Source organism: Leuresthes tenuis, unplaced genomic scaffold (assembly GCF_036924035.1).
Source record: "Leuresthes tenuis unplaced genomic scaffold, fLeuTen1.0.hap1 SCAF_1, whole genome shotgun sequence".
Classification (NCBI taxonomy): domain Eukaryota; kingdom Metazoa; phylum Chordata; class Actinopteri; order Atheriniformes; family Atherinopsidae; genus Leuresthes; species Leuresthes tenuis.
Window position 1 is genome coordinate 26461945 of NW_027325355.1, and position 1146546 is coordinate 27608490.

At 48.4% G+C, this 1146546-nt stretch overlaps 1 protein-coding gene across 1 annotated transcript; it reads left to right on the forward strand.

Annotated features, from left to right (window-relative positions):
- Positions 1-257038: 257038 nt before the first annotated feature.
- Positions 257039-271451, forward strand: LOC140277071 (NLR family CARD domain-containing protein 3-like). Its single transcript, XM_072371999.1, has 10 exons — positions 257039-257105; positions 257211-257281; positions 258601-258885; positions 261531-263334; positions 263428-263592; positions 264482-264652; positions 267386-267559; positions 268010-268171; positions 269758-269804; positions 269929-271451. Exons 2-10 carry the CDS (start codon positions 257218-257220, stop codon positions 270513-270515), a joined length of 3459 nt encoding a protein of 1152 aa, XP_072228100.1. The 5' UTR covers positions 257039-257105; positions 257211-257217; the 3' UTR covers positions 270516-271451.
- Positions 271452-1146546: the final 875095 nt, after the last annotated feature.

Below are 1146546 nucleotides of genomic sequence, written 5' to 3' on the forward strand. Positions count from 1 at the left end.
CGCTCCCGCTCAATCCCGCCCGCTCCCGCTCGCTCCCGCCCGCTCCCTCCCGCTCCAGCCCGCTCCCGCTCACTCCCGCCCACTCCCTCCCGCTTCTGCCCACAGAAAAGTTCATATTGCTCGCTCCCGCCCGCTCCCTCCCGCTCCCGCCGGCTCCCGCCCTGTCCCGCCCGCTCCTTCCCACTTTCGCTTGCTCCCTCCTCTTCCCGCTCCCTCCCGCTTCTGCCGGCGGCAAAGTTCATATTGCTCAATCCCGCCCGCTCCCTCCCGCTCCCGCTCGCTCCCGCTCGCTCCCGCTCGCTCCCGCCTGCTCCCGCCCGCTCCCTCCCGCTCTCGCTCGCTCCCTCCTGCTCCCGCTCCCTCCCGCTTCTGCCCGCGGCAAAGTTCATATCGCTCACTCCCACCCACTCCCGCTCGCTTCCGTTCGCTCCCTCCCACTCCCGCTCACTCCCGCCCGCTCCCTCCCGCTTCTGCCCGCGGCAAAGTTCACATTGCTCAATCCCGCCCGCTTCCTCCCGCTCCCGCTCCCGCCCGCTCCCGCTCGCTTCCGCCCGCTCCATCCCGCTCCCGCTCACTCCCGCCCGCTCCCTCCCGCTTCTGCCCGCGGCAAAGTTCATATTGCTCGCTCCCTCCCACTCCCGCTCGCTCCCGCCCGCTCCCGCCCGCTCCCTCCCGCTCCCCCCCGCTCCCTCCCGCTCCCTACCGCTCCCGCCCGCTCCCTCCCGCTCCCGCTCACTCCCGCCAGCTCCCGCTCGCTCCCGCCCGCTCCCTCCCGCTCCCGCCCGCTCCCGCTCGCTCCCGCTCACTCCCGCTCCCTACCGCTCCCGCCCGCTCCCTCCCGCTCCCGCTCACTCCCGCTCCCTCCCGCTTCTGCCCGCGGCAAAGTTCATATCGCTCACTCCCACCCACTCCCGCTCGCTTCCGTTCGCTCCCTCCCACTCCCGCTCACTCCCGCCCGCTCCCTCCCGCTTCTGCCCGCGGCAAAGTTCATATTGCTCAATCCCGCCCGCTTCCTCCCGCTCCCGCTCGCTCCCTCCCGCTCCCGCCCGCTCCCGCTCGCTTCCGCCCGCTCCATCCCGCTCCCGCTCACTCCCGCCCGCTCCCTCCCGCTTCTGCCCGCGGCAAAGTTCATATTGCTCGCTCCCTCCCACTCCCGCCCGCTCCCTCCCGCTTCTGCCCGCGGCAAAGTTTATATTGCTCGCTCCCGCCCAATCCCTCCTGCTCCCGCTCGCTCCCGCCCACTCCCTCCCGCTCCCGCTCGCTCCCGCCTGCTCCCGCCTGCTCCCTCCCGCTTCCGCCTGCTCCCTCCCGCTTCTGCCGGCAGCAAAGTTCATATTGCTCAATCCCGCCCGCTCCCTCCCGCTCCCGCTCGCTCCCGCCCGTTCCCTCCCGCTCCCGCCGGCTCCCGCCCTGTCCCGCCCGCTCCTTCCCACTTTCGCTTGCTCCCTCCTCTTCCCGCTCCCTCCCGCTTCTGCCGGCGGCAAAGTTCATATTGCTCAATCCCGCCCGCTCCCTCCCGCTCCCGCTCGCTCCCGCTCGCTCCCGCTCGCTCCCGCCTGCTCCCGCCCGCTCCCTCCCGCTCTCGCTCGCTCCCTCCTGCTCCCGCTCCCTCCCGCTTCTGCCCGCGGCAAAGTTCATATCGCTCACTCCCACCCACTCCCGCTCGCTTCCGTTCGCTCCCTCCCACTCCCGCTCACTCCCGCCCGCTCCCTCCCGCTTCTGCCCGCGGCAAAGTTCACATTGCTCAATCCCGCCCGCTTCCTCCCGCTCCCGCTCCCGCCCGCTCCCGCTCGCTTCCGCCCGCTCCATCCCGCTCCCGCTCACTCCCGCCCGCTCCCTCCCGCTTCTGCCCGCGGCAAAGTTCATATTGCTCGCTCCCTCCCACTCCCGCTCGCTCCCGCCCGCTCCCGCCCGCTCCCTCCCGCTCCCCCCCGCTCCCTCCCGCTCCCTACCGCTCCCGCCCGCTCCCTCCCGCTCCCGCTCACTCCCGCCAGCTCCCGCTCGCTCCCGCCCGCTCCCTCCCGCTCCCGCCCGCTCCCGCTCGCTCCCGCTCACTCCCGCTCCCTACCGCTCCCGCCCGCTCCCTCCCGCTCCCGCTCACTCCCGCTCCCTCCCGCTTCTGCCCGCGGCAAAGTTCATATCGCTCACTCCCACCCACTCCCGCTCGCTTCCGTTCGCTCCCTCCCACTCCCGCTCACTCCCGCCCGCTCCCTCCCGCTTCTGCCCGCGGCAAAGTTCATATTGCTCAATCCCGCCCGCTTCCTCCCGCTCCCGCTCGCTCCCTCCCGCTCCCGCCCGCTCCCGCTCGCTTCCGCCCGCTCCATCCCGCTCCCGCTCACTCCCGCCCGCTCCCTCCCGCTTCTGCCCGCGGCAAAGTTCATATTGCTCGCTCCCTCCCACTCCCGCCCGCTCCCTCCCGCTTCTGCCCGCGGCAAAGTTTATATTGCTCGCTCCCGCCCAATCCCTCCTGCTCCCGCTCGCTCCCGCCCACTCCCTCCCGCTCCCGCTCGCTCCCGCCTGCTCCCGCCTGCTCCCTCCCGCTTCCGCCTGCTCCCTCCCGCTTCTGCCGGCAGCAAAGTTCATATTGCTCAATCCCGCCCGCTCCCTCCCGCTCCCGCTCGCTCCCGCCTGCTCCCTCCCGCTTCTGCCGGCGGCAAAGTTCATATTGCTCAATCCCGCCCGCTTCCTCCCGCTCCCGCTCGCTCCCTCCCGCTCCCGCCCGCTCCCGCTCGCTTCCGCCCGCTCCATCCCGCTCCCGCTCACTCCCGCCCGCTCCCTCCCGCTTCTGCCCGCAGCAAAGTTCATATTGCTCGCTCCCTCCCACTCCCGCCCGCTCCTTCCCGCTTCTGCCCGCGGCAAAGTTCATATTGCTCGCTCCCGCCCAATCCCTCCTGCTCCCTCTCGCTCCCGCCCACTCCCTCCCGCTCCCGCCCGCTCCCGCCCGCTCCCTACCGCTCCCGCCCGCTCCCTCCCGCTCCCGCTCGCTTCCGCCCGCTCCCTCCCACTCCCGCTCACTCCCGCCCGCTCCCTCCCGCTTCTGCCCGCGGCAAAGTTCATATTGCTTGCTCCCGCCCAATCCCTCCTGCTCCCGCTTGCTCCCGCCCGCTCCCTCCCGCTCCCGCCCGCTCCCTCCCGCTTCCGCCCGCGGCAAAGTTCATACTGCTCGCTCCCTCCCGTTCCCGCTCCCGCTCGCTCCCGCCCGCTCCCTCCCACTTCTTCCCGCGGCAAAGTTCATATTGCTCGCTCCCTCCCTTTCCCGCCCGCTCCCTCCCGCTTCTGCCTGCGGCAAAGTTCATATTGCTCACTCCCATCCGCTCCCGCCCGCTCCCGCTCGCTCCCGCCCGGTCCCTCCCGCTTCTGCCCGCGGCAAAGTTCATATTGCTTCATTTATTTTATGAATTTTACGCCTTTTATTTATTTAAAACTGTAAAAGATAGAAATGAAATAATAAAAATTAAATTAAAATTATTAAAACAAGCAACAGTCTTGATAAGTTAAAGATATCGTGCAGATTTCATGCACAAACACATGAGAAAAGAAATGTTTTTAACCTGGATTTAAAAATGTTTACATTTGTTGACAGTTTAACTACCGCCCACTCCCTCCTGCTCCCGCTCGCTCCCGCCCGCTCCCTCCCACTCCCTCCTGCTCCCGCTCGCTCCCGCCCGCTCCCTCCTGCTCCCGCTCGCTCCCTCCCGCTCGTTCCCGCCCGCTCCCTCCCGCTTCTGCCCGCGGCAAAGTTCATATCGCTCACTCCCACCCGCTCCCGATCGCTTCCGCCCGCTCCCTCCCGCTCCCGCTCAATCCCGCCCGCTCCCTCCCGCTCCCGCTCGCTCCCGCCCACTCCCTCCCGCTCCAGCCCGCTCCAACTCACTCCCGCCCACTCCCTCCCGCTTCTGCCCACAGAAAAGTTCATATTGCTCGCTCCCGCCCGCTCCCTCCCGCTCCCACCGGCTCCCGCCCTGTCCCGCCCGCTCCTTCCCGCTTTCGCTCGCTCCCTCCTCTTCCCGCTCCCTCCCGCTTCTGCCCGCGGCAAAGTCCATATCGCTCACTCCCACCCGCTCCTGCTCGCTTCCGCCCGCTCCCTCCCGCTCCCGCTCAATCCCGCCCGCTCCCTCCCGCTCCCGCTCGCTGCCGCCCGCTCCCTCCCACTCCAGCCCGCTCCCGCTCGATTCCGCCCGCTCCCTCCCGCTCCCGCTCAATCCCGCCCGCTCCCTCCCGCTCCCGCTCGCTCCCGCCCGCTCCCTCCCGCTCCAGCCCGCTCCCGCTCACTCCCGCCCACTCCCTCCCGCTTCTGCCCACAGCAAAGTTCATATTGCTCGCTCCCGCCCGCTCCCTCCCGCTCCCGCAGGCTCCCGCCCGCTCCCGCCCGCTCCCTCCCGCTTCCGCCCGCTCCCTCCCACTTCTGCCCGCGGCAAAGTTCACACCACCAGCTCCCTCCTGCTCCATGCCATCCCCGCCCGCTCCCTCCCGCTCCTGCCCGGTCCTGCCCGCTCCCTCCCGTTCCCGCTCCCACTCGCTCCCGCCCGCTCCTGCCCGATCCCTCCCGCTTCTGCCCAAGGCAAAGTTCATATTGCTCGCTCCCGCCCAATCCCTCCTGCTCCCGCTCACTGCCGCCCGCTCCCTCCCGCTCCCGCCCGCTCCCTCCCACTTCCGCCCACGGCAAAGTTCATACTGCTCGCTCCCGCTCGCTCCCGCCTTCTACCTCCCGCTTCTGCCGGCGGCAAAGTTCATATCGCTCACTCCCTCCCGCTCCCGCTCAATCCCGCCCGCTCCCTCCCGCTCCCGCTCGCTCCCGCCCGCTCCCTCCCACTCTTTCCCGCTCCCTACCGCTCCCGCCCGCTCCCTCCCACTCCCGCTCGCTCCCGCCAGCTCCCGCTCGCTCCCGCCCGCTCCCTCCCGCTCCCGCCCGCTCCCTACCGCTCCCGCCTGCTCCCGCTCGCTTCCGCCCGCTCCCTCCCACTCCCGCTCACTCCCGCCCGCTCCCTCCCGCTTCTGCCCGCGGCAAAGTTCATATTGCTCAATCCCGCCCACTCCCTCCCGCTCCCGCTCGCTCCCTCCCGCCCCCGCCGGCTCTCGCTCGCTTCCGCCCGCTCCACCCCGCTCCCGCTCACTCCCGCCCGCTCCCTCCCGCTTCTGCCCGCGGCAAAGTTCATATTGCTCGCTCCCGCCCAATCCCTCCTGCTCCCGCTCGCTCCCGCCCGCTCCCTCCCGCTCCCGCCCGCTCACTCCCGCTTCCGCCCGCGGCAAAGTTCATACTGCTCGTTCCCTCCCTTTCCCGTCCCGCTCGCTCCCGCCCGCTCCCTCCCACTTCTGCCCACCGCAAAGTTCATATTGCTCGCTCCCTCCCGCTCCCGCCCGCTCCCTCCCGCTTCTGCCTGCTTCATTTATTTTATGAATTTTACGCCTTTTATTCCCTCTCTCTCCCGCTCCCTACCGCTCCCGCCCGCTCCCTCCCACTCCCGCTCGCTCCCGCCAGCTCCCGCTCGCTCCCGCCCTCTCCCTCCCGCTCCCGCCCGCTCCCTACCGCTCCCGCCCGCTCCCTCCCGCTCCCGCTCGCTTCCGCCCGCTCCCTCCCACTCCCGCTCACTCCCGCCTGCTCCCTCCCGCTTCTGCCCGCGGCAAAGTTCATATTGCTCAATCCCGCCCACTCCCTCCCGCTCCCGCTCGCTCCCTCCCGCCCCCGCCCGCTCCCGCTCGCTTCCGCCCGCTCCACCCCGCTCCCGCTCACTCCCGCCCGCTCCCTCCCGCTTCTGCCCGCGGCAAAGTTCATATTGCTCGCTCCCGCCCAATCCCTCCTGCTCCCGCTCGCTCCCGCCCGCTCCCTCCCGCTCCCGCCCGCTCACTCCCGCTTCCGCCCGCGGCAAAGTTCATACTGCTCGCTCCCTTCCGTTCCCATCCCGCTCGCTCCCGCCCGCTCCCTCCCACTTCTGCCCACGGCAAAGCTCATATTGCTCGCTCCCTCCCGCTCCCGCCCGCTCCCTCCCGCTACTGCCTGCGGCAAAGTTCATATTGCTCACTCCCACCCGCTCCCGCCCGCTCCCGCTCGCTCCCGCTCGCTCCCGCCCGCTCCCTCCTGCTTCTGCCCGCGGCAAAAATCATATTGCTTCATTAATTTTATGAATTTTACGCCTTTTATTTATTTTAAACTGTAAAAGATAGAAATGAAATAATAAAAATTAAATTACAATTATTAAAACAAGCAACAGTCTGGATAAGTTAAAGATATCGTGCAGATTTCATGCACAAACACATGAGAAAAGAAATGTTTTTAACCTGGATTTAAAAATGTCTACATTTGTTGACAGTTTAACTACCGCCCACTCCCTCCTGCTCCCGCTCGCTCCCGCCCGCTCCCTCCTGCTCCCGCTCGCTCCCGCCTGCTCCCTCCTGCTCCCGCTCGCTCCCGCCCGCTCCCTCCCGCTTCTGCCCGCGGCAAAGTTCATATCGCTCACTCCCACCCGCTCCCGCTCGCTTCCGCCCGCTCCCTCCCGCTCCCGCTCAATCCCGCCCGCTCCCGCTCGCTCCCGCCCGCTCCCTCCCGCTCCAGCCCGCTCCCGCTCGATTCCGCCCGCTCCCTCCCGCTCCCGCTCAATCCCGCGCGCTCTTTCCAGCTCCCGCTCGCTCCCGCCCGCTCCAGCCCGCTCCCGCCCACTCCCGCCCACTCCCTCCCGCTTCTGCCCACAGCAAAGTTCATATTGCTCGCTCCCGCCCGCTCCCTCCCGCTCCCGCCGGCTCCCGCCCGCTCCCTCCTGCTTCCGCCCGCTCCCTCCCACTTCTGCCCGCGGCAAAGTTCACACCACCAGCTCCCTCCCGCTCCATGCCATCCCCGCCCGCTCCCTCCCGCTCCTGCCCGGTCCCGCTCACTCCCTCCCGCTCCCGCCCGCTCCATCACGCTCCCACCCGCTCCCGCTCGCTCCCGCCCGCTCCATCCCGCTCCCTCCCGTTCCCTCCCGCTCCTGCCCGGTCCCGCCCACTCCCGCTGTGAATGGTTTACCTGCCTGAACATCTTCTGATCTCTGTTAATGTTGGTTTCACCAACCGAAAGCTGTCACCTGTGAATGGTTTACCTTACTGAACATCTTCTGCTCTCTGTTAATGTTGGTTTCACCAACCTAAAGCTGAAACCTGTGAATGGTTTACCTGCCTGAACATCTTCTGCTCTCTGTTAATGTTGGTTTCACCAACCTAACACTTGTTGAGCCACATTGTCTAACATTCACACCTCTATTCTCTGACCTAACCCTATTAGACCCACGGATGCAAATTTACAACTTTTAACAATTCTCAGGACCACATTTACATACAATGAACAAAAATAGAATAAGTTTTCTTTTTGCTCCCATTTTCCATGAGCTAAACTTAAAGTCAAATGTATTTGTGTAGCACATTTCATGTACAATTGCTGGTTGTGGTATTATTACAAAACATGTCCTACGTCCTAACCCTAACCCCTAACCCGTCTTATGCAATTTAGAAGACAACCATCAGGGGTTATTCATTTATTTTATGAATTTTACGCCTTTTATTTATTTAAAACTGTAAAAGAAAGAAATTAAATAATAAAAATTAAATTAAAATTATTAAAACAAGCAACAGTCTGGATAAGTTAAAGATATCGTGCAGATTTCATGCACAAACACATGAGAAAAGAAATGTTTTTAACCTGGATTTAAAAATGTCTACATTTGTTGACAGTTTAACTCCCGCTCGCTCCCGCCCGCTCCCGCCCACTTCTGCCCGCGGCAAAGTTCATACTGCTCGCTCCCGCACGCTCCCGCTCGCTCCCTCCCGCTTCTGCCCGCGGCAAAGTTCATATTGCTCGCTCCCACCCGCTCCCGCCCGCTCCCTCCTGCTCCCGCCCACTCTCTCCCGCTTCTGCCCGCGGCAAAGGTCATATTGCTCGCTCCCGCTCTCTCCCGCCCGCTCTCGCTCGCTCCCTCCTGCTCCCGCTCGCTCCCTCCCGCTCCCTCCCGCTTCTGCCCGTGGCAAAGTTCATACTGCTCGCTCCCTCCCGTTCCCGCTCCCGCTCGCTCCCGCCCGCTCCCTCCCGCTCCCGCCCGCTCCCTCCCGCTTCTGCCTGCGGCAAAGTTCATATTGCTCACTCCCATCCGCTCCCGCCCGCTCCCGCTCGCTCCCGCCCGGTCCCTCCCGCTTCTGCCAGCGGCAAAGTTCATATTGCTTCATTTATTTTATGAATTTTACGCCTTTTATTTATTTAAAACTGTAAAAGATAGAAATGAAATAATAAAAATTAAATTAAAATTATTAAAACAAGCAACAGTCTTGATAAGTTAAAGATATCGTGCAGATTTCATGCACAAACACATGAGAAAAGAAATGTTTTTAACCTGGATTTAAAAATGTCTACATTTGTTGACAGTTTAACTACCGCCCGCTCCCTCCCGCTCCCTCCTGCTCCCGCTCGCTCCCTCCCGCTCGTTCCCGCCCGCTCCCTCCCGCTTCTGCCCGCGGCAAAGTTCATATCGCTCACTCCCACCCGCTCCCGCTCGCTTCCGCCCACTCCCTCCCGCTCCCGCTCAATCCCGCCCGCTCCCGCTCGCTCCCGCCCGCTCCCTCCCGCTCCAGCCCGCTCCCGCTCACTCCCGCCCACTCCCTCCCGCTTCTGCCCACAGAAAAGTTCATATTGCTCGCTCCCGCCCGCTCCCTCCCGCTCCCGCCGGCTCCCGCCCTGTCCCGCCCGCTCCTTCCCACTTTCGCTTGCTCCCTCCTCTTCCCGCTCCCTCCCGCTTCTGCCCGCGGCAAAGTTCATATCGCTCACTCCCACCCGCTCCCGCTCGCTTCCGCCCGCTCCTTCCCGCTCCCGCTCAATCCCGCCCGCTCCCTCCCGCTCCCGCTCGCTCCCGCCCGCTCCCTCCCGCTCCAGCCCGCTCCCGCTCGATTCCGCCCGCTCCCTCCCGCTCCCGCTCAATCCCGCCCGCTCCCTCCCGCTCCCGCTCCCTCCCGCTCCCGCTCAATCCCGCCCGCTCCCTCCCGCTTCCGCTCACTCCCGCCTGCTCCCTCCCGCTTCTGCCCGCGGCAAAGTTCATATTGCTCAATCCCGCCCACTCCCTCCCGCTCCCGTTCGCTCCCTCCCGCCCCCGCCCGCTCCCGCTCGCTTCCGCCCGCTCCACCCAGCTCCCGCTCACTCCCGCCCGCTCCCTCCCGCTTCCGCCCGCGGCAAAGTTCATACTGCTCGCTCACTCCCGTTCCCGTCCCGCTCGCTCCCGCCCGCTCCCTCCTGCTTCTGCCCGCGGCAAAAATCATATTGCTTCATTAATTTTATGAATTTTACGCCTTTTATTTATTTAAAACTGTAAAAGATAGAAATGAAATAATAAAAATTAAATTACAATTATTAAAACAAGCAACAGTCTGGATAAGTTAAAGATATCGTGCAGATTTCATGCACAAACACATGAGAAAAGAAATGTTTTTAACCTGGATTTAAAAATGTCTACATTTGTTGACAGTTTAACTACCGCCCACTCCCTCCTGCTCCCGCTCGCTCCCGCCCGCTCCCTACCGCTCCCGCCCGCTCCCTCCCGCTCCCGCTCGCTTCCGCCCGCTTCCTCCCACTCCCGCTCACTCCCGCCCGCTCCCTCCCGCTTCTGCCCGCGGCAAAGTTCATATTGCTCGCTCCCCGCCCAATCCCTCCTGCTCCCGCTTGCTCCCGCCCGCTCCCTCCCGCTCCCGCCCGCTCCCTCCCGCTTCCGCCCGCGGCAAAGTTCATACTGCTCGCTCCCTCCCGTTCCCGCTCCCGCTCGCTCCCCGCCCGCTCCCTCCCACTTCTTCCCGCGGCAAAGTTCATATTGCTCGCTCCCTCCCGCTCCCGCCCGCTCCCTCCCGCTTCTGCCTGCGGCAAAGTTCATATTGCTCACTCCCATCCGCTCCCGCCCGCTCCCGCTCGCTCCCGCCCGGTCCCTCCCGCTTCTGCCCGCGGCAAAGTTCATATTGCTTCATTTATTTTATGAATTTTACGCCTTTTATTTATTTAAAACTGTAAAAGATAGAAATGAAATAATAAAAATTAAATTAAAATTATTAAAACAAGCAACAGTCTTGATAAGTTAAAGATATCGTGCAGATTTCATGCACAAACACATGAGAAAAGAAATGTTTTTAACCTGGATTTAAAAATGTCTACATTTGTTGACAGTTTAACTACCGCCCACTCCCTCCTGCTCCCGCTCGCTCCCGCCCGCTCCCTCCCGCTCCCTCCTGCTCCCGCTCGCTCCCGCCCGCTCCCTCCTGCTCCCGCTCGCTCCCTCCCGCTCGTTCCCGCCCGCTCCCTCCCGCTCGTTCCCGCCCGCTCCCTCCCGCTTCTGCCCGCGGCAAAGTTCATATCGCTCACTCCCACCCGCTCCCGCTCGCTTCCGCCCGCTCCCTCCCGCTCCCGCTCAATCCCGCCCGCTCCCGCTCGCTCCCGCCCGCTCCCTCCCGCTCCAGCCCGCTCCCGCTCACTCCCGCCCACTCCCTCCCGCTTCTGCCCACAGAAAAGTTCATATTGCTCGCTCCCGCCCGCTCCCTCCCGCTCCCGCCGGCTCCCGCCCTGTCCCGCCCGCTCCTTCCCACTTTCGCTTGCTCCCTCCTCTTCCCGCTCCCTCCCGCTTCTGCCCGCGGCAAAGTTCATATCGCTCACTCCCACCCGCTCCCGCTCGCTTCCGCCCGCTCCCTCCCGCTCCCGCTCAATCCCGCCCGCTCCCTCCCGCTCCCGCTCGCTCCCGCCCGCTCCCTCCCGCTCCAGCCCGCTCCCGCTCGATTCCGCCCGCTCCCTCCCGCTCCCGCTCAATCCCGCCCGCTCCCTCCCGCTCCCGCTCCCTCCCGCTCCCGCTCAATCCCGCCCGCTCCCACCCGCTCCCGCCCGCTCCCTCCTGCTCCCGCCCACTCTCTCCCGCTTCTGCCCGCGGCAAAGGTCATATTGCTCGCTCCCGCTCTCTCCCGCCCGCTCTCGCTCGCTCCCTCCTGCTCCCGCTCGCTCCCTCCCGCTCCCTCCCGCTTCTGCCCGTGGCAAAGTTCATATTGCTCGCTCCCACCCGCTCCCGCCCGCTCCCGCTCGCTCCCGCCCGCTCCCTCCCGCTCCCGCTCGCTCCCGCCTGCTCCCTCCCGCTTCTGCCGGCGGCAAAGTTCATATTGCTCAATCCCGCCCGCTCCCTCCTGCTCCCGCTCGCTCCCTCCCGCTCCCTCCCGCTCCCGCTCGCTCCCGCCTGCTCCCTCCCGCTTCTGCCGGCGGCAAAGTTCATATTGCTCAATCCCGCCCGCTCCCTCCCGCTCTCGCTCGCTCCCTCCTGCTCCCGCTCGCTCCCTCCCGCTCCCTCCCGCTTCTGCCCGTGGCAAAGTTCATATTGCTCGCTCCCACCCGCTCCCGCCCACTCCCGCTCGCTCCCGCCCGCTCCCTCCCGCTCCCGCTCGCTCCCGCCTGCTCCCTCCCGCTTCTGCCGGCGGCAAAGTTCATATTGCTCAATCCCGCCCGCTCCCTCCTGCTCCCGCTCGCTCCCGCCCGCTCCCTCCCGCTCCCGCTCGCTCCCGCCTGCTCCCTCCCGCTTCTGCCGGCGGCAAAGTTCATATTGCTCAATCCCGCCCGCTCCCTCCCGCTCTCGCTCGCTCCCTCCTGCTCCCGCTCGCTCCCTCCCGCTCCCTCCCGCTTCTGCCCGTGGCAAAGTTCATATTGCTCGCTCCCACCCGCTCCCGCCCACTCCCGCTCGCTCCCGCCCGCTCCCTCCCGCTCCCGCTCGCTCCCGCCTGCTCCCTCCCGCTTCTGCCGGCGGCAAAGTTCATATTGCTCAATCCCGCCCGCTCCCTCCCGCTCCCGCTCGCTCCCGCCTGCTCCCTCCCGCTTCTGCCGGCGGCAAAGTTCATATTGCTCAATCCCGCCCGCTCCCTCCCGCTCCCGCTCGCTCCCGCTCGCTCCCGCTCGCTCCCGCTCGCTCCCGCCTGCTCCCGCCCGCTCCCTCCCGCTCTCGCTCGCTCCCTCCTGCTCCCGCTCCCTCCCGCTTCTGCCCGCGGCAAAGTTCATATCGCTCACTCCCACCCACTCCCGCTCGCTTCCGTTCGCTCCCTCCCACTCCCGCTCACTCCCGCCCGCTCCCTCCCGCTTCTGCCCGCGGCAAAGTTCACATTGCTCAATCCCGCCCGCTTCCTCCCGCTCCCGCTCCCGCCCGCTCCCGCTCGCTTCCGCCCGCTCCATCCCGCTCCCGCTCACTCCCGCCCGCTCCCTCCCGCTTCTGCCCGCGGCAAAGTTCATATTGCTCGCTCCCTCCCACTCCCGCTCGCTCCCGCCCGCTCCCGCCCGCTCCCTCCCGCTCCCCCCCGCTCCCTCCCGCTCCCTACCGCTCCCGCCCGCTCCCTCCCGCTCCCGCTCACTCCCGCCAGCTCCCGCTCGCTCCCGCCCGCTCCCTCCCGCTCCCGCCCGCTCCCGCTCGCTCCCGCTCACTCCCGCTCCCTACCGCTCCCGCCCGCTCCCTCCCGCTCCCGCTCACTCCCGCTCCCTCCCGCTTCTGCCCGCGGCAAAGTTCATATCGCTCACTCCCACCCACTCCCGCTCGCTTCCGTTCGCTCCCTCCCACTCCCGCTCACTCCCGCCCGCTCCCTCCCGCTTCTGCCCGCGGCAAAGTTCATATTGCTCAATCCCGCCCGCTTCCTCCCGCTCCCGCTCGCTCCCTCCCGCTCCCGCCCGCTCCCGCTCGCTTCCGCCCGCTCCATCCCGCTCCCGCTCACTCCCGCCCGCTCCCTCCCGCTTCTGCCCGCGGCAAAGTTCATATTGCTCGCTCCCTCCCACTCCCGCCCGCTCCCTCCCGCTTCTGCCCGCGGCAAAGTTTATATTGCTCGCTCCCGCCCAATCCCTCCTGCTCCCGCTCGCTCCCGCCCACTCCCTCCCGCTCCCGCTCGCTCCCGCCTGCTCCCGCCTGCTCCCTCCCGCTTCCGCCTGCTCCCTCCCGCTTCTGCCGGCAGCAAAGTTTATATTGCTCAATCCCGCCCGCTCCCTCCCGCTCCCGCTCGCTCCCGCCTGCTCCCTCCCGCTTCTGCCGGCGGCAAAGTTCATATTGCTCAATCCCGCCCGCTTCCTCCCGCTCCCGCTCGCTCCCTCCCGCTCCCGCCCGCTCCCGCTCGCTTCCGCCCGCTCCATCCCGCTCCCGCTCACTCCCGCCCGCTCCCTCCCGCTTCTGCCCGCAGCAAAGTTCATATTGCTCGCTCCCTCCCACTCCCGCCCGCTCCTTCCCGCTTCTGCCCGCGGCAAAGTTCATATTGCTCGCTCCCGCCCAATCCCTCCTGCTCCCTCTCGCTCCCGCCCACTCCCTCCCGCTCCCGCCCGCTCCCGCCCGCTCCCTACCGCTCCCGCCCGCTCCCTCCCGCTCCCGCTCGCTTCCGCCCGCTCCCTCCCACTCCCGCTCACTCCCGCCCGCTCCCTCCCGCTTCTGCCCGCGGCAAAGTTCATATTGCTTGCTCCCGCCCAATCCCTCCTGCTCCCGCTTGCTCCCGCCCGCTCCCTCCCGCTCCCGCCCGCTCCCTCCCGCTTCCGCCCGCGGCAAAGTTCATACTGCTCGCTCCCTCCCGTTCCCGCTCCCGCTCGCTCCCGCCCGCTCCCTCCCACTTCTTCCCGCGGCAAAGTTCATATTGCTCGCTCCCTCCCTTTCCCGCCCGCTCCCTCCCGCTTCTGCCTGCGGCAAAGTTCATATTGCTCACTCCCATCCGCTCCCGCCCGCTCCCGCTCGCTCCCGCCCGGTCCCTCCCGCTTCTGCCCGCGGCAAAGTTCATATTGCTTCATTTATTTTATGAATTTTACGCCTTTTATTTATTTAAAACTGCAAAAGATAGAAATGAAATAATAAAAATTAAATTAAAATTATTAAAACAAGCAACAGTCTTGATAAGTTAAAGATATCGTGCAGATTTCATGCACAAACACATGAGAAAAGAAATGTTTTTAACCTGGATTTAAAAATGTTTACATTTGTTGACAGTTTAACTACCGCCCACTCCCTCCTGCTCCCGCTCGCTCCCGCCCGCTCCCTCCCACTCCCTCCTGCTCCCGCTCGCTCCCGCCCGCTCCCTCCTGCTCCCGCTCGCTCCCTCCCGCTCGTTCCCGCCCGCTCCCTCCCGCTTCTGCCCGCGGCAAATTTCATATCGCTCACTCCCACCCGCTCCCGATCGCTTCCGCCCGCTCCCTCTCGCTCCCGCTCAATCCCGCCCGCTCCCTCCCGCTCCCGCTCGCTCCCGCCCACTCCCTCCCGCTCCAGCCCGCTCCCGCTCACTCCCGCCCACTCCCTCCCGCTTCTGCCCACAGAAAAGTTCATATTGCTCGCTCCCGCCCGCTCCCTCCCGCTCCCACCGGCTCCCGCCCTGTCCCGCCCGCTCCTTCCCGCTTTCGCTCGCTCCCTCCTCTTCCCGCTCCCTCCCGCTTCTGCCCGCGGCAAAGTCCATATCGCTCACTCCCACCCGCTCCTGCTCGCTTCCGCCCGCTCCCTCCCGCTCCCGCTCAATCCCGCCCGCTCCCTCCCGCTCCCGCTCGCTGCCGCCCGCTCCCTCCCACTCCAGCCCGCTCCCGCTCGATTCCGCCCGCTCCCTCCCGCTCCCGCTCAATCCCGCCCGCTCCCTCCCGCTCCCGCTCGCTCCCGCCCGCTCCCTCCCGCTCCAGCCCGCTCCCGCTCACTCCCGCCCACTCCCTCCCGCTTCTGCCCACAGCAAAGTTCATATTGCTCGCTCCCGCCCGCTCCCTCCCGCTCCCGCAGGCTCCCGCCCGCTCCCGCCCGCTCCCTCCCGCTTCCGCCCGCTCCCTCCCACTTCTGCCCGCGGCAAAGTTCACACCACCAGCTCCCTCCTGCTCCATGCCATCCCCGCCCGCTCCCTCCCGCTCCTGCCCGGTCCTGCCCGCTCCCTCCCGTTCCCGCTCCCACTCGCTCCCGCCCGCTCCTGCCCGATCCCTCCCGCTTCTGCCCAAGGCAAAGTTCATATTGCTCGCTCCCGCCCAATCCCTCCTGCTCCCGCTCACTGCCGCCCGCTCCCTCCCGCTCCCGCCCGCTCCCTCCCACTTCCGCCCACGGCAAAGTTCATACTGCTCGCTCCCGCTCGCTCCCGCCTTCTACCTCCCGCTTCTGCCGGCGGCAAAGTTCATATCGCTCACTCCCTCCCGCTCCCGCTCAATCCCGCCCGCTCCCGCCCACTCCCTCCCGCTCCCGCCCGCTCCCTCCCACTCTTTCCCGCTCCCTACCGCTCCCGCCCGCTCCCTCCCACTCCCGCTCGCTCCCGCCAGCTCCCGCTCGCTCCCGCCCGCTCCCTCCCGCTCCCGCCCGCTCCCTACCGCTCCCGCCCGCTCCCGCTCGCTTCCGCCCGCTCCCTCCCACTCCCGCTCACTCCCGCCCGCTCCCTCCCGCTTCTGCCCGCGGCAAAGTTCATATTGCTCAATCCCGCCCACTCCCTCCCGCTCCCGCTCGCTCCCTCCCGCCCCCGCCGGCTCTCGCTCGCTTCCGCCCGCTCCACCCCGCTCCCGCTCACTCCCGCCCGCTCCCTCCCGCTTCTGCCCGCGGCAAAGTTCATATTGCTCGCTCCCGCCCAATCCCTCCTGCTCCCGCTCGCTCCCGCCCGCTCCCTCCCGCTCCCGCCCGCTCACTCCCGCTTCCGCCCACGGCAAAGTTCATACTGCTCGTTCCCTCCCTTTCCCGTCCCGCTCGCTCCCGCCCGCTCCCTCCCACTTCTGCCCACCGCAAAGTTCATATTGCTCGCTCCCTCCCGCTCCCGCCCGCTCCCTCCCGCTTCTGCCTGCTTCATTTATTTTATGAATTTTACGCCTTTTATTCCCGCTCTCTCCCGCTCCCTACCGCTCCCGCCCGCTCCCTCCCACTCCCGCTCGCTCCCGCCAGCTCCCGCTCGCTCCCGCCCTCTCCCTCCCGCTCCCGCCCGCTCCCTACCGCTCCCGCCCGCTCCCTCCCGCTCCCGCTCGCTTCCGCCCGCTCCCTCCCACTCCCGCTCACTCCCGCCTGCTCCCTCCCGCTTCTGCCCGCGGCAAAGTTCATATTGCTCAATCCCGCCCACTCCCTCCCGCTCCCGCTCGCTCCCTCCCGCCCCCGCCCGCTCCCGCTCGCTTCCGCCCGCTCCACCCCGCTCCCGCTCACTCCCGCCCGCTCCCTCCCGCTTCTGCCCGCGGCAAAGTTCATATTGCTCGCTCCCGCCCAATCCCTCCTGCTCCCGCTCGCTCCCGCCCGCTCCCTCCCGCTCCCGCCCGCTCACTCCCGCTTCCGCCCGCGGCAAAGTTCATACTGCTCGCTCCCTTCCGTTCCCATCCCGCTCGCTCCCGCCCGCTCCCTCCCACTTCTGCCCACGGCAAAGCTCATATTGCTCGCTCCCTCCCGCTCCCGCCCGCTCCCTCCCGCTACTGCCTGCGGCAAAGTTCATATTGCTCACTCCCACCCGCTCCCGCCCGCTCCCGCTCGCTCCCGCTCGCTCCCGCCCGCTCCCTCCTGCTTCTGCCCGCGGCAAAAATCATATTGCTTCATTAATTTTATGAATTTTACGCCTTTTATTTATTTTAAACTGTAAAAGATAGAAATGAAATAATAAAAATTAAATTACAATTATTAAAACAAGCAACAGTCTGGATAAGTTAAAGATATCGTGCAGATTTCATGCACAAACACATGAGAAAAGAAATGTTTTTAACCTGGATTTAAAAATGTCTACATTTGTTGACAGTTTAACTACCGCCCACTCCCTCCTGCTCCCGCTCGCTCCCGCCCGCTCCCTCCTGCTCCCGCTCGCTCCCGCCTGCTCCCTCCTGCTCCCTCCTGCTCCCGCCCGCTCCCTCCTGCTCCCGCTCGCTCCCGCCCGCTCCCTCCCGCTTCTGCCCGCGGCAAAGTTCATATCGCTCACTCCCACCCGCTCCCGCTCGCTTCCGCCCGCTCCCTCCCGCTCCCGCTCAATCCCGCCCGCTCCCTCCCGCTCCCGCTCGCTCCCGCCCGCTCCCTCCCGCTCCAGCCCGCTCCCGCTCGATTCCGCCCGCTCCCTCCCGCTCCCGCTCAATCCCGCGCGCTCTTTCCAGCTCCCGCTCGCTCCCGCCCGCTCCAGCCCGCTCCCGCCCACTCCCGCCCACTCCCTCCCGCTTCTGCCCACAGCAAAGTTCATATTGCTCGCTCCCGCCCGCTCCCTCCCGCTCCCGCCGGCTCCCGCCCGCTCCCTCCTGCTTCCGCCCGCTCCCTCCCACTTCTGCCCGCGGCAAAGTTCACACCACCAGCTCCCTCCCGCTCCATGCCATCCCCGCCCGCTCCCTCCCGCTCCTGCCCGGTCCCGCTCACTCCCTCCCGCTCCCGCCCGCTCCATCACGCTCCCACCCGCTCCCGCTCGCTCCCGCCCGCTCCATCCCGCTCCCTCCCGTTCCCACCCGCTCCTGCCCGGTCCCGCCCACTCCCGCTGTGAATGGTTTACCTGCCTGAACATCTTCTGATCTCTGTTAATGTTGGCTTCACCAACCGAAAGCTGTCACCTGTGAATGGTTTACCTTACTGAACATCTTCTGCTCTCTGTTAATGTTGGTTTCACCAACCTAAAGCTGAAACCTGTGAATGGTTTACCTGCCTGAACATCTTCTGCTCTCTGTTAATGTTGGTTTCACCAACCTAACACTTGTTGAGCCACATTGTCTAACATTCACACCTCTATTATCTGACCTAACCCTATTAGACCCACGGATGCAAATTTACAACTTTTAACAATTCTCAGGACCACATTTACATACAATGAACAAAAATAGAATAAGTTTTCTTTTTGCTCCCATTTTCCATGAGCTAAACTTAAAGTCAAATGTATTTGTGTAGCACATTTCATGTACAATTGCTGGTTGTGGTATTATTACAAAACATGTCCTACGTCCTAACCCTAACCCCTAACCCGTCTTATGCAATTTAGAAGACAACCATCAGGGGTTATTCATTTATTTTATGAATTTTACGCCTTTTATTTATTTAAAACTGTAAAAGAAAGAAATTAAATAATAAAAATTAAATTAAAATTATTAAAACAAGCAACAGTCTGGATAAGTTAAAGATATCGTGCAGATTTCATGCACAAACACATGAGAAAAGAAATGTTTTTAACCTGGATTTAAAAATGTCTACATTTGTTGACAGTTTAACTCCCGCTCGCTCCCTCCCGCTCCCTACCGCTCCCGCCCGCTCCCTCCCACTCCCGCTTGCTCCCGCCAGCTCCCGCTCGCTCCCGCCCACTCCCTCCCGCTCCCGCCCGCTCCCTACCGCTCCCGCCCGCTCCCTCCCGCTCCCGCTCGCTTCCGCCCGCTCCCTCCCATTCCCGCTCACTCCCGCCCGCTCCCTCCCGCTTCTACCCGCGGCAAAGTTCATATTGCTCGCTCCCGCCCAATCCCTGCTGCTCCCGCTCGCTCCCGCCCGCTCCCTCCCGCTCCCGCTCAATCCCGCCCGCTCCCTCCCACTCCCGCTTGCTCCCGCCAGCTCCCGCTCGCTCCCGCCCACTCCCTCCCGCTCCCGCCCGCTCCCTACCGCTCCCGCCCGCTCCCTCCCGCTCCCGCTCGCTTCCGCCCGCTCCCTCCCATTCCCGCTCACTCCCGCCCGCTCCCTCCCGCTTCTACCCGCGGCAAAGTTCATATTGCTCGCTCCCGCCCAATCCCTGCTGCTCCCGCTCGCTCCCGCCCGCTCCCTCCCATTCCCGCTCAATCCCGCCCACTCCCTCCCGCTCCCGCTCGCTCCCTCCCGCCCCCGCCCGCTTCCGCCCACTCCACCCCGCTCCCGCTCACTCCCGACCGCTCCCTCCCGCTTCTGCCCGCGGCAAAGTTCATATTGCTCGCTCCCGCCCAATCCCTGCTGCTCCCGCTCGCTCCCGCCCGCTCCCTCCCGCTCCCGCCCGCTCCCGCCCGCTTCCGCCCGCGGCAATGTTCATACTGCTCGCTCCCTCCCGTTCCCGCTCCCGCTCGCTCCCGCCCGCTCCCTCCCGCTCCCGCCCGCTCCCTCCCGCTTCTGCCTGCGGCAAAGTTCATATTGCTCACTCCCACCCGCTCCCGCCCACTCCCGCTCGCTCCCGCCCGCTCCCTCCCGCTCCCTCCCGCTTCTGCCCGCGGCAAAGTTCATATTGCTTCATTTATTTTAAGAATTTTACTTCTTTTATTTATTTAAAACTGTAAAGATAGAAATCAAATAATAAAAATTAAATTAAAATTATTAAAACAAGCAACAGTCTGGATAAGTTAAAGATATCGTGCAGATTTCATGCACAAACACATGAGAAAAGAAATGTTTTTAACCTGGATTTAAAAATGTCTACATTTGTTGACAGTTTAACTACCGCCCACTCCCTCCTGCTCCCGCTCGCTCCCGCCCACTCCCTCCCGCTCCCTCCCGCTCCCTCCTGCTCCCGCTCGCTTCCGCCCGCTCCCTCCCGCTCCCGCTCAATCCCGCCCGCTCCCTCCCGCTCCCGCTCGCTCGCGCCCGCTCCCTCCTGCTCCAGCCCACTCCCGCTCGATTCCGCCCGCTCCCTCCCGCTGCCGCTCAATCCCGCCCGCTCCCTCCCGCTCCCGCTCAATCCCGCCCGCTCCCTCCCGCTCCCGCCCGCTCCCTCCCGCTCCAGCCCGCTCCCGCTCACTCCCGCCCACTCCCTCCCGCTTCTGCCCACAGCAAAGTTCATATTGCTCGCTCCCGCTCACTCCCTCCCGCTCCCGCCCGCTCCATCCCGCTCCATCCCGCTCCCACCCGCTCCCGCTCGCTCCCGCCCTCTCCATCCCGCTCCCTCCCGTTCCCTCCCGCTCCTGCCCGGTCCCGCCCGCTCCCGCTGTGAATGGTTTACCTGCCTGAACATCTTCTGATCTCTGTTAATGTTGGTTTCACCAACCTAAAGCTGTCACCTGTGAATGGTTTACCTGCCTGAACATCTTCTGCTCTCTGTTAATGTTGGTTTCACCAACCTAACACTTGTTGAGCCACATTGTCTAACATTCACACGTCTTTTCTCTGACCTAACCCTATTAGACCCACGGATGCAAATTTACAACTTTTAACAATTCTCAGGACCACATTTACATACAATGAACAAAAATAGAATAAGTTTTCTTTTTGCTCCCATTTTCCATGAGCTAAACTTAAAGTCAAATGTATTTGTGTAGCACATTTCATGTACAATTGCTGGTTGTGGTATTATTACAAAACATGTCCTACGTCCTAACCCTAACCCCTAACCCGTCTTATGCAATTTAGAAGACAACCATCAGGGGTTATTCATTTATTTTATGAATTTTACGCCTTTTATTTATTTAAAACTGTAAAAGAAAGAAATTAAATAATAAAAATTAAATTAAAATTATTAAAACAAGCAACAGTCTGGATAAGTTAAAGATATCGTGCAGATTTCATGCACAAACACATGAGAAAAGAAATGTTTTTAACCTGGATTTAAAAATGTCTACATTTGTTGACAGTTTAACTCCCGCTCGCTCCCGCCCGCTCCCGCCCACTTCTGCCCGCGGCAAAGTTCATACTGCTCGCTCCCGCACGCTCCCGCTCGCTCCCTCCCGCTTCTACCCGCAGCAAAGTTCATATTGCTCGCTCCCACCCGCTCCCTCCTGCTCCCGCCCACTCCTTCCCGCTTCTGCCCGCAGCAAAGGTCATATTGCTCGCTCCCGCTCTCTCCCGCCCGCTCTCGCTCGCTCCCTCCTGCTCCCGCTCGCTCCCTCCCGCTCCCTCCCGCTTCTGCCCGTGGCAAAGTTCATATTGCTCGCTCCCACCCGCTCCCGCCCGCTCCCGCTCGCTCCCGCCCGCTCCCTCCCGCTCCCGCTCGCTCCCGCCTGCTCCCTCCCGCTTCTGCCGGCGGCAAAGTTCATATTGCTCAATCCCGCCCGCTCCCTCCCGCTCCCGCCCGCTCCCTCCCGCTCCCGCTTGCTCCCGCCCGCTCCCTCCCGCTCCCTCCCGCTCCCTACCGCTCCCGCCCGCTCCCTCCCACTCCCGCTCGCTCCCGCCAGCTCCCGCTCGCTCCCGCCCGCTCCCTCCCGCTCCCGCCCGCTCCCTACCGCTCCCGCCCGCTCCCTCCCGCTCCGTCCCGCTCCCGCCCGCTCCCGCTCGCTCCCACCCGCTCCCTCCCGCTCCCCGCCCGCTCTCGCTCGCTCCCTCCTGCTCCCGCTCCCTCCCGCTTCTGACCGCGGCAAAGTTCATATTGCTCGCTCCCGCCCAATCCCTCCTGCTCCCGCTCGCTCCCGCCCGCTCCCTCCCGCTCCCGCCCGCTCCCTCCCGCTTCCGCCAGCGGCAAAGTTCATACTGCTCGCTCCCTCCCGTTCCCGCTCCCGCTCGCTCCCGCCCGCTCCCTCCCGCTCCCTCCCGCTCCCGCCCGCTCCCTCCCGCTTCTGCCTGCGGCAAAGTTCATATTGCTCACTCCCACCCGCTCCCGCCCGCTCCCTCCCGCTTCTGCCCGCGGCAAAGTTCATATTGCTTCATTTATTTTATGAATTTTACGCCTTTTATTTATTTAAAACTGTAAAGATAGAAATCAAATAATAAAAATTAAATTAAAATTATTAAAACAAGCAACAGTCTGGATAAGTTAAAGATATCGTGCAGATTTCATGCACAAACACATGAGAAAAGAAATGTTTTTAACCTGGATTTAAAAATGTCTACATTTGTTGACAGTTTAACTACCGCCCACTCCCTCCTGCTCCCGCCCGCTCCCTCCCGCTCCCTCCCGCTCCCTCCTGCTCCCGCTCGCTCCCGCCCGCTCCCTCCCGCTCCCGCTCGCTCCCGCCCGCTCCCTCCCGCTTCTGCCCGCGGCAAAGTTCATATCGCTCACTCCCACCCGCTCCCGCTCGCTTCCGCCCGCTCCCTCCCGCTCCAGCCCACTCCCGCTCGATTCCGCCCGCTCCCTCCCGCTCCCGCTCAATCCCGCCCGCTCCCTCCCATTCCCGCTCGCTTCCGCACGCTCCCTCCCGCTCCCGCTCAATCCCGCCCGCTCCCTCCCGCTCCCGCTCAATCCCGCCCGCTCCCTCCCGCTCCCGCTCGCTCCCGCCCGCTCCCTCCCGCTCCAGCCCGCTCCCGCTCACTCCCGCCCACTCCCTCCCGCTTCTGCCCACAGCAAAGTTCATATTGCTCGCTCCCGCTCACTCCCTCCCGCTCCCGCCCGCTCCATCCCGCTCCATCCCGCTCCCACCCGCTCCCGCTCGCTCCCGCCCGCTCCATCCCGCTCACTCCCGCCCACTCCCTCCCGCTTCTGCCCACAGCAAAGTTCATATTGCTCGCTCCCGCTCACTCCCTCCCGCTCCCGCCCGCTCCATCCCGCTCCATCCCGCTCCCACCCGGTCCCGCTCACTCCCTCCCGCTCCCGCCCGCTCCATCACGCTCCCACCCGCTCCCGCTCGCTCCAGCCCGCTCCATCCCGCTCCCTCCCGTTCCCTCCCGCTCCTGCCCGGTCCCGCCCGCTCCCGCTGTGAATGGTTTACCTGCCTGAACATCTTCTGATCTCTGTTAATGTTGGTTTCACCAACCTAAAGCTGTCACCTGTGAATGGTTTACCTTACTGAACATCTTCTGCTCTCTGTTAATGTTGGTTTCACCAACCTAAAGCTGTCACCTGTGAATGGTTTACCTGCCTGAACATCTTCTGCTCTCTGTTAATGTTGGTTTCACCAACCTAACACTTGTTGAGCCACATTGTCTAACATTCACACCTCTATTCTCTGACCTAACCCTATTAGACCCACGGATGCAAATTTACAACTTTTAACAATTCTCAGGACCACATTTACATACAATGAACAAAAATAGAATAAGTTTTCTTTTTGCTCCCATTTTCCATGAGCTAAACTTAATGTCAAATGTATTTGTGTAGCACATTTCATGTACAATTGCTGGTTGTGGTATTATTACAAAACATGTCCTACGTCCTAACCCTAACCCCTAACCCGTCTTATGCAATTTAGAAGACAACCATCAGGGGTTATTCATTTATTTTATGAATTTTACGCCTTTTATTTATTTAAAACTGTAAAAGAAAGAAATTAAATAATAAAAATTAAATTAAAATTATTAAAACAAGCAACAGTCTGGATAAGTTAAAGATATCGTGCAGATTTCATGCACAAACACATGAGAAAAGAAATGTTTTTAACCTGGATTTAAAAATGTCTACATTTGTTGACAGTTTAACTCCCGCTCGCTCCCGCCCGCTCCCGCCCGCTCCCGCCCACTTCTGCCCGCGGCAAAGTTCATACTGCTCGCTCCCGCACGCTCCCGCTCGCTCCCTCCCGCTTCTGCCCGCAGCAAAGTTCATATTGCTCGCTCCCACCCGCTCCCGCCCGCTCCCTCCTGCTCCCGCCCACTCTCTCCCGCTTCTGCCCGCGGCAAAGGTCATATTGCTCGCTCCCGCTCTCTCCCGCCCGCTCTCGCTCGCTCCCTCCTGCTCCCGCTCGCTCCCTCCCGCTCCCTCCCGCTTCTGCCCGTGGCAAAGTTCATATTGCTCGCTCCCACCCGCTCCCGCCCGCTCCCGCCCGCTCCCTCCCGCTCCCGCTCGCTCCCGCCTGCTCCCTCCCGCTTCTGCCGGCGGCAAAGTTCATAATGCTCAATCCCGCCCGCTCCCTCCCGCTCCCGCTCGCTCCCGCCTGCTCCCTCCCGCTTCTGCCGGCGGCAAAGTTCATATTGCTCAATCCCGCCCGCTCCCTCCCGCTCCCGCTCAATCCCGCCCGCTTCCTCCCGCTCCCGCTCCCGCCCGCTCCCGCTCGCTTCCGCCCGCTCCATCCCGCTCCCGCTCACTCCCGCCCGCTCCCTCCCGCTTCTGCCCGCGGCAAAGTTCACATTGCTCAATCCCGCCCGCTTCCTCCCGCTCCCGCTCCCGCCCGCTCCCGCTCGCTCTCGCTCGCTCCCTCCTGCTCCCGCTCCCTCCCGCTTCTGCCCGCGGCAAAGTTCATATCGCTCACTCCCACCTACTCCCGCTCGCTTCCGTTCGCTCCCTCCCACTCCTGCCCGCTCCCTCCCGCTTCTGCCCGCGGCAAAGTTCATATTGCTCAATCCCGCCCGCTCCCTCCCGCTCCCGCTCGCTCCCGCCCGCTCCCGCCCGCTCCCTCCCGCTCCCGCCCGCTCCCTCCCGCTCCCTCCCGCTCCCTACCGCTCCCGCCCGCTCCCTCCCGCTCCCGCTCACTCCCGCCAGCTCCCGCTCGCTCCCGCCCGCTCCCTCCCGCTCCCGCTCGCTCCCGCTCGCTCCCACCCGCTCCCTCCCGCTCCCGCCCGCTCTCGCTCGCTCCCTCCTGCTTCCGCTCCCTCCCGCTTCTGCCCGCGGCAAAGTTCATATCGCTCACTCCCACCCACTCCCGCTCGCTTCCGTTCGCTCCCTCCCACTCCCGCTCACTCCCGCCCGCTCCCTCCCGCTTCTGCCCGCGGCAAAGTTCATATTGCTTGCTCCCGCCCAATCCCTCCTGCTCCCGCTTGCTCCCGCCCGCTCCCTCCCGCTCCCGCCTGCTCCCTCCCGCTTCCGCCCGCTCCCTCCTGCTCCCGCTCGCTCCCGCCCGCTCCCTCCTGCTCCCGCTCGCTCCCTCCCGCTCGTTCCCGCCCGCTCCCTCCCGCTTCTGCCCGCGGCAAAGTTCATATCGCTCACTCCCACCCGCTCCCGCTCGCTTCCGCCCGCTCCCTCCCGCTCCCGCTCAATCCCGCCCGCTCCCTCCCGCTCCCGCTCGCTCCCGCCCGCTCCCTCCCGCTCCAGCCCGCTCCCGCTCACTCCCGCCCACTCCCTCCCGCTTCTGCCCACAGAAAAGTTCATATTGCTCAATCCCGCCCGCTTCCTCCCGCTCCCGCTCGCTCCCTCCCGCTCCCGCCCGCTCCCGCTCGCTCCGCCCGCTCCATCCCGCTTCCGCTCACTCCCGCCCGCTCCCTCCCGCTTCTGCCCGCGGCAAAGTTCATATTGCTCGCTCCCTCCCACTCCCGCCCGCTCCCTCCCGCTTCTGCCCGCGGCAAAGTTCATATTGCTCGCTCCCGCCCAATCCCTCCTGCTCCCGCTTGCTCCCGCCCACTCCCTCCCGCTCCCGCCCACTCCCGCCCGCTCCCTACCGCTCCCGCCCGCTCCCTCCCGCTCCCGCTCCCTTCCGCCCGCTCCCTCCCACTCCCGCTCACTCCCGCCCGCTCCCTCCCGCTTCTGCCCGCGGCAAAGTTCATATTGCTTGCTCCCGCCCAATCCCTCCTGCTCCCGCTTGCTCCCGCCCGCTCCCTCCCGCTCCCGCCCGCGGCAAAGTTCAAACTGCTCGCTCCCTCCCGTTCCCGCTCCCGCTCGCTCCCGCCCGCTCCCTCCCACTTCTTCCCGCGGCAAAGTTCATATTGCTCGCTCCCTCCCTTTCCCGCCCGCTCCCTCCCGCTTCTGCCTGCGGCAAAGTTCATATTGCTCACTCCCATCCGCTCCCGCCCGCTCCCGCTCGCTCCCGCCCGGTCCCTCCCGCTTCTGCCCGCGGCAAAGTTCATATTGCTTCATTTATTTTATGAATTTTACGCCTTTTATTTATTTAAAACTGTAAAAGATAGAAATGAAATAATAAAAATTAAATTAAAATTATTAAAACAAGCAACAGTCTTGATAAGTTAAAGATATCGTGCAGATTTCATGCACAAACACATGAGAAAAGAAATGTTTTTAACCTGGATTTAAAAATGTTTACATTTGTTGACAGTTTAACTACCGCCCACTCCCTCCTGCTCCCGCTCGCTCCCGCACGCTCCCTCCCACTCCCTCCTGCTCCCGCTCGCTCCCGCCCGCTCCCTCCTGCTCCCGCTCGCTCCCTCCCGCTTCTGCCCGCGGCAAAGTTCATATCGCTCACTCCCACCCGCTCCCGCTCGCTTCCGCCCGCTCCCTCCCGCTCCCGCTCAATCCCGCCCGCTCCCTCCCGCTCCCGCTCGCTCCCGCCCGCTCCCTCCCGCTCGATTCCGCCCGCTCCCTCCCATTCCCGCTCAATCCCGCGCGCTCTTTCCAGCTCCCGCTCGCTCCCGCCCGCTCCAGCCCGCTCCCGCTCACTCCCGCCCACTCCCTCCCGCTTCTGCCCACAGCAAAGTTCATATTACTCGCTCCCGCCCGCTCCCTCCCGCTCCCGCCGGCTCCCGCCCGCTCCCTCCTGCTTCCGCCCGCTCCCTCCCACTTCTGCCCGCGGCAAAGTTCACACCACCAGCTCCCTCCCGCTCCATGCCATCCCCGCCCGCTCCCTCCCGCTCCTGCCCGGTCCCGCTCACTCCCTCCCGCTCCCGCCCGCTCCATCACGCTCCCACCCGCTCCCGCTCGCTCCCGCCCGCTCCATCCCGCTCCCTCCCGTTCCCTCCCGCTCCTGCCCGGTCCCGCCCACTCCCGCTGTGAATGGTTTACCTGCCTGAACATCTTCTGATCTCTGTTAATGTTGGTTTCACCAACCTAAAGCTGTCACCTGTGAATGGTTTACCTTACTGAACATCTTCTGCTCTCTGTTAATGTTGGTTTCACCAACCTAAAGCTGTCACCTGTGAATGGTTTACCTGCCTGAACATCTTCTGCTCTCTGTTAATGTTGGTTTCACCAACCTAACACTTGTTGAGCCACATTGTCTAACATTCACACCTCTATTCTCTGACCTAACCCTATTAGACCCACGGATGCAAATTTACAACTTTTAACAATTCTCAGGACCACATTTACATACAATGAACAAAAATAGAATAAGTTTTCTTTTTGCTCCCATTTTCCATGAGCTAAACTTAAAGTCAAATGTATTTGTGTAGCACATTTCATGTACAATTGCTGGTTGTGGTATTATTACAAAACATGTCCTACGTCCTAACCCTAACCCCTAACCCGTCTTATGCAATTTAGAAGACAACCATCAGGGGTTATTCATTTATTTTATGAATTTTACGCCTTTTATTTATTTAAAACTGTAAAAGAAAGAAATTAAATAATAAAAATTAAATTAAAATTATTAAAACAAGCAACAGTCTGGATAAGTTAAAGATATCGTGCAGATTTCATGCACAAACACATGAGAAAAGAAATGTTTTTAACCTGGATTTAAAAATGTCTACATTTGTTGACAGTTTAACTCCCGCTCGCTCCCGCCCGCTCCCGCCCACTTCTGCCCGCGGCAAAGTTCATACTGCTCGCTCCCGCACGCTCCCGCTCGCTCCCTCCCGCTTCTACCCGCGGCAAAGTTCATATTGCTCGCTCCCACCCGCTCCCGCCCGCTCCCTCCTGCACCCGCCCACTCCTTCCCGCTTCTGCCCGCAGCAAAGGTCATATTGCTCGCTCCCGCTCTCTCCCGCCCGCTCTCGCTCGCTCCCTCCTGCTCCCGCTCGCTCCCTCCCGCTCCCTCCCGCTTCTGCCCGTGGCAAAGTTCATATTGCTCGCTCCCACCCGCTCCCGCCCGCTCCCGCTCGCTCCCGCCCGCTCCCTCCCGCTCCCGCCCGCTCCCTACCGCTCCCGCCCGCTCCCTCCCGCTCCCTCCCGCTCCCGCTCGCTCCCGCCCGCTCCCGCTCGCTCCCACCCGCTCCCTCCCGCTCCCACCCGCTCTCGCTCGCTCCCTCCTGCTCCCGCTCCCTCCCGCTTCTGCCCGCGGCAAAGTTCATATTGCTCGATCCCGCCCAATCCCTCCTGCTCCCGCTCGCTCCCGCCCGCTCCCTCCCGCTCCCGCCCGCTCCCTCCCGCTTCCGCCCGCGGCAAAGTTCATACTGCTCGCTCCCTCCCGTTCCCGCTCCCGCTCGCTCCCGCCCGCTCCCGCCCGCTCCCTCCCGCTCCCGCCCGCTCCCTACCGCTCCCGCCCGCTCCCTCCCGCTCCCTCCCGCTCCCGCTCGCTCCCGCCCGCTCCCGCTCGCTCCCACCCGCTCCCTCCCGCTCCCGCCCGCTCTCGCTCGCTCCCTCCTGCTCCCGCTCCCTCCCGCTTCTGCCTGCGGCAAAGTTCATATTGCTCACTCCCACCCGCTCCCGCCCACTCCCGCTCGCTCCCACCCGCTCCCTCCCGCTTCTGCCCGCGGCAAAGTTCATATTGCTTCATTTATTTTATGAATTTTAAGCCTTTTATTTATTTAAAACTGTAAAGATAGAAATCAAATAATAAAAATTAAATTAAAATGATTAAAACAAGCAACAGTCTGGATAAGTTAAAGATATCGTGCAGATTTCATGCACAAACACATGAGAAAAGAAATGTTTTTAACCTGGATTTAAAAATGTCTACATTTGTTGACAGTTTAACTACCGCCCACTCCCTCCTGCTCCCGCCCGCTCCCTCCCGCTCCCTCCCGCTCCCTCCTGCTCCCGCTCGCTCCCGCCCGCTCCCTCCCGCTCCCGCTCACTCCCGCCCGCTCCCTCCCGCTTCTACCCGCGGCAAAGTTCATATCGCTCACTCCCACCCGCTCCCGCTCGCTTCCGCCCGCTCCCTCCCGCTCCCGCTCAATCCCGCCCGCTCCCTCCCGCTCCCGCTCGCTACCGCCCGCTCCCTCCCGCTCCAGCCCACTCCCGCTCGATTCCGCCCGCTCCCTCCCGCTCCCGCTCAATCCCGCCCGCTCCCTCCCATTCCCGCTCGCTTCCGCACGCTCCCTCCCGCTCCCGCTCAATCCCGCCCGCTCCCTCCCGCTCCCGCTCCCTCCCGCTCCCGCTCAATCCCGCCCGCTCCCTCCCGCTCCCGCTCGCTCCCGCCCGCTCCCTCCCGCTCCAGCCCGCTCCCGCTCACTCCCGCCCACTCCCTCCCGCTTCTGCCCACAGCAAAGTTCATATTGCTCGCTCCCGCTCACTCCCTCCCGCTCCCGCCCGCTCCATCCCGCTCCATCCCGCTCCCACCCGCTCCCGCCCGCTCCATCCCGCTCACTCCCGCCCACTCCCTCCCGCTTCTGCCCACAGCAAAGTTCATATTGCTCACTCCCGCTCACTCCCTCCCGCTCCCGCCCGCTCCATCCCGCTCCATCCCGCTCCCACCCGCTCCCGCTCGCTCCAGCCCGCTCCCTCCCGTTCCCTCCCGCTCCTGCCCGGTCCCGCCCGCTCCCGCTGTGAATGGTTTACCTGCCTGAACATCTTCTGATCTCTGTTAATGTTGGTTTCACCAACCTAAAGCTGTCACCTGTGAATGGTTTACCTTACTGAACATCTTCTGCTCTCTGTTAATGTTGGTTTCACCAACCTAAAGCTGTCACCTGTGAATGGTTTACCTGCCTGAACATCTTCTGCTCTCTGTTAATGTTGGTTTCACCAACCTAACACTTGTTGAGCCACATTGTCTAACATTCACACCTCTATTCTCTGACCTAACCCTATTAGACCCACGGATGCAAATTTACAACTTTTAACAATTCTCAGGACCACATTTACATACAATGAACAAAAATAGAATAAGTTTTCTTTTTGCTCCCATTTTCCATGAGCTAAACTTAAAGTCAAATGTATTTGTGTAGCACATTTCATGTACAATTGCTGGTTGTGGTATTATTACAAAACATGTCCTACGTCCTAACCCTAACCCCTAACCCGTCTAACTCCCTCCTGCTCCCGCTCGCTCCCGCCCGCGCCCTCCCGCTCCCTCCTGCTCCCGCTCGCTCCCGCCCGCTCCCTCCTGCTCCCGCTCGCTCCCTCCCGCTCGTTCCCGCCCGCTCCCTCCCGCTTCTGCCCGCGGCAAAGTTCATATCGCTCACTCCCACCCGCTTCCGCCCGCTCCCTCCCGCTCCCGCTCAATCCCGCCCGCTCCCTCCCGCTCCCGCTCAATCCCGCCCGCTCCCTCCCGCTCCCGCCGGCTCCCGCCCTGTCCCGCCCGCTCCTTCCCACTTTCGCTTGCTCCCTCCTCTTCCCGCTCCCTCCCGCTTCTGCCCGCGGCAAAGTTCATATCGCTCACTCCCACCCGCTCCCGCTCGCTTCCGCCCGCTCCCTCCCGCTCCCGCTCAATCCCGCCCGCTCCCTCCCGCTCCCGCTCGCTCCCGCTCCCGCTCGCTCCCGCCCGCTCCCTCCCACTCCAGCCCGCTCCCGCTCGATTCCGCCCGCTCCCTCCCGCTCCCGCTCAATCCCGCCCGCTCCCTTCCGCTCCCGCTCCCTCCCGCTCCCGCTCAATCCCGCCCGCTCCCTCCCGCTTCCGCTCACTCCCGCCTGCTCCCTCCCGCTTCTGCCCGCGGCAAAGTTCATATTGCTCAATCCCGCCCACTCCCTCCCGCTCCCGCTCGCTCCCTCCCGCCCCCGCCCGCTCCCGCTCGCTTCCGCCCGCCCGCCCGCTCCCTCCCGCTTCTGCCCGCGGCAAAGTTCATATTGCTCGCTCCCGCCCAATCCCTCCTGCTCCCGCTCGCTCCCGCCCGCTCCCTCCCGCTCCCGCCCGCTCACTCCCGCTTCCGCCCGCGGCAAAGTTCATACTGCTCGCTCCCTCCTGTTCCCGTCCCGCTCGCTCCCGCCCGCTCCCTCCCACTTCTGCCCACGGCAAAGTTCATATTGCTCACTCCCATCCGCTCCCGCCCGCTCCCGCTCGCTCCCGCCCGGTCCCTCCCGCTTCTGCCCGCGGCAAAGTTCATATTGCTTCATTTATTTTATGAATTTTACGCCTTTTATTTATTTAAAACTGTAAAAGATAGAAATGAAATAATAAAAATTAAATTAAAATTATTAAAACAAGCAACAGTCTTGATAAGTTAAAGATATCGTGCAGATTTCATGCACAAACACATGAGAAAAGAAATGTTTTTAACCTGGATTTAAAAATGTTTACATTTGTTGACAGTTTAACTACCGCCCACTCCCTCCTGCTCCCGCTCGCTCCCTCCCGCTTCTGCCCGCGGCAAAGTTCATATCGCTCACTCCCACCCGCTCCCGCTCGCTTCCGCCCGCTCCCTCCCGCTCCCGCTCAATCCCGCCCGCTCCCTCCCGCTCCCGCTCGCTCCCGCCCGCTCCCTCCCGCTCGATTCCGCCCGCTCCCTCCCGCTCCCGCTCAATCCCGCGCGCTCTTTCCAGCTCCCGCTCGCTCCCGCCCGCTCCAGCCCGCTCCCGCTCACTCCCGCCCACTCCCTCCCGCTTCTGCCCACAGCAAAGTTCATATTGCTCGCTCCCGCCCGCTCCCTCCCGCTCCCGCCGGCTCCCGCCCGCTCCCTCCTGCTTCCGCCCGCTCCCTCCCACTTCTGCCCGCGGCAAAGTTCACACCACCAGCTCCCTCCCGCTCCATGCCATCCCCGCCCGCTCCCTCCCGCTCCTGCCCGGTCCCGCTCACTCCCTCCCGCTCCCGCCCGCTCCATCACGCTCCCACCCGCTCCCGCTCGCTCCCGCCCGCTCCATCCCGCTCCCTCCCGTTCCCTCCCGCTCCTGCCCGGTCCCGCCCACTCCCGCTGTGAATGGTTTACCTGCCTGAACATCTTCTGATCTCTGTTAATGTTGGTTTCACCAACCTAAAGCTGTCACCTGTGAATGGTTTACCTTACTGAACATCTTCTGCTCTCTGTTAATGTTGGTTTCACCAACCTAAAGCTGTCACCTGTGAATGGTTTACCTGCCTGAACATCTTCTGCTCTCTGTTAATGTTGGTTTCACCAACCTAACACTTGTTGAGCCACATTGTCTAACATTCACACCTCTATTCTCTGACCTAACCCTATTAGACCCACGGATGCAAATTTACAACTTTTAACAATTCTCAGGACCACATTTACATACAATGAACAAAATAGAATAAGTTTTCTTTTTGCTCCCATTTTCCATGAGCTAAACTTAAAGTCAAATGTATTTGTGTAGCACATTTCATGTACAACTGCTGGTTGTGGTATTATTACAAAACATGTCCTACGTCCTAACCCTAACCCCTAACCCGTCTTATGCAATTTAGAAGACAACCATCAGGGGTTATTCATTTATTTTATGAATTTTACGCCTTTTATTTATTTAAAACTGTAAAAGAAAGAAATTAAATAATAAAAATTAAATTAAAATTATTAAAACAAGCAACAGTCTGGATAAGTTAAAGATATCGTGCAGATTTCATGCACAAACACATGAGAAAAGAAATGTTTTTAACCTGGATTTAAAAATGTCTACATTTGTTGACAGTTTAACTCCCGCTCGCTCCCGCCCGCTCCCGCCCACTTCTGCCCGCGGCAAAGTTCATACTGCTCGCTCCCGCACGCTCCCGCTCGCTCCCTCCCGCTTCTACCCGCGGCAAAGTTCATATTGCTCGCTCCCACCCGCTCCCGCCCGCTCCCTCCTGCTCCCGCCCACTCCTTCCCGCTTCTGCCCGCAGCAAAGGTCATATTGCTCGCTCCCGCTCTCTCCCGCCCGCTCTCGCTCGCTCCCTCCTGCTCCCGCTCGCTCCCTCCCGCTCCCTCCCGCTTCTGCCCGTGGCAAAGTTCATATTGCTCGCTCCCACCCGCTCCCGCCCGCTCCCGCTCGCTCCCGCCCGCTCCCTCCCGCTCCCGCTCGCTCCCGCCTGCTCCCTCCCGCTTCTGCCGGCGGCAAAGTTCATATTGCTCAATCCCGCCCGCTCCCTCCCGCTCCAGCCCGCTCCCTCCCGCTCCCGCTCGCTCCCGCCTGCTCCCTCCCGCTTCTGCCGGCGGCAAAGTTCATATTGCTCGCTCCCGCCCGCTCCCTCCCGCTCCCGCCGGCTCCCGCCCTGTCCCGCCCGCTCCTTCCCACTTTCGCTTGCTCCCTCCTCTTCCCGCTCCCTCCCGCTTCTGCCCGCGGCAAAGTTCATATCGCTCACTCCCACCCGCTCCCGCTCGCTTCCGCCCGCTCCCTCCCGCTCCCGCTCAATCCCGCCCGCTCCCTCCCGCTCCCGCTCGCTCCCGCCCGCTCCCTCCCGCTCCAGCCCGCTCCCGCTCGATTCCGCCCGCTCCCTCCCGCTCCCGCTCAATCCCGCCCGCTCCCTCCCGCTTCCGCTCACTCCCGCCTGCTCCCTCCCGCTTCTGCCCGCGGCAAAGTTCATATTGCTCAATCCCGCCCACTCCCTCCCGCTCCCGCTCGCTCCCTCCCGCCCCCGCCCGCTCCCGCTCGCTTCCGCCCGCTCCACCCCGCTCCCGCTCACTCCCGCCCGCTCCCTCCCGCTTCTGCCCGCGGCAAAGTTCATATTGCTCGCTCCCGCCCAATCCCTCCTGCTCCCGCTCGCTCCCGCCCGCTCCCTCCCGCTCCCGCCCGCTCACTCCCACTTCCGCCCGCGGCAAAGTTCATACTGCTCGCTCCCTCCCGTTCCCGTCCCGCTCGCTCCCGCCCGCTCCCTCCCACTTCTGCCCACGGCAAAGTTCATATTGCTCGCTCCCTCCCGCTCCCGCCCGCTCCCTCCCACTACTGCCTGCGGCAAAGTTCATATTGCTCACTCCCACCCGCTCGCTCCCGCCCGCTCCCTCCTGCTTCTGCCCGCGGCAAAAATCATATTGCTTCATTAATTTTATGAATTTTACGCCTTTTATTTATTTAAAACTGTAAAAGATAGAAATGAAATAATAAAAATTAAATTACAATTATTAAAACAAGCAACAGTCTGGATAAGTTAAAGATATCGTGCAGATTTCATGCACAAACACATGAGAAAAGAAATGTTTTTAACCTGGATTTAAAAATGTCTACATTTGTTGACAGTTTAACTACCGCCCACTCCCTCCTGCTCCCGCTCGCTCCCGCCCGCTCCCTCCTGCTCCCGCTCGCTCCCGCCTGCTCCCTCCTGCTCCCGCTCGCTCCCGCCCGCTCCCTCCCGCTTCTGCCCGCGGCAAAGTTCATATCGCTCACTCCCACCCGCTCCCGCTCGCTTCCGCCCGCTCCCTCCCGCTCCCGCTCAATCCCGCCCGCTCCCGCTCGCTCCCGCCCGCTCCCTCCCGCTCCAGCCCGCTCCCGCTCGATTCCGCCCGCTCCCTCCCGCTCCCGCTCAATCCCGCGCTCTCTTTCCAGCTCCCGCTCGCTCCCGCCCGCTCCAGCCCGCTCCCGCTCACTCCCGCCCACTCCCTCCCGCTTCTGCCCACAGCAAAGTTCATATTGCTCGCTCCCGCCCGCTCCCTCCCGCTCCCGCCGGCTCCCGCCCGCTCCCTCCTGCTTCCGCCCGCTCCCTCCCACTTCTGCCCGCGGCAAAGTTCACACCACCAGCTCCCTCCCGCTCCATGCCATCCCCGCCCGCTCCCTCCCGCTCCTGCCCGGTCCCGCTCACTCCCTCCCGCTCCCGCCCGCTCCATCACGCTCCCACCCGCTCCCGCTCGCTCCCGCCCGCTCCATCCCGCTCCCTCCCGTTCCCTCCCGCTCCTGCCCGGTCCCGCCCACTCCCGCTGTGAATGGTTTACCTGCCTGAACATCTTCTGATCTCTGTTAATGTTGGTTTCACCAACCTAAAGCTGTCACCTGTGAATGGTTTACCTTACTGAACATCTTCTGCTCTCTGTTAATGTTGGTTTCACCAACCTAAAGCTGTCACCTGTGAATGGTTTACCTGCCTGAACATCTTCTGCTCTCTGTTAATGTTGGTTTCACCAACCTAACACTTGTTGAGCCACATTGTCTAACATTCACACCTCTATTCTCTGACCTAACCCTATTAGACCCACGGATGCAAATTTACAACTTTTAACAATTCTCAGGACCACATTTACATACAATGAACAAAAATAGAATAAGTTTTCTTTTTGCTCCCATTTTCCATGAGCTAAACTTAAAGTCAAATGTATTTGTGTAGCACATTTCATGTACAATTGCTGGTTGTGGTATTATTACAAAACATGTCCTACGTCCTAACCCTAACCCCTAACCCGTCTTATGCAATTTAGAAGACAACCATCAGGGGTTATTCATTTATTTTATGAATTTTACGCCTTTTATTTATTTAAAACTGTAAAAGAAAGAAATTAAATAATAAAAATTAAATTAAAATTATTAAAACAAGCAACAGTCTGGATAAGTTAAAGATATCGTGCAGATTTCATGCACAAACACATGAGAAAAGAAATGTTTTTAACCTGGATTTAAAAATGTCTACATTTGTTGACAGTTTAACTCCCGCTCGCTCCCGCCCGCTCCCGCCCACTTCTGCCCGCGGCAAAGTTCATACTGCTCGCTCCCGCTCGCTCCCTCCCGCTTCTGCCCGCGGCAAAGTTCATATTGCTCGCTCCCACCCGCTCCCGCCCGCTCCCTCCTGCTCCCGCCCACTCTCTCCCGCTTCTGCCCGCGGCAAAGGTCATATTGCTCGCTCCCGCTCTCTCCCGCCCGCTCTCGCTCGCTCCCTCCTGCTCCCGCTCGCTCCCTCCCGCTCCCTCCCGCTTCTGCCCGTGGCAAAGTTCATACTGCTCGCTCCCTCCCGTTCCCGCTCCCGCTCGCTCCCGCCCGCTCCCTCCCGCTCCCGCCCGCTCCCTCCCGCTTCTGCCTGCGGCAAAGTTCATATTGCTCACTCCCATCCGCTCCCGCCCGCTCCCGCTCGCTCCCGCCCGGTCCCTCCCGCTTCTGCCAGCGGCAAAGTTCATATTGCTTCATTTATTTTATGAATTTTACGCCTTTTATTTATTTAAAACTGTAAAAGATAGAAATGAAATAATAAAAATTAAATTAAAATTATTAAAACAAGCAACAGTCTTGATAAGTTAAAGATATCGTGCAGATTTCATGCACAAACACATGAGAAAAGAAATGTTTTTAACCTGGATTTAAAAATGTCTACATTTGTTGACAGTTTAACTACCGCCCGCTCCCTCCCGCTCCCTCCTGCTCCCGCTCGCTCCCTCCCGCTCGTTCCCGCCCGCTCCCTCCCGCTTCTGCCCGCGGCAAAGTTCATATCGCTCACTCCCACCCGCTCCCGCTCGCTTCCGCCCGCTCCCTCCCGCTCCCGCTCAATCCCGCCCGCTCCCGCTCGCTCCCGCCCGCTCCCTCCCGCTCCAGCCCGCTCCCGCTCACTCCCGCCCACTCCCTCCCGCTTCTGCCCACAGAAAAGTTCATATTGCTCGCTCCCGCCCGCTCCCTCCCGCTCCCGCCGGCTCCCGCCCTGTCCCGCCCGCTCCTTCCCACTTTCGCTTGCTCCCTCCTCTTCCCGCTCCCTCCCGCTTCTGCCCGCGGCAAAGTTCATATCGCTCACTCCCACCCGCTCCCGCTCGCTTCCGCCCGCTCCTTCCCGCTCCCGCTCAATCCCGCCCGCTCCCTCCCGCTCCCGCTCGCTCCCGCCCGCTCCCTCCCGCTCCAGCCCGCTCCCGCTCGATTCCGCCCGCTCCCTCCCGCTCCCGCTCAATCCCGCCCGCTCCCTCCCGCTCCCGCTCCCTCCCGCTCCCGCTCAATCCCGCCCGCTCCCTCCCGCTTCCGCTCACTCCCGCCTGCTCCCTCCCGCTTCTTCCCGCGGCAAAGTTCATATTGCTCAATCCCGCCCACTCCCTCCCGCTCCCGTTCGCTCCCTCCCGCCCCCGCCCGCTCCCGCTCGCTTCCGCCCGCTCCACCCAGCTCCCGCTCACTCCCGCCCGCTCCCTCCCGCTTCCGCCCGCGGCAAAGTTCATACTGCTCGCTCACTCCCGTTCCCGTCCCGCTCGCTCCCGCCCGCTCCCTCCTGCTTCTGCCCGCGGCAAAAATCATATTGCTTCATTAATTTTATGAATTTTACGCCTTTTATTTATTTAAAACTGTAAAAGATAGAAATGAAATAATAAAAATTAAATTACAATTATTAAAACAAGCAACAGTCTGGATAAGTTAAAGATATCGTGCAGATTTCATGCACAAACACATGAGAAAAGAAATGTTTTTAACCTGGATTTAAAAATGTCTACATTTGTTGACAGTTTAACTACCGCCCACTCCCTCCTGCTCCCGCTCGCTCCCGCCCGCTCCCTACCGCTCCCGCCCGCTCCCTCCCGCTCCCGCTCGCTTCCGCCCGCTTCCTCCCACTCCCGCTCACTCCCGCCCGCTCCCTCCCGCTTCTGCCCGCGGCAAAGTTCATATTGCTCGCTCCCGCCCAATCCCTCCTGCTCCCGCTTGCTCCCGCCCGCTCCCTCCCGCTCCCGCCCGCTCCCTCCCGCTTCCGCCCGCGGCAAAGTTCATACTGCTCGCTCCCTCCCGTTCCCGCTCCCGCTCGCTCCCGCCCGCTCCCTCCCACTTCTTCCCGCGGCAAAGTTCATATTGCTCGCTCCCTCCCGCTCCCGCCCGCTCCCTCCCGCTTCTGCCTGCGGCAAAGTTCATATTGCTCACTCCCATCCGCTCCCGCCCGCTCCCGCTCGCTCCCGCCCGGTCCCTCCCGCTTCTGCCCGCGGCAAAGTTCATATTGCTTCATTTATTTTATGAATTTTACGCCTTTTATTTATTTAAAACTGTAAAAGATAGAAATGAAATAATAAAAATTAAATTAAAATTATTAAAACAAGCAACAGTCTTGATAAGTTAAAGATATCGTGCAGATTTCATGCACAAACACATGAGAAAAGAAATGTTTTTAACCTGGATTTAAAAATGTCTACATTTGTTGACAGTTTAACTACCGCCCACTCCCTCCTGCTCCCGCTCGCTCCCGCCCGCTCCCTCCCGCTCCCTCCTGCTCCCGCTCGCTCCCGCCCGCTCCCTCCTGCTCCCGCTCGCTCCCTCCCGCTCGTTCCCGCCCGCTCCCTCCCGCTCGTTCCCGCCCGCTCCCTCCCGCTTCTGCCCGCGGCAAAGTTCATATCGCTCACTCCCACCCGCTCCCGCTCGCTTCCGCCCGCTCCCTCCCGCTCCCGCTCAATCCCGCCCGCTCCCGCTCGCTCCCGCCCGCTCCCTCCCGCTCCAGCCCGCTCCCGCTCACTCCCGCCCACTCCCTCCCGCTTCTGCCCACAGAAAAGTTCATATTGCTCGCTCCCGCCCGCTCCCTCCCGCTCCCGCCGGCTCCCGCCCTGTCCCGCCCGCTCCTTCCCACTTTCGCTTGCTCCCTCCTCTTCCCGCTCCCTCCCGCTTCTGCCCGCGGCAAAGTTCATATCGCTCACTCCCACCCGCTCCCGCTCGCTTCCGCCCGCTCCCTCCCGCTCCCGCTCAATCCCGCCCGCTCCCTCCCGCTCCCGCTCGCTCCCGCCCGCTCCCTCCCGCTCCAGCCCGCTCCCGCTCGATTCCGCCCGCTCCCTCCCGCTCCCGCTCAATCCCGCCCGCTCCCTCCCGCTCCCGCTCCCTCCCGCTCCCGCTCAATCCCGCCCGCTCCCACCCGCTCCCGCCCGCTCCCTCCTGCTCCCGCCCACTCTCTCCCGCTTCTGCCCGCGGCAAAGGTCATATTGCTCGCTCCCGCTCTCTCCCGCCCGCTCTCGCTCGCTCCCTCCTGCTCCCGCTCGCTCCCTCCCGCTCCCTCCCGCTTCTGCCCGTGGCAAAGTTCATATTGCTCGCTCCCACCCGCTCCCGCCCGCTCCCGCTCGCTCCCGCCCAATCCCTCCCGCTCCCGCTCGCTCCCGCCTGCTCCCTCCCGCTTCTGCCGGCGGCAAAGTTCATATTGCTCAATCCCGCCCGCTCCCTCCTGCTCCCGCTCGCTCCCTCCCGCTCCCTCCCGCTTCTGCCCGTGGCAAAGTTCATATTGCTCGCTCCCACCCGCTCCCGCCCGCTCCCGCTCGCTCCCGCCCGCTCCCTCCCGCTCCCGCTCGCTCCCGCCTGCTCCCTCCCGCTTCTGCCGGCGGCAAAGTTCATATTGCTCAATCCCGCCCGCTCCCTCCCGCTCTCGCTCGCTCCCTCCTGCTCCCGCTCGCTCCCTCCCGCTCCCTCCCGCTTCTGCCCGTGGCAAAGTTCATATTGCTCGCTCCCACCCGCTCCCGCCCACTCCCGCTCGCTCCCGCCCGCTCCCTCCCGCTCCCGCTCGCTCCCGCCTGCTCCCTCCCGCTTCTGCCGGCGGCAAAGTTCATATTGCTCAATCCCGCCCGCTCCCTCCCGCTCCCGCTCGCTCCCGCCTGCTCCCTCCCGCTTCTGCCGGCGGCAAAGTTCATATTGCTCAATCCCGCCCGCTCCCTCCCGCTCCCGCTCGCTCCCGCTCGCTCCCGCTCGCTCCCGCCTGCTCCCGCCCGCTCCCTCCCGCTCTCGCTCGCTCCCTCCTGCTCCCGCTCCCTCCCGCTTCTGCCCGCGGCAAAGTTCATATCGCTCACTCCCACCCACTCCCGCTCGCTTCCGTTCGCTCCCTCCCACTCCCGCTCACTCCCGCCCGCTCCCTCCCGCTTCTGCCCGCGGCAAAGTTCACATTGCTCAATCCCGCCCGCTTCCTCCCGCTCCCGCTCCCGCCCGCTCCCGCTCGCTTCCGCCCGCTCCATCCCGCTCCCGCTCACTCCCGCCCGCTCCCTCCCGCTTCTGCCCGCGGCAAAGTTCATATTGCTCGCTCCCTCCCACTCCCGCTCGCTCCCGCCCGCTCCCGCCCGCTCCCTCCCGCTCCCCCCCCGCTCCCTCCCGCTCCCTACCGCTCCCGCCCGCTCCCTCCCGCTCCCGCTCACTCCCGCCAGCTCCCGCTCGCTCCCGCCCGCTCCCTCCCGCTCCCGCCCGCTCCCGCTCGCTCCCGCTCACTCCCGCTCCCTACCGCTCCCGCCCGCTCCCTCCCGCTCCCGCTCACTCCCGCTCCCTCCCGCTTCTGCCCGCGGCAAAGTTCATATCGCTCACTCCCACCCACTCCCGCTCGCTTCCGTTCGCTCCCTCCCACTCCCGCTCACTCCCGCCCGCTCCCTCCCGCTTCTGCCCGCGGCAAAGTTCATATTGCTCAATCCCGCCCGCTTCCTCCCGCTCCCGCTCGCTCCCTCCCGCTCCCGCCCGCTCCCGCTCGCTTCCGCCCGCTCCATCCCGCTCCCGCTCACTCCCGCCCGCTCCCTCCCGCTTCTGCCCGCGGCAAAGTTCATATTGCTCGCTCCCTCCCACTCCCGCCCGCTCCCTCCCGCTTCTGCCCGCGGCAAAGTTTATATTGCTCGCTCCCGCCCAATCCCTCCTGCTCCCGCTCGCTCCCGCCCACTCCCTCCCGCTCCCGCTCGCTCCCGCCTGCTCCCGCCTGCTCCCTCCCGCTTCCGCCTGCTCCCTCCCGCTTCTGCCGGCAGCAAAGTTCATATTGCTCAATCCCGCCCGCTCCCTCCCGCTCCCGCTCGCTCCCGCCTGCTCCCTCCCGCTTCTGCCGGCGGCAAAGTTCATATTGCTCAATCCCGCCCGCTTCCTCCCGCTCCCGCTCGCTCCCTCCCGCTCCCGCCCGCTCCCGCTCGCTTCCGCCCGCTCCATCCCGCTCCCGCTCACTCCCGCCCGCTCCCTCCCGCTTCTGCCCGCAGCAAAGTTCATATTGCTCGCTCCCTCCCACTCCCGCCCGCTCCTTCCCGCTTCTGCCCGCGGCAAAGTTCATATTGCTCGCTCCCGCCCAATCCCTCCTGCTCCCTCTCGCTCCCGCCCACTCCCTCCCGCTCCCGCCCGCTCCCGCCCGCTCCCTACCGCTCCCGCCCGCTCCCTCCCGCTCCCGCTCGCTTCCGCCCGCTCCCTCCCACTCCCGCTCACTCCCGCCCGCTCCCTCCCGCTTCTGCCCGCGGCAAAGTTCATATTGCTTGCTCCCGCCCAATCCCTCCTGCTCCCGCTTGCTCCCGCCCGCTCCCTCCCGCTCCCGCCCGCTCCCTCCCGCTTCCGCCCGCGGCAAAGTTCATACTGCTCGCTCCCTCCCGTTCCCGCTCCCGCTCGCTCCCGCCCGCTCCCTCCCACTTCTTCCCGCGGCAAAGTTCATATTGCTCGCTCCCTCCCTTTCCCGCCCGCTCCCTCCCGCTTCTGCCTGCGGCAAAGTTCATATTGCTCACTCCCATCCGCTCCCGCCCGCTCCCGCTCGCTCCCGCCCGGTCCCTCCCGCTTCTGCCCGCGGCAAAGTTCATATTGCTTCATTTATTTTATGAATTTTACGCCTTTTATTTATTTAAAACTGTAAAAGATAGAAATGAAATAATAAAAATTAAATTAAAATTATTAAAACAAGCAATAAGTTAAAGATATCGTGCAGATTTCATGCACAAACACATGAGAAAAGAAATGTTTTTAACCTGGATTTAAAAATGTTTACATTTGTTGACAGTTTAACTACCGCCCACTCCCTCCTGCTCCCGCTCGCTCCCGCCCGCTCCCTCCCACTCCCTCCTGCTCCCGCTCGCTCCCGCCCGCTCCCTCCTGCTCCCGCTCGCTCCCTCCCGCTCGTTCCCGCCCGCTCCCTCCCGCTTCTGCCCGCGGCAAAGTTCATATCGCTCACTCCCACCCGCTCCCGATCGCTTCCGCCCGCTCCCTCCCGCTCCCGCTCAATCCCGCCCGCTCCCTCCCGCTCCCGCTCGCTCCCGCCCACTCCCTCCCGCTCCAGCCCGCTCCAACTCACTCCCGCCCACTCCCTCCCGCTTCTGCCCACAGAAAAGTTCATATTGCTCGCTCCCGCCCGCTCCCTCCCGCTCCCACCGGCTCCCGCCCTGTCCCGCCCGCTCCTTCCCGCTTTCGCTCGCTCCCTCCTCTTCCCGCTCCCTCCCGCTTCTGCCCGCGGCAAAGTCCATATCGCTCACTCCCACCCGCTCCTGCTCGCTTCCGCCCGCTCCCTCCCGCTCCCGCTCAATCCCGCCCGCTCCCTCCCGCTCCCGCTCGCTGCCGCCCGCTCCCTCCCACTCCAGCCCGCTCCCGCTCGATTCCGCCCGCTCCCTCCCGCTCCCGCTCAATCCCGCCCGCTCCCTCCCGCTCCCGCTCGCTCCCGCCCGCTCCCTCCCGCTCCAGCCCGCTCCCGCTCACTCCCGCCCACTCCCTCCCGCTTCTGCCCACAGCAAAGTTCATATTGCTCGCTCCCGCCCGCTCCCTCCCGCTCCCGCAGGCTCCCGCCCGCTCCCTCCCGCTTCCGCCCGCTCCCTCCCACTTCTGCCCGCGGCAAAGTTCACACCACCAGCTCCCTCCTGCTCCATGCCATCCCCGCCCGCTCCCTCCCGCTCCTGCCCGGTCCTGCCCGCTCCCTCCCGTTCCCGCTCCCACTCGCTCCCGCCCGCTCCTGCCCGATCCCTCCCGCTTCTGCCCAAGGCAAAGTTCATATTGCTCGCTCCCGCCCAATCCCTCCTGCTCCCGCTCACTGCCGCCCGCTCCCTCCCGCTCCCGCCCGCTCCCTCCCACTTCCGCCCACGGCAAAGTTCATACTGCTCGCTCCCGCTCGCTCCCGCCTTCTACCTCCCGCTTCTGCCGGCGGCAAAGTTCATATCGCTCACTCCCTCCCGCTCCCGCTCAATCCCGCCCGCTCCCTCCCGCTCCCGCTCGCTCCCGCCCGCTCCCTCCCACTCTTTCCCGCTCCCTACCGCTCCCGCCCGCTCCCTCCCACTCCCGCTCGCTCCCGCCAGCTCCCGCTCGCTCCCGCCCGCTCCCTCCCGCTCCCGCCCGCTCCCTACCGCTCCCGCCCGCTCCCGCTCGCTTCCGCCCGCTCCCTCCCACTCCCGCTCACTCCCGCCCGCTCCCTCCCGCTTCTGCCCGCGGCAAAGTTCATATTGCTCAATCCCGCCCACTCCCTCCCGCTCCCGCTCGCTCCCTCCCGCCCCCGCCGGCTGTCGCTCGCTTCCGCCCGCTCCACCCCGCTCCCGCTCACTCCCGCCCGCTCCCTCCCGCTTCTGCCCGCGGCAAAGTTCATATTGCTCGCTCCCGCCCAATCCCTCCTGCTCCCGCTCGCTCCCGCCCGCTCCCTCCCGCTCCCGCCCGCTCACTCCCGCTTCCGCCCGCGGCAAAGTTCATACTGCTCGTTCCCTCCCTTTCCCGTCCCGCTCGCTCCCGCCCGCTCCCTCCCACTTCTGCCCACCGCAAAGTTCATATTGCTCGCTCCCTCCCGCTCCCGCCCGCTCCCTCCCGCTTCTGCCTGCTTCATTTATTTTATGAATTTTACGCCTTTTATTCCCTCTCTCTCCCGCTCCCTACCGCTCCCGCCCGCTCCCTCCCACTCCCGCTCGCTCCCGCCAGCTCCCGCTCGCTCCCGCCCTCTCCCTCCCGCTCCCGCCCGCTCCCTACCGCTCCCGCCCGCTCCCTCCCGCTCCCGCTCGCTTCCGCCCGCTCCCTCCCACTCCCGCTCACTCCCGCCTGCTCCCTCCCGCTTCTGCCCGCGGCAAAGTTCATATTGCTCAATCCCGCCCACTCCCTCCCGCTCCCGCTCGCTCCCTCCCGCCCCCGCCCGCTCCCGCTCGCTTCCGCCCGCTCCACCCCGCTCCCGCTCACTCCCGCCCGCTCCCTCCCGCTTCTGCCCGCGGCAAAGTTCATATTGCTCGCTCCCGCCCAATCCCTCCTGCTCCCGCTCGCTCCCGCCCGCTCCCTCCCGCTCCCGCCCGCTCACTCCCGCTTCCGCCCGCGGCAAAGTTCATACTGCTCGCTCCCTTCCGTTCCCATCCCGCTCGCTCCCGCCCGCTCCCTCCCACTTCTGCCCACGGCAAAGCTCATATTGCTCGCTCCCTCCCGCTCCCGCCCGCTCCCTCCCGCTACTGCCTGCGGCAAAGTTCATATTGCTCACTCCCACCCGCTCCCGCCCGCTCCCGCTCGCTCCCGCTCGCTCCCGCCCGCTCCCTCCTGCTTCTGCCCGCGGCAAAAATCATATTGCTTCATTAATTTTATGAATTTTACGCCTTTTATTTATTTTAAACTGTAAAAGATAGAAATGAAATAATAAAAATTAAATTACAATTATTAAAACAAGCAACAGTCTGGATAAGTTAAAGATATCGTGCAGATTTCATGCACAAACACATGAGAAAAGAAATGTTTTTAACCTGGATTTAAAAATGTCTACATTTGTTGACAGTTTAACTACCGCCCACTCCCTCCTGCTCCCGCTCGCTCCCGCCCGCTCCCTCCTGCTCCCGCTCGCTCCCGCCTGCTCCCTCCTGCTCCCGCTCGCTCCCGCCCGCTCCCTCCCGCTTCTGCCCGCGGCAAAGTTCATATCGCTCACTCCCACCCGCTCCCGCTCGCTTCCGCCCGCTCCCTCCCGCTCCCGCTCAATCCCGCCCGCTCCCGCTCGCTCCCGCCCGCTCCCTCCCGCTCCAGCCCGCTCCCGCTCGATTCCGCCCGCTCCCTCCCGCTCCCGCTCAATCCCGCGCGCTCTTTCCAGCTCCCGCTCGCTCCCGCCCGCTCCAGCCCGCTCCCGCCCACTCCCGCCCACTCCCTCCCGCTTCTGCCCACAGCAAAGTTCATATTGCTCGCTCCCGCCCGCTCCCTCCCGCTCCCGCCGGCTCCCGCCCGCTCCCTCCTGCTTCCGCCCGCTCCCTCCCACTTCTGCCCGCGGCAAAGTTCACACCACCAGCTCCCTCCCGCTCCATGCCATCCCCGCCCGCTCCCTCCCGCTCCTGCCCGGTCCCGCTCACTCCCTCCCGCTCCCGCCCGCTCCATCACGCTCCCACCCGCTCCCGCTCGCTCCCGCCCGCTCCATCCCGCTCCCTCCCGTTCCCTCCCGCTCCTGCCCGGTCCCGCCCACTCCCGCTGTGAATGGTTTACCTGCCTGAACATCTTCTGATCTCTGTTAATGTTGGTTTCACCAACCGAAAGCTGTCACCTGTGAATGGTTTACCTTACTGAACATCTTCTGCTCTCTGTTAATGTTGGTTTCACCAACCTAAAGCTGAAACCTGTGAATGGTTTACCTGCCTGAACATCTTCTGCTCTCTGTTAATGTTGGTTTCACCAACCTAACACTTGTTGAGCCACATTGTCTAACATTCACACCTCTATTCTCTGACCTAACCCTATTAGACCCACGGATGCAAATTTACAACTTTTAACAATTCTCAGGACCACATTTACATACAATGAACAAAAATAGAATAAGTTTTCTTTTTGCTCCCATTTTCCATGAGCTAAACTTAAAGTCAAATGTATTTGTGTAGCACATTTCATGTACAATTGCTGGTTGTGGTATTATTACAAAACATGTCCTACGTCCTAACCCTAACCCCTAACCCGTCTTATGCAATTTAGAAGACAACCATCAGGGGTTATTCATTTATTTTATGAATTTTACGCCTTTTATTTATTTAAAACTGTAAAAGAAAGAAATTAAATAATAAAAATTAAATTAAAATTATTAAAACAAGCAACAGTCTGGATAAGTTAAAGATATCGTGCAGATTTCATGCACAAACACATGAGAAAAGAAATGTTTTTAACCTGGATTTAAAAATGTCTACATTTGTTGACAGTTTAACTCCCGCTCGCTCCCGCCCGCTCCCGCCCACTTCTGCCCGCGGCAAAGTTCATACTGCTCGCTCCCGCACGCTCCCGCTCGCTCCCTCCCGCTTCTGCCCGCGGCAAAGTTCATATTGCTCGCTCCCACCCGCTCCCGCCCGCTCCCTCCTGCTCCCGCCCACTCTCTCCCGCTTCTGCCCGCGGCAAAGGTCATATTGCTCGCTCCCGCTCTCTCCCGCCCGCTCTCGCTCGCTCCCTCCTGCTCCCGCTCGCTCCCTCCCGCTCCCTCCCGCTTCTGCCCGTGGCAAAGTTCATACTGCTCGCTCCCTCCCGTTCCCGCTCCCGCTCGCTCCCGCCCGCTCCCTCCCGCTCCCGCCCGCTCCCTCCCGCTTCTGCCTGCGGCAAAGTTCATATTGCTCACTCCCATCCGCTCCCGCCCGCTCCCGCTCGCTCCCCGCCCGGTCCCTCCCGCTTCTGCCAGCGGCAAAGTTCATATTGCTTCATTTATTTTATGAATTTTACGCCTTTTATTTATTTAAAACTGTAAAAGATAGAAATGAAATAATAAAAATTAAATTAAAATTATTAAAACAAGCAACAGTCTTGATAAGTTAAAGATATCGTGCAGATTTCATGCACAAACACATGAGAAAAGAAATGTTTTTAACCTGGATTTAAAAATGTCTACATTTGTTGACAGTTTAACTACCGCCCGCTCCCTCCCGCTCCCTCCTGCTCCCGCTCGCTCCCTCCCGCTCGTTCCCGCCCGCTCCCTCCCGCTTCTGCCCGCGGCAAAGTTCATATCGCTCACTCCCACCCGCTCCCGCTCGCTTCCGCCCGCTCCCTCCCGCTCCCGCTCAATCCCGCCCGCTCCCGCTCGCTCCCGCCCGCTCCCTCCCGCTCCAGCCCGCTCCCGCTCACTCCCGCCCACTCCCTCCCGCTTCTGCCCACAGAAAAGTTCATATTGCTCGCTCCCGCCCGCTCCCTCCCGCTCCCGCCGGCTCCCGCCCTGTCCCGCCCGCTCCTTCCCACTTTCGCTTGCTCCCTCCTCTTCCCGCTCCCTCCCGCTTCTGCCCGCGGCAAAGTTCATATCGCTCACTCCCACCCGCTCCCGCTCGCTTCCGCCCGCTCCTTCCCGCTCCCGCTCAATCCCGCCCGCTCCCTCCCGCTCCCGCTCGCTCCCGCCCGCTCCCTCCCGCTCCAGCCCGCTCCCGCTCGATTCCGCCCGCTCCCTCCCGCTCCCGCTCAATCCCGCCCGCTCCCTCCCGCTCCCGCTCCCTCCCGCTCCCGCTCAATCCCGCCCGCTCCCTCCCGCTTCCGCTCACTCCCGCCTGCTCCCTCCCGCTTCTGCCCGCGGCAAAGTTCATATTGCTCAATCCCGCCCACTCCCTCCCGCTCCCGTTCGCTCCCTCCCGCCCCCGCCCGCTCCCGCTCGCTTCCGCCCGCTCCACCCAGCTCCCGCTCACTCCCGCCCGCTCCCTCCCGCTTCCGCCCGCGGCAAAGTTCATACTGCTCGCTCACTCCCGTTCCCGTCCCGCTCGCTCCCGCCCGCTCCCTCCTGCTTCTGCCCGCGGCAAAAATCATATTGCTTCATTAATTTTATGAATTTTACGCCTTTTATTTATTTAAAACTGTAAAAGATAGAAATGAAATAATAAAAATTAAATTACAATTATTAAAACAAGCAACAGTCTGGATAAGTTAAAGATATCGTGCAGATTTCATGCACAAACACATGAGAAAAGAAATGTTTTTAACCTGGATTTAAAAATGTCTACATTTGTTGACAGTTTAACTACCGCCCACTCCCTCCTGCTCCCGCTCGCTCCCGCCCGCTCCCTACCGCTCCCGCCCGCTCCCTCCCGCTCCCGCTCGCTTCCGCCCGCTTCCTCCCACTCCCGCTCACTCCCGCCCGCTCCCTCCCGCTTCTGCCCGCGGCAAAGTTCATATTGCTCGCTCCCTCCCACTCCCGCTCGCTCCCGCCCGCTCCCGCCCGCTCCCTCCCGCTCCCCCCCGCTCCCTCCCGCTCCCTACCGCTCCCGCCCGCTCCCTCCCGCTCCCGCTCACTCCCGCCAGCTCCCGCTCGCTCCCGCCCGCTCCCTCCCGCTCCCGCCCGCTCCCGCTCGCTCCCGCTCACTCCCGCTCCCTACCGCTCCCGCCCGCTCCCTCCCGCTCCCGCTCACTCCCGCTCCCTCCCGCTTCTGCCCGCGGCAAAGTTCATATCGCTCACTCCCACCCACTCCCGCTCGCTTCCGTTCGCTCCCTCCCACTCCCGCTCACTCCCGCCCGCTCCCTCCCGCTTCTGCCCGCGGCAAAGTTCATATTGCTCAATCCCGCCCGCTTCCTCCCGCTCCCGCTCGCTCCCTCCCGCTCCCGCCCGCTCCCGCTCGCTTCCGCCCGCTCCATCCCGCTCCCGCTCACTCCCGCCCGCTCCCTCCCGCTTCTGCCCGCGGCAAAGTTCATATTGCTCGCTCCCTCCCACTCCCGCCCGCTCCCTCCCGCTTCTGCCCGCGGCAAAGTTTATATTGCTCGCTCCCGCCCAATCCCTCCTGCTCCCGCTCGCTCCCGCCCACTCCCTCCCGCTCCCGCTCGCTCCCGCCTGCTCCCGCCTGCTCCCTCCCGCTTCCGCCTGCTCCCTCCCGCTCCCGCCCGCTCCCGCTCGCTTCCGCCCGCTCCATCCCGCTCCCGCTCGCTCCCGCCTGCTCCCTCCCGCTTCTGCCGGCGGCAAAGTTCATATTGCTCAATCCCGCCCGCTTCCTCCCGCTCCCGCTCGCTCCCTCCCGCTCCCGCCCGCTCCCGCTCGCTTCCGCCCGCTCCATCCCGCTCCCGCTCACTCCCGCCCGCTCCCTCCCGCTTCTGCCCGCAGCAAAGTTCATATTGCTCGCTCCCTCCCACTCCCGCCCGCTCCTTCCCGCTTCTGCCCGCGGCAAAGTTCATATTGCTCGCTCCCGCCCAATCCCTCCTGCTCCCTCTCGCTCCCGCCCACTCCCTCCCGCTCCCGCCCGCTCCCGCCCGCTCCCTACCGCTCCCGCCCGCTCCCTCCCGCTCCCGCTCGCTTCCGCCCGCTCCCTCCCACTCCCGCTCACTCCCGCCCGCTCCCTCCCGCTTCTGCCCGCGGCAAAGTTCATATTGCTTGCTCCCGCCCAATCCCTCCTGCTCCCGCTTGCTCCCGCCCGCTCCCTCCCGCTCCCGCCCGCTCCCTCCCGCTTCCGCCCGCGGCAAAGTTCATACTGCTCGCTCCCTCCCGTTCCCGCTCCCGCTCGCTCCCGCCCGCTCCCTCCCACTTCTTCCCGCGGCAAAGTTCATATTGCTCGCTCCCTCCCTTTCCCGCCCGCTCCCTCCCGCTTCTGCCTGCGGCAAAGTTCATATTGCTCACTCCCATCCGCTCCCGCCCGCTCCCGCTCGCTCCCGCCCGGTCCCTCCCGCTTCTGCCCGCGGCAAAGTTCATATTGCTTCATTTATTTTATGAATTTTACGCCTTTTATTTATTTAAAACTGTAAAAGATAGAAATGAAATAATAAAAATTAAATTAAAATTATTAAAACAAGCAACAGTCTTGATAAGTTAAAGATATCGTGCAGATTTCATGCACAAACACATGAGAAAAGAAATGTTTTTAACCTGGATTTAAAAATGTTTACATTTGTTGACAGTTTAACTACCGCCCACTCCCTCCTGCTCCCGCTCGCTCCCGCCCGCTCCCTCCCACTCCCTCCTGCTCCCGCTCGCTCCCGCCCGCTCCCTCCTGCTCCCGCTCGCTCCCTCCCGCTCGTTCCCGCCCGCTCCCTCCCGCTTCTGCCCGCGGCAAAGTTCATATCGCTCACTCCCACCCGCTCCCGATCGCTTCCGCCCGCTCCCTCTCGCTCCCGCTCAATCCCGCCCGCTCCCTCCCGCTCCCGCTCGCTCCCGCCCACTCCCTCCCGCTCCAGCCCGCTCCCGCTCACTCCCGCCCACTCCCTCCCGCTTCTGCCCACAGAAAAGTTCATATTGCTCGCTCCCGCCCGCTCCCTCCCGCTCCCACCGGCTCCCGCCCTGTCCCGCCCGCTCCTTCCCGCTTTCGCTCGCTCCCTCCTCTTCCCGCTCCCTCCCGCTTCTGCCCGCGGCAAAGTCCATATCGCTCACTCCCACCCGCTCCTGCTCGCTTCCGCCCGCTCCCTCCCGCTCCCGCTCAATCCCGCCCGCTCCCTCCCGCTCCCGCTCGCTGCCGCCCGCTCCCTCCCACTCCAGCCCGCTCCCGCTCGATTCCGCCCGCTCCCTCCCGCTCCCGCTCAATCCCGCCCGCTCCCTCCCGCTCCCGCTCGCTCCCGCCCGCTCCCTCCCGCTCCAGCCCGCTCCCGCTCACTCCCGCCCACTCCCTCCCGCTTCTGCCCACAGCAAAGTTCATATTGCTCGCTCCCGCCCGCTCCCTCCCGCTCCCGCAGGCTCCCGCCCGCTCCCGCCCGCTCCCTCCCGCTTCCGCCCGCTCCCTCCCACTTCTGCCCGCGGCAAAGTTCACACCACCAGCTCCCTCCTGCTCCATGCCATCCCCGCCCGCTCCCTCCCGCTCCTGCCCGGTCCTGCCCGCTCCCTCCCGTTCCCGCTCCCACTCGCTCCCGCCCGCTCCTGCCCGATCCCTCCCGCTTCTGCCCAAGGCAAAGTTCATATTGCTCGCTCCCGCCCAATCCCTCCTGCTCCCGCTCACTGCCGCCCGCTCCCTCCCGCTCCCGCCCGCTCCCTCCCACTTCCGCCCACGGCAAAGTTCATACTGCTCGCTCCCGCTCGCTCCCGCCTTCTACCTCCCGCTTCTGCCGGCGGCAAAGTTCATATCGCTCACTCCCTCCCGCTCCCGCTCAATCCCGCCCGCTCCCTCCCGCTCCCGCTCGCTCCCGCCCGCTCCCTCCCACTCTTTCCCGCTCCCTACCGCTCCCGCCCGCTCCCTCCCACTCCCGCTCGCTCCCGCCAGCTCCCGCTCGCTCCCGCCCGCTCCCTCCCGCTCCCGCCCGCTCCCTACCGCTCCCGCCCGCTCCCGCTCGCTTCCGCCCGCTCCCTCCCACTCCCGCTCACTCCCGCCCGCTCCCTCCCGCTTCTGCCCGCGGCAAAGTTCATATTGCTCAATCCCGCCCACTCCCTCCCGCTCCCGCTCGCTCCCTCCCGCCCCCGCCGGCTCTCGCTCGCTTCCGCCCGCTCCACCCCGCTCCCGCTCACTCCCGCCCGCTCCCTCCCGCTTCTGCCCGCGGCAAAGTTCATATTGCTCGCTCCCGCCCAATCCCTCCTGCTCCCGCTCGCTCCCGCCCGCTCCCTCCCGCTCCCGCCCGCTCACTCCCGCTTCCGCGCGCGGCAAAGTTCATACTGCTCGTTCCCTCCCTTTCCCGTCCCGCTCGCTCCCGCCCGCTCCCTCCCACTTCTGCCCACCGCAAAGTTCATATTGCTCGCTCCCTCCCGCTCCCGCCCGCTCCCTCCCGCTTCTGCCTGCTTCATTTATTTTATGAATTTTACGCCTTTTATTCCCGCTCTCTCCCGCTCCCTACCGCTCCCGCCCGCTCCCTCCCACTCCCGCTCGCTCCCGCCAGCTCCCGCTCGCTCCCGCCCTCTCCCTCCCGCTCCCGCCCGCTCCCTACCGCTCCCGCCCGCTCCCTCCCGCTCCCGCTCGCTTCCGCCCGCTCCCTCCCACTCCCGCTCACTCCCGCCTGCTCCCTCCCGCTTCTGCCCGCGGCAAAGTTCATATTGCTCAATCCCGCCCACTCCCTCCCGCTCCCGCTCGCTCCCTCCCGCCCCCGCCCGCTCCCGCTCGCTTCCGCCCGCTCCACCCCGCTCCCGCTCACTCCCGCCCGCTCCCTCCCGCTTCTGCCCGCGGCAAAGTTCATATTGCTCGCTCCCGCCCAATCCCTCCTGCTCCCGCTCGCTCCCGCCCGCTCCCTCCCGCTCCCGCCCGCTCACTCCCGCTTCCGCCCGCGGCAAAGTTCATACTGCTCGCTCCCTTCCGTTCCCATCCCGCTCGCTCCCGCCCGCTCCCTCCCACTTCTGCCCACGGCAAAGCTCATATTGCTCGCTCCCTCCCGCTCCCGCCCGCTCCCTCCCGCTACTGCCTGCGGCAAAGTTCATATTGCTCACTCCCACCCGCTCCCGCCCGCTCCCGCTCGCTCCCGCTCGCTCCCGCCCGCTCCCTCCTGCTTCTGCCCGCGGCAAAAATCATATTGCTTCATTAATTTTATGAATTTTACGCCTTTTATTTATTTTAAACTGTAAAAGATAGAAATGAAATAATAAAAATTAAATTACAATTATTAAAACAAGCAACAGTCTGGATAAGTTAAAGATATCGTGCAGATTTCATGCACAAACACATGAGAAAAGAAATGTTTTTAACCTGGATTTAAAAATGTCTACATTTGTTGACAGTTTAACTACCGCCCACTCCCTCCTGCTCCCGCTCGCTCCCGCCCGCTCCCTCCTGCTCCCGCTCGCTCCCGCCTGCTCCCTCCTGCTCCCGCTCGCTCCCGCCCGCTCCCTCCTGCTCCCGCTCGCTCCCCGCCCGCTCCCTCCCGCTTCTGCCCGCGGCAAAGTTCATATCGCTCACTCCCACCCGCTCCCGCTCGCTTCCGCCCGCTCCCTCCCGCTCCCGCTCAATCCCGCCCGCTCCCTCCCGCTCCCGCTCGCTCCCGCCCGCTCCCTCCCGCTCCAGCCCGCTCCCGCTCGATTCCGCCCGCTCCCTCCCGCTCCCGCTCAATCCCGCGCGCTCTTTCCAGCTCCCGCTCGCTCCCGCCCGCTCCAGCCCGCTCCCGCCCACTCCCGCCCACTCCCTCCCGCTTCTGCCCACAGCAAAGTTCATATTGCTCGCTCCCGCCCGCTCCCTCCCGCTCCCGCCGGCTCCCGCCCGCTCCCTCCTGCTTCCGCCCGCTCCCTCCCACTTCTGCCCGCGGCAAAGTTCACACCACCAGCTCCCTCCCGCTCCATGCCATCCCCGCCCGCTCCCTCCCGCTCCTGCCCGGTCCCGCTCACTCCCTCCCGCTCCCGCCCGCTCCATCACGCTCCCACCCGCTCCCGCTCGCTCCCGCCCGCTCCATCCCGCTCCCTCCCGTTCCCACCCGCTCCTGCTCGCTTCCGCCCGCTCCCTCCCGCTCCCGCTCAATCCCGCCCGCTCCCTCCCGCTCCCGCTCGCTGCCGCCCGCTCCCTCCCACTCCAGCCCGCTCCCGCTCGATTCCGCCCGCTCCCTCCCGCTCCCGCTCAATCCCGCCCGCTCCCTCCCGCTCCCGCTCGCTCCCGCCCGCTCCCTCCCGCTCCAGCCCGCTCCCGCTCACTCCCGCCCACTCCCTCCCGCTTCTGCCCACAGCAAAGTTCATATTGCTCGCTCCCGCCCGCTCCCTCCCGCTCCCGCAGGCTCCCGCCCGCTCCCGCCCGCTCCCTCCCGCTTCCGCCCGCTCCCTCCCACTTCTGCCCGCGGCAAAGTTCACACCACCAGCTCCCTCCTGCTCCATGCCATCCCCGCCCGCTCCCTCCCGCTCCTGCCCGGTCCTGCCCGCTCCCTCCCGTTCCCGCTCCCACTCGCTCCCGCCCGCTCCTGCCCGATCCCTCCCGCTCCTGCCCGATCCCTCCCGCTTCTGCCCAAGGCAAAGTTCATATTGCTCGCTCCCGCCCAATCCCTCCTGCTCCCGCTCACTGCCGCCCGCTCCCTCCCGCTCCCGCCCGCTCCCTCCCACTTCCGCCCACGGCAAAGTTCATACTGCTCGCTCCCGCTCGCTCCCGCCTTCTACCTCCCGCTTCTGCCGGCGGCAAAGTTCATATCGCTCACTCCCTCCCGCTCCCGCTCAATCCCGCCCGCTCCCTCCCGCTCCCGCTCGCTCCCGCCCGCTCCCTCCCACTCTTTCCCGCTCCCTACCGCTCCCTCCCACTCCCGCTCGCTCCCGCCAGCTCCCGCTCGCTCCCGCCCGCTCCCTCCCGCTCCCGCCCGCTCCCTACCGCTCCCGCCCGCTCCCGCTCGCTTCCGCCCGCTCCCTCCCACTCCCGCTCACTCCCGCCCGCTCCCTCCCGCTTCTGCCCGCGGCAAAGTTCATATTGCTCAATCCCGCCCACTCCCTCCCGCTCCCGCTCGCTCCCTCCCGCCCCCGCCGGCTCTCGCTCGCTTCCGCCCGCTCCACCCCGCTCCCGCTCACTCCCGCCCGCTCCCTCCCGCTTCTGCCCGCGGCAAAGTTCATATTGCTCGCTCCCGCCCAATCCCTCCTGCTCCCGCTCGCTCCCGCCCGCTCCCTCCCGCTCCCGCCCGCTCACTCCCGCTTCCGCCCGCGGCAAAGTTCATACTGCTCGTTCCCTCCCTTTCCCGTCCCGCTCGCTCCCGCCCGCTCCCTCCCACTTCTGCCCACCGCAAAGTTCATATTGCTCGCTCCCTCCCGCTCCCGCCCGCTCCCTCCCGCTTCTGCCTGCTTCATTTATTTTATGAATTTTACGCCTTTTATTCCCGCTCTCTCCCGCTCCCTACCGCTCCCGCCCGCTCCCTCCCACTCCCGCTCGCTCCCGCCAGCTCCCGCTCGCTCCCGCCCTCTCCCTCCCGCTCCCGCCCGCTCCCTACCGCTCCCGCCCGCTCCCTCCCACTCCCGCTCGCTTCCGCCCGCTCCCTCCCACTCCCGCTCACTCCCGCCTGCTCCCTCCCGCTTCTGCCCGCGGCAAAGTTCATATTGCTCAATCCCGCCCACTCCCTCCCGCTCCCGCTCGCTCCCTCCCGCCCCCGCCCGCTCCCGCTCGCTTCCGCCCGCTCCACCCCGCTCCCGCTCACTCCCGCCCGCTCCCTCCCGCTTCTGCCCGCGGCAAAGTTCATATTGCTCGCTCCCGCCCAATCCCTCCTGCTCCCGCTCGCTCCCGCCCGCTCCCTCCCGCTCCCGCCCGCTCACTCCCGCTTCCGCACGCGGCAAAGTTCATACTGCTCGCTCCCTTCCGTTCCCATCCCGCTCGCTCCCGCCCGCTCCCTCCCACTTCTGCCCACGGCAAAGCTCATATTGCTCGCTCCCTCCCGCTCCCGCCCGCTCCCTCCCGCTACTGCCTGCGGCAAAGTTCATATTGCTCACTCCCACCCGCTCCCGCCCGCTCCCGCTCGCTCCCGCTCGCTCCCGCCCGCTCCCTCCTGCTTCTGCCCGCGGCAAAAATCATATTGCTTCATTAATTTTATGAATTTTACGCCTTTTATTTATTTTAAACTGTAAAAGATAGAAATGAAATAATAAAAATTAAATTACAATTATTAAAACAAGCAACAGTCTGGATAAGTTAAAGATATCGTGCAGATTTCATGCACAAACACATGAGAAAAGAAATGTTTTTAACCTGGATTTAAAAATGTCTACATTTGTTGACAGTTTAACTACCGCCCACTCCCTCCTGCTCCCGCTCGCTCCCGCCCGCTCCCTCCTGCTCCCGCTCGCTCCCGCCTGCTCCCTCCTGCTCCCGCTCGCTCCCGCCCGCTCCCTCCTGCTCCCGCTCGCTCCCGCCCGCTCCCTCCCGCTTCTGCCCGCGGCAAAGTTCATATCGCTCACTCCCACCCGCTCCCGCTCGCTTCCGCCCGCTCCCTCCCGCTCCCGCTCAATCCCGCCCGCTCCCTCCCGCTCCCGCTCGCTCCCGCCCGCTCCCTCCCGCTCCAGCCCGCTCCCGCTCGATTCCGCCCGCTCCCTCCCGCTCCCGCTCAATCCCGCGCGCTCTTTCCAGCTCCCGCTCGCTCCCGCCCGCTCCAGCCCGCTCCCGCCCACTCCCGCCCACTCCCTCCCGCTTCTGCCCACAGCAAAGTTCATATTGCTCGCTCCCGCCCGCTCCCTCCCGCTCCCGCCGGCTCCCGCCCGCTCCCTCCTGCTTCCGCCCGCTCCCTCCCACTTCTGCCCGCGGCAAAGTTCACACCACCAGCTCCCTCCCGCTCCATGCCATCCCCGCCCGCTCCCTCCCGCTCCTGCCCGGTCCCGCTCACTCCCTCCCGCTCCCCGCCCGCTCCATCACGCTCCCACCCGCTCCCGCTCGCTCCCGCCCGCTCCATCCCGCTCCCTCCCGTTCCCTCCCGCTCCTGCCCGGTCCCGCCCACTCCCGCTGTGAATGGTTTACCTGCCTGAACATCTTCTGATCTCTGTTAATGTTGGCTTCACCAACCGAAAGCTGTCACCTGTGAATGGTTTACCTTACTGAACATCTTCTGCTCTCTGTTAATGTTGGTTTCACCAACCTAAAGCTGAAACCTGTGAATGGTTTACCTGCCTGAACATCTTCTGCTCTCTGTTAATGTTGGTTTCACCAACCTAACACTTGTTGAGCCACATTGTCTAACATTCACACCTCTATTATCTGACCTAACCCTATTAGACCCACGGATGCAAATTTACAACTTTTAACAATTCTCAGGACCACATTTACATACAATGAACAAAAATAGAATAAGTTTTCTTTTTGCTCCCATTTTCCATGAGCTAAACTTAAAGTCAAATGTATTTGTGTAGCACATTTCATGTACAATTGCTGGTTGTGGTATTATTACAAAACATGTCCTACGTCCTAACCCTAACCCCTAACCCGTCTTATGCAATTTAGAAGACAACCATCAGGGGTTATTCATTTATTTTATGAATTTTACGCCTTTTATTTATTTAAAACTGTAAAAGAAAGAAATTAAATAATAAAAATTAAATTAAAATTATTAAAACAAGCAACAGTCTGGATAAGTTAAAGATATCGTGCAGATTTCATGCACAAACACATGAGAAAAGAAATGTTTTTAACCTGGATTTAAAAATGTCTACATTTGTTGACAGTTTAACTCCCGCTCGCTCCCTCCCGCTCCCTACCGCTCCCGCCCGCTCCCTCCCACTCCCGCTTGCTCCCGCCAGCTCCCGCTCGCTCCCGCCCACTCCCTCCCGCTCCCGCCCGCTCCCTACCGCTCCCGCCCGCTCCCTCCCGCTCCCGCTCGCTTCCGCCCGCTCCCTCCCATTCCCGCTCACTCCCGCCCGCTCCCTCCCGCTTCTACCCGCGGCAAAGTTCATATTGCTCAATCCCGCCCACTCCCTCCCGCTCCCGCTCGCTCCCTCCCGCCCCCGCCCGCTTCCGCCCACTCCACCCCGCTCCCGCTCACTCCCGACCGCTCCCTCCCGCTTCTGCCCGCGGCAAAGTTCATATTGCTCGCTCCCGCCCAATCCCTGCTGCTCCCGCTCGCTCCCGCCCGCTCCCTCCCGCTCCCGCCCGCTCCCGCCCGCTTCCGCCCGCGGCAATGTTCATACTGCTCGCTCCCTCCCGTTCCCGCTCCCGCTCGCTCCCGCCCGCTCCCTCCCGCTCCCGCCCGCTCCCTCCCGCTTCTGCCTGCGGCAAAGTTCATATTGCTCACTCCCACCCGCTCCCGCCCACTCCCGCTCGCTCCCGCCCGCTCCCTCCCGCTCCCTCCCGCTTCTGCCCGCGGCAAAGTTCATATTGCTTCATTTATTTTAAGAATTTTACTTCTTTTATTTATTTAAAACTGTAAAGATAGAAATCAAATAATAAAAATTAAATTAAAATTATTAAAACAAGCAACAGTCTGGATAAGTTAAAGATATCGTGCAGATTTCATGCACAAACACATGAGAAAAGAAATGTTTTTAACCTGGATTTAAAAATGTCTACATTTGTTGACAGTTTAACTACCGCCCACTCCCTCCTGCTCCCGCTCGCTCCCGCCCGCTCCCTCCTGCTCCCGCTCGCTTCCGCCCGCTCCCTCCCGCTCCCGCTCAATCCCGCCCGCTCCCTCCCGCTCCCGCTCGCTCGCGCCCGCTCCCTCCTGCTCCAGCCCACTCCCGCTCGATTCCGCCCGCTCCCTCCCGCTGCCGCTCAATCCCGCCCGCTCCCTCCCGCTCCCGCTCAATCCCGCCCGCTCCCTCCCGCTCCCGCCCGCTCCCTCCCGCTCCAGCCCGCTCCCGCTCACTCCCGCCCACTCCCTCCCGCTTCTGCCCACAGCAAAGTTCATATTGCTCGCTCCCGCTCACTCCCTCCCGCTCCCGCCCGCTCCATCCCGCTCCATCCCGCTCCCACCCGCTCCCGCTCGCTCCCGCCCGCTCCATCCCGCTCCCTCCCGTTCCCTCCCGCTCCTGCCCGGTCCCGCCCGCTCCCGCTGTGAATGGTTTACCTGCCTGAACATCTTCTGATCTCTGTTAATGTTGGTTTCACCAACCTAAAGCTGTCACCTGTGAATGGTTTACCTGCCTGAACATCTTCTGCTCTCTGTTAATGTTGGTTTCACCAACCTAACACTTGTTGAGCCACATTGTCTAACATTCACACGTCTTTTCTCTGACCTAACCCTATTAGACCCACGGATGCAAATTTACAACTTTTAACAATTCTCAGGACCACATTTACATACAATGAACAAAAATAGAATAAGTTTTCTTTTTGCTCCCATTTTCCATGAGCTAAACTTAAAGTCAAATGTATTTGTGTAGCACATTTCATGTACAATTGCTGGTTGTGGTATTATTACAAAACATGTCCTACGTCCTAACCCTAACCCCTAACCCGTCTTATGCAATTTAGAAGACAACCATCAGGGGTTATTCATTTATTTTATGAATTTTACGCCTTTTATTTATTTAAAACTGTAAAAGAAAGAAATTAAATAATAAAAATTAAATTAAAATTATTAAAACAAGCAACAGTCTGGATAAGTTAAAGATATCGTGCAGATTTCATGCACAAACACATGAGAAAAGAAATGTTTTTAACCTGGATTTAAAAATGTCTACATTTGTTGACAGTTTAACTCCCGCTCGCTCCCGCCCGCTCCCGCCCACTTCTGCCCGCGGCAAAGTTCATACTGCTCGCTCCCGCACGCTCCCGCTCGCTCCCTCCCGCTTCTACCCGCAGCAAAGTTCATATTGCTCGCTCCCACCCGCTCCCTCCTGCTCCCGCCCACTCCTTCCCGCTTCTGCCCGCAGCAAAGGTCATATTGCTCGCTCCCGCTCTCTCCCGCCCGCTCTCGCTCGCTCCCTCCTGCTCCCGCTCGCTCCCTCCCGCTCCCTCCCGCTTCTGCCCGTGGCAAAGTTCATATTGCTCGCTCCCACCCGCTCCCGCCCGCTCCCGCTCGCTCCCGCCCGCTCCCTCCCGCTCCCGCTCGCTCCCGCCTGCTCCCTCCCGCTTCTGCCGGCGGCAAAGTTCATATTGCTCAATCCCGCCCGCTCCCTCCCGCTCCCGCCCGCTCCCTCCCGCTCCCGCTTGCTCCCGCCCGCTCCCTCCCGCTCCCTCCCGCTCCCTACCGCTCCCGCCCGCTCCCTCCCACTCCCGCTCGCTCCCGCCAGCTCCCGCTCGCTCCCGCCCGCTCCCTCCCGCTCCCGCCCGCTCCCTACCGCTCCCGCCCGCTCCCTCCCGCTCCGTCCCGCTCCCGCCCGCTCCCGCTCGCTCCCACCCGCTCCCTCCCGCTCCCGCCCGCTCTCGCTCGCTCCCTCCTGCTCCCGCTCCCTCCCGCTTCTGACCGCGGCAAAGTTCATATTGCTCGCTCCCGCCCAATCCCTCCTGCTCCCGCTCGCTCCCGCCCGCTCCCTCCCGCTCCCGCCCGCTCCCTCCCGCTTCCGCCAGCGGCAAAGTTCATACTGCTCGCTCCCTCCCGTTCCCGCTCCCGCTCGCTCCCGCCCGCTCCCTCCCGCTCCCTCCCGCTCCCCGCCCGCTCCCTCCCGCTTCTGCCTGCGGCAAAGTTCATATTGCTCACTCCCACCCGCTCCCGCCCGCTCCCTCCCGCTTCTGCCCGCGGCAAAGTTCATATTGCTTCATTTATTTTATGAATTTTACGCCTTTTATTTATTTAAAACTGTAAAGATAGAAATCAAATAATAAAAATTAAATTAAAATTATTAAAACAAGCAACAGTCTGGATAAGTTAAAGATATCGTGCAGATTTCATGCACAAACACATGAGAAAAGAAATGTTTTTAACCTGGATTTAAAAATGTCTACATTTGTTGACAGTTTAACTACCGCCCACTCCCTCCTGCTCCCGCCCGCTCCCTCCCGCTCCCTCCCGCTCCCTCCTGCTCCCGCTCGCTCCCGCCCGCTCCCTCCCGCTCCCGCTCGCTCCCGCCCGCTCCCTCCCGCTTCTGCCCGCGGCAAAGTTCATATCGCTCACTCCCACCCGCTCCCGCTCGCTTCCGCCCGCTCCCTCCCGCTCCAGCCCACTCCCGCTCGATTCCGCCCGCTCCCTCCCGCTCCCGCTCAATCCCGCCCGCTCCCTCCCATTCCCGCTCGCTTCCGCACGCTCCCTCCCGCTCCCGCTCAATCCCGCCCGCTCCCTCCCGCTCCCGCTCAATCCCGCCCGCTCCCTCCCGCTCCCGCTCGCTCCCGCCCGCTCCCTCCCGCTCCAGCCCGCTCCCGCTCACTCCCGCCCACTCCCTCCCGCTTCTGCCCACAGCAAAGTTCATATTGCTCGCTCCCGCTCACTCCCTCCCGCTCCCGCCCGCTCCATCCCGCTCCATCCCGCTCCCACCCGCTCCCGCCCGCTCCATCCCGCTCACTCCCGCCCACTCCCTCCCGCTTCTGCCCACAGCAAAGTTCATATTGCTCGCTCCCGCTCACTCCCTCCCGCTCCCGCCCGCTCCATCCCGCTCCATCCCGCTCCCACCCGCTCCCGCTCGCTCCAGCCCGCTCCCTCCCGTTCCCTCCCGCTCCTGCCCGGTCCCGCCCGCTCCCGCTGTGAATGGTTTACCTGCCTGAACATCTTCTGATCTCTGTTAATGTTGGTTTCACCAACCTAAAGCTGTCACCTGTGAATGGTTTACCTTACTGAACATCTTCTGCTCTCTGTTAATGTTGGTTTCACCAACCTAAAGCTGTCACCTGTGAATGGTTTACCTGCCTGAACATCTTCTGCTCTCTGTTAATGTTGGTTTCACCAACCTAACACTTGTTGAGCCACATTGTCTAACATTCACACCTCTATTCTCTGACCTAACCCTATTAGACCCACGGATGCAAATTTACAACTTTTAACAATTCTCAGGACCACATTTACATACAATGAACAAAAATAGAATAAGTTTTCTTTTTGCTCCCATTTTCCATGAGCTAAACTTAAAGTCAAATGTATTTGTGTAGCACATTTCATGTACAATTGCTGGTTGTGGTATTATTACAAAACATGTCCTACGTCCTAACCCTAACCCCTAACCCGTCTAACTCCCTCCTGCTCCCGCTCGCTCCCGCCCGCGCCCTCCCGCTCCCTCCTGCTCCCGCTCGCTCCCGCCCGCTCCCTCCTGCTCCCGCTCGCTCCCTCCCGCTCGTTCCCGCCCGCTCCCTCCCGCTTCTGCCCGCGGCAAAGTTCATATCGCTCACTCCCACCCGCTTCCGCCCGCTCCCTCCCGCTCCCGCTCAATCCCGCCCGCTCCCTCCCGCTCCCGCTCAATCCCGCCCGCTCCCTCCCGCTCCCGCCGGCTCCCGCCCTGTCCCGCCCGCTCCTTCCCACTTTCGCTTGCTCCCTCCTCTTCCCGCTCCCTCCCGCTTCTGCCCGCGGCAAAGTTCATATCGCTCACTCCCACCCGCTCCCGCTCGCTTCCGCCCGCTCCCTCCCGCTCCCGCTCAATCCCGCCCGCTCCCTCCCGCTCCCGCTCGCTCCCGCTCCCGCTCGCTCCCGCCCGCTCCCTCCCACTCCAGCCCGCTCCCGCTCGATTCCGCCCGCTCCCTCCCGCTCCCGCTCAATCCCGCCCGCTCCCTTCCGCTCCCGCTCCCTCCCGCTCCCGCTCAATCCCGCCCGCTCCCTCCCGCTTCCGCTCACTCCCGCCTGCTCCCTCCCGCTTCTGCCCGCGGCAAAGTTCATATTGCTCAATCCCGCCCACTCCCTCCCGCTCCCGCTCGCTCCCTCCCGCCCCCGCCCGCTTCCGCCCGCCCGCCCGCTCCCTCCCGCTTCTGCCCGCGGCAAAGTTCATATTGCTCGCTCCCGCCCAATCCCTCCTGCTCCCGCTCGCTCCCGCCCGCTCCCTCCCGCTCCCGCCCGCTCACTCCCGCTTCCGCCCGCGGCAAAGTTCATACTGCTCGCTCCCTCCTGTTCCCGTCCCGCTCGCTCCCGCCCGCTCCCTCCCACTTCTGCCCACGGCAAAGTTCATATTGCTCACTCCCATCCGCTCCCGCCCGCTCCCGCTCGCTCCCGCCCGGTCCCTCCCGCTTCTGCCCGCGGCAAAGTTCATATTGCTTCATTTATTTTATGAATTTTACGCCTTTTATTTATTTAAAACTGTAAAAGATAGAAATGAAATAATAAAAATTAAATTAAAATTATTAAAACAAGCAACAGTCTTGATAAGTTAAAGATATCGTGCAGATTTCATGCACAAACACATGAGAAAAGAAATGTTTTTAACCTGGATTTAAAAATGTTTACATTTGTTGACAGTTTAACTACCGCCCACTCCCTCCTGCTCCCGCTCGCTCCCTCCCGCTTCTGCCCGCGGCAAAGTTCATATCGCTCACTCCCACCCGCTCCCGCTCGCTTCCGCCCGCTCCCTCCCGCTCCCGCTCAATCCCGCCCGCTCCCTCCCGCTCCCGCTCGCTCCCGCCCGCTCCCTCCCGCTCGATTCCGCCCGCTCCCTCCCGCTCCCGCTCAATCCCGCGCGCTCTTTCCAGCTCCCGCTCGCTCCCCGCCCGCTCCAGCCCGCTCCCGCTCACTCCCGCCCACTCCCTCCCGCTTCTGCCCACAGCAAAGTTCATATTGCTCGCTCCCGCCCGCTCCCTCCCGCTCCCGCCGGCTCCCGCCCGCTCCCTCCTGCTTCCGCCCGCTCCCTCCCACTTCTGCCCGCGGCAAAGTTCACACCACCAGCTCCCTCCCGCTCCATGCCATCCCCGCCCGCTCCCTCCCGCTCCTGCCCGGTCCCGCTCACTCCCTCCCGCTCCCGCCCGCTCCATCACGCTCCCACCCGCTCCCGCTCGCTCCCGCCCGCTCCATCCCGCTCCCTCCCGTTCCCTCCCGCTCCTGCCCGGTCCCGCCCACTCCCGCTGTGAATGGTTTACCTGCCTGAACATCTTCTGATCTCTGTTAATGTTGGTTTCACCAACCTAAAGCTGTCACCTGTGAATGGTTTACCTTACTGAACATCTTCTGCTCTCTGTTAATGTTGGTTTCACCAACCTAAAGCTGTCACCTGTGAATGGTTTACCTGCCTGAACATCTTCTGCTCTCTGTTAATGTTGGTTTCACCAACCTAACACTTGTTGAGCCACATTGTCTAACATTCACACCTCTATTCTCTGACCTAACCCTATTAGACCCACGGATGCAAATTTACAACTTTTAACAATTCTCAGGACCACATTTACATACAATGAACAAAATAGAATAAGTTTTCTTTTTGCTCCCATTTTCCATGAGCTAAACTTAAAGTCAAATGTATTTGTGTAGCACATTTCATGTACAACTGCTGGTTGTGGTATTATTACAAAACATGTCCTACGTCCTAACCCTAACCCCTAACCCGTCTTATGCAATTTAGAAGACAACCATCAGGGGTTATTCATTTATTTTATGAATTTTACGCCTTTTATTTATTTAAAACTGTAAAAGAAAGAAATTAAATAATAAAAATTAAATTAAAATTATTAAAACAAGCAACAGTCTGGATAAGTTAAAGATATCGTGCAGATTTCATGCACAAACACATGAGAAAAGAAATGTTTTTAACCTGGATTTAAAAATGTCTACATTTGTTGACAGTTTAACTCCCGCTCGCTCCCGCCCGCTCCCGCCCACTTCTGCCCGCGGCAAAGTTCATACTGCTCGCTCCCGCACGCTCCCGCTCGCTCCCTCCCGCTTCTACCCGCGGCAAAGTTCATATTGCTCGCTCCCACCCGCTCCCGCCCGCTCCCTCCTGCTCCCGCCCACTCCTTCCCGCTTCTGCCCGCAGCAAAGGTCATATTGCTCGCTCCCGCTCTCTCCCGCCCGCTCTCGCTCGCTCCCTCCTGCTCCCGCTCGCTCCCTCCCGCTCCCTCCCGCTTCTGCCCGTGGCAAAGTTCATATTGCTCGCTCCCACCCGCTCCCGCCCGCTCCCGCTCGCTCCCGCCCGCTCCCTCCCGCTCCCGCTCGCTCCCGCCTGCTCCCTCCCGCTTCTGCCGGCGGCAAAGTTCATATTGCTCAATCCCGCCCGCTCCCTCCCGCTCCAGCCCGCTCCCTCCCGCTCCCGCTCGCTCCCGCCTGCTCCCTCCCGCTTCTGCCGGCGGCAAAGTTCATATTGCTCAATCCCGCCCGCTCCCTCCCGCTCCCGCCCGCTCCCTCCCGCTCCCGCTCGCTCCCGCCCGCTCCCTCCCGCTCCCTCCCGCTCCCTACCGTTCCCGCCCGCTCCCTCCCACTCCCGCTCGCTCCCGCCAGCTCCCGCTCGCTCCCGCCCGCTCCCTCCCGCTCCCGCCCGCTCCCTACCGCTCCCTCCCGCTCCCTCCCGCTCCCGCTCGCTCCCGCCCGCTCCCGCTCGCTCCCATCCGCTCCCTCCCGCTCCCGCCCGCTCTCGCTCGCTCCCTCCTGCTCCCGCTCCCTCCCGCTTCTGCCCGCGGCAAAGTTCATATCGCTCACTCCCACCCACTCCCGCTCGCTTCCGCCCGCTCCCTCCCACTCCCGCCCGCTCCCTCCCGCTTCTGCCCACGGCAAATTTCATATTGCTCGCTCCCACCCGCTCCCGCCCGCTCCCGCTCGCTCCCGCCTGCTCCCTCCCGCTCCCGCTCGCTCCCGCCTTCTCCCTCCCGCTTCTGCCGGCGGCAAAGTTCATATTGCTCGCTCCCACCCGCTCCCTCCCACTCCCGCTAGCTCCCGCCCGCTCCCTCCCGCTCCCTCCCGCTCCCTACCGCTCCCGCCCGCTCCCTCCCACTCCCGCTTGCTCCCGCCAGCTCCCGCTCGCTCCCTCCCGCCCCCGCCCGCTTCCGCCCACTCCACCCCGCTCCCGCTCACTCCCGACCGCTCCCTCCCGCTTCTGCCCGCGGCAAAGTTCATATTGCTCGCTCCTGCCCAATCCCTCCTGCTCCCGCTCGCTCCCGCCCGCTCCCTCCCGCTCCCGCCCGCTCCCTCCCGCTTCCGCCCGCGGCAAAGTTCATACTGCTCGCTCCCTCCCGTTCCCGTTCCCGCTCCCACTCGCTCCCGCCCGCTCCCTCCCGCTCCCGCCCGCTCCCTCCCGCTTCTGCCTGCGGCAAAGTTCATATTGCTCACTCCCACCCGCTCCCGCCCACTCCCGCTCGCTCCCACCCGCTCCCTCCCCCTTCTGCCCGCGGCAAAGTTCATATTGCTTCATTTATTTTATGAATTTTACGCCTTTTATTTATTTAAAACTGTAAAGATAGAAATCAAATAATAAAAATTAAATTAAAATTATTAAAACAAGCAACAGTCTGGATAAGTTAAAGATATCGTGCAGATTTCATGCACAAACACATGAGAAAAGAAATGTTTTTAACCTGGATTTAAAAATGTCTACATTTGTTGACAGTTTAACTACCGCCCACTCCCTCCTGCTCCCGCTCGCTCCCGCCCGCTCCCTACCGCTCCCGCCCGCTCCCTCCCGCTCCCGCTCGCTTCCGCCCGCTCCCTCCCACTCCCGCTCACTCCCGCACGCTCCCTCCCGCTTCTGCCCGCGGCAAAGTTCATATTGCTCGCTCCCCGCCCAATCCCTCCTGCTCCCGCTTGCTCCCGCCCGCTCCCTCCCGCTCCCGCCCGCTCCCTCCCGCTTCCGCCCGCGGCAAAGTTCATACTGCTCGCTCCCTCCCGTTCCCGCTCCCGCTCGCTCCCGCCCGCTCCCTCCCACTTCTTCCCGCGGCAAAGTTCATATTGCTCGCTCCCTCCCGCTCCCGCCCGCTCCCTCCCGCTTCTGCCTGCGGCAAAGTTCATATTGCTCACTCCCATCCGCTCCCGCCCGCTCCCGCTCGCTTCCGCCCGCTCCCTCCCGCTCCCGCTCAATCCCGCCCGCTCCCTCCCGCTCCCGCCGGCTACCGCCCTGTCCCGCCCGCTCCTTCCCACTTTCGCTTGCTCCCTCCTCTTCCCGCTCCCTCCCGCTTCTGCCCGCGGCAAAGTTCATATCGCTCACTCCCACCCGCTCCCGCTCGCTTCCGCCCGCTCCCTCCCGCTTCTGCCCGTGGCAAAGTTCATATTGCTCGCTCCCACCCGCTCCCGCCCGCTCCCGCTCAATCCCGCCCGCTCCCACCCGCTCCCGCCCGCTCCCTCCTGCTCCCGCCCACTCTCTCCCGCTTCTGCCCGCGGCAAAGGTCATATTGCTCGCTCCCGCTCTCTCCCGCCCGCTCTCGCTCGCTCCCTCCTGCTCCCGCTCGCTCCCTCCCGCTCCCTCCCGCTTCTGCCCGTGGCAAAGTTCATATTGCTCGCTCCCACCCGCTCCCGCCCGCTCCCGCTCGCTCCCGCCCGCTCCCTCCCGCTCCCGCTCGCTCCCGCCTGCTCCCTCCCGCTTCTGCCGGCGGCAAAGTTCATATTGCTCAATCCCGCCCGCTCCCTCCTGCTCCCGCTCGCTCGCTCCCTCCCGCTCCCTCCCGCTCCCGCTCGCTCCCGCCTGCTCCCTCCCGCTTCTGCCGGCGGCAAAGTTCATATTGCTCAATCCCGCCCGCTCCCTCCCGCTCTCGCTCGCTCCCTCCTGCTCCCGCTCGCTCCCTCCCGCTCCCTCCCGCTTCTGCCCGTGGCAAAGTTCATATTGCTCGCTCCCACCCGCTCCCGCCCACTCCCGCTCGCTCCCGCCCGCTCCCTCCCGCTCCCGCTCGCTCCCGCCTGCTCCCTCCCGCTTCTGCCGGCGGCAAAGTTCATATTGCTCAATCCCGCCCGCTCCCTCCTGCTCCCGCTCGCTCCCGCCCGCTCCCTCCCGCTCCCGCTCGCTCCCGCCTGCTCCCTCCCGCTTCTGCCGGCGGCAAAGTTCATATTGCTCAATCCCGCCCGCTCCCTCCCGCTCTCGCTCGCTCCCTCCTGCTCCCGCTCGCTCCCTCCCGCTCCCTCCCGCTTCTGCCCGTGTTAAAGTTCATATTGCTCGCTCCCACCCGCTCCCGCCCACTCCCGCTCGCTCCCGCCCGCTCCCTCCCGCTCCCGCTCGCTCCCGCCTGCTCCCTCCCGCTTCTGCCGGCGGCAAAGTTCATATTGCTCAATCCCGCCCGCTCCCTCCCGCTCCCGCTCGCTCCCGCCTGCTCCCTCCCGCTTCTGCCGGCGGCAAAGTTCATATTGCTCAATCCCGCCCGCTCCCTCCCGCTCCCGCTCGCTCCCGCTCGCTCCCGCTCGCTCCCGCCTGCTCCCGCCCGCTCCCTCCCGCTCTCGCTCGCTCCCTCCTGCTCCCGCTCCCTCCCGCTTCTGCCCGCGGCAAAGTTCATATCGCTCACTCCCACCCACTCCCGCTCGCTTCCGTTCGCTCCCTCCCACTCCCGCTCACTCCCGCCCGCTCCCTCCCGCTTCTGCCCGCGGCAAAGTTCACATTGCTCAATCCCGCCCGCTTCCTCCCGCTCCCGCTCCCGCCCGCTCCCGCTCGCTTCCGCCCGCTCCATCCCGCTCCCGCTCACTCCCGCCCGCTCCCTCCCGCTTCTGCCCGCGGCAAAGTTCATATTGCTCGCTCCCTCCCACTCCCGCTCGCTCCCGCCCGCTCCCGCCCGCTCCCTCCCGCTCCCCCCCGCTCCCTCCCGCTCCCTACCGCTCCCGCCCGCTCCCTCCCGCTCCCGCTCACTCCCGCCAGCTCCCGCTCGCTCCCGCCCGCTCCCTCCCGCTCCCGCCCGCTCCCGCTCGCTCCCGCTCACTCCCGCTCCCTACCGCTCCCCGCCCGCTCCCTCCCGCTCCCGCTCACTCCCGCTCCCTCCCGCTTCTGCCCGCGGCAAAGTTCATATCGCTCACTCCCACCCACTCCCGCTCGCTTCCGTTCGCTCCCTCCCACTCCCGCTCACTCCCGCCCGCTCCCTCCCGCTTCTGCCCGCGGCAAAGTTCATATTGCTCAATCCCGCCCGCTTCCTCCCGCTCCCGCTCGCTCCCTCCCGCTCCCGCCCGCTCCCGCTCGCTTCCGCCCGCTCCATCCCGCTCCCGCTCACTCCCGCCCGCTCCCTCCCGCTTCTGCCCGCGGCAAAGTTCATATTGCTCGCTCCCTCCCACTCCCGCCCGCTCCCTCCCGCTTCTGCCCGCGGCAAAGTTTATATTGCTCGCTCCCGCCCAATCCCTCCTGCTCCCGCTCGCTCCCGCCCACTCCCTCCCGCTCCCGCTCGCTCCCGCCTGCTCCCGCCTGCTCCCTCCCGCTTCCGCCTGCTCCCTCCCGCTTCTGCCGGCAGCAAAGTTCATATTGCTCAATCCCGCCCGCTCCCTCCCGCTCCCGCTCGCTCCCGCCTGCTCCCTCCCGCTTCTGCCGGCGGCAAAGTTCATATTGCTCAATCCCGCCCGCTTCCTCCCGCTCCCGCTCGCTCCCTCCCGCTCCCGCCCGCTCCCGCTCGCTTCCGCCCGCTCCATCCCGCTCCCGCTCACTCCCGCCCGCTCCCTCCCGCTTCTGCCCGCAGCAAAGTTCATATTGCTCGCTCCCTCCCACTCCCGCCCGCTCCTTCCCGCTTCTGCCCGCGGCAAAGTTCATATTGCTCGCTCCCGCCCAATCCCTCCTGCTCCCTCTCGCTCCCGCCCACTCCCTCCCGCTCCCGCCCGCTCCCGCCCGCTCCCTACCGCTCCCGCCCGCTCCCTCCCGCTCCCGCTCGCTTCCGCCCGCTCCCTCCCACTCCCGCTCACTCCCGCCCGCTCCCTCCCGCTTCTGCCCGCGGCAAAGTTCATATTGCTTGCTCCCGCCCAATCCCTCCTGCTCCCGCTTGCTCCCGCCCGCTCCCTCCCGCTCCCGCCCGCTCCCTCCCGCTTCCGCCCGCGGCAAAGTTCATACTGCTCGCTCCCTCCCGTTCCCGCTCCCGCTCGCTCCCGCCCGCTCCCTCCCACTTCTTCCCGCGGCAAAGTTCATATTGCTCGCTCCCTCCCTTTCCCGCCCGCTCCCTCCCGCTTCTGCCTGCGGCAAAGTTCATATTGCTCACTCCCATCCGCTCCCGCCCGCTCCCGCTCGCTCCCGCCCGGTCCCTCCCGCTTCTGCCCGCGGCAAAGTTCATATTGCTTCATTTATTTTATGAATTTTACGCCTTTTATTTATTTAAAACTGTAAAAGATAGAAATGAAATAATAAAAATTAAATTAAAATTATTAAAACAAGCAACAGTCTTGATAAGTTAAAGATATCGTGCAGATTTCATGCACAAACACATGAGAAAAGAAATGTTTTTAACCTGGATTTAAAAATGTTTACATTTGTTGACAGTTTAACTACCGCCCACTCCCTCCTGCTCCCGCTCGCTCCCGCCCGCTCCCTCCCACTCCCTCCTGCTCCCGCTCGCTCCCGCCCGCTCCCTCCTGCTCCCGCTCGCTCCCTCCCGCTCGTTCCCGCCCGCTCCCTCCCGCTTCTGCCCGCGGCAAAGTTCATATCGCTCACTCCCACCCGCTCCCGATCGCTTCCGCCCGCTCCCTCTCGCTCCCGCTCAATCCCGCCCGCTCCCTCCCGCTCCCGCTCGCTCCCGCCCACTCCCTCCCGCTCCAGCCCGCTCCCGCTCACTCCCGCCCACTCCCTCCCGCTTCTGCCCACAGAAAAGTTCATATTGCTCGCTCCCGCCCGCTCCCTCCCGCTCCCACCGGCTCCCGCCCTGTCCCGCCCGCTCCTTCCCGCTTTCGCTCGCTCCCTCCTCTTCCCGCTCCCTCCCGCTTCTGCCCGCGGCAAAGTCCATATCGCTCACTCCCACCCGCTCCTGCTCGCTTCCGCCCGCTCCCTCCCGCTCCCGCTCAATCCCGCCCGCTCCCTCCCGCTCCCGCTCGCTGCCGCCCGCTCCCTCCCACTCCAGCCCGCTCCCGCTCGATTCCGCCCGCTCCCTCCCGCTCCCGCTCAATCCCGCCCGCTCCCTCCCGCTCCCGCTCGCTCCCGCCCGCTCCCTCCCGCTCCAGCCCGCTCCCGCTCACTCCCGCCCACTCCCTCCCGCTTCTGCCCACAGCAAAGTTCATATTGCTCGCTCCCGCCCGCTCCCTCCCGCTCCCGCAGGCTCCCGCCCGCTCCCGCCCGCTCCCTCCCGCTTCCGCCCGCTCCCTCCCACTTCTGCCCGCGGCAAAGTTCACACCACCAGCTCCCTCCTGCTCCATGCCATCCCCGCCCGCTCCCTCCCGCTCCTGCCCGGTCCTGCCCGCTCCCTCCCGTTCCCGCTCCCACTCGCTCCCGCCCGCTCCTGCCCGATCCCTCCCGCTTCTGCCCAAGGCAAAGTTCATATTGCTCGCTCCCGCCCAATCCCTCCTGCTCCCGCTCACTGCCGCCCGCTCCCTCCCGCTCCCGCCCGCTCCCTCCCACTTCCGCCCACGGCAAAGTTCATACTGCTCGCTCCCGCTCGCTCCCGCCTTCTACCTCCCGCTTCTGCCGGCGGCAAAGTTCATATCGCTCACTCCCTCCCGCTCCCGCTCAATCCCGCCCGCTCCCTCCCGCTCCCGCTCGCTCCCGCCCGCTCCCTCCCACTCTTTCCCGCTCCCTACCGCTCCCGCCCGCTCCCTCCCACTCCCGCTCGCTCCCGCCAGCTCCCGCTCGCTCCCGCCCGCTCCCTCCCGCTCCCGCCCGCTCCCTACCGCTCCCGCCCGCTCCCGCTCGCTTCCGCCCGCTCCCTCCCACTCCCGCTCACTCCCGCCCGCTCCCTCCCGCTTCTGCCCGCGGCAAAGTTCATATTGCTCAATCCCGCCCACTCCCTCCCGCTCCCGCTCGCTCCCTCCCGCCCCCGCCGGCTCTCGCTCGCTTCCGCCCGCTCCACCCCGCTCCCGCTCACTCCCGCCCGCTCCCTCCCGCTTCTGCCCGCGGCAAAGTTCATATTGCTCGCTCCCGCCCAATCCCTCCTGCTCCCGCTCGCTCCCGCCCGCTCCCTCCCGCTCCCGCCCGCTCACTCCCGCTTCCGCGCGCGGCAAAGTTCATACTGCTCGTTCCCTCCCTTTCCCGTCCCGCTCGCTCCCGCCCGCTCCCTCCCACTTCTGCCCACCGCAAAGTTCATATTGCTCGCTCCCTCCCGCTCCCGCCCGCTCCCTCCCGCTTCTGCCTGCTTCATTTATTTTATGAATTTTACGCCTTTTATTCCCGCTCTCTCCCGCTCCCTACCGCTCCCGCCCGCTCCCTCCCACTCCCGCTCGCTCCCGCCAGCTCCCGCTCGCTCCCGCCCTCTCCCTCCCGCTCCCGCCCGCTCCCTACCGCTCCCGCCCGCTCCCTCCCGCTCCCGCTCGCTTCCGCCCGCTCCCTCCCACTCCCGCTCACTCCCGCCTGCTCCCTCCCGCTTCTGCCCGCGGCAAAGTTCATATTGCTCAATCCCGCCCACTCCCTCCCGCTCCCGCTCGCTCCCTCCCGCCCCCGCCCGCTCCCGCTCGCTTCCGCCCGCTCCACCCCGCTCCCGCTCACTCCCGCCCGCTCCCTCCCGCTTCTGCCCGCGGCAAAGTTCATATTGCTCGCTCCCGCCCAATCCCTCCTGCTCCCGCTCGCTCCCGCCCGCTCCCTCCCGCTCCCGCCCGCTCACTCCCGCTTCCGCCCGCGGCAAAGTTCATACTGCTCGCTCCCTTCCGTTCCCATCCCGCTCGCTCCCGCCCGCTCCCTCCCACTTCTGCCCACGGCAAAGCTCATATTGCTCGCTCCCTCCCGCTCCCGCCCGCTCCCTCCCGCTACTGCCTGCGGCAAAGTTCATATTGCTCACTCCCACCCGCTCCCGCCCGCTCCCGCTCGCTCCCGCTCGCTCCCGCCCGCTCCCTCCTGCTTCTGCCCGCGGCAAAAATCATATTGCTTCATTAATTTTATGAATTTTACGCCTTTTATTTATTTTAAACTGTAAAAGATAGAAATGAAATAATAAAAATTAAATTACAATTATTAAAACAAGCAACAGTCTGGATAAGTTAAAGATATCGTGCAGATTTCATGCACAAACACATGAGAAAAGAAATGTTTTTAACCTGGATTTAAAAATGTCTACATTTGTTGACAGTTTAACTACCGCCCACTCCCTCCTGCTCCCGCTCGCTCCCGCCCGCTCCCTCCTGCTCCCGCTCGCTCCCGCCTGCTCCCTCCTGCTCCCGCTCGCTCCCGCCCGCTCCCTCCTGCTCCCGCTCGCTCCCGCCCGCTCCCTCCCGCTTCTGCCCGCGGCAAAGTTCATATCGCTCACTCCCACCCGCTCCCGCTCGCTTCCGCCCGCTCCCTCCCGCTCCCGCTCAATCCCGCCCGCTCCCTCCCGCTCCCGCTCGCTCCCGCCCGCTCCCTCCCGCTCCAGCCCGCTCCCGCTCGATTCCGCCCGCTCCCTCCCGCTCCCGCTCAATCCCGCGCGCTCTTTCCAGCTCCCGCTCGCTCCCGCCCGCTCCAGCCCGCTCCCGCCCACTCCCGCCCACTCCCTCCCGCTTCTGCCCACAGCAAAGTTCATATTGCTCGCTCCCGCCCGCTCCCTCCCGCTCCCGCCGGCTCCCGCCCGCTCCCTCCTGCTTCCGCCCGCTCCCTCCCACTTCTGCCCGCGGCAAAGTTCACACCACCAGCTCCCTCCCGCTCCATGCCATCCCCGCCCGCTCCCTCCCGCTCCTGCCCGGTCCCGCTCACTCCCTCCCGCTCCCGCCCGCTCCATCACGCTCCCACCCGCTCCCGCTCGCTCCCGCCCGCTCCATCCCGCTCCCTCCCGTTCCCACCCGCTCCTGCTCGCTTCCGCCCGCTCCCTCCCGCTCCCGCTCAATCCCGCCCGCTCCCTCCCGCTCCCGCTCGCTGCCGCCCGCTCCCTCCCACTCCAGCCCGCTCCCGCTCGATTCCGCCCGCTCCCTCCCGCTCCCGCTCAATCCCGCCCGCTCCCTCCCGCTCCCGCTCGCTCCCGCCCGCTCCCTCCCGCTCCAGCCCGCTCCCGCTCACTCCCGCCCACTCCCTCCCGCTTCTGCCCACAGCAAAGTTCATATTGCTCGCTCCCGCCCGCTCCCTCCCGCTCCCTCCCGCTCCCGCCGGCTCCCGCCCGCTCCCTCCTGCTTCCGCCCGCTCCCTCCCACTTCTGCCCGCGGCAAAGTTCACACCACCAGCTCCCTCCCGCTCCATGCCATCCCCGCCCGCTCCCTCCCGCTCCTGCCCGGTCCCGCTCACTCCCTCCCGCTCCCGCCCGCTCCATCACGCTCCCACCCGCTCCCGCTCGCTCCCGCCCGCTCCATCCCGCTCCCTCCCGTTCCCTCCCGCTCCTGCCCGGTCCCGCCCACTCCCGCTGTGAATGGTTTACCTGCCTGAACATCTTCTGATCTCTGTTAATGTTGGCTTCACCAACCGAAAGCTGTCACCTGTGAATGGTTTACCTTACTGAACATCTTCTGCTCTCTGTTAATGTTGGTTTCACCAACCTAAAGCTGAAACCTGTGAATGGTTTACCTGCCTGAACATCTTCTGCTCTCTGTTAATGTTGGTTTCACCAACCTAACACTTGTTGAGCCACATTGTCTAACATTCACACCTCTATTATCTGACCTAACCCTATTAGACCCACGGATGCAAATTTACAACTTTTAACAATTCTCAGGACCACATTTACATACAATGAACAAAAATAGAATAAGTTTTCTTTTTGCTCCCATTTTCCATGAGCTAAACTTAAAGTCAAATGTATTTGTGTAGCACATTTCATGTACAATTGCTGGTTGTGGTATTATTACAAAACATGTCCTACGTCCTAACCCTAACCCCTAACCCGTCTTATGCAATTTAGAAGACAACCATCAGGGGTTATTCATTTATTTTATGAATTTTACGCCTTTTATTTATTTAAAACTGTAAAAGAAAGAAATTAAATAATAAAAATTAAATTAAAATTATTAAAACAAGCAACAGTCTGGATAAGTTAAAGATATCGTGCAGATTTCATGCACAAACACATGAGAAAAGAAATGTTTTTAACCTGGATTTAAAAATGTCTACATTTGTTGACAGTTTAACTCCCGCTCGCTCCCTCCCGCTCCCTACCGCTCCCGCCCGCTCCCTCCCACTCCCGCTTGCTCCCGCCAGCTCCCGCTCGCTCCCGCCCACTCCCTCCCGCTCCCGCCCGCTCCCTACCGCTCCCGCCCGCTCCCTCCCGCTCCCGCTCGCTTCCGCCCGCTCCCTCCCATTCCCGCTCACTCCCGCCCGCTCCCTCCCGCTTCTACCCGCGGCAAAGTTCATATTGCTCAATCCCGCCCACTCCCTCCCGCTCCCGCTCGCTCCCTCCCGCCCCCGCCCGCTTCCGCCCACTCCACCCCGCTCCCGCTCACTCCCGACCGCTCCCTCCCGCTTCTGCCCGCGGCAAAGTTCATATTGCTCGCTCCCGCCCAATCCCTGCTGCTCCCGCTCGCTCCCGCCCGCTCCCTCCCGCTCCCGCCCGCTCCCGCCCGCTTCCGCCCGCGGCAATGTTCATACTGCTCGCTCCCTCCCGTTCCCGCTCCCGCTCGCTCCCGCCCGCTCCCTCCCGCTCCCGCCCGCTCCCTCCCGCTTCTGCCTGCGGCAAAGTTCATATTGCTCACTCCCACCCGCTCCCGCCCACTCCCGCTCGCTCCCGCCCGCTCCCTCCCGCTCCCTCCCGCTTCTGCCCGCGGCAAAGTTCATATTGCTTCATTTATTTTAAGAATTTTACTTCTTTTATTTATTTAAAACTGTAAAGATAGAAATCAAATAATAAAAATTAAATTAAAATTATTAAAACAAGCAACAGTCTGGATAAGTTAAAGATATCGTGCAGATTTCATGCACAAACACATGAGAAAAGAAATGTTTTTAACCTGGATTTAAAAATGTCTACATTTGTTGACAGTTTAACTACCGCCCACTCCCTCCTGCTCCCGCTCGCTCCCGCCCGCTCCCTCCCGCTCCCTCCCGCTCCCTCCTGCTCCCGCTCGCTTCCGCCCGCTCCCTCCCGCTCCCGCTCAATCCCGCCCGCTCCCTCCCGCTCCCGCTCGCTCGCGCCCGCTCCCTCCTGCTCCAGCCCACTCCCGCTCGATTCCGCCCGCTCCCTCCCGCTGCCGCTCAATCCCGCCCGCTCCCTCCCGCTCCCGCTCAATCCCGCCCGCTCCCTCCCGCTCCCGCCCGCTCCCTCCCGCTCCAGCCCGCTCCCGCTCACTCCCGCCCACTCCCTCCCGCTTCTGCCCACAGCAAAGTTCATATTGCTCGCTCCCGCTCACTCCCTCCCGCTCCCGCCCGCTCCATCCCGCTCCATCCCGCTCCCACCCGCTCCCGCTCGCTCCCGCCCGCTCCATCCCGCTCCCTCCCGTTCCCTCCCGCTCCTGCCCGGTCCCGCCCGCTCCCGCTGTGAATGGTTTACCTGCCTGAACATCTTCTGATCTCTGTTAATGTTGGTTTCACCAACCTAAAGCTGTCACCTGTGAATGGTTTACCTGCCTGAACATCTTCTGCTCTCTGTTAATGTTGGTTTCACCAACCTAACACTTGTTGAGCCACATTGTCTAACATTCACACGTCTTTTCTCTGACCTAACCCTATTAGACCCACGGATGCAAATTTACAACTTTTAACAATTCTCAGGACCACATTTACATACAATGAACAAAAATAGAATAAGTTTTCTTTTTGCTCCCATTTTCCATGAGCTAAACTTAAAGTCAAATGTATTTGTGTAGCACATTTCATGTACAATTGCTGGTTGTGGTATTATTACAAAACATGTCCTACGTCCTAACCCTAACCCCTAACCCGTCTTATGCAATTTAGAAGACAACCATCAGGGGTTATTCATTTATTTTATGAATTTTACGCCTTTTATTTATTTAAAACTGTAAAAGAAAGAAATTAAATAATAAAAATTAAATTAAAATTATTAAAACAAGCAACAGTCTGGATAAGTTAAAGATATCGTGCAGATTTCATGCACAAACACATGAGAAAAGAAATGTTTTTAACCTGGATTTAAAAATGTCTACATTTGTTGACAGTTTAACTCCCGCTCGCTCCCGCCCGCTCCCGCCCACTTCTGCCCGCGGCAAAGTTCATACTGCTCGCTCCCGCACGCTCCCGCTCGCTCCCTCCCGCTTCTACCCGCAGCAAAGTTCATATTGCTCGCTCCCACCCGCTCCCTCCTGCTCCCGCCCACTCCTTCCCGCTTCTGCCCGCAGCAAAGGTCATATTGCTCGCTCCCGCTCTCTCCCGCCCGCTCTCGCTCGCTCCCTCCTGCTCCCGCTCGCTCCCTCCCGCTCCCTCCCGCTTCTGCCCGTGGCAAAGTTCATATTGCTCGCTCCCACCCGCTCCCGCCCGCTCCCGCTCGCTCCCGCCCGCTCCCTCCCGCTCCCGCTCGCTCCCGCCTGCTCCCTCCCGCTTCTGCCGGCGGCAAAGTTCATATTGCTCAATCCCGCCCGCTCCCTCCCGCTCCCGCCCGCTCCCTCCCGCTCCCGCTTGCTCCCGCCCGCTCCCTCCCGCTCCCTCCCGCTCCCTACCGCTCCCGCCCGCTCCCTCCCACTCCCGCTCGCTCCCGCCAGCTCCCGCTCGCTCCCCGCCCGCTCCCTCCCGCTCCCGCCCGCTCCCTACCGCTCCCGCCCGCTCCCTCCCGCTCCGTCCCGCTCCCGCCCGCTCCCGCTCGCTCCCACCCGCTCCCTCCCGCTCCCGCCCGCTCTCGCTCGCTCCCTCCTGCTCCCGCTCCCTCCCGCTTCTGACCGCGGCAAAGTTCATATTGCTCGCTCCCGCCCAATCCCTCCTGCTCCCGCTCGCTCCCGCCCGCTCCCTCCCGCTCCCGCCCGCTCCCTCCCGCTTCCGCCAGCGGCAAAGTTCATACTGCTCGCTCCCTCCCGTTCCCGCTCCCGCTCGCTCCCGCCCGCTCCCTCCCGCTCCCTCCCGCTCCCGCCCGCTCCCTCCCGCTTCTGCCTGCGGCAAAGTTCATATTGCTCACTCCCACCCGCTCCCGCCCGCTCCCTCCCGCTTCTGCCCGCGGCAAAGTTCATATTGCTTCATTTATTTTATGAATTTTACGCCTTTTATTTATTTAAAACTGTAAAGATAGAAATCAAATAATAAAAATTAAATTAAAATTATTAAAACAAGCAACAGTCTGGATAAGTTAAAGATATCGTGCAGATTTCATGCACAAACACATGAGAAAAGAAATGTTTTTAACCTGGATTTAAAAATGTCTACATTTGTTGACAGTTTAACTACCGCCCACTCCCTCCTGCTCCCGCCCGCTCCCTCCCGCTCCCTCCCGCTCCCTCCTGCTCCCGCTCGCTCCCGCCCGCTCCCTCCCGCTCCCGCTCGCTCCCGCCCGCTCCCTCCCGCTTCTGCCCGCGGCAAAGTTCATATCGCTCACTCCCACCCGCTCCCGCTCGCTTCCGCCCGCTCCCTCCCGCTCCAGCCCACTCCCGCTCGATTCCGCCCGCTCCCTCCCGCTCCCGCTCAATCCCGCCCGCTCCCTCCCATTCCCGCTCGCTTCCGCACGCTCCCTCCCGCTCCCGCTCAATCCCGCCCGCTCCCTCCCGCTCCCGCTCAATCCCGCCCGCTCCCTCCCGCTCCCGCTCGCTCCCGCCCGCTCCCTCCCGCTCCAGCCCGCTCCCGCTCACTCCCACCCGCTCCCGCCCACTCCCGCTCGCTCCCGCCCGCTCCCTCCCGCTCCCTCCCGCTTCTGCCCGCGGCAAAGTTCATATTGCTTCATTTATTTTAAGAATTTTACTTCTTTTATTTATTTAAAACTGTAAAGATAGAAATCAAATAATAAAAATTAAATTAAAATTATTAAAACAAGCAACAGTCTGGATAAGTTAAAGATATCGTGCAGATTTCATGCACAAACACATGAGAAAAGAAATGTTTTTAACCTGGATTTAAAAATGTCTACATTTGTTGACAGTTTAACTACCGCCCACTCCCTCCTGCTCCCGCTCGCTCCCGCCCGCTCCCTCCCGCTCCCTCCCGCTCCCTCCTGCTCCCGCTCGCTTCCGCCCGCTCCCTCCCGCTCCCGCTCAATCCCGCCCGCTCCCTCCCGCTCCCGCTCGCTCGCGCCCGCTCCCTCCTGCTCCAGCCCACTCCCGCTCGATTCCGCCCGCTCCCTCCCGCTGCCGCTCAATCCCGCCCGCTCCCTCCCGCTCCCGCTCAATCCCGCCCGCTCCCTCCCGCTCCCGCCCGCTCCCTCCCGCTCCAGCCCGCTCCCGCTCACTCCCGCCCACTCCCTCCCGCTTCTGCCCACAGCAAAGTTCATATTGCTCGCTCCCGCTCACTCCCTCCCGCTCCCGCCCGCTCCATCCCGCTCCATCCCGCTCCCACCCGCTCCCGCTCGCTCCCGCCCGCTCCATCCCGCTCCCTCCCGTTCCCTCCCGCTCCTGCCCGGTCCCGCCCGCTCCCGCTGTGAATGGTTTACCTGCCTGAACATCTTCTGATCTCTGTTAATGTTGGTTTCACCAACCTAAAGCTGTCACCTGTGAATGGTTTACCTGCCTGAACATCTTCTGCTCTCTGTTAATGTTGGTTTCACCAACCTAACACTTGTTGAGCCACATTGTCTAACATTCACACGTCTTTTCTCTGACCTAACCCTATTAGACCCACGGATGCAAATTTACAACTTTTAACAATTCTCAGGACCACATTTACATACAATGAACAAAAATAGAATAAGTTTTCTTTTTGCTCCCATTTTCCATGAGCTAAACTTAAAGTCAAATGTATTTGTGTAGCACATTTCATGTACAATTGCTGGTTGTGGTATTATTACAAAACATGTCCTACGTCCTAACCCTAACCCCTAACCCGTCTTATGCAATTTAGAAGACAACCATCAGGGGTTATTCATTTATTTTATGAATTTTACGCCTTTTATTTATTTAAAACTGTAAAAGAAAGAAATTAAATAATAAAAATTAAATTAAAATTATTAAAACAAGCAACAGTCTGGATAAGTTAAAGATATCGTGCAGATTTCATGCACAAACACATGAGAAAAGAAATGTTTTTAACCTGGATTTAAAAATGTCTACATTTGTTGACAGTTTAACTCCCGCTCGCTCCCGCCCGCTCCCGCCCACTTCTGCCCGCGGCAAAGTTCATACTGCTCGCTCCCGCACGCTCCCGCTCGCTCCCTCCCGCTTCTACCCGCAGCAAAGTTCATATTGCTCGCTCCCACCCGCTCCCTCCTGCTCCCGCCCACTCCTTCCCGCTTCTGCCCGCAGCAAAGGTCATATTGCTCGCTCCCGCTCTCTCCCGCCCGCTCTCGCTCGCTCCCTCCTGCTCCCGCTCGCTCCCTCCCGCTCCCTCCCGCTTCTGCCCGTGGCAAAGTTCATATTGCTCGCTCCCACCCGCTCCCGCCCGCTCCCGCTCGCTCCCGCCCGCTCCCTCCCGCTCCCGCTCGCTCCCGCCTGCTCCCTCCCGCTTCTGCCGGCGGCAAAGTTCATATTGCTCAATCCCGCCCGCTCCCTCCCGCTCCCGCCCGCTCCCTCCCGCTCCCGCTTGCTCCCGCCCGCTCCCTCCCGCTCCCTCCCGCTCCCTACCGCTCCCGCCCGCTCCCTCCCACTCCCGCTCGCTCCCGCCAGCTCCCGCTCGCTCCCGCCCGCTCCCTCCCGCTCCCGCCCGCTCCCTACCGCTCCCGCCCGCTCCCTCCCGCTCCGTCCCGCTCCCGCCCGCTCCCGCTCGCTCCCACCCGCTCCCTCCCGCTCCCGCCCGCTCTCGCTCGCTCCCTCCTGCTCCCGCTCCCTCCCGCTTCTGACCGCGGCAAAGTTCATATTGCTCGCTCCCGCCCAATCCCTCCTGCTCCCGCTCGCTCCCGCCCGCTCCCTCCCGCTCCCGCCCGCTCCCTCCCGCTTCCGCCAGCGGCAAAGTTCATACTGCTCGCTCCCTCCCGTTCCCGCTCCCGCTCGCTCCCGCCCGCTCCCTCCCGCTCCCTCCCGCTCCCGCCCGCTCCCTCCCGCTTCTGCCTGCGGCAAAGTTCATATTGCTCACTCCCACCCGCTCCCGCCCGCTCCCTCCCGCTTCTGCCCGCGGCAAAGTTCATATTGCTTCATTTATTTTATGAATTTTACGCCTTTTATTTATTTAAAACTGTAAAGATAGAAATCAAATAATAAAAATTAAATTAAAATTATTAAAACAAGCAACAGTCTGGATAAGTTAAAGATATCGTGCAGATTTCATGCACAAACACATGAGAAAAGAAATGTTTTTAACCTGGATTTAAAAATGTCTACATTTGTTGACAGTTTAACTACCGCCCACTCCCTCCTGCTCCCGCCCGCTCCCTCCCGCTCCCTCCCGCTCCCTCCTGCTCCCGCTCGCTCCCGCCCGCTCCCTCCCGCTCCCGCTCGCTCCCGCCCGCTCCCTCCCGCTTCTGCCCGCGGCAAAGTTCATATCGCTCACTCCCACCCGCTCCCGCTCGCTTCCGCCCGCTCCCGCCCGCTCCAGCCCACTCCCGCTCGATTCCGCCCGCTCCCTCCCGCTCCCGCTCAATCCCGCCCGCTCCCTCCCATTCCCGCTCGCTTCCGCACGCTCCCTCCCGCTCCCGCTCAATCCCGCCCGCTCCCTCCCGCTCCCGCTCAATCCCGCCCGCTCCCTCCCGCTCCCGCTCGCTCCCGCCCGCTCCCTCCCGCTCCAGCCCGCTCCCGCTCACTCCCGCCCACTCCCTCCCGCTTCTGCCCACAGCAAAGTTCATATTGCTCGCTCCCGCTCACTCCCTCCCGCTCCCGCCCGCTCCATCCCGCTCCATCCCGCTCCCACCCGCTCCCGCCCGCTCCATCCCGCTCACTCCCGCCCACTCCCTCCCGCTTCTGCCCACAGCAAAGTTCATATTGCTCGCTCCCGCTCACTCCCTCCCGCTCCCGCCCGCTCCATCCCGCTCCATCCCGCTCCCACCCGCTCCCGCTCGCTCCAGCCCGCTCCCTCCCGTTCCCTCCCGCTCCTGCCCGGTCCCGCCCGCTCCCGCTGTGAATGGTTTACCTGCCTGAACATCTTCTGATCTCTGTTAATGTTGGTTTCACCAACCTAAAGCTGTCACCTGTGAATGGTTTACCTTACTGAACATCTTCTGCTCTCTGTTAATGTTGGTTTCACCAACCTAAAGCTGTCACCTGTGAATGGTTTACCTGCCTGAACATCTTCTGCTCTCTGTTAATGTTGGTTTCACCAACCTAACACTTGTTGAGCCACATTGTCTAACATTCACACCTCTATTCTCTGACCTAACCCTATTAGACCCACGGATGCAAATTTACAACTTTTAACAATTCTCAGGACCACATTTACATACAATGAACAAAAATAGAATAAGTTTTCTTTTTGCTCCCATTTTCCATGAGCTAAACTTAAAGTCAAATGTATTTGTGTAGCACATTTCATGTACAATTGCTGGTTGTGGTATTATTACAAAACATGTCCTACGTCCTAACCCTAACCCCTAACCCGTCTAACTCCCTCCTGCTCCCGCTCGCTCCCGCCCGCGCCCTCCCGCTCCCTCCTGCTCCCGCTCGCTCCCGCCCGCTCCCTCCTGCTCCCGCTCGCTCCCTCCCGCTCGTTCCCGCCCGCTCCCTCCCGCTTCTGCCCGCGGCAAAGTTCATATCGCTCACTCCCACCCGCTTCCGCCCGCTCCCTCCCGCTCCCGCTCAATCCCGCCCGCTCCCTCCCGCTCCCGCTCAATCCCGCCCGCTCCCTCCCGCTCCCGCCGGCTCCCGCCCTGTCCCGCCCGCTCCTTCCCACTTTCGCTTGCTCCCTCCTCTTCCCGCTCCCTCCCGCTTCTGCCCGCGGCAAAGTTCATATCGCTCACTCCCACCCGCTCCCGCTCGCTTCCGCCCGCTCCCTCCCGCTCCCGCTCAATCCCGCCCGCTCCCTCCCGCTCCCGCTCGCTCCCGCTCCCGCTCGCTCCCGCCCGCTCCCTCCCACTCCAGCCCGCTCCCGCTCGATTCCGCCCGCTCCCTCCCGCTCCCGCTCAATCCCGCCCGCTCCCTTCCGCTCCCGCTCCCTCCCGCTCCCGCTCAATCCCGCCCGCTCCCTCCCGCTTCCGCTCACTCCCGCCTGCTCCCTCCCGCTTCTGCCCGCGGCAAAGTTCATATTGCTCAATCCCGCCCACTCCCTCCCGCTCCCGCTCGCTCCCTCCCGCCCGCCCGCTCCCTCCCGCTTCTGCCCGCGGCAAAGTTCATATTGCTCGCTCCCGCCCAATCCCTCCTGCTCCCGCTCGCTCCCGCCCGCTCCCTCCCGCTCCCGCCCGCTCACTCCCGCTTCCGCCCGCGGCAAAGTTCATACTGCTCGCTCCCTCCTGTTCCCGTCCCGCTCGCTCCCGCCCGCTCCCTCCCACTTCTGCCCACGGCAAAGTTCATATTGCTCACTCCCATCCGCTCCCCGCCCGCTCCCGCTCGCTCCCGCCCGGTCCCTCCCGCTTCTGCCCGCGGCAAAGTTCATATTGCTTCATTTATTTTATGAATTTTACGCCTTTTATTTATTTAAAACTGTAAAAGATAGAAATGAAATAATAAAAATTAAATTAAAATTATTAAAACAAGCAACAGTCTTGATAAGTTAAAGATATCGTGCAGATTTCATGCACAAACACATGAGAAAAGAAATGTTTTTAACCTGGATTTAAAAATGTTTACATTTGTTGACAGTTTAACTACCGCCCACTCCCTCCTGCTCCCGCTCGCTCCCTCCCGCTTCTGCCCGCGGCAAAGTTCATATCGCTCACTCCCACCCGCTCCCGCTCGCTTCCGCCCGCTCCCTCCCGCTCCCGCTCAATCCCGCCCGCTCCCTCCCGCTCCCGCTCGCTCCCGCCCGCTCCCTCCCGCTCGATTCCGCCCGCTCCCTCCCGCTCCCGCTCAATCCCGCGCGCTCTTTCCAGCTCCCGCTCGCTCCCGCCCGCTCCAGCCCGCTCCCGCTCACTCCCGCCCACTCCCTCCCGCTTCTGCCCACAGCAAAGTTCATATTGCTCGCTCCCGCCCGCTCCCTCCCGCTCCCGCCGGCTCCCGCCCGCTCCCTCCTGCTTCCGCCCGCTCCCTCCCACTTCTGCCCGCGGCAAAGTTCACACCACCAGCTCCCTCCCGCTCCATGCCATCCCCGCCCGCTCCCTCCCGCTCCTGCCCGGTCCCGCTCACTCCCTCCCGCTCCCGCCCGCTCCATCACGCTCCCACCCGCTCCCGCTCGCTCCCGCCCGCTCCATCCCGCTCCCTCCCGTTCCCTCCCGCTCCTGCCCGGTCCCGCCCACTCCCGCTGTGAATGGTTTACCTGCCTGAACATCTTCTGATCTCTGTTAATGTTGGTTTCACCAACCTAAAGCTGTCACCTGTGAATGGTTTACCTTACTGAACATCTTCTGCTCTCTGTTAATGTTGGTTTCACCAACCTAAAGCTGTCACCTGTGAATGGTTTACCTGCCTGAACATCTTCTGCTCTCTGTTAATGTTGGTTTCACCAACCTAACACTTGTTGAGCCACATTGTCTAACATTCACACCTCTATTCTCTGACCTAACCCTATTAGACCCACGGATGCAAATTTACAACTTTTAACAATTCTCAGGACCACATTTACATACAATGAACAAAATAGAATAAGTTTTCTTTTTGCTCCCATTTTCCATGAGCTAAACTTAAAGTCAAATGTATTTGTGTAGCACATTTCATGTACAACTGCTGGTTGTGGTATTATTACAAAACATGTCCTACGTCCTAACCCTAACCCCTAACCCGTCTTATGCAATTTAGAAGACAACCATCAGGGGTTATTCATTTATTTTATGAATTTTACGCCTTTTATTTATTTAAAACTGTAAAAGAAAGAAATTAAATAATAAAAATTAAATTAAAATTATTAAAACAAGCAACAGTCTGGATAAGTTAAAGATATCGTGCAGATTTCATGCACAAACACATGAGAAAAGAAATGTTTTTAACCTGGATTTAAAAATGTCTACATTTGTTGACAGTTTAACTCCCGCTCGCTCCCGCCCGCTCCCGCCCACTTCTGCCCGCGGCAAAGTTCATACTGCTCGCTCCCGCACGCTCCCGCTCGCTCCCTCCCGCTTCTACCCGCGGCAAAGTTCATATTGCTCGCTCCCACCCGCTCCCGCCCGCTCCCTCCTGCTCCCGCCCACTCCTTCCCGCTTCTGCCCGCAGCAAAGGTCATATTGCTCGCTCCCGCTCTCTCCCGCCCGCTCTCGCTCGCTCCCTCCTGCTCCCGCTCGCTCCCTCCCGCTCCCTCCCGCTTCTGCCCGTGGCAAAGTTCATATTGCTCGCTCCCACCCGCTCCCGCCCGCTCCCGCTCGCTCCCGCCCGCTCCCTCCCGCTCCCGCTCGCTCCCGCCTGCTCCCTCCCGCTTCTGCCGGCGGCAAAGTTCATATTGCTCAATCCCGCCCGCTCCCTCCCGCTCCAGCCCGCTCCCTCCCGCTCCCGCTCGCTCCCGCCTGCTCCCTCCCGCTTCTGCCGGCGGCAAAGTTCATATTGCTCAATCCCGCCCGCTCCCTCCCGCTCCCGCCCGCTCCCTCCCGCTCCCGCTCGCTCCCGCCCGCTCCCTCCCGCTCCCTCCCGCTCCCTACCGTTCCCGCCCGCTCCCTCCCACTCCCGCTCGCTCCCGCCAGCTCCCGCTCGCTCCCGCCCGCTCCCTCCCGCTCCCGCCCGCTCCCTACCGCTCCCTCCCGCTCCCTCCCGCTCCCGCTCGCTCCCGCCCGCTCCCGCTCGCTCCCACCCGCTCCCTCCCGCTCCCGCCCGCTCTCGCTCGCTCCCTCCTGCTCCCGCTCCCTCCCGCTTCTGCCCGCGGCAAAGTTCATATCGCTCACTCCCACCCACTCCCGCTCGCTTCCGCCCGCTCCCTCCCACTCCCGCCCGCTCCCTCCCGCTTCTGCCCACGGCAAATTTCATATTGCTCGCTCCCACCCGCTCCCGCCCGCTCCCGCTCGCTCCCGCCTGCTCCCTCCCGCTCCCGCTCGCTCCCGCCTTCTCCCTCCCGCTTCTGCCGGCGGCAAAGTTCATATTGCTCGCTCCCACCCGCTCCCTCCCACTCCCGCTAGCTCCCGCCCGCTCCCTCCCGCTCCCTCCCGCTCCCTACCGCTCCCGCTCGCTCCCTCCCGCCCCCGCCCGCTTCCGCCCACTCCACCCCGCTCCCGCTCACTCCCGACCGCTCCCTCCCGCTTCTGCCCGCGGCAAAGTTCATATTGCTCGCTCCTGCCCAATCCCTCCTGCTCCCGCTCGCTCCCGCCCGCTCCCTCCCGCTCCCGCCCGCTCCCTCCCGCTTCCGCCCGCGGCAAAGTTCATACTGCTCGCTCCCTCCCGTTCCCGTTCCCGCTCCCACTCGCTCCCGCCCGCTCCCTCCCGCTCCCGCCCGCTCCCTCCCGCTTCTGCCTGCGGCAAAGTTCATATTGCTCACTCCCACCCGCTCCCGCCCACTCCCGCTCGCTCCCACCCGCTCCCTCCCCCTTCTGCCCGCGGCAAAGTTCATATTGCTTCATTTATTTTATGAATTTTACGCCTTTTATTTATTTAAAACTGTAAAGATAGAAATCAAATAATAAAAATTAAATTAAAATTATTAAAACAAGCAACAGTCTGGATAAGTTAAAGATATCGTGCAGATTTCATGCACAAACACATGAGAAAAGAAATGTTTTTAACCTGGATTTAAAAATGTCTACATTTGTTGACAGTTTAACTACCGCCCACTCCCTCCTGCTCCCGCTCGCTCCCGCCCGCTCCCTACCGCTCCCGCCCGCTCCCTCCCGCTCCCGCTCGCTTCCGCCCGCTCCCTCCCACTCCCGCTCACTCCCGCACGCTCCCTCCCGCTTCTGCCCGCGGCAAAGTTCATATTGCTCGCTCCCGCCCAATCCCTCCTGCTCCCGCTTGCTCCCGCCCGCTCCCTCCCGCTCCCGCCCGCTCCCTCCCGCTTCCGCCCGCGGCAAAGTTCATACTGCTCGCTCCCTCCCGTTCCCGCTCCCGCTCGCTCCCGCCCGCTCCCTCCCACTTCTTCCCGCGGCAAAGTTCATATTGCTCGCTCCCTCCCGCTCCCGCCCGCTCCCTCCCGCTTCTGCCTGCGGCAAAGTTCATATTGCTCACTCCCATCCGCTCCCGCCCGCTCCCGCTCGCTTCCGCCCGCTCCCTCCCGCTCCCGCTCAATCCCGCCCGCTCCCTCCCGCTCCCGCCGGCTACCGCCCTGTCCCGCCCGCTCCTTCCCACTTTCGCTTGCTCCCTCCTCTTCCCGCTCCCTCCCGCTTCTGCCCGCGGCAAAGTTCATATCGCTCACTCCCACCCGCTCCCGCTCGCTTCCGCCCGCTCCCTCCCGCTCCCGCTCAATCCCGCCCGCTCCCTCCCGCTCCCGCTCGCTCCCGCTCCCGCTCGCTCCCACCCGCTCCCTCCCACTCCAGCCCGCTCCCGCTCGATTCCGCCCGCTCCCTTCCGCTCCCGCTCCCTCCCGCTCCCGCTCAATCCCGCCCGCTCCCTCCCGCTTCCGCTCACTCCCGCCTGCTCCCTCCCGCTTCTGCCCGCGGCAAAGTTCATATTGCTCAATCCCGCCCACTCCCTCCCGCTCCCGCTCGCTCCCTCCCGCCCCCGCCCGCTCCCGCTCGCTTCCGCCCGCTCCACCCTGCTCCCGCTCACTCCCGCCCGCCCGCTCCCTCCCGCTTCTGCCCGCGGCAAAGTTCATATTGCTCGCTCCCGCCCAATCCCTCCTGCTCCCGCTCGCTCCCGCCCGCTCCCTCCCGCTCCCGCCCGCTCACTCCCGCTTCCGCCCGCGGCAAAGTTCATACTGCTCGCTCCCTCCTGTTCCCGTCCCGCTCGCTCCCGCCCGCTCCCTCCCACTTCTGCCCACGGCAAAGTTCATATTGCTCGCTCCCTCCCGCTCCCGCCCGCTCCCTCCCGCTACTGCCTGCGGCAAAGTATATATTGCTCACTCCCACCCGCTCCCGCTCGCTCCCGCCCGCTCCCTCCTGCTTCTGCCCGCGGCAAAAATCATATTGCTTCATTAATTTTATGAATTTTACGCCTTTTATTTATTTAAAACTGTAAAAGATAGAAATGAAATAATAAAAATTAAATTACAATTATTAAAACAAGCAACAGTCTGGATAAGTTAAAGATATCGTGCAGATTTCATGCACAAACACATGAGAAAAGAAATGTTTTTAACCTGGATTTAAAAATGTCTACATTTGTTGACAGTTTAACTACCGCCCACTCCCTCCTGCTCCCGCTCGCTCCCGCCCGCTCCGTCCCGCTCCCTCCTGCTCCCGCTCGCTCCCACCTGCTCCCTCCTGCTCCCGCTCGCTCCCGCCCGCTCCCTCCCGCTTCTGCCCGCGGCAAAGTTCATATCGCTCACTCCCACCCGCTCCCGCTCGCTTCCGCCCGCTCCCTCCCGCTCCCGCTCAATCCCGCCCGCTCCCTCCCGCTCCCGCTCGCTCCCGCCTGCTCCCTCCCGCTTCTGCCGGCGGCAAAGTTCATATTGCTCAATCCCGCCCACTCCCTCCCGCCCCCGCCCGCTTCCGCCCACTCCACCCCGCTCCCGCTCACTCCCGACCGCTCCCTCCCGCTTCTGCCCGCGGCAAAGTTCATATTGCTCGCTCCCGCCCAATCCCTCCTGCTCCCGCTCGCTCCCGCCCGCTCCCTCCCGCTCCCGCCCGCTCCCTCCCGCTTCCGCCCGCGGCAAAGTTCATACTGCTCGCTCCCTCCCGTTGCCGCTCCCGCTCGCTCCCGCCCGCTCCCTCCCGCTCCCTCCCGCTCCCGCCCGCTCCCTCCCGCTTCTGCCTGCGGCAAAGTTAATATTGCTCACTCCCACCCGCTCCCGCCCACTCCCGCTCGCTCCCACCCGCTCCCTCCCGCTTCTGCCCGCGGCAAAGTTCATATTGCTTCATTTATTTTATGAATTTTACGCCTTTTATTTATTTAAAACTGTAAAGATAGAAATCAAATAATAAAAATTAAATTAAAATTATTAAAACAAGCAACAGTCTGGATAAGTTAAAGATATCGTGCAGATTTCATGCACAAACACATGAGAAAAGAAATGTTTTTAACCTGGATTTAAAAATGTCTACATTTGTTGACAGTTTAACTACCGCCCACTCCCTCCTGCTCCCGCCCGCTCCCTCCCGCTCCCTCCCGCTCCCTCCTGCTCCCGCTCGCTCCCGCCCGCTCCCTCCCGCTCCCGCTCGCTCCCGCCCGCTCCCTCCCGCTTCTGCCCGCGGCAAAGTTCATATCGCTCACTCCCACCCGCTCCCGCTCGCTTCCGCCCGCTCCCTCCCGCTCCCGCTCAATCCCGCCCGCTCCCTCCCGCTCCCGCTCGCTCCCGCCCGCTCCCTCCCGCTCCAGCCCACTCCCGCTCGATTCCGCCCATTCCCTCCCGCTCCCGCTCAATCCCGCCCGCTCCCTCCCGCTCCCGCTTGCTTCCGCACGCTCCCTCCCGCTCCCGGTCAATCCCGCTCGCTCCCTCCCGCTCCCGCTCCCGCTCAATCCCGCCCGCTCCCTCCCGCTCCCGCTCGCTCCCGCCCGCTCCCTCCCGCTCCAGCCCGCTCCCGCTCACTCCTGCCCAATCCCTCCCGCTTCTGCCCACAGCAAAGTTCATATTGCTCGCTCCCGCTCACTCCCTCCCGCTCCCGCCCGCTCCATCCCGCTCCATCCCGCTCCCACCCGCTCCCGCTCGCTCCCGCCCGCTCCATCCCGCTCACTCCCGCCCACTCTCTCCCGCTTCTGCCCGCGGCAAAGGTCATATTGCTCGCTCCCGCTCTCTCCCGCCCGCTCTCGCTCGCTCCCTCCTGCTCCCGCTCGCTCCCTCCCGCTCCCTCCCGCTTCTGCCCGTGGCAAAGTTCATATTGCTCGCTCCCACCCGCTCCCGCCCGCTCCCGCCCGCTCCCTCCCGCTCCCGCTCGCTCCCGCCTGCTCCCTCCCGCTTCTGCCGGCGGCAAAGTTCATAATGCTCAATCCCGCCCGCTCCCTCCCGCTCCCGCTCGCTCCCGCCTGCTCCCTCCCGCTTCTGCCGGCGGCAAAGTTCATATTGCTCAATCCCGCCCGCTCCCTCCCGCTCCCGCTCGCTCCCGCCCGCTCCCGCCCGCTCCCGCCCGCTCCCTCCCGCTCCCCCCCGCTCCCTCCCGCTCCCTACCGCTCCCGCCCGCTCCCTCCCGCTCCCGCTCACTCCCGCCAGCTCCCGCTCGCTCCCGCCCGCTCCCTCTCGCTCCCGCCCGCTCCCGCTCGCTCCCACCCGCTCCCTCCAGCTCCCGCCCGCTCTCGCTCGCTCCCTCCTGCTCCCGCTCCCTCCCGCTTCTGCCCGCGGCAAAGTTCATATCGCTCACTCCCACCCACTCCCGCTCGCTTCCGTTCGCTCCCTCCCACTCCCGCTCACTCCCGCCCGCTCCCTCCCGCTTCTGCCCGCGGCAAAGTTCACATTGCTCAATCCCGCCCGCTTCCTCCCGCTCCCGCTCCCGCCCGCTCCCGCTCGCTTCCGCCCGCTCCATCCCGCTCCCGCTCACTCCCGCCCGCTCCCTCCCGCTTCTGCCCGCGGCAAAGTTCACATTGCTCAATCCCGCCCGCTTCCTCCCGCTCCCGCTCCCGCCCGCTCCCGCTCGCTCTCGCTCGCTCCCTCCTGCTCCCGCTCCCTCCCGCTTCTGCCCGCGGCAAAGTTCATATCGCTCACTCCCACCTACTCCCGCTCGCTTCCGTTCGCTCCCTCCCACTCCTGCCCGCTCCCTCCCGCTTCTGCCCGCGGCAAAGTTCATATTGCTCAATCCCGCCCGCTCCCTCCCGCTCCCGCTCGCTCCCGCCCGCTCCCGCCCGCTCCCTCCCGCTCCCGCCCGCTCCCTCCCGCTCCCTCCCGCTCCCTACCGCTCCCGCCCGCTCCCTCCCGCTCCCGCTCACTCCCGCCAGCTCCCGCTCGCTCCCGCCCGCTCCCTCCCGCTCCCGCTCGCTCCCGCTCGCTCCCACCCGCTCCCTCCCGCTCCCGCCCGCTCTCGCTCGCTCCCTCCTGCTTCCGCTCCCTCCCGCTTCTGCCCGCGGCAAAGTTCATATCGCTCACTCCCACCCACTCCCGCTCGCTTCCGTTCGCTCCCTCCCAATCCCGCTCACTCCCGCCCGCTCCCTCCCGCTTCTGCCCGCGGCAAAGTTCATATTGCTTGCTCCCGCCCAATCCCTCCTGCTCCCGCTTGCTCCCGCCCGCTCCCTCCCGCTCCCGCCTGCTCCCTCCCGCTTCCGCCCGCTCCCTCCTCCTCCCGCTCGCTCCCGCCCGCTCCCTCCTGCTCCCGCTCGCTCCCTCCCGCTCGTTCCCGCCCGCTCCCTCCCGCTTCTGCCCACAGAAAAGTTCATATTGCTCAATCCCGCCCGCTTCCTCCCGCTCCCGCTCGCTCCCTCCCGCTCCCGCCCGCTCCCGCTCGCTCCGCCCGCTCCATCCCGCTTCCGCTCACTCCCGCCCGCTCCCTCCCGCTTCTGCCCGCGGCAAAGTTCATATTGCTCGCTCCCTCCCACTCCCGCCCGCTCCCTCCCGCTTCTGCCCGCGGCAAAGTTCATATTGCTCGCTCCCGCCCAATCCCTCCTGCTCCCGCTTGCTCCCGCCCACTCCCTCCCGCTCCCGCCCACTCCCGCCCGCTCCCTACCGCTCCCGCCCGCTCCCTCCCGCTCCCGCTCGCTTCCGCCCGCTCCCTCCCACTCCCGCTCACTCCCGCCCGCTCCCTCCCGCTTCTGCCCGCGGCAAAGTTCATATTGCTTGCTCCCGCCCAATCCCTCCTGCTCCCGCTTGCTCCCGCCCGCTCCCTCCCGCTCCCGCCCGCGGCAAAGTTCAAACTGCTCGCTCCCTCCCGTTCCCGCTCCCGCTCGCTCCCGCCCGCTCCCTCCCACTTCTTCCCGCGGCAAAGTTCATATTGCTCGCTCCCTCCCTTTCCCGCCCGCTCCCTCCCGCTTCTGCCTGCGGCAAAGTTCATATTGCTCACTCCCATCCGCTCCCGCCCGCTCCCGCTCGCTCCCGCCCGGTCCCTCCCGCTTCTGCCCGCGGCAAAGTTCATATTGCTTCATTTATTTTATGAATTTTACGCCTTTTATTTATTTAAAACTGTAAAAGATAGAAATGAAATAATAAAAATTAAATTAAAATTATTAAAACAAGCAACAGTCTTGATAAGTTAAAGATATCGTGCAGATTTCATGCACAAACACATGAGAAAAGAAATGTTTTTAACCTGGATTTAAAAATGTTTACATTTGTTGACAGTTTAACTACCGCCCACTCCCTCCTGCTCCCGCTCGCTCCCGCACGCTCCCTCCCACTCCCTCCTGCTCCCGCTCGCTCCCGCCCGCTCCCTCCTGCTCCCGCTCGCTCCCTCCCGCTTCTGCCCGCGGCAAAGTTCATATCGCTCACTCCCACCCGCTCCCGCTCGCTTCCGCCCGCTCCCTCCCGCTCCCGCTCAATCCCGCCCGCTCCCTCCCGCTCCCGCTCGCTCCCGCCCGCTCCCTCCCGCTCGATTCCGCCCGCTCCCTCCCGCTCCCGCTCAATCCCGCGCGCTCTTTCCAGCTCCCGCTCGCTCCCGCCCGCTCCAGCCCGCTCCCGCTCACTCCCGCCCACTCCCTCCCGCTTCTGCCCACAGCAAAGTTCATATTGCTCGCTCCCGCCCGCTCCCTCCCGCTCCCGCCGGCTCCCGCCCGCTCCCTCCTGCTTCCGCCCGCTCCCTCCCACTTCTGCCCGCGGCAAAGTTCACACCACCAGCTCCCTCCCGCTCCATGCCATCCCCGCCCGCTCCCTCCCGCTCCTGCCCGGTCCCGCTCACTCCCTCCCGCTCCCGCCCGCTCCATCACGCTCCCACCCGCTCCCGCTCGCTCCCGCCCGCTCCATCCCGCTCCCTCCCGTTCCCTCCCGCTCCTGCCCGGTCCCGCCCACTCCCGCTGTGAATGGTTTACCTGCCTGAACATCTTCTGATCTCTGTTAATGTTGGTTTCACCAACCTAAAGCTGTCACCTGTGAATGGTTTACCTTACTGAACATCTTCTGCTCTCTGTTAATGTTGGTTTCACCAACCTAAAGCTGTCACCTGTGAATGGTTTACCTGCCTGAACATCTTCTGCTCTCTGTTAATGTTGGTTTCACCAACCTAACACTTGTTGAGCCACATTGTCTAACATTCACACCTCTATTCTCTGACCTAACCCTATTAGACCCACGGATGCAAATTTACAACTTTTAACAATTCTCAGGACCACATTTACATACAATGAACAAAAATAGAATAAGTTTTCTTTTTGCTCCCATTTTCCATGAGCTAAACTTAAAGTCAAATGTATTTGTGTAGCACATTTCATGTACAATTGCTGGTTGTGGTATTATTACAAAACATGTCCTACGTCCTAACCCTAACCCCTAACCCGTCTTATGCAATTTAGAAGACAACCATCAGGGGTTATTCATTTATTTTATGAATTTTACGCCTTTTATTTATTTAAAACTGTAAAAGAAAGAAATTAAATAATAAAAATTAAATTAAAATTATTAAAACAAGCAACAGTCTGGATAAGTTAAAGATATCGTGCAGATTTCATGCACAAACACATGAGAAAAGAAATGTTTTTAACCTGGATTTAAAAATGTCTACATTTGTTGACAGTTTAACTCCCGCTCGCTCCCGCCCGCTCCCGCCCACTTCTGCCCGCGGCAAAGTTCATACTGCTCGCTCCCGCACGCTCCCGCTCGCTCCCTCCCGCTTCTACCCGCGGCAAAGTTCATATTGCTCGCTCCCACCCGCTCCCGCCCGCTCCCTCCTGCTCCCGCCCACTCCTTCCCGCTTCTGCCCGCAGCAAAGGTCATATTGCTCGCTCCCGCTCTCTCCCGCCCGCTCTCGCTCGCTCCCTCCTGCTCCCGCTCGCTCCCTCCCGCTCCCTCCCGCTTCTGCCCGTGGCAAAGTTCATATTGCTCGCTCCCACCCGCTCCCGCCCGCTCCCGCTCGCTCCCGCCCGCTCCCTCCCGCTCCCGCCCGCTCCCTACCGCTCCCGCCCGCTCCCTCCCGCTCCCTCCCGCTCCCGCTCGCTCCCGCCCGCTCCCGCTCGCTCCCACCCGCTCCCTCCCGCTCCCACCCGCTCTCGCTCGCTCCCTCCTGCTCCCGCTCCCTCCCGCTTCTGCCCGCGGCAAAGTTCATATTGCTCGATCCCGCCCAATCCCTCCTGCTCCCGCTCGCTCCCGCCCGCTCCCTCCCGCTCCCGCCCGCTCCCTCCCGCTTCCGCCCGCGGCAAAGTTCATACTGCTCGCTCCCTCCCGTTCCCGCTCCCGCTCGCTCCCGCCCGCTCCCGCCCGCTCCCTCCCGCTCCCGCCCGCTCCCTACCGCTCCCGCCCGCTCCCTCCCGCTCCCTCCCGCTCCCGCTCGCTCCCGCCCGCTCCCGCTCGCTCCCACCCGCTCCCTCCCGCTCCCGCCCGCTCTCGCTCGCTCCCTCCTGCTCCCGCTCCCTCCCGCTTCTGCCTGCGGCAAAGTTCATATTGCTCACTCCCACCCGCTCCCGCCCACTCCCGCTCGCTCCCACCCGCTCCCTCCCGCTTCTGCCCGCGGCAAAGTTCATATTGCTTCATTTATTTTATGAATTTTACGCCTTTTATTTATTTAAAACTGTAAAGATAGAAATCAAATAATAAAAATTAAATTAAAATGATTAAAACAAGCAACAGTCTGGATAAGTTAAAGATATCGTGCAGATTTCATGCACAAACACATGAGAAAAGAAATGTTTTTAACCTGGATTTAAAAATGTCTACATTTGTTGACAGTTTAACTACCGCCCACTCCCTCCTGCTCCCGCCCGCTCCCTCCCGCTCCCTCCCGCTCCCTCCTGCTCCCGCTCGCTCCCGCCCGCTCCCTCCCGCTCCCGCTCACTCCCGCCCGCTCCCTCCCGCTTCTGCCCGCGGCAAAGTTCATATCGCTCACTCCCACCCGCTCCCGCTCGCTTCCGCCCGCTCCCTCCCGCTCCCGCTCAATCCCGCCCGCTCCCTCCCGCTCCCGCTCGCTCCCGCCCGCTCCCTCCCGCTCCAGCCCACTCCCGCTCGATTCCGCCCGCTCCCTCCCGCTCCCGCTCAATCCCGCCCGCTCCCTCCCATTCCCGCTCGCTTCCGCACGCTCCCTCCCGCTCCCGCTCAATCCCGCCCGCTCCCTCCCGCTCCCGCTCCCTCCCGCTCCCGCTCAATCCCGCCCGCTCCCTCCCGCTCCCGCTCGCTCCCGCCCGCTCCCTCCCGCTCCAGCCCGCTCCCGCTCACTCCCGCCCACTCCCTCCCGCTTCTGCCCACAGCAAAGTTCATATTGCTCGCTCCCGCTCACTCCCTCCCGCTCCCGCCCGCTCCATCCCGCTCCATCCCGCTCCCACCCGCTCCCGCCCGCTCCATCCCGCTCACTCCCGCCCACTCCCTCCCGCTTCTGCCCACAGCAAAGTTCATATTGCTCGCTCCCGCTCACTCCCTCCCGCTCCCGCCCGCTCCATCCCGCTCCATCCCGCTCCCACCCGCTCCCGCTCGCTCCAGCCCGCTCCCTCCCGTTCCCTCCCGCTCCTGCCCGGTCCCGCCCGCTCCCGCTGTGAATGGTTTACCTGCCTGAACATCTTCTGATCTCTGTTAATGTTGGTTTCACCAACCTAAAGCTGTCACCTGTGAATGGTTTACCTTACTGAACATCTTCTGCTCTCTGTTAATGTTGGTTTCACCAACCTAAAGCTGTCACCTGTGAATGGTTTACCTGCCTGAACATCTTCTGCTCTCTGTTAATGTTGGTTTCACCAACCTAACACTTGTTGAGCCACATTGTCTAACATTCACACCTCTATTCTCTGACCTAACCCTATTAGACCCACGGATGCAAATTTACAACTTTTAACAATTCTCAGGACCACATTTACATACAATGAACAAAAATAGAATAAGTTTTCTTTTTGCTCCCATTTTCCATGAGCTAAACTTAAAGTCAAATGTATTTGTGTAGCACATTTCATGTACAATTGCTGGTTGTGGTATTATTACAAAACATGTCCTACGTCCTAACCCTAACCCCTAACCCGTCTAACTCCCTCCTGCTCCCGCTCGCTCCCGCCCGCGCCCTCCCGCTCCCTCCTGCTCCCGCTCGCTCCCGCCCGCTCCCTCCTGCTCCCGCTCGCTCCCTCCCGCTCGTTCCCGCCCGCTCCCTCCCGCTTCTGCCCGCGGCAAAGTTCATATCGCTCACTCCCACCCGCTTCCGCCCGCTCCCTCCCGCTCCCGCTCAATCCCGCCCGCTCCCTCCCGCTCCCGCTCAATCCCGCCCGCTCCCTCCCGCTCCCGCCGGCTCCCGCCCTGTCCCGCCCGCTCCTTCCCACTTTCGCTTGCTCCCTCCTCTTCCCGCTCCCTCCCGCTTCTGCCCGCGGCAAAGTTCATATCGCTCACTCCCACCCGCTCCCGCTCGCTTCCGCCCGCTCCCTCCCGCTCCCGCTCAATCCCGCCCGCTCCCTCCCGCTCCCGCTCGCTCCCGCTCCCGCTCGCTCCCGCCCGCTCCCTCCCACTCCAGCCCGCTCCCGCTCGATTCCGCCCGCTCCCTCCCGCTCCCGCTCAATCCCGCCCGCTCCCTTCCGCTCCCGCTCCCTCCCGCTCCCGCTCAATCCCGCCCGCTCCCTCCCGCTTCCGCTCACTCCCGCCTGCTCCCTCCCGCTTCTGCCCGCGGCAAAGTTCATATTGCTCAATCCCGCCCACTCCCTCCCGCTCCCGCTCGCTCCCTCCCGCCCCCGCCCGCTCCCGCTCGCTTCCGCCCGCCCGCCCGCTCCCTCCCGCTTCTGCCCGCGGCAAAGTTCATATTGCTCGCTCCCGCCCAATCCCTCCTGCTCCCGCTCGCTCCCGCCCGCTCCCTCCCGCTCCCGCCCGCTCACTCCCGCTTCCGCCCGCGGCAAAGTTCATACTGCTCGCTCCCTCCTGTTCCCGTCCCGCTCGCTCCCGCCCGCTCCCTCCCACTTCTGCCCACGGCAAAGTTCATATTGCTCACTCCCATCCGCTCCCGCCCGCTCCCGCTCGCTCCCGCCCGGTCCCTCCCGCTTCTGCCCGCGGCAAAGTTCATATTGCTTCATTTATTTTATGAATTTTACGCCTTTTATTTATTTAAAACTGTAAAAGATAGAAATGAAATAATAAAAATTAAATTAAAATTATTAAAACAAGCAACAGTCTTGATAAGTTAAAGATATCGTGCAGATTTCATGCACAAACACATGAGAAAAGAAATGTTTTTAACCTGGATTTAAAAATGTTTACATTTGTTGACAGTTTAACTACCGCCCACTCCCTCCTGCTCCCGCTCGCTCCCTCCCGCTTCTGCCCGCGGCAAAGTTCATATCGCTCACTCCCACCCGCTCCCGCTCGCTTCCGCCCGCTCCCTCCCGCTCCCGCTCAATCCCGCCCGCTCCCTCCCGCTCCCGCTCGCTCCCGCCCGCTCCCTCCCGCTCGATTCCGCCCGCTCCCTCCCGCTCCCGCTCAATCCCGCGCGCTCTTTCCAGCTCCCGCTCGCTCCCGCCCGCTCCAGCCCGCTCCCGCTCACTCCCGCCCACTCCCTCCCGCTTCTGCCCACAGCAAAGTTCATATTGCTCGCTCCCGCCCGCTCCCTCCCGCTCCCGCCGGCTCCCGCCCGCTCCCTCCTGCTTCCGCCCGCTCCCTCCCACTTCTGCCCGCGGCAAAGTTCACACCACCAGCTCCCTCCCGCTCCATGCCATCCCCGCCCGCTCCCTCCCGCTCCTGCCCGGTCCCGCTCACTCCCTCCCGCTCCCGCCCGCTCCATCACGCTCCCACCCGCTCCCGCTCGCTCCCGCCCGCTCCATCCCGCTCCCTCCCGTTCCCTCCCGCTCCTGCCCGGTCCCGCCCACTCCCGCTGTGAATGGTTTACCTGCCTGAACATCTTCTGATCTCTGTTAATGTTGGTTTCACCAACCTAAAGCTGTCACCTGTGAATGGTTTACCTTACTGAACATCTTCTGCTCTCTGTTAATGTTGGTTTCACCAACCTAAAGCTGTCACCTGTGAATGGTTTACCTGCCTGAACATCTTCTGCTCTCTGTTAATGTTGGTTTCACCAACCTAACACTTGTTGAGCCACATTGTCTAACATTCACACCTCTATTCTCTGACCTAACCCTATTAGACCCACGGATGCAAATTTACAACTTTTAACAATTCTCAGGACCACATTTACATACAATGAACAAAATAGAATAAGTTTTCTTTTTGCTCCCATTTTCCATGAGCTAAACTTAAAGTCAAATGTATTTGTGTAGCACATTTCATGTACAACTGCTGGTTGTGGTATTATTACAAAACATGTCCTACGTCCTAACCCTAACCCCTAACCCGTCTTATGCAATTTAGAAGACAACCATCAGGGGTTATTCATTTATTTTATGAATTTTACGCCTTTTATTTATTTAAAACTGTAAAAGAAAGAAATTAAATAATAAAAATTAAATTAAAATTATTAAAACAAGCAACAGTCTGGATAAGTTAAAGATATCGTGCAGATTTCATGCACAAACACATGAGAAAAGAAATGTTTTTAACCTGGATTTAAAAATGTCTACATTTGTTGACAGTTTAACTCCCGCTCGCTCCCGCCCGCTCCCGCCCACTTCTGCCCGCGGCAAAGTTCATACTGCTCGCTCCCGCACGCTCCCGCTCGCTCCCTCCCGCTTCTACCCGCGGCAAAGTTCATATTGCTCGCTCCCACCCGCTCCCGCCCGCTCCCTCCTGCTCCCGCCCACTCCTTCCCGCTTCTGCCCGCAGCAAAGGTCATATTGCTCGCTCCCGCTCTCTCCCGCCCGCTCTCGCTCGCTCCCTCCTGCTCCCGCTCGCTCCCTCCCGCTCCCTCCCGCTTCTGCCCGTGGCAAAGTTCATATTGCTCGCTCCCACCCGCTCCCGCCCGCTCCCGCTCGCTCCCGCCCGCTCCCTCCCGCTCCCGCTCGCTCCCGCCTGCTCCCTCCCGCTTCTGCCGGCGGCAAAGTTCATATTGCTCAATCCCGCCCGCTCCCTCCCGCTCCAGCCCGCTCCCTCCCGCTCCCGCTCGCTCCCGCCTGCTCCCTCCCGCTTCTGCCGGCGGCAAAGTTCATATTGCTCAATCCCGCCCGCTCCCTCCCGCTCCCGCCCGCTCCCTCCCGCTCCCGCTCGCTCCCGCCCGCTCCCTCCCGCTCCCTCCCGCTCCCTACCGTTCCCGCCCGCTCCCTCCCACTCCCGCTCGCTCCCGCCAGCTCCCGCTCGCTCCCGCCCGCTCCCTCCCGCTCCCGCCCGCTCCCTACCGCTCCCTCCCGCTCCCTCCCGCTCCCGCTCGCTCCCGCCCGCTCCCGCTCGCTCCCACCCGCTCCCTCCCGCTCCCGCCCGCTCTCGCTCGCTCCCTCCTGCTCCCGCTCCCTCCCGCTTCTGCCCGCGGCAAAGTTCATATCGCTCACTCCCACCCACTCCCGCTCGCTTCCGCCCGCTCCCTCCCACTCCCGCCCGCTCCCTCCCGCTTCTGCCCACGGCAAATTTCATATTGCTCGCTCCCACCCGCTCCCCGCCCGCTCCCGCTCGCTCCCGCCTGCTCCCTCCCGCTCCCGCTCGCTCCCGCCTTCTCCCTCCCGCTTCTGCCGGCGGCAAAGTTCATATTGCTCGCTCCCACCCGCTCCCTCCCACTCCCGCTAGCTCCCGCCCGCTCCCTCCCGCTCCCTCCCGCTCCCTACCGCTCCCGCCCGCTCCCTCCCACTCCCGCTTGCTCCCGCCAGCTCCCGCTCGCTCCCTCCCGCCCCCGCCCGCTTCCGCCCACTCCACCCCGCTCCCGCTCACTCCCGACCGCTCCCTCCCGCTTCTGCCCGCGGCAAAGTTCATATTGCTCGCTCCTGCCCAATCCCTCCTGCTCCCGCTCGCTCCCGCCCGCTCCCTCCCGCTCCCGCCCGCTCCCTCCCGCTTCCGCCCGCGGCAAAGTTCATACTGCTAGCTCCCTCCCGTTCCCGTTCCCGCTCCCACTCGCTCCCGCCCGCTCCCTCCCGCTCCCGCCCGCTCCCTCCCGCTTCTGCCTGCGGCAAAGTTCATATTGCTCACTCCCACCCGCTCCCGCCCACTCCCGCTCGCTCCCACCCGCTCCCTCCCCCTTCTGCCCGCGGCAAAGTTCATATTGCTTCATTTATTTTATGAATTTTACGCCTTTTATTTATTTAAAACTGTAAAGATAGAAATCAAATAATAAAAATTAAATTAAAATTATTAAAACAAGCAACAGTCTGGATAAGTTAAAGATATCGTGCAGATTTCATGCACAAACACATGAGAAAAGAAATGTTTTTAACCTGGATTTAAAAATGTCTACATTTGTTGACAGTTTAACTACCGCCCACTCCCTCCTGCTCCCGCTCGCTCCCGCCCGCTCCCTACCGCTCCCGCCCGCTCCCTCCCGCTCCCGCTCGCTTCCGCCCGCTCCCTCCCACTCCCGCTCACTCCCGCACGCTCCCTCCCGCTTCTGCCCGCGGCAAAGTTCATATTGCTCGCTCCCGCCCAATCCCTCCTGCTCCCGCTTGCTCCCGCCCGCTCCCTCCCGCTCCCGCCCGCTCCCTCCCGCTTCCGCCCGCGGCAAAGTTCATACTGCTCGCTCCCTCCCGTTCCCGCTCCCGCTCGCTCCCGCCCGCTCCCTCCCACTTCTTCCCGCGGCAAAGTTCATATTGCTCGCTCCCTCCCGCTCCCGCCCGCTCCCTCCCGCTTCTGCCTGCGGCAAAGTTCATATTGCTCACTCCCATCCGCTCCCGCCCGCTCCCGCTCGCTTCCGCCCGCTCCCTCCCGCTCCCGCTCAATCCCGCCCGCTCCCTCCCGCTCCCGCCGGCTCCCGCCCTGTCCCGCCCGCTCCTTCCCACTTTCGCTTGCTCCCTCCTCTTCCCGCTCCCTCCCGCTTCTGCCCGCGGCAAAGTTCATATCGCTCACTCCCACCCGCTCCCGCTCGCTTCCGCCCGCTCCCTCCCGCTCCCGCTCAATCCCGCCCGCTCCCTCCCGCTCCCGCTCGCTCCCGCTCCCGCTCGCTCCCACCCGCTCCCTCCCACTCCAGCCCGCTCCCGCTCGATTCCGCCCGCTCCCTTCCGCTCCCGCTCCCTCCCGCTCCCGCTCAATCCCGCCCGCTCCCTCCCGCTTCCGCTCACTCCCGCCTGCTCCCTCCCGCTTCTGCCCGCGGCAAAGTTCATATTGCTCAATCCCGCCCACTCCCTCCCGCTCCCGCTCGCTCCCTCCCGCCCCCGCCCGCTCCCGCTCGCTTCCGCCCGCTCCACCCTGCTCCCGCTCACTCCCGCCCGCCCGCTCCCTCCCGCTTCTGCCCGCGGCAAAGTTCATATTGCTCGCTCCCGCCCAATCCCTCCTGCTCCCGCTCGCTCCCGCCCGCTCCCTCCCGCTCCCGCCCGCTCACTCCCGCTTCCGCCCGCGGCAAAGTTCATACTGCTCGCTCCCTCCTGTTCCCGTCCCGCTCGCTCCCGCCCGCTCCCTCCCACTTCTGCCCACGGCAAAGTTCATATTGCTCGCTCCCTCCCGCTCCCGCCCGCTCCCTCCCGCTACTGCCTGCGGCAAAGTATATATTGCTCACTCCCACCCGCTCCCGCTCGCTCCCGCCCGCTCCCTCCTGCTTCTGCCCGCGGCAAAAATCATATTGCTTCATTAATTTTATGAATTTTACGCCTTTTATTTATTTAAAACTGTAAAAGATAGAAATGAAATAATAAAAATTAAATTACAATTATTAAAACAAGCAACAGTCTGGATAAGTTAAAGATATCGTGCAGATTTCATGCACAAACACATGAGAAAAGAAATGTTTTTAACCTGGATTTAAAAATGTCTACATTTGTTGACAGTTTAACTACCGCCCACTCCCTCCTGCTCCCGCTCGCTCCCGCCCGCTCCGTCCCGCTCCCTCCTGCTCCCGCTCGCTCCCACCTGCTCCCTCCTGCTCCCGCTCGCTCCCGCCCGCTCCCTCCCGCTTCTGCCCGCGGCAAAGTTCATATCGCTCACTCCCACCCGCTCCCGCTCGCTTCCGCCCGCTCCCTCCCGCTCCCGCTCAATCCCGCCCGCTCCCTCCCGCTCCCGCTCGCTCCCGCCTGCTCCCTCCCGCTTCTGCCGGCGGCAAAGTTCATATTGCTCAATCCCGCCCACTCCCTCCCGCCCCCGCCCGCTTCCGCCCACTCCACCCCGCTCCCGCTCACTCCCGACCGCTCCCTCCCGCTTCTGCCCGCGGCAAAGTTCATATTGCTCGCTCCCGCCCAATCCCTCCTGCTCCCGCTCGCTCCCGCCCGCTCCCTCCCGCTCCCGCCCGCTCCCTCCCGCTTCCGCCCGCGGCAAAGTTCATACTGCTCGCTCCCTCCCGTTGCCGCTCCCGCTCGCTCCCGCCCGCTCCCTCCCGCTCCCTCCCGCTCCCGCCCCGCTCCCTCCCGCTTCTGCCTGCGGCAAAGTTCATATTGCTCACTCCCACCCGCTCCCGCCCACTCCCGCTCGCTCCCACCCGCTCCCTCCCGCTTCTGCCCGCGGCAAAGTTCATATTGCTTCATTTATTTTATGAATTTTACGCCTTTTATTTATTTAAAACTGTAAAGATAGAAATCAAATAATAAAAATTAAATTAAAATTATTAAAACAAGCAACAGTCTGGATAAGTTAAAGATATCGTGCAGATTTCATGCACAAACACATGAGAAAAGAAATGTTTTTAACCTGGATTTAAAAATGTCTACATTTGTTGACAGTTTAACTACCGCCCACTCCCTCCTGCTCCCGCCCGCTCCCTCCCGCTCCCTCCCGCTCCCTCCTGCTCCCGCTCGCTCCCGCCCGCTCCCTCCCGCTCCCGCTCGCTCCCGCCCGCTCCCTCCCGCTTCTGCCCGCGGCAAAGTTCATATCGCTCACTCCCACCCGCTCCCGCTCGCTTCCGCCCGCTCCCTCCCGCTCCCGCTCAATCCCGCCCGCTCCCTCCCGCTCCCGCTCGCTCCCGCCCGCTCCCTCCCGCTCCAGCCCACTCCCGCTCGATTCCGCCCGCTCCCTCCCGCTCCCGCTCAATCCCGCCCGCTCCCTCCCGCTCCCGCTTGCTTCCGCACGCTCCCTCCCGCTCCCGGTCAATCCCGCTCGCTCCCTCCCGCTCCCGCTCCCGCTCAATCCCGCCCGCTCCCTCCCGCTCCCGCTCGCTCCCGCCCGCTCCCTCCCGCTCCAGCCCGCTCCCGCTCACTCCTGCCCAATCCCTCCCGCTTCTGCCCACAGCAAAGTTCATATTGCTCGCTCCCCGCTCACTCCCTCCCGCTCCCGCCCGCTCCATCCCGCTCCATCCCGCTCCCACCCGCTCCCGCTCGCTCCCGCCCGCTCCATCCCGCTCACTCCCGCCCACTCCCTCCCGCTTCTGCCCACAGCAAAGTTCATATTGCTCGCTCCCGCTCACTCCCTCCCGCTCCCGCCCGCTCCATCCCGCTCCATCCCGCTCCCACCCGCTCCCGCTCGCTCCCGCCCGCTCCATCCCGCTCACTCCCGCCCACTCCCTCCCGCTTCTGCCCACAGCAAAGTTCATATTGCTCGCTCCCGCTCACTCCCTCCCGCTCCCGCCCGCTCCATCCCGCTCCATCCCGCTCCCACCCGCTCCCGCTCGCTCCCGCCCGCTCCATCCCGCTCCCTCCCGTTCCCTCCCGCTCCTGCCCGGTCCCGCCCGCTCCCGCTGTGAATGGTTTACCTGCCTGAACATCTTCTGATCTCTGTTAATGTTGGTTTCACCAACCTAAAGCTGTCACCTGTGAATGGTTTACCTGCCTGAACATCTTCTGCTCTCTGTTAATGTTGGTTTCACCAACCTAACACTTGTTGAGCCACATTGTCTAACATTCACACCTCTATTCTCTGACCTAACCCTATTAGACCCACGGATGCAAATTTACAACTTTTAACAATTCTCAGGACCACATTTACATACAATGAACAAAAATAGAATAAGTTTTCTTTTTGCTCCCATTTTCCATGAGCTAAACTTAAAGTCAAATGTATTTGTGTAGCACATTTCATGTACAATTGCTGGTTGTGGTATTATTACAAAACATGTCCTACGTCCTAACCCTAACCCCTAACCCGTCTTATGCAATTTAGAAGACAACCATCAGGGGTTATTCATTTATTTTATGAATTTTACGCCTTTTATTTATTTAAAACTGTAAAAGAAAGAAATTAAATAATAAAAATTAAATTAAAATTATTAAAACAAGCAACAGTCTGGATAAGTTAAAGATATCGTGCAGATTTCATGCACAAACACATGAGAAAAGAAATGTTTTTAACCTGGATTTAAAAATGTCTACATTTGTTGACAGTTTAACTCCCGCTCGCTCCCGCCCGCTCCCGCCCACTTCTGCCCGCGGCAAAGTTCATACTGCTCGCTCCCGCACGCTCCCGCTCGCTCCCTCCCGCTTCTGCCCGCGGCAAAGTTCATATTGCTCGCTCCCACCCGCTCCCGCCCGCTCCCTCCTGCTCCCGCCCACTCTCTCCCGCTTCTGCCCGCGGCAAAGGTCATATTGCTCGCTCCCGCTCTCTCCCGCCCGCTCTCGCTCGCTCCCTCCTGCTCCCGCTCGCTCCCTCCCGCTCCCTCCCGCTCCCTCCCGCTTCTGCCCGTGGCAAAGTTCATATTGCTCGCTCCCACCCGCTCCCGCCCGCTCCCTCCCGCTCCCGCTCGCTCCCGCCTGCTCCCTCCCGCTTCTGCCGGCGGCAAAGTTCATATTGCTCAATCCCGCCCGCTCCCTCCCGCTCCCGCTCGCTCCCGCCTGCTCCCTCCCGCTTCTGCCGGCGGCAAAGTTCAAATTGCTCAATCCCGCCCGCTCCCTCCCGCTCCCGCTCGCTCCCGCTCGCTCCCGCCCGCTCCCGCCCGCTCCCTCCCGCTCCCCCCCGCTCCCTCCCGCTCCCTACCGCTCCCGCCCGCTCCCTCCCGCTCCCGCTCACTCCCGCCAGCTCCCGCTCGCTCCCGCCCGCTCCCTCCCGCTCCCGCCCGCTCCCGCTCGCTCCCACCCGCTCCCTCCAGCTCCCGCCCGCTCTCGCTCGCTCCCTCCTGCTCCCGCTCCCTCCCGCTTCTGCCCGCGGCAAAGTTCATATCGCTCACTCCCACCCACTCCCGCTCGCTTCCGTTCGCTCCCTCCCACTCCCGCTCACTCCCGCCCGCTCCCTCCCGCTTCTGCCCGCGGCAAAGTTCACATTGCTCAATCCCGCCCGCTTCCTCCCGCTCCCGCTCCCGCCCGCTCCCGCTCGCTTCCGACCGCTCCATCCCGCTCCCGCTCACTCCCGCCCGCTCCCTCCCGCTTCTGCCCGCGGCAAAGTTCACATTGCTCAATCCCGCCCGCTTCCTCCCGCTCCCGCTCGCTCTCGCTCGCTCCCTCCTGCTCCCGCTCCCTCCCACTTCTGCCCGCGGCAAAGTTCATATCGCTCACTCCCACCTACTCCCGCTCGCTTCCGTTCGCTCCCTCCCACTCCCGCTCACTCCCGCCCGCTCCCTCCCGCTTCTGCCCGCGGCAAAGTTCATATTGCTCAATCCCGCCCGCTCCCTCCCGCTCCCGCTTGCTCCCGCCCGCTCCCGCCCGCTCCCGCCCGCTCCCTCCCGCTCCCCCCCGCTCCCTCCCGCTCCCTACCGCTCCCGCCCGCTCCCTCCCGCTCCCGCTCACTCCCGCCAGCTCCCGCTCGCTCCCGCCCGCTCCCTCCCGCTCCCGCCCGCTCCCGCTCGCTCCCACCCGCTCCCTCCCGCTCCCGCCCGCTCTCGCTCGCTCCCTCCTGCTCCCAATCCCTCCCGCTTCTGCCCGCGGCAAAGTTCATATCGCTCACTCCCACCCACTCCCGCTCGCTTCCGTTCGCTCCCTCCCACTCCCGCTCACTCCCGCCCGCTCCCTCCCGCTTCTGCCCGCGGCAAAGTTCATATTGCTCAATCCCGCCCGCTTCCTCCCGCTCCCGCTCGCTCCATCCCGCTCCCGCCCGCTCCCGCTCGCTTCCGCCCGCTCCATCCCGCTCCCGCTCACTCCCGCCCGCTCCCTCCCGCTTCTGCCCGCGGCAAAGTTCATATTGCTCGCTCCCGCCCAATCCCTCCTGCTCCCGCTCGCTCCCGCCCACTCCCTCCCGCTCCCGCCCGCTCCCGCCCGCTCCCTACCGCTCCCGCCCGCTCCCTCCCGCTCCCGCTCGCTTCCGCCCGCTCCCTCCCACTCCCGCTCACTCCCGCCCGCTCCCTCCCGCTTCTGCCCGCGGCAAAGTTCATATTGCTTGCTCCCGCCCAATCCCTCCTGCTCCCGCTTGCTCCCGCCCGCTCCCTCCCGCTCCCGCCCGCTCCCTCCCGCTTCCGCCCGCGGCAAAGTTCATACTGCTCGCTCCCTCCCGTTCCCGCTCCCGCTCGCTCCCGCCCGCTCCCTCCCACTTCTTCCCGCGGCAAAGTTCATATTGCTCGCTCCCTCCCTTTCCCGCCCGCTCCCTCCCGCTTCTGCCTGCGGCAAAGTTCATATTGCTCACTCCCATCCGCTCCCGCCCGCTCCCGCTCGCTCCCGCCCGGTCCCTCCCGCTTCTGCCCGCGGCAAAGTTCATATTGCTTCATTTATTTTATGAATTTTACGCCTTTTATTTATTTAAAACTGTAAAAGATAGAAATGAAATAATAAAAATTAAATTAAAATTATTAAAACAAGCAACAGTCTTGATAAGTTAAAGATATCGTGCAGATTTCATGCAAAAACACATGAGAAAAGAAATGTTTTTAACCTGGATTTAAAAATGTTTACATTTGTTGACAGTTTTACTACCGCCCACTCCCTCCTGCTCCCGCTCGCTCCCGCCCGCTCCCTCCCACTCCCTCCTGCTCCCGCTCGCTCCCGCCCGCTCCCTCCTGCTCCCGCCCGCTCCCTCCTGCTCCCGCTCGCTCCCTCCCGCTCGTTCCCGCCCGCTCCCTCCCGCTTCTGCCCACGGCAAAGTTCATATCGCTCACTCCCACCCGCTCCCGCTCGCTTCCGCCCGCTCCCTCCCGCTCCCGCTCAATCCCGCCCGCTCCCTCCCGCTCCCGCTCGCTCCCGCCCGCTCCCTCCTGCTCCAGCCCGCTCCCGCTCACTCCCGCCAACTCCCTCCCGCTTCTGCCCACAGAAAAGTTCATATTGCTCGCTCCCGCCCGCTCCCTCCCGCTCCCACCGGCTCCCGCCCTGTCCCGCCCGCTCCTTCCCGCTTTCGCTCGCTCCCTCCTCTTCCCGCTCCCTCCCGCTTCTGCCCGCGGCAAAGTTCATATTGCTCACTCCCACCCGCTCCTGCTCGCTTCCGCCCGCTCCCGCTCAATCCCGCCCGCTCCCTCCCGCTCCCGCTCGCTCCCGCCCGCTCCCTCCCGCTCCAGCCCACTCCCGCTCGATTCCGCCCGCTCCCTCCCGCTCCCGCTCAATCCCGCCCGCTCCCTCCCGCTCCCGCTCGCTCCCGCCCACTCCCTCCCGCTCCAGCCCGCTCCCGCTCACTCCCGACAACTCCCTCCCGCTTCTGCCCACAGCAAAGTTCATATTGCTCGCTCCCGCCCGCTCCCTCCCGCTCCCGCAGGCTCCCGCCCGCTCCCGCCCGCTCCCTCCCGCTTCCGCCCGCTCCCTCCCACTTCTGCCCGCGGCAAAGTTCACACCACCAGCTCCCTCCTGCTCCATGCCATCCCCGCCCGCTCCCTCCCGCTCCTGCCCGGTCCCGCCCGCTCCCTCCCGTTCCCGCTCCCGCTCGCTCCCGCCCGCTCCCGCCCACTCCCTCCCGCTTCTGCCTGCGGCAAAGTTCATATTGCTCGCTCCCGCCCGCTCCCTCCCGCTCCCGCCCGCTCCCTCCCACTTCCGCCCACGGCAAAGTTCATACTGCTCTCTCCCGCACGCTCCCGCCCGCTCCCGATCGCTCCCGCCCGCTCCCTCCCGCTCCCGCTTGCTCCCGCCTTCTACCTCCCGCTTCTGCCGGCGGCAAAGTTCATATCGCTCACTCCCTCCCGCTCCCGCTCAATCCCGCCCGCTCCCTCCCGCTCGCTCCCGCCCGCTCCCTCCCGCTCTCTCCCGCTCCCTACCGCTCCCGCCCGCTCCCTCCCACTCCCGCTCGCTCCCGCCAGCTCCCGCTCGCTCCCGCCCGCTCCCGCCCACTTCTGCCCGCGGCAAAGTTCATACTGCTCGCTCCCGCACGCTCCCGCTCGCTCCCTCCCGCTTCTGCCCGCGGCAAAGTTCATATTGCTCGCTCCCACCCGCTCCCGCCCGCTCCCTCCTGCTCCCGCCCACTCTCTCCCGCTTCTGCCCGCGGCAAAGGTCATATTGCTCGCTCCCGCTCTCTCCCGCCCGCTCTCGCTCGCTCCCTCCTGCTCCCGCTCGCTCCCTCCCGCTCCCTCCCGCTTCTGCCCGTGGCAAAGTTCATATTGCTCGCTCCCACCCGCTCCCGCCCGCTCCCTCCCGCTCCCGCTCGCTCCCGCCTGCTCCCTCCCGCTTCTGCCGGCGGCAAAGTTCATATTGCTCAATCCCGCCCGCTCCCTCCCGCTCCCGCTCGCTCCCGCCTGCTCCCTCCCGCTTCTGCCGGCGGCAAAGTTCAAATTGCTCAATCCCGCCCGCTCCCTCCCGCTCCCGCTCGCTCCCGCTCGCTCCCGCCCGCTCCCGCCCGCTCCCTCCCGCTCCCCCCCGCTCCCTCCCGCTCCCTACCGCTCCCGCCCGCTCCCTCCCGCTCCCGCTCACTCCCGCCAGCTCCCGCTCGCTCCCGCCCGCTCCCTCCCGCTCCCGCCCGCTCCCGCTCGCTCCCACCCGCTCCCTCCAGCTCCCGCCCGCTCTCGCTCGCTCCCTCCTGCTCCCGCTCCCTCCCGCTTCTGCCCGCGGCAAAGTTCATATCGCTCACTCCCACCCACTCCCGCTCGCTTCCGTTCGCTCCCTCCCACTCCCGCTCACTCCCGCCCGCTCCCTCCCGCTTCTGCCCGCGGCAAAGTTCACATTGCTCAATCCCGCCCGCTTCCTCCCGCTCCCGCTCCCGCCCGCTCCCGCTCGCTTCCGACCGCTCCATCCCGCTCCCGCTCACTCCCGCCCGCTCCCTCCCGCTTCTGCCCGCGGCAAAGTTCACATTGCTCAATCCCGCCCGCTTCCTCCCGCTCCCGCTCGCTCTCGCTCGCTCCCTCCTGCTCCCGCTCCCTCCCACTTCTGCCCGCGGCAAAGTTCATATCGCTCACTCCCACCTACTCCCGCTCGCTTCCGTTCGCTCCCTCCCACTCCCGCTCACTCCCGCCCGCTCCCTCCCGCTTCTGCCCGCGGCAAAGTTCATATTGCTCAATCCCGCCCGCTCCCTCCCGCTCCCGCTCGCTCCCGCCCGCTCCCGCCCGCTCCCGCCCGCTCCCTCCCGCTCCCCCCCGCTCCCTCCCGCTCCCTACCGCTCCCGCCCGCTCCCTCCCGCTCCCGCTCACTCCCGCCAGCTCCCGCTCGCTCCCGCCCGCTCCCTCCCGCTCCCGCCCGCTCCCGCTCGCTCCCACCCGCTCCCTCCCGCTCCCGCCCGCTCTCGCTCGCTCCCTCCTGCTCCCAATCCCTCCCGCTTCTGCCCGCGGCAAAGTTCATATCGCTCACTCCCACCCACTCCCGCTCGCTTCCGTTCGCTCCCTCCCACTCCCGCTCACTCCCGCCCGCTCCCTCCCGCTTCTGCCCGCGGCAAAGTTCATATTGCTCAATCCCGCCCGCTTCCTCCCGCTCCCGCTCGCTCCCTCCCGCTCCCGCCCGCTCCCGCTCGCTTCCGCCCGCTCCATCCCGCTCCCGCTCACTCCCGCCCGCTCCCTCCCGCTTCTGCCCGCGGCAAAGTTCATATTGCTCGCTCCCGCCCAATCCCTCCTGCTCCCGCTCGCTCCCGCCCACTCCCTCCCGCTCCCGCCCGCTCCCGCCCGCTCCCTACCGCTCCCGCTCGCTTCCGCCCGCTCCCTCCCACTCCCGCTCACTCCCGCCCGCTCCCTCCCGCTTCTGCCCGCGGCAAAGTTCATATTGCTTGCTCCCGCCCAATCCCTCCTGCTCCCGCTTGCTCCCGCCCGCTCCCTCCCGCTCCCGCCCGCTCCCTCCCGCTTCCGCCCGCGGCAAAGTTCATACTGCTCGCTCCCTCCCGTTCCCGCTCCCGCTCGCTCCCGCCCGCTCCCTCCCACTTCTTCCCGCGGCAAAGTTCATATTGCTCGCTCCCTCCCTTTCCCGCCCGCTCCCTCCCGCTTCTGCCTGCGGCAAAGTTCATATTGCTCACTCCCATCCGCTCCCGCCCGCTCCCGCTCGCTCCCGCCCGGTCCCTCCCGCTTCTGCCCGCGGCAAAGTTCATATTGCTTCATTTATTTTATGAATTTTACGCCTTTTATTTATTTAAAACTGTAAAAGATAGAAATGAAATAATAAAAATTAAATTAAAATTATTAAAACAAGCAACAGTCTTGATAAGTTAAAGATATCGTGCAGATTTCATGCAAAAACACATGAGAAAAGAAATGTTTTTAACCTGGATTTAAAAATGTTTACATTTGTTGACAGTTTTACTACCGCCCACTCCCTCCTGCTCCCGCTCGCTCCCGCCCGCTCCCTCCCACTCCCTCCTGCTCCCGCTCGCTCCCGCCCGCTCCCTCCTGCTCCCGCCCGCTCCCTCCTGCTCCCGCTCGCTCCCTCCCGCTCGTTCCCGCCCGCTCCCTCCCGCTTCTGCCCACGGCAAAGTTCATATCGCTCACTCCCACCCGCTCCCGCTCGCTTCCGCCCGCTCCCTCCCGCTCCCGCTCAATCCCGCCCGCTCCCTCCCGCTCCCGCTCGCTCCCGCCCGCTCCCTCCTGCTCCAGCCCGCTCCCGCTCACTCCCGCCCACTCCCTCCCGCTTCTGCCCACAGAAAAGTTCATATTGCTCGCTCCCGCCCGCTCCCTCCCGCTCCCACCGGCTCCCGCCCTGTCCCGCCCGCTCCTTCCCGCTTTCGCTCGCTCCCTCCTCTTCCCGCTCCCTCCCGCTTCTGCCCGCGGCAAAGTTCATATTGCTCACTCCCACCCGCTCCTGCTCGCTTCCGCCCGCTCCCGCTCAATCCCGCCCGCTCCCTCCCGCTCCCGCTCGCTCCCCGCCCGCTCCCTCCCGCTCCAGCCCACTCCCGCTCGATTCCGCCCGCTCCCTCCCGCTCCCGCTCAATCCCGCCCGCTCCCTCCCGCTCCCGCTCGCTCCCGCCCACTCCCTCCCGCTCCAGCCCGCTCCCGCTCACTCCCGACCACTCCCTCCCGCTTCTGCCCACAGCAAAGTTCATATTGCTCGCTCCCGCCCGCTCCCTCCCGCTCCCGCAGGCTCCCGCCCGCTCCCGCCCGCTCCCTCCCGCTTCCGCCCGCTCCCTCCCACTTCTGCCCGCGGCAAAGTTCACACCACCAGCTCCCTCCTGCTCCATGCCATCCCCGCCCGCTCCCTCCCGCTCCTGCCCGGTCCCGCCCGCTCCCTCCCGTTCCCGCTCCCGCTCGCTCCCGCCCGCTCCCGCCCACTCCCTCCCGCTTCTGCCCGCGGCAAAGTTCATATTGCTCGCTCCCGCCCGCTCCCTCCCGCTCCCGCCCGCTCCCTCCCACTTCCGCCCACGGCAAAGTTCATACTGCTCTCTCCCGCACGCTCCCGCCCGCTCCCGATCGCTCCCGCCCGCTCCCTCCCGCTCCCGCTTGCTCCCGCCTTCTACCTCCCGCTTCTGCCGGCGGCAAAGTTCATATCGCTCACTCCCTCCCGCTCCCGCTCAATCCCGCCCGCTCCCTCCCGCTCGCTCCCGCCCGCTCCCTCCCGCTCTCTCCCGCTCCCTACCGCTCCCGCCCGCTCCCTCCCACTCCCGCTCGCTCCCGCCAGCTCCCGCTCGCTCCCGCCCGCTCCCTCCCGCTCCCGCCCGCTCCCTACCACTCCCGCCCGCTCCCTCCCGCTCCCGCTCGCTTCCGCCCAATCCCTCCCACTCCCGCTCACTCCCGCCCGCTCCGTCCCGCTTCTGCCCGCGGCAAAGTTCATATTGCTCAATCCCGCCCACTCCCTCCCGCTCCCGCTCGCTCCCTCCCGCCCCCGCCGGCTCTCGCTCGCTTCCCCCCGCTCCACCCCGCTCCCGCTCACTCCCGCCCGCTCGCTCCCGCTTCTGCCCGCGGCAAAGTTCATATTGCTCGCTCCCGCCCAATCCCTCCTGCTCCCGCTCGCTCCCGCCCGCTCCCTCCCGCTCCCGCCCGCTCACTCCCGCTTCCGCCCGCGGCAAAGTTCATACTGCTCGTTCCCTCCCTTTCCCGTCCCGCTCGCTCCCGCCCGCTCCCTCCCACTTCTGCCCACCGCAAAGTTCATATTGCTCGCTCCCTCCCGCTCCCGCCCGCTCCCTCCCGCTTCTGCCTGCGGCAAAGTTCATATTGCTCACTCCCACCCGCTCCCTCCCGCTTCTGCCCGCGGCAAAGTTCATATTGCTCTTTCCCGCCCAATCCCTCCTGCTCCCTCCCGCTCCCGCTCGCTCCCTCCCGCCCCCGCCCGCTCCCGCTCGCTTCCGCTCACTCCCGCCCGCTCCCTCCCGCTTCTGCCCGCGGCAAAGTTCATATTGCTCGCTCCCCGCCCAATCCCTCCTGCTCCCGCTCGCTCCCGCCCGCTCCCTCCCGTACCCGCCCGCTCCCTCCCGCTTCCGCCCGCGGCAAAGTTCATACTGCTCGCTCCCTCCCATTCCCGCTCCCGCTCGCTCCCGCCCGCTCCCGCCCGCTCCCTCCCGCTTCTGCCCGCAGCAAAGTTCATATTGCTCGCTCCCGCCCAATCCCTCCTGCTCCCGCTCGCTCCCGCCGCTTCCTCCCGCTCCCGCCCGCTCCCTCCCACTTCCGCCCGCGGCAAAGTTCATACTGCTCACTCCCGCACGCTCCCGCTCGCTCCCTCCCGCTTCTGCCCGCAGCAAAGGTCATATTGCTCGCTCCCGCTCTCTTTCGCCCGCTCTCGCTTGCTCCCTCCTGCTCCCGCTCGCTCCCTCCCGCTCCCTCCCGCTCCTGCCCGTGGCAATGTTCATATTGCTCGCTCCCACCCGCTCCCGCCCGCTCCCTCCCGCTCCCGCCCGCTCCCTCCCGCTCCCGCTCGCTCCCGCCTTCTCCCTCCCGCTTCTGCCGGCGGCAAAGTTCATATCGCTCACTCCCTCCCGCTCCCGCTCAATCCCGCCCGCTCCCTCCCGCTCCCGCTCGCTCCCGCCCGCTCCCTCCCGCTCTCTCCCGCTCCCTACCGCTCCCACCCGCTCCCTCCCACTCCCGCTCGCTCCCGCCAGCTCCCGCTCGCTCCCGCCCACTCCCTCCCGCTCCCGCCCGCTCCCTACCGCTCCCGCCCGCTCCCTCCCGCTCCCGCTCGCTTCCGCCCGCTCCCTCCCACTCCCGCTCACTCCCGCCTGCTCCCTCCCGCTTCTGCCCGCGGCAAAGTTCATATTGCTCAATCCCGCCCACTCCCTCCCGCTCCCGCTCATTCCCTCCCGCCCCCCGCCCGCTCCCGCTCGCTTCCGCCCGCTCCACCCCGCTCCCGCTCACTCCCGCCCGCTCCCTCCCGCTTCTGCCCGCGGCAAAGTTCATATTGCTCGCTCCCGCCCAATCCCTCCTTCTCCCGCTCGCTCCCGCCCGCTCCCTCCCGCTCCCGCCCGCTCACTCCCGCTTCCGCCCGCGGCAAAGTTCATACTGCTCGCTCCCTTCCGTTCCCATCCCGCTCGCTCCCGTCCGCTCCCTCCCACTTCTGCCCACGGCAAAGCTCATATTGCTCGCTCCCTCCCGCTCCCGCCCGCTCCCTCCCGCTACTGCCTGCGGCAAAGTTCATATTGCTCACTCCCACCCGCTCCCGCCCGCTCCCGCTCGCTCCCGCCCGCTCCCTCCTGCTTCTGCCCGCGGCAAAAATCATATTGCTTCATTAATTTTATGAATTTTACGCCTTTTATTTATTTTAAACTGTAAAAGATAGAAATGAAATAATAAAAATTAAATTACAATTATTAAAACAAGCAACAGTCTGGATAAGTTAAAGATATCGTGCAGATTTCATGCACAAACACATGAGAAAAGAAATGTTTTTAACCTGGATTTAAAAATGTCTACATTTGTTGACAGTTTAACTCCCGCTCGCTCCCGCCCGCTCCCGCCCACTTCTGCCCGCGGCAAAGTTCATACTGCTCGCTCCCGCACGCTCCCGCTCGCTCCCTCCCGCTTCTACCCGCGGCAAAGTTCATATTGCTCGCTCCCACCCGCTCCCGCCCGCTCCCTCCTGCTCCCCGCCCACTCCTTCCCGCTTCTGCCCGCGGCAAAGGTCATATTGCTCGCTCCCGCTCTCTCCCACCCGCTCCCGCCCGCTCCCTCCCGCTCCCGCTCGCTTCCGCCCGCTCCCTCCCACTCCCGCTCACTCCCGCCTGCTCCCTCCCGCTTCTGCCCGCGGCAAAGTTCATATTGCTCAATCCCGCCCACTCCCTCCCGCTCCCGCTCATTCCCTCCCGCCCCCGCCCGCTCCCGCTCGCTTCCGCCCGCTCCACCCCGCTCCCGCTCACTCCCGCCCGCTCCCTCCCGCTTCTGCCCGCGGCAAAGTTCATATTGCTCGCTCCCGCCCAATCCCTCCTTCTCCCGCTCGCTCCCGCCCGCTCCCTCCCGCTCCCGCCCGCTCACTCCCGCTTCCGCCCGCGGCAAAGTTCATACTGCTCGCTCCCTTCCGTTCCCATCCCGCTCGCTCCCGTCCGCTCCCTCCCACTTCTGCCCACGGCAAAGCTCATATTGCTCGCTCCCTCACGCTCCCGCCCGCTCCCTCCCGCTACTGCCTGCGGCAAAGTTCATATTGCTCACTCCCACCCGCTCCCGCCCGCTCCCGCTCGCTCCCGCCCGCTCCCTCCTGCTTCTGCCCGCGGCAAAAATCATATTGCTTCATTAATTTTATGAATTTTACGCCTTTTATTTATTTTAAACTGTAAAAGATAGAAATGAAATAATAAAAATTAAATTACAATTATTAAAACAAGCAACAGTCTGGATAAGTTAAAGATATCGTGCAGATTTCATGCACAAACACATGAGAAAAGAAATGTTTTTTAACCCTGGATTTAAAAATGTCTACATTTGTTGACAGTTTAACTCCCGCTCGCTCCCGCCCGCTCCCCGCCCACTTCTGCCCGCGGCAAAGTTCATACTGCTCGCTCCCGCACGCTCCCGCTCGCTCCCTCCCGCTTCTACCCGCGGCAAAGTTCATATTGCACGCTCCCACCCGCTCCCCGCCCCGCTCCCTCCTGCTCCCGCCCACTCCTTCCCGCTTCTGCCCGCGGCAAAGGTCATATTGCTCGCTCCCGCTCTCTCCCACCCGCTCTCGCTCGCTCCCTCCTGCTCCCGCTCGCTCCCTCCCGCTCCCTCCCGCTTCTGCCCGTGGCAAAGTTCAAATTGCTCGCTCCCACCCGCTCCCCGCCCGCTCCCGCTCGCTCCCGCCCGCTCCCGCTCGCTCCCCGCCTGCTCCCTCCCGCTTCTTGCCGGCGGCAAAGTTCATATTGCTCAATCCCGCCCGCTCCTCCCGCTCCCGCTCGCTCCCGCCCGCTCCCTCCCGCTCCAGCCCACTCCCCGCTCGATTCCGCCCGCTCCCTCCCGCTCCCGCTCAATCCCGCCCGCTCCCTCCCCCGCTCCCGCTCCCTCCCGCTCCCGCTCCCTCCCGCTCCCGCTCAATCCCGCCCGCTCCCTCCCGCTCCCGCCCGCTCACTCCCGCTCCAGCCCGCTCCCGCTCACTCCCGCCCACTCCCTCCCGCTTCTGCCCACAGCAAAGTTCATATGCTCGCTCCCGCTCACTCCCTCCCGCTCCCGCCCGCTCCATCCCGCTCCATCCCGCTCCCACCCGCTCCCGCTCGCTCCCCGCCCGCTCCATCCCGCTCACTCCCGCCCACATCCCTCCCGCTTCTGCCCACAGCAAAGTTCATATTGCTCGCTCCCGCTCACACTCCCTCCCGCTTCCGCCCGCTCCATCCCGCTCCATCCCGCTCCCACACGCTCCCCGCTCGCTCCCGCCCGCTCCATCCCGCTCCCTCCCGTTCCCTCCCGCTCCTGCCCGGTCCCGCCCGCTCCCGCTGTGAATGGTTTACCTGCCTGAACATCTTCTGATCTCTGTTAATGTTGGTTTCACCAACCTAAAGCTGTCACCTGTGAATGGTTTACCTGCCTGAACATCTTCTGCTCTCTGTTAATGTTGGTTTCACCAACCTAACACTTGTTGAGCCACATTGTCTAACATTCACACGTCTTTTCTCTGACCTAACCCTATTAGACCCACGGATGCAAATTTACAACTTTTAACAATTCTCAGGACCACATTTACATACAATGAACAAAAATAGAATAAGTTTTCTTTTTGCTCCCATTTTCCATGAGCTAAACTTAAAGTCAAATGTATTTGTGTAGCACATTTCATGTACAATTGCTGGTTGTGGTATTATTACAAAACATGTCCTACGTCCTAACCCTAACCCCTAACCCGTCTTATGCAATTTAGAAGACAACCATCAGGGGTTATTAATTTATTTTATGAATTTTACGCCTTTTATTTATTTAAAACTGTAAACTCCCTCCCGCTTCTGCCGGCGGCAAAGGTCATATTGCTCGCTCCCGCTCTCTCCCGCCCGCTCTCGCTCGCTCCCTCCTGCTCCCGCTCGCTCCCTCCCAGTCCCTCCCGCTTCTGCCCGTGGCAAAGTTCATATTGCTCGCTCCCACCCGCTCCCGCCCGCTCCCGCTCGCTCCCGCCCGCTCCCTCCCGCTCCCGCTCGCTCCCGCCTGCTCCCTCCCGCTTCTGCCGGCGGCAAAGTTCATATTGCTCAATCCCGCCCGCTCCCTCCAGCTCCCGTTCGCTCCCGCCCGCTCCCTCCCGCTCCCTCCCGCTCCCTACCGCTCCCGCCCGCTCCCTCCCGCTCCCGCTCGCTCCCGCCAGCTACCGCTCACTCCCGCCCGCTCCCTCCCGCTCCCGCCCGCTCCCTACCGCTCCCGCCCGCTCCCTCCCCGCTCCCGCTCGCTTCCGCCCGCTTCTGCCCGCGGCAAAGTTCATATTGCTCGCTCACGCCCAATCCCTCCTGCTCCCGCTCGCTCCCGCCCACTCCCTCCCGCTCCCGCCCGCTCCCTCCCGCTTCTGCCCGCGGCAAAGTTCATATTGCTCAAACCCGCCCACTCCCTCCCGCTCCCGCTCCCGCTCGCTCCCTCCCGCCCCCGCCCGCTCCGGCTCGCTTCCGCCCGCTCCACCCCGCTCCCGCTCACTCCCACCCGCTCCCTCCCGCTTCTGCCCGCGGCAAAGTTCATATTGCTCGCTCCCGCCCAATCCCTCCTGCTCCCGCTCGCTCCCGCCCGCTCCCTCCCGCTCCCGCCCGCTCCCTCCCGCTTCCGCCCGCGGCAAAGTTCATACTGCTCGCTCCCTCCCGTTCCCGCTCCCGCTCGCTCCCGCCCGCTCCCGCCCGCTCCCTCCCGCTTCTGCCCGCGGCAAAGTTCATATTGCTCGCTCCCGCCCAATCCCTCCTGCTCCCGCTCGCTCCCGCCCGCTCCCTCCCGCTCACGCCCGCTGCCTCCCACTTCCGCCCGCGGCAAAGTTCATACTGCTCGCTCCCGCACGCTCCCGCTCGCTCCCTCCAGCTTCTGCCCGCGGCAAAGTTCATATTGCTCGCTCCCACCCGCTCCCCCCCCGCTCCCTCCCGCTCCCGCCCACTCCCTCCCGCTTCTGCCCGCGGCAAAGGTCATATTGCTCGCTCCCGTTCTCTCCCGCCCGCTCTCGCTCGCTCCCTCCTGCTCCCGCTCGCTCCCTCCCGCTCCCTCCCGCTTCTGCCCGTGGCAAAGTTCATATTGCTCGCTCCCACCAGCTCCCGCCCGCTCCCTCCCACTCCTGCTCACTCCCGCCCGCTCCCTCCCGCTTCTGCCCTTGGCAAAGTTCATATTGCTCGCTCCCGCCCAATCCCTCCTGCTCCCGCTCGCTCCCACCCGCTCCCTCCCGCTCCCGCCCGCTCCCTCCCGCTTCCGCCCGCGGCAAAGTTCATACTGCTCGCTCCCTCCCGTTCCCGCTCCCGCCCGCTCCCTCCCACTTCTGCCCGCGGCAAAGTTAATATTGCTCGCTCCCTCCCGCTCCCGCCCGCTCCCTACCGCTTCTGCCTGCGGCAAAGTTCATATTGCTCACTCCCACCCGCTCCCGCTCGCTCCCGCCCGCTCCCTCCCGCTTCTGCCCGCGGCAAAGTTCATATTGCTTCATTTATTTTATGAATTTTACGCCTTTTATTTATTTAAAACTGTAAAAGAAAGAAATTAAATAATAAAAATTTAATTAAAATTATTAAAACAAGCAACAGTCTGGATAAGTTAAAGATATCGTGCAGATTTCATGCACAAACACATGAGAAAAGAAATGTTTTTAACCTGGATTTAAAAATGTCTACATTTGTTGACAGTTTAACTCCCGCTCGCTCCCGCCCGCTCCCTCCCGCTCCCGCCCACTTCTGCCCCTGGCAAAGTTCATGCTAATCGCTCCCGCACGCTCCCGCTCGCTCCCTCCCGCTTCTGCCCGCGGCAAAGTTCATATTGCTCGCTCCCACCCGCTCCCCGCCCACTCCCTCCCGCTCCCGCCCGCTCCCTCCCGCTCCCGCTCGCTCCCGCCTGCTCCCTCCCGCTTCTGCCGGCGGCAAAGTTCATATTGCTCAATCCCGCCCGCTCCTCCCGCTCCCGCTCGCTCCCGCCCGCTCCCTCCCGCTCCCTCCCGCTCCCTACCCGCTCCCGCCCGTTCCCTCCCACTCCCGCTCGCTCCCGCCTGCTCCCGCTCGCTCCCGCCCGCTCCCTCCCACTCCCGCCCGCTCCCTCCCACTCCCGCCCGCTCCCGCCAGCTCCCGCCCGCTCCCTACCACTCCCCGCCCGCTCCCTCCCACTCCCGCTCGCTCCCGCCTGCTCCCGCTCGCTCCCGCCCACTCCCTCCCGCTCCCGCCCGCTCCCGCCCGCTCCCTACCGCTCCCCGCCCGCTCCCTCCCGCTCCCGCTCGCTTCCGCCCGCTCCCTCCCACTCCCACTCGCTCCCGCCTGCTCCCGCCCACTCCCTCCCCGCTCCCGCCCGCTCCCGCCCACTCCCCTACCGCTCCCGCCAACTCCCTCCCGCTCCCGCTCGCTTCCGCCCGCTCCCTCCCACTCCCGCTCACTCCCGCCCGCTCCCTCCCGCTTCTGCCCGAGGCAAAGTTCATATTGCTCGCTCCCGCCCAATCCCTCCTCCGCTCCCGCTTGCTCCCGCCCGCTCCCTCCCGCTCCCGCCCGATCCGACCCGCTTCCGCCCGCGGCAAAGTTCATACTGCTCGCTCCCTCCCCGTTCCCGCTCCCGCTCGCTCCCGCCCGCTCCCTCCCAGTTCTTCCCGCGGCAAAGTTCATATTGCTCGCTCCCTCCCGCTCCCCGCCCGCTCCCTCCCGCTTCTGCCTGCGGCAAAGTTCATATTGCTCACTCCCACCCGCTCCCACCCGCTCCCCGCTCGCTCCCGCTCGCTCCCGCCCCGTCCCTCCCGCTTCTGCCCGCGGCAAAGTTCATATTGCTTCATTTATTTTATGAATTTTACGCCTTTTATTTATTTAAAACTGTAAAAGATAGAAATGAAATAATAAAAATTAAATTAAAATTATTAAAACAAGCAACAGTCTTGATAAGTTAAAGATATCGTGCAGATTTCATGCACAAACACATGAGAAAAGAAATGTTTTTAACCTGGATTTAAAAATGTCTACATTTGTTGACAGTTTAATTACCACCCGCTCGCTCCCTCCCGCTCCCTCCCGCTCCCACCCGCTCCCTCCCACTCCCGCTCGCTCCCGCCCACTCCCTCCCGCTTTCGCCCGCTCCCTCCCGCTCCCACTCGCTTCCGCCCGCTACCTCCCACTCCCGCTCACGCCCGCCCGCTCCCTCCCGCTTCTGCCCGCGGAAAAGTTCATATTGCTCAATCCCGCCCGCTCCCTCCCGCTCCCGCTCGCTCCCGCCTGCTCCCTCCCGCTTCTGCCGGCGGCAAAGTTCATATTGCTCAATCCCGCCCGCTCCCTCCAGCTCCCGTTCGCTCCCGCCCGCTCCCTCCCGCTCCCTCCCGCTCCCTACCGCTCCCCGCCCGCTCCCTCCCGCTCCCGCTCGCTCCCGCCAGCTACCGCTCACTCCCGCCCGCTCCCTCCCGCTCCCGCCCGCTCCCTACCGCTCCCGCCCGCTCCCTCCCGCTCCCGCTCGCTTCCGCCCGCTTCTGCCCGCGGCAAAGTTCATATTGCTCGCTCACGCCCAATCCCTCCTGCTCCCGCTCGCTCCCGCCCACTCCCTCCCGCTCCCGCCCGCTCCCTCCCGCTTCTGCCCGCGGCAAAGTTCATATTGCTCAAACCCGCCCACTCCCTCCCGCTCCCGCTCCCGCTCGCTCCCTCCCGCCCCCGCCCGCTCCGGCTCGCTTCCGCCCGCTCCACCCCGCTCCCGCTCACTCCCACCCGCTCCCTCCCGCTTCTGCCCGCGGCAAAGTTCATATTGCTCGCTCCCGCCCAATCCCTCCTGCTCCCGCTCGCTCCCGCCCGCTCCCTCCCGCTCCCGCCCGCTCCCTCCCGCTTCCGCCCGCGGCAAAGTTCATACTGCTCGCTCCCTCCCGTTCCCGCTCCCGCTCGCTCCCGCCCGCTCCCGCCCGCTCCCTCCCGCTTCTGCCCGCGGCAAAGTTCATATTGCTCGCTCCCGCCCAATCCCTCCTGCTCCCGCTCGCTCCCGCCCGCTCCCTCCCGCTCACGCCCGCTGCCTCCCACTTCCGCCCGCGGCAAAGTTCATACTGCTCGCTCCCGCACGCTCCCGCTCGCTCCCTCCAGCTTCTGCCCGCGGCAAAGTTCATATTGCTCGCTCCCACCCGCTCCCCCCCGCTCCCTCCCGCTCCCGCCCACTCCCTCCCGCTTCTGCCCGCGGCAAAGGTCATATTGCTCGCTCCCGTTCTCTCCCGCCCGCTCTCGCTCGCTCCCTCCTGCTCCCGCTCGCTCCCTCCCGCTCCCTCCCGCTTCTGCCCGTGGCAAAGTTCATATTGCTCGCTCCCACCAGCTCCCGCCCGCTCCCTCCCACTCCTGCTCACTCCCGCCCGCTCCCTCCCGCTTCTGCCCTTGGCAAAGTTCATATTGCTCGCTCCCGCCCAATCCCTCCTGCTCCCGCTCGCTCCCACCCGCTCCCTCCCGCTCCCGCCCGCTCCCTCCCGCTTCCGCCCGCGGCAAAGTTCATACTGCTCGCTCCCTCCCGTTCCCGCTCCCGCCCGCTCCCTCCCACTTCTGCCCGCGGCAAAGTTAATATTGCTCGCTCCCTCCCGCTCCCGCCCGCTCCCTACCGCTTCTGCCTGCGGCAAAGTTCATATTGCTCACTCCCACCCGCTCCCGCTCGCTCCCCGCCCGCTCCCTCCCGCTTCTGCCCGCGGCAAAGTTCATATTGCTTCATTTATTTTATGAATTTTACGCCTTTTATTTATTTAAAACTGTAAAAGAAAGAAATTAAATAATAAAAATTTAATTAAAATTATTAAAACAAGCAACAGTCTGGATAAGTTAAAGATATCGTGCAGATTTCATGCACAAACACATGAGAAAAGAAATGTTTTTAACCTGGATTTAAAAATGTCTACATTTGTTGACAGTTTAACTCCCGCTCGCTCCCGCCCGCTCCCTCCCGCTCCCGCCCACTTCTGCCCCTGGCAAAGTTCATGCTAATCGCTCCCGCACGCTCCCGCTCGCTCCCTCCCGCTTCTGCCCGCGGCAAAGTTCATATTGCTCGCTCCCACCCGCTCCCGCCCACTCCCTCCCGCTCCCGCCCGCTCCCTCCCGCTCCCGCTCGCTCCCGCCTGCTCCCTCCCGCTTCTGCCGGCGGCAAAGTTCATATTGCTCAATCCCGCCCGCTCCCTCCCGCTCCCGCTCGCTCCCCGCCCGCTCCCTCCCGCTCCCTCCCGCTCCCTACCGCTCCCGCCCGTTCCCTCCCACTCCCGCTCGCTCCCGCCTGCTCCCGCTCGCTCCCGCCCGCTCCCTCCCACTCCCGCCCGCTCCCTCCCACTCCCGCCCGCTCCCGCCAGCTCCCGCCCGCTCCCTACCACTCCCGCCCGCTCCCTCCCACTCCCGCTCGCTCCCGCCTGCTCCCGCTCGCTCCCGCCCACTCCCTCCCGCTCCCGCCCGCTCCCGCCCGCTCCCTACCGCTCCCGCCCGCTCCCTCCCGCTCCCGCTCGCTTCCGCCCGCTCCCTCCCACTCCCACTCGCTCCCGCCTGCTCCCGCCCACTCCCTCCCGCTCCCGCCCGCTCCCGCCCACTCCCTACCGCTCCCGCCAACTCCCTCCCGCTCCCGCTCGCTTCCGCCCGCTCCCTCCCACTCCCGCTCACTCCCGCCCGCTCCCTCCCGCTTCTGCCCGAGGCAAAGTTCATATTGCTCGCTCCCGCCCAATCCCTCCTGCTCCCGCTTGCTCCCGCCCGCTCCCTCCCGCTCCCGCCCGATCCGACCCGCTTCCGCCCGCGGCAAAGTTCATACTGCTCGCTCCCTCCCGTTCCCGCTCCCGCTCGCTCCCGCCCCCCGCTCCCTCCCAGTTCTTCCCGCGGCAAAGTTCATATTGCTCGCTCCCTCCCGCTCCCGCCCGCTCCCTCCCGCTTCTGCCTGCGGCAAAGTTCATATTGCTCACTCCCACCCGCTCCCACCCGCTCCCGCTCGCTCCCGCTCGCTCCCGCCCCGTCCCTCCCGCTTCTGCCCGCGGCAAAGTTCATATTGCTTCATTTATTTTATGAATTTTACGCCTTTTATTTATTTAAAACTGTAAAAGATAGAAATGAAATAATAAAAATTAAATTAAAATTATTAAAACAAGCAACAGTCTTGATAAGTTAAAGATATCGTGCAGATTTCATGCACAAACACATGAGAAAAGAAATGTTTTTAACCTGGATTTAAAAATGTCTACATTTGTTGACAGTTTAATTACCACCCGCTCGCTCCCTCCCGCTCCCTCCCGCTCCCACCCGCTCCCTCCCACTCCCGCTCGCTCCCGCCCACTCCCTCCCGCTTTCGCCCGCTCCCTCCCGCTCCCACTCGCTTCCGCCCGCTACCTCCCACTCCCGCTCACGCCCGCCCGCTCCCTCCCGCTTCTGCCCGCGGAAAAGTTCATATTGCTCAATCCCGCCCACTCCCTCCCGCTCCCTCTCGCTCCCTCCCGCCACCGCCCGCTCCCGCTCAATTCCGCCCGCTCCACCCCGCTCACTCCCGCCCGCTCCCTCCCGCTTCTGCCCGCGGCAAAGTTCATATTGCTCGTTCCCGCCCAATCCCTCCTGCTCCCGCTCGCTCCCGCCCGCTCCCTCCCGCTTCCGCCCGCGGCAAAGTTCATACTGCTCGCTCCCTCCCGTTCCCGCTCCCGCTCGCTCCCGCCCGCTCCCGCCCGCTCCTTCCCGCTTCTGCCCGCGGCAAAGTTCATATTGCTCGCTCCCGCCCGCTCCCGCCCGCTCCCTCCCACTCCCGCCCGCTCCCTCCCGCTCCCGCCCGCTCCCTCCCGCTCCCGTCCGCTCCCTCCCGCTCCCGTCCACTCCCTCCCACTTCCGCCCACTCCCTCCCGCTTCTGCCCGCGGCAAAGGTCATATTGCTCGCTCCCACCCGCTCCCGCTCGCTCCCGCCCGCTCCCTCCCGCTCCCGCACGCTCCCTCCCACTCCCGCCCGCTCTCGCTCGCTCCCTCCTAATCCCGCTCGCTCCCTCCCGCTCCCTCCCACTTCTGCCCGTGGCAAAGTTCATATTGCTCGCTCCCACCCGCTCCCGCTCGCTCCCGCCCGCTCCCTCCCGCTCCCGCTCGCTCCCGCCTTCTCCCTCCCACTTCTGCCGGTGGCAAAGTTCATATTGCTCAATCCCGCCCGCTCCCTCCCACTCCCGCTCGCTCCCGCCCGCTCCCTCCCGCTCCCTCCCGCTCCCTACCGCTCCCGCCCGCTCCCTCCCACTCCCGCTCGCTCCCGCCCACTCCCTCCCGCTCCCGCCCGCTCCCTACCGCTCCCGCACGCTCCCTCCCACTCCCGCTCGCTCCCGCCCGCTCCCTCCCACTCCCGCTCGCTCCCCCGCCTTCTCCCTCCCACTTCTGCCGGTGGCAAAGTTCATATTGCTCAATCCCGCCCGCTCCCTCCCACTCCCGCTCGCTCCCGCCCGCTCCCTCCCGCTCCCTCCCGCTCCCTACCGCTCCCGCCCGCTCCCTCCCACTCCCGCTCGCTCCCGCTCCCGCCCGCTCCCTACCGCTCCCGCACGCTCCCTCCCACTCCCGCTCGCTTCCGCCCGCTCCCTCCCACTCCCGCTCACTCCCGCCCGCTCCCTCCCGCTTCTGCCCGCGGCAAAGTTCATATTGCTCAATCCCGCCCACTCCCTCCCGCTCCCGCTAGCTCCCTCCCGCCCCCGCCCGCTCCCGCTCGCTTCCGCCCGCTCCACCCCGCTCCCGCTCACTCCCTCCCGCTCCCTCCCACTTCTGCCCGCGGCAAAGTTCATATTGCTCGCTCCCTCCCGCTCCCGCTCACTCCCGCCCACTCCCTCCCGCTCCCGCTAGCTCCCTCCCGCCCCCGCCCGCTCCCGCTCGCTTCCGCCCGCTCCACCCCGCTCCCGCTCACTCCCTCCCGCTCCCTCCCACTTCTGCCCGCGGCAAAGTTCATATTGCTCGCTCCCTCCCGCTCCCGCTCGCTCCCGCCCGCTCCCTCCCACTTCTGCCCGCGGCAAAGTTAATATTGCTCGCTCCCTCCCGCTCCCGCCCGCTCCCTCCCGCTTCTGCCTGCGGCAAAGTTCATATTGCTCACTCCCATCCGCTCCCGCTCGCTCCCGCCCGCTCCCTCCCGCTTCTGCCCGCGGCAAAGTTCATATTGCTTCATTTATTTTATGAATTTTACGCCTTTTATTTATTTAAAACTGTAAAAGAAAGAAATTAAATAATAAAAATTAAATTAAAATTATTAAAACAAGCAACAGTCTGGATAAGTTAAAGATATCGTGCAGATTTCATGCACAAACACATGAGAAAAGAAATGTTTTTAACCTGGATTTAAAAATGTCTACATTTGTTGACAGTTTAATTACCGCCCACTCGCTCCCGCCCGCTCCCTCCTGCTCCCGCTCGCTCCCGCCCGCTCCCTACCGCTCCCTCCCGCTCCCGCTCGCTCCCCGCCCACTCCCTCCCGCTCCCGCCCGCTCCCTACCGCTCCCGCCCGCTCCCTCCCGCTCCCGCTCGCTTCCGCCCGCTCCCTCCCACTCCCGCTCACTCCCGCCCGCTCCCTCCCGCTTCTGCCCGCGGCAAAGTTCATATTGCTCAATCCCGCCCACTCCCTCCCACTCCCGCTCGCTCCCTCCCGCCCCCCGCCCGCTCCCGCTCGCTTCCGCTCGCTCCACCCCGCTTCCGCTCACTCCCGCCCGCTCCCTCCCGCTTCTGCCTGCGGCAAAGTTCATATTGCTCGCTCCCGCCCAATCCCTCCTGCTCCCGCTCGCTCCCGCCCGCTCCCTCCCGTACCCGCCCGCTCCCTCCCGCTTCCGCCTGCGGCAAAGTTCATACTGCTCGCTCCCTCCCATTCCCGCTCCCGCTCGCTCCCGCCCGTTCCCGCCCGCTCCCTCCTGCTCCCGCTCGCTCCCGCCCGCTCCCTCCCGCTTCTGCCCGCGGCAAAGTTCATATCGCTCACTCCCACCCGCTCCCGCTCGCTTCCGCCCGCTCCCTCCCGCTTCCGCTCAATCCCGCCTGCTCCCTCCCGCTCCCGCTCACTCCCGCCCGCTCCCTCCCGCTCCAGCCCACTCCCGCTCACTCCCGCCCACTCCCTCCCGCTTCTGCCCACAGCAAAGTTCATATTGCTCGCTCCCGCCCGCTCCCTCCCGCTCCCGCCGGCTCCCGCCCTGTCCCGCCCGCTCCTTCCCGCTTCCGCCCGCTTTCGCTCGCTCCCTCCTCTTCCCGCTCCCTCCCGCTTCTGCCCGCGGCAAAGTTCATATCGCTCACTCCCACCCGCTCCCGCTCGCTTCCGCCCGCTCCCTCCCGCTCCCGCTCAATCCCGCCCGCTCCCTCCCGCTCCCGCTCGCTCCCGCCCGCTCCCTCCCGCTCCAGCCCGCTCCCGCTCACTCCAGCCCACTCCCTCCTGCTTCTGCCCACAGCAAAGTTCATATTGCTCGCTCCCGCCCGCTCCCTCCCGCTCCCGCCGGCTCCCGCCCTGTCCCGCCCGCTCCTTCCCGCTTCCGCCCGCTTTCGCTCGCTCCCTCCTCTTCCCGCTCCCTACCGCTCCCTCCCGCTCCCGCTCAATCCCGCCCGCTCCCTCCCGCTCCCGCTCGCTCCCGCCCGCTCCCTCCCGCTCCAGCCCGCTCCCGCTCGATTCCGCCCGCTCCCTCCCGCTCCCGCTCAATCCCGCCCGCTCCCTCCCGCTCTCGCTCGCTTCCGCCCGCTCCACCCCGTTCCCGCTCACTCCCGCCCGCTCCTTCCCGCTTCTGCCCGCGGCAAAGTTCATATTGCTCGCTCCCGCCCAATCCCTCCTGCTCCCAATCGCTCCCGCCCGCTCCCTCCCGCTCCCGCCCGCTCCCTCCCACTTCCGCCCGCGGCAAAGTTCATACTGCTCGCTCCCGCACGCTCCCGCTCGCTCCCTCCCGCTTCTGCCCGCGGCAAAGTTCATATTGCTCGCTCCCACCCGCTCCCTCCCGCTCCCGCCCACTCCCTCCCGCTTCTGCCCGCGGCAATGGTCATATTGCTCGCTCCCGCTCTCTCCCGCCCGCTCTCGCTCGCTCCCTCCTGCTCCCGCTCGCTCCCTCCCGCTCCCTCCCGCTTCTGCCCGTGGCAAAGTTCATATTGCTCGCTCCAACCCGCTCCCGCCAGCTCCCTCCCACTCCTGCTCACTCCCGCCCACTCCCTCCCGCTTCTGCCCGCGGCAAAGTTCATATTGCTCAATCCCGCCCACTCCCTCCCGCTCCCGCTCGCTCCCTCCCGCCCCCGCCCGCTCCCGCTCGCTTCCGCCCGCTCCACCCCGCTCCGGCTCACTCCCGCCCGCTCCCTCCCGCTTCTGCCCGCGGCAAAGTTCATATTGCTCGCTCCCGCCCAATCCCCCCTGCTCCCGCTCGCTCCCGCCCGCTCCCTCCCGCTCCCGCCCGCGGCAAAGTTCATACTGCTCGCTCCTTCCCGTTCCCGCTCCCGCTCGCTCCCGCCCGCTCCCTCCCACTTCTGCCCGCGGCAAAGTTAATATTGCTCGCTCCCTCCCGCTCCCGCCCGCTCCCTCCCGCTTCTGCCTGCGGCAAAGTTCATATTGCTCACTCCCACCCGCTCCCGCCCGCTCCCGCTCGCTCCCGCCCGCTCCCTCGCGCTTCTGCCCGCGGCAAAGTTCATATTGCTTCATTTATTTTATGAATCTTACGCCTTTTATTTATTTAAAACTGTAAAAGAAAGAAATTAAATAATAAAAATTTAATTAAAATTATTAAAACAAGCAACAGTCTGGATAAGTTAAAGATATCGTGCAGATTTCATGCACAAACACATGAGAAAAGAAATGTTTTTAACCTGGATTTAAAAATGTCTACATTTGTTGACAGTTTAACTCCCGCTCGCTCCCGCCCGCTCCCTCCCGCTCCCGCCCACTTCTGCCCGCGGCAAAGTTCATGCTGCTCGCTCCCGCACGCTCCCGCTCGCTCCCTCCCGCTTCTGCCCGCGGCAAAGTTCATATTGCTCGCTCCCACCCGCTCCCGCCCACTCCCTCCCGCTCCCGCTCGCTCCCGCCTGCTCCCTCCCGCTTCTGCCGGCGGCAAAGTTCATATTGCTCGCTCCCTCCCGCTCCCGCCCGCTCCCTCCCGCTTCTGCCTGCGGCAAAGTTCATATTGCTCACTCCCACCCGCTCCCGCCCGGTCCCTCCCGCTTCTGCCCGCGGCAAAGTTCATATTGCTTCATTTATTTTATGAATTTTACGCCTTTTATTTATTTAAAACTGTAAAAGATAGAAATGAAATAATAAAAATTAAATTAAAATTATTAAAACAAGCAACAGTCTTGATAAGTTAAAGATATCGTGCAGATTTCATGCACAAACACATGAGAAAAGAAATGTTTTTAACCTGGATTTAAAAATGTCTACATTTGTTGACAGTTTAACTACCGCCCACTCCCTCCTGCTCCCGCTCGCTCCCGCCCGCTCCCGCCCGCTCCCTCCCGCTCCCTCCTGCTCCCGCTCGCTCCCGCCCGCTCCCTCCTGCTCCCGCTCGCTCCCGCCCACTCCCTCCCGCTTCTGCCCGCGGCAAAGTTCATATCGCTCGCTCCCTCCCGCTCGCTCCCGCCCGCTCCCTCCCGCTTCTGCCCGCGGCAAAGTTCATATCGTTCACTCCCACCCGCTCCCGCTCGCTTCCGCCCGCTCCCTCCCGCTCCCGCTCAATCCCGCCCGCTCCCTCCCGCTCCCGCTCGCTCCCGCCCGCTCCCTCCCGCTCCAGCCCGCTCCCGCTCACTCCCGCCCACTCCCTCCCGCTTCTGCCCACAGCAAAGTTCATATTGCTCGCTCCCGCCCGCTCCCTCCCGCTCCCGCAGGCTCCCGCAGGCTCCCGCCCGCTCCCGCCCGCTCCCTCCCGCTTCCGCCCGCTCCCTCCCACTTCTGCCCGCGGCAAAGTTCACACCACCAGCTCCCTCCCGCTCCATGCCATCCCCTCCCGCTCCCTCCCGCTCCTGCCCGGTCCCGCTCACTCCCTCCCGCTCCCGCCCGCTCCATCCCGCTCCCATCCGCTCCCGCTCGCTCCCGCCCGCTCCATCCCGCTCCCTCCCGTTCCCTCCCGCTCCTGCCCGGTCCCGCCCGCTCCCGCTGTGAATGGTTTACCTGCCTGAACATCTTCTGATCTCTGTTAATGTTGGTTTCACCAACCTAAAGCTGTCACCTGTGAATGGTTTACCTGCCTGAACATCTTCTGCTCTCTGTTAATGTTGGTTTCACCAACCTAACACTTGTTGAGCCACATTGTCTCACATTCACACCTCTAATCTCTGACCTAACCCTATAAGACCCACGGGTGCAAATTTACAACTTTTAACAATTCTCAGGACCACATTTACATACAATGAACAAAAATATAATAAGTTTTCTTTTTGCTCCCATTTTCCATGAGCTAAACTTAAAGTCAAATGTATTTGTGTAGCACATTTCATGTACAATTGCTGGTTGTGGTATAATTACAAAACATGTCCTACGTCCTAACCCTAACCCCTAACCCGTCTTATGCAATTTAGAAGACAACCATCAGGGGTTATTCATTTATTTTATGAATTTTACGCCTTTTATTTATTTAAAACTGTAAAGGAAAGAAATTAAATAATAAAAATTAAATTAAAATTATTAAAACAAGCAACAGTCTGGATAAGTTAAAGATATCGTGCAGATATCATGCACAAACATATGAGAAAATAAATGTTTTTAACCTGGATTTAAAAATGTCTACATTTGTTGACAGTTTAACTCCCGCTCGCTCCCGCCCGCTATCCGCTTCTGCCCGCGGCAAAGTTCATACTGCTCGGACCCTCCTGCTCCCGCTCGCTCCCGCCCGCTCTCGCTCGCTCCATCCCGCTCCCGCTCACTCCCGCCCGTTCCCTCCCGCTTCTGCCCGCGGCAAAGTTCATATCGCTCGCTCCCTCCCGCTCACTCCCGCCCGTTCCCTCCCGCTTCTGCCCGCGGCAAAGTTCATATTGCTCGCTCCCACCCGCTCCCATTCGCTCCCGCCCGCTCCCTCCCGCTTCTACCCGCGGCAAAGTTCACACCGCCCGCTCCCGCCCGCTCCTGCCCGCTCCCTCCAGCTTCTGGCCGCGGCAAAGTTCATATTGCTCGCTCCCACCCGCTTCTGCTCGCTCCCGCCCGTTCCCGCCCGTTCCCTCCCGCTTCTGGCCGCGGCAAAGTTCATATTGCTCGCTCCCACCCGCTCCCTCCCGCTCCCGCTCGCTCCCGCCGGTTCCCTCCCGCTTCTGGCTGCGGCAAAGTTCATATTACTCGCTCCAACCCTCTCCCTCCCGCTCCCGCTCGCTCCCGCCCACTCCCTCCCGCTTCTGCCCGAGGTAAAGTTCATATTGCTCGCTCCCACCCGCTCCCTCCCGATCCCGCTCGCTCCAGCCCGCTCCCTCCCGCTCCCGCCCGCTCCCACGCTTCTGCCCGCGGCAAAGTTAATATTGTTCGCTCCCACCCGCTCCCGCTCTTTTCCGCCCGCGGCAAAGTTCATATTGCTCGCTCCCGCCCGCTCCCTCCCACTCCCACCCGCTCCCGCCCGCTCCCTCCCGCTCCTGCCCGCTCCCTCCCACTACTGCCCGCGGCAAAATTCATATCGCTCGCTCCCTCCCGCTCCCGCTCACTCCCGCCCGTTCCCTCCCGCTTCTGCCCGCGGCAAAGTTCATATCGCACGCTCCCTCCCGCTCCAGCTCGCTCCCGCCCGCTCCCTCCCGCTTCTGCCCGCGGCAAAGTTCAGATTGCTCGCTCCCACCCGCTCCCTCCCGATCCCGCTCGCTCCCACCCGCTCCCTCCCGTTCCCGCTCGCTCCCGCCAACTCCCACCCGCTCCCGCTCACTCCCGCCCGTTCCCTCCCGCTTCTGCCCGCGGCAAAGTTCATATCGCTCGCTCCCTCCCGCTCACTCCCGCCCGTTCCCTCCCGCTTCTGCCCGCGGCAAAGTTCATATTGCTCGCTCCCACCCGCTCCCATTCGCTCCCGCCCGCTCCCTCCCGCTTCTGCCCGCGGCAAAGTTCACACCGCCCGCTCCCGCCCGCTCCTGCCCGCTCCCTCCAGCTTCTGGCCGCGGCAAAGTTCATATTGCTCGCTCCCACCCGCTTCTGCTCGCTCCCGCCCGTTCCCGCCCGTTCCCTCCCGCTTCTGGCCGCGGCAAAGTTCATATTGCTCGCTCCCACCCGCTCCCTCCCGCTCCCGCTCGCTCCCGCCGGTTCCCTCCCGCTTCTGGCTGCGGCAAAGTTCATATTACTCGCTCCAACCCGCTCCCTCCCACTCCCGCTCGCTCCCGCCCACTCCCTCCCGCTTCTGCCCGAGGTAAAGTTCATATTGCTCGCTCCCACCCGCTCCCTCCCGATCCCGCTCGCTCCAGCCCGCTCCCTCCCGCGCCCGCCCGCTCCCTCCCGCTCCCGCCCACTCCCTCCCGCTTCTGCCCGCGGCAAAGTTAATATTGTTCGCTCCCACCCGCTCCCTCCCACTCCCAACCGCTCCCGCCCGCTCCCTCCCGCTCCTGCCCGCTCCCTCCCACTACTGCCCGCGGCAAAATTCATATCGCTCGCTCCCTCCCGCTCCCGCTCACTCCCGCCCGTTCCCTCCCGCTTCTGCCCGCGGCAAAGTTCATATCGCACGCTCCCTCCCGCTCCAGCTCGCTCCCGCCCGCTCCCTCCCGCTTCTGCCCGCGGCAAAGTTCAGATTGCTCGCTCCCACCCGCTCCCTCCCGATCCCGCTCGCTCCCACCCGCTCCCTCCCGTTCCCGCTCGCTCCCGCCAACTCCCACCCGCTCCCGCTCGCTTCCGCCCGCTCCCTCCCGCTCCCGCTCGCTCCCGCCCGCTCCCTCCCGCTTCTGCCCGCGGCAAAGTTCATACTGCTCGCTCCCTCCCGCTCCCGCTCGCTCCCGCCCGCTCCCTCCCGCTTCTGCCCGCGGCAAAGTTCATATCACTCGCTCCCTCCCGCTCCCGCTCGCTCCCGCCCGCTCCCGCCCGCTCCCGCCCACTTTTGCCAGCGGCAAAGGTCATATTGCTCGCTCCCGCCCGCTTTCGCTCGCTCCCTCCTGCTCCCGCCCGCTCCCTCCCGCTCCCGCTCGCTCCCGCCTGCTCCCTCCCGCTTCTGCCGGCGGCAAAGTTCAAATTGCTCAATCCCGCCCGCTCCCTCCCGCTCCCGCTCGCTCCCGCTCGCTCCCGCCCGCTCCCGCCCGCTCCCTCCCGCTCCCCCCCGCTCCCTCCCGCTCCCTACCGCTCCCGCCCGCTCCCTCCCGCTCCCGCTCACTCCCGCCAGCTCCCGCTCGCTCCCGCCCGCTCCCTCCCGCTCCCGCCCGCTCCCGCTCGCTCCCACCCGCTCCCTCCAGCTCCCGCCCGCTCTCGCTCGCTCCCTCCTGCTCCCGCTCCCTCCCGCTTCTGCCCGCGGCAAAGTTCATATCGCTCACTCCCACCCACTCCCGCTCGCTTCCGTTCGCTCCCTCCCACTCCCGCTCACTCCCGCCCGCTCCCTCCCGCTTCTGCCCGCGGCAAAGTTCACATTGCTCAATCCCGCCCGCTTCCTCCCGCTCCCGCTCCCGCCCGCTCCCGCTCACTTCCGACCGCTCCATCCCGCTCCCGCTCACTCCCGCCCGCTCCCTCCCGCTTCTGCCCGCGGCAAAGTTCACATTGCTCAATCCCGCCCGCTTCCTCCCGCTCCCGCTCGCTCTCGCTCGCTCCCTCCTGCTCCCGCTCCCTCCCACTTCTGCCCGCGGCAAAGTTCATATCGCTCACTCCCACCTACTCCCGCTCGCTTCCGTTCGCTCCCTCCCACTCCCGCTCACTCCCGCCCGCTCCCTCCCGCTTCTGCCCGCGGCAAAGTTCATATTGCTAAATCCCGCCCGCTCCCTCCCGCTCCCGCTCGCTCCCGCCCGCTCCCGCCCGCTCCCGCCCGCTCCCTCCCGCTCCCCCCCGCTCCCTCCCGCTCCCTACCGCTCCCGCCCGCTCCCTCCCGCTCCCGCTCACTCCCGCCAGCTCCCGCTCGCTCCCGCCCGCTCCCTCCCGCTCCCGCCCGCTCCCGCTCGCTCCCACCCGCTCCCTCCCGCTCCCGCCCGCTCTCGCTCGCTCCCTCCTGCTCCCAATCCCTCCCGCTTCTGCCCGCGGCAAAGTTCATATCGCTCACTCCCACCCACTCCCGCTCGCTTCCGTTCGCTCCCTCCCACTCCCGCTCACTCCCGCCCGCTCCCTCCCGCTTCTGCCCGCGGCAAAGTTCATATTGCTCAATCCCGCCCGCTTCCTCCCGCTCCCGCTCGCTCCCTCCCGCTCCCGCCCGCTCCCGCTCGCTTCCGCCCGCTCCATCCCGCTCCCGCTCACTCCCGCCCGCTCCCTCCCGCTTCTGCCCGCGGCAAAGTTCATATTGCTCGCTCCCGCCCAATCCCTCCTGCTCCCGCTCGCTCCCGCCCACTCCCTCCCGCTCCCGCCCGCTCCCGCCCGCTCCCTACCGCTCCCGCCCGCTCCCTCCCGCTCCCGCTCGCTTCCGCCCGCTCCCTCCCACTCCCGCTCACTCCCGCCCGCTCCCTCCCGCTTCTGCCCGCGGCAAAGTTCATATTGCTTGCTCCCGCCCAATCCCTCCTGCTCCCGCTTGCTCCCGCCCGCTCCCTCCCGCTCCCGCCCGCTCCCTCCCGCTTCCGCCCGCGGCAAAGTTCATACTGCTCGCTCCCTCCCGTTCCCGCTCCCGCTCGCTCCCGCCCGCTCCCTCCCACTTCTTCCCGCGGCAAAGTTCATATTGCTCGCTCCCTCCCTTTCCCGCCCGCTCCCTCCCGCTTCTGCCTGCGGCAAAGTTCATATTGCTCACTCCCATCCGCTCCCGCCCGCTCCCGCTCGCTCCCGCCCGGTCCCTCCCGCTTCTGCCCGCGGCAAAGTTCATATTGCTTCATTTATTTTATGAATTTTACGCCTTTTATTTATTTAAAACTGTAAAAGATAGAAATGAAATAATAAAAATTAAATTAAAATTATTAAAACAAGCAACAGTCTTGATAAGTTAAAGATATCGTGCAGATTTCATGCAAAAACACATGAGAAAAGAAATGTTTTTAACCTGGATTTAAAAATGTTTACATTTGTTGACAGTTTTACTACCGCCCACTCCCTCCTGCTCCCGCTCGCTCCCGCCCGCTCCCTCCCACTCCCTCCTGCTCCCGCTCGCTCCCGCCCGCTCCCTCCTGCTCCCGCCCGCTCCCTCCTGCTCCCGCTCGCTCCCTCCCGCTCGTTCCCGCCCGCTCCCTCCCGCTTCTGCCCACGGCAAAGTTCATATCGCTCACTCCCACCCGCTCCCGCTCGCTTCCGCCCGCTCCCTCCCGCTCCCGCTCAATCCCGCCCGCTCCCTCCCGCTCCCGCTCGCTCCCGCCCGCTCCCTCCTGCTCCAGCCCGCTCCCGCTCACTCCCGCCCACTCCCTCCCGCTTCTGCCCACAGAAAAGTTCATATTGCTCGCTCCCGCCCGCTCCCTCCCGCTCCCACCGGCTCCCGCCCTGTCCCGCCCGCTCCTTCCCGCTTTCGCTCGCTCCCTCCTCTTCCCGCTCCCTCCCGCTTCTGCCCGCGGCAAAGTTCATATTGCTCACTCCCACCCGCTCCTGCTCGCTTCCGCCCGCTCCCGCTCAATCCCGCCCGCTCCCTCCCGCTCCCGCTCGCTCCCGCCCACTCCCTCCCGCTCCAGCCCACTCCCGCTCGATTCCGCCCGCTCCCTCCCGCTCCCGCTCAATCCCGCCCGCTCCCTCCCGCTCCCGCTCGCTCCCGCCCACTCCCTCCCGCTCCAGCCCGCTCCCGCTCACTCCCGCCCACTCCCTCCCGCTTCTGCCCACAGCAAAGTTCATATTGCTCGCTCCCGCCCGCTCCCTCCCGCTCCCGCAGGCTCCCGCCCGCTCCCGCCCGCTCCCTCCCGCTTCCGCCCGCTCCCTCCCACTTCTGCCCGCGGCAAAGTTCACACCACCAGCTCCCTCCTGCTCCATGCCATCCCCGCCCGCTCCCTCCCGCTCCTGCCCGGTCCCGCCCGCTCCCTCCCGTTCCCGCTCCCGCTCGCTCCCGCCCGCTCCCGCCCACTCCTTCCCGCTTCTGCCCGCGGCAAAGTTCATATTGCTCGCTCCCGCCCGCTCCCTCCCGCTCCCGCCCGCTCCCTCCCACTTCCGCCCACGGCAAAGTTCATACTGCTCTCTCCCGCACGCTCCCGCCCGCTCCCGATCGCTCCCGCCCGCTCCCTCCCGCTCCCGCTTGCTCCCGCCTTCTACCTCCCGCTTCTGCCGGCGGCAAAGTTCATATCGCTCACTCCCTCCCGCTCCCGCTCAATCCCGCCCGCTCCCTCCCGCTCGCTCCCGCCCGCTCCCTCCCGCTCTCTCCCGCTCCCTACCGCTCCCGCCCGCTCCCTCCCACTCCCGCTCGCTCCCGCCAGCTCCCGCTCGCTCCCGCCCGCTCCCTCCCGCTCCCGCCCGCTCCCTACCACTCCCGCCCGCTCCCTCCCGCTCCCGCTCGCTTCCGCCCAATCCCTCCCACTCCCGCTCACTCCCGCCCGCTCCGTCCCGCTTCTGCCCGCGGCAAAGTTCATATTGCTCAATCCCGCCCACTCCCTCCCGCTCCCGCTCGCTCCCTCCCGCCCCCGCCGGCTCTCGCTCGCTTCCCCCCGCTCCACCCCGCTCCCGCTCACTCCCGCCCGCTCGCTCCCGCTTCTGCCCGCGGCAAAGTTCATATTGCTCGCTCCCGCCCAATCCCTCCTGCTCCCGCTCGCTCCCGCCCGCTCCCTCCCGCTCCCGCCCGCTCACTCCCGCTTCTGCCCACCGCAAAGTTCATATTGCTCGCTCCCTCCCGCTCCCGCCCGCTCCCTCCCGCTTCTGCCTGCGGCAAAGTTCATATTGCTCACTCCCACCCGCTCCCTCCCGCTTCTGCCCGCGGCAAAGTTCATATTGCTCTTTCCCGCCCAATCCCTCCTGCTCCCTCCCGCTCCCGCTCGCTCCCTCCCGCCCCCGCCCGCTCCCGCTCGCTTCCGCTCACTCCCGCCCGCTCCCTCCCGCTTCTGCCCGCGGCAAAGTTCATATTGCTCGCTCCCGCCCAATCCCTCCTGCTCCCGCTCGCTCCCGCCCGCTCCCTCCCGTACCCGCCCGCTCCCTCCCGCTTCCGCCCGCGGCAAAGTTCATACTGCTCGCTCCCTCCCATTCCCGCTCCCGCTCGCTCCCGCCCGCTCCCGCCCGCTCCCTCCCGCTTCTGCCCGCAGCAAAGTTCATATTGCTCGCTCCCGCCCAATCCCTCCTGCTCCCGCTCGCTCCCGCCGCTTCCTCCCGCTCCCGCCCGCTCCCTCCCACTTCCGCCCGCGGCAAAGTTCATACTGCTCACTCCCGCACGCTCCCGCTCGCTCCCTCCCGCTTCTGCCCGCAGCAAAGGTCATATTGCTCGCTCCCGCTCTCTTTCGCCCGCTCTCGCTTGCTCCCTCCTGCTCCCGCTCGCTCCCTCCCGCTCCCTCCCGCTCCTGCCCGTGGCAATGTTCATATTGCTCGCTCCCACCCGCTCCCGCCCGCTCCCTCCCGCTCCCAGCCCGCTCCCTCCCGCTCCCGCTCGCTCCCGCCTTCTCCCTCCCGCTTCTGCCGGCGGCAAAGTTCATATCGCTCACTCCCTCCCGCTCCCGCTCAATCCCGCCCGCTCCCTCCCGCTCCCGCTCGCTCCCGCCCGCTCCCTCCCGCTCTCTCCCGCTCCCTACCGCTCCCACCCGCTCCCTCCCACTCCCGCTCGCTCCCGCCAGCTCCCGCTCGCTCCCGCCCGCTCCCTCCCGCTCCCGCCCGCTCCCTACCGCTCCCGCCCGCTCCCTCCCGCTCCCGCTCGCTTCCGCCCGCTCCCTCCCACTCCCGCTCACTCCCGCCTGCTCCCTCCCGCTTCTGCCCGCGGCAAAGTTCATATTGCTCAATCCCGCCCACTCCCTCCCGCTCCCGCTCATTCCCTCCCGCCCCCGCCCGCTCCCGCTCGCTTCCGCCCGCTCCACCCCGCTCCCGCTCACTCCCGCCCGCTCCCTCCCGCTTCTGCCCGCGGCAAAGTTCATATTGCTCGCTCCCGCCCAATCCCTCCTTCTCCCGCTCGCTCCCGCCCGCTCCCTCCCGCTCCCGCCCGCTCACTCCCGCTTCCGCCCGCGGCAAAGTTCATACTGCTCGCTCCCTTCCGTTCCCATCCCGCTCGCTCCCGTCCGCTCCCTCCCACTTCTGCCCACGGCAAAGCTCATATTGCTCGCTCCCTCCCGCTCCCGCCCGCTCCCTCCCGCTACTGCCTGCGGCAAAGTTCATATAACTCACTCCCACCCGCTCCCGCCCGCTCCCGCTCGCTCCCGCCCGCTCCCTCCTGCTTCTGCCCGCGGCAAAAATCATATTGCTTCATTAATTTTATGAATTTTACGCCTTTTATTTATTTTAAACTGTAAAAGATAGAAATGAAATAATAAAAATTAAATTACAATTATTAAAACAAGCAACAGTCTGGATAAGTTAAAGATATCGTGCAGATTTCATGCACAAACACATGAGAAAAGAAATGTTTTTAACCTGGATTTAAAAATGTCTACATTTGTTGACAGTTTAACTCCCGCTCGCTCCCGCCCGCTCCCGCCCACTTCTGCCCGCGGCAAAGTTCATACTGCTCGCTCCCGCACGCTCCCGCTCGCTCCCTCCCGCTTCTACCCGCGGCAAAGTTCATATTGCTCGCTCCCACCCGCTCCCGCCCGCTCCCTCCTGCTCCCGCCCACTCCTTCCCGCTTCTGCCCGCGGCAAAGGTCATATTGCTCGCTCCCGCTCTCTCCCACCCGCTCCCGCCCGCTCCCTCCCGCTCCCGCTCGCTTCCGCCCGCTCCCTCCCACTCCCGCTCACTCCCGCCTGCTCCCTCCCGCTTCTGCCCGCGGCAAAGTTCATATTGCTCAATCCCGCCCACTCCCTCCCGCTCCCGCTCATTCCCTCCCGCCCCCGCCCGCTCCCGCTCGCTTCCGCCCGCTCCACCCCGTTCCCGCTCACTCCCGCCCGCTCCCTCCCGCTTCTGCCCGCGGCAAAGTTCATATTGCTCGCTCCCGCCCAATCCCTCCTTCTCCCGCTCGCTCCCGCCCGCTCCCTCCCGCTCCCGCCCGCTCACTCCCGCTTCCGCCCGCGGCAAAGTTCATACTGCTCGCTCCCTTCCGTTCCCATCCCGCTCGCTCCCGTCCGCTCCCTCCCACTTCTGCCCACGGCAAAGCTCATATTGCTCGCTCCCTCACGCTCCCGCCCGCTCCCTCCCGCTACTGCCTGCGGCAAAGTTCATATTGCTCACTCCCACCCGCTCCCGCCCGCTCCCGCTCGCTCCCGCCCGCTCCCTCCTGCTTCTGCCCGCGGCAAAAATCATATTGCTTCATTAATTTTATGAATTTTACGCCTTTTATTTATTTTAAACTGTAAAAGATAGAAATGAAATAATAAAAATTAAATTACAATTATTAAAACAAGCAACAGTCTGGATAAGTTAAAGATATCGTGCAGATTTCATGCACAAACACATGAGAAAAGAAATGTTTTTAACCTGGATTTAAAAATGTCTACATTTGTTGACAGTTTAACTCCCGCTCGCTCCCGCCCGCTCCCGCCCACTTCTGCCCGCGGCAAAGTTCATACTGCTCGCTCCCGCACGCTCCCGCTCGCTCCCTCCCGCTTCTACCCGCGGCAAAGTTCATATTGCTCGCTCCCACCCGCTCCCGCCCGCTCCCTCCTGCTCCCGCCCACTCCTTCCCGCTTCTGCCCGCGGCAAAGGTCATATTGCTCGCTCCCGCTCTCTCCCACCCGCTCTCGCTCGCTCCCTCCTGCTCCCGCTCGCTCCCTCCCGCTCCCTCCCGCTTCTGCCCGTGGCAAAGTTCATATTGCTCGCTCCCACCCGCTCCCGCCCGCTCCCGCTCGCTCCCGCCCGCTCCCGCTCGCTCCCGCCTGCTCCCTCCCGATTCTGCCGGCGGCAAAGTTCATATTGCTCAATCCCGCCCGCTCCCTCCCGCTCCCGCTCGCTCCCGCCCGCTCCCTCCCGCTCCAGCCCACTCCCGCTCGATTCCGCCCGCTCCCTCCCGCTCCCGCTCAATCCCGCCCGCTCCCTCCCGCTCCCGCTCCCTCCCGCTCCCGCTCCCTCCCGCTCTCGCTCAATCCCGCCCGCTCCCTCCCGCTCCCGCCCGCTCCCTCCCGCTCCAGCCCGCTCCCGCTCACTCCCGCCCACTCCCTCCCGCTTCTGCCCACAGCAAAGTTCATATTGCTCGCTCCCGCTCACTCCCTCCCGCTCCCGCCCGCTCCATCCCGCTCCATCCCGCTCCCACCCGCTCCCGCTCGCTCCCGCCCGCTCCATCCCGCTCACTCCCGCCCACTCCCTCCCGCTTCTGCCCACAGCAAAGTTCATATTGCTCGCTCCCGCTCACTCCCTCCCGCTCCCGCCCGCTCCATCCCGCTCCATCCCGCTCCCACACGCTCCCGCTCGCTCCCGCCCGCTCCATCCCGCTCCCTCCCGTTCCCTCCCGCTCCTGCCCGGTCCCGCCCGCTCCCGCTGTGAATGGTTTACCTGCCTGAACATCTTCTGATCTCTGTTAATGTTGGTTTCACCAACCTAAAGCTGTCACCTGTGAATGGTTTACCTGCCTGAACATCTTCTGCTCTCTGTTAATGTTGGTTTCACCAACCTAACACTTGTTGAGCCACATTGTCTAACATTCACACGTCTTTTCTCTGACCTAATCTAACATTCACACGTCTTTTCTCTGACCTAACCCTATTAGACCCACGGATGCAAATTTACAACTTTTAACAATTCTCAGGACCACATTTACATACAATGAACAAAAATAGAATAAGTTTTCTTTTTGCTCCCATTTTCCATGAGCTAAACTTAAAGTCAAATGTATTTGTGTAGCACATTTCATGTACAATTGCTGGTTGTGGTATTATTACAAAACATGTCCTACGTCCTAACCCTAACCCCTAACCCGTCTTATGCAATTTAGAAGACAACCATCAGGGGTTATTAATTTATTTTATGAATTTTACGCCTTTTATTTATTTAAAACTGTAAACTCCCTCCCGCTTCTGCCGGCGGCAAAGGTCATATTGCTCGCTCCCGCTCTCTCCCGCCCGCTCTCGCTCGCTCCCTCCTGCTCCCGCTCGCTCCCTCCCAGTCCCTCCCGCTTCTGCCCGTGGCAAAGTTCATATTGCTCGCTCCCACCCGCTCCCGCCCGCTCCCGCTCGCTCCCGCCCGCTCCCTCCCGCTCCCGCTCGCTCCCGCCTGCTCCCTCCCGCTTCTGCCGGCGGCAAAGTTCATATTGCTCAATCCCGCCCGCTCCCTCCAGCTCCCGTTCGCTCCCGCCCGCTCCCTCCCGCTCCCTCCCGCTCCCTACCGCTCCCGCCCGCTCCCTCCCGCTCCCGCTCGCTCCCGCCAGCTACCGCTCACTCCCGCCCGCTCCCTCCCGCTCCCGCCCGCTCCCTACCGCTCCCGCCCGCTCCCTCCCGCTCCCGCTCGCTTCCGCCCGCTTCTGCCCGCGGCAAAGTTCATATTGCTCGCTCACGCCCAATCCCTCCTGCTCCCGCTCGCTCCCGCCCACTCCCTCCCGCTCCCGCCCGCTCCCTCCCGCTTCTGCCCGCGGCAAAGTTCATATTGCTCAAACCCGCCCACTCCCTCCCGCTCCCGCTCCCGCTCGCTCCCTCCCGCCCCCGCCCGCTCCGGCTCGCTTCCGCCCGCTCCACCCCGCTCCCGCTCACTCCCACCCGCTCCCTCCCGCTTCTGCCCGCGGCAAAGTTCATATTGCTCGCTCCCGCCCAATCCCTCCTGCTCCCGCTCGCTCCCGCCCGCTCCCTCCCGCTCCCGCCCGCTCCCTCCCGCTTCCGCCCGCGGCAAAGTTCATACTGCTCGCTCCCTCCCGTTCCCGCTCCCGCTCGCTCCCCGCCCGCTCCCGCCCGCTCCCTCCCGCTTCTGCCTGCGGCAAAGTTCATATTGCTCGCTCCCGCCCAATCCCTCCTGCTCCCGCTCGCTCCCGCCCGCTCCCTCCCGCTCACGCCCGCTGCCTCCCACTTCCGCCCGCGGCAAAGTTCATACTGCTCGCTCCCGCACGCTCCCGCTCGCTCCCTCCAGCTTCTGCCCGCGGCAAAGTTCATATTGCTCGCTCCCACCCGCTCCCCCCCGCTCCCTCCCGCTCCCGCCCACTCCCTCCCGCTTCTGCCCGCGGCAAAGGTCATATTGCTCGCTCCCGTTCTCTCCCGCCCGCTCTCGCTCGCTCCCTCCTGCTCCCGCTCGCTCCCTCCCGCTCCCTCCCGCTTCTGCCCGTGGCAAAGTTCATATTGCTCGCTCCCACCAGCTCCCGCCCGCTCCCTCCCACTCCTGCTCACTCCCGCCCGCTCCCTCCCGCTTCTGCCCTTGGCAAAGTTCATATTGCTCGCTCCCGCCCAATCCCTCCTGCTCCCGCTCGCTCCCACCCGCTCCCTCCCGCTCGCGCCCGCTCCCTCCCGCTTCCGCCCGCGGCAAAGTTCATACTGCTCGCTCCCTCCCGTTCCCGCTCCCGCCCGCTCCCTCCCACTTCTGCCCGCGGCAAAGTTAATATTGCTCGCTCCCTCCCGCTCCCGCCCGCTCCCTCCCGCTTCTGCCTGCGGCAAAGTTCATATTGCTCACTCCCACCCGCTCCCGCTCGCTCCCGCCCGCTCCCTCCCGCTTCTGCCCGCGGCAAAGTTCATATTGCTCAATCCCGCCCACTCCCTCCCGCTCCCGCTAGCTCCCTCCCGCCCCCGCCCGCTCCCGCTCGCTTCCGCCCGCTCCACCCCGCTCCCGCTCACTCCCTCCCGCTCCCTCCCACTTCTGCCCGCGGCAAAGTTCATATTGCTCGCTCCCTCCCGCTCCCGCTCACTCCCGCCCACTCCCTCCCGCTCCCGCTAGCTCCCTCCCGCCCCCGCCCGCTCCCGCTCGCTTCCGCCCGCTCCACCCCGCTCCCGCTCACTCCCTCCCGCTCCCTCCCACTTCTGCCCGCGGCAAAGTTCATATTGCTCGCTCCCTCCCGCTCCCGCTCGCTCCCCGCCCGCTCCCTCCCACTTCTGCCCGCGGCAAAGTTAATATTGCTCGCTCCCTCCCGCTCCCGCCCGCTCCCTCCCGCTTCTGCCTGCGGCAAAGTTCATATTGCTCACTCCCATCCGCTCCCGCTCGCTCCCCGCCCGCTCCCTCCCGCTTCTGCCCGCGGCAAAGTTCATATTGCTTCATTTATTTTATGAATTTTACGCCTTTTATTTATTTAAAACTGTAAAAGAAAGAAATTAAATAATAAAAATTAAATTAAAATTATTAAAACAAGCAACAGTCTGGATAAGTTAAAGATATCGTGCAGATTTCATGCACAAACACATGAGAAAAGAAATGTTTTTAACCTGGATTTAAAAATGTCTACATTTGTTGACAGTTTAATTACCGCCCACTCGCTCCCGCCCGCTCCCTCCTGCTCCCGCTCGCTCCCGCCCGCTCCCTACCGCTCCCTCCCGCTCCCGCTCGCTCCCGCCCACTCCCTCCCGCTCCCGCCCGCTCCCTACCGCTCCCGCCCGCTCCCTCCCGCTCCCGCTCGCTTCCGCCCGCTCCCTCCCACTCCCGCTCACTCCCGCCCGCTCCCTCCCGCTTCTGCCCGCGGCAAAGTTCATATTGCTCAATCCCGCCCACTCCCTCCCACTCCCGCTCGCTCCCTCCCGCCCCCGCCCGCTCCCGCTCGCTTCCGCTCGCTCCACCCCGCTTCCGCTCACTCCCGCCCGCTCCCTCCCGCTTCTGCCTGCGGCAAAGTTCATATTGCTCGCTCCCGCCCAATCCCTCCTGCTCCCGCTCGCTCCCGCCCGCTCCCTCCCGTACCCGCCCGCTCCCTCCCGCTTCCGCCTGCGGCAAAGTTCATACTGCTCGCTCCCTCCCATTCCCGCTCCCGCTCGCTCCCGCCCGTTCCCGCCCGCTCCCTCCTGCTCCCCGCTCGCTCCCGCCCGCTCCCTCCCGCTTCTGCCCGCGGCAAAGTTCATATCGCTCACTCCCACCCGCTCCCGCTCGCTTCCGCCCGCTCCCTCCCGCTTCCGCTCAATCCCGCCTGCTCCCTCCCGCTCCCGCTCACTCCCGCCCGCTCCCTCCCGCTCCAGCCCACTCCCGCTCACTCCCGCCCACTCCCTCCCGCTTCTGCCCACAGCAAAGTTCATATTGCTCGCTCCCGCCCGCTCCCTCCCGCTCCCGCCGGCTCCCGCCCTGTCCCGCCCGCTCCTTCCCGCTTCCGCCCGCTTTCGCTCGCTCCCTCCTCTTCCCGCTCCCTCCCGCTTCTGCCCGCGGCAAAGTTCATATCGCTCACTCCCACCCGCTCCCGCTCGCTTCCGCCCGCTCCCTCCCGCTCCCGCTCAATCCCGCCCGCTCCCTCCCGCTCCCGCTCGCTCCCGCCCGCTCCCTCCCGCTCCAGCCCGCTCCCGCTCACTCCAGCCCACTCCCTCCTGCTTCTGCCCACAGCAAAGTTCATATTGCTCGCTCCCGCCCGCTCCCTCCCGCTCCCGCCGGCTCCCGCCCTGTCCCGCCCGCTCCTTCCCGCTTCCGCCCGCTTTCGCTCGCTCCCTCCTCTTCCCGCTCCCTACCGCTCCCTCCCGCTCCCGCTCAATCCCGCCCGCTCCCTCCCGCTCCCGCTCGCTCCCGCCCGCTCCCTCCCGCTCCAGCCCGCTCCCGCTCGATTCCGCCCGCTCCCTCCCGCTCCCGCTCAATCCCGCCCGCTCCCTCCCGCTCCCGCTCGCTTCCGCCCGCTCCACCCCGTTCCCGCTCACTCCCGCCCGCTCCTTCCCGCTTCTGCCCGCGGCAAAGTTCATATTGCTCGCTCCCGCCCAATCCCTCCTGCTCCCAATCGCTCCCGCCCGCTCCCTCCCGCTCCCGCCCGCTCCCTCCCACTTCCGCCCGCGGCAAAGTTCATACTGCTCGCTCCCGCACGCTCCCGCTCGCTCCCTCCCGCTTCTGCCCGCGGCAAAGTTCATATTGCTCGCTCCCACCCGCTCCCTCCCGCTCCCGCCCACTCCCTCCCGCTTCTGCCCGCGGCAATGGTCATATTGCTCGCTCCCGCTCTCTCCCGCCCGCTCTCGCTCGCTCCCTCCTGCTCCCGCTCGCTCCCTCCCGCTCCCTCCCGCTTCTGCCCGTGGCAAAGTTCATATTGCTCGCTCCAACCCGCTCCCGCCAGCTCCCTCCCACTCCTGCTCACTCCCGCCCACTCCCTCCCGCTTCTGCCCGCGGCAAAGTTCATATTGCTCAATCCCGCCCACTCCCTCCCGCTCCCGCTCGCTCCCTCCCGCCCCCGCCCGCTCCCGCTCGCTTCCGCCCGCTCCACCCCGCTCCGGCTCACTCCCGCCCGCTCCCTCCCGCTTCTGCCCGCGGCAAAGTTCATATTGCTCGCTCCCGCCCAATCCCCCCTGCTCCCGCTCGCTCCCGCCCGCTCCCTCCCGCTCCCGCCCGCGGCAAAGTTCATACTGCTCGCTCCTTCCCGTTCCCGCTCCCGCTCGCTCCCGCCCGCTCCCTCCCACTTCTGCCCGCGGCAAAGTTAATATTGCTCGCTCCCTCCCGCTCCCGCCCGCTCCCTCCCGCTTCTGCCTGCGGCAAAGTTCATATTGCTCACTCCCACCCGCTCCCGCCCGCTCCCGCTCGCTCCCGCCCGCTCCCTCGCGCTTCTGCCCGCGGCAAAGTTCATATTGCTTCATTTATTTTATGAATCTTACGCCTTTTATTTATTTAAAACTGTAAAAGAAAGAAATTAAATAATAAAAATTTAATTAAAATTATTAAAACAAGCAACAGTCTGGATAAGTTAAAGATATCGTGCAGATTTCATGCACAAACACATGAGAAAAGAAATGTTTTTAACCTGGATTTAAAAATGTCTACATTTGTTGACAGTTTAACTCCCGCTCGCTCCCGCCCGCTCCCTCCCGCTCCCGCCCACTTCTGCCCGCGGCAAAGTTCATGCTGCTCGCTCCCGCACGCTCCCGCTCGCTCCCTCCCGCTTCTGCCCGCGGCAAAGTTCATATTGCTCGCTCCCACCCGCTCCCGCCCACTCCCTCCCGCTCCCGCTCGCTCCCGCCTGCTCCCTCCCGCTTCTGCCGGCGGCAAAGTTCATATTGCTCGCTCCCTCCCGCTCCCGCCCGCTCCCTCCCGCTTCTGCCTGCGGCAAAGTTCATATTGCTCACTCCCACCCGCTCCCGCCCGGTCCCTCCCGCTTCTGCCCGCGGCAAAGTTCATATTGCTTCATTTATTTTATGAATTTTACGCCTTTTATTTATTTAAAACTGTAAAAGATAGAAATGAAATAATAAAAATTAAATTAAAATTATTAAAACAAGCAACAGTCTTGATAAGTTAAAGATATCGTGCAGATTTCATGCACAAACACATGAGAAAAGAAATGTTTTTAACCTGGATTTAAAAATGTCTACATTTGTTGACAGTTTAACTACCGCCCACTCCCTCCTGCTCCCGCTCGCTCCCGCCCGCTCCCGCCCGCTCCCTCCCGCTCCCTCCTGCTCCCGCTCGCTCCCGCCCGCTCCCTCCTGCTCCCGCTCGCTCCCGCCCACTCCCTCCCGCTTCTGCCCGCGGCAAAGTTCATATCGCTCGCTCCCTCCCGCTCGCTCCCGCCCGCTCCCTCCCGCTTCTGCCCGCGGCAAAGTTCATATCGTTCACTCCCACCCGCTCCCGCTCGCTTCCGCCCGCTCCCTCCCGCTCCCGCTCAATCCCGCCCGCTCCCTCCCGCTCCCGCTCGCTCCCGCCCGCTCCCTCCCGCTCCAGCCCGCTCCCGCTCACTCCCGCCCACTCCCTCCCGCTTCTGCCCACAGCAAAGTTCATATTGCTCGCTCCCGCCCGCTCCCTCCCGCTCCCGCAGGCTCCCGCAGGCTCCCGCCCGCTCCCGCCCGCTCCCTCCCGCTTCCGCCCGCTCCCTCCCACTTCTGCCCGCGGCAAAGTTCACACCACCAGCTCCCTCCCGCTCCATGCCATCCCCTCCCGCTCCCTCCCGCTCCTGCCCGGTCCCGCTCACTCCCTCCCGCTCCCGCCCGCTCCATCCCGCTCCCATCCGCTCCCGCTCGCTCCCGCCCGCTCCATCCCGCTCCCTCCCGTTCCCTCCCGCTCCTGCCCGGTCCCGCCCGCTCCCGCTGTGAATGGTTTACCTGCCTGAACATCTTCTGATCTCTGTTAATGTTGGTTTCACCAACCTAAAGCTGTCACCTGTGAATGGTTTACCTGCCTGAACATCTTCTGCTCTCTGTTAATGTTGGTTTCACCAACCTAACACTTGTTGAGCCACATTGTCTCACATTCACACCTCTAATCTCTGACCTAACCCTATAAGACCCACGGGTGCAAATTTACAACTTTTAACAATTCTCAGGACCACATTTACATACAATGAACAAAAATATAATAAGTTTTCTTTTTGCTCCCATTTTCCATGAGCTAAACTTAAAGTCAAATGTATTTGTGTAGCACATTTCATGTACAATTGCTGGTTGTGGTATAATTACAAAACATGTCCTACGTCCTAACCCTAACCCCTAACCCGTCTTATGCAATTTAGAAGACAACCATCAGGGGTTATTCATTTATTTTATGAATTTTACGCCTTTTATTTATTTAAAACTGTAAAGGAAAGAAATTAAATAATAAAAATTAAATTAAAATTATTAAAACAAGCAACAGTCTGGATAAGTTAAAGATATCGTGCAGATATCATGCACAAACATATGAGAAAATAAATGTTTTTAACCTGGATTTAAAAATGTCTACATTTGTTGACAGTTTAACTCCCGCTCGCTCCCGCCCGCTATCCGCTTCTGCCCGCGGCAAAGTTCATACTGCTCGGACCCTCCTGCTCCCGCTCGCTCCCGCCCGCTCTCGCTCGCTCCATCCCGCTCCCGCTCACTCCCGCCCGTTCCCTCCCGCTTCTGCCCGCGGCAAAGTTCATATCGCTCGCTCCCTCCCGCTCACTCCCGCCCGTTCCCTCCCGCTTCTGCCCGCGGCAAAGTTCATATTGCTCGCTCCCACCCGCTCCCATTCGCTCCCGCCCGCTCCCTCCCGCTTCTACCCGCGGCAAAGTTCACACCGCCCGCTCCCGCCCGCTCCTGCCCGCTCCCTCCAGCTTCTGGCCGCGGCAAAGTTCATATTGCTCGCTCCCACCCGCTTCTGCTCGCTCCCGCCCGTTCCCGCCCGTTCCCTCCCGCTTCTGGCCGCGGCAAAGTTCATATTGCTCGCTCCCACCCGCTCCCTCCCGCTCCCGCTCGCTCCCGCCGGTTCCCTCCCGCTTCTGGCTGCGGCAAAGTTCATATTACTCGCTCCAACCCTCTCCCTCCCGCTCCCGCTCGCTCCCGCCCACTCCCTCCCGCTTCTGCCCGAGGTAAAGTTCATATTGCTCGCTCCCACCCGCTCCCTCCCGATCCCGCTCGCTCCAGCCCGCTCCCTCCCGCTCCCGCCCGCTCCCACGCTTCTGCCCGCGGCAAAGTTAATATTGTTCGCTCCCACCCGCTCCCGCTCTTTTCCGCCCGCGGCAAAGTTCATATTGCTCGCTCCCGCCCGCTCCCTCCCACTCCCACCCGCTCCCGCCCGCTCCCTCCCGCTCCTGCCCGCTCCCTCCCACTACTGCCCGCGGCAAAATTCATATCGCTCGCTCCCTCCCGCTCCCGCTCACTCCCGCCCGTTCCCTCCCGCTTCTGCCCGCGGCAAAGTTCATATCGCACGCTCCCTCCCGCTCCAGCTCGCTCCCGCCCGCTCCCTCCCGCTTCTGCCCGCGGCAAAGTTCAGATTGCTCGCTCCCACCCGCTCCCTCCCGATCCCGCTCGCTCCCACCCGCTCCCTCCCGTTCCCGCTCGCTCCCGCCAACTCCCACCCGCTCCCGCTCACTCCCGCCCGTTCCCTCCCGCTTCTGCCCGCGGCAAAGTTCATATCGCTCGCTCCCTCCCGCTCACTCCCGCCCGTTCCCTCCCGCTTCTGCCCGCGGCAAAGTTCATATTGCTCGCTCCCACCCGCTCCCATTCGCTCCCGCCCGCTCCCTCCCGCTTCTGCCCGCGGCAAAGTTCACACCGCCCGCTCCCGCCCGCTCCTGCCCGCTCCCTCCAGCTTCTGGCCGCGGCAAAGTTCATATTGCTCGCTCCCACCCGCTTCTGCTCGCTCCCGCCCGTTCCCGCCCGTTCCCTCCCGCTTCTGGCCGCGGCAAAGTTCATATTGCTCGCTCCCACCCGCTCCCTCCCGCTCCCGCTCGCTCCCGCCGGTTCCCTCCCGCTTCTGGCTGCGGCAAAGTTCATATTACTCGCTCCAACCCGCTCCCTCCCACTCCCGCTCGCTCCCGCCCACTCCCTCCCGCTTCTGCCCGAGGTAAAGTTCATATTGCTCGCTCCCACCCGCTCCCTCCCGATCCCGCTCGCTCCAGCCCGCTCCCTCCCGCGCCCCGCCCGCTCCCTCCCGCTCCCGCCCACTCCCTCCCGCTTCTGCCCGCGGCAAAGTTAATATTGTTCGCTCCCACCCGCTCCCTCCCACTCCCAACCGCTCCCGCCCGCTCCCTCCCGCTCCTGCCCGCTCCCTCCCACTACTGCCCGCGGCAAAATTCATATCGCTCGCTCCCTCCCGCTCCCGCTCACTCCCGCCCGTTCCCTCCCGCTTCTGCCCGCGGCAAAGTTCATATCGCACGCTCCCTCCCGCTCCAGCTCGCTCCCGCCCGCTCCCTCCCGCTTCTGCCCGCGGCAAAGTTCAGATTGCTCGCTCCCACCCGCTCCCTCCAGATCCCGCTCGCTCCCACCCGCTCCCTCCCGTTCCCGCTCGCTCCCGCCAACTCCCACCCGCTCCCGCTCGCTTCCGCCCGCTCCCTCCCGCTCCCGCTCGCTCCCGCCCGCTCCCTCCCGCTTCTGCCCGCGGCAAAGTTCATACTGCTCGCTCCCTCCCGCTCCCGCTCGCTCCCGCCCGCTCCCTCCCGCTTCTGCCCGCGGCAAAGTTCATATCACTCGCTCCCTCCCGCTCCCGCTCGCTCCCGCCCGCTCCCGCCCGCTCCCGCCCACTTTTGCCAGCGGCAAAGGTCATATTGCTCGCTCCCGCCCGCTTTCGCTCGCTCCCTCCTGCTCCCGCCCGCTCCCTCCCGCTCCCGCTCGCTCCCGCCTGCTCCCTCCCGCTTCTGCCGGCGGCAAAGTTCAAATTGCTCAATCCCGCCCGCTCCCTCCCGCTCCCGCTCGCTCCCGCTCGCTCCCGCCCGCTCCCGCCCGCTCCCTCCCGCTCCCCCCCGCTCCCTCCCGCTCCCTACCGCTCCCGCCCGCTCCCTCCCGCTCCCGCTCACTCCCGCCAGCTCCCGCTCGCTCCCGCCCGCTCCCTCCCGCTCCCGCCCGCTCCCGCTCGCTCCCACCCGCTCCCTCCAGCTCCCGCCCGCTCTCGCTCGCTCCCTCCTGCTCCCGCTCCCTCCCGCTTCTGCCCGCGGCAAAGTTCATATCGCTCACTCCCACCCACTCCCGCTCGCTTCCGTTCGCTCCCTCCCACTCCCGCTCACTCCCGCCCGCTCCCTCCCGCTTCTGCCCGCGGCAAAGTTCACATTGCTCAATCCCGCCCGCTTCCTCCCGCTCCCGCTCCCGCCCGCTCCCGCTCACTTCCGACCGCTCCATCCCGCTCCCGCTCACTCCCGCCCGCTCCCTCCCGCTTCTGCCCGCGGCAAAGTTCACATTGCTCAATCCCGCCCGCTTCCTCCCGCTCCCGCTCGCTCTCGCTCGCTCCCTCCTGCTCCCGCTCCCTCCCACTTCTGCCCGCGGCAAAGTTCATATCGCTCACTCCCACCTACTCCCGCTCGCTTCCGTTCGCTCCCTCCCACTCCCGCTCACTCCCGCCCGCTCCCTCCCGCTTCTGCCCGCGGCAAAGTTCATATTGCTAAATCCCGCCCGCTCCCTCCCGCTCCCGCTCGCTCCCGCCCGCTCCCGCCCGCTCCCGCCCGCTCCCTCCCGCTCCCCCCCGCTCCCTCCCGCTCCCTACCGCTCCCGCCCGCTCCCTCCCGCTCCCGCTCACTCCCGCCAGCTCCCGCTCGCTCCCGCCCGCTCCCTCCCGCTCCCGCCCGCTCCCGCTCGCTCCCACCCGCTCCCTCCCGCTCCCGCCCGCTCTCGCTCGCTCCCTCCTGCTCCCAATCCCTCCCGCTTCTGCCCGCGGCAAAGTTCATATCGCTCACTCCCACCCACTCCCGCTCGCTTCCGTTCGCTCCCTCCCACTCCCGCTCACTCCCGCCCGCTCCCTCCCGCTTCTGCCCGCGGCAAAGTTCATATTGCTCAATCCCGCCCGCTTCCTCCCGCTCCCGCTCGCTCCCTCCCGCTCCCGCCCGCTCCCGCTCGCTTCCGCCCGCTCCATCCCGCTCCCGCTCACTCCCGCCCGCTCCCTCCCGCTTCTGCCCGCGGCAAAGTTCATATTGCTCGCTCCCGCCCAATCCCTCCTGCTCCCGCTCGCTCCCGCCCACTCCCTCCCGCTCCCGCCCGCTCCCGCCCGCTCCCTACCGCTCCCGCCCGCTCCCTCCCGCTCCCGCTCGCTTCCGCCCGCTCCCTCCCACTCCCGCTCACTCCCGCCCGCTCCCTCCCGCTTCTGCCCGCGGCAAAGTTCATATTGCTTGCTCCCGCCCAATCCCTCCTGCTCCCGCTTGCTCCCGCCCGCTCCCTCCCGCTCCCGCCCGCTCCCTCCCGCTTCCGCCCGCGGCAAAGTTCATACTGCTCGCTCCCTCCCGTTCCCGCTCCCGCTCGCTCCCGCCCGCTCCCTCCCACTTCTTCCCGCGGCAAAGTTCATATTGCTCGCTCCCTCCCTTTCCCGCCCGCTCCCTCCCGCTTCTGCCTGCGGCAAAGTTCATATTGCTCACTCCCATCCGCTCCCGCCCGCTCCCGCTCGCTCCCGCCCGGTCCCTCCCGCTTCTGCCCGCGGCAAAGTTCATATTGCTTCATTTATTTTATGAATTTTACGCCTTTTATTTATTTAAAACTGTAAAAGATAGAAATGAAATAATAAAAATTAAATTAAAATTATTAAAACAAGCAACAGTCTTGATAAGTTAAAGATATCGTGCAGATTTCATGCAAAAACACATGAGAAAAGAAATGTTTTTAACCTGGATTTAAAAATGTTTACATTTGTTGACAGTTTTACTACCGCCCACTCCCTCCTGCTCCCGCTCGCTCCCGCCCGCTCCCTCCCACTCCCTCCTGCTCCCGCTCGCTCCCGCCCGCTCCCTCCTGCTCCCGCCCGCTCCCTCCTGCTCCCGCTCGCTCCCTCCCGCTCGTTCCCGCCCGCTCCCTCCCGCTTCTGCCCACGGCAAAGTTCATATCGCTCACTCCCACCCGCTCCCGCTCGCTTCCGCCCGCTCCCTCCCGCTCCCGCTCAATCCCGCCCGCTCCCTCCCGCTCCCGCTCGCTCCCGCCCGCTCCCTCCTGCTCCAGCCCGCTCCCGCTCACTCCCGCCCACTCCCTCCCGCTTCTGCCCACAGAAAAGTTCATATTGCTCGCTCCCGCCCGCTCCCTCCCGCTCCCACCGGCTCCCGCCCTGTCCCGCCCGCTCCTTCCCGCTTTCGCTCGCTCCCTCCTCTTCCCGCTCCCTCCCGCTTCTGCCCGCGGCAAAGTTCATATTGCTCACTCCCACCCGCTCCTGCTCGCTTCCGCCCGCTCCCGCTCAATCCCGCCCGCTCCCTCCCGCTCCCGCTCGCTCCCGCCCACTCCCTCCCGCTCCAGCCCACTCCCGCTCGATTCCGCCCGCTCCCTCCCGCTCCCGCTCAATCCCGCCCGCTCCCTCCCGCTCCCGCTCGCTCCCGCCCACTCCCTCCCGCTCCAGCCCGCTCCCGCTCACTCCCGCCCACTCCCTCCCGCTTCTGCCCACAGCAAAGTTCATATTGCTCGCTCCCGCCCGCTCCCTCCCGCTCCCGCAGGCTCCCGCCCGCTCCCGCCCGCTCCCTCCCGCTTCCGCCCGCTCCCTCCCACTTCTGCCCGCGGCAAAGTTCACACCACCAGCTCCCTCCTGCTCCATGCCATCCCCGCCCGCTCCCTCCCGCTCCTGCCCGGTCCCGCCCGCTCCCTCCCGTTCCCGCTCCCGCTCGCTCCCGCCCGCTCCCGCCCACTCCTTCCCGCTTCTGCCCGCGGCAAAGTTCATATTGCTCGCTCCCGCCCGCTCCCTCCCGCTCCCGCCCGCTCCCTCCCACTTCCGCCCACGGCAAAGTTCATACTGCTCTCTCCCGCACGCTCCCGCCCGCTCCCGATCGCTCCCGCCCGCTCCCTCCCGCTCCCGCTTGCTCCCGCCTTCTACCTCCCGCTTCTGCCGGCGGCAAAGTTCATATCGCTCACTCCCTCCCGCTCCCGCTCAATCCCGCCCGCTCCCTCCCGCTCGCTCCCGCCCGCTCCCTCCCGCTCTCTCCCGCTCCCTACCGCTCCCGCCCGCTCCCTCCCACTCCCGCTCGCTCCCGCCAGCTCCCGCTCGCTCCCGCCCGCTCCCTCCCGCTCCCGCCCGCTCCCTACCACTCCCGCCCGCTCCCTCCCGCTCCCGCTCGCTTCCGCCCAATCCCTCCCACTCCCGCTCACTCCCGCCCGCTCCGTCCCGCTTCTGCCCGCGGCAAAGTTCATATTGCTCAATCCCGCCCACTCCCTCCCGCTCCCGCTCGCTCCCTCCCGCCCCCGCCGGCTCTCGCTCGCTTCCCCCCGCTCCACCCCGCTCCCGCTCACTCCCGCCCGCTCGCTCCCGCTTCTGCCCGCGGCAAAGTTCATATTGCTCGCTCCCGCCCAATCCCTCCTGCTCCCGCTCGCTCCCGCCCGCTCCCTCCCGCTCCCGCCCGCTCACTCCCGCTTCTGCCCACCGCAAAGTTCATATTGCTCGCTCCCTCCCGCTCCCGCCCGCTCCCTCCCGCTTCTGCCTGCGGCAAAGTTCATATTGCTCACTCCCACCCGCTCCCTCCCGCTTCTGCCCGCGGCAAAGTTCATATTGCTCTTTCCCGCCCAATCCCTCCTGCTCCCTCCCGCTCCCGCTCGCTCCCTCCCGCCCCCGCCCGCTCCCGCTCGCTTCCGCTCACTCCCGCCCGCTCCCTCCCGCTTCTGCCCGCGGCAAAGTTCATATTGCTCGCTCCCGCCCAATCCCTCCTGCTCCCGCTCGCTCCCGCCCGCTCCCTCCCGTACCCGCCCGCTCCCTCCCGCTTCCGCCCGCGGCAAAGTTCATACTGCTCGCTCCCTCCCATTCCCGCTCCCGCTCGCTCCCGCCCGCTCCCGCCCGCTCCCTCCCGCTTCTGCCCGCAGCAAAGTTCATATTGCTCGCTCCCGCCCAATCCCTCCTGCTCCCGCTCGCTCCCGCCGCTTCCTCCCGCTCCCGCCCGCTCCCTCCCACTTCCGCCCGCGGCAAAGTTCATACTGCTCACTCCCGCACGCTCCCGCTCGCTCCCTCCCGCTTCTGCCCGCAGCAAAGGTCATATTGCTCGCTCCCGCTCTCTTTCGCCCGCTCTCGCTTGCTCCCTCCTGCTCCCGCTCGCTCCCTCCCGCTCCCTCCCGCTCCTGCCCGTGGCAATGTTCATATTGCTCGCTCCCACCCGCTCCCGCCCGCTCCCTCCCGCTCCCGCCCGCTCCCTCCCGCTCCCGCTCGCTCCCGCCTTCTCCCTCCCGCTTCTGCCGGCGGCAAAGTTCATATCGCTCACTCCCTCCCGCTCCCGCTCAATCCCGCCCGCTCCCTCCCGCTCCCGCTCGCTCCCGCCCGCTCCCTCCCGCTCTCTCCCGCTCCCTACCGCTCCCACCCGCTCCCTCCCACTCCCGCTCGCTCCCGCCAGCTCCCGCTCGCTCCCGCCCACTCCCTCCCGCTCCCGCCCGCTCCCTACCGCTCCCGCCCGCTCCCTCCCGCTCCCGCTCGCTTCCGCCCGCTCCCTCCCACTCCTGCTCACTCCCGCCTGCTCCCTCCCGCTTCTGCCCGCGGCAAAGTTCATATTGCTCAATCCCGCCCACTCCCTCCCGCTCCCGCTCATTCCCTCCCGCCCCCGCCCGCTCCCGCTCGCTTCCGCCCGCTCCACCCCGCTCCCGCTCACTCCCGCCCGCTCCCTCCCGCTTCTGCCCGCGGCAAAGTTCATATTGCTCGCTCCCGCCCAATCCCTCCTTCTCCCGCTCGCTCCCGCCCGCTCCCTCCCGCTCCCGCCCGCTCACTCCCGCTTCCGCCCGCGGCAAAGTTCATACTGCTCGCTCCCTTCCGTTCCCATCCCGCTCGCTCCCGTCCGCTCCCTCCCACTTCTGCCCACGGCAAAGCTCATATTGCTCGCTCCCTCCCGCTCCCGCCCGCTCCCTCCCGCTACTGCCTGCGGCAAAGTTCATATAACTCACTCCCACCCGCTCCCGCCCGCTCCCGCTCGCTCCCGCCCGCTCCCTCCTGCTTCTGCCCGCGGCAAAAATCATATTGCTTCATTAATTTTATGAATTTTACGCCTTTTATTTATTTTAAACTGTAAAAGATAGAAATGAAATAATAAAAATTAAATTACAATTATTAAAACAAGCAACAGTCTGGATAAGTTAAAGATATCGTGCAGATTTCATGCACAAACACATGAGAAAAGAAATGTTTTTAACCTGGATTTAAAAATGTCTACATTTGTTGACAGTTTAACTCCCGCTCGCTCCCGCCCGCTCCCGCCCACTTCTGCCCGCGGCAAAGTTCATACTGCTCGCTCCCGCACGCTCCCGCTCGCTCCCTCCCGCTTCTACCCGCGGCAAAGTTCATATTGCTCGCTCCCACCCGCTCCCGCCCGCTCCCTCCTGCTCCCGCCCACTCCTTCCCGCTTCTGCCCGCGGCAAAGGTCATATTGCTCGCTCCCGCTCTCTCCCACCCGCTCCCGCCCGCTCCCTCCCGCTCCCGCTCGCTTCCGCCCGCTCCCTCCCACTCCCGCTCACTCCCGCCTGCTCCCTCCCGCTTCTGCCCGCGGCAAAGTTCATATTGCTCAATCCCGCCCACTCCCTCCCGCTCCCGCTCATTCCCTCCCGCCCCCGCCCGCTCCCGCTCGCTTCCGCCCGCTCCACCCCGTTCCCGCTCACTCCCGCCCGCTCCCTCCCGCTTCTGCCCGCGGCAAAGTTCATATTGCTCGCTCCCGCCCAATCCCTCCTTCTCCCGCTCGCTCCCGCCCGCTCCCTCCCGCTCCCCGCCCGCTCACTCCCGCTTCCGCCCGCGGCAAAGTTCATACTGCTCGCTCCCTTCCGTTCCCATCCCGCTCGCTCCCGTCCGCTCCCTCCCACTTCTGCCCACGGCAAAGCTCATATTGCTCGCTCCCTCACGCTCCCGCCCGCTCCCTCCCGCTACTGCCTGCGGCAAAGTTCATATTGCTCACTCCCACCCGCTCCCGCCCGCTCCCGCTCGCTCCCGCCCGCTCCCTCCTGCTTCTGCCCGCGGCAAAAATCATATTGCTTCATTAATTTTATGAATTTTACGCCTTTTATTTATTTTAAACTGTAAAAGATAGAAATGAAATAATAAAAATTAAATTACAATTATTAAAACAAGCAACAGTCTGGATAAGTTAAAGATATCGTGCAGATTTCATGCACAAACACATGAGAAAAGAAATGTTTTTAACCTGGATTTAAAAATGTCTACATTTGTTGACAGTTTAACTCCCGCTCGCTCCCGCCCGCTCCCGCCCACTTCTGCCCGCGGCAAAGTTCATACTGCTCGCTCCCGCACGCTCCCGCTCGCTCCCTCCCGCTTCTACCCGCGGCAAAGTTCATATTGCTCGCTCCCACCCGCTCCCGCCCGCTCCCTCCTGCTCCCGCCCACTCCTTCCCGCTTCTGCCCGCGGCAAAGGTCATATTGCTCGCTCCCGCTCTCTCCCACCCGCTCTCGCTCGCTCCCTCCTGCTCCCGCTCGCTCCCTCCCGCTCCCTCCCGCTTCTGCCCGTGGCAAAGTTCATATTGCTCGCTCCCACCCGCTCCCGCCCGCTCCCGCTCGCTCCCGCCCGCTCCCGCTCGCTCCCGCCTGCTCCCTCCCGATTCTGCCGGCGGCAAAGTTCATATTGCTCAATCCCGCCCGCTCCCTCCCGCTCCCGCTCGCTCCCGCCCGCTCCCTCCCGCTCCAGCCCACTCCCGCTCGATTCCGCCCGCTCCCTCCCGCTCCCGCTCAATCCCGCCCGCTCCCTCCCGCTCCCGCTCCCTCCCGCTCCCGCTCCCTCCCGCTCTCGCTCAATCCCGCCCGCTCCCTCCCGCTCCCGCCCGCTCCCTCCCGCTCCAGCCCGCTCCCGCTCACTCCCGCCCACTCCCTCCCGCTTCTGCCCACAGCAAAGTTCATATTGCTCGCTCCCGCTCACTCCCTCCCGCTCCCGCCCGCTCCATCCCGCTCCATCCCGCTCCCACCCGCTCCCGCTCGCTCCCGCCCGCTCCATCCCGCTCACTCCCGCCCACTCCCTCCCGCTTCTGCCCACAGCAAAGTTCATATTGCTCGCTCCCGCTCACTCCCTCCCGCTCCCGCCCGCTCCATCCCGCTCCATCCCGCTCCCACACGCTCCCGCTCGCTCCCGCCCGCTCCATCCCGCTCCCTCCCGTTCCCTCCCGCTCCTGCCCGGTCCCGCCCGCTCCCGCTGTGAATGGTTTACCTGCCTGAACATCTTCTGATCTCTGTTAATGTTGGTTTCACCAACCTAAAGCTGTCACCTGTGAATGGTTTACCTGCCTGAACATCTTCTGCTCTCTGTTAATGTTGGTTTCACCAACCTAACACTTGTTGAGCCACATTGTCTAACATTCACACGTCTTTTCTCTGACCTAACCCTATTAGACCCACGGATGCAAATTTACAACTTTTAACAATTCTCAGGACCACATTTACATACAATGAACAAAAATAGAATAAGTTTTCTTTTTGCTCCCATTTTCCATGAGCTAAACTTAAAGTCAAATGTATTTGTGTAGCACATTTCATGTACAATTGCTGGTTGTGGTATTATTACAAAACATGTCCTACGTCCTAACCCTAACCCCTAACCCGTCTTATGCAATTTAGAAGACAACCATCAGGGGTTATTAATTTATTTTATGAATTTTACGCCTTTTATTTATTTAAAACTGTAAACTCCCTCCCGCTTCTGCCGGCGGCAAAGGTCATATTGCTCGCTCCCGCTCTCTCCCGCCCGCTCTCGCTCGCTCCCTCCTGCTCCCGCTCGCTCCCTCCCAGTCCCTCCCGCTTCTGCCCGTGGCAAAGTTCATATTGCTCGCTCCCACCCGCTCCCGCCCGCTCCCGCTCGCTCCCGCCCGCTCCCTCCCGCTCCCGCTCGCTCCCGCCTGCTCCCTCCCGCTTCTGCCGGCGGCAAAGTTCATATTGCTCAATCCCGCCCGCTCCCTCCAGCTCCCGTTCGCTCCCGCCCGCTCCCTCCCGCTCCCTCCCGCTCCCTACCGCTCCCGCCCGCTCCCTCCCGCTCCCGCTCGCTCCCGCCAGCTACCGCTCACTCCCGCCCGCTCCCTCCCGCTCCCGCCCGCTCCCTACCGCTCCCGCCCGCTCCCTCCCGCTCCCGCTCGCTTCCGCCCGCTTCTGCCCGCGGCAAAGTTCATATTGCTCGCTCACGCCCAATCCCTCCTGCTCCCGCTCGCTCCCGCCCACTCCCTCCCGCTCCCGCCCGCTCCCTCCCGCTTCTGCCCGCGGCAAAGTTCATATTGCTCAAACCCGCCCACTCCCTCCCGCTCCCGCTCCCGCTCGCTCCCTCCCGCCCCCGCCCGCTCCGGCTCGCTTCCGCCCGCTCCACCCCGCTCCCGCTCACTCCCACCCGCTCCCTCCCGCTTCTGCCCGCGGCAAAGTTCATATTGCTCGCTCCCGCCCAATCCCTCCTGCTCCCGCTCGCTCCCGCCCGCTCCCTCCCGCTCCCGCCCGCTCCCTCCCGCTTCCGCCCGCGGCAAAGTTCATACTGCTCGCTCCCTCCCGTTCCCGCTCCCGCTCGCTCCCGCCCGCTCCCGCCCGCTCCCTCCCGCTTCTGCCTGCGGCAAAGTTCATATTGCTCGCTCCCGCCCAATCCCTCCTGCTCCCGCTCGCTCCCGCCCGCTCCCTCCCGCTCACGCCCGCTGCCTCCCACTTCCGCCCGCGGCAAAGTTCATACTGCTCGCTCCCGCACGCTCCCGCTCGCTCCCTCCAGCTTCTGCCCGCGGCAAAGTTCATATTGCTCGCTCCCACCCGCTCCCCCCCGCTCCCTCCCGCTCCCGCCCACTCCCTCCCGCTTCTGCCCGCGGCAAAGGTCATATTGCTCGCTCCCGTTCTCTCCCGCCCGCTCTCGCTCGCTCCCTCCTGCTCCCGCTCGCTCCCTCCCGCTCCCTCCCGCTTCTGCCCGTGGCAAAGTTCATATTGCTCGCTCCCACCAGCTCCCGCCCGCTCCCTCCCACTCCTGCTCACTCCCGCCCGCTCCCTCCCGCTTCTGCCCTTGGCAAAGTTCATATTGCTCGCTCCCGCCCAATCCCTCCTGCTCCCGCTCGCTCCCACCCGCTCCCTCCCGCTCGCGCCCGCTCCCTCCCGCTTCCGCCCGCGGCAAAGTTCATACTGCTCGCTCCCTCCCGTTCCCGCTCCCGCCCGCTCCCTCCCACTTCTGCCCGCGGCAAAGTTAATATTGCTCGCTCCCTCCCGCTCCCGCCCGCTCCCTCCCGCTTCTGCCTGCGGCAAAGTTCATATTGCTCACTCCCACCCGCTCCCGCTCGCTCCCGCCCGCTCCCTCCCGCTTCTGCCCGCGGCAAAGTTCATATTGCTTCATTTATTTTATGAATTTTACGCCTTTTATTTATTTAAAACTGTAAAAGAAAGAAATTAAATAATAAAAATTTAATTAAAATTATTAAAACAAGCAACAGTCTGGATAAGTTAAAGATATCGTGCAGATTTCATGCACAAACACATGAGAAAAGAAATGTTTTTAACCTGGATTTAAAAATGTCTACATTTGTTGACAGTTTAACTCCCGCTCGCTCCCGCCCGCTCCCTCCCGCTCCCGCCCACTTCTGCCCCTGGCAAAGTTCATGCTAATCGCTCCCGCACGCTCCCGCTCGCTCCCTCCCGCTTCTGCCCGCGGCAAAGTTCATATTGCTCGCTCCCACCCGCTCCCGCCCACTCCCTCCCGCTCCCGCCCGCTCCCTCCCGCTCCCGCTCGCTCCCGCCTGCTCCCTCCCGCTTCTGCCGGCGGCAAAGTTCATATTGCTCAATCCCGCCCGCTCCCTCCCGCTCCCGCTCGCTCCCTCCCGCTCCCGCTCGCTCCCGCCTGCTCCCTCCCGCTTCTGCCGGCGGCAAAGTTCATATTGCTCAATCCCGCCCGCTCCCTCCCGCTCCCGCTCGCTCCCGCCCGCTCCCTCCCGCTCCCTCCCGCTCCCTACCGCTCCCGCCCGCTCCCTCCCACTCCCGCTCGCTCCCGCCTGCTCCCGCTCGCTCCCGCCCGCTCCCTCCCACTCCCGCCCGCTCCCTCCCACTCCCGACCGCTCCCGCCAGCTCCCGCCCGCTCCCTACCACTCCCACCCGCTCCCGCCCACTCCCTCCCGCTCCCGCCCGCTCCCTCCCGCTCCCGCTCGCTCCCGCCTGCTCCCTCCCGCTTCTGCCGGCGGCAAAGTTCATATTGCTCAATCCCGCCCGCTCCCTCCCGCTCCCGCTCGCTCCCGCCCGCTCCCTCCCGCTCCCTCCCGCTCCCTACCGCTCCCGCCCGCTCCCTCCCACTCCCGCTCGCTCCCGCCTGCTCCCGCTCACTCCCGCCCGCTCCCTCCCACTCCCGCCCGCTCCCTCCCACTCCCGCCCGCTCCCGCCAGCTCCCGCCCGCTCCCTACCACTCCCGCCCGCTCCCTCCCACTCCCGCTCGCTCCCGCCTGCTCCCGCTCGCTCCCGCCCACTCCCTCCCGCTCCCGCCCGCTCCCGCCCGCTCCCTACCGCTCCCGCCCGCTCCCTCCCGCTCCCGCTCGCTTCCGCCCGCTCCCTCCCACTCCCACTCGCTCCCGCCTGCTCCCGCCCACTCCCTCCCGCTCCCGCCCGCTCCCGCCCACTCCCTACCGCTCCCGCCAACTCCCTCCCGCTCCCGCTCGCTTCCGCCCGCTCCCTCCCACTCCCGCTCACTCCCGCCCGCTCCCTCCCGCTTCTGCCCGAGGCAAAGTTCATATTGCTCGCTCCCGCCCAATCCCTCCTGCTCCCGCTTGCTCCCGCCCGCTCCCTCCCGCTCCCGCCCGATCCGACCCGCTTCCGCCCGCGGCAAAGTTCATACTGCTCGCTCCCTCCCGTTCCCGCTCCCGCTCGCTCCCGCCCGCTCCCTCCCAGTTCTTCCCGCGGCAAAGTTCATATTGCTCGCTCCCTCCCGCTCCCGCCCGCTCCCTCCCGCTTCTGCCTGCGGCAAAGTTCATATTGCTCACTCCCACCCGCTCCCACCCGCTCCCGCTCGCTCCCGCTCGCTCCCGCCCCGTCCCTCCCGCTTCTGCCCGCGGCAAAGTTCATATTGCTTCATTTATTTTATGAATTTTACGCCTTTTATTTATTTAAAACTGTAAAAGATAGAAATGAAATAATAAAAATTAAATTAAAATTATTAAAACAAGCAACAGTCTTGATAAGTTAAAGATATCGTGCAGATTTCATGCACAAACACATGAGAAAAGAAATGTTTTTAACCTGGATTTAAAAATGTCTACATTTGTTGACAGTTTAATTACCACCCGCTCGCTCCCTCCCGCTCCCTCCCGCTCCCACCCGCTCCCTCCCACTCCCGCTCGCTCCCGCCCACTCCCTCCCGCTTTCGCCCGCTCCCTCCCGCTCCCACTCGCTTCCGCCCGCTACCTCCCACTCCCGCTCACGCCCGCCCGCTCCCTCCCGCTTCTGCCCGCGGAAAAGTTCATATTGCTCAATCCCGCCCACTCCCTCCCGCTCCCGCTCGCTCCCTCCCGCCACCGCCCGCTCCCGCTCAATTCCGCCCGCTCCACCCCGCTCACTCCCGCCCGCTCCCTCCCGCTTCTGCCCGCGGCAAAGTTCATATTGCTCGTTCCCGCCCAATCCCTCCTGCTCCCGCTCGCTCCCGCCCGCTCCCTCCCGCTTCCGCCCGCGGCAAAGTTCATACTGCTCGCTCCCTCCCGTTCCCGCTCCCGCTCGCTCCCGCCCGCTCCCGCCCGCTCCTTCCCGCTTCTGCCCGCGGCAAAGTTCATATTGCTCGCTCCCGCCCGCTCCCGCCCGCTCCCTCCCACTCCCGCCCGCTCCCTCCCGCTCCCGCCCGCTCCCTCCCGCTCCCGTCCGCTCCCTCCCGCTCCCGTCCGCTCCCTCCCACTTCCGCCCACTCCCTCCCGCTTCTGCCCGCGGCAAAGGTCATATTGCTCGCTCCCGCTCTCTCCCGCCCGCTCTCGCTCGCTCCCTCCTAATCCCGCTCGCTCCCTCCCGCTCCCTCCCGCTTCTGCCCGTGGCAAAGTTCATATTGCTCGCTCCCACCCGCTCCCGCTCGCTCCCGCCCGCTCCCTCCCGCTCCCGCACGCTCCCTCCCACTCCCGCCCGCTCTCGCTCGCTCCCTCCTAATCCCGCTCGCTCCCTCCCGCTCCCTCCCACTTCTGCCCGTGGCAAAGTTCATATTGCTCGCTCCCACCCGCTCCCGCTCGCTCCCGCCCGCTCCCTCCCGCTCCCGCTCGCTCCCGCCTTCTCCCTCCCACTTCTGCCGGTGGCAAAGTTCATATTGCTCAATCCCGCCCGCTCCCTCCCACTCCCGCTCGCTCCCGCCCGCTCCCTCCCGCTCCCTCCCGCTCCCTACCGCTCCCGCCCGCTCCCTCCCACTCCCGCTCGCTCCCGCCCACTCCCTCCCGCTCCCGCCCACTCCCTACCGCTCCCGCACGCTCCCTCCCACTCCCGCTCGCTCCCGCCCGCTCCCTCCCGCTCCCGCTCGCTCCCGCCTTCTCCCTCCCACTTCTGCCGGTGGCAAAGTTCATATTGCTCAATCCCGCCCGCTCCCTCCCACTCCCGCTCGCTCCCGCCCGCTCCCTCCCGCTCCCTCCCGCTCCCTACCGCTCCCGCCCGCTCCCTCCCACTCCCGCTCGCTCCCGCTCCCGCCCGCTCCCTACCGCTCCCGCACGCTCCCTCCCACTCCCGCTCGCTTCCGCCCGCTCCCTCCCACTCCCGCTCACTCCCGCCCGCTCCCTCCCGCTTCTGCCCGCGGCAAAGTTCATATTGCTCAATCCCGCCCACTCCCTCCCGCTCCCGCTAGCTCCCTCCCGCCCCCGCCCGCTCCCGCTCGCTTCCGCCCGCTCCACCCCGCTCCCGCTCACTCCCTCCCGCTCCCTCCCACTTCTGCCCGCGGCAAAGTTCATATTGCTCGCTCCCTCCCGCTCCCGCTCACTCCCGCCCACTCCCTCCCGCTCCCGCTAGCTCCCTCCCGCCCCCGCCCGCTCCCGCTCGCTTCCGCCCGCTCCACCCCGCTCCCGCTCACTCCCTCCCGCTCCCTCCCACTTCTGCCCGCGGCAAAGTTCATATTGCTCGCTCCCTCCCGCTCCCGCTCACTCCCGCCCGCTCCCTCCCGCTTCTGCCCGCGGCAAAGGTCATATTGCTCGCTCCCGCTCTCTCCCGCCCGCTCTCGCTCGCTCCCTCCTGCTCCCGCTCGCTCCCGCCAACTCCCGCTCGCTCCCGCCCGCTCCCGCCCGCTCCCTCCCACTCCCGCTCGCTCCCGCAAGCTCCCGCTCGCTCCCGCCCGCTCCATCCCGCTCCCGCCCGCTCCCTACCGCTCCCGCCCGCTCCCTCCCGCTCCCGCTCGCTTCCGCCCGCTCCCTCCCACTCCCGCTCACTCCCGCCCGCTTCTGCCCGCGGCAAAGTTCATATTGCTCGCTCACGCCCAATCCCTCCTGCTCCCGCTCGCTCCCGCCCGCTCCCTCCCACTCCCGCCCGCTCCCTCCCGCTTCTGCCCGCGGCAAAGTTCATATTGCTCAAACCCGCCCACTCCCTCCCGCTCCCGCTCGCTCCCTCCCGCCCCCGCCCGCTCCACCCCGCTCCTGCTCACTCCCACCCGCTCCCTCCCGCTTCTGCCTACGGCAAAGTTCATATTGCTCGCTCCCTCCCGCCCCCGCCCGCTCCACCCCGCTCCTGCTCACTCCCACCCGCTCCCTCCCGCTTCTGCCTACGGCAAAGTTCATATTGCTCGCTCCCGCCCAATCCCTCCTGCTCCCGCTCGCTCCCGCCCGCTCCCTCCCGCTCCCGCCCGCTCCCTCCCGCTTCCGCCCGCGGCAAAGTTCATACTGCTCGCTACCTCCCGTTCCCGCTCCCGCTCGCTCCCGCCCGCTCCCGCCCGCTCCCTCCCACTTCCGCCCGCGGCAAAGTTCATACTGCTCGCTCCCGCACGCTCCCGCTCGCTCCCTCCCGCTTCTGCCCGCAGCAAAGTTCATATTGCTCGCTCCCACCCGCTCCCGCCCGCTCCCTCCCGCTTCTGCCCGCGGCAAAGTTCATATTGCTCAATCCCGCCCACTCCCTCCTGCTCCCACTAGCTCCCTCCCGCCCCCGCCCGCTCCCGCTCGCTTCCGCCCGCTCCATCCCGCTCCCGCTCACTCCCGCCCGCTCCCTCCCGCTTCTGCCCGCGGCAAAGTTCATATTGCTCGCTCCCGCCCAATCCCTCCTGCTCCCGCTCGCTCCCGCCCGCTCCCTCCCGCTCCTGCCCGTTCCCTCCCGCTTCCGCCCGCGGCAAAGTTCATACTGCTCGCTCCCTCCCGTTCCCGCTCCCGCTCGCTCCCGCCCGCTCCCTCCCGCTCCCGCCCGCTCCCTCCTGCTTCTGCCTGCGGCAAAGTTCATATTGCTCACTCCCACCCGCTCCCGCTCCCGCTCGCTCCTGCCCGCTCCCGCTCGCTCCCGCCCACTCCCTCCCGCTTCTGCCCGCGGCAAAGTTCATATTGCTTCATTTATTTTATGAATTTTACGCCTTTTATTTATTTAAAACTGTAAAGATAGAAATGAAATAATAAAAATTAAATTAAAATTATTAAAACAAGCAACAGTCTGGATAAGTTAAAGATATCGTGCAGATTCCATGCACAAACACATGAGAAAAGAAATGTTTTTAACCTGGATTTAAAAATGTCTACATTTGTTGACAGTTTAACTCCCGCTCGCTCCCGCACGCTCCCGCTCGCTCCCTCCCGCTTCTGCCCGCGGCAAAGTTCATATTGCTCGCTCCCACCCGCTCCCGCCCGCTCCCTCCTGCTCCCGCCAACTCCCTCCCGCTTCTGCCGGCGGCAAAGGTCATATTGCTCGCTCCCGCTCTCTCCCGCCCACTCTCGCTCGCTCCCTCCTGCTCCCGCTCGCTCCCTCCCAGTCCCTCCCGCTTCTGCCCATGGCAAAGTTCATATTGCTCGCTCCCACCCGCTCCCGCCCGCTCCCGCTCGCTCCCGCCCGCTCCCTCCCGCTCCCGCTCGCTCCCGCCTGCTCCCTCCCGCTTCTGCCGGCGGCAAAGTTCATATTGCTCAATCCCGCCCGCTCCCTCCCGCTCCCGCTCGCTCCCGCCCGCTCCCTCCCGCTCCCTCCCGCTCCCGCTCGCTCCCGCCCGCTCCCTCCCGCTCCCTCCCGCTCCCTCCCGCTCCCTACCGCTCCCGCCCGCTCCCTCCCGCTCCCGCTCGCTCCCGCCAGCTACCGCTCACTCCCGCCCGCTCCCTCCCGCTCCCGCCCGCTCCCTACCGCTCCCGCCCGCTCCCTCCCGCTCCCGCTCGCTTCCGCCCGCTTCTGCCCGCGGCAAAGTTCATATTGCTCGCTCCCACCCGCTCCCTCCCGCTCCCGCCCGCTCCCTCCCGCTTCCGCCCGCGGCAAAGTTCATACTGCTTTAAAAATGTCTACATTTGTTGACAGTTTAACTACCGCCCACTCCCTCCTGCTCCCGCTCGCTCCCGCCCGCTCCCGCCCGCTCCCTCCCGCTCCCTCCTGCTCCCGCTCGCTCCCGCCCGCTCCCTCCTGCTCCCGCTCGCTCCCGCCCACTCCCTCCCGCTTCTGCCCGCGGCAAAGTTCATATCGCTCGCTCCCTCCCGCTCGCTCCCGCCCGCTCCCTCCCGCTTCTGCCCGCGGCAAAGTTCATATCGTTCACTCCCACCCGCTCCCGCTCGCTTCCGCCCGCTCCCTCCCGCTCCCGCTCAATCCCGCCCGCTCCCTCCCGCTCCCGCTCGCTCCCGCCCGCTCCCTCCCGCTCCAGCCCGCTCCCGCTCACTCCCGCCCACTCCCTCCCGCTTCTGCCCACAGCAAAGTTCATATTGCTCGCTCCCGCCCGCTCCCTCCCGCTCCCGCAGGCTCCCGCAGGCTCCCGCCCGCTCCCGCCCGCTCCCTCCCGCTTCCGCCCGCTCCCTCCCACTTCTGCCCGCGGCAAAGTTCACACCACCAGCTCCCTCCCGCTCCATGCCATCCCCTCCCGCTCCCTCCCGCTCCTGCCCGGTCCCGCTCACTCCCTCCCGCTCCCGCCCGCTCCATCCCGCTCCCATCCGCTCCCGCCCGCTCCATCCCGCTCCCTCCCGTTCCCTCCCGCTCCTGCCCGGTCCCGCCCGCTCCCGCTGTGAATGGTTTACCTGCCTGAACATCTTCTGATCTCTGTTAATGTTGGTTTCACCAACCTAAAGCTGTCACCTGTGAATGGTTTACCTGCCTGAACATCTTCTGCTCTCTGTTAATGTTGGTTTCACCAACCTAACACTTGTTGAGCCACATTGTCTCACATTCACACCTCTAATCTCTGACCTAACCCTATAAGACCCACGGGTGCAAATTTACAACTTTTAACAATTCTCAGGACCACATTTACATACAATGAACAAAAATATAATAAGTTTTCTTTTTGCTCCCATTTTCCATGAGCTAAACTTAAAGTCAAATGTATTTGTGTAGCACATTTCATGTACAATTGCTGGTTGTGGTATAATTACAAAACATGTCCTACGTCCTAACCCTAACCCCTAACCCGTCTTATGCAATTTAGAAGACAACCATCAGGGGTTATTCATTTATTTTATGAATTTTACGCCTTTTATTTATTTAAAACTGTAAAGGAAAGAAATTAAATAATAAAAATTAAATTAAAATTATTAAAACAAGCAACAGTCTGGATAAGTTAAAGATATCGTGCAGATATCATGCACAAACATATGAGAAAATAAATGTTTTTAACCTGGATTTAAAAATGTCTACATTTGTTGACAGTTTAACTCCCGCTCGCTCCCGCCCGCTATCCGCTTCTGCCCGCGGCAAAGTTCATACTGCTCGGACCCTCCTGCTCCCGCTCGCTCCCGCCCGCTCTCGCTCGCTCCCGCCCGCTCCCTCCCGCTCCCGCCCGCTCCCTCCCGCTTCCGCCCGCGGCAAAGTTCATACTGCTCGCTCCCTCCCGTTCCCGCTCCCGCTCGCTCCCGCCCGCTCCCTCCCGCTTCTGCCCGCGGCAAAGTTCATATTGCTCGCTCCCGCCCAATCCCTCCTGCTCCCGCTCGCTCCCTCCCGCTCCCTCCCGCTCCCTCCCGCTCCCTACCGCTCCCGCCCGCTCCCTCCCGCTCCCGCTCGCTCCCGCCAGCTACCGCTCACTCCCGCCCGCTCCCTCCCGCTCCCGCCCGCTCCCTACCGCTCCCGCCCGCTCCCTCCCGCTCCCGCTCGCTTCCGCCCGCTTCTGCCCGCGGCAAAGTTCATATTGCTCGCTCCCACCCGCTCCCTCCCGCTCCCGCCCGCTCCCTCCCGCTTCCGCCCGCGGCAAAGTTCATACTGCTTTAAAAATGTCTACATTTGTTGACAGTTTAACTACCGCCCACTCCCTCCTGCTCCCGCTCGCTCCCGCCCGCTCCCGCCCGCTCCCTCCCGCTCCCTCCTGCTCCCGCTCGCTCCCGCCCGCTCCCTCCTGCTCCCGCTCGCTCCCGCCCACTCCCTCCCGCTTCTGCCCGCGGCAAAGTTCATATCGCTCGCTCCCTCCCGCTCGCTCCCGCCCGCTCCCTCCCGCTTCTGCCCGCGGCAAAGTTCATATCGTTCACTCCCACCCGCTCCCGCTCGCTTCCGCCCGCTCCCTCCCGCTCCCGCTCAATCCCGCCCGCTCCCTCCCGCTCCCGCTCGCTCCCGCCCGCTCCCTCCCGCTCCAGCCCGCTCCCGCTCACTCCCGCCCACTCCCTCCCGCTTCTGCCCACAGCAAAGTTCATATTGCTCGCTCCCGCCCGCTCCCTCCCGCTCCCGCAGGCTCCCGCAGGCTCCCGCCCGCTCCCGCCCGCTCCCTCCCGCTTCCGCCCGCTCCCTCCCACTTCTGCCCGCGGCAAAGTTCACACCACCAGCTCCCTCCCGCTCCATGCCATCCCCTCCCGCTCCCTCCCGCTCCTGCCCGGTCCCGCTCACTCCCTCCCGCTCCCGCCCGCTCCATCCCGCTCCCATCCGCTCCCGCCCGCTCCATCCCGCTCCCTCCCGTTCCCTCCCGCTCCTGCCCGGTCCCGCCCGCTCCCGCTGTGAATGGTTTACCTGCCTGAACATCTTCTGATCTCTGTTAATGTTGGTTTCACCAACCTAAAGCTGTCACCTGTGAATGGTTTACCTGCCTGAACATCTTCTGCTCTCTGTTAATGTTGGTTTCACCAACCTAACACTTGTTGAGCCACATTGTCTCACATTCACACCTCTAATCTCTGACCTAACCCTATAAGACCCACGGGTGCAAATTTACAACTTTTAACAATTCTCAGGACCACATTTACATACAATGAACAAAAATATAATAAGTTTTCTTTTTGCTCCCATTTTCCATGAGCTAAACTTAAAGTCAAATGTATTTGTGTAGCACATTTCATGTACAATTGCTGGTTGTGGTATAATTACAAAACATGTCCTACGTCCTAACCCTAACCCCTAACCCGTCTTATGCAATTTAGAAGACAACCATCAGGGGTTATTCATTTATTTTATGAATTTTACGCCTTTTATTTATTTAAAACTGTAAAGGAAAGAAATTAAATAATAAAAATTAAATTAAAATTATTAAAACAAGCAACAGTCTGGATAAGTTAAAGATATCGTGCAGATATCATGCACAAACATATGAGAAAATAAATGTTTTTAACCTGGATTTAAAAATGTCTACATTTGTTGACAGTTTAACTCCCGCTCGCTCCCGCCCGCTATCCGCTTCTGCCCGCGGCAAAGTTCATACTGCTCGGACCCTCCTGCTCCCGCTCGCTCCCGCCCGCTCTCGCTCGCTCCCGCCCGCTCCCTCCCGCTCCCGCCCGCTCCCTCCCGCTTCCGCCCGCGGCAAAGTTCATACTGCTCGCTCCCTCCCGTTCCCGCTCCCGCTCGCTCCCGCCCGCTCCCTCCCGCTTCTGCCCGCGGCAAAGTTCATATTGCTCGCTCCCGCCCAATCCCTCCTGCTCCCGCTCGCTCCCGCCCGCTCCCTCCCGCTCACGCCCGCTGCCTCCCACTTCCGCCCGCGGCAAAGTTCATACTGCTCGCTCCCGCACGCTCCCGCTCGCTCCCTCCAGCTTCTGCCCGCGGCAAAGTTCATATTGCTCGCTCCCACCCGCTCCCCCCCGCTCCCTCCCGCTCCCGCCCACTCCCTCCCGCTTCTGCCCGCGGCAAAGGTCATATTGCTCGCTCCCGTTCTCTCCCGCCCGCTCTCGCTCGCTCCCTCCTGCTCCCGCTCGCTCCTTCCCGCTCCCTCCCGCTTCTGCCCGTGGCAAAGTTCATATTGCTCGCTCCCACCAGCTCCCGCCCGCTCCCTCCCACTCCTGCTCACTCCCGCCCGCTCCCTCCCGCTTCTGCCCTTGGCAAAGTTCATATTGCTCGCTCCCACCCGCTCCCTCCCGCTCCCGCCCGCTCCCTCCCGCTTCCGCCCGCGGCAAAGTTCATACTGCTCGCTCCCTCCCGTTCCCGCTCCCGCCCGCTCCCTCCCACTTCTGCCCGCGGCAAAGTTAATATTGCTCGCTCCCTCCCGCTCCCGCCCGCTCCCTCCCGCTTCTGCCTGCGGCAAAGTTCATATTGCTCACTCCCATCCGCTCCCGCTCGCTCCCGCCCGCTCCCTCCCGCTTCTGCCCGCGGCAAAGTTCATATTGCTTCATTTATTTTATGAATTTTACGCCTTTTATTTATTTAAAACTGTAAAAGAAAGAAATTAAATAATAAAAATTAAATTAAAATTATTAAAACAAGCAACAGTCTGGATAAGTTAAAGATATCGTGCAGATTTCATGCACAAACACATGAGAAAAGAAATGTTTTTAACCTGGATTTAAAAATGTCTACATTTGTTGACAGTTTAATTACCGCCCACTCGCTCCCGCCCGCTCCCTCCTGCTCCCGCTCGCTCCCGCCCGCTCCCTACCGCTCCCTCCCGCTCCCGCTCGCTCCCGCCCACTCCCTCCCGCTCCCGCCCGCTCCCTACCGCTCCCGCCCGCTCCCTCCCGCTCCCGCTCGCTTCCGCCCGCTCCCTCCCACTCCCGCTCACTCCCGCCCGCTCCCTCCCGCTTCTGCCCGCGGCAAAGTTCATATTGCTCAATCCCGCCCACTCCCTCCCACTCCCGCTCGCTCCCTCCCGCCCCCGCCCGCTCCCGCTCGCTTCCGCTCGCTCCACCCCGCTTCCGCTCACTCCCGCCCGCTCCCTCCCGCTTCTGCCTGCGGCAAAGTTCATATTGCTCGCTCCCGCCCAATCCCTCCTGCTCCCGCTCGCTCCCGCCCGCTCCCTCCCGTACCCGCCCGCTCCCTCCCGCTTCCGCCTGCGGCAAAGTTCATACTGCTCGCTCCCTCCCATTCCCGCTCCCGCTCGCTCCCGCCCGTTCCCGCCCGCTCCCTCCTGCTCCCGCTCGCTCCCGCCCGCTCCCTCCCGCTTCTGCCCGCGGCAAAGTTCATATCGCTCACTCCCACCCGCTCCCGCTCGCTTCCGCCCGCTCCCTCCCGCTTCCGCTCAATCCCGCCTGCTCCCTCCCGCTCCCGCTCACTCCCGCCCGCTCCGTCCCGCTCCAGCCCACTCCCGCTCACTCCCGCCCACTCCCTCCCGCTTCTGCCCACAGCAAAGTTCATATTGCTCGCTCCCCGCCCGCTCCCTCCCGCTCCCGCCGGCTCCCGCCCTGTCCCGCCCGCTCCTTCCCGCTTCCGCCCGCTTTCGCTCGCTCCCTCCTCTTCCCGCTCCCTCCCGCTTCTGCCCGCGGCAAAGTTCATATCGCTCACTCCCACCCGCTCCCGCTCGCTTCCGCCCGCTCCCTCCCGCTCCCGCTCAATCCCGCCCGCTCCCTCCCGCTCCCGCTCGCTCCCGCCCGCTCCCTCCCGCTCCAGCCCGCTCCCGCTCACTCCAGCCCACTCCCTCCTGCTTCTGCCCACAGCAAAGTTCATATTGCTCGCTCCCGCCCGCTCCCTCCCGCTCCCGCCGGCTCCCGCCCTGTCCCGCCCGCTCCTTCCCGCTTCCGCCCGCTTTCGCTCGCTCCCTCCTCTTCCCGCTCCCTACCGCTCCCTCCCGCTCCCGCTCAATCCCGCCCGCTCCCTCCCGCTCCCGCTCGCTCCCGCCCGCTCCCTCCCGCTCCAGCCCGCTCCCGCTCGATTCCGCCCGCTCCCTCCCGCTCCCGCTCAATCCCGCCCGCTCCCTCCCGCTCCCGCTCGCTTCCGCCCGCTCCACCCCGTTCCCGCTCACTCCCGCCCGCTCCTTCCCGCTTCTGCCTGCGGCAAAGTTCATATTGCTCGCTCCCGCCCAATCCCTCCTGCTCCCGCTCGCTCCCGCCCGCTCCCTCCCGTACCCGCCCGCTCCCTCCCGCTTCCGCCTGCGGCAAAGTTCATACTGCTCGCTCCCTCCCATTCCCGCTCCCGCTCGCTCCCCGCCCGTTCCCGCCCGCTCCCTCCTGCTCCCGCTCGCTCCCGCCCGCTCCCTCCCGCTTCTGCCCGCGGCAAAGTTCATATCGCTCACTCCCACCCGCTCCCGCTCGCTTCCGCCCGCTCCCTCCCGCTTCCGCTCAATCCCGCCTGCTCCCTCCCGCTCCCGCTCACTCCCGCCCGCTCCCTCCCGCTCCAGCCCACTCCCGCTCACTCCCGCCCACTCCCTCCCGCTTCTGCCCACAGCAAAGTTCATATTGCTCGCTCCCGCCCGCTCCCTCCCGCTCCCGCCGGCTCCACCCCGTTCCCGCTCACTCCCGCCCGCTCCTTCCCGCTTCTGCCCGCGGCAAAGTTCATATTGCTCGCTCCCCGCCCAATCCCTCCTGCTCCCAATCGCTCCCGCCCGCTCCCTCCCGCTCCCCGCCCGCTCCCTCCCACTTCCGCCCGCGGCAAAGTTCATACTGCTCGCTCCCGCACGCTCCCGCTCGCTCCCTCCCGCTTCTGCCCGCGGCAAAGTTCATATTGCTCGCTCCCACCCGCTCCCTCCCGCTCCCGCCCACTCCCTCCCGCTTCTGCCCGCGGCAATGGTCATATTGCTCGCTCCCGCTCTCGCTCGCTCCCTCCTGCTCCCGCTCGCTCCCTCCCGCTCCCTCCCGCTTCTGCCCGTGGCAAAGTTCATATTGCTCGCTCCAACCCGCTCCCGCCAGCTCCCTCCCACTCCTGCTCACTCCCGCCCACTCCCTCCCGCTTCTGCCCGCGGCAAAGTTCATATTGCTCAATCCCGCCCACTCCCTCCCGCTCCCGCTCGCTCCCTCCCGCCCCCGCCCGCTCCCGCTCGCTTCCGCCCGCTCCACCCCGCTCCGGCTCACTCCCGCCCGCTCCCTCCCGCTTCTGCCCGAGGCAAAGTTCATATTGCTCGCTCCCGCCCAATCCCCCCTGCTCCCGCTCGCTCCCGCCCGCTCCCTCCCGCTCCCGCCCGCGGCAAAGTTCATACTGCTCGCTCCTTCCCGTTCCCGCTCCCGCTCGCTCCCGCCCGCTCCCTCCCACTTCTGCCCGCGGCAAAGTTAATATTGCTCGCTCCCTCCCGCTCCCGCCCGCTCCCTCCCGCTTCTGCCTGCGGCAAAGTTCATATTGCTCACTCCCACCCGCTCCCGCTCGCTCCCGCATGCTCCCGCTCGCTCCCTCCCGCTTCTGCCCGCGGCAAAGTTAATATTGTTCGCTCCCACCCGCTCCCGCTCTTTTCCGCCCGCGGCAAAGTTCATATTGCTCGCTCCCGCCCGCTCCCTCCCACTCCCAACCGCTCCCGCCCGCTCCCTCCCGCTCCTGCCCGCTCCCTCCCACTACTGCCCGCGGCAAAATTCATATCGCTCGCTCCCTCCCGCTCCCTCCCGCTTCTGCCCGCGGCAAAGTTCATATCGCACGCTCCCTCCCGCTCCAGCTCGCTCCCGCCCGCTCCCTCCCGCTTCTGCCCGCGGCAAAGTTCATATCGCACGCTCCCTCCCGCTCCAGCTCGCTCCCGCCCGCTCCCTCCCGCTTCTGCCCGCGGCAAAGTTCAGATTGCTCGCTCCCACCCGCTCCCTCCCGATCCCGCTCGCTCCCACCCGCTCCCTCCCGTTCCCGCTCGCTCCCGCCAACTCCCACCCGCTCCCGCTCGCTTCCGCCCGCTCCCTCCCGCTCCCGCTCGCTCCCCGCCCGCTCCCTCCCGCTTCTGCCCGCGGCAAAGTTCATACTGCTCGCTCCCTCCCGCTCCCGCTCGCTCCCGCCCGCTCCCTCCCGCTTCTGCCCGCGGCAAAGTTCATATCACTCGCTCCCTCCCGCTCCCGCTCGCTCCCGCCCGCTCCCGCCCGCTCCCGCCCACTTTTGCCAGCGGCAAAGGTCATATTGCTCGCTCCCGCCCGCTTTCGCTCGCTCCCTCCTGCTCCCGCTCGCTCCCGCCCGCTCCCTCCCGCTTCTGCACGCGGCAAAGGTCATATTACTCGCTCCCGCCCGCTTTCGCTCGCTCCCTCCTGCTCCCGCTCGCTCCCGCCCGCTCCCTCCCGCTTCTGCACGCGGCAAACTTCATATTGCTCGCTCCCACCCGCTCCCGCCCACTCCCTCCTCCTCCCGCTCGCTCCCCGCCTGCCCCCTCCTTCTCCCGCCCGCTCCCTCCCGCTTCTGCCCGCGAAAAAGTTAATACTGCTCGCTCCCTCCCGCTCCCGCTCGCTTCCGCCCGTTCCCTCCCGCTTCTGCCCGCGGAAAAGTTCATATTGCTCGCTCCCACCCGCTCCCGCCCGCTCCCGCTCGCTTCCGCCCGCTCCCTCCCGCTTCTGCCCGCGGCAAAGTTCATACTGCTCGCTCCCTCCCGCTCCCGCTCACTCCCGCCCGTTCCCTCCCGCTTCTGCCCGCGGCAAAGTTCATATTGCTCGCTCCCGCTCGCTCCCGCCCGCTCCCTCCCGCTCCCTCCCACTTCTGCCCATGGCAAAGTTTATATTGCTCGCTCCCATCCGCTCCCGTCCGCTCCCGCCCGCTCCCTCCCACTTCTGCCCATGGCAAAGTTCATATTGCTCGCTCCCATCCGCTCCCTCCCGCTCCCACCCGCTCCCTCCCGCTCGCGCTAGCTCCCGCCCGCTCCCTCCCGCACCCGCTCGCTCCCGCCCGCTCCCTCCCGCTTCTGCCCTCGGCAAAGTTCATATCGCTCGCTCCATCCCGCTCCCGCCCGCTCCCTCCCGCTTCTGCCCGCGGCAAAGTTCATATTGCTCGCTCCCGCCCAATCCCTCCTGCTCCCGCTCGCTCCCGCCCGCTCCCTCCCGCTCCCGCCCGCTCCCTCCCGCTTCCGCCCGCGGCAAAGTTCATACTGCTCGCTCCCTCCCGTTCCCGCTCCCGCTCGCTCCCCGCCCGCTCCCGCCCGCTCCCTCCCGCTTCTGCCCGCGGCAAAGTTCATATTGCTCGCTCCCGCCCAATCCCTCCTGCTCCCGCTCGCTCCCGCCCGCTCCCTCCCGCTCACGCCCGCTGCCTCCCACTTCCGCCCGCGGCAAAGTTCATACTGCTCGCTCCCACCCCGCTCCCCCCCCGCTCCCTCCCGCTCCCGCCCACTCCCTCCCGCTTCTGCCCGCGGCAAAGGTCATATTGCTCGCTCCCGTTCTCTCCCGCCCGCTCTCGCTCGCTCCCTCCTGCTCCCGCTCGCTCCCTCCCGCTCCCTCCCGCTTCTGCCCGTGGCAAAGTTCATATTGCTCGCTCCCACCAGCTCCCGCCCGCTCCCTCCCACTCCTGCTCACTCCCGCCCGCTCCCTCCCGCTTCTGCCCTTGGCAAAGTTCATATTGCTCGCTCCCGCCCAATCCCTCCTGCTCCCGCTCGCTCCCACCCGCTCCCTCCCGCTCCCGCCCGCTCCCTCCCGCTTCCGCCCGCGGCAAAGTTCATACTGCTCGCTCCCTCCCGTTCCCGCTCCCGCCCGCTCCCTGCCACTTCTGCCCGCGGCAAAGTTAATATTGCTCGCTCCCTCCCGCTCCCGCCCGCTCCCTCCCGCTTCTGCCTGCGGCAAAGTTCATATTGCTCACTCCCACCCGCTCCCGCTCGCTCCCGCCCGCTCCCTCCCGCTTCTGCCCGCGGCAAAGTTCATATTGCTTCATTTATTTTATGAATTTTACGCCTTTTATTTATTTAAAACTGTAAAAGAAAGAAATTAAATAATAAAAATTAAATTAAAATTATTAAAACAAGCAACAGTCTGGATAAGTTAAAGATATCGTGCAGATTTCATGCACAAACACATGAGAAAAGAAATGTTTTTAACCTGGATTTAAAAATGTCTACATTTGTTGACAGTTTAACTCCCGCTCGCTCCCGCCCGCTCCCTCCCGCTCCCGCCCACTTCTGCCCCTGGCAAAGTTCATGCTAATCGCTCCCGCACGCTCCCGCTCGCTCCCTCCCGCTTCTGCCCGCGGCAAAGTTCATATTGCTCGCTCCCACCCGCTCCCGCCCACTCCCTCCCGCTCCCGCCCGCTCCCTCCCGCTCCCGCTCGCTCCCGCCTGCTCCCTCCCGCTTCTGCCGGCGGCAAAGTTCATATTGCTCAATCCCGCCCGCTCCCTCCCGCTCCCGCTCGCTCCCGCCCGCTCCCTCCCGCTCCCTCCCGCTCCCTACCGCTCCCGCCCGCTCCCTCCCACTCCCGCTCGCTCCCGCCTGCTCCCGCTCGCTCCCGCCCGCTCCCTCCCACTCCCGCCCGCTCCCGCCAGCTCCCGCCCGCTCCCTACCACTCCCGCCTGCTCCCTCCCACTCCCGCTCGCTCCCGCCTGCTCCCGCTCGCTCCCGCCCACTCCCTCCCACTCCCGCCCGCTCCCTACCGCTCCCGCCCGCTCCCTCCCGCTCCCGCTCGCTTCCGCCCGCTCCCTCCCACTCCCACTCGCTCCCGCCTGCTCCCGCTCGCTCCCGCCCACTCCCTCCCGCTCCCGCCCGCTCCCGCCCACTCCCTACCGCTCCCGCCAACTCCCTCCCGCTCCCGCTCGCTTCCGCCCGCTCCCTCCCACTCCCGCTCACTCCTGCCCGCTCCCTCCCGCTTCTGCCCGAGGCAAAGTTCATATTGCTCGCTCCCGCCCAATCCCTCCTGCTCCCGCTTGCTCCCGCCCGCTCCCTCCCGCTCCCGCCCGATCCGACCCGCTTCCGCCCGCGGCAAAGTTCATACTGCTCGCTCCCTCCCGTTCCCGCTCCCGCCCGCTCCCTCCCAGTTCTTCCCGCGGCAAAGTTCATATTGCTCGCTCCCTCCCGCTCCCGCCCGCTCCCTCCCGCTCCCGCCCGCTCCCTCCCACTTCCGCCCGCGGCAAAGTTCATACTGCTCGCTCCCGCACGCTCCCGCTCGCTCCCTCCCGCTTCTGCCCGCGGCAAAGTTCATATTGCTCGCTCCCACCCGCTCCCTCCTGCTCCCGCTCGCTCCCTCCCGCTCCCTCCCGCTTCTGCCCGTGGCAAAGTTCATATTGCTCGCTCCAACCCGCTCCCGCCAGCTCCCTCCCACTCCTGCTCACTCCCGCCCACTCCCTCCCGCTTCTGCCCGCGGCAAAGTTCATATTGCTCAATCCCGCCCACTCCCTCCCGCTCCCGCTCGCTCCCTCCCGCCCCCGCCCGCTCCCGCTCGCTTCCGCCCGCTCCACCCCGCTCCGGCTCACTCCCGCCCGCTCCCTCCCGCTTCTGCCCGAGGCAAAGTTCATATTGCTCGCTCCCGCCCAATCCCCCCTGCTCCCGCTCGCTCCCGCCCGCTCCCTCCCGCTCCCGCCCGCGGCAAAGTTCATACTGCTCGCTCCTTCCCGTTCCCGCTCCCGCTCGCTCCCGCCCGCTCCCTCCCACTTCTGCCCGCGGCAAAGTTAATATTGCTCGCTCCCTCCCGCTCCCGCCCGCTCCCTCCCGCTTCTGCCTGCGGCAAAGTTCATATTGCTCACTCCCACCCGCTCCCCGCTCGCTCCCGCACGCTCCCGCTCGCTCCCTCCCGCTTCTGCCCGCGGCAAAGTTAATATTGTTCGCTCCCACCCGCTCCCGCTCTTTTCCGCCCGCGGCAAAGTTCATATTGCTCGCTCCCGCCCACTCCCTCCCACTCCCAACCGCTCCCGCCCGCTCCCTCCCGCTCCTGCCCGCTCCCTCCCACTACTGCCCGCGGCAAAATTCATATCGCTCGCTCCCTCCCGCTCCCGCTCACTCCCGCCCGTTCCCTCCCGCTTCTGCCCGCGGCAAAGTTCATATCGCACGCTCCCTCCCGCTCCAGCTCGCTCCCGCCCGCTCCCTCCCGCTTCTGCCCGCGGTAAAGTTCAGATTGCTCGCTCCCACCCGCTCCCTCCCGATCCCGCTCGCTCCCACCCGCTCCCTCCCGTTCCCGCTCGCTCCCGCCAACTCCCACCCGCTCCCGCTCGCTTCCGCCCGCTCCCTCCCGCTCCCGCTCGCTCCCGCCCGCTCCCTCCCGCTTCTGCCCGCGGCAAAGTTCATACTGCTCGCTCCCTCCCGCTCCCGCTCGCTCCCGCCCGCTCCCTCCCGCTTCTGCCCGCGGCAAAGTTCATATCACTCGCTCCCTCCCGCTCCCGCTCGCTCCCGCCCGCTCCCGCCCGCTCCCGCCCACTTTTGCCAGCGGCAAAGGTCATATTGCTCGCTCCCGCCCGCTTTCGCTCGCTCCCTCCTGCTCCCGCTCGCTCCCGCCCGCTCCCTCCCGCTTCTGCACGCGGCAAAGGTCATATTACTCGCTCCCGCCCGCTTTCGCTCGCTCCCTCCTGCTCCCGCTCGCTCCCGCCCGCTCCCTCCCGCTTCTGCACGCGGCAAACTTCATATTGCTCGCTCCCACCCGCTCCCGCCCACTCCCTCCTCCTCCCGCTCGCTCCCGCCTGCCCCCTCCTTCTCCCGCCCGCTCCCTCCCGCTTCTGCCCGCGAAAAAGTTAATACTGCTCGCTCCCTCCCGCTCCCGCTCGCTTCCGCCCGTTCACTCCCGCTTCTGCCCGCGGAAAAGTTCATATTGCTCGCTCCCACCCGCTCCCGCCCGCTCCCGCTCGCTTCCGCCCGCTCCCTCCCGCTTCTGCCCGCGGCAAAGTTCATACTGCTCGCTCCCTCCCGCTCCCGCTCACTCCCGCCCGTTCCCTCCCGCTTCTGCCCGCGGCAAAGTTCATATTGCTCGCTCCCGCTCGCTCCCGCCCGCTCCCTCCCGCTCCCTCCCACTTCTGCCCATGGCAAAGTTTATATTGCTCGCTCCCATCCGCTCCCGTCCGCTCCCGCCCGCTCCCTCCCACTTCTGCCCATGGCAAAGTTCATATTGCTCGCTCCCATCCGCTCCCTCCCGCTCCCACCCGCTCCCTCCCGCTCGCGCTAGCTCCCGCCCGCTCCCTCCCGCACCCGCTCGCTCCCGCCCGCTCCCTCCCGCTTCTGCCCTCGGCAAAGTTCATATCGCTCGCTCCATCCCGCTCCCGCCCGCTCCCTCCCGCTTCTGCCCGCGGCAAAGTTCATATTGCTCGCTCCCGCCCAATCCCTCCTGCTCCCGCTCGCTCCCGCCCGCTCCCTCCCGCTCCCGCCCGCTCCCTCCCGCTTCCGCCCGCGGCAAAGTTCATACTGCTCGCTCCCTCCCGTTCCCGCTCCCGCTCGCTCCCGCCCGCTCCCGCCCGCTCCCTCCCGCTTCTGCCCGCGGCAAAGTTCATATTGCTCGCTCCCGCCCAATCCCTCCTGCTCCCGCTCGCTCCCGCCCGCTCCCTCCCGCTCACGCCCGCTGCCTCCCACTTCCGCCCGCGGCAAAGTTCATACTGCTCGCTCCCACCCGCTCCCCCCCGCTCCCTCCCGCTCCCGCCCACTCCCTCCCGCTTCTGCCCGCGGCAAAGGTCATATTGCTCGCTCCCGTTCTCTCCCGCCCGCTCTCGCTCGCTCCCTCCTGCTCCCGCTCGCTCCCTCCCGCTCCCTCCCGCTTCTGCCCGTGGCAAAGTTCATATTGCTCGCTCCCACCAGCTCCCGCCCGCTCCCTCCCACTCCTGCTCACTCCCGCCCGCTCCCTCCCGCTTCTGCCCTTGGCAAAGTTCATATTGCTCGCTCCCGCCCAATCCCTCCTGCTCCCGCTCGCTCCCACCCGCTCCCTCCCGCTCCCGCCCGCTCCCTCCCGCTTCCGCCCGCGGCAAAGTTCATACTGCTCGCTCCCTCCCGTTCCCGCTCCCGCCCGCTCCCTGCCACTTCTGCCCGCGGCAAAGTTAATATTGCTCGCTCCCTCCCGCTCCCGCCCGCTCCCTCCCGCTTCTGCCTGCGGCAAAGTTCATATTGCTCACTCCCACCCGCTCCCGCTCGCTCCCGCCCGCTCCCTCCCGCTTCTGCCCGCGGCAAAGTTCATATTGCTTCATTTATTTTATGAATTTTACGCCTTTTATTTATTTAAAACTGTAAAAGAAAGAAATTAAATAATAAAAATTAAATTAAAATTATTAAAACAAGCAACAGTCTGGATAAGTTAAAGATATCGTGCAGATTTCATGCACAAACACATGAGAAAAGAAATGTTTTTAACCTGGATTTAAAAATGTCTACATTTGTTGACAGTTTAACTCCCGCTCGCTCCCTCCCGCTCCCGCTCGCTTCCGCCCGCTCCCTCCCACTCCCACTCGCTCCCGCCTGCTCCCGCTCGCTCCCGCCCACTCCCTCCCGCTCCCGCCCGCTCCCGCCCACTCCCTACCGCTCCCGCCAACTCCCTCCCGCTCCCGCTCGCTTCCGCCCGCTCCCTCCCACTCCCGCTCACTCCTGCCCGCTCCCTCCCGCTTCTGCCCGCGGCAAAGTTCATATTGCTCGCTCCCGCCCAATCCCTGCTGCTCCCGCTTGCTCCCGCCCGCTCCCTCCCGCTCCCGCCCGATCCGACCCGCTTCCGCCCGCGGCAAAGTTCATACTGCTCGCTCCCTCCCGTTCCCGCTCCCGCTCGCTCCCGCCCGCTCCCTCCCAGTTCTTCCCGCGGCAAAGTTCATATTGCTCGCTCCCTCCCGCTCCCGCCCGCTCCCTCCCGCTTCTGCCTGCGGCAAAGTTCATATTGCTCACTCCCACCCGCTCCCACCCGCTCCCGCTCGCTCCCGCTCGCTCCCGCCCCGTCCCTCCCGCTTCTGCCCGCGGCAAAGTTCATATTGCTTCATTTATTTTATGAATTTTACGCCTTTTATTTATTTAAAACTGTAAAAGATAGAAATGAAATAATAAAAATTAAATTAAAATTATTAAAACAAGCAACAGTCTTGATAAGTTAAAGATATCGTGCAGATTTCATGCACAAACACATGAGAAAAGAAATGTTTTTAACCTGGATTTAAAAATGTCTACATTTGTTGACAGTTTAATTACCGCCCGCTCGCTCCCTCCCGCTCCCTCCCGCTCCCACCCGCTCCCTCCCACTCCCGCTCGCTCCCGCCCACTCCCTCCCGCTTTCGCCCGCTCCCTACCGCTCCCGCCCGCTCCCTCCCGCTCCCACTCGCTTCCGCCCGCTACCTCCCACTCCCGCTCACGCCCGCCCGCTCCCTCCCACTTCTGCCCGCGGAAAATTTCATATTGCTCAATCCCGCCCACTCCCTCCCGCTCCCGCTCGCTCCCTCCCGCCACCGCCCGCTCCCGCTCGCTTCCGCCCGCTCCACCCCGCTCACTCCCGCCCGCTCCCTCCCGCTTCTGCCCGCGGCAAAGTTCATATTGCTCGTTCCCGCCCAATCCCTCCTGCTCCCGCTCGCTCCCGCCCGCTCCCTCCCGCTTCCGCCCGCGGCAAAGTTCATACTGCTCGCTCCCTCCCGTTCCCGCTCCCGCTCGCTCCCGCCCGCTCCCGCCCGCTCCTTCCCGCTTCTGCCCGCGGCAAAGTTCATATTGCTCGCTCCCGCCCGCTCCCGCCCGCTCCCTCCCACTCCCGCCCGCTCCCTCCCGCTCCCGTCCGCTCCCTCCCACTTCCGCCCACTCCCTCCCGCTTCTGCCCGCGGCAAAGGTCATATTGCTCGCTCCCGCTCTCTCCCGCCCGCTCTCGCTCGCTCCCTCCTAATCCCGCTCGCTCCCTCCCGCTCCCTCCCGCTTCTGCCCGTGGCAAAGTTCATATTGCTCGCTCCCACCCGCTCCCGCTCGCTCCCGCCCGCTCCCTCCCGCTCCCGCACGCTCCCTCCCACTCCCGCCCGCTCTCGCTCGCTCCCTCCTAATCCCGCTCGCTCCCTCCCGCTCCCTCCCGCTTCTGCCCGTGGCAAAGTTCATATTGCTCGCTCCCACCCGCTCCCGCTCGCTCCCGCCCGCTCCCTCCCGCTCCCGCTCGCTCCCGCCTTCTCCCTCCCACTTCTGCCGGTGGCAAAGTTCATATTGCTCAATCCCGCCCGCTCCCTCCCACTCCCGCTCGCTCCCGCCCGCTCCCTCCCGCTCCCTCCCGCTCCCTACCGCTCCCGCCCGCTCCCTCCCACTCCCGCTCGCTCCCGCCCACTCCCTCCCGCTCCCGCCCGCTCCCTACCGCTCCCGCACGCTCCCTCCCACTCCCGCTCGCTCCCGCCCACTCCCTCCCGCTCCCGCTCGCTCCCGCCTTCTCCCTCCCACTTCTGCCGGTGGCAAAGTTCATATTGCTCAATCCCGCCCGCTCCCTCCCACTCCCGCCCGCTCCCGCCCGCTCCCTCCCGCTCCCTCCCGCTCCCTACCGCTCCCGCCCGCTCCCTCCCACTCCCGCTCGCTCCCGCCCACTCCCTCCCGCTCCCGCCCGCTCCCTACCGCTCCCGCACGCTCCCTCCCACTCCCGCTCGCTTCCGCCCGCTCCCTCCCACTCCCGCTCGCTCCCGCCCGCTCCCTCCCGCTTCTGCCCGCGGCAAAGTTCATATTGCTCAATCCCGCCCACTCCCTCCCGCTCCCGCTAGCTCCCTCCCGCCCCCGCCCGCTCCCGCTCGCTTCCGCCCGCTCCACCCCACTCCCGCTCACTCCCTCCCGCTCCCTCCCACTTCTGCCCGCGGCAAAGTTCATATTGCTCGCTCCCTCCCGCTCCCGCTCACTCCCGCCCGCTCCCTCCCGCTTCTGCCCGCGGCAAAGGTCATATTGCTCGCTCCCGCTCTCTCCCGCCCGCTCTCGCTCGCTCCCTCCTGCTCCCGCTCGCTCCCGCCCGCTCCCTCCCACTCCCGCTCGCTCCCGCAAGCTCCCGCTCGCTCCCGCCCGCTCCATCCCGCTCCCGCCCGCTCCCTACCGCTCCCGCCCGCTCCCTCCCGCTCCCGCTCGCTTCCGCCCGCTCCCTCCCACTCCCGCTCACTCCCGCCCGCTTCTGCCCGCGGCAAAGTTCATATTGCTCGCTCACGCCCAATCCCTCCTGCTCCCGCTCGCTCCCGCCCGCTCCCTCCCACTCCCGCCCGCTCCCTCCCGCTTCTGCCCGCGGCAAAGTTCATATTGCTCAAACCCGCCCACTCCCTCCCGCTCCCGCTCGCTCCCTCCCGCCCCCGCCCGCTCCCGCTCGCTTCCGCCCGCTCCACCCCGCTCCCGCTCACTCCCACCCGCTCCCTCCCGCTTCTGCCTACGGCAAAGTTCATATTGCTCGCTCCCGCCCAATCCCTCCTGCTCCCGCTCGCTCCCGCCCGCTCCCTCCCGCTCCCGCCCGCTCCCTCCCGCTTCCGCCCGCGGCAAAGTTCATACTGCTCGCTCCCTCCCGTTCCCGCTCCCGCTCGCTCCCGCCCGCTCCCGCCCGCTCCCTCCCACTTCCGCCCGCGGCAAAGTTCATACTGCTCGCTCCCGCACGCTCCCGCTCGCTCCCTCCCGCTTCTGCCCGCAGCAAAGTTCATATTGCTCGCTCCCACCCGCTCCCGCCCGCTCCCTCCCGCTTCTGCCCGCGGCAAAGTTCATATTGCTCAATCCCGCCCACTCCCTCCTGCTCCCACTAGCTCCCTCCCGCCCCCGCCCGCTCCCGCTCGCTTCCGCCCGCTCCATCCCGCTCCCGCTCACTCCCGCCCGCTCCCTCCCGCTTCTGCCCGCGGCAAAGTTCATATTGCTCGCTCCCGCCCAATCCCTCCTGCTCCCGCTCGCTCCCGCCCGCTCCCTCCCGCTCCTGCCCGTTCCCTCCCGCTTCCGCCCGCGGCAAAGTTCATACTGCTCGCTCCCTCCCGTTCCCGCTCCCGCTCGCTCCCGCCCGCTCCCTCCCGCTCCCGCCCGCTCCCTCCTGCTTCTGCCTGCGGCAAAGTTCATATTGCTCACTCCCACCCGCTCCCGCTCCCGCTCGCTCCCGCCCACTCCCATCCGCTCCCGCCCGCTCCCGCTCGCTCCCGCCCGCTCCCTCCCACTTCTGCCCGCGGCAAAGTTCATATTGCTTCATTTATTTTATGAATTTTACGCCTTTTATTTATTTAAAACTGTAAAGATAGAAATGAAATAATAAAAATTAAATTAAAATTATTAAAACAAGCAACAGTCTGGATAAGTTAAAGATATCGTGCAGATTTCATGCACAAACACATGAGAAAAGAAATGTTTTTAACCTGGATTTAAAAATGTCTACATTTGTTGACAGTTTAACTCCCGCTCGCTCCCGCCCGCTCCCGCCCACTTCTGCCCGCGGCAAAGTTCATACTGCTCGCTCCCGCACGCTCCCGCTCGCTCCCTCCCGCTTCTGCCCGCGGCAAAGTTCATATTGCTCGCTCCCACCCGCTCCCGCCCGCTCCCTCCTGCTCCCGCCAACTCCCTTCCGCTTCTGCCGGCGGCAAAGGTCATATTGCTCGCTCCCGCTCTCTCCCGCCCGCTCTCGCTCGCTCCCTCCTGCTCCCGCTCGCTCCCTCCCAGTCCCTCCCGCTTCTGCCCATGGCAAAGTTCATATTGCTCGCTCCCACCCGCTCCCGCCCGCTCCCGCTCGCTCCCGCCCGCTCCCTCCCGCTCCCGCTCGCTCCCGCCTGCTCCCTCCCGCTTCTGCCGGCGGCAAAGTTCATATTGCTCAATCCCGCCCGCTCCCTCCCGCTCCCGCTCGCTCCCGCCCGCTCCCTCCCGCTCCCTCCCGCTCCCTACCGCTCCCGCCCGCTCCCTCCCGCTCCCGCTCGCTCCCGCCAGCTACCGCTCACTCCCGCCCGCTCCCTCCCGCTCCCGCCCGCTCCCTACCGCTCCCGCCCGCTCCCTCCCGCTCCCGCTCGCTTCCGCCCGCTTCTGCCCGCGGCAAAGTTCATATTGCTCGCTCACGCCCAATCCCTCCTGCTCCCGCTCGCTCCCGCCCACTCCCTCCCGCTCCCGCCCGCTCCCTCCCGCTTCTGCCCGCGGCAAAGTTCATATTGCTCAAACCCGCCCACTCCCTCCCACTCCCGCTCGCTCCCTCCCGCCCCCGCCCGCTCCGGCTCGCTTCCGCCCGCTCCACCCCGCTCCCGCTCACTCCCACCCGCTCCCTCCCGCTTCTGCCCGCGGCAAAGTTCATATTGCTCGCTCCCGCCCAATCCCTCCTGCTCCCGCTCGCTCCCGCCCGCTCCCTCCCGCTCCCGCCCGCTCCCTCCCGCTTCCGCCCGCGGCAAAGTTCATACTGCTCGCTCCCTCCCGTTCCCGCTCCCGCTCGCTCCCGCCCGCTCCCTCCCGCTTCTGCCCGCGGCAAAGTTCATATTGCTCGCTCCCGCCCAATCCCTCCTGCTCCCGCTCGCTCCCGCCCGCTCCCTCCCGCTCACGCCCGCTGCCTCCCACTTCCGCCCGCGGCAAAGTTCATACTGCTCGCTCCCGCACGCTCCCGCTCGCTCCCTCCAGCTTCTGCCCGCGGCAAAGTTCATATTGCTCGCTCCCACCCGCTCCCCCCCGCTCCCTCCCGCCCCCGCCCGCTCCGGCTCGCTTCCGCCCGCTCCCCCCCGCTCCCTCCCGCTCCCGCCCACTCCCTCCCGCTTCTGCCCGCGGCAAAGGTCATATTGCTCGCTCCCGTTCTCTCCCGCCCGCTCTCGCTCGCTCCCTCCTGCTCCCGCTCGCTCCTTCCCGCTCCCTCCCGCTTCTGCCCGTGGCAAAGTTCATATTGCTCGCTCCCACCAGCTCCCGCCCGCTCCCTCCCACTCCTGCTCACTCCCGCCCGCTCCCTCCCGCTTCTGCCCTTGGCAAAGTTCATATTGCTCACTCCCACCCGCTCCCGCTCGCTCCCGCCCGCTCCCTCCCGCTTCTGCCCGCGGCAAAGTTCATATTGCTTCATTTATTTTATGAATTTTACGCCTTTTATTTATTTAAAACTGTAAAAGAAAGAAATTAAATAATAAAAATTAAATTAAAATTATTAAAACAAGCAACAGTCTGGATAAGTTAAAGATATCGTGCAGATTTCATGCACAAACACATGAGAAAAGAAATGTTTTTAACCTGGATTTAAAAATGTCTACATTTGTTGACAGTTTAATTACCGCCCACTCGCTCCCGCCCGCTCCCTACCGCTCCCTCCTGCTCCCGCTCGCTCCCGCCCGCTCCCTACCGCTCCCTCCCGCTCCCGCTCGCTCCCGCCCACTCCCTCCCGCTCCCGCCCGCTCCCTACCGCTCCCGCCCGCTCCCTCCCGCTCCCGCTCGCTTCCGCCCGCTCCCTCCCACTCCCGCTCACTCCCGCCCGCTCCCTCCCGCTTCTGCCCGCGGCAAAGTTCATATTGCTCAATCCCGCCACTCCCTCCCACTCCCGCTCGCTCCCTCCCGCCCCCGCCCGCTCCCGCTCGCTTCCGCTCGCTCCACGCCGCTTCCGCTCACTCCCGCCCGCTCCCTCCCGCTTCTGCCCGCGGCAAAGTTCATATTGCTCGCTCCCGCCCAATCCCTCCTGCTCCCGCTCGCTCCCGCCCGCTCCCTCCCGTACCCGCCCGCTCCCTCCCGCTTCCGCCTGCGGCAAAGTTCATACTGCTCGCTCCCTCCCATTCCCGCTCCCGCTCGCTCCCGCCCGTTCCCGCCCGCTCCCTCCTGCTCCCGCTCGCTCCCGCCCGCTCCCTCCCGCTTCTGCCCGCGGCAAAGTTCATATCGCTCACTCCCACCCGCTCCCGCTCGCTTCCGCCCGCTCCCTCCCGCTTCCGCTCAATCCCGCCTGCTCCCTCCCGCTCCCCCTCACTCCCGCCTGCTCCCTCCCGCTCCAGCCCACTCCCGCTCACTCCCGCCCACTCCCTCCCGCTTCTGCCCACAGCAAAGTTCATATTGCTCGCTCCCGCCCGCTCCCTCCCGCTCCCGCCGGCTCCCGCCCTGTCCCGCCCGCTCCTTCCCGCTTCCGCCCGCTTTCGCTCGCTCCCTCCTCTTCCCGCTCCCTACCGCTCCCTCCCGCTCCCGCTCAATCCCGCCCGCTCCCTCCCGCTCCAGCCCGCTCCCGCTCGATTCCGCCCGCTCCCTCCCGCTCCCACTCAATCCCGCCCGCTCCCTCCCGCTCCCGCTCGCTTCCGCCCGCTCCACCCCGTTCCCGCTCACTCCCGCCCGCTCCTTCCCGCTTCTGCCCGCGGCAAAGTTCATATTGCTCGCTCCCGCCCAATCCCTCCTGCTCCCAATCGCTCCCGCCCGCTCCCTCCCGCTCCCGCCCGCTCCCTCCCACTTCCGCCCGCGGCAAAGTTCATACTGCTCGCTCCCGCACGCTCCCGCTCGCTCCCTCCCGCTTCTGCCCGCGGCAAAGTTCATATTGCTCGCTCCCACCCGCTCCCTCCCGATCCCGCTCGCTCCCACCCGCTCCCTCCCGTTCCCGCTCGCTCCCGCCAACTCCCACCCGCTCCCGCTCGCTTCCGCCCGCTCCCTCCCGCTCCCGCTCGCTCCCGCCCGCTCCCTCCCGCTTCTGCCCGCGGCAAAGTTCATACTGCTCGCTCCCTCCCGCTCCCGCTCGCTCCCGCCCGCTCCCTCCCGCTTCTGCCCGCGGCAAAGTTCATATCACTCGCTCCCTCCCGCTCCCGCTCGCTCCCGCCCGCTCCCGCCCGCTCCCGCCCACTTTTGCCAGCGGCAAAGGTCATATTGCTCGCTCCCGCCCGCTTTCGCTCGCTCCCTCCTGCTCCCGCTCGCTCCCGCCCGCTCCCTCCCGCTTCTGCACGCGGCAAAGGTCATATTACTCGCTCCCGCCCGCTTTCGCTCGCTCCCTCCTGCTCCCGCTCGCTCCCGCCCGCTCCCTCCCGCTTCTGCACGCGGCAAACTTCATATTGCTCGCTCCCACCCGCTCCCGCCCACTCCCTCCTCCTCCCGCTCGCTCCCGCCTGCCCCCTCCTTCTCCCGCCCGCTCCCTCCCGCTTCTGCCCGCGAAAAAGTTAATACTGCTCGCTCCCTCCCGCTCCCGCTCGCTTCCGCCCGTTCCCTCCCGCTTCTGCCCGCGGAAAAGTTCATATTGCTCGCTCCCACCCGCTCCCGCCCGCTCCCGCTCGCTTCCGCCCGCTCCCTCCCGCTTCTGCCCGCGGCAAAGTTCATACTGCTCGCTCCCTCCCGCTCCTGCTCACTCCCGCCCGTTCCCTCCCGCTTCTGCCCGCGGCAAAGTTCATATTGCTCGCTCCCGCTCGCTCCCGCCCGCTCCCTCCCGCTCCCTCCCACTTCTGCCCATGGCAAAGTTTATATTGCTCGCTCCCATCCGCTCCCGTCCGCTCCCGCCCGCTCCCTCCCACTTCTGCCCATGGCAAAGTTCATATTGCTCGCTCCCATCCGCTCCCTCCCGCTCCCACCCGCTCCCTCCCGCTCGCGCTAGCTCCCGCCCGCTCCCTCCCGCAGCCGCTCGCTCCCGCCCGCTCCCTCCCGCTTCTGCCCTCGGCAAAGTTCATATCGCTCGCTCCATCCCGCTCCCGCCCGCTCCCTCCCGCTTCTGCCCGCGGCAAAGTTCATATTGCTCGCTCCCGCCCAATCCCTCCTGCTCCCGCTCGCTCCCGCCCGCTCCCTCCCGCTCCCGCCCGCTCCCTCCCGCTTCCGCCCGCGGCAAAGTTCATACTGCTCGCTCCCTCCCGTTCCCGCTCCCGCTCGCTCCCGCCCGCTCCCGCCCGCTCCCTCCCGCTTCTGCCCGCGGCAAAGTTCATATTGCTCGCTCCCGCCCAATCCCTCCTGCTCCCGCTCGCTCCCGCCCGCTCCCTCCCGCTCACGCCCGCTGCCTCCCACTTCCGCCCGCGGCAAAGTTCATACTGCTCGCTCCCACCCGCTCCCCCCCGCTCCCTCCCGCTCCCGCCCACTCCCTCCCGCTTCTGCCCGCGGCAAAGGTCATATTGCTCGCTCCCGTTCTCTCCCGCCCGCTCTCGCTCGCTCCCTCCTGCTCCCGCTCGCTCCCTCCCGCTCCCTCCCGCTTCTGCCCGTGGCAAAGTTCATATTGCTCGCTCCCACCAGCTCCCGCCCGCTCCCTCCCACTCCTGCTCACTCCCGCCCGCTCCCTCCCGCTTCTGCCCTTGGCAAAGTTCATATTGCTCGCTCCCGCCCAATCCCTCCTGCTCCCGCTCGCTCCCACCCGCTCCCTCCCGCTCCCGCCCGCTCCCTCCCGCTTCCGCCCGCGGCAAAGTTCATACTGCTCGCTCCCTCCCGTTCCCGCTCCCGCCCGCTCCCTGCCACTTCTGCCCGCGGCAAAGTTAATATTGCTCGCTCCCTCCCGCTCCCCGCCCGCTCCCTCCCGCTTCTGCCTGCGGCAAAGTTCATATTGCTCACTCCCACCCGCTCCCGCTCGCTCCCGCCCGCTCCCTCCCGCTTCTGCCCGCGGCAAAGTTCATATTGCTTCATTTATTTTATGAATTTTACGCCTTTTATTTATTTAAAACTGTAAAAGAAAGAAATTAAATAATAAAAATTAAATTAAAATTATTAAAACAAGCAACAGTCTGGATAAGTTAAAGATATCGTGCAGATTTCATGCACAAACACATGAGAAAAGAAATGTTTTTAACCTGGATTTAAAAATGTCTACATTTGTTGACAGTTTAACTCCCGCTCGCTCCCGCCCGCTCCCTCCCGCTCCCGCCCACTTCTGCCCCTGGCAAAGTTCATGCTAATCGCTCCCGCACGCTCCCGCTCGCTCCCTCCCGCTTCTGCCCGCGGCAAAGTTCATATTGCTCGCTCCCACCCGCTCCCGCCCACTCCCTCCCGCTCCCGCCCGCTCCCTCCCGCTCCCGCTCGCTCCCGCCTGCTCCCTCCCGCTTCTGCCGGCGGCAAAGTTCATATTGCTCAATCCCGCCCGCTCCCTCCCGCTCCCGCTCGCTCCCGCCCGCTCCCTCCCGCTCCCTCCCGCTCCCTACCGCTCCCGCCCGCTCCCTCCCACTCCCGCTCGCTCCCGCCTGCTCCTGCTCGCTCCCGCCCGCTCCCTCCCACTCCCGCCCGCTCCCGCCAGCTCCCGCCCGCTCCCTACCACTCCCGCCTGCTCCCTCCCACTCCCGCTCGCTCCCGCCTGCTCCCGCTCGCTCCCGCCCACTCCCTCCCACTCCCGCCCGCTCCCTACCGCTCCCGCCCGCTCCCTCCCGCTCCCGCTCGCTTCCGCCCGCTCCCTCCCACTCCCACTCGCTCCCGCCTGCTCCCGCTCGCTCCCGCCCACTCCCTCCCGCTCCCGCCCCGCTCCCGCCCACTCCCTACCGCTCCCGCCAACTCCCTCCCGCTCCCGCTCGCTTCCGCCCGCTCCCTCCCACTCCCGCTCACTCCTGCCCGCTCCCTCCCGCTTCTGCCCGAGGCAAAGTTCATATTGCTCGCTCCCGCCCAATCCCTCCTGCTCCCGCTTGCTCCCGCCCGCTCCCTCCCGCTCCCGCCCGATCCGACCCGCTTCCGCCCGCGGCAAAGTTCATACTGCTCGCTCCCTCCCGTTCCCGCTCCCGCTCGCTCCCGCCCGCTCCCTCCCAGTTCTTCCCGCGGCAAAGTTCATATTGCTCGCTCCCTCCCGCTCCCGCCCGCTCCCTCCCGCTTCTGCCTGCGGCAAAGTTCATATTGCTCACTCCCACCCGCTCCCACCCACTCCCGCTCGCTCCCGCTCGCTCCCCGCCCCGTCCCTCCCGCTTCTGCCCGCGGCAAAGTTCATATTGCTTCATTTATTTTATGAATTTTACGCCTTTTATTTATTTAAAACTGTAAAAGATAGAAATGAAATAATAAAAATTAAATTAAAATTATTAAAACAAGCAACAGTCTTGATAAGTTAAAGATATCGTGCAGATTTCATGCACAAACACATGAGAAAAGAAATGTTTTTAACCTGGATTTAAAAATGTCTACATTTGTTGACAGTTTAATTACCGCCCGCTCGCTCCCTCCCGCTCCCTCCCGCTCCCACCCGCTCCCTCCCACTCCCGCTCGCTCCCGCCCACTCCCTCCCGCTTTCGCCCGCTCCCTACCGCTCCCGCCCGCTCCCTCCCGCTCCCACTCGCTTCCGCCCGCTACCTCCCACTCCCGCTCACGCCCGCCCGCTCCCTCCCACTTCTGCCCGCGGAAAATTTCATATTGCTCAATCCCGCCCACTCCCTCCCGCTCCCGCTCGCTCCCTCCCGCCACCGCCCGCTCCCGCTCGCGTCCGCCCGCTCCACCCCGCTCACTCCCGCCCGCTCCCTCCCGCTTCTGCCCGCGGCAAAGTTCATATTGCTCGTTCCCGCCCAATCCCTCCTGCTCCCGCTCGCTCCCCGCCCGCTCCCTCCCGCTTCCGCCCGCGGCAAAGTTCATACTGCTCGCTCCCTCCCGTTCCCGCTCCCGCTCGCTCCCGCCCGCTCCCGCCCGCTCCTTCCCGCTTCTGCCCGCGGCAAAGTTCATATTGCTCGCTCCCGCCCGCTCCCGCCCGCTCCCTCCCACTCCCGCCCGCTCCCTCCCGCTCCCGTCCGCTCCCTCCCACTTCCGCCCACTCCCTCCCGCTTCTGCCCGCGGCAAAGGTCATATTGCTCGCTCCCGCTCTCTCCCGCCCGCTCTCGCTCGCTCCCTCCTAATCCCGCTCGCTCCCTCCCGCTCCCTCCCGCTTCTGCCCGTGGCAAAGTTCATATTGCTCGCTCCCACCCGCTCCCGCTCGCTCCCCGCCCGCTCCCTCCCGCTCCCGCACGCTCCCTCCCACTCCCGCCCGCTCTCGCTCGCTCCCTCCTAATCCCACTCGCTCCCTCCCGCTCCCTCCCGCTTCTGCCCGTGGCAAAGTTCATATTGCTCGCTCCCACCCGCTCCCGCTCGCTCCCGCCCGCTCCCTCCCGCTCCCGCTCGCTCCCGCTCGCTCCCCGCCTTCTCCCTCCCACTTCTGCCGGTGGCAAAGTTCATATTGCTCAATCCCGCCCGCTCCCTCCCACTCCCGCTCGCTCCCGCCCGCTCCCTCCCGCTCCCTCCCGCTCCCTACCGCTCCCGCCCGCTCCCTCCCACTCCCGCTCGCTCCCGCCCACTCCCTCCCGCTCCCGCCCGCTCCCTACCGCTCCCGCACGCTCCCTCCCACTCCCGCTCGCTCCCGCCCACTCCCTCCCGCTCCCGCTCGCTCCCGCCTTCTCCCTCCCACTTCTGCCGGTGGCAAAGTTCATATTGCTCAATCCCGCCCGCTCCCTCCCACTCCCGCCCGCTCCCGCCCGCTCCCTCCCGCTCCCTCCCGCTACCTACCGCTCCCGCCCGCTCCCTCCCACTCCCGCTCGCTCCCGCCCACTCCCTCCCGCTCCCGCCCGCTCCCTACCGCTCCCGCACGCTCCCTCCCACTCCCGCTCGCTTCCGCCCGCTCCCTCCCACTCCCGCTCACTCCCGCCCGCTCCCTCCCGCTTCTGCCCGCGGCAAAGTTCATATTGCTCAATCCCGCCCACTCCCTCCCGCTCCCGCTAGCTCCCTCCCGCCCCCGCCCGCTCCCGCTCGCTTCCGCCCGCTCCACCCCGCTCCCGCTCACTCCCTCCCGCTCCCTCCCACTTCTGCCCGCGGCAAAGTTCATATTGCTCGCTCCCTCCCGCTCCCGCTCACTCCCGCCCGCTCCCTCCCGCTTCTGCCCGCGGCAAAGGTCATATTGCTCGCTCCCCGCTCTCTCCCGCCCGCTCTCGCTCGCTCCCTCCTGCTCCCGCTCGCTCCCCCGCCCGCTCCCTCCCACTCCCGCTCGCTCCCGCAAGCTCCCGCTCGCTCCCGCCCGCTCCATCCCGCTCCCCGCCCGCTCCCTACCGCTCCCGCCCGCTCCCTCCCGCTCCCGCTCGCTTCCGCCCGCTCCCTCCCACTCCCGCTCACTCCCGCCCGCTTCTGCCCGCGGCAAAGTTCATATTGCTCGCTCACGCCCAATCCCTCCTGCTCCCGCTCGCTCCCGCCCGCTCCCTCCCACTCCCGCCCGCTCCCTCCCGCTTCTGCCCGCGGCAAAGTTCATATTGCTCAAACCCGCCCACTCCCTCCCGCTCCCGCTCGCTCCCTCCCGCCCCCGCCCGCTCCCGCTCGCTTCCGCCCGCTCCACCCCGCTCCCGCTCACTCCCACCCGCTCCCTCCCGCTTCTGCCTACGGCAAAGTTCATATTGCTCGCTCCCGCCCAATCCCTCCTGCTCCCGCTCGCTCCCGCCCGCTCCCTCCCGCTCCCGCCCGCTCCCTCCCGCTTCCGCCCGCGGCAAAGTTCATACTGCTCGCTCCCTCCCGTTCCCGCTCCCGCTCGCTCCCGCCCGCTCCCGCTCGCTCCCTCCCGCTTCTGCCCGCAGCAAAGTTCATATTGCTCGCTCCCACCCGCTCCCGCACGCTCCCGCTCGCTCCCTCCCGCTTCTGCCCGCAGCAAAGTTCATATTGCTCGCTCCCACCCGCTCCCGCCCGCTCCCTCCCGCTTCTGCCCGCGGCAAAGTTCATATTGCTCAATCCCGCCCACTCCCTCCTGCTCCCACTAGCTCCCTCCCGCCCCCGCCCGCTCCCGCTCGCTTCCGCCCGCTCCATCCCGCTCCCGCTCACTCCCGCCCGCTCCCTCCCGCTTCTGCCCGCGGCAAAGTTCATATTGCTCGCTCCCGCCCAATCCCTCCTGCTCCCGCTCGCTCCCGCCCGCTCCCTCCCGCTCCTGCCCGTTCCCTCCCGCTTCCGCCCGCGGCAAAGTTCATACTGCTCGCTCCCTCCCGTTCCCGCTCCCGCTCGCTCCCGCCCGCTCCCTCCCGCTCCCGCCCGCTCCCTCCTGCTTCTGCCTGCGGCAAAGTTCATATTGCTCACTCCCACCCGCTCCCGCTCCCGCTCGCTCCCGCCCACTCCCATCCGCTCCCGCCCGCTCCCGCTCGCTCCCGCCCGCTCCCTCCCACTTCTGCCCGCGGCAAAGTTCATATTGCTTCATTTATTTTATGAATTTTACGCCTTTTATTTATTTAAAACTGTAAAGATAGAAATGAAATAATAAAAATTAAATTAAAATTATTAAAACAAGCAACAGTCTGGATAAGTTAAAGATATCGTGCAGATTTCATGCACAAACACATGAGAAAAGAAATGTTTTTAACCTGGATTTAAAAATGTCTACATTTGTTGACAGTTTAACTCCCGCTCGCTCCCGCCCGCTCCCGCCCACTTCTGCCCGCGGCAAAGTTCATACTGCTCGCTCCCGCACGCTCCCGCTCGCTCCCTCCCGCTTCTGCCCGCGGCAAAGTTCATATTGCTCGCTCCCACCCGCTCCCGCCCGCTCCCTCCTGCTCCCGCCAACTCCCTTCCGCTTCTGCCGGCGGCAAAGGTCATATTGCTCGCTCCCGCTCTCTCCCGCCCGCTCTCGCTCGCTCCCTCCTGCTCCCGCTCGCTCCCTCCCAGTCCCTCCCGCTTCTGCCCATGGCAAAGTTCATATTGCTCGCTCCCACCCGCTCCCCGCCCGCTCCCGCTCGCTCCCGCCCGCTCCCTCCCGCTCCCGCTCGCTCCCGCCTGCTCCCTCCCGCTTCTGCCGGCGGCAAAGTTCATATTGCTCAATCCCGCCCGCTCCCTCCCGCTCCCGCTCGCTCCCGCCCGCTCCCTCCCGCTCCCTCCCGCTCCCTACCGCTCCCGCCCGCTCCCTCCCGCTCCCGCTCGCTCCCGCCAGCTACCGCTCACTCCCGCCCGCTCCCTCCCGCTCCCGCCCGCTCCCTACCGCTCCCGCCCGCTCCCTCCCGCTCCCGCTCGCTTCCGCCCGCTTCTGCCCGCGGCAAAGTTCATATTGCTCGCTCACGCCCAATCCCTCCTGCTCCCGCTCGCTCCCGCCCACTCCCTCCCGCTCCCGCCCGCTCCCTCCCGCTTCTGCCCGCGGCAAAGTTCATATTGCTCAAACCCGCCCACTCCCTCCCACTCCCGCTCGCTCCCTCCCGCCCCCGCCCGCTCCGGCTCGCTTCCGCCCGCTCCACCCCGCTCCCCGCTCACTCCCACCCGCTCCCTCCCGCTTCTGCCCGCGGCAAAGTTCATATTGCTCGCTCCCGCCCAATCCCTCCTGCTCCCGCTCGCTCCCGCCCGCTCCCTCCCGCTCCCGCCCGCTCCCTCCCGCTTCCGCCCGCGGCAAAGTTCATACTGCTCGCTCCCTCCCGTTCCCGCTCCCGCTCGCTCCCGCCCGCTCCCTCCCGCTTCTGACCGCGGCAAAGTTCATATTGCTCGCTCCCGCCCAATCCCTCCTGCTCCCGCTCGCTCCCCGCCCGCTCCCTCCCGCTCACGCCCGCTGCCTCCCACTTCCGCCCGCGGCAAAGTTCATACTGCTCGCTCCCGCACGCTCCCGCTCGCTCCCTCCAGCTTCTGCCCGCGGCAAAGTTCATATTGCTCGCTCCCCCGCCAATCCCTCCTGCTCCCGCTCGCTCCCGCCCGCTCCCTCCCGCTCCCGCCCGCTCCCTCCCGCTTCCGCCCGCGGCAAAGTTCATACTGCTCGCTCCCTCCCGTTCCCGCTCCCGCTCGCTCCCGCCCGCTCCCTCCCGCTTCTGCCCGCGGCAAAGTTCATATTGCTCGCTCCCGCCCGCTCCCTCCCGCTCCCGCTCGCTCCCGCCAGCTACCGCTCACTCCCGCCCGCTCCCTCCCGCTCCCGCCCGCTCCCTACCGCTCCCGCCCGCTCCCTCCCGCTCCCGCTCGCTTCCGCCCGCTTCTGCCCGCGGCAAAGTTCATATTGCTCGCTCACGCCCAATCCCTCCCGCTCCCGCAGGCTCCCGCAGGCTCCCGCCCGCTCCCGCCCGCTCCCTCCCGCTTCCGCCCGCTCCCTCCCACTTCTGCCCGCGGCAAAGTTCACACCACCAGCTCCCTCCCGCTCCATGCCATCCCCTCCCGCTCCCTCCCGCTCCTGCCCGGTCCCGCTCACTCCCTCCCGCTCCCGCCCGCTCCATCCCGCTCCCATCCGCTCCCGCTCGCTCCCGCCCCGCTCCATCCCGCTCCCTCCCGTTCCCTCCCGCTCCTGCCCGGTCCCGCCCGCTCCCGCTGTGAATGGTTTACCTGCCTGAACATCTTCTGATCTCTGTTAATGTTGGTTTCACCAACCTAAAGCTGTCACCTGTGAATGGTTTACCTGCCTGAACATCTTCTGCTCTCTGTTAATGTTGGTTTCACCAACCTAACACTTGTTGAGCCACATTGTCTCACATTCACACCTCTAATCTCTGACCTAACCCTATAAGACCCACGGGTGCAAATTTACAACTTTTAACAATTCTCAGGACCACATTTACATACAATGAACAAAAATATAATAAGTTTTCTTTTTGCTCCCATTTTCCATGAGCTAAACTTAAAGTCAAATGTATTTGTGTAGCACATTTCATGTACAATTGCTGGTTGTGGTATAATTACAAAACATGTCCTACGTCCTAACCCTAACCCCTAACCCGTCTTATGCAATTTAGAAGACAACCATCAGGGGTTATTCATTTATTTTATGAATTTTACGCCTTTTATTTATTTAAAACTGTAAAGGAAAGAAATTAAATAATAAAAATTAAATTAAAATTATTAAAACAAGCAACAGTCTGGATAAGTTAAAGATATCGTGCAGATATCATGCACAAACATATGAGAAAATAAATGTTTTTAACCTGGATTTAAAAATGTCTACATTTGTTGACAGTTTAACTCCCGCTCGCTCCCGCCCGCTATCCGCTTCTGCCCGCGGCAAAGTTCATACTGCTCGGACCCTCCTGCTCCCGCTCGCTCCCGCCCGCTCTCGCTCGCTCCATCCCGCTCCCGCTCACTCCCGCCCGTTCCCTCCCGCTTCTGCCCGCGGCAAAGTTCATATCGCTCGCTCCCTCCCGCTCACTCCCGCCCGTTCCCTCCCGCTTCTGCCCGCGGCAAAGTTCATATTGCTCGCTCCCACCCGCTCCCATTCGCTCCCGCCCGCTCCCTCCCGCTTCTACCCGCGGCAAAGTTCACACCGCCCGCTCCCGCCCGCTCCTGCCCGCTCCCTCCAGCTTCTGGCCGCGGCAAAGTTCATATTGCTCGCTCCCACCCGCTTCTGCTCGCTCCCGCCCGTTCCCGCCCGTTCCCTCCCGCTTCTGGCCGCGGCAAAGTTCATATTGCTCGCTCCCACCCGCTCCCTCCCGCTCCCGCTCGCTCCCGCCGGTTCCCTCCCGCTTCTGGCTGCGGCAAAGTTCATATTACTCGCTCCAACCCTCTCCCTCCCGCTCCCGCTCGCTCCCGCCCACTCCCTCCCGCTTCTGCCCGAGGTAAAGTTCATATTGCTCGCTCCCACCCGCTCCCTCCCGATCCCGCTCGCTCCAGCCCGCTCCCTCCCGCTCCCGCCCGCTCCCACGCTTCTGCCCGCGGCAAAGTTAATATTGTTCGCTCCCACCCGCTCCCGCTCTTTTCCGCCCGCGGCAAAGTTCATATTGCTCGCTCCCGCCCGCTCCCTCCCACTCCCACCCGCTCCCGCCCGCTCCCTCCCGCTCCTGCCCGCTCCCTCCCACTACTGCCCGCGGCAAAATTCATATCGCTCGCTCCCTCCCGCTCCCGCTCACTCCCGCCCGTTCCCTCCCGCTTCTGCCCGCGGCAAAGTTCATATCGCACGCTCCCTCCCGCTCCAGCTCGCTCCCGCCCGCTCCCTCCCGCTTCTGCCCGCGGCAAAGTTCAGATTGCTCGCTCCCACCCGCTCCCTCCCGATCCCGCTCGCTCCCACCCGCTCCCTCCCGTTCCCGCTCGCTCCCGCCAACTCCCACCCGCTCCCGCTCACTCCCGCCCGTTCCCTCCCGCTTCTGCCCGCGGCAAAGTTCATATCGCTCGCTCCCTCCCGCTCACTCCCGCCCGTTCCCTCCCGCTTCTGCCCGCGGCAAAGTTCATATTGCTCGCTCCCACCCGCTCCCATTCGCTCCCGCCCGCTCCCTCCCGCTTCTGCCCGCGGCAAAGTTCACACCGCCCGCTCCCGCCCGCTCCTGCCCGCTCCCTCCAGCTTCTGGCCGCGGCAAAGTTCATATTGCTCGCTCCCACCCGCTTCTGCTCGCTCCCGCCCGTTCCCGCCCGTTCCCTCCCGCTTCTGGCCGCGGCAAAGTTCATATTGCTCGCTCCCACCCGCTCCCTCCCGCTCCCGCTCGCTCCCGCCGGTTCCCTCCCGCTTCTGGCTGCGGCAAAGTTCATATTACTCGCTCCAACCCGCTCCCTCCCACTCCCGCTCGCTCCCGCCCACTCCCTCCCGCTTCTGCCCGAGGTAAAGTTCATATTGCTCGCTCCCACCCGCTCCCTCCCGATCCCGCTCGCTCCAGCCCGCTCCCTCCCGCGCCCCGCCCGCTCCCTCCCGCTCCCGCCCACTCCCTCCCGCTTCTGCCCGCGGCAAAGTTAATATTGTTCGCTCCCACCCGCTCCCTCCCACTCCCAACCGCTCCCGCCCGCTCCCTCCCGCTCCTGCCCGCTCCCTCCCACTACTGCCCGCGGCAAAATTCATATCGCTCGCTCCCTCCCGCTCCCGCTCACTCCCGCCCGTTCCCTCCCGCTTCTGCCCGCGGCAAAGTTCATATCGCACGCTCCCTCCCGCTCCAGCTCGCTCCCGCCCGCTCCCTCCCGCTTCTGCCCGCGGCAAAGTTCAGATTGCTCGCTCCCACCCGCTCCCTCCAGATCCCGCTCGCTCCCACCCGCTCCCTCCCGTTCCCGCTCGCTCCCGCCAACTCCCACCCGCTCCCGCTCGCTTCCGCCCGCTCCCTCCCGCTCCCGCTCGCTCCCGCCCGCTCCCTCCCGCTTCTGCCCGCGGCAAAGTTCATACTGCTCGCTCCCTCCCGCTCCCGCTCGCTCCCGCCCGCTCCCTCCCGCTTCTGCCCGCGGCAAAGTTCATATCACTCGCTCCCTCCCGCTCCCGCTCGCTCCCGCCCGCTCCCGCCCGCTCCCGCCCACTTTTGCCAGCGGCAAAGGTCATATTGCTCGCTCCCGCCCGCTTTCGCTCGCTCCCTCCTGCTCCCGCCCGCTCCCTCCCGCTCCCGCTCGCTCCCGCCTGCTCCCTCCCGCTTCTGCCGGCGGCAAAGTTCAAATTGCTCAATCCCGCCCGCTCCCTCCCGCTCCCGCTCGCTCCCGCTCGCTCCCGCCCGCTCCCGCCCGCTCCCTCCCGCTCCCCCCCGCTCCCTCCCGCTCCCTACCGCTCCCGCCCGCTCCCTCCCGCTCCCGCTCACTCCCGCCAGCTCCCGCTCGCTCCCGCCCGCTCCCTCCCGCTCCCGCCCGCTCCCGCTCGCTCCCACCCGCTCCCTCCAGCTCCCGCCCGCTCTCGCTCGCTCCCTCCTGCTCCCGCTCCCTCCCGCTTCTGCCCGCGGCAAAGTTCATATCGCTCACTCCCACCCACTCCCGCTCGCTTCCGTTCGCTCCCTCCCACTCCCGCTCACTCCCGCCCGCTCCCTCCCGCTTCTGCCCGCGGCAAAGTTCACATTGCTCAATCCCGCCCGCTTCCTCCCGCTCCCGCTCCCGCCCGCTCCCGCTCACTTCCGACCGCTCCATCCCGCTCCCGCTCACTCCCGCCCGCTCCCTCCCGCTTCTGCCCGCGGCAAAGTTCACATTGCTCAATCCCGCCCGCTTCCTCCCGCTCCCGCTCGCTCTCGCTCGCTCCCTCCTGCTCCCGCTCCCTCCCACTTCTGCCCGCGGCAAAGTTCATATCGCTCACTCCCACCTACTCCCGCTCGCTTCCGTTCGCTCCCTCCCACTCCCGCTCACTCCCGCCCGCTCCCTCCCGCTTCTGCCCGCGGCAAAGTTCATATTGCTAAATCCCGCCCGCTCCCTCCCGCTCCCGCTCGCTCCCGCCCGCTCCCGCCCGCTCCCGCCCGCTCCCTCCCGCTCCCCCCCGCTCCCTCCCGCTCCCTACCGCTCCCGCCCGCTCCCTCCCGCTCCCGCTCACTCCCGCCAGCTCCCGCTCGCTCCCGCCCGCTCCCTCCCGCTCCCGCCCGCTCCCGCTCGCTCCCACCCGCTCCCTCCCGCTCCCGCCCGCTCTCGCTCGCTCCCTCCTGCTCCCAATCCCTCCCGCTTCTGCCCGCGGCAAAGTTCATATCGCTCACTCCCACCCACTCCCGCTCGCTTCCGTTCGCTCCCTCCCACTCCCGCTCACTCCCGCCCGCTCCCTCCCGCTTCTGCCCGCGGCAAAGTTCATATTGCTCAATCCCGCCCGCTTCCTCCCGCTCCCGCTCGCTCCCTCCCGCTCCCGCCCGCTCCCGCTCGCTTCCGCCCGCTCCATCCCGCTCCCGCTCACTCCCGCCCGCTCCCTCCCGCTTCTGCCCGCGGCAAAGTTCATATTGCTCGCTCCCGCCCAATCCCTCCTGCTCCCGCTCGCTCCCGCCCACTCCCTCCCGCTCCCGCCCGCTCCCGCCCGCTCCCTACCGCTCCCGCCCGCTCCCTCCCGCTCCCGCTCGCTTCCGCCCGCTCCCTCCCACTCCCGCTCACTCCCGCCCGCTCCCTCCCGCTTCTGCCCGCGGCAAAGTTCATATTGCTTGCTCCCGCCCAATCCCTCCTGCTCCCGCTTGCTCCCGCCCGCTCCCTCCCGCTCCCGCCCGCTCCCTCCCGCTTCCGCCCGCGGCAAAGTTCATACTGCTCGCTCCCTCCCGTTCCCGCTCCCGCTCGCTCCCGCCCGCTCCCTCCCACTTCTTCCCGCGGCAAAGTTCATATTGCTCGCTCCCTCCCTTTCCCGCCCGCTCCCTCCCGCTTCTGCCTGCGGCAAAGTTCATATTGCTCACTCCCATCCGCTCCCGCCCGCTCCCGCTCGCTCCCGCCCGGTCCCTCCCGCTTCTGCCCGCGGCAAAGTTCATATTGCTTCATTTATTTTATGAATTTTACGCCTTTTATTTATTTAAAACTGTAAAAGATAGAAATGAAATAATAAAAATTAAATTAAAATTATTAAAACAAGCAACAGTCTTGATAAGTTAAAGATATCGTGCAGATTTCATGCAAAAACACATGAGAAAAGAAATGTTTTTAACCTGGATTTAAAAATGTTTACATTTGTTGACAGTTTTACTACCGCCCACTCCCTCCTGCTCCCGCTCGCTCCCGCCCGCTCCCTCCCACTCCCTCCTGCTCCCGCTCGCTCCCGCCCGCTCCCTCCTGCTCCCGCCCGCTCCCTCCTGCTCCCGCTCGCTCCCTCCCGCTCGTTCCCGCCCGCTCCCTCCCGCTTCTGCCCACGGCAAAGTTCATATCGCTCACTCCCACCCGCTCCCGCTCGCTTCCGCCCGCTCCCTCCCGCTCCCGCTCAATCCCGCCCGCTCCCTCCCGCTCCCGCTCGCTCCCGCCCGCTCCCTCCTGCTCCAGCCCGCTCCCGCTCACTCCCGCCCACTCCCTCCCGCTTCTGCCCACAGAAAAGTTCATATTGCTCGCTCCCGCCCGCTCCCTCCCGCTCCCACCGGCTCCCGCCCTGTCCCGCCCGCTCCTTCCCGCTTTCGCTCGCTCCCTCCTCTTCCCGCTCCCTCCCGCTTCTGCCCGCGGCAAAGTTCATATTGCTCACTCCCACCCGCTCCTGCTCGCTTCCGCCCGCTCCCGCTCAATCCCGCCCGCTCCCTCCCGCTCCCGCTCGCTCCCGCCCACTCCCTCCCGCTCCAGCCCACTCCCGCTCGATTCCGCCCGCTCCCTCCCGCTCCCGCTCAATCCCGCCCGCTCCCTCCCGCTCCCGCTCGCTCCCGCCCACTCCCTCCCGCTCCAGCCCGCTCCCGCTCACTCCCGCCCACTCCCTCCCGCTTCTGCCCACAGCAAAGTTCATATTGCTCGCTCCCGCCCGCTCCCTCCCGCTCCCGCAGGCTCCCGCCCGCTCCCGCCCGCTCCCTCCCGCTTCCGCCCGCTCCCTCCCACTTCTGCCCGCGGCAAAGTTCACACCACCAGCTCCCTCCTGCTCCATGCCATCCCCGCCCGCTCCCTCCCGCTCCTGCCCGGTCCCGCCCGCTCCCTCCCGTTCCCGCTCCCGCTCGCTCCCGCCCGCTCCCGCCCACTCCTTCCCGCTTCTGCCCGCGGCAAAGTTCATATTGCTCGCTCCCGCCCGCTCCCTCCCGCTCCCGCCCGCTCCCTCCCACTTCCGCCCACGGCAAAGTTCATACTGCTCTCTCCCGCACGCTCCCGCCCGCTCCCGATCGCTCCCGCCCGCTCCCTCCCGCTCCCGCTTGCTCCCGCCTTCTACCTCCCGCTTCTGCCGGCGGCAAAGTTCATATCGCTCACTCCCTCCCGCTCCCGCTCAATCCCGCCCGCTCCCTCCCGCTCGCTCCCGCCCGCTCCCTCCCGCTCTCTCCCGCTCCCTACCGCTCCCGCCCGCTCCCTCCCACTCCCGCTCGCTCCCGCCAGCTCCCGCTCGCTCCCGCCCGCTCCCTCCCGCTCCCGCCCGCTCCCTACCACTCCCGCCCGCTCCCTCCCGCTCCCGCTCGCTTCCGCCCAATCCCTCCCACTCCCGCTCACTCCCGCCCGCTCCGTCCCGCTTCTGCCCGCGGCAAAGTTCATATTGCTCAATCCCGCCCACTCCCTCCCGCTCCCGCTCGCTCCCTCCCGCCCCCGCCGGCTCTCGCTCGCTTCCCCCCGCTCCACCCCGCTCCCGCTCACTCCCGCCCGCTCGCTCCCGCTTCTGCCCGCGGCAAAGTTCATATTGCTCGCTCCCGCCCAATCCCTCCTGCTCCCGCTCGCTCCCGCCCGCTCCCTCCCGCTCCCGCCCGCTCACTCCCGCTTCTGCCCACCGCAAAGTTCATATTGCTCGCTCCCTCCCGCTCCCGCCCGCTCCCTCCCGCTTCTGCCTGCGGCAAAGTTCATATTGCTCACTCCCACCCGCTCCCTCCCGCTTCTGCCCGCGGCAAAGTTCATATTGCTCTTTCCCGCCCAATCCCTCCTGCTCCCTCCCGCTCCCGCTCGCTCCCTCCCGCCCCCGCCCGCTCCCGCTCGCTTCCGCTCACTCCCGCCCGCTCCCTCCCGCTTCTGCCCGCGGCAAAGTTCATATTGCTCGCTCCCGCCCAATCCCTCCTGCTCCCGCTCGCTCCCGCCCGCTCCCTCCCGTACCCGCCCGCTCCCTCCCGCTTCCGCCCGCGGCAAAGTTCATACTGCTCGCTCCCTCCCATTCCCGCTCCCGCTCGCTCCCGCCCGCTCCCGCCCGCTCCCTCCCGCTTCTGCCCGCAGCAAAGTTCATATTGCTCGCTCCCGCCCAATCCCTCCTGCTCCCGCTCGCTCCCGCCGCTTCCTCCCGCTCCCGCCCGCTCCCTCCCACTTCCGCCCGCGGCAAAGTTCATACTGCTCACTCCCGCACGCTCCCGCTCGCTCCCTCCCGCTTCTGCCCGCAGCAAAGGTCATATTGCTCGCTCCCGCTCTCTTTCGCCCGCTCTCGCTTGCTCCCTCCTGCTCCCGCTCGCTCCCTCCCGCTCCCTCCCGCTCCTGCCCGTGGCAATGTTCATATTGCTCGCTCCCACCCGCTCCCGCCCGCTCCCTCCCGCTCCCGCCCGCTCCCTCCCGCTCCCGCTCGCTCCCGCCTTCTCCCTCCCGCTTCTGCCGGCGGCAAAGTTCATATCGCTCACTCCCTCCCGCTCCCGCTCAATCCCGCCCGCTCCCTCCCGCTCCCGCTCGCTCCCGCCCGCTCCCTCCCGCTCTCTCCCGCTCCCTACCGCTCCCACCCGCTCCCTCCCACTCCCGCTCGCTCCCGCCAGCTCCCGCTCGCTCCCGCCCACTCCCTCCCGCTCCCGCCCGCTCCCTACCGCTCCCGCCCGCTCCCTCCCGCTCCCGCTCGCTTCCGCCCGCTCCCTCCCACTCCTGCTCACTCCCGCCTGCTCCCTCCCGCTTCTGCCCGCGGCAAAGTTCATATTGCTCAATCCCGCCCACTCCCTCCCGCTCCCGCTCATTCCCTCCCGCCCCCGCCCGCTCCCGCTCGCTTCCGCCCGCTCCACCCCGCTCCCGCTCACTCCCGCCCGCTCCCTCCCGCTTCTGCCCGCGGCAAAGTTCATATTGCTCGCTCCCGCCCAATCCCTCCTTCTCCCGCTCGCTCCCGCCCGCTCCCTCCCGCTCCCGCCCGCTCACTCCCGCTTCCGCCCGCGGCAAAGTTCATACTGCTCGCTCCCTTCCGTTCCCATCCCGCTCGCTCCCGTCCGCTCCCTCCCACTTCTGCCCACGGCAAAGCTCATATTGCTCGCTCCCTCCCGCTCCCGCCCGCTCCCTCCCGCTACTGCCTGCGGCAAAGTTCATATAACTCACTCCCACCCGCTCCCGCCCGCTCCCGCTCGCTCCCGCCCGCTCCCTCCTGCTTCTGCCCGCGGCAAAAATCATATTGCTTCATTAATTTTATGAATTTTACGCCTTTTATTTATTTTAAACTGTAAAAGATAGAAATGAAATAATAAAAATTAAATTACAATTATTAAAACAAGCAACAGTCTGGATAAGTTAAAGATATCGTGCAGATTTCATGCACAAACACATGAGAAAAGAAATGTTTTTAACCTGGATTTAAAAATGTCTACATTTGTTGACAGTTTAACTCCCGCTCGCTCCCGCCCGCTCCCGCCCACTTCTGCCCGCGGCAAAGTTCATACTGCTCGCTCCCGCACGCTCCCGCTCGCTCCCTCCCGCTTCTACCCGCGGCAAAGTTCATATTGCTCGCTCCCACCCGCTCCCGCCCGCTCCCTCCTGCTCCCGCCCACTCCTTCCCGCTTCTGCCCGCGGCAAAGGTCATATTGCTCGCTCCCGCTCTCTCCCACCCGCTCCCGCCCGCTCCCTCCCGCTCCCGCTCGCTTCCGCCCGCTCCCTCCCACTCCCGCTCACTCCCGCCTGCTCCCTCCCGCTTCTGCCCGCGGCAAAGTTCATATTGCTCAATCCCGCCCACTCCCTCCCGCTCCCGCTCATTCCCTCCCGCCCCCGCCCGCTCCCGCTCGCTTCCGCCCGCTCCACCCCGTTCCCGCTCACTCCCGCCCGCTCCCTCCCGCTTCTGCCCGCGGCAAAGTTCATATTGCTCGCTCCCGCCCAATCCCTCCTTCTCCCGCTCGCTCCCGCCCGCTCCCTCCCGCTCCCCGCCCGCTCACTCCCGCTTCCGCCCGCGGCAAAGTTCATACTGCTCGCTCCCTTCCGTTCCCATCCCGCTCGCTCCCGTCCGCTCCCTCCCACTTCTGCCCACGGCAAAGCTCATATTGCTCGCTCCCTCACGCTCCCGCCCGCTCCCTCCCGCTACTGCCTGCGGCAAAGTTCATATTGCTCACTCCCACCCGCTCCCGCCCGCTCCCGCTCGCTCCCGCCCGCTCCCTCCTGCTTCTGCCCGCGGCAAAAATCATATTGCTTCATTAATTTTATGAATTTTACGCCTTTTATTTATTTTAAACTGTAAAAGATAGAAATGAAATAATAAAAATTAAATTACAATTATTAAAACAAGCAACAGTCTGGATAAGTTAAAGATATCGTGCAGATTTCATGCACAAACACATGAGAAAAGAAATGTTTTTAACCTGGATTTAAAAATGTCTACATTTGTTGACAGTTTAACTCCCGCTCGCTCCCGCCCGCTCCCGCCCACTTCTGCCCGCGGCAAAGTTCATACTGCTCGCTCCCGCACGCTCCCGCTCGCTCCCTCCCGCTTCTACCCGCGGCAAAGTTCATATTGCTCGCTCCCACCCGCTCCCGCCCGCTCCCTCCTGCTCCCGCCCACTCCTTCCCGCTTCTGCCCGCGGCAAAGGTCATATTGCTCGCTCCCGCTCTCTCCCACCCGCTCTCGCTCGCTCCCTCCTGCTCCCGCTCGCTCCCTCCCGCTCCCTCCCGCTTCTGCCCGTGGCAAAGTTCATATTGCTCGCTCCCACCCGCTCCCGCCCGCTCCCGCTCGCTCCCGCCCGCTCCCGCTCGCTCCCGCCTGCTCCCTCCCGATTCTGCCGGCGGCAAAGTTCATATTGCTCAATCCCGCCCGCTCCCTCCCGCTCCCGCTCGCTCCCGCCCGCTCCCTCCCGCTCCAGCCCACTCCCGCTCGATTCCGCCCGCTCCCTCCCGCTCCCGCTCAATCCCGCCCGCTCCCTCCCGCTCCCGCTCCCTCCCGCTCCCGCTCCCTCCCGCTCTCGCTCAATCCCGCCCGCTCCCTCCCGCTCCCGCCCGCTCCCTCCCGCTCCAGCCCGCTCCCGCTCACTCCCGCCCACTCCCTCCCGCTTCTGCCCACAGCAAAGTTCATATTGCTCGCTCCCGCTCACTCCCTCCCGCTCCCGCCCGCTCCATCCCGCTCCATCCCGCTCCCACCCGCTCCCGCTCGCTCCCGCCCGCTCCATCCCGCTCACTCCCGCCCACTCCCTCCCGCTTCTGCCCACAGCAAAGTTCATATTGCTCGCTCCCGCTCACTCCCTCCCGCTCCCGCCCGCTCCATCCCGCTCCATCCCGCTCCCACACGCTCCCGCTCGCTCCCGCCCGCTCCATCCCGCTCCCTCCCGTTCCCTCCCGCTCCTGCCCGGTCCCGCCCGCTCCCGCTGTGAATGGTTTACCTGCCTGAACATCTTCTGATCTCTGTTAATGTTGGTTTCACCAACCTAAAGCTGTCACCTGTGAATGGTTTACCTGCCTGAACATCTTCTGCTCTCTGTTAATGTTGGTTTCACCAACCTAACACTTGTTGAGCCACATTGTCTAACATTCACACGTCTTTTCTCTGACCTAACCCTATTAGACCCACGGATGCAAATTTACAACTTTTAACAATTCTCAGGACCACATTTACATACAATGAACAAAAATAGAATAAGTTTTCTTTTTGCTCCCATTTTCCATGAGCTAAACTTAAAGTCAAATGTATTTGTGTAGCACATTTCATGTACAATTGCTGGTTGTGGTATTATTACAAAACATGTCCTACGTCCTAACCCTAACCCCTAACCCGTCTTATGCAATTTAGAAGACAACCATCAGGGGTTATTAATTTATTTTATGAATTTTACGCCTTTTATTTATTTAAAACTGTAAACTCCCTCCCGCTTCTGCCGGCGGCAAAGGTCATATTGCTCGCTCCCGCTCTCTCCCGCCCGCTCTCGCTCGCTCCCTCCTGCTCCCGCTCGCTCCCTCCCAGTCCCTCCCGCTTCTGCCCGTGGCAAAGTTCATATTGCTCGCTCCCACCCGCTCCCGCCCGCTCCCGCTCGCTCCCGCCCGCTCCCTCCCGCTCCCGCTCGCTCCCGCCTGCTCCCTCCCGCTTCTGCCGGCGGCAAAGTTCATATTGCTCAATCCCGCCCGCTCCCTCCAGCTCCCGTTCGCTCCCGCCCGCTCCCTCCCGCTCCCTCCCGCTCCCTACCGCTCCCGCCCGCTCCCTCCCGCTCCCGCTCGCTCCCGCCAGCTACCGCTCACTCCCGCCCGCTCCCTCCCGCTCCCGCCCGCTCCCTACCGCTCCCGCCCGCTCCCTCCCGCTCCCGCTCGCTTCCGCCCGCTTCTGCCCGCGGCAAAGTTCATATTGCTCGCTCACGCCCAATCCCTCCTGCTCCCGCTCGCTCCCGCCCACTCCCTCCCGCTCCCGCCCGCTCCCTCCCGCTTCTGCCCGCGGCAAAGTTCATATTGCTCAAACCCGCCCACTCCCTCCCGCTCCCGCTCCCGCTCGCTCCCTCCCGCCCCCGCCCGCTCCGGCTCGCTTCCGCCCGCTCCACCCCGCTCCCGCTCACTCCCACCCGCTCCCTCCCGCTTCTGCCCGCGGCAAAGTTCATATTGCTCGCTCCCGCCCAATCCCTCCTGCTCCCGCTCGCTCCCGCCCGCTCCCTCCCGCTCCCGCCCGCTCCCTCCCGCTTCCGCCCGCGGCAAAGTTCATACTGCTCGCTCCCTCCCGTTCCCGCTCCCGCTCGCTCCCGCCCGCTCCCGCCCGCTCCCTCCCGCTTCTGCCTGCGGCAAAGTTCATATTGCTCGCTCCCGCCCAATCCCTCCTGCTCCCGCTCGCTCCCGCCCGCTCCCTCCCGCTCACGCCCGCTGCCTCCCACTTCCGCCCGCGGCAAAGTTCATACTGCTCGCTCCCGCACGCTCCCGCTCGCTCCCTCCAGCTTCTGCCCGCGGCAAAGTTCATATTGCTCGCTCCCACCCGCTCCCCCCCGCTCCCTCCCGCTCCCGCCCACTCCCTCCCGCTTCTGCCCGCGGCAAAGGTCATATTGCTCGCTCCCGTTCTCTCCCGCCCGCTCTCGCTCGCTCCCTCCTGCTCCCGCTCGCTCCCTCCCGCTCCCTCCCGCTTCTGCCCGTGGCAAAGTTCATATTGCTCGCTCCCACCAGCTCCCGCCCGCTCCCTCCCACTCCTGCTCACTCCCGCCCGCTCCCTCCCGCTTCTGCCCTTGGCAAAGTTCATATTGCTCGCTCCCGCCCAATCCCTCCTGCTCCCGCTCGCTCCCACCCGCTCCCTCCCGCTCGCGCCCGCTCCCTCCCGCTTCCGCCCGCGGCAAAGTTCATACTGCTCGCTCCCTCCCGTTCCCGCTCCCGCCCGCTCCCTCCCACTTCTGCCCGCGGCAAAGTTAATATTGCTCGCTCCCTCCCGCTCCCGCCCGCTCCCTCCCGCTTCTGCCTGCGGCAAAGTTCATATTGCTCACTCCCACCCGCTCCCGCTCGCTCCCGCCCGCTCCCTCCCGCTTCTGCCCGCGGCAAAGTTCATATTGCTTCATTTATTTTATGAATTTTACGCCTTTTATTTATTTAAAACTGTAAAAGAAAGAAATTAAATAATAAAAATTTAATTAAAATTATTAAAACAAGCAACAGTCTGGATAAGTTAAAGATATCGTGCAGATTTCATGCACAAACACATGAGAAAAGAAATGTTTTTAACCTGGATTTAAAAATGTCTACATTTGTTGACAGTTTAACTCCCGCTCGCTCCCGCCCGCTCCCTCCCGCTCCCGCCCACTTCTGCCCCTGGCAAAGTTCATGCTAATCGCTCCCGCACGCTCCCGCTCGCTCCCTCCCGCTTCTGCCCGCGGCAAAGTTCATATTGCTCGCTCCCACCCGCTCCCGCCCACTCCCTCCCGCTCCCGCCCGCTCCCTCCCGCTCCCGCTCGCTCCCGCCTGCTCCCTCCCGCTTCTGCCGGCGGCAAAGTTCATATTGCTCAATCCCGCCCGCTCCCTCCCGCTCCCGCTCGCTCCCTCCCGCTCCCGCTCGCTCCCGCCTGCTCCCTCCCGCTTCTGCCGGCGGCAAAGTTCATATTGCTCAATCCCGCCCGCTCCCTCCCGCTCCCGCTCGCTCCCGCCCGCTCCCTCCCGCTCCCTCCCGCTCCCTACCGCTCCCGCCCGCTCCCTCCCACTCCCGCTCGCTCCCGCCTGCTCCCGCTCGCTCCCGCCCGCTCCCTCCCACTCCCGCCCGCTCCCTCCCACTCCCGACCGCTCCCGCCAGCTCCCGCCCGCTCCCTACCACTCCCACCCGCTCCCGCCCACTCCCTCCCGCTCCCGCCCGCTCCCTCCCGCTCCCGCTCGCTCCCGCCTGCTCCCTCCCGCTTCTGCCGGCGGCAAAGTTCATATTGCTCAATCCCGCCCGCTCCCTCCCGCTCCCGCTCGCTCCCGCCCGCTCCCTCCCGCTCCCTCCCGCTCCCTACCGCTCCCGCCCGCTCCCTCCCACTCCCGCTCGCTCCCGCCTGCTCCCGCTCACTCCCGCCCGCTCCCTCCCACTCCCGCCCGCTCCCTCCCACTCCCGCCCGCTCCCGCCAGCTCCCGCCCGCTCCCTACCACTCCCGCCCGCTCCCTCCCACTCCCGCTCGCTCCCGCCTGCTCCCGCTCGCTCCCGCCCACTCCCTCCCGCTCCCGCCCGCTCCCGCCCGCTCCCTACCGCTCCCGCCCGCTCCCTCCCGCTCCCGCTCGCTTCCGCCCGCTCCCTCCCACTCCCACTCGCTCCCGCCTGCTCCCGCCCACTCCCTCCCGCTCCCGCCCGCTCCCGCCCACTCCCTACCGCTCCCGCCAACTCCCTCCCGCTCCCGCTCGCTTCCGCCCGCTCCCTCCCACTCCCGCTCACTCCCGCCCGCTCCCTCCCGCTTCTGCCCGAGGCAAAGTTCATATTGCTCGCTCCCGCCCAATCCCTCCTGCTCCCGCTTGCTCCCGCCCGCTCCCTCCCGCTCCCGCCCGATCCGACCCGCTTCCGCCCGCGGCAAAGTTCATACTGCTCGCTCCCTCCCGTTCCCGCTCCCGCTCGCTCCCGCCCGCTCCCTCCCAGTTCTTCCCGCGGCAAAGTTCATATTGCTCGCTCCCTCCCGCTCCCGCCCGCTCCCTCCCGCTTCTGCCTGCGGCAAAGTTCATATTGCTCACTCCCACCCGCTCCCACCCGCTCCCGCTCGCTCCCGCTCGCTCCCGCCCCGTCCCTCCCGCTTCTGCCCGCGGCAAAGTTCATATTGCTTCATTTATTTTATGAATTTTACGCCTTTTATTTATTTAAAACTGTAAAAGATAGAAATGAAATAATAAAAATTAAATTAAAATTATTAAAACAAGCAACAGTCTTGATAAGTTAAAGATATCGTGCAGATTTCATGCACAAACACATGAGAAAAGAAATGTTTTTAACCTGGATTTAAAAATGTCTACATTTGTTGACAGTTTAATTACCACCCGCTCGCTCCCTCCCGCTCCCTCCCGCTCCCACCCGCTCCCTCCCACTCCCGCTCGCTCCCGCCCACTCCCTCCCGCTTTCGCCCGCTCCCTCCCGCTCCCACTCGCTTCCGCCCGCTACCTCCCACTCCCGCTCACGCCCGCCCGCTCCCTCCCGCTTCTGCCCGCGGAAAAGTTCATATTGCTCAATCCCGCCCACTCCCTCCCGCTCCCGCTCGCTCCCTCCCGCCACCGCCCGCTCCCGCTCAATTCCGCCCGCTCCACCCCGCTCACTCCCGCCCGCTCCCTCCCGCTTCTGCCCGCGGCAAAGTTCATATTGCTCGTTCCCGCCCAATCCCTCCTGCTCCCGCTCGCTCCCGCCCGCTCCCTCCCGCTTCCGCCCGCGGCAAAGTTCATACTGCTCGCTCCCTCCCGTTCCCGCTCCCGCTCGCTCCCGCCCGCTCCCGCCCGCTCCTTCCCGCTTCTGCCCGCGGCAAAGTTCATATTGCTCGCTCCCGCCCGCTCCCGCCCGCTCCCTCCCACTCCCGCCCGCTCCCTCCCGCTCCCGCCCGCTCCCTCCCGCTCCCGTCCGCTCCCTCCCGCTCCCGTCCGCTCCCTCCCACTTCCGCCCACTCCCTCCCGCTTCTGCCCGCGGCAAAGGTCATATTGCTCGCTCCCGCTCTCTCCCGCCCGCTCTCGCTCGCTCCCTCCTAATCCCGCTCGCTCCCTCCCGCTCCCTCCCGCTTCTGCCCGTGGCAAAGTTCATATTGCTCGCTCCCACCCGCTCCCGCTCGCTCCCGCCCGCTCCCTCCCGCTCCCGCACGCTCCCTCCCACTCCCGCCCGCTCTCGCTCGCTCCCTCCTAATCCCGCTCGCTCCCTCCCGCTCCCTCCCACTTCTGCCCGTGGCAAAGTTCATATTGCTCGCTCCCACCCGCTCCCGCTCGCTCCCGCCCGCTCCCTCCCGCTCCCGCTCGCTCCCGCCTTCTCCCTCCCACTTCTGCCGGTGGCAAAGTTCATATTGCTCAATCCCGCCCGCTCCCTCCCACTCCCGCTCGCTCCCGCCCGCTCCCTCCCGCTCCCTCCCGCTCCCTACCGCTCCCGCCCGCTCCCTCCCACTCCCGCTCGCTCCCGCCCACTCCCTCCCGCTCCCGCCCACTCCCTACCGCTCCCGCACGCTCCCTCCCACTCCCGCTCGCTCCCGCCCGCTCCCTCCCGCTCCCGCTCGCTCCCGCCTTCTCCCTCCCACTTCTGCCGGTGGCAAAGTTCATATTGCTCAATCCCGCCCGCTCCCTCCCACTCCCGCTCGCTCCCGCCCGCTCCCTCCCGCTCCCTCCCGCTCCCTACCGCTCCCGCCCGCTCCCTCCCACTCCCGCTCGCTCCCGCTCCCGCCCGCTCCCTACCGCTCCCGCACGCTCCCTCCCACTCCCGCTCGCTTCCGCCCGCTCCCTCCCACTCCCGCTCACTCCCGCCCGCTCCCTCCCGCTTCTGCCCGCGGCAAAGTTCATATTGCTCAATCCCGCCCACTCCCTCCCGCTCCCGCTAGCTCCCTCCCGCCCCCGCCCGCTCCCGCTCGCTTCCGCCCGCTCCACCCCGCTCCCGCTCACTCCCTCCCGCTCCCTCCCACTTCTGCCCGCGGCAAAGTTCATATTGCTCGCTCCCTCCCGCTCCCGCTCACTCCCGCCCACTCCCTCCCGCTCCCGCTAGCTCCCTCCCGCCCCCGCCCGCTCCCGCTCGCTTCCGCCCGCTCCACCCCGCTCCCGCTCACTCCCTCCCGCTCCCTCCCACTTCTGCCCGCGGCAAAGTTCATATTGCTCGCTCCCTCCCGCTCCCGCTCACTCCCGCCCGCTCCCTCCCGCTTCTGCCCGCGGCAAAGGTCATATTGCTCGCTCCCGCTCTCTCCCGCCCGCTCTCGCTCGCTCCCTCCTGCTCCCGCTCGCTCCCGCCAACTCCCGCTCGCTCCCGCCCGCTCCCGCCCGCTCCCTCCCACTCCCGCTCGCTCCCGCAAGCTCCCGCTCGCTCCCGCCCGCTCCATCCCGCTCCCGCCCGCTCCCTACCGCTCCCGCCCGCTCCCTCCCGCTCCCGCTCGCTTCCGCCCGCTCCCTCCCACTCCCGCTCACTCCCGCCCGCTTCTGCCCGCGGCAAAGTTCATATTGCTCGCTCACGCCCAATCCCTCCTGCTCCCGCTCGCTCCCGCCCGCTCCCTCCCACTCCCGCCCGCTCCCTCCCGCTTCTGCCCGCGGCAAAGTTCATATTGCTCAAACCCGCCCACTCCCTCCCGCTCCCGCTCGCTCCCTCCCGCCCCCGCCCGCTCCACCCCGCTCCTGCTCACTCCCACCCGCTCCCTCCCGCTTCTGCCTACGGCAAAGTTCATATTGCTCGCTCCCTCCCGCCCCCGCCCGCTCCACCCCGCTCCTGCTCACTCCCACCCGCTCCCTCCCGCTTCTGCCTACGGCAAAGTTCATATTGCTCGCTCCCGCCCAATCCCTCCTGCTCCCGCTCGCTCCCGCCCGCTCCCTCCCGCTCCCGCCCGCTCCCTCCCGCTTCCGCCCGCGGCAAAGTTCATACTGCTCGCTACCTCCCGTTCCCGCTCCCGCTCGCTCCCGCCCGCTCCCGCCCGCTCCCTCCCACTTCCGCCCGCGGCAAAGTTCATACTGCTCGCTCCCGCACGCTCCCGCTCGCTCCCTCCCGCTTCTGCCCGCAGCAAAGTTCATATTGCTCGCTCCCACCCGCTCCCGCCCGCTCCCTCCCGCTTCTGCCCGCGGCAAAGTTCATATTGCTCAATCCCGCCCACTCCCTCCTGCTCCCACTAGCTCCCTCCCGCCCCCGCCCGCTCCCGCTCGCTTCCGCCCGCTCCATCCCGCTCCCGCTCACTCCCGCCCGCTCCCTCCCGCTTCTGCCCGCGGCAAAGTTCATATTGCTCGCTCCCGCCCAATCCCTCCTGCTCCCGCTCGCTCCCGCCCGCTCCCTCCCGCTCCTGCCCGTTCCCTCCCGCTTCCGCCCGCGGCAAAGTTCATACTGCTCGCTCCCTCCCGTTCCCGCTCCCGCTCGCTCCCGCCCGCTCCCTCCCGCTCCCGCCCGCTCCCTCCTGCTTCTGCCTGCGGCAAAGTTCATATTGCTCACTCCCACCCGCTCCCGCTCCCGCTCGCTCCTGCCCGCTCCCGCTCGCTCCCGCCCACTCCCTCCCGCTTCTGCCCGCGGCAAAGTTCATATTGCTTCATTTATTTTATGAATTTTACGCCTTTTATTTATTTAAAACTGTAAAGATAGAAATGAAATAATAAAAATTAAATTAAAATTATTAAAACAAGCAACAGTCTGGATAAGTTAAAGATATCGTGCAGATTCCATGCACAAACACATGAGAAAAGAAATGTTTTTAACCTGGATTTAAAAATGTCTACATTTGTTGACAGTTTAACTCCCGCTCGCTCCCGCACGCTCCCGCTCGCTCCCTCCCGCTTCTGCCCGCGGCAAAGTTCATATTGCTCGCTCCCACCCGCTCCCGCCCGCTCCCTCCTGCTCCCGCCAACTCCCTCCCGCTTCTGCCGGCGGCAAAGGTCATATTGCTCGCTCCCGCTCTCTCCCGCCCACTCTCGCTCGCTCCCTCCTGCTCCCGCTCGCTCCCTCCCAGTCCCTCCCGCTTCTGCCCATGGCAAAGTTCATATTGCTCGCTCCCACCCGCTCCCGCCCGCTCCCGCTCGCTCCCGCCCGCTCCCTCCCGCTCCCGCTCGCTCCCGCCTGCTCCCTCCCGCTTCTGCCGGCGGCAAAGTTCATATTGCTCAATCCCGCCCGCTCCCTCCCGCTCCCGCTCGCTCCCGCCCGCTCCCTCCCGCTCCCTCCCGCTCCCGCTCGCTCCCGCCCGCTCCCTCCCGCTCCCTCCCGCTCCCTCCCGCTCCCTACCGCTCCCGCCCGCTCCCTCCCGCTCCCGCTCGCTCCCGCCAGCTACCGCTCACTCCCGCCCGCTCCCTCCCGCTCCCGCCCGCTCCCTACCGCTCCCGCCCGCTCCCTCCCGCTCCCGCTCGCTTCCGCCCGCTTCTGCCCGCGGCAAAGTTCATATTGCTCGCTCCCACCCGCTCCCTCCCGCTCCCGCCCGCTCCCTCCCGCTTCCGCCCGCGGCAAAGTTCATACTGCTTTAAAAATGTCTACATTTGTTGACAGTTTAACTACCGCCCACTCCCTCCTGCTCCCGCTCGCTCCCGCCCGCTCCCGCCCGCTCCCTCCCGCTCCCTCCTGCTCCCGCTCGCTCCCGCCCGCTCCCTCCTGCTCCCGCTCGCTCCCGCCCACTCCCTCCCGCTTCTGCCCGCGGCAAAGTTCATATCGCTCGCTCCCTCCCGCTCGCTCCCGCCCGCTCCCTCCCGCTTCTGCCCGCGGCAAAGTTCATATCGTTCACTCCCACCCGCTCCCGCTCGCTTCCGCCCGCTCCCTCCCGCTCCCGCTCAATCCCGCCCGCTCCCTCCCGCTCCCGCTCGCTCCCGCCCGCTCCCTCCCGCTCCAGCCCGCTCCCGCTCACTCCCGCCCACTCCCTCCCGCTTCTGCCCACAGCAAAGTTCATATTGCTCGCTCCCGCCCGCTCCCTCCCGCTCCCGCAGGCTCCCGCAGGCTCCCGCCCGCTCCCGCCCGCTCCCTCCCGCTTCCGCCCGCTCCCTCCCACTTCTGCCCGCGGCAAAGTTCACACCACCAGCTCCCTCCCGCTCCATGCCATCCCCTCCCGCTCCCTCCCGCTCCTGCCCGGTCCCGCTCACTCCCTCCCGCTCCCGCCCGCTCCATCCCGCTCCCATCCGCTCCCGCCCGCTCCATCCCGCTCCCTCCCGTTCCCTCCCGCTCCTGCCCGGTCCCGCCCGCTCCCGCTGTGAATGGTTTACCTGCCTGAACATCTTCTGATCTCTGTTAATGTTGGTTTCACCAACCTAAAGCTGTCACCTGTGAATGGTTTACCTGCCTGAACATCTTCTGCTCTCTGTTAATGTTGGTTTCACCAACCTAACACTTGTTGAGCCACATTGTCTCACATTCACACCTCTAATCTCTGACCTAACCCTATAAGACCCACGGGTGCAAATTTACAACTTTTAACAATTCTCAGGACCACATTTACATACAATGAACAAAAATATAATAAGTTTTCTTTTTGCTCCCATTTTCCATGAGCTAAACTTAAAGTCAAATGTATTTGTGTAGCACATTTCATGTACAATTGCTGGTTGTGGTATAATTACAAAACATGTCCTACGTCCTAACCCTAACCCCTAACCCGTCTTATGCAATTTAGAAGACAACCATCAGGGGTTATTCATTTATTTTATGAATTTTACGCCTTTTATTTATTTAAAACTGTAAAGGAAAGAAATTAAATAATAAAAATTAAATTAAAATTATTAAAACAAGCAACAGTCTGGATAAGTTAAAGATATCGTGCAGATATCATGCACAAACATATGAGAAAATAAATGTTTTTAACCTGGATTTAAAAATGTCTACATTTGTTGACAGTTTAACTCCCGCTCGCTCCCGCCCGCTATCCGCTTCTGCCCGCGGCAAAGTTCATACTGCTCGGACCCTCCTGCTCCCGCTCGCTCCCGCCCGCTCTCGCTCGCTCCCGCCCGCTCCCTCCCGCTCCCGCCCGCTCCCTCCCGCTTCCGCCCGCGGCAAAGTTCATACTGCTCGCTCCCTCCCGTTCCCGCTCCCGCTCGCTCCCGCCCGCTCCCTCCCGCTTCTGCCCGCGGCAAAGTTCATATTGCTCGCTCCCGCCCAATCCCTCCTGCTCCCGCTCGCTCCCTCCCGCTCCCTCCCGCTCCCTCCCGCTCCCTACCGCTCCCGCCCGCTCCCTCCCGCTCCCGCTCGCTCCCGCCAGCTACCGCTCACTCCCGCCCGCTCCCTCCCGCTCCCGCCCGCTCCCTACCGCTCCCGCCCGCTCCCTCCCGCTCCCGCTCGCTTCCGCCCGCTTCTGCCCGCGGCAAAGTTCATATTGCTCGCTCCCACCCGCTCCCTCCCGCTCCCGCCCGCTCCCTCCCGCTTCCGCCCGCGGCAAAGTTCATACTGCTTTAAAAATGTCTACATTTGTTGACAGTTTAACTACCGCCCACTCCCTCCTGCTCCCGCTCGCTCCCGCCCGCTCCCGCCCGCTCCCTCCCGCTCCCTCCTGCTCCCGCTCGCTCCCGCCCGCTCCCTCCTGCTCCCGCTCGCTCCCGCCCACTCCCTCCCGCTTCTGCCCGCGGCAAAGTTCATATCGCTCGCTCCCTCCCGCTCGCTCCCGCCCGCTCCCTCCCGCTTCTGCCCGCGGCAAAGTTCATATCGTTCACTCCCACCCGCTCCCGCTCGCTTCCGCCCGCTCCCTCCCGCTCCCGCTCAATCCCGCCCGCTCCCTCCCGCTCCCGCTCGCTCCCGCCCGCTCCCTCCCGCTCCAGCCCGCTCCCGCTCACTCCCGCCCACTCCCTCCCGCTTCTGCCCACAGCAAAGTTCATATTGCTCGCTCCCGCCCGCTCCCTCCCGCTCCCGCAGGCTCCCGCAGGCTCCCGCCCGCTCCCGCCCGCTCCCTCCCGCTTCCGCCCGCTCCCTCCCACTTCTGCCCGCGGCAAAGTTCACACCACCAGCTCCCTCCCGCTCCATGCCATCCCCTCCCGCTCCCTCCCGCTCCTGCCCGGTCCCGCTCACTCCCTCCCGCTCCCGCCCGCTCCATCCCGCTCCCATCCGCTCCCGCCCGCTCCATCCCGCTCCCTCCCGTTCCCTCCCGCTCCTGCCCGGTCCCGCCCGCTCCCGCTGTGAATGGTTTACCTGCCTGAACATCTTCTGATCTCTGTTAATGTTGGTTTCACCAACCTAAAGCTGTCACCTGTGAATGGTTTACCTGCCTGAACATCTTCTGCTCTCTGTTAATGTTGGTTTCACCAACCTAACACTTGTTGAGCCACATTGTCTCACATTCACACCTCTAATCTCTGACCTAACCCTATAAGACCCACGGGTGCAAATTTACAACTTTTAACAATTCTCAGGACCACATTTACATACAATGAACAAAAATATAATAAGTTTTCTTTTTGCTCCCATTTTCCATGAGCTAAACTTAAAGTCAAATGTATTTGTGTAGCACATTTCATGTACAATTGCTGGTTGTGGTATAATTACAAAACATGTCCTACGTCCTAACCCTAACCCCTAACCCGTCTTATGCAATTTAGAAGACAACCATCAGGGGTTATTCATTTATTTTATGAATTTTACGCCTTTTATTTATTTAAAACTGTAAAGGAAAGAAATTAAATAATAAAAATTAAATTAAAATTATTAAAACAAGCAACAGTCTGGATAAGTTAAAGATATCGTGCAGATATCATGCACAAACATATGAGAAAATAAATGTTTTTAACCTGGATTTAAAAATGTCTACATTTGTTGACAGTTTAACTCCCGCTCGCTCCCGCCCGCTATCCGCTTCTGCCCGCGGCAAAGTTCATACTGCTCGGACCCTCCTGCTCCCGCTCGCTCCCGCCCGCTCTCGCTCGCTCCCGCCCGCTCCCTCCCGCTCCCGCCCGCTCCCTCCCGCTTCCGCCCGCGGCAAAGTTCATACTGCTCGCTCCCTCCCGTTCCCGCTCCCGCTCGCTCCCGCCCGCTCCCTCCCGCTTCTGCCCGCGGCAAAGTTCATATTGCTCGCTCCCGCCCAATCCCTCCTGCTCCCGCTCGCTCCCGCCCGCTCCCTCCCGCTCACGCCCGCTGCCTCCCACTTCCGCCCGCGGCAAAGTTCATACTGCTCGCTCCCGCACGCTCCCGCTCGCTCCCTCCAGCTTCTGCCCGCGGCAAAGTTCATATTGCTCGCTCCCACCCGCTCCCCCCCGCTCCCTCCCGCTCCCGCCCACTCCCTCCCGCTTCTGCCCGCGGCAAAGGTCATATTGCTCGCTCCCGTTCTCTCCCGCCCGCTCTCGCTCGCTCCCTCCTGCTCCCGCTCGCTCCTTCCCGCTCCCTCCCGCTTCTGCCCGTGGCAAAGTTCATATTGCTCGCTCCCACCAGCTCCCGCCCGCTCCCTCCCACTCCTGCTCACTCCCGCCCGCTCCCTCCCGCTTCTGCCCTTGGCAAAGTTCATATTGCTCGCTCCCACCCGCTCCCTCCCGCTCCCGCCCGCTCCCTCCCGCTTCCGCCCGCGGCAAAGTTCATACTGCTCGCTCCCTCCCGTTCCCGCTCCCGCCCGCTCCCTCCCACTTCTGCCCGCGGCAAAGTTAATATTGCTCGCTCCCTCCCGCTCCCGCCCGCTCCCTCCCGCTTCTGCCTGCGGCAAAGTTCATATTGCTCACTCCCATCCGCTCCCGCTCGCTCCCGCCCGCTCCCTCCCGCTTCTGCCCGCGGCAAAGTTCATATTGCTTCATTTATTTTATGAATTTTACGCCTTTTATTTATTTAAAACTGTAAAAGAAAGAAATTAAATAATAAAAATTAAATTAAAATTATTAAAACAAGCAACAGTCTGGATAAGTTAAAGATATCGTGCAGATTTCATGCACAAACACATGAGAAAAGAAATGTTTTTAACCTGGATTTAAAAATGTCTACATTTGTTGACAGTTTAATTACCGCCCACTCGCTCCCGCCCGCTCCCTCCTGCTCCCGCTCGCTCCCGCCCGCTCCCTACCGCTCCCTCCCGCTCCCGCTCGCTCCCGCCCACTCCCTCCCGCTCCCGCCCGCTCCCTACCGCTCCCGCCCGCTCCCTCCCGCTCCCGCTCGCTTCCGCCCGCTCCCTCCCACTCCCGCTCACTCCCGCCCGCTCCCTCCCGCTTCTGCCCGCGGCAAAGTTCATATTGCTCAATCCCGCCCACTCCCTCCCACTCCCGCTCGCTCCCTCCCGCCCCCGCCCGCTCCCGCTCGCTTCCGCTCGCTCCACCCCGCTTCCGCTCACTCCCGCCCGCTCCCTCCCGCTTCTGCCTGCGGCAAAGTTCATATTGCTCGCTCCCGCCCAATCCCTCCTGCTCCCGCTCGCTCCCGCCCGCTCCCTCCCGTACCCGCCCGCTCCCTCCCGCTTCCGCCTGCGGCAAAGTTCATACTGCTCGCTCCCTCCCATTCCCGCTCCCGCTCGCTCCCGCCCGTTCCCGCCCGCTCCCTCCTGCTCCCGCTCGCTCCCGCCCGCTCCCTCCCGCTTCTGCCCGCGGCAAAGTTCATATCGCTCACTCCCACCCGCTCCCGCTCGCTTCCGCCCGCTCCCTCCCGCTTCCGCTCAATCCCGCCTGCTCCCTCCCGCTCCCGCTCACTCCCGCCCGCTCCGTCCCGCTCCAGCCCACTCCCGCTCACTCCCGCCCACTCCCTCCCGCTTCTGCCCACAGCAAAGTTCATATTGCTCGCTCCCCGCCCGCTCCCTCCCGCTCCCGCCGGCTCCCGCCCTGTCCCGCCCGCTCCTTCCCGCTTCCGCCCGCTTTCGCTCGCTCCCTCCTCTTCCCGCTCCCTCCCGCTTCTGCCCGCGGCAAAGTTCATATCGCTCACTCCCACCCGCTCCCGCTCGCTTCCGCCCGCTCCCTCCCGCTCCCGCTCAATCCCGCCCGCTCCCTCCCGCTCCCGCTCGCTCCCGCCCGCTCCCTCCCGCTCCAGCCCGCTCCCGCTCACTCCAGCCCACTCCCTCCTGCTTCTGCCCACAGCAAAGTTCATATTGCTCGCTCCCGCCCGCTCCCTCCCGCTCCCGCCGGCTCCCGCCCTGTCCCGCCCGCTCCTTCCCGCTTCCGCCCGCTTTCGCTCGCTCCCTCCTCTTCCCGCTCCCTACCGCTCCCTCCCGCTCCCGCTCAATCCCGCCCGCTCCCTCCCGCTCCCGCTCGCTCCCGCCCGCTCCCTCCCGCTCCAGCCCGCTCCCGCTCGATTCCGCCCGCTCCCTCCCGCTCCCGCTCAATCCCGCCCGCTCCCTCCCGCTCCCGCTCGCTTCCGCCCGCTCCACCCCGTTCCCGCTCACTCCCGCCCGCTCCTTCCCGCTTCTGCCTGCGGCAAAGTTCATATTGCTCGCTCCCGCCCAATCCCTCCTGCTCCCGCTCGCTCCCGCCCGCTCCCTCCCGTACCCGCCCGCTCCCTCCCGCTTCCGCCTGCGGCAAAGTTCATACTGCTCGCTCCCTCCCATTCCCGCTCCCGCTCGCTCCCCGCCCGTTCCCGCCCGCTCCCTCCTGCTCCCGCTCGCTCCCGCCCGCTCCCTCCCGCTTCTGCCCGCGGCAAAGTTCATATCGCTCACTCCCACCCGCTCCCGCTCGCTTCCGCCCGCTCCCTCCCGCTTCCGCTCAATCCCGCCTGCTCCCTCCCGCTCCCGCTCACTCCCGCCCGCTCCCTCCCGCTCCAGCCCACTCCCGCTCACTCCCGCCCACTCCCTCCCGCTTCTGCCCACAGCAAAGTTCATATTGCTCGCTCCCGCCCGCTCCCTCCCGCTCCCGCCGGCTCCACCCCGTTCCCGCTCACTCCCGCCCGCTCCTTCCCGCTTCTGCCCGCGGCAAAGTTCATATTGCTCGCTCCCCGCCCAATCCCTCCTGCTCCCAATCGCTCCCGCCCGCTCCCTCCCGCTCCCCGCCCGCTCCCTCCCACTTCCGCCCGCGGCAAAGTTCATACTGCTCGCTCCCGCACGCTCCCGCTCGCTCCCTCCCGCTTCTGCCCGCGGCAAAGTTCATATTGCTCGCTCCCACCCGCTCCCTCCCGCTCCCGCCCACTCCCTCCCGCTTCTGCCCGCGGCAATGGTCATATTGCTCGCTCCCGCTCTCGCTCGCTCCCTCCTGCTCCCGCTCGCTCCCTCCCGCTCCCTCCCGCTTCTGCCCGTGGCAAAGTTCATATTGCTCGCTCCAACCCGCTCCCGCCAGCTCCCTCCCACTCCTGCTCACTCCCGCCCACTCCCTCCCGCTTCTGCCCGCGGCAAAGTTCATATTGCTCAATCCCGCCCACTCCCTCCCGCTCCCGCTCGCTCCCTCCCGCCCCCGCCCGCTCCCGCTCGCTTCCGCCCGCTCCACCCCGCTCCGGCTCACTCCCGCCCGCTCCCTCCCGCTTCTGCCCGAGGCAAAGTTCATATTGCTCGCTCCCGCCCAATCCCCCCTGCTCCCGCTCGCTCCCGCCCGCTCCCTCCCGCTCCCGCCCGCGGCAAAGTTCATACTGCTCGCTCCTTCCCGTTCCCGCTCCCGCTCGCTCCCGCCCGCTCCCTCCCACTTCTGCCCGCGGCAAAGTTAATATTGCTCGCTCCCTCCCGCTCCCGCCCGCTCCCTCCCGCTTCTGCCTGCGGCAAAGTTCATATTGCTCACTCCCACCCGCTCCCGCTCGCTCCCGCATGCTCCCGCTCGCTCCCTCCCGCTTCTGCCCGCGGCAAAGTTAATATTGTTCGCTCCCACCCGCTCCCGCTCTTTTCCGCCCGCGGCAAAGTTCATATTGCTCGCTCCCGCCCGCTCCCTCCCACTCCCAACCGCTCCCGCCCGCTCCCTCCCGCTCCTGCCCGCTCCCTCCCACTACTGCCCGCGGCAAAATTCATATCGCTCGCTCCCTCCCGCTCCCTCCCGCTTCTGCCCGCGGCAAAGTTCATATCGCACGCTCCCTCCCGCTCCAGCTCGCTCCCGCCCGCTCCCTCCCGCTTCTGCCCGCGGCAAAGTTCATATCGCACGCTCCCTCCCGCTCCAGCTCGCTCCCGCCCGCTCCCTCCCGCTTCTGCCCGCGGCAAAGTTCAGATTGCTCGCTCCCACCCGCTCCCTCCCGATCCCGCTCGCTCCCACCCGCTCCCTCCCGTTCCCGCTCGCTCCCGCCAACTCCCACCCGCTCCCGCTCGCTTCCGCCCGCTCCCTCCCGCTCCCGCTCGCTCCCCGCCCGCTCCCTCCCGCTTCTGCCCGCGGCAAAGTTCATACTGCTCGCTCCCTCCCGCTCCCGCTCGCTCCCGCCCGCTCCCTCCCGCTTCTGCCCGCGGCAAAGTTCATATCACTCGCTCCCTCCCGCTCCCGCTCGCTCCCGCCCGCTCCCGCCCGCTCCCGCCCACTTTTGCCAGCGGCAAAGGTCATATTGCTCGCTCCCGCCCGCTTTCGCTCGCTCCCTCCTGCTCCCGCTCGCTCCCGCCCGCTCCCTCCCGCTTCTGCACGCGGCAAAGGTCATATTACTCGCTCCCGCCCGCTTTCGCTCGCTCCCTCCTGCTCCCGCTCGCTCCCGCCCGCTCCCTCCCGCTTCTGCACGCGGCAAACTTCATATTGCTCGCTCCCACCCGCTCCCGCCCACTCCCTCCTCCTCCCGCTCGCTCCCCGCCTGCCCCCTCCTTCTCCCGCCCGCTCCCTCCCGCTTCTGCCCGCGAAAAAGTTAATACTGCTCGCTCCCTCCCGCTCCCGCTCGCTTCCGCCCGTTCCCTCCCGCTTCTGCCCGCGGAAAAGTTCATATTGCTCGCTCCCACCCGCTCCCGCCCGCTCCCGCTCGCTTCCGCCCGCTCCCTCCCGCTTCTGCCCGCGGCAAAGTTCATACTGCTCGCTCCCTCCCGCTCCCGCTCACTCCCGCCCGTTCCCTCCCGCTTCTGCCCGCGGCAAAGTTCATATTGCTCGCTCCCGCTCGCTCCCGCCCGCTCCCTCCCGCTCCCTCCCACTTCTGCCCATGGCAAAGTTTATATTGCTCGCTCCCATCCGCTCCCGTCCGCTCCCGCCCGCTCCCTCCCACTTCTGCCCATGGCAAAGTTCATATTGCTCGCTCCCATCCGCTCCCTCCCGCTCCCACCCGCTCCCTCCCGCTCGCGCTAGCTCCCGCCCGCTCCCTCCCGCACCCGCTCGCTCCCGCCCGCTCCCTCCCGCTTCTGCCCTCGGCAAAGTTCATATCGCTCGCTCCATCCCGCTCCCGCCCGCTCCCTCCCGCTTCTGCCCGCGGCAAAGTTCATATTGCTCGCTCCCGCCCAATCCCTCCTGCTCCCGCTCGCTCCCGCCCGCTCCCTCCCGCTCCCGCCCGCTCCCTCCCGCTTCCGCCCGCGGCAAAGTTCATACTGCTCGCTCCCTCCCGTTCCCGCTCCCGCTCGCTCCCCGCCCGCTCCCGCCCGCTCCCTCCCGCTTCTGCCCGCGGCAAAGTTCATATTGCTCGCTCCCGCCCAATCCCTCCTGCTCCCGCTCGCTCCCGCCCGCTCCCTCCCGCTCACGCCCGCTGCCTCCCACTTCCGCCCGCGGCAAAGTTCATACTGCTCGCTCCCACCCCGCTCCCCCCCCGCTCCCTCCCGCTCCCGCCCACTCCCTCCCGCTTCTGCCCGCGGCAAAGGTCATATTGCTCGCTCCCGTTCTCTCCCGCCCGCTCTCGCTCGCTCCCTCCTGCTCCCGCTCGCTCCCTCCCGCTCCCTCCCGCTTCTGCCCGTGGCAAAGTTCATATTGCTCGCTCCCACCAGCTCCCGCCCGCTCCCTCCCACTCCTGCTCACTCCCGCCCGCTCCCTCCCGCTTCTGCCCTTGGCAAAGTTCATATTGCTCGCTCCCGCCCAATCCCTCCTGCTCCCGCTCGCTCCCACCCGCTCCCTCCCGCTCCCGCCCGCTCCCTCCCGCTTCCGCCCGCGGCAAAGTTCATACTGCTCGCTCCCTCCCGTTCCCGCTCCCGCCCGCTCCCTGCCACTTCTGCCCGCGGCAAAGTTAATATTGCTCGCTCCCTCCCGCTCCCGCCCGCTCCCTCCCGCTTCTGCCTGCGGCAAAGTTCATATTGCTCACTCCCACCCGCTCCCGCTCGCTCCCGCCCGCTCCCTCCCGCTTCTGCCCGCGGCAAAGTTCATATTGCTTCATTTATTTTATGAATTTTACGCCTTTTATTTATTTAAAACTGTAAAAGAAAGAAATTAAATAATAAAAATTAAATTAAAATTATTAAAACAAGCAACAGTCTGGATAAGTTAAAGATATCGTGCAGATTTCATGCACAAACACATGAGAAAAGAAATGTTTTTAACCTGGATTTAAAAATGTCTACATTTGTTGACAGTTTAACTCCCGCTCGCTCCCGCCCGCTCCCTCCCGCTCCCGCCCACTTCTGCCCCTGGCAAAGTTCATGCTAATCGCTCCCGCACGCTCCCGCTCGCTCCCTCCCGCTTCTGCCCGCGGCAAAGTTCATATTGCTCGCTCCCACCCGCTCCCGCCCACTCCCTCCCGCTCCCGCCCGCTCCCTCCCGCTCCCGCTCGCTCCCGCCTGCTCCCTCCCGCTTCTGCCGGCGGCAAAGTTCATATTGCTCAATCCCGCCCGCTCCCTCCCGCTCCCGCTCGCTCCCGCCCGCTCCCTCCCGCTCCCTCCCGCTCCCTACCGCTCCCGCCCGCTCCCTCCCACTCCCGCTCGCTCCCGCCTGCTCCCGCTCGCTCCCGCCCGCTCCCTCCCACTCCCGCCCGCTCCCGCCAGCTCCCGCCCGCTCCCTACCACTCCCGCCTGCTCCCTCCCACTCCCGCTCGCTCCCGCCTGCTCCCGCTCGCTCCCGCCCACTCCCTCCCACTCCCGCCCGCTCCCTACCGCTCCCGCCCGCTCCCTCCCGCTCCCGCTCGCTTCCGCCCGCTCCCTCCCACTCCCACTCGCTCCCGCCTGCTCCCGCTCGCTCCCGCCCACTCCCTCCCGCTCCCGCCCGCTCCCGCCCACTCCCTACCGCTCCCGCCAACTCCCTCCCGCTCCCGCTCGCTTCCGCCCGCTCCCTCCCACTCCCGCTCACTCCTGCCCGCTCCCTCCCGCTTCTGCCCGAGGCAAAGTTCATATTGCTCGCTCCCGCCCAATCCCTCCTGCTCCCGCTTGCTCCCGCCCGCTCCCTCCCGCTCCCGCCCGATCCGACCCGCTTCCGCCCGCGGCAAAGTTCATACTGCTCGCTCCCTCCCGTTCCCGCTCCCGCCCGCTCCCTCCCAGTTCTTCCCGCGGCAAAGTTCATATTGCTCGCTCCCTCCCGCTCCCGCCCGCTCCCTCCCGCTCCCGCCCGCTCCCTCCCACTTCCGCCCGCGGCAAAGTTCATACTGCTCGCTCCCGCACGCTCCCGCTCGCTCCCTCCCGCTTCTGCCCGCGGCAAAGTTCATATTGCTCGCTCCCACCCGCTCCCTCCTGCTCCCGCTCGCTCCCTCCCGCTCCCTCCCGCTTCTGCCCGTGGCAAAGTTCATATTGCTCGCTCCAACCCGCTCCCGCCAGCTCCCTCCCACTCCTGCTCACTCCCGCCCACTCCCTCCCGCTTCTGCCCGCGGCAAAGTTCATATTGCTCAATCCCGCCCACTCCCTCCCGCTCCCGCTCGCTCCCTCCCGCCCCCGCCCGCTCCCGCTCGCTTCCGCCCGCTCCACCCCGCTCCGGCTCACTCCCGCCCGCTCCCTCCCGCTTCTGCCCGAGGCAAAGTTCATATTGCTCGCTCCCGCCCAATCCCCCCTGCTCCCGCTCGCTCCCGCCCGCTCCCTCCCGCTCCCGCCCGCGGCAAAGTTCATACTGCTCGCTCCTTCCCGTTCCCGCTCCCGCTCGCTCCCGCCCGCTCCCTCCCACTTCTGCCCGCGGCAAAGTTAATATTGCTCGCTCCCTCCCGCTCCCGCCCGCTCCCTCCCGCTTCTGCCTGCGGCAAAGTTCATATTGCTCACTCCCACCCGCTCCCCGCTCGCTCCCGCACGCTCCCGCTCGCTCCCTCCCGCTTCTGCCCGCGGCAAAGTTAATATTGTTCGCTCCCACCCGCTCCCGCTCTTTTCCGCCCGCGGCAAAGTTCATATTGCTCGCTCCCGCCCACTCCCTCCCACTCCCAACCGCTCCCGCCCGCTCCCTCCCGCTCCTGCCCGCTCCCTCCCACTACTGCCCGCGGCAAAATTCATATCGCTCGCTCCCTCCCGCTCCCGCTCACTCCCGCCCGTTCCCTCCCGCTTCTGCCCGCGGCAAAGTTCATATCGCACGCTCCCTCCCGCTCCAGCTCGCTCCCGCCCGCTCCCTCCCGCTTCTGCCCGCGGTAAAGTTCAGATTGCTCGCTCCCACCCGCTCCCTCCCGATCCCGCTCGCTCCCACCCGCTCCCTCCCGTTCCCGCTCGCTCCCGCCAACTCCCACCCGCTCCCGCTCGCTTCCGCCCGCTCCCTCCCGCTCCCGCTCGCTCCCGCCCGCTCCCTCCCGCTTCTGCCCGCGGCAAAGTTCATACTGCTCGCTCCCTCCCGCTCCCGCTCGCTCCCGCCCGCTCCCTCCCGCTTCTGCCCGCGGCAAAGTTCATATCACTCGCTCCCTCCCGCTCCCGCTCGCTCCCGCCCGCTCCCGCCCGCTCCCGCCCACTTTTGCCAGCGGCAAAGGTCATATTGCTCGCTCCCGCCCGCTTTCGCTCGCTCCCTCCTGCTCCCGCTCGCTCCCGCCCGCTCCCTCCCGCTTCTGCACGCGGCAAAGGTCATATTACTCGCTCCCGCCCGCTTTCGCTCGCTCCCTCCTGCTCCCGCTCGCTCCCGCCCGCTCCCTCCCGCTTCTGCACGCGGCAAACTTCATATTGCTCGCTCCCACCCGCTCCCGCCCACTCCCTCCTCCTCCCGCTCGCTCCCGCCTGCCCCCTCCTTCTCCCGCCCGCTCCCTCCCGCTTCTGCCCGCGAAAAAGTTAATACTGCTCGCTCCCTCCCGCTCCCGCTCGCTTCCGCCCGTTCACTCCCGCTTCTGCCCGCGGAAAAGTTCATATTGCTCGCTCCCACCCGCTCCCGCCCCGCTCCCGCTCGCTTCCGCCCGCTCCCTCCCGCTTCTGCCCGCGGCAAAGTTCATACTGCTCGCTCCCTCCCGCTCCCGCTCACTCCCGCCCGTTCCCTCCCGCTTCTGCCCGCGGCAAAGTTCATATTGCTCGCTCCCGCTCGCTCCCGCCCGCTCCCTCCCGCTCCCTCCCACTTCTGCCCATGGCAAAGTTTATATTGCTCGCTCCCATCCGCTCCCGTCCGCTCCCGCCCGCTCCCTCCCACTTCTGCCCATGGCAAAGTTCATATTGCTCGCTCCCATCCGCTCCCTCCCGCTCCCACCCGCTCCCTCCCGCTCGCGCTAGCTCCCGCCCGCTCCCTCCCGCACCCGCTCGCTCCCGCCCGCTCCCTCCCGCTTCTGCCCTCGGCAAAGTTCATATCGCTCGCTCCATCCCGCTCCCGCCCGCTCCCTCCCGCTTCTGCCCGCGGCAAAGTTCATATTGCTCGCTCCCGCCCAATCCCTCCTGCTCCCGCTCGCTCCCGCCCGCTCCCTCCCGCTCCCGCCCGCTCCCTCCCGCTTCCGCCCGCGGCAAAGTTCATACTGCTCGCTCCCTCCCGTTCCCGCTCCCGCTCGCTCCCGCCCGCTCCCGCCCGCTCCCTCCCGCTTCTGCCCGCGGCAAAGTTCATATTGCTCGCTCCCGCCCAATCCCTCCTGCTCCCGCTCGCTCCCGCCCGCTCCCTCCCGCTCACGCCCGCTGCCTCCCACTTCCGCCCGCGGCAAAGTTCATACTGCTCGCTCCCACCCGCTCCCCCCCGCTCCCTCCCGCTCCCGCCCACTCCCTCCCGCTTCTGCCCGCGGCAAAGGTCATATTGCTCGCTCCCGTTCTCTCCCGCCCGCTCTCGCTCGCTCCCTCCTGCTCCCGCTCGCTCCCTCCCGCTCCCTCCCGCTTCTGCCCGTGGCAAAGTTCATATTGCTCGCTCCCACCAGCTCCCGCCCGCTCCCTCCCACTCCTGCTCACTCCCGCCCGCTCCCTCCCGCTTCTGCCCTTGGCAAAGTTCATATTGCTCGCTCCCGCCCAATCCCTCCTGCTCCCGCTCGCTCCCACCCGCTCCCTCCCGCTCCCGCCCGCTCCCTCCCGCTTCCGCCCGCGGCAAAGTTCATACTGCTCGCTCCCTCCCGTTCCCGCTCCCGCCCGCTCCCTGCCACTTCTGCCCGCGGCAAAGTTAATATTGCTCGCTCCCTCCCGCTCCCGCCCGCTCCCTCCCGCTTCTGCCTGCGGCAAAGTTCATATTGCTCACTCCCACCCGCTCCCGCTCGCTCCCGCCCGCTCCCTCCCGCTTCTGCCCGCGGCAAAGTTCATATTGCTTCATTTATTTTATGAATTTTACGCCTTTTATTTATTTAAAACTGTAAAAGAAAGAAATTAAATAATAAAAATTAAATTAAAATTATTAAAACAAGCAACAGTCTGGATAAGTTAAAGATATCGTGCAGATTTCATGCACAAACACATGAGAAAAGAAATGTTTTTAACCTGGATTTAAAAATGTCTACATTTGTTGACAGTTTAACTCCCGCTCGCTCCCTCCCGCTCCCGCTCGCTTCCGCCCGCTCCCTCCCACTCCCACTCGCTCCCGCCTGCTCCCGCTCGCTCCCGCCCACTCCCTCCCGCTCCCGCCCGCTCCCGCCCACTCCCTACCGCTCCCGCCAACTCCCTCCCGCTCCCGCTCGCTTCCGCCCGCTCCCTCCCACTCCCGCTCACTCCTGCCCGCTCCCTCCCGCTTCTGCCCGCGGCAAAGTTCATATTGCTCGCTCCCGCCCAATCCCTGCTGCTCCCGCTTGCTCCCGCCCGCTCCCTCCCGCTCCCGCCCGATCCGACCCGCTTCCGCCCGCGGCAAAGTTCATACTGCTCGCTCCCTCCCGTTCCCGCTCCCGCTCGCTCCCGCCCGCTCCCTCCCAGTTCTTCCCGCGGCAAAGTTCATATTGCTCGCTCCCTCCCGCTCCCGCCCGCTCCCTCCCGCTTCTGCCTGCGGCAAAGTTCATATTGCTCACTCCCACCCGCTCCCACCCGCTCCCGCTCGCTCCCGCTCGCTCCCGCCCCGTCCCTCCCGCTTCTGCCCGCGGCAAAGTTCATATTGCTTCATTTATTTTATGAATTTTACGCCTTTTATTTATTTAAAACTGTAAAAGATAGAAATGAAATAATAAAAATTAAATTAAAATTATTAAAACAAGCAACAGTCTTGATAAGTTAAAGATATCGTGCAGATTTCATGCACAAACACATGAGAAAAGAAATGTTTTTAACCTGGATTTAAAAATGTCTACATTTGTTGACAGTTTAATTACCGCCCGCTCGCTCCCTCCCGCTCCCTCCCGCTCCCACCCGCTCCCTCCCACTCCCGCTCGCTCCCGCCCACTCCCTCCCGCTTTCGCCCGCTCCCTACCGCTCCCGCCCGCTCCCTCCCGCTCCCACTCGCTTCCGCCCGCTACCTCCCACTCCCGCTCACGCCCGCCCGCTCCCTCCCACTTCTGCCCGCGGAAAATTTCATATTGCTCAATCCCGCCCACTCCCTCCCGCTCCCGCTCGCTCCCTCCCGCCACCGCCCGCTCCCGCTCGCTTCCGCCCGCTCCACCCCGCTCACTCCCGCCCGCTCCCTCCCGCTTCTGCCCGCGGCAAAGTTCATATTGCTCGTTCCCGCCCAATCCCTCCTGCTCCCGCTCGCTCCCGCCCGCTCCCTCCCGCTTCCGCCCGCGGCAAAGTTCATACTGCTCGCTCCCTCCCGTTCCCGCTCCCGCTCGCTCCCGCCCGCTCCCGCCCGCTCCTTCCCGCTTCTGCCCGCGGCAAAGTTCATATTGCTCGCTCCCGCCCGCTCCCGCCCGCTCCCTCCCACTCCCGCCCGCTCCCTCCCGCTCCCGTCCGCTCCCTCCCACTTCCGCCCACTCCCTCCCGCTTCTGCCCGCGGCAAAGGTCATATTGCTCGCTCCCGCTCTCTCCCGCCCGCTCTCGCTCGCTCCCTCCTAATCCCGCTCGCTCCCTCCCGCTCCCTCCCGCTTCTGCCCGTGGCAAAGTTCATATTGCTCGCTCCCACCCGCTCCCGCTCGCTCCCGCCCGCTCCCTCCCGCTCCCGCACGCTCCCTCCCACTCCCGCCCGCTCTCGCTCGCTCCCTCCTAATCCCGCTCGCTCCCTCCCGCTCCCTCCCGCTTCTGCCCGTGGCAAAGTTCATATTGCTCGCTCCCACCCGCTCCCGCTCGCTCCCGCCCGCTCCCTCCCGCTCCCGCTCGCTCCCGCCTTCTCCCTCCCACTTCTGCCGGTGGCAAAGTTCATATTGCTCAATCCCGCCCGCTCCCTCCCACTCCCGCTCGCTCCCGCCCGCTCCCTCCCGCTCCCTCCCGCTCCCTACCGCTCCCGCCCGCTCCCTCCCACTCCCGCTCGCTCCCGCCCACTCCCTCCCGCTCCCGCCCGCTCCCTACCGCTCCCGCACGCTCCCTCCCACTCCCGCTCGCTCCCGCCCACTCCCTCCCGCTCCCGCTCGCTCCCGCCTTCTCCCTCCCACTTCTGCCGGTGGCAAAGTTCATATTGCTCAATCCCGCCCGCTCCCTCCCACTCCCGCCCGCTCCCGCCCGCTCCCTCCCGCTCCCTCCCGCTCCCTACCGCTCCCGCCCGCTCCCTCCCACTCCCGCTCGCTCCCGCCCACTCCCTCCCGCTCCCGCCCGCTCCCTACCGCTCCCGCACGCTCCCTCCCACTCCCGCTCGCTTCCGCCCGCTCCCTCCCACTCCCGCTCGCTCCCGCCCGCTCCCTCCCGCTTCTGCCCGCGGCAAAGTTCATATTGCTCAATCCCGCCCACTCCCTCCCGCTCCCGCTAGCTCCCTCCCGCCCCCGCCCGCTCCCGCTCGCTTCCGCCCGCTCCACCCCACTCCCGCTCACTCCCTCCCGCTCCCTCCCACTTCTGCCCGCGGCAAAGTTCATATTGCTCGCTCCCTCCCGCTCCCGCTCACTCCCGCCCGCTCCCTCCCGCTTCTGCCCGCGGCAAAGGTCATATTGCTCGCTCCCGCTCTCTCCCGCCCGCTCTCGCTCGCTCCCTCCTGCTCCCGCTCGCTCCCGCCCGCTCCCTCCCACTCCCGCTCGCTCCCGCAAGCTCCCGCTCGCTCCCGCCCGCTCCATCCCGCTCCCGCCCGCTCCCTACCGCTCCCGCCCGCTCCCTCCCGCTCCCGCTCGCTTCCGCCCGCTCCCTCCCACTCCCGCTCACTCCCGCCCGCTTCTGCCCGCGGCAAAGTTCATATTGCTCGCTCACGCCCAATCCCTCCTGCTCCCGCTCGCTCCCGCCCGCTCCCTCCCACTCCCGCCCGCTCCCTCCCGCTTCTGCCCGCGGCAAAGTTCATATTGCTCAAACCCGCCCACTCCCTCCCGCTCCCGCTCGCTCCCTCCCGCCCCCGCCCGCTCCCGCTCGCTTCCGCCCGCTCCACCCCGCTCCCGCTCACTCCCACCCGCTCCCTCCCGCTTCTGCCTACGGCAAAGTTCATATTGCTCGCTCCCGCCCAATCCCTCCTGCTCCCGCTCGCTCCCGCCCGCTCCCTCCCGCTCCCGCCCGCTCCCTCCCGCTTCCGCCCGCGGCAAAGTTCATACTGCTCGCTCCCTCCCGTTCCTACTGCTCGCTCCCTCCCGTTTCCCGCTCCCGCTCGCTCCCGCCCGCTCCCGCCCGCTCCCTCCCACTTCCGCCCGCGGCAAAGTTCATACTGCTCGCTCCCGCACGCTCCCGCTCGCTCCCTCCCGCTTCTGCCCGCAGCAAAGTTCATATTGCTCGCTCCCACCCGCTCCCGCCCGCTCCCTCCCGCTTCTGCCCGCGGCAAAGTTCATATTGCTCAATCCCGCCCACTCCCTCCTGCTCCCACTAGCTCCCTCCCGCCCCCCGCCCGCTCCCGCTCGCTTCCGCCCGCTCCATCCCGCTCCCGCTCACTCCCGCCCGCTCCCTCCCGCTTCTGCCCGCGGCAAAGTTCATATTGCTCGCTCCCGCCCAATCCCTCCTGCTCCCGCTCGCTCCCGCCCGCTCCCTCCCGCTCCTGCCCGTTCCCTCCCGCTTCCGCCCGCGGCAAAGTTCATACTGCTCGCTCCCTCCCGTTCCCGCTCCCGCTCGCTCCCCGCCCGCTCCCTCCCGCTCCCGCCCGCTCCCTCCTGCTTCTGCCTGCGGCAAAGTTCATATTGCTCACTCCCACCCGCTCCCGCGCTCCCGCTCGCTCCCGCCCACTCCCATCCGCTCCCGCCCGCTCCCGCTCGCTCCCCGCCCGCTCCCTCCCACTTCTGCCCGCGGCAAAGTTCATATTGCTTCATTTATTTTATGAATTTTACGCCTTTTATTTATTTAAAACTGTAAAGATAGAAATGAAATAATAAAAATTAAATTAAAATTATTAAAACAAGCAACAGTCTGGATAAGTTAAAGATATCGTGCAGATTTCATGCACAAACACATGAGAAAAGAAATGTTTTTAACCTGGATTTAAAAATGTCTACATTTGTTGACAGTTTAACTCCCGCTCGCTCCCGCCCGCTCCCGCCCACTTCTGCCCGCGGCAAAGTTCATACTGCTCGCTCCCGCACGCTCCCGCTCGCTCCCTCCCGCTTCTGCCCGCGGCAAAGTTCATATTGCTCGCTCCCACCCGCTCCCGCCCGCTCCCTCCTGCTCCCGCCAACTCCCTTCCGCTTCTGCCGGCGGCAAAGGTCATATTGCTCGCTCCCGCTCTCTCCCGCCCGCTCTCGCTCGCTCCCTCCTGCTCCCGCTCGCTCCCTCCCAGTCCCTCCCGCTTCTGCCCATGGCAAAGTTCATATTGCTCGCTCCCACCCGCTCCCGCCCGCTCCCGCTCGCTCCCGCCCGCTCCCTCCCGCTCCCGCTCGCTCCCGCCTGCTCCCTCCCGCTTCTGCCGGCGGCAAAGTTCATATTGCTCAATCCCGCCCGCTCCCTCCCGCTCCCGCTCGCTCCCGCCCGCTCCCTCCCGCTCCCTCCCGCTCCCTACCGCTCCCCGCCCGCTCCCTCCCGCTCCCGCTCGCTCCCGCCAGCTACCGCTCACTCCCGCCCGCTCCCTCCCGCTCCCGCCCGCTCCCTACCGCTCCCGCCCGCTCCCTCCCGCTCCCGCTCGCTTCCGCCCGCTTCTGCCCGCGGCAAAGTTCATATTGCTCGCTCACGCCCAATCCCTCCTGCTCCCGCTCGCTCCCGCCCACTCCCTCCCGCTCCCGCCCGCTCCCTCCCGCTTCTGCCCGCGGCAAAGTTCATATTGCTCAAACCCGCCCACTCCCTCCCACTCCCGCTCGCTCCCTCCCGCCCCCCGCCCGCTCCGGCTCGCTTCCGCCCGCTCCACCCCGCTCCCGCTCACTCCCACCCGCTCCCTCCCGCTTCTGCCCGCGGCAAAGTTCATATTGCTCGCTCCCGCCCAATCCCTCCTGCTCCCGCTCGCTCCCGCCCGCTCCCTCCCGCTCCCGCCCGCTCCCTCCCGCTTCCGCCCGCGGCAAAGTTCATACTGCTCGCTCCCTCCCGTTCCCGCTCCCGCTCGCTCCCGCCCGCTCCCTCCCGCTTCTGCCCGCGGCAAAGTTCATATTGCTCGCTCCCGCCCAATCCCTCCTGCTCCCGCTCGCTCCCGCCCGCTCCCTCCCGCTCACGCCCGCTGCCTCCCACTTCCGCCCGCGGCAAAGTTCATACTGCTCGCTCCCGCACGCTCCCGCTCGCTCCCTCCAGCTTCTGCCCGCGGCAAAGTTCATATTGCTCGCTCCCACCCGCTCCCCCCCGCTCCCTCCCGCCCCCGCCCGCTCCGGCTCGCTTCCGCCCGCTCCCCCCCGCTCCCTCCCGCTCCCGCCCACTCCCTCCCGCTTCTGCCCGCGGCAAAGGTCATATTGCTCGCTCCCGTTCTCTCCCGCCCGCTCTCGCTCGCTCCCTCCTGCTCCCGCTCGCTCCTTCCCGCTCCCTCCCGCTTCTGCCCGTGGCAAAGTTCATATTGCTCGCTCCCACCAGCTCCCGCCCGCTCCCTCCCACTCCTGCTCACTCCCGCCCGCTCCCTCCCGCTTCTGCCCTTGGCAAAGTTCATATTGCTCACTCCCACCCGCTCCCGCTCGCTCCCGCCCGCTCCCTCCCGCTTCTGCCCGCGGCAAAGTTCATATTGCTTCATTTATTTTATGAATTTTACGCCTTTTATTTATTTAAAACTGTAAAAGAAAGAAATTAAATAATAAAAATTAAATTAAAATTATTAAAACAAGCAACAGTCTGGATAAGTTAAAGATATCGTGCAGATTTCATGCACAAACACATGAGAAAAGAAATGTTTTTAACCTGGATTTAAAAATGTCTACATTTGTTGACAGTTTAATTACCGCCCACTCGCTCCCCGCCCGCTCCCTACCGCTCCCTCCTGCTCCCGCTCGCTCCCGCCCGCTCCCTACCGCTCCCTCCCGCTCCCGCTCGCTCCCGCCCACTCCCTCCCGCTCCCGCCCGCTCCCTACCGCTCCCGCCCGCTCCCTCCCGCTCCCGCTCGCTTCCGCCCGCTCCCTCCCACTCCCGCTCACTCCCGCCCGCTCCCTCCCGCTTCTGCCCGCGGCAAAGTTCATATTGCTCAATCCCGCCCACTCCCTCCCACTCCCGCTCGCTCCCTCCCGCCCCCGCCCGCTCCCGCTCGCTTCCGCTCGCTCCACGCCGCTTCCGCTCACTCCCGCCCGCTCCCTCCCGCTTCTGCCCGCGGCAAAGTTCATATTGCTCGCTCCCGCCCAATCCCTCCTGCTCCCGCTCGCTCCCGCCCGCTCCCTCCCGTACCCGCCCGCTCCCTCCCGCTTCCGCCTGCGGCAAAGTTCATACTGCTCGCTCCCTCCCATTCCCGCTCCCGCTCGCTCCCGCCCGTTCCCGCCCGCTCCCTCCTGCTCCCGCTCGCTCCCGCCCGCTCCCTCCCGCTTCTGCCCGCGGCAAAGTTCATATCGCTCACTCCCACCCGCTCCCGCTCGCTTCCGCCCGCTCCCTCCCGCTTCCGCTCAATCCCGCCTGCTCCCTCCCGCTCCCCCTCACTCCCGCCCGCTCCCTCCCGCTCCAGCCCACTCCCGCTCACTCCCGCCCACTCCCTCCCGCTTCTGCCCACAGCAAAGTTCATATTGCTCGCTCCCGCCCGCTCCCTCCCGCTCCCGCCGGCTCCCGCCCTGTCCCGCCCGCTCCTTCCCGCTTCCGCCCGCTTTCGCTCGCTCCCTCCTCTTCCCGCTCCCTACCGCTCCCTCCCGCTCCCGCTCAATCCCGCCCGCTCCCTCCCGCTCCAGCCCGCTCCCGCTCGATTCCGCCCGCTCCCTCCCGCTCCCACTCAATCCCGCCCGCTCCCTCCCGCTCCCGCTCGCTTCCGCCCGCTCCACCCCGTTCCCGCTCACTCCCGCCCGCTCCTTCCCGCTTCTGCCCGCGGCAAAGTTCATATTGCTCGCTCCCGCCCAATCCCTCCTGCTCCCAATCGCTCCCGCCCGCTCCCTCCCGCTCCCGCCCGCTCCCTCCCACTTCCGCCCGCGGCAAAGTTCATACTGCTCGCTCCCGCACGCTCCCGCTCGCTCCCTCCCGCTTCTGCCCGCGGCAAAGTTCATATTGCTCGCTCCCACCCGCTCCCTCCCGCTCCCGCCCACTCCCTCCCGCTTCTGCCCGCGGCAATGGTCATATTGCTCGCTCCCGCTCTCTCCCGCCCGCTCTCGCTCGCTCCCTCCTGCTCCCGCTCCCTCCCGCTTCTGCCCGTGGCAAAGTTCATATTGCTCGCTCCCACCCGCTCCCGCCCGCTCCCTCCCACTCCTGCTCACTCCCGCCCGCTCCCTCCCGCTTCTGCCGGCGGCAAAGTTCATATTGCTCGCTCCCTCCCGCTCCCGCCCGCTCCCTCCCGCTTCTGCCTGCGGCAAAGTTCATATTGCTCACTCCCACCCGCTCCCGCCCGGTCCCTCCCGCTTCTGCCCGCGGCAAAGTTCATATTGCTTCATTTATTTTATGAATTTTACGCCTTTTATTTATTTAAAACTGTAAAAGATAGAAATGAAATAATAAAAATTAAATTAAAATTATTAAAACAAGCAACAGTCTTGATAAGTTAAAGATATCGTGCAGATTTCATGCACAAACACATGAGAAAAGAAATGTTTTTAACCTGGATTTAAAAATGTCTACATTTGTTGACATTTTAACTACCGCCCACTCCCTCCTGCTCCCGCTCGCTCCCGCCCGCTCCCGCCCGCTCCCTCCTGCTCCCGTTCGCTCCCGCCCGCTCCCTCCTGCTCCCGCTCGCTCCCGCCCACTCCCTCCCGCTTCTGCCCGCGGCAAAGTTCATATCGCTCGCTCCCTCCCGCTCGCTCCCGCCCGCTCCCTCCCGCTTTTGCCCGCGGCAAAGTTCATATCGTTCACTCCCACCCGCTCCCGCTCGCTTCCGCCCGCTCCCTCCCGCTCCCGCTCAATCCCGCCCGCTCCCTCCCGCTCCCGCTCGCTCCCGCCCGCTCCCTCCCGCTCCAGCCCGCTCCCGCTCACTCCCGCCCACTCCCTCCCGCTTCTGCCCACAGCAAAGTTCATATTGCTCGCTCCCGCCCGCTCCCTCCCGCTCCCGCAGGCTCCCGCCGGCTCCCGCCCGCTCCCGCCCGCTCCCTCCCGCTTCCGCCCGCTCCCTCCCACTTCTGCCCGCGGCAAAGTTCACACCACCAGCTCCCTCCCGCTCCATGCCATCCCCGCCCGCTCCCTCCCGCTCCTGCCCGGTCCCGCTCACTCCCTCCCGCTCCCGCCCGCTCCATCCCGCTCCCATCCGCTCCCGCTCGCTCCCGCCCGCTCCATCCCGCTCCCTCCCGTTCCCTCCCGCTCCTGCCCGGTCCCGCCCGCTCCCGCTGTGAATGGTTTACCTGCCTGAACATCTTCTGATCTCTGTTAATGTTGGTTTCACCAACCTAAAGCTGTCACCTGTGAATGGTTTACCTGCCTGAACATCTTCTGCTCTCTGTTAATGTTGGTTTCACCAACCTAACACTTGTTGAGCCACATTGTCTCACATTCACACCTCTAATCTCTGACCTAACCCTATAAGACCCACGGGTGCAAATTTACAACTTTTAACAATTCTCAGGACCACATTTACATACAATGAACAAAAATATAATAAGTTTTCTTTTTGCTCCCATTTTCCATGAGCTAAACTTAAAGTCAAATGTATTTGTGTAGCACATTTCATGTACAATTGCTGGTTGTGGTATAATTACAAAACATGTCCTACGTCCTAACCCTAACCCCTAACCCGTCTTATGCAATTTAGAAGACAACCATCAGGGGTTATTCATTTATTTTATGAATTTTACGCCTTTTATTTATTTAAAACTGTAAAGGAAAGAAATTAAATAATAAAAATTAAATTAAAATTATTAAAACAAGCAACAGTCTGGATAAGTTAAAGATATCGTGCAGATATCATGCACAAACATATGAGAAAATAAATGTTTTTAACCTGGATTTAAAAATGTCTACATTTGTTGACAGTTTAACTCCCGCTCGCTCCCGCCCGCTATCCGCTTCTGCCCGCGGCAAAGTTCATACTGCTCGCACCCTCCTGCTCCCGCTCGCTCCCGCCCGCTCTCGCTCGCTCCATCCTGCTCCCGCTCGCTCCCGCCCGCTCCCGCTCACTCCCGCCCGTTCCCTCCCGCTTCTGCCCGCGGCAAAGTTCATATCGCTCGCTCCCTCCCGCTCACTCCCGCCCGTTCCCTCCCGCTTCTGCCCGCGGCAAAGTTCATATTGCTCGCTCCCACCCGCTCCCATTCGCTCCCGCCCGCTCCCTCCCGCTTCTGCCCGCGGCAAAGTTCACACCGCCCGCTCCCGCCCGCTCCTGCCCGCTCCCTCCAGCTTCTGGCCGCGGCAAAGTTCATATTGCTCGCTCCCACCCGCTTCTGCTCGCTCCCGCCCGTTCCCGCCCGTTCCCTCCCGCTTCTGGCCGCGGCAAAGTTCATATTGCTCGCTCCCACCCGCTCCCTCCCGCTCCCGCTCGCTCCCGCCGGTTCCCTCCCGCTTCTGGCTGCGGCAAAGTTCATATTACTCGCTCCAACCCGCTCCCTCCCGCTCCCGCTCGCTCCCGCCCACTCCCTCCCGCTTCTGCCCGAGGTAAAGTTCATATTGCTCGCTCCCACCCGCTCCCTCCCGATCCCGCTCGCTCCAGCCCGCTCCCTCCCGCTCCCGCCCGCTCCCACGCTTCTGCCCGCGGCAAAGTTAATATTGTTCGCTCCCACCCGCTCCCGCTCTTTTCCGCCCGCGGCAAAGTTCATATTGCTCGCTCCCGCCCGCTCCCTCCCACTCCCACCCGCTCCCGCCCGCTCCCTCCCGCTCCTGCCCGCTCCCTCCCACTACTGCCCGCGGCAAAATTCATATCGCTCGCTCCCTCCCGCTCCCGCTCACTCCCGCCCGTTCCCTCCCGCTTCTGCCCGCGGCAAAGTTCATATCGCACGCTCCCTCCCGCTCCAGCTCGCTCCCGCCCGCTCCCTCCCGCTTCTGCCCGCGGCAAAGTTCAGATTGCTCGCTCCCACCCGCTCCCTCCCGATCCCGCTCGCTCCCACCCGCTCCCTCCCGTTCCCGCTCGCTCCCGCCAACTCCCACCCGCTCCCGCTCGCTTCCGCCCGCTCCCTCCCGCTCCCGCTCGCTCCCGCCCGCTCCCTCCCGCTTCTGCCCGCGGCAAAGTTCATACTGCTCGCTCCCTCCCGCTCCCGCTCGCTCCCGCCCGCTCCCTCCCGCTTCTGCCCGCGGCAAAGTTCATATCACTCGCTCCCTCCCGCTCCCGCTCGCTCCCGCCCGCTCCCGCCCACTTTTGCCAGCGGCAAAGGTCATATTGCTCGCTCCCGCCCGCTTTCGCTCGCTCCCTCCTGCTCCCGCTCGCTCCCGCCCGCTCCCTCCCGCTTCTGCACGCGGCAAAGGTCATATTACTCGCTCCCGCCCGCTTTCGCTCGCTCCCTCCTGCTCCCGCTCGCTCCCGCCCGCTCCCTCCCGCTTCTGCACGCGGCAAACTTCATATTGCTCGCTCCCACCCGCTCCCGTCCGCTCCCGCCCGCTCCCTCCCACTTCTGCCCATGGCAAAGTTCATATTGCTCGCTCCCATCCGCTCCCTCCCGCTCCCACCCGCTCCCTCCCGCTCGCGCTAGCTCCCGCCCGCTCCCTCCCGCACCCGCTCGCTCCCGCCCGCTCCCTCCCGCTTCTGCCCTCGGCAAAGTTCATATCGCTCGCTCCATCCCGCTCCCGCCCGCTCCCTCCCGCTTCTGCCCGCGGCAAAGTTCATATTGCTCGCTCCCGCCCGCTCCATCCCGCTCCCACCCGCTCCCTCCCGTTCCCTCCCGCTCCCGCTCGCTCGCTCGCTCCCGCCCGCTCCCTCCCGCTCCCACCCGCTCCCTCCCGTTCCCTCCCGCTCCCGCTCGCTCGCTCGCTCCCGCCCGCTCCCTCCCGCTCCCACCCGCTCCATCCCGCTCCTGCTCCCACCCGCTCCCTCCCGCCCGCTCCCTCCCGTTCCCTCCCGCTCCCGCTCGCTCGCTCCCACCCACTCCCTCCCGCTTCTGCCCGCTTCTTCCCGCGGCAAATTCATATTGCTCGCTCCCTCCCGTATTCTCCACTTCTTGTTGGCAGAAATGTCACACTTCACCTTTGACGCAAAAGACATCATCCTTCAATGTATTTTTTTTTAGCTACAGCAAGTTGAATCAGTACGAGTTCTTGACCGAGCGAGTGCTTCATTGAGCTACAGCAGCAGAGCGATATAGCGAGTATTTTTTTTTCCAATAATCGCACAATGTCCACTAAAAAGTTTACCTGCAAAGAAGTGCTGGATCTTCTATTCGATAATCCTTATTCTGAAGGGGAAAGTCTACCTTCAGAAGATGACGGTCAGCTGTTAGCTAGTCCCGGCGCTGGTGGCGACGCGTTCCCGCGCGCATCCCTGCCTCACCAGCAGTCGGGCAAAGTGTTTCCCTGCACCAAACACCAACTTCAGATCCTTTGCCCAGCAATGTTGGTGGTGAGGAAAATATTTCACGGGGTCGAAGTTTGCATCGAGGAGTTAGCAGGGATGGTAGTACTGGAGGGAACGAGGCTGGGAGTAATGTGGTGTTCTGTCTTTTTATCGAGATCGCCAAGTGAACGCGGTGCTTTCTGACACGGTGCCTTCATAGTGTTCGCGATCGCAAAGCCAGTAGCTTGACAAATCTGATGGACATGTCAGACGTGGTCGAAGTGTCAGTGGGAGAGCTGTGGGAAAACGTAGCGGCGCAGTTCATCCATGCTGTCTGTTCACTGAGCGCGTGTTGGTGGAGACATGACAGGAGCGCATTTAGAGGCCGACGCGCTGTCACTCAGCGCAGAGCCAACATGCGTCTCACTAAACCAGGTTAAGGACATGCAGGCTTTGAGTATTTGACTGATGAGGTGGGTACAAAAATGAGATAAAGCCATTTGATGAAACAGTTGGATATCAGGGGGACAGAGAACTATCCAATGCTGATTCAGCCCAAGATTTTTTGTCACTTTTTCTCAATGATGATTTCTGGAATTTATTGACTGTATAAACAAATCGTTATGCCCATCAGTTTTTATCCTCCCATGAAATCAAGCCACATTCAAGATTTCACCAGCGGTCTGATGTCAGTGAAATCGAAAAAACGCATCAGGACAAAACACACTACCAGTGGGTACAGATATATGTACAATACGTACACCTGGGTGTGTTGATGATTATAATTCATTCATGGGGTGCGTTGACACTGCAGATCAAAGAATGAAGACCTAACTCTTTCCCCACAGATCAAGAAAGTGGAATTTTCCATGCTATTCTTAGCATAAGTTTGGTGAATGCTCACATAATTTACTGAAGCTGTACTCCGGCTCCTCACAAGTCTCTGAAGGTCTTTGTGCAAGACGTGCTAACTGGTTTACTGGAAGGCTACTCCAGGAAAGAGAGCCATAAAGGGAGGAAGAAGTCATCGGGAGAAATGCCACAGAGACTCACAGAACGTCACTTTCTGTATAAGGCTGATGACCACCCAGAATGTGTCGTATGTTCTGATCGAACCCGGCCTAAAGGCCGCCGTCAGACACAATGCAGGTGTAGGCAGTGTGGGGTGGGTCTTTGTGTGGTACCATGCAATGACAGGTATCACATGATAAAAAACTACAAACAGTGTCACCTGGATGGATAGGCATAGGCCTATTTTGACCTCTGCAGGCAAACGTGAGGTTATCGCTCATGTGCATTTTTTCGGCCATTTACTTGAAATAATTTAGTGTTGGTTTACTCTTTGCAATTTCCCTGAACATTTTGCATTGTCTAGCGCATTGAATATAGAATATTGAATATAGCACAGAGATTCATAGGGGCATATTTGGGGAAAAAAGGCTGCATTTCATCATTGAAACATGAACATTTCATAAAAATTCTATAATCCAAGATGGCCGCCACGCCATGACGTCATAATATACAAATTGGGTGTGTCAATTTGCTTCCTACATAAACTTTGGGTCATCCTCAACATTTCTCTAATTTACAGAAAGTCTCTATCTCCTATCAGTTTTAAGATATAGCCGTTTGAAATTTATTTGTCAAAATCAAGGATTTTCGAAAAAAACCTCCTATGGCGCCTAAAGGGTTAAAGTGAGCAGCTGGCTCAGTTTTCCATCTTATTTTCTCCTGTGATTGTTTCATGTTCAGAGGGAAGAGTTGGAAAACATTTACTGTTGTGTGAAATATAGAGTTTGCTGTGATCACATGATTTAAAGTGAACTGATGTGGACATCACAGGGTTTTCATGCATTTACATGCTTAATTTGTCTGTTTGTGTGCATGTGCAGACGGTAATAATACAGAAAGCAAATGTAACGCAGAACTAAATGAGCACGAATGTTTCTTGATTTCTATTGATGGTCATTTGTGAATAAAAAGTGTGTTTAATTGTGTTGCTGGATATCCCAGCAGCTGTAATGTTGGAGTAAAGAAAGATCCAACAAAGACCAGAATGTGAACTAAAGAGGCAGATAAATCTGAGTGTGACACAGTCGACATGTTGCTGCGATCTGCATGTTTCCGACCCACAGAGGAGTCGCAGTCCAGCCGGCTGCTGGAAACAGTGAAATCCTCTCTGCAGATGCCATCAGGAGGGAAAGTCGCCGCTTCGGGCTGCTTTGTAACGAGAGCTTTTAAATTTATGTTTATTTTTCTCCCTAAATTGGGGAGAAATCGGAGCGTTCATTGATGGTGATTTGTCGCCCTCTGGTGGTACAAATTAAACAAAGCACATTGATAGTTTTATTAACTTGATCTTTCTTCTTGGATGTGTCGCAGTTCATTTTCTCCACTGTCGCGTGCTCAGGGAAACCCGGAAAGGGGGAGACCCAAGAAACCCTTTTTGCTTTGATCTCTCAGTAGTGGTTTCAAAAACAGCAAAACCATCTAATTTACGATCATGAGAAAGGGGTTGGAAAAACATTCCAACCAAGGATCTTCCACCTTTGAAAGATTCTGGACTCAGATTAACATCTGCTCGGCGGGCCAGACCCGAGTTTAGTAAACGAAGACTCACCTTTTGGTACCGAAAAGGGGGACAGGATGCGTAGATAAGGGCCTTACCATTCTTATCTAAAATAAGACCAAACACAGACTTTTTGGGGAATAAGGAAAGTCTTCAGAATCAACTCCAGATGGATTAATGAAATTGGGACAAATATAATTCATAATTCATATTGCTCCCTTTGCTCTGAATGGAAAGAGAGCAAAGGTATCGGATCATCCCATCCGATACCGTTGCAACTACTTGAGTTTGCGGTGGGTGGAGTGGAAAAACGGCCTCAAAACACTAAAGGATATCACCATACCAAGATGTTACCACCTTTGAAACTTTGGTAACATTGTAAGCACCGAATTACACCATTTTCCAGCTGTTAGTTGCAGAGGACATGGTTCATGCTCCTATCTGAGCTATAAGAACGACCGAAATGAGATCCATTGTAGTCTGGTCGAGGCCGAGGCCAGGGTCGCACCCTTAAAGAGTTTAAATGTCTTCAGGTTTTAGAGGCCAAAGTAAAGAGTGAAAAGCTTTAAGGTGGGAAGTCTCTGGTTTAATGGCTCAAACTGAGCAGCTTTTAGTTTGTGAAGACGAGGGATCAAAGCTCTTAAAGGAAGAAACTCTGCAGTTCAGCATCCGAACAGAAGGATGGAAGCAGCTCAGAAAGGAGGCTGAAGCTGTGGTTTGGAGGCTCAGGTGCATACGGAGCAGCTTCTGGAAGCAGAGGGGGGGGTTCAACTCCTGGGGATGGCTTTTATAGAAGGAGGCAGGTTGTTCAGCTCAGAGTCGGCTGGGCTTTTTGAAGCCAAAATAAAAAGAGAAACTTTAGGATTCAACCTTTCAGTGAGTAGCTGAACAGCTCAGGCTGTTGGGTGAAAGCTTTGAGCCTCTGAGACGTGGAAACACTCCGAGAGAGTAGCTCAGGATGATGGGACGGTGCCTGGGGTTGGACTCTTCACGGGTTCAGTTCCCTCAGATGCTCTGTGGGCTGCCAGCCTTCATTCTTTTAGGAATATAATCATCATTTCTGTCAGGCACCAACAACCAAAGTCAGCTTTGTGTGAGACCCTTAAAGGGCAGATAGCTCAGGCTGATAAAACACTGAGCTGCTGTTTGGGAGAGTTGGCATCAAAGCCCACAGCTGCAAAGGCTCCAGCTGTGGCTGCTGTCGGGTGGACACTTTAAACTTTAATGACTTTTACAGTCCAACACCTGGAGGAAGATTTAAAAGCGCTCCGAGAACTTCTCCAGATGCCCAGAGGACTTGGTGGCATCATGGTAGATGTCAGAGACAGAGAGCTGTAGCTGGAGGAGACCTGGTTTGAGTCCAGGAGCTGTCAGAGAAGAACAACAGAGAGGAAGAGGAGTGGTTAGAGAGAGAGGGGAGAAGAAGAGAGAGTTAAGGAAGAGGAGTGGTTACAGGCAGAGATTAGAGAGTTAAGATAGATAGACCTGGTTTGAGTCCAGGAGCTGTCAGATAAGAATAACAGAGGGGGGGAGGGGGGAGAAGAAGATAGAGAGGGAAATAGAGATGGGAGGAGTGGTTAGAGGGGGGTAGGGAAAGAAGATAGAGATGAGAGGTTAGAGAGAGAGAGATTAGACAGTTAAGAGAGAGGCTGAGATAGACTTGGGAGGTGAGAAGAAGACAGAGTTAAGAGAGAAAGGGGGAGATAGAGATGGGAGGAGTGGCTAGAGAGGGGGGGGTAGAGAGGAACAGGAGTGATAGAGAGGGTGGAGGCAGGAGGAAGAAAATGCTGGTGAAGAAGAGAAGAAGGCTCCTGCCTCCACCCTCTCTAGAGGGAGAAGATAGATCTAGAGATAGAGGAAGAGGAGTGGTTAGGGAGGGGGGAGAAGATAGAGAGGGTGAGATAGAGGAGGGGCAGGAGGAGGAAGACAGAGAGTGGGGCCAGGTGGCCCCCAGAGGTAAAAGTAGGGGGTAATGCTGAGATTTTACAGTTATATGAAGCATATATATTGGACATTGAACTGAAGTGTAAAAGAGGACTTTCATAAAAGTTGAACCTGCTTCCTCAAGCTGCTCTCAGCATAACCCCCTGCTTTCAGCTCTGGGACTCTTTGGCCCCACTGTCTGTCCTCCTCCATCTCACCCTCTCTATCTTCTCCCCCCTCCCTAAGTACTCCTCTTCCTCTACCTTCTCCTCTCTCTAACCCTAGAGAGGGTGGAGGCAGGAGTCTTCTTCTCTTCTTAACCAGCATCTTCTTCCTCCTGCCTCCACCCTCTCTATCACTCCTGTTCCTCTCTATTTCCATCCCTCTCTAGCCACTCCTCCCATCTCTATCTCCCCCTTAACTCTGTCTTCTTCTCACCCCCCCAAGTCTATCTCAGCCTCTCTCTCTAACCTCTTCTCCTGCCCCTCCATCCATCTCTTTCTCAGCCTCTCTCATCTCTATCTTCTTTCCCTTTCCTATTCCTCTCTCTATCTCTCCCCTCTGTTATTCTTCTCTGACAGCTCCTGGACTCAAACCATCTCTATCTCAGCCTTTCTCTTAACTCTCTCTGTCTCTAAACACTCCTCTTCTTCCTGCACCTAGATCCATCTATCTATCTATCTCTCCTCCCTCTCCTCCCTGTTGTTCTTCTCTGACAGCTCCTGGACTCAAACCAGGTCTTCTCCAGCTACAGCTCTCTGTCTCTGACATCTACCATGATGCCACCAAGTCCTCTGGGCATCTGGAGAAGTTCTCGGAGCGCTTTTAAATCTTCCTCCAGGTGTTGGACTGTAAAAGTCATTAAAGTTTAAAGTGTCCACCCGACAGCAGCCACAGCTGGAGCCTTTGCAGCTGAGGGCTTTGATGCCAACTCTCCCAAACAGCAGCTCAGTGTTTTATCAGCCTGAGCTATCTGCCCTTTAAGGGTCTCACACAAAGCTGACTTTGGTTGTTGGTGCCTGACAGAAATGATGATTATATTCCTAAAAGAATGAAGGCTGGCAGCCCACAGAGCATCTGAGGGAACTGAACCCGTGAAGAGTCCAACCCCAGGCACCGTCCCATCATCCTGAGCTACTCTCTCGGAGTGTTTCCACGTCTCAGAGGCTCAAAGCTTTCACCCAACAGCCTGAGCTGTTCAGCTACTCACTGAAAGGTTGAATCCTAAAGTTTCTCTTTTTATTTTGGCTTCAAAAAGCCCAGCCGACTCTGAGCTGAACAACCTGCCTCCTTCTATAAAAGCCATCCCCAGGAGTTGAACCCCCCCCTCTGCTTCCAGAAGCTGCTCCGTATGCACCTGAGCCTCCAAACCACAGCTTCAGCCTCCTTTCTGAGCTGCTTCCATCCTTCTGTTCGGATGCTGAACTGCAGAGTTTCTTCCTTTAAGAGCTTTGATCCCTCGTCTTCACAAACTAAAAGCTGCTCAGTTTGAGCCATTAAACCAGAGACTTCCCACCTTAAAGCTTTTCACTCTTTACTTTGGCCTCTAAAACCTGAAGACATTTAAACTCTTTAAGGGTGCGACCCTGGCCTCGGCCTCGACCAGACTACAATGGATCTCATTTCGGTCGTTCTTATAGCTCAGATAGGAGCATGAACCATGTCCTCTGCAACTAACAGCTGGAAAATGGTGTAATTCGGTGCTTACAATGTTACCAAAGTTTCAAAGGTGGTAACATCTTGGTATGGTGATATCCTTTAGTGTTTTGAGGCCGTTTTTCCACTCCTCCCACCGCAAACTCAAGTAGTTGCAACGGTATCGGATGGGATGATCCGATACCTTTGCTCTCTTTCCATTCAGAGCAAAGGGAGCAATATGAATTATGAATTATATTTGTCCCAATTTCATTAATCCATCTGGAGTTGATTCTGAAGACTTTCCTTATTCCCCAAAAAGTCTGTGTTTGGTCTTATTTTAGATAAGAATGGTAAGGCCCTTATCTACGCATCCTGTCCCCCGTTTCGGTACCAAAAGGTGAGTCTTCGTTTACTAAACTCGGGTCTGGCCCGCCGAGCAGATGTTAATCTGAGTCCAGAATCTTTCAAAGGTGGAAGATCCTTGGTTGGAATGTTTTTCCAACCCCTTTCTCATGATCGTAAATTAGATGGTTTTGCTGTTTTTGAAACCACTACTGAGAGATCAAAGCAAAAAGGGTTTCTTGGGTCTCCCCCTTTCCGGGTTTCCCTGAGCACGCGACAGTGGAGAAAATGAACTGCGACACATCCAAGAAGAAAGATCAAGTTAATAAAACTATCAATGTGCTTTGTTTAATTTGTACCACCAGAGGGCGACAAATCACCATCAATGAACGCTCCGATTTCTCCCCAATTTAGGGAGAAAAATAAACATAAATTTAAAAGCTCTCGTTACAAAGCAGCCCGAAGCGGCGACTTTCCCTCCTGATGGCATCTGCAGAGAGGATTTCACTGTTTCCAGCAGCCGGCTGGACTGCGACTCCTCTGTGGGTCGGAAACATGCAGATCGCAGCAACATGTCGACTGTGTCACACTCAGATTTATCTGCCTCTTTAGTTCACATTCTGGTCTTTGTTGGATCTTTCTTTACTCCAACATTACAGCTGCTGGGATATCCAGCAACACAATTAAACACACTTTTTATTCACAAATGACCATCAATAGAAATCAAGAAACATTCGTGCTCATTTAGTTCTGCGTTACATTTGCTTTCTGTATTATTACCGTCTGCACATGCACACAAACAGACAAATTAAGCATGTAAATGCATGAAAACCCTGTGATGTCCACATCAGTTCACTTTAAATCATGTGATCACAGCAAACTCTATATTTCACACAACAGTAAATGTTTTCCAACTCTTCCCTCTGAACATGAAACAATCACAGGAGAAAATAAGATGGAAAACTGAGCCAGCTGCTCACTTTAACCCTTTAGGCGCCATAGGAGGTTTTTTTCGAAAATCCTTGATTTTGACAAATAAATTTCAAACGGCTATATCTTAAAACTGATAGGAGATAGAGACTTTCTGTAAATTAGAGAAATGTTGAGGATGACCCAAAGTTTATGTAGGAAGCAAATTGACACACCCAATTTGTATATTATGACGTCATGGCGTGGCGGCCATCTTGGATTATAGAATTTTTATGAAATGTTCATGTTTCAATGATGAAATGCAGCCTTTTTTCCCCAAATATGCCCCTATGAATCTCTGTGCTATATTCAATATTCTATATTCAATGCGCTAGACAATGCAAAATGTTCAGGGAAATTGCAAAGAGTAAACCAACACTAAATTATTTCAAGTAAATGGCCGAAAAAATGCACATGAGCGATAACCTCACGTTTGCCTGCAGAGGTCAAAATAGGCCTATGCCTATCCATCCAGGTGACACTGTTTGTAGTTTTTTATCATGTGATACCTGTCATTGCATGGTACCACACAAAGACCCACCCCACACTGCCTACACCTGCATTGTGTCTGACGGCGGCCTTTAGGCCGGGTTCGATCAGAACATACGACACATTCTGGGTGGTCATCAGCCTTATACAGAAAGTGACGTTCTGTGAGTCTCTGTGGCATTTCTCCCGATGACTTCTTCCTCCCTTTATGGCTCTCTTTCCTGGAGTAGCCTTCCAGTAAACCAGTTAGCACGTCTTGCACAAAGACCTTCAGAGACTTGTGAGGAGCCGGAGTACAGCTTCAGTAAATTATGTGAGCATTCACCAAACTTATGCTAAGAATAGCATGGAAAATTCCACTTTCTTGATCTGTGGGGAAAGAGTTAGGTCTTCATTCTTTGATCTGCAGTGTCAACGCACCCCATGAATGAATTATAATCATCAACACACCCAGGTGTACGTATTGTACATATATCTGTACCCACTGGTAGTGTGTTTTGTCCTGATGCGTTTTTTCGATTTCACTGACATCAGACCGCTGGTGAAATCTTGAATGTGGCTTGATTTCATGGGAGGATAAAAACTGATGGGCATAACGATTTGTTTATACAGTCAATAAATTCCAGAAATCATCATTGAGAAAAAGTGACAAAAAATCTTGGGCTGAATCAGCATTGGATAGTTCTCTGTCCCCCTGATATCCAACTGTTTCATCAAATGGCTTTATCTCATTTTTGTACCCACCTCATCAGTCAAATACTCAAAGCCTGCATGTCCTTAACCTGGTTTAGTGAGACGCATGTTGGCTCTGCGCTGAGTGACAGCGCGTCGGCCTCTAAATGCGCTCCTGTCATGTCTCCACCAACACGCGCTCAGTGAACAGACAGCATGGATGAACTGCGCCGCTACGTTTTCCCACAGCTCTCCCACTGACACTTCGACCACGTCTGACATGTCCATCAGATTTGTCAAGCTACTGGCTTTGCGATCGCGAACACTATGAAGGCACCGTGTCAGAAAGCACCGCGTTCACTTGGCGATCTCGATAAAAAGACAGAACACCACATTACTCCCAGCCTCGTTCCCTCCAGTACTACCATCCCTGCTAACTCCTCGATGCAAACTTCGACCCCGTGAAATATTTTCCTCACCACCAACATTGCTGGGCAAAGGATCTGAAGTTGGTGTTTGGTGCAGGGAAACACTTTGCCCGACTGCTGGTGAGGCAGGGATGCGCGCGGGAACGCGTCGCCACCAGCGCCGGGACTAGCTAACAGCTGACCGTCATCTTCTGAAGGTAGACTTTCCCCTTCAGAATAAGGATTATCGAATAGAAGATCCAGCACTTCTTTGCAGGTAAACTTTTTAGTGGACATTGTGCGATTATTGGAAAAAAAAATACTCGCTATATCGCTCTGCTGCTGTAGCTCAATGACGCACTCGCTCGGTCAAGAACTCGTACTGATTCAACTTGCTGTAGCTAAAAAAAAATACATTGAAGGATGATGTCTTTTGCGTCAAAGGTGAAGTGTGACATTTCTGCCAACAAGAAGTGGAGAATACGGGAGGGAGCGAGCAATATGAATTTGCCGCGGGAAGAAGCGGGCAGAAGCGGGAGGGAGTGGGTGGGAGCGAGCGAGCGGGAGCGGGAGGGAACGGGAGGGAGCGGGCGGGAGGGAGCGGGTGGGAGCAGGAGCGGGATGGAGCGGGTGGGAGCGGGAGGGAGCGGGCGGGAGCGAGCGAGCGAGCGGGAGCGGGAGGGAACGGGAGGGAGCGGGTGGGAGCGGGAGGGAGCGGGCGGGAGCGAGCGAGCGAGCGGGAGCGGGAGGGAACGGGAGGGAGCGGGTGGGAGCGGGATGGAGCGGGCGGGAGCGAGCAATATGAACTTTGCCGCGGGCAGAAGCGGGAGGGAGCGGGCGGGAGCGGGATGGAGCGAGCGATATGAACTTTGCCGAGGGCAGAAGCGGGAGGGAGCGGGCGGGAGCGAGCGGGTGCGGGAGGGAGCGGGCGGGAGCTAGCGCGAGCGGGAGGGAGCGGGTGGGAGCGGGAGGGAGCGGATGGGAGCGAGCAATATGAACTTTGCCATGGGCAGAAGTGGGAGGGAGCGGGCGGGAGCGGACGGGAGCGGGTGGGAGCGAGCAATATGAAGTTTGCCGCGTGCAGAAGCGGGAGGGAGCGGGCGGGAGCGAGCGGGAGCAGGAGGGAGCGAGCGAAAGCGGGCGGGAGCGAGTAATATGACCTTTGCCGCGTGCAGAAGCGGGAGGGAGCGGGCGGGAGCGAGCGGGAGCAGGAGGGAGCGAGCGAAAGCGGGCGGGAGCGAGCAATATGACCTTTGCCGCTGGCAAAAGTGGGCGGGAGCGGGCGGGAGCGAGCGGGAGCGGGAGGGAGCGAGTGATATGAACTTTGCCGCGGGCAGAAGCGGGAGGGAGCGGGCGGGAGCGAGCGGGAGCGGGAGGGAGCGAGCAGTATGAACTTTGCCGCGGGCAGAAGCGGGAGGGAGCGGGCGGGAGCGAGCGGGAGCGGGAGGGAGCGGGCGGAAGCGAGCGGGAGCGGGTGGGAGTTGGCGGGAGCGAGCGGGAACGGGAGGGAGCGGGTGGGAGCGAGCGGGATCGGGAGGGAGCGGGTGGGAGCGAGCAATCTGAACTTTGCCGCGGGCAGAAGCGGGAGGGAGCGGGCGGGAGCGAGCTGGAGCGGGAGGGAGCGTGCGATATGAACTTTGCCGCGGGCAGAAGCGGGAGGGAACGGGCGGGAGTGAGCGGGAGCGGGAGGGAGCGAGCGATATGAATTTTGCCGCGGGCAGTAGTGGGAGGGAGCGGGCAGGAGCGGGAGGGAGCGGGCGGGAGCGGGTGGGAGTGGGAGGGAGCGGGCGGGAGCGAGCAATATGAACTTTGCCGCGGGCGGAAAAGAGCGGGAGCGGGTGGGAGCGAACAATATTAACTTTGCCGCGGGCAGAAGCGTGGGAGCGGGCGGGAGCGGGAGGGAGCGGGCTGGAGCGAGCGGGATCGGGAGGGAGCGGGTGGGAGCGAGCAATATGAACTTTACCTCGGGCAGAAGCGGGAGGGAGTGGGCGGGAGCGAGCGGGAGCGGGAGGGAGCGGGTTGGAGCGAGTAATATGAACTTTGCCGCAGCCAGAAGCGGGAGGGAACCGGCGGGAGCGAGCGGGAGCGGGAGGGAGCGGGTGGGAGCGAGCAATATGAACTTTGCCGCGGCCAGAAGCGGGAGGGAACGGGCGGGAACGGGCGGGAGCGAGCAGAAGCGGGTGGGAGCGAGCAATATGAACTTTGCCGCGGCCAGAAGCTGGAGGGAGCGGGCAGGAGCGGGCGGGAGCGGGCGGTGTGAACTTTGCCGCGGGCAGAAGCGGGAGGGAGCGGGCGGGAGCGAATGGGAGCGGGTGGGAGCGAGCAATATGAACTTTGCCGCGGGCAGAAGCGGGAGGGAACGGGCGGGAGTGAGCGGGAGGGAGCGAGCGATATGAACTTTGCCGCGGGCAGAAGCGGGAGGGAGTGGGCGGGAGCGAGCGGGAGCAGGAGGGAGCGGGCGGGAGCGAGCGGGAGCAGGAGGGAGCGGGCGGGAGCGAGCGGGAGCAGGAGGGTTAGGGTTAGGGTAGGGTAGGGTTAGGGTTAGAAGCGTCTAACCCTAACCCTAACCCTAACCCTAACCCTAACCCTCCCACTTCTGCCCATGGCAAAGTTCATATTGCTCGCTCCCATCCGCTCCCTCCCGCTCCCACCCGCTCCCTAACGGAGGGATTTCTACACAGGCACTCTACTGGGACCACTTCATCCACACGCCCCCCTGCAGCACAGTTTATTCACTCCGTGCTCTGTGACAGTCGGCTAACTTCACACAGAGTTTGCTGCTGATAGTTTTGTGCAACATGGCAGGATATTTATCAGATTTTGACGACGTGAACGACGACTTTGAGTAAGATGGACGTTCTTACCGGAGTGAATGAGCTGTGCTGCAGGGGGGCGTGTGGATGAAGTGGTCCCAGTAGAGTGCCTGTGTAGAAATCCCTCCGTTAGCTCTCCTATAGCTGCAAGTAGCCACATAACAGCAGCTATGAGCTAACAGAGCTATAGCACACGTTCATTCATTCATTCTTCTTAAAGTATTGGTGAAATAAAGACAGATAATGCCTTATTTAGAGGCTGCATCCTCTAAGCCCCGTTCTCTCCGTTATATGGATCTCCAGTTATCTTAATATCTTCCGAAGGACGCCGACTTTCACCAAACTGTTCTCAGTGAGCAGATGAACGTATTTCATGCCAGAAATAAGGTTTAAAAACACTGGAGTTCCCCTTTAAGGCCTCACATAACAGCTACGATACCGCTGCTGTGGCTCTTTCTGTCGTGATGTTATAGCCCTGTTATTAACTTTATTTCTGAACTGGCAGCACATGCACACAAACACGTGTACGAAGCTGTTGATTTAGAGTGGTTGTGCGCTGCTACAGCACCTGTTAAACTCAAACTCACAAGATTCAGCTGCTTTTGGAACCGGTTCTCAGTGCTCATCCCTTATCCATCTCCTCTGAAAACTAGAAGCGTCTTTTCTGCAGAAAAATGACTTCATTTCTTTGCAGAAACAGCATTTAGTTAACGCTGACCTTTTTGAAGCTGTTGACACACTTGAAAGTTGATAAAAAGAAGCTTGAGAGGCAGCGGTAATGTCTCTAACATTGAACCTTGTTCTGCAATGGTGAATTCATACTTCTTTATAACTCCTGATTTAAATCAAGCGTTTGTCTATTAAGGGTTTCTAAACAGAAGTGGATACAGCCATTTTGACTACAAACTGAGATAAGCACCTTACCAGGTTCCATCTTTTGGTATTTAAGGGTTTTTATCAGGCGCTTTTCATGAGATTAACAGGTTGATGGGCTCTGGGTGAATTCTACCGGCTGCAACCGAAGTTGTTGAAGGAAATGTAGAGCAGAGGGTGGGGAGCATGTGACAAAGTTGGGTCTAAAATCAGGCCAGCATTCAGGAATAATCGCTCTGATGGTAGTTTGGAGGTTAATCTAGCTTCAGACAGTAAAATCACGTCACTTTCATCATGCTTTTTCATACTTTTTTTATGCCAAACTGCCAAATGTAATGGTGCCAATGCAGCTCCTCGGTTTAAAATAAGCTCCTTTTTGTCCCAAATTTCACTGAGAAATGAAGAGTCACCTGTTGCTGTGGTGACAAACAGCACATGGATCTGGTTTCATCTACTGTTTTTATACCTGACTGCTTCAGAGCTCAAATAAAGATGGTAACTTATGGGACTCTGGGGCGATTTAAGGTTAAACTCTGAGGCTTATCGCTATGTCTGGTTAAATCGCACCGATGGAGCAGAAATTGTGCATGAAAGAAGACGTTTATAACTCGTATTTTTCAGAAAACACACACCAACTGTGATTTTGATCAAACAAAAAAAGGATCATCTCTTCTGTGGCCTGTTAAAACTTAAATGAGTTATATTCTTAAACATGTGCCTGAGGTAAAGGCCTGTCAAAGAGGACGGGATTTTCAATCATTTTGGCAAAATCGGAGCAATTACACCAGGATAAAAGTCAAAGCACATCGTTCCCGATCAAACTGAAGCTTTTGGGTAGAAGGAGAAATGAGCTTGAGGAGTAGTAAGTGTGCCTTAATGTTGAGGCTTTAAAAGCCAGCCAGCTGAGATGTGTTCAAGCTGTGCCAAACAGAAAGAAACTGTGATCACAGGAAGCATTTTCACCTTTTTCTTTGCACAGATATTCCACAACATACATAAAATCACAATTAGTGTGATTGTTGAATGCTGCCTTGAGCTGTTTGTCTTGTACTGAGGAGCATTTTCTGTAAACTGTCATCTTATGTGTTTCAGGTCCTGTTTGCCTTCAATAATGCAGCCAAGGAGCAGGTAAATCTTACATATAAAGACACGTCTTTGCTCTTTAGAGTCGGACCTCCTGTTTGGTCGACATTTTTTACCTTCACAAGTCTCAGGATATGCCTTAAAAACCAGTTTTACTCACTCATAAGGATCCTCTGCGGGGAACGCTTTGGATTTTAAAGACATTAAGATGGAAACATAAGTACAGTTAGAATCTACTCAGCATTATTTAGCATGGTTTTCACTACTTTCTGTGTTTACTGGTGAAGAAATGAAATGGTTATGATTATTCTGTGCAACATTTCTTGGAGTGACTGGATCACAGGTAGGTTGTCGACATGAAATAAAGATGATTTATAAAACCGCCGGGCTGTCGTGGTTCTGATTTATTTATTTATTTTCTCCCACCTCCAGTTATACAACCCTAATAAAGTTTGTGTTTAGATGCTGTTTAACGTGTGAAAATGAAACAAAATGTTTTGCAAATCTCGTAAACGAACGTTTTATTCACAAAAGAACATTAAAAACACGTCAAATGTTTAAAGTTTTAACTTTTTCATTAAAAACATCAGCTCATCTTGACTTTGAGGGCAGCAACACGTCTCATAAAAGTCAGGACATGTGTCCCACTGTGTAGCATCCCCTCTTCTTTTAACAACATCTGGAACTGAGGAGACCAGCTGCTGGACCTTTGGGAGACGAATGTTGTCCCACTCCTGTCTGATGGAGGATTCTAGCTGCTCAGCAGTCCTGAGTCTAAATGTTTTCAGGTGGTGAAACATCTGGACTGCAGGCAGATTTATACACAGTATAAATCCATAGATAAATGTACAAACCCTAGATATTTGGTGCCAAGCTGAAAACGGTAGATAAATGCATGGATAAACTGTTCAAACTGGTGGGTCATTTACAAATGCATGGTTTTATTGGCATATGCATTTATTCATAACCCGTTTTAAATGGGGACAGAATTTGTGAACAAAAGTTTGTGGCTAAATTTACAAATTATGAGTTGGGATCGGGATAAATTTACGTATTTCCACCGGGGACGTGATCAGCAGTGGCTCAGCAGCGTTGCTGAACCGCGTCAAGCTCAACAGAGCAGATTGTACCAGCACATGACACAGAATTAACAAAATAAACTTCCGCCCCCTTTCAAAATAAAACCTCAATTGCACACATATAGAAACTGACTAGCACACTTATGATAGAAGCCGAAAAGTAGAAGCTAGATCGTCAAATCAACGGGTAATTCCACGCCGGAAAAGCAAATGAAGCTGTTTATTGGTGTTTCCTTTATACGCACAGTTTATCGCGCGGTCTCGCTTACGTTCCGGATTATCGCGGGATCTGGTGATCTCGCGGGAATACGGTTTGCTCACAAATCAGCGCTCCGATGCTGTTACGCGCCCGATGGGGATTGACACCGGGCAGAGGACGGAGCAAAATCGTGGCGCAGCCGTTACGTCCCCGGTGGAAATCCCCAGTAAAGCCTTTGCTGAAACCACTTATTTCATTGTTTGAATGACACCAGGTCATGGATGAGCTTAAACTTCCTGAAGTTTAATCAAAATAAGACGGAGGTAATACTCTGTATTGTATGATAAGGTAGTCCAAGGCCATTTGCTTGTAATATTTACTCTTCTATGAATGATCTTGTTGTATATTTTGACAGCTGCTTTTAAATAAGATCTCAGTCATCTGCTCCAGTTTCTTCCAGTTAAAACTTATAGAGAGTCTGATCCAACCTTCCTTTATGTCTCCAGAACCAACCAGAACCAGATGAAAAACAAACGCTTTAAGTCGCTGCCCCAGCATTGTAGAACAGCTTCATTCCAGAACATTTTTTATGTATTATTTGTTGTTGTTTTTCACTCATTAAAGCCAAAAACGGGCTTGTTTGGTTAAGGGTCCGAAAATGCAGAGTGTAAACGAAGGGTTCACTTTGGCACACTTCCGCTATTGGAAAAGTGTCCCAAATTGGACTGATTTTGGCGGATGGTCCAATTATAGACAGGATTGGAACTCGAGCTCCAGCGGGTGCTGACCAGAGTGTGTGCTCGAGGTAAGGTGACCAGATGTCACCGATTTCTGGAGACAGTACTCATTTTATACGGTCTGAAAACGGTCCAAAGCTGGTTTATTTAAACAGTATATAAACGAGAAGCGTCCAGTTCAGCTTCTGACACCAGCAGTCTTGAGTTTTGAAATGTTCTTTCCGTGATAAAAACAAGACATTATTACCAAGTGGTAATCTTTATAATCAGGGATTGCTTCCCTGAATTTGTCATGAACCAGGAGGGAAGTAAGCAGTGAAGAACAGCTGGTGGGCGGAGCTTTGACTGGTTCCAGGCAGAGTCGGCTTCTCTCAACACTGTTTAGATAAAGTGTAAGTTTGTGCTTTTCTCTAAAGAGTGATTAAGAGTAAGTGAATTCAAATGGGATTAAATGGTATTACCGTTGTGTTTTTCCATGAAAACCCTGGTTTTCAGCATCCTAAATAGTTATTTTAATGGTGAATAATTTAACACTTTAACACATTTGTTCTTTCCATTCTGATTATTATTTTCAGAGTACCTCTTTTTTACCGGGTTCACCTTTGACCACATCTCTTACAGCGTAATTCTGGTGTTTGGTTGTAGTGACTCAGCGTGGCCACCAGAGGGCAGTGAGCACCTCAGGATCAATGAGATGGAGTTGGTTTACCTAGTGGTAAATACATAAACGATTATTGATGAATATTGGAGTTAAAAACGAGCTTCACTTGGAGGAATTGTTGTAACTTTGAGGACAAATTCTCATCTGTAATGAACCCACTGAAGCAACAGGTACAAAAGCAGAGAGGTTTCTTACTTAAACTGGTCACTGATGAGATATAAGGCTCAGTGGAAAACAAGCTGCAGAGATGCTCGGGGGAGTTGGTTAAACTCCATCTTTACCCAGCAGATATTTACTAAAGTCTGCGCAGCAAACAGAGTTACACGTGCATGTGCTGACCGAACGCTATAGCTCCATCACAGCTGTTAAAACGGTAACAAAGTTGTGTGTTAACATGTTTCTGAGACTCTGAAGCTCATTTCCTCATGATATTATGTGATCTTGAGAAAGAAAAAGGCTCTTTTATCCCAACAAAAACTAGACAAATTAAGTTATTTTGCAAAAACTGGCTTTGTAGTCTCGGTATATGTTCAGATTTTGACTTCAGAATAAATGATAAGTCAGGTCCAACAACAGGTCGCTACACTGGTGAAAGATAAACATAGTTTGCTGTATTTGAAATATATTCACAAGCTTCAACAGTGACAAAAAAGTGAGCTGTCTGGAAATAAATGAGAAGTAGGCTGAGGTCACGCTGTGAGCTATTTCTCATAATAACACTCACTTTAAATTAGCTGTGCATAATTGTAATATTTTAAAAGAAAGACCTTCACATATTAAAAAAAACTTCATATTAGTTGTATTAAGTAGATGTTATTCTGTTAGAAATACATGTTGGTCAAGCTCCCAAACCTTTTATAAATAAAATGCAAGCAAACAAAGTACATGAAAACATTGAAATATGTCCACCCTGTCATGGACACATTCAAAGCAAAATGAAGACATTTTGATTACATCGTGATTATAAAATGTACATTTTTATAAAGCTTTTTAGTTCCTTTTTTAGCAATATATTTAATGGGAAAAGTATTTGAATATTAATTAAATTATGGCAAACTCTTTGTTTCTCTATAAAATCTGTGAAATTTTGCACTTTCTTTTCCAAATAAAATCTACCAACAAAGATATCTGGTCAAACTTTCAAACAATTCTATTTGTCCCTCATTTATTTATAAAGGAATCACACAAAAGGTTTTAATAATCTGAAATGAACTTGTTTATTTTCATAAAACATGAAAATGACAGGCTGTGAAATGTTGTTGAATGGCCTCCAAAATGCAATAAAACTAAAGAAAATGATGTTTAAAAAATGTCACTGAATAAAGATGCTCAGGCTGATGTTCAGGAGTTTCAGCAGCTGCAGGGGAGTTGGTGTCTGACTGTAGCAAAGCACTGGCCCTGTTTCTGGTTCTGGCTTTTCTTTTTGCCTCTCTCCATTTCTTTCTTACTGAGCTCATTGACACCTTCTTTCCATCTTGTCTTGTCTCCATTTGCCCCTCTCTTTCTCGTGGTACTTTCTTCTTCAGCCCGGCTCTCCTTGCTATCTCAGCTCCTTTTGACCTCATTTCTAGGAAAACCCAATTCTCGCAGATGAAGCCCGGTGGCTGCTGTTCGTGCGCCGGTTTGCAGGATGAGTGTGTGGCCGGTTACATGGTGACAACAGCAGTTCTCCAGTGGCTGGGCGTGCATGAGTGTGCATGAGCGTGCGCTTGTGAGGGGCACAAAAAGAATATTTGCCCCATGATGTTGCGCCCTAAGCGAGTTCTAAAGCTCTGCTATATATGCTTCACACAGTGCGGTTGGCTCAGAGCTCCAGTATGGCTGTTAGACGGATGTTTCTTTGCCCTCTCTGGCAAGAATCTGAAACTCTGCCTACGACCAAAACCTCAGGAGTGTTTCCAACACTGTGTTGAATCTACGCCACGAAGAATTAAAGCAGTTCTGAAGGCAAAGAAATGGTCCAACTCAGTAATATTAAGCCCAATGAAGCGGCCGGTGAGCGTGTTTATGCACAAGTTTGATTGGTGCTGATCAGTGATTGGACTGAAGGCTTCAACTCTGTTTAAACTGTTTGCTCTGCAGGTTAATTATTGATGAATTAAAGTCATATAAAGCTGCAGCAGCTGACCTCTGATCGCTTTAAGACTCTTTTATGCTTTCAGAGCTTCAGAGTGACGGCAGCCTGCAGACACAGAGGACTGATGTCAGAGAAGAAGCCGAGGATTTCCTCTTCTTCCACACAGACCCGGTCCGGACAGCAGAGAGCTGCAGAGGGAAGAAGTTCGTGGAAGAAGCAGAGTAAGTGACACTTTGATTAATTTAACAAAGTCTCCGAGCAGAGAGAGATTTCCTCAGCTGATGAGACACAAGTCATGTGAGGTGAGAGTAAACGGCAACAATCAGTGTGTTGATGAGGAGCTGCAGCTTGTTACCAACATGAAATGTTTCCCACTCAGCCTGCTGCTGTTTTCTCCTCCAACAGACCAGCTCTGACTGGAATGTGCTGTTCACTCACACTCTGTTCATCTCTGCTCTCTGAACACAATAAAACTCTGAGTCCTGATATGAGATCCAGATTAATCCTGGACTCTGATCCTGTTGGACTCTGATCCTCCACCTGTTTTATGGAGGATCAGAACTCAGGTGTGTCTGGAGCCTCTGTGTGGGCTCATCAGTGGGTGAATAATATTTAACAGAGAGCAGTGAGCGCCCCCTGGTGGTTCCTGACAGTCTGCAGTGTTCCTGCAGGATGCATTTCTAACCAAATTTACCCCAATTTTTGGAATACCTTGACGTTCAACCTTTTATATCATGAACATGTTTACATTAACACTCTGGTCCCATTGGCCCACTTGGTTTGGGTGTGTGGTGTCAGGAAGAAACACTTTGTGGGAAATCTTCCACACAGATATACAGGTATACAGCTGTATGATATCCCCTTATCAACAAAACCGTCTCTTCAAAATGAGCAAATGACAGAAAGCTCAAAGTAGACACTTTCAAAAGAATGTCAACAAGAACCATCCATTAGTTCTGATGCCAAATTCTGGACCTCGATCTGTAAAGAACATAAAAGTTGTGATTTACTTGGACAAATTATTGAAGAGATTTTTTACTCTTTGACTGTTTCCTCTGCAGCTGAAGGCAGAAAGTGTGTGAGCTGATGTGAATCCAGCAGCATGGATCAGTGTGAGGACACTAAAACCACTAGCTTGTGCTAAATAGGAGCCCAAAGTATCTGAACCAGCAGCAGCAATCACATCCAGACTTCAACCTGAATATGAACCACCGGTCGTGCCAAAACTAGAGTCTGTACTGCATACATACTGGTACATTCAGCTGTTGAAAGACAGCCTCTGAAGTAAACTGAAGCTGAAATTTACTCAGATTAGATTCACGGTGATGTTTGAACTCTTGTTACGTACTTTGTGATTTACTTTTGCATCAGTTTTATTAGTTTTTGCTGCATTACAGAGAACTTTCCAACTTCTTTTTATTTTTTAGAGCAAAGATGGAGACACCTGTGGAGCACGTGGACGACCCTCCACCCCAGGCAGCTCCACCACCTTCAGCAGGTAGGAGTCTAACAGTTTCTGCATGGAAACATCAGTGAGGCAGACACACATGATGCTCAAACTGACCAATCCCAGCTCTGGCTGTTTCTGCGTGGGTCCTTCAGTTAGCAGTGACTGTTCGACTTTAACTACGTTATAAACCCTTAATACAACTGCAGCAGTGGGGAAGAGGTGCAGGGTTCAACACCCCACGGGTCACCTGTCAGTCACAGCTCTGACATTAAAGGAAAAACGGCAGTTACCATGGTGATAAGCACCTCACAACAGTCTTACGTCATTTAGATTCCTTTAATTTAAAGATCTCTGCAGGCTGCCATCGGTGTGATGCCATCATTGAACAGATTGTAGATGAGTTTTTGGGCGATGTCTGGTCCAGAATAACAAGAAACAAGTAAAGGAGCCTGTTCTATCCTGCTGATGTCTGATTGAACACATCAGCCTTTATATCAGAGAGGATATGTCAGAACTCATTAGGTTCAGAGCTTTGTGTGCAGCTGTCAGGATATTAATGGCACATAGATATGAACTCTGCACAACTTATACAAGATTTTAGTTGGGTTTTGGAAACAAAAATCTGAAAAAGTTTTATTTCTAATTGTGTTTATTTTGAAAATGCTTCAGATCTCCATCACTGCCTTTTAGCTTTAATTTATCTTCAAACGGATCCATCCATCAAAAACCATCTGGTTGAACATAGAACAAACCATTTCTGATCAAGAAATCTTTGTTCTGAAACACGGACAACAGCAATGACTCTGACAGCCTGGAAGGTTCATAAAATCACAAGAACCACATTTACCCCAATTTTTGGAATACCTTGACGTTCAACCTTTTATATCATGAACATGTTTACATTAACACTCTGGTCCCATTGGCCCACTTGGTTTGGGTGTGTGGTGTCAGGAAGAAACACTTTGTGGGAAATCTTCCACACAGATATACAGGTATACAGCTGTATGATATCCCCTTATCAACAAAACCGTCTCTTCAAAATGAGCAAATGACAGAAAACTCAAAGTAGACACTTTCAAAAGAATGTCAACAAGAACCATCCATTAGTTCTGATGCAAAATTCTGGACCTCGATCTGTAAAGAACATAAAAGTTGTGATTTACTTGGACAAATTATTGAAGAGATTTTTTACTCTTTGACTGTTTCCTCTGCAGCTGAAGGCAGAAAGTGTGTGAGCTGATGTGAATCCAGCAGCATGGATCAGTGTGAGGACACTAAAACCACTAGCTTGTGCTAAATAGGAGCCCAAAGTATCTGAACCAGCAGCAGCAATCACATCCAGACTTCAACCTGAATATGAACCACCGGTCGTGCCAAAACTAGAGTCTGTACTGCATACATACTGGTACATTCAGCTGTTGAAAGACAGCCTCTGAAGTAAACTGAAGCTGAAATTTACTCAGATTAGATTCACGGTGATGTTTGAACTCTTGTTACGTACTTTGTGATTTACTTTTGCATCAGTTTTATTAGTTTTTGCTGCATTACAGAGAACTTTCCAACTTCTTTTTATTTTTTAGAGCAAAGATGGAGACACCTGTGGAGCACGTGGACGACCCTCCACCCCAGGCAGCTCCACCACCTTCAGCAGGTAGGAGTCTAACAGTTTCTGCATGGAAACATCAGTGAGGCAGACACACATGATGCTCAAACTGACCAATCCCAGCTCTGGCTGTTTCTGCGTGGGTCCTTCAGTTAGCAGTGACTGTTCGACTTTAACTACGTTATAAACCCTTAATACAACTGCAGCAGTGGGGAAGAGGTGCAGGGTTCAACACCCCACGGGTCACCTGTCAGTCACAGCTCTGACATTAAAGGAAAAACGGCAGTTACCATGGTGATAAGCACCTCACAACAGTCTTACGTCATTTAGATTCCTTTAATTTAAAGATCTCTGCAGGCTGCCATCGGTGTGATGCCATCATTGAACAGATTGTAGATGAGTTTTTGGGCGATGTCTGGTCCAGAATAACAAGAAACAAGTAAAGGAGCCTGTTCTATCCTGCTGATGTCTGATTGAACACATCAGCCTTTATATCAGAGAGGATATGTCAGAACTCATTAGGTTCAGAGCTTTGTGTGCAGCTGTCAGGATATTAATGGCACATAGATATGAACTCTGCACAACTTATACAAGATTTTAGTTGGGTTTTGGAAACAAAAATCTGAAAAAGTTTTATTTCTAATTGTGTTTATTTTGAAAATGCTTCAGATCTCCATCACTGCCTTTTAGCTTTAATTTATCTTCAAACGGATCCATCCATCAAAAACCATCTGGTTGAACATAGAACAAACCATTTCTGATCAAGAAATCTTTGTTCTGAAACACGGACAACAGCAATGACTCTGACAGCCTGGAAGGTTCATAAAATCACAAGAACCACATTTACCCCAATTTTTGGAATACCTTGACGTTCAACCTTTTATATCATGAACATGTTTACATTAACACTCTGGTCCCATTGGCCCACTTGGTTTGGGTGTGTGGTGTCAGGAAGAAACACTTTGTGGGAAATCTTCCACACAGATATACAGGTATACAGCTGTATGATATCCCCTTATCAACAAAACCGTCTCTTCAAAATGAGCAAATGACAGAAAACTCAAAGTAGACACTTTCAAAAGAATGTCAACAAGAACCATCCATTAGTTCTGATGCAAAATTCTGGACCTCGATCTGTAAAGAACATACATTTCATTACATTTAAAATGTTTTCTGTCAAAAAATCTGTTCTCATTGCACACAGAAGCACAATGAAAGCTAGCTGATGACATCATCCATCACTGACCGTCAGCTTTCAAAATGTACATGAACCCCTGAAGCAGTCATGATTCAGACGCATTATTTCTACATTTCAACAACATTTACTGAGAAGTGAGATTCGTGTTTATGTCTGTGACATCTTGCAGAGAGCGAACTCAACAGAATACGTCTGGAGTTTGTGGATAGGCTGCCAGCAGAAATCCTCAAGCAGCTGCTCGATGCCCTCTTAGCAGATGGTGTCTTCAATGATTTGGAGAAAGAAGCAATAATCGAGGAGAACCCGAGCAGAGCAGATAAGGCACGAAGACTCATTGATGATGTAAGAAGAAAAGGCGAGGAAGCCTGCAGGAAGATGATGGAACATCTCCAAAAATTAGATAGTACACTTTCCTCTCAGCTGTGTTTGTTGTCTGGCTCATCGGCACAAAAAGGTAAGGCCACAAATTTCTGTAATAAGGGCTTATAGTTTTATTTTCAGTTGTATTGACAAGATTATTAATTATTGAAACTTCTCTCAAAGAGCTGTCATCCTTTAGGGCCCTTTAACACCACGTGTGACATGTGCTTAGCCTTAGTTCAGCACACTGTTCGCAAAGTAAAGAGCAAAATGATGTTGTTGGCAGGCAGGAAGCTGTTGGTTGTTATGTGTTGTAGGCTATATGTGGTCAATAAGGAGGGTTAATCTGTCCTGTTCCCGTTTCCGTTGCAATGCACCCCTGCACTGACAGTGATTCTGTGGGTGCAGGACGGATCATCGCGAATGGTTCAGCCACACAACCAGCTGGTCCATTTTTGCCTTGACGTGCACTTTTTTGGATTCCCTCTTTAACCTCTGTAGCGTTCTCACTATTGAATTAATTTAATATTCATGACCTTCGTTGCAGTACCAGCTCCCGGTCAGTCGGGAGGAAACAGAATTAGGATTCTTTATCTTTATCAAAGTGTTGCTTCAGGAGTTCTCGCTTGAATTAACCGAAATTACCTCGAGAAGCAGTCAACCACTACTAGTTACTAATATGGGTTATTTATTGAACATTAACAGAAACATGAACCTTAAAATTGCACTCAGAACATGGTGTAATAACAACTTAACGGTAGATTACATACATGGTTATAGGAGATGACTTGATGTAAAGGCAAGAGAATAGAGAAATATGGGGGAACTCTAATTCTTCTCACGGTCTATGGCTAAGTACGGATAGGAGTTAATTACGGTGGATAAATGAATGGTTATTTTAATTCGACATCTATCTGAACACCAAGCAAAGGCACATCACTTCCGAGGCCGGCAGAGATTGGATCTTACTTTGAGTTGCGGAGCTTCTCGGACGCGCTCGTCGAACAGCTTTTCCTTTTTCTTTCACCATCCGTTTTGAAGAGCGATGCCCCAAGCGGTTACTCTCGGTCCTTAGGGCGATGGTGTTGGTTCTTTGGCTCAGCTGCCGGGCTCTTAGTGCGTCAAGGTGATGTCTCGCGTCTCTCGTGTCTCTCGGCCAAAGATGCCAGGAATTATGCGAAGTGGTGTCGGACAAGATGTCGATCAGAAGGACTTTGGAAGAAGGATTAATTTGGGAGAAAAGTTGCGTGGTCTACAAAAAGTTTGTTTTGTCTATTTGGTGATAGCGATTGACCCTTCGCTAAGCCCCGCCCCCTTGGTTACTTTTGCTACGCCAGTCAAGTTTTCCCAAAAAGGAAAGTAAGGAAAGCAAAAAGGTTTCCAATATGCGTTCTCTAGATTAAATGTTGGCGAAGTTTAAACGAAAAGGAACTCAAAATGGAGAGAGACGTACTCCGCTCTCACTGTAAGCGCCAAGCACCACATGTTGACACTTTGAATAAAAAACATATATTCTTCAAATTTAAATTAAATGTTATATTAGCTTTTACTATCGTTCTGTTTGCCAATTTAAAAAAGAAAAAAAGCCACAAGATTTGGGAAGTCAGTTGTAGGGCGTCCCTTCACAAAATGCTAAAATATATCAGTATGTCAGAACTTGTCTCTATCGGTTAGTTTTTATTTTGCTTAAATATCACACAGTGGCTCAAGGTTTAACAGAGACGTCTTTGTTAACGTTATCACAAAAAGCTATGGTTAGCTAACGTTAGCAACACTGTCGGACTTGCAAATCCCGTATGCACACCGCTTCTGCATGTCGCTTTCTGCCGAAAGCTTGACTGGCCTCTTGTGCATAGTTACGGTTGCTAACGTAGGATTGGACAGAAGCTGATTCTGGGAGGGGCTTAGCGATGGGCCAATTGCAGCGCCTGGACAGATACGAAGCGAAAAACATAGAACACGAGAAACAAAAGACGGCGTCAGAACAAGACGAAAAACAAAGCTTCGACCCTTTTCTTCTGATCTTTCATTCAGCCTGTCATGTCGAATTTCAAGGTATGGTAAGGTAAAGGTAAATGTAAGCATAAGCCCACTTCTGGCGTTGTTCCCGAGTTTTCATGAGCGAAGGCGGAGTTTTGCTCGTAACTCTCAGCCGATGATATGTCCGCAAACTTTATGCTTAAGATTCTAGGCATAGTGAATGGGGCTTTTAATCTAAAGTTAAAAGTTTAATAAGATAAAAACTCATTTCTCCATTATTTTATCCCAACACACATTCAAACAGTTCTGAAACCAGCACATGGTACGATGATATAACACAGACATGAAATAAGGTATAAAGAAAACATGAGGAAACAGATTATTCATATGATAAAATAACGTTGGTTACTGTGAGTTTCAAATACGTACCAACTCGAGGTCGGAGTCTGTAATGTCCTACACATGTAAACTTAAACAGAATGTTATCAGTATATATATATATATATATATATATATATGTATGTATAAAATAACTACATTCTTTCTTTCCCCAAACTGATAATACGTTGTGAGATTGATCTGAAATGATGAAACGGCAGCTTCATTTGCAGTAATAAAAAAGACAAACATTTGAAAAAAGCACATTACAATCACAAAACACACAATTTAACTCCTTTCATGGAGTTTGGTTACTTTTTATTGATACTATAAACTGCTTAATGACACAAAAATAATTGTATCTCTTATTCTGTCTTTCAGAGGCTCTTCACAGGTGTCAGCCTAAACTTAAATCTGCTCTGAAGAAGAAGTTCCAGTGTGTGTTTGAGGGGATTCCTAAAGCAGGAAACCCAACCCTTCTGAATCAGATCTACACAGAGCTCTACATCACAGAGGGGGGAACTGGAGAGGTCAATGATGAACATGAGGTCAGACAGATTGAAGCAGCATCCAGGAAAGCAGGCAGAGCAGAAACATCCATCAGACAAGAAGACATCTTTAAACTCCCACCTGGAAGAGATGAACCAATCAGAGCAGTGATGACAAAGGGAGTGGCTGGCATTGGGAAAACAGTCTTAACTCAGAAGTTCACTCTGGACTGGGCTGAAGGCAAAGCCAACCAGGACATCCAGCTCCTGTTTCCATTCACTTTCAGAGAGCTGAATGTGCTGAAAGAGAAAAAGTTCAGCTTGGTGGAACTTGTTCATAAATTCTTTAATGAAGCCAAAGCAGCAGGAATCTGCAGCTTTGAACAGTTCCAGGTTGTGTTCATCTTTGACGGTCTGGATGAGTGTCGACTTCCTCTGGACTTCCACAGCAAGGAGCCCCTGACTGATGCTACAGAGTCCACCTCAGTGGATGTGCTGCTGACAAACCTCATCAGGGGGAACCTGCTTCCCTCTGCTCGCCTCTGGATAACCACACGGCCTGCAGCAGCCAATCAGATCCCTCCTGGCTGTGTTGGCATGGTGACAGAGGTCAGAGGGTTCACTGACCCACAGAAGGAGGAGTACTTCAGGAAGAGATTCAGAGATAAGAAGCAGGCCAGCAGCATCATCTCCCACATCCAGACATCCCGAAGCCTCCACATCATGTGCCACATCCCAGTCTTCTGCTGGATCACTGCTACAGTTCTGGAGGATGTGTTGAAAACCAGAGAGGGAGGAGAGCTGCCCAAGACCCTGACTGAGATGTACATCCACTTCCTGGTGGTTCAGGCCAAAGTGAAGAAGGTCAAGTATGATGGAGGAGCTGAGACAGATCCACACTGGAGTCCAGAGAGCAGGAAGATGATTGAGTCTCTGGGAAAACTGGCTTTTGAGCAGCTGCAGAAAGGAAACCTGATCTTCTATGAATCAGACCTGACAGAGTGTGGAATCGATATCTCAGCAGCCTCAGTGTACTCAGGAGTGTTCACACAGATCTTTAAAGAGGAGAGAGGGCTGTACCAGGAGAAGGTGTTCTGCTTCATCCATCTGAGTGTTCAGGAGTTTCTGGCTGCTCTTCATGTCCATCTGACCTTCATCAGCTCTGGAGTCAACCTGATGGGAGAACAATCGACGTCTCAGAGGTCTAAAACACTGAAAGAGACTCTCTTCTACCAGAGTTCTGTGAACAAGGCCTTACTGAGTCCAAATGGACACCTGGACCTGTTCCTCCGCTTCCTCCTGGGTCTTTCCCTGCAGACCAATCAGAGGCTCCTACGAGGCCTGCTGACACTGCAAGGAAGTAGCTCACAGACAGGAAGTAGCTCACAGACCAATCAGGAGACAGTCGATTACATCAAGAAGATGATCAGTGAGCATGTGTCTGCAGAGAGAAGCATCAATCTGTTCCACTGTCTGAATGAACTGAATGATCGTTCTCTGGTGGAGGAGATCCAACAGGCCCTGAGTTCAGGAAGTCTCTCCACAGATAAACTGTCTCCTGCTCAGTGGTCAGCTCTGGGCTTCATCTTACTGTCATCAGGAGAACATCTGGATGTGTTTGACCTGAATAAATACTCTGCTTCAGAGGAGGCTCTTTTGAGGCTGCTGCCAGTGGTCAAAGCCTCCAACAAAGCTGTGTAAGTGCAGAGATAGAGGGATGTGTATGAATATACTGCTGCTGGTTTTATAGGAGAGAAAGTCACAGATTTATCTCATTATTCCCTCCTCAGACTGAGCAGCTGTGTCCTCTCAGATAAAGGATGTGCAGCTCTGTCCTCAGCTCTCAGCTCCCCGTCCTCCAGCCTGACAGAACTGAACCTGAGGATCTACGACTCAGGAGTGAAGCAGCTGTCTGATGGACTGCAGAGTCCACACTGTAACCTGGAAGCTCTCAGGTCAGGTTTCTCTGCTGTTTCAGCTTCATACAGTCTCTGTGATGCAAGAACCTGAAAACATCTTCAGATCTGTTTTAAAAGCCACAAAGTAAAATGCCCCCAGATCTGTGTCACTTTCCTCTGATCGAGTGTGCACAGCACACACATGAACTGTGGCTGGAACATTTATTTATAGTCTGGTAGAGTTACAGGAAATGATTCAGAATATTTGTTGTAGTGTTCTTAAAGCGTGTCATTTCCATCCTCAAACACATGTTGTTTAACTTGTGAAATCTGGAGAAAAGCCCTTGTTTTCATCAGATAACAGGATAAACATGAGAAAGTTGAACATTCCAGCTGATTTCAGCTTTGACTGTTGGGAGGATCCAAACTGAACTGTGAGTCGGGCTGTTCATGTGTCGTCTGTTTTACTGCAGTTATCAGAACAGACACAATCACTTTGGAGGCAAAGATGAGAGGCTGAACAGCTCCTGCTCCTCTGCTGCATCCAGCAGCTGATCGGTCATGTGATCAGTCATGTGACATTTTAATTTACTCTCTGCATGTGTTTTTCTTCCATTTTAAAGCATGAAACTACAGATTAATCTCTATATTTGTGGATCAGCCTTTATGAATCACAGATAGTGTTTCTGTGTACAGTGAGATATTTGTGGCTGATGGGAGACCTTTTCATCATCTCTGCTGTGGATTAGTAATTAAAGTCCATTAAAACATCCATATAAAATACCAAGAATGAAAGCAGAATGTATATCACCAGATTCAGAGACTCCTAACTAGAAGTTACAGAGATGTTGTGGCTGCAGAGCAGCTTCATGTCATTATCGTCCCTTATTTGACTGTTTTCAATAAATAGGACTAAATTTAGGACTATTTAACATCTTCTCCTCAGGCTGAGCGTCTCAAACCTCTCAGATGAAGGATTTGCAGCTCTGTCCTCAGCTCTCAGCTCCCTGTCCTACAGGCTGACAGAACTGGGCCTGAGTAACAACAACCTGCAGGATTCAGGAGTGAAGCTGCTGTCTGGGCTGCAGAGTCCAAACTGTGAACTGGAAACTCTCAGGTGAGGCTGTGTTCAAGCTGCAGCAGAGTGGGATGAGTTCATGTCGTCACAGTTGATGTTACAAAAGAAGAAGTTAAAATGTGTCAGTGAATGAAATGAAAAATACTTTATTTATCCCAAAAGGAAACGATATCAGAGGGTGAAATCTTCAGCACAGAGTGAGAATAATTCTCCAAACAGATGAAAGTGTTAACAGCACTGATAGAAAGTCTGTGATTTGTATTTGTTACTGCTTTCCATCTTCTTCTTGTTTAGGGACACCAAAGTATTTAAATTCAGTTCCAGAAGCTCAGGATTTACTGATGGATCCTGGAACTGAAGTCAGTCTGCAGAACATATCTGATCAGTTCCACATCTGCAGTTTCCACAGAGAGGACACTCTACAGTCTGGAGTGCAGTGATGAAGCTGAACCTGTCACAGGTCTGACTGCAGAGTGATATGGCATCCAGAGTGTCAGAGTAGAGACTGAAGGAGGAAATGTTGATCTATCTGCATCCACTCTGTGTCCACACAGTGCAGAAAAACTGCCTCGTTTCTGTCCAAAAACTCCGTGTTACACACGTCACTTAAATCTGATTCATGAGTTTAACAGTGAGTCTGTCATCTGTCCAAATATTAGAAAAAGCTTCATTTATAAAGTCAGTAAAAGTTCCATCCAGTCACAGCTGCAGAAATCAGGATTATCTCTTTAGCTCAGTTTAGAGGCAGCCAACACTTCCCACTGAGATCTATCAGAGAGACATCACTGAGATGACTGCATTATCCCAGAGGGAACGATGTGCTGAGAAATGTTAGACTTTGTTCCTGGTGGCAGCTCTGAAGTCGGCATCGATCTGATGGGATCAGCTCCTCAGGTTTGTTCCCCATGAAACCCTCTGCTGTTTGAATCAGATTCTGAGACTGTCTCTGATCAGCTGCAGCTCCAAGGTGGAAAGGCTCAGCCACATGTGGCCTCCTTGTTCCACTCATGATGTCTTTGAGCATTAAAAACCACCGCACGGGGGTGGTCACGTGACCCGGACCAAGATGGGGGCTTGAGACTTTTCTCCACTCCAGGCTTCAGATAAATGAGGAACTTTCTCCATGTAAACTCGGTACCATCGGTCGAACTGTACCTCACAGATGCCTCGAGCGCAACACCATGAAGAGTTTCCTGTTTTTTCCTCGTCGGCTTCCGCCGCTAAGAAGAAAACTGCTCGACCAGCGGCCCCATGTGTCCCGGTGAGGCTAACCAAGTTGATGCTAACTTCTCAGAGTTAAGCTAACCAACCAATGCTCTGAAGGAAATCAAAGTATTTGTCACTTCGGTGGAGAGCTCTCTGTCGGCTCCGACCGAGGGACGGACCTGGAAAAGCGCATGGAAGAGGTCGAGCATCGGGTCTCCGCCCCAGAGGACAGCCGCAGGGGCCATGACACCTGCACAGCCGCCGTGGAAAAAACAGGGAAGCAGCTGAAAACTGACGACCTGGAAACTGTCGTAAAAAGCTGAAAAATGCTGAAAAATGCTGAACCTTCCAGAGAAAGCGGAGGGCAACATCCCTCTGGCGGACTGTCTCCAGACAACATTGGCGGCTTTACTCGGCCTGCCTGCAGATTATCCCCCGCTGGAGACTGAACGCACCCATCGAGCCCTGGCTCCCGCTCCGGCCCCAGACAAGCCCCCGAGAAGCGTCTTGGTCCGGTTTCTGCGATATTCACAAAGAGAGGCTGTGCTCAGAGCAGCGTTAAAGAAACTCCATAAGAAATCCTCATAAGAAATCCCGTGGATTTGCCGACCCAGCCCGCCTCCGGTGTCTCCACGAAGGGCAAATTCGCCTTTTTGACAGCCCTGAGTCTGCGGCCGCATTCTTGGATGCCCTTAAATGAGGTAATTTCTTCTGCATCTCTGTCGTTAGCAGCTCTGATGGAAAAGGACGGACTCTACATGCACACTGAGCCCCCCTGAACACTGTGGGACCCCCACATGGACTCTGAGAGAATAGTTGAATCATTCTGGGGCGTCTCTCAGCGTTTTTTTGCCCAGCCTGGGCTGTGGACACTGTTCCGGGCTCTCAGTTGTTCCTGTGATCTACCTGCTGAACTAGGATTCGGACTATGTTAAGTCTGCCCAGTGACTTCTTCTGGGGTAGTTTGCTCCTGTGTACGGGGACAGGATGGGGGAGGGGGGATGCTGCTGTTTCCATTCTTTGTTTCATTTTCCTTTTGTTGGATGACTGGAGTCGAGGTTTATTCTCTCATACAGCTGCTTGCATTGTGTTTAATTCCCCCGCAGTCAGCACAGTTATTTAATCATTTCCCAGCTCTGTGGCTCTCATGTCTAGTTCACTGAAACTTACTCCTTGGAATGTCCAGGGACTGGGCCGCGTAATTAAAAGGAAGAAACAAGAAAAGTCTGCTTTAGCATCACTTCAGGAAACTAGACTCTCTGATGCAGAACATTTTTTTTAGTTTAATTGTGAATTTTAATCTATTTAAGTTTATGATCCCTGGAGTATTATTTGGAGTAAGTATTTGTATGATTCATATACATGGAAAATGTGTGTGAGATGCTGAATGGAATCAATTACAAAGTTTATTACAAAAACTGAAAAAGCAATAAAAAGAGCATTAAAAGCTGATCACAGGCTTATAAAGCTGCTGTTCCCTATAAGCTGTCTTTCAGTCCACATTCAGCATTAGAGGTGATTAATTCTGATGGCAGCTGTTCTTTTTCTCTGTAATTGTCTCTTCAGGCTGAGCGTCTGTAACCTCTCAGATGAAGGATGTGCAGCTCTGTCCTCAGCTCTCAGCTCCCCGTCCTCCAGGCTGACAGAACTGGACCTGAGTAACAACAACCTGCAGGATTCAGGAGTGAAGCAGGTGTCTGCTGGACTGAAGAATCCAAACTGCAGACTGGAAGCACTCAGGTCAGGATTGATTCCCGTCTTTCGTAAGGTTTCCAACCGGCTGTAAGTCAACGGAAAACCTGTCAAGAGGATCTTTTTGTTGTCTTTTGTCAAATCATACTCATGACCTGTTGGAGCTGAAAGCCAACAGACACATTCAGAGCAGCCAGTTGAAGGGGTTTTCTGTGGGTTTTATGGATTAGGGAGCTCCCTCGTGGGATTTTTCTTTGGTTTCATTTTCACCACAGCTAGGATGCTGTAATAATCTAACAGCCAGCCAAAGTTTGTAGATGAGTCAAAATCCGTAATTCACACCCAGCTTGACTCTCGCTCCATTCCTCAGTGTCATTGTTTCAGTCTTTAGAGGCTGATCTGCAGAACTGTCACTTATAATGGCAACATATACCCATGCTGAGCATGGACTGCATAGTGTGTACCATCTGCCATGAGTGTTGTTCTGTGTGCCTGCAGCCTGTCAGGATGTCTGATCACAGAGAAAGGCTGTGCTTCTCTGGCTAAAGCTGTGACCTCCAACCCCTCCCATCTGAGAGAGCTGGACCTGAGCTACAACCATCCAGGAGCCTCAGGAGTGAAGCTGCTGAGGGCCGCACTGAAGGATCCACACAATCTCAGGTAAAACTCCCTAAAATCTGCCTTACTGTGGGTGCTTCTCTCATTAAGTAGAATCTGCCGCTTCTTGGTGACCTTGAAGATGTTGCATGTTCCCATCAGCAGCCACGAAGCCCGGATGTTCGTATCTATTGAGCCTCTTCTGGACAAACTAACTGGGGAGTCTGTTATTCTCAGTGTCCTGATTTAGCTCGAGACTCCCCGACACAGCTGCTCGTTCTCAGACTTCTTATCACTTCCCAAAACAACTTTGCACACGTGGTAAATATCAGACACGTCAAAACAATCAAATCACTTCTAGCGCCGATCAGTTCCACCCATCTACTTCCTGTCCTGGGTTAGAACCTCTTCCTGCGGAGCTGTGCGTTTATACATCACCAGAGATAAAGGTTCGCTCTTGAATAAAATAACGTCAGAAAGCTCCTGCTTGAGCTCTGGATAGAGTCAGCCGTAAATACTCTTACTGCTGCTGAGCGGTGGCCGGTTAAAAGCTACCGAAGTGAGTTTAATCCGCTTCAAAGCGTTACGGTTAGCCTCCGTGTGCTAATGCTAGCTGAAGCGTCACGTGGCTGCGGCATTGGCTTTGGCTGCGGCGTGGTTGCGGCTGCGTTGTGGCTGTGGCTGCGGCTTCGGCGTGGTTGCGGCTGCGTTGTGGCTGTGGCTGCGGCGTTGCTGCGGCGTTGCTGCGGCTGGGATCCAAAGCGTAGAGTTTTGCTCTGCTCTCGCTCAGAGAAGCAGCAATCTTGTGGTTATCCTGGGTGCCATCACGCTGTGTGCCTGAGCTCAATCCATCCAGAGATCGGTGAGCATGATGATTATGCGCCACCAAGAGTTTTTTTCTGTATTTTTGCACTTTTATTGTCGGGTAATATGTACAGTTCTGAGACATTTCATGCATTGCTGCTTTGAACATAGTTTCAGGAAGTTTTTCAAGGGGTTAAATATGTTAAATAGCTTGTGAAGGGATTTCATATCCAAGCTGCCCTGAGATAAATGAGATTCATACAAGTCTCTGAACCGGTCTATCAACAGGTCAGTGGCCGTATTCACAAAGGATCTTCAGCCTATCGTAGCCTCGGCTGGTTCCTCCTTTTCCTTCATTTAGGGCTTGTTTCCTCCGTAAAATGTTAAAATGTAAAATGCTGCTCCATCCAGCCTTCCTCTGTTTCACCAGGACAGTTCTGGGGCTTACAAATGTGCTCCATCTGATAGAGGTCCCAAACCTTCTGGATCCATCTGTTATATGAAGGGGGGGCTGGTTTCAACCATCTAACAGTTGCACACTTCAGTGCTGCTGTAAGTAATATATTTAAAAGCTGTTTCTCTGCCCCCCCCATTCAATCCTTTAGTCATCACTTCTAATAGAGCCACAGCAGGATCCCGAGGTATATCCTGCTGGAAAAGCTCTTTAAGAGCATCAAAGACCTCTCCCCAGAGTGTCTTTAGTTTGGGACAGAACCAGAATATATGGCTCTGATTGGCAGGATGTGCTCCACAACTCCCCCAGCATAAGCTGGAATGTGACTGGCTCATTCTAGATACTAGTTGTGGAGTCCTGAAAAATCTAGCAGTTCTTTTCCTCCTTTCAGGGTGGAGCCTGCTGGAGAACGATGGCTGACACCAGGTCTGAGGAAGTGTAAGTGTGTTCTTCATCTGATTCATGACATCCAGCCATCTTCACTGTCACATCACTCACTGATCAAAGTGAACAGATGATAGATCAATAACTGCAGCTGGATTGTGTTTGTTCTCTCCATCAGATTCCTGTCGACTCACCATCGACACAAACACAGTGAGCAGGAGACTGAAACTGTCTGACAACAACAGGAAGGTGACATGTGTGAAGGAGGTTCAGTCATATCCTGATCATCCAGACAGATTTGATGACTGCCCTCAGCTGCTGTGCAGAAATGTTCTGACTGGTCGCTGTTTCTGGGAGGTCGAGTGGAGCGGAAGAGTTTATATATCAGTGAGTTACAGAAGAATCAGCAGGAAAGGAGGAGGCAGTGACTGTGTGTTTGGATACAATGATCAGTCCTGGAGTCTGATCTGCTGTGATGGACATTACTCTGTCTGGCACAATAACAGAGGAACAGACATCATACCTACCTCCTCCTCCTCCTCCTCTGTCTCTCACAGAGCTGCAGTGTATGTGGACCGTCCTGCTGGCACTCTGTCCTTCTACAGAGTCTCCTCTGACACACTGATCCACCTCCACACCTTCAACACCTCATTCACTGAAGAAGAACCTCTGCTTCCTGGGTTTACAGTCTGGTTCAGTTTATCTGGTTCCTGTGTCTCTGTGTTGAGCACAAAGAGTTTCCTCCTGTCAGAGAATCACTGTTGAACAGCTAGTTCAGTCTGTCTCTTTCACTCAGAAACACCTTTTCAGATTCATGGATTCAGTCAGTTTCTGGTTGAAACTCTTCTGAATGATTCCTTGGAAACTTCTTCCTCTTCCAGTCCTTTAAAGATGGACGCTGCCATTCTTCCAGGATGTTGTTTTTCTGTGTTTTCAGTCAAAGCTTCACACTGAATATCAGTATGTTGTGTTTCTCTGCAGCTGAGACCATTCAGCTGCTGTCAGCTGCAGTTAGTTTGCTGCACATGTGACAAACTGTGACATAAGAGAGGAATCACTGAGCTGCAGTCAGCCCAGATGAATTTCCAACCTGCTGACAGATCTTCTCTGGTTCTGCTCCAATGAGCAGAAGTTTGCTGAGCAGCCAGGGTTCATCCTGATGTTGATGTTGAACGCTCACAAAGAGGCCTGAAATGATCCTTTACAAACAACATTTGGACTTTAACAACATCTGCTTTGGACTGAAAGGTCCTGAACGTCTCGGCCGGTTTTCCTGGCTGCTGCTGTTTGGATCCAGATGTTGCAGAGACTCTTCTTCCTTCTCTCAGTCCATGCATGTGTTTGTGAAGGCTGGTGTGAAAATGAGCTTTTTCTGCAGTAGAAGCTGAATGTGGTGATGTCCTGCAGGCAGATGGACAACATCTGACATAAAGGCTTTAAAGTGAGCAGCTGGCTCAGTTTTCCATCTTATTTTCTCCTGTGATTGTTTCATGTTCAGAGGGAAGAGTTGGAAAACATTTACTGTTGTGTGAAATATAGAGTTTGCTGTGATCACATGATTTAAAGTGAACTGATGTGGACATCACAGGGTTTTCATGCATTTACATGCTTAATTTGTCTGTTTGTGTGCATGTGCAGACGGTAATAATACAGAAAGCAAATGTAACGCAGAACTAAATAAACACGAATGTTTCTTGATTTCTATTGATGGTCATTTGTGAATAAAATGTGTTTAACTGTGTAGCTGGATATCCCAGCAGCTGTAATGTTGGAGTAAAGAAAGATCCAACAAGGACCAGAATGTGAACTAAAGAGGCAGATAAATCTGAGTGTGACACAGTCGACATGTTGCTGCGATCTGCATGTTTCCGACCCACAGAGGAGTCGCAGTCCAGCCGGCTGCTGGAAACACTGAAATCCTCTCTGCAGCTGCCATCAGGAGGGAAAGTCACCGCTTCGGGCTGCTTTGTAACGGGAGCTTTTAAAGCCTCCGGGTCGGCGTTCAGGCTTGGTCTTTGTAGAGCTAGAAGTGACTGTAACGGGACCAGCTGCTGACACCATGAGTGAGGGGAAAGGTTTGGAGGTAGAATTTAATCAGTCTGTTTCTGAAGGGAAGTGTTTAAGAAATCCAGCATCCAAAGAAATGTTTCTAAAGCTGAGCTTTCAGTGAACTCCCAGGATTACTGTGTGTGAGCTGTTAGCTCCAGGTGTTAGACTGCTTCTGAGCTGCTTGGAGGCTTTGGGCTCCATCCCCAGGCAGTAAAACCCTATTTACAGCTCAGTAGCACACAGGTGGGAAAGAAAAAAAGTGAAATGGATGTTTATCGCTGTGGTGAGATGGTTCAGAGGGACAGAGAGAGTTTCAGTTCTCACAAGTTGCTTTCAGTTTAGAGGATTTGATGAAACACATTTTAGTGTAAAACCCAAAGAGAAGAATCAGATGTGCTGACAGTTTGCAGCAGAATAAGCAGTAAAAAAAGAACTGGGCCAATATGAAATGCTTCAATATGTTTGGCACCTCGTGTCTTTGTCTGCTGTTTGTTTCTGAAATACATCTGAGTTCATCAAATATTAACACGATTTAGCTCAAATTTAAACTCTGAACAGGTTTAAGTATGTGACAAGTCATTAAAAAGTCTTGTTTTATACTTATATATATTTACATTCCCACTTTTCTTCATATATTTCTGCATATATTTCCACATTTCCTTCATCTCTGACAGATCTGTCCTTTTTGTGGCAGCTCAGTAAAAATATGGAGTTTAAACTGACATCATGCAGTTTATCTTTACACCACAAGAGGGCGACACATCACCATCAATGAAGAGTCCCCTTCCTTCACAGTTCCAGCAGATATTAGTTACATTAGAGCTGAACTGAACATGGATCAATAACATTTATTAGGTCCTGATCACTGGAGTCGGCCTAATTACAACAAGGGTAGTGAGACAATCTGGCAAAGACTGGTTGCTCCTGCAGCTCCTATAAAGGTGACCTGATGAGGGCAGATGAGAAGCAGGTGTGACAGCAGCAGCGATCCAGACTCCGCCCCCAGGAAACCTGCTCAGCCCCACCTGAGACTCAGAAACCAAAGCAGCAACACAGCCAAGCATGATCGGGACAATTAAGGGTCTCTGGTTAAAATGTTCAGACGGGTTCAGAGAACAGTTAGCGGCTCAAATCCCTTTAACCCAACAAACTCCAGAGCAGCGAAAAAGGTTCAAAGTACCAACTCCGAACTCCTCAGTTCTCTTTGAAGGTAAGAAATAAGAAGAAGTTCCTGACAGAAGTGGACCAAGTTGGAGCCTGGCTCCTGGATGTGGGGAGAAGCATTGGAAAGGAACTAGAGCTCCAGCGGGTGCCAACGGGAGTGTGTAGTAGGAAAGTGAAGCAAGTAAATATGGCACACTTTTCACCAGTTAAAAGTGTCCCAAACTGAAGTCTGTAAGAATTGGCCACTTTTGAACAGTTTAAGGGTCCGAAAATGCAGAGTGTAAACGAAGGGTTCACTTTGGCACACTTCCGCTATTGGAAAAGAGTCCCAAATTGGACTAATTTTGGCGGATGGTCCAATTATAGACAGGATGGGAACTAGAGCTCCAGCGGGTGCCAACAGGACTGTATGCCCGAGGAGGAGTGCTTAAGTGTGGCTTAGTGTTCCAGGCCAGGGACCTTAGCCCCCAAAGTGAGGCAAGTAAATATGGCACACTTTTCACCAGTTAAGTGTCCCAAACTAAAGTCGGTAAGAATGGGCCACTTTTGAACAGTTTAAGGGTCCGAAAATGCAGAGTGTAAATGAAGGGTTCACTTTGGCACACTTCCGCTATTAGAAAAGTATCCCAAATTGAACTCATTGTGGCGGATGGTCCAATTATAGACAGGATGGGAACTCGAGCGCCAGCGGGTGCTGACCAGAGTGTGTGCTCGAGGTAAGGTGACCAAATGACACCGATTTCTGGAGACATTACTCATTTTATACGGTCTGAAAACGGTCCAAAGCTGGTTTATTTAAACAGTATATAAACGAGAAGCGTCCAGTTCAGCTTCTGACACCAGCAGTCTTGAGTTTTGAAATGTTCCTTCCGTGATAAAAACAGTTTCCCAACTAATTGTTTGGAGTGATGCTCAAACGACAAAGACATTATACATTATTATTTGAATCTTTATAATCAGGGATTGCTTCCCTGAATTTGTCGGTGAGAATGAACCAGGAGGGAAGTAAGTAGTGAAGAACAGCTGGTGGGCGGAGCTTTGACTGGTTCCTGGCAGAGTCGGCTTCTCTCAACACTGTTTAGATAAAGTGTAAGTTTGTGCTTTTCTCTAAAGAGTAATTAAGAGTAAGTGAATTCAAATGGGATTAAATGGTATTCCCGTTGTGTTTTTCCATGTAACCCCTGGTTTTCAGCATCCTAAACAGTTATTTCAATGGTGAATACTTTAACACATTTGTTCTTTCCATTCTGATATATTATATTATATATATATACATATTGCTCGCTCCCACCGCTCCCTCCCGTTCCCGCCCGCTCCTGCTGTGAATGGTTTACCTGCTTGAACATCTTCTGAAAAAAAGAAAAAGAAAGAAATTAGATAATAAAATTAAATTAAAATTATTAAAACAAGCAACAGTCTGGATAAGTTAAAGATATCGTGCAGATTTCATGCACAAACAAATGAGAAAAGAAATGTTTTTAACCTGGATTTAAAAATGTCTAAATTTGGTGACAGTTTAACTCCCGCTCCCGCTTGCTCCCTCCCGCTCCTGCCCGCTCCCGCTCGCTTCCGCCCGCTCCCTCCCGCTTCTGCCCGCGGCAAAGTTCATACTGCTCGCTCCCTCCCATTCCCGCTCCCGCTCGCGCCCGCCCGCTCCCTCCCACTTCTGCCCGCGGCAAAGTTCATATCGCTCGCTCCCTCCCGCTCCCGCTCGCTCCCGCCCGCTCCCTCCCGGTCCCGCTCCATCCCGCTCCCTCCCGCTCCTGCCCGGTCCCGTTGATTCCCTCCCGCTCCCTCCCGGTCCCGCTCCATCCCGCTCCCTCCCGCTTCTGCCAGGTCCCGCTCGCTCCAGCTCGCTCCAGCTCGCTCCCGCCCGCTCCCTCCCGCTCCCGCCCGCTCCCTCCCGCTTCTGCCAGGTCCCGCTCGCTCCCGCCCGCTCCCTCCCGCTTCTGCCCGCGGCAAAGTTCATATTGCTCACTCCCACCCGCTCCCGCCCGCGGTAATGTTCGGTCTCTGGTCCACGGTAATGTTCCGTTTCACGGTAATGTTCGGTCTCTGGTCCACGATAATGTTCGGTTTGACGATAATGTTCGGTTTCACGGTAATGTTCTGGTCCACGGTAATGTTCCGTCTCTGGTCCACAGTAATGTTCCGTATCTGGTCCATGGTAATGTTCGGTTTCACGGTAATGTTCCATTTCTGGTCCACGGTAATGTTCTGTCTCTGGTCCACGATAATGTTCGATTTCTGGTCGACGATAATGTTCGGTTTCACGGTAATGTTCCGTCTCTGGTCCACGATAATGTTCGGTTTCACGGTAATGTTCCATTTCTGGTCCACGGTAATGTTCTGTCTCTGGTCCACGATAATGTTCGGTTTCACGGTAATGTTCTGTCTCTGGTCCACGATAATGTTGTGTTTCTGTTTCACGGTAATGTTCCGTTTCATGTCCACGATAATGTTCTGTTTCGGTTTCACGGTAATGTTCTGTTTCGGTTTCACGGTAATGTTCGGTCTCTGGTCCACGATAATGTTCGGTTTGACGATAATGTTCGGTTTCACGGTAATGTTCTGGTCCACGGTAATGTTCCGTCTCTGGTCCACAGTAATGTTCCGTATCTGGTCCATGGTAATGTTCGGTTTCACGGTAATGTTCCATTTCTGGTCCACGGTAATGTTCTGTCTCTGGTCCACGATAATGTTCGATTTCTGGTCGACGATAATGTTCGGTTTCACGGTAATGTTCCGTCTCTGGTCCACGATAATGTTCGGTTTCACGGTAATGTTCCATTTCTGGTCCACGGTAATGTTCTGTCTCTGGTCCACGATAATGTTCGGTTTCACGGTAATGTTCTGTCTCTGGTCCACGATAATGTTGTGTTTCTGTTTCACGGTAATGTTCCGTTTCATGTCCACGATAATGTTCTGTTTCGGTTTCACGGTAATGTTCTGTTTCGGTTTCACGGTAATGTTCTGTCTCTGGTCCACGGTAATGTTCGGTTTCACGGTAATGTTCCGTCTCTGGTCCACGATATAGTTGTGTTTCTATTTCACGGTAATGTTCCATTTCTGGTCCACGGTAATGTTCTGTCTCTGGTCCACGATAATGTTCGATCTCTGGTCCACGATAATGTTCGGTGTCACGATAATGTTCTGTCTCTGGTCGACGATAATGTTCTGTCTCTGGTCCACGATAATGTTCGGTTTCACGGTAATGTTCTGTCTCTGGTCCACGATAATGTTCTGTCTCTGGTCCACAGTAATGTTCTGTCTCTGGTCCACGGTAATGTTCTGTCTCTGGTCCACGGTAATGTTCGATCTCTGGTCCACAATAATGTTCGGTTTCACGGTAATGTTCCGTTTCTGGTCCACGGTAAAGTTCGGTTTCAAGGTAAAGTTCGGTCTCTGGTCCACAATAATGTTCTGTCTCTGGTCCACGGTAATGTTCTGTCTCTGGTCCACGGTAATGTTCTGTCTAAGGTCCACGGTAATGTTCTGTCTCTGGTCCACGGTAATGTTCGATCTCTGGTCCACGATAATGTTCGGTTTCACGGTAATGTTCCGTCTCTGGTCCACGATAATGTTCTGTTTCGGTTTCACGGTAATGTTCCGTTTCTGGTCCAAGATAATGTTCTGTTTCGGTTTCACGGTAATGTTCCGTCTCTGGTCCACGGTAATGTTCCGTCTCTGGTCCACGATAATTTTGTTTCTGTTTCACGGTAATGTTCCGTTTCTGGTCCACGATAATGTTCGGTTTCAAGGTAAAGTTCGGTCTCTGGTCCACGGTAATGTTCTGTCTCTGGTCCACGGTGATGTTCTGTTTCTGTATCACGGTAATGTTCCGTTTCTGGTCCACGATAATTTTGTGTTTCTGTTTCACGGTAATGTTCCGTTTCTGGTCCACGATAATGTTCGGTTTCACGGTAATGTTCTGTCTCTGGTCCACGGTAATGTTCTGTGTCTGGTCCACGATAATGTTCGGTTTCACGGTAATGTTCCGTCTCTGGTCCACGATAATGTTCCGTCTTTGGTCCACGATAATGTTCTGTTTCTGTTTCACGGTAATGTTCCGTTTGTGGTCCACGATAATTTTGTGTTTCTGTTTCACGGTAATGTTCCGTTTCTGGTCCACGATAATGTTCTGTTTCGGTTACACGGTAATGTTCCGTTTCGGTTACACGGTAATGTTCCGTTTCTGGTCCACGGTAATGTTCCGTTTCTGGTCCACGGTAATGTTCCGTTTCTGGTCCACGATAATGTTCCGTTTCTGGTCCATGATAATGTTCTGTTTCACAGTAATGTTCTGTCTCTGGTCCATGGTAATGTTCTGTGTCTGGTCCACGATAATGTTCGGTTTCACGGTAATGTTCCGTCTCTGGTCCACGATAATGTTCCGTCTTTGGTCCACGATAATGTTCTGTTTCTGTTTCACGGTAATGTTCCGTTTGTGGTCCACGATAATTTTGTGTTTCTGTTTCACGGTAATGTTCCGTTTCTGGTCCACGATAATGTTCTGTTTCGGTTACACGGTAATGTTCCGTTTCTGGTCCACGGTAATGTTCCGTTTCTGGTCCACGATAATGTTCCGTTTCTGGTCCATGATAATGTTCTGTTTCACAGTAATGTTCTGTCTCTGGTCCATGGTAATGTTCTGTCTCTGGTCCACGGTAACGTTCGGTTTCAAGGTAAAGTTCTGTCTCTGGTCCATGGTAATGTTCTGTCTCTGGTCCACGATAATTTTGTGTTTCTGTTTCACGGTAATGTTCCGTTTCTGGTCCACGATAATGTTCCGTCTTTGGTCCACGATAATGTTCTGTCTCTGGTCCATGATAATGTTCCGTTTCTGGTCCACGATAATGTTCTGTTTCGGTTTCACAGTAATGTTCTGTCTCTGGTCCACGGTAATGTTCTGTGTCTGGTCCACGATAATGTTCTGTTTCGGTTACACGGTAATGTTCCGTTTCTGGTCCACGGTAATGTTCCGTTTCTGGTCCACGGTAATGTTCCGTTTCTGGTCCACTATAATGTTCCGTTTCTGGTCCATGATAATGTTCTGTTTCACAGTAATGTTCTGTCTCTGGTCCATGGTAATGTTCTGTCTCTGGTCCACGGTAATGTTCTGTTTCATGGTAATGTTCTGTCTCTGGTCCATGGTAATGTTCTGTCTCTGGTCCACGGTAACGTTCGGTTTCAAGGTAAAGTTCGGTCTCTGGTCCACAGTAATGTTCTGTCTCTGGTCCACGGTAATGTTCTGTCTCTGGTCCACGGTAATGTTCGATCTCTGGTCCACGATAATGTTTGGTTTCACGGTAATGTTTCGTCTCTGGTCCACGATAATGTTGTGTTTCTAGTTCACGGTAATGTTCCGTTTCTGGTCCACGATAATTTTGTGTTTCTGTTTCACGGTAATGTTCCGTTTCTGGTCCACGATAATGTTCCGTCTTTGGTCCACGATAATGTTCTGTCTCTGGTCCATGATAATGTTCCGTTTCTGGTCCACGATAATGTTCTGTTTCGGTTTCATGGTAATGTTCTGTCTCTGGTCCACGGTAATGTTCTGTGTCTGGTCCACGATAATGTTCGGTTTCACGGTAATGTTCCGTCTCTGGTCCACGATAATGTTCCGTCTTTGGTCCACGATATTGTTCCGTTTCTGGTCCACGATAATGTTCTGTTTCGGTTTCACGATAATGTTCGGTTTCACGGTAATGTTCTGGTCCACGGTAATGTTCCGTCTCTGGTCCGCAGTAATGTTCCGTATCTGGTCCATGGTAATGTTCTGTCTCTGGTCCACGATAATGTTCGATTTCTGGTCGACGATAATGTTCGGTTTCACGGTAATGTTCCATTTCTGGTCCACGGTAATGTTCTGTCTCTGGTCCACGATAATGTTCGATTTCTGGTCGACGATAATGTTCGGTTTCACGGTAATGTTCCGTCTCTGGTCCACGATAATGTTCGGTTTCACGGTAATGTTCCGTTTCTGGTCCACGATAATGTTCGATCTCTGGTCCACGATAATGTTCGGTTTCACGGTAATGTTCCGTCTCTGGTCCATGATAATGTTCCGTCTTTGGTCCACGATAATGTTCTGTTTCTGTTTCACGGTAATGTTCCGTTTGTGGTCCACGATAATTTTGTGTTTCTGTTTCACGGTAATGTTCTGTCTCTGGTCCACGGTAATGTTCTGTGTCTGGTCCACGATAATGTTCTGTTTCGGTTACACGGTAATGTTCCGTTTCTGGTCCACGATAATGTTCCGTTTCTGGTCCATGATAATGTTCTGTTTCACAGTAATGTTCTGTCTCTGGTCCATGGTAATGTTCTGTCTCTGGTCCACGGTAATGTTCTGTTTCATGGTAATGTTCTGTCTCTGGTCCATGGTAATGTTCTGTCTCTGGTCCACGGTAACGTTCGGTTTCAAGGTAAAGTTCGGTCTCTGGTCCACAGTAATGTTCTGTCTCTAGTCCACGGTAATGTTCTGTCTCTGGTCCACGGTAATGTTCTGTCTCTGGTCCACGGTAATGTTCGATCTCTGGTCCACGATAATGTTTGGTTTCACGGTAATGTTCCGTCTCTGGTCCACGATAATGTTGTGTTTCTAGTTCACGGTAATGTTCCGTTTCTGGTCCACGATAATTTTGTGTTTCTGTTTCACGGTAATGTTCCGTTTCTGGTCCACGATAATGTTCCGTCTTTGGTCCACGATAATGTTCTGTCTCTGGTCCATGATAATGTTCCGTTTCTGGTCCACGATAATGTTCTGTTTCGGTTTCACGGTAATGTTCTGTCTCTGGTCCACGGTAATGTTCTGTGTCTGGTCCACGATAATGTTCGGTTTCACGGTAATGTTCCGTCTCTGGTCCACGATAATGTTCCGTCTTTGGTCCACGATAATGTTCCGTTTCTGGTCCACGATAATGTTCTTTTTCGGTTTCACGATAATGTTCGGTTTCACGGTAATGTTCTGGTCCACGGTAATGTTCCGTCTCTGGTCCGCAGTAATGTTCCGTATCTGGTCCATGGTAATGTTCGGTTTCACGGTAATGTTCCATTTCTGGTCCACGGTAATGTTCTGTCTCTGGTCCACGATAATGTTCGATTTCTGGTCGACGATAATGTTCGGTTTCACGGTAATGTTCCGTCTCTGGTCCACGATAATGTTCGGTTTCACGGTAATGTTCCGTTTCTGGTCCACGATAATGTTCGATCTCTGGTCCACGATAATGTTCGGTTTCACGGTAATGTTCCGTCTCTGGTCCATGATAATGTTTAGTTTCTGTTTCACGGTAATGTTCTGTTTCTGTTCCACGATAATGTTCTGTTTCGGTTTCACGGTAATGTTCTGTCTCTGGTCCACGGTAATGTTCTGTCTCTGGTCCACGGTAATGTTCGGTTTCACGGTAATGTTCCGTTTCTGGTCAACGATAATGTTCTGTTTAGGTTTCACGGTAATGTTGTGTCTCTGGTCCATGATAATGTTCCGTTTCTGGTCCACGATAATGTTATGTCTCTGATCCACGATAATGTTCTGTTTCTGGTCCACGATAATGTTCCGTTTCACGGTAATGTTCTGTCTCTGGTCCACGATAATGTTGTGTTTCTGTTTCACGGTAATGTTCCGTTTCATGTCCACGATAATGTTCTGTTTCGGTTTCACGGTAATGTTCTGTTTCGGTTTCACGGTAATGTTCTGTCTCTGGTCCACGGTAATGTTCGGTTTCACGGTAATGTTCCGTCTCTGGTCCACGATATAGTTGTGTTTCTGTTTCACGGTAATGTTCCATTTCTGGTCCACGGTAATGTTCTGTCACTGGTCCACGATAATGTTCGATCTCTGGTCCACGATAATGTTCGGTTTCACGGTAATGTTCTGTCTCTGGTCCACGATAATGTTCTGTCTCTGGTCCACGATAATGTTCGGTTTCACGGTAATGTTCTGTCTCTGGTCCACGATAATGTTCTGTCTCTGGTCCACAGTAATGTTCTGTCTCTGGTCCACGGTAATGTTCTGTCTCTGGTCCACGGTAATGTTCTGTCTCTGGTCCACGGTAATGGTCGATCTCTGGTCCACAATAATGTTCGGTTTCACGGTAATGTTCCGTTTCTGGTCCACGGTAAAGTTCGGTTTCAAGGTAAAGTTCGGTCTCTGGTCCACAATAATGTTCTGTCTCTGGTCCACGGTAATGTTCTGTCTCTGGTCCACGGTAATGTTCTGTCTAAGGTCCACGGTAATGTTCTGTCTCTGGTCCACGGTAATGTTCGATCTCTGGTCCACGATGATGTTCGGTTTCACGGTAATGTTCCGTCTCTGGTCCACGATAATGTTCTGTTTCGGTTTCACGGTAATGTTCCGTTTCTGGTCCACGATAATGTTCTGTTTCGGTTTCACTTTAATGTTCCGTCTCTGGTCCACGGTAATGTTCCGTCTCTGGTCCACGATAATTTTGTTTCTGTTTCACGGTAATGTTCCGTTTCTGGTCCATGATAATGTTCTGTTTCACGGTAATGTTCTGTCTCTGGTCCATGGTAATTTTCTGTTTCTGGTCCACGGTAATGTTCGGTTTCACAGTAATGTTCCGTCTCTGGTCCACGGTAATGTTCCTTCTCTGGTCCACGATAATGTTCTGTCTCTTGTCCACGGTAATGTTCGATCTCTGGTTCACGATAATGTTCGGTTTCACGGTAATGTTCCGTCTCTGGTCCACGATAATGTTCTGTTTCTGTTTCACGGTAATGTTCCGTTTCTGGTCCACGATAATTTTGTGTTTCTGTTTCACGGTAATGTTCCGTCTTTGGTCCACGCTAATGTTCTGTTTCTGTTTAACGGTAATGTTCTGTTTCCATTTCACGGTAATGTTCTGTCTCTGGTCCACGGTAATGTTGTGATTCTGTTTCACGGTAATGTTCTGTCTCTTGTTCACGGTAATGTTCTGTCTCTGGTCCACGCTAATGTTCTGTTTCTGTTTCACGGTAATGTTCCGTTTCTGGTCCACGATAATGTTGTGTTTCTGTTTCACGGTAATGTTCTGTCTCTGGTCCACGCTAATGTTCTGTTTCTGTTTAACGGTAATGTTCCGTTTCTGGTCGACGATAATGTTGTGTTTCTGTTTCACGGTAATGTTCCGTCTCTGGTCCACGATAATGTTCGGTTTCACGATAATGTTCCGTTTCTGGTCCACGATAATGTTCCGTCTCTGGTCCACGATAATGTTGTTTTTCTTTTTCACGGTAATGTTCCGTTTCTGGTCCACGGTAATGTTCTGTCTCTGGTCCACGATAATGTTCGATTTCTGGTCGACGATAATGTTCGGTTTCACGGTAATGTTCCGTCTCTGGTCCACGATAATGTTCGGTTTCTGTTTCACGGTAATGTTCCGTCTTTGGTCCACGCTAATGTTCTGTTTCTGTTTAACGGTAATGTTCTGTTTCCATTTCACGGTAATGTTCTGTCTCTGGTCCACGGTAATGTTGTGATTCTGTTTCACGGTAATGTTCTGTCTCTTGTTCACGGTAATGTTCTGTCTCTGGTCCACGCTAATGTTCTGTTTCTGTTTAACGGTAATGTTCCGTTTCTGGTCGACGATAATGTTGTGTTTCTGTTTCACGGTAATGTTCCGTCTCTGGTCCACGGTAATGTTCGGTTTCACGGTAATGTTCGGTCTCTGGTCCACGATAATGTTCGGTTTGACGATAATGTTCGGTTTCACGGTAATGTTCTGGTCCACGGTAATGTTCCGTCTCTGGTCCACAGTAATGTTCCGTATCTGGTCCATGGTAATGTTCGGTTTCACGGTAATGTTCCATTTCTGGTCCACGGTAATGTTCTGTCTCTGGTCCACGATAATGTTCGATTTCTGGTCGACGATAATGTTCGGTTTCACGGTAATGTTCCGTCTCTGGTCCACGATAATGTTCGGTTTCACGGTAATGTTCCATTTCTGGTCCACGGTAATGTTCTGTCTCTGGTCCACGATAATGTTCGGTTTCACGGTAATGTTCTGTCTCTGGTCCACGATAATGTTGTGTTTCTGTTTCACGGTAATGTTCCGTTTCATGTCCACGATAATGTTCTGTTTCGGTTTCACGGTAATGTTCTGTTTCGGTTTCACGGTAATGTTCTGTCTCTGGTCCACGGTAATGTTCGGTTTCACGGTAATGTTCCGTCTCTGGTCCACGATATAGTTGTGTTTCTATTTCACGGTAATGTTCCATTTCTGGTCCACGGTAATGTTCTGTCTCTGGTCCACGATAATGTTCGATCTCTGGTCCACGATAATGTTCGGTTTCACGGTAATGTTCTGTCTCTGGTCCACGATAATGTTCTGTCTCTGGTCCACGATAATGTTCGGTTTCACGGTAATGTTTTGTCTCTGGTCCACGATAATGTTCTGTCTCTGGTCCACAGTAATGTTCTGTCTCTGGTCCACGGTAATGTTCTGTCTCTAGTCCACGGTAATGTTCGATCTCTGGTCCACAATAATGTTCGGTTTCACGGTAATGTTCCGTTTCTGGTCCACGGTAAAGTTCGGTTTCAAGGTAAAGTTCTGTCTCTGGTCCACGGTAATGTTCTGTCTCTGGTCCCCGGTAATGTTCTGTCTAAGGTCCACGGTAATGTTCTGTCTCTGGTCCACGGTAATGTTCGATCTCTGGTCCACGATAATGTTCGGTTTCACGGTAATGTTCCGTCTCTGGTCCACGATAATGTTCTGTTTCGGTTTCACGGTAATGTTCCGTTTCTGGTCCACGATAATGTTCTGTTTCGGTTTCACGGTAATGTTCCGTCTCTGGTCCACGGTAATGTTCCGTCTCTGGTCCACGATAATTTTGTTTCTGTTTCACGGTAATGTTCCGTTTCTGGTCCACGATAATGTTCGGTTTCAAGGTAAAGTTCGGTCTCTGGTCCACGGTAATGTTCTGTCTCTGGTCCACGGTGATGTTCTGTTTCTGTATCACGGTAATGTTCCGTTTCTGGTCCACGATAATTTTGTGTTTCTGTTTCACGGTAATGTTCCGTTTCTGGTCCACGATAATGTTCGGTTTCACGGTAATGTTCTGTCTCTGGTCCACGGTAATGTTCTGTGTCTGGTCCACGATAATGTTCGGTTTCACGGTAATGTTCCGTCTCTGGTCCACGATAATGTTCCGTCTTTGGTCCACGATAATGTTCTGTTTCTGTTTCACGGTAATGTTCCGTTTGTGGTCCACGATAATTTTGTGTTTCTGTTTCACGGTAATGTTCCGTTTCTGGTCCACGATAATGTTCTGTTTCGGTTACACGGTAATGTTCCGTTTCTGGTCCACGGTAATGTTCCGTTTCTGGTCCACGGTAATGTTCCGTTTCTGGTCCACGATAATGTTCCGTTTCTGGTCCATGATAATGTTCTGTTTCACAGTAATGTTCTGTCTCTGGTCCACGGTAATGTTCTGTGTCTGGTCCACGATAATGTTCGGTTTCACGGTAATGTTCCGTCTCTGGTCCACGATAATGTTCCGTCTTTGGTCCACGATAATGTTCTGTTTCTGTTTCACGGTAATGTTCCGTTTGTGGTCCACGATAATTTTGTGTTTCTGTTTCACGGTAATGTTCCGTTTCTGGTCCACGATAATGTTCTGTTTCGGTTACACGGTAATGTTCCGTTTCTGGTCCACGGTAATGTTCCGTTTCTGGTCCACGATAATGTTCCGTTTCTGGTCCATGATAATGTTCTGTTTCACAGTAATGTTCTGTCTCTGGTCCATGGTAATGTTCTGTCTCTGGTCCACGGTAACGTTCGGTTTCAAGGTAAAGTTCTGTCTCTGGTCCATGGTAATGTTCTGTCTCTGGTCCACGATAATTTTGTGTTTCTGTTTCACGGTAATGTTCCGTTTCTGGTCCACGATAATGTTCCGTCTTTGGTCCACGATAATGTTCTGTCTCTGGTCCATGATAATGTTCCGTTTCTGGTCCACGATAATGTTCTGTTTCGGTTTCACAGTAATGTTCTGTCTCTGGTCCACGGTAATGTTCTGTGTCTGGTCCACGATAATGTTCTGTTTCGGTTACACGGTAATGTTCCGTTTCTGGTCCAGGGTAATGTTCCGTTTCTGGTCCACGGTAATGTTCCGTTTCTGGTCCACTATAATGTTCCGTTTCTGGTCCATGATAATGTTCTGTTTCACAGTAATGTTCTGTCTCTGGTCCATGGTAATGTTCTGTCTCTGGTCCACGGTAATGTTCTGTTTCATGGTAATGTTCTGTCTCTGGTCCATGGTAATGTTCTGTCTCTGGTCCACGGTAACGTTCGGTTTCAAGGTAAAGTTCGGTCTCTGGTCCACAGTAATGTTCTGTCTCTGGTCCACGGTAATGTTCTGTCTCTGGTCCACGGTAATGTTCGATCTCTGGTCCACGATAATGTTTGGTTTCACGGTAATGTTTCGTCTCTGGTCCACGATAATGTTGTGTTTCTAGTTCACGGTAATGTTCCGTTTCTGGTCCACGATAATTTTGTGTTTCTGTTTCACGGTAATGTTCCGTTTCTGGTCCACGATAATGTTCCGTCTTTGGTCCACGATAATGTTCTGTCTCTGGTCCATGATAATGTTCCGTTTCTGGTCCACGATAATGTTCTGTTTCGGTTTCATGGTAATGTTCTGTCTCTGGTCCACGGTAATGTTCTGTGTCTGGTCCACGATAATGTTCGGTTTCACGGTAATGTTCCGTCTCTGGTCCACGATAATGTTCCGTCTTTGGTCCACGATATTGTTCCGTTTCTGGTCCACGATAATGTTCTGTTTCGGTTTCACGATAATGTTCGGTTTCACGGTAATGTTCTGGTCCACGGTAATGTTCCGTCTCTGGTCCGCAGTAATGTTCCGTATCTGGTCCATGGTAATGTTCTGTCTCTGGTCCACGATAATGTTCGATTTCTGGTCGACGATAATGTTCGGTTTCACGGTAATGTTCCATTTCTGGTCCACGGTAATGTTCTGTCTCTGGTCCACGATAATGTTCGATTTCTGGTCGACGATAATGTTCGGTTTCACGGTAATGTTCCGTCTCTGGTCCACGATAATGTTCGGTTTCACGGTAATGTTCCGTTTCTGGTCCACGATAATGTTCGATCTCTGGTCCACGATAATGTTCGGTTTCACGGTAATGTTCCGTCTCTGGTCCATGATAATGTTCCGTCTTTGGTCCACGATAATGTTCTGTTTCTGTTTCACGGTAATGTTCCGTTTGTGGTCCACGATAATTTTGTGTTTCTGTTTCACGGTAATGTTCTGTGTCTGGTCCACGATAATGTTCTGTTTCGGTTACACGGTAATGTTCCGTTTCTGGTCCACGATAATGTTCCGTTTCTGGTCCATGATAATGTTCTGTTTCACAGTAATGTTCTGTCTCTGGTCCATGGTAATGTTCTGTCTCTGGTCCACGGTAATGTTCTGTTTCATGGTAATGTTCTGTCTCTGGTCCATGGTAATGTTCTGTCTCTGGTCCACGGTAACGTTCGGTTTCAAGGTAAAGTTCGGTCTCTGGTCCACAGTAATGTTCTGTCTCTAGTCCACGGTAATGTTCTGTCTCTGGTCCACGGTAATGTTCTGTCTCTGGTCCACGGTAATGTTCGATCTCTGGTCCACGATAATGTTTGGTTTCACGGTAATGTTCCGTCTCTGGTCCACGATAATGTTGTGTTTCTAGTTCACGGTAATGTTCCGTTTCTGGTCCACGATAATTTTGTGTTTCTGTTTCACGGTAATGTTCCGTTTCTGGTCCACGATAATGTTCCGTCTTTGGTCCACGATAATGTTCTGTCTCTGGTCCATGATAATGTTCCGTTTCTGGTCCACGATAATGTTCTGTTTCGGTTTCACGGTAATGTTCTGTCTCTGGTCCACGGTAATGTTCTGTGTCTGGTCCACGATAATGTTCGGTTTCACGGTAATGTTCCGTCTCTGGTCCACGATAATGTTCCGTCTTTGGTCCACGATAATGTTCCGTTTCTGGTCCACGATAATGTTCTGTTTCGGTTTCACGATAATGTTCGGTTTCACGGTAATGTTCTGGTCCACGGTAATGTTCCGTCTCTGGTCCGCAGTAATGTTCCGTATCTGGTCCATGGTAATGTTCGGTTTCACGGTAATGTTCCATTTCTGGTCCACGGTAATGTTCTGTCTCTGGTCCACGATAATGTTCGATTTCTGGTCGACGATAATGTTCGGTTTCACGGTAATGTTCCGTCTCTGGTCCACGATAATGTTCGGTTTCACGGTAATGTTCCGTTTCTGGTCCACGATAATGTTCGATCTCTGGTCCACGATAATGTTCGGTTTCACGGTAATGTTCCGTCTCTGGTCCATGATAATGTTTAGTTTCTGTTTCACGGTAATGTTCTGTTTCTGTTCCACGATAATGTTCTGTTTCGGTTTCACGGTAATGTTCTGTCTCTGGTCCACGGTAATGTTCTGTCTCTGGTCCACGGTAATGTTCGGTTTCACGGTAATGTTCCGTTTCTGGTCAACGATAATGTTCTGTTTAGGTTTCACGGTAATGTTGTGTCTCTGGTCCACGATAATGTTATGTCTCTGATCCACGATAATGTTCTGTTTCTGGTCCACGATAATGTTCCGTTTCTGGTCCACGATAATGTTCCGTTTCTGGTCCACGATAATGTTCCGTTTCTGGTCCATGGTAATGTTCGGTTTCACGGTAATGTTCCATTTCTGGTCCACGGTAATGTTCTGTCTCTGGTCCACGATAATGTTCGATTTCTGGTCGACGATAATGTTCGGTTTCACGGTAATGTTCCGTCTCTGGTCCACGATAATGTTCGGTTTCACGGTAATGTTCCATTTCTGGTCGACGGTAATGTTCTGTCTCTGGTCCACGATAATGTTCGGTTTCACGGTAATGTTCTGTCTCTGGTCCACGATAATGTTGTGTTTCTGTTTCACGGTAATGTTCCGTTTCATGTCCACGATAATGTTCTGTTTCGGTTTCACGGTAATGTTCTGTTTCGGTTTCACGGTAATGTTCTGTCTCTGGTCCACGGTAATGTTCGGTTTCACGGTAATGTTCCGTCTCTGGTCCACGATATAGTTGTGTTTCTGTTTCACGGTAATGTTCCATTTCTGGTCCACGGTAATGTTCTGTCACTGGTCCACGATAATGTTCGATCTCTGGTCCACGATAATGTTCGGTTTCACGGTAATGTTCTGTCTCTGGTCCACGATAATGTTCTGTCTCTGGTCCACGATAATGTTCGGTTTCACGGTAATGTTCTGTCTCTGGTCCACGATAATGTTCTGTCTCTGGTCCACAGTAATGTTCTGTCTCTGGTCCACGGTAATGTTCTGTCTCTGGTCCACGATAATGTTCGGTTTCACGGTAATGTTCTGTCTCTGGTCCACGATAATGTTCTGTCTCTGGTCCACAGTAATGTTCTGTCTCTGGTCCACGGTAATGTTCTGTCTCTGGTCCACGGTAATGTTCGATCTCTGGTCCACAATAATGTTCGGTTTCACGGTAATGTTCCGTTTCTGGTCCACGGTAAAGTTCGGTTTCAAGGTAAAGTTCGGTCTCTGGTCCACAATAATGTTCTGTCTCTGGTCCACGGTAATGTTCTGTCTCTGGTCCACGGTAATGTTCTGTCTCTGGTCCACGGTAATGTTCTGTCTAAGGTCCACGGTAATGTTCTGTCTCTGGTCCACGGTAATGTTCGATCTCTGGTCCACGATAATGTTCGGTTTCACGGTAATGTTCCGTCTCTGGTCCACGATAATGTTCTGTTTCGGTTTCACGGTAATGTTCCGTTTCTGGTCCACGATAATGTTCTGTTTCGGTTTCACTTTAATGTTCCGTCTCTGGTCCACGGTAATGTTCCGTCTCTGGTCCACGATAATTTTGTTTCTGTTTCACGGTAATGTTCCGTTTCTGGTCCATGATAATGTTCTGTTTCACGGTAATGTTCTGTCTCTGGTCCATGGTAATTTTCTGTTTCTGGTCCACGGTAATGTTCGGTTTCACAGTAATGTTCCGTCTCTGGTCCACGGTAATGTTCCTTCTCTGGTCCACGATAATGTTCTGTCTCTTGTCCACGGTAATGTTCGATCTCTGGTCCACGATAATGTTCGGTTTCACGGTAATGTTCCGTCTCTGGTCCACGATAATGTTCTGTTTCTGTTTCACGGTAATGTTCCGTTTCTGGTCCACGATAATTTTGTGTTTCTGTTTCACGGTAATGTTCCGTCTTTGGTCCACGCTAATGTTCTGTTTCTGTTTAACGGTAATGTTCTGTTTCCATTTCACGGTAATGTTCTGTCTCTGGTCCACGGTAATGTTGTGATTCTGTTTCACGGTAATGTTCTGTCTCTTGTTCACGGTAATGTTCTGTCTCTGGTCCACGCTAATGTTCTGTTTCTGTTTCACGGTAATGTTCCGTTTCTGGTCCACGATAATGTTGTGTTTCTGTTTCACGGTAATGTTCTGTCTCTGGTCCACGCTAATGTTCTGTTTCTGTTTAACGGTAATGTTCCGTTTCTGGTCGACGATAATGTTGTGTTTCTGTTTCACGGTAATGTTCCGTCTCTGGTCCACGATAATGTTCGGTTTCACGATAATGTTCCGTTTCTGGTCCACGATAATGTTCCGTCTCTGGTCCACGATAATGTTGTTTTTCTTTTTCACGGTAATGTTCCGTTTCTGGTCCATGATAATGTTCTGTTTCATGGTAATGTTCTGTCTCTGGTCCATGGTAATGTTCTGTCTCTGGTCCACGGTAACGTTCGGTTTCAAGGTAAAGTTCGGTCTCTGGTCCACAGTAATGTTCTGTCTCTGGTCCACGGTAATGTTCTGTCTCTGGTCCACGGTAATGTTCTGTCTCTGGTCCACGGTAATGTTCTGTCTCTGGTCCACGGTAATGTTCGATCTCTGGTCCACGATAATGTTCGGTTTCACGGTAATGTTCCGGCTCTGGTCCACGATAATGTTGTGTTTCTGTTTCACGGTAATGTTCCGTTTCTGGTCCACGATAATTTTGTGTTTCTGTTTCACGGTAATGTTCCGTTTCTGGTCCACGATAATGTTCTGTTTCGGTTTCATGGTAATGTTCTGTCTCTGGTCCACGATAATGTTCGGTTTCAAGGTAATGTTCGGTCTCTGGTCCACGGTAATGTTCTGTCTCTGGTCCACGGTAATGTTCTGTCTCTGGTCCACGGTAATATTCTGTCTCTGGTCCACGATAATGTTCTGTTTCGGTTTCACGGTAATGTTCCGTTTCTGGTCCACGATAATATTCTGTTTCGGTTTCACGGTAATGTTCCGTCTCTGGTCCACGGTAATGTTCCTTCTCTGGTCCACGATAATGTTCTGTCTCTGGTCCACGGTAATGTTTGATCTCTGGTCCACGATAATGTTCGGTTTCACGGTAATGTTCCGTCTCTGGTCCACGATAATGTTCTGTTTCTGTTTCACGGTAATGTTCCGTTTCTGGTCCACGATAATTTTGTGTTTCTGTTTCACGGTAATGTTCCGTTTCTGGTCCACGATAATGTTCTGTTTCGGTTTCGTGGTAATGTTCTGTCTCTGGTCCACGGTAATGTTCTGTGTCTGGTCCACGATAATGTTCCGTTTCACGGTAATGTTCCGTCTCTGGTCCACGATAATGTTCCGTCTTTGGTCCACGATAATGTTCTGTTTCGGTTTCACGGTAATGTTCTGTTTCCATTTCACGGTAATGTTCTGTCTCTGGTCCACGGTAATGTTGTGATTCTGTTTCACGGTAATGTTCTGTCTCTGGTCCACGGTAATGTTGTGATTCTGTTTCACGGTAATGTTCTGTCTCTTGTTCAGGGTAATGTTCTGTCTCTGGTCCATGGTAATGTTCGGTTTCACGGTAATGTTCCGTCTCTGGTCCACGATAATGTTGTGTTTCTATTTCACGGTAATGTTCCATTTCTGGTCCACGATAATGTTGTGTTTCTGGTCCACTATAATGTTCGGTTTCACGATAATGTTCCGTTTCTGGTCAACGATAATGTTCTGTTTAGGTTTCACGGTAATGTTGTGTCTCTGGTCCATGATAATGTTCCGTTTCTGGTCCACGATAATGTTCTGTCTCTGATCCACGATAATGTTCTGTCTCTGGTCCACGATAATGTTCCGTTTCTGGTCCACGATAATGTTCTGTTTCGGTTTCACGGTAATGTTCTGTCTCTGGTCCACCATAATGTTCCTTTTCTGGTCCACGATAATGTTGTTTTTCTGTTTCACGGTAATGTTCCGTTTCTGGTCCACGATAATGTTCTGTTTCGGTTTCATGGTAATGTTCTGTGTCTGGTCCACGATAATGTTCGGTTTCACTGTAATGTTCCGTCTCTGGTCCACGGTAATGTTCTTTCTCTGGTCCACGATAATGTTGTGTTTCTGTTTCACGGTAATGTTCCGTTTCTGGTCCATGATAATGTTCTCTTTCATGGTAATGTTCTGTCTCTGGTCCATGGTAATGTTCTGTCTCTGGTCCACGGTAACGTTCGGTTTCAAGGTAAAGTTCGGTCTCTGGTCCACAGTAATGTTCTGTCTCTGGTCCACGGTAATGTTCTGTCTCTGGTCCACGGTAATGTTCTGTCTCTGGTCCACGGTAATGTTCGATCTCTGGTCCACGATAATGTTTGGTTTCACGGTAATGTTCCGTCTCTGGTCCACGATAATGTTGTGTTTCTAGTTCACGGTAATGTTCCGTTTCTGGTCCACGATAATTTTGTGTTTCTATTTCACGGTAATGTTCCGTTTCTGGTCCACGATAATGTTCCGTCTTTGGTCCACGATAATGTTCTGTCTATGGTCCATGATAATGTTCCGTTTCTGGTCCACGATAATTTTCTGTTTCGGTTTCACGGTAATGTTCTGTCTCTGGTCCACGGTAATGTTCTGTGTCTGGTCCACGATAATGTTCGGTTTCACGGTAATGTTCCGTCTCTGGTCCACGATAATGTTCCGTCTTTGGTCCACGATAATGTTCCGTTTCTGGTCCACGATAATGTTCTGTTTCGGTTTCACGGTAATGTTCTGTCTCTGGTCCACGGTAATGTTGCGTTTCTGTTTCACGGTAATGTTCTGTCTCTGGTTCACGGTAATGTTCTGTCTCTGGTCCACGCTAATGTTCTGTTTCTGTTTCACGGTAATGTTCCGTTTCTGGTCCACTATAATGTTGTGTTTCTGTTTCACGGTAATGTTCTGTTTCTGTTTCACGGTAATGTTCCGTTTCTGTTTCACGGTAATGTTCTGTTTCTGTTTCACGGTAATGTTCCGTTTCTGGTCCACGATAATGTTGTGTTTCTGTTTCACGGTAATGTTCCGTTTCTGGTCCACGATAATGTTCTGTTTCGGTTTCATGGTAATGTTTGGTCTCTGGTCCACGGTAATGTTCGGTTTCACGGTAATGTTCGGTCTCTGGTCCACGATAATGCTCGGTTTCACGATAATGTTCGGTTTCACGGTAATGTTCTGGTCCACGGTAATGTTCTGGTCCACGGTAATGTTCCGTCTCTGGTCCACAGTAATGTTCCGTCTCTGGTCCACGATAATGTTGTGTTTCTGTTTCACGGTAATGTTCCGTTTCTGGTCCATGATAATGTTCTGTTTCACGGTAATGTTCTGTCTCTGGTCCATGGTAATTTTCTGTTTCTGGTCCACGGTAATGTTCCGTATCTGGTCCATGGTAATGTTTGGTTTCACGGTAATGTTCCATTTCTGGTCCACGGTAATGTTCTGTCTCTGGTCCACGATAATGTTCGATTTCTGGTCGACGATAATGTTCGGTTTCACGGTAATGTTCTGTTTCTGGTCCACGATAATGTTCGGTTTCACGGTAATGTTCCATTTCTGGTCCACGGTAATGTTCTGTTTCTGGTCCACGATAATGTTCTGTTTCGGTTTCACGGTAATGTTCTGTCTCTGGTCCACGGTAATGTTCTGTTTCACGATATGGTTCTGTCTCTGGTCCATGGTAATGTTCTGTCTCTGGTCCAGGGTAATGTTCGGTTTCAAGGTAAAGTTCGGTCTCTGGTCCACGGTAATGTTCTGTCTCTGGTCCACGGTAATGTTATGTCTCTGGTCCACGGTAATGTTCGATGTCTGGTCCACGATAATGTTCGGTTTCACGGTAATGTTCCGTGTCTGGTCCACGATAATGTTCTGTTTCGGTTTCACGGTAATGTTCCGTTTCTGGTCCACGATAATGTTCTGTTTCGGTTTCATGGTAATGTTCTGTCTCTGGTCCACGATAATGTTCGGTTTCAAGGTAATGTTCGGTCTCTGGTCCACGGTAATGTTCGGTCTCTGGTCCACGGTAATGTTCCTTCTCTGGTCCACGATAATGTTCTGTCTCTGGTCCATGGTAATGTTCGATCTCTGGTCCACGATAATGTTCGGTTTCACGGTAATGTTCCGTCTCTGGTCCACGATAATGTTCTGTTTCTGTTTCACGGTAATGTTCCGTTTCTGGTCCACGATAATTTTGTGTTTCTGTTTCACGGTAATGTTCCGTTTCTGGTCGACGATAATGTTGTGTTTCTGTTTCACGGTAATGTTCCGTCTCTGGTCCACGATAATGTTCGGTTTCACGATAATGTTCCGTTTCTGGTCCACGATAATGTTCCGTCTCTGGTCCACGATAATGTTGTTTTTCTTTTTCACGGTAATGTTCCGTTTCTGGTCCATGATAATGTTCTGTTTCATGGTAATGTTCTGTCTCTGGTCCATGGTAATGTTCTGTCTCTGGTCCACGGTAACGTTCGGTTTCAAGGTAAAGTTCGGTCTCTGGTCCACAGTAATGTTCTGTCTCTGGTCCACGGTAATGTTCTGTCTCTGGTCCACGGTAATGTTCTGTCTCTGGTCCACGGTAATGTTCTGTCTCTGGTCCACGGTAATGTTCGATCTCTGGTCCACGATAATGTTCGGTTTCACGGTAATGTTCCGGCTCTGGTCCACGATAATGTTGTGTTTCTGTTTCACGGTAATGTTCCGTTTCTGGTCCACGATAATTTTGTGTTTCTGTTTCACGGTAATGTTCCGTTTCTGGTCCACGATAATGTTCTGTTTCGGTTTCATGGTAATGTTCTGTCTCTGGTCCACGATAATGTTCGGTTTCAAGGTAATGTTCGGTCTCTGGTCCACGGTAATGTTCTGTCTCTGGTCCACGGTAATGTTCTGTCTCTGGTCCACGGTAATATTCTGTCTCTGGTCCACGATAATGTTCTGTTTCGGTTTCACGGTAATGTTCCGTTTCTGGTCCACGATAATATTCTGTTTCGGTTTCATGGTAATGTTCCGTCTCTGGTCCACGGTAATGTTCCTTCTCTGGTCCACGATAATGTTCTGTCTCTGGTCCACGGTAATGTTTGATCTCTGGTCCACGATAATGTTCGGTTTCACGGTAATGTTCCGTCTCTGGTCCACGATAATGTTCTGTTTCTGTTTCACGGTAATGTTCCGTTTCTGGTCCACGATAATTTTGTGTTTCTGTTTCACGGTAATGTTCCGTTTCTGGTCCACGATAATGTTCTGTTTCGGTTTCGTGGTAATGTTCTGTCTCTGGTCCACGGTAATGTTCTGTGTCTGGTCCACGATAATGTTCCGTTTCACGGTAATGTTCCGTCTCTGGTCCACGATAATGTTCCGTCTTTGGTCCACGATAATGTTCTGTTTCGGTTTCACGGTAATGTTCTGTTTCCATTTCACGGTAATGTTCTGTCTCTGGTCCACGGTAATGTTGTGATTCTGTTTCACGGTAATGTTCTGTCTCTGGTCCACGGTAATGTTGTGATTCTGTTTCACGGTAATGTTCTGTCTCTTGTTCAGGGTAATGTTCTGTCTCTGGTCCACGGTAATGTTCGGTTTCACGGTAATGTTCCGTCTCTGGTCCACGATAATGTTGTGTTTCTATTTCACGGTAATGTTCCATTTCTGGTCCACGATAATGTTGTGTTTCTGGTCCACTATAATGTTCGGTTTCACGATAATGTTCCGTTTCTGGTCAACGATAATGTTCTGTTTAGGTTTCACGGTAATGTTGTGTCTCTGGTCCATGATAATGTTCCGTTTCTGGTCCACGATAATGTTCTGTCTCTGATCCACGATAATGTTCTGTCTCTGGTCCACGATAATGTTCCGTTTCTGGTCCACGATAATGTTCTGTTTCGGTTTCACGGTAATGTTCTGTCTCTGGTCCACCATAATGTTCCTTTTCTGGTCCACGATAATGTTGTTTTTCTGTTTCACGGTAATGTTCCGTTTCTGGTCCACGATAATGTTCTGTTTCGGTTTCATGGTAATGTTCTGTGTCTGGTCCACGATAATGTTCGGTTTCACTGTAATGTTCCGTCTCTGGTCCACGGTAATGTTCTTTCTCTGGTCCACGATAATGTTGTGTTTCTGTTTCACGGTAATGTTCCGTTTCTGGTCCATGATAATGTTCTCTTTCATGGTAATGTTCTGTCTCTGGTCCATGGTAATGTTCTGTCTCTGGTCCACGGTAACGTTCGGTTTCAAGGTAAAGTTCGGTCTCTGGTCCACAGTAATGTTCTGTCTCTGGTCCACGGTAATGTTCTGTCTCTGGTCCACGGTAATGTTCTGTCTCTGGTCCACGGTAATGTTCGATCTCTGGTCCACGATAATGTTTGGTTTCACGGTAATGTTCCGTCTCTGGTCCACGATAATGTTGTGTTTCTAGTTCACGGTAATGTTCCGTTTCTGGTCCACGATAATTTTGTGTTTCTATTTCACGGTAATGTTCCGTTTCTGGTCCACGATAATGTTCCGTCTTTGGTCCACGATAATGTTCTGTCTATGGTCCATGATAATGTTCCGTTTCTGGTCCACGATAATGTTCTGTTTCGGTTTCACGGTAATGTTCTGTCTCTGGTCCACGGTAATGTTCTGTGTCTGGTCCACGATAATGTTCGGTTTCACGGTAATGTTCCGTCTCTGGTCCACGATAATGTTCCGTCTTTGGTCCACGATAATGTTCCGTTTCTGGTCCACGATAATGTTCTGTTTCGGTTTCACGGTAATGTTCTGTCTCTGGTCCACGGTAATGTTGCGTTTCTGTTTCACGGTAATGTTCTGTCTCTGGTTCACGGTAATGTTCTGTCTCTGGTCCACGCTAATGTTCTGTTTCTGTTTCACGGTAATGTTCCGTTTCTGGTCCACTATAATGTTGTGTTTCTGTTTCACGGTAATGTTCTGTTTCTGTTTCACGGTAATGTTCCGTTTCTGTTTCACGGTAATGTTCTGTTTCTGTTTCACGGTAATGTTCCGTTTCTGGTCCACGATAATGTTGTGTTTCTGTTTCACGGTAATGTTCCGTTTCTGGTCCACGATAATGTTCTGTTTCGGTTTCATGGTAATGTTTGGTCTCTGGTCCACGGTAATGTTCGGTTTCACGGTAATGTTCGGTCTCTGGTCCACGATAATGCTCGGTTTCACGATAATGTTCGGTTTCACGGTAATGTTCTGGTCCACGGTAATGTTCTGGTCCACGGTAATGTTCCGTCTCTGGTCCACAGTAATGTTCCGTCTCTGGTCCACGATAATGTTGTGTTTCTGTTTCACGGTAATGTTCCGTTTCTGGTCCATGATAATGTTCTGTTTCACGGTAATGTTCTGTCTCTGGTCCATGGTAATTTTCTGTTTCTGGTCCACGGTAATGTTCCGTATCTGGTCCATGGTAATGTTTGGTTTCACGGTAATGTTCCATTTCTGGTCCACGGTAATGTTCTGTCTCTGGTCCACGATAATGTTCGATTTCTGGTCGACGATAATGTTCGGTTTCACGGTAATGTTCTGTTTCTGGTCCACGATAATGTTCGGTTTCACGGTAATGTTCCATTTCTGGTCCACGGTAATGTTCTGTTTCTGGTCCACGATAATGTTCTGTTTCGGTTTCACGGTAATGTTCTGTCTCTGGTCCACGGTAATGTTCTGTTTCACGATATGGTTCTGTCTCTGGTCCATGGTAATGTTCTGTCTCTGGTCCAGGGTAATGTTCGGTTTCAAGGTAAAGTTCGGTCTCTGGTCCACGGTAATGTTCTGTCTCTGGTCCACGGTAATGTTATGTCTCTGGTCCACGGTAATGTTCGATGTCTGGTCCACGATAATGTTCGGTTTCACGGTAATGTTCCGTGTCTGGTCCACGATAATGTTCTGTTTCGGTTTCACGGTAATGTTCCGTTTCTGGTCCACGATAATGTTCTGTTTCGGTTTCATGGTAATGTTCTGTCTCTGGTCCACGATAATGTTCGGTTTCAAGGTAATGTTCGGTCTCTGGTCCACGGTAATGTTCGGTCTCTGGTCCACGGTAATGTTCCTTCTCTGGTCCACGATAATGTTCTGTCTCTGGTCCATGGTAATGTTCGATCTCTGGTCCACGATAATGTTCGGTTTCACGGTAATGTTCCGTCTCTGGTCCACGATAATGTTCTGTTTCTGTTTCACGGTAATGTTCCGTTTCTGGTCCACGATAATTTTGTGTTTCTGTTTCACGGTAATGTTCCGTTTCTGGTCCACGATAATGTTCTGTTTCGGTTTCATGGTAATGTTCTGTCTCTGGTCCACGGTAATGTTCTGTTTCTGGTCCACGATAATGTTCCGTTTCACGGTAATTTTCCGTCTCTGGTCCACGATAATGTTCCGTCTTTGGTCCACGATAATGTTCTGTTTCGGTTTCACGGTAATGTTCTGTTTCCATTTCACAGTAATGTTCTGTCTCTGGTCCACGGTAATGTTGTGATTCTGTTTCACGGTAATGTTCTGTCTCTTGTTCACGGTAATGTTCTGTCTCTGGTCCACGCTAATGTTCTGTTTCTGTTTCACGGTAATGTTCCGTTTCTGGTCCACGATAATGTTGTGTTTCTGTTTCACGGTAATGTTCTGTCTCTGGTCCACGCTAATGTTCTGTTTCTGTTTCACGGTAATGTTCCGTTTCTGGTCGACGATAATGTTGTGCTTCTATTTCACGGTAATGTTCCGTCTCTGGTCCACGATAATGTTCGGTTTCACGATAATATTCCGTTTCTGGTCCACGATAATGTTCCGTCTCTGGTCCACGATAATGTTGTTTTTCTGTTTCACGGTAATGTTCCGTTTCTGGTCCACGATAATGTTCTGTTTCGGTTTCATGGTAATGTTTGGTCTCTGGTCCACGGTAATGTTCGGTTTCACGGTCATGTTCGGTCTCTGGTCCACGATAATGTTCGGTTTCACGATAATGTTCGGTTTCACGGTAATGTTCTGGTCCACGGTAATGTTCTGTTTCGGTTTCACGGTAATGTTCTGTCTCTGGTCCACGGTAATGTTCTGTCTCTGGTCCACGGTAATGTTCGGTTTCACGGTAATGTTCCGTCTCTGGTCCACGATAATGTTGTGTTTCTGTTTCACGGTAATGTTCCATTTCTGGTCCACGATAATGTTGTGTTTCTGGTCCACTATAATGTTCGGTTTCACGAAAATGTTCCGTTTCTGGTCAACGATAATGTTCTCTTTAGGTTTCACGGTAATGTTGTGTCTCTGGTCCATGATAATGTTCCGTTTCTGGTCCACGATAATGTTCTGTCTCTGATCCACGATAATGTTCTGTCTCTGGTCCACGATAATGTTCCGTTTCTGGTCCACGATAATGTTCTGTTTCGGTTTCAGGGTAATGTTCTGTCTCTGGTCCACGATAATGTTCCTTTTCTGGTCCACGATAATTTTCTGTTTTGGTTTTAAGGTAATGTTCTGTCTCTGGTCCACGGTAATGTTGTTTTTCTGTTTCACGGTAATGTTCCGTTTCTGGTCCACGATAATGTTCTGTTTCGGTTTCATGGTAATGTTCTGTGTCTGGTCCACGATAATGTTCGGTTTCACGGTAATGTTCCGTCTCTGGTCCACGGTAATGTTCTTTCTCTGGTCCACGATAATGTTGTGTTTCTGTTTCACGGTAATGTTCCGTTTCTGGTCCATCATAATGTTCTGTTTCATGGTAATGTTCTGTCTCTGGTCCATGGTAATGTTCTGTCTCTGGTCCACGGTAACGTTCGGTTTCAAGGTAAAGTTCGGTCTCTGGTCCACAGTAATGTTCTGTCTCTGGTCCACGGTAATGTTCTGTCTCTGGTCCACGGTAATGTTCTGTCTCTGGTCCACGGTAATGTTCGATCTCTGGTCCACGATAATGTTTGGTTTCACGGTAATGTTCCGTCTCTGGTCCACGATAATGTTGTGTTTCTAGTTCACGGTAATGTTCCGTTTCTGGTCCACGATAATTTTGTGTTTCTATTTCACGGTAATGTTCCGTTTCTGGTCCACGATAATGTTCCGTCTTTGGTCCACGATAATGTTCTGTCTATGGTCCATGATAATGTTCCGTTTCTGGTCCACGATAATGTTCTGTTTCGGTTTCACGGTAATGTTCTGTCTCTGGTCCACGATAATGTTCGGTTTCACGGTAATGTTCCGTCTCTGGTCCACGATAATGTTCCGTCTTTGGTCCACGATAATGTTCCGTTTCTGGTCCACGATAATGTTCTGTTTCGGTTTCACGATAATGTTCGGTTTCACGGTAATGTTCTGGTCCACGGTAATGTTCCGTCTCTGGTCCGCAGTAATGTTCCGTATCTGGTCCATGGTAATGTTCGGTTTCACGGTAATGTTCCATTTCTGGTCCACGGTAATGTTCTGTCTCTGGTCCACGATAATGTTCGATTTCTGGTCGACGATAATGTTCGGTTTCACGGTAATGTTCCGTCTCTGGTCCACGATAATGTTCGGTTTCACGGTAATGTTCCGTTTCTGGTCCACGATAATGTTCGATCTCTGGTCCACGATAATGTTCGGTTTCACGGTAATGTTCCGTCTCTGGTCCATGATAATGTTTAGTTTCTGTTTCACGGTAATGTTCTGTTTCTGTTCCACGATAATGTTCTGTTTCGGTTTCACGGTAATGTTCTGTCTCTGGTCCACGGTAATGTTCTGTCTCTGGTCCACGGTAATGTTCGGTTTCACGGTAATGTTCCGTTTCTGGTCAACGATAATGTTCTGTTTAGGTTTCACGGTAATGTTGTGTCTCTGGTCCACGATAATGTTATGTCTCTGATCCACGATAATGTTCTGTTTCTGGTCCACGATAATGTTCCGTTTCTGGTCCACGATAATGTTCCGTTTCTGGTCCACGATAATGTTCCGTTTCTGGTCCATGGTAATGTTCGGTTTCACGGTAATGTTCCATTTCTGGTCCACGGTAATGTTCTGTCTCTGGTCCACGATAATGTTCGATTTCTGGTCGACGATAATGTTCGGTTTCACGGTAATGTTCCGTCTCTGGTCCACGATAATGTTCGGTTTCACGGTAATGTTCCATTTCTGGTCGACGGTAATGTTCTGTCTCTGGTCCACGATAATGTTCGGTTTCACGGTAATGTTCTGTCTCTGGTCCACGATAATGTTGTGTTTCTGTTTCACGGTAATGTTCCGTTTCATGTCCACGATAATGTTCTGTTTCGGTTTCACGGTAATGTTCTGTTTCGGTTTCATGGTAATGTTCTGTGTCTGGTCCACGATAATGTTCTGTCTCTGGTCCACGGTAATGTTCTGTCTCTGGTCCACGGTAATGTTCTGTCTCTGGTCCACGGTAATGTTCTGTCTAAGGTCCACGGTAATGTTCTGTCTCTGGTCCACGGTAATGTTCGATCTCTGGTCCACGATAATGTTCGGTTTCACGGTAATGTTCCGTCTCTGGTCCACGATAATGTTCTGTTTCGGTTTCACGGTAATGTTCCGTTTCTGGTCCACGATAATGTTCTGTTTCGGTTTCACTTTAATGTTCCGTCTCTGGTCCACGGTAATGTTCCGTCTCTGGTCCACGATAATTTTGTTTCTGTTTCACGGTAATGTTCCGTTTCTGGTCCATGATAATGTTCTGTTTCACGGTAATGTTCTGTCTCTGGTCCATGGTAATTTTCTGTTTCTGGTCCACGGTAATGTTCGGTTTCACAGTAATGTTCCGTCTCTGGTCCACGGTAATGTTCCTTCTCTGGTCCACGATAATGTTCTGTCTCTTGTCCACGGTAATGTTCGATCTCTGGTCCACGATAATGTTCGGTTTCACGGTAATGTTCCGTCTCTGGTCCACGATAATGTTCTGTTTCTGTTTCACGGTAATGTTCCGTTTCTGGTCCACGATAATTTTGTGTTTCTGTTTCACGGTAATGTTCCGTCTTTGGTCCACGCTAATGTTCTGTTTCTGTTTAACGGTAATGTTCTGTTTCCATTTCACGGTAATGTTCTGTCTCTGGTCCACGGTAATGTTGTGATTCTGTTTCACGGTAATGTTCTGTCTCTTGTTCACGGTAATGTTCTGTCTCTGGTCCACGCTAATGTTCTGTTTCTGTTTCACGGTAATGTTCCGTTTCTGGTCCACGATAATGTTGTGTTTCTGTTTCACGGTAATGTTCTGTCTCTGGTCCACGCTAATGTTCTGTTTCTGTTTAACGGTAATGTTCCGTTTCTGGTCGACGATAATGTTGTGTTTCTGTTTCACGGTAATGTTCCGTCTCTGGTCCACGATAATGTTCGGTTTCACGATAATGTTCCGTTTCTGGTCCACGATAATGTTCCGTCTCTGGTCCACGATAATGTTGTTTTTCTTTTTCACGGTAATGTTCCGTTTCTGGTCCATGATAATGTTCTGTTTCATGGTAATGTTCTGTCTCTGGTCCATGGTAATGTTCTGTCTCTGGTCCACGGTAACGTTCGGTTTCAAGGTAAAGTTCGGTCTCTGGTCCACAGTAATGTTCTGTCTCTGGTCCACGGTAATGTTCTGTCTCTGGTCCACGGTAATGTTCTGTCTCTGGTCCACGGTAATGTTCTGTCTCTGGTCCACGGTAATGTTCGATCTCTGGTCCACGATAATGTTCGGTTTCACGGTAATGTTCCGGCTCTGGTCCACGATAATGTTGTGTTTCTGTTTCACGGTAATGTTCCGTTTCTGGTCCACGATAATTTTGTGTTTCTGTTTCACGGTAATGTTCCGTTTCTGGTCCACGATAATGTTCTGTTTCGGTTTCATGGTAATGTTCTGTCTCTGGTCCACGATAATGTTCGGTTTCAAGGTAATGTTCGGTCTCTGGTCCACGGTAATGTTCTGTCTCTGGTCCACGGTAATGTTCTGTCTCTGGTCCACGGTAATATTCTGTCTCTGGTCCACGATAATGTTCTGTTTCGGTTTCACGGTAATGTTCCGTTTCTGGTCCACGATAATGTTATGTCTCTGATCCACGATAATGTTCTGTTTCTGGTCCACGATAATGTTCCGTTTCTGGTCCACGATAATGTTCCGTTTCTGGTCCACGATAATGTTCCGTTTCTGGTCCATGGTAATGTTCGGTTTCACGGTAATGTTCCATTTCTGGTCCACGGTAATGTTCTGTCTCTGGTCCACGATAATGTTCGATTTCTGGTCGACGATAATGTTCGGTTTCACGGTAATGTTCCGTCTCTGGTCCACGATAATGTTCGGTTTCACGGTAATGTTCCATTTCTGGTCGACGGTAATGTTCTGTCTCTGGTCCACGATAATGTTCGGTTTCACGGTAATGTTCTGTCTCTGGTCCACGATAATGTTGTGTTTCTGTTTCACGGTAATGTTCCGTTTCATGTCCACGATAATGTTCTGTTTCGGTTTCACGGTAATGTTCTGTTTCGGTTTCATGGTAATGTTCTGTGTCTGGTCCACGATAATGTTCTGTCTCTGGTCCACGGTAATGTTCTGTCTCTGGTCCACGGTAATGTTCTGTCTCTGGTCCACGGTAATGTTCTGTCTAAGGTCCACGGTAATGTTCTGTCTCTGGTCCACGGTAATGTTCGATCTCTGGTCCACGATAATGTTCGGTTTCACGGTAATGTTCCGTCTCTGGTCCACGATAATGTTCTGTTTCGGTTTCACGGTAATGTTCCGTTTCTGGTCCACGATAATGTTCTGTTTCGGTTTCACTTTAATGTTCCGTCTCTGGTCCACGGTAATGTTCCGTCTCTGGTCCACGATAATTTTGTTTCTGTTTCACGGTAATGTTCCGTTTCTGGTCCATGATAATGTTCTGTTTCACGGTAATGTTCTGTCTCTGGTCCATGGTAATTTTCTGTTTCTGGTCCACGGTAATGTTCGGTTTCACAGTAATGTTCCGTCTCTGGTCCACGGTAATGTTCCTTCTCTGGTCCACGATAATGTTCTGTCTCTTGTCCACGGTAATGTTCGATCTCTGGTCCACGATAATGTTCGGTTTCACGGTAATGTTCCGTCTCTGGTCCACGATAATGTTCTGTTTCTGTTTCACGGTAATGTTCCGTTTCTGGTCCACGATAATTTTGTGTTTCTGTTTCACGGTAATGTTCCGTCTTTGGTCCACGCTAATGTTCTGTTTCTGTTTAACGGTAATGTTCTGTTTCCATTTCACGGTAATGTTCTGTCTCTGGTCCACGGTAATGTTGTGATTCTGTTTCACGGTAATGTTCTGTCTCTTGTTCACGGTAATGTTCTGTCTCTGGTCCACGCTAATGTTCTGTTTCTGTTTCACGGTAATGTTCCGTTTCTGGTCCACGATAATGTTGTGTTTCTGTTTCACGGTAATGTTCTGTCTCTGGTCCACGCTAATGTTCTGTTTCTGTTTAACGGTAATGTTCCGTTTCTGGTCGACGATAATGTTGTGTTTCTGTTTCACGGTAATGTTCCGTCTCTGGTCCACGATAATGTTCGGTTTCACGATAATGTTCCGTTTCTGGTCCACGATAATGTTCCGTCTCTGGTCCACGATAATGTTGTTTTTCTTTTTCACGGTAATGTTCCGTTTCTGGTCCATGATAATGTTCTGTTTCATGGTAATGTTCTGTCTCTGGTCCATGGTAATGTTCTGTCTCTGGTCCACGGTAACGTTCGGTTTCAAGGTAAAGTTCGGTCTCTGGTCCACAGTAATGTTCTGTCTCTGGTCCACGGTAATGTTCTGTCTCTGGTCCACGGTAATGTTCTGTCTCTGGTCCACGGTAATGTTCTGTCTCTGGTCCACGGTAATGTTCGATCTCTGGTCCACGATAATGTTCGGTTTCACGGTAATGTTCCGGCTCTGGTCCACGATAATGTTGTGTTTCTGTTTCACGGTAATGTTCCGTTTCTGGTCCACGATAATTTTGTGTTTCTGTTTCACGGTAATGTTCCGTTTCTGGTCCACGATAATGTTCTGTTTCGGTTTCATGGTAATGTTCTGTCTCTGGTCCACGATAATGTTCGGTTTCAAGGTAATGTTCGGTCTCTGGTCCACGGTAATGTTCTGTCTCTGGTCCACGGTAATGTTCTGTCTCTGGTCCACGGTAATATTCTGTCTCTGGTCCACGATAATGTTCTGTTTCGGTTTCACGGTAATGTTCCGTTTCTGGTCCACGATAATATTCTGTTTCGGTTTCACGGTAATGTTCCGTCTCTGGTCCACGGTAATGTTCCTTCTCTGGTCCACGATAATGTTCTGTCTCTGGTCCACGGTAATGTTTGATCTCTGGTCCACGATAATGTTCGGTTTCACGGTAATGTTCCGTCTCTGGTCCACGATAATGTTCTGTTTCTGTTTCACGGTAATGTTCCGTTTCTGGTCCACGATAATTTTGTGTTTCTGTTTCACGGTAATGTTCCGTTTCTGGTCCACGATAATGTTCTGTTTCGGTTTCGTGGTAATGTTCTGTCTCTGGTCCACGGTAATGTTCTGTGTCTGGTCCACGATAATGTTCCGTTTCACGGTAATGTTCCGTCTCTGGTCCACGATAATGTTCCGTCTTTGGTCCACGATAATGTTCTGTTTCGGTTTCACGGTAATGTTCTGTTTCCATTTCACGGTAATGTTCTGTCTCTGGTCCACGGTAATGTTGTGATTCTGTTTCACGGTAATGTTCTGTCTCTGGTCCACGGTAATGTTGTGATTCTGTTTCACGGTAATGTTCTGTCTCTTGTTCACGGTCATGTTCGGTCTCTGGTCCACGATAATGTTCGGTTTCACGATAATGTTCGGTTTCACGGTAATGTTCTGGTCCACGGTAATGTTCTGTTTCGGTTTCACGGTAATGTTCTGTCTCTGGTCCACGGTAATGTTCTGTCTCTGGTCCACGGTAATGTTCGGTTTCACGGTAATGTTCCGTCTCTGGTCCACGATAATGTTGTGTTTCTGTTTCACGGTAATGTTCCATTTCTGGTCCACGATAATGTTGTGTTTCTGGTCCACTATAATGTTCGGTTTCACGAAAATGTTCCGTTTCTGGTCAACGATAATGTTCTCTTTAGGTTTCACGGTAATGTTGTGTCTCTGGTCCATGATAATGTTCCGTTTCTGGTCCACGATAATGTTCTGTCTCTGATCCACGATAATGTTCTGTCTCTGGTCCACGATAATGTTCCGTTTCTGGTCCACGATAATGTTCTGTTTCGGTTTCAGGGTAATGTTCTGTCTCTGGTCCACGATAATGTTCCTTTTCTGGTCCACGATAATTTTCTGTTTTGGTTTTAAGGTAATGTTCTGTCTCTGGTCCACGGTAATGTTGTTTTTCTGTTTCACGGTAATGTTCCGTTTCTGGTCCACGATAATGTTCTGTTTCGGTTTCATGGTAATGTTCTGTGTCTGGTCCACGATAATGTTCGGTTTCACGGTAATGTTCCGTCTCTGGTCCACGGTAATGTTCTTTCTCTGGTCCACGATAATGTTGTGTTTCTGTTTCACGGTAATGTTCCGTTTCTGGTCCATCATAATGTTCTGTTTCATGGTAATGTTCTGTCTCTGGTCCATGGTAATGTTCTGTCTCTGGTCCACGGTAACGTTCGGTTTCAAGGTAAAGTTCGGTCTCTGGTCCACAGTAATGTTCTGTCTCTGGTCCACGGTAATGTTCTGTCTCTGGTCCACGGTAATGTTCTGTCTCTGGTCCACGGTAATGTTCGATCTCTGGTCCACGATAATGTTTGGTTTCACGGTAATGTTCCGTCTCTGGTCCACGATAATGTTGTGTTTCTAGTTCACGGTAATGTTCCGTTTCTGGTCCACGATAATTTTGTGTTTCTATTTCACGGTAATGTTCCGTTTCTGGTCCACGATAATGTTCCGTCTTTGGTCCACGATAATGTTCTGTCTATGGTCCATGATAATGTTCCGTTTCTGGTCCACGATAATGTTCTGTTTCGGTTTCACGGTAATGTTCTGTCTCTGGTCCACGATAATGTTCGGTTTCACGGTAATGTTCCGTCTCTGGTCCACGATAATGTTCCGTCTTTGGTCCACGATAATGTTCCGTTTCTGGTCCACGATAATGTTCTGTTTCGGTTTCACGATAATGTTCGGTTTCACGGTAATGTTCTGGTCCACGGTAATGTTCCGTCTCTGGTCCGCAGTAATGTTCCGTATCTGGTCCATGGTAATGTTCGGTTTCACGGTAATGTTCCATTTCTGGTCCACGGTAATGTTCTGTCTCTGGTCCACGATAATGTTCGATTTCTGGTCGACGATAATGTTCGGTTTCACGGTAATGTTCCGTCTCTGGTCCACGATAATGTTCGGTTTCACGGTAATGTTCCGTTTCTGGTCCACGATAATGTTCGATCTCTGGTCCACGATAATGTTCGGTTTCACGGTAATGTTCCGTCTCTGGTCCATGATAATGTTTAGTTTCTGTTTCACGGTAATGTTCTGTTTCTGTTCCACGATAATGTTCTGTTTCGGTTTCACGGTAATGTTCTGTCTCTGGTCCACGGTAATGTTCTGTCTCTGGTCCACGGTAATGTTCGGTTTCACGGTAATGTTCCGTTTCTGGTCAACGATAATGTTCTGTTTAGGTTTCACGGTAATGTTGTGTCTCTGGTCCACGATAATGTTATGTCTCTGATCCACGATAATGTTCTGTTTCTGGTCCACGATAATGTTCCGTTTCTGGTCCACGATAATGTTCCGTTTCTGGTCCACGATAATGTTCCGTTTCTGGTCCATGGTAATGTTCGGTTTCACGGTAATGTTCCATTTCTGGTCCACGGTAATGTTCTGTCTCTGGTCCACGATAATGTTCGATTTCTGGTCGACGATAATGTTCGGTTTCACGGTAATGTTCCGTCTCTGGTCCACGATAATGTTCGGTTTCACGGTAATGTTCCATTTCTGGTCGACGGTAATGTTCTGTCTCTGGTCCACGATAATGTTCGGTTTCACGGTAATGTTCTGTCTCTGGTCCACGATAATGTTGTGTTTCTGTTTCACGGTAATGTTCCGTTTCATGTCCACGATAATGTTCTGTTTCGGTTTCACGGTAATGTTCTGTTTCGGTTTCATGGTAATGTTCTGTGTCTGGTCCACGATAATGTTCTGTCTCTGGTCCACGGTAATGTTCTGTCTCTGGTCCACGGTAATGTTCTGTCTCTGGTCCACGGTAATGTTCTGTCTAAGGTCCACGGTAATGTTCTGTCTCTGGTCCACGGTAATGTTCGATCTCTGGTCCACGATAATGTTCGGTTTCACGGTAATGTTCCGTCTCTGGTCCACGATAATGTTCTGTTTCGGTTTCACGGTAATGTTCCGTTTCTGGTCCACGATAATGTTCTGTTTCGGTTTCACTTTAATGTTCCGTCTCTGGTCCACGGTAATGTTCCGTCTCTGGTCCACGATAATTTTGTTTCTGTTTCACGGTAATGTTCCGTTTCTGGTCCATGATAATGTTCTGTTTCACGGTAATGTTCTGTCTCTGGTCCATGGTAATTTTCTGTTTCTGGTCCACGGTAATGTTCGGTTTCACAGTAATGTTCCGTCTCTGGTCCACGGTAATGTTCCTTCTCTGGTCCACGATAATGTTCTGTCTCTTGTCCACGGTAATGTTCGATCTCTGGTCCACGATAATGTTCGGTTTCACGGTAATGTTCCGTCTCTGGTCCACGATAATGTTCTGTTTCTGTTTCACGGTAATGTTCCGTTTCTGGTCCACGATAATTTTGTGTTTCTGTTTCACGGTAATGTTCCGTCTTTGGTCCACGCTAATGTTCTGTTTCTGTTTAACGGTAATGTTCTGTTTCCATTTCACGGTAATGTTCTGTCTCTGGTCCACGGTAATGTTGTGATTCTGTTTCACGGTAATGTTCTGTCTCTTGTTCACGGTAATGTTCTGTCTCTGGTCCACGCTAATGTTCTGTTTCTGTTTCACGGTAATGTTCCGTTTCTGGTCCACGATAATGTTGTGTTTCTGTTTCACGGTAATGTTCTGTCTCTGGTCCACGCTAATGTTCTGTTTCTGTTTAACGGTAATGTTCCGTTTCTGGTCGACGATAATGTTGTGTTTCTGTTTCACGGTAATGTTCCGTCTCTGGTCCACGATAATGTTCGGTTTCACGATAATGTTCCGTTTCTGGTCCACGATAATGTTCCGTCTCTGGTCCACGATAATGTTGTTTTTCTTTTTCACGGTAATGTTCCGTTTCTGGTCCATGATAATGTTCTGTTTCATGGTAATGTTCTGTCTCTGGTCCATGGTAATGTTCTGTCTCTGGTCCACGGTAACGTTCGGTTTCAAGGTAAAGTTCGGTCTCTGGTCCACAGTAATGTTCTGTCTCTGGTCCACGGTAATGTTCTGTCTCTGGTCCACGGTAATGTTCTGTCTCTGGTCCACGGTAATGTTCTGTCTCTGGTCCACGGTAATGTTCGATCTCTGGTCCACGATAATGTTCGGTTTCACGGTAATGTTCCGGCTCTGGTCCACGATAATGTTGTGTTTCTGTTTCACGGTAATGTTCCGTTTCTGGTCCACGATAATTTTGTGTTTCTGTTTCACGGTAATGTTCCGTTTCTGGTCCACGATAATGTTCTGTTTCGGTTTCATGGTAATGTTCTGTCTCTGGTCCACGATAATGTTCGGTTTCAAGGTAATGTTCGGTCTCTGGTCCACGGTAATGTTCTGTCTCTGGTCCACGGTAATGTTCTGTCTCTGGTCCACGGTAATATTCTGTCTCTGGTCCACGATAATGTTCTGTTTCGGTTTCACGGTAATGTTCCGTTTCTGGTCCACGATAATATTCTGTTTCGGTTTCACGGTAATGTTCCGTCTCTGGTCCACGGTAATGTTCCTTCTCTGGTCCACGATAATGTTCTGTCTCTGGTCCACGGTAATGTTTGATCTCTGGTCCACGATAATGTTCGGTTTCACGGTAATGTTCCGTCTCTGGTCCACGATAATGTTCTGTTTCTGTTTCACGGTAATGTTCCGTTTCTGGTCCACGATAATTTTGTGTTTCTGTTTCACGGTAATGTTCCGTTTCTGGTCCACGATAATGTTCTGTTTCGGTTTCGTGGTAATGTTCTGTCTCTGGTCCACGGTAATGTTCTGTGTCTGGTCCACGATAATGTTCCGTTTCACGGTAATGTTCCGTCTCTGGTCCACGATAATGTTCCGTCTTTGGTCCACGATAATGTTCTGTTTCGGTTTCACGGTAATGTTCTGTTTCCATTTCACGGTAATGTTCTGTCTCTGGTCCACGGTAATGTTGTGATTCTGTTTCACGGTAATGTTCTGTCTCTGGTCCACGGTAATGTTGTGATTCTGTTTCACGGTAATGTTCTGTCTCTTGTTCAGGGTAATGTTCTGTCTCTGGTCCACGGTAATGTTCGGTTTCACGGTAATGTTCCGTCTCTGGTCCACGATAATGTTGTGTTTCTATTTCACGGTAATGTTCCATTTCTGGTCCACGATAATGTTGTGTTTCTGGTCCACTATAATGTTCGGTTTCACGATAATGTTCCGTTTCTGGTCAACGATAATGTTCTGTTTAGGTTTCACGGTAATGTTGTGTCTCTGGTCCATGATAATGTTCCGTTTCTGGTCCACGATAATGTTCTGTCTCTGATCCACGATAATGTTCTGTCTCTGGTCCACGATAATGTTCCGTTTCTGGTCCACGATAATGTTCTGTTTCGGTTTCACGGTAATGTTCTGTCTCTGGTCCACCATAATGTTCCTTTTCTGGTCCACGATAATGTTGTTTTTCTGTTTCACGGTAATGTTCCGTTTCTGGTCCACGATAATGTTCTGTTTCGGTTTCATGGTAATGTTCTGTGTCTGGTCCACGATAATGTTCGGTTTCACTGTAATGTTCCGTCTCTGGTCCACGGTAATGTTCTTTCTCTGGTCCACGATAATGTTGTGTTTCTGTTTCACGGTAATGTTCCGTTTCTGGTCCATGATAATGTTCTCTTTCATGGTAATGTTCTGTCTCTGGTCCATGGTAATGTTCTGTCTCTGGTCCACGGTAACGTTCGGTTTCAAGGTAAAGTTCGGTCTCTGGTCCACAGTAATGTTCTGTCTCTGGTCCACGGTAATGTTCTGTCTCTGGTCCACGGTAATGTTCTGTCTCTGGTCCACGGTAATGTTCGATCTCTGGTCCACGATAATGTTTGGTTTCACGGTAATGTTCCGTCTCTGGTCCACGATAATGTTGTGTTTCTAGTTCACGGTAATGTTCCGTTTCTGGTCCACGATAATTTTGTGTTTCTATTTCACGGTAATGTTCCGTTTCTGGTCCACGATAATGTTCCGTCTTTGGTCCACGATAATGTTCTGTCTATGGTCCATGATAATGTTCCGTTTCTGGTCCACGATAATGTTCTGTTTCGGTTTCACGGTAATGTTCTGTCTCTGGTCCACGGTAATGTTCTGTGTCTGGTCCACGATAATGTTCGGTTTCACGGTAATGTTCCGTCTCTGGTCCACGATAATGTTCCGTCTTTGGTCCACGATAATGTTCCGTTTCTGGTCCACGATAATGTTCTGTTTCGGTTTCACGGTAATGTTCTGTCTCTGGTCCACGGTAATGTTGCGTTTCTGTTTCACGGTAATGTTCTGTCTCTGGTTCACGGTAATGTTCTGTCTCTGGTCCACGCTAATGTTCTGTTTCTGTTTCACGGTAATGTTCCGTTTCTGGTCCACTATAATGTTGTGTTTCTGTTTCACGGTAATGTTCTGTTTCTGTTTCACGGTAATGTTCCGTTTCTGTTTCACGGTAATGTTCTGTTTCTGTTTCACGGTAATGTTCCGTTTCTGGTCCACGATAATGTTGTGTTTCTGTTTCACGGTAATGTTCCGTTTCTGGTCCACGATAATGTTCTGTTTCGGTTTCATGGTAATGTTTGGTCTCTGGTCCACGGTAATGTTCGGTTTCACGGTAATGTTCGGTCTCTGGTCCACGATAATGCTCGGTTTCACGATAATGTTCGGTTTCACGGTAATGTTCTGGTCCACGGTAATGTTCTGGTCCACGGTAATGTTCCGTCTCTGGTCCACAGTAATGTTCCGTCTCTGGTCCACGATAATGTTGTGTTTCTGTTTCACGGTAATGTTCCGTTTCTGGTCCATGATAATGTTCTGTTTCACGGTAATGTTCTGTCTCTGGTCCATGGTAATTTTCTGTTTCTGGTCCACGGTAATGTTCCGTATCTGGTCCATGGTAATGTTTGGTTTCACGGTAATGTTCCATTTCTGGTCCACGGTAATGTTCTGTCTCTGGTCCACGATAATGTTCGATTTCTGGTCGACGATAATGTTCGGTTTCACGGTAATGTTCTGTTTCTGGTCCACGATAATGTTCGGTTTCACGGTAATGTTCCATTTCTGGTCCACGGTAATGTTCTGTTTCTGGTCCACGATAATGTTCTGTTTCGGTTTCACGGTAATGTTCTGTCTCTGGTCCACGGTAATGTTCTGTTTCACGATATGGTTCTGTCTCTGGTCCATGGTAATGTTCTGTCTCTGGTCCAGGGTAATGTTCGGTTTCAAGGTAAAGTTCGGTCTCTGGTCCACGGTAATGTTCTGTCTCTGGTCCACGGTAATGTTATGTCTCTGGTCCACGGTAATGTTCGATGTCTGGTCCACGATAATGTTCGGTTTCACGGTAATGTTCCGTGTCTGGTCCACGATAATGTTCTGTTTCGGTTTCACGGTAATGTTCCGTTTCTGGTCCACGATAATGTTCTGTTTCGGTTTCATGGTAATGTTCTGTCTCTGGTCCACGATAATGTTCGGTTTCAAGGTAATGTTCGGTCTCTGGTCCACGGTAATGTTCGGTCTCTGGTCCACGGTAATGTTCCTTCTCTGGTCCACGATAATGTTCTGTCTCTGGTCCATGGTAATGTTCGATCTCTGGTCCACGATAATGTTCGGTTTCACGGTAATGTTCCGTCTCTGGTCCACGATAATGTTCTGTTTCTGTTTCACGGTAATGTTCCGTTTCTGGTCCACGATAATTTTGTGTTTCTGTTTCACGGTAATGTTCCGTTTCTGGTCCACGATAATGTTCTGTTTCGGTTTCATGGTAATGTTCTGTCTCTGGTCCACGGTAATGTTCTGTTTCTGGTCCACGATAATGTTCCGTTTCACGGTAATTTTCCGTCTCTGGTCCACGATAATGTTCCGTCTTTGGTCCACGATAATGTTCTGTTTCGGTTTCACGGTAATGTTCTGTTTCCATTTCACAGTAATGTTCTGTCTCTGGTCCACGGTAATGTTGTGATTCTGTTTCACGGTAATGTTCTGTCTCTTGTTCACGGTAATGTTCTGTCTCTGGTCCACGCTAATGTTCTGTTTCTGTTTCACGGTAATGTTCCGTTTCTGGTCCACGATAATGTTGTGTTTCTGTTTCACGGTAATGTTCTGTCTCTGGTCCACGCTAATGTTCTGTTTCTGTTTCACGGTAATGTTCCGTTTCTGGTCGACGATAATGTTGTGCTTCTATTTCACGGTAATGTTCCGTCTCTGGTCCACGATAATGTTCGGTTTCACGATAATGTTCCGTTTCTGGTCCACGATAATGTTCCGTCTCTGGTCCACGATAATGTTGTTTTTCTGTTTCACGGTAATGTTCCGTTTCTGGTCCACGATAATGTTCTGTTTCGGTTTCATGGTAATGTTTGGTCTCTGGTCCACGGTAATGTTCGGTTTCACGGTCATGTTCGGTCTCTGGTCCACGATAATGTTCGGTTTCACGATAATGTTCGGTTTCACGGTAATGTTCTGGTCCACGGTAATGTTCTGTTTCGGTTTCACGGTAATGTTCTGTCTCTGGTCCACGGTAATGTTCTGTCTCTGGTCCACGGTAATGTTCGGTTTCACGGTAATGTTCCGTCTCTGGTCCACGATAATGTTGTGTTTCTGTTTCACGGTAATGTTCCATTTCTGGTCCACGATAATGTTGTGTTTCTGGTCCACTATAATGTTCGGTTTCACGAAAATGTTCCGTTTCTGGTCAACGATAATGTTCTCTTTAGGTTTCACGGTAATGTTGTGTCTCTGGTCCATGATAATGTTCCGTTTCTGGTCCACGATAATGTTCTGTCTCTGATCCACGATAATGTTCTGTCTCTGGTCCACGATAATGTTCCGTTTCTGGTCCACGATAATGTTCTGTTTCGGTTTCAGGGTAATGTTCTGTCTCTGGTCCACGATAATGTTCCTTTTCTGGTCCACGATAATTTTCTGTTTTGGTTTTAAGGTAATGTTCTGTCTCTGGTCCACGGTAATGTTGTTTTTCTGTTTCACGGTAATGTTCCGTTTCTGGTCCACGATAATGTTCTGTTTCGGTTTCATGGTAATGTTCTGTGTCTGGTCCACGATAATGTTCGGTTTCACGGTAATGTTCCGTCTCTGGTCCACGGTAATGTTCTTTCTCTGGTCCACGATAATGTTGTGTTTCTGTTTCACGGTAATGTTCCGTTTCTGGTCCATCATAATGTTCTGTTTCATGGTAATGTTCTGTCTCTGGTCCATGGTAATGTTCTGTCTCTGGTCCACGGTAACGTTCGGTTTCAAGGTAAAGTTCGGTCTCTGGTCCACAGTAATGTTCTGTCTCTGGTCCACGGTAATGTTCTGTCTCTGGTCCACGGTAATGTTCTGTCTCTGGTCCACGGTAATGTTCGATCTCTGGTCCACGATAATGTTTGGTTTCACGGTAATGTTCCGTCTCTGGTCCACGATAATGTTGTGTTTCTAGTTCACGGTAATGTTCCGTTTCTGGTCCACGATAATTTTGTGTTTCTATTTCACGGTAATGTTCCGTTTCTGGTCCACGATAATGTTCCGTCTTTGGTCCACGATAATGTTCTGTCTATGGTCCATGATAATGTTCCGTTTCTGGTCCACGATAATGTTCTGTTTCGGTTTCACGGTAATGTTCTGTCTCTGGTCCACCGTAATGTTCTGTGTCTGGTCCACGATAATGTTCGGTTTCACGGTAATGTTCCGTCTCTTGTCCACGATAATGTTCCGTCTTTGGTCCACGATAATGTTCCGTTTCTGGTCCACGATAATGTTCTGTTTCGGTTTCACGGTAATGTTCTGTTTCCGTTTCACGGTAATGTTCTGTCACTGGTCCACGGTAATGTTGCGTTTCTGTTTCACGGTAATGTTCTGTCTCTGGTTCACGGTAATGTTCTGTCTCTGGTCCACGCTAATGTTCTGTTTCTGTTTCACGGTAATGTTCCGTTTCTGGTCCACTATAATGTTGTGTTTCTGTTTCACGGTAATTATCTGTTTCTGTTTCACGGTAATGTTCCGTTTCTGGTCCACGATAATGTTGTGTTTCTGTTTCACGGTAATGTTCCGTTTCTGGTCCACGATAATGTTCTGTTTCGGTTTCATGGTAATGTTTGGTCTCTGGTCCACGGTAATGTTCGGTTTCACGGTAATGTTCTGGTCCACGGTAATGTTCTGGTCCACGGTAATGTTCCGTCTCTGGTCCACAGTAATGTTCCGTCTCTGGTCCACGATAATGTTGTGTTTCTGTTTCACGGTAATGTTCCGTTTCTGGTCCATGATAATGTTCTGTTTCACGGTAATGTTCTGTCTCTGGTCCATGGTAATATTCTGTTTCTGGTCCACGGTAATGTTCCGTATCTGGTCCATGGTAATGTTTGGTTTCACGGTAATGTTCCATTTCTGGTCCACGGTAATGTTCTGTCTCTGGTCCACGATAATGTTCGATTTCTGGTCGACGATAATGTTCGGTTTCACGGTAATGTTCCGTTTCTGGTCCACGATAATGTTCGGTTTCACGGTAATGTTCCATTTCTGGTCCACGGTAATGTTCCGTCTCTGGTCCACGATAATGTTGTGTTTCTGTTTCACGGTAATGTTCCGTTTCTGGTCCACGATAATGTTCTGTTTCGGTTTCACGGTAATGTTCTGTCTCTGGTCCACGGTAATGTTCTGTTTCACGATATGGTTCTGTCTCTGGTCCATGGTAATGTTCTGTCTCTGGTCCAGGGTAATGTTCGGTTTCAAGGTAAAGTTCGGTCTCTGGTCCACGGTAATGTTCTGTCTCTGGTCCACGGTAATGTTCTGTCTCTGGTCCACGGTAATGTTCGATGTCTGGTCCACGATAATGTTCGGTTTCACGGTAATGTTCCGTGTCTGGTCCACGATAATGTTCTGTTTCGGTTTCACGGTAATGTTCCGTTTCTGGTCCACGATAATGTTCTGTTTCGGTTTCATGGTAATGTTCTTTCTCTGGTCCACGATAATGTTCGGTTTCAAGGTAATGTTCGGTCTCTGGTCCACGGTAATGTTCTGTCTCTGGTCCACGGTAATGTTCTGTCTCTGGTCCACGGTAATATTCTGTCTCTGGTCCACGATAATGTTCGATCTCTGGTCCACGATAATGTTCGGTTTCACGGTAATGTTCCGTCTCTGGTCCACGATAATGTGTTTCTGTTTCACGTTAATGTTCCGTTTCTGGTCCATGATAATGTTCTGTTTCACGGTAATGTTCTGTCTCTGGTTCATGGTAATTTTCTGTTTCTGGTCCACGGTAATGTTCGGTTTCAAGGTAATGTTCTGTCTCTGGTCCACGGTAATGTTCTGTCTCTGGTCCACGGTAATGTTCTGTCTCTGGTCCACGGTAATGTTTGATCTCTGGTCCACGATAATGTTCAGTTTCACGGTAATGTTCCGTCTCTGGTCCACTATAATGTTCTGTTTCGGTTTCGCGGTAATGTTCCGTTTCTGGTCCACGATAATATTCTGTTTCGGTTTCACGGTAATGTTCCGTCTCTGGTCCACGGTAATGTTCCTTCTCTGGTCCACGATAATGTTCTGTCTCTTGTCCACGGTAATGTTCGATCTCTGGTCCACGATAATGTTCGGTTTCACGGTAATGTTCCGTCTCTGGTCCACGATAATGTTCTGTTTCTGTTTCACGGTAATGTTCCGTTTCTGGTCCACGATAATTTTGTGTTTCTGTTTCACGGTAATGTTCCGTTTCTGGTCCACGATAATGTTCTGTTTCGGTTTCATGGTAATGTTCTGTCTCTGGTCCATGGTAATGTACTGTGTCTGGTCCACGATAATGTTCGGTTTCACGGTAATGTTCCGTCTCTGGTCCACGATAATGTTCCGTCTTTGGTCCACGATAATGTTCTGTTTCGGTTTCACGGTAATGTTCTGTTTCCATTTCACGGTAATGTTCTGTCTCTGGTCCACGGTAATGTTGTGATTCTGTTTCACGGTAATGTTCTGTCTCTTGTTCACGGTAATGTTCTGTCTCTGGTCCACGCTAATGTTCTGTTTCTGTTTCACGGTAATGTTCCGTTTCTGGTCCACGATAATGTTGTGTTTCTGTTTCACGGTAATGTTCTGTCTCTGGTCCACGCTAATGTTCTGTTTCTGTTTCACGGTAATGTTCCGTTTCTGGTCGACGATAATGTTGTGTTTCTGTTTCACGGTAATGTTCTGTGTCTGGTCCACGATAATGTTCGGTTTCACGATAATGTTCCGTTTCTGGTCCACGATAATGTTCCGTCTCTGGTCCACGATAATGTTGTTTTTCTTTTTCACGGTAATGTTCCGTTTCTGGTCCATGATAATGTTCTGTTTCATGGTAATGTTCTGTCTCTGGTCCATGGTAATATTCTGTCTCTGGTCCACGGTATTGTTCGGTTTCAAGGTAAATTTCGGTCTCTGGTCCACAGTAATGTTCTGTCTCTGGTCCACGGTAATGTTCTGTCTCTGGTCCACGGAAATGTTCTGTCTCTGGTCCACGGAAATGTTCTGTCTCTGGTCCACGGTAATGTTCTGTCTCCTGTCCACGGTAATGTTCGATCTCTGGTCCACGATAATGTTCGGTTTCACGGTAATGTTCCGTCTCTGGTCCACGATAATTTTGTGTTTCTGTTTCACGGTAATGTTCCGTTTCTGGTCCACGCTAATGTTCTGTTTCGGTTTCACGGTAATGTTCTGTCTCTGGTCCACGGTAATGTTCTGTGTCTGGTCCACGATAATGTTCGGTTTCACGGTAATGTTCCGTTTCTGGTCCACGATAATGTTCTGTTTCGGTTTCACGGTAATGTTCTTTCTCTGCTCCACGATAATGTTCCGTATCTGGTCCACGGTAATGTTCTGTTTCTTTTTCACGGTAATGTTCTGTCTCTGGTCCACGGTAATGTTCTGTCTCTGGTCCACGGTAATGTTCGATCTCTGGTCCACGATAATGTTCGGTTTCACGGTAATGTTCCGGCTCTGGTCCACGATAATGTTGTGTTTCTGTTTCACGGTAATGTTCCGTTTCTGGTCCACGATAATTTTGTGTTTCTGTTTCACGGTAATGTTCCGTTTCTGGTTCACGATAATGTTCTGTTTCGGTTTCATGGTAATGTTCTGTCTCTGGTCCACGATAATGTTCGGTTTCAAGGTAATGTTCGGTCTCTGGTCCACGGTAATGTTCTGTCTCTGGTCCACGGTAATGTTCTGTCTCTGGTCCACGGTAATATTCTGTCTCTGGTCCACGATAATGTTCTGTTTCGGTTTCACGGTAATGTTCCGTTTCTGGTCCACGATAATATTCTGTTTCGGTTTCACGGTAATGTTCCGTCTCTGGTCCACGGTAATGTTCCTTCTCTGGTCCACGATAATGTTCTGTCTCTGGTCCACGGTAATGTTCGATCTCTGGTCCACGATAATGTTCGGTTTCACGGTAATGTTCCGTCTCTGGTCCACGATAATGTTCTGTTTCTGTTTCACGGTAATGTTCCGTTTCTGGTCCACGATAATTTTGTGTTTCTGTTTCACGGTAATGTTCCGTTTCTGGTCCACGATAATGTTCTGTTTCGGTTTCATGGTAATGTTCTGTCTCTGGTCCACGATAATGTTCCGTTTCACGGTAATGTTCCGTCTCTGGTCCACGATAATGTTCCGTCTTTGGTCCACGATAATGTTCTGTTTCGGTTTCACGGTAATGTTCTGTTTCCATTTCACGGTAATGTTCTGTCTCTGGTCCACGGTAATGTTGTGATTCTGTTTCACGGTAATGTTCTGTCTCTTGTTCACGGTAATGTTCTGTCTCTGGTCCACGCTAATGTTCTGTTTCTGTTTCACGGTAATGTTCCGTTTCTGGTCCACGATAATGTTGTGTTTCTGTTTCACGGTAATGTTCTGTCTCTGGTCCACGCTAATGTTCTGTTTCTGTTTCACGGTAATGTTCCGTTTCTGGTCGACGATAATGTTGTGCTTCTGTTTCACGGTAATGTTCCGTCTCTGGTCCACGATAATGTTCGGTTTCACGATAATGTTCCGTTTCTGGTCCACGATAATGTTCCGTCTCTGGTCCACGATAATGTTGTTTTTCTGTTTCATGGTAATGTTCCGTTTCTGGTCCACGATAATGTTCTGTTTCGGTTTCATGGTAATGTTTGGTCTCTGGTCCACGGTAATGTTCGGTTTCACGATAATGTTCGGTTTCACGGTAATGTTCTGGTCCACGGTAATGTTCTATTTCGGTTTCACGGTAATGTTCTGTCTCTGGTCCACGGTAATGTTCTGTCTCTGGTCCACGGTAATGTTCGGTTTCACGGTAATGTTCCGTCTCTGGTCCACGATAATGTTGTGTTTCTGTTTCACGGTAATGTTCCATTTCTGGTCCACGATAATGTTGTGTTTCTGGTCCACTATAATGTTCGGTTTCACGATAATGTTCCGTTTCTGGTCAACGATAATGTTCTGTTTAGGTTTCACGGTAATGTTGTGTCTCTGGTCCATGATAATGTTCCGTTTCTGGTCCACGATAATGTTGTGTCTCTGGTCCATGATAATGTTCCGTTTCTGGTCCACGATAATGTTCCGTTTCTGGTCCACGATAATGTTCTGTTTCGGTTTCACGGTAATGTTCTGTCTCTGGTCCACGATAATGTTCCTTTTCTGGTCCACGATAATGTTCTGTTTTGGTTTCAAGGTAATGTTCTGTCTCTGGTCCACGGTAATGTTGTTTTTCTGTTTCACGGTAATGTTCCGTTTCTGGTCCACGATAATGTTCTGTTTCGGTTTCATGGTAATGTTCTGTGTCTGGTCCACGATAATGTTCGGTTTCACGGTAATGTTCCGTCTCCGGTCCACGGTAATGTTCTTTCTCTGGTCCACGATAATTTTGTGTTTCTGTTTCACGGTAATGTTCCGTTTCTGGTCCATGATAATGTTCTGTTTCATGGTAATGTTCTGTCTCTGGTCCATGGTAATGTTCTGTCTCTGGTCCACGGTAACGTTCGGTTTCAAGGTAAAGTTCGGTCTCTGGTCCACAGTAATGTTCTGTCTCTGGTCCACGGTAATGTTCTGTCTCTGGTCCACGGTAATGTTCGATCTCTGGTCCACGATAATGTTTGGTTTCACGGTAATGTTCCGTCTCTGGTCCACGATAATGTTGTGTTTCTAGTTCACGGTAATGTTCCGTTTCTGGTCCACGATAATTTTGTGTTTCTATTTCACCGTAATGTTCCGTTTCTGGTCCACGATAATGTTCCGTCTTTGGTCCACGATAATGTTCTGTCTATGGTCCATGATAATGTTCCGTTTCTGGTCCACGATAATGTTCTGTTTCGGTTTCACGGTAATGTTCTGTCTCTGGTCCACGGTAATGTTCTGTGTCTGGTCCACGATAATGTTCGGTTTCACGGTAATGTTCCGTCTCTGGTCCACGATAATGTTCCGTCTTTGGTCCACGATAATGTTCCGTTTCTGGTCCACGATAATGTTCTGTTTCGGTTTCACGGTAATGTTCCGTTTCTGGTCCACTATAATGTTGTGTTTCTGTTTCACGGTAATGTTCTGTTTCTGTTTCACGGTAATGTTCCGTTTCTGGTCCACGATAATGTTGTGTTTCTGTTTCACGGTAATGTTCCGTTTCTGGTCCACGATAATGTTCTGTTTCGGTTTCATGGTAATGTTTGGTCTCTGGTCCACGGTAATGTTCGGTTTCACGGTAATGTTCGGTCTCTGGTCCACGATAATGCTCGGTTTCACGATAATGTTCGGTTTCACGGTAATGTTCTGGTCCACGGTAATGTTCTAGTCCACGGTAATGTTCCGTCTCTGGTCCACAGTAATGTTCCGTCTCTGGTCCACGATAATGTTGTGTTTCTGTTTCACGGTAATGTTCCGTTTCTGGTCCATGATAATGTTCTGTTTCACGGTAATGTTCTGTCTCTGGTCCATGGTAATTTTCTGTTTCTGGTCCACGGTAATGTTCCGTATCTGGTCCATGGTAATGTTTGGTTTCACGGTAATGTTCCATTTCTGGTCCACGGTAATGTTCTGTCTCTGGTCCACGATAATGTTCGATTTCTGGTCGACGATAATGTTCGGTTTCACGGTAATGTTCCGTTTCTGGTCCACGATAATGTTCGGTTTCACGGTAATGTTCCATTTCTGGTCCACGGTAATGTTCCGTCTCTGGTCCACGATAATGTTGTGTTTCTGTTTCACGGTAATGTTCCGTTTCTGGTCCACGATAATGTTCTGTTTCGGTTTCACGGTAATGTTTTGTTTCGGTTTCACGGTAATGTTCTGTCTCTGGTCCACGGTAATGTTCTGTCTCTGGTCCACGGTAATGTTCGGTTTCACGGTAATGTTCCGTCTCTGTTCCACGATAATGTTGTGTTTCTGTTTCACGGTAATGTTCCATTTCTGGTCCACGATAATTTTGTGTTTCTGGTCCACGATAATGCTCGGTTTCACGATAATGTTCCGTTTCTGGTCAACGATAATGTTCTGTTTAGGTTTCACTGTAATGTTCTGTCTCTGGTCCATGATAATATTCCGTCTCTGGTCCACGATAATGTTCTGTCTCTGATCCACGATAATGTTCTGTCTCTGGTCCACGATAATGTTCCGTTTCTGGTCCACGATAATGTTCTGTTTCGGTTTCACGGTAATGTTCTGTCTCTGGTCCACGATAATGTTCCGTTTCTGGTCCACGATAATGTTCTGTTTTGGTTTCAAGGTAATGTTCTGTCTCTGGTCCACGGTAATGTTGTGTTTCTGTTTCACGGTAATGTTCCGTTTCTGGTCCACGATAATCTTCTGTTTAGATTTCACGGTAATGTTCCGTTTCTGGTCCACGATAATGTTCTGTTTCTGTTTCACGGTAATGTTCCGTTTCTGGTCCATGATAATGTTCTGTTTCACGATATGGTTCTGTCTCTGGTCCATGGTAATGTTCTGTCTCTGGTCCAGGGTAATGTTCGGTTTCAAGGTAAAGTTCGGTCTCTGGTTCACGGTAATGTTCTGTCTCTGGTCCACGGTAATGTTCTGTCTCTGGTCCACGGTAATGTTCGATCTCTGGTCCACGATAATGTTCGGTTTCACGGTAATGTTCCGTGTCTGGTCCACGATAATGTTCTGTTTCGGTTTCACGGTAATGTTCCGTTTCTGGTCCACGATAATGTTCTGTTTCGGTTTAACGGTAATGTTCCGTCTCTGGTCCACGGTAATGTTCCGTCTCTGGTCCACGATAATGTTGTGTTTCTGTTTCACGTTAATGTTCCGTTTCTGGTCCATGATAATGTTCTGTTTCACGGTAATGTTCTGTCTCTGGTCCATGGTAATTTTCTGTTTCTGGTCCACGGTAATTTTCGGTTTCAAGGTAATGTTCGGTCTCTGGTCCACGGTAATGTTCTGTCTCTGCTCCACGGTAATGTTCTGTCTCTGGTCCACGGTAATGTTCTGTCTCTGGTCCATGATAATGTTCGATCTCTGGTCCACGATAATGTTCGGTTTCACGGTAATGTTCCGTCTCGGGTCCAAGATAATGTTCTGTTTCTGTATCACGGTAATGTTCCGTTTCTGGTCCACGATAATTTTTTGTTTCTGTTTCACGGTAATGTTCCGTTCCTGGTCCACGATAATGTTCGGTTTCATGGTAATGTTCTGTCTCTGGTCCACGGTAATGTTCTGTGTCTGGTCCACGATAATGTTCGGTTTCACGATAATGTTCCGTCTCTGGTCCACGATAATGTTCCGTCTTTGGTCCACGATAATGTTCTGTTTCTGTTTCATGGTAATGTTCCGTTTCTGGTCCACGATAATTTTGTGTTTCTGGTCCACGGTAATGTTCCGTTTCTGGTCCACTATAATGTTCTGTTTCGGTTTCACGGTAATGTTCTGTTTCCGTTTCACGGTAATGTTCTGTCTCTGGACCACGGTAATGTTGTGTTTCTGTTTCACGGTAATGTTCCGTCTCTGGTCCACGATAATGTTCGGTTTCACGATAATGTTCCGTTTCTGGTCCACGATAATGTTCCGTCTCTGGTCCACGATAATGTTGTTTTTCTGTTTCACGGTAATGTTCCGTTTCTGGTCCAAGATAATGTTCTGTTTCTGTATCACGGTAATGTTCCGTTTCTGGTCCACGATAATTTTTTGTTTCTGTTTCACGGTAATGTTCCGTTCCTGGTCCACGATAAAGTTCGGTTTCATGGTAATGTTCTGTCTCTGGTCCACGGTAATGTTCTGTGTCTGGTCCACGATAATGTTCGGTTTCACGATAATGTTCCGTCTCTGGTCCACGATAATGTTCCGTCTTTGGTCCACGATAATGTTCTGTTTCTGTTTCATGGTAATGTTCCGTTTCTGGTCCACGATAATTTTGTGTTTCTGTTTCACGGTAATGTTCCATTTCTGGTCCACTATAATGTTCTGTTTCGGTTTCACGGTAATGTTCTGTTTCCGTTTCACGGTAATGTTCTGTCTCTGGACCACGGTAATGTTGTGTTTCTGTTTCACGGTAATGTTCCGTCTCTGGTCCACGATAATGTTCGGTTTCACGATAATGTTCCGTTTCTGGTCCACGATAATGTTCCGTCTCTGGTCCACGATAATGTTGTTTTTCTGTTTCACGGTAATGTTCCGTTTCTGGTCCATGATAATGTTCTGTTTCATGGTAATGTTCTGTCTCTGGTCCATGGTAATATTCTGTCTCTGGTCCACGGTAATGTTCGGTTTCAAGGTAAAGTTCGGTCTCTGGTCCACAGTAATGTTCTGTCTCTGGTCCACGGTAATGTTCTGTCTCTGGTCCACGGAAATGTTCTGTCTCTGGTCCACGGAAATGTTCTGTCTCTGGTCCACGGAAATGTTCTCTCTCTGGTCCACGGTAATGTTCTGTCTCCTGTCCACGGTAATGTTCGATCTCTGGTCCACGATAATGTTCGGTTTCACGGTAATGTTCCGTCTCTGGTCCACGATAATTTTGTGTTTCTGTTTCACGGTAAAGTTCCGTTTCTGGTCCACGATAATGTTCTGTTTCGGTTTCACGGTAATGTTCTGTCTCTTGTCCACGGTAATGTTGTGTGTCTGGTCCACGATAATGTTCGGTTTCATGGTAATGTTCCGTTTCTGGTCCACGATAATGTTCTGTTTCGGTTTCACGGTAATGTTCTTTCTCTGCTCCACGATAATGTTCCGTATCTGGTCCACGGTAATGTTCTGTTTCTTTTTCACGGTAATGTTCTGTCTCTGGTCCACGGTAATGTTCTGTCTCTGGTCCACGGTAATGTTCGATCTCTGGTCCACGATAATGTTCGGTTTCACGGTAATGTTCCGGCTCTGGTCCACGATAATGTTCTGTTTCTGTTTCACGGTAATGTTCCGTTTCTGGTCCACGATAATTTTGTGTTTCTGTTTCACGGTAATGTTCCGTTTCTGGTCCACGATAATGTTCTGTTTCGGTTTCATGGTATTGTTCTGTCTCTGGTCCACGATAATGTTCCGTTTCACGGTAATGTTCCGTCTCTGGTCCACGATAATGTTCCGTCTTTGGTCCACGATAATGTTCTGTTTCGGTTTCACGGTAATGTTCTGTTTCCATTTCACGGTAATGTTCTGTCTCTGGTCCACGGTAATGTTGTGATTCTGTTTCACGGTAATGTTCTGTCTCTTGTTCACGGTAATGTTCTGTCTCTGGTCCACGCTAATGTTCTGTTTCTGTTTCACGGTAATGTTCCGTTTCTGGTCCACGATAATGTTGTGTTTCTGTTTCACGGTAATGTTCTGTCTCTGGTCCACGCTAATGTTCTGTTTCTGTTTCACGGTAATGTTCCGTTTCTGGTCGACGATAATGTTGTGCTTCTGTTTCACGGTAATGTTCCGTCTCTGGTCCACGATAATGTTCGGTTTCACGGTCATGTTCGGTCTCTGGTCCACGATAATATTCGGTTTCACGATAATGTTCGGTTTCACGGTAATGTTCTGGTCCACGGTAATGTTCTGGTCCACGGTAATGTTCCGTCTCTGGTCCACAGTAATGTTCCGTCTCTGGTCCACGGTAATGTTCCGTTTCTGGTCCACGATAATGTTCTGTTTCGGTTTCATGGTAATGTTTGGTCTCTGGTCCACGGTAATGATCGGTTTCACGGTCATGTTCGGTCTCTGGTCCACGATAATATTCGGTTTAACGATAATGTTCGGTTTCACGGTAATGTTCTGGTCCACGGTAATGTTCTGTTTCGGTTTCACGGTAATGTTCTGTCTCTGGTCCACGGTAATGTTCTGTCTCTGGTCCACGGTAATGTTCGGTTTCACGGTAATGTTCCGTCTCTGGTCCACGATAATGTTCTGTTTCTGTTTCACGGTAATGTTCCGTTTCTGGTCCACGATAATTTTGTGTTTCTGTTTCACGGTAATGTTCCGTTTCTGGTCCACGATAATGTTCTGTTTCGGTTTCATGGTAATGTTCTGTCTCTGGTCCATGGTAATGTTCTGTGTCTGGTACACGATAATGTTCGGTTTCACGGTAATGTTCCGTCTCTGGTCCACGATAATGTTCCGTCTTTGGTCCACGATAATGTTCTGTTTCGGTTTCACGGTAATGTTCTGTTTCCATTTCATGGTAATGTTCTGTCTCTGGTCCACGGTAATGTTTTGATTCTGTTTCACGGTAATGTTCTGTCTCTTGTTCACGGTAATGTTCTGTCTCTGGTCCACGCTAATGTTCTGTTTCTGTTTCACGGTAATGTTCCGTTTCTGGTCCACGATAATGTTGTGTTTCTGTTTCACGGTAATGTTCTGTCTCTGGTCCACGCTAATGTTCTGTTTCTGTTTCACGGTAATGTTCCGTTTCTGGTCGACGATAATGTTGTGTTTCTGTTTCACGGTAATGTTCCGTCTCTGGTCCACGATAATGTTCGGTTTCACGATAATGTTCCGTTTCTGGTCCACGATAATGTTCCGTCTCTGGTCCACGATAATGTTGTTTTTCTTTTTCACGGTAATGTTCCGTTTCTGGTCCATGATAATGTTCTGTTTCATGGTAATGTTCTGTCTCTGGTCCATGGTAATATTCTGTCTCTGGTCCACGGTATTGTTCGGTTTCAAGGTAAAGTTCGGTCTCTGGTCCACGGTAATGTTCTGTCTCTGGTCCACGGAAATGTTCTGTCTCTGGTCCACGGAAATGTTCTGTCTCTGGTCCACGGTAATGTTCTGTCTCCTGTCCACGGTAATGTTCGATCTCTGGTCCACCATAATGTTCGGTTTCACGGTAATGTTCCGTCTCTGGTCCACGATAATTTTGTGTTTCTGTTTCACGGTAATGTTCCGTTTCTGGTCCACGATAATGTTCTGTTTCGGTTTCACGGTAATGTTCTGTCTCTGGTCCACGGTAATGTTCTGTGTCTGGTCCACGATAATGTTCGGTTTCACGGTAATGTTCCGTTTCTGGTCCACGATAATGTTCTGTTTCGGTTTCACGGTAATGTTCTTTCTCTGCTCCACGATAATGTTCCGTATCTGGTCCACGGTAATGTTCTGTTTCTTTTTCACGGTAATGTTCTGTCTCTGGTCCACGGTAATGTTCTGTCTCTGGTCCACGGTAATGTTCGATCTCTGGTCCACGATAATGTTCGGTTTCACGGTAATGTTCCGGCTCTGGTCCACGATAATGTTGTGTTTCTGTTTCACGGTAATGTTCCGTTTCTGGTCCACGATAATTTTGTGTTTCTGTTTCACGGTAATGTTCCGTTTCTGGTCCACGATAATGTTCTGTTTCGGTTTCATGGTAATGTTCTGTCTCTGGTCCACGATAATGTTCGGTTTCAAGGTAATGTTCGGTCTCTGGTCCACGGTAATGTTCTGTCTCTGGTCCACGGTAATGTTCTGTCTCTGGTCCACGGTAATATTCCGGCTCTGGTCCACGATAATGTTGTGTTTCTGTTTCACGGTAATGTTCCGTTTCTGGTCCACGATAATTTTGTGTTTCTGTTTCACGGTAATGTTCCGGCTCTGGTCCACGATAATGTTGTGTTTCTGTTTCACGGTAATGTTCCGTTTCTGGTCCACGATAATTTTGTGTTTCGGTTTCACGGTAATGTTCCGTTTCTGGTCCACGATAATATTCTGTTTCGGTTTCACGGTAATGTTCCGTCTCTGGTCCACGGTAATGTTCCTTCTCTGGTCCACGATAATGTTCTGTCTCTGGTCCACGGTAATGTTCGATCTCTGGTCCACGATAATGTTCGGTTTCACGGTAATGTTCCGTCTCTGGTCCACGATAATATTCTGTTTCGGTTTCACGGTAATGTTCCGTCTCTGGTCCACGGTAATGTTCCTTCTCTGGTCCACGATAATGTTCTGTCTCTGGTCCACGGTAATGTTCGATCTCTGGTCCACGATAATGTTCGGTTTCACGGTCATGTTCGGTCTCTGGTCCACGATAATGTTCGGTTTCACGATAATGTTCGGTTTCACGGTAATGTTCTGGTCCACGGTAATGTTCTGTTTCGGTTTCACGGTAATGTTCTGTCTCTGGTCCACGGTAATGTTCTGTCTCTGGTCCACGGTAATGTTCGGTTTCACGGTAATGTTCCGTCTCTGGTCCACGATAATGTTCTGTTTCTGTTTCACGGTAATGTTCCGTTTCTGGTCCACGATAATTTTGTGTTTCTGTTTCACGGTAATGTTCCGTTTCTGGTCCACGGTAATGTTGTGATTCTGTTTCACGGTAATGTTCTGTCTCTTGTTCACGGTAATGTTCTGTCTCTGGTCCACGCTAATGTTCTGTTTCTGTTTCACGGTAATGTTCCGTTTCTGGTCCACGATAATGTTGTGTTTCTGTTTCACGGTAATGTTCTGTCTCTGGTCCACGCTAATGTTCTGTTTCTGTTTCACGGTAATGTTCCGTTTCTGGTCGACGATAATGTTGTGTTTCTGTTTCACGGTAATGTTCCGTCTCTGGTCCACGATAATGTTCGGTTTCACGATAATGTTCCGTTTCTGGTCCACGATAATGTTCCGTCTCTGGTCCACGATAATGTTGTTTTTCTTTTTCACGGTAATGTTCCGTTTCTGGTCCATGATAATGTTCTGTTTCATGGTAATGTTCTGTCTCTGGTCCATGGTAATATTCTGTCTCTGGTCCACGGTATTGTTCGGTTTCAAGGTAAAGTTCGGTCTCTGGTCCACGGTAATGTTCTGTCTCTGGTCCACGGAAATGTTCTGTCTCTGGTCCACGGAAATGTTCTGTCTCTGGTCCACGGTAATGTTCTGTCTCCTGTCCACGGTAATGTTCGATCTCTGGTCCACCATAATGTTCGGTTTCACGGTAATGTTCCGTCTCTGGTCCACGATAATTTTGTGTTTCTGTTTCACGGTAATGTTCCGTTTCTGGTCCACGATAATGTTCTGTTTCGGTTTCACGGTAATGTTCTGTCTCTGGTCCACGGTAATGTTCTGTGTCTGGTCCACGATAATGTTCGGTTTCACGGTAATGTTCCGTTTCTGGTCCACGATAATGTTCTGTTTCGGTTTCACGGTAATGTTCTTTCTCTGCTCCACGATAATGTTCCGTATCTGGTCCACGGTAATGTTCTGTTTCTTTTTCACGGTAATGTTCTGTCTCTGGTCCACGGTAATGTTCTGTCTCTGGTCCACGGTAATGTTCGATCTCTGGTCCACGATAATGTTCGGTTTCACGGTAATGTTCCGGCTCTGGTCCACGATAATGTTGTGTTTCTGTTTCACGGTAATGTTCCGTTTCTGGTCCACGATAATTTTGTGTTTCTGTTTCACGGTAATGTTCCGTTTCTGGTCCACGATAATGTTCTGTTTCGGTTTCATGGTAATGTTCTGTCTCTGGTCCACGGTAATGTTCTGTGTCTGGTCCACGATAATGTTCCGTTTCACGGTAATGTTCCGTCTCTGGTCCACGATAATGTTCCGTCTCTGGTCCACGATAATGTTCCGTCTCTGGTCCACGATAATGTTCCGTCTTTGGTCCACGATAATGTTCTGTTTCGGTTTCACGGTAATGTTCTGTTTCCATTTCACGGTAATGTTCTGTCTCTGGTCCACGGTAATGTTGTGATTCTGTTTCACGGTAATGTTCTGTCTCTGGTCCACGCTAATGTTCTGTTTCTGTTTCACGGTAATGTTCCGTTTCTGGTCCACGATAATGTTAGGTTTCTGTTTCACGGTAATGTTCTGTCTCTGGTCCACGCTAATGTTCTGTTTCTGTTTCACGGTAATGTTCCGTTTCTGGTCCACGATAATGTTCCGTCTCTGGTCCACGATAATGTTGTTTTTCTGTTTCACGGTAATGTTCCGTTTCTGGTCCACGATAATGTTCTGTTTCGGTTTCATGGTAATGTTTGGTCTCTGGTCCACGGTAATGTTCGGTTTCACGGTCATGTTCGGTCTCTGGTCCACGATAATGTTCGGTTTCACGATAATGTTCGGTTTCACGGTAATGTTCTGGTCCACGGTAATGTTCTGTTTCGGTTTCACGGTAATGTTCTGTCTCTGGTCCACTGTAATGTTCTGTCTCTGGTCCACGGTAATGTTCGGTTTCACGGTAATGTTCCGTCTCTGGTCCACGATAATGTTGTGTTTCTGTTTCACGGTAATGTTCCATTTCTGGTCCACGATAATGTTGTGTTTCTGGTCCACTATAATGTTCGGTTTCACGATAATGTTCCGTTTCTGGTCAACGATAATGTTCTGTTTAGGTTTCACGGTAATGTTGTGTCTCTGGTCCATGATAATGTTCCGTTTCTGGTCCACGATAATGTTCTGTCTCTGATCCACGATAATGTTCTGTCTCTGGTCCACGATAATGTTCCGTTTCTGGTCCACGATAATGTTCTGTTTCGGTTTCACGGTAATGTTCTGTCTCTGGTCCACGATAATGTTCCTTTTCTGGTCCACGATAATGTTCTGTTTTGGTTTCAAGGTAATGTTCTGTCTCTGGTCCACGGTAATGTTGTTTTTCTGTTTCACGGTAATGTTCCGTTTCTGGTCCACGATAATGTTCTGTTTCGGTTTCATGGTAATGTTCTGTGTCTGGTCCACGATAATGTTCGGTTTCACGGTAATGTTCCGTCTCTGGTCCACGGTAATGTTCTTTCTCTGGTCCACGATAATGTTGTGTTTCTGTTTCACGGTAATGTTCCGTTTCTGGTCCATGATAATGTTCTGTTTCATGGTAATGTTCTGTCTCTGGTCCATGGTAATGTTCTGTCTCTGGTCCACGGTAACGTTCGGTTTCAAGGTAAAGTTCGGTCTCTTGTCCACAGTAATGTTCTGTCTCTGGTCCACGGTAATGTTCTGTCTCTGGTCCACGGTAATGTTCGATCTCTGGTCCACGATAATGTTTGGTTTCACGGTAATGTTCCGTCTCTGGTCCACGATAATGTTGTGTTTTTAGTTCACGGTAATGTTCCGTTTCTGGTCCACGATAATTTCGTGTTTCTATTTCACGGTAATGTTCCGTTTCTGGTCCACGATAATGTTCCGTCTTTGGTCCACGATAATGTTCTGTCTATGGTCCATGATAATGTTCCGTTTCTGGTCCACGATAATGTTCTGTTTCGGTTTCACGGTAATGTTCTGTCTCTGGTCCACGGTAATGTTCTGTGTCTGGTCCACGATAATGTTCGATTTCACGGTAATGTTCCGTCTCTGGTCCACGATAATGTTCCGTCTTTGGTCCACGATAATGTTCCGTTTCTGGTCCACGATAATGTTCTGTTTCGGTTTCACGTTAATGTTCTGTTTCCGTTTCACGGTAATGTTCTGTCTCTGGTCCACGGTAATGTTAAGTTTCTGTTTCACGGTAATGTTCTGTCTCTGGTTCACGGTAATGTTCTGTCTCTGGTCCACGCTAATGTTGTGTTTCTGTTTCACGATAATGTTCCGTTTCTGGTCCACTATAATGTTGTGTTTCTGTTTCACTGTAATGTTCTGTTTCTGTTTCACGGTAATGTTCCGTTTCTGGTCCACGATAATGTTGTGTTTCTGTTTCACGGTAATGTTCCGTTTCTGGTCCACGATAATGTTCTGTTTCGGTTTCATGGTAATGTTTGGTCTCTGGTCCACGGTAATGTTCGGTTTCACGGTAATGTTCGGTCTCTGGTCCACGATAATGCTCGGTTTCACGATAATGTTCGGTTTCACGGTAATGTTCTGGTCCACGGTAATGTTCTGGTCCACGGTAATGTTCCGTCTCTGGTCCACAGTAATGTTCCGTCTCTGGTCCACGATAATGTTGTGTTTCTGTTTCACGGTAATGTTCTGTCTCTGGTCCATGGTAATTTTCTGTTTCTGGTCCACGGTAATGTTCCGTATCTGGTCCATGGTAATGTTTGGTTTCACGGTAATGTTCCATTTCTGGTCCACGGTAATGTTCTGTCTCTGGTCCACGATAATGTTCGATTTCTGGTCGACGATAATGTTCTGTTTCACGGTAATGTTCCGTTTCTGGTCCACGATAATGTTCGGTTTCACGGTAATGTTCCATTTCTGGTCCACGGTAATGTTCCGTCTCTGGTCCACGATAATGTTGTGTTTCTGTTTCACGGTAATGTTCCGTTTCTGGTCCACGATAATGTTCTGTTTCGGTTTCACGGTAATATTCTGTCTCTGGTCCACGGTAATGTTCTGTCTCTGGTCCACGGTAATGTTCGGTTTCACGGTAATGTTCCGTCTCTGTTCCACGATGATGTTGTGTTTCTGTTTCACGGTAATGTTCCATTTCTGGTCCACGATAATTTTGTGTTTCTGGTCCACGATAATGCTCGGTTTCACGATAATGTTCCGTTTCTGGTCAACGATAATGTTCTGTTTAGGTTTCACTGTAATGTTCTGTCTCTGGTCCATGATAATATTCCGTCTCTGGTCCACGATAATGTTCTGTCTCTGATCCACGATAATGTTCTGTCTCTGGTCCACGATAATGTTCCGTTTCTGGTCCACGATAATGTTCTGTTTCGGTTTCACGGTAATGTTCTGTCTCTGGTCCACGATAATGTTCCGTTTCTGGTCCACGATAATGTTCTGTTTTGGTTTCAAGGTAATGTTCTGTCTCTGGTCCACGGTAATGTTGTGTTTCTGTTTCACGGTAATGTTCCGTTTCTGGTCCACGATAATCTTCTGTTTCGGTTTCACGGTAATGTTCCGTTTCTGGTCCACGATAATGTTCTGTTTCTGTTTCACGGTAATGTTCCGTTTCTGGTCCATGATAATGTTCTGTTTCGGTTTCACGGTAATGTTCCGTTTCTGGTCCACGATAATGTTCTGTTTCGGTTTCAAGGTAAAGTTCGGTCTCTGGTTCACGGTAATGTTCTGTCTCTGGTCCACGGTAATGTTCTGTCTCTGGTCGACGGTAATGTTCGATCTCTGGTCCACGATAATGTTCGGTTTCACGGTAATGTTCCGTGTCTGGTCCACGATAATGTTCTGTTTCGGTTTCACGGTAATGTTCTGTTTCTGGTCCACGATAATGTTCTGTTTCGGTTTAACGGTAATGTTCCGTCTCTGGTCCACGGTAATGTTCCGTCTCTGGTCCACGATAATGTTTTGTTTCTGTTTCACGTTAATGTTCCGTTTCTGGTCCATGATAATGTTCTGTTTCACGGTAATGTTCTGTCTCTGGTCCATGGTAATTTTCTGTTTCTGGTCCACGGTAATTTTCGGTTTCAAGGTAATGTTCGGTCTCTGGTCCACGGTAATGTTCTGTCTCTGGTCCACGGTAATGTTCTGTCTCTGGTCCATGATAATGTTCGATCTCTGGTCCACGATAATGTTCGGTTTCACGGTAATGTTCTGTCTCTGGTCCAAGATAATGTTCTGTTTCTGTATCACGGTAATGTTCCGTTTCTGGTCCACGATAATTTTTTGTTTCTGTTTCACGGTAATGTTCCGTTCCTGGTCCACGATAATGTTCGGTTTCATGGTAATGTTCTGTCTCTGGTCCACGGTAATGTTCTGTGTCTGGTCCACGATAATGTTCGGTTTCACGATAATGTTCCGTCTCTGGTCCACGATAATGTTCCGTCTTTGGTCCACGATAATGTTCTGTTTCTGTTTCATGGTAATGTTCCGTTTCTGGTCCACGATAATTTTGTGTTGCTGTTTCACGGTAATGTTCCGTTTCTGGTCCACTATAATGTTCTGTTTCGGTTTCACGGTAATGTTCTGTTTCCGTTTCACGGTAATGTTCTGTCTCTGGACCACGGTAATGTTGTGTTTCTGTTTCACGGTAATGTTCCGTCTCTGGTCCAAGATAATATTCGGTTTCACGATAATGTTCCGTTTCTGGTCCACGATAATGTTCCGTCTCTGGTCCACGATAATGTTGTTTTTCTGTTTCACGGTAATGTTCCGTTTCTGGTCCAAGATAATGTTCTGTTTCTGTATCACGGTAATGTTCCGTTTCTGGTCCACGATAATTTTTTGTTTCTGTTTCACGGTAATGTTCCGTTCCTGGTCCACGATAATGTTCGGTTTCATGGTAATGTTCTGTCTCTGGTCCACGGTAATGTTCTGTGTCTGGTCCACGATAATGTTCGGTTTCACGATAATGTTCCGTCTCTGGTCCACGATAATGTTCCGTCTTTGGTCCACGATAATGTTCTGTTTCTGTTTCATGGTAATGTTCCGTTTCTGGTCCACGATAATTTTGTGTTTCTGTTTCACGGTAATGTTCCATTTCTGGTCCACTATAATGTTCTGTTTCGGTTTCACGGTAATGTTCTGTTTCCGTTTCACGGTAATGTTCTGTCTCTGGACCACGGTAATGTTGTGTTTCTGTTTCACGGTAATGTTCCGTCTCTGGTCCACGATAATGTTCGGTTTCACGATAATGTTCCGTTTCTGGTCCACGATAATGTTCCGTCTCTGGTCCACGATAATGTTGTTTTTCTGTTTCAAGGTAATGTTCCGTTTCTGGTCCATGATAATGTTCTGTTTCATGGTAATGTTCTGTCTCTGGTCCATGGTAATATTCTGTCTCTGGTCCACGGTAATGTTCGGTTTCAAGGTAAAGTTCGGTCTCTGGTCCACAGTAATGTTCTGTCTCTGGTCCACGGTAATGTTCTGTCTCTGGTCCACGGAAATGTTCTGTCTCTGGTCCACGGAAATGTTCTGTCTCTGGTCCACGGTAATGTTCTGTCTCCTGTCCACGGTAATGTTCGATCTCTGGTCCACGATAATGTTCGGTTTCACGGTAATGTTCCGTCTCTGGTCCACGATAATTTTGTGTTTCTGTTTCACGGTAAAGTTCCGTTTCTGGTCCACGATAATGTTCTGTTTCGGTTTCACGGTAATGTTCTGTTTCTGGTCCACGGTAATGTTCTGTGTCTGGTCCACGATAATGTTCGGTTTCACGGTAATGTTCCGTTTCTGGTCCACGATAATGTTCTGTTTCGGTTTCACGGTAATGTTCTTTCTCTGCTCCACGATAATGTTCCGTATCTGGTCCACGGTAATGTTCTGTGTCTGGTCCACGATAATGTTCGGTTTCACGGTAATGTTCCGTTTCTGGTCCACGATAATGTTCTGTTTCTTTTTCACGGTAATGTTCTGTCTCTGGTCCACGGTAATGTTCTGTCTCTGGTCCACGGTAATGTTCGATCTCTGGTCCACGATAATGTTCGGTTTCACGGTAATGTTCCGGCTCTGGTCCACGATAATGTTCTGTTTCTGTTTCACGGTAATGTTCCGTTTCTTGTCCACGATAATTTTGTGTTTCTGTTTCACGGTAATGTTCCGTTTCTGGTCCACGATAATGTTCTGTTTCGGTTTCATGGTAATGTTCTGTCTCTGGTCCACGGTAATGTTCTGTGTCTGGTCCACGATAATGTTCCGTTTCACGGTAATGTTCCGTCTCTGGTCCACGATAATGTTCCGTCTTTGGTCCACGATAATGTTCTGTTTCGGTTTCACGGTAATGTTCTGTTTCCATTTCACGGTAATGTTCTGTCTCTGGTCCACGGTAATGTTGTGATTCTGTTTCACGGTAATGTTCTGTCTCTTGTTCACGGTAATGTTCTGTCTCTGGTCCACGCTAATGTTCTGTTTCTGTTTCACGGTAATGTTCCGTTTCTGGTCCACGATAATGTTGTGTTTCTGTTTCACGGTAATGTTCTGTCTCTGGTCCACGCTAATGTTCTGTTTCTGTTTCACGGTAATGTTCCGTTTCTGGTCGACGATAATGTTGTGCTTCTGTTTCACGGTAATGTTCCGTCTCTGGTCCACGATAATGTTCGGTTTCACGATAATGTTCCGTTTCTGGTCCACGATAATGTTCCGTCTCTGGTCCACGATAATGTTGTTTTTCTGTTTCACGGTAATGTTCCGTTTCTGGTCCACGATAATGTTCTGTTTCGGTTTCATGGTAATGTTTGGTCTCTGGTCCACGGTAATGTTCGGTTTCACGGTCATGTTCGGTCTCTGGTCCACGATAATGTTCGGTTTCACGATAATGTTCGGTTTCACGGTAATGTTCTGGTCCACGGTAATGTTCTGTTTCGGTTTCACGGTAATGTTCTGTCTCTGGTCCACGGTAATGTTCTGTCTCTGGTCCACGGTAATGTTCGGTTTCACGGTAATGTTCCGTCTCTGGTCCACGATAATGTTGTGTTTCTGTTTCACGGTAATGTTCCATTTCTGGTCCACGATAATGTTGTGTTTCTGGTCCACTATAATGTTCGGTTTCACGATAATGTTCCGTTTCTGGTCAACGATAATGTTCTGTTTAGGTTTCACGGTAATGTTGTGTCTCTGGTCCATGATAATGTTCCGTTTCTGGTCCACGATAATGTTCTGTCTCTGATCCACGATAATGTTCTGTCTCTGGTCCACGATAATGTTCCGTTTCTGGTCCACGATAATGTTCTGTTTCGGTTTCACGGTAATGTTCTGTCTCTGGTCCACGATAATGTTCCTTTTCTGGTCCACGATAATGTTCTGTTTTGGTTTCAAGGTAATGTTCTGTCTCTGGTCCACGGTAATGTTGTTTTTCTGTTTCACGGTAATGTTCCGTTTCTGGTCCACGATAATGTTCTGTTTCGGTTTCATGGTAATGTTCTGTCTCTGGTCCACGGTAATGTTCTGTGTCTGGTCCACGATAATGTTCCGTTTCACGGTAATGTTCCGTCTCTGGTCCACGATAATGTTCCGTCTCTGGTCCACGATAATGTTCCGTCTTTGGTCCACGATAATGTTCTGTTTCGGTTTAACGGTAATGTTCTGTTTCCATTTCACGGTAATGTTCTGTCTCTGGTCCACGGTAATGTTGTGATTCTGTTTCACGGTAATGTTCTGTCTCTTGTTCACGGTAATGTTCTGTCTCTGGTCCACGCTAATGTTCTGTTTCTGTTTCACGGTAATGTTCCGTTTCTGGTCCACGATAATGTTGTGTTTCTGTTTCACGGTAATGTTCTGTCTCTGGTCCACGCTAATGTTCTGTTTCTGTTTCACGGTAATGTTCCGTTTCTGGTCCACGATAATGTTCCGTCTCTGGTCCACGATAATGTTGTTTTTCTGTTTCACGGTAATGTTCCGTTTCTGGTCCACGATAATGTTCTGTTTCGGTTTCATGGTAATGTTTGGTCTCTGGTCCACGGTAATGTTCGGTTTCACGGTCATGTTCGGTCTCTGGTCCACGATAATGTTCGGTTTCACGATAATGTTCGGTTTCACGGTAATGTTCTGGTCCACGGTAATGTTCTGTTTCGGTTTCACGGTAATGTTCTGTCTCTGGTCCACTGTAATGTTCTGTCTCTGGTCCACGGTAATGTTCGGTTTCACGGTAATGTTCCGTCTCTGGTCCACGATAATGTTGTGTTTCTGTTTCACGGTAATGTTCCATTTCTGGTCCACGATAATGTTGTGTTTCTGGTCCACTATAATGTTCGGTTTCACGATAATGTTCCGTTTCTGGTCAACGATAATGTTCTGTTTAGGTTTCACGGTAATGTTGTGTCTCTGGTCCATGATAATGTTCCGTTTCTGGTCCACGATAATGTTCTGTCTCTGATCCACGATAATGTTCTGTCTCTGGTCCACGATAATGTTCCGTTTCTGGTCCACGATAATGTTCTGTTTCGGTTTCACGGTAATGTTCTGTCTCTGGTCCACGATAATGTTCCTTTTCTGGTCCACGATAATGTTCTGTTTTGGTTTCAAGGTAATGTTCTGTCTCTGGTCCACGGTAATGTTGTTTTTCTGTTTCACGGTAATGTTCCGTTTCTGGTCCACGATAATGTTGTGTTTATGTTTCACGGTAATGTTCCGTTTCTGGTCCATGATAATGTTCTGTTTCATGGTAATGTTCTGTCTCTGGTCCATGGTAATGTTCTGTCTCTGGTCCACGGTAACGTTCGGTTTCAAGGTAAAGTTCGGTCTCTTGTCCACAGTAATGTTCTGTCTCTGGTCCACGGTAATGTTCTGTCTCTGGTCCACGGTAATGTTCGATCTCTGGTCCACGATAATGTTTGGTTTCACGGTAATGTTCCGTCTCTGGTCCACGATAATGTTGTGTTTCTAGTTCACGGTAATGTTCCGTTTCTGGTCCACGATAATTTTGTGTTTCTATTTCACGGTAATGTTCCGTTTCTGGTCCACGATAATGTTCCGTCTTTGGTCCACGATAATGTTCTGTCTATGGTCCATGATAATGTTCCGTTTCTGGTCCACGATAATGTTCTGTTTCGGTTTCACGGTAATGTTCTGTCTCTGGTCCACGGTAATGTTCTGTGTCTGGTCCACGATAATGTTCGATTTCACGGTAATGTTCCGTCTCTGGTCCACGATAATGTTCCGTATTTGGTCCACGATAATGTTCCGTTTCTGGGCAACGATAATGTTCTGTTTCGGTTTCACGGTAATGTTCTGTTTCCGTTTCACGGTAATGTTCTGTCTCTGGTCCTCGGTAATGTTGCGTTTCTGTTTCACGGTAATGTTCTGTCTCTGGTTCACGGTAATGTTCTGTCTCTGGTCCACGCTAATGTTCTGTTTCTGTTTCACGGTAATGTTCCGTTTCTGGTCCACTATAATGTTGTGTTTCTGTTTCACTGTAATGTTCTGTTTCTGTTTCACGGTAATGTTCCGTTTCTGGTCCACGTTAATGTTGTGTTTCTGTTTCACGGTAATGTTCCGTTTCTGGTCCACGATAATGTTCTGTTTCGGTTTCATGGTAATGTTTGGTCTCTGGTCCACGGTAATGTTCGGTTTCACGGTAATGTTCGGTCTCTGGTCCACGATAATGCTCGGTTTCACGATAATGTTCGGTTTCACGGTAATGTTCTGGTCCACGGTAATTTTCTGGTCCACGGTAATGTTCCGTCTCTGGTCCACAGTAATGTTCCGTCTCTGGTCCACGATAATGTTGTGTTTCTGTTTCACGGTAATGTTCTGTCTCTGGTCCATGGTAATTTTCTGTTTCTGGTCCACGGTAATGTTCCGTATCTGGTCCATGGTAATGTTTGGTTTCACGGTAATGTTCCATTTCTGGTCCACGGTAATGTTCTGTCTCTGGTCCACGATAATGTTCGATTTCTGGTCGACGATAATGTTCTGTTTCACGGTAATGTTCCGTTTCTGGTCCACGATAATGTTCGGTTTCACGGTAATGTTCCATTTCTGGTCCACGGTAATGTTCCGTCTCTGGTCCACGATAATGTTGTGTTTCTGTTTCACGGTAATGTTCCGTTTCTGGTCCACGATAATGTTCTGTTTCGGTTTCACGGTAATGTTCTGTCTCTGGTCCACGGTAATGTTCTGTCTCTGGTCCACGGTAATGTTCGGTTTCACGGTAATGTTCCGTCTCTGTTCCACGATAATGTTGTGTTTCTGTTTCACGGTAATGTTCCATTTCTGGTCCACGATAATTTTGTGTTTCTGGTCCACGATAATGCTCGGTTTCACGATAATGTTCCGTTTCTGGTCAACGATAATGTTCTGTTTAGGTTTCACTGTAATGTTCTGTCTCTGGTCCATGATAATATTCCGTCTCTGGTCCACGATAATGTTCTGTCTATGATCCACGATAATGTTCTGTCTCTGGTCCACGATAATGTTCCGTTTCTGGTCCACGATAATGTTCTGTTTCGGTTTCACGGTAATGTTCTGTCTCTGGTCCACGATAATGTTCCGTTTCTGGTCCACGATAATGTTCTGTTTTGGTTTCAAGGTAATGTTCTGTCTCTGGTCCACGGTAATGTTGTGTTTCTGTTTCACGGTAATGTTCCGTTTCTGGTCCACGATAATCTTCTGTTTCGGTTTCACGGTAATGTTCCGTTTCTGGTCCACGATAATGTTCTGTTTCTGTTTCACGGTAATGTTCCATTTCTGGTCCATGATAATGTTCTGTTTCGGTTTCACGGTAATGTTCCGTTTCTGGTCCACGATAATGTTCTGTTTCGGTTTCAAGGTAAAGTTCGGTCTCTGGTTCACGGTAATGTTCTGTCTCTGGTCCACGGTAATGTTCTGTCTCTGGTCCACGGTAATGTTCGATCTCTGGTCCACGATAATGTTCGGTTTCACGGTAATGTTCCGTGTCTGGTCCACGATAATGTTCTGTTTCGGTTTCACGGTAATGTTCTGTTTCTGGTCCACGATAATGTTCTGTTTCGGTTTAACGGTAATGTTCCGTCTCTGGTCCACGGTAATGTTCCGTCTCTGGTCCACGATAATGTTGTGTTTCTGTTTCACGTTAATGTTCCGTTTCTGGTCCATGATAATGTTCTGTTTCACGGTAATGTTCTGTCTCTGGTCCATGGTAATTTTCTGTTTCTGGTCCACGGTAATTTTCGGTTTCAAGGTAATGTTCGGTCTCTGGTCCACGGTAATGTTCTGTCTCTGGTCCACGGTAATGTTCTGTCTCTGGTCCATGATAATGTTCGATCTCTGGTCCACGATAATGTTCGGTTTCACGGTAATGTTCCGTCTCTGGTCCAAGATAATGTTATGTTTCTGTATCACGGTAATGTTCCGTTTCTGGTCCACGATAATTTTTTGTTTCTGTTTCACGGTAATGTTCCGTTCCTGGTCCACGATAATGTTCGGTTTCATGGTAATGTTCTGTCTCTGGTCCACGGTAATGTTCTGTGTCTGGTCCACGATAATGTTCGGTTTCACGATAATGTTCCGTCTCTGGTCCACGATAATGTTCCGTCTTTGGTCCACGATAATGTTCTGTTTCTGTTTCATGGTAATGTTCCGTTTCTGGTCCACGATAATTTTGTGTTTCTGTTTCACGTTAATGTTACGTTTCTGGTCCACTATAATGTTCTGTTTCGGTTTCACGGTAATGTTCTGTTTCCGTTTCACGTTAATGTTCTGTCTCTGGACCACGGTAATGTTGTGTTTCTGTTTCACGGTAATGTTCCGTCTCTGGTCCACGATAATGTTCGGTTTCACGATAATGTTCCGTTTCTGGTCCACGATAATGTTCCGTCTCTGGTCCACGATAATGTTGTTTTTCTGTTTCACGGTAATGTTCCGTTTCTGGTCCAAGATAATGTTCTGTTTCTGTATCACGGTAATGTTCCGTTTCTGGTCCACGATAATTTTTTGTTTCTGTTTCACGGTAATGTTCCGTTCCTGGTCCACGATAATGTTCGGTTTCATGGTAATGTTCTGTCTCTGGTCCACGGTAATGTTCTGTGTCTGGTCCACGATAATGTTCGGTTTCACGATAATGTTCCGTCTCTGGTCCACGATAATGTTCCGTCTTTGGTCCACGATAATGTTCTGTTTCTGTTTCATGGTAATGTTCCGTTTCTGGTCCACGATAATTTTGTGTTTCTGTTTCACGGTAATGTTCCATTTCTGGTCCACTATAATGTTGTGTTTCGGTTTCACGGTAATGTTCTGTTTCCGTTTCACGGTAATGTTCTGTCTCTGGACCACGGTAATGTTGTGTTTCTGTTTCACGGTAATGTTCCGTCTCTGGTCCACGATAATGTTCGGTTTCACGATAATGTTCGGTTTCTGGTCCACGATAATGTTCCGTCTCTGGTCCACGATAATGTTGTTTTTCTGTTTCAAGGTAATGTTCCGTTTCTGGTCCATGATAATGTTCTGTTTCATGGTAATGTTCTGTCTCTGGTCCATGGTAATATTCTGTCTCTGGTCCACGGTAATGTTCGGTTTCAAGGTAAAGTTCGGTCTCTGGTCTACAGTAATGTTCTGTCTCTGGTCCACGGAAATGTTCTGTCTCTGGTCCACGGTAATGTTCTGTCTCCTGTCCACGGTAATGTACGATCTCTGGTCCACGATAATGTTCGGTTTCACGGTAATGTTCCGTCTCTGGTCCACGATAATTTTGTGTTTCTGTTTCACGGTAAAGTTCCGTTTCTGGTCCACGATAATGTTCTGTTTCGGTTTCACGGTAATGTTCTGTTTCTGGTCCACGGTAATGTTCTGTGTCTGGTCCACGATAATGTTCGGTTTCACGGTAATGTTCCGTTTCTGGTCCACGATAATGTTCTGTTTCGGTTTCACGGTAATGTTCTTTCTCTGCTCCACGATAATGTTCCGTATCTGGTCCACGGTAATGTTCTGTGTCTGGTCCACGATAATGTTCGGTTTCACGGTAATGTTCCGTTTCTGGTCCACGATAATGTTCTGTTTCTTTTTCATGGTAATGTTCTGTCTCTGGTCCACGGTAATGTTCTGTCTCTGGTCCACGGTAATGTTCTGTCTCTGGTCAACGGTAATGTTCTGTGTCTGGTCCACGATAATGTTCGATTTCACGGTAATGTTCCGTCTCTGGTCCACGATAATGTTCCGTCTTTGGTCCACGATAATGTTCCGTTTCTGGTCCACGATAATGTTCTGTTTCGGTTTCACGGTAATGTTCTGTTTCCGTTTCACGGTAATGTTCTGTCTCTGGTCCACGGTAATGTTGCGTTTCTGTTTCACGGTAATGTTCTGTCTCTGGTTCACGGTAATGTTCTGTCTCTGGTCCACGCTAATGTTCTGTTTCTGTTTCACGGTAATGTTCCGTTTCTGGTCCACTATAATGTTGTGTTTCTGTTTCACTGTAATGTTCTGTTTCTGTTTCACGGTAATGTTCCGTTTCTGGTCCACGATAATGTTGTGTTTCTGTTTCACGGTAATGTTCCGTTTCTGGTCCACGATAATGTTCTGTTTCGGTTTCATGGTAATGTTTGGTCTCTGGTCCACGGTAATGTTCGGTTTCACTGTAATGTTCGGTCTCTGGTCCACGATAATGCTCGGTTTCACGATAATGTTCGGTTTCACGGTAATGTTCTGGTCCACGGTAATGTTCTGGTCCACGGTAATGTTCCGTCTCTGGTCCACAGTAATGTTCCGTCTCTGGTCCACGATAATGTTGTGTTTCTGTTTCACGGTAATGTTCTGTCTCTGGTCCATGGTAATTTTCTGTTTCTGGTCCACGGTAATGTTCCGTATCTGGTCCATGGTAATGTTTGGTTTCACGGTAATGTTCCACTTCTGGTCCACGGTAATGTTCTGTCTCTGGTCCACGATAATGTTCGATTTCTGGTCGACGATAATGTTCTGTTTCACGGTAATGTTCCGTTTCTGGTCCACGATAATGTTCGGTTTCACGGTAATGTTCCATTTCTGGTCCACGGTAATGTTCCGTCTCTGGTCCACGATAATGTTGTGTTTCTGTTTCACGGTAATGTTCCGTTTCTGGTCCACGATAATGTTCTGTTTCGGTTTCACGGTAATGTTCTGTCTCTGGTCCACGGTAATGTTCTGTCTCTGGTCCACGGTAATGTTCGGTTTCACGGTAATGTTCCGTCTCTGTTCCACGATAATGTTGTGTTTCTGTTTCACGGTAATGTTCCATTTCTGGTCCACGATAATTTTGTGTTTCTGGTCCACGATAATGCTCGGTTTCACGATAATGTTCCGTTTCTGGTCAACGATAATGTTCTGTTTAGGTTTCACTGTAATGTTCTGTCTCTGGTCCATGATAATATTCCGTCTCTGGTCCACGATAATGTTCTGTCTCTGATCCACGATAATGTTCTGTCTCTGGTCCACGATAATGTTCCGTTTCTGGTCCACGATAATGTTCTGTTTCGGTTTCACGGTAATGTTCTGTCTCTGGTCCACGATAATGTTCCGTTTCTGGTCCACGATAATGTTCTGTTTAGGTTTCACTGTAATGTTCTGTCTCTGGTCCATGATAATATTCCGTCTCTGGTCCACGATAATGTTCTGTCTCTGATCCACGATAATGTTCCGTTTCTGGTCCACGATAATGTTCTGTTTCTGTTTCACGGTAATGTTCCGTTTCTGGTCCATGATAATGTTCTGTTTCGGTTTCACGGTAATGTTCCGTTTCTGGTCCACGATAATGTTCTGTTTCGGTTTCAAGGTAAAGTTCGGTCTCTGGTTCACGGTAATGTTCTGTCTCTGGTCCACGGTAATGTTCTGTCTCTGGTCCACGGTAATGTTCGATCTCTGGTCCACGATAATGTTCTGTTTCGGTTTAACGGTAATGTTCCGTCTCTGGTCCACGGTAATGTTCCGTCTCTGGTCCACGATAATGTTGTGTTTCTGTTTCACGTTAATGTTCCGTTTCTGGTCCATGATAATGTTCTGTTTCACGGTAATGTTCTGTCTCTGGTCCATGGTAATTTTCTGTTTCTGGTCCACGGTAATTTTCGGTTTCAAGGTAATGTTCGGTCTCTGGTCCACGGTAATGTTCTGTCTCTGGTCCACGGTAATGTTCTGTCTCTGGTCCATGATAATGTTCGATCTCTGGTCCACGATAATGTTCGGTTTCACGGTAATGTTCCGTCTCTGGTCCAAGATAATGTTCTGTTTCTGTATCACGGTAATGTTCCGTTTCTGGTCCACGATAATTTTTTGTTTCTGTTTCACGGTAATGTTCCGTTCCTGGTCCACGATAATGTTCGGTTTCATGGTAATGTTCTGTCTCTGGTCCACGGTAATGTTCTGTGTCTGGTCCACGATAATGTTCGGTTTCACGATAATGTTCCGTCTCTGGTCCACGATAATGTTCCGTCTTTGGTCCACGATAATGTTCTGTTTCTGTTTCATGGTAATGTTCCGTTTCTGGTCCACGATAATTTTGTGTTTCTGTTTCACGTTAATGATCCGTTTCTGGTCCACTATAATGTTCTGTTTCGGTTTCACGGTAATGTTCTGTTTCCGTTTCACGTTAATGTTCTGTCTCTGGACCACGGTAATGTTGTGTTTCTGTTTCACGGTAATGTTCCGTCTCTGGTCCACGATAATGTTCGGTTTCACGATAATGTTCCGTTTCTGGTCCACGATAATGTTCCGTCTCTGGTCCACGATAATGTTGTTTTTCTGTTTCACGGTAATGTTCCGTTTCTGGTCCAAGATAATGTTCTGTTTCTGTATCACGGTAATGTTCCGTTTCTGGTCCACGATAATTTTTTGTTTCTGTTTCACGGTAATGTTCCGTTCCTGGTCCACGATAATGTTCGGTTTCATGGTAATGTTCTGTCTCTGGTCCACGGTAATGTTCTGTGTCTGGTCCACGATAATGTTCGGTTTCACGATAATGTTCCGTCTCTGGTCCACGATAATGTTCCGTCTTTGGTCCACGATAATGTTCTGTTTCTGTTTCATGGTAATGTTCCGTTTCTGGTCCACGATAATTTTGTGTTTCTGTTTCACGGTAATGTTCCATTTCTGGTCCACTATAATGTTGTGTTTCGGTTTCACGGTAATGTTCTGTTTCCGTTTCACGGTAATGTTCTGTCTCTGGACCACGGTAATGTTGTGTTTCTGTTTCACGGTAATGTTCCGTCTCTGGTCCACGATAATGTTCGGTTTCACGATAATGTTCGGTTTCTGGTCCACGATAATGTTCCGTCTCTGGTCCACGATAATGTTGTTTTTCTGTTTCAAGGTAATGTTCCGTTTCTGGTCCATGATAATGTTCTGTTTCATGGTAATGTTCTGTCTCTGGTCCATGGTAATATTCTGTCTCTGGTCCACGGTAATGTTCGGTTTCAAGGTAAAGTTCGGTCTCTGGTCCACAGTAATGTTCTGTCTCTGGTCCACGGTAATGTTCTGTCTCTGGTCCACGGAAATGTTCTGTCTCTGGTCCACGGAAATGTTCTGTCTCTGGTCCACGGTAATGTTCTGTCTCCTGTCCACGGTAATGTACGATCCCTGGTCCACGATAATGTTCGGTTTCACGGTAATGTTCCGTCTCTGGTCCACGATAATTTTGTGTTTCTGTTTCACGGTAAAGTTCCGTTTCTGGTCCACGATAATGTTCTGTTTCGGTTTCACGGTAATGTTCTGTTTCTGGTCCACGGTAATGTTCTGTGTCTGGTCCACGATAATGTTCGGTTTCACGGTAATGTTCCGTTTCTGGTCCACGATAATGTTCTGTTTCGGTTTCACGTTAATGTTCTTTCTCTGCTCCACGATAATGTTCCGTATCTGGTCCACGGTAATGTTCTGTGTCTGGTCCACGATAATGTTCGGTTTCACGGTAATGTTCCGTTTCTGGTCCACGATAATGTTCTGTTTCTTTTTCACGGTAATGTTCTGTCTCTGGTCCACGGTAATGTTCTGTCTCTGGTCCACGGTAATGTTCTGTCTCTGGTCAACGGTAATGTTCTGTGTCTGGTCCACGATAATGTTCGATTTCACGGTAATGTTCCGTCTCTGGTCCACGATAATGTTCCGTCTTTGGTCCACGATAATGTTCCGTTTCTGGTCCACGATAATGTTCTGTTTCGGTTTCACGGTAATGTTCTGTTTCCGTTTCACGGTAATGTTCTGTCTCTGGTCCACGGTAATGTTGCGTTTCTGTTTCACGGTAATGTTCTGTCTCTGGTTCACGGTAATGTTCTGTCTCTGGTCCACGCTAATGTTCTGTTTCTGTTTCACGGTAATGTTCCGTTTCTGGTCCACTATAATGTTGTGTTTCTGTTTCACTGTAATGTTCTGTTTCTGTTTCACGGTAATGTTCCGTTTCTGGTCCACGATAATGTTGTGTTTCTGTTTCACGGTAATGTTCCGTTTCTGGTCCACGATAATGTTCTGTTTCGGTTTCATGGTAATGTTTGGTCTCTGGTCCACGGTAATGTTCGGTTTCACGGTAATGTTCGGTCTCTGGTCCACGATAATGCTCGGTTTCACGATAATGTTCGGATTCACGGTAATGTTCTGGTCCACGGTAATGTTCTGGTCCACGGTAATGTTCCGTCTCTGGTCCACAGTAATGTTCCGTCTCTGGTCCACGATAATGTTGTGTTTCTGTTTCACGGTAATGTTCTGTCTCTGGTCCATGGTAATTTTCTGTTTCTGGTCCACGGTAATGTTCCGTATCTGGTCCATGGTAATGTTTGGTTTCACGGTAATGTTCCATTTCTGGTCCACGGTAATGTTCTGTCTCTGGTCCACGATAATGTTCGATTTCTGGTCGACGATAATGTTCTGTTTCACGGTAATGTTCCGTTTCTGGTCCACGATAATGTTCGGTTTCACGGTAATGTTCCATTTCTGGTCCACGGTAATGTTCCGTCTCTGGTCCACGATAATGTTGTGTTTCTGTTTCACGGTAATGTTCCGTTTCTGGTCCACGATAATGTTCTGTTTCGGTTTCACGGTAATGTTCTGTCTCTGGTCCACGGTAATGTTCTGTCTCTGGTCCACGGTAATGTTCGGTTTCACGGTAATGTTCCGTCTCTGTTCCACGATAATGTTGTGTTTCTGTTTCACGGTAATGTTCCATTTCTGGTCCACGATAATTTTGTGTTTCTGGTCCACGATAATGCTCGGTTTCACGATAATGTTCCGTTTCTGGTCAACGATAATGTTCTGTTTAGGTTTCACTGTAATGTTCTGTCTCTGGTCCATGATAATATTCCGTCTCTGGTCCACGATAATGTTCTGTCTCTGATCCACGATAATGTTCTTTCTCTGGTCCACGATAATGTTCCGTTTCTGGTCCACGATAATGTTCTGTTTCGGTTTCACGGTAATGTTCTGTCTCTGGTCCACGATAATGTTCCGTTTCTGGTCCACGATAATGTTCTGTTTAGGTTTCACTGTAATGTTCTGTCTCTGGTCCATGATAATATTCCGTCTCTGGTCCACGATAATGTTCTGTCTCTGATCCACGATAATGTTCCGTTTCTGGTCCACGATAATGTTCTGTTTCTGTTTCACGGTAATGTTCCGTTTCTGGTCCATGATAATGTTCTGTTTCTGTTTCACGGTAATGTTCCGTTTCTGGTCCACGATAATGTTCTGTTTCGGTTTCAAGGTAAAGTTCGGTCTCTGGTTCACGGTAATGTTCTGTCTCTGGTCCACGGTAATGTTCTGTCTCTGGTCCACGGTAATGTTCGATCTCTGGTCCACGATAATGTTCTGTTTCGGTTTAACGGTAATGTTCCGTCTCTGGTCCACGGTAATGTTCCGTCTCTGGTCCACGATAATGTTGTGTTTCTGTTTCACGTTAATGTTCCGTTTCTGGTCCATGATAATGTTCTGTTTCACGGTAATGTTCTGTCTCTGGTCCATGGTAATTTTCTGTTTCTGGTCCACGGTAATTTTCGGTTTCAAGGTAATGTTCGGTCTCTGGTCCACGGTAATGTTCTGTCTCTGGTCCACGGTAATGTTCTGTCTCTGGTCCATGATAATGTTCGATCTCTGGTCCACGATAATGTTCGGTTTCACGGTAATGTTCCGTCTCTGGTCCAAGATAATGTTCTGTTTCTGTATCACGGTAATGTTCCGTTTCTGGTCCACGATAATTTTTTGTTTCTGTTTCACGGTAATGTTCCGTTCCTGGTCCACGATAATGTTCGGTTTCATGGTAATGTTCTGTCTCTGGTCCACGGTAATGTTCTGTGTCTGGTCCACGATAATGTTCGGTTTCACGATAATGTTCCGTCTCTGGTCCACGATAATGTTCCGTCTTTGGTCCACGATAATGTTCTGTTTCTGTTTCATGGTAATGTTCCGTTTCTGGTCCACGATAATTTTGTGTTTCGGTTTCACGGTAATGTTCCGTTTCTGGTCCACTATAATGTTCTGTTTCGGTTTCACGGTAATGTTCTGTTTCCGTTTCACGTTAATGTTCTGTCTCTGGACCACGGTAATGTTGTGTTTCTGTTTCACGGTAATGTTCCGTCTCTGGTCCACGATAATGTTCGGTTTCACGATAATGTTCCGTTTCTGGTCCACGATAATGTTCCGTCTCTGGTCCACGATAATGTTGTTTTTCTGTTTCACGGTAATGTTCCGTTTCTGGTCCAAGATAATGTTCTGTTTCTGTATCACGGTAATGTTCCGTTTCTGGTCCACGATAATTTTTTGTTTCTGTTTCACGGTAATGTTCCGTTCCTGGTCCACGATAATGTTCGGTTTCATGGTAATGTTCTGTCTCTGGTCCACGGTAATGTTCTGTGTCTGGTCCACGATAATGTTCGGTTTCACGATAATGTTCCGTCTCTGGTCCACGATAATGTTCCGTCTTTGGTCCACGATAATGTTCTGTTTCTGTTTCATGGTAATGTTCCGTTTCTGGTCCACGATAATTTTGTGTTTCTGTTTCACGGTAATGTTCCGTTTCTGGTCCACTATATTGTTGTGTTTCGGTTTCACGGTAATGTTCTGTTTCCGTTTCACGGTAATGTTCTGTCTCTGGACCACGGTAATGTTGTGTTTCTGTTTCACGGTAATGTTCCGTCTCTGGTCCACGATAATGTTCGGTTTCACGATAATGTTCGGTTTCTGGTCCACGATAATGTTCCGTCTCTGGTCCACGATAATGTTGTTTTTCTGTTTCAAGGTAATGTTCCGTTTCTGGTCCATGATAATGTTCTGTTTCATGGTAATGTTCTGTCTCTGGTCCATGGTAATATTCTGTCTCTGGTCCACGGTAATGTTCGGTTTCAAGGTAAAGTTCGGTCTCTGGTCCACAGTAATGTTCTGTCTCTGGTCCACGGTAATGTTCTGTCTCTGGTCCACGGAAATGTTCTGTCTCTGGTCCACGGAAATGTTCTGTCTCTGGTCCACGGTAATGTTCTGTCTCCTCTCCACGGTAATGTTCGATCTCTGGTCCACGATAATGTTCGGTTTCACGGTAATGTTCCGTCTCTGGTCCACGATAATTTTGTGTTTCTGTTTCACGGTAAAGTTCCGTTTCTGGTCCACGATAATGTTCTGTTTCGGTTTCACGGTAATGTTCTGTTTCTGGTCCACGGTAATGTTCTGTGTCTGGTCCACGATAATGTTCGGTTTCACGGTAATGTTCCGTTTCTGGTCCACGATAATGTTCTGTTTCGGTTTCATGGTAATGTTCTTTCTCTGCTCCACGATAATGTTCCGTATCTGGTCCACGGTAATGTTCTGTGTCTGGTCCACGATAATGTTCGGTTTCACGGTAATGTTCCGTTTCTGGTCCACGATAATGTTCTGTTTCTTTTTCACGGTAATGTTCTGTCTCTGGTCCACGGTAATGTTCTGTCTCTGGTCCACGGTAATGTTCGATCTCTGGTCCACGATAATGTTCGGTTTCACGGTAATGTTCCGGCTCTGGTCCACGATAATGTTCTGTTTCTGTTTCACGGTAATGTTCCGTTTCTGGTCCACGATAATTTTGTGTTTCTGTTTCACGGTAATGTTCCGTTTCTGGTCCACGATAATGTTCTGTTTCGGTTTCATGGTAATGTTCTGTCTCTGGTCCACGATAATGTTCTGTGTCTGGTCCACGATAATGTTCCGTTTCACGGTAATGTTCCGTCTCTGGTCCACGATAATGTTCCGTCTTTGGTCCACGATAATGTTCTGTTTCGGTTTCACGGTAATGTTCTGTTTCCATTTCACGGTAATGTTCTGTCTCTGGTCCACGGTAATGTTGTGATTCTGTTTCACGGTAATGTTCTGTCTCTTGTTCACGGTAATGTTCTGTCTCTGGTCCACGCTAATGTTCTGTTTCTGTTTCACGGTAATGTTCCGTTTCTGGTCCACGATAATGTTGTGTTTCTGTTTCACGGTAATGTTCTGTCTCTGGTCCACGCTAATGTTCTGTTTCTGTTTCACGGTAATGTTCCGTTTCTGGTCGACGATAATGTTGTGCTTCTGTTTCACGGTAATGTTCCGTCTCTGGTCCACGATAATGTTCGGTTTCACGATAATGTTCCGTTTCTGGTCCACGATAATGTTCCGTCTCTGGTCCACGATAATGTTGTTTTTCTGTTTCACGGTAATGTTCCGTTTCTGGTCCACGATAATGTTCTGTTTCGGTTTCATGGTAATGTTTGGTCTCTGGTCCACGGTAATGTTCGGTTTCACGGTCATGTTCGGTCTCTGGTCCACGATAATGTTCGGTTTCACGATAATGTTCGGTTTCACGGTAATGTTCTGGTCCACGGTAATGTTCTGTTTCGGTTTCACGGTAATGTTCTGTCTCTGGTCCACGGTAATGTTCTGTCTCTGGTCCACGGTAATGTTCGGTTTCACGGTAATGTTCCGTCTCTGGTCCACGATAATGTTGTGTTTCTGTTTCACGGTAATGTTCCATTTCTGGTCCACGATAATGTTGTGTTTCTGGTCCACTATAATGTTCGGTTTCACGATAATGTTCCGTTTCTGGTCAACGATAATGTTCTGTTTAGGTTTCACGGTAATGTTGTGTCTCTGGTCCATGATAATGTTCCGTTTCTGGTCCACGATAATGTTCTGTCTCTGATCCACGATAATGTTCTGTCTCTGGTCCACGATAATGTTCCGTTTCTGGTCCACGATAATGTTCTGTTTCGGTTTCACGGTAATGTTCTGTCTCTGGTCCACGATAATGTTCCTTTTCTGGTCCACGATAATGTTCTGTTTTGGTTTCAAGGTAATGTTCTGTCTCTGGTCCACGGTAATGTTGTTTTTCTGTTTCACGGTAATGTTCCGTTTCTGGTCCACGATAATGTTCTGTTTCGGTTTCATGGTAATGTTCTGTGTCTGGTCCACGATAATGTTCGGTTTCACGGTAATGTTCCGTCTCTGGTCCACGATAATTTTGTGTTTCTGTTTCACGGTAAAGTTCCGTTTCTGGTCCACGATAATGTTCTGTTTCGGTTTCACGGTAATGTTCTGTCTCTGGTCCACGATAATGTTCCGTTTCTGGTCCACGATAATGTTCTGTTTAGGTTTCACTGTAATGTTCTGTCTCTGGTCCATGATAATATTCCGTCTCTGGTCCACGATAATGTTCTGTCTCTGATCCACGATAATGTTCCGTTTCTGGTCCACGATAATGTTCTGTTTCTGTTTCACGGTAATGTTCCGTTTCTGGTCCATGATAATGTTCTGTTTCGGTTTCACGGTAATGTTCCGTTTCTGGTCCACGATAATGTTCTGTTTCGGTTTCAAGGTAAAGTTCGGTCTCTGGTTCACGGTAATGTTCTGTCTCTGGTCCACGGTAATGTTCTGTCTCTGGTCCACGGTAATGTTCGATCTCTGGTCCACGATAATGTTCTGTTTCGGTTTAACGGTAATGTTCCGTCTCTGGTCCACGGTAATGTTCCGTCTCTGGTCCACGATAATGTTGTGTTTCTGTTTCACGTTAATGTTCCGTTTCTGGTCCATGATAATGTTCTGTTTCACGGTAATGTTCTGTCTCTGGTCCATGGTAATTTTCTGTTTCTGGTCCACGGTAATTTTCGGTTTCAAGGTAATGTTCGGTCTCTGGTCCACGGTAATGTTCTGTCTCTGGTCCACGGTAATGTTCTGTCTCTGGTCCATGATAATGTTCGATCTCTGGTCCACGATAATGTTCGGTTTCACGGTAATGTTCCGTCTCTGGTCCAAGATAATGTTCTGTTTCTGTATCACGGTAATGTTCCGTTTCTGGTCCACGATAATTTTTTGTTTCTGTTTCACGGTAATGTTCCGTTCCTGGTCCACGATAATGTTCGGTTTCATGGTAATGTTCTGTCTCTGGTCCACGGTAATGTTCTGTGTCTGGTCCACGATAATGTTCGGTTTCACGATAATGTTCCGTCTCTGGTCCACGATAATGTTCCGTCTTTGGTCCACGATAATGTTCTGTTTCTGTTTCATGGTAATGTTCCGTTTCTGGTCCACGATAATTTTGTGTTTCGGTTTCACGGTAATGTTCCGTTTCTGGTCCACTATAATGTTCTGTTTCGGTTTCACGGTAATGTTCTGTTTCCGTTTCACGTTAATGTTCTGTCTCTGGACCACGGTAATGTTGTGTTTCTGTTTCACGGTAATGTTCCGTCTCTGGTCCACGATAATGTTCGGTTTCACGATAATGTTCCGTTTCTGGTCCACGATAATGTTCCGTCTCTGGTCCACGATAATGTTGTTTTTCTGTTTCACGGTAATGTTCCGTTTCTGGTCCAAGATAATGTTCTGTTTCTGTATCACGGTAATGTTCCGTTTCTGGTCCACGATAATTTTTTGTTTCTGTTTCACGGTAATGTTCCGTTCCTGGTCCACGATAATGTTCGGTTTCATGGTAATGTTCTGTCTCTGGTCCACGGTAATGTTCTGTGTCTGGTCCACGATAATGTTCGGTTTCACGATAATGTTCCGTCTCTGGTCCACGATAATGTTCCGTCTTTGGTCCACGATAATGTTCTGTTTCTGTTTCATGGTAATGTTCCGTTTCTGGTCCACGATAATTTTGTGTTTCTGTTTCACGGTAATGTTCCGTTTCTGGTCCACTATAATGTTGTGTTTCGGTTTCACGGTAATGTTCTGTTTCCGTTTCACGGTAATGTTCTGTCTCTGGTCCACGATAATGTTGTTTTTCTGTTTCAAGGTAATGTTCCGTTTCTGGTCCATGATAATGTTCTGTTTCATGGTAATGTTCTGTCTCTGGTCCATGGTAATATTCTGTCTCTGGTCCACGGTAATGTTCGGTTTCAAGGTAAAGTTCGGTCTCTGGTCCACAGTAATGTTCTGTCTCTGGTCCACGGTAATGTTCTGTCTCTGGTCCACGGAAATGTTCTGTCTCTGGTCCACGGAAATGTTCTGTCTCTGGTCCACGGTAATGTTCTGTCTCCTGTCCACGGTAATGTTCGATCTCTGGTCCACGATAATGTTCGGTTTCACGGTAATGTTCCGTCTCTGGTCCACGATAATTTTGTGTTTCTGTTTCACGGTAAAGTTCCGTTTCTGGTCCACGATAATGTTCTGTTTCGGTTTCACGGTAATGTTCTGTTTCTGGTCCACGGTAATGTTCTGTGTCTGGTCCACGATAATGTTCGGTTTCACGGTAATGTTCCGTTTCTGGTCCACGATAATGTTCTGTTTCGGTTTCACGGTAATGTTCTTTCTCTGCTCCACGATAATGTTCCGTATCTGGTCCACGGTAATGTTCTGTGTCTGGTCCACGATAATGTTCGGTTTCACGGTAATGTTCCGTTTCTGGTCCACGATAATGTTCTGTTTCTTTTTCACGGTAATGTTCTGTCTCTGGTCCACGGTAATGTTCTGTCTCTGGTCCACGGTAATGTTCGATCTCTGGTCCACGATAATGTTCGGTTTCACGGTAATGTTCCGGCTCTGGTCCACGATAATGTTCTGTTTCTGTTTCACGGTAATGTTCCGTTTCTGGTCCACGATAATTTTGTGTTTCTGTTTCACGGTAATGTTCCGTTTCTGGTCCACGATAATGTTCTGTTTCGGTTTCATGGTAATGTTCTGTCTCTGGTCCACGGTAATGTTCTGTGTCTGGCCCACGATAATGTTCCGTTTCACGGTAATGTTCCGTCTCTGGTCCACGATAATGTTCCGTCTTTGGTCCACGATAATGTTCTGTTTCGGTTTCACGGTAATGTTCTGTTTCCATTTCACGGTAATGTTCTGTCTCTGGTCCACGGTAATGTTGTGATTCTGTTTCACGGTAATGTTCTGTCTCTTGTTCACGGTAATGTTCTGTCTCTGGTCCACGCTAATGTTCTGTTTCTGTTTCACGGTAATGTTCCGTTTCTGGTCCACGATAATGTTGTGTTTCTGTTTCACGGTAATGTTCTGTCTCTGGTCCACGCTAATGTTCTGTTTCTGTTTCACGGTAATGTTCCGTTTCTGGTCGACGATAATGTTGTGCTTCTGTTTCACGGTAATGTTCCGTCTCTGGTCCACGATAATGTTCGGTTTCACGATAATGTTCCGTTTCTGGTCCACGATAATGTTCCGTCTCTGGTCCACGATAATGTTGTTTTTCTGTTTCACGGTAATGTTCCGTTTCTGGTCCACGATAATGTTCTGTTTCGGTTTCATGGTAATGTTTGGTCTCTGGTCCACGGTAATGTTCGGTTTCACGGTCATGTTCGGTCTCTGGTCCACGATAATGTTCGGTTTCACGATAATGTTCGGTTTCACGGTAATGTTCTGGTCCACGGTAATGTTCTGTTTCGGTTTCACGGTAATGTTCTGTCTCTGGTCCACGGTAATGTTCTGTCTCTGGTCCACGGTAATGTTCGGTTTCACGGTAATGTTCCGTCTCTGGTCCACGATAATGTTGTGTTTCTGTTTCACGGTAATGTTCCATTTCTGGTCCACGATAATGTTGTGTTTCTGGTCCACTATAATGTTCGGTTTCACGATAATGTTCCGTTTCTGGTCAACGATAATGTTCTGTTTAGGTTTCACGGTAATGTTGTGTCTCTGGTCCATGATAATGTTCCGTTTCTGGTCCACGATAATGTTCTGTCTCTGATCCACGATAATGTTCTGTCTCTGGTCCACGATAATGTTCCGTTTCTGGTCCACGATAATGTTCTGTTTCGGTTTCACGGTAATGTTCTGTCTCTGGTCCACGATAATGTTCCTTTTCTGGTCCACGATAATGTTCTGTTTTGGTTTCAAGGTAATGTTCTGTCTCTGGTCCACGGTAATGTTGTTTTTCTGTTTCACGGTAATGTTCCGTTTCTGGTCCACGATAATGTTCTGTTTCGGTTTCATGGTAATGTTCTGTGTCTGGTCCACGATAATGTTCGGTTTCACGGTAATGTTCCGTCTCTGGTCCACGATAATTTTGTGTTTCTGTTTCACGGTAAAGTTCCGTTTCTGGTCCACGATAATGTTCTGTTTCGGTTTCACGGTAATGTTCTGTTTCTGGTCCACGGTAATGTTCTGTGTCTGGTCAACGATAATGTTCGGTTTCACGGTAATGTTCCGTTTCTGGTCCACGATAATGTTCTGTTTCGGTTTCACGGTAATGTTCTTTCTCTGCTCCACGATAATGTTCCGTATCTGGTCCACGGTAATGTTCTGTGTCTGGTCCACGATAATGTTCGGTTTCACGGTAATGTTCCGTTTCTGGTCCACGATAATGTTCTGTTTCTTTTTCACGGTAATGTTCTGTCTCTGGTACACGGTAATGTTCTGTCTCTGGTCCACGGTAATGTTCGATCTCTGGTCCACGATAATGTTCGGTTTCACGGTAATGTTCCGGCTCTGGTCCACGATAATGTTCTGTTTCTGTTTCACGGTAATGTTCCGTTTCTGGTCCACGATAATTTTGTGTTTCTGTTTCACGGTAATGTTCCGTTTCTGGTCCACGATAATGTTCTGTTTCGGTTTCATGGTAATGTTCTGTCTCTGGTCCACGGTAATGTTCTGTGTCTGGTCCACGATAATGTTCCGTTTCACGGTAATGTTCCGTCTCTGGTCCACGATAATGTTCCGTCTTTGGTCCACGATAATGTTCTGTTTCGGTTTCACGGTAATGTTCTGTTTCCATTTCACGGTAATGTTCTGTCTCTGGTCCACGGTAATGTTGTGATTCTGTTTCACGGTAATGTTCTGTCTCTTGTTCACGGTAATGTTCTGTCTCTGGTCCACGCTAATGTTCTGTTTCTGTTTCACGGTAATGTTCCGTTTCTGGTCCACGATAATGTTGTGTTTCTGTTTCACGGTAATGTTCTGTCTCTGGTCCACGCTAATGTTCTGTTTCTGTTTCACGGTAATGTTCCGTTTCTGGTCGACGATAATGTTGTGCTTCTGTTTCACGGTAATGTTCCGTCTCTGGTCCACGATAATGTTCGGTTTCACGATAATGTTCCGTTTCTGGTCCACGATAATGTTCCGTCTCTGGTCCACGATAATGTTGTTTTTCTGTTTCACGGTAATGTTCCGTTTCTGGTCCACGATAATGTTCTGTTTCGGTTTCATGGTAATGTTTGGTCTCTGGTCCACGGTAATGTTCGGTTTCACGGTCATGTTCGGTCTCTGGTCCACGATAATGTTCGGTTTCACGATAATGTTCGGTTTCACGGTAATGTTCTGGTCCACGGTAATGTTCTGTTTCGGTTTCACGGTAATGTTCTGTCTCTGGTCCACGGTAATGTTCTGTCTCTGGTCCACGGTAATGTTCGGTTTCACGGTAATGTTCCGTCTCTGGTCCACGATAATGTTGTGTTTCTGTTTCACGGTAATGTTCCATTTCTGGTCCACGATAATGTTGTGTTTCTGGTCCACTATAATGTTCGGTTTCACGATAATGTTCCGTTTCTGGTCAACGATAATGTTCTGTTTAGGTTTCACGGTAATGTTGTGTCTCTGGTCCATGATAATGTTCCGTTTCTGGTCCACGATAATGTTCTGTCTCTGATCCACGATAATGTTCTGTCTCTGGTCCACGATAATGTTCCGTTTCTGGTCCACGATAATGTTCTGTTTCGGTTTCACGGTAATGTTCTGTCTCTGGTCCACGATAATGTTCCTTTTCTGGTCCACGATAATGTTCTGTTTTGGTTTCAAGGTAATGTTCTGTCTCTGGTCCACGGTAATGTTGTTTTTCTGTTTCACGGTAATGTTCCGTTTCTGGTCCACGATAATGTTCTGTTTCGGTTTCATGGTAATGTTCTGTGTCTGGTCCACGATAATGTTCGGTTTCACGGTAATGTTCCGTCTCTGGTCCACGGTAATGTTCTTTCTCTGGTCCACGATAATGTTGTGTTTCTGTTTCACGGTAATGTTCCGTTTCTGGTCCATGATAATGTTCTCTTTCATGGTAATGTTCTGTCTCTGGTCCATGGTAATGTTCTGTCTCTGGTCCACGGTAACGTTCGGTTTCAAGGTAAAGTTCGGTCTCTGGTCCACAGTAATGTTCTGTCTCTGGTCCACGGTAATGTTCTGTCTCTGGTCCACGGTAATGTTCTGTCTCTGGTCCACGGTAATGTTCGATATCTGGTCCACGATAATGTTTGGTTTCACGGTAATGTTCCGTCTCTGGTCCACGATAATGTTGTGTTTCTAGTTCACGGTAATGTTCCGTTTCTGGTCCACGATAATTTTGTGTTTCTATTTCACGGTAATGTTCCGTTTCTGGTCCACGATAATGTTCCGTCTTTGGTCCACGATAATGTTCTGTCTATGGTCCATGATAATGTTCCGTTTCTGGTCCACGATAATGTTCTGTTTCGGTTTCACGGTAATGTTCTGTCTCTGGTCCACGGTAATGTTCTGTGTCTGGTCCACGATAATGTTCGGTTTCACGGTAATGTTCCGTCTCTGGTCCACGATAATGTTCAGTCTTTGGTCCACGATAATGTTCCGTTTCTGGTCCACGATAATGTTCTGTTTCGGTTTCACGGTAATGTTCTGTTTCCGTTTCACGGTAATGTTCTGTCTCTGGTCCACGGTAATGTTGCGTTTCTGTTTCACGGTAATGTTCTGTCTCTGGTTCACGGTAATGTTCTGTCTCTGGTCCACGCTAATGTTGTGTTTCTGTTTCACGGTAATGTTCTGTTTCTGTTTCACGGTAATGTTCCGTTTCTGGTCCACGATAATGTTGTGTTTCTGTTTCACGGTAATGTTCCGTTTCTGGTCCACGATAATGTTCTGTTTCGGTTTCATGGTAATGTTTGGTCTCTGGTCCACGGTAATGTTCGGTTTCACGGTAATGTTCGGTCTCTGGTCCACGATAATGCTCGGTTTCACGATAATGTTCGGTTTCACGGTAATGTTCTGGTCCACGGTAATGTTCTGGTCCATGGTAATGTTCCGTCTCTGGTCCACAGTAATGTTCCGTCTCTGGTCCACGATAATGTTGTGTTTCTGTGTCACGGTAATGTTCCGTTTCTGGTCCATGATAATGTTCTGTTTCACGGTAATGTTCTGTCTCTGGTCCATGGTAATTTTCTGTTTCTGGTCCACGGTAATGTTCCGTATCTGGTCCATGGTAATGTTTGGTTTCACGGTAATGTTCCATTTCTGGTCCACGGTAATGTTCTGTCTCTGGTCCACGATAATGTTCGATTTGTGGTCGACGATAATGTTCTGTTTCACGGTAATGTTCCGTTTCTGGTCCAGGATAATGTTGTGTTTCTGTTTCACGGTAATGTTCTGTCTCTGGTCCACGCTAATGTTCTGTTTCTGTTTCACGGTAATGTTCCGTTTCTGGTCGACGATAATGTTGTGCTTCTGTTTCACGGTAATGTTCCGTCTCTGGTCCACGATAATGTTCGGTTTCACGATAATGTTCCGTTTCTGGTCCACGATAATGTTCCGTCTCTGGTCCACGATAATGTTGTTTTTCTGTTTCACGGTAATGTTTGGTCTCTGGTCCACGGTAATGTTCGGTTTCACGGTCATGTTCGGTCTCTGGTCCACGATAATGTTCGGTTTCACGATAATGTTCGGTTTCACGGTAATGTTCTGGTCCACGGTAATGTTCTGTTTCGGTTTCACGGTAATGTTCTTTCTCTGGTCCACGGTAATGTTCTGTCTCTGGTCCACGGTAATGTTCGGTTTCACGGTAATGTTCCGTCTCTGGTCCACGATAATGTTGTGTTTCTGTTTCACGGTAATGTTCCATTTCTGGTCCACGATAATGTTGTGTTTCTGGTCCACTATAATGTTCGGTTTCACGATAATGTTCCGTTTCTGGTCAACGATAATGTTCTGTTTAGGTTTCACGGTAATGTTGTGTCTCTGGTCCATGATAATGTTCCGTTTCTGGTCCACGATAATGTTCTGTCTCTGATCCACGATAATGTTCTGTCTCTGGTCCACGATAATGTTCCGTTTCTGGTCCACGATAATGTTCTGTTTCGGTTTCACGGTAATGTTCTGTCTCTGGTCCACGATAATGTTCCTTTTCTGGTCCACGATAATGTTCTGTTTTGGTTTCAAGGTAATGTTCTGTCTCTGGTCCACGGTAATGTTGTTTTTCTGTTTCACGGTAATGTTCCGTTTCTGGTCCACGATAATGTTCTGTTTCGGTTTCATGGTAATGTTCTGTGTCTGGTCCACGATAATGTTCGGTTTCACGGTAATGTTCCGTCTCTGGTCCACGGTAATGTTCTTTCTCTGGTCCATGATAATGTTGTGTTTCTGTTTCACGGTAATGTTCCGTTTCTGGTCCATGATAATGTTCTGTTTCATGGTAATGTTCTGTCTCTGGTCCATGGTAATGTTCTGTCTCTGGTCCACGGTAACGTTCGGTTTCAAGGTAAAGTTCGGTCTCTGGTCCACAGTAATGTTCTGTCTCTGGTCCACGGTAATGTTCTGTCTCTGGTCCACGGTAATGTTCTGTCTCTGGTCCACGGTAATGTTCGATCTCTTGTCCACGATAATGTTTGGTTTCACGGTAATGTTCCGTCTCTGGTCCACGATAATGTTGTGTTTCTAGTTCACGGTAATGTTCCGTTTCTGGTCCACGATAATTTTGTGTTTCTATTTCACGGTAATGTTCCGTTTCTGGTCCACGATAATGTTCCGTCTTTGGTCCACGATAATGTTCTGTCTATGGTCCATGATAATGTTCCGTTTCTGGTCCACGATAATGTTCTGTTTCGGTTTCACGGTAATGTTCTGTCTCTGGTCCACGGTAATGTTATGTGTCTGGTCCACGATAATGTTCGGTTTCACGGTAATGTTCCGTCTCTGGTCCACGATAATGTTCCGTCTTTGGTCCACGATAATGTTCCGTTTCTGGTCCACGATAATGTTCTGTTTCGGTTTCACGGTAATGTTCTGTTTCCGTTTCACGGTAATGTTCTGTCTCTGGTCCACGGTAATGTTGCGTTTCTGTTTCACGGTAATGTTCTGTCTCTGGTTCACGGTAATGTTCTGTCTCTGGTCCACGCTAATGTTGTGTTTCTGTTTCACGGTAATGTTCTGTTTCTGTTTCACGGTAATGTTCCGTTCCTGGTCCACGATAATGTTGTGTTTCTGTTTCACGGTAATGTTCCGTTTCTGGTCCACGATAATGTTCTGTTTCGGTTTCAAGGTAATGTTTGGTCTCTGGTCCACGGTAATGTTCGGTTTCACGGTAATGTTCGGTCTCTGGTCCACGATAATGTTCGGATTCACGGTAATGTTCTGGTCCACGGTAATGTTCTGGTCCACGGTAATGTTCTGGTCCACGGTAATGTTCCGTCTCTGGTCCACAGTAATGTTCCGTCTCTGGTCCACGATAATGTTGTGTTTCTGTTTCACGGTAATGTTCCGTTTCTGGTCCATGATAATGTTCTGTTTCACGGTAATGTTCTGTCTCTGGTCCATGGTAATTTTCTGTTTCTGGTCCACGGTAATGTTCCGTATCTGGTCCATGGTAATGTTTGGTTTCACGGTAATGTTCCATTTCTGGTCCACGGTAATGTTCTGTCTCTGGTCCACGATAATGTTCGATTTCTGGTCGACGATAATGTTCGGTTTCACGGTAATGTTCCGTTTCTGGTCCACGATAATGTTCGGTTTTACGGTAATGTTCCATTTCTGGTCCACGGTAATGTTCCGTCTCTGGTCCACGATAATGTTGTGTTTCTGTTTCACGGTAATGTTCCGTTTCTGGTCCACGATAATGTTCTGTTTCGGTTTCACGGTAATGTTCTGTCTCTGGTCCACGGTAATGTTCGGTTTCACGGTAATGTTCCGTCTCTGTTCCACGATAATGTTGTGTTTCTGTTTCACGGTAATGTTCCATTTCTGGTCCACGATTATTTTGTGTTTCTGGTCCACGATAATGCTCGGTTTCACGATAATGTTCCGTTTCTGGTCAACGATAATGTTCTGTTTAGGTTTCACTGTAATGTTCTGTCTCTGGTCCATGATAATATTCCGTCTCTGGTCCACGATAATGTTCTGTCTCTGATCCACGATAATGTTCTGTCTCTGGTCCACGATAATGTTCCGTTTCTGGTCCACGATAATGTTCTGTTTCGGTTTCACGGTAATGTTCTGTCTCTGGTCCACGATAATGTTCCGTTTCTGGTCCACGATAATGTTCTGTTTTGGTTTCAAGGTAATGTTCTGTCTCTGGTCCACGGTAATGTTGTGTTTCTGTTTCACGGTAATGTTCCGTTTCTGGTCCACGATAATCTTCTGTTTCGGTTTCACGGTATTGTTCCGTTTCTGGTCCACGATAATGTTCTGTTTCTGTTTCACGGTAATGTTCCGTTTCTGGTCCATGATAATGTTCTGTTTCACGATATGGTTCTGTCTCTGGTCCATGGTAATGTTCTGTCTCTGGTCCAGGGTAATGTTCGGTTTCAAGGTAAAGTTCGGTCTCTGGTCCACGGTAATGTTCTGTCTCTGGTCCACGGTAATGTTCTGTCTCTGGTCCACGGTAATGTTCGATCTCTGGTCCACGATAATGTTCGGTTTCACGGTAATGTTCCGTGTCTGGTCCACGATAATGTTCTGTTTCGGTTTCACGGTAATGTTCCGTTTCTGGTCCACGATAATGTTCTGTTTCGGTTTAACGGTAATGTTCCGTCTCTGGTCCACGGTAATGTTCTGTCTCTGATCCACGATAATGTTCTGTCTCTGGTCCACGATAATGTTCCGTTTCTGGTCCACGATAATGTTCTGTTTCGGTTTCACGGTAATATTCTGTCTCTGGTCCACGATAATGTTCCTTTTCTGGTCCACGATAATGTTCTGTTTTGGTTTCAAGGTAATGTTCTGTCTCTGGTCCACGGTAATGTTGTTTTTCTGTTTCACGGTAATGTTCCGTTTCTGGTCCACGATAATGTTCTGTTTCGGTTTCATGGTAATGTTCTGTGTCTGGTCCACGATAATGTTCGGTTTCACGGTAATGTTCCGTCTCTGGTCCACGGTAATGTTCTTTCTCTGGTCCACGATAATGTTGTGTTTCTGTTTCACGGTAATGTTCCGTTTCTGGTCCATGATAATGTTCTGTTTCATGGTAATGTTCTGTCTCTGGTCCATGGTAATGTTCTGTCTCTGGTCCACGGTAACGTTCGGTTTCAAGGTAAAGTTCGGTCTCTGGTCCACAGTAATGTTCTGTCTCTGGTCCACGGTAATGTTCTGTCTCTGGTCCACGGTAATGTTCTGTCTCTGGTCCACGGTAATGTTCGATCTCTGGTCCACGATAATGTTTGGTTTCACGGTAATGTTCCGTCTCTGGTCCACGATAATGTTGTGTTTCTAGTTCACGGTAATGTTCCGTTTGTGGTCCACGATAATTTTGTGTTTCTATTTCACGGTAATGTTCCGTTTCTGGTCCACGATAATGTTCCGTCTTTGGTCCACGATAATGTTCTGTCTATGGTCCATGATAATGTTCCGTTTCTGGTCCACGATAATGTTCTGTTTCGGTTTCACGGTAATGTTCTGTCTCTGGTCCGCGGTAATGTTCTGTGTCTGGTCCACGATAATGTTCGGTTTCACGGTAATGTTCCGTCTCTGGTCCACGATAATGTTCCGTCTTTGGTCCACGATAATGTTCCGTTTCTGGTCCACGATAATGTTCTGTTTCGGTTTCACGGTAATGTTCTGTTTCCGTTTCACGGTAATGTTCTGTCTCTGGTCCACGGTAATGTTGCGTTTCTGTTTCACGGTAATGTTCTGTCTCTGGTTCACGGTAATGTTCTGTCTCTGGTCCACGCTAATGTTCTGTTTCTGTTTCACGGTAATGTTCCGTTTCTGGTCTACTATAATGTTGTGTTTCTGTTTCATGGTAATGTTCTGTTTCTGTTTCACGGTAATGTTCCGTTTCTGGTCCACGATAATGTTGTTTCTGTTTCACGGTAATGTTCCGTTTCTGGTCCACGATAATGTTCTGTTTCGGTTTCATGGTAATGTTTGGTCTCTGGTCCACGGTAATGTTCGGTTTCACGGTAATGTTCGGTCTCTGGTCCACGATAATGCTCGGTTTCACGATAATGTTCGGTTTCACGGTAATGTTCTGGTCCACGGTAATGTTCTGGTCCACGGTAATGTTCTGGTCCACGGTAATGTTCCGTCTCTGGTCCACAGTAATGTTCCGTCTCTGGTCCACGATAATGTTGTGTTTCTGTTTCACGGTAATGTTCCGTTTCTGGTCCATGATAATGTTCTGTTTCACGGTAATGTTCTGTCTCTGGTCCATGGTAATTTTCTGTTTCTGGTCCACGGTAATGTTCCGTATCTGGTCCATGGTAATGTTTGGTTTCACGGTAATGTTCCATTTCTGGTCCACGGTAATGTTCTGTCTCTGGTCCACGATAATGTTCGATTTCTGGTCGACGATAATGTTCGGTTTCACGGTAATGTTCCGTTTCTGGTCCACGATAATGTTCGGTTTCACGGTAATGTTCCATTTCTGGTCCACGGTAATGTTCCGTCTCTGGTCCACGATAATGTTGTGTTTCTGTTTCACGGTAATGTTCCGTTTCTGGTCCACGATAATGTTCTGTTTCGGTTTCACGGTAATGTTCTGTCTCTGGTCCACGGTAATGTTCTGTCTCTGGTCCACGGTAATGTTCGGTTTCACGGTAATGTTCCGTCTCTGTTCCACGATAATGTTGTGTTTCTGTTTCACGGTAATGTTCCATTTCTGGTCCACGATAATTTTGTGTTTCTGGTCCACGATAATGCTCGGTTTCACGATAATGTTCCGTTTCTGGTCAACGATAATGTTCTGTTTAGGTTTCACTGTAATGTTCTGTCTCTGGTCCATGATAATATTCCGTCTCTGGTCCACGATAATGTTCTGTCTCTGATCCACGATAATGTTCTGTCTCTGGTCCACGATAATGTTCCGTTTCTGGTCCACGATAATGTTCTGTTTCGGTTTCACGGTAATGTTCTGTCTCTGGTCCACGATAATGTTCCGTTTCTGGTCCACGATAATGTTCTGTTTTGGTTTCAAGGTAATGTTCTGTCTCTGGTCCACGGTAATGTTGTGTTTCTGTTTCACGGTAATGTTCCGTTTCTGGTCCACGATAATCTTCTGTTTCGGTTTCACGGTAATGTTCCGTTTCTGGTCCACGATAATGTTCTGTTTCTGTTTCACGGTAATGTTCCGTTTCTGGTCCATGATAATGTTCTGTTTCACGATATGGTTCTGTCTCTGGTCCATGGCAATGTTCTGTCTCTGGTCCAGGGTAATGTTCGGTTTCAAGGTAAAGTTCGGTCTCTGGTCCACGGTAATGTTCTGTCTCTGGTCCACGGTAATGTTCTGTCTCTGGTCCACGGTAATGTTCGATCTCTGGTCCACGATAATGTTCGGTTTCACGGTAATGTTCCGTGTCTGGTCCACGATAATGTTCTGTTTCGGTTTCACGGTAATGTTCCGTTTCTGGTCCACGATAATGTTCTGTTTCGGTTTAACGGTAATGTTCCGTCTCTGGTCCACGGTAATGTTCCGTCTCTGGTCCACGATAATGTTGTGTTTCTGTTTCACGTTAATGTTCCGTTTCTGGTCCATGATAATGTTCTGTTTCACGGTAATGTTCTGTCTCTGGTCCATGGTAATTTTCTGTTTCTGGTCCACGGTAATTTTCGGTTTCAAGGTAATGTTCGGTCTCTGGTCCACGGTAATGTTCTGTCTCTGGTCCACGGTAATGTTCTGTCTCTGGTCCACGGTAATGTTCTGTCTCTGGTCCATGATAATGTTCGATCTCTGGTCCACGATAATGTTCGGTTTCACGGTAATGTTCCGTCTCTGGTCCAAGATAATGTTCTGTTTCTGTATCACGGTAATGTTCCGTTTCTGGTCCACGATAATTTTTTGTTTCTGTTTCACGGTAATGTTCCGTTCCTGGTCCACGATAATGTTCGGTTTCATGGTAATGTTCTGTCTCTGGTCCACGGTTATGTTCTGTGTCTGGTCCACGATAATGTTCGGTTTCACGATAATGTTCCGTCTCTGGTCCACGATAATGTTCCGTCTTTGGTCCACGATAATGTTCTGTTTCTGTTTCATGGTAATGTTCCGTTTCTGGTCCACGATAATTTTGTGTTTCTGTTTCACGGTAATGTTCCGTTTCTGGTCCACTATAATGTTCTGTTTCAGTTTCACGGTAATGTTCTGTTTCCGTTTCACGGTAATGTTCTGTCTCTGGACCACGGTAATGTTGTGTTTCTGTTTCACGGTAATGTTCCGTCTCTGGTCCACGATAATGTTCGGTTTCACGATAATGTTCCGTTTCTGGTCCACGATAATGTTCCGTCTCTGGTCCACGATAATGTTGTTTTTCTGTTTCACGGTAATGTTCCGTTTCTGGTCCAAGATAATGTTCTGTTTCTGTATCACGGTAATGTTCCATTTCTGGTCCACGATAATTTTTTGTTTCTGTTTCACGGTAATGTTCCGTTCCTGGTCCACGATAATGTTCGGTTTCATGGTAATGTTCTGTCTCTGGTCCACGGTAATGTTCTGTGTCTGGTCCACGATAATGTTCGGTTTCACGATAATGTTCCGTCTCTGGTCCACGATAATGTTCCGTCTTTGGTCCACGATAATGTTCGGTTTCACGATAATGTTCCGTCTCTGGTCCACGATAATGTTCCGTCTTTGGTCCACGATAATGTTCTGTTTCTGTTTCATGGTAATGTTCCGTTTCTGGTCCACGATAATTTTGTGTTTCTGTTTCACGGTAATGTTCCGTTTCTGGTCCACTATAATGTTCTGTTTCGGTTTCACGGTAATGTTCTGTTTCCGTTTCACGGTAATGTTCTGTCTCTGGACCACGGTAATGTTGTGTTTCTGTTTCACGGTAATGTTCCGTCTCTGGTCCATGATAATGTTCGGTTTCACGATAATGTTCCGTTTCTGGTCCACGATAATGTTCCGTCTCTGGTCCACGATAATGTTGTTTTTCTGTTTCACGGTAATGTTCCGTTTCTGGTCCATGATAATGTTCTGATTCATGGTAATGTTCTGTCTCTGGTCCATGGTAATATTCTGTCTCTGGTCCACGGTAATGTTCGGTTTCAAGGTAAAGTTCGGTCTCTGGTCCACAGTAATGTTCTGTCTCTGGTCCACGGTAATGTTCTGTCTCTAATCCAAGGAAATGTTCTGTCTCTGGTCCACGGAAATGTTCTGTCTCTGGTCCACGGTAATGTTCTGTCTCCTGTCCACGGTAATGTTCGATCTCTGGTCCACGATAATGTTCGGTTTCACGGTAATGTTCCGTCTCTGGTCCACGATAATGTTGTGTTTCTGTTTCACGGTAATGTTCCGTTTCTGGTCCACGATAATGTTCTGTTTCGGTTTCACGGTAATGTTCTGTCTCTGGTCCACGGTAATGTTCTGTGTCTGGTCCACGATAATGTTCGGTTTCACGGTAATGTTCCGTTTCTGGTCCACGATAATGTTCTGTTTCGGTTTCACGGTAATGTTCTGTCTCTGGTCCACGGTAATGTTCTGTCTCTGGTCCACGGTAATGTTCGATCTCTGGTCCACGATAATGTTTGGTTTCACGGTAATGTTCCGGCTCTGGTCCACGATAATGTTGTGTTTCTGTTTCACGGTAATGTTCCGTTTCTGGTCCACGATAATTTTGTGTTTCTGTTTCACGGTAATGTTCCGTTTCTGGTCCACGATAATGTTCTGTTTCGGTTTCATGGTAATGTTCTGTCTCTGGTCCACGATAATGTTCGGTTTCAAGGTAATGTTCGGTCTCTGGTCCACGGTAATGTTCTGTCTCTGGTCCACGGTAATGTTCTGTCTCTGGTCCACGGTAATATTCTGTCTCTGGTCCACGATAATGTTCTGTTTCGGTTTCACGGTAATGTTCCGTTTCTGGTCCACGATAATATTCTGTTTCGGTTTCACGGTAATGTTCCGTCTCTGGTCCACGGTAATGTTCCTTCTCTGGTCCACGATAATGTTCTGTCTCTGGTCCACGGTAATGTTCGATCTCTGGTCCACGATAATGTTCGGTTTCACGGTAATGTTCCGTCTCTGGTCCACGATAATGTTCTGTTTCTGTTTCACGGTAATGTTCCGTTTCTGGTCCACGATAATTTTGTGTTTCTGTTTCACGGTAATGTTCCGTTTCTGGTCCACGATAATGTTCTGTTTCGGTTTCATGGTAATGTTCTGTCTCTGGTCCACGGTAATGTTCGGTTTCACGGTAATGTTCCGTCTCTGTTCCACGATAATGTTGTGTTTCTGTTTCACGGTAATGTTCCATTTCTGGTCCACGATAATTTTGTGTTTCTGGTCCACGATAATGCTCGGTTTCACGATAATGTTCCGTTTCTGGTCAACGATAATGTTCTGTTTAGGTTTCACTGTAATGTTCTGTCTCTGGTCCATGATAATATTCCGTCTCTGGTCCACGATAATGTTCTGTCTCTGATCCACGATAATGTTCTGTCTCTGGTCCACGATAATGTTCCGTTTCTGGTCCACGATAATGTTCTGTTTCGGTTTCACAGTAATGTTCTGTCTCTGGTCCACGATAATGTTCCGTTTCTGGTCCACGATAATGTTCTGTTTTGGTTTCAAGGTAATGTTCTGTCTCTGGTCCACGGTAATGTTGTGTTTCTGTTTCACGGTAATGTTCCGTTTCTGGTCCACGATAATCTTCTGTTTCGGTTTCACGGTATTGTTCCGTTTCTGGTCCACGATAATGTTCTGTTTCTGTTTCACGGTAATGTTCCGTTTCTGGTCCATGATAATGTTCTGTTTCACGATATGGTTCTGTCTCTGGTCCATGGTAATGTTCTGTCTCTGGTCCAGGGTAATGTTCGGTTTCAAGGTAAAGTTCGGTCTCTGGTCCACGGTAATGTTCTGTCTTTGGTCCACGGTAATGTTCTGTCTCTGGTCCACGGTAATGTTCGATCTCTGGTCCACGATAATGTTCGGTTTCACGGTAATGTTCCGTGTCTGGTCCACGATAATGTTCTGTTTCGGTTTCACGGTAATGTTCCGTTTCTGGTCCACGATAATGTTCTGTTTCGGTTTAACGGTAATGTTCCGTCTCTGGTCCACGGTAATGTTCTGTCTCTGATCCACGATAATGTTCTGTCTCTGGTCCACGATAATGTTCCGTTTCTGGTCCACGATAATGTTCTGTTTCGGTTTCACGGTAATGTTCTGTCTCTGGTCCACGATAATGTTCCTTTTCTGGTCCACGATAATGTTCTGTTTTGGTTTCAAGGTAATGTTCTGTCTCTGGTCCACGGTAATGTTGTTTTTCTGTTTCACGGTAATGTTCCGTTTCTGGTCCACGATAATGTTCTGTTTCGGTTTCATGGTAATGTTCTGTGTCTGGTCCACGATAATGTTCGGTTTCACGGTAATGTTCCGTCTCTGGTCCACGGTAATGTTCTTTCTCTGGTCCACGATAATGTTGTGTTTCTGTTTCACGGTAATGTTCCGTTTCTGGTCCATGATAATGTTCTGTTTCATGGTAATGTTCTGTCTCTGGTCCATGGTAATGTTCTGTCTCTGGTCCACGGTAACGTTCGGTTTCAAGGTAAAGTTCGGTCTCTGGTCCACAGTAATGTTCTGTCTCTGGTCCACGGTAATGTTCTGTCTCTGGTCCACGGTAATGTTCTGTCTCTGGTCCACGGTAATGTTCGATCTCTGGTCCACGATAATGTTTGGTTTCACGGTAATGTTCCGTCTCTGGTCCACGATAATGTTGTGTTTCTAGTTCACGGTAATGTTCCGTTTCTGGTCCACGATAATTTTGTGTTTCTATTTCACGGTAATGTTCCGTTTCTGGTCCACGATAATGTTCCGTCTTTGGTCTACGATAATGTTCTGTCTATGGTCCATGATAATGTTCCGTTTCTGGTCCACGATAATGTTCTGTTTCTGTTTCACGGTAATGTTCCGTTTCTGGTCCACGATAATGTTCTGTTTCGGTTTCATGGTAATGTTTGGTCTCTGGTCCACGGTAATGTTCGGTTTCACGGTAATGTTCGGTCTCTGGTCCACGATAATGCTCGGTTTCACGATAATGTTCGGTTTCACGGTAATGTTCTGGTCCACGGTAATGTTCTGGTCCACGGTAATGTTCCGTCTCTGGTCCACAGTAATGTTCCGTCTCTGGTCCACGATAATGTTGTGTTTCTGTTTCACGGTAATGTTCCGTTTCTGGTCCATGATAATGTTCTGTTTCACGGTAATGTTCTGTCTCTGGTCCATGGTAATTTTCTGTTTCTGGTCCACGGTAATGTTCCGTATCTGGTCCATGGTAATGTTTGGTTTCACGGTAATGTTCCATTTCTGGTCCACGGTAATGTTCTGTCTCTGGTCCACGATAATGTTCGATTTCTGGTCGACGATAATGTTCGGTTTCACGGTAATGTTCCGTTTCTGGTCCACGATAATGTTCGGTTTCACGGTAATGTTCCATTTCTGGTCCACGGTAATGTTCCGTCTCTGGTCCACGATAATGTTGTGTTTCTGTTTCACGGTAATGTTCCGTTTCTGGTCCACGATAATGTTCTGTTTCGGTTTCACGGTAATGTTCTGTCTCTGGTCCACGGTAATGTTCTGTCTCTGGTCCACGGTAATGTTCCATTTCTGGTCCACGATAATTTTGTGTTTCTGGTCCACGATAATGCTCGGTTTCACGATAATGTTCCGTTTCTGGTCAACGATAATGTTCTGTTTAGGTTTCACTGTAATGTTCTGTCTCTGGTCCATGATAATATTCCGTCTCTGGTCCACGATAATGTTCTGTCTCTGATCCACGATAATGTTCTGTCTCTGGTCCACGATAATGTTCCGTTTCTGGTCCACGATAATGTTCTGTTTCGGTTTCACGGTAATGTTCTGTCTCTGGTCCACGATAATGTTCCGTTTCTGGTCCACGATAATGTTCTGTTTCGGTTTCACGGTAATGTTCCGTTTCTGGTCCACGATAATATTCTGTTTCGGTTTCACGGTAATGTTCCGTCTCTGGTCCACGGTAATGTTCCTTCTCTGGTCCACGATAATGTTCTGTCTCTGGTCCACGGTAATGTTCGATCTCTGGTCCACGATAATGTTCGGTTTCACGGTGATGTTCCGTCTCTGGTCCACGATAATGTTCTGTTTCTGTTTCACGGTAATGTTCCGTTTCTGGTCCACGATAATTTTGTGTTTCTGTTTCACGGTAATGTTCCGTTTCTGGTCCACGATAATGTTCTGTTTCGGTTTCATGGTAATGTTCTGTCTCTGGTCCACGGTAATGTTCGGTTTCACGGTAATGTTCCGTCTCTGTTCCACGATAATGTTGTGTTTCTGTTTCACGGTAATGTTCCATTTCTGGTCCACGATAATTTTGTGTTTCTGGTCCACGATAATGCTCGGTTTCACGGTAATGTTCCGTTTCTGGTCAACGATAATGTTCTGTTTAGGTTTCACTGTAATGTTCTGTCTCTGGTCCATGATAATATTCCGTCTCTGGTCCACGATAATGTTCTGTCTCTGATCCACGATAATGTTCTGTCTCTGGTCCACGATAATGTTCCGTTTCTGGTCCACGATAATGTTCTGTTTCGGTTTCACAGTAATGTTCTGTCTCTGGTCCACGATAATGTTCCGTTTCTGGTCCACGATAATGTTCTGTTTTGGTTTCAAGGTAATGTTCTGTCTCTGGTCCACGGTAATGTTGTGTTTCTGTTTCACGGTAATGTTCCGTTTCTGGTCCACGATAATCTTCTGTTTCGGTTTCACGGTATTGTTCCGTTTCTGGTCCACGATAATGTTCTGTTTCTGTTTCACGGTAATGTTCCGTTTCTGGTCCATGATAATGTTCTGTTTCACGATATGGTTCTGTCTCTGGTCCATGGTAATGTTCTGTCTCTGGTCCAGGGTAATGTTCGGTTTCAAGGTAAAGTTCGGTCTCTGGTCCACGGTAATGTTCTGTCTCTGGTCCACGGTAATGTTCTGTCTCTGGTCCACGGTAATGTTCGATCTCTGGTCCACGATAATGTTCGGTTTCACGGTAATGTTCCGTGTCTGGTCCACGATAATGTTCTGTTTCGGTTTCACGGTAATGTTCCGTTTCTGGTCCACGATAATGTTCTGTTTCGGTTTAACGGTAATGTTCCGTCTCTGGTCCACGGTAATGTTCTGTCTCTGATCCACGATAATGTTCTGTCTCTGGTCCACGATAATGTTCCGTTTCTGGTCCACGATAATGTTCTGTTTCGGTTTCACGGTAATGTTCTGTCTCTGGTCCACGATAATGTTCCTTTTCTGGTCCACGATAATGTTCTGTTTTGGTTTCAAGGTAATGTTCTGTCTCTGGTCCACGGTAATGTTGTTTTTCTGTTTCACGGTAATGTTCCGTTTCTGGTCCACGATAATGTTCTGTTTCGGTTTCATGGTAATGTTCTGTGTCTGGTCCACGATAATGTTCGGTTTCACGGTAATGTTCCGTCTCTGGTCCACGGTAATGTTCTTTCTCTGGTCCACGATAATGTTGTGTTTCTGTTTCACGGTAATGTTCCGTTTCTGGTCCATGATAATGTTCTGTTTCATGGTAATGTTCTGTCTCTGGTCCATGGTAATGTTCTGTCTCTGGTCCACGGTAAAGTTCGGTTTCAAGGTAAAGTTCGGTCTCTGGTCCACAGTAATGTTCTGTCTCTGGTCCACGGTAATGTTCTGTCTCTGGTCCACGGTAATGTTCTGTCTCTGGTCCACGGTAATGTTCGATCTCTGGTCCACGATAATGTTTGGTTTCACGGTAATGTTCCGTCTCTGGTCCACGATAATGTTGTGTTTCTAGTTCACGGTAATGTTCCGTTTCTGGTCCACGATAATTTTGTGTTTCTATTTCACGGTAATGTTCCGTTTCTGGTCCACGATAATGTTCCGTCTTTGGTCCACGATAATGTTCTGTCTATGGTCCATGATAATGTTCCGTTTCTGGTCCACGATAATGTTCTGTTTCGGTTTCACGGTAATGTTCTGTCTCTGGTCCGCGGTAATGTTCTGTGTCTGGTCCACGATAATGTTCGGTTTCACGGTAATGTTCCGTCTCTGGTCCACGATAATGTTCCGTCTTTGGTCCACGATAATGTTCCGTTTCTGGTCCACGATAATGTTCTGTTTCGGTTTCACGGTAATGTTCTGTTTCCGTTTCACGGTAATGTTCTGTCTCTGGTCCACGGTAATGTTGCGTTTCTGTTTCACGGTAATGTTCTGTCTCTGGTTCACGGTAATGTTCTGTCTCTGGTCCACGCTAATGTTCTGTTTCTGTTTCACGGTAATGTTCCGTTTCTGGTCTACTATAATGTTGTGTTTCTGTTTCACGGTAATGTTCTGTTTCTGTTTCACGGTAATGTTCCGTTTCTGGTCCACGATAATGTTGTGTTTCTGTTTCACGGTAATGTTCCGTTTCTGGTCCACGATAATGTTCTGTTTCGGTTTCATGGTAATGTTTGGTCTCTGGTCCACGGTAATGTTCGGTTTCACGGTAATGTTCGGTCTCTGGTCCACGATAATGCTCGGTTTCACGATAATGTTCGGTTTCACGGTAATGTTCTGGTCCACGGTAATGTTCTGGTCCACGGTAATGTTCCGTCTCTGGTCCACAGTAATGTTCCGTCTCTGGTCCACGATAATGTTGTGTTTCTGTTTCACGGTAATGTTCCGTTTCTGGTCCATGGTAATGTTTGGTTTCACGGTAATGTTCCATTTCTGGTCCACGGTAATGTTCTGTCTCTGGTCCACGATAATGTTCGATTTCTGGTCGACGATAATGTTCGGTTTCACGGTAATGTTCCGTTTCTGGTCCACGATAATGTTCGGTTTCACGGTAATGTTCCATTTCTGGTCCACGGTAATGTTCCGTCTCTGGTCCACGATAATGTTGTGTTTCTGTTTCACGGTAATGTTCCGTTTCTGGTCCACGATAATGTTCTGTTTCGGTTTCACGGTAATGTTCTGTCTCTGGTCCACGGTAATGTTCTGTCTCTGGTCCACGGTAATGTTCGGTTTCACGGTAATGTTCCGTCTCTGTTCCACGATAATGTTGTGTTTCTGTTTCACGGTAATGTTCCATTTCTGGTCCACGATAATTTTGTGTTTCTGGTCCACGATAATGCTCGGTTTCACGATAATGTTCCGTTTCTGGTCAACGATAATGTTCTGTTTAGGTTTCACTGTAATGTTCTGTCTCTGGTCCATGATAATATTCCGTCTCTGGTCCACGATAATGTTCTGTCTCTGATCCACGATAATGTTCTGTCTCTGGTCCACGATAATGTTCCGTTTCTGGTCCACGATAATGTTCTGTTTCGGTTTCACGGTAATGTTCTGTCTCTGGTCCACGATAATGTTCCGTTTCTGGTCCACGATAATGTTCTGTTTTGGTTTCAAGGTAATGTTCTGTCTCTGGTCCACGGTAATGTTGTGTTTCTGTTTCACGGTAATGTTCCGTTTCTGGTCCACGATAATCTTCTGTTTCGGTTTCACGGTAATGTTCCGTTTCTGGTCCACGATAATGTTCTGTTTCTGTTTCACGGTAATGTTCCGTTTCTGGTCCATGATAATGTTCTGTTTCACGATATGGTTCTGTCTCTGGTCCATGGTAATGTTCTGTCTCTGGTCCAGGGTAATGTTCGGTTTCAAGGTAAAGTTCGGTCTCTGGTCCACGGTAATGTTCTGTCTCTGGTCCACGGTAATGTTCTGTCTCTGGTCCACGGTAATGTTCGATCTCTGGTCCACGATAATGTTCGGTTTCACGGTAATGTTCCGTGTCTGGTCCACGATAATGTTCTGTTTCGGTTTCACGGTAATGTTCCGTTTCTGGTCCACGATAATGTTCTGTTTCGGTTTAACGGTAATGTTCCGTCTCTGGTCCACGGTAATGTTCCGTCTCTGGTCCACGATAATGTTGTGTTTCTGTTTCACGTTAATGTTCCGTTTCTGGTCCATGATAATGTTCTGTTTCACGGTAATGTTCTGTCTCTGGTCCATGGTAATTTTCTGTTTCTGGTCCACGGTAATTTTCGGTTTCAAGGTAATGTTCGGTCTCTGGTCCACGGTAATGTTCTGTCTCTGGTCCACGGTAATGTTCTGTCTCTGGTCCACGGTAATGTTCTGTCTCTGGTCCATGATAATGTTCGATCTCTGGTCCACGATAATGTTCGGTTTCACGGTAATGTTCCGTCTCTGGTCCAAGATAATGTTCTGTTTCTGTATCACGGTAATGTTCCGTTTCTGGTCCACGATAATTTTTTGTTTCTGTTTCACGGTAATGTTCCGTTCCTGGTCCACGATAATGTTCGGTTTCATGGTAATGTTCTGTCTCTGGTCCACGGTTATTTTCTGTGTCTGGTCCACGATAATGTTCGGTTTCACGATAATGTTCCGTCTCTGGTCCACGATAATGTTCCGTCTTTGGTCCACGATAATGTTCTGTTTCTGTTTCATGGTAATGTTCCGTTTCTGGTCCACGATAATTTTGTGTTTCTGTTTCACGGTAATGTTCCGTTTCTGGTCCACTATAATGTTCTGTTTCAGTTTCACGGTAATGTTCTGTTTCCGTTTCACGGTAATGTTCTGTCTCTGGACCACGGTAATGTTGTGTTTCTGTTTCACGGTAATGTTCCGTCTCTGGTCCACGATAATGTTCGGTTTCACGATAATGTTCCGTTTCTGGTCCACGATAATGTTCCGTCTCTGGTCCACGATAATGTTGTTTTTCTGTTTCACGGTAATGTTCCGTTTCTGGTCCAAGATAATGTTCTGTTTCTGTATCACGGTAATGTTCCGTTTCTGGTCCACAATAATTTTTTGTTTCTGTTTCACGGTAATGTTCCGTTCCTGGTCCACGATAATGTTCGGTTTCATGGTAATGTTCTGTCTCTGGTCCACGGTAATGTTCTGTGTCTGGTCCACGATAATGTTCGGTTTCACGATAATGTTCCGTCTCTGGTCCACGATAATGTTCCGTCTTTGGTCCACGATAATGTTCTGTTTCTGTTTCATGGTAATGTTCCGTTTCTGGTCCACGATAATTTTGTGTTTCTGTTTCACGGTAATGTTCCGTTTCTGGTCCACTATAATGTTCTGTTTCGGTTTCACGGTAATGTTCTGTTTCCGTTTCACGGTAATGTTCTGTCTCTGGACCACGGTAATGTTGTGTTTCTGTTTCACGGTAATGTTCCGTCTCTGGTCCATGATAATGTTCGGTTTCACGATAATGTTCCGTTTCTGGTCCACGATAATGTTCCGTCTCTGGTCCACGATAATGTTGTTTTTCTGTTTCACGGTAATGTTCCGTTTCTGGTCCACGATAATTTTGTGTTTCTGTTTCACGGTAATGTTCCGTTTCTGGTCCACGATAATGTTCTGTTTCGGTTTCATGGTAATGTTCTGTCTCTGGTCCACGATAATGTTCGGTTTCAAGGTAATGTTCGGTCTCTGGTCCACGGTAATGTTCTGTCTCTGGTCCAGGGTAATGTTCGGTTTCAAGGTAAAGTTCGGTCTCTGGTCCACGGTAATGTTCTGTCTCTGGTCCACGGTAATGTTCTGTCTCTGGTCCACGGTAATGTTCGATCTCTGGTCCACGATAATGTTCGGTTTCACGGTAATGTTCCGTGTCTGGTCCACGATAATGTTCTGTTTCGGTTTCACGGTAATGTTCCGTTTCTGGTCCACGATAATGTTCTGTTTCGGTTTAACGGTAATGTTCCGTCTCTGGTCCACGGTAATGTTCCGTCTCTGGTCCACGATAATGTTGTGTTTCTGTTTCACGTTAATGTTCCGTTTCTGGTCCATGATAATGTTCTGTTTCACGGTAATGTTCTGTCTCTGGTCCATGGTAATTTTCTGTTTCTGGTCCACGGTAATTTTCCGTTTCAAGGTAATGTTCGGTCTCTGGTCCACGGTAATGTTCTGTCTCTGGTCCACGGTAATGTTCTGTCTCTGGTCCACGGTAATGTTCTGTCTCTGGTCCATGATAATGTTCGATCTCTGGTCCACGATAATGTTCGGTTTCACGGTAATGTTCCGTCTCTGGTCCAAGATAATGTTCTGTTTCTGTATCACGGTAATGTTCCGTTTCTGGTCCACGATAATTTTTTGTTTCTGTTTCACGGTAATGTTCCGTTCCTGGTCCACGATAATGTTCGGTTTCATGGTAATGTTCTGTCTCTGGTCCACGGTTATGTTCTGTGTCTGGTCCACGATAATGTTCGGTTTCACGATAATGTTCCGTCTCTGGTCCACGATAATGTTCCGTCTTTGGTCCACGATAATGTTCTGTTTCTGTTTCATGGTAATGTTCCGTTTCTGGTCCACGATAATTTTGTGTTTCTGTTTCACGGTAATGTTCCATTTCTGGTCCACTATAATGTTCTGTTTCAGTTTCACGGTAATGTTCTGTTTCCGTTTCACGGTAATGTTCTGTCTCTGGACCACGGTAATGTTGTGTTTCTGTTTCACGGTAATGTTCCGTCTCTGGTCCACGATAATGTTCGGTTTCACGATAATGTTCCGTTTCTGGTCCACGATAATGTTCCGTCTCTGGTCCACGATAATGTTGTTTTTCTGTTTCACGGTAATGTTCCGTTTCTGGTCCAAGATAATGTTCTGTTTCTGTATCACGGTAATGTTCCGTTTCTGGTCCACGATAATTTTTTGTTTCTGTTTCACGATAATGTTCCGTTCCTGGTCCACGATAATGTTCGGTTTCATGGTAATGTTCTGTCTCTGGTCCACGGTAATGTTCTGTGTCTGGTCCACGATAATGTTCGGTTTCACGATAATGTTCCGTCTCTGGTCCACGATAATGTTCCGTCTTTGGTCCACGATAATGTTCTGTTTCTGTTTCATGGTAATGTTCCGTTTCTGGTCCACGATAATTTTGTGTTTCTGTTTCACGGTAATGTTCCATTTCTGGTCCACTATAATGTTCTGTTTCGGTTTCACGGTAATGTTCTGTTTCCGTTTCACGGTAATGTTCTGTCTCTGGACCACGGTAATGTTGTGTTTCTGTTTCACGGTAATGTTCCGTCTCTGGTCCATGATAATGTTCGGTTTCACGATAATGTTCCGTTTCTGGTCCACGATAATGTTCCGTCTCTGGTCCACGATAATGTTGTTTTTCTGTTTCACGGTAATGTTCCGTTTCTGGTCCATGATAATGTTCTGTTTCATGGTAATGTTCTGTCTCTGGTCCATGGTAATATTCTGTCTCTGGTCCACGGTAATGTTCGGTTTCAAGGTAAAGTTCGGTCTCTGGTCCACAGTAATGTTCTGTCTCTGGTCCACGGTAATGTTCTGTCTCTAATCCACGGAAATGTTCTGTCTCTGGTCCACGGAAATGTTCTGTCTCTGGTCCACGGTAATGTTCTGTCTCCTGTCCACGGTAATGTTCGATCTCTGGTCCACGATAATGTTCGGTTTCACGGTAATGTTCCGTCTCTGGTCCACGATAATGTTGTGTTTCTGTTTCACGGTAATGTTCCGTTTCTGGTCCACGATAATGTTCTGTTTCGGTTTCACGGTAATGTTCTGTCTCTGGTCCACGGTAATGTTCTGTGTCTGGTCCACGATAATGTTCGGTTTCACGGTAATGTTCCGTTTCTGGTCCACGATAATGTTCTGTTTCGGTTTCACGGTAATGTTCTGTCTCTGGTCCACGGTAATGTTCGGTTTCACGGTAATGTTCCGGCTCTGGTCCACGATAATGTTGTGTTTCTGTTTCACGGTAATGTTCCGTTTCTGGTCCACGATAATTTTGTTTCTGTTTCACGGTAATATTCTGTCTCTGGTCCACGATAATGTTCTGTTTCGGTTTCACGGTAATGTTCCGTTTCTGGTCCACGATAATATTCTGTTTCGGTTTCACGGTAATGTTCCGTCTCTGGTCCACGGTAATGTTCCTTCTCTGGTCCACGATAATGTTCTGTCTCTGGTCCACGGTAATGTTCGATCTCTGGTCCACGATAATGTTCGGTTTCACGGTAATGTTCCGTCTCTGGTCCACGATAATGTTCTGTTTCTGTTTCACGGTAATGTTCCGTTTCTGGTCCACGATAATTTTGTGTTTCTGTTTCACGGTAATGTTCCGTTTCTGGTCCACGATAATGTTCTGTTTCGGTTTCATGGTAATGTTCTGTCTCTGGTCCACGGTAATGTTCGGTTTCACGGTAATGTTCCGTCTCTGTTCCACGATAATGTTGTTTCTGTTTCACGGTAATGTTCCATTTCTGGTCCACGATAATTTTGTGTTTCTGGTCCACGATAATGCTCGGTTTCACGATAATGTTCCGTTTCTGGTCAACGATAATGTTCTGTTTAGGTTTCACTGTAATGTTCTGTCTCTGGTCCATGATAATATTCCGTCTCTGGTCCACGATAATGTTCTGTCTCTGATCCACGATAATGTTCTGTCTCTGGTCCACGATAATGTTCCGTTTCTGGTCCACGATAATGTTCTGTTTCGGTTTCACAGTAATGTTCTGTCTCTGGTCCACGATAATGTTCCGTTTCTGGTCCACGATAATGTTCTGTTTTGGTTTCAAGGTAATGTTCTGTCTCTGGTCCACGGTAATGTTGTGTTTCTGTTTCACGGTAATGTTCCGTTTCTGGTCCACGATAATCTTCTGTTTCGGTTTCACGGTATTGTTCCGTTTCTGGTCCACGATAATGTTCTGTTTCTGTTTCACGGTAATGTTCCGTTTCTGGTCCATGATAATGTTCTGTTTCACGATATGGTTCTGTCTCTGGTCCATGGTAATGTTCTGTCTCTGGTCCAGGGTAATGTTCGGTTTCAAGGTAAAGTTCGGTCTCTGGTCCACGGTAATGTTCTGTCTCTGGTCCACGGTAATGTTCTGTCTCTGGTCCACGGTAATGTTCGATCTCTGGTCCACGATAATGTTCGGTTTCACGGTAATGTTCCGTGTCTGGTCCACGATAATGTTCTGTTTCGGTTTCACGGTAATGTTCCGTTTCTGGTCCACGATAATGTTCTGTTTCGGTTTAACGGTAATGTTCCGTCTCTGGTCCACGGTAATGTTCTGTCTCTGATCCACGATAATGTTCTGTCTCTGGTCCACGATAATGTTCCGTTTCTGGTCCACGATAATGTTCTGTTTCGATTTCACGGTAATGTTCTGTCTCTGGTCCACGATAATGTTCCTTTTCTGGTCCACGATAATGTTCTGTTTTGGTTTCAAGGTAATGTTCTGTCTCTGGTCCACGGTAATGTTGTTTTTCTGTTTCACGGTAATGTTCCGTTTCTGGTCCACGATAATGTTCTGTTTCGGTTTCATGGTAATGTTCTGTGTCTGGTCCACGATAATGTTCGGTTTCACGGTAATGTTCCGTCTCTGGTCCACGGTAATGTTCTTTCTCTGGTCCACGATAATGTTGTGTTTCTGTTTCACGGTAATGTTCCGTTTCTGGTCCATGATAATGTTCTGTTTCATGGTAATGTTCTGTCTCTGGTCCATGGTAATGTTCTGTCTCTGGTCCACGGTAACGTTCGGTTTCAAGGTAAAGTTCGGTCTCTGGTCCACAGTAATGTTCTGTCTCTGGTCCACGGTAATGTTCTGTCTCTGGTCCACGGTAATGTTCTGTCTCTGGTCCACGGTAATGTTCGATCTCTGGTCCACGATAATGTTTGGTTTCACGGTAATGTTCCGTCTCTGGTCCACGATAATGTTGTGTTTCTAGTTCACGGTAATGTTCCGTTTCTGGTCCACGATAATTTTGTGTTTCTATTTCACGGTAATATTCCGTTTCTGGTCCACGATAATGTTCCGTCTTTGGTCCACGATAATGTTCCGTTTCTGGTCCACGATAATGTTCTGTTTCGGTTTCACGGTAATGTTCTGTTTCCGTTTCACGGTAATGTTCTGTCTCTGGTCCACGGTAATGTTGCGTTTCTGTTTCACGGTAATGTTCTGTCTCTGGTTCACGGTAATGTTCTGTCTCTGGTCCACGCTAATGTTCTGTTTCTGTTTCACGGTAATGTTCCGTTTCTGGTCCACTATAATGTTGTGTTTCTGTTTCACGGTAATGTTCTGTTTCTGTTTCACGGTAATGTTCCGTTTCTGGTCCACGATAATGTTGTTTTTCTGTTTCACGGTAATGTTCCGTTTCTGGTCCACGATAATGTTCTGTTTCGGTTTCATGGTAATGTTTGGTCTCTGGTCCACGGTAATGTTCGGTTTCACGGTAATGTTCGGTCTCTGGTCCACGATAATGCTCGGTTTCACGATAATGTTCGGTTTCACGGTAATGTTCTGGTCCACGGTAATGTTCTGGTCCACGGTAATGTTCCGTCTCTGGTCCACAGTAATGTTCCGTCTCTGGTCCACGATAATGTTGTGTTTCTGTTTCACGGTAATGTTCCGTTTCTGGTCCATGATAATGTTCTGTTTCACGGTAATGTTCTGTCTCTGGTCCATGGTAATTTTCTGTTTCTGGTCCACGGTAATGTTCCGTATCTGGTCCATGGTAATGTTTGGTTTCACGGTAATGTTCCATTTCTTGTCCACGGTAATGTTCTGTCTCTGGTCCACGATAATGTTCGATTTCTGGTCGACGATAATGTTCGGTTTCACGGTAATGTTCCGTTTCTGGTCCACGATAATGTTCGGTTTCACGGTAATGTTCCATTTCTGGTCCACGGTAATGTTCCGTCTCTGGTCCACGATAATGTTGTGTTTCTGTTTCACGGTAATGTTCCGTTTCTGGTCCACGATAATGTTCTGTTTCGGTTTCACGGTAATGTTCTGTCTCTGGTCCACGGTAATGTTCTGTCTCTGGTCCACGGTAATGTTCGGTTTCACGGTAATGTTCCGTCTCTGTTCCACGATAATGTTGTGTTTCTGTTTCACGGTAATGTTCCATTTCTGGTCCACGATAATTTTGTGTTTCTGGTCCACGATAATGCTCGGTTTCACGATAATGTTCCGTTTCTGGTCAACGATAATGTTCTGTTTAGGTTTCACTGTAATGTTCTGTCTCTGGTCCACGATAATGTTCCGTTTCTGGTCAACGATAATGTTCTGTTTAGGTTTCACTGTAATGTTCTGTCTCTGGTCCATGATAATATTCCGTCTCTGGTCCACGATAATGTTCTGTCTCTGATCCACGATAATGTTCTGTCTCTGGTCCACGATAATGTTCTGTCTCTGGTCCACGATAATGTTCCGTTTCTGGTCCACGATAATGTTCTGTTTCGGTTTCACGGTAATGTTCTGTCTCTGGTCCACGATAATGTTCCGTTTCTGGTCCACGATAATGTTCTGTTTTGGTTTCAAGGTAATGTTCTGTCTCTGGTCCACGGTAATGTTGTGTTTCTGTTTCACGGTAATGTTCCGTTTCTGGTCCACGATAATCTTCTGTTTCGGTTTCACGGTAATGTTCCGTTTCTGGTACACGATAATGTTCTGTTTCTGTTTCACGGTAATGTTCCGTTTCTGGTCCATGATAATGTTCTGTTTCACGATATGGTTCTGTCTCTGGTCCATGGTAATGTTCCGTCTCTGGTCCAGGGTAATGTTCGGTTTCAAGGTAAAGTTCGGTCTCTGGTCCACGGTAATGTTCTGTCTCTGGTCCACGGTAATGTTCTGTCTCTGGTCCACGGTAATGTTCGATCTCTGGTCCACGATAATGTTCGGTTTCACGGTAATGTTCCGTGTCTGGTCCACGATAATGTTCTGTTTCGGTTTCACGGTAATGTTCCGTTTCTGGTCCACGATAATGTTCTGTTTCGGTTTAACGGTAATGTTCCGTCTCTGGTCCACGGTAATGTTCCGTCTCTGGTCCACGATAATGTTGTGTTTCTGTTTCACGTTAATGTTCCGTTTCTGGTCCATGATAATGTTCTGTTTCACGGTAATGTTCTGTCTCTGGTCCATGGTAATTTTCTGTTTCTGGTCCACGGTAATTTTCGGTTTCAAGGTAATGTTCGGTCTCTGGTCCACGGTAATGTTCTGTCTCTGGTCCACGGTAATGTTCTGTCTCTGGTCCACGGTAATGTTCTGTCTCTGGTCCATGATAATGTTCGATCTCTGGTCCACGATAATGTTCGGTTTCACGGTAATGTTCCGTCTCTGGTCCAAGATAATGTTCTGTTTCTGTATCACGGTAATGTTCCGTTTCTGGTCCACGATAATTTTTTGTTTCTGTTTCACGGTAATGTTCCGTTCCTGGTCCACGATAATGTTCGGTTTCATGGTAATGTTCTGTCTCTGGTCCACGGTTATGTTCTGTGTCTGGTCCACGATAATGTTCGGTTTCACGATAATGTTCCGTCTCTGGTCCACGATAATGTTCCGTCTTTGGTCCACGATAATGTTCTGTTTCTGTTTCATGGTAATGTTCCGTTTCTGGTCCACGATAATTTTGTGTTTCTGTTTCACGGTAATGTTCCGTTTCTGGTCCACTATAATGTTCTGTTTCAGTTTCACGGTAATGTTCTGTTTCCGTTTCACGGTAATGTTCTGTCTCTGGTCCATGGTAATTTTCTGTTTCTGGTCCACGGTAATGTTCCGTATCTGGTCCATGGTAATGTTTGGTTTCACGGTAATGTTCCATTTCTGGTCCACGGTAGTGTTCTGTCTCTGGTCCACGATAATGTTCGATTTCTGGTCGACGATAATGTTCGGTTTCACGGTAATGTTCCGTTTCTGGTCCACGATAATGTTCGGTTTCACGGTAATGTTCCATTTCTGGTCCACGGTAATGTTCCGTCTCTGGTCCACGATAATGTTGTGTTTCTGTTTCACGGTAATGTTCCGTTTCTGGTCCACGATAATGTTCTGTTTCGGTTTCACGGTAATGTTCTGTCTCTGGTCCACGGTAATGTTCTGTCTCTGGTCCACGGTAATGTTCGGTTTCACGGTAATGTTCCGTCTCTGTTCCACGATAATGTTGTGTTTCTGTTTCACGGTAATGTTCCATTTCTGGTCCACGATAATTTTGTGTTTCTGGTCCACGATAATGCTCGGTTTCACGATAATGTTCCGTTTCTGGTCAACGATAATGTTCTGTTTAGGTTTCACTGTAATGTTCTGTCTCTGGTCCATGATAATATTCCGTCTCTGGTCCACGATAATGTTCTGTCTCTGATCCACGATAATGTTCTGTCTCTGGTCCACGATAATGTTCCGTTTCTGGTCCACGATAATGTTCCGTTTCTGGTCCACGATAATGTTCTGTTTCGGTTTCACGGTAATGTTCTGTCTCTGGTCCACGATAATGTTCCGTTTCTGGTCCACGATAATGTTCTGTTTTGGTTTCAAGGTAATGTTCTGTCTCTGGTCCACGGTAATGTTGTGTTTCTGTTTCACGGTAATGTTCCGTTTCTGGTCCACGATAATGTTCTGTTTCTGTTTCACGGTAATGTTCCGTTTCTGGTCCACGATAATGTTCTGTTTCACGATATGGTTCTGTCTCTGGTCCATGGTAATGTTCTGTCTCTGGTCCAGGGTAATGTTCGGTTTCAAGGTAAAGTTCGGTCTCTGGTCCACGGTAATGTTCTGTCTCTGGTCCACGGTAATGTTCTGTCTCTGGTCCACGGTAATGTTCGATCTCTGGTCCACGATAATGTTCGGTTTCACGGTAATGTTCCGTGTCTGGTCCACGATAATGTTCTGTTTCGGTTTCACGGTAATGTTCCGTTTCTGGTCCACGATAATGTTCTGTTTCGGTTTAACGGTAATGTTCCGTCTCTGGTCCACGGTAATGTTCCGTCTCTGGTCCACGATAATGTTGTGTTTCTGTTTCACGTTAATGTTCCGTTTCTGGTCCATGATAATGTTCTGTTTCACGGTAATGTTCTGTCTCTGGTCCATGGTAATTTTCTGTTTCTGGTCCACGGTAATTTTCGGTTTCAAGGTAATGTTCGGTCTCTGGTCCACGGTAATGTTCTGTCTCTGGTCCACGGTAATGTTGTGTTTCTGTTTCACGGTAATGTTCCGTTTCTGGTCCACGATAATCTTCTGTTTCGGTTTCACGGTAATGTTCCGTTTCTGGTACACGATAATGTTCTGTTTCTGTTTCACGGTAATGTTCCGTTTCTGGTCCATGATAATGTTCTGTTTCACGATATGGTTCTGTCTCTGGTCCATGGTAATGTTCCGTCTCTGGTCCAGGGTAATGTTCGGTTTCAAGGTAAAGTTCGGTCTCTGGTCCACGGTAATGTTCTGTCTCTGGTCCACGGTAATGTTCTGTCTCTGGTCCACGGTAATGTTCGATCTCTGGTCCACGATAATGTTCGGTTTCACGGTAATGTTCCGTGTCTGGTCCACGATAATGTTCTGTTTCGGTTTCACGGTAATGTTCCGTTTCTGGTCCACGATAATGTTCTGTTTCGGTTTAACGGTAATGTTCCGTCTCTGGTCCACGGTAATGTTCCGTCTCTGGTCCACGATAATGTTGTGTTTCTGTTTCACGTTAATGTTCCGTTTCTGGTCCATGATAATGTTCTGTTTCACGGTAATGTTCTGTCTCTGGTCCATGGTAATTTTCTGTTTCTGGTCCACGGTAATTTTCGGTTTCAAGGTAATGTTCGGTCTCTGGTCCACGGTAATGTTCTGTCTCTGGTCCACGGTAATGTTCTGTCTCTGGTCCACGGTAATGTTCTGTCTCTGGTCCATGATAATGTTCGATCTCTGGTCCACGATAATGTTCGGTTTCACGGTAATGTTCCGTCTCTGGTCCAAGATAATGTTCTGTTTCTGTATCACGGTAATGTTCCGTTTCTGGTCCACGATAATTTTTTGTTTCTGTTTCACGGTAATGTTCCGTTCCTGGTCCACGATAATGTTCGGTTTCATGGTAATGTTCTGTCTCTGGTCCACGGTTATGTTCTGTGTCTGGTCCACGATAATGTTCGGTTTCACGATAATGTTCCGTCTCTGGTCCACGATAATGTTCCGTCTTTGGTCCACGATAATGTTCTGTTTCTGTTTCATGGTAATGTTCCGTTTCTGGTCCACGATAATTTTGTGTTTCTGTTTCACGGTAATGTTCCGTTTCTGGTCCACTATAATGTTCTGTTTCAGTTTCACGGTAATGTTCTGTTTCCGTTTCACGGTAATGTTCTGTCTCTGGTCCATGGTAATTTTCTGTTTCTGGTCCACGGTAATGTTCCGTATCTGGTCCATGGTAATGTTTGGTTTCACGGTAATGTTCCATTTCTGGTCCACGGTAGTGTTCTGTCTCTGGTCCACGATAATGTTCGATTTCTGGTCGACGATAATGTTCGGTTTCACGGTAATGTTCCGTTTCTGGTCCACGATAATGTTCGGTTTCACGGTAATGTTCCATTTCTGGTCCACGGTAATGTTCCGTCTCTGGTCCACGATAATGTTGTGTTTCTGTTTCACGGTAATGTTCCGTTTCTGGTCCACGATAATGTTCTGTTTCGGTTTCACGGTAATGTTCTGTCTCTGGTCCACGGTAATGTTCTGTCTCTGGTCCACGGTAATGTTCGGTTTCACGGTAATGTTCCGTCTCTGTTCCACGATAATGTTGTGTTTCTGTTTCACGGTAATGTTCCATTTCTGGTCCACGATAATTTTGTGTTTCTGGTCCACGATAATGCTCGGTTTCACGATAATGTTCCGTTTCTGGTCAACGATAATGTTCTGTTTAGGTTTCACTGTAATGTTCTGTCTCTGGTCCATGATAATATTCCGTCTCTGGTCCACGATAATGTTCTGTCTCTGATCCACGATAATGTTCTGTCTCTGGTCCACGATAATGTTCCGTTTCTGGTCCACGATAATGTTCCGTTTCTGGTCCACGATAATGTTCTGTTTCGGTTTCACGGTAATGTTCTGTCTCTGGTCCACGATAATGTTCCGTTTCTGGTCCACGATAATGTTCTGTTTTGGTTTCAAGGTAATGTTCTGTCTCTGGTCCACGGTAATGTTGTGTTTCTGTTTCACGGTAATGTTCCGTTTCTGGTCCACGATAATGTTCTGTTTCTGTTTCACGGTAATGTTCCGTTTCTGGTCCACGATAATGTTCTGTTTCACGATATGGTTCTGTCTCTGGTCCATGGTAATGTTCTGTCTCTGGTCCAGGGTAATGTTCGGTTTCAAGGTAAAGTTCGGTCTCTGGTCCACGGTAATGTTCTGTCTCTGGTCCACGGTAATGTTCTGTCTCTGGTCCACGGTAATGTTCGATCTCTGGTCCACGATAATGTTCGGTTTCACGGTAATGTTCCGTGTCTGGTCCACGATAATGTTCTGTTTCGGTTTCACGGTAATGTTCCGTTTCTGGTCCACGATAATGTTCTGTTTCGGTTTAACGGTAATGTTCCGTCTCTGGTCCACGGTAATGTTCCGTCTCTGGTCCACGATAATGTTGTGTTTCTGTTTCACGTTAATGTTCCGTTTCTGGTCCATGATAATGTTCTGTTTCACGGTAATGTTCTGTCTCTGGTCCATGGTAATTTTCTGTTTCTGGTCCACGGTAATTTTCGGTTTCAAGGTAATGTTCGGTCTCTGGTCCACGGTAATGTTCTGTCTCTGGTCCACGGTAATGTTCTGTCTCTGGTCCACGGTAATGTTCTGTCTCTGGTCCATGATAATGTTCGATCTCTGGTCCACGATAATGTTCGGTTTCACGGTAATGTTCCGTCTCTGGTCCAAGATAATGTTCTGTTTCTGTATCACGGTAATGTTCCGTTTCTGGTCCACGATAATTTTTTGTTTCTGTTTCACGGTAATGTTCCGTTCCTGGTCCACGATAATGTTCGGTTTCATGGTAATGTTCTGTCTCTGGTCCACGGTTATGTTCTGTGTCTGGTCCACGATAATGTTCGGTTTCACGATAATGTTCCGTCTCTGGTCCACGATAATGTTCCGTCTTTGGTCCACGATAATGTTCTGTTTCTGTTTCATGGTAATGTTCCGTTTCTGGTCCACGATAATTTTGTGTTTCTGTTTCACGGTAATGTTCCGTTTCTGGTCCACTATAATGTTCTGTTTCAGTTTCACGGTAATGTTCTGTTTCCGTTTCACGGTAATGTTCTGTCTCTGGACCACGGTAATGTTGTGTTTCTGTTTCACGGTAATGTTCCGTCTCTGGTCCACGATAATGTTCGGTTTCACGATAATGTTCCGTTTCTGGTCCACGATAATGTTCCGTCTCTGGTCCACGATAATGTTGTTTTTCTGTTTCACGGTAATGTTCCGTTTCTGGTCCAAGATAATGTTCTGTTTCTGTATCACGGTAATGTTCCGTTTCTGGTCCACGATAATTTTTTGTTTCTGTTTCACGGTAATGTTCCGTTCCTGGTCCACGATAATGTTCGGTTTCATGGTAATGTTCTGTCTCTGGTCCACGGTAATGTTCTGTGTCTGGTCCACGATAATGTTGTTTTTCTGTTTCACGGTAATGTTCCGTTTCTGGTCCATGATAATGTTCTGTTTCATGGTAATGTTCTGTCTCTGGTCCATGGTAATATTCTGTCTCTGGTCCACGGTAATGTTCGGTTTCAAGGTAAAGTTCGGTCTCTGGTCCACAGTAATGTTCTGTCTCTGGTCCACGGTAATGTTCTGTCTCTAATCCACGGAAATGTTCTGTCTCTGGTCCACGGAAATGTTCTGTCTCTGGTCCACGGTAATGTTCTGTCTCCTGTCCACGGTAATGTTCGATCTCTGGTCCACGATAATGTTCGGTTTCACGGTAATGTTCCGTCTCTGGTCCACGATAATGTTGTGTTTCTGTTTCACGGTAATGTTCCGTTTCTGGTCCACGATAATGTTCTGTTTCGGTTTCACGGTAATGTTCTGTCTCTGGTCCACGGTAATGTTCTGTGTCTGGTCCACGATAATGTTCGGTTTCACGGTAATGTTCCGTTTCTGGTCCACGATAATGTTCTGTTTCGGTTTCACGGTAATGTTCTGTCTCTGGTCCACGGTAATGTTCTGTTTCTGGTCCACGGTAATGTTCGATCTCTGGTCCACGATAATGTTTGGTTTCACGGTAATGTTCTGGCTCTGGTCCACGATAATGTTGTGTTTCTGTTTCACGGTAATGTTCCGTTTCTGGTCCACGATAATTTTGTGTTTCTGTTTCACGGTAATGTTCCGTTTCTGGTCCACGATAATGTTCTGTTTCGGTTTCATGGTAATGTTCTGTCTCTGGTCCACGATAATGTTCGGTTTCAAGGTAATGTTCGGTCTCTGGTCCACGGTAATGTTCTGTCTCTGGTCCACGGTAATGTTCTGTCTCTGGTCCACGGTAATATTCTGTCTCTGGTCCACGATAATGTTCTGTTTCGGTTTCACGGTAATGTTCCGTTTCTGGTCCACGATAATATTCTGTTTCGGTTTCACGGTAATGTTCCGTCTCTGGTCCACGGTAATGTTCCTTCTCTGGTCCACGATAATGTTCTGTCTCTGGTCCACGGTAATGTTCGATCTCTGGTCCACGATAATGTTCGGTTTCACGGTAATGTTCCGTCTCTGGTCCACGATAATGTTCTGTTTTGGTTTCAAGGTAATGTTCTGTCTCTGGTCCACGGTAATGTTGTGTTTCTGTTTCACGGTAATGTTCCGTTTCTGGTCCACGATAATCTTCTGTTTCGGTTTCACGGTAATGTTCCGTTTCTGGTCCACGATAATGTTCTGTTTCTGTTTCACGGTAATGTTCCGTTTCTGGTCCATGATAATGTTCTGTTTCACGATATGGTTCTGTCTCTGGTCCATGGTAATGTTCTGTCTCTGGTCCAGGGTAATGTTCGGTTTCAAGGTAAAGTTCGTTCTCTGGTCCACGGTAATGTTCTGTCTCTGGTCCACGGTAATGTTCTGTCTCTGGTCCACGGTAATGTTCGATCTCTGGTCCACGATAATGTTCGGTTTCACGGTAATGTTCCGTGTCTGGTCCACGATAATGTTCTGTTTCGGTTTCACGGTAATGTTCCGTGTCTGGTCCACGATAATGTTCTGTTTCGGTTTAACGGTAATGTTCCGTCTCTGGTCCACGGTAATGTTCCGTCTCTGGTCCACGATAATGTTGTGTTTCTGTTTCACGTTAATGTTCCGTTTCTGGTCCATGATAATGTTCTGTTTCACGGTAATGTTCTGTCTCTGGTCCATGGTAATTTTCTGTTTCTGGTCCACGGTAATTTTCGGTTTCAAGGTAATGTTCGGTCTCTGGTCCACGGTAATGTTCTGTCTCTGGTCCACGGTAATGTTCTGTCTCTGGTCCACGGTAATGTTCTGTCTCTGGTCCATGATAATGTTCGATCTCTGGTCCACGATAATGTTCGGTTTCACGGTAATGTTCCGTCTCTGGTCCAAGATAATGTTCTGTTTCTGTATCACGGTAATGTTCCGTTTCTGGTCCACGATAATTTTTTGTTTCTGTTTCACGGTAATGTTCCGTTCCTGGTCCACGATAATGTTCGGTTTCATGGTAATGTTCTGTCTCTGGTCCACGGTTATGTTCTGTGTCTGGTCCACGATAATGTTCGGTTTCACGATAATGTTCCGTCTCTGGTCCACGATAATGTTCCGTCTTTGGTCCACGATAATGTTCTGTTTCTGTTTCATGGTAATGTTCCGTTTCTGGTCCACGATAATTTTGTGTTTCTGTTTCACGGTAATGTTCCATTTCTGGTCCACTATAATGTTCTGTTTCAGTTTCACGGTAATGTTCTGTTTCCGTTTCACGGTAATGTTCTGTCTCTGGACCACGGTAATGTTGTGTTTCTGTTTCACGGTAATGTTCCGTCTCTGGTCCACGATAATGTTCGGTTTCACGATAATGTTCCGTTTCTGGTCCACGATAATGTTCCGTCTCTGGTCCACGATAATGTTGTTTTTCTGTTTCACGGTAATGTTCCGTTTCTGGTCCAAGATAATGTTCTGTTTCTGTATCACGGTAATGTTCCGTTTCTGGTCCACGATAATTTTTTGTTTCTGTTTCACGGTAATGTTCCGTTCCTGGTCCACGATAATGTTCGGTTTCATGGTAATGTTCTGTCTCTGGTCCACGGTAATGTTCTGTGTCTGGTCCACGATAATGTTCGGTTTCACGATAATGTTCCGTCTCTGGTCCACGATAATGTTCCGTCTTTGGTCCACGATAATGTTCTGTTTCTGTTTCACGGTAATGTTCCGTTTCTGGTCCACGATAATTTTGTGTTTCTGTTTCACGGTAATGTTCCGTTTCTGGTCCACGATAATGTTCTGTTTCGGTTTCATGGTAATGTTCTGTCTCTGGTCCACGATAATGTTCGGTTTCAAGGTAATGTTCGGTCTCTGGTCCACGGTAATGTTCTGTCTCTGGTCCACGGTAATGTTCTGTCTCTGGTCCACGGAAATGTTCTGTCTCTGGTCCACGGTAATGTTCTGTCTCCTGTCCACGGTAATGTTCGATCTCTGGTCCACGATAATGTTTGCTTTCACGGTAATGTTCCGTCTCTGGTCCACGATAATGTTGTGTTTCTAGTTCACGGTAATGTTCCGTTTCTGGTCCACGATAATTTTGTGTTTCTATTTCACGGTAATGTTCCGTTTCTGGTCCACGATAATGTTCCGTCTTTGGTCCACGATAATGTTCTGTCTATGGTCCATGATAATGTTCCGTTTCTGGTCCACGATAATGTTCTGTTTCGGTTTCACGGTAATGTTCTGTCTCTGGTCCGCGGTAATGTTCTGTGTCTGGTCCACGATAATGTTCGGTTTCACGGTAATGTTCCGTCTCTGGTCCACGATAATGTTCCGTCTTTGGTCCACGATAATGTTCCGTTTCTGGTCCACGATAATGTTCTGTTTCGGTTTCACGGTAATGTTCTGTTTCCGTTTCACGGTAATGTTCTGTCTCTGGTCCACGGTAATGTTGCGTTTCTGTTTCACGGTAATGTTCTGTCTCTGGTTCACGGTAATGTTCTGTCTCTGGTCCACGCTAATGTTCTGTTTCTGTTTCACGGTAATGTTCCGTTTCTGGTCCACTATAATGTTGTGTTTCTGTTTCACGGTAATGTTCTGTTTCTGTTTCACGGTAATGTTCCGTTTCTGGTCCACGATAATGTTGTTTTTCTGTTTCACGGTAATGTTCCGTTTCTGGTCCACGATAATGTTCTGTTTCGGTTTCATGGTAATGTTTGGTCTCTGGTCCACGGTAATGTTCGGTTTCACGGTAATGTTCGGTCTCTGGTCCACGATAATGCTCGGTTTCACGATAATGTTCGGTTTCACGGTAATGTTCTGGTCCACGGTAATGTTCTGGTCCACGGTAATGTTCCGTCTCTGGTCCACAGTAATGTTCCGTCTCTGGTCCACGATAATGTTGTGTTTCTGTTTCACGGTAATGTTCCGTTTCTGGTCCATGATAATGTTCTGTTTCACGGTAATGTTCTGTCTCTGGTCCATGGTAATTTTCTGTTTCTGGTCCACGGTAATGTTCCGTATCTGGTCCATGGTAATGTTTGGTTTCACGGTAATGTTCCATTTCTTGTCCACGGTAATGTTCTGTCTCTGGTCCACGATAATGTTCGATTTCTGGTCGACGATAATGTTCGGTTTCACGGTAATGTTCCGTTTCTGGTCCACGATAATGTTCGGTTTCACGGTAATGTTCCATTTCTGGTCCACGGTAATGTTCCGTCTCTGGTCCACGATAATGTTGTGTTTCTATTTCACGGTAATGTTCCGTTTCTGGTCCACGATAATGTTCTGTTTCGGTTTCACGGTAATGTTCTGTCTCTGGTCCACGGTAATGTTCTGTCTCTGGTCCACGGTAATGTTCGGTTTCACGGTAATGTTCCGTCTCTGTTCCACGATAATGTTGTGTTTCTGTTTCACGGTAATGTTCCATTTCTGGTCCACGATAATTTTGTGTTTCTGGTCCACGATAATGCTCGGTTTCACGATAATGTTCCGTTTCTGGTCAACGATAATGTTCTGTTTAGGTTTCACTGTAATGTTCTGTCTCTGGTCCATGATAATATTCCGTCTCTGGTCCACGATAATGTTCTGTCTCTGATCCACGATAATGTTCTGTCTCTGGTCCACGATAATGTTCTGTCTCTGGTCCACGATAATGTTCCGTTTCTGGTCCACGATAATGTTCTGTTTCGGTTTCACGGTAATGTTCTGTCTCTGGTCCACGATAATGTTCCGTTTCTGGTCCACGATAATGTTCTGTTTTGGTTTCAAGGTAATGTTCTGTCTCTGGTCCACGGTAATGTTGTGTTTCTGTTTCACGGTAATGTTCCGTTTCTGGTCCACGATAATCTTCTGTTTCGGTTTCACGGTAATGTTCCGTTTCTGGTCCACGATAATGTTCTGTTTCTGTTTCACGGTAATGTTCCGTTTCTGGTCCATGATAATGTTCTGTTTCACGATATGGTTCTGTCTCTGGTCCATGGTAATGTTCTGTCTCTGGTCCAGGGTAATGTTCGGTTTCAAGGTAAAGTTCGGTCTCTGGTCCACGGTAATGTTCTGTCTCTGGTCCACGGTAATGTTCGATCTCTGGTCCACGATAATGTTCGGTTTCACGGTAATGTTCCGTGTCTGGTCCACGATAATGTTCTGTTTCGGTTTCACGGTAATGTTCCGTTTCTGGTCCACGATAATGTTGTGTTTCGGTTTAACGGTAATGTTCCGTCTCTGGTCCACGGTAATGTTCCGTCTCTTGTCCACGATAATGTTGTGTTTCTGTTTCACGTTAATGTTCCGTTTCTGGTCCATGATAATGTTCTGTTTCACGGTAATGTTCTGTCTCTGGTCCATGGTAATTTTCTGTTTCTGGTCCACGGTAATTTTCGGTTTCAAGGTAATGTTCGGTCTCTGGTCCACGGTAATGTTCTGTCTCTGGTCCACGGTAATGTTCTGTCTCTGGTCCACGGTAATGTTCTGTCTCTGGTCCATGATAATGTTCGATCTCTGGTCCACGATAATGTTCGGTTTCACGGTAATGTTCCGTCTCTGGTCCAAGATAATGTTCTGTTTCTGTATCACGGTAATGTTCCGTTTCTGGTCCACGATAATTTTTTGTTTCTGTTTCACGGTAATGTTCCGTTCCTGGTCCACGATAATGTTCGGTTTCATGGTAATGTTCTGTCTCTGGTCCACGGTTATGTTCTGTGTCTGGTCCACGATAATGTTCGGTTTCACGATAATGTTCCGTCTCTGGTCCACGATAATGTTCCGTCTTTGGTCCACGATAATGTTCTGTTTCTGTTTCATGGTAATGTTCCGTTTCTGGTCCACGATAATTTTGTGTTTCTGTTTCACGGTAATGTTCCGTTTCTGGTCCACTATAATGTTCTGTTTCAGTTTCACGGTAATGTTCTGTTTCCGTTTCACGGTAATGTTCTGTCTCTGGTCCATGGTAATTTTCTGTTTCTGGTCCACGGTAATGTTCCGTATCTGGTCCATGGTAATGTTTGGTTTCACGGTAATGTTCCATTTCTGGTCCACGGTAATGTTCTGTCTCTGGTCCACGATAATGTTCGATTTCTGGTCGACGATAATGTTCGGTTTCACGGTAATGTTCCGTTTCTGGTCCACGATAATGTTCGGTTTCACGGTAATGTTCCATTTCTGGTCCACGGTAATGTTCCGTCTCTGGTCCACGATAATGTTGTGTTTCTGTTTCACGGTAATGTTCCGTTTCTGGTCCACGATAATGTTCTGTTTCGGTTTCACGGTAATGTTCTGTCTCTGGTCCACGGTAATGTTCTGTCTCTGGTCCAAGGTAATGTTCGGTTTCACGGTAATGTTCCGTCTCTGTTCCACGATAATGTTGTGTTTCTGTTTCACGGTAATGTTCCATTTCTGGTCCACGATAATTTTGTGTTTCTGGTCCACGATAATGCTCGGTTTCACGATAATGTTCCGTTTCTGGTCAACGATAATGTTCTGTTTAGGTTTCACTGTAATGTTCTGTCTCTGGTCCATGATAATATTCCGTCTCTGGTCCACGATAATGTTCTGTCTCTGATCCACGATAATGTTCTGTCTCTGGTCCACGATAATGTTCTGTCTCTGGTCCACGATAATGTTCCGTTTCTGGTCCACGATAATGTTCTGTTTCGGTTTCACGGTAATGTTCTGTCTCTGGTCCACGATAATGTTCCGTTTCTGGTCCACGATAATGTTCTGTTTTGGTTTCAAGGTAATGTTCTGTCTCTGGTCCACGGTAATGTTGTGTTTCTGTTTCACGGTAATGTTACGTTTCTGGTCCACGATAATCTTCTGTTTCGGTTTCACGGTAATGTTCCGTTTCTGGTCCACGATAATGTTCTGTTTCTGTTTCACGGTAATGTTCCGTTTCTGGTCCATGATAATGTTCTGTTTCACGATATGGTTCTGTCTCTGGTCCATGGTAATGTTCTGTCTCTGGTCCAGGGTAATGTTCGGTTTCAAGGTAAAGTTCGGTCTCTGGTCCACGGTAATGTTCTGTCTCTGGTCCACGGTAATGTTCTGTCTCTGGTCCACGGTAATGTTCGATCTCTGGTCCACGATAATGTTCGGTTTCACGGTAATGTTCCGTGTCTGGTCCACGATAATGTTCTGTTTCGGTTTCACGGTAATGTTCCGTTTCTGGTCCACGATAATGTTCTGTTTCGGTTTAACGGTAATGTTCCGTCTCTGGTCCACGGTAATGTTCCGTCTCTGGTCCACGATAATGTTGTGTTTCTGTTTCACGTTAATGTTCCGTTTCTGGTCCATGATAATGTTCTGTTTCACGGTAATGTTCTTTCTCTGGTCCATGGTAATTTTCTGTTTCTGGTCCACGGTAATTTTCGGTTTCAAGGTGATGTTCGGTCTCTGGTCCACGGTAATGTTCTGTCTCTGGTCCACGGTAATGTTCTGTCTCTGGTCCACGGTAATGTTCTGTCTCTGGTCCATGATAATGTTCGATCTCTGGTCCACGATAATGTTCGGTTTCACGGTAATGTTCCGTCTCTGGTCCAAGATAATGTTCTGTTTCTGTATCACGGTAATGTTCCGTTTCTGGTCCACGATAATTTTTTGTTTCTGTTTCACGGTAATGTTCCGTTCCTGGTCCACGATAATGTTCGGTTTCATGGTAATGTTCTGTCTCTGGTCCACGGTTATGTTCTGTGTCTGGTCCACGATAATGTTCGGTTTCACGATAATGTTCCGTCTCTGGTCCACGATAATGTTCCGTCTTTGGTCCACGATAATGTTCTGTTTCTGTTTCATGGTAATGTTCCGTTTCTGGTCCACGATAATTTTGTGTTTCTGTTTCACGGTAATGTTCCGTTTCTGGTCCACTATAATGTTCTGTTTCAGTTTCACGGTAATGTTCTGTTTCCGTTTCACTGTAATGTTCTGTCTCTGGTCCATGGTAATTTTCTGTTTCTGGTCCACGGTAATGTTCCGTATCTGGTCCATGGTAATGTTTGGTTTCACGGTAATGTTCCATTTCTGGTCCACGGTAATGTTCTGTCTCTGGTCCACGATAATGTTCGATTTCTGGTCGACGATAATGTTCGGTTTCACGGTAATGTTCCGTTTCTGGTCCACGATAATGTTCGGTTTCACGGTAATGTTCCATTTCTGGTCCACGGTAATGTTCCGTCTCTGGTCCACGATAATGTTGTGTTTCTGTTTCACGGTAATGTTCCGTTTCTGGTCCACGATAATGTTCTGTTTCGGTTTCACGGTAATGTTCTGTCTCTGGTCCACGGTAATGTTCTGTCTCTGGTCCACGGTAATGTTCGGTTTCACGGTAATGTTCCGTCTCTGTTCCACGATAATGTTGTGTTTCTGTTTCACGGTAATGTTCCATTTCTGGTCCACGATAATTTTGTGTTTCTGGTCCACGATAATTCTCGGTTTCACGATAATGTTCCGTTTCTGGTCAACGATAATGTTCTGTTTAGGTTTCACTGTAATGTTCTGTCTCTGGTCCATGATAATATTCCGTCTCTGGTCCACGATAATGTTCTGTCTCTGATCCACGATAATGTTCTGTCTCTGGTCCACGATAATGTTCCGTTTCTGGTCCACGATAATGTTCTGTTTCGGTTTCACGGTAATGTTCTGTCTCTGGTCCACGATAATGTTCCGTTTCTGGTCCACGATAATGTTCTGTTTTGGTTTCAAGGTAATGTTCTGTCTCTGGTCCACGGTAATGTTGTGTTTCTGTTTCACGGTAATGTTCCGTTTCTGGTCCACGATAATCTTCTGTTTCGGTTTCACGGTAATGTTCCGTTTCTGGTCCACGATAATGTTCTGTTTCTGTTTCACGGTAATGTTCCGTTTCTGGTCCATGATAATGTTCTGTTTCACGATATGGTTCTGTCTCTGGTCCATGGTAATGTTCTGTCTCTGGTCCAGGGTAATGTTCGGTTTCAAGGTAAAGTTCGGTCTCTGGTCCACGGTAATGTTCTGTCTCTGGTCCACGGTAATGTTCTGTCTCTGGTCCACGGTAATGTTCGATCTCTGGTCCACGATAATGTTCGGTTTCACGGTAATGTTCCGTGTCTGGTCCACGATAATGTTCTGTTTCGGTTTCACGGTAATGTTCCGTTTCTGGTCCACGATAATGTTCTGTTTCGGTTTAACGGTAATGTTCCGTCTCTGGTCCACGGTAATGTTCCGTCTCTGGTCCACGATAATGTTGTGTTTCTGTTTCACGTTAATGTTCCGTTTCTGGTCCATGATAATGTTCTGTTTCACGGTAATGTTCTGTCTCTGGTCCATGGTAATTTTCTGTTTCTGGTCCACGGTAATTTTCGGTTTCAAGGTAATGTTCGGTCTCTGGTCCACGGTAATGTTCTGTCTCTGGTCCACGGTAATGTTCTGTCTCTGGTCCACGGTAATGTTCTGTCTCTGGTCCATGATAATGTTCGATCTCTGGTCCACGATAATGTTCGGTTTCACGGTAATGTTCCGTCTCTGGTCCAAGATAATGTTCTGTTTCTGTATCACGGTAATGTTCCGTTTCTGGTCCACGATAATTTTTTGTTTCTGTTTCACGGTAATGTTCCGTTCCTGGTCCACGATAATGTTCGGTTTCATGGTAATGTTCTGTCTCTGGTCCACGGTTATGTTCTGTGTCTGGTCCACGATAATGTTCGGTTTCACGATAATGTTCCGTCTCTGGTCCACGATAATGTTCCGTCTTTGGTCCACGATAATGTTCTGTTTCTGTTTCATGGTAATGTTCCGTTTCTGGTCCACGATAATTTTGTGTTTCTGTTTCACGGTAATGTTCCGTTTCTGGTCCACTATAATGTTCTGTTTCAGTTTCACGGTAATGTTCTGTTTCCGTTTCACGGTAATGTTCTGTCTCTGGACCACGGTAATGTTGTGTTTCTGTTTCACGGTAATGTTCCGTCTCTGGTCCACGATAATGTTCGGTTTCACGATAATGTTCCGTTTCTGGTCCACGATAATGTTCCGTCTCTGGTCCACGATAATGTTGTTTTTCTGTTTCACGGTAATGTTCCGTTTCTGGTCCAAGATAATGTTCTGTTTCTGTATCACGGTAATGTTCCGTTTCTGGTCCACGATAATTTTTTGTTTCTGTTTCACGGTAATGTTCCGTTCCTGGTCCACGATAATGTTCTGTTTCATGGTAATGTTCCGTTTCTGGTCCACGATAATTTTGTGTTTCTGTTTCACGGTAATGTTCCGTTTCTGGTCCACTATAATGTTCTGTTTCGGTTTCACGGTAATGTTCTGTTTCCGTTTCACGGTAATGTTCTGTCTCTGGACCACGGTAATGTTGTGTTTCTGTTTCACGGTAATGTTCCGTCTCTGGTCCATGATAATGTTCGGTTTCACGATAATGTTCCGTTTCTGGTCCACGATAATGTTCCGTCTCTGGTCCACGATAATGTTGTTTTTCTGTTTCACGGTAATGTTCCGTTTCTGGTCCATGATAATGTTCTGTTTCTGTATCACGGTAATGTTCCGTTTCTGGTCCACGATAATTTTTTGTTTCTGTTTCACGGTAATGTTCCGTTCCTGGTCCACGATAATGTTCGGTTTCATGGTAATGTTCTGTCTCTGGTCCACGGTAATGTTCTGTGTCTGGTCCACGATAATGTTCGGTTTCACGATAATGTTCCGTCTCTGGTCCACGATAATGTTCCGTCTTTGGTCCACGATAATGTTCTGTTTCTGTTTCATGGTAATGTTCCGTTTCTGGTCCACGATAATTTTGTGTTTCTGTTTCACGGTAATGTTCCGTTTCTGGTCCACTATAATGTTCTGTTTCGGTTTCAAGGTAATGTTCTGTTTCCGTTTCACGGTAATGTTCTGTCTCTGGACCACGGTAAGGTTGTGTTTCTGTTTCACGGTAATGTTCCGTCTCTGGTCCATGATAATGTTCGGTTTCACGATAATGTTCCGTTTCTGGTCCACGATAATGTTCCGTCTCTGGTCCACGATAATGTTGTTTTTCTGTTTCACGGTAATGTTCCGTTTCTGGTCCATGATAATGTTCTGTTTCATGGTAATGTTCTGTCTCTGGTCCATGGTAATATTCTGTCTCTGGTCCACGGTAATGTTCGGTTTCAAGGTAAAGTTCGGTCTCTGGTCCACAGTAATGTTCTGTCTCTGGTCCACGGTAATGTTCTGTCTCTAATCCACGGAAATGTTCTGTCTCTGGTCCACGGAAATGTTCTGTCTCTGGTCCACGGTAATGTTCTGTCTCCTGTCCACGGTAATGTTCGATCTCTGGTCCACGATAATGTTCGGTTTCACGGTAATGTTCCGTCTCTGGTCCACGATAATGTTGTGTTTCTGTTTCACGGTAATGTTCCGTTTCTGGTCCACGATAATGTTCTGTTTCGGTTTCACGGTAATGTTCTGTCTCTGGTCCACGATAATGTTCGGTTTCACGGTAATGTTCCGTCTCTGGTCCACGATAATGTTGTGTTTCTGTTTCACGGTAATGTTCCGTTTCTGGTCCACGATAATGTTCTGTTTCGGTTTCACGGTAATGTTCTGTCTCTGGTCCACGGTAATGTTCTGTGTCTGGTCCACGATAATGTTCGGTTTCACGGTAATGTTCCGTTTCTGGTCCACGATAATGTTCTGTTTCGGTTTCACGGTAATGTTCTGTCTCTGGTCCACGGTAATGTTCTGTCTCTGGTCCACGGTAATGTTCGATCTCTGGTCCACGATAATGTTTGGTTTCACGGTAATGTTCCGGCTCTGGTCCACGATAATGTTGTGTTTCTGTTTCACGGTAATGTTCCGTTTCTGGTCCACGATAATTTTGTGTTTCTGTTTCAGGGTAATGTTCCGTTTCTGGTCCACGATAATGTTCTGTTTCGGTTTCATGGTAATGTTCTGTCTCTGGTCCACGATAATGTTCGGTTTCAAGGTAATGTTCGGTCTCTGGTCCACGGTAATGTTCTGTCTCTGGTCCACGGTAATGTTCTGTCTCTGGTCCACGGTAATATTCTGTCTCTGGTCCACGATAATGTTCTGTTTCGGTTTCACGGTAATGTTCCGTTTCTGGTCCACGATAATATTCTGTTTCGGTTTCACGGTAATGTTCCGTCTCTGGTCCACGGTAATGTTCCTTCTCTGGTCCACGATAATGTTCTGTCTCTGGTCCACGGTAATGTTCGATCTCTGGTCCACGATAATGTTCGGTTTCACGGTAATGTTCCGTCTCTGGTCCACGATAATGTTCTGTTTCTGTTTCACGGTAATGTTCCGTTTCTGGTCCACGATAATTTTGTGTTTCTGTTTCACGGTAATGTTCCGTTTCTGGTCCACGATAATGTTCTGTTTCGGTTTCATGGTAATGTTCTGTCTCTGGTCCACGGTAATGTTCTGTGTCTGGTCCACGATAATGTTCCGTTTCACGGTAATGTTCCGTCTCTGGTCCACGATAATGTTCCATCTTTGGTCCACGATAATGTTCTGTTTCGGTTTCACGGTAATGTTCTGTTTCCATTTCACGGTAATGTTCTGTCTCTGGTCCACGGTAATGTTGTGATTCTGTTTCACGGTAATGTTCTGTCTCTTGTTCACGGTAATGTTCTGTCTCTGGTCCACGCTAATGTTCTGTTTCTGTTTCACGGTAATGTTCCGTTTCTGGTCCACGATAATGTTGTGTATCTGTTTCACGGTAATGTTCTGTCTCTGGTCCACGCTAATGTTCTGTTTCTGTTTCACGGTAATGTTCCGTTTCTGGTCGACGATAATGTTGTGCTTCTGTTTCACGGTAATGTTCCGTCTCTGGTCCACGATAATGTTCGGTTTCACGATAATGTTCCGTTTCTGGTCCACGATAATGTTCCGTCTCTGGTCCACGATAATGTTGTTTTTCTGTTTCACGGTAATGTTCCGTTTCTGGTCCACGATATTGTTCTGTTTCGGTTTCATGGTAATGTTTGGTCTCTGGTCCACGGTAATGTTCGGTTTCACGGTCATGTTCGGTCTCTGGTCCACGATAATGTTCGGTTTCACGATAATGTTCGGTTTCACGGTAATGTTCTGGTCCACGGTAATGTTCTGTTTCGGTTTCACGGTAATGTTCTGTCTCTGGTCCACGGTAATGTTCTGTCTCTGGTCCACGGTAATGTTCGGTTTCACGGTAATGTTCCGTCTCTGGTCCACGATAATGTTGTGTTTCTGTTTCACGGTAATGTTCCATTTCTGGTCCACGATAATGTTGTGTTTCTGGTCCACTATAATGTTCGGTTTCACGATAATGTTCCGTTTCTGGTCAACGATAATGTTCTGTTTAGGTTTCACGGTAATGTTGTGTCTCTGGTCCATGATAATGTTCCGTTTCTGGTCCACGATAATGTTCTGTCTCTGATCCACGATAATGTTCTGTCTCTGGTCCACGATAATGTTCCGTTTCTGGTCCACGATAATTTTCTGTTTCGGTTTCACGGTAATGTTCTGTCTCTGGTCCACGATAATGTTCCTTTTCTGGTCCACGATAATGTTCTGTTTTGGTTTCAAGGTAATGTTCTGTCTCTGGTCCACGGTAATGTTGTTTTTCTGTTTCACGGTAATGTTCCGTTTCTGGTCCACGATAATGTTCTGTTTCGGTTTCATGGTAATGTTCTGTGTCTGGTCCACGATAATGTTCGGTTTCACGGTAATGTTCCGTCTCTGGTCCACGGTAATGTTCTTTCTCTGGTCCACAATAATGTTGTGTTTCTGTTTCACGGTAATGTTCCGTTTCTGGTCCATGATAATGTTCTGTTTCATGGTAATGTTCTGTCTCTGGTCCATGGTAATGTTCTGTTTCTGGTCCACGGTAACGTTCGGTTTCAAGGTAAAGTTCGGTCTCTGGTCCACGGTAATGTTCTGTCTCTGGTCCACGGTAATGTTCTGTCTCTGGTCCACGGTAATGTTCGATCTCTGGTCCACGATAATGTTTGGTTTCACGGTAATGTTCCGTCTCTGGTCCACGATAATGTTGTGTTTCTAGTTCACGGTAATGTTCCGTTTCTGGTCCACGATAATTTTGTGTTTCTATTTCACGGTAATGTTCCGTTTCTGGTCCACGATAATGTTCCGTCTTTGGTCCACGATAATGTTCTGTTTCGGTTTCACGGTAATGTTCTGTCTCTGGTCCACGGTAATGTTCTGTGTCTGGTCCACGATAATGTTCGGTTTCACGGTAATGTTCCGTCTCTGGTCCACGATAATGTTCCGTCTTTGGTCCACGATAATGTTCCGTTTCTGGTCCACGATAATGTTCTGTTTCGGTTTCACGGTAATGTTCTGTTTCCGTTTCACGGTAATGTTCTGTCTCTGGTCCACGGTAATGTTGCGTTTCTTTTTCACGGTAATGTTCTGTCTCTGGTTCACGGTAATGTTCTGTCTCTGGTCCACGCTAATGTTCTGTTTCTGTTTCACGGTAATGTTCCGTTTCTGGTCCACTATAATGTTGTGTTTCTGTTTCACGGTAATGTTCTGTTTCTGTTTCACGGTAATGTTCCGTTTCTGGTCCACGATAATGTTGTGTTTGTGTTTCACGGTAATGTTCCGTTTCTGGTCCACGATAATGTTCTGTTTCGGTTTCATGGTAATGTTTGGTCTCTGGTCCACGATAATGTTCGGTTTCACGGTAATGTTCGGTCTCTGGTCCACGATAATGCTCGGTTTCACGATAATGTTCGGTTTCACGGTAATGTTCTGGTCCACGGTAATGTTCTGGTCCACGGTAATGTTCCGTCTCTGGTCCACGGTAATGTTCCGTCTCTGGTCCACAGTAATGTTCCGTCTCTGGTCCACGATAATGTTGTGTTTCTGTTTCATGGTAATGTTCCGTTTCTGGTCCATGATAATGTTCTGTTTCACGGTAATGTTCTGTCTCTGGTCCATGGTAATTTTCTGTTTCTGGTCCACGGTAATGTTCCGTATCTGGTCCATGGTAATGTTTGGTTTCACGGTAATGTTCCATTTCTGGTCGACGATAATGTTCGGTTTCACGGTAATGTTCCGTTTCTGGTCCACGATAATGTTCGGTTTCACGGTAATGTTCCATTTCTGGTCCACGGTAATGTTCCGTCTCTGGTCCACGATAATGTTGTGTTTCTGTTTCACGGTAATGTTCCGTTTCTGGTCCACGATAATGTTCTGTTTCGGTTTCACGGTAATGTTCTGTCTCTGGTCCACGGTAATGTTCTGTCTCTGGTCCACGGTAATGTTCGGTTTCACGGTAATGTTCCGTCTCTGTTCCACGATAATGTTGTGTTTCTGTTTCACGGTAATGTTCCATTTCTGGTCCACGATAATTTTGTGTTTCTGGTCCACGATAATGCTCGGTTTCACGATAATGTTCCGTTTCTGGTCAACGATAATGTTCTGTTTAGGTTTCACGGTAATGTTCTGTCTCTGGTCCATGATAATATTCCGTCTCTGGTCCACGATAATGTTCTGTCTCTGATCCACGATAATGTTCTGTCTCTGGTCCACGATAATGTTCCGTTTCTGGTCCACGATAATGTTCTGTTTCGGTTTCACGGTAATGTTCTGTCTCTGGTCCACGATAATGTTCCGTTTCTGGTCCACGATAATGTTCTGTTTTGGTTTCAAGGTAATGTTCTGTCTCTGGTCCACGGTAATGTTGTGTTTCTGTTTCACGGTAATGTTCCGTTTCTGGTCCACGATAATCTTCTGTTTCCGTTTCACGGTAATGTTCCGTTTCTGGTCCACGATAATGTTCTGTTTCTGTTTCACGGTAATGTTCCGTTTCTGGTCCATGATAATGTTCTGTTTCACGATATGGTTCTGTCTCTGGTCCATGGTAATGTTCTGTCTCTGGTCCAGGGTAATGTTCGGTTTCAAGGTAAAGTTCGGTCTCTGGTCCACGGTAATGTTCTGTCTCTGGTCCACGGTAATGTTCTGTCTCTGGTCCACGATAATGTTCGATCTCTGGTCCACGATAATGTTCGGTTTCACGATAATGTTCCGTCTCTGGTCCACGATAATGTTCCGTCTTTGGTCCACGATAATGTTCTGTTTCTGTTTCATGGTAATGTTCCGTTTCTGGTCCACGATAATTTTGTGTTTCTGTTTCACGGTAATGTTCCGTTTCTGGTCCACGATAATGTTCTGTTTCGGTTTCACGGTAATGTTCTGTTTCCGTTTCACGGTAATGTTCTGTCTCTGGACCACGGTAATGTTGTGTTTCTGTTTCACGGTAATGTTCCGTCTCTGGTCCACGATAATGTTCGGTTTCACGATAATGTTCCGTTTCTGGTCCACGATAATTTTCCGTCTCTGGTCCACGATAATGTTGTTTTTCTGTTTCACGGTAATGTTCCGTTTCTGGTCCATGATAATGTTCTGTTTCATGGTAATGTTCTGTCTCTGGTCCATGGTAATATTCTGTCTCTGGTCCACGGTAATGTTCGGTTTCAAGGTAAAGTTCGGTCTCTGGTCCACAGTAATGTTCTGTCTCTGGTCCACGGTAATGTTCTTTCTCTGGTCCACGGAAATGTTCTGTCTCTGGTCCACGGAAATGTTCTGTCTCTGGTCCACGGTAATGTTCTGTCTCTGGTCCACGATAATGTTCTGTTTCGGTTTCACGGTAATGTTCTGTTTCCGTTTCACGGTAATGTTCTGTCTCTGGACCACGGTAATGTTGTGTTTCTGTTTCACGGTAATGTTCCGTCTCTGGTCCACGATAATGTTCGGTTTCACGATAATGTTCCGTTTCTGGTCCACGATAATGTTCCGTCTCTGGTACACGATAATGTTGTTTTTCTGTATGACGGTAATGTTCCGTTTCTGGTCCATGATAATGTTCTGTTTCATGGTAATGTTCTGTCTCTGGTCCATGGTAATATTCTGTCTCTGGTCCACGGTAATGTTCAGTTTCAAGGTAAAGTTCGGTCTCTGGTCCACAGTAATGTTCTGTCTCTGGTCCACGGTAATGTTCTGTCTCTGGTCCACGGAAATGTTCTGTCTCTGGTCCACGGAAATGTTTGATCTCTGGTCCACGATAATGTTCGGTTTCACGGTAATGTTCCGTCTCTGGTCCACGATAATTTTGTGTTTCTGTTTCACGGTAATGTTCCGTTTCTGGTCCACGATAATGTTCTGTTTCGGTTTCACGGTAATGTTCTGTCTCTGGTCCACGGTAATGTTCTGTGTCTGGTCCACGATAATGTTCGGTTTCACGGTAATGTTCCGTTTCTGGTAAACGATAATGTTCTGTTTAGGTTTCACGGTAATGTTCTGTCTCTGGTCCATGATAATGTTCCGTCTCTGGTCCACGATAATGTTCTGTCTCTGATCCACGATAATGTTCTGTCTCTGGTCCACGATAATGTTCGGTTTCAAGGTAATTTTCGGTCTCTGGTCCACGGTAATGTTCATTCTCTGGTCCACGGTAATATTCTGTCTCTGGTCCACAATAATGTTCGATCTCTGGTCCACGATAATGTTCGGTTTCACGGTAATGTTCCGTCTCTGGTCCACGATAATGTTGTGTTTCTGTTTCACGTTAATGTTCCGTTTCTGGTCCATGATAATGTTCTGTTTCACGGTAATGTTCTGTCTCTGGTCCACGGTAATGTTCTGTCTCTGGTCCACGGTAATGTTCTGTGTCTGGTCCACGATAATGTTCGGTTTCACGGTAATGTTCCGTTTCTGGTCCACGGTAATGTTCTGTTTCTTTTTCACGGTAATGTTCTGTCTCTGGTCCACGGTAATGTTCTGTGTCTGGTCCACGATAATGTTCGGTTTCACGGTAATGTTCTGTTTCTGGTCCACGGTAATGTTCTGTTTCTTTTTCACGGTAATGTTCTGTCTCTGGTCCACGGTAATGTTCTGTCTCTGGTCCACGGTAATGTTCGATCTCTGGTCCACGATAATGTTCGGTTTCACGGTAATGTTCCGTCTTTGGTCCACGATAATGTTCTGTCTCTGGTCCATGATAATGTTCCGTTTCTGGTCCACGATAATGTTCTGTCTCTGGTCCACGGTAATGTTCGATCTCTGGTCCACGATAATGTTCTGTCTCTGGTCCACGATAATGTTCGATTTCTGGTCGACGATAATGTTCGGTTTCACGGTAATGTTCCGTCTCTGGTCCACCATAATGTTCTGTTTCACGGTAATGTTCGGTCTCTGGTCCACGATAATGTTCTGTTTCGGTTTCACGGTAATGTTCCGTCTCTGGTCCACGGTAATGTTCCGTCTCTGGTCCACGATAATGTTGTGTTTCTGTTTCACGGTAATGTTCCGTTTCTGGTCCATGACAATGTTCTGTTTCACGGTAATGTTCTGTCTCTGGTCCATGGTAATTTTCTGTTTCTGGTCCACGGTAATGTTCGGTTTCAAGGTAATGTTCGGTCTCTGGTCCACGGTAATGTTCTGTCTCTGGTCCACGGTAATGTTCTGTCTCTGGTCCACGGTAATATTCTGTCTCTGGTCCACGATAATGTTCGATCTCTGGTCCACGATAATGTTCAGTTTCACGGTAATGTTCCGTCTCTGGTCCACGGAAATGTTCTGTCTCTGGTCCACGGTAATGTTCTGTCTCTGGTCCACGGTAATGTTCTGTCTCTGGTCCACGATAATTTTGTGTTTCTGTTTCACGGTAATGTTCCGTTTCTGGTCCACGATAATGTTCTGTGTCTGGTCCACGATAATGTTCGGTTTCACGGTAATGTTCCGTTTCTGGTCCACGATAATGTTCTGTTTCGGTTTCACGGTAATGTTCTTTCTCTGGTCCACGATAATGTTCCGTTTCTGGTCCACGGTAATGTTCTGTTTCTTTTTCACGGTAATGTTCCGTTTCTGGTCCACGATAATGTTCTGTCTCTGGTCCACGGTAATGTTCTTTCTCTGGTCCAAGATAATGTTCTGTTTCTGGTCCACGGTAATGTTCTGTTTCTTTTTCACGGTAATGTTCTGTCTCTGGTCCACGGTAATGTTCTGTCTCTGGTCCACGGTAATGTTCGATCTCTGGTCCACGATAATGTTCGGTTTCACGGTAATGTTCCGTCTTTGGTCCACGATAATGTTCTGTCTCTGGTCCATGATAATGTTCCGTTTCTGGTCCACGGTAATGTTCTGTTTCCGTTTCACGGTAATGTTCTGTCTCTGGTCCACGGTAATGTTGTGTTTCTGTTTCACGGTAATGTTCTCTCTCTGGTTCACGGTAATGTTCTGTCTCTGGTCCACGCTAATGTTCTGTTTCTGTTTCACGGTAATGTTCCGTTTATGGTCCACGATAATGTTGTTTTTCTGTTTCACGGTAATGTTCTGTCTCTGGTCCACGCTAATGTTCTGTTTCTGTTTCACGGTAATGTTCCGTTTCTGGTCCACGATAATGTTGTGTTTCTGGTCCACGATAATGTTCTGTTTCGGTTTCATGGTAATGTTTGGTCTCTGGTCCACGGTAATGTTCGGTTTCACGGTAATGTTCGGTCTCTGGTCCACGATAATGCTCGGTTTCACGATAATGTTCGGTTTCACGGTAATGTTCTGATCCACGGTAATGTTCTGGTCCACGGTAATGTTCCGTCTCAGGTCCACAGTAATGTTCCGTATCTGGTCCATGGAAATGTTCGGTTTCACGGTAATGTTCCATTTCTGGTCCACGGTAATGTTCTGTCTCTGGTCCACGATAATGTTCGATTTCTGGTCGACGATAATGTTCGGTTTCACGGTAATGTTCCGTCTCTGGTCCACCATAATGTTCTGTTTCACGGTAATGTTCGGTCTCTGGTCCACGATAATGTTCTGTTTCGGTTTCACGGTAATGTTCCGTCTCTGGTCCACGGTAATGTTCCGTCTCTGGTCCACGATAATGTTGTGTTTCTGTTTCACGGTAATGTTCCGTTTCTGGTCCATGACAATGTTCTGTTTCACGGTAATGTTCTGTTTCTGGTCCACGGTAATGTTCGGTTTCAAGGTAATGTTCGGTCTCTGGTCCACGGTAATGTTCTGTCTCTGGTCCACGGTAATGTTCTGTCTCTGGTCCACGGTAATATTCTGTCTCTGGTCCACGATAATGTTCGATCTCTGGTCCACGATAATGTTCAGTTTCACGGTAATGTTCCGTCTCTGGTCCACCATAATGTTCTGTTTCACGGTAATGTTCGGTCTCTGGTCCACGATAATGTTCTGTTTCGGTTTCACGGTAATGTTCCGTCTCTGGTCCACGGTAATGTTCCGTCTCTGGTCCACGATAATGTTGTGTTTCTGTTTCACGGTAATGTTCCGTTTCTGGTCCATGACAATGTTCTGTTTCACGGTAATGTTCTGTCTCTGGTCCATGGTAATTTTCTGTTTCTGGTCCACGGTAATGTTCGGTTTCAAGGTAATGTTCGGTCTCTGGTCCACGGTAATGTTCTGTCTCTGGTCCACGGTAATGTTCTGTCTCTGGTCCACGGTAATGTTCTGTCTCTGGTCCACGGTAATATTCTGTCTCTGGTCCACGATAATGTTCGATCTCTGGTCCACGATAATGTTCAGTTTCACGGTAATGTTCCGTCTCTGGTCCACGGAAATGTTCTGTCTCTGGTCCACGGTAATGTTCTGTCTCTGGTCCACGGTAATGTTCTGTCTCTGGTCCACGATAATTTTGTGTTTCTGTTTCACGGTAATGTTCCGTTTCTGGTCCACGATAATGTTCTGTTTCGGTTTCACGGTAATGTTCTGTCTTTGGTCCACGATAATGTTCTGTCTCTGGTCCATGATAATGTTCCGTTTCTGGTCCACGATAATTTTGTGTTTCTGTTTCACGGTAATGTTCCGTTTCTGGTCCACGATAATGTTCTGTTTCGGTTTCACGGTAATGTTCGGTCTCTGGTCCACGATAATGTTCTGTTTCGGTTTCACGGTAATGTTCCGTCTCTGGTCCACGGTAATGTTCCGTCTCTGGTCCACGATAATGTTGTGTTTCTGTTTCACGGTAATGTTCCGTTTCTGGTCCATGACAATGTTCTGTTTCACGGTAATGTTCTGTCTCTGGTCCATGGTAATTTTCTGTTTCTGGTCCACGGTAATGTTCGGTTTCAAGGTAATGTTCGGTCTCTGGTCCACGGTAATGTTCTGTCTCTGGTCCACGGTAATGTTCTGTCTCTGGTCCACGGTAATGTTCTGTCTCTGGTCCACGGTAATATTCTGTCTCTGGTCCACGATAATGTTCGATCTCTGGTCCACGATAATGTTCAGTTTCACGGTAATGTTCCGTCTCTGGTCCACGGAAATGTTCTGTCTCTGGTCCACGGTAATGTTCTGTCTCTGGTCCACGGTAATGTTCTGTCTCTGGTCCACGATAATTTTGTGTTTCTGTTTCACGGTAATGTTCCGTTTCTGGTCCACGATAATGTTCTGTTTCGGTTTCACGGTAATGTTCCGTCTTTGGTCCACGATAATGTTCTGTCTCTGGTCCATGATAATGTTCCGTTTCTGGTCCACGATAATGTTCTGTCTCTGGTCCACGGTAATGTTCGATCTCTGGTCCACGATAATGTTCTGTCTCTGGTCCACGATAATGTTCGATTTCTGGTCGACGATAATGTTCGGTTTCACGGTAATGTTCCGTCTCTGGTCCACCATAATGTTCTGTTTCACGGTAATGTTCGGTCTCTGGTCCACGATAATGTTCTGTTTCGGTTTCACGGTAATGTTCCGTCTCTGGTCCACGGTAATGTTCCGTCTCTGGTCCACGATAATGTTGTGTTTCTGTTTCACGGTAATGTTCCGTTTCTGGTCCATGACAATGTTCTGTTTCACGGTAATGTTCTGTCTCTGGTCCATGGTAATTTTCTGTTTCTGGTCCACGGTAATGTTCGGTTTCAAGGTAATGTTCGGTCTCTGGTCCACGGTAATGTTCTGTCTCTGGTCCACGGTAATGTTCTGTCTCTGGTCCACGGTAATATTCTGTCTCTGGTCCACGATAATGTTCGATCTCTGGTCCACGATAATGTTCAGTTTCACGGTAATGTTCCGTCTCTGGTCCACGGAAATGTTCTGTCTCTGGTCCACGGTAATGTTCTGTCTCTGGTCCACGGTAATGTTCTGTCTCTGGTCCACGATAATTTTGTGTTTCTGTTTCACGGTAATGTTCCGTTTCTGGTCCACGATAATGTTCTGTGTCTGGTCCACGATAATGTTCGGTTTCACGGTAATGTTCCGTTTCTGGTCCACGATAATGTTCTGTTTCGGTTTCACGGTAATGTTCTTTCTCTGGTCCACGATAATGTTCCGTTTCTGGTCCACGGTAATGTTCTGTTTCTTTTTCACGGTAATGTTCCGTTTCTGGTCCACGATAATGTTCTGTCTCTGGTCCACGGTAATGTTCTTTCTCTGGTCCAAGATAATGTTCTGTTTCTGGTCCACGGTAATGTTCTGTTTCTTTTTCACGGTAATGTTCTGTCTCTGGTCCACGGTAATGTTCTGTCTCTGGTCCACGGTAATGTTCGATCTCTGGTCCACGATAATGTTCGGTTTCACGGTAATGTTCCGTCTTTGGTCCACGATAATGTTCTGTCTCTGGTCCATGATAATGTTCCGTTTCTGGTCCACGGTAATGTTCTGTTTCCGTTTCACGGTAATGTTCTGTCTCTGGTCCACGGTAATGTTGTGTTTCTGTTTCACGGTAATGTTCTCTCTCTGGTTCACGGTAATGTTCTGTCTCTGGTCCACGCTAATGTTCTGTTTCTGTTTCACGGTAATGTTCCGTTTATGGTCCACGATAATGTTGTTTTTCTGTTTCACGGTAATGTTCTGTCTCTGGTCCACGCTAATGTTCTGTTTCTGTTTCACGGTAATGTTCCGTTTCTGGTCCACGATAATGTTGTGTTTCTGGTCCACGATAATGTTCTGTTTCGGTTTCATGGTAATGTTTGGTCTCTGGTCCACGGTAATGTTCGGTTTCACGGTAATGTTCGGTCTCTGGTCCACGATAATGCTCGGTTTCACGATAATGTTCGGTTTCACGGTAATGTTCTGATCCACGGTAATGTTCTGGTCCACGGTAATGTTCCGTCTCAGGTCCACAGTAATGTTCCGTATCTGGTCCATGGAAATGTTCGGTTTCACGGTAATGTTCCATTTCTGGTCCACGGTAATGTTCTGTCTCTGGTCCACGATAATGTTCGATTTCTGGTCGACGATAATGTTCGGTTTCACGGTAATGTTCCGTCTCTGGTCCACCATAATGTTCTGTTTCACGGTAATGTTCGGTCTCTGGTCCACGATAATGTTCTGTTTCGGTTTCACGGTAATGTTCCGTCTCTGGTCCACGGTAATGTTCCGTCTCTGGTCCACGATAATGTTGTGTTTCTGTTTCACGGTAATGTTCCGTTTCTGGTCCATGACAATGTTCTGTTTCACGGTAATGTTCTGTTTCTGGTCCACGGTAATGTTCGGTTTCAAGGTAATGTTCGGTCTCTGGTCCACGGTAATGTTCTGTCTCTGGTCCACGGTAATGTTCTGTCTCTGGTCCACGGTAATGTTCTGTCTCTGGTCCACGATAATGTTCGATTTCTGGTCGACGATAATGTTCGGTTTCACGGTAATGTTCCGTCTCTGGTCCACCATAATGTTCTGTTTCACGGTAATGTTCGGTCTCTGGTCCACGATAATGTTCTGTTTCGGTTTCACGGTAATGTTCCGTCTCTGGTCCACGGTAATGTTCCGTCTCTGGTCCACGATAATGTTGTGTTTCTGTTTCACGGTAATGTTCCGTTTCTGGTCCATGACAATGTTCTGTTTCACGGTAATGTTCTGTCTCTGGTCCATGGTAATGTTCCGTATCTGGTCCATGGAAATGTTCGGTTTCACGGTAATGTTCCATTTCTGGTCCACGGTAATGTTCTGTCTCTGGTCCACGATAATGTTCGATTTCTGGTCGACGATAATGTTCGGTTTCACGGTAATGTTCCGTCTCTGGTCCACCATAATGTTCTGTTTCACGGTAATGTTCGGTCTCTGGTCCACGATAATGTTCTGTTTCGGTTTCACGGTAATGTTCCGTCTCTGGTCCACGGTAATGTTCCGTCTCTGGTCCACGATAATGTTGTGTTTCTGTTTCACGGTAATGTTCCGTTTCTGGTCCATGACAATGTTCTGTTTCACGGTAATGTTCTGTTTCTGGTCCACGGTAATGTTCGGTTTCAAGGTAATGTTCGGTCTCTGGTCCACGATAATGTTCTGTCTCTGGTCCACGGTAATGTTCGATCTCTGGTCCACGATAATGTTCTGTCTCTGGTCCACGATAATGTTCGATTTCTGGTCGACGATAATGTTCGGTTTCACGGTAATGTTCCGTCTCTGGTCCACCATAATGTTCTGTTTCACGGTAATGTTCGGTCTCTGGTCCACGATAATGTTCTGTTTCGGTTTCACGGTAATGTTCCGTCTCTGGTCCACGGTAATGTTCCGTCTCTGGTCCACGATAATGTTGTGTTTCTGTTTCACGGTAATGTTCCGTTTCTGGTCCATGACAATGTTCTGTTTCACGGTAATGTTCTGTCTCTGGTCCATGGTAATTTTCTGTTTCTGGTCCACGGTAATGTTCGGTTTCAAGGTAATGTTCGGTCTCTGGTCCACGGTAATGTTCTGTCTCTGGTCCACGGTAATGTTCTGTCTCTGGTCCACGGTAATATTCTGTCTCTGGTCCACGATAATGTTCGATCTCTGGTCCACGATAATGTTCAGTTTCACGGTAATGTTCCGTCTCTGGTCCACGGAAATGTTCTGTCTCTGGTCCACGGTAATGTTCTGTCTCTGGTCCACGGTAATGTTCTGTCTCTGGTCCACGATAATTTTGTGTTTCTGTTTCACGGTAATGTTCCGTTTCTGGTCCACGATAATGTTCTGTGTCTGGTCCACGATAATGTTCGGTTTCACGGTAATGTTCCGTTTCTGGTCCACGATAATGTTCTGTTTCGGTTTCACGGTAATGTTCTTTCTCTGGTCCACGATAATGTTCCGTTTCTGGTCCACGGTAATGTTCTGTTTCTTTTTCACGGTAATGTTCCGTTTCTGGTCCACGATAATGTTCTGTCTCTGGTCCACGGTAATGTTCTTTCTCTGGTCCAAGATAATGTTCTGTTTCTGGTCCACGGTAATGTTCTGTTTCTTTTTCACGGTAATGTTCTGTCTCTGGTCCACGGTAATGTTCTGTCTCTGGTCCACGGTAATGTTCGATCTCTGGTCCACGATAATGTTCGGTTTCACGGTAATGTTCCGTCTTTGGTCCACGATAATGTTCTGTCTCTGGTCCATGATAATGTTCCGTTTCTGGTCCACGGTAATGTTCTGTTTCCGTTTCACGGTAATGTTCTGTCTCTGGTCCACGGTAATGTTGTGTTTCTGTTTCACGGTAATGTTCTCTCTCTGGTTCACGGTAATGTTCTGTCTCTGGTCCACGCTAATGTTCTGTTTCTGTTTCACGGTAATGTTCCGTTTATGGTCCACGATAATGTTGTTTTTCTGTTTCACGGTAATGTTCTGTCTCTGGTCCACGCTAATGTTCTGTTTCTGTTTCACGGTAATGTTCCGTTTCTGGTCCACGATAATGTTGTGTTTCTGGTCCACGATAATGTTCTGTTTCGGTTTCATGGTAATGTTTGGTCTCTGGTCCACGGTAATGTTCGGTTTCACGGTAATGTTCGGTCTCTGGTCCACGATAATGCTCGGTTTCACGATAATGTTCGGTTTCACGGTAATGTTCTGATCCACGGTAATGTTCTGGTCCACGGTAATGTTCCGTCTCAGGTCCACAGTAATGTTCCGTATCTGGTCCATGGAAATGTTCGGTTTCACGGTAATGTTCCATTTCTGGTCCACGGTAATGTTCTGTCTCTGGTCCACGATAATGTTCGATTTCTGGTCGACGATAATGTTCGGTTTCACGGTAATGTTCCGTCTCTGGTCCACCGTAATGTTCTGTTTCACGGTAATGTTCGGTCTCTGGTCCACGATAATGTTCTGTTTCGGTTTCACGGTAATGTTCCGTCTCTGGTCCACGGTAATGTTCCGTCTCTGGTCCACGATAATGTTGTGTTTCTGTTTCACGGTAATGTTCCGTTTCTGGTCCATGACAATGTTCTGTTTCACGGTAATGTTCTGTTTCTGGTCCACGGTAATGTTCGGTTTCAAGGTAATGTTCGGTCTCTGGTCCACGGTAATGTTCTGTCTCTGGTCCACGGTAATGTTCTGTCTCTGGTCCACGGTAATATTCTGTCTCTGGTCCACGATAATGTTCGATCTCTGGTCCACGATAATGTTCAGTTTCACGGTAATGTTCCGTCTCTGGTCCACCATAATGTTCTGTTTCACGGTAATGTTCGGTCTCTGGTCCACGATAATGTTCTGTTTCGGTTTCACGGTAATGTTCCGTCTCTGGTCCACGGTAATGTTCCGTCTCTGGTCCACGATAATGTTGTGTTTCTGTTTCACGGTAATGTTCCGTTTCTGGTCCATGACAATGTTCTGTTTCACGGTAATGTTCTGTCTCTGGTCCATGGTAATTTTCTGTTTCTGGTCCACGGTAATGTTCGGTTTCAAGGTAATGTTCGGTCTCTGGTCCACGGTAATGTTCTGTCTCTGGTCCACGGTAATGTTCTGTCTCTGGTCCACGGTAATGTTCTGTCTCTGGTCCACGGTAATATTCTGTCTCTGGTCCACGATAATGTTCGATCTCTGGTCCACGATAATGTTCAGTTTCACGGTAATGTTCCGTCTCTGGTCCACGGAAATGTTCTGTCTCTGGTCCACGGTAATGTTCTGTCTCTGGTCCACGGTAATGTTCTGTCTCTGGTCCACGATAATTTTGTGTTTCTGTTTCACGGTAATGTTCCGTTTCTGGTCCACGATAATGTTCTGTTTCGGTTTCACGGTAATGTTCTGTCTCTGGTCCACGGTAATGTTCTGTGTCTGGTTCACGATAATGTTCGGTTTCACGGTAATGTTCCGTTTCTGGTCCACGATAATGTTCTGTTTCGGTTTCACGGTAATGTTCTTTCTCTGGTCCACGATAATGTTCCGTTTCTGGTCCACGGTAATGTTCTGTTTCTTTTTCACGGTAATGTTCCGTTTCTGGTCCACGATAATGTTCTGTCTCTGGTCCACGGTAATGTTCTTTCTCTGGTCCAAGATAATGTTCTGTTTCTGGTCCACGGTAATGTTCTGTTTCTTTTTCACGGTAATGTTCTGTCTCTGGTCCACGGTAATGTTCTGTCTCTGGTCCACGGTAATGTTCTATCTCTGGTCCACGATAATGTTCGGTTTCACGGTAATGTTCCGTCTTTGGTCCACGATAATGTTCTGTCTCTGTTCCATGATAATGTTCCGTTTCTGGTCCACGGTAATGTTCTGTTTCCGTTTCACGGTAATGTTCTGTCTCTGGTCCACGGTAATGTTGTGTTTCTGTTTCACGGTAATGTTCTGTCTCTGGTTCACGGTAATGTTCTGTCTCTGGTCCACGCTAATGTTCTGTTTCTGTTTCACGGTAATGTTCCGTTTATGGTCCACGATAATGTTGTTTTTCTGTTTCACGGTAATGTTCTGTCTCTGGTCCACGCTAATGTTCTGTTTCTGTTTCACGGTAATGTTCCGTTTCTGGTCCACGATAATGTTGTGTTTCTGGTCCACGATAATGTTCTGTTTCGGTTTCATGGTAATGTTTGGTCTCTGGTCCACGGTAATGTTCGGTTTCACGGTAATGTTCGGTCTCTGGTCCACGATAATGCTCGGTTTCACGATAATGTTCGGTTTCACGGTAATGTTCTGATCCACGGTAATGTTCTGGTCCACGGTAATGTTCCGTCTCTGGTCCACAGTAATGTTCCGTATCTGGTCCATGGAAATGTTCGGTTTCACGGTAATGTTCCATTTCTGGTCCACGGTAATGTTCTGTCTCTGGTCCACGATAATGTTCGATTTCTGGTCGACGATAATGTTCGGTTTCACGGTAATGTTCCGTCTCTGGTCCACCATAATGTTCTGTTTCACGGTAATGTTCGGTCTCTGGTCCACGATAATGTTCTGTTTCGGTTTCACGGTAATGTTCCGTCTCTGGTCCACGGTAATGTTCCGTCTCTGGTCCACGATAATGTTGTGTTTCTGTTTCACGGTAATGTTCCGTTTCTGGTCCATGACAATGTTCTGTTTCACGGTAATGTTCTGTTTCTGGTCCACGGTAATGTTCGGTTTCAAGGTAATGTTCGGTCTCTGGTCCACGGTAATGTTCTGTCTCTGGTCCACGGTAATGTTCTGTCTCTGGTCCACGGTAATATTCTGTCTCTGGTCCACGATAATGTTCGATCTCTGGTCCACGATAATGTTCTGTTTCACGGTAATGTTCCGTCTCTGGTCCACGATAATGTTCTGTTTCTGTATCACGGTAATGTTCCGTTTCTGGTCCACGATAATTTTTTGTTTCTGTTTCACGGTAATGTTCCGTTTCTGGTCCACGATAATGTTCGGTTTCATGGTAATGTTCTGTCTCTGGTCCACGGTAATGTTCTGTGTCTGGTCCACGATAATGTTCGGTTTCACGGTAATGTTCCGTCTCTGGTCCACGATAATGTTCCGTCTTTGGTCCACGATAATGTTCTGTTTCATGGTAATGTTCCGTTTCTGGTCCACGATAATGTTCTGTCTCTGGTCCACGGTAATGTTCTTTCTCTGGTCCACGATAATGTTCCGTTTCTGGTCCACGGTAATGTTCTGTTTCTTTTTCACGGTAATGTTCTGTCTCTGGTCCACGGTAATGTTCTGTCTCTGGTCCACGGTAATGTTCGATCTCTGGTCCACGATAATGTTCGGTTTCACGGTAATGTTCCGTCTCTGGTCCACGATAATGTTGTGTTTCTGTTTCACGGTAATGTTCCGTTTCTGGTCCACGATAATTTTGTGTTTCTGTTTCACGGTAATGTTCCGTTTCTGGTCCACGATAATGTTCATTTTCGGTTTCATGGTAATGTTCTGTCTCTGGTCAACGATAATTTTGTGTTTCTGGTCCACGATAATGTTCGGTTTCACGATAATGTTCCGTTTCTGGTCAACGATAATGTTCTGTTTAGGTTTCACGGTAATGTTCTGTCTCTGGTCCATGATAATGTTCCGTCTCTGGTCCACGATAATGTTCTGTCTCTGATCCACGATAATGTTCTGTCTCTGGTCCACGATAATGTTCCGTTTCTCGTCCACGATAATGTTCTGTTTCGGTTTCACGGTAATGTTCTGTCTCTGGTCCACGATAATGTTCCGTTTCTGGTCCACGATAATGTTTTGTTTTGGTTTCACGGTAATGTTCCGTTTCTGGTCCATGATAATGTTCTGTTTCACGGTAATGTTCTGTCTCTGGTCCACGGTAATGTTCTGTCTCTGTTCCACGGTAATGTTCGATCTCTGGTCCACGATAATGTTCGGTTTCACGGTAATGTTCCGTGTCTGGTCCACGATAATGTTCTGTTTCGGTTTCACGGTAATGTTCCGTTTCTGGTCCACGATAATGTTCTGTTTCGGTTTCACGGTAACGTTCCGTCTCTGGTCCACGGTAATGTTCCGTCTCTGGTCCACGATAATGTTGTGTTTCTGTTTCACGGTAATGTTCCGTTTCTGGTCCATGACAATGTTCTGTTTCACGGTAATTTTCTATTTCTGGTCCACGGTAATGTTCGGTTTCAAGGTAATGTTCGGTCTCTGGTCCACGGTAATGTTCTGTCTCTGGTCCACGGTAATGTTCTGTCTCTGGACCACGGTAATATTCTGTCTCTGGTCCACGATAATGTTCGATCTCTGGTCCACGATAATGTTCGGTTTCACGGTAATGTTCCGTCTCTGGTCCACGATAATGTTCTGTTTCTGTATCACGGTAATGTTCCGTTTCTGGTCCACGATAATTTTTTGTTTCTGTTTCACGGTAATGTTCCGTTTCTGGTCCACGATAATGTTCGGTTTCATGGTAATGTTCTGTCTCTGGTCCACGGTAATGTTCTGTGTCTGGTCCACGATAATGTTCGGTTTCACGTTAATGTTCCGTCTCTGGTCCACGATAATGTTGCGTCTTTGGTCCACAATAATGATCTGTTTCATGGTAATGTTCCGTTTCTTGTCCACGATAATTTTGTGTTTCTGTTTCACGGTAATGTTCCGTTTCTGGTCCACGATAATGTTCTGTTTCGGTTTCACGGTAATGTTCTGTTTCCGTTTCACGGTAATGTTTTGTCTCTGGTCCACGGTAACATTGTGTTTCTGTTTCACGGTAATGTTCCGTCTCTGGTCCACGATAATGTTCGGTTTCACGATAATGTTCCGTTTCTGGTTCACGATAATGTTCCGTCTCTGGTCCACGATAATGTTGTTTTTCTGTTTCACGGTAATGTTCCGTTTCTGGTTCACGATAATGTTCCGTCTCTGGTCCACGATAATGTTGTTTTTCTGTTTCACGGTAATGTTCCGTTTCTGGTCCATGATAATGTTCTGTTTCATGGTAATGTTCTGTCTCTGGTCCATGGTAATATTCTGTCTCTGGTCCAGGGTAATGTTCGGTTTCAAGGTAAAGTTCGGTCTCTGGTCCACAGTAATGTTCTGTCTCTGGTCCACGATAATGTTCTTTCTCTGGTCCACGGAAATGTTCTGTCTCTGGTCCACGGAAATGTTCTGTCTCTGGTCCACGGTAATGTTCTGTCTCTGGTCCACGGTAATGTTCTGTGTCTGGTCCACGATAATGTTCGGTTTCATGGTAATGTTCCGTTTCTGGTCCACGATAATGTTCTGTCTCTGGTCCACGGTAATGTTCGATCTCTGGTCCACGATAATGTTCTGTCTCTGGTCCACGGTAATGTTCTGTCTCTGGTCCAAGATAATGTTCCGTTTCTGGTCCACGGTAATGTTTTGTTTCTTTTTCACGGTAATGTTCTGTGTCTGGTCCACGGTGATGTTCTGTCTCTGGTCCACGGTAATGTTCGATCTCTGGTCCACGATAATGTTCGGTTTCACGGTAATGTTCCGTCTCTGGTCCACGATAATGTTGTGTTTCTGTTTCACGGTAATGTTCCGTTTCTGGTCCACGATAATTTTGTGTTTCTGTTTCACGGTAATGTTCCGTTTCTGGTCCACGATAATGTTCTGTTTCGGTTTCATGGTAATGTTCTGTCTCTGGTCCACGGTAATGTTCTGTGTCTGGTCCACGATAATGTTCGGTTTCACGGTAATGTTCCGTCTCTGGTCCATGATAATGTTCCGTCTTTGGTCCACGATAATGTTCTGTCTCTGGTCCATGATAATGTTCCGTTTCTGGTCAACGGTAATGTTCTGTTTCCGTTTCACGGTAATGTTCTGTCTCTGGTCCACGGTAATGTTGTGTTTCGGTTTCACGGTAATGTTCTGTCTCTGGTTCACGGTAATGTTCTGTCTCTGGTCCACGCTAATGTTCTGTTTCTGTTTCACGGTAATGTTCCGTTTCTGGTCCACGATAATAATGTGTTTCTGTTTCTTGGTAATGTTCCGTTTCTGGTCCACGATAATGTTCTGTTTCGGTTTCATGGTAATGTTTGGTCTCTGGTCCACGGTAATGTTCGGTTTCACGGTAATGTTCGGTCTCTGGTCCACGATAATGCTCTGTTTCACGATAATGTTGGGTTTCACGGTAATGTTCTGGTCCACGGTAATGTTCTGGTCCACGGTAATGTTCCGTCTCTGGTCCACAGTAATGTTCCGTATCTGGTCCATGGAAATGTTCGGTTTCACGGTAATGTTCCATTTCTGGTCCACGGTAATGTTCTGTCTCTGGTCCACGATAATGTTCGATTTCTGGTCGATAATAATGTTCGGTTTCACGGTAATGTTCCGTCTCTGGTCCACGATAATGTTCTGTTTCACGGTAATGTTCCGTCTCTGGTCCACGATAATGTTCTGTTTCGGTTTTACGGTAATGTTCCGTCTCTGGTCCACGGTAATGTTCTATCTCTGGTCCACGATAATGTTCGGTTTCACGGTAATGTTCCGTCTTTGGTCCACGATAATGTTCTGTCTCTGTTCCATGATAATGTTCCGTTTCTGGTCCACGGTAATGTTCTGTTTCCGTTTCACGGTAATGTTCTGTCTCTGGTCCACGGTAATGTTGTGTTTCTGTTTCACGGTAATGTTCTGTCTCTGGTTCACGGTAATGTTCTGTCTCTGGTCCACGCTAATGTTCTGTTTCTGTTTCACGGTAATGTTCCGTTTATGGTCCACGATAATGTTGTTTTTCTGTTTCACGGTAATGTTCTGTCTCTGGTCCACGCTAATGTTCTGTTTCTGTTTCACGGTAATGTTCCGTTTCTGGTCCACGATAATGTTGTGTTTCTGGTCCACGATAATGTTCTGTTTCGGTTTCATGGTAATGTTTGGTCTCTGGTCCACGGTAATGTTCGGTTTCACGGTAATGTTCGGTCTCTGGTCCACGATAATGCTCGGTTTCACGATAATGTTCGGTTTCACGGTAATGTTCTGATCCACGGTAATGTTCTGGTCCACGGTAATGTTCCGTCTCTGGTCCACAGTAATGTTCCGTATCTGGTCCATGGAAATGTTCGGTTTCACGGTAATGTTCCATTTCTGGTCCACGGTAATGTTCTGTCTCTGGTCCACGATAATGTTCGATTTCTGGTCGACGATAATGTTCGGTTTCACGGTAATGTTCCGTCTCTGGTCCACCATAATGTTCTGTTTCACGGTAATGTTCGGTCTCTGGTCCACGATAATGTTCTGTTTCGGTTTCACGGTAATGTTCCGTCTCTGGTCCACGGTAATGTTCCGTCTCTGGTCCACGATAATGTTGTGTTTCTGTTTCACGGTAATGTTCCGTTTCTGGTCCATGACAATGTTCTGTTTCATGGTAATGTTCTGTTTCTGGTCCACGGTAATGTTCGGTTTCAAGGTAATGTTCGGTCTCTGGTCCACGGTAATCTTCTGTCTCTGGTCCACGGTAATGTTCTGTCTCTGGTCCACGGTAATATTCTGTCTCTGGTCCACGATAATGTTCGATCTCTGGTCCACGATAATGTTCTGTTTCACGGTAATGTTCCGTCTCTGGTCCACGATAATGTTCTGTTTCTGTATCACGGTAATGTTCCGTTTCTGGTCCACGATAATTTTTTGTTTCTGTTTCACGGTAATGTTCCGTTTCTGGTCCACGATAATGTTCGGTTTCATGGTAATGTTCTGTCTCTGGTCCACGGTAATGTTCTGTGTCTGGTCCACGATAATGTTCGGTTTCACGGTAATGTTCCGTCTCTGGTCCACGATAATGTTCCGTCTTTGGTCCACGATAATGTTCTGTTTCATGGTAATGTTCCGTTTCTGGTCCACGATAATGTTCTGTCTCTGGTCCACGGTAATGTTCTTTCTCTGGTCCACGATAATGTTCCGTTTCTGGTCCACGGTAATGTTCTGTTTCTTTTTCACGGTAATGTTCTGTCTCTGGTCCACGGTAATGTTCTGTCTCTGGTCCACGGTAATGTTCGATCTCTGGTCCACGATAATGTTCGGTTTCACGGTAATGTTCCGTCTCTGGTCCACGATAATGTTGTGTTTCTGTTTCACGGTAATGTTCCGTTTCTGGTCCACGATAATTTTGTGTTTCTGTTTCACGGTAATGTTCCGTTTCTGGTCCACGATAATGTTCATTTTCGGTTTCATGGTAATGTTCTGTCTCTGGTCAACGATAATTTTGTGTTTCTGGTCCACGATAATGTTCGGTTTCACGATAATGTTCCGTTTCTGGTCAACGATAATGTTCTGTTTAGGTTTCACGGTAATGTTCTGTCTCTGGTCCATGATAATGTTCCGTCTCTGGTCCACGATAATGTTCTGTCTCTGATCCACGATAATGTTCTGTCTCTGGTCCACGATAATGTTCCGTTTCTCGTCCACGATAATGTTCTGTTTCGGTTTCACGGTAATGTTCTGTCTCTGGTCCACGATAATGTTCCGTTTCTGGTCCACGATAATGTTTTGTTTTGGTTTCACGGTAATGTTCCGTTTCTGGTCCATGATAATGTTCTGTTTCACGGTAATGTTCTGTCTCTGGTCCACGGTAATGTTCTGTCTCTGTTCCACGGTAATGTTCGATCTCTGGTCCACGATAATGTTCGGTTTCACGGTAATGTTCCGTGTCTGGTCCACGATAATGTTCTGTTTCGGTTTCACGGTAATGTTCCGTTTCTGGTCCAAGATAATGTTCTGTTTCGGTTTCACGGTAACGTTCCGTCTCTGGTCCACGGTAATGTTCCGTCTCTGGTCCACGATAATGTTGTGTTTCTGTTTCACGGTAATGTTCCGTTTCTGGTCCATGACAATGTTCTGTTTCACGGTAATTTTCTATTTCTGGTCCACGGTAATGTTCGGTTTCAAGGTAATGTTCGGTCTCTGGTCCACGGTAATGTTCTGTCTCTGGTCCACGGTAATGTTCTGTCTCTGGACCACGGTAATATTCTGTCTCTGGTCCACGATAATGTTCGATCTCTGGTCCACGATAATGTTCGGTTTCACGGTAATGTTCCGTCTCTGGTCCACGATAATGTTCTGTTTCTGTATCACGGTAATGTTCCGTTTCTGGTCCACGATAATTTTTTGTTTCTGTTTCACGGTAATGTTCCGTTTCTGGTCCACGATAATGTTCGGTTTCATGGTAATGTTCTGTCTCTGGTCCACGGTAATGTTCTGTGTCTGGTCCACGATAATGTTCGGTTTCACGTTAATGTTCCGTCTCTGGTCCACGATAATGTTGCGTCTTTGGTCCACAATAATGATCTGTTTCATGGTAATGTTCCGTTTCTTGTCCACGATAATTTTGTGTTTCTGTTTCACGGTAATGTTCCGTTTCTGGTCCACGATAATGTTCTGTTTCGGTTTCACGGTAATGTTCTGTTTCCGTTTCACGGTAATGTTTTGTCTCTGGTCCACGGTAACATTGTGTTTCTGTTTCACGGTAATGTTCCGTCTCTGGTCCACGATAATGTTCGGTTTCACGATAATGTTCCGTTTCTGGTTCACGATAATGTTCCGTCTCTGGTCCACGATAATGTTGTTTTTCTGTTTCACGGTAATGTTCCGTTTCTGGTTCACGATAATGTTCCGTCTCTGGTCCACGATAATGTTGTTTTTCTGTTTCACGGTAATGTTCCGTTTCTGGTCCATGATAATGTTCTGTTTCATGGTAATGTTCTGTCTCTGGTCCATGGTAATATTCTGTCTCTGGTCCACGGTAATGTTCGGTTTCAAGGTAAAGTTCGGTCTCTGGTCCACAGTAATGTTCTGTCTCTGGTCCACGATAATGTTCTTTCTCTGGTCCACGGAAATGTTCTGTCTCTGGTCCACGGAAATGTTCTGTCTCTGGTCCACGGTAATGTTCTGTCTCTGGTCCACGGTAATGTTCTGTGTCTGGTCCACGATAATGTTCGGTTTCATGGTAATGTTCCGTTTCTGGTCCACGATAATGTTCTGTCTCTGGTCCACGGTAATGTTCGATCTCTGGTCCACGATAATGTTCTGTCTCTGGTCCACGGTAATGTTCTGTCTCTGGTCCAAGATAATGTTCCGTTTCTGGTCCACGGTAATGTTTTGTTTCTTTTTCACGGTAATGTTCTGTGTCTGGTCCACGGTGATGTTCTGTCTCTGGTCCACGGTAATGTTCGATCTCTGGTCCACGATAATGTTCGGTTTCACGGTAATGTTCCGTCTCTGGTCCACGATAATGTTGTGTTTCTGTTTCACGGTAATGTTCCGTTTCTGGTCCACGATAATTTTGTGTTTCTGTTTCACGGTAATGTTCCGTTTCTGGTCCACGATAATGTTCTGTTTCGGTTTCATGGTAATGTTCTGTCTCTGGTCCACGGTAATGTTCTGTGTCTGGTCCACGATAATGTTCGGTTTCACGGTAATGTTCCGTCTCTGGTCCATGATAATGTTCCGTCTTTGGTCCACGATAATGTTCTGTCTCTGGTCCATGATAATGTTCCGTTTCTGGTCAACGGTAATGTTCTGTTTCCGTTTCACGGTAATGTTCTGTCTCTGGTCCACGGTAATGTTGTGTTTCGGTTTCACGGTAATGTTCTGTCTCTGGTTCACGGTAATGTTCTGTCTCTGGTCCACGCTAATGTTCTGTTTCTGTTTCACGGTAATGTTCCGTTTCTGGTCCACGATAATAATGTGTTTCTGTTTCTTGGTAATGTTCCGTTTCTGGTCCACGATAATGTTCTGTTTCGGTTTCATGGTAATGTTTGGTCTCTGGTCCACGGTAATGTTCGGTTTCACGGTAATGTTCGGTCTCTGGTCCACGATAATGCTCTGTTTCACGATAATGTTGGGTTTCACGGTAATGTTCTGGTCCACGGTAATGTTCTGGTCCACGGTAATGTTCCGTCTCTGGTCCACAGTAATGTTCCGTATCTGGTCCATGGAAATGTTCGGTTTCACGGTAATGTTCCATTTCTGGTCCACGGTAATGTTCTGTCTCTGGTCCACGATAATGTTCGATTTCTGGTCGATAATAATGTTCGGTTTCACGGTAATGTTCCGTCTCTGGTCCACGATAATGTTCTGTTTCACGGTAATGTTCCGTCTCTGGTCCACGATAATGTTCTGTTTCGGTTTTACGGTAATGTTCCGTCTCTGGTCAACGGTAATGTTCCGTCTCTGGTCCACGATAATGTTGTGTTTCTGTTTCAAGGTAATGTTCCGTTACTGGTCCATGACAATGTTCTGTTTCACGGTAATGTTCTGTCTCTGGTCCATGGTAATTTTCTGTTTCTGGTCCACGGTAATGTTCGGTTTCAAGGTAATGTTCGGTCTCTGGTCCACGGTAATGTTCTGTCTCTGGTCCACGGTAATGTTCTGTCTCTGGTCCACGGTAATATTCTGTCTCTGGTCCACGATAATGTTCGATCTCTGGTCCACGATAATGTTCGGTTTCACGGTAATGTTCCGTCTCTGGTCCACGATAATGTTCTGTTTCTGTATCACGGTAATGTTCCGTTTCTGGTCCACGATAAATTTTTGTTTCTTTTTCACGGTAATGTTCCGTTTCTGGTCCACGATAATGTTCGGTTTCATGGTAATGTTCTGTCTCTAGTCCACGGTAATGTTCTGTGTCTGGTCCACGGTAATGTTCGATCTCTGGTCCACGGTAATGTTCCGTCTCTGGTCCACGATAATGTTCTGTTTCGGTTTCACGGTAATGTTCTGTCCCTGGTCCATGGTAATGTTCTGTCTCTGGTCCACGGTAATGTTCGGTTTCACGGTAAAGTTCGGTCTCTGGTCCACAGTAATGTTCTGTCTCTGGTCCACGGTAATGTTCTGTTTCGGTTTCACGGTAATGTTCTGTCCCTGGTCCATGGTAATGTTCTGTCTCTGGTCCACGGTAATGTTCTGTCTCTGGTCCACGGTAATGTTCTGTCTCTGGTCCACGGTAATGTTCGATCTCTGGTCCACGATAATGTTCGGTTTCATGGTAATGTTCCGTCTCTGGTCCACGAAAATGTTGTGTTTCTGTTTCACGGTAATGTTCCGTTTCTGGTCCATGATAATGTTCTTTTTCACGGTAATGTTCTGTCTCTGGTCCATGGTAATGTTCTGTCTCTGGTCCACGGTAATGTTCGGTTTCAAGGTAAAGTTCGGTCTCTGGTCCACAGTAATGTTCTGACTCTGGTCCACGGTAATGTTTTGTCTCTGGTCCACGGTAATGTTCTGTCTCTGGTCCACGGTAATGTTAGATCTCTGGTCCACAATAATGTTCGGTTTCATGGTAATGTTCCGTCTCTGGTCCACGATAATGTTCTGTTTCGGTTTCACGGTAATGTTCCCTTTCTGGTCCACGATAATGTTCTGTTTCGGTTTCATGGTAATGTTCTGTCTCTGGTCCACGGTAATGTTCTGTGTCTGGTCCACGATAATGTTCGGTTTCACGTTAATGTTCCGTCTCTGGTCCACGATAATGTTCCGTCTTTGGTCCACGATAATGTTCTGTCTCTGGTCCATGATAATGTTCCGTTTCTGGTCCACGATAATGTTCTGTTTCGGTTTCACGGTAATGTTCTGTTTCCGTTTCACGGTAATGTTCTGTCTCTGGTCCACGGTAATGTTTTGTTTCTGTTTCACGGTAATTTTCTGTCTCTGGTTCACGGTAATGTTCTGTTTCTGGTCCACGATAATGTTGTGTTTCTGTTTCACGGTAATGTTCTGTCTCTGGTCCACGCTAATGTTCTGTTTCTGTTTCACGGTAATGTTCCGTTTCTGGTCCACGATAATGTTGTGTTTCTGTTTCACGGTAATGTTCCGTTTCTGGTCCAAGATAATGTTCTGTTTCGGTTTCACGGTAATGTTTGGTCTCTGGTCCACGGTAATGTTCGGTTTCACGGTAATGTTCGGTCTCTGGTCCACGATAATGTTCGGTTTCTGTTTCACGGTAATGTTCCTTTTCTGGTCCATGATAATGTTCTGTTTCACGGTAATGTTCCGTTTCTGGTCCATGATAATGTTCCGTCTCTGGTCCACGATAATGTTGTGTTTCTGTTTCACGGTAATGTTCCGTTTCTGGTCCACGATAATCTTCTGTTTCGGTTTCACGGTAATGTTCCGTTTCTGGTCCACGATAATGTTCTGTTTCTGTTTCACGGTAATGTTCCGTTTCTGGTCCATGATAATGTTCTGTTTCACGGTAATGTTCTGTCTCTGGTCCATGGTAATGTTCTGTCTCTGGTCCAGGGTAATGTTCGGTTTCAAGGTAAAGTTCGGTCTCTGGTCCACGGTATTGTTCTGTCTCTGGTCCACGGTAATGTTCTGTCTCTGGTCCACGGTAATGTTCGATCTCTGGTCCACGATAATGTTCGGTTTCACGGTAATGTTCCGTGTCTGGTCGACGATAATGTTCTGTTTCGGTTTCACGGTAATGTTCCGTTTCTGGTCCACGATAATGTTCTGTTTCGGTTTAACGGTAATGTTCTGTCTCTGGTCCACGGTAATGTTCCGTCTCTGGTCCACGATAATGTTGTGTTTCTGTTTCACGTTAATGTTCCGTTTCTGGTCCATGATAATGTTCTGTTTCACGGTAATGTTCTGTCTCTGGTCCATGGTAATTTTCTGTTTCTGGTCCACGGTAATTTTCGGTTTCAAGGTAATGTTCGGTCTCTGGTCCACGGTAATGTTCTGTCTCTGGTCCACGGTAATGTTCTGTCTCTGGTCCACGGTAATGTTCTGTCTCTGGTCCACGATAATGTTAGATCTCTGGTCCACGATAATGTTCGGTTTCACGGTAATGTTCCGTCTCTGGTTCACGATAATTTTTTGTTTCTGTATCACGGTAATGTTCCGTTTCTGGTCCACGATAATTTTTTGTTTCTGTTTCACGGTAATGTTCCGTTCCTGGTCCACGATAATGTTCGGTTTCATGGTAATGTTCTGTCTCTGGTCCACGGTAATGTTCTGTGTCTGGTCCACGATAATGTTCGGTTTCACGGTAATGTTCCGTCTCTGGTCCACGATAATGTTCCGTCTTTGGTCCACGATAATGTTGTGTTTCTGTTTCATGGTAATGTTCCGTTTCTGGTCCACGATAATTTTGTGTTTCTGTTTCACGGTAATGTTCCGTTTCTGGTCCACGATAATGTTCTGTTTCGGTTTCACGGTAATGTTCTGTTTCCGTTTCACGGTAATGTGCTGTCTCTGGTCCACGGTAATGTTGTGTTTCTGTTTCACGGTAATGTTCCGTCTCTGGTCCACGATAATGTTCGGTTTCACGATAATGTTCCGTTTCTGGTCCACGATAATGTTCCGTCTCTGGTCCACGATAATGTATTTTTTCTGTTTCACGGTAATGTTCGGTCTCTGGTCCACGATAATGTTCTGTTTCGGTTTCACGGTAATGTTCCGTCTCTGGTCCACGGTAATGTTCCGTCTCTGGTCCACGATAATGTTGTGTTTCTGTTTCACGGTAATGTTCCGTTTCTGGTCCATGACAATGTTCTGTTTCACGGTAATGTTCTGTTTCTGGTCCACGGTAATGTTCGGTTTCAAGGTAATGTTCGGTCTCTGGTCCACGGTAATGTTCTGTCTCTGGTCCACGGTAATGTTCTGTCTCTGGTCCACGGTAATATTCTGTCTCTGGTCCACGATAATGTTCGATCTCTGGTCCACGATAATGTTCAGTTTCACGGTAATGTTCCGTCTCTGGTCCACCATAATGTTCTGTTTCACGGTAATGTTCGGTCTCTGGTCCACGATAATGTTCTGTTTCGGTTTCACGGTAATGTTCCGTCTCTGGTCCACGGTAATGTTCCGTCTCTGGTCCACGATAATGTTGTGTTTCTGTTTCACGGTAATGTTCCGTTTCTGGTCCATGACAATGTTCTGTTTCACGGTATTGTTCTGTCTCTGGTCCACGATAATTTTTTGTTTCTGTTTCACGGTAATGTTCCGTTCCTGGTCCACGATAATGTTCGGTTTCATGGTAATGTTCTGTCTCTGGTCCACGGTAATGTTCTGTGTCTGGTCCACGATAATGTTCGGTTTCACGGTAATGTTCCGTCTCTGGTCCACGATAATGTTCCGTCTTTGGTCCACGATAATGTTGTGTTTCTGTTTCATGGTAATGTTCCGTTTCTGGTCCACGATAATTTTGTGTTTCTGTTTCACGGTAATGTTCCGTTTCTGGTCCACGATAATGTTCTGTTTCGGTTTCACGGTAATGTTCTGTTTCCGTTTCACGGTAATGTGCTGTCTCTGGTCCACGGTAATGTTGTGTTTCTGTTTCACGGTAATGTTCCGTCTCTGGTCCACGATAATGTTCGGTTTCACGATAATGTTCCGTTTCTGGTCCACGATAATGTTCCGTCTCTGGTCCACGATAATGTATTTTTTCTGTTTCACGGTAATGTTCGGTCTCTGGTCCACGATAATGTTCTGTTTCGGTTTCACGGTAATGTTCCGTCTCTGGTCCACGGTAATGTTCCGTCTCTGGTCCACGATAATGTTGTGTTTCTGTTTCACGGTAATGTTCCGTTTCTGGTCCATGACAATGTTCTGTTTCACGGTAATGTTCTGTTTCTGGTCCACGGTAATGTTCGGTTTCAAGGTAATGTTCGGTCTCTGGTCCACGGTAATGTTCTGTCTCTGGTCCACGGTAATGTTCTGTCTCTGGTCCACGGTAATATTCTGTCTCTGGTCCACGATAATGTTCGATCTCTGGTCCACGATAATGTTCAGTTTCACGGTAATGTTCCGTCTCTGGTCCACCATAATGTTCTGTTTCACGGTAATGTTCGGTCTCTGGTCCACGATAATGTTCTGTTTCGGTTTCACGGTAATGTTCCGTCTCTGGTCCACGGTAATGTTCCGTCTCTGGTCCACGATAATGTTGTGTTTCTGTTTCACGGTAATGTTCCGTTTCTGGTCCATGACAATGTTCTGTTTCACGGTAATGTTCTGTCTCTGGTCCATGGTAATTTTCTGTTTCTGGTCCACGGTAATGTTCGGTTTCAAGGTAATGTTCGGTCTCTGGTCCACGGTAATGTTCTGTCTCTGGTCCACGGTAATGTTCTGTCTCTGGTCCACGGTAATATTCTGTCTCTGGTCCACGATAATGTTCGATCTCTGGTCCACGATAATATTCAGTTTCACGGTAATGTTCCGTCTCTGGTCCACGGAAATGTTCTGTCTCTGGTCCACGGTAATGTTCTGTCTCTGGTCCACGGTAATGTTCCGTCTTTGGTCCACGATAATGTTCTGTCTCTGGTCCATGATAATGTTCCGTTTCTGGTCCACGATAATGTTCTGTTTCGGTTTCACGGTAATGTTCTGTTTCCGTTTCACGGTAATGTTCTGTCTCTGGTCCACGGTAATGTTTTGTTTCTGTTTCACGGTAATTTTCTGTCTCTGGTTCACGGTAATGTTCTGTTTCTGGTCCACGATAATGTTGTGTTTCTGTTTCACGGTAATGTTCTGTCTCTGGTCCACGGTAATGTTCTGTGTCTGGTTCACGATAATGTTCGGTTTCACGGTAATGTTCCGTTTCTGGTCCACGATAATGTTCTGTTTCGGTTTCACGGTAATGTTCTTTCTCTGGTCCACGATAATGTTCCGTTTCTGGTCCACGGTAATGTTCTGTTTCTTTTTCACGGTAATGTTCCGTTTCTGGTCCACGATAATGTTCTGTCTCTGGTCCACGGTAATGTTCTTTCTCTGGTCCAAGATAATGTTCTGTTTCTGGTCCACGGTAATGTTCTGTTTCTTTTTCACGGTAATGTTCTGTCTCTGGTCCACGGTAATGTTCTGTCTCTGGTCCACGGTAATGTTCTATCTCTGGTCCACGATAATGTTCGGTTTGACGGTAATGTTCCGTCTTTGGTCCACGATAATGTTCTGTCTCTGGTCCATGATAATGTTCCGTTTCTGGTCCACGGTAATGTTCTGTTTCCGTTTCACGGTAATGTTCTGTCTCTGGTCCACGGTAATGTTGTGTTTCTGTTTCACGGTAATGTTCTGTCTCTGGTTCACGGTAATGTTCTGTCTCTGGTCCACGCTAATGTTCTGTTTCTGTTTCACGGTAATGTTCCGTTTATGGTCCACGATAATGTTGTTTTTCTGTTTCACGGTAATGTTCTGTCTCTGGTCCACGCTAATGTTCTGTTTCTGTTTCACGGTAATGTTCCGTTTCTGGTCCACGATAATGTTGTGTTTCTGGTCCACGATAATGTTCTGTTTCGGTTTCATCGTAATGTTTGGTCTCTGGTCCACGGTAATGTTCGGTTTCACGGTAATGTTCGGTCTCTGGTCCACGATAATGCTCGGTTTCACGATAATGTTCGGTTTCACGGTAATGTTCTGATCCACGGTAATGTTCTGGTCCACGGTAATGTTCCGTCTCTGGTCCACAGTAATGTTCCGTATCTGGTCCATGGAAATGTTCGGTTTCACGGTAATGTTCCATTTCTGGTCCACGGTAATGTTCTGTCTCTGGTCCACGATAATGTTCGATTTCTGGTCGACGATAATGTTCGGTTTCACGGTAATGTTCCGTCTCTGGTCCACCATAATGTTCTGTTTCACGGTAATGTTCGGTCTCTGGTCCACGATAATGTTCTGTTTCGGTTTCACGGTAATGTTCCGTCTCTGGTCCACGGTAATGTTCCGTCTCTGGTCCACGATAATGTTGTGTTTCTGTTTCACGGTAATGTTCCGTTTCTGGTCCATGACAATGTTCTGTTTCACGGTAATGTTCTGTTTCTGGTCCACGGTAATGTTCGGTTTCAAGGTAATGTTCGGTCTCTGGTCCACGGTAATGTTCTGTCTCTGGTCCACGGTAATGTTCTGTCTCTGGTCCACGGTAATATTCTGTCTCTGGTCCACGATAATGTTCGATCTCTGGTCCACGATAATGTTCAGTTTCACGGTAATGTTCCGTCTCTGGTCCACGATAATGTTCTGTTTCTGTATCACGGTAATGTTCCGTTTCTGGTCCACGATAATTTTTTGTTTCTGTTTCACGGTAATGTTCCGTTTCTGGTCCACGATAATGTTCGGTTTCATGGTAATGTTCTGTCTCTGGTCCACGGTAATGTTCTGTGTCTGGTCCACGATAATGTTCGGTTTCACGGTAATGTTCCGTCTCTGGTCCACGATAATGTTCCGTCTTTGGTCCACGATAATGTTCTGTTTCATGGTAATGTTCCGTTTCTGGTCCACGATAATGTTCTGTCTCTGGTCCACGGTAATGTTCTTTCTCTGGTCCACGATAATGTTCCGTTTCTGGTCCACGGTAATGTTCTGTTTCTTTTTCACGGTAATGTTCTGTCTCTGGTCCACGGTAATGTTCTGTCTCTGGTCCACGGTAATGTTCGATCTCTGGTCCAGGATAATGTTCGGTTTCACGGTAATGTTCCGTCTCTGGTCCACGATAATGTTGTGTTTCTGTTTCACGGTAATGTTCCGTTTCTTGTCCACGATAATTTTGTGTTTCTGTTTCACGGTAATGTTCCGTTTCTGGTCCACGATAATGTTCATTTTCGGTTTCATGGTAATGTTCTGTCTCTGGTCAACGATAATTTTGTGTTTCTGGTCCACGATAATGTTCGGTTTCACGATAATGTTCAGTTTCTGGTCAACGATAATGTTCTGTTTAGGTTTCACGGTAATGTTCTGTCTCTGGTCCATGATAATGTTCCGTCTCTGGTCCACGATAATGTTCTGTCTCTGATCCACGATAATGTTCTGTCTCTGGTCCACGATAATGTTCCGTTTCTCGTCCACGATAATGTTCTGTTTCGGTTTCACGGTAATGTTCTGTCTCTGGTCCACGATAATGTTCCGTTTCTGGTCCACGATAATGTTTTGTTTTGGTTTCACGGTAATGTTCCGTTTCTGGTCCATGATAATGTTCTGTTTCACGGTAATGTTCTGTCTCTGGTCCACGGTAATGTTCTGTCTCTGTTCCACGGTAATGTTCGATCTCTGGTCCACGATAATGTTCGGTTTCACGGTAATGTTCCGTGTCTGGTCCACGATAATGTTCTGTTTCGGTTTCACGGTAATGTTCCGTTTCTGGTCCACGATAATGTTCTGTTTCGGTTTCACGGTAACGTTCCGTCTCTGGTCCACGGTAATGTTCCGTCTCTGGTCCACGATGATGTTGTGTTTCTGTTTCACGGTAATGTTCCGTTTCTGGTCCATGACAATGTTCTGTTTCACGGTAATTTTCTATTTCTGGTCCACGGTAATGTTCGGTTTCAAGGTAATGTTCGGTCTCTGGTCCACGGTAATGTTCTGTCTCTGGTCCACGGTAATGTTCTGTCTCTGGACCACGGTAATATTCTGTCTCTGGTCCACGATAATGTTCGATCTCTGGTCCACGATAATGTTCGGTTTCACGGTAATGTTCCGTCTCTGGTCCACGATAATGTTCTGTTTCTGTATCACGGTAATGTTCCGTTTCTGGTCCACGATAATTTTTTGTTTCTGTTTCACGGTAATGTTCCGTTTCTGGTCCACGATAATGTTCGGTTTCATGGTAATGTTCTGTCTCTGGTCCACGGTAATGTTCTGTGTCTGGTCCACGATAATGTTCGGTTTCACGTTAATGTTCCGTCTCTGGTCCACGATAATGTTGCGTCTTTGGTCCACAATAATGATCTGTTTCATTGTAATGTTCCGTTTCTTGTCCACGATAATTTTGTGTTTCTGTTTCACGGTAATGTTCCGTTTCTGGTCCACGATAATGTTCTGTTTCGGTTTCACGGTAATGTTCGATTTCCGTTTCACGGTAATGTTTTGTCTCTGGTCCACGGTAACATTGTGTTTCTGTTTCACGGTAATGTTCCGTCTCTGGTCCACGATAATGTTCGGATTCACGATAATGTTCCGTTTCTGGTTCACGATAATGTTCCGTCTCTGGTCCACGATAATGTTGTTTTTCTGTTTCACGGTAATGTTCCGTTTCTGGTTCACGATAATGTTCCGTCTCTGGTCCACGATAATGTTGTTTTTCTGTTTCACGGTAATGTTCCGTTTCTGGTCCATGATAATGTTCTGTTTCATGGTAATGTTCTGTCTCTGGTCCATGGTAATATTCTGTCTCTGGTCCACGGTAATGTTCGGTTTCAAGGTAAAGTTCGGTCTCTGGTCCACAGTAATGTTCTGTCTCTGGTCCACGATAATGTTCTTTCTCTGGTCCACGGAAATGTTCTGTCTCTGGTCCACGGAAATGTTCTGTCTCTGGTCCACGGTAATGTTCTGTCTCTGGTCCACGGTAATGTTCTGTCTCTGGTCCACGATAATTTTGTGTTTCTGTTTCACGGTAATGTTCCGTTTCTGGTCCACGATAATGTTCTGTTTCGGTTTCACGGTAATGTTCTGTCTCTGGTCCACGGTAATGTTCTGTGTCTGGTCCACGATAATGTTCGGTTTCATGGTAATGTTCCGTTTCTGGTCCACGATAATGTTCTGTCTCTGGTCCACGGTAATGTTCGATCTCTGGTCCACGATAATGTTCTGTCTCTGGTCCACGGTAATGTTCTTTCTCTGGTCCAAGATAATGTTCCGTTTCTGGTCCACGGTAATGTTTTGTTTCTTTTTCACGGTAATGTTCTGTCTCTGGTCCACGGTGATGTTCTGTCTCTGGTCCACGGTAATGTTCGATCTCTGGTCCACGATAATGTTCGGTTTCACGGTAATGTTCCGTCTCTGGTCCACGATAATGTTGTGTTTCTGTTTCACGGTAATGTTCCGTTTCTGGTCTACGATAATTTTGTGTTTCTGTTTCACGGTAATGTTCCGTTTCTGGTCCACGATAATGTTCTGTTTCGGTTTCATGGTAATGTTCTGTCTCTGGTCCACGGTAATGTTCTGTGTCTGGTCCACGATAATGTTCGGTTTCACGGTAATGTTCCGTCTCTGGTCCATGATAATGTTCCGTCTTTGGTCCACGATAATGTTCTGTCTCTGGTCCATGATAATGTTCCGTTTCTGGTCAACGGTAATGTTCTGTTTCCGTTTCACGGTAATGTTCTGTCTCTGGTCCACGGTAATGTTGTGTTTCGGTTTCACGGTAATGTTCTGTCTCTGGTTCACGGTAATGTTCTGTCTCTGGTCCACGCTAATGTTCTGTTTCTGTTTCACGGTAATGTTCCGTTTCTGGTCCACGATAATAATGTGTTTCTGTTTCTTGGTAATGTTCCGTTTCTGGTCCACGATAATGTTCTGTTTCGGTTTCATGGTAATGTTTGGTCTCTGGTCCACGGTAATGTTCGGTTTCACGGTAATGTTCGGTCTCTGGTCCACGATAATGCTCTGTTTCACGATAATGTTGGGTTTCACGGTAATGTTCTGGTCCACGGTAATGTTCTGGTCCACGGTAATGTTCCGTCTCTGGTCCACAGTAATGTTCCGTATCTGGTCCATGGAAATGTTCGGTTTCACGGTAATGTTCCATTTCTGGTCCACGGTAATGTTCTGTCTCTGGTCCACGATAATGTTCGATTTCTGGTCGACGATAATGTTCGGTTTCACGGTAATGTTCCGTCTCTGGTCCACGATAATGTTCTGTTTCGGTTTTACGGTAATGTTCCGTCACTGGTCAACGGTAATGTTCCGTCTCTGGTCCACGATAATGTTGTGTTTCTGTTTCACGGTAATGTTCCGTTACTGGTCCATGACAATGTTCTGTTTCACGGTAATGTTCTGTCTCTGGTCCATGGTAATTTTCTGTTTCTGGTCCACGGTAATGTTCGGTTTCAAGGTAATGTTCGGTCTCTGGTCCACGGTAATGTTCTGTCTCTGGTCCACGGTAATGTTCTGTCTCTGGTCCACGGTAATATTCTGTCTCTGGTCCACGATAATGTTGGATCTCTGGTCCACGATAATGTTCGGTTTCACGGTAATGTTCCGTCTCTGGTCCACGATAATGTTCTGTTTCTGTATCACGGTAATGTTCCGTTTCTGGTCCACGATAAATTTTTGTTTCTTTTTCACGGTAATGTTCCGTTTCTGGTCCACGATAATGTTCGGTTTCATGGTAATGTTCTGTCTCTAGTCCACGGTAATGTTCTGTGTCTGGTCCACGGTAATGTTCTGTCTCTGGTCCAAGGTAATGTTCTGTCTCTTGTCCACGGTAATGTTCGATCTCTGGTCCACGGTAATGTTCCGTCTCTGGTCCACGATAATGTTCTGTTTCGGTTTCACGGTAATGTTCTGTCCCTGGTCCATGGTAATGTTCTGTCTCTGGTCCACGGTAATGTTCGGTTTCACGGTAAAGTTCGGTCTCTGGTCCACAGTAATGTTCTGTCTCTGGTCCACGGTAATGTTCTGTCTCTGGTCCACGGTAATGTTCTGTCTCTGGTCCACGGTAATGTTCGATCTCTGGTCCACGATAATGTTCGGTTTCATGGTAATGTTCCGTCTCTGGTCCACGAAAATGTTGTGTTTCTGTTTCACGGTAATATTCCGTTTCTGGTCCATGATAATGTTCTTTTTCACGGTAATGTTCTGTCTCTGGTCCACGGTAATGTTCGGTTTCAAAGTAAAGTTCGGTCTCTGGTCCACAGTAATGTTCTGACTCTGGTCCACGGTAATGTTTTGTCTCTGGTCCACGGTAATGTTCTGTCTCTGGTCCACGGTAATGTTAGATCTCTGGTCCACAATAATGTTCGGTTTCATGGTAATGTTCCGTCTCTGGTCCACGATAATGTTCTGTTTCGGTTTCACGGTAATGTTCCCTTTCTGGTCCACGATAATTTTTTGTTTCTGTTTCACGGTAATGTTCCGTTCCTGGTCCACGATAATGTTCGGTTTCATGGTAATGTTCTGTCTCTGGTCCACGGTAATGTTCTGTGTCTGGTCCACGATAATGTTCGGTTTCACGTTAATGTTCCGTCTCTGGTCCACGATAATGTTCCGTCTTTGGTCCACGATAATGTTCTGTCTCTGGTCCATGATAATGTTCCGTTTCTGGTCCACGATAATGTTCTGTTTCGGTTTCACGGTAATGTTCTGTTTCCGTTTCACGGTAATGTTCTGTCTCTGGTCCACGGTAATGTTTTGTTTCTGTTTCACGGTAATTTTCTGTCTCTGGTTCACGGTAATGTTCTGTTTCTTGTCCACGATAATGTTGTGTTTCTGTTTCACGGTAATGTTCTGTCTCTGGTCCACGCTAATGTTCTGTTTCTGTTTCACGGTAATGTTCCGTTTCTGGTCCACGATAATGTTGTGTTTCTGTTTCACGGTAATGTTCCGTTTCTGGTCCAAGATAATGTTCTGTTTCGGTTTCACGGTAATGTTTGGTCTCTGGTCCACGGTAATGTTCGGTTTCACGGTAATGTTCGGTCTCTGGTCCACGATAATGTTCGGTTTCTGTTTCACGGTAATGTTCCTTTTCTGGTCCATGATAATGTTCTGTTTCACGGTAATGTTCCGTTTCTGGTCCATGATAATGTTCCGTCTCTGGTCCACGATAATGTTGTGTTTCTGTTTCACGGTAATGTTCCGTTTCTGGTCCACGATAATCTTCTGTTTCGGTTTCACGGTAATGGTCCGTTTCTGGTCCACGATAATGTTCTGTTTATGTTTCACGGTAATGTTCCGTTTCTGGTCCATGATAATGTTCTGTTTCACGGTAATGTTCTGTCTCTGGTCCATGGTAATGTTCTGTCTCTGGTCCAGGGTAATGTTCGGTTTCAAGGTAAAGTTCGGTCTCTGGTCCACGGTATTGTTCTGTCTCTGGTCCACGGTAATGTTCTGTCTCTGGTCCACGGTAATGTTCGATCTCTGGTCCACGATAATGTTCGGTTTCACGGTAATGTTCCGTGTCTGGTCGACGATAATGTTCTGTTTCGGTTTCACGGTAATTTTCCGTTTCTGGTCCACGATAATGTTCTGTTTCGGTTTAACGGTAATGTTCTGTCTCTGGTCCACGGTAATGTTCCGTCTCTGGTCCACGATAATGTTGTGTTTCTGTTTCACGTTAATGTTCCGTTTCTGGTCCATGATAATGTTCTGTTTCACGGTAATGTTCTGTCTCTGGTCCATGGTAATTTTCTGTTTCTGGTCCACGGTAATTTTCGGTTTCAAGGTAATGTTCGGTCTCTGGTCCACGGTAATGTTCTGTCTCTGGTCCACGGTAATGTTCTGTCTCTGGTCCACGGTAATGTTCTGTCTCTGGTCCACGATAATGTTAGATCTCTGGTCCACGATAATGTTCGGTTTCACGGTAATGTTCCGTCTCTGGTCCACGATAATTTTTTGTTTCTGTATCACGGTAATGTTCCGTTTCTGGTCCACGATAATTTTTTGTTTCTGTTTCACGGTAATGTTCCGTTCCTGGTCCACGATAATGTTCGGTTTCATGGTAATGTTCTGTCTCTGGTCCACGGTAATGTTCTGTGTCTGGTCCACGATAATGTTCGGTTTCACGGTAATGTTCCGTCTCTGGTCCACGATAATGTTCCGTCTTTGGTCCACGATAATGTTGTGTTTCTGTTTCATGGTAATGTTCCGTTTCTGGTCCACGATAATTTTGTGTTTCTGTTTCACGGTAATGTTCCGTTTCTGGTCCACGATAATGTTCTGTTTCGGTTTCACGGTAATGTTCTGTTTCCGTTTCACGGTAATGTGCTGTCTCTGGTCCACGGTAATGTTGTGTTTCTGTTTCACGGTAATGTTCCGTCTCTGGTCCACGATAATGTTCGGTTTCACGATAATGTTCCGTTTCTGGTCCACGATAATGTTCCGTCTCTGGTCCACGATAATGTATTTTTTCTGTTTCACGGTAATGTTCCGTTTCTGGTCCATGATAATGTTCTGTTTCATGGTAATATTCTGTCTCTGGTCCATGGTAATATTCTGTCTCTGGTCCACGGTAATGTTCGGTTTCAAGGTAAAGTTCGGTCTCTGGTCCACAGTAATGTTCTGTCTCTGGTCCACGGTAATGTTCTGTCTCTGGTCCACGGAAATGTTCTGTCTCTGGTCCACGGAAATGTTCTGTCTCTGGTCCACGGTAATGTTCTGTCTCTGGTCCACGGTAATGTTCGATATCTGGTCCACGATAATGTTCGGTTTCACGGTAATGTTCCGTCTCTGGTCCACGATAATTTTGTGTTTCTGTTTCACGGTAATGTTCCGTTTCTGGTCCACGATAATGTTCTGTTTCGGTTTCACGGTAATGTTCTGTCTCTGGTCCACGGTAATGTTCGGTTTCATGGTAATGTTCCGTCTCTGGTCCACGAAAATGTTGTGTTTCTGTTTCACGGTAATGTTCCGTTTCTGGTCCATGATAATGTTCTTTTTCACGGTAATGTTCTGTCTCTGGTCCATGGTAATGTTCTGTCTCTGGTCCACGGTAATGTTCGGTTTCAAGGTAAAGTTCGGTCTCTGGTCCACAGTAATGTTCTGACTCTGGTCCACGGTAATGTTTTGTCTCTGGTCCACGGTAATGTTCTGTCTCTGGTCCACGGTAATGTTAGATCTCTGGTCCACAATAATGTTCGGTTTCATGGTAATGTTCCGTCTCTGGTCCACGATAATGTTCTGTTTCGGTTTCACGGTAATGTTCCCTTTCTGGTCCACGATAATGTTCTGTTTCGGTTTCATGGTAATGTTCTGTCTCTGGTCCACGGTAATGTTCTGTGTCTGGTCCACGATAATGTTCGGTTTCACGTTAATGTTCCGTCTCTGGTCCACGATAATGTTCCGTCTTTGGTCCACGATAATGTTCTGTCTCTGGTCCATGATAATGTTCCGTTTCTGGTCCACGATAATGTTCTGTTTCGGTTTCACGGTAATGTTCTGTTTCCGTTTCACGGTAATGTTCTGTCTCTGGTCCACGGTAATGTTTTGTTTCTGTTTCACGGTAATTTTCTGTCTCTGGTTCACGGTAATGTTCTGTTTCTGGTCCACGATAATGTTGTGTTTCTGTTTCACGGTAATGTTCTGTCTCTGGTCCACGCTAATGTTCTGTTTCTGTTTCACGGTAATGTTCCGTTTCTGGTCCACGATAATGTTGTGTTTATGTTTCACGGTAATGTTCCGTTTCTGGTCCAAGATAATGTTCTGTTTCGGTTTCACGGTAATGTTTTGTCTCTGGTCCACGGTAATGTTCGGTTTCACGGTAATGTTTGGTCTCTGGTCCACGATAATGTTCGGTTTCTGTTTCACGGTAATGTTCCTTTTCTGGTCCATGATAATGTTCTGTTTCACGGTAATGTTCCGTTTCTGGTCCATGATAATGTTCCGTCTCTGGTCCACGATAATGTTGTGTTTCTGTTTCACGGTAATGTTCCGTTTCTGGTCCACGATAATCTTCTGTTTCGGTTTCACGGTAATGTTCCGTTTCTGGTCCACGATAATGTTCTGTTTCTGTTTCACGGTAATGTTCCGTTTCTGGTCCATGATAATGTTCTGTTTCACGGTAATGTTCTGTCTCTGGTCCATGGTAATGTTCTGTCTCTGGTCCAGGGTAATGTTCGGTTTCAAGGTAAAGTTCGGTCTCTGGTCCACGGTATTGTTCTATCTCTGGTCCACGGTAATGTTCTGTCTCTGGTCCACGGTAATGTTCGATCTCTGGTCCACGATAATGTTCGGTTTCACGGTAATGTTCCGTGTCTGGTCCACGATAATGTTCTGTTTCGGTTTCACGGTAATGTTCCGTTTCTGGTCCACGATAATGTTCTGTTTCGGTTTAACGGTAATGTTCCGTCTCTGGTCCACGGTAATGTTCCGTCTCTGGTCCACGATAATGTTGTGTTTCTGTTTCACGTTAATGTTCCGTTTCTGGTCCATGATAATGTTCTGTTTCACGGTAATGTTCTGTCTCTGGTCCATGGTAATTTTCTGTTTCTGGTCCACGGTAATTTTCGGTTTCAAGGTAATGTTCGGTCTCTGGTCCACGGTAATGTTCTGTCTCTGGTCCACGGTAATGTTCTGTCTCTGGTCCACGGTAATGTTCTGTCTCTGGTCCACGATAATGTTAGATCTCTGGTCCACGATAATGTTCGGTTTCACGGTAATGTTCCGTCTCTGGTCCACGATAATTTTTTGTTTCTGTATCACGGTAATGTTCCGTTTCTGGTCCACGATAATTTTTTGTTTCTGTTTCACGGTAATGTTCCGTTCCTGGTCCACGATAATGTTCGGTTTCATGGTAATGTTCTGTCTCTGGTCCACGGTAATGTTCTGTGTCTGGTCCACGATAATGTTCGGTTTCACGGTAATGTTCCGTCTCTGGTCCACGATAATGTTCCGTCTTTGGTCCACGATAATGTTGTGTTTCTGTTTCATGGTAATGTTCCGTTTCTGGTCCACGATAATTTTGTGTTTCTGTTTCACGGTAATGTTCCGTTTCTGGTCCACGATAATGTTCTGTTTCGGTTTCACGGTAATGTTCTGTTTCCGTTTCACGGTAATGTGCTGTCTCTGGTCCACGGTAATGTTGTGTTTCTGTTTCACGGTAATGTTCCGTCTCTGGTCCACGATAATGTTCGGTTTCACGATAATGTTCCGTTTCTGGTCCACGATAATGTTCCGTCTCTGGTCCACGATAATGTATTTTTTCTGTTTCACGGTAATGTTCCGTTTCTGGTCCATGATAATGTTCTGTTTCATGGTAATATTCTGTCTCTGGTCCATGGTAATATTCTGTCTCTGGTCCACGGTAATGTTCGGTTTCAAGGTAAAGTTCGGTCTCTGGTCCACAGTAATGTTCTGTCTCTGGTCCACGGTAATGTTCTGTCTCTGGTCCACGGAAATGTTCTGTCTCTGGTACACGGAAATGTTCTGTCTCTGGTCCACGGTAATGTTCTGTCTCTGGTCCACGGTAATGTTCGATCTCTGGTCCACGATAATGTTCGGTTTCACGGTAATGTTCCGTCTCTGGTCCACGATAATTTTGTGTTTCTGTTTCACGGTAATGTTCCGTTTCTGGTCCACGATAATGTTCTGTTTCGGTTTCACGGTAATGTTCTGTCTCTGGTCCACGGTAATGTTCTGTGTCTGGTCCACGATAATGTTCGGTTTCACGGTAATGTTCCGTTTCTGGTCCACGATAATGTTCTGTTTCGGTTTCACGGTAATGTTCTTTCTCTGGTCCACGATAATGTTCCGTATCTGGTCCACGGTAATGTTCTGTTTCTTTTTCACGGTAATGTTCTGTCTCTGGTCCACGGTAATGTTCTGTCTCTGGTCCACGGTAATGTTCGATCTCTGGTCCACGATAATGTTCGGTTTCACGGTAATAATCCGGCTCTGGTCCACGATAATGTTGTGTTTCTGTTTCACGGTAATGTTCCGTTTCTGGTCCACGATAATTTTGTGTTTCTGTTTCATGGTAATGTTCCGTTTCTGGTCCACGATAATGTTCTGTTTCGGTTTCATGGTAATGTTCTGTCTCTGGTCCACGATAATTTTGTGTTTCTGGTCCACGATAATGTTCGGTTTCACGATAATGTTCCGTTTCTGGTCAACGATAATGTTCTGTTTAGGTTTCACGGTAATTTTCTGTCTCTGGTCCATGATAATGTTCCGTCTCTGGTCCACGATAATGTTCTGTCTCTGATCCACGATAATGTTCTGTCTCTGGTCCACGATAATGTTCGGTTTCAAGGTAATGTTCGGTCTCTGGTCCACGGTAATGTTCTGTCTCTGGTCCACGGTAATGTTCTGTCTCTGGTCCACGGTAATATTCTGTCTCTGGTCCAGGATAATGTTCGATCTCTGGTCCAAGATAATGTTCGGTTTCACGGTAATGTTCCGTCTCTGGTCCACGATAATGTTGTGTTTCTGTTTCACGTTAATGTTCCGTTTCTGGTCCATGATAATGTTCTGTTTCACGGTAATGTTCTGTCTCTGGTCCATGGTAATTTTCTGTTTCTGGTCCACGGTAATGTTCGGTTTCAAGGTAATGTTCGGTCTCTGGTCCACGGTAATCTTCTGTCTCTGGTCCACGGTAATGTTCTGTCTCTGGTCCACGATAATGTTCGATCTCTGGTCCACGATAATGTTCGGTTTCACGGTAATGTTCCGTCTCTGGTCCACGATAATGTTCTGTTTCTGTATCACGGTAATGTTCCGTTTCTGGTCCACGATAATTTTTTGTTTCTGTTTTACGGTAATGTTCCGTTCCTGGTCCACGATAATGTTTGGTTTCATGGTAATGTTCTGTCTCTGGTCCACGGTAATGTTCTGTGTCTGGTCCACGATAATGTTCGGTTTCACGGTAATGTTCCGTCTCTGGTCCACGATAATGTTCCGTCTTTGGTCCACGATGATGTTCTGTTTCTGTTTCATGGTAATGTTCCGTTTCTGGTCCACGATAATTTTGTGTTTCTGTTTCACGGTAATGTTCCGTTTTTGGTCCACGATAATGTTCTGTTTCGGTTTCACGGTAATGTTCTGTTTCCGTTTCACGGTAATGTTCTGTCTCTATTCCACGGTAATGTTGTGTTTCTGTTTCACGGTAATGTTCCGTCTCTGGTCCACGATAATGTTCGGTTTCACGATAATGTTCCGTTTCTGGTCCACGATAATGTTCCGTCTCTGGTCCACGATAATGTTGTTTTTCTGTTTCACGGTAATGTTCCGTTTCTGGTCCATGATAATGTTCTGTTTCATGGTAATGTTCTGTCTCTGGTCCATGGTAATATTCTGTCTCTGGTCCACGGTAATGTTCGGTTTCAAGGTAAAGTTCGGTCTCTGGTCCACAGTAATGTTCTGTCTCTGGTCCACGGTAATGTTCTGTCTCTGGTCCACGGAAATGTTCTGTCTCTGGTCCACGGAAATGTTCTGTCTCTGGTCCACGGTAATGTTCTGTCTCTGGTCCACGATAATGTTCGATCTCTGGTCCACGATAATGTTCGGTTTCACGGTAATGTTCCGTCTCTGGTCCATGATAATTTTGTGTTTCTGTTTCACGGTAATGTTCCGTTTCTGGTCCACGATAATGTTCTGTTTCGGTTTCACGGTAATGTTCTGTCTCTGGTCCACGGTAATGTTCTGTGTCTGGTCCACGATAATGTTCGGTTTCACGGTAATGTTCCGTTTCTGGTCCACGGTAATGTTCTGTTTCTTTTTCACGGTAATGTTCTGTGTCTGGTCCACGGTAATGTTCTGTCTCTGGTCCACGGTAATGTTCGACCTCTGGTCCACGATAATGTTCGGTTTCACGGTAATATTCCGTCTCTGGTCCACGATAATGTTGTGTTTCTGTTTCACGGTAATGTTCCGTTTCTGGTCCACGATAATTTTGTGTTTCTGTTTCACGGTAATGTTCCGTTTCTGGTCCACGATAATGTTCTGTTTAGGTTTCACGGTAAAGTTCGGTCTCTGGTCCACAGTAATGTTCTGTCTCTGGTCCACGGTAATGTTCTGTCTCTGGTCCACGGAAATGTTCTGTCTCTGGTCCACGGAAATGTTCTGTCTCTGGTCCACGGAAATGTTCTGTCTCTTGTCCACGGTAATGTTCTGTCTCTGGTCCACGGTAATGTTCTGTCTCTGGTCCACGGTAATGTTCTATCTCTGGTCCACGATAATTTTGTGTTTCTGTTTCACCGTAATGTTCCGTTTCTGGTCCACGATAATGTTCTGTTTCGGTTTCACGGTAATGTTCTGTCACTGGTCCACGGTAATGTTCTGTGTCTGGTCCACGATAATGTTCGGTTTCACGGTAATGTTCCGTTTCTGGTCCACGATAATCTTCTGTTTCGGTTTCACGGTAATGTTCTTTCTCTGGTCCACGATAATGTTCCGTTTCTGGTCCACGGTAATGTTCTGTTTCTTTTTCACGGTAATGTTCCGTTTCTGGTCCACGATAATGTTCTGTCTCTGGTCCACGGTAATGTTCTTTCTCTGGTCCACGATAATGTTCCGTTTCTGGTCCACGGTAATGTTCGATCTCTGGTCCACGATAATGTTCGGTTTCACGGTAATGTTCCGTCTCTGGTCCACGGTAATGTTCTGTCTCTGGTCCATGGTAATGTTCGATCTCTGGTCCACGATAATGTTCGGTTTCAAGGTAATTTTCCGTCTCTGGTCCACGATAATGTTGTGTTTCTGTTTCACGGTAATGTTCCGTTTCTGGTCCACGATAATGTTCTGTTTTTGTTTCACGGTAATGTTCTGTTTCCGTTTCACGGTAATGTTCTGTCTCTGGTCCACGGTAATGTTGTGTTTTTGTTTCACGGTAATGTTCCGTCTCTGGTCCACGATAATGTTCGGTTTCACGATAATGTTCCGTTTCTGGTCCACGATAATGTTCCATCTCTGGTCCACGATAATGTTGTTTTTCTGTTTCACGGTAATGTTCCGTTTCTGGTCCATGTTAATGTTCTGTTTCATGGTAATGTTCTGTCTCTGGTCCATGGTAATATTCTGTCTCTGGTCCACGGTAATGTTCGGTTTCAAGGTAAAGTTCGGTCTCTGGTCAACAGTAATGTTCTGTCTCTGGTCCACGGTAATGTTCTGTCTCTGGTCCACGGAAATGTTCTGTCTCTGGTCCACGGAAATGTTCTGTCTCTGGTCCACGGTAATGTTCTGTCTCTGGTCCACGGTAATGTTCTGTCTCTGGTCCACGGTAATGTTCTATCTCTAGTCCACGATAATTTTGTGTTTCTGTTTCACCGTAATGTTCCGTTTCTGGTCCACGATAATGTTCTGTTTCGGTTTCACGGTAATGTTCTTTCTCTGGTCCACGATAATGTTCCGTTTCTGGTCCACGGTAATGTTCTGTTTCTTTTTCACGGTAATGTTCCGTTTCTGGTCCACGATAATGTTCTGTCTCTGGTCCACGGTAATGTTCTTTCTCTGGTCCACGATAATGTTCCGTTTCTGGTCCACGGTAATGTTCGATCTCTGGTCCACGATAATGTTCGGTTTCACGGTAATGTTCCGTCTCTGGTCCACGGTAATGTTCTGTCTCTGGTCCACGGTAATGTACGATCTCTGGTCCAAGATAATGTTCGGTTTCACGGTAATGTTCCGTCTCTGGTCCACGATAATGTTCGGTTTCAAGGTAAAGTTCGGTCTCTGGTCCACAGTAATGTTCTGTCTCTGGTCCACGGTAATGTTCTGTCTCTGGTCCACGGAAATGTTCTGTCTCTGGTCCACGGAAATGTTCTGTCTCTGGTCCACGGTAATGTTCTGTCTCTGGTCCACGGTAATGTTCGATCTCTGGTCCACGATAATGTTCGGTTTCACGGTAATGTTCCGTCTCTGGTCCACGATAATGTTCTGTTTCGGTTTCACGGTAATGTTCCCTTTCTGGTCCACGGTAATGTTCTGTTTCGGTTTCATGGTAATGTTCTGTCTCTGGTCCACGGTAATGTTCTGTGTCTGGTCCACGATAATGTTCGGTTTCACGTTAATGTTCCGTCTCTGGTCCACGATAATGTTCCGTCTTTGGTCCACGATAATGTTCTGTCTCTGGTCCATGATAATGTTCCGTTTCTGGTCCACGATAATGTTCTGTTTCGGTTTCACGGTAATGTTCTGTTTCCGTTTCACGGTAATGTTCTGTCTCTGGTCCACGGTAATGTTTTGTTTCTGTTTCACGGTAATTTTCTGTCTCTGGTTCATGGTAATGTTCTGTTTCTGGTCCACGATAATGTTGTGTTTCTGTTTCACGGTAATGTTCTGTCTCTGGTCCACGCTAATGTTCTGTTTCTGTTTCACGGTAATGTTCCCTTTCTGGTCCACGATAATGTTGTGTTTCTGTTTCACGGTAATGTTCCGTTTCTGGTCCAAGATAATGTTCTGTTTCGGTTTCACGGTAATGTTTTGTCACTGGTCCACGGTAATGTTCGGTTTCACGGTAATTTTCGGTCTCTTGTCCGCGATAATGTTCGGTTTCTGTTTCACGGTAATGTTCCGTTTCTGGTCCATGATAATGTTCTGTTTCACGGTAATGTTCCGTTTCTGGTCCATGATAATGTTCCGTCTCTGGTCCACGATAATGTTGTGTTTCTGTTTCACGGTAATGTTCCGTTTCTGGTGCACGATAATCTTCTGTTTCGGTTTCACGGTAATGTTCCATTTCTGGTCCACGATAATGTTCTGTTTCTGTTTCACGGTAATGTTCCGTTTCTGGTCCATGATAATGTTCTGTTTCACGGTAATGTTCTGTCTCTGGTCCATGGTAATGTTCTGTCTCTGGTCCAGGGTAATGTTCGGTTTCAAGGTAAAGTTCGGTCTCTGGTCCACGGTATTGTTCTGTCTCTGGTCCACGGTAATGTTCTGTCTCTGGTCCACGGTAATGTTCGATCTCTGGTCCACGATAATGTTCGGTTTCACGGTAATGTTCCGTGTCTGGTCCACGATAATGTTCTGTTTCGGTTTCACGGTAATGTTCCGTTTCTGGTCCACGATAATGTTCTGTTTCGGTTTAACGGTAATGTTCCGTCTCTGGTCCACGGTAATGTTCCGTCTCTGGTCCACGATAATGTTGTGTTTCTGTTTCACGTTAATGTTCCGTTTCTGGTCCATGATAATGTTCTGTTTCACGGTAATGTTCTGTCTCTGGTCCATGGTAATTTTCTGTTTCTGGTCCACGGTAATTTTCGGTTTCAAGGTAATGTTCGGTCTCTGGTCCACGGTAATGTTCTGTCTCTGGTCCACGGTAATGTTCTGTCTCTGGTCCACGATAATGTCCGATCTCTGAACCACGATAATGTTCGGTTTCACGGTAATGTTCCGTCTCTGGTCCACGATAATTTTTTGTTTCTGTATCACGGTAATGTTCCGTTTCTGGTCCACGATAATTTTTTGTTTCTGTTTCACGGTAATGTTCCGTTCCTGGTCCACGATAATGTTCGGTTTCATGGTAATGTTCTGTCTCTGGTCCACGATAATGTTGTGTTTCTGTTTCACGTTAATGTTCCGTTTCTGGTCCATGATAATGTTCTGTTTCACGGTAATGTTCTGTCTCTGGTCCATGGTAATTTTCTGTTTCTGGTCCACGGTAATTTTCGGTTTCAAGGTAATGTTCGGTCTCTGGTCCACGGTAATGTTCTGTCTCTGGTCCATGGTAATGTTCTGTCTCTGGTCCACGGTAATGTTCTGTCTCTGGTCCACGATAATGTTCGATCTCTGGTCCACGATAATGTTCGGTTTCACGGTAATGTTCCGTCTCTGGTCCACGATAATTTTTTGTTTCTGTATCACGGTAATGTTCCGTTTCTGGTCCACGATAATTTTTTGTTTCTGTTTCACGGTAATGTTCCGTTCCTGGTCCACGATAATGTTCGGTTTCATGGTAATGTTCTGTCTCTGGTCCACGGTAATGTTCTGTGTCTGGTCCACGATAATGTTCGGTTTCACGGTAATGTTCCGTCTCTGGTCCACGATAATGTTCCGTCTTTGGTCCACGATAATGTTGTGTTTCTGTTTCATGGTAATGTTCCGTTTCTGGTCCACGATAATTTTGTGTTTCTGTTTCACGGTAATGTTCCGTTTCTGGTCCACGATAATGTTCTGTTTCGGTTTCACGGTAATGTTCTGTTTCCGTTTCACGGTAATGTTCTGTCTCTGGTCCACGGTAATGTTGTGTTTCTGTTTCACGGTAATGTTCCGTCTCTGGTCCACGATAATGTTCGGTTTCACGATAATGTTCCGTTTCTGGTCCACGATAATGTTCCGTCTCTGGTCCACGATAATGTTGTTTTTCTGTTTCACGGTAATGTTCCGTTTCTGGTCCATGATAATGTTCTGTTTCATGGTAATATTCTGTCTCTGGTCCATGGTAATATTCTGTCTCTGGTCCACGGTAATGTTCGGTTTCAAGGTAAAGTTCGGTCTCTGGTCCACAGTAATGTTCTGTCTCTGGTCCACGGTAATGTTCTGTCTCTGGTCCACGGAAATGTTCTGTCTCTGGTCCACGGAAATGTTCTGTCTCTGGTCCATGGTAATGTTCTGTCTCTGGTCCACGGTAATGTTCGATCTCTGGTCCACGATAATGTTCGGTTTCACGGTAATGTTCCGTCTCTGGTCCACGATAATTTTGTGTTTCTGTTTCACGGTAATGTTCCGTTTCTGGTCCACGATAATGTTCTGTTTCGGTTTCACGGTAATGTTCTGTCTCTGGTCCACGGTAATGTTCTGTGTCTGGTCCACGATAATGTTCGGTTTCACGGTAATGTTCCGTTTCTGGTCCACGATAATGTTCTGTTTCGGTTTCACGGTAATGTTCTTTCTCTGGTCCACGATAATGTTCCGTATCTGGTCCACGGTAATGTTCTGTTTCTTTTTCACGGTAATGTTCTGTCTCTGGTCCACGGTAATGTTCTGTCTCTGGTCCACGGTAATGTTCGATCTCTGGTCCACGATAATGTTCGGTTTCACGGTAATGTTCCGGCTCTGGTCCACGATAATGTTGTGTTTCTGTTTCACGGTAATGTTCCGTTTCTGGTCCACGATAATGTTCTGTTTCGGTTTCATGGTAATGTTCTGTCTCTGGTCCACGATAATTTTGTGTTTCTGGTCCACGATAATGTTCGGTTTCACGATAATGTTCCGTTTCTGGTCAACGATAATGTTCTGTTTAGGTTTCACGGTAATTTTCTGTCTCTGGTCCATGATAATGTTCCGTCTCTGGTCCACGATAATGTTCTGTCTCTGATCCACGATAATGTTCTGTCTCTGGTCCACGATAATGTTCGGTTTCAAGGTAATGTTCGGTCTCTGGTCCACGGTAATGTTCTGTCTCTGGTCCACGGTAATGTTCTGTCTCTGGTCCACGGTAATATTCTGTCTCTGGTCCACGATAATGTTCGATCTCTGGTCCACGATAATGTTCGGTTTCACTGTAATGTTCCGTCTCTGGTCCACGATAATGTTGTGTTTCTGTTTCACGTTAATGTTCCGTTTCTGGTCCATGATAATGTTCTGTTTCACGGTAATGTTTTGTCTCTGGTCCATGGTAATTTTCTGTTTCTGGTCCACGGTAATGTTCGGTTTCAAGGTAATGTTCGGTCTCTGGTCCACCGTAATCTTCTGTCTCTGGTCCACGGTAATGTTCTGTCTCTGGTCCACGGTAATGTTCTGTCTCTGGTCCACGATAATGTTCGGTTTGACGGTAATGTTCTGTCTCTGGTCCACGGTAATGTTCTGTGTCTGGTCCACGATAATGTTCGGTTTCACGGTAATGTTCCGTCTCTGGTCCACGATAATGTTCCGTCTTTGGTCCACGATAATGTTCTGTTTCTGTTTCATGGTAATGTTCCGTTTCTGGTCCACGATAATTTTGTGTTTCTGTTTCACGGTAATGTTCCGTTTCTGGTCCACGATAATGTTCTGTTTCGGTTTCACGGTAATGTTCTGTTTCCGTTTCACGGTAATGTTCTGTCTCTGGTCCACGGTAATGTTGTGTTTCTGTTTCACGGTAATGTTCTGTCTCTGGTCCACGATAATGTTCGGTTTCACGATAATGTTCCGTTTCTGGTCCACGATAATGTTCCGTCTATGGTCCACGATAATGTTGTTTTTCTGTTTCACGGTAATGTTCCGTTTCTGGTCCATGATAATGTTCTGTTTCATGGTAATGTTCTGTCTCTGGTCCATGGTAATATTCTGTCTCTGGTCCACGGTAATGTTCGGTTTCAAGGTAAAGTTCGGTCTCTGGTCCACAGTAATGTTCTGTCTCTGGTCCACGGTAATGTTCTGTCTCTGGTCCACGGAAATGTTCTGTCTCTGGTCCACGGAAATGTTCTGTCTCTGGTCCACGGTAATGTTCTGTCTCTGGTCCACGATAATGTTCGATCTCTGGTCCACGATAATGTTCGGTTTCACGGTAATGTTCCGTCTCTGGTCCACGATAATTTTGTGTTTCTGTTTCACGGTAATGTTCCGTTTCTGGTCCACGATAATGTTCTGTTTCGGTTTCACGGTAATGTTCTGTCTCTGGTCCACGGTAATGTTCTGTGTCTGGTCCACGATAATGTTCGGTTTCACGGTAATGTTCCGTTTCTGGTCCACGATAATGTTCTGTTTCGGTTTCACGGTAATGTTCTTTCTCTGGTCCACGATAATGTTCTGTATCTGGTCCACGGTAATGTTCTGTTTCTTTTTCACGGTAATGTTCTGTGTCTGGTCCACGGTAATGTTCTGTCTCTGGTCCACGGTAATGTTCGACCTCTGGTCCACGATAATGTTCGGTTTCACGGTAATGTTCCGTCTCTGGTCCACCATAATGTTGTGTTTCTGTTTCACGGTCATGTTCCGTTTCTGGTCCACGATAATTTTGTGTTTCTGTTTCACGGTAATGTTCCGTTTCTGGTCCACGATAATGTCCTGTTTAGGTTTCACGGTAAAGTTCGGTCTCTGGTCCACAGTAATGTTCTGTCTCTGGTCCACGGTAATGTTCTGTCTCTGGTCCACGGAAATGTTCTGTCTCTGGTCCACGGAAATGTTCTGTCTCTGGTCCACGGAAATGTTCTGTCTCTGGTCCACGGTAATGTTCTGTCTCTGGTCCACGGTAATGTTCTGTCTCTGGTCCACGGTAATGTTCTATCTCTGGTCCACGATAATTTTGTGTTTCTGTTTCACCGTAATGTTCCGTTTCTGGTCCACGATAATGTTCTGTTTCGGTTTCACGGTAATGTTCTGTCTCTGGTCCACGGTAATGTTCTGTGTCTGGTCCACGATAATGTTCGGTTTCACGGTAATGTTCCGTTTGTGGTCCACGATAATGTTCTGTTTCGGTTTCACGGTAATGTTCTTTCTCTGGTCCACGATAATGGTCCGTTTCTGGTCCACGGTAATGTTCTGTTTCTTTTTCACGGTAATGTTCCGTTTCTGGTCCACGATAATGTTCTGTCTCTGGTCCACGGTAATGTTCTTTCTCTGGTCCACGATAATGTTCCGTTTCTGGTCCACGGTAATGTTCGATCTCTGGTCCACGATAATGTTCGGTTTCACGGTAATGTTCCGTCTCTGGTCCACGGTAATGTTCTGTCTCTGGTCCACGGTAATGTTCGATCTCTGGTCCACGATAATGTTCGGTTTCACGGTAATGTTCCGTCTCTGGTCCACGATAATGTTGTGTTTCTGTTTCACGGTAATGTTCCGTTTCTGGTCCACGATAATGTTCTGTTTTTGTTTCACGGTAATGTTCTGTTTCCGTTTCACGGTAATGTTCTGTCTCTGTTCCACGGTAATGTTGTGTTTTTGTTTCACGGTAATGTTCCGTCTCTGGTCCACGATAATGTTCGGTTTCACGATAATGTTCCGTTTCTGGTCCACGATAATGTTCCGTCTCTGGTCCACGGTAATGTTCTGTCTCTGGTCCACGGTAATGTTCTGTCTCTGGTCCACGGTAATGTTCTATCTCTGGTCCACGATAATTTTGTGTTTCTGTTTCACCGTAATGTTCCGTTTCTGGTCCACGATAATGTTCTGTTTCGGTTTCACGGTAATGTTCTGTCTCTGGTCCACGGTAATTTTCTGTGTCTGGTCCACGATAATGTTCGGTTTCACGGTAATGTTCCGTTTCTGGTCCACGATAATGTTCTGTTTCGGTTTCACGGTAATGTTCTTTCTCTGGTCCACGATAATGTTCCGTTTCTGGTCCACGGTAATGTTCTGTTTCTTTTTCACAGTAATGTTCCGTTTCTGGTCCACGATAATGTTCTGTCTCTGGTCCACGGTAATGTTCTTTCTCTGGTCCACGATAATGTTCCGTTTCTGGTCCACGGTAATGTTCGATCTCTGGTCCACGATAATGTTCGGTTTCACGGTAATGTTCCGTCTCTGGTCCACGGTAATGTTCGATCTCTGGTCCACGATAATGTTCGGTTTCACGGTAATGTTCCGTCTCTGGTCGACGATAATGTTGTGTTTCTGTTTCACGGTAATGTTCCGTTTCTGGTCCACGATAATTTTGTGTTTCTGTTTCACGGTAATGTTCCGTTTCTGGTCCACGATAATGTTCTGTTTCGGTTTCATGGTAATGTTCTGTCTCTGGTCCACGGTAAAGTTCTGTGTCTGGTCCACGATAATGTTCGGTTTCACGGTAATGTTCCGTCTCTGGTCTATGATAATGTTCCGTCTTTGGTCCACGATAATGTTCTGTCTCTGGTCCATGATAATGTTCCATTTCTGGTCCACGGTAATGTTCTGTTTCTGTTTCACGGTAATGTTCTGTCTCTGGTTCACGGTAATGTTCTGTCTCTGGTCCACGCTAATGTTCTGTTTTTGTTTCACGGTAATGTTCCGTTTCTGGTCCACGATAATGTTGTTTTTCTGTTTCACGGTAATGTTCTGTCTCTGGTCCACGCTAATGTTCTGTTTCATGGTAATGTTCTGTCTCTGGTCCATGGTAATATTCTGTCTCTGGTCCACGGTAATGTTCGGTTTCAAGGTAAAGTTCGGTCTCTGGTCCACAGTAATGTTCTGTCTCTGGTCCACGGTAATGTTCTGTCTCTGGTCCACGGAAATGTTCTGTCTCTGGTCCACGGAAATGTTCTGTCTCTGGTCCACGGTAATGTTCTGTCTCTGGTCCACGGTAATGTTCGATCTCTGGTCCACGATAATGTTCGGTTTCACGGTAATGTTCCGTCTCTGGTCCACGATAATGTTCTGTTTCGGTTTCACGGTAATGTTCCCTTTCTGGTCCACGATAATGTTCTGTTTCGGTTTCATGGTAATGTTCTGTCTCTGGTCCACGGTAATGTTCTGTGTCTGGTCCACGATAATGTTCGGTTTCACGTTAAGGTTCCGTCTCTGGTCCACGATAATGTTCCGTCTTTGGTCCACGATAATGTTCTGTCTCTGGTCCATGATAATGTTTCGTTTCTGGTCCACGATAATGTTCTGTTTCGGTTTCACGGTAATGTTCTGTTTCCGTTTCACGGTAATGTTCTGTCTCTGGTCCACGGTAATGTTTTGTTTCTGTTTCACGGTAATTTTCTGTCTCTGGTTCACGGTAATGTTCTGTTTCTGGTCCACGATAATGTTGTGTTTCTGTTTCACGGTAATGTTCTGTCTCTGGTCCACGGTAATGTTCTGTTTCTGTTTCACGGTAATGTTCCGTTTCTGGTCCACGATAATGTTGTGTTTCTGTTTCACGGTAATGTTCCGTTTCTGGTCCATGATAATGTTCCGTTTCTGGTCCACGGTAATGTTCTGTTTCTGTTTCACGGTAATGTTCTGTCTCTGGTTCACGGTAATGTTCTGTCTCTGGTCCACGCTAATGTTCTGTTTTTGTTTCACGGTAATGTTCCGTTTCTGGTCCACGATAATGTTGTTTTTCTGTTTCACGGTAATGTTCTGTCTCTGGTCCACGCTAATCATGTGTTTCTGTTTCACGGTAATGTTCCGTTTCTGGTCCAAGATAATGTTCTGTTTCGGTTTCACGGTAATGTTTTGTCTCTGGTCCACGGTAATGTTCGGTTTCACGGTAATGTTCGGTCTCTGGTCCACGATAATGTTCGGTTTCTGTTTCACGGTAATGTTCCGTTTCTGGTCCATGATAATGTTCTGTTTCACGGTAATGTTCCGTTTCTGGTCCATGATAATGTTCCGTCTCTGGTCCACGATAATGTTGTGTTTCTGTTTCACGGTAATGTTCCGTTTCTGGTCCACGATAATCTTCTGTTTCGGTTTCACGGTAATGTTCCGTTTCTGGTCCACGATAATGTTCTGTTTCTGTTTCACGGTAATGTTCCGTTTCTGGTCCATGATAATGTTCTGTTTCACGGTAATGTTCTGTCTCTGGTCCATGGTAATGTTCTGTCTCTGGTCCAGGGTAATGTTCGGTTTCAAGGTAAAGTTCGGTCTCTGGTCCACGGTATTGTTCTGTCTCTGGTCCACGGTAATGTTCTGTCTCTGGTCCACGGTAATGTTCGATCTCTGGTCCACGATAATGTTCGGTTTCACGGTAATGTTCCGTGTCTGGTCCACGATAATGTTCTGTTTCGGTTTCACGGTAATGTTCCGTTTCTGGTCCACGATAATGTTCTGTTTCGGTTTAACGGTAATGTTCCGTCTCTGGTCCACGGTAATGTTCCGTCTCTGGTCCACGAAAATGTTGTGTTTCTGTTTTACGTTAATGTTCCGTTTCTGGTCCATGATAATGTTCTGTTTCACGGTAATGTTCTGTCTCTGGTCCATGGTAATTTTCTGTTTCTGGTCCACGGTAATTTTCGGTTTCAAGGTAATGTTCGGTCTCTGGTCCACGGTAATGTTCTGTCTCTGGTCCACGATAATGTTCGGTTTCACGATAATGTTCCGTTTCTGGTCCACGATAATGTTCCGTCTCGGGTCCACGATAATGTATTTTTTCTGTTTCACGGTAATGTTCCGTTTCTGGTCCATGATAATGTTCTGTTTCATGGTAATATTCTGTCTCTGGTCCATGGTAATATTCTGTCTCTGGTCCACGGTAATGTTCGGTTTCAAGGTAAAGTTCGGTCTCTGGTCCACAGTAATGTTCTGTCTCTGGTCCACGGTAATGTTCTGTCTCTGGTCCACGGAAATGTTCTGTCTCTGGTCCACGGAAATGTTCTGTCTCTGGTCCACGGTAATGTTCGATCTCTGGTCCACGATAATGTTCGGTTTCACGGTAATGTTCCGTCTCTGGCCCACGATAATTTTGTGTTTCTGTTTCACGGTAATGTTCCGTTTCTGGTCCACGATAATGTTCTGTTTCGGTTTCACGGTAATGTTCTGTCTCTGGTCCACGGTAATGTTCTGTGTCTGGTCCACGATAATGTTCGGTTTCACGGTAATGTTCCGTTTCTGGTCCACGATAATGTTCTGTTTCGGTTTCACGGTAATGTTCTTTCTCTGGTCCACGATAATGTTCCGTATCTGGTCCACGGTAATGTTCTGTTTCTTTTTCACGGTAATGTTCTGTCTCTGGTCCACGGTAATGTTCTGTCTCTGGTCCACGGTAATGTTCGATCTCTGGTCCACGATAATGTTCGGTTTCACGGTAATGTTCCGGCTCTGGTCCACGATAATGTTGTGTTTCTGTTTCACGGTAATGTTCCGTTTCTGGTCCACGATAATTTTGTGTTTCTGTTTCACGGTAATGTTCCGTTTCTGGTCCACGATAATGATCTGTTTCGGTTTCATGGTAATGTTCTGTCTCTGGTCCACGATAATTTTGTGTTTCTGGTCCATGATAATGTTCGGTTTCACGATAATGTTCCGTTTCTGGTCAACGATAATGTTCTGTTTAGGTTTCACGGTAATTTTCTGTCTCTGGTCCATGATAATGTTCCGTCTCTGGTCCACGATAATGTTCTGTCTCTGATCCACGATAATGTTCTGTCTCTGGTCCACGATAATGTTCGGTTTCAAGGTAATGTTCGGTCTCTGGTCCACGGTAATGTTCTGTCTCTGGTCCACGGTAATGTTCTGTCTCTGGTCCACGGTAATATTCTGTCTCTGGTCCACGATAATGTTCGATCTCTGGTCCACGATAATGTTCGGTTTCACGGTAATGTTCCGTCTCTGGTCCACGATAATGTTGTGTTTCTGTTTCACGTTAATGTTCCGTTTCTGGTCCATGATAATGTTCTGTTTCACGGTAATGTTCTGTCTCTGGTCCATGGTAATTTTCTGTTTCTGGTCCACGGTAATGTTCGGTTTCAAGGTAATGTTCGGTCTCTGGTCCACGGTAATCTTCTGTCTCTGGTCCACGGTAATGTTCTGTCTCTGGTCCACGGTAATGTTCTGTCTCTGGTCCACGATAATGTTCGATCTCTGGTCCACGATAATGTTCGGTTTCACGGTAATGTTCCGTCTCTGGTCCACGATAATGTTCTGTTTCTGTATCACGGTAATGTTCCGTTTCTGGTCCACGATAATTTTTTGTTTCTGTTTTACGGTAATGTTCCGTTCCTGGTCCACGATAATGTTCGGTTTCATGGTAATGTTCTGTCTCTGGTCCACGGTAATGTTCTGTGTCTGGTCCACGATAATGTTCGGTTTCACGGTAATGTTCCGTCTCTGGTCCACGATAATGTTCCTTCTTTGGTCCACGATAATGTTCTGTTTCTGTTTCATGGTAATGTTCCGTTTCTGGTCCACGATAATTTTGTGTTTCTGTTTCACGGTAATGTTCCGTTTCTGGTCCACGATAATGTTCTGTTTCGGTTTCACGGTAATGTTCTGTTTCCGTTTCACGGTAATGTTCTGTCTCTGGTCCACGGTAATGTTGTGTTTCTGTTTCACGGTAATGTTCCGTCTCTGGTCCACGATAATGTTCGGTTTCACGATAATGTTCCGTTTCTGGTCCACGATAATGTTCCGTCTCTGGTCCACGATAATGTTGTTTTTCTGTTTCACGGTAATGTTCCGTTTCTGGTCCATGATAATGTTCTGTTTCATGGTAATGTTCTGTCTCTGGTCCATGGTAATATTCTGTCTCTGGTCCACGGTAATGTTCGGTTTCAAGGTAAAGTTCGGTCTCTGGTCCACAGTAATGTTCTGTCTCTGGTCCACGGTAATGTTCTGTCTCTGGTCCACGATAATTTTGTGTTTCTGTTTCACGGTAATGTTCCGTTTCTGGTCCACGATAATGTTCTGTTTCGGTTTCACAGTAATGTTCTGTCTCTGGTCCACGGTAATGTTCTGTGTCTGGTCCACGATAATGTTCGGTTTCACGGTAATGTTCCGTTTCTGGTCCACGATAATGTTCTGTTTCGGTTTCACGGTAATGTTCTTTCTCTGGTCCACAATAATGTTCCGTATCTGGTCCACGGTAATGTTCTGTTTCTTTTTCACGGTAATGTTCTGTGTCTGGTCCACGGTAATGTTCGACCTCTGGTCCACGATAATGTTCGGTTTCACGGTAATGTTCCGTCTCTGGTCCACGATAATGTTGTGTTTCTGTTTCACGGTAATGTTCCGTTTCTGGTCCACGATAATTTTGTGTTTCTGTTTCACGGTAATGTTCCGTTTCTGGTCCACGATAATGTTCTGTTTAGGTTTCACGGTAAAGTTCGGTCTCTGGTCCACAGTAATGTTCTGTCTCTGGTCCACGGTAATGTTCTGTCTCTGGTCCACGGAAATGTTCTGTCTCTGGTCCACGGAAATGTTCTGTCTCTGGTCCACGGTAATGTTCTGTCTCTGGTCCACGGTAATGTTCTGTCTCTGGTCCACGGTAATGTTCTATCTCTGGTCCACGATAATTTTGTGTTTCTGTTTCACCGTAATGTTCCGTTTCTGGTCCACGATAATGTTCTGTTTCGTTTTCACGGTAATGTTCTGTCTCTGGTCCACGGTAATGTTCTGTGTCTGGTCCACGATAATGTTCGGTTTCACGGTAATGTTCCGTTTCTGGTCCACGATAATGTTCTGTTTCGGTTTCACGGTAATGTTCTTTCTCTGGTCCACGATAATGTTCCGTTTCTGGTCCACGGTAATGTTCTGTTTCTTTTTCACGGTAATGTTCCGTTTCTGGTCCACGATAATGTTCTGTCTCTGGTCCACGGTAATGTTCTTTCTCTGGTCCACGATAATGTTCCGTTTCTGGTCCACGGTAATGTTCGATCTCTGGTCCACGATAATGTTCGGTTTCACGGTAATGTTCCGTCTCTGGTCCACGGTAATGTTCTGTCTCTGGTCCACGGTAATGTTCGATCTCTGGTCCACGATAATGTTCGGTTTCACGGTAATGTTCCGTCTCTGGTCCACGATAATTTTGTGTTTCTGTTTCACCGTAATGTTCCGTTTCTGGTCCACGATAATGTTCTGTTTCGGTTTCACGGTAATGTTCTGTCTCTGGTCCACGGTAATTTTCTGTGTCTGGTCCACGATAATGTTCGGTTTCACGGTAATGTTCCGTCTCTGGTCCACGATAATGTTGTGTTTCTGTTTCACGGTAATGTTCCGTTTCTGGTCCACGATAATTTTGTGTTTCTGTTTCACGGTAATGTTCCGTTTCTGGTCCACGATAATGTTCTGTTTCGGTTTCATGGTAATGTTCTGTCTCTGGTCCACGGTAATGTTCTGTGTCTGGTCCATGATAATGTTCGGTTTCATGGTAATGTTCCGTCTCTGGTCTATGATAATGTTCCGTCTTTGGTCCACGATAATGTTCTGTCTCTGGTCCATGATAATGTTCCGTTTCTGGTCCACGGTAATGTTCTGTGTCCGTTTCACGGTAATGTTCTGTCTCTGGTCCACGGTAATGTTGTGTTTCTGTTTCACGGTAATGTTCTGTCTCTGGTTCACGGTAATGTTCTGTCTCTGGTCCACGCTAATGTTCTGTTTTTGTTTCACGGTAGTGTTCCGTTTCTGGTCCACGATAATGTTGTTTTTCTGTTTCACGGTAATGTTCTGTCTCTGGTCCACTCTAATGTTCTGTTTCTGTTTCACGGTAATGTTCCGTTTCTGGTCCACGATAATGTTCTGTTTCATGGTAATGTTCTGTCTCTGGTCCATGGTAATATTCTGTCTCTGGTCCACGGTAATGTTCGGTTTCAAGGTAAAGTTCGGTCTCTGGTCCACAGTAATGTTCTGTCTCTGGTCCACGGTAATGTTCTGTCTCTGGTCCACGGAAATGTTCTGTCTCTGGTCCACGGAAATGTTCTGTCTCTGGTCCACGGTAATGTTCTGTCTCTGGTCCATGGTAATGTTCGATCTCTGGTCCACGATAATGTTCGGTTTCACGGTAGTGTTCCGTCTCTGGTCCACGATAACTTTGTGTTTCTGTTTCACGGTAATGTTCCGTTTCTGGTCCACGATAATGTTCTGTTTCGGTTTCACGGTAATGTTCTGTCTCTGGTCCACGGTAGTGTTCCGTCTCTGGTCCACGATAACTTTGTGTTTCTGTTTCACGGTAATGTTCCGTTTCTGGTCCACGATAATGTTCTGTTTCGGTTTCACGGTAATGTTCTGTCTCTGGTCCACGGTAATGTTCTGTGTCTGGTCCACGATAATGTTCGGTTTCACGGTAATGTTCCGTTTCTGGTCCACGATAATGTTCTGTTTCGGTTTCACGGTAATGTTCTTTCTCTGGTCCACGATAATGTTCCGTATCTGGTCCACGGTAATGTTCTGTTTCTTTTTCACGGTAATGTTCTGTCTCTGGTCCACGGTAATGTTCTGTCTCTGGTCCACGGTAATGTTCGATCTCTGGTCCACGATAATGTTCGGTTTCACGGTAATGTTCCGGCTCTGGTCCACGATAATGTTGTGTTTCTGTTTCACGGTAATGTTCCGTTTCTGGTCCACGATAATTTTGTGTTTCTGTTTCACGGTAATGTTCCGTTTCTGGTCCACGATAATGTTCTGTTTCGGTTTCACGGTAATGTTCTGTCTCTGGTCCACGGTAATTTTCTGTGTCTGGTCCACGATAATGTTCGGTTTCACGGTAATGTTCCGTCTCTGGTCCACGATAATGTTGTGTTTCTGTTTCACGGTAATGTTCCGTTTCTGGTCCACGATAATTTTGTGTTTCTGTTTCACGGTAATGTTCCGTTTCTGGTCCACGATAATGTTCTGTTTCGGTTTCATGGTAATGTTCTGTCTCTGGTCCACGGTAATGTTCTGTGTCTGGTCCACGATAATGTTCGGTTTCATGGTAATGTTCCGTCTCTGGTCTATGATAATGTTCCGTCTTTGGTCCACGATAATGTTCTGTCTCTGGTCCATGATAATGTTCCGTTTCTGGTCCACGGTAATGTTCTGTGTCCGTTTCACGGTAATGTTCTGTCTCTGGTCCACGGTAATGTTGTGTTTCTGTTTCACGGTAATGTTCTGTCTCTGGTTCACGGTAATGTTCTGTCTCTGGTCCACGCTAATGTTCTGTTTTTGTTTCACGGTAATGTTCCGTTTCTGGTCCACGATAATGTTGTTTTTCTGTTTCACGGTAATGTTCTGTCTCTGGTCCACTCTAATGTTCTGTTTCTGTTTCACGGTAATGTTCCGTTTCTGGTCCACGATAATGTTCTGTTTCATGGTAATGTTCTGTCTCTGGTCCAGGGTAATATTCTGTCTCTGGTCCACGGTAATGTTCGGTTTCAAGGTAAAGTTCGGTCTCTGGTCCACAGTAATGTTCTGTCTCTGGTCCACGGTAATGTTCTGTCTCTGGTCCACGGAAATGTTCTGTCTCTGGTCCACGGAAATGTTCTGTCTCTGGTCCACGGTAATGTTCTGTCTCTGGTCCATGGTAATGTTCGATCTCTGGTCCACGATAATGTTCGGTTTCACGGTAGTGTTCCGTCTCTGGTCCACGATAACTTTGTGTTTCTGTTTCACGGTAATGTTCCGTTTCTGGTCCACGATAATGTTCTGTTTCGGTTTCACGGTAATGTTCTGTCTCTGGTCCACGGTAATGTTCTGTGTCTGGTCCACGATAATGTTCGGTTTCACGGTAATGTTCCGTTTCTGGTCCACGATAATGTTCTGTTTCGGTTTCACGGTAATGTTCTTTCTCTGGTCCACGATAATGTTCCGTATCTGGTCCACGGTAATGTTCTGTTTCTTTTTCACGGTAATGTTCTGTCTCTGGTCCACGGTAATGTTCTGTCTCTGGTCCACGGTAATGTTCGATCTCTGGTCCACGATAATGTTCGGTTTCACGGTAATGTTCCGGCTCTGGTCCACGATAATGTTGTGTTTCTGTTTCACGGTAATGTTCCGTTTCTGGTCCACGATAATTTTGTGTTTCTGTTTCACGGTAATGTTCCGTTTCTGGTCCACGATAATGTTCTGTTTCGGTTTCACGGTAATGTTCTTTCTCTGGTCCACGATAATGTTCCGTTTCATGGTAATGATCTGTCTCTGGTCCATGGTAATATTCTGTCTCTGGTCCACGGTAATGTTCGGTTTCAAGGTAAAGTTCAGTCTCTGGTCCACAGTAATGTTCCGTCTCTGGTCCACGGTAATGTTCTGTCTCTGGTCCACGGAAATGTTCTGTCTCTGGTCCACGGAAATGTTCTGTCTCTGGTCCACGGAAATGTTCTGTCTCTGGTCCACGGTAATGTTCTGTCTCTGGTCCACGGTAATGTTCTGTCTCTGGTCCACGGTAATGTTCTATCTCTGGTCCACGATAATTTTGTGTTTCTGTTTCACCGTAATGTTCCGTTTCTGGTCCACGATAATGTTCTGTTTCAGTTTCACGGTAATATTCTGTCTCTGGTCCACGGTAATTTTCTGTGTCTGGTCCACGATAATGTTCGGTTTCACGGTAATGTTCCGTTTCTGGTCCACGATAATGTTCTGTTTCGGTTTCACGGTAATGTTCTTTCTCTGGTCCACGATAATGTTCCGTTTCTGGTCCACGGTAATGTTCTGTTTCTTTTTCACGGTAATGTTCCGTTTCTGGTCCACGATAATGTTCTGTCTCTGGTCCACGGTAATGTTCTTTCTCTGGTCCACGATAATGTTCCGTTTCTGGTCCACGGTAATGTTCGATCTCTGGTCCACGATAATGTTCGGTTTCACGGTAATGTTCCGTCTCTGGTCCACGGTAATGTTCTGTCTCTGGTCCACGTTAATGTTCGATCTCTGGTCCACGATAATGTTCGGTTTCACGGTAATGTTCCGTTTCTGGTCCACGATAATGTTGTGTTTCTGTTTCACGGTAATGTTCCGTTTCTGGTCCACGATAATTTTGTGTTTCTGTTTCACGATAATGTTCCGTTTCTGGTCAACGATAATGTTCTGTTTCGGTTTCACGGTAATGTTCTTTCTCTGGTCCACGATAATGTTCCGTTTCATGGTAATGTTCTGTCTCTGGTCCATGGTAATATTCTGTCTCTGGTCCACGGTAATGTTCGGTTTCAAGGTAAAGTTCGGTCTCTGGTCCACAGTAATGTTCTGTCTCTGGTCCACGGTAATGTTCTGTCTCTGGTCCACGGAAATGTTCTGTCTCTGGTCCACGGAAATGTTCTGTCTCTGGTCCACGGAAATGTTCTGTCTCTGGTCCACGGTAATGTTCTGTCTCTGGTCCACGGTAATGTTCTATCTCTGGTCCACGATAATTTTGTGTTTCTGTTTCACCGTAATGTTCCGTTTCTGGTCCACGATAATGTTCTGTTTCGATTTCACGGTAATGTTCTTTCTCTGGTCCACGGTAATGTTGTGTTTCTGTTTCACGGTAATGTTCTGTCTCTGGTTCACGGTAATGTTCTGTCTCTGGTCCACGCTAATGTTCTGTTTTTGTTTCACGGTAATGTTCCGTTTCTGGTCCACGATAATGTTGTTTTTCTGTTTCACGGTAATGTTCTGTCTCTGGTCCACGCTAATGTTCTGTTTCTGTTTCACGGTAATGTTCCGTTTCTGGTCCACGATAATGTTCTGTTTCATGGTAATGTTCTGTCTCTGGTCCATGGTAATATTCTGTCTCTGGTCCACGGTAATGTTCTGTTTCTTTTTCACGGTAATGTTCCGTTTCTGGTCCACGATAATGTTCTGTCTTTGGTCCACGGTAATGTTCTTTCTCTGGTCCACGATAATGTTCCGTTTCTGGTCCACGGTAATGTTCGATCTCTGGTCCGCGATAATGTTCGGTTTCACGGTAATGTTCCGTCTCTGGTCCACGGTAATGTTCTGTCTCTGTTCCACGGTAATGTTCGATCTCTGGTCCACGATAATGTTCGGTTTCACGGTAATGTTCCGTCTCTGGTCCACGATAATGTTGTGTTTCTGTTTCACGGTAATGTTCCGTTTCTGGTCCATGATAATGTTCTGTTTTTGTTTCACGGTAATGTTCTGTTTCCGTTTCACGGTAATGTTCTGTCTCTGGTCCACGGTAATGTTGTGTTTTTGTTTCACGGTAATGTTCCGTCTCTGGTCCACGATAATGTTCGGTTTCACGATAATGTTCCGTTTCTGGTCCACGATAATGTTCCGTCTCTGGTCCACGATAATGTTGTTTTTCTGTTTCACGGTAATGTTCCGTTTCTGGTCCATGATAATGTTCTGTTTCATGGTAATGTTCTGTCTCTGGTCCATGGTAATATTCTGTCTCTGGTCCACGGTAATGTTCGGTTTCAAGGTAAAGTTCGGTCTCTGGTCCACAGTAATGTTCTGTCTCTGGTCCACGGTAATGTTCTGTCTCTGGTCCACGGAAATGTTCCGTCTCTGGTCCACGGAAATGTTCTGTCTCTGGTCCACGGTAATGTTCTGTCTCTGGTCCACGGTAATGTTCGATCTCTGGTCCACGATAATGTTCGGTTTCACGGTAATGTTCCGTCTCTGGTCCACGATAATGTTCTGTTTCGGTTTCACGGTAATGTTCTGTCTCTGGTCCACGGTAATGTTCTGTGTCTGATCCACGATAATGTTCGGTTTCACGGTAATGTTCCGTTTCTGGTCCACGATAATGTTCTGTTTCGGTTTCACGGTAATGTTCTTTCTCTGGTCCACGATAATGTTCCGTATCTGGTCCACGGTAATGTTCTGTTTCTTTTTCACGGTAATGTTCTGTCTCTGGTCCACGGTAATGTTCTGTCTCTGGTCCACGGTAATGTTCGATCTCTGGTCCACGATAATGTTCGGTTTCACGGTAATGTTCCGGCTCTGGTCCACGATAATGTTGTGTTTCTGTTTCACGGTAATGTTCCGTTTCTGGTCCACGATAATTTTGTGTTTCTGTTTCACGGTAATGTTCCGTTTCTGGTCCACGATAATGTTCTGTTTCGGTTTCATGGTAATGTTCTGTCTCTGGTCCACGATAATTTTGTGTTTCTGGTCCATGATAATGTTCGGTTTCACGATAATGTTCCGTTTCTGGTCAACGATAATGTTCTGTTTAGGTTTCACGGTAATTTTCTGTCTCTGGTCCATGATAATGTTCCGTCTCCGGTCCACGATAATGTTCTGTCTCTGATCCACGATAATGTTCTGTCTCTGGTCCACGATAATGTTCGGTTTCAAGGTAATGTTCGGTCTCTGGTCCACGGTAATGTTCTGTCTCTGGTCCATGGTAATGTTCTGTCTCTGGTCCACGGTAATATTCTGTCTCTGGTCCACGATAATGTTCGATCTCTGGTCCACGATAATGTTCGGTTTCACGGTAATGTTCCGTCTCTGGTCCACGATAATGTTGTGTTTCTGTTTCACGGTAATGTTCCGTTTCTGGTCCATGATAATGTTCTGTTTCACGGTAATGTTCTGTCTCTGGTCCATGGTAATTTTCTGTTTCTGGTCCACGGTAATTTTCGGTTTCAAGGTAATGTTCGGTCTCTGGTCCACGGTAATCTTCTGTCTCTGGTCAACGGTAATGTTCTGTCTCTGGTCCACGGTAATGTTCTGTCTCTGGTCCACGATAATGTTCGATCTCTGGTCCACGATAATGTTCAGTTTCACGGTAATGTTCCGTCTCTGGTCCACGATAATGTTCTCTTTCTGTATCACGGTAATGTTCCGTTTCTGGTCCACGATAATTTTTTGTTTCTGTTTTACGGTAATGTTCCGTTCCTGGTCCACGATAATGTTCGGTTTCATGGTAATGTTCTGTCTCTGGTCCACGGTAATGTTCTGTGTCTGGTCCACGATAATGTTCGGTTTCACGGTAATGTTCCGTCTCTGGTCCACGATAATGTTCCGTCTTTGGTCCACGATAATGTTCTGTTTCTGTTTCATGGTAATGTTCCGTTTCTGGTCCACGATAATTTTGTGTTTCTGTTTCACGGTAATGTTCCGTTTCTGGTCCACGATAATGTTCTGTTTCGGTTTCACGGTAATGTTCTGTTTCCGTTTCACGGTAATGTTCTGTCTCTGGTCCACGGTAATGTTGTGTTTCTGTTTCACGGTAATGTTCCGTCTCTGGTCCACGATAATGTTCGGTTTCACGATAATGTTCCGTTTCTGGTCCACGATATTTTTGTTTTTCTGTTTCACGGTAATGTTCCGTTTCTGGTCCACGATAATGTTCTGTTTCGGTTTCACGGTAATGTTCTGTCTCTGGTCCACGGTAATGTTCTGTGTCTGGTCCACGATAATGTTCGGTTTCACAGTAATGTTCCGTTTCTGGTCCACGATAATGTTCTGTTTCGGTTTCACGGTAATGTTCTTTCTCTGGTCCACGATAATGTTCCGTATCTGGTCCACGGTAATGTTCTGTTTCTTTTTCACGGTAATGTTCTGTGTCTGGTCCACGGTAATGTTCGACCTCTGGTCCACGGTAATGTTCGGTTTCAAGGTAAAGTTCGGTCTCTGGTCCACAGTAATGTTCTGTCTCTGGTCCACGGTAATGTTCTGTCTCTGGTCCACGGAAATGTTCTGTCTCTATTCCACGGTAATGTTCTGTCTCTGGTCCACGGTAATGTTCTGTCTCTGGTCCACGGTAATGTTCTATCTCTGGTCCACGATAATTTTGTGTTTCTGTTTCACGGTAATGTTCCGTTTCTGGTCCACGATAATGTTCTGTTTCGGTTTCACGGTAATGTTCTGTCTCTGGTCAACGGTAATGTTCTGTGTCTGGTCCACGATAATGTTCGGTTTCACGGTAATGTTCCGTTTCTGGTCCACGATAATGTTCTGTTTCGGTTTCACGGTAATGTTCTTTCTCTGGTCCACGATAATGTTCCGTTTCTGGTCCACGGTAATGTTCTGTTTCTTTTTCACGGTAATGTTCCGTTTCTGGTCCACGATAATGTTCTGTCTCTGGTCCACGGTAATGTTCTTTCTCTGGTCAACGATAATGTTCCGTTTCTGGTCCACGGTAATGTTCGATCTCTGGTCCACGATAATGTTCGGTTTCACGGTAATGTTCCGTTTCTGGTCCACGATAATGTTCTGTTTCGGTTTCACGGTAATGTTCTTTCTCTGGTCCACGATAATGTTCCGTTTCTGGTCCACGGTAATGTTCTGTTTCTTTTTCACGGTAATGTTCCGTTTCTGGTCCACGATAATGTTCTGTCTCTGGTCCACGGTAATGTTCTTTCTCTGGTCCACGATAATGTTCCGTTTCTGGTCCACGGTAATGTTAGATCTCTGGTCCACGATAATGTTCGGTTTCACGGTAATGTTCCGTCTCTGGTCCACGATAACTTTGTGTTTCTGTTTCACGGTAATGTTCTGTCTCTGGTCCACGCTAATGTTCTGTTTTTGTTTCACGGTAATGTTCCGTTTCTGGTCCACGATAATGTTGTTTTTCTGTTTCACGGTAATGTTCTGTCTCTGGTCCACGCTAATGTTCTGTTTCTGTTTCACGGTAATGTTCCGTTTCTGGTCCACGATAATGTTCTGTTTCATGGTAATGTTCTGTCTCTGGTCCATGGTAATATTCTGTCTCTGGTCCACGGTAATGTTCGGTTTCAAGGTAAAGTTCGGTCTCTGGTTCACAGTAATGTTCTGTCTCTGGTCCACGGTAATGTTCTGTCTCTGGTCCACGGAAATGTTCTGTCTCTGGTCCACGGAAATGTTCTGTCTCTGGTCCACGGTAATGTTCTGTCTCTGGTCCACGGTAATGTTCGATCTCTGGTCCACGATAATGTTCGGTTTCACGGTAATGTTCCGTCTCTGGTCCACGATAACTTTGTGTTTCTGTTTCACGGTAATGTTCCGTTTCTGGTCCACGATAATGTTCTGTTTCGGTTTCACGGTAATGTTCTGTCTCTGGTCCACGGTAATGTTCTGTGTCTGGTCCACGATAATGTTCGGTTTCACGGTAATGTTCCGTTTCTGGTCCACGATAATGTTCTGTTTCGGTTTCACGGTAATGTTCTTTCTCTGGTCCACGATAATGTTCCGTATCTGGTCCACGGTAATGTTCTGTTTCTTTTTCACGGTAATGTTCTGTCTCTGGTCCACGGTAATGTTCTGTCTCTGGTCCACAGTAATGTCCGATCTCTGGTCCACGATAATGTTCGGTTTCACGGTAATGTTCCGGCTCTGGTCCACGATAATGTTGTGTTTCTGTTTCACGGTAATGTTCCGTTTCTGGTCCACGATAATTTTGTGTTTCTGTTTCACGGTAATGTTCCGTTTCTGGTCAACGATAATGTTCTGTTTCGGTTTCACGGTAATGTTCTTTCTCTGGTCCACGATAATGTTCCGTTTCTGGTCCACGGTAATGTTCTGTTTCTTTTTCACGGTAATGTTCCGTTTCTGGTCCACGATAATGTTCTGTCTTTGGACCACGGTAATGTTCTTTCTCTGGTCCACGATAATGTTCCGTTTCTGGTCCACGGTAATGTTCGATCTCTGGTCCACGATAATGTTCGGTTTCACGGTAATGTTCCGTCTCTGGTCAACGATAATGTTCTGTCTCTGTTCCACGGTAATGTTCGATCTCTGGTCCACGATAATGTTCGGTTTCACGGTAATGTTCCGTCTCTGGTCCACGATAATGTTGTGTTTCTGTTTCACGGTAATGTTCCGTTTCTGGTCCACGATAATGTTCTGTTTTTGTTTCACGGTAATGTTCTGTTTCCGTTTCACGGTAATGTTCTGTCTCTGGTCCACGGTAATGTTGTGTTTTTGTTTCACGGTAATGTTCCGTCTCTGGTCCACGATAATGTTCGGTTTCACGATAATGTTCCGTTTCTGGTCCACGATAATGTTCCGTCTCTGGTCCACGATAATGTTGTTTTTCTGTTTCACGGTAATGTTCCGTTTCTGGTCCATGATAATGTTCTGTTTCATGGTAATGTTCTGTCTCTGGTCCATGGTAATATTCTGTCTCTGGTCCACGGTAATGTTCGGTTTCAAGGTAAAGTTCGGTCTCTGGTCCACAGTAATGTTCTCTCTCTGGTCCACGGTAATGTTCTGTCTCTGGTCCACGGAAATGTTCTGTCTCTGGTCCACGGAAATGTTCTGTGTCTGGTCCACGGAAATGTTCTGTCTCTGGTCCACGGTAATGTTCTGTCTCTGGTCCACGGTAATGTTCTGTCTCTGGTCCACGGTAATGTTCTATCTCTGGTCCACGATAATTTTGTGTTTCTGTTTCACCGTAATGTTCCGTTTCTGGTCCACGATAATGTTCTGTTTCGGTTTCACGGTAATGTTCTGTCTCTGGTCCACGCTAATTTTCTGTGTCTGGTCCACGATAATGTTCGGTTTCACGGTAATGTTCCGTTTCTGGTCCACGATAATGTTCTGTTTCGGTTTCACGGTAATGTTCTTTCTCTGGTCCACGATAATGTTCCGTTTCTGGTCCACGGTAATGTTCTGTTTCTTTTTCACGGTAATGTTCCGTTTCTGGTCCACGATAATGTTCTGTCTCTGGTCCACGGTAATGTTCTTTCTCTGGTCAACGATAATGTTCCGTTTCTGGTCCACGATAATGTTCGGTTTCACGGTAATGTTCCGTCTCTGGTCCACGATAATGTTGTGTTTCTGTTTCACGGTAATGTTCCGTTTCTGGTCCACGATAATTTTGTGTTTCTGTTTCACGGTAATGTTCCGTTTCTGGTCCACGATAATGTTCTGTTTCGGTTTCATGGTAATGTTCTGTCTCTGGTCCACGGTAATGTTCTGTGTCTGGTCCACGATAATGTTCGGTTTCACGGTAATGTTCCGTCTCTGGTCTATGATAATGTTCAGTCTTTGGTCCACGATAATGTTCTGTCTCTGGTCCATGATAATGTTCCGTTTCTGGTCCACGGTAATGTTCTGTTTCCGTTTCACGGTAATGTTCTGTCTCTGGTCCATGGTAATGTTGTGTTTCTGTTTCACGGTAATTTTCTGTCTCTGGTTCACGGTAATGTTCTGTCTCTGGTCCACGCTAATGTTCTGTTTTTGTTTCACGGTAATATTCCGTTTCTGGTCCACGATAATGTTGTTTTTCTGTTTCACGGTAATGTTCTGTCTCTGGTCCACGCTAATGTTCTGTTTCTGTTTCACGGTAATGTTCCGTTTCTGGTCCACGATAATGTTCTGTTTCATGGTAATGTTCTGTCTCTGGTCCATGGTAATATTCTGTCTCTGGTCCACGGTAATGTTCGGTTTCAAGGTAAAGTTCGGTCTCTGATCCACAGTAATGTTCTGTCTCTGGTCCACGGTAATGTTCTGTCTCTGGTCCACGGAAATGTTCTGTCTCTGGTCCACGGAAATGTTCTGTCTCTGGTCCACGGTAATGTTCTGTCTCTGGTCCACGATAATTTTGTGTTTCTGTTTCACGGTAATGTTCCGTTTCTGGTCCACGATAATGTTCTGTTTCGGTTTCATGGTAATGTTCTGTCTCTGGTCCACGGTAATGTTCTGTGTCTGGTCCACGATAATGTTCGGTTTCACGGTAATGTTCCGTCTCTGGTCTATGATAATGTTCCGTCTTTGGTCCACGATAATGTTCTGTCTCTGGTCCATGATAATGTTCCGTTTCTGGTCCACGGTAATGTTCTGTTTCCGTTTCACGGTAATGTTCTGTCTCTGGTCCATGGTAATGTTGTGTTTCTGTTTCACGGTAATTTTCTGTCTCTGGTTCACGGTAATGTTCTGTCTCTGGTCCACGCTAATGTTCTGTTTTTGTTTCACGGTAATGTTCCGTTTCTGGTCCACGATAATGTTGTTTTTCTGTTTCACGGTAATGTTCTGTCTCTGGTCCACGCTAATGTTCTGTTTCTGTTTCACGGTAATGTTCCGTTTCTGGTCCACGATAATGTTCTGTTTCATGGTAATGTTCTGTCTCTGGTCCATGGTAATATTCTGTCTCTGGTCCACGGTAATGTTCGGTTTCAAGGTAAAGTTCGGTCTCTGATCCACAGTAATGTTCTGTCTCTGGTCCACGGTAATGTTCTGTCTCTGGTCCACGGAAATGTTCTGTCTCTGGTCCACGGAAATGTTCTGTCTCTGGTCCACGGTAATGTTCTGTCTCTGGTCCACGGTAATGTTCGATCTCAGGTCCAAGATAATGTTCGGTTTCATGGTAATGTTCCGTCTCTGGTCCACGATAACTTTGTGTTTCTGTTTCACGGTAATGTTCCGTTTCTGGTCCACGATAATGTTCTGTTTCGGTTTCACGGTAATGTTCTGTCTCTGGTCCATGATAATGTTCGGTTTCACGGTAATGTTCCGTTTCTGGTCCACGATAATGTTCTGTTTCGGTTTCACGGTAATGTTCTTTCTCTGGTCCACGATAATGTTCCGTATCTGGTCCACGGTAATGTTCTGTTTCTTTTTCACGGTAATGTTCTGTCTCTGGTCCACGGTAATGTTCTGTCTCTGGTCCACGGTAATGTTCGATCTCTGGTCCACGATAATGTTCGGTTTCACGGTAATGTTCCGGCTCTGGTCCACGATAATGTTGTGTTTCTGTTTCACGGTAATGTTCCGTTTCTGGTCCACGATAATTTTGTGTTTCTGTTTCACGGTAATGTTCCGTTTCTGGTCAACGATAATGTTCTGTTTAGGTTTCACGGTAATGTTCTGTCTCTGGTCCATGATAATGTTCCGTCTCTGGTCCACGATAATGTTCTGTCTCTGATCCACGATAATGTTCTGTCTCTGGTCCACGATAATGTTCCGTTTCTGGTCCACGATAATGTTCTGTTTCGGTTTCACGGTAATGTTCTGTCTCTGGTCCACGATAATGTTCCGTTTCTGGTCCACGATAATGTTCTGTTTTGGTTTCAAGGTAATGTTCTGTCTCTGGTCCACTGTAATGTTGTGTTTCTGTTTCACGGTAATGTTCCGTTTCTGGTCCACGATAATCTTCTGTTTCGGTTTCACGGTAATGTTCCGTTTCTGGTCCACGATAATGTTCTGTTTCTGTTTCACGGTAATGTTCGGTTTCTGGTCCATGATAATGTTCTGTTTCACGGTAATGTTCTGTCTCTGGTCTACGGTAATGTTCGGTCTCTGGTCCACGGTAATGTTCTGTCTCTGGTCCACGGTAATGTTCTGTCTCTGGTCCACGGTAATGTTCGATCTCTGGTCCATGATAATGTTCGGTTTCACGGTAATGTTCCGTGTCTGGTCCACGATAATGTTCTTTTTCGGTTTCACGGTAATGTTCCGTGTCTGGTCCACGATAATGTTCTTTTTCGGTTTAACGGTAATGTTCCGTTTCTGGTCCACGATAATGTTCTGTTTCGGTTTCACGGTAATGTTCCGTCTCTGGTCCACGGTAATGTTCCTTCTCTGGTCCACGATAATGTTCTGTCTCTGGTCGACGGTAATGTTCGATCTCTGGTCCACGATAATGTTCGGTTTCACGGTAATGTTCCGTTTCTGGTCCATGACAATGTTCTGTTTCACGGTAATGTTCTGTCTCTGGTCCATGGTAATTTTGTGTTTCTGGTCCACGGTAATGTTCGGTTTCAAGGTAATGTTCGGTCTCTGGTCCACGGTAATGTTCTGTCTCTGGTGGACGGTAATATTCTGTCTCTGGTCCACGATAATGTTCGATCTCTGGTCCACGATAATGTTCGGTTTCACGGTAATGTTCCGTCTCTGATCCACGATAATGTTCTGTTTCTGTATCACGGTAATGTTCCGTTTCTGGTCCACGATAATTTTTTGTTTCTGTTTCACGGTAATGTTCTGTCTCTGGTCCACGGTAATGTTGTGTTTCTGTTTCACGGTAATGTTCTGTCTCTGGTTCACGGTAATGTTCTGTCTCTGGTCCACGCTAATGTTCTGTTTCTGTTTCACGGTAATGTTCCGTTTATGGTCCACGATAATGTTGTTTTTCTGTTTCACGGTAATGTTCTGTCTCTGGTCCACGCTAATGTTCTGTTTCTGTTTCACGGTAATGTTCCGTTTCTGGTCCACGATAATGTTCGGTTTCATGGTAATGTTCTGTCTCTGGTCCACGGTAATGTTCTGTGTCTGGTCCACAATAATGTTCGGTTTCACGGTAATGTTCCGTCTCTGGTCCACGATAATGTTCCGTCTTTGGTCCACGATAATGTTCTGTTTCATGGTAATGTTCCGTTTCTGGTCCACGATAATTTTGTGTTTCTGTTTCACGGTAATGTTCCGTTTCTGGTCCACGATAATGTTCTGTTTTTGTTTCACGGTAATGTTCTGTTTCCGTTTCACGGTAATGTTCTGTCCCTGGTCCACGGTAATGTTCTGTTTCGGTTTCACGGTAATGTTCTGTCTCTGGTCCACGATAATGTTCGGTTTCACGATAATGTTCCGTTTCTGGTCCACGATAATGTTCCGTCTCTGGTCCACGATAATGTTGTTTTTCTGTTTCACGGTAATGTTCCGTTTCTGGTCCATGATAATGTTCTGTTTCATGGTAATGTTCTGTCTCTGGTCCATGGTAATATTCTGTCTCTGGTCCACGGTAATGTTCGGTTTCAAGGTAAAGTTCGGTCTCTGGTCCACAGTAATGTTCTGTCTCTGGTCCACGATAATGTTCTGTTTCGGTTTCACAGTAATGTTCTTTTTCTGGTCCACGATAATTTTCCGTTTCTGGTCCACGGTAATGTTCTGATTCTTTTTCACGGTAATGTTCGATCTCTGGTCCACGATAATGTTCTGTCTCTGGTCCACGGTAATGTTCTTTCTCTGGTCCAAGATAATGTTCCGTTTCTGGTCCACGGTAATGTTCTGTTTCTTTTTCACGGTAATGTTCTGTCTCTGGTCCACGGTAATGTTCTGTCTCTGGTCCACGGTAATGTTCGATCTCTGGTCCACGATAATGTTCGGTTTCACGGTAATGTTCCGTCTCTGGTCCACGATAATGTTGTGTTTCTGTTTCACGGTAATGTTCCGTTTCTGGTCCACGATAATGTTCTGTTTCGGTTTCATGGTTATGTTCTGTCTCTGGTCCACGGTAATGTTCCGTCTTTGGTCCACGATAATGTTCTGTCTCTGGTCCATGATAATGTTCCGTTTCTGGTCCACGGTAATGATCTGTTTCCGTTTCACGGTAATGTTCTGTCTCTGGTCCACGGTAATGTTGTGTTTCTGTTTCACGGTAATGTTCTGTCTCTGGTCCACGATAATTTTGTGTTTCTGGTCCACGATAATGTTCGGTTTCACGATAATGTTCCGTTTCTGGTCAACGATAATGTTCTGTTTAGGTTTCACGGTAATGTTCTGTCTCTGGTCCATGATAATGTTCCGTCTCTGGTCCACGATAACGTTCTGTCTCTGATCCACGATAATGTTCTGTCTCTGGTCCACGATAATGTTCCGTTTCTGGTCCACGATAATGTTCTGTTTCGGTTTCACGGTAATGTTCTGTCTCTGGTCCACGATAATGTTCCGTTTCTGGTCCACGATAATGTTCTGTTTTGGATTCACGGTAATGTTCCGTTTCTGGTCCATGATAATGTTCTGTTTCACGGTAATGTTCTGTCTCTGGTCCACGGTAATGTTCTGTCTCTGTTCCACGGTAATGTTCGATCTCTGGTCCACGATAATGTTCGGTTTCACGGTAATGTTCCGTGTCTGGTCCACGATAATGTTCTGTTTCGGTTTCACGGTAATGTTCCGTTTGTGGTCCACGATAATGTTCTGTTTCGGTTTCACGGTAACGTTCCGTCTCTGGTCCACGGTAATGTTCCGTCTCTGGTCCACGATAATGTTGTGTTACTGTTTCACGGTAATGTTCCGTTTCTGGTCCATGACAATGTTCTGTTTCACGGTAATGTTCTGTCTCTGGTCCATGGTAATTTTCTGTTTCTGGTCCACGGTAATGTTCGGTTTCAAGGTAATGTTCGGTCTCTGGTCCACGGTAATGTTCTGTCTCTGGTCCACGGTAATGTTCTGTCTCTGGTCCACGGTAATATTCTGTCTCTGGTCCACGATAATGTTCGATCTCTGGTCCACGATAATGTTCGGTTTCACGGTAATGTTCCGTCTCTGGTCCACGATAATGTTCTGTTTCTGTATCACGGTAATGTTCCGTTTCTGGTCCACGATAATTTTTTGTTTCTGTTTCACGGTAATGTTCCGTTTCTGGTCCACGATAATGTTCGGTTTCATGGTAATGTTCTGTCTCTGGTCCACGGTAATGTTCTGTGTCTGGTCCACGATAATGTTCGGTTTCACGGTAATGTTCCGTCTCTGGTCCACGATAATGTTGCGTCTTTGGTCCACAATAATGATCTGTTTCATGGTAATGTTCCGTTTCTGGTCCACGATAATTTTGTGTTTCTGTTTCACGGTAATGTTCCGTTTCTGGTCCACGATAATGTTCTGTTTCGGTTTCACGGTAATGTTCTGTTTCCGTTTCACGGTAATGTTCTGTCTCTGGTCCACGGTAACATTGTGTTTCTGTTTCACGGTAATGTTCCGTCTCTGGTCCACGATAATGTTCGGTTTCACGATAATGTTCCGTTTCTGGTTCACGATAATGTTCCGTCTCTGGTCCACGATAATGTTGTTTTTCTGTTTCACGGTAATGTTCCGTTTCTGGTCCATGATAATGTTCTGTTTCATGGTAATGTTCTGTCTCTGGTCCATGGTAATATTCTGTCTCTGGTCCACGGTAATGTTCGGTTTCAAGGTAAAGTTCGGTCTCTGGTCCACAGTAATTTTCTGTCTCTGGTCCACGATAATGTTCTTTCTCTGGTCCACGGAAATGTTCTGTCTCTGGTCCACGGTAATGTTCTGTCTCTGGTCCACGGTAATGTTCTGTCTCTGGTCCACGATAATTTTGTGTTTCTGTTTCACGGTAATGTTCCGTTTCTGGTCCACGATAATGTTCTGTTTCGGTTTCATGGTAATGTTCCGTTTCTGGTCCACGATAATGTTCTGTGTCTGGTCCACGGTAATGTTCGATCTCTGGTCCACGATAATGTTCTGTCTCTGGTCCACGGTAATGTTCTTTCTCTGGTCCAAGATAATGTTCCGTTTCTGGTCCACGGTAATGTTTTGTTTCTTTTTCAAGGTAATGTTCTGTCTCTGGTCCACGGTGATGTTCTGTCTCTGGTCCACGGTAATGTTCGATCTCTGGTCCACGATAATGTTCGGTTTCACGGTAATGTTCCGTCTCTGGTCCACGATAATGTTGTGTTTCTGTTTCACGGTAATGTTCCGTTTTTGGTCCACGATAATTTTGTGTTTCTGTTTCACGGTAATGTTCCGTTTCTGGTCCTTGATAATGTTCCGTTTCTGGTCAACGGTAATGTTCTGTTTCCGTTTCACGGTAATGTTCTGTCTCTGGTCCATGATAATGTTCCGTCTTTGGTCCACGATAATGTTCTGTCTCTGGTCCATGATAATGTTCCGTTTCTGGTCAACGGTAATGTTCTGTTTCCGTTTCACGGTAATGTTCTGTCTCTGGTCCACGATAATGTTCGGTTTCACGGTAATGTTCCGTCTCTGGTCCATGATAATGTTCCGTCTTTGGTCCACGATAATGTTCTGTCTCTGGTCCATGATAATGTTCCGTTTCTGGTCAACGGTAATGTTCTGTTTCCGTTTCACGGTAATGTTCTGTCTCTGGTCCACGGTAATGTTGTGTTTCTGTTTCACGGTAATGTTCTGTCTCTGGTTCACGGTAATTTTCTGTCTCTGGTCCACGCTAATGTTCTGTTTCATTTTCACGGTAATGTTCCGTTTCTGGTCCACGATAATGTTGTTTTTCTGTTTCACGGTAATGTTCTGTCTCTGGTCCACGCTAATGTTCTGTTTCTGTTTCACGGTAATGTTCCGTTTCTGGTCCACGATAATGTTGTGTTTCTGTTTCACGGTAATGTTCCGTTTCTGGTCCACGATAATGTTCTGTTTCGGTTTCATGGTAATGTTTGGTCTCTGGTCCACGGTAATGTTCGGTTTCACGGTAATGTTCGGTCTCTGGTCCACGATAATGCTCGGTTTCACGATAATGTTCGGTTTCACGGTAATGTTCTGGTCCACGGTAATGTTCTGGTCCACGGTAATGTTCCGTCTCTGGTCCACAGTAATGTTCCGTATCTGGTCCATGGAAATGTTCGGTTTCACGGTAATGTTCCATTTCTGGTCCACGGTAATGTTCTGTCTCTGGTCCACGATAATGTTCAATTTCTGGTCGACGATAATGTTCGGTTTCAGGGTAATGTTCCGTCTCTGGTCCACGATAATGTTCTGTTTCACGGTAATGTTCCGTCTCTGGTCCACGATAATGTTCTGTTTCGGTTTTACGGTAATGTTCCGTCTCTGGTCCACGATAATGTTGTGTTTCTGTTTCACGGTATTGTTCCGTTACTGGTCCATGACAATGTTCTGTTTCACGGTAATGTTCTGTCTCTGGTCCATGGTAATTTTCTGTTTCTTGTCCACGGTAATGTTCGGTTTCAAGGTAATGTTCGGTCTCTGGTCCACGGTAATGTTCTGTCTCTGGTCCACGGTAATGTTCTGTCTCTGGTCCACGGTAATATTCTCTCTGGTCCACGATAATGTTCGATCTCTGGTCCACGATAATGTTCGGTTTCACGGTAATGTTCCGTCTCTGGTCCACGATAATGTTCTGTTTCTGTATCACGGTAATGTTCCGTTTCTGGTCAACGATAAATTTTTGTTTCTTTTTCACGGTAATGTTCCGTTTCTGGTCCACGATAATGTTCGGTTTCATGGTAATGTTCTGTCTCTAGTCCACGGTAATGTTCTGTGTCTGGTCCACGGTAATGTTCTGTCTCTGGTCCAAGGTAATGTTCTGTCTCTGGTCCACGGTAATGTTCGATCTCTGGTCCACGGTAATGTTCCGTCTCTGGTCCACGATAATGTTCTGTTTCTGTTTCACGGTAATGTTCCGTTTCTGGTCCACGATAATGTTCTGTTTCGGTTTCACGGTAATGTTCTGTCCCTGGTCCATGGTAATGTTCTGTCTCTGGTCCACGGTAATGTTCGGTTTCAAGGTAAAGTTCGGTCTCTGGTCCACAGTAATGTTCTGTCTCTGGTCCACAGTAATGTTCTGTCTCTGGTCCACGGTAATGTTCTGTCTCTGGTGCACGGTAATGTTCGATCTCTGGTCCACGATAATGTTCGGTTTCACGGTAATGTTCCGTCTCTGGTCCACGAAAATGTTGTGTTTCTGTTTCACGGTAATGTTCCGTTTCTGGTCCATGATAATGTTCTTTTTCACGGTAATGTTCTGTCTCTGGTCCATGGTAATGTTCTGTCTCTGGTCCACGGTAATGTTCGGTTTCAAGGTAAAGTTCGGTCTCTGGTCCACAGTAATGTTCTGACTCTGGTCCACGGTAATGTTTTGTCTCTGGTCCACGGTAATGTTCTGTCTCTGGTCCACGGTAATGTTAGATCTCTGGTCCACAATAATGTTCGGTTTCATGGTAATGTTCCGTCTCTGGTCCACGATAATGTTCTGTTTCGGTTTCACGGTAATGTTCCCTTTCTGGTCCACGATAATGTTCTGTTTCGGTTTCATGGTAATGTTCTGTCTCTGGTCCACGGTAATGTTCTGTGTCTGGTCCACGATAATGTTCGGTTTCACGTTAATGTTCCGTCTCTGGTCCACGATAATGTTCCGTCTTTGGTCCACGATAATGTTCTGTCTCTGGTCCATGATAATGTTCCGTTTCTGGTCCACGATAATGTTCTGTTTCGGTTTCACAGTAATGTTCTGTTTCCGTTTCACGGTAATGTTCTGTCTCTGGTCCACGGTAATGTTTTGTTTCTGTTTCACGGTAATTTTCTGTCTCTGGTTCACGGTAATGTTCTGTTTCTGGTCCACGATAATGTTGTGTTTCTGTTTCACGGTAATGTTCTGTCTCTGGTCCACGCTAATGTTCTGTTTCTGTTTCACGGTAATGTTCCGTTTCTTGTCCACGATAATGTTGTGTTTCTGTTTCACGGTAATGTTCCGTTTCTGGTCCAAGATAATGTTCTGTTTCGGTTTCACGGTAATGTTTTGTCTCTGGTCCACGATAATGTTCGGTTTCACGATAATGTTCGGTTTCACGGTAATGTTCTGGTCCACGTTAATGTTCTGGTCCACGGTAATGTTCCGTCTCTGGTCCACAGTAATGTTCCGTTTCTGGTCCACGATAATGTTCTGTTTCGGTTTCACAGTAATGTTCCGTTTCTAGTCCACGATAATGTTCTGTTTCTGTTTCACGGTAATGTTCCGTTTCTGGTCCATGATAATGTTCTGTTTCACGGTAATGTTCTGTCCCTGGTCCATGGTAATGTTCTGTCTCTGGTACATGGTAATGTTCGGTTTCAAGGTAAAGTTCGGTCTCTGGTCCACAGTAATGTTCTGTCTCTGGTCCACGGTAATGTTCTGTCTCTGGTCCAAGGTAATGTTCTGTCTCTGGTCCACGGTAATGTTCGATCTCTGGTCCATGATAATGTTTGGTTTCACGGTAATGTTCCGTCTCTGGTCCACGATAATGTTGTGTTTCTAGTTCACGGTAATGTTCCGTTTCTGGTCCACGATAATTTTGTGTTTCTGTTTCACGGTAATGTTCCGTTTCTGGTCCACGATAATGTTCCGTCTATGGTCCACGATAATGTTCTGTCTCTGGTCCATGATAATGTTCCGTTTCTGGTCCACGACAATGTTCTGTTTCGGTTTCACGGTAATGTTCTGTCTCTGGTCCACGGTAATGTTCTGTGTCTGGTCCACGATAATGTTCGGTTTCACGTTAATGTTCCGTCTCTGGTCCACGATAATGTTCCGTCTTTGGTCCACGATAATGTTCCGTTTCTGGTCCACGATAATGTTCTGTTTCGGTTTCACGGTAATGTTCTGTTTCCGTTTCACGGTAATGTTCTGCCTCTGGTCCACGGTAATGTTGCGTTTCTGTTTCACGGTAATGTTCTGTCTCTGGTTCACGGTAATGTTCTGTCTCTGGTCCACGCTAATGTTCTGTTTCTGTTTCACGGTAATGTTCCGTTTCTGGTCCACTATAATGTTGTGTTTCTGTTTCACGGTAATCTTCTGTTTCTGTTTCACGGTAATGTTCCGTTTCTGGTCCACGATAATGTTGTGTTTCTGTTTCACGGTAATGTTCCGTTTCTGGTCCACGATAATGTTCTGTTTCGGTTTCATGGTAATGTTTGGTCTCTGGTCCACGGTAATGTTCGGTTTCACGGTAATGTTTGGTCTCTGGTCCACGATAATGTTCGGTTTCACGGTAATGTTCTGGTCCACGGTAATGTTCTGGTCCACGGTAATGTTCCGTCTCTGGTCCACAGTAATGTTCCGTCTCTGGTCCACGATAATGTTGTGTTTCTGTTTCACGGTAATGTTCCGTTTCTGGTCCATGATAATGTTCTGTTTCACGGTAATGTTCTGTCTCTGGTCCATGGTAATTTTCTGTTTCTGGTCCACGGTAATGTTCCGTATCTGGTCCATGGTAATGTTTGGTTTCACGGTAATGTTCCATTTCTGGTCCACGGTAATGTTCTGTCTCTGGTCCACGATAATGTTCGATTTCTGGTCGACGATAATGTTCGGTTTCACGGTAATGTTCCGTCTCTGGTCCACGATAATGTTCGGTTTCACGGTAATGTTCCATTTCTGGTCCACGGTAATGTTCTGTCTCTGGTCCACGATAATGTTCGATCTCTGGTCCACGATAATGTTCGGTTTCACGGTAATGTTCCGTCTCTGGTCCACGATAATGTTGTGTTTCTGTTTCACGGTAATGTTCCGTTTCTGGTCCACGATAATGTTCTGTTTCGGTTTCACGGTAATGTTCTGTCTCTGGTCCACGGTAATGTTCTGTCTCTGGTCCACGGAAAGGTTCTGTCTCTGGTCCACGGAAATGTTCTGTCTCTGGTCCACGGTAATGTTCTGTCTCTGGTCCACGGTAATGTTCGATCTCTGGTCCACGATAATGTTCGGTTTCACGGTAATGTTCCGTCCCTGGTCCACGATAATTTTGTGTTTCTGTTTCACGGTAATGTTCCGTTTCTGGTCCACGATAATGTTCTGTTTCGGTTTCATGGTAATGTTCCGTTTCTGGTCAACGATAATGTTCTGTTTCGGTTTCATGGTAATGTTCTGTCTCTGGTCCACGATCATTTTGTGTTTCTGGTCCACGATAATGTTCGGTTTCACGATAATGTTCCGTTTCTGGTCAACGATAATGTTCTGTTTAGGTTTCACGGTAATGTTCTGTCTCTGGTCCACGATAATGTTCCGTCTCTGGTCCACGATAATGTTCTGTCTCTTTTCCACGATAATGTTCTGTCTCTGGTCCACGATAATGTTCCGTTTCTGGTCCACGATAATGTTCTGTTTCGGTTTCACGGTAATGTTCTGTCTCTGGTCCACGATAATGTTCCGTTTCTGGTCCACGATAATGTTCTGTTTTGTTTTCAAGGTAATGTTCTGTCTCTGGTCCACGGTAATGTTGTGTTTCTGTTTCACGGTAATGTTCCGTTTCTGGTCCACGATAATCTTCTGTTTCGGTTTCACGGTAATGTTCCGTTTCTGGTCCACGATAATGTTCTGTTTCTGTTTCACGGTAATGTTCCGTTTCTGGTCCATGATAATGTTCTGTTTCACGGTAATGTTCTGTCTCTGGTCCATGGTAATGTTCGGTCTCTGGTCCACGGTAATGTTCTGTCTCTGGTCCACGGTAATGTTCTGTTTCTGGTCCACGGTAATGTTCGATCTCTGGTCCACGATAATGTTCGGTTTCACGGTAATGTTCCTTGTCTGGTCCACGATAATGTTCTTTTTCGGTTTCACGGTAATGTTCCGTTTCTGGTCCACGATAATGTTCTGTTTCGGTTTCACGGTAATGTTCCGTCTCTGGTCCAGGATAATTTTTTGTTTCTGTTTCACGGTAATGTTCCGTTTCTGGTCCATGATAATGTTCGGTTTCATGGTTATGTTCTGTCTCTGGTCCACGGTAATATTCTGTTTCTGGTCACCAATAATGTTCGGTTTCACGGTAATGTTCCGTCTCTGGTCCACGATAATGTTCCGTCTTTGGTCCACGATAATGTTCTGTTTCATGGTAATGTTCCGTTTCTGGTCCACGATAATTTTGTGTTTCTGTTTCACGGTAATGTTCCGTTTCTGGTCCACGATAATGTTCTGTTTTTGTTTCAATGTAATGTTCTGTTTCCGTTTCACGGTAATGTTCTGTCTCTGGTCCATGGTAATGTTGTGTTTCTGTTTCACGGTAATGTTCCGTCTCTGGTCCACGATAATGTTCGGTTTCACGATAATGTTCCGTTTCTGGTCCACGATAATGTTCCGTCTCTGGTCCACGATAATGTTGTTTTTCTGTTTCATGGTAATGTTCCATTTCTGGTCCATGATAATGTTCTGTTTCATGGTAATGTTCTGTCTCTGGTCCATGGTAATATTCTGTCTCTTGTACACGGTAATGTTCGGTTTCAAGGTAAAGTTCGGTCTCTGGTCCACAGTAATGTTCTGTCTCTGGTCCACGGTAATGTTCTGTCTCTGGTCCACGGAAATGTTCTGTCTCTGGTCCACGGAATTGTTCTGTCTCTGGTCCACGGTAATGTTCTGTCTCTGGTCCACGGTAATGTTCTATCTCTGGTCCACGATAATTTTGTGTTTCTGTTTCACGGTAATGTTCCGTTTCTGGTCCACGATAATGTTCTGTTTCGGTTTCACGGTAATGTTCTGTCTCTGGTCCACGGTAATGTTCTGTGTCTGGTCCACGATAATGTTCGGTTTCACGGTAATGTTCCGTTTCTGGTCCACGATAATGTTCCGTTTCTGGTCCACGGTAATGTTCTGTTTCTTTTTCATGGTAATGTTCCGTTTCTGGTCCACGATAATGTTCTGTCTCTGGTCCACGGTAATGTTCGATCTCTGGTCCACGATACTGTTCTGTCTCTGGTCCACGGTAATGTTCTTTCTCTGGTCCAAGATAATGTTCCGTTTCTGGTCCACGGTAATGTTCTGTTTCTTTTTCACGGTAATGTTCTGTCTCTGGTCCATGGTAATGTTGTGTTTCTGTTTCACGGTAATGTTCCGTCTCTGGTCCACGATAATGTTCGGTTTCACGATAATGTTCCGTTTCTGGTCCACGATAATGTTCCGTCTCTGGTCCACGATAATGTTGTTTTTCTGTTTCATGGTAATGTTCCATTTCTGGTCCATGATAATGTTCTGTTTCATGGTAATGTTCTGTCTCTGGTCCATGGTAATATTCTGTCTCTTGTCCACGGTAATGTTCGGTTTCAAGGTAAAGTTCGGTCTCTGGTCCACAGTAATGTTCTGTCTCTGGTCCACGGTAATGTTCTGTCTCTGGTCCACGGAAATGTTCTGTCTCTGGTCCACGGAAATGTTCTGTCTCTGGTCCACGGTAATGTTCTGTCTCTGGTCCACGGTAATGTTCTATCTCTGGTCCACGATAATTTTGTGTTTCTGTTTCACGGTAATGTTCCGTTTCTGGTCCACGATAATGTTCTGTTTCGGTTTCACGGTAATGTTCTGTCTCTGGTCCACGGTAATGTTCTGTGTCTGGTCCACGATAATGTTCGGTTTCACGGTAATGTTCCGTTTCTGGTCCACGATAATGTTCCGTTTCTGGTCCACGGTAATGTTCTGTTTCTTTTTCACGGTAATGTTCCGTTTCTGGTCCACGATAATGTTCTGTCTCTGGTCCACGGTAATGTTCTGTCTCTGGTTCACGGTAATGTTCTGTCTCTGGTCCACGCTAATGTTCTGTTTCTGTTTCACGGTAATGTTCCGTTTCTGGTCCGAGATAATGTTGTTTTTCTGTTTCACGGTAATGTTCTGTCTCTGGTCCACGCTAATGTTCTGTTTCTGTTTCACGGTAATGTTCCGTTTCTGGTCCACGATAATGTTGTGTTTCTGTTTCACGGTAATGTTCCGTTTCTGGTCCACGATAATGTTCTGTTTCGGTTTCATGGTAATGTTTGGTCTCTGGTCCACGGTAATGTTCAGTTTCACGGTAATGTTCGGTGTCTGGTCCACGATAATGCTCGGTTTGACGATAATGTTCGGTTTCACGGTAATGTTCTGGTCCACGGTAATGTTCTGGTCCACGGTAATGTTCCGTCTCTGGTCCACAGTAATGTTCCGTATCTGGTCCATGGAAATGTTCGGTTTCACAGTAATGTTCCATTTCTGGTCCACGGTAATGTTCGGTTTCACGGTAATGTTCCGTCTCTGGTCCACGATAATGTTCTGTTTCTGTTTCACGGTAATGTTCCGTTTCTGGTCCACGATAATTTTGTGTTTCTGTTTCACGGTAATGTTCCGTTTCTGGTCCACGATAATGTTCTGTTTCGGTTTCATGGTAATGTTCTGTCTCTGGTCCACGGTAATGTTCTGTGTCTGGTCCACGATAATGTTTGGTTTCACGGTAATGTTCCGTCTCTGATCTATGATAATGTTTCGTCTTTGGTCCACGATAATGTTCTGTCTCTGGTCCATGATAATGTTCCGTTTCTGGTCCACGGTAATGTTCTGTTTCCTTTTCACAGTAATGTTCTGTCTCTGGTCCACGATAATGTTCGGTTTCACGGTAATGTTCCGTCTCTGGTCCACGATAATGTTTTGTTTCTGTTTCACGGTAATGTTCCGTTTCTGGTCCACGATAATTTTGTGTTTCTGTTTCACGGTAATGTTCCGTTTCTGGTCCACGATAATGTTCTGTTTCGGTTTCATGGTAATGTTCTGTCTCTGGTCCACGGTAATGTTCTGTGTCTGGTCCACGATAATGTTCGGTTTCACGGTAATGTTCCGTCTCTGGTCTATGATAATGTTCCGTCTTTGGTCCACGATAATGTTCTGTCTCTGGTCCATGATAATATTCCGTTTCTGGTCCACGGTAATGTTCTGTTTCCGTTTCACGGTAATCTTCTGTCTCTGGTTCACGGTAATGTTCTGTCTCTGGTCCACGCTAATGTTCTGTTTCTGTTTCACGGTAATGTTCCGTTTCTGGTCCACGATAATGTTGTTTTTCTGTTTCACGGTAATGTTCTGTCTCTGGTCCACGCTAATGTTCTGTTTCTGTTTCACGGTAATGTTCCGTTTCTGGTCCACGATAATGTTGTGTTTCTGTTTCACGGTAATGTTCCGTTTCTGGTCCACGATAATGTTCTGTTTCGGTTTCATGGTAATGTTTGGTCTCTGGTCCATGGTAATGTTCAGTTTCACGGTAATGTTCGGTCTCTGGTCCACGATAATGCTCGGTTTGACGATAATGTTCGGTTTCACGGTAATGTTCTGGTCCACGGTAATGTTCTGGTCCACGGTAATGTTCCGTCTCTGGTCCACAGTAATGTTCCGTATCTGGTCCATGGAAATGTTCGGTTTCACGGTAATGTTCCATTTCTGGTCCACGGTAATGTTCTGTCTCTGGTCCACGATAATGTTCGATTTCTGGTCGACGATAATGTTCGGTTTCACGGTAATGTTCCGTCTCTGGTCCACCATAATGTTCTGTTTCACGGTAATGTTCGGTCTCTGGTCCACGATAATGTTCTGTTTCGGTTTCACGGTAATGTTCCGTCTCTGGTCCACGGTAATGTTCCGTCTCTGGTCCACGATAATGTTGTGTTTCTGTTTCACGGTAATGTTCCGTTTCTGGTCCATGACAATGTTCTGTTTCACGGTAATGTTCTGTCTCTGGTCCATGGTAATTTTCTGTTTCTGGTCCACGGTAATGTTCGGTTTCAAGGTAATGTTCGGTCTCTGGTCCACGGTAATGTTCTGTCTCTGGTCCACGGTAATGTTCTGTCTCTGGTCCACGGTAATATTCTGTCTCTGGTCCACGATAATGTTCGATCTCTGGTCCACGATAATGTTCGGTTTCACGGTAATGTTCCGTCTCTGGTCCACTATAATGTTCTGTTTCTGTATCACGGTAATGTTCCGTTTCTGGTCCACGATAATTTTTTGTTTCTGTTTCACGGTAATGTTCCGTTTCTGGTCCACGATAAGGTTCGGTTTCATGGTAATGTTCTGTCTCTGGTCCACGGTAATGTTCTGTGTCTGGTCCACGATAATGTTCGGTTTCACAGTAATGTTCCGTCTCTGGTCCACGATAATGTTCCGTCTTTGGTCCACGATAATGTTCTGTTTCATGGTAATGTTCCGTTTCTGGTCCACGATAATGTTCTGTCTCTGGTCCACGGTAATGTTCTTTCTCTGGTCCACGATAATGTTCCGTTTCTGGTCCACGGTAATGTTCTGTTTCTTTTTCACGGTAATGTTCTGTCTCTGGTCCACGGTAATGTTCTGTCTCTGGTCCACGGTAATGTTCGATCTCTGGTCCACGATAATGTTCGGTTTCACGGTAATGTTCCGTCTCTGGTCCACGATAATGTTGTGTTTCTGTTTCACGGTAATGTTCCATTTCTGGTCCACAATAATTTTGTGTTTCTGTTTCACGCTAATGTTCCGTTTCTGGTCCACGATAATATTCTGTTTCGGTTTCATGGTAATGTTCTGTCTCTGGTCCACGATAATTTTGTGTTTCTGGTCCACGATAATGTTCGGTTTCACGATAATGTTCCGTTTCTGGTCAAGGATAATGTTCTGTTTAGGTTTCACGGTAATGTTCTGTCTCTGGTCCATGATAATGTTCCGTCTCTGGTCCACCATAATGTTCTGTCTCTGATCCACGATAATGTTCTTTCTCTGGTCCACGATAATGTTCCGTTTCTGGTCCACGATAATGTTCTGTTTCGGTTTCACGATAATGTTCTGTCTCTGGTCCACGATAAAGTTCCGTTTCTGGTCCACGATAATGTTTTGTTTCTTTTTCACGGTAATGTTCTGTCTCTGGTCCACGGTAATGTTCTGTCTCTGGTCCACGGTAATGTTCGATCTCTGGTCCACGATAATGTTCGGTTTCAAGGTAATGTTCCGTCTCTGGTCCACGATAATGTTGTGTTTCTGTTTCACGGTAATGTTCCGTTTCTGGTCCACGATAATTTTGTGTTTCTGTTTCACGGTAATGTTCCGTTTCTGGTCCACGATAATGTTCTGTTTCAAGGTAATGTTCGGTCTCTGGTCCACGGTAATGTTCTGTCTCTGGTCCACGGTAATGTTCTGTCTCTGGTCCACGGTAATATTCTGTCTCTGGTCCACGATAATGTTCGATCTCTGGTCCACGATAATGTTCGGTTTCACGGTAATGTTCTGTCTCTGGTCCACGATAATGTTCTGTTTCTGTATCACGGTAATGTTCCGTTTCTGGTCCACGATAATTTTTTGTTTCTGTTTCACGGTAATGTTCCGTTTCTGGTCCACTATAATGTTCGGTTTCATGGTAATGTTCTGTCTCTGGTCCACGGTAATGTTCTGTGTCTGGTCCACGATAATGTTCGGTTTCACGGTAATGTTCCGTCTCTGGTCCACGATAATGTTCCGTCTTTGGTCCACGATAATGTTCTGTTTCATGGTAATGTTCTGTTTCTGGTCCACGATAATTTTGTGTTTCTGTTTCACGGTAATGTTCCGTTTCTGGTCCACGATAATGTTCTGTTTTTGTTTCACGGTAATGTTCTGTTTCCGTTTCACGGTAATGTTCTGTCTCTGGTCCACGGTAATGTTGTGTTTCTGTTTCACGGTAATGTTCCGTCTCTGGTCCACGATAATGTTCGGTTTCACGATAATGTTCCGTTTCTGGTCCACGATAATGTTCCGTTTCTGGTCCACAATAATGTTGTTTTTCTGTTTCACGGTAATGTTCCGTTTCTGGTCCATGATAATGTTCTGTTTCATGGTAATGTTCGGTCTCTGGTCCACAGTAATGTTCTGTCTCTGGTCCACGGTAATGTTCTGTCTCTGGTCCACGGAAATGTTCTGTCTCTGGTCCACGGAAATGTTCTGTCTCTGGTCCACGGTAATGTTCTGTCTCTGGTCCACGGTAATGTTCTGTCTCTGGTCCACGATAATTTTGTGTTTCTGTTTCACGGTAATGTTCCGTTTCTGGTCCACGATAATGTTCTCTTTCGGTTTCACGGTAATGTTCTGTCTCTGGTCCACGGTAATGTTCTGTGTCTGGTCCACGATAATGTTCGGTTTCACGGTAATGTTCCGTTTCTGGTCCACGATAATATTCTGTTTCGGTTTCACGGTAATGTTCTTTCTCTGGTCCACGATAATGTTCCGTTTCTGGTCCACGGTAATGTTCTGTTTCTTTTTCACGGTATTGTTCCGTTTCTGGTCCAAGATAATGTTCTGTCTCTGGTCCACGGTAATGTTCGATCTCTGGTCCACGGTAATGTTCTTTCTCTGGTCCAAGATAATGTTCGGTCTCCTGTCCACGGTAATGTTCTGTCTCTGGTCCACGGTAATGTTCTGTCTCTGGTCCACGGTAATATTCTGTCTCTGGTCCACGATAATGTTCGATCTCTGGTCCACGATAATGTTCGGTTTCACGGTAATGTTCCGTCTCTGGTCCACGATAATGTTCTGTTTCTGTATCACGGTAATGTTCCGTTTCTGGTCCACGATAATTTTTTGTTTCTGTTTCACGGTAATGTTCCGTTTCTGGTCCACGATAATGTTCGGTTTCATGGTAATGTTCTCTCTCTGGTCCACGGTGATGTTCTGTGTCTGGTCCACGATAATGTTCGGTTTCAAGGTAATGTTCCGTCTCTGGTCCACGATAATGTTCCGTCTTTGGTCCACGATAATGTTCTGTTTCATGGTAATGTTCCATTTCTGGTCCACGATAATTTTGTGTTTCTGTTTCACGGTAATGTTCCGTTTCTGGTCCACGATAATGTTCTGTTTTTGTTTCACGGTAATGTTCTGTTTCCGTTTCACGGTAATGTTCTGTCTCTGGTCCACGGTAATGGTGTGTTTCTGTTTCACAGTAATGTTCCGTCTCTGGTCCACGATAATGTTCGGTTTCACGATAATGTTCCGTTTCTGGTCCACGATAATGTTCCGTCTCTGGTCCACGATAATGTTGTTTTTCTGTTTCACGGTAATGTTCCGTTTCTGGTCCATGATGATGTTCTGTTTCATGGTAATGTTCTGTCTCTGGTCCATGGTAATATTCTGTCTCTGGTCCACGGTAATGTTCGGTTTAAAGGTAAAGTTCGGTCTCTGGTCCACAGTAATGTTCTGTCTCTGGTCCACGGTAATGTTCTGTCTCTGGTCCACGGAAATGTTCTGTCTCTGGTCCACGGAAATATTCTGTCTCTGGTCCACGGTAATGTTCTGTCTCTGGTCCACGGTAATGTTCTGTCTATGGTCCACGATAATTTTGTGTTTTTGTTTCACGGTAATGTTCCGTTTCTGGTCCACGATAATGTTCTGTTTCAGTTTCACGGTAATGTTCTGTCTCTGGTCCACGGTAATGTTCTGTGTCTGGTCCACGATAATGTTCGGTTTCACGGTAATGTTCCGTTTCTGGTCCACGATAATGTTCTGTTTCGGTTTCACGGTAATGTTCTTTCTCTGGTCCACGATAATGTTCCGTTTCTGGTCCACGGTAATGTTCTGTTTCTTTTTCACGGTAATGTTCCGTTTCTGGTCCACGATAATGTTCTGTCTCTGGTCCACGGTAATGTTCGATCTCTGGTCCACGATAATGTTCTGTCTCTGGTCCACGGTAATGTTCTTTCTCTGGTCCAAGATAATGTTCCGTTTCTGGTCCACGGTAATGTTCTGTCTCTGGTCCACGGTAATGTTCGATCTCTGGTCCACGATAATGTTCGGTTTCATGGTAATGTTCCGTCTCTGGTCCACGATAATGTTCTGTTTCTATTTCACGGTAATGTTCCGTTTCTGGTCCACGATAATTTTGTGTTTCTGTTTCACGGTAATGTTCCGTTTCTGGTCCACGATAATGTTCTGTTTCGGTTTCATGGTAATGTTCTGTCTCTGGTCCACGGTAATGTTCTGTGTCTGGTCCACGATAATGTTTGGTTTCACGGTAATGTTCCGTCTCTGATCTATGATAATGTTCCGTCTTTGGTCCACGATAATGTTCTGTCTCTGGTCCATGATAATGTTCCGTTTCTGGTCCACGGTAATGTTCTGTTTCCTTTTCACGGTAATGTTCTGTCTCTGGTCCACGATAATGTTCGGTTTCACGGTAATGTTCCGTCTCTGGTCCACGATAATGTTGTGTTTCTGTTTCACGGTAATGTTCCGTTTCTGGTCCACGATAATGTTCTGTTTCGGTTTCATGGTAATGTTCTGTCTCTGGTCCACGGTAATGTTCTGTGTCTGGTCCACGATAATGTTCGGTTTCACTGTGATGTTCCGTCTCTGGTCTATGATAATGTTCCGTCTTTGGTCCACGATAATGTTCTGTCTCTGGTCCATGATAATATTCCGTTTCTGGTCCACGGTAATGTTCGGTTTAAAGGTAAAGTTCGGTCTCTGGTCCACAGTAATGTTCTGTCTCTGGTCCACGGTAATGTTCTGTCTCTGGTCCACGGAAATGTTCTGTCTCTGGTCCACGGAAATGTTCTGTCTCTGGTCCACGGTAATGTTCTGTCTCTGGTCCACGGTAATGTTCTGGCTATGGTCCACGATAATTTTGTGTTTCTGTTTCACGGTAATGTTCCGTTTCTGGTCCACGATAATGTTCTGTTTCGGTTTCACGGTAATGTTCTGTCTCTGGTCCACGGTAATGTTCTGTGTCTGGTCCACGATAATGTTCGGTTTCACGGTAATGTTCCGTTTCTGGTCCACGATAATGTTCTGTTTCGGTTTCACGGTAATGTTCTTTCTCTGGTCCACGATAATGTTCCGTTTCTGGTCCACGGTAATGTTCTGTTTCTTTTTCACGGTAATGTTCCGTTTCTGGTCCACGATAATGTTCTGTCTCTGGTCCACGGTAATGTTCGATCTCTGGTCCACGATAATGTTCTGTCTCTGGTCCACGGTAATGTTCTTTCTCTGGTCCAAGATAATGTTCCGTTTCTGGTCCACGGTAATGTTCTGTTTCTTTTTCACGGTAATGTTGTGTCTCTGGTCCACGGTAATGTTCTGTCTCTGGTCCACGGTAATGTTCGATCTCTGGTCCACGATAATGTTCGGTTTCACGGTAATGTTCCGTCTCTGGTCCACGATAATGTTCTGTTTCTGTTTCACGGTAATGTTCCGTTTCTGGTCCACGATAATTTTGTGTTTCTATTTCACGGTAATGTTCCGTTTCTGGTCCACGATAATGTTCTGTTTCGGTTTCATGGTAATGTTCTGTCTCTGGTCCACGGTAATGTTCTGTGTCTGGTCCACGATAATGTTTGGTTTCACGGTAATGTTCCGTCTCTGATCTATGATAATGTTCCGTCTTTGGTCCACGATAATGTTCTGTCTCTGGTCCATGATAATGTTCCGTTTCTGGTCCACGGTAATGTTCTGTTTCCTTTTCACGGTAATGTTCTGTCTCTGGTCCACGATAATGTTCGGTTTCACGGTAATGTTCCGTCTCTGGTCCACGATAATGTTGTGTTTCTGTTTCACGGTAATGTTCCGTTTCTGGTCCACGATAATTTTGTGTTTCTGTTTCACGGTAATGTTCCGTTTCTGGTCCACGATAATGTTCTGTTTCGGTTTCATGGTAATGTTCTGTCTCTGGTCCACGGTAATGTTCTGTGTCTGGTCCACGATAATGTTCGGTTTCACGGTAATGTTCCGTCTCTGGTCTATGATCATGTTCCGTCTTTGGTCCACGATAATGTTCTGTCTCTGGTCCATGATAATATTCCGTTTCTGGTCCACGGTAATGTTCTGTTTCCGTTTCACGGTAATGTTCTGTCTCTGGTTCACGGTAATGTTCTGTCTCTGGTCCACGCTAATGTTCTGTTTCTGTTTCACGGTAATGTTCCGTTTCTGGTCCGAGATAATGTTGTTTTTCTGTTTCACGGTAATGTTCTGTCTCTGGTCCACGCTAATGTTTTGTTTCTGTTTCACGGTAATGTTCCGTTTCTGGTCCACGATAATGTTGTGTTTCTGTTTCACGGTAATGTTCCGTTTCTGGTCCACGATAATGTTCTGTTTCGGTTTCATGGTAATGTTTGGTCTCTGGTCCACGGTAATGTTCAGTTTCACGGTAATGTTCGGTGTCTGGTCCACGATAATGCTCGGTTTGACGATAATGTTCGGTTTCACGGTAATGTTCTGGTCCACGGTAATGTTCTGGTCCACGGTAATGTTCCGTCTCTGGTCCACAGTAATGTTCCGTATCTGGTCCATGGAAATGTTCGGTTTCACGGTAATGTTCCTTTTCTGGTCCACGGTAATGTTCGGTTTCACGGTAATGTTCCGTCTCTGGTCCACGATAATGTTCTGTTTCTGTTTCACGGTAATGTTCCGTTTCTGGTCCACGATAATTTTGTGTTTCTGTTTCACGGTAATGTTCCGTTTCTGGTCCACGATAATGTTCTGTTTCGGTTTCATGGTAATGTTCTGTCTCTGGTCCACGGTAATGTTCTGTGTCTGGTCCACGATAATGTTTGGTTTCACGGTAATGTTCCGTCTCTGATCTATGATAATGTTTCGTCTTTGGTCCACGATAATGTTCTGTCTCTGGTCCATGATAATGTTCCGTTTCTGGTCCACGGTAATGTTCTGTTTCCTTTTCACAGTAATGTTCTGTCTCTGGTCCACGATAATGTTCGGTTTCACGGTAATGTTCCGTCTCTGGTCCACGATAATGTTGTGTTTCTGTTTCACGGTAATGTTCCGTTTCTGGTCCACGATAATTTTGTGTTTCTGTTTCACGGTAATGTTCCGTTTCTGGTCCACGATAATGTTCTGTTTCGGTTTCATGGTAATGTTCTGTCTCTGGTCCACGGTAATGTTCTGTGTCTGGTCCACGATAATGTTCGGTTTCACGGTAATGTTCCGTCTCTGGTCTATGATAATGTTCCGTCTTTGGTCCACGATAATGTTCTGTCTCTGGTCCATGATAATATTCCGTTTCTGGTCCACGGTAATGTTCTGTTTCCGTTTCACGGTAATCTTCTGTCTCTGGTTCACGGTAATGTTCTGTCTCTGGTCCACGCTAATGTTCTGTTTCTGTTTCACGGTAATGTTCCGTTTCTGGTCCACGATAATGTTGTTTTTCTGTTTCACGGTAATGTTCTGTCTCTGGTCCACGCTAATGTTCTGTTTCTGTTTCACGGTAATGTTCCGTTTCTGGTCCACGATAATGTTGTGTTTCTGTTTCACGGTAATGTTCCGTTTCTGGTCCACGATAATGTTCTGTTTCGGTTTCATGGTAATGTTTGGTCTCTGGTCCATGGTAATGTTCAGTTTCACGGTAATGTTCGGTCTCTGGTCCACGATAATGCTCGGTTTGACGATAATGTTCGGTTTCACGGTAATGTTCTGGTCCACGGTAATGTTCTGGTCCACGGTAATGTTCCGTCTCTGGTCCACAGTAATGTTCCGTATCTGGTCCATGGAAATGTTCGGTTTCACGGTAATGTTCCATTTCTGGTCCACGGTAATGTTCTGTCTCTGGTCCACGATAATGTTCGATTTCTGGTCGACGATAATGTTCGGTTTCACGGTAATGTTCCGTCTCTGGTCCACCATAATGTTCTGTTTCACGGTAATGTTCGGTCTCTGGTCCACGATAATGTTCTGTTTCGGTTTCACGGTAATGTTCCGTCTCTGGTCCACGGTAATGTTCCGTCTCTGGTCCACGATAATGTTGTGTTTCTGTTTCACGGTAATGTTCCGTTTCTGGTCCATGACAATGTTCTGTTTCACGGTAATGTTCTGTCTCTGGTCCATGGTAATTTTCTGTTTCTGGTCCACGGTAATGTTCGGTTTCAAGGTAATGTTCGGTCTCTGGTCCACGGTAATGTTCTGTCTCTGGTCCACGGTAATGTTCTGTCTCTGGTCCACGGTAATATTCTGTCTCTGGTCCACGATAATGTTCGATCTCTGGTCCACGATAATGTTCGGTTTCACGGTAATGTTCCGTCTCTGGTCCACTATAATGTTCTGTTTCTGTATCACGGTAATGTTCCGTTTCTGGTCCACGATAATTTTTTGTTTCTGTTTCACGGTAATGTTCCGTTTCTGGTCCACGATAAGGTTCGGTTTCATGGTAATGTTCTGTCTCTGGTCCACGGTAATGTTCTGTGTCTGGTCCACGATAATGTTCGGTTTCACAGTAATGTTCCGTCTCTGCTCCACGATAATGTTCCGTCTTTGGTCCACGATAATGTTCTGTTTCATGGTAATGTTCCGTTTCTGGTCCACGATAATGTTCTGTCTCTGGTCCACGGTAATGTTCTTTCTCTGGTCCACGATAATGTTCCGTTTCTGGTCCACGGTAATGTTCTGTTTCTTTTTCACGGTAATGTTCTGTCTCTGGTCCACGGTAATGTTCTGTCTCTGGTCCACGGTAATGTTCGATCTCTGGTCCACGATAATGTTCGGTTTCACGGTAATGTTCCGTCTCTGGTCCACGATAATGTTGTGTTTCTGTTTCACGGTAATGTTCCATTTCTGGTCCACAATAATTTTGTGTTTCTGTTTCACGCTAATGTTCCGTTTCTGGTCCACGATAATATTCTGTTTCGGTTTCATGGTAATGTTCTGTCTCTGGTCCACGATAATTTTGTGTTTCTGGTCCACGATAATGTTCGGTTTCACGATAATGTTCCATTTCTGGTCAAGGATAATGTTCTGTTTAGGTTTCACGGTAATGTTCTGTCTCTGGTCCATGATAATGTTCCGTCTCTGGTCCACCATAATGTTCTGTCTCTGATCCACGATAATGTTCTTTCTCTGGTCCACGATAATGTTCCGTTTCTGGTCCACGATAATGTTCTGTTTCGGTTTCACGATAATGTTCTGTCTCTGGTCCACGATAAAGTTCCGTTTCTGGTCCACGATAATGTTCTGTTTTGGTTTCAAGGTAATGTTCTGTCTCTGGTCCACGGTAATGTTGTGTTTCTGTTTCACGGTAATGTTCCGTTTCTGGTCCACGATAATCTTCTGTTTCGGTTTCACGGTAATGTTCCGTTTCTGGTCCACGATAATGTTCTGTTTCTGTTTCACGGTAATGTTCCGTTTCTGGTCCATGATAATGTTCTGTTTCACGGTAATGTTCTGTCTCTGGTCCAGGGTAATGTTCGGTTTCAAGGTAAAGTTCGGTCTCTGGTCAACGGTAATGTTCTGTCTCTGGTCCACGGTAATGTTCTGTCTCTGGTCCACGGTAATGTTCGATCTCTGGTCCACGATAATGTTCGGTTTCACGGTAATGTTCTGTTTCTGTTTCACGGTAATGTTCTGTCTCTGGTCCACGGTAACATTGTGTTTCTGTTTCACGGTAATGTTCCGTCTCTGGTACACGATAATGTTCGATTTCACGATAATGTTCTGTTTCTGGTTCACGATAATGTTCCGTCTCTGGTCCACGATAATGTTCTGTTTCGGTTTCATGGTAATGTTCTGTCTCTGGTCCACGATAATTTTGTGTTTCTGGTCCACGATAATGTTCGGTTTCACGATAATGTTCCGTTTCTGGTCAAGGATAATGTTCTGTTTAGGTTTCACGGTAATGTTCTGTCTCTGGTCCATGATAATGTTCCGTCTCTGGTCCACCATAATGTTCTGTCTCTGATCCACGATAATATTCTGTCTCTGGTCCACGATAATGTTCCGTTTCTGGTCCACGATAATGTTCTCTTTCGGTTTCACGGTAATGTTCTGTCTCTGGTCCACGATAAAGTTCCGTTTCTGGTCCACGATAATGTTCTGTTTTGGTTTCAAGGTAATGTTCTGTCCCTGGTCCACGGTAATGTTGTGTTTCTGTTTCACGGTAATGTTCCGTTTCTGGTCCACGATAATCTTCTGTTTCGGTTTCACGGTAATGTTCCGTTTCTGGTCCACGATAATGTTCTGTTTCTGTTTCACGGTAATGTTCCGTTTCTGGTCCATGATAATGTTCTGTTTCACGGTAATGTTCTGTCTCTGGTCCAGGGTAATGTTCGGTTTCAAGGTAAAGTTCGGTCTCTGGTCAACGGTAATGTTCTGTCTCTGGTCCACGGTAATGTTCTGTGTCTGGTCCACGATAATGTTCTGTTTCGGTTTCACGGTAATGTTCCGTTTCTGGTCCACGATAATGTTCTGTTTCGGTTTCACGGTAACGTTCCGTCTCTGGTCCACGGTAATGTTCCGTCTCTGGTCCACGATAATGTTGTGTTTCTGTTTCACGGTAATGTTCCGTTTCTGGTCCATGACAATCTTCTGTTTCACGGTAATGTTCTGTCTCTGGTCCATGGTAATTTTCTGTTTCTGGTCCACGGTAATGTTCGGTTTCAAGGTAATGTTCGGTCTCTGGTCCACGGTAATGTTCTGTCTCTTGTCCACGGTAATGTTCTGTCTCTGGTCCACGGTAATATTCTGTCTCTGGTCCACGATAATGTTCGATCTCTGGTCCACGATAATGTTCGGTTTCACGGTAATGTTCCGTCTCTGGTCCACGATAATGTTCTGTTTCTGTATCACGGTAATGTTCCGTTTTTGGTCCACGATAATTTTTTTTTTCTGTTTCACGGTAATGTTCCGTTTCTGGTCCACGATAATGTTCGGTTTCATGGTAATGTTCTGTCTCTGGTCCACGGTAATGTTCTGTGTCTGGTCCACGATAATGTTCGGTTTCACGGTAATGTTCCGTCTCTGGTCCACGATAATGTTGCGTCTTTGGTCCACGATAATGATCTGTTTCATGGTAATGTTCCGTTTCTGGTCCACGATAATTATGTGTTTCTGTTTCACGGTAATGTTCCGTTTCTGGTCCACGATAATGTTCTGTTTCGGTTTCACGGTAATGTTCTGTTTCCGTTTCACGGTAATGTTCTGTCTCTGGTCCACAGTAACATTGTGTTTCTGTTTCACGGTAATGTTCCGTCTCTGGTACACGATAATGTTCGATTTCACGATAATGTTCTGTTTCTGGTTCACGATAATGTTCCGTCTCTGGTCCACGATAATGTTCTGTTTCGGTTTCATGGTAATGTTCTGTCTCTTTTCCACGATAATTTTGTGTTTCTGGTCCACGATAATGTTCGGTTTCACGATAATGTTCCGTTTCTGGTCAAGGATAATGTTCTGTTTAGGTTTCACGGTAATGTTCTGTCTCTGGTCCATGATAATGTTCCGTCTCTGGTCCACCATAATGTTCTGTCTCTGATCCACGATAATGTTCTGTCTCTGGTCCACGATAATGTTCCGTTTCTGGTCCACGATAATGTTCTGTTTCGGTTTCACGGTAATGTTCTGTCTCTGGTCCACGATAAAGTTCCGTTTCTGGTCCACGATAATGTTCTGTTTTGGTTTCAAGGTAATGTTCTGTCTCTGGTCCACGGTAATGTTGTGTTTCTGTTTCACGGTAATGTTCCGTTTCTGGTCCACGATAATGTTCTGTCTCTGGTCCACGATAATGTTCCGTTTCTGGTCCACGATAATGTTCTGTTTCGGTTTCACGGTAATGTTCTGTCTCTGGTCCACGATAAAGTTCCGTTTCTGGTCCACGATAATGTTCTGTTTTGGTTTCAAGGTAATGTTCTGTCTCTGGTCCACGATAATGTTCGATCTCTGGTCCACGATAATGTTCGGTTTCACGGTAATGTTCCGTTTCTGGTCCACGATAATGTTCTGTCTCTGGTCCACGATAATGTTCCGTTTCTGGTCCACGATAATGTTCTGTTTCGGTTTCACGGTAATGTTCTGTCTCTGGTCCACGATAAAGTTCCGTTTCTGGTCCACGATAATGTTCTGTTTTGGTTTCAAGGTAATGTTCTGTCGCTGGTCCACGATAATGTTCGATCTCTGGTGCACGATAATGTTCTGTTTCACGGTAATGTTCCGTTTCTGGTCCACGATAATGTTCTGTTTCGGTTTCACGGTAATGTTCTGTTTCCGTTTCACGGTAATGTTCTGTCTCTGGTCCACAGTAACATTGTGTTTCTGTTTCACGGTAATGTTCCGTCTCTGGTACACGATAATGTTCGATTTCACGATAATGTTCTGTTTCTGGTTCACGATAATGTTCCGTCTCTGGTCCACGATAATGTTCTGTTTCGGTTTCATGGTAATGTTCTGTCTCTTTTCCACGATAATTTTGTGTTTCTGGTCCACGATAATGTTCGGTTTCACGATAATGTTCCGTTTCTGGTCAAGGATAATGTTCTGTTTAGGTTTCACGGTAATGTTCTGTCTCTGGTCCATGATAATGTTCCGTCTCTGGTCCACCATAATGTTCTGTCTCTGATCCACGATAATGTTCTGTCTCTGGTCCACGATAATGTTCCGTTTCTGGTCCACGATAATGTTCTGTTTCGGTTTCACGGTAATGTTCTGTCTCTGGTCCACGATAAAGTTCCGTTTCTGGTCCACGATAATTTTCTGTTTTGGTTTCAAGGTAATGTTCTGTCTCTGGTCCACGGTAATGTTGTGTTTCTGTTTCACGGTAATGTTCCGTTTCTGGTCCACGATAATGTTCTGTCTCTGGTCCACGATAATGTTCCGTTTCTGGTCCACGATAATGTTCTGTTTCGGTTTCACGGTAATGTTCTGTCTCTGGTCCACGATAAAGTTCCGTTTCTGGTCCACGATAATGTTCTGTTTTGGTTTCAAGGTAATGTTCTGTCTCTGGTCCACGATAATGTTCGATCTCTGGTCCACGATAATGTTCGGTTTCACGGTAATGTTCCGTTTCTGGTCCACGATAATGTTCTGTCTCTGGTCCACGATAATGTTCCGTTTCTGGTCCACGATAATGTTCTGTTTCGGTTTCAAGGTAATGTTCTGTCTCTGGTCCACGATAATGTTCGATCTCTGGTGCACGATAATGTTCGGTTTCACGGTAATGTTCCGTCTCTGGTCCACGATAATGTTCTGTTTCTGTATCACGGTAATGTTCCGTTTTTGGTCCACGATAATTTTTTGTTTCTGTTTCACGGTAATGTTCCGTTTGTGGTCCACGATAATGTTCGGTTTCATGGTAATGTTCTGTCTCTGGTCCACGGTAATGTTCTGTGTCTGGTCCACGATAATGTTCGGTTTCACGGTAATGTTCCGTCTCTGGTCCACGATAATGTTGCGTCTTTGGTCCACGATAATGATCTGTTTCATGGTAATGTTCCGTTTCTGGTCCACGATAATTTTGTGTTTCTGTTTCATGGTAATGTTCCGTTTCTGGTCCACGATAATGTTCTGTTTCGGTTTCACGGTAATGTTCTGTTTCCGTTTCACGGTAATGTTCTGTCTCTGGTCCACGGTAACATTGTGTTTCTGTTTCACGGTAATGTTCCGTCTCTGGTACACGATAATGTTCGATTTCACGATAATGTTCTGTTTCTGGTTCACGATAATGTTCCGTCTCTGGTCCACGATAATGTTGTTTTTCTGTTTCACGGTAATGTTCCGTTTCTGGTCCATGATAATGTTCTGTTTCATGGTAATGTTCTGTCTCTGGTCCATGGTAATATTCTGTCTCTGGTCCACGGTAATGTTCGGTTTCAAGGTAAAGTTCGGTCTCTGGTCCACAGTAATGTTCTGTCTCTGGTCCACGGTAATGTTCTGTCTCTGGTTCACGGAAATGTTCTGTCTCTGGTCCACGGAAATGTTCTGTCTCTGGTCCACGGTAATGTTCTGTCTCTGGTCCACGGTAATGTTCTGTCTCTGGTCCACGATAAAGTTCCGTTTCTGGTCCACGATAATGTTCTGTTTTGGTTTCAAGGTAATGTTCTGTCTCTGGTCCACGATAATGTTCGATCTCTGGTCCACGATAATGTTCGGTTTCACGGTAATGTTCCGTTTCTGGTCCACGATAATGTTCTGTCTCTGGTCCACGATAATGTTCCGTTTCTGGTCCACGATAATGTTCTGTTTCGGTTTCACGGTAATGTTCTGTCTCTGGTCCACGATAAAGTTCCGTTTCTGGTCCACGATAATGTTCTGTTTTGGTTTCAAGGTAATGTTCTGTCTCTGGTCCACGATAATGTTCGATCTCTGGTGCACGATAATGTTCGGTTTCACGGTAATGTTCCGTCTCTGGTCCACGATAATGTTCTGTTTCTGTATCACGGTAATGTTCCGTTTTTGGTCCACGATAATTTTTTGTTTCTGTTTCACGGTAATGTTCCGTTTGTGGTCCACGATAATGTTCGGTTTCATGGTAATGTTCTGTCTCTGGTCCACGGTAATGTTCTGTGTCTGGTCCACGATAATGTTCGGTTTCACGGTAATGTTCCGTCTCTGGTCCACGATAATGTTGCGTCTTTGGTCCACGATAATGATCTGTTTCATGGTAATGTTCCGTTTCTGGTCCACGATAATTTTGTGTTTCTGTTTCACGGTAATGTTCCGTTTCTGGTCCACGATAATGTTCTGTTTCGGTTTCACGGTAATGTTCTGTTTCCGTTTCACGGTAATGTTCTGTCTCTGGTCCACGGTAACATTGTGTTTCTGTTTCACGGTAATGTTCCGTCTCTGGTACACGATAATGTTCGATTTCACGATAATGTTCTGTTTCTGGTTCACGATAATGTTCCGTCTCTGGTCCACGATAATGTTGTTTTTCTGTTTCACGGTAATGTTCCGTTTCTGGTCCATGATAATGTTCTGTTTCATGGTAATATTCTGTCTCTGGTCCACGGTAATGTTCGGTTTCAAGGTAAAGTTCGGTCTCTGGTCCACAGTAATGTTCTGTCTCTGGTCCACGGTAATGTTCTGTCTCTGGTTCACGGAAATGTTCTGTCTCTGGTCCACGGAAATGTTCTGTCTCTGGTCCACGGTAATGTTCTGTCTCTGGTCCACGGTAATGTTCTGTCTCTGGTCCATGGTAATGTTCTGTCTCTGGTCCACGATAATTTTGTGTTTCTGTTTCACGGTAATGTTTAGTTTCTGGTCCACGATAATGTTCTGTTTCGGTTTCACGGTAATGTTCTGTCTCTGGTCCACGGTAATGTTCGGTTTCACGGTAAGGTTCCGTTTCTGGTCCACGATAATTTTGTGTTTCTGTTTCACGGTAATGTTCCGTTTCTGGTCCACGATAATGTTCTGTTTTTGCTTCACGGTAATGTTCTGTCTCTGGTCCAAGGTAATGTTGTGTTTCTGTTTCACGGTAATGTTCCGTCTCTGGTCCACGATAATGTTCGGTTTCACGATAATGTTCCGTTTCTGGTCCACGATAATGTTCCGTCTCTGGTCCACGATAATGTTGTTTTTCTGTTTCACGGTAATGTTCCGTTTCTGGTCCATGATAATGTTCTGTTTCATGGTAATGTTCTGTCTCTGGTCCATGGTAATATTCTGTCTCTGGTCCACGGTAATGTTCGGTTTCATGGTAAAGTTCGGTCTCTGGTCCACAGTAATGTTCTGTCTCTGGTCCACGGTAATGTTCTGTCTCTGGTCCACGGAAATGTTCTGTCTCTGGTCCACGGAAATGTTCTGTCTCTGGTCCACGGTAATGTTCTGTCTCTGGTCCACGGTAATGTTCTGTATCTGGTCCACGATAATTTTGTGTTTCTGTTTCACGGTAATGTTCCGTTTCTGGTCCACGATAATGTTCTGTTTCGGTTTCACGGTAATGTTCTATCTCTGGTCCACGGTAATGTTCTGTGTCTGGTCCACGGTAATGTTCTGTGTCTGGTCCACGGTAATGTTCTGTATCTGGTCCACGATAATTTTGTGTTTCTGTTTCACGGTAATGTTCCGTTTCTGGTCCACGATAATCTTCTGTTTCGGTTTCACGGTAATGTTCCGTTTCTGGTCCACGATAATGTTCTGTTTCTGTTTCACGGTAATGTTCCGTTTCTGGTCCATGATAATGTTCTGTTTCACGGTAATGTTCTGTCTCTGGTCCAGGGTAATGTTCGGTTTCAAGGTAAAGTTCGGTCTCTGGTCAACGGTAATGTTCTGTCTCTGGTCCACGGTAATGTTCTGTCTCTGGTCCACGGTAATGTTCGATCTCTGGTCCACGATAATGTTCGGTTTCACGGTAATGTTCTGTGTCTGGTCCACGATAATGTTCTGTTTCGGTTTCACGGTAATGTTCCGTTTCTGGTCCACGATAATGTTCTGTTTCGGTTTCACGGTAACGTTCCGTCTCTGGTCCATGGTAATGTTCCGTCTCTGGTCCACGATAATGTTGTGTTTCTGTTTCACGGTAATGTTCCGTTTCTGGTCCATGACAATGTTCTGTTTCACGGTAATGTTCTGTCTCTGGTCCATGGTAATTTTCTGTTTCTGGTCCACGGTAATGTTCGGTTTCAAGGTAATGTTCGGTCTCTGGTCCACGGTAATGTTCTGTCTCTGGTCCACGGTAATGTTCTGTCTCTGGTCCACGGTAATATTCTGTCTCTGGTCCACGATAATGTTCGATCTCTGGTCCACGATAATGTTCGGTTTCACGGTAATGTTCCGTCTCTGGTCCACGATAATGTTCTGTTTCTGTATCACGGTAATGTTCCGTTTTTGGTCCACGATAATTTTTTGTTTCTGTTTCACGGTAATGTTCCGTTTCTGGTCCACGATAATGTTCGGTTTCATGGTAATGTTCTGTCTCTGGTCCACGGTAATGTTCTGTGTCTGGTCCACGATAATGTTCGGTTTCACGGTAATGTTCCGTCTCTGGTCCACGATAATGTTGCGTCTTTGGTCCACGATAATTATCTGTTTCATGGTAATGTTCCGTTTCTGGTCCACGATAATTTTGTGTTTCTGTTTCACGGTAATGTTCCGTTTCTGGTCCACGATAATGTTCTGTTTCGGTTTCACGGTAATGTTCTGTTTCCGTTTCACGGTAATGTTCTGTCTCTGGTCCACGGTAACATTGTGTTTCTGTTTCACGGTAATGTTCCATCTCTGGTACACGATAATGTTCGATTTCACGATAATGTTCTGTTTCTGGTTCACGATAATGTTCCGTCTCTGGTCCACGATAATGTTCTGTTTCGGTTTCATGGTAATGTTCTGTCTCTGGTCCACGATAATTTTGTGTTTCTGGTCCACGATAATGTTCGGTTTCACGATAATGTTCCGTTTCTGGTCAAGGATAATGTTCTGTTTAGGTTTCACGGTAATGTTCTGTCTCTGGTCCATGATAATGTTCCGTCTCTGGTCCACCATAATGTTCTGTCTCTGATCCACGATAATGTTCTGTCTCTGGTCCACGATAATGTTCCGTTTCTGGTCCACGATAATGTTCTGTTTCGGTTTCACGGTAATGTTCTGTCTCTGGTCCACGATAAAGTTCCGTTTCTGGTCCACGATAATGTTCTGTTTTGGTTTCAAGGTAATGTTCTGTCTCTGGTCCACGGTAATGTTGTGTTTCTGTTTCACGGTAATGTTCCGTTTCTGGTCCACGATAATCTTCTGTTTCGGTTTCACGGTAATGTTCCGTTTCTGGTCCACGATAATGTTCTGTTTCTGTTTCACGGTAATGTTCCGTTTCTGGTCCATGATAATGTTCTGTTTCACGGTAATGTTCTGTCTCTGGTCCAGGGTAATGTTCGTTTTCAAGGTAAAGTTCGGTCTCTGGTCAACGGTAATGTTCTGTCTCTGGTCCACGGTAATGTTCTGTCTCTGGTCCACGGTAATGTTCGATCTCTGGTCCACGATAATGTTCGGTTTCACGGTAATGTTCTGTCTGGTACACGATAATGTTCTGTTTCGGTTTCACGGTAATGTTCCGTTTCTGGTCCACGATAATGTTCTGTTTCGGTTTCACGGTAACGTTCCGTCTCTGGTCCACGGTAATGTTCCGTCTCTGGTCCACGATAATGTTGTGTTTCTGTTTCACGGTAATGTTCCGTTTCTGGTCCATGACAATGTTCTGTTTCACGGTAATGTTCTGTCTCTGGTCCATGGTAATTTTCTGTTTCTGGTCCACGGTAATGTTCGGTTTCAAGGTAATGTTCGGTCTCTGGTCCACGGTAATGTTCTGTCTCTGGTCCACGGTAATGTTCTGTCTCTGGTCCACGGTAATATTCTGTCTCTGGTCCACGATAATGTTCGATCTCTGGTCCACGATAATGTTCGGTTTCACGGTAATGTTCCGTCTCTGGTCCACGATAATGTTCTGTTTCTGTATCACGGTAATGTTCCGTTTTTGGTCCACGATAATTTTTTGTTTCTGTTTCACGGTAATGTTCCGTTTCTGGTCCACGATAATGTTCGGTTTCATGGTAATGTTCTGTCTCTGGTCCACGGTAATGTTCTGTGTCTGGTCCACGATAATGTTCGGTTTCACGGTAATGTTCCGTCTCTGGTCCACGATAATGTTGCGTCTTTGGTCCACGATAATGATCTGTTTCATGGTAATGTTCCGTTTCTGGTCCACGATAATTTTGTGTTTCTGTTTCACGGTAATGTTCCGTTTCTGGTCCACGATAATGTTCTGTTTCGGTTTCACGGTAATGTTCTGTTTCCGTTTCACGGTAATGTTCTGTCTCTGGTCCACGGTAACATTGTGTTTCTGTTTCACGGTAATGTTCCGTCTCTGGTACACGATAATGTTCGATTTCAGGATAATGTTCTGTTTCTGGTTCACGATAATGTTCCGTCTCTGGTCCACGATAATGTTGTTTTTCTGTTTCACGGTAATGTTCCGTTTCTGGTCCATGATAATGTTCTGTTTCATGGTAATGTTCTGTCTCTGGTCCATGGTAATATTCTGTCTCTGGTCCACGGTAATGTTCGGTTTCAAGGTAAAGTTCGGTCTCTGGTCCACAGTAATGTTCTGTCTCTGGTCCACGGTAATGTTCTGTCTCTGGTCCATGGAAATGTTCTGTCTCTGGTCCACGGAAATGTTCTGTCTCTGGTCCACGGTAATGTTCTGTCTCTGGTCCACGGTAATGTTCTGTCTCTGGTCCATGGTAATGTTCTGTCTCTGGTCCACGATAATTTTGTGTTTCTGTTTCACGGTAATGTTTCGTTTCTGGTCCACGATAATGTTCTGTTTCGGTTTCACGGTAATGTTCTGTCTCTGGTCCACGGTAATGTTCGGTTTCACGGTAATGTTCCGTCTCTGGTCCACGATAATGTTCCGTCTTTGATCCACGATAATGTTCTGTTTCATGGTAATGTTCCGTTTCTGGTCCACGATAATTTTGTGTTTCTGTTTCACGGTAATGTTCCGTTTCTGGTCCACGATAATGTTCTGTTTTTGCTTCACGGTAATGTTCTGTCTCTGGTCCACGGTAATGTTGTGTTTCTGTTTCACGGTAATGTTCCGTCTCTGGTCCACGATAATGTTCGGTTTCACGATAATGTTCCGTTTCTGGTCCACGATAATGTTCCGTCTCTGGTCCACGATAATGTTGTTTTTCTGTTTCACGGTAATGTTCCGTTTCTGGTCCATGATAATGTTCTGTTTCATGGTAATGTTCTGTCTCTGGTCCATGGTAATATTCTGTCTCTGGTCCACGGTAATGTTCGGTTTCAAGGTAAAGTTCGGTCTCTGGTCCACAGTAATGTTCTGTCTCTGGTCCACGGTAATGTTCTGTCTCTGGTCCACGGAAATGTTCTGTCTCTGGTCCACGGAAATGTTCTGTCTCTGGTCCACGGTAATGTTCTGTCTCTGGTCCACGGTAATGTTCTGTATCTGGTCCAAGATAATTTTGTGTTTCTTTTTCACGGTAATGTTCCGTTTCTGGTCCACGATAATGTTCTGTTTCGGTTTCACGGTAATGTTCTGTCTCTGGTCCACGGTAAAGTTCTGTGTCTGGTCCACGATAATGTTCGGTTTCACGGTAATGTTCCGTTTCTGGTTCACGATAATGTTCTGTTTCGGTTTCACGGTAATGTTCTTTCTCTGGTCCACGATAATGTTCCGTTTCTGGTCCACGGTAATGTTCTGTTTCTTTTTCACGGTAATGTTCCGTTTCTGGTCCACGATAATGTTCTGTCTCTGGTCCACGGTAATGTTCGATCTCTGGTCCACGATAATGTTCGGTTTCACGGTAATGTTCCGTCTCTGGTCCACGATAATGTTGTGTTTCTGTTTCACGGTAATGTTCCGTTTCTGGTCCACGATAATTTTGTGTTTCTGTTTCACGGTAATGTTCCGTTTCTGGTCCACGATAATGTTCTGTTTCGGTTTCATGGTAATGTTCTGTTTCTGGTCCACGATTATGTTCTGTTTCGGTTTCATGGTAATGTTCTGTCTCTGGTCCACGGTAATGTTCTGTGTCTGGTCCACGATAATGTTCGGTTTCACGGTAATGTTCCGTCTCTATGATAATGTTCCGTCTTTGGTCCACGATAATGTTCTGTCTCTGGTCCATGATAGTGTTCCGTTTCTGGTCCACGGTAATGTTCTGTTTCCGTTTCACGGTAATGTTCTGTCTCTGGTCCACGATAATGTTCGGTTTCACGGTAATGTTCCGTCTCTGGTCCACGATAATGTTGTGTTTCTGTTTCACGGTAATGTTCCGTTTCTGGTCCACGATAATGTTCTGTTTCAAGGTAATGTTCGGTCTCTGGTCCACGGTAATGTTCTGTTTCTGGTCCACGGTAATGTTCTGTCTCTGGTCCACGGTAATATTCTGTCTCTGGTCCACGATAATGTTCGATCTCTGGTCCACGATAATGTTCGGTTTCACGGTAATGTTCCGTCTCTGGTCCACGATAATGTTCTGTTTCTGTATCACGGTAATGTTCCGTTTCTGGTCCACGATAATTTTTTGTTTCTGTTTCACGGTAATGTTCCTTTTCTGGTCCACGATAATGTTCGGTTTCATGGTAATGTTCTGTCTCTGGTCCACGGTAATGTTCTGTGTCTGGTCCACGATAATGTTCGGTTTCACGGTAATGTTCTGTTTCCGTTTCACGGTAATGTTCTGTCTCTGGTCCACGGTAACATTGTGTTTCTGTTTCACGGTAATGTTCCGTCTCTGGTACACGATAATGTTCGGTTTCACGATAATGTTCTGTCTCTGGTCCACGGTAATGTTCTGTCTCTGGTCCACGGTAATGTTCGATCTCTGGTCCACGATAATGTTCGGTTTCACGGTAATGTTCCGTCTCTGGTCCACGATAATGTTGTGTTTCTGTTTCACGGTAATGTTCCGTTTCTGGTCCACGATAATTTTGTGTTTCTGTTTCACGGTAATGTTCCGTTTCTGGTCCACGATAATGTTCTGTTTCAAGGTAATGTTCGGTCTCTGGTCCACGGTAATGTTCTGTCTCTGGTCCACGGTAATGTTCTGTCTCTGGTCCACGGTAATATTCTGTCTCTGGTCCACGATAATGCTCGATCTCTGGTCCACGATAATGTTCGGTTTCACGGTAATGTTCCTTCTCTGGTCCACGATAATGTTCTGTTTCTGTATCACGGTAATGTTCCGTTTCTGGTCCACGATAATTTTTTGTTTCTGTTTCACGGTAATGTTCCGTTTCTGGTCCACGATAATGTTCGGTTTCATGGTAATGTTCTGTCTCTGGTCCACGGTAATGTTCTGTGTCTGGTCCACGATAATGTTCGGTTTCACGGTAATGTTCCGTCTCTGGTCCACGATAATGATCCGTCTTTGGTCCACGATAATGTTCTGTTTCATGGTAATGTTCCGTTTCTGGTCCACGATAATTTTGTGTTTCTGTTTCACGGTAATGTTCTGTTTCTGGTCCACGATAATGTTCTGTTTTTGTTTCACGGTAATGTTCTGTTTCCGTTTCACGGTAATGTTCTGTCTCTGGTCCACGGTAATGTTGTGTTTCTGTTTCACGGTAATGTTCCGTCTCTGGTCCACGATAATGTTCGGTTTCACGATAATGTTCCGTTTCTGGTCCACGATAATGTTGTTTTTCTGTTTCACGGTAATGTTCCGTTTCTGGTCCATGATAATGTTCTGTTTCATGGTAATGTTCTGTCTCTGGTCCATGGTAATATTCTGTCTCTGGTCCACGGTAATGTTCGGTTTCAAGGTAAAGTTCGGTCTCTGGTCCACAGTAATGTTCTGTCTCTGGTCCACGGTAATGTTCTGTCTCTGGTCCACGGAAATGTTCTGTCTCTGGTCCACGGAAATGTTCTGTCTCTGGTCCACGGTAATGTTCTGTCTCTGGTCCACGGTAATGTTCTGTATCTGGTCCACGATAATTTTGTGTTTCTGTTTCACGGTAATGTTCCGTTTCTGGTCCACGATAATGTTCTGTTTCGGTTTCACGGTAATGTTCTGTCTCTGGTCCACGGTAATGTTCTGTGTCTGGTCCACGATAATGTTCGGTTTCACGGTAATGTTCCGTTTCTGGTCCACGATAATGTTCTGTTTCGGTTTCACGGTAATGTTCTTTCTCTGGTCCACGATAATGTTCCGTTTCTGGTCCACGGTAATGTTCTGTTTCTTTTTCACGGTAATGTTCTGTCTCTGGTCCACGGTAATGTTTTGTCTCTGGTCCACGGTAATGTTCGATCTCTGGTCCACGATAATGTTCGGTTTCACGGTAATGTTCCGTCTCTGGTCCACGATAATGTTGTGTTTCTGTTTCACGGTAATGTTCCGTTTCTGGTCCATGATAATTTTGTGTTTCTGTTTCACGGTAATGTTCCGTTTCTGGTCCACGATAATGTTCTGTTTCGGTTTCATGGTAATGTTCTGTTTCTGGTCCACGATAATGTTCTGTTTCGGTTTCATGGTAATGTTCTGTCTCTGGTCCACGGTAATGTTCTGTGTCTGGTCCACGATAATGTTCGGTTTCACGGTAATGTTCCGTCTCTATGATAATGTTCCGTCTTTGGTCCACGATAATGTTCTGTCTCTGGTCCATGATAATGTTCCGTTTCTGGTCCACGGTAATGTTCTGTTTCCGTTTCACGGTAATGTTCTGTCTCTGGTCCACGATAATGTTCGGTTTCACGGTAATGTTCCGTCTCTGGTCCACGATAATGTTGTGTTTCTGTTTCACGGTAATGTTCCGTTTCTGGTCCACGATAATGTTCTGTTTCAAGGTAATGTTCGGTCTCTGGTCCACGGTAATGTTCTGTCTCTGGTCCATGGTAATGTTCTGTCTCTGGTCCACGGTAATATTCTGTCTCTGGTCCACGATAATGTTCGATCTCTGGTCCACGATAATGTTCGGTTTCACGGTAATGTTCCGTCTCTGGTCCACGATAATGTTCTGTTTCTGTATCACGGTAATGTTCCGTTTCTGGTCCACGATAATTTTTTGTTTCTGTTTCACGGTAATGTTCCGTTTCTGGTCCACGATAATGTTCGGTTTCATGGTAATGTTCTGTCTCTGGTCCACGGTAATGTTCTGTGTCTGGTCCACGATAATGTGCGGTTTCACGGTAATGTTCTGTTTCCGTTTCACGGTAATGTTCTGTCTCTGGTCCACGGTAACATTGTGTTTCTGTTTCACGGTAATGTTCCGTCTCTGGTACACGATAATGTTCGGTTTCACGATAATGTTCTGTTTCTGGTTCACGATAATGTTCCGTCTCTGGTCCACGATAATGTTGTTTTTCTGTTTCACGGTAATGTTCCGTTTCTGGTCCATGATAATGTTCTGTTTCATGGTAATGTTCTGTCTCTGGTCCATGGTAATATTCTGTCTCTGGTCCACGGTAATGTTCGGTTTCAAGGTAAAGTTCGGTCTCTGGTCCACAGTAATGTTCTGTCTCTGGTCCACGGTAATGTTCTGTCTCTGGTCCACGGTAATGTTCTGTCTCTGGTCCACGGTAATGTTCTTTCTCTGGTCCACGATAATGCTCGATCTCTGGTCCACGATAATGTTCGGTTTCACGGTAATGTTCCGTCTCTGGTCCACGATAATGTTCTGTTTCTGTATCACGGTAATGTTCCGTTTCTGGTCCACGATAATTTTTTGTTTCTGTTTCACGGTAATGTTCCGTTTCTGGTCCACGATAATGTTCGGTTTCATGGTAATGTTCTGTCTCTGGTCCACGGTAATGTTCTGTGTCTGGTCCACGATAATGTTCGGTTTCACGGTAATGTTCCGTCTCTGGTCCACGATAATGATCCGTCTTTGGTCCACGATAATGTTCTGTTTCATGGTAATGTTCCGTTTCTGGTCCACGATAATTTTGTGTTTCTGTTTCACGGTAATGTTCCGTTTCTGGTCCACGATAATGTTCTGTTTTTGTTTCACGGTAATGTTCTGTTTCCGTTTCACGGTAATGTTCTGTCTCTGGTCCACGGTAATGTTGTGTTTCTGTTTCACGGTAATGTTCCGTCTCTGGTCCACGATAATGTTCGGTTTCACGATAATGTTCCGTTTCTGGTCCACGATAATGTTCCGTCTCTGGTCCACGATAATGTTGTTTTTCTGTTTCACGGTAATGTTCCGTTTCTGGTCCATGATAATGTTCTGTTTCATGGTAATGTTCTGTCTCTGGTCCATGGTAATATTCTGTCTCTGGTCCACGGTAATGTTCGGTTTCAAGGTAAAGTTCGGTCTCTGGTCCACAGTAATGTTCTGTCTCTGGTCCACGGTAATGTTCTGTCTCTGGTCCACGGAAATGTTCTGTCTCTGGTCCACGGAAATGTTCTGTCTCTGGTCCACGGTAATGTTCTGTCTCTGGTCCACGGTAATGTTCTGTCTCTGGTCCACGGTAATGTTCTGTGTCTGGTCCACGATAATGTTCGGTTTCACGGTAATGTTCGATCTCTGGTCCACGATAATGTTCTGTCTCTGGTCCACGGTAATGTTCTTTCTCTGGTCCAAGATAATGTTCCGTTTCTGGTCCACGGTAATGTTCTGTTTCTTTTTCACGGTAATGTTCTGTCTCTGGTCCACGGTAATGTTCTGTCTCTGGTCCACGGTAATGTTCGGTTTCATGGTAAAGTTCCGTTTCTGGTCCACGATAATGTTCTGTCTCTGGTCCACGGTAATGTTCGATCTCTGGTCCACGGTAATGTTCTGTCTCTGGTCCACGGTAATGTTCGATCTCTGGTCCACGATAATGTTCGGTTTCACGGTAATGTTCTGTGTCTGGTCCACGATAATGTTCTGTTTCGGTTTCACGGTAATGTTCGATCTCTGGTCCACGATAATGTTCTGTCTCTGGTCCACGGTAATGTTCTTTCTCTGGTCCAAGATAATGTTCCGTTTCTGGTACACGGTAATGTTCTGTTTCTTTTTCACGGTAATGTTCTGTCTCTGGTCCACGGTAATGTTCCGTCTCTGGTCCACGATAATGTTGTGTTTCTGTTTCACGGTAATGTTCCGTTTCTGGTCCATGACAATGTTCTGTTTCACGGTAATGTTCTGTCTCTGGTCCATGGTAATTTTCTGTTTCTGGTCCACGGTAATGTTCGGTTTCAAGGTAATGTTCTGTCTCTGGTCCACGGTAATGTTCTGTCTCTGGTCCACGGTAATGTTCTGTCTCTGGTCCACGGTAATATTCTGTCTCTGGTCCACGATAATGTTCGATCTCTGGTCCACGATAATGTTCGGTTTCACGGTAATGTTCCGTCTCTGGTCCACGATAATGTTCTGTTTCTGTATCACGGTAATGTTCCGTTTTTGGTCCACGATAATTTTTTGTTTCTGTTTCACGGTAATGTTCCGTTTCTGGTCCACGATAATGTTCGGTTTCATGGTAATGTTCTGTCTCTGGTCCACGGTAATGTTCTGTGTCTGGTCCACGATAATGTTCGGTTTCACGGTAATGTTCCGTCTCTGGTCCACCATAATGTTGCGTCTTTGGTCCACGATAATGATCTGTTTCATGGTAATGTTCCGTTTCTGGTCCACGATAATTTTGTGTTTCTGTTTCACGGTAATGTTCCGTTTCTGGTCCACGATAATGTTCCGTTTCGGTTTCACGGTAATGTTCTGTTTCCGTTTCACGGTAATGTTCTGTCTCTGGTCCACGGTAACATTGTGTTTCTGTTTCACGGTAATGTTCCGTCTCTGGTACACGATAATGTTCGATTTCACGATAATGTTCTGTTTCTGGTTCACGATAATCTTCCGTCTCTGGTCCACGATAATGTTGTTTTTCTGTTTCACGGTAATGTTCCGTTTCTGGTCCATGATAATGTTCTGTTTCATGGTAATGTTCTGTCTCTGGTCCATGGTAATATTCTGTCTCTGGTCCACGGTAATGTTCGGTTTCAAGGTAAAGTTCGGTCTCTGGTCCACAGTAATGTTCTGTCTCTGGTCCACGGTAATGTTCTGTCTCTGGTCCACGGAAATGTTCTGTCTCTGGTCCACGGAAATGTTCTGTCTCTGGTCCACGGTAATGTTCTGTCTCTGGTCCACGGTAATGTTCTGTCTCTGGTCCACGGTAATGTTCTGTGTCTGGTCCACGATAATGTTCGGTTTCATGGTAAAGTTCCGTTTCTGGTCCACGATAATGTTCTGTCTCTGGTCCACGGTAATGTTCGATCTCTGGTCCACGATAATGTTCTGTCTCTGGTTCACGGTAATGTTCTGTCTCTGGTCCAAGATAATGTTCCGTTTCTGGTCCACGGTAATGTTTTGTTTCTTTTTCACGGTAATGTTCTGTCTCTGGTCCACGGTAATGTTCTGTCTCTGGTCCACGGTAATGTTCTGTGTCTGGTCCACGATAATGTTCGGTTTCATGGTAAAGTTCCGTTTCTGGTCCACGATAATGTTCTGTCTCTGGTCCACGGTAATGTTCGATCTATGGTCCACGGTAATGTTCTGTCTCTGGTCCACGGTAATGTTCTGTCTCTGGTCCACGGTAATGTTCTGTGTCTGGTCCACGATAATGTTCGGTTTCATGGTAAAGTTCCGTTTCTGGTCCACGATAATGTTCTGTCTCTGGTCCACGGTAATGTTCGATCTATGGTCCACGATAATGTTCTGTCTCTGGTCCACGGTAATGTTCTTTCTCTGGTCCAAGATAATGTTCCGTTTCTGGACCACGGTAATGTTTTGTTTCTTTTTCACGGTAATGTTCTGTCTCTGGTCCACGGTAATGTTCTGTCTCTGGTCCACGGTAATGTTCGATCTCTGGTCCACGATAATGTTCGGTTTCAAGGTAATGTTCCGTCTCTCGTCCACGATAATGTTGTGTTTCTGTTTCACGGTAATGTTCCGTTTCTGGTCCACGATAATTTTGTGTTTCTGTTTCACGGTAATGTTCCGTTTCTGGTCCACGATAATGTTCTGTTTCAAGGTAATGTTCGGTCTCTGGTCCACGGTAATATTCTGTCTCTGGTCCACGATAATGCTCGATCTCTGGTCCACGATAATGTTCGGTTTCACGGTAATGTTCCGTCTCTGGTCCACGATAATGTTCTGTTTCTGTATCACGGTAATGTTCCGTTTCTGGTCCACGATAATTTTTTGTTTCAGTTTCACGGTAATGTTCCGTTTCTGGTCCACGATAATGTTCGGTTTCATTGTAATGTTCTGTCTCTGGTCCACGGTAATATTCTGTGTCTGGTCCACGATAATGTTCGGTTTCAAGGTAAAGTTCGGTCTCTGGTCCACAGTAATGTTCTGTCTCTGGTCCACGGTAATGTTCTGTCTCTGGTCCACGGAAATGTTCTGTCTCTGGTCCACGGTAATGTTGTGTTTCTGTTTCACGGTAATGTTCCGTCTCTGGTCCACGATAATGTTCGGTTTCACGATAATGTTCCGTTTCTGGTCCACGATAATGTTCCGTCTCTGGTCCACGATAATGTTGTTTTTCTGTTTCACGGTAATGTTCCGTTTCTGGTCCATGATAATGTTCTGTTTCATGGTAATGTTCTGTCTCTGGTCCATGGTAATATTCTGTCTCTGGTCCACGGTAATGTTCGGTTTCAAGGTAAAGTTCGGTCTCTGGTCCACAGTAATGTTCTGTCTCTGGTCCACGGTAATGTTCTGTCTCTGGTCCACGGAAATGTTCTGTCTCTGGTCCACGGAAATGTTCTGTCTCTGGTCCACGGTAATGTTCTGTCTCTGGTCCACGGTAATGTTCTGTCTCTGGTCCACGATAATTTTGTGTTTCTGTTTCACGGTAATGTTCCGTTTCTGGTCCACGATAATGTTTTGTTTCGGTTTCACGGTAATGTTCTGTCTCTGGTCCACGGTAATGTTCTGTGTCTGGTCCACGATAATGTTCGGTTTCACGGTAATGTTCCGTTTCTGGTCCACGATAATGTTCTGTTTCGGTTTCACGGTAATGTTCTTTCTCTGGTCCACGATAATGTTCCGTTTCTGGTCCACGGTAATGTTCTGTTTCTTTTTCACGGTAATGTTCCGTTTCTGGTCCACGATAATGTTCTGTCTCTGGTCCACGGTAATGTTCGATCTCTGGTCCACGATAATGTTCTGTCTCTGGTCCACGGTAATGTTCTTTCTCTGGTCCAAGATAATGTTCCGTTTCTGGTCCACGGTAATGTTCTGTTTCTTTTTCACGGTAATGTTCTGTCTCTGGTCCAGGGTAATGTTCTGTCTCTGGTCCACGGTAATGTTCGGTTTCATGGTAAAGTTCCGTTTCTGGTCCACGATAATGTTCTGTCTCTGGTCCACGGTAATGTTCGATCTCTGGTCCACGGTAATGTTCTGTCTCTGGTCCACGGTAATGTTCGATCTCTGGTCCACGATAATGTTCGGTTTCACGGTGATGTTCTGTGTCTGGTCCACGATAATGTTCTGTTTCGGTTTCACGGTAATGTTCGATCTCTGGTCCACGATAATGTTCTGTCTCTGGTCCACGGTAATGTTCTTTCTCTGGTCCAAGATAATGTTCCGTTTCTGGTACACGGTAATGTTCTGTTTCTTTTTCACGGTAATGTTCTGTCTCTGGTCCACGGTAATGTTCCGTCTCTGGTCCACGATAATGTTGTGTTTCTGTTTCACGGTAATGTTCCGTTTCTGGTCCATGACAATGTTCTGTTTCACGGTAATGTTCTGTCTCTGGTCCATGGTAATTTTCTGTTTCTGGTCCACGGTAATGTTCGGTTTCAAGGTAATGTTCGGTCTCTGGTCCACGGTAATGTTCTGTCTCTGGTCCACGGTAATGTTCTGTCTCTGGTCCACGGTAATATTCTGTCTCTGGTCCACGATAATGTTCGATCTCTGGTCCACGATAATGTTCGGTTTCACGGTAATGTTCCGTCTCTGGTCCACGATAATGTTCGGTTTCTGTATCACGGTAATGTTCCGTTTTTGGTCCACGATAATTTTTTGTATCTGTTTCACGGTAATGTTCCGTTTCTGGTCCACGATAATGTTCGGTTTCATGGTAATGTTGTGTCTCTGGTCCACGGTAATGTTCTGTGTCTGGTCCACGATAATGTTCGGTTTCACGGTAATGTTCCGTCTCTGGTCCACGATAATGTTGCGTCTTTGGTCCACGATAATGATCTGTTTCATGGTAATGTTCCGTTTCTGGTCCACGATAATTTTGTGTTTCTGTTTCACGGTAATGTTCCGTTTCTGGTCCACGATAATGTTCTGTTTCGGTTTCACGGTAATGTTCTGTTTCCGTTTCACGGTAATGTTCTGTCTCTGGTCCACGGTAACATTGTGTTTCTGTTTCACGGTAATGTTCCGTCTCTGGTACACGATAATGTTCGATTTCACGATAATGTTCTGTTTCTGGTTCACGATAATCTTCCGTCTCTGGTCCACGATAATGTTGTTTTTCTGTTTCACGGTAATGTTCCGTTTCTGGTCCATGATAATGTTCTGTTTCATGGTAATGTTCTGTCTCTGGTCCATGGTAATATTCTGTCTCTGGTCCACGGTAATGTTCGGTTTCAAGGTAAAGTTCGGTCTCTGGTCCACAGTAATGTTCTCTCTCTGGTCCACGGTAATGTTCTGTCTCTGGTCCACGGAAATGTTCTGTCTCTGGTCCACGGAAATGTTCTGTCTCTGGTCCACGGTAATGTTCTGTCTCTGGTCCACGGTAATGTTCTGTCTCTGGTCCACGGTAATGTTCTGTCTCTGGTCCACGGTAATGTTCTGTCTCTGGTCCACGGTAATGTTCTGTGTCTGGTCCACGATAATGTTCGGTTTCATGGTAAAGTTCCGTTTCTGGTCCACGATAATGTTCTGTCTCTGGTCCACTGTAATGTTCGATCTCTGGTCCACGATAATGTTCTGTCTCTGGTCCACGGTAATGTTCTTTCTCTGGTCCAAGATAATGTTCCGTTTCTTGTCCACGGTAATGTTTTGTTTCTTTTTCACGGTAATGTTCTGTCTCTGGTCCACGGTAATGTTCTGTCTCTGGTCCACGGTAATGTTCTGTGTCTGGTCCACGATAATGTTCGGTTTCATGGTAAAGTTCCGTTTCTGGTCCACGATAATGTTCTGTCTCTGGTCCACGGTAATGTTCGATCTCTGGTCCACGATAATGTTCTGTCTCTGGTCCACGGTAATGTTCTTTCTCTGGTCCAAGATAATGTTCCGTTTCTGGACCACGGTAATGTTTTGTTTCTTTTTCACGGTAATGTTCTGTCTCTGGTCCACGGTAATGTTCTGTCTCTGGTCCACGGTAATGTTCGATCTCTGGTCCACGATAATGTTCTGTTTCACGGTAATGTTCCGTTTCTGGTCCACGATAATTTTGTGTTTCTGTTTCACGGTAATGTTCCGTTTCTGGTCCACGATAATGTTCTGTTTCAAGGTAATGTTCGGTCTCTGGTCCACGGTAATGTTCTGTCTCTGGTCCACAGTAATGTTCTGTCTCTGGTCCACGGTAATATTCTGTCTCTGGTCCACGATAATGCTCGATCTCTGGTCCACGATAATGTTCGGTTTCACGGTAATGTTCCGTCTCTGGTCCACGATAATGTTCTGTTTCTGTATCACGGTAATGTTCCGTTTCTGGTCCACGATAATTTTTTGTTTCAGTTTCACGGTAATGTTCCGTTTCTGGTCCACGATAATGTTCGGTTTCATGGTAATGTTCTGTCTCTGGTCCACGGTAATATTCTGTGTCTGGTCCACGATAATGTTCGGTTTCAAGGTAAAGTTCGGTCTCTGGTCCACAGTAATGTTCTGTCTCTGGTCCACGGTAATGTTCTGTCTCTGGTCCACGGAAATGTTCTGTCTCTGGTCCACGGAAATGTTCTGTCTCTGGTCCACGGTAATGTTCTGTCTCTGGTCCACGGTAATGTTCTGTCTCTGGTCCACGGTAATGTTCTGTCTCTGGTCCACGATAATTTTTTGTTTCTGTTTCATGGTAATGTTCCGTTTCTGGTCCATGATAATGTTCTGTTTCATGGTAATGTTCTGTCTCTGGTCCATGGTAATATTCTGTCTCTGGTCCACGGTAATGTTCGGTTTCAAGGTAAAGTTCGGTCTCTGGTCCACAGTAATGTTCTTTCTCTGGTCCACGGTAATGTTCTGTCTCTGGTCCACGGAAATGTTCTGTCTCTGGTCCACGGAAATGTTCTGTCTCTGGTCCACGGTAATGTTCTGTCTCTGGTCCACGGTAATGTTCTGTCTCTGGTCCACGGTAATGTTCTGTCTCTGGTCCACGATAATTTTGTGTTTCTGTTTCACGGTAATGTTTCGTTTCTGGTCCACGATAATGTTCTGTTTCGGTTTCACGGTAATGTTCTGTCTCTGGTCCATGGTAATGTTCTGTGTCTGGTCCACGATAATGTTCGGTTTCATGGTAAAGTTCCGTTTCTGGTCCACGATAATGTTCTGTCTCTGGTCCACGGTAATGTTCGATCTCTGGTCCACGATAATGTTCTGTCTCTGGTTCACGGTAATGTTCTATCTCTGGTCCAAGATAATGTTCCGTTTCTGGTCCACGGTAATGTTTTGTTTCTTTTTCACGGTAATGTTCTGTCTCTGGTCCACGGTAATGTTCTGTCTCTGGTTCACGGTAATGTTCTGTGTCTGGTCCACGATAATGTTCGGTTTCATGGTAAAGTTCCGTTTCTGGTCCACGATAATGTTCTGTCTCTGGTCCACGGTAATGTTCGATCTCTGGTCCACGATAATGTTCTGTCTCTGGTCCACGGTAATGTTCTTTCTCTGGTCCAAGATAATGTTCCGTTTCTGGACCACGGTAATGTTTTGTTTCTTTTTCACGGTAATGTTCTGTCTCTGGTCCACGGTAATGTTCTGTCCCTGGTCCACGGTAATGTTCGATCTCTGGTCCACGATAATGTTCGGTTTCACGGTAATGTTCCGTCTCTCGTCCACGATAATGTTGTGTTTCTGTTTCACGGTAATGTTCCGTTTCTGGTCCACGATAATTTTGTGTTTCTGTTTCACGGTAATGTTCCGTTTCTGGTCCACGATAATGTTCTGTTTCAAGGTAATGTTCGGTCTCTGGTCCACGGTAATGTTCTGTCTCTGGTCCACAGTAATGTTCTGTCTCTGGTCCACGGTAATATTCTGTCTCTGGTCCACGATAATGCTCGATCTCTGGTCCACGATAATGTTCGGTTTCACGGTAATGTTCCGTCTCTGGTCCACGATAATGTTCTGTTTCTGTATCACGGTAATGTTCCGTTTCTGGTCCACGATAATTTTTTGTTTCAGTTTCACGGTAATGTTCCGTTTCTGGTCCACGATAATGTTCCGTTTCATGGTAATGTTCTGTCTCTGGTCCACGGTAATGTTCTGTGTCTGGTCCACGATAATGTTCGGTTTCACGGTAATGTTCCGTTTCTGGTCCACGATAATTTTGTGTTTCTGTTTCACGGTAATGTTCCGTTTCTGGTCCACGATAATGTTCTGTTTTTGCTTCACGGTAATGTTCTGTTTCCGTTTCACGGTAATGTTCTGTCTCTGGTCCACGGTAATGTTGTGTTTCTGTTTCACGGTAATGTTCCGTCTCTGGTCCACGATAATGTTCGGTTTCACGATAATGTTCCGTTTCTGGTCCACGATAATGTTCCGTCTCTGGTCCACGATAATGTTGTTTTTCTGTTTCACGGTAATGTTCCGTTTCTGGTCCATGATAATGTTCTGTCTCTGGTCCATGGTAATATTCTGTCTCTGGTCCACGGTAATGTTCTGTCTCTGGTCCACGGAAATGTTCTGTCTCTGGTCCACGGAAATGTTCTGTCTCTGGTCCACGGTAATGTTCTGTCTCTGGTCCACGGTAATGTTCTGTCTCTGGTCCACGATAATTTTGTGTTTCTGTTTCACGGTAAGGTTCCGTTTCTGGTCCACGATAATGTTCATTTTCGGTTTCACGGTAATGTTCTGTCTCTGGTCCACGGTAATGTTCTGTGTCTGGTCCACGATAATGTTCGGTTTCACGGTAATGTTCCGTTTCCGGTCCACGATAATGTTCTGTTTCGGTTTCACGGTAATGTTCTTTCTCTGGTCCACGATAATGTTCCGTTTCTGGTCCACGGTAATGTTCTGTTTCTTTTTCACGGTAATGTTCCGTTTCTGGTCCACGATAATGTTCTGTCTCTGGTCCACGGTAATGTTCGATCTCTGGTCCACGATAATGTTCTGTCTCTGGTCCACGGTAATGTTCTTTCTCTGGTCCAAGATAATGTTCCGTTTCTGGTACACGGTAATGTTCTGTTTCTTTTTCACGGTAATGTTCTGTCTCTGGTCCACGGTAATGTTTTGTCTCTGGTCCACGGTAATGTTCGATCTCTGGTCCACGATAATGTTCGGTTTCACGGTAATGTTCCGTCTCTGGTCCACGATAATGTTGTGTTTCTGTTTCACGGTAATGTTCCGTTTCTGGTCCACGATAATTTTGTGTTTCTGTTTCAAGGTAATGTTCCGTTTCTGGTCCACGATAATGTTCTGTTTCGGTTTCATGGTAATGTTCTGTCTCTGGTCCACGGTAATGTTCTGTGTCTGGTCCACGATAATGTTCGGTTTCACGGTAATGTTCCGTCTCTGGTCTATGATAATGTTCCGTCTTTGGTCCACGATAATGTTCTGTCTCTGGTCCATGATAATGTTCCGTTTCTGGTCCACGGTAATGTTCTGTTTCCGTTTCACGGTAATGTTCTGTCTCTGGTCCACGATAATGTTCGGTTTCACGGTAATGTTCCGTCTCTGGTCCACGATAATGTTGTGTTTCTGTTTCACGGTAATGTTCCGTTTCTGGTCCACGATAATTTTGTGTTTCTGTTTCACGGTAATGTTCCGTTTCTGGTCCACGATAATGTTCTGTTTCAAGGTAATGTTCGGTCTCTGGTCCACGGTAATGTTCTGTCTCTGGTCCACGGTAATGTTCTGTCTCTGGTCCACGGTAATATTCTGTCTCTGGTCCACGATAATGTTCGATCTCTGGTCCACGATAATGTTCGGTTTCACGGTAATGTTCCGTCTCTGGTCCACGATAATGTTCTGTTTCTGTATCACGGTAATGTTCCGTCTCTGGTCCACGATAATTTTTTGTTTCTGTTTCACGGTAATGTTCCGTTTCTGGTCCACGATAATGTTCGGTTTCATGGTAATGTTCTGTCTCTGGTCCACGGTAATGTTCTGTGTCTGGTCCACGATAATGTTCGGTTTCACGGTAATGTTCTGTTTCCGTTTCACGGTAATGTTCTGTCTCCTGTCCACGGTAACATTGTGTTTCTGTTTCACGGTAATGTTCCGTCTCTGGTACACGATAATGTTCGGTTTCACGATAATGTTCTGTTTCTGGTTCACGATAATGTTCCGTCTCTGGTCCACGATAATGTTGTTTTTCTGTTTCACGGTAATGTTCTGTTTCTGGTCCATGATAATGTTCTGTTTCATGGTAATGTTCTGTCTCTGGTCCATGGTAATATTCTGTCTCTGGTCCACGGTAATGTTCGGTTTCAAGGTAAAGTTCGGTCTCTGGTCCACAGTAATGTTCTGTCTCTGGTCCACGGTAATGTTCTGTCTCTGGTCCACGGAAATGTTCTGTCTCTGGTCCACGGAAATGTTCTGTCTCTGGTCCACGGTAATGTTCTGTCTCTGGTCCACGGTAATGTTCTGTCTCTGGTCCACGATAATTTTGTGTTTCTGTTTCACGGTAATGTTTCGTTTCTGGTCCACGATAATGTTCTGTTTCGGTTTCACGGTAATGTCTCTGGTCCACGGTAATGTTCTGTGTCTGGTCCACGATAATGTTCGGTTTCATGGTAAAGTTCCGTTTCTGGTCCACGATAATGTTCTGTCTCTGGTTCACGGTAATGTTCGATCTCTGGTCCACGATAATGTTCTGTCTCTGGTCCACGGTAATGTTCTTTCTCTGGTCCAAGATAATGTTCCGTTTCTGGTCCACGGTAATGTTTTGTTTCTTTTTCACGGTAATGTTCTGTCTCTGGTCCACGGTAATGTTCTGTCTCTGGTCCACGGTAATGTTCGATCTCTGGTCCACGATAATGTTCGGTTTCACGGTAATGTTCCGTCTCTGGTCCACGATAATGTTGTATTTCTGTTTCACGGTAATGTTCCGTTTCTGGTCCACGATAATTTTGTGTTTCTGTTTCACGGTAATGTTCCGTTTCTGGTCCACGATAATGTTCTGTTTCAAGGTAATGTTCGGTCTCTGGTCCACGGTAATGTTCTGTCTCTGGTCCACGGTAATGTTCTGTCTCTGGTCCACGATAATGCTCGATCTCTGGTCGACGATAATGTTCGGTTTCACGGTAATGTTCCGTCTCTGGTCCATGATAATGTTCCGTTTCTGGTCCACGATAATGTTCGGTTTCATGGTAATGTTCTGTCTCTGGTCCACGGTAATGTTCTGTGTCTGGTCCACGATAATGTTCGGTTTCACGGTAATGTTCCGTCTCTGGTCCACGATAATGTTCCGTCTTTGGTCCACGATAATGTTCTGTTTTATGGTAATGTTCCGTTTCTGGTCCACGATAATTTTGTGTTTCTGTTTCACGGTAATGTTCCGTTTCTGGTCCACGATAATGTTCTGTTTTTGTTTCACGGTAATGTTCTGTTTCCGTTTCACGGTAATGTTCTGTCTCTGGTCCACGGAAATGTTCTGTCTCTGGTCCACGGAAATGTTCTGTCTCTGGTCCACGGTAATGTTCTGTCTCTGGTCCACGGTAATGTTCTGTCTCTGGTCCACGATAATTTTGTGTTTCTGTTTCACGGTAATGTTCCGTTTCTGGTCGACGATAATGTTCTGTTTCGGTTTCACGGTAATGTTCTGTCTCTGGTCCACGGTAATGTTCTGTGTCTGGTCCACGATAATGTTCGGTTTCACGGTAATGTTCCGTTTCTGGTCCACGATAATGTTCCGTTTCGGTTTCACGGTAATGTTCTTTCTCTGGTCCACGATAATGTTCCGTTTCTGGTCCACGGTAATATTCTGTTTCTTTTTCACGGTAATGTTCCGTTTCTGGTCCACGATAATGTTCTGTCTCTGGTCCACGGTAATGTTCGATCTCTGGTCCACGATAATGTTCTGTCTCTGGTCCACGGTAATGTTCTTTCTCTGGTCCAAGATAATGTTCCGTTTCTGGTCCACGGTAATGTTCTGTTTCTTTTTCAAGGTAATGTTCTGTCTCTGGTCCACGGTAATGTTCTGTCTCTGGTCCACGGTAATGTTCAATCTCTGGTCCACGATAATGTTCGGTTTCACGGTAATGTTCCGTTTCTGGTCCATGATAATGTTCTGTTTCATGGTAATGTTCTGTCTCTGGTCCATGGTAATATTTTGTCTCTGGTCCACGGTAATGTTCGGTTTCAAGGTAAAGTTTGGTCTCTGGTCCACAGTAATGTTCTGTCTCTGGTCCACAGTAATGCTCTGTCTCTGGTCCACGGAAATATTCTGTCTCTGGTCCACGGTAATGTTCTGTCTCTGGTCCACGGTAATGTTCTGTCTCTGGTCCACGATAATTTTGTGTTTTTGTTTCACGGTAATGTTCCGTTTCTGGTCCACGGTAATGTTCTGTTTCCGTTTCACGGTAATGTTCTGTCTCTGGTCCACGGTAATGTTGTGTTTCTGTTTCACGGTAATGTTCCGTCTCTGGTCCACGATAATGTTCGGTTTCACGATAATGTTCCGTTTCTGGTCCACGATAATGTTCCGTCTCTGGTCCACGATAATGTTGTTTTTCTGTTTCACGGTAATGTTCCGTTTCTGGTCCATGATAATGTTCTGTTTCATGGTAATGTTCTGTCTCTGGTCCATGGTAATATTTTGTCTCTGGTCCACGGTAATGTTCGGTTTCAAGGTAAAGTTTGGTCTCTGGTCCACAGTAATGTTCTGTCTCTGGTCCACAGTAATGCTCTGTCTCTGGTCCACGGAAATATTCTGTCTCTGGTCCACGGTAATGTTCTGTCTCTGGTCCACGGTAATGTTCTGTCTCTGGTCCACGATAATTTTGTGTTTCTGTTTCACGGTAATGTTCCGTTTCTGGTCCACGGTAATGTTCTGTTTCCGTTTCACGGTAATGTTCTGTCTCTGGTCCACGGTAATGTTGTGTTTCTGTTTCACGGTAATGTTCCGTCTCTGGTCCACGATAATGTTCGGTTTCACGATAATGTTCCGTTTCTGGTCCATGATAATGTTCCGTCTCTGGTCCACGATAATGTTGTTTTTCTGTTTCACGGTAATGTTCCGTTTCTGGTCCATGATAATGTTCTGTTTCATGGTAATGTTCTGTCTCTGGTCCATGGTAATATTTTGTCTCTGGTCCACGGTAATGTTCGGTTTCAAGGTAAAGTTTGGTCTCTGGTCCACAGTAATGTTCTGTCTCTGGTCCACGGTAATGTTCTGTCTCTGGTCCACGGAAATGTTCTGTCTCTGGTCCACGGAAATGTTCTGTCTCTGGTCCACGGTAATGTTCTGTCTCTGGTCCACGGTAATGTTCTGTCTCTGGTCCGTGATAATTTTGTGTTTCTGTTTCACGGTAATGTTCCGTTTCTGGTCCACGATAATGTTCTGTTTCGGTTTCACGGTAATGTTCTGTCTCTGGTCCACGGTAATGTTCTGTGTCTGGTCCACGATAATGTTCGGTTTCACGGTAATGTTCCGTTTCTGGTCCACGATAATGTTCCGTTTCGGTTTCACGGTAATGTTCTTTCTCTGGTCCACGATAATGTTCCGTTTCTGGTCCACGGTAATATTCTGTTTCTTTTTCACGGTAATGTTCCGTTTCTGGTCCACGATAATGTTCTATCTCTGGTCCACGGTAATGTTCGATCTCTGGTCCACGATAATGTTCTGTCTCTGGTCCACGGTAATGTTCTGTCTCTGGTCCACGGAAATGTTCTGTCTCTGGTCCACGGAAATGTTCTGTCTCTGGTCCACGGTAATGTTCTGTCTCTGGTCCACGGTAATGTTCTGTCTCTGGTCCACGGTAATGTTCTGTCTCTGGTCCACGATAATTTTGTGTTTCTGTTTCACGGTAATGTTTCGTTTCTGGTCCACGATAATGTTCTGTTTCGGTTTCACGGTAATGTTCTGTCTCTGGTCCACGGTAATGTTCTGTCTCTGGTCCACGATAATGTTCTGTCTCTGGTCCACGGTAATGTTCTTTCTCTGGTCCAAGATAATGTTCCGTTTCTGGTCCACGGTAATGTTTTGTTTCTTTTTCACGGTAATGTTCTGTCTCTGGTCCACGGTAATGTTCTGTCTCTGGTCCACGGTAATGTTCGATCTCTGGTCCACGATAATGTTCGGTTTCACGGTAATGTTCCGTCTCTGGTCCACGATAATGTTGTGTTTCTGTTTCACGGTAATGTTCCGTTTCTGGTCCACGATAATTTTGTGTTTCTGTTTCACGGTAATGTTCCGTTTCTGGTCCACGATAATGTTCTGTTTCAAGGTAATGTTCGGTCTCTGGTCCACGGTAATGTTCTGTCTCTGGTCCACGGTAATGTTCTGTCTCTGGTCCACGGTAATATTCTGTCTCTGGTCCACGATAATGCTCGATCTCTGGTCCACGATAATGTTCGGTTTCACGGTAATGTTCCGTCTCTGGTCCATGATAATGTTCTGTTTCTGTATCACGGTAATGTTCCGTTTCTGGTCCACGATAATTTTTTGTTTCTGTTTCACGGTAATGTTCCGTTTCTGGTCCACGATAATGTTAGGTTTCATGGTAATGTTCTGTCTCTGGTCCACGGTAATGTTCTGTGTCTGGTCCACGATAATGTTCGGTTTCACGGTAATGTTCCGTTTCTGGTCCACGATAATGTTCCGTCTTTGGTCCACGATAATGTTCTGTTTCATGGTAATGTTCCGTTTCTGGTCCACGATAATTTTGTGTTTCTGTTTCACGGTAATGTTCCGTTTCTGGTCCACGATAATGTTCTGTTTTTGTTTCACGGTAATGTTCTGTTTCCGTTTCACGGTAATGTTCTGTCTCTGGTCCACGGTAATGTTGTGTTTCTGTTTCACGGTAATGTTCCGTCTCTGGTCCACGATAATGTTCGGTTTCACGATAATGTTCCGTTTCTGGTCCACGATAATGTTCCGTCTCTGGTCCACGATAATGTTGTTTTTCTGTTTCACGGTAATGTTCCGTTTCTGGTCCATGATAATGTTCTGTTTCATGGTAATGTTCTGTCTCTGGTCCATGGTAATATTTTGTCTCTGGTCCACGGTAATGTTCGGTTTCAAGGTAAAGTTTGGTCTCTGGTCCACAGTAATGTTCTGTCTCTGGTCCACGGTAATGTTCTGTCTCTGGTCCACGGAAATGTTCTGTCTCTGGTCCACGGAAATGTTCTGTCTCTGGTCCACGGTAATGTTCTGTCTCTGGTCCACGGTAATGTTCTGTCTCTGGTCCACGATAATTTTGTGTTTCTGTTTCACGGTAATTTTCCGTTTCTGGTCCACGATAATGTTCTGTTTCGGTTTCACGGTAATGTTCTGTCTCTGGTCCACGGTAATGTTCTGTGTCTGGTCCACGATAATGTTCGGTTTCACGGTAATGTTCCGTTTCTGGTCCACGATAATATTCTGTTTCGGTTTCACGGTAATGTTCTTTCTCTGGTCCACGATAATGTTCCGTTTCTGGTCAACGGTAATGTTCTGTTTCTTTTTCACGGTAATGTTCCGTTTCTGGTCCACGATAATGTTCTGTCTCTGGTCCACGGTAATGTTCGATCTCTGGTCCACGATAATGTTCTGTCTCTGGTCCACGGTAATGTTCTTTCTCTGGTCCAAGATAATGTTCCGTTTCTGGTCCACGGTAATGTTCTGTTTCTTTTTCACGGTAATGTTCTGTCTCTGGTCCACGGTAATGTTCTGTCTCTGGTCCAAGGTAATGTTCAATCTCTGGTCCACGATAATGTTCGGTTTCACGGTAATGTTCCGTTTCTGGTCCATGATAATGTTCTGTTTCATGGTAATGTTCTGTCTCTGGTCCATGGTAATATTTTGTCTCTGGTCCACGGTAATGTTCGGTTTCAAAGTAAAGTTTGGTCTCTGGTCCACAGTAATGTTCTGTCTCTGGTCCACGGTAATGCTCTGTCTCTGGTCCACGGAAATGTTCTGTCTCTGGTCCACGGAAATATTCTGTCTCTGGTCCACGGTAATGTTGTGTCTCTGGTCCACGGTAATGTTCTGTCTCTGGTCCACGATAATTTTGTGTTTCTGTTTCACGGTAATGTTCCGTTTCTGGTCCACGATAATGTTCTGTGTCTGGTCCACGATAATGTTCGGTTTCACGGTAATGTTCCGTTTCTGGTCCACGATAATGTTCTGTTTCGGTTTCACGGTAATATTCTTTCTCTGGTCCACGATAATGTTCCGTTTCTGGTCCACGGTAATGTTCTGTTTCTTTTTCACAGTAATGTTCCGTTTCTGGTCCCCGATAATGTTCTGTCTCTGGTCCACGGTAATGTTCGATCTCTGGTCCACGATAATGTTCTGTCTCTGGTCCACGGTAATGTTCTTTCTCTGGTCCAAGATAATATTCCGTTTCTGGTCCACGGTAATGTTCTGTTTCTTTTTCACGGTAATGTTCTGTCTCTGGTCCACGGTAATGTTCTGTCTCTGGTTCAATTCAATCTCTGGTCCACGATAATGTTCGGTTTCACGGTAATGTTCCGTCTCTGGTCCACGATAATGTTGTGTTTCTGTTTCACGGTAATGTTCCGTTTCTGGTCCACGATAATTTTGTGTTTCTGTTTCACGGTAATGTTCCGTTTCTGGTCCACGATAATGTTCTGTTTCGGTTTCTTGGTAATGTTCTGTCTCTGGTCCACGGTAATGTTCTGTGTCTGGTCCACGATAATGTTCGGTTTCACGGTAATGTTCCGTCTCTGGTCTATGATAATGTTCCGTCTTTGGTCCACGATAATGTTCTGTGTCTGGTCCATGATAATGTTCCGTTTCTGGTCCACGGTAATGTTCTGTTTCCGTTTCACGGTAATGTTCTGTCTCTGGTCCACGATAATGTTCAGTTTCACGGTAATTTTCCGTCTCTGGTCCACGATAATGTTGTGTTTCTGTTTCACGGTAATGTTCCGTTTCTGGTCGACGATAATTTTGTGTTTCTGTTTCACGGTAATGTTCCGTTTCTGGTCCACGATAATGTTCTGTTTCAAGGTAATGTTCGGTCTCTGGTCCACGGTAATGTTCTGTCTCTGGTCCACGGTAATGTTCTGTCTCTGGTCCACGGTAATATTCTGTCTCTGGTCCACGATAATGTTCGATCTCTGGTCCACGATAATGTTCGGTTTCACGGTAATGTTCCGTTTCTGGTCTACGATAATGTTCGGTTTCATGGTAATGTTCTGTCTCTGGTCCACGGTAATGTTCTGTGTCTGGTCCACGATAATGTTCGGTTTCATGGTAATTTTCCGTCTCTGGTCCACGATAATGTTCCGTCTTTGGTCCACGATAATGTTCTGTTTCATGGTAATGTTCCGTTTCTGGTCCACGATAATGTTCTGTCTCTGGTCCACGGTAATGTTCGATCTCTGGTCCACGATAATGTTCTGTCTCTGGTCTACGGTAATGTTCTTTCTCTGGTCCAAGATAATGTTCCGTTTCTGGTCCACGGTAATGTTCGGTTTCACGGTAATGTTCTGTCTCTGGTCCACGGTAATGTTCTGTGTCTGGTCCACGATAATGTTCGGTTTCATGGTAAAGTTCCGTTTCTGGTCCACGATAATGTTCTGTCTCTGGTCCACGGTAATGTTCGATCTCTGGTCCACGATAATGTTCTGTCTCTGGTCCACGGTAATGTTCTTTCTCTGGTCCAAGATAATGTTCCGTTTCTGGTCCACGGTAATGTTTTGTTTCTTTTTCACGGTAATGTTCTGTCTCTGGTCCACGGTAATGTTCTGTCTCTGGTCCACGGTAATGTTCGATCTCTGGTCCACGATAATGTTCGGTTTCACGGTAATGTTCCGTCTCTGGTCCACGATAATGTTGTGTTTCTGTTTCACGGTAATGTTCCGTTTCTGGTCCACGATAATTTTGTGTTTCTGTTTCACGGTAATGTTCCGTTTCTGGTCCACGATAATGTTCTGTTTCTGTTTCACGGTAATGTTCCGTTTCTGGTCCATGATAATGTTCTGTTTCACGGTAATGTTCTGTCTTTGGTCCAGGGTAATGTTCGGTTTCAAGGTAAAGTTCGGTCTCTGGTCCACGGTAATGTTCTGTCTCTGGTCCACGGTAATGTTCTGTCTCTGGTCCACGGTAATGTTCGATCTCTGGTCCACGATAATGTTCGGTTTCAGGGTAATGTTCCGTTTCTGGTCCACGATAATGTTCTGTTTCGGTTTCACGGTAACGTTCCGTCTCTGGTCCACGGTAATGTTCCGTCTCTGGTCCACGATAATGTTGTGTTTCTGTTTCACGGTAATGTTCCGTTTCTGGTCCATGACAATGTTCTGTTTCACGGTAATGTTCCGTCTCTGGTCCATGGTAATTTTCTGTTTCTGGTCCACGGTAATGTTCGGTTTCAAGGTAATGTTCGGTCTCTGGTCCACGGTAATTTTCTGTCTCTGGTCCACGGTAATGTTCTTTCTCTGGTCCACGGTAATGTTCAATCTCTGGTCCACGATAATGTTCGGTTTCACGGTAATGTTCCGTTTCTGGTCCATGATAATGTTCTGTTTCATGGTAATGTTCTGTCTCTGGTCCATGGTAATATTTTGTCTCTGGTCCACGGTAATGTTCGGTTTCAAGGTAAAGTTTGGTCTCTGGTCCACAGTAATGTTCTGTCTCTGGTCCACAGTAATGCTCTGTCTCTGGTCCACGGAAATATTCTGTCTCTGGTCCACGGTAATGTTCTGTCTCTGGTCCACGGTAATGTTCTGTCTCTGGTCCACGATAATTTTGTGTTTCTGTTTCACGGTAATGTTCCGTTTCTGGTCCACGGTAATGTTCTGTTTCCGTTTCACGGTAATGTTCTGTCTCTGGTCCACGGTAATGTTGTGTTTCTGTTTCACGGTAATGTTCCGTCTCTGGTCCACGATAATGTTCGGTTTCACGATAATGTTCCGTTTCTGGTCCACGATAATGTTCCGTCTCTGGTCCACGATAATGTTGTTTTTCTGTTTCACGGTAATGTTCCGTTTCTGGTCCATGATAATGTTCTGTTTCATGGTAATGTTCTGTCTCTGGTCCATGGTAATATTTTGTCTCTGGTCCACGGTAATGTTCGGTTTCAAGGTAAAGTTTGGTCTCTGGTCCACAGTAATGTTCTGTCTCTGGTCCACAGTAATGCTCTGTCTCTGGTCCACGGAAATATTCTGTCTCTGGTCCACGGTAATGTTCTGTCTCTGGTCCACGGTAATGTTCTGTCTCTGGTCCACGATAATTTTGTGTTTCTGTTTCACGGTAATGTTCCGTTTCTGGTCCACGGTAATGTTCTGTTTCCGTTTCACGGTAATGTTCTGTCTCTGGTCCACGGTAATGTTGTGTTTCTGTTTCACGGTAATGTTCCGTCTCTGGTCCACGATAATGTTCGGTTTCACGATAATGTTCCGTTTCTGGTCCACGATAATGTTCCGTCTCTGGTCCACGATAATGTTGTTTTTCTGTTTCACGGTAATGTTCCGTTTCTGGTCCATGATAATGTTCTGTTTCATGGTAATGTTCTGTCTCTGGTCCATGGTAATATTTTGTCTCTGGTCCACGGTAATGTTCGGTTTCAAGGTAAAGTTTGGTCTCTGGTCCACAGTAATGTTCTGTCTCTGGTCCACAGTAATGCTCTGTCTCTGGTCCACGGAAATATTCTGTCTCTGGTCCACGGTAATGTTCTGTCTCTGGTCCACGGTAATGTTCTGTCTCTGGTCCACGATAATTTTGTGTTTCTGTTTCACGGTAATGTTCCGTTTCTGGTCCACGGTAATGTTCTGTTTCCGTTTCACGGTAATGTTCTGTCTCTGGTCCACGGTAATGTTGTGTTTCTGTTTCACGGTAATGTTCCGTCTCTGGTCCACGATAATGTTCGGTTTCACGATAATGTTCCGTTTCTGGTCCACGATAATGTTCCGTCTCTGGTCCACGATAATGTTGTTTTTCTGTTTCACGGTAATGTTCCGTTTCTGGTCCATGATAATGTTCTGTTTCATGGTAATGTTCTGTCTCTGGTCCATGGTAATATTTTGTCTCTGGTCCACGGTAATGTTCGGTTTCAAGGTAAAGTTTGGTCTCTGGTCCACAGTAATGTTCTGTCTCTGGTCCACGGTAATGTTCTGTCTCTGGTCCACGGAAATGTTCTGTCTCTGGTCCACGGAAATGTTCTGTCTCTGGTCCACGGTAATGTTCTGTCTCTGGTCCACGGTAATGTTCTGTCTCTGGTCCGTGATAATTTTGTGTTTCTGTTTCACGGTAATGTTCCGTTTCTGGTCCACGATAATGTTCTGTTTCGGTTTCACGGTAATGTTCTGTCTCTGGTCCACGGTAATGTTCTGTGTCTGGTCCACGATAATGTTCGGTTTCACGGTAATGTTCCGTTTCTGGTCCACGATAATGTTCCGTTTCGGTTTCACGGTAATGTTCTTTCTCTGGTCCACGATAATGTTCCGTTTCTGGTCCACGGTAATATTCTGTTTCTTTTTCACGGTAATGTTCCGTTTCTGGTCCACGATAATGTTCTATCTCTGGTCCACGGTAATGTTCGATCTCTGGTCCACGATAATGTTCTGTCTCTGGTCCACGGTAATGTTCTGTCTCTGGTCCACGGAAATGTTCTGTCTCTGGTCCACGGAAATGTTCTGTCTCTGGTCCACGGTAATGTTCTGTCTCTGGTCCACGGTAATGTTCTGTCTCTGGTCCACGGTAATGTTCTGTCTCTGGTCCACGATAATTTTGTGTTTCTGTTTCACGGTAATGTTTCGTTTCTGGTCCACGATAATGTTCTGTTTCGGTTTCACGGTAATGTTCTGTCTCTGGTCCACGGTAATGTTCTGTCTCTGGTCCACGATAATGTTCTGTCTCTGGTCCACGGTAATGTTCTTTCTCTGGTCCAAGATAATGTTCCGTTTCTGGTCCACGGTAATGTTTTGTTTCTTTTTCACGGTAATGTTCTGTCTCTGGTCCACGGTAATGTTCTGTCTCTGGTCCACGGTAATGTTCGATCTCTGGTCCACGATAATGTTCGGTTTCACGGTAATGTTCCGTCTCTGGTCCACGATAATGTTGTGTTTCTGTTTCACGGTAATGTTCCGTTTCTGGTCCACGATAATTTTGTGTTTCTGTTTCACGGTAATGTTCCGTTTCTGATCCACGATAATGTTCTGTTTCAAGGTAATGTTCGGTCTCTGGTCCACGGTAATGTTCTGTCTCTGGTCCACGGTAATGTTCTGTCTCTGGTCCACGGTAATATTCTGTCTCTGGTCCACGATAATGCTCGATCTCTGGTCCACGATAATGTTCGGTTTCACGGTAATGTTCCGTCTCTGGTCCATGATAATGTTCTGTTTCTGTATCACGGTAATGTTCCGTTTCTGGTCCACGATAATTTTTTGTTTCTGTTTCACGGTAATGTTCCGTTTCTGGTCCACGATAATGTTAGGTTTCATGGTAATGTTCTGTCTCTGGTCCACAGTAATGTTCTGTGTCTGGTCCACGATAATGTTCGGTTTCACGGTAATGTTCCGTTTCTGGTCCACGATAATGTTCCGTCTTTGGTCCACGATAATGTTCTGTTTCATGGTAATGTTCCGTTTCTGGTCCACGATAATTTTGTGTTTCTGTTTCACGGTAATGTTCCGTTTCTGGTCTACGATAATGTTCTGTTTTTGTTTCACGGTAATGTTCTGTTTCCGTTTCACGGTAATGTTCTGTCTCTGGTCCACGGTAATGTTGTGTTTCTGTTTCACGGTAATGTTCCGTCTCTGGTCCACGATAATGTTCGGTTTCACGATAATGTTCCGTTTCTGGTCCACGATAATGTTCCGTCTCTGGTCCACGATAATGTTGTGTTTCTGTTTCACGGTAATGTTCCGTTTCTGGTCCACGATAATTTTGTGTTTCTGTTTCACGGTAATGTTCCGTTTCTGGTCCACGATAATGTTCTGTTTCTGTTTCACGGTAATGTTCCGTTTCTGGTCCATGATAATGTTCTGTTTCACGGTAATGTTCTGTCTTTGGTCCAGGGTAATGTTCGGTTTCAAGGTAAAGTTCGGTCTCTGGTCCACGGTAATGTTCTGTCTCTGGTCCACGGTAATGTTCTGTCTCTGGTCCACGGTAATGTTCGATCTCTGGTCCACGATAATGTTCGGTTTCAGGGTAATGTTCCGTTTCTGGTCCACGATAATGTTCTGTTTCGGTTTCACGGTAACGTTCCGTCTCTGGTCCACGGTAATGTTCCGTCTCTGGTCCACGATAATGTTGTGTTTCTGTTTCACGGTAATGTTCCGTTTCTGGTCCATGACAATGTTCTGTTTCACGGTAATGTTCTGTCTCTGGTCCATGGTAATGTTCGGTTTCAAGGTAATGTTCGGTCTCTGGTCCACGGTAATTTTCTGTCTCTGGTCCACGGTAATGTTCTGTCTCTGGTCCACGGTAATGTTCAATCTCTGGTCCACGATAATGTTCGGTTTCACGGTAATGTTCCGTTTCTGGTCCATGATAATGTTCTGTTTCATGGTAATGTTCTGTCTCTGGTCCATGGTAATATTTTGTCTCTGGTCCACGGTAATGTTCGGTTTCAAGGTAAAGTTTGGTCTCTGGTCCACAGTAATGTTCTGTCTCTGGTCCACAGTAATGCTCTGTCTCTGGTCCACGGAAATATTCTGTCTCTGGTCCACGGTAATGTTCTGTCTCTGGTCCACGGTAATGTTCTGTCTCTGGTCCACGATAATTTTGTGTTTCTGTTTCACGGTAATGTTCCGTTTCTGGTCCACGGTAATGTTCTGTTTCCGTTTCACGGTAATGTTCTGTCTCTGGTCCACGGTAATGTTGTGTTTCTGTTTCACGGTAATGTTCCGTCTCTGGTCCACGATAATGTTCGGTTTCACGATAATGTTCCGTTTCTGGTCCACGATAATGTTCCGTCTCTGGTCCACGATAATGTTGTTTTTCTGTTTCACGGTAATGTTCCGTTTCTGGTCCATGATAATGTTCTGTTTCATGGTAATGTTCTGTCTCTGGTCCATGGTAATATTTTGTCTCTGGTCCACGGTAATGTTCGGTTTCAAGGTAAAGTTTGGTCTCTGGTCCACAGTAATGTTCTGTCTCTGGTCCACAGTAATGCTCTGTCTCTGGTCCACGGAAATATTCTGTCTCTGGTCCACGGTAATGTTCTGTCTCTGGTCCACGGTAATGTTCTGTCTCTGGTCCACGATAATTTTGTGTTTCTGTTTCACGGTAATGTTCCGTTTCTGGTCCACGGTAATGTTCTGTTTCCGTTTCACGGTAATGTTCTGTCTCTGGTCCACGGTAATGTTGTGTTTCTGTTTCACGGTAATGTTCCGTCTCTGGTCCACGATAATGTTCGGTTTCACGATAATGTTCCGTTTCTGGTCCACGATAATGTTCCGTCTCTGGTCCACGATAATGTTGTTTTTCTGTTTCACGGTAATGTTCCGTTTCTGGTCCATGATAATGTTCTGTTTCATGGTAATGTTCTGTCTCTGGTCCATGGTAATATTTTGTCTCTGGTCCACGGTAATGTTCGGTTTCAAGGTAAAGTTTGGTCTCTGGTCCACAGTAATGTTCTGTCTCTGGTCCACGGTAATGTTCTGTCTCTGGTCCACGGAAATGTTCTGTCTCTGGTCCACGGAAATGTTCTGTCTCTGGTCCACGGTAATGTTCTGTCTCTGGTCCACGGTAATGTTCTGTCTCTGGTCCGTGATAATTTTGTGTTTCTGTTTCACGGTAATGTTCCGTTTCTGGTCCACGATAATGTTCTGTTTCGGTTTCACGGTAATGTTCTGTCTCTGGTCCACGGTAATGTTCTGTGTCTGGTCCACGATAATGTTCGGTTTCACGGTAATGTTCCGTTTCTGGTCCACGATAATGTTCCGTTTCGGTTTCACGGTAATGTTCTTTCTCTGGTCCACGATAATGTTCCGTTTCTGGTCCACGGTAATATTCTGTTTCTTTTTCACGGTAATGTTCTGTCTCTGGTCCACGGTAATGTTCGATCTCTGGTCCACGATAATGTTCGGTTTCACGGTAATGTTCCGTCTCTGGTCCACGATAATGTTGTGTTTCTGTTTCACGGTAATGTTCCGTTTCTGGTCCACGATAATTTTGTGTTTCTGTTTCACGGTAATGTTCCGTTTCTGGTCCACGATAATGTTCTGTTTCAAGGTAATGTTCGGTCTCTGGTCCACGGTAATGTTCTGTCTCTGGTCCACGGTAATGTTCTGTTTCTGGTCCACGGTAATATTCTGTCTCTGGTCCACGATAATGCTCGATCTCTGGTCCACGATAATGTTCGGTTTCACGGTAATGTTCCGTCTCTGGTCCATGATAATGTTCTGTTTCTGTATCACGGTAATGTTCCGTTTCTGGTCCACGATAATTTTTTGTTTCTGTTTCACGGTAATGTTCCGTTTCTGGTCCACGATAATGTTAGGTTTCATGGTAATGTTCTGTCTCTGGTCCACGGTAATGTTCTGTGTCTGGTCCACGATAATGTTCGGTTTCACGGTAATGTTCCGTTTCTGGTCCACGATAATGTTCCGTCTTTGGTCCACGATAATGTTCTGTTTCATGGTAATGTTCCGTTTCTGGTCCACGATAATTTTGTGTTTCTGTTTCACGGTAATGTTCCGTTTCTGGTCCACGATAATGTTCTGTTTTTGTTTCACGGTAATGTTCTGTTTCCGTTTCACGGTAATGTTCTGTCTCTGGTCCACGGTAATGTTGTGTTTCTGTTTCACGGTAATGTTCCGTCTCTGGTCCACGATAATGTTCGGTTTCACGATAATGTTCCGTTTCTGGTCCACGATAATGTTCCGTCTCTGGTCCACGATAATGTTGTGTTTCTGTTTCACGGTAATGTTCCGTTTCTGGTCCACGATAATTTTGTGTTTCTGTTTCACGGTAATGTTCCGTTTCTGGTCCACGATAATGTTCTGTTTCTGTTTCACGGTAATGTTCCGTTTCTGGTCCATGATAATGTTCTGTTTCACGGTAATGTTCTGTCTTTGGTCCAGGGTAATGTTCGGTTTCAAGGTAAAGTTCGGTCTCTGGTCCACGGTAATGTTCTGTCTCTGGTCCACGGTAATGTTCTGTCTCTGGTCCACGGTAATGTTCGATCTCTGGTCCACGATAATGTTCGGTTTCAGGGTAATGTTCCGTTTCTGGTCCACGATAATGTTCTGTTTCGGTTTCACGGTAACGTTCCGTCTCTGGTCCACGGTAATGTTCCGTCTCTGGTCCACGATAATGTTGTGTTTCTGTTTCACGGTAATGTTCCGTTTCTGGTCCATGACAATGTTCTGTTTCACGGTAATGTTCTGTCTCTGGTCCATGGTAATTTTCTGTTTCTGGTCCACGGTAATGTTCGGTTTCAAGGTAATGTTCGGTCTCTGGTCCACGGTAATTTTCTGTCTCTGGTCCACGGTAATGTTCTGTCTCTGGTCCACGGTAATGTTCAATCTCTGGTCCACGATAATGTTCGGTTTCACGGTAATGTTCCGTTTCTGGTCCATGATAATGTTCTGTTTCATGGTAATGTTCTGTCTCTGGTCCATGGTAATATTTTGTCTCTGGTCCACGGTAATGTTCGGTTTCAAGGTAAAGTTTGGTCTCTGGTCCACAGTAATGTTCTGTCTCTGGTCCACAGTAATGCTCTGTCTCTGGTCCACGGAAATATTCTGTCTCTGGTCCACGGTAATGTTCTGTCTCTGGTCCACGGTAATGTTCTGTCTCTGGTCCACGATAATTTTGTGTTTCTGTTTCACGGTAATGTTCCGTTTCTGGTCCACGGTAATGTTCTGTTTCCGTTTCACGGTAATGTTCTGTCTCTGGTCTACGGTAATGTTGTGTTTCTGTTTCACGGTAATGTTCCGTCTCTGGTCCACGATAATGTTCGGTTTCACGATAATGTTCCGTTTCTGGTCCACGATAATGTTCCGTCTCTGGTCCACGATAATGTTGTTTTTCTGTTTCACGGTAATGTTCCGTTTCTGGTCCATGATAATGTTCTGTTTCATGGTAATGTTCTGTCTCTGGTCCATGGTAATATTTTGTCTCTGGTCCACGGTAATGTTCGGTTTCAAGGTAAAGTTTGGTCTCTGGTCCACAGTAATGTTCTGTCTCTGGTCCACAGTAATGCTCTGTCTCTGGTCCACGGAAATATTCTGTCTCTGGTCCACGGTAATGTTCTGTCTCTGGTCCACGGTAATGTTCTGTCTCTGGTCCACGATAATTTTGTGTTTCTGTTTCACGGTAATGTTCCGTTTCTGGTCCACGGTAATGTTCTGTTTCCGTTTCACGGTAATGTTCTGTCTCTGGTCCACGGTAATGTTGTGTTTCTGTTTCACGGTAATGTTCCGTCTCTGGTCCACGATAATGTTCGGTTTCACGATAATGTTCCGTTTCTGGTCCACGATAATGTTCCGTCTCTGGTCCACGATAATGTTGTTTTTCTGTTTCACGGTAATGTTCCGTTTCTGGTCCATAATAATGTTCTGTTTCATGGTAATGTTCTGTCTCTGGTCCATGGTAATATTTTGTCTCTGGTCCACGGTAATGTTCGGTTTCAAGGTAAAGTTTGGTCTCTGGTCCACAGTAATGTTCTGTCTCTGGTCCACGGTAATGTTCTGTCTCTGGTCCACGGAAATGTTCTGTCTCTGGTCCACGGAAATGTTCTGTCTCTGGTCCACGGTAATGTTCTGTCTCTGGTCCACGGTAATGTTCTGTCTCTGGTCCGTGATAATTTTGTGTTTCTGTTTCACGGTAATGTTCCGTTTCTGGTCCACGATAATGTTCTGTTTCGGTTTCACGGTAATGTTCTGTCTCTGGTCCACGGTAATGTTCTGTGTCTGGTCCACGATAATGTTCGGTTTCACGGTAATGTTCCGTTTCTGGTCCACGATAATGTTCTATCTCTGGTCCACGGTAATGTTCGATCTCTGGTCCACGATAATGTTCTGTCTCTGGTCCACGGTAATGTTCTGTCTCTGGTCCACGGAAATGTTCTGTCTCTGGTCCACGGAAATGTTCTGTCTCTGGTCCACGGTAATGTTCTGTCTCTGGTCCACGGTAATGTTCTGTCTCTGGTCCACGGTAATGTTCTGTCTCTGGTCCACGATAATTTTGTGTTTCTGTTTCACGCTAATGTTTCGTTTCTGGTCCACGATAATGTTCTGTTTCGGTTTCACGGTAATGTTCTGTCTCTGGTCCACGGTAATGTTCTGTCTCTGGTCCACGATAATGTTCTGTCTCTGGTCCACGGTAATGTTCTTTCTCTGGTCCAAGATAATGTTCCGTTTCTGGTCCACGGTAATGTTTTGTTTCTTTTTCACGGTAATGTTCTGTCTCTGGTCCACGGTAATGTTCTGTCTCTGGTCCACGGTAATGTTCGATCTCTGGTCCACGATAATGTTCGGTTTCACGGTAATGTTCCGTCTCTGGTCCACGATAATGTTGTGTTTCTGTTTCACGGTAATGTTCCGTTTCTGGTCCACGATAATTTTGTGTTTCTGTTTCACGGTAATGTTCCGTTTCTGGTCCACGATAATGTTCTGTTTCAAGGTAATGTTCGGTCTCTGGTCCACGGTAATGTTCTGTCTCTGGTCCACGGTAATGTTCTGTCTCTGGTCCACGGTAATATTCTGTCTCTGGTCCACGATAATGCTCGATCTCTGGTCCACGATAATGTTCGGTTTCACGGTAATGTTCCGTCTCTGGTCCATGATAATGTTCTGTTTCTGTATCACGGTAATGTTCCGTTTCTGGTCCACGATAATTTTTTGTTTCTGTTTCACGGTAATGTTCCGTTTCTGGTCCACGATAATGTTAGGTTTCATGGTAATGTTCTGTCTCTGGTCCACGGTAATGTTCTGTGTCTGGTCCACGATAATGTTCGGTTTCACGGTAATGTTCCGTTTCTGGTCCACGATAATGTTCCGTCTTTGGTCCACGATAATGTTCTGTTTCATGGTAATGTTCCGTTTCTGGTCCACGATAATTTTGTGTTTCTGTTTCACGGTAATGTTCCGTTTCTGGTCCACGATAATGTTCTGTTTTTGTTTCACGGTAATGTTCTGTTTCCGTTTCGCGGTAATGTTCTGTCTCTGGTCCACGGTAATGTTGTGTTTCTGTTTCACGGTAATGTTCCGTCTCTGGTCCACGATAATGTTCGGTTTCACGATAATGTTCCGTTTCTGGTCCACGATAATGTTCCGTCTCTGGTCCACGATAATGTTGTTTTTCTGTTTCACGGTAATGTTCCGTTTCTGGTCCATGATAATGTTCTGTTTCATGGTAATGTTCTGTCTCTGGTCCATGGTAATATTTTGTCTCTGGTCCACGGTAATGTTCGGTTTCAAGGTAAAGTTTGGTCTCTGGTCCACAGTAATGTTCTGTCTCTGGTCCACGGTAATGTTCTGTCTCTGGTCCACGGAAATGTTCTGTCTCTGGTGCACGGAAATGTTCTGTCTCTGGTCCACGGTAATGTTCTGTCTCTGGTCCACGGTAATGTTCTGTCTCTGGTCCACGATAATTTTGTGTTTCTGTTTCACGGTAATTTTCCGTTTCTGGTCCACGATAATGTTCTGTTTCGGTTTCACGGTAATGTTCTGTCTCTGGTCCACGGTAATGTTCTGTGTCTGGTCCACGATAATGTTCGGTTTCACGGTAATGTTCCGTTTCTGGTCCACGATAATGTTCTGTTTCGGTTTCACGGTAATGTTCTTTCTCTGGTCCACGATAATGTTCCGTTTCTGGTCCACGGTAATGTTCTGTTTCTTTTTCACGGTAATGTTCCGTTTCTGGTCCACGATAATGTTCTGTCTCTGGTCCACGGTAATGTTCGATCTCTGGTCCACGATAATGTTCTGTCTCTGGTCCACGGTAATGTTCTTTCTCTGGTCCAAGATAATGTTCCGTTTCTGGTCCACGGTAATGTTCTGTTTCTTTTTCACGGTAATGTTCTGTCTCTGGTCCACGGTAATGTTCTGTCTCTGGTCCAAGGTAATGTTCAATCTCTGGTCCACGATAATGTTCGGTTTCACGGTAATGTTCCGTTTCTGGTCCATGATAATGTTCTGTTTCATGGTAATGTTCTGTCTCTGGTCCATGGTAATATTTTGTCTCTGGTCCACGGTAATGTTCGGTTTCAAGGTAAAGTTTGGTCTCTGGTCCACAGTAATGTTCTGTCTCTGGTCCACGGTAATGCTCTGTCTCTGGTCCACGGAAATGTTCTGTCTCTGGTCCACGGAAATATTCTGTCTCTGGTCCACGGTAATGTTCTGTCTCTGGTCCACGATAATTTTGTGTTTCTGTTTCACGGTAATGTTCCGTTTCTGGTCCACGATAATGTTCTGTGTCTGGTCCACGATAATGTTCGGTTTCACGGTAATGTTCCGTTTCTGGTCCACGATAATGTTCTGTTTCGGTTTCACGGTAATATTCTTTCTCTGGTCCACGATAATGTTCCGTTTCTGGTCCACGGTAATGTTCTGTTTCTTTTTCACAGTAATGTTCCGTTTCTGGTCCCCGATAATGTTCTGTCTCTGGTCCACGGTAATGTTCGATCTCTGGTCCACGATAATGTTCTGTCTCTGGTCCACGGTAATGTTCTTTCTCTGGTCCAAGATAATATTCCGTTTCTGGTCCACGGTAATGTTCTGTTTCTTTTTCACGGTAATGTTCTGTCTCTGGTCCACGGTAATGTTCTGTCTCTGGTTCAATTCAATCTCTGGTCCACGATAATGTTCGGTTTCACGGTAATGTTCCGTCTCTGGTCCACGATAATGTTGTGTTTCTGTTTCACGGTAATGTTCCGTTTCTGGTCCACGATAATTTTGTGTTTCTGTTTCACGGTAATGTTCCGTTTCTGGTCCACGATAATGTTCTGTTTCGGTTTCTTGGTAATGTTCTGTCTCTGGTCCACGGTAATGTTCTGTGTCTGGTCCACGATAATGTTCGGTTTCACGGTAATGTTCCGTCTCTGGTCTATGATAATGTTCCGTCTTTGGTCCACGATAATGTTCTGTGTCTGGTCCATGATAATGTTCCGTTTCTGGTCCACGGTAATGTTCTGTTTCCGTTTCACGGTAATGTTCTGTCTCTGGTCCACGATAATGTTCAGTTTCACGGTAATGTTCCGTCTCTGGTCCACGATAATGTTGTGTTTCTGTTTCACGGTAATGTTCCGTTTCTGGTCCACGATAATTTTGTGTTTCTGTTTCACGGTAATGTTCCGTTTCTGGTCCACGATAATGTTCTGTTTCAAGGTACTGTTCTGTCTCTGGTCCACGGTAATGTTCTGTCTCTGGTCCACGGTAATGTTCTGTCTCTGGTCCACGGTAATATTCTGTCTCTGGTCCACGATAATGTTCGATCTCTGGTCCACGATAATGTTCGGTTTCACGGTAATGTTCCGTTTCTGGTCTACGATAATGTTCGGTTTCATGGTAATGTTCTGTCTCTGGTCCACGGTAATGTTCTGTGTCTGGTCCACGATAATGTTCGGTTTCATGGTAATTTTCCGTCTCTGGTCCACGATAATGTTCTGTTTCATGGTAATGTTCCGTTTCTGGTCCACGATAATGTTCTGTCTCTGGTCTACGGTAATGTTCTTTCTCTGGTCCAAGATAATGTTCCGTTTCTGGTCCACGGTAATGTTCCGTTTCACGGTAATGTTCTGTCTCTGGTCCACGGTAATGTTCTGTGTCTGGTCCACGATAATGTTCGGTTTCATGGTAAAGTTCCGTTTCTGGTCCACGATAATGTTCGTCTCTGGTCCACGGTAATGTTCGATCTCTGGTCCACGATAATGTTCTGTCTCTGGTCCACGGTAATGTTCTTTCTCTGGTCCAAGATAATGTTCCGTTTCTGGTCCACGGTAATGTTTTGTTTCTTTTTCACGGTAATGTTCTGTCTCTGGTCCACGGTAATGTTCTGTCTCTGGTCCACGGTAATGTTCGATCTCTGGTCCACGATAATGTTCGGTTTCACGGTAATGTTCCGTCTCTGGTCCACGATAATGTTGTGTTTCTGTTTCACCGTAATGTTCCGTTTCTGGTCCACGATAATTTTGTGTTTCTGTTTCACGGTAATGTTCCGTTTCTGGTCCACGATAATGTTCTGTTTCTGTTTCACGGTAATGTTCCGTTTCTGGTCCATGATAATGTTCTGTTTCACGGTAATGTTCTGTCTTTGGTCCAGGGTAATGTTCGGTTTCAAGGTAAAGTTCGGTCTCTGGTCCACGGTAATGTTCTGTCTCTGGTCCACGATAATGTTCTGTCTCTGGTCCACGGTAATGTTCGATCTCTGGTCCACGATAATGTTCGGTTTCAGGGTAATGTTCCGTTTCTGGTCCACGATAATGTTCTGTTTCGGTTTCACGGTAACGTTCCGTCTCTGGTCCACGGTAATGTTCCGTCTCTGGTCCACGATAATGTTGTGTTTCTGTTTCACGGTAATGTTCCGTTTCTGGTCCATGACAATGTTCTGTTTCACGGTAATGTTCTGTCTCTGGTCCATGGTAATTTTCTGTTTCTGGTCCACGGTAATGTTCGGTTTCAAGGTAATGTTCGGTCTCTGGTCCACGGTAATGTTCTGTCTCTGGTCCACGGTAATGTTCTGTCTCTGGTTCACGGTAATATTCTGTCTCTGGTCCACGATAATGTTCGATCTCTGGTCCACGATAATGATCGGTTTCACGGTAATGTTCCGTCTCTGGTCCACGATAATGTTCTGTTTCTGTATCACGGTAATGTTCCGTTTTTGGTCCACGATAATTTTTTGTTTCTGTTTCACGGTAATGTTCCGTTTCTGGTCCACGATAATGTTCGGTTTCATGGTAATGTTCTGTCTCTGGTCCACGGTAATGTTCTGTGTCTCGTCCACGATAGTGTTCGGTTTCACGGTAATGTTCCGTCTCTGGTCCACGATAATGTTGCGTCTTTGGTCCACGATAATGATCTGTTTCATGGTAATGTTCCGTTTCTGGTCCACGATAATTTTGTGTTTCTGTTTCACGGTAATGTTCCGTTTCTGGTCCACGATAATGTTCTGTTTCGGTTTCACGGTAATGTTCTGTTTCCGTTTCACGGTAATTTTCTGTCTCTGGTCCACGGTAACATTGTGTTTCTGTTTCACGGTAATGTTCCGTCTCTGGTACACGATAATGTTCGGTTTCACGATAATGTTCTGTTTCTGGTTCACGATAATGTTCCGTCTCTGGTCCACGATAATGTTGTTTTTCTGTTTCACGGTAATGTTCCGTTTCTGGTCCATGATAATGTTCTGTTTCATGGTAATGTTCTGTCTCTGGTCCATGGTAATATTCTGTCTCTGGTCCACGGTAATGTTCGGTTTCAAGGTAAAGTTCGGTCTCTGGTCCACAGTAATGTTCTGTCTCTGGTCCACCGAAATGTTCTGTCTCTGGTCCACGGAAATGTTCTGTCTCTGGTCCACGGTAATGTTCTGTCTCTGGTCCACGGTAATGTTCTGTCTCTGGTCCACGGTAATGTTCTGTCTCTGGTCCACGATAATTTTGTGTTTCTGTTTCACGGTAATGTTTCGTTTCTGGTCCACGATAATGTTCTGTTTCGGTTTCACGGTAATGTTCTGTCTCTGGTCCACGGTAATGTTCTGTGTCTGGTCCACGATAATGTTCGGTTTCATGGTAAATTCCGTTTCTGGTCCACGATAATGTTCTGTCTCTGGTCCACGGTAATGTTCGATCTCTGGTCCACGATAATGTTCTGTCTCTGGTCCACGGTAATGTTCTTTCTCTGGTCCAAGATAATGTTCCGTTTCTGGTCCACGGTAATGTTTTGTTTCTTTTTCACGGTAATGTTCTGTCTCTGGTCCACGGTAATGTTCTGTCTCTGGTCCACGGTAATGTTCGATCTCTGGTCCACGATAATGTTCGGTTTCACGGTAATGTTCCGTCTCTGGTCCACGATAATGTTGTGTTTCTGTTTCACGGTAATGTTCCGTTTTTTGTCCACGATAATTTTGTGTTTCTGTTTCACGGTAATGTTCCGTTTCTGGTCCACGATAATGTTCTGTTTCAAGGTAATGTTCGGTCTCTGGTCCACGGTAATGTTCTGTCTCTGGTCCACGGTAATGTTCTGTCTCTGGTCCACGGTAATATTCTGTCTCTGGTCCACGATAATGTTCGATCTCTGGTCCACGATAATGTTCGGTTTCACGGTAATGTTCCGTCTCTGGTCCACGATAATGTTCTGTTTCTGTATCACGGTAATGTTCCGTTTCTGGTCCACGATAATTTTTTGTTTCTGTTTCACGGTAATGTTCCGTTTCTGGTCCACGATAATGTTCGGTTTCATGGTAATGTTCTGTCTCTGGTCCACGGTAATGTTCTGTGTCTGGTCCACGATAATGTTCGGTTTCACGGAAATGTTCCGTCTCTGGTCCACGATAATGTTCCGTCTTTGGTCCACGATAATGTTCTGTTTCATGGTAATGTTCCGTTTCTGGTCCACGATAATTTTGTGTTTCTGTTTCACGGTAATGTTCCGTTTCTGGTCCACGATAATGTTCTGTTTTTGTTTCACGGTAATGTTCTGTTTCCGTTTCACGGTAATGTTCTGTCTCTGGTCCACGGTAATGTTGTGTTTCTGTTTCACGGTAATGTTCCGTCTCTGGTCCACGATAATGTTCGGTTTCACGATAATGTTCCGTTTCTGGTCCACGATAATGTTGTGTTTCTGTTTCACGGTAATGTTCCGTTTCTGGTCCACGGTAATGTTGTGTTTCTGTTTCACGGTAATGTTCCGTCTCTGGTCCACGATAATTTTCGTTTTCACGATAATGTTCCGTTTCTGGTCCACGATAATGTTCCGTCTCTGGTCCACGATAATGTTGTTTTTCTGTTTCACGATAATGTTCCGTTTCTGGTCCATGATAATGTTCTGTTTCATGGTAATGTTCTGTCTCTGGTCCATGGTAATATTCTGTCTCTGGTCCACGGTAATGTTCTGTCTCTGGTCCACGGAAATGTTCTGTCTCTGGTCCACGGAAATGTTCTGTCTCTGGTCCACGGTAATGTTCTTTCTCTGGTCCACGGTAATGTTCTGTCTCTGGTCCACGATAATTTTGTGTTTCTGTTTCACGGTAATGTTCCGTTTCTGGTCCACGATAATGTTCTGTTTCGGTTTCACGGTAATGTTCTGTCTCTGGTCCACGGTAATGTTCTGTGTCTGGTCCACGATAATGTTCGGTTTCATGGTAATGTTCCGTTTCTGGTCCACGATAATGTTCTGTTTCGGTTTCACGGTAATGTTCTTTCTCTGGTCCACGATAATGTTCCGTTTCTGGTCCACGGTAATGTTCTGTTTCTTTTTCACGGTAATGTTCCGTTTCTGGTCCACGATAATGTTCTGTCTCTGGTCCACGGTAATGTTCGATCTCTGGTCCACGATAATGTTCTGTCTCTGGTCCACGGTAATGTTCTTTCTCTGGTCCAAGATAATGTTCCGTTTCTGGTCCACGGTAATGTTCTGTTTCTTTTTCACGGTAATGTTCTGTCTCTGGTCCACGGTAATGTTCTGTCTCTGGTCCACGGTAATGTTCGATCTCTGGTCCACGATAATGTTCGGTTTCACGGTAATGTTCCGTCTCAGGTCCACGATAATGTTGTGTTTCTGTTTCACGGTAATGTTCCGTTTCTGGTCCACGATAATTTTGTGTTTCTGTTTCACGGTAATGTTCCGTTTCTGGTCCACGATAATGTTCTGTTTCGGTTTCTTGGTAATGTTCTGTCTCTGGTCCACGGTAATGTTCTGTGTCTGGTCCACGATACTGTTCGGTTTCACGGTAATGTTCCGTCTCTGGTCTATGATAATGTTCCGTCTTTGGTCCACGATAATGTTCTGTCTCTGGTCCATGATAATGTTCCGTTTCTGGTCCACGGTAATGTTCTGTTTCCGTTTCACGGTAATGTTCTGTCTCTGGTCCACGATAATGTTCGGTTTCACGGTATTGTTCCGTCTCTGGTCCACGATAATGTTGTGTTTCTGTTTCACGGTAATGTTCCGTTTCTGGTCCACGATAATTTTGTGTTTCTGTTTCACGGTAATGTTCCGTTTCTGGTCCACGATAATGTTCTGTTTCAAGGTAATGTTCGGTCTCTGGTCCACGGTAATGTTCTGTCTCTGGTCCACGGTAATGTTCTGTCTCTGGTCCACGGTAATATTCTGTCTCTGGTACACGATAATGTTCGATCTCTGGTCCACGATAATGTTCGGTTTCACAGTAATGTTCCGTCTCTGGTCCACGATAATGTTCTGTTTCTGTATCAGTTTCAGTTCAGTTTCTGGTCCACGATAATTTTGTGTTTCTGTTTCACGCAAATGTTCCGTTTCTGGTCCACGATAATGTTCTGTTTCGGTTTCATGGTAATGTTCTGTCTCTGGTCCACGATAATTTTGGGTTTCTGGTCCACGATAATGTTCGGTTTCACGATAATGTTCCGTTTCTGGTCAAGGATAATGTTCTGTTTAGGTTTCACGGTAATGTTCTGTCTCTGGTCCATGATAATGGTCCGTCTCTGGTCCACCATAATGTTCTGTCTCTGATCCACGATAATGTTCTGTCTCTGGTCCACGATAATGTTCCGTTTCTGGTCCACGATAATGTTCTGTTTCGGTTTCACGGTAATGTTCTGTCTCTGGTCCACGATAATGTTCCGTTTCTGGTCCACGATAATGTTCTGTTTTGGTTTCAAGGTAATGTTCTGTCTCTGGTCCACGGTAATGTTGTGTTTCTGTTTCACGGTAATGTTCCGTTTCTGGTCCACGATAATCTTCTGTTTCGGTTTCACGGTAATGTTCCGTTTCTGGTCCACGATAATGTTCTGTTTCTGTTTCACGGTAATGTTCCGTTTCTGGTCCATGATAATGTTCTGTTTCACGGTAATGTTCTGTCTCTGGTCCAGGGTAATGTTCGGTTTCAAGGTAAAGTTCGGTCTCTGGTCCACGGTAATGTTCTGTCTCTGGTCCACGGTAATGTTCTGTCTCTGGTCCACGGTAATGTTCGATCTCTGGTCCACGATAATGTTCGGTTTCACGGTAATGTTCTGTGTCTGGTCCACGATAATGTTCTGTTTCGGTTTCAGGGTAATGTTCCGTTTCTGGTCCACGATAATGTTCTGTTTCGGTTTCACGTTAACGTTCCGTCTCTGGTCCACGGTAATGTTCCGTCTCTGGTCCACGATAATGTTGTGTTTCTGTTTCACGGTAATGTTCCGTTTCTGGTCCATGACAATGTTCTGTTTCACGGTAATGTTCTGTCTCTGGTCCATGGTAATTTTCTGTTTCTGGTCCACGGTAATGTTCGGTTTCAAGGTAATGTTCGGTCTCTGGTCCACGGTAATGTTCTGTCTCTGGTCCACGGTAATGTTCTGTCTCTGGTCCACGGTAATATTCTGTCTCTGGTCCACGATAATGTTCGATCTCTGGTCCACGATAATGTTCGGTTTCACGGTAATGTTCCGTCTCTGGTCCACGATAATGTTCTGTTTCTGTATCACGATAATGTTCCGTTTTTGGTCCACGATAATTTTTTGTTTCTGTTTCACGGTAATGTTCCGTTTTTGGTCCACGATAATGTTCGGTTTCATGGTAATGTTCTGTCTCTGGTCCACGGTAATGTTCTGTGTCTGGTCCACGATGATGTTCGGTTTCACGGTAATGTTCCGTCTCTGGTCCACGATAATGTTGCGTCTTTGGTCCACGATAATGATCTGTTTCATGGTAATGTTCCGTTTCTGGTCCACGATAATTTTGTGTTTCTGTTTCACGGTAATGTTCCGTTTCTGGTCCACGATAATGTTCTGTTTCGGTTTCACGGTAATGTTCTGTTTCCGTTTCACGGTAATTTTCTGTCTCTGGTCCACGGTAACATTGTGTTTCTGTTTCACGGTAATGTTCCGTCTCTGGTACACGATAATGTTCGGTTTCACGATAATGTTCTGTTTCTGGTTCACGATAATGTTCCGTCTCTGGTCCACGATAATGTTGTTTTTCTGTTTCACGGTAATGTTCCGTTTCTGGTCCATGATAATGTTCTGTTTCATGGTAATGTTCTGTCTCTGGTCCATGGTAATATTCTGTCTCTGGTCCACGGTAATGTTCGGTTTCAAGGTAAAGTTCGGTCTCAGGTCCACAGTAATGTTCTGTCTCTGGTCCACGGTAATGTTCTGTCTCTGGTCCACGGAAATGTTCTGTCTCTGGTCCACGGAAATGTTCTGTCTCTGGTCCACGGTAATGTTCTGTCTCTGGTCCACGGTAATGTTCTGTCTCTGGTCCACGGAAATGTTCTGTCTCTGGTCCACGATAATGTTCTGTTTCGGTTTCACGGTAATGTTCTGTCTCTGGTCCACGGTAATGTTCTGTGTCTGGTCCACGATAATGTTCGGTTTCATGGTAAAGTTCCGTTTCTGGTCCACGATAATGTTCTGTCTCTGGTCCACGGTAATGTTCGATCTCTGGTCCACGATAATGTTCTGTCTCTGGTCCACGGTAATGTTCTTTCTCTGGTCCAAGATAATGTTCCGTTTCTGGTCCACGGTAATGTTTTGTTTCTTTTTCACGGTAATGTTCTGTCTCTGGTCCACGGTAATGTTCTGTCTCTGGTCCACGGTAATGTTCGATCTCTGGTCCACGATAATGTTCGGTTTCACGGTAATGTTCCGTCTCTGGTCCACGATAATGTTGTGTTTCTGTTTCACGGTAATTTTCCGTTTCTGGTCCACAATAATTTTGTGTTTCGGTTTCACGGTAATGTTCCGTTTCTGGTCCACGATAATGTTCTGTTTCAAGGTAATGTTCGGTCTCTGGTCCACGATAATGTTCTGTTTCGGTTTCATGGTAATGTTCTGTCTCTGGTCCACGGTAATGTTCTGTGTCTGGTCCACGATAATGTTCGGTTTCATGGTAATGTTCCGTTTCTGGTCCACGATAATGTTCTGTTTCGGTTTCACGGTAATGTTCTTTCTCTGGTCCACGATAATGTTCCGTTTCTGGTCCACGGTAATGTTCTGTCTGTTTTTCACGGTAATGTTCCCTTTCTGGTCCACGATAATGTTCTGTCTCTGGTCCACGGTAATGTTCGATCTCTGGTCCACGATAATGTTCTGTCTCTGGTCCACGGTAATGTTCTTTCTCTGGTCCAAGATAATGTTCCGTTTCTGGTCCAAGGTAATGTTCTGTTTCTTTTTCACGGTAATGTTCTATCTCTGGTCCACGGTAATGTTCTGTCTCTGGTCCACGGTAATGTTCGATCTCTGGTCCACGATAATGTTCGGTTTCACGGTAATGTTCCGTCTCTGGTCCACGATAATGTTGTGTTTCTGTTTCACGGTAATGTTCCGTTTCTGGTCCACGATAATTTTGTGTTTCTGTTTCACGGTAATGTTCCGTTTCTGGTCCACGATAATGTTCTGTTTCGGTTTGTTGGTAATGTTCTGTCTCTGGTCCACGGTAATGTTCTGTGTCTGGTCCACGATAATGTTCGGTTTCACGGTAATGTTCCGTCTCTGGTCCATGATAATGTTCTGTTTCACAGTAATGTTCTGTCTCTGGTCCAGGGTAATGTTCGGTTTCAAGGTAAAGTTCGGTCTCTGGTCCACGGTAATGTTCTGTCTCTGGTCCACGGTAATGTTCTGTCTCTGGTCCACGGTAATGTTCGATCTCTGGTCCACGATAATGTTCGGTTTCACGGTAATGTTCTGTGTCTGGTCCACGATAATGTTCTGTTTCGGTTTCAGGGTAATGTTCCGTTTCTGGTCCACGATAATGTTCTGTTTCGGTTTCACGGTAACGTTCCGTCTCTGGTCCACGGTAATGTTCCGTCTCTGGTCCACGATAATGTTGTGTTTCTGTTTCACGGTAATGTTCCGTTTCTGGTCCATGACAATGTTCTGTTTCACGGTAATGTTCTGTCTCTGGTCCATGGTAATTTTCTGTTTCTGGTCCACGGTAATGTTCGGTTTCAAGGTAATGTTCGGTCTCTGGTCCACGGTAATGTTCTGTCTCTGGTCCACGGTAATGTTCTGTCTCTGGTCCACGGTAATATTCTGTCTCTGGTCCACGATAATGTTCGATCTCTGGTCCACGATAATGTTCGGTTTCACGGTAATGTTCCGTTTTTGGTCCACGATAATTTTTTGTTTCTGTTTCACGGTAATGTTCCGTTTTTGGTCCACGATAATGTTCGGTTTCATGGTAATGTTCTGTCTCTGGTCCACGGTAATGTTCTGTGTCTGGTCCACGATAATGTTCGGTTTCACGGTAATGTTCCGTCTCTGGTCCACGATAATGTTGCGTCTTTGGTCCACGATAATGATCTGTTTCATGGTAATGTTCCGTTTCTGGTCCACGATAATTTTGTGTTTCTGTTTCACGGTAATGTTCCGTTTCTGGTCCACGATAATGTTCTGTTTCGGTTTCACGGTAATGTTCTGTTTGCGTTTCACGGTAATGTTCTGTCTCTGGTCCACGGTAATGTTGAGTTTCTGTTTCACGGTAATGTTCCGTCTCTGGTCCACGATAATGTTCGGTTTCACGATAATGTTCCATTTCTGGTCCACGATAATGTTGTGTTTCTGTTTCACGGTAATGTTCCGTTTCTGGTCCACGGTAATGTTGTGTTTCTGTTTCACGGTAATGTTCCGTCTCTGGTCCACGATAATGTTCGTTTTCACGATAATGTTCCGTTTCTGGTCCACGATAATGTTCCGTCTCTGGTCCACGATAATGTTGTTTTTCTGTTTCACGGTAATGTTCCGTTTCTGGTCCATGATAATGTTCTGTTTCATGGTAATGTTCTGTCTCTGGTCCATGGTAATATTCTGTCTCTGGTCCACGGTAATGTTCGGTTTCAAGGTAAAGTTCGGTCTCTGGTCCACAGTAATATTCTGTCTCTGGTCCACGGTAATGTTCTGTCTCTGGTCCACGGAAATGTTCTGTCTCTGGTCCACGGAAATGTTCTGTCTCTGGTCCACGGTAATGTTCTGTCTCTGGTCCACGGGAATGTTCCGTTTCTGGTCCACGATAATGTCCTGTTTCGGTTTCACGGTAATGTTCTGTCTCTGGTCCACGGTAATGTTCTGTGTCTGGTCCACGATAATGTTCGGTTTCATGGTAATGTTCCGTTTCTGGTCCACGATAATGTTCTGTTTCGGTTTCACGGTAGTGTTCTTTCTCTGGTCCACGATAATGTTCCGTTTCTGGTACACGGTAATGTTCTGTTTCTTTTTCACGGTAATGTTCCGTTTCTGGTCCACGATAATGTTCTGTCTCTGGTCCACGGTAATGTTCGATCTCTGGTCCACGATAATGTTCTGTCTCTGGTCCACGGTAATGTTCTTTCTCTGGTCCAAGATAATGTTCCGTTTCTGGTCCACGGTAATGTTCTGTTTCTTTTTCACGGTAATGTTCTGTCTCTGGTCCACGGTAATGTTCTGTCTCTGGTCCACGGTAATGTTCGATCTCTGGTCCACGATAATGTTCGGTTTCACGGTAATGTTCCGTCTCTGGTCCACGATAATGTTGTGTTTCTGTTTCACGGTAATGTTCCGTTTCTGGTCCACCATAATTTTGTGTTTCTGTTTCACGGTAAGTTTCCGTTTCTGGTCCACGATAATGTTCTGTTTCGGTTTCTTGGTAATGTTCTGTCTCTGGTCCACGGTAATGTTCTGTGTCTGGTCCACGATAATGTTCGGTTTCACGGTAATGTTCCGTCTCTGGTCTATGATAATGTTCCGTCTTTGGTCCACGATAATGTTCTGTCTCTGGTCCATGATAATGTTCCGTTTCTGGTCCACGGTAATGTTCTGTTTCCGTTTCACGGTAATGTTCCGTTTCTGGTCCACGATAATGTTCTGTTTCGGTTTCATGGTAATGTTCTGTCTCTGGTCCACGATAATTTTGGGTTTCTGGTCCACGATAATGTTCGGTTTCACGATAATGATCCGTTTCTGGTCAAGGATAATGTTCTGTTTAGGTTTCACGGTAATGTTCTGTCTCTGGTCCATGATAATGGTCCGTCTCTGGTCCACCATAATGTTCTGTCTCTGATCCACGATAATGTTCCGTTTCTGGTCCACGATAATGTTCTGTTTCGGTTTCACGGTAATGTTCTGTCTCTGGTCCACGATAATGTTCCGTTTCTGGTCCACGATAATGTTCTGTTTTGGTTTCAAGGTAATGTTCTGTCTCTGGTCCACGGTAATGTTGTTTTTCTGTTTCACGGTAATGTTCCGTTTCTGGTCCACGATAATCTTCTGTTTCGGTTTCACGGTAATGTTCCGTTTCTGGTCCACGATAATGTTCTGTTTCTGTTTCACGGTAATGTTCCGTTTCTGGTCCATGATAATGTTCTGTTTCACAGTAATGTTCTGTCTCTGGTCCAGGGTAATGTTCGGTTTCAAGGTAAAGTTCGGTCTCTGGTCCACGGTAATGTTCTGTCTCTGGTCCACCGTAATGTTCTGTCTCTGGTCCACGGTAATGTTCGATCTCTGGTCCACGATAATGTTCGGTTTCACGGTAATGTTCTGTGTCTGGTCCACGATAATGTTCTGTTTCGGTTTCAGGGTAATGTTCCGTTTCTGGTCCACGATAATGTTCTGTTTCGGTTTCACGGTAACGTTTCGTCTCTGGTCCACGGTAATGTTCCGTCTCTGGTCCACGATAATGTTGTGTTTCTGTTTCACGGTAATGTTCCGTTTCTGGTCCATGACAATGTTCTGTTTCACGGTAATGTTCTGTCTCTGGTCCATGGTAATTTTCTGTTTCTGGTCCACGGTAATGTTCGGTTTCAAGGTAATGTTCGGTCTCTGGTCCACGGTAATGTTCTGTCTCTGGTCCACGGTAATGTTCTGTCTCTGGTCCACGGTAATATTCTGTCTCTGGTCCACGATAATGTTCGATCTCTGGTCCACGATAATGTTCGGTTTCACGGTAATGTTCCGTTTTTGGTCCACGATAATTTTTTGTTTCTGTTTCACGGTAATGTTCCGTTTTTGGTCCACGATAATGTTCGGTTTCATGGTAATGTTCTGTCTCTGGTCCACGGTAATGTTCTGTGTCTGGTCCACGATAATGTTCGGTTTCACGGTAATGTTCCGTCTCTGGTCCACGATAATGTTGCGTCTTTGGTCCACGATAATGATCTGTTTCATGGTAATGTTCCGTTTCTGGTCCACGATAATTTTGTGTTTCTGTTTCACGGTAATGTTCCGTTTCTGGTCCACGATAATGTTCTGTTCCGGTTTCACGGTAATGTTCTGTTTCCGTTTCACGGTAATGTTCTGTCTCTGGTCCACGGTAATGTTGTGTTTCTGTTTCACGGTAATGTTCCGTCTCTGGTCCACGATAATGTTCCATTTCTGGTCCACGATAATGTTGTGTTTCTGTTTCACGGTAATGTTCCGTTTCTGGTCCACGGTAATGTTGTGTTTCTGTTTCACGGTAATGTTCCGTCTCTGGTCCACGATAATGTTCGTTTTCACGATAATGTTCCGTTTCTGGTCCACGATAATGTTCCGTCTCTGGTCCACGATAATGTTGTTTTTCTGTTTCACGGTAATGTTCCGTTTCTGGTCCATGATAATGTTCTGTTTCATGGTAATGTTCTGTCTCTGGTCCATGGTAATATTCTGTCTCTGGTCCACGGTAATGTTCGGTTTCAAGGTAAAGTTCGGTCTCTGGTCCACAGTAATGTTCTGTCTCTGGTCCACGGTAATGTTCTGTCTCTGGTCCACGCAAATTTTCTGTCTCTGGTCCACGGAAATGTTCTGTCTCTGGTCCACGGTAATGTTCTGTCTCTGGTCCACGGGAATGTTCCGTTTCTGGTCCACGATAATGTTCTGTTTCGGTTTCACGGTAATGTTCTGTCTCTGGTCCACGGTAATGTTCTGTGTCTGGTCCACGATAATGTTCGGTTTCATGGTAATGTTCCGTTTCTGGTCCACGATAATGTTCTGTTTCGGTTTCACGGTAGTGTTCTTTCTCTGGTCCACGATAATGTTCCGTTTCTGGTCCACGGTAATGTTCTGTTTCTTTTTCACTTTAATGTTCCGTTTCTGGTCCACGATAATGTTCTGTCTCTGGTCCACGGTAATGTTCGATCTCTGGTCCACGATAATGTTCTGTCTCTGGTCCACGGTAATGTTCTTTCTCTGGTCCAAGATAATGTTCCGTTTCTGGTCCACGGTAATGTTCTGTTTTTGTTTCACGGTAATGTTCCGTTTCTTGTCCACGATAATTTTGTGTTTCTGTTTCACGGTAATGTTCCGTTTCTGGTCCACGATAATGTTCTGTTTCTGTTTCACGGTAATGTTCCGTTTCTTGTCCACGATAATTTTGTGTTTCTGTTTCACGGTAATGTTCCGTTTCTGGTCCACGATAATGTTCTGTTTCAAGGTAATGTTCGGTCTCTGGTCCACGGTAATGTTCTGTCTCTGGTCCACGGTAATGTTCTGTCTCTGGTCCACGGTAATATTCTGTCTCTGGTCCACGATAATGTTCGATCTCTGGTCCACGATAATGTTCGGTTTCACGGTAATGTTCCGTCTCTGGTCCACGATAATGTTCTGTTTCTGTATCACGGTAATGTTCCATTTCTGGTCCCCGATAATTTTTTGTTTCTGTTTCACGGTAATGTTCTGTGTCTGGTCCACGATAATGTTCGGTTTCATGGTAATGTTCCGTCTCTGGTCCACGATAATGTTCCGTCTTTGGTCCAAGATAATGTTCTGTTTCATGGTAATGTTCCGTTTCTGGTCCACGATAATTTTGTGTTTCTGTTTCACGGTAATGTTCCGTTTCTGGTCCACGATAATGTTCTGTTTTTGTTTCACGGTAATGTTCTGTTTCCGTTTCACGGTAATGTTCTGTCTCTGGTCCACGGTAATGTTGTGTTTCTGTTTCACGGTAATGTTCCGTCTCTGGTCCACGATAATGTTCGGTTTCACGATAATGTTCCGTTTCTGGTCCACGATAATGTTCCGTCTCTGGTCCACGATAATGTTGTTTTTCTGTTTCACGGTAATGTTCCGTTTCTGGTCCATGATAATGTTCTGTTTCATGGTAATGTTCTGTCTCTGGTCCATGGTAATATTTTGTCTCTGGTCCACGATAATTTTCTGTCTCTGGTCCACGGTAATGTTCGATCTCTGGTCCACGATAATGTTCTGTCTCTGGTCCACGGTAATGTTCTTTCTCTGGTCCAATATAATGTTCCGTTTCTGGTCCACGGTAATGTTTTGTTTCTTTTTCACTGTAATGTTCTGTCTCATGTCCAAGGTAATGTTCTGTCTCTGGTCCACGGTAATGTTCGATCTCTGGTCCACGATAATGTTCGGTTTCACGGTAATGTTCCGTCTCTGGTCCACGATAATGTTGTGTTTCTGTTTCACGGTAATGTTCCGTTTCTGGTCCACGATAATTTTGTGTTTCTGTTTCACGGTAATGTTCCGTTTCTGGTCCACGATAATGTTCTGTTTCAAGGTAATGTTCTGTCTCTGGTCCACGGTAATGTTCTGTCTCTGGTCCACGGTAATGTTCTGTCTCTGGTCCATGGTAATATTCTGTCTCTGGTCCACGATAATGTTCGATCTCTGGTCCACGATAATGTTCCGTTTCACGGTAATGTTCTGTCTCTGGTACACGATAATGTTCTGTTTCTGTATCACGGTAATGTTCCGTTTCTGGTCCACGATAATTTTTTGTTTCTGTTTCACGGTAATGTTCCGTTTCTGGTCCACGATAATGTTCGGTTTCATGGTAATGTTCTGTCGCTGGTCCACGGTAATGTTCGATCTCTGGTCCACGATAATGTTCGGTTTCACGGTAATGTTCCGTCTCTGGTCCACGATAATGTTGTGTTTCTGTTTCACGGTAATTTTCCGTTTCTGGTCCACGATAATTTTGTGTTTCGGTTTCACGGTAATGTTCCGTTTCTGGTCCACGATAATGTTCTGTTTCAAGGTAATGTTCGGTCTCTGGTCCACGATAATGTTCTGTTTCGGTTTCATGGTAATGTTCTGTCTCTGGTCCACGGTAATGTTCTGTGTCTGGTCCACGATAATGTTCGGTTTCATGGTAATGTTCCGTTTCTGGTCCACGATAATGTTCTGTTTCGGTTTCACGGTAATGTTCTTTCTCTGGTCCACGATAATGTTCCGTTTCTGGTCCACGGTAATGTTCTGTCTGTTTTTCACGGTAATGTTCCCTTTCTGGTCCACGATAATGTTCTGTCTCTGGTCCACGGTAATGTTCGATCTCTGGTCCACGATAATGTTCTGTCTCTGGTCCACGGTAATGTTCTTTCTCTGGTCCAAGATAATGTTCCGTTTCTGGTCCAAGGTAATGTTCTGTTTCTTTTTCACGGTAATGTTCTATCTCTGGTCCACGGTAATGTTCTGTCTCTGGTCCACGGTAATGTTCGATCTCTGGTCCACGATAATGTTCGGTTTCACGGTAATGTTCCGTCTCTGGTCCACGATAATGTTGTGTTTCTGTTTCACGGTAATGTTCCGTTTCTGGTCCACGATAATTTTGTGTTTCTGTTTCACGGTAATGTTCCGTTTCTGGTCCACGATAATGTTCTGTTTCGGTTTGTTGGTAATGTTCTGTCTCTGGTCCACGGTAATGTTCTGTGTCTGGTCCACGATAATGTTCGGTTTCACGGTAATGTTCCGTCTCTGGTCCATGATAATGTTCTGTTTCACAGTAATGTTCTGTCTCTGGTCCAGGGTAATGTTCGGTTTCAAGGTAAAGTTCGGTCTCTGGTCCACGGTAATGTTCTGTCTCTGGTCCACGGTAATGTTCTGTCTCTGGTCCACGGTAATGTTCGATCTCTGGTCCACGATAATGTTCGGTTTCACGGTAATGTTCTGTGTCTGGTCCACGATAATGTTCTGTTTCGGTTTCAGGGTAATGTTCCGTTTCTGGTCCACGATAATGTTCTGTTTCGGTTTCACGGTAACGTTCCGTCTCTGGTCCACGGTAATGTTCCGTCTCTGGTCCACGATAATGTTGTGTTTCTGTTTCACGGTAATGTTCCGTTTCTGGTCCATGACAATGTTCTGTTTCACGGTAATGTTCTGTCTCTGGTCCATGGTAATTTTCTGTTTCTGGTCCACGGTAATGTTCGGTTTCAAGGTAATGTTCGGTCTCTGGTCCACGGTAATGTTCTGTCTCTGGTCCACGGTAATGTTCTGTCTCTGGTCCACGGTAATATTCTGTCTCTGGTCCACGATAATGTTCGATCTCTGGTCCACGATAATGTTCGGTTTCACGGTAATGTTCCGTTTTTGGTCCACGATAATTTTTTGTTTCTGTTTCACGGTAATGTTCCGTTTTTGGTCCACGATAATGTTCGGTTTCATGGTAATGTTCTGTCTCTGGTCCACGGTAATGTTCTGTGTCTGGTCCACGATAATGTTCGGTTTCACGGTAATGTTCCGTCTCTGGTCCACGATAATGTTGCGTCTTTGGTCCACGATAATGATCTGTTTCATGGTAATGTTCCGTTTCTGGTCCACGATAATTTTGTGTTTCTGTTTCACGGTAATGTTCCGTTTCTGGTCCACGATAATGTTCTGTTTCGGTTTCACGGTAATGTTCTGTTTGCGTTTCACGGTAATGTTCTGTCTCTGGTCCACGGTAATGTTGAGTTTCTGTTTCACGGTAATGTTCCGTCTCTGGTCCACGATAATGTTCGGTTTCACGATAATGTTCCATTTCTGGTCCACGATAATGTTGTGTTTGTGTTTCACGGTAATGTTCCGTTTCTGGTCCACGGTAATGTTGTGTTTCTGTTTCACGGTAATGTTCCGTCTCTGGTCCACGATAATGTTCGTTTTCACGATAATGTTCCGTTTCTGGTCCACGATAATGTTCCGTCTCTGGTCCACGATAATGTTGTTTTTCTGTTTCACGGTAATGTTCCGTTTCTGGTCCATGATAATGTTCTGTTTCATGGTAATGTTCTGTCTCTGGTCCATGGTAATATTCTGTCTCTGGTCCACGGTAATGTTCGGTTTCAAGGTAAAGTTCGGTCTCTGGTCCACAGTAATATTCTGTCTCTGGTCCACGGTAATGTTCTGTCTCTGGTCCACGGAAATGTTCTGTCTCTGGTCCACGGAAATGTTCTGTCTCTGGTCCACGGTAATGTTCTGTCTCTGGTCCACGGGAATGTTCCGTTTCTGGTCCACGATAATGTCCTGTTTCGGTTTCACGGTAATGTTCTGTCTCTGGTCCACGGTAATGTTCTGTGTCTGGTCCACGATAATGTTCGGTTTCATGGTAATGTTCCGTTTCTGGTCCACGATAATGTTCTGTTTCGGTTTCACGGTAGTGTTCTTTCTCTGGTCCACGATAATGTTCCGTTTCTGGTACACGGTAATGTTCTGTTTCTTTTTCACGGTAATGTTCCGTTTCTGGTCCACGATAATGTTCTGTCTCTGGTCCACGGTAATGTTCGATCTCTGGTCCACGATAATGTTCTGTCTCTGGTCCACGGTAATGTTCTTTCTCTGGTCCAAGATAATGTTCCGTTTCTGGTCCACGGTAATGTTCTGTTTCTTTTTCACGGTAATGTTCTGTCTCTGGTCCACGGTAATGTTCTGTCTCTGGTCCACGGTAATGTTCGATCTCTGGTCCACGATAATGTTCGGTTTCACGGTAATGTTCCGTCTCTGGTCCACGATAATGTTGTGTTTCTGTTTCACGGTAATGTTCCGTTTCTGGTCCACCATAATTTTGTGTTTCTGTTTCACGGTAAGTTTCCGTTTCTGGTCCACGATAATGTTCTGTTTCGGTTTCTTGGTAATGTTCTGTCTCTGGTCCACGGTAATGTTCTGTGTCTGGTCCACGATAATGTTCGGTTTCACGGTAATGTTCCGTCTCTGGTCTATGATAATGTTCCGTCTTTGGTCCACGATAATGTTCTGTCTCTGGTCCATGATAATGTTCCGTTTCTGGTCCACGGTAATGTTCTGTTTCCGTTTCACGGTAATGTTCCGTTTCTGGTCCACGATAATGTTCTGTTTCGGTTTCATGGTAATGTTCTGTCTCTGGTCCACGATAATTTTGGGTTTCTGGTCCACGATAATGTTCGGTTTCACGATAATGATCCGTTTCTGGTCAAGGATAATGTTCTGTTTAGGTTTCACGGTAATGTTCTGTCTCTGGTCCATGATAATGGTCCGTCTCTGGTCCACCATAATGTTCTGTCTCTGATCCACGATAATGTTCCGTTTCTGGTCCACGATAATGTTCTGTTTCGGTTTCACGGTAATGTTCTGTCTCTGGTCCACGATAATGTTCCGTTTCTGGTCCACGATAATGTTCTGTTTTGGTTTCAAGGTAATGTTCTGTCTCTGGTCCACGGTAATGTTGTTTTTCTGTTTCACGGTAATGTTCCGTTTCTGGTCCACGATAATCTTCTGTTTCGGTTTCACGGTAATGTTCCGTTTCTGGTCCACGATAATGTTCTGTTTCTGTTTCACGGTAATGTTCCGTTTCTGGTCCATGATAATGTTCTGTTTCACAGTAATGTTCTGTCTCTGGTCCAGGGTAATGTTCGGTTTCAAGGTAAAGTTCGGTCTCTGGTCCACGGTAATGTTCTGTCTCTGGTCCACCGTAATGTTCTGTCTCTGGTCCACGGTAATGTTCGATCTCTGGTCCACGATAATGTTCGGTTTCACGGTAATGTTCTGTGTCTGGTCCACGATAATGTTCTGTTTCGGTTTCAGGGTAATGTTCCGTTTCTGGTCCACGATAATGTTCTGTTTCGGTTTCACGGTAACGTTTCGTCTCTGGTCCACGGTAATGTTCCGTCTCTGGTCCACGATAATGTTGTGTTTCTGTTTCACGGTAATGTTCCGTTTCTGGTCCATGACAATGTTCTGTTTCACGGTAATGTTCTGTCTCTGGTCCATGGTAATTTTCTGTTTCTGGTCCACGGTAATGTTCGGTTTCAAGGTAATGTTCGGTCTCTGGTCCACGGTAATGTTCTGTCTCTGGTCCACGGTAATGTTCTGTCTCTGGTCCACGGTAATATTCTGTCTCTGGTCCACGATAATGTTCGATCTCTGGTCCACGATAATGTTCGGTTTCACGGTAATGTTCCGTTTTTGGTCCACGATAATTTTTTGTTTCTGTTTCACGGTAATGTTCCGTTTTTGGTCCACGATAATGTTCGGTTTCATGGTAATGTTCTGTCTCTGGTCCACGGTAATGTTCTGTGTCTGGTCCACGATAATGTTCGGTTTCACGGTAATGTTCCGTCTCTGGTCCACGATAATGTTGCGTCTTTGGTCCACGATAATGATCTGTTTCATGGTAATGTTCCGTTTCTGGTCCACGATAATTTTGTGTTTCTGTTTCACGGTAATGTTCCGTTTCTGGTCCACGATAATGTTCTGTTCCGGTTTCACGGTAATGTTCTGTTTCCGTTTCACGGTAATGTTCTGTCTCTGGTCCACGGTAATGTTGTGTTTCTGTTTCACGGTAATGTTCCGTCTCTGGTCCACGATAATGTTCCATTTCTGGTCCACGATAATGTTGTGTTTCTGTTTCACGGTAATGTTCCGTTTCTGGTCCACGGTAATGTTGTGTTTCTGTTTCACGGTAATGTTCCGTCTCTGGTCCACGATAATGTTCGTTTTCACGATAATGTTCCGTTTCTGGTCCACGATAATGTTCCGTCTCTGGTCCACGATAATGTTGTTTTTCTGTTTCACGGTAATGTTCCGTTTCTGGTCCATGATAATGTTCTGTTTCATGGTAATGTTCTGTCTCTGGTCCATGGTAATATTCTGTCTCTGGTCCACGGTAATGTTCGGTTTCAAGGTAAAGTTCGGTCTCTGGTCCACAGTAATGTTCTGTCTCTGGTCCACGGTAATGTTCTGTCTCTGGTCCACGCAAATTTTCTGTCTCTGGTCCACGGAAATGTTCTGTCTCTGGTCCACGGTAATGTTCTGTCTCTGGTCCACGGGAATGTTCCGTTTCTGGTCCACGATAATGTTCTGTTTCGGTTTCACGGTAATGTTCTGTCTCTGGTCCACGGTAATGTTCTGTGTCTGGTCCACGATAATGTTCGGTTTCATGGTAATGTTCCGTTTCTGGTCCACGATAATGTTCTGTTTCGGTTTCACGGTAGTGTTCTTTCTCTGGTCCACGATAATGTTCCGTTTCTGGTCCACGGTAATGTTCTGTTTCTTTTTCACTTTAATGTTCCGTTTCTGGTCCACGATAATGTTCTGTCTCTGGTCCACGGTAATGTTCGATCTCTGGTCCACGATAATGTTCTGTCTCTGGTCCACGGTAATGTTCTTTCTCTGGTCCAAGATAATGTTCCGTTTCTGGTCCACGGTAATGTTCTGTTTTTGTTTCACGGTAATGTTCCGTTTCTTGTCCACGATAATTTTGTGTTTCTGTTTCACGGTAATGTTCCGTTTCTGGTCCACGATAATGTTCTGTTTCTGTTTCACGGTAATGTTCCGTTTCTTGTCCACGATAATTTTGTGTTTCTGTTTCACGGTAATGTTCCGTTTCTGGTCCACGATAATGTTCTGTTTCAAGGTAATGTTCGGTCTCTGGTCCACGGTAATGTTCTGTCTCTGGTCCACGGTAATGTTCTGTCTCTGGTCCACGGTAATATTCTGTCTCTGGTCCACGATAATGTTCGATCTCTGGTCCACGATAATGTTCGGTTTCACGGTAATGTTCCGTCTCTGGTCCACGATAATGTTCTGTTTCTGTATCACGGTAATGTTCCATTTCTGGTCCCCGATAATTTTTTGTTTCTGTTTCACGGTAATGTTCTGTGTCTGGTCCACGATAATGTTCGGTTTCATGGTAATGTTCCGTCTCTGGTCCACGATAATGTTCCGTCTTTGGTCCAAGATAATGTTCTGTTTCATGGTAATGTTCCGTTTCTGGTCCACGATAATTTTGTGTTTCTGTTTCACGGTAATGTTCCGTTTCTGGTCCACGATAATGTTCTGTTTTTGTTTCACGGTAATGTTCTGTTTCCGTTTCACGGTAATGTTCTGTCTCTGGTCCACGGTAATGTTGTGTTTCTGTTTCACGGTAATGTTCCGTCTCTGGTCCACGATAATGTTCGGTTTCACGATAATGTTCCGTTTCTGGTCCACGATAATGTTCCGTCTCTGGTCCACGATAATGTTGTTTTTCTGTTTCACGGTAATGTTCCGTTTCTGGTCCATGATAATGTTCTGTTTCATGGTAATGTTCTGTCTCTGGTCCATGGTAATATTTTGTCTCTGGTCCACGATAATTTTCTGTCTCTGGTCCACGGTAATGTTCGATCTCTGGTCCACGATAATGTTCTGTCTCTGGTCCACGGTAATGTTCTTTCTCTGGTCCAATATAATGTTCCGTTTCTGGTCCACGGTAATGTTTTGTTTCTTTTTCACTGTAATGTTCTGTCTCATGTCCAAGGTAATGTTCTGTCTCTGGTCCACGGTAATGTTCGATCTCTGGTCCACGATAATGTTCGGTTTCACGGTAATGTTCCGTCTCTGGTCCACGATAATGTTGTGTTTCTGTTTCACGGTAATGTTCCGTTTCTGGTCCACGATAATTTTGTGTTTCTGTTTCACGGTAATGTTCCGTTTCTGGTCCACGATAATGTTCTGTTTCAAGGTAATGTTCGGTCTCTGGTCCACGGTAATGTTCTGTCTCTGGTCCACGGTAATGTTCTGTCTCTGGTCCATGGTAATATTCTGTCTCTGGTCCACGATAATGTTCGATCTCTGGTCCACGATAATGTTCCGTTTCACGGTAATGTTCTGTCTCTGGTACACGATAATGTTCTGTTTCTGTATCACGGTAATGTTCCGTTTCTGGTCCACGATAATTTTTTGTTTCTGTTTCACGGTAATGTTCCGTTTCTGGTCCACGATAATGTTCGGTTTCATGGTAATGTTCTGTCGCTGGTCCACGGTAATGTTCTGTGTCTGGTCCACGATAATGTTCGGTTTCACGGTAATGTTCCGTCTCTGGTCCACGATAATGTTCCGTCTTTGGTCCACGATAATGTTCTGTTTCATGGTAATGTTCCGTTTCTGGTCCACGATAATTTTGTGTTTCTGTTTCACGGTAATGTTCCGTTTCTGGTCCACGATAATGTTCTGTTTTTGTTTCACGGTAATGTTCTGTTTCCGTTTCACGGTAATGTTCTGTCTCTGGTCCACGGTAATGTTGTGTTTCTGTTTCACGGTAATGTTCCGTCTCTGGTCCACGATAATGTTCGGTTTCACGATAATGTTCCGTTTCTGGTCCACGATAATGTTCCGTCTCTGGTCCACGATAATGTTGTTTTTCTGTTTCACGGTAATGTTCCGTTTCTGGTCCATGATAATGTTCTGTTTCATGGTAATGTTCTGTCTCTGGTCCATGGTAATATTCTGTCTCTGGTCAACGGTAATGTTCGGTTTCAAGGTAAAGTTCGGTCTCTGGTCCACAGTAATGTTCTGTCTCTGGTCCACGGTAATGTTCTGTCTCTGGTCCACGGAAATGTTCTGTCTCTGGTCCACGGAAATGTTCTGTCTCTGGTCCACGGTAATGTTCTGTCTCTGATCCACGGTAATGTTCTGTCTCTGGTCCACGATAATTTTGTGTTTCTGTTTCACGGTAATGTTCCGTTTCTGGTCCACGATAATGTTCTGTTTTTGTTTCACGGTAATGTTCTGTTTCCGATTCACGGTAATGTTCTGTCTCTGGTCCACGGTAATGTTGTGTTTCTGTTTCACGGTAATGTTCCGTCTCTGGTCCACGATAATGTTCGGTTTCACGATAATGTTCCGTTTCTGGTCCACGATAATGTTCCGTCTCTGGTCCACGATAATGTTGTTTTTCTGTTTCACGGTCATGTTCCGTTTCTGGTCCATGATAATGTTCTGTTTCATGGTAATGTTCTGTCTCTGGTCCATGGTAATATTTTGTCTCTGGTCCACGGTAATGTTCGGTTTCAAGGTAAAGTTTGGTCTCTGGTCCACGGAAATGTTCTGTCTCTGGTCCACGGAAATGTTCTGTCTCTGGTCCACGGTAATGTTCTGTGTCTGGTCCACGGTAATGTTCTGTCTCTGGTCCACGATAATTTTGTGTTTCTGTTTCACGGTAATGTTCCGTTTCTGGTCCACGATAATGTTCTATTTCGGTTTCACGGTAATGTTCTGTCTCTGGTCCACGGTAATGTTCTGTGTCTGGTCCACGATAATGTTCGGTTTCACGGTAATGTTCTTTCTCTGGTCCACGATAATGTTCCGTTTCTGGTCCACGGTAATGTTCTGTTTGTTTTTCACGGTAATGTTCCATTTCTGGTCCACGGTAATATTCTGTCTCTGGTCCACGATAATGTTCGATCTCTGGTCCACGATAATGTTCGGTTTCACGGTAATGTTCCGTCTCTGGTCCACGATAATGTTCTGTTTCTGTATCACGGTAATGTTCCGTTTCTGGTCCCCGATAATTTTTTGTTTCTGTTTCACGGTAATGTTCCGTTTCTGGTCCACGATAATGTTCGGTTTCATGGTAATGTTCTGTCTCTGGTCCACGGTAATGTTCTGTGTCTGGTCCACGATAATGTTCGGTTTCACGGTAATGTTCCGTCTCTGGTCCACGATAATGTTCCGTCTTTGGTCCACGATAATGTTCTGTTTCATGGTAATGTTCCGTTTCTGGTCCACGATAATTTTGTGTTTCTGTTTCACGGTAATGTTCCGTTTCTGGTCCACGATAATGTTCTGTTTTTGTTTCACGGTAATGTTCTGTTTCCGTTTCACGGTAATGTTCTGTCTCTGGTCCACGGTAATGTTGTGTTTCTGTTTCACGGTAATGTTTCGTCTCTGGTCCACGATAATGTTCGGTTTCACGATAATGTTCCGTTTCTGGTCCACGATAATGTTCCGTCTCTGGTCCACGATAATGTTGTTTTTCTGTTTCACGGTAATGTTCCGTTTCTGGTCCATGATAATGTTCTGTTTCATGGTAATGTTCTGTCTCTGGTCCATGGTAATATTTTGTCTCTGGTCCACGGTAATGTTCGGTTTCAAGGTAAAGTTTGGTCTCTGGTCCACAGTAATGTTCTGTCTCTGGTCCACGGTAATGTTCTGTCTCTGGTCCACGGAAATGTTCTGTCTCTGGTCCACGGAAATGTTCTGTCTCTGGTCCACGGTAATGTTCTGTCTCTGGTCCACGGTAATGTTCTGTCTCTGGTCCACGATAATTTTGTGTTTCTGTTTCACGGTAATGTTCCGTTTCTGGTCCACGATAATGTTCTATTTCGGTTTCACGGTAATGTTCTGTCTCTGGTCCACGGTAATGTTCTGTCTCTGGTCCACGGTAATGTTCTGTCTCTGGTCCACGATAATTTTGTGTTTCTGTTTCACGGTAATGTTCCGTTTCTTGTCCACGATAATGTTCTATTTCGGTTTCACGGTAATGTTCCGTTTCTGGTCCACGATAATGTTCTGTTTCGGTTTCACGGTAATGTTCTTTCTCTGGTCCACGATAATGTTCCGTTTCTGGTCCACGATAATGTTCGGTTTCACGGTAATGTTCCGTCTCTGGTCTATGATAATGTTCCGTCTTTGGTCCACGATAATGTTCTGTCTCTGGTCCATGATAATGTTCCGTTTCTGGTCCACGGTAATGTTCTGTTTCCGTTTCACGGTAATGTTCTGTCTCTGGTCCACGGTAATGTTGTGTTTCTGTTTCACGGTAATGTTCTGTCTCTGGTTCACGGTAATGTTCCGTTTCTGGTCCACGATAATGTTGTTTTTCTGTTTCACGGTAATGTTCTGTCTCTGGTCCACGCTAATGTTCTGTTTCTGTTTCACGGTAATGTTCCGTTTCTGGTCCAGGTAATGTTGTGTTTCTGTTTCACGGTAATGTTCCGTTTCTGGTCCACGATAATGTTCTGTTTCGGTTTCATGGTAATGTTTGGTCTTTGGTCCACGGTAATGTTCAGTTTCACGGTAATGTTCGGTCTCTGGTCCACGATAATGCTCGGTTTCACGATAATGTTCGGTTTCACGGTAATGTTCTGTCTCTGGTCCACGGTAATGTTCTGTGTCTGGTTCACGATAATGTTCAGTTTCATGGTAAAGTTCCGTTTCTGGTCCACGATAATTTTCTGTCTCTGGTCCACGGTAATGTTCGATCTCTGGTCCACGATAATGTTCTGTCTCTGGTCCACGGTAATGTTCTTTCTCTGGTCCAATATAATGTTCCGTTTCTGGTCCACGGTAATGTTTTGTTTCTTTTTCACGGTAATGTTCTGTCTCTGGTCCACGTTAATGTTCTGTCACTGGTCCACGGTAATGTTCGATCTCTGGTCCACGATAATGTTCGGTTTCACGGTAATGGTCCGTCTCTGGTCCACGATAATGTTGTGTTTCTGTTTCACGGTAATGTTCCGTTTCTGGTCCACGATAATTTTGTGTTTCTGTTTCACGGTAATGTTCCGTTTCTGGTCCACGATAATGTTCTGTTTCAAGGTAATGTTCGGTCTCTGGTCCACGGTAATGTTCGATCTCTGGTCCACGATAATGTTCGGTTTCACGGTAATGTTCTGTCTCTGGTACACGATAATGTTCTGTTTCTGTATCACGGTAATGTTCCGTTTCTGGTCCACGATAATTTTTTGTTTCTGTTTCACGGTAATGTTCCGTTTCTGGTCCACGATAATGTTCGGTTTCATGGTAATGTTCTGTCGCTGGTCCACGGTAATGTTCTGTGTCTGGTCCACGATAATGTTCGGTTTCACGGTAATGTTCCGTCTCTGGTCCACGATAATGTTCCGTCTTTGGTCCACGATAATGTTCTGTTTCATGGTAATGTTCCGTTTCTGGTCCACGATAATTTTGTGTTTCTGTTTCACGGTAATGTTCCGTTTCTGGTCCACGATAATGTTCTGTTTTTGTTTCACGGTAATGTTCTGTTTCCGTTTCACGGTAATGTTCTGTCTCTGGTCCACGGTAATGTTGTGTTTCTGTTTCACGGTAATGTTCCGTCTCTGGTCCACGATAATGTTCGGTTTCACGATAATGTTCCGTTTCTGGTCCACGATAATGTTCCGTCTCTGGTCCACGATAATGTTGTTTTTCTGTTTCACGGTAATGTTCCGTTTCTGGTCCATGATAATGTTCTGTTTCATGGTAATGTTCTGTCTCTGGTCCATGGTAATATTCTGTCTCTGGTCCACGGTAATGTTCGGTTTCAAGGTAAAGTTCGGTCTCTGGTCCACAGTAATGTTCTGTCTCTGGTCCACGGTAATGTTCTGTCTCTGGTCCACGGAAATGTTCTGTCTCTGGTCCACGGAAATGTTCTGTCTCTGGTCCACGGAAATGTTCTGTCTCTGGTCCACGGTAATGTTCTGTCTCTGGTCCGCGGTAATGTTCTGTCTCTTGTCCACGATAATTTTGTGTTTCTGTTTCACGGTAATGTTCCGTTTCTGGTCCACGATAATGTTCTGTTTCGGTTTCACGGTAATGTTCTGTCTCTGGTCCACGGTAATGTTCTGTGTCTGGTCCACGATAATGTTCGGTTTCACGGTAATGTTCCGTTTCTGGTCCACGATAATGTTCTGTTTCGGTTTCACGGTAATGTTCTTTCTCTGGTCCACGATAATGTTCCGTTTCTGGTCCACAGTAATGTTCTGTTTCTTTTTCACGGTAATGTTCCGTTTCTGGTCCACGATAATGTTCTGTCTCTGGTCCACGGTAATGTTTGATCTCTGGTCCACGATAATGTTCTGTCTCTGGTCCACGGTAATGTTCTTTCTCTGGTCCAAGATAATGTTCCGTTTCTGGTCCACGGTAATGTTCTGTTTCTTTTTCACGGTAAAGTTCTGTCTCTGGTCCACGGTAATGTTCTGTCTCTGGTCCACGGTAATGTTCGAACTCTGGTCCATGATAATGTTCGGTTTCACGGTAATGTTCCGTCTCTGGTCCACGATAATGTTGTGTATCTGTTTCACGGTAATGTTCCGTTTCTGGTCCAAGATAATTTTGTGTTTCTGTTTCACGGTAATGTTCCGTTTCTGGTCCACGATAATGTTCTGTTTCGGTTTCATGGTAATGTTCTGTCTCTGGTCCACGGTAATGTTCGTTGTCTGGTCCACGATAATGTTTGGTTTCACGGTAATGTTCCGTCTCTGGTCTATGATAATGTTCCGTCTTTGGTCCACGATAATGTTCTGTCTCTGGTGCATGATAATGTTCCGTTTCTGGTCCACGGTAATGTTCTGTTTCCGTTTCACGGTAATGTTCTGTCTCTGGTCCACGATAATGTTCGGTTTCACGGTAATGTTCCGTCTCTGGTCCACGATAATGTTCGGTTTCACGGTAATGTTCCGTCTCTGGTCCACGATAATGTTGTGTTTCTCTTTCACGGTAATGTTCCGTTTCTGGTCCACGATAATTTTGTGTTTCTGTTTCACGGTAATATTCCGTTTCTGGTCCACGATAATGTTCTGTCTCTGGTCCACGGTAATGTTCTGTGTCTGGTCCACAATAATGTTCGGTTTCACGGTAATGTTCCGTCTCTGGTCTATGATAATGTTCCGTCTTTGGTCCACGATAATGTTCTGTCTCTGGTCCATGATAATGTTCCGTTTCTGGTCCACGGTAATGTTCTGTTTCCGTTTCACGGTAATGTTCTGTCTCTGGTCCACGGTAATGTTGTGTTTCTGTTTCACGGTAATGTTCTGTCTCTGGTTCACGGTAAAGTTCTGACTCTGGTCCACGCTAATGTTCTGTTTCTGTTTCACGGTAATGTTCCGTTTCTGGTCCACGATAATGTTGTGTTTCTGTTTCACGGTAATGTTCCGTTTCTGGTCCACGATAATGTTCGGTTTCATGGTAATGTTTTGTCTCTGGTCCACGGTAATGTTCTGTGTCTGGTCCACGATAATGTTCGGTTTCACGGTAATGTTCCGTCACTGGTCCACGATAATGTTCCGTCTTTGGTCCACGATAATGTTCTGTTTCATGGTAATGTTCCGTTTCTGGTCCACGATAATTTTGTGTTTCTGTTTCACGGTAATGTTCCGTTTCTGGTCCACGATAATGTTCTGTTTCGGTTTCACGGTAATGTTCTTTTTCCGTTTCACGGTAATGTTCTGTCTCTTGTCCACGGTAATGTTGTGTTTCTTTTTCACGGTAATGTTCCGTCTCTGGTCCACGATAATGTTCTGTTTCAGTTTCACGGTAATGTTCCGTTTCTGGTCCACGATAATGTTCTGTTTCGGTTTCACGGTAATGTTCCGTCTCTGGTCCACGGTAATGTTCCGTCTCTGGTCCACGATAATGTTTGGTTTCACGGTAATGTTCCGTCTCTGGTCTATGATAATGTTCCGTCTTTGGTCCACGATAATGTTCTGTCTCTGGTGCATGATAATGTTCCGTTTCTGGTCCACGGTAATGTTCTGTTTCCGTTTCACGGTAATGTTCTGTCTCTGGTCCACGATAATGTTCGGTTTCACGGTAATGTTCCGTCTCTGGTCCACGATAATGTTCGGTTTCACGGTAATGTTCCGTCTCTGGTCCACGATAATGTTGTGTTTCTCTTTCACGGTAATGTTCCGTTTCTGGTCCACGATAATTTTGTGTTTCTGTTTCACGGTAATGTTCCGTTTCTGGTCCACGATAATGTTCTGTCTCTGGTCCACGGTAATGTTCTGTGTCTGGTCCACAATAATGTTCGGTTTCACGGTAATGTTCCGTCTCTGGTCTATGATAATGTTCCGTCTTTGGTCCACGATAATGTTCTGTCTCTGGTCCATGATAATGTTCCGTTTCTGGTCCACGGTAATGTTCTGTTTCCGTTTCACGGTAATGTTCTGTCTCTGGTCCACGGTAATGTTGTGTTTCTGTTTCACGGTAATGTTCTGTCTCTGGTTCACGGTAAAGTTCTGACTCTGGTCCACGCTAATGTTCTGTTTCTGTTTCACGGTAATGTTCCGTTTCTGGTCCACGATAATGTTGTGTTTCTGTTTCACGATAATGTTGTGTTTCTTTTTCACGGTAAAGTTCTGTCTCTGGTCCACGGTAATGTTCTGTCTCTGGTCCACGGTAATGTTCGAACTCTGGTCCATGATAATGTTCGGTTTCACGGTAATGTTCCGTCTCTGGTCCACGATAATGTTGTGTATCTGTTTCACGGTAATGTTCCGTTTCTGGTCCAAGATAATTTTGTGTTTCTGTTTCACGGTAATGTTCCGTTTCTGGTCCACGATAATGTTCTGTTTCGGTTTCATGGTAATGTTCTGTCTCTGGTCCACGGTAATGTTCGTTGTCTGGTCCACGATAATGTTTGGTTTCACGGTAATGTTCCGTCTCTGGTCTATGATAATGTTCCGTCTTTGGTCCACGATAATGTTCTGTCTCTGGTGCATGATAATGTTCCGTTTCTGGTCCACGGTAATGTTCTGTTTCCGTTTCACGGTAATGTTCTGTCTCTGGTCCACGATAATGTTCGGTTTCACGGTAATGTTCCGTCTCTGGTCCACGATAATGTTCGGTTTCACGGTAATGTTCCGTCTCTGGTCCACGATAATGTTGTGTTTCTCTTTCACGGTAATGTTCCGTTTCTGGTCCACGATAATTTTGTGTTTCTGTTTCACGGTAATATTCCGTTTCTGGTCCACGATAATGTTCTGTCTCTGGTCCACGGTAATGTTCTGTGTCTGGTCCACAATAATGTTCGGTTTCACGGTAATGTTCCGTCTCTGGTCTATGATAATGTTCCGTCTTTGGTCCACGATAATGTTCTGTCTCTGGTCCATGATAATGTTCCGTTTCTGGTCCACGATAATGTTCTGTCTCTGGTCCATGATAATGTTCCGTTTCTGGTCCACGGTAATGTTCTGTTTCCGTTTCACGGTAATGTTCTGTCTCTGGTCCACGGTAATGTTGTGTTTCTGTTTCACGGTAATGTTCTGTCTCTGGTTCACGGTAAAGTTCTGACTCTGGTCCACGCTAATGTTCTGTTTCTGTTTCACGGTAATGTTCCGTTTCTGGTCCACGATAATGTTGTGTTTCTGTTTCACGGTAATGTTCCGTTTCTGGTCCACGATAATGTTCGGTTTCATGGTAATGTTTTGTCTCTGGTCCACGGTAATGTTCTGTGTCTGGTCCACGATAATGTTCGGTTTCACGGTAATGTTCCGTCACTGGTCCACGATAATGTTCCGTCTTTGGTCCACGATAATGTTCTGTTTCATGGTAATGTTCCGTTTCTGGTCCACGATAATTTTGTGTTTCTGTTTCACGGTAATGTTCCGTTTCTGGTCCACGATAATGTTCTGTTTCGGTTTCACGGTAATGTTCTTTTTCCGTTTCACGGTAATGTTCTGTCTCTTGTCCACGGTAATGTTGTGTTTCTGTTTCACGGTAATGTTCCGTCTCTGGTCCACGATAATGTTCTGTTTCAGTTTCACGGTAATGTTCCGTTTCTGGTCCACGATAATGTTCTGTTTCGGTTTCACGGTAATGTTCCATCTCTGGTCCACGGTAATGTTCCGTCTCTGGTCCACGATAATGTTTGGTTTCACGGTAATGTTCCGTCTCTGGTCTATGATAATGTTCCGTCTTTGGTCCACGATAATGTTCTGTCTCTGGTGCATGATAATGTTCCGTTTCTGGTCCACGGTAATGTTCTGTTTCCGTTTCACGGTAATGTTCTGTCTCTGGTCCACGATAATGTTCGGTTTCACGGTAATGTTCCGTCTCTGGTCCACGATAATGTTCGGTTTCACGGTAATGTTCCGTCTCTGGTCCACGATAATGTTGTGTTTCTCTTTCACGGTAATGTTCCGTTTCTGGTCCACGATAATTTTGTGTTTCTGTTTCACGGTAATGTTCCGTTTCTGGTCCACGATAATGTTCTGTCTCTGGTCCACGGTAATGTTCTGTGTCTGGTCCACAATAATGTTCGGTTTCACGGTAATGTTCCGTCTCTGGTCTATGATAATGTTCCGTCTTTGGTCCACGATAATGTTCTGTCTCTGGTCCATGATAATGTTCCGTTTCTGGTCCACGGTAATGTTCTGTTTCCGTTTCACGGTAATGTTCTGTCTCTGGTCCACGGTAATGTTGTGTTTCTGTTTCACGGTAATGTTCTGTCTCTGGTTCACGGTAAAGTTCTGACTCTGGTCCACGCTAATGTTCTGTTTCTGTTTCACGGTAATGTTCCGTTTCTGGTCCACGATAATGTTGTGTTTCTGTTTCACGGTAATGTTCCGTTTCTGGTCCACGATAATGTTCGGTTTCATGGTAATGTTTTGTCTCTGGTCCACGGTAATGTTCTGTGTCTGGTCCACGATAATGTTCGGTTTCACGGTAATGTTCCGTCACTGGTCCACGATAATGTTCCGTCTTTGGTCCACGATAATGTTCTGTTTCATGGTAATGTTCCGTTTCTGGTCCACGATAATTTTGTGTTTCTGTTTCACGGTAATGTTCCGTTTCTGGTCCACGATAATGTTCTGTTTCGGTTTCACGGTAATGTTCTTTTTCCGTTTCACGGTAATGTTCTGTCTCTTGTCCACGGTAATGTTGTGTTTCTGTTTCACGGTAATGTTCCGTCTCTGGTCCACGATAATGTTCTGTTTCAGTTTCACGGTAATGTTCCGTTTCTGGTCCACGATAATGTTCTGTTTCGGTTTCACGGTAATGTTCCGTCTCTGGTCCACGGTAATGTTCCGTCTCTGGTCCACGATAATGTAGTGTTTCTGTTTCACGGTAATGTTCCGTTTCTGGTCCATGATAATGTTCTGTTTCACGGTAATGTTCTGTCTCTGGTCCATGGTAATTTTCTGTTTCTGGTCCACGGTAATGTTCGGTTTCAAGGTAAAGTTCGGTCTCTGGTCCACGGTAATGTTCTGTCTCTGGACCACGGTAATGTTCTGTCTCTGGTCCACGGTAATGTTCTGTCTCTGGTCCACGATAATGTTCGATCTCTGGTCCACGATAATGTTCGGTTTCACGGTAATGTTCCGTCTCTGGTCCACGATAATGTTCTGTTTCTGTATCACGGTAATGTTCCGTTTCTGGTCCACGATAATGTTCGGTTTCACGGTAATGTTTTGTCTCTGGTACACGATAATGTTGTGTTTCTGTTTCACGGTAATGTTCCGTTTCTGGTCCACGATAATGTTGTGTTTCTGGTCCACGATAATGTTCGGTTTCACGATAATGTTCCGTTTCTGGTCCACGATAATGTTCTTTTTAGGTTTCACGGTAATGTTCTGTCTCTGGTCCACGATAATGTTCCGTCTCTGGTCCACGATAATGTTCTGTCTCTGATCCACGATAATGTTCCGGTTCTGGTCCATGATAATGTTCTTTTTCGGTTTCACGGTAATGTTCCGTTTCTGGTCCACGATAATGTTCCGTTTCTGGTCCACGATAATGTTCCGTTTTGGTTTCAAGGTAATGTTCTGTCTCTGGTCCACGGTAATGTTCCGTTTCTGGTCCACGATAATGTTCTGTTTCGGTTTCACGGTAATGTTCCGTTTCTGGTCCACGATAATGTTCTGTTTCGGTTTCACGGTAATGTTCTGTCTCTGGTCCACGGTAATATTGTGTTTCTGTTTCACGGTAATGTTCCGTCTCTGGTCCACGATACTGTTCGGTTTCAGGATAATGTTCCGTTTCTGGTCCACGATAATGTTCTGTTTAGGGTTCAGGGTAATGTTCTGTCTCTGGTCCACGATAATGTTCGGTTTCACGGTAATGTTCCGTCTCTGGTCCACGATAATGTTCGGTTTCACGGTAATGTTTTGTCTCTGGTCCACGGTAATGTTCTGTGTCTGGTCCACGATAATGTTCGGTTTCACGGTAATGTTCCGTCTCTGGTCCACGATAATGTTGTGTTTCTGTTTCACGGTAATGTTCCGTTTCTGGTCCACGATAATGTTGTGTTTCTGGTCCACGATAATGTTCGGTTTCACGATAATGTTCCGTTTCTGGTCCACGATAATGTTCTGTTTAGGTTTCACGGTAATGTTCTGTCTCTGGTCCATGATAATGTTCTGTCTCTGATCCACGATAATGTTCCGGTTCTGGTCCATGATAATGTTCTTTTTCGGTTTCACGGTAATGTTCCGTTTCTTGTCCACGATAATGTTCCGTTTCTGGTCCACGATAATGTTCCGTTTTGGTTTCAAGGTAATGTTCTGTCTCTGGTCCACGGTAATGTTCCGTTTCTGGTCCACGATAATGTTCTGTTTCGGTTTCACGGTAATGTTCCGTTTCTGGTCCACGATAATGTTCTGTTTCGGTTTCACGGTAATGTTCTGTCTCTGGTCCACGGTAATATTGTGTTTCTGTTTCACGGTAATGTTCCGTCTCTGGTCCACGATAATGTTCGGTTTCAGGATAATGTTCCGTTTCTGGTCCACGATAATGTTCTGTTTAGGGTTCACGGTAATGTTCTGTCTCTGGTCCACGATAATGTTCCGTCTCTGGTCCACGATAATGTTCCGTCTCTGGTCCACGATAATGTTGTGTTTCTGTTTCACGGTAATGTTCCGTTTCTGGTCCATGATAATGTTCTGTCTCTGGTCCACGGTAATGTTCGGTTTCAAGGTAAAGTTCGGTCTCTGGTCCACAGTAATGTTCTGTCTCTGGTCCACGGTAATGTTCTGTCTCTGGTCCACGGAAATGTTCTGTCTCTGGTCCACGGTAATGTTCTGTTTCTTGTCAACGGTAATTTTCTGTCTCTGGTCCACGGTAATGTTCGATCTCTGGTCCACGATAATGTTCGGTTTCACGGTAATGTTCCGTCTCTGGTCCACGATAATTTTGTGTTTCTGTTTCACGGTAATGTTCCGTTTCTGGTCCACGATATTGTTCTGTTTCGGTTTCACGGTAATGTTCCGTTTCTGGTCCACGATAATGTTCTGTTTCGGTTTCACGGTAATGTTCTTTCTCCTGTCCACGATAATGTTCCGTTTCTGGTCCACGGTAATGTTCTTTTTCTGTTTCACGGTAATGTTCCGTTTCTGGTCCACGATAATGTTCTGTTTCGGTTTCACGGTAATGTTCCATTTCTGGTCCACGATAATGTTCTGTTTCGATTTCACGGTAATGTTCTGTTTCTGGTCCACAATAATTTTCTGTTTCTGTATCACGGTAATGTTCCGTTTCTGGTCCACGATAATTTTGTGTTTCTGTTTCACGGTAATGTTCCGTTTCTGGTCCACGATAATGTTCGGTTTCACGGTAATGTTCTGTCTCTGGTCCACGGTAATGTTCTGTGTCTGGTCCACGATAATGTTCGGTTTCACGGTAATGTTCCGTCACTGGTCCACGATAATGTTCCGTCTTTGGTCCACGATAATGTTCTGTTTCATGGTAATGTTCCGTTTCTGGTCCACGATAATTTTGTGTTTCTGTTTCACGGTAATGTTCCGTTTCTGGTCCACGATAATGTTCTGTTTCGGTTTCACGGTAATGTTCTTTTTCCGTTTCACGGTAATGTTCTGTCTCTTGTCCACGGTAATGTTGTGTTTCTGTTTCACGGTAATGTTCCGTCTCTGGTCCACGATAATGTTCTGTTTCAGTTTCACGGTAATGTTCCGTTTCTGGTCCACGATAATGTTCTGTTTCGGTTTCACGGTAATGTTCCGTGTCTGGTCCACGGTAATGTTCCGTCTCTGGTCCACGATAATGTAGTGTTTCTGTTTCACGGTAATGTTCCGTTTCTGGTCCATGATAATGTTCTGTTTCACGGTAATGTTCTGTCTCTGGTCCATGGTAATTTTCTGTTTCTGGTCCACGGTAATGTTCGGTTTCAAGGTAAAGTTCGGTCTCTGGTCCACGGTAATGTTCTGTCTCTGGACCACGGTAATGTTCTGTCTCTGGTCCACGGTAATGTTCTGTCTCTGGTCCACGATAATGTTCGATCTCTGGTCCACGATAATGTTCGGTTTCACGGTAATGTTCCGTCTCTGGTCCACGATAATGTTCTGTTTCTGTATCACGGTAATGTTCCGTTTCTGGTCCACGATAATTTTGTGTTTCTGTTTCACGGTAATGTTCCGTTTCTGGTCCACGATAATGTTCGGTTTCACGGTAATGTTTTGTCTCTGGTCCACGGTAATGTTCTGTGTCTGGTCAACGATAATGTTCGGTTTCACGGTAATGTTCCGTCTCTGGTCCACGATAATGTTGTGTTTCTGTTTCACGGTAATGTTCCGTTTCTGGTCCACGATAATGTTGTGTTTCTGGTCCACGATAATGTTCGGTTTCACGATAATGTTCCGTTTCTGGTCCACGATAATGTTCTGTTTAGGTTTCACGGTAATGTTCTGTCTCTGGTCCACGATAATGTTCCGTTTCTGGTCCACGATAATGTTCTGTCTCTGATCCACGATAATGTTCCGGTTCTGGTCCATGATAATGTTCTTTTTCGGTTTCACGGTAATGTTCCGTTTCTGGTCCACGATAATGTTCCGTTTCTGGTCCACGATAATGTTCCGTTTTGGTTTCAAGGTAATGTTCTGTCTCTGGTCCACGGTAATGTTCCGTTTCTGGTCCACGATAATGTTCTGTTTCGGTTTCACGGTAATGTTCCGTTTCTGGTCCACGATAATGTTCTGTTTCGGTTTCACGGTAATGTTCTGTCTCTGGTCCACGGTAATATTGTGTTTCTGTTTCACGGTAATGTTCCGTCTCTGGTCCACGATAATGTTCGGTTTCAGGATAATGTTCCGTTTCTGGTCCACGATAATGTTCTGTTTAGGGTTCACGGTAATGTTCTGTCTCTGGTCCACGATAATGTTCGGTTTCACGGTAATGTTCCGTCTCTGGTCCACGATAATGTTCTGTTTCTGTATCACGGTAATGTTCCGTTTCTGGTCCACGATAATTTTGTGTTTCTGTTTCACGGTAATGTTCCGTTTCTGGTCCACGATAATGTTAGGTTTCACGGTAATGTTCCGTCTCTGGTCAACGATAATGTTCTGTTTCGGTTTCACTGTAATATTCCGTTTCTGGTCCACGATAATATTCTGTTTCGGTTTCACGGTAATGTTCCTTCTCTTGTCCACGGTAATGTTCCGTCTCTGGTCCACGATAATGTTGTGTTTCTGATTCACGGTAATGTTCCGTTTCTGGTCCATGATAATGTTCTGTTTCATGGTAATGTTCTGTCTCTGGTCCATGGTAATGTTCTGTCTCTGGTCCACGGTAATGTTCGGTTTCAAGGTAAAGTTCGGTCTCTGGTCCACAGTAATGTTCTGTCTCTGGTCCACGGTAATGTTCCATTTTTGGTCCACGGTAATGTTCTGTCTCTGGTCCACGATAAAGTTCGATCTCTGGTCCACGATATTGTTCTGTTTCGGTTTCACGGTAATGTTCCGTCTCTGGTCCACGGTAATGTTCCGTCTCTGGTCCACGATAATGTTCTGTTTCTGTTTCATGGTAATGTTATGTTTCTGGTCCATGATAATTTTCTGTTTCACGGTAATGTTCTGTCTCTGGTCCACGCTAATGTTCTGTTTCTGTTTCACGGTAATGTTCTGTCTCTGGTCCACGCTAATGTTCTGTTTCTTTTTCACGGTAATGTTCTGTTTCTGGTCCACGGTAATGTTCTGTTTCTGTTTCACGGTAATGTTCTGTTTCTGTTCCACGATAATGTTGTGTTTCTGTTTCACGGTAATGTTCCGTTTCTGGTCCACGGTAATGTTGTGTTTCATGATAATGTTCCGTTTCTGGTCCACAATAATGTTGTGTTTCTTTTTCACGGTAATGTTCCGTTTCTGGTCCACGATAATGTTGTTTTTCTGTTTCACGGTAATTTTCCGTTTCTGGTCCACGATAATTTTGTGTTTCTGTTTCACGGTAATGTTCCGTTTCTGGTCCACGATAATGTTCGGTTTCACGGTAATGTTTTGTCTCTGGTCCACGGTAATGTTCTGTGTCTGGTCAACGATAATGTTCGGTTTCACGGTAATGTTCCGTCTCTGGTCCACGATAATGTTGTGTTTCTGTTTCACGGTAATGTTCCGTTTCTGGTCCACGATAATGTTGTGATTCTGGTCCACGATAATGTTCGGTTTCACGATAATGTTCCGTTTCTGGTCCACGATAATGTTCTGTTTAGGTTTCACGGTAATGTTCTGTCTCTGGTCCACGATAATGTTCCGTCTCTGGTCCACGATAATGTTCTGTCTCTGATCCACGATAATGTTCCGGTTCTGGTCCATGATAATGTTCTTTTTCGGTTTCACGGTAATGTTCCGTTTCTGGTCCACGATAATGTTCCGTTTCTGGTCCACGATAATGTTCCGTTTTGGTTTCAAGGTAATGTTCTGTCTCTGGTCCACGGTAATGTTCCGTTTCTGGTCCACGATAATGTTCTGTTTCGGTTTCACGGTAATGTTCCGTTTCTGGTCCACGATAATGTTCTGTTTCGGTTTCACGGTAATGTTCTGTCTCTGGTCCACGGTAATATTGTGTTTCTGTTTCACGGTAATGTTCCGTCTCTGGTCCACGATAATGTTCAGTTTCAGGATAATGTTCCGTTTCTGGTCCACGATAATGTTCTGTTTAGGGTTCACGGTAATGTTCTGTCTCTGGTCCACGATAATGTTCGGTTTCACGGTAATGTTCCGTCTCTGGTCCACGATAATGTTCTGTTTCTGTATCACGGTAATGTTCCGTTTCTGGTCCACGATAATTTTGTGTTTCTGTTTCACGGTAATGTTCCGTTTCTGGTCCACGATAATGTTCGGTTTCACGGTAATGTTTTGTCTCTGGTCCACGGTAATGTTCTGTGTCTGGTCCACGATAATGTTCGGTTTCACGGTAATGTTCCGTCTCTGGTCCACGATAATGTTGTGTTTCTATTTCACGGTAATGTTCCGTTTCTGGTCCACGATAATGTTGTGTTTCTGGTCCACGATAATGTTCGGTTTCACGATAATGTTCCGTTTCTGGTCCACGATAATGTTCTGTTTAGGTTTCACGGTAATGTTCTGTCTCTGGTCCACGATAATGTTCCGTCTCTGGTCCACGATAATGTTCTGTCTCTGATCCACGATAATGTTCCGGTTCTGGTCCATGATAATGTTCTTTTTCGGTTTCACGGTAATGTTCCGTTTCTGGTCCACGATAATGTTCCGTTTCTGGTCCACGATAATGTTCCGTTTTGGTTTCAAGGTAATGTTCTGTCTCTGGTCCACGGTAATGTTCCGTTTCTGGTCCACGATAATGTTCTGTTTCGGTTTCACGGTAATGTTCCGTTTCTGGTCCACGATAATGTTCTGTTTCGGTTTCACGGTAATGTTCTGTCTCTGGTCCACGGTAATATTGTGTTTCTGTTTCACGGTAATGTTCCGTCTCTGGTCCACGATAATGTTCGGTTTCAGGATAATGTTCCGTTTCTGGTCCACGATAATGTTCTGTTTAGGGTTCACGGTAATTTTCTGTCTCTGGTCCACGATAATGTTCCGTCTCTGGTCCACCATAATGTTCCGTCTCTGGTCCACGATAATGTTGTGTTTCTGTTTCACGGTAATGTTCCGTTTCTGGTCCATGATAATGTTCTGTTTCATGGTAAAGTTCGGTCTCTGGTCCACAGTAATGTTCTGTCTCTGGTCCACGGTAATGTTCTGTCTCTGGTCCACGGAAATGTTCTGTCTCTGGTCCACGGTAATGTTCTGTTTCTTGTCAACGGTAATGTTCTGTCTCTGGTCCACGGTAATGTTCGATCTCTGGTCCACGATAATGTTCGGTTTCACGGTAATGTTCCGTCTCTGGTCCACGATAATTTTGTGTTTCTGTTTCACGGTAATGTTCCGTTTCTGGTCCACGATATTGTTCTGTTTCGGTTTCACGGTAATGTTCCGTTTCTGGTCCACGATAATGTTCTGTTTCGGTTTCACGGTAATGTTCTTTCTCTGGTCCACGATAATGTTCCGTTTCTGGTCCACGGTAATGTTCTGTTTCTGTTTCACGGTAATGTTCCGTTTCTGGTCCACGATAATGTTCTGTTTCGGTTTCACGGTAATGTTCCATTTCTGGTCCACGATAATGTTCTGTTTCGGTTTCACGGTAATGTTCTGTTTCTGGTCCACAATAATGTTCTGTTTCGGTTCCACGGTAATGTTCCATTTCTGGTCCACGATAATGTTCGATCTCTGGTCCACGATAATGTTCGGTTTCACGGTAATGTTCCGTCTCTGGTCCACGATAATGTTGTGTTTCTGTTTCACGGTAATGTTCCGTTTCTGGTCCACGATATTGTTCTGTTTCGGTTTCACGGTAATGTTCTGTCTCTGGTCCACGGTAATGTTCTGTGTCTGGTCCACGATAATGTTCGGTTTCACGGTAATGTTCCGTTTCTGGTCCACGATAATGTTCTGTTTCGGTTTCACGGTAATGTTCTTTCTCTGGTCCACGATAATGTTCCGTTTCTGGTCCACGGTAATGTTCTGTTTCTGTTTCACGGTAATGTTCCGTTTCTGGTCCACGATAATGTTCTGTTTCGGTTTCACGGTAATGTTCCATTTCTGGTCCACGATAATGTTCTGTTTCGGTTTCACGGTAATGTTCTGTTTCTGGTCCACAATAATGTTCTGTTTCGGTTTCACGGTAATGTTCCATTTCTGGTCCACGATAATGTTCTGTTTCGGTTTCACGGTAATGTTCCGTCTCTGGTCCACGGTAATGTTCCGTCTCTGGTCCACGAAAATGTTGTGTTTCTGTTTCACGGTAATGTTCCGTTTCTGGTCCATGATAATGTTCTGTTTCACGGTAATGTTCTGTCTCTGGGCCATGGTAATGTTCTGTTTCTTGTCTACGGTAATGTTCGGTTTCAAGATAAAGTTCGGTCTCTGGTCCAAAGTAATGTTCTGTCTCTGGTCCACGGTAATGTTCTGTCTCTGGTCCACGGTAATGTTCTGTCTCTGGTCCACGGTAATGTTCTGTCTCTGGTCCACGGTAATGTTCTGTCTCTGGTCCACGGTAATGTTCGATCTCTGGTCCACGATAATGTTAGGTTTCACGGTAATGTTCCGTCTCTGGTCAACGATAATGTTCTGTTTCGGTTTCACTGTAATATTCCGTTTCTGGTCCACGATAATATTCTGTTTCGGTTTCACGGTAATGTTCCTTCTCTTGTCCACGGTAATGTTCCGTCTCTGGTCCACGATAATGTTTTGTTTCTGATTCACGGTAATGTTCCGTTTCTGGTCCATGATAATGTTCTGTTTCATGGTAATGTTCTGTCTCTGGTCCATGGTAATGTTCTGTCTCTGGTCCACGGTAATGTTCGGTTTCAAGGTAAAGTTCGGTCTCTGGTCCACAGTAATGTTCTGTCTCTGGTCCACGGTAATGTTCAATTTTTGGTCCACGGTAATGTTCTGTCTCTGGTCCACGATAAAGTTCGATCTCTGGTCAACGATAATGTTCGGTTTCACGGTAATGTTCCGTCTCTGGTCCACGATAATGTTGTGTTTCTGTTTCACGGTAATGTTCCGTTTCTGGTCCACGATAATGTTGTGTTTCTGGTCCACGATAATGTTCTGTTTAGGTTTCACGGTAATGTTCTGTCTCTGGTCCACGATAATGTTCCGTCTCTGGTCCACGATAATGTTCTGTCTCTGATCCACGATAATGTTCTGTCTCTGGTCCACGATAATGTTCCGGTTTTGGTCCATGATAATGTTCTGTTTCGGTTTCACGGTAATGTTCTGTCTCTGGTCCACGATAATGTTCCGTTTCTGGTCCACGATAATGTTCTGTTTCAGTTTCACGGTAATGTTCTGTTTCCGTTTCACGGTAATGTTCTGTCTCTGGTCCACGGTAATGTTCGGTTTCACGATAATGTTCCGTTTCTGGTCCACGATAATGTTCGGTTTCACGGTAATGTTCCGTCTCTGGTCCACGATAATGTTCCGTCTTTGGTCCACGATAATGTTCTGTTTCGGTTTCACGGTAATGTTGTGTTTCCGTTTCACGGTAATGTTCTGTCTCTGGTTCACGGTAATGTTCTATCTCTGGTCCACCCTAATGTTCTGTTTCTGTTTCACGGTAATGTTCCGTTTCTGGTCCACGATAATGTTGTGTTTCTGTTTCACGGTAATGTTCCGTTTCTGGTCCACGGTAATGTTCTATCTCTGGTCCACCCTAATGTTCTGTTTCTGTTTCACGGTAATGTTCCGTTTCTGGTCCACGATAATGTTCCGTCTTTGGTCCACGATAATGTTCTGTTTCGGTTTCACGGTAATGTTGTGTTTCCGTTTCACGGTAATGTTCTGTCTCTGGTTCACGGTAATGTTCTATCTCTGGTCCACCCTAATGTTCTGTTTCTGTTTCACGGTAATGTTCCGTTTCTGGTCCACGATAATGTTGTGTTTCTGTTTCACGGTAATGTTCCGTTTCTGGTCCACGATAATGTTCTGTTTCTGTTTCACGGTAATCTTCCGTTTCTGGTCCACAATAATGTTGTGTTTCTGTTTCACGGTAATGTTCCGTTTCTGGTCCACGATAATGTTCTGTTTTGGTTTCACTGTAATGTTGGGTTTCACGGTAATGTTCGGTCTCTGGTCCACGGTAATGTTGGGTTTCACGGTAATGTTCGGTCTCTGGTCCACGATAATGTTCGGTTTGACGATAATGTTCGGTTTCACGGTAATGTTCTGGTCCACGATAATGTTAGGTTTCACGGTAATGTTCCGTCTCTGGTCAACGATAATGTTCTGTTTCGGTTTCACTGTAATATTCCGTTTCTGGTCCACGATAATATTCTGTTTCGGTTTCACGGTAATGTTCCTTCTCTTGTCCACGGTAATATTCCGTCTCTGGTCCACAGTAATGTTCCGTATCTGGTTCATGGTAATGTTCGGTTTCACGGTAATGTTCCATTTCTTGTCCACGGTAATGTTCTGTCTCTGGTCCACAATAATGTTCGATTTCTGGTCGACGATAATGTTCGGTTTCACGGTAATGTTCCGACTCTGGTCCACGATAATGTTCGGTTTCACGGTAATGTTCCATTTCTGGTCCACGGTAATGTTCCGTCTCTGGTCCACGATAATGTTGTGTTTCTGTTTCACGGTAATGTTCCGTTTCTGGTCCATGATAATGTTCCGGTCCTGGTCCATGATAATGTTCTGTTTCGGTTTCACGGTAATGTTCTTTCTCTGGTCCAAGATAATGTTCCGTTTCTGGTCCACGATAATGTTCCGTTTTGGTTTCAAGGTAATGTTCTGTCTCTGGTCCACGGTAATGTTCCGTTTCTGGTCCACGATAATGTTCTGTTTCGGTTTCACGGTAATGTTCCGTTTCTGGTCCACGATAATGTTCTGTTTCGGTTTCACGGTAATGTTCTGTCTCTGGTCCGTGGTATTGTTGTGTTTCTGTTTCACGGTAATGTTCCGTCTCTGGTCCACGATAATGTTCGGTTTCACGATAATGTTCCGTTTCTGGTCCATGATAATGTTCTGTTTAGGTTTCACGGTAATGTTCTGTCTCTGGTCCACGATAATGTTCCGTCTCTGGTCCACGATAATGTTGTGTTTCTGTTTCACGGTAATGTTCCGTTTCTGGTCCATGATAATGTTCTGTTTCATGGTAATGTTCTGTCTCTGGTCCATGGTAATATTCTGTCTCTGGTCCACGGTAATGTTCGGTTTCTGGTCCATGATAATGTTCTGTTTCATGGTAATGTTCTGTCTCTGGTCCATGGTAATGTTCTGTCTCTGGTCCACGGTAATGTTCGGTTTCAAGGTAAAGTTCGGTCTCTGGTCCACAGTAATGTTCTGTCTCTGGTCCACGGTAATGTTCCATTTCTGGTCCACCGTAATGTTCTGTCTCTGGTCCACGATAAAGTTCGATCTCTGGTCCACGATAATGTTCGGTTTCACGGTAATGTTCCGTCTCTGGTCCACGATAATGTTGTGTTTCTGTTTCACGGTAATGTTCCGTTTCTGGTCCACGATAAAGTTGTGTTTCTGGTCCACGATAATGTTCGGTTTCACGATAATGTTCCGTTTCTGGTCCACGATAATGTTCTGTTTATGTTTCACGGTAATGTTCTGTCTCTGATCCACGATAATGTTCTGTCTCTGGTCCACGATAATGTTACGGTTCTGGTCCATGATAATGTTCTGTTTCGGTTTCACGGTAATGTTCTGTCTCTGGTCCACGATAATGTTCCGTTTCTGGTCCACGATAATGTTCTGTTTCAGTTTCACGGTAATGTTCTGTTTCCGTTTCACGGTAATGTTCTGTCTCTGGTCCACGGTAATGTTTTGTTTCTGTTTCACGGTAATGTTCCGTCTCTGATCCACGATAATGTTCGGTTTCACGATAATGTTCCGTTTCTGGTCCACGATAATGTTCGGTTTCACGGTAATGTTCCGTCTCTGGTCCACGATAATGTTCCGTCTTTGGTCCACGATAATGTTCTGTTTCGGTTTCACGGTAATGTTCTGTTTCCGTTTCACGGTAATGTTCTGTCTCTGGTTCACGGTAATGTTCTATCTCTGGTCCACGCTAATGTTCTGTTTCTGTTTCACGGTAATGTTCCGTTTCTGGTCCACGATAATGTTGTGTTTCTGTTTCACGGTAATGTTCCGTTTCTGGTCCACGGTAATGTTCTATCTCTGGTCCACGCTAATGTTCTGTTTCTGTTTCACGGTAATGTTCCGTTTCTGGTCCACGATAATGTTGTGTTTCTGTTTCACGGTAATGTTCCGTTTCTGGTCCATGATAATGTTCTGTTTCATGGTAATGTTCTGTCTCTGGTCCATGGTAATATTCTGTCTCTAGTCCACGGTAATGTTCGGTTTCAAGGTAAAGTTCGGTCTCTGGTCCACGATAATTTTCCGTTTCTGGTCCACGATAATGTTCCGTTTCTGGTCCACGATAATGTTCTGTTTAGGTTTCACGGTAATGTTCTGTCTCTGGTCCACGATAATGTTCCGTCTCTGGTCCACGATAATGTTCTGTCTCTGATCCACGATAATGTTCTGTCTCTGGTCCACGATAATGTTCCGGTTTTGGTCCATGATAATGTTCTGTTTCGGTTTCACGGTAATGTTCTGTCTCTGGTCCACGATAATGTTCCGTTTCTGGTCCACGATAATGTTCTGTTTCAGTTTCACGGTAATGTTCTGTTTCCGTTTCACGGTAATGTTCTGTCTCTGGTCCACGGTAATGTTCGGTTTCACGATAATGTTCCGTTTCTGGTCCACGATAATGTTCGGTTTCACGGTAATGTTCCGTCTCTGGTCCACGATAATGTTCCGTCTTTGGTCCACGATAATGTTCTGTTTCGGTTTCACGGTAATGTTGTGTTTCCGTTTCACGGTAATGTTCTGTTTCTGGTTCACGGTAATGTTCCGTTTCTGGTCCACGATAATGTTGTGTTTCTGTTTCACGGTAATGTTCCGTTTCTGGTCCACGGTAATGTTCTATCTCTGGTCCACGCTAATGTTCTGTTTCTGTTTCACGGTAATCTTCCGTTTCTGGTCCACAATAATGTTGTGTTTCTGTTTCACGGTAATGTTCCGTTTCTGGTCCACGATAATGTTCTGTTTTGGTTTCACGTAAATGTTGGGTTTCACGGTAATGTTCGGTCTCTGGTCCACGGTAATGTTGGGTTTCACGGTAATGTTCGGTCTCTGGTCCACGATAATGTTCGGTTTGACGATAATGTTCGGTTTCACGGTAATGTTCTGGTCCACGGTAATGTTCTGGTCCACGGTAATGTTCTGTCTCTGGTCCACAGTAATGTTCCGTATCTGGTTCATGGTAATGTTCGGTTTCACGGTAATGTTCCATTTCTTGTCCACGGTAATGTTCTGTCTCTGGTCCACAATAATGTTCGATTTCTGGTCGACGATAATGTTCGGTTTCACGGTAATGTTCCGACTCTGGTCCACGATAATGTTCGGTTTCACGGTAATGTTCCATTTCTGGTCCACGGTAATGTTCCGTCTCTGGTCCACGATAATGTTGTGTTTCTGTTTCACGGTAATGTTCCGTTTCTGGTCCATGATAATGTTCCGGTCCTGGTCCATGATAATGTTCTGTTTCGGTTTCACGGTAATGTTCTTTCTCTGGTCCAAGATAATGTTCCGTTTCTGGTCCACGATAATGTTCCGTTTTGGTTTCAAGGTAATGTTCTGTCTCTGGTCCACGGTAATGTTCCGTTTCTGGTCCACGATAATGTTCTGTTTCGGTTTCACGGTAATGTTCCGTTTCTGGTCCACGATAATGTTCTGTTTCGGTTTCACGGTAATGTTCTGTCTCTGGTCCGTGGTATTGTTGTGTTTCTGTTTCACGGTAATGTTCCGTCTCTGGTCCACGATAATGTTCGGTTTCACGATAATGTTCCGTTTCTGGTCCATGATAATGTTCTGTTTAGGTTTCACGGTAATGTTCTGTCTCTGGTCCACGATAATGTTCCGTCTCTGGTCCACGATAATGTTGTGTTTCTGTTTCACGGTAATGTTCCGTTTCTGGTCCATGATAATGTTCTGTTTCATGGTAATGTTCTGTCTCTGGTCCATGGTAATATTCTGTCTCTGGTCCACGGTAATGTTCGGTTTCTGGTCCATGATAATGTTCTGTTTCATGGTAATGTTCTGTCTCTGGTCCATGGTAATGTTCTGTCTCTGGTCCACGGTAATGTTCGGTTTCAAGGTAAAGTTCGGTCTCTGGTCCACAGTAATGTTCTGTCTCTGGTCCACGGTAATGTTCCATTTCTGGTCCACCGTAATGTTCTGTCTCTGGTCCACGATAAAGTTCGATCTCTGGTCCACGATAATGTTCGGTTTCACGGTAATGTTCCGTCTCTGGTCCACGATAATGTTGTGTTTCTGTTTCACGGTAATGTTCCGTTTCTGGTCCACGATAAAGTTGTGTTTCTGGTCCACGATAATGTTCGGTTTCACGATAATGTTCCGTTTCTGGTCCACGATAATGTTCTGTTTATGTTTCACGGTAATGTTCTGTCTCTGATCCACGATAATGTTCTGTCTCTGGTCCACGATAATGTTCCGGTTCTGGTCCATGATAATGTTCTGTTTCGGTTTCACGGTAATGTTCTGTCTCTGGTCCACGATAATGTTCCGTTTCTGGTCCACGATAATGTTCTGTTTCAGTTTCACGGTAATGTTCTGTTTCCGTTTCACGGTAATGTTCTGTCTCTGGTCCACGGTAATGTTTTGTTTCTGTTTCACGGTAATGTTCTGTCTCTGGTCCACGATAATGTTCGGTTTCACGATAATGTTCCGTTTCTGGTCCACGATAATGTTCGGTTTCACGGTAATGTTCCGTCTCTGGTCCACGATAATGTTCCGTCTTTGGTCCACGATAATGTTCTGTTTCGGTTTCACGGTAATGTTCTTTTTCCGTTTCACGGTAATGTTCTGTCTCTGGTTCACGGTAATGTTCTATCTCTGGTCCACGCTAATGTTCTGTTTCTGTTTCACGGTAATGTTCCGTTTCTGGTCCACGATAATGTTGTGTTTCTGTTTCACGGTAATGTTCCGTTTCTGGTCCACGATAATGTTGTGTTTCTGTTTCACGGTAATGTTCCGTTTCTGGTCCACGGTAATGTTCTATCTCTGGTCCACGCTAATGTTCTGTTTCTGTTTCACGGTAATGTTCCGTTTCTGGTCCACGATAATGTTGTGTTTAGGTTTCACGGTAATGTTCTGTCTCTGGTCCACGATAATGTTCCGTCTCTGGTCCACGATAATGTTCTGTCTCTGATCCACGATAATGTTCTGTCTCTGGTCCACGATAATGTTCCGGTTTTGGTCCATGATAATGTTCTGTTTCGGTTTCACAGTAATGTTCTGTCTCTGGTCCACGATAATGTTCCGTTTCTGGTCCACGATAATGTTCTGTTTCAGTTTCACGGTAATGTTCTGTTTCCGTTTCACGGTAATGTTCTGTCTCTGGTCCACGGTAATGTTCGGTTTCACGATAATGTTCCGTTTCTGGTCCACGATAAAGTTCGGTTTCACGGTAATGTTCCGTCTCTGGTCCACGATAATGTTCCGTCTTTGGTCCACGATAATGTTCTGTTTCGGTTTCACGGAAATGTTGTGTTTCCGTTTCACGGTAATGTTCTGTCTCTGGTTCACGGTAATGTTCTATCTCTGGTCCACCCTAATGTTCTGTTTCTGTTTCACGGTAATGTTCCGTTTCTGGTCCACGATAATGTTGTGTTTCTGTTTCACGGTAATGTTCCGTTTCTGGTCCACGGTAATGTTCTATCTCTGGTCCACGCTAATGTTCTGTTTCTGTTTCACGGTAATCTTCCGTTTCTGGTCCACAATAATGTTGTGTTTCTGTTTCACGGTAATGTTCCGTTTCTGGTCCACGATAATGTTCTGTTTTGGTTTCACGGTAATGTTGGGTTTCACGGTAATGTTCGGTCTCTGGTCCACGGTAATGTTGGGTTTCACGGTAATGTTCGGTCTCTGGTCCACGATAATGTTCGGTTTGACGATAATGTTCGGTTTCACGGTAATGTTCTGGTCCACGGTAATGTTCTGGTCCACGGTAATGTTCCGTCTCTGGTCCACAGTAATGTTCCGTATCTGGTCCATGGTAATGTTCGGTTTCACGGTAATGTTCCATTTCTTGTCCACGGTAATGTTCTGTCTCTGGTCCACGATAATGTTCGATTTCTGGTCGACGATAATGTTCGGTTTCACGGTAATGTTCCGACTCTGGTCCACGATAATGTTCGGTTTCACGGTAATGTTCCATTTCTGGTCCACGGTAATGTTCCGTCTCTGGTCCACGATAATGTTGTGTTTCTGTTTCACGGTAATGTTCCGTTTCTGGTCCATGATAATGTTCCGGTCCTGGTCCATGATAATGTTCTGTTTCGGTTTCACGGTAATGTTCTTTCTCTGGTCCAAGATAATGTTCCGTTTCTGGTCCACGATAATGTTCTGTTTCAGTTTCACGGTAATGTTCTGTTTCCGTTTCACGGTAATGTTCTGTCTCTGGTCCACGGTAATGTTCGGTTTCACGATAATGTTCCGTTTCTGGTCCACGATAAAGTTCGGTTTCACGGTAATGTTCCGTCTCTGGTCCACGATAATGTTCCGTCTTTGGTCCACGATAATGTTCTGTTTCGGTTTCACGGAAATGTTGTGTTTCCGTTTCACGGTAATGTTCTGTCTCTGGTTCACGGTAATGTTCTATCTCTGGTCCACCCTAATGTTCTGTTTCTGTTTCACGGTAATGTTCCGTTTCTGGTCCACGATAATGTTGTGTTTCTGTTTCACGGTAATGTTCCGTTTCTGGTCCACGGTAATGTTCTATCTCTGGTCCACGCTAATGTTCTGTTTCTGTTTCACGGTAATCTTCCGTTTCTGGTCCACAATAATGTTGTGTTTCTGTTTCACGGTAATGTTCCGTTTCTGGTCCACGATAATGTTCTGTTTTGGTTTCACGGTAATGTTGGGTTTCACGGTAATGTTCGGTCTCTGGTCCACGGTAATGTTGGGTTTCACGGTAATGTTCGGTCTCTGGTCCACGATAATGTTCGGTTTGACGATAATGTTCGGTTTCACGGTAATGTTCTGGTCCACGGTAATGTTCTGGTCCACGGTAATGTTCCGTCTCTGGTCCACAGTAATGTTCCGTATCTGGTCCATGGTAATGTTCGGTTTCACGGTAATGTTCCATTTCTTGTCCACGGTAATGTTCTGTCTCTGGTCCACGATAATGTTCGATTTCTGGTCGACGATAATGTTCGGTTTCACGGTAATGTTCCGACTCTGGTCCACGATAATGTTCGGTTTCACGGTAATGTTCCATTTCTGGTCCACGGTAATGTTCCGTCTCTGGTCCACGATAATGTTGTGTTTCTGTTTCACGGTAATGTTCCGTTTCTGGTCCATGATAATGTTCCGGTCCTGGTCCATGATAATGTTCTGTTTCGGTTTCACGGTAATGTTCTTTCTCTGGTCCAAGATAATGTTCCGTTTCTGGTCCACGATAATGTTCCGTTTTGGTTTCAAGGTAATGTTCTGTCTCTGGTCCACGGTAATGTTCCGTTTCTGGTCCACGATAATGTTCTGTTTCGGTTTCACGGTAATGTTCCGTTTCTGGTCCACGATAATGTTCTGTTTCGGTTTCACGGTAATGTTCTGTCTCTGGTCCGTGGTATTGTTGTGTTTCTGTTTCACGGTAATGTTCCGTCTCTGGTCCACGATAATGTTCGGTTTCACGATAATGTTCCGTTTCTGGTCCACGATAATGTTGTGTTTCTGTTTCACGGTAATGTTCTGTCTCTGGTCCACGATAATGTTCCGTCTCTGGTCCACGATAATGTTGTGTTTCTGTTTCACGGTAATGTTCCGTTTCTGGTCCATGATAATGTTCTGTTTCATGGTAATGTTCTGTCTCTGGTCCATGGTAATATTCTGTCTCTGGTCCACGGTAATGTTCGGTTTCTGGTCCATGATAATGTTCTGTTTCATGGTAATGTTCTGTCTCTGGTCCATGGTAATGTTCTGTCTCTGGTCCACGGTAATGTTCGGTTTCAAGGTAAAGTTCGGTCTCTGGTCCACAGTAATGATCTGTCTCTGGTCCACGGTAATGTTCCATTTCTGGTCCACCGTAATGTTCTGTCTCTGGTCCACGATAAAGTTCGATCTCTGGTCCACGATAATGTGAAACAGAAACACAACATTATCGTGGACCAGAAACGGAACATTACCGTGAAACAGAAACAGAACATTAGGGTGGACCAGGTAATGTTCCATTTCTTGTCCACGGTAATGTTCTGTCTCTGGTCCACGATAATGTTCGATTTCACGGTAATGTTCCGTCTCTGGTCCACGATAATGTTGTGTTTCTGTTTCACGGTAATGTTCCGTTTCTGGTCCACGATAAAGTTGTGTTTCTGGTCCACGATAATGTTCGGTTTCACGATAATGTTCCGTTTATGGTCCACGATAATGTTCTGTTTAGGTTTCACGGTAATGTTCTGTCTCTGGTCCACGATAATGTTCCGTCTCTGGTCCACGATAATGTTCTGTCTCTGATCCACGATAATGTTCTGTCTCTGGTCCACGATAATGTTCCGGTTCTGGTCCACGATAATGTTCTGTCTCTGGTCCACGATAATGTTCCGTTTCTGGTCCACCATAATGTTCTGTTTCAGTTTCACGGTAATGTTCTGTTTCCGTTTCACGGTAATGTTCTGTCTCTGGTCCACGGTAATGTTTTGTTTCTGTTTCACGGTAATGTTCCGTCTCTGGTCCACGATAATGTTCGGTTTCACGATAATGTTCCGTTTCTGGTCCACGATAATGTTCGGTTTCACGGTAATGTTCCGTCTCTGGTCCACGATAATGTTCCGTCTTTGGTCCACGATAATGTGCTGTTTCGGTTTCACGGTAATGTTCTGTTTCGGTTTCACGGTAATGTTCTGTCTCTGGTTCACGGTAATGTTCTATCTCTGGTCCACGCTAATGTTCTGTTTCTGTTTCACGGTAATGTTCCGTTTCTGGTCCACGATAATGTTGTGTTTCTGTTTCACGGTAATGTTCCGTTTCTGGTCCACGATAATGTTGTGTTTCTGTTTCACGGTAATGTTCCGTTTCTGGTCCACGGTAATGTTCCGTTTCTGGTCCACGATAATGTTCCGTTTCTGGTCCATGATAATGTTCCGTTTTGGTTTCAAGGTAATGTTCTGTCTCTGGTCCACGATAATGTTCCGGTTCTGGTCCACGATAATGTTCTGTCTCTGGTCCACGATAATGTTCCGTTTCTGGTCCACCATAATGTTCTGTTTCAGTTTCACGGTAATGTTCTGTTTCCGTTTCACGGTAATGTTCTGTCTCTGGTCCACGGTAATGTTTTGTTTCTGTTTCACGGTAATGTTCCGTCTCTGGTCCACGATAATGTTCGGTTTCACGATAATGTTCCGTTTCTGGTCCACGATAATGTTCGGTTTCACGGTAATGTTCCGTCTCTGGTCCACGATAATGTTCCGTCTTTGGTCCACGATAATGTTCTGTTTCGGTTTCACGGTAATGTTCTGTTTCGGTTTCACGGTAATGTTCTGTCTCTGGTTCACGGTAATGTTCTATCTCTGGTCCACGCTAATGTTCTGTTTCTGTTTCACGGTAATGTTCCGTTTCTGGTCCACGATAATGTTGTGTTTCTGTTTCACGGTAATGTTCCGTTTCTGGTCCACGATAATGTTGTGTTTCTGTTTCACGGTAATGTTCCGTTTCTGGTCCACGGTAATGTTCCGTTTCTGGTCCACGATAATGTTCCGTTTCTGGTCCATGATAATGTTCCGTTTTGGTTTCAAGGTAATGTTCTGTCTCTGGTCCACGGTAATGTTCCGTTTCTGGTCCACGATAATGTTCTGTTTCGGTTTCACGGTAATGTTCCGTTTCTGGTCCACGATAATGTTCTGTTTCGGTTTCACGGTAATGTTCTGTCTCTGGTCCGTGGTATTGTTGTGTTTCTGTTTCACGGTAATGTTCCGTCTCTGGTCCACGATAATGTTCGGTTTCACGATAATGTTCCGTTTCTGGTCCATGATAATGTTCTGTTTAGGTTTCACGGTAATGTTCTGTCTCTGGTCCACGATAATGTTCCGTCTCTGGTCCACGATAATGTTGTGTTTCTGTTTCACGGTAATGTTCCGTTTCTGGTCCATGATAATGTTCTGTTTCATGGTAATGTTCTGTCTCTGGTCCATGGTAATATTCTGTCTCTGGTCCACGGTAATGTTCGGTTTCTGGTCCATGATAATGTTCTGTTTCATGGTAATGTTCTGTCTCTGGTCCATGGTAATGTTCTGTCTCTGGTCCACGGTAATGTTCGGTTTCAAGGTAAAGTTCGGTCTCTGGTCCACAGTAATGTTCTGTCTCTGGTCCACGGTAATGTTCCATTTCTGGTCCACCGTAATGTTCTGTCTCTGGTCCACGATAAAGTTCGATCTCTGGTCCACGATAATGTTCGGTTTCACGGTAATGTTCCGTCTCTGGTCCACGATAATGTTGTGTTTCTGTTTCACGGTAATGTTCCGTTTCTGGTCCACGATAAAGTTGTGTTTCTGGTCCACGATAATGTTCGGTTTCACGATAATGTTCCGTTTCTGGTCCACGATAATGTTCTGTTTAGGTTTCACGGTAATGTTCTGTCTCTGGTCCACGATAATGTTCCGTCTCTGGTCCACGATAATGTTCTGTCTCTGATCCACGATAATGTTCTGTCTCTGGTCCACGATAATGTTCCGGTTCTGGTCCACGATAATGTTCTGTTTCGGTTTCACGGTAATGTTCTGTCTCTGGTCCACGATAATGTTCCGTTTCTGGTCCACCATAATGTTCTGTTTCAGTTTCACGGTAATGTTCTGTTTCCGTTTCACGGTAATGTTCTGTCTCTGGTCCACGGTAATGTTTTGTTTCTGTTTCACGGTAATGTTCCGTCTCTGGTCCACGATAATGTTCGGTTTCACGATAATGTTCCGTTTCTGGTCCACGATAATGTTCGGTTTCACGGTAATGTTCCGTCTCTGGTCCACGATAATGCTCCGTCTTTGGTCCACGATAATGTTCTGTTTCGGTTTCACGGTAATGTTCTGTTTCGGTTTCACGGTAATGTTCTGTCTCTGGTTCACGGTAATGTTCTATCTCTGGTCCACGCTAATGTTCTGTTTCTGTTTCACGGTAATGTTCCGTTTCTGGTCCACGATAATGTTGTGTTTCTGTTTCACGGTAATGTTCCGTTTCTGGTCCACGATAATGTTGTGTTTCTGTTTCACGGTAATGTTCCGTCTCTGGTCCACGATAATGTTCGGTTTCACGATAATGTTCCGTTTCTGGTCCACGATAATGTTCGGTTTCACGGTAATGTTCCGTTTCTGGTCCACGGTAATGTTCCGTTTCTGGTCCACGATAATGTTCCGTTTCTGGTCCATGATAATGTTCCGTTTTGGTTTCAAGGTAATGTTCTGTCTCTGGTCCACGGTAATGTTCCGTTTCTGGTCCACGATAATGTTCTGTTTCGGTTTCACGGTAATGTTCCGTTTCTGGTCCACGATAATGTTCTGTTTCGGTTTCACGGTAATGATCTGTCTCTGGTCCATGGTATTGTTGTGTTTCTGTTTCACGGTAATGTTCCGTCTCTGGTCCACGATAATGTTCGGTTTCACGATAATGTTCCGTTTCTGGTCCATGATAATGTTCTGTTTAGGTTTCACGGTAATGTTCTGTCTCTGGTCCACGATAATGTTGTGTTTCTGTTTCACGGTAATGTTCCGTTTCTGGTCCATGATAATGTTCTGTTTCATGGTAATGTTCTGTCTCTGGTCCATGGTAATATTCTGTCTCTAGTCCACGGTAATGTTCCGTTTCAAGGTAAAGTTCGGTCTCTGGTCCACGATAATGTTCCGTTTCTGGTCCACGATAATGTTCCGTTTCTGGTCCACGATAATGTTCTGTTTAGGTTTCACGGTAATGTTCTGTCTCTGGTCCACGATAATGTTCCGTCTCTGGTCCACGATAATGTTCTGTCTCTGATCCACGATAATGTTCTGTCTCTGGTCCACGATAATGTTCCGGTTTTGGTCCATGATAATGTTCTGTTTCGGTTTCACGGTAATGTTCTGTCTCTGGTCCACGATAATGTTCCGTTTCTGGTCCACGATAATGTTCTGTTTCAGTTTCACGGTAATGTTCTGTTTCCGTTTCACGGTAATGTTCTGTCTCTGGTCCACGGTAATGTTCGGTTTCACGATAATGTTCCGTTTCTGGTCCACGATAATGTTCGGTTTCACGGTAATGTTCCGTCTCTGGTCCACGATAATGTTCCGTCTTTGGTCCACGATAATGTTCTGTTTCGGTTTCACGGTAATGTTCTGTTTCCGTTTCACGATAATGTTCTGTCTCTGGTTCACGGTAATGTTCTATCTCTGGTCCACCCTAATGTTCTGTTTCTGTTTCACGGTAATGTTCCGTTTCTGGTCCACGATAATGTTGTGTTTCTGTTTCACGGTAATGTTCCGTTTCTGGTCCACGGTAATGTTCTATCTCTGGTCCACGCTAATGTTCTGTTTCTGTTTCACGGTAATCTTCCGTTTCTGGTCCACAATAATGTTGTGTTTCTGTTTCACGGTAATGTTCTGTTTCTGGTCCACGATAATGTTCTGTTTTGGTTTCACGGTAATGTTGGGTTTCACGGTAATGTTCGGTCTCTGGTCCACGGTAATGTTGGGTTTCACGGTAATGTTCGGTCTCTGGTCCACGATAATGTTCGGTTTGACAATAATGTTCGGTTTCACGGTAATGTTCTGGTCCACGGTAATGTTCTGGTCCACGGTAATGTTCCGTCTCTGGTCCACAGTAATGTTCCGTATCTGGTCCATGGTAATGTTCGGTTTCACGGTAATGTTCCATTTCTTGTCCACGGTAATGTTCTGTCTCTGGTCCACGATAATGTTCGATTGCTGGTCGAAGATAATGTTCGGTTTCAAGGTAATGTTCCGACTCTGGTCCACGATAATGTTCGGTTTCACGGTAATGTTCCATTTCTGGTCCACGGTAATGTTCCGTCTCTGGTCCACGATAATGTTGTGTTTCTGTTTCACGGTAATGTTCCGTTTCTGGTCCATGATAATGTTCTGTTTCATGGTAATGTTCTGTCTCTGGTCCATGGTAATATTCTGTCTCTGGTCCACGGTAATGTTCGGTTTCAAGGTAAAGTTCGGTCTCTGGTCCACGATAATGTTCCGTTTCTGGTCCACGATAATGTTCCGTTTCTGGTCCATGATAATGTTCCGTTTTGGTTTCAAGGTAATGTTCTGTCTCTGGTCCACGGTAATGTTCCGTTTCTGGTCCACGATAATGTTCTGTTTCGGTTTCACGGTAATGTTCCGTTTCTGGTCCACGATAATGTTCTGTTTCGGTTTCACGGTAATGATCTGTCTCTGGTCCATGGTATTGTTGTGTTTCTGTTTCACGGTAATGTTCCGTCTCTGGTCCACGATAATGTTCGGTTTCACGATAATGTTCCGTTTCTGGTCCATGATAATGTTCTGTTTAGGTTTCACGGTAATGTTCTGTCTGTGGTCCACGATAATGTTCCGTCTCTGGTCCACGATAATGTTGTGTTTCTGTTTCACGGTAATGTTCCGTTTCTGGTCCATGATAATGTTCTGTTTCATGGTAATGTTCTGTCTCTGGTCCATGGTAATATTCTGTCTCTGGTCCACGGTAATGTTCTGTCTATGGTCCACGGTAATGTTCTGTCTCTGGTCCACGGAAATGTTCTGTCTCTGGTCCACGGTAATGTTCTGTCTCTGGTCCACGATAATGTTCGGTTTCACGGTAATGTTCCGTCTCTGGTCCACGATAATTTTGTGTTTCTGTTTCACGGTAATGTTCCGTTTCTGGTCCACGATATTGTTCTGTTTCGGTTTCACGGTAATGTTCTGTCTCTGGTCCACGGTAATGGTCTGTGTCTGGTCCACGATAATGTTCGGTTTCACGGTAATGTTTCGTTTCTGGTCCACGATAATATTCTGTTTCGGTTTCACGGTAATGTTCTTTCTCTGGTCCACGATAATGTTCCGTTTCTGGTCCAAGGTAATGTTCTGTTTCTGTTTCACGGTAATGTTCCGTTTGTGGTCCACGATAATGTTCTGTTTCGGTTTCACGGTAATGTTCCATTTCTGGTCCACGATAATGTTCTATCTCTGGTCCACGTTAATGTTCTGTTTCTGTTTCACGGTAATGTTCCGTTTCTGGTCCACGATAATGTTGTGTTTCTGTTTCACGGTAATGTTCCGTTTCTGGTCCATGATAATGTTCTGTTTCATGGTAATGTTCTGTCTCTGGTCCATGGTAATATTCTGTCTCTAGTCCACGGTAATGTTCGGTTTCAAGGTAAAGTTCGGTCTCTGGTCCACGATAATTTTCCGTTTCTGGTCCACGATAATGTTCCGTTTCTGGTCCACAATAATGTTCTGTTTAGGTTTCACGGTAATGTTCTGTCTCTGGTCCACGATAATGTTCCGTCTCTGGTCCACGATAATGTTCTGTCTCTGATCCACGATAATGTTCTGTCTCTGGTCCACGATAATGTTCCGGTTTTGGTCCATGATAATGTTCTGTTTCGGTTTCACAGTAATGTTCTGTCTCTGGTCCACGATAATGTTCCGTTTCTGGTCCACGATAATGTTCTGTTTCAGTTTCACGGTAATGTTCTGTTTCCGTTTCACGGTAATGTTCTGTCTCTGGTCCACGGTAATGTTCGGTTTCACGATAATGTTCCGTTTCTGGTCCACGATAAAGTTCGGTTTCACGGTAATGTTCCGTCTCTGGTCCACGATAATGTTCCGTCTTTGGTCCACGATAATGTTCTGTTTCGGTTTCACGGAAATGTTGTGTTTCCGTTTCACGGTAATGTTCTGTCTCTAGTTCACGGTAATGTTCTATCTCTGGTCCACCCTAATGTTCTGTTTCTGTTTCACGGTAATGTTCCGTTTCTGGTCCACGATAATGTTGTGTTTCTGTTTCACGGTAATGTTCCGTTTCTGGTCCACGGTAATGTTCTATCTCTGGTCCACGCTAATGTTCTGTTTCTGTTTCACGGTAATCTTCCGTTTCTGGTCCACAATAATGTTGTGTTTCTGTTTCACGGTAATGTTCCGTTTCTGGTCCACGATAATGTTCTGTTTTGGTTTCACGGTAATGTTGGGTTTCACGGTAATGTTCGGTCTCTGGTCCACGGTAATGTTGGGTTTCACGGTAATGTTCGGTCTCTGGTCCACGATAATGTTCGGTTTGACGATAATGTTCGGTTTCACGGTAATGTTCTGGTCCACGGTAATGTTCTGGTCCACGGTAATGTTCCGTCTCTGGTCCACAGTAATGTTCCGTATCTGGTCCATGGTAATGTTCGGTTTCACGGTAATGTTCCATTTCTTGTCCACGGTAATGTTCTGTCTCTGGTCCACGATAATGTTCGATTTCTGGTCGACGATAATGTTCGGTTTCACGGTAATGTTCCGACTCTGGTCCACGATAATGTTCGGTTTCACGTTAATGTTCCATTTCTGGTCCACGGTAATGTTCCGTCTCTGGTCCACGATAATGTTGTGTTTCTGTTTCACGGTAATGTTCCGTTTCTGGTCCATGATAATGTTCCGGTCCTGGTCCATGATAATGTTCTGTTTCGGTTTCACGGTAATGTTCTTTCTCTGGTCCAAGATAATGTTCCGTTTCTGGTCCACGATAATGTTCCGTTTTGGTTTCAAGGTAATGTTCTGTCTCTGGTCCACGGTAATGTTCCGTTTCTGGTCCACGATAATGTTCTGTTTCGGTTTCACGGTAATGTTCCGTTTCTGGTCCACGATAATGTTCTGTTTCGGTTTCACGGTAATGTTCTGTCTCTGGTCCGTGGTATTGTTGTGTTTCTGTTTCACGGTAATGTTCCGTCTCTGGTCCACGATAATGTTCGGTTTCACGATAATGTTCCGTTTCTGGTCCACGATAATGTTGTGTTTCTGTTTCACGGTAATGTTCTGTCTCTGGTCCACGATAATGTTCCGTCTCTGGTCCACGATAATGTTGTGTTTCTGTTTCACGGTAATGTTCCGTTTCTGGTCCATGATAATGTTCTGTTTCATGGTAATGTTCTGTCTCTGGTCCATGGTAATATTCTGTCTCTGGTCCACGGTAATGTTCGGTTTCTGGTCCATGATAATGTTCTGTTTCATGGTAATGTTCTGTCTCTGGTCCATGGTAATGTTCTGTCTCTGGTCCACGGTAATGTTCGGTTTCAAGGTAAAGTTCGGTCTCTGGTCCACAGTAATGATCTGTCTCTGGTCCACGGTAATGTTCCATTTCTGGTCCACCGTAATGTTCTGTCTCTGGTCCACGATAAAGTTCGATCTCTGGTCCACGATAATGTTCGGTTTCACGGTAATGTTCCGTCTCTGGTCCACGATAATGTTGTGTTTCTGTTTCACGGTAATGTTCCGTTTCTGGTCCACGATAAAGTTGTGTTTCTGGTCCACGATAATGTTCGGTTTCACGATAATGTTCCGTTTCTGGTCCACGATAATGTTCTGTTTAGGTTTCACGGTAATGTTCTGTCTCTGGTCCACGATAATGTTCCGTCTCTGGTCCACGATAATGTTCTGTCTCTGATCCACGATAATGTTCTGTCTCTGGTCCACGATAATGTTCCGGTTCTGGTCCACGATAATGTTCTGTTTCGGTTTCACGGTAATGTTCTGTCTCTGGTCCACGATAATGTTCCGTTTCTGGTCCACCATAATGTTCTGTTTCAGTTTCACGGTAATGTTCTGTTTCCGTTTCACGGTAATGTTCTGTCTCTGGTCCACGGTAATGTTTTGTTTCTGTTTCACGGTAATGTTCCGTCTCTGGTCCACGATAATGTTCGGTTTCACGATAATGTTCCGTTTCTGGTCCACGATAATGTTCGGTTTCACGGTAATGTTCCGTCTCTGGTCCACGATAATGCTCCGTCTTTGGTCCACGATAATGTTCTGTTTCGGTTTCACGGTAATGTTCTGTTTCGGTTTCACGGTAATGTTCTGTCTCTGGTTCACGGTAATGTTCTATCTCTGGTCCACGCTAATGTTCTGTTTCTGTTTCACGGTAATGTTCCGTTTCTGGTCCACGATAATGTTGTGTTTCTGTTTCACGGTAATGTTCCGTTTCTGGTCCACGATAATGTTGTGTTTCTGTTTCACGGTAATGTTCCGTCTCTGGTCCACGATAATGTTCGGTTTCACGATAATGTTCCGTTTCTGGTCCACGATAATGTTCGGTTTCACGGTAATGTTCCGTTTCTGGTCCACGGTAATGTTCCGTTTCTGGTCCACGATAATGTTCCGTTTCTGGTCCATGATAATGTTCCGTTTTGGTTTCAAGGTAATGTTCTGTCTCTGGTCCACGGTAATGTTCCGTTTCTGGTCCACGATAATGTTCTGTTTCGGTTTCACGGTAATGTTCCGTTTCTGGTCCACGATAATGTTCTGTTTCGGTTTCACGGTAATGATCTGTCTCTGGTCCATGGTATTGTTGTGTTTCTGTTTCACGGTAATGTTCCGTCTCTGGTCCACGATAATGTTCGGTTTCACGATAATGTTCCGTTTCTGGTCCATGATAATGTTCTGTTTAGGTTTCACGGTAATGTTCTGTCTCTGGTCCACGATAATGTTGTGTTTCTGTTTCACGGTAATGTTCCGTTTCTGGTCCATGATAATGTTCTGTTTCATGGTAATGTTCTGTCTCTGGTCCATGGTAATATTCTGTCTCTAGTCCACGGTAATGTTCCGTTTCAAGGTAAAGTTCGGTCTCTGGTCCACGATAATGTTCCGTTTCTGGTCCACGATAATGTTCCGTTTCTGGTCCACGATAATGTTCTGTTTCGGTTTCACGGTAATGATCTGTCTCTGGTCCATGGTATTGTTGTGTTTCTGTTTCACGGTAATGTTCCGTCTCTGGTCCACGATAATGTTCGGTTTCACGATAATGTTCCGTTTCTGGTCCATGATAATGTTCTGTTTAGGTTTCACGGTAATGTTCTGTCTTTGGTCCACGATAATGTTCCGTCTCTGGTCCACGATAATGTTGTGTTTCTGTTTCACGGTAATGTTCCGTTTCTGGTCCATGATAATGTTCTGTTTCATGGTAATGTTCTGTCTCTGGTCCATGGTAATATTCTGTCTCTAGTCCACGGTAATGTTCCGTTTCAAGGTAAAGTTCGGTCTCTGGTCCACGATAATTTTCCGTTTCTGGTCCACGATAATGTTCCGTTTCTGGTCCACGATAATGTTCTGTTTAGGTTTCACGGTAATGTTCTGTCTCTGGTCCACGATAATGTTCCGTCTCTGGTCCACGATAATGTTCTGTCTCTGATCCACGATAATGTTCTGTCTCTGGTCCACGATAATGTTCCGGTTTTGGTCCATGATAATGTTCTGTTTCGGTTTCACGGTAATGTTCTGTCTCTGGTCCACGATAATGTTCCGTTTCTGGTCCACGATAATGTTCTGTTTCAGTTTCACGGTAATGTTCTGTTTCCGTTTCACGGTAATGTTCTGTCTCTGGTCCACGGTAATGTTCGGTTTCACGATAATGTTCCGTTTCTGGTCCACGATAATGTTCGGTTTCACGGTAATGTTCCGTCTCTGGTCCACGATAATGTTCCGTCTTTGGTCCACGATAATGTTCTGTTTCGGTTTCACGGTAATGTTCTGTTTCCGTTTCACGATAATGTTCTGTCTCTGGTTCACGGTAATGTTCTATCTCTGGTCCACCCTAATGTTCTGTTTCTGTTTCACGGTAATGTTCCGTTTCTGGTCCACGATAATGTTGTGTTTCTGTTTCACGGTAATGTTCCGTTTCTGGTCCACGGTAATGTTCTATCTCTGGTCCACGCTAATGTTCTGTTTCTGTTTCACGGTAATCTTCCGTTTCTGGTCCACAATAATGTTGTGTTTCTGTTTCACGGTAATGTTCTGTTTCTGGTCCACGATAATGTTCTGTTTTGGTTTCACGGTAATGTTGGGTTTCACGGTAATGTTCGGTCTCTGGTCCACGGTAATGTTGGGTTTCACGGTAATGTTCGGTCTCTGGTCCACGATAATGTTCGGTTTGACAATAATGTTCGGTTTCACGGTAATGTTCTGGTCCACGGTAATGTTCTGGTCCACGGTAATGTTCCGTCTCTGGTCCACAGTAATGTTCCGTATCTGGTCCATGGTAATGTTCGGTTTCACGGTAATGTTCCATTTCTTGTCCACGGTAATGTTCTGTCTCTGGTCCACGATAATGTTCGATTTCTGGTCGAAGATAATGTTCGGTTTCAAGGTAATGTTCCGACTCTGGTCCACGATAATGTTCGGTTTCACGGTAATGTTCCATTTCTGGTCCACGGTAATGTTCCGTCTCTGGTCCACGATAATGTTGTGTTTCTGTTTCACGGTAATGTTCCGTTTCTGGTCCATGATAATGTTCTGTTTCATGGTAATGTTCTGTCTCTGGTCCATGGTAATATTCTGTCTCTGGTCCACGGTAATGTTCGGTTTCAAGGTAAAGTTCGGTCTCTGGTCCACGATAATGTTCCGTTTCTGGTCCACGATAATGTTCCATTTCTGGTCCATGATAATGTTCCGTTTTGGTTTCAAGGTAATGTTCTGTCTCTGGTCCACGGTAATGTTCCGTTTCTGGTCCACGATAATGTTCTGTTTCGGTTTCACGGTAATGTTCCGTTTCTGGTCCACGATAATGTTCTGTTTCGGTTTCACGGTAATGATCTGTCTCTGGTCCATGGTATTGTTGTGTTTCTGTTTCACGGTAATGTTCCATCTCTGGTCCACGATAATGTTCGGTTTCACGATAATGTTCCGTTTCTGGTCCATGATAATGTTCTGTTTAGGTTTCACGGTAATGTTCTGTCTGTGGTCCACGATAATGTTCCGTCTCTGGTCCACGATAATGTTGTGTTTCTGTTTCACGGTAATGTTCCGTTTCTGGTCCATGATAATGTTCTGTTTCATGGTAATGTTCTGTCTCTGGTCCATGGTAATATTCTGTCTCTGGTCCACGGTAATGTTCTGTCTATGGTCCACGGTAATGTTCTGTCTCTGGTCCACGGAAATGTTCTGTCTCTGGTCCACGGTAATGTTCTGTATCTGGTCCACGATAATGTTCGGTTTCACGGTAATGTTCCGTTTCTGGTCCACGGTAATGTTCTATCTCTGGTCCACGCTAATGTTCTGTTTCTGTTTCACGGTAATCTTCCGTTTCTGGTCCACAATAATGTTGTGTTTCTGTTTCACGGTAATGTTCTGTTTCTGGTCCACGATAATGTTCTGTTTTGGTTTCACGGTAATGTTGGGTTTCACGGTAATGTTCGGTCTCTGGTCCACGGTAATGTTGGGTTTCACGGTAATGTTCGGTCTCTGGTCCACGATAATGTTCGGTTTGACAATAATGTTCGGTTTCACGGTAATGTTCTGGTCCACGGTAATGTTCTGGTCCACGGTAATGTTCCGTCTCTGGTCCACAGTAATGTTCCGTATCTGGTCCATGGTAATGTTCGGTTTCACGGTAATGTTCCATTTCTTGTCCACGGTAATGTTCTGTCTCTGGTCCACGATAATGTTCGATTTCTGGTCGAAGATAATGTTCGGTTTCAAGGTAATGTTCCGACTCTGGTCCACGATAATGTTCGGTTTCACGGTAATGTTCCATTTCTGGTCCACGGTAATGTTCCGTCTCTGGTCCACGATAATGTTGTGTTTCTGTTTCACGGTAATGTTCCGTTTCTGGTCCATGATAATGTTCTGTTTCATGGTAATGTTCTGTCTCTGGTCCATGGTAATATTCTGTCTCTGGTCCACGGTAATGTTCGGTTTCAAGGTAAAGTTCGGTCTCTGGTCCACGATAATGTTCCGTTTCTGGTCCACGATAATGTTCCATTTCTGGTCCATGATAATGTTCCGTTTTGGTTTCAAGGTAATGTTCTGTCTCTGGTCCACGGTAATGTTCCGTTTCTGGTCCACGATAATGTTCTGTTTCGGTTTCACGGTAATGTTCCGTTTCTGGTCCACGATAATGTTCTGTTTCGGTTTCACGGTAATGATCTGTCTCTGGTCCATGGTATTGTTGTGTTTCTGTTTCACGGTAATGTTCCATCTCTGGTCCACGATAATGTTCGGTTTCACGATAATGTTCCGTTTCTGGTCCATGATAATGTTCTGTTTAGGTTTCACGGTAATGTTCTGTCTGTGGTCCACGATAATGTTCCGTCTCTGGTCCACGATAATGTTGTGTTTCTGTTTCACGGTAATGTTCCGTTTCTGGTCCATGATAATGTTCTGTTTCATGGTAATGTTCTGTCTCTGGTCCATGGTAATATTCTGTCTCTGGTCCACGGTAATGTTCTGTCTATGGTCCACGGTAATGTTCTGTCTCTGGTCCACGGAAATGTTCTGTCTCTGGTCCACGGTAATGTTCTGTCTCTGGTCCACGATAATGTTCGGTTTCACGGTAATGTTCCGTCTCTGGTCCACGATAATTTTGTGTTTCTGTTTCACGGTAATGTTCCGTTTCTGGTCCACGATATTGTTCTGTTTCGGTTTCACGGTAATGTTCTGTCTCTGGTCCACGGTAATGGTCTGTGTCTGGTCCACGATAATGTTCGGTTTCACGGTAATGTTTCGTTTCTGGTCCACGATAATATTCTGTTTCGGTTTCACGGTAATGTTCTTTCTCTGGTCCACGATAATGTTCCGTTTCTGGTCCAAGGTAATGTTCTGTTTCTGTTTCACGGTAATGTTCCGTTTGTGGTCCACGATAATGTTCTGTTTCGGTTTCACGGTAATGTTCCATTTCTGGTCCACGATAATGTTCTGTTTCGGTTTCACGGTAATGTTCTGTTTCTGGTCCACAATAATTTTCGGTTTCGGTTTCACGGTTATGTTCCATTTCTGGTCCACGATAATGTTCTGTTTCGGTTTTGCGGTAATGTTCCGTCTTTGGTCCATGATAATGTTCCGTCTTTGGTCCACGATAATGTTCTGTTTCGGTTTCACGGTAATGTTCTGTTTCCGTTTCACGGTAATGTTCTGTCTCTGGTTCACGGTAATGTTCTATCTCTGGTCCACGCTAATGTTCTGTTTCTGTTTCACGGTAATGTTCCGTTTTTGGTCCACGATAATGTTGTGTTTCTGTTTCACGGTAATGTTCCGTTTCTGGTCCACGATAATGTTGTGTTTCTGTTTCATGGTAATGTTCCGTTTCTGGTCCACGGTAATGTTCTATCTCTGGTCCACGCTAATGTTCTGTTTCTGTTTCACGGTAATGTTCCGTTTCTGGTCCACGATTATGTTGTGTTTCTGTTTCACGGTAATGTTCCGTTTCTGGTCCATGATAATGTTCTGTTTCATGGTAATGTTCTGTCTCTGGTCCATGGTAATATTCTGTCTCTAGTCCACGGTAATGTTCGGTTTCAAGGTAAAGTTCGGTCTCTGGTCCACGATAATGTTCCGTTTCTGGTCCACGATAATGTTCCGTTTCTGGTCCACGATAATGTTCTGTTTAGGTTTCACGGTAATGTTCTGTCTCTGGTCCACGATAATGTTCCGTCTCTGGTCCACGATAATGTTCTGTCTCTGATGCACGATAATGTTCTGTCTCTGGTCCACGATAATGTTCCGGTTTTGGTCCATGATAATGTTCTGTTTCGGTTTCACGGTAATGTTCTGTCTCTGGTCCACGATAATGTTCCGTTTCTGGTCCACGATAATGTTCTGTTTCAGTTTCACGGTAATGTTCTGTTTCCGTTTCACGGTAATGTTCTGTCTCTGGTCCACGGTAATGTTCGGTTTCACGATAATGTTCCGTTTCTGGTCCACGATAATGTTCGGTTTCACGGTAATGTTCCGTCTCTGGTCCACGATAATGTTCCGTCTTTGGTCCACGATAATGTTCTGTTTCGGTTTCACGGTAATGTTCTGTTTCGGTTTCACGGTAATGTTCTGTCTCTGGTTCACGGTAATGTTCTATCTCTGGTCCACCCTAATGTTCTGTTTCTGTTTCACGGTAATGTTCCGTTTCTGGTCCACGATAATGTTGTGTTTCTGTTTCACGGTAATGTTCCGTTTCTGGTCCACGGTAATGTTCTATCTCTGGTCCACGCTAATGTTCTGTTTCTGTTTCACGGTAATCTTCCGTTTCTGGTCCACAATAATGTTGTGTTTCTGTTTCACGGTAATGTTCCGTTTCTGGTCCACGATAATGTTCTGTTTTGGTTTCACGGTAATGTTGGGTTTCACGGTAATGTTCGGTCTCTGGTCCACGGTAATGTTGGGTTTCACGGTAATGTTCGGTCTCTGGTCCACGATAATGTTCGGTTTGACGATAATGTTCGGTTTCACGGTAATGTTCTGGTCCACGGTAATGTTCTGGTCCACGGTAATGTTCCGTCTCTGGTCCACAGTAATGTTCCGTATCTGGTCCATGGTAATGTTCGGTTTCACGGTAATGTTCCATTTCTTGTCCACGGTAATGTTCTGTCTCTGGTCCACGATAATGTTCGATTTCTGGTCGACGATAATGTTCGGTTTCAAGGTAATGTTCCGACTCTGGTCCACGATAATGTTCGGTTTCACGGTAATGTTCCATTTCTGGTCCACGGTAATGTTCCGTCTCTGGTCCACGATAATGTTGTGTTTCTGTTTCACGGTAATGTTCCGTTTCTGGTCCATGATAATGTTCCGGTCCTGGTCCACGATAATGTTCCGTTTCTGGTCCACGATAATGTTCCGTTTCTGGTCCACGATAATGTTCTGTTTAGGTTTCACGGTAATGTTCTGTCTCTGGTCCACGATAATGTTCCGTCTCTGGTCCACGATAATGTTCTGTCTCTGATCCACGATAATGTTCTGTCTCTGGTCCACGATAATGTTTCGGTTTTGGTCCATGATAATGTTCTGTTTCGGTTTCACGGTAATGTTCTGTCTCTGGTCCACGATAATGTTCCGTTTCTGGTCCATGATAATGTTCTGTTTCAGTTTCACGGTAATGTTCTGTTTCCGTTTCACGGTAATGTTCTGTCTCTGGTCCACGGTAATGTTCGGTTTCACGATAATGTTCCGTTTCTGGTCCACGATAATGTTCGGTTTCACGGTAATGTTCCGTCTCTGGTCCACGATAATGTTCCGTCTTTGGTCCACGATAATGTTCTGTCTCTGGTTCACGGTAATGTTCTATCTCTGGTCCACCCTAATGTTCTGTTTCTGTTTCACGGTAATGTTCCGTTTCTGGTCCACGATAATGTTGTGTTTCTGTTTCACGGTAATGTTCCGTTTCTGGTCCACGGTAATGTTCTATCTCTGGTCCACGCTAATGTTCTGTTTCTGTTTCACGGTAATCTTCCGTTTCTGGTCCACAATAATGTTGTGTTTCTGTTTCACGGTAATGTTCCGTTTCTGGTCCACGATAATGTTCTGTTTTGGTTTCACGGTAATGTTGGGTTTCACGGTAATGTTCGGTCTCTGGTCCACGGTAATGTTGGGTTTCACGGTAATGTTCGGTCTCTGGTCCACGATAATGTTCGGTTTGACGATAATGTTCGGTTTCACGGTAATGTTCTGGTCCACGGTAATGTTCTGGTCCACGGTAATGTTCCGTCTCTGGTCCACAGTAATGTTCGGTATCTGGTCCATGGTAATGTTCGGTTTCACGGTAATGTTCCATTTCTTGTCCACTGTAATGTTCTGTCTCTGGTCCACGATAATGTTCGATTTCTGGTCGACGATAATGTTCGGTTTCAAGGTAATGTTCCGACTCTGGTCCACGATAATGTTCGGTTTCACGGTAATGTTCCATTTCTGGTCCACGGTAATGTTCCGTCTCTGGTCCACGATAATGTTGTGTTTCTGTTTCACGGTAATGTTCCGTTTCTGGTCCATGATAATGTTCTGTTTCATGGTAATGTTCTGTCTCTGGTCCATGGTAATATTCTGTCTCTGGTCCACGGTAATGTTCGGTTTCAAGGTAAAGTTCGGTCTCTGGTCCACGATAATGTTCCGTTTCTGGTCCACGATAATGTTCCGTTTCTGGTCCATGATAATGTTCCGTTTTGGTTTCAAGGTAATGTTCTGTCTCTGGTCCACGATAATGTTCTGTTTCGGTTTCACGGTAATGTTCCGTTTCTGGTCCACGATAATGTTCTGTTTCGGTTTCACGGTAATGATCTGTCTCTGGTCCATGGTATTGTTGTGTTTCTGTTTCACGGTAATGGTCCGTCTCTGGTCCACGATAATGTTCGGTTTCACGATAATGTTCCGTTTCTGGTCCATGATAATGTTCTGTTTAGGTTTCACGGTAATGTTCTGTCTGTGGTCCACGATAATGTTGTGTTTCTGTTTCACGGTAATGTTCCGTTTCTGGTCCATGATAATGTTCCGGTCCTGGTCCACGATAATGTTCCGTTTCTGGTCCACGATAATGTTCCGTTTCTGGTCCACGATAATGTTCTGTTTAGGTTTCACGGTAATGTTCTGTCTCTGGTCCACGATAATGTTCCGTCTCTGGTCCACGATAATGTTCTGTCTCTGATCCACGATAATGTTCTGTCTCTGGTCCACGATAATGTTCCGGTTTTGGTCCATGATAATGTTCTGTTTCGGTTTCACGGTAATGTTCTGTCTCTGGTCCACGATAATGTTCCGTTTCTGGTCCACGATAATGTTCTGTTTCAGTTTCACGGTAATGTTCTGTTTCCGTTTCACGGTAATGTTCTGTCTCTGGTCCACGGTAATGTTCGGTTTCACGATAATGTTCCGTTTCTGGTCCACGATAATGTTCGGTTTCACGGTAATGTTCCGTCTCTGGTCCACGATAATGTTCCGTCTTTGGTCCACGATAATGTTCTGTTTCGGTTTCACGGTCATGTTCTGTTTCCGTTTCACGGTAATGTTCTGTCTCTGGTTCACGGTAATGTTCTGTCTCTGGTCCACCCTAATGTTCTGTTTCTGTTTCACGGTAATGTTCCGTTTCTGGTCCACGATAATGTTGTGTTTCTGTTTCACGGTAATGTTCCGTTTCTGGTCCACGGTAATGTTCTATCTCTGGTCCACGCTAATGTTCTGTTTCTGTTTCACTGTAATCTTCCGTTTCTGGTCCACAATAATGTTGTGTTTCTGTTTCACGGTAATGTTCCGTTTCTGGTCCACGATAATGTTCTGTTTTGGTTTCACGGTAATGTTGGGTTTCACGGTAATGTTCGGTCTCTGGTCCACGGTAATGTTGGGTTTCACGGTAATGTTCGGTCTCTGGTCCACGATAATGTTCGGTTTGACGATAATGTTCGGTTTCACGGTAATGTTCTGGTCCACGGTAATGTTCTGGTCCACGGTAATGTTCCGTCTCTGGTCCACAGTAATGTTCCGTATCTGGTCCATGGTAATGTTCGGTTTCACGGTAATGTTCCATTTCTTGTCCACTGTAATGTTCTGTCTCTGGTCCACGATAATGTTCGATTTCTGGTCGACGATAATGTTCGGTTTCAAGGTAATGTTCCGACTCTGGTCCACGATAATGTTCGGTTTCACGGTAATGTTCCATTTCTGGTCCACGGTAATGTTCCGTCTCTGGTCCACGATAATGTTGTGTTTCTGTTTCACGGTAATGTTCCGTTTCTGGTCCCTGATAATGTTCTGTTTCATGGTAATGTTCTGTCTCTGGTCCATGGTAATATTCTGTCTCTGGTCCACGGTAATGTTCGGTTTCAAGGTAAAGTTCGGTCTCTGGTCCACGATAATGTTCCGTTTCTGGTCCACGATAATGTTCCGTTTCTGGTCCATGATAATGTTCCGTTTTGGTTTCAAGGTAATGTTCTGTCTCTGGTCCACGGTAATGTTCCGTTTCTGGTCCACGATAATGTTCTGTTTCGGTTTCACGGTAATGTTCCGTTTCTGGTCCACGATAATGTTCTGTTTCGGTTTCACGGTAATGATCTGTCTCTGGTCCATGGTATTGTTGTGTTTCTGTTTCACGGTAATGGTCCGTCTCTGGTCCACGATAATGTTCGGTTTCACGATAATGTTCCGTTTCTGGTCCATGATAATGTTCTGTTTAGGTTTCACGGTAATGTTCTGTCTGTGGTCCACGATAATGTTCCGTCTCTGGTCCACGATAATGTTGTGTTTCTGTTTCACGGTAATGTTCCGTTTCTGGTCCATGATAATGTTCTGTTTCATGGTAATGTTCTGTCTCTGGTCCATGGTAATATTCTGTCTCTGGTCCACGGTAATGTTCTGTCTATGGTCCACGGTAATGTTCTGTCTCTGGTCCACGGAAATGTTCTGTCTCTGGTCCACGGTAATGTTCTGTCTCTGGTCCACGATAATGTTCGGTTTCACGGTAATGTTCCGTCTCTGGTCCACGATAATTTTGTGTTTCTGTTTCACGGTAATGTTCCGTTTCTGGTCCACGATATTGTTCTGTTTCGGTTTCACGGTAATGTTCTGTCTCTGGTCCACGGTAATGGTCTGTGTCTGGTCCACGATAATGTTCGGTTTCACGGTAATGTTTCGTTTCTTGTCCACGATAATGTTCTGTTTCGGTTTCACGGTAATGTTCCATTTCTGGTCCACGATAATGTTCTGTTTCGGTTTCACGGTAATGTTCTGTTTCTGGTCCACAATAATTTTCTGTTTCGGTTTCACGGTTATGTTCCATTTCTGGTCCACGATAATGTTCTGTTTCGGTTTTGCGGTAATGTTCCGTCTTTGGTCCATGATAATGTTCCGTCTTTGGTCCACGATAATGTTCTGTTTCGGTTTCACGGTAATGTTCTGTTTCCGTTTCACGGTAATGTTCTGTCTCTGGTTCACGGTAATGTTCTATCTCTGGTCCACGCTAATGTTCTGTTTCTGTTTCACGGTAATGTTCCGTTTTTGGTCCACGATAATGTTGTGTTTCTGTTTCACGGTAATGTTCCGTTTCTGGTCCACGATAATGTTGTGTTTCTGTTTCACGGTAATGTTCCGTTTCTGGTCCACGGTAATGTTCTATCTCTGGTCCACGCTAATGTTCTGTTTCTGTTTCACGGTAATGTTCCGTTTCTGGTCCACGATAATGTTGTGTTTCTGTTTCACGGTAATGTTCCGTTTCTGGTCCATGATAATGTTCTGTTTCATGGTAATGTTCTGTCTCTGGTCCATGGTAATATTCTGTCTCTAGTCCACGGTAATGTTCCGTTTCAAGGTAAAGTTCGGTCTCTGGTCCACGATAATGTTCCGTTTCTGGTCCACGATAATGTTCCGTTTCTGGTCCACGATAATGTTCTGTTTAGGTTTCACGGTAATGTTCTGTCTCTGGTCCACGATAATGTTCCGTCTCTGGTCCACGATAATGTTCTGTCTCTGATCCACGATAATGTTCTGTCTCTGGTCCACGATAATGTTCCGGTTTTGGTCCATGATAATGTTCTGTTTCGGTTTCACGGTAATGTTCTGTCTCTGGTCCACGATAATGTTCCGTTTCTGGTCCACGATAATGTTCTGTTTCAGTTTCACGGTAATGTTCTGTTTCCGTTTCACGGTAATGTTCTGTCTCTGGTCCACGGTAATGTTCGGTTTCACGATAATGTTCCGTTTCTGGTCCACGATAATGTTCGGTTTCACGGTAATGTTCCGTCTCTGGTCCACGATAATGTTCCGTCTTTGGTCCACGATAATGTTCTGTTTCGGTTTCACGGTAATGTTCTGTTTCCGTTTCACGGTAATGTTCTGTCTCTGGTTCACGGTAATGTTCTATCTCTGGTCCAACCTAATGTTCTGTTTCTGTTTCACGGTAATGTTCCGTTTCTGGTCCACGATAATGTTGTGTTTCTGTTTCACGGTAATGTTCCGTTTCTGGTCCACGGTAATGTTCTATCTCTGGTCCACGCTAATGTTCTGTTTCTGTTTCACGGTAATCTTCCGTTTCTGGTCCACAATAATGTTGTGTTTCTGTTTCACGGTAATGTTCCGTTTCTGGTCCACGATAATGTTCTGTTTTGGTTTCACGGTAATGTTGGGTTTCACGGTAATGTTCGGTCTCTGGTCCACGGTAATGTTGGGTTTCACGGTAATGTTCGGTCTCTGGTCCACGATAATGTTCGGTTTGACGATAATGTTCGGTTTCACGGTAATGTTCTGGTCCACGGTAATGTTCTGGTCCACGGTAATGTTCCGTCTCTGGTCCACAGTAATGTTCCGTATCTGGTCCATGGTAATGTTCGGTTTCACGGTAATGTTCCATTTCTTGTCCACGGTAATGTTCTGTCTCTGGTCCACGATAATGTTCGATTTCTGGTCGACGATAATGTTCGGTTTCAAGGTAATGTTCCGACTCTGGTCCACGATAATGTTCGGTTTCACGGTAATGTTCCATTTTTGGTCCACGGTAATGTTCCGTCTCTGGTCCACGATAATGTTGTGTTTCTGTTTCACGGTAATGTTCCGTTTCTGGTCCATGATAATGTTCCGGTCCTGGTCCATGATAATGTTCTGTTTCGGTTTCACGGTAATGTTCTTTCTCTGGTCCACGATAATGTTCCGTTTCTGGTCCACGATAATGTTCCGTTTTGGTTTCAAGGTAATGTTCTGTCTCTGGTCCACGGTAATGTTCCGTTTCTGGTCCGTGGTATTGTTGTGTTTCTGTTTCACGGTAATGTTCCGTCTCTGGTCCACGATAATGTTCGGTTTCACGATAATGTTCCGTTTCTGGTCCATGATAATGTTCTGTTTAGGTTTCACGGTAATGTTCTGTCTCTGGTCCACGATAATGTTCCGTCTCTGGTCCACGATAATGTTGTGTTTCTGTTTCACGGTAATGTTCCGTTTCTGGTCCATGATAATGTTCTGTTTCATGGTAATGTTCTGTCTCTGGTCCATGGTAATATTCTATCTCTGGTCCACGGTAATGTTCGGTTTCTGGTCCATGATAATGTTCTGTTTCATGGTAATGTTCTGTCACTGGTCCATGGTAATGTTCTGTCTCTGGTCCACGGTAATGTTCGGTTTCAAGGTAAAGTTCGGTCTCTGGTCCACAGTAATGTTCTGTCTCTGGTCCACGGTAATGTTCCATTTCTGGTCCACCGTAATGTTCTGTCTCTGGTCCACGATAAAGTTCGATCTCTGGTCCACGATAATGTTCGGTTTCACGGTAATGTTCCGTCTCTGGTTCACGATAATGTTGTGTTTCTGTTTCACGGTAATGTTCGGTTTCTGGTCCACGATAAAGTTGTGTTTCTGGTCCACGATAATGTTCGGTTTCACGATAATGTTCCGTTTCTGGTCCACGATAATGTTCTGTTTAGGTTTCACGGTAATGTTCTGTCTCTGGTCCACGATAATGTTCCGTCTCTGGTCCACGATAATGTTCTGTCTCTGATCCACGATAATATTCTGTCTCTGGTCCACGATAATGTTCCGGTTCTGGTCCAAGATAATGTTCTGTTTCGGTTTCACGGTAATGTTCTGTCTCTGGTCCACGATAATGTTCCGTTTCTGGTCCACCATAATGTTCTGTTTCAGTTTCACGGTAATGTTCTGTTTCCGTTTCACGGTAATGTTCCGTTTCTGGTCCATGATAATGTTCTGTTTCATGGTAATGTTCTGTCACTGGTCCATGGTAATGTTCTGTCTCTGGTCCACGGTAATGTTCGGTTTCAAGGTAAAGTTCGGTCTCTGGTCCACAGTAATGTTCTGTCTCTGGTCCACGGTAATGTTCCATTTCTGGTCCACCGTAATGTTCTGTCTCTGGTCCACGATAAAGTTCGATCTCTGGTCCACGATAATGTTCGGTTTCACGGTAATGTTCCGTCTCTGGTCCACGATAATGTTGTGTTTCTGTTTCACGGTAATGTTCGGTTTCTGGTCCACGATAAAGTTGTGTTTCTGGTCCACGATAATGTTCGGTTTCACGATAATGTTCCGTTTCTGGTCCACGATAATGTTCTGTTTAGGTTTCACGGTAATGTTCTGTCTCTGGTCCACGATAATGTTCCGTCTCTGGTCCACGATAAAGTTCGATCTCTGGTCCACGATAATGTTCGGTTTCACGGTAATGTTCCGTCTCTGGTCCACGATAATGTTGTGTTTCTGTTTCACGGTAATGTTCGGTTTCTGGTCCACGATAAAGTTGTGTTTCTGGTCCACGATAATGTTCGGTTTCACGATAATGTTCCGTTTCTGGTCCACGATAATGTTCTGTTTAGGTTTCACGGTAATGTTCTGTCTCTGGTCCACGATAATGTTCCGTCTCTGGTCCACGATAATGTTCTGTCTCTGATCCACGATAATGTTCTGTCTCTGGTCCACGATAATGTTCCGGTTCTGGTCCACGATAATGTTCTGTTTCGGTTTCACGGTAATGTTCTGTCTCTGGTCCACGATAATGTTCCGTTTCTGGTCCACCATAATGTTCTGTTTCAGTTTCACGGTAATGTTCTGTTTCCGTTTCACGGTAATGTTCTGTCTCTGGTCCACGGTAATGTTTTGTTTCTGTTTCACGGTAATGTTCCGTCTCTGGTCCACGATAATGTTCGGTTTCACGATAATGTTCCGTTTCTGGTCCACGATAATGTTCGGTTTCACGGTAATGTTCCGTCTCTGGTCCACGATAATGTTCCGTCTTTGGTCCACGATAATGTTCTGTTTCGGTTTCACGGTAATGTTCTGTTTCCGTTTCACGGTAATGTTCTGTCTCTGGTTCACGGTAATTTTCTACCTCTGGTCCACGCTAATGTTCTGTTTCTGTTTCACGGTAATGTTCCGTTTCTGGTCCACGATAATGTTGTGTTTCTGTTTCACGGTAATGTTCCGTTTCTGGTCCACGATAATGTTGTGTTTCTGTTTCACGGTAATGTTCCGTTTCTGGTCCACGGTAATGTTCTATCTCTGGTTCACGCTAATGTTCTGTTTCTGTTTCACGGTAATGTTCCGTTTCTGGTCCACGATAATGTTGTGTTTCTGTTTCACGGTAATGTTCCGTTTCTGGTCCATGATAATGTTCTGTTTCATGGTAATGTTCTGTCTCTGGTCCATGGTAATATTCTGTCTCTGGTCCACGGTAATGTTCGGTTTCAAGGTAAAGTTCGGTCTGTGGTCCACGATAATGTTCCGTTTCTGGTCCACGATAATGTTCCGTTTCTGGTCCATGATAATGTTCCGTTTTGGTTTCAAGGTAATGTTCTGTCTCTGGTCCACGGTAATGTTCCGTTTCTGGTCCACGATAATGTTCTGTTTCGGTTTCACGGTAATGTTCCGTTTCTGGTCCACGATAATGTTCTGTTTCGGTTTCACGGTAATGATCTGTCTCTGGTCCATGGTATTGTTGTGTTTCTGTTTCACGGTAATGTTCCGTCTCTGGTCCACGATAATGTTCGGTTTCACGATAATGTTCCGTTTCTGGTCCATGATAATGTTCTGTTTAGGTTTCACGGAAATGTTCTGTCTCTGGTCCACGGTAATGTTCTGTCTCTGGTCCACGATAATGTTCGGTTTCACGGTAATGTTCCGTCTCTGGTCCACGATAATTTTGTGTTTCTGTTTCACGGTAATGTTCCGTTTCTGGTCCACGATATTGTTCTGTTTCGGTTTCACGGTAATGTTCTGTCTCTGGTCCACGGTAATGGTCTGTGTCTGGTCCACGATAATGTTCGGTTTCACGGTAATGTTTCGTTTCTGGTCCACGATAATATTCTGTTTCGGTTTCACGGTAATGTTCTTTCTCTGGTCCACGATAATGTTCCGTTTCTGGTCCAAGGTAATGTTCTGTTTCTGTTTCACGGTAATGTTCCGTTTCTGGTCCACGATAATGTTCTGTTTCGGTTTCACGGTAATGTTCCATTTCTGGTCCACGATAATGTTCTGTTTCGGTTTCACGATAATGTTCCGTTTCTGGTCCAAGGTAATGTTCTGTTTCTGTTTCACGGTAATGTTCCGTTTCTGGTCCACGATAATGTTCTGTTTCGGTTTCACGGTAATGTTCCATTTCTGGTCCACGATAATGTTCTGTTTCGGTTTCACGGTAATGTTCTGTTTCTGGTCCACAATAATTTTCTGTTTCGGTTTCACGGTTATGTTCCATTTCTGGTGCACGATAATGTTCTGTTTCGGTTTTGCGGTAATGTTCCGTCTTTGGTCCACGATAATGTTCTGTTTCGGTTTCACGGTAATGTTCTGTTTCCGTTTCACGGTAATGTTCTGTCTCTGGTTCACGGTAATGTTCTATCTCTGGTCCACGCTAATGTTCTGTTTCTGTTTCACGGTAATGTTCCGTTTCTGGTCCACGATAATGTTGTGTTTCTGTTTCACGGTAATGTTCCGTTTCTGGTCCACGATAATGTTCTGTTTCATGGTAATGTTCTGTCTCTGGTCCATGGTAATATTCTGTCTCTGGTCCACGGTAATGTTCGGTTTCAAGGTAAAGTTCGGTCTCTGGTCCACGATAATGTTCCGTTTCTGGTCCACGATAATGTTCCATTTCTGGTCCACGATAATGTTCTGTTTAGGTTTCACGGTAATGTTCTGTCTCTGGTCCACGATAATGTTCCGTCTCTGGTCCACGATAATGTTCTGTCTCTGATCCACGATAATGTTCTGTCTCTGGTCCACGATAATGTTCCGGTTTTGGTCCATGATAATGTTCTGTTTCGGTTTCACGGTAATGTTCTGTCTCTGGTCCACGATAATGTTCTGTTTCTGGTCCACGATAATGTTCTGTTTCAGTTTCACGGTAATGTTCTGTTTCCGTTTCACGGTAATGTTCCGTTTCTGGTCCACGATAATGTTCGGTTTCACGGTAATGTTCCGTCTCTGGTCCACGATAATGTTCCGTCTTTGGTCAACGATAATGTTCTGTTTCGGTTTTACGGTAATGTTCTGTTTCCGTTTCACGGTAATGTTCTGTCTCTGGTTCACGGTAATGTTCTATCTCTGGTCCACCCTAATGTTCTGTTTCTGTTTCACGGTAATGTTCCGTTTCTGGTCCACGATAATGTTGTGTTTCTCTTTAACGGTAATGTTCCGTTTCTGGTCCACGGTAATGTTCTATCTCTGGTCCACGCTAATGTTCTGTTTCTGTTTCACGGTAATCTTCCGTTTCTGGTCCACAATAATGTTGTGTTTCGGTTTCACGGTAATGTTCCGTTTCTGGTCCACGATAATGTTCTATCTCTGGTCCACGCTAATGTTCTGTTTCTGTTTCACGGTAATCTTCCGTTTCTGGTCCACAATAATGTTGTGTTTCGGTTTCACGGTAATGTTCCGTTTCTGGTCCACGATAATGTTCTGTTTTGGTTTCACGGTAATGTTGGGTTTCACGGTAATGTTCGGTCTCTGGTCCACGGTAATGTTCGGTTTCACGATAATGTTCCGTTTCTGGTCCACGATAATGTTCGGTTTCTCGGTAATGTTCCGTCTCTGGTCCACGATAATGTTCTGTCTCTGGTCCACGATAATGTTCCGGTTCTGGTCCACGATAATGTTCTGTTTCGGTTTCACGGTAATGTTCTGTCTCTGGTCCACGATAATGTTCCGTTTCTGGTCCACCATAATGTTCTGTTTCAGTTTCACGGTAATGTTCTGTTTCCGTTTCACGGTAATGTTCTGTCTCTGGTCCACGGTAATGTTTTGTTTCTGTTTCACGGTAATGTTCCGTCTCTGGTCCACGATAATGTTCGGTTTCACGATAATGTTCCGTTTCTGGTCCACGATAATGTTCTGTTTAGGTTTCACGGTAATGTTCTGTCTCTGGTCCACGATAATGTTCCGTCTCTGGTCCACGATAATGTTCTGTCTCTGATCAACGATAATGTTCTGTCTCTGGTCCACGATAATGTTCCGGTTTTGGTCCTTGATAATGTTCTGTTTCGGTTTCACGGTAATGTTCTGTCTCTGGTCCACGATAATGTTCCGTTTCTGGTCCACGATAATGTTCTGTTTCAGGTTCACGGTAATGTTCTGTTTCCGTTTCACGGTAATGTTCTGTCTCTGGTCCACGGTAATGTTCAGTTTATCGATAATGTTCCGTTTCTGGTCCACGATAATGTTCGGTTTCACGGTAATGTTCCGTCTCTGGTCCATGATAATGTTCCGTCTTTGGTCCACGATAATGTTCTGTTTCGGTTTCACGGTAATGTTCTGTTTCCGTTTCACGGTAATGTTCTGTCTCTGGTTCACGGTAATGTTCTATCTCTGGTCCACCCTAATGTTCTGTTTCTGTTTCACGGTAATGTTCCGTTTCTGGTCCACGATAATGTTGTGTTTCTGTTTCACGGTAATGTTCCGTTTCTGGTCCACGGTAATGTTCTATCTCTGGTCCACGCTAATGTTCTGTTTCTGTTTCACGGTAATCTTCCGTTTCTGGTCCACAATAATGTTGTGTTTCTGTTTCACGGTAATGTTCCGTTTCTGGTCCACGATAATGTTCTATCTCTGGTCCACGCTAATGTTCTGTTTCTGTTTCACGGTAATCTTCCGTTTCTGGTCCACAATAATGTTGTGTTTCGGTTTCACGGTAATGTTCCGTTTCTGGTCCACGATAATGTTCTGTTTTGGTTTCACGGTAATGTTAGGTTTCACGGTAATGTTCGGTCTCTGGTCCACGGTAATGTTCGGTTTCACGATAATGTTCCGTTTCTGGTCCACGATAATGTTCGGTTTCTCGGTAATGTTCCGTCTCTGGTCCACGATAATGTTCTGTCTCTGGTCCACGATAATGTTCCGGTTCTGGTCCACGATAATGTTCTGTTTCGGTTTCACGGTAATGTTCTGTCTCTGGTCCACGATAATGTTCCGTTTCTGGTCCACCATAATGTTCTGTTTCAGTTTCACGGTAATGTTCTGTTTCCGTTTCACGGTAATGTTCTGTCTCTGGTCCACGGTAATGTTTTGTTTCTGTTTCACGGTAATGTTCCGTCTCTGGTCCACGATAATGTTCGGTTTCACGATAATGTTCCGTTTCTGGTCCACGATAATGTTCTGTTTAGGTTTCACGGTAATGTTCTGTCTCTGGTCCACGATAATGTTCCGTCTCTGGTCCACGATAATGTTCTGTCTCTGATCAACGATAATGTTCTGTCTCTGGTCCACGATAATGTTCCGGTTTTGGTCCTTGATAATGTTCTGTTTCGGTTTCACGGTAATGTTCTGTCTCTGGTCCACGATAATGTTCCGTTTCTGGTCCACGATAATGTTCTGTTTCAGGTTCACGGTAATGTTCTGTTTCCGTTTCACGGTAATGTTCTGTCTCTGGTCCACGGTAATGTTCAGTTTATCGATAATGTTCCGTTTCTGGTCCACGATAATGTTCGGTTTCACGGTAATGTTCCGTCTCTGGTCCATGATAATGTTCCGTCTTTGGTCCACGATAATGTTCTGTTTCGGTTTCACGGTAATGTTCTGTTTCCGTTTCACGGTAATGTTCTGTCTCTGGTTCACGGTAATGTTCTATCTCTGGTCCACCCTAATGTTCTGTTTCTGTTTCACGGTAATGTTCCGTTTCTGGTCCACGATAATGTTGTGTTTCTGTTTCACGGTAATGTTCCGTTTCTGGTCCACGGTAATGTTCTATCTCTGGTCCACGCTAATGTTCTGTTTCTGTTTCACGGTAATCTTCCGTTTCTGGTCCACAATAATGTTGTGTTTCTGTTTCACGGTAATGTTCCGTTTCTGGTCCACGATAATGTTCTGTTTTGGTTTCACGGTAATGTTGGGTTTCACGGTAATGTTCGGTCTCTGGTCCACGGTAATGTTGGGTTTCACGGTAATGTTCGGTCTCTGGTCCACGATAATTTTCGGTTTGACGATAATGTTCGGTTTCACGGTAATGTTCTGGTCCACGGTAATGTTCTGGTCCACGGTAATGTTCCGTCTCTGGTCCACAGTAATGTTCCGTATCTGGTCCATGGTAATGTTCGGTTTCACGGTAATGTTCCATTTCTTGTCCACGGTAATGTTCTGTCTCTGGTCCACGATAATGTTCGATTTCTGGTCGACGATAATGTTCGGTTTCAAGGTAATTTTCCGACTCTGGTCCACGATAATGTTCGGTTTCACGGTAATGTTCCATTTCTGGTCCACGGTAATGTTCCGTCTCTGGTCCACGATAATGTTGTGTTTCTGTTTCACGGTAATGTTCCGTTTCTGGTCCATGATAATGTTCCGGTCCTGGTCCATGATAATGTTCTGTTTCGGTTTCACGGTAATGTTCTTTCTCTGGTCCACGATAATGTTCCGTTTCTTGTCCACGATAATGTTCCGTTTTGGTTTCAAGGTAATGTTCTGTCTCTGGTCCACTGTAATGTTCCGTTTCTGGTCCGTGGTATTGTTGTGTTTCTGTTTCACGGTAATGTTCCGTCTCTGGTCCACGATAATGTTCGGTTTCACGATAATGTTCCGTTTCTGGTCCATGATAATGTTCTGTTTAGGTTTCACGGTAATGTTCTGTCTCTGGTCCACGATAATGTTCCGTCTCTGGTCCACGATAATGTTGTGTTTCTGTTTCACGGTAATGTTCCGTTTCTGGTCCATGATAATGTTCTGTTTCATGGTAATGTTATGTCTCTGGTCCATGGTAATATTCTGTCTCTGGTCCACGGTAATGTTCGGTTTCTGGTCCATGTTAATGTTCTGTTTCATGGTAATGTTCTGTCACTGGTCCACGATAAAGTTCGATCTCTGGTCCACGATAATGTTCGGTTTCACGGTAATGTTCCGTTTCTGGTCCACGGTAATGTTCTATCTCTGGTTCACGCTAATGTTCTGTTTCTGTTTCACGGTAATGTTCCGTTTCTGGTCCACGATAATGTTGTGTTTCTGTTTCACGGTAATGTTCCGTTTCTGGTCCATGATAATGTTCTGTTTCATGGTAATGTTCTGTCTCTGGTCCATGGTAATATTCTGTCTCTGGTCCACGGTAATGTTCGGTTTCACGGTAATGTTCTGTCTCTGGTCCACGGTAATGTTCAGTTTATCGATAATGTTCCGTTTCTGGTCCACGATAATGTTCGGTTTCACGGTAATGTTCCGTCTCTAGTCCATGATAATGTTCCGTCTTTGGTCCACGATAATGTTCTGTTTCGGTTTCACGGTAATGTTCTGTTTCCGTTTCACGGTAATGTTCTGTCTCTGGTTCACGGTAATGTTCTATCTCTGGTCCACCCTAATGTTCTGTTTCTGTTTCACGGTAATGTTCCGTTTCTGGTCCACGATAATGTTGTGTTTCTGTTTCACGGTAATGTTCCGTTTCTGGTCCACGGTAATGTTCTATCTCTGGTCCACGCTAATGTTCTGTTTCTGTTTCACGGTAATCTTCCGTTTCTGGTCCACAATAATGTTGTGTTTCTGTTTCACGGTAATGTTCCGTTTCTGGTCCACGATAATGTTCTGTTTTGGTTTCACGGTAATGTTGGGTTTCACGGTAATGTTCGGTCTCTGGTCCACGGTAATGTTGGGTTTCACGGTAATGTTCGGTCTCTGGTCCACGATAATGTTCGGTTTGACGATAATGTTCGGTTTCACGGTAATGTTCTGGTCCACGGTAATGTTCTGGTCCACGGTAATGTTCCGTCTCTGGTCCACAGTAATGTTCCGTATCTGGTCCATGGTAATGTTCGGTTTCACGGTAATGTTCCATTTCTTGTCCACGGTAATGTTCTGTCTCTGGTCCACGATAATGTTCGATTTCTGGTCGACGATAATGTTCGGTTTCAAGGTAATTTTCCGACTCTGGTCCACGATAATGTTCGGTTTCACGGTAATGTTCCATTTCTGGTCCACGGTAATGTTCCGTCTCTGGTCCACGATAATGTTGTGTTTCTGTTTCACGGTAATGTTCCGTTTCTGGTCCATGATAATGTTCCGGTCCTGGTCCATGATAATGTTCTGTTTCGGTTTCACGGTAATGTTCTTTCTCTGGTCCACGATAATGTTCCGTTTCTTGTCCACGATAATGTTCCGTTTTGGTTTCAAGGTAATGTTCTGTCTCTGGTCCACTGTAATGTTCCGTTTCTGGTCCGTGGTATTGTTGTGTTTCTGTTTCACGGTAATGTTCCGTCTCTGGTCCACGATAATGTTCGGTTTCACGATAATGTTCCGTTTCTGGTCCATGATAATGTTCTGTTTAGGTTTCACGGTAATGTTCTGTCTCTGGTCCACGATAATGTTCCGTCTCTGGTCCACGATAATGTTGTGTTTCTGTTTCACGGTAATGTTCCGTTTCTGGTCCATGATAATGTTCTGTTTCATGGTAATGTTATGTCTCTGGTCCATGGTAATATTCTGTCTCTGGTCCACGGTAATGTTCGGTTTCTGGTCCATGTTAATGTTCTGTTTCATGGTAATGTTCTGTCACTGGTCCATGGTAATGTTCTGTCTCTGGTCCACGGTAATGTTCGGTTTCAAGGTAAAGTTCGGTCTCTGGTCCACAGTAATGTTCTGTCTCTGGTCCACGGTAATGTTCCATTTCTGGTCCACCGTAATGTTCTGTCTCTGGTCCACGATAAAGTTCGATCTCTGGTCCACGATAATGTTCGGTTTCACGGTAATGTTCCGTTTCTGGTCCACGGTAATGTTCTATCTCTGGTTCACGCTAATGTTCTGTTTCTGTTTCACGGTAATGTTCCGTTTCTGGTCCACGATAATGTTGTGTTTCTGTTTCACGGTAATGTTCCGTTTCTGGTCCATGATAATGTTCTGTTTCATGGTAATGTTCTGTCTCTGGTCCATGGTAATATTCTGTCTCTGGTCCACGGTAATGTTCGGTTTCAAGGTAAAGTTCGGTCTGTGGTCCACGATAATGTTCCGTTTCTGGTCCACGATAATGTTCCGTTTCTGGTCCATGATAATGTTCCGTTTTGGTTTCAAGGTAATGTTCTGTCTCTGGTCCACGGTAATGTTCCGTTTCTGGTCCACGATAATGTTCTGTTTCGGTTTCACGGTAATGTTCCATTTCTGGTCCACGATAATGTTCTGTTTCGGTTTCACGGTAATGTTCTGTTTCTGGTCCACAATAATTTTCGGTTTCGGTTTCACGGTTATGTTCCATTTCTGGTCCACGATAATGTTCTGTTTCGGTTTTGCGGTAATGTTCCGTCTTTGGTCCACGATAATGTTCTGTTTCGGTTTCACGGTAATGTTCTGTTTCCGTTTCACGGTAATGTTCTGTCTCTGGTTCACGGTAATGTTCTATCTCTGGTCCACGCTAATGTTCTGTTTCTGTTTCACGGTAATGTTCCGTTTCTGGTCCACGATAATGTTGTGTTTCTGTTTCACGGTAATGTTCCGTTTCTGGTCCACGATAATGTTGTGTTTCTGTTTCACGGTAATGTTCCGTTTCTGGTCCACGGTAATGTTCTATCTCTGGTCCACGCTAATGTTCTGTTTCTGTTTCACGGTAATGTTCCGTTTCTGGTCCACGATAATGTTGTGTTTCTGTTTCACGGTAATGTTCCGTTTCTGGTCCATGATAATGTTCTGTTTCATGGTAATGTTCTGTCTCTGGTCCATGGTAATATTCTGTCTCTGGTCCACGGTAATGTTCGGTTTCAAGGTAAAGTTCGGTCTCTGGTCCACGATAATGTTCCGTTTCTGGTCCACGATAATGTTCCATTTCTGGTCCACGATAATGTTCTGTTTAGGTTTCACGGTAATGTTCTGTCTCTGGTCCACGATAATGTTCCGTCTCTGGTCCACGATAATTTTCTGTCTCTGATCCACGATAATGTTCTGTCTCTGGTCCACGATAATGTTCCGGTTTTGGTCCATGATAATGTTCTGTTTCGGTTTCACGGTAATGTTCTGTCTCTGGTCCACGATAATGTTCTGTTTCTGGTCCACGATAATGTTCTGTTTCAGTTTCACGGTAATGTTCTGTTTCCGTTTCACGGTAATGTTCTGTCTCTGGTCCACGGTAATGTTCGGTTTCACGATAATGTTCCGTTTCTGGTCCACGATAATGTTCGGTTTCACGGTAATGTTCCGTCTCTGGTCCACGATAATGTTCCGTCTTTGGTCCACGATAATGTTCTGTTTCGGTTTTACGGTAATGTTCTGTTTCCGTTTCACGGTAATGTTCTGTCTCTGGTTCACGGTAATGTTCTATCTCTGGTCCACCCTAATGTTCTGTTTCTGTTTCACGGTAATGTTCCGTTTCTGGTCCACGATAATGTTGTGTTTCTGTTTAACGGTAATGTTCCGTTTCTGGTCCACGGTAATGTTCTATCTCTGGTCCACGCTAATGTTCTGTTTCTGTTTCACGGTAATCTTCCGTTTCTGGTCCACAATAATGTTGTGTTTCGGTTTCACGGTAATGTTCCGTTTCTGGTCCACGATAATGTTCTGTTTTGGTTTCACGGTAATGTTGGGTTTCACGGTAATGTTCGGTCTCTGGTCCACGGTAATGTTCGGTTTCACGATAATGTTCCGTTTCTGGTCCACGATAATGTTCGGTTTCACGGTAATGTTCGGTCTCTGGTCCACGGTAATGTTCGGTTTCACGATAATGTTCCGGTTCTGGTCCACGATAATGTTCTGTTTCGGTTTCACGGTAATGTTCTGTCTCTGGTCCACGATAATGTTCCGTTTCTGGTCTACCATAATGTTCTGTTTCAGTTTCACGGTAATGTTCTGTTTCCGTTTCACGGTAATGTTCTGTCTCTGGTCCACGGTAATGTTTTGTTTCTGTTTCACGGTAATGTTCCGTCTCTGGTCCACGATAATGTTCGGTTTCACGATAATGTTCCGTTTCTGGTCCACGATAATGTTCGGTTTCACGGTAATGTTCCGTCTCTGGTCCACGATAATGTTCCGTCTTTGGTCCACGATAATGTTCTGTTTCGGATTCACGGTAATGTTCTGTTTCCGTTTCACGGTAATGTTCTGTCTCTGGTTCACGGTAATGTTCTATCTCTGGTCCACGCTAATGTTCTGTTTCTGTTTCACGGTAATGTTCCGTTTCTGGTCCACGATAATGTTGTGTTTCTGTTTCACGGTAATGTTCCGTTTCTGGTCCACGATAATGTTGTGTTTCTGTTTCACGGTAATGTTCCGTTTCTGGTCCACGGTAATGTTCTATCTCTGGTTCACGCTAATGTTCTGTTTCTGTTTCACGGTAATGTTCCGTTTCTGGTCCACGATAATGTTGTGTTTCTGTTTCACGGTAAGGTTCCGTTTCTGGTCCATGATAATGTTCTGTTTCATGGTAATGTTCTGTCTCTGGTCCATGGTAATATTCTGTCTCTGGTCCACGATAATGTTGTGTTTCTGTTTCACGGTAATGTTCCGTTTCTGGTCCATGATAATGTTCTGTTTCATGGTAATGTTCTGTCTCTGGTCCATGGTAATATTCTGTCTCTGGTCCACGGTAATGTTCGGTTTCAAGGTAAAGTTCGGTCTGTGGTCCACGATAATGTTCCGTTTCTGGTCCACGATAATGTTCCGTTTCTGGTCCATGATAATGTTCCGTTTTGGTTTCAAGGTAATGTTCTGTCTCTGGTCCACGGTAATGTTCCGTTTCTGGTCCACGATAATGTTCTGTTTCGGTTTCACGGTAATGTTCCGTTTCTGGTCCACGATAATGTTCTGTTTCGGTTTCACGTTAATGATCTGTCTCTGGTCCATGGTATTGTTGTGTTTCTGTTTCATGGTAATGTTCCGTCTCTGGTCCACGATAATGTTCGGTTTCACGATAATGTTCCGTTTCTGGTCCATGATAATGTTCTGTTTAGGTTTCACGGAAATGTTCTGTCTCTGGTCCACGGTAATGTTCTGTCTCTGGTCCACGATAATGTTCGGTTTCACGGTAATGTTCCGTCTCTGGTCCACGATAATTTTGTGTTTCTGTTTCACGGTAATGTTCCGTTTCTGGTCCACGATATTGTTCTGTTTCGGTTTCACGGTAATGTTCTGTCTCTGGTCCACGGTAATGGTCTGTGTCTGGTCCACGATAATGTTCGGTTTCACGGTAATGTTTCGTTTCTGGTCCACGATAATATTCTGTTTCGGTTTCACGGTAATGTTCTTTCTCTGGTCCACGATAATGTTCCGTTTCTGGTCCAAGGTAATGTTCTGTTTCTGTTTCACGGTAATGTTCCGTTTCTGGTCCACGATAATGTTCTGTTTCGGTTTCACGGTAATGTTCCATTTCTGGTCCACGATAATGTTCTGTTTCGGTTTCACGATAATGTTCCGTTTCTGGTCCAAGGTAATGTTCTGTTTCTGTTTCACGGTAATGTTCCGTTTCTGGTCCACGATAATGTTCTGTTTCGGTTTCACGGTAATGTTCCATTTCTGGTCCACGATAATGTTCTGTTTCGGTTTCACGGTAATGTTCTGTTTCTGGTCCACAATAATTTTCTGTTTCGGTTTCACGGTTATGTTCCATTTCTGGTGCATGATAATGTTCTGTTTCGGTTTTGCGGTAATGTTCCGTCTTTGGTCCACGATAATGTTCTGTTTCGGTTTCACGGTAATGTTCTGTTTCCGTTTCACGGTAATGTTCTGTCTCTGGTTCACGGTAATGTTCTATCTCTGGTCCACGCTAATGTTCTGTTTCTGTTTCACGGTAATGTTCCGTTTCTGGTCCACGATAATGTTGTGTTTCTGTTTCACGGTAATGTTCCGTTTCTGGTCCACGATAATGTTGTGTTTCTGTTTCACGGTAATGTTCCGTTTCTGGTCCACGGTAATGTTCTATCTCTGGTTCACGCTAATGTTCTCTTTCTGTTTCACGGTAATGTTCCGTTTCTGGTCCACGATAATGTTGTGTTTCTGTTTCACGGTAAGGTTCCGTTTCTGGTCCATGATAATGTTCTGTTTCATGGTAATGTTCTGTCTCTGGTCCATGGTAATATTCTGTCTCTGGTCCACGATAATGTTGTGTTTCTGTTTCACGGTAATGTTCCGTTTCTGGTCCATGATAATGTTCTGTTTCATGGTAATGTTCTGTCTCTGGTCCATGGTAATATTCTGTCTCTGGTCCACGGTAATGTTCGGTTTCAAGGTAAAGTTCGGTCTGTGGTCCACGATAATGTTCCGTTTCTGGTCCACGATAATGTTCCGTTTCTGGTCCATGATAATGTTCCGTTTTGGTTTCAAGGTAATGTTCTGTCTCTGGTCCACGGTAATGTTCCGTTTCTGGTCCACGATAATGTTCTGTTTCGGTTTCACGGTAATGTTCCGTTTCTGGTCCACGATAATGTTCTGTTTCGGTTTCACGTTAATGATCTGTCTCTGGTCCATGGTATTGTTGTGTTTCTGTTTCATGGTAATGTTCCGTCTCTGGTCCACGATAATGTTCGGTTTCACGATAATGTTCCGTTTCTGGTCCATGATAATGTTCTGTTTAGGTTTCACGGAAATGTTCTGTCTCTGGTCCACGGTAATGTTCTGTCTCTGGTCCACGATAATGTTCGGTTTCACGGTAATGTTCCGTCTCTGGTCCACGATAATTTTGTGTTTCTGTTTCACGGTAATGTTCCGTTTCTGGTCCACGATATTGTTCTGTTTCGGTTTCACGGTAATGTTCTGTCTCTGGTCCACGGTAATGGTCTGTGTCTGGTCCACGATAATGTTCGGTTTCACGGTAATGTTTCGTTTCTGGTCCACGATAATATTCTGTTTCGGTTTCACGGTAATGTTCTTTCTCTGGTCCACGATAATGTTCCGTTTCTGGTCCAAGGTAATGTTCTGTTTCTGTTTCACGGTAATGTTCCGTTTCTGGTCCACGATAATGTTCTGTTTCGGTTTCACGGTAATGTTCCATTTCTGGTCCACGATAATGTTCTGTTTCGGTTTCACGATAATGTTCCGTTTCTGGTCCAAGGTAATGTTCTGTTTCTGTTTCACGGTAATGTTCCGTTTCTGGTCCACGATAATGTTCTGTTTCGGTTTCACGGTAATGTTCCATTTCTGGTCCACGATAATGTTCTGTTTCGGTTTCACGGTAATGTTCTGTTTCTGGTCCACAATAATTTTCTGTTTCGGTTTCACGGTTATGTTCCATTTCTGGTGCATGATAATGTTCTGTTTCGGTTTTGCGGTAATGTTCCGTCTTTGGTCCACGATAATGTTCTGTTTCGGTTTCACGGTAATGTTCTGTTTCCGTTTCACGGTAATGTTCTGTCTCTGGTTCACGGTAATGTTCTATCTCTGGTCCACGCTAATGTTCTGTTTCTGTTTCACGGTAATGTTCCGTTTCTGGTCCACGATAATGTTGTGTTTCTGTTTCACGGTAATGTTCCGTTTCTGGTCCACGATAATGTTCTGTTTCATGGTAATGTTCTGTCTCTGGTCCATGGTAATATTCTGTCTCTGGTCCACGGTAATGTTCGGTTTCAAGGTAAAGTTCGGTCTCTGGTCCACGATAATGTTCCGTTTCTGGTCCACGATAATGTTCCATTTCTGGTCCACGATAATGTTCTGTTTAGGTTTCACGGTAATGTTCTGTCTCTGGTCCACGATAATGTTCCGTCTCTGGTCCACGATAATGTTCTGTCTCTGATCCACGATAATGTTCTGTCTCTGGTCCACGATAATGTTCCGGTTTTGGTCCATGATAATGTTCTGTTTCGGTTTCACGGTAATGTTCTGTCTCTGGTCCACGATAATGTTCTGTTTCTGGTCCACGATAATGTTCTGTTTCAGTTTCACGGTAATGTTCTGTTTCCGTTTCACGGTAATGTTCCGTTTCTGGTCCACGATAATGTTCGGTTTCACGGTAATGTTCCGTCTCTGGTCCACGATAATGTTCCGTCTTTGGTCAACGATAATGTTCTGTTTCGGTTTTACGGTAATGTTCTGTTTCCGTTTCACGGTAATGTTCTGTCTCTGGTTCACGGTAATGTTCTATCTCTGGTCCACCCTAATGTTCTGTTTCTGTTTCACGGTAATGTTCCGTTTCTGGTCCACGATAATGTTGTGTTTCTCTTTAACGGTAATGTTCCGTTTCTGGTCCACGGTAATGTTCTATCTCTGGTCCACGCTAATGTTCTGTTTCTGTTTCACGGTAATCTTCCGTTTCTGGTCCACAATAATGTTGTGTTTCGGTTTCACGGTAATGTTCCGTTTCTGGTCCACGATAATGTTCTATCTCTGGTCCACGCTAATGTTCTGTTTCTGTTTCACGGTAATCTTCCGTTTCTGGTCCACAATAATGTTGTGTTTCGGTTTCACGGTAATGTTCCGTTTCTGGTCCACGATAATGTTCTGTTTTGGTTTCACGGTAATGTTGGGTTTCACGGTAATGTTCGGTCTCTGGTCCACGGTAATGTTCGGTTTCACGATAATGTTCCGTTTCTGGTCCACGATAATGTTCGGTTTCACGGTAATGTTCCGTCTCTGGTCCACGATAATGTTCTGTCTCTGGTCCACGATAATGTTCCGGTTCTGGTCCACGATAATGTTCTGTTTCGGTTTCACGGTAATGTTCTGTCTCTGGTCCACGATAATGTTCCGTTTCTGGTCCACCATAATGTTCTGTTTCAGTTTCACGGTAATGTTCTGTTTCCGTTTCACGGTAATGTTCTGTCTCTGGTCCACGGTAATGTTTTGTTTCTGTTTCACGGTAATGTTCCGTCTCTGGTCCACGATAATGTTCGGTTTCACGATAATGTTCCGTTTCTGGTCCACGATAATGTTCTGTTTAGGTTTCACGGTAATGTTCTGTCTCTGGTCCACGATAATGTTCCGTCTCTGGTCCACGATAATGTTCTGTCTCTGATCCACGATAATGTTCTGTCTCTGGTCCACGATAATGTTCCGGTTTTGGTCCTTGATAATGTTCTGTTTCGGTTTCACGGTAATGTTCTGTCTCTGGTCCACGATAATGTTCCGTTTCTGGTCCACGATAATGTTCTGTTTCAGTTTCACGGTAATGTTCTTTTTCCGTTTCACGGTAATGTTCTGTCTCTGGTCCACGGTAATGTTCAGTTTATCGATAATGTTCCGTTTCTGGTCCACGATAATGTTCGGTTTCACGGTAATGTTCCGTCTCTGGTCCATGATAATGTTCCGTCTTTGGTCCACGATAATGTTCTGTTTCGGTTTCACGGTAATGTTCTGTTTCCGTTTCACGGTAATGTTCTGTCTCTGGTTCACGGTAATGTTCTATCTCTGGTCCACCCTAATGTTCTGTTTCTGTTTCACGGTAATGTTCCGTTTCTGGTCCACGATAATGTTGTGTTTCTGTTTCACGGTAATGTTCCGTTTCTGGTCCACGGTAATGTTCTATCTCTGGTCCACGCTAATGTTCTGTTTCTGTTTCACGGTAATCTTCCGTTTCTGGTCCACAATAATGTTGTGTTTCTGTTTCACGGTAATGTTCCGTTTCTGGTCCACGATAATGTTCTGTTTTGGTTTCACGGTAATGTTGGGTTTCACGGTAATGTTCGGTCTCTGGTCCACGATAATGTTCTGTTTCGGTTTCACGGTAATGTTCTGTCTCTGGTCCACGATAATGTTCCGTTTCTGGTCCACCATAATGTTCTGTTTCAGTTTCACGGTAATGTTCTGTTTCCGTTTCACGGTAATGTTCTGTCTCTGGTCCACGGTAATGTTTTGTTTCTGTTTCACGGTAATGTTCCGTCTCTGGTCCACGATAATGTTCGGTTTCACGATAATGTTCCGTTTCTGGTCCACGATAATGTTCTGTTTAGGTTTCACGGTAATGTTCTGTCTCTGGTCCACGATAATGTTCCGTCTCTGGTCCACGATAATGTTCTGTCTCTGATCCACGATAATGTTCTGTCTCTGGTCCACGATAATGTTCCGGTTTTGGTCCTTGATAATGTTCTGTTTCGGTTTCACGGTAATGTTCTGTCTCTGGTCCAGGATAATGTTCCGTTTCTGGTCCACGATAATGTTCTGTTTCAGTTTCACGGTAATGTTCTTTTTCCGTTTCACGGTAATGTTCTGTCTCTGGTCCACGGTAATGTTCAGTTTATCGATAATGTTCCGTTTCTGGTCCACGATAATGTTCGGTTTCACGGTAATGTTCCGTCTCTGGTCCATGATAATGTTCCGTCTTTGGTCCACGATAATGTTCTGTTTCGGTTTCACGGTAATGTTCTGTTTCCGTTTCACGGTAATGTTCTGTCTCTGGTTCACGGTAATGTTCTATCTCTGGTCCACCCTAATGTTCTGTTTCTGTTTCACGGTAATGTTCCGTTTCTGGTCCACGATAATGTTGTGTTTCTGTTTCACGGTAATGTTCCGTTTCTGGTCCACGGTAATGTTCTATCTCTGGTCCACGCTAATGTTCTGTTTCTGTTTCACGGTAATCTTCCGTTTCTGGTCCACAATAATGTTGTGTTTCTGTTTCACGGTAATGTTCCGTTTCTGGTCCACGATAATGTTCTGTTTTGGTTTCACGGTAATGTTGGGTTTCACGGTAATGTTCGGTCTCTGGTCCACGGTAATGTTGGGTTTCACGGTAATGTTCGGTCTCTGGTCCACGATAATGTTCGGTTTGACGATAATGTTCGGTTTCACGGTAATGTTCTGGTCCACGGTAATGTTCTGGTCCACGGTAATGTTCCGTCTCTGGTCCACAGTAATGTTCCGTATCTGGTCCATGGTAATGTTCGGTTTCACGGTAATGTTCCATTTCTTGTCCACGGTAATGTTCTGTCTCTGGTCCACGATAATGTTCGATTTCTGGTCGACGATAATGTTCGGTTTCAAGGTAATGTTCCAACACTGGTCCACGATAATGTTCGGTTTCACGGTAATGTTCCATTTCTGGTCCACGGTAATGTTCCGTCTCTGGTCCACGATAATGTTGTGTTTCTGTTTCACGGTAATGTTCCGTTTCTGGTCCATGATAATGTTCCGGTCCTGGTCCATGATAATGTTCTGTTTCGGTTTCACGGTAATGTTCTTTCTCTGGTCCACGATAATGTTCCGTTTCTTGTCCACGATAATGTTCCGTTTTGGTTTCAAGGTAATGTTCTGTCTCTGGTCCACTGTAATGTTCCGTTTCTGGTCCGTGGTATTGTTGTGTTTCTGTTTCACGGTAATGTTCCGTCTCTGGTCCACGATAATGTTCGGTTTCACGATAATGTTCCGTTTCTGGTCCATGATAATGTTCTGTTTAGGTTTCACGGTAATGTTCTGTCTCTGGTCCACGATAATGTTCCGTCTCTGGTCCACGATAATGTTGTGTTTCTGTTTCACGGTAATGTTCCGTTTCTGGTCCATGATAATGTTCTGTTTCATGGTAATGTTATGTCTCTGGTCCATGGTAATATTCTGTCTCTGGTCCACGGTAATGTTCGGTTTCTGGTCCATGTTAATGTTCTGTTTCATGGTAATGTTCTGTCACTGGTCCATGGTAATGTTCTGTCTCTGGTCCACGGTAATGTTCGGTTTCAAGGTAAAGTTCGGTCTCTGGTCCACAGTAATGTTCTGTCTCTGGTCCACGGTAATGTTCCATTTCTGGTCCACCGTAATGTTCTGTCTCTGGTCCACGATAAAGTTCGATCTCTGGTCCACGATAATGTTCGGTTTCACGGTAATGTTCCGTCTCTGGTCCACGATAATGTTGTGTTTCTGTTTCACGGTAATGTTCCGTTTCTGGTCCACGATAATGTTGTGTTTCTGTTTCACGGTAATGTTCCGTTTCTGGTCCACGGTAATGTTCTATCTCTGGTTCACGCTAATGTTCTGTTTCTGTTTCACGGTAATGTTCCGTTTCTGGTCCACGATAATGTTGTGTTTCTGTTTCACGGTAATGTTCCGTTTCTGGTCCATGATAATGTTCTGTTTCATGGTAATGTTCTGTCTCTGGTCCATGGTAATATTCTGTCTCTGGTCCACGGTAATGTTCGGTTTCAAGGTAAAGTTCGGTCTGTGGTCCACGATAATGTTCCGTTTCTGGTCCACGATAATGTTCCGTTTCTGGTCCATGATAATGTTCCGTTTTGGTTTCAAGGTAATGTTCTGTCTCTTGTCCACGGTAATGTTCCGTTTCTGGTCCACGATAATGTTCTGTTTCGGTTTCACGGTAATGTTCCATTTCTGGTCCACGATAATGTTCTGTTTCGGTTTCACGGTAATGTTCTGTTTCTGGTCCACAATAATTTTCGGTTTCGGTTTCACGGTTATGTTCCATTTCTGGTCCACGATAATGTTCTGTTTCGGTTTTGCGGTAATGTTCCGTCTTTGGTCCACGATAATGTTCTGTTTCGGTTTCACGGTAATGTTCTGTTTCCGTTTCACGGTAATGTTCTGTCTCTGGTTCACGGTAATGTTCTATCTCTGGTCCACGCTAATGTTCTGTTTCTGTTTCACGGTAATGTTCCGTTTCTGGTCCACGATAATGTTGTGTTTCTGTTTCACGGTAATGTTCCGTTTCTGGTCCACGATAATGTTGTGTTTCTGTTTCACGGTAATGTTCCGTTTCTGGTCCACGGTAATGTTCTATCTCTGGTCCACGCTAATGTTCTGTTTCTGTTTCACAGTAATGTTCCGTTTCTGGTCCACGATAATGTTGTGTTTCTGTTTCACGGTAATGTTCCGTTTCTGGTCCATGATAATGTTCTGTTTCATGGTAATGTTCTGTCTCTGGTCCATGGTAATATTCTGTCTCTGGTCCACGGTAATGTTCGGTTTCAAGGTAAAGTTCGGTCTCTGGTCCACGATAATGTTCCGTTTCTGGTCCACGATAATGTTCCATTTCTGGTCCACGATAATGTTCTGTTTAGGTTTCACGGTAATGTTCTGTCTCTGGTCCACGATAATGTTCCGTCTCTGGTCCACGATAATGTTCTGTCTCTGATCCACGATAATGTTCTGTCTCTGGTCCACGATAATGTTCCGGTTTTGGTCCATGATAATGTTCTGTTTCGGTTTCACGGTAATGTTCTGTCTCTGGTCCACGATAATGTTCTGTTTCTGGTCCACGATAATGTTCTGTTTCAGTTTCACGGTAATGTTCTGTTTCCGTTTCACGGTAATGTTCTGTCTCTGGTCCACGGTAATGTTCGGTTTCACGATAATGTTCCGTTTCTGGTCCACGATAATGTTCGGTTTCACGGTAATGTTCCGTCTCTGGTCCACGATAATGTTCCGTCTTTGGTCCACGATAATGTTCTGTTTCGGTTTTACGGTAATGTTCTGTTTCCGTTTCACGGTAATGTTCTGTCTCTGGTTCACGGTAATGTTCTATCTCTGGTCCACCCTAATGTTCTGTTTCTGTTTCACGGTAATGTTCCGTTTCTGGTCCACGATAATGTTGTGTTTCTGTTTAACGGTAATGTTCCGTTTCTGGTCCACGGTAATGTTCTATCTCTGGTCCACGCTAATGTTCTGTTTCTGTTTCACGGTAATCTTCCGTTTCTGGTCCACAATAATGTTGTGTTTCGGTTTCACGGTAATGTTCCGTTTCTGGTCCACGATAATGTTCTGTTTTGGTTTCACGGTAATGTTGGGTTTCACGGTAATGTTCGGTCTCTGGTCCACGGTAATGTTCGGTTTCACGATAATGTTCCGTTTCTGGTCCACGATAATGTTCGGTTTCACGGTAATGTTCCGTCTCTGGTCCACGATAATGTTCTGTCTCTGGTCCACGATAATGTTCCGGTTCTGGTCCACGATAATGTTCTGTTTCGGTTTCACGGTAATGTTCTGTCTCTGGTCCACGATAATGTTCCGTTTCTGGTCTACCATAATGTTCTGTTTCAGTTTCACGGTAATGTTCTGTTTCCGTTTCACGGTAATGTTCTGTCTCTGGTCCACGGTAATGTTTTGTTTCTGTTTCACGGTAATGTTCCGTCTCTGGTCCACGATAATGTTCGGTTTCACGATAATGTTCCGTTTCTGGTCCACGATAATGTTCGGTTTCACGGTAATGTTCCGTCTCTGGTCCACGATAATGTTCCGTCTTTGGTCCACGATAATGTTCTGTTTCGGTTTCACGGTAATGTTCTGTTTCCGTTTCACGGTAATGTTCTGTCTCTGGTTCACGGTAATGTTCTATCTCTGGTCCACGCTAATGTTCTGTTTCTGTTTCACGGTAATGTTCCGTTTCTGGTCCACGATAATCTTGTGTTTCTGTTTCACGGTAATGTTCCGTTTCTGGTCCACGATAATGTTGTGTTTCTGTTTCACGGTAATGTTCCGTTTCTGGTCCACGGTAATGTTCTATCTCTGGTTCACGCTAATGTTCTGTTTCTGTTTCACGGTAATGTTCCGTTTCTGGTCCACGATAATGTTGTGTTTCTGTTTCACGGTAAGGTTCCGTTTCTGGTCCATGATAATGTTCTGTTTCATGGTAATGTTCTGTCTCTGGTCCATGGTAATATTCTGTCTCTGGTCCATGGTAATGTTCTGTTTCAAGGTAAAGTTCGGTCTCTGGTCCACGATAATGTTCCGTTTCTGGTCCACGATAATGTTCCGTTTCTGGTCCATGATAATGTTCCGTTTTGGTTTCAAGGTAATGTTCTGTCTCTGGTCCACGGTAATGTTCCGTTTCTGGTCCACGATAATGTTCTGTTTCGGTTTCACGGTAATGTTCCGTTTCTGGTCCACGATAATGTTCTGTTTCGGTTTCACGGTAATGATCTGTCTCTGGTCCATGGTATTGTTGTGTTTCTGTTTCACGGTAATGTTCCGTCTCTGGTCCACGATAATGTTCGGTTTCACGATAATGTTCCGTTTCTGGTCCATGATAATGTTCTGTTTAGGTTTCACGGTAATGTTCTGTCTCTGGTCCACGATAATGTTCCGTCTCTGATCCACGATAATGTTGTGTTTCTGTTTCACGGTAATGTTCCGTTTCTGGTCCATGATAATGTTCTGTTTCATGGTAATGTTCTGTCTCTGGTCCATGGTAATATTCTGTCTCTGGTCCACGGTAATGTTCGGTTTCAAGGTAAAGTTCGGTCTCTGGTCCAGAGTAATGTTCTGTCTCTGGTCCACGGTAATGCTCTGTCTCTGGTCCACGGTAATGTTCTGTCTATGGTCCACGGTAATGTTCTGTCTCTGGTCCACGGAAATGTTCTGTCTCTGGTCCACGGTAATGTTCTGTCTCTGGTCCACGATAATGTTCGGTTTCACGGTAATGTTCCGTCTCTGGTCCACGATAATTTTGTGTTTCTGTTTCACGGTAATGTTCCGTTTCTGGTCCACGATATTGTTCTGTTTCGGTTTCACGGTAATGTTCTGTCTCTGGTCCACGGTAATGGTCTGTGTCTGGTCCACGATAATGTTCGGTTTCACGGTAATGTTTCGTTTCTGGTCCACGATAATATTCTGTTTCGGTTTCACGGTAATGTTTTTTCTCTGGTCCACGATAATGTTCCGTTTCTGGTCCAAGGTAATGTTCTGTTTCTGTTTCACGGTAATGTTCCGTTTCTGGTCCACGATAATGTTCTGTTTCGGTTTCACGGTAATGTTCCATTTCTGGTCCACGATAATGTTTTGTTTCGGTTTCACGGTAATGTTCTGTTTCTGGTCCACAATAATTTTCGGTTTCGGTTTCACGGTTATGTTCCATTTCTGGTCCACGATAATGTTCTGTTTCGGTTTTGCGGTAATGTTCCGTCTTTGGTCCACGATAATGTTCTGTTTCGGTTTCACGGTAATGTTCTGTTTCCGTTTCACGGTAATGTTCTGTCTGTGGTTCACGGTAATGTTCTATCTCTGGTCCATGCTAATGTTCTGTTTCCGTTTCACGGTAATGTTCCGTTTCTGGTCCACGATAATGTTCTATCTCTGGTCCACGCTAATGTTCTGTTTCTGTTTCACGGTAATCTTGCGTTTCTGGTCCACAATAATGTTGTGTTTTGGTTTCACGGTAATGTTCCGTTTCTGGTCCACGATAATGTTCTGTTTTGGTTTCACGGTAATGTTGGGTTTCAAGGTAATGTTCGGTCTCTGGTCCACGGTAATGTTCGGTTTCACGATAATGTTCCGTTTCTGGTCCACGATAATGTTCGGTTTCACGGTAATGTTCCGTCTCTGGTCCACGATAATGTTCTGTCTCTGGTCCACGATAATGTTCCGGTTCTGGTCCACGATAATGTTCTGTTTCGGTTTCACGGTAATGTTCTGTCTCTGGTCCACGATAATGTTCCGTTTCTGGTCCACCATAATGTTCTGTTTCAGTTTCACGGTAATGTTCTGTTTCCGTTTCACGGTAATGTTCTGTCTCTGGTCCACGATAATGTTCCGTCTCTGATCCACGATAATGTTGTGTTTCTGTTTCACGGTAATGTTCCGTTTCTGGTCCATGATAATGTTCTGTTTCATGGTAATGTTCTGTCTCTGGTCCATGGTAATATTCTGTCTCTGGTCCACGGTAATGTTCGGTTTCAAGGTAAAGTTCGGTCTCTGGTCCAGAGTAATGTTCTGTCTCTGGTCCACGGTAATGCTCTGTCTCTGGTCCACGGTAATGTTCTGTCTATGGTCCACGGTAATGTTCTGTCTCTGGTCCACGGAAATGTTCTGTCTCTGGTCCACGGTAATGTTCTGTCTCTGGTCCACGATAATGTTCGGTTTCACGGTAATGTTCCGTCTCTGGTCCACGATAATTTTGTGTTTCTGTTTCACGGTAATGTTCCGTTTCTGGTCCACGATATTGTTCTGTTTCGGTTTCACGGTAATGTTCTGTCTCTGGTCCACGGTAATGGTCTGTGTCTGGTCCACGATAATGTTCGGTTTCACGGTAATGTTTCGTTTCTGGTCCACGATAATATTCTGTTTCGGTTTCACGGTAATGTTTTTTCTCTGGTCCACGATAATGTTCCGTTTCTGGTCCAAGGTAATGTTCTGTTTCTGTTTCACGGTAATGTTCCGTTTCTGGTCCACGATAATGTTCTGTTTCGGTTTCACGGTAATGTTCCATTTCTGGTCCACGATAATGTTTTGTTTCGGTTTCACGGTAATGTTCTGTTTCTGGTCCACAATAATTTTCGGTTTCGGTTTCACGGTTATGTTCCATTTCTGGTCCACGATAATGTTCTGTTTCGGTTTTGCGGTAATGTTCCGTCTTTGGTCCACGATAATGTTCTGTTTCGGTTTCACGGTAATGTTCTGTTTCCGTTTCACGGTAATGTTCTGTCTGTGGTTCACGGTAATGTTCTATCTCTGGTCCATGCTAATGTTCTGTTTCCGTTTCACGGTAATGTTCCGTTTCTGGTCCACGATAATGTTCTATCTCTGGTCCACGCTAATGTTCTGTTTCTGTTTCACGGTAATCTTGCGTTTCTGGTCCACAATAATGTTGTGTTTTGGTTTCACGGTAATGTTCCGTTTCTGGTCCACGATAATGTTCTGTTTTGGTTTCACGGTAATGTTGGGTTTCAAGGTAATGTTCGGTCTCTGGTCCACGGTAATGTTCGGTTTCACGATAATGTTCCGTTTCTGGTCCACGATAATGTTCGGTTTCACGGTAATGTTCCGTCTCTGGTCCACGATAATGTTCTGTCTCTGGTCCACGATAATGTTCCGGTTCTGGTCCACGATAATGTTCTGTTTCGGTTTCACGGTAATGTTCTGTCTCTGGTCCACGATAATGTTCCGTTTCTGGTCCACCATAATGTTCTGTTTCAGTTTCACGGTAATGTTCTGTTTCCGTTTCACGGTAATGTTCTGTCTCTGGTCCACGGTAATGTTTTGTTTCTGTTTCACGGTAATGTTCTGTCTCTGGTCCACGATAATGTTCGGTTTCACGATAATGTTCCGTTTCTGGTCCACGATAATGTTCTGTTTAGGTTTCACGGTAATGTTCTGTCTCTGGTCCACGATAATGTTCCGTCTCTGGTCCACGATAATGTTCTGTCTCTGATCCACGATAATGTTCTGTCTCTGGTCCACGATAATGTTCCGGTTTTGGTCCATGATAATGTTCTGTTTCGGTTTCACGGTAATGTTCTGTCTCTGGTCCACAATAATGTTCCGTTTCTGGTCCACGATAATGTTCTGTTTTGGTTTCACGGTAATGTTGGGTTTCACGGTAATGTTCGGTCTCTGGTCGACGGTAATGTTGGGTTTCACGGTAATGTTCGGTCTCTGGTCCACGATAATGTTCGGTTTGACGATAATGTTCGGTTTCACGGTAATATTCTGGTCCACGGTAATGTTCTGGTCCACGGTAATGTTCCGTCTCTGGTCCACAGTAATGTTCCGTATCTGGTCCATGGTAATGTTCGGTTTCACGGTAATGTTCCATTTCTTGTCCACGGTAATGTTCTGTCTCTGGTCCACGATAATGTTCGATTTCTGGTCGACGATAATGTTCGGTTTCAAGGTAATGTTCCATTTCTGGTCCACGGTAATGTTCCGTCTCTGGTCCACGATAATGTTCCGTATCTGGTCCATGGTAATGTTCGGTTTCACGGTAATGTTCCATTTCTTGTCCACGGTAATGTTCTGTCTCTGGTCCACGATAATGTTCGATTTCTGGTCCACGATAATGTTCGGTTTCACGGTAATGTTCCATTTCTGGTCCACGGTAATGTTCCGTCTCTGGTCCACGATAATGTTGTGTTTCTGTTTCACGGTAATGTTCCGTTTCTGGTCCATGATAATGTTCCGGTCCTGGTCCATGATAATGTTCTGTTTCGGTTTCACGGTAATGTTCTTTCTCTGGTCCACGATAATGTTCCGTTTCTGGTCCACGATAATGTTCCGTTTTGGTTTCAAGGTAATGTTCTGTCTCTGGTCCACGGTAATGTTCCGTTTCTGGTCCGTGGTATTGTTGTGTTTCTGTTTCACGGTAATGTTCCGTCTCTGGTCCACGATAATGTTCGGTTTCACGATAATGTTCCGTTTCTGGTCCATGATAATGTTCTGTTTAGGTTTCACGGTAATGTTCTGTCTCTGGTCCACGATAATGTTCCGTCTCTGGTCCACGATAATGTTGTGTTTCTGTTTCACGGTAATGTTCCGTTTCTGGTCCATGATAATGTTCTGTTTCATGGTAATGTTCTGTCTCTGGTCCATGGTAATATTCTGTCTCTGGTCCACGGTAATGTTCGGTTTCTGGTCCATGATAATGTTCTGTTTCATGGTAATGTTCTGTCTCTGGTCCATGGTAATGTTCGGTTTCACGGTAATGTTCCATTTCTTGTCCACGGTAATGTTCTGTCTCTGGTCCACGATAATGTTCGATTTCTGGTCGACGATAATGTTCGGTTTCAAGGTAATGTTCCATTTCTGGTCCACGGTAATGTTCCGTCTCTGGTCCACGATAATGTTCCGTATCTGGTCCATGGTAATGTTCGGTTTCACGGTAATGTTCCATTTCTTGTCCACGGTAATGTTCTGTCTCTGGTCCACGATAATGTTCGATTTCTGGTCCACGATAATGTTCGGTTTCACGGTAATGTTCCATTTCTGGTCCACGGTAATGTTCCGTCTCTGGTCCACGATAATGTTGTGTTTCTGTTTCACGGTAATGTTCCGTTTCTGGTCCATGATAATGTTCCGGTCCTGGTCCATGATAATGTTCTGTTTCGGTTTCACGGTAATGTTCTTTCTCTGGTCCACGATAATGTTCCGTTTCTGGTCCACGATAATGTTCCGTTTTGGTTTCAAGGTAATGTTCTGTCTCTGGTCCACGGTAATGTTCCGTTTCTGGTCCGTGGTATTGTTGTGTTTCTGTTTCACGGTAATGTTCCGTCTCTGGTCCACGATAATGTTCGGTTTCACGATAATGTTCCGTTTCTGGTCCATGATAATGTTCTGTTTAGGTTTCACGGTAATGTTCTGTCTCTGGTCCACGATAATGTTCCGTCTCTGGTCCACGATAATGTTGTGTTTCTGTTTCACGGTAATGTTCCGTTTCTGGTCCATGATAATGTTCTGTTTCATGGTAATGTTCTGTCTCTGGTCCATGGTAATATTCTGTCTCTGGTCCACGGTAATGTTCGGTTTCTGGTCCATGATAATGTTCTGTTTCATGGTAATGTTCTGTCTCTGGTCCATGGTAATGTTCTGTCTCTGGTCCACGGTAATGTTCGGTTTCAAGGTAAAGTTCGGTCTCTGGTCCACAGTAATGTTCTGTCTCTGGTCCACGGTAATGTTCCATTTCTGGTCCACCGTAATGTTCTGTCTCTGGTCCACGATAAAGTTCGATCTCTGGTCCACGATAATGTTCGGTTTCACGGTAATGTTCCGTCTCTGGTCCACGATAATGTTGTGTTTCTGTTTCACGGTAATGTTCGGTTTCTGGTCCACGATAAAGTTGTGTTTCTGGTCCACGATAATGTTCGGTTTCACGATAATGTTCCGTTTCTGGTCCACGATAATGTTCTGTTTAGGTTTCACGGTAATGTTCTGTCTCTGGTCCACGATAATGTTCCGTCTCTGGTCCACGATAATGTTCTGTCTCTGATCCACGATAATGTTCTGTCTCTGGTCCACGATAATGTTCCGGTTCTGGTCCACGATAATGTTCTGTTTCGGTTTCACGGTAATGTTCTGTCTCTGGTCCACGATAATGTTCCGTTTCTGGTCCACCATAATGTTCTGTTTCAGTTTCACGGTAATGTTCTGTTTCCGTTTCACGGTAATGTTCTGTCTCTGGTCCACGGTAATGTTTTGTTTCTGTTTCACGGTAATGTTTCGTCTCTGGTCCACGATAATGTTCGGTTTCACGATAATGTTCCGTTTCTGGTCCATGATAATGTTCTGTTTCATGGTAATGTTCTGTCTCTGGTCCATGGTAATATTCTGTCTCTGGTCCACGGTAATGTTCGGTTTCAAGGTAAAGTTCGGTCTCTGGTCCAGAGTAATGTTCTGTCTCTGGTCCACGGTAATGCTCTGTCTCTGGTCCACGGTAATGTTCTGTCTATGGTCCACGGTAATGTTCTGTCTCTGGTCCACGGAAATGTTCTGTCTCTGGTCCACGGTAATGTTCTGTCTCTGGTCCACGATAATGTTCGGTTTCACGGTAATGTTCCGTCTCTGGTCCACGATAATTTTGTGTTTCTGTTTCACGGTAATGTTCCGTTTCTGGTCCACGATATTGTTCTGTTTCGGTTTCACGGTAATGTTCTGTCTCTGGTCCACGGTAATGGTCTGTGTCTGGTCCACGATAATGTTCGGTTTCAGGTAATGTTTCGTTTCTGGTCCACGATAATATTCTGTTTCGGTTTCACGGTAATGTTCTTTCTCTGGTCCACGATAATGTTCCGTTTCTGGTCCAAGGTAATGTTCTGTTTCTGTTTCACGGTAATGTTCCGTTTCTGGTCCACGATAATGTTCTGTTTCGGTTTCACGGTAATGTTCTGTTTCTGGTCCACGATAATGTTTTGTTTCGGTTTCACGGTAATGTTCTGTCTCTGGTCCGTGGTATTGTTGTGTTTCTGTTTCACGGTAATGTTCCGTCTCTGGTCCACGATAATGTTCGGTTTCATGATAATGTTCGGTTTCTGGTCCATGATAATGTTCTGTTTAGGTTTCACGGTAATGTTCTGTCTCTGGTCCACGATAATGTTCCGTCTCTGGTCCACGATAATGTTGTGTTTCTGTTTCACGGTAATGTTCCGTTTCTGGTCCATGATAATGTTCTGTTTCATGGTAACGTTCTGTCTCTGGTCCATGGTAATATTCTGTCTCTGGTCCACGGTAATGTTCGGTTTCTGGTCCATGATAATGTTCTGTTTCATGGTAATGTTCTGTCTCTGGTCCATGGTAATGTTCTGTCTCTGGTCCACGGTAATGTTCGGTTTCAAGGTAAAGTTCGGTCTCTGGTCCACAGTAATGTTCTGTCTCTGGTCCACGGTAATGTTCCATTTCTGGTCCACCGTAATGTTCTGTCTCTGGTCCACGATAAAGTTCGATCTCTGGTCCACGATAATATTCGGTTTCACGGTAATGTTCCGTCTCTGGTCCACGATAATATTCTGTTTCGGTTTCACTGTAATGTTCCGTTTCTGGTCCACGATAATATTCTGTTTCGGTTTCACGGTAATGTTCCGTCTCTGGTCCACGGTAATGTTCCATCTCTGGTCCACGATAATGTTGTGTTTCTGTTTCACGGTAATGTTCCGTTTCTGGTCCACGATAATGTTGTGTTTCTGTTTCACGGTAATGTTCCGTTTCTGGTCCATGATAATGTTCTGTTTCATGGTAATGTTCTGTCTCTGGTCCATGGTAATATTCTTTCTCTGGTCCACGGTAATGTTCGGTTTCAAGGTAAAGTTCGGTCTCTGGTCCACGATAATGTTCCGTTTCTGGTCCACGATAATGTTCCGTTTCTGGTCCATGATAATGTTCCGTTTTGGTTTCAAGGTAATGTTCTGTCTCTGGTCCACGGTAATGTTCCGTTTCTGGTCCACGATAATGTTCTGTTTCGGTTTCACGGTAATGTTCCGTTTCTGGTCCACGATAATGTTCTGTTTTGGTTTCACGGTAATGATCTGTCTCTGGTCCATGGTATTGTTGTGTTTCTGTTTCACGGTAATGTTCCGTCTCTGGTCCACGATAATGTTCGGTTTCACGATAATGTTCCGTTTCTGGTTCATGATAATGTTCTGTTTAGGTTTCACGGTAATGTTCTGTCTCTGGTCCACGATAATGTTCCGTCTCTGGTCCACGATAATGTTGTGTTTCTGTTTCACGGTAATGTTCCGTTTCTGGTCCATGATAATGTTCTGTTTCATGGTAATGTTCTGTCTCTGGTCCATGGTAATATTCTGTCTCTGGTCCACGGTAATGTTCGGTTTAAAGGTAAAGTTCGGTCTCTGGTCCAGAGTAATGTTCTGTCTCTGGTCCACGGTAATGCTCTGTCTCTGGTCCACGGTAATGTTCTGTCTATGGTCCACGGTAATGTTCTGTCTCTGGTCCACGGAAATGTTCTGTCTCTGGTCCACGGTAATGTTCTGTCTCTGGTCCACGATAATGTTCGGTTTCACGGTAATGTTCTGTCTCTGGTCCACGATAATTTTGTGTTTCTGTTTCACGGTAATGTTCCGTTTCTGGTCCACGATATTGTTCTGTTTCGGTTTCAAGGTAATGTTCTGTCTCTGGTCCACGGTAATGGTCTGTGTCTGGTCCACGATAATGTTCGGTTTCACGGTAATGTTTCGTTTCTGGTCCACGATAATATTCTGTTTCGGTTTCACGGTAATGTTCTTTCTCTGGTCCACGATAATGTTCCGTTTCTGGTCCAAGGTAATGTTCTGATTCTGTTTCACGGTAATGTTCCGTTTCTGGTCCACGATAATGTTCTGTTTCGGTTTCACGGTAATGTTCCGTTTCTGGTCCACGATAATGTTTTGTTTCGGTTTCACGGTAATGTTCTGTCTCTGGTCCGTGGTATTGTTGTGTTTCTGTTTCACGGTAATGTTCCGTCTCTGGTCCACGATAATGTTCGGTTTCATGATAATGTTCCGTTTCTGGTCCATGATAATGTTCTGTTTAGGTTTCACGGTAATGTTCTGTCTCTGGTCCACGATAATGTTCCGTCTCTGGTCCACGATAATGTTGTGTTTCTGTTTCACGGTAATGTTCCGTTTCTGGTCCATGATAATGTTCTGTTTCATGGTAACGTTCTGTCTCTGGTCCATGGTAATATTCTGTCTCTGGTCCACGGTAATGTTCGGTTTCTGGTCCATGATAATGTTCTGTTTCATGGTAATGTTCTGTCTCTGGTCCATGGTAATGTTCTGTCTCTGGTCCACGGTAATGTTCGGTTTCAAGGTAAAGTTCGGTCTCTGGTCCACAGTAATGTTCTGTCTCTGGTCCACGGTAATGTTCCATTTCTGGTCCACCGTAATGTTCTGTCTCTGGTCCACGATAAAGTTCGATCTCTGGTCCACGATAATATTCGGTTTCACGGTAATGTTCCGTCTCTGGTCCACGATAATATTCTGTTTCGGTTTCACTGTAATGTTCCGTTTCTGGTCCACGATAATATTCTGTTTCGGTTTCACGGTAATGTTCCGTCTCTGGTCCACGGTAATGTTCCATCTCTGGTCCACGATAATGTTGTGTTTCTGTTTCACGGTAATGTTCCGTTTCTGGTCCATGATAATGTTCTGTTTCATGGCAATGTTCTGTCTCTGGTCCATGGTAATGTTCTGTTTCTGGTCCACGGTAAATTTCGGTTTCAAGGTAAAGTTCGGTCTCTGGTCCACAGTAATGTTCTGTCTCTGGTCCACGGTAATGTTCCATTTCTGGTCCACGGTAATGTTCTGTCTCTGGTCCACGATAAAGTTCGATCTCTGGTCCACGATAATGTTCGGTTTCACGGTAATGTTCTGTCTCTGGTCCACGATAATGTTGTGTTTCTGTTTCACGGTAATGTTCCGTTTCTAGTCCACGATAATGTTGTGTTTTTGGTCCACGATAATGTTCGGTTTCACGATAATGTTCCGTTTCATGTCCACGATAATGTTCTGTTTAGGTTTCACGGTAATGTTCTGTCTCTGGTCCACGATAATGTTACGTCTCTGGTCCACGATAATGTTCTGTCTCTGATCCACGATAATGTTCTGTCTTTGGTACACGATAATGTTCCGGTTCTGGTCCATGATAATGTTCTGTTTCGGTTTCACGGTAATGTTCTGTCTCTGGTCCACGATAATGTTCCGTTTCTGGTCAACGATAATGTTCTGTTTCAGTTTCACGGTAATGTTCTGTTTCCGTTTCACGGTAATGTTCTGTCTCTGGTCCACGGTAATGTTTTGTTTCTGTTTCACGGTATTGTTCCGTCTCTGGTCCACGATAATGTTCGGTTTCACGATAATGTTCCGTTTCTGGTCCACGATAATGTTCGGTTTCACGGTAATGTTCCGTCTCTGGTCCACGATAATGTTCCGTCTTTGGTCCACGATAATGTTCCGTCTTTGGTCCACGATAATGTTCTGTTTCCGTTTCACGGTAATGTTCTGTCTCTGGTTCACGGTAATGTTCTGTCTCTGGTCCAGGCTAATGTTCTGTTTCTGTTTCACGGTAATGTTCCGTTTCTGGTCCACGATAATGTTGTGTTTCTGTTTCACGGTAATGTTCCGTTTCTGGTCCACGATAATGTTCTGTTTCGGTTTCACGGTATTGTTCTGTCTCTGGTCCACGGTAGTTTTCTGTTTTGGTTTCACGGTAATGTTGGGTTTCACGGTAATGTTCGGTCTCTGGTCCACGGTAATGTTCGGTTTCACGGTAATGTTCGGTCTCTGGTCCACGATAATGTTCGGTTTGACGATAATGTTCGGTTTCACAGTAATGTTCTGGTCCACGGTAATGTTCTGGTCCACGGTAATGTTCCGTCTCTGGTCCACAGTAATGTTCTGTATCTGGTCCATGGTAATTTTCGGTTTCACGGTAATGTTCCATTTCTGGTCCACGGTAATGTTCTGTCTCTGGTCCACGATAATGTTCGTTTTCTGGTCGACGATAATGTTCGGTTTCACGGTAATGTTCCGTCTCTGGTCCACGATAATGTTCGGTTTCACGGTAATGTTCCATTTCTGGTCCACGGTAATGTTCCGTCTCTGGTCCACGATAATGTTGTGTTTCTGTTTCACGGTAATGTTCCATTTCTGGTCCATGATAATGTTCCGGTTCTGGTCCATGATAATGTTCTGTTTCGGTTTCACGGTAATGTTCTGTCTCTGGTCCACGATAATGTTCCGTTTCTGGTCCACGATAATGTTCCGTTTCTGGTCCACGATAATGTTCCGTTTTGGTTTCAAGGTAATGTTCTGTCTCTGGTACACGGTAATGTTCCGTTTCTGGTCCACGATAATGTTCTGTTTCGGTTTCACGGTAATGTTCCGTTTCTGGTCCACGATAATGTTCTGTTTCGGTTTCACGGTAATGTTCTGTCTCTGGTCCATGGTATTGTTGTGTTTCTGTTTCACGATAATGTTCGGTTTCACGGTAATGTTCCGTTTCTGGTCCACGATAATGTTCTGTTTCGGTTTCACGGTAATGTTCTTTCTCTGGTCCACGATAATGTTCCGTTTCTGGTCCACGGTAATGTTCTGTTTCTGTTTCACGGTAATGTTCCGTTTCTGGTCCACGATAATGTTGTGTTTCTTTTTCACGGTAATGTTCCGTTTCTGGTCCACAATAATGTTCTGTTTCGGTTTCACGGTAATGTTCCATTTCTGGTCCACGATAATGTTCTGTTTCGGTTTCACGGTAATGTTCCGTCTCTGGTCCACGGTAATGTTCCGTCACTGGTCCACGAAAATGTTGTGTTTCTGTTTCACGGTAATGTTCCGTTTCTGGTCCATGATAATGTTCTGTTTCACGGTAATGTTCTGTCTCTGGTCCATGGTAATGTTCTGTCTCTTGTCCACGGTAATGTTCCGTTTCTGGTCGACGATAATGTTCTGTTTCAGTTTCACGGTAATGTTTTGTTTATGTTTCACGGTAATGTTCCGTCTCTGGTCCACGATAATGTTCGGTTTCACGATAATGTTCCGTTTCTGGTCCACGATAATGTTCGGTTTCACGGTAATGTTCCGTCTCTGGTCCACGATAATGTTCCGTCTTTGGTCCACGATAATGTTCTGTTTCGGTTTCACGGTAATGTTCTGTTTCCGTTTCACGGTAATGTTCTGTCTCTGGTCCACGGTAATGTTGTGTTTCTGTTTCACGGTAATGTTCTGTCTCTGGTCCACGGTAATGTTCGGTTTCACGGTAATGTTCGGTCTCTGGTCCACCATAATGTTCGGTTTGCCGATAATGTTCGGTTTCACGGTAATGTTCTGGTCCACGGTAATGTTCTGGTCCACGGTAATGTTCCGTCTCTGGTCCACAGTAATGTTCCGTATCTGGTCCATGGTAATTTTCGGTTTCACGGTAATGTTCCATTTCTGGTCCACGGTAATGTTCTGTCTCTGGTCCACGATAATGTTCGTTTTCTGGTCGACGATAATGTTCGGTTTCACGGTAATGTTCCGTCTCTGGTCCACGATAATTTTGTGTTTCTGTTTCACGGTAATGTTCCGTTTCTGGTCCACGATATTGTTCTGTTTCGGTTTCACGGTAATGTTCTGTCTCTGGTCCACGGTAATGTTCTGTGTCTGGTCCACGATAATGTTCGATCTCTGGTCCACGATAATGTTCGGTTTCACGGTAATGTTCCGTCTCTGGTCCACGATAATTTTGTGTTTCGGTTTCACGGTAATGTTCTGTCTCTGGTCCACGGTAATGTTCTGTGTCTGGTCCACGATAATGTTCGGTTTCACGGTAATGTTCCGTTTCTGGTCCACGATAATGTTCTGTTTCGGTTTCACGGTAATGTTCTTTCTCTGGTCCACGATAATGTTCCGTTTCTGGTCCACGGTAATGTTCTGTTTCTGTTTCACGGTAATGTTCCGTTTCTGGTCCACGATAATGTTCTGTTTCGGTTTCACGGTAATGTTCCATTTCTGGTCCACGATAATGTTCTGTTTCGGTTTCACGGTAATGTTCTGTTTCTGGTCCACAATAATGTTCTGTTTCGGTTTCACGGTAATGTTCCATTTCTGGTCCACGATAATGTTCTGTTTCGGTTTCACGGTAATGTTCCGTCTCTGGTCCACGGTAATGTTCCGTCTATGGTCCACGAAAATGTTGTGTTTCTGTTTCACGGTAATGTTCCGTTTCTGGTCCATGATAATGTTCTGTTTCACGGTAATGTTCTGTCTCTGGGCCATGGTAATGTTCTGTCTCTTGTCCACGGTAATTTTCGGTTTCAAGATAAAGTTCGGTCTCTGGTCCAAAGTAATGTTCTGTCTCTGGTCCACGGTAATGTTCTGTCTCTGGTCCACGGTAATGTTCTGTCTCTGGTCCACGGTAATGTTCTGTCTCTGGTCCACGGTAATGTTCTGTCTCTGGTCCACGGTAATGTTCGATCTCTGGTCCACGATAATGTTAGGTTTCACGGTAATGTTCCGTCTCTGGTCCATGATAATGTTCTGTTTCATGGTAATGTTCTGTCTCTGGTCCATGGTAATGTTCTGTCTCTGGTCCACGGTAATGTTCGGTTTCAAGGTAAAGTTCGGTCTCTGGTCCACAGTAATGTTCTGTCTCTGGTCCACGGTAATGTTCCATTTTTGGTCCACGGTAATGTTCTGTCTCTGGTCCACGATAAAGTTCGATCTCTGGTCAACGATAATGTTCGGTTTCATGGTAATGTTCCGTCTCTGGTCCACGATAATGTTGTGTTTCTGTTTCACGGTAATGTTCCGTTTCTGGTCCACGATAATGTTGTGTTTCTGGTCCACGATAATGTTGTGTTTCTGGTACACGATAATGTTCTGTTTAGGTTTCACGGTAATGTTCTGTCTCTGGTCCACGATAATGTTCTGTCTCTGATCCACGATAATGTTCTGTCTCTGGTCCACGATAATGTTCCGGTTTTGGTCCATGATAATGTTCTGTTTCGGTTTCACGGTAATGTTCTGTCTCTGGTCCACGATAATGTTCCGTTTCTGGTCCACGATAATGTTCTGTTTCAGTTTCACGGTAATGTTCTGTTTCCGTTTCACGGTAATGTTCTGTCTCTGGTCCACGGTAATGTTCGGTTTCACGATAATGTTCCGTTTCTGGTCCACGATAATGTTCGGTTTCACGGTAATGTTCCGTCTCTGGTCCACGATAATGTTCCGTCTTTGGTCCACGATAATGTTCTGTTTCGGTTTCACGGTAATGTTGTGTTTCTGTTTCACGGTAATGTTCTGTCTCTGGTTCACGGTAATGTTCTATCTCTGGTCCACCCTAATGTTCTGTTTCTGTTTCACGGTAATGTTCCGTTTCTGGTCCATGATAATGTTGTGTTTCTGTTTCACGGTAATGTTCCGTTTCTGGTCCACGGTAATGTTCTATCTCTGGTCCACGCTAATGTTGTGTTTCTGTTTCACGGTAATCTTCCGTTTCTGGTCCACAATAATGTTGTGTTTCTGTTTCACGGTAATGTTCCGTTTCTGGTCCACGATAATGTTCTGTTTTGGTTTCACGGTAATGTTGGGTTTAGCGGTAATGTTCGGTCTCTGGTCCACGGTAATGTTGGGTTTGACGGTAATGTTCGGTCTCTGGTCCACGATAATGTTCGGTTTGACGATAATGTTCGGTTTCACGGTAATGTTCTGGTCCACGGTAATGTTCTGGTCCACGGTAATGTTCCGTCTCTGGTCCACAGTAATGTTCCGTATCTGGTTCATGGTAATGTTCGGTTTCACGGTAATGTTCCATTTCTTGTCCACGGTAATGTTCTGTCTCTGGTCCACAATAATGTTCGATTTCTGGTCGACGATAATGTTCGGTTTCACGGTAATGTTCCGACTCTGGTCCACGATAATGTTCCGTCTCTGGTCCACGATAATGTTCGGTTTCACGGTAATGTTCCATTTCTGGTCCACGGTAATGTTCCGTCTCTGGTCCACGATAATGTTGTGTTTCTGTTTCACGGTAATGTTCCATTTCTGGTCCATGATAATGTTCCGGTTCTGGTCCATGATAATGTTCTGTTTCGGTTTCACGGTAATGTTCTGTCTCTGGTCCACGATAATGTTCCGTTTCTGGTCCACGATAATGTTCCGTTTCTGGTCCACGATAATGTTCCGTTTTGGTTTCAAGGTAATGTTCTGTCTCTGGTACACGGTAATGTTCCGTTTCTGGTCCACGATAATGTTCTGTTTCGGTTTCACGGTAATGTTCCGTTTCTGGTCCACGATAATGTTCTGTTTCGGTTTCACGGTAATGTTCTGTCTCTGGTCCATGGTATTGTTGTGTTTCTGTTTCACGATAATGTTCGGTTTCACGGTAATGTTCCGTTTCTGGTCCACGATAATGTTCTGTTTCGGTTTCACGGTAATGTTCTTTCTCTGGTCCACGATAATGTTCCGTTTCTGGTCCACGGTAATGTTCTGTTTCTGTTTCACGGTAATGTTCCGTTTCTGGTCCACGATAATGTTGTGTTTCTTTTTCACGGTAATGTTCCGTTTCTGGTCCACAATAATGTTCTGTTTCGGTTTCACGGTAATGTTCCATTTCTGGTCCACGATAATGTTCTGTTTCGGTTTCACGGTAATGTTCCGTCTCTGGTCCACGGTAATGTTCCGTCACTGGTCCACGAAAATGTTGTGTTTCTGTTTCACGGTAATGTTCCGTTTCTGGTCCATGATAATGTTCTGTTTCACGGTAATGTTCTGTCTCTGGTCCATGGTAATGTTCTGTCTCTTGTCCACGGTAATGTTCCGTTTCTGGTCGACGATAATGTTCTGTTTCAGTTTCACGGTAATGTTTTGTTTATGTTTCACGGTAATGTTCCGTCTCTGGTCCACGATAATGTTCGGTTTCACGATAATGTTCCGTTTCTGGTCCACGATAATGTTCGGTTTCACGGTAATGTTCCGTCTCTGGTCCACGATAATGTTCCGTCTTTGGTCCACGATAATGTTCTGTTTCGGTTTCACGGTAATGTTCTGTTTCCGTTTCACGGTAATGTTCTGTCTCTGGTCCACGGTAATGTTGTGTTTCTGTTTCACGGTAATGTTCTGTCTCTGGTCCACGGTAATGTTCGGTTTCACGGTAATGTTCGGTCTCTGGTCCACCATAATGTTCGGTTTGCCGATAATGTTCGGTTTCACGGTAATGTTCTGGTCCACGGTAATGTTCTGGTCCACGGTAATGTTCCGTCTCTGGTCCACAGTAATGTTCCGTATCTGGTCCATGGTAATTTTCGGTTTCACGGTAATGTTCCATTTCTGGTCCACGGTAATGTTCTGTCTCTGGTCCACGATAATGTTCGTTTTCTGGTCGACGATAATGTTCGGTTTCACGGTAATGTTCCGTCTCTGGTCCACGATAATTTTGTGTTTCTGTTTCACGGTAATGTTCCGTTTCTGGTCCACGATATTGTTCTGTTTCGGTTTCACGGTAATGTTCTGTCTCTGGTCCACGGTAATGTTCTGTGTCTGGTCCACGATAATGTTCGATCTCTGGTCCACGATAATGTTCGGTTTCACGGTAATGTTCCGTCTCTGGTCCACGATAATTTTGTGTTTCGGTTTCACGGTAATGTTCTGTCTCTGGTCCACGGTAATGTTCTGTGTCTGGTCCACGATAATGTTCGGTTTCACGGTAATGTTCCGTTTCTGGTCCACGATAATGTTCTGTTTCGGTTTCACGGTAATGTTCTTTCTCTGGTCCACGATAATGTTCCGTTTCTGGTCCACGGTAATGTTCTGTTTCTGTTTCACGGTAATGTTCCGTTTCTGGTCCACGATAATGTTCTGTTTCGGTTTCACGGTAATGTTCCATTTCTGGTCCACGATAATGTTCTGTTTCGGTTTCACGGTAATGTTCTGTTTCTGGTCCACAATAATGTTCTGTTTCGGTTTCACGGTAATGTTCCATTTCTGGTCCACGATAATGTTCTGTTTCGGTTTCACGGTAATGTTCCGTCTCTGGTCCACGGTAATGTTCCGTCTATGGTCCACGAAAATGTTGTGTTTCTGTTTCACGGTAATGTTCCGTTTCTGGTCCATGATAATGTTCTGTTTCACGGTAATGTTCTGTCTCTGGGCCATGGTAATGTTCTGTCTCTTGTCCACGGTAATTTTCGGTTTCAAGATAAAGTTCGGTCTCTGGTCCAAAGTAATGTTCTGTCTCTGGTCCACGGTAATGTTCTGTCTCTGGTCCACGGTAATGTTCTGTCTCTGGTCCACGGTAATGTTCTGTCTCTGGTCCACGGTAATGTTCTGTCTCTGGTCCACGGTAATGTTCGATCTCTGGTCCACGATAATGTTAGGTTTCACGGTAATGTTCCGTCTCTGGTCCATGATAATGTTCTGTTTCATGGTAATGTTCTGTCTCTGGTCCATGGTAATGTTCTGTCTCTGGTCCACGGTAATGTTCGGTTTCAAGGTAAAGTTCGGTCTCTGGTCCACAGTAATGTTCTGTCTCTGGTCCACGGTAATGTTCCATTTTTGGTCCACGGTAATGTTCTGTCTCTGGTCCACGATAAAGTTCGATCTCTGGTCAACGATAATGTTCGGTTTCATGGTAATGTTCCGTCTCTGGTCCACGATAATGTTGTGTTTCTGTTTCACGGTAATGTTCCGTTTCTGGTCCACGATAATGTTGTGTTTCTGGTCCACGATAATGTTGTGTTTCTGGTACACGATAATGTTCTGTTTAGGTTTCACGGTAATGTTCTGTCTCTGGTCCACGATAATGTTCTGTCTCTGATCCACGATAATGTTCTGTCTCTGGTCCACGATAATGTTCCGGTTTTGGTCCATGATAATGTTCTGTTTCGGTTTCACGGTAATGTTCTGTCTCTGGTCCACGATAATGTTCCGTTTCTGGTCCACGATAATGTTCTGTTTCAGTTTCACGGTAATGTTCTGTTTCCGTTTCACGGTAATGTTCTGTCTCTGGTCCACGGTAATGTTCGGTTTCACGATAATGTTCCGTTTCTGGTCCACGATAATGTTCGGTTTCACGGTAATGTTCCGTCTCTGGTCCACGATAATGTTCCGTCTTTGGTCCACGATAATGTTCTGTTTCGGTTTCACGGTAATGTTGTGTTTCTGTTTCACGGTAATGTTCTGTCTCTGGTTCACGGTAATGTTCTATCTCTGGTCCACCCTAATGTTCTGTTTCTGTTTCACGGTAATGTTCCGTTTCTGGTCCATGATAATGTTGTGTTTCTGTTTCACGGTAATGTTCCGTTTCTGGTCCACGGTAATGTTCTATCTCTGGTCCACGCTAATGTTGTGTTTCTGTTTCACGGTAATCTTCCGTTTCTGGTCCACAATAATGTTGTGTTTCTGTTTCACGGTAATGTTCCGTTTCTGGTCCACGATAATGTTCTGTTTTGGTTTCACGGTAATGTTGGGTTTAGCGGTAATGTTCGGTCTCTGGTCCACGGTAATGTTGGGTTTGACGGTAATGTTCGGTCTCTGGTCCACGATAATGTTCGGTTTGACGATAATGTTCGGTTTCACGGTAATGTTCTGGTCCACGGTAATGTTCTGGTCCACGGTAATGTTCCGTCTCTGGTCCACAGTAATGTTCCGTATCTGGTTCATGGTAATGTTCGGTTTCACGGTAATGTTCCATTTCTTGTCCACGGTAATGTTCTGTCTCTGGTCCACAATAATGTTCGATTTCTGGTCGACGATAATGTTCGGTTTCACGGTAATGTTCCGACTCTGGTCCACGATAATGTTCCGTCTCTGGTCCACGATAATGTTGTGTTTCTGTTTCACGGTAATGTTCCGTTTCTGGTCCATGATAATGTTCCGGTCCTGGTCCATGATAATGTTCTGTTTCGGTTTCACGGTAATGTTCTTTCTCTGGTCCACGATAATGTTCCGTTTCTGGTCCACGATAATGTTCCGTTTTGGTTTCAAGGTAATGTTCTGTCTCTGGTCCACGGTAATGTTCCGTTTCTGGTCCACGATAATGTTCTGTTTCGGTTTCACGGTAATGTTCCGTTTCTGGTCCACGATAATGTTCTGTTTCGGTTTCACGGTAATGTTCTGTCTCTGGTCCGTGGTATTGTTGTGTTTCTGTTTCACGGTAATGTTCCGTCTCATGTCCACGATAATGTTCGGTTTCACGATAATGTTCCGTTTCTGGTCCATGATAATGTTCTGTTTAGGTTTCACGGTAATGTTCTGTCTCTGGTCCACGATAATGTTCCGTCTCTGGTCCACGATAATGTTGTGTTTCTGTTTCACGGTAATGTTCCGTTTCTGGTCCATGATAATGTTCTGTTTCATGGTAATGTTCTGTCTCTGGTCCATGGTAATATTCTGTCTCTGCTCCACGGTAATGTTCGGTTTCTGGTCCATGATAATGTTCTGTTTCATGGTAATGTTCTGTCTCTGGTCCATGGTAATGTTCTGTCTCTGGTCCACGGTAATGTTCGGTTTCAAGGTAAAGTTCGGTCTCTGGTCCACAGTAATGTTCTGTCTCTGGTCCACGGTAATGTTCCATTTCTGGTCCACCGTAATGTTCTGTCTCTGGTCCACGATAAAGTTCGATCTCTGGTCCACGATAATGTTCGGTTTCACGGTAATGTTCCGTCTCTGGTCCACGATAATGTTGTGTTTCTGTTTCACGGTAATGTTCCGTTTCTGGTCCACGATAAAGTTGTGTTTCTGGTCCACGATAATGTTCGGTTTCACGATAATGTTCCGTTTCTGGTCCACGATAATGTTCTGTTTAGGTTTCACGGTAATGTTCTGTCTCTGGTCCACGATAATGTTCCGTCTCTGGTCCACGATAATGTTCTGTCTCTGATCCACGATAATGTTCTGTCTCTGGTCCACGATAATGTTCCGGTTCTGGTCCACGATAATGTTCTGTTTCGGTTTCACGGTAATGTTCTGTCTCTGGTCCACGATAATGTTCCGTTTCTGGTCCATGATAATGTTGTGTTTCTGTTTCACGGTAATGTTCCGTTTCTGGTCCACGGTAATGTTCTATCTCTGGTCCACGCTAATGTTGTGTTTCTGTTTCACGGTAATCTTCCGTTTCTGGTCCACAATAATGTTGTGTTTCTGTTTCACGGTAATGTTCCGTTTCTGGTCCACGATAATGTTCTGTTTTGGTTTCACGGTAATGTTGGGTTTAGCGGTAATGTTCGGTCTCTGGTCCACGGTAATGTTGGGTTTCACGGTAATGTTCGGTCTCTGGTCCACGATAATGTTCGGTTTGACGATAATGTTCGGTTTCACGGTAATGTTCTGGTCCACGGTAATGTTCTGGTCCACGGTAATGTTCCGTCTCTGGTCCACAGTAATGTTCCGTATCTGGTTCATGGTAATGTTCGGTTTCACGGTAATGTTCCATTTCTTGTCCACGGTAATGTTCTGTCTCTGGTCCACAATAATGTTCGATTTCTGATCGACGATAATGTTCGGTTTCACGGTAATGTTCCGACTCTGGTCCACGATAATGTTCCGTCTCTGGTCCACGATAATGTTGTGTTTCTGTTTCACGGTAATGTTCCGTTTCTGGTCCATGATAATGTTCCGGTCCTGGTCCATGATAATGTTCTGTTTCGGTTTCACGGTAATGTTCTTTCTCTGGTCCACGATAATGTTCCGTTTCTGGTCCACGATAATGTTCCGTTTTGGTTTCAAGGTAATGTTCTGTCTCTGGTCCACGGTAATGTTCCGTTTCTGGTCCACGATAATGTTCTGTTTCGGTTTCACGGTAATGTTCCGTTTCTGGTCCACGATAATGTTCTGTTTCGGTTTCACGGTAATGTTCTGTCTCTGGTCCGTGGTATTGTTGTGTTTCTGTTTCACGGTAATGTTCCGTCTCATGTCAACGATAATGTTCGGTTTCACGATAATGTTCCGTTTCTGGTCCATGATAATGTTCTGTTTAGGTTTCACGGTAATGTTCTGTCTCTGGTCCACGATAATGTTCCGTCTCTGGTCCACGATAATGTTGTGTTTCTGTTTCACGGTAATGTTCCGTTTCTGGTCCATGATAATGTTCTGTTTCATGGTAATGTTCTGTCTCTGGTCCATGGTAATATTCTGTCTCTGCTCCACGGTAATGTTCGGTTTCTGGTCCATGATAATGTTCTGTTTCATGGTAATGTTCTGTCTCTGGTCCATGGTAATGTTCTGTCTCTGGTCCACGGTAATGTTCGGTTTCAAGGTAAAGTTCGGTCTCTGGTCCACAGTAATGTTCTGTCTCTGGTCCACGGTAATGTTCCATTTCTGGTCCACCGTAATGTTCTGTCTCTGGTCCACGATAAAGTTCGATCTCTGGTCCACGATAATGTTCGGTTTCACGGTAATGTTCCGTCTCTGGTCCACGATAATGTTGTGTTTCTGTTTCACGGTAATGTTCCGTTTCTGGTCCACGATAAAGTTGTGTTTCTGGTCCACGATAATGTTCGGTTTCACGATAATGTTCCGTTTCTGGTCCACGATAATGTTCTGTTTAGGTTTCACGGTAATGTTCTGTCTCTGGTCCACGATAATGTTCCGTCTCTGGTCCACGATAATGTTCTGTCTCTGATCCACGATAATGTTCTGTCTCTGGTCCACGATAATGTTCCGGTTCTGGTCCACGATAATGTTCTGTTTCGGTTTCACGGTAATGTTCTGTCTCTGGTCCACGATAATGTTCCGTTTCTGGTCCACCATAATGTTCTGTTTCAGTTTCACGGTAATGTTCTTTTTCAGTTTCACGGTAATGTTCTGTCTCTGGTCCACGGTAATGTTTTGTTTCTGTTTCACGGTAATGTTCCGTCTCTGGTCCACGATAATGTTCGGTTTCACGATAATGTTCCGTTTCTGGTCCACGATAATGTTCGGTTTCACGGTAATGTTCCGTCTCTGGTCCACGATAATGTTCCGTCTTTGGTCCACGATAATGTTCTGTTTCGGTTTCACGGTAATGTTCTGTTTCCGTTTCACGGTAATGTTCTGTCTCTGGTTCACGGTAATGTTCTATCTCTGGTCCACGCTAATGTTCTGTTTCTGTTTCACGGTAATGTTCCGTTTCTGGTCCACGATAATGTTATGTTTCTGTTTCACGGTAATGTTCCGTTTCTGGTCCACGATAATGTTGTGTTTCTGTTTCACGGTAATGTTCCGTTTCTGGTCCACGGTAATGTTCTATCTCTGGTTCACGCTAATGTTCTGTGTCTGTTTCACGGTAATGTTCCGTTTCTGGTCCACGATAATGTTGTGTTTCTGTTTCACGGTAATGTTCCGTTTCTGGTCCATGATAATGTTCTGTTTCATGGTAATGTTCTGTCTCTGGTCCATGGTAATATTCTGTCTCTGGTCCACGGTAATGTTCGGTTTCAAGGTAAAGTTCGGTCTCTGGTCCACGATAATGTTCCGTTTCTGGTCCACGATAATGTTCCGTTTCTGGTCCATGATAATGTTCCGTTTTGGTTTCAAGGTAATGTTCTGTCTCTGGTCCACGGTAATGTTCCGTTTCTGGTCCACGATAATGTTCTGTTTCGGTTTCACGGTAATGTTCCGTTTCTGGTCCACGATAATGTTCTGTTTCGGTTTCACGGTAATGATCTGTCTCTGGTCCATGGTATTGTTGTGTTTCTGTTTCACGGTAATGTTCCGTCTCTGGTCCACGATAATGTTCGGTTTCACGATAATGTTCCGTTTCTGGTCCATGATAATGTTCTGTTTAGGTTTCACGGTAATGTTCTGTCTCTGGTCCACGATAATGTTCCGTCTCTGGTCCACGATAATGTTGTGTTTCTGTTTCACGGTAATGTTCCGTTTCTGGTCCATGATAATGTTCTGTTTCATGGTAATGTTCTGTCTCTGGTCCACGGTAATGTTCTGTCTATGGTCCACGGTAATGTTCTGTCTCTGGTCCACGGAAATGTTCTGTCTCTGGTCCACGGTAATGTTCTGTCTCTGGTCCACGATAATGTTCGGTTTCACGGTAATGTTCCGTCTCTGGTCCACGATAATTTTGTGTTTCTGTTTCACGGTAATGTTCCGTTTCTGGTCCACGATATTGTTCTGTTTCGGTTTCACGGTAATGTTCTGTCTCTGGTCCACGGTAATGGTCTGTGTCTGGTCCACGATAATGTTCAGTTTCACGGTAATGTTTCGTTTCTGGTCCACGATAATATTCTGTTTCGGTTTCACGGTAATGTTCTTTCTCTGGTCCACGATAATGTTCCGTTTCTGGTCCAAGGTAATGTTCTGTTTCTGTTTCACGGTAATGTTCCGTTTCTGGTCCACGATAATGTTCTGTTTCGGTTTCACGGTAATGTTCCATTTCTGGTCCACGATAATGTTCTGTTTCGGTTTCACGGTAATGTTCTGTTTCTGGTCCACAATAATTTTCGGTTTCGGTTTCACGGTTATGTTCCATTTCTGGTCCACGATAATGTTCTGTTTCGGTTTTGCGGTAATGTTCCGTCTTTGGTCCACGATAATGTTCCGTCTTTGGTCCACGATAATGTTCTGTTTCGGTTTCACGGTAATGTTCTGTTTCCGTTTCACGGTAATGTTCTGTCTCTGGTTCACGGTAATGTTCTATCTCTGGTCCACGCTAATGTTCTGTTTCTGTTTCACGGTAATGTTCCGTTTCTGGTCCACGATAATGTTGTGTTTCTGTTTCACGGTAATGTTCCGTTTCTGGTCCACGATAATGTTGTGTTTCTGTTTCACGGCAATGTTCCGTTTCTAGTCCACGGTAATGTTCTATCTCTGGTCCACGCTAATGTTCTGTTTCTGTTTCACGGTAATGTTCCGTTTCTGGTCCACGATAATGTTGTGTTTCTGTTTCACGGTAATGTTCCGTTTCTGGTCCATGATAATGTTCTGTTTCATGGTAATGTTCTGTCTCTGGTCCATGGTAATATTCTGTCTCTAGTCCACGGTAATGTTCGGTTTCAAGGTAAAGTTCGGTCTCTGGTCCACGATAATGTTCCGTTTCTGGTCCACGATAATGTTCCGTTTCTGGTCCACGATAATGTTCTGTTTAGGTTTCACGGTAATGTTCTGTCTCTGGTCCACGATAATGTTCCGTCTCTGGTCCACGATAATGTTCTGTCTCTGATCCACGATAATGTTCTGTCTCTGGTCCACGATAATGTTCCGGTTTTGGTCCATGATAATGTTCTGTTTCGGTTTCACGGTAATGTTCTGTCTCTGGTCCACGATAATGTTCCGTTTCTGGTCCACGATAATGTTCCATTTCACGGTAATGTTCCGACTCTGGTCCACGATAATGTTCGGTTTCACGGTAATGTTCCATTTCTGGTCCACGGTAATGTTCCGTCTCTGGTCCACGATAATGTTGTGTTTCTGTTTCACGGTAATGTTCTGTCTCTGGTCCACGATAATGTTCCGTCTCTGGTCCACGATAATGTTGTGTTTCTGTTTCACGGTAATGTTCCGTTTCTGGTCCATGATAATGTTCTGTTTCATGGTAATGTTCTGTCTCTGGTCCATGGTAATATTCTGTCTCTAGTCCACGGTAATGTTCGGTTTCAAGGTAAAGTTCGGTCTCTGGTCCACGATAATGTTCCGTTTCTGGTCCACGATAATGTTCTGTTTAGGTTTCACGGTAATGTTCTGTCTCTGGTCCACGATAATGTTCCGTCTCTGGTCCACGATAATGTTCTGTCTCTGATCCACGATAATGTTCTGTCTCTGGTCCACGATAATGTTCCGGTTTTGGTCCATGATAATGTTCTGTTTCGGTTTCACGGTAATGTTCTGTCTCTGGTCCACGATAATGTTCCGTTTCTGGTCCACGATAATGTTCTGTTTCAGTTTCACGGTAATGTTCTGTTTCCGTTTCACGGTAATGTTCTGTCTCTGGTCCACGGTAATGTTCGGTTTCACGATAATGTTCCGTTTCTGGTCCACGATAATGTTCCATTTCACGGTAATGTTCCGTCTCTGGTCCACGATAATGTTCCGTCTTTGGTCCACGATAATGTTCTGTTTCGGTTTCACGGTAATGTTCTGTTTCCGTTTCACGGTAATGTTCTGTCTCTGGTTCACGGTAATGTTCTATCTCTGGTCCACCCTAATGTTCCGTCTCTGGTCCACGATAATGTTGTGTTTCTGTTTCACGGTAATGTTCCGTTTCTGGTCCATGATAATGTTCTGTTTCATGGTAATGTTTTGTCTCTGGTCCATGGTAATATTCTGTCTCTGGTCCACGGTAATGTTCGGTTTCAAGGTAAAGTTCGGTCTCTGGTCCACAGTAATGTTCTGTCTCTGGTCCACGGTAATGCTCTGTCTCTGGTCCACGGTAATGTTCTGTCTCCGGTCCACGGAAATGTTCTGTCTGTGGTCCACGGTAATGTTCTGTCTCTGGTCCACGGTAATGTTCGATCTCTGGTCCACGATAATGTTCGGTTTCACGGTAATGTTCCGTCTCTGGTCCACGATAATTTTGTGTTTCTGTTTCACGGTAATGTTCCATTTCTTGTCCACGATATTGTTCTGTTTCGGTTTCACGGTAATGTTCTGTCTCTGGTCCACGGTAATGTTCCGTCTCTGGTCCACGATAATGTTCGGTTTCACGGTAATGTTCCGTTTCTGGTCCACGATAATGTTCTGTTTCGGTTTCACGGTAATGTTCTTTCTCTGGTCCACGATAATGTTCCGTTTCTGGTCCACGGTAATGTTCTGTTTCTGTTTCACGGTAATGTTCCGTTTCTGGTCCACGATAATGTTGTGTTTCTTTTTCACGGTAATGTTCCGTTTCTGGTCCACAATAATGTTCTGTTTTGGTTTCACGGTAATGTTCCATTTCTGGTCCACGATAATGTTCTGTTTCGGTTTCACGGTAATGTTCCGTCTCTGGTCCACGGTAATGTTCCGTCTCTGGTCCACGAAAATGTTGTGTTTCTGTTTCACGGTAATGTTCCGTTTCTGGTCCATGATAATGTTCTGTTTCACGGTAATGTTCTGTCTCTGGTCCATGGTAATGTTCTGTCTCTTGTCCACGGTAATGTTCGGTTTCAAGATAAAGTTCGGTCTCTGGTCCAAAGTAATGTTCTGTCTCTGGTCCACGGTAATGTTCTGTCTCTGGTCCACGGTAATGTTCTATCTCTGGTCCACGGTAATGTTCTGTCTCTGGTCCACGATAATGTTCGGTTTCACGGTAATGCTCCGTCTCTGGTCCACGATAATGTTCTGTTTCGGTTTCACTGTAATGTTCCGTCTCTGGTCCACGATAATATTCTGTTTCGGTTTCACGGTAATGTTCCGTCTCTGGTCCACGGTACTGTTCCGTCTCTGGTCCATGATAATGTTGTGTTTCTGTTTCACGGTAATGTTCCGTTTCTGGTCCATGATAATGTTTTGTTTCATGGTAATGTTCTGTCTCTGGTCCATGGTAATGTTCTGTCTCTGGTCCACGGTAATGTTCGGTTTCAAGGTAAAGTTCGGTCTCTGGTCCAAAGTAATGTTCTGTCTCTGGTCCACGGTAATGTTCCATTTCTGGTCCACGGTAATGTTCTGTCTCTGGTCCACGATAAAGTTCGATCTCTGGTCCACGATAATGTTCGGTTTCACGGTAATGTTCCGTTTCTGGTCCACGATAATGTTGTGTTTCTGGTCAACGATAATGTTCGGTTTCACGATAATGTTCCGTTTCTGGTCAACGATAATGTTCGGTTTCACGGTAATGTTTCGTCTCTGGTCCACGATAATGTTCCGTCTCTGGTCCACGATAATGTTCTGTCTCTGATCCACGATAATGTTCTGTCTCTGGTCCACGATAATGTTCCATTTCTGGTCGACGATAATGTTCTGTTTCAGTTTCACGGTAATGTTTTGTTTCTGTTTCACGGTAATGTTCCGTCTCTGGTCCACGATAATGTTCCGTCTCTGGTCCACGATAATGTTCTGTCTCTGATCCACGATAATGTTCTGTCTCTGGTCCACGATAATGTTCCGTTTCTGGTCGACGATAATGATCTGTTTCAGTTTCACGGTAATGTTTTGTTTCTGTTTCACGGTAATGTTCCGTCTCTGGTCCACGATAATGTTCGGTTTCACGATAATGTTCCGTTTCTGGTCCACGATAATGTTCGGTTTCACGGTAATGTTCCGTCTCTGGTCCACGATAATGTTCCGTCTTTGGTCCACGATAATGTTCTGTTTCGGTTTTACGGTAATGTTCTGTTTCCGTTTCACGGTAATGTTCTGTCTCTGGTCCACGGTAATGTTGTGTTTCTGTTTCACGGTAATGTTCTGTCTCTGGTCCACGGTAATGTTCGGTTTCACGATAATGTTCGGTCTCTGGTCCACGATAATGTTCGGTTTGCCGATAATGTTCGGTTTCACGGTAATGTTCTGGTCCACGGTAATGTTCTGGTCCACGGTAATGTTCCGTCTCTGGTCCACAGTAATGTTCCGTATCTGGTCCATGGTAATTTTCGGTTTCACGGTAATGTTCCATTTCTGGTCCACGGTAATGTTCTGTCTCTGGTCCACGATAATGTTCGTTTTCTGGTCGACGATAATGTTCGGTTTCACGGTAATGTTCCGTCTCTGGTCCACGATAATGTTCGGTTTCACGGTAATGTTCCATTTCTGGTCCACGGTAATGTTCCGTCTCTGGTCCACGGTAATGTTCTGTCTCTGGTCCACGGTAATGTTCTGTCTCTGGTCCACGGTAATGTTCTGTCTCTGGTCCACGGTAATGCTCTGTCTCTGGTCCACGGTAATGTTCTGGTCCACGGTAATGTTCCGTCTCTGGTCCACGGTAATGTTCCGTCTCTGGTCCACAGTAATGTTCGATCTCTGGTCCACGATAATGTTCGGTTTCACGGTAATGTTCCGTCTCTGGTCCACGATAATGTTCTGTTTCTGTATCACGGTAATGTTCCGTTTCTGGTGCACGATAATTTTGTGTTTCTGTTTCACGGTGATGTTCCGTTTCTGGTCCACGATAATGTTCGGTTTCACGGTAATGTTCTGTCTCTGGTCCAAGATAATGTTCTGTTTCCGTTTCACGGTAATGTTCCGTTTCTTGTTCACGATAATGTTCTGTTTCTGTTTCACGGTAATGTTCCGTTTCTGGTCCATGATAATGTTCTGTTTCACGGTAATGTTCTGTCTCTGGTCCATGGTAATGTTCTGTCTCTGGTCCACGGTAATGTTCGGTTTCAAGGTAAAGTTCGGTCTCTGGTCCACAGTAATGTTCTGTCTCTGGTCCACGGTAATGTTCTGTCTCTGGTCCACGGTAATGTTCTGTCTCTGGTCCACGGTAATGTTCTGTCTCTGGTCCACGGTAATGTTCGATCTCTGGTCCACGATAATGTTCGGTTTCACGGTAATGTTCCGTCTCTGGTCCACGATAATGTTCTGTTTCGGTTTCACGGTAATGTTCCGTTTCTGCTCCACGATAATGTTCTGTTTCGGTTTCACGGTAATGTTCCGTCTCTGGTCCACGGTAATGTTCCGTCTCTGGTCCACGATAATGTTGTGTTTCTGTTTCACGGTAATGTTCCGTTTCTGGTCCATGATAATGTTCCGTTTCTGGTCCACGATAATTTTCGGTTTCACGGTAATGTTCTGGTCCACGGTAATGTTCTGGTCCACGGTAATGTTCCGTCTCTGGTCCACAGTAATGTTCTGTCTCTGGTCCACGGTAATGTTGTGTCTCTGGTCCATGGTAATGTTCTGTCTCTGGTCCACGGTAATGTTCGGTTTCAAGGTAAAGTTCCATTTCTGGTCCACAGTAATGTTCTGTCTCTGGTCCACGATAATGTTCGATTTCTGGTCGACGATAACGTTCGGTTTCACGGTAATGTTCCGTCTCTGGTCCACGATAATGTTCGGTTTCACGGTAATGTTCTGGTCCACGGTAATGTTCTGGTCCACGGTAATGTTCCGTATCTGGTCCATGGTAATGTTCGGTTTCACGGTAATGTTCCATTTCTGGTCCACGGTAATGTTCTGTCTCTGGTCCACGATAATGTTCGATTTCTGGTCGACGATAATGTTCGGTTTCACGGTAATGTTCCGTCTCTGGTCCACGATAATGTTCGGTTTCACGGTAATGTTCCATTTCTGGTCCACGGTAATGTTCTGTCTCTGGTCCACGATAATGTTCGATCTCTGGTCCACGATAATGTTCGGTTTCACGGTAATGTTCCGTCTCTGGTCCACGATAATGTTGTGTTTCGGTTTCACGGTAATGTTCTGTCTCTGGTCCACGGTAATGTTCCATCTCTGGTCCACGGTAATGTTCGGTTTCACGGTAATGTTCCGTCTCTGGTCCACAGTAATGTTCTGTCTCTGGTCCACGGTAATGTTCTGTCTCTGGTCCACGGTAATGTTCTGTCTCTGGTCCACGGTAATGTTCTGTCTCTGGTCCACGGTAATGTTGTGTCTCTGGTCCACGGTAATGTTCGGTTTCACGATAATGTTCTGTCTCTGGTCCACGGTAATGTTCTGTCTCTGGTCCACGGTAATGTTCTGTCTCTGGTCCACGGTAATGTTCTGTCTCTGGTCCACGGTAATGTTGTGTCTCTGGTCCACGGTAATGTTCGATCTCTGGTCCACGATAATGTTCGGTTTCACGGTAATGTTCCGTCTCTGGTCCACGATAATGTTCTGTTTCTGTATCACGGTAATTTTCCGTTTCTGGTGCACAATAATTTTGTGTTTCTGTTTCACGGTAATGTTCCGTTTCTGGTACACGATAATGTTCGGTTTCACGGTAATGTTCTGTCTCTGGTCCACGGTAATGTTCTGTGTCTGGTCCACGATAATGTTCGGTTTCACGGTAATGTTCCGTCTCTGGTCCACGATAATGTTCCGTCTTTGGTCCACGATAATGTTCTGTTTCTGTTTGACGGTAATGTTCCGTTTCTGGTTCATGATAATGTTCCGTTTTGGTTTCAAGGTAATGTTCTGTCTCTGGTCCACGGTAATGTTCTGTCTCTGGTCCACGATAATGTTCGATTTCTGGTTCATGATAATGTTCTGTTTTGGTTTCAAGGTAATGTTCTGTCTCTGGTCCACGGTAATGTTCTGTCTCTGGTCCACGATAATGTTCGATTTCTGGTCGACGATAATGTTCGGTTTCACGGTGATGTTCCGTCTCTGGTCCACGATAATGTTCGGTTTCACGGTAATGTTCCATTTCTGGTCCACGGTAATGTTCGATCTCTGGTCCACGATAATGTTTGGTTTCACGGTAATGTTCCGTCTCTGGTCCACGATAATGTTGTTTCTGTTTCACGGTAATGTTCCGTTTCATGTCCACGATAATGTTCTATTTCGGTTTCACGGTAATGTTCTGTCTCTGGTCCACGGTAATGTTCTGTCTCTGGTCCACGGTAATGTTCGGTTTCACGGTAATGTTCCGTCTCTGGTCCACGATAATGTTGTGTTTCTTTTTCACGGTAATGTTCCGTTTCTGGTCCACGATAATGTTGTGTTTCTGGTCCACGATAATGTTAGGTTTCACGATAATGTTCCGTTTCTGGTCAACGATAATGTTCTGTTTAGGTTTCACGGTAATGTTCTGTCTCTGATCCACGATAATGTTCTGTCTCTGGTCCACGATAATGTTCCGTTTCTGGTCCACGATAATGTTCTGTTTCGGTTTCACGGTAATGTTCTGTCTCTGGTCCACGATAATGTTCCGTTTCTGGTCCATGATAATGTTTTGTTTCTGGTCCACGATAATGTTCTGTTTCGGTTTCACGGTAATGTTCCGTTTCTTGTCCACGATAATGTTCTGTTTCTGTTTCACGGTAATATTCCGTTTCTGGTCAATGATAATTTTCTGTTTCACGGTAATGTTCTGTCTCTGGTCCACGGTAAAGTTCGGTCTCTGGTCCACAGTAATGTTCTGTCTCTGGTCCACGGTAATGTTCTGTCTCTGGTCCACGGTAATGTTCTGTCTCTGGTCCACGGTAATGTTCTGTCTCTGGTCCACGGTAATGTTCTGTCTCTGGTCCACGGTAATGTTCGATCTCTGGTTCACGATAATGTTTGGTTTCACGGTAATGTTCCGTCTCTGGTCCACGATAATGTTCTGTTTCGGTTTCACGGTAATGTTCCGTTTTTGCTCCACGATAATGTTCTGTTTCGGTTTCACGGTAATGTTCCGTCTCTGTTTCACGGTAATGTTCTGTCTCTGGTCCATGGTAATGTTCTGTGTCTGGTCCACGGTAATGTTCGGTTTCAAGGTAAAGTTCGGTCTCTGGTCCACAGTAATGTTCTGTCTCTGGTCCAAGGTAATGTTCTGTCTCTGGTCCACGGTAATGTTCTGTCTCTGGTCCACGGTAATGTTCTGTCTCTGGTCCACGGTAATGTTGTGTCTCTGGTTCACGGTAATGTTCGATCTCTGGTCCACGATAATGTTCGGTTTCACGGTAATGTTCCGTCTCTGGTCCACGATAATGTTCGGTTTCACGGTAATGTTCTGGTCCACGGTAATGTTCTGGTCCACGGTAATGTTCCGTCTCTGGTCCACGGTAATGTTCTTTCTCTGGTCCACGGTAATGTTCTGTCTCTGGTCCACGGTAATGTTCTGTCTCTGGTCCACGATAATGTTGTGTCTCTGGTCCCCGGTAATGTTCGATCTCTGGTCCATGATAATGTTCGGTTTCATAGTAATGTTCCGTCTCTAGTCCACGATAATGTTCTCTTTCTGTATCACGGTAATGTTCCGTTTCTGGTGCACGATAATTTTGTGTTTCTAATTCACGGTAATGTTCCGTTTCTGGTCCACGATAATGTTCGGTTTCACGGTAATGTTCTGTCTCTGGTCCACGGTAATGTACCGTGTCTGGTCCACGATAATGTTCGGTTTCACGGTAATGTTCCGTCTCTGGTCCACGATAATGTTCCGTCTTTGGTCCACGATAATGTTGTGTTTCTGTTTGACGGTAATGTTCCGTTTCTGGTCCACGATAATTTTGTGTTTCTTTTTCACGGTAATGTTCCATTTCTGGTCCACGATAATGTTCTGTTTCGGTTTCACGGTAATGTTCTGTCTCTGGTCCATGATAATGTTCGATTTTTGGTTCATGATAATGTTCTGTTTTGGTTTCAAGGTAATGTTCTGTCTCTGGTCCACGGTAATGTTCTGTCTCTGGTCCACGATAATGTTCGATTTCTGGTCGACGATAATGTTCGGTTTCACGGTGATGTTCCGTCTCTGGTCCACGATAATGTTCGGTTTAACGGTAATGTTCCATTTCTGGTCCACGGTAATGTTCGATCTCTGGTCCACGATAATGTTTGGTTTCACGGTAATGTTCCGTCTCTGGTCCACGATAATGTTGTTTCTGTTTCACGGTAATGTTCCGTTTCATGTCCACGATAATGTTCTATTTCGGTTTCACGGTAATGTTCTGTCTCTGGTCCACGGTAATGTTCTGTCTCTGGTCCACGGTAATGTTCGGTTTCACGGTAATGTTCCGTCTCTGGTCCACGATAATGTTGTGTTTCTTTTTCACGGTAATGTTCCGTTTCTGGTCCACGATAATGTTGTGTTTCTGGTCCACGATAATGTTAGGTTTCACGATAATGTTCCGTTTCTGGTCAACGATAATGTTCTGTTTAGGTTTCACGGTAATGTTCTGTCTCTGATCCACGATAATGTTCTGTCTCTGGTCCACGATAATGTTCCGTTTCTGGTCCACGATAATGTTCTGTTTCGGTTTCACGGTAATGTTCTGTCTCTGGTCCACGATAATGTTCCGTTTCTGGTCCATGATAATGTTTTGTTTCTGGTCCACGATAATGTTCTGTTTCGGTTTCACGGTAATGTTCCGTTTCTTGTCCACGATAATGTTCTGTTTCTGTTTCACGGTAATATTCCGTTTCTGGTCCATGATAATTTTCTGTTTCACGGTAATGTTCTGTCTCTGGTCCACGGTAAAGTTCGGTCTCTGGTCCACAGTAATGTTCTGTCTCTGGTCCACGGTAATGTTCTGTCTCTGGTCCACGGTAATGTTCTGTCTCTGGTCCACGGTAATGTTCTGTCTCTGGTCCACGGTAATGTTTTGTCTCTGGTCCACGGTAATGTTCGATCTCTGGTTCACGATAATGTTTGGTTTCACGGTAATGTTCCGTCTCTGGTCCACGATAATGTTCTGTTTCGGTTTCACGGTAATGTTCCGTTTTTGCTCCACGATAATGTTCTGTTTCGGTTTCACGGTAATGTTCCGTCTCTGTTTCACGGTAATGTTCTGTCTCTGGTCCATGGTAATGTTCTGTGTCTGGTCCACGGTAATGTTCGGTTTCAAGGTAAAGTTCGGTCTCTGGTCCACAGTAATGTTCTGTCTCTGGTCCAAGGTAATGTTCTGTCTCTGGTCCACGGTAATGTTCTGTCTCTGGTCCACGGTAATGTTCTGTCTCTGGTCCACGGTAATGTTGTGTCTCTGGTTCACGGTAATGTTCGATCTCTGGTCCACGATAATGTTCGGTTTCACGGTAATGTTCCGTCTCTGGTCCACGATAATGTTCGGTTTCACGGTAATGTTCTGGTCCACGGTAATGTTCTGGTCCACGGTAATGTTCCGTCTCTGGTCCACGGTAATGTTCTTTCTCTGGTCCACGGTAATGTTCTGTCTCTGGTCCACGGTAATGTTCTGTCTCTGGTCCACGATAATGTTGTGTCTCTGGTCCCCGGTAATGTTCGATCTCTGGTCCATGATAATGTTCGGTTTCATAGTAATGTTCCGTCTCTAGTCCACGATAATGTTCTCTTTCTGTATCACGGTAATGTTCCGTTTCTGGTGCACGATAATTTTGTGTTTCTAATTCACGGTAATGTTCCGTTTCTGGTCCACGATAATGTTCGGTTTCACGGTAATGTTCTGTCTCTGGTCCACGGTAATGTTCCGTGTCTGGTCCACGATAATGTTCGGTTTCACGGTAATGTTCCGTCTCTGGTCCACGATAATGTTCCGTCTTTGGTCCACGATAATGTTGTGTTTCTGTTTGACGGTAATGTTCCGTTTCTGGTCCACGATAATTTTGTGTTTCTTTTTCACGGTAATGTTCCATTTCTGGTCCACGATAATGTTCTGTTTCGGTTTCACGGTAATGTTCTGTCTCTGGTCCATAATAATGTTCCGTTTCTGGTTCATGATAATGTTCTGTTTTGGTTTCAAGGTAATGTTCTGTCTCTGGTCCACGGTAATGTTCTGTCTCTGGTCCACGATAATGTTCGATTTCTGGTTCATGATAATGTTCTGTTTTGGTTTCAAGGTAATGTTCTGTCTCTGGTCCACGGTAATGTTCTGTCTCTGGTCCACGATAATGTTCGATTTCTTGTCGACGATAATGTTCGGTTTCACGGTGATGTTCCGTCTCTGGTCCACGATAATGTTCGGTTTCACGGTAATGTTATGTCTCTGGTCAACGATAATGTTCGATCTCTGGTCCACGATAATGTTTGGTTTCACGGTAATGTTCCGTCTCTGGTCCACGATAATGTTGTGTTTCTGTTTCACGGTAATGTTCCGTTTCATGTTCACGATAATGTTCTGTTTCGGTTTCACGGTAATGTTCTGTCTCTGGTCCACGGTAATGTTCTGTCTCTGGTCCACGGTAATGTTCGGTTTCACGGTAATGTTCCGTCTCTGGTCCACGATAATGTTGTGTTTCTGTTTCACGGTAATGTTCCGTTTCTGGTCCACGATAATGTTGTGTTTCTGGCCTACGATAATGTTAGGTTTCACGATAATGTTCCGTTTCTGGTCAACGATAATGTTCTGTTTAGGTTTCACGGTAATGTTCTATCTCTGGTCCACGGTAATGTTCTGTCTCTGGTCCACGGTAATGTTCTGTCTCTGGTCCACGGTAATGTTCTGTCTCTGGTCCACGGTAATGTTCGATCTCTGGTCCACGATAATGTTCCGTCTCTGGTCCACGATAATGTTGTGTTTCTGTTTCACGGTAATGTTCCGTTTCATGTCCACGATAATGTTCTGTTTCGGTTTCACGGTAATGTTCTGTCTCTGGTCCACGGTAATGTTCGGTTTCACGGTAATGTTCCGTCTCTGGTCCACGGTAATGTTCTGTCTCTGGTCCACGGTAATGTTCTGTCTCTGGTCCACGGTAATGTTCTGTCTCTGGTCCACGGTAATGTTGTGTCTCTGGTCAACGGTAATGTTGTGTCTTTGGTCCACGGTAATGTTGTGTCTCTGGTCCACGGTAATGTTCGATCTCTGGTCCAGGATAATGTTCGGTTTCACGGTAATGTTCCGTTTCTGGTGCACGATAATTTTGTGTTTCTGTTTCACGGTAATTTTCCGTTTCTGGTCCACGATAATGTTCGGTTTCACGGTAATGTTCTGTCTCTGGTCCATGGTAATGTTCTGTCTCTGGTCCACGGTAATGTTCTGTCTCTGGTCCACGGTAATGTTCTGTCTCTGGTCCACGGTAATGTTGTGTCTCTGGTCCACGGTAATGTTCGATCTCTGGTCCATGATAATGTTCGGTTTCACGGTAATGTTCCGTCTCTAGTCCACGATAATGTTCTGTTTCTGTATCACGGTAATGTTCCGTTTCTGGTCCACGATAATGTTCGGTTTCACGGTAATGTTCTGTCACTGGTCCACGGTAATGTTCTGTGTCTGGTCCACGATAATGTTCGGTTTCACGGTAATGTTCCGTCTCTGGTCCACGATAATGTTCCGTCTTTGGTCCACGATAATGTTCTGTTTCCGTTTCACGGTAATGTTCTGTCTCTGGTTCACGGTAATGTTTTGTTTCTGTTTCACGGTAATGTTCCGTCTCTGGTCCACGATAATGTTCGGTTTCACGGTAATGTTCCGTCTCTGGTCCACGATAATTTTGTGTTTCTGTTTCACGGTAATGTTCCGTTTCTGGTCTACGATAATGTTCCGTTTCTGGTCCATGATAATGTTCTGTTTTGGTTTCAAGGTAATGTTCTGTCTCTGGTCCACGTTAATGTTCCGTTTCTGGTCAACGATAATGTTCTGTTTCGGTTTCACGGTAATGTTCCGTTTCTGGTCCACGATAATGTTCTGTTTCGGTTTCACGGTAATGTTCTGTCTCTGGTCCATGATAATGTTCCGTTTCTGGTCCACGATAATGTTCTGTTTCAGTTTCACGGTAATGTTCTGTTTCCGTTTCACGGTAATGTTCTGTCTCTGGTTCACGGTAATGTTTTGTTTCTGTTTCACGGTAATGTTCCGTCTCTGGTCCACGATAATGTTCGGTTTCACGGTAATGTTCCGTCTCTGGTCCACGATAATTTTGTGTTTCTGTTTCACGGTAATGTTCCGTTTCTGGTCTACGATAATGTTCCGTTTCTGGTCCACGATAATGTTCTGTTTCGGTTTCACGGTAATGTTCCGTTTCTGGTCCACGATAATGTTCTGTTTCTGTTTCACGGTAATGTTCCGCTTCTGGTCCATGATAATGTTCGGTTTCACGGTAATGTTCTGTCTCTGGTCCATGGTAATGTTCTGTCTCTGGTCCACGGTAATGTTCGGTTTCAAGGTAAAGTTCCATTTCTGGTCCACGGTAATGTTCTGTCTCTGGTCCACGATAATGTTCGATTTCTGGTCGACGATAATGTTCGGTTTCACGGTAATGTTCCGTCTCTGGTCCACGATAATGTTTGGTTTCACGGTAATGTTCTGGTCCACGGTAATGTTCTGGTCCACGGTATTTTTCCGTCTCTGGTCCAAAGCAATGTTCCGTATCTGGTCCATGGTAATGTTCGGTTTCACGGTAATGTTCCATTTCTGGTCCACGGTAATGTTCCGTCTCTGGTCCACGATAATGTTCGGTTTCACGGTAATGTTCCATTTCTGGTCCACGGTAATGTTCTGTCTCTGGCTCACGATAATGTTCGATCTCTGGTCCACGATAATGTTCCGTCTCTGGTCCACGATAATGTTCGGTTTCACGGTAATGTTCCATTTCTGGTCCACGGTAATGTTCTGTCTCTGGCTCACGATAATGTTCGATCTCTGGTCCACGATAATGTTGTGTTTCTGTTTCACGGTAATGTTCCGTTTCATGTCCATGATAATGTTCTGTTTCGGTTTCACGGTAATATTCTGTCTCTGGTCCACGGTAATGTTCTGTCTCTGTTCCACGGTAATGTTCGGTTTCACGGTAATGTTCCGTCTCTGGTCCACGATAATGTTGTGTTTCTGTTTCACGGTAATGTTCTGTCTCTGGTCCACGATAATGTTGTGTTTCTGTTTCACGGTAATGTTCCGTTTCATGTCCATGATAATGTTCTGTTTCGGTTTCACGGTAATATTCTGTCTCTCGTCCACGGTAATTTTCTGTCTCTGTTCCACGGTAATGTTCGGTTTCACGGTAATGTTCCGTCTCTGGTCCACGATAATGTTGTTTTTCTGTTTCACGGTAATGTTCCGTTTCTGGTCCACGAAAATGTTGTGTTTCTGGTCTACGATAATGTTAGGTTTCACGATAATGTTCCGTTTCTGGTCAACGATAATGTTCTGTCTCTGATCCACGATAATGTTCTGTCTCTGGTCCACGATAATGTTCCGTTTCTGGTCCACGATAATGTTCTGTTTCTGTTTCACGGTAATGTTCTGTCTCTGGTCCACGATAATGTTCTGTCTCTGATCCACGATAATGTTCTGTCTCTGGTCCACGATAATGTTCCGTTTCTGGTCCACGATAATGTTCTGTTTCGGTTTCACGGTAATGTTCTGTCTCTGGTCCACGATAATGTTCCGTTTCTGGTCCATGATAATGTTCTGTCTCTGGTCCACGATAATGTTCCGTTTCTGGTCCATGATAATGTTCTGTTTTGGTTTCAAGGTAATGTTCTGTCTCTGGTCCACGGTAATGTTCCGTTTCTGGTCCACGATAATGTTCTGTTTCGGTTTCATGGTAATGTTCCGTTTCTTGTCCACGATAATGTTCTGTTTCTGTTTCACGGTAATGTTCCGTTTCTGGTCCATGATAATGTTCTGTCTCTGGTCCATGGTAATGTTCTGTCTCTGGTCCATGGTAATGTTCTGTCTCTGGTCCACGGTAATGTTCGGTTTCAAGGTAAAGTTCGGTCTCTGGTCCACAGTAATGTTCTGTCTCTGGTCCACGGTAATGTTCTGTCTCTGGTCCACGGTAATGTTCTGTCTCTGGTCCACGATAATGTTCTGTTTCGGTTTCATGGTAATGTTCCGTTTCTTGTCCACGATAATGTTCTGTTTCTGTTTCACGGTAATGTTCCGTTTCTGGTCCATGATAATGTTCTGTCTCTGGTCCATGGTAATGTTCTGTCTCTGGTCCATGGTAATGTTCTGTCTCTGGTCCACGGGAATTTTCGGTTTCAAGGTAAAGTTCGGTCTCTGGTCCACAGTAATGTTCTGTCTCTGGTCCACGGTAATGTTCCGTTTCTGGTCCATGATAATGTTCTGTTTTGGTTTCAAGGTAATGTTCTGTCTCTGGTCCACGGTAATGTTCCGTTTCTGGTCCACGATAATGTTCTGTTTCGGTTTCATGGTAATGTTCCGTTTCTTGTCCACGATAATGTTCTGTTTCTGTTTCACGGTAATGTTCCGTTTCTGGTCCACGATAATGTTCTGTTTCGGTTTCATGGTAATGTTCCGTTTCTTGTCCACGATAATGTTCTGTTTCTGTTTCACGGTAATGTTCCGTTTCTGGTCCATGATAAAGTTCTGTCTCTGGTCCATGGTAATGTTCTGTCTCTGGTCCATGGTAATGTTCTGTCTCTGGTCCACGGTAATGTTCGGTTTCAAGGTAAAGTTCGGTCTCTGGTCCACAGTAATGTTCTGTCTCTGGTCCACGGTAATGTTCTGTCTCTGGTCCACGGTAATGTTCTGTCTCTGGTCCACGATAATGTTCTGTTTCGGTTTCATGGTAATGTTCCGTTTCTTGTCCACGATAATGTTCTGTTTCTGTTTCACGGTAATGTTCCGTTTCTGGTCCATGATAATGTTCTGTCTCTGGTCCATGGTAATGTTCTGTCTCTGGTCCATGGTAATGTTCTGTCTCTGGTCCACGGTAATTTTCGGTTTCAAGGTAAAGTTCGGTCTCTGGTCCACAGTAATGTTCTGTCTCTGGTCCACGGTAATGTTCCATTTCTGGTCCATGATAATGTTCTGTTTTGGTTTCAAGGTAATGTTCTGTCTCTGGTCCACGGTAATGTTCCGTTTCTGGTCCACGATAATGTTCTGTTTCGGTTTCATGGTAATGTTCCGTTTCTTGTCCACGATAATGTTCTGTTTCTGTTTCACGGTAATGTTCCGTTTCTGGTCCATGATAATGTTCTGTCTCTGGTCCATGGTAATGTTCTGTCTCTGGTCCATGGTAATGTTCTGTCTCTGGTCCACGGTAATGTTCGGTTTCAAGGTAAAGTTCGGTCTCTGGTCCACAGTAATGTTCTGTCTCTGATCCACGGTAATGTTCTGTCTCTGGTCCACGGTAATGTTCTGTCTCTGGTCCACGTTAATGTTCTGTCTCTGGTCCACGGTAATGTTTTGTCTCTGGTCCACGATAATGTTCGATTTCTGGTCGACGATAATGATCGGTTTCACGGTAATGTTCTGGTCCACGGTAGAGTTCTGGTCCACGGTAATGTTCCGTCTCTGGTCCACAGTAATGTTCCGTATCTGGTCCATGGTAATGTTCGGTTTCACGGTAATGTTCCATTTCTGGTCCACGGTAATGATCTGTCTCTGGTCCACGATAATGTTCGATCTCTGGTCCACGATAATGTTCGGTTTCACGGTAATGTTCCGTCTCTGGTCCACGATAATGTTCCATTTCTGGTCCACGGTAATGATCTGTCTCTGGTCCACGATAATGTTCGATCTCTGGTCCACGATAATGTTCGGTTTCACGGTAATGTTCCGTCTCTGGTCCACGATAATGTTGTGTTTCTGTTTCACGGTAATGTTCCGTTTCATGTCTACGATAATGTTCTGTTTCGGTTTCACGGTAATGTTCTGTCTCTGGTCCACGGTAATGTTCGGTTTCACGGTAATGTTCCGTCTCTGGTCCACGATAATGTTGTGTTTCTGTTTCACGGTAATGTTCCGTTTCTGGTCCAAGATAATGTTGTGTTTCTGGTCCACGATAATTTTAGGTTTCACGATAATGTTCCGTTTCTGGTCAACGATAATGTTCTGTTTAGGTTTCAGGGTAATGTTCTGTCTCTGGTCCACGATAATGTTCTGTCTCTGATCCACGATAATGTTCTGTCTCTGGTCCACGATAATTTTCTGTTTCGGTTTCACGGTAATGTTCCGTTTCTGGTCCACGATAATGTTCTGTTTCTGTTTCACGGTAATGTTCCGCTTCTGGTCCATGATAATGTTCGGTTTCACGGTAATGTTCTGTCTCTGGTCCATGGTAATGTTCTGTCTCTGGTCCACGGTAATGTTCGGTTTCAAGGTAAAGTTCCATTTCTGGTCCACGGTAATGTTCTGTCTCTGGTCCACGATAATGTTCGATTTCTGGTCGACGATAATGTTCGGTTTCACGGTAATGTTCCGTCTCTGGTCCACGATAATGTTCGGTTTCACGGTAATGTTCTGTTCCACGGTAATGTTCTGGTCCACGGTATTGTTCCGTCTCTGGTCCAAAGCAATGTTCCGTATCTGGTCCATGGTAATGTTCGGTTTCACGGTAATGTTCCATTTCTGGTCCACGGTAATGTTCCGTCTCTGGTCCAAAGCAATGTTCCGTATCTGGTCCATGGTAATGTTCGGTTTCACGGTAATGTTCCATTTCTGGTCCACGGTAATGTTCCGTCTCTGGTCCACGATAATGTTCGGTTTCACGGTAATGTTCCATTTCTGGTCCACGGTAATGTTCTGTCTCTGGCCCACGATAATGTTCGATCTCTGGTCCACGATAATGTTGTGTTTCTGTTTCACGGTAATGTTCCGTTTCATGTCCATGATAATGTTCTGTTTCGGTTTCACGGTAATATTCTGTCTCTGGTCCACGGTAATGTTCTGTCTCTGTTCCACGGTAATGTTCGGTTTCATGGTAATGTTCCGTCTCTGATCCACGATAATGTTCTGTTTCTGTTTCACGGTAATGTTCTGTCTCTGGTCCACGATAATGTTGTGTTTCTGTTTCACGGTAATGTTCCGTTTCATGTCCATGATAATGTTCTGTTTCGGTTTCACGGTAATATTCTGTCTCTGGTCCACGGTAATGTTCTGTCTCTGTTCCACGGTAATGTTCGGTTTCACGGTAATGTTCCGTCTCTGGTCCACGATAATGTTGTGTTTCTGTTTCACGGTAATGTTCCGTTTCTGGTCCACGAAAATGTCGTGTTTCTGGTCCACGATAATGTTAGGTTTCACGATAATGTTCCGTTTCTGGTCAATGATAATGTCCTGTTTAGGTTTCACGGTAATGTTCTGTCTCTGGTCCACGATAATGTTCTGTCTCTGATCCACGATAATGTTCTGTCTCTGGTCCACGATAATGTTCCGTTTCTGGTCCACGATAATGTTCTGTTTCGGTTTCACGGTAATGTTCTGTCTCTGGTCGACGATAATGTTCCGTTTCTGGTCCATGATAATGTTCTGTTTTGGTTTCAAGGTAATGTTCTGTCTCTGGTCCACGGTAATGTTCCGTTTCTGGTCCACGATAATGTTCTGTTTCTGTTTCACGGTAATGTTCCGTTTCTGGTCCATGATAATGTTCTGTCTCTGGTCCATGGTAATGTTCTGTCTCTGGTCCACGGTAATGTTCGGTTTCAAGGTAAAGTTCGGTCTCTGGTCCACGATAATGTTGTGTTTCTGTTTCACGGTAATGTTCCGTTTCTGGTCCACGAAAATGTCGTGTTTCTGGTCCACGATAATGTTAGGTTTCACGATAATGTTCCGTTTCTGGTCAATGATAATGTCCTGTTTAGGTTTCACGGTAATGTTCTGTCTCTGGTCCACGATAATGTTCTGTCTCTGATCCACGATAATGTTCTGTCTCTGGTCCACGATAATGTTCCGTTTCTGGTCCACGATAATGTTCTGTTTCGGTTTCACGGTAATGTTCTGTCTCTGGTCGACGATAATGTTCCGTTTCTGGTCCATGATAATGTTCTGTTTTGGTTTCAAGGTAATGTTCTGTCTCTGGTCCACGGTAATGTTCCGTTTCTGGTCCACGATAATGTTCTGTTTCTGTTTCACGGTAATGTTCCGTTTCTGGTCCATGATAATGTTCTGTCTCTGGTCCATGGTAATGTTCTGTCTCTGGTCCACGGTAATGTTCGGTTTCAAGGTAAAGTTCTGTCTCTGGTCCACGTTAATGTTCTGTCTCTGGTCCACGGTAATGTTTTGTCTCTGGTCCACGGTAATGTTCGATCTCTTGTCCACGATAATGTTCGGTTTCACGGTAATGTTCCGTCTCTGGTCCACGATAATTATCTGTTTCGGTTTCACGGTAATGTTCCGTTTCTGCTCCACGATAATGTTCTGTTTCAGTTTCACGGTAATGTTCCGTTTCTGGTCCACGATAATGTACTGTTTCTGTTTCACGGTAATGTTCCGTTTCTGGTCCATGATAATGTTCTGTTTCACGGTAATGTTCTGTCTCTGGTCCATGGTAATGTTCTGTCTCTGGTCCACGGTAATGTTCGGTTTCAAGGTAAAGTTCGATCTCTGGTCCACAGTAATGTTCTGTCTCTGGTCCACGGTAATGTTCTGTCTCTGGTCCACGGTAATGTTCTGTCTCTGGTACACGGTAATGTTCCGTCTCTGGTCCACGATAATGTTCTGTTTCTGTATCACGGTAACGTTCCGTTTCTGGTGCACGATAATTTTGTGTTTGTGTTTCACGGTAATGTTCCGTTTCTGGTCCACGATAATGTTCGATTTCACGGTAATGTTCTGTCTCTGGTCCACGGTAATGTTCTGTGTCTGGTCCACGATAATGTTTGGTTTCACGGTAATGTTCCGTCTCTGGTCCACGATAATGTTCCGTCTTTGGTCCACGATAATGTTCTGTTTCTGTTTGACGGTAATGTTCCGTTTCTGGTCCACGATAATTTTGTTTCTTTTTCACGGTAATGTTCCGTTTCTGGTCCACGATAATGTTCTGTTTCGGTTTCACGGTAATGTTCTGTCTCTGGTCCATGATAATGTTCCGTTTCTGGTCCACGATAATGTTCTGTTTCAGTTTCACGGTAATGTTCTGTTTCCGTTTCACGGTAATGTTCTGTCTCTGGTTCACGGTAATGTTTTGTTTCTGTTTCACGATAATGTTCCGTCTCTGGTCCACGATAATGTTCGGTTTCACGGTAATGTTCCGTCTATGGTCCATGATAATGTTCCGTCTTTGGTCCACGATAATGTTCTGTTTCTGTTTCACGATAATGTTCCGTTTCTGGTCCACGATAATTTTGTGTTTCTGTTTCACGGTAATGTTCCGTTTCTGGTACACGATAATGTTATGTTTCTGTTTCACGGTAATGTTCCGTTTCTGGTCCACGATAATGTTCCGATTCTGGTCCATGATAATGTTCTGTTTTGGTTTCAAGGTAATGTTCTGCCTCTGGTCCACGGTAATGTTCCGTTTCTGGTCCACGATAAAGTTCTGTTTCGGTTTCACGGTAATGTTCCGTTTCTGGTCCACGATAATGTTCTGTTTCTGTTTCACAGTAATGTTCCGTTTCTGGTCCATGATAATGTTCTGTTTCACGGTAATGTTCTGTCTCTGGTCCTTGGTAATGTTCTGTCTCTGGTCCACGGTAATGTTCGGTTTCAAGGTAAAGTTCCATTTCTGGTCCACGGTAATGTTCTGTCTCTGGTCCACGATAATGTTCGATTTCTGGTCGACGATAATGTTCGGTTTCACGGTAATGTTCCGTCTCTGGTCCACGATAATGATCGGTTTCACGGTAATGTTCTGGTCCACGGTAATGTTCTGGTCCACGGTAATGTTCCGTCTCTGGTCCACGATAATGTTCTGTTTCGGTTTCACGGTAATGTTCTGTCTCTGGTCCACGGTAATGTTCGGTTTCACGGTAATGTTCCGTTTCTGGTCCAAGATAATGTTGTGTTTCTGGTCCACGATATTGTTAGGTTTCACGATAATGTTCCGTTTCTGGTCAACGATAATGTTCTGTTTAGGTTTCAGGGTAATGTTCTGTCTCTGGTCCACGATAATGTTCGATTTCTGGTCGACGATAATGTTCGGTTTCACGGTAATGTTCCGTCTCTGGTCCACGATAATGATCGGTTTCACGGTAATGTTCTGGTCCACGGTAATGTTCTGGTCCACGGTAATGTTCCGTCTCTGGTCCACGATAATGTTCTGTTTCGGTTTCACGGTAATGTTCTGTCTCTGGTCCACGGTAATGTTCGGTTTCACGGTAATGTTCCGTTTCTGGTCCAAGATAATGTTGTGTTTCTGGTCCACGATATTGTTAGGTTTCACGATAATGTTCCGTTTCTGGTCAACGATAATGTTCTGTTTAGGTTTCAGGGTAATGTTCTGTCTCTGGTCCACGGTAATGTTCTTTCTCTGGTCCACGGTAATGTTCTGTCTCTGGTCCACGGTAATGTTCTGTCTCTGGTCCACGATAATGTTGTGTCTCTGGTCCCCGGTAATGTTCGATCTCTGGTCCATGATAATGTTCGGTTTCATAGTAATGTTCCGTCTCTAGTCCACGATAATGTTCTCTTTCTGTATCACGGTAATGTTCCGTTTCTGGTGCACGATAATTTTGTGTTTCTAATTCACGGTAATGTTCCGTTTCTGGTCCACGATAATGTTCGGTTTCACGGTAATGTTCTGTCTCTGGTCCACGGTAATGTACCGTGTCTGGTCCACGATAATGTTCGGTTTCACGGTAATGTTCCGTCTCTGGTCCACGATAATGTTCCGTCTTTGGTCCACGATAATGTTGTGTTTCTGTTTGACGGTAATGTTCCGTTTCTGGTCCACGATAATTTTGTGTTTCTTTTTCACGGTAATGTTCCATTTCTGGTCCACGATAATGTTCTGTTTCGGTTTCACGGTAATGTTCTGTCTCTGGTCCATGATAATGTTCGATTTTTGGTTCATGATAATGTTCTGTTTTGGTTTCAAGGTAATGTTCTGTCTCTGGTCCACGGTAATGTTCTGTCTCTGGTCCACGATAATGTTCGATTTCTGGTCGACGATAATGTTCGGTTTCACGGTGATGTTCCGTCTCTGGTCCACGATAATGTTCGGTTTAACGGTAATGTTCCATTTCTGGTCCACGGTAATGTTCGATCTCTGGTCCACGATAATGTTTGGTTTCACGGTAATGTTCCGTCTCTGGTCCACGATAATGTTGTTTCTGTTTCACATTAATGTTCCGTTTCATGTCCACGATAATGTTCTATTTCGGTTTCACGGTAATGTTCTGTCTCTGGTCCACGGTAATGTTCTGTCTCTGGTCCACGGTAATGTTCGGTTTCACGGTAATGTTCCGTCTCTGGTCCACGATAATGTTGTGTTTCTTTTTCACGGTAATGTTCCGTTTCTGGTCCACGATAATGTTGTGTTTCTGGTCCACGATAATGTTAGGTTTCACGATAATGTTCCGTTTCTGGTCAACGATAATGTTCTGTTTAGGTTTCACGGTAATGTTCTGTCTCTGATCCACGATAATGTTCTGTCTCTGGTCCACGATAATGTTCCGTTTCTGGTCCACGATAATGTTCTGTTTCGGTTTCACGGTAATGTTCTGTCTCTGGTCCACGATAATGTTCCGTTTCTGGTCCATGATAATGTTTTGTTTCTGGTCCACGATAATGTTCTGTTTCGGTTTCACGGTAATGTTCCGTTTCTTGTCCACGATAATGTTCTGTTTCTGTTTCACGGTAATATTCCGTTTCTGGTCCATGATAATTTTCTGTTTCACGGTAATGTTCTGTCTCTGGTCCACGGTAAAGTTCGGTCTCTGGTCCACAGTAATGTTCTGTCTCTGGTCCACGGTAATGTTCTGTCTCTGGTCCACGGTAATGTTCTGTCTCTGGTCCACGGTAATGTTCTGTCTCTGGTCCACGGTAATGTTCTGTCTCTGGTCCACGGTAATGTTCGATCTCTGGTTCACGATAATGTTTGGTTTCACGGTAATGTTCCGTCTCTGGTCCACGATAATGTTCTGTTTCGGTTTCACGGTAATGTTCCGTTTTTGCTCCACGATAATGTTCTGTTTCGGTTTCACGGTAATGTTCCGTCTCTGTTTCACGGTAATGTTCTGTCTCTGGTCCATGGTAATGTTCTGTGTCTGGTCCACGGTAATGTTCGGTTTCAAGGTAAAGTTCGGTCTCTGGTCCACAGTAATGTTCTGTCTCTGGTCCAAGGTAATGTTCTGTCTCTGGTCCACGGTAATGTTCTGTCTCTGGTCCACGGTAATGTTCTGTCTCTGGTCCACGGTAATGTTGTGTCTCTGGTTCACGGTAATGTTCGATCTCTGGTCCACGATAATGTTCGGTTTCACGGTAATGTTCCGTCTCTGGTCCACGATAATGTTCGGTTTCACGGTAATGTTCTGGTCCACGGTAATGTTCTGGTCCACGGTAATGTTCCGTCTCTGGTCCACGGTAATGTTCTTTCTCTGGTCCACGGTAATGTTCTGTCTCTGGTCCACGGTAATGTTCTGTCTCTGGTCCACGATAATGTTGTGTCTCTGGTCCCCGGTAATGTTCGATCTCTGGTCCATGATAATGTTCGGTTTCATAGTAATGTTCCGTCTCTAGTCCACGATAATGTTCTCTTTCTGTATCACGGTAATGTTCCGTTTCTGGTGCACGATAATTTTGTGTTTCTAATTCACGGTAATGTTCCGTTTCTGGTCCACGATAATGTTCGGTTTCACGGTAATGTTCTGTCTCTGGTCCACGGTAATGTTCCGTGTCTGGTCCACGATAATGTTCGGTTTCACGGTAATGTTCCGTCTCTGGTCCACGATAATGTTCCGTCTTTGGTCCACGATAATGTTGTGTTTCTGTTTGACGGTAATGTTCCGTTTCTGGTCCACGATAATTTTGTGTTTCTTTTTCACGGTAATGTTCCATTTCTGGTCCACGATAATGTTCTGTTTCGGTTTCACGGTAATGTTCTGTCTCTGGTCCATAATAATGTTCCGTTTCTGGTCCACGATAATGTTCTGTTTCAGTTTCACGGTAATTTTCTGTTTCCGTTTCACGGTAATGTTCTGTCTCTGGTTCACGGTAATGTTTTGTTTCTGTTTCACGGTAATGTTCCATCTCTGGTCCACGATAATGTTCCGTCTCTGGTCCACGATAATGTTGTGTTTCTGTTTCACGGTAATGTTCCGTTTCATGTCCACGATAATGTTCTGTTTCGGTTTCACGGTAATGTTCTGTCTCTGGTCCACGGTAATGTTCGGTTTCACGGTAATGTTCCGTCTCTGGTCCACGGTAATGTTCTGTCTCTGGTCCACGGTAATGTTCTGTCTCTGGTCCACGGTAATGTTCTGTCTCTGGTCCACGGTAATGTTGTGTCTCTGGTCCACGGTAATGTTGTGTCTCTGGTCCACGTTAATGTTGTGTCTCTGGTCCACGGTAATGTTCGATCTCTGGTCCAGGATAATGTTCGGTTTCACGGTAATGTTCCGTTTCTGGTGCACGATAATTTTGTGTTTCTGTTTCACGGTAATTTTCCGTTTCTGGTCCACGATAATGTTCGGTTTCACGGTAATGTTCTGTCTCTGGTCCACGGTAATGTTCTGTGTCTGGTCCACGATAATGTTCGGTTTCACGGTAATGTTCCGTCTCTGGTCCACGATAATGTTCCGTCTTTGGTCCACGATAATGTTCTGTTTCTGTTTGACGGTAATGTTCCGTTTCTGGTTCATGATAATGTTCTGTTTTGGTTTCAAGGTAATGTTCTGTCTCTGGTCCACGGTAATGTTCTGTCTCTGGTCCACGATAATGTTCGATTTCTGGTTCATGATAATGTTCTGTTTTGGTTTCAAGGTAATGTTCTGTCTCTGGTCCACGGTAATGTTCTGTCTCTGGTCCACGATAATGTTCGATTTCTTGTCGACGATAATGTTCGGTTTCACGGTGATGTTCCGTCTCTGGTCCACGATAATGTTCGGTTTCACGGTAATGTTATGTCTCTGGTCAACGATAATGTTCGATCTCTGGTCCACGATAATGTTTGGTTTCACGGTAATGTTCCGTCTCTGGTCCACGATAATGTTGTGTTTCTGTTTCACGGTAATGTTCCGTTTCATGTTCACGATAATGTTCTGTTTCGGTTTCACGGTAATGTTCTGTCTCTGGTCCACGGTAATGTTCTGTCTCTGGTCCACGGTAATGTTCGGTTTCACGGTAATGTTCCGTCTCTGGTCCACGATAATGTTGTGTTTCTGTTTCACGGTAATGTTCCGTTTCTGGTCCACGATAATGTTGTGTTTCTGGCCTACGATAATGTTAGATTTCACGATAATGTTCCGTTTCTGGTCAACGATAATGTTCTGTTTAGGTTTCACGGTAATGTTCTATCTCTGGTCCACGGTAATGTTCTGTCTCTGGTCCACGGTAATGTTCTGTCTCTGGTCCACGGTAATGTTCTGTCTCTGGTCCACGGTAATGTTCGATCTCTGGTCCACGATAATGTTCCGTCTCTGGTCCACGATAATGTTGTGTTTCTGTTTCACGGTAATGTTCCGTTTCATGTCCACGATAATGTTCTGTTTCGGTTTCACGGTAATGTTCTGTCTCTGGTCCACGGTAATGTTCGGTTTCACGGTAATGTTCCGTCTCTGGTCCACGGTAATGTTCTGTCTCTGGTCCACGGTAATGTTCTGTCTCTGGTCCACGGTAATGTTCTGTCTCTGGTCCACGGTAATGTTGTGTCTCTGGTCAACGGTAATGTTGTGTCTTTGGTCCACGGTAATGTTGTGTCTCTGGTCCACGGTAATGTTCGATCTCTGGTCCAGGATAATGTTCGGTTTCACGGTAATGTTCCGTTTCTGGTGCACGATAATTTTGTGTTTCTGTTTCAAGGTAATTTTCCGTTTCTGGTCCACGATAATGTTCGGTTTCACGGTAATGTTCTGTCTCTGGTCCATGGTAATGTTCTGTCTCTGGTCCACGGTAATGTTCTGTCTCTGGTCCACGGTAATGTTCTGTCTCTGGTCCACGGTAATGTTGTGTCTCTGGTCCACGGTAATGTTCGATCTCTGGTCCATGATAATGTTCGGTTTCACGGTAATGTTCCGTCTCTAGTCCACGATAATGTTCTGTTTCTGTATCACGGTAATGTTCCGTTTCTGGTCCACGATAATGTTCGGTTTCACGGTAATGTTCTGTCACTGGTCCACGGTAATGTTCTGTGTCTGGTCCACGATAATGTTCGGTTTCACGGTAATGTTCCGTCTCTGGTCCACGATAATGTTCCGTCTTTGGTCCACGATAATGTTCTGTTTCCGTTTCACGGTAATGTTCTGTCTCTGGTTCACGGTAATGTTTTGTTTCTGTTTCACGGTAATGTTCCGTCTCTGGTCCACGATAATTTTGTGTTTCTGTTTCACGGTAATGTTCCGTTTCTGGTCTACGATAATGTTCCGTTTCTGGTCCATGATAATGTTCTGTTTTGGTTTCAAGGTAATGTTCTGTCTCTGGTCCACGTTAATGTTCCGTTTCTGGTCAACGATAATGTTCTGTTTCGGTTTCACGGTAATGTTCCGTTTCTGGTCCACGATAATGTTCTGTTTCGGTTTCACGGTAATGTTCTGTCTCTGGTCCATGATAATGTTCCGTTTCTGGTCCACGATAATGTTCTGTTTCAGTTTCACGGTAATGTTCTGTTTCCGTTTCACGGTAATGTTCTGTCTCTGGTTCACGGTAATGTTTTGTTTCTGTTTCACGGTAATGTTCCGTCTCTGGTCCACGATAATGTTCGGTTTCACGGTAATGTTCCGTCTCTGGTCCACGATAATTTTGTGTTTCTGTTTCACGGTAATGTTCCGTTTCTGGTCTACGATAATGTTCCGTTTCTGGTCCACGATAATGTTCTGTTTCGGTTTCACGGTAATGTTCCGTTTCTGGTCCACGATAATGTTCTGTTTCTGTTTCACGGTAATGTTCCGCTTCTGGTCCATGATAATGTTCGGTTTCACGGTAATGTTCTGTCTCTGGTCCATGGTAATGTTCTGTCTCTGGTCCACGGTAATGTTCGGTTTCAAGGTAAAGTTCCATTTCTGGTCCACGGTAATGTTCTGTCTCTGGTCCACGATAATGTTCGATTTCTGGTCGACGATAATGTTCGGTTTCACGGTAATGTTCCGTCTCTGGTCCACGATAATGTTTGGTTTCACGGTAATGTTCTGGTCCACGGTAATGTTCTGGTCCACGGTATTTTTCCGTCTCTGGTCCAAAGCAATGTTCCGTATCTGGTCCATGGTAATGTTCGGTTTCACGGTAATGTTCCATTTCTGGTCCACGGTAATGTTCCGTCTCTGGTCCACGATAATGTTCGGTTTCACGGTAATGTTCCATTTCTGGTCCACGGTAATGTTCTGTCTCTGGCTCACGATAATGTTCGATCTCTGGTCCACGATAATGTTCCGTCTCTGGTCCACGATAATGTTCGGTTTCACGGTAATGTTCCATTTCTGGTCCACGGTAATGTTCTGTCTCTGGCTCACGATAATGTTCGATCTCTGGTCCACGATAATGTTGTGTTTCTGTTTCACGGTAATGTTCCGTTTCATGTCCATGATAATGTTCTGTTTCGGTTTCACGGTAATATTCTGTCTCTGGTCCACGGTAATGTTCTGTCTCTGTTCCACGGTAATGTTCGGTTTCACGGTAATGTTCCGTCTCTGGTCCACGATAATGTTGTGTTTCTGTTTCACGGTAATGTTCTGTCTCTGGTCCACGATAATGTTGTGTTTCTGTTTCACGGTAATGTTCCGTTTCATGTCCATGATAATGTTCTGTTTCGGTTTCACGGTAATATTCTGTCTCTCGTCCACGGTAATTTTCTGTCTCTGTTCCACGGTAATGTTCGGTTTCACGGTAATGTTCCGTCTCTGGTCCACGATAATGTTGTTTTTCTGTTTCACGGTAATGTTCCGTTTCTGGTCCACGAAAATGTTGTGTTTCTGGTCTACGATAATGTTAGGTTTCACGATAATGTTCCGTTTCTGGTCAACGATAATGTTCTGTCTCTGATCCACGATAATGTTCTGTCTCTGGTCCACGATAATGTTCCGTTTCTGGTCCACGATAATGTTCTGTTTCTGTTTCACGGTAATGTTCTGTCTCTGGTCCACGATAATGTTCTGTCTCTGATCCACGATAATGTTCTGTCTCTGGTCCACGATAATGTTCCGTTTCTGGTCCACGATAATGTTCTGTTTCGGTTTCACGGTAATGTTCTGTCTCTGGTCCACGATAATGTTCCGTTTCTGGTCCATGATAATGTTCTGTCTCTGGTCCACGATAATGTTCCGTTTCTGGTCCATGATAATGTTCTGTTTTGGTTTCAAGGTAATGTTCTGTCTCTGGTCCACGGTAATGTTCCGTTTCTGGTCCACGATAATGTTCTGTTTCGGTTTCATGGTAATGTTCCGTTTCTTGTCCACGATAATGTTCTGTTTCTGTTTCACGGTAATGTTCCGTTTCTGGTCCATGATAATGTTCTGTCTCTGGTCCATGGTAATGTTCTGTCTCTGGTCCATGGTAATGTTCTGTCTCTGGTCCACGGTAATGTTCGGTTTCAAGGTAAAGTTCGGTCTCTGGTCCACAGTAATGTTCTGTCTCTGGTCCACGGTAATGTTCTGTCTCTGGTCCACGGTAATGTTCTGTCTCTGGTCCACGATAATGTTCTGTTTCGGTTTCATGGTAATGTTCCGTTTCTTGTCCACGATAATGTTCTGTTTCTGTTTCACGGTAATGTTCCGTTTCTGGTCCATGATAATGTTCTGTCTCTGGTCCATGGTAATGTTCTGTCTCTGGTCCATGGTAATGTTCTGTCTCTGGTCCACGGGAATTTTCGGTTTCAAGGTAAAGTTCGGTCTCTGGTCCACAGTAATGTTCTGTCTCTGGTCCACGGTAATGTTCCGTTTCTGGTCCATGATAATGTTCTGTTTTGGTTTCAAGGTAATGTTCTGTCTCTGGTCCACGGTAATGTTCCGTTTCTGGTCCACGATAATGTTCTGTTTCGGTTTCATGGTAATGTTCCGTTTCTTGTCCACGATAATGTTCTGTTTCTGTTTCACGGTAATGTTCCGTTTCTGGTCCACGATAATGTTCTGTTTCGGTTTCATGGTAATGTTCCGTTTCTTGTCCACGATAATGTTCTGTTTCTGTTTCACGGTAATGTTCCGTTTCTGGTCCATGATAAAGTTCTGTCTCTGGTCCATGGTAATGTTCTGTCTCTGGTCCATGGTAATGTTCTGTCTCTGGTCCACGGTAATGTTCGGTTTCAAGGTAAAGTTCGGTCTCTGGTCCACAGTAATGTTCTGTCTCTGGTCCACGGTAATGTTCTGTCTCTGGTCCACGGTAATGTTCTGTCTCTGGTCCACGATAATGTTCTGTTTCGGTTTCATGGTAATGTTCCGTTTCTTGTCCACGATAATGTTCTGTTTCTGTTTCACGGTAATGTTCCGTTTCTGGTCCATGATAATGTTCTGTCTCTGGTCCATGGTAATGTTCTGTCTCTGGTCCATGGTAATGTTCTGTCTCTGGTCCACGGTAATTTTCGGTTTCAAGGTAAAGTTCGGTCTCTGGTCCACAGTAATGTTCTGTCTCTGGTCCACGGTAATGTTCCATTTCTGGTCCATGATAATGTTCTGTTTTGGTTTCAAGGTAATGTTCTGTCTCTGGTCCACGGTAATGTTCCGTTTCTGGTCCACGATAATGTTCTGTTTCGGTTTCATGGTAATGTTCCGTTTCTTGTCCACGATAATGTTCTGTTTCTGTTTCACGGTAATGTTCCGTTTCTGGTCCATGATAATGTTCTGTCTCTGGTCCATGGTAATGTTCTGTCTCTGGTCCATGGTAATGTTCTGTCTCTGGTCCACGGTAATGTTCGGTTTCAAGGTAAAGTTCGGTCTCTGGTCCACAGTAATGTTCTGTCTCTGATCCACGGTAATGTTCTGTCTCTGGTCCACGGTAATGTTCTGTCTCTGGTCCACGTTAATGTTCTGTCTCTGGTCCACGGTAATGTTTTGTCTCTGGTCCACGATAATGTTCGATTTCTGGTCGACGATAATGATCGGTTTCACGGTAATGTTCTGGTCCACGGTAGAGTTCTGGTCCACGGTAATGTTCCGTCTCTGGTCCACAGTAATGTTCCGTATCTGGTCCATGGTAATGTTCGGTTTCACGGTAATGTTCCATTTCTGGTCCACGGTAATGATCTGTCTCTGGTCCACGATAATGTTCGATCTCTGGTCCACGATAATGTTCGGTTTCACGGTAATGTTCCGTCTCTGGTCCACGATAATGTTCCATTTCTGGTCCACGGTAATGATCTGTCTCTGGTCCACGATAATGTTCGATCTCTGGTCCACGATAATGTTCGGTTTCACGGTAATGTTCCGTCTCTGGTCCACGATAATGTTGTGTTTCTGTTTCACGGTAATGTTCCGTTTCATGTCTACGATAATGTTCTGTTTCGGTTTCACGGTAATGTTCTGTCTCTGGTCCACGGTAATGTTCGGTTTCACGGTAATGTTCCGTCTCTGGTCCACGATAATGTTGTGTTTCTGTTTCACGGTAATGTTCCGTTTCTGGTCCAAGATAATGTTGTGTTTCTGGTCCACGATAATTTTAGGTTTCACGATAATGTTCCGTTTCTGGTCAACGATAATGTTCTGTTTAGGTTTCAGGGTAATGTTCTGTCTCTGGTCCACGATAATGTTCTGTCTCTGATCCACGATAATGTTCTGTCTCTGGTCCACGATAATTTTCTGTTTCGGTTTCACGGTAATGTTCCGTTTCTGGTCCACGATAATGTTCTGTTTCTGTTTCACGGTAATGTTCCGTTTCTGGTCCACGATAATTTTGTGTTTCTGTTTCACGGTAATGTTCCGTTTCTGGTACACGATAATGTTATGTTTCTGTTTCACGGTAATGTTCCGTTTCTGGTCCACGATAATGTTCCGATTCTGGTCCATGATAATGTTCTGTTTTGGTTTCAAGGTAATGTTCTGCCTCTGGTCCACGGTAATGTTCCGTTTCTGGTCCACGATAAAGTTCTGTTTCGGTTTCACGGTAATGTTCCGTTTCTGGTCCACGATAATGTTCTGTTTCTGTTTCACAGTAATGTTCCGTTTCTGGTCCATGATAATGTTCTGTTTCACGGTAATGTTCTGTCTCTGGTCCTTGGTAATGTTCTGTCTCTGGTCCACGGTAATGTTCGGTTTCAAGGTAAAGTTCCATTTCTGGTCCACGGTAATGTTCTGTCTCTGGTCCACGATAATGTTCGATTTCTGGTCGACGATAATGTTCGGTTTCACGGTAATGTTCCGTCTCTGGTCCACGATAATGATCGGTTTCACGGTAATGTTCTGGTCCACGGTAATGTTCTGGTCCACGGTAATGTTCCGTCTCTGGTCCACGATAATGTTCTGTTTCGGTTTCACGGTAATGTTCTGTCTCTGGTCCACGGTAATGTTCGGTTTCACGGTAATGTTCCGTTTCTGGTCCAAGATAATGTTGTGTTTCTGGTCCACGATATTGTTAGGTTTCACGATAATGTTCCGTTTCTGGTCAACGATAATGTTCTGTTTAGGTTTCAGGGTAATGTTCTGTCTCTGGTCCACGATAATGTTCTGTCTCTGATCCACAATAATGTTCTGTCTCTGGTCCACGATAATTTTCCGTTTCTGGTCCACGATAATGTTCTGTTTCGGTTTCACGGTAATGTTCTGTCTCTGGTCCACGATAATGTTCCGTTTCTGGTCCATGATAATGTTCTGTTTTGGTTTCAAGGTAATGTTCTGTCTCTGGTCCACGGTAATGTTCCGTTTCTGGTCCACGATAATGTTCTGTTTCGGTTCCACGGTAATGTTCCGTTTCTGGTCCACGATAATGTTCTGTTTCTGTTTCACGGTAATGTTCCGTTTCTGGTCCATGATAATGTTGTTTTTCACGGTAATGTTCTGTCTCTGGTCCATGGTAATGTTCTGTCTCTGGTCCACGGTAATGTTCGGTTTCAACGTAAAGTTCGGTCTCTGGTCCACAGTAATGTTCTGTCTCTGGTCCACGGTAATGTTCTGTCTCTGGTCCACGGTAATGTTCTGTCTCTGGTCCACGGTAATGTTCTGTCTCTGGTCCACGGTAATGCTCTGTCTCTGGTCCACGGTAATGTTCGATCTCTGGTCCACGATAATGTTCGGTTTCACGGTAATGTTCTGGTCCACAGTAATGTTCTGGTCCACGGTAATGTTCCGTCTCTGGTCCACGGTAATGTTCCGTCTCTGGTCCACAGTAATGTTCCGTATCTGGTCCATGGTAATGTTCGGTTTCACGGTAATGTTCCATTTCTGGTCCACGGTAATGATCTGTCTCTGGTCCACGATAATGTTCGATCTCTGGTCCACGATAATGTTCGGTTTCACGGTAATGTTCCGTCTCTGGTCCACGATAATGTTGTGTTTCTGTTTCACGGTAATGTTCCGTTTCATGTCCACGATAATGTTCTGTTTCGGTTTCACGGTAATGTTCTGTCTCTGGTCCACGGTAATGTTCGGTTTCACGGTAATGTTCCGTCTCTGGTCCACGATAATGTTCCGTTTCTGTTTCACGGTAATGTTCCGTTTCTGGTCCAAGATAATGTTGTGTTTCTGGTCCACGATAATGTTAGGTTTCACGATAATGTTCCGTTTCTGGTCAACGATAATGTTCTGTTTAAGTTTCACGGTAATGTTCTGTCTCTGGTCCACGATAATGTTTTGTCTCTGATCCACGATAATGTTCTGTCTCTGGTCCACGATAATTTTCCGTTTCTGGTCCACGATAATGTTCTGTTTCGGTTTCACGGTAATGTTCTGTCTCTGGTCCACGATAATGTTCCGTTTCTGGTCCATGATAATGTTCTGTTTTGGTTTCAAGGTACTGTTCTGTCTCTGGTCCACGGTAATGTTCCGTTTCTGGTCCACGATAACGTTCTGTTTCGGTTCCACGGTAATGTTCCTTTTCTGGTCCACGATAATGTTCCTTTTCTGGTCCACGATAATGTTCTGTTTCTGTTTCACGGTAATGTTCCGTTTCTGGTCCATGATAATGTTCTTTTTCACGGTAATGTTCTGTCTCTGGTCCATGGTAATGTTCTGTCTCTGGTCCACGGTAATGTTCGGTTTCAACGTAAAGTTCGGTCTCTGGTCCACAGTAATGTTCTGTCTCTGGTCCACGGTAATGTTCTGTCTCTGGTCCACGGTAATGTTCTGTCTCTGGTCCACGGTAATGTTCTGTCTCTGGTCCACGGTAATGCTCTGTCTCTGGTCCACGGTAATGTTCGATCTCTGGTCCACGATAATGTTCGGTTTCACGCTAATGTTCTGGTCCACGGTAATGTTCTGGTCCACGGTAATGTTCCGTCTCTGCTCCACGGTAATGTTCCGTCTCTGGTCCACAGTAATGTTCCGTATCTGGTCCATGGTAATGTTCGGTTTCACGGTAATGTTCCATTTCTGGTCCACAGTAATGTTCTGTCTCTGGTCCACGATAATGTTCGATTTCTGGTCCACGATAATGTTCGGTTTCACGGTAATGTTCCGTCTCTGGTCCACGATAATGTTCGGTTTCACGGTAATGTTCCATTTCTGGTCCACGGTAATGTTCTGTCTCTGGTCCACGATAATGTTCGATCTCTGGTCCACGGTAATGTTCGGTTTCACGGTAATGTTCCGTCTCCGGTCCACGATAATGTTGTGTTTCTGTTTCACGGTAATGTTCCGTTTCATGTCCACGATAATGTTCTGTTTCGGTTTCACGGTAATGTTCTGTCTCTGGTCCACGGTAATGTTCTGTCTCTGGTCCACGGTAATGTTCGGTTTCTGGTCCACGGTAATGTTCTGTCTCTGGTCCACGGTAATGTTCTGTCTCTGGTCCATGGTAATGTTCTGTCTCTGGTCCACGGTAATGTTGTGTCTCTGGTCCACGATAATGTTCGGTTTCACTGTAATGTTCCGTCTCTGGTCCACGGTAATGTTCCGTCTCTGGTCCACGGTAATGTTCCGTCTCTGGTCCACAGTAATGTTCCGTATCTGGTCCATGGTAATGTTCGGTTTCACGGTAATGTTCCATTTCTGGTCCACAGTAATGTTCTGTCTCTGGTCCACGATAATGTTCGATTTCTGGTCCACGATAATGTTCGGTTTCACGGTAATGTTCCGTCTCTGGTCCACGATAATGTTCGGTTTCACGGTAATGTTCCATTTCTGGTCCACGGTAATGTTCTGTCTCTGGTCCACGATAATGTTCGATCTCTGGTCCACGGTAATGTTCGGTTTCACGGTAATGTTCCGTCTCTGGTCCACGATAATGTTGTGTTTCTGTTTCACGGTAATGTTCCGTTTCATGTCCACGATAATGTTCTGTTTCGGTTTCACGGTAATGTTCTGTCTCTGGTCCACGGTAATGTTCTGTCTCTGGTCCACGGTAATGTTCGGTTTCTGGTCCACGGTAATGTTCTGTCTCTGGTCCACGGTAATGTTCTGTCTCTGGTCCATGGTAATGTTCTGTCTCTGGTCCACGGTAATGTTGTGTCTCTGGTCGACGATAATGTTCGGTTTCACTGTAATGTTCCGTCTCTGGTCCAGGATAATGTTCTGTTTCTGTATCACGGTAATGTTCCGTTTCTGGTGCACGATAATGTTCTGTTTCTGTAACATGGTAATGTTCCGTTTCTGGTGCACGATAATTTTGTGTTTCTGTTTCACGTTAATGTTCCGTTTCTGGTCCACGATAATGTTCTGTTTCGGTTTCACAGTAATGTTCTGTCTCTGGTCCACGGTAATGTTCTGTGTCTGGTCCACGATAATGTTCGGTTTCACGGTAATGTTCCGTCTCTGGTCCACGATAATGTTCCGTCTTTGGTCCACGATAATGTTCTGTTTCTGTTTGACTGTAATGTTCCGTTTCTGGTCCACGATAATTTTGTGTTTCTTTTTCACGGTAATGTTCCGTTTCTGGTCCACGATAATGTTATGTTTCTGTTTCAAGGTAATGTTCCGTTTCTGGTCCACGATAATGTTCCGTTTCTGGTCCACGATAATGTTCTTTTTTGGTTTCAAGGTAATGTTCCGTCTCTGGTCCACGGTAATGTTCCGTTTCTGGTCCACGATAATGTTCTGTTTCGGTTTCACGGTCATGTTCCGTTTCTGGTTCACGATAATGTTCTGTTTCTCTTTCACGGTAATGTTCCGTTTCTGGTCCATGATAATGTTCTGTTTCACGGTAATGTTCTGTCTCTGGTCCACGGTAATGTTCGGTTTCAAGGTAAAGTTCCATTTCTGGTCCACGGTAATGTTCTGTCTCTGGTCCACGATAATGTTCGATTTCTGGTCGACGATAATGTTCGGTTTCACGGTAATGTTCCGTCTCTGGTCCACGATAATGTTCGGTTTCACAGTAATGTTCTGGTCCACGGTAATGTTCTGGTCCACGGTAATGTTCCGTATCTGGTCCATGGTAATGTTCGGTTTCACGGTAATGTTCCATTTCTGGTCCACGGTAATGTTCTGTCTCTGGTCCATGATAATGTTCGATTTCTGGTCGACGATAATGTTCGGTTTCACGGTAATGTTCTGTCTCTGGTCCACGATAATGTTGGGTTTCACGGTAATGTTCCATTTCTGGTCCACAGTAATGTTCTGTCTCTCGTCCACGATAATGTTTGATCTCTGGTCCATGATAATGTTCGGTTTCACGGTAATGTTCCGTCTCTGGTACACGATAATCTTGTGTTTCTGTTTCACGGTAATGTTCCGTTTCATGTCCACGATAATGTTCTGTTTCGGTTTCACGGTAATGTTCTGTCTCTGGTCCACGGTAATGTTCTGTCTCTGGTCCACGGTAATGTTCGGTTTCACGGTAATGTTCCGTCTCTGGTCCACGATAATGTTGTGTTTCTGTTTCACGGTAATGTTCCGTTTCTGGTCCACAATAATGTTGTGTTTCTGGTCCACGATAATGTTAGGTTTCACGATAATGTTCCGTTTCTGGTCAACGATAATGTTCTGTTTCGGTTTCACGATAATGTTCTTTCTCTGATCCACGATAATGTTCTGTCTCTGGTCCACGATAATGTTCCGTTTCTGGTCCACGATAATGTTCTGTTTCGGTTTCACGGTAATGTTCTGTCTCTGGTCCACGATAATGTTCCGTTTCTGGTCCATGATAATGTTGTGTTTCTGTTTCACGGTAATGTTCCGTTTCATGTCCACCATAATGTTCTGTTTCGGTTTCACGGTAATGTTCCGTCTCTGGTCCACGACAATGTTCCGTCTTTGGTCCACGATAATGTTCTTTTTCTGTTTGACGGTAATGTTCCGTTTCTGGTCCACGATAATTTTGTTTCTTTTTCACGGTAATGTTCCGTTTCTGGTCCACGATAATGTTCTGTTTCGGTTTCACGGTAATGTTCTGTCTCTGGTCCATGATAATGTTCCGTTTCTGGTCCACGATAATGTTCTGTTTCTTTTTCACGGTAATGTTCCGTTTCTGGTCCACGATAATGTTCTGTTTCTGTTTCACGGTAATGTTCCGTTTCTGGTACACGATAATGTTATGTTTCTTTTTCACGGTAATGTTCCGTTTCTGGTCCATGATAATGTTCTGTTTTGGTTTCAAGGTAATGTTCTGTCTCTGGTCCACGGTAATGTTCTGTTTCTGGTCCACGATAATGTTCTGTTTCTGTTTCACGGTAATGTTCCGTTTCTGGTCCACGATAATGTTCTGTTTCTTTTTCACGGTAATGTTCCGTTTCTGGTCCACGATAATGTTCTGTTTCTGTTTCACGGTAATGTTCCGTTTCTGGTACACGATAATGTTATGTTTCTTTTTCACGGTAATGTTCCGTTTCTGGTCCATGATAATGTTCTGTTTTGGTTTCAAGGTAATGTTCTGTCTCTGGTCCACGGTAATGTTCCGTTTCTGGTCCACGATAAAGTTCTGTTTCGGTTTCACGGTAATGTTCCGTTTCTGGTCCACGATAATGTTCTGTTTCTGTTTCACAGTAATGTTCCGTTTCTGGTCCATGATAATGTTCTGTTTCACGGTAATGTTCTGTCTCTGGTCCTTGGTAATGTTCTGTCTCTGGTCCACGGTAATGTTCGGTTTCAAGGTAAAGTTCCATTTCTGGTCCACGGTAATGTTCTGTCTCTGGTCCACGATAATGTTCGATTTCTGGTCGACGATAATGTTCGGTTTCACGGTAATGTTCCGTCTCTGGTCCACGATAATGATCGGTTTCACGGTAATGTTCTGGTCCACGGTAATGTTCTGGTCCACGGTAATGTTCCGTCTCTGGTCCACGATAATGTTGTGTTTCTGTTTCACGGTAATGTTCCGTTTCATGTCCACGATAATGTTCTGTTTCGGTTTCACGGTAATGTTCTGTCTCTGGTGCACGGTAATGTTCGGTTTCACGGTAATGTTCCGTCTCTGGTCCACGATAATGTTGTGTTTCTGTTTCACGGTAATGTTCCGTTTCTGGTCCAAGATAATGTTGTGTTTCTGATCCACGATAATGTTAGGTTTCACGATAATGTTCCGTTTCTGGTCAACGATAATGTTCTGTTTAGGTTTCAGGGTAATGTTCGGTCTCTGGTCCACGATAATGTTCTGTCTCTGATCCACGATAATGTTCTGTCTCTGGTCCACGATAATTTTCCGTTTCTGGTCCACGATAATGTTCTGTTTCGGTTTCACGGTAATGTTCTGTCTCTGGTCCACGATAATGTTCCTTTTCTGGTCCATGATAATGTTCTGTTTTGGTTTCAAGGTAATGTTCTGTCTCTGGTCCACGGTAATGTTCCGTTTCTGGTCCACGATAATGTTCTGTTTCGGTTCCACGGTAATGTTCCGTTTCTGGTCCACGATAATGTTCGGTTTCTGTTTCACGGTAATGTTCCGTTTCTGGTCCATGATAATGTTCTTTTTCACGGTAATGTTCTGTCTCTGGTCCATGGTAATGTTCTGTCTCTGGTCCACGGTAATGTTCTGTCTCTGGTCCACGGTAATGTTCTGTCTCTGGTCCACGGTAATGCTCTGTCTCTGGTCCACGGTAATGTTCGATCTCTGGTCCACGATAATGTTCGGTTTCACGGTAATGTTCTGGTCCACAGTAATGTTCTGGTCCACGGTAATGTTCCGTCTCTGGTCCACGGTAATGTTCCGTCTCTGGTCCACAGTAATGTTCCGTATCTGGTCCATGGTAATGTTCGGTTTCACGGTAATGTTCCATTTCTGGTCCACGGTAATGATCTGTCTCTGGTCCACGATAATGTTCGATCTCTGGTCCACGATAATGTTCGGTTTCACGGTAATGTTCCGTCTCTGGTCCACGATAATGTTGTGTTTCTGTTTCACGGTAATGTTCCGTTTCATGTCCACGATAATGTTCTGTTTCGGTTTCACGGTAATGTTCTGTCTCTGGTCCACGGTAATGTTCGGTTTCACGGTAATGTTCCGTTTCTGGTCCACGATAATGTTGTGTTTCTGTTTCACGGTAATGTTCCGTTTCTGGTCCAAGATAATGTTGTGTTTCTGGTCCACGATAATGTTAGGTTTCACGATAATGTTCCGTTTCTGGTCAACGATAATGTTCTGTTTAGGTTTCACGATAATGTTCTGTCTCTGGTCCACGATAATTTTCCGTTTCTGGTCCACGATAATGTTCTGTTTCGTTTTCACGGTAATGTTCTGTCTCTGGTCCACGATAATGTTCCGTTTCTGGTCCATGATAATGTTCTGTTTTGGTTTCAAGGTAATGTTCTGTCTCTGGTCCACGGTAATGTTCCGTTTCTGGTCCACGATAACGTTCTGTTTCGGTTCCACGGTAATGTTCCGTTTCTGGTCCACGATAATGTTCTGTTTCTGTTTCACGGTAATGTTCCGTTTCTGGTCCATGATAATGTTCTTTTTCACGGTAATGTTCTGTCTCTGGTCCATGGTAATGTTCTGTCTCTGGTCCACGGTAATGTTCGGTTTCAACGTAAAGTTCGGTCTCTGGTCCACAGTAATGTTCTGTCTCTGGTCCACGGTAATGTTCTGTCTCTGGTCCACGGTAATGTTCTGTCTCTGATCCACGGTAATGTTCTGTCTCTGGTCCACGGTAATGCTCTGTCTCTGGTCCGAGGTAATGTTCGATCTCTGGTCCACGATAATGTTCGGTTTCACGGTAATGTTCTGGTCCACGGTAATGTTCTGGTCCACGGTAATGTTCCGTCTCTGGTCAACGGTAATGTTCCGTCTCTGGTCCACAGTAATGTTCCGTATCTGGTCCATGGTAATGTTCGGTTTCACGGTAATGTTCCATTTCTGGTCCACAGTAATGTTCTGTCTCTGGTCCACGATAATGTTCGATTTCTGGTCCACGATAATGTTCGGTTTCACGGTAATGTTCCGTCTCTGGTCCACGATAATGTTCGGTTTCACGGTAATGTTCCATTTCTGGTCCACGGTAATGTTCTGTCTCTGGTCCACGATAATGTTCGATCTCTGGTCCACGATAATGTTCGGTTTCACGGTAATGTTCCGTCTCTGGTCCACGATAATGTTGTGTTTCTGTTTCACGGTAATGTTCCGTTTCATGTCCACGATAATGTTCTGTTTCGGTTTCACGGTAATGTTCTGTCTCTGGTCCACGGTAATGTTCGGTTTCACGGTAATGTTCCGTCTGTGGTCCACGATAATGTTGTGTTTCTGTTTCACGGTAATGTTCCGTTTCTGGTCCAAGATAATGTTGTGTTTCTGGTCCACGATAATGTTAGGTTTCACGATAATGTTCCGTTTCTGGTCAACGATAATGTTCTGTTTAGGTTTCACGGTAATGTTCTGTCTCTGGTCCACGATAATGTTCTGTCTCTGATCCACGATAATGTTCTGTCTCTGGTCCACGATAATTTTCCGTTTCTGGTCCACGATAATGTTCTGTTTCGGTTTCACGGTAATGTTCTGTCTCTGGTCCACGATAATGTTCCGTTTCTGGTCCATGATAATGTTCTGTTTTGGTTTCAAGGTAATGTTCTGTCTCTGGTCCACGGTAATGTTCCGTTTCTGGTCCACGATAACGTTCTGTTTCGGATCCACGGTAATGTTCCGTTTCTGGTCCACGATAATGTTCTGTTTCTGTTTCACGGTAATGTTCCGTTTCTGGTCCATGATAATGTTCTTTTTCACGGTAATGTTCTGTCTCTGGTCCATGGTAATGTTCTGTCTCTGGTCCACGGTAATGTTCGGTTTCAACGTAAAGTTCGGTCTCTGGTCCACAGTAATGTTCTGTCTCTGGTCCACGGTAATGTTCTGTCTCTGGTCCACGGTAATGTTCTGTCTCTGATCCACGGTAATGTTCTGTCTCTGGTCCACGGTAATGCTCTGTCTCTGGTCCGAGGTAATGTTCGATCTCTGGTCCACGATAATGTTCGGTTTCACGGTAATGTTCTGGTCCACGGTAATGTTCTGGTCCACGGTAATGTTCCGTCTCTGGTCCACGGTAATGTTCCGTCTCTGGTCCACAGTAATGTTCCGTATCTGGTCCATGGTAATGTTCGGTTTCACGGTAATGTTCCATTTCTGGTCCACAGTAATGTTCTGTCTCTGGTCCACGATAATGTTCGATTTCTGGTCCACGATAATGTTCGGTTTCACGGTAATGTTCCGTCTCTGGTCCACGATAATGTTCGGTTTCACGGTAATGTTCCATTTCTGGTCCACGGTAATGTTCTGTCTCTGGTCCACGATAATGTTCGATCTTTGGTCCACGATAATGTTCGGTTTCACGGTAATGTTCCGTCTCTGGTCCACGATAATGTTGTGTTTCTGTTTCACGGTAATGTTCCGTTTCATGTCCATGATAATGTTCTGTTTCGGTTTCACGGTAATGTTCTGTCTCTGGTCCACGGTAATGTTCTGTCTCTGGTCCACGGTAATGTTCAGTTTCTGGTCCACGGTAATGTTCTGTCTCTGGTCCACGGTAATGTTCTGTCTCTGGTCCACGGTAATGTTCTGTCTCTGGTTCACGGTAATGTTGTGTCTCTGGTCCACGATAATGTTCGGTTTCACTGTAATGTTCCGTCTCTGGTCCACGATAATGTTCTGTTTCTGTATCACGGTAATGTTCCGTTTCTGGTGCACGATAATTTTGTGTTTCTGTTTCACGTTAATGTTCCGTTTCTGGTCCACGATAATGTTCTGTTTCGGTTTCACGGTAATGTTCTGTCTCTGGTCCACGGTAATGTTCTGTGTCTGGTCCACGATAATGTTCGGTTTCACGGTAATGTTCCGTCTCTGGTCCACGATAATGTTCCGTCTTTGGTCCACGATAATGTTCTGTTTCTGTTTGACTGTAATGTTCCGTTTCTGGTCCACGATAATTTTGTGTTTCTTTTTCACGGTAATGTTCCGTTTCTGGTCCACGATAATGTTCCGTTTCTGGTCCACGATAATGTTCTGTTTTGGTTTCAAGGTAATGTTCCGTCTCTGGTCCACGGTAATGTTCCGTTTCTGGTCCACGATAATGTTCTGTTTCGGTTTCACGGTCATGTTCCGTTTCTGGTCCACGATAATGTTCTGTTTCTCTTTCACGGTAATGTTCCATTTCTGGTCCATGATAATGTTCTGTTTCACGGTAATGTTCTGTCTCTAGTCCACGGTAATGTTCGGTTTCAAGGTAAAGTTCCATTTCTGGTCGACGGTAATGTTCTGTCTCTGGTCCACGATAATGTTCGATTTCTGGTCGACGATAATGTTCGGTTTCACGGTAATGTTCCGTCTCTGGTCCACGATAATGTTCGGTTTCACAGTAATGTTCTGGTCCACGGTAATGTTCTGGTCCACGGTAATGTTCGGTTTCACGGTAATGTTCCGTCTCTGGTCCACGATAATGTTTGGTTTCACGGTAATGTTCTGGTCCACGGTAATGTTCTGGTCCACGGTAATGTTCCGTATCTGGTCCATGGTAATGTTCGGTTTCACGGTAATGTTCCATTTCTGGTCCACGGTAATGTTCTGTCTCTGGTCCATGATAATGTTCGATTTCTGGTCGACGATAATGTTCTGTTTCACGGTAATGTTCTGTCTCTGGTCCACGATAATGTTGGGTTTCACGGTAATGTTCCATTTCTGGTCCACAGTAATGTTCTGTCTCTGGTCCACGATAATGTTCGATCTCTGGTCCATGATAATGTTCGGTTTCACGGTAATGTTCCGTCTCTGGTCCACGATAATGTTGTGTTTCTGTTTCACGGTAATGTTCCGTTTCATGTCCACGATAATGTTCTGTTTCGGTTTCACGGTAATGTTCTGTCTCTGGTCCACGGTAATGTTCTGTCTCTGGTCCACGGTAATGTTCGGTTTCACGGTAATGTTCCGTCTCTGGTCCACGATAATGTTGTGTTTCTGTTTCACGGTAATGTTCCGTTTCATGTCCACGATAATGTTCTGTTTCGGTTTCACGGTAATGTTCTGTCTCTGGTCCACGGTAATGTTCTGTCTCTGGTCCACGGTAATGTTCGGTTTCACGGTAATGTTCCGTCTCTGGTCCACGATAATGTTGTGTTTCTGTTTCACGGTAATGTTCCGTTTCTGGTCCACGATAATGTTGTGTTTCTGGTCCACGATAATGTTAGGTTTCACGATAGTGTTCCGTTTCTGGTCAACGATAATGTTCTGTTTAGGTTTCACGATAATGTTCTTTCTCTGATCCACGATAATGTTCTGTCTCTGGTCCACGATAATGTTCCGTTTCTGGTCCACGATAATGTTCTGTTTCGGTTTCACGGTAATGTTCTGTCTCTGGTCCACGATAATGTTCCGTTTGTGGTCCATGATAATGTTGTGTTTCTGTTTCACGGTAATGTTCCGTTTCATGTCCACGATAATGTTCTGTTTCGGTTTCACGGTAATGTTCCGTCTCTGGTCCACGATAATGTTCCGTCTTTGGTCCACGATAATGTTCTTTTTCTGTTTGACGGTAATGTTCCGTTTCTGGTCCACGATAATTTTGTTTCTTTTTCACGGTAATGTTCCGTTTCTGGTCCACGATAATGTTCTGTTTCGGTTTCACGGTAATGTTCTGTCTCTGGTCCATGATAATGTTCCGTTTCTGGTCCACGATAATGTTCTGTTTCTTTTTCACGGTAATGTTCCGTTTCTGGTCCACGATAATGTTCTGTTTCTGTTTCACGGTAATGTTCCGTTTCTGGTACACGATAATGTTATGTTTCTTTTTCACGGTAATGTTCCGTTTCTGGTCCATGATAATGTTCTGTTTTAGTTTCAAGGTAATGTTCTGTCTCTGGTCCACGGTAATGTTCCGTTTCTGGTCCACGATAATGTTCTGTTTCTGTTTCACGGTAATGTTCCGTTTCTGGTCCACGATAATGTTCTGTTTCTTTTTCACGGTAATGTTCCGTTTCTGGTCCACGATAATGTTGTGTTTCTGTTTCACGGTAATGTTCCGTTTCTGGTACACGATAATGTTATGTTTCTTTTTCACGGTAATGTTCCGTTTCTGGTCCATGATAATGTTCTGTTTTGGTTTCAAGGTAATGTTCTGTCTCTGGTCCACGGTAATGTTCCGTTTCTGGTCCACGATAAAGTTCTGTTTCGGTTTCACGGTAATGTTCCGTTTCTGGTCCACGATAATGTTCTGTTTCTGTTTCACAGTAATGTTCCGTTTCTGGTCCATGATAATGTTCTGTTTCACGGTAATGTTCTGTCTCTGGTCCTTGGTAATGTTCTGTCTCTGGTCCACGGTAATGTTCGGTTTCAAGGTAAAGTTCCATTTCTGGTCCACGGTAATGTTCTGTCTCTGGTCCACGATAATGTTCGATTTCTGGTCGACGATAATGTTCGGTTTCACGGTAATGTTCCGTCTCTGGTCCACGATAATGATCGGTTTCACGGTAATGTTCTGGTCCACGGTAATGTTCTGGTCCACGGTAATGTTCCGTCTCTGGTCCACGATAATGTTGTGTTTCTGTTTCACGGTAATGTTCCGTTTCAGGTCCACGATAATGTTCTGTTTCGGTTTCACGGTAATGTTCTGTCTCTGGTCCACGGTAATGTTCGGTTTCACGGTAATGTTCCGTCTCTGGTCCACGATAATGTTGTGTTTCTGTTTCACGGTAATGTTCCGTTTCTGGTCCAAGATAATGTTGTGTTTCTGGTCCACGATAATGTTAGGTTTCACGATAATGTTCCGTTTCTGGTCAACGATAATGTTCTGTTTAGGTTTCACGGTAATGTTCTGTCTCCGGTCCACGATAATGTTCTGTCTCTGATCCACGATAATGTTCTGTCTCTGGTCCACGATAATTTTCCGTTTCTGGTCCACGATAATGTTCTGTTTCGGTTTCACGGTAATGTTCTGTCTCTGGTCCACGATAATGTTCCGTTTCTGGTCCATGATAATGTTCTGTTTTGGTTTCAAGGTAATGTTCTGTCTCTGGTCCACGGTAATGTTCCGTTTCTGGTCCACGATAACGTTCTGTTTCGGTTCCACGGTAATGTTCCGTTTCTGGTCCACGATAATGTTCTGTTTCTGTTTCACGGTAATGTTCCGTTTCTGGTCCATGATAATGTTCTTTTTCACGGTAATGTTCTGTCTCTGGTCCATGGTAATGTTCTGTCTCTGGTCCACGGTAATGTTCGGTTTCAACGTAAAGTTCGGTCTCTGGTCCACAGTAATGTTCTGTCTCTGGTCCACGGTAATGTTCTGTCTCTGGTCCACGGTAATGTTCTGTCTCTGATCCACGGTAATGTTCTGTCTCTGGTCCACGGTAATGCTCTGTCTCTGGTCCGAGGTAATGTTCGATCTCTGGTCCACGATAATGTTCGGTTTCACGGTAATGTTCTGGTCCACGGTAATGTTCTGGTCCACGGTAATGTTCCGTCTCTGGTCCACGGTAATGTTCCGTCTCTGGTCCACAGTAATGTTCCGTATCTGGTCCATGGTAATGTTCGGTTTCACGGTAATGTTCCATTTCTGGTCCACAGTAATGTTCTGTCTCTGGTCCACGATAATGTTCGATTTCTGGTCCACGATAATGTTCGGTTTCACGGTAATGTTCCGTCTCTGGTCCACGATAATGTTCGGTTTCACGGTAATGTTCCATTTCTGGTCCACGGTAATGTTCTGTCTCTGGTCCACGATAATGTTCGATCTCTGGTCCACGATAATGTTCGGTTTCACGGTAATGTTCCGTCTCTGGTCCACGATAATGTTGTGTTTCTGTTTCACGGTAATGTTCCGTTTCATGTCCATGATAATGTTCTGTTTCGGTTTCACGGTAATGTTCTGTGTCTGGTCCACGGTAATGTTCTGTCTCTGGTCCACGGTAATGTTCGGTTTCTGGTCCACGGTAATGTTCTGTCTCTGGTCCACGGTAATGTTCTGTCTCTGGTCCACGGTAATGTTCTGTCTCTGGTCCACGGTAATGTTGTGTCTCTGGTCCACGATAATGTTCGGTTTCACTGTAATGTTCCGTCTCTGGTCCACGATAATGTTCTGTTTCTGTATCACGGTAATGTTCCGTTTCTGATGCACGATAATGTTCTGTTTCTGTATCACGGTAATGTTCCGTTTCTGGTGCACGATAATTTTGTGTTTCTGTTTCACGTTAATGTTCCGTTTCTGGTCCACGATAATGTTCTGTTTCGGTTTCACGGTAATGTTCTGTCTCTGGTCCACGGTAATGTTCTGTGTCTGGTCCACGATAATGTTCGGTTTCACGGTAATGTTCCGTCTCTGGTCCACGATAATGTTCCGTCTTTGGTCCACGATAATGTTCTGTTTCTGTTTGACTGTAATGTTCCGTTTCTGGTCCACGATAATTTTGTGTTTCTTTTTCACGGTAATGTTCCGTTTCTGGTCCACGATAATGTTATGTTTCTGTTTCAAGGTAATGTTCCGTTTCTGGTCCACGATAATGTTCCGTTTCTGGTCCACGATAATGTTCTGTTTTGGTTTCAAGGTAATGTTCCGTCTCTGGTCCACGGTAATGTTCCGTTTCTGGTCCACGATAATGTTCTGTTTCGGTTTCACGGTCATGTTCCGTTTCTGGTCCACGATAATGTTCTGTTTCTCTTTCACGGTAATGTTCCGTTTCTGGTCCATGATAATGTTCTGTTTCACGGTAATGTTCTGTCTCTGGTCCACGGTAATGTTCGGTTTCAAGGTAAAGTTCCATTTCTGGTCCACGGTAATGTTCTGTCTCTGGTCCACGATAATGTTCGATTTCTGGTCGACGATAATGTTCGGTTTCACGGTAATGTTCCATCTCTGGTCCACGATAATGTTCGGTTTCACAGTAATGTTCTGGTCCACGGTAATGTTCTGGTCCACGGTAATGTTCGGTTTCACGGTAATGTTCCGTCTCTGGTCCACGATAATGTTTGGTTTCACGGTAATGTTCTGGTCCACGGTAATGTTCGGTTTCAAGGTAAAGTTCCATTTCTGGTCCACGGTAATGTTCTGTCTCTGGTCCACGATAATGTTCGATTTCTGGTCGACGATAATGTTCGGTTTCACGGTAATGTTCCGTCTCTGGTCCACGATAATGATCGGTTTCACGGTAATGTTCTGGTCCACGGTAATGTTCTGGTCCACGGTAATGTTCCGTCTCTGGTCCACGATAATGTTGTGTTTCTGTTTCACGGTAATGTTCCGTTTCAGGTCCACGATAATGTTCTGTTTCGGTTTCACGGTAATGTTCTGTCTCTGGTCCACGGTAATGTTCGGTTTCACGGTAATGTTCCGTCTCTGGTCCACGATAATGTTGTGTTTCTGTTTCACGGTAATGTTCCGTTTCTGGTCCAAGATAATGTTGTGTTTCTGGTCCACGATAATGTTAGGTTTCACGATAATGTTCCGTTTCTGGTCAACGATAATGTTCTGTTTAGGTTTCACGGTAATGTTCTGTCTCCGGTCCACGATAATGTTCTGTCTCTGATCCACGATAATGTTCTGTCTCTGGTCCACGATAATTTTCCGTTTCGGTTTCACGGTCATGTTCCGTTTCTGGTCCACGATAATGTTCTGTTTCTCTTTCACGGTAATGTTCCGTTTCTGGTCCATGATAATGTTCTGTTTCACGGTAATGTTCTGTCTCTGGTCCACGGTAATGTTCGGTTTCAAGGTAAAGTTCCATTTCTGGTCCACGGTAATGTTCTGTCTCTGGTCCACGATAATGTTCGATTTCTGGTCGACGATAATGTTCGGTTTCACGGTAATGTTCCGTCTCTGGTCCACGATAATGTTCGGTTTCACAGTAATGTTCTGGTCCACGGTAATGTTCTGGTCCACGGTAATGTTCGGTTTCACGGTAATGTTCCGTCTCTGGTCCACGATAATGTTTGGTTTCACGGTAATGTTCTGGTCCACGGTAATGTTCTGGTCCACGGTAATGTTCCGTATCTGGTCCATGGTAATGTTCGGTTTCACGGTAATGTTCCATTTCTGGTCCACGGTAATGTTCTGTCTCTGGTCCATGATAATGTTCGATTTCTGGTCGACGATAATGTTCGGTTTCACGGTAATGTTCTGTCTCTGGTCCACGATAATGTTGGGTTTCACGGTAATGTTCCATTTCTGGTCCACAGTAATGTTCTGTCTCTGGTCCACGATAATGTTCGATCTCTGGTCCATGATAATGTTCGGTTTCACGGTAATGTTCCGTCTCTGGTCCACGATAATGTTGTGTTTCTGTTTCACGGTAATGTTCCGTTTCATGTCCACGATAATGTTCTGTTTCGGTTTCACGGTAATGTTCTGTCTCTGGTCCACGGTAATGTTCTGTCTCTGGTCCACGGTAATGTTCGGTTTCACGGTAATGTTCCGTCTCTGGTCCACGATAATGTTGTGTTTCTGTTTCACGGTAATGTTCCGTTTCTGGTCCACGATAATGTTGTGTTTCTGGTCCACGATAATGTTATGTTTCACGATAATGTTCCGTTTCTGGTCAACGATAATGTTCTGTTTCGGTTTGACGATAATGTTCTGTCTCTGATCCACGATAATGTTCTGTCTCTGGTCCACGATAATGTTCCGTTTCTGGTCCACGATAATGTTCATTTTCGGTTTCACGGTAATGTTCTGTCTCTGGTCCACGATAATGTTCCGTTTCTGGTCCATGATAATGTTGTGTTTCTGTTTCACGGTAATGTTCCGTTTCATGTCCACGATAATGTTCTGTTTCGGTTTCACGGTAATGTTCTGTCTCTGGTCCACGATAATGTTCCGTCTTTGGTCCACGATAATGTTCTTTTTCTGTTTGACGGTAATGTTCCGTTTCTGGTCCACGATAATTTTGTTTCTTTTTCACGGTAATGTTCCGTTTCAGGTCCACGATAATGTTCTGTTTCGGTTTCACGGTAATGTTCTGTCTCTGGTCCATGATAATGTTCCGTTTCTGGTCCACGATAATGTTCTGTTTCAGTTTCACGGTAATGTTCTGTTTCCGTTTCACGGTAATGTTCTGTCTCTGGTTCACGATAATGTTTTGTTTCTGTTTCACGGTAATGTTCCGTCTCTGGTCCACGATAATGTTCAGTTTCACGGTAATGTTCCGTCTCTGGTCCACGATAACGTTCCGTCTTTGGTCCACGATAATGTTCTGTTTCTGTTTCACGGTAATGTTCCGTTTCTGGTCCACGATAATGTTCTGTTTCGGTTTCACGGTAATGTTCTGTCTTTGGTCCACGGTAATGTTCCGTTTCTGGTCCACGATAATGTTCCGTTTCTGGTCCATGATAATGTTCTGTTTTGGTTTCAAGGTAATGTTCTGTCTCTGGTCCACGGTAATGTTCCGTTTCTGGTCCACGATAATGTTCTGTTTCAGTTTCACGGTAATGTTCCGTTTTTGGTCCACGATAATGTACTATTTCTGTTTCACGGTAATGTTCCGTTTCTGGTCCATGATAATGTTCTGTTTCACGGTAATGTTCTGTCTCTGGTCCATGGTAATGTTCTGTCTCTGGTCCACGGTAATGTTCGGTTTCAAGGTAAAGTTCCATTTCTGGTCCACGGTAATGTTCTGTCTCTGGTCCACGATGATGTTCGATTTCTGGTCGACGATAATGTTCTGTTTCGGTTTCACGGTAATGTTCCGTTTCTGGTCCACGATAATGTTCTGTTTCTGTTTCACGGTAATGTTCCGTTTCTGGTCCATGATAATGTCCTGTTTCACGGTAATGTTTTTTCTCTGGTCCATGGTAATGTTCTGTCTCTGGTCCACGGTAATGTTCGGTTTCAAGGTAAAGTTCCATTTCTGGTCCACGGTAATGTTCTGTCTCTGGTCCACGGTAATGTTCGGTTTCACGGTAATGTTCCGTCTCTGGTCCACGATAATGTTGTGTTTCTGTTTCACGGTAATGTTCCGTTTCTGGTCCACGATAATGTTCGCTTTCACGGTAATGTTCCGTCTCTGGTCCACGATAATGTTCTGTTTCGGTTTCACGGTAATGTTCCGTTTCTGCTCCACGATAATGTTCTGTTTCGGTTTCACGGTAAAGTTCCGTTTCTGGTCCATGATAATGTTCTGTTTCACGGTAATGTTCTGTCTCTGGTCCATGGTAATGTTCCGTCTCTGGTCCACGATAATGTTGTGTTTCTGTTTCACGGTAATGTTCCGTTTCTGGTCAATGATAATGTTCTGTTTCACGGTAATGTTCTGTCTCTGGTCCATGGTAATGTTCTGTCTCTGGTCCACGATAATGTTCGATTTCTGGTCGACGATAATGTTCGGTTTCACGGTAATGTTCCGTCTCTGGTCCACGATAATTTTCGGTTTCACAGTAATGTTCTGGTCCACGGTAATGTTCTGGTCCACGGTAATGTTCGGTTTCACGGTAATGTTCCGTCTCTGGTCCACGATAATGTTTGGTTTCACGGTAATGTTCTGGTCCACGGTAATGTTCCGTATCTGGTCCATGGTGATGTTCGGTGTCACGGTAATGTTCCATTTCTGGTCCACGGTAATGTTCTGTCTCTGGTACATGATAATGTTCGATTTCTGGTCGACGATAATGTTCGGTTTCACGGTAATGTTCTGTCTCTGGTCCACGATAATGTTGGGTTTCACGGTAATGTTCCATTTTTGGTCCACAGTAATGTTCTGTCTCTGGTCCACGATAATGTTCGATCTCTGGTCCATGATAATGTTCGGTTTCACGGTAATGTTCCGTCTCTGGTCCACGATAATGTTGTGTTTCTGTTTCACGGTAATGTTCCGTTTCATGTCCACGATAATGTTCTGTTTCGGTTTCACGGTAATGTTCTGTCTCTGGTCCACGGTAATGTTCTGTCTCTGGTCCACGGTAATGTTCGGTTTCACGGTAATGTTCCGTCTCTGGTCCACGATAATGTTGTGTTTCTGTTTCACGGTAATGTTCCGTTTCTGGTCCACGATAATGTTGTGTTTCTGGTCCACGATATTGTTAGGTTTCACGATAATGTTCCGTTTCTGGTCAACGATAATGTTCTGTTTCGGTTTCACGATAATGTTCTGTCTCTGATCCACGATAATGTTCTGTCTCTGGTCCACGATAATGTTCCGTTTCTGGTCCACGATAATGTTCTGTTTCGGTTTCACGGTAATGTTCTGTCTCTGGTCCACGATAATGTTCCGTTTCTGGTCCATGATAATGTTGTGTTTCTGTTTCACGGTAATGTTCCGTTTCATGTCCACGATAATGTTCTGTTTCGGTTTCACGGTAATGTTCCGTCTCTGGTCCACGATAATGTTCCGTCTTTGGTCCACGATAATGTTCTTTTTCTGTTTGACGGTAATGTTCCGTTTCTGGTCCACGATAATTTTTTTTCTTTTTCACGGTAATGTTCCGTTTCTGGTCCACGATAATGTTCTGTTTCGGTTTCACGGTAATGTTCTGTCTCTGGTCCTTGATAATGTTCCGTTTCTGGTCCACGATAATGTTCTGTTTCAGTTTCACGGTAATGTTCTGTTTCCGTTTCACGGTAATGTTCTGTCTCTGGTTCACGATAATGTTTTGTTTCTGTTTCACGGTAATGTTCCGTCTCTGGTCCACGATAATGTTCAGTTTCACGGTAATGTTCCGTCCTTGGTCCACGATAACGTTCCGTCTTTGGTCCGCGATAATGTTCTGTTTCTGTTTCACGGTAATGTTCCGTTTCTGGTCCACGATAATGTTCTGTTTCGGTTTCACGGTAATGTTCTGTCTTTGGTCCACGGTAATGTTCCGTTTCTGGTCCACGATAATGTTCCGTTTCTGGTCCATGATAATGTTCTGTTTTGGTTTCAAGGTAATGTTCTGTCTCTGGTCCACGGTAATGTTCCGTTTCTGGTCCATGATAATGTTCTGTTTCGGTTTCACGGTAATGTTCCGTTTATGGTCCACGATAATGTACTGTTTCTGTTTCACGGTAATGTTCCGTTTCTGGTCCATGATAATGTTCTGTTTCACGGTAATGTTCTGACTCTGGTCCATGGTAATATTCTGTCTCTGGTCCACGGTAATGTTCGGTTTCAAGGTAAAGTTCCATTTCTGGTCCACGGTAATGTTCTGTCTCTGGTCCACGGTAATGTTCGATTTCTGGTCGACGATAATGTTCTGTTTCGGTTTCACGGTAATGTTCCGTTTCTGGTCCACGATAGTGTTCTGTTTCTGTTTCACGGTAATGTTCCGTTTCTGGTCCATGATAATGTTCTGTTTCACGGTAATGTTCTGTCTCTGGTCCATGGTAATGTTCTGTCTCTGGTCCACGGTAATGTTCCGTTTCTGGTCCACGATAATGTTCTGTTTCGGTTTCACGGTAATGTTCCGTTTATGGTCCACGATAATGTACTGTTTCTGTTTCACGGTAATGTTCCGTTTCTGGTCCATGATAATGTTCTGTTTCACGGTAATGTTCTGTCTCTGGTCCATGGTAATATTCTGTCTCTGGTCCACGGTACTGTTCGGTTTCAAGGTAAAGTTCCATTTCTGGTCCACGGTAATGTTCTGTCTCTGGTCCACGGTAATGTTCGATTTCTGGTCGACGATAATGTTCTGTTTCGGTTTCACGGTAATGTTCCGTTTCTGGTCCACGATAATGTTCTGTTTCTGTTTCACGGTAATGTTCCGTTTCTGGTCCATGATAATGTTCTGTTTCACGGTAATGTTCTGTCTCTGGTCCATGGTAATGTTCTGTCTCTGGTCCACGGTAATGTTCGGTTTCAAGGTAAAGTTCCATTTCTGGTCCACGGTAATGTTCTGTCTCTGGTCCACGGTAATGTTCGGTTTCACGGTAATGTTCCGTCTCTGGTCCACGATAATGTTGTGTTTCTGTTTCACGGTAATGTTCCGTTTCTGGTCCACGATAATGTTCGCTTTCACGGTAATGTTCGGTCTCTGGTCCACAGTAATGTTCTGTCTCTGGTCCACGGTAATGTTCTGTCTCTGGTCCACGGTAATGTTCTGTCTCTGGTCCACGGTAATGTTCTGTCTCTGGTCCACGGTAATGTTGTGTCTCTGGTCCACGGTAATGTTCGATCTCTGGTCCACGATAATGTTCGGTTTCACGGTAATGTTCCGTCTCTGGTCCACGATAATGTTCTGTTTCTGTATCATGGTAATGTTCCGTTTCTGGTGCACGATAATTTTGTGTTTGTGTTTCACGGTAATGTTCCGTTTCTGGTCCACGATAATGTTCGGTTTCACGGTAATGTTCTGTCTCTGGTCCACGGTAATGTTCTGTGTCTGGTCCACGATAATGTTCGCTTTCACGGTAATGTTCCGTCTCTGGTCCACGATAATGTTCCGTCTTTGGTCCACGATAATGTTCTGTTTCTGTTTGACGGTAATGTTCCGTTTCTGGTCCACGATAATTTAGTATCTTTTTCACGGTAATGTTCCGTTTCTGGTCCACGATAGTGTTCTGTTTCGGTTTCACGGTAATGTTCTGTCTCTGGTCCATGATAATGTTCCGTTTCTGGTCCACGATAATGTTCTGTTTCAGTTTCACGGTAATGTTCTGTTTCCGTTTCACGGTAATGTTCTGTCTCTGGTTCACGGTAATGTTTTGTTTCTGTTTCACGGTAATGTTCCGTCTCTGGTCCACGATAATGTTCGGTTTCACGGTAATGTTCCGTCTCTGGTCCACGATAATGTTCCGTCTTTGGTCCACGATAATGTTCTGTTTCTGTTTCACGGTAATGTTCCGTTTCTGGTCCACGATAATGTTCTGTTTCGGTTTCACGGTAATGTTCTGTCTTTGGTCCACGGTAATGTTCCGTTTCTGGTCCACGATAATGTTCCGTTTCTGGTCCATGATAATGTTCTGTTTTGGTTTCAAGGTAATGTTCTGTCTCTGGTCCACGGTAATGTTCCGTTTCTGGTCCACGATAATGTTCTGTTTCAGTTTCACGGTAATGTTCCGTTTCTGGTCCACGATAATGTTCTGTTTCTGTTTCACGGTAATGTTCCGTTTCTAGTCCATGATAATGTTCTGTTTCACGGTAATGTTCTGTCTCTGGTCCATGGTAATGTTCTGTCTCTGGTCCACGGTAATGTTCGGTTTCAAGGTAAAGTTCCATTTCTGGTCCACGGTAATGTTCTGTCTCTGGTCCACGATAATGTTCGATTTCTGGTCGACGATAATGTTCGGTTTCACGGTAATGTTCCGTCTCTGGTCCACGATAATGATCGTTTCACGGTAATGTTCTGGTCCACGGTAATGTTCTGGTCCACGGTAATGTTCCGTCTCTGGTCCACAGTAATGTTCCGTATCTGGTCCATGGTAATGTTCGGTTTCACGGTAATGTTCCATTTCTGGTCCACGGTAATGTTCTGTCTCTGGTCCACGATAATGTTCGATTTCTGGTCGACGATAATGTTGGGTTTCACGGTAATGTTCCGTCTCTGGTCCACGATAATGTTCGGTTTCACGGTAATGTTCCATTTCTGGTCCACGGTAATGTTCTGTCTCTGGTCCACGATAATGTTTGATCTCTGGTCCACGATAATGTTCGGTTTCACAGGAATTTTCCGTCTCTGGTCCACGATAATGTTCTGTTTCGGTTTCACGGTAATGTTCTGTCTCTGGTCCACGGTAATGTTCTGTCTCTGGTCCACGGTAATGTTCGGTTTCACGGTAATGTTCCGTCTCTGGTCCACGATAATGTTGTGTTTCTGTTTCACGGTAATGTTCCGTTTCATGTCCACGATAATGTTCTGTTTCACGGTAATGTTCCGTCTCTGGTCCACGATAATGTTCAGTCTTTGGTCCACGATAATGTTCTGTTTCTGTTTCATGGTAATGTTCCGTTTCTGGTCCACGATTATTTTGTTTCTTTTTCACGGTAATGTTCCGTTTCTGGTCCACGATAATGTTCTGTTTCGGTTTCACGGTAATGTTCTGTCTCTGGTCCATGATAATGTTCCGTTTCTGGTCCACGATAATGGTCTGTTTCAGTTTCACGGTAATGTTCTGTTTCCGTTTCACGGTAATGTTCTGTCTCTGGTTCACGGTAATGTTTTGTTTCTGTTTCACGGTAATATTCCGTCTCTGGTCCACGATAATGTTCGGTTTCACAGTAATGTTCCGTCTCTGGTCCACGATAATGTTCCATCTTTGGTCCACGATAATGTTCTGTTTCTGTTTCACGGTAATGTTCCGTTTCTGGTCCACGATAATTTTGTGTTTCTGTTTCACGGTAATGTTCCGTTTCTGGTCCACGATAATGTTCTGTTTCGGTTTCACGGTAATGTTCTGTCTTTGGTCCACGGTAATGTTCCGTTTCTGGTCCACGATAATGTTCCGTTTCTGGTCCATGATAATGTTCTGTTTTGGTTTCAAGGTAATGTTCTGTCTCTGGTCCACGGTAATGTTCCGTTTCTGGTCCACGATAATGTTCTGTTTCGGTTTCACGGTAATGTTCCGTTTCTGGTCCACGATAATGTTCTGTTTCTGTTTCACGGTAATGTTCCGTTTCTGGTCCATGATAATGTTCTGTTTCACGGTAATGTTCTGTCTCTGGTCCATGGTAATGTTCTTTCTCTGGTCCACGGTAATGTTCGGTTTCAAGGTAAAGTTCGGTCTCTGGTCCACAGTAATGTTCTGTCTCTGGTCCACGGTAATGTTCTGTCTCTGGTCCACGGTAATGTTCTGTCTCTGGTCCACGGTAATGTTCTGTCTCTGGTCCACGGTAATGTTCTGTCTCTGGTCCATGGTAATGTTCTGTCTCTGGTCCACGGTAATGTTCGGTTTCAAGGTAAAGTTCCATTTCTGGTCCACGGTAATGTTCTGTCTCTGGTCAACGATAATGTTCGATTTCTGGTCGGCGATAATGTTCGGTTTCACGGTAATGTTCCGTCTCTGGTCCACGATAATGATCGGTTTCACGGTAATGTTCTGGTCCACGGTAATGTTCTGGTCCACGGTAATGTTCCGTCTCTGGTCCACAGTAATGTTCCGTATCTGGTCCATGGTAATGTTCGGTTTCACGGTAATGTTCCATTTCTGGTCCACGGTAATGTTCTGTCTCTGGTCCACGATAATGTTCGATTTCTGGTCGACGATAATGTTGGGTTTCACGGTAATGTTCCGTCTCTGGTCCACGATAATGTTCGGTTTCACGGTAATGTTCCATTTCTGGTCCACGGTAATGTTCTGTCTCTGGTCCATGATAATGTTCGATTTCTGGTCGACGATAATGTTCGGTTTCACGGTAATGTTCTGTCTCTGGTCCACGATAATGTTGGGTTTCACGGTAATGTTCCATTTCTGGTCCACAGTAATGTTCTGTCTCTGGTCCACGATAATGTTCGATCTCTGGTCCATGATAATGTTCGGTTTCACGGTAATGTTCCGTCTCTGGTCCACGATAATGTTGTGTTTCTGTTTCACGGTAATGTTCCGTTTCATGTCCACGATAATGTTCTGTTTCGGTTTCACGGTAATGTTCTGTCTCTGGTCCACGGTAATGTTCTGTCTCTGGTCCACGGTAATGTTCGGTTTCACGGTAATGTTCCGTCTCTGGTCCACGATAATGTTGTGTTTCTGTTTCACGGTAATGTTCCATTTCTGGTCCACGATAATGTTGTGTTTCTGGTCCACGATAATGTTAGGTTTCACGATAATGTTCTGTCTCTGATCCACGATAATGTGCTGTCTCTGGTTCACGATAATGTTCCGTTTCTGGTCCACGATAATGTTCTGTTTCGGTTTCACGGTAATGTTCTGTTTCTGGTCCACGATAATGTTCCGTTTCTGGTCCATGATAATGTTGTGTTTCTGTTTCACGGTAATGTTCCGTTTCATGTCCACGTTAATGTTCTGTTTCGGTTTCACGGTAATGTTCCGTCTCTGGTCAACGATAATGTTCCGTCTTTGGTCCACGATAATGTTCTTTTTCTGTTTGACGGTAATGTTCCGTTTCTGGTCCACGATAATTTTGTTTCTTTTTCACGGTAATGTTCCGTTTCTGGTCCACGATAATGTTCTGTTTCGGTTTCACGGTAATGTTCTGTCTCTGGTCCACGATAATGTTCGGTTTCACGGTAATGTTCCATTTCTGGTCCACGGTAATGTTCTGTCTCTGGTCCACGATAATGTTTGATCTCTGGTCCACGATAATGTTCGGTTTCACAGGAATGTTCCGTCTCTGGTCCACGATAATGTTCTGTTTCGGTTTCACGGTAATGTTCTGTCTCTGGTCCACGGTAATGTTCTGTCTCTGGTCCACGGTAATGTTCGGTTTCACGGTAATGTTCCGTCTCTGGTCCACGATAATGTTGTGTTTCTGTTTCACGGTAATGTTCCGTTTCATGTCCACGATAATGTTCTGTTTCACGGTAATGTTCCGTCTCTGGTCCACGATAATGTTCAGTCTTTGGTCCACGATAATGTTCTGTTTCTGTTTCACGGTAATGTTCCGTTTCTGGTCCACGATTATTTTGTTTCTTTTTCACGGTAATGTTCCGTTTCTGGTCCACGATAATGTTCTGTTTCGGTTTCACGGTAATGTTCTGTCTCTGGTCCATGATAATGTTCCGTTTCTGGTCCACGATAATGGTCTGTTTCAGTTTCACGGTAATGTTCTGTTTCCGTTTCACGGTAATGTTCTGTCTCTGGTTCACGGTAATGTTTTGTTTCTGTTTCACGGTAATATTCCGTCTCTGGTCCACGATAATGTTCGGTTTCACAGTAATGTTCCGTCTCTGGTCCACGATAATGTTCCATCTTTGGTCCACGATAATGTTCTGTTTCTGTTTCACGGTAATGTTCCGTTTCTGGTCCACGATAATTTTGTGTTTCTGTTTCACGGTAATGTTCCGTTTCTGGTCCACGATAATGTTCTGTTTCGGTTTCACGGTAATGTTCTGTCTTTGGTCCACGGTAATGTTCCGTTTCTGGTCCACGATAATGTTCCGTTTCTGGTCCATGATAATGTTCTGTTTTGGTTTCAAGGTAATGTTCTGTCTCTGGTCCACGGTAATGTTCCGTTTCTGGTCCACGATAATGTTCTGTTTCGGTTTCACGGTAATGTTCCGTTTCTGGTCCACGATAATGTTCTGTTTCTGTTTCACGGTAATGTTCCGTTTCTGGTCCATGATAATGTTCTGTTTCACGGTAATGTTCTGTCTCTGGTCCATGGTAATGTTCTTTCTCTGGTCCACGGTAATGTTCGGTTTCAAGGTAAAGTTCGGTCTCTGGTCCACAGTAATGTTCTGTCTCTGGTCCACGGTAATGTTCTGTCTCTGGTCCACGGTAATGTTCTGTCTCTGGTCCACGGTAATGTTCTGTCTCTGGTCCACGGTAATGTTCTGTCTCTGGTCCATGGTAATGTTCTGTCTCTGGTCCACGGTAATGTTCGGTTTCAAGGTAAAGTTCCATTTCTGGTCCACGGTAATGTTCTGTCTCTGGTCAACGATAATGTTCGATTTCTGGTCGGCGATAATGTTCGGTTTCACGGTAATGTTCCGTCTCTGGTCCACGATAATGATCGGTTTCACGGTAATGTTCTGGTCCACGGTAATGTTCTGGTCCACGGTAATGTTCCGTCTCTGGTCCACAGTAATGTTCCGTATCTGGTCCATGGTAATGTTCGGTTTCACGGTAATGTTCCATTTCTGGTCCACGGTAATGTTCTGTCTCTGGTCCACGATAATGTTCGATTTCTGGTCGACGATAATGTTGGGTTTCACGGTAATGTTCCGTCTCTGGTCCACGATAATGTTCGGTTTCACGGTAATGTTCCATTTCTGGTCCACGGTAATGTTCTGTCTCTGGTCCATGATAATGTTCGATTTCTGGTCGACGATAATGTTCGGTTTCACGGTAATGTTCTGTCTCTGGTCCACGATAATGTTGGGTTTCACGGTAATGTTCCATTTCTGGTCCACAGTAATGTTCTGTCTCTGGTCCACGATAATGTTCGATCTCTGGTCCATGATAATGTTCGGTTTCACGGTAATGTTCCGTCTCTGGTCCACGATAATGTTGTGTTTCTGTTTCACGGTAATGTTCCGTTTCATGTCCACGATAATGTTCTGTTTCGGTTTCACGGTAATGTTCTGTCTCTGGTCCACGGTAATGTTCTGTCTCTGGTTCACGGTAATGTTCGGTTTCACGGTAATGTTCCGTCTCTGGTCCACGATAATGTTGTGTTTCTGTTTCACGGTAATGTTCCATTTCTGGTCCACGATAATGTTGTGTTTCTGGTCCACGATAATGTTAGGTTTCACGATAATGTTCTGTCTCTGATCCACGATAATGTGCTGTCTCTGGTTCACGATAATGTTCCGTTTCTGGTCCACGATAATGTTCTGTTTCGGTTTCACGGTAATGTTCTGTTTCTGGTCCACGATAATGTTCCGTTTCTGGTCCATGATAATGTTGTGTTTCTGTTTCACGGTAATGTTCCGTTTCATGTCCACGTTAATGTTCTGTTTCGGTTTCACGGTAATGTTCCGTCTCTGGTCAACGATAATGTTCCGTCTTTGGTCCACGATAATGTTCTTTTTCTGTTTGACGGTAATGTTCCGTTTCTGGTCCACGATAATTTTGTTTCTTTTTCACGGTAATGTTCCGTTTCTGGTCCACGATAATGTTCTGTTTCGGTTTCACGGTAATGTTCTGTCTCTGGTCCACGATAATGTTCGGTTTCACGGTAATGTTCCATTTCTGGTCCACGGTAATGTTCTGTCTCTGGTCCACGATAATGTTTGATCTCTGGTCCACGATAATGTTCGGTTTCACAGGAATGTTCCGTCTCTGGTCCACGATAATGTTCTGTTTCGGTTTCACGGTAATGTTCTGTCTCTGGTCCACGGTAATGTTCTGTCTCTGGTCCACGGTAATGTTCGGTTTCACGGTAATGTTCCGTCTCTGGTCCACGATAATGTTGTGTTTCTGTTTCACGGTAATGTTCCGTTTCATGTCCACGATAATGTTCTGTTTCACGGTAATGTTCCGTCTCTGGTCCACGATAATGTTCAGTCTTTGGTCCACGATAATGTTCTGTTTCTGTTTCACGGTAATGTTCCGTTTCTGGTCCACGATAATGTTCTGTTTCGGTTTCTTGGTAATGTTCTGTCTCTGGTCCACGGTAATGTTCTGTGTCTGGTCCACGATAATGTTCGGTTTCACGGTAATGTTCCGTCTCTGGTCTATGATAATGTTCCGTCTTTGGTCCACGGTAATGTTCTGTCTCTGGTCCACGATAATGTTCGGTTTCAAGGTAAAGTTCGGTCTCTGGTCCACAGTAATGTTCTGTCTCTGGTCCACGGTAATGTTCTGTCTCTGGTCCACGGAAATGTTCTTTCTCTGGTCCACGGAAATGTTCTGTCTCTGGTCCACGGTAATGTTCTGTCTCTGGTCCACGGTAATGTTCTGTCTCTGGTCCACGATAATTTTGTGTTTCTGTTTCACGGTAATGTTCCGTTTCTGGTCCACGATAATGTTCTGTTTCGGTTTCACGGTAATGTTCTGTCTCTGGTCCACGGTAATGTTCTGTGTCTGGTCCACGATAATGTTCGGTTTCACGGTAATGTTCCGTTTCTGGTCCACGATAATGTTCTGTTTCGGTTTCACGGTAATGTTCTTTCTCTGGTCCACGATAATGTTCCGTTTCTGGTCCACGGTAATGTTCTGTTTCTTTTTCACGGTAATGTTCCGTTTCTGGTCCACGATAATGTTCTGTCTCTGGTCCACGGTAATGTTCGATCTCTGGTCCACGATAATGTTCTGTCTCTGGTCCACGGTAATGTTCTTTCTCTGGTCCAAGATAATGTTCCGTTTCTGGTCCACGGTAATGTTCTGTTTCTTTTTCACGGTAATGTTCTGTCTCTGGTCCACGGTAATGTTCTGTCTCTGGTCCACGGTAATGTTCAATCTCTGGTCCACGATAATGTTCGGTTTCACGGTAATGTTCCGTTTCTGGTCCACGATAATGTTGTGTTTCTGTTTCACGGTAATGTTCCGTTTCTGGTCCACGATAATTTTGTGTTTCTGTTTCACGGTAATGTTCCGTTTCTGGTCCACGATAATGTTCTGTTTCGGTTTCTTGGTAATGTTCTGTCTCTGGTCCACGGTAATGTTCTGTGTCTGGTCCACGATAATGTTCGGTTTCACGGTAATGTTCCGTGTCTGGTCTATGATAATGTTCCGTCTTTGGTCCACGATAATGTTCTGTCTCTGGTCCATGATAATGTTCCGTTTCTGGTCCACGGTAATGTTCTGTTTCCGTTTCACGGTAATGTTCTGTCTCTGGTCCACGATAATGTTCGGTTTCACGGTAATGTTCCGTCTCTGGTCAACGATAATGTTGTGTTTCTGTTTCACGGTAATGTTCCGTTTCTGGTCCACGATAATTTTGTGTTTCTGTTTCACGGTAATGTTCCGTTTCTGGTCCACGATAATGTTCTGTTTCAAGGTAATGTTCGGTCTCTGGTCCACGGTAATGTTCTGTCTCTGGTCCACGGTAATGTTCTGTCTCTGGTCCACGGTAATATTCTGTCTCTGGTCCACGATAATGTTCGATCTCTGGTCCACGATAATGTTCGGTTTCACGGTAATGTTCCGTCTCTGGTCCACGATAATGTTCTGTTTCTGTATCACGGTAATGTTCCGTTTCTGGTCCACGATAATTTTTTGTTTCTGTTTCACGGTAATGTTCCGTTTCTGGTCCACGATAATGTTCGGTTTCATGGTAATGTTCTGTCTCTGGTCCACGGTAATGTTCTGTGTCTGGTCCACGATAATGTTCGGTTTCACGGTAATGTTCCGTCTCTGGTCCACGATAATGTTCCGTCTTTGGTCCACGATAATGTTCTGTTTCATGGTAATGTTCCGTTTCTGGTCCACGATAATTTTGTGTTTCTGTTTCACGGTAATGTTCCGTTTCTGGTCCACGATAATGTTCTGTTTTTGTTTCACGGTAATGTTCTGTTTCCGTTTCACGGTAATGTTCTGTCTCTGGTCCACGGTAATGTTGTGTTTCTGGTCCACGGTAATGTTGGGTTTCTGTTTCACGGTAATGTTCAGTCTCTGGTCCACGAAAATGTTCGGTTTCACGATAATGTTCCGTTTCTGGTCCACGATAATGTTCCGTCTCTGGTCCACGATAATGTTGTTTTTCTGTTTCACGGTAATGTTCCGTTTCTGGTCCATGATAATGTTCTGTTTCATGGTAATGTTCTGTCTCTGGTCCATGGTAATGTTCCGTTTCTGGTCCACGGTAATGTTCTGTTTCTTTTTCACAGTAATGTTCCGTTTCTGGTCCACGATAATGTTCGGTCTCTGGTCCACAGTAATGTTCTGTCTCTGGTCCACGGTAATGTTCTGTCTCTGGTCCACGGAAATGTTCTGTCTCTGGTCCACGATAATGTTCTGTCTCTGGTCCACGGTAATGTTCTGTCTCTGGTCCACGATAATTTTGTGTTTCTGTTCCACGGTAATGTTCCGTTTCTGGTCCACGATAATGTTCGGTTTCACGGTAATGTTCCGTTTCTGGTCCACGGTAATGTTCTGTGTCTGGTCCACGATAATGTTCGGTTTCACGGTAATGTTCCGTTTCTGGTCCACGATAATGTTCTGTTTCGGTTTCACGGTGATATTCTTTCTCTGGTCCACGATAATGTTCCGTTTCTGGTCCACGGTAATGTTCTGTTTCTTTTTCACAGTAATGTTCCGTTTCTGGTCCACGATAATGTTCTGTCTCTGGTCCACGGTAATGTTCGATCTCTGGTCCACGATAATGTTCTGTCTCTGGTCCACGGAAATGTTCTTTCTCTGGTCCAAGATAATGTTCCGTTTCTGGTCCACGGTAATGTTCTGTTTCTTTTTCACGGTAATGTTCTGTCTCTGGTCCACGGTAATGTTCTGTCTCTGGTCCATGGTAATGTTCAATCATTGGTCCACGATAATGTTTGGTTTCACGGTAATGTTCCGTTTCTGGTCCACGATAATTTTGTGTTTCTGTTTCAAGGTAATGTTCCGTTTCTGGTCCACGATAATGTTCTGTTTCGGTTTCTTGGTAATGTTCTGTCTCTGGTCCACGGTAATGTTCTGTGTCTGGTCCACGATAATGTTCGGTTTCACGGTAATGTTCCGTCTCTGGTCTATGATAATTTTCCGTCTTTGGTCCACGATAATGTTCTGTCTCTGGTCCATGATAATGTTCCGTTTCTGCTCCACGTTTAATGTTCTGTTTCCGTTTCACGGTAATGTTCTGTCTCTGGTCCACGATAATGTTCGGTTTCACGGTAATGTTCCGTCTCTGGTCCACGATAATGTTGTGTTTCTGTTTCACGGTAATGTTCCGTTTCTGGTCCACGATAATTTTGTGTTTCTGTTTCACGGTAATGTTCCGTTTCTGGTCCACGATAATGTTCTGTTTCAAGGTAATGTTCGGTCTCTGGTCCACGGTAATGTTCTGTCTCTGGTCCACGGTAATGTTCTGTCTCTGGTCCACGGTAATATTCTGTCTCTGGTCCACGATAATGTTCGATCTCTGGTCCACGATAATGTTCAGTTTCACGGTAATGTTCCGTCTCTGGTCCACGATAATGTTCTGTTTCTGTATCACGGTAATGTTCCGTTTCTGGTCCACGATAATTTTTTGTTTCTTTTTCACGGTAATGTTCCGTTTCTTGTCCACGATAATGTTCGGTTTCATGGTAATGTTTTCTGCTTCTGGTCCACGGTAATGTTCTGTGTCTGGTCCACGATAATGTTCGGTTTCACGGTAATGTTCCGTCTCTGGTCCACGATAATGTTCCGTCTTTGGTCCACGATAATGTTCTGTTTCATGGTAATGTTCCGTTTCTGGTCCACGATAATTTTGTGTTTCTGTTTCACGGTAATGTTCCGTTTCTGGTCCACGATAATGTTCTGTTTTTGTTTCACGGTAATGTTCTGTTTCCGTTTCACGGTAATGTTCTGTCTCTGGTCCACGGTAATGTTGTGTTTCTGTTTCACGGTAATGTTCCGTCTCTGGTCCACGAAAATGTTCGGTTTCACGATAATGTTCCGTTTCTGGTCCACGATAATGTTCCGTCTCTGGTCCACGATAATGTTGTTTTTCTGTTTCACGGTAATGTTCCGTTTCTGGTCCATGATAATGTTCTGTTTCATGGTAATGTTCTGTCTCTGGTCCATGGTAATATTCTGTCTCTGGTCCACGGTAATGTTCGGTTTCAAGGTAAAGTTCGGTCTCTGGTCCACAGTAATGTTCTGTCTCTGGTCCACGGTAATGTTCTGTCTCTGGTCCACGGAAATGTTCTGTCTCTGGTCCACGGAAATGTTCTGTCTCTGGTCCACGGTAATGTTCTGTCTCTGGTCCACGGTAATGTTCTGTCTCTGGTCCACGATAATTTTGTGTTTCTGTTTCACGGTAATGTTCCGTTTCTGGTCCACGATAATGTTCTGTTTCGGTTTCACGGTAATGTTCTGTCTCTGGTCCACGGTAATGTTCTGTGTCTGGTCCACGATAATGTTCGGTTTCACGGTAATGTTCCGTTTCTGGTCAACGATAATGTTCTGTTTCGGTTTCACGGTAATGTTCTTTCTCTGGTCCACGATAATGTTCCGTTTCTGGTCCACGGTAATGTTCTGTTTCTTTTTCACGGTAATGTTCCATTTCTGGTCCACGATAATGTTCTGTCTCTGGTCCACGGTAATGTTCAATCTCTGGTCAACGATAATGTTCTGTCTCTGGTCCACGGTAATGTTCTTTCTCTGGTCCAAGATAATGTTCCGTCTCTGGTCCACGGTAATGTTCTGTTTCTTTTTCACGGTAATGTTCTGTCTCTGGTCCACGGTAATGTTCTGTCTCTGGTCCACGGTAATGTTCAATCTCTGGTCCACGATAATGTTCGGTTTCACGGTAATGTTCCGTCTCTGGTCCACGATAATGTTGTGTTTCTGTTTCACGGTAATGTTTCGTTTCTGGTCAACGATAATGTTCTGTATCGGTTTCACGGTAATGTTCTGTCTCTGGTCCACGATAATGTTCTGTTTCTGTATCACGTAATGTTCCGTTTCTGGTCCACGATAATTTTTTGTTTCTGTTTCACGGTAATGTTCCGTTTCTGGTCCACGATAATGTTCGGTTTCATGGTAATGTTCTGTCTCTGGTCCACGGTAATGTTCTGTGTCTGGTCCACGATAATGTTCGGTTTCACGGTAATGTTCCGTCTCTGGTCCACGATAATGTTCCGTCTTTGGTCCACGATAATGTTCTGTTTCATGGTAATGTTCCGTTTCTGGTCCACGATAATGTTCTGTTTTTGTTTCACGGTAATGTTCTGTTTCCGTTTCACGGTAATGTTCTGTCTCTGGTCCACGGTAATGTTGTGTTTCTGTTTCACGGTAATGTTCCGTCTCTGGTCCACGATAATGTTCGATCTCTGGTCCACGATAATGTTCGGTTTCACGGTAATGTTCCGTCTCTGGTCCACGATAATGTTGTGTTTCTGTTTCACGGTAATGTTCCATTTCTGGTCCACGATAATTTTGTGTTTCTGTTTCACGCTAATGTTCCGTTTCTGGTCCACGATAATGTTCTGTTTCGGTTTCATGGTAATGTTCTGTCTCTGGTCCACGATAATTTTGTGTTTCTGGTCCACGATAATGTTCGGTTTCACGATAATGTTCCGTTTCTGGTCAAGGATAATGTTCCGTCTCTGGTCCACCATAATGTTCTGTCTCTGATCCACGATAATGTTCTGTCTCTGGTCCACGATAATGTTCCGTTTCTGGTCCACGATAATGTTCTGTTTCGGTTTCACGGTAATGTTCTGTCTCTGGTCCACGATAATGTTCCGTTTCTGGTCCACGATAATGTTCTGTTTTGGTTTCAAGGTAATGTTCTGTCTCTGGTCCACGGTAATGTTGTGTTTCTGTTTCACGGTAATGTTCCGTTTCTGGTCCACGATAATCTTCTGTTTCGGTTTCACGGTAATGTTACGTTTCTGGTCCACGATAATGTTCTGTTTCTGTTTCACGGTAATGTTCCGTTTCTGGTTCATGATAATGTTCTGTTTCACGGTAATGTTCTGTCTCTGGTCCAGGGTAATGTTCGGTTTCAAGGTAAAGTTCGGTCTCTGGTCCACGGTAATGTTCTGTCTCTGGTCCACGGTAATGTTCTGTCTCTGGTCCACGGTAATGTTCGATCTCTGGTCCACGATAATGTTCGGTTTCACGGTAATGTTCTGTGTCTGGTCCACGATAATGTTCTGTTTCGGTTTCAGGGTAATGTTCCGTTTCTGGTCCACGATAATGTTCTGTTTCGGTTTCACGGTAACGTTCCGTCTCTGGTCCACGGTAATGTTCCGTCTCTGGTCCACGATAATGTTGTGTTTCTGTTTCACGGTAATGTTCCGTTTCTGGTCCATGACAATGTTCTGTTTCACGGTAATGTTCTGTCTCTGGTCCATGGTAATGTTCCGTTTCTGGTCCACGATAATGTTCTGTTTTGGTTTCAAGGTAATGTTCTGTCTCTGGTCCACGGTAATGTTGTGTTTCTGTTTCACGGTAATGTTCCGTTTCTGGTCCACGATAATCTTCTGTTTCGGTTTCACGGTAATGTTCCGTTTCTGGTCCACGATAATGTTCTGTTTCTGTTTCACGGTAATGTTCCGTTTCTGGTCCATGATAATGTTCTGTTTCACGGTAATGTTCTGTCTCTGGTCCAGGGTAATGTTCGGTTTCAAGGTAAAGTTCGGTCTCTGGTCCACGGTAATGTTCTGTCTCTGGTCCACGGTAATGTTCTGTCTCTGGTCCACGGTAATGTTCTGTCTCTGGTCCACGGTAATGTTCGAGCTCTGGTCCACGATAATGTTGTGTTTCTGTTTCACGGAAATGTTCCGTTTCTGGTCCATGACAATGTTCTGTTTCACGGTAATGTTCTGTCTCTGGTCCATGGTAATTTTCTGTTTCTGGTCCACGGTAATGTTCGGTTTCAAGGTAATGTTCGGTCTCTGGTCCACGGTAATGTTCTGTCTCTGGTCCACGGTAATGTTCTGTCTCTGGTCCACGGTAATATTCTGTCTCTGGTCCACGATAATGTTCGATCTCTGGTCCACGATAATGTTCGGTTTCACGGTAATGTTCCGTCTCTGGTCCACAATAATGTTCTGTTTTTGTTTCACGGTAATGTTCTGTTTCCGTTTCACGGTAATGTTCTGTCTCTGGTCCACGGTAACATTGTGTTTCTGTTTCACGGTAATGTTCCGTCTCTGGTACACGATAATGTTCGGTTTCACGATAATGTTCTGTTTCTGGTTCACGATAATGTTCCGTCTCTGGTCCACGATAATGTTGTTTTTCTGTTTCACGGTAATGTTCCGTTTCTGGTCCATGATAATGTTCTGTTTCATGGTAATGTTCTGTCTCTGGTCCATGGTAATATTCTGTCTCTGGTCCACGGTAATGTTCGGTTTCAAGGTAAAGTTCGGTCTCTGGTCCACGGTAATGTTCTGTCTCTGGTCCACGGAAATGTTCTGTCTCTGGTCCACGGAAATGTTCTGTGTCTGGTCCACGGTAATGTTCTGTCTCTGGTCCACGGTAATATTCTGTCTCTGGTCCACGATAATTTTGTGTTTCTGTTTCACGGTAATGTTCCGTTTCTGGTCCACGATAATGTTCTGTTTCGGTTTCACGGTAATGTTCTGTCTCTGGTCCACGGTAATGTTCTGTGTCTGGTCCACGATAATGTTCGGTTTCATGGTAAAGTTCCGTTTCTGGTCCACGATAATGTTCTGTCTCTGGTCCACGGTAATGTTCGATCTCTGGTCCACGATAATGTTCTGTCTCTGGTCCACGGTAATGTTCTTTCTCTGGTCCAAGATAATGTTCCGTTTCTGGTCCACGGTAATGTTTTGTTTCTTTTTCACGGTAATGTTCTGTCTCTGGTCCACGGTAATGTTCTGTCTCTGGTCCACGGTAATGTTCGATCTCTGGTCCACGATAATGTTCGGTTTCACGGTAATGTTCCGTCTCTGGTCCACGATAATGTTGTGTTTCTGTTTCACGGTAATATTCCGTTTCTGGTCCACGATAATTTTGTGTTTCTGTTTCACGGTAATGTTCCGTTTCTGGTCCACGATAATGTTCTGTTTCAAGGTAATGTTCGGTCTCTGTTCCACGGTAATGTTCTGTCTCTGGTCCATGGTAATGTTCTGTCTCTGGTCCACGGTAATATTCTGTCTCTGGTCCAAGATAATGTTCGATCTCTGGTCCACGATAATGTTCGGTTTCACGGTAATGTTCCGTCTCTGGTCCACGATAATGTTCTGTTTCTGTATCACGGTAATGTTCCGTTTCTGGTCCACGATAATTTTTTGTTTCTGTTTCACGGTAATGTTCCGTTTCTGGTCCACGATAATGTTCGGTTTCATGGTAATGTTCTGTCTCTGGTCCACGGTAATGTTCTGTGTCTGGTCCACGATAATGTTCTGTTTCATGGTAATGTTCCGTTTCTGGTCCACGATAATTTTGTGTTTCCTTTTCACGGTATTGTTCCGTTTCTGGTCCACGATAATGTTCTGTTTTTGTTTCACGGTAATGTTCTATTTCCGTTTCACGGTAATGTTCTGTCTCTGGTCCACGGTAATGTTGTGTTTCTGTTTCACGGTAATGTTCCGTCTCTGGTCCACGATAATGTTCGGTTTCATGATAATGTTCCGTTTCTGGTCCACGATAATGTTCCGTCTCTGGTCCACGATAATGTTGTTTTTCTGTTTCACGGTAATGTTCCGTTTCTGGTCCATGATAATGTTCTGTTTCATGGTAATGTTCTGTCTCTGGTCCATGGTAATATTCTGTCTCTGGTCCACGGTAATGTTCGGTTTCAAGGTAAAGTTCGGTCTCTGGTCCACAGTAATGTTCTGTCTCTGGTCCACGGTAATGTTCTGTCTCTGGTCCACAGAAATGTTCTGTCTCTGGTCCACGGAAATGTTCTGTCTCTGGTCCACGGTAATGTTCTGTTTCGGTTTCATGGTAATGTTCTGTCTCTGGTCCACGATAATTTTGTGTTTCTGGTCCACGATAATGTTCGGTTTCACGATAATGTTCCGTTTCTGGTCAAGGATAATGTTCTGTTTAGGTTTCACGGTAATGTTCTGTCTCTGGTCCATGATGATGTTCCGTCTCTGGTCCACCATAATGTTCTGTCTCTGATCCACGATAATGTTCTGTCTCTGGTCCACGATAATGTTCCGTTTCTGGTCCACGATAATGTTCTGTTTCGGTTTCACGGTAATGTTCTGTCTCTGGTCCACGATAATGTTCCGTTTCTGGTCCACGATAATGTTCTGTTTTGGTTTCAAGGTAATGTTCTGTCTCTGGTCCACGGTAATGTTGTGTTTCTGTTTCACGGTAATGTTCCGTTTCTGGTCCACGATAATCTTCTGTTTCGGTTTCACGGTAATGTTCCGTTTCTGGTCCACGATAATGTTCTGTTTCTGTTTCACGGTAATGTTCCGTTTCTGGTTCATGATAATGTTCTGTTTCACGGTAATGTTCTGTCTCTGATCCACGGTAATATTCTGTCTCTGGTCCACGATAATGTTCGATCTCTGGTCCACGATAATGTTCGGTTTCACGGTAATGTTCCGTCTCTGGTCCACGATAATGTTCTGTTTCTGTATCACGGTAATGTTCCGTTTCTGGTCCACGATAATTTTTTGTTTCTGTTTCACGGTAATGTTCCGTTTCTGGTCCACGATAAGGTTCGGTTTCATGGTAATGTTCTGTCTCTGGTCCACGGTAATGTTCTGTGTCTGGTCCACGATAATGTTCGGTTTCACGGTAATGTTCCGTCTCTGGTCCACGATAATGTTCCGTCTTTGGTCCACGATAATGTTCTGTTTCATGGTAATGTTCCGTTTCTGGTCCACGATAATGTTCTGTCTCTGGTCCACGGTAATGTTCTTTCTCTGGTCCACGATAATGTTCCGTTTCTGGTCCACGGTAATGTTCTGTTTCTTTTTCACGGTAATGTTCTGTCTCTGGTCCACGGTAATGTTCTGTCTCTGGTCCACGGTAATGTTCGATCTCTGGTCCACGATAATGTTCGGTTTCACGGTAATGTTCCGTCTCTGGTCCACGATAATGTTGTGTTTCTGTTTCACGGTAATGTTCCATTTCTGGTCCACAATAATTTTGTGTTTCTGTTTCACGCTAATGTTCCGTTTCTGGTCCACGATAATGTTCTGTTTCGGTTTCATGGTAATGTTATGTCTCTGGTCCATGATAATTTTGTGTTTCTGGTCCACGATAATGTTCGGTTTCACGATAATGTTCCGTTTCTGGTCAAGGATAATGTTCTGTTTAGGTTTCACGGTAATGTTCTGTCTCTGGTCCATGATAATGTTCCGTTTCTGGTCCACCATAATGTTCTGTCTCTGATCCACGATAATGTTCTGTCTCTGGTCCACGATAATGTTCGATCTCTGGTCCACGATAATTTTCGGTTTCACGGTAATGTTCCGTCTCTGGTCCACGATAATGTTCTGTTTTTGTTTCACGGTAATGTTCTGTTTCCGTTTCACGGTAATGTTCTGTCTCTGGTCCACGGTAACATTGTGTTTCTGTTTCACGGTAATGTTCCGTCTCTGGTACACGATAATGTTCGGTTTCACGATAATGTTCTGTTTCTGGTTCACGATAATTTTCCGTCTCTGGTCCACGATAATGTTGTTTTTCTGTTTCACGGTAATGTTCCGTTTCTGGTCCATGATAATGTTCTGTTTCATGGTAATGTTCTGTCTCTGGTCCATGGTAATATTCTGTCTCTAGTCCACGGTAATGTTCGGTTTCAAGGTAAAGTTCGGTCTCTGGTCCACGGTAATGTTCTGTCTCTGGTCCACGGAAATGTTCTGTCTCTGGTCCACGGAAATGTTCTGTGTCTGGTCCACGGTAATGTTCTGTCTCTGGTCCACGGTAATATTCTGTCTCTGGTCCACGATAATTTTGTGTTTCTGTTTCACGGTAATGTTCCGTTTCTGGTCCACGATAATGTTCTGTTTCGGTTTCACGGTAATGTTCTGTCTCTGGTCCACGGTAATGTTCTGTGTCTGGTCCACGATAATGTTCGGTTTCATGGTAAAGTTCCGTTTCTGGTCCACGATAATGTTCTGTCTCTGGTCCACGGTAATGTTCGATCTCTGGTCCACGATAATGTTCTGTCTCTGGTCCACGGTAATGTTCTTTCTCTGGTCCAAGATAATGTTCCGTTTCTGGTCCACGGTAATGTTTTGTTTCTTTTTCACGGTAATGTTCTGTCTCTGGTCCACGGTAATGTTCTGTCTCTGGTCCACGGTAATGTTCGATCTCTGGTCCACGATAATGTTCGGTTTCACGGTAATGTTCCGTCTCTGGTCCACGATAATGTTGTGTTTCTGTTTCACGGTAATATTCCGTTTCTGGTCCACGATAATTTTGTGTTTCTGTTTCACGGTAATGTTCCGTTTCTGGTCCACGATAATGTTCTGTTTCAAGGTAATGTTCGGTCTCTGTTCCACGGTAATGTTCTGTCTCTGGTCCATGGTAATGTTCTGTCTCTGGTCCACGGTAATATTCTGTCTCTGGTCCAAGATAATGTTCGATCTCTGGTCCACGATAATGTTCGGTTTCACGGTAATGTTCCGTCTCTGGTCCACGATAATGTTCTGTTTCTGTATCACGGTAATGTTCCGTTTCTGGTCCACGATAATTTTTTGTTTCTGTTTCACGGTAATGTTCCGTTTCTGGTCCACGATAATGTTCGGTTTCATGGTAATGTTCTGTCTCTGGTCCACGGTAATGTTCTGTGTCTGGTCCACGATAATGTTCTGTTTCATGGTAATGTTCCGTTTCTGGTCCACGATAATTTTGTGTTTCCTTTTCACGGTATTGTTCCGTTTCTGGTCCACGATAATGTTCTGTTTTTGTTTCACGGTAATGTTCTATTTCCGTTTCACGGTAATGTTCTGTCTCTGGTCCACGGTAATGTTGTGTTTCTGTTTCACGGTAATGTTCCGTCTCTGGTCCACGATAATGTTCGGTTTCATGATAATGTTCCGTTTCTGGTCCACGATAATGTTCCGTCTCTGGTCCACGATAATGTTGTTTTTCTGTTTCACGGTAATGTTCCGTTTCTGGTCCATGATAATGTTCTGTTTCATGGTAATGTTCTGTCTCTGGTCCATGGTAATATTCTGTCTCTGGTCCACGGTAATGTTCGGTTTCAAGGTAAAGTTCGGTCTCTGGTCCACAGTAATGTTCTGTCTCTGGTCCACGGTAATGTTCTGTCTCTGGTCCACAGAAATGTTCTGTCTCTGGTCCACGGAAATGTTCTGTCTCTGGTCCACGGTAATGTTCTGTTTCGGTTTCATGGTAATGTTCTGTCTCTGGTCCACGATAATTTTGTGTTTCTGGTCCACGATAATGTTCGGTTTCACGATAATGTTCCGTTTCTGGTCAAGGATAATGTTCTGTTTAGGTTTCACGGTAATGTTCTGTCTCTGGTCCATGATGATGTTCCGTCTCTGGTCCACCATAATGTTCTGTCTCTGATCCACGATAATGTTCTGTCTCTGGTCCACGATAATGTTCCGTTTCTGGTCCACGATAATGTTCTGTTTCGGTTTCACGGTAATGTTCTGTCTCTGGTCCACGATAATGTTCCGTTTCTGGTCCACGATAATGTTCTGTTTTGGTTTCAAGGTAATGTTCTGTCTCTGGTCCACGGTAATGTTGTGTTTCTGTTTCACGGTAATGTTCCGTTTCTGGTCCACGATAATCTTCTGTTTCGGTTTCACGGTAATGTTCCGTTTCTGGTCCACGATAATGTTCTGTTTCTGTTTCACGGTAATGTTCCGTTTCTGGTTCATGATAATGTTCTGTTTCACGGTAATGTTCTGTCTCTGGTCCAGGGTAATGTTCGGTTTCAAGGTAAAGTTCGGTCTCTGGTCCACGGTAATGTTCTGTCTCTGGTCCACGGTAATGTTCTGTCTCTGGTCCACGGTAATGTTTGATCTCTGGTCCACGATAATGTTCGGTTTCACGGTAATGTTCTGTGTCTGGTCCACGATAATGTTCTGTTTCGGTTTCAGGGTAATGTTCCGTTTCTGGTCCACGATAATGTTCTGTTTCTGTTTCACGGTAATGTTCCGTTTCTGGTCCATGATAATGTTCTGTTTCACGGTAATGTTCCGTCTCTGGTCCACGGTAATGTTCCGTCTCTGGTCCACGATAATGTTGTGTTTCTGTTTCACGGTAATGTTCCGTTTCTGGTCCATGACAATGTTCTGTTTCACGGTAATGTTCTGTCTCTGGTCCATGGTAATGTTCCGTTTCTGGTCCACGATAATGTTCTGTTTTGGTTTCAAGGTAATGTTCTGTCTCTGGTCCACGGTAATGTTGTGTTTCTGTTTCACGGTAATGTTCCGTTTCTGGTCCACGATAATCTTCTTTTTCGGTTTCACGGTAATGTTCCGTTTCTGGTCCACGATAATGTTCTGTTTCTGTTTCACGGTAATGTTCCGTTTCTGGTCCATGATAATGTTCTGTTTCACGGTAATGTTCTGTCTCTGGTCCAGGGTAATGTTCGGTTTCAAGGTAAAGTTCGGTCTCTGGTCCACGGTAATGTTCTGTCTCTGGTCCACGGTAATGTTCTGTCTCTGGTCCACGGTAATGTTCGATCTCTGGTCCATGATAATGTTCGGTTTCACGGTAATGTTCTGTGTCTGGTCCACGATAATGTTCTGTTTCGGTTTCAGGGTAATGTTCCGTTTCTGGTCCACGATAATGTTCTGTTTCGGTTTCACGGTAACGTTCCGTCTCTGGTCCACGGTAATGTTCCGTCTCTGGTCCAGGATAATGTTGTGTTTCTGTTTCACGGTAATGTTCCGTTTCTGGTCCATGACAATGTTCTGTTTCACGGTAATGTTCTGTCTCTGGTCCATGGTAATGTTCCGTTTCTGGTCCAAGATAATGTTCTGTTTTGGTTTCAAGGTAATGTTCTGTCTCTGGTCCACGGTAATGTTGTGTTTCTGTTTCACAGTAATGTTCCGTTTCTGGTCCACGATAATCTTCTGTTCCGGTTTCACGGTAATGTTCCGTTTCTGGTCCACGATAATGTTCTGTTTCTGTTTCACGGTAATGTTCCGTTTCTGGTCCATGATAATGTTCTGTTTCACGGTAATGTTCTGTCTCTGGTCCAGGGTAATGTTCGGTTTCAAGGTAAAGTTCGGTCTCTGGTCCACGGTAATGTTCTGTCTCTGGTCCACGGTAATGTTCTGTCTCTGGTCCACGGTAATGTTCGATCTCTGGTCCACGATAATGTTCGGTTTCACGGTAATGTTCTGTGTCTGGTCCACGATAATGTTCTGTTTCGGTTTCAGGGTAATGTTCCGTTTCTGGTCCACGATAATGTTCTGTTTCGGTTTCACGGTAACGTTCCGTCTCTGGTCCACGGTAATGTTCCGTCTCTGGTCCACGATAATGTTGTGTTTCTGTTTCACGGTAATGTTCCGTTTCTGGTCCATGACAATGTTCTGTTTCACGGTAATGTTCTGTCTCTGGTCCATGGTAATTTTCTTTTTCTGGTCCACGGTAATGTTCGGTTTCAAGGTAATGTTCGGTCTCTGGTCCACGGTAATGTTCTGTCTCTGGTCCACGGTAATGTTCTGTCTCTGGTCCACGGTAATATTCTGTCTCTGGTCCACGATAATGTTCGATCTCTGGTCCACGATAATGTTCGGTTTCACGGTAATGTTCCGTCTCTGGTCCACGATAATGTTCTGTTTTTGTTTCACGGTAATGTTCTGTTTCCGTTTCACGGTAATGTTCTGTCTCTGGTCCACGGTAACATTGTGTTTCTGTTTCACGGTAATGTTCCGTCTCTGGTACACGATAATGTTCGGTTTCACGATAATGTTCTGTTTCTGGTTCACGATAATGTTCCGTCTCTGGTCCACGATAATGTTGTTTTTCTGTTTCACGGTAATGTTCCGTTTCTGGTCCATGATAATGTTCTGTTTCATGGTAATGTTCTGTCTCTGGTCCATGGTAATATTCTGTCTCTGGTCCACGGTAATGTTTGGTTTCAAGGTAAAGTTCGGTCTCTGGTCCACGCTAATGTTCTGTCTCTGGTCCACGGAAATGTTCTGTCTCTGGTACACGGAAATGTTCTGTGTCTGGTCCACGGTAATGTTCTGTCTCTGGTCCACGGTAATATTCTGTCTCTGGTCCACGATAATTTTGTGTTTCTGTTTCACGGTAATGTTCCGTTTCTGGTCCACGATAATGTTCTGTTTCGGTTTCACGGTAATGTTCTGTCTCTGGTCCACGGTAATGTTCTGTGTCTGGTCCACGATAATGTTCGGTTTCATGGTAAAGTTCCGTTTCTGGTCCACGATAATATTCTGTCTCTGGTCCACGGTAATGTTCGATCTCTGGTCCACGATAATGTTCTGTCTCTGGTCCACGGTAATGTTCTTTCTCTGGTCCAAAATAATGTTCCGTTTCTGGTCCACGGTAATGTTTTGTTTCTTTTTCACGGTAATGTTCTGTCTCTGGTCCACGGTAATGTTCTGTCTCTGGTCCACGGTAATGTTCGATCTCTGGTCCACGATAATGTTCTGTTTCAAGGTAATGTTCGGTCTCTGGTCCACGGTAATGTTCTGTCTCTGGTCCATGGTAATGTTCTGTCTCTGGTCCACGGTAATGTTCGGTTTCAAGGTAAAGTTCGGTCTCTGGTCCACGGTAATGTTCTGTCTCTGGTCCACGGAAATGTTCTGTCTCTGGTACACGGAAATGTTCTGTGTCTGGTCCACGGTAATGTTCTGTCTCTGGTCCACGGTAATATTCTGTCTCTGGTCCACGATAATTTTGTGTTTCTGTTTCACGGTAATGTTCCGTTTCTGGTCCACGATAATGTTCTGTTTCGGTTTCACGGTAATGTTCTGTCTCTGGTCCACGGTAATGTTCTGTGTCTGGTCCACGATAATGTTCGGTTTCATGGTAAAGTTCCGTTTCTGGTCCACGATAATGTTCTGTCTCTGGTCCACGGTAATGTTCGATCTCTGGTCCACGATAATGTTCTGTCTCTGGTCCACGGTAATGTTCTTTCTCTGGTCCAAAATAATGTTCCGTTTCTGGTCCACGGTAATGTTTTGTTTCTTTTTCACGGTAATGTTCTGTCTCTGGTCCACGGTAATGTTCTGTCTCTGGTCCACGGTAATGTTCGATCTCTGGTCCACGATAATGTTCTGTTTCAAGGTAATGTTCGGTCTCTGGTCCACGGTAATGTTCTGTCTCTGGTCCATGGTAATGTTCTGTCTCTGGTCCACGGTAATATTCTGTCTCTGGTCCAAGATAATGTTCGATCTCTGGTCCACGATAATGTTCGGTTTCACGGTAATGTTCCGTCTCTGGTCCACGATAATGTTCTGTTTCTGTATCACGGTAATGTTCCGTTTCTGGTCCACGATAATTTTTTGTTTCTGTTTCACGGTAATGTTCCGTTTCTGGTCCACGACAATGTTCGGTTTCATGGTAATGTTCTGTCTCTGGTCCACGGTAATGTTCTGTGTCTGGTCCAGGATAATGTTCGGTTTCATGGTAAAGTTCCGTTTCTGGTCCACGATAATGTTCTGTCTCTGGTCCACGGTAATGTTCGATCTCTGGTCCACGATAATGTTCTGTCTCTGGTCCACGGTAATGTTCTTTCTCTGGTCCAAGATAATGTTCCGTTTCTGGTCCACGGTAATGTTTTGTTTCTTTTTCACGGTAATGTTCTGTCTCTGGTCCACGGTAATGTTCTGTCTCTGGTCCACGGTAATGTTCGATCTCTGGTCCACGATAATGTTCGGTTTCACGGTAATGTTCCGTCTCTGGTCCACGATAATGTTGTGTTTCTGTTTCACGGTAATGTTCCGTTTCTGGTCCACGATAATTTTGTGTTTCTGTTTCACGGTAATGTTCCGTTTCTGGTCCACGATAATGTTCTGTTTCAAGGTAATGTTCGGTCTCTGGTCCACGGTAATGTTCTGTCTCTGGTCCATGGTAATGTTCTGTCTCTGGTCCACGGTAATATTCTGTCTCTGGTCCAAGATAATGTTCGATCTCTGGTCCACGATAATGTTCGGTTTCACGGTAATGTTCCGTCTCTGGTCCACGATAATGTTCTGTTTCTGTATCACGGTAATGTTCCGTTTCTGGTCCACGATAATTTTTTGTTTCTGTTTCACGGTAATGTTCTGTTTCTGGTCCACGATAATGTTCGGTTTCATGGTAATGTTCTGTCTCTGGTCCACGGTAATGTTCTGTGTCTGGTCCACGATAATGTTCGGTTTCACGGTAATGTTCCGTCTCTGGTCCACGATAATGTTCCGTCTTTGGTCCACGATAATTTTCTGTTTCATGGTAATGTTCCGTTTCTGGTCCACGATAATTTTGTGTTTCTGTTTCACGGTATTGTTCCGTTTCTGGTCCACGATAATGTTCTGTTTTTGTTTCACGGTAATGTTCTATTTCCGTTTCACGGTAATGTTCTGTCTCTGGTCCACGGTAATGTTGTGTTTCTGTTTCACGGTAATGTTCCGTCTCTGGTCCACGATAATGTTCGGTTTCACGATAATGTTCCGTTTCTGGTCCACGATAATGTTCCGTCTCTGGTCCACGATAATGTTGTTTTTCTGTTTCACGGTAATGTTCCGTTTCTGGTCCATGATAATGTTCTGTTTCATGGTAATGTTCTGTCTCTGGTCCATGGTAATATTCTGTCTCTGGTCCACGGTAATGTTCGGTTTCAAGGTAAAGTTCGGTCTCTGGTCCACAGTAATGTTCTGTCTCTGGTCCACGGTAATGTTCTGTCTCTGGTCCACAGAAATATTCTGTCTCTGGTCCACGGAAATGTTCTGTCTCTGGTCCACGGTAATGTTCTGTTTCACGATAATGTTCTGTTTCTGGTTCACGATAATGTTCCGTCTCTGGTCCACGATAATGTTGTTTTTCTGTTTCACGGTAATGTTCCGTTTCTGGTCCATGATAATGTTCTGTTTCATGGTAATGTTCTGTCTCTGGTCCATGGTAATATTCTGTCTCTGGTCCACGGTAATGTTCGGTTTCAAGGTAAAGTTCGGTCTCTGGTCCACGGTAATGTTCTGTCTCTGGTCCACGGAAATGTTCTGTCTCTGGTCCACGGAAATGTTCTGTGTCTGGTCCACGGTAATGTTCTGTCTCTGGTCCACGGTAATATTCTGTCTCTGGTCCACGATAATTTTGTGTTTCTGTTTCACGGTAATGTTCCGTTTCTGGTCCACGATAATGTTCTGTTTCGGTTTCACGGTAATGTTCTGTCTCTGGTCCACGGTAATGTTCTGTGTCTGGTCCAAGATAATGTTCGGTTTCATGGTAAAGTTCCGTTTCTGGTCCACGATAATGTTCTGTCTCTGGTCCACGGTAATGTTCGATCTCTGGTCCACGATAATGTTCTGTCTCTGGTCCACGGTAATGTTCTTTCTCTGGTCCAAGATAATGTTCCGTTTCTGGTCCACGGTAATGTTTTGTTTCTTTTTCACGGTAATGTTCTGTCTCTGGTCCACGGTAATGTTCTGTCTCTGGTCCACGGTAATGTTCGATCTCTGGTCCACGATAATGTTCGGTTTCACGGTAATGTTCCGTCTCTGGTCCACGATAATGTTGTGTTTCTGTTTCACGGTAATGTTCCGTTTCTGGTCCACGATAATTTTGTGTTTCTGTTTCACGGTAATGTTCCGTTTCTGGTCCACGATAATGTTCTGTTTCAAGGTAATGTTCGGTCTCTGGTCCACGGTAATGTTCTGTCTCTGGTCCATGGTAATGTTCTGTCTCTGGTCCACGGTAATATTCTGTCTCTGGTCCAAGATAATGTTCGATCTCTGGTCCACGATAATGTTCGGTTTCACGGTAATGTTCCGTCTCTGGTCCACGATAATGTTCTGTTTCTGTATCACGGTAATGTTCCGTTTCTGGTCCACGATAATTTTTTGTTTCTGTTTCACGGTAATGTTCCGTTTCTGGTCCACGATAATGTTCGGTTTCATGGTAATGTTCTGTCTCTGGTCCACGGTAATGTTCTGTGTCTGGTCCACGATAATGTTCGGTTTCACGGTAATGTTCCGTCTCTGGTCCACGATAATGTTCCGTCTTTGGTCCACGATAATGTTCTGTTTCATGGTAGTGTTCCGTTTCTGGTCCACGATAATTTTGTGTTTCTGTTTCACGGTATTGTTCCGTTTCTGGTCCACGATAATGTTCTGTCTCTGGTCCACGGTAATGTTCTGTGTCTGGTCCACGATAATGTTCGGTTTCACGGTAATGTTCCGTTTCTGGTCCACGATAATGTTCTGTTTCGGTTTCACGGTAATGTTCTTTCTCTGGTCCACGATAATGTTCCGTTTCTGGTCCACGGTAATGTTCTGTTTCTTTTTCACGGTATTGTTCCGTTTCTGGTCCACGATAATGTTCTGTCTCTGGTCCACGGTAATGTTCGATCTCTGGTCCACGATAATGCTCTGTCTCTGGTCCACGGTAATGTTCTTTCTCTGGTCCAAGATAATGTTCGGTCTCTGGTCCACGGTAATGTTCTGTCTCTGGTCCACGGTAATGTTCTGTCTCTGGTCCATGGTAATATTCTGTCTCTGGTCAACGATAATGTTCGATCTCTGGTCCACGATAATGTTCGGTTTCACGGTAATGTTCCGTCTCTGGTCCACGATAATGTTCTGTTTCTGTATCACGGTAATGTTCCGTTTCTGGTCCACGATAATTTTTTGTTTCTGTTTCACGGTAATGTTCCGTTTCTGGTCCACGATAATGTTCGGTTTCATGGTAATGTTCTGTCTCTGGTCCACGGTAATGTTCTGTGTCTGGTCCACGATAATGTTCGGTTTCAAGGTAATGTTCCGTCTCTGGTTAACGATAATGTTCCGTCTTTGGTCCACGATAATGTTCTGTTTCATGGTAATGTTCCATTTCTGGTCCACGATAATTTTGTGTTTCTGTTTCACGGTAATGGTCGGTTTCACGATAACGTTCCGTTTCTGGTCCAAGATAACGTTCTGTCTCTGGTCCACGATAATGTTGTTTTTCTGTTTCACGGTAATGTTCCGTTTCTGGTCCATGATAATGATCTGTTTCATGGTAATGTTCTGTCTCTGGTCCATGGTAATATTCTGTCTCTGGTCCACGGTAATGTTCGGTTTAAAGGTAAAGTTCGGTCTCTGGTCCACAGTAATGTTCTGTCTCTGTTTCACGGTAATGTTCTGTCTCTGGTCCACGGAAATGTTCTGTCTCTGGTCCACGGAAATGTTCTGTCTCTGGTCCACGGTAATGTTCTGTCTCTGGTCCACGGTAATGTTCTGTCTCTGGTCCACGATAATTTTGTGTTTCTGTTTCACGGTAATGTTCCGTTTCTGGTCCACGATAATGTTCTGTTTCGGTTTCACGGTAATGTTCTGTCTCTGGTCCACGGTAATGTTCTGTGTCTGGTCCACGATAATGTTCGGTTTCACGGTAATGTTCCGTTTCTGGTCCACGATAATGTTCTGTTTCGGTTTCACGGTAATGTTCTTTCTCTGGTCCACGATAATGTTCCGTTTCTGGTCCACGGTAATGTTCTGTTTCTTTTTCACGGTAATGTTCTGTCTCTGGTCCACGGTAATGTTCTGTCTCTGGTCCACGGTAATGTACGATCTCTGGTCCACGATAATGTTCGGTTTCACGGTAATGTTCCGTCTCTGGTCCACGATAATGTTGTGTTTCTGTTTCACGGTAATATTCCGTTTCTGGTCCACGATAATGTTGTGTTTCTGTTTCATGGTAATGTTCTGTCTCTGGTCCACGGTAATGTTCTGTGTCTGGTCCACGATAATGTTTGGTTTCACGGTAATGTTCCGTCTCTGGTCTATGATAATGTTCCGTCTTTGGTCCACGATAATGTTCTGTCTCTGGTCCATGATAATGTTCCGTTTCTGGTCCACGGTAATGTTCTGTTTCCTTTTCACGGTAATGTTCTGTCTCTGGTCCACGATAATGTTCGGTTTCACGGTAATGTTCCGTCTCTGGTCCACGATAATGTTGTGTTTCTGTTTCACGGTAATGTTCCGTTTCTGGTCCACGATTATTTTGTGTTTCTGTTTCACGGTAATGTTCCGTTTCTGGTCCACGATAATGTTCTGTTTCGGTTTCATGGTAATGTTCTGTTTCTGGTCCACGATAATGTTCTGTTTCGGTTTCATGGTAATGTTCTGTCTCTGGTCCACGGTAATGTTCTGTGTCTGGTCCACGATAATGTTCGGTTTCACGGTAATGTTCCGTCTCTGGTCCACGATAATGTTGTGTTTCTGTTTCACGGTAATGTTCCGTTTCTGGTCCACGATTATTTTGTGTTTCTGTTTCACGGTAATATTCCGTTTCTGGTCCACGGTAATGTTGTGTTTCTGTTTCACGGTAATGTTCTGTCTCTGGTTCACGGTAATGTTCCGTCTCTGGTCCACGATAATGTTCTGTTTCTGTATCACGGTAATGTTCCGTTTCTGGTCCACGATAATGTTCTGTTTCTGTATCACGGTAATGTTCCGTTTCTGGTCCACGATAATTTTTTGTTTCTGTTTCACGGTAATGTTCCGTTTCTGGTCCACGATAAGGTTCGGTTTCATGGTAATGTTCTGTCTCTGGTCCACGGTAATGTTCTGTGTCTGGTCCACGATAATGTTCGGTTTCACGGTAATGTTCCGTCTCTGGTCCACGATAATGTGACGTCTTTGGTCCACGATAATGTTCTGTTTCATGGTAATGTTCCGTTTCTGGTCCACGATAATGTTCTGTCTCTGGTCCACGGTAATGTTCTTTCTCTGGTCCACGATAATGTTCCGTTTCTGGTCCACGGTAATGTTCTGTTTCTTTTTCACGGTAATGTTCTGTCTCTGGTCCACGGTAATGTTCTGTTTAGGTTTCACGGTAATGTTCTGTCTCTGGTCCATGGTAATGTTCCGTCTCTGGTCCACCATAATGTTCTGTCTCTGATCCACGATAATGTTCTGTCTCTGGTCCACGATAATGTGACGTCTTTGGTCCACGATAATGTTCTGTTTCATGGTAATGTTCCATTTCTGGTCCACGGAAATGTTCTGTCTCTGGTCCACGGTAATGTTCTGTCTCTGGTCCACGGTAATGTTCTATCTCTGGTCCACGATAATTTTGTGTTTCTGTTTCACGGTATTGTTCCGTTTCTGGTCCACGATAATGTTCTGTTTTTGTTTCACGGTAATGTTCTGTTTCCGTTTCACGGTAATGTTCTGTCTCTGGTCCACGGTAACATTGTGTTTCTGTTTCACGGTAATGTTCCGTCTCTGGTACACGATAATGTTCGGTTTCACGATAATGTTCTGTTTCTGGTTCACGATAATGTTCCGTCTCTGGTCCACGATAATGTTGTTTTTCTGTTTCACGGTAATGTTCCGTTTCTGGTCCATGATAATGTTCTGTTTCATGGTAATGTTCTGTCTCTGGTCCATGGTAATATTCTGTCTCTGGTCCACGGTAATGTTCGGTTTCAAGGTAAAGTTCGGTCTCTGGTCCACGGTAATGTTCTGTCTCTGGTCCACGGAAATGTTCTGTCTCTGGTCCACGGAAATGTTCTGTGTCTGGTCCACGGTAATGTTCTGTCTCTGGTCCACGGTAATATTCTGTCTCTGGTCCACGATAATTTTGTGTTTCTGTTTCACGGTAATGTTCCGTTTCTGGTCCACGATAATGTTCTGTTTTGGTTTCACGGTAATGTTCTGTCTCTGGTCCACGGTAATGTTCTGTGTCTGGTCCACGATAATGTTCGGTTTCATGGTAAAGTTCCGTTTCTGGTCCACGATAATGTTCTGTCTCTGGTCCACGGTAATGTTCGATCTCTGGTCCACGATAATGTTCTGTCTCTGGTCCACGGTAATGTTCTTTCTCTGGTCCAAGATAATGTTCCGTTTCTGGTCCACGGTAATGTTTTGTTTCTTTTTCACGGTAATGTTCTGTCTCTGGTCCACGGTAATGTTCTGTCTCTGGTCCACGGTAATGTTCGATCTCTGGTCCACGATAATGTTCGGTTTCACGGTAATGTTCTGTCTCTGGTCCACGATAATGTTGTGTTTCTGTTTCACGGTAATGTTCCGTTTCTGGTCCACGATAATTTTGTGTTTCTGTTTCACGGTAATGTTCCGTTTCTGGTCCACGATAATGTTCTGTTTCAAGGTAATGTTCTGTCTCTGGTCCACGGAAATGTTCTGTCTCTGGTCCACGGTAATGTTCTGTCTCTGGTCCACGGTAATGTTCTGTCTCTGGTCCACGATAATTTTGTGTTTCTGTTTCACGGTAATGTTCCGTTTCTGGTCCACGATAATGTTCTGTTTCGGTTTCACGGTAATGTTCTTTCTCTGGTCCACGATAATGTTCCGGTTCTGGTCCACGGTAATGTTCTGTTTCTTTTTCACGGTAATGTTCCGTTTCTGGTCCACGATAATGTTCTGTCTCTGGTCCACGGTAATGTTCGATCTCTGGTCCACGATAATGTTCTGTCTCTGGTCCACGGTAATGTTCTTTCTCTGGTCCAAGATAATGTTCCGTTTCTGGTCCACGGTAATGTTCTGTTTCTTTTTCACGGTAATGTTCTGTCTCTGGTCCACGGTAATGTTCTGTCTCTGGTCCACGGTAATGTTCGATCTCTGGTCCACGATAATGTTCGGTTTCACGGTAATGTTCCGTCTCTGGTCCACGATAATGTTGTGTTTCTGTTTCACGGTAATGTTCCGTTTCTGGTCCACGATAACTTTGTGTTTCTGTTTCACGGTAATGTTCCGTTTCTGGTCCACGATAATGTTCTGTTTCGGTTTCATGGTAATGTTCTGTCTCTGGTCCACGGTAATGTTCTGCGTCTGGTCCACGATAATGTTTGGTTTCACGGTAATGTTCCGTCTCTGGTCTATGATAATGTTCCGTCTTTGGTCCACGATAATGTTCTGTCTCTGGTCCATGATAATGTTCCGTTTCTGGTCCACGGTAATGTTCTGTTTCCTTTTCACGGTAATGTTCTGTCTCTGGTCCACGATAATGTTCGGTTTCACGGTAATGTTCCGTCTCTGGTCCACGATAATGTTGTGTTTCTGTTTCACGGTAATGTTCCGTTTCTGGTCCACGATTATTTTGTGTTTCTGTTTCACGGTAATGTTCCGTTTCTGGTCCACGATAATGTTCTGTTTCGGTTTCATGGTAATGTTCTGTTTCTGGTCCACGATAATGTTCTGTTTCGGTTTCATGGTAATGTTCTGACTCTGGTCCACGGTAATGTTCTGTCTCTGGTCCACGCTAATGTTCTGTTTCTGTTTCACGGTAATGTTCCGTTTCTGGTCCACGATAATGTTGTTTTTCTGTTTCACGGTAATGTTCTGTCTCTGGTCCACGCTAATGTTCTGTTTCTGTTTCACGGTAATGTTCCGTTTCTGGTCCACGATAATGTTGTGTTTCTGTTTCACGGTAATGTTCCGTTTCTGGTCCACGATAATGTTCTGTTTCGGTTTCATGGTAATGTTTGGTCTCTGGTCCACGGTAATGTTCAGTTTCACGGTAATGTTCGGTCTCTGGTCCACGATAATGCTCGGTTTGACGATAATGTTCGGTTTCACGGTAATGTTCTGGTCCACGGTAATGTTCTGGTCCACGGTAATGTTCCGTCTCTGGTCCACAGTAATGTTCCGTATCTGGTCCATGGAAATGTTCGGTTTCACGGTAATGTTCCATTTCTGGTCCACGGTAATGTTCTGTCTCTGGTCCACGATAATGTTCGATTTCTGGTCGACGATAATGTTCGGTTTCACGGTAATGTTCTGTCTCTGGTCCACCATAATGTTCTGTTTCACGGTAATGTTCTGTCTCTGGTCCACCATAATGTTCTGTTTCACGGTAATGTTCGGTCTCTGGTCCACGATAATGTTCTGTTTCGGTTTCACGGTAATGTTCCGTCTCTGGTCCACGGTAATGTTCCGTCTCTAGTCCACGATAATGTTGTGTTTCTGTTTCACGGTAATGTTCCGTTTCTGGTCCATGACAATGTTCTGTTTCACGGTAATGTTCTGTCTCTGGTCCATGGTAATTTTCTGTTTCTGGTCCACGGTAATGTTCGGTTTCAAGGTAATGTTCGGTCTCTGGTCCACGGCAATGTTCTGTCTCTGGTCCACGGTAATGTTCTGTCTCTGGTCCACGGTAATATTCTGTCTCTGGTCCACGATAATGTTCGATCTCTGGTCCACGATAATGTTCGGTTTCACGGTAATGTTCCATCTCTGGTACACGATAATGTTCTGTTTCTGTATCACGGTAATGTTCCGTTTCTGGTCCAGGATAATTTTTTGTTTCTGTTTCACGGTAATGTTCCGTTTCTGGTCCACGATAAAGTTCGGTTTCATGGTAATGTTCTGTCTCTGGTCCACGGTAATGTTCTGTGTCTGGTCCACGATAATGTTCGGTTTCACGGTAATGTTCCGTCTCTGGTCCACTATAATGTTCCGTCTTTGGTCCACGATAATGTTCTGTTTCATGGTAATGTTCCGTTTCTGGTCCACGATAATGTTCTGTCTCTGGTCCACGGTAATGTTCTTTCTCTGGTCCACGATAATGTTCCGTTTCTGGTCCACGGTAATGTTCTGTTTCTTTTTCACGGTAATGTTCTGTCTCTGGTCCACGGTAATGTTCTGTCTCTGGTCCACGGTAATGTTCGATCTCTGGTCCACGATAATGTTCGGTTTCACGGTAATGTTCCGTCTCTGGTCCACGATAATGTTGTGTTTCTGTTTCACGGTAATGTTCCATTTCTGGTCCACGATAATTTTGTGTTTCTGTTTCACGCTAATGTTCCGTTTCTGGTCCACGATAATGTTCTGTTTCGGTTTCATGGTAATGTTCTGTCTCTGGTCCACGATAATTTTGTGTTTCTGGTCCACGATAATGTTCGGTTTCACGATAATGTTCCGTTTCTGGTCAACGATAATGTTCTGTTTAGGTATCACGGTAATGTTCTGTCTCTGGTCCATGATAATGTTCCGTCTCTGGTCCACCATAATGTTCTGTCTCTGATCCACGATAATGTTCTGTCTCTGGTCCACGATAATGTTCCGTTTCTGGTCCACGATAATGTTCTGTTTCGGTTTCACGGTAATGTTCTGTCTCTCGTCCACGATAATGTTCCGTTTCTGGTCCACGATAATGTTCTGTTTTGGTTTCAAGGTAATGTTCTGTCTCTGGTCCACGGTAATGTTGTGTTTCTGTTTCACGGTAATGTTCCGTTTCTGGTCCACGATAATCTTCTGTTTCGGTTTCACGGTAATGTTCCGTTTCTGGTCCAAGATAATGTTCTGTTTCTGTTTCACGGTAATGTTCCGTTTCTGGTCCATGATAATGTTCTGTTTCACGGTAATGTTCTGTCTCTGGTCCATGGTAATTTTCTGTTTCTGGTCCACGGTAATGTTCGGTTTCAAGGTAATGTTCGGTCTCTGGTCCACGGTAATGTTCTGTCTCTGGTCCACGGTAATGTTCTGTCTCCTGTACACGGCAATATTCTGTCTCTGGTCCACGATAATGTTCGATCTCTGGTCCACGATAATGTTCGGTTTCACGGTAATGTTCTGTCTCTGGTCCACGATAATGTTCTGTTTCTGTATCACGGTAATGTTCCGTTTTTGGTCCACGATAATTTTTTGTTTCTGTTTCACGGTAATGTTCCGTTTCTGGTCCACGGTAATGTTCTGTTTCTTTTTCACGGTAATGTTCTGTCTCTGGTCCACGGTAATGTTCTGTCTCTGGTCCACGGTAATGTTCGATCTCTGGTCCACGATAATGTTCGGTTTCACGGTAATGTTCCGTCTCTGGTCCACGATAATGTTGTGTTTCTGTTTCATGGTAATGTTCCATTTCTGGTCCACGATAATTTTGTGTTTCTGTTTCACGCTAATGTTCCGTTTCTGGTCCACGATAATGTTCTGTTTCGGTTTCATGGTAATGTTCTGTCTCTGGTCCACGATAATTTTGTGTTTCTGGTCCACGATAATGTTCGGTTTCACGATAATGTTCCGTTTCTGGTCAACGATAATGTTCTGTTTAGGTATCACGGTAATGTTCTGTCTCTGGTCCATGATAATGTTCCGTCTCTGGTCCACCATAATGTTCTGTCTCTGATCCACGATAATGTTCTGTCTCTGGTCCACGATAATGTTCCGTTTCTGGTCCACGATAATGTTCTGTTTCGGTTTCACGGTAATGTTCTGTCTCTGGTCCACGATAATGTTCCGTTTCTGGTCCACGATAATGTTCTGTTTTGGTTTCAAGGTAATGTTCTGTCTCTGGTCCACGGTAATGTTGTGTTTCTGTTTCACGGTAATGTTCCGTTTCTGGTCCACGATAATCTTCTGTTTCGGTTTCACGGTAATGTTCCGTTTCTGGTCCACGATAATGTTCTGTTTCTGTTTCACGGTAATGTTCCGTTTCTGGTCCATGATAATGTTCTGTTTCACGGTAATGTTCTGTCTCTGGTCCATGGTAATGTTCGGTCTCAAGGTAAAGTTCGGTCTCTGGTCCACGGTAATGTTCTGTCTCTGGTCCATGGTAATGTTCTGTCTCTGGTCCACGGTAATGTTCGATCTCTGGTCCACGATAATGTTCGGTTTCACGGTAATGTTCTGTGTCTGGTCCACGATAATGTTCTTTTTCGGTTTCACGGTAATGTTCCGTTTCTGGTCCACGATAATGTTCTGTTTCAGTTTCACGGTAACGTTCAGTCTCTGGTCCACGGTAATGTTCCGTCTCTGGTCCACGATAATGTTGTGTTTCTGTTTCACGGTAATGTTCCGTTTCTGGTCCATGACAATGTTCTGTTTCACGGTAATGTTCTGTCTCTGGTCCATGGTAATTTTCTGTTTCTGGTCCACGGTAATGTTCGGTTTCAAGGTAATGTTCGGTCTCTGGTCCACGGTAATGTTCTGTCTCCTGTACACGGTAATATTCTGTCTCTGGTCCACGATAATGTTCGATCTCTGGTCCACGATAATGTTCGGTTTCACGGTAATGTTCCGTCTCTGGTCCACGATAATGTTCTGTTTCTGTATCACGGTAATGTTCCGTTTTTGGTCCACGATAATTTTTTGTTTCTGTTTCACGGTAATGTTCCGTTTCTGGTCCACGATAATGTTCAGTTTCATGGTAATGTTCTGTCTCTGGTCCACGGTAATGTTCTGTCTCTGGTCCACGATAATGTTCGGTTTCACGGTAATGTTCCGTCTCTGGTCCACGATAATGTTGCGTCTTTGGTCCACGATAATGATCTGTTTCTGGTCCACGGTAATGTTCTATTTCTTTTTCACGGTAATGTTCCGTTTCTGGTCCACGATAATGTTCTGTCTCTGGTCCACGGTAATGTTCGATCTCTGGTCCACGATAATGTTCTGTCTCTGGTCCACGGTAATGTTCTTTCTCTGGTCCAAGATAATGTTCCGTTTCTGGTCCACGGTAATGTTCTGTTTCTTTTTCACGGTAATGTTCTGTCTCTGGTCCACGGTAATGTTCTGTCTCTGGTCCACGGTAATGTTCGATCTCTGGTCCACGATAATGTTCGGTTTCACGGTAATGTTCCGTCTCTGGTCCACGATAATGTTGTGTTTCTGTTTCACGGTAATGTTCCGTTTCTGGTCCACGATAATGTTGTGTTTCTGTTTCACGGTAATGTTCCGTTTCTGGTCCACGATAATTTTGTGTTTCTGTTTCACGGTAATGTTCCGTTTCTGGTCCACGATAATGTTCTGTTTCGGTTTCATGGTAATGTTCTGTCTCTGGTCCACGGTAATGTTCTGTGTCTGGTCCACGATAATGTTTGGTTTCACGGTAATGTTCCGTCTCTGGTCTATGATAATGTTCCGTCTTTGGTCCACGATAATGTTCTGTCTCTGGTCCATGATAATGTTCCGTTTCTGGTCCACGGTAATGTTCTGTTTCCTTTTCACGGTAATGTTCTGTCTCTGGTCCACGATAATGTTCGGTTTCACGGTAATGTTCCGTCTCTGGTCCACGATAATGTTGTGTTTCTGTTTCACGGTAATGTTCCGTTTCTGGTCCACGATTATTTTGTGTTTCTGTTTCACGGTAATGTTCCGTTTCTGGTCCACGATAATGTTCTGTTTCGGTTTCATGGTAATGTTCTGTTTCTGGTCCACGATAATGTTCTGTTTCGGTTTCATGGTAATGTTCTGTCTCTGGTCCACGGTAATGTTCTGTGTCTGGTCCACGATAATGTTCGGTTTCACGGTAATGTTCCGTCTCTGGTCTATGATAATGTTCCGTCTTTGGTCCACGATAATGTTCTGTCTCTGGTCCATGATAATGTTCCGTTTCTGGTCCACGGTAATGTTCTGTTTCCGTTTCACGGTAATGTTCTGTCTCTGGTCCACGGTAATGTTGTGTTTCTGTTTCACGGTAATGTTCTGTCTCTGGTTCACGGTAATGTTCTGTCTCTGGTCCACGCTAATGTTCTGTTTCTGTTTCACGGTAATGTTCCGTTTCTGGTCCACGATAATGTTGTTTTTCTGTTTCACGGTAATGTTCTGTCTCTGGTCCACGCTAATGTTCTGTTTCTGTTTCACGGTAATGTTCCGTTTCTGGTCCACGATAATGTTGTGTTTCTGTTTCACGGTAATGTTCCGTTTCTGGTCCACGATAATGTTCTGTTTCGGTTTCATGGTAATGTTTGGTCTCTGGTCCACGGTAATGTTCAGTTTCACGGTAATGTTCGGTCTCTGGTCCACGATAATGCTCGGTTTGACGATAATGTTCGGTTTCACGGTAATGTTCTGGTCCACGGTAATGTTCTGGTCCACGGTAATGTTCCGTCTCTGGTCCACAGTAATGTTTCGTATCTGGTCCATGGAAATGTTCGGTTTCACGGTAATGTTCCATTTCTGGTCCACGATAATGTTCTGTCTCTGGTCCACGATAATGTTCGATTTCTGGTCGACGATAATGTTCGGTTTCACGGTAATGTTCTGTCTCTGGTCCACAATAATGTTCTTTTTCACGGTAATGTTCGGTCTCTGGTCCACGATAATGTTCTGTTTCGGTTTCACGGTAATGTTCCGTCTCTGGTCCACGGTAATGTTCCGTCTCTAGTCCACGATAATGTTGTGTTTCTGTTTCACGGTAATGTTCCGTTTCTGGTCCATGACAATGTTCTGTTTCACGGTAATGTTCTGTCTCTGGTCCATGGTAATTTTCTGTTTCTGGTCCACGGTAATGTTCGGTTTCAAGGTAATGTTCGGTCTCTGGTCCACGGCAATGTTCTGTCTCTGGTCCACGGTAATGTTCTGTCTCTGGTCCACGGTAATATTCTGTCTCTGGTCCACGATAATGTTCGATCTCTGGTCCACGATAATGTTCGGTTTCACGGTAATGTTCCATCTCTGGTACACGATAATGTTCTGTTTCTGTATCACGGTAATGTTCCGTTTCTGGTCCAGGATAATTTTTTGTTTCTGTTTCACGGTAATGTTCCGTTTCTGGTCCACGATAAAGTTCGGTTTCATGGTAATGTTCTGTCTCTGGTCCACGGTAATGTTCTGTGTCTGGTCCACGATAATGTTCGGTTTCACGGTAATGTTCCGTCTCTGGTCCACTATAATGTTCCGTCTTTGGTCCACGATAATGTTCTTTTTCACGGTAATGTTCTGTCTCTGGTCCACGGTAATGTTCTGTCTCTGGTCCACGGTAATGTTCGATCTCTGGTCCACGATAATGTTCGGTTTCACGGTAATGTTCCGTCTCTGGTCCACGATAATGTTGTGTTTCTGTTTCACGGTAATGTTCCATTTCTGGTCCACGATAATTTTGTGTTTCTGTTTCACGCTAATGTTCCGTTTCTGGTCCACGATAATGTTCTGTTTCGGTTTCATGGTAATGTTCTGTCTCTGGTCCACGATAATTTTGTGTTTCTGGTCCACGATAATGTTCGGTTTCACGATAATGTTCCGTTTCTGGTCAACGATAATGTTCTGTTTAGGTATCACGGTAATGTTCTGTCTCTGGTCCATGATAATGTTCCGTCTCTGGTCCACCATAATGTTCTGTCTCTGATCCACGATAATGTTCTGTCTCTGGTCCACGATAATGTTCCGTTTCTGGTCCACGATAATGTTCTGTTTCGGTTTCACGGTAATGTTCTGTCTCTGGTCCACGATAATGTTCCGTTTCTGGTCCACGATAATGTTCTGTTTTGGTTTCAAGGTAATGTTCTGTCTCTGGTCCACGGTAATGTTGTGTTTCTGTTTCACGGTAATGTTCCGTTTCTGGTCCACGATAATCTTCTGTTTCGGTTTCACGGTAATGTTCCGTTTCTGGTCCACGATAATGTTCTGTTTCTGTTTCACGGTAATGTTCCGTTTCTGGTCCATGATAATGTTCTTTTTCACGGTAATGTTCTGTCTCTGGTCCATGGTAATGTTCGGTCTCAAGGTAAAGTTCGGTCTCTGGTCCACGGTAATGTTCTGTCTCTGGTCCACGGTAATGTTCTGTCTCTGGTCCACGGTAATGTTCGATCTCTGGTCCACGATAATGTTCGGTTTCACGGTAATGTTCTGTGTCTGGTCCACGATAATGTTCTTTTTCGGTTTCACGGTAATGTTCCGTTTCTGGTCCACGATAATGTTCTGTTTCGGTTTCACGGTAACGTTCCATCTCTGGTCCACGGTAATGTTCCGTCTCTGGTCCACGATAATGTTGTGTTTCTGTTTCACGGTAATGTTCCGTTTCTGGTCCATGACAATGTTCTGTTTCACGGTAATGTTCTGTCTCTGGTCCATGGTAATTTTCTGTTTCTGGTCCACGGTAATGTTCGGTTTCAAGGTAATGTTCGGTCTCTGGTCCACGGTAATGTTCTGTCTCTGGTCCACGGTAATGTTCTGTCTCCTGTACACGGTAATATTCTGTCTCTGGTCCACGATAATGTTCGATCTCTGGTCCACGATAATGTTCGGTTTCACGGTAATGTTCCGTCTCTGGTCCACGATAATGTTCTGTTTCTGTATCACGGTAATGTTCCGTTTTTGGTCCACGATAATTTTTTGTTTCTGTTTCACGGTAATGTTCCGTTTCTGGTCCACGGTAATGTTCTGTTTCTTTTTCACGGTAATGTTCTGTCTCTGGTCCACGGTAATGTTCTGTCTCTGGTCCACGGTAATGTTCGATCTCTGGTCCACGATAATGTTCGGTTTCACGGTAATGTTCCGTCTCTGGTCCACGATAATGTTGTGTTTCTGTTTCACGGTAATGTTCCGTTTCTGGTCCACGATAATGTTCTGTTTCGGTTTCATGGTAATGTTCTGTCTCTGGTCCACGGTAATGTTCTGTGTCTGGTCCACGATAATGTTTGGTTTCACGGTAATGTTCCGTCTCTGGTCTATGATAATGTTCCGTCTTTGGTCCACGATAATGTTCTGTCTCTGGTCCATGATAATGTTCCGTTTCTGGTCCACGGTAATGTTCTGTTTCCTTTTCACGGTAATGTTCTGTCTCTGGTCCACGATAATGTTCGGTTTCACGGTAATGTTCCGTCTCTGGTCCACGATAATGTTGTGTTTCTGTTTCACGGTAATGTTCCGTTTCTGGTCCACGATTATTTTGTGTTTCTGTTTCACGGTAATGTTCCGTTTCTGGTCCACGATAATGTTCTGTTTCGGTTTCATGGTAATGTTCTGTTTCTGGTCCACGATAATGTTCTGTTTCGGTTTCATGGTAATGTTCTGTCTCTGGTCCACGGTAATGTTCTGTGTCTGGTCCACGATAATGTTCGGTTTCACGGTAATGTTCCGTCTCTGGTCTATGATAATGTTCCGTCTTTGGTCCACGATAATGTTCTGTCTCTGGTCCATGATAATGTTCCGTTTCTGGTCCACGGTAATGTTCTGTTTCCGTTTCACGGTAATGTTCTGTCTCTGGTCCACGGTAATGTTGTGTTTCTGTTTCACGGTAATGTTCTGTCTCTGGTTCACGGTAATGTTCTGTCTCTGGTCCACGCTAATGTTCTGTTTCTGTTTCACGGTAATGTTCCGTTTCTGGTCCACGATAATGTTGTTTTTCTGTTTCACGGTAATGTTCTGTCTCTGGTCCACGATAATGTTCTGTCTCTGGTCCACGATAATGTTCGATTTCTGGTCGACGATAATGTTCGGTTTCACGGTAATGTTCTGTCTCTGGTCCACCATAATGTTCTGTTTCACGGTAATGTTCGGTCTCTGGTCCACGATAATGTTCTGTTTCGGTTTCACGGTAATGTTCCGTCTCTGGTCCACGGTAATGTTCCGTCTCTAGTCCACGATAATGTTGTGTTTCTGTTTCACGGTAATGTTCCGTTTCTGGTCCATGACAATGTTCTGTTTCACGGTAATGTTCTGTCTCTGGTCCATGGTAATTTTCTGTTTCTGGTCCACGGTAATGTTCGGTTTCAAGGTAATGTTCGGTCTCTGGTCCACGGCAATGTTCTGTCTCTGGTCCACGGTAATGTTCTGTCTCTGGTCCACGGTAATATTCTGTCTCTGGTCCACGATAATGTTCGATCTCTGGTCCACGATAATGTTCGGTTTCACGGTAATGTTCCATCTCTGGTACACGATAATGTTCTGTTTCTGTATCACGGTAATGTTCCGTTTCTGGTCCAGGATAATTTTTTGTTTCTGTTTCACGGTAATGTTCCGTTTCTGGTCCACGATAAAGTTCGGTTTCATGGTAATGTTCTGTCTCTGGTCCACGGTAATGTTCTGTGTCTGGTCCACGATAATGTTCGGTTTCACGGTAATGTTCCGTCTCTTGTCCACTATAATGTTCCGTCTTTGGTCCACGATAATGTTCTTTTTCACGGTAATGTTCTGTCTCTGGTCCACGGTAATGTTCTGTCTCTGGTCCACGGTAATGTTCGATCTCTGGTCCACGATAATGTTCGGTTTCACGGTAATGTTCCGTCTCTGGTCCACGATAATGTTGTGTTTCTGTTTCACGGTAATGTTCCATTTCTGGTCCACGATAATTTTGTGTTTCTGTTTCACGCTAATGTTCCGTTTCTGGTCCACGATAATGTTCTGTTTCGGTTTCATGGTAATGTTCTGTCTCTGGTCCACGATAATTTTGTGTTTCTGGTCCACGATAATGTTCGGTTTCACGATAATGTTCCGTTTCTGGTCAACGATGATGTTCTGTTTAGGTATCACGGTAATGTTCTGTCTCTGGTCCATGATAATGTTCCGTCTCTGGTCCACCATAATGTTCTGTCTCTGATCCACGATAATGTTCTGTCTCTGGTCCACGATAATGTTCCGTTTCTGGTCCACGATAATGTTCTGTTTCGGTTTCACGGTAATGTTCTGTCTCTGGTCCACGATAATGTTCCGTTTCTGGTCCACGATAATGTTCTGTTTTGGTTTCAAGGTAATGTTCTGTCTCTGGTCCACGGTAATGTTGTGTTTCTGTTTCACGGTAATGTTCCGTTTCTGGTCCACGATAATCTTCTGTTTCGGTTTCACGGTAATGTTCCGTTTCTGGTCCACGATAATGTTCTGTTTCTGTTTCACGGTAATGTTCCGTTTCTGGTCCATGATAATGTTCTGTTTCACGGTAATGTTCTGTCTCTGGTCCATGGTAATGTTCGGTCTCAAGGTAAAGTTCGGTCTCTGGTCCACGGTAATGTTCTGTCTCTGGTCCACGGTAATGTTCTGTCTCTGGTCCACGGTAATGTTCGATCTCTGGTCCACGATAATGTTCGGTTTCACGGTAATGTTCTGTGTCTGGTCCACGATAATGTTCTTTTTCGGTTTCACGGTAATGTTCCGTTTCTGGTCCACGATAATGTTCTGTTTCGGTTTCACGGTAACGTTCCATCTCTGGTCCACGGTAATGTTCCGTCTCTGGTCCACGATAATGTTGTGTTTCTGTTTCACGGTAATGTTCCGTTTCTGGTCCATGACAATGTTCTGTTTCACGGTAATGTTCTGTCTCTGGTCCATGGTAATTTTCTGTTTCTGGTCCACGGTAATGTTCGGTTTCAAGGTAATGTTCGGTCTCTGGTCCACGGTAATGTTCTGTCTCTGGTCCACGGTAATGTTCTGTCTCCTGTACACGGTAATATTCTGTCTCTGGTCCACGATAATGTTCGATCTCTGGTCCACGATAATGTTCGGTTTCACGGTAATGTTCCGTCTCTGGTCCACGATAATGTTCTGTTTCTGTATCACGGTAATGTTCCGTTTTTGGTCCACGATAATTTTTTGTTTCTGTTTCACGGTAATGTTCCGTTTCTGGTCCACGGTAATGTTCTGTTTCTTTTTCACGGTAATGTTCTGTCTCTGGTCCACGGTAATGTTCTGTCTCTGGTCCACGGTAATGTTCGATCTCTGGTCCACGATAATGTTCGGTTTCACGGTAATGTTCCGTCTCTGGTCCACGATAATGTTGTGTTTCTGTTTCATGGTAATGTTCCATTTCTGGTCCACGATAATTTTGTGTTTCTGTTTCACGCTAATGTTCCGTTTCTGGTCCACGATAATGTTCTGTTTCGGTTTCATGGTAATGTTCTGTCTCTGGTCCACGATAATTTTGTGTTTCTGGTCCACGATAATGTTCGGTTTCACGATAATGTTCCGTTTCTGGTCAACGATAATGTTCTGTTTAGGTATCACGGTAATGTTCTGTCTCTGGTCCATGATAATGTTCCGTCTCTGGTCCACCATAATGTTCTGTCTCTGATCCACGATAATGTTCTGTCTCTGGTCCACGATAATGTTCCGTTTCTGGTCCACGATAATGTTCTGTTTCGGTTTCACGGTAATGTTCTGTCTCTGGTCCACGATAATGTTCCGTTTCTGGTCCACGATAATGTTCTGTTTTGGTTTCAAGGTAATGTTCTGTCTCTGGTCCACGGTAATGTTGTGTTTCTGTTTCACGGTAATGTTCCGTTTCTGGTCCACGATAATCTTCTGTTTCGGTTTCACGGTAATGTTCCGTTTCTGGTCCACGATAATGTTTTGTTTCTGTTTCACGGTAATGTTCCGTTTCTGGTCCATGATAATGTTCTGTTTCACGGTAATGTTCTGTCTCTGGTCCATGGTAATGTTCGGTCTCAAGGTAAAGTTCGGTCTCTGGTCCACGGTAATGTTCTGTCTCTGGTCCATGGTAATGTTCTGTCTCTGGTCCACGGTAATGTTCGATCTCTGGTCCACGATAATGTTCGGTTTCACGGTAATGTTCTGTGTCTGGTCCACGATAATGTTCTTTTTCGGTTTCACGGTAATGTTCCGTTTCTGGTCCACGATAATGTTCTGTTTCGGTTTCACGGTAACGTTCCGTCTCTGGTCCACGGTAATGTTCCGTCTCTGGTCCACGATAATGTTGTGTTTCTGTTTCATGGTAATGTTCCGTTTCTGGTCAATGACAATGTTCTGTTTCACGGTAATGTTCTGTCTCTGGTCCATGGTAATTTTCTGTTTCTGGTCCACGGTAATGTTCGGTTTCAAGGTAATGTTCGGTCTCTGGTCCACGGTAATGTTCTGTCTCCTGTACACGGTAATATTCTGTCTCTGGTCCACGATAATGTTCGATCTCTGGTCCACGATAATGTTCGGTTTCACGGTAATGTTCCGTCTCTGGTCCACGATAATGTTCTGTTTCTGTATCACGGTAATGTTCCGTTTTTGGTCCACGATAATTTTTTGTTTCTGTTTCACGGTAATGTTCCGTTTCTGGTCCACGATAATGTTCGGTTTCATGGTAATGTTCTGTCTCTGGTCCACGGTAATGTTCTGTGTCTGGTCCACGATAATGTTCGGTTTCACGGTAATGTTCCGTCTCTGGTCCACGATAATGTTGCGTCTTTGGTCCACGATAATGATCTGTTTCTGGTCCACGGTAATGTTCTATTTCTTTTTCACGGTAATGTTCCGTTTCTGGTCCACGATAATGTTCTGTCTCTGGTCCACGGTAATGTTCGATCTCTGGTCCACGATAATGTTCTGTCTCTGGTCCACGGTAATGTTCTTTCTCTGGTCCAAGATAATGTTCCGTTTCTGGTCCACGGTAATGTTCTGTTTCTTTTTCACGGTAATGTTCTGTCTCTGGTCCACGGTAATGTTCTGTCTCTGGTCCACGGTAATGTTCGATCTCTGGTCCACGATAATGTTCGGTTTCACGGTAATGTTCCGTCTCTGGTCCACGATAATGTTGTGTTTCTGTTTCACGGTAATGTTCCGTTTCTGGTCCACGATAATTTTGTGTTTCTGTTTCACGGTAATGTTCCGTTTCTGGTCCACGATAATATTCTGTTTCAAGGTAATGTTCGGTCTCTGGTCCACGGTAATGTTCTGTCTCTGGTCCACGGTAATGTTCTGTCTCTGGTCCACGGTAATATTCTGTCTCTGGTCCCTGATAATGTTCGATCTCTGGTCCACGATAATGTTCGGTTTCACGGTAATGTTCCGTCTCTGGTCCACGATAATGTTCTGTTTCTGTATCACGGTAATGTTCCGTTTCTGGTCCACGATAATTTTTTGTTTCTGTTTCACGGTAATGTTCCGTTTCTGGTCCATGATAATGTTCGGTTTCATCGTAATGTTCTGTCTCTGGTCCACGGTAATGTTCTGTGTCTGGTCCACGATAATGTTCGGTTTCACGGTAATGTTCCGTCTCTGGTCCACGATAATGTTCCGTCTTTGGTCCACGATAATGTTCTGTTTCATAGTAATGTTCCGTTTCTGGTCCACGATAATTTTGTGTTTCTGTTTCACGGTAATGTTCCGTTTCTGGTCCACGATAATGTTCTGTTTTTGTTTCACGGTAATGTTCTGTTTCCGTTTCACGGTAATGTTCTGTCTCTGGTCCACGGTAATGTTGTGTTTCTGTTTCACGGTAATGTTCCGTCTCTGGTCCACGATAATGTTCGGTTTCACGATAATGTTCCGTTTCTGGTCCACGATAATGTTCCGTCTCTGGTCCACGATAATGTTGTTTTTCTGTTTCAAGGTAATGTTCCGTTTCTGGTCCATGATAATGTTCTGTTTCATGGTAATGTTCTGTCTCTGGTCCATGGTAATATTCTGTCTCTGGTCCACGGTAATATTCTGTCTCTGGTCCACGATAATGTTCGATCTCTGGTCCACGATAATGTTCGGTTTCACGGTAATGTTCCGTCTCTGGTCCACGATAATGTTCTGTTTCTGTATCACGGTAATGTTCCGTTTTTGGTCCACGATAATTTTTTGTTTCTGTTTCACGGTAATGTTCCGTTTCTGGTCCAAGATAATGTTCGGTTTCACGGTAATGTTCTGTCTCTGGTCCATGGTAATTTTCTGTTTCTGGTCCACGGTAATGTTCGGTTTCAAGGTAATGTTCGGTCTCTGGTCCACGGTAATGTTCTGTCTCCTGTACACGGTAATATTCTGTCTCTGGTCCACGATAATGTTCGATCTCTGGTCCACGATAATGTTCGGTTTCACGGTAATGTTCCGTCTCTGGTCCACGATAATGTTCTGTTTCTGTATCACGGTAATGTTCCGTTTTTGGTCCACGATAATTTTTTGTTTCTGTTTCACGGTAATGTTCCGTTTCTGGTCCACGATAATGTTCGGTTTCATGGTAATGTTCTGTCTCTGGTCCACGGTAATGTTCTGTGTCTGGTCCACGATAATGTTCGGTTTCACGGTAATGTTCCGTCTCTGGTCCACGATAATGTTGCGTCTTTGGTCCACGATAATGATCTGTTTCTGGTCCACGGTAATGTTCTATTTCTTTTTCACGGTAATGTTCCGTTTCTGGTCCACGATAATGTTCTGTCTCTGGTCCACGGTAATGTTCGATCTCTTGTCCACGATAATGTTCTGTCTCTGGTCCACGGTAATGTTCTTTCTCTGGTCCAAGATAATGTTCCGTTTCTGGTCCACGGTAATGTTCTGTTTCTTTTTCACGGTAATGTTCTGTCTCTGGTCCACGGTAATGTTCTGTCTCTGGTCCACGGTAATGTTCGATCTCTGGTCCACGATAATGTTCGGTTTCACGGTAATGTTCCGTCTCTGGTCCACGATAATGTTGTGTTTCTGTTTCACGGTAATGTTCCGTTTCTGGTCCACGATAATTTTGTGTTTCTGTTTCACGGTAATGTTCCGTTTCTGGTCCACGATAATATTCTGTTTCAAGGTAATGTTCGGTCTCTGGTCCACGGTAATGTTCTGTCTCTGGTCCACGGTAATGTTCTGTCTCTGGTCCACGGTAATATTCTGTCTCTGGTCCACGATAATGTTCGATCTCTGGTCTACGATAATGTTCGGTTTCACGGTAATGTTCCGTCTCTGGTCCACGATAATGTTCTGTTTCTGTATCACGGTAATGTTCCGTTTCTGGTCCACGATAATTTTTTGTTTCTGTTTCACGGTAATGTTCCGTTTCTGGTCCATGATAATGTTCGGTTTCATCGTAATGTTCTGTCTCTGGTCCACGGTAATGTTCTGTGTCTGGTCCACGATAATGTTCGGTTTCACGGTAATGTTCCGTCTCTGGTCCACGATAATGTTCCGTCTTTGGTCCACGATAATGTTCTGTTTCATAGTAATGTTCCGTTTCTGGTCCACGATAATTTTGTGTTTCTGTTTCACGGTAATGTTCCGTTTCTGGTCCACGATAATGTTCTGTTTTTGTTTCACGGTAATGTTCTGTTTCCGTTTCACGGTAATGTTCTGTCTCTGGTCCACGGTAATGTTGTGTTTCTGTTTCACGGTAATGTTCCGTCTCTGGTCCACGATAATGTTCGGTTTCACGATAATGTTCCGTTTCTGGTCCACGATAATGTTCCGTCTCTGGTCCACGATAATGTTGTTTTTCTGTTTCAAGGTAATGTTCCGTTTCTGGTCCATGATAATGTTCTGTTTCATGGTAATGTTCTGTCTCTGGTCCATGGTAATATTCTGTCTCTGGTCCACGGTAATATTCTGTCTCTGGTCCACGATAATGTTCGATCTCTGGTCCACGATAATGTTCGGTTTCACGGTAATGTTCCGTCTCTGGTCCACGATAATGTTCTGTTTCTGTATCACGGTAATGTTCCGTTTTTGGTCCACGATAATTTTTTGTTTCTGTTTCACGGTAATGTTCCGTTTCTGGTCCAAGATAATGTTCGGTTTCATGGTAATGTTCTGTCTCTGGTCCACGGTAATGTTCTGTGTCTGGTCCACGATAATGTTCGGTTTCACGGTAATGTTCCGTCTCTGGTCCACGATAATGTTGCGTCTTTGGTCCACGATAATGATCTGTTTCATGGTAATGTTCCGTTTCTGGTCCACGATAATTTTGTGTTTCTGTTTCACGGTAATGTTCCGTTTCTGGTCCAAGATATTGTTCTGTTTCGGTTTCACGGTAATGTTCTGTTTCCGTTTCACGGTAATGTTCTGTCTCTGGTCCACGGTAACATTGTGTTTCTGTTTCACGGTAATGTTCCGTCTCTGGTACACGATAATGTTCGGTTTCACGATAATGTTCTGTTTCTGGTTCACGATAATGTTCCGTCTCTGGTCCACGATAATGTTGTTTTTCTGTTTCACGGTAATGTTCGGTTTCTGGTCCATGATAATGTTCTGTTTCATGGTAATGTTCTGTCTCTGGTCCATGGTAATATTCTGTCTCTGGTCCACGGTAATGTTCGGTTTCAAGGTAAAGTTCGGTCTCTGGTCCATAGTAATGTTCTGTCTCTGGTCCACGATAATTTTGTGTTTCTGTTTCACGGTAATGTTCCGTTTCTGGTCCACGATAATGTTCTGTTTTTGTTTCACGGTAATGTTCTGTTTCCGTTTCACGGTAATATTCTGTCTCTGGTCCACGGTAACATTGTGTTTCTGTTTCACGGTAATGTTCCGTCTCTGGTACACGATAATGTTCCGTTTCACGATAATGTTCTGTTTCTGGTTCACGATAATGTTCCGTCTCTGGTCCACGATAATGTTGTTTTTCTGTTTCACGGTAATGTTCGGTTTCTGGTCCATGATAATGTTCTGTTTCATGGTAATGTTCTGTCTCTGGTCCATGGTAATATTCTGTCTCTGGTCCACGGTAATGTTCGGTTTCAAGGTAAAGTTCGGTCTCTGGTCCACAGTAATGTTCTGTCTCTGGTCCACGATAATTTTGTGTTTCTGTTTCACGGTAATGTTCCGTTTCTGGTCCACGATAATGTTCTGTTTTTGTTTCACGGTAATGTTCTGTTTCCGTTTCACGGTAATGTTCTGTCTCTGGTCCACGGTAATGTTGTGTTTCTGTTTCACGGTAATGTTCCGTCTCTGGTCCACGATAATGTTCGGTTTCACGATAATGTTCCGTTTCTGGTCCACGATAATGTTCCGTCTCTGGTCCACGATAATGTTGTTTTTCTGTTTCACGGTAATGTTCCGTTTCTGGTCCATGATAATGTTCTGTTTCATGGTAATGTTCCATCTCTGGTCCATGGTAATATTCTGTCTCTGGTCCACGGTAATGTTCGGTTTCAAGGTAAAGTTCGGTCTCTGGTCCACAGTAATGTTCTGTCTCTGGTCCACGGTAATGTTCTGTCTCTGGTCCACGGCAATGTTCTGTCTCTGGTCCACGGTAATGTTCTGTCTCTGGTCCACGGTAATATTCTGTCTCTGGTCAACGATAATGTTCGATCTCTGGTCCACGATAATGTTCGGTTTCACGGTAATGTTCCATCTCTGGTACACGATAATGTTCTGTTTCTGTATCACGGTAATGTTCCGTTTCTGGTCCAGGATAATTTTTTGTTTCTGTTTCACGGTAATGTTCCGTTTCTGGTCCACGATAAAGTTCGGTTTCATGGTAATGTTCTGTCTCTGGTCCACGGTAATGTTCTGTGTCTGGTCCACGATAATGTTCGGTTTCACGGTAATGTTCCGTCTCTGGTCCACGATAATGTTCTGTCTTTGGTCCACGATAATGTTCTGTTTCATGGTAATGTTCCGTTTCTGGTCCACGATAATGTTCTGTCTCTGGTCCACGGTAATGTTCTTTCTCTGGTCCACGATAATGTTCCGTTTCTGGTCCACGGTAATGTTCTGTTTCTTTTTCACGGTAATGTTCTGTCTCTGGTCCACGGTAATGTTCTGTCTCTGGTCCACGGTAATGTTCGATCTCTGGTCCACAATAATGTTCGGTTTCACGGTAATGTTCCGTCTCTGGTCCACGATAATGTTGTGTTTCTGTTTCACGGTAATGTTCCATTTCTGGTCCACGATAATTTTGTGTTTCTGTTTCACGCTAATGTTCCGTTTCTGGTCCACGATAATGTTCTGTTTCGGTTTCATGGTAATGTTCTGTCTCTGGTCCACGATAATTTTGTGTTTCTGGTCCACGATAATGTTCGGTTTCACGATAATGTTCCGTTTCTGGTCAACGATAATGTTCTGTTTAGGTATCACGGTAATGTTCTGTCTCTGGTCCATGATAATGTTCCGTCTCTGGTCCACCATAATGTTCTGTCTCTGATCCACGATAATGTTCTGTCTCTGGTCCACGATAATGTTCCGTTTCTGGTCCACGATAATGTTCTGTTTCGGTTTCACGGTAATGTTCTGTCTCTGGTCCACGATAATGTTCCGTTTCTGGTCCACGATAATGTTCTGTTTTGGTTTCAAGGTAATGTTCTGTCTCTGGTCCACGGTAATGTTGTGTTTCTGTTTCACGGTAATGTTCCGTTTCTGGTCCACGATAATCTTCTGTTTCGGTTTCACGGTAATGTTCCGTTTCTGGTCCACGATAATGTTCTGTTTCACGGTAATGTTCTGTCTCTGGTCCATGGTAATGTTCGGTCTCAAGGTAAAGTTCGGTCTCTGGTCCACGGTAATGTTCTGTCTCTGGTCCACGGTAATGTTCTGTCTCTGGTCCACGGTAATGTTCGATCTCTGGTCCACGATAATGTTGGGTTTCACGGTAATGTTCTGTGTCTGGTCCACGATAATGTTCTTTTTCGGTTTCACGGTAATGTTCCGTTTCTGGTCCACGATAATGTTCTGTTTCGGTTTCACGGTAACGTTCCGTCTCTGGTCCACGGTAATGTTCCGTCTCTGGTCCACGATAATGTTGTGTTTCTGTTTCACGGTAATGTTCCGTTTCTGGTCCATGACAATGTTCTGTTTCACGGTAATGTTCTGTCTCTGGTCCATGGTAATTTTCTGTTTCTGGTCCACGGTAATGTTCGGTTTCAAGGTAATGTTCGGTCTCTGGTCCACGGTAATGTTCTGTCTCTGGTCCACGGTAATGTTCTGTCTCCTGTCCACGGTAATATTCTGTCTCTGGTCCACGATAATGTTCGATCTCTGGTCCACGATAATGTTCGGTTTCACGGTAATGTTCCGTCTCTGGTCCACAATAATGTTCTGTTTCTGTATCACGGTAATGTTCCGTTTTTGGTCCACGATAATTTTTTGTTTCTGTTTCACGGTAATGTTCCGTTTCTGGTCCACGATAATGTTCGGTTTCATGGTAATGTTCTGTCTCTGGTCCACGGTAATGTTCTATGTCTGGTCCACGATAATGTTCGGTTTCACGGTAATGTTCCGTCTCTGGTCCACGATAATGTTGTGTCTTTGGTCCACGATAATGATCTGTTTCTGGTCCACGGTAATGTTCTATTTCTTTTTCACGGTAATGTTCCGTTTCTGGTCCACGATAATGTTCTGTCTCTGATCCACGGTAATGTTCGATCTCTGGTCCACGATAATGTTCTGTCTCTGGTCCACGGTAATGTTCTTTCTCTGGTCCAAGATAATGTTCCGTTTCTGGTCCACGGTAATGTTCTGTTTCTTTTTCACGGTAATGTTCTGTCTCTGGTCCACGGTAATGTTCTGTCTCTGGTCCACGGTAATGTTCGATCTCTGGTCCACGATAATGTTCGGTTTCACGGTAATGTTCCGTCTCTGGTCCACGATAATGTTGTGTTTCTGTTTCACGGTAATGTTCCGTTTCTGGTCCACGATAATTTTGTGTTTCTGTTTCACGGTAATGTTCCGTTTCTGGTCCACGATAATATTCTGTTTCAAGGTAATGTTCGGTCTCTGGTCCACGGTAATGTTCTGTCTCTGGTTCACGGTAATGTTCTGTCTCTGGTCCACGGTAATATTCTGTCTCTGGTCCACGATAATGTTCGATCTCTGGTCCACGATAATGTTCGGTTTCACGGTAATGTTCCGTCTCTGGTCCACGATAATGTTCTGTTTCTGTATCACGGTAATGTTCCGTTTCTGGTCCACGATAATTTTTTGTTTCTGTTTCACGGTAATGTTCCGTTTCTGGTCCACGATAATGTTCGGTTTCATCGTAATGTTCTGTCTCTGGTCCACGGTAATGTTCTGTGTCTGGTCCACGATAATGTTCGGTTTCACGGTAATGTTCCGTCTCTGGTCCACGATAATGTTCCGTCTTTGGTCCACGATAATGTTCTGTTTCATAGTAATGTTCCGTTTCTGGTCCACGATAATTTTGTGTTTCTGTTTCACGGTAATGTTCCATTTCTGGTCCACGATAATGTTCTGTTTTTGTTTCACGGTAATGTTCTGTTTCCGTTTCACGGTAATGTTCTGTCTCTGGTCCACGGTAATGTTGTGTTTCTGTTTCACGGTAATGTTCCGTCTCTGGTCCACGATAATGTTCGGTTTCACGATAATGTTCCGTTTCTGGTCCACGATAATGTTCCGTCTCTGGTCCACGATAATGTTGTTTTTCTGTTTCAAGGTAATGTTCCGTTTCTGGTCCATGATAATGTTCTGTTTCATGGTAATGTTCTGTCTCTGGTCCATGGTAATATTCTGTCTCTGGTCCACGGTAATGTTCTGTTTCAAGGTAAAGTTCTGTCTCTGGTCCACAGTAATGTTCTGTCTCTGGTCCACGGTAATGTTCGGTTTCAAGGTAAAGTTCGGTCTCTGGTCCACAGTAATGTTCTGTCTCTGGTCCATGGTAATATTCTGTCTCTGGTCCACGGTAATGTTCTGTTTCAAGGTAAAGTTCTGTCTCTGGTCCACAGTAATGTTCTGTCTCTGGTCCACGGTAATGTTCTGTCTCTGGTCCACGGAAATGTTCTGTCTCTGGTCCACGGAAATGTTCTGTCTCTGGTCCACGGTAATGTTCTGTCTCTGGTCCACGGTAATGTTCTGTCTCTGGTCCACGATAATGTTCTTTTTCGGTTTCACGGTAATGTTCCGTTTCTGGTCCACGATAATGTTCTGTTTCGGTTTCACGGTAACGTTCCGTCTCTGGTCCACGGTAATGTTCCGTCTCTGGTCCACGATAATGTTGTGTTTCTGTTTCACGGTAATGTTCCGTTTCTGGTCCATGACAATGTTCTGTTTCACGGTAATGTTCTGTCTCTGGTCCATGGTAATTTTCTGTTTCTGGTCCACGGTAATGTTCGGTTTCAAGGTAATGTTCGGTCTCTGGTCCACGGTAATGTTCTGTCTCTGGTCCACGGTAATGTTCTGTCTCCTGTCCACGGTAATATTCTGTCTCTGGTCCACGATAATGTTCGATCTCTGGTCCACGATAATGTTCGGTTTCACGGTAATGTTCCGTCTCTGGTCCACAATAATGTTCTGTTTCTGTATCACGGTAATGTTCCGTTTTTGGTCCACGATAATTTTTTGTTTCTGTTTCACGGTAATGTTCCGTTTCTGGTCCACGATAATGTTCGGTTTCATGGTAATGTTCTGTCTCTGGTCCACGGTAATGTTCTATGTCTGGTCCACGATAATGTTCGGTTTCACGGTAATGTTCCGTCTCTGGTCCACGATAATGTTGCGTCTTTGGTCCACGATAATGTTGCGTCTTTGGTCCACGATAATGATCTGTTTCTGGTCCACGGTAATGTTCTATTTCTTTTTCACGGTAATGTTCCGTTTCTGGTCCACGATAATGTTCTGTCTCTGGTCCACGGTAATGTTCGATCTCTGGTCCACGATAATGTTCTGTCTCTGGTCCACGGTAATGTTCTTTCTCTGGTCCAAGATAATGTTCCGTTTCTGGTCCACGGTAATGTTCTGTTTCTTTTTCACGGTAATGTTCTGTCTCTGGTCCACGGTAATGTTCGATCTCTGGTCCACGATAATGTTCTGTCTCTGGTCCACGGTAATGTTCTTTCTCTGGTCCAAGATAATGTTCCGTTTCTGGTCCACGGTAATGTTCTGTTTCTTTTTCACGGTAATGTTCTGTCTCTGGTCCACGGTAATGTTCTGTCTCTGGTCCACGGTAATGTTCGATCTCTGGTCCACGATAATGTTCGGTTTCACGGTAATGTTCCGTCTCTGGTCCACGATAATGTTGTGTTTCTGTTTCACGGTAATGTTCCGTTTCTGGTCCACGATAATTTTGTGTTTCTGTTTCACGGTAATGTTCCGTTTCTGGTCCACGATAATATTCTGTTTCAAGGTAATGTTCGGTCTCTGGTCCACGGTAATGTTCTGTCTCTGGTTCACGGTAATGTTCTGTCTCTGGTCCACGGTAATATTCTGTCTCTGGTCCACGATAATGTTCGATCTCTGGTCCACGATAATGTTCGGTTTCACGGTAATGTTCCGTCTCTGGTCCACGATAATGTTCTGTTTCTGTATCACGGTAATGTTCCGTTTCTGGTCCACGATAATTTTTTGTTTCTGTTTCACGGTAATGTTCCGTTTCTGGTCCACGATAATGTTCGGTTTCATCGTAATGTTCTGTCTCTGGTCCACGGTAATGTTCTGTGTCTGGTCCACGATAATGTTCGGTTTCACGGTAATGTTCCGTCTCTGGTCCACGATAATGTTCCGTCTTTGGTCCACGATAATGTTCTGTTTCATAGTAATGTTCCGTTTCTGGTCCACGATAATTTTGTGTTTCTGTTTCACGGTAATGTTCCATTTCTGGTCCACGATAATGTTCTGTTTTTGTTTCACGGTAATGTTCTGTTTCCGTTTCACGGTAATGTTCTGTCTCTGGTCCACGGTAATGTTGTGTTTCTGTTTCACGGTAATGTTCCGTCTCTGGTCCACGATAATGTTCGGTTTCACGATAATGTTCCGTTTCTGGTCCACGATAATGTTCCGTCTCTGGTCCACGATAATGTTGTTTTTCTGTTTCAAGGTAATGTTCCGTTTCTGGTCCATGATAATGTTCTGTTTCATGGTAATGTTCTGTCTCTGGTCCATGGTAATATTCTGTCTCTGGTCCACGGTAATGTTCTGTTTCAAGGTAAAGTTCTGTCTCTGGTCCACAGTAATGTTCTGTCTCTGGTCCACGGTAATGTTCGGTTTCAAGGTAAAGTTCGGTCTCTGGTCCACAGTAATGTTCTGTCTCTGGTCCATGGTAATATTCTGTCTCTGGTCCACGGTAATGTTCTGTTTCAAGGTAAAGTTCTGTCTCTGGTCCACAGTAATGTTCTGTCTCTGGTCCACGGTAATGTTCTGTCTCTGGTCCACGGAAATGTTCTGTCTCTGGTCCACGGAAATGTTCTGTCTCTGGTCCACGGTAATGTTCTGTCTCTGGTCCACGGTAATGTTCTGTCTCTGGTCCACGATAATGTTCTTTTTCGGTTTCACGGTAATGTTCCGTTTCTGGTCCACGATAATGTTCTGTTTCGGTTTCACGGTAACGTTCCGTCTCTGGTCCACGGTAATGTTCCGTCTCTGGTCCACGATAATGTTGTGTTTCTGTTTCACGGTAATGTTCCGTTTCTGGTCCATGACAATGTTCTGTTTCACGGTAATGTTCTGTCTCTGGTCCATGGTAATTTTCTGTTTCTGGTCCACGGTAATGTTCGGTTTCAAGGTAATGTTCGGTCTCTGGTCCACGGTAATGTTCTGTCTCTGGTCCACGGTAATGTTCTGTCTCCTGTCCACGGTAATATTCTGTCTCTGGTCCACGATAATGTTCGATCTCTGGTCCACGATAATGTTCGGTTTCACGGTAATGTTCCGTCTCTGGTCCACAATAATGTTCTGTTTCTGTATCACGGTAATGTTCCGTTTTTGGTCCACGATAATTTTTTGTTTCTGTTTCACGGTAATGTTCCGTTTCTGGTCCACGATAATGTTCGGTTTCATGGTAATGTTCTGTCTCTGGTCCACTGTAATGTTCTATGTCTGGTCCACGATAATGTTCGGTTTCACGGTAATGTTCCGTCTCTGGTCCACGATAATGTTGCGTCTTTGGTCCAAGATAATGATCTGTTTCTGGTCCACGGTAATGTTCTATTTCTTTTTCACGGTAATGTTCCGTTTCTGGTCCACGATAATGTTCTGTCTCTGGTCCACGGTAATGTTCGATCTCTGGTCCACGATAATGTTCTGTCTCTGGTCCACGGTAATGTTCTTTCTCTGGTCCAAGATAATGTTCCGTTTCTGGTCCACGGTAATGTTCTGTTTCTTTTTCACGGTAATGTTCTGTCTCTGGTCCACGGTAATGTTCTGTCTCTGGTCCACGGTAATGTTCGATCTCTGGTCCACGATAATGTTCGGTTTCACGGTAATGTTCCGTCTCTGGTCCACGATAATGTTGTGTTTCTGTTTCACGGTAATGTTCCGTTTCTGGTCCACGATAATTTTGTGTTTCTGTTTCACGGTAATGTTCCGTTTCTGGTCCACGATAATATTCTGTTTCAAGGTAATGTTCGGTCTCTGGTCCACGGTAATGTTCTGTCTCTGGTTCACGGTAATGTTCTGTCTCTGGTCCACGGTAATATTCTGTCTCTGGTCCACGATAATGTTCGATCTCTGGTCCACGATAATGTTCGGTTTCACGGTAATGTTCCGTCTCTGGTCCACGATAATGTTCTGTTTCTGTATCACGGTAATGTTCCGTTTCTGGTCCACGATAATTTTTTGTTTCTGTTTCACGGTAATGTTCCGTTTCTGGTCCACGATAATGTTCGGTTTCATCGTAATGTTCTGTCTCTGGTCCACGGTAATGTTCTGTGTCTGGTCCACGATAATGTTCGGTTTCACGGTAATGTTCCGTCTCTGGTCCACGATAATGTTCCGTCTTTGGTCCACGATAATGTTCTGTTTCATAGTAATGTTCCGTTTCTGGTCCACGATAATTTTGTGTTTCTGTTTCACGGTAATGTTCCATTTCTGGTCCACGATAATGTTCTGTTTTTGTTTCACGGTAATGTTCTGTTTCCGTTTCACGGTAATGTTCTGTCTCTGGTCCACGGTAATGTTGTGTTTCTGTTTCACGGTAATGTTCCGTCTCTGGTCCACGATAATGTTCGGTTTCACGATAATGTTCCGTTTCTGGTCCACGATAATGTTCCGTCTCTGGTCCACGATAATGTTGTTTTTCTGTTTCAAGGTAATGTTCCGTTTCTGGTCCATGATAATGTTCTGTTTCATGGTAATGTTCTGTCTCTGGTCCATGGTAATATTCTGTCTCTGGTCCACGGTAATGTTCTGTTTCAAGGTAAAGTTCTGTCTCTGGTCCACAGTAATGTTCTGTCTCTGGTCCACGGTAATGTTCGGTTTCAAGGTAAAGTTCGGTCTCTGGTCCACAGTAATGTTCTGTCTCTGGTCCATGGTAATATTCTGTCTCTGGTCCACGGTAATGTTCTGTTTCAAGGTAAAGTTCTGTCTCTGGTCCACAGTAATGTTCTGTCTCTGGTCCACGGTAATGTTCTGTCTCTGGTCCACGGAAATGTTCTGTCTCTGGTCCACGGAAATGTTCTGTCTCTGGTCCACGGTAATGTTCTGTCTCTGGTCCACGGTAATGTTCTGTCTCTGGTCCACGATAATTTTGTGTTTCTGTTTCACGGTAATGTTCCGTTTCTGGTCCACGATAATGTTCTGTTTCGGTTTCACGGTAATGTTCTGTCTCTGGTACACGGTAATGTTCTGTGTCTAGTCCACGATAATGTTTGGTTTCACGGTAATGTTCCGTTTCTGGTCCACGATAATGTTCTGTTTCGGTTTCACGGTAATGTTCTGTCTCTGGTCCACGATAATGTTCCGTTTCTGGTCCACGATAATGTTCTGTTTTGGTTTCAAGGTAATGTTCTGTCTCTGGTCCACGGTAATGTTCCGTCTCTGGTCCACGATAATGTTGTGTTTCTGTTTCACGGTAATGTTCCGTTTCTGGTCCATGACAATGTTCTGTTTCACGGTAATGTTCTGTCTCTGGTCCATGGTAATTTTCTGTATCTGGTCCACGGTAATGTTCGGTTTCAAGGTAATGTTCGGTCTCTGGTCCACGGTAATGTTCTGTCTCTGGTCCACGGTAATGTTCTGTCTCTGGTCCACGGTAATATTCTGTCTCTGGTCCACGATAATGTTCGATCTCTGGTCCACGATAATGTTCGGTTTCACGGTAATGTTCCGTCTCTGGTCCACGATAATGTTCTGTTTCTGTATCACGGTAATGTTCCGTTTCTGGTCCACGATAATTTTTTGTTTCTGTTTCACGGTAATGTTCCGTTTCTGGTCCACGATAAGGTTCGGTTTCATGGTAATGTTCTGTCTCTGGTCCACGGTAATGTTCTGTGTCTGGTCCACGATAATGTTCGGTTTCACGGTAATGTTCCGTCTCTGGTCCACGATAATGTTCCGTCTTTGGTCCACGATAATGTTCTGTTTCATGGTAATGTTCCGTTTCTGGTCCACGATAATGTTCTGTCTCTGGTCCACGGTAATGTTCTTTCTCTGGTCCACGATAATGTTCCGTTTCTGGTCCACGGTAATGTTCTGTTTCTTTTTCACGGTAATGTTCTGTCTCTGGTCCACGGTAATGTTCTGTCTCTGGTCCACTGTAATGTTCGATCTCTGGTCCACGATAATGTTCGGTTTCACGGTAATGTTCCGTCTCTGGTCCACGATAATGTTGTGTTTCTGTTTCACGGTAATGTTCCATTTCTGGTCCACGATAATTTTGTGTTTCTGTTTCACGCTAATGTTCCGTTTCTGGTCCACGATAATTTTGTGTTTCTGGTCCACGATAATGTTCGGTTTCACGATAATGTTCCGTTTCTGGTCAACGATAATGTTCTGTTTCGGTTTCACGGTAATGTTCTGTCTCTGGTCCACGATAATTTTGTGTTTCTGGTCCACGATAATGTTCGGTTTCACGATAATGTTCCGTTTCTGGTCAAGGATAATGTTCTGTTTAGGTTTCACGGTAATGTTCTGTCTCTGGTCTATGATAATGTTCCGTCTCTGGTCCACCATAATGTTCTGTCTCTGATCCACGATAATGTTCTGTCTCTGGTCCTCGATAATGTTCCGTTTCTGGTCCACGATAATGTTCTGTTTCGGTTTCACGGTAATGTTCTGTCTCTGGTCCACGATAATGTTCCGTTTCTGGTCCACGATAATGTTCTGTTTTGGTTTCAAGGTAATGTTCTGTCTCTGGTCCACGGTAATGTTGTGTTTCTGTTTCACGGTAATGTTCCGTTTCTGGTCCACGAAAATGTTCTGTTTCGGTTTCACGGTAATGTTCCGTTTCTGGTCCACGATAATGTTCTGTTTCTGTTTCACGGTAATGTTCCGTTTCTGGTCCATGATAATGTTCTGTTTCACGGTAATGTTCTGTCTCTGGTCCAGGGTAATGTTCGGTTTCAAGGTAAAGTTCGGTCTCTGGTCCACGGTAATGTTCTGTCTCTGGTCCACGGTAATGTTCTGTCTCTGGTCCACGGTAATGTTCGATCTCTGGTCCATGATAATGTTCGGTTTCACGGTAATGTTCTGTGTCTGGTCCACGATAATGTTCTGTTTCGGTTTCAGGGTAATGTTCCGTTTCTGGTCCACGATAATGTTCTGTTTCGGTTTCACGGTAACGTTCCGTCTCTGGTCCACGGTAATGTTCCGTCTCTGGTCCACGATAATGTTGTGTTTCTGTTTCACGGTAATGTTCCGTTTCTGGTCCATGACAATGTTCTGTTTCACGGTAATGTTCTGTCTCTGGTCCATGGTAATGTTCCGTTTCTGGTCCACGATAATGTTCTGTTTAGGTTTCAAGGTAATGTTCTGTCTCTGGTCCACGGTAATGTTGTGTTTCTGTTTCACGGTAATGTTCCGTTTCTGGTCCACAATAATCTTCTGTTTCGGTTTCACGGTAATGTTCCGTTTCTGGTCCACGATAATGTTCTGTTTCTGTTTCATGGTAATGTTCCGTTTCTGGTCCATGATAATGTTCTGTTTCACGGTAATGTTCTTTCTCTGGTCCAGGGTAATGTTCGGTTTCAAGGTAAAGTTCTGTCTCTGGTCCACGGTAATGTTCTGTCTCTGGTCCACGGTAATGTTCTGTCTCTGGTCCACGGTAATGTTCGATCTCTGGTCCACGATAATGTTCGGTTTCACGGTAATGTTCTGTGTCTGGTCCACGATAATGTTCTGTTTCGGTTTCAGGGTAATGTTCCGTTTCTGGTCCACGATAATGTTCTGTTTCGGTTTCACGGTAACGTTCCGTCTCTGGTCCACGGTAATGTTCCGTCTCTGGTCCACGATAATGTTGTTTCTGTTTCACGGTAATGTTCCGTTTCTGGTCCATGACAATGTTCTGTTTCACGGTAATGTTCTGTCTCTGGTCCATGGTAATTTTCTGTTTCTGGTCAACGGTAATGTTTGGTTTCAAGGTAATGTTCGGTCTCTGGTCCACGGTAATGTTCTGTCTCTGGTCCACGGTAATGTTCTGTCTCTGGTCCACGGTAATATTCTGTCTCTGGTCCACGATAATGTTCGATCTCTGGTCCACGATAATGTTCGGTTTCACGGTAATGTTCCGTCTCTGGTCCACGATAATGTTCTGTTTCTGTATCACGGTAATGTTCCGTTTCTGGTCCACGATAATTTTTTGTTTCTGTTTCACGGTAATGTTCGGTTTCTGGTCCACGATAATGTTCGGTTTCATGGTAATGTTCTGTCTCTGGTCCACGGTAATGTTCTGTGTCTGGTCCACGATAATGTTCGGTTTCACGGTAATGTTCCGTCTTTGGTCCACGATAATGTTCTGTTTCATGGTAATGTTCCGTTTCTGGTCCACGATAATTTTGTGTTTCTGTTTCACGGTAATGTTCTGTTTCTAGTCCACGATAATGTTCTGTTTTTGTTTCACGGTAATGTTCTGTTTCCGTTTCACGGTAATGTTCTGTCTCTGGTCCACGGTAATGTTGTGTTTCTGTTTCACGGTAATGTTCCGTCTCTGGTCCACGATAATGTTCGGTTTCACGATAATGTTCCGTTTCTGGTCCACGATAATGTTGTGTTTCTGTTTCACGGTAATGTTCCGTTTCTGGTCCATGACAATGTTCTGTTTCACGGTAATGTTCTGTCTCTGGTCCATGGTAATTTTCTGTATCTGGTCCACGGTAATGTTCGGTTTCAAGGTAATGTTCGGTCTCTGGTCCACGGTGATGTTCTGTCTCTGGTCCACGGTAATGTTCCGTCTCTGGTCCACGGTAATATTCTGTCTCTGGTCCACGGTAATGTTCCGTCTCTGGTCCACGGTAATGTTCTGTCTCTGGTCCACGGTAATGTTCTGTGTCTGGTCCACGATAATGTTCGGTTTCATGGTAATGTTCCGTTTCTGGTCCACGGTAATGTTCTTTCTCTGGTCCACGATAATGTTCCGTTTCTGGTCCACGGTAATGTTCTGTTTCTTTTTCACGGTAATGTTCTGTCTCTGGTCCATAGTAATGTTCAATCTCTGGTCCAGGATAATGTTCGGTTTCACCGTAATGTTCCGTCTCTGGTCCACGATAATGTTGTGTTTCTGTTTCACGGTAATGTTCCATTTCTGGTCCACGATAATTTTGTGTTTCTGTTTCACGCTAATGTTCCGTTTCTGGTCCACGATAATGTTCTGTTTCGGCTTCATGGTAATGTTCTGTCTCTGGTCCACGATAATTTTGTGTTTCTGGTCCACGATAATGTTCGGTTTCACGATAATGTTCCGTTTCTGGTCAAGGATAATGTTCTGTTTAGGTTTCACAGTAATGTTCTGTCTCTGGTCCATGATAATGTTCCGTCTCTGGTCCACCATAATGTTCTGTCTCTGATCCACGATAATGTTCTGTCTCTGGTCCACGATAATGTTCCGTTTCTGGTCCACGATAATGTTCCGTTTCTGGTCCACGATAATGTTCTGTTTTGGTTTAAAGGTAATGTTCTGTCTCTGGTCCACGGTAATGTTGTGTTTCTGTTTCACGGTAATGTTCCGTTTCTGGTCCACGATAATCTTCTGTTTCGGTTTCACGGTAATGTTCCGTTTCTGGTCCACGATAATGTTCTGTTTCTGTTTCACGGTAATGTTCCGTTTCTGGTCCATGATAATGTTCTGTTTCACGGTAATGTTCTGTCTCTGGTCCAGGGTAATGTTCGGTTTCAAGGTAAAGTTCGGTCTCTGGTCCACGGTAATGTTCTGTCTCTGGTCCACGGTAATGTTCTGTCTCTGGTCCACGATAATGTTGCGTCTTTGGTCCACGATAATGATCTGTTTCTGGTCCACGATAATGTTCTGTTTCTGTATCACGGTAATGTTCCGTTTCTGGTCCACGATAATTTTGTGTTTCTGTTTCACGGTAATGTTCCGTTTCTGGTCCACGATAATGTTCTGTTTCAAGGTAATGTTCGGTCTCTGGTCCACGGTAATGTTCTGTCTCTGGTCCACGGTAATGTTCTGTCTCTGGTCCACGGTAATATTCTGTCTCTGGTCCAGGATAATGTTCGATCTCTGGTCCACGATAATGTTCGGTTTCACGGTAATGTTCCGTCTCTGGTCCACGATAATGTTCTGTTTCTGTATCACGGTAATGTTCCGTACCTGGTCCACGATAATTTTTTGTTTCTGTTTCACGGTAATGTTCCGTTTCTGGTCCACGATAATGTTCGGTTTCATCGTAATGTTCTGTCTCTGGTCCACGGTAATGTTCTGTGTCTGGTCCACGATAATGTTCGGTTTCACGGTAATGTTCCGTCTCTGGTCCACGATAATGTTCCGTCTTTGGTCCACGATAATGTTCTGTTTCATAGTAATGTTCCGTTTCTGGTCCACGATAATTTTGTGTTTCTGTTTCACGGTAATGTTCCGTTTCTGGTCCACAATAATGTTCTGTTTTTGTTTCACGGTAATGTTCTGTTTCCGTTTCACGGTAATGTTCTGTCTCTGGTCCACGGTAATGTTGTGTTTCTGTTTCACGGTAATGTTCCGTCTCTGGTCCACGATAATGTTCGGTTTCACGATAATGTTCCGTTTCTGGTTCACGATAATGTTCCGTCTCTGGTCCACGATAATGTTGTTTTTCTGTTTCACGGTAATGTTCCGTTTCTGGTCCATGATAATGTTCTGTTTCATGGTAATGTTCTGTCTCTGGTCCATGGTAATATTCTGTCTCTGGTCCACGGTAATGTTCGGTTTCAAGGTAAAGTTCGGTCTCTGGTCCACAGTAATGTTCTGTCTCTGGTCCACGGAAATGTTCTGTCTCTGGTCCACGGTAATGTTCTGTCTCTGGTCCACGGTAATGTTCTGTCTCTGGTCCACGATAATTTTGTGTTTCTGTTTCACGGTAATGTTCCGTTTCTGGTCCACGATAATGTTCTGTTTCGGTTTCACGGTAATGTTCTGTCTCTGGTATACGGTAATGTTCTGTGTCTGGTCCACGATAATGTTCGGTCTCACGGTAATGTTCCGTTTCTGGTCCACGATAATGTTCTGTTTCGGTTTCACGGTAATGTTCTGTCTCTGGTCCACGATAATGTTCCGTTTCTGGTCCACGATAATGTTCTGTTTTGGTTTCAAGGTAATGTTCTGTCTCTGGTCCACGGTAATGTTCCGTCTCTGGTCCACGATAATGTTGTGTTTCTGTTTCACGGTAATGTTCCGTTTCTGGTCCATGACAATGTTCTGTTTCACGGTAATGTTCTGTCTCTGGTCCATGGTAATTTTCTGTTTCTGGTCCACGGTAATGTTCGGTTTCAAGGTAATGTTCGGTCTCTGGTCCACGGTAATGTTCTGTCTCTGGTCCACGGTAATGTTCTGTCTCTGGTCCACGGTAATATTCTGTCTCTGGTCCACGATAATGTTCGATCTCTGGTCCACGATAATGTTCGGTTTCACGGTAATGTTCCGTCTCTGGTCCACGATAATGTTCGATCTCTGGTCCACGATAATGTTCGGTTTCACGGTAATGTTCCGTCTCTGGTCCACGATAATGTTCTGTTTCTGTATCACGGTAATGTTCCGTTTCTGGTCCACGATAATTTTTTGTTTCTGTTTCACGGTAATGTTCCGTTTCTGGTCCACGATAAGGTTCGGTTTCATGGTAATGTTCTGTCTCTGGTCCACGGTAATGTTCTGTGTCTGGTCCACGATAATGTTCGGTTTCACGGTAATGTTCCGTCTCTGGTCCACGATAATGTTCCGTCTTTGGTCCACGATAATGTTCTGTTTCATGGTAATGTTCCGTTTCTGGTCCACGATAATGTTCTGTCTCTGGTCCACGGTAATGTTCTTTCTCTGGTCCACGATAATGTTCCGTTTCTGGTCCACGGTAATGTTCTGTTTCTTTTTCACGGTAATGTTCTGTCTCTGGTCCACGGTAATGTTCTGTCTCTGGTCCACGGTAATGTTCGATCTCTGGTCCACGATAATGTTCGGTTTCACGGTAATGTTCCGTCTCTGGTCCACGATAATGTTGTGTTTCTGTTTCACGGTAATGTTCCATTTCTGGTCCACGATAATTTTGTGTTTCTGTTTCACGCTAATGTTCCGTTTCTGGTCCACGATAATGTTCTGTTTCGGTTTCATGGTAATGTTCTGTCTCTGGTCCACGATAATTTTGTGTTTCTGGTCCACGATAATGTTCGGTTTCACGATAATGTTCCGTTTCTGGTCAAGGATAATGTTCTGTTTAGGTTTCACGGTAATGTTCTGTCTCTGGTCCATGATAATGTTCCGTCTCTGGTCCACCATAATGTTCTGTCTCTGATCCACGATAATGTTCTGTCTCTGGTCCACGATAATGTTCGGTTTCTGGTCCACGATAATGTTCTGTTTCGGTTTCACGGTAATGTTCTGTCTCTGGTCCACGATAATGTTCCGTTTCTGGTCCACGATAATGTTCTGTTTTGGTTTCAAGGTAATGTTCTGTCTCTGGTCCACGGTAATATTGTGTTTCTGTTTCACGGTAATGTTCCGTTTCTGGTCCACGATAATCTTCTGTTTCGGTTTCACGGTAATGTTCCGTTTCTGGTCCACGATAATGTTCTGTTTCTGTTTCACGGTAATGTTCCGTTTCTGGTCCATGATAATGTTCTGTATCACGGTAATGTTCTGTCTCTGGTCCAGGGTAATGTTCGGTTTCAAGGTAAAGTTCGGTCTCTGGTCCACGGTAATGTTCTGTCTCTGGTCCACGGTAATGTTCTGTCTCTGGTCCACGGTAATGTTCGATCTCTGGTCCACGATAATGTTCGGTTTCACGGTAATGTTCTGTGTCTGGTCCAAGATAATGTTCTGTTTCGGTTTCACGGTAATGTTCCGTTTCTGGTCCACGATAATGTTCTGTTTCTGTTTCACGGTAACGTTCCGTCTCTGGTCCATGGTAATGTTCCGTCTCTGGTCCACGATAATGTTGTGTTTCTGTTTCACGGTAATGTTCCGTTTCTGGTCCATGACAATGTTCTGTTTCACGGTAATGTTCTGTCTCTGGTCCATGGTAATTTTCTGTTTCTGGTCCACGGTAATGTTCGGTTTCAAGGTAATGTTCGGTCTCTGGTCCACGGTAATGTTCTGTCTCTGGTCCACGGTAATGTTCTGTCTCTGGTCCACGGTAATATTCTGTCTCTGGTCCACGATAATGTTCGATCTCTGGTCCACGATAATGTTCGGTTTCACGGTAATGTTCTGTCTCTGGTCCACGATAATGTTCTGTTTCTGTATCACGGTAATGTTCCGTTTTTGGTCCACGATAATTTTTTGTTTCTGTTTCACGGTAATGTTCCGTTTCTGGTCCACGATAATGTTCGGTTTCATGGTAATGTTCTGTCTCTGGTCCACGGTAATGTTCTGTGTCTGGTCCACGATAATGTTCGGTTTCACGGTAATGTTCCGTCTCTGGTCCACGATAATGTTGCGTCTTTGGTCCACGATAATGATCTGTTTCATGGTAATGTTCCGTTTCTGGTCCACGATAATTTTGTGTTTCTGTTTAGCGGTAATGTTCCGTTTCTGGTCCACGATAATGTTCTGTTTCGGTTTCACGGTAATGTTCTGTTTCCGTTTCACGGTAATGTTCTGTCTCTGGTCCACGGTAACATTGTGTTTCTGTTTCACGGTAATGTTCCGTCTCTGGTACACGATAATGTTCGGTTTCACGATAATGTTCTGTTTCTGGTTCACGATAATGTTCCGTCTCTGGTCCACGATAATGTTGTTTTTCTGTTTCACGGTAATGTTCGGTTTCTGGTCCATGATAATGTTCTGTTTCATGGTAATGTTCTGTCTCTGGTCCATGGTAATATTCTGTCTCTGGTCCACGGTAATGTTCGGTTTCAAGGTAAAGTTCGGTCTCTGGTCCACAGTAATGTTCTGTCTCTGGTCCACGATAATTTTGTGTTTCTGTTTCACGGTAATGTTCCGTTTCTGGTCCACGATAATGTTCTGTTTTTGTTTCACGGTAATGTTCCGTCTCTGGTACACGATAATGTTCGGTTTCGCGATAATGTTCTGTTTCTGGTTCACGATAATGTTCCATCTCTGGTCCACGATAATGTTGTTTTTCCGTTTCACGGTAATGTTCTGTCTCTGGTCCACGGTAACATTGTGTTTCTGTTTCACGGTAATGTTCCGTCTCTGGTACACGATAATGTTCGGTTTCGCGATAATGTTCTGTTTCTGGTTCACGATAATGTTCCGTCTCTGGTCCACGATAATGTTGTTTTTCTGTTTCACGGTAATGTTCGGTTTCTGGTCCATGATAATGTTCTGTTTCATGGTAATGTTCTGTCTCTGGTCCATGGTAATATTCTGTCTCTGGTCCACGGTAATGTTCGGTTTCAAGGTAAAGTTTGGTCTCTGGTCCACAGTAATGTTCTGTCTCTGGTCCACGATAATTTTGTGTTTCTGTTTCACGGTAATGTTCCGTTTCTTGTCCACGATAATGTTCTGTTTTTGTTTCACGGTAATGTTCTGTTTCCGTTTCACGGTAATGTTCTGTCTCTGGTCCACGGTAATGTTGTGTTTCTGTTTCACGGTAATGTTCCGTCTCTGGTCCACGATAATGTTCGGTTTCACGATAATGTTCCGTTTCTGGTCCACGATAATGTTCCGTCTCTGGTCCACGATAATGTTGTTTTTCTGTTTCACGGTAATGTTCCGTTTCTGGTCCATGATAATGTTCTGTTTCATGGTAATGTTCTGTCTCTGGTCCATGGTAATATTCTGTCTCTGGTCCACGGTAATGTTCGGTTTCAAGGTAAAGTTCGGTCTCTGGTCCACAGTAATGTTCTGTCTCTGGTCCACGGTAATGTTCTGTCTCTGGTCCACGGAAATGTTCTGTCTCTGGTCCAAGGAAATGTTCTGTCTCTGGTCCACGGTAATGTTCTGTCTCTGGTCCACGGTAATGTTCTGTCTCTGGTCCACGATAATTTTGTGTTTCTGTTTCACGGTAATGTTCCGTTTCTGGTCCACGATAATGTTCTGTTTCGGTTTCACGGTAATGTTCTGTCTCTGGTACACGGTAATATTCTGTGTCTGGTCCACGATAATGTTCGGTTTCACGGTAATGTTCCGTTTCTGGTCCACGATAATGTTCTGTTTCGGTTTCACGGTAATGTTCTGTCTCTGGTCCACGATAATGTTCCGTTTCTGGTCCACGATAATGTTCTGTTTTGGTTTCAAGGTAATGTTCTGTCTCTGGTCCACGGTAATGTTCCGTCTCTGGTCCACGATAATGTTGTGTTTCTGTTTCACGGTAATGTTCCGTTTCTGGTCCATGACAATGTTCTGTTTCACGGTAATGTTCTGTCTCTGGTCCATGGTAATTTTCTGTATCTGGTCCACGGTAATGTTCGGTTTCAAGGTAATGTTCGGTCTCTGGTCCACGGTAATGTTCTGTCTCTGGTCCACGGTAATGTTCTGTCTCTGGTCCACGGTAATATTCTGTCTCTGGTCCACGATAATGTTCGATCTCTGGTCCACGATAATGTTCGGTTTCACGGTAATGTTCTGTCTCTGGTCCACGATAATGTTCTGTTTCTGTATCACGGTAATGTTCCGTTTTTGGTCCACGATAATTTTTTGTTTCTGTTTCACGGTAATGTTCCGTTTCTGGTCCACGATAATGTTCGGTTTCATGGTAATGTTCTGTCTCTGGTCCACGGTAATATTCTGTCTCTGGTCCACGATAATGTTCGATCTCTGGTCCACGATAATGTTCGGTTTCACGGTAATGTTCTGTCTCTGGTCCACGATAATGTTCTGTTTCTGTATCACGGTAATGTTCCGTTTTTGGTCCACGATAATTTTTTGTTTCTGTTTCACGGTAATGTTCCGTTTCTGGTCCACGATAATGTTCGGTTTCATGGTAATGTTCTGTCTCTGGTCCACGGTAATGTTCTGTGTCTGGTCCACGATAATGTTCGGTTTCACGGTAATGTTCCGTCTCTGGTCCACGATAATGTTGCGTCTTTGGTCCACGATAATGATCTGTTTCATGGTAATGTTCCGTTTCTGGTCCACGATAATTTTGTGTTTCTGTTTAGCGGTAATGTTCCGTTTCTGGTCCACGATAATGTTCTGTTTCGGTTTCACGGTAATGTTCTGTTTCCGTTTCACGGTAATGTTCTGTCTCTGGTCCACGGTAACATTGTGTTTCTGTTTCACGGTAATGTTCCGTCTCTGGTACACGATAATGTTCGGTTTCACGATAATGTTCTGTTTCTGGTTCACGATAATGTTCCGTCTCTGGTCCACGATAATGTTGTTTTTCTGTTTCACGGTAATGTTCGGTTTCTGGTCCATGATAATGTTCTGTTTCATGGTAATGTTCTGTCTCTGGTCCATGGTAATATTCTGTCTCTGGTCCACGGTAATGTTCGGTTTCAAGGTAAAGTTCGGTCTCTGGTCCACAGTAATGTTCTGTCTCTGGTCCACGATAATTTTGTGTTTCTGTTTCACGGTAATGTTCCGTTTCTGGTCCACGATAATGTTCTGTTTTTGTTTCACGGTAATGTTCCGTCTCTGGTACACGATAATGTTCGGTTTCGCGATAATGTTCTGTTTCTGGTTCACGATAATGTTCCATCTCTGGTCCACGATAATGTTGTTTTTCCGTTTCACGGTAATGTTCTGTCTCTGGTCCACGGTAACATTGTGTTTCTGTTTCACGGTAATGTTCCGTCTCTGGTACACGATAATGTTCGGTTTCGCGATAATGTTCTGTTTCTGGTTCACGATAATGTTCCGTCTCTGGTCCACGATAATGTTGTTTTTCTGTTTCACGGTAATGTTCGGTTTCTGGTCCATGATAATGTTCTGTTTCATGGTAATGTTCTGTCTCTGGTCCATGGTAATATTCTGTCTCTGGTCCACGGTAATGTTCGGTTTCAAGGTAAAGTTTGGTCTCTGGTCCACAGTAATGTTCTGTCTCTGGTCCACGATAATTTTGTGTTTCTGTTTCACGGTAATGTTCCGTTTCTTGTCCACGATAATGTTCTGTTTTTGTTTCACGGTAATGTTCTGTTTCCGTTTCACGGTAATGTTCTGTCTCTGGTCCACGGTAATGTTGTGTTTCTGTTTCACGGTAATGTTCCGTCTCTGGTCCACGATAATGTTCGGTTTCACGATAATGTTCCGTTTCTGGTCCACGATAATGTTCCGTCTCTGGTCCACGATAATGTTGTTTTTCTGTTTCACGGTAATGTTCCGTTTCTGGTCCATGATAATGTTCTGTTTCATGGTAATGTTCTGTCTCTGGTCCATGGTAATATTCTGTCTCTGGTCCACGGTAATGTTCGGTTTCAAGGTAAAGTTCGGTCTCTGGTCCACAGTAATGTTCTGTCTCTGGTCCACGGTAATGTTCTGTCTCTGGTCCACGGAAATGTTCTGTCTCTGGTCCAAGGAAATGTTCTGTCTCTGGTCCACGGTAATGTTCTGTCTCTGGTCCACGGTAATGTTCTGTCTCTGGTCCACGATAATTTTGTGTTTCTGTTTCACGGTAATGTTCCGTTTCTGGTCCACGATAATGTTCTGTTTCGGTTTCACGGTAATGTTCTGTCTCTGGTACACGGTAATATTCTGTGTCTGGTCCACGATAATGTTCGGTTTCACGGTAATGTTCCGTTTCTGGTCCACGATAATGTTCTGTTTCGGTTTCACGGTAATGTTCTGTCTCTGGTCCACGATAATGTTCCGTTTCTGGTCCACGATAATGTTCTGTTTTGGTTTCAAGGTAATGTTCTGTCTCTGGTCCACGGTAATGTTCCGTCTCTGGTCCACGATAATGTTGTGTTTCTGTTTCACGGTAATGTTCCGTTTCTGGTCCATGACAATGTTCTGTTTCACGGTAATGTTCTGTCTCTGGTCCATGGTAATTTTCTGTATCTGGTCCACGGTAATGTTCGGTTTCAAGGTAATGTTCGGTCTCTGGTCCACGGTAATGTTCTGTCTCTGGTCCACGGTAATGTTCTGTCTCTGGTCCACGGTAATATTCTGTCTCTGGTCCACGATAATGTTCGATCTCTGGTCCACGATAATGTTCGGTTTCACGGTAATGTTCCTTCTCTGGTCCACGATAATTTTCTGTTTCTGTATCACGGTAATGTTCCGTTTCTGGTCCACGATAATTTTTTGTTTCTGTTTCACGGTAATGTTCCGTTTCTGGTCCACGATAAGGTTCGGTTTCATGGTAATGTTCTGTCTCTGGTCCACGGTAATGTTCTGTGTCTGGTCCACGATAATGTTCGGTTTCACGGTAATGTTCCGTCTCTGGTCCACGATAATGTTCCGTCTTTGGTCCACGATAATGTTCTGTTTCATGGTAATGTTCCGTTTCTGGTCCACGATAATGTTCTGTCTCTGGTCCACGGTAATGTTCTTTCTCTGGTCCACGATAATGTTCCGTTTCTGGTCCACGGTAATGTTCTGTTTCTTTTTCACGGTAATGTTCTGTCTCTGGTCCACGGTAATGTTCTGTCTCTGGTCCACGGTAATGTTCGATCTCTGGTCCACGATAATGTTCGGTTTCACGGTAATGTTCCGTCTCTGGTCCACGATAATGTTCTGTTTCTGTTTCACGGTAATGTTCCATTTCTGGTCCAGGGTAATATTGTGTTTCTGTTTCACGGTAATGTTCCGTTTCTGGTCCACGATAATCTTCTGTTTCGGTTTCACGGTAATGTTCCGTTTCTGGTCCACGATAATGTTCCGTCTCTGGTCCACGATAATGTTGTGTTTCTGTTTCACGGTAATGTTCCGTTTCTGGTCCATGACAATGTTCTGTTTCACGGTAATGTTCTGTCTCTGGTCCATGGTAATTTTCTGTTTCTGGTCCACGGTAATGTTCGGTTTCAAGGTAATGTTCGGTCTCTGGTCCACGGTAATGTTCTGTCTCTGGTCCACGGTAATGTTCTGTCTCTGGTCCACGGTAATATTCTGTCTCTGGTCCACGATAATGTTCGATCTCTGGTCCACGATAATGTTCGGTTTCACGGTAATGTTCCGTCTCTGGTCCACGATAATGTTGCGTCTCTGGTCCACGATAATGTTCCGTTTCTGGTCCACGGTAATGTTCTGTTTCTTTTTCACGCTAATGTTCCGTTTCTGGTCCACGATAATGTTCTGTTTCGGTTTCATGGTAATGTTCTGTCTCTGGTCCACGATAATTTTGTGTTTCTGGTCCACGATAATGTTCGGTTTCACGATAATGTTCCGTTTCTGGTCAAGGATAATGTTCTGTTTAGGTTTCACGGTAATGTTCTGTCTCTGGTCCATGAAAATGTTCCGTCTCTGGTCCACCATAATGTTCTGTCTCTGATCCACGATAATGTTCTGTCTCTGGTCCACGATAATGTTCGGTTTCTGGTCCACGATAATGTTCTGTTTCGGTTTCACGGTAATGTTCTGTCTCTGGTCCACGATAATGTTCCGTTTCTGGTCCACGATAATGTTCTGTTTTGGTTTCAAGGTAATGTTCTGTCTCTGGTCCACGGTAATATTGTGTTTCTGTTTCACGGTAATGTTCCGTTTCTGGTCCACGATAATCTTCTGTTTCGGTTTCACGGTAATGTTCCGTTTCTGGTCCACGATAATGTTCTATTTCTGTTTCACGGTAATGTTCCGTTTCTGGTCCATGATAATGTTCTGTTTCACGGTAATGTTCTGTCTCTGGTCCAGGGTAATGTTCGGTTTCAAGGTAATGTTCGGTCTCTGGTCCACGGTAATGTTCTGTCTCTGGTCCACGGTAATGTTCTGTCTCTGGTCCACGGTAATATTCTGTCTCTGGTCCACGATAATGTTCGATCTCTGGTCCACGATAATGTTCGGTTTCACGGTAATGTTCCGTCTCTGGTCCACGATAATGTTCTGTTTCTGTATCACGGTAATGTTCCGTTTTTGGTCCACGATAATTTTTTGTTTCTGTTTCACGGTAATGTTCCGTTTCTGGTCCACGATAATGTTCGGTTTCATGGTAATGTTCTGTGTCTGGTCCACGATAATGTTGTGTTTCTGTTTCACGGTAATGTTCCGTTTCTGGTCCATGACAATGTTCTGTTTCACGGTAATGTTCTGTCTCTGGTCCATGGTAATTTTCTGTTTCTGGTCCACGGTAATGTTCGGTTTCAAGGTAATGTTCGGTCTCTGGTCCACGGTAATGTTCTGTCTCTGGTCCACGGTAATGTTCTGTCTCTGGTCCACGGTAATATTCTGTCTCTGGTCCACGATAATGTTCGATCTCTGGTCCACGATAATGTTCGGTTTCACGGTAATGTTCCGTCTCTGGTCCACGATAATGTTGCGTCTCTGGTCCACGATAATGTTCCGTTTCTGGTCCACGGTAATGTTCTGTTTCTTTTTCACGCTAATGTTCCGTTTCTGGTCCACGATAATGTTCTGTTTCGGTTTCATGGTAATGTTCTGTCTCTGGTCCACGATAATTTTGTGTTTCTGGTCCACGATAATGTTCGGTTTCACGATAATGTTCCGTTTCTGGTCAAGGATAATGTTCTGTTTAGGTTTCACGGTAATGTTCTGTCTCTGGTCCATGAAAATGTTCCGTCTCTGGTCCACCATAATGTTCTGTCTCTGATCCACGATAATGTTCTGTCTCTGGTCCACGATAATGTTCGGTTTCTGGTCCACGATAATGTTCTGTTTCGGTTTCACGGTAATGTTCTGTCTCTGGTCCACGATAATGTTCCGTTTCTGGTCCACGATAATGTTCTGTTTTGGTTTCAAGGTAATGTTCTGTCTCTGGTCCACGGTAATATTGTGTTTCTGTTTCACGGTAATGTTCCGTTTCTGGTCCACGATAATCTTCTGTTTCGGTTTCACGGTAATGTTCCGTTTCTGGTCCACGATAATGTTCTATTTCTGTTTCACGGTAATGTTCCGTTTCTGGTCCATGATAATGTTCTGTTTCACGGTAATGTTCTGTCTCTGGTCCAGGGTAATGTTCGGTTTCAAGGTAATGTTCGGTCTCTGGTCCACGGTAATGTTCTGTCTCTGGTCCACGGTAATGTTCTGTCTCTGGTCCACGGTAATATTCTGTCTCTGGTCCACGATAATGTTCGATCTCTGGTCCACGATAATGTTCGGTTTCACGGTAATGTTCCGTCTCTGGTCCACGATAATGTTCTGTTTCTGTATCACGGTAATGTTCCGTTTTTGGTCCACGATAATTTTTTGTTTCTGTATCACGGTAATGTTCCGTTTTTGGTCCACGATAATTTTTTGTTTCTGTTTCACGGTAATGTTCCGTTTCTGGTCCACGATAATGTTCGGTTTCATGGTAATGTTCTGTCTCTGGTCCACGGTAATGTTCTGTGTCTGGTCCACGATAATGTTCGGTTTCACGGTAATGTTCCGTCTCTGGTCCACGATAATGTTGCGTCTTTGGTCCACGATAATGATCTGTTTCATGGTAATGTTCCGTTTCTGGTCCACGATAATTTTGTGTTTCTGTTTAGCGGTAATGTTCCGTTTCTGGTCCACGATAATGTTCTGTTTCGGTTTCACGGTAATGTTCTGTTTCCGTTTCACGGTAATGTTCTGTCTCTGGTCCACGGTAACATTGTGTTTCTGTTTCACGGTAATGTTCCGTCTCTGGTACACGATAATGTTCGGTTTCACGATAATGCTCTGTTTCTGGTTCACGATAATGTTCCGTCTCTGGTCCACGATAATGTTGTTTTTCTGTTTCACGGTAATGTTCGGTTTCTGGTCCATGATAATGTTCTGTTTCATGGTAATGTTCTGTCTCTGGTCCATGGTAATATTCTGTCTCTGGTCCACGGTAATGTTCGGTTTCAAGGTAAAGTTCGGTCTCTGGTCCACAGTAATGTTCTGTCTCTGGTCCACGATAATTTTGTGTTTCTGTTTCACGGTAATGTTCCGTTTCTGGTCCACGATAATGTTCTGTTTTTGTTTCACGGTAATGTTCTGTTTCCGTTTCACGGTAATGTTCTGTCTCTGGTCCACGGTAATGTTGTGTTTCTGTTTCACGGTAATGTTCCGTCTCTGGTCCACGATAATGTTCGGTTTCACGATAATGTTCCGTTTCTGGTCCACGATAATGTTCCGTCTCTGGTCCACGATAATGTTGTTTTTCTGTTTCACGGTAATGTTCGGTTTCTGGTCCATGATAATGTTCTGTTTCATGGTAATGTTCTGTCTCTGGTCCATGGTAATATTCTGTCTCTGGTCCACGGTAATGTTCGGTTTCAAGGTAAAGTTCGGTCTCTGGTCCACAGTAATGTTCTGTCTCTGGTCCACGATAATTTTGTGTTTCTGTTTCACGGTAATGTTCTGTTTTTGTTTCACGGTAATGTTCTGTTTCCGTTTCACGGTAATGTTCTGTCTCTGGTCCACGGTAATGTTGTGTTTCTGTTTCACGGTAATGTTCCGTCTCTGGTCCACGATAATGTTCGGTTTCACGATAATGTTCCGTTTCTGGTCCACGATAATGTTCCGTCTCTGGTCCACGATAATGTTGTTTTTCTGTTTCACGGTAATGTTCCGTTTTTGGTCCATGATAATGTTCTGTTTCATGGTAATGTTCTGTCTCTGGTCCATGGTAATATTCTGTCTCTGGTCCACGGTAATGTTCGGTTTCAAGGTAAAGTTCGGTCTCTGGTCCACAGTAATGTTCTGTCTCTGGTCCACGGTAATGTTCTGTCTCTGGTCCACGGAAATGTTCTGTCTCTGGTCCACGGAAATGTTCTGTCTCTGGTCCACGGTAATGTTCTGTCTCTGGTCCACGGTAATGTTCTGTCTCTGGTCCACGATAATTTTGTGTTTCTGTTTCACGGTAATGTTCCGTTTCTGGTCCACGATAATGTTCTGTTTCGGTTTCACGGTAATGTTCTGTCTCTGGTACACGGTAATGTTCTGTGTCTGGTCCACGATAATGTTCGGTTTCACGGTAATGTTCCATTTCTGGTCCACGATAATGTTCTGTTTCGGTTTCACGGTAATGTTCTGTCTCTGGTCCACGATAATGTTCCGTTTCTGGTCCACGATAATGTTCTGTTTTGGTTTCAAGGTAATGTTCTGTCTCTGGTCCACGGTAATGTTCCGTCTCTGGTCCACGATAATGTTGTGTTTCTGTTTCACGGTAATGTTCCGTTTCTGGTCCATGACAATGTTCTGTTTCACGGTAATGTTCTGTCTCTGGTCCATGGTAATTTTCTGTATCTGGTCCACGGTAATGTTCGGTTTCAAGGTAATGTTCGGTCTCTGGTCCACGGTAATGTTCTGTCTCTGGTCCACGGTAATGTTCTGTCTCTGGTCCACGGTAATATTCTGTCTCTGGTCCACGATAATGTTCGATCTCTGGTCCACGATAATGTTCGGTTTCACGGTAATGTTCCGTCTCTGGTCCACGATAATGTTCTGTTTCTGTATGACGGTAATGTTCCGTTTCTGGTCAACGATAATTTTTTGTTTCTGTTTCACGGTAATGTTCCGTTTCTGGTCCACGATAAGGTTCGGTTTCATGGTAATGTTCTGTCTCTGGTCCACGGTAATGTTCTGTGTCTGGTCCACGATAATGTTCGGTTTCACGGTAATGTTCCGTCTCTGGTCCACGATAATGTTCCGTCTTTGGTCCACGATAATGTTCTGTTTCATGGTAATGTTCCGTTTCTGGTCCACGATAATGTTCTGTCTCTGGTCCACGGTAATGTTCTTTCTCTGGTCCACGATAATGTTCCGTTTCTGGTCCACGGTAATGTTCTGTTTCTTTTTCACGGTAATGTTCTGTCTCTGGTCCACGGTAATGTTCTGTCTCTGGTCCACGGTAATGTTCGATCTCTGGTCCACGATAATGTTCGGTTTCACGGTAATGTTCCGTCTCTGGTCCACGATAATGTTCTGTTTCTGTTTCACGGTAATGTTCCATTTCTGGTCCACGATAATTTTGTGTTTCTGTTTCACGCTAATGTTCCGTTTCTGGTCCACGATAATGTTCTGTTTCGGTTTCATGGTAATGTTCTGTCTCTGGTCCACGATAATTTTGTGTTTCTGGTCCACCATAATGTTCGGTTTCACGATAATGTTCCGTTTCTGGTCAAGGATAATGTTCTGTTTAGGTTTCACGGTAATGTTCTGTCTCTGGTCCATGATAATGTTCCGTCTCTGGTCCACCATAATGTTCTTTCTCTGATCCACGATAATGTTCTGTCTCTGGTCCACGATAATGTTCCGTTTCTGGTCCACGATAATGTTCTGTTTCGGTTTCACGGTAATGTTCTGTCTCTGGTCCACGATAATGTTCCGTTTCTGGTCCACGATAATGTTCTGTCTTGGTTTCAAGGTAATGTTCTGTCTCTGGTCCACGGTAATGTTGTGTTTCTGTTTCACGGTAATGTTCCGTTTCTGGTCCACGATAATCTTCTGTTTCGGTTTCACGGTAATGTTCCGTTTCTGGTCCACGATAATGTTCTGTTTCTGTTTCACGGTAATGTTCCGTTTCTGGTCCATGATAATGTTCTGTTTCACGGTAATGTTCTGTCTCTGGTCCAGGGTAATGTTCGGTTTCAAGGTAAAGTTCGGTCTCTGGTCCACGGTAATGTTCTGTCTCTGGTCCACGGTAATGTTCTGTCTCTGGTCCACGGTGATGTTCGATCTCTGGTCCACGATAATGTTCGGTTTCACGGTAATGTTCTTTGTCTGGTCCACGATAATGTTCTGTTTCGGTTTCAGGGTAATGTTCCGTTTCTGGTCCACGATAATGTTCTGTTTCGGTTTCACGGTAACGTTCCGTCTCTGGTCCACGGTAATGTTCCGTCTCTGGTCCACGATAATGTTGTGTTTCTGTTTCACGGTAATGTTCCGTTTCTGGTCCATGACAATGTTCTGTTTCACGGTAATGTTCTGTCTCTGGTCCATGGTAATGTTCCGTTTCTGGTCCACGATAATGTTCTGTTTTGGTTTCAAGGTAATGTTCTGTCTCTGGTCCACGGTAATGTTGTGTTTCTGTTTCACGGTAATATTCCGTTTCTGGTCCACGATAATCTTCTGTTTCGGTTTCACGGTAATGTTCCGTTTCTGGTCCACGATAATGTTCTGTTTCTGTTTCACGATAATGTTCTGTTTCACGGTAATGTTCTGTCTCTGGTCCAGGGTAATGTTCGGTTTCAAGGTAAAGTTCGGTCTCTGGTCCACGGTAATGTTCTGTCTCTGGTCCACAGTAATGTTCTGTCTCTGGTCCACGGTAATGTTCGATCTCTGGTCCACGATAATGTTCGGTTTCACGGTAATGTTCTGTGTCTGGTCCACGATAATGTTCTGTTTCGGTTTCAGGGTAATGTTCCGTTTCTGGTCCACGATAATGTTCTGTTTCGGTTTCACGTTAACGTTCCGTCTCTGGTCCACGGTAATGTTCCGTCTCTGGTCCACGATAATGTTGTGTTTCTGTTTCACGGTAATGTTCCGTTTCTGGTCCATGACAATGTTCTGTTTCACGGTAATGTTCTGTCTCTGGTCCATGGTAATTTTCTGTTTCTGGTCCACGGTAATGTTCGGTTTCAAGGTAATGTTCTGTCTCTGGTCCACGGTAATGTTCTGTCTCTGGTACACGGTAATGTTCTGTCTCTGGTCCACGGTAATATTCTGTCTCTGGTCCACGATAATGTTCGATCTCTGGTCCACGATAATGTTCGGTTTCACGGTAATGTTCCGTCTCTGGTCCACGATAATGTTCTGTTTCTGTATCACGGTAATGTTCCGTTTCTGGTCCACGATAATGTTCTGTTTCGGTTTCACGGTAATGTTCTGTCTCTGGTCCACGATAATGTTCCGTTTCTGGTCCACGATAATGTTCTGTTTTGGTTTCAAGGTAATGTTCTGTCTCTGGTCCACGGTAATGTTCCGTCTCTGGTCCACGATAATGTTGTGTTTCTGTTTCACGGTAATGTTCCGTTTCTGGTCCATGACAACGTTCTGTTTCACAGTAATGTTCTGTCTCTGGTCCATGGTAATTTTCTGTATCTGGTCCACGGTAATGTTCGGTTTCAAGGTAATGTTCGGTCTCTGGTCCACGGTAATGTTCTGTCTCTGGTCCACGGTAATGTTCTGTGTCTGGTCCACGGTAATATTCTGTCTCTGGTCCACGATAATGTTCGATCTCTGGTCCACGATAATGTTCGGTTTCACGGTAATGTTCTGTCTCTGGTCCACGATAATGTTCTGTTTCTGTATCACGGTAATGTTCCGTTTCTGGTCCACGATAATTTTTTGTTTCTGTTTCACGGTAATGTTCCGTTTCTGGTCCACGATAAGGTTCGGTTTCATGGTAATGTTCTGTCTCTGGTCCACGGTAATGTTCTGTGTCTGGTCCACGATAATGTTTGGTTTCACGGTAATGTTCCGTCTCTGGTCCACGATAATGTTCCGTCTTTGGTCAACGATAATGTTCTGTTTCATGGTAATGTTCCTTTTCTGGTCCACGATAATGTTCTGTCTCTGGTCCACGGTAATGTTCTTTCTCTGGTCCACGATAATGTTCCGTTTCTGGTCCACGGTAATGTTCTGTTTCTTTTTCACGGTAATGTTCTGTCTCTGGTCCACGGTAATGTTCTGTCTCTGGTCCACGGTAATGTTCGATCTCTGGTCCACGATAATGTTCAGTTTCACGGTAATGTTCCGTCTCTGGTCCACGATAATGTTCTGTTTCTGTTTCACGGTAATGTTCCATTTCTGGTCCACGATAATTTTGTGTTTCTGTTTCACGCTAATGTTCCGTTTCTGGTCCACGATAATGTTCTGTTTCGGTTTCATGGTAATGTTCTGTCTCTGGTCCACGATAATTTTGTGTTTCTGGTCCACGATAATGTTCGGTTTCACGATAATGTTCCGTTTCTGGTCAAGGATAATGTTCTGTTTAGGTTTCACGGTAATGTTCTGTCTCTTATCCACGATAATGTTCTGTCTCTGGTCCACGATAATGTTCCGTTTCTGGTCCACGATAATGTTCTGTTTCGGTTTCACGGTAATGTTCTGTCTCTGGTCCACGATAATGTTCCGTTTCTGGTCCACGATAATGTTCTGTTTTGGTTTCAAGGTAATGTTCTGTCTCTGGTCCACGGTAATGTTGTGTTTCTGTTTCACGGTAATGTTCCGTTTCTGGTCCACGATAATCTTCTGTTTCGGTTTCACGGTAATGTTCCGTTTCTGGTCCACGATAATGTTCTGTTTCTGTTTCACGGTAATGTTCCGTTTCTGGTCCATGATAATGTTCTGTTTCACGGTAATGTTCTGTCTCTGGTCCAGGGTAATGTTCGGTTTCAAGGTAAAGTTCGGTCTCTGGTCCACGGTAATGTTCTGTCTCTGGTCCACGGTAATGTTCTGTCTCTGGTCCACGGTGATGTTCGATCTCTGGTCCACGATAATGTTCGGTTTCACGGTAATGTTCTGTGTCTGGTCCACGATAATGTTCTGTTTCGGTTTCAGGGTAATGTTCCGTTTCTGGTCCACGATAATGTTCTGTTTCGGTTTCACGGTAACGTTCCGTCTCTGGTCCACGGTAATGTTCCGTCTCTGGTCCACGATAATGTTGTGTTTCTGTTTCACGGTAATGTTCCGTTTCTGGTCCATGACAATGTTCTGTTTCACGGTAATGTTCTGTCTCTGGTCCATGGTAATGTTCCGTTTCTGGTCCACGATGATGTTCTGTTTTGGTTTCAAGGTAATGTTCTGTCTCTGGTCCACGGTGATGTTGTGTTTTTGTTTCACGGTAATGTTCCGTTTCTGGTCCACGATAATCTTCTGTTTCGGTTTCACGGTAATGTTCCGTTTCTGGTCCACGATAATGTTCTGTTTCTGTTTCACGATAATGTTCTGTTTCACGGTAATGTTCTGTCTCTGGTCCAGGGTAATGTTCGGTTTCAAGGTAAAGTTCGGTCTCTGGTCCACGGTAATGTTCTGTCTCTGGTCCACGGTAATGTTCTGTCTCTGGTCCACGGTAATGTTCGATCTCTGGTCCACGATAATGTTCGGTTTCACGGTAATGTTCTGTGTATGGTCCACGATAATGTTCTGTTTCGGTTTCACGTTAACGTTCCGTCTCTGGTCCACGGTAATGTTCCGTCTCTGGTCCACGATAATGTTGTGTTTCTGTTTCACGGTAATGTTCCGTTTCTGGTCCATGACAATGTTCTGTTTCACGGTAATGTTCTGTCTCTGGTCCATGGTAATTTTCTGTTTCTGGTCCACGGTAATGTTCGGTTTCAAGGTAATGTTCGGTCTCTGGTCCACGGTAATGTTCTGTCTCTGGTCCACGGTAATGTTCTGTCTCTGGTCCACGGTAATATTCTGTCTCTGGTCCACGATAATGTTCGATCTCTGGTCCACGATAATGTTCGGTTTCACGGTAATGTTCCGTCTCTGGTCCACGATATAGTTCTGTTTCTTTATCACGGTAATGTTCCGTTTCTGGTCCACGATAATTTTTTGTTTCTGTTTCATGGTAATGTTCCGTTTCTGGTCCACGATAATGTTCGGTTTCATGGTAATGTTCTGTCTCTGGTCCACGGTAATGTTCTGTGTCTGGTGCACGATAATGTTCGGTTTCACGGTAATGTACCGTCTCTGGTCCACGATAATGTTCCGTCTTTGGTCCACGATAATGTTCTGTTTCATGGTAATGTTCCGTTTCTGGTCCACGATAATTTTGTGTTTCTGTTTCACGGTAACGTTCCGTTTCTGGTCCACGATAATGTTCTGTTTTTGTTTCACGGTAATGTTCTGTTTCCGTTTCACGGTAATGTTCTGTCTCTGGTCCACGGTAATGTTGTGTTTCTGTTTCACGGTAATGTTCCGTCTCTGGTCCACGATAATGTTCGGTTTCACGATAATGTTCCGTTTCTGGTCCACGATAATGTTGTGTTTCTGTTTCACGGTAATGTTCCGTTTCTGGTCCATGACAATGTTCTGTTTCACGGTAATGTTCTGTCTCTGGTCCATGGTCATTTTCTGTATCTGGTCCACGGTAATGTTCGGTTTCAAGGTAATGTTCGGTCTCTGGTCCACGGTAATGTTCTGTCTCTGGTCCACGGTAATGTTCTGTCTCTGGTCCACGGTAATAATCTGTCTCTGGTCCACGATAATGTTCGATATCTGGTCCACGATAATGTTCGGTTTCACGGTAATGTTCCGTCTCTGGTCCACGATAATGTTCTGTTTCTGTATCACGGTAATGTTCCGTTTCTGGTCCACGATAATTTTTTGTTTCTGTTTCACGGTAATGTTCCGTTTCTGGTCCACGATAAGGTTCGGTTTCATGGTAATGTTCTGTCTCTGGTCCACGGTAATGTTCTGTGTCTGGTCCACGATAATGTTCGGTTTCACGGTAATGTTCCGTCTCTGGTCCACGATAATGTTCCGTCTTTGGTCCACGATAATGTTCTGTTTCGGTTTCACGGTAATGTTCTGTCTCTGGTACACGGTAATGTTCTGTGTCTGGTCCACGATAATGTTCGGTTTCACGGTAATGTTCCATTTCTGGTCCACGATAATGTTCTGTTTCGGTTTCACGGTAATGTTCTGTCTCTGGTCCACGGTAATGTTCCGTTTCTGGTCCACGATAATGTTCTGTCTCTGGTCCACGGTAATGTTCTTTCTCTGGTCCACGATAATGTTCCGTTTCTGGTCCACGGTAATGTTCTGTTTCTTTTTCACGGTAATGTTCTGTCTCTGGTCCACGGTAATGTTCTGTCTCTGGTCCACGGTAATGTTCGATCTCTGGTCCACGATAATGTTCGGTTTCCCGGTAATGTTCCGTCTCTGGTCCACGATAATGTTGTGTTTCTGTTTCACGGTAATATTCCATTTCTGGTCCACGATAATTTTGTGTTTCTGTTTCACGCTAATGTTCCGTTTCTGGTCCACGATAATGTTCTGTTTCGGCTTCATGGTAATGTTCTGTCTCTGGTCCACGATAATTTTGTGTTTCTGGTCCACGATAATGTTCGGTTTCACGATAATGTTCCGTTTCTGGTCAAGGATAATGTTCTGTTTAGGTTTCACAGTAATGTTCTGTCTCTGGTCCATGATAATGTTGCGTCTCTGGTCCACCATAATGTTCTGTCTCTGATCCACGATAATGTTCTGTCTCTGGTCCACGATAATGTTCCGTTTCTGGTCCACGATAATGTTCTGTTTCGGTTTCACGGTAATGTTCTGTCTCTGGTCCACGATAATGTTCCGTTTCTGGTCCACGATAATGTTCTGTTTTGGTTTCAAGGTAATGTTCTGTCTCTGGTCCACGGTAATGTTGTGTTTCTGTTTCATGGTAATGTTCCGTTTCTGGTCCACGATAATCTTCTGTTTCGGTTTCACGGTAATGTTCCGTTTCTGGTCCACGATAATGTTCTGTTTCTGTTTCACGGTAATGTTCCGTTTCTGGTCCATGATAATGTTCTGTTTCACGGTAATGTTCTGTCTCTGGTCCAGGGTAATGTTCGGTTTCAAGGTAAAGTTCGGTCTCTGGTCCACGGTAATGTTCTGTCTCTGGTCCACGGTAATGTTCTGTCTCTGGTCCACGGTAATGTTCGATCTCTGGTCCACGATAATGTTCGGTTTCACGGTAATGTTCTGTGTCTGGTCCACGATAATGTTCTGTTTCGGTTTCAGGGTAATGTTCCGTTTCTGGTCCACGATAATGTTCTGTTTCGGTTTCACGGTAACGTTCCGTCTCTGGTCCACGGTAAAGTTCCGTCTCTGGTCCACGATAATGTTGTGTTTCTGTTTCACGGTAATGTTCCGTTTCTGGTCCATGACAATGTTCTGTTTCACGGTAATGTTCTGTCTCTGGTCCGGGGTAATTTTCTGTTTCTGGTCCACGGTAATGTTCGGTTTCAAGGTAATGTTCGGTCTCTGGTCCACGGTAATGTTCTGTCTCTGGTCCACGGTAATGTTGTGTCTCTGGTCCACGGTAATATTCTGTCTCTGGTCCACGATAATGTTCGATCTCTGGTCCACGATAATGTTCGGTTTCACGGTAATGTTCCGTCTCTGGTCCACGATAATGTTCTGTTTCTGTATCACGGTACTGTTCCGTTTCTGGTCCACGATAATTTTTTGTTTCTGTTTCACGGTAATGTTCCGTTTCTGGTCCAAGATAATGTTCGGTTTCATGGTAATGTTCTGTCTCTGGTCCACGGTAATGTTCTGTGTCTGGTCCACGATAATGTTCGGTTTCACGGTAATGTTCCGTCTCTGGTCCACGATAATGTTCCGTCTTTGGTCCACGATAATGTTCTGTTTCATGGTAATGTTCCGTTTCTGGTCCACGGTAATGTTCTGTTTCGGTTTCACGGTAATATTCCGTTTGTGGTCCACGATAATGTTCGATCTCTGGTCCACGGTAATGTTCCGTCTCTGGTCCATGATAATGTTCCGCTTCTGGTCCACGGTAATGTTCTGTTTCCGTTTCACGGTAATGTTCTGTCTCTGGTCCACGATAATGTTCAGTTTCACGGTAATGTTCCGTCTCTGGTCCACGATAATGTTGTTTTTCTGTTTCACGGTAATGTTCCGTTTCTGGTCCACGATAATTTTGTGTTTCTGTTTCACGGTAATGTTCCGTTTCTGGTCCACGATAATCTTCTGTTTCGGTTTCACGGTAATGTTCCGTTTCTGGTCCACGATAATGTTCTGTTTCTGTTTCACGGTAATGTTCCGTTTCTGGTCCATGATAATGTTCTGTTTCACGGTAATGTTCTGTCTCTGGTCCAGGGTAATGTTCGGTTTCAAGGTAAAGTTCGGTCTCTGGTCCACGGCAATGTTCTGTCTCTGGTCCACGGTAATGTTCTGTCTCTGGTCCACGGTAATGTTCGATCTCTGGTCCACGATAATGTTCGGTTTCACGGTAATGTTCTGTGTCTGGTCCACGATAATGTTCTGTTTCGGTTTCAGGGTAATGTTCCGTTTCTGGTCCACGATAATGTTCTGTTTCGGTTTCACGGTAACGTTCCGTCTCTGGTCCACGGTAAAGTTCCGTCTCTGGTCCACGATAATGTTGTGTTTCTGTTTCACGGTAATGTTCCGTTTCTGGTCCATGACAATGTTCTGTTTCACGGTAATGTTCTGTCTCTGGTCCATGGTAATTTTCTGTTTCTGGTCCACGGTAATGTTCGGTTTCAAGGTAATGTTCGGTCTCTGGTCCACGGTAATGTTCTGTCTCTGGTCCACGGTAATGTTGTGTCTCTGGTCCACGGTAATATTCTGTCTCTGGTCCACGATAATGTTCGATCTCTGGTCCACGATAATGTTCGGTTTCACGGTAATGTTCCGTCTCTGGTCCAAGATAATGTTCTGTTTCTGTATCACGGTACTATTCCGTTTCTGGTCCACGATAATTATTTGTTTCTGTTTCACGGTAATGTTCCGTTTCTGGTCCAAGATAATGTTCGGTTTCATGGTAATGTTCTGTCTCTGGTCCACGGTAATGTTCTGTGTCTGGTCCACGATAATGTTCGGTTTCACGGTAATGTTCCGTCTCTGGTCCACGATAATGTTCCGTCTTTGGTCCACGATAATGTTCTGTTTCATGGTAATGTTCCGTTTCTGGTCCACGGTAATGTTCTGTTTCGGTTTCACGGTAATATTCCGTTTGTGGTCCACGATAATGTTCGATCTCTGGTCCACGATAATGTTCCGTTTCTGGTCCACGGTAATGTTCTGTTTCTTTTTCACAGTAATGTTCCGTTTGTGGTCCACGATAATGTTCTGTCTCTGGTCCACGGTAATGTTCGATCTCTGGTCCACGATAATGTTCTGTCTCTGGTCCACGGTAATGTTCTGTTTCTTTTTCACGGTAATGTTCTTTCTGTGGTCCAAGATAATGTTCCGTTTCTGGTCCACGGTAATGTTCTGTTTCTTTTTCACGGTAATGTTCTGTCTCTGGTCCACGGTAATGTTCAATCTCTGGTCCACGATAATGTTCGGTTTCACGGTAATATTCCGTTTCTGGTCCACGATAATTTTGTGTTTCTGTTTCACGGTAATGTTCCGTTTCTGGTCCACGATAATGTTCGGTTTCACGGTAATGTTCCGTCTCTGGTCCATGATAATGTTCCGCTTCTGGTCCACGGTAATGTTCTGTTTCCGTTTCACGGTAATGTTCTGTCTCTGGTCCACGATAATGTTCAGTTTCACGGTAATGTTCCGTCTCTGGTCCACGATAATGTTGTTTTTCTGTTTCACGGTAATGTTCCGTTTCTGGTCCACGATAATTTTGTGTTTCTGTTTCACGGTAATGTTCCGTTTCTGGTCCACGATAATGTTCTGTTTCAAGGTAATGTTCGGTCTCTGGTCCACGGTAATGTTCCGTCTCTGGTCCACGGTAATGTTCTGTCTCTGGTCCACGGTAATGTTCTGTCTCTGGTCCACGGTAATATTCTGTCTCTGGTCCACGATAATGTTCGATCTCTGGTCCACGATAATGTTCGGTTTCACGGTAATGTTCCGTCTCTGGTCCACGATAATGTTCTGTTTCTGTATCACGGTAATGTTCGGTTTCAAGGTAAAGTTTGGTCTCTGGTCCACAGTAATGTTCTGTCTCTGGTCCACGGTAATGTTCTGTCTCTGGTCCATGGAAATGTTCTGTCTCTGGTCCACGGAAATGTTCTGTCTCTGGTCCACGGTAATGTTCTGTCTCTGGTCCACGGTAATGTTCTGTCTCTGGTCCACGATAATTTTGTGTTTCTGTTTCACGGTAATGTTCCGTTTCTGGTCCACGATAATGTTCTGTTTCGGTTTCACGGTAATGTTCTGTCTCTGGTCCACGGTAATGTTCTGTGTCTGGTCCACGATAATGTTCGGTTTCACGGTAATGTTCCGTTTCTGGTCCACGATAATGTTCTGTTTCGGTTTCACGGTAATGTTCTTTCTCTGGTGCACGATAATGTTCCGTTTCTGGTCCACGGTAATGTTCTGTTTCTTTTTCACGGTAATGTTCCGTTTCTGGTCCACGATAATGTTCTGTCTCTGGTCCACGGTAATGTTCTGTCTCTGGTCCACGGTAATGTTCTGTCTCTGGTCCACGGTAATGTTCAATCTCTGGTCCACGATAATGTTCGGTTTCACGGTAATATTCCGTCTCTGGTCCACGATAATGTTGTGTTTCTGTTTCACGGTAATGGTCCGTTTCTGGTCCACGATAATTTTGTGTTTCTGTTTCACGGTAATGTTCCGTTTCTGGTCCACGATAATGTTCTGTTTCGGTTTCTTGGTAATGTTCTGTCTCTGGTCCACGGTAATGTTCTGTGTCTGGTCCACGATAATGTTCGGTTTCACGGTAATGTTCCGTCTCTGGTCTATGATAATGTTCCGTCTTTGGTCCACGATAATGTTCTGTCTCTGGTCCATGATAATGTTCCGTTTCTGGTCCACGGTAATGTTCTGTTTCCGTTTCACGGTAATGTTCTGTCTCTGGTCCACGATAATGTTCGGTTTCACGGTAATGTTCCGTCTCTGGTCCACGATAATGTTGTGTTTCTGTTTCACGGTAATGTTCCGTTTCTGGTCCACGATAATTTTGTGTTTCTGTTTCACGGTAATGTTCCGTTTCTGGTCCACGATAATGTTCTGTTTCGGTTTCATGGTAATGTTCTGTCTCTGGTCCACGGTAATGTTCTGTGTCTGGTCCACGATAATGTTCGGTTTCACGGTAATGTTCCGTCTCTGGTCTATGATAATGTTCCGTCTTTGGTCCACGATAATGTTCTGTCTCTGGTCCATGATAATGTTCCGTTTCTGGTCCACGGTAATGTTGTGTTTCTGTTTCACGGTAATGTTCTGTCTCTGGTTCACGTTAATGTTCTGTCTCTGGTCCACGCTAATGTTCTGTTTCTGTTTCACGGTAATGTTCCGTTTCTGGTCCACGATAATGTTGTTTTTCTGTTTCACGGTAATGTTCTGTCTCTGGTCCACGCTAATGTTCTGTTTCTGTTTCACGGTAATGTTCCGTTTCTGGTCCACGATAATGTTGTGTTTCTGTTTCACGGTAATGTTCCGTTTCTGGTCCACGATAATGTTCTGTTTCGGTTTCATGGTAATGTTTGGTCTTTGGTCCACGGTAATGTTCAGTTTCACGGTAATGTTCGGTCTCTGGTCCACGATAATGCTCGGTTTCACGATAATGTTCGGTTTCACGGTAATGTTCTGTCTCTGGTCCACGGTAATGTTCTGTGTCTAGTCCACGATAATGTTCGGTTTCATGGTAAAGTTCCGTTTCTGGTCCACGATAATGTTCTGTCTCTGGTGCACGGTAATGTTCGATCTCTGGTCCACAATAATGTTCTGTCTCTGGTCCACGGTAATGTTCTTTCTCTGGTCCAATATAATGTTCCGTTTCTGGTCCACGGTAATGTTTTGTTTCTTTTTCACGGTAATGTTCTGTCTCTGGTCCACGGTAATGTTCGATCTCTGGTCCACGATAATGTTCGGTTTCACGGTAATGTTCCGTCTCTGGTCCACGATAATGTTGTGTTTCTGTTTCACGGTAATGTTCCGTTTCTGGTCCACAATAATTTTGTGTTTCTGTTTCACGGTAATGTTCCGTTTCTGGTCCACGATAATGTTCTGTTTCAAGGTAATGTTCGGTCTCTGGTCCACGGTAATGTTCTGTCTCTGTTCCACGGTAATGTTCTGTCTCTGGTCCATGGTAATATTCTGTCTCTAGGCCACGATAATGTTCGATCTCTGGTCCACGATAATGTTCGGTTTCACGGTAATGTTCTGTCTGTGGTCCACGATAATGTTCTGTTTCTGTATCACGGTAATGTTCCGTTTCTGGTGCACGATAATTTTTTGTTTCTGTTTCACAGTAATGTTCCATTTCTGGTCCACGATAATGTTCGGTTTCATGGTAATGTTCTGTCTCTGGTCCACGGTAATGTTCTGTGTCTGGTCCACGATAATGTTCGGTTTCACGGTAATGTTCCGTCTCTGGTCCACGATAATGTTCCGTCTTTGGTCCACGATAATGTTTTGTTTCATGGTAATGTTCCGTTTCTGGTCCACGATAATTTTGTGTTTCTGTTTCACGGTAATGTTCCGTTTCTGGTCCACGATAATGTTCTGTTTTTGTTTCACGTAATTTTCTGTTTCCGTTTCACGGTAATGTTCTGTCTCTGGTCCACGGTAATGTTGTGTTTCTGTTTCACGGTAATGTTCCGTCTCTGGTCCACGATAATGTTTGGTTTCACGGTAATGTTCCGTCTCTGGTCTATGATAATGTTCCGTCTTTGGTCCACGATAATGTTCTGTCTCTGGTGCATGATAATGTTCCGTTTCTGGTCCACGGTAATGTTCTGTTTCCGTTTCACGGTAATGTTCTGTCTCTGGTCCACGATAATGTTCGGTTTCACGGTAATGATCCGTCTCTGGTCCACGATAATGTTGTGTTTCTGTTTCACGGTAATGTTCCGTTTCTGGTCCACGATAATTTTGTGTTTCTGTTTCACGGTAATGTTCCGTTTCTGGTCCACGATAATGTTCTGTTTCGGTTTCATGGTAATGCTCTGTCTCTGGTCCACGATAATGTTCTGTGTCTGGTCCACAATAATGTTTGGTTTCACGGTAATGTTCCGTCTCTGGTCTATGATAATGTTCCGTCTTTGGTCCACGATAATGTTCTGTCTCTGGTCCATGATAATGTTCCGTTTCTGGTCCACGGTAATGTTCTGTTTCCGTTTCACGGTAATGTTCTGTCTCTGGTCCACGGTAATGTTGTGTTTCTGTTTCACGGTAATGTTCTGTCTCTGGTTCACGGTAAAGTTCTGACTCTGGTCCACGCTAATGTTCTGTTTCTCTTTCACGGTAATGTTCCGTTTCTGGTCCACGATAATGTTGTTTTTCTGTTTCACGGTAATGTTCTGTCTCTGGTCCACGCTAATGTTCTGTTTCTGTTTCACGGTAATGTTCCGTCACTGGTCCACGATAATGTTCCGTCTTTGGTCCACGATAATGTTCTGTTTCATGGTAATGTTCCGTTTTTGGTCCACGATAATTTTGTGTTTCTGTTTCACGGTAATGTTCCGTTTCTGGTCCACGATAATGTTCTGTTTCGGTTTCACGGTAATGTTCTGTTTCGGTTTCACGGTAATGTTCTGTCTCTGGTCCACGGTAATGTTGTGTTTCTGTTTCACGGTAATGTTCCGTCTCTGGTGCACGATAATGTTCTGTTTCAGTTTCACGGTAATGTTCCGTTTCTGGTCCACGATAATGTTCTTTTTCGGTTTCACGGTAATGTTCCGTCTCTGGTCCACGGTAATGTTCCGTCTCTGGTCCACGATAATGTAGTGTTTCTGTTTCACGGTAATGTTCCGTTTCTGGTCCATGATAATGTTCTGTTTCACGGTAATGTTCTGTCTCTGGTCCATGGTAATTTTCTGTTTTTGGTCCACGGTAATGTTCTGTTTCAAGGTAAAGTTCGGTCTCTGGTCCACGGTAATGTTCTGTCTCTGGACACGGTAATGTTCTGTCTCTGGTCCACGGTAATGTTCTTTCTCTGGTCCACGATAATGTTCGATCTCTGGTCCACGATAATGTTCGGTTTCACGGTAATGTTCCGTCTCTGGTCCACGATAATTTTGTGTTTCTGTTTCACGGTAATGTTCCGTTTTTGGTCCACGATAATGTTCGGTTTCACGGTAATGTTCTGTCTCTGGTCCACGGTAATGTTCTGTGTCTGGTCCACGATAATGTTCGGTTTCACGGTAATGTTCCGTCTCTGGTCCACGATAATGTTGTGTTTCTGTTTCACGGTAATGTTCCGTTTCTGGTCCACGATAGTGTTGTGTTTCTGGTCCACGATAATGTTCGGTTTCACGATAATGTTCCGTTTCTGGTCCACGATAATGTTCTGTTTAGGTTTCACGGTAATGTTCTGTCTCTGGTCCACGATTATGTTCCGTCTCTGGTCCACGATAATATTCTGTCTCTGATCCACGATAATGTTCCGGTTCTGGTCCATGATAATGTTCTGTTTCGGTTTCACGGTAATGTTCTGTCTCTGGTCCACGATAATGTTCCGTTTCTGGTCCACGGTAATGTTCCGTTTCTGGTCCACGATAATGTTCTGTTTCGGTTTCACGGTAATGTTCCGTTTCTGGTCCACGGTAATGTTCCGTTTCTGGTCCACGATAATGTTCTGTTTCGGTTTCACGGTAATGTTCCGTTTCTGGTCCACGATAATGTTCTGTTTCGGTTTCACGGTAATGTGCTGTCTCGTGTCCACGGTAATATTGTGTTTCTGTTTCACGGTAATGTTCCGTCTCTGGTCCACGATAATGTTCGGTTTCAGGATAATGTTCCGTTTCTGGTCCACGATAATGTTCTGTTTAGGGTTCACGGTAATGTTCTGTCTCTGGTCCACGATAATGTTCCGTCTCTGGTCCACGATAATGTTCCGTCTCTGGTCCACGATAATGTTGTGTTTCTGTTTCACGGTAATGTTCCGTTTCTGGTCCATGATAATGTTCTGTTTCATGGTAATGTTCTGTCTCTGGTCCATGGTAATATTTTGTCTCTGGTCCACGGTAATGTTCGGTTTCAAGGTAAAGTTCGGTCTCTGGTCCACAGTAATGTTCTGTCTCTGGTCCACGGTAATGTTCTGTCTCTGGTCAACGGTAATGTTCTGTCTCTGGTCCACGGAAATGTTCTGTCTCTGGTCTACGGTAATGTTCTGTCTCTGGTCCACGGTAATGTTCTGTCTCTGGTCCTGGGTAATGTTCGATCTCTGGTCCACGATAATGTTCGGTTTCACGGTAATGTTCCGTCTCTGGTCCACGATAATTTTGTGTTTCTGTTTCACGGTAATGTTCCGTTTCTGGTCCACGATATTGTTCTGTTTCGGTTTCATGGTAATGTTCTGTCTCTGGTCCACGGTAATGTTCTGTGTCTGGTCCACGATAATGTTCGGTTTCACGGTAATGTTCCGTTTCTGGTCAACGATAATGTTCTGTTTCGGTTTCACGGTTATGTTCCGTCTCTGGTCCACGATAATGTTGTGTTTCTGTTTCACGGTAATGTTCCGTTTCTGGTCCACGATAATGTTCTGTTTCGGTTTCACGGTAATGTTCCGTTTCTGGTCCACGGTAATGTTCCGTTTCTGGTCCACGATAATGTTCTGTTTCGGTTTCACGGTAATGTTCCGTTTCTGGTCCACGATAATGTTCTGTTTCGGTTTCACGGTAATGTGCTGTCTCTGGTCCACGGTAATATTGTGTTTCTGTTTCACGGTAATGTTCCGTCTCTGGTCCACGATAATGTTCGGTTTCAGGATAATGTTCCGTTTCTGGTCCACGATAATGTTCTGTTTAGGGTTCACGGTAATGTTCTGTCTCTGGTCCACGATAATGTTCCGTCTCTGGTCCACGATAATGTTCCGTCTCTGGTCCACGATAATGTTGTGTTTCTGTTTCACGGTAATGTTCCGTTTCTGGTCCATGATAATGTTCTGTTTCATGGTAATGTTCTGTCTCTGGTCCATGGTAATATTTTGTCTCTGGTCCACGGTAATGTTCGGTTTCAAGGTAAAGTTCGGTCTCTGGTCCACAGTAATGTTCTGTCTCTGGTCCACGGTAATGTTCTGTCTCTGGTCAACGGTAATGTTCTGTCTCTGGTCCACGGAAATGTTCTGTCTCTGGTCTACGGTAATGTTCTGTCTCTGGTCCACGGTAATGTTCTGTCTCTGGTCCTGGGTAATGTTCGATCTCTGGTCCACGATAATGTTCGGTTTCACGGTAATGTTCCGTCTCTGGTCCACGATAATTTTGTGTTTCTGTTTCACGGTAATGTTCCGTTTCTGGTCCACGATATTGTTCTGTTTCGGTTTCACGGTAATGTTCTGTCTCTGGTCCACGGTAATGTTCTGTGTCTGGTCCACGATAATGTTCGGTTTCACGGTAATGTTCCGTTTCTGGTCAACGATAATGTTCTGTTTCGGTTTCACGGTAATGTTCTTTCTCTGGTCCACGATAATGTTCCGTTTCTGGTCCACGGTAATGTTCTGTTTCTGTTTCACGGTAATGTTCCATTTCTGGTCCACGATAATGTTCTGTTTCGGTTTCACGGTAATGTTCCATTTCTGGTCCACGATAATGTTCTGTTTCGGTTTCACGGTAATGTTCTGTTTCTGGTCCACAATAATGTTCTGTTTCGGTTTCACGGTAATGTTCCATTTCTGGTCCACGATAATGTTCGATCTCTGGTCCACGATAATGTTCGGTTTCACGGTAATGTTCCGTCTCTGGTCCACGATAATTTTGTGTTTCTGTTTCACGGTAATGTTCCGTTTCTGGTCCAAGATATTGTTCTGTTTCGGTTTCACGGTAATGTTCTGTCTCTGGTCCACGGTAATGTTCTGTCTCTGGTCCACATTAATGTTCTGTCTCTGGTCCACGGTAATGTTCTGTCTCTGGTCCACGGTAATGTTCGATCTCTGGTCCACGATAATGTTCGGTTTCACGGTAATGTTCCGTCTCTGGTCCACGATAATGTTCTGTTTTGGTTTCACTGTAATGTTCCATTTCTGGTCCACGGTAATGTTCCGTCTCTGGTCCACGATAATGTTGTGTTTCTGTTTCACGGTAATGTTCCGTTTCTGGTCCATGATAATGTTCCGGTCCTGGTCCATGATAATGTTCTTTTTCGGTTTCACGGTAATGTTCTTTCTCTGGTCCATGATAATGTTCCGTTTCTGGTCCACGATAATGTTCCGGTTTGGTTTCAAGGTAATGTTCTGTCTCTGGTCCACGGTAATGTTCCGTTTCTGGTCCACGATAATGTTCTGTTTCGGTTTCACGGTAATGTTCCGTTTCTGGTCCACGATAATGTTCTGTTTAAGTTTCACGGTAATGTTCTGTCTCTGGTCCGTGGTATTGTTGTGTTTCAGTTTCACGGTAATGTTCCGTCTCTGGTCCACGATAATGTTCGGTTTCACGATAATGTTCCGTTTCTGGTCCATGATAATGTTCCGTTTAGGTTTCACGGTAATGTTCTGTCTCTGGTCCACGATAATGTTCCGTCTCTGGTCCACGATAATGTTGTGTTTCTGTTTCACGGTAATGTTCCGTTTCTGGTCCATGATAATGTTCTGTTTCATGGTAATGTTCTGTCTCTGGTCCATGGTAATATTCTGTCTCTGGTCCACGGTAATGTTCGGTTTCTGGTCCATGATAATGATCTGTTTCATGGTAATGTTCTGTCTCTGGTCCATGGTAATGTTCTGTCTCTGGTCCACGGTAATGTTCGGTTTCAAGGTAAAGTTCGGTCTCTGGTCCACAGTAATGTTCGATCTCTGGTCCACGATAATGTTCGGTTTCACGGTAATGTTCCGTCTCTGGTCCACGATAATGTTGTTTCTGTTTCACGGTAATGTTCCGTTTCTGGTCCACGATAAAGTTGTGTTTCTGGTCCACGATAATGTTCGGTTTCACGATAATGTTCCGTTTCTGGTCCACGATAATGTTCTGTTTAGGTTTCACGGTAATGTTCTGTCTCTGGTCCACGATAATGTTCCGTCTCTGGTCCACGATAATGTTCTGTCTCTGATCCACGATAATGTTCTGTCTCTGGTCCACGATAATGTTCCGGTTCTGGTCCATGATAATGTTCTGTTTCGGTTTCACGGTAATGTTCTGTTTCCGTTTCACGGTAATGTTCTGTCTCTGGTCCACGGTAATGTTTTGTTTCTGTTTCACGGTAATGTTCCGTCTCTGGTCCACGATAATGTTCTGTCTCTGATCCACGATAATGTTCTGTCTCTGGTCCACGATAATGTTCCGTTTCTGGTCCACGATAATGTTCTGTTTCAGTTTCACGGTAATGTTCTGTTTCCGTTTCACGGTAATGTTCTGTCTCTGGTCCACGGTAATGTTTTGTTTCTGTTTCACGGTAATGTTCCGTCTCTGGTCCACGATAATGTTCGGTTTCACGATAATGTTCCGTTTCTGGTCCACGATAATGTTCGGTTTCACGGTAATGTTCGGTCTCTGGTCCACGATAATGTTCCGTCTTTGGTACACGATAATGTTCTGTTTCGGTTTCACGGTAATGTTCTGTTTCCGTTTCACGGTAATGTTCTGTCTCTGGTTCACGGTAATGTTCTATTTCTGGTCCACGATAATATTGTGTTTCTGTTTCACGGTAATGTTCCGTTTCTGGTCCACGATAATGTTGTGTTTCTGTTTCACGGTAATGTTCCGTTTCTGGTCCACGATAATGTTGTGTTTCCTTTTCACGGTAATGTTCCGTTTCTGGTCCACGGTAATGTTCTATCTCTGGTCCAAGCTAATGTTCTGTTTCTGTTTCACGGTAATGTTCCGTTTCTGGTCCACGATAATGTTGTGTTTCTGTTTCACGGTAATGTTCCGTTTCTGGTCCATGATAATGTTCTGTTTCATGGTAATGTTCTGTCTCTGGTCCATGGTAATATTCTGTCTCTGGTCCACGGTAATGTTCGGTTTCAAGGTAAAGTTCGGTCTCTGGTCCACAGTAATGTTCTGTCTCTGGTCCACGGTAATGTTCTGTCTCTGGTCCACGGAAATGTTCTGTCTCTGGTCCACGGAAATGTTCTGTCTCTGGTCCACGGTAATGTTCTGTCTCTGGTCCACGGTAATGTTCGATCTCTGGTCCACGATAATGTTCGGTTTCACGGTAATGTTCCGTCTCTGGTCCACGATAATTTTGTGTTTCTGTTTCACGGTAATGTTCCATTTCTGGTCCACGATAATGTTCTGTTTCGGTTTAAAGGTAATGTTCTGTCTCTGGTCCACGGTAATGTTCTGTGTCTGGTCCACGATAATGTTCGGTTTCACGGTAATGTTCCGTTTCTGGTCCACGATAATGTTCTGTTTCGGTTTCACGGTAATGTTCTGTCTCTGCTCCACGATAATGTTCCGTATCTGGTCCACAGTAATGTTCTGTTTCTTTTTCACGGTAATGTTCTGTCTCTGGTCCACGGTAATGTTCTGTCTCTGGTCCACGGTAATGTTCGATATCTGGTCCACGATAATGTTCGGTTTCACGGTAATGTTCCGGCTCTGGTCCACTATAATGTTGTGTTTCTGTTTCACGGTAATGTTCCGTTTCTGGTCCACGATAATTTTGTGTTTCTGTTTCACGGTAATGTTCCGTTTCTGGTCCACGATAATGTTCTGTCTCTGGTCCACGGTAATGTTCTGTCTCTGGTCCACGGTAATATTCTGTCTCTGGTCCACGATAATGTTCTGTTTCGGTTTCACGGTAATGTTCCGTTTCTGGTCCACGATAATATTCTGTTTCGGTTTCACGGTAATGTTCCGTCTCTGGTCCACGGTAATGTTCCTTCTCTGGTCCACGGTAATGTTCTGTCTCTGGTCCACGGTAATGTTCGATCTCTGGTCCACGATAATGTTCGGTTTCACGGTAATGTTCCGTCTCTGGTCCACGATAATGTTCTGTTTCTGTTTCACGGTAATGTTCCGTTTCTGGTCCACGATAATTTTGTGTTTCTGTTTCACGGTAATGTTCCGTTTCTGGTCCACGATAATGTTCTGTTTCGGTTTCATGGTAATGTTCTGTCTCTGGTCCACGGTAATGTTCTGTGACTGGTCCACGATAATGTTCCGTTTCAAGGTAATGTTCCGTCTCTGGTCCACGATAATGTTCCGTCTTTGGTCCACGATAATGTTCTGTTTCGGTTTCACGGTAATGTTCTGTTTCCATTTCACGGTAATGTTCTGTCTGTGGTCCACGGTAATGTTGTGATTCTGTTTCACGGTAATGTTCTGTCTCTTGTTCACGGTAATGTTCTGTCTCTGGTCCACGCTAATGTTCTTTTTCTGTTTCACGGTAATGTTCCGTTTCTGGTCCACGATAATGTTGTGTTTCTGTTTCACGGTAATGTTCTGTCTCTGGTCCACGCTAATGTTCTGTTTCTGTTTCACGGTAATGTTCCGTTTCTGGTCGACGATAATGTTGTGTTTCTGTTTCACGGTAATGTTCCGTCTCTGGTCCACGATAATGTTCGGTTTCACGATAATGTTCCGTTTCTGGTCCACGATAATGTTCCGTCTCTGGTCCACGATAATGTTGTTTTTCTGTTTCACGGTAATGTTCCGTTTCTGGTCCACGATAATGTTCTGTTTCGGATTCATGGTAATGTTTGGTCTCTGGTCCACGGTAATGTTCGGTTTCACGGTCATGTTCGGTCTCTGGTCCACGATAATGTTCGGTTTCACGATAATGTTCGGTTTCACGGTAATGTTCTGGTCCACGGTAATGTTCTGTTTCGGTTTCACGGTAATGTTCTGTCTCTGGTCCACGGTAATGTTCTGTCTCTGGTCCACGGTAATGTTCGGTTTCACGGTAATGTTCCGTCTCTGGTCCACGATAATGTTGTGTTTCTGTTTCACGGTAATGTTCAGTTTCTGGTCCATGATAATGTTGTGTTTCTGGTCCACTATAATGTTCGGTTTCACGATAATGTTCCGTTTCTGGTCAACGATAATGTTCTGTTTAGGTTTCACGGTAATGTTGTGTCTCTGGTCCATGATAATTTTCCGTTTCTGGTCCACGTTAATGTTCTGTCTATGATCCACGATAATGTTCTGTCTCTGGTCCACGATAATGTTCCGTTTCTGGTCCACGATAATGTTCTGTTTCGGTTTCACGGTAATGTTCTGTCTCTGGTCCACGATAATGTTCCTTTTCTGGTCCACGATAATGTTCTGTTTTGGTTTCAAGGTAATGTTCTGTCTCTGGTCCACGGTAATGTTGTTTTTCTGTTTCACGGTAATGTTCTGTTTCTGGTCCACGATAATGTTCTGTTTCGGTTTCATGGTAATGTTCTGTCTGGTCCACGATAATGTTCGGTTTCACGGTAATGTTCCGTCTCTGGTCCACGGTAATGTTCCTTCTCTGGTCCACGATAATGTTGTGTTTCTGTTTCACGGTAATGTTCCGTTTCTGGTCCATGATAATGTTCTGTTTCATGGTAATGTTCTGTCTCTGGTCCATGGTAATATTCTGTCTCTGGTCCACGGTAATGTTCGGTTTCAAGGTAAAGTTCGGTCTCTGGTCCACAGTAATGTTCTGTCTCTGGTCCACGGTAATGTTCTGTCTCTGGTCCACGGAAATGTTCTGTCTCTGGTCCACGGAAATGTTCTGTCTCTGGTCCACGGTAATGTTCTGTCTCTGGTCCACGATAATGTTGTGTTTCTGTTTCACGGTAATGTTCCGTTTCTGGTCCACGATAATTTTGTGTTTCTGTTTCACGGTAATGTTCCGTTTCTGGTCCATGATAATGTTCTGTTTCACGGTAATGTTCTGTCTCTGGTCCATGGTAATTTTCTGTTTCTGGTCCACGGTAATGTTCCGTATCTGGTCCATGGTAATGTTTGGTTTCACGGTAATGTTCCATTTCTGGTCCACGGTAATGTTCTGTCTCTGGTCCACGATAATGTTCGATTTCTGGTCGACGATAATGTTCGGTTTCACGGTAATGTTCCGTCTCTGGTCCACGATAATGTTCGGTTTCACGGTAATGTTCCATTTCTGGTCCACGGTAATGTTCCGTCTCTGGTCCACGATAATGTTGTGTTTCTGTTTCACGGTAATGTTCCGTTTCTGGTCCACGATAATGTTCTGTTTCGGTTTCACGGTAATGTTCTGTCTCTGGTCCATGGTAATTTTCTGTTTCTGGTCCACGGTAATTTTCGGTTTCAAGGTAATGTTCGGTCTCTGGTCCACGGTAATGTTCTGTCTCTGGTCCACGGTAATGTTCTGTCTCTGGTCCACGATAATGTTCGATCTCTGGTCCACGATAATGTTCGGTTTCAAGGTAAAGTTCGGTCCCTGGTCCACAGTAATGTTCTGTCTCTGGTCCACGGTAATGTTCTGTCTCTGGTCCACGGAAATGTTCTGTCTTTGGTCCACGGAAATGTTCTGTCTCTGGTCCACGGTAATGTTCTGTCTCTGGTCCACGGTAATGTTCTATCTCTGGTCCACGATAATTTTGTGTTTCTGTTTCACGGTAATGTTCCGTTTCTGGTCCACGATAATGTTCTGTTTCGGTTTCACGGTAATGTTCTGTCTCTGGTCCACGGTAATGTTCTGTGTCTGGTCCACGATAATATTCGGTTTCACGGTAATTTTCCGTTTCTGGTCCACGATAATGTTCTGTTTCGGTTTCACGGTAATGTTCTTTCTCTGGTCCACGATAATGTTCCGTTTCTGGTCCACGGTAATGTTCTGTTTCTTTTTCACGATAATGTTCCGTTTCTGGTCCACGATAATGTTCTGTCTCTGGTCCATGGTAATGTTCTTTCTCTGGTCCACGATAATGTTCTGTTTCTGGTCCACGGTAATGTTCTGTTTCTTTTTCACGGTAATGTTCGGTCTCTGGTCCACGGTAATGTTCGATCTCTGGTCCACGATAATGTTCGGTTTCACGGTAATGTTCCGTCTCTGGTCCACGATAATGTTGTGTTTCTGTTTCACGGTAATGTTCCGTTTCTGGTCCACGATAATTTTGTGTTTCTGTTTCACGGTAATGTTCCGTTTCTGGTCCACGATAATGTTCTGTTTCGGTTTCATGGTAATGTTCTGTCTCTGGTCCACGGTAATGTTCTGTGTCTGGTCCACGATAATGTTCGGTTTCACGGTAATGTTCCGTTTCTGGTCCACGATAATGTTCTGTTTCGGTTTCACGGTAATGTTCTTTCTCTGGTCCACGATAATGTTCCGTTTCTGGTCCACGGTAATGTTCTGTTTCTTTTTCACGGTAATGTTCCGTTTCTGGTCCACGATAATGTTCTGTCTCTGGTCCACGGTAATGTTCTTTCTCTGGTCCACGATAATGTTCCGTTTCTGGTCCACGGTAATGTTCTGTTTCTTTTTCACGGTAATGTTCTGTCTCTGGTCCACGGTAATGTTCGATCTCTGGTCCACGATAATGTTCGGTTTCACGGTAATGTTCCGTCTCTGGTCCACGATAATGTTGTGTTTCTGTTTCACGGTAATGTTCCGTTTCTGGTCCACGATAATTTTGTGTTTCTGTTTCACGGTAATGTTCCGTTTCTGGTCCACGATAATGTTCTGTTTCGGTTTCATGGTAATGTTTTGTCTCTGGTCCACGGTAATGTTCTGTGTCTGGTCCACGATAATGTTCCGTTTCACGGTAATGTTCCGTCTCTGGTCTATGATAATGTTCCGTCTTTGGTCCACGATAATGTTCTGTCTCTGGTCCATGATAATGTTCCATTTCTGGTCCACGGTAATGTTCTATTTCCGTTTCACGGTAATGTTCTGTCTCTGGTCCACGATAATGTTCTGTCTCTGGTCCATGATAATGTTCCATTTCTGGTCCACGGTAATGTTCTATTTCCGTTTCACGGTAATGTTCTGTCTCTGGTCCACGGTAATGTTCTGTATCTGGTTCACGGTAATGTTTTGTCTCTGGTCCACGCTAATGTTCCGTTTCTGGTCCACGATAATGTTCTGTTTCGGTTTCATGGTAATGTTCTGTCTCTGGTCCACGGTAATGTTCTGTGTCTGGTCCACGATAATGTTCGGTTTCACGGTAATGTTCCGTCTCTGGTCCACGGTAATGTTCCGTCTTTGGTCCACGATAATGTTCTGTCTATGGTCCATGATAATGTTCCGTTTCTGGTCCACGGTAATGTTCTGTTTCCGTTTCACGGTAATGTTCTGTCTCTGGTCCACGGTAATGTTCTGTGTCTGGTCCACGATAATGTTCGGTTTCACGGTAATGTTCCGTTTCTGGTCCACGATAATGTTCTGTTTCGGTTTCACGGTAATGTTCTTTCTCTGGTCCACGATAATGTTCCGTTTCTGGTCCACGGTAATGTTCTGTTTCTTTTTCACGGTAATGTTCCGTTTCTGGTCCACGATAATGTTCTGTCTCTGGTCCACGGTAATGTTCTTTCTCTGGTCCACGATAATGTTCCGTTTCTGGTCAACGGTAATGTTCTGTTTCTTTTTCACGGTAATGTTCTGTCTCTGGTCCACGGTAATGTTCGATCTCTGGTCCACGATAATGTTCGGTTTCACGGTAATGTTCCGTGTCTGGTCCACGATCATGTTGTGTTTCTGTTTCACGGTAATGTTCCGTTTCTGGTCCACGATAATTTTGTGTTTCTGTTTCACGGTAATGTTCCGTTTCTGGTCCACGATAATGTTCTGTTTCGGTTTCATGGTAATGTTCTGTCTCTGGTCCACGGTAATGTTCTGTGTCTGGTCCACGATAATGTTCCGTTTCACGGTAATGTTCCGTCTCTGGTCTATGATAATGTTCCGTCTTTGGTCCACGATAATGTTCTGTCTCTGGTCCATGATAATGTTCCATTTCTGGTCCACGGTAATGTTTCATTTCCGTTTCACGGTAATGTTCTGTCTCTGGTCCACGGTAATGTTCTGTATCTGGTTCACGGTAATGTTCGATCTCTGGTCCACGATAATGTTCGGTTTCACGGTAATGTTCCGTGTCTGGTCCACGATAATGTTGTTTCGGTTTCACGGTAATGTTCCGTTTCTGGTCCACGATAATGTTCTGTTTCGGTTTAACGGAAATGTTCCGTCTCTGGTCCACGGTAATGTTCCGTCTCTGGTCCACGATAATGTTGTGTTTCTGTTTCACGTTAATGTTCCGTTTCTGGTCCATGATAATGTTCTGTTTCACGGTAATGTTCTGTCTCTGGTCCATGGTAATTTTCTGTTTCTGGTCTACGGTAATTTTCGGTTTCAAGGTAATGTTCGGTCTCTGGTCCACGGTAATGTTCTGTCTCTGGTCCACGGTAATGTTCTGTCTCTGGTCCACGGTAATGTTCTATCTCTGGTCCACGATAATTTTGTGTTTCTGTTTCACGGTAATGTTCCGTTTCTGGTCCACGATAATGTTCTGTTTCGGTTTCACGGTAATGTTCTGTCTCTGGTCCACGGTAATGTTCTGTGTCTGGTCCACGATAATATTCGGTTTCACGGTAATTTTCCGTTTCTGGTCCACGATAATGTTCTGTTTCGGTTTCACGGTAATGTTCTTTCTCTGGTCCACGATAATGTTCCGTTTCTGGTCCACGGTAATGTTCTGTTTCTTTTTCACGATAATGTTCCGTTTCTGGTCCACGATAATGTTCTGTCTCTGGTCCATGGTAATGTTCTTTCTCTGGTCCACGATAATGTTCTGTTTCTGGTCCACGGTAATGTTCTGTTTCTTTTTCACGGTAATGTTCGGTCTCTGGTCCACGGTAATGTTCGATCTCTGGTCCACGATAATGTTCGGTTTCACGGTAATGTTCCGTCTCTGGTCCACGATAATGTTGTGTTTCTGTTTCACGGTAATGTTCCGTTTCTGGTCCACGATAATTTTGTGTTTCTGTTTCACGGTAATGTTCCGTTTCTGGTCCACGATAATGTTCTGTTTCGGTTTCATGGTAATGTTCTGTCTCTGGTCCACGGTAATGTTCTGTGTCTGGTCCACGATAATGTTCGGTTTCACGGTAATGTTCCGTCTCTGGTCTATGATAATGTTCCGTCTTTGGTCCACGATAATGTTCTGTCTCTGGTCCATGATAATGTTCCGTTTCTGGTCCACGGTAATGTTCTGTTTCCGTTTCACGGTAATGTTCTGTCTCTGGTCCACGGTAATGTTCTGTGTCTGGTCCACGATAATATTCGGTTTCACGGTAATGTTCCGTTTCTGGTCCACGATAATGTTCTGTTTCGGTTTCACGGTAATGTTCTTTCTCTGGTCCACGATAATGTTCCGTTTCTGGTCCACGGTAATGTTCTGTTTCTTTTTCACGGTAATGTTCCGTTTCTGGTCCACGATAATGTTGTGTCTCTGGTCCACGGTAATGTTCTTTCTCTGGTCCACGATAATGTTCCGTTTCTGGTCCACGGTAATGTTCTGTTTCTTTTTCACGGTAATGTTCTGTCTCTGGTCCACGGTAATGTTCGATCTCTGGTCCACGATAATGTTCGGTTTCACGGTAATGTTCCGTCTCTGGTCCACGATAATGTTGTGTTTCTGTTTCACGGTAATGTTCCGTTTCTGGTCCACGATAATTTTGTGTTTCTGTTTCACGGTAATGTTCCGTTTCTGGTCCACGATAATGTTCTGTTTCGGTTTCATGGTAATGTTCTGTCTCTGGTCCACGGTAATGTTCTGTGTCTGGTCCACGATAATGTTCCATTTCACGGTAATGTTCCGTCTCTGGTCTATGATAATGTTCCGTCTTTGGTCCACGATAATGTTCTGTCTCTGGTCCATGATCATGTTCCATTTCTGGTCCACGGTAATGTTCTATTTCCGTTTCACGGTAATGTTCTGTCTCTGGTCCACGGTAATGTTCTGTATCTGGTTCACGGTAATGTTCTGTCTCTGGTCCACGCTAATGTTCCGTTTCTGGTCCACGATAATGTTCTGTTTCGGTTTCATGGTAATGTTCTGTCTCTGGTCCACGGTAATGTTCTGTGTCTGGTCCACGATAATGTTCGGTTTCACGGTAATGTTCCGTCTCTGGTCTATGATAATGTTCCGTCTTTGGTCCACGATAATGTTCTGTCTATGGTCCATGATAATGTTCCGTTTCTGGTCCACGGTAATGTTCTGTTTCCGTTTCACGGTAATGTTCTGTCTCTGGTCCACGGTAATGTTCTGTGTCTGGTCCACGATAATGTTCGGTTTCACGGTAATGTTCCGTTTCTGGTCCACGATAATGTTCTGTTTCGGTTTCACGGTAATGTTCTTTCTCTGGTCCACGATAATGTTCCGTTTCTGGTCCACGGTAATGTTCTGTTTCTTTTTCACGGTAATGTTCCGTTTCTGGTCCACGATAATGTTCTGTCTCTGGTCCACGGTAATGTTCTTTCTCTGGTCCACGATAATGTTCCGTTTCTGGTCAACGGTAATGTTCTGTTTCTTTTTCACGGTAATGTTCTGTCTCTGGTCCACGGTAATGTTCGATCTCTGGTCCACGATAATGTTCGGTTTCACGGTAATGTTCCGTCTCTGGTCCACGATCATGTTGTGTTTCTGTTTCACGGTAATGTTCCGTTTCTGGTCCACGATAATTTTGTGTTTCTGTTTCACGGTAATGTTCCGTTTCTGGTCCACGATAATGTTCTGTTTCGGTTTCATGGTAATGTTCTGTCTCTGGTCCACGGTAATGTTCTGTGTCTGGTCCACGATAATGTTCCGTTTCACGGTAATGTTCCGTCTCTGGTCTATGATAATGTTCCGTCTTTGGTCCACGATAATGTTCTGTCTCTGGTCCATGATAATGTTCCATTTCTGGTCCACGGTAATGTTTCATTTCCGTTTCACGGTAATGTTCTGTCTCTGGTCCACGGTAATGTTCTGTATCTGGTTCACGGTAATGTTCGATCTCTGGTCCACGATAATGTTCGGTTTCACGGTAATGTTCCGTGTCTGGTCCACGATAATGTTGTTTCGGTTTCACGGTAATGTTCCGTTTCTGGTCCACGATAATTTTGTGTTTCTGTTTCACGGTAATGTTCCGTTTCTGGTCCACGATAATGTTCTGTTTCGGTTTCATGGTAATGTTCTGTCTCTGGTCCACGGTAATGTTCTGTGTCTGGTCCACGATAATGTTCCGTTTCACGGTAATGTTCCGTCTCTGGTCTATGATAATGTTCCGTCTTTGGTCCACGATAATGTTCTGTCTCTGGTCCATGATAATGTTCCATTTCTGGTCCACGGTAATGTTCTATTTCCGTTTCACGGTAATGTTCTGTCTCTGGTCCACGGTAATGTTCTGTATCTGGTTCACGGTAATGTTTTGTCTCTGGTCCACGCTAATGTTCCGTTTCTGGTCCACGATAATGTTCTGTTTCGGTTTCATGGTAATGTTCTGTCTCTGGTCCACGGTAATGTTCTGTGTCTGGTCCACGATAATGTTCGGTTTCACGGTAATGTTCCGTCTCTGGTCCACGGTAATGTTCCGTCTTTGGTCCACGATAATGTTCTGTCTATGGTCCATGATAATGTTCCGTTTCTGGTCCACGGTAATGTTCTGTTTCCGTTTCACGGTAATGTTCTGTCTCTGGTCCACGGTAATGTTCTGTGTCTGGTCCACGATAATGTTCGGTTTCACGGTAATGTTCCGTTTCTGTTCCACGATAATGTTCTGTTTCGGTTTCACGGTAATGTTCTTTCTCTGGTCCACGATAATGTTCCGTTTCTGGTCCACGGTAATGTTCTGTTTCTTTTTCACGGTAATGTTCCGTTTCTGGTCCACGATAATGTTCTGTCTCTGGTCCACGGTAATGTTCTTTCTCTGGTCCACGATAATGTTCCGTTTCTGGTCAACGGTAATGTTCTGTTTCTTTTTCACGGTAATGTTCTGTCTCTGGTCCACGGTAATGTTCGATCTCTGGTCCACGATAATGTTCGGTTTCACGGTAATGTTCCGTGTCTGGTCCACGATCATGTTGTGTTTCTGTTTCACGGTAATGTTCCGTTTCTGGTCCACGATAATTTTGTGTTTCTGTTTCACGGTAATGTTCCGTTTCTGGTCCACGATAATGTTTTGTTTCGGTTTCATGGTAATGTTCTGTCTCTGGTCCACGGTAATGTTCTGTGTCTGGTCCACGATAATGTTCCGTTTCACGGTAATGTTCCGTCTCTGGTCTATGATAATGTTCCGTCTTTGGTCCACGATAATGTTCTGTCTCTGGTCCATGATAATGTTCCATTTCTGGTCCACGGTAATGTTTCATTTCCGTTTCACGGTAATGTTCTGTCTCTGGTCCACGGTAATGTTCTGTATCTGGTTCACGGTAATGTTCGATCTCTGGTCCACGATAATGTTCGGTTTCACGGTAATGTTCCGTGTCTGGTCCACGATAATGTTGTTTCGGTTTCACGGTAATGTTCCGTTTCTGGTCCACGATAATGTTCTGTTTCGGTTTAACGGAAATGTTCCGTCTCTGGTCCACGGTAATGTTCCGTCTCTGGTCCACGATAATGTTGTGTTTCTGTTTCACGTTAATGTTACGTTTCTGGTCCATGATAATGTTCTGTTTCACGGTAATGTTCTGTCTCTGGTCCATGGTAATTTTCTGTTTCTGGTCCACGGTAATTTTCGGTTTCAAGGTAATGTTCGGTCTCTGGTCCACGGTAATGTTCTGTCTCTGGTCCACGGTAATGTTCTGTCTCTGGTCCACGGTAATGTTCTATCTCTGGTCCACGATAATTTTGTGTTTCTGTTTCACGGTAATGTTCCGTTTCTGGTCCACGATAATGTTCTGTTTCGGTTTCACGGTAATGTTCTGTCTCTGGTCCACGGTAATGTTCTGTGTCTGGTCCACGATAATATTCGGTTTCACGGTAATTTTCCGTTTCTGGTCCACGATAATGTTCTGTTTCGGTTTCACGGTAATGTTCTTTCTCTGGTCCACGATAATGTTCCGTTTCTGGTCCACGGTAATGTTCTGTTTCTTTTTCACGATAATGTTCCGTTTCTGGTCCACGATAATGTTCTGTCTCTGGTCCATGGTAATGTTCTTTCTCTGGTCCACGATAATGTCCTGTTTCTGGTCCACGGTAATGTTCTGTTTCTTTTTCACGGTAATGTTCGGTCTCTGGTCCACGGTAATGTTCGATCTCTGGTCCACGATAATGTTCGGTTTCACGGTAATGTTCCGTCTCTGGTCCACGATAATGTTGTGTTTCTGTTTCACGGTAATGTTCCGTTTCTGGTCCACGATAATTTTGTGTTTCTGTTTCACGGTAATGTTCCGTTTCTGGTCCACGATAATGTTCTGTTTCGGTTTCATGGTAATGTTCTGTCTCTGGTCCACGGTAATGTTCTGTGTCTGGTCCACGATAATGTTCGGTTTCACGGTAATGTTCCGTCTCTGGTCTATGATAATGTTCCGTCTTTGGTCCACGATAATGTTCTGTCTCTGGTCCATGATAATGTTCCGTTTCTGGTCCACGGTAATGTTCTGTTTCCGTTTCACGGTAATGTTCTGTCTCTGGTCCACGGTAATGTTCTGTGTCTGGTCCACGATAATGTTCGGTTTCACGGTAATGTTCCGTTTCTGGTCCACGATAATGTTCTGTTTCGGTTTCACGGTAATGTTCTTTCTCTGGTCCACGATAATGTTCCGTTTCTGGTCCACGGTAATGTTCTGTTTCTTTTTCACGGTAATGTTCCGTTTCTGGTCCACGATAATGTTCTGTCTCTGGTCCACGGTAATGTTCTTTCTCTGGTCCACGATAATGTTCCGTTTCTGTTTCACGGTAATGTTCCGTTTCTGGTCCACGATAATGTTCTGTTTCTGTTTCACGGTAATGTTCCGTTTCTGGTCCACGATAATTTTGTGTTTCTGTTTCACGGTAATGTTCCGTTTCTGGTCCACGATAATGTTCTGTTTCGGTTTCATGGTAATGTTCTGTCTCTGGTCCACGGTAATGTTCTGTGACTGGTCCACGATAATGTTCCGTTTCACGGTAATGTTCCGTCTCTGGTCCACGATAATGTTCCGTCTTTGGTCCACGATAATGTTCTGTTTCGGTTTCACGGTAATGTTCTGTTTCCATTTCACGGTAATGTTCTGTCTGTGGTCCACGGTAATGTTGTGATTCTGTTTCACGGTAATGTTCTGTCTCTTGTTCACGGTAATGTTCTGTCTCTGGTCCACGCTAATGTTCTTTTTCTGTTTCACGGTAATGTTCCGTTTCTGGTCCACGATAATGTTGTGTTTCTGTTTCACGGTAATGTTCTGTCTCTGGTCCACGCTAATGTTCTGTTTCTGTTTCACGGTAATGTTCCGTTTCTGGTCGACGATAATGTTGTGTTTCTGTTTCACGGTAATGTTCCGTCTCTGGTCCACGATAATGTTCGGTTTCACGATAATGTTCCGTTTCTGGTCCACGATAATGTTCCGTCTCTGGTCCACGATAATGTTGTTTTTCTGTTTCACGGTAATGTTCCGTTTCTGGTCCACGATAATGTTCTGTTTCGGATTCATGGTAATGTTTGGTCTCTGGTCCACGGTAATGTTCGGTTTCACGGTCATGTTCGGTCTCTGGTCCACGATAATGTTCGGTTTCACGATAATGTTCGGTTTCACGGTAATGTTCTGGTCCACGGTAATGTTCTGTTTCGGTTTCACGGTAATGTTCTGTCTCTGGTCCACGGTAATGTTCTGTCTCTGGTCCACGGTAATGTTCGGTTTCACGGTAATGTTCCGTCTCTGGTCCACGATAATGTTGTGTTTCTGTTTCACGGTAATGTTCAGTTTCTGGTCCATGATAATGTTGTGTTTCTGGTCCACTATAATGTTCGGTTTCACGATAATTTTCCGTTTCTGGTCAACGATAATGTTCTGTTTAGGTTTCACGGTAATGTTGTGTCTCTGGTCCATGATAATTTTCCGTTTCTGGTCCACGTTAATGTTCTGTCTCTGATCCACGATAATGTTCTGTCTCTGGTCCACGATAATGTTCCGTTTCTGGTCCACGATAATGTTCTGTTTCGGTTTCACGGTAATGTTCTGTCTCTGGTCCACGATAATGTTCCTTTTCTGGTCCACGATAATGTTCTGTTTTGGTTTCAAGGTAATGTTCTGTCTCTGGTCCACGGTAATGTTGTTTTTCTGTTTCACGGTAATGTTCTGTTTCTGGTCCACGATAATGTTCTGTTTCGGTTTCATGGTAATGTTCTGTCTGGTCCACGATAATGTTCGGTTTCACGGTAATGTTCCGTCTCTGGTCCACGGTAATGTTCCTTCTCTGGTCCACGATAATGTTGTGTTTCTGTTTCACGGTAATGTTCCGTTTCTGGTCCATGATAATGTTCTGTTTCATGGTAATGTTCTGTCTCTGGTCCATGGTAATATTCTGTCTCTGGTCCACGGTAATGTTCGGTTTCAAGGTAAAGTTCGGTCTCTGGTCCACAGTAATGTTCTGTCTCTGGTCCACGGTAATGTTCTGTCTCTGGTCCACGGAAATGTTCTGTCTCTGGTCCACGGAAATGTTCTGTCTCTGGTCCACGGTAATGTTCTGTCTCTGGTCCACGATAATGTTGTGTTTCTGTTTCACGGTAATGTTCCGTTTCTGGTCCACGATAATTTTGTGTTTCTGTTTCACGGTAATGTTCCGTTTCTGGTCCATGATAATGTTCTGTTTCACGGTAATGTTCTGTCTCTGGTCCATGGTAATTTTCTGTTTCTGGTCCACGGTAATGTTCCGTATCTGGTCCATGGTAATGTTTGGTTTCACGGTAATGTTCCATTTCTGGTCCACGGTAATGTTCTGTCTCTGGTCCACGATAATGTTCGATTTCTGGTCGACGATAATGTTCGGTTTCACGGTAATGTTCCGTCTCTGGTCCACGATAATGTTCGGTTTCACGGTAATGTTCCATTTCTGGTCCACGGTAATGTTCCGTCTCTGGTCCACGATAATGTTGTGTTTCTGTTTCACGGTAATGTTCCGTTTCTGGTCCACGATAATGTTCTGTTTCGGTTTCACGGTAATGTTCTGTCTCTGGTCCATGGTAATTTTCTGTTTCTGGTCCACGGTAATTTTCGGTTTCAAGGTAATGTTCGGTCTCTGGTCCACGGTAATGTTCTGTCTCTGGTCCACGGTAATGTTCTGTCTCTGGTCCACGATAATGTTCGATCTCTGGTCCACGATAATGTTCGGTTTCAAGGTAAAGTTCGGTCCCTGGTCCACAGTAATGTTCTGTCTCTGGTCCACGGTAATGTTCTGTCTCTGGTCCACGGAAATGTTCTGTCTTTGGTCCACGGAAATGTTCTGTCTCTGGTCCACGGTAATGTTCTGTCTCTGGTCCACGGTAATGTTCTATCTCTGGTCCACGATAATTTTGTGTTTCTGTTTCACGGTAATGTTCCGTTTCTGGTCCACGATAATGTTCTGTTTCGGTTTCACGGTAATGTTCTGTCTCTGGTCCACGGTAATGTTCTGTGTCTGGTCCACGATAATATTCGGTTTCACGGTAATTTTCCGTTTCTGGTCCACGATAATGTTCTGTTTCGGTTTCACGGTAATGTTCTTTCTCTGGTCCACGATAATGTTCCGTTTCTGGTCCACGGTAATGTTCTGTTTCTTTTTCACGATAATGTTCCGTTTCTGGTCCACGATAATGTTCTGTCTCTGGTCCATGGTAATGTTCTTTCTCTGGTCCACGATAATGTTCTGTTTCTGGTCCACGGTAATGTTCTGTTTCTTTTTCACGGTAATGTTCGGTCTCTGGTCCACGGTAATGTTCGATCTCTGGTCCACGATAATGTTCGGTTTCACGGTAATGTTCCGTCTCTGGTCCACGATAATATTGTGTTTCTGTTTCACGGTAATGTTCCGTTTCTGGTCCACGATAATTTTGTGTTTCTGTTTCACGGTAATGTTCCGTTTCTGGTCCACGATAATGTTCTGTTTCGGTTTCATGGTAATGTTCTGTCTCTGGTCCACGGTAATGTTCTGTGTCTGGTCCACGATAATGTTCGGTTTCACGGTAATGTTCCGTTTCTGGTCCACGATAATGTTCTGTTTCGGTTTCACGGTAATGTTCTTTCTCTGGTCCACGATAATGTTCCGTTTCTGGTCCACGGTAATGTTCTGTTTCTTTTTCACGGTAATGTTCCGTTTCTGGTCCACGATAATGTTCTGTCTCTGGTCCACGGTAATGTTCTTTCTCTGGTCCACGATAATGTTCCGTTTCTGGTCCACGGTAATGTTCTGTTTCTTTTTCACGGTAATGTTCTGTCTCTGGTCCACGGTAATGTTCGATCTCTGGTCCACGATAATGTTCGGTTTCACGGTAATGTTCCGTCTCTGGTCCACGATAATGTTGTGTTTCTGTTTCACGGTAATGTTCCGTTTCTGGTCCACGATAATTTTGTGTTTCTGTTTCACGGTAATGTTCCGTTTCTGGTCCACGATAATGTTCTGTTTCGGTTTCATGGTAATGTTTTGTCTCTGGTCCACGGTAATGTTCTGTGTCTGGTCCACGATAATGTTCCGTTTCACGGTAATGTTCCGTCTCTGGTCTATGATAATGTTCCGTCTTTGGTCCACGATAATGTTCTGTCTCTGGTCCATGATAATGTTCCATTTCTGGTCCACGGTAATGTTCTATTTCCGTTTCACGGTAATGTTCTGTCTCTGGTCCACGGTAATGTTCTGTATCTGGTTCACGGTAATGTTTTGTCTCTGGTCCACGCTAATGTTCCGTTTCTGGTCCACGATAATGTTCTGTTTCGGTTTCATGGTAATGTTCTGTCTCTGGTCCACGGTAATGTTCTGTGTCTGGTCCACGATAATGTTCGGTTTCACGGTAATGTTCCGTCTCTGGTCCACGGTAATGTTCCGTCTTTGGTCCACGATAATGTTCTGTCTATGGTCCATGATAATGTTCCGTTTCTGGTCCACGGTAATGTTCTGTTTCCGTTTCACGGTAATGTTCTGTCTCTGGTCCACGGTAATGTTCTGTGTCTGGTCCACGATAATGTTCGGTTTCACGGTAATGTTCCGTTTCTGGTCCACGATAATGTTCTGTTTCGGTTTCACGGTAATGTTCTTTCTCTGGTCCACGATAATGTTCCGTTTCTGGTCCACGGTAATGTTCTGTTTCTTTTTCACGGTAATGTTCCGTTTCTGGTCCACGATAATGTTCTGTCTCTGGTCCACGGTAATGTTCTTTCTCTGGTCCACGATAATGTTCCGTTTCTGGTCAACGGTAATGTTCTGTTTCTTTTTCACGGTAATGTTCTGTCTCTGGTCCACGGTAATGTTCGATCTCTGGTCCACGATAATGTTCGGTTTCACGGTAATGTTCCGTGTCTGGTCCACGATCATGTTGTGTTTCTGTTTCACGGTAATGTTCCGTTTCTGGTCCACGATAATTTTGTGTTTCTGTTTCACGGTAATGTTCCGTTTCTGGTCCACGATAATGTTCTGTTTCGGTTTCATGGTAATGTTCTGTCTCTGGTCCACGGTAATGTTCTGTGTCTGGTCCACGATAATGTTCCGTTTCACGGTAATGTTCCGTCTCTGGTCTATGATAATGTTCCGTCTTTGGTCCACGATAATGTTCTGTCTCTGGTCCATGATAATGTTCCATTTCTGGTCCACGGTAATGTTTCATTTCCGTTTCACGGTAATGTTCTGTCTCTGGTCCACGGTAATGTTCTGTATCTGGTTCACGGTAATGTTCGATCTCTGGTCCACGATAATGTTCGATTTCACGGTAATGTTCCGTGTCTGGTCCACGATAATGTTGTTTCGGTTTCACGGTAATGTTCCGTTTCTGGTCCACGATAATGTTCTGTTTCGGTTTAACGGAAATGTTCCGTCTCTGGTCCACGGTAATGTTCCGTCTCTGGTCCACGATAATGTTGTGTTTCGGTTTCACGTTAATGTTCCGTTTCTGGTCCATGATAATGTTCTGTTTCACGGTAATGTTCTGTCTCTGGTCCATGGTAATTTTCTGTTTCTGGTCCACGGTAATTTTCGGTTTCAAGGTAATGTTCGGTCTCTGGTCCACGGTAATGTTCTGTCTCTGGTCCACGGTAATGTTCTGTCTCTGGTCCACGGTAATGTTCTATCTCTGGTCCACGATAATTTTGTGTTTCTGTTTCACGGTAATGTTCCGTTTCTGGTCCACGATAATGTTCTGTTTCGGTTTCACGGTAATGTTCTGTCTCTGGTCCACGGTAATGTTCTGTGTCTGGTCCACGATAATATTCGGTTTCACGGTAATTTTCCGTTTCTGGTCCACGATAATGTTCTGTTTCGGTTTCACGGTAATGTTCTTTCTCTGGTCCACGATAATGTTCCGTTTCTGGTCCACGGTAATGTTCTGTTTCTTTTTCACGATAATGTTCCGTTTCTGGTCCACGATAATGTTCTGTCTCTGGTCCATGGTAATGTTCTTTCTCTGGTCCACGATAATGTTCTGTTTCTGGTCCACGGTAATGTTCTGTTTCTTTTTCACGGTAATGTTCGGTCTCTGGTCCACGGTAATGTTCGATCTCTGGTCCACGATAATGTTCGGTTTCACGGTAATGTTCCGTCTCTGGTCCACGATAATGTTGTGTTTCTGTTTCACGGTAATGTTCCGTTTCTGGTCCACGATAATTTTGTGTTTCTGTTTCACGGTAATGTTCCGTTTCTGGTCCACGATAATGTTCTGTTTCGGTTTCATGGTAATGTTCTGTCTCTGGTCCACGGTAATGTTCTGTGTCTGGTCCACGATAATGTTCGGTTTCACGGTAATGTTCCGTCTCTGGTCTATGATAATGTTCCGTCTTTGGTCCACGATAATGTTCTGTCTCTGGTCCATGATAATGTTCCGTTTCTGGTCCACGGTAATGTTCTGTTTCCGTTTCACGGTAATGTTCTGTCTCTGGTCCACGGTAATGTTCTGTGTCTGGTCCACGATAATATTCGGTTTCACGGTAATGTTCCGTTTCTGGTCCACGATAATGTTCTGTTTCGGTTTCACGGTAATGTTCTTTCTCTGGTCCACGATAATGTTCCGTTTCTGGTCCACGGTAATGTTCTGTTTCTTTTTCACGGTAATGTTCCGTTTCTGGTCCACGATAATGTTCTGTCTCTGGTCCACGGTAATGTTCTTTCTCTGGTCCACGATAATGTTCCGTTTCTGGTCCACGGTAATGTTCTGTTTCTTTTTCACGGTAATGTTCTGTCTCTGGTCCACGGTAATGTTCGATCTCTGGTCCACGATAATGTTCGGTTTCACGGTAATGTTCCGTCTCTGGTCCACGATAATGTTGTGTTTCTGTTTCACGGTAATGTTCCGTTTCTGGTCCACGATAATTTTGTGTTTCTGTTTCACGGTAATGTTCCGTTTCTGGTCCACGATAATGTTCTGTTTCGGTTTCATGGTAATGTTCTGTCTCTGGTCCACGGTAATGTTCTGTGTCTGGTCCACGATAATGTTCCATTTCACGGTAATGTTCCGTCTCTGGTCTATGATAATGTTCCGTCTTTGGTCCACGATAATGTTCTGTCTCTGGTCCATGATAATGTTCCATTTCTGGTCCACGGTAATGTTCTATTTCCGTTTCACGGTAATGTTCTGTCTCTGGTCCACGGTAATGTTCTGTATCTGGTTCACGGTAATGTTCTGTCTCTGGTCCACGCTAATGTTCCGTTTCTGGTCCACGATAATGTTCTGTTTCGGTTTCATGGTAATGTTCTGTCTCTGGTCCACGGTAATGTTCTGTGTCTGGTCCACGATAATGTTCGGTTTCACGGTAATGTTCCGTCTCTGGTCTATGATAATGTTCCGTCTTTGGTCCACGATAATGTTCTGTCTATGGTCCATGATAATGTTCCGTTTCTGGTCCACGGTAATGTTCTGTTTCCGTTTCACGGTAATGTTCTGTCTCTGGTCCACGGTAATGTTCTGTGTCTGGTCCACGATAATGTTCGGTTTCACGGTAATGTTCCGTTTCTGGTCCACGATAATGTTCTGTTTCGGTTTCACGGTAATGTTCTTTCTCTGGTCCACGATAATGTTCCGTTTCTGGTCCACGGTAATGTTCTGTTTCTTTTTCACGGTAATGTTCCGTTTCTGGTCCACGATAATGTTCTGTCTCTGGTCCACGGTAATGTTCTTTCTCTGGTCCACGATAATGTTCCGTTTCTGGTCAACGGTAATGTTCTGTTTCTTTTTCACGGTAATGTTCTGTCTCTGGTCCACGGTAATGTTCGATCTCTGGTCCACGATAATGTTCGGTTTCACGGTAATGTTCCGTCTCTGGTCCACGATCATGTTGTGTTTCTGTTTCACGGTAATATTCCGTTTCTGGTCCACGATAATTTTGTGTTTCTGTTTCACGGTAATGTTCCGTTTCTGGTCCACGATAATGTTCTGTTTCGGTTTCATGGTAATGTTCTGTCTCTGGTCCACGGTAATGTTCTGTGTCTGGTCCACGATAATGTTCCGTTTCACGGTAATGTTCCGTCTCTGGTCTATGATAATGTTCCGTCTTTGGTCCACGATAATGTTCTGTCTCTGGTCCATGATAATGTTCCATTTCTGGTCCACGGTAATGTTTCATTTCCGTTTCACGGTAATGTTCTGTCTCTGGTCCACGGTAATGTTCTGTATCTGGTTCACGGTAATGTTCGATCTCTGGTCCACGATAATGTTCGGTTTCACGGTAATGTTCCGTGTCTGGTCCACGATAATGTTGTTTCGGTTTCACGGTAATGTTCCGTTTCTGGTCCACGATAATTTTGTGTTTCTGTTTCACGGTAATGTTCCGTTTCTGGTCCACGATAATGTTCTGTTTCGGTTTCATGGTAATGTTCTGTCTCTGGTCCACGGTAATGTTCTGTGTCTGGTCCACGATAATGTTCCGTTTCACGGTAATGTTCCGTCTCTGGTCTATGATAATGTTCCGTCTTTGGTCCACGATAATGTTCTGTCTCTGGTCCATGATAATGTTCCATTTCTGGTCCACGGTAATGTTCTATTTCCGTTTCACGGTAATGTTCTGTCTCTGGTCCACGGTAATGTTCTGTATCTGGTTCACGGTAATGTTTTGTCTCTGGTCCACGCTAATGTTCCGTTTCTGGTCCACGATAATGTTCTGTTTCGGTTTCATGGTAATGTTCTGTCTCTGGTCCACGGTAATGTTCTGTGTCTGGTCCACGATAATGTTCGGTTTCACGGTAATGTTCCGTCTCTGGTCCACGGTAATGTTCCGTCTTTGGTCCACGATAATGTTCTGTCTATGGTCCATGATAATGTTCCGTTTCTGGTCCACGGTAATGTTCTGTTTCCGTTTCACGGTAATGTTCTGTCTCTGGTCCACGGTAATGTTCTGTGTCTGGTCCACGATAATGTTCGGTTTCACGGTAATGTTCCGTTTCTGGTCCACGATAATGTTCTGTTTCGGTTTCACGGTAATGTTCTTTCTCTGGTCCACGATAATGTTCCGTTTCTGGTCCACGGTAATGTTCTGTTTCTTTTTCACGGTAATGTTCCGTTTCTGGTCCACGATAATGTTCTGTCTCTGGTCCACGGTAATGTTCTTTCTCTGGTCCACGATAATGTTCCGTTTCTGGTCAACGGTAATGTTCTGTTTCTTTTTCACGGTAATGTTCTGTCTCTGGTCCACGGTAATGTTCGATCTCTGGTCCACGATAATGTTCGGTTTCACGGTAATGTTCCGTGTCTGGTCCACGATCATGTTGTGTTTCTGTTTCACGGTAATGTTCCGTTTCTGGTCCACGATAATTTTGTGTTTCTGTTTCACGGTAATGTTCCGTTTCTGGTCCACGATAATGTTCTGTTTCGGTTTCATGGTAATGTTCTGTCTCTGGTCCACGGTAATGTTCTGTGTCTGGTCCACGATAATGTTCCGTTTCACGGTAATGTTCCGTCTCTGGTCTATGATAATGTTCCGTCTTTGGTCCACGATAATGTTCTGTCTCTGGTCCATGATAATGTTCCATTTCTGGTCCACGGTAATGTTTCATTTCCGTTTCACGGTAATGTTCTGTCTCTGGTCCACGGTAATGTTCTGTATCTGGTTCACGGTAATGTTCGATCTCTGGTCCACGATAATGTTCGGTTTCACGGTAATGTTCCGTGTCTGGTCCACGATAATGTTGTTTCGGTTTCACGGTAATGTTCCGTTTCTGGTCCACGATAATGTTCTGTTTCGGTTTAACGGAAATGTTCCGTCTCTGGTCCACGGTAATGTTCCGTCTCTGGTCCACGATAATGTTGTGTTTCTGTTTCACGTTAATGTTACGTTTCTGGTCCATGATAATGTTCTGTTTCACGGTAATGTTCTGTCTCTGGTCCATGGTAATTTTCTGTTTCTGGTCCAAGGTAATTTTCGGTTTCAAGGTAATGTTCGGTCTCTGGTCCACGGTAATGTTCTGTCTCTGGTCCACGGTAATGTTCTGTCTCTGGTCCACGGTAATGTTCTATCTCTGGTCCACGATAATTTTGTGTTTCTGTTTCACGGTAATGTTCCGTTTCTGGTCCACGATAATGTTCTGTTTCGGTTTCACGGTAATGTTCTGTCTCTGGTCCACGGTAATGTTCTGTGTCTGGTCCACGATAATATTCGGTTTCACGGTAATTTTCCGTTTCTGGTCCACGATAATGTTCTGTTTCGGTTTCACGGTAATGTTCTTTCTCTGGTCCACGATAATGTTCCGTTTCTGGTCCACGGTAATGTTTTGTTTCTTTTTCACGATAATGTTCCGTTTCTGGTCCACGATAATGTTCTGTCTCTGGTCCATGGTAATGTTCTTTCTCTGGTCCACGATAATGTCCTGTTTCTGGTCCACGGTAATGTTCTGTTTCTTTTTCACGGTAATGTTCGGTCTCTGGTCCACGGTAATGTTCGATCTCTGGTCCACGATAATGTTCGGTTTCACGGTAATGTTCCGTCTCTGGTCCACGATAATGTTGTGTTTCTGTTTCACGGTAATGTTCCGTTTCTGGTCCACGATAATTTTGTGTTTCTGTTTCACGGTAATGTTCCGTTTCTGGTCCACGATAATGTTCTGTTTCGGTTTCATGGTAATGTTCTGTCTCTGGTCCACGGTAATGTTCTGTGTCTGGTCCACGATAATGTTCGGTTTCACGGTAATGTTCCGTCTCTGGTCTATGATAATGTTCCGTCTTTGGTCCACGATAATGTTCTGTTTCTTTTTCACGGTAATGTTCTGTCTCTGGTCCACGGTAATGTTCGATCTCTGGTCCACGATAATGTTCGGTTTCACGGTAATGTTCCGTGTCTGGTCCACGATCATGTTGTGTTTCTGTTTCACGGTAATGTTCCGTTTCTGGTCCACGATAATTTTGTGTTTCTGTTTCACGGTAATGTTCCGTTTCTGGTCCACGATAATGTTCTGTTTCGGTTTCATGGTAATGTTCTGTCTCTGGTCCACGGTAATGTTCTGTGTCTGGTCCACGATAATGTTCCGTTTCACGGTAATGTTCCGTCTCTGGTCTATGATAATGTTCCGTCTTTGGTCCACGATAATGTTCTGTCTCTGGTCCATGATAATGTTCCATTTCTGGTCCACGGTAATGTTTCATTTCCGTTTCACGGTAATGTTCTGTCTCTGGTCCACGGTAATGTTCTGTATCTGGTTCACGGTAATGTTCGATCTCTGGTCCACGATAATGTTCGGTTTCACGGTAATGTTCCGTGTCTGGTCCACGATAATGTTGTTTCGGTTTCACGGTAATGTTCCGTTTCTGGTCCACGATAATGTTCTGTTTCGGTTTAACGGAAATGTTCCGTCTCTGGTCCACGGTAATGTTCCGTCTCTGGTCCACGATAATGTTGTGTTTCTGTTTCACGTTAATGTTACGTTTCTGGTCCATGATAATGTTCTGTTTCACGGTAATGTTCTGTCTCTGGTCCATGGTAATTTTCTGTTTCTGGTCCAAGGTAATTTTCGGTTTCAAGGTAATGTTCGGTCTCTGGTCCACGGTAATGTTCTGTCTCTGGTCCACGGTAATGTTCTGTCTCTGGTCCACGGTAATGTTCTATCTCTGGTCCACGATAATTTTGTGTTTCTGTTTCACGGTAATGTTCCGTTTCTGGTCCACGATAATGTTCTGTTTCGGTTTCACGGTAATGTTCTGTCTCTGGTCCACGGTAATGTTCTGTGTCTGGTCCACGATAATATTCGGTTTCACGGTAATTTTCCGTTTCTGGTCCACGATAATGTTCTGTTTCGGTTTCACGGTAATGTTCTTTCTCTGGTCCACGATAATGTTCCGTTTCTGGTCCACGGTAATGTTCTGTTTCTTTTTCACGATAATGTTCCGTTTCTGGTCCACGATAATGTTCTGTCTCTGGTCCATGGTAATGTTCTTTCTCTGGTCCACGATAATGTCCTGTTTCTGGTCCACGGTAATGTTCTGTTTCTTTTTCACGGTAATGTTCGGTCTCTGGTCCACGGTAATGTTCGATCTCTGGTCCACGATAATGTTCGGTTTCACGGTAATGTTCCGTCTCTGGTCCACGATAATGTTGTGTTTCTGTTTCACGGTAATGTTCCGTTTCTGGTCCACGATAATTTTGTGTTTCTGTTTCACGGTAATGTTCCGTTTCTGGTCCACGATAATGTTCTGTTTCGGTTTCATGGTAATGTTCTGTCTCTGGTCCACGGTAATGTTCTGTGTCTGGTCCACGATAATGTTCGGTTTCACGGTAATGTTCCGTCTCTGGTCTATGATAATGTTCCGTCTTTGGTCCACGATAATGTTCTGTCTCTGGTCCATGATAATGTTCCGTTTCTGGTCCACGGTAATGTTCTGTTTCCGTTTCACGGTAATGTTCTGTCTCTGGTCCACGGTAATGTTCTGTGTCTGGTCCACGATAATGTTCGGTTTCACGGTAATGTTCCGTTTCTGGTCCACGATAATGTTCTGTTTCGGTTTCACGGTAATGTTCTTTCTCTGGTCCACGATAATGTTCCGTTTCTGGTCCACGGTAATGTTCTGTTTCTTTTTCACGGTAATGTTCCGTTTCTGGTCCACGATAATGTTCTGTCTCTGGTCCACGGTAATGTTCTTTCTCTGGTCCACGATAATGTTCCGTTTCTGGTCCACGGTAATGTTCTGTTTCTTTTTCACGGTAATGTTCTGTCTCTGGTCCACGGTAATGTTCGATCTCTGGTCCACGATAATGTTCGGTTTCACGGTAATGTTCCGTCTCTGGTCCACGATAATGTTGTGTTTCTGTTTCACGGTAATGTTCCGTTTCTGGTCCACGATAATTTTGTGTTTCTGTTTCACGGTAATGTTCCGTTTCTGGTCCACGATAATGTTCTGTTTCGGTTTCATGGTAATGTTCTGTCTCTGGTCCACGGTAATGTTCTGTGTCTGGTCCACGATAATGTTCCATTTCACGGTAATGTTCCGTTTCTGGTCTATGATAATGTTCCGTCTTTGGTCCACGATAATGTTCTGTCTCTGGTCCATGATAATGTTCCATTTCTGGTCCACGGTAATGTTCTATTTCCGTTTCACGGTAATGTTCTGTCTCTGGTCCACGGTAATGTTCTGTATCTGGTTCACGGTAATGTTCTGTCTCTGGTCCACGCTAATGTTCCGTTTCTGGTCCACGATAATGTTCTGTTTCGGTTTCATGGTAATGTTCTGTCTCTGGTCCACGGTAATGTTCTGTGTCTGGTCCACGATAATGTTCGGTTTCACGGTAATGTTCCGTCTCTGGTCTATGATAATGTTCCGTCTTTGGTCCACGATAATGTTCTGTCTATGGTCCATGATAATGTTCCGTTTCTGGTCCACGGTAATGTTCTGTTTCCGTTTCACGGTAATGTTCTGTCTCTGGTCCACGGTAATGTTCTGTGTCTGGTCCACGATAATGTTCGGTTTCACGGTAATGTTCCGTTTCTGGTCCACGATAATGTTCTGTTTCGGTTTCACGGTAATGTTCTTTCTCTGGTCCACGATAATGTTCCGTTTCTGGTCCACGGTAATGTTCTGTTTCTTTTTCACGGTAATGTTCCGTTTCTGGTCCACGATAATGTTCTGTCTCTGGTCCACGGTAATGTTCTTTCTCTGGTCCACGATAATGTTCCGTTTCTGGTCAACGGTAATGTTCTGTTTCTTTTTCACGGTAATGTTCTGTCTCTGGTCCACGGTAATGTTCGATCTCTGGTCCACGATAATGTTCGGTTTCACGGTAATGTTCCGTCTCTGGTCCACGATCATGTTGTGTTTCTGTTTCACGGTAATGTTCCGTTTCTGGTCCACGATAATTTTGTGTTTCTGTTTCACGGTAATGTTCCGTTTCTGGTCCACGATAATGTTCTGTTTCGGTTTCATGGTAATGTTCTGTCTCTGGTCCACGGTAATGTTCTGTGTCTGGTCCACGATAATGTTCCGTTTCACGGTAATGTTCCGTCTCTGGTCTATGATAATGTTCCGTCTTTGGTCCACGATAATGTTCTGTCTCTGGTCCATGATAATGTTCCATTTCTGGTCCACGGTAATGTTTCATTTCCGTTTCACGGTAATGTTCTGTCTCTGGTCCACGGTAATGTTCTGTATCTGGTTCACGGTAATGTTCGATCTCTGGTCCACGATAATGTTCGGTTTCACGGTAATGTTCCGTGTCTGGTCCACGATAATGTTGTTTCGGTTTCACGGTAATGTTCCGTTTCTGGTCCACGATAATGTTCTGTTTCGGTTTAACGGAAATGTTCCGTCTCTGGTCCACGGTAATGTTCCGTCTCTGGTCCACGATAATGTTGTGTTTCTGTTTCACGTTAATGTTCCGTTTCTGGTCCATGATAATGTTCTGTTTCACGGTAATGTTCTGTCTCTGGTCCATGGTAATTTTCTGTTTCTGGTCCACGGTAATTTTCGGTTTCAAGGTAATGTTCGGTCTCTGGTCCACGGTAATGTTCTGTCTCTGGTCCACGGTAATGTTCTGTCTCTGGTCCACGATAATGTTCGATCTCTGGTCCACGATAATGTTCGGTTTCAAGGTAAAGTTCGGTCCCTGGTCCACAGTAATGTTCTGTCTCTGGTCCACGGTAATGTTCTGTCTCTGGTCCACGGAAATGTTCTGTCTTTGGTCCACGGAAATGTTCTGTCTCTGGTCCACGGTAATGTTCTGTCTCTGGTCCACGGTAATGTTCTATCTCTGGTCCACGATAATTTTGTGTTTCTGTTTCACGGTAATGTTCCGTTTCTGGTCCACGATAATGTTCTGTTTCGGTTTCACGGTAATGTTCTTTCTCTGGTCCACGATAATGTTCCGTTTCTGGTCCACGGTAATGTTCTGTTTCTTTTTCACGATAATGTTCCGTTTCTGGTTCACGATAATGTTCTGTCTCTGGTCCATGGTAATGTTCTTTCTCTGGTCCACGATAATGTTCTGTTTCTGGTCCACGGTAATGTTCTGTTTCTTTTTCACGGTAATGTTCGGTCTCTGGTCCACGGTAATGTTCGATCTCTGGTCCACGATAATGTTCGGTTTCACGGTAATGTTCCGTCTCTGGTCCACGATAATGTTGTGTTTCTGTTTCACGGTAATGTTCCGTTTCTGGTCCACGATAATTTTGTGTTTCTGTTTCACGGTAATGTTCCGTTTCTGGTCCACGATAATGTTCTGTTTCGGTTTCATGGTAATGTTCTGTCTCTGGTCCACGTTAATGTTCTGTGTCTGGTCCAGGATAATGTTCGGTTTCACGGTAATGTTCCGTCTCTGGTCTATGATAATGTTCCGTCTTTGGTCCACGATAATGTTCTGTCTCTGGTCCATGATAATGTTCCGTTTCTGGTCCACGGTAATGTTCTGTTTCCGTTTCACGGTAATGTTCTGTCTCTGGTCCACGGTAATGTTCTGTGTCTGGTCCACGATAATGTTCGGTTTCACGGTAATGTTCCGTTTCTGGTCCACGATAATGTTCTGTCTCTGGTCCACGGTAATGTTCTTTCTCTGGTCCACGATAATGTTCCGTTTCTGGTCCACGGTAATGTTCTGTTTCTTTTTCACGGTAATGTTCTGTCTCTTGTCCACGGTAATGTTCGATCTCTGGTCCACGATAATGTTCGGTTTCACGGTAATGTTCCGTCTCTGGTCCACGATAATGTTGTGTTTCTGTTTCACGGTAATGTTCCGTTTCTGGTCCACGATAATTTTGTGTTTCTGTTTCACGGTAATGTTCCGTTTCTGGTCCATGATAATGTTCTGTTTCGGTTTCATGGTAATGTTCTGTCTCTGGTCCACGGTAATGTTCTGTGTCTGGTCCACGATAATGTTCCGTTTCACGGTAATGTTCCGTCTCTGGTCTATGATAATGTTCCGTCTTTGGTCCACGATAATGTTCTGTCTCTGGTCCATGATAATGTTCCATTTCTGGTCCACGGTAATGTTCTATTTCCGTTTCACGGTAATGTTCTGTCTCTGGTCCACGGTAATGTTCTGTATCTGGTTCACGGTAATGTTCTGTCTCTGGTCCACGCTAATGTTCCGTTTCTGGTCCACGATAATGTTCTGTTTCGGTTTCATGGTAATGTTCTGTCTCTGGTCCACGGTAATGTTCTGTGTCTGGTCCACGATAATGTTCGGTTTCACGGTAATGTTCCGTCTCTGGTCTATGATAATGTTCCGTCTTTGGTCCACGATAATGTTCTGTCTATGGTCCATGATAATGTTCCGTTTCTGGTCCACGGTAATGTTCTGTTTCCGTTTCACGGTAATGTTCTGTCTCTGGTCCACGGTAATGTTCTGTGTCTGGTCCACGATAATGTTCGGTTTCACGGTAATGTTCCGTTTCTGGTCCACGATAATGTTCTGTTTCGGTTTCACGGTAATGTTCTTTCTCTGGTCCACGATAATGTTCCGTTTCTGGTCCACGGTAATGTTCTGTTTCTTTTTCACGGTAATGTTCCGTTTCTGGTCCACGATAATGTTCTGTCTCTGGTCCACGGTAATGTTCTTTCTCTGGTCCACGATAATGTTCCGTTTCTGGTCAACGGTAATGTTCTGTTTCTTTTTCACGGTAATGTTCTGTCTCTGGTCCACGGTAATGTTCGATCTCTGGTCCACGATAATGTTCGGTTTCACGGTAATGTTCCGTCTCTGGTCCACGATAATGTTGTGTTTCTGTTTCACGGTAATGTTCCGTTTCTGGTCCACGATAATTTTGTGTTTCTGTTTCACGGTAATGTTCCGTTTCTGGTCCACGATAATGTTCTGTTTCGGTTTCATGGTAATGTTCTGTCTCTGGTCCACGGTAATGTTCTGTGTCTGGTCCACGATAATGTTCCGTTTCACGGTAATGTTCCGTCTCTGGTCTATGATAATGTTCCGTCTTTGGTCCACGATAATGTTCTGTCTCTGGTCCATGATAATGTTCCATTTCTGGTCCACGGTAATGTTTCATTTCCGTTTCACGGTAATGTTCTGTCTCTGGTCCACGGTAATGTTCTGTATCTGGTTCACGGTAATGTTCTGTCTCTGGTCCACGCTAATGTTCTGTTTCTGTTTCACGGTAATGTTCCGTTTCTGGTCCACGATAATGTTGTTTTTCTGTTTCACGGTAATGTTCTGTCTCTGGTCCACGCTAATGTTCTGTTTCTGTTTCACGGTAATGTTCCGTTTCTGGTCCACGATAATGTTGTGTTTCTGTTTCACGGTAATGTTCCGTTTCTGGTCCACGATAATGTTCTGTTTCATGGTAATGTTCTGTCTCTGGTCCATGGTAATATTCTGTCTCTGGTCCACGGTAATGTTCGGTTTCAAGGTACAGTTCGGTCTCTGGTCCACAGTAATGTTCTGTCTCTGGTCCACGGTAATGTTCTGTCTCTGGTCCACGGAAATGTTCTGTCTCTGGTCCACGGAAATGTTCTGTCTCTGGTCCACGGTAATGTTCTGTCTCTGGTCCACGGTAATATTCTGTCTCTGGTCCACGATAATGTTCGATCTCTGGTCCACGATAATGTTCGGTTTCACGGTAATGTTCCGTCTCTGGTCCACGATAATGTTCTGTTTCTGTATCACGGTAATGTTCCGTTTGTGGTCCACAATAATTTTTTGTTTCTGTTTCACGGTAATGTTCCGTTTCTGGTCCACGATAATGTTCGGTTTCATGGTAATGTTCTGTCTCTGGTCCACGGTATTGTTCTGTGTCTGGTCCACGATAATGTTCGGTTTCACGGTAATGTTCCGTCTCTGGTCCACGATAATGTTCCGTCTTTGGTCCACGATAATGTTCTGTTTCATGGTAATGTTCCGTTTCTGGTCCACGATAATGTTCTGTTTCATGGTAATGTTCTGTCTCTGGTCCATGGTAATATTCTGTCTCTGGTCCACGGTAATGTTCGGTTTCAAGGTAAAGTTCGGTCTCTGGTCCACAGTAATGTTCTGTCTCTGGTCCACGGTAATGTTCTGTCTCTGGTCCACGGAAATGTTCTGTCTCTGGTCCACGGAAATGTTCTGTCTCTGGTCCACGGTAATGTTCTGTCTCTGGTCCACGGTAATGTTCTGTCTCTGGTCCACGGTAATGTTCTGTCTCTGGTCCACGATAATTTTGTGTTTCTGTTTCACGGTAATGTTCCGTTTCTGGTCCACGATAATGTTCTGTTTCGGTTTCACGGTAATGTTCTGTCTCTGGTCCACGGTAATGTTCTGTGTCTGGTCCACGATAATGTTCGATTTCACGGTAATGTTCCGTTTCTGGTCCACGGTAATGTTCTGTTTCTTTTTCACGGTAATGTTCCGTTTCTGGTCCACGATAATGTTCTGTCTCTGGTCCACGGTAATATTCGATCTCTGGTCCACGATAATGTTCTGTCTCTGGTCCACGGTAATGTTCTTTCTCTGGTCCAAGATAATGTTCCGTTTCTGGTCCACGGTAATGTTCGGTTTCACGGTAATGTTCCGTCTCTGGTCCACGATAATGTTGTGTTTCTGTTTCACGGTAATGTTCCGTTTCTGGTCCACGATAATTTTGTGTTTCTGTTTCACGGTAATGTTCCGTTTCTGGTCCACGATAATGTTCTGTTTCGGTTTCATGGTAATGTTCTGTCTCTGGTCCACGGTAATGTTCTGTGTCTGGTCCACGATAATGTTCTTTTTCACGGTAATGTTCCGTCTCTGGTCTATGATAAGGTTCCGTCTTTGGTCCACGATAATGTTCTGTCTCTGGTCCATGATAATGTTCCATTTCTGGTCCACGGTAATGTTTCATTTCCGTTTCACGGTAATGTTCTGTCTCTGGTCCACGGTAATGTTCTGTATCTGGTTCACGGTAATGTTCGATCTCTGGTCCACGATAATGTTCGGTTTCACGGTAATGTTCCGTGTCTGGTCCACGATAATGTTGTTTCGGTTTCACGGTAATGTTCCGTTTCTGGTCCACGATAATGTTCTGTTTCGGTTTAACGGAAATGTTCCGTCTCTGGTCCACGGTAATGTTCCGTCTCTGGTCCACGATAATGTTGTGTTTCTGTTTCACGTTAATGTTCCGTTTCTGGTCCATGATAATGTTCTGTTTCACGGTAATGTTCTGTCTCTGGTCCATGGTAATTTTCTGTTTCTGGTCCACGGTAATTTTCGGTTTCAAGGTAATGTTCGGTCTCTGGTCCACGGTAATGTTCTGTCTCTGGTCCACGGTAATGTTCTGTCTCTGGTCCACGATAATGTTCGATCTCTGGTCCACGATAATGTTCGGTTTCAAGGTAAAGTTCGGTCCCTGGTCCACAGTAATGTTCTGTCTCTGGTCCACGGTAATGTTCTGTCTCTGGTCCACGGAAATGTTCTGTCTTTGGTCCACGGAAATGTTCTGTCTCTGGTCCACGGTAATGTTCTGTCTCTGGTCCACGGTAATGTTCTATCTCTGGTCCACGATAATTTTGTGTTTCTGTTTCACGGTAATGTTCCGTTTCTGGTCCACGATAATGTTCTGTTTCGGTTTCACGGTAATGTTCTTTCTCTGGTCCACGATAATGTTCCGTTTCTGGTCCACGGTAATGTTCTGTTTCTTTTTCACGATAATGTTCCGTTTCTGGTCCACGATAATGTTCTGTCTCTGGTCCATGGTAATGTTCTTTCTCTGGTCCACGATAATGTTCTGTTTCTGGTCCACGGTAATGTTCTGTTTCTTTTTCACGGTAATGTTCGGTCTCTGGTCCACGGTAATGTTCGATCTCTGGTCCACGATAATGTTCGGTTTCACGGTAATGTTCCGTCTCTGGTCCACGATAATGTTGTGTTTCTGTTTCACGGTAATGTTCCGTTTCTGGTCCACGATAATTTTGTGTTTCTGTTTCACGGTAATGTTCCGTTTCTGGTCCACGATAATGTTCTGTTTCGGTTTCATGGTAATGTTCTGTCTCTGGTCCACGTTAATGTTCTGTGTCTGGTCCAGGATAATGTTCGGTTTCACGGTAATGTTCCGTCTCTGGTCTATGATAATGTTCCGTCTTTGGTCCACGATAATGTTCTGTCTCTGGTCCATGATAATGTTCCGTTTCTGGTCCACGGTAATGTTCTGTTTCCGTTTCACGGTAATGTTCTGTCTCTGGTCCACGGTAATGTTCTGTGTCTGGTCCACGATAATGTTCGGTTTCACGGTAATGTTCCGTTTCTGGTCCACGATAATGTTCTGTTTCGGTTTCACGGTAATGTTCTTTCTCTGGTCCACGATAATGTTCCGTTTCTGGTCCACGGTAATGTTCTGTTTCTTTTTCACGGTAATGTTCCGTTTCTGGTCCACGATAATGTTCTGTCTCTGGTCCACGGTAATGTTCTTTCTCTGGTCCACGATAATGTTCCGTTTCTGGTCCACGGTAATGTTCTGTTTCTTTTTCACGGTAATGTTCTGTCTCTTGTCCACGGTAATGTTCGATCTCTGGTCCACGATAATGTTCGGTTTCACGGTAATGTTCCGTCTCTGGTCCACGATAATGTTGTGTTTCTGTTTCACGGTAATGTTCCGTTTCTGGTCCACGATAATTTTGTGTTTCTGTTTCACGGTAATGTTCCGTTTCTGGTCCACGATAATGTTCTGTTTCGGTTTCATGGTAATGTTCTGTCTCTGGTCCACGGTAATGTTCTGTGTCTGGTCCACGATAATGTTCCGTTTCACGGTAATGTTCCGTCTCTGGTCTATGATAATGTTCCGTCTTTGGTCCACGATAATGTTCTGTCTCTGGTCCATGATAATGTTCCATTTCTGGTCCACGGTAATGTTCTATTTCCGTTTCACGGTAATGTTCTGTCTCTGGTCCACGGTAATGTTCTGTATCTGGTTCACGGTAATGTTCTGTCTCTGGTCCACGCTAATGTTCCGTTTCTGGTCCACGATAATGTTCTGTTTCGGTTTCATGGTAATGTTCTGTCTCTGGTCCACGGTAATGTTCTGTGTCTGGTCCACGATAATGTTCGGTTTCACGGTAATGTTCCGTCTCTGGTCTATGATAATGTTCCGTCTTTGGTCCACGATAATGTTCTGTCTATGGTCCATGATAATGTTCCGTTTCTGGTCCACGGTAATGTTCTGTTTCCGTTTCACGGTAATGTTCTGTCTCTGGTCCACGGTAATGTTCTGTGTCTGGTCCACGATAATGTTCGGTTTCACGGTAATGTTCCGTTTCTGGTCCACGATAATGTTCTGTTTCGGTTTCACGGTAATATTCTTTCTCTGGTCCACGATAATGTTCCGTTTCTGGTCCACGGTAATGTTCTGTTTCTTTTTCACGGTAATGTTCCGTTTCTGGTCCACGATAATGTTCTGTCTCTGGTCCACGGTAATGTTCTTTCTCTGGTCCACGATAATGTTCCGTTTCTGGTCAACGGTAATGTTCTGTTTCTTTTTCACGGTAATGTTCTGTCTCTGGTCCACGGTAATGTTCGATCTCTGGTCCACGATAATGTTCGGTTTCACGGTAATGTTCCGTCTCTGGTCCACGATAATGTTGTGTTTCTGTTTCACGGTAATGTTCCGTTTCTGGTCCACGATAATTTTGTGTTTCTGTTTCACGGTAATGTTCCGTTTCTGGTCCACGATAATGTTCTGTTTCGGTTTCATGGTAATGTTCTGTCTCTGGTCCACGGTAATGTTCTGTGTCTGGTCCACGATAATGTTCCGTTTCACGGTAATGTTCCGTCTCTGGTCTATGATAATGTTCCGTCTTTGGTCCACGATAATGTTCTGTCTCTGGTCCATGATAATGTTCCATTTCTGGTCCACGGTAATGTTTCATTTCCGTTTCACGGTAATGTTCTGTCTCTGGTCCACGGTAATGTTCTGTATCTGGTTCACGGTAATGTTCTGTCTCTGGTCCACGCTAATGTTCTGTTTCTGTTTCACGGTAATGTTCCGTTTCTGGTCCACGATAATGTTGTGTTTCTGTTTCACGGTAATGTTCCGTTTCTGGTCCACGATAATGTTCTGTTTCATGGTAATGTTCTGTCTCTGGTCCATGGTAATATTCTGTCTCTGGTCCACGGTAATGTTCGGTTTCAAGGTACAGTTCGGTCTCTGGTCCACAGTAATGTTCTGTCTCTGGTCCACGGTAATGTTCTGTCTCTGGTCCACGGAAATGTTCTGTCTCTGGTCCACGGAAATGTTCTGTCTCTGGTCCACGGTAATGTTCTGTCTCTGGTCCACGGTAATATTCTGTCTCTGGTCCACGATAATGTTCGATCTCTGGTCCACGATAATGTTCGGTTTCACGGTAATGTTCCGTCTCTGGTCCACGATAATGTTCTGTTTCTGTATCACGGTAATGTTCCGTTTGTGGTCCACAATAATTTTTTGTTTCTGTTTCACGGTAATGTTCCGTTTCTGGTCCACGATAATGTTCGGTTTCATGGTAATGTTCTGTCTCTGGTCCACGGTATTGTTCTGTGTCTGGTCCACGATAATGTTCGGTTTCACGGTAATGTTCCGTCTCTGGTCCACGATAATGTTCCGTCTTTGGTCCACGATAATGTTCTGTTTCATGGTAATGTTCCGTTTCTGGTCCACGATAATGTTCTGTTTCATGGTAATGTTCTGTCTCTGGTCCATGGTAATATTCTGTCTCTGGTCCACGGTAATGTTCGGTTTCAAGGTAAAGTTCGGTCTCTGGTCCACAGTAATGTTCTGTCTCTGGTCCACGGTAATGTTCTGTCTCTGGTCCACGGTAATGTTCTGTCTCTGGTCCACGGAAATGTTCTGTCTCTGGTCCACGGAAATGTTCTGTCTCTGGTCCACGGTAATGTTCTGTCTCTGGTCCACGGTAATATTCTTTCTCTGGTCCACGATAATGTTCGATCTCTGGTCCACGATAATGTTCGGTTTCACGGTAATGTTCCGTCTCTGGTCCACGATAATGTTCTGTTTCTGTATCACGGTAATGTTCCGTTTGTGGTCCACAATAATTTTTTGTTTCTGTTTCACGGTAATGTTCCGTTTCTGGTCCACGATAATGTTCGGTTTCATGGTAATGTTCTGTCTCTGGTCCACGGTATTGTTCTGTGTCTGGTCCACGATAATGTTCGGTTTCACGGTAATGTTCCGTCTCTGGTCCACGATAATGTTCCGTCTTTGGTCCACGATAATGTTCTGTTTCATGGTAATGTTCCGTTTCTGGTCCACGATAATGTTCTGTTTCATGGTAATGTTCTGTCTCTGGTCCATGGTAATATTCTGTCTCTGGTCCACGGTAATGTTCGGTTTCAAGGTAAAGTTCGGTCTCTGGTCCACAGTAATGTTCTGTCTCTGGTCCACGGTAATGTTCTGTCTCTGGTCCACGGAAATGTTCTGTCTCTGGTCCACGGAAATGTTCTGTCTCTGGTCCACGGTAATGTTCTGTCTCTGGTCCACGGTAATGTTCTGTCTCTGGTCCACGGTAATGTTCTGTCTCTGGTCCACGATAATTTTGTGTTTCTGTTTCACGGTAATGTTCCGTTTCTGGTCCACGATAATGTTCTGTTTCGGTTTCACGGTAATGTTCTGTCTCTGGTCCACGGTAATGTTCTGTGTCTGGTCCACGATAATGTTCGATTTCACGGTAATGTTCCGTTTCTGGTCCACGGTAATGTTCTGTTTCTTTTTCACGGTAATGTTCCGTTTCTGGTCCACGATAATGTTCTGTCTCTGGTCCACGGTAATATTCGATCTCTGGTCCACGATAATGTTCTGTCTCTGGTCCACGGTAATGTTCTTTCTCTGGTCCAAGATAATGTTCCGTTTCTGGTCCACGGTAATGTTCGGTTTCACGGTAATGTTCCGTCTCTGGTCCACGATAATGTTGTGTTTCTGTTTCACGGTAATGTTCCGTTTCTGGTCCACGATAATTTTGTGTTTCTGTTTCACGGTAATGTTCCGTTTCTGGTCCACGATAATGTTCTGTTTCGGTTTCATGGTAATGTTCTGTCTCTGGTCCACGGTAATGTTCTGTGTCTGGTCCACGATAATGTTCTTTTTCACGGTAATGTTCCGTCTCTGGTCTATGATAAGGTTCCGTCTTTGGTCCACGATAATGTTCTGTCTCTGGTCCATGATAATTGTCCGTTTCTGGTCCACGGTAATGTTCTGTTTCCGTTTCACGGTAATGTTCTGTCTCTGGTCCACGGTAATGTTGTGTTTCTGTTTCACGGTAATGTTCTGTCTCTGGTTCACGGTAATGTTCTGTCTCTGGTCCACGCTAATGTTCTGTTTCTGTTTCACGGTAATGTTCCGTCTCTGGTCCACGATAATGTTGTTTTTCTGTTTCACGGTAATGTTCTGTCTCTGGTCCACGCTAATGTTCTGTTTCTGTTTCACTGTAATGTTCCGTTTCTGGTCCACGATAATGTTCTGTTTCGGTTTCATGGTAATGTTTGGTCTCTGGTCCACGGTAATGTTCGGTTTCACGGTAATGTTCGGTCTCTGGTCCACGATAATGTTCGGTTTCACGGTAATGTTCTGGTCCACGGTAATGTTCTGGTCCACGGTAATGTTCCGTCTCTGGTCCACAGTAATGTTCCGTATCTGGTCCATGGAAATGTTCGGTTTCACGGTAATGTTCCATTTCTGGTCCACGGTAATGTTCTGTCTCTGGTCCACAATAATGTTCGATTTCTGGTCGACGATAATGTTCGGTTTCACGGTAATGTTCCGTCTCTGGTGCACCATAATGTTCTGTTTCACGGTATTGTTCGGTCTCTGGTCCACGATAATGTTGTGTTTCTGTTTCACGGTAATGTTCCGTTTCTGGTCCACGATAATGTTCTGTTTCGGTTTCATGGTAATGTTTGGTCTCTGGTCCACGGTAATGTTCGGTTTCACGGTAATGTTCGGTCTCTGGTCCACGATAATGTTCGGTTTCACGGTAATGTTCTGGTCCACGGTAATGTTCTGGTCCACGGTAATGTTCCGTCTCTGGTCCATGACATTGTTCTGTTTCACGGTAATGTTCTGTCTCTGGTCCATGGTAATTTTCTGTTTCTGGTCCACGGTAATGTTCCGTTTCAAGGTAATGTTCGGTTTCTGGTCCACGGTAATGTTCTGTCTCTGGTCCAGGGTAATGTTCTGTCTCTGGTCCACGGTAATATTCTGTCTCTGGTCCACGATAATGTTCGATCTCTGGTCCACGATAATGTTCGGTTTCACGGTAATGTTCCGTCTCTGGTCCACGATAATGTTCTGTTTCTGTATCACGGTAATGTTCCGTTTCTGGTCCATGATAATTTTTTGTTTCTGTTTCACGGTAATGTTCCCTTTCTGGTCCACGATAATGTTCGGTTTCATGGTAATGTTCTGTCTCTGGTCCACGGTAATGTTCTGTGTCTGGTCCACGATAATGTTCGGTTTCACGGTAATGTTCCGTCTCTGGTCCACGATAATGTTCCGTCTTTGGTCCACGATAATGTTCTGTTTCATGGTAATGTTCCGTTTCTGGTCCACGATAATGTTCTGTCTCTGGTCCACGGTAATGTTCGATCTCTGGTCCACGATAATGTTCGGTTTCACGGTAATGTTCCGTCTCTGGTCCACGATAATGTTGTGTTTCTGTTTCACGGTAATGTTCCGTTTCTGGTCCATGGTAATATTCTGTCTCTGGTCCACGGTAATGTTCGGTTTCAAGGTAAAGTTCGGTCTCTGGTCCAAAGTAATGTTCTGTCTCTGGTCCAAGGTAATGTTCTGTCTCTGGTCCACGGAAATGTTCTGTCTCTGGTCCACGGAAATGTTCTGTCTCTGGTCCACGGAAATGTTCTGTCTCTGGTCCATGATAATGTTCTGTTTCACGGTAATGTTCCGTTTCTGGTCCACGATAATGTTCTGTTTCGGTTTCACGGTAATGTTCTGTCTCTGGTCCACGGTAATGTTCTGTGTCTGGTCCACGATAATGTTCGGTTTCATATTAATGTTTCGTTTCTGGTCCACGATAATGTTCTGTCTCTGGTCCACGGTAATGTTCGATCTCTGGTCCACGATAATGTTCTGTTTCACGGTAATGTTCCGTTTCTGGTCCACGATAATTTTGTGTTTCTGTTTCACGGTAATGTTCCGTTTCTGGTCCACGATAATGTTCTGTTTCGGTTTCATGGTAATGTTCTGTCTCTGGTCCACGGTAATGTTCTGTGTCTGGTCCACGATAATGTTCGGTTTCACGGTAATGTTCCGTCTCTGGTCCATGATAATCTTCCGTTTCTGGTCCACGGTAATGTTCTGTTTCCGTTTCACGGTGATGTTCTGTCTCTTGTCCACGATAATTTTGTGTTTCTGTTTCACGGTAATGTTCCGTTTCTGGTCCACGATAATGTTCTGTTTCGGTTTCACGGTAATGTTCTGTTTCCGTTTCACGGTAATGTTCTGTCTCTGGTCCACGGTAACATTGTGTTTCTGTTTCACGGTTATGTTCCGTCTCTGGTCCACGATAATGTTCGGTTTCACGATAATGTTCCGTTTCTGGTTCACGATAATGTTCCGTCTCTGGTCCACGATAATGTTTTTTTCTGTTTCACGGTAATGTTCCGTTTCTGGTCCATGATAATGTTCTGTTTCATGGTAATGTTCTGTCTCTGGTCCATGGTAATATTCTGTCTCTGGTCCACGGTAATGTTCGGTTTCAAGGTAAAGTTCGGTCTCTGGTCCACAGTAATGTTCTGTCTCTGGTCCACGGTAATGTTCTGTCTCTGGTCCACGGAAATGTTCTGTCTCTGGTCCACGGAAATGTTCTGTCTCTGGTCCACGGAAATGTTCTGTCTCTGGTCCACGGTAATGTTCTGTCTCTGGTCCACGGTAATGTTCTGTCTCTGGTCCACGATAATTTTGTGTTTCTGTTTCACGGTAATGTTCCGTTTCTGGTCCACGATAATGTTCTGTTTCGGTTTCACGGTAATGTTCTGTCTCTGGTCCACGGTAATGTTCGATCTCTGGTCCACGATAATGTTCTGTCTCTGGTCCACGGTAATGTTCTTTCTCTGGTCCAAGATAATGTTCCGTTTCTGGTCCACGGTAATGTTTTGTTTCTTTTTCACGGTAATGTTCTGTCTCTGGTCCACGGTAATGTTCTGTCTCTGGTCCACGGTAATGTTCGATCTCTGGTCCACGATAATGTTCTGTTTCACGGTAATGTTCCGTTTCTGTTCCACGATAATTTTGTGTTTCTGTTTCACGGTAATGTTCCGTTTCTGGTCCACGATAATGTTCTGTTTCGGTTTCATGGTAATGTTCTGTCTCTGGTCCACGGTAATGTTCTGTGTCTGGTCCACGATAATGTTCGGTTTCACGGTAATGTTCCGTCTCTGGTCCATGATAATCTTCCGTCTTTGGTCCACGATAATGTTGTGTTTCTGTTTCACGGTAATGTTCCGTTTCTGGTCCATGATAATGTTCTGTTTCACGGTAATGTTCTGTCTCTGGTCCATGGTAATTTTCTGTTTCTGGTCCATGGTAATGTTCCGTATCTGGTCCATGGTAATGTTTGGTTTCACGGTAATGTTCCATTTCTGGTCCACGGTAATGTTCTGTCTCTGGTCCACGATAATGTTCGATTTCTGGTCGACGATAATGTTCGGTTTCACGGTAATGTTCCGTCTCTGGTCCACGATAATGTTCGGTTTCACGGTAATGTTCCATTTCTGGTCCACGGTAATGTTCTGTCTCTGGTCCACGATAATGTTGTGTTTCTGTTTCACGGTAATGTTCCGTTTCTGGTCCACGATAATGTTCTGTTTCGGTTTCACGGTAATGTTCTGTCTCTGGTCCACGGTAATGTTCTGTCTCTGGTCCACGGTAATGTTCGGTTTCACGGTAATGTTCCGTCTCTGTTCCACGATAATGTTGTGTTTCTGTTTCACGGTAATGTTCCATTTCTGGTCCACGATAATTTTGTGTTTCTGGTCCACGATAATGTTCGGTTTCACGATAATGTTCCGTTTCTGGTCAACGATAATGTTCTGTTTCGGTTTCACGGTAATGTTCTGTCTCTGGTCCACGATAATGTTCCGTCTCTGGTCCACGATAATGTTCTGTCTCTGATCCACGATATGGTTCTGTCTCTGGTCCATGGTAATGTTCTGTCTCTGGTCCAGGGTAATGTTCGGTTTCAAGGTAAAGTTCGGTCTCTGATCCACGGTAATGTTCTGTCTCTGGTCCACGGTAATGTTCTGTCTCTGGTCCACGGTAATGTTCGATCTCTGGTCCACGATAATGTTCGGTTTCACGGTAATGTTCCGTGTCTGGTCCACGATAATGTTGTTTCGGTTTCACGGTAATGTTCCGTTTCTGGTCCACGATAATGTTCCGTCTCTGGTCCACGATAATGTTGTGTTTCTGTTTCACGTTAATGTTCCGTTTCTGGTCCATGATAATGTTCTGTTTCACGGTAATGTTCTGTCTCTGGTCCATGGTAATTTTCTGTTTCTGGTCCACGGTAATTTTCGGTTTCAAGGTAATGTTCGGTCTCTGGTCCACGGTAATGTTCTGTCTCTGGTCCACGGTAATGTTCTGTCTCTGGTCCACGATAATGTTCGATCTCTGGTCCACGATAATGTTCGGTTTCAAGGTAAAGTTCGGTCTCTGGTCCACAGTAATGTTCTGTCTCTGGTCCACGGTAATGTTCTGTCTCTGGTCCACGGAAATGTTCTGTCTTTGGTCCACGGAAATGTTCTGTCTCTGGTCCACGGTAATGTTCTGTCTCTGGTCCACGGTAATGTTCTGTTTCCGTTTCACGGTAATGTTCTGTCTCTGGTCCACGGTAATGTTGTGTTTCTGTTTCACGGTAATGTTCTGTCTCTGGTTCACGGTAATGTTCTGTCTCTGGTCCACGCTAATGTTCTGTTTCTGTTTCACGGTAATGTTCCGTCTCTGGTCCACGATAATGTTGTTTTTCTGTTTCACGGTAATGTTCTGTCTCTGGTCCACGCTAATGTTCTGTTTCTGTTTCACGGTAATGTTCCGTTTCTGGTCCACGATAATCTTCTGTTTCGGTTTCATGGTAATGTTTGGTCTCTGGTCCACGGTAATGTTCGGTTTCACGGTAATGTTCGGTCTCTGGTCCACGATAATGTTCGGTTTCACGGTAATGTTCTGGTCCACGGTAATGTTCTGGTCCACGGTAATGTTCCGTCTCTGGTCCACAGTAATGTTCCGTATCTGGTCCATGGAAATGTTCGGTTTCACGGTAATGTTCCATTTCTGGTCCACGGTAATGTTCTGTCTCTGGTCCACGATAATGTTCGATTTCTGGTCGACGATAATGTTCGGTTTCATGGTAATGTTCCGTCTCTGGTCCACCATAATGTTCTGTTTCACGGTATTGTTCGGTCTCTGGTCCACGATAATGTTGTGTTTCTGTTTCACGGTAATGTTCCGTTTCTGGTCCACGATAATGTTCTGTTTCGGTTTCATGGTAATGTTTGGTCTCTGGTCCACGGTAATGTTCGGTTTCACGGTAATGTTCGGTCTCTGGTCCACGATAATGTTCGGTTTCACGGTAATGTTCTGGTCCACGGTAATGTTCTGGTCCACGGTAATGTTCCGTCTCTGGTCCATGACATTGTTCTTTTTCACGGTAATGTTCTGTCTCTGGTCCATGGTAATTTTCTGTTTCTGGTCCACGGTAATGTTCCGTTTCAAGGTAATGTTCGGTTTCTGGTCCACGGTAATGTTCTGTCTCTGGTCCAGGGTAATGTTCTGTCTCTGGTCCACGGTAATATTCTGTCTCTGGTCCACGATAATGTTCGATCTCTGGTCCACGATAATGTTCGGTTTCACGGTAATGTTCCGTCTCTGGTCCACGATAATGTTCTGTTTCTGTATCACGGTAATGTTCCGTTTCTGGTCCACGATAATTTTTTGTTTCTGTTTCACGGTAATGTTCCCTTTCTGGTCCACGATAATGTTCGGTTTCATGGTAATGTTCTGTCTCTGGTCCACGGTAATGTTCTGTGTCTGGTCCACGATAATGTTCGGTTTCACGGTAATGTTCCGTCTCTGGTCCACGATAATGTTCCGTCTTTGGTCCACGATAATGTTCTGTTTCATGGTAATGTTCCGTTTCTGGTCCACGATAATGTTCTGTCTCTGGTCCACGGTAATGTTCGATCTCTGGTCCACGATAATGTTCGGTTTCACGGTAATGTTCCGTCTCTGGTCCACGATAATGTTGTGTTTCTGTTTCACGGTAATGTTCTGTCTCTGGTCCACGGAAATGTTCTGTCTCTGGTCCACGGAAATGTTCTGTCTCTGGTCCATGATAATGTTCTGTTTCACGGTAATGTTCCGTTTCTGGTCCACGATAATGTTCTGTTTCGGTTTCACGGTAATGTTCTGTCTCTGGTCCACGGTAATGTTCTGTGTCTGGTCCACGATAATGTTCGGTTTCATATTAATGTTTCGTTTCTGGTCCACGATAATGTTCTGTCTCTGGTCCACGGTAATGTTCGATCTCTGGTCCACGATAATGTTCTGTTTCACGGTAATGTTCCGTTTCTGGTCCAAGATAATTTTGTGTTTCTGTTTCACGGTAATGTTCCGTTTCTGGTCCACGATAATGTTCTGTTTCGGTTTCATGGTAATGTTCTGTCTCTGGTCCACGGTAATGTTCTGTGTCTGGTCCACGATAATGTTCGGTTTCACGGTAATGTTCCGTCTCTGGTCCATGATAATCTTCCGTCTTTGGTCCACGATAATGTTCTGTCTCTGGTCCATGATAATGTTCCGTTTCTGGTCCACGGTAATGTTCTGTTTCCGTTTCACGGTAATGTTCCGTTTCTGGTCCACGATAATTTTGTGTTTCTGTTTCACGGTAATGTTCCGTTTCTGGTCCACGATAATGTTCTGTTTCGGTTTCACGGTAATGTTCTGTTTCCGTTTCACGGTAATGTTCTGTCTCTGGTCCACGGTAACATTGTGTTTCTGTTTCACGGTAATGTTCCGTCTCTGGTCCACGATAATGTTCGGTTTCACGATAATGTTCCGTTTCTGGTTCACGATAATGTTCCGTCTCTGGTCCACGATAATGTTTTTTCTGTTTCACGGTAATGTTCCGTTTCTGGTCCATGATAATGTTCTGTTTCATGGTAATGTTCTGTCTCTGGTCCATGGTAATATTCTGTCTCTGGTCCACGGTAATGTTCGGTTTCAAGGTAAAGTTCGGTCTCTGGTCCACAGTAATGTTCTGTCTCTGGTCCACGGTAATGTTCTGTCTCTGGTCCACGGAAATGTTCTGTCTCTGGTCCACGGAAATGTTCTGTCTCTGGTCCACGGAAATGTTCTGTCTCTGGTCCACGGTAATGTTCTGTCTCTGGTCCACGGTAATGTTCTGTCTCTGGTCCATGATAATTTTGTGTTTCTGTTTCACGGTAATGTTCCGTTTCTGGTCCACGATAATGTTCTGTTTCGGTTTCACGGTAATGTTCTGTCTCTGGTCCACGGTAATGTTCTGTCTCTGGTCCACGGTAATGTTCGATCTCTGGTCCACGATAATGTTCGGTTTCATGGTAATGTTCCGTTTCTGGTCCACGATAATGTTCTGTCTCTGGTCCACGGTAATGTTCGATCTCTGGTCCACGATAATGTTCTGTCTCTGGTCCACGGTAATGTTCTTTCTCTGGTCCAAGATAATGTTCCGTTTCTGGTCCACGGTAATGTTTTGTTTCTTTTTCACGGTAATGTTCTGTCTCTGGTCCACGGTAATGTTCTGTCTCTGGTCCACGGTAGTGTTCGATCTCTGGTCCACGATAATGTTCTGTTTCACGGTAATGTTCCGTTTCTGTTCCACGATAATTTTGTGTTTCTGTTTCACGGTAATGTTCCGTTTCTGGTCCACGATAATGTTCTGTTTCGGTTTCATGGTAATGTTCTGTCTCTGGTCCACGGTAATGTTCTGTGTCTGGTCCACGATAATGTTCGGTTTCACGGTAATGTTCCGTCTCTGGTCCATGATAATCTTCCGTCTTTGGTCCACGATAATGTTGTGTTTCTGTTTCACGGTAATGTTCCGTTTCTGGTCCATGATAATGTTCTGTTTCACGGTAATGTTCTGTCTCTGGTCCATGGTAATTTTCTGTTTCTGGTCCATGGTAATGTTCCGTATCTGGTCCATGGTAATGTTTGTTTTCACGGTAATGTTCCATTTCTGGTCCACGGTAATGTTCTGTCTCTGGTCCACGATAATGTTCGATTTCTGGTCGACGATAATGTTCGGTTTCACGGTAATGTTCCGTCTCTGGTCCACGATAATGTTCGGTTTCACGGTAATGTTCCATTTCTGGTCCACGGTAATGTTCTGTCTCTGGTCCACGATAATGTTGTGTTTCTGTTTCACGGTAATGTTCCGTTTCTGGTCCACGATAATGTTCTGTTTCGGTTTCACGGTAATGTTCTGTCTCTGGTCCACGGTAATGTTCTGTCTCTGGTCCACGGTAATGTTCGGTTTCACGGTAATGTTCCGTCTCTGTTCCACGATAATGTTGTGTTTCTGTTTCACGGTAATGTTCCATTTCTGGTCCACGATAATTTTGTGTTTCTGGTCCACGATAATGTTCGGTTTCACGATAATGTTCCGTTTCTGGTCAACGATAATGTTCTGTTTCGGTTTCACGGTAATGTTCTGTCTCTGGTCCACGATAATGTTCCGTCTCTGGTCCACGATAATGTTCTGTCTCTGATCCACGATATGGTTCTGTCTCTGGTCCGTGGTAATGTTCTGTCTCTGGTCCAGGGTAATGTTCGGTTTCAAGGTAAAGTTCGGTCTCTGGTCCACGGTAATGTTCTGTCTCTGGTCCACGGTAATGTTCTGTCTCTGGTCCACGGTAATGTTCGATCTCTGGTCCACGATAATTTTCGGTTTCACGGTAATGTTCCGTGTCTGGTCCACGATAATGTTGTTTCGGTTTCACGGTAATGTTCCGTTTCTGGTCCACGATAATGTTCCGTCTCTGGTCCACGATAATGTTGTGTTTCTGTTTCACGTTAATGTTCCGTTTCTGGTCCATGATAATGTTCTGTTTCACGGTAATGTTCTGTCTCTGGTCCATGGTAATTTTCTGTTTCTGGTCCACGGTAATTTTCGGTTTCAAGGTAATGTTCGGTCTCTGGTCCACGGTAATGTTCTGTCTCTGGTCCACGGTAATGTTCTGTCTCTGGTCCACGATAATGTTCGATCTCTGGTCCACGATAATGTTCGGTTTCAAGGTAAAGTTCGGTCTCTGGTCCACAGTAATGTTCTGTCTTTGGTCCACGGAAATGTTCTGTCTCTGGTCCACGGAAATGTTCTGTCTCTGGTCCACGGTAATGTTCTGTCTTTGGTCCACGGAAATGTTCTGTCTCTGGTCCACGGAAATGTTCTGTCTCTGGTCCACGGTAATGTTCTGTCTCTGGTCCACGGTAATGTTCTGTCTCTGGTCCACGATAATTTTGTGTTTCTGTTTCACGGTAATGTTCCGTTTCTGGTCCACGATAATGTTCTGTTTCGGTTTCACGGTAATGTTCTGTCTCTGGTCCACGGTAATGTTCTGTCTCTGGTCCACAGTAATGTTCTGTCTCTGGTCCACGGTAATGTTCTGTCTCTGGTCCACGGAAATGTTCTGTCTCTGGTCCACGGAAATGTTCTGTCTCTGGTCCACGGAAATGTTCTGTCTCTGGTCCACGGTAATGTTCTGTCTCTGGTCCACGGTAATGTTCTGTCTCTGGTCCACGATAATTTTGTGTTTCTGTTTCACGGTAATGTTCCGTTTCTGGTCCACGATAATGTTCTGTTTCGGTTTCACGGTAATGTTCTGTCTCTGGTCCACGGTAATGTTCTGTCTCTGGTCCACGGTAATGTTCGATCTCTGGTCCACGATAATGTTCGGTTTCATGGTAATGTTCCGTTTCTGGTCCACGATAATGTTCTGTCTCTGGTCCACGGTAATGTTCGATCTCTGGTCCACGATAATGTTCTGTCTCTGGTCCACGGTAATGTTCTTTCTCTGGTCCAAGATAATGTTCCGTTTCTGGTCCACGGTAATGTTTTGTTTCTTTTTCACGGTAATGTTCTGTCTCTGGTCCACGGTAATGTTCTGTCTCTGGTCCACGGTAATGTTCGATCTCTGGTCCACGATAATGTTCTGTTTCACGGTAATGTTCCGTTTCTGTTCCACGATAATTTTGTGTTTCTGTTTCACGGTAATGTTCTGTTTCTGGTCCACGATAATGTTCTGTTTCGGTTTCATGGTAATGTTCTGTCTCTGGTCCACGGTAATGTTCTGTGTCTGGTCCACGATAATGTTCGGTTTCACGGTAATGTTCCGTCTCTGGTCCATGATAATCTTCCGTCTTTGGTCCACGATAATGTTGTGTTTCTGTTTCACGGTAATGTTCCGTTTCTGGTCCATGATAATGTTCTGTTTCACGGTAATGTTCTGTCTCTGGTCCATGGTAATTTTCTGTTTCTGGTCCATGGTAATGTTCCGTATCTGGTCCATGGTAATGTTTGGTTTCACGGTAATGTTCCATTTCTGGTCCACGGTAATGTTCTGTCTCTGGTCCACGATAATGTTCGATTTCTGGTCGACGATAATGTTCGGTTTCACGGTAATGTTCCGTCTCTGGTCCACGATAATGTTCGGTTTCACGGTAATGTTCCATTTCTGGTCCACGGTAATGTTCTGTCTCTGGTCCACGATAATGTTGTGTTTCTGTTTCACGGTAATGTTCCGTTTCTGGTCCACGATAATGTTCTGTTTCGGTTTCACGGTAATGTTCTGTCTCTGGTCCACGGTAATGTTCTGTCTCTGGTCCACGGTAATGTTCGGTTTCACGGTAATGTTCCGTCTCTGTTCCACGATAATGTTGTGTTTCTGTTTCACGGTAATGTTCCATTTCTGGTCCACGATAATTTTGTGTTTCTGGTCCACGATAATGTTCGGTTTCACGATAATGTTCCGTTTCTGGTCAACGATAATGTTCTGTTTCGGTTTCACGGTAATGTTCTGTCTCTGGTCCACGATAATGTTCCGTCTCTGGTCCACGATAATGTTCTGTCTCTGATCCACGATATGGTTCTGTCTCTGGTCCATGGTAATGTTCTGTCTCTGGTCCAGGGTAATGTTCGGTTTCAAGGTAAAGTTCGGTCTCTGGTCCACGGTAATGTTCTGTCTCTGGTCCACGGTAATGTTCTGTCTCTGGTCCACGGTAATGTTCGATCTCTGGTCCACGATAATGTTCGGTTTCACGGTAATGTTCCGTGTCTGGTCCACGATAATGTTGTTTCGGTTTCACGGTAATGTTCCGTTTCTGGTCCACGATAATGTTCCGTCTCTGGTCCACGATAATGTTGTGTTTCTGTTTCAGGTTAATGTTCCGTTTCTGGTCCATGATAATGTTCTGTTTCACGGTAATGTTCTGTCTCTGGTCCATGGTAATTTTCTGTTTCTGGTCCACGGTAATTTTCGGTTTCAAGGTAATGTTCGGTCTCTGGTACACGGTAATGTTCTGTCTCTGGTCCACGGTAATGTTCTGTCTCTGGTCCACGATAATGTTCGATCTCTGGTCCACGATAATGTTCGGTTTCAAGGTAAAGTTCGGTCTCTGGTCCACAGTAATGTTCTGTCTCTGGTCCACGGTAATGTTCTGTCTCTGGTCCACGGAAATGTTCTGTCTTTGGTCCACGGAAATGTTCTGTCTCTGGTCCACGGTAATGTTCTGTCTCTGGTCCACGGTAATGTTCTATCTCTGGTCCACGATAATTTTGTGTTTCTGTTTCACGGTAATGTTCCGTTTCTGGTCCACGATAATGTTCTGTTTCGGTTTCACGGTAATGTTCTGTCTCTGGTCCACGGTAATGTTCTGTGTCTGGTCCACGATAATATTCGAATTTCACGGTAATGTTCCGTTTCTGGTCCACGATAATGTTCTGTTTCGGTTTCACGGTAATGTTCTTTCTCTGGTCCACGATAATGTTCCGTTTCTGGTCCACGGTAATGTTCTGTTTCTTTTTCACGATAATGTTCCGTTTCTGGTCCACGATAATGTTCTGTCTCTGGTCCATGGTAATGTTCTTTCTCTGGTCCACGATAATGTTCCGTTTCTGGTCCACGGTAATGTTCTGTTTCTTTTTCACGGTAATGTTCTGTCTCTGGTCCACGGTAATGTTCGATCTCTGGTCCACGATAATGTTCGGTTTCACGGTAATGTTCCGTCTCTGGTCCACGATAATGTTGTGTTTCTGTTTCACGGTAATGTTCCGTTTCTGGTCCACGATAATTTTGTGTTTCTGTTTCACGGTAATGTTCCGTTTCTGGTCCACGATAATGTTCTGTTTCGGTTTCATGGTAATGTTCTGTCTCTGGTCCACGGTAATGTTCTGTGTCTGGTCCACGATAATGTTCGGTTTCACGGTAATGTTCCGTCTCTGGTCTATGATAATGTTCCGTCTTTGGTCCACGATAATGTTCTGTCTCTGGTCCATGATAATGTTCCGTTTCTGGTCCACGGTAATGTTCTGTTTCCGTTTCACGGTAATGTTCTGTCTCTGGTCCACGGTAATGTTCTGTGTCTGGTCCACGATAATGTTCGGTTTCACGGTAATGTTCCGTTTCTGGTCCACGATAATGTTCTGTTTCGGTTTCACGGTAATGTTCTTTCTCTGGTCCACGATAATGTTCCGTTTCTGGTCCACGGTAATGTTCTGTTTCTTTTTCACGGTAATGTTCCGTTTCTGGTCCACGATAATGTTCTGTCTCTGGTCCACGGTAATGTTCTTTCTCTGGTCCACGATAATGTTCCGTTTCTGGTCCACGGTAATGTTCTGTTTCTTTTTCACGGTAATGTTCTGTCTCTGGTCCACGGTAATGTTCTGTCTCTGGTCCACGGTAATGTTCGATCTCTGGTCCACGATAATGTTCGGTTTCACGGTAATGTTCCGTCTCTGGTCCACGATAATGTTGTGTTTCTGTTTCACGGTAATGTTCCGTTTCTGGTCCATGATAATTTTGTGTTTCTGTTTCACGGTAATGTTCCGTTTCTGGTCCACGATAATGTTCTGTTTCGGTTTCATGGTAATGTTCTGTCTCTGGTCCACGGTAATGTTCTGTGTCTGGTCCACGATAATGTTCCGTTTCACGGTAATGTTCCGTCTCTGGTCTATGATAATGTTCCGTCTTTGGTCCACGATAATGTTCTGTCTCTGGTCCATGATAATGTTCCGTTTCTGGTCCACGGTAATGTTCTATTTCCGTTTCACGGTAATGTTCTGTCTCTGGTCCACGGTAATGTTCTGTCTCTGGTTCACGGTAATGTTCTGTCTCTGGTCCACGCTAATGTTCTGTTTCTGTTTCACGGTAATGTTCCGTTTCTGGTCCACGATAATGTTGTTTTTCTGTTTCACGGTAATGTTCTGTCTCTGGTCCACGCTAATGTTCTGTTTCTGTTTCACGGTAATGTTCCGTTTCTGGTCCACGATAATGTTGTGTTTCTGTTTCACGGTAATGTTCCGTTTCGGGTCCACGATAATGTTCTGTTTCATGGTAATGTTCTGTCTCTGGTCCATGGTAATATTCTGTCTCTGGTCCACGGTAATGTTCGGTTTCAAGGTAAAGTTCGGTCTCTGGTCCACAGTAATGTTCTGTCTCTGGTCCACGGTAATGTTCTGTCTCTGGTCCACGGAAATGTTCTGTCTCTGGTCCACGGAAATGTTCTGTCTCTGGTCCACGGTAATGTTCTGTCTCTGGTCCACGGTAATGTTCTGTCTCTGGTCCACGGTAATATTCTGTCTCTGGTCCACGATAATGTTCGATCTCTGGTCCACGATAATGTTCGGTTTCACGGTAATGTTCCGTCTCTGGTCCACGATAATGTTCTGTTTCTGTATCACGGTAATGTTCCGTTTGTGGTCCACAATAATTTTTTGTTTCTGTTTCACGGTAATGTTCCGTTTCTGGTCCACGATAATGTTCGGTTTCATGGTAATGTTCTGTCTCTGGTCCACGGTAATGTTCTGTGTCTGGTCCACGATAATGTTCGGTTTCACGGTAATGTTCCGTCTCTGGTCCACGATAATGTTCCGTCTTTGGTCCACGATAATGTTCTGTTTCATGGTAATGTTCCGTTTCTGGTCCACGATAATGTTCTGTTTCATGGTAATGTTCTGTCTCTGGTCCATGGTAATATTCTGTCTCTGGTCCACGGTAATGTTCGGTTTCAAGGTAAAGTTCGGTCTCTGGTCCACAGTAATGTTCTGTCTCTGGTCCACGGTAATGTTCTGTCTCTGGTCCACGGAAATGTTCTGTCTCTGGTCCACGGAAATGTTCTGTCTCTGGTCCACGGTAATGTTCTGTCTCTGGTCCACGGTAATGTTCTGTCTCTGGTCCACGATAATGTTCTGTTTCGGTTTCACGGTAATGTTCTTTCTCTGGTCCACGATAATGTTCCGTTTCTGGTCCACGGTAATGTTCTGTTTCTTTTTCACGATAATGTTCCGTTTCTGGTCCACGATAATGTTCTGTCTCTGGTCCATGGTAATGTTCTTTCTCTGGTCCACGATAATGTTCCGTTTCTGGTCCACGGTAATGTTCTGTTTCTTTTTCACGGTAATGTTCTGTCTCTGGTCCACGGTAATGTTCGATCTCTGGTCCACGATAATGTTCGGTTTCACGGTAATGTTCCGTCTCTGGTCCACGATAATGTTGTGTTTCTGTTTCACGGTAATGTTCCGTTTCTGGTCCACGATAATTTTGTGTTTCTGTTTCACGGTAATGTTCCGTTTCTGGTCCACGATAATGTTCTGTTTCGGTTTCATGGTAATGTTCTGTCTCTGGTCCACGGTAATGTTCTGTGTCTGGTCCACGATAATGTTCGGTTTCACGGTAATGTTCCGTCTCTGGTCTATGATAATGTTCCGTCTTTGGTCCACGATAATGTTCTGTCTCTGGTCCATGATAATGTTCCGTTTCTGGTCCACGGTAATGTTCTGTTTCCGTTTCACGGTAATGTTCTGTCTCTGGTCCACGGTAATGTTCTGTGTCTGGTCCACGATAATGTTCGGTTTCACGGTAATGTTCCGTTTCTGGTCCACGATAATGTTCTGTTTCGGTTTCACGGTAATGTTCTTTCTCTGGTCCACGATAATGTTCCGTTTCTGGTCCACGGTAATGTTCTGTTTCTTTTTCACGGTAATGTTCCGTTTCTGGTCCACGATAATGTTCTGTCTCTGGTCCACGGTAATGTTCTTTCTCTGGTCCACGATAATGTTCCGTTTCTGGTCCACGGTAATGTTCTGTTTCTTTTTCACGGTAATGTTCTGTCTCTGGTCCACGGTAATGTTCTGTCTCTGGTCCACGGTAATGTTCGATCTCTGGTCCACGATAATGTTCGGTTTCACGGTAATGTTCCGTCTCTGGTCCACGATAATGTTGTGTTTCTGTTTCACGGTAATGTTCCGTTTCTGGTCCATGATAATTTTGTGTTTCTGTTTCACGGTAATGTTCCGTTTCTGGTCCACGATAATGTTCTGTTTCGGTTTCATGGTAATGTTCTGTCTCTGGTCCACGGTAATGTTCTGTGTCTGGTCCACGATAATGTTCCGTTTCACGGTAATGTTCCGTCTCTGGTCTATGATAATGTTCCGTCTTTGGTCCACGATAATGTTCTGTCTCTGGTCCATGATAATGTTCCGTTTCTGGTCCACGGTAATGTTCTATTTCCGTTTCACGGTAATGTTCTGTCTCTGGTCCACGGTAATGTTCTGTCTCTGGTTCACGGTAATGTTCTGTCTCTGGTCCACGCTAATGTTCTGTTTCTGTTTCACGGTAATGTTCCGTTTCTGGTCCACGATAATGTTGTTTTTCTGTTTCACAGTAATGTTCTGTCTCTGGTCCACGCTAATGTTCTGTTTCTGTTTCACGGTAATGTTCCGTTTCTGGTCCACGATAATGTTGTGTTTCTGTTTCACGGTAATGTTCCGTTTCGGGTCCACGATAATGTTCTGTTTCATGGTAATGTTCTGTCTCTGGTCCATGGTAATATTCTGTCTCTGGTCCACGGTAATGTTCGGTTTCAAGGTAAAGTTCGGTCTCTGGTCCACAGTAATGTTCTGTCTCTGGTCCACGGTAATGTTCTGTCTCTGGTCCACGGAAATGTTCTGTCTCTGGTCCACGGAAATGTTCTGTCTCTGGTCCACGGTAATGTTCTGTCTCTGGTCCACGGTAATGTTCTGTCTCTGGTCCACGGTAATATTCTGTCTCTGGTCCACGATAATGTTCGATCTCTGGTCCACGATAATGTTCGGTTTCACGGTAATGTTCCGTCTCTGGTCCACGATAATGTTCTGTTTCTGTATCACGGTAATGTTCCGTTTGTGGTCCACAATAATTTTTTGTTTCTGTTTCACGGTAATGTTCCGTTTCTGGTCCACGATAATGTTCGGTTTCATGGTAATGTTCTGTCTCTGGTCCACGGTAATGTTCTGTGTCTGGTCCACGATAATGTTCGGTTTCACGGTAATGTTCCGTCTCTGGTCCACGATAATGTTCCGTCTTTGGTCCACGATAATGTTCTGTTTCATGGTAATGTTCCGTTTCTGGTCCACGATAATGTTCTGTTTCATGGTAATGTTCTGTCTCTGGTCCATGGTAATATTCTGTCTCTGGTCCACGGTAATGTTCGGTTTCAAGGTAAAGTTCGGTCTCTGGTCCACAGTAATGTTCTGTCTCTGGTCCACGGTAATGTTCTGTCTCTGGTCCACGGAAATGTTCTGTCTCTGGTCCACGGTAATGTTCTGTGTCTGGTCCACGATAATGTTCGGTTTCACGGTAATGTTCCGTCTCTGGTCCATGATAATCTTCCGTCTTTGGTCCACGATAATGTTCTGTCTCTGGTCCATGATAATGTTCCGTTTCTGGTCCACGATAATGTTCCGTTTCTGGTCCACGGTAATGTTCTGTTTCCGTTTCACGGTAATGTTCTGTCTCTGGTCCACGGTAATGTTGTGTTTCTGTTTCACGGTAATGTTCGGTCTCTGGTCCACGGTAATGTTCTGTCTCTGGTCCACGGTAATGTTCGGTCTCTGGTCCACGGTAATATTCTGTCTCTGGTCCACGATAATGTTCGATCTCTGGTCCACGATAATTTTCGGTTTCACGGTAATGTTTCCATCTCTGGTCCACGATAATGTTCTGTTTCTGTATCACGGTAATGTTCCGTTTCTGGTCCACGATAATTTTTTGTTTCTGTTTCACGGTAATGTTCCGTTTCTGGTCCACGATAATGTTCGGTTTCATGGTAATGTTCTGTATCTGGTCCACGGTAATGTTCTGTGTCTGGTCCACGATAATGTTCGGTTTCACGGTAATGTTCCGTCTCTGGTCCACGATAATGTTGCGTCTTTGGTCCACGATAATGATCTGTTTCATGGTAATGTTCCGTTTCTGGTCCACGATAATTTTGTGTTTCTGTTTCACGGTAATGTTCCGTTTCTGGTCCACGATAATGTTCTGTTTCGGTTTCACGGTAATGTTCTGTTTCCGTTTCACGGTAATGTTCTGTCTCTGGTCCACGGTAATGTTCTGTCTCTGGTCCACGGTAATGTTCGGTCTCTGGTCCACGGTAATATTCTGTCTCTGGTCCACGATAATGTTCGATCTCTGGTCCACGATAATGTTCGGTTTCACGGTAATGTTTCCATCTCTGGTCCACGATAATGTTCTGTTTCTGTATCACGGTAATGTTCCGTTTCTGGTCCACGATAATTTTTTGTTTCTGTTTCACGGTAATGTTCCGTTTCTGGTCCACGATAATGTTCCGTTTCATGGTAATGTTCTGTATCTGGTCCACGGTAATGTTCTGTGTCTGGTCCACGATAATGTTCGGTTTCACGGTAATGTTCCGTCTCTGGTCCACGATAATGTTGCGTCTTTGGTGCACGATAATGATCTGTTTCATGGTAATGTTCCGTTTCTGGTCCACGATAATTTTGTGTTTCTGTTTCACGGTAATGTTCCGTTTCTGGTCCACGATAATGTTCTGTTTCGGTTTCACGGTAATGTTCTGTTTCCGTTTCACGGTAATGTTCTGTCTCTGGTCCACGGTAACATTGTGTTTCTGTTTCACGGTAATGTTCCGTCTCTGGTCCACGATAATGTTCAGTTTCACGATAATGTTCCGTTTCTGGTTCACGATAATGTTCCGTCTCTGGTCCACGATAATGTTTTTTTCTGTTTCACGGTAATGTTCCGTTTCTGGTCCATGATAATGTTCTGTTTCTTGGTAATGTTCTGTCTCTGGTCCATGGTAATATTCTGTCTCTGGTCCACGGTAATGTTCGGTTTCAAGGTAAAGTTCGGTCTCTGGTCCACAGTAATGTTCTGTCTCTGGTCCACGGTAATGTTCTGTCTCTGGTCCACGGAAATGTTCTGTCTCTGGTCCACGGAAATGTTCTGTCTCTGGTCCACGGAAATGTTCTGTCTCTGGTCCACGGTAATGTTCTGTCTCTGGTCCACGGTAATGTTCTGTCTCTGGTCCACGATAATTTTGTGTTTCTGTTTCACGGTAATGTTCCGTTTCTGGTCCACGATAATGTTCTGTTTCGGTTTCACGGTAATGTTCTGTCTCTGGTCCACGGTAATGTTCTGTCTCTAGTCCACGGTAATGTTGGATCTCCGGTCCACGATAATGTTCTGTTTCACGGTAATGTTCCGTTTCTGGTCCACGATAATTTTGTGTTTCTGTTTCACGGTAATATTCCGTTTCTGGTCCACGATAATGTTCTGTTTCGGTTTCATGGTAATGTTCTGTCTCTCGTCCACGGTAATGTTCTGTGTCTGGTCCACGATAATGTTCGGTTTCACGGTAATGTTCCGTCTCTGGTCCATGATAATCTTCCGTCTTTGGTCCACGATAATGTTCTGTCTCTGGTCCATGATAATGTTCCGTTTCTGGTCCACGGTAATGTTCTGTTTTCGTTTCACGGTAATGTTCTGTCTCTGGTCCACGGTAATGTTGTGTTTCTGTTTCACGGTAATGTTCTGTCTCTGGTTCACGGTAATGTTCTGTCTCTGGTCAACGCTAATGTTGTGTTTCTGTTTCACGGTAATGTTCCGTTTCTGGGCCACGATAATGTTGTTTTTCTGTTTCACGGTAATGTTCTGTCTCTGGTCCACGCTAATGTTCTGTCTCTGGTCCACGGTAATGTTCTGTCTCTGGTCCACGGAAATGTTCTGTCTCTGGTCCACGGAAATGTTCTGTCTCTGGTCCACGGAAATGTTCTGTCTCTGGTCCACGGTAATGTTCTGTCTCTGGTCCACGGTAATGTTCTGTCTCTGGTCCACGATAATTTTGTGTTTCTGTTTCACGGTAATGTTCCGTTTCTGGTCCACGATAATGTTCTGTTTCGGTTTCATGGTAATGTTCTGTCTCTGGTCCACGGTAATGTTCTGTGTCTGGTCCACGATAATGTTCGGTTTCACGGTAATGTTCCGTCTCTGGTCCATGATAATCTTCCGTCTTTGGTCCACGATAATGTTCTGTCTCTGGTCCATGATAATGTTCCGTTTCTGGTCCACGGTAATGTTCTGTCTCTGGTCCACGGAAATGTTCTGTCTCTGGTCCACGGAAATGTTCTGTCTCTGGTCCACGGAAATGTTCTGTCTCCGGTCCACGGTAATGTTCTGTCTCTGGTCCACGGTAATGTTCTGTCTCTGGTCCACGATAATTTTGTGTTTCTGTTTCACGGTAATGTTCCGTTTCTGGTCCACGATAATGTTCTGTTTCGGTTTCACGGTAATGTTCTGTCTCTGGTCCACGGTAATGTTCTGTGTCTGGTCCACGATAATGTTCGGTTTCATGGTAATGTTCCGTTTCTGGTCCACGATAATGTTCTGTCTCTGGTCCACGGTAATGTTCGATCTCTGGTCCACGATAATGTTCTGTCTCTGGTCCACGGTAATGTTCTTTCTCTGGTCCAAGATAATGTTCCGTTTCTGGTCCACGGTAATGTTTTGTTTCTTTTTCACGGTAATGTTCTGTCTCTGGTCCACGGTAATGTTCTGTCTCTGGTCCACGGTAATGTTCGATCTCTGGTCCACGATAATGTTCTGTTTCACGGTAATGTTCCGTTTCTGGTCCACGATAATTTTGTGTTTCTGTTTCACGGTAATGTTCCGTTTCTGGTCCACGATAATGTTCTGTTTCGGTTTCATGGTAATGTTCTGTCTCTGGTCCACGGTAATGTTCTGTGTCTGGTCCACGATAATGTTCGGTTTCACGGTAATGTTCCGTCTCTGGTCCATGATAATCTTCCGTCTTTGGTCCACGATAATGTTCTGTCTCTGGTCCATGATAATGTTCCGTTTCTGGTCCACGGTAATGTTCTGTTTCCGTTTCACGGTAATGTTCTGTCTCTGGTCCACGGTAATGTTGTGTTTCTGTTTCACGGTAATGTTCGGTCTCTGGTCCACGGTAATGTTCTGTCTCTGGTCCACGGTAATGTTCGGTCTCTGGTCCACGGTAATATTCTGTCTCTGGTCCACGATAATGTTCGATCTCTGGTCCACGATAATTTTCGGTTTCACGGTAATGTTTCCATCTCTGGTCCACGATAATGTTCTGTTTCTGTATCACGGTAATGTTCCGTTTCTGGTCCACGATAATTTTTTGTTTCTGTTTCACGGTAATGTTCCGTTTCTGGTCCACGATAATGTTCGGTTTCATGGTAATGTTCTGTATCTGGTCCACGGTAATGTTCTGTGTCTGGTCCACGATAATGTCCGGTTTCACGGTAATGTTCCGTCTCTGGTCCACGATAATGTTGCGTCTTTGGTCCACGATAATGATCTGTTTCATGGTAATGTTCCGTTTCTGGTCCACGATAATGTTCTGTTTCGGTTTCACGGTAATGTTCTGTTTCCGTTTCACGGTAATGTTCTGTCTCTGGTCCACGGTAATGTTCTGTCTCTGGTCCACGGTAATGTTCGGTCTCTGGTCCACGGTAATATTCTGTCTCTGGTCCACGATAATGTTCGATCTCTGGTCCACGATAATGTTCGGTTTCACGGTAATGTTTCCATCTCTGGTCCACGATAATGTTCTGTTTCTGTATCACGGTAATGTTCCGTTTCTGGTCCACGATAATTTTTTGTTTCTGTTTCACGGTAATGTTCCGTTTCTGGTCCACGATAATGTTCCGTTTCATGGTAATGTTCTGTCTCTGGTCCATGGTAATTTTCTGTTTCTGGTCCACGGTAATGTTCGGTTTCAAGGTAATGTTCCGTCTCTGGTCCACGATAATGTTGCGTCTTTGGTCCACGATAATGATCTGTTTCATGGTAATGTTCCGTTTCTGGTCCACGATAATTTTGTGTTTCTGTTTCACGGTAATGTTCCGTTTCTGGTCCACGATAATGTTCTGTTTCGGTTTCACGGTAATGTTCTGTTTCCGTTTCACGGTAATGTTCTGTCTCTGGTCCACGGTAACATTGTGTTTCTGTTTCACGGTAATGTTCCGTCTCTGGTCCACGATAATGTTCGGTTTCACGATAATGTTCCGTTTCTGGTTCACGATAATGTTCCGTCTCTGGTACACGATAATGTTTTTTTCTGTTTCACGGTAATGTTCCGTTTCTGGTCCATGATAATGTTCTGTTTCATGGTAATGTTCTGTCTCTGGTCCATGGTAATATTCTGTCTCTGGTCCACGGTAATGTTCGGTTTCAAGGTAAAGTTCGGTCTCTGGTCCACAGTAATGTTCTGTCTCTGGTCCACGGTAATGTTCGATCTCTGGTCCACGATAATGTTCGGTTTCATTTTAATGTTCCGTTTCTGGTCCACGATAATGTTCTGTCTCTGGTCCACGATAATGTTCCGTCTCTGGTCCACGATAATGTTTTTTTGTGTTTCACGGTAATGTTCCGTTTCTGGTCCATGATAATGTTCTGTTTCATGGTAATGTTCTGTCTCTGGTCCATGGTAATATTCGGTCTCTGGTCCACAGTAATGTTCTGTCTCTGGTCAACGGTAATGTTCTGTCTCTGGTCCACGGAAATGTTCTGTCTCTGGTCCACGGAAATGTTCTGTCTCTGGTCCACGGAAATGTTCTGTCTCTGGTCCACGGTAATGTTCTGTCTCTGGTCCACGGTAATGTTCTGTCTCTGGTCCATGATAATGTTCTGTTTCATGGTAATGTTCTGTTTCTGGTCCATGGTAATATTCTGTCTCTGGTCCACGGTAATGTTCGGTTTCAAGGTAAAGTTCGGTCTCTGGTCCACAGTAATGTTCTGTCTCTGGTCCACGGTAATGTTCGATCTCTGGTCCACGATAATGTTCGGTTTCATTTTAATGTTCCGTTTCTGGTCCACGATAATGTTCTGTCTCTGGTCCACGATAATGTTCCGTCTCTGGTCCACGATAATGTTTTTTTCTGTTTCACGGTAATGTTCCGTTTCTGGTCCATGATAATGTTCTGTTTCATGGTAATGTTCTGTCTCTGGTCCATGGTAATATTCGGTCTCTGGTCCACAGTAATGTTCTGTCTCTGGTCAACGGTAATGTTCTGTCTCTGGTCCACGGAAATGTTCTGTCTCTGGTCCACGGAAATGTTCTGTCTCTGGTCCACGGAAATGTTCTGTCTCTGGTCCACGGTAATGTTCTGTCTCTGGTCCACGGTAATGTTCTGTCTCTGGTCCACGATAATTTTGTGTTTCTGTTTCACGGTAATGTTCCGTTTCTGGTCCACGATAATGTTCTGTTTCGGTTTCACGGTAATGTTCTGTCTCTGGTCCACGGTAATGTTCTGTCTCTGGTCCACGGTAATGTTCGATCTCTGGTCCACGATAATGTTCGGTTTCATTTTAATGTTCCGTTTCTGGTCCACGATAATGTTCTGTCTCTGGTCCACGGTAATGTTCGATCTCTGGTCCACGATAATGTTCTGTCTCTGGTCCACGGTAATGTTCTTTCTCTGGTCCAAGATAATGTTCCGTTTCTGGTCCACGGTAATGTTTTGTTTCTTTTTCACGGTAATGTTCTGTCTCTGGTCCATGGTAATGTTCTGTCTCTGGTCCACGGTAATGTTGGATCTCTGGTCCACGATAATGTTCTGTTTCACGGTAATGTTCCGTTTCTGGTCCACGATAATTTTGTGTTTCTGTTTCACGGTAATGTTCCGTTTCTGGTCCACGATAATGTTCTGTTTCGGTTTCATGGTAATGTTCTGTCTCTCGTCCCCGGTAATGTTCTGTGTCTGGTCCACGATAATGTTCGGTTTCACGGTAATGTTCCGTCTCTGGTCCATGATAATCTTCCGTCTTTGGTCCACGATAATGTTCTGTCTCTGGTCCATGATAATGTTCCGTTTCTGGTCCACGGTAATGTTCTGTTTCCGTTTCAAGGTAATGTTCTGTCTCTGGTCCACGGTAATGTTGTGTTTCTGTTTCACGGTAATGTTCTGTCTCTGGTTCACGGTAATGTTCTGTCTCTGGTCAACGCTAATGTTCTGTTTCTGTTTCACGGTAATGTTCCGTTTCTGGGCCACGATAATGTTGTTTTTCTGTTTCACGGTAATGTTCTGTCTCTGGTCCACGCTAATGTTCTGTTTCTGTTTCACGGTAATGTTCCGTTTCTGGTCCACGATAATGTTGTGTTTCTGTTTCACGGTAATGTTCCGTTTCTGGTCCACGATAATGTTCTGTTTCGGTTTCATGGTAATGTTTGGTCTCTGGTCCACGGTAATGTTCGGTTTCACGGTAATGTTCGGTCTCTGGTCCACGATAATGCTCGGTTTCACGATAATGTTCGGTTTCACGGTAATGTTCTGGTCCACAGTAATGTTCTGGTCCACGGTAATGTTCCGTCTCTGGTCCACAGTAATGTTCCGTATCTGGTCCATGGAAATGTTCGGTTTCACGGTAATGTTCCATTTCTGGTCCACGGTAATGTTCTGTCTCTGGTCCACGATAATGTTCGATTTTTGGTCGACGATAATGTTCGGTTTCACGGTAATGTTCTGTCTCTGGTCCACGATAATGTTCTGTTTCACGGTAATGTTCGGTCTCTGGTCCACGATAATGTTCTGTTTCGGTTTTACGGTAATGTTCCGTCTCTGGTCCAAGGTAATGTTCCGTCTCTGGTCCACGATAATGTTGTGTTTCTGTTTCACGGTAATGTTCCGTTTCTGGTCCATGACAATGTTCTGTTTCACGGTAATGTTCTGTCTCTGGTCCATGGTAATTTTCTGTTTCTGGTCCACGGTAATGTTCGGTTTCAAGATAATGTTCGGTCTCTGGTCCACGGTAATGTTCTGTCTCTGGTCCACGGTAATGTTCTGTCTCTGGTCCACGGTAATATTCTGTCTCTGGTCCACGATAATGTTCGATCTCTGGTCCACGATAATGTTCGGTTTCACGGTAATGTTCCGTCTCTGGTCCACGATAATGTTCTGTCTCTGGTCCACGGTAATATTCTGTCTCTGGTCCACGGTAATATTCTGTCTCTGTTTCACGGTAATGTTCGATCTCTGGTCCACGATAATGTTCGGTTTCACGGTAATGTTCCGTCTCTGGTCCACGATAATGTTCTGTTTCTGTATCACGGTAATGTTCCGTTTCTGGTCCACGATAATTTTTTGTTTCTGTTTCACGGTAATGTTCCGTTTCTGGTCCACGATAATGTTCGGTTTCATGGTAATGTTCTGTCTCTGGTCCACGGTAATGTTCTTTGTCTGGTCCACGGTAATGTTCTGTCTCTGGTCCACGGTAATGTTCGATCTCTGGTCCACGATAATGTTCGGTTTCACGGTAATGTTCCGTTTCTGGTCCACGATAATGTTCTGTTTCGGTTTCACGGTAATGTTTTGTCCCTGGTCCATGGTAATGTTCTGTCTCTGGTCCACGGTAATGTTCGGTTTCAAAGTAAAATTCGGTCTCTGGTCCACAGTAATGTTCTGTCTCTGGTCCACGGTAATGTTCGATCACTGGTCCACGATAATGTTCGGTTTCACGGTAATGTTCCGTCTCTGGTCCACTGTAATGTTCGATCTCTGGTCCACGATAATGTTGCGTCTTTGGTCCACGGTAATGTTCCGTCTCTGGTCCACGATAATGTTGCGTCTTTGGTCCACGATAATGATCTGTTTCATGGTAATGTTCCGTTTCTGGTCCACGATAATTTTGTGTTTCTGTTTCACGGTAATGTTCCGTTTCTGGTCCACGATAATGTTCTGTTTCGGTTTCACGGTAATGTTCTGTTTCCGTTTCACGGTAATGTTCTGTCTCTGGTCCACGGTAATGTTCTGTCTCTGGTCCACGGTAATGTTCTTTCTCTGGTCCACGATAATGTTCCGTTTCTGGTCCACGGTAATGTTCTGTTTCTTTTTCATGGTAATGTTCTGTCTCTGGTCCACGGTAATGTTCTGTCTCTGGTCCACGGTAATGTTCGATCTCTGGTCCACGATAATGTTCGGTTTCACGGTAATGTTCCGTCTCTGGTCCACGATAATGTTGTGTTTCTGTTTCACGGTAATGTTCCGTTTCTGGTCCACGATAATTTTGTGTTTCTGTTTCACGGTAATGTTCCGTTTCTGGTCCACGATAATGTTCTGTTTCGGTTTCATGGTAATGTTCTGTCTCTGGTCCACGATAATTTTGTGTTTCTGGTCCACGATAATGTTCGGTTTCACGATAATGTTCCGTTTCTGGTCAACGATAATGTTCTGTTTAGGTTTCACGGTAATGTTCTGTCTCTGGTCCATGATAATGTTCCGTCTCTGGTCCACGATAATGTTCTGTCTCTGATCCACGATAATGTTCTGTCTCTGGTCCACGATAATGTTCCGTTTCTGGTCCACGATAATGTTCTGTTTCGGTTTCACGGTAATGTTCTGTCTCTGGTCCACGATAATGTTCCGTTTCTGGTCCACGATAATATTCTGTTTTGGTTTCAAGGTAATGTTCTGTCTCTGGTCCACGGTAATGTTGTGTTTCTGTTTCACGGTAATGTTCCGTTTCTGGTCCACGATAATCTTCTGTTTCGGTTTCACGGTAATGTTCCGTTTCTGGTCCACGATAATGTTCTTTTTCTGTTTCACGGTAATGTTCCGTTTCTGGTCCATGATAATGTTCTGTTTCACGGTAATGTTCTGTCTCTGGTCCAGGGTAATGTTCGGTTTCAAGGTAAAGTTCGGTCTCTGGTCCACGGTAATGTTCTGTCTCTGGTCCACGGTAATGTTCTGTCTCTGGTCCACGGTAATGTTCGATCCCTGGTCCACGATAATTTTCGGTTTCACGGTAATGTTCCGTGTCTGGTCCACGATAATGTTCTGTTTCGGTTTCACGGTAATGTTCCGTTTGTGGTCCACGATAATGTTCTGTTTCGGTTTCACGGTAACGTTCCGTCTCTGGTCCACGGTAATGTTCCGTCTCTGGTCCACGATAATGTTGTGTTTCTGTTTCACGGTAATGTTCCGTTTCTGGTCCATGACAATGTTCTGTTTCACGGTAATGTTCTGTCTCTGGTCCATAGTAATTTTCTGTTTCTGGTCCACGGTAATGTTCGGTTTCAAGGTAATGTTCGGTCTCTGGTCCACGGTAATGTTCTGTCTCTGGTCCACGGTAATGTTCTGTCTCTGGTCCATGGTAATTTTCTGTTTCTTGTCCACGATAATGTTCGATCTCTGGTCCACGATAATGTTCGGTTTCACGGTAATGTTTCCATCTCTGGTCCACGATAATGTTCTGTTTCTGTATCACGGTAATGTTCCGTTTCTGGTCCACGATAATTTTTTGTTTCTGTTTCACGGTAATGTTCCGTTTCTGGTCCACGATAATGTTCGGTTTCATGGTAATGTTCTGTCTCTGGTCCACGGTAATGTTCTGTGTCTGGTCCACGATAATGTTCTGTTTCACGGTAATGTTCTGTCTCTGGTCCAGGGTAATGTTCGGTTTCAAGGTAAAGTTCGGTCTCTGGTCCACGGTAATGTTCTGTCTCTGGTCCACGGTAATGTTCTGTCTCTGGTCCACGGTAATGTTCGATCCCTGGTCCACGATAATGTTCGGTTTCACGGTAATGTTCCGTGTCTGGTCCACGATAATGTTCTGTTTCGGTTTCACGGTAATGTTCCGTTTCTGGTCCACGATAATGTTCTGTTTCGGTTTCACGGTAACGTTCCGTCTCTGGTCCACGGTAATGTTCCGTCTCTGGTCCACGATAATGTTGTGTTTCTGTTTCACGGTAATGTTCCGTTTCTGGTCCATGACAATGTTCTGTTTCACGGTAATGTTCTGTCTCTGGTCCATAGTAATTTTCTGTTTCTGGTCCACGGTAATGTTCGGTTTCAAGGTAATGTTCGGTCTCTGGTCCACGGTAATGTTCTGTCTCTGGTCCACGGTAATGTTCTGTCTCTGGTCCATGGTAATTTTCTGTTTCTGGTCCACGATAATGTTCGATCTCTGGTCCACGATAATGTTCGGTTTCACGGTAATGTTTCCATCTCTGGTCCACGATAATGTTCTGTTTCTGTATCACGGTAATGTTCCGTTTCTGGTCCACGATAATTTTTTGTTTCTGTTTCACGGTAATGTTCCGTTTCTGGTCCACGATAATGTTGCGTCTTTGGTCCACGATAATGATCTGTTTCATGGTAATGTTCCGTTTCTGGTCCACGATAATTTTGTGTTTCTGTTTCACGGTAATGTTCCGTTTCTGGTCCACGATAATGTTCTGTTTCGGTTTCACGGTAATGTTCTGTCTCTGGTCCACGGTAATGTTCTGTCTCTGGTCCACGGTAATGTTCGATCTCTGGTCCACGATAATGTTCTGTCTCTGGTCCACGGTAATGTTCTTTCTCTGGTCCAAGATAATGTTCCGTTTCTGGTCCACGGTAATGTTTTGTTTCTTTTTCACGGTAATGTTCTGTCTCTGGTCCACGGTAATGTTCTGTCTCTGGTCCACGGTAATGTTCGATCTCTGGTCCACGATAATGTTCTGTTTCACGGTAATGTTCCGTTTCTGGTCCACGATAATTTTGTGTTTCTGTTTCACGGTAATGTTCCGTTTCTGGTCCACGATAATGTTCTGTTTCGGTTTCATGGTAATGTTCTGTCTCTCGTCCACGGTAATGTTCTGTGTCTGGTCCACGATAATGTTCGGTTTCACGGTAATGTTCCGTCTCTGGTCCATGATAATCTTCCGTCTTTGGTCCACGATAATGTTCTGTCTCTGGTCCATGATAATGTTCCGTTTCTGGTCCACGGTAATGTTCTGTTTCCGTTTCAAGGTAATGTTCTGTCTCTGGTCCACGGTAATGTTGTGTTTCTTTTTCACGGTAATGTTCTGTCTCTGGTTCACGGTAATGTTCTGTCTCTGGTCAACGCTAATGTTCTGTTTCTGTTTCACGGTAATGTTCCGTTTCTGGGCCACGATAATGTTGTTTTTCTGTTTCACGGTAATGTTCTGTCTCTGGTCCACGCTAATGTTCTGTTTCTGTTTCACGGTAATGTTCCGTTTCTGGTCCACGATAATGTTGTGTTTCTGTTTCACGGTAATGTTCCGTTTCTGGTCCACGATAATGTTCTGTTTCGGTTTCATGGTAATGTTTGGTCTCTGGTCCACGGTAATGTTCGGTTTCACGGTAATGTTCGGTCTCTGGTCCACGATAATGCTCGGTTTCACGATAATGTTCGGTTTCACGGTAATGTTCTGGTCCACAGTAATGTTCTGGTCCACGGTAATGTTCCGTCTCTGGTCCACAGTAATGTTCCGTATCTGGTCCATGGAAATGTTCGGTTTCACGGTAATGTTCCATTTCTGGTCCACGGTAATGTTCTGTTTCTGGTCCACGATAATGTTCGATTTTTGGTCGACGATAATGTTCGGTTTCACGGTAATGTTCCGTCTCTGGTCCACGATAATGTTCTGTTTCACGGTAATGTTCGGTCTCTGGTCCACGATAATGTTCTGTTTCGGTTTTACGGTAATGTTCCGTCTCTGGTCCAAGGTAATGTTCCGTCTCTGGTCCACGATAATGTTGTGTTTCTGTTTCACGGTAATGTTCCGTTTCTGGTCCATGACAATGTTCTGTTTCACGGTAATGTTCTGTCTCTGGTCCATGGTAATTTTCTGTTTCTGGTCCACGGTAATGTTCGGTTTCAAGGTAATGTTCGGTCTCTGGTCCACGGTAATTTTCTGTCTCTGGTCCACGGTAATGTTCTGTCTCTGGTCCACGGTAATATTCTGTCTCTGGTCCACGATAATGTTCGATCTCTGGTCCACGATAATGTTCGGTTTCACGGTAATGTTCCGTCTCTGGTCCACGATAATGTTCTGTCTCTGGTCCACGGTAATATTCTGTCTCTGGTCCACGGTAATATTCTGTCTCTGTTTCACGGTAATGTTCGATCTCTGGTCCACGATAATGTTCGGTTTCACGGTAATGTTCCGTCTCTGGTCCACGATAATGTTCTGTTTCTGTATCACGGTAATGTTCCGTTTCTGGTCCACGATAATTTTTTGTTTCTGTTTCACGGTAATGTTCCGTTTCTGGTCCACGATAATGTTCGGTTTCATGGTAATGTTCTGTCTCTGGTCCACGGTAATGTTCTGTGTCTGGTCCACGGTAATGTTCTGTCTCTGGTCCACGGTAATGTTCTGTCTCTGGTCCACGGTAATGTTCGATCTCTGGTCCACGATAATGTTCGGTTTCACGGTAATGTTCCGTTTCTGGTCCACGATAATGTTCTGTTTCGGTTTCACGGTAATGTTTTGTCCCTGGTCCATGGTAATGTTCTGTCTCTGGTCCACGGTAATGTTCGGTTTCAAAGTAAAGTTCGGTCTCTGGTCCACAGTAATGTTCTGTCTCTGGTCCAAGGTAATGTTCGATCACTGGTCCACGATAATGTTCGGTTTCACGGTAATGTTCCGTCTCTGGTCCACGATAATGTTGCGTCTTTGGTCCACGATAATGATCTGTTTCATGGTAATGTTCCGTTTCTGGTCCACGATAATTTTGTGTTTCTGTTTCACGGTAATGTTCCGTTTCTGGTCCACGATAATGTTCTGTTTCGGTTTCACGGTAATGTTCTGTTTCCGTTTCACGGTAATGTTCTGTCTCTGGTCCACGGTAATGTTCTGTCTCTGGTCCACGGTAATGTTCTTTCTCTGGTCCACGATAATGTTCCGTTTCTGGTCCACGGTAATGTTCTGTTTCTTTTTCATGGTAATGTTCTGTCTCTGGTCCACGGTAATGTTCTGTCTCTGGTCCACGGTAATGTTCGATCTCTGGTCCACGATAATGTTCGGTTTCACGGTAATGTTCCGTCTCTGGTCCACGATAATGTTGTGTTTCTGTTTCACGGTAATGTTCCGTTTCTGGTCCACGATAATTTTGTGTTTCTGTTTCACGGTAATGTTCCGTTTCTGGTCCACGATAATGTTCTGTTTCGGTTTCATGGTAATGTTCTGTCTCTGGTCCACGATAATTTTGTGTTTCTGGTCCACGATAATGTTCGGTTTCACGATAATGTTCCGTTTCTGGTCAACGATAATGTTCTGTTTAGGTTTCACGGTAATGTTCTGTCTCTGGTCCATGATAATGTTCTGTCTCTGGTCCACGATAATGTTCCGTTTCTGGTCCACGATAATGTTCTGTTTCGGTTTCACGGTAATGTTCTGTCTCTGGTCCACGATAATGTTCCGTTTCTGGTACACGATAATGTTCTGTTTTGGTTTCAAGGTAATGTTCTGTCTCTGGTCCACGGTAATGTTGTGTTTCTGTTTCACGGTAATGTTCCGTTTCTGGTCCACGATAATCTTCTGTTTCGGTTTCACGGTAATGTTCCGTTTCTGGTCCACGATAATGTTCTTTTTCTGTTTCACGGTAATGTTCCGTTTCTGGTCCATGATAATGTTCTGTTTCACGGTAATGTTCTGTCTCTGGTCCAGGGTAATGTTCGGTTTCAAGGTAAAGTTCGGTCTCTGGTCCACGGTAATGTTCTGTCTCTGGTCCACGGTAATGTTCTGTCTCTGGTCCACGGTAATGTTCGATCCCTGGTCCACGATAATGTTCGGTTTCACGGTAATGTTCCGTCTCTGGTCCACGATAATGTTGTGTTTCTGTTTCACGGTAATGTTCCGTTTCTGGTCCATGACAATGTTCTGTTTCACGGTAATGTTCTGTCTCTGGTCCATAGTAATTTTCTGTTTCTGGTCCACGGTAATGTTCGGTTTCAAGGTAATGTTCGGTCTGTGGTCCACGGTAATGTTCTGTCTCTGGTCCACGGTAATGTTCTGTCTCTGGTCCATGGTAATTTTCTGTTTCTGGTCCACGATAATGTTCGATCTCTGGTCCACGATAATGTTCGGTTTCACGGTAATGTTTCCATCTCTGGTCCACGATAATGTTCTGTTTCTGTATCACGGTAATGTTCCGTTTCTCGTCCACGATAATTTTTTGTTTCTGTTTCACGGTAATGTTCCGTTTCTGGTCCACGATAATGTTCGGTTTCATGGTAATATTCTGTCTCTGGTCCACGTTAATGTTCTGTGTCTGGTCCACGATAATGTTCGGTTTCACGGTAATGTTCCGTCTCTGGTCCACGATAATGTTGCGTCTTTGGTCCACGATAATGATCTGTTTCATGGTAATGTTCCGTTTCTGGTCCACGATAATTTTGTGTTTCTGTTTCACGGTAATGTTCCGTTTCTGGTCCACGATAATGTTCTGTTTCGGTTTCACGGTAATGTTCTGTCTCTGGTCCACGGTAATGTTCTGTCTCTGGTCCACGGTAATGTTCGATCTCTGGTCCATGATAATGTTCGGTTTCATGGTAATGTTCCGTTTCTGGTCCACGATAATGTTCTGTCTCTGGTCCACGGTAATGTTCGATCTCTGGTCCACGATAATGTTCTGTCTCTGGTCCACGGTAATGTTCTTACTCTGGTCCAAGATAATGTTCCGTTTCTGGTCCACGGTAATGTTTTGTTTCTTTTTCACGGTAATGTTCTGTCTCTGGTCCACGGTAATGTTCTGTCTCTGGTCCACGGTAATGTTCGATCTCTGGTCCACGATAATGTTCTGTTTCACGGTAATGTTCCGTTTCTGGTCCACGATAATTTTGTGTTTCTGTTTCATGGTAATGTTCCGTTTCTGGTCCACGATAATGTTCTGTTTCGGTTTCATGGTAATGTTCTGTCTCTGGTCCACGGTAATGTTCTGTGTCTGGTCCACGATAATGTTCGGTTTCACGGTAATGTTCCGTCTCTGGTCCATGATAATCTTCCGTCTTTGGTCCACGATAATGTTCTGTCTCTGGTCCATGATAATGTTCCGTTTCTGGTCCACGGTAATGTTCTGTTTCCGTTTCACGGTAATGTTCTGTCTCTGGTCCACGGTAATGTTGTGTTTCTGTTTCACGGTAATGTTCTGTCTCTGGTTCACGGTAATGTTCTGTCTCTGGTCAACGCTAATGTTCTGTTTCTGTTTCACGGTAATGTTCTGTCTCTGGTCCACGATAATGTTCTGTTTCACGGTAATGTTCGGTCTCTGGTCCACGATAATGTTCTGTTTCGGTTTTACGGTAATGTTCCGTCTCTGGTCCACGCTAATGTTCCGTCTCTGGTCCACGATAATGTTGTGTTTCTGTTTCACGGTAATGTTCCGTTTCTGGTCCATGACAATGTTCTGTTTCACGGTAATGTTCTGTCTCTGGTCCATAGTAATTTTCTGTTTCTGGTCCACGGTAATGTTCGGTTTCAAGGTAATGTTCGGTCTGTGGTCCACGGTAATGTTCTGTCTCTGGTCCACGGTAATGTTCTGTCTCTGGTCCATGGTAATTTTCTGTTTCTGGTCCACGATAATGTTCGATCTCTGGTCCACGATAATGTTCGGTTTCACGGTAATGTTTCCATCTCTGGTCCACGATAATGTTCTGTTTCTGTATCACGGTAATGTTCCGTTTCTCGTCCACGATAATTTTTTGTTTCTGTTTCACGGTAATGTTCCGTTTCTGGTCCACGATAATGTTCGGTTTCATGGTAATATTCTGTCTCTGGTCCACGTTAATGTTCTGTGTCTGGTCCACGATAATGTTCGGTTTCACGGTAATGTTCCGTCTCTGGTCCACGATAATGTTGCGTCTTTGGTCCACGATAATGATCTGTTTCATGGTAATGTTCCGTTTCTGGTCCACGATAATTTTGTGTTTCTGTTTCACGGTAATGTTCCGTTTCTGGTCCACGATAATGTTCTGTTTCGGTTTCACGGTAATGTTCTGTCTCTGGTCCACGGTAATGTTCTGTCTCTGGTCCACGGTAATGTTCGATCTCTGGTCCATGATAATGTTCGGTTTCATGGTAATGTTCCGTTTCTGGTCCACGATAATGTTCTGTCTCTGGTCCACGGTAATGTTCGATCTCTGGTCCACGATAATGTTCTGTCTCTGGTCCACGGTAATGTTCTTTCTCTGGTCCAAGATAATGTTCCGTTTCTGGTCCACGGTAATGTTTTGTTTCTTTTTCACGGTAATGTTCTGTCTCTGGTCCACGGTAATGTTCTGTCTCTGGTCCACGGGAATGTTCGATCTCTGGTCCACGATAATGTTCTGTTTCACGGTAATGTTCCGTTTCTGGTCCACGATAATTTTGTGTTTCTGTTTCATGGTAATGTTCCGTTTCTGGTCCACGATAATGTTCTGTTTCGGTTTCATGGTAATGTTCTGTCTCTGGTCCACGGTAATGTTCTGTGTCTGGTCCACGATAATGTTCGGTTTCACGGTAATGTTCCGTCTCTGGTCCATGATAATCTTCCGTCTTTGGTCCACGATAATGTTCTGTCTCTGGTCCATGATAATGTTCCGTTTCTGGTCCACGGTAATGTTCTGTTTCCGTTTCACGGTAATGTTCTGTCTCTGGTCCACGGTAATGTTGTGTTTCTGTTTCACGGTAATGTTCTGTCTCTGGTTCACGGTAATGTTCTGTCTCTGGTCAACGCTAATGTTCTATTTCTGTTTCACGGTAATGTTCCGTTTCTGGGCCACGATAATGTTGTTTTTCTGTTTCACGGTAATGTTCTGTCTCTGGTCCACGATAATGTTCTGTTTCACGGTAATGTTCGGTCTCTGGTCCACGATAATGTTCTGTTTCGGTTTTACGGTAATGTTCCGTCTCTGGTCCACGCTAATGTTCCGTCTCTGGTCCACGATAATGTTGTGTTTCTGTTTCACGGTAATGTACCGTTTCTGGTCCATGACAATGTTCTGTTTCACGGTAATGTTCTGTCTCTGGTCCATGGTAATTTTCTGTTTCTGGTCCACGGTAATGTTCGGTTTCAAGGTAATGTTCGGTCTCTGGTCCACGGTAATGTTCTGTCTCTGGTCCACGGTAATGTTCTGTCTCTGGTCCACGGTAATATTCTGTCTCTGGTCCACGATAATGTTCGATCTCTGGTCCACGATAATGTTCGGTTTCACGGTAATGTTCCGTCTCTGGTCCACGATAATGTTCTGTCTCTGGTCCACGGTAATATTCTGTCTCTGGTCCACGGTAATATTCTGTCTCTGTTTCACGGTAATGTTCGATCTCTGGTCCACGATAATGTTCGGTTTCACGGTAATGTTCCGTCTCTGGTCCACGATAATGTTCTGTTTCTGTTTCACGGTAATGTTCCGTTTCTGGTCCACGATAATGTTCGGTTTCATAGTAATGTTCTGTCTCTGGTCCACGGTGATGTTCTGTGTCTGGTCCACGGTAATGTTCTGTCTCTGGTCCACGGTAATGTTCTGTCTCTGGTCCACGGTAATGTTCGATCTCTGGTCCACGATAATGTTCGGTTTCACGGTAATGTTCCGTTTCTGGTCCACGATAATGTTCTGTTTCGGTTTCACGGTAATGTTTTGTCCCTGGTCCATGGTAATGTTCTGTCTCTGGTCCACGGTAATGTTCGGTTTCAAAGTAAAGTTCGGTCTCTGGTCCACAGTAATGTTCTGTCTCTGGTCCACGGTAATGTTCGATCACTGGTCCACGATAATGTTCGGTTTCACGGTAATGTTCCGTCTCTGGTCCACGGTAATGTTCGATCTCTGGTCCACGATAATGTTCTGTTTCTGTTTCACGGTAATGTTCCGTTTCTGGTCCATGATAATGTTCTGTTTCACGGTAATGTTCTGTCTCTGGTCCAGGGTAATGTTCGGTTTCAAGGTAAAGTTCGGTCTCTGGTCCACGGTAATGTTCTGTCTCTGGTCCACGGTAATGTTCTGTCTCTGGTCCACGGTAATGTTCGATCCCTGGTCCACGATAATGTTCGGTTTCACGGTAATGTTCCGTGTCTGGTCCACGATAATGTTCTGTTTCGGTTTCACGGTAATGTTCCGTTTCTGGTCCACGATAATGTTCTGTTTCGGTTTCACGGTAACGTTCCGTCTCTGGTCCACGGTAATGTTCCGTCTCTGGTCCACGATAATGTTGTGTTTCTGTTTCACGGTAATGTTCCGTTTCTGGTCCATGACAATGATCTGTTTCACGGTAATGTTCTGTCTCTGGTCCATAGTAATTTTCTGTTTCTGGTCCACGGTAATGTTCGGTTTCAAGGTAATGTTCGGTCTCTGGTCCACGGTAATGTTCTGTCTCTGGTCCACGGTAATGTTCTGTCTCTGGTCCATGGTAATTTTCTGTTTCTGGTCCACGATAATGTTCGATATCTGGTCCACGATAATGTTCGGTTTCACGGTAATGTTTCCATCTCTGGTCCACGATAATGTTCTGTTTCTGTATCACGGTAATGTTCCGTTTCTGGTCCACGATAATTTTTTGTTTCTGTTTCACGGTAATGTTCCGTTTCTGGTCCACGATAATGTTCGGTTTCATGGTAATGTTCTGTCTCTGGTCCACGGTAATGTTCTGTGTCTGGTCCACGATAATGTTCGGTTTCACGGTAATGTTCCGTCTCTGGTCCACGATAATGTTGCGTCTTTGGTCCACGATAATGATCTGTTTCATGGTAATGTTCCGTTTCTGGTCCACGATAATTTTGTGTTTCTGTTTCACGGTAATGTTCCGTTTCTGGTCCACGATAATGTTCTGTTTCGGTTTCACGGTAATGTTCTGTCTCTGGTCCACGGTAATGTTCTGTCTCTGGTCCACGGTAATGTTCGATCTCTGGTCCACGATAATGTTCGGTTTCATGGTAATGTTCCGTTTCTGGTCCACGATAATGTTCTGTCTCTGGTCCACGGTAATGTTCGATCTCTGGTCCACGATAATGTTCTGTCTCTGGTCCACGGTAATGTTCTTTCTCTGGTCCACGATAATGTTCCGTTTCTGGTCCACGGTAATGTTTTGTTTCTTTTTCACGGTAATGTTCTGTCTCTGGTCCACGGTAATGTTCTGTCTCTGGTCCACGGTAATGTTCGATCTCTGGTCCACGATAATGTTCTGTTTCACGGTAATGTTCCGTTTCTGGTCCACGATAATTTTGTGTTTCTGTTTCACGGTAATGTTCCGTTTCTGGTCCACGATAATGTTCTGTTTCGGTTTCATGGTAATGTTCTGTCTCTGGTCCACGGTAATGTTCTGTGTCTGGTCCACGATAATGTTCGGTTTCACGGTAATGTTCCGTCTCTGGTCCATGATAATCTTCCGTCTTTGGTCCACGATAATGTTCTGTCTCTGGTCCATGATAATGTTCCGTTTCTGGTCCACGGTAATGTTCTGTTTCCGTTTCACGGTAATGTTCTGTCTCTGGTCCACGGTAATGTTGTGTTTCTGTTTCACGGTAATGTTCTGTCTCTGGTTCACGGTAATGTTCTGTCTCTGGTCAACGCTAATGTTCTGTTTCTGTTTCACGGTAATGTTCCGTTTCTGGGCCACGATAATGTTGTTTTTCTGTTTCACGGTAATGTTCTGTCTCTGGTCCACGCTAATGTTCTGTTTCTGTTTCACGGTAATGTTCCGTTTCTGGTCCACGATAATGTTGTGTTTCTGTTTCACGGTAATGTTCCGTTTCTGGTCCACGATAATGTTCTGTTTCGGTTTCATGGTAATGTTTGGTCTCTGGTCCACGGTAATGTTCGGTTTCACGGTAATGTTCGGTCTCTGGTCCACGATAATGCTCGGTTTCACGATAATGTTCGGTTTCACGGTAATGTTCTGGTCCACAGTAATGTTCTGGTCCACGGTAATGTTCCGTCTCTGGTCCACAGTAATGTTCCGTATCTGGTCCATGGAAATGTTCGGTTTCACGGTAATGTTCCATTTCTGGTCCACGGTAATGTTCTGTCTCTGGTCCACGATAATGTTCGATTTTTGGTCGACGATAATGTTCGGTTTCACGGTAATGTTCCGTCTCTGGTCCACGATAATGTTCTGTTTCACGGTAATGTTCGGTCTCTGGTCCACGATAATGTTCTGTTTCGGTTTTACGGTAATGTTCCGTCTCTGGTCCACGGTAATGTTCCGTCTCTGGTCCACGATAATGTTGTGTTTCTGTTTCACGGTAATGTACCGTTTCTGGTCCATGACAATGTTCTGTTTCACGGTAATGTTCGGTCTCTGGTCCACGATAATGTTCTGTTTCGGTTTTACGGTAATGTTCCGTCTCTGGTCCACGCTAATGTTCCGTCTCTGGTCCACGATAATGTTGTGTTTCTGTTTCACGGTAATGTACCGTTTCTGGTCCATGACAATGTTCTGTTTCACGGTAATGTTCTGTCTCTGGTCCATGGTAATTTTCTGTTTCTGGTCCACGGTAATGTTCGGTTTCAAGGTAATGTTCGGTCTCTGGTCCACGGTAATGTTCTGTCTCTGGTCCACGGTAATGTTCTGTCTCTGGTCCACGGTAATATTCTGTCTCTGGTCCACGATAATGTTCGATCTCTGGTCCACGATAATGTTCGGTTTCACGGTAATGTTCCGTCTCTGGTCCACGATAATGTTCTGTCTCTGGTCCACGGTAATATTCTGTCTCTGGTCCACGGTAATATTCTGTCTCTGTTTCACGGTAATGTTCGATCTCTGGTCCACGATAATGTTCGGTTTCACGGTAATGTTCCGTCTCTGGTCCACGATAATGTTCTGTTTCTGTTTCACGGTAATGTTCCGTTTCTGGTCCACGATAATGTTCGGTTTCATAGTAATGTTCTGTCTCTGGTCCACGGTGATGATCTGTGTCTGGTCCACGGTAATGTTCTGTCTCTGGTCCACGGTAATGTTCTGTCTCTGGTCCACGGTAATGTTCGATCTCTGGTCCACGATAATGTTCGGTTTCACGGTAATGTTCCGTTTCTGGTCCACGATAATGTTCTGTTTCGGTTTCACGGTAATGTTTTGTCCCTGGTCCATGGTAATGTTCTGTCTCTGGTCCACGGTAATGTTCGGTTTCAAAGTAAAGTTCGGTCTCTGGTCCACAGTAATGTTCTGTCTCTGGTCCACGGTAATGTTCGATCACTGGTCCACGATAATGTTCGGTTTCACGGTAATGTTCCGTCTCTGGTCCACGGTAATGTTCGATCTCTGGTCCACGATAATGTTGCGTCTTTGGTCCACGGTAATGTTCCGTCTCTGGTCCACGATAATGTTGCGTCTTTGGTCCACGATAATGATCTGTTTCATGGTAATGTTCCGTTTCTGGTCCACGATAATTTTGTGTTTCTGTTTCACGGTAATGTTCCGTTTCTGGTCCACGATAATGTTCTGTTTCGGTTTCACGGTAATGTTCTGTTTCCGTTTCACGGTAATGTTCTGTCTCTGGTCCACGGTAATGTTCTGTCTCTGGTCCACGGTAATGTTCTTTCTCTGGTCCACGATGATGTTCCGTTTCTGGTCCACGGTAATGTTCTGTTTCTTTTTCATGGTAATGTTCTGTCTCTGGTCCACGGTAATGTTCTGTCTCTGGTCCACGGTAATGTTCGATCTCTGGTCCACGATAATGTTCGGTTTCACGGTAATGTTCCGTCTCTGGTCCACGATAATGTTGTGTTTCTGTTTCACGGTAATGTTCCGTTTCTGGTCCACGATAATTTTGTGTTTCTGTTTCACGGTAATGTTCCGTTTCTGGTCCACGATAATGTTCTGTTTCGGTTTCATGGTAATGTTCTGTCTCTGGTCCACGATAATTTTGTGTTTCTGGTCCACGATAATGTTCGGTTTCACGATAATGTTCCGTTTCTGGTCAACGATAATGTTCTGTTTAGGTTTCACGGTAATGTTCTGTCTCTGGTCCATGATAATGTTCCGTCTCTGGTCTACGATAATGTTCTGTCTCTGATCCACGATAATGTTCTGTCTCTGGTCCACGATAATGTTCCGTTTCTGGTCCACGATAATGTTCTGTTTCGGTTTCACGGTAATGTTCTGTCTCTGGTCTACGATAATGTTCCGTTTCTGGTCCACGATAATGTTCTGTTTTGGTTTCAAGGTAATGTTCTGTCTCTGGTCCACGGTAATGTTGTGTTTCTGTTTCACGGTAATGTTCCGTTTCTGGTCCACGATAATCTTCTGTTTCGGTTTCACGGTAATGTTCCGTTTCTGGTCCACGATAATGTTCTGTTTCTGTTTCACGGTAATGTTCCGTTTCTGGTCCATGATAATGTTCTGTTTCACGGTAATGTTCTGTCTCTGGTCCAGGGTAATGTTCGGTTTCAAGGTAAAGTTCGGTCTCTGGTCCACGGTAATGTTCTGTCTCTGGTCCACGGTAATGTTCTGTCTCTGGTCCACGGTAATGTTCGATCCCTGGTCCACGATAATGTTCGGTTTCACGGTAATGTTCCGTGTCTGGTCCACGATAATGTTCTGTTTCGGTTTCACGGTAATGTTCCGTTTCTGGTCCACGATAATGTTCTGTTTCGGTTTCACGGTAACGTTCCGTCTCTGGTCCACGGTAATGTTCCGTCTCTGGTCCACGATAATGTTGTGTTTCTGTTTCACGGTAATGTTCCGTTTCTGGTCCATGACAATGTTCTGTTTCACGGTAATGTTCTGTCTCTGGTCCATAGTAATTTTCTGTTTCTGGTCCACGGTAATGTTCGGTTTCAAGGTAATGTTCGGTCTCTGGTCCACGGTAATGTTCTGTCTCTGGTCCACGGTAATGTTCTGTCTCTGGTCCATGGTAATTTTCTGTTTCTGGTCCACGATAATGTTCGATATCTGGTCCACGATAATGTTCGGTTTCACGGTAATGTTTCCATCTCTGGTCCACGATAATGTTCTGTTTCTGTATCACGGTAATGTTCCGTTTCTGGTCCACGATAATTTTTTGTTTCTGTTTCACGGTAATGTTCCGTTTCTGGTCCACGATAATGTTCGGTTTCATGGTAATGTTCTGTCTCTGGTCAACGGTAATGTTCTGTGTCTGGTCCACGATAATGTTCGGTTTCACGGTAATGTTCCGTCTCTGGTCCACGATAATGTTGCGTCTTTGGTCCACGATAATGATCTGTTTCATGGTAATGTTCCGTTTCTGGTCCACGATAATTTTGTGTTTCTGTTTCACGGTAATGTTCCGTTTCTGGTCCACGATAATGTTCTGTTTCGGTTTCACGGTAATGTTCTGTCTCTGGTCCACGGTAATGTTCTGTCTCTGGTCCACGGTAATGTTCGATCTCTGGTCCACGATAATGTTCGGTTTCATGGTAATGTTCCGTTTCTGGTCCACGATAATGTTCTGTCTCTGGTCCACGGTAATGTTCGATCTCTGGTCCACGATAATGTTCTGTCTCTGGTCCACGGTAATGTTCTTTCTCTGGTCCACGATAATGTTCCGTTTCTGGTCCACGGTAATGTTTTGTTTCTTTTTCACGGTAATGTTCTGTCTCTGGTCCACGGTAATGTTCTGTCTCTGGTCCACGGTAATGTTCGATCTCTGGTCCACGATAATGTTCTGTTTCACGGTAATGTTCCGTTTCTGGTCCACGATAATTTTGTGTTTCTGTTTCACGGTAATGTTCCGTTTCTGGTCCACGATAATGTTCTGTTTCGGTTTCATGGTAATGTTCTGTCTCTGGTCCACGGTAATGTTCTGTGTCTGGTCCACGATAATGTTCGGTTTCACGGTAATGTTCCGTCTCTGGTCCATCATAATCTTCCGTCTTTGGTCCACGATAATGTTCTGTCTCTGGTCCATGATAATGTTCCGTTTCTGGTCCACGGTAATGTTCTGTTTCCGTTTCACGGTAATGTTCTGTCTCTGGTCCACGGTAATGTTGTGTTTCTGTTTCACGGTAATGTTCTGTCTCTGGTTCACGGTAATGTTCTGTCTCTGGTCAACGCTAATGTTCTGTTTCTGTTTCACGGTAATGTTCCGTTTCTGGGCCACGATAATGTTGTTTTTCTGTTTCACGTAATGTTCTGTCTCTGGTCCACGCTAATGTTCTGTTTCTGTTTCACGGTAATGTTCCGTTTCTGGTCAACGATAATGTTGTGTTTCTGTTTCACGGTAATGTTCCGTTTCTGGTCCACGATAATGTTCTGTTTCGGTTTCATGGTAATGTTTGGTCTCTGGTCCACGGTAATGTTCGGTTTCACGGTAATGTTTGGTCTCTGGTCCACGATAATGCTCGGTTTCACGATAATGTTCGGTTTCACGGTAATGTTCTGGTCCACAGTAATGTTCTGGTCCACGGTAATGTTCCGTCTCTGGTCCACAGTAATGTTCCATATCTGGTCCATGGAAATGTTCGGTTTCACGGTAATGTTCCATTTCTGGTCCACGGTAATGTTCTGTCTCTGGTCCACGATAATGTTCGATTTTTGGTCGACGATAATGTTCGGTTTCACGGTAATGTTCCGTCTCTGGTCCACGATAATGTTCTGTTTCACGGTAATGTTCGGTCTCTGGTCCACGATAATGTTCTGTTTCGGTTTTACGGTAATGTTCCGTCTCTGGTCCACGGTAATGTTCCGTCTCTGGTCCACGATAATGTTGTGTTTCTGTTTCACGGTAATGTACCGTTTCTGGTCCATGACAATGTTCTGTTTCACGGTAATGTTCTGTCTCTGGTCCATGGTAATTTTCTGTTTCTGGTCCACGGTAATGTTCGGTTTCAAGGTAATGTTCGGTCTCTGGTCCACGGTAATGTTCTGTCTCTGGTCCACGGTAATGTTCTGTCTCTGGTCCACGGTAATATTCTGTCTCTGGTCCACGATAATGTTCGGTTTCACGGTAATGTTCCGTCTCTAGTCCACGATAATGTTCTGTCTCTGGTCCACGGTAATATTCTGTCTCTGGTCCACGGTAATATTCTGTCTCTGTTTCACGGTAATGTTCGATCTCTGGTCCACGATAATGTTCGGTTTCACGGTAATGTTCCGTCTCTGGTCCACGATAATGTTCTGTTTCTGTATCACGGTAATGTTCCGTTTCTGGTCCACGATAATTTTTTGTTTCTTTTTCACGGTAATGTTCCGTTTCTGGTCCACGATAATGTTCGGTTTCATGGTAATGTTCTGTCTCTGGTCCACGGTGATGTTCTGTGTCTGGTCCACGGTAATGTTCTGTCTCTGGTCCACGGTAATGTTCTGTCTCTGGTCCACGGTAATGTTCGATCTCTGGTCCACGATAATGTTCGGTTTCACGGTAATGTTCCGTTTCTGGTCCACGATAATGTTCTGTTTCGGTTTCACGGTAATGTTTTGTCCCTGGTCCATGGTAATGTTCTGTCTCTGGTCCACGGTAATGTTCGGTTTCAAAGTAAAGTTCGGTCTCTGGTCCACAGTAATGTTCTGTCTCTGGTCCACGGTAATGTTCGATCACTGGTCCACGATAATGTTCGGTTTCACGGTAATGTTCCGTCTCTGGTCCACGGTAATGTTCGATCTCTGGTCCACGATAATGTTGCTTCTTTGGTGCACGGTAAAGTTCCGTCTCTGGTCCACGATAATGTTGCGTCTTTGGTCCACGATAATGATCTGTTTCATGGTAATGTTCCGTTTCTGGTCCACGATAATTTTGTGTTTCTGTTTCACGGTAATGTTCCGTTTCTGGTCCACGATAATGTTCTGTTTCGGTTTCACGGTAATGTTCTGTTTCCGTTTCACGGTAATGTTCTGTCTCTGGTCGACGGTAATATTCTGTCTCTGGTCCACGATAATGTTCGATCTCTGGTCCACGATAATGTTCGGTTTCACGGTAATGTTTCCATCTCTGGTCCACGATAATGTTCTGTTTCTGTATCACGGTAATGTTCCGTTTCTGGTCCACGATAATTTTTTGTTTCTGTTTCACGGTAATGTTCCGTTTCTGGTCCACGATAATGTTCGGTTTCATGGTAATGTTCTGTCTCTGGTCCACGGTAATGTTCTGTGTCTGGTCCACGATAATGTTCGGTTTCATGGTAATGTTCCGTCTCTGGTCCACGATAATGTTGCGTCTTTGGTCCACGATAATGATCTGTTTCATGGTAATGTTCCGTTTCTGGTCCACGATAATTTTGTGTTTCTGTTTCACGGTAATGTTCCGTTTCTGGTCCACGATAATGTTCTGTTTCGGTTTCACGGTAATGTTCTGTTTCCGTTTCACGGTAATGTTCTGTCTCTGGTCCACGGAAACATTGTGTTTCTGTTTCACGGTAATGTTCCGTCTCTGGTCCACGATAATGTTCGGTTTCACGATAATGTTCCGTTTCTGGTTCACGATAATGTTCCGTCTCTGGTCCACGATAATGTTTTTTTCTGTTTCACGGTAATGTTCCGTTTCTGGTCCATGATAATGTTCTGTTTCATGGTAATGTTCTGTCTCTGGTCCATGGTAATATTCTGTCTCTGGTCCACGGTAATGTTCGGTTTCAAGGTAAAGTTCGGTCTCTGGTCCACAGTAATGTTCTGTCTCTGGTCCACGGTAATGTTCTGTCTCTGGTCCACGGAAATGTTCTATCTCTGGTCCACGGAAATGTTCTGTCTCTGGTCCACGGAAATGTTCTGTCTCTGGTCCACGGTAATGTTCTGTCTCTGGTCCACGGTAATGTTCTGTCTCTGGTCCACGATAATTTTGTGTTTCTGTTTCACGGTAATGTTCCGTTTCTGGTTCACGATAATGTTCTGTTTCGGTTTCACGGTAATGTTCTGTCTCTGGTCCACGGTAATGTTCTGTGTCTGGTCCACGATAATGTTCGGTTTCATGGTAATGTTCCGTTTCTGGTCCACGATAATGTTCTGTCTCTGGTCCACGATAATGTTCGATTTTTGGTCGACGATAATGTTCGGTTTCACGGTAATGTTCCGTCTCTGGTCCACGATAATGTTCTGTTTCACGGTAATGTTCGGTCTCTGGTCCACGATAATGTTCTGTTTCGGTTTTACGGTAATGTTCCGTCTCTGGTCCACGGTAATGTTCCGTCTCTGGTCCACGATAATGTTGTGTTTCTGTTTCACGGTAATGTTCCGTTTCTGGTCCATGACAATGTTCTGTTTCACGGTAATGTTCTGTCTCTGGTCCATGGTAATTTTCTGTTTCTGGTCCACGGTAATGTTCGGTTTCAAGGTAATGTTCGGTCTCTGGTCCACGGTAATGTTCTGTCTCTGGTCCACGGTAATGTTCTGTCTCTGGTCCACGGTAATATTCTGTCTCTGGTCCACGATAATGTTCGATCTCTGGTCCACGATAATGTTCGGTTTCACGGTAATGTTCCGTCTCTGGTTCACGATAATGTTCTGTCTCTGGTCCACGGTAATATTCTGTCTCTGGTCCACGGTAATATTCTGTCTCTGTTTCACGGTAATGTTCGATCTCTGGTCCACGATAATGTTCGGTTTCACGGTAATGTTCCGTTTCTGGTCCACGATAATGTTCTGTTTCGGTTTCACGGTAATGTTTTGTCCCTGGTCCATGGTAATGTTCTGTCTCTGGTCCACGGTAATGTTCGGTTTCAAAGTAAAGTTCGGTCTCTGGTCCACAGTAATGTTCTGTCTCTGGTCCACGGTAATGTTCGGTTTCACGGTAAAGTTCCGTCTCTGGTCCACGGTAATGTTCGATCTCTGGTCCACGATAATGTTGCGTCTTTGGTCCACGGTAATGTTCCGTCTCTGGTCCACGATAATGTTGCGTCTTTGGTCCACGATAATGATCTGTTTCATGGTAATGTTCCGTTTCTGGTCCACGATAATTTTGTGTTTCTGTTTCACGGTAATGTTCCGTTTCTGGTCCACGATAATGTTCTGTTTCGGTTTCACGGTAATGTTCTGTTTCCGTTTCACGGTAATGTTCTGTCTCTGGTCCACGGTAACATTGTGTTTCTGTTTCACGGTAATGTTCCGTCTCTGGTCCACGATAATGTTCGGTTTCACGATAATGTTCCGTTTCTGGTTCACGATAATGTTCCGTCTCTGGTCCACGATAATGTTTTTTTCTGTTTCACGGTAATGTTCTGTTTCTGGTCCATGATAATGTTCTGTTTCATGGTAATGTTCTGTCTCTGGTCCACGGTAATATTCTGTCTCTGGTCCACGGTAATGTTCGGTTTCAAGGTAAAGTTCGGTCTCTGGTCCACAGTAATGTTCTGTCTCTGGTCCACGGTAATGTTCTGTCTCTGGTCCACGGAAATGTTCTGTCTCTGATCCACGATAATGTTCTGTCTTTGGTCCACGATAATGTTCCGTTTCTGGTCCACGATAATGTTCTGTTTCGGTTTCACGGTAATGTTCTGTCTCTGGTCCACGATAATGTTCCGTTTCTGGTCCACGATAATGTTCTGTTTTGGTTTCAAGGTAATGTTCTGTCTCTGGTCCACGGTAATGTTGTGTTTCTGTTTCACGGTAATGTTCCGTTTCTGGTCCACGATAATCTTCTGTTTTGGTTTCCAGGTAATGTTCCGTTTCTGGTCCACGATAATGTTCTTTTTCTGTTTCACGGTAATGTTCCGTTTCTGGTCCATGATAATGTTCTGTTTGACGGTAATGTTCTGTCTCTGGTCCAGGGTAATGTTCGGTTTCAAGGTAAAGTTCGGTCTCTGGTCCACGGTAATGTTCTGTCTCTGGTCCACGGTAATGTTCTGTCTCTGGTCCACGGTAATGTTCGATCCCTGGTCCACGATAATGTTCGGTTTCACGGTAATGTTCCGTGTCTGGTCCACGATAATGTTCTGTTTCGGTTTCACGGTAATGTTCCGTTTCTGGTCCACGATAATGTTCTGTTTCGGTTTCACGGTAACGTTCCGTCTCTGGTCCACGGTAATGTTCCGTCTCTGGTCCACGATAATGTTGTGTTTCTGTTTCACGGTAATGTTCCGTTTCTGGTCCATGACAATGTTCTGTTTCACGGTAATGTTCTGTCTCTGGTCCATAGTAATTTTCTGTTTCTGGTCCACGGTAATGTTCGGTTTCAAGGTAATGTTCGGTCTCTGGTCCACGGTAATGTTCTGTCTCTGGTCCACGGTAATGTTCTGTCTCTGGTCCATGGTAATTTTCTGTTTCTGGTCCACGATAATGTTCGATCTCTGGTCCACGATAATGTTCGGTTTCACGGTAATGTTTCCATCTCTGGTCCACGATAATGTTCTGTTTCTGTATCACGGTAATGTTCCGTTTCTGGTCCACGATAATTTTTTGTTTCTGTTTCACGGTAATGTTCCGTTTCTGGTCCACGATAATGTTCGGTTTCATGGTAATGTTCTGTCTCTGGTCCACGGTAATGTTCTGTGTCTGGTCCACGATAATGTTCGGTTTCACGGTAATGTTCCGTCTCTGGTCCACGATAATGTTGCGTCTTTGGTCCAAGATAATGATCTGTTTCATGGTAATGTTCCGTTTCTGGTCCACGATAATTTTGTGTTTCTGTTTCACGGTAATGTTCCGTTTCTGGTCCACGATAATGTTCTGTTTCGGTTTCACGGTAATGTTCTGTCTCTGGTCCACGTTAATGTTCTGTCTCTGGTCCACGGTAATGTTCGATCTCTGGTCCACGATAATGTTCGGTTTCATGGTAATGTTCCGTTTCTGGTCCACGATAATGTTCTGTCTCTGGTCCACGGTAATGTTCGATCTCTGGTCCACGATAATGTTCTGTCTCTGGTCCACGGTAATGTTCTTTCTCTGGTCCAAGATAATGTTCCGTTTCTGGTCCACGGTAATGTTTTGTTTCTTTTTCACGGTAATGTTCTGTCTCTGGTCCACGGTAATGTTCTGTCTCTGGTCCACGGTAATGTTCGATCTCTGGTCCACGATAATGTTCTGTTTCACGGTAATGTTCCGTTTCTGGTCCACGATAATTTTGTGTTTCTGTTTCACGGTAATGTTCCGTTTCTGGTCCACGATAATGTTCTGTTTCGGTTTCATGGTAATGTTCTGTCTCTCGTCCACGGTAATGTTCCGTCTCTGGTCCATGATAATCTTCCGTCTTTGGTCCACGATAATGTTCTGTCTCTGGTCCATGATAATGTTCCGTTTCTGGTCCACGGTAATGTTCTGTTTCCGTTTCACGGTAATGTTCTGTCTCTGGTCCACGATAATGTTCGATTTTTGGTCGACGATAATGTTCGGTTTCACGGTAATGTTCCGTCTCTGGTCCATGATAATGTTCTGTTTCGGTTTTACGGTAATGTTCCGTCTCTGGTCCACGCTAATGTTCCGTCTCTGGTCCACGATAATGTTGTGTTTCTGTTTCACGGTAATGTACCGTTTCTGGTCCATGACAATGTTCTGTTTCACGGTAATGTTCTGTCTCTGGTCCATGGTAATTTTCTGTTTCTGGTCCACGGTAATGTTCTGTTTCAAGGTAATGTTCGGTCTCTGGTCCACGGTAATGTTCTGTCTCTGGTCCGCGGTAATGTTCTGTCTCTGGTCCACGGTAATATTCTGTCTCTGGTCCACGATAATGTTCGATCTCTGGTCCACGATAATGTTCGGTTTCACGGTAATGTTCCGTCTCTGGTCCACGATAATGTTCTGTCTCTGGTCCACGGTAATATTCTGTCTCTGGTCCACGGTAATATTCTGTCTCTGTTTCACGGTAATGTTCGATCTCTGGTCCACGATAATGTTCGGTTTCACGGTAATGTTCCGTCTCTGGTCCACGATAATGTTCTGTTTCTGTATCACGGTAATGTTCCGTTTCTGGTCCACGATAATTTTTTGTTTCTGTTTCACGGTAATGTTCCGTTTCTGGTCCACGATAATGTTCGGTTTCATGGTAATGTTCTGTCTCTGGTCCACGGTGATGTTCTGTGTCTGGTCCACGGTAATGTTCTGTCTCTGGTCCACGGTAATGTTCTGTCTCTGGTCAACGGTAATGTTCGATCTCTGGCCCACGATAATGTTCGGTTTCACGGTAATGTTCCGTTTCTGGTCCACGATAATGTTCTGTTTCGGTTTCACGGTAATGTTTTGTCCCTGGTCCATGGTAATGTTCTGTCTCTGGTCCACGGTAATGTTCGGTTTCAAAGTAAAGTTCGGTCTCTGGTCCACAGTAATGTTCTGTCTCTGGTCCACGGTAATGTTCGATCACTGGTCCACGATAATGTTCGGTTTCACGGTAATGTTCCGTCTCTGGTCCACGGTAATGTTCGATCTCTGGTCCACGATAATGTTGCGTCTTTGGTCCACGGTAATGTTCCGTCTCTGGTCCACGATAATGTTGCGTCTTTGGTCCACGATAATGATCTGTTTCATGGTAATGTTCCGTTTCTGGTCCACGATAATTTTGTGTTTCTGTTTCACGGTAATGTTCCGTTTCTGGTCCACGATAATGTTCTGTTTCGGTTTCACGGTAATGTTCTGTTTCCGTTTCACGATAATGTTCTGTCTCTGGTCCACGGTAATGTTCTGTCTCTGGTCCACGGTAATGTTCGATCTCTGGTCCACGATAATGTTCTGTTTCACGGTAATGTTCCGTTTCTGGTCCACGATAATTTTGTGTTTCTGTTTCACGGTAATGTTCCGTTTCTGGTCCACGATAATGTTCTGTTTCGGTTTCATGGTAATGTTCTGTCTCTGGTCCACGGTAATGTTCTGTGTCTGGTCCACGATAATGTTCGGTTTCACGGTAATGTTCCGTCTCTGGTCCATGATAATCTTCCGTCTTTGGTCCACGATAATGTTCTGTCTCTGGTCCATGATAATGTTCCGTTTCTGGTCCACGGTAATGTTCTGTTTCCGTTTCACGGTAATGTTCTGTCTCTGGTCCACGGTAATGTTGTGTTTCTGTTTCACGGTAATGTTCTGTCTCTGGTTCACGGTAATGTTCTGTCTCTGGTCAACGCTAATGTTCTGTTTCTGTTTCACGGTAATGTTCCGTTTCTGGGCCACGATAATGTTGTTTTTCTGTTTCACGGTAATGTTCTGTCTCTGGTCCACGCTAATGTTCTGTTTCTGTTTCACGGTAATGTTCCGTTTCTGGTCCACGATAATGTTGTGTTTCTGTTTCACGGTAATGTTCCGTTTCTGGTCCACGATAATGTTCTGTTTCGGTTTCATGGTAATGTTTGGTCTCTGGTCAACGGTAATGTTCGGTTTCACGGTAATGTTCGGTCTCTGGTCCACGATAATGCTCAGTTTCACGATAATGTTCGGTTTCACGGTAATGTTCTGGTCCACAGTAATGTTCTGGTCCACGGTAATGTTCCGTCTCTGGTCCACAGTAATGTTCCGTATCTGGTCCATGGAAATGTTCGGTTTCACGGTAATGTTCCATTTCTGGTCCACGGTAATGTTCTGTCTCTGGTCCACGATAATGTTTGATTTTTGGTCGACGATAATGTTCGGTTTCACGGTAATGTTCCGTCTCTGGTCCACGATAATGTTCTGTTTCACGGTAATGTTCGGTCTCTGGTCCACGATAATGTTCTGTTTCGGTTTTACGGTAATGTTCCGTCTCTGGTCCACGGTAATGTTCCGTCTCTGGTCCACGATAATGTTGTGTTTCTGTTTCACGGTAATGTACCGTTTCTGGTCCATGACAATGTTCTGTTTCACGGTAATGTTCTGTCTCTGGTCCATGGTAATTTTCTGTTTCTGGTCCACGGTAATGTTCGGTTTCATGGTAATGTTCGGTCTCTGGTCCACGGTAATGTTCTGTCTCTGGTCCACGGTAATGTTCTGTCTCTGGTCCACGGTAATATTCTGTCTCTGGTCCACGATAATGTTCGATCTCTGGTCCACGATAATGTTCGGTTTCACGGTAATGTTCCGTCTCTGGTCCACGATAATGTTCTGTCTCTGGTCCACGATAATGTTCTGTCTCTGGTCCACGGTAATGTTCTTTCTCTGGTCCAAGATAATGTTCCGTTTCTGGTCCACGGTAATGTTTTGTTTCTTTTTCACGGTAATGTTCTGTCTCTGGTCCACGGTAATGTTCTGTCTCTGGTCCACGGTAATGTTCGATCTCTGGTCCACGATAATGTTCGGTTTCACGGTAATGTTCCGTCTCTGGTCCACGATAATGTTCTGTTTCTGTATCACGGTAATGTTCCGTTTCTGGTCCACGATAATTTTTTGTTTCTGTTTCACGGTAATGTTCCGTTTCTGGTCCACGATAATGTTCGGTTTCATGGTAATGTTCTGTCTCTGGTCCACGGTGATGTTCTGTGTCTGGTCCACGGTAATGTTCTGTCTCTGGTCCACGGTAATGTTCGATCTCTGGTCCACGATAATGTTCGGTTTCACGGTAATGTTCCGTTTCTGGTCCATGATAATGTTCTGTTTCGGTTTCACGGTAATGTTTTGTCCCTGGTCCATGGTAATGTTCTGTCTCTGGTCCACGGTAATGTTCGGTTTCAAAGTAAAGTTCGGTCTCTGGTCCACAGTAATGTTCGATCTCTGGTCCACGATAATGTTGCGTCTTTGGTCCACGGTAATGTTCCGTCTCTGGTCCACGATAATGTTGCGTCTTTGGTCCACGATAATGATCTGTTTCATGGTAATGTTCCGTTTCTGGTCCACGATAATTTTGTGTTTCTGTTTCACGGTAATGTTCCGTTTCTGGTCCACGATAATGTTCTGTTTCGGTTTCACGGTAATGTTCTGTTTCCGTTTCACGGTAATGTTCTGTCTCTGGTCCACGGTAATGTTCTGTCTCTGGTCCACGGTAATGTTCTTTCTCTGGTCCACGATAATGTTCCGTTTCTGGTCCACGGTAATGTTCTGTTTCTTTTTCATGGTAATGTTCTGTCTCTGGTCCACGGTAATGTTCTGTCTCTGGTCCACGGTAATGTTCGATCTCTGGTCCACGATAATGTTCTGTTTCGGTTTCACGGTAATGTTCTGTTTCCGTTTCACGGTAATGTTCTGTCTCTGGTCCACGGTAATGTTCTGTCTCTGGTCCACGGTAATGTTCTTTCTCTGGTCCACGATAATGTTCCGTTTCTGGTCCACGGTAATGTTCTGTTTCTTTTTCATGGTAATGTTCTGTCTCTGGTCCACGGTAATGTTCTGTCTCTGGTCCACGGTAATGTTCGATCTCTGGTCCACGATAATGTTCGGTTTCACGGTAATGTTCCGTCTCTGGTCCACGATAATGTTGTGTTTCTGTTTCACGGTAATGTTCCGTTTCTGGTCCACGATAATTTTGTGTTTCTGTTTCACGGTAATGTTCCGTTTCTGGTCCACGATAATGTTCTGTTTCGGTTTCATGGTAATGTTCTGTCTCTGGTCCACGATAATTTTGTGTTTCTGGTCCACGATACTGTTCGGTTTCACGATAATGTTCCGTTTCTGGTCAACGATAATGTTCTGTTTAGGTTTCACGGTAATGTTCTGTCTCTGGTCCATGATAATGTTCCGTCTCTGGTCCACGATAATGTTCTGTCTCTGATCCACGATAATGTTCTGTCTCTGGTCCACGATAATGTTCCGTTTCTGGTCCACGATAATGTTCTGTTTCGGTTTCACGGTAATGTTCTGTCTCTGGTCCACGATAATGTTCCGTTTCTGGTCCACGATAATGTTCTGTTTTGGTTTCAAGGTAATGTTCTGTCTCTGGTCCACGGTAATGTTGTGTTTCTGTTTCACGGTAATGTTCCGTTTCTGGTCCACGATAATCTTCTGTTTCGGTTTCACGGTAATGTTCCGTTTCTGGTCCACGATAATGTTCTGTTTCTGTTTCACGGTAATGTTCCGTTTCTGGTCCATGATAATGTTCTGTTTCACGGTAATGTTCTGTCTCTGGTCCAGGGTAATGTTCGGTTTCAAGGTAAAGTTCGGTCTCTGGTCCACGGTAATGTTCTGTCTCTGGTCCACGGTAATGTTCTGTCTCTGGTCCACGGTAATGTTCGATCTCTGGTCCACGATAATGTTCTGTTTCGGTTTCACGGTAATGTTCCGTTTCTGGTCCACGATAATGTTCTGTTTCGGTTTCACGGTAACGTTCCGTCTCTGGTCCACGGTAATGTTCCGTCTCTGGTCCACGATAATGTTGTGTTTCTGTTTCACGGTAATGTTCCGTTTCTGGTCCATGACAATGTTCTGTTTCACGGTAATGTTCTGTCTCTGGTCCATAGTAATTTTCTGTTTCTGGTCCACGGTAATGTTCGGTTTCAAGGTAATGTTCGGTCTCTGGTCCACGGTAATGTTCTGTCTCTGGTCCACGGTAATGTTCTGTCTCTGGTCGACGGTAATATTCTGTCTCTGGTCCACGATAATGTTCTGTTTCGGTTTCACGGTAATGTTCCGTTTCTGGTCCACGATAATGTTCTGTTTCGGTTTCACGGTAACGTTCCGTCTCTGGTCCACGGTAATGTTCCGTCTCTGGTCCACGATAATGTTGTGTTTCTGTTTCAAGGTAATGTTCCGTTTCTGGTCCATGACAATGTTCTGTTTCACGGTAATGTTCTGTCTCTGGTCCATAGTAATTTTCTGTTTCTGGTCCACGGTAATGTTCGGTTTCAAGGTAATGTTCGGTCTCTGGTCCACGGTAATGTTCTGTCTCTGGTCCACGGTAATGTTCTGTCTCTGGTCGACGGTAATATTCTGTCTCTGGTCCACGATAATGTTCGATCTCTGGTCCACGATAATGTTCGGTTTCACGGTAATGTTTCCATCTCTGGTCCACGATAATGTTCTGTTTCTGTATCACGGTAATGTTCCGTTTCTGGTCCACGATAATTTTTTGTTTCTGTTTCACGGTAATGTTCCGTTTCTGGTCCACGATAATGTTCGGTTTCATGGTAATGTTCTGTCTCTGGTCCACGGTAATGTTCTGTGTCTGGTCCACGATAATGTTCGGTTTCATGGTAATGTTCCGTCTCTGGTCCACGATAATGTTGCGTCTTTGGTCCACGATAATGATCTGTTTCATGGTAATGTTCCGTTTCTGGTCCACGATAATTTTGTGTTTCTGTTTCACGGTAATGTTCCATTTCTGGTCCACGATAATGTTCTGTTTCGGTTTCACGGTAATGTTCTGTTTCCGTTTCACGGTAATGTTCTGTCTCTGGTCCACGGAAACATTGTGTTTCTGTTTCACGGTAATGTTCCGTCTCTGGTCCACGATAATGTTCGGTTTCACGATAATGTTCCGTTTCTGGTTCACGATAATGTTCCGTCTCTGGTCCACGATAATGTTTTTTTCTGTTTCACGGTAATGTTCCGTTTCTGGTCCATGATAATGTTCTGTTTCATGGTAATGTTCTGTCTCTGGTCCATGGTAATATTCTGTCTCTGGTCCACGGTAATGTTCGGTTTCAAGGTAAAGTTCGGTCTCTGGTCCACAGTAATGTTCTGTCTCTGGTCCACGGTAATGTTCTGTCTCTGGTCCACGGAAATGTTCTGTCTCTGGTCCACGGAAATGTTCTGTCTCTGGTCCACGGAAATGTTCTGTCTCTGGTCCACGGTAATGTTCTGTCTCTGGTCCACGGTAATGTTCTGTCTCTGGTCCACGATAATTTTGTGTTTCTGTTTCACGGTAATGTTCCGTTTCTGGTCCACGATAATGTTCTGTTTCGGTTTCACGGTAATGTTCTGTCTCTGGTCCACGGTAATGTTCTGTGTCTGGTCCACGATAATGTTCGGTTTCATGGTAATGTTCCGTTTCTGGTCCACGATAATGTTCTGTCTCTGGTCCACGGTAATGTTCGATCTCTGGTCCACGATAATGTTCTGTCTCTGGTCCACGGTAATGTTCTTTCTCTGGTCCAAGATAATGTTCCGTTTCTGGTCCACGGTAATGTTTTGTTTCTTTTTCACGGTAATGTTCTGTCTCTGGTCCACGGTAATGTTCTGTCTCTGGTCCACGGTAATGTTCGATCTCTGGTCCACGATAATGTTCTGTTTCACGGTAATGTTCCGTTTCTGGTCCACGATAATTTTGTGTTTCTGTTTCACGGTAATGTTCCGTTTCTGGTCCACGATAATGTTAAGTTTCGGTTTCATGGTAATGTTCTGTCTCTGGTCCACGGTAATGTTCTGTGTCTGGTCCACGATAATGTTCGGTTTCACGGTAATGTTCCGTCTCTGGTCCATGATAATCTTCCCTCTTTGGTCCACGATAATGTTCTGTCTCTGGTCCATGATAATGTTCCGTTTCTGGTCCACGGTAATGTTCTGTTTCCGTTTCACGGTAATGTTCTGTCTCTGGTCCACGGTAATGTTGTGTTTCTGTTTCACGGTAATGTTCGGTCTCTGGTCCACGGTAATGTTCTGTCTCTGGTCCACGGTAATGTTCGGTCTCTGGTCCACGGTAATATTCTGTCTCTGGTCCACGATAATGTTCGATCTCTGGTCCACGATAATGTTCGGTTTCACGATAATGTTTCCATCTCTGGTCCACGATAATGTTCTGTTTCTGTATCACGGTAATGTTCCGTTTCTGGTCCACGATAATTTTGTGTTTCTGTTTCACGGTAATGTTCCGTTTCTGGTCCACGATAATGTTCTGTTTCGGTTTCACGGTAATGTTCTGTCTCTGGTCCACGGTAATGTTCTGTCTCTGGTCCACGGTAATGTTCGATCTCTGGTCCACGATAATGTTCGGTTTCATGGTAATGTTCCGTTTCTGGTCCACGATAATGTTCTGTCTCTGGTCCACGGTAATGTTCGATCTCTGGTCCACGATAATGTTCTGTCTCTGGTCCACGGTAATGTTCTTTCTCTGGTCCAAGATAATGTTCCGTTTCTGGTCCACGGTAATGTTTTGTTTCTTTTTCACGGTAATGTTCTGTCTCTGGTCCACGGTAATGTTCTGTCTCTGGTCCACGGTAATGTTCGATCTCTGGTCCACGATAATGTTCTGTTTCACGGTAATGTTCCGTTTCTGGTCCACGATAATTTTGTGTTTCTGTTTCACGGTAATGTTCCGTTTCTGGTCCACGATAATGTTCTGTTTCGGTTTCATGGTAATGTTCTGTCTCTCGTCCACGGTAATGTTCCGTCTCTGGTCCATGATAATCTTCCGTCTTTGGTCCACGATAATGTTCTGTCTCTGGTCCATGATAATGTTCCGTTTCTGGTCCACGGTAATGTTCTGTTTCCGTTTCACGGTAATGTTCTGTCTCTGGTCCACGATAATGTTCGATTTTTGGTCGACGATAATGTTCGGTTTCACGGTAATGTTCCGTCTCTGGTCCACGATAATGTTCTGTTTCACGGTAATGTTCGGTCTCTGGTCCACGATAATGTTCTGTTTCGGTTTTACGGTAATGTTCCGTCTCTGGTCCACGCTAATGTTCCGTCTCTGGTCCACGATAATGTTGTGTTTCTGTTTCACGGTAATGTACCGTTTCTGGTCCATGACAATGTTCTGTTTCACGGTAATGTTCTGTCTCTGGTCCATGGTAATTTTCTGTTTCTGGTCCACGGTAATGTTCTGTTTCAAGGTAATGTTCGGTCTCTGGTCCACGGTAATGTTCTGTCTCTGGTCCACGGTAATGTTCTGTCTCTGGTCCACGGTAATATTCTGTCTCTGGTCCACGATAATGTTCGATCTCTGGTCCACGATAATGTTCGGTTTCACGGTAATGTTCCGTCTCTGGTCCACGATAATGTTCTGTCTCTGGTCCACGGTAATATTCTGTCTCTGGTCCACGGTAATATTCTGTCTCTGTTTCACGGTAATGTTCGATCTCTGGTCCACGATAATGTTCGGTTTCACGGTAATGTTCCGTCTCTGGTCCACGATAATGTTCTGTTTCTGTATCACGGTAATGTTCCGTTTCTGGTCCACGATAATTTTTTGTTTCTGTTTCACGGTAATGTTCCGTTTCTGGTCCACGATAATGTTCGGTTTCATGGTAATGTTCTGTCTCTGGTCCACGGTGATGTTTTGTGTCTGGTCCACGGTAATGTTCTGTCTCTGGTCCACGGTAATGTTCTGTCTCTGGTCCACGGTAATGTTCGATCTCTGGTCCACGATAATGTTCGGTTTCACGGTAATGTTCCGTTTCTGGTCCACGATAATGTTCTGTTTCGGTTTCACGGTAATGTTTTGTCCCTGGTCCATGGTAATGTTCTGTCTCTGGTCCACGGTAATGTTCGGTTTCAAAGTAAAGTTCGGTCTCTGGTCCACAGTAATGTTCTGTCTCTGGTCCACGGTAATGTTCGATCACTGGTCCACGATAATGTTCGGTTTCACGGTAATGTTCTGTCTCTGGTCCACGGTAATGTTCGATCTCTGGTCCACGATAATGTTGCGTCTTTGGTCCACGGTAATGTTCCGTCTCTGGTCCACGATAATGTTGCGTCTTTGGTCCACGATAATGATCTGTTTCATGGTAATGTTCCGTTTCTGGTCCACGATAATTTTGTGTTTCTGTTTCACGGTAATGTTCCGTTTCTGGTCCACGATAATGTTCTGTTTCGGTTTCACGGTAATGTTCTGTTTCCGTTTCACGATAATGTTCTGTGTCTGGTCCACGGTAATGTTCTGTCTCTGGTCCACGGTAATGTTCGATCTCTGGTCCACGATAATGTTCTGTTTCACGGTAATGTTCCGTTTCTGGTCCACGATAATTTTGTGTTTCTGTTTCACGGTAATGTTCCGTTTCTGGTCCACGATAATGTTCTGTTTCGGTTTCATGGTAATGTTCTGTCTCTGGTCCACGGTAATGTTCTGTGTCTGGTCCACGATAATGTTCGGTTTCACGGTAATGTTCCGTCTCTGGTCCATGATAATCTTCCGTCTTTGGTCCACGATAATGTTCTGTCTCTGGTCCATGATAATGTTCCGTTTCTGGTCCACGGTAATGTTCTGTTTCCGTTTCACGGTAATGTTCTGTCTCTGGTCCACGGTAATGTTGTGTTTCTGTTTCACGGTAATGTTCTGTCTCTGGTTCACGGTAATGTTCTGTCTCTGGTCAACGCTAATGTTCTGTTTCTGTTTCACGGTAATGTTCCGTTTCTGGGCCACGATAATGTTGTTTTTCTGTTTCACGGTAATGTTCTGTCTCTGGTCCACGCTAATGTTCTGTTTCTGTTTCACGGTAATGTTCCGTTTCTGGTCCACGATAATGTTGTGTTTCTGTTTCACGGTAATGTTCCGTTTCTGGTCCACGATAATGTTCTGTTTCGGTTTCATGGTAATGTTTGGTCTCTGGTCAACGGTAATGTTCGGTTTCACGGTAATGTTCGGTCTCTGGTCCACGATAATGCTCGGTTTCACGATAATGTTCGGTTTCACGGTAATGTTCTGGTCCACAGTAATGTTCTGGTCCACGGTAATGTTCCGTCTCTGGTCCACAGTAATGTTCCGTATCTGGTCCATGGAAATGTTCGGTTTCACGGTAATGTTCCATTTCTGGTCCACGGTAATGTTCTGTCTCTGGTCCACGATAATGTTCGATTTTTGGTCGACGATAATGTTCGGTTTCACGGTAATGTTCCGTCTCTGGTCCACGATAATGTTCTGTTTCACGGTAATGTTCGGTCTCTGGTCCACGATAATGTTCTGTTTCGGTTTTACGGTAATGTTCCGTCTCTGGTCCACGGTAATGTTCCGTCTCTGGTCCACGATAATGTTGTGTTTCTGTTTCACGGTAATGTACCGTTTCTGATCCATGACAATGTTCTGTTTCACGGTAATGTTCTGTCTCTGGTCCATGGTAATTTTCTGTTTCTGGTCCACGGTAATGTTCGGTTTCATGGTAATGTTCGGTCTCTGGTTCACGGTAATGTTCTGTCTCTGGTCCACGGTAATGTTCTGTCTCTGGTCCACGGTAATATTCTGTCTCTGGTCCACGATAATGTTCGATCTCTGGTCCACGATAATGTTCGGTTTCACAGTAATGTTCCGTCTCTGGTCCACGATAATGTTCTGTCTCTGGTCCACGGTAATATTCTGTCTCTGGTCCACGGTAATATTCTGTCTCTGTTTCACGGTAATGTTCGATCTCTGGTCCACGATAATGTTCGGTTTCACGGTAATGTTCCGTCTCTGGTCCACGATAATGTTCTGTTTCTGTATCACGGTAATGTTCCGTTTCTGGTCCACGATAATTTTTTGTTTCTGTTTCACGGTAATGTTCCGTTTCTGGTCCACGATAATGTTCGGTTTCATGGTAATGTTCTGTCTCTGGTCCACGGTGATGTTCTGTGTCTGGTCCACGGTAATGTTCTGTCTCTGGTCCACGGTAATGTTCGATCTCTGGTCCACGATAATGTTCGGTTTCACGGTAATGTTCCGTTTCTGGTCCATGATAATGTTCTGTTTCGGTTTCACGGTAATGTTTTGTCCCTGGTCCATGGTAATGTTCTGTCTCTGGTCCACGGTAATGTTCGGTTTCAAAGTAAAGTTCGGTCTCTGGTCCACAGTAATGTTCGATCTCTGGTCCACGATAATGTTGCGTCTTTGGTCCACGGTAATGTTCCGTCTCTGGTCCACGATAATGTTGCGTCTTTGGTCCACGATAATGATCTGTTTCATGGTAATGTTCCGTTTCTGGTCCACGATAATTTTGTGTTTCTGTTTCACGGTAATGTTCCGTTTCTGGTCCACGATAATGTTCTGTTTCGGTTTCACGGTAATGTTCTGTTTCCGTTTCACGGTAATGTTCTGTCTCTGGTCCACGGTAATGTTCTGTCTCTGGTCCACGGTAATGTTCTTTCTCTGGTCCACGATAATGTTCCGTTTCTGGTCCACGGTAATGTTCTGTTTCTTTTTCATGGTAATGTTCTGTCTCTGGTCCACGGTAATGTTCTGTCTCTGGTCCACGGTAATGTTCGATCTCTGGTCCACGATAATGTTCTGTTTCGGTTTCACGGTAATGTTCTGTTTCCGTTTCACGGTAATGTTCTGTCTCTGGTCCACGGTAATGTTCTGTCTCTGGTCCACGGTAATGTTCTTTCTCTGGTCCACGATAATGTTCCGTTTCTGGTCCACGGTAATGTTCTGTTTCTTTTTCATGGTAATGTTCTGTCTCTGGTCCACGGTAATGTTCTGTCTCTGGTCCACGGTAATGTTCGATCTCTGGTCCACGATAATGTTCGGTTTCACGGTAATGTTCCGTCTCTGGTCCACGATAATGTTGTGTTTCTGTTTCACGGTAATGTTCCGTTTCTGGTCCACGATAATTTTGTGTTTCTGTTTCACGGTAATGTTCCGTTTCTGGTCCACGATAATGTTCTGTTTCGGTTTCATGGTAATGTTCTGTCTCTGGTCCACGATAATTTTGTGTTTCTGGTCCACGATAATGTTCGGTTTCACGATAATGTTCCGTTTCTGGTCAACGATAATGTTCTGTTTAGGTTTCACGGTAATGTTCTGTCTCTGGTCCATGATAATGTTGCGTCTCTGGTCCACGATAATGTTCTGTCTCTGATCCACGATAATGTTCTGTCTCTGGTCCACGATAATGTTCCGTTTCTGGTCCACGATAATGTTCTGTTTCGGTTTCACGGTAATGTTCTGTCTCTGGTCCACGATAATGTTCCGTTTCTGGTCCACGATAATGTTCTGTTTTGGTTTCAAGGTAATGTTCTGTCTCTGGTCCACGGTAATGTTGTGTTTCTGTTTCACGGTAATGTTCCGTTTCTGGTCCACGATAATCTTCTGTTTCGGTTTCACGGTAATGTTCCGTTTCTGGTCCACGATAATGTTCTGTTTCTGTTTCACGGTAATGTTCCGTTTCTGGTCCATGATAATGTTCTGTTTCACGGTAATGTTCTGTCTCTGGTCCAGGGTAATGTTCGGTTTCAAGGTAAAGTTCGGTCTCTGGTCCACGGTAATGTTCTGTCTCTGGTCCACGGTAATGTTCTGTCTCTGGTCCACGGTAATGTTCGATCTCTGGTCCACGATAATGTTCGGTTTTAAGGTAATGTTCCGTGTCTGGTCCACGATAATGTTCTGTTTCGGTTTCACGGTAATGTTCCGTTTCTGGTCCACGATAATGTTCTGTTTCGGTTTCACGGTAACGTTCCGTCTCTGGTCCACGGTAATGTTCCGTCTCTGGTCCACGATAATGTTTTGTTTCTGTTTCACGGTAATGTTCCGTTTCTGGTCCATGACAATGTTCTGTTTCACTGTAATGTTCTGTCTCTGGTCCATAGTAATTTTCTGTTTCTGGTCCACGGTAATGTTCGGTTTCAAGGTAATGTTCGGTCTCTGGTCCACGGTAATGTTCTGTCTCTGGTCCACGGTAATGTTCTGTCTCTGGTCGACGGTAATATTCTGTCTCTGGTCCACGATAATGTTCGATCTCTGGTCCACGATAATGTTCGGTTTCACGGTAATGTTTCCATCTCTGGTCCACGATAATGTTCTGTTTCTGTATCACGGTAATGTTCCGTTTCTGGTCCACGATAATTTTTTGTTTCTGTTTCACGGTAATGTTCCGTTTCTGGTCCACGATAATGTTCGGTTTCATGGTAATGTTCTGTCTCTGGTCCACGGTAATGTTCTGTGTCTGGTCCACGATAATGTTCGGTTTCATGGTAATGTTCCGTCTCTGGTCCACGATAATGTTGCGTCTTTGGTCCACGATAATGATCTGTTTCATGGTAATGTTCCGTTTCTGGTCCACGATAATTTTTTGTTTCTGTTTCACGGTAATGTTCCGTTTCTGGTCCACGATAATGTTCTGTTTCGGTTTCACGGTAATGTTCTGTTTCCGTTTCACGGTAATGTTCTGTCTCTGGTCCACGGAAACATTGTGTTTCTGTTTCACGGTAATGTTCCGTCTCTGGTCCACGATAATGTTCGGTTTCACGATAATGTTCCGTTTCTGGTTCACGATAATGTTCCGTCTCTGGTCCACGATAATGTTTTTTTCTGTTTCACGGTAATGTTCCGTTTCTGGTCCATGATAATGTTCTGTTTCATGGTAATGTTCTGTCTTTGGTCCATGGTAATATTCTGTCTCTGGTCCACGGTAATGTTCGGTTTCAAGGTAAAGTTCGGTCTCTGGTCCACAGTAATGTTCTGTCTCTGGTCCACGGTAATGTTCTGTCTCTGGTCCACGGAAATGTTCTGTCTCTGGTCCACGGAAATGTTCTGTCTCTGGTCCACGGAAATGTTCTGTCTCTGGTCCACGGTAATGTTCTGTCTCTGGTCCACGGTAATGTTCTGTCTCTGGTCCACGATAATTTTGTGTTTCTGTTTCATGGTAATGTTCCGTTTCTGGTCCACGATAATGTTCTGTTTCGGTTTCACGGTAATGTTCTGTCTCTGGTCCACGGTAATGTTCTGTGTCTGGTCCACGATAATGTTCGGTTTCATGGTAATGTTCCGTTTCTGGTCCACGATAATGTTCTGTCTCTGGTCCACGGTAATGTTCGATCTCTGGTCCACGATAATGTTCTGTCTCTGGTCCACGGTAATGTTCTTTCTCTGGTCCAAGATAATGTTCCGTTTCTGGTCCACGGTAATGTTTTGTTTCTTTTTCACGGTAATGTTCTGTCTCTGGTCCACGGTAATGTTCTGTCTCTGGTCCACGGTAATGTTCGATCTCTGGTCCACGATAATGTTCTGTTTCACGGTAATGTTCCGTTTCTGGTCCACGATAATTTTGTGTTTCTGTTTCACGGTAATGTTCCGTTTCTGGTCCACGATAATGTTAAGTTTCGATTTCATGGTAATGTTCTGTCTCTGGTCAACGGTAATGTTCTGTGTCTGGTCCACGATAATGTTCGGTTTCACGGTAATGTTCCGTCTCTGGTCCATGATAATCTTCCCTCTTTGGTCCACGATAATGTTCTGTCTCTGGTCCATGATAATGTTCCGTTTCTGGTCCACGGTAATGTTCTGTTTCCGTTTCACGGTAATGTTCTGTCTCTGGTCCACGGTAATGTTGTGTTTCTGTTTCACGGTAATGTTCGGTCTCTGGTCCACGGTAATGTTCTGTCTCTGGTCCACGGTAATGTTCGGTCTCTGGTCCACGGTAATATTCTGTCTCTGGTCCACGATAATGTTCGATCTCTGGTCCACGATAATGTTCGGTTTCACGGTAATGTTTCCATCTCTGGTCCACGATAATGTTCTGTTTCTGTATCACGGTAATGTTCCGTTTCTGGTCCACGATAATTTTTTGTTTCTGTTTCACGGTAATGTTCCGTTTCTGGTCCACGATAATGTTCGGTTTCATGGTAATGTTCTGTATCTGGTCCACGGTAATGTTCTGTGTCTGGTCCACGATAATGTTCGGTTTCACGGTAATGTTCCGTCTCTGGTCCACGATAATGTTGCGTCTTTGGTCCACGATAATGATCTGTTTCATGGTAATGTTTCGTTTCTGGTCCACGATAATTTTGTGTTTCTGTTTCACGGTAATGTTCCGTTTCTGGTCCACGATAATGTTCTGTTTCGGTTTCACGGTAATGTTCTGTTTCCGTTTCACGGTAATGTTCTGTCTCTGGTCCACGGTAACATTGTGTTTCTGTTTCACGGTAATGTTCCGTCTCTGGTCCACGATAATGTTCGGTTTCACGATAATGTTCCGTTTCTGGTTCACGATAATGTTCCGTCTCTGGTCCACGATAATGTTTTTTTCTGTTTCACGGTAATGTTCCGTTTCTGGTCCATGATAATGTTCTGTTTCATGGTAATGTTCTGTCTCTGGTCCATGGTAATATTCTGTCTCTGGTCCACGGTAATGTTCGGTTTCAAGGTAAAGTTCGGTCTCTGGTCCACAGTAATGTTCTGTCTCTGGTCCACGGTAATGTTCTGTCTCTGGTCCACGGAAATGTTCTGTCTCTGGTCCACGGAAATGTTCTGTCTCTGGTCCACGGAAATGTTCTGTCTCTGGTCCACGGTAATGTTCTGTCTCTGGTCCACGGTAATGTTCTGTCTCTGGTCCACGATAATTTTGTGTTTCTGTTTCACGGTAATGTTCCGTTTCTGGTCCACGATAATATTCCGTTTCGGTTTCACGGTAATGTTCTGTCTCTGGTCCACGGTAATGTTCTGTCTCTGGTCCACGGTAATGTTCGATCTCTGGTCCACGATAATGTTCTGTCTCTGGTCCACGGTAATGTTCTTTCTCTGGTCCAAGATAATGTTCCGTTTCTGGTCCACGGTAATGTTTTGTTTCTTTTTCACGGTAATGTTCTGTCTCTGGTCCACGGTAATGTTCTGTCTCTGGTCCACGGTAATGTTCGATCTCTGGTCCACGATAATGTTCTGTTTCACGGTAATGTTCCGTTTCTGGTCCACGATAATTTTGTGTTTCTGTTTCACGGTAATGTTCCGTTTCTGGTCCACGATAATGTTCTGTTTCGGTTTCATGGTAATGTTCTGTCTCTGGTCCACGGTAATGTTCTGTGTCTGGTCCACGATAATGTTCGGTTTCACGGTAATGTTCCGTCTCTGGTCCATGATAATCTTCCGTCTTTGGTCCACGATAATGTTCTGTCTCTGGTCCATGATAATGTTCCGTTTCTGATCCACGGTAATGTTCTGTTTCCGTTTCACGGTAATGTTCTGTCTCTGGTCCACGGTAATGTTGTGTTTCTGTTTCACGGTAATGTTCTGTCTCTGGTTCACGGTAATGTTCTGTCTCTGGTCAACGCTAATGTTCTGTTTCTGTTTCACGGTAATGTTCCGTTTCTGGGCCACGATAATGTTGTTTTTCTGTTTCACGGTAATGTTGTTTTTCTGTTTCACGGTAATGTTCTGTCTCTGGTCCACGCTAATGTTCTGTTTCTGTTTCACGGTAATGTTCCGTTTCTGGTCCACGATAATGTTGTGTTTCTGTTTCACGGTAATGTTCCGTTTCTTGTCCACGATAATGTTCTGTTTCGGTTTCATGGTAATGTTTGGTCTCTGGTCCACGGTAATGTTCGGTTTCACGGTAATGTTCGGTCTCTGGTCCACGATAATGCTCGGTTTCACGATAATGTTCGGTTTCACGGTAATGTTCTGGTCCACAGTAATGTTCTGGTCCACGGTAATGTTCCGTCTCTGGTCCACAGTAATGTTCCGTATCTGGTCCATGGAAATGTTCGGTCTCACGGTAATGTTCCATTTCTGGTCCACGGTAATGTTCTGTCTCTGGTCCACGATAATGTTGTGTTTCTGTTTCACGGTAATGTTCCGTTTCTGGTCCATGACAATGTTCTGTTTCACGGTAATGTTCTGTCTCTGGTCCATGGTAATTTTCTGTTTCTGGTCCACGGTAATGTTCGGTTTCAAGGTAATGTTCGGTCTCTGGTCCACGGTAATGTTCTGTCTCTGGTCCACGGTAATGTTCTGTCTCTGGTCCACGGTAATATTCTGTCTCTGGTCCATGATAATGTTCGATCTCTGGTCCACGATAATGTTCGGTTTCAAGGTAATGTTCCGTCTCTGGTCCACGATAATGTTCTGTCTCTGGTCCACGGTAATATTCTGTCTCTGTATCACGGTAATGTTCCGTTTCTGGTCCACGATAATTTTTTGTTTCTGTTTCACGGTAATGTTCCGTTTCTGGTCCACGATAATGTTCGGTTTCATGGTAATGTTCTGTCTCTGGTCCACGGTGATGTTCTGTATCTGGTCCACGGTAATGTTCTGTCTCTGGTCCACGGTAATGTTCTGTCTCTGGTCCACGGTAATGTTCGATCTCTGGTCCACGATAATGTTCGGTTTCACGGTAATGTTCCGTTTCTGGTCCACGATAATGTTCTGTTTCGGTTTCACGGTAATGTTTTGTCCCTGGTCCATGGTAATGTTCTGTCTCTGGTCCACGGTAATGTTCGGTTTCAAAGTAAAGTTCGGTCTCTGGTCCACAGTAATGTTCTGTCTCTGGTCCACGGTAATGTTCGATCACTGGTCCACGATAATGTTCGGTTTCACGGTAATGTTCCGTCTCTGGTCCACGGTAATGTTCGATCTCTGGTCCACGATAATGTTGCGTCTTTGGTCCACGGTAATGTTCCGTCTCTGGTCCACGATAATGTTGCGTCTTTGGTCCACGATAATGATCTGTTTCATGGTAATGTTCCGTTTCTGGTCCACGATAATTTTGTGTTTCTGTTTCACGGTAATGTTCCGTTTCTGGTCCACGATAATGTTCTGTTTCGGTTTCACGGTAATGTTCTGTTTCCGTTTCACGATAATGTTCTGTGTCTGGTCCACGGTAATGTTCTGTCTCTGGTCCACGGTAATGTTCGATCTCTGGTCCACGATAATGTTCTGTTTCACGGTAATGTTCCGTTTCTGGTCCACGATAATTTTGTGTTTCTGTTTCACGGTAATGTTCCGTTTCTGGTCCACGATAATGTTCTGTTTCGGTTTCATGGTAATGTTCTGTCTCTGGTCCACGGTAATGTTCTGTGTCTGGTCCACGATAATGTTCGGTTTCACGGTAATGTTCCGTCTCTGGTCCATGATAATCTTCCGTCTTTGGTCCACGATAATGTTCTGTCTCTGGTCCATGATAATGTTCCGTTTCTGGTCCACGGTAATGTTCTGTTTCCGTTTCACGGTAATGTTCTGTCTCTGGTCAACGGTAATGTTGTGTTTCTGTTTCACGGTAATGTTCTGTCTCTGGTTCACGGTAATGTTCTGTCTCTGGTCAACGCTAATGTTCTGTTTCTGTTTCACGGTAATGTTCCGTTTCTGGGCCACGATAATGTTGTTTTTCTGTTTCACGGTAATGTTCTGTCTCTGGTCCACGCTAATGTTCTGTTTCTGTTTCACGGTAATGTTCCGTTTCTGGTCCACGATAATGTTGTGTTTCTGTTTCACGGTAATGTTCCGTTTCTGGTCCACGATAATGTTCTGTTTCGGTTTCATGGTAATGTTTGGTCTCTGGTCAACGGTAATGTTCGGTTTCACGGTAATGTTCGGTCTCTGGTCCACGATAATGCTCGGTTTCACGATAATGTTCGGTTTCACGGTAATGTTCTGGTCCACAGTAATGTTCTGGTCCACGGTAATGTTCCGTCTCTGGTCCACAGTAATGTTCCGTATCTGGTCCATGGAAATGTTCGGTTTCACGGTAATGTTCCATTTCTGGTCCACGGTAATGTTCTGTCTCTGGTCCACGATAATGTTCGATTTTTGGTCGACGATAATGTTCGGTTTCACGGTAATGTTCCGTCTCTGGTCCACGATAATGTTCTGTTTCACGGTAATGTTCGGTCTCTGGTCCACGATAATGTTCTGTTTCGGTTTTACGGTAATGTTCCGTCTCTGGTCCACGGTAATGTTCCGTCTCTGGTCCACGATAATGTTGTGTTTCTGTTTCACGGTAATGTACCGTTTCTGATCCATGACAATGTTCTGTTTCACGGTAATGTTCTGTCTCTGGTCCATGGTAATTTTCTGTTTCTGGTCCACGGTAATGTTCGGTTTCATGGTAATGTTCGGTCTCTGGTCCACGGTAATGTTCTGTCTCTTGTCCACGGTAATGTTCTGTCTCTGGTCCACGGTAATATTCTGTCTCTGGTCCACGATAATGTTCGATCTCTGGTCCACGATAATGTTCGGTTTCACAGTAATGTTCCGTCTCTGGTCCACGATAATGTTCTGTCTCTGGTCCACGGTAATATTCTGTCTCTGGTCCACGGTAATATTCTGTCTCTGTTTCACGGTAATGTTCGATCTCTGGTCCACGATAATGTTCGGTTTCACGGTAATGTTCCGTCTCTGGTCCACGATAATGTTCTGTTTCTGTATCACGGTAATGTTCCGTTTCTGGTCCACGATAATTTTTTGTTTCTGTTTCACGGTAATGTTCCGTTTCTGGTCCACGATAATGTTCGGTTTCATGGTAATGTTCTGTCTCTGGTCCACGGTGATGTTCTGTGTCTGGTCCACGGTAATGTTCTGTCTCTGGTCCACGGTAATGTTCGATCTCTGGTCCACGATAATGTTCGGTTTCACGGTAATGTTCCGTTTCTGGTCCATGATAATGTTCTGTTTCGGTTTCACGGTAATGTTTTGTCCCTGGTCCATGGTAATGTTCTGTCTCTGGTCCACGGTAATGTTCGGTTTCAAAGTAAAGTTCGGTCTCTGGTCCACAGTAATGTTCGATCTCTGGTCCACGATAATGTTGCGTCTTTGGTCCACGGTAATGTTCCGTCTCTGGTCCACGATAATGTTGCGTCTTTGGTCCACGATAATGATCTGTTTCATGGTAATGTTCCGTTTCTGGTCCACGATAATTTTGTGTTTCTGTTTCACGGTAATGTTCCGTTTCTGGTCCACGATAATGTTCTGTTTCGGTTTCACGGTAATGTTCTGTTTCCGTTTCACGGTAATGTTCTGTCTCTGGTCCACGGTAATGTTCTGTCTCTGGTCCACGGTAATGTTCTTTCTCTGGTCCACGATAATGTTCCGTTTCTGGTCCACGGTAATGTTCTGTTTCTTTTTCATGGTAATGTTCTGTCTCTGGTCCACGGTAATGTTCTGTCTCTGGTCCACGGTAATGTTCGATCTCTGGTCCACGATAATGTTCTGTTTCGGTTTCACGGTAATGTTCTGTTTCCGTTTCACGGTAATGTTCTGTCTCTGGTCCACGGTAATGTTCTGTCTCTGGTCCACGGTAATGTTCTTTCTCTGGTCCACGATAATGTTCCGTTTCTGGTCCACGGTAATGTTCTGTTTCTTTTTCATGGTAATGTTCTGTCTCTGGTCCACGGTAATGTTCTGTCTCTGGTCCACGGTAATGTTCGATCTCTGGTCCACGATAATGTTCGGTTTCACGGTAATGTTCCGTCTCTGGTCCACGATAATGTTGTGTTTCTGTTTCACGGTAATGTTCCGTTTCTGGTCCACGATAATTTTGTGTTTCTGTTTCACGGTAATGTTCCGTTTCTGGTCCACGATAATGTTCTGTTTCGGTTTCATGGTAATGTTCTGTCTCTGGTCCACGATAATTTTGTGTTTCTGGTCCACGATAATGTTCGGTTTCACGATAATGTTCCGTTTCTGGTCAACGATAATGTTCTGTTTAGGTTTCACGGTAATGTTCTGTCTCTGGTCCATGATAATGTTCCGTCTCTGGTCCACGATAATGTTCTGTCTCTGATCCACGATAATGTTCTGTCTCTGGTCCACGATAATGTTCCGTTTCTGGTCCACGATAATGTTCTGTTTCGGTTTCACGGTAATGTTCTGTCTCTGGTCCACGATAATGTTCCGTTTCTGGTCCACGATAATGTTCTGTTTTGGTTTCAAGGTAATGTTCTGTCTCTGGTCCACGGTAATGTTGTGTTTCTGTTTCACGGTAATGTTCCGTTTCTGGTCCACGATAATCTTCTGTTTCGGTTTCACGGTAATGTTCCGTTTCTGGTCCACGATAATGTTCTGTTTCTGTTTCACGGTAATGTTCCGTTTCTGGTCCATGATAATGTTCTGTTTCACGGTAATGTTCTGTCTCTGGTCCAGGGTAATGTTCGGTTTCAAGGTAAAGTTCGGTCTCTGGTCCACGGTAATGTTCTGTCTCTGGTCCACGGTAATGTTCTGTCTCTGGTCCACGGTAATGTTCGATCTCTGGTCCACGATAATGTTCGGTTTTAAGGTAATGTTCCGTGTCTGGTCCACGATAATGTTCTGTTTCGGTTTCACGGTAATGTTCCGTTTCTGGTCCACGATAATGTTCTGTTTCGGTTTCACGGTAACGTTCCGTCTCTGGTCCACGGTAATGTTCCGTCTCTGGTCCACGATAATGTTTTGTTTCTGTTTCACGGTAATGTTCCGTTTCTGGTCCATGACAATGTTCTGTTTCACTGTAATGTTCTGTCTCTGGTCCATAGTAATTTTCTGTTTCTGGTCCACGGTAATGTTCGGTTTCAAGGTAATGTTCGGTCTCTGGTCCACGGTAATGTTCTGTCTCTGGTCCACGGTAATGTTCTGTCTCTGGTCGACGGTAATATTCTGTCTCTGGTCCACGATAATGTTCGATCTCTGGTCCACGATAATGTTCGGTTTCACGGTAATGTTTCCATCTCTGGTCCACGATAATGTTCTGTTTCTGTATCACGGTAATGTTCCGTTTCTGGTCCACGATAATTTTTTGTTTCTGTTTCACGGTAATGTTCCGTTTCTGGTCCACGATAATGTTCGGTTTCATGGTAATGTTCTGTCTCTGGTCCACGGTAATGTTCTGTGTCTGGTCCACGATAATGTTCGGTTTCATGGTAATGTTCCGTCTCTGGTCCACGATAATGTTGCGTCTTTGGTCCACGATAATGATCTGTTTCATGGTAATGTTCCGTTTCTGGTCCACGATAATTTTTTGTTTCTGTTTCACGGTAATGTTCCGTTTCTGGTCCACGATAATGTTCTGTTTCGGTTTCACGGTAATGTTCTGTTTCCGTTTCACGGTAATGTTCTGTCTCTGGTCCACGGAAACATTGTGTTTCTGTTTCACGGTAATGTTCCGTCTCTGGTCCACGATAATGTTCGGTTTCACGATAATGTTCCGTTTCTGGTTCACGATAATGTTCCGTCTCTGGTCCACGATAATGTTTTTTTCTGTTTCACGGTAATGTTCCGTTTCTGGTCCATGATAATGTTCTGTTTCATGGTAATGTTCTGTCTCTGGTCCATGGTAATATTCTGTCTCTGGTCCACGGTAATGTTCGGTTTCAAGGTAAAGTTCGGTCTCTGGTCCACAGTAATGTTCTGTCTCTGGTCCACGGTAATGTTCTGTCTCTGGTCCACGGAAATGTTCTGTCTCTGGTCCACGGAAATGTTCTGTCTCTGGTCCACGGAAATGTTCTGTCTCTGGTCCACGGTAATGTTCTGTCTCTGGTCCACGGTAATGTTCTGTCTCTGGTCCACGATAATTTTGTGTTTCTGTTTCATGGTAATGTTCCGTTTCTGGTCCACGATAATGTTCTGTTTCGGTTTCACGGTAATGTTCTGTCTCTGGTCCACGGTAATGTTCTGTGTCTGGTCCACGATAATGTTCGGTTTCATGGTAATGTTCCGTTTCTGGTCCACGATAATGTTCTGTCTCTGGTCCACGGTAATGTTCGATCTCTGGTCCACGATAATGTTCTGTCTCTGGTCCACGGTAATGTTCTTTCTCTGGTCCAAGATAATGTTCCGTTTCTGGTCCACGGTAATGTTTTGTTTCTTTTTCACGGTAATGTTCTGTCTCTGGTCCACGGTAATGTTCTGTCTCTGGTCCACGGTAATGTTCGATCTCTGGTCCACGATAATGTTCTGTTTCACGGTAATGTTCCGTTTCTGGTCCACGATAATTTTGTGTTTCTGTTTCACGGTAATGTTCCGTTTCTGGTCCACGATAATGTTAAGTTTCGATTTCATGGTAATGTTCTGTCTCTGGTCCACGGTAATGTTCTGTGTCTGGTCCACGATAATGTTCGGTTTCACGGTAATGTTCCGTCTCTGGTCCATGATAATCTTCCCTCTTTGGTCCACGATAATGTTCTGTCTCTGGTCCATGATAATGTTCCGTTTCTGGTCCACGGTAATGTTCTGTTTCCGTTTCACGGTAATGTTCTGTCTCTGGTCCACGGTAATGTTGTGTTTCTGTTTCACGGTAATGTTCGGTCTCTGGTCCACGGTAATGTTCTGTCTCTGGTCCACGGTAATGTTCGGTCTCTGGTCCACGGTAATATTCTGTCTCTGGTCCACGATAATGTTCGATCTCTGGTCCACGATAATGTTCGGTTTCACGGTAATGTTTCCATCTCTGGTCCACGATAATGTTCTGTTTCTGTATCACGGTAATGTTCCGTTTCTGGTCCACGATAATTTTTTGTTTCTGTTTCACGGTAATGTTCCGTTTCTGGTCCACGATAATGTTCGGTTTCATGGTAATGTTCTGTATCTGGTCCACGGTAATGTTCTGTGTCTGGTCCACGATAATGTTCGGTTTCACGGTAATGTTCCGTCTCTGGTCCACGATAATGTTGCGTCTTTGGTCCACGATAATGATCTGTTTCATGGTAATGTTTCGTTTCTGGTCCACGATAATTTTGTGTTTCTGTTTCACGGTAATGTTCCGTTTCTGGTCCACGATAATGTTCTGTTTCGGTTTCACGGTAATGTTCTGTTTCCGTTTCACGGTAATGTTCTGTCTCTGGTCCACGGTAACATTGTGTTTCTGTTTCACGGTAATGTTCCGTCTCTGGTCCACGATAATGTTCGGTTTCACGATAATGTTCCGTTTCTGGTTCACGATAATGTTCCGTCTCTGGTCCACGATAATGTTTTTTTCTGTTTCACGGTAATGTTCCGTTTCTGGTCCATGATAATGTTCTGTTTCATGGTAATGTTCTGTCTCTGGTCCATGGTAATATTCTGTCTCTGGTCCACGGTAATGTTCGGTTTCAAGGTAAAGTTCGGTCTCTGGTCCACAGTAATGTTCTGTCTCTGGTCCACGGTAATGTTCTGTCTCTGGTCCACGGAAATGTTCTGTTTCTGGTCCACGGAAATGTTCTGTCTCTGGTCCACGGAAATGTTCTGTCTCTGGTCCACGGTAATGTTCTGTCTCTGGTCCACGGTAATGTTCTGTCTCTGGTCCACGATAATTTTGTGTTTCTGTTTCACGGTAATGTTCCGTTTCTGGTCCACGATAATATTCCGTTTCGGTTTCACGGTAATGTTCTGTCTCTGGTCCACGGTAATGTTCTGTCTCTGGTCCACGGTAATGTTCGATCTCTGGTCCACGATAATGTTCTGTCTCTGGTCCACGGTAATGTTCTGTCTCTGGTCCAAGATAATGTTCCGTTTCTGGTCCACGGTAATGTTCTGTTTCACGGTAATGTTCCGTTTCTGGTCCACGATAATTTTGTGTTTCTGTTTCACGGTAATGTTCCGTTTCTGGTCCACGATAATGTTCTGTTTCGGTTTCATGGTAATGTTCTGTCTCTGGTCCACGGTAATGTTCTGTGTCTGGTCCACGATAATGTTCGGTTTCACGGTAATGTTCCGTCTCTGGTCCATGATAATCTTCCGTCTTTGGTCCACGATAATGTTCTGTCTCTGGTCCATGATAATGTTCCGTTTCTGATCCACGGTAATGTTCTGTTTCCGTTTCACGGTAATGTTCTGTCTCTGGTCCACGGTAATGTTGTGTTTCTGTTTCACGGTAATGTTCTGTCTCTGGTTCACGGTAATGTTCTGTCTCTGGTCAACGCTAATGTTCTGTTTCTGTTTCACGGTAATGTTCCGTTTCTGGGCCACGATAATGTTGTTTTTCTGTTTCACGGTAATGTTGTTTTTCTGTTTCACGGTAATGTTCTGTCTCTGGTCCACGCTAATGTTCTGTTTCTGTTTCACGGTAATGTTCCGTTTCTGGTCCACGATAATGTTGTGTTTCTGTTTCACGGTAATGTTCCGTTTCTTGTCCACGATAATGTTCTGTTTCGGTTTCATGGTAATGTTTGGTCTCTGGTCCACGGTAATGTTCGGTTTCACGGTAATGTTCGGTCTCTGGTCCACGATAATGCTCGGTTTCACGATAATGTTCGGTTTCACGGTAATGTTCTGGTCCACAGTAATGTTCTGGTCCACGGTAATGTTCCGTCTCTGGTCCACAGTAATGTTCCGTATCTGGTCCATGGAAATGTTCGGTCTCACGGTAATGTTCCATTTCTGGTCCACGGTAATGTTCTGTCTCTGGTCCACGATAATGTTGTGTTTCTGTTTCACGGTAATGTTCCGTTTCTGGTCCATGACAATGTTCTGTTTCACGGTAATGTTCTGTCTCTGGTCCATGGTAATTTTCTGTTTCTGGTCCACGGTAATGTTCGGTTTCAAGGTAATGTTCGGTCTCTGGTCCACGGTAATGTTCTGTCTCTGGTCCACGGTAATGTTCTGTCTCTGGTCCACGGTAATATTCTGTCTCTGGTCCATGATAATGTTCGATCTCTGGTCCACGATAATGTTCGGTTTCAAGGTAATGTTCCGTCTCTGGTCCACGATAATGTTCTGTCTCTGGTCCACGGTAATATTCTGTCTCTGGTCCACGGTAATATTCTGTCTCTGTTTCACGGTAATGTTCGATCTCTGGTCCACGATAATGTTCTGTTTCGGTTTCACGGTAATGTTTTGTCCCTGGTCCACGATAATGTTCTGTTTCGGTTTCACAGTAATGTTTTGTCCCTGGTCCATGGTAATGTTCTGTCTCTGGTCCACGGTAATGTTCGGTTTCAAAGTAAAGTTCGGTCTCTGGTCCACAGTAATGTTCTGTCTCTGGTCCACGGTAATGTTCGGTTTCACGGTAATGTTCCGTCTCTGGTCCACGGTAATGTTCGATCTCTGGTCCACGATAATGTTGCGTCTTTGGTCCACGGTAATGTTCCGTCTCTGGTCCACGATAATGTTGCGTCTTTGGTCCACGATAATTTTGTGTTTCTGTTTCACGCTAATGTTCCGTTTCTGGTCCACGATAATGTTCTGTTTCGGTTTCACGGTAATGTTCTGTTTCCGTTTCACGGTAATGTTCTGTCTCTGGTCCACGGTAACATTGTGTTTCTGTTTCACGGTAATGTTCCGTCTCTGGTCCACGATAATGTTCGGTTTCACGATAATGTTCCGTTTCTGGTTCACGATAATGTTCCGTCTCTGGTCCACGATAATGTTTTTTTCTGTTTCACGGTAATGTTCCGTTTCTGGTCCATGATAATGTTCTGTTTCATGGTAATGTTCTGTCTCTGGTCCATGGTAATATTCTGTCTCTGGTCCACGGTAATGTTCGGTTTCAAGGTAAAGTTCGGTCTCTGGTCCACAGTAATGTTCTGTCTCTGGTCCACGGTAATGTTCTGTCTCTGGTCCACGGAAATGTTCTTCTCTCTGGTCCACGGAAATGTTCTGTCTCTGGTCCACGGAAATGTTCTGTCTCTGGTCCACGGTAATGTTCTGTCTCTGGTCCACGGTAATGTTCTGTCTCTGGTCCACGGTAATGTTCTTTCTCTGGTCCACGATAATTTTGTGTTTCTGTTTCACGGTAATGTTCCGTTTCTGGTCCACGATAATGTTCTGTTTCGGTTTCACGGTAATGTTCTGTCTCTGGTCCACGGTAATGTTCTGTGTCTGGTCCACGATTTTGTTCCGTCTTTGATCCACGATAATGTTCTGTCTCTGGTCCATGATAATGTTCCGTTTCTGGTCCACGATAATGTTCTGTTTCGGTTTCACGGTAATGTTCTGTTTCCGTTTCACGGTAATTTTCTGTCTCTGTTTCACGGTAATGTTCTGTTTCTGTTCCACGATAATGTTGTGTTTCAGTTTCACGGTAATGTTCTGTCTCTGGTCCACGTTAATGTTCTGTTTCTGTTTAACGGTAATGTTCTGTTTCTGGTCCACGATAATGTTGTGTTTCTGTTTCACGGTAATGTTCCGTTTCTGGTCCAAGATAATGTTCTGTTTCGGTTTCACGGTAATGTTTGGTCTCTGGTCCACGGTAATGTTCGGTTTCACGGTAATGTTCGGTCTCTGGTCCACGATAATGTTCGGTTTCACGATAATGTTCGGTTTCACGGTAATGTTCTGGTCCACGGTAATGTTCTGGTCCACGGTAATATTCCGTCTCTGGTCCACAGTAATGTTCCGTCTCTGGTCCAAGATAATGTTCTGTCTCTGATCCACGATAATGTTCTGTCTCTGGTCCACGATAATGTTCCGTTTCTGGTCCACGATAATGTTCTGTTTCGGTTTCACAGTAATGTTCCGTTTTTAGTCCACGATAATGTTCTGTTTCTGTTTCACGGTAATGTTCCGTTTCTGGTCCATGGTAATGTTCTGTCTCTGGTCCACGGTAATGTTCGGTTTAAAGGTAAAGTTCGGTCTCTGCTCCACAGTAATGTTCTGTCTCTGGTCCACGGTAATGTTCTGTCTCTGGTCCACGGTAATGTTCGGTTTCAAGGTAAAGTTCGGTCTCTGGTCCACAGTAATGTTCTGTCTCTGGTCCACGATAATGTTCTGTTTCGGTTTCACGGTAATGTTCTGTCTCTGGTCCACGGTAATGTTCTGTGTCTGGTCCACGATAATGTTCGGTTTCATGGTAATGTTCCGTTTCTGGTCCACGATAATGTTCTGTCTCTGGTCCACGGTAATGTTCGATCTCTGGTCCACGATAATGTTCTGTCTCTGGTCCACGGTAATGTTCTTTCTCTGGTCCAAGATAATGTTCCGTTTCTGGTCCACGGTAATGTTTTGTTTCTTTTTCACGGTAATGTTCTGTCTCTGGTCCACGGTAATGTTCTGTCTCTGGTCCACGGTAATGTTCGATCTCTGGTCCACGATAATGTTCTGTTTCACGGTAATGTTCCGTTTCTGGTCCACAATAATTTTGTGTTTCTGTTTCACGGTAATGTTCCGTTTTTGGTCCACGATAATGTTCTGTTTCGGTTTCATGGTAATGTTCTGTCTCTGGTCCACGGTAATGTTCTGTGTCTGGTCCACGATAATGTTCGGTTTCACGGTAATGTTCTGTGTCTGGTCCACGATTTTGTTCCGTCTTTGGTCCACGATAATGTTCTGTCTCTGGTCCATGATAATGTTCCGTTTCTGGTCCACGATAATGTTCTGTTTCGGTTTCACGGTAATGTTCTGTTTCCGTTTCACGGTAATTTTCTGTCTCTGTTTCACGGTAATGTTCTGTTTCTGGTCCACGATAATGTTGTGTTTCAGTTTCACGGTAATGTTCTGTCTCTGGTCCACGTTAATGTTCTGTTTCTGTTTAACGGTAATGTTCTGTTTCTGGTCCACGATAATGTTGTGTTTCTGTTTCACGGTAATGTTCCGTTTCTGGTCCAAGATAATGTTCTGTTTCGGTTTCACGGTAATGTTTGGTCTCTGGTCCACGGTAATGTTCGGTTTCACGGTAATGTTCGGTCTCTGGTCCACGATAATGTTGTGTTTCAGTTTCACGGTAATGTTCTGTCTCTGGTCCACGTTAATGTTCTGTTTCTGTTTAACGGTAATGTTCTGTTTCTGGTCCACGATAATGTTGTGTTTCTGTTTCACGGTAATGTTCCGTTTCTGGTCCAAGATAATGTTCTGTTTCGGTTTCACGGTAATGTTTGGTCTCTGGTCCACGGTAATGTTCGGTTTCACGGTAATGTTCGGTCTCTGGTCCACGATAATGTTCGGTTTCACGATAATGTTCGGTTTCACGGTAATGTTCTGGTCCACGGTAATGTTCTGGTCCACGGTAATATTCCGTCTCTGGTCCACAGTAATGTTCCGTCTCTGGTCCAAGATAATGTTCTGTCTCTGATCCACGATAATGTTCTGTCTCTGGTCCACGATAATGTTCCGTTTCTGGTCCACGATAATGTTCTGTTTCGGTTTCACAGTAATGTTCCGTTTTTAGTCCACGATAATGTTCTGTTTCTGTTTCACGGTAATGTTCCGTTTCTGGTCCATGGTAATGTTCTGTCTCTGGTCCACGGTAATGTTCGGTTTAAAGGTAAAGTTCGGTCTCTGCTCCACAGTAATGTTCTGTCTCTGGTCCACGGTAATGTTCTGTCTCTGGTCCACGGTAATGTTCGGTTTCAAGGTAAAGTTCGGTCTCTGGTCCACAGTAATGTTCTGTCTCTGGTCCACGATAATGTTCTGTTTCGGTTTCACGGTAATGTTCTGTCTCTGGTCCACGGTAATGTTCTGTGTCTGGTCCACGATAATGTTCGGTTTCATGGTAATGTTCCGTTTCTGGTCCACGATAATGTTCTGTCTCTGGTCCACGGTAATGTTCGATCTCTGGTCCACGATAATGTTCTGTCTCTGGTCCACGGTAATGTTCTTTCTCTGGTCCAAGATAATGTTCCGTTTCTGGTCCACGGTAATGTTTTGTTTCTTTTTCACGGTAATGTTCTGTCTCTGGTCCACGGTAATGTTTGATCTCTGGTCCACGATAATGTTCTGTTTCACGGTAATGTTCCGTTTCTGGTCCACAATAATTTTGTGTTTCTGTTTCACGGTAATGTTCCGTTTTTGGTCCACGATAATGTTCTGTTTCGGTTTCATGGTAATGTTCTGTCTCTGGTCCACGGTAATGTTCTGTGTCTGGTCCACGATAATGTTCGGTTTCACGGTAATGTTCCGTCTCTGGTCCATGATAATCTTCCGTCTTTGGTCCACGATAATGTTCTGTCTCTGGTCCATGATAATGTTCCGTTTCTGGTCCACGGTAATGTTCTGTTTCCGTTTCACGGTAATGTTCTGTCTCTGGTCCACGGTAATGTTGTGTTTCTGTTTCACGGTAATGTTCGGTCTCTGGTCCACGGTAATGTTCTGTCTCTGGTCCACGGTAATGTTCGGTCTCTGGTCCACGGTAATATTCTGTCTCTGGTCCACGATAATGTTCGATCTCTGGTCCACGATAATGTTCGGTTTCACGGTAATGTTTCCATCTCTGGTCCACGATAATGTTCTGTTTCTGTATCACGGTAATGTTCCGTTTCTGGTCCACGATAATTTTTTGTTTCTGTTTCACGGTAATGTTCCGTTTCTGGTCCACGATAATGTTCGGTTTCATGGTAATGTTCTGTATCTGGTCCACGGTAATGTTCTGTGTCTGGTCCACGATAATGTTCGGTTTCACGGTAATGTTCCGTCTCTGGTCCACGATAATGTTGCGTCTTTGGTCCACGATAATGATCTGTTTCATGGTAATGTTCCGTTTCTGGTCCACGATAATTTTGTGTTTCTGTTTCACGGTAATGTTCCGTTTCTGGTCCACGATAATGTTCTGTTTCGGTTTCACGGTAATGTTCTGTTTCCGTTTCACGGTAATGTTCTGTCTCTGGTCCACGGTAACATTGTGTTTCTGTTTCACGGTAATGTTCCGTCTCTGGTCCACGATAATGTTCGGTTTCACGATAATGTTCCGTTTCTGGTTCACGATAATGTTCCGTCTCTGGTCCACGATAATGTTTTTTTCTGTTTCACGGTAATGTTCCGTTTCTGGTCCATGATAATGTTCTGTTTCATGGTAATGTTCTGTCTCTGGTCCATGGTAATATTCTGTCTCTGGTCCACGGTAATGTTCGGTTTCAAGGTAAAGTTCGGTCTCTGGTCCACAGTAATGTTCTGTCTCTGGTCCACGGTAATGTTCTGTCTCTGGTCCACGGAAATGTTCTGTCTCTGGTCCACGGAAATGTTCTGTCTCTGGTCCACGGAAATGTTCTGTCTCTGGTCCACGGTAATGTTCTGTCTCTGGTCCACGGTAATGTTCTGTCTCTGGTCCACGATAATTTTGTGTTTCTGTTTCACGGTAATGTTCCGTTTCTGGTCCACGATAATATTCTGTTTCGGTTTCACGGTAATGCTCTGTCTCTGGTCCACGGTAATGTTCCGTTTCTGGTCCACGATAATGTTGTGTTTCTGTTTCACGGTAATGTTCCGTTTCTGGTCCACGATAATGTTCTGTTTCGGTGTCATGGTAATGTTTGGTCTCTGGTCCACGGTAATGTTCGGTTTCACGGTAATGTTCGGTCTCTGGTCCACGATTATGCTCGGTTTCACGATAATGTTCGGTTTCACGGTAATGTTCTGGTCCACAGTAATGTTCTGGTCCACGGTAATGTTCCGTCTCTGGTCCACAGTAATGTTCCGTATCTGGTCCATGGAAATGTTCGGTTTCACGGTAATGTTCCATTTCTGGTCCACGGTAATGTTCTGTCTCTGGTCCACGATAATGTTCGATTTTTGGTCGACGATAATGTTCGGTTTCACGGTAATGTTCCGTCTCTGGTCCACGATAATGTTCTGTTTCACGGTAATGTTCGGTCTCTGGTCCACGATAATGTTCTGTTTCGGTTTTACGGTAATGTTCCGTCTCTGGTCCACGGTAATGTTCCGTCTCTGGTCCACGATAATGTTGTGTTTCTGTTTCACGGTAATGTTCCGTTTCTGGTCCATGACAATGTTCTGTTTCACGGTAATGTTCTGTCTCTGGTCCATGGTAATTTTCTGTTTCTGGTCCACGGTAATGTTCGGTTTCAAGGTAATGTTCGGTCTCTGGTCCACGGTAATGTTCTGTCTCTGGTCCACGGTAATGTTCTGTCTCTGGTCCACGGTAATATTCTGTCTCTGGTCCACGATAATGTTCGATCTCTGGTCCACGATAATGTTCGGTTTCACGGTAATGTTCCGTCTCTGGTCCACGATAATGTTCTGTCTCTGGTCCACGGTAATATTCTGTCTCTGGTCCACGGTAATATTCTGTCTCTGTTTCACGGTAATGTTCGATCTCTGGTCCACGATAATGTTCGGTTTCACGGTAATGTTCCGTTTCTGGTCCACGATAATGTTCTGTTTCGGTTTCACGGTAATGTTTTGTCCCTGGTCCATGGTAATGTTCTGTCTCTGGTCCACGGTAATGTTCGGTTTCAAAGTAAAGTTCGGTCTCTGGTCCACAGTAATGTTCTGTCTCTGGTCCACGGTAATGTTCGATCACTGGTCCACGATAATGTTCGGTTTCACGGTAATGTTCCGTCTCTGGTCCACGGTAATGTTCGATCTCTGGTCCACGATAATGTTGCGTCTTTGGTCCACGGTAATGTTCCGTCTCTGGTCCACGATAATATTGCGTCTTTGGTCCACGATAATGATCTGTTTCATGGTAATGTTCCGTTTCTGGTCCACGATAATTTTGTGTTTCTGTTTCACGGTAATGTTCCGTTTCTGGTCCACGATAATGTTCTGTTTCGGTTTCACGGTAATGTTCTGTTTGCGTTTCACGGTAATGTTCTGTCTCTGGTCCACGGTAACATTGTGTTTCTGTTTCACGGTAATGTTCCGTCTCTGGTCCACGATAATGTTCGGTTTCACGATAATGTTCCGTTTCTGGTTCACGATAATGTTCCGTCTCTGGTCCACGATAATGTTTTTTTCTGTTTCACGGTAATGTTCCGTTTCTGGTCCATGATAATGTTCTGTTTCATGGTAATGTTCTGTCTCTGGTCCATGGTAATATTCTGTCTCTGGTCCACGGTAATGTTCGGTTTCAAGGTAAAGTTCGGTCTCTGGTCCACAGTAATGTTCTGTCTCTGGTCCACGGTAATGTTCTGTCTCTGGTCCACGGAAATGTTCTGTCTCTGGTCCACGGAAATGTTCTGTCTCTGGTCCACGGAAATGTTCTGTCTCTGGTCCACGGTAATGTTCTGTCTCTGGTCCACGGTAATGTTCTGTCTCTGGTCCACGGTAATGTTCTTTCTCTGGTCCACGATAATTTTGTGTTTCTGTTTCACGGTAATGTTCCGTTTCTGGTCCACGATAATGTTCTGTTTCGGTTTCACGGTAATGTTCTGTCTCTGGTCCACGGTAATGTTCTGTGTCTGGTCCACGATTTTGTTCCGTCTTTGGTCCACGATAATGTTCTGTCTCTGGTCCATGATAATGTTCCGTTTCTGGTCCACGATAATGTTCTGTTTCGGTTTCACGGTAATGTTCTGTTTCCGTTTCACGGTAATTTTCTGTCTCTGGTTCACGGTAATGTTCTGTTTCTGGTCCACGATAATGTTGTGTTTCAGTTTCACGGTAATGTTCTGTCTCTGGTCCACGTTAATGTTCTGTTTCTGTTTAACGGTAATGTTCTGTTTCTGGTCCACGATAATGTTGTGTTTCTGTTTCACGGTAATGTTCCATTTCTGGTCCAAGATAATGTTCTGTTTCGGTTTCACGGTAATGTTTGGTCTCTGGTCCACGGTAATGTTCGGTTTCACGGTAATGTTCGGTCTCTGGTCCACGATAATGTTCGGTTTCACGATAATGTTCGGTTTCACGGTAATGTTCTGGTCCACGGTAATGTTCTGGTCCACGGTAATATTCCGTCTCTGGTCCACAGTAATGTTCCGTCTCTGGTCCAAAATAATGTTCTGTCTCTGATCCACGATAATGTTCTGTCTCTGGTCCACGATAATGTTCCGTTTCTGGTCCACGATAATGTTCTGTTTCGGTTTCACAGTAATGTTCCGTTTTTAGTCCACGATAATGTTCTGTTTCTGTTTCACGGTAATGTTCCGTTTCTGGTCCATGGTAATGTTCTGTCTCTGGTCCACGGTAATGTTCGGTTTAAAGGTAAAGTTCGGTCTCTGCTCCACAGTAATGTTCTGTCTCTGGTCCACGGTAATGTTCTGTCTCTGGTCCACGGTAATGTTCGGTTTCAAGGTAAAGTTCGGTCTCTGGTCCACAGTAATGTTCTGTCTCTGGTCCACGATAATGTTCTGTTTCGGTTTCACGGTAATGTTCTGTCTCTGGTCCACGGTAATGTTCTGTGTCTGGTCCACGATAATGTTCGGTTTCATGGTAATGTTTTGTTTCTTTTTCACGGTAATGTTCTGTCTCTGGTCCACGGTAATGTTCGATCTCTGGTCCACGGTAATGTTCGATCTCTGGTCCACGATAATGTTCTGTTTCACGGTAATGTTCCGTTTCTGGTCCACGATAATTTTGTGTTTCTGTTTCACGGTAATGTTCCGTTTCTGGTCCACGATAATGTTCTGTTTCGGTTTCATGGTAATGTTCTGTCTCTGGTCCACGGTAATGTTCTGTCTCTGGTCCACGGTAATGTTGTGTTTCTGTTTCACGGTAATGTTCGGTCTCTGGTCCACGGTAATGTTCTGTCTCTGGTCCACGGTAATGTTCGGTCTCTGGTCCACGGTAATATTCTGTCTCTGGTCCACGATAATGTTCGATCTCTGGTCCACGATAATGTTCGGTTTCACGGTAATGTTTCCATCTCTGGTCCACGATAATGTTCTGTTTCTGTATCACGGTAATGTTCCGTTTCTGGTCCACGATAATTTTTTGTTTCTGTTTCACGGTAATGTTCCGTTTCTGGTCCACGATAATGTTCGGTTTCATGGTAATGTTCTGTATCTGGTCCACGGTAATGTTCTGTGTCTGGTCCACGATAATGTTCGGTTTCACGGTAATGTTCCGTCTCTGGTCCACGATAATGTTGCGTCTTTGGTCCACGATAATGATCTGTTTCATGGTAATGTTCCGTTTCTGGTCCACGATAATTTTGTGTTTCTGTTTCACGGTAATGTTCCGTTTCTGGTCCACGATAATGTTCTGTTTCGGTTTCACGGTAATGTTCTGTTTCCGTTTCACGGTAATGTTCTGTCTCTGGTCCACGGTAACATTGTGTTTCTGTTTCACGGTAATGTTCCGTCTCTGGTCCACGATAATGTTCGGTTTCACGATAATGTTCCGTTTCTGGTTCACGATAATGTTCCGTCTCTGGTCCACGATAATGTTTTTTTCTGTTTCACGGTAATGTTCCGTTTCTGGTCCATGATAATGTTCTGTTTCATGGTAATGTTCTGTCTCTGGTCCATGGTAATATTCTGTCTCTGGTCCACGGTAATGTTCGGTTTCAAGGTAAAGTTCGGTCTCTGGTCCACAGTAATGTTCTGTCTCTGGTCCACGGTAATGTTCTGTCTCTGGTCCACGGAAATGTTCTGTCTCTGGTCCACGGAAATGTTCTGTCTCTGGTCCACGGAAATGTTCTGTCTCTGGTCCACGGTAATGTTCTGTTTCTGGTCCACGGTAATGTTCTGTCTCTGGTCCACGATAATTTTGTGTTTCTGTTTCACGGTAATGTTCCGTTTCTGGTCCACGATAATATTCTGTTTCGGTTTCACGGTAATGTTCTGTCTCTGGTCCACGGTAATGTTCTGTCTCTGGTCCACGGTAATGTTCGATCTCTGGTCCACGATAATGTTCGGTTTCATGGTAATGTTCCGTTTCTGGTCCACGATAATGTTCTGTCTCTGGCCCACGGTAATGTTCGATCTCTGGTCCACGATAATGTTCTGTCTCTGGTCCACGGTAATGTTCTTTCTCTGGTCCAAGATAATGTTCCGTTTCTGGTCCACGGTAATGTTATGTTTCTTTTTCACGGTAATGTTCTGTCTCTGGTCCACGGTAATGTTCTGTCTCTGGTCCACGGTAATGTTCGATCTCTGGTCCACGATAATGTTCTGTTTCACGGTAATGTTCCGTTTCTGGTCCACGATAATTTTGTGTTTCTGTTTCACGGTAATGTTCCGTTTCTGGTCCACGATAATGTTCTGTTTCGGTTTCATGGTAATGTTCTGTCTCTGGTCCACGGTAATGTTCTGTCTCTGGTCCACGGTAATGTTCTGTCTCTGGTCCACGATAATTTTGTGTTTCTGTTTCACGGTAATGTTCCGTTTCTGGTCCACGATAATATTCTGTTTCGGTTTCACGGTAATGTTCTGTCTCTGGTCCACGGTAATGTTCTGTCTCTGGTCCACGGTAATGTTCGATCTCTGGTCCACGATAATGTTCGGTTTCATGGTAATGTTCCGTTTCTGGTCCACGATAATGTTCTGTCTCTGGTCCACGGTAATGTTCGATCTCTGGTCCACGATAATGTTCTGTCTCTGGTCCACGGTAATGTTCTTTCTCTGGTCCAAGATAATGTTCCGTTTCTGGTCCACGGTAATGTTTTGTTTCTTTTTCACGGTAATGTTCTGTCTCTGGTCCACGGTAATGTTCTGTCTCTGGTCCACGGTAATGTTCGATCTCTGGTCCACGATAATGTTCGGTTTCACGGTAATGTTCCGTTTCTGGTCCACGATAATGTTCTGTTTCGGTTTCACGGTAATGTTTTGTCCCTGGTCCATGGTAATGTTCTGTCTCTGGTCCACGGTAATATTCGGTTTCAAAGTAAAGTTCGGTCTCTGGTCCACAGTAATGTTCTGTCTCTGGTCCACGGTAATGTTCTGTGTCTGGTCCACGATAATGTTCGGTTTCACGGTAATGTTCCGTCTCTGGTCCATGATAATCTTCCGTCTTTGGTCCACGATAATGTTCTGTCTCTGGTCCATGATAATGTTCCGTTTCTGGTCCACGGTAATGTTCTGTTTCCGTTTCACGGTAATGTTCTGTCTCTGGTTCACGGTAATGTTCTGTCTCTGGTCAACGCTAATGTTCTGTTTCTGTTTCACGGTAATGTTCCGTTTCTGGGCCACGATAATGTTGTTTTTCTGTTTCACGGTAATGTTGTTTTTCTGTTTCACGGTAATGTTCTGTCTCTGGTCCACGCTAATGTTCTGTTTCTGTTTCACGGTAATGTTCCGTTTCTGGTCCACGATAATGTTGTGTTTCTGTTTCACGGTAATGTTCCGTTTCTGGTCCACGATAATGTTCTGTTTCGGTTTCATGGTAATGTTTGGTCTCTGGTCCACGGTAATGCTCGGTTTCACGATAATGTTCGGTTTCACGGTAATGTTCTGGTCCACAGTAATGTTCTGGTCCACGGTAATGTTCCGTCTCTGGTCCACAGTAATGTTCGATTTTTGGTCGACGATAATGTTTGGTTTCACGGTAATGTTCCGTCTCTGGTCCACGATAATGTTCTGTTTCACGGTAATGTTCGGTCTCTGGTCCACGATAATGTTCTGTTTCGGTTTTACGGTAATGTTCCGTCTCTGGTCCACGGTAATGTTCCGTCTCTGGTCCACGATAATGTTGTGTTTCTGTTTCACGGTAATGTTCCGTTTCTGGTCCATGACAATGTTCTGTTTCACGGTAATGTTCTGTCTCTGGTCCATGGTAATTTTCTGTTTCTGGTCCACGGTAATGTTCGATCTCTGGTCCACGATAATGTTCGGTTTCATGGTAATGTTCCGTTTCTGGTCCACGATAATGTTCTGTCTCTGGCCCACGGTAATGTTCGATCTCTGGTCCACGATAATGTTCTGTCTCTGGTCCACGGTAATGTTCTTTCTCTGGTCCAAGATAATGTTCCGTTTCTGGTCCACGGTAATGTTATGTTTCTTTTTCACGGTAATGTTCTGTCTCTGGTCCACGGTAATGTTCTGTCTCTGGTCCACGGTAATGTTCGATCTCTGGTCCACGATAATGTTCTGTTTCACGGTAATGTTCCGTTTCTGGTCCACGATAATTTTGTGTTTCTGTTTCACGGTAATGTTCCGTTTCTGGTCCACGATAATGTTCTGTTTCGGTTTCATGGTAATGTTCTGTCTCTGGTCCACGGTAATGTTCTGTCTCTGGTCCACGGTAATGTTCTGTCTCTGGTCCACGATAATTTTGTGTTTCTGTTTCACGGTAATGTTCCGTTTCTGGTCCACGATAATATTCTGTTTCGGTTTCACGGTAATGTTCTGTCTCTGGTCCACGGTAATGTTCTGTCTCTGGTCCACGGTAATGTTCGATCTCTGGTCCACGATAATGTTCGGTTTCATGGTAATGTTCCGTTTCTGGTCCACGATAATGTTCTGTCTCTGGTCCACGGTAATGTTCGATCTCTGGTCCACGATAATGTTCTGTCTCTGGTCCACGGTAATGTTCTTTCTCTGGTCCAAGATAATGTTCCGTTTCTGGTCCACGGTAATGTTTTGTTTCTTTTTCACGGTAATGTTCTGTCTCTGGTCCACGGTAATGTTCTGTCTCTGGTCCACGGTAATGTTCGATCTCTGGTCCACGATAATGTTCGGTTTCACGGTAATGTTCCGTTTCTGGTCCACGATAATGTTCTGTTTCGGTTTCACGGTAATGTTTTGTCCCTGGTCCATGGTAATGTTCTGTCTCTGGTCCACGGTAATATTCGGTTTCAAAGTAAAGTTCGGTCTCTGGTCCACAGTAATGTTCTGTCTCTGGTCCACGGTAATGTTCTGTGTCTGGTCCACGATAATGTTCGGTTTCACGGTAATGTTCCGTCTCTGGTCCATGATAATCTTCCGTCTTTGGTCCACGATAATGTTTGGTTTCACGGTAATGTTCCGTCTCTGGTCCACGATAATGTTCTGTTTCACGGTAATGTTCGGTCTCTGGTCCACGATAATGTTCTGTTTCGGTTTTACGGTAATGTTCCGTCTCTGGTCCACGGTAATGTTGTGTTTCTGTTTCACGGTAATGTTCCGTTTCTGGTCCATGACAATGTTCTGTTTCACGGTAATGTTCTGTCTCTGGTCCATGGTAATTTTCTGTTTCTGGTCCACGATAATGTTGTGTTTCTGTTTCACGGTAATGTTCCGTTTCTGGTCCATGACAATGTTCTGTTTCACGGTAATGTTCTGTCTCTGGTCCATGGTAATTTTCTGTTTCTGGTCCACGGTAATGTTCGGTTTCAAGGTAATGTTCGGTCTCTGGTCCACGGTAATGTTCTGTCTCTGGTCCACGGTAATGTTCGATCTCTGGTCCACGATAATGTTCGGTTTCACGGTAATGTTCCGTCTCTGGTCCACGATAATGTTCTTTCTCTGGTCCACGGTAATATTCTGTCTCTGGTCCACGGTAATATTCTGTCTCTGTTTCACGGTAATGTTCGATCTCTGGTCCACGATAATGTTCGGTTTCACGGTAATGTTCCGTCTCTGGTCCACGATAATGTTCTGTTTCTGTATCACGGTAATGTTCCGTTTCTGGTCCACGATAATTTTTTGTTTCTGTTTCACGGTAATGTTCCGTTTCTGGTCCACGATAATGTTCGGTTTCATGGTAATGTTCTGTCTCTGGTCCACGGTAATGTTCTGTGTCTGGTCCACGGTAATGTTCTGTCTCTGGTCCACGGTAATGTTCTGTCTCTGGTCCACGGTAATGTTCGATCTCTGGTCCACGATAATGTTCGGTTTCACGGTAATGTTCCGTTTCTGGTCCACGATAATGTTCTGTTTCGGTTTCACGGTAATGTTTTGTCCCTGGTCCATGGTAAAGTTCTGTCTCTGGTCCACGGTAATGTTCGGTTTCAAAGTAAAGTTCGGTCTCTGGTCCACAGTAATGTTCTGTCTCTGGTCCACGGTAATGTTCGATCACTGGTCCACGATAATGTTCGGTTTCACGGTAATGTTCCGTCTCTGGTCCACGGTAATGTTCGATCTCTGGTCCACGATAATGTTGCGTCTTTGGTCCACGGTAATGTTCCGTCTCTGGTCCACGATAATGTTGCGTCTTTGGTCCACGATAATGATCTGTTTCATGGTAATGTTCCGTTTCTGGTCCACGATAATTTTGTGTTTCTGTTTCACGGTAATGTTCCGTTTCTGGTCCACGATAATGTTCTGTTTCGGTTTCACGGTAATGTTCTGTTTCCGTTTCACGGTAATGTTCTGTCTCTGGTCCACGGTAACATTGTGTTTCTGTTTCACGGTAATGTTCCGTCTCTGGTCCACGATAATGTTCGGTTTCACGATAATGTTCCGTTTCTGGTTCACGATAATGTTCCGTCTCTGGTCCACGATAATGTTTTTTTCTGTTTCACGGTAATGTTCCGTTTCTAGTCCATGATAATGTTCTGTTTCATGGTAATGTTCTGTCTATGGTCCATGGTAATATTCTGTCTCTGGTCCACGGTAATGTTCGGTTTCAAGGTAAAGTTCGGTCTCTGGTCCACAGTAATGTTCTGTCTCTGGTCCACGGTAATGTTCTGTCTCTGGTCCACGGAAATGTTCTGTCTCTGGTCCACGGAAATGTTCTGTCTCTGGTCCACGGAAATGTTCTGTCTCTGGTCCACGGTAATGTTCTGTCTCTGGTCCACGGTAATGTTCTGTCTCTGGTCCACGGAAATGTTCTGTCTCTGGTCCACGATAATTTTGTGTTTCTGTTTCACGGTAATGTTCCGTTTCTGGTCCACGATAATGTTCTGTTTCGGTTTCACGGTAATGTTCTGTCTCTGGTCCACGGTAATGTTCTGTGTCTGGTCCACGATTTTGTTCCGTCTTTGGTCCACGATAATGTTCTGTCTCTGGTCCATGATAATGTTCCGTTTCTGGTCCACGATAATGTTCTGTTTCGGTTTCACGGTAATGTTCTGTTTCCGTTTCACGGTAATTTTCTGTCTCTGGTTCACGGTAATGTTCTGTTTCTGGTCCACGATAATGTTGTGTTTCAGTTTCACGGTAATGTTCTGTCTCTGGTCCACGTTAATGTTCTGTTTCTGTTTAACGGTAATGTTCTGTTTCTGGTCCACGATAATGTTGTGTTTCTGTTTCACGGTAATGTTCCGTTTCTGGTCCAAGATAATGTTCTGTTTCGGTTTCACGGTAATGTTTGGTCTCTGGTCCACGGTAATGTTCGGTTTCACGGTAATGTTCGGTCTCTGGTCCAAGATAATGTTCGGTTTCACGATAATGTTCGGTTTCACGGTAATGTTCTGGTCCACGGTAATGTTCTAGTCCACGGTAATATTCCGTCTCTGGTACACAGTAATGTTCCGTCTCTGTTCCAAGATAATGTTCTGTCTCTGATCCACGATAATGTTCTGTCTCTGGTCCACGATAATGTTCCGTTTCTGGTCCACGATAATGTTCTGTTTCGGTTTCACAGTAATGTTCCGTTTCTAGTCCACGATAATGTTCTGTTTCTGTTTCACGGTAATGTTCCGTTTCTGGTCCATGGTAATGTTCTGTCTCTGGTCCACGGTAATGTTCGGTTTCAAGGTAAAGTTCGGTCTCTGCTCCACAGTAATGTTCTGTCTCTGGTCCACGGTAATGTTCTGTCTCTGGTCCACGGTAATGTTTGGTTTCAAGGTAAAGTTCGGTCTCTGGTCCACAGTAATGTTCTGTCTCTGGTCCACGATAATGTTCTGTTTCGGTTTCATGGTAATGTTCTGTCTCTGGTCCACGGTAATGTTCTGTGTCTGGTCCACGATAATGTTCGGTTTCACGGTAATGTTCCGTCTCTGGTCTATGATAATGTTCCGTCTTTGGTCCACGATAATGTTCTGTCTCTGGTCCATGATAATGTTCCGTTTCTGGTCCACGGTAATGTTCTGTTTCCGTTTCACGGTAATGTTCTGTCTCTGGTCCACGGTAATGTTGTGTTTCTTTTTCACGGTAATGTTCTGTCTCTGGTTCACGGTAATGTTCTGTCTCTGGTGCACGCTAATGTTCTGTTTCTGTTTCACGGTAATGTTCCGTTTCTGGTCCACGATAATGTTGTTTTTCTGTTTCACGGTAATGTTCTGTCTCTGGTCCACGCTAATGTTCTGTTTCTGTTTCACGGTAATGTTCCGTTTCTGGTCCACGATAATGTTGTGTTTCTGTTTCACGGTAATGTTCCGTTTCTGGTCCACGATAATGTTCTGTTTCATGGTAATGTTCTGTCTCTGGTCCATGGTAATATTCTGTCTCTGGTCCACGGTAATGTTCGGTTTCAAGGTAAAGTTCGGTCTCTGGTCCACAGTAATGTTCTGTCTCTGGTCCACGGTAATGTTCTGTCTCTGGTCCACGGAAATGTTCTGTCTCTGGTCCACGGAAATGTTCTGTCTCTGGTCCACGGTAATGTTCTGTCTCTGGTCCACGGTAATGTTCTGTCTCTGGTCCACGGTAATATTCTGTCTCTGGTCCACGATAATGTTCGATCTCTGGTCCACGATAATGTTCGGTTTCACGGTAATGTTCTGTCTCTGGTCCACGATAATGTTCTGTTTCGGTTTCACGGTAATGTTCTGTCTCTGGTCCACGGTAATGTTCTGTGTCTGGTCCACAATAATGTTCGGTTTCACGGTAATGTTCCGTTTCTAGTCCACGATAATGTTCTGTTTCGGTTTCACGGTAATGTTCTTTCTCTGGTCCACGATAATGTTCCGTATCTGGTCCACAGTAATGTTCTGTTTCTTTTTCACGGTAATGTTCTGTCTCTGGTCCACGGTAATGTTCTGTCTCTGGTCCACGGTAATGTTCGATCTCTGGTCCACGATAATGTTCGGTTTCACGGTAATGTTCCGGCTCTGGTCCACGATAATGTTGTGTTTCTGTTTCACGGTAATGTTCCGTTTCTGGTCCACGATAATTTTGTGTTTCTGTTTCACGGTAATGTTCCGTTTCTGGTCCACGATAATGTTCTGTTTCGTTTTCATGGTAATGTTCTGTCTCTGGTACACGATAATTTTGTGTTTCTGGTCCACGATAATGTTCGGTTTCACGATAATGTTCCGTTTCTGGTCAACGATAATGTTCTGTTTAGGTTTCACGGTAATGTTCTGTCTCTGGTCCACGATAATGTTCTGTCTCTGATCCACGATAATGTTCTGTCTCTGGTCCACGATAATGTTCCGTTTCTGGTCCACGATAATGTTCTGTTTCGGTTTCACGGTAATGTTCTGTCTCTGGTCCACGATAATGTTCCGTTTCTGGTCCACGATAATGTTCTGTTTTGGTTTCAAGGTAATGTTCTGTCTCTGGTCCACTGTAATGTTGTGTTTCTGTTTCACGGTAATGTTCCGTTTCTGGTCCACGATAATCTTCTGTTTCGGTTTCACGGTAATGTTCCGTTTCTGGTCCACGATAATGTTCTGTTTCTGTTTCACGGTAATGTTCGGTTTCTGGTCCATGATAATGTTCTGTTTCACGGTAATGTTCTGTCTCTGGTTCATGGTAATGTTCGGTCTCTGGTCCACGGTAATGTTCTGTCTCTGGTCCACGGTAATGTTCTGTCTCTGGTCCACGGTAATGTTCGATCTCTGGTCCACGATAATGTTCGGTTTCACGGTAATGTTCCGTGTCTGGTCCACGATAATGTTCTTTTTCGGTTTCACAGTAATGTTCCGTTTCTGGTCCACGATAATGTTCTGTTTCGGTTTCACGGTAATGTTCCGTCTCTGGTCCACGATAATGTTCTGTTTCGGTTTCACGGTAATGTTCCGTCTCTGGTCCACGGTAATGTTCCGTCTCTGGTCCACGATAATGTTGTGTTTCTGTTTCACGGTAATGTTCCGTTTCTGGTCTATGACAATGTTCTGTTTCAGGGTAATGTTCTGTCTCTGGTCCATGGTAATTTTCTGTTTCTGGTCCACGGTAATGTTCGGTTTCAAGGTAATGTTCGGTCTCTGTTCCACGGTAATGTTCTGTCTCTGGTCCACGGTAATCTTCTGTCTCTGGTCCACGATAATGTTCGATCTCTGGTCCAAAATAATGTTCGGTTTCACGGTAATGTTCCGTCTCTGGTCCACGATAATGTTCTGTTTCTGTATCACGGTAATGTTCCGTTTCTGGTCCACGATAATATTTTGTTTCTGTTTCACGGTAATGTTCCGTTTCTGGTCCACGATAATGTTCGGTTTCATGGTAATGTTCTGTCTCTGGTCCACGGTAATGTTCTGTGTCTGGTCCACGATAATGTTCGGTTTCACGGTAATGTTCCGTCTCTGGTCCACGATAATGTTCCGTCTTTGGTCCACTATAATGTTCTGTTTCACGGTAATGTTCCGTTTCTGGTCCACGATAATGTTCTGTTTTTGTTTGATGGTAATGTTCTTTTTCCGTTTCACGGTAATGTTCTGTCTCTGGTCCACGGTAATGTTGTGTTTCTGTTTGACGGTAATGTTCCGTCTCTGGTCCACGATAATGTTCGGTTTCACGATAATGTTCCGTTTCTGGTCCATGATAATATTCCGTCTCTGGTCCACGATAATGTTGTTTTTCTGTTTCACGGTAATGTTCCGTTTCTGGTCCATGATAATGTTCTGTTTCATGGTAATGTTCTGTCTCTGGTCCATGGTAATGTTCTGTCTCTGGTCCACGGTAATGTTCTGTCTCTGGTCCACGGTAATGTTCGGTTTCAAGGTAAAGTTCGGTCTCTGGTCCACAGTAATGTTCTGTCTCTGGTCCACGGTAATGTTCTGTCTCTGGTCCACGGAAATGTTCTGTCTCTGGTCCACGGAAATGTTCTGTCTCTGGTCCACGGTAATGTTCTGTCTCTGGTCCACGGTAATGTTCTGTCTCTGGTCCACGGTAATATTCTGTCTCTGGTCCACGATAATGTTCGATCTCTGGTCCACGATAATGTTCGGTTTCACGGTAATGTTCTGTCTCTGGTCCACGATAATGTTCTGTTTCGGTTTCACGGTAATGTTCTGTCTCTGGTCCAAGGTAATGTTCTGTGTCTGGTCCACAATAATGTTCGGTTTCACGGTAATGTTCCGTTTCTAGTCCACGATAATGTTCTGTTTCGGTTTCACGGTAATGTTCTTTCTCTGGTCCACGATAATGTTCCGTATCTGGTCCACAGTAATGTTCTGTTTCTTTTTCACGGTAATGTTCTGTCTCTGGTCCACGGTAATGTTCTGTCTCTGGTCCACGGTAATGTTCGATCTCTGGTCCAAGATAATGTTCGGTTTCACGGTAATGTTCCGGCTCTGGTCCACGATAATGTTGTGTTTCTGTTTCACGGTAATGTTCCGTTTCTGGTCCACGATAATTTTGTGTTTCTGTTTCACGGTAATGTTCCGTTTCTGGTCCACGATAATGTTCTGTTTCGGTTTCATGGTAATGTTCTGTCTCTGGTACACGATAATTTTGTGTTTCTGGTCCACGATAATGTTCGGTTTCACGATAATGTTCCGTTTCTGGTCAACGATAATGTTCTGTTTAGGTTTCACGGTAATGTTCTGTCTCTGGTCCACGATAATGTTCTGTCTCTGGTCCACGATAATGTTCTGTCTCTGGTCCACGATAATGTTCCGTTTCTGGTCCACGATAATGTTCTGTTTCGGTTTCACGGTAATGTTCTGTCTCTGGTCCACGATAATGTTCCGTTTCTGGTCCACGATAATGTTCTGTTTTGGTTTCAAGGTAATGTTCTGTCTCTGGTCCACTGTAATGTTGTGTTTCTGTTTCACGGTAATGTTCCGTTTCTGGTCCACGATAATCTTCTGTTTCGGTTTCACGGTAATGTTCCGTTTCTGGTCCACGATAATGTTCTGTTTCTGTTTCACGGTAATGTTCGGTTTCTGGTCCATGATAATGTTCTGTTTCACTGTAATGTTCTGTCTCTGGTCCATGGTAATGTTCGGTCTCTGGTCCACGGTAATGTTCTGTCTCTGGTCCACGGTAATGTTCTGTCTCTGGTCCACGGTAATGTTCGATCTCTGGTCCACGATAATGTTCGGTTTCACGGTAATGTTCCGTGTCTGGTCCACGATAATGTTCTTTTTCGGTTTCACAGTAATGTTCCGTTTCTGGTCCACGATAATGTTCTGTTTCGGTTTCACGGTAATGTTCCGTCTCTGGTCCACGGTAATGTTCCGTCTCTGGTCCACGATAATGTTGTGTTTCTGTTTCACGGTAATGTTCCGTTTCTGGTCTATGACAATGTTCTGTTTCAGGGTAATGTTCTGTCTCTGGTCCATGGTAATTTTCTGTTTCTGGTCCACGGTAATGTTCGGTTTCAAGGTAATGTTCGGTCTCTGTTCCACGGTAATGTTCCGTTTCTGGTCCACGATAATGTTCTGTTTCGTTTTCATGGTAATGTTCTGTCTCTGGTACACGATAATTTTGTGTTTCTGGTCCACGATAATGTTCGGTTTCACGATAATGTTCCGTTTCTGGTCAACGATAATGTTCTGTTTAGGTTTCACGGTAATGTTCTGTCTCTGGTCCACGATAATGTTCTGTCTCTGATCCACGATAATGTTCTGTCTCTGGTCCACGATAATGTTCCGTTTCTGGTCCACGATAATGTTCTGTTTCGGTTTCACGGTAATGTTCTGTCTCTGGTCCACGATAATGTTCCGTTTCTGGTCCACGATAATGTTCTGTTTTGGTTTCAAGGTAATGTTCTGTCTCTGGTCCACTGTAATGTTGTGTTTCTGTTTCACGGTAATGTTCCGTTTCTGGTCCACGATAATCTTCTGTTTCGGTTTCACGGTAATGTTCCGTTTCTGGTCCACGATAATGTTCTGTTTCTGTTTCACGGTAATGTTCGGTTTCTGGTCCATGATAATGTTCTGTTTCACGGTAATGTTCTGTCTCTGGTTCATGGTATTGTTCGGTCTCTGGTCCACGGTAATGTTCTGTCTCTGGTCCACGGTAATGTTCTGTCTCTGGTCCACGGTAATGTTCGATCTCTGGTCCACGATAATGTTCGGTTTCACGGTAATGTTCCGTGTCTGGTCCACGATAATGTTCTTTTTCGGTTTCACAGTAATGTTCCGTTTCTGGTCCACGATAATGTTCTGTTTCGGTTTCACGGTAATGTTCCGTCTCTGGTCCACGATAATGTTCTGTTTCGGTTTCACGGTAATGTTCCGTCTCTGGTCCACGGTAATGTTCCGTCTCTGGTCCACGATAATGTTGTGTTTCTGTTTCACGGTAATGTTCCGTTTCTGGTCTATGACAATGTTCTGTTTCAGGGTAATGTTCTGTCTCTGGTCCATGGTAATTTTCTGTTTCTGGTCCACGGTAATGTTCGGTTTCAAGGTAATGTTCGGTCTCTGTTCCACGGTAATGTTCTGTCTCTGGTCCACGGTAATCTTCTGTCTCTGGTCCACGATAATGTTCGATCTCTGGTCCAAAATAATGTTCGGTTTCACGGTAATGTTCCGTCTCTGGTCCACGATAATGTTCTGTTTCTGTATCACGGTAATGTTCCGTTTCTGGTCCACGATAATATTTTGTTTCTGTTTCACGGTAATGTTCCGTTTCTGGTCCACGATAATGTTCGGTTTCATGGTAATGTTCTGTCTCTGGTCCACGGTAATGTTCTGTGTCTGGTCCACGATAATGTTCGGTTTCACGGTAATGTTCCGTCTCTGGTCCACGATAATGTTCCGTCTTTGGTCCACTATAATGTTCTGTTTCACGGTAATGTTCCGTTTCTGGTCCACGATAATGTTCTGTTTTTGTTTGATGGTAATGTTCTTTTTCCGTTTCACGGTAATGTTCTGTCTCTGGTCCACGGTAATGTTGTGTTTCTGTTTGACGGTAATGTTCCGTCTCTGGTCCACGATAATGTTCGGTTTCACGATAATGTTCCGTTTCTGGTCCATGATAATATTCCGTCTCTGGTCCACGATAATGTTGTTTTTCTGTTTCACGGTAATGTTCCGTTTCTGGTCCATGATAATGTTCTGTTTCATGGTAATGTTCTGTCTCTGGTCCATGGTAATGTTCTGTCTCTGGTCCACGGTAATGTTCTGTCTCTGGTCCACGGTAATGTTCGGTTTCAAGGTAAAGTTCGGTCTCTGGTCCACAGTAATGTTCTGTCTCTGGTCCACGGTAATGTTCTGTCTCTGGTCCACGGAAATGTTCTGTCTCTGGTCCACGGAAATGTTCTGTCTCTGGTCCACGGTAATGTTCTGTCTCTGGTCCACGGTAATGTTCTGTCTCTGGTCCACGGTAATATTCTGTCTCTTGTCCACGATAATGTTCGATCTCTGGTCCACGATAATGTTCGGTTTCACGGTAATGTTCTGTCTCTGGTCCACGATAATGTTCTGTTTCGGTTTCACGGTAATGTTCTGTCTCTGGTCCAAGGTAATGTTCTGTGTCTGGTCCACAATAATGTTCGGTTTCACGGTAATGTTCCGTTTCTAGTCCACGATAATGTTCTGTTTCGGTTTCACGGTAATGTTCTTTCTCTGGTCCACGATAATGTTCCGTATCTGGTCCACAGTAATGTTCTGTTTCTTTTTCACGGTAATGTTCTGTCTCTGGTCCACGGTAATGTTCTGTCTCTGGTCCACGGTAATGTTCGATCTCTGGTCCAAGATAATGTTCGGTTTCACGGTAATGTTCCGGCTCTGGTCCACGATAATGTTGTGTTTCTGTTTCACGGTAATGTTCCGTTTCTGGTCCACGATAATTTTGTGTTTCTGTTTCACGGTAATGTTCCGTTTCTGGTCCACGATAATGTTCTGTTTCGGTTTCATGGTAATGTTCTGTCTCTGGTACACGATAATTTTGTGTTTCTGGTCCACGATAATGTTCGGTTTCACGATAATGTTCCGTTTCTGGTCAACGATAATGTTCTGTTTAGGTTTCACGGTAATGTTCTGTCTCTGGTCCACGATAATGTTCTGTCTCTGGTCCACGATAATGTTCTGTCTCTGGTCCACGATAATGTTCCGTTTCTGGTCCACGATAATGTTCTGTTTCGGTTTCACGGTAATGTTCTGTCTCTGGTCCACGATAATGTTCCGTTTCTGGTCCACGATAATGTTCTGTTTTGGTTTCAAGGTAATGTTCTGTCTCTGGTCCACTGTAATGTTGTGTTTCTGTTTCACGGTAATGTTCCGTTTCTGGTCCACGATAATCTTCTGTTTCGGTTTCACGGTAATGTTCCGTTTCTGGTCCACGATAATGTTCTGTTTCTGTTTCACGGTAATGTTCGGTTTCTGGTCCATGATAATGTTCTGTTTCACTGTAATGTTCTGTCTCTGGTCCATGGTAATGTTCGGTCTCTGGTCCACGGTAATGTTCTGTCTCTGGTCCACGGTAATGTTCTGTCTCTGGTCCACGGTAATGTTCGATCTCTGGTCCACGATAATGTTCGGTTTCACGGTAATGTTCCGTGTCTGGTCCACGATAATGTTCTTTTTCGGTTTCACAGTAATGTTCCGTTTCTGGTCCACGATAATGTTCTGTTTCGGTTTCACGGTAATGTTCCGTCTCTGGTCCACGGTAATGTTCCGTCTCTGGTCCACGATAATGTTGTGTTTCTGTTTCACGGTAATGTTCCGTTTCTGGTCTATGACAATGTTCTGTTTCAGGGTAATGTTCTGTCTCTGGTCCATGGTAATTTTCTGTTTCTGGTCCACGGTAATGTTCGGTTTCAAGGTAATGTTCGGTCTCTGTTCCACGGTAATGTTCTGTCTCTGGTCCACGGTAATCTTCTGTCTCTGGTCCACGATAATGTTCGATCTCTGGTCCAAAATAATGTTCGGTTTCACGGTAATGTTCCGTTTCTGGTCCACGATAATCTTCTGTTTCGGTTTCACGGTAATGTTCCGTTTCTGGTCCACGATAATGTTCTGTTTCTGTTTCACGGTAATGTTCGGTTTCTGGTCCATGATAATGTTCTGTTTCACTGTAATGTTCTGTCTCTGGTCCATGGTAATGTTCGGTCTCTGGTCCACGGTAATGTTCTGTCTCTGGTCCACGGTAATGTTCTGTCTCTGGTCCACGGTAATGTTCGATCTCTGGTCCACGATAATGTTCGGTTTCACGGTAATGTTCCGTGTCTGGTCCACGATAATGTTCTTTTTCGGTTTCACAGTAATGTTCCGTTTCTGGTCCACGATAATGTTCTGTTTCGGTTTCACGGTAATGTTCCGTCTCTGGTCCACGGTAATGTTCCGTCTCTGGTCCACGATAATGTTGTGTTTCTGTTTCACGGTAATGTTCCGTTTCTGGTCTATGACAATGTTCTGTTTCAGGGTAATGTTCTGTCTCTGGTCCATGGTAATTTTCTGTTTCTGGTCCACGGTAATGTTCGGTTTCAAGGTAATGTTCGGTCTCTGTTCCACGGTAATGTTCCGTTTCTGGTCCACGATAATGTTCTGTTTCGTTTTCATGGTAATGTTCTGTCTCTGGTACACGATAATTTTGTGTTTCTGGTCCACGATAATGTTCGGTTTCACGATAATGTTCCGTTTCTGGTCAACGATAATGTTCTGTTTAGGTTTCACGGTAATGTTCTGTCTCTGGTCCACGATAATGTTCTGTCTCTGATCCACGATAATGTTCTGTCTCTGGTCCACGATAATGTTCCGTTTCTGGTCCACGATAATGTTCTGTTTCGGTTTCACGGTAATGTTCTGTCTCTGGTCCACGATAATGTTCCGTTTCTGGTCCACGATAATGTTCTGTTTTGGTTTCAAGGTAATGTTCTGTCTCTGGTCCACTGTAATGTTGTGTTTCTGTTTCACGGTAATGTTCCGTTTCTGGTCCACGATAATCTTCTGTTTCGGTTTCACGGTAATGTTCCGTTTCTGGTCCACGATAATGTTCTGTTTCTGTTTCACGGTAATGTTCGGTTTCTGGTCCATGATAATGTTCTGTTTCACGGTAATGTTCTGTCTCTGGTTCATGGTATTGTTCGGTCTCTGGTCCACGGTAATGTTCTGTCTCTGGTCCACGGTAATGTTCTGTCTCTGGTCCACGGTAATGTTCGATCTCTGGTCCACGATAATGTTCGGTTTCACGGTAATGTTCCGTGTCTGGTCCACGATAATGTTCTTTTTCGGTTTCACAGTAATGTTCCGTTTCTGGTCCACGATAATGTTCTGTTTCGGTTTCACGGTAATGTTCCGTCTCTGGTCCACGATAATGTTCTGTTTCGGTTTCACGGTAATGTTCCGTCTCTGGTCCACGGTAATGTTCCGTCTCTGGTCCACGATAATGTTGTGTTTCTGTTTCACGGTAATGTTCCGTTTCTGGTCTATGACAATGTTCTGTTTCAGGGTAATGTTCTGTCTCTGGTCCATGGTAATTTTCTGTTTCTGGTCCACGGTAATGTTCGGTTTCAAGGTAATGTTCGGTCTCTGTTCCACGGTAATGTTCTGTCTCTGGTCCACGGTAATCTTCTGTCTCTGGTCCACGATAATGTTCGATCTCTGGTCCAAAATAATGTTCGGTTTCACGGTAATGTTCCGTCTCTGGTCCACGATAATGTTCTGTTTCTGTATCACGGTAATGTTCCGTTTCTGGTCCACGATAATATTTTGTTTCTGTTTCACGGTAATGTTCCGTTTCTGGTCCACGATAATGTTCGGTTTCATGGTAATGTTCTGTCTCTGGTCCACGGTAATGTTCTGTGTCTGGTCCACGATAATGTTCGGTTTCACGGTAATGTTCCGTCTCTGGTCCACGATAATGTTCCGTCTTTGGTCCACTATAATGTTCTGTTTCACGGTAATGTTCCGTTTCTGGTCCACGATAATGTTCTGTTTTTGTTTGATGGTAATGTTCTTTTTCCGTTTCACGGTAATGTTCTGTCTCTGGTCCACGGTAATGTTGTGTTTCTGTTTGACGGTAATGTTCCGTCTCTGGTCCACGATAATGTTCGGTTTCACGATAATGTTCCGTTTCTGGTCCATGATAATATTCCGTCTCTGGTCCACGATAATGTTGTTTTTCTGTTTCACGGTAATGTTCCGTTTCTGGTCCATGATAATGTTCTGTTTCATGGTAATGTTCTGTCTCTGGTCCATGGTAATGTTCTGTCTCTGGTCCACGGTAATGTTCTGTCTCTGGTCCACGGTAATGTTCGGTTTCAAGGTAAAGTTCGGTCTCTGGTCCACAGTAATGTTCTGTCTCTGGTCCACGGTAATGTTCTGTCTCTGGTCCACGGAAATGTTCTGTCTCTGGTCCACGGAAATGTTCTGTCTCTGGTCCACGGTAATGTTCTGTCTCTGGTCCACGGTAATGTTCTGTCTCTGGTCCACGGTAATATTCTGTCTCTTGTCCACGATAATGTTCGATCTCTGGTCCACGATAATGTTCGGTTTCACGGTAATGTTCTGTCTCTGGTCCACGATAATGTTCTGTTTCGGTTTCACGGTAATGTTCTGTCTCTGGTCCAAGGTAATGTTCTGTGTCTGGTCCACAATAATGTTCGGTTTCACGGTAATGTTCCGTTTCTAGTCCACGATAATGTTCTGTTTCGGTTTCACGGTAATGTTCTTTCTCTGGTCCACGATAATGTTCCGTATCTGGTCCACAGTAATGTTCTGTTTCTTTTTCACGGTAATGTTCTGTCTCTGGTCCACGGTAATGTTCTGTCTCTGGTCCACGGTAATGTTCGATCTCTGGTCCAAGATAATGTTCGGTTTCACGGTAATGTTCCGGCTCTGGTCCACGATAATGTTGTGTTTCTGTTTCACGGTAATGTTCCGTTTCTGGTCCACGATAATTTTGTGTTTCTGTTTCACGGTAATGTTCCGTTTCTGGTCCACGATAATGTTCTGTTTCGGTTTCATGGTAATGTTCTGTCTCTGGTACACGATAATTTTGTGTTTCTGGTCCACGATAATGTTCGGTTTCACGATAATGTTCCGTTTCTGGTCAACGATAATGTTCTGTTTAGGTTTCACGGTAATGTTCTGTCTCTGGTCCACGATAATGTTCTGTCTCTGGTCCACGATAATGTTCTGTCTCTGGTCCACGATAATGTTCCGTTTCTGGTCCACGATAATGTTCTGTTTCGGTTTCACGGTAATGTTCTGTCTCTGGTCCACGATAATGTTCCGTTTCTGGTCCACGATAATGTTCTGTTTTGGTTTCAAGGTAATGTTCTGTCTCTGGTCCACTGTAATGTTGTGTTTCTGTTTCACGGTAATGTTCCGTTTCTGGTCCACGATAATCTTCTGTTTCGGTTTCACGGTAATGTTCCGTTTCTGGTCCACGATAATGTTCTGTTTCTGTTTCACGGTAATGTTCGGTTTCTGGTCCATGATAATGTTCTGTTTCACTGTAATGTTCTGTCTCTGGTCCATGGTAATGTTCGGTCTCTGGTCCACGGTAATGTTCTGTCTCTGGTCCACGGTAATGTTCTGTCTCTGGTCCACGGTAATGTTCGATCTCTGGTCCACGATAATGTTCGGTTTCACGGTAATGTTCCGTGTCTGGTCCACGATAATGTTCTTTTTCGGTTTCACAGTAATGTTCCGTTTCTGGTCCACGATAATGTTCTGTTTCGGTTTCACGGTAATGTTCCGTCTCTGGTCCACGGTAATGTTCCGTCTCTGGTCCACGATAATGTTGTGTTTCTGTTTCACGGTAATGTTCCGTTTCTGGTCTATGACAATGTTCTGTTTCAGGGTAATGTTCTGTCTCTGGTCCATGGTAATTTTCTGTTTCTGGTCCACGGTAATGTTCGGTTTCAAGGTAATGTTCGGTCTCTGTTCCACGGTAATGTTCTGTCTCTGGTCCACGGTAATCTTCTGTCTCTGGTCCACGATAATGTTCGATCTCTGGTCCAAAATAATGTTCGGTTTCACGGTAATGTTCCGTCTCTGGTCCACGATAATGTTCTGTTTCTGTATCACGGTAATGTTCCGTTTCTGGTCCACGATAATATTTTGTTTCTGTTTCACGGTAATGTTCCGTTTCTGGTCCACGATAATGTTCGGTTTCATGGTAATGTTCTGTCTCTGGTCCACGGTAATGTTCTGTGTCTGGTCCACGATAATGTTCGGTTTCACGGTAATGTTCCGTCTCTGGTCCACGATAATGTTCCGTCTTTGGTCCACGATAATGTTCTGTTTCACGGTAATGTTCCGTTTCTGGTCCACGATAATGTTCTGTTTTTGTTTGATGGTAATGTTCTTTTTCCGTTTCACGGTAATGTTCTGTCTCTGGTCCACGGTAATGTTGTGTTTCTGTTTGACGGTAATGTTCCGTCTCTGGTCCACGATAATGTTCGGTTTCACGATAATGTTCCGTTTCTGGTCCATGATAATATTCCGTCTCTGGTCCACGATAATGTTGTTTTTCTGTTTCAGGGTAATGTTCCGTTTCTGGTCCATGATAATCTTCTGTTTCATGGTAATGTTCTGTCTCTGGTCCATGGTAATGTTCTGTCTCTGGTCCACGGTAATGTTCTGTCTCTGGTCCACGATAATTTTGTGTTTCTGTTTCACGGTAATGTTCCGTTTCTGGTCCACGATAATGTTCTGTTTCGGTTTCACGGTAATGTTCTGTCTCTGGTCCACGGTAATGTTCTGTGTCTGGTCCAAGATAATGTTCGGTTTCACGGTAATATTCCGTTTCTGGTCCACCATAATGTTCTGTTTCGGTTTCACGGTAATGTTCTTTCTCTGGTCCACGATAATGTTCCGTTTCTGGTCCACGGTAATGTTCTGTTTCTGTTTCACGGTAATGTTCTGTCTCTGGTTCACGGTAATGTTCTGTCTCTGGTCCACGCTAATGTTCTGTTTCTGTTTCACGGTAATGTTCCGTCTCTGGTCCACGATAATGTTGTTTTTCTGTTTCACGGTAATGTTCTGTCTCTGGTCCACGCTAATGTTCTGTTTCTGTTTCACGGTAATGTTCCGTTTCTGGTCCACGATAATGTTGTGTTTCTGTTTCACGGTAATGTTCCGTTTCTGGTCCACGATAATGTTCTGTTACGGTTTCATGGTAATGTTTGGTCTCTGGTCCAAGGTAATGTTCGGTTTCACGGTAATGTTCGGTCTCTGGTCCACGATAATGCTCGGTTTCACGATAATGTTCGGTTTCACGGTAATGTTCTGGTCCACGGTAATGTTCTGGTCCACGGTAATGTTCCGTCTCTGGTCCACAGTAATGTTCCGTATCTGGTCCATGGAAATGTTCGGTTTCACGGTAATGTTCCATTTTTGGTCCACGGTAATGTTCTGTCTCTGGTCCACGATAATGTTCGATTTCTGGTCGACGATAATGTTCGGTTTCACGGTAATGTTCCGTCTCTGGTCCACCATAATGTTCTGTTTCACGGTAATGTTCGGTTTCTGGTCCACGATAATGTTCTGTTTCGGTTTCACGGTAATGTTCCGTCTCTGGTCCACGGTAATATTCCGTCTCTGGTCCACGATAATGTTGTGTTTCTGTTTCACGGTAATGTTCCGTTTCTGGTCCATGGTAATTTTCTGTTTCTGGTCCACGGTAATGTTCGGTTTCAAGGTAATGTTCGGTCTCTGGTCCACGGTAATGTTCTGTCTCTGGTCCACGGTAATGTTCTGTCTCTGGTCCACGGTAATATTCTGTCTCTGGTCCACGATAATGTTCGATCTCTGGTCCACGATAATGTTCGGTTTCACGGTAATGTTCCGTCTCTGGTCCACGATAATGTTGTGTTTCTGTATCACGATAATGTTCCGTTTCTGGTCCACGATAATTTTTTGTTTCTGTTTCACGGTAATGTTCCGTTTCTGGTCCACGATAATGTTCGGTTTCATGGTAATGTTCTGTCTCTGGTCCACGGTAATGTTCTGTGTCTGGTCGACGATAATGTTCGGTTTCACGGTAATGTTCCGTCTCTGGTCCACGATAATGTTCCGTCTCTGGTCCACGGTAATGTTCTGTCTCTGGTCCACGGTAATGTTCTGTCTCTGGTCCACGGTAATGTTCGATCTCTGGTCCACGATAATGTTCGGTTTCACGGTAATGTTCCGTGTCTGGTCCACGATAATGTTCTTTTTCGGTTTCACAGTAATGTTCCGTTTCTGGTCCACGATAATGTTCTGTTTCGGTTTCACGGTAATGTTCCGTCTCTGGTCCACGGTAATGTTCCGTCTCTGGTCCACGATAATGTTGTGTTTCTGTTTCACGGTAATGTTCCGTTTCTGGTCTATGACAATGTTCTGTTTCAGGGTAATGTTCTGTCTCTGGTCCATGGTAATTTTCTGTTTCTGGTCCACGGTAATGTTCGGTTTCAAGGTAATGTTCGGTCTCTGTTCCACGGTAATGTTCTGTCTCTGGTCCACGGTAATCTTCTGTCTCTGGTCCACGATAATGTTCGATCTCTGGTCCAAAATAATGTTCGGTTTCACGGTAATGTTCCGTCTCTGGTCCACGATAATGTTCTGTTTCTGTATCACGGTAATGTTCCGTTTCTGGTCCACGATAATATTTTGTTTCTGTTTCACGGTAATGTTCCGTTTCTGGTCCACGATAATGTTCGGTTTCATGGTAATGTTCTGTCTCTGGTCCACGGTAATGTTCTGTGTCTGGTCCACGATAATGTTCGGTTTCACGGTAATGTTCCGTCTTTGGTCCACGATAATGTTCTGTTTCACGGTAATGTTCCGTTTCTGGTCCACGATAATGTTCTGTTTTTGTTTGATGGTAATGTTCTTTTTCCGTTTCACGGTAATGTTCTGTCTCTGGTCCACGGTAATGTTGTGTTTCTGTTTGACGGTAATGTTCCGTCTCTGGTCCACGATAATGTTCGGTTTCACGATAATGTTCCGTTTCTGGTCCATGATAATATTCCGTCTCTGGTCCACGATAATGTTGTTTTTCTGTTTCAGGGTAATGTTCCGTTTCTGGTCCATGATAATCTTCTGTTTCATGGTAATGTTCTGTCTCTGGTCCATGGTAATGTTCTGTCTCTGGTCCACGGTAATGTTCCGTCTCTGGTCCACAGTAATGTTCCGTATCTGGTCCATGGAAATGTTCGGTTTCACGGTAATGTTCCATTTTTGGTCCACGGTAATGTTCTGTCTCTGGTCCACGATAATGTTCGATTTCTGGTCGACGATAATGTTCGGTTTCACGGTAATGTTCCGTCTCTGGTCCACCATAATGTTCTGTTTCACGGTAATGTTCGGTTTCTGGTCCACGATAATGTTCTGTTTCGGTTTCACGGTAATGTTCCGTCTCTGGTCCACGGTAATATTCCGTCTCTGGTCCACGATAATGTTGTGTTTCTGTTTCACGGTAATGTTCCGTTTCTGGTCCATGGTAATTTTCTGTTTCTGGTCCACGGTAATGTTCGGTTTCAAGGTAATGTTCGGTCTCTGGTCCACGGTAATGTTCTGTCTCTGGTCCACGGTAATGTTCTGTCTCTGGTCCACGGTAATATTCTGTCTCTGGTCCACGATAATGTTCGATCTCTGGTCCACGATAATGTTCGGTTTCACGGTAATGTTCCGTCTCTGGTCCACGATAATGTTGTGTTTCTGTATCACGATAATGTTCCGTTTCTGGTCCACGATAATTTTTTGTTTCTGTTTCACGGTAATGTTCCGTTTCTGGTCCACGATAATGTTCGGTTTCATGGTAATGTTCTGTCTCTGGTCCACGGTAATGTTCTGTGTCTGGTCGACGATAATGTTCGGTTTCACGGTAATGTTCCGTCTCTGGTCCACGATAATGTTCCGTCTCTGGTCCACGGTAATGTTCTGTCTCTGGTCCACGGTAATGTTCTGTCTCTGGTCCACGGTAATGTTCGATCTCTGGTCCACGATAATGTTCGGTTTCACGGTAATGTTCCGTGTCTGGTCCACGATAATGTTCTTTTTCGGTTTCACAGTAATGTTCCGTTTCTGGTCCACGATAATGTTCTGTTTCGGTTTCACGGTAATGTTCCGTCTCTGGTCCACGGTAATGTTCCGTCTCTGGTCCACGATAATGTTGTGTTTCTGTTTCACGGTAATGTTCCGTTTCTGGTCTATGACAATGTTCTGTTTCAGGGTAATGTTCTGTCTCTGGTCCATGGTAATTTTCTGTTTCTGGTCCACGGTAATGTTCGGTTTCAAGGTAATGTTCGGTCTCTGTTCCACGGTAATGTTCTGTCTCTGGTCCACGGTAATCTTCTGTCTCTGGTCCACGATAATGTTCGATCTCTGGTCCAAAATAATGTTCGGTTTCACGGTAATGTTCCGTCTCTGGTCCACGATAATGTTCTGTTTCTGTATCACGGTAATGTTCCGTTTCTGGTCCACGATAATATTTTGTTTCTGTTTCACGGTAATGTTCCGTTTCTGGTCCACGATAATGTTCGGTTTCATGGTAATGTTCTGTCTCTGGTCCACGGTAATGTTCTGTGTCTGGTCCACGATAATGTTCGGTTTCACGGTAATGTTCCGTCTTTGGTCCACGATAATGTTCTGTTTCACGGTAATGTTCCGTTTCTGGTCCACGATAATGTTCTGTTTTTGTTTGATGGTAATGTTCTTTTTCCGTTTCACGGTAATGTTCTGTCTCTGGTCCACGGTAATGTTGTGTTTCTGTTTGACGGTAATGTTCCGTCTCTGGTCCACGATAATGTTCGGTTTCACGATAATGTTCCGTTTCTGGTCCATGATAATATTCCGTCTCTGGTCCACGATAATGTTGTTTTTCTGTTTCAGGGTAATGTTCCGTTTCTGGTCCATGATAATCTTCTGTTTCATGGTAATGTTCTGTCTCTGGTCCATGGTAATGTTCTGTCTCTGGTCCACGGTAATGTTCTGTCTCTGGTCCACGATAATTTTGTGTTTCTGTTTCACGGTAATGTTCCGTTTCTGGTCCACGATAATGTTCCGTCTTTGGTCCACGATAATGTTCTGTTTCACGGTAATGTTCCGTTTCTGGTCCACGATAATGTTCTGTTTTTGTTTGATGGTAATGTTCTTTTTCCGTTTCACGGTAATGTTCTGTCTCTGGTCCACGGTAATGTTGTGTTTCTGTTTGACGGTAATGTTCCGTCTCTGGTCCACGATAATGTTCGGTTTCACGATAATGTTCCGTTTCTGGTCCATGATAATATTCCGTCTCTGGTCCACGATAATGTTGTTTTTCTGTTTCAGGGTAATGTTCCGTTTCTGGTCCATGATAATCTTCTGTTTCATGGTAATGTTCTGTCTCTGGTCCATGGTAATGTTCTGTCTCTGGTCCACGGTAATGTTCTGTCTCTGGTCCACGATAATTTTGTGTTTCTGTTTCACGGTAATGTTCCGTTTCTGGTCCACGATAATGTTCTGTTTCGGTTTCACGGTAATGTTCTGTCTCTGGTCCACGGTAATGTTCTGTGTCTGGTCCAAGATAATGTTCGGTTTCACGGTAATATTCCGTTTCTGGTCCACCATAATGTTCTGTTTCGGTTTCACGGTAATGTTCTTTCTCTGGTCCACGATAATGTTCCGTTTCTGGTCCACGGTAATGTTCTGTTTCTGTTTCACGGTAATGTTCTGTCTCTGGTTCACGGTAATGTTCTGTCTCTGGTCCACGCTAATGTTCTGTTTCTGTTTCACGGTAATGTTCCGTCTCTGGTCCACGATAATGTTGTTTTTCTGTTTCACGGTAATGTTCTGTCTCTGGTCCACGCTAATGTTCTGTTTCTGTTTCACGGTAATGTTCCGTTTCTGGTCCACGATAATGTTGTGTTTCTGTTTCACGGTAATGTTCCGTTTCTGGTCCACGATAATGTTCTGTTACGGTTTCATGGTAATGTTTGGTCTCTGGTCCACGGTAATGTTCGGTTTCACGGTAATGTTCGGTCTCTGGTCCACGATAATGCTCGGTTTCACGATAATGTTCGGTTTCACGGTAATGTTCTGGTCCACGGTAATGTTCTGGTCCACGGTAATGTTCCGTCTCTGGTCCACAGTAATGTTCCGTATCTGGTCCATGGAAATGTTCGGTTTCACGGTAATGTTCCATTTTTGGTCCACGGTAATGTTCTGTCTCTGGTCCACGATAATGTTCGATTTCTGGTCGACGATAATGTTCGGTTTCACGGTAATGTTCCGTCTCTGGTCCACCATAATGTTCTGTTTCACGGTAATGTTCGGTTTCTGGTCCACGATAATGTTCTGTTTCGGTTTCACGGTAATGTTCCGTCTCTGGTCCACGGTAATATTCCGTCTCTGGTCCACGATAATGTTGTGTTTCTGTTTCACGGTAATGTTCCGTTTCTGGTCCATGGTAATTTTCTGTTTCTGGTCCACGGTAATGTTCGGTTTCAAGGTAATGTTCGGTCTCTGGTCCACGGTAATGTTCTGTCTCTGGTCCACGGTAATGTTCTGTCTCTGGTCCACGGTAATATTCTGTCTCTGGTCCACGATAATGTTCGATCTCTGGTCCACGATAATGTTCGGTTTCACGGTAATGTTCCGTCTCTGGTCCACGATAATGTTGTGTTTCTGTATCACGATAATGTTCCGTTTCTGGTCCACGATAATTTTTTGTTTCTGTTTCACGGTAATGTTCCGTTTCTGGTCCACGATAATGTTCGGTTTCATGGTAATGTTCTGTCTCTGGTCCACGGTAATGTTCTGTGTCTGGTCGACGATAATGTTCGGTTTCACGGTAATGTTCCGTCTCTGGTCCACGATAATGTTCCGTCTTTGGTCCACGATAATGTTCTGTTTCATGGTAATGTTCCGTTTCTGGTCCACGATAATGTTCTGTCTCTGGTCCACGGTAATGTTCTTTCTCTGGTCCACGATAATGTTCCGTTTCTGGTCCACGGTAATGTTCTGTTTCTTTTTCACGGTAATGTTCTGTCTCTGGTCCACGGTAATGTTCTGTCTCTGGTCCACGGTAATGTTCGATCTCTGGTCCACGATAATGTTCGGTTTCACGGTAATGTTCCGACTCTGGTCCACGATAATGTTGTGTTTCTGTTTCACGGTAATGTTCAGTTTCTGGTCCACGATAATTTTGTGTTTCTGTTTCACGGTAATGTTCCGTTTCTGGTCCACGATAATGTTCTGTTTCGGTTTCATGGTAATGTTCTGTCTCTGGTCCACGATAATTTTGTGTTTCTGGTCCACGATAATGTTCGGTTTCACGATAATGTTCAGTTTCTGGTCAACGATAATGTTCTGTTTAGGTTTCACGGTAATGTTCTGTCTCTGGTCCATGATAATGTTCCGTCTCTGGTCCACGATAATGTTCTGTCTCTGGTCCACGATAATGTTCTGTCTCTGATCCACGATAATGTTCTGTCTCTGATCCACGATAATGTTCTGTCTCTGGTCCACGATAATGTTCCGTTTCTGGTCCACGATAATGTTCTGTTTCGGTTTCATGGTAATGTTTGGTCTCTGGTCCACGGTAATGTTCGGTTTCACGGTAATGTTCGGTCTCTGGTCCACGATAATGCTCGGTTTCACGATAATGTTCGGTTTCACGGTAATGTTCTGGTCCACGGTAATGTTCTGGTCCACGGTAATGTTCCGTCTCTGGTCCACAGTAATGTTCCGTATCTGGTCCATGGAAATGTTCGGTTTCACGGTAATGTTCCATTTTTGGTCCACGGTAATGTTCTGTCTCTGGTCCACGATAATTTTCGATTTCTGGTCGACGATAATGTTCGGTTTCACGGTAATGTTCCGTCTCTGGTCCACCATAATGTTCTGTTTCACGGTAATGTTCGGTCTCTGGTCCACGATAATGTTCTGTTTCGGTTTCACGGTAATGTTCCGTCTCTGGTCCACAGTAATATTCCGTCTCTGGTCCACGATAATGTTGTGTTTCTGTTTCACGGTAATGTTCCGTTTCTGGTCCATGGTAATTTTCTGTTTCTGGTCCACGGTAATGTTCAATTTCAAGGTAATGTTCGGTCTCTGGTCCACGGTAATGTTCTGTCTCTTGTCCACGGTAATGTTCTGTCTCTGGTCCACGGTAATATTCTGTCTCTGGTCCACGATAATGTTCGATCTCTGGTCCACGATAATGTTCGGTTTCACGGTAATGTTCCGTCTCTGGTCCACGATAATGTTCTGTTTCTTTATCACGGTAATGTTCCGTTTCTGGTCCACGATAATTTTTTGTTTCTGTTTCACGGTAATGTTCCGTTTCTGGTCCACGATAATGTTCGGTTTCATGGTAATGTTCTGTCTCTGGTCCACGGTAATGTTCTGTGTCTGGTCCACGATAATGTTCGGTTTCACGGTAATGTTCCGTCTCTGGTCCACGATAATGTTCCGTCTTTGGTCCACGATAATGTTCTGTTTCACGGTAATGTTCCGTTTCTGGTCCACGATAATGTTCTGTTTTTGTTTGATGGTAATGTTCTTTTTCCGTTTCACGGTAATGTTCTGTCTCTGGTCCACGGTAATGTTGTGTTTCTGTTTGACGGTAATGTTCCGTCTCTGGTCCACGATAATGTTCGGTTTCACGATAATGTTCCGTTTCTGGTCCATGATAATATTCCGTGTCTGGTCCACGATAATGTTGTTTTTCTGTTTCACGGTAATGTTCCGTTTCTGGTCCATGATAATGTTCTGTTTCATGGTAATGTTCTGTCTCTGGTCCATGGTAATGTTCTGTCTCTGGTCCACGGTAATGTTCTGTCTCTGGTCCACGATAATTTTGTGTTTCTGTTTCACGGTAATGTTCCGTTTCTGGTCCACGATAATGTTCTGTTTCGGTTTCACGGTAATGTTCTGTCTCTGGTCCACGGTAATGTTCTGTGTCTGGTCCAAGATAATGTTCGGTTTCACGGTAATGTTCCGTTTCTGGTCCTACATAATGTTCTGTTTCGGTTTCACGGTAATGTTCTTTCTCTGGTCCACGATAATGTTCCGTTTCTGGTCCACGGTAATGTTCTGTTTCTTTTTCACGGTAATGTTCCGTTTCTGGTCCACGATAATGTTCTGTCTCTGGTCCACGGTAATGTTCGATCTCTGGTCCACGATAATGTTCTGTCTCTGGTCCACGGTAATGTTCTTTCTCTGGTCCACGGTAATGTTCTGTCTCTGGTCCACGGTAATGTTCTGTGTCTGGTCCACGATAATGTTCTTTTTCACGGTAATGTTCCGTCTCTGGTCTATGATAATGTTCCGTCTTTGGTCCACGATAATGTTCTGTCTCTGGTCCATGATAATGTTCCGTTTCTGGTCCACGGTAATGTTCTGTTTCCGTTTCACGGTAATGTTCTGTCTCTGGTCCACGGTAATGTTGTGTTTCTGTTTCACGGTAATGTTCTGTCTCTGGTTCACGGTAATGTTCTGTCTCTGGTCCACGCTAATGTTCTGTTTCTGTTTCACGGTAATGTTCCGTCTCTGGTCCACGATAATGTTGTTTTTCTGTTTCACGGTAATGTTCTGTCTCTGGTCCACGCTAATGTTCTGTTTCTGTTTCACGGTAATGTTCCGTTTCTGGTCCACGATAATGTTGTGTTTCTGTTTCACGGTAATGTTCCGTTTCTGGTCCACGATAATGTTCTGTTACGGTTTCATGGTAATGTTTGGTCTCTGGTCCACGGTAATGTTCGGTTTCACGGTAATGTTCGGTCTCTGGTCCACGATAATGCTCGGTTTCACGATAATGTTCGGTTTCACGGTAATGTTCTGGTCCACGGTAATGTTCTGGTCCACGGTAATGTTCCGTCTCTGGTCCACAGTAATGTTCCGTATCTGGTCCATGGAAATGTTCGGTTTCACGGTAATGTTCCATTTTTGGTCCACGGTAATGTTCTGTCTCTGGTCCACGATAATGTTCGATTTCTGGTCGACGATAATGTTCGGTTTCACGGTAATGTTCCGTCTCTGGTCCACCATAATGTTCTGTTTCACGGTAATGTTCGGTTTCTGGTCCACGATAATGTTCTGTTTCGGTTTCACGGTAATGTTCCGTCTCTGGTCCACGGTAATATTCCGTCTCTGGTCCACGATAATGTTGTGTTTCTGTTTCACGGTAATGTTCCGTTTCTGGTCCATGGTAATTTTCTGTTTCTGGTCCACGGTAATGTTCGGTTTCAAGGTAATGTTCGGTCTCTGGTCCACGGTAATGTTCTGTCTCTGGTCCACGATAATGTTCTGTCTCTGGTCCACGATAATGTTCTGTCTCTGATCCACGATAATGTTCTGTCTCTGATCCACGATAATGTTCTGTCTCTGGTCCACGATAATGTTCCGTTTTGTGGTTCACGATAATGTTCTGTTTCGGTTTCATGGTAATGTTTGGTCTCTGGTCCACGGTAATGTTCGGTTTCACGGTAATGTTCGGTCTCTGGTCCACGATAATGCTCGGTTTCACGATAATGTTCGGTTTCACGGTAATGTTCTGGTCCACGGTAATGTTCTGGTCCACGGTAATGTTCCGTCTCTGGTCCACAGTAATGTTCCGTATCTGGTCCATGGAAATGTTCGGTTTCACGGTAATGTTCCATTTTTGGTCCACGGTAATGTTCTGTCTCTGGTCCACGATAATTTTCGATTTCTGGTCGACGATAATGTTCGGTTTCACGGTAATGTTCCGTCTCTGGTCCACCATAATGTTCTGTTTCACGGTAATGTTCCGTCTCTGGTCCACGATAATGTTCTGTTTCGGTTTCACGGTAATGTTCCGTCTCTGGTCCACGGTAATATTCCGTCTCTGGTCCACGATAATGTTGTGTTTCTGTTTCACGGTAATGTTCCGTTTCTGGTCCATGGTAATTTTCTGTTTCTGGTCCACGGTAATGTTCGGTTTCAAGGTAATGTTCGGTCTCTGGTCCACGGTAATGTTCTGTCTCTGGTCCACGGTAATGTTCTGTCTCTGGTCCACGGTAATATTCTGTCTCTGGTCCACGATAATGTTCGATCTCTGGTCCACGATAATGTTCGGTTTCACGGTAATGTTCCGTCTCTGGTCCACGATAATGTTCTGTTTCTTTATCACGGTAATGTTCCGTTTCTGGTCCACGATAATTTTTTGTTTCTGTTTCACGGTAATGTTCCGTTTCTGGTCCACGATAATGTTCGGTTTCATGGTAATGTTCTGTCTCTGGTCCACGGTAATGTTCTGTGTCTGGTCCACGATAATGTTCGGTTTCACGGTAATGTTCCGTCTCTGGTCCACGATAATGTTCCGTCTTTGGTCCACGATAATGTTCTGTTTCATGGTAATGTTCCGTTTCTGGCACCACGATAATGTTCTGTCTCTGGTCCACGGTAATGTTCTTTCTCTGGTCCACGATAATGTTCCGTTTCTGGTCCACGGTAATGTTCTGTTTCTTTTTCACGGTAATGTTCTGTCTCTGGTCCACGGTAATGTTCTGTCTCTGGTCCACGGTAATGTTCGATCTCTGATCCACGATAATGTTCGGTTTCACGGTAATGTTCCGACTCTGGTCCACGATAATGTTGTGTTTCTGTTTCACGGTAATGTTCCGTTTCTGGTCCACGATAATTTTGTGTTTCTGTTTCACGGTAATGTTCCGTTTCTGGTCCACGATAATGTTCTGTTTCGGTTTAATGGTAATGTTCTGTCTCTGGTCCAAGATAATTTTGTGTTTCTGGTCCACGATAATGTTCTGTTTCACGATAATGTTCAGTTTCTGGTCAACGATAATGTTCTGTTTAGGTTTCACGGTAATGTTCTGTCTCTGGTCCATGATAATGTTCCGTCTCTGGTCCACGATAATGTTCTGTCTCTGGTCCACGATAATGTTCTGTCTCTGGTCCACGATAATGTTCTGTCTCTGATCCACGATAATGTTCTGTCTCTGATCCACGATAATGTTCTGTCTCTGGTCCACGATAATGTTCCGTTTTGTGGTCCACGATAATGTTCTGTTTCGGTTTCATGGTAATGTTTGGTCTCTGGTCCACGGTAATGTTCGGTTTCACGGTAATGTTCGGTCTCTGGTCCACGATAATGCTCGGTTTCACGATAATGTTCGGTTTCACGGTAATGTTCTGGTCCACGGTAATGTTCTGGTCCACGGTAATGTTCCGTCTCTGGTCCACAGTAATGTTCCGTATCTGGTCCATGGAAATGTTCGGTTTCACGGTAATGTTCCATTTTTGGTCCACGGTAATGTTCTGTCTCTGGTCCACGATAATTTTCGATTTCTGGTCGACGATAATGTTCGGTTTCACGGTAATGTTCCGTCTCTGGTCCACCATAATGTTCTGTTTCACGGTAATGTTCGGTCTCTGGTCCACGATAATGTTCTGTTTCGGTTTCACGGTAATGTTCCGTCTCTGGTCCACGGTAATATTCCGTCTCTGGTCCACGATAATGTTGTGTTTCTGTTTCACGGTAATGTTCCGTTTCTGGTCCATGGTAATTTTCTGTTTCTGGTCCACGGTAATGTTCGGTTTCAAGGTAATGTTCGGTCTCTGGTCCACGGTAATGTTCTGTCTCTGGTCCACGGTAATGTTCTGTCTCTGGTCCACGGTAATATTCTGTCTCTGGTCCACGATAATGTTCGATCTCTGGTCCACGATAATGTTCGGTTTCACGGTAATGTTCCGTCTCTGGTCCACGATAATGTTCTGTTTCTTTATCACGGTAATGTTCCGTTTCTGGTCCACGATAATTTTTTGTTTCTGTTTCACGGTAATGTTCCGTTTCTGGTCCACGATAATGTTCGGTTTCATGGTAATGTTCTGTCTCTGGTCCACGGTAATGTTCTGTGTCTGGTCCACGATAATGTTCGGTTTCACGGTAATGTTCCGTCTCTGGTCCACGATAATGTTCCGTCTTTGGTCCACGATAATGTTCTGTTTCATGGTAATATTCCGTTTCTGGTCCACGATAATGTTCTGTCTCTGGTCCACGGTAATGTTGTTTCTCTGGTCCACGATAATGTTCCGTTTCTGGTCCACGGTAATGTTCTGTTTCTTTTTCACGGTAATGTTCTGTCTCTGGTCCACGGTAATGTTCTGTCTCTGGTCCACGGTAATGTTCGATCTCTGGTCCACGATAATGTTCGGTTTCACGGTAATGTTCCGACTCTGGTCCACGATAATGTTGTGTTTCTGTTTCACGGTAATGTTCCGTTTCTGGTCCACGATAATTTTGTGTTTCTGTTTCACGGTAATGTTCCGTTTCTGGTCCACGATAATGTTCTGTTTTGGTTTCATGGTAATGTTCTGTCTCTGGTCCACGATAATTTTGTGTTTCTGGTCCACGATAATGTTCGGTTTCACGATAATGGTCAGTTTCTGGTCAACGATAATGTTCTGTTTAGGTTTCACGGTAATGTTCTGTCTCTGGTCCATGATAATGTTCCGTCTCTGGTCCACGATAATGTTCTGTCTCTGGTCCACGATAATGTTCTGTCTCTGATCCACGATAATGTTCTGTCTCTGATCCACGATAATGTTCTGTCTCTGGTCCACGATAATGTTCCGTTTCTGGTCCACGATAATGTTCTTTTTCGGTTTCACGGTAATGTTCTGTCTCTGGTCCACGATAATGTTCCGTTTCTGGTCCACGATAATGTTCTGTTTTGGTTTCAAGGTAATGTTCTGTCTCTGGTCCACGGTAATGTTGTGTTTCTGTTTCACGGTAATGTTCCGTTTCTGGTCCACGATAATCTTCTGTTTCGGTTTCACGGTAATGTTCCGTTTCTGGTCCATGATAATGTTCTGTTTCTGTTTCATGGTAATGTTCCGTTTCTGGTCCATGATAATGTTCTGTTTCACGGTAATGTTCTGTCTCTGGTCCAGGGTAATGTTCGGTTTCAAGGTAAAGTTCGGTCTCTGGTCCACGGTAATGTTCTGTCTCTGGTCCACGGTAATGTTCTGTCTCTGGTCCACGGTAATGTTCGATCTCTGGTCCACGATAATGTTCCGTCTCTGGTCCACGATAATGTTCTGTCTCTGGTCCACGATAATGTTCTGTCTCTGATCCACGATAATGTTCTGTCTCTGGTCCACGGTAATGTTCTGTGTCTGGTCCACGATAATGTTCGGTTTCACGGTAATGTTCCGTCTCTGGTCCACGATAATGTTCCGTCTTTGGTCCACGATAATGTTCTGTTTCATGGTAATATTCCGTTTCTGGTCCACGATAATGTTCTGTCTCTGGTCCACGGTAATGTTGTTTCTCTGGTCCACGATAATGTTCCGTTTCTGGTCCACGGTAATGTTCTGTTTCTTTTTCACGGTAATGTTCTGTCTCTGGTCCACGGTAATGTTCTGTCTCTGGTCCACGGTAATGTTCGATCTCTGGTCCACGATAATGTTCGGTTTCACGGTAATGTTCCGACTCTGGTCCACGATAATGTTGTGTTTCTGTTTCACGGTAATGTTCCGTTTCTGGTCCACGATAATTTTGTGTTTCTGTTTCACGGTAATGTTCCGTTTCTGGTCCACGATAATGTTCTGTTTCGGTTTCATGGTAATGTTCTGTCTCTGGTCCACGATAATTTTGTGTTTCTGGTCCACGATAATGTTCGGTTTCACGATAATGGTCAGTTTCTGGTCAACGATAATGTTCTGTTTAGGTTTCACGGTAATGTTCTGTCTCTGGTCCATGATAATGTTCCGTCTCTGGTCCACGATAATGTTCTGTCTCTGGTCCACGATAATGTTCTGTCTCTGATCCAAGATAATGTTCTGTCTCTGATCCACGATAATGTTCTGTCTCTGGTCCACGATAATGTTCCGTTTCTGGTCCACGATAATGTTCTTTTTCGGTTTCACGGTAATGTTCTGTCTCTGGTCCACGATAATGTTCCGTTTCTGGTCCACGATAATGTTCTGTTTTGGTTTCAAGGTAATGTTCTGTCTCTGGTCCACGGTAATGTTGTGTTTCTGTTTCACGGTAATGTTCCGTTTCTGGTCCACGATAATCTTCTGTTTCGGTTTCACGGTAATGTTCCGTTTCTGGTCCATGATAATGTTCTGTTTCTGTTTCATGGTAATGTTCCGTTTCTGGTCCATGATAATGTTCTGTTTCACGGTAATGTTCTGTCTCTGGTCCAGGGTAATGTTCGGTTTCAAGGTAAAGTTCGGTCTCTGGTCCACGGTAATGTTCTGTCTCTGGTCCACGGTAATGTTCTGTCTCTGGTCCACGGTAATGTTCGATCTCTGGTCCACGATAATGTTCGGTTTCACGGTAATGTTCCGTTTCTGGTCCACGATAATGTTCTGTTTCGGTTTCACGGTAACGTTCCGTCTCTGGTCCACGGTAATGTTCCGTCTCTGGTCCACGATAATGTTGTGTTTCTGTTTCACGGTATTGTTCCGTTTCTGGTCCATGACAATGTTCTATTTCACGGTAATGTTCTGTCTCTGGTCCATGGTAATTTTCTGTTTCTGGTCCACGGTAATGTTCGGTTTCAAGGTAATGTTCGGTCTCTGGTCCACGGTAATGTTCTGTCTCTGGTCCACGGTAATGTTCTGTCTCTGGTCCACGGTAATATTCTGTCTCTGGTCCACGATAATGTTCGATCTCTGGTCCACGATAATGTTCGGTTTCACGGTAATGTTCCGTCTCTGGTCCACGATAATGTTCTGTTTCTGTATCACGGTAATGTTCCGTTTCTGGTCCATGATAATTTTTTGTTTCTGTTTCACGGTAATGTTCCGTTTCTGGTCCACGATAATGTTCTGTTTCATGGTAATGTTCTGTCTCTGGTCCAGGGTAATATTCGGTTTCACGATAATGTTCCGTCTCTGGTCCACGATAATGATCTGTTTCATGGTAATGTTCCGTTTCTGGTCCACGATAATTTTGTGTTTCTGTTTCACGGTAATGTTCCGTTTCTGGTCCACGATAATGTTCTGTTTCGGTTTCACGGTAATGTTCTGTTTCCGTTTCACGGTAATGTTCTGTCTCTGGTCCACGGTAACATTGTGTTTCTGTTTCACGGTAATGTTCCGTCTCTGGTCCACGATAATGTTCGGTTTCACGATAATGTTCCGTTTCTGGTTCACGATAATGTTCCGTCTCTGGTCCACGATAATGTTGTTTTTCTGTTTCACGGTAATGTTCCGTTTCTGGTCCATGATAATGTTCTGTTTCATGGTAATGTTCTGTCTCTGGTCCATGGTAATATTCTGTCTCTGGTCCACGGTAATGTTCGGTTTCAAGGTAAAGTTCGGTCTCTGGTCCACAGTAATGTTCTGTCTCTGGTCCACGGTAATGTTCTGTCTCTGGTCCACGGAAATGTTCTGTCTCTGGTCCACGGAAATGTTCTGTCTCTGGTCCACGGTAATGTTCTGTCTCTGGTCGACGGTAATGATCTGTCTCTGGTCCACGATAATTTTGTGTTTCTGTTTCACGGTAATGTTCCGTTTCTGGTCCACGATAATGTTCTGTTTCGGTTTCACGGTAATGTTCTGTCTCTGGTCCACGGTAATGTTCTGTGTCTGGTCCACGATAATGTTCGGTTTCATGGTAATGTTCCGTTTCTGGTCCACGATAATGTTCTGTCTCTGGTCCACGGTAATGTTCGATCTCTGGTCCACGATAATGTTCTGTCTCTGGTCCACGGTAATGTTCTTTCTCTGGTCCACGATAATGTTCCGTCTTTGGTCCACGATAATGTTCTGTTTCACGGTAATGTTCCGTTTCTGGTCCACGATAATGTTCTGTTTTTGTTTGATGGTAATGTTCTTTTTCCGTTTCACAGTAATGTTCTGTCTCTGGTCCACGGTAATGTTGTGTTTCTGTTTGACGGTAATGTTCCGTCTCTGGTCCACGATAATGTTCGGTTTCACGATAATGTTCCGTTTCTGGTCCATGATAATGTTCCGTCTGAGGTCCACGATAATGTTGTTTTTCTGTTTCACGGTAATGTTCCGTTTCTGGTCCATGATAATGTTCTGTTTCATGGTAATGTTCTGTCTCTGGTCCATGGTAATGTTCTGTCTCTGGTCCACGGTAATGTTCTGTCTCTGGTCCACGATAATTTTGTGTTTCTGTTTCACGGTAATGTTCCGTTTCTGGTCCACGATAATGTTCTGTTTCGGTTTCACGGTAATGTTCTGTCTCTGGTCCACGGTAATGTTCTGTGTCTGGTCCACGATAATGTTCGGTTTCACGGTAATGTTCCGTTTCTGGTCCACCATAATGTTCTGTTTCGGTTTCACGGTAATGTTCTTTCTCTGGTCCACGATAATGTTCCGTTTCTGGTCCACGGTAATGTTCTGTTTCTTTTTCACGGTAATGTTCCGTTTCTGGTCCACGATAATGTTCTGTCTCTGGTCCACGGTAATGTTCGATCTCTGGTCCACGATAATGTTCTGTCTCTGGTCCACGGTAATGTTCTTTCTCTGGTCCAAGATAATGTTCCGTTTCTGGTCCACGGTAATGTTCTGTTTCTTTTTCACGGTAATGTTCTGTCTCTGGTCCACGGTAATGTTCTGTCTCTGGTCCACGGTAATGTTCGATCTCTGGTCCACGATAATGTTCGGTTTCACGGTAATGTTCCGTCTCTGGTCCACGATAATGTTGTGATTCTGTTTCACGGTAATGTTCCGTTTCTGGTCCACGATAATTTTGTGTTTCTGTTTCACGGTAATGTTCCGTTTCTGGTCCACGATAATGTTCTGTTTCGGTTTCATGGTAATGTTCTGTCTCTGGTCCACGGTAATGTTCTGTGTCTGGTCCACGATAATGTTCTTTTTCACGGTAATGTTCCGTCTCTGGTCTATGATAATGTTCCGTTTCTGGTCCACGGTAATGTTCTGTTTCCGTTTCACGGTAATGTTCTGTCTCTGGTCCACGGTAATGTTGTGTTTCTGTTTCACGGTAATGTTCTGTCTCTGGTTCACGGTAATGTTCTGTCTCTGGTCCACGCTAATGTTCTGTTTCTGTTTCACGGTAATGTTCCGTCTCTGGTCCACTATAATGTTTTTCTGTTTCACGGTAATGTTCTGTCTCTGGTCCACGCTAATGTTCTGTCTCTGTTTCAAGGTAATGTTCCGTTTCTGGTCCACGATAATGTTGTGTTTCTGTTTCACGGTAATGTTCCGTTTCTGGTCCACGATAATGTTCTGTTACGGTTTCATGGTAATGTTTGGTCTCTGGTCCACGGTAATGTTCGGTTTCACGGTAATGTTCGGTCTCTGGTCCACGATAATGCTCGGTTTCACGATAATGTTCGGTTTCACGGTAATGTTCTGGTCCACGGTAATGTTCTGGTCCACGGTAATGTTCCGTCTCTGGTCCACAGTAATGTTCCGTATCTGGTCCATGGAAATGTTCGGTTTCACGGTAATGTTCCATTTTTGGTCCACGGTAATGTTCTGTCTCTGGTCCACGATAATGTTCGATTTCTGGTCGACGATAATGTTCGGTTTCACGGTAATGTTCCGTCTCTGGTCCACCATAATGTTCTGTTTCACGGTAATGTTCGGTCTCTGGTCCACGATAATGATCTGTTTCGGTTTCACGGTAATGTTCCGTCTCTGGTCCACGGTAATATTCCGTCTCTGGTCCACGATAATGTTCGGTTTCAAGGTAATGTTCGGTCTCTGGTCCACGGTAATGTTCTGTCTCTGGTCCACGGTAATGTTCTGTCTCTGGTCCACGGTAATATTCTGTCTCTGGTCCACGATAATGTTCGATCTCTGGTCCACGATAATGTTCGGTTTCACGGTAATGTTCCGTCTCTGGTCCACGATAATGTTCTGTTTCTGTATCACGGTAATGTTCCGTTTCTGGTCCACGATAATTTTTTGTTTCTGTTTCACGGTAATGTTCCGTTTCTGGTCCACGATAATGTTCGGTTTCATGGTAATGTTCTGTCTCTGGTCCACGGTAATGTTCTGTGTCTGGTCCACGATAATGTTCGGTTTCACGGTAATGTTCCGTCTCTGGTCCACGATAATGTTCCGTCTTTGGTCCACGATAATGTTCTGTTTCATGGTAATGTTCCGTTTCTGGTCCACGATAATGTTCTGTCTCTGGTCCACGGTAATGTTCTTTCTCTGGTCCACGATAATGTTCCGTTTCTGGTCCACGGTAATGTTCTGTTTCTTTTTCACGGTAATGTTCTGTCTCTGGTCCACGGTAATGTTCGATCTCTGGTCCACGATAATGTTCGGTTTCACGGTAATGTTCCGACTCTGGTCCACGATAATGTTGTGTTTCTGTTTCACGGTAATGTTCCGTTTCTGGTCCACGATAATTTTGTGTTTCTGTTTCACGGTAATGTTCCGTTTCTGGTCCACGATAATGTTCTGTTTCGGTTTCATGGTAATGTTCTGTCTCTTGTCCACGATAATTTTGTGTTTCTGGTCCACGATAATGTTCGGTTTCACGATAATGTTCAGTTTCTGGTCAACGATAATGTTCTGTTTAGGTTTCACGGTAATGTTCTGTCTCTGGTCCATGATAATGTTCCGTCTCTGGTCCACGATAATGTTCTGTCTCTGGTCCACGATAATGTTCTGTCTCTGATCCACGATAATGTTCTGTTTCTGTTTCATGGTAATGTTCCGTTTCTGGTCCATGATAATGTTCTGTTTCACGGTAATGTTCTGTCTCTGGTCCAGGGTAATGTTCGGTTTCAAGGTAAAGTTCGGTCTCTGGTCCACGGTAATGTTCTGTCTCTGGTCCACGGTAATGTTCTGTCTCTGGTCCACGGTAATGTTCGATCTCTGGTCCACGATAATGTTCGGTTTCACGGTAATGTTCCGTTTGTGGTCCATGATAATGTTCTGTTTCTGTTTCATGGTAATGTTCCGTTTCTGGTCCATGATAATGTTCTGTTTCACGGTAATGTTCTGTCTCTGGTCCAGGGTAATGTTCGGTTTCAAGGTAAAGTTCGGTCTCTGGTCCACGGTAATGTTCTGTCTCTGGTCCACGGTAATGTTCTGTCTCTGGTCCACGGTAATGTTCGATCTCTGGTCCACGATAATGTTCGGTTTCACGGTAATGTTCCGTGTCTGGTCCACGATAATGTTCTGTTTCGGTTTCACGGTAATGTTCCGTTTCTGGTCCACGATAATGTTCTGTTTCGGTTTCACGGTAACGTTCCGTCTCTGGTCCACGGTAATGTTCCGTCTCTGGTCCACGATAATGTTGTGTTTCTGTTTCACGGTAATGTTCCGTTTCTGGTCCATGACAATGTTCTGTTTCACGGTAATGTTCTGTCTCTGGTCCATGGTAATTTTCTGTTTCTGGTCCACGGTAATGTTCGGTTTCAAGGTAATGTTCGGTCTCTGGTCCACGGTAATGTTCTGTCTCTGGTCCACGGTAATGTTCTGTCTCTGGTCCACGGTAATATTCTGTCTCTGGTCCACGATAATGTTCGATCTCTGGTCCACGATAATGTTCGGTTTCACGGTAATGTTCCGTCTCTGGTCCACGATAATGTTCTGTTTCTGTATCACGGTAATGTTCCGTTTCTGGTCCATGATAATTTTTTGTTTCTGTTTCACGGTAATGTTCCGTTTCTGGTCCACGATAATGTTCTGTTTCATGGTAATGTTCTGTCTCTGGTCCAGGGTAATGTTCGGTTTCACGATAATGTTCCGTCTCTGGTCCACGATAATGTTGCGTCTTTGGTCCACGATAATGATCTGTTTCATGGTAATGTTCCGTTTCTGGTCCACGATAATTTTGTGTTTCTGTTTCACGGTAATGTTCCGTTTCTGGTCCACGATAATGTTCTGTTTCGGTTTCACGGTAATGTTCTGTTTCCGTTTCACGGTAATGTTCTGTCTCTGGTCCACGGTAACATTGTGTTTCTGTTTCACGGTAATGTTCCGTCTCTGGTCCACGATAATGTTCGGTTTCACGATAATGTTCCGTTTCTGGTTCACGATAATGTTCCGTCTCTGGTCCACGATAATGTTGTTTTTCTGTTTCACGGTAATGTTCCGTTTCTGGTCCATGATAATGTTTTGTTTCATGGTAATGTTCTGTCTCTGGTCCATGGTAATATTCTGTCTCTGGTCCACGGTAATGTTCGGTTTCAAGGTAAAGTTCGGTCTCTGGTCCACAGTAATGTTCTGTCTCTGGTCCACGGTAATGTTCTGTCTCTGGTCCACGGAAATGTTCTGTCTCTGGTCCACGGAAATGTTCTGTCTCTGGTCCACGGTAATGTTCTGTCTCTGGTCCACGGTAATGTTCTGTCTCTGGTCCACGATAATTTTGTGTTTCTGTTTCACGGTAATGTTCCGTTTCTGGTCCACGATAATGTTCTGTTTCGGTTTCACGGTAATGTTCTGTCTCTGGTCCACGGTAAAGTTCTGTGTCTGGTCCACGATAATGTTCGGTTTCATGGTAATGTTCCGTTTCTGGTCCACGGTAATGTTCTGTCTCTGGTCCACGGTAAAGTTCTGTGTCTGGTCCACGATAATGTTCGGTTTCATGGTAATGTTCCGTTTCTGGTCCACGATAATGTTCTGTCTCTGGTCCACGGTAATGTTCGATCTCTGGTCCACGATAATGTTCGGTTTCACGGTAATGTTCTGTCTCTGGTCCACGATAATGTTGTGTTTCTGTTTCACGGTAATGTTCCGTTTCTGGTCCACAATAATTTTGTGTTTCTGTTTCATGGTAATGTTCCGTTTGTGGTGCACGATAATGTTCTGTTTCGGTTTCATGGTAATGTTCTGTCTCTGGTCCACGGTAATGTTCTGTTTCTGGTCCACGATAATGTTCGGTTTCACGGTAATGTTCCGTCTCTGGTCCATGATAATGTTCCGTTTCTGGTCCACGGTAATGTTCTGTTTCCGTTTCACGGTAATGTTCTGTCTCTGGTCCACGGTAATGTTGTGTTTCTGTTTCACGGTAATGTTCTGTCTCTGGTTCACGGTAATGTTCTGTCTCTGGTCCACGCTAATGTTCTGTTTCTGTTTCACGGTAATGTTCCGTTTCTGGTCCACGATAATGTTGTTTTTCTGTGTCACGGTAATGTTCCGTTTCTGGTCCACGGTAATGTTCGATCTCTGGTCCACGATAATGTTCTGTCTCTGGTCCAAGATAATGTTCCGTTTCTGGTCCACGGTAATGTTTTGTTTCTTTTTCACGGTAATGTTCTGTCTCTGGTCCACGGTAATGTTCTGTCTCTGGTCCACGGTAATGTTCGATCTCTGGTCCACGATAATGTTCGGTTTCACGGTAATGTTCCGTCTCTGGTCCACGATAATGTTGTGTTTCTGTTTCACGGTAATGTTCCGTTTCTGGTCAATGATAATTTTGTGTTTCTGTTTCACGGTAATGTTCCGTTTCTGGTCCACGATAATGTTCTGTTTCGGTTTCATGGTAATGTTCTGTCTCTGGTCCACGGTAATGTACTGTTTCTGGTCCACGATAATGTTCGGTTTCACGGTAATGTTCCGTCTCTGGTCCATGATAATGTTCCGTCTTTGGTCCACGATAATGTTCTGTCTCTGGTCCATGATAATGTTCCGTTTCTGGTCCACGGTAATGTTCCGTTTCTGGTCCACTATAATGTTGTGTTTCTGTTTCACGGTAATGTTCTGTTTCTGTTTCACGGTAATGTTCCGTTTCTGGTCCACGATAATGTTGTGTTTCTGTTTCACGGTAATGTTCCGTTTCTGGTCCACGATAATGTTCTGTTTCGGTTTCATGGTAATGTTTGGTCTCTGGTCCACGGTAATGTTCGGTTTCACGGTAATGTTCGGTCTCTGGTCCACGATAATGCTCGGTTTCACGATAATGTTCGGTTTCACGGTAATGTTCTGGTCCACGGTAATGTTCTGGTCCACGGTAATGTTCCGTCTCTGGTCCACAGTAATGTTCCGTATCTGGTCCATAGAAATGTTCGGTTTCACGGTAATGTTCCATTTCTGGTCCACGGTAATGTTCTGTCTCTGGTCCATGATAATGTTCGATTTCTGGTCGACGATAATGTTCGGTTTCACGGTAATGTTCTGTCTCTGGTCCACGGTAATATTCTGTCTCTGGTCCACGATAATGTTCGATCTCTGGTCCACGATAATGTTCGGTTTCACGGTAATGTTCCGTTTCTGGTCCACGATAATTTTTTGTTTCTGTATCACGGTAATGTTCCGTTTCTGGTCCACGATAATTTTTTGTTTCTGTTTCACGGTAATGTTCCGTTTCTGGTCCACGATAATGTTCGGTTTCATGGTAATGTTCTGTCTCTGGTCCACGGTAATGTTCTGTGTCTGGTCCACGGTAATGTTCTGTCTCTGGTTCACGGTAATGTTCTGTCTCTGGTCCACGGTAATGTTCGATCTCTGGTCCACGATAATGTTCGGTTTCACGGTAATGTTCCGTCTCTGGTCCACGATAATGTTCTGTTTCTGTTTCACGGTAATGTTCCGTTTCTGGTCCACGGTAATGTTCGATCTCTGGTCCACGATAATGTTCGGTTTCACGGTAATGTTCCGTCTCTGGTCCACGATAATGTTCTGTTTCTGTTTCACGGTAATGTTCCGTTTCTGGTCCACGATAATGTTCTGTTTCGGTTTCACGGTAATGTTCTGTCCCTGGTCCATGGTAATGTTCTGTCTCTGGTCCACGGTAATGTTCGGTTTCAAGGTAAAGTTCGGTCTCTGGTCCACAGTAATGTTCTGTCTCTGGTCCACGGTAATGTTCTGTCTCTGGTCCACGGTAATGTTCTGTCTCTGGTCCACGGTAATGTTCTGTCTCTGGTCCACGATAATGTTCGGTTTCACGGTAATGTTCCGTCTCTGGTCCACGATAATGTTCTGTTTCGGTTTCACGGTAATGTTCCGTCTCTGGTCCACGGTAATGTTCCGTCTCTGGTCCACGAAAATGTTGTGTTTCTGTTTCACGGTAATGTTCCGTTTCTGGTCCATGATAATGTTCTTTTTCACGGTAATGTTCTGTCTCTGGTCCATGGTAATGTTCTGTCTCTGGTCCACGATAATGTTCGGTTTCAATGTAAAGTTCGGTCTCTGGTCCACGGTAATGTTCTGTCTCTGATCCACGGTAATGTTCTGTCTCTGGTCCACGGTAATGTTCTGTCTCTGGTCCAAGATAATATTCTGTTTCGCTTTCACGGTAATGTTCCGTCTTTGGTCCACGGTAATGTTCCTTCTCTGGTCCACGATAATGTTCTGTCTCTGGTCCACGGTAATGTTCGATCTCTGGTCCACGATAATGTTCGGTTTCACGGTAATGTTCCGTCTCTGGTCCACGATAATGTTCTGTTTCTGTTTCACGGTAATGTTCCGTTTCTGGTCCACGATAATTTTGTGTTTCTGTTTCACGGTAATGTTCCGTTTCTGGTCCACGATAATGTTCTGTTTCGGTTTCATGGTAATGTTCTGTCTCTGGTCCACGGTAATGTTCTGTGTCTGGTCCACTATAATGTTCGGTTTCACGGTAATGTTCCGTCTCTGGTCCACGATAATGTTCCGTCTTTGGTCCACGATAATGTTCTGTTTCGGATTCACGGTAATGTTCTGTTTCCATTTCACGGTAATGTTCTGTCTCTGGTCCACGGTAATGTTGTGATTCTGTTTCACGGTAATGTTCTGTCTCTTGTTCACGGTAATGTTCCGTCTCTGGTCCACGCTAATGTTCTGTTTCTGTTTCACGGTAATGTTCCGTTTCTGGTCCACGATAATGTTGTGTTTCTGTTTCACGGTAATGTTCTGTCTCTGGTCAACGCTAATATTCTGTTTCTGTTTCACGTTAATGTTCCGTTTCTGGTCCACGATAATGTTCTGTCTCTGGTCCACGGTAATGTTCGATCTCTGGTCCACGATAATGTTCTGTCTCTGGTCCAGGGTAATGTTCTTTCTCTGGTCCAAGATAATGTTCCGTTTCTGGTCCACGGTAATGTTTTGTTTCTTTTTCACGGTAATGTTCTGTCTCTGGTCCACGGTAATGTTCTGTCTCTGGTCCACGGTAATGTTCGATCTCTGGTCCACGATAATGTTCGGTTTCACGGTAATGTTCCGTCTCTGGTCCACGATAATGTTGTGTTTCTGTTTCACGGTAATGTTCCGTTTCTGGTCCACGATAATTTTGTGTTTCTGTTTCACGGTAATGTTCCGTTTCTGGTCCACGATAATGTTCTGTTTCGGTTTCATGGTAATGTTCTGTCTCTGGTCAACGGTAATGTTCTGTTTCTGGTCCACGATAATGTTCGGTTTCACGGTAATGTTCCGTCTCTGGTCCATGATAATGTTCCGTCTTTGGTCGACGATAATGTTCTGTCTCTGGTCCATGATAATGTTCCGTTTCTGGTCCACGGTAATGTTCTGTTTCCGTTTCACGGTAATGTTCTGTCTCTGGTCCACGGTAATGTTGTGTTTCTGTTTCACGGTAATGTTCTGTCTCTGGTTCACGGTAATGTTCTGTCTCTGGTCCACGCTAATGTTCTGTTTCACGGTAATGTTCCGTTTCTGGTCCACGATAATGTTGTTTTTCTGTGTCACGGTAATGTTCCGTTTCTGGTCCACGATAATGTTGTGTTTCTGTTTCACGGTAATGTTCCGTTTCTGGTCCACGATAATGTTCTGTTTCGGTTTCATGGTAATGTTTGGTCTCTGGTCCACGGTAATGTTCGGTTTCACGGTAATGTTCGGTCTCTGGTCCACGATAATGCTCGGTTTCACGATAATGTTCGGTTTCACGGTAATGTTCTGGTCCACGGTAATGTTCTGGTCCACGGTAATGTTCCGTCTCTGGTCCACAGTAATGTTCCGTATCTGGTCCATAGAAATGTTCGGTTTCACGGTAATGTTCCATTTCTGGTCCACGGTAATGTTCTGTCTCTGGTCCATGATAATGTTCGATTTCTGGTCGACGATAATGTTCGGTTTCACGGTAATGTTCTGTCTCTGGTCCACGGTAATATTCTGTCTCTGGTCCACGATAATGTTCGATCTCTGGTCCACGATAATGTTCGGTTTCACGGTAATGTTCCGTTTCTGGTCCACGATAATTTTTTGTTTCTGTATCACGGTAATGTTCCGTTTCTGGTCCACGATAATGTTCGGTTTCATGGTAATGTTCTGTCTCTGGTCCACGGTAATGTTCTGTGTCTGGTCCACGGTAATGTTCTGTCTCTGGTTCACGGTAATGTTCTGTCTCTGGTCCACGGTAATGTTCGATCTCTGGTCCACGATAATGTTCGGTTTCACGGTAATGTTCCGTCTCTGGTCCACGATAATGTTCTGTTTCTGTTTCACGGTAATGTTCCGTTTCTGGTCCACGATAATGTTCTGTTTCGGTTTCACGGTAATGTTCCGTTTCTGGTCAACGATAATGTTCTGTTTCGGTTTCAAGGTAATGTTCTGTCCCTGGTCCATGGTAATGTTCTGTCTCTGGTCCACGGTAATGTTCGGTTTCAAGGTAAAGTTCGGTCTCTGGTCCACAGTAATGTTCTGTCTCTGGTCCACGGTAATGTTCTGTCTCTGGTCCACGGTAATGTTCTGTCTCTGGTCCACGGTAATGTTCGATCTCTGGTCCACGATAATGTTCGGTTTCACGGTAATGTTCCGTCTCTGGTCCACGATAATGTTCTGTTTCTGTTTCACGGTAATGTTCCGTTTCTGGTCCACGATAATGTTCTGTTTCGGTTTCACGGTAATGTTCCGTTTCTGGTCCACGATAATGTTCTGTTTCGGTTTCACGGTAATGTTCTGTCCCTGGTCCATGGTAATGTTCTGTCTCTGGTCCACGGTAATGTTCGGTTTCAAGGTAAAGTTCGGTCTCTGGTCCACAGTAATGTTCTGTCTCTGGTCCACGGTAATGTTCTGTCTCTGGTCCACGGTAATGTTCTGTCTCTGGTCCACGGTAATGTTCGATCTCTGGTCCACGATAATGTTCGGTTTCACGGTAATGTTCCGTCTCTGGTCCACGATAATGTTCTGTTTCGGTTTCACGGTAATGTTCCGTCTCTGGTCCACGGTAATGTTCCGTCTCTGGTCCACGAAAATGTTGTGTTTCTGTTTCACGGTAATGTTCCGTTTCTGGTCCATGATAATGTTCTTTTTCACGGTAATGTTCTGTCTCTGGTCCATGGTAATGTTCTGTCTCTGGTCCACGATAATGTTCGGTTTCAAGGTAAAGTTCGGTCTCTGGTCCACGGTAATGTTCTGTCTCTGGTCCACGGTAATGTTCTGTCTCTGGTCCACGGTAATGTTCTGTCTCTGGTCCACGGTAATGTTTGATCTCTGGTCCACGATAATGTTCTGTTTCACGGTAATGTTCCGTCTCTGGTCCACGATAATGTTCTGTTTCGGTTTCACGGTAATGTTCCGTTTCTGGTCCACGATAATATTCTGTTTCGGTTTCACGGTAATGTTCCGTCTTTGGTCCACGGTAATGTTCCTTCTCTGGTCCACGATAATGTTCTGTCTCTGGTCCACGGTAATGTTCGATCTCTGGTCCACGATAATGTTCGGTTTCACGGTAATGTTCCGTCTCTGGTCCACGATAATGTTCTGTTTCTGTTTCACGGTAATGTTCCGTTTCTGGTCCACGATAATTTTGTGTTTCTGTTTCACGGTAATGTTCCGTTTCTGGTCCACGATAATGTTCTGTTTCGGTTTCATGATAATGTTCTGTCTCTGGTCCACGGTAATGTTCTGTGTCTGGTCCACTATAATGTTCGGTTTCACGGTAATGTTCCGTCTCTGGTCCACGATAATGTTCTGTTTCGGTTTCACGGTAATGTTCCGTCTCTGGTCCACGGTAATGTTCCGTCTCTGGTCCACGAAAATGTTGTGTTTCGGTTTCACGGTAATGTTCCGTCTCTGGTCCACGGTAATGTTCCGTCTCTGGTCCACGAAAATGTTGTGTTTCTGTTTCACGGTAATGTTCCGTTTCTGGTCCATGATAATGTTCTTTTTCACGGTAATGTTCTGTCTCTGGTCCATGGTAATGTTCTGTCTCTGGTCCACGATAATGTTCGGTTTCAATGTAAAGTTCGGTCTCTGGTCCACGGTAATGTTCTGTCTCTGGTCCACGGTAATGTTCTGTCTCTGGTCCACGGTAATGTTTGATCTCTGGTCCACGATAATGTTCGGTTTCACGGTAATGTTCCGTCTCTGGTCCACGATAATGTTCTGTTTCGGTTTCACGGTAATGTTCCGTTTCTGGTCCAAGATAATATTCTGTTTCGCTTTCACGGTAATGTTCCGTCTTTGGTCCACGGTAATGTTCCTTCTCTGGTCCACGATAATGTTCTGTCTCTGGTCCACGGTAATGTTCGATCTCTGGTCCACGATAATGTTCGGTTTCACGGTAATGTTCCGTCTCTGGTCCACGATAATGTTCTGTTTCTGTTTCACGGTAATGTTCCGTTTCTGGTCCACGATAATTTTGTGTTTCTGTTTCACGGTAATGTTCCGTTTCTGGTCCACGATAATGTTCTGTTTCGGTTTCATGGTAATGTTCTGTCTCTGGTCCACGGTAATGTTCTGTGTCTGGTCCACTATAATGTTCGGTTTCACGGTAATGTTCCGTCTCTGGTCCACGATAATGTTCCGTCTTTGGTCCACGATAATGTTCTGTTTCGGTTTCACGGTAATGTTCTGTTTCAATTTCACGGTAATGTTCTGTCTCTGGTCCACGGTAATGTTGTGATTCTGTTTCACGGTAATGTTCTGTCTCTTGTTCACGGTAATGTTCTGTCTCTGGTCCACGCTAATGTTCTGTTTCTGTTTCACGGTAATGTTCCGTTTCTGGTCCACGATAATGTTGTGTTTCTGTTTCACGGTAATGTTCTGTCTCTGGTCCACGCTAATATTCTGTTTCTGTTTCACGGTAATGTTCCGTTTCTGGTCCACGATAATGTTCTGTCTCTGGTCCACGGTAATGTTCGATCTCTGGTCCACGATAATGTTCTGTCTCTGGTCCACGGTAATGTTCTTTCTCTGGTCCAAGATAATGTTCCGTTTCTGGTCCACGGTAATGTTTTGTTTCTTTTTCACGGTAATGTTCTGTCTCTGGTCCACGGTAATGTTCGATCTCTGGTCCACGATAATGTTCGGTTTCACGGTAATGTTCCGTCTCTGGTCCACGATAATGTTCTGTTTCTGTTTCACGGTAATGTTCCGTTTCTGGTCCACGATAATGTTCTGTTTCGGTTTCACGGTAATGTTCCGTTTCTGGTCCACGATAATGTTCTGTTTCGGTTTCACGGTAATGTTCTGTCCCTGGTCCATGGTAATGTTCTGTCTCTGGTCCACGGTAATGTTCGGTTTCAAGGTAAAGTTCGGTCTCTGGTCCACAGTAATGTTCTGTCTCTGGTCCACGGTAATGTTCTGTCTCTGGTCCACGGTAATGTTCTGTCTCTGGTCCACGGTAATGTTCGATCTCTGGTCCACGATAATGTTCGGTTTCACGGTAATGTTCTGTCTCTGGTCCACGGTAATATTCTGTCTCTGGTCCACGATAATGTTCGATCTCTGGTCCACGATAATGTTCGGTTTCACGGTAATGTTCCGTTTCTGGTCCACGATAATTTTTTGTTTCTGTATCACGGTAATGTTCCGTTTCTGGTCCACGATAATGTTCGGTTTCATGGTAATGTTCTGTCTCTGGTCCACGGTAATGTTCTGTGTCTGGTCCACGGTAATGTTCTGTCTCTGGTTCACGGTAATGTTCTGTCTCTGGTCCACGGTAATGTTCGATCTCTGGTCCACGATAATGTTCGGTTTCACGGTAATGTTCCGTCTCTGGTCCACGATAATGTTCTGTTTCTGTTTCACGGTAATGTTCCGTTTCTGGTCCACGATAATGTTCTGTTTCGGTTTCACGGTAATGTTCCGTTTCTGGTCAACGATAATGTTCTGTTTCGGTTTCAAGGTAATGTTCTGTCCCTGGTCCATGGTAATGTTCTGTCTCTGGTCCACGGTAATGTTCGGTTTCAAGGTAAAGTTCGGTCTCTGGTCCACAGTAATGTTCTGTCTCTGGTCCACGGTAATGTTCTGTCTCTGGTCCACGGTAATGTTCTGTCTCTGGTCCACGGTAATGTTCGATCTCTGGTCCACGATAATGTTCGGTTTCACGGTAATGTTCCGTCTCTGGTCCACGATAATGTTCTGTTTCTGTTTCACGGTAATGTTCCGTTTCTGGTCCACGATAATGTTCTGTTTCGGTTTCACGGTAATGTTCCGTTTCTGGTCCACGATAATGTTCTGTTTCGGTTTCACGGTAATGTTCTGTCCCTGGTCCATGGTAATGTTCTGTCTCTGGTCCACGGTAATGTTCGGTTTCAAGGTAAAGTTCGGTCTCTGGTCCACAGTAATGTTCTGTCTCTGGTCCACGGTAATGTTCTGTCTCTGGTCCACGGTAATGTTCTGTCTCTGGTCCACGGTAATGTTCGATCTCTGGTCCACGATAATGTTCGGTTTCACGGTAATGTTCCGTCTCTGGTCCACGATAATGTTCTGTTTCGGTTTCACGGTAATGTTCCGTCTCTGGTCCACGGTAATGTTCCGTCTCTGGTCCACGAAAATGTTGTGTTTCTGTTTCACGGTAATGTTCCGTTTCTGGTCCATGATAATGTTCTTTTTCACGGTAATGTTCTGTCTCTGGTCCATGGTAATGTTCTGTCTCTGGTCCACGATAATGTTCGGTTTCAAGGTAAAGTTCGGTCTCTGGTCCACGGTAATGTTCTGTCTCTGGTCCACGGTAATGTTCTGTCTCTGGTCCACGGTAATGTTCTGTCTCTGGTCCACGGTAATGTTTGATCTCTGGTCCACGATAATGTTCTGTTTCACGGTAATGTTCCGTCTCTGGTCCACGATAAGGTTCTGTTTCGGTTTCACGGTAATGTTCCGTTTCTGGTCCACGATAATATTCTGTTTCGGTTTCACGGTAATGTTCCGTCTTTGGTCCACGGTAATGTTCCTTCTCTGGTCCACGATAATGTTCTGTCTCTGGTCCACGGTAATGTTCGATCTCTGGTCCACGATAATGTTCGGTTTCACGGTAATGTTCCGTCTCTGGTCCACGATAATGTTCTGTTTCTGTTTCACGGTAATGTTCCGTTTCTGGTCCACGATAATTTTGTGTTTCTGTTTCACGGTAATGTTCCGTTTCTGGTCCACGATAATGTTCTGTTTCGGTTTCATGATAATGTTCTGTCTCTGGTCCACGGTAATGTTCTGTGTCTGGTCCACTATAATGTTCGGTTTCACGGTAATGTTCCGTCTCTGGTCCACGATAATGTTCTGTTTCGGTTTCACGGTAATGTTCCGTCTCTGGTCCACGGTAATGTTCCGTCTCTGGTCCACGAAAATGTTGTGTTTCGGTTTCACGGTAATGTTCCGTCTCTGGTCCACGGTAATGTTCCGTCTCTGGTCCACGAAAATGTTGTGTTTCTGTTTCACGGTAATGTTCCGTTTCTGGTCCATGATAATGTTCTTTTTCACGGTAATGTTCTGTCTCTGGTCCATGGTAATGTTCTGTCTCTGGTCCACGATAATGTTCGGTTTCAATGTAAAGTTCGGTCTCTGGTCCACGGTAATGTTCTGTCTCTGGTCCACGGTAATGTTCTGTCTCTGGTCCACGGTAATGTTTGATCTCTGGTCCACGATAATGTTCGGTTTCACGGTAATGTTCCGTCTCTGGTCCACGATAATGTTCTGTTTCGGTTTCACGGTAATGTTCCGTTTCTGGTCCAAGATAATATTCTGTTTCGCTTTCACGGTAATGTTCCGTCTTTGGTCCACGGTAATGTTCCTTCTCTGGTCCACGATAATGTTCTGTCTCTGGTCCACGGTAATGTTCGATCTCTGGTCCACGATAATGTTCGGTTTCACGGTAATGTTCCGTCTCTGGTCCACGATAATGTTCTGTTTCTGTTTCACGGTAATGTTCCGTTTCTGGTCCACGATAATTTTGTGTTTCTGTTTCACGGTAATGTTCCGTTTCTGGTCCACGATAATGTTCTGTTTCGGTTTCATGGTAATGTTCTGTCTCTGGTCCACGGTAATGTTCTGTGTCTGGTCCACTATAATGTTCGGTTTCACGGTAATGTTCCGTCTCTGGTCCACGATAATGTTCCGTCTTTGGTCCACGATAATGTTCTGTTTCGGTTTCACGGTAATGTTCTGTTTCAATTTCACGGTAATGTTCTGTCTCTGGTCCACGGTAATGTTGTGATTCTGTTTCACGGTAATGTTCTGTCTCTTGTTCACGGTAATGTTCTGTCTCTGGTCCACGCTAATGTTCTGTTTCTGTTTCACGGTAATGTTCCGTTTCTGGTCCACGATAATGTTGTGTTTCTGTTTCACGGTAATGTTCTGTCTCTGGTCCACGCTAATATTCTGTTTCTGTTTCACGGTAATGTTCCGTTTCTGGTCCACGATAATGTTCTGTCTCTGGTCCACGGTAATGTTCGATCTCTGGTCCACGATAATGTTCTGTCTCTGGTCCACGGTAATGTTCTTTCTCTGGTCCAAGATAATGTTCCGTTTCTGGTCCACGGTAATGTTTTGTTTCTTTTTCACGGTAATGTTCTGTCTCTGGTCCACGGTAATGTTCGATCTCTGGTCCACGATAATGTTCGGTTTCACGGTAATGTTCCGTCTCTGGTCCACGATAATGTTCTGTTTCTGTTTCACGGTAATGTTCCGTTTCTGGTCCACGATAATGTTCTGTTTCGGTTTCACGGTAATGTTCCGTTTCTGGTCCACGATAATGTTCTGTTTCGGTTTCACGGTAATGTTCTGTCCCTGGTCCATGGTAATGTTCTGTCTCTGGTCCACGGTAATGTTCGGTTTCAAGGTAAAGTTCGGTCTCTGGTCCACAGTAATGTTCTGTCTCTGGTCCACGGTAATGTTCTGTCTCTGGTCCACGGTAATGTTCTGTCTCTGGTCCACGGTAATGTTCGATCTCTGGTCCACGATAATGTTCGGTTTCACGGTAATGTTCTGTCTCTGGTCCACGGTAATATTCTGTCTCTGGTCCACGATAATGTTCGATCTCTGGTCCACGATAATGTTCGGTTTCACGGTAATGTTCCGTTTCTGGTCCACGATAATTTTTTGTTTCTGTATCACGGTAATGTTCCGTTTCTGGTCCACGATAATGTTCGGTTTCATGGTAATGTTCTGTCTCTGGTCCACGGTAATGTTCTGTGTCTGGTCCACGGTAATGTTCTGTCTCTGGTTCACGGTAATGTTCTGTCTCTGGTCCACGGTAATGTTCGATCTCTGGTCCACGATAATGTTCGGTTTCACGGTAATGTTCCGTCTCTGGTCCACGATAATGTTCTGTTTCTGTTTCACGGTAATGTTCCGTTTCTGGTCCACGATAATGTTCTGTTTCGGTTTCACGGTAATGTTCCGTTTCTGGTCAACGATAATGTTCTGTTTCGGTTTCAAGGTAATGTTCTGTCCCTGGTCCATGGTAATGTTCTGTCTCTGGTCCACGGTAATGTTCGGTTTCAAGGTAAAGTTCGGTCTCTGGTCCACAGTAATGTTCTGTCTCTGGTCCACGGTAATGTTCTGTCTCTGGTCCACGGTAATGTTCTGTCTCTGGTCCACGGTAATGTTCGATCTCTGGTCCACGATAATGTTCGGTTTCACGGTAATGTTCCGTCTCTGGTCCACGATAATGTTCTGTTTCTGTTTCACGGTAATGTTCCGTTTCTGGTCCACGATAATGTTCTGTTTCGGTTTCACGGTAATGTTCCGTTTCTGGTCCACGATAATGTTCTGTTTCGGTTTCACGGTAATGTTCTGTCCCTGGTCCATGGTAATGTTCTGTCTCTGGTCCACGGTAATGTTCGGTTTCAAGGTAAAGTTCGGTCTCTGGTCCACAGTAATGTTCTGTCTCTGGTCCACGGTAATGTTCTGTCTCTGGTCCACGGTAATGTTCTGTCTCTGGTCCACGGTAATGTTCGATCTCTGGTCCACGATAATGTTCGGTTTCACGGTAATGTTCCGTCTCTGGTCCACGATAATGTTCTGTTTCGGTTTCACGGTAATGTTCCGTCTCTGGTCCACGGTAATGTTCCGTCTCTGGTCCACGAAAATGTTGTGTTTCTGTTTCACGGTAATGTTCCGTTTCTGGTCCATGATAATGTTCTTTTTCACGGTAATGTTCTGTCTCTGGTCCATGGTAATGTTCTGTCTCTGGTCCACGATAATGTTCGGTTTCAAGGTAAAGTTCGGTCTCTGGTCCACGGTAATGTTCTGTCTCTGGTCCACGGTAATGTTCTGTCTCTGGTCCACGGTAATGTTCTGTCTCTGGTCCACGGTAATGTTTGATCTCTGGTCCACGATAATGTTCTGTTTCACGGTAATGTTCCGTCTCTGGTCCACGATAAGGTTCTGTTTCGGTTTCACGGTAATGTTCCGTTTCTGGTCCACGATAATATTCTGTTTCGGTTTCACGGTAATGTTCCGTCTTTGGTCCACGGTAATGTTCCTTCTCTGGTCCACGATAATGTTCTGTCTCTGGTCCACGGTAATGTTCGATCTCTGGTCCACGATAATGTTCGGTTTCACGGTAATGTTCCGTCTCTGGTCCACGATAATGTTCTGTTTCTGTTTCACGGTAATGTTCCGTTTCTGGTCCACGATAATTTTGTGTTTCTGTTTCACGGTAATGTTCCGTTTCTGGTCCACGATAATGTTCTGTTTCGGTTTCATGATAATGTTCTGTCTCTGGTCCACGGTAATGTTCTGTGTCTGGTCCACTATAATGTTCGGTTTCACGGTAATGTTCCGTCTCTGGTCCACGATAATGTTCTGTTTCGGTTTCACGGTAATGTTCCGTCTCTGGTCCACGGTAATGTTCCGTCTCTGGTCCACGAAAATGTTGTGTTTCGGTTTCACGGTAATGTTCCGTCTCTGGTCCACGGTAATGTTCCGTCTCTGGTCCACGAAAATGTTGTGTTTCTGTTTCACGGTAATGTTCCGTTTCTGGTCCATGATAATGTTCTTTTTCACGGTAATGTTCTGTCTCTGGTCCATGGTAATGTTCTGTCTCTGGTCCACGATAATGTTCGGTTTCAATGTAAAGTTCGGTCTCTGGTCCACGGTAATGTTCTGTCTCTGGTCCACGGTAATGTTCTGTCTCTGGTCCACGGTAATGTTTGATCTCTGGTCCACGATAATGTTCGGTTTCACGGTAATGTTCCGTCTCTGGTCCACGATAATGTTCTGTTTCGGTTTCATGGTAATGTTCCGTTTCTGGTCCAAGATAATATTCTGTTTCGCTTTCACGGTAATGTTCCGTCTTTGGTCCACGGTAATGTTCCTTCTCTGGTCCACGATAATGTTCTGTCTCTGGTCCACGGTAATGTTCGATCTCTGGTCCACGATAATGTTCGGTTTCACGGTAATGTTCCGTCTCTGGTCCACGATAATGTTCTGTTTCTGTTTCACGGTAATGTTCCGTTTCTGGTCCACGATAATTTTGTGTTTCTGTTTCACGGTAATGTTCCGTTTCTGGTCCACGATAATGTTCTGTTTCGGTTTCATGGTAATGTTCTGTCTCTGGTCCACGGTAATGTTCTGTGTCTGGTCCACTATAATGTTCGGTTTCACGGTAATGTTCCGTCTCTGGTCCACGATAATGTTCCGTCTTTGGTCCACGATAATGTTCTGTTTCGGTTTCACGGTAATGTTCTGTTTCAATTTCACGGTAATGTTCTGTCTCTGGTCCACGGTAATGTTGTGATTCTGTTTCACGGTAATGTTCTGTCTCTTGTTCACGGTAATGTTCTGTCTCTGGTCCACGCTAATGTTCTGTTTCTGTTTCACGGTAATGTTCCGTTTCTGGTCCACGATAATGTTGTGTTTCTGTTTCACGGTAATGTTCTGTCTCTGGTCCACGCTAATATTCTGTTTCTGTTTCACGGTAATGTTCCGTTTCTGGTCCACGATAATGTTCTGTCTCTGGTCCACGGTAATGTTCGATCTCTGGTCCACGATAATGTTCTGTCTCTGGTCCACGGTAATGTTCTTTCTCTGGTCCAAGATAATGTTCCGTTTCTGGTCCACGGTAATGTTTTGTTTCTTTTTCACGGTAATGTTCTGTCTCTGGTCCACGGTAATGTTCTGTCTCTGGTCCACGGTAATGTTCGATCTCTGGTCCACGATAATGTTCGGTTTCACGGTAATGTTCCGTCTCTGGTCCACGATAATGTTGTGTTTCTGTTTCACGGTAATGTTCCGTTTCTGGTCCACGATAATGTTCTGTTTCGGTTTCATGGTAATGTTCTGTCTCTGGTCCACGGTAATGTTCTGTTTCTGGTCCACGATAATGTTCGGTTTCACGGTAATGTTCCTTCTCTGGTCCATGATAATGTTCCGTCTTTGGTCCACGATAATGTTCTGTCTCTGGTCCATGATAATGTTCCGTTTCTGGTCCACGGTAATGTTCTGTTTCCGTTTCACGGTAATGTTCTGTCTCTGGTCCACGGTAATGTTGTGTTTCTGTTTCACGGTAATGTTCTGTCTCTGGTTCACGGTAATGTTCTGTCTCTGGTCCACGCTAATGTTCTGTTTCACGGTAATGTTCCGTTTCTGGTCCACGATAATGTTGTTTTTCTGTTTCACGGTAATGTTCCGTTTCTGGTCCACGATAATGTTCTGTTTCGGTTTCATGGTAATGTTTGGTCTCTGGTCCACGGTAATGTTCGGTTTCACGGTAATGTTCGGTCTCTGGTCCACGATAATGCTCGGTTTCACGATAATGTTCGGTTTCACGGTAATGTTCTGGTCCACGGTAATGTTCTGGTCCACGGTAATGTTCCGTCTCTGGTCCACAGTAATGTTCCGTATCTGGTCCATAGAAATGTTCGGTTTCACGGTAATGTTCCATTTCTGGTCCACGGTAATGTTCTGTCTCTGGTCCATGATAATGTTTGATTTCTGGTCGACGATAATGTTCGGTTTCACGGTAATTTTCTGTCTCTGGTCCACGGTAATATTCTGTCTCTGGTCCACGATAATGTTCGATCTCTGGTCCACGATAATGTTCGGTTTCACGGTAATGTTCCGTTTCTGGTCCACGATAATTTTTTGTGTCTGTATCACGGTAATGTTCCGTTTCTGGTCCACGATAATTTTTTTTTTCTGTTTCACGGTAATGTTCCGTTTCTGGTCCACGATAATGTTCGGTTTCATGGTAATGTTCTGTCTCTAGTCCACGGTAATGTTCTGTGTCTGGTCCACGGTAATGTTCTGTCTCTGGTTCACGGTAATGTTCTGTCTCTGGTCCACGGTAATGTTCGATCTCTGGTCCACGATAATGTTCGGTTTCACGGTAATGTTCCGTCTCTGGTCCACGATAATGTTCTGTTTCTGTTTCACGGTAATGTTCCGTTTCTGGTCCACGATAATGTTCTGTTTCGGTTTCACGGTAATGTTCCGTTTCTGGTCCACGATAATGTTCTGTTTCGGTTTCACGGTAATGTTCTGTCCCTGGTCCATGGTAATGTTCTGTCTCTGGTCCACGGTAATGTTCGGTTTCAAGGTAAAGTTCGGTCTCTGGTCCACAGTAATGTTCTGTCTCTGGTCCACGGTAATGTTCTGTCTCTGGTCCACGGTAATGTTCTGTCTCTGGTCCACGGTAATGTTCGATCTCTGGTCCACGATAATGTTCGGTTTCACGGTAATGTTCCGTCTCTGGTCCACGATAATGTTCTGTTTCTGTTTCACGGTAATGTTCCGTTTCTGGTCCACGATAATGTTCTGTTTCGGTTTCACGGTAATGTTCCGTTTCTGGTCCACGATAAGTTTCTTTTTCGGTTTCACGGTAATGTTCTGTCCCTGGTCCATGGTAATGTTCTGTCTCTGGTCCACGGTAATGTTCGGTTTCAAGGTAAAGTGCGGTCTCTGGTCCACAGTAATGTTCTGTCTCTGGTCCACGGTAATGTTCTGTCTCTGGTCCACGGTAATGTTCTGTCTCTGGTCCACGGTAATGTTCCGTCTCTGGTCCACGATAATGTTCGGTTTCACGGTAATGTTCCGTCTCTGGTCCACGATAATGTTCTGTTTCGGTTTCACGGTAATGTTCCGTCTCTGGTCCACGGTAATGTTCCGTCTCTGGTCCACGAAAATGTTGTGTTTCTGTTTCACGGTAATGTTCCGTCTCTGGTCCACGATAATGTTCTGTTTCTGTTTCACGGTAATGTTCCGTTTCTGGTCCACGATAATTTTGTGTTTCTGTTTCACGGTAATGTTCCGTTTCTGGTCCACGATAATGTTCTGTTTCGGTTTCATGATAATGTTCTGTCTCTGGTCCACGGTAATGTTCTGTGTCTGGTCCACTATAATGTTCGGTTTCACGGTAATGTTCCGTCTCTGGTCCACGATAATGTTCTGTTTCGGTTTCACGGTAATGTTCCGTCTCTGGTCCACGGTAATGTTCCGTCTCTGGTCCACGAAAATGTTGTGTTTCGGTTTCACGGTAATGTTCCGTCTCTGGTCCACGGTAATGTTCCGTCTCTGGTCCACGAAAATGTTGTGTTTCTGTTTCACGGTAATGTTCCGTTTCTGGTCCATGATAATGTTCTTTTTCACGGTAATGTTCTGTCTCTGGTCCATGGTAATGTTCTGTCTCTGGTCCACGATAATGTTCGGTTTCAATGTAAAGTTCGGTCTCTGGTCCACGGTAATGTTCTGTCTCTGGTCCACGGTAATGTTCTGTCTCTGGTCCACGGTAATGTTTGATCTCTGGTCCACGATAATGTTCGGTTTCACGGTAATGTTCCGTCTCTGGTCCACGATAATGTTCTGTTTCGGTTTCACGGTAATGTTCCGTTTCTGGTCCAAGATAATATTCTGTTTCGCTTTCACGGTAATGTTCCGTCTTTGGTCCACGGTAATGTTCCTTCTCTGGTCCACGATAATGTTCTGTCTCTGGTCCACGGTAATGTTCGATCTCTGGTCCACGATAATGTTCGGTTTCACGGTAATGTTCCGTCTCTGGTCCACGATAATGTTCTGTTTCTGTTTCACGGTAATGTTCCGTTTCTGGTCCACGATAATTTTGTGTTTCTGTTTCACGGTAATGTTCCGTTTCTGGTCCACGATAATGTTCTGTTTCGGTTTCATGGTAATGTTCTGTCTCTGGTCCACGGTAATGTTCTGTGTCTGGTCCACTATAATGTTCGGTTTCACGGTAATGTTCCGTCTCTGGTCCACGATAATGTTCCGTCTTTGGTCCACGATAATGTTCTGTTTCGGTTTCACGGTAATGTTCTGTTTCAATTTCACGGTAATGTTCTGTCTCTGGTCCACGGTAATGTTGTGATTCTGTTTCACGGTAATGTTCTGTCTCTTGTTCACGGTAATGTTCTGTCTCTGGTCCACGCTAATGTTCTGTTTCTGTTTCACGGTAATGTTCCGTTTCTGGTCCACGATAATGTTGTGTTTCTGTTTCACGGTAATGTTCTGTCTCTGGTCCACGCTAATATTCTGTTTCTGTTTCACGGTAATGTTCCGTTTCTGGTCCACGATAATGTTCTGTCTCTGGTCCACGGTAATGTTCGATCTCTGGTCCACGATAATGTTCTGTCTCTGGTCCACGGTAATGTTCTTTCTCTGGTCCAAGATAATGTTCCGTTTCTGGTCCACGGTAATGTTTTGTTTCTTTTTCACGGTAATGTTCTGTCTCTGGTCCACGGTAATGTTCGATCTCTGGTCCACGATAATGTTCGGTTTCACGGTAATGTTCCGTCTCTGGTCCACGATAATGTTGTGTTTCTGTTTCACGGTAATGTTCCGTTTCTGGTCCACGATAATGTTCTGTTTCGGTTTCATGGTAATGTTCTGTCTCTGGTCCACGGTAATGTTCTGTTTCTGGTCCACGATAATGTTCGGTTTCACGGTAATGTTCCTTCTCTGGTCCATGATAATGTTCCGTCTTTGGTCCACGATAATGTTCTGTCTCTGGTCCATGATAATGTTCCGTTTCTGGTCCACGGTAATGTTCTGTTTCCGTTTCACGGTAATGTTCTGTCTCTGGTCCACGGTAATGTTGTGTTTCTGTTTCACGGTAATGTTCTGTCTCTGGTTCACGGTAATGTTCTGTCTCTGGTCCACGCTAATGTTCTGTTTCACGGTAATGTTCCGTTTCTGGTCCACGATAATGTTGTTTTTCTGTTTCACGGTAATGTTCCGTTTCTGGTCCACGATAATGTTCTGTTTCGGTTTCATGGTAATGTTTGGTCTCTGGTCCACGGTAATGTTCGGTTTCACGGTAATGTTCGGTCTCTGGTCCACGATAATGCTCGGTTTCACGATAATGTACGGTTTCACGGTAATGTTCTGGTCCACGGTAATGTTCTGGTCCACGGTAATGTTCCGTCTCTGGTCCACAGTAATGTTCCGTATCTGGTCCATAGAAATGTTCGGTTTCACGGTAATGTTCCATTTCTGGTCCACGGTAATGTTCTGTCTCTGGTCCATGATAATGTTTGATTTCTGGTCGACGATAATGTTCGGTTTCACGGTAATTTTCTGTCTCTGGTCCACGGTAATATTCTGTCTCTGGTCCACGATAATGTTCGATCTCTGGTCCACGATAATGTTCGGTTTCACGGTAATGTTCCGTTTCTGGTCCACGATAATTTTTTGTGTCTGTATCACGGTAATGTTCCGTTTCTGGTCCACGATAATTTTTTTTTTCTGTTTCACGGTAATGTTCCGTTTCTGGTCCACGATAATGTTCGGTTTCATGGTAATGTTCTGTCTCTAGTCCACGGTAATGTTCTGTGTCTGGTCCACGGTAATGTTCTGTCTCTGGTTCACGGTAATGTTCTGTCTCTGGTCCACGGTAATGTTCGATCTCTGGTCCACGATAATGTTCGGTTTCACGGTAATGTTCCGTCTCTGGTCCACGATAATGTTCTGTTTCTGTTTCACGGTAATGTTCCGTTTCTGGTCCACGATAATGTTCTGTTTCGGTTTCACGGTAATGTTCCGTTTCTGGTCCACGATAATGTTCTGTTTCGGTTTCACGGTAATGTTCTGTCCCTGGTCCATGGTAATGTTCTGTCTCTGGTCCACGGTAATGTTCGGTTTCAAGGTAAAGTTCGGTCTCTGGTCCACAGTAATGTTCTGTCTCTGGTCCACGGTAATGTTCTGTCTCTGGTCCACGGTAATGTTCTGTCTCTGGTCCACGGTAATGTTCGATCTCTGGTCCACGATAATGTTCGGTTTCACGGTAATGTTCCGTCTCTGGTCCACGATAATGTTCTGTTTCTGTTTCACGGTAATGTTCCGTTTCTGGTCCACGATAATGTTCTGTTTCTGTTTCACGGTAATGTTCCGTTTCTGGTCCACGATAAGTTTCTGTTTCGGTTTCACGGTAATGTTCTGTCCCTGGTCCATGGTAATGTTCTGTCTCTGGTCCACGGTAATGTTCGGTTTCAAGGTAAAGTGCGGTCTCTGGTCCACAGTAATGTTCTGTCTCTGGTCCACGGTAATGTTCTGTCTCTGGTCCACGGTAATGTTCTGTCTCTGGTCCACGGTAATGTTCCGTCTCTGGTCCACGATAATGTTCGGTTTCACGGTAATGTTCCGTCTCTGGTCCACGATAATGTTCTGTTTCGGTTTCACGGTAATGTTCCGTCTCTGGTCCACGGTAATGTTCCGTCTCTGGTCCACGAAAATGTTGTGTTTCTGTTTCACGGTAATGTTCCGTTTCTGGTCCATGATAATGTTCTTTTTCACGGTAATGTTCTGTCTCTGGTCCATGGTAATGTTCTGTCTCTGGTCCACGATAATGTTCGGTTTCAAGGTAAAGTTCGGTCTCTGGTCCACGGTAATGTTCTGTCTCTGGTCCACGGTAATGTTCTGTCTCTGGTCCACGGTAATGTTCTGGCTCTGGTCCACGGTAATGTTTGATCTCTGGTCCACGATAATGTTCTGTTTCACGGTAATGTTCCGTCTCTGGTCCACGATAATGTTCTGTTTCGGTTTCACGGTAATGTTCCGTTTCTGGTCCACGATAATATTCTGTTTCGGTTTCACGGTAATGTTCCGTCTTTGGTCCACGGTAATGTTCCTTCTCTGGTCCACGATAATGTTCTGTCTCTGGTCCACGGTAATGTTCGATCTCTGGTCCACGATAATGTTCGGTTTCACGGTAATGTTCCTTCTCTGGTCCACGATAATGTTCTGTTTCTGTTTCACGGTAATGTTCCGTTTCTGGTCCACGATAATTTTGTGTTTCTGTTTCACGGTAATGTTCCGTTTCTGGTCCACGATAATGTTCTGTTTCGGTTTCATGGTAATGTTCTGTCTCTGGTCCACGGTAATGTTCTGTGTCTGGTCCACTATAATGTTCGGTTTCACGGTAATGTTCCGTCTCTGGTCCACGATAATGTTCCGTCTTTGGTCCACGATAATGTTCTGTTTCGGTTTCACGATAATGTTCTGTTTCTGTTTCACGGTAATGTTCCGTTTCTGGTCCACGATAATTTTGTGTTTCTGTTTCACGGTAATGTTCCGTTTCTGGTCCACGATAATGTTCTGTTTCGGTTTCATGATAATGTTCTGTCTCTGGTCCACGGTAATGTTCTGTGTCTGGTCCACTATAATGTTCGGTTTCACGGTAATGTTCCGTCTCTGGTCCACGATAATGTTCTGTTTCGGTTTCACGGTAATGTTCCGTCTCTGGTCCACGGTAATGTTCCGTCTCTGGTCCACGAAAATGTTGTGTTTCTGTTTCACGGTAATGTTCCGTTTCTGGTCCATGATAATGTTCTTTTTCACGGTAATGTTCTGTCTCTGGTCCATGGTAATGTTCTGTCTCTGGTCCACGATAATGTTCGGTTTCAATGTAAAGTTCGGTCTCTGGTCCACGGTAATGTTCTGTCTCTGGTCCACGGTAATGTTCTGTCTCTAGTCCACGGTAATGTTTGATCTCTGGTCCACGATAATGTTCGGTTTCACGGTAATGTTCCGTCTCTGGTCCACGATAATGTTCTGTTTCGGTTTCACGGTAATGTTCCGTTTCTGGTCCAAGATAATATTCTGTTTCGCTTTCACGGTAATGTTCCGTCTTTGGTCCACGGTAATGTTCCTTCTCTGGTCCACGATAATGTTCTGTCTCTGGTCCACGGTAATGTTCGATCTCTGGTCCACGATAATGTTCGGTTTCACGGTAATGTTCCGTCTCTGGTCCACGATAATGTTCTGTTTCTGTTTCACGGTAATGTTCCGTTTCTGGTCCACGATAATTTTGTGTTTCTGTTTCACGGTAATGTTCCGTTTCTGGTCCACGATAATGTTCTGTTTCGGTTTCATGGTAATGTTCTGTCTCTGGTCCACGGTAATGTTCTGTGTCTGGTCCACTATAATGTTCGGTTTCACGGTAATGTTCCGTCTCTGGTCCACGATAATGTTCCGTCTTTGGTCCACGATAATGTTCTGTTTCGGTTTCACGGTAATGTTCTGTTTCAATTTCACGGTAATGTTCTGTCTCTGGTCCACGGTAATGTTGTGATTCTGTTTCACGGTAATGTTCTGTCTCTTGTTCACGGTAATGTTCTGTCTCTGGTCCACGCTAATGTTCTGTTTCTGTTTCACGGTAATGTTCCGTTTCTGGTCCACGATAATGTTGTGTTTCTGTTTCACGGTAATGTTCTGTCTCTGGTCCACGCTAATATTCTGTTTCTGTTTCACGGTAATGTTCCGTTTCTGGTCCACGATAATGTTCTGTCTCTGGTCCACGGTAATGTTCGATCTCTGGTCCACGATAATGTTCTGTCTCTGGTCCACGGTAAAGTTCTTTCTCTGGTCCAAGATAATGTTCCGTTTCTGGTCCACGGTAATGTTTTGTTTCTTTTTCACGGTAATGTTCTGTCTCTGGTCCACGGTAATGTTCTGTCTCTGGTCCACGGTAATGTTCGATCTCTGGTCCACGATAAGGTTCGGTTTCACGGTAATGTTCCGTCTCTGGTCCACGATAATGTTGTGTTTCTGTTTCACGGTAATGTTCCGTTTCTGGTCCACGATAATGTTCTGTTTCGGTTTCATGGTAATGTTCTGTCTCTGGTCCACGGTAATGTTCTGTTTCTGGTCCACGATAATGTTCGGTTTCACGGTAATGTTCCGTCTCTGGTCCATGATAATGTTCCGTCTTTGGTCCACGATAATGTTCTGTCTCTGGTCCATGATAATGTTCCGTTTCTGGTCCACGGTAATGTTCTGTTTCCGTTTCACGGTAATGTTCTGTCTCTGGTCCACGGTAATGTTGTGTTTCTGTTTCACGGTAATGTTCTGTCTCTGGTTCACGGTAATGTTCTGTCTCTGGTCCACGCTAATGTTCTGTTTCACGGTAATGTTCCGTTTCTGGTCCACGATAATGTTGTTTTTCTGTGTCACGGTAATGTTCCGTTTCTGGTCCACGATAATGTTGTGTTTCTGTTTCACGGTAATGTTCCGTTTCTGGTCCACGATAATGTTCTGTTTCGGTTTCATGGTAATGTTTGGTCTCTGGTCCACGGTAATGTTCGGTTTCACGGTAATGTTCGGTCTCTGGTCCACGATAATGCTCGGTTTCACGATAATGTTCGGTTTCACGGTAATGTTCTGGTCCACGGTAATGTTCTGGTCCACGGTAATGTTCCGTCTCTGGTCCACAGTAATGTTCCGTATCTGGTCCATAGAAATGTTCGGTTTCACGGTAATGTTCCATTTCTGGTCCACGGTAATGTTCTGTCTCTGGTCCATGATAATGTTCGATTTCTGGTCGACGATAATGTTCGGTTTCACGGTAATTTTCTGTCTCTGGTCCACGGTAATATTCTGTCTCTGGTCCACGATAATGTTCGATCTCTGGTCCACGATAATGTTCGGTTTCACGGTAATGTTCCGTTTCTGGTCCACGATAATTTTTTGTTTCTGTATCACGGTAATGTTCCGTTTCTGGTCCACGATAATTTTTTTTTTCTGTTTCACGGTAATGTTCCGTTTCTGGTCCACGATAATGTTCGGTTTCATGGTAATTTTCTGTCTCTAGTCCACGGTAATGTTCTGTGTCTGGTCCACGGTAATGTTCTGTCTCTGGTTCACGGTAATGTTCTGTCTCTGGTCCACGGTAATGTTCGATCTCTGGTCCACGATAATGTTCGGTTTCACGGTAATGTTCCGTCTCTGGTCCACGATAATGTTCTGTTTCTGTTTCATGGTAATGTTCCGTTTCTGGTCCACGATAATGTTCTGTTTCGGTGTCACGGTAATGTTCCGTTTCTGGTCCACGATAATTTTCTGTTTCAGTTTCACGGTAATGTTCTGTCCCTGGTCCATGGTAATGTTCTGTCTCTGGTCCACGGTAATGTTCGGTTTCAAGGTAAAGTTCGGTCTCTGGTCCACAGTAATGTTCTGTCTCTGGTCCACGGTAATGTTCTGTCTCTGGTCCACGGTAATGTTCTGTCTCTGGTCCACGATAATGTTCGGTTTCAGTTTCACGGTAATGTTCTGTCCCTGGTCCATGGTAATGTTCTGTCTCTGGTCCACGGTAATGTTCGGTTTCAAGGTAAAGTTCGGTCTCTGGTCCACAGTAATGTTCTGTCTCTGGTCCACGGTAATGTTCTGTCTCTGGTCCACGGTAATGTTCTGTCTCTGGTCCACGGTAATGTTCCGTCTCTGGTCCACGATAATGTTCGGTTTCACGGTAATGTTCCGTCTCTGGTCCACGATAATGTTCTGTTTCGGTTTCACGGTAATGTTCCGTCTCTGGTCCACGGTAATGTTCCGTCTCTGGTCCACGAAAATGTTGTGTTTCTGTTTCACGGTAATGTTCCGTTTCTGGTCCATGATAATGTTCTTTTTCACGGTAATGTTCTGTCTCTGGTCCATGGTAATGTTCTGTCTCTGGTCCACGATAATGTTCGGTTTCAAGGTAAAGTTCGGTCTCTGGTCCACGGTAATGTTCTGTCTCTGGTCCACGGTAATGTTCTGTCTCTGGTCCACGGTAATGTTCTGGCTCTGGTCCACGGTAATGTTTGATCTCTGGTCCACGATAATGTTCTGTTTCACGGTAATGTTCCGTCTCTGGTCCACGATAATGTTCTGTTTCGGTTTCACGGTAATGTTCCGTTTCTGGTCCACGATAATATTCTGTTTCGGTTTCACGGTAATTTTCCGTCTTTGGTCCACGGTAATGTTCCTTCTCTGGTCCACGATAATGTTCTGTCTCTGGTCCACGGTAATGTTCGATCTCTGGTCCACGATAATGTTCGGTTTCACGGTAATGTTCCGTCTCTGGTCCACGATAATGTTCTGTTTCTGTTTCACGGTAATGTTCCGTTTCTGGTCCACGATAATTTTTTGTGTTTCTGTTTCACGGTAATGTTCCGTTTCTGGTCCACGATAATGTTCTGTTTCGGTTTCATGGTAATGTTCTGTCTCTGGTCCACGGTAATGTTCTGTGTCTGGTCCACTATAATGTTCGGTTTCACGGTAATGTTCCGTCTCTGGTCCACGATAATGTTCCGTCTTTGGTCCACGATAATGTTCTGTTTCGGTTTCACGGTAATGTTCTGTTTCCATTTCACGGTAATGTTCTGTCTCTGGTCCACGGTAATGTTGTGATTCTGTTTCACGGTAATGTTCTGTCTCTTGTTCACGGTAATGTTCTGTCTCTGGTCCACGCTAATGTTCTGTTTCTGTTTCACGGTAATGTTCCGTTTCTGGTCCACGATAATGTTGTGTTTCTGTTTCACGGTAATGTTCTGTCTCTGGTCCACGCTAATGTTCTGTTTCTGTTTCACGGTAATGTTCCGTTTCTGGTCGACGATAATGTTGTGTTTCTGTTTCACGGTAATGTTCCGTTTCTGGTCCACGATAATGTTCTGTTTCGGTTTCATGGTAATGTTTGGTCTCTGGTCCACGGTAATGTTCGGTTTCACGGTCATGTTCGGTCTCTGGTCCACGATAATGTTCGGTTTCACGATAATGTTCGGTTTCACGATAATGTTCGGTTTCACGGTAATGTTCTGGTCTACGGTAATGTTCTGGTCCACGGTAATGTTCCGTCTCTGGTCCACAGTAATGTTCCGTATCTGGTCCATGGTAATGTTCGGTTTCACGGTAATGTTCCATTTCTGGTCCACGGTAATGTTCTGTCTCTGGTCCACGATAATGTTCGATTTCTGGTCGACGATAATGTTCGGTTTCACGGTAATGTTCCGTCTCTGGTCCACGATAATGTTCGGTTTCACGGTAATGTTCCGTTTCTGGTCCACGATAATGTTCGATCTCTGGTCCACGGTAATGTTCGGTTTCATGGTAATGTTCCGTCTCTGGTCCACGATAATGCTGTGTTTCTGTTTCACGGTAATGTTCCATTTCTGGTCCACGATAATGTTGTGTTTCTGGTCCACTATAATGTTCGGTTTCACGATAATGTTCCGTTTCTGGTCAACGATAATGTTCTGTTTAGGTTTCACGGTAATGTTGTGTCTCTGGTCCATGATAATGTTCCGTTTCTGGTCCACGATAATGTTCTGTCTCTGATCCACGATAATGTTCTGTCTCTGATCCACGATAATGTTCTGTCTCTGGTCCATGATAATGTTCCGTTTCTGGTCCACGATAATGTTGTGTTTCGGTTTCACGGTAATGTTCTGTCTCTGGTCCACGATAATGTTCCTTTTCTGGTCCACGATAATGTTCTGTTTTGGTTTCACGGTAATGTTCCGTTTCTGGTCCACGATAATGTTCTGTTTCGGTTTCATGGTAATGTTCTGTCTCTGGTCCATGGTAATGTTCTGTGTCTGGTCCACGATAATGTTCGGTTTCACGGTAATGTTCCGTCTCTGGTCCACGGTAATGTTCCTTCTCTGGTCCACGATAATGTTGTGTTTCTGTTTCACGGTAATGTTCCGTTTCTGGTCCATGATAATGTTCTGTTTCATGGTAATGTTCTGTCTCTGGTCCATGGTAATGTTCTGTCTCTGGTCCACGGTAACGTTCGGTTTCAAGGTAAAGTTCGGTCTCTGGTCCACAGTAATGTTCTGTCTCTGGTCCACGGTAATGTTCTGTCTCTGGTCCACGGTAATGTTCTGTCTCTGGTCCACGGTAATGTTCGATCTCTGGTCCACGATAATGTTTGGTTTCACGGTAATGTTCCGTCTCTGGTCCACGATAATGTTGTGTTTCTAGTTCACGGTAATGTTCCGTTTCTGGTCCACGATAATTTTGTGTTTCTGTTTCACGGTAATGTTCCGTTTCTGGTCCACGATAATGTTCCGTCTTTGGTCCACGATAATGTTCTGTCTCTGGTCCATGATAATGTTCCGTTTCTGGTCCACGATAATGTTCTGTTTCGGTTTCACGGTAATGTTCTGTCTCTGGTCCACGGTAATGTTCTGTGTCTGGTCCACGATAATGTTCGGTTTCACGTTAATGTTCCGTCTCTTGTCCACGATAATGTTCGGTTTCAAGGTAAAGTTCGGTCTCTGGTCCACGGTAATGTTCTGTCTCTGGTCCACGGTAATGTTCTGTCTCTGGTCCACGGTAATGTTTGATCTCTGGTCCACGATAATGTTCTGTTTCACGGTAATGTTCCGTCTCTGGTCCACGATAATGTTCTGTTTCGGTTTCACGGTAATGTTCCGTTTCTGGTCCACGATAATATTCTGGTTCACGGTAATGTTCTGTCTCTGGTCCATGGTAATATTCGGTCTCTGGTCCACGGTAATGTTCTGTCTCTGGTCCACGGTAATGTTCTTTCTCTGGTCCACGGTAATGTTCGATCTCTGGTCCACGATAATGTTCGGTTTCACGGTAATGTTCCGTGTCTGGTCCACGATAATGTTCTTTTTCGGTTTCACAGTAATGTTCCGTTTCTGGTCCACGATAATGTTCTGTTTCGGTTTCACGGTAATGTTCCGTCTCTGGTCCACGGTAATGTTCCGTCTCTGGTCCACGATAATGTTGTGTTTCTGTTTCACGGTAATGTTCCGTTTCTGGTCTATGACAATGTTCTGTTTCACGGTAATGTTCTGTCTCTGGTCCATGGTAATTTTCTGTTTCTGGTCCACGGTAATGTTCGGTTTCAAGGTAATGTTCGGTCTCTGGTCCACGGTAATGTTCTGTCTCTGGTCCACGGTAATCTTCTTTCTCTGGTCCACGATAATGTTCGATCTCTGGTCCAAAATAATGTTCGGTTTCACGGTAATGTTCCGTCTCTGGTCCACGATAATGTTCTGTTTCTGTATCACGGTAATGTTCCGTTTCTGGTCCACGATAATATTTTGTTTCTGTTTCACGGTAATGTTCCGTTTCTGGTCCACGATAATGTTCGGTTTCATGGTAATGTTCTGTCTCTGGTCCACGGTAATGTTCTGTGTCTGGTCCACGATAATGTTCGGTTTCACGGTAATGTTCCGTCTCTGGTCCACGATAATGTTCCGTCTTTGGTCCACGATAATGTTCTGTTTCACGGTAATGTTCCGTTTCTGGTCCACGATAATGTTCTGTTTTTGTTTGATGGTAATGTTCTGTTTCCGTTTCACGGTAATGTTCTGTCTCTGGTCCACGGTAATGTTGTGTTTCTGTTTGACGGTAATGTTCCGTCTCTGGTCCACGATAATGTTCGGTTTCACGATAATGTTCCGTTTCTGGTCCATGATAATGTTCCGTCTCTGGTCCACGATAATGTTGTTTTTCTGTTTCACGGTAATGTTCCGTTTCTGGTCCATGATAATGTTCTGTGTCATGGTAATGTTCTGTCTCTGGTAAATGGTAATATTCTGTCTCTGGTCCACGGTAATGTTCTGTCTCTGGTCCACGGTAATGTTCTGTCTCTGGTCCACGGTAATGTTCTGTCTCTGGTCCACGATAATTTTGTGTTTCTGTTTCACGGTAATGTTCCGTTTCTGGTCCACGATAATGTTCTGTTTCGGTTTCACGGTAATGTTCTGTCTCTGGTCCACGGTAATGTTCTGTGTCTGGTCCACGATAATGTTCGGTTTCACGGTAATGTTCCGTTTCTGGTCCACCATAATGTTCTGTTTCGGTTTCACGGTAATGTTCTTTCTCTGGTCCACGATAATGTTCCGTTTCTGGTCCACGGTAATGTTCTGTTTCTTTTTCACGGTAATGTTCCGTTTCTGGTCCACGATAATGTTCTGTCTCTGGTCCACTGTAATGTTCGATCTCTGGTCCACGATAATGTTCTGTCTCTGGTCCACGGTAATGTTCTTTTTCTGGTCCAAGATAATGTTCCGTTTCTGGTCCACGGTAATGTTCTGTTTCTTTTTCACGATAATGTTCTGTCTCTGGTCCACGGTAATGTTCTGTCTCTGGTCCACGGTAATGTTCGATCTCTGGTCCACGATAATGTTCGGTTTCACGGTAATGTTCCGTCTCTGGTCCACGATAATGTTGTGATTCTGTTTCACGGTAATGTTCCGTTTCTGGTCCACGATAATTTTGTGTTTCTGTTTCACGGTAATGTTCCGTTTCTGGTCCACCATAATGTTCTGTTTCGGTTTCATGGTAATGTTCTGTCTCTGGTCCACGGTAATGTTCTGTGTCTGGTCAACGATAATGTACTTTTTCACGGTAATGTTCCGTCTCTGGTCTATGATAATGTTCCGTCTTTGGTCCACGATAATGTTCTGTCTCTGGTCCATGATAATGTTCCGTTTCTGGTCCACGGTAATGTTCTGTTTCCGTTTCACGGTAATGTTCTGTCTCTGGTCCACGGTAATGTTGTGTTTCTGTTTCACGGTAATGTTCTGTCTCTGGTTCACGGTAATGTTCTGTCTCTGGTCCACGCTAATGTTCTGTTTCTGTTTCACGGTAATGTTCCGTCTCTGGTCCATGATAATGTTCCGTTTCTGGTCCACGATAATGTTCTGTCTCTGATCCACGATAATGTTCTGTCTCTGATCCACGATAATGTTCTGTCTCTGGTCCACGATAATGTTCCTTTTCTGGTCCACGATAATGTTCTGTTTTGGTTTCAAGGTAATGTTCTGTCTCTGGTCCACGGTAATGTTGTTTTTCTGTTTCACGGTAATGTTCCGTTTCTGGTCCACGATAATGTTCTGTTTCGGTTTCATGGTAATGTTCTGTCTCTGGTCCATGGTAATGTTCTGTGTCTGGTCCACGATAATGTTCGGTTTCACGGTAATGTTCCGTCTCTGGTCCACGGTAATGTTCCTTCTCTGGTCCACGATAATGTTGTGTTTCTGTTTCACGGTAATGCTCCGTTTCTGGTCCATGATAATGTTCTGTTTCATGGTAATGTTCTGTCTCTGGTCCATGGTAATGTTCTGTCTCTGGTCCACGGTAACGTTCGGTTTCAAGGTAAAGTTCGGTCTCTGGTCCACGGTAATGTTCCTTCTCTGGTCCACAATAATTTTGTGTTTCTGTTTCACGGTAATGTTCCGTTTCTGGTCCACGATAATGTTCTGTTTCGGTTTCACGGTAATGTTCTGTCTCTGGTCCACGGTAATGTTCTGTGTCTGGTCCACGATAATGTTCGGTTTCACGGTAATGTTCCGTTTCTGGTCCACCATAATGTTCTGTTTCGGTTTCACGGTAATGTTCTTTCTCTGGTCCACGATAATGTTCCGTTTCTGGTCCACGGTAATGTTCTGTTTCTTTTTCACGGTAATGTTCCGTTTCTGGTCCACGATAATGTTCTGTCTCTGGTCCACTGTAATGTTCGATCTCTGGTCCACGATAATGTTCTGTCTCTGGTCCACGGTAATGTTCTTTTTCTGGTCCAAGATAATGTTCCGTTTCTGGTCCATGGTAATGTTCTGTTTCTTTTTCACGGTAATGTTCTGTCTCTGGTCCACGGTAATGTTCTGTCTCTGGTCCACGGTAATGTTCGATCTCTGGTCCACGATAATGTTCGGTTTCACGGTAATGTTCCGTCTCTGGTCCACGATAATGTTGTGATTCTGTTTCACGGTAATGTTCCGTTTCTGGTCCACGATAATTTTGTGTTTCTGTTTCACGGTAATGTTCCGTTTCTGGTCCACCATAATGTTCTGTTTCGGTTTCATGGTAATGTTCTGTCTCTGGTCCACGGTAATGTTCTGTGTCTGGTCCACGATAATGTACTTTTTCACGGTAATGTTCCGTCTCTGGTCTATGATAATGTTCCGTCTTTGGTCCACGATAATGTTCTGTCTCTGGTCCATGATAATGTTCCGTTTCTGGTCCACGGTAATGTTCTGTTTCCGTTTCACGGTAATGTTCTGTCTCTGGTCCACGGTAATGTTGTGTTTCTGTTTCACGGTAATGTTCTGTCTCTGGTTCACGGTAATGTTCTGTCTCTGGTCCACGCTAATGTTCTGTTTCTGTTTCACGGTAATGTTCCGTCTCTGGTCCATGATAATGTTCCGTTTCTGGTCCACGATAATGTTCTGTCTCTGATCCACGATAATGTTCTGTCTCTGATCCACGATAATGTTCTGTCTCTGGTCCACGATAATGTTCCTTTTCTGGTCCACGATAATGTTCTGTTTTGGTTTCAAGGTAATGTTCTGTCTCTGGTCCACGGTAATGTTGTTTTTCTGTTTCACGGTAATGTTCCGTTTCTGGTCCACGATAATGTTCTGTTTCGGTTTCATGGTAATGTTCTGTCTCTGGTCCATGGTAATGTTCTGTGTCTGGTCCACGATAATGTTCGGTTTCACGGTAATGTTCCGTCTCTGGTCCACGGTAATGTTCCTTCTCTGGTCCACGATAATGTTGTGTTTCTGTTTCACGGTAATGCTCCGTTTCTGGTCCATGATAATGTTCTGTTTCATGGTAATGTTCTGTCTCTGGTCCATGGTAATGTTCTGTCTCTGGTCCACGGTAACGTTCGGTTTCAAGGTAAAGTTCGGTCTCTGGTCCACAGTAATGTTCTGTCTCTGGTCCACGGTAATGTTGTGTTTCTGTTTCACGGTAATGTTCTGTCTCTGGTCCACGCTAATGTTCTGTTTCTGTTTCACGGTAATGTTCCGTTTCATGGTTGACGATAATGTTGTGTTTCTGTTTCACGGTAATGTTCCGTTTCTGGTCCAAGATAATGTTCTGTTTCGGTCTCATGGTAATGTTTGGTCTCTGGTCCACGGTAATGTTCGGTTTCACGGTCATGTTCGGTCTCTGGTCCACGATAATGTTCGGTTTCACAATAATGTTCGGTTTCACGATAATGTTCGGTTTCACGGTAATGTTCTGGTCCACGGTAATGTTCTGGTCCACGGTAATGTTCCGTCTCTGGTCCACAGTAATGTTCCGTATCTGGTCCATGGTAATGTTCGGTTTCACGGTAATGTTCCATTTCTGGTCCACGGTAATGTTCTGTCTCTGGTCCACGATAATGTTCGATTTCTGGTCGACGATAATGTTCGGTTTCACGGTAATGTTCCGTCTCTGGTCCACGGTAATGTTCCTTCTCTGGTCCACGATAATGTTGTGTTTCTGTTTCACGGTAATGCTCCGTTTCTGGTACATGATAATGTTCTGTTTCATGGTAATGTTCTGTCTCTGGTCCATGGTAATGTTCTGTCTCTGGTCCACGGTAACGTTCGGTTTCAAGGTAAAGTTCGGTCTCTGGTCCACGGTAATGTTCCGTCTCTGGTCCACGATAATGTTGTGTTTCTGTTTCACGGTAATGTTCCATTTCTGGTCCACGATAATGTTGTGTTTCTGGTCCACTATAATGTTCGGTTTCACGATAATGTTCCGTTTCTGGTCAACGATAATGTTCTGTTTAGGTTTCACGGTAATGTTGTGTCTCTGGTCCATGATAATGTTCCGTTTCTGGTCCACGATAATGTTCTGTCTCTGATCCACGATAATGTTCTGTCTCTGATCCACGATAATGTTCTGTCTCTGGTCCACGATAATGTTCTGTTTCGGTTTCACGGTAATGTTCTGTCTCTGGTCCACGATAATGTTCCTTTTCTGGTCCACAATAATGTTCTGTTTTGGTTTCAAGGTAATGTTCTGTCTCTGGTCCTTGGTAATGTTGTTTTTCTGTTTCACGGTAATGTTCCGTTTCTGGTCCACGATAATGTTCTGTTTCGGTTTCATGGTAATGTTCTGTCTCTGGTCCATGGTAATGTTCTGTGTCTGGTCCACGATAATGTTCGGTTTCACGGTAATGTTCCGTCTCTGGTCCACGGTAATGTTCCTTCTCTGGTCCACGATAATGTTGTGTTTCTGTTTCACGGTAATGTTCCGTTTCTGGTCCATGATAATGTTCTGTTTCATGGTAATGTTCTGTCTCTGGTCCACGGTAATGTTCTGTCTCTGGTCCACGGTAATGTTCGATCTCTGGTCCACGATAATGTTTGGTTTCACGGTAATGTTCCGTCTCTGGTCCACGATAATGTTGTGTTTCTAGTTCACGGTAATGTTCCGTTTCTGGTCCACGATAATTTTGTGTTTCTGTTTCACGGTAATGTTCCGTTTCTGGTCCACGATAATGTTCCGTCTTTGGTCCACGATAATGTTCTGTCTCTGGTCCATGATAATGTTCCGTTTCTGGTCCACGATAATGTTCTGTTTCGGTTTCACGTAATGTTCTGTCTCTGGTCCACGGTAATGTTCTGTGTCTGGTCCACGATAATGTTCGGTTTCACGTTAATGTTCCGTCTCTTGTCCACGATAATGTTCCGTTTCTGGTCCACGATAATGTTCTGTTTCGGTTTCACGGTAATGTTCTGTTTCCGTTTCACGGTAATGTTCCGTCTCTGGTCCACGGTAATGTTGCGTTTCTGTTTCACGGTAATGTTCTGTCTCTGGTTCACGGTAATGTTCTGTCTCTGGTCCACGCTAATGTTCTGTTTCTGTTTCACGGTAATGTTCCGTTTCTGTTTCACGGTAATGTTCCTTTTCTGGTCCACGATAATGTTGTGTTTCTGTTTCACGGTAATGTTCTGTTTCTGGTCCACGATAATGTTCTGTTTCGGTTTCATGGTAATGTTTGGTCTCTGGTACACGGTAATGTTCGGTTTCACGGTAATGTTCGGTCTCTGGTCCACGATAATGCTCGGTTTCACGATAATGTTCGGTTTCACGGTAATGTTCTGGTCCACGGTAATGTTCTGGTCCACGGTAATGTTCCGTCTCTGGTCCACAGTAATGTTCCGTCTCTGGTCAACGATAATGTTGTGTTTCTGTTTCACGGTAATGTTCCGTTTCTGGTCCATGATAATGTTCTGTTTCACGGTAATGTTCTGTCTCTGGTCCACGGTAATTTTCTGTTTCTGGTCCACGGTAATGTTCCGTCTCTTGTCCACGGTAATTTTCTGTTTCTGGTCCACGGTAATGTTCCGTATCTGGTCCATGGTAATGTTTGGTTTCACGGTAATGTTCCATTTCTGGTCCACGGTAAAGTTCTGTCTCTGGTCCACGATAATGTTCGATTTCTGGTCGAAGATAATGTTCGGTTTCACGGTAATGTTCCGTCTCTGGTCCACCATAATGTTCGGTTTCACGGTAATGTTCCATTTCTGGTCCACGGTAATGTTCTGCCTCTGGTCCAAGATGATGTTCGATCTCTGGTCCACGATAATGTTCGGTTTTACGGTAATGTTCCGTCTCTGGTCCACGATAATGTTGTTTCTGTTTCACGGTAATGTTCCGTTTCTGGTCCACGATAATGTTCTGTTTCGGTTTCACGGTAATGTTCTGTCTCTGGTCCACGGTAATGTTCTGTCTCTGCTCCACGGTAATGTTCGGTTTCACGGTAATGTTCTGTCTCTGTTCCACGATAATGTTGTGTTTCTGTTTCACGGTAATGTTCCATTTCTGGTCCACGATAATGTTCGGTTTCACGATAATGTTCCGTTTCTGGTCAACGATAATGTTCTGTTTAGGTTTCACGGTAATGTTCTGTCTCTAGACCACGGTAATGTTCTTTGTCTGGTCCACTATAATGTTCGGTTTCACGGTAATGTTCCGTCTCTGGTCCACGATAATGTTCCGTCTTTGGTCCACGATAATGTTCTGTTTCGGTTTCACGTTAATGTTCTGTTTCCATTTCACGGTAATGTTCTGTCTCTGGTCCACGGTAATGTTGTGATTCTGTTTCACGGTAATGTTCTGTCTCTTGTTAAAGGTAATGTTCTGTCTCTGGTCCACGCTAATGTTCTGTTTCTGTTTCACGGTAATGTTCCGTTTCTGGTCCACGATAATGTTGTGTTTCTGTTTCACGGTAATGTTCTGTCTCTGGTCCACGCTAATGTTCTGTTTCTGTTTCACGGTAATGTTCCGTTTCTGGTCGACGATAATGTTGTGTTTCTGGTCCACGGTAATGTTCGGTTTCACGGTCATGTTCGGTCTCTGGTCCACGATAATGTTCGGTTTCACGATAATGTTCGGTTTCACGGTAATGTTCTGGTCCACGGTAATGTTCTGGTCCACGGTAATGTTCCGTCTCTGGTCCACAGTAATGTTCCGTCTCTGGTCCACGATAATGTTCTGTCTCTGATCCACGATAATGTTCTGTCTCTGGTCCACGATAATGTTCCGTTTCTGGTCCACGATAATGTTCTGTTTCGGTTTCACGGTAATGTTCCGTTTCTGGTCCATGATAATGTTCTGTTTCACGGTAATGTTCTGTCCCTGGTCCATGGTAATGTTCTGTCTCTGGTCCACGGTAATGTTCGGTTTCAAGGTAAAGTTCGGTCTCTGGTCCACAGTAATGATCTGTCTCTGGTCCACGGTAATGTTCTGTCTCTGGTCCACGGTAATGTTCTGTCTCTGGTCCACGGTAATGTTCTGTCTCTGGTCCATGATAATGTTCCGTTTCTGGTCCACGGTAATGTTCTGTTTCCGTTTCACGGTAATGTTCTGTCTCTGGTCCACGGTAATGTTCTGTCTCTGGTCCACGGTAATGTTCTGTCTCTGGTCCATGATAATGTTCCGTTTCTGGTCCACGGTAATGTTCTGTTTCCGTTTCACGGTAATGTTCTGTCTCTGGTCCAAGGTAATGTTCTGTTTCGGTTTCACGGTAATGTTTTGTCTCTGGTCCACGGTAATGTTCTGTGTCTGGTCCACCATAATGTTCGGTTTCATGGTAATGTTCCGTCTCTGGTCCACGATAATGTTCTGTTTCGGTTTCACGGTAATGTTCCGTTTCTGGTCCACGATAATGTTCTGTTTCGGTTTCATGGTAATGTTCTGTCTCTGGTCCACGGTAATGTTCTGTGTCTGGTCCAAGATAATGTTCGGTTTCACGTTAATGTTCCGTCTCTGGTCCACGATAATGTTCCGTCTTTGGTCCACGATAATGTTCTGTCTCTGGTCCATGATAATGTTCCGTTTCTGGTCCACGATAATGTTCTGTTTCGGTTTCACGGTAATGTTCTGTTTCCGTTTCACGGTAATGTTCTGTCTCTGGTCCACGGTAATGTTGTGTTTCTGTTTCACGGTAATTTTCTGTCTCTGGTTCACGGTAATGTTCTGTTTCTGGTCCACGATAATGTTGTGTTTCTGTTTCACGGTAATGTTCTGTCTCTGGTCCACGTTAATGTTCTGTTTCTGTTTCACGGTAATGTTCCGTTTCTGGTCCACGATAATGTTGTGTTTCTGTTTCACGGTAATGTTCCGTTTCTGGTCCAAGATAATGTTCTGTTTCGGTTTCACGGTAATGTTTGGTCTCTGGTCCACGGTAATGTTCGGTTTCACGGTAATGTTCGGTCTCTGGTCCACGATAATGTTCGGTTTCACGATAATGTTCGGTTTCACGGTGATGTTCTGGTCCACGGTAATGTTCTGGTCCACGGTAATATTCCGTCTCTGGTCCACGATAATGTTCTGTCTCTGATCCACGATAATGTTCTGTCTCTGGTCCACGATAATGTTCCGTTTCTGGTCCACGATAATGTTCTGTTTCGGTTTCACAGTAATGTTCCGTTTCTAGTCCACGATAATGTTCTGTTTCTGTTTCACGGTAATGTTCCGTTTCTGGTCCACGATAATTTTTTGTTTCTGTTTCACGGTAATGTTCCGTTTCTGGTCCACGATAATGTTCTGTTTCGGTTTCATGGTAATGTTCTGTCTCTGGTCCACGATAATTTTGTGTTTCTGGTCCACGATAATGTTCGGTTTCACGATAATGTTCCGTTTCTGGTCAACGATAATGTTCTGTTTAGGTTTCACGGTAATGTTCCGTCTCTGGTCCACGATAATGTTCTGTCTCTGATCCACGATAATGTTCTGTCTCTGGTCCACGATAATGTTCCGTTTCTGGTCCACGATAATGTTCTGTTTCGGTTTCACGGTAATGTTCTGTCTCTGGTCCACGATAATGTTCCGTTTCTGGTCCACGATAATGTTCTGTTTTGGTTTCAAGGTAATGTTCTGTCTCTGGTCCACGGTAATGTTGTGTTTCTGTTTCACGGTAATGTTCCGTTTCTGGTCCACGATAATGTTCTGTTTCAGTTTCACGGTAATGTTCCGTTTCTGGTCCACGATAATGTTCTGTTTCTGTTTCACGGTAATGTTCCGTTTCTGGTCCATGATAATGTTCTGTTTCACGGTAATGTTCTGTCTGTGGCCCAGGGTAATGTTCGGTTTCAAGGTAAAGTTCTGTCTCTGGTCCACGGTAATGTTCTGTCTCTGGTCCACGGTAATGTTCTGTCTCTGGTCCACGGTAATGTTCGATCTCTGGTCCACGATAATGTTCGGTTTCACGGTAATGTTCCGTGTCTGGTCCACGATAATGTTCTTTTTCGGTTTCACGGTAATGTTCCGTTTCTGGTCCACGATAATGTTCTGTTTCGGTTTCACGGTAACGTTCCGTCTCTGGTCCACGGTAATGTTCCGTCTCTGGTCCACGATAATGTTGTGTTTCTGTTTCACGGTAATGTTCCGTTTCTGGTCCATGACAATGTTCTGTTTCACGGTAATGTTCTGTCTCTGGTCCATGGTAATTTTCTGTTTCTGGTCCACGGTAATGTTCGGTTTCAAGGTAATGTTCGGTCTCTGGTCCACGGTAATGTTCTGTCTCTGGTCCACGGTAATGTTCTGTCTCTGGTCCATGGTAATTTTCTCTTTCTGGTCCACGGTATTGTTCGGTTTCAAGGTAATGTTCGGTCTCTGGTCCACGGTAATGTTCTGTCTCTGGTCCACGGTAATGTTCTGTCTCTGGTCCACGGTAATATTCTGTCTCTGGTCCACGATAATGTTCGATCTCTGGTCCACGATAATGTTCGGTTTCACGGTAATGTTCCGTCTCTGGTCCACGATAATGTTCTGTTTCTGTATCACGGTAATGTTCCGTTTCTGGTCCACGATAATTTTTTGTTGCTGTTTCACGGTAATGTTCCGTTTCTGGTCCACGATAATGTTCGGTTTCATGGTAATGTTCTGTCTCTGTTCCACGGTAATGTTCTCTGTCTGGTCCACGATAATGTTCGGTTTCACGGTAATGTTCCGTCTCTGGTCCACGATAATGTTGCGTCTTTGGTCCACGATAATGATCTGTTTCATGGTAATGTTCCGTTTCTGGTCCACGATAATTTTGTGTTTCTGTTTCACGGTAATGTTCCGTTTCTGGTCCACGATAATGTTCTGTTTCGGTTTCACGGTAATGTTCTGTTTCCGTTTCACGGTAATGTTCTGTCTCTGGTCCACGGTAACATTGTGTTTCTGTTTCACGGTAATGTTCCGTCTCTGGTCCACGATAATGTTCGGTTTCACGGTAATGTTCTGTCTCTGGTCCACGGTAATGTTCTGTGTCTGGTCCACGGTAATGTTCTGTCTCTGGTCCACGGTAATGTTCTGTCTCTGGTCCACGGTAATGTTCGATCTCTGGTCCACGATAATGTTCGGTTTCACGGTAATGTTCCGTCTCTGGTCCACGATAATGTTCTGTTTCTTTTTCACGGTAATGTTCCGTTTCTGGTCCACGATAATGTTCTGTTTCGGTTTCACGGTAATGTTTTGTCCCTGGTCCATGGTAATGTTCTGTCTCTGGTCCACGGTAATGTTCGGTTTCAAGGTAAAGTTCGGTCTCTGGTCCACAGTAATGTTCTGTCTCTGGTCCACGGTAATGTTCGATCTCTGGTCCACGATAATGTTCGGTTTCACGGTAATGTTCCGTCTCTGGTCCACGGTAATGTTCGATCTCTGGTCCACGATAATGTTCGGTTTCACGGTAATGTTCCGTATCTGGTCCATGGTAATGTTTGGTTTCACGGTAATGTTCCATTTCTGGTCCACGGTAATGTTCTGTCTCTGGTCCACGATAATGTTCGATTTCTGGTCGAAGATAATGTTCGGTTTCACGGTAATGTTCCGTCTCTGGTCCACCATAATGTTCGGTTTCACGGTAATGTTCCATTTCTGTTTCACGGTAATGTTCTGTCTCTGGTCCATGGTAATTTTCTGTTTCTGGTCCACGGTAATGTTCCGTATCTGGTCCATGGTAATGTTTGGTTTCACGGTAATGTTCCATTTCTGGTCCACGGTAATGTTCTGTCTCTGGTCCACGATAATGTTCGATTTCTGGTCGAAGATAATGTTCGGTTTCACGGTAATGTTCCGTCTCTAGTCCACCATAATGTTCGGTTTCACGGTAATGTTCCATTTCTGGTCCACGGTAATGTTCTGTCTCTGGTCCACGATAATGTTCGATCTCTGGTCCACGATAATGTTCGGTTTCACGGTAATGTTCCGTCTCTGGTCCACGATAATGTTGTTTCTGTTTCACGGTTATGTTCCGTTTCTGGTCCACGATAATGTTCTATTTCGGTTTCACGGTAATGTTCTGTCTCTGGTCCACGGTAATGTTCTGTCTCTGGTCCACGGTAATGTTCGGTTTCACGGTAATGTTCTGTCTCTGTTCCACGATAATGTTGTGTTTCTGTTTCACGGTAATGTTCCATTTCTGGTCCACGATAATGTTCGGTTTCACGATAATGTTCCGTTTCTGGTCAACGATAATGTTCTGTTTAGGTTTCACGGTAATGTTCTGTCTCTAGACCACGGTAATGTTCTTTGTCTGGTCCACTATAATGTTCGGTTTCACGGTAATGTTCCGTCTCTGGTCCACTATAATGTTCCGTCTTTGGTCCACGATAATGTTCTGTTTCGGTTTCACGGTAATGTTCTGTTTCCATTTCACTTTAATGTTCTGTCTCTGGTCCACGGTAATGTTGTGATTCTGTTTCACGGTAATGTTCTGTCTCTTGTTCACGGTAATGTTCTGTCTCTGGTCCACGCTAATGTTCTGTTTCTGTTTCACGGTAATGTTCCGTTTCTGGTCCACGATAATGTTGTGTTTCTGTTTCACGGTAATGTTCTGTCTCTGGTCCACGCTAATGTTCTGTTTCTGTTTCACGGTAATGCTCCGTTTCTGGTCGACGATAATGTTGTGTTTCTGGTCCACGGTAATGTTCGGTTTCACGATAATGTTCGGTTTCACGGTAATGTTCTGGTCCACGGTAATGTTCTGGTCCACGGTAATGTTCCGTCTCTGGTCCACAGTAATGTTCCGTCTCTGGTCCACGATAATGTTCTGTCTCTGATCCACGATAATGTTCTGTCTCTGGTCCACGATAATGTTCCGTTTCTGGTCCACGATAATGTTCTGTTTCGGTTTCACGGTAATGTTCCGTTTCTGGTCCATGATAATGTTCTGTTTCACGGTAATGTTCTGTCCCTGGTCCATGGTAATGTTCTGTCTCTGGTCCACGGTAATGTTCGGTTTCAAGGTAAAGTTCGGTCTCTGGTCCACAGTAATGATCTGTCTCTGGTCCACGGTAATTTTCTGTCTCTGGTCCACGGTAATGTTCTGTCTCTGGTCCACGGTAATGTTCTGTCTCTGGTCCATGATAATGTTCCGTTTCTGGTCCACGGTAATGTTCTGTTTCCGTTTCACGGTAATGTTCTGTCTCTGGTCCACGGTAATGTTCTGTCTCTGGTCCACGGTAATGTTCTGTCTCTGGTCCATGATAATGTTCCGTTTCTGGTCCACGGTAATGTTCTGTTTCCGTTTCACGGTAATGTTCTGTCTCTGGTCCACGGTAATGTTCTGTTTCGGTTTCACGGTAATGTTCTGTCTCTGGTCCACGGTAATGTTCTGTGTCTGGTCCACCATAATGTTCGGTTTCATGGTAATGTTCCGTCTCTGGTCCACGATAATGTTCTGTTTCGGTTTCACGGTAATGTTCCGTTTCTGGTCCACGATAATGTTCTGTTTCGGTTTCATGGTAATGTTCTGTCTCTGGTCCACGGTAATGTTCTGTGTCTGGTCCAAGATAATGTTCGGTTTCACGTTAATGTTCCGTCTCTGGTCCACGATAATGTTCCGTCTTTGGTCCACGATAATGTTCTGTCTCTGGTCCATGATAATGTTCCGTTTCTGGTCCATGATAATGTTCTGTTTCGGTTTCACGGTAATGTTCTGTTTCCGTTTCACGGTAATGTTCTGTCTCTGGTCCACGGTAATGTTGTGTTTCTGTTTCACGGTAATTTTCTGTCTCTGGTTCACGGTAATGTTCTGTTTCTGGTCCACGATAATGTTGTGTTTCTCTTTCACGGTAATGTTCTGTTTCTGGTCCACGTTAATGTTCTGTTTCTGTTTCACGGTAATGTTCCGTTTCTGGTCCACGATAATGTTGTGTTTCTGTTTCACGGTAATGTTCCGTTTCTGGTCCAAGATAATGTTCTGTTTCGGTTTCACGGTAATGTTTGGTCTCTGGTCCACGGTAATGTTCGGTTTCACGGTAATGTTCGGTCTCTGGTCCACGATAATGTTCGGTTTCACGATAATGTTCGGTTTCACGGTGATGTTCTGGTCCACGGTAATGTTCTGGTCCACGGTAATATTCCGTCTCTGGTCCACAGTAATGTTCCGTCTCTGGTCCACGATAATGTTCTGTCTCTGATCCACGATAATGTTCTGTCTCTGGTCCACGATAATGTTCCGTTTCTGGTCCACGATAATGTTCTGTTTCGGTTTCACAGTAATGTTCCGTTTCTAGTCCACGATAATGTTCTGTTTCTGTTTCACGGTAATGTTCCGTTTCTGGTCCACGATAATTTTGTGTTTCTGTTTCACGGTAATGTTCCGTTTCTGGTCCACGATAATGTTCTGTTTCGGTTTCATGGTAATGTTCTGTCTCTGGTCCACGATAATTTTGTGTTTCTGGTCCACGATAATGTTCGGTTTCACGATAATGTTCCGTTTCTGGTCAACGATAATGTTCTGTTTAGGTTTCACGGTAATGTTCCGTCTCTGGTCCACGATAATGTTCTGTCTCTGATCCACGATAATGTTCTGTCTCTGGTCCACGATAATGTTCCGTTTCTGGTCCACGATAATGTTCTGTTTCGGTTTCACGGTAATGTTCTGTCTCTGGTCCACGATAATGTTCCGTTTCTGGTCCACGATAATGTTCTGTTTTGGTTTCAAGGTAATGTTCTGTCTCTGGTCCACGGTAATGTTGTGTTTCTGTTTCACGGTAATGTTCCGTTTCTGGTCCATGATAATGTTCTGTTTCACGGTAATGTTCTGTCTCTGGCCCAGGGTAATGTTCGGTTTCAAGGTAAAGTTCGGTCTCTGGTCCACGGTAATGTTCTGTCTCTGGTCCACGGTAATGTTCTGTCTCTGGTCCACGGTAATGTTCGATCTCTGGTCCACGATAATGTTCGGTTTCACGGTAATGTTCCGTGTCTGGTCCACGATAATGTTCTTTTTCGGTTTCACGGTAATGTTCCGTTTCTGGTCCACGATAATGTTCTGTTTCGGTTTCACGGTAACGTTCCGTCTCTGGTCCACGGTAATGTTCCGTCTCTGGTCCACGATAATGTTTTGTTTCTGTTTCACGGTAATGTTCCGTTTCTGGTCCATGACAATGTTCTGTTTCACGGTAATGTTCTGTCTCTGGTCCATGGTAATTTTCTTTTTCTGGTCCACGGTAATGTTCGGTTTCAAGGTAATGTTCGGTCTCTGGTCCACGGTAATGTTCTGTCTCTGGTCCACGGTAATGTTCTGTCTCTGGTCCATGGTAATTTTTCTCTTTCTGGTCCACGGTAATGTTCGGTTTCAAGGTAATGTTCGGTCTCTGGTCCACGGTAATGTTCTGTCTCTGGTCCACGGTAATGTTCTGTCTCTGGTCCACGGTAATATTCTGTCTCTGGTCCACGATAATGTTCGATCTCTGGTCCACGATAATGTTCGGTTTCACGGTAATGTTCCGTCTCTGGTCCACGATAATGTTCTGTTTCTGTATCACGGTAATGTTCCGTTTCTGGTCCACGATAATTTTTTGTTGCTGTTTCACGGTAATGTTCCGTTTCTGGTCCACGATAATGTTCGGTTTCATGGTAATGTTCTGTCTCTGGTCCACGGTAATGTTCTCTGTCTGGTCCACGATAATGTTCGGTTTCACGGTAATGTTCCGTCTCTGGTCCACGATAATGTTGCGTCTTTGGTCCACGATAATGATATGTTTCATGGTAATGTTCCGTTTCTGGTCCACGATAATTTTGTGTTTCTGTTTCACGGTAATGTTCCGTTTCTGGTCCACGATAATGTTCTGTTTCGGTTTCACGGTAATGTTCTGTTTCCGTTTCACGGTAATGTTCTGTCTCTGGTCCACGGTAACATTGTGTTTCTGTTTCACGGTAATGTTCCGTCTCTGGTCCACGATAATGTTCGGTTTCACGGTAATGTTCTGTCTCTGGTCCACGGTAATGTTCTGTGTCTGGTCCACGGTAATGTTCTGTCTCTGGTCCACGGTAATGTTCTGTCTCTGGTCCACGGTAATGTTCGATCTCTGGTCCACGATAATGTTCGGTTTCACGGTAATGTTCCGTCTCTGGTCCACGATAATGTTCTGTTTCTTTTTCACGGTAATGTTCCGTTTCTGGTCCACGATAATGTTCTGTTTCGGTTTCACGGTAATGTTTTGTCCCTGGTCCATGGTAATGTTCTGTCTCTGGTCCACGGTAATGTTCGGTTTCAAGGTAAAGTTCGGTCTCTGGTCCACAGTAATGTTCTGTCTCTGGTCCACGGTAATGTTCGATCTCTGGTCCACGATAATGTTCGGTTTCACGGTAATGTTCCGTCTCTGGTCCACGGTAATGTTCGATCTCTGGTCCACGATAATGTTCGGTTTCACGGTAATGTTCCGTATCTGGTCCATGGTAATGTTTGGTTTCACGGTAATGTTCCATTTCTGGTCCACGGTAATGTTCTGTCTCTGGTCCACGATAATGTTCGATTTCTGGTCGAAGATAATGTTCGGTTTCACGGTAATGTTCCGTCTCTGGTCCACCATAATGTTCGGTTTCACGGTAATGTTCCATTTCTGTTTCACGGTAATGTTCTGTCTCTGGTCCATGGTAATTTTCTGTTTCTGGTCCACGGTAATGTTCCGTATCTGGTCCATGGTAATGTTTGGTTTCACGGTAATGTTCCATTTCTGGTCCACGGTAATGTTCTGTCTCTGGTCCACGATAATGTTCGATTTCTGGTCGAAGATAATGTTCGGTTTCACGGTAATGTTCCGTCTCTAGTCCACCATAATGTTCGGTTTCACGGTAATGTTCCATTTCTGGTCCACGGTAATGTTCTGTCTCTGGTCCACGATAATGTTCGATCTCTGGTCCACGATAATGTTCGGTTTCACGGTAATGTTCCGTCTCTGGTCCACGATAATGTTGTTTCTGTTTCACGGTAATGTTCCGTTTCTGGTCCACGATAATGTTCTGTTTCGGTTTCACGGTAATGTTCTGTCTCTGGTCCACGGTAATGTTCTGTCTCTGGTCCACGGTAATGTTCGGTTTCACGGTAATGTTCTGTCTCTGTTCCACGATAATGTTGTGTTTCTGTTTCACGGTAATGTTCCATTTCTGGTCCACGATAATGTTCGGTTTCACGATAATGTTCCGTTTCTGGTCAACGATAATGTTCTGTTTAGGTTTCACGGTAATGTTCTGTCTCTAGACCACGGTAATGTTCTTTGTCTGGTCCACTATAATGTTCGGTTTCACGGTAATGTTCCGTCTCTGGTCCACGATAATGTTCCGTCTTTGGTCCACGATAATGTTCTGTTTCGGTTTCACGGTAATGTTCTGTTTCCATTTCACTTTAATGTTCTGTCTCTGGTCCACGGTAATGTTGTGATTCTGTTTCACGGTAATGTTCTGTCTCTTGTTCACGGTAATGTTCTGTCTCTGGTCCACGCTAATGTTCTGTTTCTGTTTCACGGTAATGTTCCGTTTCTGGTCCACGATAATGTTGTGTTTCTGTTTCACGGTAATGTTCTGTCTCTGGTCCACGCTAATGTTCTGTTTCTGTTTCACGGTAATGTTCCGTTTCTGGTCGACGATAATGTTGTGTTTCTGGTCCACGGTAATGTTCGGTTTCACGATAATGTTCGGTTTCACGGTAATGTTCTGGTCCACGGTAATGTTCTGGTCCACGGTAATGTTCCGTCTCTGGTCCACAGTAATGTTCCGTCTCTGGTCCACGATAATTTTCTGTCTCTGATCCACGATAATGTTCTGTCTCTGGTCCACGATAATGTTCCGTTTCTGGTCCACGATAATGTTCTGTTTCGGTTTCACGGTAATGTTCCGTTTCTGGTCCATGATAATGTTCTGTTTCACGGTAATGTTCTGTCCCTGGTCCATGGTAATGTTCTGTCTCTGGTCCACGGTAATGTTCGGTTTCAAGGTAAAGTTCGGTCTCTGGTCCACAGTAATGTTCTGTCTCTGGTCCACGGTAATGTTCTGTCTCTGGTACACGGTAATGTTCTGTCTCTGGTCCACGGTAATGTTCTGTCTCTGGTCCACGGTAATGTTCGATCTCTGGTCTACGATAATGTTCGGTTTCACGGTAATGTTCCGTCTCTGGTCCACGATAATGTTCTGTTTCGGTTTCACGGTAATGTTCTGTCTCTGGTCCACGGTAATGTTCTGTGTCTGGTCCACCATAATGTTCGGTTTCATGGTAATGTTCCGTCTTTGGTCCACGATAATGTTCTGTTTCGGTTTCACGGTAATGTTCCGTTTCTGGTCCACGATAATGTTCTGTTTCGGTTTCATGGTAATGTTCTGTCTCTGGTCCACGGTAATGTTCTGTGTCTGGTCCACGATAATGTTCGGTTTCACGTTAATGTTCCGTCTCTGGTCCACGATAATGTTCCGTCTTTGGTCCACGATAATGTTCTGTCTCTGGTCCATGATAATGTTCCGTTTCTGGCCCACGATAATGTTCTGTTTCGGTTTCACGGTAATGTTCTGTTTCCGTTTCACGGTAATGTTCTGTCTCTGGTCCACGGTAATGTTGTGTTTCTGTTTCACGGTAATTTTCTGTCTCTGGTTCACGGTAATGTTCTGTTTCTGGTCCACGATAATGTTGTGTTTCTGTTTCACGGTAATGTTCTGTCTCTGGTCCACGTTAATGTTCTGTTTCTGTTTCACGGTAATGTTCCGTTTCTGGTCCACGATTATGTTGTGTTTCTGTTTCACGGTAATGTTCCGTTTCTGGTCCAAGATAATGTTCTGTTTCGGTTTCACGGTAATGTTTGGTCTCTGGTCCACGGTAATGTTCGGTTTCACGGTAATGTTCGGTCTCTGGTCCACGATAATGTTCGTTTTCACGATAATGTTCGGTTTCACGGTGATGTTCTGGTCCACGGTAATGTTCTGGTCCACGGTAATATTCCGTCTCTGGTCCACAGTAATGTTCCGTCTCTGGTCCACGATAATGTTCTGTCTCTGATCCACGATAATGTTCTGTCTCTGGTCCACGATAATGTTCCGTTTCTGGTCCACGATAATGTTCTGTTTCGGTTTCACAGTAATGTTCCGTTTCTAGTCCACGATAATGTTCTGTTTCGGTTTCACGGTAATGTTCCGTTTCTGGTCCACGATAATTTTGTGTTTCTGTTTCACGGTAATGTTCCGTTTCTGGTCCACGATAATGTTCTGTTTCGGTTTCATGGTAATGTTCTGTCTCTGGTCCACGATAATTTTGTGTTTCTGGTCCACGATAATGTTCGGTTTCACGATAATGTTCCGTTTCTGGTCAACGATAATGTTCTGTTTAGGTTTCACGGTAATGTTCCGTCTCTGGTCCACGATAATGTTCTGTCTCTGATGAACGATAATGTTCTGTCTCTGGTCCACGATAATGTTCCGTTTCTGGTCCACGATAATGTTCTGTTTCGGTTTCACGGTAATGTTCTGTCTCTGGTCCACGATAATGTTCCGTTTCTGGTCCACGATAATGTTCTGTTTTGGTTTCAAGGTAATGTTCTGTCTCTGGTCCACGGTAATGTTGTGTTTCTGTTTCACGGTAATGTTCCGTTTCTGGTCCACGATAATGTTCTGTTTCGGTTTCACGGTAATGTTCCGTTTCTGGTCCACGATAATGTTCTGTTTCTGTTTCACGGTAATGTTCCGTTTCTGGTCCATGATAATGTTCTGTTTCACGGTAATGTTCTGTCTCTGGTCCAGGGTAATGTTCGGTTTCAAGGTAAAGTTCGGTCTCTGGTCCACGGTAATGTTCTGTCTCTGGTCCACGGTAATGTTCTGTCTCTGGTCCACGGTAATGTTCGATCTCTGGTCCACGATAATGTTCGGTTTCACGGTAATGTTCCGTGTCTGGTCCACGATAATGTTCTTTTTCGGTTTCACGGTAATGTTCCGTTTCTGGTCCACGATAATGTTCTGTTTCGGTTTCACGGTAACGTTCCGTCTCTGGTCCACGGTAATGTTCCGTCTCTGGTCCACGATAATGTTGTGTTTCTGTTTCACGGTAATGTTCCGTTTCTGGTCCATGACAATGTTCTGTTTCACGGTAATGTTCTGTCTCTGGTCCATGGAAATTTTCTGTTTCTGGTCCACGGTAATGTTCGGTTTCAAGGTAATGTTCGGTCTCTGGTCCACGGTAATGTTCTGTCTCTGGTCCACGGTAATGTTCTGTCTCTGGTCCATGGTAATTTTCTGTTTCTGGTCCACGGTAATGTTCGGTTTCAAGGTAATGTTCGGTCTCTGGTCCACGGTAATGTTCTGTCTCTGGTCCACGGTAATGTTCTGTCTCTGGTCCACGGTAATATTCTGTCTCTGGTCCACGATAATGTTCGATCTCTGGTCCACGATAATGTTCGGTTTCACGGTAATGTTCCGTCTCTGGTCCACGATAATGTTCTGTTTCTGTATCACGGTAATGTTCTGTTTCTGGTCCACGATAATTTTTTGTTGCTGTTTCACGGTAATGTTCCGTTTCTGGTCCACGATAATGTTCGGTTTCATGGTAATGTTCTGTCTCTGGTCCACGGTAATGTTCTGTGTCTGGTCCACGATAATGTTCGGTTTCACGGTAATGTTCCGTCTCTGGTCCACGATAATGTTGCGTCTTTGGTCCACGATAATGATCTGTTTCATGGTAATGTTCCGTTTTTGGTCCACGATAATTTTGTGTTTCTGTTTCACGGTAATGTTCCGTTTCTGGTCCACGATAATGTTCTGTTTCGGTTTCACGGTAATGTTCTGTTTCCGTTTCACGGTAATGTTCTGTCTCTGGTCCACGGTAACATTGTGTTTCTGTTTCACGGTAATGTTCCATCTCTGGTCCACGATAATGTTCGGTTTCACGGTAATGTTCTGTCTCTGGTCCACGGTAATGTTCTGTGTCTGGTCCACGGTAATGTTCTGTCTCTGGTCCACGGTAATGTTCTGTTTCCGTTTCACGGTAATGTTCTGTCTCTGGTCCACGGTAACATTGTGTTTCTGTTTCACGGTAATGTTCCATCTCTGGTCCACGATAATGTTCGGTTTCACGGTAATGTTCTGTCTCTGGTCCACGGTAATGTTCTGTGTCTGGTCCACGGTAATGTTCTGTCTCTGGTCCACGGTAATGTTCTGTCTCTGGTCCACGGTAATGTTCGATCTCTGGTCCACGATAATGTTCGGTTTCACGGTAATGTTCCGTCTCTGGTCCACGATAATGTTCTGTTTCTTTTTCACGGTAATGTTCCGTTTCTGGTCCACGATAATGTTCTGTTTCGGTTTCACGGTAATGTTTTGTCCCTGGTCCATGGTAATGTTCTGTCTCTGGTCCACGGTAATGTTCGGTTTCAAGGTAAAGTTCGGTCTCTGGTCCACAGTAATGTTCTGTCTCTGGTCCACGGTAATGTTCGATCTCTGGTCCACGATAATGTTCGGTTTCACGGTAATGTTCCGTCTCTGGTCCACGGTAATGTTCGATCTCTGGTCCACGATAATGTTCGGTTTCACGGTAATGTTCCGTCTCTGGTCCACGAAAATGTTGTGTTTCTGTTTCACGGTAATGTTCCGTTTCTGGTCCATGATAATGTTCTTTTTCACGGTAATGTTCTGTCTCTGGTCCATGGTAATGTTCTGTCTATGGTCCACGGTAATGTTCGGTTTCAAGGTAAAGTTCGGTCTCTGGTCCACAGTAATGTTCTAACTCTGGTCCACGGTAATGTTTTGTCTCTGGTCCACGGTAATGTTCTGTCTCTGGTCCACGGTAATGTTAGATCTCTGGTCCACCATAATGTTCGGTTTCATGGTAATGTTCCGTCTCTGGTCCACGATAATGTTCTGTTTCGGTTTCACGGTAATGTTCCGTTTCTGGTCCACGATAATGTTCTGTTTCGGTTTCATGGTAATGTTCTGTCTCTGGTCCACGGTAATGTTCCGTCTCTGGTCCACGATAATGTTCCGTCTTTGGTCCACGATAATGTTCTGTCTCTGGTCCATGATAATGTTCCGTTTCTGGTCCACGATAATGTTCTGTTTCGGTTTCACGGTAATGTTCTGTTTCCGTTTCACGGTAATGTTCTGTCTCTGGTCCACGGTAATGTTGTGTTTCTGTTTCACGGTAATTTTCTGTCTCTGGTTCACGGTAATGTTCAGTTTCTGGTCCACGATAATGTTGTGTTTCTGTTTCACGGTAATGTTCTGTCTCTGGTCCACGCTAATGTTCTGTTTCTGTTTCACGGTAATGTTCCGTTTCTGGTCCACGATAATGTTGTGTTTCTGTTTCATGGTAATGTTCCGTTTCTGGTCCAAGATAATGTTCTGTTTCGGTTTCACGGTAATGTTTGGTCTCTGGTCCACGGTAATGTTCGGTTTCATGGTAATGTTCGGTCTCTGGTCCACGATAATGTTCGGTTTCACGATAATGTTCGGTTTCACGGTAATGTTCTGGTCCACGGTAATGTTCCGTCTCTGGTCCACAGTAATGTTCCGTCTCTGGTCCACGATAATGTTCTGTCTCTGATCCACGATAATGTTCTGTCTCTGCTCCACGATAATGTTCCGTTTCTGGTCCACGATAATGTTCTGTTTCGGTTTCACGGTAATGTTCCGTTTCTGGTCCATGATAATGTTCTGTTTCACGGTAATGTTCTGTCCCTGGTCCATGGTAATGTTCTGTCTCTGGTCCATGGTAATGTTCGGTTTCAAGGTAAAGTTCGGTCTCTGGTCCACAGTAATGTTCTGTCTCTGGTCCACGGTAATGTTCTGTCTCTGGTCCACGGTAATGTTCTGTATCTGGTCCACGGTAATGATCTGTCTCTGGTCCACGGTAATGTTCGATCTCTGGTCCACGATAATGTTCGGTTTCACGGTAATGTTCCGTCTCTGGTCCACGGTAATGTTCCGTCTCTGGTCCACGATAATGTTGTGTTTCTGTTTCACGGTAATGTTCCGTTTCTGGTCCATGACAATGTTCTGTTTCACAGTAATGTTCTGTCTCTGGTCCATGGAAATTTTCTGTTTCTGGTCCACGGTAATGTTCGGTTTCAAGGTAATGTTCGGTCTCTGGTCCACGGTAATGTTCTGTCTCTGGTCCACGGTAATGTTCTGTCTCTGGTCCATGGTAATTTTCTGTTTCTGGTCCACGGTAATGTTCGGTTTCAAGGTAATGTTTGGTCTCTGGTCCACGGTAATGTTCTGTCTCTGGTCCACGGTAATGTTCTGTCTCTGGTCCACGGTAATATTCTGTCTCTGGTCCACGATAATGTTCGATCTCTGGTCCACGATAATGTTCGGTTTCACGGTAATGTTCCGTCTCTGGTCCACGATAATGTTCTGTTTCTGTATCACGGTAATGTTCCGTTTCTGGTCCACGATAATTTTTTGTTGCTGTTTCACGGTAATGTTCCGTTTCTGGTCCACGATAATGTTCGGTTTCATGGTAATGTTCTGTCTCTGGTCCACGGTAATGTTCTGTGTCTGGTCCACGATAATGTTCGGTTTCACGGTAATGTTCCGTCTCTGGTCCACGATAATGTTGCGTCTTTGGTCCACGATAATGATCTGTTTCATGGTAATGTTCCGTTTCTGGTCCACGATAATTTTGTGTTTCTGTTTCACGGTAATGTTCCGTTTCTGGTCCACGATAATGTTCTGTTTCGGTTTCACGGTAATGTTCTGTTTCCGTTTCACGGTAATGTTCTGTCTCTGGTCCACGGTAACATTGTGTTTCTGTTTCACGGTAATGTTCCGTCTCTGGTCCACGATAATGTTCGGTTTCACGGTAATGTTCTGTCTCTGGTCCACGGTAATGTTCTGTGTCTGGTCCACGGTAATGTTCTGTCTCTGGTCCACGGTAATGTTCTGTCTCTGGTCCACGGTAATATTCGATCTCTGGTCCACGATAATGTTCGGTTTCACGGTAATGTTCCGTCTCTGGTCCACGATAATGTTCTGTTTCTTTTTCACGGTAATGTTCCGTTTCTGGTCCACGATAATGTTCTGTTTCGGTTTCACGGTAATGTTTTGTCCCTGGTCCATGGTAATGTTCTGTCTCTGGTCCACGGTAATGTTCGGTTTCAAGGTAAAGTTCGGTCTCTGGTCCACAGTAATGTTCTGTCTCTGGTCCACGGTAATGTTCGATCTCTGGTCCACGATAATGTTCGGTTTCACGGTAATGTTCCGTCTCTGGTCCACGGTAATGTTCGATCTCTGGTCCACGATAATGTTCGGTTTCACGGTAATGTTCCGTCTCTGGTCCACGAAAATGTTGTGTTTCTGTTTCACGGTAATGTTCCGTTTCTCGTCCATGATAATGTTCTTTTTCACGGTAATGTTCTGTCTCTGGTCCATGGTAATGTTCTGTCTATGGTCCACGGTAATGTTCGGTTTCAAGGTAAAGTTCGGTCTCTGGTCCACAGTAATGTTCTAACTCTGGTCCACGGTAATGTTTTGTCTCTGGTCCACGGTAATGTTCTGTCTCTGGTCCACGGTAATGTTAGATCTCTGGTCCACCATAATGTTCGGTTTCATGGTAATGTTCCGTCTCTGGTCCACGATAATGTTCTGTTTCGGTTTCACGGTAATGTTCCGTTTCTGGTCCACGATAATGTTCTGTTTCGGTTTCATGGTAATGTTCTGTCTCTGGTCCACGGTAATGTTCCTTCTCTGGTCCACGATAATGTTCCGTCTTTGGTCCACGATAATGTTCTGTCTCTGGTCCATGATAATGTTCCGTTTCTGGTCCACGATAATGTTCTGTTTCGGTTTCACGGTAATGTTCTGTTTCCGTTTCACGGTAATGTTCTGTCTCTGGTCCACGGTAATGTTGTGTTTCTGTTTCACGGTAATTTTCTGTCTCTGGTTCACGGTAATGTTCAGTTTCTGGTCCACGATAATGTTGTGTTTCTGTTTCACGGTAATGTTCTGTCTCTGGTCCACGCTAATGTTCTGTTTCTGTTTCACGGTAATGTTCCGTTTCTGGTCCACGATAATGTTGTGTTTCTGTTTCATGGTAATGTTCCGTTTCTGGTCCAAGATAATGTTCTGTTTCGGTTTCATGGTAATGTTTGGTCTCTGGTCCACGGTAATGTTCGGTTTCACGGTAATGTTCGGTCTCTGGTCCACGATAATGTTCTGTCTCTGATCCACGATAATGTTCTGTCTCTGCTCCACGATAATGTTCCGTTTCTGGTCCACGATAATGTTCTGTTTCGGTTTCACGGTAATGTTCCGTTTCTGGTCCATGATAATGTTCTGTTTCACGGTAATGTTCTGTCCCTGGTCCATGGTAATGTTCTGTCTCTGGTCCACGGTAATGTTCGGTTTCAAGGTAAAGTTCGGTCTCTGGTCCACAGTAATGTTCTGTCTCTGGTCCATGGTAATGTTCTGTCTCTGGTCCACGGTAATGTTCTGTCTCTGGTCCACGGTAATGTTCTGTCTCTGGTCCACGGTAATGTTCGGTTTCAAGGTAAAGTTCGGTCTCTGGTCCACAGTAATGTTCTGTCTCTGGTCCACGGTAATGTTCTGTCTCTGGTCCACGGTAATGTTCGATCTCTGGTCCACGATAATGTTCGGTTTCACGGTAATGTTCCGTCTCTGGTCCACGATAATGTTCTGTTTCGGTTTCACGGTAATGTTCCGTCTCTGGTCCACGGTAATGTTCCGTTTCTGGTCCATGATAATGTTCTTTTTCACGGTAATGTTCTGTCTCTGGTCCACGGTAATGTTAGATCTCTGGTCCACCATAATGTTCGGTTTCATGGTAATGTTCCGTCTCTGGTCCACGATAATGTTCTGTTTCGGTTTCACGGTAATGTTCCGTTTCTGGTCCACGATAATGTTCTGTTTCGGTTTCATGGTAATGTTCTGTCTCTGGTCCACGGTAATGTTCTGTGTCTGGTCCACGATAATGTTCGGTTTCACGTTAATGTTCCATCTCTGGTCCACGATAATGTTCCGTCTTTGGTCCACGATAATGTTCTGTCTCTGGTCCATGATAATGTTCCGTTTCTGGTCCACGATAATGTTCTGTTTCGGTTTCACGGTAATGTTCTGTTTCCGTTTCACGGTAATGTTCTGTCTCTGGTCCACGGTAATGTTGTGTTTCTGTTTCACGGTAATTTTCTGTCTCTGGTTCACGGTAATGTTCTGTTTCTGGTCCACGATAATGTTGTGTTTCTGTTTCACGGTAATGTTCTGTCTCTGGTCCACGTTAATGTTCAGTTTCTGGTCCACGATAATGTTGTGTTTCTGTTTCACGGTAATGTTCTGTCTCTGGTCCACGCTAATGTTCTGTTTCTGTTTCACGGTAATGTTCCGTTTCTGGTCCACGATAATGTTGTGTTTCTGTTTCATGGTAATGTTCCGTTTCTGGTCCAAGATAATGTTCTGTTTCGGTTTCACGGTAATGTTTGGTCTCTGGTCCACGGTAATGTTCGGTTTCACGGTAATGTTCGGTCTCTGGTCCACGATAATGTTCGGTTTCACGATAATGTTCGGTTTCACGGTAATGTTCTGGTCCACGGTAATGTTCCGTCTCTGGTCCACAGTAATGTTCCGTCTCTGGTCCACGATAATGTTCTGTCTCTGATCCACGATAATGTTCTGTCTCTGCTCCACGATAATGTTCCGTTTCTGGTCCACGATAATGTTCTGTTTCGGTTTCACGGTAATGTTCCGTTTCTGGTCCATGATAATGTTCTGTTTCACGGTAATGTTCTGTCCCTGGTCCATGGTAATGTTCTGTCTCTGGTCCATGGTAATGTTCGGTTTCAAGGTAAAGTTCGGTCTCTGGTCCACAGTAATGTTCTGTCTCTGGTCCACGGTAATGTTCTGTCTCTGGTCCACGGTAATGTTCTGTCTCTGGTCCACGGTAATGATCTGTCTCTGGTCCACGGTAATGTTCGATCTCTGGTCCACGATAATGTTCGGTTTCACGGTAATGTTCCGTCTCTGGTCCACGATAATGTTCTGTTTCGGTTTCACGGTAATGTTCCGTCTCTGGTCCACGGTAATGTTCCGTTTCTGGTCCATGATAATGTTCTTTTTCACGGTAATGTTCTGTCTCTGGTCCACGGTAATGTTAGATCTCTGGTCCACCATAATGTTCGGTTTCATGGTAATGTTCCGTCTCTGGTCCACGATAATGTTCTGTTTCGGTTTCACGGTAATGTTCCGTTTATGGTCCACGATAATGATCTGTTTCGGTTTCATGGTAATGTTCTGTCTCTGGTCCACGGTAATGTTCTGTGTCTGGTCCACGATAATGTTCGGTTTCACGTTAATGTTCCGTCTCTGGTCCACGATAATGTTCCGTCTTTGGTCCACGATAATGTTCTGTCTCTGGTCCATGATAATGTTCCGTTTCTGGTCCACGATAATGTTCTGTTTCGGTTTCATGGTAATGTTCTGTCTCTGGTCCACGGTAATGTTCTGTGTCTGGTCCACGATAATGTTCGGTTTCACGTTAATGTTCCGTCTCTGGTCCACGATAATGTTCCGTCTTTGGTCCACGATAATGTTCTGTCTCTGGTCCATGATAATGTTCCGTTTCTGGTCCACGATAATGTTCTGTTTCGGTTTCACGGTAATGTTCTGTTTCCGTTTCACGGTAATGTTCTGTCTCTGGTCCACGGTAATGTTCTGTTTCTGTTTCACGGTAATTTTCTGTCTCTGGTTCACGGTAATGTTCTGTTTCTGGTCCACGATAATGTTGTGTTTCTGTTTCACGGTAATGTTCTGTCTCTGGTCCACGTTAATGTTCTGTTTCTGTTTCACGGTAATGTTCTGTTTCTGGTCCACGATAATGTTGTGTTTCTGTTTCACGGTAATGTTCCGTTTCTGGTCCAAGATAATGTTCTGTTTCGGTTTCACGGTAATGTTTGGTCTCTGGTCCACGATAATGTTCGGTTTCACGATAATGTTCGGTTTCACAGTAATGTTCTGGTCCACGGTAATGTTCTGGTCCACGGTAATATTCCGTCTCTGGTCCACAGTAATGTTCCGTCTCTGGTCCACGATAATGTTCTGTCTCTGATCCACGGTAATGTTCCGTCTCTGGTCCACGATAATGTTCTGTTTCGGTTTCACGGTAATGTTCCGTCTCTGGTCCACGGTAATGTTCCGTTTCTGGTCCACGAAAATGTTGTGTTTCTGTCTCACGGTAATGTTCCGTTTCTGGTCCATGATAATGTTCTTTTTCACGGTAATGTTCTGTCTCTGGTCCACGGTAATGTTAGATCTCTGGTCCACCATAATGTTCGGTTTCATGGTAATGTTCCGTCTCTGGTCCACGATAATGTTTGTTTCGGTTTCACGGTAATGTTCCGTTTCTGGTCCACGATAATGTTCTGTTTCGGTTTCATGGTAATGTTCTGTCTCTGGTCCACGGTAATGTTCTGTGTCTTGTCCACGATAATGTTCGGTTTCACGTTAATGTTCCGTCTCTGGTCCACGATAATGTTCCGTCTTTGGTCCACGATAATGTTCTGTCTCTGGTCCATGATAATGTTCCGTTTCTGGTCCACGATAATGTTCTGTTTCGGTTTCACGGTAATGTTCTGTTTCCGTTTCACGGTAATGTTCTGTCTCTGGTCCACGGTAATGTTGTGTTTCTGTTTCACGGTAATTTTCTGTCTCTGGTTCACGGTAATGTTCTGTTTCTGGTCCACGATAATGTTGTGTTTCTGTTTCACGGTAATGTTCTGTCTCTGGTCCACGTTAATGTTCTGTTTCTGTTTCACGGTAATGTTCCGTTTCTGGTCCACGATAATGTTGTGTTTCTGTTTCATGGTAATGTTCTGTCTCTGGTCCACGGTAATGTTTTGTCTCTGGTCCACGGTAATGTTCTGTCTCTGGTTCACGGTAATGTTAGATCTCTGGTCCACCATAATGTTCGGTTTCATGGTAATGTTCCGTCTCTTGTCCACGATAATGTTCTGTTTCGGTTTCACGGTAATGTTCCGTTTCTGGTCCACGATAATGTTCTGTTTCGGTTTCATGGTAATGTTCTGTCTCTGGTCCACGGTAATGTTCCGTCTCTGGTCCACGGTAATGTTGTGTTTCTGTTTCACGGTAATTTTCTGTCTCTGGTTCACGGTAATGTTCAGTTTCTGGTCCACGATAATGTTGTGTTTCTGTTTCACGGTAATGTTCTGTCTCTGGTCCACGCTAATGTTCTGTTTCTGTTTCACGGTAAAGTTCCGTTTCTGGTCCACGATAATGTTGTGTTTCTGTTTCATGGTAATGTTCAGTTTCTGGTCCAAGATAATGTTCTGTTTCGGTTTCACGGTAATGTTTGGTCTCTGGTCCACGGTAATGTTCGGTTTCACGGTAATGTTCGGTCTCTGGTCCACGATAATGTTCGGTTTCACGATAATGTTCGGTTTCACGGTAATGTTCTGGTCCACGGTAATGTTCCGTCTCTGGTCCACAGTAATGTTCCGTCTCTGGTCCACGATAATGTTCTGTCTCTGATCCACGATAATGCTCTGTCTCTGCTCCACGATAGTGTTCCGTTTCTGGTCCACGATAATGTTCTGTTTCGGTTTCACGGTAATGTTCCGTTTCTGGTCCATGATAATGTTCTGTTTCACGGTAATGTTCTGTCCCTGGTCCATGGTAATGTTCTGTCTCTGGTCCACGGTAATGTTCGGTTTCAAGGTAAAGTTCGGTCTCTGGTCCACAGTAATGTTCTGTCTCTGGTCCACGGTAATGTTCTGTCTCTGGTCCATGGTAATGTTCTGTCTCTGGTCCACGGTAATGTTCTGTCTCTGGTCCACGGTAATGTTCGATCTCTGGTCCACGATAATATTCGGATTCACGGTAATGTTCCGTCTCTGGTCCACGATAATGTTCTGTTTCGGTTTCACGGTAATGTTCCGTCTCTGGTCCACGGTAATGTTCCGTTTCTGGTCCATGATAATTTTCTTTTTCACGGTAATGTTCTGTCTCTGGTCCACGGTAATGTTAGATCTCTGGTCCACCATAATGTTCGGTTTCATGGTAATGTTCCGTCTCTGGTCCACGATAATGTTCTGTTTCGGTTTCACGGTAATGTTCCGTTTCTGGTCCACGATAATGTTCTGTTTCGGTTTCATGGTAATGTTCTGTCTCTGGTCCACGGTAATGTTCTGTGTCTGGTCCACGATAATGTTCGGTTTCACGTTAATGTTCCGTCTCTGGTCCACGATAATGTTCCGTCTTTGGTCCACGATAATGTTCTGTCTCTGGTCCATGATAATGTTCCGTTTCTGGTCCACGATAATGTTCTGTTTCGGTTTCACGGTAATGTTCTGTTTCCGTTTCACGGTAATGTTCTGTCTCTGGTCCACGGTAATGTTGTGTTTCTGTTTCACGGTAATTTTCTGTCTCTGGTTCACGGTAATGTTCTGTTTCTGGTCCACGATAATGTTGTGTTTCTGTTTCACGGTAATGTTCTGTCTCTGGTCCACGTTAATGTTCTGTTTCTGTTTCACGGTAATGTTCCGTTTCTGGTCCACGATAATGTTGTGTTTCTGTTTCATGGTAATGTTCTGTCTCTGGTCCACGGTAATGTTTTGTCTCTGGTCCACGGTAATGTTCTGTCTCTGGTTCACGGTAATGTTAGATCTCTGGTCCACCATAATGTTCGGTTTCATGGTAATGTTCCGTCTCTTGTCCACGATAATGTTCTGTTTCGGTTTCACGGTAATGTTCCGTTTCTGGTCCACGATAATGTTCTGTTTCGGTTTCATGGTAATGTTCTGTCTCTGGTCCACGGTAATGTTCCGTCTCTGGTCCACGGTAATGTTGTGTTTCTGTTTCACGGTAATTTTCTGTCTCTGGTTCACGGTAATGTTCAGTTTCTGGTCCACGATAATGTTGTGTTTCTGTTTCACGGTAATGTTCTGTCTCTGGTCCACGCTAATGTTCTGTTTCTGTTTCACGGTAAAGTTCCGTTTCTGGTCCACGATAATGTTGTGTTTCTGTTTCATGGTAATGTTCAGTTTCTGGTCCAAGATAATGTTCTGTTTCGGTTTCACGGTAATGTTTGGTCTCTGGTCCACGGTAATGTTCGGTTTCACGGTAATGTTCGGTCTCTGGTCCACGATAATGTTCGGTTTCACGATAATGTTCGGTTTCACGGTAATGTTCTGGTCCACGGTAATGTTCCGTCTCTGGTCCACAGTAATGTTCCGTCTCTGGTCCACGATAATGTTCTGTCTCTGATCCACGATAATGCTCTGTCTCTGCTCCACGATAGTGTTCCGTTTCTGGTCCACGATAATGTTCTGTTTCGGTTTCACGGTAATGTTCCGTTTCTGGTCCATGATAATGTTCTGTTTCACGGTAATGTTCTGTCCCTGGTCCATGGTAATGTTCTGTCTCTGGTCCACGGTAATGTTCGGTTTCAAGGTAAAGTTCGGTCTCTGGTCCACAGTAATGTTCTGTCTCTGGTCCACGGTAATGTTCTGTCTCTGGTCCATGGTAATGTTCTGTCTCTGGTCCACGGTAATGTTCTGTCTCTGGTCCACGGTAATGTTCGATCTCTGGTCCACGATAATATTCGGATTCACGGTAATGTTCCGTCTCTGGTCCACGATAATGTTCTGTTTCGGTTTCACGGTAATGTTCCGTCTCTGGTCCACGGTAATGTTCCGTTTCTGGTCCATGATAATTTTCTTTTTCACGGTAATGTTCTGTCTCTGGTCCACGGTAATGTTAGATCTCTGGTCCACCATAATGTTCGGTTTCATGGTAATGTTCCGTCTCTGGTCCACGATAATGTTCTGTTTCGGTTTCACGGTAATGTTCCGTTTCTGGTCCACGATAATGTTCTGTTTCGGTTTCATGGTAATGTTCTGTCTCTGGTCCACGGTAATGTTCTGTGTCTGGTCCACGATAATGTTCGGTTTCACGTTAATGTTCCGTCTCTGGTCCACGATAATGTTCCGTCTTTGGTCCACGATAATGTTCTGTCTCTGGTCCATGATAATGTTCCGTTTCTGGTCCACGATAATGTTCTGTTTCGGTTTCACGGTAATGTTCTGTTTCCGTTTCACGGTAATGTTCTGTCTCTGGTCCACGGTAATGTTGTGTTTCTGTTTCACGGTAATTTTCTGTCTCTGGTTCACGGTAATGTTCTGTTTCTGGTCCACGATAATGTTGTGTTTCTGTTTCACGGTAATGTTCTGTCTCTGGTCCACGTTAATGTTCTGTTTCTGTTTCACGGTAATGTTCCGTTTCTGGTCCACGATAATGTTGTGTTTCTGTTTCATGGTAATGTTCTGTCTCTGGTCCACGGTAATGTTTTGTCTCTGGTCCACGGTAATGTTCTGTCTCTGGTTCACGGTAATGTTAGATCTCTGGTCCACCATAATGTTCGGTTTCATGGTAATGTTCCGTCTCTTGTCCACGATAATGTTCTGTTTCGGTTTCACGGTAATGTTCCGTTTCTGGTCCACGATAATGTTCTGTTTCGGTTTCATGGTAATGTTCTGTCTCTGGTCCACGGTAATGTTCCGTCTCTGGTCCACGGTAATGTTGTGTTTCTGTTTCACGGTAATTTTCTGTCTCTGGTTCACGGTAATGTTCAGTTTCTGGTCCACGATAATGTTGTGTTTCTGTTTCACGGTAATGTTCTGTCTCTGGTCCACGCTAATGTTCTGTTTCTGTTTCACGGTAAAGTTCCGTTTCTGGTCCACGATAATGTTGTGTTTCTGTTTCATGGTAATGTTCAGTTTCTGGTCCAAGATAATGTTCTGTTTCGGTTTCACGGTAATGTTTGGTCTCTGGTCCACGGTAATGTTCGGTTTCACGGTAATGTTCGGTCTCTGGTCCACGATAATGTTCGGTTTCACGATAATGTTCGGTTTCACGGTAATGTTCTGGTCCACGGTAATGTTCCGTCTCTGGTCCACAGTAATGTTCCGTCTCTGGTCCACGATAATGTTCTGTCTCTGATCCACGATAATGCTCTGTCTCTGCTCCACGATAGTGTTCCGTTTCTGGTCCACGATAATGTTCTGTTTCGGTTTCACGGTAATGTTCCGTTTCTGGTCCATGATAATGTTCTGTTTCACGGTAATGTTCTGTCCCTGGTCCATGGTAATGTTCTGTCTCTGGTCCACGGTAATGTTCGGTTTCAAGGTAAACTTCGGTCTCTGGTCCACAGTAATGTTCTGTCTCTGGTCCACGGTAATGTTCTGTCTCTGGTCCATGGTAATGTTCTGTCTCTGGTCCACGGTAATGTTCTGTCTCTGGTCCACGGTAATGTTCGATCTCTGGTCCACGATAATGTTCTTTTTCACGGTAATGTTCCGTCTCTGGTCCACGATAATGTTCCGTTTCTGGTCCATGATAATTTTCTTTTTCACGGTAATGTTCTGTCTCTGGTCCACGGTAATGTTAGATCTCTGGTCCACCATAATGTTCGGTTTCATGGTAATGTTCCGTCTCTGGTCCACGATAATGTTCTGTTTCGGTTTCACGGTAATGTTCCGTTTCTGGTCCACGATAATGTTCTGTTTCGGTTTCATGGTAATGTTCTGTCTCTGGTCCACGGTAATGTTCTGTGTCTGGTCCACGATAATGTTCGGTTTCACGTTAATGTTCCGTCTCTGGTCCACGATAATGTTCCGTCTTTGGTCCACGATAATGTTCTGTCTCTGGTCCATGATAATGTTCCGTTTCTGGTCCACGATAATGTTCTGTTTCGGTTTCACGGTAATGTTCTGTCTCTGGTCCACGGTAATGTTGTGTTTCTGTTTCACGGTAATTTTCTGTCTCTGGTTCACGGTAATGTTCTGTTTCTGGTCCACGATAATGTTGTGTTTCTGTTTCACGGTAATGTTCTGTCTCTGGTCCACGTTAATGTTCTGTTTCTGTTTCACGGTAAGGTTCTGTTTCTGGTCCACGATAATGTTGTGTTTCTGTTTCACGGTAATGTTCCGTTTCTGGTCCAAGATAATGTTCTGTTTCGGTTTCACGGTAATGTTTGGTCTCTGGTCCACGGTAATGTTCGGTTTCACGGTAATGTTCGGTCTCTGGTCCACGATAATGTTCGGTTTCACGATAATGTTCGGTTTCACGATAATGTTCGGTTTCACGGTAATGTTCTGGTCCACGGTAATGTTCTGGTCCACGGTAATATTCCGTCTCTGGTCCACAGTAATGTTCCGTCTCTGGTCCACGATAATGTTCTGTCTCTGATCCACGGTAATGTTCCGTCTCTGGTCCACGATAATGTTCTGTTTCGGTTTCACGGTAATGTTCCGTCTCTGGTCCACGGTAATGTTCCGTTTCTGGTCCACGAAAATGTTGTGTTTCTGTCTCACGGTAATGTTCCGTTCCTGGTCCATGATAATGTTCTTTTTCACGGTAATGTTCTGTCTCTGGTCCACGGTAATGTTAGATCTCTGGTCCACCATAATGTTCGGTTTCATGGTAATGTTCCGTCTCTGGTCCACGATAATGTTCTGTTTCGGTTTCACGGTAATGTTCCGTTTCTGGTCCACGATAATGTTCTGTTTCGGTTTCATGGTAATGTTCTGTCTCTGGTCCACGGTAATGTTCTGTGTCTGGTCCACGATAATGTTCGGTTTCACGTTAATGTTCCGTCTCTGGTCCACGATAATGTTCCGTTTTTGGTCCACGATAATGTTCTGTCTCTGGTCCATGATAATGTTCCGTTTCTGGTCCACGATAATGTTCTGTTTCGGTTTCACGGTAATGTTCTGTTTCCGTTTCACGGTAATGTTCTGTCTCTGGTCCACGGTAATGTTGTGTTTCTGTTTCACGGTAATTTTCTGTCTCTGGTTCACGGTAATGTTCTGTTTCTGGTCCACGATAATGTTGTGTTTCTGTTTCACGGTAATGTTCTGTCTCTGGTCCACGTTAATGTTCTGTTTCTGTTTCACGGTAATGTTCCGTTTCTGGTCCACGATAATGTTGTGTCTCTGTTTCACGGTAATGTTCCGTTTCTGGTCCAAGATAATGTTCTGTTTCGGTTTCACGGTAATGTTTGGTCTCTGGTCCACGGTAATGTTCGGTTTCACGGTAATGTTCGGTCTCTGGTCCACGATAATATTCGGTTTCACGATAATGTTCGGTTTCACGGTAATGTTCTGGTCCACGGTAATGTTCTGGTCCACGGTAATATTTCGTCTCTGGTCCACAGTAATGTTCCGTCTCTGGTCCACGATAATGTTCTGTCTCTGATCCACGATAATGTTCTGTCTCTGGTCCACTATAATGTTCCGTTTCTGGTCCACGATAATGTTCTGTTTCGGTTTCACAGTAATGTTCCGTTTCTAGTCCACGATAATGTTCTGTTTTTGTTTCACGGTAATGTTCCGTTTCTGGTCCATGATAATGTTCTGTTTCATGGTAATGTTCTGTCCCTGGTCCATGGTAATGTTCTGTCTCTGGTCCACGGTAATGTTCGGTTTCAAGGTAAAGTTCGGTCTCTGGTCCACAGTAATGTTCTGTCTCTGGTCCACGGTAATGTTCTGTCTCTGGTCCACGATAATGTTCTGTCTCTGCTCCACGATAATGTTCCGTTTCTGGTCCACGATAATGTTCTGTTTCGGTTTCACGGTAATGTTCCGTTTCTGGTCCATGATAATGTTCTGTTTCACGGTAATGTTCTGTCCCTGGTCCATGGTAATGTTCTGTCTCTGGTCCACGGTAATGTTCGGTTTCAAGGTAAAATTCGGTCTCTGGTCCACAGTAATGTTCTGTCTCTGGTCCACGGTAATGTTCTGTCTCTGGTCCACGGTAATGTTCTGTCTCTGGTGCACGGTAATGTTCGATCTCTGGTCCACGATGATGTTCGGTTTCACGGTAATGTTCCGTCTCTGGTCCACGATAATGTTCTGTTTCGGTTTCACGGTAATGTTCCGTCTCTGGTCCACGGTAATGTTCCGTTTCTGGTCCATGATAATGTTCTTTTTCACGGTAATGTTCTGTCTCTGGTCCACGGTAATGTTAGATCTCTGGTCCACCATAATGTTCGGTTTCATGGTAATGTTCCGTCTCTGGTCCACGATAATGTTCTGTTTCGTTTTCACGGTAATGTTCCGTTTCTGGTCCACGATAATGTTCTGTTTCGGTTTCATGGTAATGTTCTGTCTCTGGTCCATGGTAATGTTCTGTGTCTGGTCCACGATAATGTTCGGTTTCACGTTAATGTTCCGTCTCTGGTCCACGATAATGTTCCGTCTTTGGTCCACGATAATGTTCTGTCTCTGGTCCATGATAATGTTCCGTTTCTGGTCCACGATAATGTTCTGTTTCGGTTTCACGGTAATGTTCTGTTTCCGTTTCACGGTAATGTTCTGTCTCTGGTCCACGGTAATGTTGTGTTTCTGTTTCACGGTAATTTTCTGTCTCTGGTTCACGGTAATGTTCTGTTTCTGGTCCACGATAATGTTGTGTTTCTGTTTCACGGTAATGTTCTGTCTCAGGTCCACGTTAATGTTCTGTTTCTGTTTCACGGTAATGTTCTGTTTCTGGTCCACGATAATGTTGTGTTTCTGTTTCACGGTAATGTTCCGTTTCTGGTCCAAGATAATGTTCTGTTTCGGTTTCACGGTAATGTTTGGTCTCTGGTCCACGGTAATGTTCGGTTTCACGGTAATGTTCGGTCTCTGGTCCACGATAATGTTCGGTTTCACGATAATGTTCGGTTTCACGGTAATGTTCTGGTCCACGGTAATGTTCTGGTCCACGGTAATATTCCGTCTCTGGTCCACAGTAATGTTCCGTCTCTGGTCCACGATAATGTTCTGTTTCTGATCCACGGTAATGTTCCGTCTCTGGTCCACGATAATGTTCTGTTTCGGTTTCACGGTAATGTTCCGTCTCTGGTCCACGGTAATGTTCTGTTTCTGATCCACGGTAATGTTCCGTCTCTGGTCCACGATAATGTTCTGTTTCGGTTTCACGGTAATGTTCCGTCTCTGGTCCACGGTAATGTTCCGTTTCTGGTCCACGAAAATGTTGTGTTTCTGTCTCACGGTAATGTTCCGTTTCTGGTCCATGATAATGTTCTTTTTCACGGTAATGTTCTGTCTCTGGTCCACGGTAATGTTAGATCTCTGGTCCACCATAATGTTCGGTTTCATGGTAATGTTCCGTCTCTGGTCCACGATAATGTTCTGTTTCGGTTTCACGGTAATGTTCCGTTTCTGGTCCACGATAATGTTCTGTTTCGGTTTCATGGTAATGTTCTGTCTCTGGTCCACGGTAATGTTCTGTGTCTGGTCCACGATAATGTTCGGTTTCACGTTAATGTTCCGTCTCTGGTCCACGATAATGTTCCGTCTTTGGTCCACGATAATGTTCTGTCTCTGGTCCATGATAATGTTCCGTTTCTGGTCCACGATAATGTTCTGTTTCGGTTTCACGGTAATGTTCTGTTTCCGTTTCACGGTAATGTTCTGTCTCTGGTCCACGGTAATGTTGTGTTTCTGTTTCACGGTAATTTTCTGTCTCTGGTTCACGGTAATGTTCTGTTTCTGGTCCACGATAATGTTGTGTTTCTGTTTCACGGTAATGTTCTGTCTCTGGTCCACGTTAATGTTCTGTTTCTGTTTCACGGTAATGTTCCGTTTCTGGTCCACGATAATGTTGTGTTTCTGTTTCACGGTAATGTTCCGTTTCTGGTCCAAGCTAATGTTCTGTTTCGGTTTCACGGTAATGTTTGGTCTCTGGTCCACGGTAATGTTCGGTTTCACGGTAATGTTCGGTCTCTGGTCCACGATAATGTTCGGTTTCACGATAATGTTCGGTTTCACGGTAATGTTCTGGTCCACGGTAATGTTCTGGTCCACGGTAATATTCCGTCTCTGGTCCACAGTAATGTTCCGTCTCTGGTCCACGATAATGTTCTGTCTCTGATCCACGATAATGTTCTGTCTCTGGCCCACGATAATGTTCCGTCTCTGGTCCACAGTAATGTTCCGTCTCTGGTCCACGATAATGTTCTGTCTCTGATCCACGATAATGTTCCGTTTCTGGTCCACGATAATGTTCTGTTTCGGTTTCACAGTAATGTTCCGTTTCTAGTCCACGAAAATGTTCTGTTTCTGTTTCACGGTAATGTTCCGTTTCTGGTCCATGATAATGTTCTGTTTCATGGTAATGTTCTGTCCCTGGTCCATGGTAATGTTCTGTCTCTGGTCCACGGTAATGTTCGGTTTCAAGGTAAAGTTCGGTCTCTGGTCCACAGTAATTTTCTGTCTCTGGTCCACGGTAATGTTCTGTCTCTGGTCCACGATAATGTTCTGTCTCTGCTCCACGATAATGTTCCGTTTCTGGTCCACGATAATGTTCTGTTTCGGTTTCACGGTAATGTTCCGTTTCTGGTCCATGATAATGTTCTGTTTCACGGTAATGTTCTGTCCCTGGTCCATGGTAATGTTCTGTCTCCGGTCAACGGTAATGTTCGGTTTCAAGGTAAAATTCTGTCTCTGGTCCACAGTAATGTTCTGTCTCTGGTCCACGGTAATGTTCTGTCTCTGGTCCACGGTAATGTTCTGTCTCTGGTCCACGGTAATGTTCTGTCTCTGGTCCACGGTAATGTTCGATCTCTGGTCCACGATAATGTTCGGTTTCACGGTAATGTTCCGTCTCTGGTCCACGATAATGTTCTGTTTCGGTTTCACGGTAATGTTCCGTCTCTGGTCCACGGTAATGTTCCGTTTCTGGTCCATGATAATGTTCTTTTTCACGGTAATGTTCTGTCTCTGGTCCACGGTAATGTTAGATCTGGTCCACCATAATGTTCGGTTTCATGGTAATGTTCCGTCTCTGGTCCACGATAATGTTCTGTTTCGGTTTCACGGTAATGTTCCGTTTCTGGTCCACGATAATGTTCTGTTTCGGTTTCATGGTAATGTTCTGTCTCTGGTCCACGGTAATGTTCTGTGTCTGGTCCACGATAATGTTCGGTTTCACGTTAATGTTCCATCTCTGGTCCACGATAATGTTCCGTCTTTGGTCCACGATAATGTTCTGTCTCTGGTCCATGATAATGTTCCGTTTCTGGTCCACGATAATGTTCTGTTTCGGTTTCACGGTAATGTTCTGTTTCCGTTTCACGGTAATGTTCTGTCTCTGGTCCACGGTAATGTTGTGTTTCTGTTTCACGGTAATTTTCTGTCTTTGGTTCACGGTAATGTTCTGTTTCTGGTCCACGATAATGTTGTGTTTCTGTTTCATGGTAATGTTCTGTCTCTGGTCCACGTTAATGTTCTGTTTCTGTTTCACGGTAATGTTCCGTTTCTGGTCCACGATAATGTTGTGTTTCTGTTTCACGGTAATGTTCCGTTTCTGGTCCAAGATAATGTTCTGTTTCGGTTTCACGGTAATGTTTGGTCTCTGGTCCACGGTAATGTTCGGTTTCACGGTAATGTTCGGTCTCTGGTCCACGATAATGTTCGGTTTCACGATAATGTTCGGTTTCACGGTAATGTTCTGGTCCACGGTAATGTTCTGGTCCACGGTAATATTCCGTCTCTGGTCCACAGTAATGTTCCGTCTCTGGTCCACGATAATGTTCTGTCTCTGATCCACGATAATGTTCTGTCTCTGGTCCACGATAATGTTCCGTTTCTGGTCCACGATAATGTTCTGTTTTGGTTTCACAGTAATGTTCCGTTTCTAGTCCACGATAATGTTCTGTTTCTGTTTCACGGTAATGTTCCGTTTCTGGTCCATGATAATGTTCTGTTTCATGGTAATGTTCTGTCCCTGGTCCATGGTAATGTTCTGTCTCTGGTCCACGGTAATGTTCGGTTTCAAGGTAAAATTCGGTCTCTGGTCCACAGTAATGTTCTGTCTCTGGTCCACGGTAATGTTCTGTCTCTGGTCCACGGTAATGTTCTGTCTCTGGTCCATGGTAATGTTCGATCTCTGGTCCACGATAATGTTCGGTTTCACGGTAATGTTCCGTCTCTGGTCCACGATAATGTTCTGTTTCGGTTTCACGGTAATGTTCCGTCTCTGGTCCGCGGTAATGTTCCGTTTCTGGTCCATGATAATGTTCTTTTTCACGGTAATGTTCTGTCTCTGGTCCACGGTAATGTTAGATCTCTGGTCCACCATAATGTTCGGTTTCATGGTAATGTTCCGTGTCTGGTCCACGATAATGTTCTGTTTCGTTTTCACGGTAATTTTCCGTTTCTGGTCCACGATAATGTTCTGTTTCGGTTTCATGGTAATGTTCTGTCTCTGGTCCATGGTAATGTTCCATTTCTGGTCCATGATAATGTTCTGTTTCACGGTAATGTTCTGTCCCTGGTCCATGGTAATGTTCTGTCTCCGGTCAACGGTAATGTTCGGTTTCAAGGTAAAATTCTGTCTCTGGTCCACAGTAATGTTCTGTCTCTGGTCCACGGTAATGTTCTGTCTCTGGTCCACGGTAATGTTCTGTCTCTGGTCCACGGTAATGTTCTGTCTCTGGTCCACGGTAATGTTCGATCTCTGGTCCACGATAATGTTCGGTTTCACGGTAATGTTCCGTCTCTGGTCCACGATAATGTTCTGTTTCGGTTTCACGGTAATGTTCCGTCTCTGGTCCACGGTAATGTTCCGTTTCTGGTCCATGATAATGTTCTTTTTCACGGTAATGTTCTGTCTCTGGTCCACGGTAATGTTAGATCTGGTCCACCATAATGTTCGGTTTCATGGTAATGTTCCGTCTCTGGTCCACGATAATGTTCTGTTTCGGTTTCACGGTAATGTTCCGTTTCTGGTCCACGATAATGTTCTGTTTCGGTTTCATGGTAATGTTCTGTCTCTGGTCCACGGTAATGTTCTGTGTCTGGTCCACGATAATGTTCGGTTTCACGTTAATGTTCCATCTCTGGTCCACGATAATGTTCCGTCTTTGGTCCACGATAATGTTCTGTCTCTGGTCCATGATAATGTTCCGTTTCTGGTCCACGATAATGTTCTGTTTCGGTTTCACGGTAATGTTCTGTTTCCGTTTCACGGTAATGTTCTGTCTCTGGTCCACGGTAATGTTGTGTTTCTGTTTCACGGTAATTTTCTGTCTTTGGTTCACGGTAATGTTCTGTTTCTGGTCCACGATAATGTTGTGTTTCTGTTTCATGGTAATGTTCTGTCTCTGGTCCACGTTAATGTTCTGTTTCTGTTTCACGGTAATGTTCCGTTTCTGGTCCACGATAATGTTGTGTTTCTGTTTCACGGTAATGTTCCGTTTCTGGTCCAAGATAATGTTCTGTTTCGGTTTCACGGTAATGTTTGGTCTCTGGTCCACGGTAATGTTCGGTTTCACGGTAATGTTCGGTCTCTGGTCCACGATAATGTTCGGTTTCACGATAATGTTCGGTTTCACGGTAATGTTCTGGTCCACGGTAATGTTCTGGTCCACGGTAATATTCCGTCTCTGGTCCACAGTAATGTTCCGTCTCTGGTCCACGATAATGTTCTGTCTCTGATCCACGATAATGTTCTGTCTCTGGTCCACGATAATGTTCCGTTTCTGGTCCACGATAATGTTCTGTTTCGGTTTCACAGTAATGTTCCGTTTCTAGTCCACGATAATGTTCCGTTTCTGTTTCACGGTAATGTTCCGTTTCTGGTCCATGATAATGTTCTGTTTCATGGTAATGTTCTGTCCCTGGTCCATGGTAATGTTCTGTCTCTGGTCCACGGTAATGTTCGGTTTCAAGGTAAAATTCGGTCTCTGGTCCACAGTAATGTTCTGTCTCTGGTCCACGGTAATGTTCTGTCTCTGGTCCACGGTAATGTTCTGTCTCTGGTCCACGGTAATGTTCGATCTCTGGTCCACGATAATGTTCGGTTTCACGGTAATGTTCCGTCTCTGGTCCACGATAATGTTCTGTTTCGGTTTCACGGTAATGTTCCGTCTCTGGTCCACGGTAATGTTCCGTTTCTGGTCCATGATAATGTTCTTTTTCACGGTAATGTTCTGTCTCTGGTCCACGGTAATGTTAGATCTCTGGTCCACCATAATGTTCGGTTTCATGGTAATGTTCCGTGTCTGGTCCACGATAATGTTCTGTTTCGTTTTCACGGTAATTTTCCGTTTCTGGTCCACGATAATGTTCTGTTTCGGTTTCATGGTAATGTTCTGTCTCTGGTCCATGGTAATGTTCTGTGTCTGGTCCACGATAATGTTCGGTTTCACGTTAATGTTCCGTCTCTGGTCCACGATAATGTTCTGTTTCGGTTTCACGGTAATGTTCCGTTTCTGGTCCGGGATAATGTTCTGTTTCGGTTTCATGGTAATGTTCTGTCTCTGGTCCACGGTAATGTTCTGTGTCTGGTCCACGATAATCTTCGGTTTCACGTTAATGTTCCGTCTCTGGTCCACGATAATGTTCCGTCTTTGGTCCACGATAATGTTCTGTCTCTGGTCCATGATAATGTTCCGTTTCTGGTCCACGATAATGTTCTGTTTCGGTTTCACGGTAATGTTCTGTTTCCGTTTCACGGTAATGTTCTGTCTCTGGTCCACGGTAATGTTGTGTTTCTGTTTCACGGTAATTTTCTGTCTCTGGTTCACGGTAATGTTCTGTTTCTGGTACACGATAATGTTGTGTTTCTGTTTCACGGTAATGTTCTGTCTCTGGTCCACGTTAATGTTCTGTTTCTGTTTCACGGTAATGTTCTGTTTCTGGTCCACGATAATGTTGTGATTCTGTTTCACGGTAATGTTCCGTTTCTGGTCCAAGATAATGTTCTGTTTCGGTTTCACGGTAATGTTTGGTCTCTGGTCCACGGTAATGTTCGGTTTCACGGTAATGTTCGGTCTCTGGTCCACGATAATGTTCTGTTTCGGTTTCACGGTAATGTTTGGTCTCTGGTCCACGGTAATGTTCGGTTTCACGGTAATGTTCGGTCTCTGGTCCACGATAATGTTCGGTTTCACGATAATGTTCGGTTTAACGGTAATGTTCTGGTCCACGGTAATGTTCTGGTCCACGGTAATATTCCGTCTCTGGTCCACAGTAATGTTCCGTCTCTGGTCCACGATAATGTTCTGTCTCTGATCCACGGTAATGTTCCGTCTCTGGTCCACGATAATGTTCTGTTTCGGTTTCACGGTAATGTTCCGTCTCTGGTCCACGGTAATGTTCCGTTTCTGGTCCACGAAAATGTTGTGTTTCTGTCTCACGGTAATGTTCCGTTTCTGGTCCATGATAATGTTCTTTTTCACGGTAATGTTCTGTCTCTGGTCCACGGTAATGTTAGATCTCTGGTCCACCATAATGTTCGGTTTCATGGTAATGTTCCGTCTCTGGTCCACGATAATGTTCTGTTTCGGTTTCACGGTAATGTTCCGTTTCTGGTCCACGATAATGTTCTGTTTCGGTTTCATGGTAATGTTCTGTCTCTGGTCCACGGTAATGTTCTGTGTCTGGTCCACGATAATGTTCGGTTTCACGTTAATGTTCCATCTCTGGTCCACGATAATGTTCCGTCTTTGGTCCACGATAATGTTCTGTCTCTGGTCCATGATAATGTTCCGTTTCTGGTCCACGATAATGTTCTGTTTCGGTTTCACGGTAATGTTCTGTTTCCGTTTCACGGTAATGTTCTGTCTCTGGTCCACGGTAATGTTGTGTTTCTGTTTCACTGTAATTTTCTGTCTCTGGTTCACGGTAACGTTCTGTTTCTGGTCCACGATAATGTTGTGTTTCTGTTTCACGGTAATGTTCTGTCTCTGGTCCACGTTAATGTTCTGTTTCTGTTTCACGGTAATGTTCCGTTTCTGGTCCACGATAATGTTGTGTTTCTGTTTCACGGTAATGTTCCGTTTCTGGTCCAAGATAATGTTCTGTTTCGGTTTCACGGTAATGTTTGGTCTCTGGTCCACGGTAATGTTCGGTTTCACGGTAATGTTCGGTCTCTGGTCCACGATAATGTTCGGTTTAACGATAATGTTTGGTTTCACGGTAATGTTCTGGTCCACGGTAATGTTCTGGTCCACGGTAATATTCCGTCTCTGGTCCACAGTAATGTTCCGTCTCTGGTCCACGATAATGTTCTGTCTCTGATCCACGATAATGTTCTGTCTCTGGTCCACGATAATGTTCCGTTTCTGGTCCACGATAATGTTCTGTTTCGGTTTCACAGTAATGTTCCGTTTCTAGTCCACGATAATGTTCTGCTTCTGTTTCACGGTAATGTTCCGTTTCTGGTCCATGATAATGTTCTGTTTCATGGTAATGTTCTGTCCCTGGTCCATGGTAATGTTCTGTCTCTAGTCCACGGTAATGTTCGGTTTCAAGGTAAAGTTCGGTCTCTGGTCCACAGTAATGTTCTGTCTCTGGTCCACGGTAATGTTCTGTCTCTGGTCCACGATAATGTTCTGTCTCTGCTCCACGATAATGTTCCGTTTCTAGTCCACGATAATGTTCTGTTTCGGTTTCACGGTAATGGTCCGTTTCTGGTCCATGATAATGTTCTGTTTCACGGTAATGTTCTGTCCCTGGTCCATGGTAATGTTCTGTCTCCGGTCCACGGTAATGTTCGGTTTCAAGGTAAAATTCGGTCTCTGGTCCACAGTAATGTTCTGTCTCTGGTCCACGGTAATGTTCTGTCTCTGGTCCACGGTAATGTTCTGTCTCTGGTCCACGGTAATGTTCTGTCTCTGGTCCACGGTAATGTTCGATCTCTGGTCCACGATAATGTTCGGTTTCACGGTAATGTTCCGTCTCTGGTCCACGATAATGTTCTGTTTCGGTTTCACGGTAATGTTCCGTCTCTGGTCCACGGTAATGTTCCGTTTCTGGTCCATGATAATGTTCTTTTTCACGGTAATGTTCTGTCTCTGGTCCACGGTAATGTTCTGTCTCTGATCCACGGTAATGTTCCGTCTCTGGTCCACGATAATGTTCTGTTTCGGTTTCACGGTAATGTTCCGTCTCTGGTCCACGGTAATGTTCCGTTTCTGGTCCACGAAAATGTTGTGTTTCTGTCTCACGGTAATGTTCCGTTTCTGGTCCATGATAATGTTCTTTTTCACGGTAATGTTCTGTCTCTGGTCCACGGTAATGTTAGATCTCTGGTCCACCATAATGTTCGGTTTCATGGTAATGTTCCGTCTCTGGTCCACGATAATGTTCTGTTTCGGTTTCACGGTAATGTTCCGTTTCTGGTCCACGATAATGTTCTGTTTCGGTTTCATGGTAATGTTCTGTCTCTGGTCCACGGTAATGTTCTGTGTCTGGTCCACGATAATGTTCGGTTTCACGTTAATGTTCCATCTCTGGTCCACGATAATGTTCCGTCTTTGGTCCACGATAATGTTCTGTCTCTGGTCCATGATAATGTTCCGTTTCTGGTCCACGATAATGTTCTGTTTCGGTTTCACGGTAATGTTCTGTTTCCGTTTCACGGTAATGTTCTGTCTCTGGTCCACGGTAATGTTGTGTTTCTGTTTCACGGTAATTTTCTGTCTCTGGTTCACGGTAATGTTCTGTTTCTGGTCCACGATAATGTTGTGTTTCTGTTTCACGGTAATGTTCTGTCTCTGGTCCACGTTAATGTTCTGTTTCTGTTTCACGGTAATGTTCCGTTTCTGGTCCACGATAATGTTGTGTTTCTGTTTCACGGTAATGTTCCGTTTCTGGTCCAAGATAATGTTCTGTTTCGGTTTCACGGTAATGTTTGGTCTCTGGTCCACGGTAATGTTCGGTTTCACGGTAATGTTCGGTCTCTGGTCCACGATAATGTTCGGTTTAACGATAATGTTCGGTTTCACGGTAATGTTCTGGTCCACGGTAATGTTCTGGTCCACGGTAATATTCCGTCTCTGGTCCACAGTAATGTTCCGTCTCTGGTCCACGATAATGTTCTGTCTCTGATCCACGATAATGTTCTGTCTCTGGTCCACGATAATGTTCCGTTTCTGGTCCACGATAATGTTCCGTTTCTGGTCCACGATAATGTTCTGTTTCGGTTTCACAGTAATGTTCCGTTTCTAGTCCACGATAATGTTCTGTTTCTGTTTCACGGTAATGTTCCGTTTCTGGTCCATGATAATGTTCTGTTTCATGGTAATGTTCTGTCCCTGGTCCATGGTAATGTTCTGTCTCTGGTCCACGGTAATGTTCGGTTTCAAGGTAAAGTTCGGTCTCTGGTCCACAGTAATGTTCTGTCTCTGGTCCACGGTAATGTTCTGTCTCTGGTCCACGATAATGTTCTGTCTCTGCTCCACGATAATGTTCCGTTTCTAGTCCACGATAATGTTCTGTTTCGGTTTCACGGTAATGGTCCGTTTCTGGTCCATGATAATGTTCTGTTTCACGGTAATGTTCTGTCCCTGGTCCATGGTAATGTTCTGTCTCCGGTCCACGGTAATGTTCGGTTTCAAGGTAAAATTCGGTCTCTGGTCCACAGTAATGTTCTGTCTCTGGTCCACGGTAATGTTCTGTCTCTGGTCCACGGTAATGTTCTGTCTCTGGTCCACGGTAATGTTCTGTCTCTGGTCCACGGTAATGTTCGATCTCTGGTCCACGATAATGTTCTTTTTCACGGTAATGTTCCGTCTCTGGTCCACGATAATGTTCTGTTTCGGTTTCACGGTAATGTTCCGTCTCTGGTCCACGGTAATGTTCCGTTTCTGGTCCATGATAATGTTCTTTTTCACGGTAATGTTCTGTCTCTGGTCCACGGTAATGTTAGATCTCTGGTCCACCATAATGTTCGGTTTCATGGTAATGTTCCGTCTCTGGTCCACGATAATGTTCTGTTTCGGTTTCACGGTAATGACCCGTTTCTGGTCCACGATAATGTTCTGTTTCGGTTTCATGGTAATGTTCTGTCTCTGGTCCACGGTAATGTTCTGTGTCTGGTCCACGATATTGTTCGGTTTCACGTTAATGTTCCGTCTCTGGTCCACGATAATGTTCCGTCTTTGGTCCACGATAATGTTCTGTCTCTGGTCCATGATAATGTTCCGTTTCTGGTCCACGATAATGTTCTGTTTCGGTTTCACGGTAATGTTCTGTTTCCGTTTCACGGTAATGTTCTGTCTCTGGTCCACGGTAATGTTGTGTTTCTGTTTCACGGTAATTTTCTGTCTCTGGTTCACGGTAATGTTCTGTTTCTGGTCCACGATAATGTTGTGTTTCTGTTTCACGGTAATGTTCTGTCTCTGGTCCACGTTAATGTTCTGTTTCTGTTTCACGGTAATGTTCCGTTTCTGGTCCACGATAATGTTGTGTTTCTGTTTCACGGTAATGTTCCGTTTCTGGTCCACGATAATGTTCTGTTTCGGTTTCACGGTAATGTTTGGTCTCTGGTCCACGGTAATGTTCGGTTTCACGGTAATGTTCGGTCTCTGGTACACGATAATGTACGGTTTCATGATAATGTTCGGTTTCACGGTAATGTTCTGGTCCACGGTAATATTCCGTCTCTGGTCATAGGTAATGTTCCGTCTCTGGTCCACGATAATGTTCTGTCTCTGATCCACGATAATGTTCTGTCTCTGGTCCACGATAATGTTCCGTTTCTGGTCCACGATAATGTTCTGTTTCGGTTTCACAGTAATGTTCCGTTTCTAGTCCACGATAATGTTCTGTTTCTGTTTCACGGTAATGTTCCGTTTCTGGTCCATGATAATGTTCTGTTTCATGGTAATGTTCTGTCCCTGGTCCATGGTAATGTTCTGTCTCTGGTCCACGATAATGTTCGGTTTCACGGTAATGTTCCGTCTCTGGTCCACGATAATGTTCTGTTTCGGTTTCACGGTAATGTTCCGTCTCTGGTCCACGGTAATGTTCCGTTTCTGGTCCATGATAATGTTCTTTTTCACGGTAATGTTCTGTCTCTGGTCCACGGTAATGTTAGATCTCTGGTCCACCATAATGTTCGGTTTCATGGTAATGTTCCGTCTCTGGTCCACGATAATGTTCTGTTTCGGTTTCACGGTAATGTTCCGTTTCTGGTCCACGATAATGTTCTGTTTCGGTTTCATGGTAATGTTCTGTCTCTGGTCCACGGTAATGTTCTGTGTCTGGTCCACGATATTGTTCGGTTTCACGTTAATGTTCAGTCTCTGGTCCACGATAATGTTCCGTCTTTGGTCCACGATAATGTTCTGTCTCTGGTCCATGATAATGTTCCGTTTCTGGTCCACGATAATGTTCTGTTTCGGTTTCACGGTAATGTTCTGTTTCCGTTTCACGGTAATGTTCTGTCTCTGGTCCACGGTAATGTTGTGTTTCTGTTTCACGGTAATTTTCTGTCTCTGGTTCACGGTAATGTTCTGTTTCTGGTCCACGATAATGTTGTGTTTCTGTTTCACGGTAATGTTCTGTCTCTGGTCCACGTTAATGTTCTGTTTCTGTTTCACGGTAATGTTCCGTTTCTGGTCCACGATAATGTTGTGTTTCTGTTTCACGGTAATGTTCCGTTTCTGGTCCAAGATAATGTTCTGTTTCGGTTTCACGGTAATGTTTGGTCTCTGGTCCACGGTAATGTTCGGTTTCACGGTAATGTTCGGTCTCTGGTCCACGATAATGTTCGGTTTCATGATAATGTTCGGTTTCACGGTAATGTTCTGGTCCACGGTAATATTCCGTCTCTGGTCCAAGGTAATGTTCCGTCTCTGGTCCACGATAATGTTCTGTCTCTGATCCACGATAATGTTCTGTCTCTGGTCCACGATAATGTTCCGTTTCTGGTCCACGATAATGTTCTGTTTCGGTTTCACAGTAATGTTCCGTTTCTAGTCCACGATAATGTTCTGTTTCTGTTTCACGGTAATGTTCCGTTTCTGGTCCATGATAATGTTCTGTTTCATGGTAATGTTCTGTCCCTGGTCCATGGTAATGTTCTGTCTCTGGTCCACGGTAATGTTCGGTTTCAAGGTAAAGTTCGGTCTCTGGTGCACAGTAATGTTCTGTCTCTGGTCCACGGTAATGTTCTGTGTCTGGTCCACGATAATGTTCGGTTTCACGGTAATGTTCCGTCTCTGGTCTATGATAATGTTCCGTCTTTGGTCCACGATAATGTTCTGTCTCTGGTCCATGATAATGTTCCGTTTCTGGTCCACGGTAATGTTCTGTTTCCGTTTCACGGTAATGTTCTGTCTCTGGTCCACGGTAATGTTGTGTTTCTTTTTCACGGTAATGTTCTGTCTCTGGTTCACGGTAATGTTCTGTGTCTGGTCCACGCTAATGTTCTGTTTCTGTTTAACGGTAATGTTCCGTTTCTTGTCCACGATAATGTTGTGTTTCTGTTTCACGGTAATGTTCCGTTTCTGGTCCACGATAATGTTCTGTTTCATGGTAATGTTCTGTCTCTGGTCCATGGTAATATTCTGTCTCTGGTCCACGGTAATGTTCTGTCTCGGGTCCACGGTAATGTTCTGTCTCTGGTCCACGGTAATGTTCGATCTCTGGTCCACGATAATGTTCGGTTTCACGGTAATGTTCCGTCTCTGGTCCACGATAATTTTGTGTTTCTGTTTCACGGTAATGTTCCGTTTCTGGTCCACGATAATGTTCTGTTTCGGTTTGACGGTAATGTTTTGTCTCTGGTCCACGGTAATGTTCTGTGTCTGGTCCACAATAATGTTCGGTTTCACGGTAATGTTCCGTTTCTGGTCCACGATAATGTTCTGTTTCGGTTTCACGGTAATGTTCTTTCTCCTGTCCACGATAATGTTCCGTATCTGGTCCACAGTAATGTTCTGTTTCTTTTTCACGGTAATGTTCTGTCTCTGGTCCACGGTAATGTTCTGTCTCTGGTCCACGATAATGTTGTGTTTCTGTTTCATGGTAATGTTCCGTTTCTGGTCCACGATAATGTTCGGTTTCACGGTAATGTTCCGGCTCTGGTCCACGATAATGTTGTGTTTCTGTTTCACGGTAATGTTCCGTTTCTGGTCCACGATAATGTTCTGTTTCGGTTTCACGGTAATGTTCCGTTTCTGGTCCATGATAATTTTCTGTTTCACGGTAATGTTCTGTCCCTGGTCCATGGTAATGTTCTGTCTCCGGTCCACGGTAATGTTCGGTTTCAAGGTAAAATTCGGTCTCTGGTCCACAGTAATGTTCTGTCTCTGGTCCACGGTAATGTTCTGTCTCTGGTCCACGGTAATGTTCTGTCTCTGGTCCACGGTAATGTTCTGTCTCTGGTCCACGGTAATGTTCGATCTCTGGTCCACGATAATGTTCGGTTTCACGGTAATGTTCCGTCTCTGGTCCACGATAATGTTCTGTTTCGGTTTCACGGTAATGTTCCGTCTCTGGTCCACGGTAATGTTCCGTCTCTGGTCCACGAAAATGTTGTGTTTCTGTCTCACGGTAATGTTCCGTTTCTGGTCCATGATAATGTTCTTTTTCATGGTAATGTTCTGTCTCTGGTCCACGGTAATGTTAGATCTCTGGTCCACCATAATGTTCGGTTTCATGGTAATGTTCCGTCTCTGGTCCACGATAATGTTCTTTTTCGGTTTCACGGTAATGTTCCGTTTCTGGTCCACGATAATGTTCTGTTTCGGTTTCATTGTAATGTTCTGTCTCTGGTCCACGGTAATGTTCTGTGTCTGGTCCACGATAATGTTCGGTTTCACGTTAATGTTCCGTCTCTGGTCCACGATAATGTTCCGTCTTTGGTCCACGATAATGTTCTGTCTCTGGTCCATGATAATGTTCTGTTTCTGGTCCACGATAATGTTCTGTTTCGGTTTCACGGTAATGTTCTGTCTCTGGTCCACGGTAATGTTGTGTTTCTGTTTCACGGTAATTTTCTGTCTCTGGTTCACGGTATTGTTCTGTTTCTGGTCCACGATAATGTTGTGTTTCTGTTTCACGGTAATGTTCTGTCTCTGGTCCACGTTAATGTTCTGTTTCTGTTTCACGGTAATGTTCCGTTTCTGGTCCACGATAATGTTGTGTTTCTGTTTCACGGTAATGTTCCGTTTCTGGTCCAAGATAATGTTCTGTTTCGGTTTCACGGTAATGTTTGGTCTCTGGTCCACGGTAATGTTCGGTTTCACGGTAATGTTCGGTCTCTGGTCCACGATAATTTTCGGTTTCACGATAATGTTCGGTTTCACGGTAATGTTCTGGTCCACGGTAATGTTCTGGTCCACGGTAATATTCCGTCTCTGGTCCACAGTAATGTTCCGTCTCTGGTCCACGATAATGTTTTGTCTCTGATCCACGATAATGTTCTGTCTCTGGTCCACAATAATGTTCCGTTTCTGGTCCACGATAATGTTCTGTTTCGGTTTCACAGTAATGTTCCGTTTCTAGTCCACGATAATGTTCTGTTTCTGTTTCACGGTAATGTTCCGTTTCTGGTCCATGATAATGTTCTGTTTCATGGTAATGTTCTGTCCCTGGTCCATGGTAATGTTCTGTCTCTGGTCCACGGTAATGTTCGGTTTCAAGGTAAAGTTCGGTCTCTGGTCCACAGTAATGTTCTGTCTCTTGTCCACGGTAATGTTCTGTGTCTGGTCCACGATAATGTTCGGTTTCACGGTAATGTTCCGTCTCTGGTCCACGATAATGTTCCGTCTTTGGTCCACGATAATGTTCTGTCTCTGGTCCACGGTAATGTTCTGTCTCTGGTCCACGGTAATGTTCGATCTCTGGTCCACGATAATGTTCGGTTTCACGGTAATGTTCCGTCTCTGGTCCACGATAATTTTGTGTTTCTGTTTCACGGTAATGTTCCGTTTCTGGTCCACGATAATGTTCTGTTTCGGTTTGACGGTAATGTTCTGTCTCTGGTCCACGGTAATGTTCTGTCTCTGGTCCACGGTAATGTTCTGTGTCTGGTCCACAATAATGTTCGGTTTCACGATAATGTTCCGTATCTGGTCCACAGTAATGTTCTGTTTCTTTTTCACGGTAATGTTCTGTCTCTGGTCCACGGTAATGTTCTGTCTCTGGTCCACGGTAATGTTCGATCTCTGGTCCACGATAATGTTGTGTTTCTGTTTCACGGTAATGTTCCGTTTCTGGTCCATGATAATGTTCTTTTTCACGGTAATGTTCTGTCTCTGGTCCACGGTAATGTTAGATCTCTGGTCCACCATAATGTTCGGTTTCATGGTAATGTTCCGTCTCTGGTCCACGATAATGTTCTGTTTCGGTTTCACGGTAATGTTCCGTTTCTGGTCCACGATAATGTTCTCTTTCGGTTTCATGGTAATGTTCTGTCTCTGGTCCACGGTAATGTTCTGTGTCTGGTCCACGATAATGTTCGGTTTCACGTTAATGTTCCGTCTCTGGTCCACGATAATGTTCCGTCTTTGGTCCACGATAATGTTCTGTCTCTGGTCCATGATAATGTTCCGTTTCTGGTCCACGATAATGTTCTGTTTCGGTTTCACGGTAATGTTCCGTTTCCGTTTCACGGTAATGTTCTGTCTCTGGTCCACGGTAATGTTGTGTTTCTGTTTCACGGTAATTTTCTGTCTCTGGTTCACGGTAATGTTCTGTTTCTGGTCCACGATAATGTTGTGTTTCTGTTTCACGGTAATGTTCTGTCTCTGGTCCACGTTAATGTTCTGTTTCTGTTTCACGGTAATGTTCCGTTTCTGGTCCACGATAATGTTGTGTTTCTGTTTCACGGTAATGTTCCGTTTCTGGTCCAAGATAATGTTCTGTTTCGGTTTCACGGTAATGTTTGGTCTCTGGTCCACGGTAATGTTCGGTTTCACGGTAATGTTCGGTCTCTGGTCCACGATAATGTTCGGTTTCACGATAATGTTCGGTTTCACGGTAATGTTCTGGTCCACGGTAATGTTCTGGTCCACGATAATATTCTGTCTCTGATCCACGATAATGTTCTGTCTCTGGTCCACGATAATGTTCCGTTTCTGGTCCACGATAATGTTCTGTTTCGGTTTCACAGTAATGTTCCGTTTCTAGTCCACGATAATGTTCTGTTTCACGGTAATGTTCCGTCTCTGGTCCACGATAATGTTCTGTTTCGGTTTCACGGTAATGTTCCGTCTCTGGTCCACGGTTATGTTCCGTCTCTGGTCCACGAAAATGTTGTGTTTCTGTCTCACGGTAATGTTCCGTTTCTGGTCCATGATAATGTTCTTTTTCACGGTAATGTTCTGTCTCTGGTCCACGGTAATGTTAGATCTCTGGTCCACCATAATGTTCGGTTTCATGGTAATGTTCCGTCTCTGGTCCACGATAATGTTCTGTTTCGGTTTCACGGTAATGTTCCGTTTCTGGTCCACGATAATGTTCTGTTTCGGTTTCATGGTAACGTTCTGTCTCTGGTCCACGGTAATGTTCTGTGTCTGGTCCACGATAATGTTCGGTTTCACGTTAATGTTCCGTCTCTGGTCCACGATAATGTTCCGTCTTTGGTCCACGATAATGTTCTGTCTCTGGTCCATGATAATGTTCCGTTTCTGGTCCACGATAATGTTCTGTTTCGGTTTCACGGTAATGTTCTGTTTCCGTTTCACGGTAATGTTCTGTCTCTGGTCCACGGTAATGTTGTGTTTCTGTTTCACGGTAATTTTCTGTCCCTGGTCCATGGTAATGTTCTGTTTCTGGTCCACGATAATGTTGTGTTTCTGTTTCACGGTAATGTTCTGTCTCTGGTCCACGTTAATGTTCTGTTTCGGTTTCACGGTAATGTTTGGTCTCTGGTCCACGGTAATGTTCGGTTTCACGGTAATGTTCGGTCTCTGGTCCACGATAATGTTCGGTTTCACGATAATGTTCGGTTTCACGGTAATGTTCTGGTCCACGGTAATGTTCTGGTCCACGGTAATATTCCGTCTCTGGTCCACAGTAATGTTCCGTGTCTGGTCCACGATAATGTTCTGTCTCTGATCCACGATAATGTTCTGTCTCTGGTCCACGATAATGTTCCGTTTCTGGTCCACGATAATGTTCTGTTTCGGTTTCACAGTAATGTTCCGTTTCTCTTCCACGATAATGTTCTGTTTCACGGTAATGTTCCGTTTCTGGTCCATGATAATGTTCTGTTTCATGGTAATGTTCTGTCCCTGGTCCATGGTAATGTTCTGTCTCTGGTCCACGGTAATGTTCGGTTTCAAGGTAAAGTTCGGTCTCTGGTCCACAGTAATGTTCTGTCTCTGGTCCACGGTAATGTTCTGTCTCTGGTCCACGGTAATGTTCGATCTCTGGTCCACGATAATGTTCGGTTTCACGGTAATGTTCCGTCTCTGGTCCACGATAATTTTTTTTTTCTGTTTCACGTTAATGTTTCGTTTCTGGTCCACGATAATGTTCTGTTTCGGTTTGACGGTAATGTTCTGTCTCTGGTCCACGGTAATGTTCTGTTTCTGGTCCACAATAATGTTCGGTTTCACGGTAATGTTCCGTTTCTGGTCCACGATAATGTTCTGTTTCGGTTTCACGGTAATGTTCTTTCTACTGTCCACGATAATGTTCCGTATCTGGTCCACAGTAATGTTCTGTTTCTTTTTCACGGTAATGTTCTGTCTCTGGTCCACGGTAATGTTCTGTCTCTGGTCCACGGTAATGTTCGATCTCTGGTCCACGATAATGTTCGGTTTCACGGTAATGTTCCGGCTCTGGTCCACGATAATGTTGTGTTTCTGTTTCACGGTAATGTTCCGTTTCTGGTCCACGATAATGTTCTGTTTCGGTTTCACGGTAATGTTCCGTTTCTGGTCCATGATAATGTTCTGTTTCACGGTAATGTTCTGTCCCTGGTCCATGGTAATGTTCTGTCTCTGGTCCACGGTAATGTTCTGTTTCAAGGTAAAGTTCGGACTCTGGTCCACAGTAATGTTCTGTCTCTGGTCCACGGTAATGTTCTGTCTCTCGTCCACGGTAATGTTCTGTCTCTGGTCCACGGTAATGTTCTGTCTCTGGTCCACGGTAATGTTCGATCTCTGGTCCACGATAATGTTCGGTTTCACGGTAATGTTCCGTCTCTGGTCCACGATAATGTTCTGTTTCGGTTTCACGGTAATGTTCCGTCTCTGGTCCACGGTAATGTTCCGTCTCTGGTCCACGAAAATGTTGTGTTTCTGTCTCACGGTAATGTTCCGTTTCTGGTCCACGGTAATGTTCTTTTTCACGGTAATGTTCTGTCTCTGGTCCACGGTAATGTTAGATCTCTGGTCCACCATAATGTTCGGTTTCATGGTAATGTTCCGTCTCTGGTCCACGATAATGTTCTGTTTCGGTTTCACGGTAATGTTCCATTTCTGGTCCACGATAATGTTCTGTTTCGGTTTCATGGTAATGTTCTGTCTCTGGTCCAAGGTAATGTTCTGTGTCTGGTCCACGATAATGTTCGGTTTCACGTTAATGTTCCGTCTCTGGTCCACGATAATGTTCCGTCTTTGGTCCACGATAATGTTCTGTCTCTGGTCCATGATAATGTTCCGTTTCTGGTCCACGATAATGTTCTGTTTCGGTTTCACGGTAATGTTCTGTTTCCGTTTCACGGTAATGTTCTGTCTCTGGTCCACGGTAATGTTGTGTTTCTTTTTCACGGTAATTTTCTGTCTCTGGTTCACGGTAATGTTCTGTTTCTGGTCCACGATAATGTTGTGTTTCTGTTTCACGGTAATGTTCTGTCTCTGGTCCACGTTAATGTTCTGTTTCTGTTTCACGGTAATGTTCCGTTTCTGGTCCACGATAATGTTGTGTTTCTGTTTCACGGTAATGTTCCGTTTCTGGTCCAAGATAATGTTCTGTTTCGGTTTCACGGAAATGTTTGGTCTCTGGTCCAAGCTAATGTTCGGTTTCACGGTAATGTTCGGTCTCTGGTCCATGATAATGTTCGGTTTCACGATAATGTTCGGTTTCACGGTAATGTTCCGGCTCTGGTCCACGATAATGTTGTGTTTCTGTTTCACGGTAATGTTCCGTTTCTGGTCCACGATAATGTTCTGTTTCGGTTTCACGGTAATGTTCCGTTTCTGGTCCATGATAATGTTCTGTTTCACGGTAATGTTCTATCCCTGGTCCATGGTAATGTTCTGTCCCTGGTCCATGGTAATGTTCTGACTCCGGTCCACGGTAATGTTCGGTTTCAAGGTAAAGTTCGGACTCTGGTCCACAGTAATGTTCTGTCTCTGGTCCACGGTAATGTTCTGTCTCTCGTCCACGGTAATGTTCTGTCTCTGGTCCACGGTAATGTTCTGTCTCTGGTCCACGGTAATGTTCGATCTCTGGTCCACGATAATGTTCGGTTTCATGGTAATGTTCCGTCTCTGGTCCACGATAATGTTCTGTTTCGGTTTCACGGTAATGTTCCATTTCTGGTCCACGATAATGTTCTGTTTCGGTTTCATGGTAATGTTCTGTCTCTGGTCCACGGTAATGTTCTGTGTCTGGTCCACGATAATGTTCGGTTTCACGTTAATGTTCCGTCTCTGGTCCACGATAATGTTCCGTCTTTGGTCCACGATAATGTTCTGTCTCTGGTCCATGATAATGTTCCGTTTCTGGTCCACGATAATGTTCTGTTTCGGTTTCACGGTAATGTTCTGTTTCCGTTTCACGGTAATGTTCTGTCTCTGGTCCACGGTAATGTTGTGTTTCTGTTTCACGGTAATTTTCTGTCTCTGGTTCACGGTAATGTTCTGTTTCTGGTCCACGATAATGTTGTGTTTCTGTTTCACGGTAATGTTCTGTCTCTGGTCCACGTTAATGTTCTCTTTCTGTTTCACGGTAATGTTCCGTTTCTGGTCCACGATAATGTTGTGTTTCTGTTTCACGGTAATGTTCCGTTTCTGGTCCAAGATAATGTTCTGTTTCGGTTTCACGGTAATGTTTGGTCTCTGGTCCACGGTAATGTTCGGTTTCACGGTAATGTTCTGGTCCACGGTAATGTTCTGGTCCACGATAATGTTCTGTCTCTGATCCACGATAATGTTCTGTCTCTGGTCCACGATAATGTTCCGTTTCTGGTCCACGATAATGTTCTGTTTCGGTTTCACAGTAATGTTCCGTTTCTAGTCCACGATAATGTTCTGTTTCACGGTAATCTTCCGTCTCTGGTCCACGATAATGTTCTGTTTCGGTTTCACGGTAATGTTCCGTCTCTGGTCCACGGTTATGTTCCGTCTCTGGTCCACGAAAATGTTGTGTTTCTGTCTCACGGTAATGTTCCGTTTCTGGTCCATGATAATGTTCTTTTTCACGGTAATGTTCTGTCTCTGGTCCACGGTAATGTTAGATCTCTGGTCCACCATAATGTTCGGTTTCATGGTAATGTTCCGTCTCTGGTCCACGATAATGTTCTGTTTCGGTTTCACGGTAATGTTCCGTTTCTGGTCCACGATAATGTTCTGTTTCGGTTTCATGGTAACGTTCTGTCTCTGGTCCACGGTAATGTTCTGTGTCTGGTCCACGATAATGTTCGGTTTCACGGTAATGTTCCGTTTCTGGTCCACGATAATGTTCTGTTTCGGTTTCACGGTAATGTTCTGTTTCCGTTTCACGGTAATGTTCTGTCTCTGGTCCACGGTAATGTTGTGTTTCTGTTTCATGGTAATTTTCTGTCTCTGGTTCACGGTAATGTTCTGTTTCTGGTCCACGATAATGTTGTGTTTCTGTTTCACGGTAATGTTCTGTCTCTGGTCCACGTTAATGTTCTGTTTCTGTTTCACGGTAATGTTCCGTTTCTGGTCCATGGTAATGTTCTGTCTCTGGTCCACGGTAATGTTCGGTTTCAAGGTAAAGTTCGGTCTCTGGTCCACAGTAATGTTCTGTCTCTTGTCCACGGTAATGTTCTGTGTCTGGTCCACGATAATGTTCGGTTTCACGGTAATGTTCCGTCTCTGGTCCACGATAATGTTCCGTCTTTGGTCCACGATAATGTTCTGTCTCTGGTCCACGGTAATGTTCTGTCTCTGGTCCACGGTAATGTTCGATCTCTGGTCCACGATAATGTTCGGTTTCACGGTAATGTTCCGTCTCTGGTCCACGATAATTTTGTGTTTCTGTTTCACGGTAATGTTCCGTTTCTGGTCCACGATAATGTTCTGTTTCGGTTTGACGGTAATGTTCTGTCTCTGGTCCACGGTAATGTTCTGTCTCTGGTCCACGGTAATGTTCTGTGTCTGGTCCACAATAATGTTCGGTTTCACGATAATGTTCCGTATCTGGTCCACAGTAATGTTCTGTTTCTTTTTCACGGTAATGTTCTGTCTCTGGTCCACGGTAATGTTCTGTCTCTGGTCCACGGTAATGTTCGATCTCTGGTCCACGATAATGTTGTGTTTCTGTTTCACGGTAATGTTCCGTTTCTGGTTCACGATAATGTTCTGTTTCGGTTTCACGGTAATGTTCCGTTTCTGGTCCATGATAATGTTCTTTTTCACGGTAATGTTCTGTCTCTGGTCCACGGTAATGTTAGATCTCTGGTCCACCATAATGTTCGGTTTCATGGTAATGTTCCGTCTCTGGTCCACGATAATGTTCTGTTTCGGTTTCACGGTAATGTTCCGTTTCTGGTCCACGATAATGTTCTCTTTCGGTTTCATGGTAATGTTCTGTCTCTGGTCCACGGTAATGTTCTGTGTCTGGTCCACGATAATGTTCGGTTTCACGTTAATGTTCCGTCTCTGGTCCACGATAATGTTCCGTCTTTGGTCCACGATAATGTTCTGTCTCTGGTCCATGATAATGTTCCGTTTCTGGTCCACGATAATGTTCTGTTTCGGTTTCACGGTAATGTTCCGTTTCCGTTTCACGGTAATGTTCTGTCTCTGGTCCACGGTAATGTTGTGTTTCTGTTTCACGGTAATTTTCTGTCTCTGGTTCACGGTAATGTTCTGTTTCTGGTCCACGATAATGTTGTGTTTCTGTTTCACGGTAATGTTCTGTCTCTGGTCCACGTTAATGTTCTGTTTCTGTTTCACGGTAATGTTCCGTTTCTGGTCCACGATAATGTTGTGTTTCTGTTTCACGGTAATGTTCCGTTTCTGGTCCAAGATAATGTTCTGTTTCGGTTTCACGGTAATGTTTGGTCTCTGGTCCACGGTAATGTTCGGTTTCACGGTAATGTTCGGTCTCTGGTCCACGATAATGTTCGGTTTCACGATAATGTTCGGTTTCACGGTAATGTTCTGGTCCACGGTAATGTTCTGGTCCACGATAATATTCTGTCTCTGATCCACGATAATGTTCTGTCTCTGGTCCACGATAATGTTCCGTTTCTGGTCCACGATAATGTTCTGTTTCGGTTTCACAGTAATGTTCCGTTTCTAGTCCACGATAATGTTCTGTTTCACGGTAATGTTCCGTCTCTGGTCCACGATAATGTTCTGTTTCGGTTTCACGGTAATGTTCCGTCTCTGGTCCACGGTTATGTTCCGTCTCTGGTCCACGAAAATGTTGTGTTTCTGTCTCACGGTAATGTTCCGTTTCTGGTCCATGATAATGTTCTTTTTCACGGTAATGTTCTGTCTCTGGTCCACGGTAATGTTAGATCTCTGGTCCACCATAATGTTCGGTTTCATGGTAATGTTCCGTCTCTGGTCCACGATAATGTTGTGTTTCTGTTTCACTGTAATTTTCTGTCTCTGGTTCACGGTAACGTTCTGTTTCTGGTCCACGATAATGTTGTGTTTCTGTTTCACGGTAATGTTCTGTCTCTGGTCCACGTTAATGTTCTGTTTCTGTTTCACGGTAATGTTCCGTTTCTGGTCCACGATAATGTTGTGTTTCTGTTTCACGGTAATGTTCCGTTTCTGGTCCAAGATAATGTTCTGTTTCGGTTTCACGGTAATGTTTGGTCTCTGGTCCACGGTAATGTTCGGTTTCACGGTAATGTTCGGTCTCTGGTCCACGATAATGTTCGGTTTAACGATAATGTTTGGTTTCACGGTAATGTTCTGGTCCACGGTAATGTTCTGGTCCACGGTAATATTCCGTCTCTGGTCCACAGTAATGTTCCGTCTCTGGTCCACGATAATGTTCTGTCTCTGATCCACGATAATGTTCTGTCTCTGGTCCACGATAATGTTCCGTTTCTGGTCCACGATAATGTTCTGTTTCGGTTTCACAGTAATGTTCCGTTTCTAGTCCACGATAATGTTCTGCTTCTGTTTCACGGTAATGTTCCGTTTCTGGTCCATGATAATGTTCTGTTTCATGGTAATGTTCTGTCCCTGGTCCATGGTAATGTTCTGTCTCTAGTCCACGGTAATGTTCGGTTTCAAGGTAAAGTTCGGTCTCTGGTCCACAGTAATGTTCTGTCTCTGGTCCACGGTAATGTTCTGTCTCTGGTCCACGATAATGTTCTGTCTCTGCTCCACGATAATGTTCCGTTTCTAGTCCACGATAATGTTCTGTTTCGGTTTCACGGTAATGGTCCGTTTCTGGTCCATGATAATGTTCTGTTTCACGGTAATGTTCTGTCCCTGGTCCATGGTAATGTTCTGTCTCCGGTCCACGGTAATGTTCGGTTTCAAGGTAAAATTCGGTCTCTGGTCCACAGTAATGTTCTGTCTCTGGTCCACGGTAATGTTCTGTCTCTGGTCCACGGTAATGTTCTGTCTCTGGTCCACGGTAATGTTCTGTCTCTGGTCCACGGTAATGTTCGATCTCTGGTCCACGATAATGTTCGGTTTCACGGTAATGTTCCGTCTCTGGTCCACGATAATGTTCTGTTTCGGTTTCACGGTAATGTTCCGTCTCTGGTCCACGGTAATGTTCCGTTTCTGGTCCATGATAATGTTCTTTTTCACGGTAATGTTCTGTCTCTGGTCCACGGTAATGTTCTGTCTCTGATCCACGGTAATGTTCCGTCTCTGGTCCACGATAATGTTCTGTTTCGGTTTCACGGTAATGTTCCGTCTCTGGTCCACGGTAATGTTCCGTTTCTGGTCCACGAAAATGTTGTGTTTCTGTCTCACGGTAATGTTCCGTTTCTGGTCCATGATAATGTTCTTTTTCACGGTAATGTTCTGTCTCTGGTCCACGGTAATGTTAGATCTCTGGTCCACCATAATGTTCGGTTTCATGGTAATGTTCCGTCTCTGGTCCACGATAATGTTCTGTTTCGGTTTCACGGTAATGTTCCGTTTCTGGTCCACGATAATGTTCTGTTTCGGTTTCATGGTAATGTTCTGTCTCTGGTCCACGGTAATGTTCTGTGTCTGGTCCACGATAATGTTCGGTTTCACGTTAATGTTCCATCTCTGGTCCACGATAATGTTCCGTCTTTGGTCCACGATAATGTTCTGTCTCTGGTCCATGATAATGTTCCGTTTCTGGTCCACGATAATGTTCTGTTTCGGTTTCACGGTAATGTTCTGTTTCCGTTTCACGGTAATGTTCTGTCTCTGGTCCACGGTAATGTTGTGTTTCTGTTTCACGGTAATTTTCTGTCTCTGGTTCACGGTAATGTTCTGTTTCTGGTCCACGATAATGTTGTGTTTCTGTTTCACGGTAATGTTCTGTCTCTGGTCCACGTTAATGTTCTGTTTCTGTTTCACGGTAATGTTCCGTTTCTGGTCCACGATAATGTTGTGTTTCTGTTTCACGGTAATGTTCCGTTTCTGGTCCAAGATAATGTTCTGTTTCGGTTTCACGGTAATGTTTGGTCTCTGGTCCACGGTAATGTTCGGTTTCACGGTAATGTTCGGTCTCTGGTCCACGATAATGTTCGGTTTAACGATAATGTTCGGTTTCACGGTAATGTTCTGGTCCACGGTAATGTTCTGGTCCACGGTAATATTCCGTCTCTGGTCCACAGTAATGTTCCGTCTCTGGTCCACGATAATGTTCTGTCTCTGATCCACGATAATGTTCTGTCTCTGGTCCACGATAATGTTCCGTTTCTGGTCCACGATAATGTTCCGTTTCTGGTCCACGATAATGTTCTGTTTCGGTTTCACAGTAATGTTCCGTTTCTAGTCCACGATAATGTTCTGTTTCTGTTTCACGGTAATGTTCCGTTTCTGGTCCATGATAATGTTCTGTTTCATGGTAATGTTCTGTCCCTGGTCCATGGTAATGTTCTGTCTCTGGTCCACGGTAATGTTCGGTTTCAAGGTAAAGTTCGGTCTCTGGTCCACAGTAATGTTCTGTCTCTGGTCCACGGTAATGTTCTGTCTCTGGTCCACGATAATGTTCTGTCTCTGCTCCACGATAATGTTCCGTTTCTAGTCCACGATAATGTTCTGTTTCGGTTTCACGGTAATGGTCCGTTTCTGGTCCATGATAATGTTCTGTTTCACGGTAATGTTCTGTCCCTGGTCCATGGTAATGTTCTGTCTCCGGTCCACGGTAATGTTCGGTTTCAAGGTAAAATTCGGTCTCTGGTCCACAGTAATGTTCTGTCTCTGGTCCACGGTAATGTTCTGTCTCTGGTCCACGGTAATGTTCTGTCTCTGGTCCACGGTAATGTTCTGTCTCTGGTCCACGGTAATGTTCGATCTCTGGTCCACGATAATGTTCTTTTTCACGGTAATGTTCCGTCTCTGGTCCACGATAATGTTCTGTTTCGGTTTCACGGTAATGTTCCGTCTCTGGTCCACGGTAATGTTCCGTTTCTGGTCCATGATAATGTTCTTTTTCACGGTAATGTTCTGTCTCTGGTCCACGGTAATGTTAGATCTCTGGTCCACCATAATGTTCGGTTTCATGGTAATGTTCCGTCTCTGGTCCACGATAATGTTCTGTTTCGGTTTCACGGTAATGACCCGTTTCTGGTCCACGATAATGTTCTGTTTCGGTTTCATGGTAATGTTCTGTCTCTGGTCCACGGTAATGTTCTGTGTCTGGTCCACGATATTGTTCGGTTTCACGTTAATGTTCCGTCTCTGGTCCACGATAATGTTCCGTCTTTGGTCCACGATAATGTTCTGTCTCTGGTCCATGATAATGTTCCGTTTCTGGTCCACGATAATGTTCTGTTTCGGTTTCACGGGAATGTTCTGTTTCCGTTTCACGGTAATGTTCTGTCTCTGGTCCACGGTAATGTTGTGTTTCTGTTTCACGGTAATTTTCTGTCTCTGGTTCACGGTAATGTTCTGTTTCTGGTCCACGATAATGTTGTGTTTCTGTTTCACGGTAATGTTCTGTCTCTGGTCCACGTTAATGTTCTGTTTCTGTTTCACGGTAATGTTCCGTTTCTGGTCCACGATAATGTTGTGTTTCTGTTTCACGGTAATGTTCCGTTTCTGGTCCACGATAATGTTCTGTTTCGGTTTCACGGTAATGTTTGGTCTCTGGTCCACGGTAATGTTCGGTTTCACGGTAATGTTCGGTCTCTGGTACACGATAATGTACGGTTTCATGATAATGTTCGGTTTCACGGTAATGTTCTGGTCCACGGTAATATTCCGTCTCTGGTCATAGGTAATGTTCCGTCTCTGGTCCACGATAATGTTCTGTCTCTGATCCACGATAATGTTCTGTCTCTGGTCCACGATAATGTTCCGTTTCTGGTCCACGATAATGTTCTGTTTCGGTTTCACAGTAATGTTCCGTTTCTAGTCCACGATAATGTTCTGTTTCTGTTTCACGGTAATGTTCCGTTTCTGGTCCATGATAATGTTCTGTTTCATGGTAATGTTCTGTCCCTGGTCCATGGTAATGTTCTGTCTCTGGTCCACGATAATGTTCGGTTTCACGGTAATGTTCCGTCTCTGGTCCACGATAATGTTCTGTTTCGGTTTCACGGTAATGTTCCGTCTCTGGTCCACGGTAATGTTCCGTTTCTGGTCCATGATAATGTTCTTTTTCACGGTAATGTTCTGTCTCTGGTCCACGGTAATGTTAGATCTCTGGTCCACCATAATGTTCGGTTTCATGGTAATGTTCCGTCTCTGGTCCACGATAATGTTCTGTTTCGGTTTCACGGTAATGTTCCGTTTCTGGTCCACGATAATGTTCTGTTTCGGTTTCATGGTAATGTTCTGTCTCTGGTCCACGGTAATGTTCTGTGTCTGGTCCACGATATTGTTCGGTTTCACGTTAATGTTCAGTCTCTGGTCCACGATAATGTTCCGTCTTTGGTCCACGATAATGTTCTGTCTCTGGTCCATGATAATGTTCCGTTTCTGGTCCACGATAATGTTCTGTTTCGGTTTCACGGTAATGTTCTGTTTCCGTTTCACGGTAATGTTCTGTCTCTGGTCCACGGTAATGTTGTGTTTCTGTTTCACGGTAATTTTCTGTCTCTGGTTCACGGTAATGTTCTGTTTCTGGTCCACGATAATGTTGTGTTTCTGTTTCACGGTAATGTTCTGTCTCTGGTCCACGTTAATGTTCTGTTTCTGTTTCACGGTAATGTTCCGTTTCTGGTCCACGATAATGTTGTGTTTCTGTTTCACGGTAATGTTCCGTTTCTGGTCCAAGATAATGTTCTGTTTCGGTTTCACGGTAATGTTTGGTCTCTGGTCCACGGTAATGTTCGGTTTCACGGTAATGTTCGGTCTCTGGTCCACGATAATGTTCGGTTTCATGATAATGTTCGGTTTCACGGTAATGTTCTGGTCCACGGTAATATTCCGTCTCTGGTCCAAGGTAATGTTCCGTCTCTGGTCCACGATAATGTTCTGTCTCTGATCCACGATAATGTTCTGTCTCTGGTCCACGATAATGTTCCGTTTCTGGTCCACGATAATGTTCTGTTTCGGTTTCACAGTAATGTTCCGTTTCTAGTCCACGATAATGTTCTGTTTCTGTTTCACGGTAATGTTCCGTTTCTGGTCCATGATAATGTTCTGTTTCATGGTAATGTTCTGTCCCTGGTCCATGGTAATGTTCTGTCTCTGGTCCACGGTAATGTTCGGTTTCAAGGTAAAGTTCGGTCTCTGGTGCACAGTAATGTTCTGTCTCTGGTCCACGGTAATGTTCTGTGTCTGGTCCACGATAATGTTCGGTTTCACGGTAATGTTCCGTCTCTGGTCTATGATAATGTTCCGTCTTTGGTCCACGATAATGTTCTGTCTCTGGTCCATGATAATGTTCCGTTTCTGGTCCACGGTAATGTTCTGTTTCCGTTTCACGGTAATGTTCTGTCTCTGGTCCACGGTAATGTTGTGTTTCTTTTTCACGGTAATGTTCTGTCTCTGGTTCACGGTAATGTTCTGTGTCTGGTCCACGCTAATGTTCTGTTTCTGTTTAACGGTAATGTTCCGTTTCTTGTCCACGATAATGTTGTGTTTCTGTTTCACGGTAATGTTCCGTTTCTGGTCCACGATAATGTTCTGTTTCATGGTAATGTTCTGTCTCTGGTCCATGGTAATATTCTGTCTCTGGTCCACGGTAATGTTCTGTCTCGGGTCCACGGTAATGTTCTGTCTCTGGTCCACGGTAATGTTCGATCTCTGGTCCACGATAATGTTCGGTTTCACGGTAATGTTCCGTCTCTGGTCCACGATAATTTTGTGTTTCTGTTTCACGGTAATGTTCCGTTTCTGGTCCACGATAATGTTCTGTTTCGGTTTGACGGTAATGTTTTGTCTCTGGTCCACGGTAATGTTCTGTGTCTGGTCCACAATAATGTTCGGTTTCACGGTAATGTTCCGTTTCTGGTCCACGATAATGTTCTGTTTCGGTTTCACGGTAATGTTCTTTCTCCTGTCCACGATAATGTTCCGTATCTGGTCCACAGTAATGTTCTGTTTCTTTTTCACGGTAATGTTCTGTCTCTGGTCCACGGTAATGTTCTGTCTCTGGTCCACGATAATGTTGTGTTTCTGTTTCATGGTAATGTTCCGTTTCTGGTCCACGATAATGTTCGGTTTCACGGTAATGTTCCGGCTCTGGTCCACGATAATGTTGTGTTTCTGTTTCACGGTAATGTTCCGTTTCTGGTCCACGATAATGTTCTGTTTCGGTTTCACGGTAATGTTCCGTTTCTGGTCCATGATAATTTTCTGTTTCACGGTAATGTTCTGTCCCTGGTCCATGGTAATGTTCTGTCTCCGGTCCACGGTAATGTTCGGTTTCAAGGTAAAATTCGGTCTCTGGTCCACAGTAATGTTCTGTCTCTGGTCCACGGTAATGTTCTGTCTCTGGTCCACGGTAATGTTCTGTCTCTGGTCCACGGTAATGTTCTGTCTCTGGTCCACGGTAATGTTCGATCTCTGGTCCACGATAATGTTCGGTTTCACGGTAATGTTCCGTCTCTGGTCCACGATAATGTTCTGTTTCGGTTTCACGGTAATGTTCCGTCTCTGGTCCACGGTAATGTTCCGTCTCTGGTCCACGAAAATGTTGTGTTTCTGTCTCACGGTAATGTTCCGTTTCTGGTCCATGATAATGTTCTTTTTCATGGTAATGTTCTGTCTCTGGTCCACGGTAATGTTAGATCTCTGGTCCACCATAATGTTCGGTTTCATGGTAATGTTCCGTCTCTGGTCCACGATAATGTTCTTTTTCGGTTTCACGGTAATGTTCCGTTTCTGGTCCACGATAATGTTCTGTTTCGGTTTCATTGTAATGTTCTGTCTCTGGTCCACGGTAATGTTCTGTGTCTGGTCCACGATAATGTTCGGTTTCACGTTAATGTTCCGTCTCTGGTCCACGATAATGTTCCGTCTTTGGTCCACGATAATGTTCTGTCTCTGGTCCATGATAATGTTCTGTTTCTGGTCCACGATAATGTTCTGTTTCGGTTTCACGGTAATGTTCTGTCTCTGGTCCACGGTAATGTTGTGTTTCTGTTTCACGGTAATTTTCTGTCTCTGGTTCACGGTATTGTTCTGTTTCTGGTCCACGATAATGTTGTGTTTCTGTTTCACGGTAATGTTCTGTCTCTGGTCCACGTTAATGTTCTGTTTCTGTTTCACGGTAATGTTCCGTTTCTGGTCCACGATAATGTTGTGTTTCTGTTTCACGGTAATGTTCCGTTTCTGGTCCAAGATAATGTTCTGTTTCGGTTTCACGGTAATGTTTGGTCTCTGGTCCACGGTAATGTTCGGTTTCACGGTAATGTTCGGTCTCTGGTCCACGATAATTTTCGGTTTCACGATAATGTTCGGTTTCACGGTAATGTTCTGGTCCACGGTAATGTTCTGGTCCACGGTAATATTCCGTCTCTGGTCCACAGTAATGTTCCGTCTCTGGTCCACGATAATGTTTTGTCTCTGATCCACGATAATGTTCTGTCTCTGGTCCACAATAATGTTCCGTTTCTGGTCCACGATAATGTTCTGTTTCGGTTTCACAGTAATGTTCCGTTTCTAGTCCACGATAATGTTCTGTTTCTGTTTCACGGTAATGTTCCGTTTCTGGTCCATGATAATGTTCTGTTTCATGGTAATGTTCTGTCCCTGGTCCATGGTAATGTTCTGTCTCTGGTCCACGGTAATGTTCGGTTTCAAGGTAAAGTTCGGTCTCTGGTCCACAGTAATGTTCTGTCTCTTGTCCACGGTAATGTTCTGTGTCTGGTCCACGATAATGTTCGGTTTCACGGTAATGTTCCGTCTCTGGTCCACGATAATGTTCCGTCTTTGGTCCACGATAATGTTCTGTCTCTGGTCCACGGTAATGTTCTGTCTCTGGTCCACGGTAATGTTCGATCTCTGGTCCACGATAATGTTCGGTTTCACGGTAATGTTCCGTCTCTGGTCCACGATAATTTTGTGTTTCTGTTTCACGGTAATGTTCCGTTTCTGGTCCACGATAATGTTCTGTTTCGGTTTGACGGTAATGTTCTGTCTCTGGTCCACGGTAATGTTCTGTCTCTGGTCCACGGTAATGTTCTGTGTCTGGTCCACAATAATGTTCGGTTTCACGATAATGTTCCGTATCTGGTCCACAGTAATGTTCTGTTTCTTTTTCACGGTAATGTTCTGTCTCTGGTCCACGGTAATGTTCTGTCTCTGGTCCACGGTAATGTTCGATCTCTGGTCCACGATAATGTTGTGTTTCTGTTTCACGGTAATGTTCCGTTTCTGGTTCACGATAATGTTCTGTTTCGGTTTCACGGTAATGTTCCGTTTCTGGTCCATGATAATGTTCTTTTTCACGGTAATGTTCTGTCTCTGGTCCACGGTAATGTTAGATCTCTGGTCCACCATAATGTTCGGTTTCATGGTAATGTTCCGTCTCTGGTCCACGATAATGTTCTGTTTCGGTTTCACGGTAATGTTCCGTTTCTGGTCCACGATAATGTTCTCTTTCGGTTTCATGGTAATGTTCTGTCTCTGGTCCACGGTAATGTTCTGTGTCTGGTCCACGATAATGTTCGGTTTCACGTTAATGTTCCGTCTCTGGTCCACGATAATGTTCCGTCTTTGGTCCACGATAATGTTCTGTCTCTGGTCCATGATAATGTTCCGTTTCTGGTCCACGATAATGTTCTGTTTCGGTTTCACGGTAATGTTCCGTTTCCGTTTCACGGTAATGTTCTGTCTCTGGTCCACGGTAATGTTGTGTTTCTGTTTCACGGTAATTTTCTGTCTCTGGTTCACGGTAATGTTCTGTTTCTGGTCCACGATAATGTTGTGTTTCTGTTTCACGGTAATGTTCTGTCTCTGGTCCACGTTAATGTTCTGTTTCTGTTTCACGGTAATGTTCCGTTTCTGGTCCACGATAATGTTGTGTTTCTGTTTCACGGTAATGTTCCGTTTCTGGTCCAAGATAATGTTCTGTTTCGGTTTCACGGTAATGTTTGGTCTCTGGTCCACGGTAATGTTCGGTTTCACGGTAATGTTCGGTCTCTGGTCCACGATAATGTTCGGTTTCACGATAATGTTCGGTTTCACGGTAATGTTCTGGTCCACGGTAATGTTCTGGTCCACGATAATATTCTGTCTCTGATCCACGATAATGTTCTGTCTCTGGTCCACGATAATGTTCCGTTTCTGGTCCACGATAATGTTCTGTTTCGGTTTCACAGTAATGTTCCGTTTCTAGTCCACGATAATGTTCTGTTTCACGGTAATGTTCCGTCTCTGGTCCACGATAATGTTCTGTTTCGGTTTCACGGTAATGTTCCGTCTCTGGTCCACGGTTATGTTCCGTCTCTGGTCCACGAAAATGTTGTGTTTCTGTCTCACGGTAATGTTCCGTTTCTGGTCCATGATAATGTTCTTTTTCACGGTAATGTTCTGTCTCTGGTCCACGGTAATGTTAGATCTCTGGTCCACCATAATGTTCGGTTTCATGGTAATGTTCCGTCTCTGGTCCACGATAATGTTCTGTTTCGGTTTCACGGTAATGTTCCGTTTCTGGTCCACGATAATGTTCTGTTTCGGTTTCATGGTAACGTTCTGTCTCTGGTCCACGGTAATGTTCTGTGTCTGGTCCACGATAATGTTCGGTTTCACGTTAATGTTCCGTCTCTGGTCCACGATAATGTTCCGTCTTTGGTCCACGATAATGTTCTGTCTCTGGTCCATGATAATGTTCCGTTTCTGGTCCACGATAATGTTCTGTTTCGGTTTCACGGTAATGTTCTGTTTCCGTTTCACGGTAATGTTCTGTCTCTGGTCCACGGTAATGTTGTGTTTCTGTTTCACGGTAATTTTCTGTCCCTGGTCCATGGTAATGTTCTGTTTCTGGTCCACGATAATGTTGTGTTTCTGTTTCACGGTAATGTTCTGTCTCTGGTCCACGTTAATGTTCTGTTTCGGTTTCACGGTAATGTTTGGTCTCTGGTCCACGGTAATGTTCGGTTTCACGGTAATGTTCGGTCTCTGGTCCACGATAATGTTCGGTTTCACGATAATGTTCGGTTTCACGGTAATGTTCTGGTCCACGGTAATGTTCTGGTCCACGGTAATATTCCGTCTCTGGTCCACAGTAATGTTCCGTGTCTGGTCCACGATAATGTTCTGTCTCTGATCCACGATAATGTTCTGTCTCTGGTCCACGATAATGTTCCGTTTCTGGTCCACGATAATGTTCTGTTTCGGTTTCACAGTAATGTTCCGTTTCTCTTCCACGATAATGTTCTGTTTCACGGTAATGTTCCGTTTCTGGTCCATGATAATGTTCTGTTTCATGGTAATGTTCTGTCCCTGGTCCATGGTAATGTTCTGTCTCTGGTCCACGGTAATGTTCGGTTTCAAGGTAAAGTTCGGTCTCTGGTCCACAGTAATGTTCTGTCTCTGGTCCACGGTAATGTTCTGTCTCTGGTCCACGGTAATGTTCGATCTCTGGTCCACGATAATGTTCGGTTTCACGGTAATGTTCCGTCTCTGGTCCACGATAATTTTTTTTTTCTGTTTCACGGTAATGTTTCGTTTCTGGTCCACGATAATGTTCTGTTTCGGTTTGACGGTAATGTTCTGTCTCTGGTCCACGGTAATGTTCTGTTTCTGGTCCACAATAATGTTCGGTTTCACGGTAATGTTCCGTTTCTGGTCCACGATAATGTTCTGTTTCGGTTTCACGGTAATGTTCTTTCTACTGTCCACGATAATGTTCCGTATCTGGTCCACAGTAATGTTCTGTTTCTTTTTCACGGTAATGTTCTGTCTCTGGTCCACGGTAATGTTCTGTCTCTGGTCCACGGTAATGTTCGATCTCTGGTCCACGATAATGTTCGGTTTCACGGTAATGTTCCGGCTCTGGTCCACGATAATGTTGTGTTTCTGTTTCACGGTAATGTTCCGTTTCTGGTCCACGATAATGTTCTGTTTCGGTTTCACGGTAATGTTCCGTTTCTGGTCCATGATAATGTTCTGTTTCACGGTAATGTTCTGTCCCTGGTCCATGGTAATGTTCTGTCTCTGGTCCACGGTAATGTTCTGTTTCAAGGTAAAGTTCGGACTCTGGTCCACAGTAATGTTCTGTCTCTGGTCCACGGTAATGTTCTGTCTCTCGTCCACGGTAATGTTCTGTCTCTGGTCCACGGTAATGTTCTGTCTCTGGTCCACGGTAATGTTCGATCTCTGGTCCACGATAATGTTCGGTTTCACGGTAATGTTCCGTCTCTGGTCCACGATAATGTTCTGTTTCGGTTTCACGGTAATGTTCCGTCTCTGGTCCACGGTAATGTTCCGTCTCTGGTCCACGAAAATGTTGTGTTTCTGTCTCACGGTAATGTTCCGTTTCTGGTCCATGATAATGTTCTTTTTCACGGTAATGTTCTGTCTCTGGTCCACGGTAATGTTAGATCTCTGGTCCACCATAATGTTCGGTTTCATGGTAATGTTCCGTCTCTGGTCCACGATAATGTTCTGTTTCGGTTTCACGGTAATGTTCCATTTCTGGTCCACGATAATGTTCTGTTTCGGTTTCATGGTAATGTTCTGTCTCTGGTCCAAGGTAATGTTCTGTGTCTGGTCCACGATAATGTTCGGTTTCACGTTAATGTTCCGTCTCTGGTCCACGATAATGTTCCGTCTTTGGTCCACGATAATGTTCTGTCTCTGGTCCATGATAATGTTCCGTTTCTGGTCCACGATAATGTTCTGTTTCGGTTTCACGGTAATGTTCTGTTTCCGTTTCACGGTAATGTTCTGTCTCTGGTCCACGGTAATGTTGTGTTTCTTTTTCACGGTAATTTTCTGTCTCTGGTTCACGGTAATGTTCTGTTTCTGGTCCACGATAATGTTGTGTTTCTGTTTCACGGTAATGTTCTGTCTCTGGTCCACGTTAATGTTCTGTTTCTGTTTCACGGTAATGTTCTGTCTCTGGTCCACGATAATGTTGTGTTTCTGTTTCACGGTAATGTTCCGTTTCTGGTCCAAGATAATGTTCTGTCTCTGGTCCACGGTAATGTTCGGTTTCAAGGTAAAGTTCGGTCTCTGGTCCACAGTAATGTTCTGTCTCTTGTCCACGGTAATGTTCTGTGTCTGGTCCACGATAATGTTCGGTTTCACGGTAATGTTCCGTCTCTGGTCCACGATAATGTTCCGTCTTTGGTCCACGATAATGTTCTGTCTCTGGTCCACGGTAATGTTCTGTCTCTGGTCCACGGTAATGTTCGATCTCTGGTCCACGATAATGTTCGGTTTCACGGTAATGTTCCGTCTCTGGTCCACGATAATTTTGTGTTTCTGTTTCACGGTAATGTTCCGTTTCTGGTCCACGATAATGTTCTGTTTCGGTTTGACGGTAATGTTCTGTCTCTGGTCCACGGTAATGTTCTGTCTCTGGTCCACGGTAATGTTCTGTGTCTGGTCCACAATAATGTTCGGTTTCACGATAATGTTCCGTATCTGGTCCACAGTAATGTTCTGTTTCTTTTTCACGGTAATGTTCTGTCTCTGGTCCACGGTAATGTTCTGTCTCTGGTCCACGGTAATGTTCGATCTCTGGTCCACGATAATGTTGTGTTTCTGTTTCACGGTAATGTTCCGTTTCTGGTTCACGATAATGTTCTGTTTCGGTTTCACGGTAATGTTCCGTTTCTGGTCCATGATAATGTTCTTTTTCACGGTAATGTTCTGTCTCTGGTCCACGGTAATGTTAGATCTCTGGTCCACCATAATGTTCGGTTTCATGGTAATGTTCCGTCTCTGGTCCACGATAATGTTCTGTTTCGGTTTCACGGTAATGTTCCGTTTCTGGTCCACGATAATGTTCTCTTTCGGTTTCATGGTAATGTTCTGTCTCTGGTCCACGGTAATGTTCTGTGTCTGGTCCACGATAATGTTCGGTTTCACGTTAATGTTCCGTCTCTGGTCCACGATAATGTTCCGTCTTTGGTCCACGATAATGTTCTGTCTCTGGTCCATGATAATGTTCCGTTTCTGGTCCACGATAATGTTCTGTTTCGGTTTCACGGTAATGTTCCGTTTCCGTTTCACGGTAATGTTCTGTCTCTGGTCCACGGTAATGTTGTGTTTCTGTTTCACGGTAATTTTCTGTCTCTGGTTCACGGTAATGTTCTGTTTCTGGTCCACGATAATGTTGTGTTTCTGTTTCACGGTAATGTTCTGTCTCTGGTCCACGTTAATGTTCTGTTTCTGTTTCACGGTAATGTTCCGTTTCTGGTCCACGATAATGTTGTGTTTCTGTTTCACGGTAATGTTCCGTTTCTGGTCCAAGATAATGTTCTGTTTCGGTTTCACGGTAATGTTTGGTCTCTGGTCCACGGTAATGTTCGGTTTCACGGTAATGTTCGGTCTCTGGTCCACGATAATGTTCGGTTTCACGATAATGTTCGGTTTCACGGTAATGTTCTGGTCCACGGTAATGTTCTGGTCCACGATAATATTCTGTCTCTGATCCACGATAATGTTCTGTCTCTGGTCCACGATAATGTTCCGTTTCTGGTCCACGATAATGTTCTGTTTCGGTTTCACAGTAATGTTCCGTTTCTAGTCCACGATAATGTTCTGTTTCACGGTAATGTTCCGTCTCTGGTCCACGATAATGTTCTGTTTCGGTTTCACGGTAATGTTCCGTCTCTGGTCCACGGTTATGTTCCGTCTCTGGTCCACGAAAATGTTGTGTTTCTGTCTCACGGTAATGTTCCGTTTCTGGTCCATGATAATGTTCTTTTTCACGGTAATGTTCTGTCTCTGGTCCACGGTAATGTTAGATCTCTGGTCCACCATAATGTTCGGTTTCATGGTAATGTTCCGTCTCTGGTCCACGATAATGTTCTGTTTCGGTTTCACGGTAATGTTCCGTTTCTGGTCCACGATAATGTTCTGTTTCGGTTTCATGGTAACGTTCTGTCTCTGGTCCACGGTAATGTTCTGTGTCTGGTCCACGATAATGTTCGGTTTCACGTTAATGTTCCGTCTCTGGTCCACGATAATGTTCCGTCTTTGGTCCACGATAATGTTCTGTCTCTGGTCCATGATAATGTTCCGTTTCTGGTCCACGATAATGTTCTGTTTCGGTTTCACGGTAATGTTCTGTTTCCGTTTCACGGTAATGTTCTGTCTCTGGTCCACGGTAATGTTGTGTTTCTGTTTCACGGTAATTTTCTGTCCCTGGTCCATGGTAATGTTCTGTTTCTGGTCCACGATAATGTTGTGTTTCTGTTTCACGGTAATGTTCTGTCTCTGGTCCACGTTAATGTTCTGTTTCGGTTTCACGGTAATGTTTGGTCTCTGGTCCACGGTAATGTTCGGTTTCACGGTAATGTTCGGTCTCTGGTCCACGATAATGTTCGGTTTCACGATAATGTTCGGTTTCACGGTAATGTTCTGGTCCACGGTAATGTTCTGGTCCACGGTAATATTCCGTCTCTGGTCCACAGTAATGTTCCGTGTCTGGTCCACGATAATGTTCTGTCTCTGATCCACGATAATGTTCTGTCTCTGGTCCACGATAATGTTCCGTTTCTGGTCCACGATAATGTTCTGTTTCGGTTTCACAGTAATGTTCCGTTTCTCTTCCACGATAATGTTCTGTTTCACGGTAATGTTCCGTTTCTGGTCCATGATAATGTTCTGTTTCATGGTAATGTTCTGTCCCTGGTCCATGGTAATGTTCTGTCTCTGGTCCACGGTAATGTTCGGTTTCAAGGTAAAGTTCGGTCTCTGGTCCACAGTAATGTTCTGTTTCTGGTCCACGATAATGTTGTGTTTCTGTTTCACGGTAATGTTCTGTCTCTGGTCCACGTTAATGTTCTGTTTCTGTTTCACGGTAATGTTCCGTTTCTGGTCCACGATAATGTTGTGTTTCTGTTTCACGGTAATGTTCCGTTTCTGGTCCAAGATAATGTTCTGTTTCGGTTTCACGGTAATGTTTGGTCTCTGGTCCACGGTAATGTTCGGTTTCACGGTAATGTTCGGTCTCTGGTCCACGATAATGTTCGGTTTCACGATAATGTTCGGTTTCACGGTAATGTTCTGGTCCACGGTAATGTTCTGGTCCACGATAATATTCTGTCTCTGATCCACGATAATGTTCTGTCTCTGGTCCACGATAATGTTCCGTTTCTGGTCCACGATAATGTTCTGTTTCGGTTTCACAGTAATGTTCCGTTTCTAGTCCACGATAATGTTCTGTTTCACGGTAATGTTCCGTCTCTGGTCCACGATAATGTTCTGTTTCGGTTTCACGGTAATGTTCCGTCTCTGGTCCACGAAAATGTTGTGTTTCTGTCTCACGGTAATGTTCCGTTTCTGGTCCATGATAATGTTCTTTTTCACGGTAATGTTCTGTCTCTGGTCCACGGTAATGTTAGATCTCTGGTCCACCATAATGTTCGGTTTCATGGTAATGTTCCGTCTCTGGTCCACGATAATGTTCTGTTTCGGTTTCACGGTAATGTTCCGTTTCTGGTCCACGATAATGTTCTGTTTCGGTTTCATGGTAACGTTCTGTCTCTGGTCCACGGTAATGTTCTGTGTCTGGTCCACGATAATGTTCGGTTTCACGTTAATGTTCCGTCTCTGGTCCACGATAATGTTCCGTCTTTGGTCCACGATAATGTTCTGTCTCTGGTCCATGATAATGTTCCGTTTCTGGTCCACGATAATGTTCTGTTTCGGTTTCACGGTAATGTTCTGTTTCCGTTTCACGGTAATGTTCTGTCTCTGGTCCACGGTAATGTTGTGTTTCTGTTTCACGGTAATTTTCTGTCCCTGGTCCATGGTAATGTTCTGTTTCTGGTCCACGATAATGTTGTGTTTCTGTTTCACGGTAATGTTCTGTCTCTGGTCCACGTTAATGTTCTGTTTCGGTTTCACGGTAATGTTTGGTCTCTGGTCCACGGTAATGTTCGGTTTCACGGTAATGTTCGGTCTCTGGTCCACGATAATGTTCGGTTTCACGATAATGTTCGGTTTCACGGTAATGTTCTGGTCCACGGTAATGTTCTGGTCCACGGTAATATTCCGTCTCTGGTCCACAGTAATGTTCCGTGTCTGGTCCACGATAATGTTCTGTCTCTGATCCACGATAATGTTCTGTCTCTGGTCCACGATAATGTTCCGTTTCTGGTCCACGATAATGTTCTGTTTCGGTTTCACAGTAATGTTCCGTTTCTCTTCCACGATAATGTTCTGTTTCACGGTAATGTTCCGTTTCTGGTCCATGATAATGTTCTGTTTCATGGTAATGTTCTGTCCCTGGTCCATGGTAATGTTCTGTCTCTGGTCCACGGTAATGTTCGGTTTCAAGGTAAAGTTCGGTCTCTGGTCCACAGTAATGTTCTGTCTCTGGTCCACGGTAATGTTCTGTCTCTGGTCCACGGTAATGTTCGATCTCTGGTCCACGATAATGTTCGGTTTCACGGTAATGTTCCGTCTCTGGTCCACGATAATTTTTTTTTTCTGTTTCACGGTAATGTTTCGTTTCTGGTCCACGATAATGTTCTGTTTCGGTTTGACGGTAATGTTCTGTCTCTGGTCCACGGTAATGTTCTGTTTCTGGTCCACAATAATGTTCGGTTTCACGGTAATGTTCCGTTTCTGGTCCACGATAATGTTCTGTTTCGGTTTCACGGTAATGTTCTTTCTACTGTCCACGATAATGTTCCGTATCTGGTCCACAGTAATGTTCTGTTTCTTTTTCACGGTAATGTTCTGTCTCTGGTCCACGGTAATGTTCTGTCTCTGGTCCACGGTAATGTTCGATCTCTGGTCCACGATAATGTTCGGTTTCACGGTAATGTTCCGGCTCTGGTCCACGATAATGTTGTGTTTCTGTTTCACGGTAATGTTCCGTTTCTGGTCCACGATAATGTTCTGTTTCGGTTTCACGGTAATGTTCCGTTTCTGGTCCATGATAATGTTCTGTTTCACGGTAATGTTCTGTCCCTGGTCCATGGTAATGTTCTGTCTCTGGTCCACGGTAATGTTCTGTTTCAAGGTAAAGTTCGGACTCTGGTCCACAGTAATGTTCTGTCTCTGGTCCACGGTAATGTTCTGTCTCTCGTCCACGGTAATGTTCTGTCTCTGGTCCACGGTAATGTTCTGTCTCTGGTCCACGGTAATGTTCGATCTCTGGTCCACGATAATGTTCGGTTTCACGGTAATGTTCCGTCTCTGGTCCACGATAATGTTCTGTTTCGGTTTCACGGTAATGTTCCGTCTCTGGTCCACGGTAATGTTCCGTCTCTGGTCCACGAAAATGTTGTGTTTCTGTCTCACGGTAATGTTCCGTTTCTGGTCCATGATAATGTTCTTTTTCACGGTAATGTTCTGTCTCTGGTCCACGGTAATGTTAGATCTCTGGTCCACCATAATGTTCGGTTTCATGGTAATGTTCCGTCTCTGGTCCACGATAATGTTCTGTTTCGGTTTCACGGTAATGTTCCATTTCTGGTCCACGATAATGTTCTGTTTCGGTTTCATGGTAATGTTCTGTCTCTGGTCCAAGGTAATGTTCTGTGTCTGGTCCACGATAATGTTCGGTTTCACGTTAATGTTCCGTCTCTGGTCCACGATAATGTTCCGTCTTTGGTCCACGATAATGTTCTGTCTCTGGTCCATGATAATGTTCCGTTTCTGGTCCACGATAATGTTCTGTTTCGGTTTCACGGTAATGTTCTGTTTCCGTTTCACGGTAATGTTCTGTCTCTGGTCCACGGTAATGTTGTGTTTCTTTTTCACGGTAATTTTCTGTCTCTGGTTCACGGTAATGTTCTGTTTCTGGTCCACGATAATGTTGTGTTTCTGTTTCACGGTAATGTTCTGTCTCTGGTCCACGTTAATGTTCTGTTTCTGTTTCACGGTAATGTTCCGTTTCTGGTCCACGATAATGTTGTGTTTCTGTTTCACGGTAATGTTCCGTTTCTGGTCCAAGATAATGTTCTGTTTCGGTTTCACGGAAATGTTTGGTCTCTGGTCCAAGCTAATGTTCGGTTTCACGGTAATGTTCGGTCTCTGGTCCATGATAATGTTCGGTTTCACGATAATGTTCGGTTTCACGGTAATGTTCCGGCTCTGGTCCACGATAATGTTGTGTTTCTGTTTCACGGTAATGTTCCGTTTCTGGTCCACGATAATGTTCTGTTTCGGTTTCACGGTAATGTTCCGTTTCTGGTCCATGATAATGTTCTGTTTCACGGTAATGTTCTATCCCTGGTCCATGGTAATGTTCTGTCCCTGGTCCATGGTAATGTTCTGACTCCGGTCCACGGTAATGTTCGGTTTCAAGGTAAAGTTCGGACTCTGGTCCACAGTAATGTTCTGTCTCTGGTCCACGGTAATGTTCTGTCTCTCGTCCACGGTAATGTTCTGTCTCTGGTCCACGGTAATGTTCTGTCTCTGGTCCACGGTAATGTTCGATCTCTGGTCCACGATAATGTTCGGTTTCATGGTAATGTTCCGTCTCTGGTCCACGATAATGTTCTGTTTCGGTTTCACGGTAATGTTCCATTTCTGGTCCACGATAATGTTCTGTTTCGGTTTCATGGTAATGTTCTGTCTCTGGTCCACGGTAATGTTCTGTGTCTGGTCCACGATAATGTTCGGTTTCACGTTAATGTTCCGTCTCTGGTCCACGATAATGTTCCGTCTTTGGTCCACGATAATGTTCTGTCTCTGGTCCATGATAATGTTCCGTTTCTGGTCCACGATAATGTTCTGTTTCGGTTTCACGGTAATGTTCTGTTTCCGTTTCACGGTAATGTTCTGTCTCTGGTCCACGGTAATGTTGTGTTTCTGTTTCACGGTAATTTTCTGTCTCTGGTTCACGGTAATGTTCTGTTTCTGGTCCACGATAATGTTGTGTTTCTGTTTCACGGTAATGTTCTGTCTCTGGTCCACGTTAATGTTCTGTTTCTGTTTCACGGTAATGTTCCGTTTCTGGTCCACGATAATGTTGTGTTTCTGTTTCACGGTAATGTTCCGTTTCTGGTCCAAGATAATGTTCTGTTTCGGTTTCACGGTAATGTTTGGTCTCTGGTCCACGGTAATGTTCGGTTTCACGGTAATGTTCTGGTCCACGGTAATGTTCTGGTCCACGATAATGTTCTGTCTCTGATCCACGATAATGTTCTGTCTCTGGTCCACGATAATGTTCCGTTTCTGGTCCACGATAATGTTCTGTTTCGGTTTCACAGTAATGTTCCGTTTCTAGTCCACGATAATGTTCTGTTTCACGGTAATCTTCCGTCTCTGGTCCACGATAATGTTCTGTTTCGGTTTCACGGTAATGTTCCGTCTCTGGTCCACGGTTATGTTCCGTCTCTGGTCCACGAAAATGTTGTGTTTCTGTCTCACGGTAATGTTCCGTTTCTGGTCCATGATAATGTTCTTTTTCACGGTAATGTTCTGTCTCTGGTCCACGGTAATGTTAGATCTCTGGTCCACCATAATGTTCGGTTTCATGGTAATGTTCCGTCTCTGGTCCACGATAATGTTCTGTTTCGGTTTCACGGTAATGTTCCGTTTCTGGTCCACGATAATGTTCTGTTTCGGTTTCATGGTAACGTTCTGTCTCTGGTCCACGGTAATGTTCTGTGTCTGGTCCACGATAATGTTCGGTTTCACGGTAATGTTCCGTTTCTGGTCCACGATAATGTTCTGTTTCGGTTTCACGGTAATGTTCTGTTTCCGTTTCACGGTAATGTTCTGTCTCTGGTCCACGGTAATGTTGTGTTTCTGTTTCATGGTAATTTTCTGTCTCTGGTTCACGGTAATGTTCTGTTTCTGGTCCACGATAATGTTGTGTTTCTGTTTCACGGTAATGTTCTGTCTCTGGTCCACGTTAATGTTCTGTTTCTGTTTCACGGTAATGTTCCGTTTCTGGTCCAAGATAATGTTCTGTTTCGGTTTCACGGTAATGTTTGGTCTCTGGTCCACGGTAATGTTCGGTTTCACGGTAATGTTCGGTCTCTGGTCCACGATAATGTTCGGTTTCACGATAATGTTCGGTTTCACGGTAATGTTCTGGTCCACGGTAATGTTCTGGTCCACGGTAATATTCCGTCTCTGGTCCACAGTAATGTTCCGTCTCTGGTCCACGATAATGTTCTGTCTCTGATCCACGATAATGTTCTGTCTCTGGTCCACGATAATGTTCCGTTTCTGGTCCACGATAATGTTCTGTTTCGGTTTCACAGTAATGTTCCGTTTCTAGTCCACGATAATGTTCTGTTTCTGTTTCACGGTAATGTTCCGTTTCTGGTCCATGATAATGTTCTGTTTCATGGTAATGTTTTGTCCCTGGTCCATGGTAATGTTCTGTCTCTGGTCCACGGTAATGTTCGGTTTCAAGGTAAAGTTCGGTCTCTGGTCCACAGTAATGTTCTGTCTCTGGTCCACGGTAATGTTCTGTGTCTGGTCCACGATAATGTTCGGTTTCACGGTAATGTTCCGTCTCTGGTCTATGATAATGTTCCGTCTTTGGTCCACGATAATGTTCTGTCTCTGGTCCATGATAATGTTCCGTTTCTGGTCCACGGTAATGTTCTGTTTCCGTTTCACGGTAATGTTCTGTCTCTGGTCCACGGTAATGTTGTGCTTCTTTTTCACGGTAATGTTCTGTCTCTGGTTCACGGTAATGTTCTGTCTCTGGTCCACGCTAATGTTCTGTTTCTGTTTCACGGTAATGTTCCGTTTCTGGTCCACGATAATGTTGTGTTTCTGTTTCACGGTAATGTTCCGTTTCTGGTCCACGATAATGTTCTGTTTCATGGTAATGTTCTGTCTCTGGTCCACGGTAATATTCTGTCTCTGGTCCACGGTAATGTTCTGTCTCTGGTCCACGGTAATGTTCTGTCTCTGGTCCACGGTAATGTTCGATCTCTGGTCCACGATAATGTTCGGTTTCACGGTAATGTTCCGTCTCTGGTCCACGATAATTTTTTGTTTCTGTTTCACGGTAATGTTCCGTTTCTGGTCCACGATAATGTTCTGTTTCGGTTTGACGGTAATGTTCTGTCTCTGGTCCACGGTAATGTTCTGTGTCTGGTCCACAATAATGTTCGGTTTCACGGTAATGTTCCGTTTCTGGTCCACGATAATGTTCTGTTTCGGTTTCACGGTAATGTTCTTTCTACTGTCCACGATAATGTTCCGTTTCGGTTTCACGGTAATGTTCTTTCTACTGTCCACGATAATGTTCCGTATCTGGTCCACAGTAATGTTCTGTTTCTTTTTCACGGTAATGTTCTGTCTCTGGTCCACGGTAATGTTCTGTCTCTGGTCCACGGTAATGTTCGATCTCTGGTCCACGATAATGTTCGGTTTCACGGTAATGTTCCGGCTCTGGTCCACGATAATGTTGTGTTTCTGTTTCACGGTAATGTTCCGTTTCTGGTCCACGATAATGTTCTGTTTCGGTTTCACGGTAATGTTCCGTTTCTGGTCCATGATAATGTTCTGTTTCACGGTAATGTTCTGTCCCTGGTCCATGGTAATGTTCTGTCTCTGGTCCACGGTAATGTTCGGTTTCAAGGTAAAGTTCGGACTCTGGTCCACAGTAATGTTCTGTCTCTGGTCAACGGTAATGTTCTGTCTCTCGTCCACGGTAATGTTCTGTCTCTGGTCCACGGTAATGTTCTGTCTCTGGTCCACGGTAATGTTCGATCTCTGGTCCACGATAATGTTCGGTTTCACGGTAATGTTCCGTCTCTGGTCCACGATAATGTTCTGTTTCGGTTTCACGGTAATGTTCCGTCTCTGGTCCACGGTAATGTTCCGTCTCTGGTCCACGATAATGTTCTGTTTCGGTTTCACGGTAATGTTCTGTTTCCGTTTCACGGTAATGTTCTGTCTCTGGTCCACGGTAATGTTGTGTTTCTGTTTCACGGTAATTTTCTGTCTCTGGTTCACGGTAATGTTCTGTTTCTGGTCCACGATAATGTTGTGTTTCTGTTTCACGGTAATGTTCTGTCTCTGGTCCACGTTAATGTTCTGTTTCTGTTTCACGGTAATGTTCCGTTTCTGGTCCACGATAATGTTGTGTTTCTGTTTCACGGTAATGTTCCGTTTCTGGTCCAAGATAATGTTCTGTTTCGGTTTCACGGTAATGTTTGGTCTCTGGTCCACGGTAATGTTCGGTTTCACGGTAATGTTCGGTCTCTGGTCCACGATAATGTTCGGTTTCACGATAATGTTCGGTTTCACGGTAATGTTCTGGTCCACGGTAATGTTCTGGTCCACGATAATGTTCTGTCTCTGATCCACGATAATGTTCTGTCTCTGGTCCACGATAATGTTCCGTTTCTGGTCCACGATAATGTTCTGTTTCGGTTTCACAGTAATGTTCCGTTTCTAGTCCACGATAATGTTCTGTTTCTGTTTCACGGTAATGTTCCGTTTCTGGTCCATGATAATGTTCTGTTTCATGGTAATGTTCTGTCCCTGGTCCATGGTAATGTTCGGTCTCTGGTCCACGGTAATGTTCTGTCTCTGGTTTACGGTAATGTTCTGTCTCTGGTCAACGGTAATGTTCTGTCTCTGGTCCACGGTAATGTTCCGTGTCTGGTCCACGATAATGTTCTTTTTCGGTTTCACGGTAATGTTCCGTTTCTGGTCCACGATAATGTTCTGTTTCTGTTTCACGGTAATGTTCCGTTTCTGGTCCATGACAATGTTCTGTTTCACGGTAATGTTCTGTCTCTGGTCCATGGTAATTTTTTGTTTCTGGTCCACGGTAATGTTCGGTTTCAAGGTAATGTTCGGTCTCTGGTCCACGGTAATGTTCTGTCTCTGGTCCACGGTAATGTTCTGTCTCTGGTCCACGGTAATATTCTGTCTCTGGTCCACGATAATGTTCGATCTCTGGTCCAAAATAATGTTCGGTTTCACGGTAATGTTCCGTCTCTGGTCCACGATAATATTTTGTTTCTGTTTCACGGTAATGTTCCGTTTCTGGTCCACGATAATGTTCGGTTTCATGGTAATGTTCTGTCTCTGGTCCACGGTAATGTTCTGTGTCTGGTCCACGATAATGTTCGGTTTCACGGTAATGTTCCGTCTCTGGTCCACGATAATGTTCCGTCTTTGGTCCACGATAATGTTCTGTTTGACGGTAATGTTCCGTTTCTGGTCCACGATAATGTTCTGTTTCATGGTAATGTTCTGTCTCTGGTCCACGGTAATATTCTGTCTCTGGTCCACGGTAATGTTCTGTCTCTGGTCCACGGTAATATTCTGTCTCTGGTCCACGGTAATGTTCGATCTCTGGTCCACGATAATGTTCGGTTTCACGGTAATGTTCCGTCTCTGGTCCACGATAATTTTGTGTTTCTGTTTCACGGTAATGTTCCGTTTCTGGTCCACGATAATGTTCTGTTTCGGTTTGACGGTAATGTTCTGTCTCTGGTCCACGGTAATGTTCTGTGTCTGGTACACAATAATGTTCGGTTTCACGGTAATGTTCCGTTTCTGGTCCACGATAATGTTCTGTTTCGGTTTCACGGTAATGTTCTTTCTCCTGTCCACGATAATGTTCCGTATCTGGTCGACAGTAATGTTCTGTTTCTTTTTCACGGTAATGTTCTGTCTCTGGTCCACGGTAATGTTCTGTCTCTGGTCCACGGTAATGTTCGATCTCTGGTCCACGATAATGTTCGGTTTCACGGTAATGTTCCGGCTCTGGTCCACGATAATGTTGTGTTTCTGTTTCACGGTAATGTTCCGTTTCTGGTCCACGATAATTTTGTATTTCTGTTTCACGGTAATGTTCCATTTCTGGTCCACGATAATGTTCTGTTTCAGTTTCATGGTAATGTTCTGTCTCTGGTACACGATAATTTTGTGTTTCTGGTCCACGATAAGGTTCGGTTTCACGATAATGTTCCGTTTCTGGTCAACTATAATGTTCTGTTTAGGTTTCACGGTAATGTTCTGTCTCTGGTCCATGATAATGTTCCGTCTCTGGTCCACGATAATGTTCTGTCTCTGATCCACGATAATGTTCTGTCTCTGGTCCACAATAATGTTCCGTTTCTGGTCCACGATAATGTTCTGTTTTGGTTTCAAGGTAATGTTCTGTCTCTGGTCCACTGTAATGTTGTGTTTCTGTTTCACGGTAATGTTCCGTTTCTGGTCCACGATAATCTTCTGTTTCGGTTTCACGGTAATGTTCCGTTTCTGGTCCACGATAATGTTCTGTTTCTGTTTCACGGTAATGTTCGGTTTCTGGTCCATGATAATGTTCTGTTTCACGGTAATGTTCTGTCTCTGGTCCATGGTAATGTTCGGTCTCTGGTCCACGGTAATGTTCTGTCTGTGGTCCACGGTAATGTTCTGTCTCTGGTCCACGGTAATGTTCTGTCTCTGGTCCATGGTAATTTTCTGTTTCTGGTCCACGGTAATGTTCGGTTTCAAGGTAATGTTCGGTCTCTGGTCCACGGTAATGTTCTGTCTCTGGTCCACGGTAATGTTCTGTCTCTGGTCCACGGTAATATTCTGTCTCTGGTCCACGATAATGTTCGATCTCTGGTCCAAAATAATGTTCGGTTTCACGGTAATGTTCCGTCTCTGGTCCACGATAATGTTCTGTTTCTGTATCACGGTAATGTTCCGTTTCTGGTCCACGATAATATTTTGTTTCTGTTTCACGGTAATGTTCCGTTTCTGGTCCACGATAATGTTCGGTTTCATGGTAATGTTCTGTCTCTGGTCAACGGTAATGTTCTGTGTCTGGTCCACGATAATGTTCGGTTTCACGGTAATGTTCCGTCTCTGGTCCACGATAATGTTCCGTCTTTGGTCCACGATAATGTTCTGTTTCACGGTAATGTTCCGTTTCTGGTCCACGATAATGTTCCGTCTTTGGTCCACGATAATGTTCTGTTTCACGGTAATGTTCCGTTTCTGGTCCACGATAATGTTCTGTTTTTGTTTGACGGTAATGTTCTGTTTCCGTTTCACGGTAATGTTCTGTCTCTGGTCCACGGTAATGTTGTGTTTCTGTTTGACGGTAATGTTCCGTCTCTGGTCCACGATAATGTTCGGTTTCACGATAATGTTCCGTTTCTGGACCACGATAATGTTCCGTCTCTGGTCCACGATAATGTTGTTTTTCTGTTTCACGGTAATGTTCCGTTTCTGGTCCATGATAATGTTCTGTTTCATGGTAATGTTCTGTCTCTGGTCCATGGTAATATTCTGTCTCTGGTCCATGGTAATGTTCGGTTTCAAGGTAAAGTTCGGTCTCTGGTCCACAGTAATGTTCTGTCTCTGGTCCACGGTAATGTTCTGTGTCTGGTCCACGATAATGTTCGGTTTCACGGTAATGTTCCGTTTCTGGTCCACGATAATGTTCTGTTTCGGTTTCACGGTAATGTTCTTTCTCTGGTCCACGATAATGTTCCGTTTCTGGTCCACGGTAATGTTCTGTTTCTTTTTCACGGTAATGTTCCGTTTCTGGTCTACGATAATGTTCTGTCTCTGTTCCACGGTAATGTTCTTTCTCTGGTCCAAGATAATGTTCCGTTTCTGCTCCACGGTAATGTTCTGTTTCTTTTTCACTGTAATGTTCTGTCTCTGGTCCACGGTAATGTTCTTTCTCTGGTCCACGGTAATGTTCGATCTCTGGTCCAGGATAATGTTCGGTTTCACGGTAATGTTCCGTCTCTGGTCCACGATAATGTTGTGTTTCTGTTTCACGGTAATGTTCCGTTTCTGGTCCACGATAATTTTTTGTTTCTGTTTCACGGTAATGTTCCGTTTCTGGTCTACGATAATGTTCTGTTTCGGTTTCATGGTAATGTTCTGTCTCTGGTCCACGGTAATGTTCTGTGTCTGGTCCACGATAATGTTCTTTTTCACGGTAATGTTCCGTCTCTGGTCTATGATACTGTTCCGTCTTTGGTCCACGATAATGTTCTGTCTCTGGTCCATGATAATGTTCCGTTTCTGGTCCACGGTAATGTTCTGTTTCCGTTTCACGGTAATGTTCTGTCTCTGGTCCACGGTATTGTTGTGTTTCTGTTTCACGGTAATGTTCTGTTTCTTTTTCACGGTAATGTTCCGTTTCTGGTCCACGCTAATGTTCTGTCTCTGGTCCACGGTAATGTTCTTTCTCTGGTCCAAGATAATGTTCCGTTTCTGCTCCACGGTAATGTTCTGTTTCTTTTTCACTGTAATGTTCTGTCTCTGGTCCACGGTAATGTTCTGTCTCTGGTCCACGGTAATGTTCGATCTCTGGTCCAGGATAATGTTCGGTTTCACGGTAATGTTCCGTCTCTGGTCCACGATAATGTTGTGTTTCTGTTTCACGGTAATGTTCCGTTTCTGGTCCACGATAATTTTGTGTTTCTGTTTCACGGTAATGTTCCGTTTCTGGTCTACGATAATGTTCTGTTTCGGTTTCATGGTAATGTTCTGTCTCTGGTCCACGGTAATGTTCTGTGTCTGGTCCACGATAATGTTCTTTTTCACGGTAATGTTCCGTCTCTGGTCTATGATACTGTTCCGTCTTTGGTCCACGATAATGTTCTGTCTCTGGTCCATGATAATGTTCCGTTTCTGGTCCACGGTAATGTTCTGTTTCCGTTTCACGGTAATGTTCTGTCTCTGGTCCACGGTATTGTTGTGTTTCTGTTTCACGGTAATGTTCTGTCTCTGGTTCACGGTAATGTTCTGTCTCTGGTCCACGCTAATGTTCTGTTTCTGTTTCACGGTTATGTTCCGTCTCTGGTCCACGATAATGTTGTTTTTCTGTTTCACGGTAATGTTCTGTCTCTGGTCCACGCTAATGTTCTGTTTCTGTTTCACGGTAATGTTCCGTTTCTGGTCCACGATAATGTTCTGTTTCTGTTTCACGGTAATGTTCCGTTTCTGGTCCACGATAATGTTCTGTTACGGTTTCATGGTAATGTTTGGTCTCTGGTCCACGGTAATGTTCGGTTTCACGGTAATGTTCGGTCTCTGGTCCACGATAATGCTCGGTTTCACGATAATGTTCGGTTTCACGGTAATGTTCTGGTCCACGGTAATGTTCTGGTCCACGGTAATGTTCCGTCTCTGGTCCACAGTAATGTTCCGTATCTGGTCCATGGAAATGTTCGGTTTCACGGTAATGTTCCATTTCTGGTCCACGGTAATGTTCTGTCTCTGGTCCACGATAATGTTCGATTTCTGGTCGACGATAATGTTCGGTTTCACGGTAATGTTCCGTCTCTGGTCCACCATAATGTTCTGTTTCACGGTAATGTTCGGTCTCTGGTCCACGATAATGTTCTGTTTCGGTTTCACGGTAATGTTCCGTCTCTGGTCCACGGTAATGTTCCGTCTCTGGTCCACGATAATGTTGTGTTTCTGTTTCACGGTAATGTTCCGTTTCTGGTCCATGACAATGTTCTGTTTTACGGTAATGTTCTGTCTCTGGTCCATGGTAATTTTCTGTTTCTGGTCCACGGTAATGTTCGGTTTCAAGGTAATGTTCGGTCTCTGGTCCACGGTAATCTTCTGTCTCTGGTCCACGGTAATATTCTGTCTCTGGTCCACGATAATGTTCGATCTCTGGTCCACGATAATGTTCGGTTTCACGGTAATGTTCCGTCTCTGGTCCACGATAATGTTCTGTTTCTGTATCACGGTAATGTTCCGTTTCTGGTCCACGATAATTTTTTGTTTCTGTTTCACGGTAATGTTCCGTTTCTGGTCCACGATAATGTTCGGTTTCATGGTAATGTTCTGTCTCTGGTCCACGGTAATGTTCTGTGTCTGGTCCACGATAATGTTCGGTTTCACGGTAATGTTCCGTCTCTGGTCCACGATAATGTTCCGTCTTTGGTCCACGATAATGTTCTGTTTCATGGTAATGTTCCGTTTCTGGTCCACGATAATGTTCTGTCTCTGGTCCACGGTAATGTTCTTTCTCTGGTCCACGATAATGTTCTGTTTCGGTTTCACGGTAATGTTCTGTTTCCGTTTCACGGTAATGTTCTGTCTCTGGTCCACGGTAACATTGTGTTTCTGTTTCACGGTAATGTTCCGTCTCTGGTCCACGATAATGTTCGGTTTCACGATAATGTTCTGTTTCTGGTTCACGATAATGTTCCGTCTCTGGTCCACGATAATTTTTTGTTTCTGTTTCACGGTAATGTTCCGTTTCTGGTCCACGATAATGTTCGGTTTCATGGTAATGTTCTGTCTCTGGTCCACGGTAATGTTCTGTGTCTGGTCCACGATAATGTTCGGTTTCACGATAATGTTCCGTCTCTGGTCCACGATAATGTTCCGTCTTTGGTCCACGATAATGTTCTGTTTCATGGTAATGTTCCGTTTCTGGTCCACGATAATGTTCTGTCTCTGGTCCACGGTAATGTTCTTTCTCTGGTCCACGATAATGTTCTGTTTCGGTTTCACGGTAATGTTCTGTTTCCGTTTCACGGTAATGTTCTGTCTCTGGTCCACGGTAACATTGTGTTTCTGTTTCACGGTAATGTTCCGTCTTTGGTCCACGATAATGTTCTGTTTCCGTTTCACGGTAATGTTCTGTCTCTGGTCCACGGTATTGTTGTGTTTCTGTTTCACGGTAATGTTCTGTTTCTTTTTCACGGTAATGTTCCGTTTCTGGTCCACGATAATGTTCTGTCTCTGGTCCACGGTAATGTTCTTTCTCTGGTCCAAGATAATGTTCCGTTTCTGCTCCACGGTAATGTTCTGTTTCTTTTTCACTGTAATGTTCTGTCTCTGGTCCACGGTAATGTTCTGTCTCTGGTCCCCGGTAATGTTCGATCTCTGGTCCAGGATAATGTTCGGTTTCACGGTAATGTTCCGTCTTTGGTCCACGATAATGTTCTGTTTCATGGTAATGTTCCGTTTCTGGTCCACGATAATGTTCTGTCTCTGGTCCACGGTAATGTTCCGTTTCTGGTCTACGATAATGTTCTGTTTCGGTTTCATGGTAATGTTCTGTCTCTGGTCGACGGTAATGTTCTGTGTCTGGTCCACGATAATGTTCTTTTTCACGGTAATGTTCCGTCTCTGGTCTATGATACTGTTCCGTCTTTGGTCCACGATAATGTTCTGTCTTTGGTCCATGATAATGTTCCGTTTCTGGTCCACGGTAATGTTCTGTTTCCGTTTCACGGTAATGTTCTGTCTCTGGTCCACGGTATTGTTGTGTTTCTGTTTCACGGTAATGTTCTGTTTCTTTTTCACGGTAATGTTCCGTTTCTGGTCCACGATAATGTTCTGTCTCTGGTCCACGGTAATGTTCTTTCTCTGGTCCAAGATAATGTTCCGTTTCTGCTCCACGGTAATGTTCTGTTTCTTTTTCACTGTAATGTTCTGTCTCTGGTCCACGGTAATGTTCTGTCTCTTGTCCACGGTAATGTTCGATCTCTGGTCCAGGATAATGTTCGGTTTCACGGTAATGTTCCGTCTCTGGTCCACGATAATGTTGTGTTTCTGTTTCACGGTAATGTTCCGTTTCTGGTCCACGATAATTTTGTGTTTCTGTTTCACGGTAATGTTCCGTTTCTGGTCTACGATAATGTTCTGTTTCGGTTTCATGGTAATGTTCTGTCTCTGGTCCACGGTAATGTTCTGTGTCTGGTCCACGATAATGTTCTTTTTCACGGTAATGTTCCGTCTCTGGTCTATGATACTGTTCCGTCTTTGGTCCACGATAATGTTCTGTCTCTGGTCCATGATAATGTTCCGTTTCTGGTCCACGGTAATGTTCTGTTTCCATTTCACGGTAATGTTCTGTCTCTGGTCCACGGTATTGTTGTGTTTATGTTTCACGGTAATGTTCTGTCTCTGGTTCACGGTAATGTTCTGTCTCTGGTCCACGCTAATGTTCTGTTTCTGTTTCACGGTTATGTTCCGTCTCTGGTCCACGATAATGTTGTTTTTCTGTTTCACGGTAATGTTCTGTCTCTGGTCCACGCTAATGTTCTGTTTCTGTTTCACGGTAATGTTCCGTCTCTGGTCCACGATAATGTTGTGTTTCTGTTTCACGGTAATGTTCCGTTTCTGGTCCATGACAATGTTCTGTTTTACGGTAATGTTCTGTCTCTGGTCCATGGTAATTTTCTGTTTCTGGTCCACGGTAATGTTCGGTTTCAAGGTAATGTTCGGTCTCTGGTCCACGGTAATCTTCTGTCTCTGGTCCACGGTAATATTCTGTCTCTGGTCCACGATAATGTTCGATCTCTGGTCCACGATAATGTTCGGTTTCACGGTAATGTTCCGTCTCTGGTCCACGATAATGTTCTGTTTCTGTATCACGGTAATGTTCCGTTTCTGGTCCACGATAATTTTTTGTTTCTGTTTCACGGTAATGTTCCGTTTCTGGTCCACGATAATGTTCGGTTTCATGGTAATGTTCTGTCTCTGGTCCACGGTAATGTTCTGTGTCTGGTCCACGATAATGTTCGGTTTCACGGTAATGTTCCGTCTCTGGTCCACGATAATGTTCCGTCTTTGGTCCACGATAATGTTCTGTTTCATGGTAATGTTCCGTTTCTGGTCCACGATAATGTTCTGTCTCTGGTCCACGGTAATGTACTTTCTCTGGTCCACGATAATGTTCTGTTTCGGTTTCACGGTAATGTTCTGTTTCCGTTTCACGGTAATGTTCTGTCTCTGGTCCACGGTAACATTGTGTTTCTGTTTCACGGTAATGTTCCGTCTCTGGTCCACGATAATGTTCGGTTTCACGATAATGTTCTGTTTCTGGTTCACGATAATGTACCGTCTCTGGTCCACGATAATGTTGTTTTTCTGTTTCACGGTAATGTTCCGTTTCTGGTCCATGATAATGTTCTGTTTCATGGTAATGTTCTGTCTCTGGTCCATGGTAATATTCTGTCTCTGGTCCACGGTAATGTTCGGTTTCAAGGTAAAGTTCGGTCTCTGGTCCACAGTAATGTTCTGTCTCTGGTCCACGGTAATGTTCTGTCTCTGGTCCACGGAAATGTTCTGTCTCTGGTCCACGGAAATGTTCTGTCTCTGGTCCACGGTAATGTTCTGTCTCTGGTCCACGGTAATGTTCTGTCTCTGGTCCACGATAATTTTGTGTTTCTGTTTCACGGTAATGTTCCGTTTCTGGTCCACGATAATGTTCTGTTTCGGTTTCACGGTAATGTTCTGTCTCTGGTCCAAGGTAATGTTCTGTGTCTGGTCCACGATAATGTTCGGTTTCATGGTAATGTTCCGTTTCTGGTCCACGATAATGTTCTGTCTCTGGTCCACGGTAATGTTCGATCTCTGGTCCACGATAATGTTCTGTCTCTGGTCCACGGTAATGTTCTTTCTCTGGTCCACGGTAATGTTCGATCTCTGGTCCACGATAATGTTCGGTTTCACGGTAATGTTCCGTCTCTGGTCCACGATAATGTTGTGTTTCTGTTTCACGGTAATGTTCCGTTTCTGGTCCACGATATTTTTGTGTTTCTGTTTCACGGTAATGTTCCGTTTCTGGTCCACGATAATGTTCTGTTTCGGTTTCATGGTAATGTTCTGTCTCTGGTCCACGGTAATGTTCTGTGTCTGGTCCACGATAATGTTCCGTTTCTGGTCCACGGTAATGTTTTGTTTCTTTTTCACGGTAATGTTCTGTCTCTGGTCCACGGAAATGTTCTTTCTCTGGTCCACGGTAATGTTCGATCTCTGGTCCACGATAATGTTTGGTTTCACGGTAATGTTCCGTCTCTGGTCCATGATAATGTTGTGTTTCTGTTTCACGGTAATGTTCCGTTTCTGGTCCACGATAATTTTGTGTTTCTGTTTCACGGTAATGTTCCGTTTCTGGTCCACGATAATGTTCTGTTTCGGTTTCATGGTAATGTTCTGTCTCTGGTCCACGGTAATGTTCTGTGTCTGGTCCACGATAATGTTCGGTTTCACGGTAATGTTCCGTCTCTGGTCCATGATAATGTTCCGTCTTTGGTCCACGATAATGTTCTGTCTCTGGTCCATGATAATGTTCCGTTTCTGGTCCACGGTAATGTTCTGTTTCCGTTTCACGGTAATGTTCTGTCTCTGGTCCACGCTAATGTTCTGTTTCTGTTTCACGGTAATGTTCCGTTTCTGGTCCACGATAATGTTCGGTTTTTCTGTGTCACGGTAATGTTCCGTTTCTGGTCCACGATAATGTTGTGTTTCTGTTTCACGGTAATGTTCCGTTTCTGGTCCACGATAATGTTCTGTTTCGGTTTCATGGTAATGTTTGGTCTCTGGTCCACGGTAATGTTCGGTTTCACGGTAATGTTCCGTTTCTGGTCCACGATAATTTTGTGTTTCTGTTTCACGGTAATGTTCCGTTTCTGGTCCACGATAATGTTCTGTTTCGGTTTCATGGTAATGTTCTGTCTCTGGTCCACGGTAATGTTCTGTGTCTGGTCCATGATAATGTTCGGTTTCACGGTAATGTTCCGTCTCTGGTCCATGATAATGTTCCGTCTTTGGTCCACGATAATGTTCTGTCTCTGGTCCATGATAATGTTCCGTTTCTGGTCCACGGTAATGTTCTGTTTCCGTTTCACGGTAATGTTCTGTCTCTGGTCCACGGTAATGTTGTGTTTCTGTTTCACGGTAATGTTCTGTCTCTGGTTCACGATAATGTTCTGTCTCTGGTCCATGATAATGTTCCGTTTCTGGTCCACGGTAATGTTCTGTTACCGTTTCACGGTAATGTTCTGTCTCTGGTCCACGCTAATGTTCTGTTTCTATTTCACGGTAATGTTCCGTTTCTGGTCCACGATAATGTTGTTTTTCTGTGTCACGGTAATGTTCCGTTTCTGGTCCACGATAATGTTGTGTTTCTGTTTCACGGTAATGTTCCGTTTCTGGTCCACGATAATGTTCTGTTTCGGTTTCATGGTAATGTTTGGTCTCTGGTCCACGGTAATGTTCGGTTTCACGGTAATGTTCGGTCTCTGGTCCACGATAATGCTCGGTTTCACGATAATGTTCGGTTTCACGGTAATGTTCTGGTCCACGGTAATGTTCTGGTCCACGGTAATGTTCCGTCTCTGGTCCACAGTAATGTTCCGTATCTGGTCCATGGAAATGTTCGGTTTCACGGTAATGTTCCATTTCTGGTCCACGGTAATGTTCTGTCTCTGGTCCACGATAATGTTCGATTTCTGGTCGACGATAATGTTCGATCTCTGGTCCACGATAATGTTCGGTTTCACGGTAATATTCTGTCTCTGGTCCACGGTAATATTCTGTCTCTGGTCCACGATAATGTTCGATCTCTGGTCCACGATAATGTTCGGTTTCACGGTAATGTTCCGTTTCTGGTCCACGATAATTTTTTGTTTCTGTATCACGGTAATGTTCCGTTTCTGGTCCACGATAATTTTTTGTTTCTGTTTCACGGTAATGTTCCGTTTCTGGTCCACGATAATGTTCGGTTTCATGGTAATGTTCTGTCTCTGGTCCACGGTAATGTTCTGTGTCTGGTCCACGGTAATGTTCTGTCTCTGGTCCACGGTAATGTTCTGTCTCTGGTCCACGGTAATGTTCGATCTCTGGTCCACGATAATGTTCGGTTTCACGGTAATGTTCCGTCTCTGGTCCACGATAATGTTCTGTTTCTGTTTCACGGTAATGTTCCGTTTCTGGTCCACGATAATGTTCTGTTTCGGTTTCACGGTAATGTTCCGTTTCTGGTCCACGATAATGTTCGGTTTCATGGTAATGTTCTGTCTCTGGTCCACGGTAATGTTCTGTGTCTGGTCCACGATAATGTTCGGTTTCACGGTAATGTTCCGTCTCTGGTCCACGATAATGTTCCGTCTTTGGTCCACGATAATGTTCTGTTTCATGGTAATGTTCCGTTTCTGGTCCACGATAATGTTCTGTCTCTGGTCCACGGTAATGTTCTTTCTCTGGTCCACGATAATGTTCTGTTTCGGTTTCACGGTAATGTTCTGTTTCCGTTTCACGGTAATGTTCTGTCTCTGGTCCACGGTAACATTGTGTTTCTGTTTCACGGTAATGTTCCGTCTCTGGTCCACGATAATGTTCGGTTTCACGATAATGTTCTGTTTCTGGTTCACGATAATGTACCGTCTCTGGTCCACGATAATGTTGTTTTTCTGTTTCACGGTAATGTTCCGTTTCTGGTCCATGATAATGTTCTCTTTCATGGTAATGTTCTGTCTCTGGTCCATGGTAATATTCTGTCTCTGGTCCACGGTAATGTTCGGTTTCAAGGTAAAGTTCGGTCTCTGGTCCACAGTAATGTTCTGTCTCTGGTCCACGGTAATGTTCTGTCTCTGGTCCACGGAAATGTTCTGTCTCTGGTCCACGGAAATGTTCTGTCTCTGGTCCACGGTAATGTTCTGTCTCTGGTCCACGATAATTTTGTGTTTCTGTTTCACGGTAATGTTCCGTTTCTGGTCCACGATAATGTTCTGTTTCGGTTTCACGGTAATGTTCTGTCTCTGGTCCAAGGTAATGTTCTGTGTCTGGTCCACGATAATGTTCGGTTTCATGGTAATGTTCCGTTTCTGGTCCACGATAATGTTCTGTCTCTGGTCCACGGTAATGTTCGATCTCTGGTCCACGATAATGTTCTGTCTCTGGTCCACGGTAATGTTCTTTCTCTGGTCCACGGTAATGTTCGATCTCTGGTCCACGATAATGTTCGGTTTCACGGTAATGTTCCGTCTCTGGTCCACGATAATGTTGTGTTTCTGTTTCACGGTAATGTTCCGTTTCTGGTCCACGATATTTTTGTGTTTCTGTTTCACGGTAATGTTCCGTTTCTGGTCCACGATAATGTTCTGTTTCGGTTTCATGGTAATGTTCTGTCTCTGGTCCACGGTAATGTTCTGTGTCTGGTCCACGATAATGTTCCGTTTCTGGTCCACGGTAATGTTTTGTTTCTTTTTCACGGTAATGTTCTGTCTCTGGTCCACGGAAATGTTCTTTCTCTGGTCCACGGTAATGTTCGATCTCTGGTCCACGATAATGTTTGGTTTCACGGTAATGTTCCGTCTCTGGTCCATGATAATGTTGTGTTTCTGTTTCACGGTAATGTTCCGTTTCTGGTCCACGATAATTTTGTGTTTCTGTTTCACGGTAATGTTCCGTTTCTGGTCCACGATAATGTTCTGTTTCGGTTTCATGGTAATGTTCTGTCTCTGGTCCACGGTAATGTTCTGTGTCTGGTCCACGATAATGTTCGGTTTCACGGTAATGTTCCGTCTCTGGTCCATGATAATGTTCCGTCTTTGGTCCACGATAATGTTCTGTCTCTGGTCCATGATAATGTTCCGTTTCTGGTCCACGGTAATGTTCTGTTTCCGTTTCACGGTAATGTTCTGTCTCTGGTCCACGCTAATGTTCTGTTTCTGTTTCACGGTAATGTTCTGTCTCTGGTTCACGATAATGTTCTGTCTCTGGTCCATGATAATGTTCCGTTTCTGGTCCACGGTAATGTTCTGTTACCGTTTCACGGTAATGTTCTGTCTCTGGTCCACGCTAATGTTCTGTTTCTATTTCACGGTAATGTTCCGTTTCTGGTCCACGATAATGTTGTTTTTCTGTGTCACGGTAATGTTCCGTTTCTGGTCCACGATAATGTTGTGTTTCTGTTTCACGGTAATGTTCCGTTTCTGGTCCACGATAATGTTCTGTTTCGGTTTCATGGTAATGTTTGGTCTCTGGTCCACGGTAATGTTCGGTTTCACGGTAATGTTCGGTCTCTGGTTCACGATAATGCTCGGTTTCACGATAATGTTCGGTTTCACGGTAATGTTCTGGTCCACGGTAATGTTCTGGTCCACGGTAATGTTCCGTCTCTGGTCCACAGTAATGTTCCGTATCTGGTCCATGGAAATGTTCGGTTTCACGGTAATGTTCCATTTCTGGTCCACGGTAATGTTCTGTCTCTGGTCCACGATAATGTTCGATTTCTGGTCGACGATAATGTTCGGTTTCACGGTAATGTTCTGTCTCTGGTCCACGGTAATATTCTGTCTCTGGTCCACGATAATGTTCGATCTCTGGTCCACGATAATGTTCGGTTTCACGGTAATGTTCCGTTTCTGGTCCACGATAATTTTTTGTTTCTGTATCACGGTAATGTTCCGTTTCTGGTCCACGATAATTTTTTGTTTCTGTTTCACGGTAATGTTCCGTTTCTGGTCCACGATAATGTTCGGTTTCATGGTAATGTTCTGTCTCTGGTCCACGGTAATGTTCTGTGTCTGGTCCACGGTAATGTTCTGTCTCTGGTCCACGGTAATGTTCTGTCTCTGGTCCACGGTAATGTTCGATCTCTGGTCCACGATAATGTTCGGTTTCACGGTAATGTTCCGTCTCTGGTCCACGATAATGTTCTGTTTCTGTTTCACGGTAATGTTCCGTTTCTGGTCCACGATAATGTTCTGTTTCGGTTTCACGGTAATGTTCTGTCCCTGGTCCATGGTAATGTTCTGTCTCTGGTCCACGGTAATGTTCAGTTTCAAGGTAAAGTTCGGTCTCTGGTCCACAGTAATGTTCTGTCTCTGGTCCACGGTAATGTTCTGTCTCTGGTCCACGGTAATGTTCTGTCTCTGGTCCACGGTAATTTTCGATCTCTGGTCCACGATAATGTTCGGTTTCACGGTAATGTTCCGTCTCTGGTCCACGATAATGTTCTGTTTCGGTTTCACGGTAATGTTCCGTCTCTGGTCCACGGTAATGTTCCGTCTCTGGTCCACGAAAATGTTGTTTCTGTTTCACGGTAATGTTCCGTTTCTGGTCCATGATAATGTTCTTTTTCACGGTAATGTTCTGTCTCTGGTCCATGGTAATGTTCTGTCTCTGGTCCACGATAATGTTCGGTTTCAAGGTTAAGTTCGGTCTCTGGTCCATGGTAATGTTCTGTCTCGGGTCCACGGTAATGTTCTGTCTCTGGTCCACGGTAATGTTTGATCTCTGGTCCACGATAATGTTCGGTTTCACGATAATGTTCCGTCTCTGGTCCACGATAATGTTCTGTTTCGGTTTCACGGTAATGTTCCGTTTCTGGTCCACGATAATTTTCTGTTTCGGTTTCACGGTAATGTTCCGTCTTTGGTCCACGGTAATGTTCCTTCTCTGGTCCACGATAATGTTCTGTCTCTGGTCCACGGTAATGTTCGATCTCTGGTCCACGATAATGTTCGGTTTCACGGTAATGTTCCGTCTCTGGTCCACGATGATGTTCTGTTTCTGTTTCACGGTAATGTTCCGTTTCTGGTCCACGATAATTTTGTGTTTCTGTTTCACGGTAATGTTCCGTTTCTGGTCCACGATAATGTTCTGTTTCGGTTTCATGGTAATGTTCTGTCTCTGGTCCACGGTAATGTTCTGTGTCTGGTCCACTATAATGTTCGGTTTCACGGTAATGTTCCGTCTCTGGTCCACGATAATGTTCCGTCTTTGGTCCACGATAATGTTCTGTTTCGGTTTCACGGTATTGTTCTGTTTCCATTTCACGGTAATGTTCTGTCTCTGGTCCACGGTAATGTTGTGATTCTGTTTCACGGTAATGTTCTGTCTCTTGTTCACGGTAATGTTCTGTCTCTGGTCCACGGAAATGTTCTGTCTCTGGTCCACGGAAATGTTCTGTCTCTGGTCCACGGTAATGTTCTGTCTCTGGTCCACGGTAATGTTCTGTCTCTGGTCCACGATAATTTTGTGTTTCTGTTTCACGGTAATGTTCTGTCTCTGGTCCAAGGTAATGTTCTGTGTCTGGTCCACGATAATGTTCGGTTTCATGGTAATGTTCCGTTTCTGGTCCACGATAATGTTCTGTCTCTGGTCCACGGTAATGTTCGATCTCTGGTCCACGATAATGTTCTGTCTCTGGTCCACGGTAATGTTCTTTCTCTGGTCCAAGATAATGTTCCGTTTCTGGTCCACGGTAATGTTTTGTTTCTTTTTCACGGTAATGTTCTGTCTCTGGTCCACGGTAATGTTCTGTCTCTGGTCCACGGTAATGTTCGATCTCTGGTCCACGATAATGTTCTGTCTCTGGTCCACGGTAATGTTCTTTCTCTGGTCCAAGATAATGTTCCGTTTCTGGTCCACGGTAATTTATTGTTTCTTTTTCACGGTAATGTTCTGTCTCTGGTCCACGGTAATGTTCTGTCTCTGGTCCACGGTAATGTTCGATCTCTGGTCCACGATAATGTTCGGTTTCACGGTAATGTTCCGTCTCTGGTCCACGATAATGTTGTGTTTCTGTTTCACGGTAATGTTCCGTTTCTGGTCCACGATAATTTTGTGTTTCTGTTTCACGGTAATGTTCCGTTTCTGGTCCACGATAATGTTCTGTTTCGGTTTCATGGTAATGTTCTTTCTCTGGTCCACGGTAATGTTCTGTGTCTGGTCCACGATAATGTTCCGTTTCTGGTCCACGGTAATGTTTTGTTTCTTTTTCACGGTAATGTTCTGTCTCTGGTCCACGGTAATGTTCTGTCTCTGGTCCACGGTAATGTTCGATCTCTGGTCCACGATAATGTTCGGTTTCACGGTAATGTTCCGTCCCTGGTCCACGATAATGTTGTGTTTCTGTTTCACGGTAATGTTCCGTTTCTGGTCCACGATAATTTTGTTTTTCTGTTTCACGGTAATGTTCCGTTTCTGGTCCACGATAATGTTCTGTTTCGGTTTCATGGTAATGTTCTGTCTCTGGTCCACGGTAATGTTCTGTGTCTGGTCCACTATAATGTTCGGTTTCACGGTAATGTTCCGTCTCTGGTCCACGATAATGTTCCGTCTTTGGTCCACGATAATGTTCTGTTTCGGTTTCACGGTAATGTTCTGTTTCCATTTCACGGTAATGTTCTGTCTCTGGTCCACGGTAATGTTGTGATTCTGTTTCACGGTAATGTTCTGTCTCTTGTTCACGGTAATGTTCTGTCTCTGGTCCACGGAAATGTTCTGTCTCTGGTCCACGGAAATGATCTGTCTCTGGTCCACGGTAATGTTCTGTCTCTGGTCCACGGTAATGTTCTGTCTCTGGTCCACGATAATTTTGTGTTTCTGTTTCACGGTAATGTTCCGTTTCTGGTCCAGGATAATGTTCTGTTTCGGTTTCACGGTAATGTTCTGTCTCTGGTCCAAGGTAATGTTCTGTGTCTGGTCCACGATAATGTTCGGTTTCATGGTAATGTTCCGTTTCTGGTCCACGATAATGTTCTGTCTCTGGTTACACGGTAATGTTCGATCTCTGGTCCACGATAATGTTCTGTCTCTGGTCCACGGTAATGTTCTTTCTCTGGTCCAAGATAATGTTCCGTTTCTGGTCCACGGTAATGTTTTGTTTCTTTTTCACGGTAATGTTCTGTCTCTGGTCCACGGTAATGTTCTGTCTCTGGTCCACGGTAATGTTCGATCTCTGGTCCACGATAATGTTCGGTTTCACGGTAATGTTCCGTCTCTGGTCCACGATTATGTTCTGTTTCTGTTTCACGGTAATGTTCCGTTTCTGGTCCACGATAATTTTGTGTTTCTGTTTCACGGTAATGTTCCGTTTCTGGTCCACGATAATGTTCTGTTTCGGTTTCATGGTAATGTTCTGTCTCTGGTCCACGGTAATGTTCTGTGTCTGGTCCACTATAATGTTCGGTTTCACGGTAATGTTCCGTCTCTGGTCCACGATAATGTTCCGTCTTTGGTCCACGATAATGTTCTGTTTCGGTTTCATGGTAATGTTCTGTTTCCATTTCACGGTAATGTTCTGTCTCTGGTCCACGGTAATGTTGTGATTCTGTTTCACGGTAATGTTCCGTTTCTGGTCCATGATAATGTTCTGTTTCATGGTAATGTTCTGTCTCTGGTCCACGGTAATGTTCTGTGTCTGGTCCACGATAATGTTCGGTTTCACGGTAATGTTCCGTCTCTGGTCTATGATAATGTTCCGTCTTTGGTCCACGATAATGTTCTGTCTCTGGTCCATGATAATGTTCCGTTTCTGGTCCACGGTAATGTTCTGTTTCCGTTTCACGGTAATGTTCTGTCTCTGGTCCACGGTAATGTTGTGCTTCTTTTTCACGGTAATGTTCTGTCTCTGGTTCACGGTAATGTTCTGTCTCTGGTCCACGCTAATGTTCTGTTTCTGTTTCACGGTAATGTTCCGTTTCTGGTCCACGATAATGTTGTGTTTCTGTTTCACGGTAATGTTCCGTTTCTGGTCCACGATAATGTTCTGTTTCATGGTAATGTTCTGTCTCTGGTCCACGGTAATATTCTGTCTCTGGTCCACGGTAATGTTCTGTCTCTGGTCCACGGTAATGTTCTGTCTCTGGTCCACGGTAATGTTCGATCTCTGGTCCACGATAATGTTCGGTTTCACGGTAATGTTCCGTCTCTGGTCCACGATAATTTTTTGTTTCTGTTTCACGGTAATGTTCCGTTTCTGGTCCACGATAATGTTCTGTTTCGGTTTGACGGTAATGTTCTGTCTCTGGTCCACGGTAATGTTCTGTGTCTGGTCCACAATAATGTTCGGTTTCACGGTAATGTTCCGTTTCTGGTCCACGATAATGTTCTGTTTCGGTTTCACGGTAATGTTCTTTCTACTGTCCACGATAATGTTCCGTTTCGGTTTCACGGTAATGTTCTTTCTACTGTCCACGATAATGTTCCGTATCTGGTCCACAGTAATGTTATGTTTCTTTTTCACGGTAATGTTCTGTCTCTGGTCCACGGTAATGTTCTGTCTCTGGTCCACGGTAATGTTCGATCTCTGGTCCACGATAATGTTCGGTTTCACGGTAATGTTCCGGCTCTGGTCCACGATAATGTTGTGTTTCTGTTTCACGGTAATGTTCCGTTTCTGGTCCACGATAATGTTCTGTTTCGGTTTCACGGTAATGTTCCGTTTCTGGTCCATGATAATGTTCTGTTTCACGGTAATGTTCTGTCCCTGGTCCATGGTAATGTTCTGTCTCTGGTCCACGGTAATGTTCGGTTTCAAGGTAAAGTTCGGACTCTGGTCCACAGTAATGTTCTGTCTCTGGTCAACGGTAATGTTCTGTCTCTCGTCCACGGTAATGTTCTGTCTCTGGTCCACGGTAATGTTCTGTCTCTGGTCCACGGTAATGTTCGATCTCTGGTCCACGATAATGTTCGGTTTCACTGTAATGTTCCGTCTCTGGTCCACGATAATGTTCTGTTTCGGTTTCACGGTAATGTTCCGTCTCTGGTCCACGGTAATGTTCCGTCTCTGGTCCACGATAATGTTCTGTTTCGGTTTCACGGTAATGTTCTGTTTCCGTTTCACGGTAATGTTCTGTCTCTGGTCCACGGTAATGTTGTGTTTCTGTTTCACGGTAATTTTCTGTCTCTGGTTCACGGTAATGTTCTGTTTCTGGTCCACGATAATGTTGTGTTTCTGTTTCACGGTAATGTTCTGTCTCTGGTCCACGTTAATGTTCTGTTTCTGTTTCACGGTAATGTTCCGTTTCTGGTCCACGATAATGTTGTGTTTCTGTTTCACGGTAATGTTCCGTTTCTGGTCCAAGATAATGTTCTGTTTCGGTTTCACGGTAATGTTTGGTCTCTGGTCCACGGTAATGTTCGGTTTCACGGTAATGTTCGGTCTCTGGTCCACGATAATGTTCGGTTTCACGATAATGTTCGGTTTCACGGTAATGTTCTGGTCCACGGTAATGTTCTGGTCCGCGATAATGTTCTGTCTCTGATCCACGATAATGTTCTGTCTCTGGTCCACGATAATGTTCCGTTTCTGGTCCACGATAATGTTCTGTTTCGGTTTCACAGTAATGTTCCGTTTCTAGTCCACGATAATGTTCTGTTTCTGTTTCACGGTAATGTTCCGTTTCTGGTCCATGATAATGTTCTGTTTCATGGTAATGTTCTGTCCCTGGTCCATGGTAATGTTCGGTCTCTGGTCCACGGTAATGTTCTGTCTCTGGTTTACGGTAATGTTCTGTCTCTGGTCAACGGTAATGTTCTGTCTCTGGTCCACGGTAATGTTCCGTGTCTGGTCCACGATAATGTTCTTTTTCGGTTTCACGGTAATGTTCCGTTTCTGGTCCACGATAATGTTCTGTTTCTGTTTCACGGTAATGTTCCGTTTCTGGTCCATGACAATGTTCTGTTTCACGGTAATGTTCTGTCTCTGGTCCATGGTAATTTTTTGTTTCTGGTCCACGGTAATGTTCGGTTTCAAGGTAATGTTCGGTCTCTGGTCCACGGTAATGTTCTGTCTCTGGTCCACGGTAATGTTCTGTCTCTGGTCCACGGTAATATTCTGTCTCTGGTCCACGATAATGTTCGATCTCTGGTCCAAAATAATGTTCGGTTTCACGGTAATGTTCCGTCTCTGGTCCACGATAATGTTCTGTTTCTGTATCACGGTAATGTTCCGTTTCTGGTCCACGATAATATTTTGTTTCTGTTTCACGGTAATGTTCCGTTTCTGGTCCACGATAATGTTCGGTTTCATGGTAATGTTCTGTCTCTGGTCCACGGTAATGTTCTGTGTCTGGTCCACGATAATGTTCGGTTTCACGGTAATGTTCCGTCTCTGGTCCACGATAATGTTCCGTCTTTGGTCCACGATAATGTTCTGTTTGACGGTAATGTTCCGTTTCTGGTCCACGATAATGTTCTGTTTCATGGTAATGTTCTGTCTCTGGTCCATGGTAATATTCTGTCTCTGGTCCACGGTAATGTTCTGTCTCTGGTCCACGGTAATGTTCTGTCTCTGGTCCACGGTAATGTTCGATCTCTGGTCCACGATAATGTTCGGTTTCACGGTAATGTTCCGTCTCTGGTCCACGATAATTTTGTGTTTCTGTTTCACGGTAATGTTCCGTTTCTGGTCCACGATAATGTTCTGTTTCGGTTTGACGGTAATGTTCTGTCTCTGGTCCACGGTAATGTTCTGTGTCTGGTACACAATAATGTTCGGTTTCACGGTAATGTTCCGTTTCTGGTCCACGATAATGTTCTGTTTCGGTTTCACGGTAATGTTCTTTCTCCTGTCCACGATAATGTTCCGTATCTGGTCCACAGTAATGTTCTGTTTCTTTTTCACGGTAATGTTCTGTCTCTGGTCCACGGTAATGTTCTGTCTCTGGTCCACGGTAATGTTCGATCTCTGGTCCACGATAATGTTCGGTTTCACGGTAATGTTCCGGCTCTGGTCCACGATAATGTTGTGTTTCTGTTTCACGGTAATGTTCCGTTTCGGGTCCACGATAATTTTGTGTTTCTGTTTCACGGTAATGTTCCGTTTCTGGTCCACGATAATGTTCTGTTTCAGTTTCATGGTAATGTTCTGTCTCTGGTACACGATAATTTTGTGTTTCTGGTCCACGATAAGGTTCGGTTTCACGATAATGTTCCGTTTCTGGTCAACTATAATGTTCTGTTTAGGTTTCACGGTAATGTTCTGTCTCTGGTCCATGATAATGTTCCGTCTCTGGTCCACGATAATGTTCTGTCTCTGATCCACGATAATGTTCTGTCTCTGGTCCACAATAATGTTCCGTTTCTGGTCCACGATAATGTTCTGTTTTGGTTTCAAGGTAATGTTCTGTCTCTGGTCCACTGTAATGTTGTGTTTCTGTTTCACGGTAATGTTCCGTTTCTGGTCCACGATAATCTTCTGTTTCGGTTTCACGGTAATGTTCCGTTTCTGGTCCACGATAATGTTCTGTTTCTGTTTCACGGTAATGTTCGGTTTCTGGTCCATGATAATGTTCTGTTTCACGGTAATGTTCTGTCTCTGGTCCATGGTAATGTTCGGTCTCTGGTCCACGGTAATGGTCTGTCTCTGGTCCATGGTAATTTTCTGTTTCTGGTCCACGGTAATGTTCGGTTTCAAGGTAATGTTCGGTCTCTGGTCCACGGTAATGTTCTGTCTCTGGTCCACGATAATGTTCGATCTCTGGTCCAAAATAATGTTTGGTTTCACGGTAATGTTCCGTCTCTGGTCCACGATAATGTTCTGTTTCTGTATCACGGTAATGTTCCGTTTCTGGTGCACGATAATATTTTGTTTCTGTTTCACGGTAATGTTCCGTTTCTGGTCCACGATAATGTTCCGTTTCATGGTAATGTTCTGTCTCTGGTCAACGGTAATGTTCTGTGTCTGGTCCACGATAATGTTCGGTTTCACGGTAATGTTCCGTCTCTGGTCCACGATAATGTTCCGTCTTTGGTCCACGATAATGTTCTGTTTCACGGTAATGTTCTGTTTCTGGTCCACGATAATGTTCTGTTTTTGTTTGACGGTAATGTTCTGTTTCCGTTTCACGGTAATGTTCTGTCTCTGGTCCACGGTAATGTTCCGTTTCTGGTCCACGATAATGTTCCGTTTCATGGTAATGTTCTGTCTCTGGTCAACGGTAATGTTCTGTGTCTGGTCCACGATAATGTTCGGTTTCACGGTAATGTTCCGTCTCTGGTCCACGATAATGTTCCGTCTTTGGTCCACGATAATGTTCGGTTTCACGATAATGTTCGGTTTCTGGTCCACGATAATGTTCCGTCTCTGGTCCACGATAATGTTGTTTTTCTGTTTCACGGTAATGTTCCGTTTCTGGTCCATGATAATGTTCTGTTTCATGGTAATGTTCTGTCTCTGGTCCATGGTAATATTCTGTCTCTGGTCCATGGTAATGTTCGGTTTCAAGGTAAAGTTCGGTCTCTGGTCCACAGTAATGTTCTGTCTCTGGTCCACGGTAATGTTCTGTCTCTGGTCCACGGAAATGTTCTGTCTCTGGTCCACGGAAATGTTCTGTCTCTGGTCCACGGTTATGTTCTGTCTCTGGTCCACGGTAATGTTCTGTCTCTGGTCCACGATAATTTTGTGTTTCTGTTTCACGGTAATGTTCCGTTTCTGGTCCCCGATAATGTTCTGTTTCGGTTTCACGGTAATGTTCTGTCTCTGGTCCACGGTAATGTTCTGTGTCTGGTCCACGATAATATTCGGTTTCACGGTAATGTTCCGTTTCTGGTCCACGATAATGTTCTGTTTCGGTTTCACGGTAATGTTCTTTCTCTGGTCCACGATAATGTTCCGTTTCTGGTCCACGGTAATGTTCTGTTTCTTTTTCACGGTAATGTTCCGTTTCTGGTCCACGATAATGTTCTGTCTCTGTTCCACGGTAATGTTCTTTCTCTGGTCCAAGATAATGTTCCGTTTCTGCTCCACGGTAATGTTCTGTTTCTTTTTCACTGTAATGTTCTGTCTCTGGTCCACAGTAATGTTCTGTCTCTGGTCCACGGTAATGTTCCGTCTCTGGTCCACGATAATGTTGTGTTTCTGTTTCACGGTAATGTTCCGTTTCTGGTCTTCGATAATTTTTTGTTTCTGTTTCACGGTAATGTTCCGTTTCTGGTCTACGATAATGTTCTGTTTCGGTTTCATGGTAATGTTCTGTCTCTGGTCCACGGTAATGTTCTGTGTCTGGTCCACGATAATGTTCTTTTTCACGGTAATGTTCCGTCTCTGGTCTATGATACTGTTCCGTCTTTGGTCCACGATAATGTTCTGTCTCTGGTCCATGATAATGTTCCGTTTCTGGTCCACGGTAATGTTCTGTTTCCGTTTCACGGTAATGTTCTGTCTCTGGTCCACGGTATTGTTGTGTTTCTGTTTCACGGTAATGTTCTGTTTCTTTTTCACGGTAATGTTCCGTTTCTGGTCCACGCTAATGTTCTGTCTCTGGTCCACGGTAATGTTCTTTCTCTGGTCCAAGATAATGTTCCGTTTCTTCTCCACGGTAATGTTCTGTTTCTTTTTCACTGTAATGTTCTGTCTCTGGTCCACGGTAATGTTCTGTCTCTGGTCCACGGTAATGTTCGATCTCTGGTCCAGGATAATGTTCGGTTTCACGGTAATGTTCCGTCTCTGGTCCACGATAATGTTGTGTTTCTGTTTCACGGTAATGTTCCGTTTCTGGTCCACGATAATTTTGTGTTTCTGTTTCACGGTAATGTTCCGTTTCTGGTCTACGATAATGTTCTGTTTCGGTTTCATGGTAATGTTCTGTCTCTGGTCCACGGTAATGTTCTGTGTCTGGTCCACGATAATGTTCTTTTTCACGGTAATGTTCCGTCTCTGGTCTATGATACTGTTCCGTCTTTGGTCCACGATAATGTTCTGTCTCTGGTCCATGATAATGTTCCATTTCTGGTCCACGGTAATGTTCTGTCTCTGGTCCACGATAATGTTCGATTTCTGGTCGACGATAATGTTCGGTTTCACGGTAATGTTCCGTCTCTGGTCCACCATAATGTTCTGTTTCACGGTAATGTTCGGTCTCTGGTCCACGATAATGTTCTGTTTCGGTTTCACGGTAATGTTCCGTCTCTGGTCCACGGTAATGTTCCGTCTCTGGTCCACGATAATGTTGTGTTTCTGTTTCACGGTAATGTTCCGTTTCTGGTCCATGACAATGTTCTGTTTTACGGTAATGTTCTGTCTCTGGTCCATGGTAATTTTCTGTTTCTGGTCCACGGTAATGTTCGGTTTCAAGGTAATGTTCGGTCTCTGGTCCACGGTAATCTTCTGTCTCTGGTCCACGGTAATATTCTGTCTCTGGTCCACGATAATGTTCGATCTCTGGTCCACGATAATGTTCGGTTTCACGGTAATGTTCCGTCTCTGGTCCACGATAATGTTCTGTTTCTGTATCACGGTAATGTTCCGTTTCTGGTCCACGATAATTTTTTGTTTCTGTTTCACGGTAATGTTCCGTTTCTGGTCCACGATAATGTTCGGTTTCATGGTAATGTTCTGTCTCTGGTCCACGGTAATGTTCTGTGTCTGGTCCACGATAATGTTCGGTTTCACGGTAATGTTCCGTCTCTGGTCCACGATAATGTTCCGTCTTTGGTCCACGATAATGTTCTGTTTCATGGTAATGTTCCGTTTCTGGTCCACGATAATGTTCTGTCTCTGGTCCACGGTAATGTTCTTTCTCTGGTCCACGATAATGTTCTGTTTCGGTTTCACGGTAATGTTCTGTTTCCGTTTCACGGTAATGTTCTGTCTCTGGTCCACGGTAACATTGTGTTTCTGTTTCACGGTAATGTTCCGTCTCTGGTCCACGATAATGTTCGGTTTCACGATAATGTTCTGTTTCTGGTTCACGATAATGTTCCGTCTCTGGTCCACGATAATTTTTTGTTTCTGTTTCACGGTAATGTTCCGTTTCTGGTCCACGATAATGTTCGGTTTCATGGTAATGTTCTGTCTCTGGTCCACGGTAATGTTCTGTGTCTGGTCCACGATAATGTTCGGTTTCACGGTAATGTTCCGTCTCTGGTCCACGATAATGTTCCGTCTTTGGTCCACGATAATGTTCTGTTTCATGGTAATGTTCCGTTTCTGGTCCACGATAATGTTCTGTCTCTGGTACACGGTAATGTTCTTTCTCTGGTCCACGATAATGTTCTGTCTCTGGTCCACGGTAATGTTCTTTCTCTGGTCCACGATAATGTTCTGTTTCGGTTTCACGGTAATGTTCTGTTTCCGTTTCACGGTAATGTTCTGTCTCTGGTCCACGGTAACATTGTGTTTCTGTTTCACGGTAATGTTCCGTCTCTGGTCCACGATAATGTTCTGTTTCCGTTTCACGGTAATGTTCTGTCTCTGGTCCACGGTATTGTTGTGTTTCTGTTTCACGGTAATGTTCTGTTTCTTTTTCACGGTAATGTTCCGTTTCTGGTCCACGATAATGTTCTGTCTCTGGTCCACGGTAATGTTCTTTCTCTGGTCCAAGATAATGTTCCGTTTCTGCTCCACGGTAATGTTCTGTTTCTTTTTCACTGTAATGTTCTGTCTCTGGTCCACGGTAATGTTCTGTCTCTGGTCCACGGTAATGTTCGATCTCTGGTCCAGGATAATGTTCGGTTTCACGGTAATGTTCCGTCTCTGGTCCACGATAATGTTGTGTTTCTGTTTCACGGTAATGTTCCGTTTCTGGTCCACGATAATTTTGTGTTTCTGTTTCACGGTAATGTTCCGTTTCTGGTCTACGATAATGTTCTGTTTCGGTTTCATGGTAATGTTCTGTCTCTGGTCCACGGTAATGTTCTGTGTCTGGTCCACGATAATGTTCTTTTTCACGGTAATGTTCCGTCTCTGGTCTATGATACTGTTCCGTCTTTGGTCCACGATAATGTTCTGTCTCTGGTCCATGATAATGTTCCGTTTCTGGTCCACGGTAATGTTCTGTTTCCGTTTCACGGTAATGTTCTGTCTCTGGTCCACGGTATTGTTGTGTTTCTGTTTCACGGTAATGTTCTGTTTCTTTTTCACGGTAATGTTCCGTTTCTGGTCCACGATAATGTTCTGTCTCTGGTCCACGGTAATGTTCTTTCTCTGGTCCAAGATAATGTTCCGTTTCTGCTCCACGGTAATGTTCTGTTTCTTTTTCACTGTAATGTTCTGTCTCTGGTCCACGGTAATGTTCTGTCTCTGGTCCACGGTAATGTTCGATCTCTGGTCCAGGATAATGTTCGGTTTCACGGTAATGTTCCGTCTCTGGTCCACGATAATGTTGTGTTTCTGTTTCATGGTAATGTTCCGTTTCTGGTCCACGATAATTTTGTGTTTCTGTTTCACGGTAATGTTCTGTTTCTGGTCTACGATAATGTTCTGTTTCGGTTTCATGGTAATGTTCTGTCTCTGGTCCACGGTAATGTTCTGTGTCTGGTCCACGATAATGTTCTTTTTCACGGTAATGTTCCGTCTCTGGTCTATGATACTGTTCCGTCTTTGGTCCACGATAATGTTCTGTCTCTGGTCCATGATAATGTTCCGTTTCTGGTCCACGGTAATGTTCTGTTTCCGTTTCACGGTAATGTTCTGTCTCTGGTCCACGGTATTGTTGTGTTTCTGTTTCACGGTAATGTTCTGTCTCTGGTTCACGGTAATGTTCTGTCTCTGTTCCACGCTAATGTTCTGTTTCTGTTTCACGGTTATGTTCCGTCTCTGGTACACGATAATGTTGTTTTTCTGTTTCACGGTAATGTTCTGTCTCTGGTCCACGCTAATGTTCTGTTTCTGTTTCACGGTAATGTTCCGTTTCTGGTCCACGATAATGTTGTGTTTCTGTTTCACGGTAATGTTCCGTTTCTGGTCCACGATAATGTTCTGTTACGGTTTCATGGTAATGTTTGGTCTCTGGTCCACGGTAATGTTCGGTTTCACGGTAATGTTCGGTCTCTGGTCCACGATAATGCTCGGTTTCACGATAATGTTCGGTTTCACGGTAATGTTCTGGTCCACGGTAATGTTCTGGTCCACGGTAATGTTCCGTCTCTGGTCCACAGTAATGTTCCGTCTCTGGTCCACGATAATGTTGTGTTTCTGTTTCACGGTAATGTTCCGTTTCTGGTCCATGATAATGTTCTGTTTCACGATAATGTTCTGTCTCTGGTCCATAGTAATTTTCTGTTTCTGGTCCACGGTAATGTTCCGTATCTGGTCCATGGTAATGTTTGGTTTCAAGGTAATGTTCCATTTCTGGTCCACGGTAATGTTCTGTCTCTGGTCCACGATAATGTTCGATCTCTGGTCCACGATAATGTTCGGTTTCAAGGTAATGTTCCGTCTCTGGTCCACGATAATGTTGTGTTTCTGTTTCACGGTAATGTTCCGTTTCTGGTCCACGATAATGTTCTGTTTCGGTTTCACGGTAATGTTCTGTCTCTGTTCCACGGTAATGTTCTGTCTCTGGTCCACGGTAATGTTCGGTTTCACGGTAATGTTCTGTCTCTGGTACACGATAATGTTGTGTTTCTGTTTCACGGTAATGTTCCATTTCTGGTCCACGATAATTTTGTGTTTCTGGTCCACGATAATGTTCGGTTTCACGATAATGTTCCGTTTCTGGTCAACGATAATGTTCTGTTTAGGTTTCACGGTAATGTTCTGTCTCTGGTCCATGATAATATTCCGTCTCTGGTCCACGATAATGTTCTGTCTCTGATCCACGATAATGTTCTGTCTCTGGTCCACGATAATGTTCCGTTTCTGGTCCACGATAATGTTCTGTTTCGGTTTCACGGTAATGTTCTGTCTCTGGTCCACGATAATGTTCCGTTTCTGGTCCACGATAATGTTCTGTTTTGGTTTCAAGGTAATGTTCTGTCTCTGGTCCACGGTAATGTTGTGTTTCTGTTTCACGGTAATGTTCCGTTTCTGGTCCACGATAATCTTCTGTTTCGGTTTCACGGTAATGTTCCGTTTCTGGTCCACGATAATGTTCTGTTTCTGTTTCACGGTAATGTTCCGTTTCTGGTCCATGATAATGTTCTGTTTCACAGTAATGTTCTGTCTCTGGTCCATGGTAATGTTCTGTCTCTGGTCCAGGGTAATGTTCGGTTTCAAGGTAAACTTCGGTCTCTGGTCCACGGTAATGTTCTGTCTCTGGTCCACGGTAATGTTCTGTCTCTGGTCTACGGTAATATTCGATCTCTGGTCCACGATAATGTTCGGTTTCACGGTAATGTTCCGTCTCTGGTCCACGATAATGTTCTGTTTCGGTTTCACGGTAATGTTCCGTTTCTGGTCCACGATAATGTTCTGTTTCGGTTTAACGGTAATGTTCTGTGTCTGGTCCACGATAATGTTCGGTTTCACGGTAATGTTCCGTCTCTGGTCCACGATAATGTTCCGTCTTTGGTCCACGATAATGTTCTGTTTCTGTTTCATGGTAATGTTCCTTTTCTGATCCACGATAATTTTGTGTTTCTGTTTCACGGTAATGTTCCGTTTCTAGTCCACGATAATGTTCTGTTTCGGTTTCACGGTAATGTTCTGTTTCCGTTTCACGGTAATGTTCTGTTTCTGGTCCACGGTAATGTTGTGTTTCTGTTTCACGGTAATGTTCCGTCTCTGGTCCACGATAATGTTCGGTTTCACGATAATGTTCCGTTTCTGGTCCACGATAATGTTCCGTCTCTGGTCCACGATAATGTTGTTTTTCTGTTTCACGGTAATGTTCCGTTTCTGGTCCATGATAATGTTCTGTTTCATGGTAATGTTCTGTCTCTGGTCCATGGTAATATTGTGTCTCTGGTCCACGGTAATGTTCGGTTTCAAGGTAAAGTTCGGTCTCTGGTCCACAGTAATGTTCTGTCTCTGGTCCACGGTAATGTTCTGTCTCTGGTCCACGGAAATGTTCTGTCTCTGGTCCACGGAAATGTTCTGTCTCTGGTCCACGGTAATGTTCTGTCTCTGGTCCACGGTAATGTTCGATCTCTGGTCCACGATAATGTTCGGTTTCACGGTAATGTTCCGTCCCTGGTCCACGATAATTTTGTGTTTCTGTTTAACGGTAATGTTCCGTTTCTGGTCCACGATAATGTTCTGTTTCGGTTTCACGATAATGTTCCGTTTCTGGTCCACGATAATGTTCCGTCTCTGGTCCACGATAATGTTGTTTTTCTGTTTCACGGTAATGTTCCGTTTCTGGTCCATGATAATGTTCTGTTTCATGGTAATGTTCTGTCTCTGGTCCATGGTAATATTCTGTCTCTGGTCCACGGTAATGTTCGGTTTCAAGGTAAAGTTCGGTCTCTGGTCCACAGTAATGTTCTGTCTCTGGTCCACGGTAATGTTCTGTCTCTGGTCCACGGAAATGTTCTGTCTCTGGTCCACCGAAATGTTCTGTCTCTGGTCCACGGTAATGTTCTGTCTCTGGTCCACGGTAATGTTCGATCTCTGGTCCACGATAATGTTCGGTTTCACGGTAATGTTCCGTCCCTGGTCCACGATAGTTTTGTGTTTCTGTTTAACGGTAATGTTCCGTTTCTGGTCCACGATAATGTTCTGTTTCGGTTTCACGGTAATGTTCTGTCTCTGGTCCACGGTAATGTTCTGTGTCTGGTCCACAATAATGTTCGTTTTCACGGTAATGTTCCGTTTCTGGTCCACGATAATGTTCTGTTTCGGTTTCACGGTAATGTTTTTTCTCTGGTCCACGATAATGTTCCGTATCTGGTCCACGGTAATGTTCTGTTTCTTTTTCACGGTAATGTTGTGTCTCTGGTCCACGGTAATGTTCTGTCTCTGGTCCACGGTAATGTTCGATCTCTGGTCCAAGATAATGTTCGGTTTCACGGTAATGTTCCGGCTCTGGTCCACGATAATGTTGTGTTTCTGTTTCACGGTAATGTTCCGTTTCTGGTCCACGATAATTTTGTGTTTCTGTTTCACGGTAATGTTCCGTTTCTGGTCCACGATAATGTTCTGTTTCGGTTTCATGGTAATGTTCTGTCTCTGGTCCACGATCATTTTGTGTTTCTGGTCCACGATAATGTTCGGTTTCACGATAATGTTCCGTTTCTGGTCAACGATAATGTTCTGTTTAGGTTTCACGGTAATGTTCTGTCTCTGGTCCATGATAATGTTCCGTCTCTGTTCCACGATAATGTTCTGTCTCTGATCCACGATAATGTTCTGTTTCGGTTTCACGGTAATGTTCTGTCTCTGGTCCACGATAATGTTCCGTTTCTGGTCCACGATAATGTTCTGTTTTGGTTTCAAGGTAATGTTCTGTCTCTGGTCCACGGTAATGTTGTGTTTCTGTTTCACGGTAATGTTCCGTTTCTGGTCCACGATAATCTTCTGTTTCGGTTTCACGGTAATGTTCCGTTTCTGGTCCACGATAATGTTCTGTTTCTGTTTCACGGTAATGTTCCGTTTCTGGTCCATGATAATGTTCTGTTTCACGGTAATGTTCTGTCTCTGGTCCATGGTAATGTTCTGTCTCTGTTCCAGGGTAATGTTCGGTTTCAAGGTAAACTTCGGTCTCTGGTCCACGGTAATGTTCTGTCTCTGGTCCATGGTAATGTTCTGTCTCTGGTCCAGGGTAATGTTCGGTTTCAAGGTAAACTTCGGTCTCTGGTCCACGGTAATGTTCTGTCTCTGGTCCACGGTAATGTTCTGTCTCTGGTCCACGGTAATATTCGATCTCTGGTCCACGATAATGTTCGGTTTCACGGTAATGTTCCGTGTCTGGTCCACGATAATGTTCTGTTTCGGTTTCACGGTAATGTTCCGTTTCTGGTCCACGATAATGTTCTGTTTGGGTTTAACGGTAATGTTCCGTCTCTGGTCCACGGTAATGTTCTGTCTCTGGTCCACGCTAATGTTCTGTTTCTGTTTCACGGTAATGTTCCGTTTCTGGTCCACGATAATTTTTTGTTTCTGTTTCACGGTAATGTTCCGTTTCTGGTCCACGATAATGTTCTGTTTGGGTTTAACGGTAATGTTCCGTCTCTGGTCCACGGTAATGTTCTGTCTCTGGTCCACGCTAATGTTCTGTTTCTGTTTCACGGTAATGTTCCGTTTCTGGTCCAAGATAATGTTCTGTTTCGGTTTCACGGTAATGTTTTGTCTCTGGTCCACGGTAATGTTCGGTTTCACGGTAATGTTCGGTCTCTGGTCCACGATAATGTTCGGTTTCACTATAATGTTCGGTTTCACGGTAATGTTCTGGTCCACGGTAATGTTCTGGTCCACGGTAATGTTCCGTCTCTGGTCCACAGTAATGTTCCGTCTCTGGTCCACGATAATGTTCTGTCTCTGATCCACGATAATGTTCTGTCTCTGGTCCACGATAATGTTCCGTTTCTGGTCCACGATAATGTTCTGTTTCGGTTTCACAGTAATGTTCCGTTTCTAGTCCACGATAATGTTCTGTTTCTGTTTCACGGTAATGTTCCGTTTCTGGTCCATGATAATGTTCTGTTTCACGGTAATGTTCTGTCCCTGGTCCATGGTAATGTTCTGTCTCTGGTCCATGGTAATGTTCGGTTTCAAGGTAAAGTTCGGTCTCTGGTCCACAGTAATGTTCTGTCTCTGGTCCACGGTAATGTTCTGTCTCTGGTCCAAGGTAATGTTCGGACTCTGGTCCACGGTAATGTTCGATCTCTGGTCCACGATAATGTTTGGTTTCACGGTAATGTTCCGTCTCTGGTCCACGATAATATTGTGTTTCTGTTTCACGGTAATGTTCCGTTTCTGGTCCACGATAATGTTCCGTCTTTGGTCCACGATAATGTTCTGTCTCTGTTCCATGATAATGTTCCGTTTCTGGTCCACGACAATGTTCTGTTTCGGTTTCACGGTAATGTTCTGTCTCTGGTCCACGGTAATGTTCTGTGTCTGGTCCACGATAATGTTCGGTTTCACGTTAATGTTCCGTCTCTGGTCCACGATAATATTCCGTCTTTGGTCCACGATAATGTTCCATTTCTGGTCCACGATAATGTTCTGTTTCGGTTTCACGGTAATGTTCTGTTTCCGTTTCACGATAATGTTCTGCCTCTGGTCCACGGTAATGTTGCGTTTCTGTTTCACGGTAATGTTCTGTCTCTGGTTCACGGTAATGTTCCGTCTCTGGTCCACGCTAATGTTCTGTTTCTGTTTCACGGTAATGTTCCGTTTCTGGTCCACTATAATGTTGTGTTTCTGTTTCACGGTAATGTTCTGTTTCTGTTTCACGGTAATGTTCCGTTTCTGGTCCACGATAATTTTCTGTTTCGGTTTCATGGTAATGTTTGGTCTCTGGTCCACGGTAATGTTCGGTTTCACGGTAATGTTTGGTCTCTGGTCCACGATAATGTTCGGTTTCACGGTAATGTTCTGGTCCACGGTAATGTTCTGGTCCACGGTAATGTTCCGTCTCTGGTCCACAGTAATGTTCCGTCTCTTGTCCACGATAATGTTGTGTTTCTGTTTCACGGTAATGGTCCGTTTCTGGTCCATGATAATGTTCTGTTTCACGATAATGTTCTGTCTCTGGTCCATAGTAATTTTCTGTTTCTGGTCCACGGTAATGTTCCGTATCTGGTCCATGGTAATGTTTGGTTTCACGGTAATGTTCCATTTCTGGTCCACGGTAATGTTCTGTCTCTGGTCCACGATAATGTTCGATTTCTGGTCGACGATAATGTTCGGTTTGACGGTAATGTTCCGTCTCTGGTCCACGATAATGTTCGGTTTCACGGTAATGTTCCATTTCTGGTCCACGGTAATGTTCTGTCTCTGGTCCACGATAATGTTCGATCTCTGGTCCACGATAATGTTCGGTTTCAAGGTAATGTTCCGTCTCTGGTTCACGATAATGTTGTGTTTCTTTTTCACGGTAATGTTCCGTTTCTGGTCCACGATAATGTTCTGTTTCGGTTTCACGGTAATGTTCTGTCTCTGGTCAGCGGTAATGTTCTGTCTCTGGTCCACGGTAATGTTCGGTTTCACGGTAATGTTCTGTCTCTGGTACACGATAATGTTGTGTTTCTGTTTCACGGTAATGTTCCATTTCTGGTCCACGATAATTTTGTGTTTCTGGTCCACGATAATGTTCGGTTTCACGATAATGTTCCGTTTCTGGTCAACGATAATATTCTGTTTAGGTTTCACGGTAATGTTCTGTCTCTGGTCCATGATAATATTCTGTCTCTGGTCCACGATAATGTTCTGTCTCTGATCCACGATAATGTTCTGTCTCTGGTCCACGATAATGTTCCGTTTCTGGTCCACGATAATGTTCTGTTTCGGTTTCACGGTAATGTTCTGTCTCTGGTCCACGATAATGTTCCGTTTCTGGTCCACGATAATGTTCTGTTTTGGTTTCAAGGTAATGTTCTGTCTCTGGTCCACGGTAATGTTGTGTTTCTGTTTCACGGTAATGTTCCGTTTCTGGTCCACGATAATCTTCTGTTTCGGTTTCACGGTAATGTTCCGTTTCTGGTCCACGATAATGTTCTGTTTCTGTTTCACGGTAATGTTCCGTTTCTGGTCCATGATAATGTTCTGTTTCACGGTAATGTTCTGTCTCTGGTCCATGGTAATGTTCTGTCTCTGGTCCAGGGTAATGTTCGGTTTCAAGGTAAACTTCGGTCTCTGGTCCACGGTAATGTTCTGTCTCTGGTCCACGGTAATGTTCTGTCTCTGGTCCACGGTAATATTCGATCTCTGGTCCACGATAATGTTCGGTTTCACGGTAATGTTCCGTGTCTGGTCCACGATAATGTTCTGTTTCGGTTTCACGGTAATGTTCCGTTTCTGGTCCACGATAATGTTCTGTTTCGGTTTAACGGTAATGTTCTGTGTCTGGTCCACGATAATGTTCGGTTTCACGGTAATGTTCCGTCTCTGGTCCACGATAATGTTCCGTCTTTGGTCCACGATAATGTTCTGTTTCTGTTTCATGGTAATGTTCCTTTTCTGATCCACGATAATTTTGTGTTTCTGTTTCACGGTAATGTTCCGTTTCTAGTCCACGATAATGTTCTGTTTCGGTTTCACGGTAATGTTCTGTTTCCGTTTCACGGTAATGTTCTGTCTCTGGTCCACGGTAATGTTGTGTTTCTGTTTCACGGTAATGTTCCGTCTCTGGTCCACGATAATGTTCGGTTTCACGATAATGTTCCGTTTCTGGTCCACGATAATGTTCCGTCTCTGGTCCACGATAATGTTGTTTTTCTGTTTCACGGTAATGTTCCGTTTCTGGTCCATGATAATGTTCTGTTTCATGGTAATGTTCTGTCTCTGGTCCATGGTAATATTCTGTCTCTGGTCCACGGTAATGTTCGGTTTCAAGGTAAAGTTCGGTCTCTGGTCCACAGTAATGTTCTGTCTCTGGTCCACGATAATGTTCTGTTTCGGTTTCACGATAATGTTCCGTTTCTGGTCCACGATAATGTTCCGTCTCTGGTCCACGATAATGTTGTTTTTCTGTTTCACGGTAATGTTCCGTTTCTGGTCCATGATAATGTTCTGTTTCATGGTAATGTTCTGTCTCTGGTCCATGGTAATATTCTGTCTCTGGTCCACGGTAATGTTCGGTTTCAAGGTAAAGTTCGGTCTCTGGTCCACAGTAATGTTCTGTCTCTGGTCCACGGTAATGTTCTGTCTCTGGTCCACGGAAATGTTCTGTCTCTGGTCCACGGAAATGTTCTGTCTCTGGTCCACGGTAATGTTCTGTCTCTGGTCCACGGTAATGTTCGATCTCTGGTCCACGATAATGTTCGGTTTCACGGTAATGTTCCGTTTCTGGTCCACGATAATGTTCTGTTTCGGTTTCACGGTAATGTTCTGTCTCTGGTCCACGGTAATGTTCTGTGTCTGGTCCACGATAATGTTCGTTTTCACGGTAATGTTCCGTTTCTGGTCCACGATAATGTTCTCTTTCGGTTTCACGGTAATGTTTTTTCTCTGGTCCACGATAATGTTCCGTATCTGGTCCACGGTAATGTTCTGTTTCTTTTTCACGGTAATGTTGTGTCTCTGGTCCACGGTAATGTTCTGTCTCTGGTCCACGGTAATGTTCGATCTCTGGTCCAAGATAATGTTCGGTTTCACGGTAATGTTCCGGCTCTGGTCCACGATAATGTTGTGTTTCTGTTTCACGGTAATGTTCCGTTTCTGGTCCACGATAATTTTGTGTTTCTGTTTCACGGTAATGTTCCGTTTCTGGTCCACGATAATGTTCTGTTTCGGTTTCATGGTAATGTTCTGTCTCTGGTCCACGATCATTTTGTGTTTCTGGTCCACGATAATGTTCGGTTTCACGATAATGTTCCGTTTCTGGTCAACGATAATGTTCTGTTTAGGTTTCACGGTAATGTTCTGTCTCTGGTCCATGATAATGTTCCGTCTCTGTTCCACGATAATGTTCTGTCTCTGATCCACGATAATGTTCTGTCTCTGGTCCACGATAATGTTCCGTTTCTGGTCCACGATAATGTTCTGTTTCGGTTTCACGGTAATGTTCTGTCTCTGGTCCACGATAATGTTCCGTTTCTGGTCCACGATAATGTTCTGTTTTGGTTTCAAGGTAATGTTCTGTCTCTGGTCCACGGTAATGTTGTGTTTCTGTTTCACGGTAATGTTCCGTTTCTGGTCCACGATAATCTTCTGTTTCGGTTTCACGGTAATGGTCCGTTTCTGGTCCACGATAATGTTCTGTTTCTGTTTCACGGTAATGTTCCGTTTCTGGTCCATGATAATGTTCTGTTTCACGGTAATGTTCTGTCTCTGGTCCATGGTAATGTTCTGTCTCTGGTCCAGGGTAATGTTCGGTTTCAAGGTAAACTTCGGTCTCTGGTCCACGGTAATGTTCTGTCTCTGGTCCACGGTAATGTTCTGTCTCTGGTCCACGGTAATATTCGATCTCTGGTCCACGATAATGTTCCGTTTCTGGTCCACGATAATCTTCTGTTTCGGTTTCACGGTAATGTTCCGTTTCTGGTCCACGATAATGTTCTGTTTCTGTTTCACGGTAATGTTCCGTTTCTGGTCCATGATAATGTTCTGTTTCACGGTAATGTTCTGTCTCTGGTCCATGGTAATGTTCTGTCTCTGGTCCAGGGTAATGTTCGGTTTCAAGGTAAACTTCGGTCTCTGGTCCACGGTAATGTTCTGTCTCTGGTCCACGGTAATGTTCTGTCTCTGGTCCACGGTAATATTCGATCTCTGGTCCACGATAATGTTCGGTTTCACGGTAATGTTCCGTGTCTGGTCCACGATAATGTTCTGTTTCGGTTTCACGGTAATGTTCCGTTTCTGGTCCACGATAATGTTCTGTTTCGGTTTAACGGTAATGTTCCGTCTCTGGTCCACGGTAATGTTCTGTCTCTGGTCCACGCTAATGTTCTGTTTCTGTTTCACGGTAATGTTCCGTTTCTGGTCCACGATAATTTTTTGTATCTGTTTCACGGTAATGTTCCGTTTCTGGTCCACGATAATGTTCGGTTTCATGGTAATGTTCTGTCTCTGGTCCACGGTAATGTTCTGTGTCTGGTCCACGATAATGTTCGGTTTCACGGTAATGTTCCGTCTCTGGTCCACGATAATGTTCCGTCTTTGGTCCACGATAATGTTCTGTTTCTGTTTCATGGTAATGTTCCTTTTCTGATCCACGATAATTTTGTGTTTCTGTTTCACGGTAATGTTCCGTTTCTAGTCCACGATAATGTTCTGTTTCGGTTTCACGGTAATGTTCTGTTTCCGTTTCACGGTAATGTTCTGTCTCTGGTCCACGGTAATGTTGTGTTTCTGTTTCACGGTAATGTTCCGTCTCTGGTCCACGATAATGTTCGGTTTCACGATAATGTTCCGTTTCTGGTCCACGATAATGTTCCGTCTCTGGTCCACGATAATGTTGTTTTTATGTTTCACGGTAATGTTCCGTTTCTGGTCCATGATAATGTTCTGTTTCATGGTAATGTTCTGTCTATGGTCCATGGTAATATTCTGTCTCTGGTCCACGGTATTGTTCGGTTTCAAGGTAAAGTTCGGTCTCTGGTCCACAGTAATGTTCTGTCTCTGGTCCACGGTAATGTTCTGTCTCTGGTCCACGGAAATGTTCTGTCTCTGGTCCACGGAAATGTTCTGTCTCTGGTCCACGGTAATGTTCTGTCTCTGGTCAACGGTAATGTTCGATCTCTGGTCCACGATAATGTTCGGTTTCACGGTAATGTTCCGTCCCTGGTCCACGATAATTTTGTGTTTCTGTTTAACGGTAATGTTCCGTTTCTGGTCCACGATAATGTTCTGTTTCGGTTTCACGGTAATGTTCTGTCTCTGGTCCACGGTAATGTTCTGTCTCTGGTCCATGCTAATGTTCTGTTTCTGTTTCACGGTAATGTTCCGTTTCTGGTCCACTATAATGTTGTGTTTCTGTTTCACGGTAATGTTCTGTTTCTGTTTCACGGTAATGTTCCGTTTCTGGTCCACGATAATGTTGTGTTTCTGTTTCACGGTAATGTTCCGTTTCTGGTCCACGATAATGTTCTGTTTCGGTTTCATGGTAATGTTTGGTCTCTGGTCCACGGTAATGTTCGGTTTCACGGTAATGTTTGGTCTCTGGTCCACGATAATGTTCGGTTTCACGGTAATGTTCTGGTCCACGGTAATGTTCTGGTCCACGGTAATGTTCCGTCTCTGGTCCACAGTAATGTTCCGTCTCTGGTCCACGATAATGTTGTGTTTCTGTTTCACGGTAATGTTCCGTTTCTGGTCCATGATAATGTTCTGTTTCACGATAATGTTCTGTCTCTGGTCCATAGTAATTTTCTGTTTCTGGTCCACGGTAATGTTCCGTATCTGGTCCATGGTAATGTTTGGTTTCACGGTAATGTTCCATTTCTGGTCCACGGTAATGTTCTGTCTCTGGTCCACGATAATGTTCGATTTCTGGTCGACGATAATGTTCGGTTTCACGGTAATGTTCCGTCTCTGGTCCACGATAATGTTCGGTTTCACGGTAATGTTCCATTTCTGGTCCACGGTAATGTTCTGTCTCTGGTCCACGATAATGTTCGATCTCTGGTCCACGATAATGTTCGGTTTCAAGGTAATGTTCCGTCTCTGGTCCACGATAATGTTGTGTTTCTGTTTCACGGTAATGTTCCGTTTCTGGTCCACGATAATGTTCTGTTTCGGTTTCACGGTAATGTTCTGTCTCTGGTCCACGGTAATGTTCTGTCTCTGGTCCACGGTAATGTTCGGTTTCACGGTAATGTTCTGTCTCTGGTACACGATAATGTTGTGTTTCTGTTTCACGGTAATGTTCCATTTCTGGTCCACGATAATTTTGTGTTTCTGGTCCACGATAATGTTCGGTTTCACGATAATGTTCCGTTTCTGGTCAACGATAATGTTCTGTTTAGGTTTCACGGTAATGTTCTGTCTCTGGTCCATGATAATATTCCGTCTCTGGTCCACGATAATGTTCTGTCTCTGATCCACTATAATGTTCTGTCTCTGGTCCACGATAATGTTCCGTTTCTGGTCCACGATAATGTTCTGTTTCGGTTTCACGGTAATGTTCTGTCTCTGGTCCACGATAATGTTCCGTTTCTGGTCCACGATAATGTTCTGTTTTGGTTTCAAGGTAATATTCTGTCTCTGGTCCACGGTAATGTTGTGTTTCTGTTTCACGGTAATGTTCCGTTTCTGTTCCACGATAATCTTCTGTTTCGGTTTCACGGTAATGTTCCGTTTCTGGTCCACGATAATGTTCTGTTTCTGTTTCACGGTAATGTTCCGTTTCTGGTCCATGATAATGTTCTGTTTCACGGTAATGATCTGTCTCTGGTCCATGGTAATGTTCTGTCTCTGGTCCAGGGTAATGTTCGGTTTCAAGGTAAACTTCGGTCTCTGGTCCACGGTAATGTTCTGTCTCTGGTCCACGGTAATGTTCTGTCTCTGGTCCACGGTAATATTCGATCTCTGGTCCACGATAATGTTCGGTTTCACGGTAATGTTCCGTGTCTGGTCCACGATAATGTTCTGTTTCGGTTTCACGGTAATGTTCCGTTTCTGGTCCACGATAATGTTCTGTTTCGGTTTAACGGTAATGTTCCGTCTCTGGTCCACGGTAATGTTCTGTCTCTGGTCCACGATAATGTTCTGTTTCTGTTTCATGGTAATGTTCCTTTTCTGATCCACGATAATTTTGTGTTTCTGTTTCACGGTAATGTTCCGTTTCTAGTCCACGATAATGTTCTGTTTCGGTTTCACGGTAATGTTCTGTTTCCGTTTCACGGTAATGTTCTGTCTCTGGTCCACGGTAATGTTGTGTTTCTGTTTCACGGTAATGTTCCGTCTCTGGTCCACGATAATGTTCGGTTTCACGATAATGTTCCGTTTCTGGTCCACGATAATGTTCCGTCTCTGGTCCACGATAATGTTGTTTTTCTGTTTCACGGTAATGTTCCGTTTCTGGTCCATGATAATGTTCTGTTTCATGGTAATGTTCTGTCTCTGGTCCATGGTAATATTCTGTCTCTGGTCCACGGTAATGTTCGGTTTCAAGGTAAAGTTCGGTCTCTGGTCCACAGTAATGTTCTGTCTCTGGTCCACGGTAATGTTCTGTCTCTGGTTCACGGAAATGTTCTGTCTCTGGTCCACGGAAATGTTCTGTCTCTGGTCCACGGTAATGTTCTGTCTCTGTTCCACGGTAATGTTCGATCTCTGGTCCACGATAATGTTCGGTTTCACGGTAATGTTCCGTCCCTGGTCCACGATAATTTTGTGTTTCTGTTTAACGGTAATGTTCCGTTTCTGGTCCACGATAATGTTCTGTTTCGGTTTCACGGTAATGTTCTGTCTCTGGTCCACGGTAATGTTCTGTCTCTGGTCCACGCTAATGTTCTGTTTCTGTTTCACGGTAATGTTCTGTTTCTGGTCCACTATAATGTTGTGTTTCTGTTTCACGGTAATGTTCTGTTTCTGTTTCACGGTAATGTTCCGTTTCTGGTCCACGATAATGTTGTGTTTCTGTTTCACGGTAATGTTCCGTTTCTGGTCCACGATAATGTTCTGTTTCGGTTTCATGGTAATGTTTGGTCTCTGGTCCACGGTAATGTTCGGTTTCACGGTAATGTTTGGTCTCTGGTCCACGATAATGTTCGGTTTCACGGTAATGTTCTGGTCCACGGTAATGTTCTGGTCCACGGTAATGTTCCGTCTCTGGTCCACAGTAATGTTCCGTCTCTGGTCCACGATAATGTTGTGTTTCTGTTTCACGGTAATGTTCCGTTTCTGGTCCATGATAATGTTCTGTTTCACGATAATGTTCTGTCTCTGGTCCATAGTAATTTTCTGTTTCTGGTCCACGGTAATGTTCCGTATCTGGTCCATGGTAATGTTTGGTTTCAAGGTAATGTTCCATTTCTGGTCCACGGTAATGTTCTGTCTCTGGTCCACGATAATGTTCGATCTCTGGTCCACGATAATGTTCGGTTTCAAGGTAATGTTCCGTCTCTGGTCCACGATAATGTTGTGTTTCTGTTTCACGGTAATGTTCCGTTTCTGGTCCACGATAATGTTCTGTTTTGGTTTCAAGGTAATGTTCTGTCTCTGGTCCATGGTAATGTTGTGTTTCTGTTTCACGGTAATGTTCCGTTTCTGGTCCACGATAATCTTCTGTTTCGGTTTCACGGTAATGGTCCGTTTCTGGTCCACGATAATGTTCTGTTTCTGTTTCACGGTAATGTTCCGTTTCTGGTCCATGATAATGTTCTGTTTCACGGTAATGTTCTGTCTCTGGTCCATGGTAATGTTCTGTCTCTGGTCCAGGGTAATGTTCGGTTTCAAGGTAAACTTCGGTCTCTGGTCCACGGTAATGTTCTGTCTCTGGTCCACGGTAATGTTCTGTCTCTGGTCCACGGTAATATTCGATCTCTGGTCCACGATAATGTTCCGTTTCTGGTCCACGATAATCTTCTGTTTCGGTTTCACGGTAATGTTCCGTTTCTGGTCCAGGATAATGTTCTGTTTCTGTTTCACGGTAATGTTCCGTTTCTGGTCCATGATAATGTTCTGTTTCACGGTAATGTTCTGTCTCTGGTCCATGGTAATGTTCTGTCTCTGGTCCAGGGTAATGTTCGGTTTCAAGGTAAACTTCGGTCTCTGGTCCACGGTAATGTTCTGTCTCTGGTCCACGGTAATGTTCTGTCTCTGGTCCACGGTAATATTCGATCTCTGGTCCACGATAATGTTCGGTTTCACGGTAATGTTCCGTGTCTGGTCCACGATAATGTTCTGTTTCGGTTTCACGGTAATGTTCCGTTTCTGGTCCACGATAATGTTCTGTTTCGGTTTAACGGTAATGTTCCGTCTCTGGTCCACGGTAATGTTCTGTCTCTGGTCCACGCTAATGTTCTGTTTCTGTTTCACGGTAATGTTCCGTTTCTGGTCCACGATAATTTTTTGTATCTGTTTCACGGTAATGTTCCGTTTCTGGTCCACGATAATGTTCGGTTTCATGGTAATGTTCTGTCTCTGGTCCACGGTAATGTTCTGTGTCTGGTCCACGATAATGTTCGGTTTCACGGTAATGTTCCGTCTCTGGTCCACGATAATGTTCCGTCTTTGGTCCACGATAATGTTCTGTTTCTGTTTCATGGTAATGTTCCTTTTCTGATCCACGATAATTTTGTGTTTCTGTTTCACGGTAATGTTCCGTTTCTAGTCCACGATAATGTTCTGTTTCGGTTTCACGGTAATGTTCTGTTTCCGTTTCACGGTAATGTTCTGTCTCTGGTCCACGGTAATGTTGTGTTTCTGTTTCACGGTAATGTTCCGTCTCTGGTCCACGATAATGTTCGGTTTCACGATAATGTTCCGTTTCTGGTCCACGATAATGTTCCGTCTCTGGTCCACGATAATGTTGTTTTTATGTTTCACGGTAATGTTCCGTTTCTGGTCCATGATAATGTTCTGTTTCATGGTAATGTTCTGTCTATGGTCCATGGTAATATTCTGTCTCTGGTCCACGGTATTGTTCGGTTTCAAGGTAAAGTTCGGTCTCTGGTCCACAGTAATGTTCTGTCTCTGGTCCACGGTAATGTTCTGTCTCTGGTCCACGGAAATGTTCTGTCTCTGGTCCACGGAAATGTTCTGTCTCTGGTCCACGGTAATGTTCTGTCTCTGGTCAACGGTAATGTTCGATCTCTGGTCCACGATAATGTTCGGTTTCACGGTAATGTTCCGTCCCTGGTCCACGATAATTTTGTGTTTCTGTTTAACGGTAATGTTCCGTTTCTGGTCCACGATAATGTTCTGTTTCGGTTTCACGGTAATGTTCTGTCTCTGGTCCACGGTAATGTTCTGTCTCTGGTCCATGCTAATGTTCTGTTTCTGTTTCACGGTAATGTTCCGTTTCTGGTCCACTATAATGTTGTGTTTCTGTTTCACGGTAATGTTCTGTTTCTGTTTCACGGTAATGTTCCGTTTCTGGTCCACGATAATGTTGTGTTTCTGTTTCACGGTAATGTTCCGTTTCTGGTCCACGATAATGTTCTGTTTCGGTTTCATGGTAATGTTTGGTCTCTGGTCCACGGTAATGTTCGGTTTCACGGTAATGTTTGGTCTCTGGTCCACGATAATGTTCGGTTTCACGGTAATGTTCTGGTCCACGGTAATGTTCTGGTCCACGGTAATGTTCCGTCTCTGGTCCACAGTAATGTTCCGTCTCTGGTCCACGATAATGTTGTGTTTCTGTTTCACGGTAATGTTCCGTTTCTGGTCCATGATAATGTTCTGTTTCACGATAATGTTCTGTCTCTGGTCCATAGTAATTTTCTGTTTCTGGTCCACGGTAATGTTCCGTATCTGGTCCATGGTAATGTTTGGTTTCACGGTAATGTTCCATTTCTGGTCCACGGTAATGTTCTGTCTCTGGTCCACGATAATGTTCGATTTCTGGTCGACGATAATGTTCGGTTTCACGGTAATGTTCCGTCTCTGGTCCACGATAATGTTCGGTTTCACGGTAATGTTCCATTTCTGGTCCACGGTAATGTTCTGTCTCTGGTCCACGATAATGTTCGATCTCTGGTCCACGATAATGTTCGGTTTCAAGGTAATGTTCCGTCTCTGGTCCACGATAATGTTGTGTTTCTGTTTCACGGTAATGTTCCGTTTCTGGTCCACGATAATGTTCTGTTTCGGTTTCACGGTAATGTTCTGTCTCTGGTCCACGGTAATGTTCTGTCTCTGGTCCACGGTAATGTTCGGTTTCACGGTAATGTTCTGTCTCTGGTACACGATAATGTTGTGTTTCTGTTTCACGGTAATGTTCCATTTCTGGTCCACGATAATTTTGTGTTTCTGGTCCACGATAATGTTCGGTTTCACGATAATGTTCCGTTTCTGGTCAACGATAATGTTCTGTTTAGGTTTCACGGTAATGTTCTGTCTCTGGTCCATGATAATATTCCGTCTCTGGTCCACGATAATGTTCTGTCTCTGATCCACGATAATGTTCTGTCTCTGGTCCACGATAATGTTCCGTTTCTGGTCCACGATAATGTTCTGTTTCGGTTTCACGGTAATGTTCTGTCTCTGGTCCACGATAATGTTCCGTTTCTGGTCCACGATAATGTTCTGTTTTGGTTTCAAGGTAATATTCTGTCTCTGGTCCACGGTAATGTTGTGTTTCTGTTTCACGGTAATGTTCCGTTTCTGTTCCACGATAATCTTCTGTTTCGGTTTCACGGTAATGTTCCGTTTCTGGTCCACGATAATGTTCTGTTTCTGTTTCACGGTAATGTTCCGTTTCTGGTCCATGATAATGTTCTGTTTCACGGTAATGATCTGTCTCTGGTCCATGGTAATGTTCTGTCTCTGGTCCAGGGTAATGTTCGGTTTCAAGGTAAACTTCGGTCTCTGGTCCACGGTAATGTTCTGTCTCTGGTCCACGGTAATGTTCTGTCTCTGGTCCACGGTAATATTCGATCTCTGGTCCACGATAATGTTCGGTTTCACGGTAATGTTCCGTGTCTGGTCCACGATAATGTTCTGTTTCGGTTTCACGGTAATGTTCCGTTTCTGGTCCACGATAATGTTCTGTTTCGGTTTAACGGTAATGTTCCGTCTCTGGTCCACGGTAATGTTCTGTCTCTGGTCCACGATAATGTTCTGTTTCTGTTTCATGGTAATGTTCCTTTTCTGATCCACGATAATTTTGTGTTTCTGTTTCACGGTAATGTTCCGTTTCTAGTCCACGATAATGTTCTGTTTCGGTTTCACGGTAATGTTCTGTTTCCGTTTCACGGTAATGTTCTGTCTCTGGTCCACGGTAATGTTGTGTTTCTGTTTCACGGTAATGTTCCGTCTCTGGTCCACGATAATGTTCGGTTTCACGATAATGTTCCGTTTCTGGTCCACGATAATGTTCCGTCTCTGGTCCACGATAATGTTGTTTTTCTGTTTCACGGTAATGTTCCGTTTCTGGTCCATGATAATGTTCTGTTTCATGGTAATGTTCTGTCTCTGGTCCATGGTAATATTCTGTCTCTGGTCCACGGTAATGTTCGGTTTCAAGGTAAAGTTCGGTCTCTGGTCCACAGTAATGTTCTGTCTCTGGTCCACGGTAATGTTCTGTCTCTGGTTCACGGAAATGTTCTGTCTCTGGTCCACGGAAATGTTCTGTCTCTGGTCCACGGTAATGTTCTGTCTCTGTTCCACGGTAATGTTCGATCTCTGGTCCACGATAATGTTCGGTTTCACGGTAATGTTCCGTCCCTGGTCCACGATAATTTTGTGTTTCTGTTTAACGGTAATGTTCCGTTTCTGGTCCACGATAATGTTCTGTTTCGGTTTCACGGTAATGTTCTGTCTCTGGTCCACGGTAATGTTCTGTCTCTGGTCCACGCTAATGTTCTGTTTCTGTTTCACGGTAATGTTCTGTTTCTGGTCCACTATAATGTTGTGTTTCTGTTTCACGGTAATGTTCTGTTTCTGTTTCACGGTAATGTTCCGTTTCTGGTCCACGATAATGTTGTGTTTCTGTTTCACGGTAATGTTCCGTTTCTGGTCCACGATAATGTTCTGTTTCGGTTTCATGGTAATGTTTGGTCTCTGGTCCACGGTAATGTTCGGTTTCACGGTAATGTTTGGTCTCTGGTCCACGATAATGTTCGGTTTCACGGTAATGTTCTGGTCCACGGTAATGTTCTGGTCCACGGTAATGTTCCGTCTCTGGTCCACAGTAATGTTCCGTCTCTGGTCCACGATAATGTTGTGTTTCTGTTTCACGGTAATGTTCCGTTTCTGGTCCATGATAATGTTCTGTTTCACGATAATGTTCTGTCTCTGGTCCATAGTAATTTTCTGTTTCTGGTCCACGGTAATGTTCCGTATCTGGTCCATGGTAATGTTTGGTTTCAAGGTAATGTTCCATTTCTGGTCCACGGTAATGTTCTGTCTCTGGTCCACGATAATGTTCGATCTCTGGTCCACGATAATGTTCGGTTTCAAGGTAATGTTCCGTCTCTGGTCCACGATAATGTTGTGTTTCTGTTTCACGGTAATGTTCCGTTTCTGGTCCACGATAATGTTCTGTTTCGGTTTCACGGTAATGTTCTGTCTCTGTTCCACGGTAATGTTCTGTCTCTGGTCCACGGTAATGTTCGGTTTCACGGTAATGTTCTGTCTCTGGTACACGATAATGTTGTGTTTCTGTTTCACGGTAATGTTCCATTTCTGGTCCACGATAATTTTGTGTTTCTGGTCCACGATAATGTTCGGTTTCACGATAATGTTCCGTTTCTGGTCAACGATAATGTTCTGTTTAGGTTTCACGGTAATGTTCTGTCTCTGGTCCATGATAATATTCCGTCTCTGGTCCACGATAATGTTCTGTCTCTGATCCACGATAATGTTCTGTCTCTGGTCCACGATAATGTTCCGTTTCTGGTCCACGATAATGTTCTGTTTCGGTTTCACGGTAATGTTCTGTCTCTGGTCCACGATAATGTTCCGTTTCTGGTCCACGATAATGTTCTGTTTTGGTTTCAAGGTAATGTTCTGTCTCTGGTCCACGGTAATGTTGTGTTTCTGTTTCACGGTAATGTTCCGTTTCTGGTCCACGATAATCTTCTGTTTCGGTTTCACGGTAATGTTCCGTTTCTGGTCCACGATAATGTTCTGTTTCTGTTTCACGGTAATGTTCCGTTTCTGGTCCATGATAATGTTCTGTTTCACAGTAATGTTCTGTCTCTGGTCCATGGTAATGTTCTGTCTCTGGTCCAGGGTAATGTTCGGTTTCAAGGTAAACTTCGGTCTCTGGTCCACGGTAATGTTCTGTCTCTGGTCCACGGTAATGTTCTGTCTCTGGTCTACGGTAATATTCGATCTCTGGTCCACGATAATGTTCGGTTTCACGGTAATGTTCCGTCTCTGGTCCACGATAATGTTCTGTTTCGGTTTCACGGTAATGTTCCGTTTCTGGTCCACGATAATGTTCTGTTTCGGTTTAACGGTAATGTTCTGTGTCTGGTCCACAATAATGTTCGGTTTCACGGTAATGTTCCGTCTCTGGTCCACGATAATGTTCCGTCTTTGGTCCACGATAATGTTCTGTTTCTGTTTCATGGTAATATTCCTTTTCTGATCCACGATAATTTTGTGTTTCTGTTTCACGGTAATGTTCCGTTTCTAGTCCACGATAATGTTCTGTTTCGGTTTCACGGTAATGTTCTGTTTCCGTTTCACGGTAATGTTCTGTCTCTGGTCCACGGTAATGTTGTGTTTCTGTTTCACGGTAATGTTTCGTCTCTGGTCCACGATAATGTTTGGTTTCACGATAATGTTCCGTTTCTGGTCCACGATAATGTTCCGTCTCTGGTCCACGATAATGTTGTTTTTCTGTTTCACGGTAATGTTCCGTTTCTGGTCCATGATAATGTTCTGTTTCATGATAATGTTCTGTCTCTGGTCCATGGTAATATTCTGTCTCTGGTCCACGGTAATGTTCGGTTTCAAGGTAAAGTTCGGTCTCTGGTCCACAGTAATGTTCTGTCTCTGGTCCACGGTAATGTTCTGTCTCTGGTCCACGGAAATGTTCTGTCTCTGGTCCACGGAAATGTTCTGTCTCTGGTCCACGGTAATGTTCTGTCTCTGGTCCACGGTAATGTTCGATCTCTGGTCCACGATAATGTTCGGTTTCACGGTAATGTTCCGTCCCTGGTCCACGATAATTTTGTGTTTCTGTTTAACGGTAATGTTCCGTTTCTGGTCCACGATAATGTTCTGTTTCGGTTTCACGATAATGTTCCGTTACTGGTCCACGATAATGTTCCGTCTCTGGTCCACGATAATGTTGTTTTTCTGTTTCACGGTAATGTTCCGTTTCTGGTCCATGATAATGTTCTGTTTCATGGTAATGTTCTGTCTCTGGTCCATGGTAATATTCTGTCTCTGGTCCACGGTAATGTTCGGTTTCAAGGTAAAGTTCGGTCTCTGGTCCACAGTAATGTTCTGTCTCTGGTCCACGGTAATGTTCTGTCTCTGGTCCACGGAAATGTTCTGTCTCTGGTCCACCGAAATGTTCTGTCTCTGGTCCACGGTAATGTTCTGTCTCTGGTCCACGGTAATGTTCGATCTCTGGTCCACGGTAATGTTCGGTTTCACGGTAATGTTCCGTCCCTGGTCCACGATAGTTTTGTGTTTCTGTTTAACGGTAATGTTCCGTTTGTGGTCCACGATAATGTTCTGTTTCGGTTTCACGGTAATGTTCTGTCTCTGGTCCACGGTAATGTTCTGTGTCTGGTCCACAATAATGTTCGTTTTCACGGTAATGTTCCGTTTCTGGTCCACGATAATGTTCTGTTTCGGTTTCACGGTAATGTTTTTTCTCTGGTCCACGATAATCTTCCGTATCTGGTCCACGGTAATGTTCTGTTTCTTTTTCACGGTAATGTTGTGTCTCTGGTCCACGGTAATGTTCTGTCTCTGGTCCACGGTAATGTTCGATCTCTGGTCCAAGATAATGTTCGGTTTCACGGTAATGTTCCGGCTCTGGTCCACGATAATGTTGTGTTTCTGTTTCACGGTAATGTTCCGTTTCTGGTCCACGATAATTTTGTGTTTCTGTTTCACGGTAATGTTCCGTTTCTGGTCCACGATAATGTTCTGTTTCGGTTTCATGGTAATGTTCTGTCTCTGGTCCACGATCATTTTGTGTTTCTGCTCCACGATAATGTTCGGTTTCACGATAATGTTCCGTTTCTGGTCAACGATAATGTTCTGTTTAGGTTTCACGGTAATTTTCTGTCTCTGGTCCATGATCATGTTCCGTCTCTGTTCCACGATAATGTTCTGTCTCTGATCCACGATAATGTTCTGTCTCTGGTCCACGATAATGTTCCGTTTCTGGTCCACGATAATGTTCTGTTTCGGTTTCACGGTAATGTTCTGTCTCTGGTCCACGATAATGTTCCGTTTCTGGTCCACGATAATGTTCTGTTTTGGTTTCAAGGTAATGTTCTGTCTCTGGTCCACGGTAATGTTGTGTTTCTGTTTCACGGTAATGTTCCGTTTCTGGTCCACGATAATCTTCTGTTTCGGTTTCACGGTAATGTTCCGTTTCTGGTCCACGATAATGTTCTGTTTCTGTTTCACGGTAATGTTCCGTTTCTGGTCCATGATAATGTTCTGTTTCACGGTAATGTTCTGTCTCTGGTCCATGGTAATGTTCTGTCTCTGTTCCAGGGTAATGTTCGGTTTCAAGGTAAACTTCGGTCTCTGGTCCACGGTAATGTTCTGTCTCTGGTCCACGGTAATGTTCTGTCTCTGGTCCACGGTAATATTCGATCTCTGGTCCACGATAATGTTCCGTTTCTGGTCCACGATAATCTTCTGTTTCGGTTTCACGGTAATGTTCCGTTTCTGGTCCACGATAATGTTCTGTTTCTGTTTCACGGTAATGTTCCGTTTCTGGTCCATGATAATGTTCTGTTTCACGGTAATGTTCTGTCTCTGGTCCATGGTAATGTTCTGTCTCTGGTCCAGGGTAATGTTCGGTTTCAAGGTAAACTTCGGTCTCTGGTCCACGGTAATGTTCTGTCTCTGGTCCACGGTAATGTTCTGTCTCTGGTCCACGGTAATATTCGATCTCTGGTCCACGATAATGTTCGGTTTCACGGTAATGTTCCGTGTCTGGTCCACGATAATGTTCTGTTTCGGTTTCACGGTAATGTTCCGTTTCTGGTCCACGATAATGTTCTGTTTCGGTTTAACGGTAATGTTCCGTCTCTGGTCCACGGTAATGTTCTGTCTCTGGTCCACGCTAATGTTCTGTTTCTGTTTCACGGTAATGTTCCGTTTCTGGTCCACGATAAGTTTTTGTATCTGTTTCACGGTAATGTTCCGTTTCTGGTCCACGATAATGTTCGGTTTCATGGTAATGTTCTGTCTCTGGTCCACGGTAATGTTCTGTGTCTGGTCCACGATAATGTTCGGTTTCATGGTAATGTTCCGTCTCTGGTCCACGATAATGTTCCGTCTTTGGTCCACGATAATGTTCTGTTTCTGTTTCATGGTAATGTTCCTTTTCTGATCCACGATAATTTTGTGTTTCTGTTTCACGGTAATGTTCCGTTTCTAGTCCACGATAATGTTCTGTTTCGGTTTCACGGTAATGTTCTGTTTCCGTTTCACGGTAATGTTCTGTCTCTGGTCCACGGTAATGTTGTGTTTCTGTTTCACGGTAATGTTCCGTCTCTGGTCCACGATAATGTTCGGTTTCACGATAATGTTCCGTTTCTGGTCCACGATAATGTTCCGTCTCTGGTCCACGATAATGTTGTTTTTATGTTTCACGGTAATGTTCCGTTTCTGGTCCATGATAATGTTCTGTTTCATGGTAATGTTCTGTCTCTGGTCCATGGTAATATTCTGTCTCTGGTCCACGGTAATGTTCGGTTTCAAGGTAAAGTTCGGTCTCTGGTCCACAGTAATGTTCTGTCTCTGGTCCACGGTAATGTTCTGTCTCTGGTCCACGGAAATGTTCTGTCTCTGGTCCACGGAAATGTTCTGTCTCTGGTCCACGGTAATGTTCTGTCTCTGGTCAACGGTAATGTTCGATCTCTGGTCCACGATAATGTTCGGTTTCACGGTAATGTTCCGTCCCTGGTCCACGATAATTTTGTGTTTCTGTTTAACGGTAATGTTCCGTTTCTGGTCCACGATAATGTTCTGTTTCGGTTTCACGGTAATGTTCTGTCTCTGGTCCACGGTAATGTTCTGTCTCTGGTCTACGCTAATGTTCTGTTTCTGTTTCACGGTAATGTTCCGTTTCTGGTCCACTATAATGTTGTGTTTCTGTTTCACGGTAATGTTCTGTTTCTGTTTCACGGTAATGTTCCGTTTCTGGTCCACGATAATGTTGTGTTTCTGTTTCACGGTAATGTTCCGTTTCTGGTCCACGATAATGTTCTGTTTCGGTTTCATGGTAATGTTTGGTCTCTGGTCCACGGTAATGTTCGGTTTCACGGTAATGTTTGGTCTCTGGTCCACGATAATGTTCGGTTTCACGGTAATGTTCTGGTCCACGGTAATGTTCTGGTCCACGGTAATGTTCCGTCTCTGGTCCACAGTAATGTTCCGTCTCTGGTCCACGATAATGTTGTGTTTCTGTTTCACGGTAATGTTCCGTTTCTGGTCCATGATAATGTTCTGTTTCACGATAATGTTCTGTCTCTGGTCCATAGTAATTTTCTGTTTCTGGTCCACGGTAATGTTCCGTATCTGGTCCACGATAATGTTGTTTTTCTGTTTCACTGTAATGTTCTGTCTCTGGTCCACGGTAATGTTCTGTCTCTGGTCCACGGTAATGTTCGGTTTCACGGTAATGTTCTGTCTCTGGTACACGATAATGTTGTGTTTCTGTTTCACGGTAATGTTCCATTTCTGGTCCACGATAATTTTGTGTTTCTGGTCCACGATAATGTTCGGTTTCACGATAATGTTCCGTTTCTGGTCAACGATAATGTTCTGTTTAGGTTTCACGGTAATGTTCTGTCTCTGGTCCATGATAATATTCCGTCTCTGGTCCACGATAATGTTCTGTCTCTGATCCACGATAATGTTCTGTCTCTGGTCCACGATAATGTTCCGTTTCTGGTCCACGATAATGTTCTGTTTCGGTTTCACGGTAATGTTCTGTCTCTGGTCCACGATAATGTTCCGTTTCTGGTCCACGATAATGTTCTGTTTTGGTTTCAAGGTAATGTTCTGTCTCTGGTCCACGGTAATGTTGTGTTTCTGTTTCACGGTAATGTTCCGTTTCTGGTCCACGATAATCTTCTGTTTCGGTTTCACGGTAATGTTCCGTTTCTTGTCCACGATAATGTTCTGTTTCTGTTTCATGGTAATGTTCCGTTTCTGGTCCATGATAATGTTCTGTTTCACGGTAATGTTCTGTCTCTGGTCCATGGTAATGTTCTGTCTCTGGTCCACGGTAATGTTCTGTCTCTGGTCCACGGTAATGTTCTGTCTCTGGTCCACGGTAATATTCGATCTCTGGTCCACGATAATGTTCGGTTTCACGGTAATGTTCCGTGTCTGGTCCACGATAATGTTCTGTTTCGGTTTCACGGTAATGTTCCGTTTCTGGTCCACGATAATGTTCTGTTTCGGTTTAACGGTAATGTTCCGTCTCTGGTCCACGGTAATGTTCTGTCTCTGGTCCACGATAATGTTCTGTTTCTGTTTCATGGTAATGTTCCTTTTCTGATCCACGATAATTTTGTGTTTCTGTTTCACGGTAATGTTCCGTTTCTAGTCCACGATAATGTTCTGTTTCGGTTTCACGGTAATGTTCTGTTTCCGTTTCACGGTAATGTTCTGTCTCTGGTCCACGGTAATGTTGTGTTTCTGTTTCACGGTAATGTTCCGTCTCTGGTCCACGATAATGTTCGGTTTCACGATAATGTTCCGTTTCTGGTCCACGATAATGTTCCGTCTCTGGTCCACGATAATGTTGTTTTTCTGTTTCACGGTAATGTTCTGTCTCTGGTCCACGGAAATGTTCTGTCTCTGGTCCACGGAAATGTTCTGTCTCTGGTCCACGGTAATGTTCTGTCTCTGGTCCACGGTAATGTTTGATCTCTGGTCCACGATAATGTTCGGTTTCACGGTAATGTTCCGTCCCTGGTCCACGATAATTTTGTGTTTCTGTTTAACGGTAATGTTCCGTTTCTGGTCCACGATAATGTTCTGTTTCGGTTTCACGGTAATGTTCTGTCTCTGGTCCACGGTAATGTTCTGTCTCTGGTCCACGCTAATGTTCTGTTTCTGTTTCACGGTAATGTTCCGTTTCTGGTCCACTATAATGTTGTGTTTCTGTTTCACGGTAATGTTCTGTTTCTGTTTCACGGTAATGTTCCGTTTCTGGTCCACGATAATGTTGTGTTTCTGTTTCACGGTAATGTTCCGTTTCTGGTCCACGATAATGTTCTGTTTCGGTTTCATGGTAATGTTTGGTCTCTGGTCCACGGTAATGTTCGGTTTCACGGTAATGTTTGGTCTCTGGTCCACGATAATGTTCGGTTTCACGGTAATGTTCTGGTCCACGGTAATGTTCTGGTCCACGGTAATGTTCCGTCTCTGGTCCACAGTAATGTTCCGTCTCTGGTCCACGATAATGTTGTGTTTCTGTTTCACGGTAATGTTCCGTTTCTGGTCCATGATAATGTTCTGTTTCACGATAATGTTCTGTCTCTGGTCCATAGTAATTTTCTGTTTCTGGTCCACGGTAATGTTCCGTATCTGGTCCATGGTAATGTTTGGTTTCAAGGTAATGTTCCATTTCTGGTCCACGGTAATGTTCTGTCTCTGGTCCACGATAATGTTCGATCTCTGGTCCACGATAATGTTCGGTTTCAAGGTAATGTTCCGTCTCTGGTCCACGATAATGTTGTGTTTCTGTTTCACGGTAATGTTCCGTTTCTGGTCCACGATAATGTTCTGTTTCGGTTTCACGGTAATGTTCTGTCTCTGTTCCACGGTAATGTTCTGTCTCTGGTCCACGGTAATGTTCGGTTTCACGGTAATGTTCTTTCTCTGGTACACGATAATGTTGTGTTTCTGTTTCACTGTAATGTTCCATTTCTGGTCCACGATAATTTTGTGTTTCTGGTCCACGATAATGTTCGGTTTCACGATAATGTTCCGTTTCTGGTCAACGATAATGTTCTGTTTAGGTTTCACGGTAATGTTCTGTCTCTGGTCCATGATAATATTCCGTCTCTGGTCCACGATAATGTTCTGTCTCTGATCCACGATAATGTTCTGTCTCTGGTCCACGATAATGTTCCGTTTCTGGTCCACGATAATGTTCTGTTTCGGTTTCACGGTAATGTTCTGTCTCTGGTCCACGATAATGTTCCGTTTCTGGTCCACGATAATGTTCTGTTTTGGTTTCAAGGTAATGTTCTGTCTCTGGTCCACGGTAATGTTGTGTTTCTGTTTCACGGTAATGTTCCGTTTCTGGTCCACGATAATTTTCTGTTTCGGTTTCACGGTAATGTTCCGTTTCTGGTCCACGATAATGTTCTGTTTCGGTTTCACGGTAATGTTCCGTTTCTGGTCCACGATAATGTTCTGTTTCTGTTTCACGGTAATGTTCCGTTTCTGGTCCATGATAATGTTCTGTTTCACAGTAATGTTCTGTCTCTGGTCCATGGTAATGTTCTGTCTCTGGTCCAGGGTAATGTTCGGTTTCAAGATAAACTTCGGTCTCTGGTCCACGGTAATGTTCTGTCTCTGGTCCACGGTAATGTTCTGTCTCTGGTCTACGGTAATATTCGATCTCTGGTCCACGATAATGTTCGGTTTCACGGTAATGTTCCGTGTCTGGTCCACGATAATGTTCTGTTTCGGTTTCACGGTAATGTTCCGTTTCTGGTCCACGATAATGTTCTGTTTCGGTTTAACGGTAATGTTCCGTCTCTGGTCCACGGTAATGTTCTGTCTCTGGTCCACGCTAATGTTCTGTTTCTGTTTCACGGTAATGTTCCGTTTCTGGTCCACGATAATTTTTTGTTTCTGTTTCACGGTAATGTTCCGTTTCTGGTCCACGATAATGTTCGGTTTCATGGTAATGTTCTGTCTCTGGTCCACGGTAATGTTCTGTGTCTGGTCCACGATAATGTTCGGTTTCACGGTAATGTTCCGTCTCTGGTCCACGATAATGTTCCGTCTTTGGTCCACGATAATGTTCTGTTTCTGTTTCATGGTAATGTTCCTTTTCTGATCCACGATAATTTTGTGTTTCTGTTTCACGGTAATGTTCCGTTTCTAGTCCACGATAATGTTCTGTTTCGGTTTCACGGTAATGTTCTGTTTCCGTTTCACGGTAATGTTCTGTCTCTGGTCCACGGTAATGTTGTGTTTCTGTTTCACGGTAATGTTCCGTCTCTGGTCCACGATAATGTTCGGTTTCACGATAATGTTCCGTTTCTGGTCCACGATAATGTTCCGTCTCTGGTCCACGATAATGTTGTTTTTCTGTTTCACGGTAATGTTCCGTTTCTGGTCCATGATAATGTTCTGTTTCATGGTAATGTTCTGTCTCTGGTCCATGGTAATATTCTGTCTCTGGTCCACGGTAATGTTCTGTCTCTGGTCCACGGTAATGTTCGGTTTCAAGGTAAAGTTCGGTCTCTGGTCCACAGTAATGTTCTGTCTCTGGTCCACGGTAATGTTCTGTCTCTGGTCCACGGAAATGTTCTGTCTCTGGTCCACGGAAATGTTCTGTCTCTGGTCCACGGTAATGTTCTGTCTCTGGTCCACGGTAATGTTCGATCTCTGGTCCACGATAATGTTCGGTTTGACGGTAATGTTCCGTCCCTGGTCCACGATAATTTTGTGTTTCTGTTTAACGGTAATGTTCCGTTTCTGGTCCACGATAATGTTCTGTTTCGGTTTCACGGTAATGTTCTGTCTCTGGTCCACGGTAATGTTCTGTCTCTGGTCCACGGTAATGTTCGATCTCTGGTCCACGATAATGTTCGGTTTCACGGTAATGTTCCGGCTCTGGTCCACGATAATGTTGTGTTTCTGTTTCACGGTAATGTTCCGTTTCTGGTCCACGATAATTTTGTGTTTCTGTTTCACGGTAATGTTCCGTTTCTGGTCCACGATAATGTTCTGTTTCGGTTTCATGGTAATGTTCTGTCTCTGGTCCACGATCATTTTGTGTTTCTGGTCCACGATAATGTTCGGTTTCACGATAATGTTCCGTTTCTGGTCAACGATAATGTTCTTTTTAGGTTTCACGGTAATGTTCTGTCTCTGGTCCATGATAATGTTCCGTCTATGTTCCACGATAATGTTCTGTCTCTGATCCACGATAATGTTCTGTCTCTGGTCCACGATAATGTTCCGTTTCTGGTCCACGATAATGTTCTGTTTCGGTTTCACGGTAATGTTCTGTCTCTGGTCCACGATAATGTTCCGTTTCTGGTCCACGATAATGTTCTATTTTGGTTTCAAGGTAATGTTCTGTCTCTTGTCCACGGTAATGTTGTGTTTCTGTTTCACGGTAATGTTCCGTTTCTGGTCCACGATAATCTTCTGTTTCGGTTTCACGGTAATGTTCCGTTTCTGGTCCACGATAATGTTCTGTTTCTGTTTCACGGTAATGTTCCGTTTCTGGTCCATGATAATGTTCTGTTTCACGGTAATGTTCTGTCTCTGGTCCATGGTAATGTTCTGTCTCTGGTCCAGGGTAATGTTCGGTTTCAAGGTAAACTTCGGTCTCTGGTCCACGGTAATGTTCCGTCTCTGGTCCACGGTAATGTTCTGTCTCTGGTCCACGGTAATATTCGATCTCTGGTCCACGATAATGTTCGGTTTCACGGTAATGTTCCGTGTCTGGTCCACGATAATGTTCTGTTTCGGTTTCACGGTAATGTTCCGTTTCTGGTCCACGATAATGTTCTGTTTCGGTTTAACGGTAATGTTCCGTCTCTGGTCCACGGTAATGTTCGGTTTCATGGTAATGTTCTGTCTCTGGTCCACGGTAATGTTCTGTGTCTGGTCCACGATAATGTTCGGTTTCACGGTAATGTTCCGTTTCTGGTCCATGATAATGTTCTGTTTCATGGTAATGTTCTGTCTCTGGTCCATGGTAATATTCTGTCTCTGGTCCACGGTAATGTTCGGTTTCAAGGTAAAGTTCGGTCTCTGGTCCACAGTAATGTTCTGTCTCTGGTCCATGGTAATGTTCTGTCTCTGGTCCACAGAAATGTTCTGTCTCTGGTCCACGGAAATGTTCTGTCTCTGGTCCACGGTAATGTTCTGTCTCTGGTCCACGGTAATGTTCGATCTCTGGTCCACGATAATGTTCGGTTTCACGGTAATGTTCCGTCCCTGGTCCACGATAATTTTGTGTTTCTGTTTAACGGTAATGTTCCGTTTCTGGTCCACGATAATGTTCTGTTTCGGTTTCACGGTAATGTTCTGTCTCTGGTCCACGGTAATGTTCTGTGTCTGGTCCACGATAATGTTCGTTTTCACGGTAATGTTCCGTTTCTGGTCCACGATAATGTTCTGTTTCGGTTTCACGGTAATGTTTTTTCTCTGGTCCACGATAATGTTCCGTATCTGGTCCACGGTAATGTTCTGTTTCTTTTTCACGGTAATGTTGTGTCTCTGGTCCACGGTAATGTTCTGTCTCTGGTCCACGGTAATGTTCGATCTCTGGTCCACGATAATGTTCGGTTTCACGGTAAAGTTCGGTCTCGGGTCCACAGTAATGTTCTGTCTCTGGTCCACGGTAATGTTCTGTCTCTGGTCCACGGAAATGTTCTGTCTCTGGTCCACGGAAATGTTCTGTCTCTGGTCCACGGTAATGTTCTGTCTCTGGTCCACGGTAATGTTCGATCTCTGGTCCACGATAATGTTCGGTTTGACGGTAATGTTCCGTCCCTGGTCCACGATAATTTTGTGTTTCTGTTTAACGGTAATGTTCCGTTTCTGGTCCACGATAATGTTCTGTTTCGGTTTCACGGTAATGTTCTGTCTCTGGTCCACGGTAATGTTCTGTGTCTGGTCCACGATAATGTTCGTTTTCACGGTAATGTTCCGTTTCTGGTCCACGATAATGTTCTGTTTCGGTTTCACGGTAATGTTGTGTCTCTGGTCCACGGTAATGTTCTGTCTCTGGTCCACGGTAATGTTCGATCTCTGGTCCACGATAATGTTCGGTTTCACGGTAATGTTCCGGCTCTGGTCCACGATAATGTTGTGTTTCTGTTTCACGGTAATGTTCCGTTTCTGGTCCACGATAATTTTGTGTTTCTGTTTCACGGTAATGTTCCGTTTCTGGTCCACGATAATGTTCTGTTTCGGTTTCATGGTAATTTTCTGTCTCTGGTCCACGATCATTTTGTGTTTCTGGTCCACGATAATGTTCGGTTTCACGATAATGTTCCGTTTCTGGTCAACGATAATGTTCTGTTTAGGTTTCACGGTAATGTTCTGTCTCTGGTCCATGATAATGTTCCGTCTATGTTCCATGATAATGTTCTGTCTCTGATCCACGATAATGTTCTGTCTCTGGTCCACGATAATGTTCAGTTTCTGGTCCACGATAATGTTCTGTTTCGGTTTCACGGTAATGTTCTGTCTCTGGTCCACGATAATGTTCCGTTTCTGGTCCACGATAATGTTCTATTTTGGTTTCAAGGTAATGTTCTGTCTCTTGTCCACGGTAATGTTGTGTTTCTGTTTCACGGTAATGTTCCGTTTCTGGTCCACGATAATCTTCTGTTTCGGTTTCACGGTAATGTTCCGTTTCTGGTCCACGATAATGTTCTGTTTCTGTTTCACGGTAATGTTCCGTTTCTGGTCCATGATAATGTTCTGTTTCACGGTAATGTTCTGTCTCTGGTCCATGGTAATGTTCTGTCTCTGGTACAGGGTAATGTTCGGTTTCAAGGTAAACTTCGGTCTCTGGTCCACGGTAATGTTCCGTCTCTGGTCCACGGTAATGTTCTGTCTCTGGTCCACGGTAATATTCGATCTCTGGTCCACGATAATGTTCGGTTTCACGGTAATGTTCCGTGTCTGGTCCACGATAATGTTTTGTTTCGGTTTCACGGTAATGTTCCGTTTCTGGTCCACGATAATGTTCTGTTTCGGTTTAACGGTAATGTTCCGTCTCTGGTCCACGGTAATGTTCTGTCTCTGGTCCACGCTAATGTTCTGTTTCTGTTTCACGGTAATGTTCCGTTTCTGGTCCACGATAATTTTTTGTTTCTGTTTCACGGTAATGTTCCGTTTCTGGTCCACGATAATTTTTTGTTTCTGTTTCACGGTAATGTTCCGTTTCTGGTCCACGATAATGTTCGGTTTCATGGTAATGTTCTGTCTCTGGTCCACGGTAATGTTCTGTGTCTGGTCCACGATAATGTTCGGTTTCACGGTAATGTTCCGTCTCTGGTCCACGATAATGTTCCGTCTTTGGTCCACGATAATGTTCTGTTTCTGTTTCATGGTAATGTTCCTTTTCTGATCCACGATAATTTTGTGTTTCTGTTTCACGGTAATGTTCCGTTTCTAGTCCACGATAATGTTCTGTTTCGGTTTCACGGTAATGTTCTGTTTCCGTTTCACGGTAATGTTCTGTCTCTGGTCCACGGTAATGTTGTGTTTCTGTTTCACGGTAATGTTCCGTCTCTGGTCCACGATAATGTTCGGTTTCACGATAATGTTCCGTTTCTGGTCCACGGTAATGTTCCGTTTCTGGTCCACGATAATGTTCTGTTTCTGTTTCCTGGTAATGTTCCGTTTCTGGTTCATGATAATGTTCTGTTTCACGGTAATGTTCTGTCTCTGGTCCAGGGTAATGTTCGGTTTCAAGGTAAAGTTCGGTCTCTGGTCCACGGTAATGTTCTGTCTCTGGTCCACGGTAATGTTCTGTCTCTGGTCCACGGTAATGTTTGATCTCTGGTCCACGATAATGTTCGGTTTCACGGTAATGTTCTGTGTCTGGTCCACGATAATGTTCTGTTTCGGTTTCAGGGTAATGTTCCGTTTCTGGTCCACGATAATGTTCTGTTTCTGTTTCACGGTAATGTTCCGTTTCTGGTCCATGATAATGTTCTGTTTCACGGTAATGTTCCGTCTCTGGTCCACGGTAATGTTCCGTCTCTGGTCCACGATAATGTTGTGTTTCTGTTTCACGGTAATGTTCCGTTTCTGGTCCATGACAATGTTCTGTTTCACGGTAATGTTCTGTCTCTGGTCCATGGTAATGTTCCGTTTCTGGTCCACGATAATGTTCTGTTTTGGTTTCAAGGTAATGTTCTGTCTCTGGTCCACGGTAATGTTGTGTTTCTGTTTCACGGTAATGTTCCGTTTCTGGTCCACGATAATCTTCTTTTTCGGATTCACGGTAATGTTCCGTTTCTGGTCCACGATAATGTTCTGTTTCTGTTTCACGGTAATGTTCCGTTTCTGGTCCATGATAATGTTCTGTTTCACGGTAATGTTCTGTCTCTGGTCCAGGGTAATGTTCGGTTTCAAGGTAAAGTTCGGTCTCTGGTCCACGGTAATGTTCTGTCTCTGGTCCACGGTAATGTTCTGTCTCTGGTCCACGGTAATGTTCGATCTCTGGTCCACGATAATGTTCGGTTTCACGGTAATGTTCTGTGTCTGGTCCACGATAATGTTCTGTTTCGGTTTCAGGGTAATGTTCCGTTTCTGGTCCACGATAATGTTCTGTTTCGGTTTCACGGTAACGTTCCGTCTCTGGTCCACGGTAATGTTCCGTCTCTGGTCCACGATAATGTTGTGTTTCTGTTTCACGGTAATGTTCCGTTTCTGGTCCATGACAATGTTCTGTTTCACGGTAATGTTCTGTCTCTGGTCCATGGTAATGTTCCGTTTCTGGTCCAAGATAATGTTCTGTTTTGGTTTCAAGGTAATGTTCTGTCTCTGGTCCACGGTAATGTTGTGTTTCTGTTTCACAGTAATGTTCCGTTTCTGGTCCACGATAATCTTCTGTTCCGGTTTCACGGTAATGTTCCGTTTCTGGTCCACGATAATGTTCTGTTTCTCTTTCACGGTAATGTTCCGTTTCTGGTCCATGATAATGTTCTGTTTCACGGTAATGTTCTGTCTCTGGTCCAGGGTAATGTTCGGTTTCAAGGTAAAGTTCGGTCTCTGGTCCACGGTAATGTTCTGTCTCTGGTCCACGGTAATGTTCTGTCTCTGGTCCACGGTAATGTTCGATCTCTGGTCCACGATAATGTTCGGTTTCACGGTAATGTTCTGTGTCTGGTCCACGATAATGTTCTGTTTCGGTTTCAGGGTAATGTTCCGTTTCTGGTCCACGATAATGTTCTGTTTCGGTTTCACGGTAACGTTCCGTCTCTGGTCCACGGTAATGTTCCGTCTCTGGTCCACGATAATGTTGTGTTTCTGTTTCACGGTAATGTTCCGTTTCTGGTCCATGACAATGTTCTGTTTCACGGTAATGTTCTGTCTCTGGTCCATGGTAATTTTCTTTTTCTGGTCCACGGTAATGTTCGGTTTCAAGGTAATGTTCGGTCTCTGGTCCACGGTAATGTTCTGTCTCTGGTCCATGATAATGTTCCGTCTCTGGTCCACCATAATGATCTGTCTCTGATCCACGATAATGTTCTGTCTCTGGTCCACGATAATGTTCGATCTCTGGTCCACGATAATGTTCGGTTTCACGGTAATGTTCCGTCTCTGGTCCACGATAATGTTCTGTTTTTGTTTCACGGTAATGTTCTGTTTCCGTTTCACGGTAATGTTCTGTCTCTGGTCCACGGTAACATTGTGTTTCTGTTTCACGGTAATGTTCCGTCTCTGGTACACGATAATGTTCGGTTTCACGATAATGTTCTGTTTCTGGTTCACGATAATTTTCCGTCTCTGGTCCACGATAATGTTGTTTTTCTGTTTCACGGTAATGTTCCGTTTCTGGTCCATGATAATGTTCTGTTTCATGGTAATGTTCTGTCTCTGGTCCATGGTAATATTCTGTCTCTAGTCCACGGTAATGTTCGGTTTCAAGGTAAAGTTCGGTCTCTGGTCCACGGTAATGTTCTGTCTCTGGTCCACGGAAATGTTCTGTCTCTGGTCCACGGAAATGTTCTGTGTCTGGTCCACGGTAATGTTCTGTCTCTGGTCCACGGTAATATTCTGTCTCTGGTCCACGATAATTTTGTGTTTCTGTTTCACGGTAATGTTCCGTTTCTGGTCCACGATAATGTTCTGTTTCGGTTTCACGGTAATGTTCTGTCTCTGGTCCACGGTAATGTTCTGTGTCTGGTCCACGATAATGTTCGGTTTCATGGTAAAGTTCCGTTTCTGGTCCACGATAATGTTCTGTCTCTGGTCCACGGTAATGTTCGATCTCTGGTCCACGATAATGTTCTGTCTCTGGTCCACGGTAATGTTCTTTCTCTGGTCCAAGATAATGTTCCGTTTCTGGTCCACGGTAATGTTTTGTTTCTTTTTCACGGTAATGTTCTGTCTCTGGTCCACGGTAATGTTCTGTCTCTGGTCCACGGTAATGTTCGATCTCTGGTCCACGATAATGTTCGGTTTCACGGTAATGTTCCGTCTCTGGTCCACGATAATGTTGTGTTTCTGTTTCACGGTAATGTTCCGTTTCTGGTCCACGATAATTTTGTGTTTCTGTTTCACGGTAATGTTCCGTTTCTGGTCCACGATAATGTTCTGTTTCAAGGTAATGTTCGGTCTCTGGTCCACGGTAATGTTCTGTCTCTGGTCCATGGTAATGTTCTGTCTCTGGTCCACGGTAATATTCTGTCTCTGGTCCAAGATAATGTTCGATCTCTGGTCCACGATAATGTTCGGTTTCACGGTAATGTTCCGTCTCTGGTCCACGATAATGTTCTGTTTCTGTATCACGGTAATGTTCCGTTTCTGGTCCACGATAATTTTTTGTTTCTGTTTCACGGTAATGTTCCGTTTCTGGTCCACGATAATGTTCTGTCTCTGGTCCACGGTAATGTTCTTTCTCTGGTCCACGATAATGTTCCGTTTCTGGTCCACGGTAATGTTCTGTTTCTTTTTCACGGTAATGTTCTGTCTCTGGTCCACGGTAATGTTCTGTCTCTAGTCCACGGTAATGTTCGATCTCTGGTCCACGATAATGTTCGGTTTCACGGTAATGTTCCGTCTCTGGTCCACGATAATGTTGTGTTTCTGTTTCACGGTAATGTTCCATTTCTGGTCCACGATAATTTTGTGTTTCTGTTTCACGCTAATGTTCCGTTTCTGGTCCACGATAATGTTCTGTTTCGGTTTCATGGTAATGTTCTGTCTCTGGTCCACGATAATTTTGTGTTTCTGGTCCACGATAATGTTCGGTAACACGATAATGTTCCGTTTCTGGTCAAGGATAATGTTCTGTTTAGGTTTCACGGTAATGTTCTGTCTCTGGTCCATGATAATGTTCCGTCTCTGGTCCACCATAATGTTCTGTCTCTGATCCACGATAATGTTCTGTCTCTGGTCCACGATAATGTTCGATCTCTGGTCCACGATAATGTTCGGTTTCACGGTAATGTTCCGTCTCTGGTCCACGATAATGTTCTGTTTTTGTTTCACGGTAATGTTCTGTTTCCGTTTCACGGTAATGTTCTGTCTCTTGTCCACGGTAACATTGTGTTTCTGTTTCACGGTAATGTTCCGTCTCTGGTACACGATAATGTTCGGTTTCACGATAATGTTCTGTTTCTGGTTCACGATAATTTTCCGTCTCTGGTCCACGATAATGTTGTTTTTCTGTTTCACGGTAATGTTCCATTTCTGGTCCATGATAATGTTCTGTTTCATGGTAATGTTCTGTCTCTGGTCCATGGTAATATTCTGTCTCTGGTCCACGGTAATGTTCGGTTTCAAGGTAAAGTTCGGTCTCTGGTCCACGGTAATGTTCTGTCTCTGGTCCACGGAAATGTTCTGTCTCTGGTCCACGGAAATGTTCTGTGTCTGGTCCACGGTAATGTTCTGTCTCTGGTCCACGGTAATATTCTGTCTCTGGTCCACGATAATTTTGTGTTTCTGTTTCACGGTAATGTTCCGTTTCTGGTCCACGATAATGTTCTGTTTCGGTTTCACGGTAATGTTCTGTCTCTCGTCCACGGTAATGTTCTGTTTCTGTTTCACGGTAATGTTCCGTTTCTGGTCCACGATAATGTAATGTTTCGGTTCCACGGTAATGTTCTGTCTCTCGTCCACGGTAATGTTCTGTGTCTGGTCCACGATAATGTTCGGTTTCACGGTAATGTTCCGTCTCTGGTCCACGATAATGTTCTGTGTCTGGTCCACGATAATGTTCGGTTTCACGGTAATGTTCCGTCTCTGGTCCACGATAATGTTCCGTCTTTGGTCCACGATAATGTTCTGTTTCATGGTAATGTTCCGTTTCTGGTCCACGATAATGTTCTGTCTCTGGTCCACGGTAATGTTCTTTCTCTGGTCCACGGTAATGTTCTGTTTCTTTTTCACGGTAATATTCTGTCTCTGGTCCACGGTAATGTTCGATCTCTGGTCCACGATAATGTTCGGTTTCACGGTAATGTTCCGTCTCTGGTCCACGATAATGTTGTGTTTCTGTTTCACGGTAATGTTCCATTTCTGGTCCACGATAATTTTGTGTTTCTGTTTCAGGCTAATGTTCCGTTTCTGGTCCACGATAATGTTCTGTTTCGGTTTCATGGTAATGTTCTGTCTCTGGTCCACGATAATTTTGTCTTTCTGGTCCACGATAATGTTCGGTTTCACGATAATGTTCCGTTTCTGGTCAAGGATAATGTTCTGTTTAGGTTTCACGGTAATGTTCTGTCTCTGGTCCATGATAATGTTCCGTCTCTGGTCCACCATAATGTTCTGTCTCTGATCCACGATAATGTTCTGTCTCTGGTCCACGATAATGTTCCGTTTCTGGTCCACGATAATGTTCTGTTTCGGTTTCACGGTAATGTTCTGTCTCTGGTCCACGATAATGTTCCGTTTCTGGTCCACGATAATGTTCTGTTTTGGTTTCAAGGTAATGTTCTGTCTCTGGTCCACGGTAATGTTGTGTTTCTGTTTCACGGTAATGTTCCGTTTCTGGTCCACGATAATCTTCTGTTTCGGTTTCACGGTAATGTTACGTTTCTGGTCCACGATAATGTTCTGTTTCTGTTTCACGGTAATGTTCCGTTTCTGGTTCATGATAATGTTCTGTTTCACGGTAATGTTCTGTCTCTGGTCCAGGGTAATGTTCGGTTTCAAGGTAAAGTTCGGTCTCTGGTCCACGGTAATGTTCTGTCTCTGGTCCACGGTAATGTTCTGTCTCTGGTCCACGGTAATGTTCGATCTCTGGTCCACGATAATGTTCGGTTTCACGGTAATGTTCTGTGTCTGGTCCACGATAATGTTCTGTTTCGGTTTCAGGGTAATGTTCCGTTTCTGGTCCACGATAATGTTCTGTTTCGGTTTCACGGTAACGTTCCGTCTCTGGTCCACGGTAATGTTCCGTCTCTGGTCCACGATAATGTTGTGTTTCTGTTTCACGGTAATGTTCCGTTTCTGGTCCATGACAATGTTCTGTTTCACGGTAATGTTCTGTCTCTGGTCCATGGTAATGTTCCGTTTCTGGTCCACGATAATGTTCTGTTTTGGTTTCAAGGTAATGTTCTGTCTCTAGTCCACGGTAATGTTGTGTTTCTGTTTCACGGTAATGTTCCGTTTCTGGTCCACGATAATCTTCTGTTTCGGTTTCACGGTAATGTTCCGTTTCTGGTCCACGATAATGTTCTGTTTCTGTTTCACGGTAATGTTCCGTTTCTGGTCCATGATAATGTTCTGTTTCACGGTAATGTTCTGTCTCTGGTCCAGGGTAATGTTCGGTTTCAAGGTAAAGTTCGGTCTCTGGTCCACGGTAATGTTCTGTCTCTGGTCCACGGTAATGTTCTGTCTCTGGTCCACGGTAATGTTCGATCTCTGGTCCACGATAATGTTCTGTTTCGGTTTCAAGGTAATGTTCCGTTTCTGGTCCACGATAATGTTCTGTTTCGGTTTCACGGTAACGTTCTGTCTCTGGTCCACGGTAATGTTCCGTCTCTGGTCCACGATAATGTTGTGTTTCTGTTTCACGGAAATGTTCCGTTTCTGGTCCATGACAATGTTCTGTTTCACGGTAATGTTCTGTCTCTGGTCCATGGTAATTTTCTGTTTCTGGTCCACGGTAATGTTCGGTTTCAAGGTAATGTTCGGTCTCTGGTCCACGGTAATGTTCTGTCTCTGGTCCACGGTAATGTTCTGTCTCTGGTCCACGGTAATATTCTGTCTCTGGTCCACGATAATGTTCGATCTCTGGTCCACGATAATGTTCGGTTTCACGGTAATGTTCCGTCTCTGGTCCACAATAATGTTCTGTTTTTGTTTCACGGTAATGTTCTGTTTCCGTTTCACGGTAATGTTCTGTCTCTGGTCCACGGTAACATTGTGTTTCTGTTTCACGGTAATGTTCCGTCTCTGGTACACGATAATGTTCGGTTTCACGATAATGTTCTATTTCTGGTTCACGATAATGTTCCGTCTCTGGTCCACGATAATGTTGTTTTTCTGTTTCACGGTAATGTTCCGTTTCTGGTCCATGATAATGTTCTGTTTCATGGTAATGTTCTGTCTCTGGTCCATGGTAATATTCTGTCTCTGGTCCACGGTAATGTTCGGTTTCAAGGTAAAGTTCGGTCTCTGGTCCACGGTAATGTTCTGTCTCTGGTCCACGGAAATGTTCTGTCTCTGGTCCACGGAAATGTTCTGTGTCTGGTCCACGGTAATGTTCTGTCTCTGGTCCACGGTAATATTCTGTCTCTGGTCCACGATAATTTTGTGTTTCTGTTTCACGGTAATGTTCCGTTTCTGGTCCACGATAATGTTCTGTTTCGGTTTCACGGTAATGTTCTGTCTCTGGTCCACGGTAATGTTCTGTGTCTGGTCCACGATAATGTTCGGTTTCATGGTAAAGTTCCGTTTCTGGTCCACGATAATGTTCTGTCTCTGGTCCACGGTAATGTTCGATCTCTGGTCCACGATAATGTTCTGTCTCTGGTCCACGGTAATGTTCTTTCTCTGGTCCAAGATAATGTTCCGTTTCTGGTCCACGGTAATGTTTTGTTTCTTTTTCACGGTAATGTTCTGTCTCTGGTCCACGGTAATGTTCTGTCTCTGGTCCACGGTAATGTTCGATCTCTGGTCCACGATAATGTTCCGTCTCTGGTCCACGATAATGTTGTGTTTCTGTTTCACGGTAATGTTCCGTTTCTGGTCCATGACAATGTTCTGTTTCACGGTAATGTTCTGTCTCTGGTCCATGGTAATTTTCTGTATCTGGTCCACGGTAATGTTCGGTTTCAAGGTAATGTTCGGTCTCTGGTCCACGGTAATGTTCTGTCTCTGGTCCACGGTAATGTTCTGTCTCTGATCCACGGTAATATTCTGTCTCTGGTCCACGATAATGTTCGATCTCTGGTCCACGATAATGTTCGGTTTCACGGTAATGTTCCGTCTCTGGTCCACGATAATGTTCTGTTTCTGTATCACGGTAATGTTCCGTTTCTGGTCCACGATAATTTTTTGTTTCTGTTTCACGGTAATGTTCCGTTTCTGGTCCACGATAAGGTTCGGTTTCATGGTAATGTTCTGTCTCTGGTCCACGGTAATGTTCTGTGTCTGGTCCACGATAATGTTCGGTTTCACAGTAATGTTCCGTCTCTGGTCCACGATAATGTTCCGTCTTTGGTCCACGATAATGTTCTGTTTCATGGTAATGTTCCGTTTCTGGTCCACGATAATGTTCTGTCTCTGGTCCACGGTAATGTTCTTTCTCTGGTCCACGATAATGTTCCGTTTCTGGTCCACGGTAATGTTCTGTTTCTTTTTCACGGTAATGTTCTGTCTCTGGTCCACGGTAATGTTCTGTCTCTGGTCCACGGTAATGTTCGATCTCTGGTCCACGATAATGTTCGGTTTCACGGTAATGTTCCGTCTCTGGTCCACGATAATGTTGTGTTTCTGTTTCACGGTAATGTTCCATTTCTGGTCCACAATAATTTTGTGTTTCTGTTTCACGCTAATGTTCCGTTTCTGGTCCACGATAATGTTCTGTTTCGGTTTCATGGTAATGTTATGTCTCTGGTCCATGATAATTTTGTGTTTCTGGTCCACGATAATGTTCGGTTTCACGATAATGTTCCGTTTCTGGTCAAGGATAATGTTCTGTTTAGGTTTCACGGTAATGTTCTGTCTCTGGTCCATGATAATGTTCCGTCTCTGGTCCACCATAATGTTCTGTCTCTGATCCACGATAATGTTCTGTCTCTGGTCCACGATAATGTTCGATCTCTGGTCCACGATAATTTTCGGTTTCACGGTAATGTTCCGTCTCTGGTCCACGATAATGTTCTGTTTTTGTTTCACGGTAATGTTCTGTTTCCGTTTCACGGTAATGTTCTGTCTCTGGTCCACGGTAACATTTTGTTTCTGTTTCACGGTAATGTTCCGTCTCTGGTACACGATAATGTTCGGTTTCACGATAATGTTCTGTTTCTGGTTCACGATAATTTTCCGTCTCTGGTCCACGATAATGTTGTTTTTCTGTTTCACGGTAATGTTCCGTTTCTGGTCCATGATAATGTTCTGTTTCATGGTAATGTTCTGTCTCTGGTCCATGGTAATATTCTGTCTCTAGTCCACGGTAATGTTCGGTTTCAAGGTAAAGTTCGGTCTCTGGTCCACGGTAATGTTCTGTCTCTGGTCCACGGAAATGTTCTGTGTCTGGTCCACGGTAATGTTCTGTCTCTGGTCCACGGTAATATTCTGTCTCTGGTCCACGATAATTTTGTGTTTCTGTTTCACGGTAATGTTCCGTTTCTGGTCCACGATAATGTTCTGTTTCGGTTTCACGGTAATGTTCTGTCTCTGGTCCACGGTAATGTTCTGTGTCTGGTCCACGATAATGTTCGGTTTCATGGTAAAGTTCCGTTTCTGGTCCACGATAATGTTCTGTCTCTGGTCCACGGTAATGTTCGATCTCTGGTCCACGATAATGTTCTGTCTCTGGTCCACGGTAATGTTCGATCTCTGGTCCAAGATAATGTTCCGTTTCTGGTCCACGGTAATGTTTTGTTTCTTTTTCACGGTAATGTTCTGTCTCTGGTCCACGGTAATGTTCTGTCTCTGGTCCACGGTAATGTTCGATCTCTGGTCCACGATAATGTTCGGTTTCACGGTAATGTTCCGTCTCTGGTCCACGATAATGTTGTGTTTCTGTTTCACGGTAATGTTCCGTTTCTGGTCCACGATAATTTTGTGTTTCTGTTTCACGGTAATGTTCCGTTTCTGGTCCACGATAATGTTCTGTTTCAAGGTAATGTTCGGTCTCTGGTCCACGGTAATGTTCTGTCTCTGGTCCATGGTAATGTTCTGTCTCTGGTCCACGGTAATATTCTGTCTCTGGTCCAAGATAATGTTCGATCTCTGGTCCACGATAATGTTCGGTTTCACGGTAATGTTCCGTCTCTGGTCCACGATAATGTTCTGTTTCTGTATCACGGTAATGTTCCGTTTCTGGTCCACGATAATTTTTTGTTTCTGTTTCACGGTAATGTTCCGTTTCTGGTCCACGATAATGTTCGGTTTCATGGTAATGTTCTGTCTCTGGTCCACGGTAATGTTCTGTGTCTGGTCCACGATAATGTTCGGTTTCACGGTAATGTTCCGTCTCTGGTCCACGATAATGTTCCGTCTTTGGTCCACGATAATTTTTTGTTTCTGTTTCACGGTAATGTTCCGTTTCTGGTCCACGATAATGTTCGGTTTCATGGTAATGTTCTGTCTCTGGTCCACGGTAATGTTCTGTGTCTGGTCCACGATAATGTTCGGTTTCATGGTAATGTTCCGTTTCTGGTCCACGATAATTTTGTGTTTCTGTTTCACGGTATTGTTCCGTTTCATGTCCACGATAATGTTCTGTTTTTGTTTCACGTAATGTTCTATTTCCGTTTCACGGTAATGTTCTGTCTCTGGTCCACGGTAATGTTGTGTTTCTGTTTCACGGTAATGTTCCGTCTCTGGTCCACGATAATGTTCGGTTTCACGATAATGTTCCGTTTCTGGTCCACGATAATGTTCCGTCTCTGGTCCACGATAATGTTGTTTTTCTGTTTCACGGTAATGTTCCGTTTCTGGTCCATGATAATGTTCTGTTTCATGGTAATGTTCTGTCTCTGGTCCATGGTAATATTCTGTCTCTGGTCCACGGTAATGTTCGGTTTCAAGGTAAAGTTCCGTTTCTGGTCCACGATAATGTTCTGTCTCTGGTCCACGGTAATGTTCGATCTCTGGTCCACGATAATGTTCTGTCTCTGGTCCACGGTAATGTTCTTTCTCTGGTCCAAGATAATGTTCCGTTTCTGGTCCACGGTAATGTTTTGTTTCTTTTTCACGGTAATGTTCTGTCTCTGGTCCACGGTAATGTTCTGTCTCTGGTCCACGGTAATGTTCGATCTCTGGTCCACGATAATGTTCGGTTTCACGGTAATGTTCCGTCTCTGGTCCACGATAATGTTGTGTTTCTGTTTCACGGTAATATTCCGTTTCTGGTCCACGATAATTTTGTGTTTCTGTTTCACGGTAATGTTCCGTTTCTGGTCCACGATAATGTTCTGTTTCAAGGTAATGTTCGGTCTCTGTTCCACGGTAATGTTCTGTCTCTGGTCCATGGTAATGTTCTGTCTCTGGTCCACGGTAATATTCTGTCTCTGGTCCAAGATAATGTTCGATCTCTGGTCCACGATAATGTTCGGTTTCACGGTAATGTTCCGTCTCTGGTCCACGATAATGTTCTGTTTCTGTATCACGGTAATGTTCCGTTTCTGGTCCACGATAATTTTTTGTTTCTGTTTCACGGTAATGTTCCGTTTCTGGTCCACGATAATGTTCGGTTTCATGGTAATGTTCTGTCTCTGGTCCACGGTAATGTTTTGTGTCTGGTCCACGATAATGTTCTGTTTCATGGTAATGTTCCGTTTCTGGTCCACGATAATTTTGTGTTTCTGTTTCACGGTATTGTTCCGTTTCTGGTCCACGATAATGTTCTGTTTTTGTTTCACGGTAATGTTCTATTTCCGTTTCACGGTAATGTTCTGTCTCTGGTCCACGGTAATGTTGTGTTTCTGTTTCACGGTAATGTTCTGTCTCTGGTCCACGATAATGTTCGGTTTCATGGTAATGTTCCGTTTCTGGTCCACGATAATGTTCCGTCTCTGGTCCACGATAATGTTGTTTTTCTGTTTCACGGTAATGTTCCGTTTCTGGTCCATGATAATGTTCTGTTTCATGGTAATGTTCTGTCTCTGGTCCATGGTAATATTCTGTCTCTGGTCCACGGTAATGTTCGGTTTCAAGGTAAAGTTCGGTCTCTGGTCCACAGTAATGTTCTGTCTCTGGTCCACGGTAATGTTCTGTCTCTGGTCCACAGAAATGTTCTGTCTCTGGTCCACGGAAATGTTCTGTCTCTGGTCCACGGTAATGTTCTGTTTCGGTTTCATGGTAATGTTCTGTCTCTGGTCCACGATAATTTTGTGTTTCTGGTCCACGATAATGTTCGGTTTCACGATAATGTTCCGTTTCTGGTCAAGGATAATGTTCTGTTTAGGTTTCACGGTAATGTTCTGTCTCTGGTCCATGATGATGTTCCGTCTCTGGTCCACCATAATGTTCTGTCTCTGATCCACGATAATGTTCTGTCTCTGGTCCACGATAATGTTCCGTTTCTGGTCCACGATAATGTTCTGTTTCGGTTTCACGGTAATGTTCTGTCTCTGGTCCACGATAATGTTCCGTTTCTGGTCCACGATAATGTTCTGTTTTGGTTTCAAGGTAATGTTCTGTCTCTGGTCCACGGTAATGTTGTGTTTCTGTTTCACGGTAATGTTCCGTTTCTGGTCCACGATAATCTTCTGTTTCGGTTTCACGGTAATGTTCCGTTTCTGGTCCACGATAATGTTCTGTTTCTGTTTCACGGTAATGTTCCGTTTCTGGTTCATGATAATGTTCTGTTTCACGGTAATGTTCTGTCTCTGGTCCAGGGTAATGTTCGGTTTCAAGGTAAAGTTCGGTCTCTGGTCCACGGTAATGTTCTGTCTCTGGTCCACGGTAATGTTCTGTCTCTGGTCCACGGTAATGTTTGATCTCTGGTCCACGATAATGTTCGGTTTCACGGTAATGTTCTGTTTCGGTTTCAGGGCAATGTTCTGTTTCTGGTCCACGATAATGTTCTGTTTCGGTTTCACGGTAACGTTCCGTCTCTGGTCCACGGTAATGTTCCGTCTCTGGTCCACGATAATGTTGTGTTTCTGTTTCACGGTAATGTTCCGTCTCTGGTCCACGGTAATGTTCCGTCTCTGGTCCACGATAATGTTGTGTTTCTGTTTCACGGTAATGTTCCGTTTCTGGTCCATGACAATGTTCTGTTTCACGGTAATGTTCTGTCTCTGGTCCATGGTAATGTTCCGTTTCTGGTCCACGATAATGTTCTGTTTTGGTTTCAAGGTAATGTTCTGTCTCTGGTCCACGGTAATGTTGTGTTTCTGTTTCACGGTAATGTTCCGTTTCTGGTCCACGATAATCTTCTTTTTCGGTTTCACGGTAATGTTCCGTTTCTGGTCCACGATAATGTTCTGTTTCTGTTTCACGGTAATATTCCGTTTCTGGTCCATGATAATGTTCTGTTTCACGGTAATGTTCTGTCTCTGGTCCAGGGTAATGTTCGGTTTCAAGGTAAAGTTCGGTCTCTGGTCCACGGTAATGTTCTGTCTCTGGTCCACGGTAATGTTCTGTCTCTGGTCCACGGTAATGTTCGATCTCTGGTCCACGATAATGTTCGGTTTCACGGTAATGTTCTGTGTCTGGTCCACGATAATGTTCTGTTTCGGTTTCAGGGCAATGTTCTGTTTCTGGTCCACGATAATGTTCTGTTTCGGTTTCACGGTAACGTTCCGTCTCTGGTCCACAGTAATGTTCCGTCTCTGGTCCACGATAATGTTGTGTTTCTGTTTCACGGTAATGTTCCGTTTCTGGTCCATGACAATGTTCTGTTTCACGGTAATGTTCTGTCTCTGGTCCATGGTAATGTTCCGTTTCTGGTCCAAGATAATGTTCTGTTTTGGTTTCAAGGTAATGTTCTGTCTCTGGTCCACGGTAATGTTGTGTTTCTGTTTCACAGTAATGTTCCGTTTCTGGTCCACGATAATCTTCTGTTCCGGTTTCACGGTAATGTTCCGTTTCTGGTCCACGATAATGTTCTGTTTCTGTTTCACGGTAATGTTCTGTCTCTGGTCCAGGGTAATGTTCGGTTTCAAGGTAAAGTTCGGTCTCTGGTCCACGGTAATGTTCTGTCTCTGGTCCACGGTAATGTTCTGTCTCTGGTCCACGGTAATGTTCGATCTCTGGTCCACGATAATGTTCGGTTTCACGGTAATGTTCTGTGTCTGGTCCACGATAATGTTCTGTTTCGGTTTCAGGGTAATGTTCCGTTTCTGGTCCACGATAATGTTCTGTTTCGGTTTCACGGTAACGTTCCGTCTCTGGTCCACGGTAATGTTCCGTCTCTGGTCCACGATAATGTTGTGTTTCTGTTTCACGGTAATGTTCCGTTTCTGGTCCATGACAATGTTCTGTTTCACGGTAATGTTCTGTCTCTGGTCCATGGTAATTTTCTTTTTCTGGTCCACGGTAATGTTCGGTTTCAAGGTAATGTTCGGTCTCTGGTCCACGGTAATGTTCTGTCTCTGGTCCACGGTAATGTTCTGTCTCTGGTCCACGGTAATATTCTGTCTCTGGTCCACGATAATGTTCGATCTCTGGTCCACGATAATGTTCGGTTTCACGGTAATGTTCCGTCTCTGGTCCACGATAATGTTCTGTTTTTGTTTCACGGTAATGTTCTGTTTCCGTTTCACGGTAATGTTCTGTCTCTGGTCCACGGTAACATTGTGTTTCTGTTTCACGGTAATGTTCCGTCTCTGGTACACGATAATGTTCGGTTTCACGATAATGTTCTGTTTCTGGTTCACGATAATGTTCCGTCTCTGGTCCACGATAATGTTGTTTTTCTGTTTCACGGTAATGTTCCGTTTCTGGTCCATGATAATGTTCTGTTTCATGGTAATGTTCTGTCTCTGGTCCATGGTAATATTCTGTCTCTGGTCCACGGTAATGTTTGGTTTCAAGGTAAAGTTCGGTCTCTGGTCCACGGTAATGTTCTGTCTCTGGTCCACGGAAATGTTCTGTCTCTGGTACACGGAAATGTTCTGTGTCTGGTCCACGGTAATGTTCTGTCTCTGGTCCACGGTAATATTCTGTCTCTGGTCCACGATAATTTTGTGTTTCTGTTTCACGGTAATGTTCCGTTTCTGGTCCACGATAATGTTCTGTTTCGGTTTCACGGTAATGTTCTGTCTCTGGTCCACGGTAATGTTCTGTGTCTGGTCCACGATAATGTTCGGTTTCATGGTAAAGTTCCGTTTCTGGTCCACGATAATGTTCTGTCTCTGGTCCACGGTAATGTTCGATCTCTGGTCCACGATAATGTTCTGTCTCTGGTCCACGGTAATGTTCTTTCTCTGGTCCAAAATAATGTTCCGTTTCTGGTCCACGGTAATGTTTTGTTTCTTTTTCACGGTAATGTTCTGTCTCTGGTCCACGGTAATGTTCTGTCTCTGGTCCACGGTAATGTTCGATCTCTGGTCCACGATAATGTTCTGTTTCAAGGTAATGTTCGGTCTCTGGTCCACGGTAATGTTCTGTCTCTGGTCCATGGTAATGTTCTGTCTCTGGTCCACGGTAATGTTCGGTTTCAAGGTAAAGTTCGGTCTCTGGTCCACGGTAATGTTCTGTCTCTGGTCCACGGAAATGTTCTGTCTCTGGTACACGGAAATGTTCTGTGTCTGGTCCACGGTAATGTTCTGTCTCTGGTCCACGGTAATATTCTGTCTCTGGTCCACGATAATTTTGTGTTTCTGTTTCACGGTAATGTTCCGTTTCTGGTCCACGATAATGTTCTGTTTTTGTTTCACGGTAATGTTCTATTTCCGTTTCACGGTAATGTTCTGTCTCTGGTCCACGGTAATGTTGTGTTTCTGTTTCACGGTAATGTTCTGTCTCTGGTCCACGATAATGTTCGGTTTCATGGTAATGTTCCGTTTCTGGTCCACGATAATGTTCCGTCTCTGGTCCACGATAATGTTGTTTTTCTGTTTCACGGTAATGTTCCGTTTCTGGTCCATGATAATGTTCTGTTTCATGGTAATGTTCTGTCTCTGGTCCATGGTAATATTCTGTCTCTGGTCCACGGTAATGTTCGGTTTCAAGGTAAAGTTCGGTCTCTGGTCCACAGTAATGTTCTGTCTCTGGTCCACGGTAATGTTCTGTCTCTGGTCCACAGAAATGTTCTGTCTCTGGTCCACGGAAATGTTCTGTCTCTGGTCCACGGTAATGTTCTGTTTCGGTTTCATGGTAATGTTCTGTCTCTGGTCCACGATAATTTTGTGTTTCTGGTCCACGATAATGTTCGGTTTCACGATAATGTTCCGTTTCTGGTCAAGGATAATGTTCTGTTTAGGTTTCACGGTAATGTTCTGTCTCTGGTCCATGATGATGTTCCGTCTCTGGTCCACCATAATGTTCTGTCTCTGATCCACGATAATGTTCTGTCTCTGGTCCACGATAATGTTCCGTTTCTGGTCCACGATAATGTTCTGTTTCGGTTTCACGGTAATGTTCTGTCTCTGGTCCACGATAATGTTCCGTTTCTGGTCCACGATAATGTTCTGTTTTGGTTTCAAGGTAATGTTCTGTCTCTGGTCCACGGTAATGTTGTGTTTCTGTTTCACGGTAATGTTCCGTTTCTGGTCCACGATAATCTTCTGTTTCGGTTTCACGGTAATGTTCCGTTTCTGGTCCACGATAATGTTCTGTTTCTGTTTCACGGTAATGTTCCGTTTCTGGTTCATGATAATGTTCTGTTTCACGGTAATGTTCTGTCTCTGGTCCAGGGTAATGTTCGGTTTCAAGGTAAAGTTCGGTCTCTGGTCCACGGTAATGTTCTGTCTCTGGTCCACGGTAATGTTCTGTCTCTGGTCCACGGTAATGTTTGATCTCTGGTCCACGATAATGTTCGGTTTCACGGTAATGTTCTGTGTCTGGTCCACGATAATGTTCTGTTTCGGTTTCAGGGTAATGTTCCGTTTCTGGTCCACGATAATGTTCTGTTTCTGTTTCACGGTAATGTTCCGTTTCTGGTCCATGATAATGTTCTGTTTCACGGTAATGTTCCGTCTCTGGTCCACGGTAATGTTCCGTCTCTGGTCCACGATAATGTTGTGTTTCTGTTTCACGGTAATGTTCCGTTTCTGGTCCATGACAATGTTCTGTTTCACGGTAATGTTCTGTCTCTGGTCCATGGTAATGTTCCGTTTCTGGTCCACGATAATGTTCTGTTTTGGTTTCAAGGTAATGTTCTGTCTCTGGTCCACGGTAATGTTGTGTTTCTGTTTCACGGTAATGTTCCGTTTCTGGTCCACGATAATCTTCTTTTTCGGTTTCACGGTAATGTTCCGTTTCTGGTCCACGATAATGTTCTGTTTCTGTTTCACGGTAATATTCCGTTTCTGGTCCATGATAATGTTCTGTTTCACGGTAATGTTCTGTCTCTGGTCCAGGGTAATGTTCGGTTTCAAGGTAAAGTTCGGTCTCTGGTCCACGGTAATGTTCTGTCTCTGGTCCACGGTAATGTTCTGTCTCTGGTCCACGGTAATGTTCGATCTCTGGTCCACGATAATGTTCGGTTTCACGGTAATGTTCTGTGTCTGGTCCACGATAATGTTCTGTTTCGGTTTCAGGGCAATGTTCCGTTTCTGGTCCACGATAATGTTCTGTTTCGGTTTCACGGTAACGTTCCGTCTCTGGTCCACGGTAATGTTCCGTCTCTGGTCCACGATAATGTTGTGTTTCTGTTTCACGGTAATGTTCCGTTTCTGGTCCATGACAATGTTCTGTTTCACGGTAATGTTCTGTCTCTGGTCCATGGTAATGTTCCGTTTCTGGTCCAAGATAATGTTCTGTTTTGGTTTCAAGGTAATGTTCTGTCTCTGGTCCACGGTAATGTTGTGTTTCTGTTTCACAGTAATGTTCCGTTTCTGGTCCACGATAATCTTCTGTTCCGGTTTCACGGTAATGTTCCGTTTCTGGTCCACGATAATGTTCTGTTTCTGTTTCACGGTAATGTTCCGTTTCTGGTCCATGATAATGTTCTGTTTCACGGTAATGTTCTGTCTCTGGTCCAGGGTAATGTTCGGTTTCAAGGTAAAGTTCGGTCTCTGGTCCACGGTAATGTTCTGTCTCTGGTCCACGGTAATGTTCTGTCTCTGGTCCACGGTAATGTTCTGTCTCTGGTCCACGGTAATGTTCGGTTTCAAGGTAAAGTTCGGTCTCTGGTCCACGGTAATGTTCTGTCTCTGGTCCACGGAAATGTTCTGTCTCTGGTACACGGAAATGTTCTGTGTCTGGTCCACGGTAATGTTCTGTCTCTGGTCCACGGTAATATTCTGTCTCTGGTCCACGATAATTTTGTGTTTCTGTTTCACGGTAATGTTCCGTTTCTGGTCCACGATAATGTTCTGTTTCGGTTTCACGGTAATGTTCTGTCTCTGGTCCACGGTAATGTTCTGTGTCTCGTCCACGATAATGTTCGGTTTCATGGTAAAGTTCCGTTTCTGGTCCACGATAATGTTCTGTCTCTGGTCCACGGTAATGTTCGATCTCTGGTCCACGATAATGTTCTGTCTCTGGTCCACGGTAATGTTCTTTCTCTGGTCCAAAATAATGTTCCGTTTCTGGTCCACGGTAATGTTTTGTTTCTTTTTCACGGTAATGTTCTGTCTCTGGTCCACGGTAATGTTCTGTCTCTGGTCCACGGTAATGTTCGATCTCTGGTCCACGATAATGTTCTGTTTCAAGGTAATGTTCGGTCTCTGGTCCACGGTAATGTTCTGTCTCTGGTCCATGGTAATGTTCTGTCTCTGGTCCACGGTAATATTCTGTCTCTGGTCCA

What these genes read in the sequence shown, in the direction of transcription:
- LOC140277071 (XM_072371999.1), top strand. Translation starts at nt 257,218, where the DNA reads ATGGAGACACCTGTGGAGCACGTGGACGACCCTCCACCCCAGGCAGCT. An exon ending in TGTAACCTGGAAGCTCTCAG is followed by an intron (nt 263,593 to 264,481) that starts GTCAGGTTTCTC and finishes TCTTCTCCTCAG; the next exon opens with GCTGAGCGTCTCAAACCTCT. An exon ending in GACACCAGGTCTGAGGAAGT is followed by an intron (nt 269,805 to 269,928) that starts GTAAGTGTGTTC and finishes TCTCTCCATCAG; the next exon opens with ATTCCTGTCGACTCACCATC.